Below are 1,153,433 nucleotides of genomic sequence, written 5' to 3'. Positions count from 1 at the left end.
ATTAAAAAAAAATAGGCTGAGAATTTTCCAAATTTTTAATTTCTAATTCCTTTTTGGTTGATAATTCCATCTTCAAATTATTTCTCTCTTCTCACATTTTCCTGTAAGCAGTCAGAAGGAGCAAAGCCACATCTTCAGCACTGTGCCTAGAAATTTCTTCAACTAAATTTTATTGCTCATAAGTTGTACCTTCCTCAAAACACTAGAACCTGAGCACAATTCAGCCAAGTTCTTTGCTACTTTGTAACAAGGATCACCTTTCCTCCATTGTCCAATATCATGTTCCTCATTTCTGTCTGACCTCAGAATGGCCTTTACTGTCCATATTTCTATGAACATTCTGTTCATGGTGATTTAGGTATTCCCTAAGAAGATTGAGGCTTTCTCTACAGTTCTCCTCTTTTCTTTCTGAGTCTGCACAATAATCACCAGTAATGATCCATTCATGACGATGTAGGTTTTTTGTAGTATATACCTCAAAACTCGTCCAGCCTCTGCCCATCACACAGTTCCAAAGTCACCTTCACATTTTTAGGTATTTGCTACAGTGGCACTCCCACTTTTTGGTACCAATTTCTGTGACAGTTATGGCCCTCTGTAACCACACAGCTTAACCATCAGGACCAAGATTTGAGAATTTCTGTCTTATCTATTTGTTCTAGGAAATTCTTAAGTAGGAAGATATGGCTTGTAAACTAGTAAGTAACTTCACTGTTTGGTTCAGGAAATTTCTAACTTCTTTAGGAAAATTGTTGTCTCACCTGGGCAAAGGGCTTGCTTATGCAACAAGAGCTTACTTAGGAAGACTTGCTTCAGAACTCCTGTCTCTGTGTCTATCAATCATAGACTCTTACAAATTAAATTGCCCAATCCTAATCAATTTCTCACCTTGAAAGACTTGCCTGTTTGAACCTAGACCTCAAAATCATGCATGTCTATCTATCTATCTATCTATCTATCTATCTATCTATCTATCTATCTATCTATCTATCTATCTATCTATCTTCTCTTCTGCCCTTCCCTTTCTAAGAGCTACTAAGACTCTTAAAGTTATTTTGTCCCTTGTTACAGTAGGTTTATTCAACTTAACTTTGCTTGATCTGCAAGTTATTCTAATGGTCTTAGGCTCCTTGTAGTATGAGAATTTCTGAGGCAAGTGTATTGATTAGACTCCACTGTATTTTTTTTATAAATGTATTTTATTTATTTATTATTTTTGGCTGTGTTCGGTCTTTGTTGCTGCACACGGGCTTTTCTCTGGTTGCGGCGAGCGGGGGCTACTATCCGTTGCGATGCTCGGGCTTCTCATTGTGGTGGCTTCTGATTGCAGAGCACAGGCTCTAGGCACACGGGCTTCAGTAGTTGTGGCACGTGGGCTCAAGTAGTTGTGGCTTGTGAACTTAGTTGCTCCACGGCATGTGGAATCTTCCCGGACCAGGGCTCAAACCCGTGTCCTCTGCATTGGCAGGCAGATTCTTAACCACTGTGCCACCAGGGAAGCCCTAGACTCCACTGTAATCCTTAAAACTGGATTCTCCTGAAAAATCAGAATAGACAGGCAAAATTGGGAGGAGGGTTCATTGCCTGCTTCTGTCTGGCCATTTCCTTATTTCACCAATTCCCATCATAACAAACCATTAATTCTGACACATTCCTATGATTTAAGAATATCTTTATCTCAGCGCCACAGGTGAGGATCTTGGGACTGAGGCTAATTGACTTGCTCAAGGTCACTATGTGAACCAATAGCCTGGATGAGATACAGCCCAAGTCTCTTGACTCTCAGGCCCAGGCTCTGTGCACCAGATGTGCTCTGCCATCATTCTGCTCTGCCATCAATAAGGTACTGACCTCATTTCTTTCTTAGTTGGCAAAAGTCTACCCTATGTGCTAATGTTGTTTCTGTAGTTCATACCTGAATTACTTTTCTGCTTGGCCAACTTTGCAGTATTACAGTATTTTCAAAGTATGACGAACACACTGTAAAATAATATTTTTTAAAATTGCATAAGATATGGAGGTAGGAGAATTCTTAAAATATACTGTGTTTTACAATGTATAGCTTTGCAGTAATTGAAAAAAATTCAAATAGGTTTCAAAATTGAGATTTTCCTATAGGTAAGGTCTACATAGCTATCCATACACTGAAATCTTCAAAAGGAAAATTGGCAAACTAATGTAGCTTTGTAGCACCTACAATAGCTAATAAGTCACAAGTTATACTGTAAATGTAGTGTCTATTTTGTAAACTCGCTTGATATAGGCAAAACATCCTTCAATTATAACTTTCTGCCATCTCCATCTTGGCAATGTGTCTCTAAAAATGTCATGAACTGAAATGGCTTGTCTTTCAATGGATTCCACTTTTTTTGTTTTATATCTCCTTTCTTCATTCATTAGAATCATATTTACCAAGAAGCTGCCTTCATGACTCGTTTCTTTTTAAGCCAAGTCTAATCAAATAGACTGTTATTAAGGTTTACTGAGGGCTTGATCATTCCCACTCACCTCAGAAAGCATAAAGAGGTAATGAATCTCATTTTAAAGAAGTTTCAGAAGCTTTGTGAGGGGTTAGAAAGAGCTTTCAGAGAGCTGGAAGTGAGTTTATGCATCTAAAAAGAGAAGTTTCTAAGAATCCTGAGTAAACTGCTCCCAGCTAAAACAAGCACATGGTGGCCTCTTTACTTAGAACTTAATTAGGACATGATCCTTTAACTTTTTGCAGAATTCCTGGAGTCTCAAAAGCTTGACCCCTAGTATTTTAAAGGGGAGCAACAATTTTTCCCCAGTATCTTTGTTCAGCATTGTATGAAAAACTTTTGAAGTTTTTACTACTTATTTAGGGAAGATGGATAAAATTCTTGGACTGTATATATATGAGTCAGAGATAATCTCTGGATGAAAGGGTTTGGATGGCAGCCATAGGAATAGGGAATAGGAAAGAATTGGTCTTAAAAATAAATCCACAAGAAGGATAGCAATATTAGGCACCAAGTAAGAAAAAGTAAACAAAGCCAGGCACCTGTGTGCCTTGTAGGGATATAAAGATGATGAAGAAACAGTTCCTGCCTGGATCTAGCTCAATGGGGAATACATTCATATAAATAGGGCATCATAATAACACCCAAGTGTGGAAACAGGATTCAGTAAGCTAAGGGAGACTTCTTAGAGGAAATAGTGTCTGAGCATGTATTTTAATAACTTACCTTTGATATTTAAAATGTGTGTTAGTTTGTGAGGGCTGTCATAACAAAATACCACAGACTGGGTGGCTTAAATAATAGAAATTGATTTTTGCACAGCTCTGGAGACTAGAAGTCCAAGATCAAGAGTGTCAGCAGTGTTGGTTTTCCTCTGAAGCCTCTTTCCTTGACTTGCAGATGGCTGCCTACTTGCTGTGTCCTCACATGGTCTTTAGATTTCCTCTTCTTACAAAGACACTACTGAGATTGAATTAGGGTCCACCCATAGAACCTCATTTAATCTCTTAATTACCTCTTTAAAGTCCCTATCTCAAAATACGGTTACATTCTGAGGTACTGAGGTTAGAGTGTCAACATGTGAATTTGGAGGGAACACAACTCAATCTATAATAAAATGTTACATATTTCCAAAAGGCAGCATAGGATTTTCCTTTTCATATTATTTATTTTTATTTTCTCCTTCTTAATTGAGAAGCAGTTAAAAACATGAGCTCTGTAGCCAGCCCACTTGAATTCAGTCTTTGTTGTGCCACTTACTAGGTGTGTAACCGAAGGCAAGTTGATTGATTTCTCTGTATCTCGGCTTTCTTGCATGTGAAATGGAGATGTTAATAATTACCTCATTGTGTTGCTACGATGTTTAAATGGATGAATACATGTAACGTACTTAGTAGTGTCTGGCACATAATAAACACTCAATAAGTGTAAAGTATAAAGGATAGTAATTTCTGGGTGTAAAATTGTACAATATGATACTTATATATACTAGTGCTCATAAATAATGATTTGTATTCTTTGGAGCTGTATCTCATTTTTCATCAAATGTCATAATCAGAAAGAAAGACGTGTAAGTTTAAGGTGACTTATTCCAGCTACAATTTCTGTCACTTCCTGTTCACAGACAGCATACATCTGTCTGATCATCTGTGTTTCTAAAATAACTCCAGTCAGAATTCAGACACTTAATATTTTTAATAATAAAAACTCCATGTGTCTTTTTCACTTGTGAAGGTGATAATTTCATACTTTAGTTTGCTGTGCTAAATTCACCCTAATCTAGTCTTTGGTATATTTCTGGTGCATGTGTTAGCCCCTTTATTTTTTCTTTATAATGACATTACCATCATTTTCTCCCTTGTGTACACAAACTCTAAATAATGAGCAAGTAGGAAAATATTTTTTGTAATAATGGTTACTACGTATTGTGTTTTCCTAAACAGCACCTTTCACCAATAACTGACTTTCTAATGGTCAAATCCAATTAACTATTTTCAGGCATTAAGCAACTTATGCAAGTTGATGTCTCTGCAGCACTTTGTTCTTTTTATTAACACTTATATAGCATTTGCTCTTTGCCTGGCCCTGCTCTAAGCACTTTTCATACATTAAATAATTTAGTCCTCACATCAGCTTTATAAAGCGGATGCTATTATCCCCTTTATGGATGAGGAAACTGAGGTACAAAGAGATTGTTAGTCACCCTTCACATAGTGAGTAAGTAGTGGAGCCGTCATCAGGGCTAGGTAGTCATGGTTGGATTTTCATTCTGGGCATTCTTTCCTCTTCTGGCTTAAAGCATACTACTCATTTCCCATCTTTCTGGCCACTTCTTAATATCCCTTATTAGATCTTCCTCTTTAGATGGGATGGTTCTTGAATACTGGAGTTTCCTTATCTATAATCGAAATAGAAATGGATATCACATCTGTATCTCCAAAGCCACCTTTTCCCCAAGTTGAATACACATTTCCAACCACGTACTAGGCACCTCCAACTTGGATGCTGAGCATACACAACACTGAACTTTCCATTGCCTCACTCTCCCCAAATTACTCTTCACTTCTGGTATCTAAACCTAGTAGTGGACTCTGCAATCTCCATCATTTCACATGTACAATCTGGCATCAAGTTCTCCTGATTCTAGCCTCACATGGCTCTCTACTCTTGCCCCTGATGTCTAATCTTACTATCATTGCTCTAGTTTAGCATTTGTAGGTAAGTGTTAATTTTCTATTGTCTTATCACTCACTAATGATTTTCAGTTGCTAAAAGTTATTGTTTGAATATTGTGCAGTTAGCTCCTACTAGCTTTCTTTGCAGTTTGAGATGTTTTAATCATTTCATTACTGTTATTTCCCTAATATCCCCAGCCTGAGCCAGGATTTTATTTCTTGAGCTAGCTTCCTGCCTTCTATTTGCTAAGAAGGTGTCCAGTTCCTAATTCATCTTAGTAATGTTCTCCTACAGGAACAAGTTATTTTAGAATCAAGCCTTTTTCAGAGTTTTAAAAAATAGATGATTTTTTTTGTTTCCCACCTTGCAGTTACCAGTGCACAAATAATATGCAAAGAGATAAACATGTTTTAAGAAACACCTGGCATATTTTTCTTCTGGCTCCTTCCCTGATCTACAAAACTCTTTAGGGATGATATTAATTACATTGTATATTATCTCTCACCTGGACTTTTGCAACAATCTTCAAATTTGTCTATCTCTCTGTTCACTCTAGTTTATCCTCTATATAATAATATTCTTAAAAATAGAAAAAAAGATATATTGGCCACTGGATAAAGTGAAAATTCTTTCAGAATGACTTGTAGGGTCTTTGACAAGTTAGTTGGATTTGAACCTCTCCAGCATCATCTCCCTTTCCAACCATATCCTCTAAATTCAAGTCACAGCAACTTCTGGCCTCTATGACTTTTCACAAGCTTTTCTCCATTTCTCTAATGCCATTTGCTCTTTTCATATCTAAAAATCCATACATTCCATCAAGAGCTGACCCTGACATGACTTCTGAATACTCTTACCCAGTTTCTCTAACCACCTACTGGTCGTGTTACCCACAACACCCCTGCTAGGGGTTAGGGTAGGACTCTTGTGTCTAATTTTCATCTGGCTCCTGGCCACCAACTCTTTTTATAGTTATCTAATATCCAATCTTTTGTTTATAAAATTTGATTTAGATTCTATGACTTGATTCTTTTCATTAATGTTTAGGTAGGATTTTAATTCTGACTTTTTTCCCACACGAGGCAACCACCCCACAAGATGAAGCCTTGACCCCAGGCTCAGTCAGCTTTCAGGAAACTCCTATAAATCTGATGGCCTCTCAAAGGAGGCATCATGCAGTCTGTTAAAAATCGTTCCATTTTTCTAAGACAGAATTGGTCACTTGGGACTTCCATTGTCATCTTCTATTTATATCTCTATTGTAATATTTCTGTATTGCAGTTATAGATACTGTAATACTTCAGACCATATTATGAGGTGTGAAGAGTATAACTTGGCATTTCTGTAATCCACTTCTACTGGACCTTCTATTGGACACTGTCAGTGTTGCTCCCAGAGATCCTCATATCCCTTTTACCACTTCTGTTTGTTCTTACCCTGATGTCAGTATACCTTCAGTTCCCTCAGCCTGCACCTGCGATTCTTCTGCAGAGGACTGCCTTCAGACTGCTGGGACTGCTTCTCCCAGAAGCCCAGAGAGCTGGAGGCACCTGGGAATTACATTCCTTTAGGGCAGCTTTTAGCCAATGACTAGATGGTGAGGGAGTCCCACCCAAGGGACAGGAGCACTCTCTACCCTGAGGTGTAGGCTGTAGCCATTTCTCTGGGACTTTGTCCAAACGCTTACTTGACTTCTTTCTCCTTTATGTTCTACTTCCCATTCTCCCTCATTGGTTTCTCTTAGGCATATTTCCCCACTAATTCACTTGTACAGGACATCTTGCCTCAGAATCTACTCCTGGGAATCTTGACCTAAGACACCTGTTAAACTCCCTTTTAAGTCCATTTTGTTGGATTACAGAAAAATGTATCTAAATGAATTCTGAATAAACTTCATCACTTCAGATTTACTCTCAACCAACTCAGAATTTTTGTTATCAAATCTCTTTTCTCTTCTCCACAAGTTCTGGTTGAGTAGTCATGGTGGGGATGATGTTTTTATAGGGTCATAAGGGATTGTGTCCACCTGGACTCAGTTGTCAGACTATCAGAGTGACATGTTATCTTGCTACTCAGTTATCTGTTTCCATGTTTGTTCTCATTACTATAGTTCAAGCTTTGCAGTACCTAGGTCCCTGTCTTTTTTTCTATTCCCACACTTAGAACAGAGACACTAACTGTTGAGTGAAAATAACAATATAACACCATTGTAAGCTGGGCATTATCATTCCTACTTTTACAGGCGATATAAGTGAGGTCATATATATTAAATAATTGAGGCAAACTAAGATAGTTGATTAATAGTAGAATGAGAGTGCAGGTCTTCTGACTCAATATAAATTCTTCCACATTACCCATCCCTGCCTTCCTCCTCACTAAGATCTCATGGCTGTTGCTATATGCTTGGGGCTCAAGGGAAGGTCCTGCTTATGGTGATCTCAGCCACCAGAAAAGCATATCTTCCTGTAGACCTGTTAGAGGAGATAAGAGTCATTCTAAAGCCTTTGTCACGACTGGAAATAAAAACCAGAATGTTCCTTCTTGGGCTTTCTTCTTAAATATGAATATTCATTAACACCTTTCTTTCCTCCTTAGAGAAACTCTCCAGTTTGAGACTTTCACTGGAAACCTGCCTGTAATAAGATCAGGCGTCAGTTTTGATATCATTTTTATCTGTTTGGTAAGCCTTCTGTGGGAGAGGGGGAGAGGTCCTGCCTTGCTGGAGGGGAAGTATTGGGTCTTTAGGGAAGGTATGTATTTGTAGCTTGATCAGAAAGAAGACCAAATAATAATGGAAATAACCCATGATGGCAATGGAAGACATGTACTCCAGGTGTATTTGATGTAAGGACAATACTCTTGAATGATTGATATTACAGTGAGCAAGAAGTCTTAGCACTGTACTCCTTTTTAATCCCATCAGTTCTCACTCTTAGTCGTTCAAGGCCTTAGATCAGGTTGTATCTTGTAGGATTTAAAAGGCATCTCTGATATCTTCAGAGGATCAGAGGTGGCATGACCTCTTGTTGCTATGCATGTGTGCAGGCCTCTGGGCCCTCCTGTTGTAGCATCATACCTGTGCTGAGCTGTGAGAATACAGGAGCTGCAGGGAGCAGTGCTGCTCACATATTTTGCCTAGCAGGAGGGAGGAACAGTGCAGTTTGAAAGATGCGATTTAGTTAATATGCTACACTTTGCCTCTCAGGCACTTGGGGGCACATCTTTTGTTATTCTGCTTATTTCTCCTGACAAGGGCATGATTTGGTAGTTTGTTAAGGGAACAAAATTACCATTTAGTGGAAGAGCACTTTCCCTTTTAAAACTTTTAACTTGAATTAATGTCATGTAGAGTATATTTGTTTTAACCTATTGACTCTCAGCATTTAAACACCTTAGGCAAGATCTATCTGTATGTACAGAACCTGAAATCATTTGCAATTTGGTAATGTGTCTCATTGTAGCATTTTTGAATGCCATTACGAATTAAATACAGTAGTATCATCTTGTATTCCATTTTGAGATCTTAAAGTTGACATTTACTTTTCGCAGATAAATTCCATGCAAAAATTGGCATAGTACTGTCTCCAGCTTATACATTTATGGTATTTTAATCTTTTCACTTAAAACCCTGAATAGTAATTTGGGGACTTTCTTTTTATTCCTAGAGATATATTGGGAATGAAGAGATGTCTATATTAGGAAGTATATTAAAAAGCTAAATAATAATTGCTACGTTCAGGACTGCCTTCCAGGAATATTTCAAGCTTAATGAAATTTGACCTCAGCTAAAGCTTCCTACTGTGTGTGTCCCCTCCTTCTAGCGTCCACTGTCCTCAGAATGACTTTTTACCTTCCCTCTCTTGTATATATCTTCTTCTGTGCCTCCAGGAGCATGGGTCTCTTCTGCATCACCAAAAGCCATGGTGACCCCTTCTGAGGACTCCTTCCTGCTAGAGTCCAGGAGGGGCTGATAGCAAGGATATCCCTGGTTCCTCCCTAACAATGACAGCTCCTGAATGGTCCTCCACCCCATGCTCCTGCTTCAGGACTTCAGTTACCTCTGACTATGATGGCTTCCTCCAAATAACCACTTGAACTCTCTCCCTTCTTTCAAGTCTGCTTAGATGCCACCTCCTCAGGAAGATCTTCACTTATTACCCTATGTAAAATAGACCCTCCATCATTTCTCTTTATGCACCTACCATACCTGCTTTATTTTTCTTCATAAAACTTTTACTACTTGACATCATATTAACTATCTTTTAAAAAAATCTCTCCCTCCACATAACATGTAAACATCACAAGAACTGTTCGTGTCTGATATAGTAAGTGCACAATATTTATTGAATTAGTGAATGAATACATGCTATGGAAATGAGAAATGCAAGGTATTAAGGAGAATTGATGCCTGTGGCAAGCAACCTAAAATTCTTTGTTTCATCATCCTCCACGCTGATTAATTTTTTTTTTTTTTAATCTGTGTGTATTTTTTTTTAAATTAATTTATTTATTTTTGGCTGTGTTGGGTCTTCGTTTCTGTGGGAGGGCTTTCTCTAGTTGCGGCAAGCGGGGGCCACTCTTCATCACGGTGCGCGGGCCTTTCACTATCGCGGCCCCTCCCGTTGCAGGGCACAGGCTCCAGACACGCAGGCTCAGTAGTAGTTGTGGCTCACGGGCCTAGTTGCTCCGCGGCATGTGGGATCTTCCCAGACCAGGGCTCGAACCCGTGTCCCCTGCATTGGCAGGCAGATTCTCAACCACTGCGCCACCAGGGAAGCCCCACGCTGATTAATTTTGTTTGGAACTCTTATATGGACTAAAAGCTGCTTTTAATGAAAGGTTTTACACATACACACACACACACACACACACACACACACACACACACACAGATGTTTAACCACTGGCAAGCAAATTAATATATTAAAAATTTACCCAGTTTAGAGGAAGGAATTACATTGCAAAACCTTAGCTTAACTTTCTTTTTGAAGTTATTTCTATATGTAAGCATTGTACTTCTTATCTTATTAATTTTTTTTTTTTTAACCAATGCAATGTTCATTTATCTTGAAATTCTATGAACTAAGCTATATGCTCTAAGCCTTAGTTCTGGTCAAAATGTTTGATTATATATGCACAGTGTCAATCTGCAACAAAATTTAGCCAACACTGGCAGATAAAAGTCCTCATTTTTAAAGTATAGCAAAGATTTTCTGTGGGATAAGGAAGGTTTTGCCCTGTAAACTTTCAGAAAAAGCTGACAACATTTTTGAGGTAGAATGGTGACTTTACACTTACGACTATGATGTGAAGATAGTAGAGGAAGCTGTGTAAAAGCAGGATGTGGTGAATGTAGAGTGTGGTGCCTTTTTTCTATGCCTGCTTTTCCACCTGTCAGTGGTGAAGTCAGACCTTGCTCCCAGCCTAGGTTAGAATCTGTTTAACCTCTGAATTAAACTTTTTTTCCTGCCATTGCCATGAACAGAGAATTCTTTTGGAGTCAAATACAATAAGTTCCTTTGGAAGGGAGGAGTATGAAGTTGGAAATGTGAACATGGACTTGTCTGGAGCCAAGACACCACATCAATCAGGAACACTATGCTTGGATCAGGGGGCCAGAAGCCACTGACAGGGGAAAGCAGGAGGGCAGTTAACTAGTGTATACTGCTTGCCTTGTATTTGCCAAGGACTTCACATGAATTATCCTAGTTAACCTTCACAATTATGCTACTAGGCAGATGTTATTAACCCTATTTTACAGAAAAGAAAATCCAAGCCCTGAGAGATGAAATAATTTACTATTTCACAGTTAATACATCATGAAAGCAGGATTTGAACCCTGTTCTAAAAGGCTCAAAATCCATTCTTTTTTGTACTACATCATATCACCTAGAAGAGAAAAAAAGGTGACACAAACTTTGACACCATTACAATTTTGTATCATTAATACTTGCCCAACAATACACTTTTATCAGGCTGAGTATATGGAATAATAATGGAATATAATGTAAAATGAAATGTATTTTTTATTTGACAAGGACAGCCCCACCTTCAGAACTCTGGAGGTTATTGGAGTAAGAGTGTACAAATTTCATGAGAGCCTAAAGTGCTCTTTAGGAGAAAAAACATTTCAAATCTCCAAACCAGCCTTCAACACTCAAGTGGATGTACAAGTGTATTTACTATGCAGGTAAAACAAAAGGGACCAAACGTGAAACACATGAGTAAACCCTGGAGGGGTAATCCAGGGAGCACTTCAGGACGTCCTTGTGGTGGAGAGTTGGAGGTTCAGAGTTATGTTTATCTGAATATTAAAAGAAACATGAACTAAAATGTACCCACAGGGTGGTAAGTAGGACATAGTTACAAATGTGTCATCACCTGGAATGGGCTGTGGATTACCCTTTCCCCTCTAACATGTTATAGTTTCCCTTAAGAATACTGTTTCCTCTCTAGTCTACTCTCGAGGGACATTTTAAAGTCCTTTACTCCTGAATTCAGGATGTAGTAGCCTGTGCTACCCAAGTCCCTCAGGGACACCCTCATCCTTTAGGTGCTTCCCTTGAAACTTTTCTCTCTCACATGATTGGGATTGGCCAGGGCTGGCAGTGCCATCAGGGTGGCACGGTGAGATGATTGTTCCTACTGGCTAGCATGGTCCTTCTTTTGCAGGTTCACATGAAATTTTGGATGATTCCCACTTACATAGGACACAGGATGAATTCAGGTTTCTGGCTACAGATAGTTGAACTCCAACCCTTGACATTGTGCTGTGTATATATGCTCGTTTGTTAGCTCTTGCCTAACTGTGTCTCCACTAAAAAGAACCTGAATGTATCCATCAAGTTATGAAGCAAGTGCTTTTGGAGAAAATTAATATGTGTCTCTAACTGGCAAGCTGAGGAAGTAGTCTGAAAAAGGGGAAAATCCCCAAAGCATTAATCAGGGGGAAAATAAATAGACAACTTTTTGTGCCAGTAAGAAAAGTGTAGCATCAACATGAGCATTAGATACCTCCGAGTGCTAAGCTTTAATAACAGGGAGGGACACAGTATAATAACAGGCCCAGATCTTGATTACTTTTCCTAATGAGAGTGAAGCACAACATGGAAAAGTGACAACTTGAGATAATTCAAAATGTCACATTAGCTTTGGGTTTCAATCTCTTCTATAACCAGTCTTCATAAAAACTGCTAATGAGTAGTAAATTGGACTGATTTGAGTTTTACTTCAGTTTGCTTCTTGTGCAAATCTTTAGAGAAAGGGTGTAAGGCAGTGGGATGTCATAGATGGCATATTAGAGCAGAAGTCAAGCAACCTGAGTTAGAGGCTGCACCCTGCAATTAACAATCTGTGTGGCTCTGGGCAAGGAAGGCAAGGAAATTAGCTGTTCATGAACATCTGTCAGGTGCCATGCATTGTGCTAGGTCCAAAGGAGACAGGTAAATAAGGCAGGTGCCGTGTCCTCGAGCCACTCACAGTCTAGTGGTGGAGACTGACGTGTAAAAAGATAATGAGAGTATCTTATGACAAGTCTTTCATAGAGTTATGAGCAATGGACTGTGGGAGTTCAGACTATAGGAATGTGATTAACAATGAGAAAATCAATAGGGATACATGCTAGTCAATGCTGGCCAATAGTAGATAATGCAAGTAATAGTTAAAATAACTGCAGCTTTCTAGGAAGTACATTGAAAAGAGTAAAAAGAAACAAGTGATATTAACTCTAATAGTATATTTTATTTAATCCACTATATCTAGAATATTATTTCAACATATAATAAAGTTATTAATGAGATAGTTTACATTCATTTTGTTTTTACTAAGTCTTTGAAATTCAGTGTGCATGTCACATAACACATATCAATTTGGACTAGCCACATTTCAAGTGCTTAGTGGCCACACATGGCTAGTGGCTACCATCTTGAACAATGTAAGATTAGTCTACATTTATGTTCAAAAAGACTTAAAGCATATGTGCACCAGTCATTGAGGGATTCCTAGCGTAATATAAGGACATGCAAAAAAGACCCAGGGGCTTTAATTCTCAATACAAATTGTTCTAATATATGGGTTCATAAACAGATACTGGACTGGGTGCATTAGAATCCTCTAGGAAGCTTGCAAAAGACAGATTCCTAGATCTTTGAGGTTTTGAATCATCATTGGGTGGAGCTTAGGAATCTGTATCTTATAAAAGAACTCTGATTATTCCTAGGCGTATCCCAGGCTGGGAACTACTGGCAATCGGCTCAATAGGAGGCACGTGTGGCGATCAAAAAGGTCATTTGATTTTAGGTAGCATCAGCAGAAGACTAGTTCTCTTTGTGAATGAGCCATAAGTTAAGTATTTCTTTTTTTAAAAAAAATTTTTTATTGGGGTGTAGTTGCTTTACAATGTTGTGTTAATTTCTGCTGTACAGCAAAGTGAATCAGCTATATATATACATATATCCCCTCTTTTTTGGATTTCCTACCCATTTAGGTCACCACAGAGCACTGAGTTGAGTTCCCTGTGCTATACAGTAGGTTCTCATTAGTTATCTATTTTGTACATAGTAGTGTATATATGTCAATCCCAGTCTCCCTATTCATCCCACTCCCTTTCCCATATGTTTGTTCTCTACATCTGTGTCTCTACTGAGAAACTACATCATTTCTCTTGGACTGGTGGGGTGTCCAGAGCAGTCCTACCTTCGCATCAGCTCTGTCCACTTGCTCAGCCAAGAGTTGATGGTGTCTCTGCACTAGGCTTCAGGAAGGTGTGCAGATTTCATTTTCCTCTTTGAGTCACAATTTTTTGTCTGATGTCTTTCAAATGAGCTGTCCCAAACCTGGCTATGAAACCATTCTAGGTAACACTAAAAAAATCTTTCATGAACTCCCCTCCAGGTTTACCACATCAGAAACTTAGGGAGTGGGGCCTCAAACTATTATTTTTACAAACTCCCCAGGAAGCACTTGGTGTGTGGAAAGGCAATTGAGATGCAGTGACCTAGAGAATCACTGGGAATCTACTGCTAGGGTTACTACTTTCGTTGTCAGATTTTAGATCTGTTTTGCCACCATATATAGTGTGGTATAATGGCTTTGGACAGTCCTTGTTTGATATTTGGCTCTGTAGCTTACTAACTGTGTGATCTTGTTGGGTTATTTACCATGTCTGAGCCTCTGTTTCCTTATCAATAAAATGGGAATAATAATCAATAAGGCTGTTGTTAGTGCTCGAGGGCTCACTTCTTGGTTCTCTTCTTTATTTTCGATCACTCTGTGATCCCATCTGGTCTCATGGCTTTAAATAGCCTCTAAGCTGATAACTCTCCAATTAATATCTCTAACTTGTCCTCTTTCTCAAACCCAGACCAACTGTGACTAACTGCTTTAAGCATATTTTTACTTGAATATCTGATTAGCTGCTCAAATCTAACATGCCTAAAACATCACTCCCTAATCAGTTTCCAAAATAATTTTCAACTATAATCTAATTCATCTCAGTAAATGGCAGTGCTAAAGTTCCAGTTGTATAGGTCAAAAACATTGGACTCATCCTTGATTCTTTTCTTTCTCTCACATTTCACATTAGCAAATCTTGTCACCTCTGCTTTTAAAATATATACAGAATTTGATAACTTCTCACCAACTCTACCATTACCACTCTGGTTATTTCTTGCCTAGATTATTTCGATAACTTATAAACTATTTTCCTTGTTTCTGTTTCTTCCCTTCTTCCATTGTCTGTTCTCAAAAGAGTAGCCAGAGTGACCCATTAGAAACCTAAGTCAAAAATCACATTACTGCTCTACTCTAAATGAGATGGTTTCCCTTTTGAGAGTAAAACCCAACGTTCTTAAAATTGCCTACAAAGCAACTTTTCGATCTAGAACTCTGCTTCCTCTCCAGCCTCAAACTCTTCCTCATTTCCTCCTTGCTTCTGCTCCGTGCACTCCTTGCAATTCTTCTAGCACAGCAAAAACAGCCTTGTTTCTGGGTTTTTGCTCATGTTATCTCTACTGCTTGGAATATTCTGCCCCCGGTGTTTTACTTTCTCACTTCCTTGAGGTCTCTGCTCAAATGTTACCTTGTATGTAAGGCCCTCCCTGACTTTAATTAACTTACCCACCTTCCTTGCTTGATATATATATTTTTAAATAAATTTATTTATTTATTTCTGGCTCCGTTGGGTCTTCGTTGCTGCGTGTGGGGCCCCCTCCAGCTGCGGTGAATGGGGGCCACTCCCTGCCTTGGTGTGCGGGTTCTCACTGTGGTGGCCTCTCCTGTTGTGGAGCACAGGCTCCAGGTGCACAGGCTTCAGCAGCTGTGGCACGTGGGCTCAGTAGTTGTGGCTTGTGGGCTCTAGAGCGCGGACTCAGTAGTTGTGGTGCACAGGCCCAGCTGCTCCATGGCATGCGCGATCCTCCCGGACCAGGGCTCGAACCCGTGTCCCCTGTATTGGCAGGCATATTCCCAACCACTGTGCCATCAGGGAAGCTCTTCTTGATATTTTTAAATGTATTTTACTTTTTGCTTATTGTCTATCTCTCTTTACTAGAATACAACCTGCACAATGGCTAAGATGTCAGTCTGTTTTGTTGACTCATCCTCAGTGACTAAGACAGTAAATGGCACATACCAGGTACACAACAAATACTTGTTGGATGACAAATACATGTTAATACCAGGTACATAGTAAGCACTCATGCAAATCAGGGTAAAGAGCCATCTGTCTTTTAACTGAGAGGAAGACTTTATGCAGAAATTTAGCACTTAATTTTTTTTTTTAACCAAGGACACCAGAGATTTTTAAAAAATAGTTAGGAACCTGATTAATTTTGTGAGACTTTCATGAGAAACAGGATACTGGTCCAGCAAACATTTTGAGAGTCTCTTTGGCTGAGACATTGGGTCCGTATTCCCATAAAACTTCCTAACTTGTAGATTTGTACTTGGATTCTTCTTTCTTCTGTCTAGTGGATATCTATGGAATTTACTACCTGTTTTTCCATTTCTAGGGATTTCCCCAACCACTGTCTACAAGGATATAGTAGGAATTACTGTGTTGGTAAAGTGTGGCCATATTCCCTTAAAATGTGGTTGAGCAAGCTGTAGCATCTATACCATAATCAGTGAGTTTCTTCCAATAGAATTTGGACTTGGAACTGAGACATGAGCCAATATCTCCATGAGTACATGTAGTGGGTTGAATTGTGTCCCCCTCAAATATATGTTCAAGTCCTAACCCCTTTCTAACCCCTGATAACCCTGGGAATGTGACCTTATTTGGAAATAGGGTCTTTGCAGATGTAACCAAGTTAAGACAAGGTCTGAGGAGCAAAGGAAGGTACACAAGAAAGAATGATACTGTTATGCTGAGAGAAGCCAGAGAGTAAATCCTAATGGCATTTGAGTTTCTGGTTCCAGTTTCCCTTGAGCCCAAACTGAGCTCCAACAAAATTTCCAAGTTGGCTTACAATAAATTTCCAAATCAGTTTTAGTTGGTTTCTGTTACTTGCAACCACAATAATCCTAATCAATATATTTCTCCACCACAGGGACTTCTTTTGTGGTCAGCTTTTCCTTCAGGACTTCACATATTTAGAAATATAACCGTTCCCTTACTGTTTCAATTAGCCATAGTTTAAACCAAGCATCACTGCTTATCTCTTGGGACTCAAGGCAAACAATTTGTATTTAACTTGAATGCCTTTGGATTTGGAAATGACTCCCACAGAAAGATAAACTATAAAAATGAAAAACATTATATCATTAGAGAAATTTTCCTTGTTCCATGACTTCTTTAGAGACCATTACATTGGAGGGATTTCTGAACTCCATTTCTGAGAACCTGCTGCATGTAAAGTACTGTTCTGGGTGCTGGAGGAATGCAGAGATGAATGAGACATTGTCACTTTCCTCAAAGAGCTTAGAGATCAGCAAAGGATGAGACCTGGAAGCAATACATTAAAAGCTAGGATGGAATGAAGCAAGTGCTATGATAGAAGCGTAACCAATGGGTTCAGAAGAGAGTGTGATTATTTCCAGCTGGGGTTATCAGTGAAGGCTTGAAGGATGAGAAGAATTTTGATACATGGAGATAGATGATCCCCCACTCTTTAAAAAAACTGGGTTACATGTCCCTGTTTAATACTATTACAGCTTCCTGTACATTTCCCTATTCAGTGTGTGTTTTCACCACTACACTGCAAACTCTGTAAGAGCAGTGATCACATTTGTCATGGTCAGTATCAAATCTTCAGAGCTTACCGTTACGCCTAGTACATAGCAGTTGTCAAAATATGCTTTTTGCATGAATGAATGAACTAGGTACTAAGGTCACGCCACATAGAGAATGGAGCAGGAGGGAATTCTCTATTTGAGTGGTTTTAAGGACCTCAATAGGAACAGCTCATGTAGTTTTACTCTAGTGTTTTTACATTAATGTGACTAGTTACACCTTATGTTTTTTCCTTTGTTTCAACTAGCAAATTCTATTGCTCTGTTCAGGTTACTGAAAAAAGAATTTGCCTGATTTGTCCATCTTTTCCAGTTAGGCCATAAATGTCACTGGCCAGTTGTATACTGGCTACCCTTGGGTCATTTTTTCTACCAATAAGTCAGTCATCCATAGCTGGAAGGAGGTTCTGTAGTTCAAAACATGAGTGTCTAAGCAGTATGATCTAGTTGTGGAATAGTTTTACTTAGAGGGAGGTTTGGATTTGACAGGCAATGACTGATCTATCTAGAATATTCCTCCTCTACAACAACCTAATATTTACAGTGAAAAAATTGTCCTCCCCACATTTATCACAGCCATATTAGAGCTTGGTAGAGAATATTAAATAAGTTAGCAGATGGGCTGGTTAGAATAGATGGAAACACTGATTCAAAGGCCATTGTGACCAACATAGAAATACGGCTTTAGATCCAGGTCTCCCAATGTTCATACATATAGGATATAACTTCTTCTTTTCCCCATCCTCTATTTTCTCTGTCCCTTTCTAACTCTCTCCAGAAAGAGGGAAAGAAGCCTACAGGATTTGCCTTTATTATTCACTAAAGGCATTATCTTGATTTTGAATAATATTTTCAACTAAGTGCAGAATTTATACATTATTATACATTTATGTTTTCTTTTCCTAACTGAGTTGTGGCTTCTCACCCATTCTCTTCTCCCTCTGAAGGTGGATTGGGTAAAAGGAAGTAAATGAAATTCACATCCATATGGTTAATGCAATTGTGGAGGTGAAGAAATTCAGACCAGGTGATTCTAGATTTTTCTCCCTAAGTTTAAGTGAGAGAGGCAGGGAACACAACAAAAACTACTAACAAAAAGGAATCCTTTCATGTTATCCAGTTTGACTGGGTGTCTATCATATGGCTGTTGGAGATGTCAGCAGCTAAGATGAGATGAAGGAGGCAGGAAGTTGGAATTATTGACTGGCATGAGTATTTCAGATGTACTTGGCATCCATTTAGCTATGTTGTTTCTGCCTCCTAGTTCTTAACCTGATTCAGTAATTTTTATAAATCACTTTGTAGGCCTAATGTCAATAAGGAAATCCCATTGCCTTAACTTTGCCTTGAGGCAGCACAGACACATTTGGCAGTGTTGTATTTGGCTGAAATTTCATCACTCTGTTTGACTATATGCATAGATGGTTTCTTGCTATTTATTACTGTGTGTATGGACTCAGGTTGCGAGAAGTGACCAACCATCTCCATCATATCTACCTTCATAGACCAGGGCTATAAAGACAAAACTGACCAGTAGGTAAACTTGAGTTAGGCCTCCTCCAACCTTTTCTAAGCAATAGGTAATGATGGCAGTAACAGGCTAACATTAAGAAGATTTTTTTTCAGGATAATTTATACCCTATTGCTATGGCCTACAGCTAGAAGTACCTCACAAGAACAACATTACTAATAATTCCAATGATCAAAAGGGCTAAATTTGAATTGTGGCTTTCCTCCTTGCCCTCAGCATTATAGAACCCTGTAGCTAAGACTATTGGTTGCTACCCAGTCATCATATTTCCTTCTTATTCCTTGTTGGAAGATATCTTGGACTTCACCATACCTGGATGCAGTGCCTGGAACCATGTCAGCTTTCTTATAACCATGAAAAGAACTGGCTTGAAGACAAAGCAGACACACTGAGAATTATACACTAAAAGTTATAAAGGACTTTGGTGGGTCCTCAAAGAAGTCATTAAGCTGCTGAATTAACACATGAGCACTCTGGGATTTATTACATAATTTATTATTATTTTGAGTTGCTTTAATCTATTTGTGATTGAAAGCTTTCCAAACAACACTTTCTTCTTTTCTACTACCCTGTTTTCTTACTCATGTCCTTCTCCCATGTAGTAGATTTAAGGTGACAAGTATGCTGAAAGTTTCTTGAATGTAGGAACTGTATTTTAGTCATATCTGTTCATAGCTTTCGGTTTTTACCAGTACTCACTGTGTTGAATGAATGACTGTCAATTTATTTGGATTAAGATGTTAATTAATGTCCCAGATTACTGATAATAGCTTTAAGAATTACCATTCCTAGGGATATTTACCTTTTAAAAATAGTGGGAGGGTTCTGTGGTACACTTTCTAGATCTTTGGCAATTTGTATAATTTAATTTCATTTTATCCTCACAAGAAATTTTGAGTGTAGACAGTAATATACCTATTTTTGCATTGAGAAAATTTTTTAAAAAGGGAATGCAGCTTGCTTAAAGTCACCCTTCTAGGAATAGCAGAATTATTATAAACTTTTACTGAGATACAATATATACAAAAAAGTGCACATATCATAAGTACACAGCTTGATGAATTTTCACAAACTAAATACACCATGTAATCAGATCCACCTCAAACACAAAACATGAATTTTCAGTCCTCAGAAACCCCCTTGTCTCCTTTCTGTTGATTATCCCTCTCTCCACCAAGGATGGCACCAACTTCTTCTAGTACAAAAGCCTTGCCTGCTTTTTTCTTTCTGTAAATTGAATCATAGATTATATGCTATTTGGTGTCTAGCTTCTTCAACATTTTGTTTATGAGGTTCTTCCATACTATTTCATGTGGTTTTAAATTGTTATTTGTATTGTTCTATAGTGTTCCATTGAATGAATATACCATCCTTCTTTTATCCATTCCACCTCATGCTCTTTTTAAAAAAATAGTTTAAAAATTTATATATTAAATTTTTTTAAATTTATATAATTTAATAAAAATGTATTTAAGGTGTACAATGTGATGATTTGATATGCATAGTAAAATGATGATTATAGTCAAGCTAATTAACTTATCTTTCACATAACTACCTTTTTTTTTTTTTTTGGTGTGATGAATGCTTCTGAAAGCTATTTTGTAAGCATATTTCCAGTGTTAATACAGTATTATTAAGTATGGTCACCATACCTGTTTGTTACTTAGAGCTCTAATTTTATTCATCCTATGCAACTGAAACTTTGTACCCTTTGAACAACATCTCTGTATTCCCCCACTGCCTCTCCAGCTCCTGGGAACCTGTTCTGCTCTGCTTCTATGAGTTTGACTTTATTTTAGATTCCACATATAAGTGAGATCACACAGTATTTGTTTCTCTCTCTCTGGCTTATTTCACTTAGCATAATGTCCTCAAGGTGCATCCATGTTGTTGCAAATGGCAGGATTTCCTTCTTTCTGGTGGCTGAGTAATATTCCATTGTGTATATACATATATATACACCATGACATACACTTACTTTATTCCCATCTTTTGGCTGTTGTGAGTAATGCAATGAACACAGAAGTGCAGATATCTCTTCGAGTTGGTGATTTCATTTCATTTAGATATATATCCAGAAGTGAGATTGCTGGATCATCTCTATTTTTAATTTTTTGAGGAACCTCCCTACTGTTTTCCATAATGTCCATACCAATTTGCATTCCCACCCATGGTGTACAAGGATTCTCTTTTCTCTACATTCTCGCCAACACTTGTTATCTCTTGTCTTTTTAAAAAAATTTTATCTTTTATACAGTTTTTAAAGGTTGCACTCCATTTACAGTTATTACAAAATATTGATATATTCCCCATGTTCTATAATACATCCTTGTAGCCTATCTTACACCCAATAGTTTGGACTTCCCACTTCTCACCCCCATATTGCCCCTCCCCGCTCTCCCCACTGGTAACCATTATTTTATTCTCTATATCTGTGAGTCTGCTTCATTTTTGTTATATTTACTAGTTTGTTGTATTTGTTAGATTCCACATATAAGTGATAGCATGCAGTATTTGTCTTTCTCTGCTCACTTATTTCACTTAGCATAATGCCCTCCAAGTCCATCCATGTTGCTGCAAATGGCAAAATTTTTTTCTTTTTTATGGCTGAGTAGTATTTCACCATATATATATATCTCTCTCACATCTTCTTTATCCACTCATCTGTTGAAGGACATTTAGGTTGCTTCTGTATCTTGGCAATTGTAAATAATGCTGCTATGAACATTGGGGTGCATGTATCTTTTTGAATTAGTAGGGTTTTTTTTCAGATATATACCCAGGAGTAGAATTGCTGGGTCATATGGTAGGTCTATTTTTAGCTTTTTGAGAAACCTCCATACCGTGTTTCAGAGTGGCTGCACCAATTTACGTTCCCACCAACACTGTACAAGGATTCCCCTTTAATCACATCCTCACCAACACTTGTTCTCTCTTGTTTTTTTGATAAAAGCCATTCTAATAGATATGAGGTGATATCTCATTGTGGTTTTGATTTTTATTTCCCTGATGGTTAGTGATGTTGAGCACCTTTTCATATATTTGTTGGCCATTTGTATGTCTTCTTTTGAGAAATGTCTATTCAAGTCTTTTGCAATATTTAAATTGGTTTATTTGTTTTCTTGCTATTGAGATGTTTGAGTTTCTTATATATTTTGGATATTAACCCCTTATCAGATATATGGTTTACAAATATTTTCTCCCATTCCATAGGCTGTCTCTTCACTTTGTTGATGCTTTCCTTTGCTGTGTAGAAGCTTTTTAGTTTGACACAATCCCATTTGTCTATTTTTGCTTTTGTTGCCCATGCTTTTTGGGTTATACATATTAAAAAACACATTGCTCAGACAAATGTTAAGGAGCTTTTCTTCTATGTTTTCTTTTAATAGTTTTATTGTTTCAGGTCTTACTAGTAAGCTTTTAATTCATTTGAGTTGATGATTGTGTATGGAGTGAGATAAGGGTTCAATTTCATTCTTCTGCATGTGGAAAACTACTTTTCCTAACACCATTTATTGAAAAGACTGTCCTTCCCCATTGTGTGTCCTTGGCACCTTTGTTGAAGATCAGTTGACCATAAATGCATGAATTTATTTCTTGGCACTCTATTCTGTTCCATTGGTCTGTATGTCTGTTCTTATGCCAGTACCACAATGTTTTGATTACTATAGCTTTGTAGTGTACTTTGAAATCAGATAGTGTGATGCCTCCAACTTTGTTCTTTTTGCACAAGATTGCTTTGTTAATGTATAGAAATGCAACTGATTTTTGTATGTTGATTTTATATTCTGCAACTTTGCTGAATTTATTAGTTCTAACAGTTTATTAGTTTCCACAGGTGTCTCTCTCTGCACTGGGCTGCCCAGTCTTGGGAGAGGTGTGACAGAGGTAATGTAAAGCTGTCTTTCCTTCCTTCTTCAGTGTGCCTTTTCTTATTTCTGTGTTCCACTCAGCTGCTGTAATCCCTCACCTGGAATCCTTAGCTCTTTTGAAGGTATTTTTCATTCACAGATAGTTGTTCAAGTTGATGTTTCTCTGAGGGAAAGACCATTGGAAATTCCCATACTGCTATCTTGCTGACAGCACTCTCTCCTCATGCTCTTTTAACAATGCTACTTAAACTTCTGAACAAACTTTTCAGTCTTGAAAGAATAAAAATCTAATGGCAGAATAATAGTTGGATATGAATGATATTCTGGGAAAATTTTTTCTACTTTATGCTATTTTATGTCTTGCCCCATAGATGCCTATTTAAAAGCTGGTGTAGTAAAGATATTGTCTCTTTGTGGCTGAAATGTTTCTCAGATCTCTTGAAAGGGGTTGGAGTGAATGCTAATATTTAGTGCATGATGTGCATTCACACGAGGCAGTACTTTCATGGCTTGACAATACTCAGCATCTGAGAGTCCCTATTGCTAAATAACAGGTTAATGTTACACTGACCTGATGCATCCTTTGTGACATGTGGAAGTTCCCCCTTCTTCTCTTGGCTCAGCATTGACTGTGTTGCCCCCAGGTGATGGACATGTTCTGGCCATTAGGATGAGGAGCAAATGAGAAACGGCTGACAGTCATGAAGGGGGTCTGTCCTTTCTTCTTTGGCTCATCCCTGTAGATGTTTTCACAGTAACGTAAGCTCCTCCCTTCCCTACCTAATGTCATTCACTTGTCTGTCCTTCACTCTTAGATCATCCCTACTGAATTTTCAATCCAATTCTGACTGAGGATTCAAACATTAATGATCTTAGTTAAGCTGGCAGTTTTGATTTGAGAAGGTATAGGAGTTTGAAATCTAGAGCCTCTAGCAACTTCAAATTAGAGTATTGGGAAAGAGAAGTCTGAATATGGGTGTGGTCAATTTAAGCTCTCCACAAAGAAGGAATCTTATTAAGGGATCTATTTCCTGAAGAATTACTAGATTCATTCCTTAGCTCTTTTTTTTCTGAATAGGGGTAAAAGTTAGGTGAGACCTTTAAGAAATTAAGTCAATCCTTATGTCCCGTTTAAGTTTAAATTACACCATTCTTTCTAGTACTATGTAGACAGAAGTTGTATTTAATAACGAAAATCTAAGTAACCATCTCAATCGCCCCTGAGAGAAAAGGTTTTTCTCAGGTAATAGGCATATCATTTGAAAACACTTCCCTATGTATTCTTCCTCCTCAGTCCAATGATTCTTTGACTATAGACTTTTAGTTTATGACCCTTTGGAAAGAAAGTAGAAATGAATACTATGATATAGAAGAAGTCTTTGCCAAACAGTAATGGGAAGAAAAAAAGATAGGCCTTTCAGTTCTCAGAAAGGAGAGGGGTAAATGGAAGATGAGACAAAATAGATCAGATATTAATCATTTCCATCCATGTGCCCCCCTCCCCCCGCCCTACCCAGGTCATCCTTGAAAGGTGGGAGCAAAATATATAAACACAAAATGCAGAATTTGTGGTGGAAGTTAAAATAAGAAGAACTTGTGTCCCATTTTTTCTTTGGGCTTCTGGGAAGATATTACCTAATAGTATTGCCAACATCACCTTTGGTATGTGTATGGGGTGCTGAGCTGAGGGGAATGATGGAGTGATACATTTATGTAGAAAGAAGTCTGGATACCAGACATCTTCTTTGGCTCCTGTGTACTATAGAAAGGATGCAGAGTGTCCTTGTATAATTAAAGGAGATGACGCACAGCTAGCTAAGAGTAGAAAGCCAGAAGGCCTGCTTTGGGCAGGGGCCATATGGAGAATGTAGCTGAGATTTTAAATAATTTGTAGTATGAATGATGCCAGGATGAGCCAAGTCATCAGAGTGGGAATGGAGATTACCAGTCATGGTAAGAAAATAACCAAGTTTCACCAGCCGTGAATTTCAGTAGCATATACCAGAGGGAAGTGAATAATCATAAAGGACAAAGAACATTTTTAAGGAAGCCAACAAGATTCTGGAGGAAAGAACAAGGGACAACTCTTTGATTTAGGGATGCTTCTTCCCTCTGTCATTAACACACTTAAGATAATATTTATATCCAGAGGCTATGTTGGCTTAGAGAAGGGAACATGGGAGAAACCTTGAAAGGCTGTGCAAGTACCACCAGAGATTATGTTAATATGATTATTTAAAGTAAACATGACTGAGTTACTTGACTTGCTAAGCTTAAATTTTCCACTGCCCAGTAAAATAGGAACTTTGAGAGCATGATAATGTCAGACATAGAAAATAAAGAGCCAATATTTTTCATGCAACTGAGTTTGTAATATGTTAAATTATTAGCCCCTACAATGCAGTTAAATAGAAAGCATGTAATACATGACACGTAACAGAGTGCCTCTTCTTGAAGATCCCTCCTCCATAGAATTCCACAGTGTATCCCTGAGTCTTGATATGTGCGTTTTGATTATGTGATATGGGGAAATAGCCCTGATTCTGTGGTTCTCAGCTTTATTTGTAAAGCTCAGTTTTACAGTTTTTGTCTGTTGTTAAGTTTACAAATGTTACCAGCTTGAACATTTATTAGGTCTGAAATGGGAGGAGGTCTGTGGTTAGTGGCAGGAACGACCTCGAATAGGAACTCATGCAGGGCAAAGATCATAGAACCGTAAATGTGCTATGTGAGCTAGGGAGCAGTTCTGTATCTGGGTCAGTTTCTCTGTTCCAGAACAGTAGAATCTTCTTTCTCTGCACCAGCTTTTCTGCCATGCAATTGGCCAGGTGAATGATACATCAGAATACCATGAGTTCAAGCCCTCCTGAGGTATGATAAACATAGTGCATTTTCACGGTATTGGCTCTGAAAATTGGCAGTAGTAAGCCGGTCATCTTCTTACCCCTTTTATTACTGTACCCTGTTTGTGATATTTTTAACTGAGAATATAGCCGTATGTTTTATCATTGTGTAGTCTCTATAGAATGCAAGGTGAATTCCTGATACTACCCACTGCAGAAATAGAGCTCAGATGGACATTTATTGAACACCTATTTGTGTCTGGTACCATATCAGGTGCAATGGATGCAAACACAAATAAGCCACGGCCCCTGCCTTTGAGGACTTCACATAGTAGTGGAATCTGAGTTTTGGGTATTCTGTAGGGTTAGTTGAAAATAATGATGGTGATGATAATGATAATGATAACAATAACCACTATTTAGTTAGCACCTCCTTTTTAGGCAATACTATGTGTTTTGCATATATTGTCATTAATTCTTTTGATAATAGTGCAATAAAATGCAATTTATTTGCATTTTAATTTAAAAATTTCCCTAATTCACTCAGATGCATATGTAAGAGGCTGAGCCAGAAATTGAACCCGTGGCTGTCTGACTTTCCATTGTAACAATTTATCTAGCAATTGAATATACCTTGGCAAAAGAAAGATATAATTCTTAATGGGCTCATAGAAGCCCCCAAAAATCTGCCAAAGAAACCACGTTGGTGTGGAAAAGAACAGTTAGAGAGGGACTCAGATAATTTCCCAAGACCAAAAGAGAATGGGATTGGAGCTGCCTTTCCTATTTACACACAGGGAAAACACCATGTACTAAAGAGGTTGGATTAGTAGCTGAAGGATATTATCAGTGGCTGAAGTGCATTATTCCTGAGCTTATCCCCATTGAGAACATCATAGTTTCTTTCTCCTGACTCTTAGGTTTCTGAGTCTAATAGTGTCTAACCTCCCAACATTATGCATTTTGAAATATAGTGATATTCTTTGTTTAGAGATGATCATGGATTTATAGAGAACCAGCATATATACTTATTAAGTAAAGCAAAGTAAGTTTTGCTTTATGTTTCTTATACTTTTACTTTACACTTTAGACTATGGGGATTCTTTTGATAGTCAAATGCTTCCATTTGTGTATCCAGTAGATGTCAGCATTGGGCCGTTTCTGACCATTTAGTCTGTCTCCATATTAATTTGAAAGGACCATAAATATTCAGTATGAAATATACTGAGATGTAAAAGAGCAGGTGCAGCAAATCTGTGGTGAGGATACATTTAATGGGTGAAGGATTCAATATTCCATCTACCAAGCAAACAACTGTATATAAAAACCCCATCTGTAGCTTTTTTATCCATGTCCATTTTAAAAACTCAATTTATTTCAAAGTACCAGTATACTATTTTGTAGAAGATAGCTTTATACAATTAAGTGACAAAATGGATTAAAGTCATTGACATAAATGTAAATATTTGAGTAATTTTAGGTTACATCTGCTTAAAACCAGAAAGGGACACTGAAGGGGTCTTTAAAAATCTCCTTAGGCTATAATTTCAACCATAAAGTTTTTGGCAAAGTGGTTTTTGAGTTACTCTCTTTTCTCCTCAATATTAAGATTCCAGCTCTTTTGGAGCACATTCAAACCATTTCTGGTAATATGTACCCCAAAAAGTCAAATGGGTGGTTGATCAACATTAAGTGGAAGATAATATGTATAATTCATATCTCCACAAGATTCTAAAGTTGACATGAGTATTTTCGATTCTTGGCATATAGAACACAAGTTTCCTCAGAAATTGCTCAGTTCTGTGGCTGGGTTAAATAATCAGGATTTGTGTCAAACATAAATTGATTAGGAAGAAATGAAGACATCCTTCTTTTCTTAAGAGTGGAGTCTTATTCATCTAGCCTTTGTCAATTCATGATATGTGAATATATAGTAGCTGAGAGATGAAAGCTGGAAAAAGCTGAAGAAATCATTTAGTATAGCACCTTCATGAGGAAATTGAAGACCAGAGAGGTCTTGCTTGAGATGTAAGAGATAGTGTGTGAGCATGAGTCTTCTTTCAGTAGTCTAGTTCATTTCAGAACCAAAAAATATATTGAGGACGTGTGCAAAATTCTATAGTAGACCCCAAGAGGAATTAAAAATTGTCCTTACTCTCAAGGACTTTGGAAGATAAGGTAATTGAAAAATCAGAAACGTGAATAGAACATCAAAATACATTTTAGCAACTTTAATGACAGATATGCTCTCAAGGTGCAGATGAGGGCTACTTAGCTTAGTTAGGGAGGGTCTTCATGATTTCTAGATAATGAGGTACTTCTTGCTTGAAAACTCTTCCAAGGTCTATGTTACTAAACTGGGAACAGAGAGCATCATTATTTGGTGAGGTAGTACATGGTGTCTGAAAATGGTTGGACTGACCAACTGCCTTTTGGTGTTTGGGTTTTTTCCCCCCCCTCAATTAAGTATCAGTCTAGCCTAATATTTCCTAAGTGCTCATGAATGCCTGCATTAGAATCATCCCAGAGATTAGGATTCAGAATATTGGGTGACTTAAAGAACAGAAAAACAAAAATAAAAATAACAATTTTGAGGCACAGCTAAATGAAGGTACCACTGATCTAGTTTACACTGAGCTACCCACACTGGTTCAGCTTGAGACCAACAGGATGAACTTTGTCACTATAAGGAATATAGTTTTTGGTCATATAACAGAACCAAGTTAGATGGTTCATATAGAAATCAAAACCGTAACTGTGGCCTCATTTATACTCTGTTCTCACCCACAAAACTCTTAGGTTGCTATGTTTGATAACTATATCCAAAGTGAACGAGGGGTTTAGTTTAAGGCTTTGGTAATGTGTGTATCTGATCATATCAATATGTTAAAATGACATTCAAAGTATGATCTACTTCAAAATAATTTAGGTGAGTTTTATTGGTCACACAGTAGACTGCTATCTGGAAATGACGGTTTAGCAAATCTTTTCCTTGCTTTTTCTAAATGATGGGCAAGAACACCTCTTTTACGAGCGCTATATAATATTTCCAACCATCTTTTCTCATCTCTTTGGGATACTACAGGGAAACATATTAGGTCATAACTCAGTCCTGGAGAAAAATTCTGATGATGAACTTAGCTTGTTCAGAGCATCTTTGACATTAATCTGCCATATGCAGTTGCTGTGTGTGAGATTGAAAATCATACTTCAGTTCTGTGCACCAGAATACAAAATTCTATCACACACTTAATCCAAATCACTGGGCTGATACTCCTCTCTATGTAACAAGTGTAGCTCTAGGAATATGGACATATTCCAGGGAATATAGCTACCAAATTTCTCAGTTCATAGACTACTTGGTGTCATGATCAATGACAAAAATTATTGTGCATTCCCCTGGATTTTTGTGAGCTAAACTTACACCAGTGGGGGGAAAATGTGCCTTAATACTCAAGTAGATTTTCATTTGGATTAAGAAAAAACATTATAAATAATACTTTTGGTATATATTCAATAGTCCCTATTTCTCTATGCAGAGGAGAACAGGGAATGGAGGGGTAAGAAATGGGGAGATGGTTATGAGGGTGCAGTTCTTCAGAGGTTGGGCATAGTAGTTGTTACTCCTTGTTTGTATCATGGTTTTTAGAGATAAAAGTCCAGTTTGCAAGTTTGCATCTTAAGTAGATTTAATTTTTTTCGGATTGAACTCATAGCTTTTAAACCTTTAAAGCATAGGTTTTCTTTATCAAGACCTTCAATTTTCCCTTTCCAAGATGATTTATTTTAGTATGTTCATAAATCTTGTTTCATTACTATTGATACTTTAGCTTGTTTTATCACTTAGTTGCCATTTGCCCACATGCCTTTCTGCCACGTAACACAGAAAGGGTCTGTCTTTTCTTTAGGGTTGGAGACCAAAGAAATGGGGTGGGATATTGGAGGAGTATTTGTTTCTTTCCCATGAGTATCCTGGACATCTAATCTTTCTTACTTGAGGCCAAGTATTTTGGTTTCAATGGCTAGCCTTTTTTTTTTTTTTTTATATTAAAATTTTTTTAACATCTTTATTGGAGTATAATTGCTTTACAATGGTGTGTTAGTTTCTGCTGTATAACAAAGTGAATCAGCTGTACGTATAAATATATCCCCATATCTCCTCCCTCTTGCGTCTCCCTCCCACCCTCCCTATCCCACCCCTCTAGGTGGACACAAAGCACCGAGCTGATCTCACTGTGCTATGTGCCTGCTTCCCACTAGCTATTTTACATTTGGTAGTGTATATATGTCCATGTCACTCTCTCACTTTGTCCCAGCTTACCCTTCCCCCTCCCCATGTCCTTAAGTCCATTCTCTATGTCTGCATCTTTATTCCTGTCCTGCCCCTAGGTTCTTCAGAACCATTTTTTTTTTTTTTTTTTTTTAGATTCCATATATATGTGTTAGCATACGGTATTTGTTTTTCTCAGTTCTAAGAGGGAAGTTTATAGCAATACAATCCTACCACAAGAAACAAGAAACATCTCAAATAAACAACTTAACCTTACACCTAAAGAAATTAGAGAAAGAAGAACAAAAAACCCCCAAAGTTAGCAGAAGGAAAGAAATCATAAAGATCAGATCAGAAATAAATGAAAAAGAAATGAAGGAAATGATAGCAAACATCAGTAAAACTAAAACCTGGTTCTTTGAGAAGATAAACAAAATTGATAAACCATTAGCCAGACTCATCAAGAAAAAAAGGGAGAAGACTCAAATCAACAGAATTATAAATGGAGAGAGACCTTCAAGATGGCGGAGGAGTAAGACGTGGAGATCACCTTCCTCCCCACAAATACATCAGAAATACATCTACATGTGGAACAGCTCCTACAGAACATCTACTGAGCGCTGGCTGAAGACTTCAGACTTCCCAAAAGATATATATATATTTTTTCCTTTTTCTCTTTCTGTGAGTGTATATGTGTATGCTTCCTTGTGTGATTTTGTCTGTATAGCTTTGCTTTTACCATTTATCCTAGGGTTCTGTCTGTCCTTTTTTTTTTTTTTTTAGTATAGTTTTTAGTGCTTCTTATCATTGGTGGATTTGTTTTTTGGTTTGGTTGCTCTCTTCTTTCTTTTTTTCTTACTTTTTAATTTTTTTTATTTTTAACAATTTTTTTATTTTAATAACTTTATATTATTTTATTCTTTCTTTCTTTTTTTCTCCCTTTTATTCTGAGCTGTGTGGATGACAGGGTCTTGGTGCTCTGGCCACGTGTCAGGACAGTGCCTCTGAAGTGAGAGAGCCGAGTTCAGGACATTGGTCCACCAGAGACCTCCTGGCTCCACATAATATCAAATGGCAAAAGCTCTCCCAGAGATCTCCATCTCAATGCTAAGACCCAGCTCCACTCAACGACCAGCAAGCTACAGTGATGGACACCCTATGCCAAACAACTAGCAAGACAGGAACACAACCCCACCCATCAGCAGAGAGGTTGCCTAAGATCATAATAAGATCAAAGACACCCCAAAACACAGCACCGGACACGGTCCTGCCCACCAGAAAGATAAGATCCAGCCTCATCCACCAGAACACAAGCACCAGTCCCCTCCACCAGGAAGCCTGCACAACCCAATGAACCAACCTTACCCACTGGGGGCAGACACCAAAAACAACGGGAACTACGAACCTGCATCCTGCGAAAAGGAAACCCCAAACACAGTAAGTTAAGCAAAATGAGAAGACAGAGAAACACACAGCTCATGAAGGAGCAAGGTAAAAACCCACCAGATGAAACAAATGACGAGGAAATAGTCAGTCTACCTGAAAAAGAATTCAGAGTAATGATAGTAAAGATATCCAAAATCTTGGAAATAGAATGGAGAAAATACAAGAAACGTTTAACAAGGACCTAGAAGAACTAAAGAGCAAATAAACAATGATGAACAACACAATAAATAAACTTAAAAATTCTCTAGAAGGAATTAATAGCAGAATAACTGAGACAGAAGAAGAGATAAGTGACCTGAAAGATAAAATAGTGGAAATAACTACTGCAGACCAGAATAAAGAAAAAAGAATGAAAAGAATTGAGGACAGTCTCAGAGACCTCTGGGACAACATTAAATGCACCAACATTCGAATTATAGGGGTCCCAGAAGAAGAAGAGAAAAAGAAAGGGATTGAGGAAATATATGAAGAGATTATATTTAAAACTTCGCTAACATGAGAAAGGAAATAGTCCATCAAGTCCCAGAAGCACAGAGAGTCCCATACAGGATAAATCCAAGGAGAAACATGCCAAGACACATATTAATCAAACTATCAAAAATTAAATACAAAAAAAAGATATTAAAAGCAGCAAGGGAAAAACAACAAATAACATACAAGGGAATCCCCATAAGGTTAACAGCTGATCTTTCAGCACAAACTCTGGAAGCCAGAAGGGAGTGGCAGGACATATTTAAAGTGATGAAAGGGAAAAACCTACAACCAAGATTACTCTACCCAGCAAGGATCTCATTCAGATTTGAAGGAGAAAATAAAACCTTTACAGACAAGCAAAAGCTAAGAGAATTCAGCACCACCAAACCAGCTTTACAGCAAATGCTAAAGGAACTTCTCTAGGGAGGAAACACAAGAGAAGGAAAAGACCTACAATAACAAACCCAAAACAATTAAGAAAATGGTAATAGGAACATACATATCGATAACTACCTTAAATATAGATGGATTAAATGCTCCAACCGAAAGACATAGACTGGCTGAATGGATACAAAAACAAGACCCATATATATACTGTCTACAAGAGACCCATTTCAGACCTAGGGACACATACAGACTAAAAGTGAGGGGATGGAAAAAGATATTCCATGCAAATGGAAATCAAAGGAAAACTGGAGTAACAACACTCATCAGATAAAATAGACTTTCAAATAAAGAATGTTACAAGAGACAACAAAGGACACTACATAGTGATCAAGGGATCAATCCAAGAAGATATAACAATTGTAAATATTTATTCACCCAACATAGGAGCACCTCAATACATAAGGCAAATGCTAACAGTCATAAAAGGGGAAATCAACAGTAACACAATCATAGTAGGGGACTTTAACACCCCACTTTCACCAATGGACAGATCATCCAAAATGAAAATAAATAAGGAAACACAAGCTTTAAATGATACATTAAACAAGGTGGACTTAATTGATGTTTATAGGACAGCCATCCAAAAACAACAGAATACACTTTCTTCTCAAGTGTTCATGGAACATTCTCCAAGAGAGATCATATCTTGGGTCAAAAATCAAGCATTGGGAAATTTAAGAAAATTGAAATCATATCAATTATCTTCTCTGACCACAATGCTGCGAGACTAGATATCAATTACAGGAAAAAAATCTGTAAAAAATACAAACACATGGAGGCTAAACAATACACTACTAAATAACCAAGAGATCACTGAAGAAATCAAAGAGGAAATCAAAATATACCTAGAAACAAATGACAATGAAAACATGACAACCCAAAACCTATGGGACGTAGCAAAAGCAGTTCTAAGAGGGAAGTTTATAGCAATACAATCCTACCTCAAGAAACAAGAAACATCTCAAATAAACAACCTAACCTTACACCTAAAGCAATTAGAGAAAGAAGAACAGAAAAAACCCAAAGTTAGCAGAAGGAAAGAAATCATAAAGATCAGTAAAAAATAAATGAAAAAGAAATGAAGGAAACATTAGCAAAGATCAATAAAACTAAAAGCTGGGTCTTTGAGAAGATAAACAAAATTGATAAACCATTAACCAGACTCATCAAGCAAAAAAGGGAGAAGACTCAAATCGATAGAATTAGAATTGAAAAAGGAGAAGTAACAACTGACACTGCAGAAATACAAAGGATCATGAGAGATTACTACAAGCAACTATATGCCAATAAAATGGACAACCTGGAAGAAATGGACAAATTCTTAGAAAAACACAACCTTCCGAGACTGAACCAGCAAGAATTAGAAAATATAAACAGACCAATCAAAAGCACTGAAATTGAAACTGTGATTAAAAATCTTCCAACAAACAAAAGCCCAGGACCAGATGGCTTCATAGGCAAATTCTATCATACATTTAGAGAAGAGCTAACACCTATCCTTCTCAAACTCTTCCAAAATATAGCAGAGGGAGGAACAATCCCAAACTCATTCTATGAGGCCACCATCACCCTGATACCAAAATCAGACAAAGATGTCATAAAGAAAGAAAACTACAGGCCAATATCTCTGATGAACATAGGTGCAAAAATATGAGCAAACAGAATCCAACAGCACATTAAAAGGATCATACACCATGATCAAGTGGGGTTTATCCCAGGAATGCAAGGATTCTTCAATATATGCAAATCAGTCAATGCGATAAACCATATTAACAGATTGAAGGAGAAAAACCATATGATCATCTCAGTAGATGCAGAAAAAGCTTTCGACAAAATTCAACACCTATTTATGACAAAAACCCTCAACACCTATTTATGACAAAAAACCTCAGCATAATAAAGGTCATATATGACAAATCCACAGCCAAAATAGTTCTCAGTGGTGAAAAACTGAAACTATTTCCTCTAAGATCAGGAACAAGACAAGGTTGTCCACTCTCACCAGTATTATTCAACATAGTTTTGGAAATTTTAGCCACAGCAATCAGAGAAGAAAAAGAAATAAAAGGAATCCAAATCGGAAAAGAAGTAAAGCTGTCACTGTTTGCAGATGACCTGATACTATACATAGGGAATCCTAAACACTCTACAAGAAAACTACTAGAGCTAATCAATGACTTTGGTAAAGTAGCAGGATACAAAATTAATGCACAGAAATCTCTTGCATTCCTATACACTAATGATGAAAAATCTGAAAGAGAAATTAAGGAAACACCCCCATTTACCGTTGCAACAAAAAGAATAAAATACCTGGGAATAAACCTACCTAAGGAGTCAAAAGACCTGTATGCAGAAAACTATAAGACACTGATGAAAGAAATTAAAGATGATACAAATAGATGGAGAGATATACCATGTTCTTGGATTGGAAGAATCAACATTGCGAAAATGACTATACTACCCAAAGCAATCTACAGATTCAATGCAATCCCTATCAAATTACCAATGGCATTTTTCACAGAACTAGAACAAAAAATTTCACAATTTGTATGGAAACACGACCCCGAATAGCCAAAGCAATCTTGAGAAAGAAAAACAGAGCTGGAGGAATCAGGCTCTCTGACTTCAGACTCTACTACAAAGCTACAGTAATCAAGACAGTATGGTACTGGCACAAAAACAGAAATATAGATCAATGGTACAGGATAGAAAGCCCAGAGATAAACCCACACACATATGGTCACCTTATTTTTGATAAAGGAGGCAAGAATATACAGTGGAGAAAAGACAGCCTCTTCAATAAGTGGTGCTGGGAAAACTGGACAGCTACATGTAAAAGAATGAAATTAGAACACTCCCTAACACCATACACAAAAATAAACTCAAAATGGATTAATAACCTAAATGTAAGGCCAGACACTATAAAACTCTTAGAGGAAAACATAGGCAGAACACTCTATGACATAAATCACAGCAAGATCCTTTTTGACCCACCTCCTAGAGAAATGGAAATAAAAACAAAAATAAACAAATGGGACCTAATGAAACTTAAAAGCCTTTGCACAGCAAAGGAAACCATAAACAAGACCAAAAGACAACCCTCAGAATGGGAGAAAATATTTGCAAATGAAGCAACTGACAAAGGATTAATCTCCAAAATTTACAAGCAGCTCATGCAGCTCAATATCAAAAAAACAAACAACCCAATCCAAATATGGGCAGAAGACCTAAATAGACATTTCTCCAAAGAAGATATACAGATTGCCATCAAACACATGAAAGAATGCTCAACATCATTAATCATTAGAGAAATGCAAATCAAAACTACAGTGAGATATCATCTCACACCGGTTAGAATGGCCATCATCAAAAAATCTACAAACAATAAATGCTGGAGAGGATGTGGAGAAGAGAGAATCCTCTTGCACTGTTGGTGGGAATGTATATTGATACAGCCACTATGGAGAACAGTATGGAGGTTCCTTAAAAAACTAAAAATAGAACTACCACACGACCCAGCAATCCCACTACTGGGCATATACCCTGAGAAAACCATAATTCAAAAAGAGTCATGTACCACAATGTTCATTGCAGCTCTATTTACAATAGCCAGGACATGGAAGCAACCTAAGTGTCCATCAACAAATGAATGGATAAGGAATATGTGGCACATATATACAATGGAATATTACTCAGCCATAAAAAGAAATGAAGTTGACTTATTTATAGTGAGGTGGATGGACCTAGAGTCTGTCATACAGAATGAAGTAAGTCAGAAAGAGAAAAACAAATACTGTATGCTAACACATATATATGGAATTAAAAAAAAAATGGCTCTGAAGGACTTAGGGGCAGGACAGGAATAAAGACGCAGACGTATGGAATGGACTTGAGGACACAGGGAGTGGGAAGGGTAAGCTGCAACGAAGTGAGAGAGGGACATGGACATATATACACTACCAAAGGTAAAATAGATAGCTAGTGGGAAGCAGCCGCATAACACAGGGAGATCAGCTCTGTGCTTTGTGACCACCTAGAAGGGTGGGATAGGGAGGGTGGGAGGGAGATGCAAGAGGGAGGAGATATGGGGATATATGTATATGTATAGCTGATTCACTTTGTTATAAAGAAGAAACTAACACACCACTGTAAAGCAATTATACTCCAAGAAAGATGTTAAAGAAAAGAAAATTAAAAAAATAAAATGGCAATATTTTTCAAAAAAAAATAGAATTAGAAATGAAAAAGGAGAAGTAACAACTGACACTGCAGAAATACAAAGGATCATGAGAGATTACTACAAACAACTATATGCCAATAAAATGGACAACCTGGAAGAAATGGACAAATTCTTAGAAAAGCACAACCTTCCAAGACTGAACTAGGAAGAAATAGAAAACATAAACAGACCAATCACAAGCACTGAAATTGAAACTGTGATTAAAAATCTCCCAACAAACAAAAGCCCAGGACCAGATGGCTTCACAGGCGAATTCTATCAAACATTTAGAGAAGCGCTAACACCTATCCTTCTCAAGCTCTTCCAAAATATAGCAGAGGGAGGAACACTCCCAAACTCATTCTACGAGGCCACTATCACCCTGATACCAAAACCAGACAAAGATGTCACAAAGAAAGAAAACTACAGGCCAATATCTCTGATGAACATAGATGCAAAAACCCTCAACAAAATACTAGCAAACAGAATCCAATAGCACATTAAAAGGATCATACACCATGATCAAGTGGGGTTTATCCCAGGAATGCAAGGATTCTTCAATATACGCAAAACAATCAATGTGATAAATCTCATTAACAAATTGAAGGAGAAAAACCATGTGATCATCTCAATGGCTAGACTTTGATCACTGTACAAAATACCATCTCACTGATGGATATTGATTATGAAGTTGATTAAAATAATTGGTTTTAATGAACCATAATTCATGAGGCGAACGCAGATTTAGGTTTCAGTTGACAATTTGCCATTCAGAGAAACAAATATCCTGGTGCCATCCTGCTGTTGTGTAATCTCTAGGGCCAGTCTATTTTTGTCAGTGTACCAAACTAGTCTCAGAGAATTTTAGTGTACTTTTGCTAATATTAACTAAGAAACGTGTGTGTGTAGTTTTATTTGAATTTTACTCCTCATAAACATGAGAGTAATCTTCATACCTTTTAATTCAGGGTTAGCTTTTTTACTTGATTTTCCCTGCAGACTGCCCGTCAGGGCTTCAAAAACATCAACAACTGATAGATTTCTATACAGCTGCCTATGCTGTGGTAATGAAATGTTAATGCACCTTCACAATATCTGAAGACTTCTGCTTGGGATTATAAGCAGGAAGATCAGTGTTTTAAGATGTTAGCATGTTCTTCAAATGTTGTTCTGCAAATGATGAAACTTAAAATAACTTATCATTCTAGGACTGCTTTAGCTTTATTGGTTCTAACAACAAGATATCCTCCCATTAAAATCCTTTGTGTCTCTCTTTCTCTCTCTCTTTAGGGCTCATTATAACAGAAGTCAGGCGATTTGGCTCTCAAAGACAGCACAGTAACAAGCACCAAAGGGCTGTTCTCAAAGAAATGAGATATAATCCTGCATGGGTGAAACATTAGTAAAAAGAAAAAGGCCTTTTTAGTGTCTTCTATGCATATAGTCTTATGATTTACAGTGATTTAGAAATTATTTTCTCTAATTTGAATGAGACAGATCCAGTCTCCACTGAGTATGAATATTGCTGACTATTTTTTGCATTATATTAATCTGAACATGAAATAATTATTCCCTGAAAAAAGGTTTTAGAGTCTACATAAAATCAGTAGGATCAGATTCTGTGTTTTTATTATTCTGCTGAAATACCCAGATTTTGTTTTATTTCTTAAATAGAAAATTAACAATTGCTGGTCATCCAAAGAGAATCAGTGATAAATAACATTTAGAGGCAGAAACTCAACAGGCTGACTCTGCCTCAAGCCTAAGGCAGCCCTGTGTGTGGATTGCTCTCAGACCCTAGCCAGGGAACAAGCTAGAGGCCCAAATGTCACTGCTGGAAAAATACAATATATTCCAGATCAGTCATTTGGGTTCCTGAGGCTTCCAAGAACACTCCACGTCAGTTGGCATACAGAATGGTTCGGCACAGAGGAGAGGTAAGGAAAGAACACTCACACCCACCAGGAACAAAAGGAGATGGATCTGATTAAAATATAACGTACAGATCTTAGAGACTATGGCTGGGGTGTCCAGTTAATGAGATATTTGTTAAGAACCATAATGAGAAGCAACTAATCCTACTTCACATCAAATCACTATAATAACCCTTTGAGGTAAAAATCTGCACATCTTAAAATCTTAAACTTCCACAGAAAAATTTGCCTCAAAATACAGTTTAAGAGGAAACATGGCACTATTGAGAAATACATTTGAATCATTTTCCTTTACAATAAAAATCCACAGTCTCTTAGACACATTTAACAACATTATAGTAGAGTATTATATTTTTGTTTGCCCTAAAAATATAATGCATTTCCTATGTATTTCTGCTTCAAACTTTTAGCCTCATGCTTTATTCCAGGAAGAAACTCTGAACATACCTATCTTTTTGAGAGTGAAGTTTTATGGGATCCTGGATTTCTCTTATCTAGAAATAACAGAATTTTTTTTCTCATTTAATATGGAGTTTTACTAATTTATCTAACTTGGTTTATGTGAGTATATGCACCACATTTAAAGGTTCCTAACCGCAAGGAAAGTACTAAGTATAAAACTTAAAAAGAATTTAGTTCACGTAGTGAATTCTATCAACAGTTATTCAACTCAGTCCCCAGGGATTGACGCACTTGAAATGTGAACTTTTAAACTTTTGGATACAGGGGACTGGATAGATAGCAATGCTCTTGCTGAAAAGTCCAAATATCTCCCTAACCACAGAAAACATAGCCAAATAAGCTCCAGACTTTTTTCTTTTCATGGGTAAATGGCATCAGGTATCAAATTAGAATTGGTTTCATTTGCTTCACGTCAAATTTTTTACCACTACCACGTTTAGAATTTTTCTAGGAGAGGGGTTGGGAAATGTTACAAAGATTATATAAAATCAGGGTCTTATTCACAAAGAGTTGATGGTTGGGGATGTTTAGGGGTAAGATCCACACACAGGAGCCACATAAGTCTGCATTCAGTGGAACAGAGCCCAGCTCAAGCTGCATGCATGAGATGGCATGAGGTGTGTCTTCAGGGGTTGGACACACTTCACCCAGTGTTCATTTTGATGATTTTTCAGAGTCTGATGCTGCGGGTAAGAATTCTCAATGTCATGGTTTGGGTTCCTCCAGAAGTAGACCCTGAGACAAGGACTCAAGGGCAATTAGTTTCTAAACAGGGATTCTAGGAAATACTTGTAGGAGAGTAGGGAAGAGGGACAGGGAAGGAAAGAAAGCCAGATAAATGGCTCCTTTAAGAAGTTGCCACTCTGAGCAACTCTACTTTAATCCACTTGGGGGTCTCTGGGGGACACTGTGAAATATGCGCACAGAGTTAGCTCTTCCTTGCCATCTCTTGTCAGTCATTGGTTATGGGCTGCTTCTGGGGTTCATTAATTTCCTTGCACTCCTGGCCTGCTCCATGCATGTACAGAGCCAGACCTTGGTGTCCAGAGAAAGCCCTCAGGTAGTTGCAGATGCTGGCAGTGGCCGTTTGAAAGTGTGTACAGAAATGGCGAATGCAGAGAGCGTGTGGGAAGACACTGACAGCATCTGCTACACTAGGTCAGACATACCAAGCTCAGAGATCTTAGGTCAATCTCACCTTAGCAGTAGAATAAAGTATTATTTTAGACTGAGGTTAAGACATATTATAAGACAGATGTTATAAAAAGCAAAATTATCTTTGGAAATACATTAGGGAGACATCATTTTGGACACTGGCCTGTAGTTTCTCAGTAGATACAACTTTTAGGTTTATGGTAAGCATTGGAACGGAGCATTGTTTCTGCAGTTGAGCAGATGAAGCGGTTGACTTGCATTTGGAGGCAATGTTGTTAAAATAAATGCTATCTTTAAACATCAAAATCAAATGCATTCTTTGAGAGGCACATGAGACCTGATACTGAGGAAAACAACTTGTTCACAATTAATTCAGAGCATGTGTTCCTTGAGTGGAATGGTGAGTGGAATTACCTGCACTGTTTAACTTCTCTCTCTCTCTGTCCTTGGGACTTCAGTTAATTAAGTGCAACTTAAATATGCGTATGATGTGACTCCATTTATATATAAAGACCAGACTTAATGGAATCATAAATGGGTCCACTCTTTGGGTATAATTGGGGAGTGTGGTATGCGTGGAAAATGGAATGGATCACACCTACCTTTCCTAAGAGTCAATTAAAGCTTTTAAAATGAGTGACATGATAAGTTCAGGAACTAAACAGATATAAAGAATTAGCTGCCAAAAGGGAAACTGCAGACTGTTCTTCAAGATAAAGCAGTAGGAGAGAACAATGTTGCTTTACAGTAAAATGTAGAAGAAATTGCAGGTCTTAATCCAAATCCTGCTTTTTTGAACAGAGATCAGGGAAAAACAAATCATGAGTTGGAAGGTTGGAACAGAGAAAATGAGGAGAGAAAAATGCAAATATACTGACCCACATGATAACACCTCACTGGCACTGTTCTTTAGAAATATGTTCTAAATGATGCTTCTCCAGGAGGTAGACTTTTCTCCCCTAACCTCCTAGTAACCCCACTGTTCTTCACTCTGGATTTCTATCATACCACTTTTATCTGAGCTCCTAGTTGGGTTAGAAGAATATAGCTGAGGCACAGAGATGTTGGAATGTATACTCCACAGAAGCTGAGAAGTTGGTTATGCTTCCTGCTGCACCCTCGATCCCTGAACAATGCCTGGCACACGGCATGTGATTAATAAACAGATATTGAAAGAATGAATGGTGGATGTGTTAAGGTGATTTCCTTCCTGGTATCTAGCCAAATTCCCTGAGTTCCAAGTTCTAGGAGCCCCATGGGAAAGACTGAAATCTGTGCATAGGAAATGGGGTTCAGAGAAGAGGGTGGGATTACGGGAAGAGGGAGAGCCTAGTGGAAGCTAGATTCAGGGTGGTGGAAAGAAGAGTTTCCATGAGTGAAAAGGAAGGTGGCATGATGGGCCAGATTCAGTTAACAGTGCTGAGTGAGGGGAAGAGCAGCAGTTCTGTAAGAGCCTGAGACAATACTCAAAGGCATTCCTGATTCCCCAGCGTACTTCAAGACACCTTTTCTCTATGCTGCCACCTTTTGTATATTTCCATTTTTAACATGTACCACATTGTATTGTCATTATTTTTTGTAGGCCTATGTTTAGGCTTTAAGATAACTGCTCCAGATCCTAGGCTTCAGGGAGAGAGGTGACAGGAGCCTTCCATTGCTTTCTAGATTGTATATAAACACTGCCTGTGAACATGCTACGACAATCCTTTCTCAAAGGAATTCTGTTTTCTCATGTGCTTTGCTTTTGGACCTGCTATCTTTACTTGAGATGCCGTAGATCTGCTAGTCTGCTTGGCCAACTTCTACTCACCTTTAAGTCTCAGCATCTCAGCAGACATGCTGTGTCCTCTGTGAAGACTCTGACTAGGGGACTCTTCTTCCTATGTTCACACTGCCTAGCACTTACTGCTTTGTGTTATAACACTATGCTTTGTGCCTGTTTGCCCTCTAGGCTGTTGTTGGGAGCTTTTTCAACCCTACCTCAGTGGTCTCCATCATTCCTGCAGATTCTGCTATGTCTCCAAGGCTTATTTGAACAGAACTTCCTAGAAAGTACTTGAGCAATCAGTTAGCTACGTATTACAATAGTTTGCAGGAAGGAGAGCGTGCTCACAAAACCGTAGAGCCTTGGCCCTGGGTTTAGTGAATAGAGTGTATATGTGGTCTCAGAACTTGCCTTTCTTCCTTGCTCAGAAACCCCTGTTCCTGCCACTTTCAACCCACCCCATTCTCTCTGGACATAACTTTCATAATTCTTGTTTTTTCTCTTCTTCTGTCTCATCGGCGGGACTAGGCAGTAGATAGATGATGGCACGTGGGCACCTGGAATCCAGTGGAGCCGGAATAATTAGTTTGTTCTCAGAGATACATGGGGCTCTCACAGTCTCTAACTCCACAGCTGTAAGTCCCTGAGGATAGTCAGTGGGCATTTCGTCTTTGTATTCCTGGCTCCTAGGGGTTTGTTAGCTGAATACCTGGATGAGACTATGTAGTTGCTTGGAGATTTCCTTACTACCTTGAACCTCAGGAATTTGAATGTGAACCACTTCATGCTGAAGAATGATAAACCTTACTATCAGTGTTCAGTTCCTGACCCAGCTGCCATCTAGAAGATAGGAAACATTAATTCCATCCCTTCTCAGCCAACTTGGATTTATGGCCAGAAGAGAAGTACTTTAGTTCCTTGAAGCATTTATCACATCTATAAAATAAGAACTATGGCTTCCTGTCACTGAAAATTGGAGGGATTTACTGACCTTAACCAAATGGTTATCTAGAAGTAACCATCTACTATACTTTGCATTTCTAGGATGTTTTATTCTTTTTGAAACATGATCAGCCACCATATGTTATTTGATCCTTTTAGCAACACAATGAAGAAAGTGAGGCAGGTATTATAAACTCAAGTGGTAGGTAAAAGAAAAAAAAGAAACAGGGAAACCCTGTAACTTATCATAATCTTATAGCTAGTCAGTGACAGAGCCAGGGCCATTCCATGAGGCCATCTCATTTTGAACATACAGACAGACATTCAGAACATTTCTTCAGCTCTTAATGTGTGCCAGGCTCTGGTCTATATGTGATACGTGTGTTGATTATTACCTCATAACAACAGGCCTCAGAGATAGGGTGGTAAGCTAATTTTGGCCTGATTCTTAATTCCTTCCTGTCTGGTTCTTCAATACATCCTTGCCATGGCCTCATTGTGGGAGGAGCATATTTCTCCACCCCTTGACTTGGTCAGCTGATCTACGTTGCCCACTTACATGTGGGCCAGCATGCCAGCCCCAAGCATAGGCCTTAAGGGGCCTTGTGTATTTTCACTCTTCCTCCTGCACCTCTGCTATTGCCATAAGAGAAAACTGCCTGGCAAGGAGGAAGGATGCTCCATGCAGAGTTGCCTCAGTTGACCCACAGACCTGCAGTAAGAAGTAAAGCTGCCCCAGCTGCTGCCACCAGAGACTGAGAACCACTCCCACCTGAAGCCAAGCCCAGTATAGGTCAGCTGGCCCCCAGCCTTTTTGCAGATCTGCAATAATAATTATTCTTTAAGCTGATAAGTTTAAGAGTGGTTTGTTAGACAGCATTATTATGGCAGTAGGCTACTGATATTCATACGTAAGATTGTCTATTATTCCTATTTTATGGATAAAGAAACTGAGGCACAGAGAAGCTAGGTAATTTGCTTACAGTTGTTCAGTAAGCAGAGGATCTAGGATTCTGATTCAGGAGTCTGTCTCCACGGCCAAAGTTCTTTAATTCCATACCCTATCTCACTAATATTCTAATGGAATTAATTATCAAAGTAAATTTAATTATTTAGGAATTATGTTTTGAAAAGTGAAGCAGAAAGGCAGTGTGGTATAGAAAAATCTGCAAGGATTTTGAAGTCAGATGTTCCCAGGTTCAGTTCTCAACTCTACTACTTATTAACTATGTGGCTTTGTGTAAATTATCTGATGACTCTGAATTTTAGTTTCCTTAGAAGAATGGTAATAGCTATTGGCTGTAATATGAGTATTCATTATTTAATGAATCCCATTCAGTGAGCCCTCATGTGCTAGATCCTGTTCTAGGCACTCACAATAGTGCAATGAGTAAGACTCACTCAAATAGCTACAGTCTAGAAGCAAAAACAGTACACAGCAAGATAAAGGAGATGTAATTGTGTGGCACAGGGCAGATGAGGAGCACAGATAATGGGGTACTAACCATGCATATTAGGTTTCTCCAGAGAAACAGAACCAATAGGATATGTATTGTACTATTTATTATAAGATGTACTACAAGGAACTGGCTCACATGATTATGGAGGCTGAGAAGTCCAAGATCTCAGACTTCCCTGGCAGTCCAGTGGTTAAGACTCCGTGCTTCTGCTGCAAGGGGCATGGATTTGATCCCTGGTCGGGGAACTAAGATCCCACATGCTGCGTGGCCATAAAACAAACAAACAAAACAAGCAAACAAACAAAAAAACTCCAAAAAAAAGAAGTTCAAGATCTGCAGTTAATAAGCTGTGGGCCCAGGAGAACTGATGATTTAGTTCCAGTGTGAGTCCGAAGTTCCGAGAAGCAGGATAGCAAATAGTGTAAGCCTTAGTCTGAGCTTGAGTCAGAAGACAGGAGAAGACTGATGTTCCAGCTCAAAGATAGGCAGAGTGACTGAATTCTCCCTTCCTCAGCCTTTTTGTTCTATTCGTGCCTTCAGCAGATTGGATGAGGTCCACTCACACTGCGGGGTGGGCAATCTGCTTGGGGGGGTGGGCAATCTGCTTTAGTCAGTCTACTGATTCAAAATTAATCTCATTTGGAAACACCTTCACAGACACACCTAGAATAATGCTTAACCAAATAGCTGGGTACCCTTAGTCTAGTCAAGTTGACCCATAGAAATTAACTATCATACCCTGATTTGGGAGGTCGTTAAGGAAAGCTTTCCAAAGGTGATGGTACTTATGAGTCTTGTATATGAGAATACGTGTAAAGCATTAGCATAACATGTATTAGATGCTCATTAAATGTTAGTTTTCTTTCTATCTTCTTCAAAGGTCATAAGAACAAATTTTTTTTGGCCCAGCAAAAACATTTCAAGCCAAAAAGCATAGGTGTTCTTTTTTTCCTTACGTGCTGGACTAAAGAAATGTTGACTCTCTTACTGATGATGAGGGTCAATGGCATGGTTCATTTGTAATTGCACAACATAATTCCACCCCCAAATAGAATGCTTTTTGATGGCGTTTTAAAATCTCCAATTGCTTTTTACTTATGAGGTGAATTTACAGTGAGTTATGTTTCAAGGTAATTTAACCTGACAGGATACACCATACTAAACATTTACAGACACAGTTTTGTTTCTCCCTGGAGAAGAAGCTGTTAGAGTAGAGTGGTAATCGCTGTAACATGATCAGCATGGGGGAGATTGATCACACCTAGGAAAGTGACCTCTCGGAGGTTCTTTGCAAAAGGCACACCTTTCCTGTTGATTGATTACACATCAGGGTGACTGTCCCTGGGTGGGAAAACCCAGTGTGGTCCTTACCTTCTGCTAGCACATGCACTTTTTTTGTTAGGGTTCATGCAAGATTGGTGTGCAGCCGCTGTAGTGTAGGGTCCCTGATATTCATGCCATGAAAATCCAGCTAGTTTTGGAAAGAGAGAGAGAAGGATTTATTATCCACGAATATAAATACAGTAAGTCTAATTCAAAATGGTGATTAAATTTGAATAAGCCCATGAGAGCAGTCTTCTTCAGAATTGCTGAGAAGAGGATTAAGATGTCTTCATAGAAGACCACTACCCTCTACATCCTGTCCCCAGCATGCCTCAGAGTTAGTGGTATATTGGTAGTTTAATGCTGAACATCCTAAGTTTTAATTCCAGATTTCACTTCCATACAAAATCTCTTCCGTACATTAAGGCTCACTCCATCCTCCACCCCAAAGTTGTCAATGTTATCACCTGACTAACTGGTTACTTCCCCCCATTCCTTGAAGAATTTGGCACTGGCTTTATAATATTTTTCTTCACCCTATTTCTCTCCTGAGTAACTTCAATATATACAAGATAGTACATCAATTCCCGTCTCTTTGTGATTTCACCTCCTTAACTTCAGGGATCTTATCCTTTGTTAACTCACTCCCTAGAGCATGTCATCATCTGCTTGTCATCCTCTGCCACTGCCTCAATTCCAAACATATTAATTTAAAACACTCTAATCTTAGACCACATCTTCCTATCTTTTCTTTCCCTATTTTAGCATCTTCCTCTGATATTGTCACTAGATTTGTCCTTCACATTCTTAGAGCCTCTAATCCCTTGATCCTTTACTATTCCTCTGTCAGCTCCCTCTCATTGTCTCTTCCTTACCCAGCCTAAACCCTATTGTCTATCACTTCAAACCATTTTTCTCTGCTCTTATTTTCAGATCTCTTGTCCTGTTTTCTGAAGTCTCAATAACATAGAAAATCCCCAACTTTAGATCAGTCTATTTTTTTCTTTTGTTGCTTCTTCTCTTTATCCAGTATGCTGAACATTACTAAAAAAAATCACACAACTTTGAAAATTAATGCCATTTGATTGCTATTAATGCCAGTTAACTTCATGATCTCTAACCTCAAATGGATCAACCCATCTAAAATTCCTTCAATGGATCCTACATCACTTTTTCTCCACTCTCTTTAAACATCCATACTTCCTGTCTCTCTTCCTCTCAGCAGATGACTTTGCCTCTGACTTCATTAAGAAAAGAGAACTCAGATTAAAACTACTTCAAAGTTCTGCCACCTCACCTACAAACTTATTGCATTAAACAATTTCCTCCTTGTTTTCATATCTCAGTGAAATTGTAACTATAAATCTTGTTTTAAAGATAGTCCTCCAGAAAGGACGTGTGGACACAGGGAGAAAGGGGGGGATGGGATGAATTGGGAGAATAGGTTTGACATAAATACACTACCATGTGTAAAATAGATAGCTAGTGGGAACCTGCGGTATAGCACAGGGAGCTCAGGTCGGTGCTCTGTGATGACCTAGATGGGTGGGATGGGGGGAGGGGTGTCCAAGACAGAGGGGATATATGTATACATATGGCTGATTCACTTCACTGTACAGCAGAAACTAACACAGCATTGTAAAGCAATTATACTCCAATTTAAAAAAATTAAAAAAAAAAAACTCATAGTGCTCCAAAAAAGTTATTACTGGAGGTAAATTTTACCTAGGTGGCTGCATCTATAAGGCAGGGCACACAACAACAAAAAAAATTAAATAAACAATAAAAATAGTCCTCCATGATTCCACACCCTTTCCTTCTCATCCTTGTTTGCTTATCCAACATATCCAATTTCTTATGCCAAAAACTTGATTCTATTCTTTGACTGTTCTTTGGTCCTCATCTTCCACATTGGATAATCACTAAGACCTGTCAAAACTACCTCCTAAATATTTTTCAAATTCATCTCTTTTTCTTCATCCTATTGCAACTGGGTGCTGCAATAGCCTTTTTATAACCAGCCATTTGGCCTCCCATTGTACCTCAAACCAATCTGTTCTTCGTATCTCAGCCAGAGTGATTTTCCGAATGCCAGCATGATCCTGTGACGTCCCAGGTTAAAATCTTTCTGTGCTCCACATGCCTTTAAAATAAAGTTCAAAGTCTGTAAGGCAGCTGGTAAGTCTTCCATTACCTTGTAAACGTACCTCTCGTGTTATGTCTCACCAATGCCTCCCACCTCACCTTGAAAACCGAGCTGTGAATCAATGGAATTTCTAAAAATTTGACACTCCTGGTCTTACTTCATGGGCATTGCGCTTGCCATAGTTTTACCTTTCTTTAGTCCTCTTCTTTACTCCACTTCAGGTTTCAACTTAGTACTTCCTTTATGGATTTTTAACTTGACCCTCCTTCAAGACTGAGTTAGATATCCCTCTTATGTTTTTCTGTTGCATGTTATATTTTCACCATTTTTAATCCTTATCATAGTATATTGCAATTGTTTCTTTTTCTGTGCTCTTCCACACTAGACAATGAGTTCCTGAAGGGCAGGGTTTGTCTTTTTCACTAGGTTAATCCCCCATGGTCTTGGCACAAAGTAGAGACTCAATCAACATTTGTTGACAGGAATTCCAGTAGCATAATGGCATGTGCTATGGTATTTCTCTTTACTGGTTGTAGAGTGGCATGGATGATTGGAACCACCAGTAACCAGGTAGTTGAATTGCAGAAATAAAGAGGAAGTGTGGGCAGTTCATTCATTGTAGCATGGAAGAGAACCAAAAAACGTAATCATGGCAAATTTTGAATTCATCTTCATTGGAATATCATCTTTATTTTGGGGAGTTTCAATGGCTTCTGATATTCTATGACATTCATCTTCATACATCTATCTTTGTTATGAACAGGATGATCCTTTACAGGGGTTTTTGGGAACGTTGTGGGGGATGGATAGGGAAAGATAATCTCATTTTTGGAACCATTTCATACCTGAAAAATCTTCAAACCTCATGCTAAGATATAGTATTTTGTTTTTGTGCCAGGCGGTGAGGCTTCATTCAACAGTGGCATTTTACTAGAAATGTACTATCACAGATAATTTCCAGGAGGGCATTTGAAATGGATTATTATATGGAAAAGGAATTTTCAAAACCCAGCTCTGTACTTAAAACTCTTGGATAAAATAGCAGAGAGTATCTGGTATAATGGGACCACTTAAAATTCTATGTTGCAAATAGTGTTGCTAAAGAGAACTTTTAGGTCTCTCATAATTCTAGGCTGCACCCGCTTACTGCAAGTTTTAGTCATATTTCAGGCAGGGTATTTGACAATTGAGTAGTAATGAGGTTTAGGGTACATTTTATTTAACCTTCCATCAGGTAGGCCAATTAAAATGTTACATCTGAAAAAGCACATATTTCAATTTCTGCCTAGGGATGTAATACATTAACTTACGTTTGGACATGCTTTTGCTTTATACCCTTCAATTAATGACATCTCCCAATTTATTCTCTCGGGCTGGTTAATTCTACTCCTCAAGGCCCAGTGACAATAAACCCCAAACCATGAATTTGATCCCATAAAAGACAGTTGGTATTCACTGAATGGAACATGAAAGAGGAGACTTACCCGTGTCCACACTTTGACTTGCCCTTTTTCAATGGTGGTCAAAAAAAGCAAAAGTGATTTTGGATGGATTTTTTTCAAGGACGTTTTTTCCTTCTAAAAAGAAAAATCAAAGTAACCGGGCCAAGAGGGAACTATTACTGTTACTGGAAACCTTTCTTTGTAACTTTGGTTTCCTTTTCTAAGGGTTTACCTTTCCTGGGGTAAAGTAAAAAAAATGGACCAGTCTGGTTGATAGAATCCTAGAGAACTTTATTGTCTTCCTGATGACACAAGGATGATAAAAAGCAGCAACGTAACAAATTAAGCTCAATTCTAAGTAAAAAAAAAATTTTATAGCATATTTCAATGATTTATTTAAACAGAAAACAGTGCAAAATTAATGATAACTAAGCATAAAAGTTCAGACTGAACAATCATGGGAGTATTTAGGGACACAGAGAGAGAAAGGAAGCTGAACAATGACATGTCTTCTATACAGCACAGGCTCTTATTATTGGAATTCAATTATGCCATGCATGAAAGCATGTCAGTCTAAGAACTATAAATTACCTAGTCTAATTATTTGGCAGGTTTTGGATCTGACCTTCCATTTTGGCCGTGTATCAGCCATAAGAATACCACAGACTACATAGCTTAAACCACAGAAATTTATTTTCTCATAGTTCTGAAAGGTGGAAAGTCCAAGATCAAGTTTCTGGAAGGGTTTGGTTTATGGTGAAGGCTCTTTTCCTGGCTTGCAGATGGCTGCTTTTGTCTTTACATGGACTTCCTTTGAATTCGAAGAGAAAGAGAGAGAGAGAGAGAGATTTCTCTCTTTTCCTCTTCTTGTAAGGCCACCAGTCCTACTGGATTAGAGTCTCATCCTTATGACCTCATTTAACCTTAATTACCTCCTAAAGACACTGTCTCCAAATATAGTCACTACAGTCACACTGAGGGTTAGGGCTTTAACATATGAGTTTTAGGGGGGAAAAAATTCAGTCTATAGCAGACCCTAAGAAAGACTAAGAGATTATTAGAATTTAAGAACAAATGTACAGCCCATATGCAGTAACGGGGCCATGAATGAAGAGGGTGGAGCTTATATTAACCCGCTGATTTTGTTAAAATCCCAAATTCAACTAAACCAAATTTTCTTTATTTTTTTAATTTTTTTAATATTTGAATTGTATTTTATTTTATTTTTTTACACAGCAGGTTCTTATTAGTTACCAATTTCATACATATTGGTGTATATATGTCAATCCCAGTCTCCCAATTCATCCCATCACCACCACCAGTCTCCCCCGCTTTCCTCCCTTGGTATCCATACGTTTTAAACCAAATTTTCAAAAAGCAATATATAACTCCTGAAACAAAAGAAGACACATTGTGTGATGAACGTGGAGATTCACCATCTGTTCCTCCTTCAAGGAAGGAAGTTGTTGTGGAGCTGCTGGGAGTACTGTCTGCAGACCTACATCAGTGCACAACCCCTGCAGGTACTGCTTCAGCTGTAGAGAACCCCTTGCTCAGGGTGACACCTTTCCCAGGGCAGCGAGCATCTGAAGGCTGATCCAGGTAGGAGTATTTAGATATTATTTCAACACAGCAAGCGACAGATCTCATGGGCCATTTTAGCTCCAGAGTTCCCTGTGGGGTTGGCTGAAGCTTTCGTTGGTCCCACAGCCTTGCTTCCTTCTCTGTTCTATGGGTGTTAATCCCATGGCATGCCCTAATAAACATCCTGCACACTGTACCCCATCTCAGAATCTGCTTCTTGAATAACCTAACCTGCAACAGATTGTGATCCAGTTTCATATGACTCATCTGTTTAGAATCATCATAAAGTATGATCAAAAGCAAAAGAATGAGATATCTTTATGTATACTGACAACTAAGTTTACAACCTGATTCATTTGACCCATCACTGTTTCCAAGAATTTCTATCGTTTGTTCTTTTTAGTATACAAATGTATGTGTATATAATTTTTTATAAAATTTGATCATGATATATGTATATGTATGTATATACATATATATACACACACCCATTTGTTTATATATATTCATTTGTTTTTATGTTTTTTTGACTAAATCATGGTTTTTCTTTCATGTCAGTACATAGACAGTTTCACAATACATAGACAATTTTAATTCCCCCCCAAACTTTTTAATTTGAAAAATTTCAACCCTTCAGAAGAGTTGTGAGAATATACTTTATCCAGATTAATTAATTATAAATAGTGTGCCACATTTTCTCTCCTTCTTTCTCTTTTGTTGTATATATATGTTATATATAGTTATATAATTATACAAAATTTTTAAACTCAGTTATTTGAAAGCAGGTTGCAGACCTCAAGATAGTTCTCAAGTAAGTACTTCAGGATGTATTTCCTAAGTACAAGAATTTTCACTTAATAACAACAAAGCACAATATAATACCACACTCCGAATATGTAACATTGTTGTAATATTTCTAATATATAATCCATCTTCAAATTTCCCTAATTGTCTCAAAATGTCCTTTTTTTTGATCCAGGATCCAACCAGAAATTATGCAATGAATTTAGTTGCATGTCTCTTTAGTTTTCTTTAAATTATTTCCTCTGCCATTTTTTTTTTTTTGATATTTTACAACATTACTGTTTTTGAAGAGTTCAGGCCAGTTGTTCTGTACAGTGACTTTCAATTTAAATTTGCCTGAATGTTTCTTCGTAATTAGTTAATATTACATAGACGGTATAATATAATATCCTTCAAGGTATATTATATAAGGAGCTATATTATGTTAATTTGTCCCATTGGTGATGTTAGTGTCCACCAGATTTCTTCATTGTAAAGGTCCTTTTTGAAGAAGCAAATATTAATAAAGAATTATATAGACTAAAACTCCTTTCTCATCTAGATAATTTTTTTTAACATCTTTATTAGAGTACAATTGTTTTACAATGGTGTGTTAGTTTCTGCTTTATAACAAAGTGAATCAGTTATACATATACATATGTCCCCATACCTCTTCCCTCTTGCGTCTCCTCTCCCTCCCTCCCACCCTCCCTATCCCACCCCTCTAGGTGGTCACAAAACACTAAGCTGATCTCCCGCTGCTATGTGGCTGCTTCCCACTAGCTATCTATTTTACGTTTGGTAGTGTATATATGTCCATGCTACTCTCTCACTTTGTCCCAGCTTACCCTTCCCCCTCCCGTATCCTCAAGTCCATTCTCTAGTAGGTCTGCATCTTTATTCCCATCTTGCCTCTAGGTTCTTCTGACCACTTTTTTTCTTTTTCCTTTTTTTAGATTCCATATATATGTGTTAGCATACGGTATTTGTTTTTCTCTTTCTGACTTACTTCACTCTGTATGACAGTCTCTAGGTCCATCCACCTCACTACAAATAACTCACTTTCGTTCCTTTTTATGGCTGAGTAATATTCCATTGTATATATGTGCCACATCTTCTTTATCCATTCATCTGTCGATGGACATTTAGGTTGCTTCCATGTCCTGGCTATTGTAAATAGAGCTGCAATGAAAATTTTGGTACATGACTCTTTTTGAATTATGGTTTTCTCAGGGTATATGCCCAGTAGTGGGATTGCTGGGTCGTATGGTAGTTCTATTTTTAGTTTTTTAAGGAACCACCATACTGTTCTCCATAGTGGCTCTATCAATTTACATTCCCACCAAGAGCGCAAGAGTGTTCCCTTTTCTCCACACCCTCTCCAGCATTTATTGTTTGTAGATTTTTGGATGATGGCCATTCTGACTAGTGTGAGATGATATCTCATTATAGTTTTGATTTGCATTTCTCTAATGATTAATGATGTTGAGCATTCTTTCATGTATTTGTTGTCAATCTGTATATCTTCTCTGGAGAAATGTCTATTTAGGTGTTCTGCCCATTTTTGGATTGGGTTGTTTGTTTTTTTGACATTGAGCTGTATGGGTGCTTGTATGTTTTGGAGATAAAACTTTTGTCAGTTGCTTCATTTGCAAATATTTTCTCCCATTCTGAGGGTTGCTTTTCTGTCTTGTTTATGGTTTCCTTTGCTGTGCAAAAGCTTTTAAGTTTCATTAGGTCCCATTTGTTTATTTTTGTTTTTATTTCCATTTCTCTAGGAGGTGGGTCAAAAAGGATCTTGCTGTGATTTATGTCATAGAGTGTTCTGCCTATGTTTTCCTCTAAGAGTTTGATGGTGTCTGGCCTTACATTTAGGTCTTTAATCCATTTTGAGTTTATTTTTGTTTATGGTGTTAGGGAGTGTTCTAATTTCATTCTTTTACTTGTAGCTGTCCAGTTTTCCCAGCACCACTTATTGAAGAGGCTCTTTTCTCCACTGTATATTCTTGCCTCCTTTATCAAAGATAAGGGGACCATATGTGTGTGGGTTTATCTCTGGGCTTTCTTCCTGTTCCATTGATCTATATTTCTGTATTTGTGCCAGTACCATACTGGCTTGATTACTGTAGCTTTGTAGTATAGTCTGAAGTCTGGGAGCCTGATTCCTCCAGCTCCATTTTTCTTTCTCAAGATTGCTTTGGCTATTCGGGGTCTTTTGTGTTGCCATACAAAATTTGAACTTTTTTGTTCTAGTTCTGTGAAAACTGCCAGTGGTAGTTTGATAGGGATTGCATTGAATCTGTAGATTGCTTTGGGTAGTAGAGTCATTTTCACTATGTTGATTATTCCAGTCCAAGAACATGGTGTATCTCTCCATCTATTTCTATCATCTTTAATTTCTTTCATCAGTGTCTTATAGTTTTCTGCATACAGGTCTTTTGTCTCCTTATAGGTTTATTCCTAGATATTTTATTCTTTTTGTTGCAATGGTAAATGGTAGTGTTTTCTTAATTTCACTTTCAGATTTTTCATCATTAGTGTATAGGAATGCAAGATATTTCCGTGCATTAATTTTGTATCCTGCTACTTTACCAAAGTCATTGATTAGCTCTACTAGTTTTCTGGTAGCATCTTTAGGTTTCTCTATGTATAGTATCATGTCATCTGCAAACAGTGACAGCGTTACTTCTTCTTTTCTGATTTGGATTCCTTTTATTTCTTTTTCTTCTCTAATTGCTGTGGCTAAAACTTCCAAAACTATGTTGAATAATAGTGGTGAGAGTGGGCAACCTTGTCTTGTTCCTGATCTTAGTGGAAATGGTTTCAGTTTTCCACCATTGAGGATGATGTTGGCTGTGAGTTTGTCATATATAGCCTTTTATTATATTGAGGAAAGTTCCCTCTATGCCTACTTTCTGGAGGGTTTTTATCATAAATGGGTGTTGAATTTTGTTGAAAGCTTTTTCTGCATCTATTGAGATGATCATATGGTTTTTCTCCTTCAATTTGTTAATATGGTGTGTCACGTTGATTGATTTGCATATATTGAAGAATCCTTGCATTCCTGGGATAAACCCCACTTGATCATAGTGTATGATCGTTTTAATGTGCTGTTGGATTCTGTTTGCTAGTATTTTGTTGAGGATTTTTGCATCTATTTTCATCAGTGATATTGGCCTGTAGTTCTCGTTCTTTGTGACATCTTTTTCTGGTTTTGGTATCAGAGTGATGGTGGCCTCGTAGAATGAGTTTGGGATTGTTCCTCCCTCTGCTATATTTTGGAAGAGCTTGAGAAGGATAGGTGTTAGCTCGTCTCTAAATGTTTGATAGAATTCGCCTGTGAAGCCATCTGGCCCTGGGCTTTTGTTTGTTGGAAGACTCTTAATCACAGTTTCAATTTCAGTGCTTGTGATTAGTCTGTTCATATTTTCTATTTCTTCCTGGTTCAGTCTCGGAAGGTTGTGCCTTTCTAAGAATTTGTCCATTTCTTCCAGGTTGTCCATTTTATTGGCATATTGTTGCTTGTAGTAATCTCTCATGATCCTTTGTATTTCTGCAGTGTCAGTGGTTACTTCTCCTTTTTCATTTCTAATTCTATTGATTTGAGTCTACTCCCTTTTTTTCTTGATAATTCTGGCTAATAGTTTATCAATTTTGTTTATCTTCTCAAAGAACCAGCTTTTAGATTTATTGATCTTTGCTACTGTTTCCTTCATTTCTTTTTCATTTATTTTTGATCTGATCTTTATGATTTCTTTCCTTCTGCTAACTTTGGGGGTTTTTTGTTCTTCTTTCTCTAATTGCTTTAGGTGTAAGATTAGGTTGTTTATTTGAGATGTTTCTTGTTTCTTAAGGTAGGATTGTATTGCTATTAACTTTCCTCTTAGAACTGCTTTTGCTGCATCCCATAGGTTTTGGATCATTGTGTTTTCATTGTCATTTGTTTCTAGGTATTTTTTGATTTCCTCTTTGATTTCTTCAGTGATCTCTTGGTTATTAAGTAGTGTGTTGTTTAGCCTCCATGTGTTTGTATTTCTTACAGATTTTTTTCCTGTAATTGATATCTAGTCTCATAGCATTGTGGTCGGAAAAGACACTTGGTACAATTTCAATTTTCTTAAATTTACCAAGGCTTGACTTGTGACCCAAGATATGATCTATCCTGGAGAATGTTCCATGAGCACTTGAGAAGAATGTGTATTCTGTTGTTTTTGGATGGAATGTCCTATTAATATCAATTAAGTCCATGTTGTTTAATGTATCATGTAAATCTTGTGTTTCCTTATTTATTTTCATCTTGGATGATCTGTCCATTGGTGAAAGTGGGGTGTTAAAGTCCCCTACTATGATTGTGTTACTGTCGATTTCCCCTTTTATGGCTGTTAGTATTTGCCTTATGTATTGAGGTGCTCCTATGTTGGGTGCATAAATATTTACAATTGTTATATCCTCTTCTTGGATTGATCCCTTGATCATTATGTAGTATCCTTCTTTGTCTCTTGCAATAGTCTTTATTTTAAAGTCTATTTTGTCTGATATGAGAATTGCTACTCCAGCTTTATTTTGATTTCCATTTGCATGGAATATCTTTTTCCATCCCCTCACTTTTAGTCTGTATGTGTCCCTAGGTCTGAAGTGGGTCTCCTGTAGACAGCATATATACGGGTCTTGTTTTTGTATCCATTCAGCCAGTCTATGTCTTTTGGATGAAGCATTGAATCCATTTACATTTAAGGTAATTATTGGTATGTATGTTCCTATTACCATTTTCTTAATTGTTTTGGGTTTATTATTGTAGGTCTTTTCCTTTTCTTGTGTTTCCTGCCTAGGGAAGTTCCTTTAGCATTTGTTGAAAGCTGGTTTGGTGGTGCTGAATTCTCTTAGCTTTTGCTTGTCTGTAAAGCTTTTAATTTCTCCATCAAATCTGAATGAGATCCTTGCTGGGTAGAGTAATCTTGGTTGTATGTTTTTCTCCTTCATCACTTTAAATATGTCCTGCCACTCCCTTCTGGCTTGCAGAGTTTCTGCTGAAAGATCAGCTGTTAACCTTATGGGGATTCCCTTATGTTTTATTTGTTGTTTTTCCCTTGCTGCTTTTAATATTTTTTCTTTGTAGTTAATTTTTGATAGTTTGATTAATATGTGTCTTGGCATGTTTCTCCTTGGATTTATCCTGTTTGGGACTCTCTGTGCTTCCTGGACTTGATTAACTATTTCCTTTCCCATATTAGGGAAGTTTTCAACTATAATCTCTTCAAATATTTTCAGTCCCTTTCTTTTTCTCTTCTTTTTCTGGGACCCCTATAATTCGAATGTTGGTGCATTTAATGTTGTCCCAGAGGTCTCTGAGACTGTCCTCAATTCTTTTCATTCTCTTTTCTTTATTCTGCTCTGCAGTAGTTATTTTCACTATTTTATCTTCCAGGTCACTTATCCGTTATTCTGCCTCAGTTATTCTGCTATTGATCCCTTCTAGAGAATTTTAATTTCATTTATTGTGTTGTTCATCACTGTTTGTTTTCCCTTTAGTTCTTCTAGGTCCTTGTTAAACGTTTCTTGTATTTTCTCCATTCTATTTCCAATATTTTGTATCATCTTTACTATCATTATTCTGAATTCTTTTTCAGGTAAACTGCCTATTTCTTCCTCATTTGTTAGGTCTGGTGGGCTTTTGCCTTGCTCCTTCATCTTCTGTGTGTTCCTCTGCCTTCTCATTTTGCTTAACTTAATGTGTTTGGGGTCTCCTTTTCGCAGGCTGCAGGTTCATAGTTTCCGTTGTTTTTGGTGTCTGTCCCCAGTGGCTAAGGTTGGTTCAGTGGGTTGTGTAGGCTTCCTGGTGGAGTGGACTAGTGCCTGTGTTCTGGTGGATGAGGCTGGAACTTGTCTTTCTGGTGGGCAGGTCCAAGTCTGTTGGTGTGTTTTGGGGTGTCTGTTGCCTTATTATGATTTTATGCAGCCTCTGTGCTAATGGATGGGGCTGTGTTCCTGTCTTGCTAGTCGTTTGGCATAGGGTGTCCAGCACTGTAGCTTGCTGGTCATTGAGTGGAGCTGGGTCCTGGCATTGAGATGGAGATCTCTGGAAGATTTTCACCATTTGATATTACGTGGAGCTGGGAGGTCTTGTGGACCAGTGTCCTGACCTTGGCTCTCCCACCTCAGAGGCAAAGCCCTGACGCCTAGCTGGAGCACCAAGAACCTGTCCTCCACACGGCTCTGAATAAAATGGAGAAACAAAAGAAAGAAAGAAAGAAGAAGATAAAATAAAATAAAGTAAAATAAAATAGTTATTAAAATAAAAAATAATTATTAAGAAAAAAAAATTTTTTAAATTGATCTTTATGGTTCAGCAGGCACCCCCATCTTTTTTTTAAGCAATAAAAAAAAAAAGAAAAACGGACAGACAGAACCGTAGGACAAATGGTAAAAGCAAAGCTATACAGACAAAATCACACACAGAAGCGTACACATACACACTCACAAAAAGAGAAAAAGGGAAAAAAATATATATATCGTTGCTCCCAAAGTCAACCTCCTCAATTTGAGATGATTTGTTGTCTATTCAGGTATTCCACAGATGCAGGGTACATCAAGTTGATTGTGGAGATTTAATCCGCTGCTTCTGAGGCTGCTGGGAGAGATTTCCCTTTCTCTTCTTTGTTTGCTCAGTTCCTGGGGTTCAGCTTTGGATTTGGACCCACCTCTGTGTGTAGGTCGCCTGAGGGCGTCAGTTCTTCGCTCAGAAAGGATGGGGTTAAAGGAGCAGATTCGGGGTCTCTGGCTCACTCAGGCGGGGGGGGGGAGGGAGGGGTACGGATGCGGGGCGAGCCTGCGGCGGCAGAGGCCGGCGTGACATTGCACCAGCCTGAGGCGCGCCGTGCGTTCTCCCGGGGAAGTTGTCCCTGGATCATGTGACCCTGGCCGTGGCGGGCTGCACTGGCTCCCGGGAGGGGCGGTGTGGATTGTGACCTGTGCTCGCACACAGGCTTCTTGGTGGCTGCAGCAGCAGCCTTAGCGTCTCATGCCCGTCTCTGGGGTCCGCGCTGATAGCCACGGCTCAGGCCCGTCTCTGGAGCTCCTTTAAGCAGCGCTCTTAATCCCCTCTCCTCGGGCACCAGGAAACAAAGAGGCAAGAGAAAGTCTCTTGCCTCTTCGGCAGCTCCAGACCTTTTTCTGGACTCCCTCCTGGCTAGCTGTGGCGCACTAGCCCCGTTCAGGCTGTGTTCACAGTGCCAACCCCAGTCCTCTCCCTGCGATCCGACCTCCAAAGCCCGAGCCTCAGCTCCCAGCCCCCGCCCGCCCCGGCGGGTGAGCAGACAAGCCTCTCGGGCTGGTGAGTGCTGGTCGGCACCGATCCTCTGTGCGGGAATCTCTCCACTTTGCCCTCCGCACCCCTGTTTCTGCGCTCTCCTCCGTGGCTCCGAAGCTCCCCCCCTCCGCCACCCGCAGTCTCCGCCCGCGAAGGGGCTTCTAGTGTGTGGAAACCTTTCCTCCTTCACAGCTCCCTCCCACTGGTGCCGGTCACGTCCCTATTCTTTTGTCTCTCTTTTTTCTTTTGCCCTACCCAGGTACGTGGGGAGTGTCTTGCCTTTTGGGAAGTCTGAGGTCTTCTGCCAGCATTCAGTAGGTGTTCTGTAGGAGTTGTTCCACATGTAGATGTATTTCTGATGTATTTGTGGGAGGAAGGTGATCTCCGTGTCTCACTCTTCCGCCATCTTGAAGCTCCTCCATCTAGATAATTTGTTTAACTTTTATACTTCAGCTTATTTCTCCAAACCATATTAACCCACATCCCATGACACACAATAGGGACGTTATCAAAAGATCTGGGAAAAATCAACTTGTAAATTTGACATTCGTTCTCAATTCAGAAATTTGTCCTTAGAAGTACCATCCAGTAATCTTATCTTCTTATTGTGGCCTTTTGTCATTTTATGACACGCATTTTTCTTACCCTCTTGTCACCTAAGATATTGCTTCCATCTGTATGTTGTCTTCCCAATGTCCAGTAAAACTAAAGTAGAACATCACCATTACATGAACAACATCAACATTGAACATCAACATTACCTAAATCCTATATATCAAATGGAAGGAGAGTAAAGGTAAACCTTAAAAGATGACAAAAAGTATTGCAGATTATCACCAGATGGCCCTTTCCAAAGTTAGAAAAATAAAGGATATTGGAAATCATAGTGATAAAGGAAAAATAAATAAATAAAAAGGGGGAATGCAGTGCAAGCAAATTGGCTGCAAATTGTGAACAGGTCATCCCAATTCCAGTGGAACATTTTTCTTTCAACATTTGAGTCAGCCAATTTGGGTTTAAAATTCTGGCTCCTCCCTTTTATCACTGCTTGATCCTGGGCACGTTACTTAATTAAACTCCCTAAGCCTCATTTTCCTCATCTATTAAATGGGGATAATAATACTCATGTTGCATAAAGTTTATAAGTTTAGAAATATTGGATGCTCAATTCCTAATTTCTAGTAGATATTAAACAAAAGGTATCTACTGTTATAACTATTACTAAACTATTACTAATGAACCTTTTTATGGTCCTTTGTAGTATATAGACAACATTCACATCAGACATTCTCTCATTAAATTCTTGCAAGAAAAAAAATTACAGATAAGCAGTGGAGGGTCAGCAAGATTAGCAAAATTAGCAACTTGCCAAGTCACATGTTAATAAAACATTAAAGCTGGAATCCAAACCCACATCTTATACTTTTTAACTAGTATTGCTTTTACTCTATGATGTTAAGCTAAGAGTGAAGGAATAGTGCTATCTCCCTACACAAAGAAAACATTTAAAAAAATTTTTTTTTATTTTATATTGAAGCATAGTTGATTTACAATGTTGTGTTAGTTTCAGGTGTACAGCAAAGTGATTCAGCTATACATATACATGTATCTATTCTTTTTCAAATTCTTTTCCCATTTAGGTTATTACAGAATATTGAGCAGCATTCTCTGTGCTATATGGTAGTAGGTCCTTGTTGATTATTTTAAATACAGCAGTGTTTTTGTTTGTTTGTTTGTTTGTTTTGTTTGTATTTTTTTTGGCCGCGCCATGCAGCTTGCAGGATCTTAGTTCCCCAACTAAGGATCAAACCCGGGCAACCTGGGCCCCCCCGCCGTGGAAGAACAGAGTCCTAACCACTGGACTGCCAGGGAATTCCCTAGCAGTGTTTTTAATGTCTCTAAAACAGATGAATAAATAGCATCACATAGTTTATGTAATGCTAATTTTAATGAAAGGAAAAATGTCAACTCCAAATCAAAGAAAATAAACCGTTAAACAGAATTGCAAGAAACAATGTTTCTTAGAAACAAAACAATTATCTCAGTATTTCCTCATAGAAGATATTTGTCCCCAAATATGTGTTTGAAGATCAAACCACTGTTCCTTTATCTTTTTTAAGAGCTACAAGATGGGTTTTAGGAGCATGATTATTGGATGTTCTAGCACTGTTTGGCAGAAATTCATGCTTATTATGGAACAAGTTATTCTTTCTAGTTGGCTTTGTGGACACTTGTTTATATCCAGATGGGTTAATTAATTATGCAAATGATCAATTATATAACTCTTTTAATATATAAATATGTGCTGGTCTATGCCTATATAAAATGGCTTATGTCTACATGATCTTTTAATCTATTGGAAGACAGGTAAATAAATACATATGTAAATAAATCAAATAAATATTTACTGAGCTCCTACTATATGTCTTGTACTGTGCTAGGCCCTAGAGATTAACAGCAATAACAAGACACAGTTATATTGCCCTCAAAGTGATTTCAGTTTGTTGAAGGAAAAAAAATGTATACCCAATGAAAATACGTCATGTAATGCATAAAGGAAGTTCAACAAAAGCTAGTTTGTGATATAGGTCACAAAAATAACAAAAACACATTATTTCAGGATACTAGAGAATGAATTAGGACCCTACTTGTTTTTTTTCAAAGATCTGAGGGGAGTCAGTGAGATTTACGCACCTTCAGAACAGCTTTTTGGCTCTCTGGATCAACCACTGGGCTGAGCCATGGCCCTTTGGATATTTCTCTGCCTGTAGTCATGTCTCTATGAAGTTGGAGTTGGTTTTCTGTAGAGTCAGCAGAAATGACTTCTACTGTAATCCAAGGCCCTTGCTCTTAGTCCAGGGACTTGTCCCCATGGCATGGACACAGTAGAGTGGGTTGATTGATTGGCACCGAGTTTTTGGCCTCCATTGGGTTGCTTTTCTCATAGGATAGAGTACAGGTAAAGGTACACATAGAAAGTTAGGCTGATGGTCAGAGGTCATCAACATGTGTTCTGATACGGGTAAAGGTACACATAGAAAGGATAGAGTACGGGTAAAGGTACACATAGAAAGTTAGGCTGATGGTCAGAGGCCATCAAGATGTGTTCTGATACCTGGACAATGATATCCCGTCAGCATGCTTTTTTCCTCTGACCATGTGCTTTGTTAAACAGTCAGAATCACAGAATCATAGGATTCCTATATCACAGCCCTTTACAGTTTATAAAGCATTTTAATGTATTACCTCATCATAACAACAACCCTATGATGTAGGATGGGCCGTTTTTATCCTTCTCTGACAGATGGGGAAGCTGAGAGACAGCAGGTTTATTTAGTTTGTCCAACATCACATATTAGAATAAAAGCCGAGCTGAGAGTAAGCCCAGTTATTCAGGCTCCAAAATCTTTGCTCTTTGCAACCCAGCACACCTGCTTCATGCTGTGCCACCCCAAATATTATGGTGCCCTGTTCTCTGCTTTCCTTTACTTTTTCTACTCTCTTCACCTTCTCTTTATCCTTTCTTTTCCTGCCCCTTCTTTTCTTTACTTACTCCAGTCTTCATTTCTCTTTTTTTCCCCTTTCTTTTTCATTCCTCTCCTTCCCACTCCTGCCCTCCCTTTTATTCTTCTGCTTGAAATTTATAACTAGACTGACTGGCTAGCTGAGGTAAGACTTCCCTGATCAAACTGCCCCACTTTGGTGATTTGCATCAGCAGGGCTATGGATTTCATATAAGTATATAGGAAGGATTGTCATTATTGTAAAATCATAACCCAGGATATGTAGTATACCTGGGTTGGAATGGAACTTCAGTCATTTCTAATTCTTCCACTGAGCAGTTGATCTCCCTTAGGCCTGATATGCTAGCCTGTGAGGGTCAGGGGGCTGGCATCAAAGGCAGCCAGGACACCTTCCATGGGAAAAGAGCAAGAAAGAAGTAATATGGGTTTTTGTAAACTGACAGCTCTTGCAGAACAGTTCCCAATGTTGTTTTCTGTCTGCTCCTCCCCATTTCTGGGAGAGTCAGATCAAAACAAGGCCAACTAGGAACATCTGTATATGAAGCATAACAAAAATAATGTCACATGTGTGACACAGATGAAGAAGAATATTGCTTGTGTGCTGTAATCACAGTCTTAGAAGGATTTCCTAAGAAGTGGGATATTGAACAGAAAAGTCATCCTATGCACAACATTTCCATTCTTCATTTCTAAACATGAGGTAATGAACTTTCCATTTCCCCTGCCTATTTTGTTTCTGTCTCTTTAAAATAAAGTACTTGTTGAGATTTGTATTTGAAACTATTTTTGGAAATAACTGGAACATGCGATCACTTGAGTAACATGTAGAACAGTAAGTCTCCATTTCTCTAGAGCTCCAGATTTGTCCCTTTTGGAGTCTTAAATTCAACCACCCATCTGTGCATTTGGTCCTCAGAGACCAATCAAAGCCAAAAAAGATGAAAGTCTTTGGGAGTCTTTGGGCTTTTGAACATTAAAACCACTGGATCTGCAGTCAGGAAAATTCTGGATTCTGGGTCCAAGATCTGTCTTTAGTGCTCTGTTACTTTGGGGAAAAAAACACTTGATTTCTCTGCAGTTTCCTTATCTGCAAAATGAGGAGACTGAACTAAGATAAAATGCTATGATTTTAAGATATTTTAGGAATAGTCTGTGTTTCCAAAGCCCTGAGATGCCAAAGGAAAAGCTGTAGGCCACTGGGTAGATGGAAATCACTTTCTGGTTTATCTTTCATTGACTTTTACAATAACATTATAATAGAACAGATGTTTTTGATGTTTAGTGAATGATCGATATAAATTGCCGTAATAACATTGCTTTACTGTTTTCATCCTGCTTCATTAACTGTCATTAAAGATATCATGTGACATATTTTGCATGTGCTGTGATGTAATCATCCAGAAGCTGTATTCCTTCCCCTATCAAAGGATCCCCAAGCCGACCATTTGAATCAATGGAGGTGTGAAATTCATTTCCAGATCATCTCTTTAGGAGATCATAAGGTCATTGGCTCTCATCAAGAACATGGATAAGGAAAACAAGATACTGGAATAGAGCAAGAAAGAAGCCAATTCCCACCGCTCCCTGAAGTTTAAATAGTTCCCCTGTGGTTTCAAGTTCAGTTCTGTTCTGCTTTTAATTTAAAACCATTCTCTACGAGGCAACTGATTTTTGCTACTCTCTTGGGTGATTTTCTAAGACAGATTTCACTGTATTCTACCCTTGTGTGTGCACTTAGCTCCCATTAGCAGTAATGGAGGTTATGCATGTATAGCTCCCATTAACAATAATGGAAATTATACTTGTGCATCCAGAGGAACGTATGCTCCCCAATGTTGGAATTTTTTCAGGAGGAAAAGAACACCTTATGTAGCATTTGGCTTTTGTTTTAGGCTCTCTATTGTGGTGAAGATTTGTGCTGCCGAGAATGAACACTGTGTGAAAGACTGCCAGCCTCCCCTTGTGCAATCTGTACAGTATTTTTAAAACTATTGGCTTATAATTTTTTGCGTGACTAAAACAACATTCAGGCAAAACTTGTTAAAGAAGTAAAACAGATTCAGATCATTTAATAAAGGGCCAGGGAGGGGAGGCTAAGTAAGTCCCTTAAAGCCAGGGATTCTGGTAAGGTAATGTTACCTGTTTCAGGGTAATAAATATAGAGTAGATTTGAACAGATGGAGAAAATAATTCTTCAGAAATAACTGAGTGCTATTTATGCAGACTATAATAACATTCCTCCAGATGAACATGCTTTAACTCAGAGACAATTTTTATTGTAATACAGTTATGAAAAATGGTAGGTCAAAGGTAATATTACAAGGGGTTGTGAATCATCAGCTTATTAATTTTAGAAAAAATCATGCAAAAAAGGATATTTAATTTTCATATGAAGTCAAGAATATGATTCATCTTCATTTTTATGATTGGCAGAATGCACTTAACACTTAAAAATGTTTTTGGATTGTCAGAGTGATGGTGTAAGTATTTACCTCTTCTGAAAGTGCCTTTTGTGGAATTCCAATATTATTGTTAACCTGTAATAGACACTGATCTGTGTCTGGCTTTGGAGAACCCCCTGGCACTGCTTGGAGATGTATAAAGTCAGATCCTGGGTAAGGCTTGGGCTTTGGTAGTAAGAGTGAGTCACATAAAAGCCTTGGAGTGTTTAAGAGCACAAACCCTGGGGAGAGATATACCCAAGTCCAGATGATGACTCTGTCAGTTGGGAATTTATTTTACTTCTCTGAGCCCAAGTTTCCTCATTTGTAAAATGAGGATCATAATTCTCATCATGTAGTTGTTGTGAAGGTTAAATGAGATCTAAAATTGCCTTAGCTGAACTATTGTCAACCTATTTAAGGAGATAAAACTTGACAATGCTAGAAATCAGAACATTTCTCTAGCCAGATCAACTTAACTAGCTTTCAGTTATCTCTAACCTGTTGTATATTCTACACACAAACTTTATTTTTTCACTATTTAACCAAAAACCTGCCTATCATATCCTGTGCTTCTAATTTTAGAGGAAGGATAAACTTAACAACACTCTCAGGAAAAGAATCCCAAATACACAAGCTGCTATTTCCTTTATTCTTCATACTAATCAAAGTAAAAAAAAAAAAAAAAAAAAAAAAAAAATATATATATATATATATATATATAAACTCTAAATTTTTAAAGAATATACAGCTATGCAGGAACCTAAATTTATTTGTTGAGGATGGTGAAGACTCATATTTTCTTTCCCTTGTTGACTCATCACTGTGATATTGAATGTGCGAGGAATTTGTAAACAATGAAATTCTTTGTAGTGCTTATACATACATTCTACTACTGTCTTCAAGATATTGAAATATTATGTAAAAATATAGATCTTATAGCTAATCATTTAGCATGTTACATTGCAAGGAGAAAGAGACTATGCATGTGACCACAAGCATGATACTTAATCTCCATAAACATCAACTTCATCTGCAAAATGAACATAGCATGTATATACTTCATCAGGTTGTTTTAAGGAATAAATAATATATAACATGTATAGAGCACCTACTGTGGTGCTTAGTAAATTTTTTTTTCTCTCAGCAAGGTCTCGAGGATGGAGAGAGCAGCCTTAAGATGGTACCACAGTTGTAGGCTGTGGGCAGTCAGCACCGCACAAGGTACTTTGGCTCCTGAGGAAATATTGGTGCGGGAAGAATAAGTACTCATGTGAATGAGGAAGGCTCTAGAAGATGAAAAAGGATATGTATTTTGTTGATTACTCAGGTTTGCCCAGGGCCAGCATAGCCAGCTGCAATAAGAGCATGCCTAAGTTCTTTTCAGAGTAGTCTGCCTGACTCTGAAAGGGTGAAGTTCATCTGCAAGAGATACCAGGGCAGGAATCCCTTCCACTTTGTCCTAGGACAGATGGCGAATTACAACCTTATTGTAGCCAAGGACTACTTTGTAGAATCTCTAATTTTTGGAAGGACTCCAAGCAAATTGCATTTATTACGTAATGATTGTGGTCCCCTTTTTAAGACATGGATATCTGTCAATCAGGATTTATGATTGTGTAGATAGTCTGTGCTTTTACAGAGTTGACATAATCTGTCTTAAAATTTAAAAGAAAAATAACCTGTAGAGTTTTCTCTTAGGAAGTATTCAACTTATGCTTTCATTCTTTGTTTGCCCATTTGTTTATTTATTGGAAACACTGACTATAGCTTGTAGACCCCTAAGGATCAATGAACTTGGGTTTGTTATTTTTGTTTACAGGTTGTATATAAGATCTGTGCATACTGATTTGCTCAGGTTGGGACAGAGCCATTGTGAGTAGGAATTGCTATCCCTAACACTCTCTATACTCTTACCTTACTATATTTTTTTTATAGCACTCATTTCCACTTGTACTTATATGTTATGTTTTTGTTTACTGTCTGTCTCCATGAGAGCAGTGACTTTGTCTATTGTTTTTACTGCTATATCGCCATGACCTAGATCATAGCCTGGTATGCGGTACCTATTTGCTGACTGAAGTGGTTGATGAACAATTGTTTCCTTTTAATAGCTGCATTCTCCTGTATAGGTGCCTGGGGAAGTGGAGAGGAGGTTTCTATTGAGTTCTATCTGCAAGACCAGTGGCATGGTACTGGGAACTGACTCAGGAAGCTGGGAAGAAGAGGCAGATGTAAGCCCTACCATTTCCATGAGCTCTTTGGACATGTCAGTTGATCTTTCTGAGCCTTGGGTTTTGGATCTGAGTCTTTACTGCAACCCTCAGAGGGTTGCAGTAAAAATCAAGTATAATAATATATGCCCTATCGTTTTGTGGACTGCAAATGTATGTTATTAGCATGGCATCACCAGAAAAAGCAAGACATTTGAGACATTGTCCAAATAGTTGTACTCTGCCTCTAAAAGCTATATGGATTTGGGTTGAATATCCTTCCTTTTCTAGGTCTCAATTTCTTCACCTGGAAAAGGAATTGTTATTAATGATCCTGAACATCCCATCCAGCTATGAAAGTCCATGTCACTAAGGACTGTATTTTTCTTTTCATGTTCCTTCCTGAGGTTAGGGATTATGTAGGTGTTTCTTCAATTTCTATGAAAATACCATAAAAAAGATTTAATGTCAGGTGTTGCTTCATTTTCTTTATCGCCATTAGGCATTGTCCTACTTAGAGTGACAAATTCACGGTCTAACAGTGCTCAAGTTTTCAGTATCTTTCACTACGACGGCCCACAGTGGCTACAAGGAGCACCTTTTCCCACATAATTACTACTGTTGATGTGAGACTCAGCACATTTGACAGAGGCAGCTTGCTGTGATGACAGAAAGGGTGCTGAGTTATACAGGAGTCCAGCTTTCACATTCACATTATTCTGTCTTTGGAAAACGTGTCTTCCACTCCCCACTAAATGTGAGAAAGAAAACTGCTTTGCCTGTACAGAGCATTCGATTTTCAGAGACTCTCTGAGGAGATCATGACAGCCATGGGCTGGATTTATGAGTGAGCTGTGCTTACCAGCTTACATCTTACATCCTAAGCTGATGAATCTCATGGTTCATGTTAACACGTCTGGACTCTCTACACAGTGAAACTCATGCTTTCCTCCAGGAGGCAGGCACTGAGGGCCAGGGAAGCTGCTGCAGTGCACTGGGGGGCTTAATACCATGCAGAGGATGCTGTTATTAGGAAAAAATCTCCTTTAGGGCATCGACTTCTTATTTCCACATAAGGGATATGGTACTGTCCCTGTACCTGTCTCAAATCCTAGTTGGGGTTATTAAACAGCGATTGGACATGAAGCTATTGAACTAGGAGTGAATGTAGATAGAAAGCCATTCAGTCAGTGTCTGGGTAGGCAGTTACTCACTTGGGTTTCGGTGAAATAGGTGGAGTGATGGAGAAACTGCAAAGACCAATTAGAGTTCAAGTACTTTATATTTTAGTTAATTTAAAGTGTTTTAAGGCTTGCCATAATCTCATTCCAATTTATAGGCCTAACTCTTTCTCATTTCTCCCCAGAACCTGTCCTTAATTCCAACTAGTCAAATCTTACAGCCTTTAATTTGAATTTCGTCTGTGTTGTTTTCCTCACTTGATGTCTTTGGTCTAGAGATCTCTCTCCTTTGCCCCCATTCATCTAATTCCTGTACTTTTCTTAAGGTACAGATGCAGTCCTTTCTGCCTCATTTTACCCTACAAGCCATATAAATTTCCTTTTTCTGAACTATTACTATATTTTATCCTCATATGTTAGATCAAACTCCATCATAGATTATATGGTCCTCTGATTTCAGAGCATACTTTTTTTTAAAAAAACTTCTCTTGATTTCTAATGAAGTATTAGAAATATAGTAAGTTCACACAAATTTCTTATTTGTTGGTTGCCAGGGTCTAAATGATTTCTTTTTTTTTTTTAGCATATTTATTGGAGTATAATTGCTTTACAATGGTGTGTTAGTTTCTGCTGTATAACAAAGTGAATCAGCTGTACGTATAAATATATCCCCATATCTCCTCCCTCTTGCGTCTCCCTCCCACCCTCCCTATCCCACCCCTCTAGGTGGTCACAAAGCACCGAGCTGATCTCCCTGTGCTATGCGGCTGCTTCCCACTAGCTATCTATTTTACGTTTGGTAGTGTATATAAGTCCATGCCACTCTCTCACTTCATCCCAGCTTACCCTTCCCCCAGCTTACCCTTCCCCCTCCCCGTGTCCTCAAGTCCATTCTCTATGTCTGCGTCTTTATTCCTGTCCTGCCCCTAGGTTCTTCAGAACCATTTTTTTTTTTTTTTTGAGATTCCATATATATGTGTTAGCATACAGTATTTGTTTTTCTCTTTCTGACTTACTTCACTCTGTGACAGTCTCTAGGTCCATCCACCTCACTACAAATAACTCAATTTCGTTTCCTTTTATGGCTGAGTAATATTCCATTGTATATATGTGCCACATCTTCTTTATCCATTCATCTGTCGATGGACACTTAGGTTGCTTCCATGTCCTGGCTATCATAAATAGGGCTGCAGTGAACATTGTGGTACATGACTCTTTTTGAATTATGGTTTTCTCAGGGTACATGCCCAGTAGTGGGATTGCTGGGTCGTATGGTAGTTCTATTTTCAGTTTTTTAAGGAACCTCCGTACTGTTCTCCATAGTGGCTGTATCAATTTACGTTCCCACCAACAGGTAGGAGGGTTCCCTTTTCTCCACACCCTCTCCAGCATTTATTGTTTGTAGATTTTTTGATGATGGCCATTCTGACTGGTGTGAGGTGCTACCTCATTGTAGTTTTGATTTGCATTTCTCTAATGGTTAGTGATGTTGAGCATCCTTTCATGTGTTTGTTGGCAATCTGTATATCTTCTTTGGAGAAATGTCTATTTAGGTCTTCTGCCCGTTTTTGGATTGGTATGTTTGTTTTTTTGATATTGAGCTGCATGAGCTGCTTGTATATTTTGGAGATTAATTCTTTGTCAGTTGCTTCATTTGCAAATATTTTCTCCCATTCTGAGGGTTGTCTCTTCGTCTTATTTATGGTTTCCTTTGCTGTGCAAAAGCTTGTAAGTTTCATTAGGTCAGGGTCTAAATGATTTTTAACAATTTTTTTAAAATCTCTAATTCAAATGAAAGAATCTTTGATCTCCCAAAACTGTGTCTTTCATTTTTTTTGAAAGCTCTTTGTTAAAAATCTGTAAAGAGCTGGAGTTCCTTGGTGGCCTAGTGGTTAGGATTCTGAGTTTTCACTGCCATGGTCCGGGTTCAATCCCTAGTCAGGGAACTGAGATCCCACAAGCCACACGGTGTGGCCAAAAAAAAAAAAAATTGTGTAAAGAGCCATGTAAAGAGCCTAGTACAGACCCTGGCGTATATTAAATGCTCAATAAATTTTAGCTTTATCATTGTCACCTTCACTTGCTTTGTTTCTCGTGACTCAGTTTGTGTCAACATAGAATATGTTTCATGCTTAGTCCCCCCTAAACACACAATGCCGCCACATCCTTCTCTGTCTCAGGGAGGAAGGGCAGCCCTAATTCATTGTCTTCAGGGTCCCCATCTTCTTTCTCTCCCCCTCACCCCCCACCATAATACTTCCTTCTGCTGGTCAGTATTATTTTTAGCATCTTCTAGATTTATTTTCCCCTTTAACCAATACACTGACCCCTCTCTCCATGGAATCTTCCACAATTCATGGGCTGTTTATGCTTAATAGTGTTACAAATTTAATAATAAACCTGTTACAAATGATAATTTCAGCAATTTTTTAATATATTTCTTTTTAAAATAGTGGCAAGATCTTTCAGTGATTCTGTTTCATGTACTTTATAGAATGCATTCAAAGTCATTTGCTTGGATTTTTTTCCTGACTGCTTCCTAATCATTCTTAATTAATTTTAGATGTAGATAGAGTGAGAAAGCTTTTCTGTTTAAAGAAATGTTATTTACCACAAAAGTAGAGCGTGCAACAGCTTGTTGAAAAGAACCCAAAATGAAGAATTATAACATTATAAAGAGAAAGATTAATTTTCTTTCTTATCAACTTTTTTTGGTTCTTGAAACTAGCTTTCATTTTCTCTAGAAGTTGATTGGAGGGTGGGAGCAGAAGGACATTAGCTATATTAAGGGTGTCTGTATACTGGAGTCAGTTAGATCCATTTGGAATTTTGGCTCTGCCATTCCCTAATTGGGTGATCTTGGACAATTTATTTAACATCCCTGGGCCTCAGTTTTCTCATATATAGAATGGGTATAATATGGGTGCAACCTACCTTGTAAGGGTTTCATGTTTTTTTTAATTGAATAATATTTGTAAAAGACAACACAATGCCCTAGAATATAGTAAGCACTTCCTGCAACCGTGGAGTGATTGCGTCAGCTAGAAGAAAACTTTGCTTATTTCATAGTCCACAGTTCAATAATTTCCTAGGCAGCTATTTTAACGTGCCATTCTCTGTAGCTTTGAATTCACTGGAGCCACCCTAGCTATAGTTCTTTGGGAGTTGCAGGGCTGGGACTTCATTAATTCAACCATTTTCCCAATGCCTGGAGGGAAGTTCCCTATGAAAACCGGAGAGAAATGTGAGGAGGTGTAGCCATAAACAAGATTATGAAGGAGAGAATTCATGCTGTTTAGTGTCTTCGCATTTACTTTTTCTATGTCAATGGTTGAAAACTTCCACGTGCCTGGGTATGTGTAACAGCAGCTGCAGTTAATTCTAGATTTGTCATTAATTCAGTTCATAGACACAGCTTCAAGCAGAAGAGGGTAACTGGAAGCCATGGTGATAAATGACAGGGGCAGTTCAGGCAAAGAATCAGGGAGCTCTAACATGGAGTAATATTTTATTCATGTATTTGTTCATTCATGTATTTATTTATTCATCCAATAATTATTGAGGAATTTCTATGTTCTAGGCACTGGTCTAGGTGCTTAGGATATATGTCAACAAAACAAAGACAGCATGTCCTGCTTAAGGTCTAGAAGAATGGATACACAATAAAATGATAAGAGAAATATGGGAAGATAGAAGAGTATAGAGAGGGACCTACCGTAGTCTATGGGTCATGGAAGGCCTCCTTAAGGGAGTGTTATTTAAGCTGAGTAGGCAATAGCATGAGGGAATTAAATGTGTTTTGAGAGAAAATAGCCTATGAAAAAGCACAGGGGCTTGCAAAAGCGTGCTGGGAATCAGGGCTTGTTAGGTAGGCTAACATTTTGTCTCCCCTTAAAATGGATATTTAAAAACTATTCATTCAATATTTACTTCTTGGGGCCAAGGAGGAATTGATTTTTCTATTACAAAAAATTATATGCAAAACACATTCTCTTAGTAATTCACTTCAGCAGGGTCAAAGCAGGGTCAATATTGTGGAATTATTCAATGAAATGTTCCCCATTTTCTTCTTTTTCTTCAGTTTGTGTGTGTTTTGAATCAGAGAACTTCTTGGGAGGTATGTTAAAAATGCAAAATTTAGATGATAAAGTAAACTACTCGTCCCTGATAAACAGCACTATGCCACATATTATTTGGTTTTGGAAATTCAACTTACTGCCAACTTTCAGCAGTTACTGTAAATATGTTTTACAGAAATCCTTATTAAGTTAGTATGTCTGGGGGACAAGGAGAATATTTTTATTTACATTTGTGGGAGCTGACTCCTTTTCAGGAACAACACCAGCATAAACAATGAGTTAAAGACCTAAGTTAGCAAGCCCAGTATTTCTAACGTGCTCCAGTGACGTGAGCGCCCCTGCGGGTTCAGCCTCTACTTAAACTCTTAAATAAGTTAAGGGTGACGAGCACAACGTGCAAAGGAGAGTGTGTGAGACAAGGCTGAAAAGGTAATGGGGTCCAGTGATGAAGGGCCATGTATGACATGTGAGGAGTTTACAATTTGTCTACAAGAAATGTGAAACATTGAAGCAGGGAAATGACACAGCAAAATTTTTGGTTTAGGGAGTTCTTTCTTGTGGCAGTGTGAGCCAAAGCATTGGAGGTAGGCAAGGCTTAATAAAGGAAAAAGCATCAGTAGAATGTTTGGATAATTGAGGTGAGAAATGTTAGTATATTTAGCTAGGAGGGTGTCAGTCAGTAGAGTGTAGGGAGTGTCTTGATACATGAAGCAGAGTAACTGCAAGTATTAGAGGAGGCATTATCAGCTGAACCTGCTGGCAGATAACAAAGCACCATCCCCTAGACTGGAGTTCAGAGACAGGACTCCAGTTCATGGTCCATGAGTGGTAAGAGTGAGGTGAGGCTTAATAGGCAAGGGTTTATAAACCTCCCTGATTAAGGCATGGATCCTGGCAATGGAACTGTCATACCAAGAAGAGACTTTATTATAAGAAAAAGGGCATGAGAAAAAGAAGAGGAAAGATGTACAGAGAAAGGTGCATTTCAGTGAGGATGTGGATCTGTGAGGAATCTCAGTCTGAGGGCCTTAATTATCACACTTGTGTATCAACAGCTACTTGGAAAGAATTTGAGAGACCAGGATGCTAATAGCTGATAATGGCATAATGTTTTACGTATTCAGTCTTTGCGTCCTTCCAATTAATTTTCTGCACAGCAACCAGAGTTCTTAAAGAGAAACCTCATCATTCATTGCTCTCCTTAAAAAACTTCAGTGTCTTTTTTGATAAATACCAAAATCTTTGTTATGGTTTACACAGCCCTGCTACTGCTAACCCCTGCTCAACTTCTGGCCTCGCTTTGAGGCATTCTCTCCCACCCTTAGGGTTCAACCACCAGGGGCTTCTTTCAGTTTTTGTTGGTTTTTTTAAAATTCTAAACAACATTATGCCTGTTTCCAGACTTGCTATGTGCAATGCTTCAGAACCCTCCTCTCCTCCTCACTTACTTTTTAAATTCTGGCCTAAATGCTGCTTTATCAGGAAAGCCCCTATTCCATATTCTCACAGCTACCTCCATTTTCCTTTCATAGCTTTTATAATTGTAATCAGATAATCATTTTAGAAATGTTTTATCATGTCTCTCTTCACAAGTAGATTGTAAACTCATTGAGAGGGGAACCATGCTTGCTTATTTATTGTAGTATATCTTGTGCCCAGCACAGTGTCTGACATATATAAGTCATCAATAAATATTTATTGAATAAATAGTTGAATCATGGATTATTTTTAAGTACCCTGTAGCTATGCCTTAATTCAAAGCATTGGTTTTTTTTTAGTGGTAGTGCTGAAGTCATCAGTAGCAGAGAAACAAGCATCTTTGAATAGGGATGGACCTTCCTAGCATCCCTTAAATTATACTGTTTACGCATTTTCCTACTTTATAGCAGAATGTTGTCTTTTTGGGCAAAGAACAAGTAGATAGAAAGGACAGAAATGCACCTAAGCTAGCATTTTGAAGGAGGAGAATGGAGGGTAGGAAAGCTAGGTCACCTATGTTGAAGCAATGAAATCCCTAAATATAGATATTCCTAAGCAGAAGATGTTTGGTAGATATTTTGCTAACATGGATTCTTTTTTTGAGATATTAACTGAAAGTTGAGATGTTCATTTTTTCTCCTTGAATTTTCCCCCTTTACTGTCCTCCATTCAAGCAGACAACAGATTTCATATTTCCTTGCCACATGAAAGGTCTTTGGCAGGGTTTCCTGGCTTCTGTTTGCCCACTGAGGATAATAAAATTTGGAGAGAGAGGAAATTGGTATCTCTATGTGAAACCAAGAGAGACAGAAGGTTCGCCAAAGAAAAAAGAGCTTTCTCCAGGTCTGGGGGAGGAAACAGGTCTGCTGGTTCTTGAACAGAGGGGATGTTCACGTCCACCCTGGAAGCACCCAAGGGTGTAGCAGAGTTTCAGGAGAAGTCTCCAGGTGATAAACCAGGTGGGTTAGATGCCAAGCTTAGAGTCCCTACCCTATGCATGGCATGGAAATGGCACACCGGTGGACTTGATGGGCTCATGTGGCTGCAGCAAAATCCAACTGTTACCAATGTGAGCAGATACCTAGTGATCAGTGTTCTACTGCCTGGACGTAGAGTAAGACCTTGGAGCCTCAACACAAACCTGAGGGTGGGAGAAAGCCTGGAAATAACTGAGATTGAATTTCTCACCAACTCAGTGGGAATGGGTACTCAGAATAGAAATTAGATGGTTTACGGACAGTAATGAAATGTGATTTTGCTTATTTATCTGATTAAGATTCATACCTCCTACATTAAGCAAATGAACAGTAACAAAAAAGCTATGCTAGTCTTCTCTTTCTAGTTTGAGGGGATAGTTCATTTTTATTTAACAATTTTTAAACTTCTGAGTTAAATGTACATAGTATTTCAAAGAGTTCATCATTGAACTATCTACTGCACTAACTGATCTCATCAGCAGCAGACAGCTGTTAACGGTACCTTGACGATAAGACTAAGAAATAAAACCCAACTCTAATCCATTCGGATAGTCACATCATGCTGCACATGTCTGTGGGGGCTGCTTTCTTTATCTGGAAGAAAAAAAGTAACACATGAGCACCAACGACAAAGAGTTGGTCTATTATCAGCAAAGAGTGATTATCTCAGTGAAGCACAAAAGTATTACCTTAAACAGAGTAAGGCAGATACAGTATGTGTTCCCCATTTTAGGAGGAAAATGCAAAGGCAATAGGTGTACTGTAAGAACATGTTGATGTTGGGCTGGCAGTACCAACTTGACAATGGTGGAGAATTGATGGCAAACAAAGTGAAATTTGGAAATCAGAATGTTGACTACTTATTTTTGTGGCTTGATATTGAGACAAGGTTTCTCTGTGTAATCATTTTTACTTGTGAATTATCATTCATTCCATTTTTTTCAACAATATTTATTGAAGGCTCATTGTGGGATAAGCTATGGGAGACACAGAAATTAACTTGGGAAAGTGACAATGCATATGCAAAAATGATTATAACACAAGGCAAGTAATAAGTTTGTAAAAGACAGAGGAGAATGATACTCCTCCCTTCCTTTTCTCTCTTCCTCTCTCTTTTTCCTTTCTCTTTTTTCTTCTCTTCCTTTTACTTTCATTTCCTTTTTATCAGTGCTTGCATATATAATGTGTAAAAGTTTTATAAACAAGTAGGAAATAACAGGTTGACAACTTAAGCCTCTCCTACCAACACTGGGTATGCACACAAACAATAGAATTCAGGGAGTGGCAAAGAGAGTGGGATGTGTGAATTTATAGGGAGTAATGTTTCCCAAGACAACCAACCAGACATGACTTTTTTTGCAGGTAAAAAGCCACTGAAAAAGGCTGAGATAAGGCAAATTAAAGAAAGCAGTGCCAGTGGTGTGTTGGTGCTTTCTCACATTTATGAAATATGCTTGTCAATTATTTAGGAATTTTGTGAGGCAGATGTTAAACTCTTGGTAGCTTGAAATCAGCCATGGTGGAAATATTTACATCATAGGAAGAGGTAAATGCTACAAATCACGACTCAAAACATACAAACAAACAAAAAAACAAAAAACAGTGAGCTGCTCCACCAGCCCACCAATAGAAATGACAATTCCAAGAGTTTTTCACCTTCCTAGTGGGAAAAATTATGGATATTCTGTGTGTGAGGTTTAAGAGCATCTAAGGAGGGCAATACCATAGTTGAGGATATACCAGAGACTGCAAAACTATCTAGGGGTACCAGAGGAGCAGGAAATTCATGGAGCTGAAAAGAATAGAGAAGGAGGGCATGCTGATGATGCCCAGATAGCCCAACCTCCACTTCTTTGATCATCAGGAATAAGCCAAAGGACAATTAGGTGAGTGGATCATAGTCATTTAGGGAAGGAGAATTTTCACTCCATATGTCAGCCACTGATAGTATTTTCCATGGTGTTTTCTGTTAAATAAATTTCATACTGCAGTTCTGTAAGAAGGCATGGTACATAAAAGTAGCAGTGCTTTCACCCTACTGTTATATAATGTGGACTTGATTATAATATATATAATATATTAAGTAATACCTACAATCTATTTTATTTACTTATTTATACCTATACACATACATATGCAGACACAGTAATAAACATCTAAATGGTAGAGGAAGGTACCAAAACGAAAATAAAAGTCCTTGTTTTCTAACGTCAACGAGATGTTTCAGTCTCACTCTGGGTTCTACTACTTTTAATATGCCACAGTCACCATAGGACTCTAGTTCTTTTTGTTAAGAAATAGCAATAAATGTCAAATCAGGGGCTCAACATAGAAATTTTAGTATTTTATATGAGAATTGGGGATGCAGCATGCCAATGAAGCCACCTGAGTTACAGAGCAGAAAATATAATTTTTTTCTTTTTAAAGAAAAGATAACAATTTTATGATATTTTTAACTTAACAAAGTTTCTATTTTAGCCCTAATACGAGACTTTTTAATCTAATTTCTTCTTTCCCCAGCAGTTTTGATGTAATTTATTGTCATGCCAAGCAACATTTTGTCCTTATATTTACAAGTCCTTTCTTTTCTTATTCTATTTTTATCCCCTTCCTCAAGTACCTTAGAATTTGCTACCTAAACAACTCCCCTTATCAGCATTTTAGAGGACAAACTGTCCAAGAAGTAAAAAAATTCTACCCTCATTCCTAAGAAATTATAAAGAAGGTACAGGCAGAAGACATCTAATATTTTAAGTGGAATTGTAAACAATTGCCTAAAAATAACTTTTAACTTTTTATTTCTATGGGCACTTCAGTCAATATATATCTTTTATGTCAGATAGTTTTGGTATTGAATTACAATGGATGTATACAAATATTTATTAGTGCAATGTTATTGTATCAGTCTAACTTTTCAGTTAGAGAATGTCAGATAGTACATCTAAATAAATGCCAAGAATCATCAGAATGTTTTCAAACCCCAAAGGTTCAGGTGGAAAAATTTATGCAGGTAACATTGCCTGGTTCCACAAGATTCAACTGCAATAGACAACAGCGCATTGCATTATAACATATTGATATTTCATGTTTAATATTATGTTTAAAATTATATTTAAATATTCTGTAAATCCTTTACTAATAATTGCAGAAATTTTTAGTCCATTTCTAATACTTTTCATTTTCACATAAGATAAAAACCAGGAATTCATCAAGTTTTAGCAACAGGAAATTTCAATTCAAATATCTTTTCCTTTAAATACAGAATATGAATATATGAAAGGAATATATTAATATTTATGTGTATATACATCACATATCAAAATAGTATGCCTGCACTCCCACATTGGTAATTTGTATTAATTGAATGATCCTCTGAAGATAAAGCTACAATTACCTTTTTCTTGTAATTTAGTAAATTTAGCTCAAAAAGATCCGCATATGTAGAATATGGTTTTGCCAAAATCTTGACAGGCTGACCAGGCATTGCGCTTCCTGTTTTTGGCTATGATCAGAAATTTGTTCTTAAGATTTTGTGGTGTATTTTAAATGCTTCACCACCAAAGAGATTCCCAGGAAATTAAATGCTTTCAGGTTGACCTTGTAAAACTATAATCTCTCATTTTACACATCCAATTAGCATCAGAGCTTGTTCAGGGGAGATGCTGCCATTTAAGGGCCTTGTGAGGTCCTACCTTCATATGTCCAGTTCATTCGTGTCACGTCCACAAAAGACTGCTGGCCTTACTTTCAGTCTTCTGGGGCAACTTGCTATGTTCTGTTGTATCAGTTTTCAGCATGTAGCTTTCCCCTTGCTCCTTACTCTCCTACATTCCTGATGCTAGAATTCCTGATGTTTTGTTAACTTTAATTCACTTTTAACTCCCTTGTATAATATATTTTACCTCTGCTAAATATTATCCATTTGATAACCCCTCCTATTCAGTCTTAGTAGGAAAATGTTTAGATAGACGTGTCTGAGAAATTGACATCTCGAAGTTCATTTCCAGGATGATACATGGTTCTGAACAATACTGAATTGTAATGTTGTCAAAATAATTCATCTAAAGAGGATAAATAATTTATTCTCATGGACATAATTTTGTTTAGAAGAGATGACTCTCTTGGGCTGGGCCAACTGAGATAAGGAGGAGACTGGCAATGTGCTTGTCAAAGCACAAATCTTGGGGAAATAATTTTCCTTTATCTTTTCATACATTTTCTTAATAGGTGATTTAGAATCTCAGTGTGAGGTTGCCATTTCTTAATAGAAAAGGGGTGGGTATTTATCCCTACAATAGAAAGTGAAATAATGTTTTAAAACAGGGGTTGGCAAATTGCAGACAGTAGGCCAAATTTTCCCTGTGGCCTGTTTTTGTATGGCCTGTAAGTTAAATATGGTTTTTACATTTTTAAAGTTGTAAACACACATACAGAAACACACACACACACAAGAATATGCAACAGGGATCATATTTGGCTTGCAAAACCTAAAATATTTACTCTCTGTCCTGTTACAGAGAAATCTATAGACCTTAAAGTAGCTCTAATAAAATGATAATGTAAAATATTTTTTATGTGACAGGTACATGAAATTTTGTGTGTATTAGCTCATTGAAATCTCAGAGGAAGTTAAATGTATTGAGAGTTGAAGTATCATCCCCATTTTGGAGATAAGAAAACTGAGATGTGAAAGGTTAATGTTACATACCTTATCAGTGTCAGAGATAAGATTTACACTAAGGCAGTTGGGGACTAGAGGTAGTACTTATAACCATTGTATTATACTGCCTCAGAATCTGATCTGACTTTTTTTGTTTGTTTTAGGTTCTGTGTGTGTGTGAACCCTTCTCTTGACACCAATGTGCAATTAGTCAAAATAGCATGGTTATGTGATTGGCAGAACATTGTTTAAACACAAGACAGAGTATACAAGTTTCTTTAAGCATGTAGAGGGCAAAGCTACTGCACACAAATTGGCTATACACAGCAATGCTGTCAGTTGGATGAGTAAGACCCTCTTGCTCTCAAATGCCCATGATCTTGCCTGCCTACTAATAATACTACTTAATCTGGGTGATGACTCTTCAAACACTAGCCTTGACAACCTCATAGTGGTTTTATACATAGTTGGTCCCTTATGACTGCTCTCTCTAGAGATTTGTGCTATGTGCTTGGCTGCCCAACATTTGAAAATACTGTCATTGGTAACACTCCCAAACCACCCCTCAGTGCTATTGTAAGACTGGAGAGATTAAAGTTTAATTCTAGGCTTGCCACCCCATTGGCAGGTTTTAGGCTTCAGGACCGCCTTAAGCATATTCCTGCAATAGCCAGTTTGCTATTTTTTCTGGTAGCTTTTCTTCTCTTACTCTTGGTTTCTCTACCTATAAATTCAGGGAAAGCTTTTGATTTGTTATGCAGAGTTCCTATCTCTATTGCAATTTTCTCCTATGCATACCCTGAGTTCTGGCCTCCTCAATTATTATTTCTTTGTTGATTTAGTTTTACTGCCTTTGGTTTTGCAGGTATCTGTTAAAATCTTTACTTGCCATTATACATTCAGTGCCTTTATAAATTTATTCCTTTTACAGATTTATAGCATTATTTCAAGAGGACTTTTGGGAGGAGAAGAGAAGTAAACATATGTACTGGCTCCGTCCTTTTGAACTAGAACCTATCAAAATTTAGGTGGCAAGAAAATACATTTGGGGATATACTGATAGGTTTCCTTCCACTTATGTTTTATTGCATTTCTTCTCCTATATTTTGGAGGCTTTCCCATCAGTCCTGGAATAATGAAAATAAGAGAATCAAAGAAGCAATTCTTCATTTTAAGTTCAAAAATCCATGGCGGAAAACAGAAAACATTTGTACAGATATATGATTTTCTTGTCCCTAGAATGGGTAGGACTCCACGCAGTGATAAAGGGAAGAAAAGAGGGGCTATGCGGACTGGCGTGATGTCATCCTAAGAGATCACCAAGCTCCGTCCAAGCCAGAGCTCTCTGTGACTATTTCCTGGGAGATGCCAGGGACCGGGGCTATTTCTGCACATCATCTAGTCTCCATTCCAATGAATGGCATGCATCGCTTGGATTGAACAGCTGCTAGGATTTCTTTTTGTTCCCATTGATGAGGATCACCCATTGATAGCTGTCATCAGGGTGTTTGCTTATCTTCCAGAAGGGCTGAAGCCTTGATTTTGTTTAGACTTTAAATGACCCAGGCAGTGTGAATAGCCTCACCTTCATGGCCTACCATATTTTTAAGTCAAAAAAGTGAAGAGTGTGGTTCTATACGCCTGGTGAGGAAATGGTGGAGATGTGTCTATCAGTTAGGAGCCTGGCAGGAAATAGTTGAGACACTTAACTGGGTAATTTGAGAAGAGTTTAATTACATTTATGAAGGTTTAGACAGGTTTAAGAGCACCAGTAAAGGTAGGACAATGCCTCATGGCAGGTTACAGCAGGGCTTTACCTTCCTAGGGCCTGAAGGGTCAAGGGAACAGAGTGGCTCCCAGAACCTAGAGATGAGGGATTGTTAAAAAAAAAAAAAAAAAAAAAAAAAATTTTTTTTTTTTTTTTTAAATCCAGCCTTTCTCAAGCTTATTTGACTAATCCTTTTTCTCATGTAATATCTACTACCATCTTGTGCAACTTTGGGAAATACTGGTGTAGATGTATTCCTGCCTAATGAGGTAAATTAAATGAGTTTTCCTGACAGTATTCATAATTTTATGGGTCTATGAAATTTTCAGAATTGGATCTGTCATCCAATAAGGCCAATTTAAAAACCAGCCTTAGCTAAACTTTAAGTTTCAGAGTTGTTATTCTATACTTTGTAGCTGCTCTTTATTGGAGAGTAAGGAATTGTGTCACAGACTCATTCTTAATGAAGCAATTTTCTAGTTTTATATTATCTTTTGCTTTTCGTATTTACCTATGGTTTGCTGGAAATATTATTTAGAGGAAAATTTAGAACATATTACTAAATACTTGGCTGTTGCAGTGCTTCATATATATCACATTCTGAAAATATATAACATAAATATCTTTGAATAACAGTACTGTGCAGCATTAATAGAGAAGGATAATTCATTTTGATTTCACTGGGCCTATGTCAGCATATGACTTAACTGTGCAAAATAAACTGTGTTAAGTTCAAGTGGGAATTGAGGATAAAGATTTTGGCTCTTCTGACTTTTGTGACTAGATTCGAAATAAGGTACATAATCAGTGGAGGTGTGTGTGTGTGAGGGGATCAGAGACTCCTTTGGCACAAATTCTGCCAGTTACTTCTTACTTAATATCTGAATTTTCTGCACACAGAGAGTTGATTTAAACCCTCAGTATGTTTCTTTTGCTGTCTGTAGTCTAAACAAGAAGTCCTAGCTTTTGTATTTTTCCTTTCATTTTCTAAATATTAAATTTCTCCCTTGGTCAAAAAGGTCTTTTAAGAGGGACAACAATCTATCACTTCATTGATACTTGTTATGTAAGTAATACATTTAATATATTGGGCATCTGTCAGTCTGAAGAGAATGGATTTTGTTCTTTTCCGTTACTATAAAAAATAGAATGTTTATAGTAGTTAACTATATCCTAGTCCACAATATGTGAAATACCTAAGAATATGTGAAATCTTTAGACCAATGGAGTGCAGGATTACATGGCAGTGACAAGATCAATTCTCTGACACATGGGTTGTGGTGAAACATTTTCACAGAGAGAAATAATCACTGTTCAAGGGTTGGATAGTGTAATGGTTAAGAGAAATAGTGTAACGAAAAATATTTACCAACCAGCCCTGATAGGGGAGGGGAGTGCTGCTAATTTCTATGATGTAAATACTTCCATCCTGGCCACTTTCAAGTTACGAACTTGAATTCACTGAACATGGAGCTCGGAAAAGATGCGCAGTAGCCCACCATTATATAGGGGTTCCACCCTGCAGATAATAATAAAAAAAAATACATAAACTCAAGAACAGTGATAATAGTATAGTTAATTAATGAGGAAGTAATGTGTTTTAGCTACATATTACCTTTGTTTCTAAATAATTTATTTAATTAATTTGTATAATTTGATTTTTACTAATAGCTTGTTTAACAACCAACTCAAAAAAGTCCTAAAAATTTAACAATTGGCTTTTGTCAGCTAGTACAAGGTGTCTCCCATACAACACTGGATAAGAGTATGAGGTTTCTAGTTAGATAGTTCTGAATTTGATTCCTTGCTCTGCCACTTACAAACTGTCCAAGTGAAGTTTATATTTCTTCTTTAAGTCTTAGTTTTCTCAAGTGAAAGAGTAAAAATTATATCTACTTCGATTAGCTGTTGTGAGGATTAAATAAAATTAGACTTCCCCCTCCTCTGGAGAGTAAGGGCCCCATGGCTATAGATTTCATAAGGCCCTTATTAGAACTGTGATCACAAAACATTTTTTTAACTAAGAGAGAAAGCCATTGAGAGGGATACGCTCAGCTCCACAAAATGATGTAATTTGCATAATTCAAGGGAAGATAGGCAGGCTTCTTTAAGAATTTAGACTTTACTGTCAAGGCGAATGAATATTTTTCCTTGGGTTGTGAGTAGTTTGGTTACAAAAGGCATTCCTCCTGCCTTTAGTGGTAAGATTGCAAAGAAGATCCTACTTCTTGGAGAGTTGGCACACGCCCTGGAGTGTTTTGTGAGATGTGTAGGCCAAAGCCTCCTTCTTGGTTCCTCCCTTACAGTCTGTGGGAAAATGGTAAAAATGGGTGGAGACTTACACAGGTTACCTTAGAAAAGGAAGTGGGTGATTTAGGAGACAGGCATAAATCCGAGGGTTGGGAACAAGACTAAGAACTGAGTTTTATGATCGCAAAAGTCAGCAGCAGCTTTATACTGAGGAAGTCACTGAGTTCAGTAAGTATTGTGATCTTTAAACACTGTAGTCTTCTTTATTAAGACATAATTTCACTCAACATTGTTTAATAAAAAAATTGTTTTCTTGAAATTGTTTCCAATAACTTTACAGAGAATCAAACAGAACGTAAAATAGGAAAAAAAGCAACTCAAGGAAATATTTTGAAAATAATATGATTAAACTACTGTAGATCCTGGCTTGTCTACGCCGAGACTAAAAGCTTGTATCTATTGTTTTGTTTAAGCTGTTTTTAACATGATAGTCATTACTTACAACAGATGAGTTTCCAGACCAGATGTGTATAATGAGAACCCTTGAAAGTCACGAAGACTCCACAGAGTGCAAGAGATCTATATTTACTTGGATTACGAAAAGTAAATCAATTACAAATGCCTCTACACTAATGTCTTGAATAAAAGATAACAAAGAACATTCAGTATTATTTTGAAGAGCTTAACAAAAGTAATTAGGATTATTAAATTTTTAAGTGAGAGACATTTGCCCTTCAGCATTCACAATAAAGACTGGCTTTCTTCAAATTGCTAAACCTGACCATTTTTACATGAGCAGTTGGGAAATGTCAAAATGAAAAAAGTAAATGTGACATCTGAAACAGTTTAAAGAGAATTAACTGTAATAATGGGAAAACGTGTACAAAATGAGAATGTAAACAAAATTGGAAAAGACACCAAATATTAATTCTTTTTTAATCTTCTAAACTGGATACAGAACACTGATTAATTAGTAATTAACAACAACAAAAAAACCCCCTATGAGTAATTTTTAATTTTTTGTCCACTGGAAACCATCTAGATACTATGACTTTAAATTTTTAAAAATAAAACAAGTTCTGGAATATGGTAACCAACTGCTGAAAAATATTAGCAATAAATTGTCTGACAATGCAGCTGTTATGACAGGGGAGGACAAAGGGCTGCAAACACTCTTTAAAAACTCTAATAAGCAAGCAGAATATGTGCCATGCCAGCTCATTTCCTTAATCTTGTCAGAGAAAAAGCTACTCTGACAGTAAATGAAAGTTTTGACTACTTTAGTATTTTGCAACAGTTACGTTTTCTTTCCAGATTCATCTCATAGAGTATTTTAAACAATGGGGTGTTTTAAACACACATGCAACTTGTATTTTTTTCTGAGAGTTGTAATATGTAAAACGTTTATTGAAATAGTTGATGAAGCTTGAGTGTGCCATTTTAACTGCTCTTCTGAAGACATTTTGGAATGCTTCAGTAAAACAAGTGGGAAATTACAGCCTTCTTATTTGGAAGTATATAAGAACCATATTTTATCATCTTTGAGTTTTCTTTACGAATTGGGAGAAAATTCAGACAAAAGTTAATAGAATGTGACTCAAAAATGATAGTTTAGTGATGAGTGATGACATTAATAGAAATTACTCTGATGGTGAGAAGCAAATAGTAACAAAAAATTTTTCAGGTGATACCAAAATTCATTAAGAGGAAGAGATAAAGTTCAACTAAAAGTACTGAATAGGTTCTTTGATAATCCAGTTAATGAAGAAGAGTGAATTATGTGAACATAGTATGAAAGATGTTTAGGATGAAATATTGTCCTACATGAAGATAACATAGCACTCATAAAACTCTATTACATGGATATCAAACTGGGAAATAATACTGTTGATTCAAAGAAAAGTGGAAATGCTTTGAAATCCTATAGCCCATATAGAAAAGAAACTGGATAGAATATTCCCAACTTTTATGGTAACCCTAAAAGCGTATGTAACATGAATGATTTTATTGATAATTTAGAAAAGTTTTCTTATATTAAAGCTGAAATAAAATTTTCTAATATTAAAAACACTGCAATCATTCATGCTAAAGGAAATACCTAATTATCTCCCTATTATTTCTAGAGGCTACAGTATTTAAAAATTGTCATTATATGAAGAAGTGATCAAAAAAGTGGAAGCCAAACTATGTAATAAGTGAAGTCCATTATTATAGTGGTATGCCAGGCAGATAATCAATCATGTATGCTAATTTTTATGGGCTTTATGGCATTTGCCAGTCTTTTAAAATTTTTAATTTGTTGTGATTTCTTATTTAGAATAAAATTACATATTAACTTCCATACCTAATAATGTATCTGTAATTTTGTATTATTTTTCTTAAACAGAGCTCCCCAAATTGTATAAGGTCCAAGCCTAGACCCCCAAAAAACCTGTCTCTGACCTTGCTTGTATGGTGATCCTGAGGACACCAAAGAAACAGGGATGGGGGGGTGGTCTGCTCCACAGGCACTTCTTTGCTGGTGCTGAAAGAGAGGGGAGGCATCCTACCTAAGCCACTGATGCAGGTATTCCTTGTAATGCTTTGCAGCAACACTGTGCTAAGAGCTTGGGTTCTGGAGTCAGATCACCTGGGTTTGTGGCTCTACCACTTAATGGCTCTGCAAATTTGAGCGAGTTAGCTTTCTCATTTTCTTCTGCAAATGAGGATGGTACTATATCTACTTCATGCAGTTGTTGTGAGGGTCAGATACTCTGAGGAGGTCAATATATACTTATTTAATAAATAAAAGGCAAATAAATACAAATACCAGGATGCAGGACATAGTGGACATTCAGGAAGGTAGAACTAAAGGAGGAACATGAACCAAAGAGAAAGTCTTATCAGAGGGCAGTGAGAAAAGATTGGAGGAAGAATTGTTCTTAAACTGAATTCCATACTCATGGATTTCGTCATTTCAAAGTTATTGACCACTCTTAGTGTGACAAAGCTTCTAAGACTGGGGTGGGCTGAGTATTATAGCCTATAAATCTCTAAGTCTGTTGATTCTTGAGTTCTTCACAACATAGCTCTCTTCTTTATATGAATGCTGTCTTTTGGTGCCAGAATGACTACACAGTGATAAACCTCCTTCATTCTCAGAGGAAAGGCAGCCCTTCCTCTGCATTCCCTCAGGGGTGGGAGAAAGCCAGCTGTCCAAAGCCTACCCAGGGACCTTTTGGAAGTAGGATATAGTTGCTCTAAAACACACTGCACTGGGAGCATATTGAGGTGGGCACATGACTTACCCTGCTATGGACTGAATGTTTGTATTCCCCCCAGATTCATATATTGAAACCCAAATGGTTTTTTGGAGATGGGGCCTTTGGAAGATAATTAAGTCATGAGGGTGGAGCCCTCATGATGGGATTTGTTCCCTTATAAATAGAGACAGGAGAGAGATTGCTTCCTTTGTCTGCTCTTTGCTATGTGAGGATACAATGAGAAGGCAGCCATTTGCAAACCAGGAAGCAGCTTTCACCAGATACCTGATCCGGTGACCCTCTGGTCTTGGACTTCTGAACCTCCAGAACTGTGGGATATAAATTTATGTTGTTTAAGCCACTCTCTCTAAAGTATCATATTATAGCAGCTTGAACTAAGACCAGCCCCTTTCATGGCCAGGGTCTATATTAAGCTTTTTGTAGCCCTTTTGCTTGGAGAGCAGCCCCTTGCAAGAAATGACCTGTCTTCAAGACACCTCCACCAATAATAAAAATAAAAATGACAAGCAATATGATTGAGACATGATTATGTGCCAGTCCCAAGGTTAACTGTATTTGATGAGTCATGTCATTCCACACATACTATGTCCTACTTTTCTTAAGGCAGCCTCCTCTGGCATGGAGTGAGAAAGCAGATTTTGATGCCTTCCTGAGTTGTTCACTTGGAATATTCTCCCCAGCAGTGTGTGCTCCTCTTCAAAACTCCCACTTCTGCAGCACCATTTTTTGAACCTTTATTATTTGCCAGGTGTTGTTCTAGGTGTTCAAAACACATCAATGAATAAAACAAAACATTGCAAATGGAATTTCGATTTGGGTACATTTGGTAGATGCTTTCTAAGGTTTGGTTTTTGGGGATTTATTGTTGTTTTTAAATCTTTGCCAAATTTGTAACTCTCCACATTCACATTTGTACTACCTTCCTATTAAACCATACATTCATGTTAATTCTAATATTGCCTTCTAAACAAAACTTTTCTAATCTGAATAAATGTAGTCATAATCATCAGTAATTTCTCTGTATAAGAGATCAGTTTTTAGGTATGGATGTACTTTAAGTTATTCTTAGATTTCATAACCACGTTACACAGACATGTCATGCTCCAGAACCACTAGAGACTTGTTCTACTTAATCATCAGTTAATGCTACTTGGAAGCATGCAGTGATTCTGGATGTTATATTTTGTCTAATGCTCTGTTCCTTATCAGTGACCATCACTTTCACGTTAGTGGACTCTTGGCCTTCAGGCAAAACTTTAAAAAAAACCCTGTTGGTTTGTACATTGATCCAGGCTTATACCAGAGACGTCTGGAAAATTGCAATTTTCTTAATTAGGTTGAAAAAATATGTATAAGTAGAAATAACATGGTTATGGTTAATTGTAAAACTTATATTGCTGTTAAGGAACAGTTTCCTTCAGATTTTGAGAAACCATATATCCGAGAGAAGGAAAAAATAGGGACTACCATGAAGTTAACAAAATGGACATAATGTTGCAATTGAGATAATCTTGCTAAATTCCTTGTATTGTGGCTGTACACAGGTATAAAAAGTAATTAGGATTTCATATGTGAAATCTCCTGCAGACTCTTGGCATCCGCATGGGAGACTGGCTGCAGAGCTATAGATCAGGGTAAATATGTACACATATCTTGTCTTAAATTCAGCAAAAGATTTGATAAAGTGCCTTCATATTGTTTTCACTAACCTGGAAAAATGTGAGTGGGATGAGGTGTAGTTGAATGAATCTGCCCAACCATATTCAGTAATGTTTGTGGAGCTAAATTGAAATGAATTGATCTGTGTTCATCTGTACAGAGTGCCAAAGTAATGTACACTGCATCATTTTAAACCCTGTCCTTTTCAGTATGCTGATCAAAGATGTGTGAAGATTACCAGGACCAACTTTGTCGACCCATGTGCTTCCTAACAGTTAAATCTAACAAATCTTTTTCAACCCTGTTGTACCTGCTGCCTCGGTGGCATGTGACATTGACTTCTACCTATTTTTTAAAAATCTATCTTTAACATCCACAGTATCATTTCTTCTAGTTTCCCACTCAACTCTGTGACTATTCCTCTTCCTTCTCTGATTTCACTCCTGTTCATCCCTTAAATATTCATCTCATTCTTCTTCACAATTTTACTACTCTCTGGGTGTTTTCATTCATGCTCTTGGCTAAATACTATTTATAATGTGATGACTTCCAAATCTGTATCTTCAGTCTAGACCGCTTTCCTGGGCATCCGAACTGTATGTTCCATCCCACTCTGGGCATATTGCCTCTTCTTACTTTAATTAGTACCTTGAAACTATTTGGCATGAAATATCTTAACCTCCCTTTTCCCAATCTGAAAGTTCCTGATAGCTGAAAAAGCACTGGCATTGGACACAGAACTGTGTTTGATTTTTTTACATTCATCACTTACTAGTTATACAAATCAGGGCAAATAACTTAACCTATCTGTGTTAGTTTTCTATTGCTGCATAACAAATTACCTCAAACTTAGTGGCTTCAAACATCACATTTATTATCACTTAGCTTGTGTGGGTCAGGAGTCTGGGCATGCCATAGTTGGATCCTCTGGTTAGGGTGTCTCATAAGGCTGTAATCAAGGTTTCAGCAAGGGCTAAGTTCTTATCAGATGCTCAACTGGAGAAGTACCCATTCCCAAGCTGTCTTAGGTTGTAATAAAACTGTATACAACTTACTTGTATTTACATGTAAAATGGGGTTAGGTATAAAACTCAGATAATTATAAGCAAGTGCTTTACCTACATGAACAATTCTATGTTATGTAAGATTGTCCTATGCATTTTTGGCCTCCACATGTTAAATACCATTAATATCTCCTATTCATTATGATTACCAGAAACACCTCCACAATTTTCAAAATACCTCTCATGGGTGATACTACCCTATTGCAAGTCACTGGGTGAAGCGTTTAAAATATCATTCCTAACAAACAAATGTAAGTTTTGTGGCAGAAATACATCAAAACACTGTACTGTTCATTCACATACTCATTCAACAAATTCTTACTGAGTACCTTCATGTGGAAGGCACTGTTCTAGGTGCTGTCTTATCATGCAGTGAACCAGACAGTATCTCAACTTCCCTCATGGAACTAATATAAACAGCAGAAGGGATATTAAAAATGGATATTGATCACTTAATATTCTTCCTTGGTTTGTACCAAGACAAACCTTTTAAAAATGTATCAATAGAACTTATCAGTTACCTGAACTCTCTATTCTTTAACTCCTTGTTCAAAGTTCAATTGAAGTATATCTGGAAATCTTCTATGGAGAACAGGCATGTCTACTATGTGAATAGCTCTTAAACTCTTCCACTTCTGTGCCTCCCTTTACTGTGTTATCATTGTCTAGAATGCTGCACTGTCCCCACATTTTCATGTGTAAAAATTGTCTTCCTCTTTCAAGACCCTTCCATGAAGGCTTTTTGATTCACAAAAACATATGTGATGGTGTGATGCATCCCACTTTTAAGGTACTATGTTACTACTTTTGACAATATTCTGTTCTCTTGGTTTTGGGTTTGGCATAGGGACAGAGACATATCAGGAGGCTAATAAGTTCTTCCTAAAAAAAAGAAAAAAAATTCTGCCTTGCAGAATGGTTGTCTGTACATTTGACTAATCTGTAACCCCTACTTTTCCCCCATTTTAAACATTTTAGCAGTAGGGTCTCTATCTTACTCATTTTTCAATTCCCTCTCAGTCAAGTACAATGTTATATGCTTATTGTTCTATTCGTTTCTTGTTAAATGTTAAATGTCTACTATCTGCTAGAAACTATAGGTGCTGAGGTCAAGCACCTTGGCTCTGGAATTAGAGAGCGTGGATTCAAATGCTATCCCTTCTATTCACTGGCTGTGACATTGGGCAAGTTCCTCAGAATATAAAGGTCTTGAGTTCCTCATCTGTAAGATAGTGGTGACAATGGTGATGATGATGGCTAATGTACTGTATACTGGGCACTCTAGCAGGAATGTGGGTAAGAACTAATGTCTTTGGCGTCAGACTTACCAGGGTTCAAATCCCAGCTCCATTGCTTATTAGTTGGGTGACCCTAAAGAAGTTAATCAGCATCACGAAGCCTTAGTTCCTTCAACTGTAATTGATTAAATGGAGATAAACATGCCAGTGCTTCCTGTTGCTCATAGAATAAAATTCAAATTACTTACAACGGCCTAAAACTAAGACCTACAAGATCTGACTCCTCCCTACCCATCCAGACTCATTCTGACCTCCCATTTGCTTACTTTGAGGGGATTATTTTCTGCCTTTCAAGCAAGACAAACACCTTTCCAGTTTAGTCCTTCACACTACCACAGGATGGTCTCATTTCCATGTTTACCTCAACATCACTTCGTCACAGAAGACTTTACTGACCAGTCCCCCAGCCTCCCCTTCTAACCTGTTTTGTCTAAAGTAGCCCTCTGCTCCCCATCTCCCTCCTCATCCAGCCACCCTCTCTGACCTTATTTATCATAACAGATACATTCTTTGCTATTATCTTTTTCACATTTTTTTGGTCTGATTGTTTCTTAATGAGAGCCTATTTCCCCTACTAGAAAGTAAACGTTATCAAGACTGGGCCAGCTTGTGTGTTGTTTGCTAATCTAATTCCAGTGTCTGGCACAGTACTCAACCCAATTAGGTGCTCCAAAAGTAGAATTGTATGCATAAGTAAAAGAATAAATACTTTACAGGTTGTTGAAAATGTTAAATGCGGAGGGCCTGGCAGAAAATAAGTGATGAGTTAATGTTAGCTATTATTACCATTACTAATGATACCAAAAATGGTCTCTGATTTTGTAAAATTTGCAATCCAGAGAGGAAGATACAGGTGTGTAACAAGCCAATCGTAATAATCGTGCTGCATGAATTGGGCTTTTGTGATGTGGGAACATGTAGATATGCTTAGGAAATATTTGCTGAACTGTTGTTTTTATTTAAATGGTCTTTAAAAGCATGGCCTAAGAATGAGCACAGCATGAGAATGGAGGCTGGATGTAACATTTTGTTACCTTTAGTGGTAACAATCTGCTCTCCGAGACAGAGTATTCCAGTGTAGGCAAGGGCTATGTTGTGCATTTGTTAACTTTATCGTCTGCTCTATCATAGCTACTAAATATATAACATACCGTGGTGTAGATCATGTTTATGCTTTCATGACCTTTTTCTCTCCTCCCTAGTGCATAAATCAAAAAGGGATTTGTGAGGTGTAGCCCTTTCCCAAGGCCTCTCCAATACTGCCCCAAATTAAATCCATCCTAAGTGAAGGCGCCTCTCTGTAGCTTCAGGACCAGTCCTCCAGCCTCCTCTTCTAACCTGTTTGCTGCTCCTAATTCTCTCCTATGTAGACATTTTGAGGCTGCCACCTCCCTCTTTACTCCTTCCTTCACCGATGCCCTGTAATTGCTCTCCCCAGTTCTACAGATTACACATATATCTTCACAAAGTGTTCTATAACTGTCTCCCCTCTCCCCTCACCAACTTTCAGTAATTACAGTTTTATTCTTAGGAAATACATCTCCTTCTACTAGAAAATCTTCAGAGCACAGTTGTGGAGATAAGACAGACCTCTCAAATTTTATGATTAGAACCATAATGTTTCCTTGTTGATAAATTATAGATACAGCAAGGCAGTTTCTTTTCCTACCAGGATTTCTGTCTGGGTGTATTAAAACTGCCAAACGGTAAGAGAGAGACAACATGATCATTTTTTCCTGTTGGTTGATTTCCCACATCAGGATATGCACTAGCAGGGGTTGAAATAAGACCATTAATTTTATTTTAAAATAAGGAAATACATAAAGCAAGATCTTAGTGTTATGCAGAAAATATATTACTGTTAGGGGTGGCTCTGCTGAGTCATCTCTAAGTACTTTCAGTTTGTTGATTTTGTATACACACAAGTTCAAATATCAAATAATGCCCATTGAGTTTGATGAGACACTAATGACAGTTACCCTTCTGGCAATACTATCACTGAACTTGTTAAAAGTAGCAAAGAATATGCCATGAGTCTCTCTGAGGGCATAACAGGTCCCTGATGGGAAAACAGGGAAAGGGGGCACTGTGCCTGGGTGAATGGATAATGATTGCAGTTGACTCACTTTTAGAAGGAAAAAGATCAGCAACAACACTTTGCCTCTTCAGATTATCAGGCAATAGATTTCCTGTGAGGAACATTTTCAGAGAATCTCTCTGCCCTAGAATTTTAAAAAAGAAGCTTAAAAGAAAATCCCAGAAAAATGAATGCATGCTGCTAGAAGAAGAGATTTCAGGGTGGTAGTGGTCACTGTTGAAATAAACAATAATACATGGGACAGACAACACACACATAATGGCAGTATAAAAACAGACAATATCAGAGAAAGTAAAGAGCTAATGATGGTAGCTAAGAATTAGTTAGCACCTAATGAATGTTTTTATGCTTATTATTTTATTTATTCACACAAAAAACTAAGAAGATAATAAGCAAATAACAGATTTGAAGTTTGCAACAAAAGCAGTCTGGCTCCAGGACTCATGCTCTTAACTACTATACTATATCATACTATACTATAATACACTGTATTATACTGTATAATATAATATATTGCTTCTTTTGCACATTGTATTGTAGTTTTCTGTGGACCTGTACTTATGTGTGTGTATCCTTCACCAGTTTGCAAGCTCCATAAGAAGAGGGACTGGGTCTGTCTAGTTTACTACCAAGTTCCTAGAAGCCCAGTGCTAGGCACATAGATGTCCAAAACATATTTATCAATTGACCAGTGTCAACAAGCAAAACTGAGACAAATTAGGTATTTTTGGCCTAAATGCTGAAGGAGGAAAGGAGTGAGTATAATACCATTGTGCACCTTTCCTTTGAAAAACTCAAATCTCCTTCATTATCCACTACTGTGTGCCATAACTTACGAAAGCAAGATCAACAAGGACATTGCCAATGGCAGGCAGAAGGTGGTAGACTCAGATGAGAAAAAGGAGAGAAAAATTTTCTCAAAATCTTTACTATAATGCCCATGCGTTTCTTAAGAGACTTGGGATATAACTATGCATGGCAGAGGTTAAATTTGAGGAAAGGCTCCCTGAATCCTGAAAATGTCTTCTGTTTTAATTACTATTTTATTCATAAGAGTATAACCAACTAGACTAAGACATGAAGTATAAATTCCTTTTGAATCTTAGTCCTCCATACTCTTCTCCTGAAGAAAAAGTTGTACAATACAGATTGGAACAATAAACCTATGTTATTTACAGGCTTTGTGTCTAAGACACCACTGTGGGAGATCCAGAAGAAGCACATTATCCCCCAAACATTCCAGAATCTCACTAATCTATGGGTGTGAATGAGGTCAATTATTGCAGTACCCGAGCTTTCCACTTCTAAGCTCATGCAAGAGTTCCAATACCTTTCAAAGTCCCACCAGTCTACAAATATCTTTGGAAATCCTGAAGAGTTTCTTATATAAGTTCATGAATTAATATAAGCTTCTATCGTGTCATTTCATTTGCACTTCTGCTGCATTCACTAAGGCCCCTGCTGATTCACCCCAGTTCTGATGCTCCTAATCTTCATGTTGCTGTAAAATTTGGCAGTCTCCTGTGAGGGCAAAAAATACATATGTAATGCTCAGTTGGATAGTTTTGGGGGTTGTTTGGGTCCTGAAATGTTAATCTATTTAGGGAGAGCTACTTTCTGTTCTCACTCATGATCCTGATACTTTGTCTATGTGGAGTGTATATTGCCACTGGGGTAGCCAGATTGGGATGAGATTTCTTTATCAGCTGCCTCACTATATCTTTGCTGTCATCTAATCCTCAAACCCTGTTGTGAAATTGCCATTCCAGATTCTTTCTTCCCTTGGTATGAATTCTTTCTCAAGGTCTTTGCCAACTTTCTGTGCCATCTGGCAACCTTACTTTCTCCCTTTTCCAATCCAGTCCAAGAAAAATGTCTATGTCTATAAATCTGAATTTCTCTCATCATATTGTGAATCAATGCCCATGTAAATCCGTGAATACAAATAATGTGTAGGATGCCATCTAACTCCATATGATAGTCTGACTCTGAGTCTTAGCCCAGCTGTGACCTCATCATGTAAGATACTATAATAGTTTTGTTCCTAGGTCCCAAGATATGTCTATCAATAGCCAGGGTTTCCCTGGAGGTTGTACTCACTTATTCATTGGAATCATCCTTTTCTTTGGAAGTGGGGAGAAGTATTGGGAACTGTATTAGTCAGTGTTCTCCAGAGAAACAGAACCAATAGGAAATATATATATATATATATATATATATATATATATATATATATATATATATAGTTCCAAATATATAAATTTATTATAAGGAATTGGTTCATGCAATATAGAGCCTAAAAAGTCCCAAGATCTGCAGTTAGCAAGCTGGAGACGCAGGGGAAACCAATGGTATAGTTCCAAATGTCAGCAGACTCAAGACCCAGGAAGAGCAAATGTTTCAGTTTGAGTCTGAATGCAGGAAAAAAACTGATATCCCAGCTTGAAGGCAGTCAGTTAGGAAAAGTTCCCTCCCACTCAAAGGAGGGTCAGCCTTTTCATTTTATTCAGGCCTTCAACTTATTGGATGAAGCTCACCCACATTAGTGAGGGCAGTCTCAGTCTACAGATTCAAATGTTTATCCCTTTCAAAAGTGCCCTCACAGACATACCCGAAATAATGTTTGACCAAATATCTGGGCACCCCATGGCCCAGTTAAGTTGATACATAAAGTGAACCATCCAAGTGATCATATGCCCTGATTCCCATTCTCAAAAAATGTGTTTACCTACTAAATAGCTCTAGGGACAGATAGAAGGTAAACAAGTCCCCAAAAAGCTACAAAAATGGAATCTTGGGCTTTGGGAAAATGTAGAATGGAGCTATATCACAGCATCTCTAATATTACAAACCGAAAATAGAAGAAAAAAAATAGACACGAACAAAAACTCAGCCAAAAAATATAGTCATCAACTACCATCAAGAAAATGGGAACAGCACAGTAATAAACACTTCAGAAAGTGCTGCTATGGAAATGAACAGAAGATTCTAGAGTGGAGCAGTACCGTCCCCAGGACTGAGAATCCATTTGAGAATGTTAACAAAGTCCTGAGAATTCTCATTAATTCTTCCACATCTAGAGAAAATAAAATTTAGTAGCATATATTTATGTTTTCCTTTCTCAAACTGGTTGTTGACTGTCTGAAACCATAGAAATGAACAAGTGCTGATTTTCTCTGAAAGAAGTTGTATTACTAAGGTCAAAATTAGGGTATAAATGACAGAAAATGGAAAGTAGTAGCTAATCAAGATATACATGTATTACTTTTGCACTTGAATGTCCCAGTAGATGGCCCTGGGCTAGGTTATGATGTTGTGTGTTATGGGTGACCCGAGGCTTCTTTTCTCTTGGTGCACCACTGTTGTCTTGACCTCATGTAAAAGAAGATGACATTCCCATTCCAAGCAGTGGGATAGAGGAAAGAACAAGCAAGCTGTCTCTTAAGGAAGGTTCGTGAAAGCTTTCATATAATTTCCTTGCATCCCACCAGCCAGAAATCAGTAATTATACTCATCTGCAAGGTAGGCACAGAAATGTAGTTTTTCTTCTGATCAGCTTAGAGCACACCTTAATATCAGGAGTTTTATTACTATGAAAAAGAGAATGGATACTGGAGAGAAGCAATTCTAGTACTGATTTTAAGGACCAACCTGAAGTCTGAGACTATTCTCTAGGGGAATGGCATGTTTTCCACAATTAGAGGAATTTAGCTGCAGTATAGGACATTTAACAAATTCTAGAAGAGGAGAACCAAGGGATTATAGAAGAGACTGCAGCTTAGTTCATGCCAACCTTGATCTCTTCACCTCATCCTTCTGCCATGTCCACAGGTTACAGAAAATGCATATGGAACCTAAAACACTATAACACCTCAAACTATAGGTAGTTTGGAAGAGAAGACAAACTGGTTTCTGATATTAAAGGAAGGAATCAGAAATTCGCTTACACTATAGAAGAGGAAAGATAAAATTAGAGGACTGGGATAAAACCGCTCAAGGATGAACAGATGAAAGAAATGACTTGGCACAGCTATCTAAGCAACTTACATTTTTTTCTTTTTTAATTTACAATGCATAAGACAAAACCCAACTTTGGTGAGACAAAAAGCCAGGGAACAGAAAGAGATTCTCCGCAAGAGATTCATGCTTGAGACAACTTAATATAGTATAATTAAATTAAAACAAGAAAGAGAAGATGACAGAAGAACAGAATGAGAGTAGAATGGAGGCTGCATGCTAAAGGAGGCAAAGTAAGGATCAAAATAGTATCATTTGGAACTACCAAAGATGCTGGACTAAAACTTAGAAAGTATCAGTTATTAATTAAGAATAGCCTGCCACAACGCTGGTCTGAGATTTGGACCACAAACAAAAGCTCAGCACAGTGAGGTTAATGCCCTATACAGACTAGACAGTTGGCAACTTACCCAGTCTTCCCTGTAGCATTTGTTCCACCTACTCCCTTCCCTGTTGGTTTCCTAGAGATTGCTACAGAAGTCAGGGAACACACACATGTATAGCTTTGGGAAATGGTTGGTTTAAAATTTTCTCCTTGCATAAACTATATTTATTTAAACTAAAACTTGGCTTGAAAAGGTATTTGTATTATGGCTAGGTCTGTTTGTCTATATTTCTTTAATTTATGCAGTATACGTTAATTCCTTTTTTAATGTGAAAATATTTTGACACTGCTTCTTCTTATTTCTTTTACTTCTTGAATAATTTTATCATGAGGCTGGCTCTGAATCACATCTGCTTTCTGGGTTTCTAGACTTTTATTTAGTGTATAAATCCTTCAGTATTGGTGCTCAAGTCTCTTATTTCTGGACTCAAAACATTTTAAGTAAATTGGAATATTATTATGGAGGTAACTTTAGTTTATATTATTTTTGATGGTTAATTCTAATCACCCCATCCAGTCATTCAAAAAATAAAGATACACATTTAGACTAATCGAATTTAGACTTATTCCTGTTCCAAGAACAAAACAAGATACTTAGTTTTGAGCTGAGGCAGGTCATTCAACAAAATTGGATTTACCTGACCCTCTCAGGCACTGTATAATGTGTTTTATCTGTTGCCAAAGATGCAGTATTTTTTGTATGAAGGGAAGTATCACGTGAATTCACTTTTAACCTGCTCTTAAATCTTCTTAAAATCTACCTAAGAAATGTACATGAGGAAGAGGACATGTATTTGTGAACTCAGAAAATGGATTTTGGAAGATTTCATCTCTTCAATCAAACACATTTACAAGCTTTCTAAAATCAAACGCCGCGACCTAGATAGTACCCACCCCTGGAGACGAGTCCCTTTCCTTGTCATTGCCCAGTATACACATCACGCTCCTTATTACCATCCTTTTCTAACAACGCATCACTCTAATGGGCCATTTAAGTGATTGAAGAGAAGATGAACATGTAGTTCAGAAAGCCTCTCGTTGACTAATCACTTTTCCACACAGTTGATAAATCTTTATGGTTTCCTGAGCAGGTATTCCTGAAACATCGTATTAACAGTTACTATTAGGAAATGTTCACAGGTACATTGGCAATATTATGCTTCTTGTTGTTATTAGTTTGATATCTGGCCTATATAAAATTTAGAAAAAAAAGTGGAACTGCTGTGCAGATTTTTCTCAGGGTATATCGAAGTAGCCTTTGCTATAGCTGTGAGATTTTATAAAGTATTTTCCAAGACATCTATCTCACACAGACAAGACCATTTTAAATTGGACTCATTAAATCATTTGTTGTCACAGCCAACAGCCGTGTGGAAGCTAGTTAACAAATGAAAAATGAGCCTTTTAACTTGTTTACTTTATATGGATGGTTCTTTTATTTCAGTTTTTTTTCCCTTCAGGTAGCACATTGACTTAGGGGATCTTGTTACAGTACTGCCTGACAAAAATTAAAAATGTGAAGGCTGAAAATACTATAGACATAATGTCCAAGTTCACATAAAATACTGGTGAAGAAGTTCCCACGGATAGTGATATCTGGGCCTATCTTCTAGTTCAAGGAAAGGAACCAATTAAAACTTCATTTACTTTGTTGAAAAAGTAACACAGAATCACTTGAGAAACATAAGATTCTTGGCACAGGAAGAAAAAATAGTGATTGTAAATTCATCTCTGAGTTTTTCCTTCTAGCCCTTATTCTGCCAGTTCAAGAATATTCTCAACAATATAGGCTAACGTATCTTCATTCATTCATTCATCCGTGCACTCATTCATTCATTCAATCATTATCAATCTGCTTCTAAATGCCACAGTGGATGAATGCTATCCTTTAAATGTTTGTTGGCAGGTAGTGTTTTTCTTTGCTATTTGTTATAAATTGATCTTCACTTAATTTCAGTTTATATTTTCTTCTTGTTGTAGGTCAATATTTTTGGATTTTTTCATACTATTGCCTTCTTAGCTATGACCTAGAAAAACATTTTTACTTCTTTTTTGTTTTGTTTTATTTTTCATTCAAGAATCGTTTTTAAAATTTCCTTACTTTTGTTTATTTCCTAATAGCGTTCACTGAATGTGTTGCCAAGTCTTAAGTGAAGTGGAATGGTATTTTCTTATTATCCCTGTGCAATGCTGTATATCTCAGAGATTACAACAGGAAAATGTTAATGATGAAAAAGAACTTTGGGAATAGGTAGATCAAGTGTTGAATCTCACTTCCACCAATTTTCTTATATGTGAAATGGAGATGATAAACCCTTTAGGGGTTAGACTTAAGATAAAATAAACATACATAAAGTTCCTTGCATATAGTAGACACTCAATAAATGCCCCATCTTTTCAGAAAATTTAAAAGTTATATATTCTTTTGAATTGTCAAGTGATATCTAATTTTCTGCCCAGTATCTACCACTGGTCCCTTGAGTGCCTCAGCTTTCTCCTGTTTGTTTGATGAGTGATTAAATTCAGCTGAATTTTATGCTAATATTTTATTTTAAAAAGAATTCAAATCAATTCTCAAGTTTTAGTCAACTTAGGTTTTTGAGGTAATTGGTATTACTTGATAATGGGGTCCTTACTGATATTTGAAGCAAAACTCAATTTAGAGTTATCTACAGTTCCATTAATCTGAGGCATATTTTCTTTTCCAGCTCATTAATAATAATGTTAAATAAGCACAAACCTAACAACAACACTATAGATGGTACTTAGACCATTCCTACAGTTTCATTTATTCCTACTCATCATTGCTCTACTCTGTGGTCTAGTGGTCAGTTTGCTTTGTAGAATGATATTGTGGGAAACACATTTGAACTAATTCCTCAAGTTACTGTACTTTCTTCAAATTTCCCATTAGCTCATATATTCTATAGTCTATTCATTTTGTAGTTCCATTTATCTAAAAATTTATCTTCCCTTTCTTCCCTATTTCCCAAATTTCCAAGTTTGAGCTAGATGTATCTCATCTGTAGTCTTGTATTCACTCAGTAAATTTGTAGTGAATGCCTACCATGTGTCATGCATTCTTGACACTGACTGAGGAGAAAGCAAAGAATAAAACATAGTCCTGGACTTCTTGGAAGTTACATATTAATGGAGGGTGGAGAAAGGTCAATGATCATTGTGTAAGAAATTAAATAAAGAATCTGGTTTGAAATAGTGATAAGCACTGTGGAGAAAATAAAATGTGGCAGTTAGATAGGGACTTGGTGGTGTGGTGGTGCAAGGGTAATTATTTCAGCTAAGATGGTCAGGAAACGCCAGAAGAGATGAGACCAAATTAATGAGAAAGGAAGAATATTACAGGTAGAAGAACAGCAAGTTAAAAGGCCCTGAGATGAAAATGGATTTAGCATTTCTGAGGCACAAAGTGAAGGTTAGTGTGGCTGGGTTGAGGTGGATAAGGGGGAACAAGGTAGGAGCTGATGTTGAAAAGGTAGGTAAAGGTCAGGTCATGCAGGGCCTGGTCGGCTGTGGTATTTAGATTTTTTTTCTATAGGCAGTGAAAAGACATTCAAGTGTTTTAAGCAGCAGAGTGGATTGATCTGATGTATGCTTTTGAGAAGATCATTTGGGCTGTTGTATGGAGAATAGACTGGGAATTGTGAGGTTACAAGAGTTGAGACAAGGAGACTAGTTGGGAGATTATTGCAGTAGTAGAGTTAGGAAATAATGATGACTTAGATTAGGGCTTTAAAGAATGGAGCTGTGAGGAATGGTCAGATCTGGGAGAGATTTGGGGGACTGTACTAAAAGGACTTGCTGATAGGTTGGATGTGAGAAGTGATGGAACAAGTGGCACCTTATTAGGCTTAGCACTTGAGAGATTTAAACCTACATAACAATTGTCACACAGTATTTAGTCATCCCTTTATATCACGTTATACTCTCCTAAAGAGCCTGGAAGCTCCTTGAAAATAACAACACTTCTTATTTATCTTTGGATCACCAGTACCTTTACATGGTTATTGTTCAGTAAGTATTTGTGGAATGAATGGAAGTCACGGAGGTAAATCTAAAATTATTCAACTTGACAGAATAATAACTGCTGTGTTCACAACCATTTACAAGGGCATGTAGTGTTGCATAAGAATAAAGGATACAGCATTTTGGCAACACACTTTATAGAATGATATGATTTGCCAGATTCACACAAGCAAATTTATAGTCTAGAAAGAAACTGGTATGTTTACAGGTGAAAAGCAAGTATAAAAACACTTATGAATAGTTCATAGATATCTTCCTATCTGAATGCTTAAAGTTCATACATAGATAAGATGCAGGTCCTCTTTAATTGCTTAAAAGAAAATATAACTACCTTGAAACTTAAGCTATTGTTTGTGATATTAAAGATACATCTCTATCAATTAGAACACCTTTGGATACAGTTGAGCTAAGCCCAAATCCAAATAGTTTAGAATCAAGAAATGGCTTAAACAGGGTTTAAATGATGTTACCAGAGGTTCCTTTCCCTTATTTTATAGCTTGGTTCTTTACTCTAGCTTTCGCTTTATTCTCAAATGGTTAAAAGATGGCAGCATTGACTCAAGATCTCACATCGTCTGATTTTTAGCAGTGGAACAAATGTCTTAAGCCTGGCTCTCACTGGCTCAATCTGGATCATGTGTCCAGCTCTAAACCAATCTGTGTGGCATAAGAGTTGTTCTTCAAGGGAACTTGGAGTACTGTTGGGAAGAAGGAATAGAAGATGGCAGGCGGAAATATAACAAATGTCGAGTACATTCAGGAATGTTTTCTGTCAATTTTAAAGCAAGCGTATGGATTCAATATTCTTTAAAAAATAGATTATATTTTAAGGTACGTTAGACTTTCAGCTTCATAAATGCAAGGATCATCCATTATTTTTGTGTCCCTGTGGCTTAACAATGTACCTGACATAAAGTAGATATTCAATAATACTTGTTGAATGAACAAGTAAACATGAGCCATCTCCCTTAATCTTATAGAAATCATTGCTGGACTTCTCTATGGACTTGTATGATAAAGCAAAATAACAATTTCTATGCATGTGCATAAAATATTTTGGAAATATTATTCATAGACTATCAAAATAATGAGAAGAAGAAATTGTTAGATTCAATTACAGCATCCTGAAAAGGTTTTTACATGTTGAGATTTTGGCCTGTATTTTAAAATTTGGATTCTTTTTGATCTCTTTCACCTTTTGGGTATAAAATAAACACCATATTTCCTATGGCATTTCAGAGAACTGAACTTGATAATTCTGGCAGTGCTATTTTGCTCTTTCAAGACATTCAACAGCAAGCACATATGTGTCTGACTAAATGTCACTGTGCTTAAGGTTTCTATAATTTGGATTTGGAGACTGGCAAAAAGAGAAGGAAGACAGAACTTCTTAGTTTCTTATTACCTTATCCCATGATGTTTCTTTGTTCATTTGATTCTAATGATTCCAACAGGAGTTGAAACAAAAGCTGGAGGATTGGCCTACCATGGGTTAATTACTTAGTGGAAGGGCTATTTCTTGAGTCTGATGGTGGGGAGTGGGTCAGAAAAGACTAATTAGACAAGCTTCAAGTTCTAGGGAAATGCTAGTGGAACAGGTGAAAATAAACTGGTGATAATTGAGGGGCTAATTATCCTCCACCTAGCAATTGGCCACCAGGTGTTCTGTAGCACATAAAAGAAGAGACTGGCAGAGCAACAGAGGCTGTTTTGTGCGGAGAAATAAGGACGGGGGGAGGCAGGGAGTAGGGGGTGGAACACACACAAAAAAAACCCCAGAGGATTTTAAAATCCATAAAATGATGTTCCTTATATTTTTCATGTAATCTTTCTTGCTGCATTGGGTAGAAAACTGGACCAAGGATATGTGCTGGTATTTTGTTTTATTTATTTGTTTTGAAAGAACTAGTGTCCCTTCTAGTCTGTATACTCACTATACAGTATATGTATATGTTGGGTATACATATACATTTATCCTTGTAATTGAGTTTATGGTAACAATCTACATGGAGCATTTATTAGATAGAAAGTTTATTGGCATTTGGAAAGTCCAGGATTAATAACAGAATGGAAACCAACCAGTCTGAATTGTTATGAGGAACCGTTTGTTTCACAATGACCAAACTTCCTTTTATTCATGCTACACTGGAATATAATGAGGTCTCAGAATATCTCTAGTGGTGTGAGAGATATTACTAAGGTATCCCTTAAAGGATTTTTCAGCTCTCTTTTACTGTCCTAATGTGTCATTTTGTGAAAAATCAGCACTTAGACTTCAGTAACTAAACAGGACTGTCTTTGATGTAATATTTTATAGGCAATATAAATTTTATAGGCAATATATTTCATAGGGAATACAAGGGGTTAATCATTACCATTAAAACAATACAATATCCAATTCATAAATACATCTATAAGCCTGAGACAGCATGACAAAGATAGAAACTATTTTTAAATGGCAAAGGTGAAAATTAGGTTGTCAGAAGGGTTAAACTGAGACATATACCTTGTCTAGTACCAGCTCTTGATTCTGCTGTCCTTGCAAGGAACAGGCTCATTCTTTGGTCCAGGGTGGAGAAGGCATTGCTTCTCTGGAGCTGGGCACTTTGCTCTGAAGCAAGGACACCTCTCCTCCCACACTCTCAGCGTTCGGTATGGGTGGAGTTCCCTATAATTAACTGCTCTGGCCTAGGACTACTATGCTGCAGTTAAAGGCCTGGGTTTTCAGGCCTGGGTTTTTTTTTTTTTCTGCTGTTGCCATTTCCCTTGGCAGGAAGAGCAATTTAAGGGCGACTTTGGAACTGGATTTGAATCATGGCTCGACCACTTACTAGTGTTGTGACCTTGAGCAAAGATCTTAAATTCACTGACTTTTGCTTTTTCTCATCTGTAAAATAGAAGTAATGATTACTACCTTGCAGGGAACGTGTAAGGATTAAATAAGATTTAAAATGCCTTTGGTATCATTAAGTTCTGACTGGAAAAGCACAACTACCATCTAGTGTATAAACACCACAAATGTATTATACAGGGAACTGAAATACAGAGAATATGTTACAAATGTAATGGAATAGCTGAAAAGCCAAACAAGGAATGGTTAGGCAACTTGGTGATTAGTAGCAGCAAGAAGCAAATTCCACTCCTATGCTGAGGACTAGTACCTATGGCATGTTGCCTGATACATTGGTACTTCACTGAGATGTCAGTGGATCCATGTCTTTTCTTTCCCTTGGGTCCCGGAGTCTTGCAGTTCTCTTTCTACTCCCTCATTTCCCTATCCTGACCTTTTAAAGGTCCCCTAAAGCCTGGTAGAGGTCAGAAAAGAAACTTCAGCCTCAGCATGGGGACTATATTCTCTCTAATGCTTCTCCCTTCCTACACTAGACCTTCTTGGAATCCATCTCTTTTCCCTCCATTTTTCTGAGAGAAAATAATTTATCTTTTAGATGAATGCAGGGAGTGAGAATTTTCTTAAGACCTCTCACCTTGTTCTCCTCAGGGGAACCTTCCAGATTCCCAATTCATCATCCTAAATCCAGGGAAATTGATTTACTTTAAAAGCATACATTCAAATTATTTCATCATATTAGGTGCTAGAAAACCCTACCATAACTCTGATGAATGTAACTCTTCACAACAATGCCTATGACTGTTTAAAAGAAGACCAATTCTTAAATAGCTGTTGAAAAATCAAGAAACTTTATTCTTGACCCCTGGCTTGTATATCTGATTTCCCTACCCTCAGTAGGTCATCAAAACTGAGAGCATTGTAGGGGATGAAGGAAATGGGAACAATACAAAAATACACATATTCTTACAGGTAAGCCTGGATTTGGTGGAGAAACATCAAGGAAGATGGAGAGCCAAAATGAACCAAACTGTATTCCCTCGATGGTCTAGATGCTGTGAATCATTATCTTGAATAAAGGAATATTAAATTGTTTCTAGCATCTTCTGGTTAAGGAGGCCATATACCTCCTAAAAGATTTTGAACCAAAAAAATGGTTAAAGATTTGACTTATTAAGAAGTAAGCCTCAGTTGTGTGAATAATTATCTATACCAGGCCACTTTTATGCCATTAAATTAGGTACTACTGTATAACAAAGCCTGCTTTTTCTTTTCTTTTTTTAAAAAGTAAGAAGTTTCCCTGGATAGACTCATCAAAGGTTTGTCACTTTTTAAAAGCTGAATGAAGGACCAGATAACATTTGCATTATAGAATAGATTACTTTTTCATTTTTCAGTGTTTAATATGTATGTAGAAATTAGACGCTAAAGATCAGAGAAAGACTACAATCACCTTTTTCTTTTATTGTGCAAGTACTAAAAGTACCTTCTTAGTACTTTATCTAAGAAGTCCCCAGACTTAGAACTAGACATTAGGAGAGGCATCTGTGGAGTAGGGAGTCATGGGGATGAAAGGTTAAAGACAAGAGAACTCTGAGTGTGGATTTTAATCCACTGGGGAAGCTGTCACAGCATAATTAGAAGAATAAGCTGTGTAGGGACCATGCAGAATGCAGCTGCTAAACCACAGCCTATGACAATTTAGAAAATCCATCTTTTTTAGCCTCAAAATAAAAGCTTTTCCCACATCAAGGACTGTCTGGAGAATATGTCTTCTGTAAACACTGCATGAAGACTGATTTAAGATTACTGAAAGAAGTATACAGCATATTTCATTGGGGATATATTTCTAAGTTAGAATAGCTTTTCTTTTATAGTGTTCCATCTTGTTAACTCTTCAGTGGTTTAAAGTTCTTGATTTTGTAAGGCTCATGTATTCCTATTTTTTGAAAAGATGCTTAGCCAAAGTCTAAAATATTTGGGAAGAAGAGTCAGCAATAGTTTGACTTAGTCAGCTCCAATAGCTACCAATTTCCAAGAGAAAAAATAGGCAAATAAATTAGCTGAGTACTATACTAAAACATCTAGACAGGCCAAACAATCTATTACCCAGAAAACCAGCACATGTCAGAGTAGAGGGAATGGCAAGAAAGAGAGGATTTTGGATTCTAAGCCAAAGTAGTAAACTATATAAATACTATAAGCTTTCAGGAGACTGCTTGATGTTACCATTAGGTAAATGTTATTATTGTTGCTTGAAAGAAAAAAAAAAATTACTCAAGCTAGTGAGACAAAATAATTTATTGAGATATTAATTTTTGGTTATTCTTCCTTAACTTCTTTCTTTATTTCAAATAGATAACCAGGCCTTTTTAAAATGCAGTTCTTTCCCCCTCTCTTTTATTTTGCCTAGTTTTATTGAGATATAATTGCTATACATCGCTGTATCAAGTGTACAACATAAAGGTTTGACTTATATATGTTGTGAAATATTTACCACAATAAGTTTAGTTAACACCCATCATCTCATATAGATATAATAAAAAGAAATGGAAAAAAATATTTTTCTCCTTGTAATGAGAACTCAGGATTAACTCTCTTAACAACTTTCATATATATCATACATCTGTGTTAACTGTAGTCATTATGTTATACATTACATTTATAGTACTTATTTATCTTATAACTGGAAGTTTGTACCTTTTGACCACCTTCCTCCAATTTCATCTCCCCTCACCCCCACGCCCACCTTTGGTAGCTACAAATCTGCTCTCTTTTTCTATGAGTTTTTTTTTTCCCCACATATAAGTGAGATCATAGTGTTTGTCTCTCTCTGCTGACTTATTTCACTTAGCATAATGCCTTCAAGGTCCATTTATGTTCTCACAAATGGCAGAATTTCCTTATTTTTTTATGGTTGAACAGTATTCCCTCGTACTTTTTATCCATTCATCCATCGATGAACACTTAGGTTGTTTCCATGTCTTTGGCTATTGTAAATATTGCTGGATAGCCAAACTCTATATTTCATATCTTCAGGGTTATTTGTAGGACCTAAATTAGAAGCTGCTTGAAGGCAACATCTCTCTCTATCTTTTGTGAAAGCCTAAACTCTTTGAAGAGATTATGTAAGGGAGGAGAGGAAAGGGAATGTCTTTAAGAGAGTTTAGGAAGGGCAAGGGTGAGGGCAAGAGCAAGAGGAAGAGCTTTTTTCCTCTCAATGCAGTGAGAGGATAGCCTTTGTGGGCTCTATTTGTGGTAGGGCCTTATTCAGTGCTCATGACAGTGCCATCAAAAGGGGCAAAACCTCAGAGGGGATGTAATTGTGGTCACCGCTGGAACACAAAATCCTCCTGCTTCACTTAAGTTTCACACACACTAAGCTCAGCTCAGTCTCCAAATCCCAAGAGACCCTGAGGACTGAGTTAGTGTGTGTCTCAGCAGTGACCCCTGCTGCCAAATGACCACTTATTGAAGGAAACTTCCTGAGCTATTGGTGTTGCCCAAGACCTTAGAACCTTTACGTAATACTTTGAGTGGGTGTGAGAGTGGGAGCAATAACAAGTGAGATAAAATCCCAGCCAGTATGGTAAGATAAGGGCTGGGAGATGGATTTAAGTGGACTTAAATAAAATCTGATGCTTCTCATAGTTTACTGATGAAGATTCAGACCCACTAAGGCAGAAATGAAAAATTTATCATAAGGATAAAATGATATTGTAGCCTTTCTTATATCTCCAAACCCACTTCATTCTATCACCCTCCTTCCTTACTATACTCTAGCCATGCTGATTACTTCCCAACCTGCCGTGCTCCTTTATACCTGAGGATCCTTGCCCTTAAACTTCCTTTTGCCTAAAAAATGTGCCTCTAAATATTTGTGTGACTGGCTTCTCCTCACCTTTCAGATCTTACCTTAAATGTCATTTCCCAGGAGAAGTTATCCCTTTTAACCCTAATAAAAAGAGCCGTCTCTTACACTCCTATGGCAAAGCAGTTATTCTTGATTACCCTCCTCTATATTCCTTCTTAGGATCATAATAAAGCAGATAGACAGATGGATGGGCAGATAGACAGATAACATATTAGTGTTCTAGGGCTGCCATACCACAGACTGAGTGGCTTAACAGAAATTAATTTTCTCACAGTTCTGGAGGCTAGAAATCCAAGATCAAGGTGTTGGCAGGTTTAGTTTCTTCTTGGCCTGTAGATGGCCGCCTTCTTGCTATGGCCACGTGGTTTTTTGTTTGTTTGTTTGTTTGTTTCTGTGTGTCTTTGTCCTAATTTTCTTTCTTTTTTTCCTTTAAAACTTTATAGGTGTGAACTTCTGTTTTTCATATTTATTTATTTATTTGGGTGGGCAGGGTCTTAGTTGCGGCACACGGGATCTTCGTTGCGGCATGCAGGATCTTTTAGTTGTTGCATGCGGGCTCTTTGTTGCAGCATGCAGGATCTAGTTCCCCAACCAGGGATTGAACCCGGGCCCCTTGCATTGGGAGTGTGGAGTCTTAACCACTGGACCACCAGGGAAGTACCCAATTTCCTTTCTTATAAGGATACTAGTCATATTGGATTAGTCAGATTGATCCACCCATACAGCCTCATTTTGCCTTAATTATCTTTTTAAAGGCCTCCAAATACAGTCACACTCTGAGGTACCAAGGGTCAGGACTTCAACATATGAATTTTGAGGGGATACAATTCAATTCATGACAGATAGATAGATAGATAGATAGATAGATAGATAGATAGATAGATATAGATAGATAAAGATAGATAAGATAGATAAATAAGATAAGTAGAATATCACTAGTTTATTCTGCTGGGGAGAGACACTGGTCTGGCTGTGGGACTAAGGGAGAGGTTTGGGGTACTCCTACTTACCCTATTCCTTACTCTCCCACCTTAAGAGATACCTATCATCTCTAATTTCTAAGCCTTATGGTGCTAATGGCATGAATCAGCTTTCTTCTTTTGATTTTCTGTACCCCACTTCTACTTTTTTCCTCTACCAGTCACTTACCAAATCATAGAAAACTCAAATCATATTCAGTAACTAGCCATCTAGCTGCTTCTTGTCTTCTGAAACATTGTTGACGTGTCTTACTTGCCATTGTTTTTTGATTTACTTTATCATTTTGATTTTATACATTTTTTTCTGCCTTTGCAATAATTTTTTGTAGGGTTTCATGAAGATAAATGGAGATAAATCTGCATAGTCAATGTTTCATGTTTAATTTAAATTCTGTTATGTTACTTTTAGCTTTGTTTAATACGACTTTAAGGTTCTTAACTCTTGTTTCCTGAATCCTGGAGAGTCCCTTATTATTAATTGTATAGAAGTTCTATTCTTAATGATCAATCCACTTATTTTTATAAAATTAATTACATAAGAAGTGGTATTATCCAGAAAATTATAAATATCACATCTAACCTTTAGTTACTGTGGATCCAGTGAAATTTTTATGTATAAACCTGGGTCAACATATAACAAAATAGTATCACATCACATAATAACATTTAGATCATTAAAAAAGATATTTGGCCCAATATAGCTTTCAGTTTCAGTTCTTGTTACTTGCATATACAAAACCTACGTGTAATCCAACCAAATTATCAGCTTTTGTCCTCCAAACATGCCTGCACATTTCAGCCTTTGTACTTTTGTTTAGTGTATTTCCTCATCTTAGAATGATTCATCCTCACTTGTTAAAATCCTTTCCTTTTCAAAGCCCTCCTCAAAAGCCACCTTTCCTAAGGCTTTTGTCTAGATGTTCTGTCTCTCCTTTGAACTTAGTATTTATACTTCTCTTCTGGTCCTTACCTGACTCTAGTCAAGTAGTGTAGAAACTTGGTTTATCTTTCTTACTAGACTACAAGCATATAGAAAGCAGAAAAGGTTCTAGTCAATTCTTTGTGAGTGCCTACTACTTTGCATCTAGTAAGAGCGCAATAAAATCTTTTGATGTAAATGGAACTCCCAAGTCACAGTAACTTTTAGTTGATAAGTGTTGGGACATATAAACTTATTTATAGGCCTACCTTGGTGATATCACAGGTTCAGTTCCAGATCACCTCAATAAAGTGAGTATTGCAATAAAGCGAGTCACACAAATGTTTTGGTTTCCCAGTGCATATAAAAGTTATGTTTGTACTATACTGTAGTCTATTAATTGTGCAATAGCATTATGCCTAAAAATCAATGTACATACCTTAATTTTAAAATACTTTATTGCTAAAAAATGCTAACCATCATCTGACAATGCAGCGTTGCCACAAGTCTTCAATTTGTAAAAAATGCAATATCTGCAAAGCGCAATAAAGCAAAGCACAATAAAATGAGGTATGCCTGTGAATACTAATCTCTACAAAATAATTAGAAAGCTAAATCTGTTGAAATATTCTTATGCATCCTCCTGCCAAATTAAAACCCAAACCAAAACATTGTAAATGCAAAATCATACTTCATTTTCATATTACATAGGTAATTTGGGGATTTGTTTTTTTTTGTTTTTTACATTTCTTAAAATTAGGGAAGTGTCTTGAAAACTGATTACATAGACTCATAGCAAAGGTTTTAGAACAAATTTAATATAGGCTTAAAGACTCGTCAGTCTGTTAAGTTCAAAAGACCTAAGGATTGTCTTTGATTATTATTAGAATAACAGAAAATGAAGAAGACATCTGTTTAAGAGATATTCCTGCTGAAGCAGAATTGGGAGCAGAGATCAGTAGTTTAAGAAGGGAAGAGAGCAGAACTAAGCAGATGATACATCTAGCAGTTTTTCCCCAAGAGGTTTTGAGTATAAAGAAGTGGCACTACCAATGTACTAAAAGCCCTTCAGGGAATCATGAAGCTTCAGTGCATTGATCTGTGCCACAGAATAGGATATTCAGAGGAGTGAAGATGAGACAGCCTCAATAATTTCAGAAGAGTTTGACTTCCTTAAAACCAACACGCATTTCAATATAACAAATAGTATGATTTATCAGCGTTGCACAGCATTATCAAGTGATAACCAATGATTTCTTCATGTTGTTTGTTCCATGGCTATGTCATCAGGGACAAAATAAAGCAAATTTTTACTTTCTGCACGCTGTATGCCTGACCAAGTAGTGATATGTGACGAGGAAAATGAAAATATAGGAAGATACAGGAATTAGCATTTTTAAAAATTAAGCAAAAGGAGTAACAGGCCAGTACTTTGTCACATTATATGTTGCAATAAATATCTGCTCAATAAATAAGTAATAGGTTAATGCCTCAAATCTGGTCAATGATGATTAGTATTAATCGATAGTTATAAGGTGATATGAAAGAAATAACACGAACTAATCAAAATATCTTTTTCTGTATTGTGGAAGTTAGCAAATCATGCTCCCTACATAGACAGCATGTTAGAACAGGTTATAACATCAAATAACTCATACTTCCTCATTATGCGTAAGGGAGCCGAGTACATGGATTGTTGCAGTCTTTTGTCCAGTGCCAAAAGCTAATTAGCCCAAAGCTAAAAGTCAGGACTAGAATTACAGCCTCCTCCTTTTTTGGTTCACTTATCATGCTTTTCCTACCCACCACACTGCCAAAAACAAGCCAGGGTTATTGAGAAATAGATGTAACAACTGTTCTGATAATTTACCAAAAAATCACTTTCAAGCTTTAATTTATTTTATCAGGACAATTTATACAATTCTTCAATTATCTTTATGTGTAGTGTTATACATTTATCTCCAGCTAGAAGGAATGAGTCATAACCATATGCCTTCATTCACTCACTGGACCAACATTTATTACTACGTTCCTACTGTGTGTTAGTTTCAGCAAAATCTATTGTTTAAGTTCATTGATGATATCCTTAATAATGATTTTTTAAAATTTATTTATTTAATTTATTTATTTTTGACTGTGTTGGGTCTTCGTTGCTTCGTGCGGGCTTTCTCTAGTTGCGGCGAGCGAGGGCTACTCTTTGTTGTGGTGCGCTGGCTTCTCACTGTTGTGGCTTCTCTTGTTGTGGCTCACGGGCTTTAGGCACGCGGGCTTAGTAGTTGTGCCTCGCGGTTTAGTTGCTCCGCAGCATGTGGGATCTTCCCGGACCAGGGCTCAAACCCGTGTCCCCTGCATTAGCAGGCAGATTCTTAACTACTGCACCACCAGGGAAGCCCAGTGATGGGTTTTTGATACAAACAAGTGCATTCATACAGTTTAAGGGGAAACAAATGGGCTTTATAAAGAATTTGGCCCTGTTTTACTGAAGATCTTTTCATTTGGCACCCAATCTATTTTCTTCTATATGGCTATAAAAAATTCCTTTACCTCAGCCAGTCATTTGTAAACTAATGTCCTTAATTCTAGAACTATTGGGAGTATGGATTAATCATTTCACATTCATTCAGTCTCTTACATGGTAAGTACATAGCAGAGTCATATTATTATGGACAGGGCTACAGGGAAACAGGACTGGTCTATTATTACAGATGAAATCCTTTGGTTTTTAAGAAAGATTGTACTAAACATAATGTTATATAAAAGCGAAGTAATCTTAATAGCTATTTAACTTCTCTTGTGGGAACTTGCTCGTTGGGTGGTAGTATGGAGCTTTTGAAGGGCATTTGTGGTGGATTTCTTTTTATAGCTTTCATGATTATTAGGCAAAAGCATGTCATGAGAATAGCAAAGCCATGCCTTTTGCTTTCTGAGCAGGTCTCTGTAAGCAATTTAATGTGGTTCACCGAGAGAGGGTAGGGTAGCTAGCCTATGTTAAGCCTAAACAAACTGCAGTAGAAATTGAAATGGTTGTTCCTGACTGAATTCATGCCCCTGGATTAAACTGAAATATTACCCATGTCATGTAGGGATATTGAAGAGAGTTGTAATTCTGTTGGTTTCAACTAGGTACTGCCAGCAGTAACTGCCATATGAAAAACAGTGAAAATACATCTCCCAAAGAATTATTAGTAAAAGGTGAAACTCCAACAAGGAGTGCAATTCAAAATAGCAATAAAGTAAAGAATAAGGAAAATTATTTGCTATCTAAAAGAGTAAAATTATGGAAAGCTGTTATCAGTGAAATTACCCTCCTCATAGAATTACAGAATTGCTTAGATTTCTTTTACTGCTTCTGTTGAGTAGGCTGAGTTTACATTGTTTCCAGAGATACACACATTATATTATTTCCCAAACTGATAAAATTCCAGCACCATAAATAACTTTTCCCACCGCCTGTATAGTTTTATTTAGTTTGTACATATTAATGCCTTCAATTACATTTCTATAGCATATTCAATGATCATACTAATAAAATCACAGTCGCTTCAATGACCTTGAGACTGAACCTCAGTTGTTCACCTACAGAATTTTTAAAATACAGACATAGAGGAGGCACAGGGAAGATGCATAAGTAATTGTGGATTCAAAGCATATGTTCATCTCTGGGAGTATTTGCTCCTCAAATGTTGTTAATATTTAAATATACATTTTCTGAAAGCAGCCATTCTCTGATAATGAGAACTCTTGCAACCAACTTAAAATTTTGCTGGCTGCCAATCTTCCAGGTAGACCCCTTTACTGTGCCAGCTTCTATAATAATAATTATCAATTTGACAATCCATTTAATCACCAAAGCACTTTGCAAATATTAACCAAGAAATCTCACATGACTCCTCTGAGATATAGTTATCTCCCTTCTTGGAGAAGGGACAACCGACTTGTCCTATAACTGCAAAAGAGAGTGAGGGACAAGACTGGGATTGAAATTCTGGGACCAGCAATTACTGAAATCAACACTCTAGTATTAGCAAAGCCATTTTTGGATTTTAGTTTCCTGTTGAGAAGTGAAGTATAGAGACATGAAGATATTAAAGACTATTTAGTTAAGCATATTCATACTTTGTCTTTGCCATGTAAGTTTATGTTTTTCTAATTCTTAAGAGTCAGATTATAATAAAAAGTAATGTGATTAACAAAACTCTAAAGTTATAATAAGCTTTTTTTATATCATTACAACCTAGAGTGAACCCAAAACTCACTACTACTCAACCCATCAGAAAATACTTGAAAAGAATCTCTTCTATTGAGGACATTCCAAGGAAGAACAATATAGATTTTGTGGGTATCAAATAAACTAAGTATTATCCCTGTTATCCCTCACCCTTTTTTAGCTCTAACATTACCATAGTATTTTTAAAGTGAGCAGATTAAAAAAAAGTACTTTTTGGATGGTTCTGCTGTTTTAAGAAAAGAATCAAATGAGGAAAGTATATTTTTTCAAATTATTTACCTTCTACAGAACATATTTACATTCTACATTAAACATTTTATTAAAAATTAAATCAATATATTTTTATTATGAAAGTAGTATACACTTATAAAACAGTTAAAACTAATATCATTGAACACTATAAAAACCTAAAAATTAAGGTTTGGTTACAGTTTACTTAAAGTAGAGGAGAAGATAGAAATATTTTTTAAAAAACCAGAAATTATCTACCAGGATAAGAATGGAGGAAGAGGACTGAAGAAAAAGAGAAAGATATGACTAACATTCTGGGCAATTATTAGTGTGCTCTACTTCCTAGAAAATTCTAAACCATAAGCTCACTGAATATTTTAGACCTAGAAGGAATGTGAGGGAGATTATCTTTTAATATGATATCTTCATTTAATACTGCATATCCTTGATTCTAAGACCCACATTTCCCCCCCCAACCCCCCATTTTAACATCATTGAAATTGGATGCATCTTACAATCAAAAGTATCTTATTTTTGCTGTTGGCCAATGTTTCCAAATTTCCAATAGATACTCATCTTTGGGATTCATGAGTGAAAAATCAGAATTTGGGGGACTTTTCAGGAATTCCCTTAACTATGTTATTCTTCCGTTTCCATAACACACTATTTATATGTTTCAAATAATAATCAGTGACCATAATAATAAACAGTGAATCATTTTTTGTATGGTAGGATTGTACTGAGATTTTCTTATTTAAAAACAACAGGAAAATGCATGGTTTATTGACACCATCAATGAATATATTTTAATAACCCACAAATCTCTATTTGATATAGACATTTCAAAATAGGACACATTTATAAAAGTAAATAAAAATTGTTTAAAATATGAAAAATTAAACTAAATATTTAATATTTAAAAGTTATTATTCTTAAAATGAAAGTTTAAAACACAAAGCATTACTTGCCCACCTGATAATCCTGATCTGTGTCTTGTAACAAATATTCTAGATGTAAAAATATCTTTCCATTTTGCATTGATGTTCATCTGATTGAATTTGAGTATGTCCAAAGAAACCTCAACTTTGTCAAGTTTGTTGTTAAGGCATAGGCTGCTTCATATGAGCTTTTTTTAAAAAAAAGTAAAGCTATGTTTTCAGCTTTTCTTGATTTTGATATTGAGATCAATATTGCCTTTGCTATTTCATATTTTAGATCTGTTTCCAATTTCATGTTGTAGTGTTCTACAGCAATATTTGCAATTGTTGCCTCCTTTTTGTTAAGGTAGTTACAAATACGTATACCTATAGCAAATATCCAAGCATTACAAAATGCCAGTGAATATTATGGGGTAGTATTAGAGTAGCATAACATTTGGATTTCCCAGCAAGATCAACACTCTTAAACAGATTCACATGGTGAAACTGATGATTTAAGGAGTAGAAATTTGTTGATTCTTAAAATACCACTCATAAAATTCGTATGAGTACACTATGCTTATAAACTTAATAATTATTTTATTTACAAGAATGGCTCATTGCAGAAAGTTACCTGCAAAAAGGGCCACAAACTCACATATAATATGGCAACAACTACAAGCAAGAATGATTGCTTAGTAATGTCTCTCTATTGATTGTTAAGCTTTAACTTTTATAGGAGAATTATAATACTTTTCTTGTTTTCTCTATCAATTTTTCACAAGATTTTGGCTTCAGAGACATATATAAATTTATTAAGAAATTTCCACGTGGAAATGCTACTCTCAGTCAGACAGCAGTGATCACACAGTTATTGCCTCTGATTTGTAAACATCAAACAAAACCATCATCAAAATTTACAGATGAGTGTCAGAAGCTTAGAAGAAAATTCCAGAGATAATTGTAGAAAACTCTTTTAATGCTTACTCTAAACTAAATTATTGTGAGAAAACGGTAGAGGAGGGGATATATCAGAAATGTTTAGTAAGATTCCTGAACTGAGTTTCAAAAGTAAGATAGTTTGACAGAATTGCAAATCCTGCTTAAAAACTAGCACTAAAGACTTTCGTTCTCTTAGCATTTTTTCTCTGCTGCAACAACAATAATTTTGATGGCACATGAGATGTTATAGTATAGGGAAAAGTAGATATCAAATGACTCTGAGTCAAAAAGTGATTCAGAAGAGATGGAGTTGAAAGTAAAGATCTTTTAGAAGGACTTTAACCAATTTAGTTTGCTTAAAGTTTCCTTTTTATATAGGTATATGAAAAATGAAAAATTTATATATAATTAAGTCTTAGAACTCTTTCCATAAGTATTAAATAGAATTTCAAATTGATAAAAAGTATAGCATTTTCTTATAGTTTAACTGGTTTTTTTTTTTTTTTTTTTTTAGTGTTTTTTTCCCTCTCTTATTGGTACCTAAAATAATACATCTTATAATCAATGTTATCTCAGATTTGATAAAATACCGTAGATGTGGAAACTGAGACTGAGAGATTAGATGACTTCCCAAACATATTTGATGTTTTGATAAGTATGCATACATGATCTAAGACTATATATGTATATGTTAAAATTGATTCTAACATTTTGAGGTCTACCTATATTTATACACATAGATCAAGTACATTAATTTTAACTCTTGAATAGTATTACATCCCTTGAACATCCCACACTTTACTGAATCCCCTACTGATGAACTTTTCTAATGTTTACTAATTATGGTGCAGTAAGCATCTATATTAGTTAAAGCAACATTAGCCACTCTGATTACAAATTCTCAAATATATCATAGCTCAAACATGATAGAACTTTATTCCTATCTCACCTAAAGACCAGAATGGATGTTTTCGATTGGTGGAGACTTTCCTCCAAGTAGGAGGGCCCAGGTACTTTCATCTTAAGACTCCACTATTTTCATCACATGTTTCTCAAAGTCTCTGTTTGCTTCAAGCCGTGGAAGAGAAAAGACCACGGGGATTATGTGTGGCTGTTTTTCTATGAGGCAGGCTTAGACATGTCGCTCATTTATTCCACTCACCTGTTATTTGCTAGAATTCAGTTGCAGGGCCACATCTAATGGGAAGGAGGTGGGGGAATTTAGTCTAACTTTATACCCAGGAAAAGGTGGAAATAGGTTTGGCGAAATGCTAGTCAATCTCTGCCACAATATTTTATACATGTCTCCTCTCACCCACTTATGAGGGTCTACCTAGGGCATATACCTACAAGTAGAACTGTTGGGTCTTAGTGAATAGATCTGCAACTTAAACGTCAGTCACTGTATAAGTGTTTTGCAAGTCTCACATCCTTGCCAATTCTTGAGATTATCAACTTTAAAAATTTTTGCCAATTTGATAACTGTGAAAGAGTATCTATGGCTTTAATTTGCATTCTCTTGATTAATAATAATGTCGAGGATCTTTTCATGCTTATTGGTCACTCAAGTGGCTTCTTCTGTAAACTCCCCATTTCTATCTCTTGCTCACTTTTCTATTGAGTTTTCTTTTACTTTTGAGTGGCATATGCTCTTTATATGTTCTAGATAATAATCCTTTGATGGTAATTTGCATTGCAAACATATTCTTCCAGTTGTGGCTGGTATTTTCTTTGTTTATACAGAAGTTAATTTGTTTTCTCTTGATATACAGAAGTTAATTTTAATGTATTTAAGTTTATTTTTCTTTATCCTTTATGCTTTTTTGTGTCTTGTTTAAAAAATTCTTTCCTCCCCTGATATCATGAACATATTTGTCTACATGTTCTTCTAAATGTTTTAAAGATTTGCTTGTTTATATTTAGCTTTCAAATCAGTATAAAATTTATTTTTAAATAAGTATAAGATAGAGATCTAACTTCCATACGTATAGCCAATTGTCTCAGTACCACTTATTTATCTTTTCTTTCCCAACTTATTTATAATTATATTTATATAACGAAGGATTTCCCATACATACTAGTCTGTTTCTAAGTTCTGTTTTATTGAACCTACCATATAGCCTTCAATATTTTTCATAGAATCATATACTGATGCACAGGTGTTTTTTAATATCTCAGTTTTTAATAACAATGAGATAATGATATGGATACTTTTTTTGCCTGGCTCTTCTCACTCCTCAATCCCTTTGTGGACATTTCTCCAAGTTTGTTGGTTTAGAGCTAATTCATTCTCTTTGATGACTTACATAATAGTTCCTTGTGTTAATATAGTATATTAAACTATTGTTGATAGGAATTCACTTTATTTAAAAATTTTTAACCTCTGAAAATAATTCTGACTCAAACATACTTATATATATGTACTAAGATCCACTACCCCCACCACCCAGTTGAAGTAGCATTTCTGGATCATATGGGAGCTGAATTGTTCTCCAGAAAAACTGTTACAGCTCCTATTTCTACCAACTACGCAAACAGTGCCTTTCCCTCCACTTCTCATCATGCCCAGCAATAGAATAGGTATCATTGCTTTTTTGAATATTTGGCAGTCAGATGCATGTAAAGAGTTCTTATACTTTCCATTTCCCTAAATAATAATGAATTTGAGTGTCTTGGCCATTATATGCTTCTATGTAAAATTTTAAATCAGGTTATCCAATTCCAAGGTTTGTTGGACTTTCACTTTAAATTGACTTCTGTTTATACATAAATTTTGTTAGATTGATATTTTTGATATTAAATTTTCCCAGTCAATACACTGTATATTTTCCCATTTGTTCAAATCTTAATTTCTCTCTTTCAATAAGATTTTATGGTTTTCTCTTGGTAAAATTTATTCCTAAGTGTTTTAGAGTATCTTTCTATTATTGTAAATGGGATAATTTTCCTAATTCCATTTCTCAGTGTTTATTGTTAGAAGAGAGAAAAGCTAATAATTTTTATATAATTATTGTATATCAATATACATATTGTATACAGTATATATTTATATATACATATAAGTATATTTATACCTATATATTTTACATTAATTCACTATCAAATTCTCTTATTAATTTCTTTAAATTAAACTCTCAGGTTTTCTAAGTAGATGATTATGTTATAGAAAAAAAAGAATAGTTACATCTTTTGTTTTCTATCTTGTTAAACAGTTCAGGTTCTCCTCCTCCCCCTCCTCCCCCTCCTCCTCCTCCTCCTCCTTCTTTTCCTCCTCCTCCTTCTGTCCTATTCCTTTTCTTATTTTTTGGTCTTATTATATTTCCTAGAATTCATGGGGAAACCCAATTGCAAAATTTTCCTAAATAATAAAAGATGAACAACCTTGATCTTTTATTATTTAGGAAAAGATTGCTATTGATTTTTTTTCTGTTTATATTTCACCAAGCATTTTTTATTAGATATTATTTCTGGATTTTATCAAATATGTTTATATCATCTATTGATGTATTTGTGGTGAATTAACTGATCCCCAATTTTTCATTTCTCCCTGGATCCATACACATGCCACTGTCTCATCATGGATGGAGTATTTTTTCATTACCTATTGACTTTGGTCTTTGTCATGTGACTTGTTTTGTTCAGGGATAAGTCAGTGGGAGTAACAGTATGACATTTGTAGGCCTTAAGAAGCCTTGTGAGTTTCCATTTGCCCTTTTGAACTCTATTATCACCATGAGAAGAGCCTATTTAGCTTGGTCCAGAATGAGCATACATGGAACAGAGCTACCACAGACACCATAGTTAGGAAGAGTTGCCCAGCTCAGCCCAGTCGAGATAGCAGAATCACTCCAGCTGGCCTGCTGACCCACGAAAACTAATCACTGTTATTTTAGGCACGGAGTTATCTTTTAATGTAGTTTTAATGTGTCAATAGTTAACTGATACTACTTGTGTAAAATAGTGGTAAAGTATTGGGTAAATATATCACCTCCTGTAACTTAAAAATAAAGTACCTGATGAACTTGTAAGCTTGGCAAGATGGTTTCCAAGCAGAATGTTCAGAGTGTAAGCTGGTTGCTTGTAATTGCATTTGATAATTTCCCTAAATGAAAGAGATAAGCTCAGAGAAGTATTAGATAACTTGCAAGGAGAATTTAGAGGGAATGTAGCTTGCAGAGTTGGAGAATTAAAACTGTTTTCTTATCATAGTTTCTGGAGTCAGTAAAAGATCCTCAAATCAAGATTGAGTTCAAAGACAAAGATTAGATCAAATGTGTGAGCATTATGTATATCCTGGTGACGTATAACCAGGCCAAACCAAGGAAGTAGAGTCAAAACCTTTGTTAAGACCTCTGAAATGGTTTCTAGAAAACTTGTAGTCCCATGGGAGCCTGAGGGGCCCAAAGTACCTGATTAAATAGAGAGAGAGAGGCGTGTCTAAAAAGGAATTTTAAGTGTGGCTTTTGACAAATGGCGTTGACTTGCATCAAATATATAGACAATCCATAAAGTTTTGAAGAAGGAACCAGTCGGAGCTAAAAGAAACTGAGCCTGTTGGATATTTAAAAAGGACTTTGGGCCCTCAAATATCTACAAGCAGGAAGCAGCTGAGAAAACCGCTCAGCGATCAAAAAAGAGCATGTTTTCCAAAGCCTTCATCACAAGTGGAAAATGAGAATGATGGACAGGGAAATAGCTCACAGAGGATGGAACCAAAGTCTGTGGATAGCAGCGGACTGGGAATACACTCCCAAGGACCAGAACCAGGACCTAATACACAAATATTTCCCATCCCGAGGTAGGGCGACTTGGAGCATTTGATCTGTTGGATTTTCTAAATGAGCAATGGCTGCAGTACGCTTAGCCTGTCCCTGTTCCACATTTGTCTATTGGGTGCCTTGGGTGGGAAATGGGGGAGGAGGAGGAGGGATAAGTTGTTTTTTTAAATTCATAGGTCTCTGGATTAAGAGAAACTGCATTTGGACCTGATGTAGATCATAAGATCCTCAACTTTGAGCCTGATGCCGTGATTGGATTAGACTTTTTGGAGTCCTTGGATAAGGGTGCTTGTGGTAGTTTGAATTACTGGCCTTGATTCCTCATTTCCTGTAGCATCCACAACCTTGTCATGCCTCATCAGAGTGTTTCCTTATTCAGACTTTGTGCTTGGCCACGTGACATTCCCATCTGACCCCTTGTATCTCCGCTCTCACCATGAGAAGAACTTCCCCCAGGTGGCTTCTTCCCCTTCCACCTGGACCCTAGAATGAACGCAAGAGCAGCAGAGCCATTCCAGACAACCAACAGGCCTTCATGAAGGAAGCAGAGCTGCCCAGCTGAGCTCATCCTAGATCAAGAGAGCTGTCTTAGTCTGCAGCTGCTTAAGAATGAGCAGTTGTTTTACGGCCGTGGTTGTCCAGCTTTTTCTCTAAAGCGCCAATCAGTAAATATTGTAGGTTTTGTGCATCAAGTGATCTGCAACCATAGACAATTCATAACAAATGAGTGGGGCTGTGTTCCAGTAAAACCATTTATGGACACCAAAATTTGAAATTCATATAATTTTCATATGCACAAGATATTAGTCTTATTATGATTTTTTTCAATTACTGAAACATATAAAAACCATTTTAAACTCACTGGCTGTAAAAAAAAAAAAAAGTGGGGGCCTCCCTGGTGGCGCAGTGGTTGAGAATCTGCCTGCCAATGCAGGGGACACGGGTTCGAGCCCTGGTCTGAGAAGATCCCACATGCCGCGGAGCAACTGGGCCCATGAGCCACAACTACTGAGCCTGCGCGTCTGGAGCCTGTGCTCCGCAACAAGAGAGGCCGCGACAGTGAGAGGCCCGCGCACCGCGATGAAGAGTGGCCCCCGCTTGCCGCAACTAGAGAAAGCCCTCGCACAGAAACAGGGACCCAACACAGCCAAAAATAAATAAATAAATAAATAAATTTATTAAAAAAAAAAAAAAAAAGTGGCAGGTTGATTTGGCATCAGGGCCAAAAACAGATTACAGCAAATATTCCTAAAAATCCTTTATAAGACACTTCCCTCTTGCCAAAGGTCCATTTCTTATGGTAAGTGTTCAAACTTCATCTTCCCTTTCTATTTTTTCTCTCTGTCAGATCCTATACCATTTTATTCCCATCAGTGTACCTCCAAGTTATTTGTTATGTAAAACTATTTATTCATTTATTTTTTCTTCCATCTTCATTGTATCCTTCATCTCTAATAAGCAAAAATCAGATGCTTTCCTTGAGACCTCCTCTCTCAGAAGGCCAAGTATATTAAAAACAATATTGTGTGATAAAACTAAACCTTTTTAAAAAGTAGCATTTCATACAGATAAGAATAAACAGAAGGCTGGACTGAGTCCCTCCTATCATGGAGGCAAAAAGAAAGGACTAACTGATGTGTCATCATTAAATGCAGCGACAAACCAAGAATTTTTTAAGGTGATTCAGCACTACTAGTATTTCCAGCTCCATTTCGGTAGATACTGACATTTAAACTGGAGTTTTCTGTGACAACTACAGGAAGCACTATTAGGTTACTCCATCTGCACTTGTTCAGACAAATGTACTCATCAAACTCCCTAATTTTCTTTAGAGGGATAAGGAAGCCCATTAACCGGATCTCATCACTGACCAGGATGGAACTGGTTAACACTTGTCAAGGACGGTTTTTAACATATTCCTTGGTACCTAGAGCTGTTTGACGTGCTAGTGGTATTTCAGACTGTGGAATATATTTTCTAGTCTAAAATCCAAATAAAATGAAGAAAGACAAAGTCAAGTGTTCCTTTCATTATTTTCTTTTCCTCCTGACTTCATAATATTTTAATCTGAAGTTATTTTTGCAGAATATTTTCTAGGACAAAGATATGGATCAGAACATCAACCTCACAATGGATAAGTTTGATTAATTTTGACAAGACTTCAGAGGGAGAAAGAAGAAAGGAAAGGAGAAATGAGAAAAAGAGGGGAGAGAGGAGATAAAGCCAGAGAGAGGGAGGGCAGAGGAAAAGGAGAAGGCAAACAGGGAGGAAGGAGTGGTAGGGAGCAAGGAAAAAGAGAATAGAACTTACATTAGAGAATAAGGGTTAATTTTCCCTGAAATCTCCTGGATACAGAGGAAAGAAGGAGCTGTGTCAGTTCCTGCCTGGTAGAAAAGACTTAATTAAAAAATTTTAAATTGCTGCTTCAACATTAACAGCACTTCTGAATTTTAAGCACAACCATTTTGTCCCTACTTCAGAAACTCTGGAAAAGAGATACAATTTTGAGAGTTCAAACAGGAAAATACCTCAGAGATTGGGGTCTAAAACTTGGAGGGCAGGAGTGGCATAATGATTCATCTTACCTGCCAACTCTCACCCATTGGTATGCAGAGAAAAAGTCCAATGCCATTTCTAGGTGTGGTGGACTTGAGATGCACCATCCAGGTCACTCTTCAGGCAGGATTTGTTGCCCCAGGTGCTGGGTGAGCAGTCAGCTGACAGCTCCCAGCATTCAGCTGCTTCAGGGTTTGCCTCAGTGGCAGAGAATCATTTCAGCCAAGGCCATGTCCTACCCAAGGCAGCCTACCTCCAGTGATCAATCATGGTGAGGATATGAAGGTCCAGCATTTTGGCCCATAGCAGAACAACTCTGATGGGTGTTGTCTGAGGCTTGTCAGGCCTGCATCAGGGTCCCATTTCTTCCTCTACCTTCCATGGTGTTGATCCCTAATAAATACCGTGGACCCACACTCTGTCTCTCTTGGTGTCTGCTTCCAGAGAGCTCAGCTCACAACCCTTGGTTCAGGGAAATTAATTTGTGATTGATTTGTGCTGTCTGCCATGGCAAGGGTAAGCACACTTTTCGCCAGGCCTTTACCATTGCTGTTAAGGAAGAAAGCTGTTCTTTAAGACTCAAACCACTAGGGCAGAAGAATCAGTAACCTTCTGGGCCTGAGAGTAACATCAAAGGGAATATTGGAATCTTGTGGGGAAAAAAAAACCCCAGAAAGAGTCAATCATTTATTCATAAAGCATTTATTGATATTAGCTGCATACCAGGTAGAATCCAATAGTGCATATAAACAGTTAAAATGTATTTTAATAGATACTGCCTGGAGCCCCTTAAAGGGGCTATGGAAACCTAGAAAACAAAGAGATAACTTTGCTAAGAGAGGTTGGAAAAAAGAAATGACACCTATTTTCCTACCATAGAAAGAGCATGAGAGGATAGGGCTCCTCAGGTGGAATATACACAGTCAGTGAGTCAGAAAACATTGTGTGTGCTTGGAGAATGGCAGGTAGTTTAGCATAATGAAGTGTAGGTGAGCGAAGCTTGGAAAGGAGATCAGGTTGGGAGGCAGAATATAAGACTAGAGCATCTGGTTATTACCATTGGGGAGGGTCTTTTTTGCCTTGCTTGGGAATTTGGACTTTATCCAGCAGCCAGTGGACACTTTTGGAAAGGAAACTGTGATTCTGTTATGTGTTTGTTAATGTTTTGGACAGATGTTAAGCTTTTCTTGTGCTATTCTGGATTCTGATATTGCTGTCCTTTGGATTAGTTTACACCTCTGGGGGCCCTTTATCCCCCAAAGAGGGTATTTCAGCTGTACCTCATTTAGGAAAGGCATTCCTCAGAACAATTGGAGAAGGAATTCCTGTTTCTCTCTGGGCTTCTCTTAGTCTTGGACCTGAATTCTAATATGCTCGAAGCTACTGCAGCATCCTGGGGTATTAGGCAGGGCAGGAAGAGGGCCTCTGACATGAAGAAGCAGGCCAGGAAATAGGAGAGGGGATCACAAACTAAAGATGAGTATGACTCATCAAAATATGACTCATGAATCAGATTTCTGAATTAACATCCTTTTTGTTATCTGGGAGCTTTAGGGAAATTGTGTGTAACAGTGTGGATCTGGGCTGGACCGGAGGTCTCTCCCTGGTGTGCCAGCAAGTGGAATTAGGAAACACCCTGCTGAAAGTCCTCCAGCTGCTCTGGGCAGGCTGTCTCCCCTACTGTGATAGGATGCTCTGGGACACAAACAGATGTCCAGCCACATTCCCCGATTTGTCTGGGTCTCAGGAGCCCCATAAGAAATCCATAAACTCATCCACAATTAGAGTTCATCACAGATACAGCTGATAGCCCCAGGGAGTGGGTGGGAGTTCAGGACAGTGGGAGGGAGAGGGGATGGTTCATGGAGCGGACTCTCAGGAAGTATGAATGCAGGAGAATCACCAGGATCCTTGGCAGAAACAACTCCTAAGTGTAAGGTGAAGGGTAGGCTCAGCAGCGGGGCTAAATGTGCAAAGGAGCAGTCATTCTGGTACAGCAGGAAGTTGTACTTGACATCTTCTCACAGCACTGATTCCTAGAGGAACATATGCTCCTGGAAGGAAAGGGCTAAGTGGTAAGATTGATAGGATTACTGCACAGGTAATTCTGCCATGAAACTTCATCAAAAAGAACTGGACTAGAGAAGGAGCAGCTATCATCCCCAGCTAGATAGACAAATGTAGTCCAGAGACTGGGAGGCAGGGAGTGAAGGAACTCACTAGTGTCCTCAGAGAGAAGATAAGGTTTTAATCCATGATAGAGACTTGACAGTGAAGAGTGAGCGATAACATTAATAGGACACTGTGGCATCAAATGTGAAGAATGAATGAGGCAGAGATCTAACAATGCCTCTGGAACTATTTAGGTAGAAAATGATATGACAGTTTGGTGAGGGATGCAGGTAAAACAACCAGAGGAAGAAAAGTGAGAAAAAGATGAATTTGATTTAAGGAAAGTTTTCATATGTTGGAGCATGTTGCTTAATTGTCTGATATAGTATTTGGGTTGGAAAAACACCAGGCAGTTAGGTAACTTGGATTAAGAACTATTAAGAGAGGTGGCAGATAAAGAATTAATATTGGAGATGGTTAAGAGTAGAAGACTGGGGCTTCCCTGGTGGTGCAGTGGTTAAGAATCCGCCTGCCAATGCAGGGGACACGGGTTCAAGCCCTGACCCGAGAAGATCCCACATGCCGTGGAGCAACTAAGCCCGTGTGCCACAACTACTGAGCCTAAGCCCTAGAACCTGCAAGCCACAACTACTGAAGCCTGCGTGCCTAGAGCCCGTGCTCCGCAACAAGAGAAGCCACGACAATGAGAAGCCCGCGCACCGCAACGAAGAATAGCCACCGCTCACTGCAACTAGAGAAAACCTGTGCACAGCAACGAAGACCCAACACAGCCAAAAATAAAATAAATAAATAAACAAATAAATTTATGGAAAAAAAAAGAATAGAAGACTGAGTAATACCATATTTAAGGAACAATCAGAGGCATGTAGAGAACGCATGGCAAAAAATATACAGGCAAAAAAGGGGAGATTCAGGAATAATTATTTTGTGGAAGTTTTGGAGATTACAGTTAGCCAGGAGATATGACATATTGGAAAGAACAAATGATAAGGGTGAGATCAGGTGGTCATGCAGTAAAACAAAAGGAAGGCATGGCCTGTGACACTGTTGACCTGTGATCACAGAGCTGGGGAAGTTCCCCCAGGGCACCAGGAATATCACGTGAGACACTGGGCAGGTATGGGTAGTTTGACAAAACATTTTACAGATTTTATCACGCATCCTCATGGTCGAGAAACTCCTGCTACTCAGGATCTGCAATCCAACCGTTTCTAAAGTACCAGGTTTAAGAAATTTTGTAACAGTTGGGGAACCCAAGTGGCCACCTAGTGAGGATTGTAGTGCCTCAGCAAGAACTGCTTTAACATGGTCATCAATTCTCCAACTACTCAGCACTATTTAGAAGGGGCTGTATGTTGGAACATGCTGCTTTTCCAGGATTATCCTTTGATTTAGATATATTTCTAGTTGAAGAGAAGAATCGGCTACCTCTCCTTTGTCACCCTTTCCAAACCCTGTCTTGGATATGCCAAGCTCTAGGGGAATACTTAGAAGTTTCACCTCATGCTAGTGCTCTCTCCACACCCTATACCCCACCCCAATACTCCTTTTCTGTGTGTGCTCAAGGAACTTTAGTTGCTTCACAAAAAAATGCCAAAATTGGGTATTGCACTGAAGAATCACATTCTGCCTCTCTCCAAAGAAGGGTAGATTTTTAATTTTTTGCTCAGAATTAAGGAAATAAACCAATGCCACATTGTTCTTGTTTTATCATGCACAGATAAGGAGGAAAACAAGGTTTACTGAAAGAGAACAGGTAAATATTTGTTATTTACAATGTGGAAAACTAAGTTAAACCAGCAGAAGCAATTTTGGCTCTTGTAGCCTCTGAATAATATTCACTTTTCTTGCAAATGATGTTTAGCTGAGATCTGGTTTTCAAACTGCACAAAAGCAGAATTAATTAAGCTATTTCCCTTTTTTATTATGTCTTTGTTTTGAAACACGAATGAGACATTTGCATCTATTAATAACTAAAAATGTAAATGTTATTATTAGCATAGACTAAGCAAAACTGAAACTCTTATAAAAGATGCTACTTAAGGATGCAAGAGAGCTGCCTGATGAAAATCAATCTAAATAAGTCCAGAAGTGTTTTTTCTACTTGGGCAAAGAATAATGTAATTGGTAATTACAAAGCCAGACTAGAAGAGAAGAGCTACTCTTTAAATAGTTGATTAAGGTTCAATGTGTTTCTCTATAATGTTTTGAAAAAAGTGACTATTTAGTAGGTAAAGGAGAAGACCTCCTGAGAAAAACAAATGGAATTAGGTAAAGACGTTTTCTCATTTATATCCAAGGTAGGGGAAATCTCATCATCCTAGTGACTCATGTTACAAACTAGTTTCATTTAAAAAATGAATTAAACTTACCATTTGCAAAGATTTCATGTTTCAGGTAAGTGTTTTCTTTCCCGAAGATAACTCATTTTTTGTTTTCAGCTCATTAATTGAAGGCACAATGAAATGAATTCTTAGAAATTCTCTGATATAATTTCTTATGGTATTTTAAGGCACAACACTTAGGATTTCCTGACATTTCTTTTCATTCATTCATTTGTTCTACAGATATTTACTGAGCACCCACAATGTTCTAGGCACTATGTTCAGAACTCTAGATAACTCCCCCCACCATTATAATTTTGCTTTATGCAAAGAGTTGAGAGGGAAAACATTTTTCCTCTCATAATCATGCAAGAATATAACTTCTTTTTATCTCTTTTCATGCTGAAATTTTTTTGGCATAAACATATTTTCACTTTTGACAACAGAAAATAAGTTTAATTCTCACCACTGACAAATCTAAAAGCAGCTTTTAAAGTTCTTTTCTTAAGTTTGATTATCATTTGCTTTGCCTTGCAGGGTGCTCAGCACTACAAGGGAATATACTTATCTTCCTTTCTTCTCACTGCCCTTTACACTATTCCTATTGCTCTCCTTCCTAGAACCCTTAGCTAAGAACTCTTATCTGGCTAAATACTAGCAAATGACCTTACTGGCAAACGTAGACCCAGGGTCTAGTTAAATATGTGTTGACCTGAAATGAATAGACAGATATTTCTCCAGCAAAGATGGGTTTATTTGGGATCAGCAGAGAACTGCAATTCAGAGTCTGCAACAAGGGTGAGCCACTTGCAAGCCCCTGCAGGGCAAAGGAAGGGGAACTCTTAAAGAGGGGGAAATAAATTGGGAGGGCTGTAGTAAACAATGAGTTCATGGCTTTTCATTGTCTGAGTCCTTGCCAGGAAAGAAGAGGAGTCTTTCTTCTTCCTTTTGGCTCTGCTATTGTCCCAGGGTATAGGAGCTCCCCATTCTGGTCTCCCAACACTATTTAGTTGAGGTTTCTGTATATTAATTTTACATATGTTAATTTCTCTAGTCTGTTTAATAGAAATTGACAATAGCCATGACAGAGATCACCTTAACCGTGGCCTTTATGGGCCACTGGAGACCACCAAATGATTATTTAAGTTTTGTTTAACTGAGGGAAAAACTAGATTTAATCACATTTAGACGGCAAATCAACCTACCAAACCAATAAACTAACCAACCAATTTTAGGGAGCCTGGAAACCCAACAGAATATGGCATCACAGATGATGAATGGGAGGGACCTGAGAAGGAGTGGGTTGGAGAAGATAGCAAGTCTCTTCTTATAATTAGATTTTGCAGAACAGTAGTAAGAAAGTGTTGATAATTCCTTGATACATTTGCAGCTGAGTGAGGCTGAAATTTCATATGAATGGAGGTGTGTGAGTGTGTGCACTTCCAGTGGACTTTGTAGTGAATTCCTGATCTCAGTTTCCTTATAACCGTTTTCCTCCCACCCTCCCTCCGTTTCCTTCTTCCTTCTTCTCATTTACTAATAAAGCCATATTATTCCCACTTTATGAAGATGAAAATCTCTCTGTCAGGCTCTCTCCGGGTCTTAGACAGATATTAATAATCTTATCCTCAAAGATGTCAGAGAGGTGAGTTTAGTAGTTAAAAGCATGAGTATGGAAATCAGATGGACCTAGGTTCAAGTCTTTATCACTTGCTATCTGTGTGGCCTGTAGCAATTTACTTATCCTCTCTAAATCTCGGTGCCCTCCTCTGTAAAATACAAATAATAATAGTAGTTACTTTAGAGGTTAGTTCTGAGAATTAAAATAATAAAAAGTAGCACTGAACATGTTATAAGACTTAGACAAATGTTGTAAACATCTTTGAATGAAGAGCTATGATACATGGCACATGAGTGCTGTAAAAAGTGCCTTGGAAATGGAGGCCTGGCATAGGTAGAAGGGGCTCTTCTGCCATTTACTGTTAGCAGGGTGCATGACTTATTTATCATTGTATTCCCAATATCAAGTACTAGTTCTAAAACAATAGTGGGCATTCAGTGTTGGTTTAGTAAATGAGTAAATGAATGAATGAATAATCTAGACAGCCAAAATAAATTTCATCTTCTGTGCCAAATCTGATTAATTCATAGGATTCAGAAAGAATTATTAGGGTAATTAGCTTGGCTGCACCAGTCAGTCTGCCATGCCTGTCTAGCCAGAGCATAGGTGCAGGGAGTAGCAGCATGAGTGCTTACTGATGCATTGACCCAGGCCTTGGCCCTTAATCTAGTAAAGAGGAGAAATCAGAAGTTGGAATTAAGGAGATGGTAGTTCCTTCCGTGTTCACTTGCTCTTAATTAGAAGAGACAAGTAATCTTACCACATTCATCTTGGAAGAATTGGCATCAGAGAAAGTCTGTGTTGGTGACAATCTAAAGCCCAATTATGTAAACCATGAGCACCACTTCTCTCATTATTTCTTTTATACTCAGAAGAACAGATGATCCTTCCACTTTAACTCTTCCCATTATTTTTTAGCTTCTATTTCATTTAGATACTGGAGCATCTTGTATCCAATTTGCTATTTGACAGGTTTGCTCCATTAAGCTAGATCAGATTTATCGGTAAAGATTTTTAAAAATAACAACAGACTCCATCATAGAGACTCAGAGTCACAGGTCTCAGCACGGCACCAGGTATTTGTATTTTTGGAAAGTTCAAAGGTGATTTTGAAGCATAGCTTAGTTGAGAACTATTAGGGTATGAAATGATTTTATTAACTTACATTTGAATTATGGTTTCATATATTCTTACTTATAGAGCCTCAGTTTCCTCATCTTTAAAATGAGAATAACATTCAAGAGTTACTATGATAATCAGAGATAATACCAAATATTAATCATTAATATTTGTATCCCTAAAGAGATGTTGTAAGGAAGATATTCTAAATCTGAAGGGATTTGAGGAATTTGGAAAAATATAATATTATTATCAATATTAACAGTATTTTAAATTTATAAAATGCTACTATTTTACCCAGAATGATTATGGAATTAGGTACTCTAATTAACTTATTTCCCTGGACTAACCAGAAAATAAATTTTGATTTAATTCTCATTGCTGAAAACCTTCCTATAATCTAATAGTCTATTCTGCTCAAGAAAATCTAGTATAGTGCACATAACTGGATCAATTTTGACAATTCCAATTCCACAGTGTTATCATTCAGAACAAAGAAAATTTTTATTGGATAGCAATGTAAGCATTGCTTATTGAAGAAGACTAGGATGCAGTATTCAGACACTCAGGATCTATCTGGGAGGTTGTTTTGCTACTTTTTGTTGGGTTCTTTGTTTTTAAAATAAACCATTGTTAAATTCATTCCTAGTTTCTTCAGTCATCTTGAGGATATAGTGTTAAGAAATAAATAGTCCTGTGCAATAGTATTTGATATTAGCCTAGAGAACCCCCTCCTTAATTAGGAATTTTAAAATTCTCTCTCCAGTCAAAAAAATGAAAACAAAGAGGACTGGTCCTTTGATATGTTAGCGCTTTGGGTTGTATTCTAGGGAGGATGGGAGTAGAGAGACTGAATTTCCTGCTATTACAAGCCCTGTGCTTTCAACACTACTTGGGGGCTATTATTTATATTCCAAACAGTAAAACAATCACCCTCTTACAATAATACTTGCCTTACCAAGTTCTCATGGAGATAAAGTGTGTTAACATTTGTGAAAGCAAAGAAGGGCTTGGTCCTTGTCTGTCTTGTTAACCAATCTATCCCCAGTGCCTAGAAGAGAACTTGAAATATATGTTGAGTGAATGAATAAATGTTATTCTTCCTTTCCTCATCGTCTGAACCACGCTTGAACTTTTACTGTACCTTTCTAATGGCATTTATCATTTTCAAAGTTGTAGTCTTGTTTGTCATATAATCTCTTGTATTATACAATAAGCTCCTAACAGGGCTCGTGTCTCGCACTACTTTGTTCCTCCACAGAATATAGCATAGTATTTGACGTAGGAACTCAATGAATATATGTTGAATGAATGTTTGTTGTAAGCAAACCCAACTACATAAATAGTATATATAATGAATGATCATCATGTTGTTTTCGTAAACAGCGTTGACTAATAATAGAAATACTCTATCCCAAACCTTCCAAGTGAATTTAGCAGGAAATGAATTACTGACAATATCTTATATTTTTCTTCAGCATTGTTGGATAACACTGCTCGGTTTTAAAACTCTAAACACATATGATGACTGTTTTAGAGATATTTAAAGTCACACAAATATGTAAGACCTATTATAATAGACTTTTTTGAGCACTGAAAGATATTCTAAGTAGTGCAGTTCTTTCTTTTTGTAGAATGCTGCCAGCATTAGGCTCAATGGGAAAGAAGGGGAAATTGAGTTGATTCTTTATTTTTAGTCTCCCTTAGATGATTGTAATTCATTATTTGCTAGGTTACCTGGGGGTATACTTCAACTGTGATGCATTTAGCATGCAGCTGCTTTGTGTCTCCTGAGATCCAGGTTTTCTCAGCCTACCACTCCTCCTGAAATCTCCCCACTGCCTCCCAAAGAAGTAGTGTGTCAATATTTTGCTTTTATTGATAGCTACACAATTCACATTCCACTTCTTTCCCTAAACTTTTTTCATTATGTGATTGTATCTGCTGGCTTAGCCCTTTCATGCTAGCCATTTATTTTGCCCCCAAGCATCTGGCCTTTAAAAAAATAATGCATCTTGCTGGCTTATTGAATAAGAGATATATGGCTGTGCTTATAGTCAGGAGTGACTGTGCTTACATACCAAGTCTTACCAAAGTACTTCAGCTTCCTCAATACTGTGTTAATTCTCATAATGGCCTGCCAAATTTCCTAGTCATTATGTGATTATTTTTCTTACATTGCATTAAAAAATAAGTTAGGCTTGATATTGGTTCTAAGACTAAAGACTTTGATACACCCCCCCCCCAAATACTGTAATACACTACTGAGGCCATCAATTTTCAGATGCAAAGTTATTTTGTACAGTGATGAAGGGATAATCCTTGTAAACAAAGCAAAAATGATACATGTAAAATATCTCATTTTCAGGAAGATTTGAGCCTGTCTCATATCATATTTTCATCCATAAACTGAAAGTTAATGGCTTAGAAAGCATTCTACTAAAATGTGAGTTCATTATTTGTAAGACAATTATAAAGAGAAAAAGGCAATTATATTTAGCTAACCTAGAGGACTAGCTTTAAATTCAGGCAATGAGTAGAAAATGTGTAATGTTTGATACTTATCAGTGTATATTTTTAAATGTTATTTTAGCTGGGTATTAGAGATATATTTTCAGATTATTAAAAATCTAGATAAAAGTTCTATAGAATTCATAACTTTGATATTATAAAAACTTTGACTATAAATTGTTCATCTAAAATGGTAGCATATCTAGGGATCAGTACCAGTCTAAATAGCTATAACATAGGGAGAAATAGATAGGCACACATTTAAGAAATTTTTTAAAAGAGCTGGACATCAGAGTGAGAGCACTAAACGTTAATTAGCTATTAGTAGGATGTGATACTCCAATTAGTACTTTTAGTGTCCTAATAACAGCATATTATAGCATTTATCACAATATATGGTAAAGATTTATGTGCCCATCTTCCCGATTCAAGTGTGAGCTCATCCTGTGGATTGGACTGTAATATCCATTGTTGTATCTGCAGCACCTAACCAAGTGCCTGGCACAGGGCAGGTTTACATTAATTTTTAAAATTAATTATATATTAATAACCTAATTAATTTAATAAATAGAATAGTAACTAAAATATAATAATAAAATTAATTTTTAGTAGTATTAAGAGGGAAGTAAAATTAAGAACTGAAAAATAACCTATGTACTATAGTTAACATTTGACAGAGTCTTTTAAATTATGGCTTCAGTTTTAGAATACAATTTATAAGAAAAATATTGAGAACCTTGATAGGTTAGAAAGAAAACAACATAACTATTTGGAGAGATGTGAAGCTTGTATTCACATCTGATCAACTCCTCTAAAAAATTCAGCAAATTCCCACTGAATTTTGCTATAGGGATTTGTAAGAGGGCAAGGCTCTTAATCCCAAGGTTTCAAATCCCAAGGTCTATTTAGTTGTTCTTAGTGTTAATTTTTAAGTAGATATTAAAATAATGATACTACTTTCTACATCAGTTAGGATCAGTTTAGGCTGCCAGTAACCAAGACCTGATCTCCTACCACCCACCCTGGTGACAAAAGTGGCTTAAATAAGATAGACATATATTTTTCTCTCATGTAAACTTATCTACAGTTAGTCCAAAGCTTAGCTCCATTTTCAAGAGATCTAAGTTCTTTCTCTCTTGCTGTTTTACCATTTTTAACTTATTGACTATGATTTAAAGTGGCTGATCAAATCAGTGATTACATTTACACTCCAGCAAATAGGAAGAAAAAAACCAAGAAGGGCCCATTCTTTCCTTCAAGGAGACTTATTGGAATTTGCACACAGATTTCTGTGTATCTCATTGGCTGGGTTCTCTATCTGTTAATGAGGGAGAAGCTCAGCTACATATGGAAAGGCAAGTAGCAGTTCCTGTGACATGGTTAAAAAAACACAAAATACATGCCCATGGTAAAAAAAATACAAATAAACAGCGTAGAAGGGTACAGGTGCAAAGTTGAAATTTCCCTCTCACTTTAATGGAATCTGTCGTTGTAGTCTGCTTAAATTTTTTGAATACCCTCTCTTCATAAATGTTCCTCATTATTATCCTCATTTTTTTAAAGAAGAAAAGAACAAACCTATATTTTATAGTTTTGCTTTCAGCCAGAGTACAGATATGTGAATTAGGCTACACCAATTGAAAGCATCTGTGTGACGCTTTGATTTGGAACTGAGTTATGTGGGGAAAGAGGTAGGGTTTGGGACACTCCTTAGCTAGAGCAGATTGTGACAAGACGCTTCTTGGTTCTGGAATCAATAGCTGTGGTGGCAATTTCCTGATTCAGCGCTCCCTGACTTTGGCACTGCAAATACATGTCAGTGTTTTTTACGTGTGTTTCTGGCAGCGTGGTTCTGAAGCTGGTAGCCCAGGGGCAGCTTTTTGATTCAGTAGCCCCTTGATTGTGGCAGAGGTAGCAGCTCCATTAGTTGGCTAATACTGTGGTGTGTGTCTCAGAGTCTTTTATGGATCCTCAGCCTAAGACCTCTGTCTTCAGCTTCTGCAGAAATACTTTCAGCTTAAGAAACTAAACATTCCTATAGAATCGAAGCTCGCTAGGCAGACCTTCCTGACCAGAATCTCTTCTATCTTATATACAACCCACTTCTTCCCATACCAAGATAATCACTATCCTGAATTTGGTGTTTATTATTCCCATGCATTTACATTTTAACCTATGTGTTTCTCCTTAAATATATAGTACATATATAATATTGTTTTTTGTGAATTTACTTATATATGAATGACATTATTCTTCAAGTATTCCTCTGTAGCTTTAACCACCTCACATTATACTTATGAGATTCATCTATGTTGATTCATGCAACTTTGGTTCATTCATTTTCACTATTGCATAGTATTATATTTATCTATATTCTGTTAATGTAAAAATTAGTTTTTGCTGTTATAAATAATCCTGTTAAGAACTCACCTTTTTAAAAAAAATCTATGTCCCCTTGTGTGCATAAGCACAAGTTTATTTAGGGTGTAAACCTACGGATAGACTTACTGGGTTACGGTGTTTACATCTTCAACTTTATTAGTTTTACTGTCACATTTTTCTTCAAGATGGTTGTATGGATTTACATTTCTACCAACAGTGTATAAGTGTTGGCTTTTATCCACACCTGTGTCAACACTTAACATTGTCAGGGTTCTTAATTTTTGCCAATATGATAGGTGTGAAAAGTATTTTATTTTACTTATAATTGGCATTTTCGTATCACTGAGATAAATCATCTTTTAATAGGCTTATTGGCCATTTGAGATAAACCCTTATCTCAATTACCCATTTTTATCCTTTTCCCATTTTTTATTGGGTTGATGTGTAGGAGTTTTCTTTTTATTATTATTCTGGATAATAATCCTTTCTTAGTTAAATGTGTTGCAAATATCTTTTTCCAAGTCTGAGATTTGCCTTTTCATTTTAAAATGATAATGTTATTGAATTTGCCAATATCTTTTTTATGGTTTTATGTCTTATTTTAAAAATGTTTCTCTGTTGAAGTCACAGAAATATCCCCCATATTACCCTGTGAAAGTTTTATAATTTTACCTCTCACATTAAAGTGGTATATCAGTTGGTATAATCAGGGAAACAGAACCACTACAAATGATGTAGAATAAGGAATTTCTTTAGGGACTTTACTTTCTGTCACTGTGGAATTTGGTAAAACAGTCTTGTTTCTGCTGTTTCTTCTGAATCTGGTGCTGAGTGTAAAGTCACAGGGCAGACAGTACAGAAGGAATGATAGATGTGAAATGCTGAGAGAAGGCAAAACTGGAACTGTGTGAAACAAGCTGGAACCCACCTTTGTTTCTCACTTGGCAGCATCGGCCTCTCCCATTTTCCAAGCCACCAACCTTGTAACTGAGGATGACCTGCAGGATGTGCCGGCTGCCACCCTTGTCATGGAGCTACAATGGCACCTGACCCAGGATGTGGGAAATGTAAAGGAAGATATCACATTGGAACTCAAGGAACTATGAAACTCAACTACTCTTCTATGCCAACAGATTGCAAAAATGTGCATGAGCTGCAAGAGACCCTGACCTACATTAACCTTCAGAGAGTAAACATGGCTTCTGTTATCTTCCTCTTTTCAAATCTCAAGCAAATTTCTCTGGTGGGTAAACCTAACCACCAAAGACCTATAGAGAAAGGAATTCTAGGAAACATAGTTCAATTTAGCCAAGTTGACTCTTTACAAAATCATACACAGAATTTATTTTGTGTATTCTATGGAGTAGTAATTAAAATCTATTTTGTTCCATATGGATAATTCTAGCCCCAGTTATCAAATACTCCATTCTATCCTCTGATTTGCAGTGCCACTTTTGTATCACATTACATTTCATTATATATTTTGTTTTGGAATATTTATTTTGTTCCATTGCTATTTGTTGATTTCTGTGCTACTGCCTTACAGTTTTAATTAGTATGACTTTATTCTAAGCCTTGATATCAATGGTAAAATACGTCCCACAATCTTATTTCATTTTCATTAGGAATATTTTGCCTCATCTGACTCTTTGCTCTTATATGAAATTTTAGAATCACTTGGCATTTTCACTGCAATTGCTTTAAGTTTATATTTTAATTTGACATCTTCATGATATTGAGCCATTTGATATATAAACATAATGTAGCTCTAAAAATATTGTCTTTCTTTAATGCTTTCAGTAAAGTTTTATAATTTCTTAAGATCATGCATATATTTATTATTAAATATGTTTTAATGCTGTCATTATTGAAATAGTATCTTTAAAATTATATTTTTAAAATATTTATTCATGATCTGTAGAAATACAATTGATTTTTGTATATTAATCTCACATCTAGAAACTTTTCTGAACTTTTTATTAATTCTATCGATTTTCTTGGGTTTTCTATATATACAACTAATATGTCTGCAAAAAAGTCTGTCTTTGTTCTTCTCTAAAGTATTATTCTTATAATAAAAATAAATTAGAATAAATATATTTATATTATATATGTTACATATAATATACAAATATAAATAAATAATATTCTTATAGTTTTACATACTCCAGACCTCAGGCATAATTTTAAATAAAAGTTTTTTGATGTTTACATCAAAGTTTGACAAGAACTGGCTTGTATTTATACCAGACTCACCTATTGTCACCATTGAAAAATCCTATTTATAGTCTATCTGCATAGTTACTTAATTTTTTTAAAAGACTGATATCTTAATGCAATATAACTACAATATTTTGCTTGTGAAAGACAATTTTAAAAATCACAAATATTTATACTTTGAATAGTTGTCATTTTTTGCAGCTATAAAGCTTTACATTTACAAAATATATTTTCTCTCATAATAAATATAATTTTTGATAGATTTTTATCACATATGTCTCTGAGATAAGAAACATTATACAAGTAATTTACAATAGAGTTTATTTCTGCTACACCTACTGAAAGTATTACATAGATATGGAAATCAGTAATGTTTTGCTAGTTTGCAAATGTTACATTATTTGCTACTAGAAATACTACATATTTTATAAAAACTTATATGTTGCTTGAAATTTGGACTTGTTAAATTGTTCATGGTTCACACAGTTATTCCTTTTAAGTTTTAAGCATAGCTTTGAAAATGTGGCATGCTGACCCTCTTTGTATCTAGAGATGCAATTAAAAATAATGGCCTAAATATTCAAGTAGTAGTGAGTGTTGGCAATATGACATTGAGGCTGTTCATTTGACCTTCTTTTGTGGCTTGCAGGCTTGCAGTTTGTTTTTAAATGGATGGCATGTTAAATAAAGATCTGCAGTCATGTCATATTTTTCTCTGACAATTAGTAAGATACAGAAGGAGAAAACTTTTCTGAAGAGAGATTCCAACTAGGCTACTACCCACAGATCAATAACATTGAGTGTTCCAATAATGTAAATATGCTCTAAAACCATCTCTAGGGATTGGAGAGAGATCAGCTTTGTATAAACACGTTTTTGATTAGATGAGTAGACAATAGATGAAGAAAAAAATGTGCTATGATTCTTCATGGAGTGTTTCTGGGGTTTGGAAATGATTTACAAATATAATCAATTAAAAGACAAGGCACTTTAGTTAAGTATGCCATAATTTGTAACCCGGGAAAAGATTCTGATTTTAAACATCCTCTAATCTCAATTTAAGAGTGAAAGAAATTTCCTCTGACCATCCATATTAAGTGCCCTATTTTGTATTCTCATAATATCTTTTCTTTTGTAGAGTTTGATATGTTTTTATTGATAATTGAAAAGAAATATGATTTTTTATTTAATTTCTAATGATCTGGATAATTGTTAGCTTTATGAGAGCAGAAATATATCTATCATTTTTCACTAATGTAATCCCAGAAACTAGCTTAGTGGTTACTTAATAAATATAATGAATTAATGAATAAATTATGAAAAATAAACATTGTTGTTTCTTGAGAAATAAAATATTATCTAACTGCCTTCAATTGCAACAACACAGAATTTGGGGCTAACATAGGTACAAAAGGAATTTCTTGGGTGGATATCGGGCAACTCATAGAATCAAAAGAGGCAACAACCAGAGCCACTTTAGGAGTCTAGACTGTGAAAACTAATGGACTGTCTCCCAAAGACACTGCTGTCAAAATAAGTTAAGTGTTTTTAGTTTTCATGTCACTTTGAGCAAGATTAAAATTCTAGGGAGAGAATAAAAAAAATTTGCTTTCTTTGAGAAATACAGGGGATCAAGGAGAAATTCAGTCTCTGCCTTTGTCTCTCTGCCTCCCTCCTTCTCTCCTTTCTGTCTTTTACATTTACTCACATACTTAAGATCTTCCCTGCTTTTATTATTTCTTTTTGATTTGAGTTACTGCTGAAATTTCCTTTCAACCTGAAATACTTCCTTTAGTTTTTCTTTTAGATGAGGTTTGCCAGTAACAAATTCTCTCAGCTTTGTTTTTGTGGGAATGATCATTATTTTAGTTTCATTTTGTAACTATAGTTATGCTAGATCTAGAATTCTTGATTGACTGGTTTTTCCCCAAGTAATTTAAAGATACCATTCCACTTCTTTCTAGTTTCCACTCTTTCTGAGGAAGAATATAGCCTTTAATCATGTTCTTGTTCCCCTGTATATGAGTTATTTTTCTCTTTCTGCTTTCAAGATGTTTTCTTTGTCCTTGTTTTTGAGCAGTTTGACTATAGTGTGTCTAGTGTGTCTAGATCCTTCTGTGTTTATTATGTTTGGAATTCACTTGGGGTTCACAGTATTCCTGGAACTAATAAGTGATTAAAGCAAGATGGAAGCATACAAAGTTGACCTACAAAAGTTAATCATTTTCCTATATACCAGCAATGAACAAGTGGAATTTGCAATTAAAACCACAATACCAGTTACATACATTAGCACCCCCCAAAAATGAAACAGGTATAAATCTAACAAAAATGTATAAGAGCTATATGCAGAAAACAATAAAACTCTGATAAAAGAAATCAAAGAAAAGAACTAAATAAACGGAGAGATATTTCATGTTCATGGATAGGAAGGCTCAATATTGTTAAGATATCATTTCTTCCTGACTTGATCTAGAGATTCAATGCAACCTAATCAAAATCCTTGCAGGATATTTTATGGATATCTATAAACTGATTTTAAAATTCATATGGAGAGGCAAAATACCCAGAAGAGCCAACATAATGTTGAAGAAGAACAAAATTGAAGAACTGACACTACCCAACTCTAAGACTGTAAGGGAAAAACTCTGTTTCTCCTTATTCATTACTCATCAACACTTCTGATAACACATGTGTGGAAATTCATGAATTCTCCAAGAAATTCTCCAATTCTGTGTAGACACCAACTGAGTGTCCTGCAATTCAATTCAATTCTGATACTACCTGGAATAAGTATCATATTACACAGTTTAAGAGCTCAGTCCCGAAAACTGTGTCTCCCCACCAATCTCAGATGCCAGTTCACAAGTCCAGGTGTTTCTGACTGACCAGCTCTAAATCAGAGGTTCCCATGACCCCCTCCCAAGGTTTGAAAATTTGCTAGAATGGCTCATAGAACTCAGGAAGACAGTTTATTTACTAGATTAGTGGTTTCTTGTGAAAGGATACAGTTCAGGAACAGACATATGGAAGAGATGTATAGAGCAAGTTATGTGGGAAGGGGCATGAAGCTTTCATACCCTCTTCAGGCATGCCACCCTTCCAGCACTTTGACTTGTTCACCAACTTGGAAGCTCTCTGAATCCTGTACGTTATGAATTTTTATGAAGGCTTCATTACATAGGCATGGTTGATTAAATCATTAATTCAATCTCCAGCCTCGCCCCCATCCCTGGACATCGATTACTTTAGGGCTAAGAGTTCCAATCCTGTAATCACATGATAGTTCCCCTAGAAACCAGCCTCCTTAGGGGCTTTCCAAAAGTTATCTCATTGACATAAACTCAGGTATGGTTAAAAGGGACTTCTTATGAATAACAAAACACACTCCTTTCCCCTTTATTGCTCTTATCAGTTAGGAAATTTCAAGAATTTTAGGAGTTCTAGGCCAGATATGAGGATGAAGACCAAATATACATTTTTTAAATTGTAAATCACAATGTCATAAAGATTAACTATAAAACTACAGTAATTAATACAGTGTGGTATTGGTGAAAGAATAGACAAGTCAGTGGAACCAACAAGAGAACCAAGAAGAAGACCAACATAAATATAACCAACTGAGTTTTGGCAAAGGGACAAAACAAAGACAATTGATTGGAGAAAAGATATTCTCTTCAACAAATGGTACTGGAAAAACTGGACATCACATGCAAAAAATGAACCTAGACACCTTTCACAAAAATTAACTCAAAATTGATCATAGACCTAAATGTAAAGCACAAAACTATAAAACTCCCAGAAGATGATATAGGAGAAAATCTAGATGACCTTGGGAGTGGTGACGACATTTTAGAGAAAACAGCAAAGGCATAATCTATAGAAATAATATTTGATAATCTGAACTTCATTAAAATTAAAAGCATGTGCTTTGCAAAAGACACCGTCAGGAGAATGAGAAGACGAGCCACAGACTGGGAGAAAATAGTTGCAAAAACTTATCTGATAAAGAACACTTTTATGAAACATATAAGGAACTCAAAAATAAGAAAATGAAAAACCTAATTAAAAATTGGCAATATACCCGAACAGACACTTCACCAAAGAAGATATACAAATGGCAAATAAGTGTATGAAAAGATACTCAACACCATATGTCATTAGGGTAATGAAATAAAATTCATATTTTATGGCAAGAGAAGAAAAATTTAAACGTGAAATTTTTCTCTGTCCATTTTGGCTTCCTCCCTCCCCTTTAGTGTCTACTGTGCATCTGCATTAACCCGACATCCTTAGGAGGTAACAATTCCTTCTTAATCTTGTAAGGGATCACTTTGTATGTGCCGATCTTGATTGTGTAAACTGTCAGTACGTCGTTAATTGATGTATAACATTTTGTCTTGTAAACATTTATAACTGTGCTTTGATCTCTGATGGGTGGAACAGTCCTCAGAGTTTTCTGAAAAACTGTCTCCCATGTTATAATCCTCAAGTTGACTTCAATAAAATTTTCCATTTCTTGCTTAGATTGACTATTGATTAATTTTTTTCATCAACATGAGAAATGCAAATCAAGACAACGAGATACCACTACATGCCAATCAGAATGGCCAAAATCCGAATGCTGACAACACCAAATGCTGGCGAGGTTGTAGCATTTATCCAAAGGAGTTGAAAACATGTCCACACAAACTTACACATGGATGTTTATAGCAGTTTTATCCATCATTGCCAAAATAGTAATACCCTCTGTTCATTCTTTAAATTATTCTTTCCTAAGAGTGCCCAGGATTTGATCTTTGTTCAGAAGCTATTTTCTTTATTTTAGTATTGTTTGCCATCTGAAGGCACCATAAAATTTCAAAACTACTAAGTCCTGGATCATTTTTGTTTAATAATCCTTATCTCTTTCCAATCACATTTTACTGCAAAAAACTTGAAGAAACCAGGTAGCACCTTCAACATTCTACCTTGAAATCTTTTTAGCTAGATCACCTGGTAAATTAGATACATTTTGTACTTTCTACATTAGCATAAGCAACAGCATTGCTAAACTTTCTACTATTAATGCAGGGGATTCCTATCCTCTGATTTCCAATAAAAGTTTTCTTACTATCATCTAAGTTCTCACTATAACCTCCTGAAAGCCATTATACATCTGATACAAATGATTTCTTCAAGGCACTTTATATTTTTACTAATACTCTCCTCAAAGTTCCCCAGTTCTCTGCCCAAGTACCAAAATCAGTACTTGTTATCTAGTTCTGCATAACAAGTTGCTCCATAATTTAGCAGCTTAAAAACAACATCAAATATATAGACATTGTTGCATTTTTCAGCCAACATGTACATAGAGATCCAAACTGAATCCCTGAGACAGTGTCATCCTAGAGCTGAAAGATAATATTTAAATAGCCTCTGAGGGGGCTGGATTAAATTTAGTCAGAGAAATATGTGTACAGTGGATTATTTCTAGATCTATTATTTCTAGGTATATTTTGTCCAACTGTATTCATACGAAGCAGGTCAGAGAAATGTGGAAAGTATAATGTGTGTGTGTTTTAAGCACAGAAGCTATAAAGAAAAGAGGGATTATTCATAACTGCATTTCATAACTGCAAATGAACTTTTTTCGAACTGGTGAGTTGTCTATTCCGTTTACAGGGGTATTAAGTGATTTGTTGATTGAGTCATATATATTTATATTACTATTTATATTCCTTTCAACTGGATAGATAAAAGGAAAGTAAGACTATAAGAAATATTCTGTTATTCACTAAAAGGAAAAACAGGAGTTCAACATAGCTTTTGTAATTTTGAATTTGGGCATGATGGGTGAGGATAAACATGGGACAGGAGGAAAAGGAAATCTCTTAGAAATTGCTTGAGATATTTAGTAATAAAAATGATATGCAACAAATCTAATTTAATTAAACTTAGAATCATAACAGACCCCTTTGAAGAGCTAGTGAAATGCCTTTCTTTTGGATAGCTCCTTACTGCCAAAATGCAGTACATTAAAATAAGAACAATAGATAGTTTCAAGTAATCTCATCTGAAACTCCATCTGATCGCATGAGAAGATTTTAATTAAAACTGGACTTCATTCAAAAAGAACTATTGTAACAAACCATAATTAAGTTGATTTTTTCCATAGTGCATAGGTCATGCGTTCACTTTTAAAATTGTATTTGGTTCTCCTATTGTTATATTTTTACCCTTAATATTTCTGTTTGTATTATTCATAATGAATTATGAATTTTCTATTTTTCTATAACAGGCATTATTCACTTATGTCAGTGATGATCCGTCTAGAGATATTCCATCTTTAGAAACTTTTGGAGACCTTTCCTTCCTTCATCATTCTCATTTTTAGTCATACCAATAAATAAGAAACCATTTCTTGCAAAACTCCTCTGCTATACAATTTCATATATAGATGTAAAACAAATATCATTATATTTCTGCTTTCTTCTATCAAAATTAAAAATAATTAACTAAAAATATAACTCAATAGCCTGATTTACTTGAGAATGAACAGTACACACACACACACATGACATAATATATGTTGCATATTGAACTGTATGAAGATGTGAATATAAATACAGAGGAAAATAGCTGATATATATGCATTCACTGCATGTGTTTATACCTAAGATGTTCCATCAAATTCTTATAGAATGACAATGCAGTTGGTTCAAACAATGACTGCTAATTAAAACAGTTTTGTCCAAAGACATATATGTGAAATAATAATAGCTTCTGGTGATTGGCTAGGTAGGGGGTCAGTATTCCACGATCTCACAAAGGAAATTGCTGGTTGTTTATCCTTTTCTTCAATTTTCATGCTCTTTTTAAAAGCCTCAAGTAAAAAAAAAAAAAACTTTTTATGATAACTTTTAATTTCAAGAACTCTGAGTTTTTAATTATTTAAATTAAATTTTGAGTCTATAAAGTAATATTTATAAAATATATGTGTATCATACAGCATGTATATGTATCCATCACATGGTTTTAAGAAAAGAATATTGCCTTTTACTTGGCAATCTCTTGTACGTCCTCTCAAATCCTAATCTTTTTCTTTCAACAACGTTCTGAATTTTGTATTTGTTATTCCCTTCCTTTCCTTTAGTCTTGCTATATATTTGTATATCTATACAATGAATTTACAATAATGTTTACTTTTGCATGTCCTTCATATTATAACATAAACGTACTTTGTAAATTTGTTTACAACGGGCTTTTTTCCCTGCTCAACCTCATGTTTCTAAGATTTATTCATGTTTTAGCATGTAGCAATAATTTATTCATTTTCACCACTGTATAGTCTTCTAACATATGAATATATCAAAATTTATTAACTTATTTTACCCCCAATGGATATTTTGTTTATTTACAATTTTCTGCTTCTACAACTAATGTTGCTATGTACATTCTTGAACAGTTCCCCTGGCACATGTGCATAAGTTTGTTTAGGATATACATGTATGTGAAATGGCTGCATTACAGAGAATAAGAATATCAACTTTATAAAATAATACTATATTATTTTTCAAAGTGGTTGTACTTTTTAAGTTTTGCCAATCTGTTGGGTATGAAATGTCGATTCATTAGAGATTTAAGGTTGAGGATGTTTTATGTTTATTGACTAGTAAGGTTTCTTCTTCTGTATCATGCCTCTTCAAGTCCCTTCTCTTTATGCTTGTCTTTTTCTTTTCCTCGATGATTTAAAAATAGTATATTCTATATACAGGTTTTTGTTTTTAATTATCATCTATTTGTCATTTGAATTTTTATTCTCTTTACTGTAATTTTCTTAAACAGAAGCTTTTGATTTAGTTAACTTATTCTTTGCCTACTAATGTCTTGTTTAAGAAATCCATCTTTACCCAGAAATCAAAGGGATTTTCTTCATATTGTTTTCCCAAATTTTACTTTTACTTTTCATATTTGACTTCAATTTTGTGAAAGTGATTTTTGTTTATGATGTGGGACAGGAGAGCAAGCTAGTTTTTTTCATGTACACAGATTTGCCATAACATTATTGAATGAATAATCCATTCTTTCCTACTGATTTGCAGAGATAACTCTATCATACTCAGGTTTATATAATTATTAGTTGATTTCTTGGTTCTTTATTTTGTTCAATCAGGAATTTTCTATTCCTGAGCAGTACTACAGTGTTTTAATTACTACAAATTCATAGTAAGTCTTAACATACAGGAAGAAAAATATCCCCCTATCTTTACTTTCAGAGTGTCTGGACCACTCTTAGCTATTTATTCTTCATATACAATATAAAATAACTAGTTAAATTCCATAAAGGAAGCATATTATGATTCTTATTTAAATAGTATTGATTCCTTGAGTTAATGTGGAGAAAATTAACATCTGTGTGACATTGAGTCTCCCATTTATGAACATGGCAGTTTACCATTTAGAGACCTTATTTTATATTTTTCAGTATAGGCATAAGAGTCCTAAATGTTTATTCAAATAATAGAACTTCAAAATATATGAAGCAAAAAATTGATAGAACTGAATGGGGAAATAGGCAAGTCCGCAGTTATAGTTGAAGATATCAATACCCCTCTCTCAATAATTGATACAGAAAGTTTACAGAAAATCATTAAGGATAGAGAAGATTTGAATAAAACTGTCAACTAATGTGACATAATTTTCATCTTTAGAAAATTACATCCAACACGAGATTCTTTTCAACTGCACAGAAAACATTTATCAAGTTAGATCATATTCTGGGCCATAAAACAAATGTCAATAAGTTTTCAAAATATTCAAAGCATTCGAAGTATGTTTTCTGACTACAATGAAATTAAATTTAAAATAAATAATAGAAATATCTGGAAAATTCCCCAATATTTGAAAATTGAACAACACACATACATTGGGTCAAAATAGAAATTAGAAATTATTTTGAAGTGAATAAAAATGAAAACAATATATCTGAACTGGTTGAGATTTCACTGAACAGTATTAAAGGGCAAATTTATAACATTAAACCTAAAGCTATAAAACTTCTAGAAGAAAACATAACAGAAAACACTTGTATGGTTGGCTTAGGCAAAGATTTCTTAGCCATGACACCAAAAGTTTGATACATAATCTATAAAAGAACAAATCAATAGATTGGGCTTTATTCAAATTAAAATCTGATCTTTGAAAGATGCTGCTTAGGATGAAAAGAAAATCCATAGACTGGGAGAAAATATTTGCAAATCATATAGTTCATAAAGGTCTGTATCTAGAATGTATGAGAATCTCTCAAAACTCCAAACAGTATGGAGATTCCTCAAAAAACTAAAAATAGAACTGCCATGCAAACCAGCAATTCTCAACCTGGGCATATATCTGAAGAAAATGAAAACACTAATTCAAAAAGATACATGCACCCCAATGTTTATAGCAGCATATAGTAGCCAAGATATGGAAGCAACCTAAGTGTCCATCAACAGATGAATGGATAAAGAAGATGTGGCATATATATATATATATACATACACACATTGGAATATCATTCAGCCATAAAAAAGAATGAAATTTTGCCATCTACAACAACATGGATGGACCTGGAGGGTATTATGCTTAGTAAAATAAGTCAGATAGAGTAAAACAAATACTGTATTATCACTTATATGTAGAATCAAAAAAAATAAAAACGAATATAACAAAATAGAGACAGACTCACAGATATAGAGAACAAACTAGTGGTTACCAATGGGGAGAGGAAAGGGGGAGAGGAAAGATAGGGGATTAAGGGGTACAAACTGCTATGTATAAAGTAAATAAGCTATAAAGATATATTGTACAACAAAAGGAATATAGCCAATATTTTGTAATAACTTTAAATGGAGTATAATCAATAAAGTATTAAATCACTGTGTTGTACACCTGAAACTAATATAATATTGTAAATCAACTATACTTCAATAAAAAACAAAAACAAACAAAAAACAACCCCAAAAATATGGGCAAAAGATTTGAACAGACACTTTACCAAAGAACATATACAGATGAGAAATAGAAGAGAACATCACAATCAGATGTCATATTCCTACACATGTTTTAAAATAGCTAATGTGAAGACTGACCATGCTGATTCTTGGCAAGATACTAGAGCATCTGGGACATTCATAACTTTGCTGCTTGAACTAACAATTCCTTTAAAAATATGTTAATATCCACCATTCTATTCAGAAATTAATTTTTTCTGTTTTTTGTTTCATGTAATATGTTATTGGGTACATACACATTTAAATTTGTTATATAATGTTATATTTTTCTTTACTAATGATTTTTGTCTTACTGATATTAATTGCTACATCAGCTTTTTTTTTTTTAACATCTTTATTGGAGTATAATTGCTTTACAATGGTGTGTTACTTTCTGCTTTATGACAAAGTGAATCAGTTATACATATACATATGTCCCCATATCTCTTCCCTCTTGCATCTCCCTCCCTCACACCCTCCCTATCCGACTCCTCTAGGTGGTCACAAAGCACCGAGCTGATCTCCCTGTGCTATGTGGCTGCTTCCCACTAGCTATCTATTTTACATTTGGTAGTGTATATATGTCCATGCCACTCTCTCACTTTGTCCCAGCTTACCATTCCCCCTCCCCATATCCTAAACTCCATTCTCTAGTAGGTCTGCATCTTTATTCCCGTCTTGCCCCCAGGTTCTTCTGACCATTTCTTTTCTTTTTTTTTTTTTTTAGATTCCATATATAGGTATTCACATACGGTATTTGTTTTTCTCTTTCTGACTTACTTCACTCTGTATGACAGTCTCTAGGTCCATCCACCTCACTACAAATAACTCCATTTCATTTCTTTTTATGGCTGAGTAATATTCCATTGTATATATATGTGCCACATCTTCTTTATCCATTCATCTGTTAATGGACACTTAGGTTGCTTCCATGTCCTGGCTATTGTAAATAGAGCTGCAATGAACATTGTGGTACATGACTTTTTTGAATTTTGGTTTTCTCAGGGTATATGCCCAGTAGTGGGATTGCTGGGTCGTATGGTAGTTCTATTTTTAGTTTTTTAAGGAACCTCCATACTGTTCTGCATAGTGGCTGTATCAATTTACATTCCCACCAACAGTGCAAGAGGGTTCCCTTTTCTCCACACCCTCTCCAACATTTATTGTTTCTAGATTTTTTGTTGATGGCCATTCTGACCGGTGTGAGATGATATCTCATTAAAGTTTTGATTTGCATTTCTCTAATGATTAATGATGTTGAGCATTCTTTCATGTGTTTGTTGGCAGTCTGTATATCTTCTTTGGAGAAATGTCTATTTAGGTCTTCTACCCATTTTTGGATTGGGTTGTTTGTTTTTTTCATATTGAGCTGCATGAGTTGCTTGTATGTTTTGGAGATTAATCCTTTGTCAGTTGCTTCATTTGCAAATATTTTCTCCCATTCTGAGGGTTGTCTTTCCATCTTGTTTATGGTTTCCTTTGCTGTGCAAAAGCTTTGAAGTTTCATTAGGTCCCATTAGTTTATTTTTGTTTTTATTTCCATTTCTCTAGGAGGTGGGTCAAAAAAGGATCTTGCTGTGATTTATGTCATAGAGTGTTCTGCCTATGTTTTCCTCTAAGAGTTTGATGGTGTCTGGCCTTACATTTAGGTCTTTAATCCATTTTGAGTTCATTTTTGTGTATGGTGTTAGGGAGTGTTCTAATTTCATTCTTCTACTTGTAGCTGTCCAGTTTTCCCAGCACCACTTACTAAAGAGGCTGTCTTTTCTCCACTGTATATGCTTGCCTCCTTTATCAAAGATAAGGTGACCATATGTGCGTGGGTTTATCTCTGGGCTTTCTATCCTGTTCCGTTGATCTATATTTCTGTTTTTGTGCCAGTACCATACTGTCTTGATTACTGTAGCTTTGTAGTATAGATTGAAGTCTGGGAGCCTGATTCCTCCAGCTCCGCTTTTCTTTTTCAAGATTGCTCTGGCTATTCGGGGTCTTTTGTGTTTCCATACAAATTGTGAAATTTTTTGTTCTAGTTCTGTGAAAAATGCCAGTGGTAGTTTGATAGGGATTGCATTGAATCTGTAGATCGTTTTGGGTAGTAGAGTCATTTTCACATAGTTGATTTTTCCAATCCAAGAACATGGTATATCTCTCCATCTATTTCTATCATCTTTAATTTCTTTCATCAGTGTCTTATAATTTTCTGCATACAGGTCTTTTGTCTCTATACGTAGGTTTATTCCTAGATATTTTATTCTTTTTGTTGCAATGGTAAATGGGAGTGTTTTCTCAATTTCACTTTCAGATTTTTCATCATTAGTGTATAGGAATGCAAGAGATTTCTGTGCATTAATTTTGTATCCTGCTACTTTACCAAATTCATTGATTAGCTCTAGTAGTTTTCTGGTAGCATCTTTAGGATTCTCTATGTATAGTATCATGTCATCTGCAAACAGTGACAGCTTTACTTCTTTTCCGATTTGGATTCCTTTTATTTCTTTTTCTTCTCTGATTACTGTGGCTAAAACTTCCAAAACTATGTTGAATAATAGTGGTGAGAGTGGGCAACCTTGTCTTGTTCCCGATCTTAGTGGAAATGGCTTCAGTTTTTCACCATTGAGGGCGATGTTGGCTGTGGGTTTGTCACATATGGCCTTTATTATATTGAGGAAAGTTCCCTCTCTGCCTACTTTCTGGGGGGTTTCTATCATAAATGGGTGTTGAATTTTGTCGAAAGCTTTCTCTGCATCTATTGAGATGATCATATGGTTTTTCTCCTTCAATTTGTTAATATGGTGTATCCCATTGATTGATTTGCGTATATTGAAGAATCCTTGCATTAGTGGGATAAACCCCACTTGATCATAGTGTATGATCCTTTTAATGTGCTGTTGGATTCTGTTTGCTAGTATTTTGTTGAGGATTTTTGCACCTATGTTCATCAGTGATATTGGCCTGTAGTTTTCTTTCTTTGTGACATCTTTGTCTGGTTTCGGTATCAGAGTGATGGTGGCCCGTAGAATGAGTTTGGGAGTTTTCCTCCCTCTGCTATATTTTGGAAGAGTTTGAGAAGGATAGGTGTTAGCTCTTCTCTAAATGTTTGATAGAATTCGCCTGTGAAGCCATCTGGTCCTGGGCTTTTGTTTGTTGGAAGATTTTTAATCACACTTTCAATTTTCAGTGCTTGTGACTGGTCTGTTCACATTTTCTATTTCTTCCTGGTTCAGTCTCGGAAGGTTGTGCATTTCTAACAATTTGTCCATTTCTTCCAGGTTGTCCATTTTATTGGCATATAGCTGCTTGTAGTAATCTCTCATGATCCTTTGTATTTCTGCAGTGTCAGTTGTTATTTCTCCTTTTTCATTTCTAATTCTATTGATTTGAGTCTTCTCCCTTTTTTTTTCTTGATAAGTCTGGCTAATGGTTTATCAATTTTTTTTATCTTCTCAAAGAACCAGCTTTTAGTTTTATTGATCTTTGCTATCGTTTCCTTCATTTCTTTTTCATTTATTTCTGATCCGATCTTTATGATTTCTTTCCTTCTGCTAACTTTGGGGTTTTTTTGTTCTTCTTTCTCTAATTGATTTAGGTGTAAGGTTAGGTTGTTTATTTGAGATGTTTCTTGTTTCTTAAGGTAGGATTGTATTGCTATAAACTTCCCTCTTAGAACTGCTTTTGCTGCATCCCATAGGTTTTGGGTCTTCGTGTTTTCAAGGTCATTTGTTTCTAGGTATTTTTTGATTTCTTCAGTGATCTCTTGGTTATTAAGTAGTGTGTTGTTTAGCTTCCATGTGTTTGTATTTCTTACAGATTTTTTCCTGTAATTGATATCTAGTCTCATAGCATTGTGGTCAGGAAAGATACTTGATATGATTTCAATTTTCTTAAATTTACCAAGGCTTGATTTGTGACCCAAGATATGATCTATCCTGGAGAATGTTCCATGAGCACTTGAGAAGAATGTGTATTCTGTTGTTTTTGGATGGAATGTCCTATAAATATCAATTAATCCATGTTGTTTAATGTATCATGTAAATCTTGTGTTTCCTTATTTATTTTCATTTTGGATGATCTGTCCATTGGTGAAAGTGGGGTGTTAGAGTCGCCTACTATGATAGTGTTACTGTTGATTTCCCCTTTTATGGCTGTTGTTAGTACTTGCCTTATGTATTGAGGTGCTCCTATGTTGGGTGCATAAATATTTACAATTGTTATAACTTCTTCTTGAATTGATCCCTTGATTGTTATGTAGTGTCCTTCTTTGTCTCTTGTAATAGTCTTTGTTTTAAAGTCTATTTTGTCTGATATGAGAATTGCTATTCCAGCTTTCTTTTGCATGGAATATAGTAATATCTTTCCAGCTTTCTTTTGCATGGAATATAATAATATCTTTCCAGCTTCCATTTGCATGGAATATCTTTTTCCATCCCCTCACTTTCAGTCTGTATGTGTCCCTAGGTCTGAAGTGGGTCTCTTGTAGACAGCATATATACGGGTCTTGTTTTTGTATCCATTCAGCCAGTCTATGTCTTTCGGTTGGAGCATTTAATCCATTTACATTTAAGGTAATTATCGATATATATGTTCCTATTACCATTTTCTTAATTGTTTTGGGTTTATTATTGTAGGTCTTTCCTTCTCTTGTGTTTCCTGCCTAGAGAAGTTCCTTTAGCATTTGTTGTAAAGCTGGTTTGGTGGTGCTGAATTCTCTTAGCTTTTGCTTGTCTGTAAAGGTTTTAATTACTCCGTCAAATCTCAATGAGATCCTTGCTGGGTGGAGTAATCTTGGCTGTATGTTTTTCTCCTTCATCACTTTAAATATGTCCTGGCACTCCCTTCTGGCTTACAGAGTTTCTGCTGAAAGATCAGCTGTTAACCTTATGGGGATTACGTTGTGTGTTATTTGTTGTTTTTCCCTTGCTGTTTTTAATATTTGTTCTTTCTATTTAATTTTTGATAGTTTGATTCATATGTGTCTTGGTGTGTTTCTCCTTGGATTTATCCTGTATAGGACTCTCTGTGCTTCCTGGACTTGATTCACTATTTCCTTTCCCAAATTAGGGAAGTTTTCCACTATAATCTCTTCAAATATTTTCTCAGTCCCTTTCTTTTTCTCTTCTTCTTCTGGGACCCCTATATTCGAATGTTGGTGCGTTTAATGTTGTCCCAGAGGTCTCTGAGACTGTCCTCAATTCTTTTCATTCTTTTTTCTTTATTCTGCTCTGTAGTAGTTATTTTCACTATTTTGTCTTCCAGGTCACTTATTTGTTCTTCTGCCTCAGTTATTCTGCTATTGATCCCTTCTAGAGAATTTTTAATTTCATTTATTGTGTTGTTCCTCACAGTTTGTTTGCCCTTCCGTTCTTCTAGGTTCTTGTTAAATGTTTCTTGTATTTTCTCCATTCTATTTCCAAGATTTTGGATCATCTTTACTATCATTACTCTGAATTCTTTTTCAGGTAGACTACCTATTTCCTCTTCATTTATTAGGTCTGGTGGGTTTTTACCTTGCTCCTTCATCTGCTGTGTGTTTCTCTGTCTTCTCATTTTGCTTAACTTACTGTGTTTGGGGTTTCCTTTTCACAGGCTGCAGGTTCTTAGTTTCCGTTGTTTTTGGTGTGTCCCAGTGGCTAAGGTTGGTTCAGTGGGTTGTGTAGGCTTCCTGGTGGAGGGGACTAGTGCCTGTGTTCTGGTGAATGAGGCTGGAACTTGTCTTTCTGGTGGGCAGGTCCACATCTGGGGGTGTGTTTTGGGGTGTCTATGGCCTTATTATGATTTTAAGCAGCCTCTGTTCTAATGGATGGGGTTGTGTTCCTGTCTTGCTAGTTGTTTGGCATAGGGTGTCCAGCACTGTAGCTTGCTGGTCGTTGAGTGGAGCTGGGTCTTGGCATTGAGATGGAGATCTCTGGGAGATTTTCACCATTTGATATTACGTGGAGCTGGGAGGTCTCTTGTGGACCAGTGTCCTGAACTTGGCTCTCCTGCGTCAGTGACACAGCCCTGATGCCTGGCTGGAGCACCAAGAGCCTGTCCTCCACACGGCTCAGAATAAAAGGGAGAAAAAAAAGAAAGAAAGAAAGAAGAAGATAAAGTAAAATAAAGTTATTAAAATAAAAAATAAATAATAATTAAGAAAAAAAATTTTTTAAGTAATTAAAAAAAAAATGGACAGACAGAACCCTAGGACAAATGGTAAAAGCAAAGCTATACAGCCAAAATCACACACAGAAGCATACGCATACACACTCACAAAAAGAGAAAAAGGGAAAAAATATATATATATTGTTGCTCCCAAAGTCCACCTCCTCAATTTGGGATGATTCGTTGTCTATTCCAGTATTCCACAGATGCAGGGTACATCAAGTTGATTGTGGAGATTTAATCCGCTGCTCCTGAGGCTGCTGGGAGAGATTTCCCTTTCTCTTCTTTGTTCGTACAGCTCCTGGGGTTCAGTTTGAATTTGGACCTGCCTCTGCGTGTAGGTCGCCTGAGGGCATCTGTTCTTCGCTCTGACAGGACGGGGTTGAAGGAGCAGCTGATTCAGTGGCTCTGGCTCACTCAGGCCAGGGGGAGGGAGGGGTACGGATGCGGGGCGAGGCTGCGGCGGCAGAGGCCGGCGTGACGTTGCAGCAGCCTGAGGCGCGCCGTGTGTTCTCCCCGGGAAGTTGTCCCTGGCTTGCGGGACCCTGGCAGTGCTGGGCTGCACAGGCTCCTGGGAGGGGCGGTGTGGATAGTGACCTGTGCTCGCACACAGGCTTCTTGGTGGCAGCAGCAGCAGCCTTAGCGTCTCATGCCCGTCTCTGGGGTCCGCGCTGATAGCCGCGGCTCGCGCCCGTCTCTGGAGCTCCTTTAAGCGATGCTCTTAATCCCCTCTCCTCGCGCACCAGGAAACAAAGAGGCAAGAAAAAGTCTCTTGTCTCTTCAGCAATTCCAGACTTTTTCCCGGACTGCCACCTGGCCAGCTGTGGCGCACTAGCCCCCTTCAGGCTGTGTTCACGCCGCCAACCCCAGTCCTCTCCCTGTGATCCGACCGAAGCCCGAGCCTCAGCTCCCAGCCCCCGCCCGCCCCGGCGGGTGAGCAGACAAGCCTCTCGGGCTGGTGAGTGCTGGTCGGCGCCGAGCCTCTGTGCGGGAATCTCTCCGCTTTGCCCTCCGCACCCCTGTGGCTGCGCTCTCCTCCGTGGCTCCGAAGCTTCCCCCCTCTGCTACCCGCAGTCTCCGCCTGCAAAGGGGCCCCTAGTGTGTGGAAACCTTTCCTCCTTCACAGCTCCCTCCCACTGGTGCAGGTCCCGTCCTTATTCTTTTATCTCTGTTTTTTCTTTTCTTTTTTTTTGCCCTACCCAGGTACGTGGGGAATTTCTTGCCTTTTGGGAGGTCTGAGGTCTTCTGCCAGTGTTCAGTAGGTGTTCTATAGGAGTTGTTCCACATGTAGATGTAGTTTGGTGTATTTGTGGGGAGGAAGGTGATCTCCGCGTCTTACTCTTCCGCCATCTTGAAGCTCCACTACATCAGCTTTTTTAAATTGGTGTTTGCTTTGTATTTTTTTATCCTTTTTCTTTGAGCATGTATGTAGTCTTATATTTGGGATGTACTTCTTGGAGATAGCATAGAGCAGAATGTTAAAATATGGCTTGAAAATTCTTATCTTTTTATGTTAACATTTAATCAATTTGCATTTTTGCTGATTAATCATGATTTTAATTTCTAATATCTTATGTTATACTTTTCATTGTTCTATTTCTATATGTTTTCTCCTCCATTCTTGCCTTATAGTGAATGGATTTTTTTTCTTTTATCAGTTTCTTTTGTATACTAGATTTTAAGTTATACATGCATGCTTTCCATGGTTAGTTTAGAAATTTTTAGCATATAGAATTAACATATTGAAATTGGAATATACTAAATATTTTCATTCTTGTTTCAAATAGTACAAGTTCCACAGAACACTTATTTTTATAAATTTAACTTACTTTTTAATTAATTTTTATTTGATTAAAAAAGTAGGTGACGATGTAGTCACCTACAGAGATGGGACAGAGGCTCCCACCCCAAATTTGTTCTGAATATTAAGACTAATGACACTGCACACACACGAAGAGGGTATGAAAAAGTTTGTGAATATTTAATGAAGTTTTGTGGGGAGATACGGCAGGTTCCCAAGCTGGTTTCAAAATGTTTTGAGGGTGCAGAGAAGGGAGACTGGATAGACTTTTATTTCAGGTTTGAGACAGGGGCAAAGGTTCCTGTGTGCTGGCCTGGATTTGTGTGATTTGAATTTCTTGCCAGTGCCAAAGGAGGGAACAAATGGGCTTTCTTATCAGCTTGCCCAGATATGGGTCAGATGGGGAAAGGAGATTGGTGGGGCTTGAAAGTTGTTAGAGGTCAAGCATCAAAAATGGAGTCAGACTCCTTGTTACATTTATTCCTGATATTTGACTGATGACTAAAATGTGCCATGTTTCATTTAATTGAATTTGACCTCCATTAAGTAAGACATTATGATGCTTTATGAGGACTGTAGCCTGAAACTGGTAACAGTGTTGAAAGTTCTACCGAATACTTTGTTCAAGAGCCCAGCATTGTATATTCTGAGAAGTGAAACTAGTGCCCTGGTCACTATCAATTATGTTTGGAACTCTGGAGGGGATAAGTGATAACTTAGTGTGAGGCCTTGTCCTATGGTCTTAGCACATGCAGGGACATGTATGACCTTAGTCTACATTTTGGATATCTGTGAAACAAGAGATACCTAAAGTTGTTTCTTCCAAAGGCAAAATCATGGATAAAGAATTGTTGCTGTCATCGACTGGATGAGACCCAGAAATTGGTAAAAATGTACAGATGAGGCTGACTGTTGGCCAGGGTATCCTATGTTAAGATGGCTAACTGACGTTCAGCCAATTTTGCTGACTCCTGGGTTCCATTCTTGATCTAGAACATGCGGTTAAAGGATGAAAAGCAGCATCTCTCCCATGAGCTCTGTCTCATGTAATGGTGGCTCTTCCATCCTTCTTATATAAACTCCCTTTGATGCACACTCAGTTGACATCAAGGGGCTCCTCGGGAGGCTAAAGGGGGCAGAAGAGGGGTGACCTCCTTTATCATCGTCAAGGGAATGAGGACAGGACACTACCCTTCTCCTCCCACCCTCTTCCCCACTCTTACAGGTGGGATAAGCTAGAGGGCCCAGGTTTGGCTCCATCTTATAGCAGGGAGACTTCTGTGGCTATGCTGAGCTCCTGAGGTGCTGCTTCCATGACCCAGGGCATAATGGGCAGCTAGGTGTGAAGGTCATAGACTCAGGTCCTGAAAAGCCTCTGTTTTCAGGATAGCTCAGTGTACAGACAACTGCTACTTTAATGGATATGATGTGGTGCCAGTGAGGGCAATTTCTTGTAACAAAAGCCTGTGGGCAACTTATGAGCATCATGGGTGGACCAGGGACTCTAAGGGGAATGAAAGGAGGTTGCTAAAGCCCCTAGAATGAAGGAGTCTTTGGGGGGTATAGTAATGGAAGTGCCTGTTACATTACAATTTGGACAGATTCTAGAGCCTTTTGTTGTATGATATTCTATTTATAGTGAACTGATTTGTGTGTAACAGTAAGTAAGATTTGTAAATGAGGAATATGTTGTCTCCAGAACACAAAGCCTAAAAGATCTAGGCTTTGTTTTCACATCTTGGGTGCTGAGAGGGTCCACAGCTATTTCTTGACAATGTTAGGGATGGAACAGCTCACAGTTTATCAAATAATTTTCAGGAATTTAACCGAAGTGGTGGGGACTTGTACTATGTGTGGGACAATGGCCCATGTTATTTTTGGGAACCCCTTGGTATTTGTATGTTCTGAATTAATGTATTAAATGAATTTCCTTGGAGAAGGATGTCATCAGTGTGCTGGCATACCTGTGCTCCTGGAGAAAGTTGGATGCAGTTAAGATTGTACCTGCAAAGATTATGTATGATCACAGGGAGGTTGAGGTAGTCCATGAGTAACCAGATAGGATGCACTATCGAGTCCCTTAGAAGATGAAAGCAAACTGCATCCAAGAGGCTATTGAAGTAGACACTGAACATATTAGCCAAATCTATGACTACCAAGTATTTGCCACTTGCTGGTTGGATGGAGTCAGTAATTTTGATAATATTGGGTATGGGGGCCTTAATTGGTGTGACTACAGCATTAACATTACAGTAATCCACTATGAGGTGCCTTCCATTTTTTCCAGGTTTAAAAGCAGGACTGTTAATTAGAGAAGCAGTGGAAATAATCACCCCTTCCCTAAATAGGTCTTACATAATGGGTTTCAATCCTTGAAGGCCCTATTTAAATTTACATTGGGCACTATGAACTGTTTTATCTTGGGGAAATGTCCATAGGGTCTCATTTTATCAAGCCAATTGTAAGTGCCAAAGACAATTTAATTTTAATTTATTGCTCATTGAGTCAGAACAGCCATGACCACTATGGGATATTTTAGAAAATTGGGCACTATGACTACAGGGAATTTAGGCAAGGCAATAGTTCCACGGCTAAGGTAAGTCATACCTGTTATCCTCTATTTTATGTTCAGTAACTCCCACAACATTATAGCAGTACCTTGTTTAAATGTCGTGTGATCTCCAGGAATAGGTGTAATTTCTGTCCCCATAATGATTAAGGCCACAAAGATTTGCCAATTCGTTAACTTCAGTAAATGTTAAATTTAATTTAGAACCTGTTATAGAGGCAAAATGCAAATCAGCACCCATTTATCTTTCTCCTGCATAAATCCTTTTAGTGAATTTTCGGTTTTCAGTTGGGTCAAATTTTGGACCTCTGTTTTCTTTTTTTTTTTTTCCCTCTTTTTTTTTTTGTTTAAGTTTATTTATTTATTTATTTATGGCTGTGTTGGGTCTTCGTTTCTGTGCGAGGGCTTTCTCTAGTTGTGGCAAGCGGGGGTCACTCTTCATCGCGGTGAGCAGGCCTCTCACTATTGTGGCCTCTCTTGTTGCAGAGCACAGGCTCCAGATGCGCAGGCTCAGTAATTGCGGCTCATGGGCCCAGCTGCTCCGCGGCATGTGGGATCCTCCCAGACCAGGGCTCGAACCCGCGTCCCTTGCATTGGCAGGCAGATTCTCAACCACTGCACCACCAGGGAAGCCCGGTAATTTATTTTTTTATTTTATTTTTTTCTTAACATTTTTATTGGAGTATAACTGTTTTACAATGGTGTGTTAGTTTCTGCTTTATAACAAAGTGAATCAGTTATACATATACATATATCCCCATATATCTCCCCTCTTGCGTCTCCCTCCCTCCCACCCTCCTTATCCTACCCTTCTAGCTGGTTACAAGCACCGAGCTGATCTCCCTGTGCTATGCGACTGCTTCCCACTAGCTATCTATTTTACATTTGGTAGTGTATATATGTCCATATATACACTACCACTCTCTCACTTTGTCCCAGCTTACCCTTCCCCCTCCCCATGTCCTCAGTCCATTCTCTAGTAGGTCTGCGTCTTTATTCCCGTCTTGCTCTTAGGTTCTTCATGACCTTTTTTTTTAGATTCCATATATATGTGTTAGCATACGGTATTTGTTTTTCTCTTTCTGACTTACTTCACTCTGTATGACAGACTCTAGGTCCATCCACCTCACTACAAATAACTCAATTTCGTTTCTTTTTATGGCTGAGTTATATTCCATTGTATATATGTGCCACATCTTCTTTATCCATTCATCTATCATTGGACACTTAGGTTGCTTCCATGTCCTGACTATTGTAAATAGAGTTGCAGTGAACATTGTGGTACATGACTCTTTTTGAATTTTGGTTTTCTCAGGGTATATGCCCAGTAGTGGGATTGCTGGGTCATATGGTAGTTCTATTTTTAGTTTTTAAAGGAACCTCCATACTGTTCTCCATAGTGGCTGTATCAATTTACATTCCCATCAACAGTGTATGAGGGTTCCCTTTTCTCCACACCCTCTCCAGCATTTATTGTTTCTAGATTTTTTGATGATGGCCATTCTGAATGGTGTGAGATGATATCGCATTGTAGTTTTGATTTGCATTTCTCTAATGATTAATGATGTTGAGCATTCCTTCATGTGTTTGTTGGCAGTCTGTATATCTTCTTTGGAGAAATGTCTGTTTAGGTCTTCTGCCCATTTTTGGATTGGGTTGTTTGTTTTTTTGATATTGAGCTGCATGAGATGCTTATAAATTTTGGAGATTAATCCTTTGTCAGTTACTTCATTTGCAAATATTTTCTCCCATTCTGAGGGTTGTCGTTTCGTCTTGTTTATGGTTTCCTTTGCTGTGCAAAAGCTTTTAAGTTTCATTAGGTCCCATTTGTTTATTTTTGTTTTTATTTCCATTTCTCTAGGAGGTGGGTCAAAAAGGATCTTGCTGTGATTTATGTCATAGAGTGTTCTGCCTATGTTTTCCTCTAAGAGTTTTATAGTGTCTGGCCTTACATTTAGGTCTTTAATCCATTTTGAGTTCATTTTTGTATATGGTGTTAGGGAGTGTTCTAATTTCATTCTTTTACATGTAGCTGTCCAGTTTTCCCAGCACCACTTATTGAAGAGGCTGTCTTTTCTCCACTGTATATTCTTGCCTCCTTTATCAAATATAAGGTGACCATATGTGCGTGGGTTTATCTCTGGGCTTTCTATCCTGTTCCGTTGATCTGTATTTCTGTTTTGGTGCCAGTACCAAACTGTCTTGATTACTGGAGCTTTGTAGTATAGTCTGAAGTCTGGGAGCCTGATTATTCCAGCTCCGTTTTTCTTTCTCAAGATTGCTTTGGCTATTCTGGGTCTTTTGTGTTTCCATACAACTTGTGAAATTTTTTGTTCTAGTTCTGTGAAAAATGCCAGTGGTAGTTTGATAGGGATTGCATTAAATCTGTAGATTGCTTTGGGTAGCAGAGTCATTTTCACAATGTTGATTCTTCCAATCCAAGAACATGGTATATCTCTCCATCTATTTCTATCATCTTTAATTTCTTTCATCAATGTCTTATAAATTTCTGCATACAGGTCTTTTGTCTCCTTAGGTAGGTTTATTCCTATTATTTTATTCTTTTTGTTGCAATGGTAAATGGGAGTGTTTTCTCAATTTCACTTTCAGATTTTTCATCATTAGTGTATAGGAATGCAAGAGATTTCTGTGCATTAATTTTGTATCCTGCTATTTTACCAAATTCATTGATTAGCTCTAGTAGTTTTCTGGTAGCATCTTTAGGATTCTCTCTATATAGTGTCATGTCATCTGCAAACAGTGACAGCTTTACTTCTTCTTTTCTGATTTGGATTCCTTTTATTTCTTTTTCTTCTCTGACTGCTGTGGCTAAAACTTCCAAAACTATGTTGAATAATAGTGGTGAGAGTGGGCAACCTTGTCTTGTTCCTGATCTTAGTGGAAATGATTTCAGTTTTTCACCATTGAGGATGATATTGGCTGTGCGTTTGTCATATATGGCCTTTATTATGTTGAGGTAAGTTCCCTCTATCCTACTTTCTGGAGGGTTTTTATCATAAAACGGTGTTGAATTTTGTCAAAAGCTTTTTCTGCATCTATTGTGATGATCATATGGTTTTTCTCCTTCAATTTGTTTATATGGTGTATCACACTGATTGATTTGCATATGTTGAAGCATCCTTGCATTCCTGGGATAAACCCCACTTGATCATGGTGTATGATCCTTTTAATGTGCTGTTGGATTCTGTTTGCTAGTATTTTGTTGAGGATATTTGCATCTATGTTCATCAGTGATATTGGTCTGTAGTTTCCTTTTTTTATGACATCTTTTCTGGTTTTGGTATCAGGGTGATGGTGGCCTCGTAGAATGAGTTTGGGAGTGTTCCTCCCTCTGCTATATTTTGGAAGAGTTTGAGAAGGATAGGTGTTAGCTCTTCTCTAAATGTTTGATAGAATTCACCTGTGAAGCCATCTGGTCCTGGGCTTTTGTTTGTTGGAAGATTTTTAATCACAGTTTCAATTTCAGTGCTTGTGATTGGTCTGTTCATATTTTCTATTTCTTCCTGGTTCAGTCTCAGAAGGTTGTGCATTTCTAAAAATTTGTCCATTTCCTCCAGGTTGTCCATTTTATTGGCATGTAGTTGCTTGTAGTAATCTCTCATGATCCTTTGTATTTCTGCAGTGTCAGTTGTTACTTCTCCATTTTCATTTATATTTCTATTGATTTGAGTCATCTCCCTTTTTTTCTTGATGAATCTGGCTAATGGTTTATCAATATTGTTTATCTTGTCAAAGAACCAGTTGTTAGTTTTATTGATCTTTGCTATAGTTTCCTTCATTTCTTTTTCATTTATTTCTGATCTGCTCTTTATGATTTCTTTCCTTCTGCTAACTTTGGGTTTTTTTTGTTCTTCTTTCTCTAATTTCTTTAGGTGTAAGGTTAGGTTGTTTATTTGAGATATTTCTTTTTCTTATGGTAGGATTGTATTGCTATAAACTTTCCTCTTAGAACTGCTTTTGCTGCATCCCATAGGTTTTGGGTTGTCGTGTTTTCATTGTCATTTGTTTCTAGGTATTTTTTGATTTCCTCTTTGATTTCTTCAGTGACCTCTTGGTTATTAAGTAGTGTATTGTTTGGCCTCCATGTGTTTGTATTTTTTACAAATATTTTTCCTGTAATTGATATCTAGTTTCATAGCGTTGTGGTCAGAAAAGATACTTGATGCAATTTCAATTTTCTTAAATTTACCAAGACTTGATTTGTGACCCAAGATATGATCTATCCTGGAGAATGTTCCATGAACACTTGAGAAGAATGTGTATTCTGTTGTTTTTGGATGGAATGTCCTATAAATATCAATTAATCCATGTTGTTTAATGTATCATGTAAAGCTTGTGTTTCCTTATTTATTTTCATTTTGGATGATCTGTCCATTGGTGAAAGTGGAGTGTTAAAGTCCCCTACTATGATTGTGTTACTGTTGATTTCCCCTTTTATGGCTGTTAGTATTTGCCTTATGTATTGAGGTGCTCCTATGTTGGGTGCATAAATATTTACAATTGTTATAACTTCTTCTTGGATTGATCCCTTGATTGTTATGTAGTGTCCTTCTTTGTCTCTTGTAATAGTCTTTGTTTTAAAGTCTATTTTGTCTGATATGAGAATTGCTATTCCAGCTTTCTTTTGACTTCCATTTGCATGGAATATCATTTTCCATCCCCTCACTTTCAGTCTGTACGTGTCTCTCGGTCTGAAGTGGGTCTCTTGTAGACAGCATATATATGGGTCTTGTTTTTGTATCCATTCAGCCAGTCTATGTCTTTTGGTGGGAGCATTTAATCCATTTACATTTAAAGTAATTTTCGATATGTATGTTCCTATTACCATTTTCTTAATTGTTTTGGGTTTGTTATTGTAGGTCTTTTCCTTCTCTTGTGTTTCCTGCCTAGAGAAGTTCCTTTAGCATTTGTTGTAAAGCTGGTTTGGTTGTGCTGAATTCTCTTAGCTTTTCTTGTCTGTAAAGCTTTTAATTTCTCCATCAAATCTGAATGAGATCCATGCTGGGTAGAGTAATCTTGGTTGTAGGTTTTTCCCTTTCATCACTTTAAATATGTCCTGCCACTCCCTTTTGGCTTGCAGAATTTCTGCTGAAAGATCAGCTGTTAACCTTATGGGGATTCCCTGTATGTTATTTGTTGTTTTCCCTTGCTGCTTTTAATATTTTTTCTTTGTTTTTAATTTTTGATAGTTTGGTTAATATGTGTCTTGGTGTGTTTCCCCTTGGCTTTATCCTGTATGGGATACTCTGTGCTTCCTGGACTTGATTAACTATTTCCTTTCCCATATTAAGGAAGTTTTCAACTATAATCTCTTCTAATATTTTCTCAGTCCCTTTCTTTTTCTCTTCGTCTTCTGGGACACCTATAATTCGAATGTTAGTGCATTAAATTTTGCCCCAGAGGTCTCTGAAACTGTCCTCAATTCTTTTCATTCTTTTTTCTTTATTCTGCTCTTCAGTAGTTATTTCCACTATTTTATCTTTCAGGTTACTTATCCGTTCTTCTACCTCAGTTATTCGGCTATTGATCCCTTGTAGAGAATTTTTAATTTCATTTATTGTGTTGTTCATAATTGTTTGTTTGCTCTTTAGTTCTTCTAAGTCCTTGTTAAACGTTTCTTGTATTTTCTTCATTGTATTTCTAAGATTTTGGATCATCTTTACTATCATTATTCTGAATTCTTTTTCAGGTAGACTGCCTATTTCCTCTTCATTTATTAGGTCTGGTGGGTTTTTACCTTGCTCCTTCATCTGCTGTGTGTTTCTCTGTCTTCTCATTTTGCTTAACTTACTGTGTTTGGGTTCTCCTTTTTGCAGGCTGCAGGTTTGTAGTTCCTGTTGTTTTTGGTGTCTGCCGCCAGTGGCTATGGTTGGTTCAGTGGGTTGTGTAGGCTTCCTGGTGGAGGGGACTAGTGCCTGTGTTCTGGCGGATGAGGCTGGATGTTTTCTTTCTGGTGGGCAGTTCCACACCTGGTGGTGTGTTTTGGGGTGTCTGTGACCTTATTATGATTTTAGGCAGCCTCTCTGCTAATGGGTGGGTTTGTGTTCCTGTCTTGCTAGTTGTTTGGCATAGGGTGTCCAGCACTGTAGGTTGCTGGTCGTTGAGTGGAGCTGGGTCTTGACGTTGAGATGGAGATCTGTGGGAGTTTTTCGCCATTTGATATTATGTGGAGCTGGGAAGTCTCTGGTGGAGCAATGTCCTGAACTTGGCTCTCCCATTGAAGAGGCACAGCCATGACGCCTGGCTGGAGCACCAAGAGCCTGTCCTCACACAGCTCAGAATAAAAGGGAGAAAAAAACAAAGAAAGAAAGAAGAAGATAAAGTAAAATAAAATAAAATTAAATTAAATTAAATTAAAATGTTATTAAAATAAGAACAGAAAATAATTATTAAAAATTTTTTTTAAATAATTAAAAAGAAAGAAAGAAAGAACAGCCAAAGCAAAAAACAAATCTACCAATGATAACAAGCGCTGAAAACTATACTGAAAAACAAACAAACAAAACAAAACAAAACAAAAAAACGGACAGACAGAACCCTAGGACAAATGGTAAAAGCAAAGCTATACAGGCAAAATTACACACAGAAGCGTACGCATACACACTCACAAAAAGAGAAAAAGGGAAAAAATATATACATATGTATATATCGTTTCTCCCAAAGTCCACCTCCTCAATTTGGGATGATTCATTGTCTATTCAGGTATTCCACAGATGCAGGGTACATGAAGTTGATTGTGGAGATTTAATCCGCTGCTCCTGAGGCTGCTGGGAGAGATTTCCTTTTCTCTTCTTTGTTCGCACAGCTCCTGGGATTCAGCTTTGTATATGGCCCCACCTCTGCATGTAGGTCCCCTGAGGGCGTCTGTTCTTCGCTCAGACAGGACGGGGTTAAAGGAGCAGCTGCTTCGGGGGCTCTGGCTCAGTCAGGCCATGGGGAGGGAGGGGTACGGAATGCGGGGCGAGCCTGCAGTGGCAGAAGCTGGTGAGATGTTGCAACAGCCTGAGGGGCGCCATGTGTTCTCCCGGGGAAGTTGTCCCTGGATCGCGGGACCCTGACATTGGCGGGCTGCACAGGCTCCTGGGAGGGGAGGTGTGGATAGTGACCTGTGCTTGCACACAGGCTTCTTGGTGGCTGCAGCAGCAGCCTTAGCGTCTCATGCCCGTCTCTGGGGTCCGCGTTGATAGCCGCGGCTCGCAAGAGAAAGTCTCTTGTCTCTTCGGCAGCTCCAGACATTTTCCTGGACTCCCTCCTGGCTAGCTGTGACGCACTAACCCCTTCAGGCTGTGTTCATGCCACCAACCCCAGTCCTCTCCCTGCGATCCAACCGAAGCCCGAGCCTCAGCTCCCAGCCCCTGCCCGCCCCGGCGGGTGAGCAGACAAGCCTCTCTGGCTGGTGAGTGCTGGTCAGCACCGATCCTCTGTGCGGGAATCTCTCCGCTTTGCCCTCCGCGCCCCTGTTGCTGCGCTCTCCTCCGTGGCTCCGAAGCTCCCCCCCTCTGCCACCCGCAGTCTCCACCCACAAAGGGGCTTCCTAGTGTGTGGAAACCTTTCCTCCTTCACAGCTTCCTCCCACTGGTGCAGGTCCCACCCCTATTCTTTTGTCTCTGTTTTTCTTTTTTCTTTTGCCCTACCCAGGTATGTGGGGAGTTTCTTGCCTTTTGGGAGGAATGAGGTCTTCTGCCAGCGTTCAGTAGGTGTTTTGTAGGAGTTGTTCCACATCTAGATGTATTTCTGATGTATTTGTGGGGAGGAAGGCGATCTCCACGTCTTACTTTTCCGCTATCTTGAAGCTCCTCCTCTGTTTTCATTTTTTTGTTTGTTTCCTCACCCTATATTCAGGTTTTTTATTTTGTCTTTTTTGATGGTTACTATATATATATTATATATGTATATATACATATACATATATAATATATATATACCTCTACTCTGCTCATATTTGTCTTTCTCCCTCCAGAGAGCCTCAAATCAGTATCATTAGGGTAAGGAAACTTTGCCAGTGTTATGTTAGTGGCTATTCCACAGGGATGCCATGGCTGTGTTCCCTATAACCCTGAGGATCAGGATCTTTGTTGTGACTGAAGCATAGCTAGCAGCAGCAACAATGGCATTTTGTAGGGTCCTAGTGAGCCATTTACTTTTAGTAGTATAACCTCAGCATGCTACATTGTAATTTCTCTTCCTCCATGTGAGCTATCAGCCAATGGGCTCATATATTGCACAGGGTATCAGTCTTTTTCCCCTGGACACTCTGTAGAATGGGACTAATGCCTGGTTGAGACACACACTCAATCGTCACAGGAAGTGTTGCTCCCCTGACCCTGATGTCAGTCGTGGCTTATACTGGAATAAGACACATACTTCAATCTGAAACACAGGTCCAGGCTGAGATACACTACCCATGCCATTTTAAGGAGGGCCCCAATCCTATGTTCCTTTCTCTAAACATTATCAAAAACTTCCAACTTAAGTTGGTATTGTGAACTTAAAGTTTGTGTCTTCCCAAAATTCATGTGTTAAAGCCCCAAGTCTTATCTGTGACTGTATTTGGAAATAGGGCATTTATAGGAGCTAATTAAGATTAAATGAGGTAATAAAGATGGAGGCCTGATCCAATAGGATTAGTGTCCTTATAAAAAGAGATACTAGAGAGTTCACTTTCTCCCTCTCTCTTCACCAGGTGAGGACACAGTGAGAAGATAGCCATCTGCAGTCCGAGAAGAGGGCTCTCACCAGGAACCAAGTTGGTTGGCGCCTTGATCTTGGACTTTGCAGCCTCCAGAACCGTGAGAAATAAATTTCTGTTGCTTAAGTCTATGGTATTTTGTTATGGCAGCTTGATCTGAGACAGTTGGTTAAATCTAAACAGAAGCTTGGTAGGATTTTATAAGTGCAGCACAAACCAGCACAGCCTAAAGCACAAGCTTGCCAGCATCCTCTACAAGCAATATGAACCCTCACCCAAAATTTAGTTCAGATGTTGAGACTGATGATGCCACACATGCCCTGAGAAGATGTGAATAAGTTTATTACTCACATAATGAGGCTTTCTGAAGAGAGAAGGGCAGGCTCCCAAGGTGATCTAAAAATGTCTTGAAAGAGCAGAGAAAAAAGACTGACTAGGCTTTTATCGTGAATAAAGGATGGAACTGCATAGTTTGAACTTCTTGCTGATGCCAAAGGAGAGAACACTTGGGCTTTCTTATCAGCTTGTACAGATGTGGGACTTGAAAGCCATCAACAAACATCAAAAAGGGAGTCAGATTCTTTATTACAGATGTTTTAACCATCTAATTCTTACTTCTTTAGCTTTTTTTCTCTCCAGGTTTGAGCCTGTTATTTCTCTTGCTTGGGATTCATAGAGCTTCTCAGATCTGTATGTTTGATATTTCAGCAGTTCAGGAACATCTCAGCCATTATCTCTTCCAATCTTGCTGCTGCCTCATTCTCTCCTCTTATTCCGAAACTCAGAATTGTCACGCATTAGACTCTTCATGTCTTCTAACCTGTCTTTCACATTTTTAATCATGTTTTCCATGCATCGCCCATACTATCTTTTGATCACTATTCAAACTCAGTTATATCTACTTTTCTATAAATACATTGATTGCTTCTTTAATTTAACAAATATAGTTACCATTTGTAGAAATTTTAATTATTACTTTTAATTTAATTAGTCACATTTTAAAGTTTCATTGTCAATCATTGCCTTTCAATTCCTTTCATTTATTCAGACTTTGATAATTATAGTACCAGAACTCTTTCTGGGTATTTTGCTGTGTGACTTTGCCATCTCTGTCTCACTCATAGTACTTTGTTTTCCTTTCATGTTTGACTGTGAGGTTATATTTCTTGGAAGTTTATCTGTGAAAATCCTTTGAGTTCTAAGAGGAAGATGGGTTCCTCTAGAGTATACTGGAATTTGCTTCTTCCAGGAGCCTAAGGCATTAATCTAGGGTTACTAGGGTTACATTAAATTCTTCACATAAAGTTTTTTGGATCACTCATGTAGTGTGCATTTTCATGCCAAATCCACTTTGAGGAAATATTTTGGGGTTAGGGATTCTTGAGGAAGATATTTTCCCCTCTCTATTTAGTATCAAAATTCAAGACAAGAAACTTTCCTTATAGGATCTTGAGTAGGGTTTGATTTATTTTGAATTCACTCCTATAATGAGGTTGCAGACCCACAGGCTTTGTTTACTGTTCTCAAGTCCCCCTGTGGCCTTAAAGATCAAAGTTTAAGTTCACCTCATTCATCAAGTGACCTCAAGACAAAAGTCAAATAAAGTGCTCAGAAATTTATCTTGGTTCAGTTGACTAAAAAAAAAAAAAAAAGGCACAATGTGAGAGTTGTGAGTTAAGTCTTATTTGGGGCAAAATGAGGACTATAGCCCAGGAAACAGCATCTCAGATACCTCTGAGGTACTGACTCCAAAGAGGTAGGGGAGAGATCAGTGTTACATATGATATTAGTGAAGGGGGCATACGTGCAGTCAAGCACACATGTTGCCAGAGGCTTGCTGCTAGTCACAAGGAGCAGATGACACCGTCAATGATTTTAGTGCTTTTCTAGATATGAGGAGATGCAAGAATTTGGGCTCATAAAATCTTCTCCTGAAAATATCTAACTATCTGAAGCTCTGTTCTGCCAGTTTTTCCCAGAGCACAGAGTGCCTCATTCCCAATATCCACCCTGAACTCCTTTCAGGGGGTGTTGAAAGTCCACTAACCACTGCAGTGGTTAGTGACTTAATCCTTGTAGAGGCAGATGGCAAGTGCCAATTTTTAGTTGGCAGTTCCTTCCTTCACTTAATTTTTAGTCTGATTGCACTTAATGTTTTATTTAACCTTATCAATGCATTTAGGCTAATTTAAGATATTTGGTTGTTTTCAGTGGAATCATCAGTCACTGTTTAGTTTACTTTTCATTTTCATATGCATTATTATTATTTGCTGTTCTCATAAACAACAAGAAGACGTTCTGAGTGAATTAGGTTTTTAAAACCCTGGCTTTGTTAATTTGGGCTTTCTTTTTGTTTAGAAACTATTTCTTAGGAGGGAAAATATATGGTTCTAAGTGTTTGGGAAAATGATTCTTACAAAATGCACATATGGTAATTGGTTTTGTTATTTTTTATTTATCTTTAAAAAATATTTATTTATTTAGGCTGCGTCAGGTCTTAGTTGCGGCACGCGGGATCTTGTAGTTGTGGCATGCGGACTTCTTAGTTGCGACATGAGAACTCTTAGTCGCAGCATGCGAACTCTTAGTTGTGGCATACATGCAAGATCTAGTTCCCCGACCAGGGATTGAACCCAGGCCCCCTGCATTGGGAACACAGAGTCCTATCCACTGGGCCACCAGGGAAGTCCCTGATTTTGTTATTTTTAAAAATCCACTTTAACAGTTGATTTTAGACATACTCTCCTGGATTTTATTAAAAAGTGACAATTGTTTTTTAAAAGTGAAGTTCTCTTCACCTGCAGTATTTCTTATTTACAGAATTGTTTTTGTTTGATATGTAAGTGGATAACAGGATTTTTTCTTCTTATCACAGAGTGATGCAGTAAAATGGAAATTTAATCTCATAGACTCTATGTGCATGTAAAAAGATATCTCATGTGTGGAGGCTATTATGTTGAGAAAAAGCAATAAATATGTCTCCTCCCCCTCACATTTATGTCTTTTGTAATGCCCTCACACAATGATTCTGGGCTTGGTCATATCAAAGTTTTGGTCAATGAGACATTTGCAAAAGTGATGCAAGCAGAGATTTGACGGGTACATGTACTTCCACATTGAGGCTTACCCTCTCAGAATTCTCCCTCTTGGAACTCAGGAGCCATTTTATGTTAGTCCTAGCTCTCCTGCTGGAGAGAGGTCTTGTGGAGAGGCCCTGGAGGATGCAGCATCACATGAAGAGCTGACAACAACAAGAATAACTGAGTTGACTGAAGCAGTCAACTCCAAGGACAAAATAAGTAATAAGAGAAGCATTCTTGGACCTTCCAGCCCAGCCGGTGTAGTTGAACACAACCTCAGAGTGACCCCAGTGGACCCATATGGAGCAGAAAAAGAGCCCAGTCAACTTTAGAAATATGAAAATAATACATCCTTGTTGTTTTAAGCCATTAAGTTTTTAAATGGTTTATTATTCCAGCAACAATAGATAAGAAACAACATATAAGATGTTAATTCAGACCTGGACACTGGGAAATTTTTCTTTCTCATGTAAAAGTATTACACTAAAAGTCAAAATCAATATGCATTTCCTTCATTCTATAGTATGGTCTTCATTTCCAAAGTACTTCAAAATCTTTACTAAAGTACAAATATGAGACATTTTTCATGCCATCACTCTTTCACCAAAATATCTTATTTGGAATGAAATCATTTGGCAGAACTCAAATAATTCTATTATTATTTTGATCTATCTTAAGTGAAATGTTATGCAAGTGTTTGCTTTAACTGCTAAGAGCTGCTGTTACAGGATTTATAGTCTATATTGATTAATAATTCCAGGCTGTGTTTCATGCCCCTTAATGAAATTTTGACCTTATTTGCTCTTAAAAATCTCTCTGCTCTCAAAAGCTGTAATTCTGTTGAATGGTTTCTCAAATGCTTGAGGAGTCATACTGGGTAATATTGGCTATACTTCACAGTGTGCAACATTATATTGTATGTGTGTTTTACTATTGAGTGATTTTATTTTGTAGTCTTGCTAGTACCATCATATAATTAAATTGTAATCTCATGTGGTGTAAAGGTCAGACATATTAAATGTACAAAAGCAAATCCTGTGTGTATTTAAGGTTCTACTCTTTGCACACTGAAATCAGTATAAGGAATGAAAAAATCATGTATGTTGCATTTGAAATTTCTAGTCTTTGAAGTAAGGTTTTGCAGCATCCTGTTGTAAACTATCTTACAGAAATTCTTCTAAACTATGCCTCCATTTTCTTGGAATACTCAACACACATTTGACAGCACACATTCCTGTTAGATATTTTCAACCTAGTTATGAATAAGACTGATCACTATAGTTCTTGGCTGCTTTTTTTCTTCGTAACAATTTCTCCTGTAAATACATCTTGACTTTTGCTTTGTGTTTACTTTCACAGTAGAAATATACTACAACTTTCTTTCTGATGACCAGAAATTTGGAAGATTATAGCTGACCTATTCTTTGTATTTTAGTTTTTTATTAAGTGGACACGATAATTTTAAAATTATTTCTTAAAGTGTTTCTTTAACCTTCAAGGGAACACATTTGCATATACTAGCTATATTTATTCCATTTTACCCTTTGCCATGGAGATTCAAGAGAAATCAAGGTTTATTTCATCTTGGGCAGTACTATTGATATTATTTGATAGACCACCAGGATATTAATATAAATAATTCTTAGTAAAAAAATGTTTGTTATTCTTTGAGAACATTCTGAATTGTATTTAAATAGGGCAGGTGCTAATATGATAAGATAATTAAATCATTCATGCATTACCTTTCAACCATATAGAAGAGCATTTAGAGGTTATTTACCCATTTATTTAGAATGTGAGAATTACCTTAGAGTAGATATGTATCTTAAAGCTTCATTTCTTCACCTGATAATTGATACCTTCTACCATAGGTCTTTCTAACTAATGAGTCCATGAAGAGGCTTCCTGATGTTAAATTACATGTATATATCCATATGTGTATTCATTTGTGAAGAATGTCCAAAGCTTTTATCTGATTCTCAGAGCTTTATAATTGCAAAAATGTTATGAACTTGATTATCCCTCTCAGGCTTTCCAACCTAGATGTGGGTACTTTCTCTGATGAAGAAATGTGATTCTTTAAATTCTCAGAGTAAGCTTAAGTATATTTCTGTATTGTTTTATTTCACCATTCCTAGTTTTAGCCCTTAGTGTCAATGAGAAAAAATCAAATTATAACATTCTAGTCCTTCAAATAATTGAAAATAACTATTTTGATTATTCTCATTTTAGAGAATTTTATTTTTTGTAATTTGTAAATGATAAAAACAGAGTTGCACAAAGTTGTTCATATTTCTTTATGTATTTCAAACTAAACTACAAAGCTCTGGTAATCAAAGTGGTATGATACTGGCACAAAAACAGACACATAGATCAATGGAACAGAATAGAGAGCTCAGAAATGAACCCATACTTATATGGTCTATGACATCTATGACAAAGGAAGCAAGAATATACAATGGGAAAAAGATAGCCCCTTCAATAAATGGTGTTGGGAAAACTGGGCAGCTATGTGCAAAAGAAACAAACCAGTCTACTTTCTCACACCATATGCAAAAATAAACTCAGAGTGGATTAAAAACTTAAATGTAAGACCTGAAACCATAAGAATCCTAGAAGAAAACATAGGCTGTACACCCTTTGACATCGGTCTTAGCAATATTTATCAGGATATGTCTCCTCAGGCAAAGAAAGCAAAAGCAAAAATAAACAAATGGGGCTACATCAAACTAAGAAGGTTTTGCACAGCAAAGGAAGCTATCAAAAAATGAAAAGGCCACCTACTGAATGTGAGAAGATGTTTGCAAACAATATATCTGATAAGGGGTTAATATTCAAAATGTACAAAGAACTCAGACAGCTCAATATGAAAAAAAACCAAACAACCTGATTAAAAAATGGGTAGAGGACCTGAATAGGCATTTTTTCAAAGAAGACATACACTGGCCAACAGACACATGAAAAGATGCTCAATATTACTAATTATCAAGGAAATGCAAATGAAAACCACAATGACATATCACCTCACACCTGTCAGGATGGCTATTATCAAAAAGACAACAAATAACAAGTGTTGGCTAGGATGTGGAGAAAAGGGAATCCTGGTGCACTGTTGGTGGGAATGTAAATTAGTGCAGCCACCATGGAAAACAGTATGGAGATTCCTCAAAAATTAAAAATAGAACTACCATATGGTCCAGCAATTCTTCTGGGTATTTTTCCAAAGAAAACAAAAACACTAATTTGAAAAGATACATGCACCCCTATCTTCATAGAAGTGTTATTTATAACAGCCAAGATATGAAAGCAATCTAGGTGTCCATTGGTAGATGACTAGATAAAGAAGACGTGTTATTTATATATGTATACACATGTATGTATATATACACACATACATATACATACAGTGAAATATTACTCAGCCATAAAATATGAAATCTTGCCATTTGCGACAACATGGATGGACCTAAAGGGTATTATGCTAAATGAAATAAGTCAGACAGAGAAGAGCCAGTACTGATGACTTCATTTATATGTGGAATCTAAAAAACAAAACAAATGAACAGACAACAAAAGAAAAGCAGATTCATAGATACAAACAACAAACAGGTGGTTGCCAGAAGGAAGGGGGTAAAGGGATGAGTGAAATAGGTGAGGGAGATAACCCAATTAAAAAATAAACAGGTCGCAAGATGAAATGTACAGCACGGGGAATATAGTAAATAATACTGTAATAACTTTGTACGGTGACAGATGATAACTGGACTTATCATGGTGATCATTTTGTAAAGTGTAGAAATATCGAATCATGTTGTGTACCTGGGACTAAATAGTGTTGTGGGTCAATTATACTTCAAGTTTTTAAAATTTCTTTATGTTTTTTATGTTCGTAAGATTTGTAGTGATGGTCTTTTTTTGTTTTAGTTGGTTACTTATACCTTTTATTTCTCTTAATTATTTTCATTAAGGTTTTATCAATTTTATTAGACTTTTCAACAAATCAACATTTGCCTTTATTGATCTTTTCTATTTTCTATTAATATTCTGTTCTATTAATTTCTGATATCTTTAATATTTTATTTTTCTATTATCTTTGTGCTTAATTTGCTCTTATTTTTAAACTTTTTGAGCTAGACTTAGATCATTGATTGATATTTTCATCTTTTAAAAATGCATTTTAAGACTACAAATTTTCCTGTAAGAATAGTTTAAGCTACATACTACATCACAAGGGCAGGAGGGAGGTGGCCAGCACTGAGGCAATGGGGGTCACAAGTTTGATTGAACAACCCTGAGCATGGTCTTCAGGGGAAAGGAAAAATATGATCAGCAGCTTGGAGCAGAGGACCCCGTGCAGAAGCAACACTTTTATTATTTGCTCTTAAGACTTTGTTGTGATCTATCCAAATGTATTTTTATCTTTTATGGAAAATTTTATGATGTAATATGTAATACATACCAAAAGGAATTTAAATATGCATGTACTCACCTTCCAGTTTAAAAACATAAAACATTACCAACCAGTGTTTCTCTCCCTCCTGCCCTCTCACCCTAGGTAACCACTATAACCTGAGCTTCAGAGTTATCACTGCCCTTAATTTTCATACATTTTTTACGTATGTTTGCACCCCTAAATAAAATACGTATAGTTTTCACATGCTTTCAACCTTCACATAAATAGCAGCATAATGTATGTATTCTACAATTTGCCTTTTTTCACCCCACATTTTGATTGTGAAATTGATCCATAATGAGTGATGCTTTATATTAGTCAATTTCAGCCTGTGTAATATTCCATTATTTGGATACACCAAAATTTCCATTTCTAGTCTCCTGTTGATGGACAGTTAGCTGGTTTACAATTTTTGCTACTACCAAAAATTGCTGCTGTGAACATCCTTAGACATATCTCTTAGTATACATTTCAGTGCATTTCTCTAGGGTTTATGCTGGAGTGGAATTACAAGCTCAAACAGTGTGTACAACTTCAACTGTAATTCTACAAAGTGATTGTACTAATTTATATTCCCACCAGCATCAATAAATATATTTTTTACAGTTAAAAAAAAAAAGAACACATAGATTCAACCCAATGTTGTATTTTATACAAACACACACACACACACACACACACACGCACACACACAAGATGACTGAAACGATGCCATTATCTTGAGTTATAGGGTAATGAGTAATATATATTTTTCTGCTTTTCCAAATTTTGTATAATAAATATATACAACTTGCATAATCAGTAAAAAGGGATTAAAATAAGTGATATTCTGTTTGTTTTCTATTTCTTTCACTGCTATATAGAGTAATTTGCTGAAGTTATTTAAGAATTTGGTGTAGTTTGCAAATTTTGAACATATTTCATCATCTTAGTGAGTCCACAAGTACCATTTACTTGATGAAAATGAGTAACATTCAGGTAAAGAGGTTGGAACATGTGATTAGAAAATTATGTGAACATGTATGTAATATGAGATGTTATTTTTTGTTAACCCACTCTTTTTCAGGTAGTTTATGAATCCACTTGATAACCTAGAATATATCAATATCTATACCAATAGAGGGATAATTATTATTCCAAACAAATATGCATTCCTTTTTATGTAATCCTTTCTGTATTTCTCACTATATACAGTTATTTCATTAAAAAATTATTTTGGAATTAAATATTTTATTAAATTCTAATGCTCATTTCTCAAGTAAGATCTAAAATTAACAATGTTAGCCTCCCCAACTGGTAGAGATGAGTATTTAATTGAATTCAAGAACACATATTAGAATTTTGATTTCACAGTAGCAGAACTCTTCTCTGTCTTGTTCTTAGTTGCACTCCAGTGCCTGAAATAGCATCAATCACATAGTAAGTATTCAGTCAATATTTGTGGAATTAACATATTAGGGAAAATCATTGTCTACAATGAACCAGGCACTGAACATACAAAGAGGAACAAGTCAGGGCCCAAGCCTTCAGGAACTTAGACTCTGGGGGAGAATAAAACCAGAATAAATAATTAAACAAATTAAAATATGGTCCAAACTTCCATGAAAACAAAGTGTTAAAAAAAAGATTTAAAATTGTGTATATAAGACAATAATTATAAATATATGCATTACATTTTTAATCATTTATAAAGATAAGATTGAAAAATTTTAGTGTACTGAAATGTTATTTAACTAAACTTGAAAATTCCTTTTACTATTGCTTTATTATCAGTACATTTTATTGAATTATAACATTATTACTATTGTAATTAAGTGTGTTAAATTATTGATCTGGATTAAACAGAATTTTTGGATAAATTGGGATAAGTTCATATACACATAAAAGCATGAAAGAAAATGTTACCCAGGGGCTAAAGCTCTGAGAGTTAAAAAAAAAGAATACTTTAGGACATCCAAAGATATATTTATAAGTCTTGAAATTTCAATGGCATAAAATGATTTTTTTGTTCTTCCACGTTTCTTTGTGGAAAATGACTTTTACCTTTTAAGTGAAGAAGCCACTAATGGTAAAAGAAATTGTCTCAAGTATTGTGCAGATGATGGACATGTGTGTACATGTAGGAAAACTTCTATTTGGCTTTCTGTGTTGAACCACACAGGGCAAAGAGGTTATTTTTCTTTTAATTCCATTCTCTCTTTTTCTATAAGAAAGCTGTTTCTGTCATTGCATAATCACTCTGAACATCTTACAAAAATAGATGAAGAGTGAAGTCAGCTAAGACAGAGTTTCCCCCACCAAAGTTCTCTATAGCTTGACAGGAAGAAGCAGATAGAGGCCTCATTCTCTTGTCTACAAACCATATAGACACAGTTGGCACAAAATAATAATGTCGGTATCTCTGAAAAACACGTATATTATTTTAAGAGAACTTAATTTTAAGAGAACTCTTGAATACACACTTTTGTGTTGATTTATATATAGAATATCAGAATTAGCATACCTGTCAGCACCACAGATTCACAATTAAGCATGTTTAAGAATTTGCTGACTAACAATATTAAATGCCTAGAAAACATCTTAATGTTAAATATTTGAAAAAAATTACCTTCTATCAACCCTTGAGTAACTGTAAGCTTTTCATCTCAATAAAACTTTAAGGAATTTCTTTAATTTACTCATATCAGCCAATAGAAAATTAGCAGCATATCAGGTTTCTGACCTTCTCTTTCATTTGCTGCTCTTTACTGATTGGAGGAATTTGACGGATGCCAGAGAGGAAAATTATGTTCTTTGGCTAAGAGCTCTATTCCAACAAGTGTAATGCACTCCTGATATTTACAAAGATACTATAAAAGTCTCTATACACAGCTCCTTACACAGCCCTGTTAGTCATGCAAATGAAATAGAAGCCAAATAAATTAAACTTTGAAATAATAAAATAAAAGCATTGAAAGTAAAAACATAAGCTACATACTACAAGCTTTGATATTCCATATTTTTATTATTATCAGTTATCATACTGTGTGCTTCAGTATAAATGAAGTTCAAAAACAGGCATGAGTAATTGGTGTTATAGAAGTCAGAATGATTGCTTACCTTTGGGAAGGATGGCATGGTAGAGGTGGAGAGTGATCTGTGTGGCACTCCTGGGGTTCTGGTACCTTCTATTTCTTGATCTGACTCATGGTTCTATGGGCATATACACTTTGTAACAATTTCTTGAGCTGCGTGCTTATGATTTGCTTATTTTTAAAAATCTCTGTATTCATAAAAATGTTTTTTAATATTAAAAATAAAATAATTACCATAAATAAAAATTTCACGTTGATAAGAATTTAAAATGCAGTTTGAAAATATCATTAACTTTCATTGCAGAAGGAGCTGCTGTGTAAATACACAATTTTAAAAGAGTTAAATTCAACACAAATAAAAAGTTAAAGTTCTCCAATTTCAATAAGTATCTAATTAAAAAGATCAAAACAAATTCAACTTTTACTTTCCGTTAATGCTTATACATGTAGTTTAGTTATTTTTCCACTCAGAGGATATATCAATTTTTCCATTTAGAATGGTTTCATGTGATTAATTTCCAGATTAAGAAACACTAGAAAGTTAAGTAATTAAGCTTTAAGTAAAGCAAATTGATAATTAAATATCCTTGAAATTGTCGTGATTGTCATTATTCTGGCATTATTCAGAATATTAGTAAAAAAGAGATTGTTAGTTACAGAAATATATCAATACCACATTATCATTGGTCCACTGCATTTTTCCTCTTAGTTAGAGTTAGGGCTTAGAAATACATGGTTGTACTTGATCTTTCAAGTTGTCATGTTTCATTGAAGATATGATTTAATGGACCATTTTATGCACAAAGTCTAATAAAAGAGGTTTTGTTTGTTTTGTAAATGACAGAAGATCATTTTAGCATGTTTCCTGACATATTTTCTCCACTATTAATTATAATCTCCAGCTTTTATTTATGCTCTCCGCTTCTTCCCCCAACAATGTTCTACTTATCCTCTAGCCTTTTCCCTGAAGTCTCACTTCTTCAGGGAACCCCCACCTCTATGCTACAGATTACATTAATCTGCCGTGTGTACGCTTCCCTAGCAACCTTCACCCTCACTTTATAATATGCATCTCACCTGTCTTTATTCATTCAGTGTGAACTCTCTTCCTAGACTTTAAACTTCCCAAGGACCAAGACCATGGCTGTGTCGTGCACCAATGCATATTTCAGTGTCTAGTAGAGTGTGTGGCTCATAGTAAGTTTCAATAAAATTTTTGTCGAATGGACAGATTAAATGTGGATGTCCTAAATAAAATAAGATTATCATGGATACTTTGTTCTCTGATTCTTGAAAGTCTGTCAAATTTTGGTTCTCCTGGAGAATCTGAGAGAATTCAGAATAGACGTTAATGTTTTTTTGTTTTGTTTTGTTTTTCCATATTGAAGAGGCTTGATGCAGCTGCCTCAAAGTTCAACCACTTTTGGACACATGAGAATACACAAGTGTTCTTACCACCTTTCTAATTCCTCTATGATATTCATAGTTGGGGGAAAAAAACCTACCTTCTACAACCTTGACCCATAGAGGGCTAGGAGTAGGAAAGGAAAAAGGAAAATAAAACTGACAGCAAAGATATTTGCTCATGTTGAGAGGAAAATCTTCAGGGAGAGAGTCTCAAGCCCTTGCATGGAGCCCAACATCTCCCTCCTATAAGATTAAGGTCATTATTTGATTGGAGATATTTGGAACCTTACTTAACACACTCATTCCCTCTACACAATTTTCTTTTGAGCTGCAAATGTAAATTCAATAGCTGGTTTAATACACAAGCAAGGGGAATGCAGACAGATGCTAAACATTATTCAGAAAATTCAAACCTATATTATTTTAAAACTGTATGAAACCAATATTAGGATAGTATATACACTCATTATTCTTGTCATTCTAAGAAATGTGAAACTAGAATTATTCTTGTTTTGATGTATCTTCTTGGACATCAATGTCCCCCAATTAGGATTACTAATGGAAATATATTTATGAACTGTGAAGCAGATGGCTTGGAACCAAGGCTTTTTCTTTTTCAGTGTAGCATGCTTTATGTCAAAATCCAACACCAGTTTTAACATTTAATGACTAAGAATATTCTACAAAATACTTTATTTTTCTAAATAGTCATTTACTAAATGATTATTTTAAATGATATTTATAGGATTATTTGTGGGTGATAGGTAATACAAGGAGGTATTTTAGAGTTAACCCACAAATAATTTATATTAACAAGACCTTGATTTTATGCAATAATGAAGGAAAATTTTGGCAGAGATGTTACAAAAGAGAAGTTATAAAATTATAATATGTTTGATCTTAGAATAGACATAGTACTTACTTTTGAATATTGATTTCCATCATAATCTTTCAAAAAAAATAATGGCTATAGACTGTATCTCAGGAAATATCTGAATAATCACCAGTATATGAACAAAATTTACAGATAATTAAATTTTAAAAATATTTACCTAGAAATGTTGGAAGCGAAGAGACATAATCTGCAAAAACTTGATTTATATGTTTTGACCTTGTAAGTCTTTCTCATTAAATACCTTTGCTTTTGTTATTGATTTTTGTTTTGTTTTTATAGATAGATATTTTAAATGTCTCTTGTATCTGAGCTGGGTGTACAGAGAGCACAAGAATGTCTTTTCCACTCTGGGTCAGCATTCTAAGTATATGTCAGGAACGGGAAGGAAAAGATGAAAATATCAACTGAAGATTGTATAGGATGTGCGCCAAGAGTTGACAGAAAATCTTGTCATATAAGGGCTATATTTCCTATAAAATTGAAATCGAGACCTGTACATAGATATAAGTCTTTCAAAATTCTTTATACAATGCTTTACAATTTAGAACCTGATTGGAAAAGAGTTATATCCAGTTCCTGCATTATTGAAATAATAAGTATTTATGAAACACAAATTCTTACATTTTGTATTATATTTTTTATGGAATTTTGTGGAACAGATATGTTCATTCTGTATCTGGCTAAGTACCAAGAGCTTTGTTATATTATGAACACTAATTTTTATAGAAAGACAAAATTACTTTTATAATTTGCCATGGTAATGCAGTATAATAGGACATGCCAAATTTGACTTCAGAAAGGGTATATTTAGAGAAGTATAAAAATAGTGAGTATAATGAAATCCATCTTCTGATAATAGTCTTTATTTCAACCATCTAACATCAACAGACTGCTACCCTAGAACTAGAATATTTCCTATATGAGAAGACAGCACCATTCACAGTTACCAAAACGTGGCTTTCTCATTTTCAAAATGCATGCTCTTAAACTTAAAGACTTTCAACATCTTTTATTCTTCTTGTGAATCTGGAAGACAGCCAGAAGTTGCCTGGAGGTTACCTTTAAACAAATTTCTGAATAATGCCAGAAAATGTTACTTTATGTACTTGCTATTACTTGACTCTAAATTTTTATTTACATACCAAAAATTGTATCCAAAACTGCTTTAGAAGCTGTAGTTTAAAATGAAATAAAGAACCCCAACATGGTGAAATATTATTTTAATGAGCCATTCAGAAAATTAGCTTTTAAATAGAATAAGCCTCCACATACTCATCACGCAGCTCTAATAATTTTGCCAATTTTTTTTTATTCCCTCACTTTCTTTTTAAACTGAAATATTTTAAAGAAAATCTCAAAAGACATTATTTTATCTGTAAATAGTTCAATATGCATCTTAAATTGATAAGGAATTTTATTTTTAACATAGCTGTCTTTCAATTTTCATGCTTTACACAATTAAAGAATAATTATTTTCCCAATGTTTAGAAGCTGAAAAAATATCAACTCTTCTGATAAAAAATTGTAAGAATAGTGCAGTGAACACCTGCATGTCCTCTTTTCACTAAGATTTAGCAGTTGTTAAAATGTGGCCATATTTGTTCTTTCTCTTTTTCTCTCTTGCTCAGGAGTGCTTGCACACTCTCTCTCACTTGCTTACCTTATCTTTTGAAAGCATTTGAGAATGAGTTGCAGACATCACAGTAGTTCATCTCTGAATAATTCAGCATGTATCTCCTAAGAACCAGGTATTCTCCCACATAACCACAATACAATGGCCACAAGCAGAAAAGTTAACATTAATATAATACAGTTGGCTAATATAAAATTTATATTCAGTATCTCTCAATTGTATAAAAACTCTCCTTTATAGCTGTTTATTTTATTGTCAATCTAAGAGCCAATCAAGGCTCATACTTTGCACTTAGCCTCCTTTAATCTAGAACATTTCCCAAGTCTGCTCCCCATCCATACCCCCACCCCCTTTTTTGTCTTTCTTGATCCAGAAGTTTTAAAATAGTTCAGACCAACTGTTTTGCAAAGTGGCCCTCAATTTGCATTTGTCTGAGTGTTGCCTCATGGTTAGATTTCAGTTAATATCTTATTTTTTCAGCAGGAATATTACGTGGATGCAACACATCGAGATACATGATGTAAATTTGTTCCGCTATTGATGATGTTAGATTTGCTCATTTGGTTAAGGTTGTGTCCAGCAGATTTCTCTACTGCAATTAATAAGCAATATGTGGAGTGAAACTTCAAGAATTTGTGAATATCCTGCTCCTCAACAAATTTTCACTCAATAGTAGCTATCATTTATTATATTTTTTATACCCAATCTTTATTCAAAACTTCTCATTTGCCTCATAAATAGTTGAGTTGTTTTGTTTGAATCGTGATGCAGACAAGGTTTACACATTTTATTTCATTTTTATGTCTCTTAAATTTCTTTTATTCTCTAACAATCCCACTTCCCACTTTCCTCACACTCACTCTCTTTTCACGTCCTTCACTGCTTTGCTAGATAAATTGGGTCAGTTGCACTGTAAAGTGATCATTTCCTTGTGTTATATTCAAGTTGATCTTCTGTTTCCCATATAAACTGATAAACTGTAAACTGGTATTGAGGTCTAGAGACTTGATTAAATTCCATTTCATATTTTTAAAGGCATGTATTTCATAAGTGATGTTAACAACTTTCTATGTATGTCTTAAAGAAAGAATCTTAATTGGTTTTATTTTGCAGTGATCTGACCAAAAACAACACAGTTCTATCCAGTGACTATGGGTTCACTGCTTGTGTAGAAAATGTCATCGCTTTTAGGCTTAATTCACTGTGTAAGGAATGGGACAAGTTTTGTTTGTTTTTTTTTTATAGATTTCCTAAGCACTAGTGTTTTAATTAATTTATTTTATTTTATTATTTATTTATGGCTGTGTTCGGTCTTCGTTTCTGTGCGAGGGCTCTCTCCAGTTGTGGCAAGCGGGGGCCACTCTTCATCGCGGTGCGCGGGCCTCTCACTATCGCGGCCTCTCTTGTTGCGGAGCACAGGCTCCAGATGCGCAGGCTCAGTAGTTGTGGCTCACGGGCCCAGTTGCTCCGCGGCATGTGGGATCCTCCCAGACCAGGGCTCGAACCCGTGTCCCCTGCATTAGCAGGCAGACTCTCAACCACTGCGCCACCAGGGAAGCCTGGGACAAGTTTTTAAATCAACATTTTCTTACTCATAAGCATCTTACCAGAGCCTATGACCATAAAAATAAAGAGGAACTGACAGGAAATGTAACTATGTATGCAAGTTCAAGATCAAAAGTGGGAAATTCTGAGCAACAACTACTTTTGTCCTATAAAAATCATATTTCTTCTGTCCTCATGGCACCCAAAAGAGGGAGAGGACCTTAAGAGCAGGACAAGAGGAATTTTTCAGCTGAACAGCTGTTTAACAGCTAAAGTACCACTTTTATGTACATCGATATAATGCAATGGTTTTTTAATAGAATCATAAATTTTCAGGACTAAGGACACAAATGCTATTGGCCCCCCAGCTTTTGCCTGAATATCTCCAATGAAAGTGTGCACATTTCTTTCTGAAAAAGACATCTCTATTGTCCAATAGTTCTAGTTCAAATCATACAATTTGTTCTTATGTTTTCTTCAAACCTGTCTCCCTCTAAACGCCACACTGAGGTTCTACTTATACGTTCTGTGAAAACTTAGAGTAAGTTCATTTTCTCATTTATGTGACAATCCGTAAATGATTGAAAAGCATTGAAAAGCCGTAGCTCCTCCTATCTTTTTGATCACATATAACCAGAGACTCACCCAGGGACATGTCATGATACAAACTCACACCACTATAGTGGCCAGGCTAGTGGCATGGATGTGTGCAGTTGGCTAGGCTAAGAAGAATTCATCCCTTATCTAAAGAGTGTAGGCAGCAGGTCTCCTGCTTTAGTCAGTTGTCACCAAAGGGAAAATATGAGCCTTGTGCTGCCAGATCTTTTAATTTTCAAGAAAAAAATAGAAATCTGGTTTGTATGAGAAATCTCTTGCTTTGTAAATATTAGCATGTATTCTAAACTTCAAAGCACTGTGTAATTCAGCACTGTGCAAGCCAAATAAAACACATTTGAATGGTTTGATTCTGCTTGTCAACTACCAGTTGTGAATTCTGTTTTAATCTTTCTAAAGCTGACAGATATCCAGACTCCTGGGCATCTTCCTTTGGAGGAGGTACTGTAATTCAGCTTCATGGAGTTGAAACCAGTCATGTTATGGTGCAAAGATCATAAGACTGCCCCTTCTACTAATTCAGCCTAGACATTACTCTCTCTTTTTTAAATCATTGTCTCATTTCAGTGTGGTCTACTAGATATCCAGATCTTTTTCACATAACTTGCTGTTGAGCCATGTAGTGTGTCTGCAATTGATTTTCTTCACATTAGTCTAACACTGTATCTGTTTTTAAAATTTACCTGTTCTTCGTTATTCTTAAACTTTTGCATGGCAGTTCCATGTCTTTTTCTGTAGGTAAATATGTTTACCTTTGAAGAAATAAAAGTTCGTAATGTAATAGTTAAAATCTAAACTATTTAATTTTTCTGTATGTAACTTAAGGAAAAAAGGTTGGGTGGATCACAGCAATATGACAAAGATAATTGTTACATAGACATATCATTGGGAAGAAGCAGTGCTTTTCTTTTTTTTTTTTTTTAAAGGGCAATGATTATTATTATTATTATTATTATTATTATTATTATTATTATTATCTTATTATTTTTGGCTGCGTTGGGTCTTCGTTGCTGCGCGCGGGCTTTCTCTAGTTGTGGCGAGCGGGAGCTACTCTTTGTTGCGGCGCATGGGCTTCTCATTGTGGTGGCGTCTCTTGTTGTGGAGCACGGGCTCCGTAGTTGCAGAGCACGGGCTCCTTAGTTGCGGTGCATGAGCTTAATTGCTCCGCAGCATGTGGGATCTTCCCAGACCAGGGATCGAACCCATGGCCCCTGCATTGGCAGGCAGATTCTTAACTACTGTGCCACCAGGGAAGCCTGCTTTTCTTTCTAAGCTCTGTAAGGAAGTGAAATAAATATTTATGTAAGATAGAAAGATGTTGTTTAATTTTATATTTGTCAGGATAGGCTGAATCTCAGTCTGATTATCTGATATAAGCTATTGTAATATCTGCTAAAAAATCACTCTGTTAATGACAACAAATGTGCAAATGTTACTTTTTTTACAAATTATGGAATACTACTGTAATAGTTGTTATTATCGCATTAGCTAAGATGTCAAGCAGTTTTTGTTTTGCATTTAAAAAATCTGTTTCTAATTTAGATCACTATCCCCTGGACGCTAGTGGAAACTCTGAAAAGTGAGTCCTTTTATTTTCTACATGGTAACACTTTGTTTAAGATCTTAAATACAAATTTTATTTTAAGATGGAATTAAAGAAAAATAATATACATTTAAATATCAAAGCATGATTGACATCAACACTAATTTCTAATAGATTTTTCAGTAGTCATTACTCTTATGTAACAAGTATATTGAAAAGAAGAAAGAAAAAAGAAGGTAGAGTCTTAACGTTTCTATATCATGTTGCAAAGTTCAGTTTTATTTCAGATTTTTATTGCTACATATTTGGTCACATATATTATTGCAAGTTAAAAAGAAATAAAATTATAATATTATTTCATATTCTTCCTCTTCTCCCATCTACTCTTAAAGTTTATTAATGTTTGATATCGGAACTTTGGAGGTTGAAAATCTGATTATCTGGAATAATGAAATGCATGATAATGAAACTGAAAGATTGAACTTCTATTTAAGCTCTGAAATTTAAATTTTACTTCCATTTGTTGATATATTCCCTACATATCTAGAAACAAGAACAAAAGAAAAAGTACATTTCTCGGAAAGCAACATAATCACCAGCTCTAACAACATTCACTCAAAAAGAAAAAGTCACATGAAAGTTGACTTCTATTTTACTTTTATCCTTCTAAGCATTCTACATTCTTCATGAAAATAATACTATGATTATGAAGGTATTTTTATGCAGATCTAAATTTTAGGTCAAGTTTATAAAAGAAGACCGTGGGTCTTAAAATTATGTATATAATGTTATAATTGATGTGGTATTTATTCGTACGTTAGTTTTTTTTTTGAGTGCTAACGGAAAGGTGCTCTCCAAAGTGCACTTTGCTAGCATACGACCAGAATGGGGTCTGCGTGTGTGCAGACGTGAAGCATATATTACCTTCCCACACAACATTTACTGTCAGTATTTTCACCCAAATATGTTCATGTACCTTATTGATAGTTAAAAGTGAAACTGTTAAAGGCATAATGAGGCCAAATGACAACTCCAAAGTACCAAGAATATAAGACATTTTATTTCTTTTTTTAAAATTGAAATATAGTTGATTTACAATATTGTGTTAGTTTCAGGTGTACAGCAAAGTGATTAAGTTATATTTATATTTTTTTTATTTATATTTTTTATAGGCTATTACAAGATATTGAATATAGTTCCCTGTGTTGTACAGTAAATCATTGTTGCTTATCTATTTCATGTACAGTAGTTTGTATCTGTTAATCCCATACTCCTAATTTATCAGTCACTCCCTCCTTTTCTCCTTTGGTAACCATAAGATTGTTTTCTGTGTCTGTGAGTCTGTTTCTGTTTTCTATAGAGATTCTTTTGTATTATTTTTTAGATTCCATATATAAGTGATATCATATAATATTTGTCTTTCTCTGTCTGACTTACTTCACTTAGTATGGTATTCTCTAGATCCATCCATGTTTGCTGCGAATGGCAATATTTCATTCTTTTTATGGCTGAGTAATATTCCATTGTATATATATATACCACATTTTCTTAAACCAGTTGTCTGTTGATGGGCACTTGTGTTGTTTCCATGTCTTGGCTATTGTAATGTTGTAATTGTAATTTCTAAAGATCAATTTTAAGACAAATATTATTCAACGGTTTCATTTATAATTAAAAACATAGTGAGTAGATTGTCTACTGCTCAAATCAATCAAAGAAAATTTTCCTGAAGAATAGTTTAATGGTTTCCTGGCGGGGGAGGGGTGATGCGAAAAGCAGAGTATGTTGGCCATGCCAACACATTGGGCTGTGTTATTATGAAATAACTAAAAAGTTCAAAATGTTTCCATTTGCTTTTAATTAGCAGTGTTTGTGCAAATTGATATATTCTCGTATGTTTCCAAGCATAATGACCCAGAACTTAGGAAGCTCTGAAATTTTGGGCACTGGCTGAGGTTGCCTCCAGATAGAGGAGAAACAAATAAACGATAGGGCTTCCACCAAGTTCTCCAGTTCAGTGTTACTACTGTGTGGTCTAGGGACCAGTCTACAATAAGATAGGACAGAAGTTAAGTGTGGGCGTTTAGAAGGTTTTACAGCACTTTGACATTTCTGCTATTTCTAAGCACGTAATCAGTGGGTTCACTTGTTAAATCTAATCATAAGTTGAACTTTTCTGTGTACCTTACTTCCTACTTTCACTTAATTTTTGTAATTTATTTTTATTGCATTTCACAAAGTAGTGGTGTACAATGGATTGAAAATTAAAACAAGCAAAACAAAAGATTCTTCACCACAGACAATTTGAGAAGCACTGATCTAACCACCTGGGGCCTTAAGTAGTCTGTTACCCTCTATTTAGAATCCACCCTGGAAGTGTCAGGGGTGTCCTTCACTGAACTACTGGATGCCTGGCTTCACAAATGCCAGCATTATGTAAAAATGCTAGTTATTAACTTTAAATTCATGGTTCCTTCCCAATTTAATTAAGGTGGATTAATTTAGGGATGATGATGGAAATTGCCAAGTGGAATTTGGAACAAAATTGATACAAGTTCAATCTGGTCACCATCACTTGTTACTTAGGCTCAGTTTTCTTATCTCTGTAATGTCAATATTATCCCTTGCAGGGTTGATGTGAGGATCAAGGGAAGAAAGTCATGCAGAGTACCTGACACAGAGTAGGTGTTCAACAAGAGGATATAGGTTGACCTTTTACCTTCCTTTCTCCTCTGAACACAACATATAAAGCTTAAGTTTTTTTTTTAAATGAATGACTGAAACTGCCTCAAATAATCCTGATCAACAATTTTTACAAATGCATGTTGATCTCTTTATAACATCTTTTGGGGGAAGTCCTATAGTTTCTTGCTTTTATAAAACTTTTTATGAGTGCAGACTGCTCTGAATATACAACCAAAGGAAAGATATAAATCTGTTAGTTTCTTTTTCTCTACCTGCTGAGCCCTATAGGAGAGCTGTGACAATGGACAAGGGGATAATATCATAAGCCATTATTATTATCTCTATCAATGAAATGATTTATAATGATCACGGGGCAAGCTGTGTGCTAATAATGAGGTCATTCTGTACAATTTGTAAAAGCCACATATGGTGATATACCACTTCCTACTGTTTTATGTCTATTTATAACTCAATCATCTGGTGTTACTGTTAAGGGGGTTGTTTTGAGATTGAACAGTAACTGAGCTGTAAAAATCTGTAAAAATGCTTTTAGCTTATTCTGTTACATCTCTCTCTCTTCAACCCAGTGCCCTGACTCTCTGATTTGGACAAGTAGTTTGTGTTTGGTTTATAGATTAAGTATAGTATTTCCTTTAATTTTCTACTTGTATGTAGAAAAGTTTTTTATATCTGGTGCCATTAGTGACATGATTGCATTGTTAGATCCAGTTAAGGAATAAATTAGGCTCATTTGAGAAGAATATTTTTTATATGCTGCTAAGATACGATTTCTGAAATTATCTTTACGGTGGATAATGACCACAAAAGTGTTAATACCCTCAGCAACGTACCTCACTTACTTCCTCAAGGACTCACTGGGAATCTAGGTAGCCATATTTGCAGCTTCTTTTCCTTGCATTCCTTTTAGTTTGAGCACTATAATAAACACTAGTTTTCCTTTAATCTACTGAGTGTGTGTGTGTGTGTGCGCGCGTGCGCATGTGTGCATGTGTGTTATGCAATTAAGTTGCATACTTCTTAACAGCGTTTAATGATAGTTATTTTGAGAGAGAATTGATTTTACTTTTTTAATTTGCCTTTGTTTATAGGTGTTTGATATCCTATCATATTATCTGGCTCTGAAGCAAAATAATTAACAGTACAGTGTTTGAATGGCTTGGGAATGCACTGGATAAATATTTCTTCGAAGAACACTGGCAGACTGAAAATGAATCAAACCAATCATTGGTATCCTACATTTATAGGACTGTTAGGAAATTACTCGTATTGTAATACACTGTGTTGCTTTGGCTTTCATACTAGTTGATTTGAGGGAATGCAACCAACTTTGTTATAAAGGGACACATCATTGAAGATACTACTCTATAATCAGACAAGTGCCTTAGTGGGACATTATGGTATTAATAATACCAGCTAAATAATGACAAAATTACTATTCTTTTTTTTTTTTAAACATCTTTATTGAAGTATAATTGCTTTACAATGGTGTGTTACTTTCTGCTTTATAACAAAGTGAATCAGTTATACATATACATATGTTCCCATATCTCTTCCCTCTTGCATCTCCCTCCCTCCCACCCTCCCTATCCCACCCCTCTAGGTGGTCACAAAGCACCGACCTGATCTCCCTGTGCTATACGGCTGCTTCCCACTAGCTATCTATTTTACATTTGGTAGTGTATATATGTCCATGACACTCTCTCACCCTGTCACATCTCACCCCTCCCCCTCCCCATATCCTCAAGTCCATTCTCTAGTAGGTCTGTGTCTTTATTCCCATCTTGGCACTAGGTTCTTCCTGACCTTTTTTTTTTTTTTCCCCTTAGATTCCATATATATGTGTTAGCATACTGTATTTCTTTTTCTCTTTCTGACTTACTTCACTCTGTATGACAGACTCTAACTCCATCCACCTCATTACAAATACCTCCATTTCATTTCTTTTTATGGCTGAGTAATATTCCATTGTATATATGTGCCACATCTTCTTTATCCATTCATCCGATGATGGACACCTAGGTTGCTTCCATGTCCTGGCTATTGTAAACAGAGCTGCAATGAATATTTTGGTACATGACTCTTTCTGAATTATGGTTTTCTCAGGGTATATGCCCAGTAGTGGGATTGCTGGGTCATACGGTAGTTCTATTTTTAGTTTTTTAAGGAACATCCATACTGTTCTCCATAGTGGCTGTATCAATTTACATTCCCACCAGCAGTGCAAGAGTGTTCCCTTTTCTCCACACCCTCTCCAGCATTTATTGTTTCTAGATTTTTTGATGATGGCCATTCTGACTGGTGTGAGATGATACCTCATTGTAGTTTTGATTTGCATTTCTCTAATGATTAATGATGTTGAGCATTCTTTGATGTGTCTGTTGGCAATCTGTATATCTTCTTTGGAGAAATGTCTATTTAGGTCTTCTGCCCATTTTTGGATTGGGTTGTTTGTTTTTTTGTTATTGAGCTGCATGAGCTGCTTGTAAATCTTGGAGATTAATCCTTTGTCAGTTGCTTCATTTGCAAATATTTTCTCCCATTCTGAGGGTTGTCTTTTGGTCTTGTTTATGGTTTCCTTTGCTGTGCAAAAGCTTTTAAGTTTCATTAGGTCCCATTTGTTTATTTGTGTTTTTATCTCCATTTCTCTAGGAGCTGGGTCAAAAAGGATCTCGCTGTGATTTATGTCATAGAGTGTTCTGCCTATGTTTTCCTCTAATAGTTTGATAGTGTCTGGCCTTACACTTAGGTCTTTAATCCATTTTGAGTTTTTTTGTGTATGGTGTCAGGGAGTGTTCTAATTTCATACTTTTACATGTACCTGTCCAATTTTCCCAGCACCACTTGTTGAAGAGGCTGTCTTTTCTCCACTGTATATGCTTGCCTCCTTTATCAAAGATAAGGTGACCATATGTGCGTAGGCTTATCTCTGGGCTTTCTATCCTGTTCCATTGATCTATATTTCTGTTTTTGTGCCAGTACCAAACTGTCTTGATTACTGTAGCTTTGTAATATAGTCTGAAGTCAGGGAGCCTGATTCCTCCAGCTCCATTTTTCGTTCTCAAGATTGCTTTGGCTATTCGGGGTCTTTTGTGTTTCCATACAAATTGTGAAATTTTTTGTTCTAGTTCTGTGAAAAATGCCAGTGGTAGTTTGATAGGGATTGCATTGAATCTGTAGATTGCTTTGGGTAGCAGAGTCATTTTTACAATGTTGATTCTTCCAATCCAAGAACATGGTATATCTCTCCATCTATTTCTATCATCTTTAATTTCTTTCATCAGTGTCCTATAATTTTCTGCATACAGGTCTTTTGTCTCCTTAGGTAGGTTTATTCCTAGATATTTTATTCTTTTTGTTGCAATGGTAAACGGGAGTGTTTTCTTAATTTCACTTTCAGATTTTTCATCATTAGTATATAGGAATGCAAGAGATTTCTGTGCATTAATTTTGTATCCTGCTACTTTACCAAATTCATTGATTAGCTCTAGTAGTTTTCTAGTAGCATCTTTAGGATTCTCTATGTATAGTATCATGTCATCTGCAAACAGTGACAGCTTTACTTCTTCTTTTCCAATTTGGATTCCTTTTATTTCTTTTTCTTCTCTGATTGCTGTGGCTAACACTTCCAAAACTATGTTGAATAATAGTGGTGAGAGTGGGCAACCTTGTCTTGTTCCTGATCTTAGTGGAAATGGTTTCAGTTTTTCACCATTGAGGACAATGTTGGCTGTGGGTTTGTCATATATGGCCTTTATTATGTTGAGGAAAGTTCCCTCTATGCCTACTTTCTGCAGGGCTTTTATCATAAATGGGTGTTGAATTTTGTCAAAAGCTTTCTCTGCATCTATTGAGATGATCATATGGTTTTTCTCCTTCAATTTGTTAATATGATGTATCACGTTGATTGATTTGCGTATATTGAAGAATCCTTGCATTCGTGGAATAAACCCCACTTGATCATGGTGTATAATCTTTTTAATGTGCTGTTGGATTCTGTTTGCTAGTATTTTGTTGAGGATTTTTGCGTCTATGTTCATCAGTGATATTGGCCTGTAGTTTTCTTTCTTTGTGACATCTTTGTCTGGTTTTGGTATCAGGGTGATGGTGGCCTCATAGAATGAGTTGGGGAGTGTTCCTCCCTCTGCAATATTTTGGAAGAGTTTGAGAAGGATAGGTGTTAGCTCTTCTCTAAATGTTTGATAGAATTCGCCTGTGAAGCCATCTGGTCCTTGGCTTTTGTGTGTTGGAAGATTTTTAATCACAGTTTCAATTTCAGTGCTTGTGATTGGTCTGTTCATATTTTCTATTTCTTCCTGGTTCAGTCTCGGCAGGTTGTGCATGTCTAAGAATCTGTCCATTTCTTCCAGGTTGTCCATTTTATTGGCATAGAGTTGCTTGTAGTAATCTCTCATGATCGTTTGTATTTCTGCGGTGTCAGTGGTTACTTCTCCTATTTCATTTCTAATTCTATTGATTTGAGTCTTCTCCCTTTTTCTCTTGATGAGTCTGGCTAATGGTTTATCAATTTTGTTTATCTTCTCAAAGAACCAGCTTTTAGTTTCATTGATTTTTGCTATTGTTTCCTTCATTTCTTTTTCATTTATTTCTGATCTGATCTTTATGATTTCTTTCCTTCTGCTAGCTTTGGGGTTTTTTTGTTCTTCTTTCTCTAATTGCTTTAGGTGCAAGGTTAGGTTGTTTATTCGAGATGTTTCCTGTTTCTTGATGTAGGCTTGTATTGCTATAAACTTCCCTCTTAGAACTGCTTTTGCTGCATCCCATAGATTTTGGGTCGTCGTGTCTCCATTGTCATTTGTTTCTAGGTATTTTTTGATTTCCCCTTTGATTTCTTCAGTGATCACTTCGTTATTAAGTAGTGTATTGTGTAGCCTCCATGTATTTGTATTTTTTACAGATCTTTTCCTGTAATTGATATCTAGTCTCATAGCGTTGTGGTCGGAAAAGATACTTGATACGATTTCAATTTTTTAAAATTTACCAAGGCTTGATTTGTGACCCAAGATATGATCTATCCTGGAGAATGTTCCATGAGCACTTGAGAAAAATGTGTATTCTGTTGTTTTTGGGTGGAATGTCCTATAAATATCAATTAAGTCCATCTTGTTTAATGTATCATTTAAAGCTTGTGTTTCCTTATTTATTTTCATTTTGGATGATCTGTCCATTGGTGAAAGTGGGGTGTTAAAGTCCCCTACTATGACTGTGTTACTGTCGATTTCCCCTTTTATGGCTGTTAATATTTGCCTTATGTATTGAGGTGCTCCTATGTTGGGTGCATAAATATTTACAATTGTTATACCTTCCTCTTGGATCGATCCCTTGATCATTATATAGTGTCCTTCTTTGTCTCTTGTAATAGTCTTTATTTTAAAGTCTATTTTGTCTGATACGAGAATTGCTACTCCAGCTTTCTTTTGATTTCCATTTGCATGGAATATCATTTTCCATCCCCTCACTTTCAGTCTGTATGTGTCTCTAGGTCTGAAGTGGGTCTCTTGTAGACAGCATATATATGGGTCTTGTTTTTGTATCCATTCAGCCAGTCTGTGTCTTTTGGTGGGAGCATTTAATCCATTTACATTTAAGGTAATTATCGATATGTATGTTCCTATTCCCATTTTCTTAAATGTTTTGGGTTTGTTATTGTAGGTGTTTTCCTTCTCTTGTGTTTCTTGCCTAGAGAAGTTCCTTTAGCATTTGTTGTAAAGCTGGTTTGGTGGTGCTGAACTCTCTCAGCTTTTGCTTGTCTGTAAAGGTTTTAATTTCTCCATCGAATCTGAATGAGATCCTTGCTGGGTAGAGTAATCTTGGTTGTAGGTTTTTCTCCTTCATCACTTTAAGTATATCCTGCCACTCCCTTCTGGCTTGCAGCGTTTCTGCTGAAAGATCAGCTGTTAACCTTATGGGGATGCCCTTGTGTGTTATTTGTTGTTTTTCCCTTGCTGCTTTTAATATGTTTTCTTTATATTTAATTTTTGATAGTTTGATTAATACGTGTCTTGGCGTATTTCTCCTTGGATTTATCCTGTATGGGACTCTCTGTGCTTCCAGGACTTGATTAACTATTTCCTTTCCCATATTAGGGAAGTTTTCAACTATAATCTCTTCAAATATTTTCTCAGTCCCTTTCTTTTTCTCTTCTTCTTCTGGGACCCCTATAATTCGAATGTTGGTGCGTTTAATGTTGTCCCAGAGGTCTCTGAGACTGTCCTCAGTTCTTTTCATTCTTTTTTCTTTATTCTGCTCTGCAGTAGTTATTTCCACCATTTTATCTTCCAGGTCACTTATCCGTTCTTCTGCCTCAGTTATTCTGCTATTGATCCCATCTAGAGTATTTTTAATTTCATTTATTGTGCTTTTCATCATTGCTTGGTTCCTCTTTAGTTCTTCTACGTCCTTGTTAAATGTTTCTTGCATTTTGTCTATTCTATTTCCAAGATTTTGGATCATCCTTACTATCATTATTCTGAATTATTTTTCAGGTAGACTACCTATTTCCTCTTCATTTGTTAGGTCTGGTGTGTTTTGACCCTGCTCCTTCATCTGCTGTGTGTTTTTCTGTCTTCTCATTTTGCTTATCTTACTGTGTTTGGGGTCTCCTTTTCACAGGCTGCAGGTTCGTAGTTCCCGTTGTTTTTGGTATCTGTCCCCAGTGGCTAAGGTTGGTTCAGTGGGTTGTGTAGGTTTCCTGGTGGAGGGAACTAGTGCCTGTGTTCTGGTGGATGAGGCTGGATCTTGTCTTTCTGATGGTGGTGTGTTTTGGGGTGTCTGTGGCCTTATTATGATTTTAGGCAGCCTCTCTGTTAATGGATGGGGCTGTGTTCCTCTCTTGCTAGTTGTTTGGCATAGGGTGTCCAGCACTGTAGCTTGCTGGTCGTTGAGTGAAGCTGGGTCTTGATGTTGAGATGGAGATCCCTGAGAGATTTTCGCCATTTGGTATTACGTGGAGCTGGGAGGTCTCTTGTGGACCAGTGTCCTGAAGTTGGCTCTCCCACCTCAGAGGCACAGCCCTGATGCCTGGCTGGAGCACCAAGAGCCTTTCATCCACACGGCTCAGAATAAAAGGGAGAAAAAAATAGAAAGAAAGAAAGAAAGAGGATAAAATAAAATAAAATAAAGCTATTATAATAAAAACTAAGAAAAAAAATTAAGAATAAATTTATTAAGAAAAAATTTTTTTTTAATTTTTAAAAATAGATTTATTAATTTTTTATAATAAAAAGTAAGAAAAAATTATTAAGAAAAAAATTTATTAAGAAAAAATTTTTTTTAATTTTTTAAAAATAGAAAATAAGGAAAAAATTATTAAGAAAACATTTATTAGGGAAAAAAATTTTTTAAGTAAAAAACAAAACAAAACAAAACAAGAAAAACGGACGGACCTAACCCTAGGACTAACGGTGAAAGCAAAGCTATACAGACAAAATCTCACCCAGACGCATACACATATACACTCACAAAAAAGGAAAAGGGGAAAAATTAATATATCCTGCTCCCAAAGTCCACCTCCTAAATTTGGGATGATTCGTTGTCTATTCAGGTATTCAACAGATGCAGGCACATCAAGTTGTTTGTGGAGCTTTAATCCGCTGTTTCTGAGGCTGTTGGGAGAGATTTCCCTTTCTCTTCTTTGTTCGTACAGCTCCCAGGGTTCAGCTTTGGATTTGGACCTGCCTCTGCATGTAGGTCGCCTGAGGGCGTCTGTTCCCCGCCCAGACAGAACGGGGTTAAAGGAGCAGCTGATTCGGGGGCTCTGGCTCACTCAGGCCGGGGGGAGGGAGCGGTACGGAGGAGGCGAGGCGAGCCTGCGGCGGCAGAGGCCTGCGTGACGTTGCAGCAGCCTGAGGCGCGCCGTGCGCTCTCCCGGGGAAGTTGTCCCCGGATCACGGGAGCCTGGCCGTGGCGGGCTGCACTGGCTCCCGGGAGGGGCGGTGTGGAGAGTGACCTGTGCTTGCACACAGGCTTTTTGGTGGCAGCAGCAACAGCCTTAGCGTCTCATGCCCGTCTCTGGGGTCCGCGCTGATAACCGCGGCTCGCGCCCGTCTCTGGGGTCCGCGCTGATAGCCGTGGCTCGCGCCTGCCTCTGGGGTCCGCGCTGATAACCACGGCTCACGCCCGTCTCTGGAGTTTGTTTAAGCAGCGCTCTGAATCCCCTCTCCTTGCGCGCCGCGAAACAAAGAGGCAAGAAAAAGTCTCTTGCCTCTTCGGCAGCTGCAGACTTTTTCCTGGACTCCCTCCCGGCTAGCACCGAAGCCCGAGCCTCCGCTCCCAGCCCCCGCCCGCCCCGGCGGCTGAGCAGACAAGCCTCTCGGGCTGGTGAGTGCTGCTCGGCGCCAATCCTCTGTGTGGGAATCTCTCCGCTTTGCCCTCCGCACCCCTGTGGCTGCGCTCTCCTCCGTGGCTCCGAAGCTTCCCCCCTCTGCCACCCGCAGTCTCTGCCCGCGAAGGGGCTTCCTAGTGTGTGGAGACCTTTCCTCCTTCACAGCTCCCTCCCACTGGTGCAGGTCCCGTCCCTATTCTTTTGTCTCTGTTATTTCTTTTTTCTTTTGCCCTACCCAAGTACGTGGGGATTTTCTTGCCTTTTGGGAGGTCTGACGTCTTCTGCCAGCGTTCAGTGGGTGTTCTGTAGGAGCAGTTCCATGTGTAGATGTATTTCTACTGTATCTGTGGGAAGGAAGGTGATCTCCGCGTCTTACTCTTCCGCCATCTTGCCCCTCCAAAATTACTGTTCTTTAAAATAGAATACATCTAATACTTATGCACTGTGGGAGTGTTTAATATATTAAGTAAATGATCTATAACACTCTCAAAGTTTATGTAGGATCCCCCAAGAAATAAGGGTGTTTAACAAGGGACAATGTCAATGACCTGCATCCATTATTAAAATGACTAAATATACAAATTAGTTAAATTTGGTAAGGTATTTTAAAAATATAAGTTATTTATTTAAGCCATGTCCTGCCACAAGCAAAGGAATGGTCATAATTGGATAAAAATAAAGGACACTTAAGGTCCTGTACACTTTTCTGGTTCAATGTGCAGAGTAATGGTCCAAACCAGTGCTATATATAGCCTGCGGTGCCTTGGTAGTAGTACAGTTTCCTTTAGTCATCTTCATAGCCAGTTGGAAGCTAATTCTCATGAGGGTTATGGAATAGAAAGAATACCATCTCCCCAGGGAAAGGGCTCGGGCTTGATGTGGAGATGGGAGTAGGCAGTGAGCTTGGATCTCTCCTGCTCTGCTTGGTGCTGCTTCGTTTAGCATTCTCACTCCCACCAGGGGAAGCTTGACCAAGTAGGGGAGAACCTCCCACCTACAAGTTGAACCCACCTCATCCTGGACCAATCAACATAGGCTGGTCCAGTGGTGGCTGGGACCAAGCTAGCCCAGAAACTCAGGCCTGCTGCTGCCATTTTTGACCTGGACGGTCATATCACTGCGTAAAGGCATTTTTTAAATTAATAAATGTTATTTTTCAGAGTAGTTTTAGATTCAGAGCAAAACTGAGCAGAAAGTACAGAGAGTTCCTATAAACCCCATCTTCCTCTGACTCCCTACAACTGCTCTTATTATTGACATTTTGCACCACAGTGGTACATTCATTACAATAAATGAACCAACATTGACACATCATTATCACCCAGTGTCCATAGTTTACATTCAGGTTCACTTTTTGTGTTGTACCTTCTATGGATTTGGACAAATATATAATGACATGTATCCACCATGTAATATCATATAGGATGGTTTCACTGCCTTAAAGATTCTCTGTGCTCCAACAAGTCATCTGTCCCTCTCCCTTAACCCTTGGCAACCACTGATCCTCTTGCTGTCTTTATAGCGTTGCCTTTTCCAGAATGTCATTTAGTTGGAATCATAGTATGTAGCCTTTTCAGCTTGGCTTCTTTCACTTAGTAATATGCATTTAAGTTTCCTCCATATCTTTTCATGGCTTGATAGCTTATTGCTTTTCAATGATGAATAATATTCCACCGTTTGGATGTACCACAGTTTATTTATCCATTCACCTACTGAGGAACATCTTGGTTGCTTCCAAGTTTTGACAATGATGAATATAAAGTTGCTATAACATCTATGTGCAGGGTTTTGTGTGAACATAAGTTTTCAATTCCTTTGAGTAAACACCAAGGAGCACAGTGCTGGATGGTATGTTAAAAATATGTTTAATTTTGTATGAAACTACCAAATAGTCTTCCAAAGTGGCTGTACCAATGCATTCCCATCAGCAATGAATGAGAGTTTCTGTTTTTCCACATTCTTGCCAGTATTTGGTGTTGTCAGTGTTTTGGATTTTGGCCATTCTAAAAGTCACGTAGAGGTATCTCATTGTTTTAATGCTTAAGGCAGTTTTAAAGGCTAATAATCTTTGCAAAATTTAAGACTCCTGTAAGAGAATGAGCATCCGCCAAAAGATTCCCATATCTAGAAAAGAAAGTTTTTTTATTACTGTAAGATTTAATTATTTTAAAGGAAATTGCTCTAACTATAGAGTGGTTGGAAAAATTACTAGAAGAAAAGGAGACTGAAAATTCTAAAGACATTATTATCAACCTAACTCCTTTGCAAATGTTCCATTCTAGAAAAAAAAGGCACTTTTGGCTTTCATTTATCTGGTTGTAACCATTTGTTACCTAAATGTATTTGCCAGAAAATGCAACATAGACGACAACTATTCAGAGAGTAAACCCATAGAAGATTAAGACTAAACTTTATGGCAGTACTTCTAGTCTATATGAGGTGTTTGTTATTTTTTTTTAAGATGATTGAAACCTTATTGAAATGATAACTTAGCAATGGAAATTCACAAGTGCATTTTTCATAGAACTAGAATAAAAAAATTTTAAATTTGTAGGGAAACACAAAAGACCCCAAATGGCCAAAGCAATCTTGAGAAAGAAAAATGGAGCTGGAGAAATCAGGATTCCTGACTTCAGAATATACTACAAAGCTACAGTAATCAAAACACTATGGTACTGGCACAAAAACAAAATTATAGCTCAATGGAACAGGCTAGGCAGTCCAGAAACAGACCCATGCACTATGGTCAATTAATCTGACATAGGAGGCAAGAATATACTATGGTGAAAAGACAGTCTCCTCAGTAAATGGTGCTGGGAAAACTAGACAGCTACATGTTAAAATAATGAAATTAGAACATTCTCTAACACCATACACAAAAATAAACTCAAAATGGATTAAAGACCTAAATTTAAGACCGTATGCTATAAAACTCCTAGGGGAAAACATTGGCAGAACACTCTTTGACATAAATTGCAATAATATCTTTTTAGATCCATCTCCTAGAGTAATGGAAATAAAAGCAAAAATAAACAAATGGAACCTAATTAAACTTAAATGCTTTTGCACAGCAAAGGAAACCATAAACAAAATGAAAAGACAACCTACAGAATGGGAGAAAATATTGGCAAACAATGCAACCGACAAGGGATTAGTCTCCAAAATACACAAACAGCTTACACAGCTCAATATCAAAAAAATCAAACAACCCAATCAAAAAATGGGCAGAAGATCACAAATGTAATGAGCTAACTGGACTACTTATGAATATGGCATGCATGAAAGTTACTATATAACTTCTATAGATCTTATTTCAAAAGCACTACACCTGAAGACCCAACTATGCAAATTGTACTAACATTGTCATTTTATACCTCATATTCTTATTAAACAAACAAACTTACCATGTGGAATCAAAATATCATTACTGTTTTAAGGTACCTGATATAAATTGAAATTCAGTTCAGGAATAAAACAATAAGAAAGCTTATTAATTAGGCAACACATGATTATTAATTGGCTAGTCCTTTGGCTAGAAGCAAAATAAGGAAACTAGCATTTTGGACTTATTTTTTCATTTGAGGAAAAGGTTCATATTGGGTAAACAAAATGCAATTACATTTTATAGCTACAGAATTATTTTAACAGGACCATTAATTGTCGTCATGATATAACAGGTAAAGTTTACTGCTAACAACAGTTTATTTTATAATCATCACATGGGAGCATTTTTCTTAAACTCTAATTTCAATAGATAGTGGTTTAATTTATCAGAATTCCCCATTATTGTATTTTTAGGTAAAGCATTAAGTTATTACTCAAACACAATGGTATCTGAGTTCCTATGTATTACAAACTGAGTGAGCAGACAGAAACAAAATTATATCTCATTCTAGTGAAAATGACAGGAACATTTTTTCTCTAATAGCATCCTGCAGGAGGACCAAACTGATCTGCACTCTGCTCTCTATTTGTATAGTTAATTAATCCAAAAGAAGCCTTTATTAACTTGAACTTCTAAAGCCTGTTTAATTTTAATTTTTTCAAGCCCCCTCTTAAGATTGCATATTATTTAGCAGACAAAAGCAAAAGAAGTTGAGGTAGGAACCTAAAATATAATTAATAAGGACATGTATTAACATATTCCCTACTATGAAAACCCATAGTTCCACAGTTTCTCTCTCTCTCTCCTCTTCTCTTTCTCTTCTTTCTCTTTATATGTAGGTATATAAGCGGGAAGACGGCAGAAAGGGAAGGAGACTGGATGTTGTATTAAGTTTCCTATTGTGGATGTAATCAAATTACCACAGTTATAATCGCATAAAACAATGCAAATTTGTTTTCTTACAGTTCTGGGTGTCAAAAGTCCAAAATAGGTCTCACTGGACTAAAATCAAGGTATTGGCAGAGCTGCCTTCCTTTCTGGTGGCTCTAGGGGAAAAACCATTTTCTTGACTTTTTAAATAGCACTGAACTGAGACTACAAAAAGGAATGAACCATTTGAATGATATTTTAATGCAACATCTTGCCTTAAAATTATACTTTTACCAAAGGTCATGATTAGACAAGAGTTTATGAGATTCAGAGGTTGGACATTTGTACCATAGTTTCAAATTTAGAATCTTTTTAGATTTGATCCCTCAGTAAAAGCTTAAAATACAAGTTCTCCCATCTCAAGTTATTAATACTAGAATAGAAACTCAATGACCCTACTAAATCATATTCTTCCTGCAACCTGAAATCTTGTAAGTGAAAGTTCCTTGTTGCTTGTATTCTCTGTAGATGTTGACCTGAAAAGTCACACATAATGAGAGCATTGCTGAAGTAGTAACACTATCATTTTTATAAAGTTTCAGCCAATAGTTTCCTGATATCAGCAATAGATTCAACAGATAGAACAAGTGACTCTCCTGAAATCCTATGACCTCAATAGAGTGTGAAAGTAATGAATGCATTCCTCAAGAGAAATGGTGTGGTAGAAGCAGCAGATATTTACAATTTGTCTGATAACTCTCAATAATAGGAAGTCCACAGATTCAATACCTAAATGAAATTACTTGTTGTCTGTCAAATATAGTATTAATAAATATAAGGAATTATGTGTAAGTGGCAATTCATACATAGATTTGACACAGATGGTTCATGTTCTGGTATTTTAGTGAAGCATATCAGTCACTCTAATGTCCTAGAATTTTTAAGATTTGTAAACATGTCATTTTAAAAATAAAATGCAGAATGGTAGTATAGAGTGATGGTTACAAGAACTGACTCTGGAATCAGATCACCTTGTTTTAAACATAGTTCAACCCATCACTCATGGATAAGTTATTTCACCTGTTTGTGCCTCAGATTCTCCATCTGCAAAATGGGCAAAATAATAGTCCTTAATATGCCACAGGGTTACTGTGAGGAATATATGAGAATTAAGTGTGCAATATGTAGCAAATAATCTGCACTTGATAAATGTCCAAAAATATTAACTACTATTACTCTATATAAGTTGAACTTATTGTAGATGTTTTCATCTAGAGTTATGTGATAATCAAATTCATGCTTGAAAAAAATCATAAATTTTTATTGCAGTTAAAGAACTCCAAAATACAATAGTAGATTTGTATGTCCTTGTTAAGCCAACATCGACTTTTAGACGTCAAGCTTCAAGAAAAAAATAGTCATGATTTTGTTAATTGGAAATCTTATGTAAAAATACTCAAAGAAGTCAGCAAACAGACATAAGATGTTCTAAAATTTTATTAACAAAATATGTGCATAATAAACTTTGAAATTTTCATTTTATTAAACCTTGACTTTAATGTAGAATTTAACTGTCTTTTTTTATGGAAAAATACGTAAAAAGATATTTGCTTATATAAATTGACTTTAAGTAGTACTGTCAGTATATTCCTCCTGATGCCAGGTATAAATTTTTTTAACACCTAACACTGAATTCAAGTAGGAAGTAAGGTTCACTGAGACTAGCTTCTAGTGTGAAAACTTTTTCAAGTGCATGTCCTCTGCCACTTCATCACACTAGGAAGTCAATGAAAGGGCAACATTTGTCGGTAGGGATTAGAAACCAATATCTGGGCACTTCAGCAGAATGTACTGAAAGATTTGATGTGGGGGAAATGGTCATTTTAGTGTGAATTATTCTCAGCTATTATCCAGGTGACTCAGGAATAGATTACCTGGATACTATTTTTGTGCCCTACACATCCTTTCCATGTCTTTTTGATTAGGCTATAAATCTCACTCTCTCATTTACTGTGAATATTGATTTTCTTTTATTGTTTTGTCAGTTTATGTTTTTATCAGTTTTTACTTCATAATATGATAATTCTATGAAGGCAAATGTGATTAATTCCATTGTTGTTAATAATGATCTTCTTAAAACATAGAGTAAATTAGCAGTCAGAAGAGGATAAAGTCATAGAACTAATGGAATATAGTTTGTACAGGAGCTCTGGTTTTTAGTCCTTTTGGTATATGATGACCTTGAATTATACTGGGTTCCTCAGACATGATATGTAGCAATGTTGTTTCAATGAAGCCTGTTGTTTCAATGAAGGAAAAAAATAAAAGAATGTGGAAGTGAAGCTATGACAGAATTTTTTTTTTTTTAACAGTAAACCACTTTACAGAGAGCTGTACTGGTCTGAACACCAGAGAGGAAGGGTAAATTATGGAGTTATCATGATACTTCATGGGGTTGCCCATGAGTTTTTACTATAGGTTCCAAGACCACAGAGCATGCTTTTCCTTAAAGCATGGCTATTATTTCTTGTCTTCATGGGGTACAAAGTGTTGCTTTTATCTGCTACGGTACATTTTAACCTTTGAGCTGGAAGGAGAAAATATGTTCTTTGAATTGTGCATCCTCCTGATGAAATTGTGGCTGTCAACCTAAAGTTTACATTGCCACTTTTGGTCATTTTGAGTGACAAATGAAAACCTTTCTATGGAAAATTCAGTAGTGCTTTGAGTCTAACCAGCAAATGTGATTGCAGAATACTGAGACTGGAAGAAATGTCTTGTACATTATGTTGATTACTGTAAAAATCTGAGTTGGATTAATTATGCAGTCTTGAGATGAAAATACTCTTGATGTGTGAGACTTCCAAAAAGGCTTGCTTTCTGTTATTTATCTGTTATGTATTTAGTACTCCAGTTTTTAACTCATGAAAAAAATTTTAGTCAAAATTTTGGTTTCCTTTTAACTTACCACGTCAGAATTTACCTTATCTATAATGATGTTTTCAGATATTAAACAGGACTGCTTGACCTGTGTCAGAACATGGTATTTCATAAATAATATTCTATCAACATAAAAATAAAGGCTGGCTCAGTTTATGTTTCATTTCTCCTTGTTCTTCTGAATATCCCTTCAGCTCATCTCAGACAAACCTAATTATTATCTGTGGTATGCAGTATTCTCAAACTGTGGGTCCTTTCTTTAGCTGCTGAATACTTTCATTTATTTACTCAGTTATGCTTTCAAGTGTACACTATATAAGTCAGATAACAAAGCACTTATTTTCAATAATGCTAATTTACTGATATTTATAGATAAAAATTTTTTAAATGTATTTCTGCTGTAAAGCTGGGTATCTTGCATGCTTTGTTGGTTTTTTGTTTGGATACATTTTCACCATAGCTAGCGTGACCATATAATTTATTGTCCATAACAGAACACTTTGAGATTGAAAAGGAAACCAATTAATAATTAGGTCAGGCCAATAGATGCAAAGTGAGCCTGTCCTGGGAAAACTATGTCCCATGGACCAAATCTTGTTCCATGGACCAAATCCAGGCCACCACCTGTTTTTGAACAGCCCACAGATTAAGAATGATTTTTATGTTTTTTAATGGTTAGAAAAAATCAAGAGAAGAATATCTTATGAAGTGAAATTATACAGAGTAATTTGTGTACATAAATAAAGTTTTATTGAAACAGGGTCACATCAAATAATTTATCCATGGTCTATGGCTGCTTTCATGCTACAATGGCAGAGTTGAATAGTTGTAACACACTGTATTGCCTAGAATATTTACTGTTTGGTTCTTCAGAGAAAAAGTGTACTGACCCTTGATGTAGAGTAATACTAACCATAGCCCAATTTAGACCATTTGTTTCAATAGGACAGGATCCTTATTTTCTTATAGTGCCCATGATATGGTGTATCTACAAATAATACTTACATTTATTATTATCTGTATTATAATACTGATGTTGATGATGGTGTTTCTGGTGATATTTTTATCTATTCTGTAGTTTCCTATTGACTAGAGACTCTTCTAGGTCATATTTTTGGCTCCATCATAAAGTCTTCCAGGAGATCTTTTAGTCCTTCAACAATATACTTTTGCATGTAGTTATTCAAGTCGTTACTTTTGATAGGAAGTAAATATAGTTTTTTCTTCAAGAACCAGATTGCTGCCATTTTCCATGACATAATATTACTGGGTGACCTTGAAAACAGTTTTGGGTTTTTGTCTGAATGCTTTTCAAAGTGTGGGGGTAGAGCAGTGTTTTAAGGTAACCTCATTCTGTCTCTTTAGTATTGAATCAAATGAGTTACAGGAATTCTACCTCACTGTCCAGTGGGCCAGATAAATTTTTCCCTTAAAATGAGTCATTTATTTGTTGGCTAAGTAACAAGCCATATGCTCTAATAGAAGTTGGCACAATTGGCCCATTTGCAACATTATTGTCTATTAAGTTTACCTGAACTGTGTGGCTATTGACTCTTCACCATCTTTCAGATTAGATTGGATCTGCCAGTAGGTACATGTAGAATATTTTAAAGAACAATTTAAAAATCATGTAGATCTAGAAATTAAATTAATTAGAAGTTAAATTACCAGCACAATAACAACAGATATATTGTCCTTGTACCTTTTATTTGTGGATTAAATATCCAAATGTTGACTTTTATGAGATATGGAACAATTAGCAAATGGTGGCCAGTGTGAGCTTGAAGCCTGTTAGGAATGAGGTCTGAATTAATATTCTCCTGGCACCAAAAATGTGCCATTCATACCTTTTCATTTGTAACACTAATTGCATATAATAATTCTAGGTTTTAGTTTTAAAAAAGAACCCCTCATGTATAGGGTACTGTAGAACTATTCAGTTCATATGTCAACCCTAATTAAAACTTATCTCAGAATTCATTAAAATCTGGCTCAACTGTTTAACATCTCTTACAGCAGTGTACCTTTAGATGAAAAACACTGCACCTTCAATTTTTTCCCTTTTCAGTTTTTGTTGTCTAATTAATACAAACCATTAATTTGAAGGGATGAATTAAAAATGGAATGAATAGTATAGGCTTTGTGTAATTCTCTAAAGGTTTTGTATGCCATAATCAAGGTGAAAAAAATGCTTATTGCAGATGTCCTGAGCTGACAGACTGTATATTTAGAATCAATAAGTCTGTGGTAACTAGTGAAAATAAAATGTATAATGAGGATAAAATTAAATGGATGATAGAATTAAAGCTTTAATGAGTCAAAGAAAAAAAAATCCTGTCTCCAGTTCATAAGTCCATGCTAGTCAAAGGAAATAAAGCTCTTCACTTTTTTTTACATTTGGCAAGAAAAATTACTGAATTAAGATGCTTTAAAATTTTATCCAATTTGTAATGTGGTGATGGAAATTTGTTGAAGAAGTGTTTCTAGTAGACATTATAAATATATATGTTAAAGAATACTGAGTCTTTTGCTATTCAGAGAAAAGTAAAGAGAAAACATGATTTGCTGAGTAACTGAGAAAGAAAATATATGCTTTCCATGAGGGCAGAAGCATGAGAAGTACTGTTTCTTCACATCAATACCAAAATGGTGTTCCTTGCATTCCAGAAGAAAACTTTGAGAAGACATCCACAGACAAAAGCCTCACTCATATGGATGTCTATAGTAATATATTGGGTGTCTTATACAAAAATCATTTATTTCTCACAGTTCCGGAGACTGAAAAGTTTAATATCAAGGTGCTGACATATTTGGTATCTGGTGAGAGCTGCTTCCTGGTTCATAGACAGTAGTTTTCTTGCTATTTCCTCACTTGTCAGAAGGAGCAAGAGAGTTCTCTGATCTCTTTTGTAGGGCACTTATCTCATTTATGAGGGTTCCACTCCCGTGATCTAATCACCTCTCAAACGCCTCACATAATACTATCATATTGAGGATTAGGATTTCAACATATGAATTTTGGGGGGACACACACTTTCAGTCCATAACAGGGCATTAATAACCTTGAAGGTGAATCACAATGAGGCTAATACCTTAGCTTTGCACAGGTTCTCTATCAGAGATTAAAACTAATAATGAAGGAGTTAAAATGATAGAGGTGAAAACTAGAGGTAATTGTTTGTTATTCTTTTAAAGAGACATAGACAAATTTTACCATTTGTTGATTTGTTCTGGAAATCTCCAACAAGGAATTTTAGAGATATTTAGGCTGGTCGTACTTTACTTCCTGCTCCTGGTTCTACCTTTAGCCATAAGGAATGAACTACTTGTATGTGGAATCCCCCAGTAAGCTCACATTTTTATCCCTGTCATGAATCATCCCTTCAGCTAAACTACTACTAGAAGCTGGAATCTGTAGTGCTTTAATGGAAAACCTATCTTGGAAATTAATGCAGTGGATAACAACACCCTGAAGACTCTGTCCTCACTCTAAGATTGCTTCTGGGATTTCTGCATGAAAAAAAATTCCACACACTAGTCATTCATACATAAATTAAAAAGATAATTTGACTCAATGCTTTGGTACTTTCACCAAAGAATAATTCATATAGTCATAGGAAACATGTTTCTTCTAATGCTTAAACATTTCATTAAGGACACATAGTTGATCACAGTGATATTAGGATTTATTAGTTGATTTCTTAAAAATTCATAAGAATGCATTCATATCCTCTTCCACTCCCCTGAGTCTTGAACATTTCCCAAGATTGGTATGGGTATATAACAATGAAAACTGCCTTTCACGAGCTAAGAGTGTAGTGGAGAAGACAGACAAGAAGTGTGTTCAAAGCACATGATTCTAAAACCAAGCCAAAGAAAGATAAGGCAGAATGAGTCTTTTATTTCTTCAAAACTATGCTATTTGTGTCCCTTTTTTCGGTTTTTGAAATCAAGCTATTATTATTAGAGCAAGAGTTCCCAGAAAATGAAATCCTCATGAACATTATATATTTCACACAATACTAAGACTTTCTTGTCATCATTGTCTTTTATATCATGAAATCTTAAGACAAAACAAAACAAAAATCTGCCCTCCAAATTGTAACAATCCTTTAAACTTAATAGTTATCACAGAAATTGGCTGGCTGCTTACCAGACTGATTTTCCTTTCTGTTAAGTACTCAACTGGACTTCATTTCTAAGCCTTTCCTAAAGTTGGGTAGGGCCTCATGACTGACGTCTGGCTCACTGGCCCACGGATTGTGAATGGAAATGATATATCCTACTTCCAGGCCTGGATCAAGAAATCAAAGAAAATGAAGAAAGTATAGAAATTTGGGAGTAGAAAGGGATGGAAAAATGGCTGCCATTACACTTCTAAAAATAGGAAATAAAATTGAAATAGCTTTGGAGTGTCCAGTGGCCTATGTCAAGCATCAGATTAAGGATGTGGCCTTCTAACTAAAGCAGGAATCAGGCTTCCAAATTCTCTACAGCCCCAAAGGAGGGCCTGATCTCTCATGCCAACTTCAGGTGTGGTGATGAGGATCAAGGAAGAAGTTTTCAAAGGATGCAGGAAGGGACCAGGGAGAAAAATGGATAAAGGAGATGTTCCCAGAAATTAAACTCAGAGCCTAATCAAGAAATTTGCGCCTCCTCGTGTGTAGGGGCCCTTTAAACGGTCAGCTCTGCAGGGCTTCATAAATCCTTGCCACGGCCCCTTTTTCCCTTTCTGAATGGAAGCTTTTATTGTGGTTATTTTATTTTTTTAACTACCTTCGTAAAGTGCGTATGTGTATAGTTCGGGAGTAGAGGATGAAAATGTTGTTTTATGTTCATAAGAGCCACATTTGAACTTAATGGAGAGTTTTTGTATCACTAGAAGATACTAAACTTAACGCTGAACGCAATGACTGGATAGGACTTTAGGAAAATGGAAGAATTAGTGCTGTATGTGGGAGCAAAATGGATATTTAGTGACTAAAAGAGAAGACTGCGGCAGAGACTGGCTAAACTTAAAAAAAAAATCTATTTCCTCTTTGTCTTTGGTACACATTTTCCAGACCTTCTTGTCATAGGTTGGAGCTGGAAGTCTGAGTGCTGGCTGATAGAATGTAGATATGATTTATGCCATGTCTAAGCCTAGCCCATAAAAACTTCCTGCATGCTCCTCTACTCTTTCTCTTCCTTTGCCTGGCAGTTGGATAGTGAATGCTTGAGTTGACTGTGGAAGCCATGTTTTGAAGATGGCAGAGGCTTCATCAGCCTGGTCCTTGAATACCTCCATGAAGGAAAGTACCCCTCACCTCAACCGTTCAGCTCTATATTTGGCTTTGGCATAAATGAAAAATAAACTTAAATTGAGATAAGCCACTGAGATCTCAACTTTTATCTGTTATATAAGTTAGGGCATCTAAAAAAAAATACCACTCAAAATAGATAGCTTTTAAAAATCCCACTGAAAATAGTAATTTTGAAGATTAAGAAATCTAGCATAGCTTATCGCTGATTTTAATTGAGATTGTTTAAAATTGTAAAATTTTGGATGATCATCTCAACAACTAAACAACTATTTCGTTTTCAATAACGTTGCTGTAATTGGCATGGTAAGTCAATAGAGTTAATTTTTTATATTCCAATGGAAATATTTTGTATGAATTTCTGGAAGGAAATAGAACATGAGGTGGCAAAAATCACAATATTACACACAAGGTTGACCATATGTATTTAGCAAATCCTTCAGTGGAGTGAATAATCCCAGTTAGAAACATCAAAACAAATAAAATGAGTCTTTGGCCAGGGTTAAAACTGGGTAAGCTTTTAGGGAAAGTAGAAGAAAAACTGGGAAACACATTCTTTCATGGAAAGAATGACAACATTTGTTAAAGTTCAGCTTCAGAACTGTCAGTACCTCAACTTCAGCTGGAATTCTGGTCTGGGAAGAAATCAGTGTAGACTTTGGGACAGGGATTCATGCCTTGATGTATTGCTCCCTTCCTTCTCCCAGTTGAAAGGGCCTCTGATTTGGCAAGAAATATAAATATTCACACTTCTTTTTTAGTAACTGCCTCAGAGCACAGAGGAATAAATACTCAGTACTGATACTGATTTCTATAATCCTGAATCCCTACATTGTATAGCACATATTTATTTAATAAACATTTATTGGGCATCTATTATGTGTCAGGCACTGCTTCTAAATATTAGAGATATAGTAGTGAACAGAACATACAAAAGTCTCTGCCGTAATAAAGCATACTCTGATGGGACAGAGAATAAAAAAGATAAATGGGTAAATTACATAGTGTTAGTTAAAGTGCTAAAGAGAAAAATAAAAAAGAAGAGGGATACAAATAATTGGGATGGAAATTACAATCTGAGAAAGAGTAAGATTTCACTGAAAAGGTGAAGTTGAGGAAAGACCTAAAGGAAGGTATGGATCTATCCGTGTTGATCTGCAAGGAAGTTCATTCCAGGTGGAAGGAAGAGCAAGTGTGAATACCTGAAGTGGGAGCATGCTTGGCATGTGTGAGAAACAGTATGGAGGCAAGTGAGACTGGAGTCAAATGAATATGGGGAAGAGTTGTAGGGAATTATGACATAGAGAAAATGAGATATTGGATCACATAGGACTTTGTGATTCATAGCAAAAATTTTGGTTCCACTCAGTGACATGGAGAAATATGAGAGGGTTTTTAGCAGATCTGACAGGATTGCTATGACTCCAATGTTGAAATAGAGTGAAGAAGCCTAGACTAGAATCGGTGACCAGTTAGAAGGTTATTATGAAAATCCAGGCAAGAGATGATGTGGCTCAGACCAGGGCAGTGAAGGTAATGAGAAGTCATCATGTTCTAGATGTATTTTGAAACTAGAGTTGACAGGACTTAATGATGGACCCAATGTGGAGTCTGAGAGAAAGATGAGTCAAAGATGACTCGAAATTTGAGGCCTTGAACAACTGAAAGGATGGAATTCCATTTCCTGAGATGCGGATGACAGCAGGAGGAGCTAGTTTAGAGGGAAATATGTGGAGATCAGATTTAACATCTTTCAGTGTGGGATGTTTTCTTGACATTACAAGTGGAGTTACTGAGAGTGTGGGTGGGTACATCAGCCTTGAGTTTGGTGCTGACTTTTCAGCTAGAGATACAGATATGGAGCAGCATATAGAGGCCACTTAAAGCTGAGAGATTGAATAATATCTCTTAGGGATTGAGTATAGCAGGAAAGGAGAAGCAAGGGAATGCACTCTCACATTTAGGCATTTGGAAGAAAAGGAGGAATCATCAAAAGAATCTGAAAAGGAAAAGCCAGAAAGGAGAAAAATAGGCAAATGTGGTTTTATGGAAGCCAAGTATTGAAAATACTTTTTAAAGTATTTTTAAGATGGAGAAAGCTATCCATTAACCAAGTCAAGTAAGACAAGGACTGAGAAATTACATTTGGATTTAGCAACGTGGAGATCATTTATGACACAGAGTTTTACCGAAGTGTGGGAACAGAAACCTGACTACAGGTTCAACAAGGATGGGAAGGAAGAGATAGTTGGAGGCAGTTAGTATCAACTTTGCATTTGATGTATGTAAGTGATAATGTTTTGGCCATAAATTAAAAAGAATTTTACCGTTTTGACATGAGGACTCCATCTCATATTTATCAAAATTTTACTGCAGTTTACAGTCAGCACAAAACTGTCATATTGCAAGATCAAACTTCAGTGTCTCCTTTTCTGTTAAGTCTTTTCTGCCTCCCTCATACAGTTAATTGCTGTGTCTTCTGTGCTCCTCAAACACTTCATAAATACATTTGCAGTGTTTGTGTTTAATACTGTGTTGCAAAATTTGTGTTCTAATCATTTATGTATCCGTCTCTCCCATTACATTTACATTGTGATGCCTCATCCTTGTATAACAACTCAGTGTTTTGGTAAAAGTATGCACTCAATAAATGTGTGGTGAATAAATGAATATCACATTTTAAGTCAGTCTAAATGATGTAGGGCAATGCAAAAAGGAAATTTATTGATTATTAAGGGTTACAGGTGGATACAGGGTCCTTATTCACTTTTCCAAAGATTTAAAGCCCATTACTTCAGGAAAATAATGGCACCTATTTCTCTGAATGTAGCCGCTCATTGTCCCTTTTATTATGAAATAAAGGACCTATAAAATAATTAGCCATGAATGTGCCATTCAACGAATTATTATGCTTTTATTTTTTTTGTTGTTTTTTTTCAGATTAATAATTTTTTGACTCTTTTTCTCATTATAACATCATTCAAATTATTAATTTAGGAACTTCATAGATAACAGAATCTAGGTAAAGTTTTTTCTCTGGGACAGAAATCTGGAATTCAGTTCACAGAGTTTTTGAAAATCTCCATATCATCAGAGCTTATCAGTGCTTAAACTAACATTACTATAATTTCAATTTAAAAGAGAGACAGTTGATCTGATTTGGAATACTGGGCTGTTCTGTGAAGCTACTTTCCCAAGGGTGATTAGTTTCAATATTAATTTTTAATATGACCCTTTTACAGCCTGCTTACACAAATGATCCTGTTTGATGCATTGAATTAAGAATACAAGAAAAATGCCTATTAAACTAAAATATTAAGGGTGGGGAGGATGGACAGATTGGGAGTTTGGGATTGACATGTACACACTGCTATATTTAAAATAGGTAACCAACAAGGACCTACTGTACAGCACAGGGAACTCTTGTTCAATACTCTGTAATAACCTAAATGGGAAAAGAATTTGAAAAAGAATAGGTATATGTACATGTTTAACTGAATCACTTTGCTGTATATCTGAAACTAACACAACATTGTTAATCAACTCTACTCCAATATAGAATAAAAAATTTTAAAAAACTAAAATATTAAATGTGATATAAAATATTTTATACTTCTCTACATTTAAAACAAATAATTGACATGGAAGCCAGACTACTCCTAAGAAAACCCTTACTTGAACTATGCACTGAAAGAAGTATATAGATTCAGGATAATATGCTAATTCTACTCTAAATATTAGACAGATATTTTGAGTGAGGGAGACTTTTTGTCTGGTTTGATTGTTGTTTTTAAAAAGGAAACTTTAAGCAAAGAAATGGCTTTCAAATTTTTCCCCTACTAGGAAACGTTCATGTTGAGAGAAGTTATATCTATCTATGTATCTATCTATGCAGCTATCTATCTATCTAAATATATCTCCCCAAATTGAATTTTTAGTACTTATGAAATATTAACTTTAGAATTTGTATCAACTCCACTATACTTTTCAAGACTACATCAAATAAAATATAAAATTCTGATAAATTGTTCAATATATTCATTTCAATGAGCAGCCAAAGAATTTTGTGTAGAAAACCCTAACTATGCAGGCATAATTAAACCATTTTCCCAGATAATAGTTAAAATGGAGAATATTCACTAAATTAGGTTGACAGCAAATGTATAATGGCTTTCCATGTACAACTTTTTACAAACTCACCTGCTTAGAGGCACGTGTAATGGGCAATTTTCATATTTTGACTAGATAGAATCTGAACACCCTATCACTTTGGAAATAGCTCCTATGAATGGATCTTAGTGAAAGAAAGAGCCCCACCTTCTGCTTCTAAAACTCAAGTGAGGTAGATTTTTCCTGCATCTGACAGCTTAGTTCTTGAGTGTAGAAACGTAGGTTTGGTCAACTGCTCAGGACTTTGGATCTTAGGGAAGTGAAGCAGATATGGGAACAGTTAGATATTACTCAGGGTAGCAGTAGTAGAGCTGAGATTCCAATGGAGATGACAGATGTCCATGAAGGTGGTATCCTTACCTGTAGCATGACCTTAGCTCTGTGCTTGGCTGCCTATTGGCTGCATTTTTGGTTGCATTTCCTGTCTTGATGTCATCCTGTTCTCCAGATTTTCCATCATTCTGAGAGCTAGCCAAGATTCTTCCAATGAATTCCTTTTCTGCTCAAATTAGCCAGTTTGTTTCTGTTGTTTGCAACCAAGACTGATAGACTATAACATGTGAATATACTGGTATCACAGATTTATAAAACATTGAGACCCCTTAAAGTAAAGTTTTACTTTATTTACTTTTGAAAAATATTTTTCAGTTTTTCTGAAAGCCTGAAATTAAGAGTGAAATTCTCAGGACTTTAGGGATTTTTTTCAAACATCACCAAAACTTATTCCTGACAATTACAGAAGATCTGACTCTTTATTTTACTGTGCCTATTTATAAAGTGGTAAACTATTCAAATTCAGCTTTTATTTTCTTACTAAGCAATTTCTTAGGAGAATTCACTACTATCCAAGTCACAGAGCAATGGATGTTTTATCACTTTCATTATAATATGTGCTGAAATACTGTCATATTTTCTTGAGAAAACAGTATGATATACTAACCCAAATATAATTTTAGATGAAGAGTAATTAAACTTTCAAAGAAACAAGAGGAATGACAACTTGGAAAATATAGAATAGCAACCTTTATTCACCTCACTGTATTTACTGATTATAAATGTGGAAACTGAAGTCATATTGCGAAGAAAAGACATTGTTGTTCATTATATAATAGATCTGGGCAGCAGTAAGTACACACACCAACACACACACACACAGGAAGTCTTTCTTTGGCAACATTTTCCTATTATTTTTCTGAACAGAAAATACATTGTTAATTTCTCTCTCTCTCTCTGTCTCTCTGTCTCTCTGTCTCTCTGTTTCTCTCCCCCTTCCTCCTCCTTTTCTCCTCCCTCCCTCCCTCCCTCTCCTCCTCCCCTTTTCCCTCTTTTTTCCCTTCTCCTTCTTTCTCTTTTCAGATTTAAGGTGAGGTTGGCTTCCTAGAGAAAGGATTAGAGAAACAGAACTTTTGCTCCAGTTTGGTGACTGTCTTCTAAACATCCAGATTAACTCTATCAGATAATTCCTTTTAAAATTATCTTCGAAGGTTACCAATCACACTTTCCTGTAGGATAAGTGCATGAAAGGATGGATGTCATGTGAACATTTTGAGTTATCTGACAAAAGTTAAGGTAAATGTCTTTTTATTCTAAACTAAGTTTATTTTTAACATATCCAAAATCAACAGATGACAGATTCTTCTTGAAATGATACTAGCCTGAGGAGGTACCTAAACATAAAAATGAAGCTCATTGTATAATTTCTTGTGTTACTTTGTAAAAGATATTCATTCCTCATATATCAAACTATGAAAGTTTTGTTAATATATTGTTACAACTGAATTATGAGAGAATAGAAATTTCTGGACACACATGCTAGTTGTCTATCTATAAATTGGAAATATACATTTCCAGCAAAAAAAAATATTCAAATAAATAAAAAACAATCTTTCTCCTTGTCAACATTTAAAATTATTAGACAGTAAGACTTTCAAAAGCATAAACTAGTTACATATCTATCAACAGGAAAAATGTATTTCCAGAAATAAATTTTATTCCAAAAAAATCTGTTTTTCTCCATGTCAGCATTTAAAGCAGGTGTCATCTTCTGAATAATTAAATCACAAGATGTTACTTATGTGAAAATCTTAGCAAATGAAACAAACAGAAACTGCTGGCTGCACTGTTGTCATTTCTTCTTTTTTTTGAATTATCCAGAACATCACATGGCTGGCTTGGAAGTTTATTTTCCAGATCACTGATAGCAATGTGATTTTGTGTTTGTATGTGTATGTGCTTTGTTTTGAAAGACATCAGCTTGAAGCAGTTTCAAATCTCTGGCAACAATTTCTTAAGGAGTATGTCATAAATGAGCTGTTGACCACATTTTTGCCAGGTCACTTGTCAAATGTGCTGTAGGGAGATATCAAGTTTCAGGGCAACCACAACCCACATTTATGAAACTACTTAGAAAACTATGTAAGAGTTCTGTGGATTCTATTAGGTGCTTTAGAACAACCAAGAAAACTTTATTCTTTTTTATTAGCATATTATAGTCTCCAAAGAATATTGTATAAGTTCTTTGTCTAAAATAAGGTCCCCAAATTTTCTCAGGAAATTCCATGTGCTTGGAGTATTTGTTTAAGCACAATTCAAACCTGCAGGAGGTAGAAGTTTGCTGCGTTTAGTGTAAAGTTAACTTTTTTGAATGCAAAAAGGTCAAAATTAATGAAGAAACTAGCAAATTCAAAGTTCCACTGAGGAACATCCCAATGCTTTTAGCAATTCACTTGAAATGAAGGAGGAAAACCACCCCCTTTAACATTTTGAAGCTTTGAAAGCCTAATGGACCATGCTACCTCCTGTAGTTTCTACCAAACCAAAATTTGCAAGGACTGGGCTCATTAGCATTAAGTGGAAGCAGACCATTCAGCTCAGAAATAGTCTTACAATGTTTTCACCATTACCGTTGATTTTGGTTGAAGAGATATTGCCATCTCAACTGCTACTTTATTTTCCTTATTGCTGTTCATATAAAATTCCTGTTATCCCCTGAATTAAATGCCCCTCCCTCCAAATGACAAAAAACTTTTTCTTTTAACAAGTGTCCAAAATATATTCATATTTCAACAAGGTAGATTCTTGAAGCAAGGCCATCCTTGTTATGTTTTGTTTATTTCTCCTTCTGTATGTTCCAAACTATTGGGTAATGGTTTGTGGATTAAGGAAGAAAATGAGTAATTAGAATATAGAGAATGTAGAATATTAGATATATAGATAACTTGGGTTTTTTTTTCTGAGTCATTGCAAGAGATATTATCAAACCTTAAAATATTGGCAATTCATTAAATTCAACTGCTTTTAAGATTTTTGCATCTCATCATTTTAGGGGAAAATTTGGATTGCAATGAAAAACCCATGCATTATTTAGCACACACCCATCCAGGTTACCTGGTTCTGATTCTATGGGGACTCCACCTTTCATTGCATTTGAACTATTTTACAAGTTGTAGATAAATGATAGCAAGGCAAAGTATTTCTTGTCAGTCAACACATAAATAAATTCTGTTGGTTAAAGTTTCAATTGAATTCTTTATTCTGGAAGAAGCCAGTTTTACCTCTATTAGCATATTAATTTCAATATTCTTGATCTATAAATGTGCCTGTTCTTTGGATTATCCTTTTATCTGGTTGTAACATCTTAGTCCTTCATTAATGAATTAATGTGTTCATTTTACATGTGTGTGAAAGTTATGCTTTTCATTTTTTTCAAACTAGAGTGATATTCACAGGATTTGCGTTATATTTATATTTTGACAACAAAATACAAATGTATTCCTTAGGTTGTATATAGTTTAATTTCTAAAATTAGAATCTTTCTCTTGTTCTACTGCCCCAGCACAAACAGATGTGCATATAATTAGTATTTTGATATAAATTGGCTCAAACAACATTGCTCAAGATTAAAATCAGTATTCTATTGTGAATTTTAAAAAAATGTGTATATATTCTGCTCTCCATTTCCCTAAGAATTCTGTTGATTGCAGATGCCTAGGAAATAGTCTTAGTGGATTATTCAAAACTTGGCAGGTTTTTGCAAAATGCTATATTAAAAAATACATATGATTATGACAAGATCCTCCATTTGGTGTGATGGGCCTAATATTATCAAGGGCTGTGTGTCCAAAGGCAGTTGCACCCCAAAAGTTTTAGATGAGATGTATAATGTGATTTGTCTTTAAACCACATACCCTTTGGAGGCATTGGAAAATAAAAGGATGGCATTAAAGGAAAAAAATTTATCTACATATAAACAGTTACTTATATATAAATATAAATGTACATATAGTTGTTTGTGAAGCTAGTAATGTGATCACATCCTTTTTCTATTTCTAAGAAGGCTCATGGAAACTGAAACAAATTGGGAGTATTTTTGCATTGCACATTTGGCTCAGATCTGCCACTTAGTGGAAGTATAATCTTTAGCAAGTGACTTAAAATTTCTGAATATCATGTTCATCATCAATGAGACAATAATAACATTTTAAAGTACATTTAAAGTCATAGTAGTAATGTCTGCTGAAGTACTTTGCCATCGTAAAATTCAAGGTAGAGGTAGCTGTGACCCTTCAGGAGTAATTCTAACTGCCACATCTGTCTCTGAGGTGGAGCACGTTTCTTAGATTGAAGACCTTGGGGGAGTCATGGTAGTCTTAAGAGGGCTGTGGGAGGAGCTTTTAGGGAGACGACTGAAAACTATTCCTTCTTTCTTCCTCTCCAGGAAGATTGGACAGTATTTATTTGATTCATTTGCCAATTTTTTTCTTTTTCTACTAAACATGTCAATTCCTAAATATTTTCAGTAAGTTTGGGATTATTAGACAAAAGCTTATATGAATGTGAAGGTATATGCTTCTTCGAAAGTTCGGGGGAGTACATTGACACTCTGGTGTTTGGATCAAATTACATTGTCTTGAATGAATTATTCTTGGAAAATTTTCTCTTAAAATTCTTAAATTTCTGCCTGCCAGGCAAAAGCAAGTAATTATTTTCCAAATACCTAGATGTCATTTTGAAGTATCTCTGTTTTGACCTATTATGTTCAGAGAGAAAATAGCTCTGCTTCATATGCTAGCTTTCAGGGTCTGAGACTTGATGCTTCTGTTTCCATGTGATTATTTGCAGAATAGAATTTACAAAGGGAGAAATAATGAGACAGTGGGAAAATCAGATGTTTATTAGTGTGTGTTTTCATTTTTTGAGGGGGAAGGGATTCGGTAGATATGGTTTTCCCAGAATAGCAATGACACCCATATTTCAAAATAGCCTGTTACACCAAGTACAGATAGTCTGTTGTTTAGTTTATCTGCCATATTGTTCCCTTTTATTTGGCTGATGAGCATAAATGGACAGATTTGGAAAAGATGGCTTAAATCATTCATTTGGGGTGGCTCTCATTTGCATATTATAACCGTCACAAACTATGGGCTTTCAGCCAAATCACATTTTGTTTGGAAAGCAAGGTGTTTTTTTACTGAAATTGTATCTGAATGCCTTGAAGTGGAGTATATACTCCCTTATACCCAGCTGTCTTATGAAATTGTACTATCTGCCTGGATGTTTAGCCTGAAAAACCAACAGGATTTCATCATCAGTCTCTGTTACTAACTTTGATGCATTTCAGCAGGTAAAAGTTCTAAATAATTGATAATAAAATCTTTCCAGAAAATTTCTTCTTTAGGCTAGATGTAGTTCAGCTTGTTAGACGCTTTGGGAATCAGCAATAGAGAGAAAGGCTACAAAATGGATCCTTTTAAAACTGTAGCATCTAACGTTTTCACCTTGTATTGCATTGGAGTATCTGAAAGACGTGAATGTGGTACAGTGGATGCAGCAGAAAATGAAGAAGGGAATAGCAGAAATATGTTTACTATTTCTTCCTTTTTCCCTTAAACTAATAGAGTTTTCAAATGAGTCAAATACATATTTTAATTGATAAACTGGCTTTATATTCACCTATTGGAAACAGTACAACATATTTTTACATCAGATTATGAAATACGGATGTTTTACTAAAAGACAGGAAGAGCTTGTTCCAGTCTTTAAAGTAAATACATATTCAAAGGATCTTAAGGCATACCATTTATTCATATTCATATCTATTGAAATACTGTACATCCACATACTTCAATAAATAGTTAAAAACCTGACCTCTTTTTAAATCATTTCTGAGTTTCAAAAAACAATTTTTATTGAAAAGATTAAATAGGTAACTTTTGGCTGTGTCACAAAGCTAAGCACAATGGATAAATTAACAATTATTCAGTAAATTTGATCAATATAGATAATTGGCTTTGATAAATTTCTCAGAGTTTTCTGAGTTCACACACTGGGGTATTTATATATATATATATTGTCCTGAATTATCTGGTAATTTTCTCAGTTCTCCAGTCTACTTTCTAGATATAGCTTAAATGTTACGATGAAGCATTAATTTTTCAGTTAAGTCTAAACTCCCCAAAAGTGGCTTTAAGTTTGACATTCTCTCTCAAATCTTTTAGTGTCACCCCATAATACAATACTGTAATTTGGGCAGTACTTTTTGTTATGTAATTGCTGCATAATAGGAACTTAGTGGTGTAACAGGACTTTTATGTTTCAAATGGGATCGTTGTAAAACATAATTACACCAGTTGCAGTTAAAAGAATGCAAATGTATTAAGTCAGCTACCCTAATATTCTGGTTCCTCCCTCCCTCCCTTCCTTTCTTCCTTCTTTCTTTTTTTTTGCTTCTCCCTTTACCTCTTTCCATTTTCAGTCTTTTTCTTTTCTTTCTACTCTCCTTTCTCAACTGCTCTTTATTTTTCTTTCTTTGAAAAAAATTCAGGGGCAACAAAAAGAGTCCCACAAATGAAACCCGTGGAAATATAATGCTGAAATGAATAGCTAGAAAAATTGTTATAGATCAAAAGATAAATCAGTTTCATAAAACTGCTATTTTGAAATTGCAACAATCTTGTACAATCAGGACTGATAAAATGGAGTAATCAGACGTTTCATATGTCCATAAATGTAAAATCATCTACTTGAACATTATATGCAATACATTCACACAAAAAAGCAAATACTGTAGCCTTATTTGAACAATATTGAACTCATAAATACTCATGATTTCACTCTGTCCAGGGGCCTAACAACTAGGAATGCTGCTTGATATAGAAAAACATAGTGAATACCTCCTCTATTTAAAAAGTCACTTAAGAAATTCTCTTCTAACATAAAGGCAAATACATATAGCTACTGAGCTATGACTGTACTTCTGTCACATCCTATGGGAAAAACACCAGACTCCACAAATTTGGAATCATGACAACACTTTGAACTAATTATTTGGTTCATCCATAGTTTATACCTCAATTTACCTCACATTTACCCTACAAACCTTACAAAGAGGAGGTATTTTTAACTCTAGGAAAGCGATCACTGTATAATATGCATTCTTGATCTGTTTCTTTCTCCCAAACAATGGTACTGATGGTTAACACTTTTGTGGTAGCACCACTATTTCTAGTAAGTAGATTATTATGGAGTGTGCCACTTTAAAGCTGCAATACACACACAAAATATTTTGTAGTTTACTCAACAATTCCACAAAGAATATTTTTAAAAAGCAAATCAATAATAATCAAAGTTAAAATGCAATGTGTTTAAGAAAAACCCTTATATCAGTCAAAATAATGTAATAAATTATTACAGTGAGTAAATTTAATAGCATTATGCCATATTATTGCCATTTTGTGGAAATATTGTACATTTATGCCTCCTCATTTAGGATTCACATTTCTAATTAAAACAGATTTATGGTGTACTTTGGGACTAAATTTTACTTACGTTTTACTTACATACATTTCTTTCAGGGCAAAATATTAGATATCTTAAATGTATACAACCTCTGTGAAATATCTTGTTTCTAACTATATTAGTAGGTGTTTTGTAGTTATTATGACTTGCAAAAGGGAGCTATTTGAAGAAATCTCTCTAGGTATAGTGAAATTGGTAACTTTATTAAACCTGTAAAATGGCTTTCAAGGCTATGGTCTTTCTTTAGTAAAGAGTAACACCAACAAACTATTCTTGTAATATAATACTTCTTAGAGTAACCGCATTTTCTTTCAAAAATGTAGTTTTCATTCTTTATGATAGGAATAATTTAATATCCATGATAAGTTAATAATTAGTAGATTTTAAGATATTCTTCATCACCGGTGGCTGGTCTTCATTTGAACACATCTTACATATATCATATAAGAAGAAATAAAGCATGGTAATTTTTTTTTTCTTTTTGGCCTTGTTTGTTTGAGCTGACATGGCTATAGAGAAATATTTAACTGCAGAATTTGTTATTTCAGGGATTGATCTGCTGCATACCAGCATGGAATATTTGTTATAATATATTTTGGAGCTTTTTTGGTATACAATATGCATACCAAACTATCAACTGAGTGACGTTTTCAGATGGAAAATAGGCAAAATACTCCTATCCACAGGAACACTATATCTAGCATACCAACTTACCTGCCACAGAACCAAAAACTTTGAGTGCTTACCAACTCATGTAATATTAGGTAATTGGACTTTGTGTCCTTTCTGACAAACCATCTTAAAAATTTTGGCCTGGAACAGTGAAAGGAAAAGATGCTGTATTGCTAGGCAATCCTTTGGATGGACTGTGCTATCATTTTAAAGGGAATTATTTCCCAGAGTGGATCTAACATTTAGCTACAACTAAAGAAATCATATGGTAGATTTACCTGTACTATGTTAGTTAAATTGTTTTTCATCACAAAACTGAGTCATCGTGGGGCAAAATTCTCAAAATGCTACTGGTAATGAGGGAAGAGATTTTTACAGCTTGATAACTCCTTTGTTCTTTAGAGACAGGATATAGTTTAACTTTATCATTGTGGTTTACTTTTGCTTTCAAATTGTAGAATTTGGCAAAAACACTTTTATTAGTTGGAGATGAAGAGAAAATTATTATTTCATGAAGGCACACCCATGCTGAACTTACAGGAAAGAGAAGCAGAGCTGCACAGCCAGTTATATTACAAGGCTCATTCCTGAAACCTGAATATCATGCGAGCAGAAAAATCTAGATATGTTATATTTTGAAGAAATGATCTGAAGGCAGTATTATTTGCTTTTTTATCAAAAAAGAAAAAAATGCATCTTTGTAAATGTGGATTGACTCTCATTGAAACAGGGAAATGAATGCTTGTATTGCAGCCTTAAAGAATCACGTATTCACTGCAATATTCGTTTTTTGTAAACTACAGCCTGCAACCTAGCAGACCATGACTGAATGCTTTTGAAAAGTTGTAGATTACAAACATGAAATCACAATTAATATCCTCTAAAAGTAATTTCAGAGCTTTCACGTCTTAAAAAAAGGACAATGTGTACTGCTTCACAAGGTAATGTAGCTAATCAAAAAAAGAGTAGAATTAAAGTATTTACATAATGAGCAATTCTACAGAAGGCGATCATCCCCATGTAAGCACTGCTGATTATATCCCACGCTGCTTTTAACAAACTGTACCAGATTGGATCCAGCCATCAGCACTTTCAGAGAATCCTTAAAAGCCTTTTATGGGTCTTTAAATTTATTGTAGAATGGCATTCTTCAGGTAGAATATGCTGGTGAAAGAGGACAGTGTCAACACAAGGTACCAGCAGGAGAAAAGAACGTCAGCGCTCCCGGTAATTCCATACTGGGCTGTACTTGGAGCTGGAAAGAAATGGAAAAGAATAAATCAAAATCTAATTTGTGTCTTTCAAGATCTTAACAATAATCAAAAGGCAGCCGGGTGTACTGGGGAGAACACTGGCATTGGAGTCACACAGACTTAGGTTCACATCTGGTTCTGCTGTATGACAATGTGTGGCCTATTCGACTAACCTCTCTGAGCTTCACTTTTCTCAAGGGCAAAATAGAAATAATATAATCCACCTGGCAGGGCTGCAGTGAGAACTGGAGATGAAGCACATGTAGCACATTGCACTGGGCTGGACGCACACCAAGTATTCAACAAATATCAGCTAACATTATTATTCCTCTTACATTCATTGTAAATATTTGCATTAGTGGACAATATTCATTTAGTATATATTTTAAATTTTTATTGAGGTATAATTGACTTATAACATTGTTTTAGTCTAAGGTGTACAACAGTGTTGATTTGATACATTTATATATTGCAATGTGATTACTACATAACGGTAGCTAATACCTGTATCATGTCACATAATTATCATTTCTTTTCTGTGGTGGGAACAATTAAGATCTAGTCTCTTAGCAACTTTGAAGGTTATAATATAGTATTGTTGTCTATAATCACTAGGCTGTGCATTAGCTTTCCAGAACTTATTTATCTACTGATTGTTAGCTTGTACACTTAAACAACAATCTCCCCAGTTTCCCCAGCTCCCAGCCTCTGGTAACCACTATTCTACTCTCTGTTTTTACAAGTTCTACTTTTTTTAGACTCCACATCTAAGTGATATCATACATATATACATGCATATCTTTTTGGATCTTTTTTATTGGCCAAATACTATACAAAATGCTGGAAAAACAAAGAGATTTTCTCTTCTAATATCTTTTCCAATCCTAGGAACATTAGAATTGCATGTGCAAACTGCAGTGACACAGAAAACTGTGTATTTAAATCTGCCTGGGCAAGGGAAGGATGATTTAACAGAGAGTTTTACCAAAGGGGACCATCATTTGGGTAGGGAAAACAATATATTCAAAGGCATGAGGAAAGGAGAGAGCACGGCATGTATTCTAGGATCTAAAAGTAGGTTAGTCTTGCTGGACTGTGAAGTTTGAGGCCTGGAGTGGAGAGAATTGAAATGGAACTGTAGGCAGATAGAATGATCTTGACTGTAATGAAAAAAAGTTTAGCTTTTTAGACTGAAGGAGATTTTGAAGAATTTGGAGCTGTTGAATTATATGATTACATTCATACATTGGAAAGATCACAGTTTTATACAAAGAGAAGCTCCTGTGGGTACTTGGCTAACAGTCACGTTGAATTTTCACTGAGAGGTTTCACCTAGAGATTCACCAAGCTTGGGATACTGTGGGAGTCCACTGAATGGATTCCACTTCATTTCACAGAGGACAGTTGCCTCTTTGAATGTGAATTATATTGTGTTACAGAAACTGTCACAGGCATGCTCAGCTTTGCTTGAGACTGATTCTCATTTACCATAAGAATAAGAATAGCAATAATAAAAAACTCCACCAACATACTTTTAACTACCTCTTCTTAATGAAACCTGGGTTTCAAGCACTGTTTCCTACTAGGAAATGAATAATGCAATTAAAAAAATACTGTTTCACCCCCAAATTCATAAATCCAGAAGCTGTTTTAGTCACACTGAGTTTGAATTACCAACAGCTAGTTTTTAATGGAACTTTCACCAATGACTACATTTTCATGTTACAAGAAGAATAAATTGTATTGTTTATAACTCTAAGAAATTAAAGGAGATGAAAGATGCATTGGCCCCTGCCAGTGGGGAGTTTTCTTGACAGTACAATTGTTGATTCAATGTGAGTGAGATTCAAGGGCTGAGACTACTACTCTTTAGTAAACATGGAGCAAAATCAACTCTTTGATGTTTTTATTTGCATCACAAATGAGTTTTAAACAAGGAGAAGATGATGAAGAAAATGTCTATTGTTGAACAGATAACTTTTCAAGTTTTGATAGGTAAGAAGTCTAATTTAAAACCACAAAACTCCTTAAATTATTTTCTCTTGTTCAAGACTTAGAACGATGTTTTATTTTTTAATATAAACAAATATTTAATTGGTCTGTTACCTTCTCAGTGACAGCTATTTCAGAGTTATTTTTGCTGTATTTTTAAGAATCTTGAGTGCAATAAAACTGGTATAATAATACAGGACTAATAATAAGCAAAGCACATAAAATGATTTCATAAATAAGAAATAGATCTTAAAAGCCAAGCACACAAAGCAAAGATAACATTTTTATATCATGACAAATTAAATAGTACATTAAGTGGGTAGAGTATAAAAGACTCTCAAAACTCCTTACTCATCCTTTAAAATGCATTTCTGGGGCAATCTTTCCTGAATCCCCTCTCTTTCTCCAACAAGCTGAGCAGATTACCCTATTGTGTCATTAGGTCACAATATATATTCCTTTTTATACAACTATCATACTGCATTGCAAATATTTGTGTACATATCTATTTCTCTCACCAGACTGTAAACTCTCCTAGGTCATGTTTTATTTATCTTAGTGTTTCCAGACACAACGTCTGGCAAGTTCTGGTACATAGTGGATATTCAAGAAATATCTGTTGAATGAACAATTCAATTAAGTAAATAAATAGGCCAGAGTTAAAAGGAGTATGTCTCTCCTACAAAACAGAATCTCTTCTGAAGCAAGCCACTTGTCTATAAGCTAGAGAATCTACCATATGCTTTCTTTCATTCATTCAGCAAATATTTATTAAGCTAGGTACCAGAGACTGTACTAAGTACTGGAAATACAATATATAATAAGGTGGGTATGATCCTTTTGTTACTCAATTTCATATATCTCCATATATATTCCTTTTTATCATATACCTTAAATGCCATCTTTTTCTCCAGTGTGCCTTTATCTTCTACTCAGCCTCCTATTGTTTTAGACATGACAAATATATATCATATTTAAAAATTAAATATTACTTTGTAATTAACAGTATATATATTTTTCCATGGATGTCTCAAATGGATGTATTTTTTAGTTGTTTGTGAATGCAATACTTCCATTAGTCCTAAAATAAAGTAGGAGCCTGTTGCAGCATTGTTACTTGCAATTATTGAATATTATAGAAAATGTACTGTAAAGTAGCTTTTGACAATTAGTAGGCCCCAAAATAAAGAGCAAAGTTAGTTAAGGGAATGTGAGGTCAGATATCTAATGCCAAGTCATATATCATGTATCATCTTTAAGTATACATCGGGCATTGTTTTTTGGTCCTGGGAATTGAACACAAGCAAAGATAAATAAAACTCAATCTCCTCTCAGGGAAGTTTCATTCTAGTTGGAGATATAAATAAAAAGGCAAATATTGAACATTAGGATTTATATAATTACTATAAGGATAATGAATGAACACGGGAGGGCTCCCCAAGGACTCATGGCAGGTAAGTAGTCCAGGCAGCAGACACAGTAACAATTATTTTTTACAAAATGCAGTGATATACACGTTAGTACATATATATATCTCCCTTTAAAAAACTACAGCATAGCAGCCCATTGACTTAGGTATCTTATTATTATGTAATGTTTATCTCATTGACTGATATTTATTATGTGTTTTGGGGGGACTTGTAAACTGAGTGATTTAGAGTACAAGGCTAATGGTACTAAAGTTAGGGGTCTTAGTACTATTTGGGCCACTTAGATTTGCTTGGCATGTTAAATCCCAATCAGCTATTTAAGAAATTAAAGAAAATGTTAAGAAATTAAAGAAGATAACTGTTAGCTTTAGAAATTAGCTTTAAGACTCAATTCAAATATCATCTTTAAAAAGTGAAATGTCTTTATAAAACCATATGACAAATTAATTTGGCATTATATTTAATATCATATTTACATATCTATCTTTCCCCATTAGACCAAGAATGTCTTCAAGCCAAGATTTATTATATGTATATTTTATCATTGGTACAGAACACAGAGTCTAGTACTTAGTAAGTGTTCAATTAAGTATTTGTTGAATGATGATAAAGTTCACATCCATTTCCAATATTATCACCATAAACACATAAGGGGACACAATATCTTGACTTCTTTTTTCAGAAGAATACTTTCATGACCCATATTTTATTCTTTCTTCTCTCTCTAATTTTAGACTCATTCTTACCTTCTAAGACCTGTACAGAGTCAGAATACCTTCCTTCAGCATTTCAGCAGGACCAGGAAGAAAGATCATGAGGCAGATTATAGGGGAAGAGCATGCATCAAACTTTGTAGCATCATCCTCTTGCAGCAAAAGACAGGGAGTGTAGAGGAACCTGGGCCCCCACATATGGTCCTGAATTTGGAGACATCCAGCTATGTCTCTGGGATGGTCAGATCTGTTGTATGTTTCCTGCTATGTTTTTAGTTGCCTATGAATATCATACTGCTACTCATTCTAAGTAGTATTAGAAGGGAAAGGGCATGTGATCACAGGTGTAGTTGGGCTATAGTGAGGGTTTGGTTTCCTTCTGAGTGATATGAGAAGCCACAAGACAGTTTCATGCAGAGGAGGCTAGCTGACATTTTAAAATATACTCTTGACTACTCTGTGGACAGTAGATTGTACTAGTGTAGGCAACAGTAGAAGCCTACGTTAGCCCCAGCCTTCAGGGGTTTCCATTGCCTGTGGAGGGAAGCCAAAGTTGTGTAGCTCAGCATTCAGGGACATCTATTATCTGGTTCTAGTCAACTTATCCAGACTCATACACACTGTTAGCTCCAGTCACATGAGCCATTTTCTAAACACACAGAGTGTTTTCATTATTCCCTGTCATTTGCACATGCTATATCCTTAAGCCTAAAAGGCGTTACTTCCTATTCTCCTTCTCCACCTATCAAAGTCCTATTCCTCCTTAAAGATCTAAAATACCACCTCCTCCATGAGGCCCCCCCAATTTCTCTAATAAGAATTGTTAGTCTCCTGCTTATACCCGATTTCATAAATATATCCTTTTTTACTTATAATAAATTATATATATGTATAATATATACATAGAAAGATATTTATATCTTTCTCTTCCACTGGACTATAAGCATGTTGAAATTATGGAACATTCCTCCTTGTCATATGTGCATTTGTATCTTATATCAAATGTGTTTAACAGATGTATTTTGAATTGAATGTGGGAAAATATTCCTAAATATGATTTGTGTAATCCATGACCACTTTGATAAAATACCCTATTTCAATAGTTGTTCCTATGATTTCTTACTCTTAAGGCAAAGTGTGGAAGGAGGAAACTTCTGTTTCTTTCTTAATACCTATTTAATTGTCTTTGGTTTCGAGGAGAAGAATGAAGAAAGGAGAAGACATTTAAATTGAGAAAGAAAGGAGAAAGAAAAGGGAAGGGAAAGGAGGAAGAAAACAAAAGGGCGAAGATTTAAAACTAAGAGAGAGCGAATGAGAATACCCAGCCCTTGAGCAATGTGTTAGATGCTTTCAAGTTTGCCATTTTATTTAAGAGAAAGAAGGAATGAAATGGGGTATGTCAGGGAGGCTACTTTGGTGTGGTTTACATATCAGAATTTAAAACAAAGAACAGAAAAGGCTGGTTGTTATTCTTCCCACTTTCCTAGTAAAGCTAAAGGCACTCTAGTTTTAAAATATGATGTGCATAATACATGGACTGTAGATCCAGATTTGGTTCAAAGTCCAGCTCCACCTCTTTCTAAATAGACTAACCTAGGCACGTTTCTTAGCTGTGCTTAGTTCAGCATCCTCATCTGCAAATGAGGATTGGTAGTATCTCAGATGTGATCATGAAGATTAAATGTGCTGATACATTTAAAGTACCCAGTACAATATTTAACACAAGATAAACACTCCCTCAAGTGTTATCTAAATGCTATTCATTTGCTCATTCATTTAGCAAATTTAGTGTGTGCTATGTGTGAGGCATTCTCTGAGTCACTGAGCCAAATAGAAATGGCTCCTGTCCCCATAGAGCTTTCTCTTTAGCTTGAGATGTTTTCCATGGAACAAGCCTATTTTACTTCATTCTTGATCTATACTTGGATAAATCAATGTTTCTTTGGTCTTACAAAGCTGTCCTCCATTTTATCTTACAAAAATATTTATTCTCTTCATTACCTTGGCTTCTTTCAGAGGACTTTAATTTAATGCCAATTACTGCTAGATAACTGGCCAGTTTCTTCTGGTTTGCAGGCTCCTTGAAAGCAGGGAGTATGACCTCTTCCATTTCTTCTTTTCCTCCGTCTCTTCCCAAGAGGAATAGTATGGTGCATGGCCTTGGGAGTGGTTTCAGGGCTGATCTAATGCCAAGTTTGGTTTCAGAGGGTGTCTCAGGCATGAAGGAGAAGTGTGTGGGCTATGTGTGGGGTCCAGACCTTTGGGATTTCTCCCCGTTGCCAACAGGAAGATCCAATCTGGGCTTTAATACATATCTTACATCTTGTCTAATTATGATTATCACTTCCAATTACTTACAGCTGCTGCATATTATTTTCAGTCTTGGCAGTTTTCCCTTGTATTGCTCCAGTTTTTATTTTTAGGCAAAAGCAAATGTAACTGTGAAATATTTAGTTTGGTATAATACCAATTACTTGCCTAGGCAATTTCCTTAAATTACTGAAGCTTTAACTAAACTAGCTTTGAGTCATATTTTTAAGATTCTTGTTGCAATCTTAGGTAGAGTTATTTAGCTACATTAACTTTGCTTCCATAAGAAAAACCTGTCCTCAACTTACATTTTACTAAGGAAGCTTATACCTTAATGGGAAGTGAACTATTTACACCTAAATTAGATTTCAAATAAAAAAAAGTGATTAACATGGATTCAAAATACAGTGTATATTAGTCTACTGAGAAATTATGCACCATGGATTCAATCCAAAACACAGTGCAACTCTGTTTCATTACATACTGTGGGAGGAGTTTGCTTGAAAGATAGTTTAATCCTCTCTTTAGCAATGTCCACCCCTTAACACCATCAGCTGGTGTCAGGGATAACACATCAGAGGCTCAGATCACACCCAGATTTTTTGCATCATTTAATTCTGCCTAAATACTGGGTGGAGATTAGGGGAGGAGAGGAGCACCAGGATGGGATATGCTTTACAACTGCATGTACAACTTTTGATTATGGTGTCTGGATGAATCATGCAAGCCTTAGCACAGGCGACATCATCTTATTATTCCTTTCTGCGCTATTTCTTGTGCAATAAAATGGTCCATGCCCTAAGATGGGATGTACTGCATTAAAGACACAGCACAAACCATGTCTTCTCAGGAACCATCCCACACCTATGGAACAGTGATTTCCGGGAGGGAGGGTTTTGTTTGTGTCATTACTGCATGTTCCTATACTATTGACCCTCCAAGATCTTCTTCCTCCCCTAGGCTTGGAATTGAGGAATGCCTGAGTAGCATAGCTGTCATGTGGTAGGGCTACCAATGTATAGATTTTCAGTTGTTTTTACTCAATACACCTTTATTGTGCCATACGTTGTTTCCTGAAATACAGAGGAATAAACATAGTATAGTCCACTTTTCAAGCAGCTCTCAGTCCTTCAGAGTAAGGCTTAATTTGTGAGCCTCTACCACGGCTAGCTCCACTCGTATTTAGGGAAAGACTTGGATAGCTGGCTTCGAATTCCTGCCAGTCAGTCTTCTTTTTTAGAAGGAATCAGGCTAACAAGTGCACATTTGTGCACTTTTCGCAAATTAGAAGCCTAATTTTATGGAAAATCTGTATTTAGATACTTATCCTAACATTTTAGATTTTTACTTTTTCATTTGGTCAAAAACTGAATGCCAATCTTCAGAAAGTTCTGACATTTTTTTACAAACTGATCCTTCACAAGCATAAAAATGTACAATAATTTTCACGAAAAGTATCTCCATTTTGTGTTATAAACAATGAGCAGAATGGCTAGAGAAATCACACCATTCCTTTCTCTTTCTGACTCATGGAATTTCCCTGCCAGCTTGTTCTTAGTAACTACTAAGGTATTTCTCTGGCAAACCACCATCCTTGAATCCTTTTCTACTTGCTAAATAGCCATTTTGCCAAAGTTCACGGTATACAATCCTATTTACTCAGCATAAACTACATTAGGAATTTTAAACATATGTTTGTCTCTGTTATTACCTATATTCAGAAATCTGCCTATTTGTAGATAAATACTTTTTTTCTGCAAATAACCAGATGAAACTCTCCAAGACTATTACCTCTAATTTAAGTGAAAGAGAATAAGTAAGCAATCACCCAAATGGAAAGAAATTCTGCTGCCTTTTTTTCTGTCCTTCATAATCATTGAAAAAAATTTCAGTCTGTATTATTCATCAGTATCTTCTAAATGTGTTAGATATTTTTATTTTTTGCAAGTCAGAAGTGATGTACGTGAATCTATAGTAGCTCTGTTTTGAAGTGTGTTGGCAACAGAGGTAATTTTGTATAACCCGAAATGGTTCTTTGAACTCGGGCAAAGTCCAGTTTTTCATTCCAGGTTGGTTTGCAAATGGGTTCTTTATAAGTGTCATTACATATTTTGTGTGTATGTGTGTGGGAGTGTGTATATGTGTTTTAAAAGCTGCCTTTGTTGTGTGAAATATATACACAAACATACAATACAAATTGCCTTGACTATATAGATTTTAGTTTGGCCCTTTAAGGCATCATCTAGCTGAAGAAAGAAGGTTTTACAGAAATAAAAATAGAAACCCAGCTGTGTTCTTAAGGTCACTAATAGTCACTGCCATTAGCTGTATCATCACTGTGACATTGCTAGTGTGGTAAAAATGGGTGAAATTGCAAACTGGTAAACATTTTTGCAAGTTGAAGGAGTTTGTAAGATTATATATGTGTGGCTATGTGGGTGTGAAATTATTTAAGTTTTTATATAAGTGTTTAAACTTGAAGCTTTAATGATCAAATTATCTTGTTTACTAAATTTTATTCTTTTTATCTTTTGCGTTAGGAAGGTTACCCCAAACGAGCTTCTTTTCTGTTATTCTGTAAAATGGTTCTTTCAGCATTAAGGATAAAGAATTTCATAGGGTTAGATTATTTTTTTCCATTTTTTGGAATATTCCATTTACCTTCCAATTTTTTTCTTAGCTTTTCAAATTCAATAAAGACCAGTGATTACCTGGCTCTGTAGTTCTGATTTACTTAAATTGTTCCACTTGTTATGCTCCAGATTCATTCTCAGTTATTCTCAATGATTCTCTAATCATTGCCATTATATTCTGGCTATTTAAAACACCTTAATAAAATCCAGATGCCTTTGTATGGAATTCAAAACCCTCTTTAAACTTTCCCAAAGTTACCTTTCCAGTCCTATTGCTGGCTGCTCTCTGACACAGCAGGCACACTAGGCAGGAAGGCTCTCTATTCTCAGGGCACGCCCATGCCTTTGCTGTATTTGCAGATTTGCTCACACTCTGCCTTCATCTGGGATGGGCTTCTGCATCGCTACATGTTGGAATAGTACCCATCTTTTAATGTTCATCTCAAATGCAACCTGCTCACAAAGTTAGAACCTGACAGAACTCTAAGGGATACTGGGGATCATTTAGTGCAAACCTTCACTTTGTAGATGAGGAGATGAGGCTGGTAGAGATTGAATGATGTGCTTCAGTCAGAGGCAAAAATAAGACTAGAACTCAAGTATGCTGAATCTCTATGCTTCTACTCCTATGTGGTATTATTGAATTACTGAATTACCACCTAACTCTAGTTGGAATTCATCTGCCAGTTCCTCTTTTGTCCCATAGCCATTTACTTTTACTTATACTTTATCACTCTGGTGTTCATCTCCTTCAATAGAGTCTAAGTTTCTTGAAAACAATGGTGATATTTAATTTACTTTTGTATCACTCACAGGATTTAATCAAGTGATTGGCACTGTCAAAATATTTATTATAGAGAACTATAGATGAATTATTTTAACTTCTGCAGTTTAATGAGGTTTTACTATAAAGCTCAAGAAAAAGAAAGGAGCACTATAGGGAAGGTAATATCATCAATCAATAATGCAGGATTTGGAAACTTTGACTACCATTGCAAAGGAAGGTCGGTTCTAGTTTAGAGAAAAGAAGAAACTTGTATTCTTTGATGTCTCTGAAGACATCATACCATAAACATACAGAGTTAAATACACACACACACACACACACACACACACACACACACACATCCTCCAAGAGAACTGTTAAAGAATCCCTCTTGTCTGTGACTTCTACTTGAATTTGTTAGTTATGGATGGAGACTATATTTATAACAATCAAGCACACCATGTACTAGCTTAGCCCCTCTGTGCCTTAGTTTTCTCCAGCTGAACAAAGGGGATAAAAGTATCTTCCTCATAGTGTTGTTGTGATAGGTAAATGAGCCAACTAGGTAAAGTGCTGAATACAGTGCTAATTTCAGTGTTCATTAAATGGTAGCTTTTAAGATACATTAGTATTTATACAAGACATACCAATGGAAGCCCCTACCTTGGTCCAAGAAGAAATATCCAAGTTGTTGGAATAAAGTCTGGTGTGCCTCAAAGTCCTATACATTTGAAACAGTAACAACCACACCAACAATATGCTCCATTTAAAGCACAGCTCTAAAGGTACAGATCAGAAAATTCACTCATTAAACAAATAATACTTGATTACCTATTAATACTTATTGAGCACTTCTATGCCCATTGTACTGTTCTGTGTGCTGGGGTACAGTCTTCGTGTATTGGTATAATTTCTCACGGTCCTCTAAGTAGATCACAATACTCTGAACAAACTCTACCCTTTACCCCCCTAGGCTGCAATCCTTGTTTCTTCTACTTGGCATCACTCTCTTCCACTTCCTCCCAATTTTCCAGCCTCTGTATGAAATAATTTTCCTTCTCCTTAAGAACCTAGTTCCAGGGTTACCTCTGTGATAACTTCTTTGACCCTTTAACCATTACTTATTCCTCCCTTGAGACCCCTTTGCATTTCAAACTCCTCTCTCCTGACCTTGCTCACAGACTTGCCACCTCACCTAGACTGAGTTGCTAAAGGGCAGGGATCATGTTTTGTTCATCTTTCTTTGCTTCTCTTTTTCTCTTCCCCAGAGGCTAACACAGTGACTGCTCCTAATGAGGGCTTCATAAATAACTTCTTTTTATCTTCATGAGATAAATTCGCAAAGTATGTTTCACTCACCTTTTGTGTCTTGCTTTACATCGTCTCATTACCTTTTTGTTTTAGCTGGTGCTATGACCACCAGCTGTGTGCAGGGCAAACAATTCTGAGATATGTTCCACCTGGCTTCTCAGAGGATCCCCAGTAGGATGGAGCCCAGTGACCCACAGCAGGGACCAGCTCAGTAACACATTCTTGGACTGGCTTTCCCTCCTTCTCTCTTTAACTTGTTCCAGTCTCCCACCACTCTTTCTTGAAATTCCTTTCCACAGTAATCACTTATAAGTGAGCTGCTCATTTTGGCAGGACCCAGACAAAGATAACACTCTTCTATGAAGAAGAGAAGAGTAGCAGGTTATTAATACTGTTCAATTTCACATTCCCCCACAGAGCATGGTGCTTTGCACATAATAGGTGTGCAATAAATTAATTTTGGATAAATAAGTCAATTGAAAGTCAACAATTATCCTATCTCTTTGCTTCCAGTTTTCTTGGCTCATGGTAATTCAGTTGCATCACTTTTTTGAGGTTGGCATTAATTATCCTATTAGGCACATACCCTTAATAATGAAAAAGGGGCCTTAAAATCTTAATTAAATCTGATATTTTTTTCCTCATAGATTTTATCCCAGGAATATTATCCACTGTTTTATGCTATCATCATTTTGGTTTCTGCTACAACAGCAACATTGCCTAATGAAAGTTCTGTCTCCTATTGTATTTCTTAAATATTTTAAAGCACTCATGGTCCTTATATTTTTATTATGATTTCAGCTATAAAATACTCCTCTCCCTACAACATCAAAATGCTCTTTTCTCGAGCCTCCAGCTTGCCTTACATTTTCTACCTAAAGTGATCCAACTTCTAAAATGGGAAAATGGTATATACAACTGCTATGAAAGGAACCTGGGGACATGCACACAAAAATCACATGCTAGGGAATTCTAGTCCAAAGGACAGTCCAGCAAAGGATGAAAAGAAAAAAGATGACTGCATTTGCATAGTGACTCTAACAATGAACATATTCTGCAATCTGGATTCATGTTTATTTTAAAGTATGATTAGTAATTTTCTTTCTGGAAAATAAAGACAATATGCTGCTCATAACTTTTCTGGACACTAATCAAGATATTTAAAAAAGAAGGGTGGGAATTTTTTCAACTATTACATCAGAACACCTCACCTCTGCCTCACTTTTATAGATATTGCAAATTTGGCCACTTACATTACTGTTTGAAAGAGTTTTTAACTGAAACTTAAATCAGGCTTCCTGGGACTACATTGGTAAGTTATTCAGTCTATCAGCTGTTAAGTTTATATCCATAGTTCCTTTGATCACAAAACACTAGGAGAAGCCTTGTCATTTCTTAAGACAAAGACTTTACTTTATTGAGATTTCTCTACTTTAGCACTATTTTCAATTATCCTTAACCTAAATATATGCACTTGAACCTCAAACTGGAAAATTAATCTTAGATAAGTCAGAAAATGAATAACTTAGGAATAACTGACTTTTATAACAGTAATCACATTACTTATTCAACAAATGCCTACAGAGCACCTTCTTTGTGACAGTCATTGTGCTCAGGGTTGAATACACAAGGATGAACAGGACCTAATCTGGGCTTTGAGGAACTTACAGTCACGTAGAAACAAAACATTCTACTCTAGAAGAAAAGGGATGATTTTCACCAAATCAAATATTATTAGAATTCTAGAGTTAAAGGAACTTTGAGACTCTATTAGCCTTTGTCAAACTATAATCAAATCAGAAATCTAGTTAGAGAAAGACATTTTAGGGTTATGCCATTTTAAAGCCAGAAGAATCTGAGGCCTAGAGAGGAAAGAGCTACATAGAGAATTAATGCAAGTCTCTAGACTTTGAGTTTGGTGTCCTTTCCAGAACACTGCACTGCCCACATTAATTTATTTAGTATCTTGTTTCAGGTTTTTATAGCTCTCACTTGCTTATTAATATTGAATGTATCAAATACAACCTTAAAATGTTTCTAAATAGAAAGTGATAAAAATAATTTTATAGTCTAGTAAACTATACAACAGTGACACACCACTTTAGTCATGTCAATCAATAAGATACAGAATGAGTTTTTCCTACATACACGCTAACCGTGATACAATTATTTTGAAATATCAAATGTTTGAAATAATTTCTAAGATCTGTAGTCAATGTATGTTTTATTTGCATCTCTCATTATGTGCTCAACTTGGACTTTTTTCATCCATCCAGCATATGAACCTCATAATATTTCTTTTCTTTTTTCTTTTGCCTTGAATTAACACATTTTGTTGGCAAAAACGAATCACTTGACCACACCTAACTTCAAAGTGGGTGGAGAAGTGCAATCCTCCCAAGCTCTCAGAAGGATAATCAAAATATTTGTTTGATAGCCCTAATGATTACAACAATGAACCCTTATGGTCAACAAATATTTGCTTCACTCTTCTTGTCACATGCAATACATTCTTGCTCTTCCTGTGAGCAGTTATTAGTCAAAAGAGATAGTTGCTCCATGCATCTTCTTCCCCCCCCACCAGTTTTATTGAGAAATAATTGATGTACATCACTGTATATGTTTAAGGTGTACAGCATGATGGTTTGATTTACATATATTGTAAAATGATTATCACAATAGATTCAGCTAACATCCATCTTCTCATATAGATACAATTAAAAGAAAAACAGGAAGAAAAGAATAAAAACCCTTCTCCTTGTAAGGAGAATTCTTAGGATTGCCTCTCTCAGCAACTTTCACATATATCATACAGCAGTGTTAGCTATAGTCATCATGTTGTACATTACATCCCTAGTACTTATTTATCTTATAACTAACCACCTTTCTCCAGTTCCTCTTCTACCCACCCTCTGCCTCTGATAACCATAAGAGTCTGATCTCTTTTTCTATGAGTTTAGTTTTTTTCTTTCTTTTTTTTTCTTTTCTTTTCTTCTTCTTTTTTTTTTTTGGTAGATTCCATATATAAGTGAGATCATACAGTATTTGTCTTCCTCTGACTTATTTCACTTAGCATAACACCTTCCAGGTCCATCTATGTTGTCACAAATGACAAGATTTACTCAGTTTTAAAGTTTGAATAAATTCCATTGTATGTATATATACCACAACTTCTTTATTTGTTCATCCATTGATGGACGCTTAGGTTGTCTCCGTGTCTTGGCTATTGTAAACAATGCTGCTGTGAACATGGGGATGTAGATATCTTTCTGAGTTAGTGTTCTCATTATCTTTGAATATATTCCCAGAAGTGGAATTGGTGGGTCATAAGGTCATTTTTTTTTAATATTTTGAGGATCCTCCAAAGTATTTTCCATAGTGACTGTACCAATTTACAATCCCACTAACAGTGTACAAGGGTTCCCTTTTCACCACATCCATGCCAGCATTTGTTATCTCTTATCTTTTTGATGATGGTCTAACAGGTGTAAGGTGATTATCATTGTGGTTTAAAATTGCATTTCCCTAATGACTGGTGATGTTGAGCATCTTTTCATGTATCTTTTGGCCTTTCAAATATCTTCTTTGGAGAAGTGTCTATTCAGGTCCTTCGCCCATTTTTAAAGTGGGTTACTTATTTATTTATAACTTTTAAACTAGAGTTGTGAGGTATGTACCACTCTTACCATATTGCAGAATCTAACTATGACTATATATTTACCATTACCAGTGAGATTTATGCCACCTTTTTGTGTTTTTCTGGTGTTAATTAACATTCTTTTACTTCCACTCAGAGAACTCCCTTTAGCATTTCTTGTAAAGCAGGTCCAGTGGTAATAAACTCCCTCAGCTTTTATTTGTTTGGAAAAGTCTCTATCCCTCCTTCATTTCTGAAGGACAGCTTCACCAGGTATAGAATTCTTGGTTGACAGTTATTTTCTATCAATATTTTGAATATGTCATCCCATTCTCTCCTGGTCTGAAAGGTTTCTGTTGAGATATCTGCCAATAATCTTATGGAGATTCCCTTGTATATAATTTCTCTCTTTTCTCTTACTGCTCTTAAAAGTCTTTCATTGTCTTTGACTTATGAAAATTTAATTATAATATATCTCAGTGTAGCTCTATTTGGCTTCAATCTATTTGGGATCTTTTGGGCCTCACTGATCTGGAGAGCCTGATGGATCTGGGTCCATTTCTCTTTCCAGCTTTCGGAAGTTTTCAGCCATTATCGCTTTATACTTTCTGTCCCTTTCTCGATTTCCCATAATGTGAATATTGTTTCTTTTCATTGTGTCTCATAATTCCTGTAGGCTTCCTTCACTATTTATTTTTTTCATTCTTTTTTCTTTCTGCTCCTTTGGTTAATTTCTAATGTCCTGTCCTCCGTTGCTGATTCTTTCCTGTGCATGGTTGTGTCTACTTTTGAAACTCTCTATTGAATTCTTCAGTTCAGCTATTGTATTTTTCAACTCTAAGATACCTGTTTTTGTTTGTTTGTTTTGATGGCTGCTATTTCCTTGTCAAACTTCTCATTTTGTTCCTGTATTTTTTTCCTAATTTTGTTTTGTTGTCTGTCTGTGTTTTCTTATAGTTCACTAAACTTCCTTAAGAGGATTATTCTGAATTCTTTGACAGTTCATAGATCTCCATTTATCTAGGGTAAGTTATTGGAGCTTTATTAGCTTCCTTTGGTGTTGTCATATTTACTGGATTTTCCATGATCCTTGATTCCTTACGTGAGTATGTGTGCATTTGAGTAATGGGGTTACTCTTCATACTTTACAGGTTTGCTTTGGCAGAGACAGTTTTTCACCAGTCAGCTCAGTTCGGGTTTATGGGTGTGTTTGCTGGTAAATGTCTTTGAGCAGGTGGGTTCTGCTATTCGGGTCTACTTTGGGTGAGACACCTTTTGAGCTTTGAGGATTGGGATTGGGGAGCATGCCACTGGCTGAGAACAGATGGATAGGACTGCTGGTTTGATCTCCTACCCAAGAGAGGCTATAGGATGGGCTCTGAAGTTGCCTGAATTCTCTGGTCAAGCTTACTAGATGGTCAGGACTGGGTACTCTATTTAGTAATAGATGGGACTATGAATTAGCTTTCCTGTCCTGGCCTATACAACTTGTTGTTTGGGGGCCTGAATCAGGCCTGAGTATGCACTGAATTCCCTGGGCAGATAAGAACACCTGTTTTGCTCTACACATAGGGGAAGCCTATGGGCTGTGCTCTCTGTTCAAGTGCCAATGTGCATAGGACTATTGGATGGGCTCTGCAGCTTCCTGTATGCTCTGGTTAGGTTCCCTGGTCAGGCAGGTTAAAAGCTGTCTTCAGTGATGAGCACGGTTATACATTAGATTTCCTGCCCAGGCTCAGCCGGAAAAGCAGTTCTAAAAACCTGTAAGTTCTTTGTTGTCTTAGCTCAAGCTGACCCACACCCCAAGTCCCCCGGCTGGACAGGGCCACTGGCTTTGCTCTGCAAACTATTGGCTCTGCCTGCCATTCTCTTGGCTTGAACACTGCTGGTCCACACAGCTTTCAGGTGTTTTCATCAACCCTTCTGGTCAGACACGGCCGAAGACACAGTGAGTGGGGCTATGGCTAGATTATGTCTTGATTCATCAGATTCTCAAAGGTACACATAAAATCAGAAAATTATTTAGAACATCTCTGCATAAAATGCAGGGTTTTGGTTTTTTTCTTCAAGCGAAGGACAAGCTTCAGTTTCTTATTCATGCTTGGGGTCAGGACATGAAAACTTGAAAAATGGAAAACGGGTTAAAGGAACCATAGATTATTAGAGAGCAAAGATTAATTTAAAGACAATTAATGTGTTAATTTGGTTTTACTGCAATAACATTTCTCCACCTTCCTAGTATACCGATAGCTAAGAGTAATTGCTAAAGAAATCAGAAAGCCGCTTTAAAACTACATGTTCTAATATACATTTTCCATTTCACACTAAATTTAATTATGATCACAATTAATAAGAAAATTTAACATCATCCTAGTGGTCAAAATGATTTCTAAATTTCCATGTAAGTTTATGTGTAGGATTTAAGGAAAGCAACCATAATGTCATTTCCTTTCCTGTGTATACTTAGAAACATGTCTTATTATAATAAGGTTTGGGCTACATAATTGCACTTGGGTGTACTTTTATTAATCTTAAAATTAGAAAAGACAGATGATTATTTTCTCCTTTCACCAAAAAGGGAAAAGATATTAAATGTTAATATCTCATTGTTACACATTTTTTTTCCCTGAAGATAAAGGGAAATAAAAAGAATGCAATAAGTACTGTGCATGTTCCTACTAATCTTACCAGAATCTCCTCCTATATTAAACTATTCTTGTCTATCCTATTTAAACTATTCTTCTGATATTCTTCACATATGACCAAGATGATGCTTTGCTAAGTTTAAGCATTATGGCAGCTACCAGCTTATGAAGAGTAATAGAGCAGCTTTTTCCATATGTGTGAATCAGAAGCAAGAAACTCACCAATAATACAAATAGAGTTTTTCATTAAGCAGCATGCCTGTTTATTACAGAGCAACAATAATAAATTTTTTGGATTTCAATTTAACATTGAAAACAAATCCCAATTCCCCCATCTCTTTGATGCAGCGGGCTGCACTATGCATAATGTCTGGTATACAATGGCAGTGTCTATTGTTACAGAACTGGCTTATTTGTGTATTGAAAGCTTCATTCAAATTTGTATGGTTCAGAATGTTCAATGAAATACACAAATTGACTAGTTCAATATTTCTCAATTTGTCATAGTGGTTTTTATGTGAGTGCTTTCCTTATTTATGACAACCATAATGCCGTTTTTATTTCATAGGGAACAAGGTGACAAGTCCTGTGAAATCTCACGGTCTAGTGCGAAAGGCAGGGCCCTAGGTCAACCTCAAAGTCACTTTTAGGACCATGAAAACCACCTCAGACTAGATCTGGGCTTAGCAGCTACAGAAAAATAACCCATGGAAAGCCTTATTTTATTGTTTGCTGACAATGAAATGAAATATAATAAGGACATATTATAAAAAGGAATTTGTAAGTGAAAGGGAGTGATTGAGAAGATGCAAGGTGAGTGTTGGAAAAGATACTGAAACTTAAACAATGCTGGGGGGAAGGAGTCATTCATCCAGGGAGACCCCACGATTGAAAACATCGGCGGAAGCACAAACGTACTCAATTTGGAGCCCTGCAAATACATGTCTTCACATTGGACACTTTGAGTCGTTTTCTATTCCTAGGTATGTTTACTAAATTATATGAATCTAGTAATTCCAATTATCCTTTGAATATCCATCCTAAAATGCATTTTACACCATTGAATTGCATTTGGTTTTGTTTTTAAGTTACAGAAAAGAAATCTTGAGTCAGTAAATATGGTTTGATCTCCAGGTCACTGAATCATGAAAGAAATAGATTCAAAAAGCTATTTTAAAATAAGGGAAAATGATAAAACCCTGAAAGAAAAAGTTGAATGTCACTATTTCTTAGGTGCTAATTAGAGACATGCTTAATTGCATGTTGTTCGTTTGAAGATATTACCTCTTCATCACTTCACTGGTAGGTAGAGATCATTGGTCCTTTTCCAGCTGGTTACACATGATGCTGAGAAAACTAGACTCTTCTACTTGACATAGATAACTTACTATTTTAATTCCTGAGGTGACATATTTCCAGTGTTAAATACAGACCAGAATAACAATTGCATTATAATTATCAAACATTTGAGCAAGGCAAGTAAAGGACTGCCCAGAGTACTCTTTCTTTTTTTAAACATTTTTTCACTTCATTTTGTTCTCTGATTACATAACTATTACCCCTCCTTTTCTTTTGCAAAGTAAATTGCTTTTAGAAAATTTTTAGTATAAATAATTAAGACCTTCAACAAAATACTGTGAAGTACTGTGAACCTCAATTTTCTGTCTGTAGGATGGGGTTATTAATACCCATGGGTCATTATGAGTGTTAGAAGAGATAACTACTTGTCATGTATAAATCAGTTTATAAAGGCAATTTTGTTCCAGGGCATAATTCTCAGATGCTGATAATTGGATCTTTAAAGAAAAAAAAAAACAAAAAAACCCTCTTAAATTGGTTGTCATTTGTTAAACAAAGAATGGTATGTCTTCAGGTGACCAATCACCTCAATCATGGCTGTAAGGTGAATTGTAATGGCCCCAAACTAATTTATTCAGGTAAAATAAAATTCTACTCACTTGGAGGCTCAGTTTTATCTATTAGTAATTGGCTTGGTAAGATATCTGACTTCTAAAAGTATTTTTATCATTCATTCATGCAGGCATTTATGGATTCATATAAGAAATATTTATTTAGTATCCACAGGGCACAGAATTGGCTGGGTGTCACAGGTACTCCCCTTCCCCATCTCCCAAGATTTCTATCCCCTGGTTGATCAAGCAACACTAATCTTGGTACTACTGTGAAAGGATTTTGCAGATGTAATTAAAGTCCCAAGTTAGTTGGCCTTAAAATATGGAGATGGTCTGGGTGGGCCTAACCTAGTCTCATGAGTCCCATTAAAAATAGGAACTTTCTGCACTGGTGGCAGAAGAGCAAGTCAGAGAATAAAACCTTGAGGGGGATTTGACTTGATGTTGCTGACTTGAGGATGGAGGGGCCCATGCGTTTAGAAATACAAGTGATCTTTAGAAGCAGAGAGTAGCCTTTGTCCAATCGTCAACAAGGAAATGAGACCTCAGTCCTATAATCACAAGGAACTGGATCCTGACAACAACCTGAATAAACCTGAAAGTGAATTCTTCCCTGGAGCCTTATAGACACCTTGATTTCAGCCTGGTGAGATCATACATAGAGAACCCAGTTGAGCCGTGTTGCACTTCAGGAGTACAGAACAGAACTGTGAGCTAATAAATTTGTGTTGCTTTTTTAAAACCACTGCGTTCATGGAAATTGTTTCATAGCAACAGAAAAAGAAAGCAATCATTGATCTCCTTTCATACTGTGACACATCACATAAACTACTGAAAACAATGCAAGGGTTAAAGAGGCAAAAGTTAGAAATGGAAAACCAAAAGACATGTCAAGGTGAAATGACGGAGCGTTAAATAAGCAGCACATATAGTAAGTGCTCTTAGTTCCAAGAAGGGTGTTTCACAGTGGGCTGGACTGTTTTGAGTTCTTCCTGGAGTAGGGGGCCACAAAAAGCATGGGAAGGTTTGGCAGGGCAGAATTTCTCTTATAGTTTCAAATAAATCTCTCTTTGATCCTATTTGCTATCTTTAATTCAAGTTTTTGTTTAGATGACATTCTATAATCCTGTGCTATGTCTGTTCTCCATGTTTCTTACAAAGCTTTCCTCACCTTTGCAAACAATAAAAACAAAGCCTCCAATCAGAGACTCCAGGGGTCAGTACTATTGTTCCATTGAGTTGAAAGGAAATCATCATAAGCCACTTATAAATCCAAGATTACTCCAATTCCATGCAGAGCCGTGAATGAGATAATATGTTCATATATGTAATCTCTATCCAGAGTACAAGAAAGCTTGACCAGAAGCCCTGAGTGCACTCTCCCACACTTTTTAAATATGAAATGCCTTAATCTGAACACTTATCAGTGAATAACTAATCCTAGTAAGCACATCACCATGCTCATTTTCTAACTCCTTTGTGGTCAAATAATGAATACAGATGATACAGAAAATAGGCACCATGGCAAATTTGGACAAATAGAATTTAGAGACAGTGACAGAAAGCTTAGTCAAGCATAATGGGCACAAAACAAAAAATAAAAATCAGGACAAAAACCATCAAACATTCCCCAGAGGCTCAGAGGCTCATGATTTCATAAGAGAGTCTGCCTCTAGAGTCCTTTGGCTTAGTGCGACCTCCTCCTTTTCTAGCAATCACACTCCGACAGCTAAAAGATGATTGGACTATAACACTCACTATTTACAGTAGCTATTGATGCTGCTAGAATACATACATACATACATAAATCAATAAATCAGTAAATAAATATGTAGAAGATAAAGAGTAAAGCCCTGGGTTCATCTTACTTCCCCAAGGTTGCAATCTAATTGTGTTTCCAGTGGGGAAAAAGGCACACACACATTCTCATAAAAAACATTTTTTTTACATACAAAAAGTAAAGCCAACGTACTTTTTTTCTTGTACCATCTCTCCATTAAACTGCTATTTGCTACTTATCATTCATGAATAGAAGAATGGATGGAATGAACAAAGCATGGATTTTTGCTGTTCCTGTCATGTAAAGTTACAGCAAATAAATCGCACAGAGGAAAGAATAAATGTAGAAATAACCTAAACCTTTTTATGTAGATGAAGTGAAAAAGCGGCCTCCTTTAGAATTGCTTCTTTAGATTATAATAGCAATTTATGTTAAAAGTCACTATGACAAATCAGCCCATAATTTATTTTAAAAAGTTAAACTAGCAAGATCAAGCGTACTGGAGGTGGTATTTCATCTTATCATATTAAAACAGTCTTCCCAAATGTAAAAGATAATCTCAACTGCTGTGTTCTGTAAGCAAGCAGAAAATTATGTAAATCTGATTTCCTTACTATGCATTTGCTATCTCTTCAAAGCTTACTAAATCATATCCAGATTTGTAAACACAAAAGCACTGGATCCAAGATACATTTGCTTTTCAAACACTCAGAATGAAAAAAGGTATTTTGCAAGGTGTAATTGAAAAATTCCTATCTGTTTTCAAAAGCTAACAAATCAACGGTTGTGTGAGATTAAAAAAAAAAAAAAAAACATCACCTCTTAACTTATTATGGGCTTAATTGCTTCCTCATAATGGACTGTGACAATGGGATTGCAATAAGAATAGCACCTGCCTTGAAAATCACATATCAAAGAGATGCCAGTGAGGAGCAGGAAACCCACACAGCAGCCATGTTGAAGTTCTTCATCTACTCCTTAGTTTGCTCCACCGCTTACCCATCTCCTTTAAGCCTATTTAGACTCATTGCCTGAATAACTGGTGTTTATTCTGTTAGCTCACTTAAAAATGTCTGCACCTGTATGAGACAGGACTTCTAAGTCTGAGACTTCTAAGACATAGAGGCACATGCAAGTAGTTGGGTATTTATCTGAGCCCAAACTCAGAGACTGTCTTCCTTACAGACACAGGAGCCCCCTGCATGTTCAATATTTATCTGAGCCCAAACTCAGAGATTGTCTTTCTTACAGACACAGAAGCCCCCTGCATGTTCAATATTTATCTGAGCCCAAACTCAGAGACTGTCTTCCTTACAGACACAGAAGCCCCCTGCATGTTCAATATTTATCTGAGCCCAAACTCAGAGATTGTCTTTCTTACAGACACAGAAGCCCCCTGCATGTTCAATATTTATCTGAGCCCAAACTCAGAGATTGTCTTCCTTACAGACACAGAAGCCCCCTGCATGGTCAATCTGCTCTCCTGTGTGAGAGAAGACAAAGCCGGTGAGCCAGATTGCACAAGCATCTCGAGTCAATAACCATGCCAAAAGGGTGGACTATCCTCATTCTTCCTTTGATACGAAGAAGAAAATTCTTTGATATTAAGGTTAATTGGTTAAGTTCATTTCTATTATGGATTTGCATTTGTTTGCATTAACGTAGCTTAATCTTTTTATATATATACATCTAATGCTATGTATTCTTTCACCAATAATTTATTTTGTATTTAGAGCAAGAGAGGAAATCCTTTACTTTTTCTATGAAGAGTTGACCAAGGACAATAAATCAATAGGTTAAAAGATATTTAACTTACTACTGGTTATGTTTCAGTTAATAGAAACGTATAGTATTTCATGCACCTTTTAAAAATGAGAATAGGGGCTTCCCTGGTGGCGCAGCGGTTGAGAATCTGCCTGCCAATGCAAGGGGACACGGGTTCGAGCCCTGGTCTGGGAAGATCCCACATGCCGCGGAGCAACTAAGCCCGTGTGCCACAACTACTGAGCCTGCGCGTCTGGAGCCTGTGCTCCGCAAGAAGAGAGGCCGCGATAGTGAGAGGCCCGCGCACCGCGATGAAGAGTGGCCCCCGCTTGCCGCGACTAGAGAAAGCCCTCGCACAGAAACGAAGACCCAACACAGCCAAAAATAAACAAATAAATAGATAAAAAAGTGAAATTCTTAAAAAAAAAAAAAAAAAAAATGAGAATAATAAAAACAGACTCTGTTTCCAGTTCCTGGCATTCAGGAGGTAGTTAAATGTTTGTTAAGCAAATGAGTAAGCAATAAATTCAGTAAGCAAACAAACATAAATTTTGGTTCTATGTTAATGAATCGTGTCAACTGTAATAAGTTAATACTCCATTCTAACTCTAATACCCTAGAATTTTAAGTGATAGATTGATTCAATGACATAAAGAGAGTAAAGAAAGAGTGTTCTGCACTTAGATATGGTATGAGCCATACAAAGAGAATGGCCAACAAAGACAGTAGGAGAAATAATAATGAAAGATGTGCTTAAAGGAAATTATGCAGCCATACATAACACATAGAGAAACTGACAACACCTCCCCCCGCCCCAAACCCCTCATAGGTACCAATGATTCAGAGACACACATAGACACTTATTGAAAGGGCAAAGGGAGACTGAGAAATATTACTATGGGCGGAGAGGGAGACAGCCCCAGCATGTGTGTTTATAGGATAATGCTCCAAAAAAATTGCAAGTTCCCTCTCGTAACTTCACAGCTGAAGATATGAATGGCAACATCAACATTTGGTGCTTGCCCTTCTGGCTAGATGACATTAAGCTAGGTGCATGTTTAGCCTGGGGGCTGAAGGTTTTCACACCTGCTGTAAAGGTAGTCTGTGTTCAGTCCCATCGTAAATAGCACACATGCAGTAACAGTGTTCAAACCAAAGCTTCACAAAAATAAGACTTGCCTTTATCCATAAAACTGCTGCAGTGGTAAGGCACTGAGTATAAGCTCTAATAATTTCAAATGCTGAGGACATTTCGTCAGTGCACTGTCAGTGAAAGACACAGCTAAAGAGAAGGAATAATTTGCATATTTGGGTATCTCTGGGACAGAACAAAATAATAAGTAGGCCTACTGTGTTTAAATATTGTTCTAAAAACTTTACATATATCAAAGTATTTAATCCTCCCAACAGTCTATATTATTTTCCCCATTTTATATATCAGGAAGACTGATACACATAAGCATTGGAAATCTGTTTTAACCCAGTCTGTGTGACTTTAAGATCTTTGCTCTTCCCCATTTTACTATGCTGCCCCTCAGAGATATAAGCACAAAATATAAAGGTTAAAAAAATTTAGAATAAGATCTGCCATTAAAAACAAACAAACAAAACAACCTTTGGAGTTTCTCTAAGAAAGAAAAGGATACTTTGAAAATCGTTATCACCTACAGGTAATAAAGCCTTTTTAAGACTTCTCTTTTACAAACAAACCAGTATGAAGTAAGGAGAAACCTTGGCATGATCAACGTATAACTTTTTGGTTCTATTATTCAGAGGTAACATCTGGGTAATTTTAGAATTTTTTTCATAAACCACGTTGACTAGAACTGCTGATACTGGCAAACATAGCCATGTTATTGTCAATGAACTTAGATTCAGTGAACAATCTATTTCTAAAGAAGGAACAAACTACCACCCAATATATAAATAAATTATTTTACAAGTCAGGAATATACATCACTATGTACCATAGCAGTTTTTATTATTTTTAAGGTAAAATTAAGACCAAAAAAAGCGCTAAAAGACATGTAAAGTCTAACTTGCATTTCATTTTTAATTCAAATGCTCGGTGGATTGCACAATGAAATCCTTATCAGTGAAAGATGGGCTGAGTAAAACTTCTTTTTGTTAGTAGCTTGAACCAAATCACCTGGAGCCCATGGCCTCTGAGGCAATCTGTCTAGAAAGCCGTCCATCGGAGACTTTCTCCATCTCTTAGGTCCACTGTACAGTGCATGCCATTTTGCTCTTGCCCTGGGAGCTCTCTAGCCATTCCTGGACCCATCCATACCTCATTATCCTGCAGTCAGACAAATGACAGCAACTATAACATCTTGGTAGGGATGACATACTATGGTATGGTTGAGAAGGCCCTTCCATTTTAAAAAAACACTGTTTTGTAGTGCTTAAAACTTTCCAAAAATATTCTTCTCGTGGAAACTTTGTGTTTTCTTTCAGCTCAAAGTGAATCTGTAAGAGAAATATTTAAGAGACCTGTTTTGTTTTAAAGTGAAAAGATCCTTGTGGGTTACCCTTACTTATTTATGAAGGATTCACTGGGAGGGTAATTTACACTTATTATTCAACAAAGTGTGTTGTGGTCTGTAAGGCTCAAGGCCCTTTGCCAGCCTCAGTCTTGGCCTCTCTTCTCGGAATACTAATTTCCTGGAAGGACAGGTAAAGCAAAGGCACAAGTAAATGTTACAGAAGTGCCAAGTCCCACCTCTCCTAAGACTGCAGGGCCACCGTTCATGACCAATACTGCAGTATCAAAAGGAGACGATGCCCTTCTATTCCACTTGGGCAACTCATTTCTGAACAATGAAATTGTTCTATCAGTCTTTGGCCACTGTGGCTTCTGATTCCTGGTTTGAAGACACTTTTCCTCTCTGCTTGGACTCTTTGGTCTCATTTGGATCTCAGCTCCTTTCCTGACTTGGCTCCTTCTCTTGGGTTTTGCCCTAATGTATCCTTTCTCTGCAGCTCTCTGCTCTTTTATTTTGGGGCTCAACTGGGTGACTGGGAGATGTATTGTGCCTTTTTTCTTGTTTTTATTTAAAATGAAATTTCATGTTTTAGATTCTTTCCAATGGAATTGAAACTTCTTGTACTTAAAGTAGCCATACCATATTTTCACTCTAAAACTTTTAGATTATCCAGATGTGCCAAAGTTTACAGCACAGAGTTGCTTATAAAACATCCAAATTTTAGCTTGGTAATACAGAAAGTGTATAATTCACACATTTTAACTATATTTTCATAAGTGGTGTGTCATAGCTTTTTACAGCTGTGAGTCTTCATATAAGAATAAAAATAGGATCAATTATTTTTTTGTAATCAGGCAATAGGTACGTATTCCCTGGCATTGTTTAGATATACTCAAAACCCCCCAAAACTGATTTTAAAGCAAATAAAAATGTCTCTGAAAATATGATGCAGCTATAAATCATGAATCCAGTTTATATAATGTTAAAATACACAAAAATACAGTTTGAATAAAGTAAAAAATGGTTGTAAGCTTCCAATTTTTCTAGTGAAACATGCACTAATGGAAGAAGAGGAGATGAAAAATGACTATCCAAGATCCTACTACAGAACGTTGGTGATCAAGCCTCCTCATTGCTTCCAATATTTCATCCACTGACTATAAAATGCCAGCTCTAAAATCAGGCTTGTAGTTAGCTTGTCTGATTAGAAAACTCTCTTTTAAATCTTTCAAAGTTTTCTTCAAGTTGAAATCAAATCAAGCATTCTTTTTACCTAAATGGACTCATATTATACCATATCAGAAATAATTTTAGAGCTAAAGGCTAATTTGTAGCCCTAAAAACAGAGTTAATCATTTTGAATTGTACTCAAAAATAATAATAATAATAAAACAGCTTATAGAAATTCCATACTTCTATTTTGGAGGTATTTTATCTGAAGGGAAGAGGATCAATATTTCTTCTCTTTCATTCATTCACCCATTTGTCCAATTAATCACCCATTCATTCATTCATTCATCCATCCATTCATTCAACATTTATTAAATACCTACTATTACTCCAGTACTACTTAAGCACTAGGGATACAGCAGTAAACAAACAAGTTTCTTGCTAGCAGGGAACTTACATGTGGGCAGGGAAAGGGAGAACCATCAGTCAAATGTCAGGTGGTGGTGATGAGTGTTAAGAATAGGATAAGGGAATAGAAAGTGAATGGGAGGGAAGGGTGCTATTTTTTGTATGATCAGGAATTTGGAGATTTTTGACTAGAAATTTGAATAAAGTAACAACATGAGCCATAAAAAGTTTTGAGGGAAAACTGTATTAAACAGAGGGACCAATTAGCACTAATGCCCCAAGGCAGGAGCATGCTTGATGTGTTTAAAACACAGCAATAAATCAGAATGGCTGGAGTACAATAGGAGAGGCCGGTGAGAGAGTGTTTGTAAGGGATAAGGGTATAGAACTGGGGACAATATTACACAGGCCACAGTGGGAACTTTGAATTTTATTTTTAGTGAGACAGGAAGCTATTGGATGGTTTTGAGCAGAGGAGGACAAGTTTTAAATACATCACTCAGGCTCTTTGTGGTAGAGAATAGATGAAGATGAGGAAATGTGGGAAGTAGGCAGATGAATTAGGAGTCCATAGCAATAGTCCAAGTGAGACATGTTTTAGCAGTTGCTTTTAAAAAATCTTCGAAGTGGACACCAATCACTGCTTCACATTGCCTTAAAACTTCCCTGTGTAATAAGGAAGGATGACTCCTGAAGCCCAGTGTGCATCTGAGACAGAGAGGTTGTCTTTCTCTGCAAGCTTAAAGGTTTGTTATTACTGGTAATAAGCATGGCAGGTGTCTATATTCCAAAACAACTTCATAAGCAGATGGAAATAATTGAAAATATATTTTAGTAAAAAAATATTTTTTAGTGAAATACATTTTTAAAAAATTGAAGTCATATTGAGGTTGTTGAATCAGTAATGAGACAATAAATTAGAAATAAGTGCTGTTTCAATGGCTGGTCAAAGTGTATTTATAAATATTCTTAACTATATGTTCATTCATAAAGCTTTAAACACAAACTGTAATAGCAGTCCTACAAACATTGTAGGTATATGATGTTGTAAATATATGGCTCGGAGAAACAAAATAATTTTTTAAGAATATGAAATATATTTACTTGTATAAAGTTAATCAGTAAAAATAATGATAAAATCCTAACATTTCATTTCCATGAAATGCTTAGAGTAGGCAAATATATAGAGACAGAAAGATGAGTGATTGCATAGGGCTGAGAGGGGTGGGAGGTATGTGTGGGGATGATAGCTAGAGGCTACAGGATTTCTTTCGTGAGTGCTAAAAGTGTTCTAAAATTGATTGTGGTGATGGGTGCACAACTCTGTGAATACATATACAGTTGATCCTTGCCCGACACGGGTTTGAACTGCACGAGTCCACTATACACAGATTTTTTTCAGTCAGTACTATAGCACTACATGATATGCGGTTGGTTGAATCTGTGGATGCGGAACCAGGGGTTCAAAGGGCCAACTATAAAGTTATATATGAATTCTCAGCTGGGCAGGGGGTTGGCCACCCTAATCCCTGCATTGTTCAAGGGCCAACTGTATTAAAAACAATAAAACGGTACACTTTCAATAGGTTAATTGTATGGTGTGAATTATATCTTAATAAAGCTGTTACCCAAAAGATAGTGATAAAACTGATGGATGAAGTCTCATCTATATAAAGCAATGGTCACATAATTCACGTTTTGTTTTACATAATTCATGTTAATTGTGAAAAGCTAACATATCAGTGAGCCAAGAAATTAACGTGATTCTGTGCTAAATTTCTTGAGAATGTTTACAAACTTTCTGTGCACTTTACATTTGTGAATGGGTATGTTCATCTATGTATTTTATATTATCTCTTTGGGAAAACTGGGGAGAAGGATTGAACATGAACAGATTGAACATGAATTCTTTGGAAAGAAAAAAGTATCACTAATCATCAGTTGACTATCATCTATCGTTAATTAACTGCCCCAAGAAAATTAAGTGTCTGAGTTTGTGTTTGTCTTAGATATGTCTAGAAGATTTATTTGAAGTATCCTTAGGGCTCATGGTAAATTTCTGGCAAGGAGTGCTCTCCAAGACAGGCATTGAGAAAGAATGAATTTCTTTAAGTTAAGAAAGGCGATCTATAATGAACACATACTTTCTGAAGCAACACTGCCTTTCAGAGGCTTCTTAAGAATTCTCCTTATTAGTAATAAACTTTTATCTGGAGATACTTTCTCACAGGGGCTGCATGCTCTGATGGACATGGTTCTTATACCTACTTCTATTACCTATAGTTGTCAATCCATGGTTCAAACCAGCTACCTACCGAATTACAGTATTTGTTGAGAGTTTTAATAGTAATAAGATCCATCCATGTAGGCTGTCTGGATAGATTTGAGGATGCACAAATATTATTTATGAGCCCTTAGTCAAAGACTGCTGAGCTTGGTGGTGTACAAATGACAAAATAACAGGTGTTCTGATATCTGGGGTTATGCTTACATTTTGCACCAAGAATTAATGGATCTTATGCAGAGGTACTTAGAACTGCTTCTTGTGAAAAGTACATCTGTACTTACATCCAAACTCCTAGAATATTTCCCTATCATGAAGCATTTCTATCAGATTATAATGATACTTCAAATGTGATGAATCCTAGCACCTTTTTCTTTGTGGTGCTGAAAAATTACCCTGCGTAATAAACTCTCTAAACAAACATAATTGCTTTCTCATCCCACTGAAAAGAAGGATAAGAACTACTTTCAGGGAAATAAATTAAAGGGTTTGTTGTTGTTGTTTTGTTTTGTTTTAGGTTGAAAGAGTACCTAGGCACAATAGTATTTTGTACTGGTTTGGAGTACCAGACAAAAAAAACGGCCCTGGATTAGGGTGCTGTGATGAACTGGTCTCAATCCAAGCTCATAATTCAATGAGGTTGTCAGTGAAGCCTAGACATCTCGTACAGACTGTCACAAGTGAAATGGGGCCAGGCACTCTTGAGAGAGCACCTAGTCCCACTGGATGCTATTATGGCTGGAACCTGAATATGCTGATGTGGAAGATGGGCAAGTGTCCCTGACCAGTGATGATGCAGTGGAAACCTGGCCTGTTCTTGGTACGTGCACAAGAGCAGGCTGTAGAGGCAGGAACACATGTGGACAGGTGCTTACTTACGTGTCTGGCTAAAGTATGTTTCTTTTTGTCCTGCCCTGACCAGCAAATAGCTAACTGTTCACTATCCTTAGCCTCAAATTCACACTAAAATTAAAGTTCCCCTACAGACTTTTCTGAGTGAACAAATCCCCAAATTCCATTTTCTGGAATCTTTACTCCTGATTTCATTTTCTGTCACTGTTTTTATTCTTCTCCAAACTACTTCAATTTTTTAAAAACTTTTTATTTATTCTTATTTTTATTTTTTAACATCTTTATTGGAGTATAATTGCTTTACAATGGTGTGTTAGTTTGTGCTTTATAACAAAGTGAATCAGCTATACATGTACACAAACTACTTCAATTAATGATGTCTTTCAAGCACTATATAGGGCTGTAGTCGATTCTGAGAAGGGCTCTGTGTTTTAGAAGATGAACTCATTTTACGGAAGCAAAAATTGAGAAAGGTGAGTGGGAAAAGTAATTCTGGAGGAAGGAGCAAAAGTGTAAAGTATGACTACAATTTATTGGTTGGGTTTCTGGGCCTTGAATGGAATTTCACCATGTTACCTTTTCTCCAAATAAATTTTAAAATATACTGAAATACTTCCACCTAACATTGATGCCATATGTTTCCCTTACCATGCTTTATTAAAGGTCCTAAACAGGATGCTGGCTGAGAGATTCTTATTTTTTCTTGTATAGGCTTCTTTAGCACGTCTCTTCATTTCTTAGGAAAATTAGTGCTTCCTGCATTGTTTTATTATTAGTACCCATTTCTGTTCCCTGGTTTGTAAGCTTATTGAGAATAGGTGTCATGTGTCATCTACCACTGTTTCACTTACAGTACCTATCACCATGTCATGTCCCAGTAGGTACTAAATATTTTTGAGTGACTAAAATAAGTGCCAAAATATATTGCACCTTATTCTACAAGTAAATTAATACATTTTGTTAGTTAATAAACACAACAACTGATGATTTATTATGAAGTGAGAAATACTGAATTATCAGTAAATTCTCAGGAGCATTACTTGTCCAGGTGTAATTCTGCATTAATTGCTAACAACCAGAACGTGTGATAAAGCAGTAGTTGCTATTTGATGAATATGATTTTATTTTGGTTAGAGATCTATCCCCAAAATATAATTTCTATTTATTTTCATCACACAAAAGTATAGCTGGTCTCTGATATATGAAAAAAAATCTACAATAATTTACATGTTGAGGTCACTTCTCATTACTTTTTTAAAATGCAGTTGTTAGAAGACTCATGGATAAAGATTTTATTCAGAAAAGGATACTAATAAATCCTTTAGATTCTTGCCATTTCAGTGTGGTTTGGGCACCAATAGCAATCAACATGACCTGGAATTTGCTAAAAAGGTAGATCAGGCCTCACCCCAGACTACTGGATCGGAATGTGCATTTTAACAAAATTCCTGGGTGATTCAAAAGCACATTAAAGGTTGAGAGGCACTACCTTAGGTCTTTATTTTTGTCATTGGAATTAGAAATGTCATATTTATAGAACTGAAAGAATCAAATCTTGTTGTGTCTGAATTTGATTGGCCCTATAACCTCAATCAGCTTAGCTGATGCAGGTGAGCGGCTTAGTAAGGTTTTGAATATTAATGCTTCCATATGATCAGAATCATGGAAACATATTGGTCACCTATATTTTGAAATGGGATAAAGCAGTCAGTTAAAAGGTAGCATTTATAGGGTGCTCGCTGTGTGCAGAAATTTAGGTGAGGGTCTCCAGGTCATCACAAATGAATATGTTTCTTGGAAGACATGCTTCCAAGTACCTACAGTTGAATATAGGACACGTAGGTCCAAAATCATTATCATACAAGTGAGGCCAGAATATACTTTTCCCAGGCAAAATGCATGGTCCTGTCTGGGACTGTGGTCAACCACATGACCAATGTGCCGTGTGATTAACAATTACTCAGAAGTAAAGTGAGGATATCAACTATTTTGAAATTAGTGTGGCAGAGTACAGAAAAGAGTCAGGAATCAGAAGAACACAAAATCATATAAATTTGCACATAACCTGGTGTGGTAGATTGTATTATTGGCCCCAGTGCTTTAGTCCTCTCTGTATCTGTGCCCTTTGCCATGTAATTTTCAGGGCCTCCCACTGTGGGTAGCATGTACTTCTCTGCCTCATGACTTTGGTTCAGCTATGAGACTTGCTTTAGTCAATGACATGAGATAGAAATGACAGTGTGTCAGTTCTGACCCTCGGCATCAAAAGAACTTAGTGAACTATTATGAGCACAAGTGCATGAACTGAGGCTGGGGAGATGAGCAGAGGTCAGAGCAACAGTAATAGAATTGGATTTTACTTTTAGTGATCATGGGTTTTTAAGGATTCCCATTCTGCTAGTAGCATAGCTGTCTGAATGCATGTTATCATCTATGTTAGATTTTTAGCTCCTTGAAGATGGGAATCTATATTATCTATCATTGAATACTTCCATGGAAGCCCATGGTGGGTATTTGGTAAATATGCCAAAAGGTAACTGAAATGGTTACATGTGTTAATATGCTACCAAGAACACAAATATGGACAAGCATTTACAAAAAAAGAAAATCCAATCAGAGGGGGAAAACCCTGCAAAATTACAAAAGATTGTTTTATCCTGCCCACATCTTTTGTACTTTCTGATCTTCGAAGATGGGAATCTAAATTATCCAACAATGAATATTCTCCATACTTAGCGCAAGGTTGATATTTGGTAAACATGTCAGATGGTAACCAAAATGGGTACATGTAATTTATAAGTCAGTGTTTTTTAAAATTGCTGATTATTACATCCTATAAAAGAAACTGAATCATTAAAAGTATAGGTGTTCATTTACCATGTTAGAAAACACATTTCCATGACTTACCTTGAAAAAAACCCACTTCTACATAGATGCATTAGCAAATAGTAATTCCACTTGTTACATGAACATTCCAATATGAAGCATTTGAAAATACTTTAAATGTTTAAAATAACTTTTTAAAAAAACTGGATATTATATGCTTCTTTTTTTATCTTCTATAAGCAACACAGGAAATATTTGCTGTTATTAAGTAATTAGACATTATAACCTCACATGGCACCATCCTAGCAACCTTTTAAAATTGCAGTGGCAGTAAGCCAGGGTAATGGAAATTAGTCATGGTTAGAAAAGCTTAAGCCAAAAAGGTGAGACAGTTCGGAGACAACACCAGGAATCCCTCTACTGGTCATTGTTTTGGTAGAAGGTTATGGCTGACTCCCACCTTCTGTCAGAAGCAGTTGAGGGTTACTTTGAACAGTCATCTTCCTACATGTTAAAGAGTCTGAGGTTTCAGGAAAAATCCTACGTTCCTTTTCTCCCTCTGTTCAGGACCCTACTGCGTTCAGGTTAATCCGTGATCTCTACAATCTGAGGCTCAGCCCTCAGTGGGAGATGGGTGGAAAGAGGGCAGAACTGATGACTCCCACCACTGAGTGGATATTTGTTTCCCTTGAACTTCCTGGTGGATCTAGGGGCAGGTGGATCTAGGCTGGCAATTTTACCTACTTGTGTCCTTTCTTTTCAGCTATATAAATTCTTAGTTACTTATTTATGCATCCAATATTTACTGGATGTTTATTTACACTTGAAATTCCTTTGTAAGCCTCTTCTCTACCAGGAAGCCTTCAATGACCACTCTAGATCTCAGTGATCCATTCCTCCCCACAACTGTTCCAGCCTTTATTTCCTATATTACTTATTTGACACTTAAAAAGGCATTGCCTTCAAATGCCTTCTGTTTTAAGTTAATATTAAAACCTTTCATTAGATCTACTTTTATTAATTATATATTATCTCCCCAATTAAAATGTTGCTGAGGGGCAGAGACAGTTTCTCATCTATCTTTGTGTGCCCACAGCACTTAGTGCAAAATAGCCATCAAAGCATTTTTGTTGATCAACTGCATGAATGAATGAATGAGTGGCTTTGTGAGGATCATTCATTAATTCTTTCATTAAATTATATAGTGCTTGTTCTTGTGAAGCTCATATTATAATTGGAAAAAGCACACATCCTTGTATTTCTATCACTTGGAAATATTTCATCTAATTCTAACAGTTTTTTTAATAATTTCTGAGAAACATACATTAGCTTACTTTTTTTCTAATGGAGTTAGTAATATTCATTTGATGTTTACAGTTTATAGAAGATGGTAATCTACAGCCAACACTTGATTAACTGATGTATAGTTTCTAGATTTTTCATTTGCACCTTCAACTGTGTTGGAGGATAAAAATGAGTAGTTAATTTCAATTTCTGTTGTAAAGAATTGTTGTTGTAAAGTTGATAGATGAGAAGCCTAGCCCTATTGATTTATGGGACTCTTGAACATCACCTGTGAACTTCATTTATGCATTTGATTCTTGAATCAATAATTATCAGTAACTTGAGAATTGTGTACTATATTTACAGATTCTCACCAGCAGGTGTGGAATACCATCTTACTCTTTCTCTTGTATCATTACTAAGTTTAATTATAGGAACCCCGGCTCCCAAAATCTAAAGTTTTGAACTTTTTACATGTTTTCAGGATACGGAGATTGCTGTAATCAGAGAATGTGAAGACAAATTCCCTATCGTTTCCAGCCTTATTTTTCAAAGGTTCTGCTATACAATTTATTTAATAGTTGCAACTACTCAACTTTGCCACTAGAACACAAATGCATTCATAGACAATATGAAAATCAATGGGCATACCTATGTTCCAGTAAAACGTTATTTCCTAGCACTGAAACTTTAAGTTTATGTAATTTTCAAGTGTCATGGGACTTTTGATTTTTAAAAACCATTTAAAAATCTAAAAACCATTTTTGGCTCAAGGGCCATACAAAAACAGGGCATGGGTAGCCTGGCTGCCTGTTTATTCCTTTACATGTTGTCTGTGGCTACTTTTGTGCTGCTACTGCAGCAGAATTGAGTACTTGTAAGAGACACCATAAGAACCACAAGCCAAAACTATTCACTATCTGGCCCTCCAAAGAAAGTTTGCCAATTCCTCATTTAGACAGTCATATATTTCCATCAAAAAGCAGTGAGCATTCAAATGATAAGCTGTACGTATACAACAAATAAAGTACAATATAAAACACAGTTTTAGCCCAAAAGGCAGCAAACATCCTAACACAATAATATTTATGCACTCAAATAATATGTTTTGAGCAGCTACTACGTGCTGAACACTATTCTAAGCATCAGAGATACTACAACCCAGGTAGGTAAATGGGCGGAATCTCTGCCTTCATGGAGTTTACATTTTTGGATGAGAACCACATAACACATGAACATGTACACATACAATGCATACATGTAATGTACAGTCAAAAATGATTTCCACAAACACTTCTGGCTTCTGAGAAAAATTGGAAATGACAGAAGGGGTACCAGCAATCCCCTTTTAGGGTTATCCAGGCTCGATGCTACCAGCCTGCCCATTTAAACTCTAATTGGGGTTAATGACTTATCATGAGGACAAACTTAAACCTTGTCTTCTCAGAAACTACAATAAATCAAGGAGAAAATACAAACTTAAGTTTAAGACACAACCTTAAGGCAATTTTTTTTAACTGGCTTAAGCTATCAAAACTGTCTTAAAGCCAAGATTGTAGATTATGGGATGATATAATTAGAGAAATTTGGAATTCTCTGTGGAACCCTAGAAATAAAAATCTCTAAATATTGTTGCACCTGAAGTTAGTTGAGGATTTATGTCCTTAGAGGAGGAGGCTGATGTACCATAAAACACTGAATTAGAAATGATGACTGGACATAAGGTAAGTGATCTGCTTGGAGTCTGACACACTGACTCCTGAGTGTTCTGACTCTAGAAAAGTTCTCAAAGCAGGAAACTTCAGTCTAAACTGAGGAAATCTGAGAGGAATTCAATTTATGATCCTGGGAAAAGAAGACCTAGGAAATTTATATGGCTTTAAATAAAAATAGAAAACCCCAATATGCTTATTCTTATGTTTCAGCAAGTAGTTGACTTCTTGATGGGAACCCGTGTGAGAGAAGTCCAATGGGCAAGTTCAATGTTGCAATCATGGTTATGTGACCTACTGGACATTCCCAAGGACATTTAGCAAAAGCTCTATCCGATGTGATTCTGTGGTGCAAAATCTGACACTGAATTTCCTAGCTTTCTGTTATAAGAATTGAAAAGGAATAAAAAAAAGGAAAAGAGACTATATCGTATCTTTATTTTCAAATTGTCCATCATATTTTTACATTACTTATTAGATCACCCTTTGTAAGGAATTATCAAAATAGCACTAAAATAAACACTACTACTGTTTTAAAATAGTTAAGACAACTCAGAATGTAAAGTTTGAATCATGTTACTATAAAGAGTTATAAGTATAGAAGACTTCATGTGGCCTTTAGCGCATCTATGACCACATTAGAAGATACTTTTCTCTTTACTAGAAGCCATGCTGAATCATTTGAGATGAACTCATTGGAAATCATTTTACAGAAAACTGTGAGGAACAGGAAATAGGAGGCATTTCAAATCAGTTGTGTATCAAATAGATTTCTATTTAGTTTGTTCTGAGACAGCCGTCTCAGGAAAACGGAGCTGAGGAGGTTTTGTGTTGTTTTAGAAGGAAAAAGCTATATTTTCTTAAATGTCATCAAATAGTGAACTGTTTCACAAAATCAGGAGGCAAGCCTCTACAATGTGCTCATTATTTTGCGAAAGTAAAATGAATTATTTTTGACAAAATTGACTTTTAAGAATTGCACACAATATTATTGAGAAGGGGAAGTAATTCAAAACTGACATGTTTTACATGGATTATGTCGCTATGACCAAATTAAGTGACTACAAATTTAGTTGGCATACTTAGATTTTAATTAAAGATGACAATATTAGGCTGTTGTATGTTCATAATAGAATCCAGTTACTCGTATTCCTTTATGCTCTTAATGTAAACTTATAATTGAAATAGATCAGAAATGTGCATAAATTGTAACTGTATAGCATGATAAGTTTTCACAAAGGAAATATAGCCATACAACAGCATCCAGATCAAGAAGCACTCCCGAAGCCACCCTTTCCCCCTTCTAGTAACTAAACAAATTCCTAAGAGTAATCACTATGTTGACTTCTAATTATGGCAATGTTTTAACTTTAAATAAATGGAATCAAACAATATATACTCTTTTGTGTCTGACATTTTCATTCAATATTATGTTTGTAACATTCAGTCATGATGTTGTGTGTAGCTGTAGTTCATTCATTCTCATTGCTGTATAAGATTCCATCGTATAAATATATCACAACTTGTTTATCTATTCTGCTGATGGACATTTGTGTTGTTTCTAGATTTGGGCTATTATGAATAAGACAACTCTGCACATTCTTGTATATAACTTTTGGTGAACATATGTCTTCATTTCTGTACGTATCCTTAGAAGTGGAATTGCTAAGTCATAGGGTAGGAATATGTTCAGCTTGGTTGATATTGTCTAACAGTTTTCCCAAATGGCTGTGCCAATTTACATTCTCATCCAAGTGTCTGAAAATGCAGTTTGATCCTAGCCAACCATTGTACTTTTTTGTCTTTTTCATATTTGCCATTTTGTTGGGTCTGGAGAGGTTTCAAATTGTGATTTTAATCTGCATTTGCCTGATGACTAATGCCATGGAGTGTCTTTTCATACATTTATTGACTATTTGGATATGCTCTTTTGTGCCTATTCACATTTTTTTACCCATTTTCCTATCGCATGGTCTGCCTTAATCTTATTGTTTATAGGAATTTTTGATATATTCAAGATACAGGTCCTTTCTTGGATATGTGTATTACAAATACATTCTACAAAACTGTAGTTTGCCTTTTTACTTTTTCTGATTGTCTTGTGTCATATCATTGAATAGAGATGTTGTCACTTTTTAACATTATCTTCAGTTATTATTTTTCTTTTACTCCCTCATTACAGTAAAACACACTGTGTGTCTGAGTTTTATGAAGCCCCAAATAGGAAGATCTGTTTAATCAACATCCTCAAACTTGGTCCATATTCCAAAATTCCATTTAGGAATTTTGTCCCAAATGTATGGTTTAGAAAATCAGGCTATCTAATATGTGTTTACCTTTTTAATCATCAAATTCATTTCATCCTAGTGTTTTACTTTGAAATTAATTCATACTAAAGTTCATATTTAAAATAGGATCTTTTTCTATTTTAAATATAAAGAAAGGCTCAAAAGACTTGAAGATCATTGAAAATAAAAATGACATTTTATTGGCTTTCTGACTACGGATGTCTCATACTCAGTATTTCTATGCCAAAACTTCTTCATCTACTATATGTGATGTGACTCCTTGGAGCTTGTTATATTTTGCATTTTCCTCCTGACTAATATCCCTGTACTGCCTGCTCTACCTCTATGTATTCTACCCTCTTCCCTGTTACCAGAAATACCTTTATAAATGTACATTGACATAAAACACTTCTCGGGTCAAAACATTGGGATAAAATTCAAGCCCCTTGGTCCAGCACATGAGACTGTAAATAATATGGTTGCCTCTCCTCCAGGCACCTGACTTTATTTGCAGTTCCTTGAAGAGCCAGGAAGTAGCAGCCTTCTGCACTTAGAATGACTTTACCCCCATTTTTTCTACCTGCCAGACTCTGACTCCTTTAAATCTCAATTCCTATATGTCTGAAATCCTTCCCTGACCTTCCTAAGCACAGTGAATTCCACTATCTGTGCTCCTCAAATGTTCTCACATAACCCATATTTATCTCCCTGTTTATACATTTTTCTCTCTAAGAAACTATGACGCTTCAGGCAGAGACAAATGTCTTATTCATTTTTGTGTTCACAATGCCTAGAATGGGTTTAACAAAGTGTCCTGTATACGTTTATTGAGCAAGTAAATGAATTTACCATTCTTTCCTGTAAGTTTTTTTTTTCCTTTCCAAAATACTTCAAGAATATCAATAAAATTTTATCACAGAAATTATATCTCCTACAATAAGGAATAATTCAAAGATAAAGAATAAAGGTATATATTTGCTATGGAGACTGGAAGAAGAAACTCCTGAATAAACTTGCATTTTTTGATACTTTCACAAGGCTGAACGATAACCCTATGGTAAAGAACAAAATGACCCAAGAGGAGAACAGTATAAACAACTTTTTCCTTTTGTCCACTTAGCCAAGAGAAGCCTTGTTTATGGGTTGTCGAAAGGTTATTTAGAAATTTTAGTATTTGGTGCCTTTGGTCAGTGTTGAAAGACAATTGCTGGAAGGATAAAAGTGAGGCTTAACAGAGCTTAGAAGAAAGAGATGGCTTGCAGTGCCTGCTGAGAAAAAAAAAAAAAAAAAAAAAAAAAGCCATTATTCCTTGTGCCCTGTCAGATAAGGGAAGTTCTTGGTAAGAAGTGGCTGAGAGAAATTAGAGAAGATGATGTAACATTCCAGAAGCAGAAAACTCTGAAAGCAGGTGGTAGGGCAAAGTCTCCCAATGGATGCAGGGCAGGCTTACAACAAATACAGTCTGACAAAAACACAAAGAAGGCTATGGTGCTCCCCAACTTAGATGTTATTTATACACTTGGCCCCAACTGTACCGTAGTAAACATTCTGTTACATCATGAAGAGCTTTCGGGAATCTTTTTTTTTTTGAGTATTTATTTATTTATTTTTTGAATTTAATTTAATTTTTTTATACAGCAGGTTCTTATTAGTTATCTATTTTATACATATTAGTGTATACATGTCAATCCCAACCTCCCAGTTCATCCCACCACCACCGCCCCCGCTTACCCCCCTTGGAATCTTTGATTACAGTGACAACTGCACAACACAAGGGCGTAGGATAAAAATCTCATTACTTCTCATTTTTTTCTCCGTTCAAGAGGCTTATAATATGGTTTGACGGTATGTCTTTGTCAAATTTATTTGAGTTGTGAAAGACTAATGTGAGATTGTCACAGAGATAGTCTGAAAGTATAATGCTCTCCTACTTAGTCTGTGTACGATTCACACGCAGGTGTCATGTTATAATCCATACACCCAGGCGATAGAGCTGTTAGATACTTCATACAGTCAGCGGCTCTTCTCAACTCTACAAACTCTAACCTGACACAGCGGAATTCATATTCACTATTGCAGTATCAAGGCTGGGAGAGGTATGAGAAAGAGTTAATGCAAAAATTCAATTGTCCATGTGGACATTGTATTGTTTCACAATATAAGCTAACCTGATTAGGAATTGCTAACGTCTATTAGTTTGACACTATTTACATTGACTAAAACTATATTCAGTGGTACTACATTTAAAGTTCTAAACAATCATTATTATGGAAAAATAACACAAAATGCATTCAAAGCTGTTATTTGGATAGAAAGGTCACCTTACTGATGTTCAAATCTGAGCGTCGAAACCACATCTGAATCTCTTTAACTTGGAAAAATACATGTTTTTTTTTTGTTTTTAATAACATCTTTATTGGAGTATAATTGCTTTACAATGTTGTGTTAGTTTCTGCTGTATAACAAAGTGAATCAGCTATATGTTTACATATATCCCCATATCCCCTCCCTCTTGCATCTCCCTCCCACCCTCCCTATCCCACCCCTCTAGGTGGACACAAAGCACCGAGCTGGTCTCCCTGTGCTATGCGGCTGCTTCCCACTAGCTATCTATTTTACATTTGGTAGTGTATATATGTTCATGCCACTCTCTCACTTTGTCACAGCTTACCCTTCCCCCTCCCTGTGTCCTCAAGTCCATTCTCTACGTCTGTGTCTTTATTCCTGTCCTGCCCCTAGGTTCTTCAGAACCATTTTTGTGTTTTTTTTAGATTCCATATATATGTGTTAGCATATGGTATTTGTTTTTCTCTGACTTACTTCACTCTGTATGACAGACTCTAGGTCCATCCACCTCACTACAAATAACTCAGTTTCGTTTCCTTTTATGGCTGAGTAATATTCCATTGTATATATGTGCCACATCTTCTTTATCCATTCATCTGTCGATGGACACTTAGGTTGCTTCCATGTTCTGGCTATTGTAAATAGTGCTGCAATGAACATTGTGGTACATGACTCTTTTTGAATTATGGTTTTCTCAGGGTATATGCCCAGTAGTGGGATTGCTGGGTCGCATGGTAGTTCTAAAAAATACATGTTTTAAAAGAAAGCGTGTGGCTTCTTCACAGTCTTTGATGTGTTTTAAATCTTTAACCTGGTCTAACCTCCAGTGTATTGGACTTCAGAGAAAAGTTCAATTCTTATCTTCTTTTCACCAGACCAGGAATTACCTTTCATTTCTTAGTCAATTACACCAGTTGGGCACTTAGAAGATGCCCCTTCAACCCCAAGTACTTCAGAGCTCCCTCAGGTAGGTTAGATCTGCTTCTTCAAGATAGGACCTTTCATAGCAGAAGTTCTTAAATTGTTCTAGGACTGTTTTAACAAAAGTCTGAGTTTCTTTTCTTTAGCCAAGTCCACAGGAGAAAAAATGATCCCTGGAGAGAACCAGCGGAACCAAGAGGTGCCCAGTATGTACCACAGATTTCACAGTAGGTGGTACCACTACTCATTCTATAGCCTGACTATTTACTGATCTTGAGGCCAATACTATGCATATAGAATAGCTAGAGTTCTGTTGTTGTCCTTGAGGAGACTGTGTGAAAACTATGCTAATGGGTTTATAAAAGCAAGTATTTAAAGTTCCTTTGAAAAGGGATATTTTAAATCTGATTATGCCCATTAAAAATATTCAGAGGGAGGGGCAAGATGGCGGAAGAGTAAGACGCGGAGATCACCTTCCTCCCCACAGATACATGAGAAATACATCTACACGTGGAACTGTTCCTACAGAACACCCACTGAACGCTGGCAGAAGACGTCAGACCTCCCAAAAGGCAAGAAAATCCCCACGTACTTGGGTAGGGCAAAAGAAAAAAGAAATAACAGAGACAAAAGAATAGGGACGGGACCTGCACCAGTGGGAGGGAGCTGTGAAGGAGGAAAGGTTTCCACACACTAGGAAGCCCCTTCGTGGGCAGAGACTGCGGGTAGCAGAGGGGGGAAGCTTCGGAGCCACGGAGGAGAGCGCAGCCACATTGGTGCGGAGGGCAAAGCGGAGATTCCCGCACAGAGGAGCGGTGCCGACCAGCACTCACCAGCCTGAGAGGCTTGTCTGCTCAGCCGCCGGGGCGGGCGGGGCCTGGGAGCTGGGGCTCGGGCTTCGGTGCTAGCCGGGAGGGAGTCCGGGAAAAAGACTGCAGCTGCCAAAGAGGCAAGAGAATTTTTGCCTCTTTGTTTCGCGGCGCGCAAGGAGAGGTGATTCAGAGCGCCGCCTAAACGAGCTCCAGAGGCGGGCGCGAGCCGCGGCTATCAGCGCGGATCCCACAGCAACAGGGACGCAGAGGGAAAAACGGAGAGATTCCCGCACAGAGGCTCGGCGCCGAGCAGCACTCAGCAGCCCGAGAGGCTTGTCTGCTCACCCGCCGGGGCGGGCGGGGGCTGGGAGCTGAGGCGCGGGCTTCGGTCGGATCCCAGGGAGAGGACTGGGGTTGGCTGCGTGAACACAGCCTGAAGGGTCTAGCGCACCACAACTAGCCGGGAGGGTGCACGAGAAAAAGTCTGCAGCTGCCGAAGAGGCAGGAGACTTTTTCTTGCCTCTTTGTTTCGCGGCGTGCAAGGAGAGGGGATTCAGAGCGCCACTTAAACGAACTCCAGAGACGGGCGTGAGCCGCGGCTATCAGCGCGGACCCCAGAGACGGGCATGAGACGCTAAGGCTGCTGCTGCCGCCACCAAACAGCCTGTGGGCGAGCACAGGTCATTCTCCACACCGCCCCTCCCGGGAGCCTGTGCAGCCCGCCACGGCCAGGCTCCCGTAATCCGGGGACAACTTCCCCGGGAGAGCGCACGGCGCGCCTCAGGCTGCTGCAACGTCACGCCGGCTTCTGCCGCCGCAGGCTCGCCCCGCCTCCTCCGTACCGCTCCCTTCCCCCGGCCTGACTGAGCCAGAGCCCCCGAATCAGCTGCTCCTTTAACCCCGTTCTGTCTGGGCGGGGAACAGACGCCCTCAGGGGACCTACATGCAGAGGCGGGTCCTAATCCAAAGCTGAACCCCGGGAGCTGTACGAACAAAGAAGAGAAAGGGCAATCTCTCCCAGCAGCCTCAGAAGCAGCGGATTAAAGCTCCACAAACAACTTGATGTGCCTGCATCTGTTGAATACCTGAATAGACAACGAATCATCCCAAATTTAGGAGATGGACTTTGGGAGCAGGATATATTAACTTTTCCCCTTTTCCTTTTTTTTGTGAGTGTAGATGTGTATGCTTCTGGGTGAGATTTTGTCTGTATAGCTTTGCTCTCACCGTTAGTCCTAGGGTTAGGTCCGTCCGATTTTTATTTTTTTTTTTTTGGCTTAAAATTTTTTTTTTCCCTAATAAATGTTTCCTTAATAATTTTTTCCTTATTTTCTATTTTTAAAAAAAAAATTTTTAATAAGTTTTTTCATATTTATTATTTTAAAAAATTAAAAAATTTTTTTTCTTAATAAATTTTTTCTAAATAATTTTTTTCTTATTTTTAGTATAAAAAATTAATAAATCTATTTTTAAAAATTAAAAAAAATTTTTTTCTTAATAAATTTACTCTTAATAATTTTTTTCTTATTTTTTATTATAATTGCTTTATTTTATTTTATTTTATCCTCTTTTTTTCTTTCTTTCCATTTTTTCTCCCTTTTATTCTGAGCCGTGTGGATGAAAGGCTCTTGGTGCTCCAGCCAGGCATCAGGGCTGTGCCTCTGAGGTGGGAGAGCCAACTTTAGGACACTGGTCCACAAGAGACCTCCCAGCTCCACGTAATACCAAACGGCGAAAATCTCTCACAGATCTCCATCTCAACATCAAGACCCAGCTTCACTCAACGACCAGCAAGCTACAGTGCTGGACACCCTATGCCAAACAACTAGCAAGAGAGGAACACAGCCCCATCCATTAACAGAGAGGCTGCCTAAAATCATAATAAGGCCACAGACACCCCAAAACACACCACCAGACGTGGACGAACCCACCAGAAAGACAACATCCAGCCTCATCCACCAGAACACAGGCACTAGTTCCCTCCACCAGGAAACCTACACAACCCACTGAACCAACCTTAGCCACTGGGGACAGATACCAAAAACAACGGGAACTACGAACCTGCAGCCTGTGAAAAGGAGACCCCAAACACAGTAAGATAAGCAAAATGAGAAGACAGAAAAACACACAGCAGATGAAGGAGCAGGGTCAAAACACACCAGACCTAACAAATGAAGAGGAAATAGGTAGTCTACCTGAAAAAGAATTCAGAATAATGATAGTAAGGATGATCCAAAGTCTTGGAAATAGAATAGACAAAATGCAAGAAACATTTAACAAGGACGTCGAAGAACTAAAGAGGAACCAAGAAACGATGACAAGCACAATAAATGAAATTAAAAATACTCTAGATGGGATCAATAGCAGAATAACTGAGGCAGAAGAACGGATAAGTGACCTGGAAGATAAAATGGTGGAAATAACTACTGCAGAGCAGAATAAAGAAAAAAGAATGAAAAGAACTGAGGACAGTCTCAGAGACCTCTGGGACAACATTAAACGCACCAACATACGAATTATAGGGGTCCCAGAAGAAGAAGAGAAAAAGAAAGGGACTGAGAAAATATTTGAAGAGATTATAGTTGAAAACTTCCCTAATATGGGAAAGGAAATAGTTAATCAAGTCCTGGAAGCACAGAGAGTCCCATACAGATAAATCCAAGGAGAAACACACCAAGACACATATTAATCAAACTATCAAAAATTAAATATAAAGAAAACATATTAAAAGCAGCAAGGGAAAAACAACAGATAACACACAAGGGCATCCCCATAAGGTTAACAGCTGATCTTTCAGCAGAAACGCTGCAAGCCAGAAGGGAGTGGCAGGATATACTTAAAGTGATGAAGGAGAAAAACCTACAACCAAGATTACTCTACCCAGCAAGGATCTCATTCAGATTTGATGGAGAAATTAAAACCTTTACAGACAAGCAAAAGCTGAGAGAGTTCAGCACCACCAAACCAGCTTTACAACAAATGCTAAAGGAACTTCTCTAGGCAAGAAACACAAGAGAAGGAAAACACCTACAATAACAAACCCAAAACATTTAAGAAAATGGGAATAGGAACATACATATCGATAATCACCTTAAATGTAAATGGATTAAATGCTCCCACCAAAAGACACAGACTGGCTGAATGGATACAAAAACAAGACCCATATATATGCTGTCTACAAGAGACCCACTTCAGACCTAGAGACACATACAGACTGAAAGTGAGGGGATGGAAAAAGATATTCCATGCAAATGGAAATCAAAAGAAAGCTGGAGTAGCAATTCTCATATCAGACAATATAGACTTTAAAATAAAGACAATTACAAGAGACAAAGACGGACACTATATAATGATCAAGGGATCGATCCAAGAGGAAGGTATAACAATTGTAAATATTTATGCACCCAACATAGGAGCACCTCAATACATAAGGCAAATACTAACAGCCATAAAAGGGGAAATCGACAGTAACACAATCATAGTAGGGGACTTTAACACCCCACTTTCACCAATGGACAGATCATCCAAAATGAAAATAAATAAGGAAACACAAGCTTTAAATGATACATTAAACAAGATGGACTTAATTGATATTTATAGGACATTCCACCCAAAAACAACAGAATACACATTTTTCTCAAGTGCTCATGGAACATTCTCCAGGATAGATCATATCTTGGGTCACAAATCAAGCCTTGGTAAATTTAAAAAAATTGAAATCGTATCAAGTATCTTTTCTGACCACAACGCTATGAGACTAGATATCAATTACAGGAAAAGATCTGTAAAAAATACAAACACATGGAGGCTACACAATACACTACTTAATAACGAAGTGATCACTGAAGAAATCAAAGGGGAAATCAAAAAATACCTAGAAACAAATGACAATGGAGACACGACGATCCAAAACCTATGGGATGCAGCAAAAGCAGTTCTACGAGGGAAGTTTATAGCAATACAAGCCTACATCAAGAAACAGGAAACATCTCGAATAAACAACCTAACCTTGCACCTAAAGCAATTAGAGAAAGAAGAACAAAAAAACCCCAAAGCTAGCAGAAGGAAAGAAATCATAAAGATCAGATCAGAAATAAATGAAAAAGAAATGAAGGAAACAATAGCAAAAATCAATGAAACTAAAAGCTGGTTCTTTGAGAAGATAAACAAAATTGATAAACCATTAGCCAGACTCATCAAGAGAAAAAAGGAGAAGACTCAAATTAATAGAATTAGAAATGAAAAAGGAGAAGTAACCACTGACACTGCAGAAATACAAACGATCATAAGAGATTACTACAAGCAACTCTATGCTAATAAAATGGACAACCTGGAAGAAATGGACAGATTCTTAGAAATGCACAACCTGCCGAGACTGAACCAGGAAGAAATAGAAAATATGAACAGACCAATCACAAGCACTGAAATTGAAACTGTGATTAAAAATCTTCCAACACACAAAAGCCCAGGACCAGATGGCTTCACAGGCGAATTCTATCAAACATTTAGAGAAGAGCTAACACCTATCCTTCTCAAACTCTTCCAAAATATTGCAGAGGGAGGAACACTCCCCAACTCATTCTACGAGGCCACCATCACCCTGATACCAAAACCAGGCAAAGATGTCACAAAGAAAGAAAACTACAGGCCAATATCACTGATGAACATAGATGCAAAAATCCTCAACAAAATACTAGCAAACAGAATCCAACAGCACATTAAAAGGATCATACACCATGATCAAGTGGGGTTTATTCCAGGAATGCAAGGATTCTTCAATATACGCAAATCAATCAACGTGATACATCATATTAACAAATTGAAGGAGAAAAACCATATGATCATCTCAATAGATGCAGAGAAAGCTTTCGACAAAATTCAACACCCATTTATGATAAAAGTCCTGCAGAAAGTAGGCATAGAGGGAACTTTCCTCAACATAATAAAGGCCGTATATGACAAACCCACAGCCAACATTGTCCTCAATGGTGAAAAACTGAAACCATTTCCACTAAGATCAGGAACAAGACAAGGTTGCCCACTCTCACCACTATTATTCAACATAGTTTTGGAAGTGTTAGCCACAGCAATCAGAGACGAAAAAGAAATAAAAGGAATCCAAATCGGAAAAGAAGAAGTAAAGCTGTCACTGTTTGCAGATGACATGATACTATACATAGAGAATCCAAAAGATGCTACCAGAAAACTACTAGAGCTAATCAATGAATTTGGTAAAGTAGCAGGATACAAAATTAATGCACAGAAATCTCTTGCATTCCTGTATACTAATGATGAAAAATCTGAAAGTGAAATTAAGAAAACACTCCCGTTTACCATTGCAACAAAAAGAATAAAATACCTAGGAATAAACCTACCTAAGGAGACAAAAGACCTGTATGCAGAAAATTATAGGACACTGATGAAAGAAATTAAAGATGATACAAATAGATGGAGAGATATACCATGTTCTTGGATTGGAAGAATAAACATTGTGAAAATGACTCTGCTACCCAAAGCAATCTACAGATTCAATGCAATCCCTATCAAACTACCACTGGCATTTTTCACAGAACTAGAACAAAAAATTTCACAATTTGTATGGAAACACAAAAGACCCCGAATAGCCAAAGCAATCTTGAGAACAAAAAATGGAGCTGGAGGAATCAGGCTCCCTGACTTCAGACTATATTACAAAGCTACAGTAATCCAGACAGTTTGGTACTGGCACAAAAACAGAAATATAGATCAATGGAACAGGATAGAAAGCCCAGAGATAAGCCCACGCACATATGGTCACCTTATCTTTGATAAAGGAGGCAAGCATATACAGTGGAGAAAAGACAGCCTCTTCAATAAGTGGTGCTGGGAAAATTGGACAGGTACATGTAAAAGTATGAAATTAGAACACTCCCTAACACCATACACAAAAATAAACTCAAAATGGATTAAAGACCTAAGTGTAAGGCCAGACACTATCAAACTCTTAGAGGAAAACATAGGCAGAACACTGTATGACATAAGTCACAGCAAGATCCTTTTTGACCCAGGTCCTAGAGAAATGGAAATAAAAACACAAATAAACAAATGGGACCTAATGAAACTTAAAAGCTTTTGCACAGCAAAGGAAACCATAAACAAGACCAAAAGACAACCCTCAGAATGGGAGAAAATATTTGCAAATGAAGCAACGGACAAAGGATTAATCTCCAAGATTTACAAGCAGCTCATGCAGCTCAATAACAAAAAAACAAACAACCCAATCCAAAAATGGGCAGAAGACCTAAATAGACATTTCTCCAAAGAAGAGATACACATTGCCAACAGACACATGAAAGAATGCTCAACATCATTAATCATTAGAGAAATGCAAATCAAAACTACAATGAGGTATCATCTCACACCGGTCAGAATGGCCATCATCAAAAAATCTAGAAACAATAAATGCTGGAGAGGGTGTGGAGAAAAGGGAACACTCTTGCACTGTTGGTGGGAATGTAAATTGATACAGCCACTATGGAGAACAGTATGGAGGTTCCTTAAAAAACTAAAAATAGAACTACCATATGACCCAGCAATCCCACTACTGGGCATATACCCTGAGAAAACCATAATTCAGAAAGAGTCATGTACCAAAATATTCATTGCAGCTCTGTTTACAATAGCCAGGACATGGAAGCAACCTAGGTGTCCATCATCGGATGAATGGATAAAGAAGATGTGGCACATATATACAATGGAATATTACTCAGCCATAAAAAGAAATGAAATGGAGGTGTTTGTAATGAGGTGGATGGAGTTAGAGTCTGTCATACAGAGTGAAGTAAGTCAGAAAGAGAAAAACAAATACAGTATGCTAACACATATATATGGAATCTAAGGGAAAAAAAAAAAAAAAAAAAAAGAGGTCATGAAGAACCTAGTGGCAAGATGGGAATAAAGACACAGACCTACTAGAGAATGGACTTGAGGATATGGGGAGGGGGAGGGGTGAGATGTGACAGGGTGAGAGAGTGTCATGGACATATATACACTACCAAATGTAAAATAGATAACTAGTGGGAAGCAGCCGCATAGCACAGGGAGATCAGCTCGGTGCTTTGTGACCACCTAGAGGGGTGGGATAGGGAGGGGCGGAGGGAGGGAGATGCAAGAGGGAAGAGATATGGCAACATATGTATATGTGTAACTGATTCACTTTGTTGTAAAGCAGAAGCTAGCACACCATTGTAAAGCAATTATACTTCAATAAAGTTGTTAAAAAAAAAAAATATTCAACAATCTTATTCTATATTCTAGCACATAATCTTGAAAAAAATGAGTCCCAAGTGTGATTTTATTTTTGAACGTGTAATCTTCACTAGACTGTGAAGATTACAGATTCTTTCAGGGCAGGGTCCATATCTTACATGCCTTTACACCCACATCTTATCCCCCAGCATCAGTAGGGGCTCAAAATTATCAGCTGAATTGGATGAATAAATTGCATTCAAACATCATAAGGGAGTTTTCCATGATACACTGAAAATAGTTGTAATTTTACTATGGGAAAAAAATACTAGTTCTGATGCCTGACAAATTGTGCCAATTTATAGACCAACCCAATACACACACACACATTCACACACATAGACTCACGATAAGCATGAACCTTTTTTTTTTAATTTTGTCCTTTTAAGTATCTGTTTGGATGGCTAATACTCACACTGTTAGATTTTCCTAGTGCAGAGATGCAAAGATAATCCTTAATGATGTCACTACACATGAAACTCTACAAAATGTCTTCTTGTTTTTTTTTTACTTTAACAAGCTTTTTGGTTAAAGTAGCCATCTACGTTGCTACAAGGTTTGAAAATAATTTGTCTTTTATAACTAAACTGTTGAAGTTTCTCATTTAATGGTCCAGATACAGCAGCGGTTTCCACAGGGGCAAGATCAAAAAATTGTCCCTAGACATACTCAGAGTAGGAGAAAATACTTCATGAAGACATGATTCATTGGGGAAAACATGGACTTGAGTAGGCATTAAATCCATGCCCCTGTCTCAAAGTTAAATAAGGTTCATACTGTCCTTTCAGTAGTGATTCTGAAGCCCATTTTGACTGACACGCCCCCATGCCTTTTTCCTGGCCATCAGATCACATTAACACTGCCTGCCATTTATCAAATTATGAAGTTTCAGAGAAATGAAGGTAGTTATCAATGAGAAAAATTGGCATCCATTCATTTAAAACAACTAAGAAAAGTGCATAAAAGGTAATTGCAGGGAATATACAACAGATAATAGTGCTAGTTCCAACAGTGTCACTTGTACTAACAACCTTTATAAAAATACTTATAGTAGGTTTATTTCACTAGCATAAACACTGAAGAGTCCTTTGACTTCCAAGAAGATGAAATAATGCGTAGGTCATGAATACATAAGTTTTATTTCTATAACCGAAAGTATTTCACCACTTCAAGAAGTATTTATGAGACAAATTACTGGAATAGTACAGAATTAAATTTGGTTTTATATGGCATCTTTCATATCCCAAGTATCTCAATAGCTTTTTGAAAGTACAGAAATGCAGTGACGATTGGAAACTGAAGAAGCTGTTATACATTTAAGGGCAGATGATACAGGCTTGGATTCAGAGAGGTGCTTTATGGATTCAGGGAACAGGATATTCTCATATTGTCCTACTCATCGTTTACAAGTTCTGTGTCATCTTTATGTTTTACCTGAGCTGCAATCAAGGACATGCAGTGGGGCTTTAGTGCAATAGCTCCCTTAATCGTACAGTAAACTGCCCCTGGGTTGTGGGGACAGGATTGCATGCAATATTAGATAGCTTTGGTTATAAGATTTGAATTCCTCAAATCTCTGGCCCTGTAACGAGTAAGTCATGATAGCTGGCATAGAATAGTCAGTGTAAAATGCCATTCAATATCCAGGATATAAATAAACTTACATTTAATTTCATGGGAAGACAGTAGTGACTAGACCAAGTTTTTATGCCAAGATGGTCAAGAAACGGAAAAATCGGAGACAAATTGGCTTTTCATGTGGTGGCATTACAACTTATACCAGGCTGGAGAAAGATCTGAAATAACACCAGCAGCTTTTTCAATAATATGTGGGGAAAAGTAATATAAACAAGTGCTATTGCCCTTCATGATATTTTATGCGGCAGAACTGTTTGTAACTGGAAAGTATTGTTCACGTCAGAGAGAAATTCCCAGGGAAATGAAGAGCTAATAAGTATCAGCATGGAATCTGGAATGGTTCTGAGCAGATTGTTCGCTGATGGGGAGCATTACTAAATGGAAAAAGCCCTACACTCAGCAGTGGAAAGGTTAGAAATCAGAATTGTACACAAAAGAAATAACCTCTGCCCTTTCCCTTTACTCTAAAATAAGCCCCAATTATGCTGCAAATGTTAGTTTCACATTTACCCACAAAAACTGGTGGCTGACTGCCCCACTATTTTACTTTTTTTCTTCTCTTCAGCCTTAATTCATGAGCTTGCTTTCTTATTTTTGAACTTAAATCTTATTCCATAGACTTGATTTCTCCATTTCTCAAGGACATTTATAGTCTTAATTTATTCTTGACCACTCTTAAGCAACTCTTTCTCCATCAGTATCAAATGACAGTTTAAATTACACATAATTTTCGCTAACTTGAAGCATTCCTGTGCATTTTTGTGTTTAAGAAATTCTTACTAAAGAGGATTTCCTGCTTTCCTTTTCTTTAGAGCTTATGATGCTAGGCTATTGTCATTAATTCTGGATCCAACTTTTTTTTTTTTTTTCTATTTGATTCAACTTCTTGTCCCATTATTTGATGGGAAGTCTTTGACATCTATAATATCTTCCACATAGATAATTTCAAGGCATTATTTCTACTCTCTCTGACATTTTCTTGTCTTCTGATATTCAATCACATCCCTTCTTTGAAACACTTTTTAATTTTTTTTTTTTTTTTGATATGGGTCCTTTACCGTTTACCCAAATATCCAGCTTTCCCTGTAAAGTTTCTTTTATTTACCTTCCACTCCTACAATGTGGATCCCAAAACTCTGAGTTGGGTAGAAATTTCTCAAGAGGAGCATGGGAAGAAAAGAGCATTAACATTTGTGACCAGAAGACCTAGCTTCAGGTTTTGGCTCTGCCACTTACAGTATAAGCTTGGATAAATCACTCCTCTCTATTGTCTTGTCTAGAAAATGAAGGTATTCATACCATCTGCCCTACCTATACCACAGAGTGAAGTGGGGGATCAAATGTGGTAACAAATGCGAAGAGGCTTTGTAAATTACTGCAGTGGACACTGGATGTGTCATCTTGCTCAGTATCCTTTCTTAGGACACCATCCCTTCCCTTTTGAAACTTGTGGTTTGGGTGGGGATGGCTCTAGCCTCCTTCAGCCCTACCCTGGGGGGAGGCGTGCTTCCAGGTTTGGCCAATCAGATCCATGTCAATTGCTTTAGGGATAGGCACAGCTGCAAGTGAGACAGTAAGACTGTCTGCCAGAAACTTAAATATCAAATAATAGTTGGGAATGATTTATTGAGTGAGCCCAATGACGGCATTCTGAAGAAGCTATCCATTATTTTCTATGATGTAGATTCCAAGAACTGATTTCCATCCTATTGCAAAGACAAGTTTTTCAATATTTCCTACAAGTCTAAGAGGAACCCAGTATTCAACCCAAAGAATCAACAGTGCTGAGGTTGAGAAACCTTGCCCTAGAGACTAGTATATAGTGCTTGATATATAATACATTCATTCTTTCACTCCTGACTCTCTCAGTATTAATTGAACAACTGAATGACTGGATCAATGAATGTAGGTGATCAGATAGAAATATAATGTCATTGACAGCTTTTTCAAGTTCATCCAGTTAGCTTTTAGCAAAGATGGTACGTGAGTTAAGATCTTCTATCAGGCTAGTGCTTTTATTTACACTTTCTTTGTTACCTTTCACATCTCTAAATTACAGTTCTTAACTTATAATTCACCACTGTCAAATCATAAATTTATTTTCTTATCCTCTTTCCATTTTCTGTGACTCATAAGCCCAAAGACATGAAACTCCAGGTTACAGTATATGTATGCTTCTCTGATAGATAATGAAGTATTTTGTGTTGCTCCACGGAAATTCCAGTTGGTTCAGAATTTCAAAATACAGATCTTCCTCAGCTTACAATGGGATTATGTCCTGGTAAACCCATCGTAATCTGAAAACATTGTAAATTGAAAATGCATCCAATACACCTAACCTACAGAGAACATCATAGCTTAGCCTAACCTATTTTAAACATGCTCAGAACACTTACATTAGTCTACAGTTGGGCAGAATCATCTAACACAAAGCCTATTTTGTAAAGAAATGTTGAATATCTCATGTAGTTTGTTGAATACAGTACCAAAAGTGAAAAACAGAATGGTTGTATGGCTACAGAATGGTTGTAAGTGTATTGGTGGTTTACCTTTGTGATTGTGTGGCTGACTGGGAGCTGTGGCTTTTGGTGCTGCTGCCCAACATCATGAGAGTGTGTGTACCCAGGAAAAAATCATAATTCAAAATCTGAAGTATGGTTTCTACTGAGTGTGTATCCCTTTTGCACCATTGTAAAGTCAAAAAAAATAATTAAATCCAACCATTGTATAAATCGAGAATTGAATGTATGGAAAAAGTTCCCTTAGTTATAACAACCACTTTTTCAACAAAGACATGTACCTTTGTAATTCTCAGAAGATGGGATTAAAAAATAATCATGTAAAGCAATGTCACGAAAATTCAAAACTGGAGTCAAATTAGAAGACTTCTAAGATCTCTTTAAGGTTTAAAAATGTAGTTAAATACTTGCTCAAGTACACATAGAAAGATATATCTTGAGTGATTCTAAGAAAAGTACACATAGAAAGATATATCTTGAGCGATTCTAAGAAAAGCACTGAAAAATCTGAGCCCAAAAGGGAATCATGGCTAGGTTTCAGTAAGGGTAATTTTAGTAGCGTGGAGGCTCTGACTGCCGGGTCCCTCTTTGTTCAGAGTGCAAGTAGAGAGCGTGTTGTCCAGCGTAATGAGGCACACTCAGATCTGCTCAGATGATGAGGGCCTTGACTATTTTGGAAGGTGGTAAATGTGTCTTAATCATTTATTCTTCCCCACAATGGCTGGCTCATGGCAAGTCTTCCTCACATATTTGTAGGATAGTTCCTAGGCCACTATTGCACAAAACTGTGGAAAGTTGAAAGGAATGAGACTTATCTATACAGAGGTAAAAATGGTGGTGACATGATCACTGGTGCTGCTTATAGTTGTGTGTCATGTAAGAAATCTGTGGGATTTTGAGAATTTCCTTTGCCTCTGAAATTCTTCTGTTCTGGGAAGCTCCTCTTATCTGGGTAAACCAGGATCGTTGGTCACTCTATCTTGCTTCGCTGATTGGTTTCTATTGGAAGCACTAATACCTTCCTCTGGTTTCTAAGAGTTCTTGCACCTTTTACTTCTTTCCCTCTCTCTTCATTTAGTCACTAGGTTCTGGGATTCTTCATTCACAAGGCCTCACATCTACCTTTTCCCCTCCTTCCACTCTCTTGATCTAATTCCTCCTCACTTCTCCCCACTACCTGGATGCCAGAACAATATTTGTAATGTACCACCCCATCACATCACTCCTTTGCTTAAGGGCTTTCAGTGATGCTTCACTGCCTAAAAGATAAAGCTAAGAACCAAAGAACAGGATCAGCCTCAGACTTCAATTTCCAATATTTGATCTCAGTTTTTTCTGACGTGAACTTTGCCACAGAAATAGGTCCACTCATGACACCCAAATCCACTTTTAATTTTTTCAGTTATTCATCACATGTTTATAGTCGTATAAGCTCCAGGAACTAGGAAAAAGAGGAAACAAGAGAGACCGGAACTCTGTCCTTACATAGATTGTTGTCTAGCAGGTTTTTCTTATTGCAGACTTAGTGAGGGAATTCGCATTTTATACATGCATACTTGGACCTGACTTTATAAATATTGTTTCCTTTAGTTCTCATAACAACTATGTGAAATAGGACCTCTTATTATTTTTCCTATTTAACAAGAAAGGTAACTAAGGCTTAAAGAAGCTACATCACTACTGAAAATCACGCATCACACACATACATATGTGTTTTATCTTAGATCTCTTTGCCTGCACGCTCATGTCTTTTTCCTTGTACCAAATCGCTACTCTGAGGAGCTCATTTATTCAATCCTAAATGACGTGAGACTCTTGGCAAATCCAATTGGTCCATTAAGGTGCAGCTTAAGATCTGGCTGCTCTATAATGTCTTCCCTTAGAGTCATATGGTCTCTAAACTCCCATAAACTCTTATTATCTGTACCAGTCCTTTGTCATTAGATTAAGCATTGTCTTGCTTTAACCTCTTGTGTATTTGTGTCTCCCAAACCCAGACAGATTATGGGCTCTTGAAGACTGGGATTGAGTTGTTTATTTTACAGTGGCCTCTATAACGTCCACCATAGTAGTGCTCATATGTCATAGCAGGTTCTTATTAAATATATATTTTTGATTGTCAAATTGCATTGCTCTGTTCCACATAATTTCACTGAGATTGTCACTTTGCTGCCCAATTTTGATATGGCTTTAACCATACCAGTAAGCCATAAGTATCTTGAAAGTTGGGACTATATTATCTTTAGTGAGCCCAGTTCCTATCACGGGGTCTGGCACACTTGACACACAATACGCATTCCTTAAATGGATGAATGACTGAATTAGGGGCTCTGACTTCCTCATGGTAACACGGGATACATTTTCTAGGTCCTTCTCCAAATGTTAATCAAATGACTTTGACGTGGACTTATATTGGATCCAGGACTTCGTCATTTTTTACCTAAATGACTTTAACTTTTTCTTTAAAGGCTCTCATGCCTCAGTATCTCCCAGTTTCCATCAGTCTCATATGTCTCTGACAAAATTATCTCCCCTCTGCCTCTTTGATCATGTCATCCCATTTCTCAAAGCTCTCCCCTGACACACAAAACCAAACTAAGTTACATACTGCAAGCTTCAAGTTCTTTATCAGTCCTGGCTATTTTTTTCTTGTCTTGTTTATCTCTTTTCATTGCTTTAAGCATCTTCTTTCTTTAAGTAAAAATTAAATTCGCCCCCTTCCATCTTTTAGTTGATATTTTGATACTATTCCAACTTGGAGATACCTTTTCTTTGAATTACAGCCATTCTTAGCTTTAAAAGATCAGCTCTGAGATTTTCTCTTCCATAAAGTCTTCTCTGACCCTCCTCTAAGAAAAAAGAAAAAAAAGTCCCTCTTTAGATAACAAGTTAATTTCTCAAATGGTTCGCTGAGATTAGAGTGATCACATGCCTCAGTTTTCTATTTTACTCTAATATAAAGCTGCACGATGAAATTTTATAGCTCTAATTATGTCACTTTCCCACTCCATATCCTTCAAAACCTTTCTGCTGCTCATCAGATTGGGCTGGCATTTAAAGCCCCTGATGGGCTAGTCCTAATTTACTCTATATCGTACCCGCCATGCCACTATCCTGGCAAAGCTTTCTTACCTCTGTTTCTTTGCTCTTAATAAATCCTTCTCCCAGGAATTCTCCCCTTGCCCCATGTCTTCATGTCTGAATCCTGCCAATCCGACAACATACAGGCTAAATGCCAACCCTTCAATGGGGCTTGCCCTAACTACCTCCAGCTAGAACCCCTACCTGAGCACTCAGACTGATTCCTTTGCACAATTTATCACATTCTGCATTATATATGAATTACTTATGCATGTGTCTTTCCCTACATGCTCCCATGCCTAGTATTTCCATACTGTTCTCTTCATGTAGTAAGTTCCTCATCCTTTGGATATTTTAATCATCACTTGCTCAGAATCCTAAGAATAATCTGAACAGGACAAATATCAGTATTATTGTCATTCATAGCACTGTGTACTTGTTCATGGCACTTGTCACAGTTACAATTTACTTTCATTTGTATGATTATTTCATTAACATCTGTTTCTCCCTCTAGACCATAAAAGCAAGTCACCATGTCTCTTTTGCCCCGTCAATGTATATATTTCGAACTAGGCACAGTACTTTGATTGTAGCAGTTATTTAATTAACATTAGTTGAATAAATGAATGAGTGATACATCTTTTATTTCAGGCTGAGGATGATGTTTCCTAGAAAGAATAATATATTAAAGTGATTTGTCAATTGAGCAATACCAACAATATTTCTGAGTTGGGCAGTGTCATTGAATGGACCAAGCACAAGCTCTGGAGCTAGACTGCTTCAGTTCTTTTAAATACTATTTGTGTGACCATGGGCTGCAAGGCCCAGGCTAAGGTAAGCCCAGGGTTAGGGCACAGAATTATGTAGGTTCTTACTCACAGCTCAGAGAGTAAATACCACCCTAAATTTTGCTTCCTAGGCGCCCTATTTCCTTTAGCCCAGTCTCCTAGCCCTGAGGGGCAATTTCCTTAGCCTCTGTCGGCCCTGATTTTCTCAATTATAAAATGAAGATTAAAAAAATGCATCTGTCCTATAAGGTTGTTTTGAATATTATATGAGATGGTAAGATAGTGTACCTGGTGTATAGGGCTTCTCAATAGATACTAGCTTTATTACCCATTGACGCCAAGCCTATAGTAGACTTGAGGCAAAGGGCTTAGGGTAGGTTTGGATGGCATGACAAAGTAGGGAAAATGTTGAAGTTATCTGGAGGAAGAAGTCAGAAAGCACTTTAGATAGTTGGAAGAAATATATAGACACCAGACATAAGAGAAAGAGGGGTAGAAAAATGCCAGAAACAGATTCATTTGTTTGCTGCGCGATTTGCCTAGGCCTGAACAATTTATACTAACAGTAAAAACAAGTGTTGGTGTTTTGGTTTTTGGCTTAATTCCAGTTGTATAATTTTTCAAAACTTATCCCACATCATTGCCATATAATTTTTTTTTTTTTTTTTTTGAGGCTGACTGGTATCTGAACCTGGAGTAAACTTATTTTGCCTTTCTCATGGATGATGAACTTTCCACTCAGGCCTTATTTGTCTTTATGATAGAAAAACTGCTGCTTTATTTTCAATCAATTGGTGTTCACCCAATGTTATCTATTTACAATATAAAGGATAAAACATCTTAATATAAAAATTGTTCATTGCTGTTCTCAAAAAAGCTGTTCCAAGTCTTTGGCTAAATTAACAAAAATATCATACAATTTTTTTGCCAATCTATCATGTCACAAAGTTTTCTTTTTTCCCCAAAATCATACGTTAGCCTAATGCATACTTTTTAAAAGTAAGAGAGATCACTTCTAAATGACTGTCCTTAAGATTTGCATAATTAGCTAAACTAAATTAACATCCTAAACTTGGTCATGATTGCCAAATTTGAAGGTCTTCTTCCATTTTTGTTGAAGAAGTTTGAATTAATTATTCCCTTATAAAACTTGAATGCATAATCAGTTTCTAATTTGAATAAGCAAACTGGCCCACAAAATTTTGCAAATTACTCTAATAAGTTCTCTTGTCCTTTCCCACAGAAGGCTGAACAAATGTTGACAGAGGGACACACTGTTTGCTTATGTCTAATCTTCCCATCTGACTTATATAAATGTCACAAATGAATCTCAGACACATAGCCAATGTCAAATATCCATAAGATGGCTCAGGAAAGAGGCAATCTGCATTCAGGACTGATTAGATAAGATGGATCTTTAGCTTGAAAGAAACAGATTATTGGGGTGCAGAGGGTGGGAGAGCATAAAAGTGTGAAGGGAGCTTTGAAGGAGGGTATGGATTCAGAAATACATAAAGATATTGTTGAGAAAGTAGAGCCCATGCCATTTTCTCTCTAATGCCCTGTGATAGGCATTGTTATAAAGGCTATATGTAACTTTTCTCATTTAATCTTCATAGGCCCCTTAGCCTGTGAGAAATGGGATCTCAAAGAGGTCAAATAACATCCTCAGTTGCCACAGTGGCAGAACAAATGGCAGAATGGGATTTGAACCCTTATTTGTCTCATTCCTGACTTTATGATTTTAAGCACCAAATCATACAGAAACTATTAACCTGCATCTTTTTTAACCTTGGTGTTGTAAAACAGTTAGCCTTATTAGAGTAGTAGGTAACTGCATATAAAACCTTTAAATAAAATCCACTTATAAGTAAAATCAATGATGTAATCTAATGTACTGGGGTAGGGGGGATACTTAGCAGTATTAGACTGAAACCCATAACTGTTTCTTAGGTAGGAATGGCCTAAACTTGTTGTTAGGAATTCCTTTTATCCTTCTTTCAGGATAGGACAACTCTTTTAAGATCAAGTAAAGATTTAATAGCTGGTATTTGGGAAATTCAACAGACCCTTCAGAAGAAGAGGCTTTCATGAAGTGTGCCAGTTAGAGAGCAACGGAGATGCAAAGAGGAAAATCAAGCACTAATAGGTGCTCTTAAGATAGTTCCCTTTTGTAGTGCAAAGCAGGCCTTAGAAAGCAGGGCCTTGCCCGGCAGGATGACTCCCTACCTGTCTGGTGACTGGGAACATCAGGCCAATCATAGAAGAAACTTCAGATGATTTTCTGTGGGAGTGTAGTGAGAGAGGCTTTTGTATTAAAAGCCAGAGATTACACTCAAATTACAGTTAGAGGAGACATTCAACCATGATGAAAACAATAACCCAACAATTCTTTCATCAGAGAATATGAGGAGCACTCTTCATCTTTTGTGCGCAGCTTATTTAAAAACAATCAATTAATTGATCAACAAAAGTTTTGGTACCCAATTTCATTTATCATTGTGAGTCTCAAAAGGAATAGTTCATTCATGATGGCAAAATTGAGAAGATTTACAAAGATATGTGTACACGTATCTGTTGTGTGTATGCACACATATGTGTGTGTGTTTACAGTAACATTAGATAAAATGTAAGTAGTATATGAGGAAATCAGAGGGGAAAGCCATGGTAAGAAAATAAGGTGAAGCTGGGTGTATGCATGCTGTGAGTATTTGTGTAGTTCATTCATCCTTTTACTTAATACATAGTTATTGAGTGCCTCTTATGTACCTGACACTCTTCTAGTCACTGGGAAATTTGCAGTGAACAAAGAAGATAAAAATTTCTGCCCTCACGTAAATTACAGTGCAGGTTGGATGAGAGTTGGAAGTACGGATAAACATGATACCTCTGTAAATTATACACACACATCGTACATAAAAAGGTGACAAAAGCCATGGAACAAAATTAAGCAGTGAAAAGGAGACTGGGAAATGCTGGGAGAGGGGCGTACCATTTTAAACAGAGTGCTATTTTAGTGCTTAGGGAGATATACTATATTCTTGTTCATCTCCTTCCAGGAACATGATAGGACTGCACTTCCCCACCCTGTTGAATTTTGACTGATCACGTCACCCACTTTGTCCAATAAAATGTGAATAGAAATTGTGCATCATATTTGAACAGAAATCTTTTTAAAAAGTTCATGATTCTCCAAGTTTTCTTCCTCCTACTCTGTCAATCACTGACTAGTTGGTACAGGTTCCTGAGTCCAGGGGTAAGAAGACAGGAAGCAGTGCCCTCTGTTAACGCTGATGGTCATGCAATGTGAGCAAGAAACAGACAGACAGACTTGATGGTTATTTGTTATGGCACTATTACTACCCATGTGAGAAGCATAGGTGGTCAGAGTCAATTTTAATTTTTTTAAATTAATTAATTAATTAATTAATTTTATTTATGACTGTGTTGGGTCTTCGTTTCTGTGCGAGGGCTTTCTCTAGTTGTGGCACGCGGGGGCCACTCTTCATCGCGGTGCGCGGGCCTCTCACTATCGCGGCCTCTCTTGTTGCGGAGCACAGGCTCCAGATGCGCAAGCTCAGTAATTGTGGCTCACGCGCCCAGCTGCTCCGCGGCATGTGGGATCTTCCCAGACGAAGGCTCGAACCCGTGTGCCCTGCATTGGCAGGCAGATTCTCAACCACTGCGCCACCAGGGAAGCCCCCAGACTCAATTTTAAATAGTTGCTAGAACCAGGCTGCCAAGTTGTTTCTCAGGCTACCAGCAGGCAATGTTAAGGGAGGGTGGGAGGGAGACGCAAGAGGGAGGGGATATGGGGATATATGTATACATATAGCTGATTCACTTTGTTATACAGCAGAAACTAACACACCATTGTAAAGCAATTATACTCCAATAAAGACGTTAAAAACAAAAAAAGATGGGGTTTAGCAGGGGTCCATAAACTACAGACCAAATCTGATCTGCCACCTGTTTTGTAGAACCTTGGAGTTAAGAGTAATTTTGACATTTTAAGTAGTTTAAAAAAAATCAAAAGATACATCCTATTGTGTGAACCATACAAATTATATAGAATTTGAATTTTAGTGCAGATAAATAAAATTTTATTGGAATATAGCCACACCCTTTTAATGTATTGTTTATGGCTGCTTTCCTGCTACAACAGCAGAGTTGAGTAGTTGTGATAGGGTTGAGTAGTTGAGTTGAGATTGAAAATCCTAAAACATTACTGGGCCCTTTACAGAAAGTCTTTGCCGAACCCTGTTTTAGAGCAGTCACATGGCTCATATTATTGCTCAGAAAATGTAGACTAATTGTTCCTGGGCATGAGACCTCTAATGTATGAAACTTTTTCTAAAGATTCTCTAATGGAAGAATTTGTGAAACACAGTTAACAAATTCACTGGGAGAGTTTCTTATCTGCATCTCTTATTGTGGCAAAGTAAACTCATAGTTCATTAAAAGCAATTCTACATTGGGATGAAATGATGCAACTACATATTTTGTACAAGGTTCTGTGCTAGACTCTTGCCTTAACCCTGAAGGAATTTATAATCTAATTAGAGAGAAAAGACCCGAAAGAATACTGAAGATAAATAGATGGAGGTACACTAGATGAATTGTAAAGCCAGGAATCCAAGGGAGAATTGATCACTCAGAAGTGGGGCATGTCTTTATGGAGAAGGTCAGAGTTAGACTCATCTCTTTCCTAGGCTGCTGTTGTTTTTAAACCCTGGTTGGATTTCGAGACATCTGCAAAGGCTCTATGTAGTTAATAAAAGTAGATTAGAGTCAAGTTTTCATCCCCTGTAAACAGCTTGCTTATCTAGTCTCTGCATTAAAGAAATAAAACAAAACAAAACAAAATAAAACAGAATCTCAGGTCAAATTTGACCCAGTATTGTATCATCCACTCAGGTTGCAAAACTACCATATATTACTATTACTAGGCTATATATGACTAGTATGACATATTATTCTGATTGTGTTTAAGTATGCCTCACAATGATTCAGGAGTATGGCAAATCTGTTGGATTAGGAAAGATTGCAATGGCTTTTTGTTGTCACTGGCAACATGGTAAGTTTAGAAGGGGAAGCAAAATGAACTTAAAAATAAAGATAACTAAAGAGCATGCACCAAAGGAAAGGATTAAGAAAAAGATAAGAAGCAATGAATGATACCTAATCAAATTATAGCTTTATCCTCATTAGTGCCATCCCCATTTTGATTTAACTTTGCCAAGTTAACTAAACCAAAATATTTTTAAAAATCTGCCAGAAATGGAAAATGAAAACTAGAGGTTTTATTAGAGTACAATAGCCTCCTAAGGATGCAGTTGTGTTGCAGCCTCAAGTCCATACGTAGATGTATATAAATAAAACAACTTAATCGGGCTTCCCTGGTGGGACAGTGGTTAAGAATCCACCTGCCAATGCAGGGGGCACGGGTTGATCCCTGGTCCGGAAAGATCCCACATGCCGCGGAGCAACAAAGCCCATGTGCCTCAGCTACTGAGCCTGCGCTCTAGAGCCTGCACGCTGCAACAAGAGAAGCCACCGCAATGAGAAGCCCACGCACCACAACGAAGAGTAGCCCCTGCTTGCCACAACTAGAGAAAGCCTGCGTGCAGCAACAAAGACCCAACACAGCCAAAAATAAATTTAAAAAAAAAAAAAAAAGAGCTTTCTACACAGTAGAGTGCAGAAAATGAAGAGCACCTGTGAACCGATTCATCTGGGAAAATATGCTTACCATAATTAAATAAAAACATGCTGCCTCAATCTCGTGTATACTGTTAACTAGACAGAGCAATTCACACTGCCAACTGCAGGGTCTTGGTGTTGAGGAAAGTCTACACGATGGAGTCTAATATAATAACAAACTGAAACCTGGTCTCTAATGGTTGAAACACCAACAAAGGCAGAGGTATACAGTTCTGCAGGGGAGAACGGAGCTTGGCCATTTATTCACTCTTAAGAAAATCCATGTCAGTTATCATCAGATGACAATGAGGGATTCAAGACAAAGCACTTCAGATCCTTCTTTCATTTGGAAAGGACCATTCTGAGAATGTCTGGATGCCATTTCAGACTTTAGAATTTTTACCATTTATTTCATTAAAGATCTTAAATTCCTGCATCTCTTGCAATGTTACTGTAAATGTTGTACATATAATGGGGAAAAAAGAGCTAAAAATTAAAGTTTTGATGAGAAGAGTAGCAATAAAAACAATAAAGTATTTATTGAATTTTACTCTGTGCTAGTCACTGCAATAGATACTGAAGAAATAGCAATGAATAGGATAGTCTCTGACTTCATGGGACTTCCTGGTTGGCTACTGACACCATCTGAAATTTATCTACTTAATTATTTCTGGAGCAGAATGGAGCGGAAAACTGGTCCCCTGTCTTTCTGCTCAACATTGAAGCCGTTATGATCTGGGTACCGTATCTACCCCCAGTCTTCTACAACTCATTCTAACAACAAGTACACATGCTGATTTACAGAAAAGGAGAGATAATCTTTTTGACAACAATGATGGTACTAGGGTTACAACCTTTTTAAAATTTGATATTCATAAACCCATTAAGTTATATACAGGACTCAACTCTGTAGACTGCTCATATGCATTTCATTGCTAGTTTCTTCAAGTCCAGCTTTCTTACTCTGTGGGAATTGGGGAGGGAAAGCTGCATCAGTGGATAAGTAAACTGGGGTCATACAATAAAGAGAATATGTGCTTAATGGAGACACATTGGAGGCCTCTGATCAGATTAATGGTATGATTACAGCTGTACTTTAGGCCAATTAAACAAGCACAGGGAACAGAATGGATTGGAGTAGAAAGAGAGGAATATAAGGAAATTATTCTTAGTTCAAGTGACAAATAATAGGTCCTTGAGTAAAAGTGTATATATAAAGGATATTAAGAAAATAACTATTATCATGACCCACTTTTACCAAATGGATATTAGAGATGAGCATTTTATGTGTTGTCTAATGGTTAATAGTAAAATCTCTGGAGATGGACAGACCCATGTTCTACTCCCACCTCCTCCATTTCCTAGCTGTGTGACCACTTACATTCTTTGAATCCCAACCTCTTCATGTGTAAAATGGTGATAATAATATGTAAGTAACAGGGGCATTGAACAGAAACATGATGACTTGCGTGAAACAGTTAATGGTGCCTCGCTTACCGTATAAAGGCCTTAGTGAAAGAAATAGTAGTTGTAGGAATAGTACTACTAAAATGCTTATCCCTGCATGTAATCAATGTTCAGGACTTAAAGCATATGTTTACTGTTTTCAGTTCATTCATTCAACAGATATTTCTGGACCACTGACTTTCTGCCAGGCCCTCCCCGCTCTGGGCCCTGGGGATGCATTTAGTTAACAAAACACCTCCAAATTCCTATCCTCTCGGAGCTTACGTTCCAGTGGGAACAGATAGATTATAAAACGTAAGTATTACACGTAATTAAATTATACATAGAATATGATATGTGTACTTTGAAAAATATAGAGCATGATAAGTGACATGGCGAGTTCTGGAAAGTGTAGCCAGTCTACATGCCTGGTCAGAGGTGACTTCAGTGAGAGGGTGATAACTGAAGAAAGATTTGAAAGGAAAGCGGGAGAGTCATGTGATGTCTGGGGGAAGAATGTTGCAAGCAGAGGGAATATAAGCCTGTCTGGTGTGTAACAAGGACGGCAAGGAAGCCAATGTACATGGAGAAGAGCGAGCAAAGGGAACGGGGTGAGAGAGCAGCTGTGGAGACAACCACGTGGTGGGAACACACAGCAGCCCAGGGACCACGTTTCCACCAGTGCTTACTGAGGCTGGAGGAGACGAGAGTCTAAGTCCAGTCTGTGGAGTAAAGATTCAGACAACCTTTCACCCAAGATTGTCCAGCCTGCAGAGTAAACTGTGGGTTGCCCTTGAGCCAGCTCTTGCACAAACCCGGAAACCTCTTTCTTATAACTTTAACAGATTTTTATTTTATAGGTCATAGCCAGATTTAGTCCTTGCCCATTGTCAACATTTATGTGGTAATGCCACAAAACATGTATTCATAAAATATTCCTTATAAAATTAATAAATAAAAGGAAAATAAGATAAAATTGACCTATGTCTTCTCAGGTCATACATTTTGGCACAAAGCTTGAGACTGGGTTGTTTCATTAGGTTAGTCAGTCAGTTAAATTTAGAACTAAAATTATATGAATGGATCCTGAGGCTGTGTTGGCATTTAAGAGAAGTATACCTGAGGTCTGTTAGTTTGCTAAAGTAGGCATCACGGTGTAAAAATGGAAAACAAGGTAATAAATGAATGCCCAGAGCATAATCTGCATTGCACTTGTTATTTGTCATTTGTGCTTATATTTTAGAGTCAAATTTCAATAATGCTTCGGTAATAGTATGCTAAAGGACTGCTTCATTTTTCACTGTCATATTTTAGAAAGTAAGAGGTTTTTAATATGAAAGGAAATTTTAACTAGTGAACTAATTATTTTAATTTGATAGAATTTTTCTCATTTGCATTTTTGACAATTATTTATGACTACTATAGATAATTAGGGGTTGTGTATTTTTCAGAATACTGTAAACAGCATTATAGACATCAGCTGAACCATTAATTTCAACAGAGTATGAAACACTTTCTACTTTTGACCTTTTATAAAATATTCTGCTTGAAAAAAATTGCCTGTCAAAATTATAGTTATCTGTCCAATTGAGATCTGCCATTGTAAACAAGCTCTCGACTTACATATAGCATATTTAAATCTAAGTATTTGGTAACCATTGATAATTGTCCTCATAAATCAAACTTCACTGGCTTTGTATATTTGAAATGGAGTCATATAACACATTGTAAAAAATAAATTGTCATTACCTTTTAGTGAAAATCCTGTGCTTTTCAGCATATTTAATTATCACTCCTCTTAACATATCTAAGGGTGAAAAACTCGTTTCTTGTTCCACAGACGAGAAAACAAAATAGATTCCATATATACATATATAATATTAATAACTTAAGATTATCCAGCAGTATCATTTGCCTTTTTCTTTATAATCAAATTAAATGATTTGGGGGAAGAAAATGGTATGTGTATATATATATATATATATATATATATATATATATTTTAGATGATTATTTTGATGTTTCATTGATTATTTCTATTTATTATGTTAGCTTAGACTATGGACTATGTCTAACCCTTACTATGAATGCATTTCCTTATCCATAGATGAGTCTTACACATCTGATGAATCCATTAATGTTAAAAGTCTTACTACCAAAATTAAGCAAACACATTCCCTAAGACCTTATCAACCTTGGCATGGAACAGATGAGCAAAAAGCTGAATTGAATTGATAAAAGGTATCCCAAGTCATTAACTACTAATGATGGAGCTTGTAAAGTACAGCATCTCTGGAGAAAGGAACTGACTTGACTTATATGTATCATATTTTTATCTGCATTTTAATACTGCTTAAATATGTACTTTATTACAGGGCACAACTGAAATAGAAGGGCACCTGCTAAGTCAGAGCCATAAAACAGATCTACAGCCTGCTGGCATGTGAAATTTCTCTAATTTATACTTTTTTATGAAACTACCCTTACACTATGTGGTTGGCAGCAAAAATAATAAAGCATGTTACTTAAGCAATTTTACATTTACTGTATTAGTAAGTAAATGCAATAGCCACCCTTATTCTCAAACAATAAAAACTACCCAGACTTTTCATGGAAGATGATTGCAATTTCCCTTGGCCTGTATATGAAATAAAAAACCATAACTCATCAAAATTTTAGCTATTTTCTCTTAAGATAGAAGAGCATTTTGCTTGAACATTGAACGTGATATTAAATAGTCATGAAATGAATAGAGTTTAAATACTAAGTAAAGCTCAAATTCTTTTCAACTAGATTGAAATTCTTTTTGAGCCAGGTAAAAACTGCCACTAACCTGAAGAACTGTTCAAAAACACCATAAAGAGATTGTATAATATGTGCGGAGTGTTATGGTTATTTGGGATTGATTTTTCTGAAAAGCCTGTTCCTCCTCTGAAATTGATTCATGATAACAGCCTCCATTTGGGTCAAACGGTATTTAACCACTTGTAAATTTTAATTAAATGATTTGTCACTTTGAACACATAGTTTGTCATGTTGCAACTAAACGATGTGTCTTTATCAGAAAATGACTCAGGGGGAAGACATTCATCTAATTTGTCACTTGGACACCCATTAAGATAATTTGGTTGTTGCATAGGGATAAAGTTGAAGATTTGTAAAATAGAGTGCATCATTTTTAGTAAGCAGGATCACATTGTAAGCTATTAAAAAAACATAATTTCCTCTGTAATTAAATTCTAATAAGTACTTTATTTCTGGTCATTTTTCATTAGCCGATGTTTAACTTTCTGAGAAGAGAAAATCCTCCAGTTGAATCTAGTATCTACAGGAAAATATGGGCTGCACATGAAAAGCAATAAGCTGAATTAGAATTATCTGGGGGAAAAAGCGCTTTCATCAGAAGCATTTACATCACTGTAGACCCAGCTGAGACCTTGTCTAAAGCTTGGATAATACGATCAGAGACGGCCTGGGACAGAGTGAAAGGGACAACTGAGGAATTATTGAGGAAATAGCAGAGGTCATGAAACCTTTTGCTAAAGAGGGCTATATCTGGTAGAAAGGAAGGTATTAAAATATATTAATTTAGTGTCCAAAAGTTATTAAAAAGTTAGTGTGTGTATATTTGAGTGCTCAAGTTGAGCAGGCTAGAGTCACTAATCACTGCATATCACAGTGCCCTTGGTCCTTTTCTGCACTGATACAGTGATGACTATATGTTGTTAATATCACCCAATGAGGAACAGATATGTCAGTCAAAATTACAAAGTATGTTCATACATAAATTTATTTTGAAACTGAAAAGTCCAGTCTTTTTAGACCTTTTTAGATTCTCAGAAAGTCCTGAAGGGCATGACAATATCACAAGCTTGTATGAAATAAAGGGAAATGGACCTTACCTGGAATATCTTTTTCCAACTAAAGTCTAAGTTGCTTGAAGTCAAAGAGCAAGCAAGCATGAGATGTCAATATTCCCTGTCAGGATCTATATGCTCACAGTGCATCAAAATCATCTGGGAGCTTTTAAACAATTCTGATGCCTAGATCCTATGAGTGCATTTTCCATAAATGCAGTTTCATTTGTTCTGGAGTACGGGCCAAAGCATTGGTATTTTTATATTCTAATTTGTAGCCAGGGTTAAGAAGCACTGGGCTGATATAGGCAGTGCTGAAGTAATATGTAATGAATGGGACTATCCTCATAAAAGATGTGAGAAAGGTCTGTTTCTGTTAGTAGAATTAGTGATCTCATAGTCATGCAGATTTAAAATTTAACACTATCTTGAATTTCTCTCTCTTCCTAACATCCTTTAACCTTCCCTCATCCGACTACTACCAACCTACCCAACTGTTTATTCTTCTTCTTTGATATCCTTTTTTCTCCTTCCTCATTTTGTTTCAAATATTCAGGCACATTTACTAATGGCTATTGCAAAAGAATTTCTCAGCTAATGCTATTCCCTGACACCAAAATCCTCCCTCAGTTTAGTTTTCACTAGAACTTTTGTGGGAAACTTATAATACAGTTAAACAATTAGGATTAGATGATCTCTATGTTTGCTTTGACTTCTTTTACTTTAAGATCTATCCTTGAGTCTGTACCAGCAGTGACATAAGGAGTGAAAGATAGAAGGGGCATTGGCTATAAGAATGGAATGACTTTGGTTAATGATAATAAGTATGTCTATGACAAAAATCACCTAACAAGTTACTATCTTTTTCCTAATTTAAAGATATTTACAAACTTGAGCTTTCACTTTACCTTCTCCCACTGTTTGCTGGCAAGTCTGCCTAAACATAGCCTTAGTGAAATATCAATATACAACCTTTTTGATTCTTCATCCTCAAGGATCCTGATTGTGGTGTGAAAGATGTAATCCAACTGGCCAAGTGAGATGTGTGCCTCATAAAGATGTATTGATTCTTTCTTAGTATGTCAGGATTTTTTCAGAACTTGAAAATTGAAAGCAACTGGATTTATCTGCAGCTCCATTACCTCCCTAGGCTGTAGAACCTAGCTGACAGATCTGTAGACGTCAGATCTTGGTCTCTATTTATTTAGAAAGTGTAGGGCATCACAAACCTTTCCTTATACTGTATGGAAGTTGGTGGTAGAAAATGGCTATTTTTGTTTCACTCTGATTCTTGAAAAAAGAGTACATTTATATTTTCTAAGTGAGAATTCAGACCCAGGGGTCACTTAAACATCCATTCAAAAAAAGAAGAAATTATAAAACAAAAAAAAGGTAGAAATGAAATAAAAGTATAAATATTGAAAATATATTAATGTTCTGAAAGTGAAGAATTAAAACAAAAACTAAAGATGTGGTGAGCTTTACTTTGGGACAGTGGGAACAGAGAAAACGTGAGCCAGAAGAGAAATTCATAGCCAGAGTGATAAACTGATTTGAAAATGTCTGTGTTCGTGAATATTTGTGTAGTTAAGAAAAACAGAAGGTAGATTGAAGGGCTCCAACAATTGTCTGAAATGAATTTCTGCAGAAGAAAACAGGGAACAATAGGAAAGCAATACTTGATAAAAAAACAGATGAGATTTTTCCAGAATTAAATAAACATATGAGTACTAAGGCTGAAAGTACTCATTGAGCACCAGTTAAGATAAATGAAATTAAATACATGCTCAGACACAGTATAACATTATAATGAACCTGCAAAGGACAATAATAAGGAGACTATCTTAAAAGCTAACAGAAATAGAAGATAGATTACCTACAAAGGAGCAACAATTAGACTGACAGCAAATTTCTTATTAGCAACTAGTAGACGTCAGGAGATTATGAATGACAGCTTCAAAGAACTGAGGGTAAAAACAAAATTAAACACAAAAAAGCCTGTCAACCCAGAATTAGACATCCCATAAAACAACTGGGAGGAAAAGGGTTAACACCAGTCTGCAACTCACTCATGCTCTACTGGAAACCTGGTTGAGAGTGGAAGGTTGGGAGTGAATGACCTTCAACTTCCTTCCTTCCTTATGAACATGCTAATGACCTTGAATAGACCTCTTTGCAGGATGATAATGATGTTTACTACAGATAGGGAGTCTTTATTTAGAAAATGTTTTTTGTAGGATGTACTTGGTATAACTAGCTTGCTTATTGTAAATGAACCTGGGCTTTATGGATTTATGGGGCATAGCTTGCTGGAGAATGGGAGTAGTCATCTAAGCATTCTCTCTATCTCTGTAATTATCAGAGTATAAAACAAAGAGCTCCAAATCCCTAACGGCTTCTTTTGAGAACAATTTAGCGTATATTGCTCATCACTATTCTATTTATCTGAAATGAAAACACATCCTAAAGTAGGGAAAGGGACATTTTTGGGAGCCGAATAAGTTGGTTTTGAGTTCCTGCAGGAAATGAATGTTTTCCCTGAGCCTACTGCTTGCCCATATCCTTTGAATCATTAATAAAGTATGGTGCTGGGTACGATCTACAATGTGCACGAATGTTCTTTGACAATTCAACCCTTTGGGTTAACACAGCTATCATTCAAAAATCCTGAACAAATTTTCAAGCATACCTAAGGTAAGAAAGCTTGCCACCCACAGACTCACACCGGAAGAACAAAAAAATGTACTTTAGTGAAAAGACAAGTTAACTGAGAGGGACAGATGATGTGAAAGAAACAATGGTGAACACAGAAAGTGGTATATTTTAGCAAAGTTAATTAACTGTTGAAAAAGAAAACGTAATAAAACTAGTATGTGTCCAGCATGTGTGTGTGTGTGCGTATGTTTGTGTGATTAAATAGCAAAATAAAAATTGAAAACAGCACTAAGAAGACTGTGTATGTATGTTGGGATGAGAAAGGAGGCTGTTCAGTGAGAAAGTAAACCATACTGTTTCTTGTCTTGCTTGGGAAAAGATTATTGAAAAAATTTGAGCAAATTAGAAAAATCTGTAGTTAACTCAGCATATTAAAATGTAAGAGAAACCACTAAAAGAATGGAAATGGAAATACAATGTATAACTTTCAACTCAACAGAGAAAAAATGTAAAAAAAGAAACAGAGTTGGGTAAGGAGAAAGATAGAACATGTAAAATTTAGAAACACAATTTCCCGAAATATATTTTTTTATGGGTGCATAAAAATACGGTTGGTAAAAATACATCCCAAACTCAGGATCGGGGGAGTACAGGAGAATAGGACAAAGGGAACTTCAACTCTACCACAAAAAGAGATCTGAAGCAAATAATAGTAAACGTTAGCTTTTGTTAAGCCTGATTGGTGTGCACATGGATTTTATATTAATCCCTACTTTTCTGGATAATTGAATGATTTATGATTTATGATTTTAAAGAATGAAAGTATTACTTTCCAACAATGGCTATTAAGTATTTCATAAATGTGATTTGAAACCCATGGAGTAGATAGGCTCTTCTTCAAAGAAGTTACAAGGAAGTTTGAAAAATATTCTGAGTTTATGTTACCAAACAAAGCTTTTCCAAATAGAAAGGAAATACAGAGAATTGGTTATATCAATCTGAGATTTTTGTGACAAGAATAGAATATACTTGATATATTTGTATGCTAACAATGTGTAATTTTGTGTAATTTTTTGGGGGTATGTAATAAATGTTCTGAATGATATTTCCCCATGTACACTATTGCTCAAAATTATAGAAGTTAAAACAATTGACAACAAAAGCTAGCATTATTCTAGCATGTCTGAGTATAATTTTAAAATTTAGAAGTAGCATAAGAGATTTCATATTTATTTGCTTAAGCAGGAGTAAAACATTCCTAACAACATCTTATTTTTAAAATATTATTATTCTTAATTGGTTTTGAAAAATAAATCCTGGCCTAAATTTTAAAACACAAGATGTTATCACCAAGCTCAATTAACCATTTACATTCTCCCTTCCTTTCTGATAAAAATTTGATATTATCTAATTTATTCAATTTATATTCTAATAATTTAGTGTTACATTTTATTCCTATACTGTTTTTCTCTAGAGACTATAATATCTTCAATTATTCTTTATTTCATTCATGTTCACTTGTTCAAGTATTTAGGCTTTAATTTATGAGACTTCATTTAAAGTCTCATAATAATATGCATCTGGTGTTTATAAAACCTGATTTCTCCTTTGAGAGTTTTGCCTGGAGGTTGTAGTAAGAAAGATGGATTTTCTATTTTTTCCAGGCCTCTTTAAAATATATTTTTCTTTAAAGAATATTTAAACATCTTTGATATGTGTCATGTTTTATATAATCTCTTATAAAATTTTTCTTATATCAACCTGGTCTACCTAGAGAAAATATAAATTACTTGATTTGTTTAAAATTGAATGGCAGGAAAAAAAAAAAGGAAAGACCATACTGGTCTTTAATAGCTTTAATAGATTGTGGAGTCCACCCTTGATTCATATCTCTCTTTTCTAGCATTGAACTGTCACTTACGACAAGACAAATCAAAATTTAAAAATTATATATAATCACTCATATTTTATTAGGTGTGTGGTTAAGGAATTTAACCCAATGACAGATCTGACCTTTGCTCCTGGCTTCTGAGAAGAACCTCTAAGCCCTTGGAATGCCATGATTGATAGGAAGGACTTTGTCTGGGGGTCTTGTGTCAGCCAGATAGTAACAAAGTGGCGTGAAGGCTTTGAACCACATCAACAATGTGACTTAGGGCAGAAGCTTTGGTTCACAAGGTATCAGCTCCATCTTCTGAAGGGCTGGAAACCGAGATCCATCATGTGGGCAGTCACTTGTGTCTACATGATGGAGTCCTATAAAAGGCTTTGGACACCAAGGTCTGGGTGAGTTTCCCTGGTTGGCAATAAACAGTGCCTGTTGTCACATATCAATACCAGGAAAGTAACCTGGTCTTGACTCTATGAGGGGAGGACAATAGAAGCTCCATGTTCGGAACTTTTCTTGGAATCTGCCCCATGTTCTTCCCTTGGCTGATTTTAATGTGTATCTTTTAGCTGTAATGAACAGTAATCATGAGTACAACAGCTTTCAGTGAGTTTTGTGAGTCCTTCTGGTGAATTATTAAAACTAAGGGTTGAATCCACTGAACTAGTAATCGGTAAAATATTAATGCATGTTCTTGCATGCAATTATAAGTTTATTTCTTTCACCATGGTGTGTCAATAATGAGCAAGTATTGTTGAGTATCAGCTTGATATGTACACTGAGAAGACTGTCCTCTATGAATCAATTTTAACACTAACAAAGGCTATTGGTGAGCAATCCTTATATTAATAAATGGCTTAATCTGTGCAGTTTTAAAGCATTTTTGTTTTTTTTTTTAAAGCCTGCCTTGCTTAGTATTGATAATATGAGGTAACTGGCAGATATTTCAAAGACTGCTGTTGTGTGTGTTTTAGCAGCAAATTTTGTTGACTTTCACTGGAAACCCATCTTTAGGGCAGAAAATTTGGCAGATGCTTTTGTTCAGCAGGTTTCTTGACAACCGTATATGGAAAGCTATTTTTTGCCTTTCACAGGGATTGGTCAAAGGCTGAGGTTTGCTTTTGGTGACATTATGTTAATTGTCTCCCTTGAGGCTGCCAGAATGCTGAAGGCAAGTTAGCATTTCCTGACTCTTGCCTCCTCTGAGTCCACGCTTCTTGCCTTCTAACAGTATTGTTTATGCCTGCAGCATGGCTGTCTGCCACCCTCCCTGCTTTGCTGGGATTTCCTCTTTCACCTTTTACTTATGCCTCTCTACTGAATTTATGGGAGAAAGTGTGCAGTTCCTTTAGTCTAGTTAGCTGCAGTCAATGCTCTACAGGCAGGGGAGTGATTTTAGGGAGAAGCAGGGTTAGTAGAAGGCGAAGCCCTTGCTTGAAACTCCATGACCCTACTGCTTGAAGCATTTTGTTTCCTTTAGGAGATTATGGTAATTTGTTATACTTATTTTCAGTATACATTTTGGGTTTTGATCTCATTTGTCTCACAGAGAGACTGAAGAGATATCCCCCAAGTCAGACAACAGTATTTTATGCTGGGAAGTGGTTTCAATTTTTACGTACAAGGTTACAGATCAAAACCTTGAAGCCATGAGAAATTTTTTTAAAAACCCACAATGATGTTGTACTTTTCTTGTATCATTTTATCAGTGTTTTCAAATAAGCCGAGGACCGTCTCTGTTGAATTGGGGTGTTTGGGGTGTTTTTTCATAGGTTCCTCACAAGACAAACATATGCCTTTATTCTTTGTCCCACTCTACTTTATTCTCTAGGAATTGACCTCTCTCATACTATTGATTTCTTTTGCTATTAAAAAACACTCACTGTAGCAAACTCAAGATGTGTGTGTGTGTGTGTGTGTGTGTGTGTATGTGTGTGTGTTTGTGGGCATGCACACAAGTGTATGTGGTATAAAAATACTCTGACCCTTCTAATGAAGGTAAAGGCTGAGCATGTTATTTTCCTGATTTAAGTCCTTCAAAATCCCCATTAGCAAGGGAAAAAATCTCAAATTCCTTGGCATGGCATTTAAAGTATTTCATGAACTGGCCTCATGAAAAATAGTTCACAGTTACAAAGATTATTTGTGAATACACTGACACTGCTCACTGTCATATAAAACATTTTTAGTGGTAAATAGGTGGAGCCCTTTAAAAGGATTTCTTAATTGCCTTCCCAGTGTCTGTCTCTTTCTCCTTTGTGCACAGTAAGTAGATGTTTATCTGCAAATGGTACTCTTCTTCATCTCATTTTGGGTAGGAGTAATTTCTCTTGACTTAATACATCAGCATATTCTATTTTTCTGGACATAGTAAATGGTTAATGAACCACTTTGGGCCACAGAGTGAAAGCAGGTCCCAGAATATATGATGTAGGAACAACCAGAAGAAATCACTTTTTTGCACCCCTGGATGGTATTATGTGAGAATGAGAAGTTTGTAACTTGTATATCATTTTGCTACTACAGAGAGAGAATTAAGTTTTTGGATGTTAGTGGAGATGCCTGAGGATGAAGCTGATATCATGCATGATAGAGAGACAAAGGGGAAAAATAATTTCTCAGTGACACTTAATGAGCAGCTAGATCAAATCTTACCTGAAGCCTATACTCTTATATTTTTTCTAGCTTTATTGTGATACAATTGACATATAACGTTGTGTGAGTTTAAGGTGTACAGCACATTGATTTGATACACTTATATGTTGTAAAATGATTACCACCATAGATCAAACCTTATCTGAAGCCAGTCTCATTTATCATTTCAGTTACATGAATCAATATATTCCTTTTATTAAGCCATTTTAGGTTTTTGTCTGACATTTTAAAATACAGCAATACAGTCCTACAAACCAATGCTTAAAACATATAAAATGTGTAATCTAATTATAAAAATTTCTTTATTAATAAAATATTTTTCCATATAAACGAGGTAGAAATGATCATTTCACTTAATCATTATAAAATAATATAGATCAAGGAACCTGACTGAGCTTCTTGAGTTTCCAAATCTTAACACTACTTATCCTAGGGGCTGATTAGCTGTGCTGGTGGTTGCATCTGCTCTAATGATTTTCATTGTGCTTCATTAGTTGTCCTGGATTAGCTTCCTACTATCTTATTTTTGTCTGCTTTTCTTTTCACCTGCTGCATCTCTCTTACCTATGCACTGCAGTAATACCCTGACATGGGATAGAAAAACCAATCAGAAAACCAGCATCCCATTTTAGCTGGTTGGATGTAATCCAGATAAATTCACTATACAGTAGAATCAATCAGTAGAAAAAAGTCGTTATAAAAGGATGTCTCACTTGTTTTTTCTTCCAGACAAGCTAAATATTTAATAGAAATCCAGGTGTTATTTATTCACTGTTATTAGGTCCTTCTGACACCGAATCGTACCTTGCGATGGGCAATTAAGGTAAATATATGCTTGAGGGAGAAAACTTTGCTTCTGGGAAACTATTTTCACACCAATCCCAGTCCAAATGATATATGGCTTAAATATCCATTGTTTAAAATCTTTAGTTATAGGTAGTAGATATATTTTAAACTATTTGAATGCTCTCGTCATGAGATAATCAGAAACTCTGACTGGTAGGGGATCTTTCTTCCCTGCCAATATGCAATTAATATTGTCTTTGATTTTGTTATCTACAGTGGTGTTGTTGCTTATTAAAGTTTCCTAGTAGCTCTGTGATTGCTTCCATGTAAATAAACTACAACTACACAATTGTTTAGGATGCTTTGAATATCTGTGCTTCCTTTACATGGTTTATCTAAATTATACTTGGCTATGAAATTTTCAAGGACAGCTCACTTTACATTTTCAGGCTTTTGAAACAGTGAAAATTAGATAATTAGAATAGCTTGAAAACAGTGAAGTTGGTAGACTACATTTTAGTCAACTGATATAATTACAGTGGCCATATTTCCCTAACTCCTATTAATAATAATAATAGTAGTAGTAGTAATATTAATAACCAATACCTACTAAGTTTACTGTGAGTTTACTATGTGCTAGGCATTGTTCCAAGTTCTATACAGGGAATAATTCATTTAAGCATCAAAGCAATTTTATTATTGGCAATACTATTTTGGCAATATTACTTTCCCATTTTACAGATGAAGAAACTGAGGCCACAGAGGTTAAGTAACTTGCATAAGGTTTTAGGATAATAAGTAACTATTAAGTAAAATTGCAAATCCTCATCCCTTTTACTTTGTACTGTTCACTACTCTTCCTCCCTTCCTCTCTCTTTTTTTTCCCTCTCTCTCTCTTTTCCTTTTTCCTTCTCTCTCTCTATCTCTCTTTCTTAAATAGCATTTATCACCTTCTAATATACTATATAATTTACTTATTTATTATGTTTATTTTTTGTCTTCCTCCACTAGAAGGGGAGCTCCATAAGGGCATGGAATCTTTGTTTGTTTACTGCTGTACCCCAGGCTATACCAGGAACTACGCTTAACATCTTACAACTCTAATCTCTAATTCTCTCAAAGAACCCTTAAAGGTAAGAATACTTATTCTTAGTTTAGAATTAATGAAACAGGGTCTCAGAGCAGTCAAATAACTTACCTAAAAGTAATATGACTAATAAATATTGGAGCCTGAGTCTAATTTGCTTTTTTTCAGTTCTAAATCTTAGGCTCCTTCTATTAAACTCTAATTCCTTTATTTTATATAATAACAATAACTAATGCTTATTAAGAGATAAGCATTATTATAACTGTTTTGCATGCTTATTTCATGTAATAAATTTCATTTCATAACTCCATGAGGTAGACTTTATTATTAAACCTTCACCAGGTAAGGAAATAGATGTAGCACTTGCATGAGGTCACAAGCTGGTGAGTTAGAAAAGCATTTCAGAAAGCCCAAACCCAGGCCACCCTATCTTTCCACTAGAAGTTGCCCCCAGAACCTGGCACAGTGGGTACACAGTCAGTGCTCAACCACTTGAAAAACATGGGACAAAATATGTGATGAATTTAGCATCTATAGACAACTACTTTTAAAAACTGTAATCTTTTCTCTTTACTATAACCATCCTTCATGCAATGTCTTTTTGAGACCTAAATCCTTTGGATAATTGTAATTCTTTTTCTTGGTTTTGTCCACGTATATTCAGTATATGTAGATGTCACTTTGCTTCCTTGGGTTTCCCTTTCCAAAATGGCAAAAAAATGTAAAAATGAACTGTATCTATCAAGTATCAAAATAAAACAAACCTTTTGAGTTGATTGGTGTTCCTTGGAGCATGGTCTCATATGAATAGTCTTTAGATATTTAGATATTTCTACCAGTGAACATTTTAGTAACTACCACCTTTCCCCTTTGGTAACTATAAGTTTGTTTTCTATGTCTGTGAGTCTGTGTCTAACTTCAGACTGTACTACAAAGCTACAGTAATCAAAACAGTATGGTAATGGCAAAAAAACAAAACCAAACCAAAAACAGAAACATAGATCAATGGAAAAGAATAGAAAACCCAGAAATAAACCCACGCACCCATGGTCAATTAATCCACGACAAAGGAGGCAAGACTATACAATGGAGGAAAGACAGTCTCTTCAATAAGTGGTGCTGGGAAAATGGGACAGCTAAATTAGAACATTCTCTAACAGTGAACAAAAAAATAAACTCAAAATAGACTAAAGACCTAAATGTAAGACTGGATACTGTAAAACTCTTAGAAGAAAACATAGGCAGGACACTCTTTGACATGTATCAAAGCAAGTTCTTTTTGGATTTGTCTCTTAGAGTAATGGAAATAAAAACAAAAATAAACAAATGGGACTTAATTAAACTTAGAAGCTTTTGCACAGCAAAGGAAACCATAAACAAAATGAAAAGACAACCTACAGAATGGGAGAAAATATCTGGAAACGATGAAACCGACTAGGGATTAATCTCCAAAATACACAAACAGCTCATACAGCTCAATATAAACAAACAAACAAAAACAAACAAACAAAAAAACCAACCCAATCAACAAATGGGCAGAAGATCTAAATAAATATTTCTCCAAAGAAGACATACAGATAGCCAAAAGGTACATGAAAAGATACTCAACATCACTAATTATTAGAGAAATGAAAATCAAAGCTACAGTGAGGTATCACCTCACACCAGTCAGAATGGCCATCATCAAAAAAGTCTACAAATAATGAATGCTGGAGAGGGTGTGGAGAAAAGGGAACCCTCCTACACTGTTGGTGGGAATGTAAATTGGTACAACCACTATGGAGAACAGTATGGAGGTTCCTTAAAAAACTAAAGACAGAGCTACCGTATGATCCTGCAATCCCACTCCTAGGCGTATATCTGGAGAAAACCATAATTTGAAAAGATACATGCACCTCAATGTTCATAGCAGCACTATTTACAATAGCCAAGATATGGAAGTAACCTAAATGTCCAGTGACAGATGAATAGATAAAGAAGGTGTGGTAAATATATACAAAGGAATATTACTCAGCCATAAAAAAGAATGAAATAATGCCATTTGCAGCAACATGCATGGACCTAGAGATTGGACTAAGTGAAGTAAGTCAGACAGAGAAAGACAAATACCATATGATATCACTTATATGTGGAATCTAAAAATATGATACAAATGAACATATTCATTGTATGTTCTTTTAAAATAAAACCACTTTGTAAACTTTACTGGTAAGAGATGATATAGAATCTTAGACACTGATTCGCTTGATCCTCCCCTCCCCATTTTTTTCCTTTTAAGTATTTATTTGAGAGACTGCTTTTATAAATATAACTTTTTATTTAAACTGTTTGCCTCTTTTATTTCATTTGCTTGCCTGGTGATGAATTGTTTTTAGTCATTTAGTAGGTAAAAGTTATATTCATGCCATTGGTTTAAAATTTATTGATTTGCCTTTTGCTCCTCTCCTTTTTATTTCTGGGCTTTATTTTTCTCACTCTTCCTGTACCCTTATTTTCTAGATACTTGCCTAATCCTGAAGACCAGAAGTCTAATTTCTGTAGCAAACTATAAACCACTGAGCATCAGAACTAATGTACCATCTCATTTCCAGCACTAGGTCTTTTGATATTGATGAAACACTGGATCAAGAGCAATGAAGATTAAACCCCTGCTTATTTTCTAAAGCGCCATTAACTCTTCATACTGATACCTCTATACACTAAATAGCCAAAAGACAGAAACAAAACCCACACCACAAATAGTTGTCAGCTTTGTTGTTACCAAAGTGGAAACACATAAATATTAAACAACTAGTTTAGGAAACAGTAGGAAAAAGGTATTTTGGGCTGAGTCGCTGAGAAACATCTTACATACATAGAATTTTTTTTAACATGAGAGAACTCATTTTTTCTAAACAAAATGAAACAAACTGTTAGGTGGTGGGAAACAGTGAAGAAAGATATTTACCTAATTCACAAAGTCTCTTATGATTAAAAAATCTTTATACTTGTCAAGAAAGTAATTACTATTTTAAACAAACTGCACTATCAAATGTTATGACAGAAATGTCTATGTTCTGCCTTTCCATTTAAAATTTTCATTTCTTTAGTTTTTCATAGGAATTTGTGCTGTTAGAGGATTTTGAGATACTCATCATGAAATAAAAATGTTTTTATAGATATTATTTTTAAGCCACAAATTACAAGTCTCCAAACTGGACACAAGTAGAAGCTGTGTTTATCAAGATTTTCTCACTACCTATTTCACATCTGTATTTCCCTGAGTCATTGTGGGCATAACATTAATTCATTGAGTCATGTAGTCATTAATGCAACAGATAATTGATAGCTAACTATATATCATCTGCACTAGGTGCTGGGGATAAACTTGTGAAAAAAGCACTGCCGTGTTATAATTTACGTTCTAGTTGAGGAAGGAGAAAGCAATTACATAACGCAAAAATTATTTAGTGTAAGTGAGATAAAGAAATAAATTAATCAGGGAAGGGAAATTAAGAGTGGTAGGATGGGATACAATTAGAAAGAGGTGGTCAGTGTAGGGCACACCAAGCGGGTGAGCAAAGACTTGAAGTCAATGAGAGGCCATGTGGATATCTGGAAGAAGTGTATTCCAGGTAGAGGAAGAGCCAGTGTAAAGCTCATGAGATAGAGTCTGTCTGGCATGGCATGTTCTAGCACCAGCACAGAGGCCAGTCTGGTTGAAACACATGGACCAAAGGCGGAAGAGTTAGGAAATGAAGTCAGAGTAATGGCAGAGTGCCAGATCATGTAGGGTTATAAGGTTTTGAGCTTTTACTCCAAGTGAAAGGGACACTTATGGAGAATTTTGAGGAACGGAATGAGATGATATGACTTATGTTTTAAAAGTTGCAAATAGACTGGGCGGGGGGGGGGGGCGGACAGCAGTAGCATGGGACCCATTTAGGAGGTTTTGAAGTAATCCATGATAACTGATGATATCAGCATTATATCTTATTCTCTAGAGATTATTGGACTCTAATGAGCCATTTGTTTGTATATATACATACGTATATCTATGCATATGAATGTATCAAACCTTTAAGGCAGGTATGGCTCATAGGCTTTATCTTCAGCGCCAACTCTCATCTACTGGTAGTGGCTGCCAGGTGTGCTGTGATGAGAAAGAGTCTAAGGCCATATTCAGGCTAAAAGGGAAAGGGTCCCATTGTGAGAGGAGGCAGGGCAGCATGATGTCAGGTATGTTCCACCTCTGTTGAAAGGCAGCTGTTGTTAGTGGATTTTAAATAGCCAAGACTTTCTTTCTTTTGGCTTAAAACACGTAAAATAAATGAAAGTGCTCAGCATTTAACAGTACTTTCCACAATAGCAGTATCCAAAAGGGTTTCTAAAATGGCACTTTCACTAAGAATTTCCTTCACCTAGATTTCTATTCCTTAGGACTAAAGAGCAAAAATGTATAGGTCATTTTCTATGCTCTGGAAAATAACTGGTATGCTCTTGGGGAGTGTAAACTTTAAAACCATATGGGGTTTTTAGATAAACTGATCAACTATTTTCATATTCTTCTTAATAGGACTTGAATTTTGAGCCTTGACTGAGAACTAGCTTTGCTGACATCAGCCCTCCATTCTGTCTCAGCTTTTTAAGTAGGCTTTATGTTCACCGATTATCATGGCATTTTGAGTAATCTTAAAGTACTCCATTTGGGGACACGGATAAAATACCAGCTAGATGTTGCCCTCTAGTATTAGGATACTTTTCCCTTTCACATAATGTTATATTTTTCATCCTCAGGGTCAGCTAACTTTATTTATTGCTACTGCCTATAACCCTTGAATATATAAGAATCTCCATATACATCTGTATAAAATAAAGCTTCGAAATTATTTCTTCAAAATAGCAATCATTTGCATTTAGCAGGCAGTGCAAATTTATCTTTCTGTATAATGCTGCTACATCTTAAAAAGGCAATATCATAAATGAGATTATCCCTTCAGAAAGCAATCCCAGACTAAAATAAATCAAGATATGGAAACCTTAGAAAGGCCTTTAATATATTGGATATTACCAGAAAGTGTGTGCAACTCAAATGTTCTAAGACAACAATTTATTGCTGAATTCTCAATGTAGGTTTTTCTTTTAAAAATATATTATCAGCCTCTATCCAATAGTATTAATAATCTCTCATTTTTTCATAGCCTGGAAAATGGGGACAACATTATACAAATTGAAGTCTCCATCCTCTTTATAAGGATGGGGAAACTGAGGCCCAGAGAAGATGACTGATACTCCAAAATGACACAGTTAGTGAACAACGACAGGAAACTACTCCTAACTCACGAAGAACTCTTTTCATGATACTACACTGATCTGATCCAAACTTTTCTTATATAAAACTCTCTCCAGCTTTCATGAGAAAGCAAACATAACACAATAAACTTTTAATATTTGGAAGTGATAACTGAACTATACTACTTTTTCGACTAATGGAAAGATTCTACAGTGTTTTCTAACAGCAGACATGAAAAGTACTAATTAAATAACTCTCCAAGATTAAGGTTATTCCAGTGAGATGAGGGACAGGATTCTGACCTTGGTAATTTTAGTCTTTGTTTAGTTAGTAGATAATGGTGGGAATAGATGGAGGGGAGAGAGGAGAAAAGGCAGAGCCGGAGGTGTGTGTGGGAGGAGATGGAGAAAGGAGGAAAGGCAAGTTCACTGCATCTCTTATCCTCCTCCCTTCTGGTCATGTCTGTTACCCTGTGATTTTCATGGTGAAAGAGAAGAAGGCAAAATTCAACCTATCTCTTTAGACCTAAGATGAATATGAAAGTATTGGGAGGGACCTTTCCTAATGACCCAGCTGATGCTTCAATTATCTTTAGCATATCCCCAAACAAGGTGACATTCAGACTCAAACATAGCCTACTAGGCACAAAACAGGCCTTGCCCTTTTAGTCTCTGGAACCATTCTATTGCTAATTCAGCTTCTACTGTTAGAAGGTTGGTTTTTAATGGAATATCTTTCTGAGGGTATGTTATGTGAGTCCCACACAGACATTTCAGGGTTCGGGGTCTTTTATTTTTCCTAAATGCAAACCAAGTAAGAGCTAAAGATAAAAACATGTATGCTGATATTTGTAAAGTGTTTAGCACAGTTCCTGGTAACAGTAACAAGTCAATAAATGCCATTAATAATAATAATATTAACAATGCTTTAAATTATAATTAACAATGCTATTATTCCTCTTTTTATTAGGTAAAATCATACCATCTCTAACATCTATACAACAGTCGAGATATTGGTCAGACAAAAGACTGATTTGACTTGATTGTCCAAAATAGCAAGGTGATTTAGCAGTTAGAAAGGTGTTGACCACTTCGACTCCATATAGAAGCAGAAAAATGAAGAAGAAACAGAATACAGAGAAATTTTTTGCACCTCTTAAGTGGTTGAAAAATGAAAGAAGATCTATCTTAAAAACATCCAGTCTTTCCTTTATAAGACCACATCACATTTTCAGGGAGTAATCCCTAGTAATCATTTTGAGAGCCCAGCAGAGCAATATCAGGAATGTTCTCGATGAAATAGTCCTACATAGTATTGCTTTGTCTAATGCCACAATAAAATCTGAAAATTCACACTCCTCTTCACCTACTAAGGGACTACTTTCTTTTCTCTTTTCCTCACTGCTGTCTCCCAGGCAGATGATTTTAGTATAATTTCTGTAACTACTCAAGAGCTCTCTCCTCGTGTGTATTTTATTCTCTGAACCCTTTTAGGTTGTAGCCCTTCTGATTATTTTTGGTCCCAGAGTTTCATGCCTTTTACACATTGTTATTCTAAATTCCACAAGTCACTTATTTGCTCATAATCCAGGTCTTTCAAACCCTTTTGAGTTTGCACACTCTTTTCCACACTATTTGCCCCCATTTTTGTAACATTAGCCAAATTGAATATAAAAGCTGCCGAGGATGGTTCAAAATGAAAATAATGAGCTAGGTGAGGAGTAAATAATACTGATTTACAAATGACAAAGTTTTGCTCAAAAAACTTTGCTTATGGTGTAAATAGTTTGTTCTGATGCCTACATACTCTAGCATCCAGTAAAACAAACAAATAAAAATACAATATTTTGGTAAAAATGGGCAAAAGTTTCCTTTTGTAAGCAAATGCACTTTTCCTTGAAATTTAAGAAGTCATATTTGCATATTAATTTTCTTTACAATGTAATTAACTTGCAGCAACCAAATTCTATTTGAAATCCACATTTTCTAAAACATGCTAATGATGTGGTAAATAGAACAGATTAGCTTACTTGGCATTTTTTTCCAACAACTGTCTGATGTGTTTTCTTGTACTGCAGAAGCTGGAAAGCTAAAAGGGACATTCTCTGACTCCTTTGGAATTAGGTTTCAAGACATGATTTATATTCCAAAAATCAAATGTATATGCTCAAGACTGAAATTCAGAACTTAATTTAACAGATAGGGAGGAAGTGGGATGTGAATCCCTTTTGCTCCTAAGAAACCCAGTAGGAATGACATGGTTCTGGAGTTCACAGTGTCGGCTACTCCCAGCTGATCTCAAGATTCCAATTAAGGCAAGATTTTTTCCAGAAGCAATAGTTCTGTGATAGACTTCCTGAATTCTGCAGCTTCCTGACCTTTGCTAGTACAGCAGTTTCCTTGGTGGAAAGGTATACTATGTTCTGGCAGCCAATCCTGGAGGCCAGCCTAGATCCTGTTACTGTAGCCCTTTCAAACAATCTTTCAGCCTAATTCCCTGTAAAAAGTCACTTTCTGCTTATGAGTCTAGAGCAGTTTTTTCAATAGAACTCTCACTGATTCAAGTCTGAGGCCTTGAAATTGGGATTTGAAGTACTGAATGTTCTTGAATCATCTCCAAATTTACCATTTCATTCCTCCAGAGTCCACTCTTTTCCCAAACATTGCCATAACTTTTTACCTACGTTGTCATTCAGTAACTCACAGAAACAGATTCTTCATCAATTATTGGCTAAATTAACCAAATATTTTTATTTTTCTGCCACCATGTACCATGAACTACTTGCATCCCTTCTTCTATTATGAACAGATTTCCTCTGATTTTAAACATAAACCATTCAGATAATGTATCCCAGATTCCTATCTTTGAGTGTTGCCTGCAACCAGAAAGATTATATCATTCATGATTCAATAAAATTAGAGAGTTTTTTTCCCCCACAAAGATCATATGGTATAATAAAAAAGACTGTAAAATTTGGAAACAAGTGGATCTAGACGTGAAAACTGGCTCTACCATTTTACTTATTATTGTTGCGACTTTGGAATAATTATTTAACCTTTTATTTTATAAATAAATTAAAATAAATAAATTTTAAAAATTATTTTAAAAAATCCCTTGCCACTTCTACTTACCATTTTTATTTGCAGAGTGCATTACAAAAAGAAAAGGTTCATAAAAGCAAAGTAGGTGGTCAATTATTGAGAATGTTAGTGTGACTTTAGACCAGTACCAGCCAGTGGAACTCTTTGTGATGGAAGTGTTGTGCTGTCCCATACAGGAACCACTAACTGTGTGACTGAAGAAGTCCACTTTTAACAGTATTTGATTTTAATTAATTTAAATTTAAGTAGCCACATGTGGCTTGTAGCTACCATACTGGACAGCTCAGAAGACTATTAAGATTAAAAGAACCATGGAATTTGCTCAATTGCACTTCCAGATAATTTCATGAATTAACTCATCCTGAATCATCAAGAAACAATTTAGTGGTTAAGAGCACAGGCACTGAGGCCAGATACCTGGGTTCACATCTGACATCTGTATAGTTGGTCTAGAGCAAGTTATGTTACCAATCTCTCTGTAATTTAGTTTCCTCCTTTATATGATGGAGTTAAAGAATAGTGCCTACCCCTTAGGGTGTTTATGACAATTAAATGATTTAGTGTATTCAGTGTGCTTTGAATATTGCCTTCTGCCATTAGTAGTACTAATAATAATGCTTAGGCATTCTGTACTGAAAGAAGATAACCTATTCTGGAAGGAAAATTGTAAAAGTTAGAGTTTCCTTCAGGGTAGCTATAAAAATGTTATCCATCACAGCCAGTGTGGCATCACTTGTATCTCTAGAGATCTTTTTTTGTTGTTGAATTTTCGAATTTTATTTTATTTATTTTTTTATACAGCAGGTTCTTATTAGTTATCCATTTTATACATATTAGTGTATACATGTCAATCCCAATCTCCCAGTTCATCCCACCCCCCCACCCCCACCACTTTCCCCCCTTGGTGTCCATACGTTTGTTCTCTACATCCGTGTCTCAATTTCTGCCTTATAAACCGGTTCATCTGTACCATTTTTCTAGGTTCCACATATATGCGTTAATATACGATATTTGTTTTTCTCTTTCTGACTTACTTCACTCTGTATGACAGTCTCTAAATCCATCTATGTCTCTACAAATGACCCAATTTTGTTCCTTTTTATGGCTGAGTAATATTCCATTGTGTATATGTACCACATCTTCTTTATCCATTTGTCTGTCGATGGGCATTTATGTTGCTTCCATGTCCTGGCAATTGTAAATAGTGCTGCAATGAACATTGGGGTGCATGTGTCTTTTTGAATTATGGTTTTCTCTGGGTATATGCCCAGTAGTGGGATTGCTGGGTCATATGGTAATTCTATTTTTCATTTTTTTAAATTAATTAATTAATTTATTTTTGGCTCCGTTGGGTCTTCCTTGCTGCATGTGTGCTTTCTCTAGTTGCGGCAAGTGGGGGCTACTCTTCATTGTGGTGCGTGGGCTTCTCATTGCGGTGGCTTCTCTTGTTGCGGAGCACAGGCTCTAGGCATGCGGACTTCCGTAGTTGTGGCACGCGGGCTCTAGAGCGCAGGCTCAGTAGTTGTGGCACACGGGCTTTGTTGCTCTGCGGCATGTGGGAACTTCCCGGACCAGGGCTTGAACCCTTGTCCCCTGCATTGGCAGGCGGATTCTTAACCACTGTGCCACCAGGGAAGCCTTATTTTTCATTTTTTAAGGAACCTCCATACTGTTCTCCATAGTGGCTGCATCAATTTACACTCCCACCAACAGTGCAAGAGCATTCCCTTTTCTCCTAACCGTCTTCAGCATTTGTTGTTTGTAGATTATCTGATGATGACCATTCTAACTGGTGTGAGGTGATACCTCATTGTAGTTTTGATTTGCATTTCTCTACTAATTAGTGATGTTGAGCAGCTTTTCATGTGCTTCTTGGCCATCTGTATGTCTTCTTTGGAGAAATGTCTATTTAAGTCTTCTGCCCATTTTTGGATTGGGTTGTTTGTTTTTTTAATATTGAGCTACATGAGCTGTTTATATATTTTGGAGATTAATCCTTTGTCAGTTGATTCGTTTAGAAATACTTTCTCCTGTTCTGAGGGTTGTCTTTTCGTCTTGTTTGTAGTTTCCTTTGCTGTGCAAAAGCTTTTAAGTTTCCTTAGGTCCAATTTGTTTATTTTTGTTTTTATTTCCATTACTCTAGGAGGTGGATCAAAAAAGATCTTGCTGTGATTTATGTCAAACAGTGTTCTTCCTATGTTTTCCTTGAAGAGTTTTATAGTGTCTGGTCTTACATTTAGGTCTCTAACCCATTTTGAGTTTATTTTTGTGTATGGTGTTAGGGAGTGTTCTAATATCATTCTTTTACATGTAGCTTTCCAGTTTTCCCAGCACCACTTATTGAAGAGACTGTCTTTTCTCCATTGTATATCCTTGCCTCCTTTGTCATAGATTAGTTGACCATAGGTGCGTGGGTTTATCTCTGGGCTTTCTATCCTGTTCCATTGATCTATATTTCTATTTTTGTGCCAGAACCATATTGTCTTGATTACTGTAGCTTTGTAGTATAGTCTGAAGTCAGGGAGTCAGATTCCCCCCACTCCATTTTTTTCCCTCAAGACTGCTTTGGCTATTCGGGGTCTTTTGTGTCTCCATACAAATTTTAAGATTTTTTTGTTCTAGTTCCATAAAACATGCCATTGGTAATTTGATAGGGATTGCTTTGAATCTGTAGATTGCTTTGGGTAGTATAGTCATTTTCACAATATTGATTCTTCCAATCCAAGAACATGGTACATCTCTCCATCTGTTGGTATCATCTTTAATTTCTTTCATCAGTGTCTTACACTTTCCTGCATATAGGTCTTGTGTCTCCCTAGGTAGGTTTATTCCTAGGTATTTTATCCTTTTTGTTGCAATGGTAAATGGGAGTGTTTCCTTAATTTCTCTTCCAGCTTTTTCATCATTAGTGTATAGGAATGCAAGAGATTTCTGTGCATTAATTTTGTATCATGCAACTTTACCAAATTCATTGATTAGCTCTAGTAGTTTTCTGGTGGCATCTTTAGGATTCTCTGTGTATAGTATCATGTCATCTGCAAACAGTGACAGCTTTACTTCTTCTTTTCCGATTTGGATTCCTTTTATTTCTTTTTCTTCTCTGATTGCCATGGCTAGGACTTCCAAATCTATGTTGAATAATAGTGGTGAGAGTGGACATCCTTGTCTTTTCCTGATCTTAGAGGAAATGCTTTCAGTTTTTCACCATTGACTATGATGTTTGCTGTGGATTTGTCATATATGGCCTTTATTATGTTGAGGTAGGTTCCCTCTATGCCAACTTTCTGGAGAGTTTTTATCATAAATGGGTGTTGAATTTTGTCAAAAGCTTTTTCTGCATCTATTGAGATGATCATATGGTTTTTCTCCTTCAATTTGTCAATATGGTGTATCACATTGATTGATTTGCGTATACTGAAGAATCCTTGCATCCCTGAGATAAATCCCTCTTGATCATGGTGTAAGATCCTTTTAATGTGTTGTTGGATTCTGTTTGCTAGTATTTTCTTGAGGATATTTTCATCTATATTCATCAGTGGAATTGGTCTGTAATTTTGTTTTTTTGTAGTATCTTTGTCTGGTTTTGGTATCAGAGTGATGGTGGCCTCATAGATTGAGTTTGGGAGTATCCCTTCCCCTGCAATTTTTTGGAAGAGTTTGAGAAGGATGGGTGTTAGCTCTTCTCTAAATGTTTTATAGAATTCACCTGTGAAGCCATCTGGTCCTGGATTTTTGTTTGTTGGAAGATGTTTAATCACAGTTTCAATTTCATTACTCGTGATTGGTCTGTTCATATTTTCTGTTTCTTCCTGGTTCAGTCTTGGAAGGTTATATCTTTTTAAGAATTTGTCCATTTCTTCCAGGTTGTCCATTTTATTGGCATAGAGTTGCTTGTAGTAGTCTCTTAGGATGTTTTGTATTTCTGCAGTGTCTGTTGTAACTTCTTCTTTATCATTTCTAATTTTATTGATTAAAGTCCTCTCCCTCTTTTTCTTGATGAGTCTGGCTAATGGTTTATCAATTTTGTTTATCTTCTCAAAGAACCAGCTTTTAGTTTTATTGATCTTTGCTATTGTTTTCTTTGTTTCTATTTCATTTATTTCTGCTCTGATCTTTATGATTTCTTTCCTTCTACTAACTTTGGGTTTTGTTTGTTCTTCTTTCTCTAGTTCCTTTAGGTGTAAGGTTAGATTGTTTTTGAGATGTTTGTTGTTTCTTGAGGTAGGATTGTATTGCTATAAACTTCCCTCTTAGAATTGCTTTTGCTGCATCCCATAGGTTTTGGGTCATTGTGTTTTCATTGTCATTTGTCTCTAGGTATTTTTTGATTTCCTCTTTGATTTCTTCAGTGATCTCTTGCTTATTTAGTAACGTAGTGTTTAGCCTCCATGTGTTTGTGTTTTTTACATTTTTTTCACTGTAATTCATTTCTAATTTCATAGTGTTGTGGTCAGAAAAGATGATTGATATGATTTCAATTTTCTTAAATTTATTGAGGCTTGATTTGTGACCCAAGATGTGATCTATCCTGGAGAATGTTCCATGCACACTTGAGAATAAAGCGTAATCTGCTGTTTTTGGGTGGAATGTTGTATCAATATCAATTAAATCTATGTGGTCTATTGTGTCATTTAAAGCTTGTGTTTCCTTATTAATTTTCTGTTTGGATGATCTGTCCATTGGTGTAAGTGAGGTGTTAAAGTCCCCCACTATTATTGTGTTACTGTCGATTTCCTCTTTTATAGCTGTTAGCAGTTTCCTTATGTATTGAGGTGCTCCTATGTTGGGTGCATCTATATTTATAATTGTTGTATCTTCTTCTTGGGTTGATCCCTTGATCATTACGTAGTGTCCTTCCTTGTCTCTTGTAACATTCTTTATTTTAAAGTCTATTTTATCTGATATGAGTATTGCTACTCCTGCGTTCTGTTGATTTCCATTTGCATGGAATATCTTTTTCTATCCCCTTACTTTCAGTCTGTATGTGTCCCTAGGTCTGAAGTGGGTTTCTTGTAGATAGCTTATATATGGGTCTTGTTTTTGTAACCATTCAGCAAGCCTGTGTCTTTTGGTTGGAGCATTTAATCCATTCACGTTTTAGGTAATTATCGATATGTATGTTCCTATGACCATTTTCTTCATTGTTTTGGGTTTGTTTTTGTAGGTCCTTTTCTTCTCTTGTGTTTCCCATCTAGATAAGTTCCTTTAGCATTTGTTGTAGAGCTGGTTTGGTGGTGCTGAATTCTTTTACCTTTTGCTTGTCTGTAAAGCTTTTGATTTCTCCATAAAATCTGAATAAGATCCTTGCTGGGTAGAGTAATCTTGGTTGTAGGTTCTTCCTTTCATCATGTGAAATATGTCATGCCACTCCTTTCTGGCTTGTAGAATTTCTGCTGAGAAATCAGCTGTTAACCTTATGGGAGTTCCCTTGTATGTTATTTGTCGTTTTTCCTTTGCTGCTTTCAATAATTTTTCTTTGTCTTTAATTTTTGCCAATTTGATTACTATGTGTCTCGGCGTGTATCTCCTTGGGTTTATCCTGTATGGGACTCTCTGCGCTTCCTGGACTTAGGTGGCTATTTCCTTTCCTATGTTAGGGAAGTTTTTGACTAGAATCTCTTCAAATATTTTCTCTGGTCCTTTCTCTCTCTCTTCTCCTTCTGGGACACCTTTAATGCGAATGTTGTTGCATTTATTGTTGTCCCAGAGGTCTCTTAAGCTGTCTTCATTTCTTTTCATTCTTTTTTCTTTATTCTGTTCCACAGCAGTGAATTCCACCATTCTGTCTTCCAGGTCACTTATCCGTTCTTTTGCCTCAGTTATTCTGCTATTGATTCCTTCTAGTGTATTTTTCATTTCAGTTATTGTATTGTTCATCTCTGTTTGTTCTTTAATTCTTCTAGGTCTTTGTTAAACATTTCTTGCATCTTCTCGATCTTTGCCTCCATTCTTTTTCCGAGGTCCTGGATCATCTTCACTATCATTATTCTGAATTCTTTTTCCGGAAGGTTGCCTATCTCCACTTCATTTAGTTGTTTTTCTGGTGTTTTATCTTGTTCCTTCATTTGGTACATAGCTCTCTGCCTTTTCATCTTGTCTATCTTTCTGTAAATGTGGTGTTTTTTCCACAGGCTGCAGGATTGTAGTTCTTCTTGCTTCTGTTGTCTGCCCTCTGGTGGATGAGGCTATCTAAGAGGCTTGTGCAAGTTTCCTGATGGGAGGGACTGGTGGTGGGTAGAGCTGGCTGTTGCTCTGGTGGGCAGAACTCAGTAAAACTTTAATTTGCTTGTCTGCTGATAGGTGGGGCTGGGTTCCCTCCCTGTTGCTTGTTTGGCCCGAGGCAACCCAACACTGGAGCCTACCCGGGCTCTTTGGTGGGGCTAATGGCAGACTCCGGGAGGGCTCACGCCAAGGAGTACTTCCCAGAACTTCTGCTGCCAGTGTCCTCACGGTGAGACACAGCCACCCCCCACCCCTGCAGGAGACCCTCCAACACTAGCAGGTAGGTTTGGTTCAGTCTCTGTGGGGTCACTGCTCATTCCCCAGGGTGCCTATGTGCACACTACTTTGTGTGTGCCCTCCAAGAGTGGAGTCTCCGTTTCCCCCAGACCTGTCGAAGTCCTGCAATCAAATCCCTCTAGCCTTCAATGTCTGATTCTCTAGGAATTCCTCCTCCCATTGCCAGACCCCCACGTCGGGAAGCCTGACGTTGGCTCAGAACCTTCACTCCAGTGGGTGGACTTCTGTGGTATTAGTGTTCTCCAGTTTGTGAGTCACCCACCCAGCAGTTATGGGATTTTATTTTATTGTGATTGCACCCCTCCTACCCTCTCATTGTGGCTTCTCCTTTGTCTTTGGATTATCTTTTTCGGTGAGTCCCAGTGTCTTCCTTTCAAAGATTGTTCAGCAGTTAGTTGTGATTCCAGTGCTCTCGCAAGAGAGAGTGAGAGCACGTCCTTCTACTCCTCCATCTTGAACCAATCTCCTATTTAACATTTTTGAGTCTATTTTCTGAAATTCAAATGCTTCACAGAGTCCTTGTGATGATTAAATGAGAAATACATGCACATGAACATAGCACATGTTTTTCCTATTGGAGAATGACTACTTCTCCTTTGTATGTAGCTTTGTTTACAGAAGTATTAAAGGTAAACATGTTCTACAATATAAGCCAAAGGAGGTAAGTATTTCCTTTGTCTGTCTCAGGCTACATAAGGAACATGTCCAGTGACCTAAGTTCAGTGAATCATCAGAATCCTTCATGAGATTTGAAACCCCCCAGGGATATTGGAGGTTATTCATTAAAGAGACCAAGGTAGTATAAGTGCAGTCCTGCCCAGACAGTTTCATGCTGAGTTTCCAGTTTCCTAATTCTTGGCTCTCAAGCATTTCCTGCTCCTGGTCTATTCTCAGGCCTGGTTCCCCAGTCTCTTACTGATGTCATTAGCTCCTAAAATACCTTTTCAATAAATTACTTCTTATTTAAATTCTTTATAGTTTGCTTCTGTTGTTTCCTATAAAGAATACTGATTGATAGAGTACTACTTTTCTATTCCATAAAAGATGAAACTAAGCCAGAGAAAGATTGTGTTACTAATCCAAAGTCACAAAGCTAGTAAGTAGTGAAGCCATGATTAAAATTGGGTCTTTCAGAATGCAAAATCCTAGTAAAAGCTGTTTTTTCTGCTTAAACAGAGCTGTCTCACTAAGCCCAAATTTGTCTAACTGGCTTTATTTCCCTGGAGTATACCCAGGATGCTCCCATTAAAGCCAATTTGAGTTACTTTAAAATAGGAAGGGCAGAAAACACAAGCCCATACAGTTGTAAAGGAGAAGGATTTCCTGTATTGCTTTCAATTCATCATATCTTGGCACCAAAATGGGATAAAGCTGAAATGATTGCACTTTCTGGAGAGAAAAAACAGCCCTTCACCTTCAAATAAAGCAATAACCTTATGTTAATCCATGATTTAAACTGAATCACATTATTACTTAAGTACTAATCTATATAACCCACTTAAAATTTAAAGGTATGACTCAAAGTTTGAACAGATGAATGCTATGTATTCTTCTTTATATTATAAAGTAATCTTGGAAATGTCAATGTGATGTCTATTGCAGATACTGATAAATTTCTTGTTCTTAAATAATGATATATTATTTTCTAAATGATTCTTTTGTAAGACTGTGTTCTTTTTGTTTATACCAAGATTGTATGATATCCAGCCAAAGGTGACAATGACCATTATATATTTGTTTCGATTTTTAAATACAAATTTAGAACATTTGTTACCAACCTAACTGAAACTGAAATTGCATTATTCTTATTCAAATAATGTTCATGACAATAGGATGCAATGTGCATGGCCAATGACATTCTTCAACAAAAAACGTGAGATGCACAGTGTGACCTAAATGAGCATTGTTTCTCCAACTTTTCATTGATCTGTTTTATCTTCTAGAACAACATTTATAGATATATAATGTAACCCCCATTAGCCTCAACCAGTCTAGGTAATGTAGTTCCACTTGTGTGTGATAGGTTTAAGGAGGGACTTGTGACAGTTTTGGCAATGAATGAGTCACATCTTAGCAATGACTGAGTCACATCTTAGCAATGACATGTGAAGGGAAGGCAGCAATGGGATTTGGGGAAATGTTTCCTCACAGATGAAAAGAAACACAGAGAAGAAATGGCTCCTTTTCTTCCTTTGGACATGGATGTGTCTACATGGAAAGCCTGGATCTGCAGCAGTCAACCTGTGATGATAAGGGCCGTTAGCCCAACACAGAGCAGAATTAATGGAGAGAGCATAATCTTTGAGTCACTGAATTAACTAACTCTGGAGCTGCTTTCTTGTTATGTGAAATAATAATGTTTCCTTATTGTTTAAGGAACTTTGACTTGGTGTTTTCTTTTACATGCAGCCCAAAACACCCTAACTTATACATGGAGCAAGTATTTCACAGAAGATCTCAGTACATTGACTGGCTCAAAGCAAGTGTTTAAGTAGTATTTATTAAATAAACAATGAATGCAAGGAAGTTAACATTATCTGGGACTTACAGATTGAGGAAACATTAAGAAATCCATATTTATTTGGGCTAAGGATGATAATAATAGAGAGTGACTACAAGGAAATAATGGATATAGAGTAAGTGGTATGATTGGGGGAAAAGACAGGAAAAGGTACATTTTAAAACCTCTAGTGACCACCTCAGGGCTTGACCCTTTTTTCTTGAAGTGAAAACATGAATTCACAGCAGAGTGTTTTTCTCACCCTCCATCCTAGTGTGGATAGCATTCAATCCTTTCATAGCAAAGGTCATCCCCTCCACATTTCTAGCACCATACTAGCAAACTTTCTCTCATTCCCAAAGGGCTATAGTTTCAAAATAGAAAAATAGGACAGCCACCAAATGCATAAAATATAAACAAAACAAAAACAAAAAGAAAACAGAAGAATGTGCTTATTGGCTTTTCCTTCTATCAGCATTCTAGGAGAGAGACACTTGTCTCTTGAAGGCTCATTTAGTCGGGCATGGAGAAAATACAAACTGAAATGCAAGGAAGAGTTTCAGATGAGGGAGGAAGGTACAGACAGCACTGAAGAGAGAACCTATCTGCCTCTGTAAGTGTCCCTGAGGCACATGGTACATTTTCCTTCTAATGAAAAGTTCTAAACCATTTACAATAGTGTCAGTATCTCTTGAAAATTATCCATTAAGCCTTTACTGAAAAAACACAAAAGCCTTTTCTTCATCCTCATTATCAAGACCTCATAATCAGCCAGGCCTTTGATCTTGAAACTCTCACTTTCAAGTATCCATAACAATGCACGACCCTGATCTTTCTCCTGTTTCTCCAACTCCTAGACTCCTAATTCAGAAAATTTCCCCTCTCTTCTCCAAGCAGTCAGCCCTCTCTTGCTATTTTTTTCTCCATATGCACTTACAGTTTTTATATTTAAGTAATTTAATACCAGAATATTTACTGGAAATGTGCTACACACAAAACTGGTTTGGTAAAATAAAAGAATATATGAAACTTTGACCCCATTCTTAAGAATCTCAAAATCAAGTTTAGGAGACAGATACTTAAGTAGTTCTAATATAAGACATATTGTGATAAATGCCATAACAAAAGTCTTTAAGCAATGAAAATAGAAGTCATGGGCCTCCCACTGGAGTCTAAATGTTAAATGTCTCACCATGTTTAAGAAGAATTCACCATCTTTCCTCCAAAAATTGTTCTCCATTGTGATGACCGTTTCCACTAGCAGTTCCACAGTTAGCCTCGTCACTCATGCTTGAAAGATGAGTATTCTTTGCATTTTTCTCAGATTCATGCTCCCCATCTAGCCATTCACCACCTCTGTTCATTTCTCTTTTGAAATGTCTCCTTTATCCTTCTGTTGTATGGTCATTGCCACCTCCCTAGTCCAAAATTGGATCACTTTATACCTATATTCCTCCAATTTCCTAGCAGATGTCTATGGACCCAGGCCTTCCCTCTCCTAGGTTATCCTATTTCAAAGAACCACAGAATTCTAAAATAGGAAGAGACATTGCCCTCCAATGCAAAAATCTTTACAAATTAATTTGGAAATGTAGGTAAGTAGCCATCCACTACCTGAATACTTATTGATGGAAAAATAATTTCTCAAAACATTTATCATTTAATTTATACATTATTTTAATTGACAGAAAAATGTTCTTTATATTGCCAGGTCTATACCTTGTTTGCTTTATTTTTTCTCCCTTCAATCCTAATTTTGCTTATCTGAAATATGAAATTCCATCAGGCCTTTGAAGAAAGCTATTTTGTCTCTTTAAGTTCTGTTTTTGAAAAATTTATAACTATACACTGTTCCCATAATTGGGCCTGATATAAATTTTAGGCCTCACCATTTTGATTGCTCTCCTGTTCGTACTTTATAATTGCCAGCATTATTTAAAATGCGGGGTCTAGAAATAAAGAGAATACTCTGAAATTTCTTTAGGTAGAGTTTTTGTCATTCTACTTATCCCACAAATTCAAGAATTTTAAATATTTCCAATTTTTATTGTTTCAAAGCACAACTCCTCAGCTCTACTTGACTTTTAAGGCCATTCAGAATCTGTGTCCTTTGTTCTAGCCCAAATCATTCATCTTCATTTTTCTATAAAGCATCTCCTTCTTTAGCTAAACTGGGATTCTCATGTTGGCATTCCCTTTCATTATTTCACTTACACTTCCAAACCTCTCCTTACCGTTATCCTTTTGCTTGGAATGACTTACCTCCTCTCTACCTATCTTAATCTTCTCTTTCCTTTAAAACTCAGTTCCAGACTGTGTAGTATAGAATCTGGACTCACCCAAAGAGAGGTTTGGACTCTGCCCTTGGCTCCTGGGTGGAGATCTCTAGGCCCCCAGAATGTCCTGCCTGGTAGAAGTGTCTTTGTTTGCCTGGGGTCTTTGGCCACCACCAGACAGTCTAATAATGTGATGTAGGACGGGGGCTTTGAGACCACACTGTATCAGTTCTGACCTCTGGAAGAACTGATGACTAAAGGTAGCCTGACCTTTGTGAGGGGCTGGAGACTGAAAGGTAGTCACATGGGTAGGATGTAATTAAGCCTTAATAAAAACTCTGGACACCAAGTGCTCAAATGAGTTCCTCTGGTTGGCAATACTCTGTGTGTATCCTCACACATTGTGGCCAGAGGAGGTAACGCCATCCGTGATTCCACAGGGGGAGGATGGCCAGAAGCTGTGCATTTGGACCCTCCCAGATTCTGCCCTATGCATTTCTTCCTTTGGCTGATTTTCTATATCTTGTATTAGCCATGAGCATAATAGCTTTCAATGAGTGCTTGAGTCCCTCCAGTGGATTATCAAACCCAAGGATGATCATGGGGATACTTGAATTCATAGCCAGCTGATTTGAAGTGATGGTGGTCTTGGGGACCCACAAACTTGTGGCTTATGTCTGAAGTAAGGGCAGTCTTATAGGGACTGTTTCCTCAAACTGTACAGTTGGTTAAACACATTGCACAGACCCACTTCCTTCTCGAAGCATGCTTCAGGTACTATCTCCCTCACTGATATCCTCTTCCTCCAACTAACTATAGTATTTATATTAGTATCACAAAATCTGTCACTAACATATATCATTGCGGGTAGGTAATAGACATTCTAAGCAGAAGTTTGGATTTTGGTAACCAAAGAAATTTAGTAATCTGGTAACTTCTGAAATGAGGGGGAAGTAAAAGAATGGAAGAAATGACTATCTGTATAATGCTATATAAAAGTGTCAGAAAAAGAAGAGGGCAGTGATACCGGCCAGATGATATTAGCATCTTCCTAAGGAACCACTGCATTAAAGAGATAGTTCAACAGTCCTACCAACATTTATTGAGCACACGGTAGACATCGAAAATGTGCCACCAACTCTCCAGGGATGAATACCTAATGAAGGTAACTGATAATTGTTCCAACATTTTGTTTTTTGACAGAAAATTATTCCTGTCTCGACTGGTAGCTTACTTCTTTTTTTTTTTTTTTTTTTTTAATAAATTTATTTATTTATTTATTTATTTGTGGCTGCGTTGAGTCCTCGTTGCTGCACACGGGCCCTCTCCAGCTGCAGAGAGCGGGGGCTCTTCATTGCGGTGCGCAGGCTTCTCATTACGGTGGCCTCTCTTGTTGCGGAGCATGGGCTCTAGGCTCATGGGCTTCAGTAGTTGTGGCACACGGGCTTAGTTGCTCCACAGCATGTGGGATCTTCCCAGACCAGGACTCGAACCCGTGTTCCCTGCATTGGCAGGCGGATTCTCAACCACTGCGCCACCAGGGAAGCCCTAGCTTACTTCTTTATTAGAATTTTTCTTATTTCCTTTTCCCATGTAAGATGTCAATGGTCAATGTGGGGCTCTTGCCCAGTTTAACAGAAAGGGATAATTCTATGTGATGTATTATATTCCAAAATATACAGAAAGAGTAGTCATGAGCAACACATGAGTAGAGCAAAATGGAAATAGGGCACAAGAAACCAGAAGGAATAGAGGAATTAAATGGCCAGAAGTGGGCTCCATTGGCATCTGCAACTAATTTGGGGAATACAGTCGTGGAAACTTAGAAAAGTCCTGAGATCAGAAATGGTGATGAACTGATTCCTGGTTTGAGCACAGCAGCAGGTGGTGAAAGAGGGGATGGAAAGAATGAGGTCCTTATTGGCTAGAAGTTTGATATCCTTTCCTTGTATAATACATCTTGCTTTCCTGGTTTTATTTTTACTTCTCTGAGAACTGTAAGGGGATCAGGAGTCACATTTCCTTGGGCTGGGATTATGACAAACTACATTCTTTTTTTTTATCCCAAGATAATGCATTTCAGAAAGAAAAACATCTCAAATAGGCATCCTGGAGGGTCCTGAAGGACCCTAAATCGGGACAATTCTGTAAAAACAGAATGTTTGATTATCTGCTTGTTCTCTCAAATAACACTCCGGATCCTGGCTGAGCAAGGGAGATGTGCAGTAGATCAGTAACAAGGCAAGAATTCATTATTTACCTGCTAGAGTCCTATGATAACCTATCAACGGAATAAATGTGTAAATCCCTACTTTATAAGCAGTCATCACATTCCACTAGACCCCTTCATAGATTAGTTAAACCACCTGCAACTTTGCTCACATCCACCCTCAATACTGGAAAATTGATCAATCAAAATAAAGCATTTGACTTTGATGTGCTTAATCTGGTTTCTGTTTGAAGCATTAGCTTTTATGAATTAGATAAACAAAACATAGTGTGTCCAGTTTCATAACGTTATCTGACTCCAACATACTAGAAAGAATTGGGAGAAAAGCTTATTAATGTTGAAATTTCATATAAGAAATGCATGTTTAGTTGAAGTCATAGCTAGTACTTTACATACTGGGCTGATAAGTACCGATCAACTGGCAGATGGTGCTGTTCTTGGGTAAAGAGAAACTATTCTTTCTGGTTAAAAGAGATGCATTTATTCAGCAAACAAAACATATCTTTATGAGATTCTATATTCAAATAGTTTTCTGAAATAATACCATATGTTAAATATATGTGGAAATATCAGGACTAACCCTGCAAATTGTTTGAAATACATATTTCTATTTTCAGCAGAAAAATTTGTTTATTTCATAGTTTAAAAATTTTTTCCAAATGTGCTTTTCTTAAGCCAATTTGAGAACCTTTTTGAAGCTGAGGGTTTTTAATCTCTTTTATGAGATCAGATGAATACATTACTTTCAAGTAATCAAGGTAGCTGATTCCCCAGAGTAGAATTTATGTGTTGTTTCTCTAAATTTTGGTGGTTTAAGAATTCATATTTTGTTTTGTTTTAAATATATAATCACTACTTATTTAAGAAGCTAAATAGAAAAGATGAAGAAAAAATACATAATTATAAAATATACAGATGTAAATACATTCATCATAGGGAAAGATGAACATAGATAGATCAAACAAAATATCTCAGGTAAAATAAAAGAGTAATGTTTTCTATGAATAAAATCTCCTTTTCCATTTGATAATATCTGTTTCATTCAGAATAGAATGTTAAATTATATAATTTTTATGTTTCATTCAGAATAGGATGCTAAATGAGATGAGAATTCGTATCTTTTTACATTACAGAAACAAATGTATGCTGAATTAAAACTTATGAGCTAATAACCCCCATGGTCCCTAACACAGTACTAAAAACTCACATGAGTTTATTAATAATTATTGAAACGAATATTGTTTCTGTAAGTCTGAGCTTAAGCCTGTCTAATAAAATGTACAAACGAAAAACAGGGACTGCTCTCACAGCTGAGAGGTAGTGGTCATTTAATATCCCATTTTCTTGGAATGGTTTGGCAATTCTCAGCATGTGTTACGATGAAGTTTGTTGCATTCAAAATCACAGCACTGAAAACATGCCTCTATCTCTCTCAAACCCTTCCTTCTGGGTTAGGAAGTATCCTGCAGTAAGAGAGCGTGATGGACTAGTTGACTTCTCAAGGTCTATTAATCTATGAAGTGAAAATTAATATCCTTTCATCAGACGAGGCTGGTATCCAATTATCAGTAGAGCAGATGTTGTGCTTTTCTGCTGGGTATAAAGAAAAGGGATGTGCATATCATGGACATTCACACTCTGCCTTGCTACTAACCTGAAGGTAAATTGCTCGAGTGTGCAGCAACCTCCTGCAGTCCCTCCAAATATCAGAAATGAAAAGCACAGCTATGAAAGGTCCAGGTTTGGCTCTCTTCATCAGTAAATTATGGGAATGTAACTCATACAGCTGCTATGGGTACCTGCTGTCTGCCAGATCCCCTTGCTTCCATTTCTTCCGCTCACTGGGTATAGCCAGTCATTTCCAAAAGGTAATTTGCAGTTGATTACGTAATCTGCCAAGCCCAATCATTGTGCATACTCATGACCACTCATAAGATTATTTGCCTTAATCACAGGAGACCTCCAGGTGATTACACCACCACAGGGAGTATATTCAGTGGAGATAGTTGTGGGGGGGTGCCCACTACCCAGCTGCCTGCTGGGTCTTTTGGCTTCCATTATTTTCATCTTTTGGATGCAGCCCGTTCTATCCAAAGCTGCTTCAAAGGCAAATCCATTCGCTGTCACTGAGAAGCCCTCTGCTGACTACTGACTTCTGAGGCAGCAGGATAAATACAAAGACCTTGAGGACACTTCAGGATTCAAGCCTCTTTTGTTTTACCTCTTTTTAAAAAAAAAAAAAAAAATTAATATTAGCTTTCAGCAAGAGTTTATTCTCTTCTGTGTAGCAAAATAAACTTTCCTTAGGTGTCTAAAAGAAAGGTCTTCTAAAAATCAGACCTTTTGTTGGAATTTATTGGGTTTGTGATACCTCTCCATATGTATAAATCACTGTTTGATTTTTTTCGTATTCATAAAATTCTTTTTAAAAAATGAACTGGATCATCATATTTCAACATATACACAGGGATTGTGACTTATAGACCTTGGAAGTAGACAACCACTTAGTGCAGAGAAGGCAAAGATATACCATGTGTGTTGCTATTCTCTTCTCTCTTCACACATCATATATATATATATATATGGCACTATGATAGGCACTAAGGATGCAACAGAAAACAAACAAGACAATGTTCCTGCCCTCATGGTACTTACATTCTAGTGGGGATAGAAACACTGGTACCCTTATCACAGCATCATTTCTTCTTGAGCCCTGACAGAGCCTTCCCAACCTTTGCCCCAGACAGTCACTACCAATCAAAGAGAGTGTGCATGCAGAATGAGATCTATCAGTCATCTCTGATCTAGAGCAGTCTATCAGTGATAGAGAAGAAGCTCGGCCACAAAACAAAGTTCGTACTGCATTATACTGAAACACCCGAGTCAAAATATTTAAGCCATTATAAATGCCAGATCAATGTATGGACCATTGACTGTTTAACCAAAACCTCTTCTCAACACTTAGTATTATTGAACCACCAAATAATGTGATTCTGTTTATTGACTTAAACTTCAATTTTACAAATGTACCTGAAAATGTTTGTTAACAAATAACAGAGAAATGTTCATGAACCAAAAAAATCAAACATAATACCAAAAAAATCAGTTGTATATTTTCTTTTTTTTTTTTTTTTTAAACATCTTTATTGAAGTATAATTGCTTTACAATGGTGTGCTAGCTTCTGCTTTACAACAAAGTGAATCAGTTACACATATACATATGTTGCCATATCTCTTCCCTCTTGCATCTCCCTCCCTCCCACCCTCCCTATCCCACCCCTCTAGGTGGTCACAAAGCACCGAGCTGATCTCCCTGTGCTATGCGGCTGCTTCCCACTAGTTATCTATTTTACATTTGGTAGTGTATATATGTCCATGACACTCTCTCACCCTGTCACATCTCACCCCTCCCCCTCCCCATATCCTCAAGTCTATTCTCTAGTAGGTCTGTGTCTTTATTCCCATCTTGCCACTAGGTTCTTCATGACCTCTTTTTTTTTTTTTTCCCTTAGATTCCATATATATGTGTTAGCATACTGTATTTGTTTTTCTCTTTCTGACTTACTTCACTCTGTATGACAGACTCTAACTCCATCCACCTCATTACAAACACCTCCATTTCATTTCTTTTTATGGCTGAGTAATATTCCATTGTATATATGTGCCACATCTTCTTTATCCATTCATCCGATGATGGACACCTAGGTTGCTTCCATGTCCTGGCTATTGTAAACAGAGCTGCAATGAATATTTTGGTACATGACTCTTTCTGAATTATGGTTTTCTCAGGGTATATGCCCAGTAGTGGGATTGCTGGGTCATATGGTAGTTCTATTTTTAGTTTTTTAAGGAACCTCCATACTGTTCTCCATAGTGGCTGTATCAATTTACATTCCCACCAACAGTGCAAGAGTGTTCCCTTTTCTCCACACCCTCTCCAGCATTTATTGTTTCTAGATTTTTTGATGATGGCCATTCTGACCGGTGTGAGATGATACCTCATTGTAGTTTTGATTTGCATTTCTCTAATGATTAATGATGTTGAGCATTCTTTCATGTGTCTGTTGGCAATGTGTATCTCTTCTTTGGAGAAATGTCTATTTAGGTCTTCTGCCCATTTTTGGATTGGGTTGTTTGTTTTTTTGTTATTGAGCTGCATGAGCTGCTTGTAAATCTTGGAGATTAATCCTTTGTCCGTTGCTTCATTTGCAAATATTTTCTCCCATTCTGAGGGTTGTCTTTTGGTCTTGTTTATGGTTTCCTTTGCTGTGCAAAAGCTTTTAAGTTTCATTAGGTCCCATTTGTTTATTTGTGTTTTTATTTCCATTTCTCTAGGACCTGGGTCAAAAAGGATCTTGCTGTGACTTATGTCATACAGTGTTCTGCCTATGTTTTCCTCTAAGAGTTTGATAGTGTCTGGCCTTACACTTAGGTCTTTAATCCATTTTGAGTTTATTTTTGTGTATGGTGTTAGGGAGTGTTCTAATTTCATACTTTTACATGTACCTGTCCAATTTTCCCAGCACCATTTATTGAAGAGGCTATCTTTTCTCCACTGTATATGCTTGCCTCCTTTATCAAAGATAAGGTGACCATATGTGCGTGGGCTTATCTCTGGGCTTTCTATCCTGTTCCATTGATCTATATTTCTGTTTTTGTGCCAGTACCAAACTGTCTTGATTACTGTAGCTTTGTAATATAGTCTGAAGTCAGGGAGCCTGATTCCTCCAGCTCCATTTTTTGTTCTCAAGATTGCTTTGGCTATTCGGGGTCTTTTGTGTTTCCATACAAATTGTGAAATTTTTTGTTCTAGTTCTGTGAAAAATGCCAGTGGTAGTTTGATAGGGATTGCATTGAATCTGTAGATTGCTTTGGGTAGCAGAGTCATTTTCACAATGTTTATTCTTCCAATCCAAGAACATGGTATATCTCTCCATCTATTTGTATCATCTTTAATTTCTTTCATCAGTGTCCTATAATTTTCTGCATACAGGTCTTTTGTCTCCTTAGGTAGGTTTATTCCTAGGTATTTTATTCTTTTTGTTGCAATGGTAAACGGGAGTGTTTTCTTAATTTCACTTTCAGATTTTTCATCATTAGTATACAGGAATGCAAGAGATTTCTGTGCATTAATTTTGTATCCTGCTACTTTACCAAATTCATTGATTAGCTCTAGTAGTTTTCTGGTAGCATCTTTTGGATTCTCTATGTATAGTATCATGTCATCTGCAAACAGTGACAGCTTTACTTCTTCTTTTCCGATTTGGATTCCTTTTATTTCTTTTTCGTCTCTGATTGCTGTGGCTAACACTTCCAAAACTATGTTGAATAATAGTGGTGAGAGTGGGCAACCTTGTCTTGTTCCTGATCTTAGTGGAAATGGTTTCAGTTTTTCACCATTGAGGACAATGTTGGCTGTGGGTTTGTCATATACGGCCTTTATTATGTTGAGGAAAGTTCCCTCTATGCCTACTTTCTGCAGGACTTTTATCATAAATGGGTGTTGAATTTTGTCGAAAGCTTTCTCTGCATCTATTGAGATGATCATATGGTTTTTCTCCTTCAATTTGTTAATATGATGTATCACGTTGATTGATTTGCGTATATTGAAGAATCCTTGCATTCCTGGAATAAACCCCACTTGATCATGGTGTATGATCCTTTTAATGTGCTGTTGGATTCTGTTTGCTAGTATTTTGTTGAGGATTTTTGCATCTATGTTCATCAGTGATATTGGCCTGTAGTTTTCTTTCTTTGTGACATCTTTGCCTGGTTTTGGTATCAGGGTGATGGTGGCCTCGTAGAATGAGTTGGGGAGTGTTCCTCCCTCTGCAATATTTTGGAAGAGTTTGAGAAGGATAGGTGTTAGCTCTTCTCTAAATGTTTGATAGAATTCGCCTGTGAAGCCATCTGGTCCTGGGCTTTTGTGTGTTGGAAGATTTTTAATCACAGTTTCAATTTCAGTGCTTGTGATTGGTCTGTTCATATTTTCTATTTCTTCCTGGTTCAGTCTTGGCAGGTTGTGCATTTCTAAGAATCTGTCCATTTCTTCCAGGTTGTCCATTTTATTAGCATAGAGTTGCTTGTAGTAATCTCTTATGATCGTTTGTATTTCTGCAGTGTCAGTGGTTACTTCTCCTTTTTCATTTCTAATTCTATTAATTTGAGTCTTCTCCTTTTTTCTCTTGATGAGTCTGGCTAATGGTTTATCAATTTTGTTTATCTTCTCAAAGAACCAGCTTTTAGTTTCATTGATTTTTGCTATTGTTTCCTTCATTTCTTTTTCATTTATTTCTGATCTGATCTTTATGATTTCTTTCCTTCTGCTAGCTTTGGGGTTTTTTTGTTCTTCTTTCTCTAATTGCTTTAGGTGCAAGGTTAGGTTGTTTATTCGAGATGTTTCCTGTTTCTTGATGTAGGCTTGTATTGCTATAAACTTCCCTCTTAGAACTGCTTTTGCTGCATCCCATAGGTTTTGGATCGTCGTGTCTCCATTGTCATTTGTTTCTAGGTATTTTTTGATTTCCCCTTTGATTTCTTCAGTGATCACTTCGTTATTAAGTAGTGTATTGTGTAGCCTCCATGTGTTTGTATTTTTTACAGATCTTTTCCTGTAATTGATATCTAGTCTCATAGCGTTGTGGTCGGAAAAGATACTTGATACGATTTCAATTTTTTTAAATTTACCAAGGCTTGATTTGTGACCCAAGATATGATCTATCCTGGAGAATGTTCCATGAGCACTTGAGAAAAATGTGTATTCTGTTGTTTTTGGGTGGAATGTCCTATAAATATCAATTAAGTCCATCTTGTTTAATGTATCATTTAAAGCTTGTGTTTCCTTATTTATTTTCATTTTGGATGATCTGTCCATTGGTGAAAGTGGGGTGTTAAAGTCCCCTACTATGATTGTGTTACTGTCGATTTCCCCTTTTATGGCTGTTAGTATTTGCCTTATGTATTGAGGTGCTCCTATGTTGGGTGCATAAATATTTACAATTGTTATACCTTCCTCTTGGATCGATCCCTTGATCATTATATAGTGTCCGTCTTTGTCTCTTGTAATTGTCTTTATTTTAAAGTCTATTTTGTCTGATATGAGAATTGCTACTCCAGCTTTCTTTTGATTTCCATTTGCATGGAATATCTTTTTCCATCCCCTCACTTTCAGTCTGTATGTGTCTCTAGGTCTGAAGTGGGTCTCTTGTAGACAGCATATATATGGGTCTTGTTTTTGTATCCATTCAGCCAGTCTGTGTCTTTTGATGGGAGCATTTAATCCATTTACATTTAAGGTAATTATCGATATGTATGTTCCTATTCCCATTTTCTTAAATGTTTTGGGTTTGTTATTGTAGGTGTTTTCCTTCTCTTGTGTTTCTTGCCTAGAGAAGTTCCTTTAGCATTTGTTGTAAAGCTGGTTTGGTAGTGCTGAACTCTCTCAGCTTTTGCTTGTCTGTAAAGGTTTTAATTTCTCCATCAAATCTGAATGAGATCCTTGCTGGGTAGAGTAATCTTGGTTGTAGGTTTTTCTCCTTCATCACTTTAAGTATATCCTGCCACTCCCTTCTGGCTTGCAGCGTTTCTGCTGAAAGATCAGCTGTTAACCTTATGGGGATGCCCTTGTGTGTTATCTGTTGTTTTTCCCTTGCTGCTTTTAATATGTTTTCTTTATATTTAATTTTTGATAGTTTGATTAATATGTGTCTTGGTGTGTTTCTCCTTGGATTTATCCTGTATGGGACTCTCTGTGCTTCCAGGACTTGATTAACTATTTCCCTTCCCATATTAGGGAAGTTTTCAACTATAATCTCTTCAAATATTTTCTCAGTCCCTTTCTTTTTCTCTTCTTCTTCTGGGACCCCTATAATTCGAATGTTGGTGCGTTTAATGTTGTCCCAGAGGTCTCTGAGACTGTCCTCAGTTCTTTTCATTCTTTTTTCTTTATTCTGGTCTGCAGTAGTTATTTCCACCATTTTATCTTCCAGGTCACTTATCCATTCTTCTGCCTCAGTTATTCTGCTATTGATCCCATCTAGAGTATTTTTAATTTCATTTATTGTGCTTGTCATCGTTTCTTGGTTCCTCTTTAGTTCTTCGACGTCCTTGTTAAATGTTTCTTGCATTTTGTCTATTCTATTTCCAAGACTTTGGATCATCCTTACTATCATTATTCTGAATTCTTTTTCAGGTAGACTACCTATTTCCTCTTCATTTGTTAGGTCTGGTGTGTTTTGACCCTGCTCCTTCATCTGCTGTGTGTTTTTCTGTCTTCTCATTTTGCTTATCTTACTGTGTTTGGGGTCTCCTTTTCACAGGCTGCAGGTTCGTAGTTCCCGTTGTTTTTGGTATCTGTCCCCAGTGGCTAAGGTTGGTTCAGTGGGTTGTGTAGGTTTCCTGGTGGAGGGAACTAGTGCCTGTGTTCTGGTGGATGAGGCTGGATGTTGTCTTTCTGGTGGGTTCGTCCACGTCTGGTGGTGTGTTTTGGGGTGTCTGTGGCCTTATTATGATTTTAGGCAGCCTCTCTGTTAATGGATTGGGCTGTGTTCCTCTCTTGCTAGTTGTTTGGCATAGGGTGTCCAGCACTGTAGCTTGCTGGTCGTTGAGTGAAGCTGGGTCTTGATGTTGAGATGGAGATCTGTGAGAGATTTTCGCCGTTTGGTATTACGTGGAGCTGGGAGGTCTCTTGTGGACCAGTGTCCTGAAGTTGGCTCTCCCACCTCAGAGGCACAGCCCTGATGCCTGGCTGGAGCACCAAGAGCCTTTCATCCACACGGCCAAGTACGTGGGGATTTTCTTGCCTTTTGGGAGGTCTGACGTCTTCTGCCAGCGTTCAGTGGGTGTTCTGTAGGAGCAGTTCCACGTGTAGATGTATTTCTCATGTATCTGTGGGGAGGAAGGTGATCTCCGCGTCTTACTCTTCCGCCATCTTGCCCCTCCCTAGTTGTATATTTTCTTCTGAACATACAAATATATTTCAGGAAAATGATCTGTGATTAAATTTTAACTCAACATGTCATAGATTAATATGGCTACAGTTGTATTACATACATTACATCTTAGTTTTTTTTTTTATTTAATTTTTATTTAATATTGGGGTATAGTTGGTTTACAATGTTGTGTTAGTTTCAGGTGTACAGCAAAGTGGTTCAGTTACACATATACATATATTCATTCTTTTTCAGATTCTTTTCCCATATAAGTTATTACAGAATATTGAGTAGGGTTCCCTGTGCTATATAGTAGGTACTTAGCGATTATCTATTTTATATATAGTAGTATGCATACGTTAATCCCAAACTCCTAATGTATCCCTGATAACTCAATGAATAAAATAAACTTTAACTTACTATGAAGTAAATATTTTCAACAAGATAATGTAATTTGAGGTCTAAATGACCCCACTGTCTGGAATATTGTTGAAGGTCTCAACCATCAGTTTTCTGGACTGTCAAATAGATTTGCCCTGAATAGAGAAATATTAAACCAAGATTTTATCACCTGACTTCTAATATCTGTACGACTCCAGACAAGTTATTCAGTCTTGAAAAAACTTAGTTTATCTATCTATAAAATGGAAACTAGGTGGTCTCTCTGGGCCCTTTACAAATAAAAAAACAATGCTTCTGTGTTAATACAAATATGTCTACTCCTTGGTAATATGTCAAAGAATGCCAAAATATATAACATGAGAGTGAAAAAACAACATTCATAGAAATATAAATAGAAACAAATTTCATGAAGCATAAGTACAGATGAGAAGGAGGAAAAAATACAGGGACCATTCACATATCTGCTCTCAATAGAATTAATAACGGCTACTGTAAGTCACACAAAAACCCTTTGTTAGAATAAAACATATTAATTACTTATGTATATGTTAAAGTTAAATATTGATCAGCATCCTGCCACGTGTACAAAGTTCTCTCTACTTCTTTGTCCCATAAGGCAAAATACATTGAAATAATCAACAATGAAGTAAAAGTGATTCTATTTAAACTTCAGGTTTTTTGTAAATTTGAATATATAATTAGATATGACCTATGGTTATTTGGTCAGAAGCCAAATCTTTTGGAAAAGAAAGATACGCCCCGAACTGAAGGTTGTAACATCGAGTGTACACATAATTCTCTCAGGCCTTGACATGTCTCCTAAGGCATAATTCAGTCAGTAAAACTCTTGCGGTCTGAAACAATGTTAAAATGTCCCCCAAGTCTAGGGCTGACTTCTGGGATTGGCTTGATGACTTTGCAGATCCAGGCTACAAAGAACTTTTGGAGCGTGACTTGGGAAGAGGGACTAATATGAAGACAAAGCATTTTGACTGCTTTTTAGGCACCTTAACTGCAGTCCACAGCACGTTCAGCCTAATGTGCTATGCGAAGCTAGGTGTTGGTTAATACAAAAGGAAGAGTAGCATTCCATGCTTAAGTGAGGTTAGGAAATGCTGAATTAAACAATGTACCAGGTTAGTTTATTGCGGGGTTTTTTTCAGACTCTCTAGTGTGTTTAATGTATAACTTGAATCTTCGAGACAATGATCTAGTACTCAGAGTCTCCAAATCTATTTGGCCAATAGAAACATTGTCTTAAAAGATGCTGCAAGACTAGTATTTGTGGTCAAGTATATAAATTTCCCTCTATCTTCAAAAGCCTTCGTTTCACTATTACACATCACATGTATTACATTTAATTGTTCATCAGAGGCACAACTAAACAAAGTGGAAAGCGATTAGTTTTCAAGAGCCCTGAGACTTCCAAAGAAGTTCCACAGAGTTGAAACATTATTTTTACTTATTGAATCTATGTAGATCCCTGCCAAGATGTTGTAAAATAAATCATCTGATAAAGAATGCTTCCCTGGTTGTGTTGAGATAAGCTGAATCAAAGAGAGATATGTCCTTTTGTTAATATTTTCATGGTCACAAAATATCAGCCTCTGTATTTACACCGAGATGATTAGTCAAAGACACCCAGAGCCAATATTAACTATAACTGATGTGAATAGCCTTGTCATGTAAATAAACACATAATAAGGCACATCTTTCTTCCTTTTCATGCAAACTTAAATTGGACAAATTCCATGTCAGGATTTTAGAAAAAAGAAACCTCAAAGAATGCATCCTTTTTAGGGTTTCATATTTTAATATCTACAGTATAATTACATTCTGCAGACACAGGTGGACTCATGGGAATGCGTTAAAGTGGAAATTACTGGAATTTTGCATGTAAGTAAATTATAAAATGTGATGCGTGAGAAACTCCATAATAGTTTTCTTAAAGTACCATAATTGTTCTTTATTCTCAAACCAAAACCAATATTTTCTCTCAAAATAGAAATATTTCTTCCTTTTGTAGAATCAAATATTATATCTTAAAAATAATTGTCAATTATATGAAAATAAATCTTCCTGACATGAAATTTTTCTGTTGGGAATATTAAATGTAAAATAGTTTTTACCATCCCCTCATAATATATTTATAAAGAAAACCAATAGAAAAGTATTTAACATAATGCTGTATTAAACAAAAGTAAAAACATATTATTTGTGATAACTGGACTATATTTAAGGAAAAATAATCTCTACTTTTTAATGTCTATTTTTCCACTGTTTTAAATGGTGTGGTGTTTAGTTTGAGTACAGTATATGCAAGGACTGAACATCAGTGACACAAAATTTGTATATTATCTGTTCAGAGAAAAACTATATACAACATTTTTAAGCTAAGTAATACTTGGAAACAAATACTAACAAAAATTTTTAAATTGTGTAAGTAAAATACGTTATAGGAATAAAACACAAAAGGAACTAAGGTTATTAAAAAACTAACAGTTTTGTTGTATATATAACATGGACAAGAAATACCACATATACATAGTAAACTAATAAATATGACAGATTAATTTCTCCTGATAGAAGAATTGTAGATACAACTATACATATGATTTTGAAAGGCTTAATTCAGAAGAATCTTGTAGTAGTCAGTTGTAATACCTTATAAGTAGATTTTATATAATAACTCAAAAAGTTAAAGTCTGGGATACTTTTTTGTGTAAGCTGGGCATATTTAGTTCACTAGTTTGTTAAATATATTTTCCTATTTTCTGCCTGACTGATATAGAAATCTGTCCCCATCTCTACTTCCCAAAAAAGTGAGCTTATAAAAAGCACCCTGAGTGGTTTTTATCTTGGCAAATCAGCCATTACTTAGGGTCTGGGTCTTAGTTTTTTGAGACCAGAAACCTATTTTTTTCTATATTCTTTAATTGTCAAAATTGGGTGAGGGAACTTTGCTACATAAATTTAGAAGACACTAAAGAAGATATGCCATTTTCTAAATGTATATTAAAAACTGTGGTTGATCAGCATCTTTCTCCTGAAAGCAAATGAACATTAACAGTGATATTTACCTTTATTAAGTACATTAGAGTTTATATATATTTTATTAAAATATCTCAAAGCCCTAATAGATATACATTTTTACCTTAATTTTATAGAAGAAACTGAGGCTCCGGGAAGGTAAGTAGCCTGTTTAAGATCACATAGCTAGTAAACCACAAAGTCAAATTCCAACTGAGGGGCTTCCGTGGTGGCGCAGTGGTTGAGAATCTGCCTGCCAATGCAGGGGACACGGGTTCGAGCCCTGGTCTGGGAAGATCCCACATGCCGCGGAGCAACTGGGCCCGTGAGCCACAATTACTGAGCCTACGCGTCTGGAGCCTGTGCTCCGCAACAAGAGAGGCCGCGATAGTGAGAGGCCCGCGCACCGCGATGAAGAGTGGCCCCCGCTCGCTGCAACTAGGGAAAGCCCTCGCACAGAAACGAAGACCCAACACAGCCAAAAATAAATAAATAAGTTAAAAAAAAAAATTCGAACTGCGGTCTTAGCTTATTTTTTTTTTTTAATAAATTTATTTATTTTATTTTTAGCTGTGTTGGGTCTTCGTTTCTGTGCGAGGGCTTTCCCTAGTTGCAGCGAGCGGGGGCCACTCTTCATCGCGGTGCGCGGGCCTCTCACTATCGCGGCCTCTCTTGTTGCGGAGCACAGGCTCCAGACGCGTAGGCTCAGTAATTGTGGCTCACGGGCCCAGTTGCTCCGCGGCATGTGGGATCTTCCCAGACCAGGGCTCGAACCCGTGTCCCCTGCATTGGCAGGCAGATTCTCAACCACTGCGCCACCACGGAAGCCCCTTAGCTTATTTTGATACAGTGTTTCCTGAGATATGTATGAATTCTTTGTAAAGCAATAATATGATCCTGTAGACTTGAGACTACACGCATGGACCTGGAATTTTTTAAACTTGCTCATTATTGACTGTAAAGAGAATGTATTTTTTTTTCTTTTGTATCTGGTAAAATTATACTTTAACGATTATCATAAAAAAAGGAAAAGACAAATTTCAAACTTCTCATAGAATTTGTGAGTCCTTAACAGTATGGGTGAGAATCTCAGCTGAGAAACTGGTTTATTTTTAAGATCACAGGATTTTGAGTCAGATAAAGCCTGACCGCAATGGCTTGCTCACTCATTAGCTCTTGCAGCTTCAGTTTCTTCTGTAAATTGGGAGGAAAATATCCACTGTTAGGGTTGTCATGAAGGTTAACTGAGATAATATATTTAAAATTATTTAATACAGTGTCTGCCACAGTGTAATTGCTTAATACATGGTAATGACTGTGATCTGGGTTTTCACCTCAGTGCTGTCCACTAAGGCATGCCGGTTATCATAATGCTGCTGGTTAAGCCTGGAATCAGATTCAGCCCCAAGAGTCCAGTGTTCTCTGCGATACAATCCCAGGAACATTTGTCTGCCGAAAACACTCTCCTGGACAGGACTTAGAGGGGCAATAAATGGTTTTGTCTCAATGATTCCCTTGGCAGGCTACCAATTCACACCCTGCATTCTTTAATTGGATACTTTAAAATCTACACGCTGTTTACAAGACAGTCAAAGGCCTACAACCCTTGTTTGTTTGGTCAAGGTAGTATTTAAGCCTTAGCTCTTTACTCTTGGAAAGCAGACATATTTCCAAGTTCTTGAAGTAGCACTTAATTTTGTCTCATGTGCACTACTTACTATGAAAAATATCTGGGTGAAAAATATGTAAAATCAGCTAATGCATAGCTCCTCTCTGGTGTTACAGGCATGACTGAGACAGGGAAAGGCCGAGGGGAGAGCACATGGAGAAAATGAGAAAGTGATGCCAAGTCCACCTTACGAAGGTAAAATGTACCCTGCTTTTATTTGCCCTGAGGAGCTTTCTGTCACTCCATCCCAATCTAGCAGACTTTGAAAGGGTCATTGATCTGTGGTTAGATGAGCCCACTGGAAATTTTTACATTTGCATACGACCCATGGTCTTTGCAATTTGCCAGAGTGATGGACAAGTTAGATGGACTTGCCAGTCTTGGGAATTTTAATTAGTAGCCTAATGATATGAGAATTTATAGAATTGTTTTCTCTCACCTGAGCTTAGTTTCAGGGCCTCTGACCTGGGCCAGAGATTTATGTCTGAGTTGAATCTTCCTCATTCTAAATTCCTGGATTCAGTGCAGATATTTCAGAATAAACTATATTCAGAAAAGTGCTATGTACCCATCTGACTGGGAAATAGTCAATTTAACTAAGCTCATAAGGAACGCTAAGGCAATTTCACAGCTGATTTAGACCTATAAACCTTTTATACCCTTTTTACTGGAAAGTCATAGAATTTAAGAGTTGGAAGCAAACTTTAAGATCATCTGGCCCAATCACTCCATTTTATAGTCTATATTCCCAGGAGAATGGGAGTTCCTTGAGGACAGAAACCACAACTTATTCATCAATATTTTGAATGAGTTGAGACATGCCTGAAACTCTAAACTAGTAAAGAACTTGATTTCAGGTGTTTTTGGATAACTAACAATGTCCTAATCACTGTACCACATTGCCTAAGTAGATCATCCTATTTCACTCAGTGCCAAACAAATGAAATATTAAATGCAAATAGATGGTGCGGCATAGTGTGCTTCAGTGCTTCAGTAACCAGGCAATATGACTGTATTTTTCATTTTTCAATTGGCAGTGGGTATGGACAACAATTTCAATATGTTGCTATTGTCTATAGAAGCAACCTTTGTTCAAGGGGTTAGTGCATATCACATTCTGATGAATAGTACTGTAGGAGGGAAGAAAATAACATAAAATGTCAACACAAATCATTAGTACATGGAAAGGACACCCGTGAGTCTTCAGCAGAGACTATAGCACAGAGGTGCCACCTAGTGACTGCATTCTTCTGGCTCTAAAAAGCACACATTTGTTAGTATGGAGAATGAGATTTGTATATATTTCAGGTCATCTTTAAATACATTATAGCACAAAATATCTATTCATAATTTGCTGTGCTCTGTTAAATTCAGAAGATAAAGAGAGTAATGCTCTGCAAGCCTTTAAATGCCACAAAAGCAAAAAAAAAAAAAAATACAGTGTAAGATGTTTATGGGTGCACATATCCTCACTTCTAAATAAATCCCATACACAGAATTTCTAACATATAATATAATGAAAAGGATAGAAGACATTCCTGTCTCCACTATTATATTTTAGTATTATCACCTAAGATTATTATTATTTTTTAAATTTATCACAGTGTGTAGCACATGACAGATACTTGATAAAGGACTTTGAACGAGTGAATGCATTAATGAATGGATAACTGCATGAGTCTTGAACTTAAGGAATTTCAATAGAGATGACATTACCTTGAAAAGTGTACAGGCAAGATTTGTCCTCACTATCTACATGACCAGTAGTAAGACAGCCATCTAGGTATCTGGGTATAATCTCATTTTGAAATCTGAGAGAAATCTGGAAATCAAAGAACTTTGGTGATTCAAGTTGAGGAGAGTGGCAGAAGAAGAGGTAAAACCAGAAACAGGCCATAAAAAGGGCTATAAATGAAATATGAGGATTGGTGAGATGTACCACCATTTCTTTCTACTTGGCAGCAGAAATAACATCTAATAAAATATGCTTATTCATGGTGTGACCTAGTCAAGTTACCACTGTAAAACAGGTATACAAGATGCCCCTGTCTCTCTTTTTCTCTCTCTCTCTGTCTCTTCTCTCTCTCTTCTCTCCCTCTCTTATACACACACACACACACACAAACTTTTTTAAAGTCAAGCCATTAGTAAAGGCACAGGCTCTTATGCTCACATGTGTGGTTGCCTAACAACTGTAATGCCCTGCTGAATTGATTGGTGCTACTCTGATACAATTAAAAAGCAATAAGTAAATGTGATGGGCAGTTCATGAATTGGAAAGATTTTGATTGCCTAGCTGCATGATCAGAGGCAGACAGTCCTATATACGCCCATGAACCAATTAATGGTTTTTTGAAAACCACTAACATCTTCTCTCTTCCAAACCTGTAAGACACAAGATGTGATATTAAAGAATGGCATTTATTTTGTTTGTCTGTTTGTTTCTTTAGATGAGCAAAAGATAGTTGGCACACTTCAGGAAGAAAACTAGTTGGTGTATTATTAGAAAAAAATGCCCAAACGGGCTTCTCAATCTATAACAGCTCAGATTTGTGATCATTATCAAGGAGCCAATCAACCGATGAATCTGGGTTGCTAGATTGTTGTGACAATGGGATGAGAAGGTAGGTAAAACCCTAAACATTACGCAGGAAAACTCCTTACAAAAAAATATTTGCTGAGTTTGTAGGTCGTTGGGTAAATTATTTAACCTTCCTAAATTTCAAACTCCTTACCTTTAAAATGTTGATACAAACAATTCATATACCACAAGATTATTTTGAGAAGTAGATGTTTGTTGAAAATACGTTTTAAAGCTGTAATTCACTTTGAAATATGAGTAATGTTTATCACCATCTTCAAACAAGCACAAAAGAGCCTTGTCTATTTGCAAAGTCTTTATTTAGACTACTTAAGGTAAATAATGGGAAACATGCAAAATCAGATACTACAGCTGATCAGGTGATCAGGCAGAGGCCTGGGATCTGGATCCTTAGATTATTGATGTATGTGCCAATAGAAAGGCTCTTCTGCCTAATAATATTCCTTCAGTGTGCACAGTTAACTTTGACATTTGCACCATTAGAAATAAATTATTTAGGGTTAAATAGGCAGCTCCTCTTAAAACACAGATACCCCTAGGAAGGTGCATATTGAGGTTCTCATTAAGACTGACACACCAGCATGCACTGGTTTAATAACACATATACTAATAATAACTGGCTGAAATTTGTTCACTACAGGCTACAGGCATTGTCCTGGATTCTTAGTACAGTGAGACACTCTGGGCTGGAAGGCCCGACTGAGGATATGGGCGTTCTACGGGAGGCAAGGGGCAATAGAGGGAACACTGTTTCTCCAAAGGTGGTCGAGAAAAGCAGAAATTAGAGAGCTTACCTTCTAAGCAATTTTACCCTATTCTCATAAATGCAAAATCTCTGTTAAAACTTTTTTTTCCTTTCAGTTTGTTTTTAGTATTTTAGAATTAAAGTCAACTTAAAATATATGCATTCCTACTTAGAAGAACTACAGACAAACATTTGCTTGTTGGCTTTTACAGAATTTTGCATCCAAGAACAAAGGAACTGTTTCCTACATGTATTATTGAGAGACAAATCACTTATTGCACCAAAAGTCATTAAATCCAATTGTTTTAAGATTTACTAGTATTTCTGATTCTTTCCTATATAGATTCTTTCTCTAATTGACCAGACAGCCAGTTGGGATTTATCTCTCACATTAAGATATTTCAGTCTTCTTTTTATGTGGTGCGTGCGTGTGTGCAATATCAACTCATTTGTTTTATAAAATATTGTAATGATGTTGACAATAATGTAGCCTGACAAATATAATCTTAACAGATATTTTTACCTCCTCTACAAAGAAATAGGTTATTACAAACATTTAATATAAAATCAATGTTCAAATAATTGTTAAAAAAATTCAGTATTCCAAAAAATTCGTGAAAACTCATTACCTGAATATTGGAAAAATCCAAGGAGGCTTGGTAGTTTCTAAGGGAAAATGTTAGATGCAGAGAAAAGGAGTTATTCGATCACCTGATGTGATTAGGCAGAATAATGACCTCCCAATGATGACTACATCTTAATTCCTGGAACCTACAAAGTTCTTACATTACATGGCAAAGGGGAATTAAGATGGCAGATGGAATTACGGTTGCTAATCAACTGACCTTAAAATAGGGAGATTATTCTGGATTATCTGGGTGGATTCGATGTAATCACAGGGGTCCTTAACTGTCAAAGAGTGAGGCAGAAGAGTCAGTGTCACAGTCATGTAATATGAGAAATACTTGAATGGCCATTGCTGGCTTTGAAGATAGAAGAACGTAAATAATGGAACTTGGTCTCTAGAAGCTGGAAAAAGGCAAGAAAACAATTCTCCCATAAAGCATCCAGAAAAGACTACAGTCCTGCTGATACCTTGATTTTAGCCAGTGAGCTTCATTTCAAATTTCTGACCTCCAGAACTATAATATATTTGTGTTGTTTTAAGCCATTATGTTTGTGATAATTTGTTAAAGCAGCAATAGGAAACTAATATGCCTTGGAAATCATTCATTCATCCATCCATTTGTCCATTCAACAATCCTAATTGTAATTGTAATCCTAATTGTCTAATTGTAAGACGCTGACACATTCAGGTAACTAGGGTTCAGCCAGTAGTGCTGCCTTTTGTTGACTTCTGTTTTCTTTCTTTCCACTGGTAAACCAGGAAGGATTAAATAAGGAATAGATCTTCCCTTTTTCATAGGGATTTTGGGAGGAAATTCTACTTTCCATCAGTGTTTTGTTCTCTCCGTTTTTGAGTATATATTATGGGAACTCTCTCCTAATATAAATCTGGGCTCTACATTGGACTTGGTAAAATGCATGCTTATTCCTTTTGCAACATGAAATATAAAGATATGACTTTCAGTTCTTCTAACTTTACATCCTGCTAAAATCTTCCTTACATTAACTCACTGATTCATGTATGCATTCATTCAATAAGTTTTAATGTTCCAGCCACTCAGACACTGTGATATAAAGATTAAAAGACAAACAAACTGGTCTCCTTCTGTAAAGGATCTTGCAAGCCAGAGATGTGACAGACACATATCTACAAATATAATGCAAGTCATTAAGTGCTTTTATGATTGTGATATAACCCTATAATTTCTTATACAGTACAATGTACTAATATGTACTTGGTAAATACTTATTAGGAACTCATATTCATAAGTCTATGTTATGTTATTTTATGTGTATAAAGTAAGATAAGTGGTCATTATTAGTAATCTTAATACTTCTGCTATATATCCATTTTTTGATTTAAAAGCTTGTTATTAGTACGTGAGGTGTTTGACTCTGAGGCATTGATTGGTACGTTTGGTGGTGCTTTAATCTGAGCCCAGAGTAAGTCAAAGGACCAATAGCCTAAAATGATATTTGGAGACAGAGCTGAAGATATATCAAGGAAGAAAGGGTTGAATAAATAGTGAGAGCAGAGAGTGGAGAACACCCCACTTTTTTCACCTTCTTTAAAAAGAAGAGCATCATATTCTAAATTGCATCATAGATTTTCTGCTACAGTTTTATCTGGAAATTAATCAGCTAATTATGGATAATTATAATTAATATCTGAATTCATTATATTCAGGCATATTAATTAGAATTTGAAATTTATTCTGAGCTTAAATTCCTTACACTCTAACAATCAGAGAATAATGGAAGCTTGATTGTTTCAAATTAGAGAAAAAAACCCCACAAACCTTAAAATAAATTTTCAAATAATAGCACAAGTTTGAGAGTTAGTTTGTAGGAACTCGTCACCAGCTTGTAGAGAGATGTTTGTACTTGGCCATTTTCCTAAGAGATGGCACCAAACTTGTAACTAGGGACTGTGCTTTCACAGACTTTGCTTGATGCCTCCTCACCTCCATTCTTACTTTCCTACTTCCACAGAATTATATTTGCAAAACATCCAGTAATAGTATTTCCCCGTTTAAAACATTGAATCCTTTTCCAAACAACAAGATAAAGTCCAAACCATTTGGTATGATATTTGGGTTATTTTTACTACCTTGACTGGTGTCCCCACCATCTACAGAGACAGGTAGAAGTCATCCTTGCTTGACCAACTCTTTGCCCTCCAAATCTAAGCAATAACCAAACCTTGATAAATTTTCCTTCTAAGAAACTTTTGACTAGATTGCATTTCTCTCCCTGCTATAACAACTGTCCTATATCAGGCTCCCATCATCTCTCCCCTGATATTATACAATAACCTTTCCTGATGCCAGTCTTGCTCATATCAATAAATCCTTCACCCTGACCCTCAGAGTTACATAGGAAGTCTAATAATCAGCCCCACGTCTCAGGTCAAATAGACCAAGCTTCCAAGCGATGTGTATAATGCCCTTCAGGTCTTGCCCTGTCCACCTCCCTAGTCCCATTATACTCTCTGCTCCTCATTTTGCACTCCAGAAATTACCTGGAATTTCTCTCAAACACACTGTGCTGTTTTATGCCTCTGTTCCTTTGCCCATGCTGAGCTCGCTGTCTAGAATGGCTTTTGACTTTACCTCTATGTTTAAACTACCAGAAAGTCTTTTCTTTTCTTTTTTTTTTTTTTTGGAGCTGTTTTTTTGTTTTCGTTTTTGTTTTTTAATTTATTTATTTTTATTTTTGGCTGTGTTGGGTCTTCGTTTCTGTGCGAGGGCTTTCTCTAGTTGTGGCAAGCGGGGGCCACTCCTCATCGCGGTGCGCGGGCCTCTCACCATCGCGGCCTCTCTTGTTGCGGAGCACAGGCTCCAGACGCGCAGGCTCAGTAGTTGTGGCTCACGGGCCCAGCCGCTCCGCGGCATGTGGGATCTTCCCAGACCAGGGATCGAACCCGTGTCCCCTGCATTAGCAGGCAGACTCTCAACCACTGCGCCACCAGGGAAGCCCCAGAAAGCCTTTTCTGACATTCCTCAGGCGGGACCAGAGTTCCCAGAGTCCTTTACACATACCTCTATTACAGTACATATTGCATTATGTTAATTTCTTCTGCTTCCATGTCTCTCTCATTATTTGGAAGGTGAGATTCTTGACAGACAAGCAGTGGGACAATTCCTTTTGCATCTCTAATACATAGTAAAGTATCTGACACATTCAGGTGCTCTATAAGCATCTTGCAGTTCTTGGAAATTGACAGAAGCTTTGCAAGCCGACTTACTTTTTCAGCTTCTGCCAGTATCCTCACTTTTCTTATGCTCTAGCCCTATGGACCACATGTAAGTTTGTTATCCATCCATCTATCCATGGGTAGTCAGGTATATGCCTTTGATCTAGGCACTGAGATTTTTGAATTTTCTATTTACTAAACAAATGGATAAATTACCCAGCCTTTCCTTGCTCTCATACAATTACTTGATTTTTGATTATTTTCACCCCTCTCTATTCCTGAATGAATTTTACTGAAGCACATTACTATTACTTCTGATATTCTGTAACCATGTGGGCTACATACAGATTTCTAACATTCATTCCTTCATTCATTTCTTGAGGAAGGATAAGCTGTTGACAAGTGGACATTTTTATTTTCTAGCATAGAACTTGATGATACAATTAAAAAACTGGTTTAATATCCTTTCTCAATTACCATAGGAAGTGCTACCATAAAAAGTATTTTTTTTAGGAACCTTTAATATCTATAGAGTGACGCAAGAGAGTGAGTTTGGGTAGTAAATATAAACTGACATTAAATTTTTTGTTTTTATTTTATTATCTACTTTTTAGATGAGTTAAAAAATGGTAAAAGTTACTTATGACCTAATGTAAACCAAAAGTTGTTATGTAGTTAGTTGTCAGAAAATCTCCTAACTTTTGTATTTAATTTTTGGTTCAAATGTTTTGTTAAGTGGGTTGGTTCAGTATTTTCGTTGAAACCGTCTGGCATGCACGGAAAACCTGCTAAGTACCAGGCACAGTAGTAGATAATAAAGATACAGAAATCAAATGAGATTTTACCCTCAGTTTTCTACACTTTCTACTTCTTTGACTTTTCTGGTGTTTCCTTTGCTGGTGATGGTACCCCCATTCTTTGCCAAATATGCCTGATCTATGAAGACCTTGTTCATATATATGATGACTTCCTCCAGGCAAAATTGTCTGCTTGCTTCTCTAGACAGAAATTATGGAATATGTTATTTTAGATAATGATTAGTTACACATATGCCTGTCTCCTTAATAGAGTACAAGCCCCTTTAAGATAATAACCTTATGCTCCCAGCACTCAGTGTATGATACAGTTGTTACTCAATATATATTTGCTAAATGATGAACAGTATCCTTCAGAGGAAGACAGGAAATGGGCTTCCTTGGGTAAGTTGAATAAAAAGCATTTTTCTTTTTAAAAAAAACCAGGAATCCAACAAAGTGAAAAATTGTTTGCAAAGTAGAGGAATCAGGAATTATTCAATTTAAAGTGGAATTTCTTTACATAATGTGGTATCTTCTGGTGAATTTAACTGATTCTGTTTACAAACTCTACATTCTGTTTTTTAAAAAATTATTTCTGTTGTTTAAAGTGAGATACACATACCTGATAATCAAGTATTGGGCATTTTAATTTTGGTTTTGGCATGTACTTGCTGAGTGACCTTGGGTAAAACAATCATTTTGTCTCTAAAATGGAACTAGGCTTGTTGCATGGACTTAAAAATGATCTTAAAACACTGATAAACACAATGGGCTTCCCAACAGCCATTATTAAATAGTGAAGTTTTCCAAGTGCAACTGAAGGGTCTGCCTTGACTTTTTTGCTTGTTTCTAGATATGGAAAAATCATATTTTTAAAGCACTTCCATTTGTCTAAAGATCTATAAATAAAGCGATTTTTGCTATGAATATCAATGGAATAAACTTAAAAATTAATTTAACAAATAATTTTAATCGATGGCTTCTAAAGATTATGTCTAGGACAAAGTAAGGGTAAATGTTAGGTGGGACATCTTGTAATACATTAACAAACCCCAGATAGACTAAAAAAATTTGGCAGAATTAACTTTGTGTGTGTGTGTGTCTACATGAAGCCAAGTGAATGCTGGTTTGGTTGGACTTTTCACTTTTTGAGTAATCACTTTGATGCTCTGTAGATAGGTAAAACCTAAGAATATAAAACCAGAAGTAGAGCATAACTCTGAATTTGATTCTAGACCAGGAATTTCAGCCTTGATTTGTTGGACTCAAGGTTACAGTAGAGCATACTTGTGTAATGCTCTCAGGCTGCACTAGCAAACCAATAGAAAGTTTTAAGTATATTATTTTATCTTATTCAAGGTAGACAGACTTCAACCTTAATCTCCTTTCCATCCTTTAAGAAATAAAAGTCAAATATCAGTATTAAAATATACTTCAAAAGTGATCACAAAATGTAATTTAAAAAAATTGCATGGAAATGGTTAAGTTGCTTTAATAGGACTCAGTTGTTATTGGCCTAATGGTAGGCATTTTTAAACTTGAAGACCATTACCTAGAATAGCATAGGGTCTAGCATGGCAATTACAATAAAAGTAGTCTAAGTTTTCAAATTCACTGCATATCTCATTCATCACGAAAAATGTCCCTTACCTTTCAAACTTTGAGACATGAGACTGATCAAAGAAGGGTTTTCTTTTGTTCTTATTACTTACTATATTTCATGACCTTTTCTTGAATAATGATGTTAATAATTAAATTTTCATTCCCTTCAACTGAAACAGATTCTGACTTGTCAAGAATATATAAAAATATATATAAAAATATAAGTTATGACTTCAAGACCTTCATTTCTTTAGAACTTACGTATATAAATGATATAAATCCACTTTCAATATATTTTCAATGTGTCTAATATTTTCATAACTGTATCCACTTTATCTTTGCTTTAACTCTCTGTCAGTAATATTACAAAATATGAAATCTGTCTGGAGTTATTTTATATTCTGTTTTTCCACTTATGTAGAAGCAATAAATGGACTACTTAGAAAATCTGATATTTCTTATCCCCTGAATACTTTTGTGAGAATTTTCACTTACTATTTTTATTTGGATAATGTGTTTTTAAAGCTTTGTTTTAAATGACTGGGACTTTTAACAGTTTGGCACTCTTCATAGGGTAAATTATTTTCCCACCTACCTTTAATGATCTTTTGCTTAGCGTTATATATTGCCAAATTTTTCTTTTTTTGTATCTTGAACGGCAGACTGCACATACTTTTAAAAGCTTTTGTTTATCATTTATACCACTCTTTAAATCCTGCTATAACCACACGTTCAAATCCCTGACTAACCAAACTGTCCTCTGAGGCCTTTAACAAATTCACAATTAATGATGAGTTTCATTGAAAGCTGTGTTTGTTCTTCTACCCTTCAATTCAATTCAACATATATTTATTAATCTTTCCACAATAATCTTTTTTAAAAAAGCTTACATTATCTCCTTCAAAGGTCGCAGTGCTAAGGAATTCAATTTTAAACTATTTTTCATGTGTTCGTAGTTTTGAAACATTGGATCCTAGCAATGAATCGACCAATTTGGGGTCAATGGCTGTTTGATCATTTGAATGGCTGTTGCTTTAGGCATTCTATAGGCAGTGGCAATAAGTATAAGGTCTCAGAGTATTTGAGAGACTATATAGTCTAATATATCAATATGTATATATGTTATACATATGTATATTTTATATACATATATGCTATATATATATGAACATTTTCCTCAAAATTACTCAATTTTCATAATAGCTCTATGTAGTGGGTACTATTATTACCCTACCCCCACCTCATTTTACAAATGAAGAATCTGAGGCAGAGAGAGGTTAAGTAACTTGATTCTCATTTACGCAGCTAAAAGGTGGCAGAGCTAGGATTCAAACCTACGCAGTTTGTTCCAAAGTCTTGTTCTTAACCCTTATACTGCACATTGGTTGAAGAAATATGAATCTTTGTAGAAGTAAGAATAACTTCTTTGTTTGCTTTATGACATGTGAATTTTTTGTAAGAGTTCCTACCACTGAAAGGAACTTGCAGTGAACTTTTGATACAGATGCCTACTGAAAAAGAGTATTTTTATACTTCAATAAAACTTTCTCCAAAACCACAAAGTTTGCCACCAGACACCACTTCTTAAACTATTTTGCATTCCACTCTTGTTTATTTGAATAGATAAGATAGGTAATCTATCCTTTTAATTTATGAGGACTTTATTCAATAATTCGGGCAATACCTAGGAAGGAAAGTAAGTACTTATCTAATCTTCACTTCAGTCATCTAGGTGACATAGCGATATGGAAATAATTTAATATCCTCTTTAAAACTGATGGAGAAAAAGAGATCAAAAAGTTTATGAACAAGATTAATAACTCTAAGTTCTCATATAATCCTGAGAATATATAACTCTGTGGAGACCATAAGTATTCATTGCAATCAGACTTAATGAGTTTTTTTATCAGTTAAGAGAAAAATCATATTCTAATGACTGAGAGTTCTAATTATATTATCATGACCCTCAAACTTGGGAGGCTATTAACCCTATCTGTAAAATGGAAAACTCCTATTAATCCTATTACTTAAACCTTGTATGTATCAACTATAAAATAATTTAAAGTAGACTACTCAAATATGCTTCAGTTTGAGAGGTTATAAAAACATATTTTATAATTTGACCATAAAGTGTTATATTATGAGATTCTTTAAATATATAATCATCGACTTGCTCAAAATTGTTTCATTTGGGGGTGGGGGTAATTCATAATCATCTAAAGTAATTTTAAGCATTTTTTGATTGATTACAATTTGAGATAGAATTTTTTTTTAATTTCTAAAACACTCAGTTTCTCAGATCAGCAAATCCTGTTTTAGACTAAAATTTAGAGCCATTTCTGGAATGAGAGGAGAAACAACTATTTAACCAACTTATACCTCCTTATGGATCGACAGCATCAACAAATCCTTTAACTCAGCAGTTGTAAGAAATCCTTATGAACTTTTCAAAGCCAAATAACTTTAGCAACTCCACTTTCTTCTTTAAATAGCCAGCAGCCCACATTCAAAGTGAACTGCTGGATTCCTATATAACAAGATTAGATTTGTTTCTAATACCAATAGCTTTTATCTCAATTTCATGTCATCCAGAAATGTTCACAGTTGAAAACAACGCTTAAAAACACACTTATGGGGGCTTCCCTGGTGGCGCAGTGGTTGAGAATCTGCCTGCTAATGCGGAGGACACGGGCTCGAGCCCTGGTCTGGGAAGATCCCACATGCCGCGGAGCAACTAGGCCTGTGAGCCACAACTACTGAGCCTGCGCATCTGGAGGCTGTGCTCCGCAACAAGAGAGGCCGCGATAGTGAAGAGGCCCGCGCACCACGATGAAGAGTGGCCCCTGCTTGCCGCAACTAGAGAAAGCCCTCGCACAGAAACGAAGACCCAACACAGCCAAAAATAAATATAAAAATAAATAAATAAATAAAAGATTACTATAAAAAAAGGGGGGTTGCTGAATCCAAAATAAATGTTTATTTAAAAAAAACAAAAAAAACAAAAAACAAAAAAAAAACACACTTATAGCAATGGCTTATCTTTTCAGACTGAGTATTTATGGTTGAATTAGGAACTATCTGAAAATAAAAGACAATAACTGAAATAAGTCCGTGGACTTGACGGTTTCAAGAGACCAAATCTTCCACTATAATATTCCAAGAGTGAAAGTATAGGTTTTCCCCCAGCTATTGTTCCCTTCAGAAGCACTAAACACTGTTGTTTCATAATGATTTTATAATAATGAAATACCAAACCATTAGATACTCAGAAAACCTTGTAAACTCTCTACAGGTCTGTTTGCAAAGATATCACAGAAGCTAATCACTTTGCAACTATTCCACAATGTGACACAGATTTACTGCACAAGCCTTAAAGAATAAAGTAAAAGATGTTAGCCTCAAATCAGGGTCAGATCACAAAATCCAAAGGGAGGGCAAATCACAAATAGACGAGGACAAGTAACAGACATTAGAGCAGTGCCGCAAGCATGCGGCCCACATTCAACTCGGTTTATTTCTGTGACAATGCGGAGGTCTTGTTTAATGGAGAAAGTACCCAGACATACTTTGTGAATGTATGCGGATACTGACCTGGACTTGTGACAGGACTAGAGGTAGTAGGCTCAATAATTTCTACAAAAAGGGAAAAGGAAAGAAAAGAAAAACATTTTGTGTATTATTTACAAAGAAGACAAACACTCATGACACAATCAACAGTCATGCAACATATACACAGGTGGTCTTTTATTTGAAGGCTTCCCTGACCATGGAAACCACTGAACAAAATCCAGTGTCTGAGGGGTACACAGCACATCATCACTGTCTTTGACATTAAGTCATCTTTCATTCCAAGCCAACATTTAGGAGTCATTTTCACATTCTAGTCTATAGCATCAAGTTATGCTGTGCTAAGGTTAAGGGCCTGCCCTCAGAGTTCTCAAGCAACAGTTTTCAAGCCTTCCTTCTAGAAAAATACAAGGAGAATGCCTTCTTCTGAGAGAGCTGATGCCAGCTCCTATAAATCATTCAGTCATGTGTTGCTTCTTAATATGTACTAAAAATTAAATCATGGGTAAAATTCAGATGTTCTCAAAATGTCTTTTTGAAGTAAATCTCATATTTTACGAGCATATCTATAGAATTTGGCCACTTGGAGGACCAGTTATGTCTGCCTTTATGTCTCTGTGTAAAAAAGGAAACACATACACACATACCACATACATATACACAAACATGTACATGTTTTGAATGACCTAAAATATATTTGCATGTCTAGAAGACATTGCTGGCTATAATTTAGGCATAATTAAAGGGAAACTTTGTCACTGGTGTGTAAATATAATTTTCCAGCAGGTATCTAACAAATAATAAACACCATGGCATATATATTTATGGCATATATTTAAATCATGTATTTTTTTTTTTTTTTTTTTTTTTTTGGCCATGCCACGCTGCTTGTGGAATCTTAGTTCCCTGACCAGGGATTGAACCCAGGCCCTCAGCAATGAGAGTGCTGAGTCCTAACCACTGGACCACCAGGGAATTCCCTAAATCAGATATGTATTTTTATTTAAGATTTCCATTTTAACTTATCTTTTAATAGGATTCTTTTTCAAGTGTTAAATGATAGTGATCATTAAAAATACAGTAGTATAAAAATTACACATCATAACTGGCAATCCTAAAGGACATGAACAATTTTTAATGAGGGAGAATGAAAATATTAGGAAAACATGGCATTTTTGAGGAACTCTAATAATGTAGCAGCCTGAGATAATTATTTCAATATTAATTTCACATAAGTAACGTACACTCCTCTTTCACCTAGTTAATTAGCAAGCTCTGTGATAGTGAAACACTAACCTGGATTCTTAGAAACAAGCACAGTGAGTATGGCTATAAGAGGTATAGGCAGACACCCTCATGCAAAATCTTGTCTCTGATTATAAGAGATGCTGCAGAGCCAAAAAAAAAACTGTTTTGTTTTTTTATTTGTCAACGTCTTTGGGGCTTGCTTTTGCTGTCTTTCATTGCTTCGTCCACTGATAATGCTATGGCAATTACCAATTCCATTGGTAATGGGAGAGTGTGAACTCACACTCTTATCTATTAGTCTAGTTCAGCTACTGGTTTGAATAATAAAACTCTAGCAAGCATTATGAAATGGAGCTTCCAAAAAACATTTTTGGGTGTCAATAATTTGGGGGACTAAAGTCTGTGTCCTAGTCTACAGGGTTGATTCTCTGAAAGAGACATTCTCAAGTAGCTAAATAATTAGTCAGATAACAAGCTGCAATTAAAAATTCAAAAGTCTAGCCATCCATCTGGCTGTGTGATTTGGCATTGCTGAGAAGTGGAAACTTACCAAGGCAGCTCTGCATTAGCTTACTTAAAAATGTAAAAGTTTTTCTATTTTCCTTTTTCAAGGAAAGCGATTAATATTTCAATTCCTTCTATGTGTTAAGCAATATTCTAGGTGCTGGGATTACAGTGGCTAATTAAACAGTTAAAACTGCCAGGTCTCATAGAGCCTATGGGTTGTATAATGCAGGGCTTTGAAATATTAAAGTATTCAATCTTTATGTCAAAATTCCATTAATTATAGAAAATTAAAATTTGAAATACGAAATCATAGAGAAATGTTGCTCTCTTTTAGAAACTATTCTTTTGTTAGGCTGGCATAAACCCTCAAATATTTTTATGCTATTGTACTTTTAAATTTTAAAAAAAGCTCTTTCAAAAATAATGAAAATTTATGATAAACTTAGTTTAATGCTGTATAGTAGATCTCATTAATATACACTAAGGCTGTGTATGTAAGTGAAAGGATTTTATAATCAAAAGAGAAATGAAAGCACAAAATGGCTTGAAAGGTAAAAGCTTAATCAGAATGTTTATTCACGGGAAAACTAAATTCAGTAGGACAGTGAACAGAGTTTTCTACGTTCAGTAATTTGGACATTTGAACTTCAATTTCTTCAACCGTTTGGCTTCCATTGTTTTGAATTTCTAATGCTGATTTGAGAGTTCATTGAAAAAGATGGCGTAGCATAAAACTACAACTTCCTCTCAATACAAGGATGGTAGAAACAAATAGCTATCCCGTTGAACCAAGCCCTTCATTGTGCTTGCTTATGTAGAGCAAAATTGCTTATGTAAAGCCACATGGTCTCACAGAAGGGGATTTTAAAAGAATACAGGAATTTAGTGCATGAAAAATTACGTTGCACGCAGGATCCACTTCATAATTTTAGTTTCACAGTCAAAGCAAGCTATTTTTTCCCTACACAGGCCAGGATATAGTAGAATCCCTAGTGAGGTAATTTTATGTAAAACAAGACTTGGGACTAGAGAAGTTGGTTGAGTTGGAGATTCAGATTATAAAAAGCTAGAGGTCACACATAGGGCATGAAGCAGAGAAACCAGAGTGAGTGAGGTCAAAGCACCCAGACTGGGAAAAGCTGTTGCTGAGGGTTGTGGACAATGAATGAGAGTCAACTAGAATCCTTGACCTTGATACACTTTGGTTAGTTAAAAAGGACGAGGTAAAACTGGGATCAGATCTCAAAACTGCTATTCTTCAGCTGCATGATGGTGAGCAAGTTAATGAACCTCTCCAATCCCCAAGTGTCCTCATTTATTGAACTTAGCTCCTACTTTGTAGGGATACTGGTAGGATTAAAGACACTTTATATAAACAACCAAGTGAGAGTGAGTAGCAGTAGTCTTTATTACTTATAGAAGTGAATGGAAAAATTAGTATCTAAATCAACGAGGAGAAAATTAAGTACAGTGTTGGGATTTGGGAAGAGTTTAACTTTACCAAGAAGAAGCAAAGATGGGAGAGCATCATGAATAACTGAAACTATATAAATAACAAAGTTCCACCAAGAATGTGGGCACTAATTTTTCCAATTAAAAGGTTAATATACTATGCTTTGGGGTAATTATTTAGGAGTCACATTGACTCTTGGAAGATAACTATAGAATCCGAAGCATTTTTAACAGTTCTGATTTAGGTAAGAGTAGAAATTTACAGATCAAGATCTTATAATTTTTGTGAAAGACAAATGTGCTTTAATTTTTAAATGGGACTTTTGTGCCAAATTGTAGACATATATTATTAACATAAACAGACATACATAAATTTTAAAATTTCCCCCTTGTAACTCCAAACAAATTAGAATGATAATATTTTATTACTTAGAAAATATAGTCTGGGAAATAGTTGAAGCTGACTAGATCGAAATCTGCTATAGATTTTCTTATACTCTTTAAATATCAATTCAATTTTTTATAAACTACTTTTTTTAACAGCTCTTATAACAATATAATTATTATTAAATTAGTTACAATTGATGACGTATATTGAACTCATTATATGCCAGGCACAGTCACCTATATGAACTCATTTCCTTCTCCCAACAACTCTGTGAGGTACATATTATTATTAATTCCCTTTTTTGCAGATGAGATAATGGAGCACAGAGAGGTTAACTATCTTGCTCATAGTCACAGCCAATAAGGAGTAGTGATGGGGGAGAGTCAGTGCTAGGATATCTTAGCATTTCACTTTCTCACCTTCCAGAATAAATACCGTCCTCAGTCTTGTTATATCTATAATTACTTAAATGGGATATTCTATGCAAGGGATCTTACAAGTTTTCACTAATACTAGCTTTCTCAACAATATAGTCTTTCTATTTTAGGTACCTAATAAATGAGTGGCTTCTGTCACCAAAATAGAAGAGAGGCAAATTTAATGTCAATTTCTGGAGGCTTCTATAATAGAGGACTCTGCATAGAGAAAAGGGTTTATAACACATGATTTTCCAATCTTGTCCTCATATTCCAAGCCCACACCAAATATAGTTGTTTGCTTCTGTATAAGCCTTGATGCCATAGAAGGACAATTCTCCAAATAGCTCAGAGGACGTTATCATAACTGGATTACACAATCAAATAAGAATCTTGAACTTGTAAACTCCTACTCCGTCAGCACAGTAGTTTGACCAGAGATTGCTTAGCTTTCGGGAACTTTGGTTGTTTTTACAAGGATCAGATTTGAGGTGTTGTTCCATCGTCTTAATAATCAATGTAAGCAGTGAAATATTCTTCAGGAGGCACCAAGTGGGCTCTCCTGATGAACAACAGTAAAGGTTCTCAGTGCGACTTTCTTATGTGTCTCATTATGTGGAGAATCAGAGTGAGTGCTCCAGGGTTAATGGCAGAATATATCATCGTGGGCAATTGCATTTACTGTAGGGAATGGTCTCAGCAAAGAGATGATTTTAATTGTACATAAAACAGAGGTGAAGAGAAGTTCACCAAGACAGGCATTTTCAACACTTATGTGGAAAAATGAGGTGTCATGTAAAACAAGATTTTACTTCGTTAGTAAATGTGATTTTGGCCGTGACAAGAGGAAATGCTATTATATTAAAACAAGGTATTGAGGACATAGAGTGGTGTTATACGAAGGAGCCATTTGTAATGACCCTTTCTATAGACCTCATTAATTATTGTTTTATAACTCTGCATGCACAACATATTAGAATTGTCCAGTATCAAACCCCTTCATTTCTATGTATTTTGGAAGGTCATATTTGGTTTTTGGGTTGTTATTTTATCTGGTTGCTATTACACAGCCCTGACGTGTGTGAGTTATCTTTCAGACTGTTGAGAGATGATAACATGCTTGTGTGTTAAGGCAAGGCAGAAATTAATCCTTTTGGTTGCCATGGTTTCATCTGAAAGCTCTGACTCCCAATCATTGTGGAGTGGAGGTAATATCATTTTCACAGTAGAATGAAGAGGATGTTGCCCTGGACCACAGTTAGTGCTGATGGAAGCCACAAAAGACAGACTGTGAGCTAGTTGGACACCGAAGGCAGAAAAGGCGACCCTTCCTTTTTACCTTTACGGAGAGGCCCATAAAGGGTATGTCAGTCCTCTGAGGGCACTGGAATACCAGAGACTTTGTGCAGAGAGGTCAATTTAGGCATTACACTTTTGCTTCCAGGAAAGAAACGCATGATCTGTGAGCATATACGAGTTGTAGTTGACATCAGAGACCACATGGTATTACTGTCTAATATAGACAGCACTGTCCTGGTTGTCAGAAGACTTAGGTTCCATTCCATCTGCCAACCTTAGATGTGTGATTCTAACCCAAGGTCTGGTTTTTACTTTTCTGATATATAATTAAGAAGTTATATTAGTTGGTCCATATACTTCCCTGGGTTATTTTGGTTCCCATCACATGGTTGTTGTTTAAAAGGTGGTTTAGCACAGTGGTTGATAATAGAGGTTCTGGAGGAAACCTACTTAGGACCAAATCTTGGGTCCAGTACTTAGAGGCTACGCCCCCTCTGTAAGTTTGCACATTTAATAAAATGGAGATAACAATAATGTCTACCACTCAGTATTGTAGTGAGGGTAAATGAGATAATGCATACAAATCACTTCACACAGTGACTGCCTGGAAAACAACTAATCATGGATCTATAAAAGTTAACTTATTTTTTAAATGAAATTAAGGTAAATGACCTTTAAAGCCATTAGTGCACTATCAACACTTTGTTATTATAAGTGACTATCATATAATTTAACCTTAAAAGTAAATATTTTTTCCCTCAAGAAAATCATTTCTATTAATGAAAAAAACTATAAAAATATTTCCAAATGTTTACAAGGGAAAGCCTACATGTTAACATTATCTGCGTTCAACCACCAAAAATTCACTGTAACTTTACAAATGCACAAGATTATTCAGCTTTTTTTTTTGAGAAGAAGTTTTGTGCCTAGTGAAAAGAATATGCTACATGCAGCTATTGTTTGCCAATGCTGGAGTGTGTGTGTGTATGTGACATGGTAAGAGGGGATTCACAGAGGTGTAAGAATTAAAGGGTTGCATTAAGTATCTCTGTATGTGTGTATACCTCCAGGATCCATTTGAAAACAAAGCCCTATGTGAAAACTAAAAAAAGCATGTCTGTTAATCATCCTGGTAAATATCCTGAGGCAGTAGAAATGTTGCTATACTTAATCTTGGTCAAAACTACTTCTCTGAATATAAAAATATCCTCTCAGTCAACCTAAAGCCAGTTCTGAGTGAAGAAAATGTTTTCTGTGGTAACAAAGGGGCATTAATAACAAATGGTACATTCATATGCTTAAAAATATTAATACAATAACTTTCTAGACATGTTCACAGTTGCTCCAACATATTTCTCTACTGGATGAGATTCTGAGAGGACAATTTTAGAAAAATTTTGGCCCATGCTTTTAATTCCTATGTTGAAATGTTTGTTCCAGACTTCTTTTAATAAACTACCAGCTTTTGGTAATTGTAACATTGACTCAAAAGGCCATTGAAGAACTTTGGGTTTTAGTGAATATTTCATATGGCACTCTGATGCCAAAGACTGTGTAATTTTCATCATTATACAGATAATCGTTAAAAAGAATCTGATGAGAGTGTGGTGTCATTTCTGAAACATGCCTCTCAATATCACAGAAGAATAAAACTCTCAACTTTCAGCAAACACACTTGGTTTTCTCTCTAACACAAATCAGAATGAAAATTAAAGTAAAGGGAATGTAGTTAAGGATACAACAAGGATGCAAAAGAGGAGTAGTAACCACTGATATATTGATAAAAGTCCATTGTATTGATATCGTGCAAGGAAATGCAGGGCCTAGACACCTGGTAATTAAAACTTGGACTGTTTGTTGTCTTAAACCTACAAAATCCTGATTATCAATACTTTCAAGGGCTGAATTGCAACCTGTGTGCTCTTTCCAGTTCTTCCCCATGTATGACTGGGCAGAGGAATGGCTTTTAGTGGCCACCTTTGGATTTTTGTTGGCATAGGGCTCCCCAAGGAGTTGGCAAATGACCAGATGCTTTGTGATACCCATTTCACTGTATTAGCACACTACTCCTCAGTTTGACATCTTGGCTCTAAAAGGTGGTTTGATGAATTGAAATCAACACTATTACCAAGACTTAGCCAAGTGAAGTATGCCTTTCATATGGTTGGAGTCATAGAGAAATGGATTCAAATCACTGCCACATACTCGCTATGAGATCTTTTACAAGTTAGCAATCATAGGTAAGATCAGTTTTTCATGATGCATCACCAAGATAAGACACCTAACATAGTGACTGACATATAGTAGGATGATACCGAGTTTCGTATCCTTCCTCTCTGATCGACATAAAAAATTTCTGATATCATAGAAGTAAGATCTCAATCTCTAGCTATTCTTAGACCCTATTTGGGCAATATATTTGTGAACAAATGAGTAATAAAGAAAAAAACTGAAAAGTAGTAATAAAAAGGCAGCTTGATGATGGTGACAAATGTCCTTCAAGTATTGGCTCCACTGAAAATATGTTAAATGAGTCCACCTGTTGGCCAGTGTGAAATGGCCTACAATGACAAACTGACAACGAAGGATACTATGGGATCGCTCTTTCAGGCAGTAAAGTGGGTTGCACTCACATCCAGCTTCTGTGAGCCAGGTGAGTTGAAGGACAGGTTAACATGGAACAGCAGGAAGAGAATAGGCTGGCAGAATACAAGTTACTATGGTCCTCCCGACACTCTGTTTGAAGCCATGAGGCAATGGTACAGCTTTCTCGGATACTAATGCTAGCAGAAAACCAGGCCTGCCAAGGAGCAGCTATGCTATTGGCTCAGCTAAGGAAAAAACACAAAAGGCAGAGCTTTGAGAAGTAACCACAGAGGCTTTCCTAGAGAAGAGCTGCCTGATATTGCCACACTGACAGATCAGGTTATTATGAAGTTATTAATTCCTTTTTCAACACAAATTTTGAGAATATGCTATTGAATATTTTCCTGACATTATGCTAGGTGTGTTGATACAGTGGTGAATAAGACAAATTCCCTTCTCTGGAAAATATACTATAAGCAAGACTGGCAATAAATAAAAACAACAAAATAGTTACATAATTTACACTGTGGTAAAACTATGGAAAATAAATATGGGGTACTTTAGGAGCATGTAGCAGGGGAATCTATCATGTAACTATGATACCTGCTTAGGGAAAACCTCTCTGAAGTCTGACACTAAACTTTAGTGTCCATATTTGAATTATGTACTTCGTTCAGGCTGGTGACAGACAACAGAGGGGGATGTCACATGGGTTCATTGCTGGTGCGAGCCTGCTAACAACAATTTTAGCTACAGCATCGTCTGCACTGGGCAATGCTCTTGAGAATATGAGATGTTGAGAGGGCATGACATGCTGTGCTCTCTGAGTAGCAAGGTACTGAGTAAATGATCCCAGTTAGAAGCAAAGGATGCTACGGCCTGAAGACATTTTAGAGGCTATTCTGATCCCACCCGTTCATCTAATAGATGAGGAAAATGAGCCCCAGACAGATACAGTGATGTGCCCAAATCATACAGCCAGTATACCACAGAGATGGAATTAGAGGCCCAGTCTTTTTACTCCCAATCCAGTGATAATGAGGAAGAGAGAAACCTTGCAGTGCTCTACTCAGCAACATTAGCCTAAAAATGAAGAATCAAAAGGAGCCAAGTCTCTTTAGCAACGTGCCAGGGTAGGTGTATCATAATTTCATTCATGTCATAAAATTTGGTCCTGATAATTCCATAAGGCAAGGAGAGTAAGCAACTAAAGATCAAGGGCCCCGCAGCAATTTTACTTGGTGTCAAAGTCTGACCTAACCAAGTCTGGAGCACATTGAACTTTGGAAAACTTTTCCTTTTTGTCTTAAACTGACTTGAAAAAGTGCAGTTGTGTACAGACAGATCTTCTCCGACTCGTGATGGGGTTTTGTCCCTATAAATCCTTCGTAAGTTTAACATTTCATAAATAAAAAATGCATTTTTTAAATTACACTTAACCTACTGAAAAACATCAAAGCTTAGCCTTGCCTACCTTAAATGTGCTCAGAACACTTACATTAGCTTATAGTTGGACAAAATCATCTAACACAAAGCCTATTTTATCATAAAATATATATATGTAATTTATCAAATACTGTACTGAAAGTGAAAAGCGGAATGGTTGTATGGGTACAGAACTGGTGTAAGGGTATCAGTTGTTTACCCATGTGATCATATGACTCACTGGGAGCTTCGGCTAGTTGCCGCTGCCCAACATCAGAAGACACTATATACCACGTGTCGCTATACAGTGGAAAAGATCAAAATTTAAAAATCAAAGTACAGTTTCTACCGAATATGTTTCCCTTTTGCACCTTGGTAAAATCAAAAAATTAGACCAAACCATTGTAAGTTGGGGACTGTCTGTATGTGTATATATAATAGAGTATATGGTGATATATGTGTGTGTATATATGTATGTATATACAGTACGCATATATGTTTGTACACACTTACACATAAATACATATATGATGTTTACACACACATGCACATATATGCATGTACACCCACAGGCATATGTGTGCGTGGATATGTGCATGTGTGCATATATGCACATGCACACAAGCACATGTATATACACACGTGTGTATACACATATGCATGCATTATATAAGTACACATAAATGTATGCATGTTGTATGATATGAACATATATGACCTGATAAACATTTAAAAATATTTATTTCTTGCCTTTCTCACTGGAAAATAAGAATCACAAAGGCAGGAACTTTACCTGTCTTGTTATTGTATTCTCAATGCCTAGAACACTGCCTGGCGCATAGTAGATACACACTAGAATATTTACTAAGTGATTGAAAGAACATGTGTATAATTGCATATACGTATGGGGTGCATCTCCTTATGTGTGAATGTTCTGATGTGGACATTTGTACACACATACATGTCATGCACCTGTGATAATCCTACAAAATCCGCTGGAACAGGAGGATTCGTGGACAGTAGTGACTCAGACGCTAACTGAACATCTTAAGGTTACAATTTAAATGGGTTCCCAAGATGAGAGGGCTTCTATTACTGAGTCCAAATGGAAGTTTCAGCTTTGTTTGCACATAAAAGCTTTTTCAAAAAATGGATTTTCTTTTTAATTAGGCAGAATTGAAGCAGTTACTATTATGCAACTTGAAATAGTAAAGTCTGACCAAGGTACTTGCTGCCCTGACCATATGATAATTTTTCTATATTTTATTCTCCTGTCATTTAATTACAAGATGTTTCAGTATCACAAAGAAAGAAAAGATAGATAATGCAGGAGGGCATAATTAGTTGGACATAAATGTGTCCTAATTGCACAATGTACTGTACATACATAAAAAAGACATACAATTTCAGTTAAGTTTGGTTTTAGAGATCAAACTGGCTTCAGGTTCAGAGCATGTAGGTTTTTCCTGGTCTGTATCTTCTCGTAGATGTTATTAACACCGAGACCTTTAATAAACTCAGAAACAATTTAAGTTTAAAAATTTGAGCAGAATATTAGTTATGACTGATTTTTACCCCGAATTACATATTTCAATGAAGCAAGTTATTCTCAGGCACACAAAATTAAACCCTTGGGAAATGAATCCAGGGTAAAGCACCAGTTGGTTAAGTTGGATAGAACATTTAGCTATTAAAGTTTTATTAGGTTTTCAGCCTTATATAACGTCAAAGCAGTTGTTTGAGCATTTTTTGTTTGTTTGACTTCCTTTGCTCACCACAGCTGTACTTGAGGAAGATGCAGTCATAGAAGCAACTTTCAGAAAACAACCTTGTCTATACGTTGCCTGGCCAAATTCAGTAACCTCTCAACCTTCCTCGAACTTGTAGGCTCTTCTTTCCCTTCCTGCTCACTAAATGTTCCTACTATTTGCTGAAATAGTACATGTATAGTAAGATGTATATTTTTTAAGTGACCGTTTGTCTCATGTTCATTTATCTAAATTATTTGAATAGTAGTATATTTTTGCCAAATAAACACTGGTTTTGCATCAAAAGTGCCCAGAGGAATGGATAACAAGAAAAGATAATCTATGCTGGCAGTCAGGAAACTTGAGTTAAGGTAGTGTCCTATACTAGTTCAGTAATTTTGGAAAAGTCAAATTCTTTGAGCTTCATTTTGTCCCCTAGAAAATTGGGGTAAGTATCTCATAGTGGTAACACTGAATAAATTAATTAACTTCTTTAGGTCTCAGTTTACTCAGCTATAGAATGGGGAAAATAATCACTTGCCTTATAAGATGATTGTGAAAATTAAGTAATTTCTGTAAAGATTTTAGCATAGTGCCTGGTACATAATAGACACTGAAAAAAGTTAGTAATTATTATTAACATAATGTAAATAAGTTTCATAATTATTATTATAGTCTATCTAATGACAGACCAGGATGGAAGATTGTTGGGGAGGTGGGTAGGAAGCAGTCTGAATAGCTGTGGCTGGTATCAGTAAGTAAGTTTATAATTCCATTGAGATTCAAGTTACTTTATAGGAACACAGCAAAGTACAGTGGAAAGAAGGTAGACTTGGGAATCTATCCTGGCTCTGTGATGAACTCTTCAGCCCTGGGCAACTTATCTAACTTCTCTAGGACTGTTTCCTCAATCAAAAATTGGAGCAGACAGACGAGAGAGAGAGGGGGCGGGGGGGGGGAGAAAATGTCAATTGTCACAACGCTGGTTAGGATCAGAATGAGATCAGAATTCAGATTTTCTGCCTGCCAGGTCAGCTCTCCTGCTTTAGCAGCTGATTGGCTGCTGGCTCCACTTGTTAGTTCATGTTCAAAGATTATTCATTATTATATGCCAAGTGCAATGTTAGATGCCAGAAATATAACTGTGTGCAGCAAGAGACAGTATGTCGCCCTGGTAAAGCCCAGGCCAGTAGGTTTGGGGGGCGGGGTCCCATGCTGGATTTAGAGAACTTGGGCTGAGCTCAAAACCACAGATCAGGGTCTGCTTGTCTGCCTTTGACCTGTCCACAGAAGGAACAAGGTGTACTTTGTACTTAGCAGGAAGGAGCATACTACATGTGTTCCCTCACCTTTCAGGAGTTTCGCTTTGAGCTTTGCTGACCTTCCAGGGCAACTGCCAAAAATGTTTGGTGGAAAAGCAAGTCTCTCCTGAACTATCCCAGCTTGGAGGTGATTAGACTGCTTTGAAAGCCAATGCCCTTTGCTGATTTCAGGGTTTCATATAGCCCTTCTATTTCCCAAGTTGGTGGATAGTCCACCGCCTCCTGTATCTTCTTTCCCTCTTTCTGTTTCTCTGTCTCTGTCTGTCTCTCTCTCCATACTCTTGCCTTAACTTTTTTGCTTTTGTCTTTTAACTGTGTGTGGGCTGTGGCACTTTCGTAGACATGATTCATCTTGTGACAAATCTCCCAAAATTTCCATTTCCTATAGATTTGATGAGCAACATGAAGCAGGCAGCCCTGGCAGCTGCCTCTATAGGAAGAATCAGACTTGTTGGGAGAAACTCAGGCTATGTGTAGAGAAGTGAGGCATAACTTGCGGGTTGACAAGGATGGAATCTCTCTCTCCAACTTCTCTCATGTACATGTTTCTATATTTCGGATCCTAATTAACTATGTGATTTTGGCATCATTTGCTTCATTCCTCCCTGTAAAATTAGCAATCTGAATATATGGTATCCATGATAGAATCCAATTCAAAGATATTATGATTTTATGGATCAAACTGTTGTATCTGTGAAGAGGAATCTTGGTCTTATAAGCATATGAGATACACTACCAAAAGCAAAAGTAATCCTTTATTTCTTCGGTCATTAGTGTCTCTACCAAGTTATTTAACCGGGGTTTGGTTGTAGTTAGTGTAAAGATGAATTGACCAGACTTTTCTTTAATCCAAATAAATAAGGAAAGCCCATGGCACACACAGTTTTCAAAAATGCTCATTCATTACATAGAGGGTAAAATAATTTGACAATGAAGAATAAAATCACTTGATTTATTTAATTAATTAATTCATCTATTTATTCAAAAGTCGACTAAGTACCTACTATGCACCAAGTATTATACTATGCATTGAGGGTACAAAGATAAATAAGACAGCACTCACTTTCAATTGGGGCAAAATATAAAAATTGATATAACATAAGCATAAAATATAAATTGTTACCAAATAAAGAGGGCAAATATGTTTTTAAAAGTGTTGATTTTAGTAGCCTACATGTATTGATTACCTGCCAGGCAACGTTCTAAATGCTTTAAACACATTTACACTTCTACTCATCACATCAATCCAGGGAAGTGGTTACCATTATAATCCCCATTACTAAAGAGAAGAAAGAACTATGCATAAATAAACTGAGTCGCCCGTCCAAGGTGACACAGAAAGTAAGTGGCCTAGCCAGAATTCAAATCCAGAGTGTCTGGACTCACGAGAGCCTGTGCACTTAGCAATTAAGCCTTAGTAGGTATTACAGTTCATAGATGCTATTGGTTAAGAAGGGGTATTCCTCTGGACTTAAGGAACACGTGTAATATGACTGAAGATCTGCATCACCAACTATCAGTTTTCTATATAAAGAAGTGCCCTATTGGTTGGTGCCTCTTATGTAAATCATTTCCAGCTACTAGCTAATAAGGCCACACATTTAGATGGATCAGAATGAAGTGAAAAACTAGAGGGAGGCTGGCAAATTGGTTCGACACACAAATTGCTGTTAAAGTTGTTTGTATTTTATTTTTAAAACAAATTTTCTATTGTGGCAAATAACTGTGTCTTCCGACTTTCTTTTCTTCCAGAATGTTTTGATGTTTTGGATTTTTTTGTATAGCTAAAGTAAGAGGTGGAAAATCCTTTATGAATAGCTCTCCTATTCTTCTAAGTTTCTTTGTTTGAATCTTCATTTCACTGCCAATTCAAAGCAATAGTCCATTTCCTTGTTGTCTGATACTGTCCATCTAATTTGTTCATTTGTCAAGAGACAGAGACAATAGACTGGGAAGTATTTGTTTGCGGATAATTAATTGGAAATGAGAGCACATGTATTTTGCAATTTAGCAAAATCACTGGAGTGGAAAGGGGATAGACTGTTTTTGCCACTCATAGTCTATTCTTGTGTCTTTCCTGTTTGGGAAGAGGCATTCTAAAAACTGGACTCCTAGCTCTGCAGCTTTAATACGTCTTGCAGAAGAATCAAAACAAGAATGGTCCACCACAGAAAGAGAAGATAAAGTGAAAGATACTTAGAGATGTACAAAAATTTTAAAAGTAAAAATGAGAGGTTAATAAATAGGATATTCTTCCATATCAGTGTGATCCAAACAGAAGTGTGGACTGTATGCACATCTTAGACAACTGGCCCAGCAGAAGGAAAAAAGAGCAGCGAAGAGCACTGCTTTGCCAGTTCTGCCACAGCCATGGCCCCGAAGGTGGCCAGCCTTCAAGCTGGCTTCTAACGATCCTGACCATGGTATTCACATCATTGTACCAGAGCTGCTGTGTTTGGACCAATAGGCTGTGGCAGAAGTGATAGTATGTCACTTTGCTCTAGATTAAAAAAGCCAACACAGCTTCTGTCTTGAGGGCTTCACCCACTGCCCACCCCTCTGATCAGTAGCTTGGGAAAAGGCATGCTATGAGCAGCTCTATAAAAAAAAACCCACGTGGAAGTGACCGAGGTCTCCTGCCAACAACACTCTGAGTGCCCTTGTAAGCAAATCCTCTAGACTCATCAAACCTCAGATGACTACAGCCTCAGCTGTCACCTTGATTGCTGCCTCATGAGAGACCCTAAGCTAGAACCACCTATTTAAACCACTCCTGGAATCCTGACCCAGAGACATGAGATATTAAATGTTTGCTGTTTTAAGCCAATAAGCTTGGGGTAGTTTATTATGCAGCAAAATGTCACCAGAGCAGTCCCACCACCTCTCGTCTTGACATGGGGCTGGTTCTGCCATCATGATGAGACTTTCCATAGTGGGTGCTTTTCTGAGCAGCAACATTCCTGCTGCTTAGGGCATAACACTTCTCTGAGATAGCTTTACACTAAATGAGGTCACTCCATGCTGCCGTCCAATGCAAGGAATTGTAAAGATGGATTTCATAGGGGTTCAGCCCCCAAGGTCAAAACTGTGCCCTACACATTTCTCAGCTTTCAGAAAAAAGGACACAAAATTCTTTCAGGCATTGGGCTCCAATCCGGATTTGACTTCAGCTTCTTGTAGCTGTTGCAAAGACATCTTACATTCTTGGATATTCTTGACGTTTGAATCATGTGTCAAGATGTTGTTGATTCTAGTGATGGCAGAGTTTCATCTCATATGCACAGCAGATTGTTAAAACATGCCGAGGCTGTGGTGCTCCTCTCCATTCTGCTGTTCCCAATTTTATTGTCACTTCAGAAATAAACTACAACATATAAAGGAGCACTGAGAAGGCGGCTTTAAGAGCCCTGGGGTAGAGCTAAAAGCAGCTCCCTTGATTTTATGTTTGAGCCATCTGGTGCTTACATCAGCTACCACTTGTTTTCAAATATATATTATTTGCGACTTTGTGGAGCTGAATAACATGAGCCCCTTTGGTACAGCAAATATTGTCAACGTACAGTGATTTAAATAAAAGAAGGAGCTAGTCATTTCATATGAGTCTGTGTGGAGAGCAGTTGATAGCTTCCTTGTACCGAGAATAAGAGAGTTCTTATACTAAGAGAAACGTCTAAACCTTCAACCTCCTGGACACCAGGAAAATAGACTAAGCATTTTCAGAGAAACCATCTGTGTATAGAGTGAAGGCTAGCGTTTATTGAGTGTTTGCTATATCCCAGACATTGTGCTAAATACTTTAAATGCTTTATTGAATCCAGAATAAGTTAGGCGATGCTGCAGTAATAAGCGATCTTAAAATCTCAAGGAATTAGAATAACAAATATTTATTGCCTTGCTACATGCATATTTATATATCCCTCAGAGATCAGGTTAATTGTCATGTTATTGTACCATTTGGAAAGAACAAATGTTCTCCTTGGTCAACTTGAGAGGGAAAGAGAATGTTATGCATTGGTTCTTCTACACTTTGATATGGAAGCCCCACATATGATTGCTCAAAATCTCATTGTTTGAAACAAGTCACATGATCTTGCCTAAAATGTTGCCATATTCCTGGAAGGAAAAGAGATCTAGTTTCTTCTGCTAGAAGTCTGTAAAACACGTTCTTTTAACAGACATTTTATATGTGCAGAAACAAGGACACAGAGAGGTAAAGTGATTTTTCAAGGCCATTTACCTAATAAGTAGTGGAACTGGGTAAATATAAACCTGGGTCTGTTAAAACCCAAAACTCATGCTCTTGAGCATTACATATGGAGGAGAGAATTCCTGGCCTATAGCAACACTATTGAAGGGAGGTGGACAGTCATAAGGTATCTATCCTGCCTGCATAATATTCTTTCATGGATTTTTTTCAAATATTTATTCTGTATCCCCTGAATGAATGAGGGCAGGGACCGTGTCAGCATTTGACCACCATTGAAAGCTCAAGTTCCTAGTGTAGTGCTAGGCACATAGCAAGTGCTCAGTAAATTCTGGTTGAAATCTATCAAATGGATTCTAAATTTGTGACATGAATTACATAGTGTTATATATACCAGAGTCCGGAAAGTACACTTGATGCTGCTTTAGGAATAATAAGGAAGTTCCCAATGATCTATACTTCTGTCCTCATTTATGTAGTAATATAGTAAAATTAAAGTATATTATGAATTGCCCACTCCTCCAAATATGTAGCAGTATTGTAGGACAATCACGTCTACTGTCAAAGGCCAAATGGTTGAATGGTCATTTAATCTTTGAGTTTTTTTGGTTTCTCCATCCTTCACCACTAACCATGTGTTGTGTGGAGCTCCCAAATTCAACACATATTAACTTCTCCATTTATGATCATTTTCATTCTCCTTCTCATTGCCATATTACCTTTTAAGCCCTTTGCAGATTTTTTTTTCCTCACTCACGCTAATCTATAAGTGGCATAACATTTTAAAGTTGAAACTGTCTGGACCTTGCTGTGCTACGTCCTTAAGAGCTTCTTCCTCTACTAGGTTCTGGAGTTGCCATTTCCTAGAAACACCATTGCTTCAAGAGACCTTTCCAGGTTCTAACTCACACCTGCTCCACAGGATCCTAAAGCTGATTTTTGGCCTCTCACCCAATTTGTCTCTATCTACTGCTGTGGACATGACTTTTCTTGAATCCCTTCATGCAGGAACAATGTGACCACAGATATGAAACATTCACGTTCTCATCCAAACCTGAGATGCATGGTTCTCAAAGTCTTTCTTCCTTCTGTAAAATGCTCTGTATCCATAGTCAGCCGCTGCTCTAGCTCCTAAGACCATACCCTAGACTAGTGTGTGACGGATACCCCCTGCCATCCACTTTCAGCTCCTTATCCAAATCAATGGGTAGGAGAGATTGGTCCATGCTTTTCCATGGTACAGGAAAATCTACTTGAATTATTTAGAGCAACAATCAGCTTGTGGGATAGGATTTAAGGAATTCTGTTCCCTTTCTGGGGTCCTGAAATATACCACCTAGGCAAAATATGAAGTCAGCCCTACCTACATAATCACCACTTTAAATGTAAAATACATCTCTCTGAATATAACTTAGAACACCTACATCATGGGCATTATGCTGTTGCGGAGAACAGCATTATAAAAGAAATTTACTATAACATAGTGTGGAACTCTACATTTTATGCCCTTAAGAAGAATTTTTATAGATATTATTTATAAGTACTTAATTAAATAATATTGCAAACTCCATTAGGATTGCCAATGGAATTTCTCCTACCTTAACACAGAAGTGTAAGCATTACTCTTTAACAATATGCAAGCATTACACTTTCACAATGATCTTTACTTCTTCAACAAGTGTAAACATTGAGAGTATCCAAAAATAAATCAGATTCCGTTACAGACAATCATGAAGAAAAAATCAATTGTAATTTTATTTAATTGAGGGAATTTTAATTGTCTGTTCTCCTATTTTCAAATAAATGAGAAAGAGAAATTGACAGATGCATTGCCTGATAGGCCACTTGTATAGCTGAGTGTTTCAAAGGCATATTCAGACAACTATACACACATGTACACACATAGACGTTTATAGCATATGAATACGTATACAAAGAATAAATTCAGATATATTATTCAGTGTAATATTAAAAAAAGGACTAGAAATCAAGAGTCCTGAGGTCTTGTCTTTTCCTGCACTTACTCATGTTTAAGATCCTGGGCAAATTACTTTGTTTAGTGAGCTATAGAATGAAAAATTTAAATCAGGGCAAAGAACACGTATGTTAGTTTCCTCTCTCCCACACATGGTAGTCACTGCTTAGTGATCAGGGCATTCATTTCCGCTGGCCAGGATGGCAGTCTCAAAACCCTTTCCAGTACTAGGCTTCAGGCAACTCCTCCAGCTGCCTTGATTTTACACCTGATACAAAGTTCATTGGTCAGCCGGGGCAGATGACCCAAAGCTTCCTTTTGTAGCTAATTTTTAGAAGTATATTTTCTTTCCTACTGAAAGGATTTGGAGCCTGAAAATAGCTCATTTACACTCATGTGCATAATATTAGCAAAACAAGTGCTATTAGCAAAAAAAGTGTGAAAACTTCCATACCTTTAATCACAGATATACTTTCTTCTCTTCCATCTCTTCCTCCTCATCCTTTTTCTTCTTTCTTCCTCTTCCTCTCCATTCCCTTCCTTTTCTCCTCCTCCCCCTCTTCCTCCTCCTTCTTCTTAGAATACATTGTTTATATAAATAGGCAAAATAGGTTTTATATTACACCATATTCTCCAGAGAATTTTACAATTGAAACTCCCCAATTCCTCCACAACATAGAAAACTGGCATTGTCAGGAAAAGATGTTTCTTTGCATTTGACTGAAACATAGTGACATACACTATATTTCTATTCTTAACTTTTTATAGCACAGATTTTATTTATTTACAGTCCATATCCTTCCACAAAAGAATAAAGTAACCTTGTAAAAATTACATGTACTGATGATGTAATTTCCTGCTTTTTTCTTTTTCCCCATTATTAAAAATTCTACTGAGTATATACTTTCTAGAAATGAGATTATATTTTGAACTACATTCCTTCCCATAGGATACCTTTCTTAACAGCATATACCATTGTATCTTATATTTTATACTTATCCTCTTTTTAAGTGACCAGTCTCATCTGTAAATTTTCCTATGTCTATAAATAATGAGGCTATTTCCAGCATTTCAAAATGAGTAATTAATTGCCTAGCCTGGAATTGTCTGATATCAAAGAATTAATGCCTGAATTAATTTTCAACTTATAACTGTTTTCATTTACACCTACTTCCTTGGTAGTTATTTAAGGCAATTTCATCTTCCCCATCTGTGGCTTATATGTTAATGTACTTCATTTTAATGAACCCACTTTAAGCTGTTGAAATAGGCCAGACACTATCAGAGTATGTCATAAGAGAAATCTCACTCATAGATAAGCCTTTCAGATGAAAAGGTTTAAAAGGAATGGTACAATGGAGATATTTTTAAGTCATAGCTGAGTCATAAGTCATCTGAAATATATTTCTATAATGTGTTCTATCCTTTTCTAGGAATACAGACAAGGATTCACATCTGTTTGTGAATAGTTTTTCAAGTTTTTACTTGAGACTGTGGTTGTACACACAAGCCAATATGCAAAAAAAAAAAAAAAGTTTAATAGCTGATGGTTTTCAAAAAATCTTGTTACGTGATTGAACTCAAATTTGAATGTGTAAATACAGCCCAGTGTCTTTATATTATTAGCATACTCCTAATAATTACATTTAATTAGGTACAAAATTCCTGTCCTTATTTAACATATTTCCTTTTGTTAGTATCAAATATCTTCATCATAGAAAATTTTAAAAGTAGGATTTAATAGTAAATTTTGCTTGCATGAAAGGACTTTTATTGCAATAACCAAATCTGCATCCTAAATGAAGATTCATTGCTTTAATTAATACTTTTGAGAATTAATAAAACTAATTTTGTTGTTTGGCTTTCATCTTTATGCCTTTCAGACATATTAGATGCTAGAGTAGGCAAATAAAAATGGTTTATCATTACATAAATAACTTAACTTTTTAGCCCTAAAAACATTTCTTTTTTAGAATATTGGTTTTTCTATTACTGAAAAACTGGGCATTAATGAAGTATAAATGAGACAGGTGTCAGTCAAGTGCTAACTGCATGTATTATTTTGCTGATTAGACAATATTAAGTTGCTAATTAGAGACCATATTTTTAAAGGATGGAATACTAATATAAAAATCAAACAATCTTATTATTCTCTTACTACTTCAGCTAGCAGAGGCTACTTAATTATCAGAGGGTGTTCTTTAGTTTCCAAGATAGAGAATTTCTGTATTTAGGAAGAATGAGTCACTTAATTGTTCAAAAGGTTAAGAGTTCGCAGCCAGAAAATCATTCATTATATTGAGGTTTCTCACCCTCTGCATCCTATTATTGCCCTCAAGTTCCAAGAAGTACAACATAGGGTATTAAATCTCCATTCTAGGATAGGACTTCTTCACAGCCTTGCTCTCTTCCTTTTCCTGGTAAAAAGATTTGGGCAACCTAGAAGAAAAACTTGAGGCCTAATTTATTATTTCTCTTAATTAGAGAATCATTTGGAGCATCAAGCTACTGGATTTTTTCTCCTCTGGATTTCATCAATTAGGTTACCAGAACCAAAGATGCCCTGCATGTAGAGCCTGCTAGAAGGTTGAAATGAGAGCAGTTCAAGCATTTAAAGTGGAAGCTTCAGAGATTCTAAAGTCCCAGGAAATCGAGAGCCTTAAACTCAAGATCTTTTCAGTGTTTCCAGTGAAAAACACCAAGAAGTACCCCAAAAATACTCAACAGTTTTGCTTTCTCCATCCCTCCTGAAAGTGCAACTCTTTCAAAGGAATCCATTTTTCCTCCAATAGATGGGGAGCAGTCACTTGGAATTCAGTTTGAGAAAGCATTACTAGCCTTGTAAGTAATGAATTGAGAAGCCCTAGTTGGATATTGCTGCTCTGTACTCCCCTCAGTCCCATTACAGATCACATATATTTTATATCATATCCCAGTTTAAGCAGCTAATCATTTTCAAATATCTCTAAGCAAATAGATATTTCTTACATGCCAACTATGACTGATTGGTAGTGGATATCTGGAGGCTGCAATTTGCTAAGTAGCAAAAAGGACCAAGGCTGATTAGCAATGTCTTCCAGGGGAGAGAAGAGGAAAGATGTCTGTGTGTCATGTTACCCTTCCCACCTTAGAGAGAGAGAAAATTTCCTTTCTGAATCTTGGTTCATAATATTACCTCCTATATAAGGATAGACATTTTTAGAATATTTACTACTTGCAAAATATATATAGGTAAAGATGACATGTATGTGTCCTCTGCCCAGATGGAAGGAGAAAATGAACCTTCTACTCTAAATAGTTACCAGGAGTGAAAATTTCATGAGTCCAGCTAAGTATACACAGAACATAGGAATAGCCAGTCAATGTTCAAAGTTTAATATTTTGCCAAATTCTATTCCTTTCACAAGTAATTTAAGAAAATGAAGTCAGCAAAGATCCATTAAAAGAAAATAAAGATTCTTTGGTAAGACTGTACTCTATCTTTGAATGGATGAGAATCACTTCTGGTGCTCCTTTGTTGCTCTCTGTAGCCCTAGGGATTGAGAGTATCTTCAAGTGTCCTTCACCATCACTGGGGTATTAGTAATACGTAAGTTTGAGGAAAAGATCCTTGAGAAATTCTTTCAGGTTTTTGTTAGGTTTCTATCTGATAATGTTCTTAAATATCAGCCTGTACATTTAGTAAAGGGTATTTTCTATGATGTTATGTAATCTAAGAAAATATGAATATAGGTCATCTCATACTTGACATAACTAGATCATAAAAGATGGTACAAAGTACTGAACTTGACATAGCTATTTGGAGAATATTATTTAATGTACTGTAAGATATCATTTACTAAACCTCTTCTCTTTAGATAAAAATAACGTAGTTTTTAGATGAATTCTAAGAGCCCAGATTCATCAAATTTTAATGCACAATAGCAGTCTCTACATTGCACTGAAACCGGGAGTTTTCCTGATGGATTTTAGCATTTGAAGCACAGAACTCACATTTCCATGTAATATATCTGAAAATCTTTTGCCTTATATGTCTGAGACAATCTGCTCATTATCTAGTCAAGAGATGGGCCAGACAGAAAGTGGGAAGTATTTGCTGAATAGAGAGGTGCACATAGCTCTATTAGTGAATGGAAAAGAATTTCCTTACTGTCTGAAGAATTAATACAATGTGGCCATTATGTCAAATTAAATGTCTTGGTTTACTTAGCAATTCCAGAAACATTTACTAAGATAATGTATGAATCCTGGTGCACACATTATCTTGGATATACATAAAATTCTACGAAAAATCATCAATGTGCAACAATTCACTGTTCTGTCCTCTCATTGACAACGTTTTGAAATGAATTTTGATCTATTTCCTAATTACACACACAAGTCAATGGGCACACATACTCACACTCACACAACCACACTCAGGGAAAATGAAACATAAAAGAAGAGAGAGGGAGAGTTATATTCCCAAAGTGCAAACATGGAGGGGAGGAATATATATTCTGTTCTGAAGGTACACATAAATGTTCAATTAACCTATTTCTCATGTCTTTTTTAATGACTACATATGGTGACAAATCTTCCTAATAAGAAGGGTCACAGAACAACAGATGAGTAAAATAGTAAACTGAAAACACCTCAACAGATGTATAATTTTTATTTTGCATGAAATGAATAGGAATGTGGAAAGCACATTTGGCAAAGCATGAAAAGCCCTTAAATTAAGAAGGCTATGAGTTGGAATGGTTTTAGAAATATTCTATGAATTGATTTGAAGAATTCAGGAAAGACCTTCCCCACTGCAGACACCCACATACTGTAAAGCCTGATAGCTTGTAGTTAAAGAATTAGTTCCTTAAGGTACGTATAGTTCCTCTCCCACATTTCTTTTTGGAAAATGCAAATGCCTTTCCAAAGGGCACATCTGAGAAACAACCTCCTTGAGAATTGCACAGAATAACTGGGAGAGATCCTGGAGAGATAGGAAAGTAGCAGAGTCTTAAATCCTGAGTTGGTATGTGAGAGCTTGGAATTGCTGATATTTGAGTATGGTAAAGTCTGGGGAAGTTGGCTCTGTTCCAGATAAGTGCTGGCTGGAGGTTGCATTTAGTTCTCATGTCTCTTCAGTCTCCTCCAGTCTGTGATAGGTATTTGGTGTCTTTCATCACCTTGACATTGAAACTTACTGATTGGTATTTTGCAGAATATTCTTCAATTTGGATTTATACATTTGCGGGAAGAATACCACAGAGCTGATGTGCCCTTCTCTTATCATATCAGGGGTACATTATATCAATATGTCTTATTACTGGTGATATTAACTATAATTGTTTAGTGTGATAGTTTCTGTGATGTTTTTCCACTGTAAAGTTACTATTTTTCCTCTTTATACTCCGTTCATTAGCTGTGGGTCACTAAGTCCAGTCCATAGCAAAGGGGAGAGGAATTAAACTCTACCTCTGGAGGATGGAGTATCAAAGAACTTGTGGACAAATTTTAGAATCAGTACAGTAATGTATACATATTTGGGGGAGATATTTTAAGGATATGAAAATAAATTGTTTCTATTTTAAAATTTTCCACTTATTTTAATATATATCAGTAGACCATACCTGCAGCAATTACTATTGATACTATGTTGTTCTGACAGTGGTTTTAAATTTCTCATTCTTAAATTTGTTAATTGGTATTCTTCTGTAAGGAAGGATTGCTCCTCCCCCTTTTGTCTATGTATTAAATCATTTATTATATCAGTATGGACTCGTGGATATTAATTTTATTCTTTGAGTTATAATCCAGTACTATCAATATTTATTTTGTAGGTCAAATTGTTCCAGTTTTTGTCATTTGAAGCTCTTTTGGGAAGTTCCTGTGTTTTTTTGACATGTCCCTCATCCTTTTTTTTAAAATCACTTCCTTACATCTTGGTACCTCAAAATATTCTAGGCTCACCTTGCATTTTACCTGCCCAGTCCTAGAATCAGCCTTTAACCCAAGGATGCCTGGTTTTGTTTATTGGAGAGTGGTATTAGGAACCAAGATCTTTGGAGACAACAGCACCTCGCAGATTTGCTCCTGTACCTGTTTCAAAGGATGATAAAATATCAAAGAGGGAAAATCCTACGGATAAAAAAGAAAATATGGAAATGTCACGTCATACAGAAAATGTAGGACTCTTGGAACAGATTTTGAATAACTATGATTCTTTGACAAGAATAAGTGAATCTTCAGACAAAAACTTACTAACTAGATCAAAAATAGGATGGAATCCTGAGAGGTGAAACACGTGAAAACAAGAGATTGGAATAAAAGCTACATTGAAAAGAAAAAAAAAAAAAAAAAAAGGTGCTATATGTGCTCATCGCTAATGGGGTATCATGCTTGTAGGTTTCTCAGCAGGCAGTGTCAGGGAATGTATGGATTTGTATTAACGCATGTATACACACATCTATATTTATTTCTGTATCTATTTGCGTATATATTAAAATCAACATAAAATTTCATATTGATATCTCAAACTCCAATAAAGTGCCACGTGATTAATTCTGGAATTTTGTCTTTGCTTATTTGTAATTCCTTTCTCAGACAATGGGAAAGCTGACTCTCATTATCTAATACATTTACTTATTTGTTCAACCCTAGTATATATGTAATATTAGTTTCAGAATTGCTAACCATAATCTCACGAGAAATAAATTTACCAGTTTGAGTACAGTTCATTTTTATCTTTAGCCTTACAGTATCAAATCAAAAGACAATTTTACAAAGTTCCTCAGATCAGCTCCTTTCCTCCTCACCTGTTCCATTGTGGGTATGTGATTCATTTGTTACACAGTTAGATCCATGTGTCACAGTCTGCATTCTATCTTGGGTTTTCTCAACATCCTATTTAATTTTTCAGATTTGCATAAAATAGGTTCACTTTTTTATGGTGTATATTTTTATGGGCTTTGACAAAGACATAAGATATCCACTACCCCAGTACCATGCAGAATAGTTCCATCATCACAAAAGTTCCCAGCAAAGTATTTTGAAACCAACCAACAAACAAAACAATAATACTTCAAGCTTTTTATCAAATTCCTAAGACATGTATTTGAAGTGCCTGCCAGGGTTAACTGTTATTGGCTCTGGGTGGATCCTACTATTTGCAGGAAATCTACTACTCAGAAAAACACTGTCAAATGTATATTCTTTTACATGTTAATATCTCTTAGGCCAATATAGTTCAGATTACCATTCTGGCAAAAAATCATCAGGGATTTCAAATGCTAGGCATATTTTTTGGTCTTCAAAATACTCCCAAGTTCTGTTTGGACCTGCTTTTTCAACCTTAGATTCTACCATTCCCCCTTTGCCTATTATATTCTATTCAGTGGTTCTCAAAGTGTTGTCTGAAGACAAACCGCATCGCTTTCACTTGAAGTCCATTGTCTATGGTTAACAACTACATGGATAATGTCCTAGTCACAAAGAAACTGTGGTGATGATGGAGATGATAATGATAGTAACTATATTTGGAATCATTATTTATAAAGAACTTTTATACGCATATTTGCAAAGAACTTTTACATGCACTTTTATAAAGAACTTTCATATGCAACTTACAGTGATCCTGAGAAATATTAAGAGCACCTATTGTTACAATATCCACTTAAAGGTGAGGAAATTGAGTCTCAGAGATTATCTCTGGGCTAAAAAGCTGATAAACAGCAGAGCTGGGACTTAAACGCAGATCTTCTTTTTCAAATTTCTTTCCCTTCCCATTATCTATGTTGAAACCCTTCAGTGCTATCAGGGAGGAGAAGTAATAAAATCAACATTCCCTACATATGATTTTAATATGTTCCAGGCATTGTATAATTTTCCATCATATATCTAATCCAATTTACTGTCATTCTTTCAATTCTGTAAGGCAAATACTACCAGATGAGGACACTAGGACTTTGAGAGGCAGAAGAAATTTCCCAAAATCACCCACCAGATTTCAATCCCAAGTTGTCTGAGCACAAATTCCATCTTTCTTCCACTAGATCACACTGGATTTTTGTTGAGGTGATTAGAATTACTTTTAGCTCTCAAACCCAACATTTTGTGTCTCATGAAGGACCAGCCAAGATTCTAATAGCTGCTATCTGAGGACAGATTTGATACTATATAAAAGGGTGAGCTAGATATCCATTCTCTTCTCTGAAGTAGGAAAAAAGTCTCCTGACTTTTGCCTCCTAGCCTGATGAAGTCTGGACCTAAGGGAAAAATTCTTAATAGCTTTAAAAAAGAGTGTAGCTTTTGCTAGCTAGATAGAACTGAGCTTGAATCAGTCTCCACTTTGCACTAGCTATATGGAGTAGGACAAGTTATTTACTATCTCTGAAACTCAATTTTATGTTTTGTAAAATAGAGAAACTATGCCATAATGCTGTAGTAAGGAATAAATAAAACGCCATCCATAAAGTCCTTAGCACATCAACCTGTCCGTCATCAATGCCATCAGGTCTCAGGGCAGGCAACTCTTAATCTCACTAAGCCTTTTTGACAGCCCCACTTTCCTCTTAGCCAGTAAAGTGACTGAGTGAGTTTAAGAAGTTTCCCATGAACATAATTAAAGCAAGACTCTAACACAGATCGATGGTCCTATTAATTTTGAGTCAGCATTTATATTCCAGTTGTTCCCATAGCCAGTGTGACTATTTGTCCTTGTTTGCCTGGGACAATCATTATATAATTTTTAATAGAGCCTTCTTTTACTCTCAAAAGTTTCCCAATTTGGATGAGAAACTATATGGACACACTACTTAAAAGGTTTTTTGTTTGTTTGTTTGTTTTTGTTTCTAATTCTCTACTCACTAGTTCCAATGTCCTTTACTCCATAAGGATAAACAGAAGGGACTTTCTTTACTGGATAATATCATGTGCTGGCTTGAATTGATAAAATACCAACCTTAAGCCAAATTTGAGTGATAACTCTAAACATTTTGTATACTGAAAATAAAGCATCTATTAAAAACAAACAGTCATTTGATAAAGAAATGTTTAGGGTCCCAAATTTTGATATCGTTATTTCTCCATACACTTTGGTGTCCAAATAGCTAAAGGCAACCATGAATCCTGAAAGCACAGACCATCAAAATCCTGTGTGGCCAATCACGTTGAGTTCTAGAGTTTTCAGAAGAACATATGGCTTAGGTGTCATTTTAGTATCTGTTCTGCCTACATCAAAAAAAGAAAAAAGTGACAAAGTATTCTTTTTATGTTATGTCTTTCTTTCATGAATATGCATAAATATAGAATTCATGAATCATTAAGACGTAGGAGACTGTTAAATTGCCTTTTTGCTAGAGTTTAAAAAAACATATGATTAACCATACTTTTCACTCTGAGTAATTACAGTTCCTTATTTAGAGGTCATTTTCTGAATCCGTTCCACTACTGGCTTGTGGGCTAAAGTGAAACGAAGGCATAAAGATACACTAATGATGAATTATTAAAGCTCTTTTTAATTCCTTTGCGGCTAAAAAGCTTTCTAGTTACAATGTGGGTGCCAAAGGTTTGATTCAGATTATCATGAATAAATCACATAGATTATCTGGCAAAATAATATTAATAAAATATAATAATTTTAAAATAATTATAATAAGTAATAATCATAACAAACTTTCTTATCAGATCTTACTCTGCTTTGTTACCTTTTCTGTTGTTATCTTGACATCCATCAGAAAGCATAAATTTTCCCTAGAATCCAGAGAAGTTGTATTTCCTTTTAAAATGCTGCATATAAATCTTCAGGTTTACCTTGTTATTTTTCCTGGTTCTAGAACAAGGATAGCAAATGTATTGCAGTGCTTACAATCACTCCCATCACATACATGAGAATATTAATCTATTTTTTTTCCCATACGCACCTCACCGTCATTTTCCTCCCAAGCATTCAAGACAGGTACTTCCAAGTAAGCAGCACTAGAACCCAGATGAAATCTGTATACCTTCTCTAGAACAGATTTCCTAAGGCACAAGGCAGAATGTGACCTTTGAGTTCTCACTAACCTTTAAAAATTGCTGCAGACAATTATGTGACTACTTAGCTCATTTTTTATTCTATAGTTGAGGGGTTTCATTCTCCTTTCCTTTAAATCACTTGTATAGGTGTAATGGCACTGATCCGGCTATCTTTTTCTAGATTATGCTGTGGTCTTAAAACCTCAGTGACTCTGACAACAAAATTTATTTCTCGCCCACACGACCTGTTGACTGTAAGTCAGTGGCAACTCTGCTCCTTCTCCATGTGTCTTCTTCGTTTTAGGGCCAGGTTCAAGGAATATCTCTTACCTGGCTCATGACCTTCTCATGACAGAGGGGGCCTGAGGCAGAACAATTAATAGCATTGGGGCTTCTGTTCATATGTGGGGTACACGGATTCTGCTATTTCATTGGCCAAAGCAAGTCACATAATCACTGATATCAATGGAAGGGAGGCCTTGCACATCATTTAGAAATTGGTAGTGATGTATAATCCTCTTGCAGGGAGGGAAGAGAATATTTGTGAAAAATCATAGAATCTCCCACAGGCATGTATTTCTTTGTTTGCTGTTTGTTTTTTAGAGAGCTATTGCTCCATCAACATATTGGGATAGGAAGAGATAGGACGACCTGCTATTTAAGTGCAGTAAGAGAAGATTCCAAGTTTCCTGCCGACTCTGGGAGACACTATCTCCTGGAAAGACATATCTATGGCTTTTGCCTAGGAGCTGATACATAAATTGGCTAGTGCATGAACCCAAGATATGGTTGATTTTTCCCTCAGTGTTTTTATGCTGCTTTGCATCTGGACTCTATGATCAGAGAAAGCCCACAGAGCATTTTTGCAGAATAATGTCCTAAATGCCCACGTAATTTTAATTACAGACCCAGCTTAAATGGATAATTTAAAATATGCTCCAATCATACAGAGGGAGAGTAAATTATCTTCTATTATTTACTGTAAGAACTAGAAAGACAAGTAAATTGTTGCTAGGCCTTTTGCTATCACTTGGGGAAATAGAAAAGTATAAAAATGGTAAAATCATGAGCCTGGAAGAATGTGAGTTTTTTTGTTGTTGTTACATTTTCTTAACGAAGGAAGTTTGAAAAGCAAAGATAAGCAAAGACAAAGAATTTTACTGAGAACACTTGTCTTTCTAGTGTAAAGGAGAGTGAGGACTTTAATCAATAATTTTTAGCATTTGAGAGCTGGCAACAGTGGCTGAAAGAAAGAATCACAGAGCTGAGTGAAAGTTTGGGGAACTTGTCCCAGCAGGTTGACATGCGACGACTTGAAAATGATACACTGTTGGTGTCCTTTGCCTGACTACAGGTGATAGATGACTTTGATACAAAGCAGGCATACTGATCAGAAAAAAAACAAAACCCCCAAAAACTAAAACCAACCTTCCAATCTATCATTTCAAAGTAAATAAGTACTTATTTTTGAAGAGGAAAAGATGAAGGACAAAGGCACTCTGTGTTTATTAAAAATCTGTACCCCTGCTACTCAAAGCTTTGGTATTATCTGGGAGCTTTTCGGAATGCAGATTCTTAGGCCCCAGCTTAAACCTACTGAATCAGAATCTACATTTTATCAAGATTCCCAGGTGATCTGCATGAACTTGAAAGTTTAAGAAGCACTGCTCTAGGATGACGGCTCCTTGCTAGGGAACATCTGTACATCACCTAACACAATCATCACCACACAGTCATAACATTTGTTTCCAAAATTTAAGAATTAGTGAACTTGATATCAGCTCTCATAAATTCTACAAAATCATATACATGATAACTAATGAATCCCCTAGTTTTTATTTCCCCCACTCTGTCATCTTCTTTGCTTTTATTTTTTTTTTGCTCTGAAAACAGAGAAAAATAAAAGCTCTGCTTCTTTAGCACCTCAGTTTTCTACATTCAAAACCCACTGCCCCCTCTACTCGTATTTTATCTGTCTTCCTCTCCTCCCTTAGTGCTCACAGGTACACAGATGTACTCTAGACAGGGAAAAAAAAAAAAAACAACCCTCAAAATTTGATCAAATTTCTCTTTTGTGGTTTAAAGAAATAAGGAAAATTTTATGAGTAACTATGTTTTATCAATACCAATAATTTTCATAAAACTGCCAAGGCAACAAATAATGTATGCATATGATAGACTATTTAAAACTATGTCCCACAAGGGTAAAACTGGAACTTGCAGATCATATAGTCATTGACTCAGAGCTAGAACGGGATTTAGAGATAATCTTATCCCACACCTTGAGACTTTAAGGTGACCTTCCAAGCTCTCCTAATGCAGAGCTGTGGTTAGAATCCAGGTCTTCTGATTCTCACTGTGGGGTTCCTCCATTTCTACTATATTTCACACTACCTCTAAGGATAAGCTAAGAGCACCTGTCAATTAGAAATCACTAGGGAATCATATAAATTTTGCATGGCATTTTCAGGTGAAGAACCAGTACTGAGATCCTCTCCTCATACCAGTCAATAGCCCATTTATTGAGAGGTAATCAGGTAGAATAAAATGGTATTAAAGAAAACACTCCCTGATGGTTCCTGGGAGGAAGCCATACTTCCACTGCTTTCAGCCTTTGTATGAATTCTATCCAGAAATAGGGCTGGATCAGATTCCCACTGAGATGCTACATGACTTAATCCTCGGCTTGGGGTTGCTAGAGAAGGCACATTCAAAAGAAAAGAAAAAAAAATTAAACAGCTGGAGTTTGTGTGCTTATGCATGCTTCTGTGTATACATACACAATAGGTTAAGCCTGACTAAGACTTTTATGATTCATGTCATTTCCTGTAAACAGACTTCATCTCAGCTCTTAGCGGTTTTTGGTAATAATCTATTTGCTTAGCAGGGAAAATAAGTGTTTCTCCCTATGATTGCCAACATTGTATCGGTCTCTGTGCAGAGCATATTTCCTCGTCAAGGACTCAGGCCCTCTAAATAGGACAGAGCAACAAGTATTGGCATGCAGACAGGAACATGCCGAGAGCGCCAGCTAACTGTTCAGTTTCTTCACCAGGTACATAGAGAGACAAAAAAAAGAAACAGCACGTAAGCTTGAGGAAAGCTTATGATGGAAAATGAATATGATGGGAGAAGTGGAAGTTGAAGATATTGAAAAAGAGAGATACTATTGGGTTTAGCGAGGGAGCAGATTAGCTGGAGAAGATGGGTTTTTGGAAACACTTTGGGTGTTGTCAAAGAATGGTTATGGGGGTGGAGAGAAAGTGGTTTAGGAAATGTCAGGAGAGTGGACCCTCAAGAGACAACAGTAAGGACAAGATTAGAGGGACCAGGAGCTAATCTGGAGCTGTCTTCTTGCCAGTGGAGAGCCCTGCCTTCAAAATACCTGCAACCCAGGCATAAGCCGGGTGATCTCCAGTTCTGCCTGCAGGAGGGAACTCCACATTCTTTCCTAACACTCATCAGTTGACTGCGCAACACGACTGATCCCGGATGGAGCAAGAGACGTCTATGTTCCTTCTTGACTCTTTTTACCCCATGTAGGTACCACATCACCATATTGACAGGTCTTCTGGTAAGATCATAGGAGGCCATGGACTCAGCCTCCTATATTTGATGTTATGGGGGTAGAATGTTATGGGGGTAGAATTCCTCATGATATCCCTGAGCTGAGGCAATGTTTAGTGATGCCCCCTTGTTAATGTCTTAAAGCTGTGGCTTAGCCTTCATCTCTCTCTTTTAAATCAGATTTACAATTTTAAATGTAAAATAATCAATCTGCTATCATGTAAAACTTTTTAATGGACACTGATGCAGAAGTAGAGAATACAGTAAAGTATGCAATCAATGGCTTAAGCACTAGGGGTCTAGAAAAATTTTCTAATTCCTTGAGGACAATTTGAGACTAAAATAAAGAAAGGAAAATGTCTCACTTTTGTTTAGAGAAATGCAGGCCAACCAACATTATTTTCTTTGTTTTTTGTCGTGTTTTTTCCCCCCTTTTGTCCCTATTTCCATTATATTTCCAAACTAACCCCTTAAGATAAAATGTATTAGGTATTGCAGAGTTCGGTGCAGTTTCAAAAGTATATTTCTTGTTTAGATTCTACTATGAATGTAGTAGCTGAGTATTAGAAAAATGACTTGAGGGAAGATTGTTCTAAAAATAATATTTCCCAGAAAAGACAGAAATGATACAGGAATTGATAAGCATTTGCTATTACCTATACTTTAATCTAATCATCTGTAATTTTTTTTGAACAGTTATGTTTTCTAGTAATGATTGTTTATATACAGCTACTTTTCTGCTTTCTTGATACTCAGAGTAAAATTTAGGTAAACTGTGCAATTGCTCCACTATCATTTGATTTTCACATAATGGAGACATATAGGAATTCACAGTTTTCTGTGCTATCCATTCTAGATTTCATATTGTAATTGATTTTTGTCATTGTTCACTCACAATAAAGTATATCAGCATATGCAATGTATGTAAGTTCAAAGATTCATAAAGTGATAACATTTCCATCCCACCCATTCAATCACACTGTGTATCAAGAAAAAAAGGCACTTTTTGCTTATTGTCAGAGTACTGTTTCCTTGATTGCTTTAGGGAAGTCATTTTATTAACCTGTTTATGAAATGAGCAGATTAGAGGCCTCTTCAAGCTTCCTTGACAGCGAATAGGCATTCTACAGCTGAGACCTCCCAGCATGATGAGCTCTAGTGAAGAATCATTTCTGCTAAACGTTTAGCCTTTGCACCACTGATTCTATTCTTTTACCCGTGAGGGGTTGTCTAGAGACCCAAGGAGAAAACCTGGGAGAACAGGAACAAGGCTAGGTTTTCAGGAGTCCCCGAGGAGCTTAGAGGTCATTCATACATTCCAGATGAGCAAACTCAGAAAATAAGTAGTTTGTTTATTGTTAGTCAGTCAAATACTTATTGAAGTTACTGTGTGATGAGTCCTGTGCTGGGAATTAGTTTTCCAATGGTAAATTAAAAACATATAAGTGGGGATGTGAATGAACACCCCAAAATAAAAGTATAAAAATCTGTTTTTTTACATATATATAGTATGTATATATACTGTATGTGTTACATGTCTATATATGTGCATGCATGTATATTTGTGTACACGTAGTATATTTAAGAATGATATATAATTCATTTGTGTATGTGTGTATGTATATGTGTTTGTGCACATATATGTGCATTTTATATATATATACACACACACACATACTGTTTCTCAGGGGCAAGGTTCCTTTGTTATCTCTTGTTAAAGGTATTGTATAAATTTTAGAATTTTAGATAAATAAATGAATCACTTCATGTACGAAAGGAACTAAGAAAGAAAAATTAATAATCTGGTGATGAATGGAGGGGGTGACAAAAAGGGAAGGAGGGAGAAAGAATGTGAGCCAGCACAGCTTGGAAGAGAGACAGAAGAAAACAATATTTGAGCAGTTAACATGAGGTTTAGTGCGTTTCAGAGAGAAATAAAAAGGTTTATTATTATTGCTGTTGGAATGAATAATTTGGTGACTTTCCCACATTCTTAAGAAGATTTTCAGTAATGATCTAGATGACCGTTTCAAGTTTTCTAAAGTCACATTTGCTTATTTACTTAATCTTAAAACAACATAACACAGTTTTATTGGGGTTACACGTGGTTCTTGCCTTCACTGAGTGTAGAGTTGAGATAATAAATATCTGGTGCTTGGACTTTACTTGCGTTACTTCGAGAGAGAGCTGCAGTGTGTCTCCTTGGCAAAAGGAGACAGAACGCATCATTCCATGTGAAGTCACTGAGGGATTTTCTTCCCAGTTGAGCTATAAACTGGTGACTTCAACCATATTTCAGGTGACCCTCAAAACAGTTCAGACACACGTGTTGATCGCCAATGGGGTCATTCCATCTTCCCCGTTCCTGCTTAAGCACTGTCTATTTCTTTTCCAGTGGTGGTGGTTATACTGTAACAGGTACTAATTTTTACAAAACAAAGTTCTGGCTTCATAAATGCCACTAATTATTTCTGTGACTTTGGACTACTTACTTAATCCCTTCATGCCTCAGTTTTCTGAAAAACTGGATAAAAGAAGTTCCTATGCAAGATAATTTTGAGAACCAGATAAAGCGTTTTTAGAATGTTTTTAGGCACTTACTATAATTTGGACAATGCTGTCTCCTGTTGTTTTTCATAATCTGTTGACACACATAAGAGTTTTCTAATGGCAGCCATGTTTTAAAGAGATTCTAGGAGAGAACAGCTTAGTAGTTTTATGTCTTTTAAAATAAGAAGATGTTTCTAATTTGTTATTATTATAGGCTTGGATTTTTTTATGCATGGTCTTTTCTTTGACAAGTGGCACATAGCTACATTTGTACCTCAATGCCACTGACACTCTCACAGAACTTTATATTTGTCCTCCCTGCCTAAGAATATACATGGCTCATTGGGGGTCTGAGTATATGTTTTTTCCACTAGTTCTGACACATTAGCCTGAGTAATATACTGGGTGTGCATGGCTTTACAAGTAATAAAATTACCTACATTTATAAATTGGAAAGTGACATATAACTGCTGCCCTGTAGTTACATGTACCTTTCAGGTAAAACATACCATATGAAATCTTTGTATTGTAAATACTTTTCTTACTTGTACATGCATACTTCCAGTGGTCAAATTATTTTATGCTGCACAGTAAAACTTTTCCTTAATAGGACTTATAAACTTTGTTTATACTGGGTACTTATTATTACTTTTTAAAGAAAAATGTTCTGAAATATGACTGGATTTCATACACCTCTTTCTGTTTAATGCATAAAGGCATAACGATTAAATTTTATAGAACCAATCATCGTAGTCCCCAGAGGAAAACTAGCTAACATGTTCATAAGCCTTAACCACATTGAAAGACTAGAGTTAATGCAGCATTTCCTTTGTAGCAGATGGCTTGGTCCAAAGCTTTTGTAATTTTTGTGGTGGTGATTGTTGTGCTTGTGTGGTTTTTGTTTATCTGTTTCACATTCATGGAAAAAGACAGTTTCCTGATGTCTGTCTTTGATTCTAGGGATGTTATCTAATTGCCAAGTTAAACTGATGATGTGTCAAGAAGTAAAAGAAGTTTTCATTTTGAACCTTGAATTAAACAAACTAATACATTACTGGATGAAGAGCTTATATATCATGTGAAAGTCATGTTAGAAAGTGTGACACATTTTAGCCAAAAATAGCATATTACTATTCTTAGTCATGAATACATTTTGGGACAGACTTATCTAAAGTTTTCTGAAAGTCAAGATGGAGGAGCTGCCATGTGTTTAGTTACCTCGCAAAGCATATTTAGGAAAGTTGCCATCACATTATTTAATCAATACAGGACTATTCTCATAATTTTCCCTGAAGCGCAAATACATCTATTGTTAATCATAGTCTGAGTCAGCATCATGAATTTACCATTCTTAAAAATAAATAGTTGGTCTCCATATGATTGACCAAATTGATTTTGTCATGATCCAGGTCAAACACAATAATTGGCAGAAACATGCAAGACTCACAGCAACAAAAACAATAAAAACATGTTAAAATCTGAAATGTGAGATGCTTATACACAAAGCTGATGTCTTCAAAGTACACTTTTCAGAACATACATTTTTCAAAAGTCAAGGGTATGAAACTGTTACAGACTAATATGCCTTGCCTACATCGTAGCTAATTTTCATTTGATCACCAGTATAAGTCTGGAGTGGGGCAGGGATGACAGACAATTCTTTGTACTGTAAATTCGTACCATGTTCAGGCCATATTTTGGAGCTTTAATTTTTCAGATTAACTCTGGGCATCAGCTTTTGTCTCTATATTAGAACACTGATGATTTCTGGGTTTATATAGGCTTTGTTTAGCTCTTGCAAGTTGTTCTTTAGAGTTTACAACTCTAACAAGCCGTCTAAGCATTTGTGACCTCTCCGATCTCCATTTCATACTCTTAATCACAACTACTGAAAGTGCCCATCAGGTTTGTGACATACAGCAAGTCTAAACAAAGGCAGAAAGCAGGCTGTTGAGGTTCTGGGAAACTCTAATTGCTCCTAGGGAAGAGGACAAGTAAACAACGGCAATGCAAGGCTCTGTTCAGACCAAGACCACTTCATCATCATTTCTACTTCAAAGGGCTTCTTTGTCTGAGGTGAGCACAAGCTCATAACACATACTTCTTTTCAGGATTCCGAACAGGAGATAATATGCTCAGTACCAGTACCCTGTACATTAACTCCTTTCTCACTATCGAGAAAAGCAAAGCATCTGGTGCTGCTAATTGCAGGGCATTTTATACCACAGCAAACTCTTGCTTAAGCAGTGATTTCCAATATAGGCGCCAGACATGTACACTTGTTAGTGGGTAGAGCTTCTGGGAAAGTTCCTCAAAAGATAGCAGATTCAGTGATCCTATTCCCTTCCCTTCTTACTTGGAACATGGTTGTGATTTTGGAGTGCCATCTGCCTTCTTGTGCAAATGAGACAACAAGAATATGCTAGGTAGGTAGAAGGGATGATTGGTCCCTGTTTACACTGTACTGCTAACATCATGGACTAGTTTACTTATCTCTAGACTTTCAGTCACACAAGGAAAACAAACACAAAGAAAACAAAACCAAGACACTATTTATCAGGCATCTTTTACTTGCTATGGAACTTAATCCCTAATTGATATATATAAAGATATATAAACATACATGTGCTCACAGAAGAACATGCTAATTAAAGTCTCTGAGTCTAATGCATAATACTACAAATGCATGTTATCTTAAATTAGAACTCTGAATACTATTGTACAAATTATGCCTAACAGAGTAGGTATATTCCATTGTATAATTACTTCTATCCTTGAAGCAATGTTTATAGGGAGAATCAGGTGATGTGGCTTCTGGTCTGGGCTCTACCACTAACTCTCAGGGAAATGTTGGACTAGTTACTGGGTGTCAATTTCCCCAACCAAAATATTAGGAGCTAGTTAAGATGACCTTTTTAGGACTCTTATGGCCTTTACACCTAGGATTCAACAACTAAATCTTTTCCCTTTGCCTTGTCTTAATCAATCTGTGATTCCACTTTAAGTAAGTCTAAACAAAGACTTAAATTATGGGTTAAATAGACTTTCATGAACCTGCCTGGGAAATAGCCTTTCTTACCTCGGAAATTTATACATACTGTTTCACCTGAAGTCTTCTAGCCTCTCCTTTTTGCCTCATTCTTCAGACTACATTTCAATTTCTTCAGAAAGTCATGCTGACCCTTAAGTATCATACTTGTCTGATAACATGTTTATATCGACCACAGATGATACATTTCTTGAAGATTGGGGCTGTGTCTGCCTTATTGCCATTGTATTACAGCAATTAATGCACATCTGGCACAGAGTTCATATTCAGTAATGAAAAGATGAATAAATACATGAGGGAACATTGTTTCTGTAGAGAAAGGATATTCTAATTTTAAAATAGTGGGCTAATAAAATAATTTTCAATGAAACATGGTTTATTTGTGTGTAGAGATAGTCTGGCTGTAGTTTTTATGATGTACATATGTATAAGATTGAAGCCTTTCATAGTATTAGGTTTTAGATAAAGTTGCTAAGTACATACAGGTTCTGGATGGATTAGTCATAGAAATTTTATAGGAATATTGAATAATATTTGATATGGTTGAACTGAGGTAGGATAACTCATGTGTGTGGCCTTCAATGGCAGCTTTCCAAAAAGCTCATTTACAATTTTTTATTTGCGAGTATTTGTTTATTCTTACAGGGTCCTCAAATAATCTGTTGAGGAAATAGGCAAAAAAACAATTGGCTGGACTTTTTGACTGAACTGCCTTTTGGATGGGCTATGCCTCCACCTCACCTGCAGAATTGAAAATGAGGGAAATCACCTGGCCCTCTGAGAGTTAAATTATGAAAGTAACAGATCAAAATAGGTATATGCAAAATTACCTTTTAAAGACAAAAAAGATTCTGCAGTAAACAGAACTTGACAGAAACCTGATTGAATATATTAACACATCTAAACAAAGAATGTATTACTCTAAAGGGAAGGAAGTAGAGACCTAGGATTTGGTCAGCTGCATGCATAGACAAAGGAAAGTCACAGAGGTAAATTGAGATTGGGGGTTGGGGGAAGGATTTGGAGATGGATGGGATGTATGTACCACTCAGAGAAAAGGGAGCCAGAATTATTGAACTTAATACATATTTTGTCCCACTGGTAAAATTGCCATTTTTTTGTGAGATGAATGAAGCAATGCTGATTTTAGATTAATGCCATTTACTGTTTGATTTATTTATCTCCCCTTGTTCTGATTCTATGTTCACCAAACAATCTGCTGATGCTGATCTGGTGTCCTATGCAGGTCTGGCTACAGGGAGAGAATGGCTGATCTTACAGACTTTAAGTATTTTGTGTCCTCAGCCAGTGATTTCTCATGAAAAATTAATAAAATAACTTCTGATTATGATGTGGCTTCTAATGTAACTTAATTTAGGAACAAAATGAGCTGCTCATGCCAATGTGAACATTATAATCCAAGTCAATCTCTTTTTGTAAATTGATAAATCAGTATCCAGGGGTCTACTCAGAATATATGTTGTGGTCTCCTATATTTTTTAGCGAGTCCCTCACAGTCTGCTAAGTCCTAGGCAGTGGACTAGAAAGACTTTCTATGGCTTCAAAATAGAAGTGCAGAATCTAGATTATGGTTGCCTAAATAAGCCATTCTCAGATCCAACCAGACGTCCCCTGGAGTTTGCTATTTAATGAAGTGTGGTTCCCAGACTCGCAGCATTAGCATCCCTGGGAACTTGAAGAAACTCAGAACCTCAGTCTCTTCTCCAGAATCACTGAATCAGTCTGCATTTTACCAAGGTCCTCAGTATATCTGTGTGCATAATACAATTTAAAAAGTGCTGCTTTGAGGATAAGTCTCTATCTCGACAGGTTATTGGGAGACATTCCTTCAGGGGTATTTCCCACTGCCACTTGTTTTGCTGAGAATGGCAAGACTGTGAAGTCACAGTAAAGAATAAAGAGTAAATGCTCTTTATTCAGGCCACTTCTTGTGGGATGAGGTAATGCCTCCTTCTTAGCAAGCTTGCTTACTGGCTGCCATAAAACACTGGGTTCCTGAGCTCAGTATTCTTGTTTTTTAACAGGAGCTATGGCATGTGCTAGCATCCTTGTAGGTCATCCCTGTTGCTCCTGTGGGAATCTGGGGCTCAGGGAACAAATGCAAACATGCTGACGCTCTGGCTCTTGTTTTTGCTGCAAGGAATGCTGTCTTACACCTCTGACCCAGGAGTCTTGTGTTTTCTGCCAGCATCCATGGTACTGGGGCAAGCTAACATTAGCCTGCAAGCAGAGTAAAATCTCAGACACTTCACAGTTGTTTACACAGACTTCTTCGGCCTTTTTTAGCACAGCTGCAAAAAGCAAAGTGCTAAGAGAACTGAGTTCTTATCAAAGTTCTACCATTAACTAGTTACGGTTACTAGTTATGCCAAAGAATAGCTATTACCTCTCCTCTCTGGAATGATTTCTTCATGAATAAAATAAGGGGAAGGGGGAGAGGGATAAAGCAGTTAATGAGAGTTTATAGATCATTAGTTCCTCAGGACAGGGTCCACATCATAAGAATTCTTCGTGATCAATCTCCCCAGTAAGAATCAGCACATTTCTTTGAATGTGGTGATATCAATAAATATATACTCTGTTTTGGACACAAAGACTTGAGAAAGGGTTTTTTCTTAGAAAACCCTATTAAGTTATTTTCCTTACTCACTCTAATTCTACATTAAGGTATGTGCCTATGTTCTATGCATGCAGGGTGCCTTATTTGGTGAAGATAATTATTTTTCGTTGAACTCAAAATACATGAATTGTTTTGATCATCTCTCGTTCAGCTGAATGTTGATAATTTTCTGGTCCCTATTCGTTTGGGGGTATTCTGGAATGCAGACCTCTTTTGAAAAACAGCTATTTGTTCAACATATAATAAGAAATTCTTCTGAGACTAAACCCACAGATATGGTGATCTTCAAGGAATAGACAACAATAGGAGACTTTAGAAGGCTAATGTGTGTTGCCTGCATTATGCCACTTTCAGAATCCTGTATTCAGCATAGTGCTAGCTGGTCTACAGAGATGGAGGGGAATGCACCCCTGCTAAAGGGGGAAGCTAGCTGTACCCTACAATCTAAATTGATGGAGAGTCTGGTAACTTATATCTTGCAACACTGCAAAAGCCAATTGCTTCTATCTCCAATTAAAACTGTAAAGAAGTAGCCGCAAAGCATCAGCCTTAACATGAAAGAAGACTAGTGCTCTGTCATGGGAAGTCTGTGAGCTTTGAGAGGACAGACAGGACAAAGGGTATTGCCTTTCCAACCAAACCCACCATTTCAGATCTCCTTAATGTAGCTGCTGTTTGACTGAGAGAGAACAAAGATCATAGTAAGTAAAAGATTGAAGCCATCAGCATTCAAAACTCTTTCTACGAGAAACATTCTTCTAAGGTTGCTAACCAATAAAATTAACTAGGCTGGAAGCCTACTCATTTTTTGAGCTTATTGTTTTGTCAAAGAAACCACAAACCTGGTCTACTATTGTAGTTGTTAACCATTAAAGAGACTTCTCTATTCCCAATCTACATCAGCACAAAGTAGGCCACACAGGCTATTCAGCCCCCAATGCTTTCTTCAGGTGTAGTCATGGAGCCTAGTGTCCAAGAAAGAATTTCCACAAGGAAAGAGACAAGGGCCACAGAGAACAAGGGACTTGGGAGTTCTTCCCAGAACAAGAATGAGTAGCTGCCCAGTGATCTATCTGAGGAACATACAATACTGCCAGAAAAAGGAGTCTGGATTCTTCAAACTGGCAGGATCTGATCATTGCCATCGATAAGTGGCTACTGTGGGTTTCCCTTTCTCCCCGTCTCAGAATGGGAGTGCTATTACAGAGTTCTGGTTTATGTGCCACCATAGTATATTGGGCTTGTGTGTAGCAGAAAACATTTGTTTTAATCTCAAGGTTAGCTGACCAGGACACACCACATTCAGGCTGACAGAGGAGACTGTGCATCACCCAAATATCCTGGACCTCAGCTAGAGTCAACATATGATGGAAGACTATGGTCTTCTACCTTTGACAGGAGTGGATATGTTCTATATGTAGGAAGAAGGGCTTGCCTGGATATTTGGTTCACAAAGAGATCAATTGTGGTAAAGACTCCTAGCTGTCCCTCAATATCCATGGTATCCTTTTCCTATAAGAAAAGAACCACAGTTTTTGGCAGAGCATTCAGCTGTCACTAACAAGAATAGTATGCTAAGTGAAATAAGCAGGTAGAAAGAAAAAAAAATGGTATGCTCCCACCTATATGTGGAATTTTAAAAAGTCAAATACACAGAAGCAGAGATCAGAATGGTGGTTACCAGGAGCGGGGAGGTGGGGGAAATAGGGAGATGCTGGTCAAAGGGTACAAAGTTGCAGTTATGTAAGGTGAATGTCGAGAGATCTACTGTACAGCATGATTACTGTAGTTAATAATCTCATGTTGAATACTGGAAATTTGCTATGACAGTAGATTTCAGGTTCTCTCCTCCCACACCCAAAAAATGGTAACTATGTGAGAAAAAGATATAATAATTAGATTGACTGTAGGAATCATTTCACTATATATACAAAATCATCATGTTGTATACCTTAAATATATATTTTTTATTAAAAGTGTAAAAATATAAACACTTTTACATGCAAAAAAAGTGTAAGTAGTGTGTACAGATTTGTGGAAGTATTTGTAAAAGAAAAGAGGGAGCCCTTCTCCTTTCCTTTATTTTTCCTACAGCCTGAAGTACAGACATGATACTGTGAACTGGAGGGGACACCTCCGACCACAGAGTAACTTGGGCATGGATGCTATGAAGTGGAACAAAGTCAAGCAAGGAGGCTATGTCCTGGATATTATGATGCCATTCTAGTCCTGGATTGTCTATTGCAGGCTTCCATGTGAAAGAGAAAGAAAACCATTTTTTTAAAGTCATTATTTTGGATTTTGTCACTTACAACTGTTCTTAATCTTAACTAGCACAGATGCTTTAGAAAAATTATCTAGCAAGTTATTGACAGATTTAAAATTTTTGTGTTTGCTCTTTACAAGTCTCACAGGATTTTAATAGTAATGAACAAAAAATGAGAAGTTAGTTTTTGAAATACTGCCCTTCTGATGGAAGGTCTCTAAGCACTCTGGTTCAACAGAATTTTAGGGTAAAGTAGACTGTAGATGAAATAATTTGCTTTTGTTTCTAGACCTTTGTTTTAGACATTTCATTTTCAAAGGTCATTTTAAATAACAAGTGTCAGAATTGTATTGCTTTAAAGGATCACCTATGAAGAAGCCTATGGCATGGCTGCAACCATCGCTAAGCTATCAAAAATGCTGGAGGAACAACCAAGCTCCTTTGAAGTGACAAACATAAACAAGTACTTAAATGACTGTGTGGCTGCTGGTCTTCTAGAATGGGTAGGTTATAAACAATACACATACTGCTGGTCATGAAGAAATGAAATCAATAATAGGTGATTTTTAGTATAGCTTTCTACACACACACGAACACACATGCATTGTTAAAAGAATCATTTCCATACATTTTAATAAGTTCCAAATATTTTTTGCTTTCCATCTAGGCGGTAATTAGCCCAATTTCCAGCCTGAAATTGTTCTCTGTCTAAGCTTGTCACTTTGCTGCACTTTCGTCTATCAATAACAACAGTAACAACAACAATATAATGTAACATTTTTCAAAATTGTTAAAAGTTAGGCCCATCTCACATTGAATTCAGCTATTGTAAATCTCAGAAGATAATAAAGTTGTCCTTTGTATTTGAAGATAATGATTCTGAATCACCGTCAGCAGAGTACTTGCTTGGAGCTATTATTTTTTTCCAGTGCTTTGATACTCACCCTCTCAAAGCCATGATTATCTTATCTAGATATAGCTCTGCATTACACTTTGCCTTTCCTCATTCTCTAAGGGAGCCTAGATACTAAGTCTGATCTCACACCAGCCACACTGAACAGAAGAATGCTATACTTCTGTCCTAACGCTTCTTTTTCTCCATACCTTTACCCTCCAGCCATTAAGAGAGTGTGGTATACATAGGCATTTATATTTACTTGCTGATTAATAGTGAGGCTGGATTTATGCTAAACTATCTCAGCTCTCACCTGGTTCCTACCATAACCAATTGCAAGATGGTAAACTGGGACTAGAGATATAGGTTATTAAAAACTAAAGCAAAACAAACAAAACACATAAAAAAACAAAGGCAGATTCTCCTAGAGAGCATAACTCTTCTTTGGTGTGGGACTGATATTTCATTGGATAGAACAGACTGTCACTTAATTGGTAAAACTATCTTTATGGGCTGTTTTTCAGGACATGGAAATCACTTTTAGTGTTTACCTATCAGCTGTTACCATGATATTACTAGTCAAGTGATTCTATAATCAGAAGATAAGGTGTTATAAACATATATAGGGGGGCTTCCCTGGTGGCGCAGTGGTTAGGAATCCGCCTGCCAATGCAGGGGACACGGGTTCGTGCCCCGGTCCGGGAGGATCCCACATGCCGCGGAGCGGCTAGGCCCGTGAGCCACAACCACTGAGCCTGCGCGTCTGGAGCCTGTGCTCCGCAACAAGAGAGGCCGCGATAGTGAGAGGCCCGTGCACCGCGATGAAGAGTGGCCCCAGCTCGCCACAACTGGGGAAACCCCTTGCACAGAAACGAAGACCCAACACAGCCAAAAATAAATAAATTAATTAATTAATTTAAAAAAATACCCATATATAGGCAAGTTCTTTATGGGTTACTTCAGGGCTGAGAGCATTTAACTTTAATGCATTATTCAGTGATAAAGATTTTGCTCCAAAGTATCTTTGGAGAGCTTTTTTGCAACATCCTGTATAATTGGAAGGAAAAAGAGATTAGACCGAACAATTATAGTATGCATTATTGAACAGATTAACAATGTGCTAGAAAAAAAAAGTTAGGGAAGGATATATTAGAAAAAGGTTAAACACCTCATTAAATGGTTAAGTACTAAGTATTTTATTATTTGATCAGCATAATAGATCAACGGAGTGAAGTGATTGCTCTTCCTTTAAGTAAAATTGGCACAAATATATATGATTTTCTAGAAACATATGAGGAGGTGGTAAATAAGTAGTGTATGTATCTGAAGAGTGCCAATAGTGGCAGAGGGATTAATGCTCAGACCAAAAGTTGTCTTTATCTTAGCAACTGAGGTTGTTTCACATACATTGTGAGACATCTTAAGAACCAAAGTATCACTATAATCCGGGAATAAGTATTTGTCTTTTTTGTCACTCACATTTTAAAAGCTATCAGTAGTATATGAAAAGAAAGTTTTTGGCCAATGACATTTCTATAACATGCTAAAGAAGGTAGCATTTGCTTACAAGGCCATTCACAAGCTAGCATCTGCCTTTCTTTCCATCCTCATGTCTGTCTACTTTTCCTTTAATTGTCCTCTGTGCTCCAGCCATATGGGATTTCTTTTATTCATTCACTTTTGTCATTCTCTCACTTACCTCTAGAAATTGACCACATTCTGTGGTAGTTGCCTGTGTCCCCAGCTTCCCCTTCAAAAATAGCCATCTTCAAAAGGTTAGGAATCAATAGGAGTCTTATTAGCTCACCTCTGTATTCCCAACACAGCATGGGACTAGGCATTTAGATGGTCAATGGATTGATAAGTGAATAAATACTAAAGTTTTAAAATTACAGCATTACTGGTTAATCTTATGTCCCAAAGTATGCAGCCTACAAACTACAGTCTTCTTGCTTTAAACAGGTAACAATGAGAAAACAAAACAATTTTAAGACTTTTTTGGGGTGGGGTGTGCTGATATGGAAGGCAACTGCTTCCACCCACTTCAAAGCAATTTAAAATATGTATTCCTCCTCCCCTGACTCTGGCCAGGTTGGAGGAGAGATAAGGAGAGATAACTTTGGATCTGGAACCTACTGTGATGTTAATACAAGACACTGAAAACTTTTTATGACTAGGTAATATATTTTTCTCTCTGGCTTCAGAGAATTAAAACATTACAAGATAAGCATTTCCTGAGAACTCACAACTTTAGATTAAAATGTTGCTTAAAAACTAGTGTGGGGTGAGAATGAGGCATAGTGACAGAGTCAGTTTTAAGAGGAAATGCATTATGTTGCAGCAAATGTAAACGAGAAATGCTGCATGTGTGGATACAGATACACATGAGCTTATCATAGAAACAGAATAAAATCCCATTGTATCAGGGTCATTATATGGATTTGGAGATACTGAATCAAATCATCCCTATGAGACAGTAAAGTTAAGGAAATTATAGATATAATGAGGGTGATTGAAGTTATATAAGACGGAAAGGAAAGACAACTAATATATGAATCCCTACCATAGACCAAGTGCTTTACATATATCTTGTTTAACATAAGATACAGTTGTCCCTTGGTATATGTGGGGGATTGGATCCAGGACTCCCCATGATACCGAAATCCACAGATGCTCCAGTCCCTTATATAAAATAGTGCAGTACTTGCATATAACCTACACACATCCTCCTGTATACTTTAAATCATCTCTAGATTACTTATAATACCAAATACAATGTAAATGCTATGTAAATTATTACTGGTCGCATGACAAATTCAAGGTTTGCTTTTTCGGAATTTTCTGGAATTTAAGAAATAACATGAATTTTTGATTCATGGTTGGTTGAATCCGTGGATATAGAACCCATAGATACGGATGGCTGATAGTACTTCCACCTTCATGTGAGCAAGGTATTACTGACTTCATTTTACAAGGATAAACTGAAGATAAGAGAGCTTATGTAATTTGCCTAGACTCATGCCATTTGCACATGGAGAAGCCAAATTTTCCTTTGTATTTACTCAGGTATAGTGGCATGCTGAAACTGGCTTGTACCAGGTCATGAGAGCCAATTGTTAAATTTGAAGGAATTTTGCAAGCAGTTTTTTAAACATGGCCATTGTTAAAATTAAATTAAATTAAAAACGGATGTAATAACTACTCAAAACTCATTATTTCAAAAGTATGTTACTACATTTTTATTATTATCTATGATCTTCAGTTTTTTTCCATTATGTCTCTATTGTAAAAATATTATATAACGGTGTCATACTGTACATATTTTCCCAACTCTCTGTTCAGTAACATCACTTGGTAGCTTAAAATCTGCCATAATGAGAATATTGACACCATGGAAATTGGCAAGTGCTCCAAATTAGGGGTTGATTTATTTTTTGTTGTTGTTGTTGATTGTCTAGACTTAAGAAAATGATGGAGAAATGTTAACGGAGATTAAACATAAAAATATATTGTGTCTAGCCATTACATTGTGGATAGTGCAAAAAATTAAGAGAATTTTCTTTCAGGAGTCCAAAACTATTATCTGTTTCAGCAAAAAAGTTAGTTTCATCTTACTCTTTATCATGAATATAAATACCAACCCATCTTCATGTCAGAATAATACTTAGAGTGGGGATACAACTCCATTTGTCAAATCATGGTTAAATTGCAACCATAGGTCGGCTACAGATACAAGATTTTGGCAAAAATCAATGACAGCATTCTATGAGAAGAAATTGGTTATATGGAATTTATGATAAAGTGTATTCTATATTTTATTATTATTTGTAAATTTTGTGATACATATTCTTTTCAGTTACCAACACACCAGTAAATATATAAATAGTGAAGCCACCAAAGTATTATTTAATAAGCCTAAATAGAAATATGGGGAAGTTTTTGCAAGGTGAAAAATTGAATCTATTGTATAATTATAAATATGTAAAATAAATACATAAAGACAGTAAGGTTTATGTGAAACTAAAAGTTTTGTGAGTAGGGGAGATGATATACGATTAGTATACAGTACAACGAGGTAAACATGAGAAATAAAAATGCATAACAAAAGTCCATTATGCCCTAGAAGGGTATCTGTAATGTTTCTTAATTCCAATCTTATAAAATATTTCAGAAAGGAAAGGTGGGAGGTGTTGTCACAGCATACAGTCTTATGAAGAAGGTTCATTTGCTTCCATCACAGTAAACATGTTTGTTTTTTAATTTTTACTTCTAAAATTATAAAACATAATAGCAGAATATTATATTGCCTTACTTTTCCTCATTAATTTTCATTTCCCTTAAATTTTAGTACACATACTGATGAGTTTAGTACACAAACTCATCTTTTTAAAGTCAGTAGAGATTCTCTGGGAGAAGCAAAGTTTTCTCAAATCAAAACCATCATAAAAACAAATAAAATATCCTTTGGGCAGCCCATTCTGTGACTAAGAATATATTTTTTAAAGTATGCCTGCCTTTTCCCAGGAACATATGAGAAAATCTTCCTGCAAATTTCAAGCACAACCAAGTTGCCTCCCAAATTGGCCATTTGCATTCCAGGGCTAGAGCTGAAAGTGTAGAGAATTGCCTAATTCAACTGCAGGCAGAATCGATGCAAGTGTGAGTGCTGCCCTGGTCAAAGGTTGGCCCTTAGGCTGCAACTTAAATCAATTGGGGGTAAGCTAAGTTTGATTACATTTTCAGTGATGAAGCTTTCAAAAGCAATTTTGAGCTTGTCTATTCAGAGGCTGTTTGGTTCTATCTTGAACCTATATTCCTGGTTGGAGAAGCATCCATCTACCTATCTGTTTTGGCGATGATTAAGTCCTGGAGTTGAGGAACAATGAGAGAAAGGAAGAGAAAAAAAAAAAAAAAAAAGAGGGAATGATCCAGAAAGCAAAAAATAAACAGCAGATGAGAGCCTATCACTAATAATATGTCATTATTTTATTTTATCTTTTTAAAAATTTATATAAGACTAAGAGGGAGAAAGAATCAGGGAGCATGCTAACAAGAAAAAAATAATATATGGAAGATTATTATGATAATGATAGGTGGCAGTCTAAGAATACTTTGGCTTATGAGACTCATTCTTTCAGGTGCTGCTGGCAGGAGGGATGTGGGGGAAGTACAGGTGGTTTGAAGTACGAAGCAAAATGGGTGTAAGAAAGGATGGCAAATATGGACTCCAATAGGCAATGTGCTAGCGTGAGAGAAATGAACCCTTTCAATTTATCTTTTTCCAGTAGAGTCACGCCTGCAGAGTTGTTGTGCATCCATAGCTTATGCAAATCTTCCTAAAAATGTGTTTCCTCAGTTAAATAGTTTGATTATAGATCTTATCTACATTTGGGTAAGCATGTTATTATACCATAAACTACAGTGCTCCCAAGAAGTTATGATTTTTTTTTTTTTAAGAAAGTATAAATTTCCCCGCAGGTATGCAGGTATGACCACTCATTCTTAAAACATAGGCTATTATCCTGCCAGTTTTAGGAAAATATGTTGCTACATCGTGCTTACGAAGTATTTTAGAAAACTTGTGATTCCTTCTAAGTGGGCTGAGTGGTGACTTTAATAGTTCTTTGACAAGAATTATGATCTGCCTCACTAATTAGGCTGCTCCACATATGCACTAACTAGATTGATTTAAAAAATCAAAGAAAGGAAACTGAAGAGCATGCAATTATCTAATACCACACTTTAGAGCTGGGTAACTCAAGGTACATCTTTGCCTTAAAACTATCGAAAGAGAAAGCTTTTTTTTTTTTTTTTAAAAAAAAAAAGGATAAAGTTGGAAAAATCCTACCTATTGAAAATGTCTGCCCATGCCATAGATGATATAACATTTACATACCAGAAAGTCTTGCTTGCTTTATTCAAATCTTACTTAAATATATACTGGGCAGACACCTAATTTTTGTCTCTGGAGAGAAATCCCAATTGAATTATATTTATAAGGAAGGAAATCTAGCCCATGCTGGATAGACACATTCAATGAGGACATGTGATTTTCAGTCCCTTTCAAAGCAGTTTTATGGCTATTAAAACAGAATTTACAGTGCTTTAGAGAAAGGGTGGTCCACTGAAATATCATTGCTTTCACAATTAATTCTTCCCCTTTTTTCTGTTATCTGGAACACCAAAACAGAAAAAAAAAAAAAAAAAAGCTAATTTCACTTTTCTTTTTGGTGATGTACTCTATTAATTATGCTTCACATTGCCTGAGGAGAAATGGTAAGTTTAATAATAATAGCACTAGGCATTTCATAATTATCATTTTCTTCACACATAACCCTGTGTCTTATATTAGGGGTCGCATTTAAATTTTTCAGAAAAAGGAATCACAGTGCAGAAGTGGAGGTGGGAGAGCAGCTCAGGCAGCTACCATGTAATGTGCTCAAACCATTAGATCAGGCTTTAAATCTAGGCACAGCTTCAGGGAAAACAGTGCATGCTGGGTAAATATTCTCTAAGATACTTCTTAGAAGTAATAGGAGGGGAATCTCTCACAGGACCTCCAGTACGCTCTGCCAGAGAAAAGACTAGGGGAGTAGCTGCTGAAGGTAGAGGCTGCTAATATGTTTTCTTTAGGCTGGAAATGTTGGAATGTTCTCATTTTTACAAAGTCTTAATAGCAACAACTCCCATATATATAGCATCACATTTTGGCCTAAGTTGTTATAGTGTTAGAGTTTTGTGAAATAAAATAGCAAGCAAGGAGGTCTATTCTAGTGCCTTTTCACAGGTTATTGGCCAGCAGAATTGAAGCTGTGAACATAAAGGAAATTTCCCTGGAGAGTAAAATTATTTGTAGAGATGACAAAATGATTAGGCCAGCAGTGGAAACTCACCAAAGAAAAAAACACATTAAAATACAATTTTTTCTGTCAATAAAAAAATAATTACGAGTTCAATGACAAAAAATGTACAGAAGGGAAAAATATTGTCAGTATTTCTACTTTGTTAAGAAGTAAGTGTAACTGTTTTTAATAACAATCCATACATAAATACTACTTTTTAAAAACATATATAGATTTCTTAGACTCTTAAAGCATTACAGATGAAAGAAAACTTGGAGATCAGATATTCTATTCTCCTCATTTTATAAATGAGGAAACTGAGTCCAGTGAGTTAAGTGCTTTGCTTAAGAACCCCTCCAAGTAAGGGCCAGAAACTAAATTGTCTGACTCTTAGGCTAGAGCTCCTAATAAAATTTTGTGGTTAAATTTGAAACATCTTTTGATCTTTTTGGTACCAAATTTCCACAAGCCTGCTACATTTCAAGTCTGATCACTGACAACAGCAAATACCAAATCTCCCTTCCCCCTCTGGCATTTACTGACCCTTGTCAGCTATATGAATGTATATGCCATCTCAGTAGCTTGAGGATGCAGCTGTCAAATTGCCTCTTAACCTGAGAGAAACACATCAGTCGAGTAATTAATTTTGTACAACCCTCTCTATCAACCTGACCACTTTTTTTTTTCATCATTACAAGTGAATGCTTATGTGCATGGCTGATTTAATTAATAATTCTAATAAAAAAAGACAATATCACAGCAATATACATAAGTGCATTAATAAAGGAATCAAGAACTAGTCTGTTCTCTGATATCTAGTGAGATCAAGTTACAGAGTTATTGAAGTTATATAGCTCCAAGCCTCTATTGGTTTACTCTTCAACAATTGGATTATATGTAACAGAGAGGACAGAAAAGCAAACTAACATTTAATGAGCACTTTCTCTGGATTAGGTGCTTTATACAACATTTTACATATCCTATCCCAATTAATCATCACAACAACCCTATAAGAATAAGTTATTTTCCCTATTTTATATGTGAGACAACTGAGGTTTAAAGATTGGATTTGAGACAACTGTCTAACATCTTGCATGCAGGATTGTGGTTTCAACTCAGATCTGTCTGATTCCAAAGCTTTTGGTGGCTGGCCCAGAGAGTGGAAAGAACACTGGAATAAGAGCAGGAAAGCTAAGTCCTAGCTCTAGATCTGCTGTGGCAACGTACAACTTTGGGTTCTCAATCACCTTCTTTGGGCCTCAGTTCCCCTCACCTACAAAGTAAAAGGATTGATCTAGACCGGAAGTTTTCAAACCTAATTTTCTGGACAGGCCTCCGGGTCACTATGCATTGTGATATAAAGGAAAAAGATGGAATTTTCCAGGTTTACCTCCAAATCAACCAAATGAACTCCGATTTTATCTTTGTTGTATATTAAGGGTTTGCATAAGGTTTTATTTGTGGAAAGAAAAGAACCCGTTGCTTTAAAAAGTTTGAAAATATTTGACTAGGTAACATCTGAGACCTACTCTAGCTCCAGAGTTCTGCCATTTGACACGGATAACAAAAGCTCTGTTTTTGGTCAGCATCTGTTTTTGGTTCTCACTAGTGGCAATTTGATGAACTGGAGCAGCACAGGTTTTAAAGGTTATTCTAAACTGCTTCAACTGTTTAGCAGATTTTGGTCTTGTCCAAAATGTCCATGAGACATTGGTACATGCCAAAAGGTCTTTGATATTTAGTCCTGTCCAATACCATTTGGAAAGGACCAAATACACTTATGGACGTTTTGAACAGGACCAAATTTTAAGGGCCTTTTAGTGTAGACCAATTTTTTTGTGGATGTTTTGTACAGGACCAAATATCCTATAAGGCTTCAAACTGTTGGATATCATCTCTCAAGTATGGCAATGAATGACCATTTTGTGTCTAGCTTCTTGAGAATACACCTAGGATCTAGGTATGAGGTCAGGGAGCAAAAAATCTCTGGCTGTACTCATAACTCCATTTCAGCAAATGTGTATACATCCATTATTTGTGTGATGATTATGACTGTGCATGTATATTTCAGTTTAGTAGAGTGCCATCTGATAGGCCGATTTAGCTATATCAAAATCTACCTGTATCTGCAAACCTAATTTTTGTCAAATATTTATTGCTAGAGCATCCAGGAGAGGGTTTCCATTAACATCATAAAGCTGTGAGGATAAAGCAAGTTGGTTCACATAGCACGCTGTCTTTAATAATCATCAAGTCTAAATTTATTGCTGCCTCTTTCAACCAAAATGAAAACCCTATCTCTTTTAAGTTGCAGGAGGGGAGATCAATTTCAATCTAAAATATGAATCATTCAAATTCATGGTATCACCTTTCACATGAAATCAGGGTTCATTATAATAGGCAAAAGTAACAGAGAGCCCATACAGTTGCTTAGTGGCATGTGGGGACATTTGAAGCAAGCAGAGAGCTGAAATATTACTTGCAAGGGCACAGCTGGTTCCATATTCAACAAATCAGTCAAAAAATAAAGTTTGCCTGCATCAGTCAGATCTAAACAGGGAAAAACTGTTATGCTACACACATTCTTTCTCCGACAGTCCTTCTCATTTTCCCTTTGGATAAGAGCTACTGACTTTTTTTTTAATCTCAAAGAGGAGGTGTCCATCAAGTTAAATAGACTGGGAAGAAATATTCTCTAAAATGAGAGGAGATTTTCCAGAAAGTTAAATAACCCTTGATTGTATAAAGCATTTAAAATTGGAACTTCATTATTGTCTCCACAGCGTTACTAAGAGAGGGAAAAGACAAAGTTTTGGTGAGTCCTTTGAATATTTTACGTGTAATATTTCTGAGGCAAATAAATACTTTGTTATTTGAATAAATGCAGGTGCATGCATATGTGTGCACACACACACCCCATGCTCACAAAAAGGAGAGAAGTCCCTGTAGCATCATTAGGACCTATGTTCTAGCAAAATATTTGACACCACCTTTAGGAAACTTATTAAAGAGTGGTTTGGCAACCATGCGTTGTAGCAATATTATTGTTACCTATTTGAGACTGTAAGAAAAGATTTTGTTAATATTAAAGCTTGAGTTGTTCCAAATATTTTCACATATTAGGTTTCGTGAGAAGATTGTATTAAACCAAAGCTATATAAATGTTAAGTATATTGTTTATATAGAGTTCTAAGATTTCTTCCTTCTTAAGTAATTATCTTTCCTTATTTCCCTTTAGATTGAGTCTTATAATATGTGTCCTATAATGAGAAAGTAGGAAACAAAGCATATACATGTTTTACTTATGAAAATGACTTTTACTGGTTACTAAATTACTGATCAAATGATGATGTACATTTGATGAACTGGACCCATAGATGGCAGAATGGGACTATTCAGTTCACATTCTTTAAGGAGAAGACTTAGAGGAATCATCTCTTTCAGTTGCTCATGTTCAGGAAGCAAAAAACACGACTGAAAAATAATAATAAAATCCCCAATAATTCTGAATCGCAAATTTTTTACTTAATAAGGAATTTTGCTATGAATAGTTGACACGCTGTCATCCATTATTAAGTTTGTTAAAGCATTGTTCCCTGAGGCTGATCTACAGTGATCTGCAGAATATTTTCTCTTTCTCTCTCCCTCTCTCTCTCTGTCTCTGTCTCTTTCTCTACCTCTCTCTCACAAAGAGACTTTTTATAATGCAGACATACTTCAGAAATTTCTGGACACGTAATCTAGAGGATGAGGGATTCATTGTATACTAGCTCTCCTATAGTTTTTTCCATAAATTTTGCTTTCCCCTTACTTGAAAAAGTATATACTCTCTACCTGAAGTAATTCTATTGATGAAATTACTGACATCTCTGCTTAGAATTACAGCTCCTCTTACAATTACAGTCTAAAGCCTATAGGCCACGGAAGGCAAAAGAATTTAAGGTGACTTCATATTAAATCAAAGCCATTTCTTGCTTCTCTGGGACCCAAGAAAGATGTGGGAAAAGAGGCTAAGAAACTAGAATGAGGGAGGCTTGCAAAAAAGCAAAAGCATGAGAAGTATCGTTCACCAAAGACTAGGGTGCTGCATCTTTGCAGGTCAGGGAGTTGTTGATATACACCTGACCATTAGGCCTATTCATCAGAAAAGAAGCCCACATCAGGCCAGCTGATGAGGCATCACGGCAGATCATCAGCCTGTGTTCTTCCTTTCAGAGCCTAGCCTATAGAAAGTATTTAGTACACATGTCTCTATTTCTTCATCAACCTGTTAAATTGAATCTACTTATTTAAATTTAATCTGGCTTCTACTCCCAGTTTTCTATAGAAACTGCTTTGGCAAAGATCACCAGTAGCTGCCAATTGTCAGAGACAGTGGCTGATTTTCACACTTTCTCTGGCCCGATGTAGCATTGGACACTGCTGACCCTCTCTCTTGCGGACAGGTCTATTCCCATGGCTTCCGTGGCACTGGTCCTCCTCTGGCATCTCCATCCACCCCGAATCCACATGCTTCTACATGATGCTTCTCTTTCTCTCCTCACTCCTCAATGCTGATTTTACTTGGATTTCAGTCTTTGCTGATCTTTTCACTCCACGTGGCCTTCATGAGAAATCTTATTTACTCTCAGAGTGGAAACTACCACGTCCATGCTGAGAGCTTCCAGATCATATCTCCATTCTGGACTTTATAAAGTACAGCTACCTATTGGACATTGCCTCCAACTGAGCATGTCTAAAGTTAAAAACATTTCTCTTTTTCAATCTCCACCTTCTCCCCAAATATAAAATGGCTAATCCTCCTGTTATGTTCTAGCCTGGTTAATGTCTCCCAAACTAAACTTTGGGAGTTATCTAAATTCCCACAATTTCCTTCCCATTCTCTTCAGATTTGGTCATTAACTGCTCTGTCCTAATTATCTCTCTCATCTCTGTTACTCTTTTTGTGCAGTTATCTTCTTATAAGTCTAATACCTGGGTTTAGCCCTCCACATTGCCTAAGAAAGTGTTTCAGAAACTAAATCTGTTTATGTCCTTCCTTTATTAAAATGCTTCAGTGGCTCTCCAAAACCAGAAGGATAAAGTCCAAACTCATCTGCAGTCCTTTCTGTCCTAAGTCCACCAACTTGTCCAGCCTCATCTTCTCCCACCTTTTACTCTAACCATATTAAAATACTACCATGTCTTCAAATGTATCAGATTGCTTCATACTGCCATGTCTTTACATAAGCTGTTCCATACAGGAGTATTTTTCTCTCTCCCATTCCCACACCCAGGCTCAACCCAATCACATCCTTATTTCAAGGGTCTCCACTATAGCTTGCCCTGAGCCATTAAGACTGAGTATATCATTCTTTCATCTGTGCCAATACATTGTGATCATGATTGTTGTTGAATGTACTCTGCAAATTTCTGCCTTTGAAAATAAGACAAGATGGATAAAATAATATTTTGAGTTGTAGCTTAGTTATAATTCATATGGTGATATACCTACTCTAGATGACAGTCATTTCATGGCCCTCAAACTGGATTAAGAGGCTCTTCTCTGCCCTTGTATGCTACTGTTGACTATACTGCATTACAGTTATCTGTTTCTTGTACCTCTCCGCTCATTCACTTGAGAACTCTTTGAGGAAGTTCCCTTTCTATGAATACTTTTCTTTCCAACATCTAGCACAGTGCTTTGTACATTGTAGGCAGTCAATATATATATTTGATGAATGAATATTGCTATTGAATAAATGATCAGAGCCTCATAAGAGAACAATTGTTTTACTTCTGCCTTTACTCTTTAAATCTCCTAGATGTCTGAACCTCTATGCTGTGAACATCATATTTAACCTGGAATTAGTGCCATAAAGTCTGGTTCATGCACTGAGCACGGGATGAGGTTAAGTTATGAGCTAGAGTTGGGACATTATATCAAATTTGCATGCCTTCTCCCTGGCTTGCCAATGACAACTTACTTTCTAAACCCTCAGTAAAGTACTGGACAGTCAGTCCTCAAATAAGTTCAGCCATCTATATATAGTTTTTGAAAACAATTGGACTGAGTGTTCTTTGGGAATGTGATATAATAACAATGACTAACATTTATTCAATGCTTACTTTGATCCAGGCTAAGTGTTAAGTGCTTTACATGCATCATCCCATTTAATTTTTATCTCGTAGGTGGGAGCTATTATTGCCCTCATTTGATAAGTGAAGTAACTGAATCTTTGGCATTTAGGTAGCTTACTCAAAATCTCAAAACTATATGTGGTAGAACTGTGGTTCACATTATGACCTGCTTGTCTCCCTTTATGTGAAACACACACACACACACATTTATACACCGAAAAGTGCTACATTCTTTTTGGGATGGTCTTAGTCATGGCAGGACTCTAAACTGCAACTTCTTGCCTTCTACTTTCTTGGTGATCTGGAAAATGTAGGTTATTACAAATCAGGAGTAGATTGTAACAGAGTCAGGATTTATCCTAAATAGTTATGGATGGGGACCTGATTCTCAGTGGATAACACTCAATAGAGTGTTTACTATGTATAAGCACTATACTAGGAAACTCACATTTATGATTACCTTCTCTTTGAGCATATTAACTATTCATGGATACAAATCATGAAAATATGATTTTTTTTTTTTACTCATGGCATGTTCCACGTATCATCATGGACACATGTGGCAGACTCTTTGGAGCCTAACTCTTTTCTCCTGGATTAGAAGATGGGCGAGTTAGTTTTACACACTCCCTTGACTATAGGAAGGGCTGATAGTCAATAACAGATTTTTTAAAATTCTTTAGCAGGTCATAGGCTAATATTAGATCAGCTTAGGACTGGCCACTAGATTTGGATCAGTTTAGAGGCTGAAGACCTTCCCATCCACAGACCTTGTGAATATACGACAGGAATTCTTATTAAGGGACACATTGCTCTTTCCAACTAGCTTCATAAGAACTTTAAGAAAGCTGAAGATTTCAATGCAGACTTACAATGCCTGTGTTGGATAACTGTACCATTCCAAGGAGTTTTAAAATCCCATAAAAATGTGTGTTTAAATGTCTCTGAGTCTCATTTTTAATAATTTTTCAGTCAAACATTAACCCCATTGATCTTTCATATTACTTAAATTTTATATCTGGTGTATGTTGTTTATTTCTAAACATTTATTAAAAAAGAGTTTTTATCTATTGAAGAATAGCACCCTAAATTATTTAAGTTCATAAAAACCCTAAGAAGGGCAAACATGTTACATGTAGAGGTATATCTTTCCAAAATATGTTGCAAATGATAAAATTTATCTCCATCGATGGTTTTACGTTTATCATAGTGAGAGACAGTGAAACATAGAAGTTAAAAGCTGAGGCTCTGAACCCAGACTGTCAGGATTCAGATTTTTGCTTTGACACTTATTAACCATTTGACTTTGGTCAAGCTTTTAACTCTCTTCATCTTATTTTCCTCATCTGTAAGAAGGGAATTACAGAATTTACCTTTTTGGATTGTGTGAGTATTAAAGGAACAAATCCATACGAAGAGATTAGAATAGGATCTATTCTATAGTAAGCTCACAATATGTGTTGTCATCACTGTGATACTGCCTTGTATAGCTAGAGATTATAATACACATTCTACAGCTAAAACTCAGTTCATTCATTCATTTATTTATGATACATTCCATCACTTATTCAATGTTTAACTAATTCACTTATTCACTAAAGATTTGCTAATTGTCTATTAAATAGTAGACACTGTGCATAGCGATATGGGAGATAAAATGATTAATCAGATATTGATACTGTCTTCTCAACAAATATAATTTGGTGGAGAGATAAAAACTATACAAAAATAATTATTGTAAAAAATAGAAATGCTTAGTGCAATAAGAGTTTCAGGTGAGGTCATACAAGAGTTTTGAATATACAGATATTTCTTCAAACTTCAGGGCTGTGTTCAAAATTACAGACAAGATTTGCATGTCTTTCTTAATGAATTAATCAAATTGCACTAGTAATTCTTAGCACTTCTACCTACAGAAAGCCAGTGGCAAAGGAAGACGATTAGAGTCCATTCTGAAGATACCACATTTAGGAGCCTTTTCAGCAGTGCATTATATCCAGAGGACTGCACTAAGGTTGCCAGGGTAAAGCAAACAGATCAGTGATAATTGTTCCTAATTCGTCACAGTCATTAATGCTTCGGTTTTGAAAATCAGAGTGTGATTTAGAAATTTAAATAGCAAAAGTTAATGTGTTATTAAGCCTTAAATTTTTCTTTATTTTGTTTAATTCATTTACTCCTTCAGGTTCTTGAATATTTAACCATTTAAAATATTAATAACATACCAAAAGAAGTATCAATATTTACATTAAATTGGAATTCATACTGCTCTATCATATTTTCAATGATATTATTCATAACTACACAAAATAAATAATCCTCATGGAAGAAACTTAAGCAAGTATATTATACTTTGGCTATTGCACAGCAAGCAATGCTTTTCTTTCAGAGTGCGGTATACTAAGAAATACTTTGTAATATTAAGCTGGAATAATAAATGATATGATGTTTTAAAAGTACATACAGCACAAATCATTTTCAAATGATTATTTTCTATTAACAACCAACTGATATATTTTATTTAACAACAGAGTTTCTTAAATCATGGTAATTCAAAGTTCATAAATCATGAAACTTCTTATTATAGTATGTTTTTAAACAGTAGGGATATTACATATCCCATTCCCCATTTCTGCAAAATAGAAATGATCATGTGTGTGATGAACTCACAGTATTTGCATTTTTCAGAGACAGCTTACTAACACAGGATGATAACATAAATATACATATGTCAGGTTACTATAAAAATATAAATTATCAAAGATCAGTATGGTTCAGATAACTTTGTGGAACTGAAAAGACACTGTATTCTCTATAGTTTTCTGTGAACATTTTGAGAAACACTCCACTTCAAAATCAGGAATATTTTATGGTTATAACAATTTGTTGGTTACTCAGCTTCTGAAAAGCACTAAAACTAATTGTAGGAGAAAACATTAACATATATTTCTTTCCCTTCCACTACTCCTTGTGTTTGCTCTTCTTTTTTCATTTCTAGTCCTTCGGAACTAAGACGCATTAGAAATAAAGTACTTATTTTAGTAAAACCTTAAGTTGTATTTCAAAATACACTTTTGAGTAAAAACATTATCTATATGGATAAGATATTTTGTCCATGATCATTTACTTACTATTTTATTTTGTTTGAAATTCTCACTATCTCAAGATAAATATCTAGTGGAAGCCAACGAAGAGTAAATTCAACCTAAATTAATCTATGCTGAAATATAACACATTTTTAAAAACAAAACAAAAACTAAATTCCACCAAACCAACTGTCTTCAGTCAGAAGACATTTTTAGTGGATCCTATTATTTATGTAATTTTTCCCTTTTCTCAGATCTAAGATATTTTTCTAAGCACATATGGAACTCTATAGGGATTATAAAATTCTCCAACACCCAGATTATTTGGGGGCCAAATTTCCTGTGTAAGGAAATTGTGTAAGGAACATGTCATATCAGGCTGAGCTCTATAGATAGGAGCCAAAAGGCCCTGGGAGCATTTTGGCAACCCTGTGTTACTTACGGTTGAGAGGCAGGCTCGCATTGGTTGTGCCTAGCTTGTTGACAGCCACACAAGTATAGTTGCCGAAGTGCTCCTGTGTCACGTTGGTAACAGTGAGAATGGATCTTGTGCTAAAATTCTGAATAATAATTCCTTGTTGGCCACTGAAGAGCCTAAAGGACAAAAATAAACTCTAGGTAAATACATGTTGTGAATACCATTTTTATCTTAGATGGGGTTGTCATGGCAACACATAGACAGTTTTGACCATGCTGCTGTTAGCATATAACATGATAATAGTGCAATTATATTTCCTTACAGTAGTAGATATTGAGGAAGAGAGGTTGTATGACAGCGGTAGACTGTTCCCATGGGAGTATTTGTGCTATATAACAAACCAAGCTTAGATAGCCACATGTCCTATTCATACATTGACTTGTATTTTAGAAAATTAAACACACTACAGCAATGGTATCTCAACTGTTAAGGTCAAGAAAAAGTAAAGGGAAATAAATATAACGATTCCATTAAAAACACAAACTCATGATATCTAAAAAGTTGGCTAGAATATGTCTAGGCCATTTCAGATGATATTATTAGGTAACTTTCATGAAAGTTAATCCTACAACTGTGGTGGGATGGTTCTGAGTCCAGGGTCAACAACACTTACTGCTACTTTGTAGATATAACCCAGACACAGGACTTGCTGTTAAACCTAGAAAAAGCCCACAGTATAATACTGAGGATCGTATTTAAAGTTGAGTCTTAACTTTGCCACACTTTACTAATGTGCTTTGGAAAGTGCTTTAACCTTTCTGGGCCTCCATATAGGATTCAGTTTTACCTGATTCCACCCTGACTACTCAACATTCTCTCTCCAGACTTACCAGGAGAGGCCCTTACTCTCAGATAGGCTGGCATAGCTCTACCGTTTTCAATGCTTGACATTCTCGCTTCTGCTTCACTCTTTTCCTGAATCTTCCCCCAATGGTCACCATTCCCTTTTATCTCTGAGAACCAGATCCTTCCCTCCTCATTTAAGTCTGACCTATGTCCTATCTCTCCTACTCTACTGCTCCTTAAATGACTCTCCTCTCTCTCTGTCTCTGCCTCTTGCTCTACATGTTGCTCTCCAAATTGTTGTAGAATTTATAAAACCAAAACCATATTCTTGCGTTGTTCTCTCTAGCAGCTTCCATACATACGAGTCTACCCAAATAAACTGGTTTTAAATTTCTCAAAAGGCAAGGCCATATGGACATACTTCATTTTATATTTGAGTTCTACATAGCACTTTAATAGTGGTATCTTGGGTATATAATACATAGTTCATAGGTCAATGGAGTTCGGGTGACATCCCCACAACACAGGGATTGTTAAGTCCCCTTCAGTGGCCCCGTCAAAAAATTCTCTCTCTAAATATGAATTCTGCTATAATGAGATGCCAACTAAATAATAACTTCTCCCTAACTAACCCCAAAGTTTATTGTGAAAGAAATGTGCTGATCACAATATGGGATATGTAAGCTCATAGCTCAAATGGCAGTTAGCTTTTCTTCTTTAATGTGTTCAAGTCTTAGTACTAAGTATTTCTTTAATCATGAAGATGCTAATAAATGGCGTTCCCCTGAGAGTTTAGGTTGAACTCCTTTGCATTATGTTATGTGACTTGCATCTGAATTTAGATAAAATATACTGTAGTTAAATGCAGATTAAAATAAGCAACCATGCTTGATTACTCTGGGAATTATTTATATTTCATGTAATAGCTGAATTTGGCTTATCCAAAACTCAAACTTTAATCAGATTAATAAAACGTTGAGTTGAATAAATATTAAAAAACTTTAACTTGAGCAATAAACCTAATGACCTCCAACTCTGACACAAGAAAACAGGTTATCAAATATCAAGGATATGACCGTTTTTAGTCATCTGTCTCATATTGCAAATCTATCAATATTTATGCTAAAATCCCACAATGGTTATTGCCTATTTTTCTGCATCACATCAATACATTTATTTTTAACCAATTAGTATATGTTATGTATAAAAATTCACAGTTTCATTGTCCTGCAAGCTTCAGCATTATGGCTTAAATCAATTTGCCCATGTCTCTGCTATGGCTACATTCTCCAGAGGACTCAGCAACTCCCTAGACTATTAAATCCCTTTTGTGCCCCATCTCCCAAAACCAAGATTCATTTTGCTACTAAAGAATTGAGAAAAGATTAGTTAGGGTCTTCATTTGGCTAGACTCTGGGGAGGAAATATCAAGGGAGTATAATCAGTTACTTCACGGCACTGTTTGCTTATGTTCCTTATGGCTGTCGTTTTGAGTTGGGTTCCAATTCTCTGCCCTTTAACGTATCTGAAGGCAAGCCCCAGATGGTGCTAAATCATGCAGCGTATCCACGCTCTGTGCGTGCAGGCCCATTTCTGGCCCGTGTCCAGCGGTGTTATGTGCATTCTTACCAGGGTGGCACATCAGTCACACTTTAGCGGCAGCAACTCCTGCTGCCCCGATCAGCCTGGCAGGTGATTAGGGTCAATAAAAAAAGGAAAGCATCTTCTCTGGGGGAATGTTCTTCCTCTAGAGGACGTTATCTCTCTGAGATGACTGGAAGAGTCCAAAGCTTCCTCTCTTCCACAGTTGGGAGTTTTAGAAGTACTGACTCTTCAAGCACCATTTAAGAACCTGTCTTCACCTGGTAGATGACTGGGGCAGCCTTTCCAAAGCTGACATTGAGGGAGAGAGACTTCTGAGATGATGTATATCTCCAGAGGGTGTATTTCTGTGATTTTCCTACAGGGATCCTGGGAGTAGTGGTAGATGGAAGGTTTCTCAGCTATTTAAACTAATTCTGAAAATAGTCATTACTTACTACAAAGATGAGTTCTATACTAGGTGATTAGGGGCTAAGCTGGACAACACATAATCTTTGAAGATCTTTCAAGAAGAATCAGATACATAAACAGGTGTTTACAACAGCGGGTGGTTTAGTCACTGTGGGGACCCTTTTAAGATGAATACGTCTACCCTTAGGTACTAGATCCAAAAAAATTAAACCATGCCTAGAAGTCCCATCATGTATGACCCTAATGTAATTTCACTCCTTGACTAAAAACAAATAAGAAAAGAGCTCTTTAACTGATGACGCTTTTTTTATGAAACAGACTTATCCTAATACGTTTGGATATAATTATATTTTCTGAAAAGAAAATCATTCTTTTTTTATCAAACATGTATTTGACACATTGAATTGTTATTCTGTGTTAAAGAAAATCCTTGATAGGCTTCAAGCATGTGCACATGAGCCTATTCACAGGATGACCCTCGTCTCACTGGATTTTTCATATTTATCCCACACTTGCTTGAAACCAGACTTCCCTGCATCAGTGATGTGAAATCTGAAAGTGACAACTCAAGCAATAGTTCACAACACACCTTGCAATGAAACCAGGGAACTAAATCCAGAATATTGCCTTTTTAGGAGTTCATTCTCTCTTTTCCTAAATACTTAACTCTTTCAAGTTATAAAAGAATGGTTCTTATACTGACTTAGATTATAGAATGAGAGATGTTTTCTTACAGTCCCTACCCTCAAAAAGAGAGAAACAAATTCTAATAAGCTAGGAATGAAATATGGCATTCTTTTCCTCAGCAGGAGATCAGCAGCCTATGGTGGTTGCTTAGAAATGCCTGGTCATTTTTATTTTTTGCATTTTTACCATTCAGTGGACCCCATGTATATAAGATTCTTCTATTACTGTGGACTCTGCTGTCCTCTACCCTCTGCCACCAAAAGGAGTTTGTTCCAAACCACTATGATCTGACTGTGTCCTCCCAAAATTCATACATTAAAATCCTAAGTCCCAAAGACAATGGGGGTGAGTAGGTGGGGTCTTTGTGAGGTGCTTAAAAGTCATGAAGGTGGAACCTTCATGGTTGAGATTAGTACTTTATAAAAGAGGCTCCAGAGAGAGCCCTAGCTTCTTCTGCCATATGAGGATACAATGAAAAGTCTGGGACCCAAAAGAGGACCCTCACTGGACCATGCTGGCACCCTGATCTTGGACTTTCAGCCTCCAGAACTGTGAGGTAAATTTCTTTTGTTTATAAGCTACTCAGTCTGTGGTATTTTGTTATAGTAGCTCAAATGGACTAGGACACATACTGAATACCATTGCCCTCCCTCTTCTTTCTTCTGTCTTTTGCTAATGTCTCATAAATCTGTGCACTGCAAGCTATTTGCTTTGCCAGCAGATGCAGCCATCTCATAACTGACATAGCCTGACCAACGAACTAGTTCGGAATTAGAATAGTTCTTTATATTTTTTAGTGTCACTCAGAAGCACCACATGGAAAACATACTAATAATGACGGTACTTCTATTTCTGACACATGAAATGTTAACAAGCTTCACAATCATAACCTCTCTTAGGCAGTAGCTATCTAGGATGGCCACAACATAACAACAGCAAAACTGACCACATAGCCATTGGCACTGATTGCTGAGGGTGCAAAAATAAATGGAGCAGCTAAACCTGACCTCATTCATTTTCTACATAAATCCAGCCTCACTACACATTTTGGGACTATTGTTTATTATCTGCTTTCCCAGATCAGGAGTAACAATAGATATTTCTAGATAAACAAACTTTCAGGTGCAAATAGTCACAGAAAAACTTCATTGTTGGTATAGGAAACATGTGTGTGTCAGACAACAACACTTAAAATATTAAAATAACTTGAAATTGGAGTGGAAGAGGTGTTCTTGAATGATAATAGATCTTTTATCAGATTAGAATTGCAAAAGAATATGATAATAATATATCATGTTGTACAACTGGATAAGATGAATACAGTCTTATTAATTGATCTTTGGGTGGTAGCATAGGAAAGATGGAAGACAGTAGGGGAAGGTAAGAAGTTCTGGAGTCATAAGAGTTATATTTACAAAGAAAAGGAATGTTACTTCCAGCAATAGATTTCAGGCTTATGGGAGTTCCAAGAAGTAGTATGAACTAAAGACATAAGTCAAAAAAAGAGCTTTAGAAAAAGTCATGGGTGATGGTAAGAACTTTGGTATGGTCTTAATGGAAATGAAGTTTAATTTAGTCATCAAATGATGATTAAATGCCTCTTATACTTGATTTAGGAACCAAAGGAAAAAAAGACAAATATGACACAGTTACTACCTAAAGGGCCTTAGGTATACCTGAAAATCTGAAGATGACACTGAGGTGGCATATAGGTCCTTGCACAACACACTTTATAATGCCTCTCTCAGTGATAAACTTCCAGCTTAGGTATATATTTGGCTTTGAATTCATGACTGTATTTCTAGTCTTTTCAGTGTGAGCAGGAATGCTTTATATATATGTGGAAAATGTTAGCTATTCTCAACACATTTATGACTGAAGTAATCGAACATAAAAATTGCAACATTGTACAAAAAAAGTTTAGTGTTAAGAGTGTGGGAAACTGACATGTAAGCATTTTCAAATGTATATCAACTAATCTTCATACCAATCCTAGGAGGTAAGCATTATTAGTCCCATTTTACAGATGAGAAAAAAAAAGAAATTTAGAAAAATTAAGTAAATTTATTTTCTACCATCTGATAAGTGCTAGAACCAAAATTCAAATCCAGGTCTTCTGACTACTGGTATCCTCCCAAAGTAGCAATTGATATATTCAGATCACCAAGTAGAAACCAGGATATTGTATTTGAGTTTGGAGAGACAAGTCGGAAATCATGGGTGGTTGAAGGAAATCAAGTTAAACCAGGGAATAAAACCAGTGGAGCTAAATAACCAAGTGCTATGTGGCATTCATGCCAGGAAAGCCAGGTTCAATCCATGAGGTGAAACTAATGGGGTAGAAAGTCAAACAAAAATGTAGGGTCCAGTTCAGCCAGCTGTCTGGAGATTTCCCTGGACTCGAGGCCTTTCAACTATCTATTATGGGCTTAACTCTGCCCATCAGTGCAGCATCTTACAGCAGGTGTCCTTAGCCTCCGATGGAGTAAGCCTTTCAGGCTACTCACAGTCCCAAGATGAGAAGCATGAAGTGGGCTTTCACCTCCCTCCTCAGGCTACCTTCCTTGACACACACACACACACACACACACACACACACACACACACACCCCTTCAGCATCAATTCTCGTTTGTTTTTCTTCCCCTAGGTTCTAACTATTTGGGTGGTAGTAAATCTCTCCCCACAGTGTATACGCATGCTATATCAAGAATGACAGAAAAAAATAAAACCTAGAAGAGTGTCAAGAATGCAATATTTTTAAGTCCAGAATTGTCTCTAAAGTCCAAATTCTAGTGATGCTATGGAGTTACTGTGTTCTCTCTGACTTGGTCAGATCATCATTATAACATCAAATACGTCTCTTTGTAACACCATTTCAGTTGTAAGTTTTCATATATTTGTGTGACTTTTGATTATGTTCTATATTCCCCATTAGAGTGTAACTCCGTTCAGTCAAGGATCCTGGTTGGTTTTGCTATTCATTGTATTCTAAATATGTAGCAGAGCGCTGGGCACTTAATAGTTACACAGTAAGTAATTATTGCATGTTCTACTGAATGATGTTTTTACATTTTTTTAATGCTTAGCTTTTTCATCTGTGAAATGGGAAAAATGAAGCCAATCTCAAAGTGTTGATGTAAGAATGTTTTTTAAACGTATAAAATGTAATATCTATGCATATATATATATATACACACATATATATCAAATGCAGTAGGCACTAGATATATGATAGGTGTTATTATTGTTCAATGATAGGGTCTGTTTCTTAGAACGGATACATTTCCTCTCAGAGGGCAGGAAAATATTAAAATATTGAGCATACAGGAAATTACTTTTAAAGAAAAGATCTAGAAGAGTGACTGAAAGGATCATGGCATCATGATTTCAAGATGTGCCAAACTCAGTATCAGTTACATGCACATTATCAACCTCATCTAGGCTTTTCACAGATGTGCAAGGTAAATTAAAAAAAAAAAAAGTAAAAAGAGGGAGGAGTAGGAACTGCTAGAAACCAGCGAGAAATGAAAATTTATGTGAACATGCTGCTATAGCAACCTATTGGTTTACTGTATTGCTTGGCACTTAAGGCTCAAAAACAATGTATCATTTATTCCCAGGAACAGACTGAAGAATATCATGCATCACTGTCTTAGCCCCAAGGGGTATCTATCTTTAGTTGTACATTTGAATAAATTAATGTTATTATAATATGTTAGGACATTTTAATGATTTTAGACTTTATTAGCCTATTTAAAATGTATGTCTTATTTATTTTATGAATTTTAATGAAATTAATAATTTTAGATTAGAGACCTTTGGGCTGCCTTACTTGTGACAGATTGATTTGCACAGGGAGGATATTGCCTTTTAACCCTACATCAAATAAACAAAGGCTACAGTGCAGGTGTCAATCTCCCTGACTGCAGTGAGTCCTGTATCCCTGACAACCTGGCCTTTGACTAGATTTCTCCTCTCTGCTTGAACTGCTTTTCTAATATCAATGTGCCCATGATTTTAATGTCAAATTTCATCCCACAATATACCAACACAACCACTTTGCAGAGACCACGTTCACAAAGAAATCCTGGGAAGTCAGAATTGAGCAACGGATACCAGCTTCTCTTCTGTAATCACACATTGGGTTTACAGTGTTCCTCAGTCTAAGGGGATGATGCAATTCTACTAATATTCTCTTATCAATTTGAAAGTGTATCAAAATAAGAATGGCTCTACTTTATCAATATGAAAAGGCCACAATGCTTTCTTGCAAGAGAGTGTGTTCCAAACACCATGTTAGATGCTGTGAACATGAGGGTTAACACGGCATCTTTGTGCTTTGACAGAGGTGAGCAAATAGGAGTACATCTGGAGAGCTTCCTCTTCTAGGAGAAAATGCTCAGGGTATTTTCTGAGAGAAGGTGACATCTGAATTGAGACTAAAGGCCTAGTGGAAGGCAGCCAGTCAAAGGTAGCCAGGGTCGGGGTATGTGTGGAAGGGGCTTATAAGCAAAGCGGCCAACATATGAAGAGGCTTGAAAGACAGAGATCATGTCACAGTTTGGGAATTAAATATTTCAGGATGGCTAAACCCCTATTGTGAGACAGCAGAATGGCAAGTTTCATAGCCAGAGAGGTCAACAGGTGCTAGAACACAAAGGCCTCCTATGCCATGCTGTGCTGTTAGGACTTGATTCTAGGGACAATCAGAAACCACTGAAGGATTCAAGGACCAAGTGATAAGATCAAATATTTATTTTGGAAATATCGCTATGAACTTTAAGAACACAACCAAAATCCTGTTTGCTGGTGGACTGTGTATCCAGTATTAACACCTGATTTCAGAATGTCCCAAACCAAACTCAGCACTCAGATCTCTTCCAAATCTCTTTTCCTGTGTTCCCAGCCTCAGCTAATAACTTCACTATTCAACCTTTTTATTGAGATAGAAAACTTGGAATTACCTTCAAATTGTCCTTTCCTTGTATTTATTTAATCAGACACTGAAACATAGAAATACTACCTTTTCTCTCTCTTGCTTTTAAACTGCACAACCAATACCCTAGTTTAAGCCATACTTTATATCTTTCCCATCCATTCCTCCCAACTGCTTCCAGAAACATTTTGTGAAGATGGGGAGTAGATCATTTTACTATTCTTGCAAAGCCCTCCGATGGTTTCCCAATGCCTATGGAATCCAGCCCAAATGTCTTATCATGACATTTAAGATCCCTCAAGTCTTGCCCTAAGAGACCTTTCTAAACCTACCTTCTATTACACCATATTTCACATCCTGTACCCCAGAGTATAAAAAACTCTCCACACAATGCTCAGATGAATTGACCGCGTTCTATCCTTGCTAATGATTATTCTTTACCCCTTGCGATATTTGGAAATACTATTCATTTTTTGGTGTCCAGCACAAGAGCTACCTTTTCCCTGAAGCACTTGTTAATGCTCTGATTTGATTTGAATGGACCCTGGCTGTGTACTTTCAAGGACTTAGGATTCCCTTAGGGTTTTCTTAGTACTTATTTCATTTTGGTGATTTTTGTAAGTTGTAAATTCTAAGTCAGGAGATGCAAACTGGAGTTGGTCCACTTTCAACTTTGTCTGACTGGCCCAAGGTTTTCAATACAATAATATGTATTTATGTCTTACACGTACATGTGCTCTCCAGTTCCCAGTAATTGAGATGCTCCCATTTGTTTCAGATATTTACCCTTTATCATCTTGGCCTCGGTTGACCAAGTCATCACAGGGGTGATGGAGTTGTATTGATAAGACTTTGGTTGTAAAAAGGAGTGAAATATCATCAGGATGAAATTAATAAACTAATAAACAAACAAGCAAATACATAATAATGAGATAACATTAGAAATGCAAGTTCTTTCAACACAGGAACTTATTTCCTTTTCAAATTTTGCAAATTATCTCACAGATAAGTGCCCAATGAGAAGAAGTAAAATCTCAGGTCATCAGGGAAGATCATTTTTAACATGGGATGGCAATGAGGTTATTTCTAGTACCATTCTAAATCAAAATATGTAACTGCTACTCTTATAATAACGGCCTTGCAAATGAGAGGATGAAAGGGGTGATGGGCAGGGGGTGTGTGTGTGTGCGTGTGCATGTGTGTGTGTGTGTGTAGAGAATTATAATTCTAGTCTCTTCCTAATAATCAAAATTGTGGTATAAAATATAGAAGAGGGATATCTTGACACAAGAGTCAGAAAATTAGAGGTTTTTAAAATTTTTTTTATTTTTATTTTTATTTATTTATTTTTTTTTTGAATTTTTGAATTTTATTTTATTTATTTTTTATACAGTTATCCATTTTATACATGTTAGGGTTTTTTTTGTTTTTTAAATCACTTTATTGAGGTATAATTGATGTATATGAAGTCGTACATATTTTATATATACAACTCAATGAGTTTGGGAATTAGTATACACCTGTGAAACCATCAGTATCAAGACCATAAACATATCCATCACCTCCCAAATTTTCCTTGAAATTAGATTTTACTTCCCATTCTGTACTTCCCTTCAACAAGTTATTTTAACTTTATGAGATAGCATTTTTCTCAGGCATAATCTAGTTAGAATTTTGCAAGGAATGGGTAAGTTAGTACATTAAGTTACATAATATGTGTTGTAAGACTGCAAAGTCAGCATATAGGGTAAAAGTTGCATGTCATTAAAACTGCCCTTGACAATTCCCTAAACTTCCTTACTTTAAACTAACGTACTTTACAAGAGTCTCCAAAATGGAGGGCAAGTACTTCAAGATGGGTACAAAGTGATCTGTTGGAGTATGAGAAAAAAATAATAAAATGTCCATTTATGTTGCATTTGTATCTCATCTTTTAAATTTTATCTGTTGTCGGTCATTTAATGTAAGCAATATACCAGTTCAGAAATGCATATACCTAATTTACAAATAAGTATGCATATATTGCTAGTTTTGCTAAGTTTCAAATTTTACTCATAGGGATGGATATATGTTCCAAAAATGTTGTGGACCACTGCTTTACATCATTCTCCATGGTTGGGCACTGGATGAAATAGTTGCTTTTTGTTTTAGAACCATGTTATATTAGATACCCATTTTCCACCTGAGAATCTCACTTAGAATGGAGAGATACACTATCAGAGGCAAATGGGAATGAAGCATGATTGAAGTTGTAGCAAGGAATATGTCTCCTATTGTACATCTTTAGAGTAGCAAGTCCATGTCATTTAAATTGTTACTATTATATATTTATCTCTTTCTCTTTTTCTCTCATGTAGCACCCAAAGCTTGAAGAGTTGACTCTACTGTAAGTGAAATGTAAAAACATGCACATTTTGCTAAACTACTATATATAAAAATGCTTTGAAAATCATAACGGGTTATACAAATATGATGTATTCATAACTTTGACACACATAAATTAAATGAAAAAACAGCAAAGAAAAAGGATCTTTGAAGATACAGAGAAATATTTTAACTCATTTTTCTGGTCCCCTTGAAAATAAAAGAAGGAAAGAAGACCCTCCCTCTTACATTCATTCATCAAAGTGAATAACTCAGATGAAATTTATGGCCCATCTAGATGATGCAGTAGTAAATAATCTAGAATAGGAAAAAGGAGAGGAAAGGTCACTCCACTTCATTATGATTTCTCAAGTTCACCTTACCTCTGTAAAGCCAACAGTAAAAAATCATCATTCCCTAAAGTGAAAACCTAACCTGATTGAAAAAGGTCATCATACTTCTGTGTAATGTGAATGTGGCATACTCTACCTGGTTGATTTTAGGCATTTTTCTGTCCATTCAGTGGTACCTGTATGCATTTTGTGACATGTGCATGCTTGTTTTATGCACATAGATAATAAATCCTTTACAACAGGCAATAAGGTAATGCTCATCATATTTCCTCTGAAGCAGTGGTGTAGACTGAACCATTAACAGGATTCTGAAGTGAGAGGTGTGCTGACATGTTATTTGCTGTAAAGAATGACAAAAATTCATAGACTAAATTTGAAATTCATTGCTTAAAAAGTCAAAATATTGTAAGTGCTCATCATAAAATATAAAATATTCAATTTTTAGATACATGTTTGTTTTTTAACTGATATATTGATCATTTTAATGTTTTACAACATATTTGTTTTTCACTTATGGACGAAATTTGTATTTACCTATTTGTAACATTTGTATCCCTATCTTAAATTAGAACAGAGAATTAAGAAAGAAACCCTGTTGTGATTAAAGAATTCTAAAAAGACATTGCTACAATCGTCCATTTGCCTAAAAATAGGCAAAGTGAATCAAGTATGTAGTATTTTATAAGACTGGAGCAGTTAAACTCATCATAAAAAATAAGAAGGCATGTCTTTCTAGGTTGCAGGCTTGGATTTGAGGAAAGCTAAAAAAATAGGAGGGAATTCAACTAAGTAAGCAAATAATAAAATTCTGATCTAAGACAAGATGGTAATACCATCTCCACAAAGTGATACAAAACGTATGTTTTTGCAATACCAATTTAAACGTTAGTCCATTAAAATTTAGTTTATGTTTTTGGTCTTAATCCTAAGTGAATGTACTGTTCTCAAGCTATAGATGAACTTAATTTCATGTTATCAAAGACATTATTTACTGAGCCTATTCTGAAGTGTCCTTTCACTGCATATAAGGAGTGTATTTCTTTTTATCAATCTTCTCTGTTATTAAGAAAAAAAGTTTAAATTTTTGGCTCTCTGTGCAATTGAACTCTGAACTTTTGTTTTCCCAATACTTAAAAAGTTTTTATATAGAGAGTAAAATTTAGCCTATTAGAATTGTCCCTGCCAGGTATGCGGAAAGAGACTATAGTGTTAAAAAATGACCATTTTATACAAAGGGATATCTTAATAACGAGTATATAACTTTAGTCTTTCTCATGATGCTTACCCAAACAGTGCAACAGACTAAAGGTCAAATGGCTAATATTTCTAATATATAAACAATTACATCATCCATGAGGGAGACAATGTGACAGCCATCTTTGAAGATGGCATCTGATGATTCTCACCTCTTGATATTTATGTTCCTCTATTACCTCTCCCTTTTTGAATAGGGTCACCTTTGATAACCAATAATATATTGCAGAAAAGATAGAGATTTCTGAGACTAGATCATGAACAGCTTCTATGGTATTCTCTTGAATCACTAGTTCTGGGGAAAGTCAACTGTCTTGTCATGAAGACGTCTAGCAGCCCTATTTATAGGTCTGTATGGTGATTAACAGAGGCCTTCAGTCAATGACAGGCACCAACTTGTGGGACATGTGAGCGAGCTACCTCAGAAGCTGATCCTCCAGCCCTAGTCAAGCCTTCAGAGGATCAGCGCCAGGTGACATTTGACAGGAACTAAGTGAAAGACCCTGAGCCATATCCCGCTAACTTCTCCTGGATTCCTGACCCACAGACACTGAGATAACAAAAGCTTACTGTTTTAAGCTGCTAAATTTTGGGTTGATTTGTACTTCGCGATAGATAACTAACAATGGCAATGTATACGAGGGAAAGGACATGGGCTGAGAGGTTGACAAATCTAAAATGTGTCCCAACAGCATCTTTTAAGTGAGTGCTCTTAGACAGATTAAGTCTCTTATGTTTCAGTTTTGTCATCAGTAAATTGAGGATAATAAATCATACCTCACAGAGGTCTGAAGAATAAATGAGATAGAATTTAAAGGTCCTGGAAAGTGATTTATCCTCAGTAACGTTTCTTTCTTTTCTTTAAGTTGTGCTTCATTTTGCAGGTTTTTTTTTTTTTTTTAAAGGCTTTCAAGCATATTATTCCCAGCACACAGAAACGGATTGTACAGGATGTGGAAGAACTATAGGCAGAGATAAGATTAGAGATGATCAGGTACTTCCTCTTGTTTATTTGTTTGTGTTTATTTGTTTATATTTATTTGAATGAAGATCTGGCTTTGAAGATCTTGATTTAAGCGAGATGAGTTTTTATAAACATCCCCTTAAGTATAAGTGAAGAGAGTAAGTTATTTCTGAGTATTTTTTGTAAACCTCAAGTATAAAAGATCTCTAGGAAATAAAACTCAAGATCTTCTAAAAACTATGCTCTGCTCCGACAGTCTCTGTCAGTCTCATGCTCCTGGTAATGACCTTGAGGTCAAGAAAACAACTTGAAAACATGCTGTATCTGTTTCTTTTCTGTCTGGTTACCTTGACTCCATTATTTCTGTGTCTTTGATGAAACCAATTGGGAAAGTATAAGTGAGTGTTCGTATGTGCCGTCTTTTATTTTGCTAACTTATAAATTACCTGCAATGCCTTTACCCTGGCATTTAACATTGATATTTCAAATTATTTTTGTTAGACTCTGAGGTCCCATGGACAGTACTGGGTGCCATAGTATAAGGGTTAAATCCACAGACTCTGCATGAATATTTGCAAGACTTCCTGGGCTCAAATCCCAGCTCTGTCACTAACTATAGACTTGTGCAAATTACTTAAAAACACTGTGCTTTGGTTTCTCTTCAGCAAAAGGTGAGTAGTATCTATCTTATAGGTTTGTTGTGAAAATAAAATGGGTTAATGTTAAATAGCAGGTGCTCATTACATAGTTTTTCATTTTGATGAAATAAATATTTTAAATGGCCTGGGCCCTGAAGATAGCATGGTAGATGCTCTTAGTGAGTGTAACAACAGTCATTTAGCAAGCAGAATTTCTCTCTCTCTTACTCCCTGCATATACTCAAATTTGCTTTTCTATAATATTAAGAGGAATTTATATATTCTAGTGGTATTTGAGAATTTGAACATTTCCTCAAACATAACTCTAACAAATGATAAATGTATACTTCATTCTGAAGTGAAAGTATGTTTGCCTTTGATAAGTGCATCTGATTTTCATAGCGGCTAGATTTTTTCGTGTGTGAGTGTATTGGGGAGGGGCACTGATTGGGGGGAATCTATCTACCCTTTTTAGCAGTGGTTCTAAACTCCTTTGAAAATCTAATAAAAGCTATAGTCCATCTCCCCACTTGGAAAAAGAAAATCACTGAAGCTATGACTGTAGACACCAATTGGCTCTTTGCTATCTTTGCTCCAGGCCAAGAAAGTGGGCTGAGGATTGTTGTAGCCTGTTTTGACAATGGTCACTGAATTTAGGAAAGGGGAAGAGAGAGATATAGCAAAAAAAATTATTAGAAACAAAATGGACTTTAGCAAAGGAGTTCTCACTTGTGCTGCTAACAATAGTTCTGCTTCTTAGCCTTTAAGAAAGGTATGACACAGTTTCAAAAGTGACTTTGAAAGATATGTAAAATAATTTAAGTCATTTTTTAAAACTACTTTGCGGAGAACCAGGGATGGGGAGGAGGGGCTGCAAGGACGTCCTAATGGAAGGGAGGGCTCTGAGAAGATGGAACTGAGGCTCCATTCACCCTTACTTTCACAGATATTACTTATTGGGCTTCCAGAAAAGATTGCATTTGAACAAAGGGTTTCATAATTTTCAGAGGACTGAGAACCACTCTCCCAGATGTTTATCTCTAAAGATCATCACAAACTGAAGACTTCCCAGCCTGGATTATCAGAATCTGAGGCAGGTTATATTGCCAGATATGTAATCCTGTAGCATGGGACAAGGGTGACCACAGACCAGTTTATCTAATTCTAGGTATATAAAAATATAGGGGCTTCCAGGAAGACGCAAAGAATTAGAATTAGTCAAAGCATTAATTAATTAGTAAAAAGAAGTAGTAATTGAGCAGCCCAAATTGTAGAAGAGGTTGCATATAAAACAACTGTGAAAATTTTTAGGTAAAACCACTGTCAGTTATCCAAAACAAATGAGATAGTTATGGGGATGTCTTTTATTGTTAAGGCTGATGTTGAAAGAGAATATCTTCCATAAATCCTCTTTTGATTACAGTTTAAGAAACAAAATGCCTGCTTATGTCACATCCATTCTCATCCATTGTGGCAACATCTAAGTTCTCATGTGATTTCACCTGTTTTCTGTTCAGACGTTTAGCCATAATTAGTTATGAGCCATGACACTAATAAATAAACCCCATACGTATATGTTGAATAGTATGGGATTGCCAACATTTAGCCTTTTTGACTGAAATATGGAAAGTTCATATGGTCCAACCTAACATTTTCTTGAATACATCCCTTCCCTAGTTTTGAAGCAAAACAATATATATTATAGGTAATACCCTCCCCTCTGCATTACATCTGCCATTTTACCCAGGGGGGCCTATTCTTCTTTGATGGCTTGATAAGAGCAGGTAAAGAGATCTGAATGAGCTCACTGGTTGAAAGTAAAGAGAAAGTCATCAAGTCCTGTCTTCTCTTGTTCAACAGCTCTTGCTAAGGCTTTCTGAAGCTCCTCAAGCTGCTCTGAAGTTAGAGTAGTCCTAAAATCCCCTTGGTTAGTCCTTCAACCATGTATTTTACCCCTCTACAGTCCCTTTAGTGATAGAATACTTAAGATGCCACATTCTATAAAACAAAATGTTAAAATGACTTGTGGGAGAGGGAAGCAGGTGAAAGGGTTGAGGATTATCAAGGAAGCCAGGCAGAGTCAGCAGCTCCGATTGCTTTTGGAGTGCTCTCATGGAAGCTGTGCCCAAGTCCTTTAAGAGCTGGTTTATTTCCCAAGTAAACATGGTTGCCAGCAAGAGCAATGGTGTGCTGGCTCAGAAGGGAGGGAAAGAAATGAAATGCATCAGTGATGGGGGATTTGAAGGCATTTCTGAGATCATATAAACCAAAGTGGACATTTCTTCTGGATGCTATCAGCTACTCATCCCCCCCCCCCACGTGGGCCTCTTCAGTTTGCCTGCCCGAGAGAAGGCTGCTGAGAATCATTCAAGCCAGTTAAAGAAACTGCTTAAAGTAAATATCTGAAACACAAACACATTAGCTCAAAGTGCTTGAAACAGAGTAATAATCACAAGGTCCTTACTTCTTCTCTCCTTTGTACCATTCAAAGGTCGGAGGCGGCACACCTGCACCTTCGCATCTTATCAGTCCGCTGCGTCCTGGGGCCACAGTGCCAGATTTAATTTCCTGAATCGTAGGAGCAACTGAAAAAGAAACAAAGAAAGAAAGAAACTGCGGGTAAGTTCAAATAATCTTCAACCGAAATATAGAGCACACATATTTTTATTCCTTCTATATTCAAAGTAATCTTATGCCTGATAGGCCAATGCATCACATTTTCAGTGTTTTATGCTTCTCTTACGAAACTAGTCATTTTCAGCTTCATTTTTCAAGTTGGACAATAGATGAATGTTCCCAGGGAGTGCAGAGTAAATGCAATACATTTTGGCCTTGCTTCCTATTGGAAAATGGCATTGTTGAGGGGAACATTTCATCTGTACTCCAGTCAAACTACACTCCAATAATAGCTCTTATTCACTGAGTGATGGCTGGGGGCAAGTCACGGGGTTTGGTGCTTTATGTTCATGATTTCCTTACAGAATACTCTAGGCGAGATGGCACTATCCCAATTTTACAAATGTGAGAACTGAAACTCAGAGAGGTTAAGTAATTTTCTAAGGTCACACAGCTACTTAGCTTCAGAGTTTGGATTTGACGTCAGACATGTTGACTAAAAGTCTGAGTTCTTTCCATATTCTGTGTTTTTCCCTACTCCCTATGCTATAGCACATTAGTGATTTTTCAAATGTGGTTCCTTCTACCTAGAATGCTATTCTTCACCATTTCCACAGATTTAAGACCCAAATTTAGGGGTCACCATCTCTATACTCTTCCCTGTTGCTCTGGCTGGAAATACCTTTCCCTTTTGAGTAGTTTATCTAAATCTCTCATACGACACACTTTCTATCTTGTATTGTAATTATTTATGGGTATGCCAGGTGTCTTTGTCGCTGCCTAAAGGCAGGGTAAATATCTGATTCATCTCTGCATATTCAGAGGTCAAAGCACAGTGCCTGGCACAAAATGATGCTTAAAAAGCTTCATTATAGCATAGCCATTTCTTTTATTCATCAAATAGTTATTGAGCCATTGATACATACCAGGCCTTTCTCAAGGCACAAGCAGTTAAACTCCCTGACATGATAAAGCTTACATTCTAGACGGGGGTGGGGGGAATGGGGAGACAGAGTATCAGCAGTAAATAAAACAAATAAGTAATTTAAATAAAATGTTAGAAGAAATATATTAGAGCAAGGTAAGAGGAATTAGAGCAAGGAATGGGTTGCAATTTTATAAAAGCTGATCTGAGTAGGACTCATTGACAAGGAAAGGTTTAAGCAAAGATGATGTAGATGAGCGAGTTTGCAATGTGAGTATCTGGAGAAAGAGCCTTACTGGTAGAGGGAACAGCTTGCAGTAAGGCCCCTGAGGCTGAAGCAAGCCTGGTTCAGTTGAGAAATAGCAAGGAGATCAGTGTGACTGAAGCAAAGAGAAAGAAGGGAGAGTAGAAAGAGACGGAGTGTGATGGTTCATTTTGCGTCAACTTGATTGGGTCACAGAGCATCCAGATATTTGCTAAACATTATTTCTGGGTGTGACTATGAGGGTATTTCTAATGTGATTAGAATTCGAATCAGTGAATTCAGCGGCATACTGCCCTTCCCATGTTGGGTGCACATCATACAGTCAATTGAAGGCCTGAAAAGAGAAGGCAGAGGAAAGGAGACTGTCCCTTCTCTACCTGACTGCTTGAGCTAAGGTATCAGTCTTCTGCCCTCAAACTGAGATTTACACAACTGGCTCCCCTGGTTCTCAGGCCTTTGGACTTGGACCGAACTACACTACTGACTTTCCTGGGTCTCTAGCTTGCAGACAGTAGTTTGTGGGACTTCTCAGCCAGCTAAGAAGTGAACCATTTCCTCATAACATAATCTCTCTCTCTCTGCCTCTGTCTCTCTCTGTCTTTGTCTCTCTCTCTATATATATACATCATATATATATCACATATGTATGTATGTATATGTGTGTATAGGTATGTGTGTGTATATAGATACACACATATATTACGGGTTTTGTTTGTCTGCAGAACCCTGAATAATATATGGAACCAAAGGAGGAAAGATCAGATAGGACCTTGAGGGCCATTTTAAGGACTTGGCTTCTACTCTGAGTGAAATGGTGAACCACTACAGAGGAGGGATATAATCTGACTTTTGTTTTAAAAGTATCACATCACTCAGGCTGCCGTGTTGAGAAGTGACCACTGCGAGGCCAGGATGAAAGCTGTTGCAGTAAGAAGACAAGTGATGTTGGGAGCTCATACCGGGGTGGTGGCACCTGAGGCGGTGGAAAGTGACCAGCTTTGGGGTCTATTGTGAAGCTGGAGCCAACATGATTTCTGGACAGACTTTTTTTAAAAAAAAGAGGGTGATTTCACTTGACTTAAATAGAAAGTTAGAAATACCAATTGCCTGAGATGGGTTAGACTGTAAGTAGATGAGTTTTGTAGGGAAACATTAGGAGTTGTATGCATGTGTCATTTTTTTTAATAGGCTATTTTTAGAGCAGTTTTAAGTTCACACAAAATTGAGTGGAAGATGCAAAGATTTCCCATATACTCCTTGCCCTAACACATGGATAGCCTCTCCATTGTCAATATCTCCTACCAGAGTGGTACATTTGTTACAAGTGGTGAACCTGCACTGACACATTATTATGACTTAAAGTCATAGTTTACATTAGGGTTCACTCTTGCTGCTGTACATTCTATGGGTTTGGACAAAAGCATAATGACACATATCCATCATCACAATACCATATGAAGTATTTTCACTGCCCTTAAAGTCCTCCTATTCCTAAATTTTCCTATATCTGCCTATTCATTTTTTACTACCACACCACCCTCAGCAACCACTGATTTTTTAATTTTCTCCATAGTTTTGCTTCTTCCAGAATGTTAAATAGTTGGGGTCATATAGCACGTAGCCTTTTCAGCTTGGTTTCTTCACTTAGTAATATGCATTTAAGGTTCCTCTACGTCTTTCCGTGGCTTGATAGCTCGTTTCTTTTTAGCACTGAGTAATATTCCATTGTCTGTATGTACCACAGTTTATCCATCCACCTGCTGAAGAACTTCTTGGTTGCTTCCAAGCATTGGCAATCATATGTAAAGCCACTGTAAACATCTATTTTTTGTGTGGAACTAAGTTTTCTACTCTTTTGGGTAAATACCAAGAAGTGCAATTGCTGGATTGTATGGTAAGAGTATGTTTAGTTTTGTAAGAAACTGGCAAACTATCTTCCGGCCAGCAACGTCTGGGAGTTCCTGTTGCTCCATGTCCTCACTAGCATTTGGAGTTGTCAGTGTTCCAGATTTTGGTCATTCTAATAGGTATGTAGTGGCATCTCATTGTTTTAATTTGCATTTCACTGATGATATGATGTGAAGTGTCTTTTCATATGCTTATTTACCATCTGTATATCTTTGGTGAGGTCTTTGGTCCATTTTTAATTGGGTTGTTTGTATTATTTTTATTGTGTTTTAAGGGTTCTTTGTATATTTTAGATAACAGTCCTTTATCAGATGTGTATTTTGCAAATATTTTCTCTCAGTGTGTGGCTTGTCTTTTTATTTTCTTGATATTGTGTTTCACAGAGTCAGAACTTCTCATTTTAACGAGGTCCAACTTATCAACTATTTCTTCCATGAATTGTGCCTTTGGTATTGTATCTAAAAAGTCATCACCAATCCCAAGGTCATCTAGATTTTCTCCTATGCTATCTTCTAGTTTTATATGCATGTCATTTTCCATAAATGTTTTCTTTCCTACCAGTTTACATTTAACATAGTACATATTTCAAAAAACACTATGGGAAACAGTTCAATGCAACAGGAACCTAGAAGGTGCAAATACTAATTCATTCAGACAAAAGATCTGAGTAAGTGTGCACTTTGGATTTATTTTAAGTTTCTTTAGAAAGCAATAAAAAAGTACAGAGTTTAATAATTTTTCAATATGCAGTGAATGTGAAAACTGTAAACACTCTTACAACAGAATATTGCCTTTCATTTTAAAATACCTGAGCAGAGTAATCATTTTCTGTTAAGGGTGATACTTCACTTTGAAATTATACCACCTCTATTTCTCTGTGAGATTTTTATTCTTAATAGTAAAGGTTCAATTCGAAAAAAACTTGCAAAGAAATATTTTTTAAAAAGTGCTTGCTAATAACTTGGTGAAAAATAATAAAAAATGATTACCAGAGAAGTTTGAATAAGAAAATGTTATGAGATAATACACATACACACATTTATAAATACACAAATACAAACACATGCATATTCTCTAACACAATATAAGGAACCATTTGATAAATTTTAACTTTCTTTGTTAAGCAAAGATTCACATCCCCCCCTTATAAGGTAATAAAATTACAGAAGATATTTATAAATGAAAACCCACTTATTGTCAATTATTATGATACTATTTTGCTTGTGAAAAGTATAAGTAAGATTGTATTTTTACTCTTGTTCTCACAGGCTTTCATCTCTTTCTCTCTGTCACACTAAGAGGCCATAATCTTTTATGATATCCAACTATTATTGAAGATGAAATAACATATGCAACAGGAGATCCATCACAAGCTTCTATTGATAACCTGGTTAGTTTAATTACTCCTTGTTTGTCAAGGGGGCCATGACTCATTACAAACAAAACCATGAAATCCGGAACATTGCCTGAAAACCCAGGCATAATGAACCGAAATAAAAATCTAATTTGTCATGAAAAGGCTATTATGCAGTACAGTGTGCATATGGCTCAGCACTAGGTAACCATACAAGTTAAAGGGGCATGATCGTGTTGTCTAGGGGGTTCACAGGCTGCTGTGAAGGACACTGAAAATGGAGAGATACTAAAATGACATATGGAAGCCTAGATAAAGAACGAAACAGGAATTAACACTTGTGAATAAGAAAAAGGCCTAAGAGCATTTTATGTGTTAGAGAATTAAAGGGCTATGGGGTGTAAGTAATAAATATGGAGAGGGGAGTCTTAAGTAGATTTCATTTTGAGGCTAAAATTATAAACTTGAACTTGAAAGCTGTACTGATTTTTCTTGGGGACATGAATGAACCCTTATGCTATTATTCTGCCTCTTTTGAAAATGACTGTTCAAGAGGAAGAGGATTCATCCACTTATTTATTCTTCATTCCTTCATCAATTCAACAAGTATTTTTTACTGGGGACTACATTAATGAAAAAGTAACATTCCTGGCCTCACAGGGCTAATATTCTTGACTTTGTATGTGTGTGTGCATGTACATGAATATGCAAACAGTAAATACATAAATACACAGTAGAAGAGCCATATGAACTAAGATGGAAACTGAGCAGGGTAAAAGAAAAAGGAATGCAAAGTGGGTTATTTTATATGGTGCAGTTCCAGAGCTCCTTATTGATAAGGCAATATTTGAGCAGAGAATTAAATTATATGAGGAAAGGAATCATGTGGTTATTTGTAGGAAACTATTAAAAAAAGAGGAAACAGAAAAGTCAAAGACCCTGAGTTGAGACCATTGAGGTAGAAACATGCTCAACAAGTTTAAGGAGCAGCAAAATGGTCAACATGACTTGAGCAGGTGAGAGGAAGAATCCAGAAGAGAAGGTTGGGTGGGTAGCTGGAACTCAGATTCGGAGGGTCTGGTAGCCCATGGTAAAGCCTTTGAATTTTATTTTAAGAGGATGAGGTTTTGGAGATTTTGAGCAGAGGTGGGACATGGTTTGATTAACATTTTACGCAGATTTTTTGACCAATGTGTGGAACATGTTCTGCATAGAGGCAGAAGAGGAAACAGGCAGAACAGCTAGGAAGCTGTTGTAGTAATCTTTAGGATGATGAGAAAATCATTGGCCAATCCACAGAAAAGGCACAAATTGAGAGAAAATTTAATTAAATAGATCACTGGTCACATTGGACCTGAGTCAACTCATTTTAGTTAACTGGCAGTGAGAGGACATTTTTAGTGAAATTCCAAGTTTACACCATTCTGAACCATATTACTTTGTATAAATAAAAGAGTTCTATGGCCACTGAAATGTCTAATTAAACCCAATAGGTTTCTTTTCTAGAGCACATCCTAGAGACTGTGATGTCCATATATGCCTTATGAATCTCTTATAGTATGGAGCTTTTCCAAATTTATGAGACCACAGAATTACAGAAAATTTTATATTGGAGTTCCTGTGGGCCTAATAATTCTTGAGACATATTCTGGATATGTTGGACAGTTAGAAAAGTAGATGTCTAATGTCTATTCCACATCCTATGTTATGTGATACATGACTGTTCAAGTCAACAGTCATCACTGGTTCAACAGACTTCTGTGTGCTTATGAGCTATAATAGACTAATGAGTTTTACGTGATGAAATTATTTGCATCAGAAGGATAGGGTCACTTGTTTGCTAGAAATATATACCTCATAACAGTTATGACTAATTAAATCTCCAACTGGAGCTGTAACAGTGAATTTTATGTATGCTTGGTTAAGTTGTACCAAACACTCATTTTCCACTGGAATATTCCATGTTTTAGGAAATCATATTGGGCCCTTCCTAGAAAAGACAATCAAATGGTAAAACCTGAGTGGTTGCTCGCAGGGCTTATTTCTTTCACCTTCACCATCACCCTCCATTTCTCTGTGAATTTTGGTCCTGGCCCAGAAGTGAGAGTAGGAGTGTAAATATATGCATGTATAGGCATTTTTATTTCTGGAACTGTTTTTCCTTCCATGGAGATAGTTTTTTTGTTCTACTCAGATGTAACTGCTTTTAATTACACCAAAGCAGCAAAGAAGGTGATTACTTGGGCCCCTCAAATTCATAAGTACAAAGGCATCCTTTGGAATAGACTGATTTATGTGCAATGCTGAAATTTAGGCATCCCGCCCTTTTATCAAATTGTATATGGTTGTGAGCTGAAACAATTGCACAGTGAAAAAAAATCAATTTCAGACGAATGTTATTGGACAGATGTGGGGAATGGCAAAGAACAGATGTTGGGGAAGGTCAACAGTGAAAGGGTCAAGAAGGGATATTTAACACCTGTGTGATTAGATGCTCATAAAAAAACGAGTCTTCCCTTTTCATTTATTCAGTGGGATTATTTCCTTTTATTGTTTAGCCAGTCATTTCAGGATGAAGATAATTAAACGTGCTTCATTCAAAGCTCCAGGCTCTGCAGGTGCAAGCAACAGAACCTCTGCACTTGGCACCCAACAAGTCTAATCCAGATTCAAGTTTTCTTAGTTACATGACAATAGCCACAAAGACCTTCTTCCTCTCTTGCCATCCTCAATGGGAGCTTTGGTTTTGTACAAAGTCTTATTATCAAAAAAGTGAGTGAATCGGAGAATTGCTTTAATAGCTTTAGTGAAGTGAAGTAGCTTCAGTGAAACTTTAGAACTACAAAGGCAAAAGAATTTGATCACCACCCTGCCACCTCAAAATAATGGACAATGATAAAGGTGCCATGTTAAATAATTACAACAATAAAGAAGAGTGAGGAATAATAATGAGAAGTGAATCATGAAGAAATCCATCCTAGAGAAGCTACACAGGAGAACACTGTGGTAAGTAAGCATGTTGACCTTGGTCTAGATTCTGAAACTTGTGAGCTACATTAAGGCAGCCTTGGTCAAATGCAGTTTTTGAAAAAAAAAAAATTAAGGTTTCCAGTACCTACCAGAGAACACATCATGTAAGACATGCCTGCTCAACACTACTGTGACAGGTGAGGATGATGATAGTTGAAAAATTTCTTCCTTGAAGATAGGTTGCAACTCAGGGTGAGAAATATATGAAAATCTTTCCAAGGTTGTCACAGATCTCACAGAAATGGATCACACGGTCAATAAAACCTTTCTATGAAGCACATATGTCCTTATCTTATGGACTAATTTGATTTTAAAGAAAACTAAGAACTCCATGCTCTTGCTAAGAGAAAATTTTTAAAAAATTATCTAGTTAGTTTTTTTTTTTTTTTTTAATCAAACTACTGTAGTATAGTTAAATCATAGTCTTCATGACATAAAAGACTTTCACATTGATTACACCTCTGGTCAGCTTTCACAGGGAGTGAAAATAATCCAGCTTGTAAGGTACTTCCTGCTTCCCCACGACCTGAAACATTTACACAGTGGCAAAACAGTGTAGTAAAAAGGCCCCGCTTTGCAGTCAAGCAAAAGTGGTTCTAACATTTATCATCTGAGTTACTTAAGGCTTGTAAACTCCAGTTTTTGTGTCTGTAAAGTAAATAGTGCCTACTTCATAGGATTGCTATACAGACAACGTAAAACACTTCTTGGAAAGTGCTTACCCTAGTGTTTTGTACTGAGCAGTCAATAAAATCTTTGGCTATTATTAAACAGAATTATTACAAGTGAATAGGGTATCACAGCTATGTTCCCTTTAAGAGCATAGAATCATGATAAGATACAGATAGAAAAGGAAACTAAGTTTTTTTTTTTTGTTTTTTGGTGTTTTTTTTTGAATCATTGTCTTCGTGCTGCAAGCATGTGATTAATTTAATTCAAAGCTAGACTAGTATATCACTTTTTACTCTCCCAGAATTCCATCATTATCCTGCTTTTTTTACTGTAGTTAACCAAGAAAAACTTACTTTGTAATGCATTTGTGGCAGAACTTGTCTTATGTCTCATTGACCAAGAAGTAAGAGGCTTGGGTTCAACAATGTGATAGAACATCAAAAGTGTATGGAACACATAGGTGTGGTGTCCCTTCTAGAAAGATGTGTAACTGTGGAGGTATGTCATGTGTTAGGGCATATACAAAATCAATGTACTAATTCAGTTAAGCATATGATGAGGTCATTTTCTCTTTCAAAAGAATGACAATGATAAGAATTTTGCATGTAAACTAAACTTCAATATTCAATATTCATTATGACAGTGTACTAAGCTGTGATCTCTAATTCCCTTATGTTTACACAGGTGTGTAAAAGTAAAATATTTTGTAAAAAAAATTCAGAGCTAAGATCTATAACTGCGTATTAAGTCCGATTTTAGGGGCATTGGTGAAGGTCCTAAAACTGGTCCCCTAAACGCTCAAAGAAAAATCTGTGCATTGTTTAAAATTACAACATAAGGGATTCTTTTCCTAAACTCATGGTTTAACGCTATTATAATATTTAATCCTTTCAAGGGAGTTGAATATACCTAAGCTTTTATTAGTCAAAAATATTGTGGTGTGAATGATCTTATATTGTGTTATGAGTGTACATCTGTGAGAAGCCGTTTAAGGATGGATAGTTATGTTATTTGTGACTCATGAAGAAGTAGATGAAAGAACAGGAGAGAAAGGGTTATATAATGAGAAGTTTGTTTGTGATTAGGCAGAATTCATTCATATCATGCTTTTGGCAAGGGTCGGCACTACTGAAATTACAGCCTGAAGTAGCTGTCCCCTTGTAGTCAGCAATGCTCACTCCAGTGATGCATCCACTGTAAAATATGTCTGAGATTTATTGGGCCACCAGCTGTATCAATAGGAATTAAATGGTTCACTGTTTTCCTAGCTGTTCACCAGACTTTCTTTCTTTAGACTTCATTCATGATTTGCTCTCTTCTCTGTTGTCAGTCATGCTGAATTATAGCTGTATGTGATTGATTTGGATACACTGAACAATTTTGCAAGAACTGTGAAGTTGGGATTCTCCAAAGGCATCTTTTTTCCCAGCACATATGATCCTGTAACAAAAGTTGTCCATCGTACAAACCTTCAAATTCTTAAATATTTGAATGCATTCTTCTCATATTGAAGCTGTTATAAATTTCCTGATATAAAAATTATTTTTTAGTGAATCCTCACCCCCCCCCCAAAACACAGATTAGAAGAATTCAGATGCTTTCTATAGATTACCTGTAAAATATGAAAATACCCTTGGGACTATTTTTCTCATGGGGAAAATTTTCTAGTTGTATTAATCAGTTAAGATATGCTGTTTAAGCCTCTATTATGTTTATTGTCATGCTTTAAGTCATGGTACATTTTTAAAGCTTAATATTGATCTCTCAGAATGTGAATAAACTAGACTTATATATAAATTTAAGATTTTTGCAGTTAATCAGTGTAAAATAAATGATAGCCATAAAGATTTAATCTGTAATAGATGGGGATAGCATTGGTAGAATCTTTCCTTAGGCTAATTTTTAATCTGTTCATGTTTCCCTCTGGTCTCAGAGCCAGCTTCCTCCAAAGACCTACTGGTAAATCTGAAGGCACCAAGGACTCTTGGGATGGTATAACTTCTGACCTCTGCAGAATAATCACTGGATCAGATTTCTTAGTTGACTGAATGGTTTATTATTTCTTCATGTTTCTGTGGCCTTCAGTAATCTTAAAATGGCACATTTTAAAAGTTGATTAAAATTCAGTTATTAAAATTGTTTAATTCTGAGAAATGAATAATTCATATTGCTAATATATTCTAAAGAATTACTTTCCAAACACACTGTCTTGGAGGGAAAGAAAAGAAAGCCTTTGAGTAGCTAGGAAAAAAAAGGGTGGAAATTAAAGAAAAAATAAGATTTATATTACAGAAATCTAATTGTAAACTATCCATTTCTCCCTGCCCACTGCCCTCAAATGTATGAAGGAGAATGTTGGAAGTCTAGCAAGACTATAGGAAATATGTTAAGTGAATGACATTTTCCAAAACTATAGGCACAGATTCTCTAGTAAGAAGATGAACATTAAACTGAACCACTTTTACCTCTCCATTTATTTCGAGTTGTCAATCAGCTGTGTGCTCAGACCTGCAACCTGGAGGTTTTCCTGTTATACTACTTCTACATGGTTCAAAGAGTAAAGCCACAGAGGTCATGACTGTGACACAGATGTGCTTTATCCATAGACTTGCCATGGACTTATGAACAAGGAGAAAAACAACCTAGCAGGAAGTGATACTAGTTGTAGAATTGAGAGGTAGTTTTTCTTCCTATTTGAAAAACACAGTCTTGGACACTTTTATTTATGGAGAATGAAAGCTAAATCAGAGCACACACAGTAAGTAGTAACTAAGACCAAAAGAATAAGAAGACATAAAGTGGGAGAGACATTTTGCCTATAAATAGTGTATCTTAAAGAAATTTAAAGATGTGGGAAGGAGGGGTGGTAGAAAAAATGTAATTTTCAGAAACAGTAGTATGGGTTTATTTGGGACTAAGAATGTTTTACAAGGGAAAAAAAATGTCATCCTTCTTGAAATGATTAAATAAAACGTGGTTTGAGAAAACTCTGCCTAACAGCAAAAGCAATTTGACAACTGATGGGTTTGTCAAGAAAGGAGAAGTCTGACTAACAAATAAGAAATTCCATGTCAGCAACAGCAGCACATGAATAAATTATTAGCAAAAATGTTTAGGCTCTTTCCTCTTCTGCTCAGAAATAAAAAAATATATATATGCAGCTGATACCCTCCTTATAATCTCAATCTTATTTAGTGCCCTTTAAATCGAAATCACTAGATTCCTCTCTATTTACTGCTCTCATCCTGCAAAGCTTATCTGTGCATTTGATGAACAGTTGGTATTATCAGTTTATCAGTGTCATTACAAAATATTTCAAAGTCTTGAGGGACTCAATAATATTGTAGGTTCTACCTTTAAAATGCATCTTATCACTCCTCAACACCCCATAACTCTCACGCTGGTGCAAGCTAACACTACTTCCTGCTTAGAATATTGCAAGTCTCCTAACTGGCCCCCTTGCTCTCTCCACAGGCCATTCTCAATATAGCTTATGTTTTTTCATCCCTTTATACTTAGTTAGATGAATATATATGTATATATAATGCATAATATATATTAATAATAAATAATAAATACATGTTGAATATACTTATATATAAATATATTATATTTATTTATATATGTAATTAAATTTAATATATTCCTTATTTAGATATGGTTTGGAACAAAGCATCTGAAATTAAATAATTAACTTTAGCATTTCATTTGTATGTATAATATAATATCACATGTAGTACTATATAACTCAGCATTAAAATACTATGTACCTGGGAAGCAGAGTTCTAGAAAAAATGCAAGCAGTATTTGTCTATGGCTTCCACCAATATATGGTGCCTCAGAAAGCAATCACAGATAACCTTTAGGCTTACGCCATGTTTCAGTCAGCTATTGCCACAATAATACTGTGTAACAAATCACCACCTCATTTTGGTGACATATAACAATCAACATCTATTTCTCACTTATGTGTCTACTCTGTCATAACACCCATTAGTCAAAGCAGTCACATGGTCAAGCCTGTCATCAATGGGGCTGGAAAACAGTATTCTATCTACATTTAGAGGGGGTTGGGAGTCAACATTGCCAAGGAACAATCTAGACTCTTACTCATAAGTAGAATTTTCTTTTCTTTTTTTTTTGGCCACACCACACGGCTTGTGGCATCTTAGTTCCCCAACCAGGGATCAAACCTGGGCCCTCAGCAGTGAAAGCATGGAGTCTTAACCACTGGACTGCCAGGGAATTCCCAAGAATTTTCCAAAGCCATTTGGGCTCAAAGTCTCGTCCATACTTAAGCCAAAGAGAGTTATATATGTCTGCCTTGAAAAGGAAAGTTTTTTATCTTCTGCTAAGGAAATGAATTATGGATTTCATAGTAAGCTAATGTGAGGAATATCTGACTGAAGATATACCACAGAGAACAGAGCTGCCATGGAAACCAAAAGAATAGCAAGTGCTATGCAAACCAAGTACTGTGGAAAGCTAGCATGTCAGGAAGATGTTGTTAGAGCACCCCGGAAAGGCTGATGAGGACTCACCTTAGGAAGACTCCCCACTTCTTCAGCCACTACAAATGATATGCATTTGAAAATTGGGAGGTTTTTCCATGTTCCTGTATCATCTACTAACAATATTTATTCTTGAGTTATTGTCTGTTCTCTTAATCCTTTATTTACTCAGTGCTATCGGTCAAGAATAGATTAAAACAACTCTTGCCTTAGAGAAGCTCAGAGCTCTAGTGGAATTAAAAACTGGCCAACGATATGTCATTATCGTCTGTGTTTCTTTAACGCCTAGCCCAGTATGAGGGACATAGTGAACACTTAAATGTTCATTGAATAAATGAATGTGATGAATGATAATTTCTATAAAATATAATACTATGACTTGCTATAATTAATCCTCCAGGTTTTTCAGCTCAATACAGTTAATTCCAATGAGTTAGATTCAATGTTGTGTTTATTATGTTCATGTAATATATAATTGATACTTAAGTACATCTGTATTGTATTGGTAAATATTGACATCATTGCCATTTGTAAATAATGTATATTTCTTAAAGAATTTTTTAATAAAGAAATTTTATTGAGCAGCATATGGAAATAACAAAATTTTGGGCATAATTCACCTAAAATGTAATCTAAAGCTAAAAATTTCTTTGAAAAAGTTATACGTTTTAGAAATAAAGGGCTGTATGTTGGCCAAATAAATGGATATGCTTGTTAAGGAAATGAGTATTTATTTTGACTAGAAATCTTTGTTGTTAGTTGATCTGAAATATATTTATGAGTCCAAACAATTTATTTACTTTGTGTATAAATTGCAGGATATGATTATAAACTAGAAAGATGATCTGTATATACTGGGCATATTAGAAGCAGTTTATCTGTTTGTGTATAAAAGAAGCAGGATGAATGGTTCCAGAACAATGTTAGAAAAAATGTGTCCTGCTTCTGTTATCATTTTGGTTAAATGCTCAGTTTAGGATTTCTGCCTGAATCTGATTTCACCATTTTTTTTTAAAAAGTGGAAATTCATAGTAGGAGGTGAGTATGACTATAATGTAAAAAGTGTAAAGACTGGTCAAGACATTGCTCCCTGTTGGGTCAATTATCTTCAGGCTCTTTCCAGTGTGTTCCACTGTGTGCCCCATGAAATAATGGTTCATTATGGTTTTATGTTCTTCTTACTGAAGTAATCCTATGAGGTGGTCTAATAGCATCAAATAACTATTTCAATGTGGTTTTGTGCATGTGTGTGCATGTGTGTATTAGCTCTGTTTCTTCCAAATGGAAATAAGCCTGTATTTGGTAACAAAACCAAATGTTTCCAGGGCATTTTAAATGCATAATTCATAAAAACCAAAAATGGTAAAACAACGTACAGACTCTACTGGCATTCATTTAGCTATAGAAAATATGCAAAACACTAGGTAGAAGAGGTTTTGTTTTTTACATTTTAGTGAGCTTTGGGATTTTCATGCATATTAGTTATGTTGCCCTAATTACTCATTATAATTCTAATGTGCATTTTATATTTAATTACAATGCTTATAAAGATTTGGTATGGACAGTAAATTATTATAACTAGCATGTGCATAACGATTATGAACTGAATTTATTAACTTTTATACCAGGATTCTGTGTTAGTAACTTTCAGTTTCACCTTGGTGATTAACCACATTGTCTGATTAAACAAATATTTGTGTGGAATTAATTGTAAATGTCAAAACCAGTGTCAACTTTTTTGCTTTTTGTCAATTTTCATCAAATTTTATTTTTAGTTTCCTTAGCTTATTTAATTACTAGACCAGCTCATTTCAAAATATTAAAGTGTTATTAATTTTCTTAATTATTTAAAAGACTGTAAACTTGTTAACACATTTCAACAGGGAGCCCAATGTCAGATGATTAGAAGTTTTCTGCTAGGGTAGGTAAAGCTAAATGGTTTTCCGAGATATCAGCTAATTTATATCCTAAACACAAAGGTATGCGATTTTTAAAAATTCTCATATCTTATTAACATTAAGAATAGTTGGTTTCTATCAACAAGAATTTCTCTTCCCATTTGGCACAGTGCATTTCCACAAGTCTTAAATGTTAAGTTTTTGCCAAATAATTGATAATTAGAATGATAAAAATTTTTTCTTGTAAAATTCACATTCACTTATGGAGGAAAAAAAGTAACCAGAACCTGAATGTGAATTAGACAATAACTTTGTCAGATGAGGTCTATATTTTTTCACTCCAGATAGGGTTATTTCTGACCCAGGTAATATTTATCTTCAGTGAAAAAAAGGAGGGTATAAAAGACAAAGATTATATAAGATTTAGCAAGGAGGTTTTTATCTGAGAATTTCCTAAATATAAACATCTATATAGTATAGCATTAAGGATTCAATTCAGATCTTAGCTTATGGATAGTTACTAGTTATGGGATGGTAGGCAAATATGGTAACATTTAAAATTTTAATTCCTGCCTATGTAATACAGGGATGATACAATCTACCTCAACAAGTCTTTTCTGTGGCAATTCAATGAGATGTTGCATATAAAGAATGAGTATGTCTTCTTTGGAGAAATGTCTATTTAGGTCTTCAGCCCATTTTTGGATTGGGTTATTTGTTTCTTTGATATTGAGCTGTATGAGCTGCTTGTACATTTTGGAGATTAATCCTTTGTCAGCTGCTTCATTTGCAAATGTTTTCTCCCATTCTGAGGGTTGTCTTTTCGTCTTGTTTATGGTTTCCTTTGCTGTGCAAAAGCTTTTAAGTTTCATTAGGTCCCATTTGTTTATTTTTGTTTTTATTTCCATTATTCTGGGAGGTGGGTCAAAAAGGATCTTGCTGTGATTTATGTCATAGAGTGTTCTGCCTATGTTTTCCTCTAAAAGTTTTATAGTGCCTGGCCTTACACTTAGGTCTTTAATCCATTTTGAGTTTATTTTTGTGTATGGTGTTAGGAAGTGTCCTAATTTCATTCTTTTACATGTAGCTGTCCAGTTTTACGAGCACCACTTATTGAAGAGGCTCTCTTTTCTCCATTGTAGGCTCTTGTCTCCTTTGTCATAAATTAGGTGACCATAGGTGCATGGGTTCATCTCTGGGCTTTCTATCCTGTACTATTGATCTATATTTCTGTTTTTGTGCTAGTGCCATACTGTCTTGATGACTGTAGCTTTGTAGTATAGTCTGAAGTCAGGGAGCCTGATTCCTCCAACTCCGTTTTTCTTTCTCAAGATTGCTTTGGCTATTCAGGGTCTTTTGTCTTTCCATACAAATTGTAAAATTTTTTGTTCTAATTCTGTGACGAATGCCATTGGTAATTTGATAGGGATTGCATTGAATCTGTAGATTGCTTTGGGTAGTATGGTCATTTTCACAATATTGCCAACAAACACATGAAAAGATGCTCAGCATCAGTAATCATTAGAGAAATGCAAATCAAAACCACCATTAGGTATCACCTTACACCAGTCAGAATGGCCATCATCAAAAAATCTACAAACAATAAATGCTGGAGAGGGTGTGGAGAAAAGGGAATCCTCCTACACTGTTGGTGGGAATGTAAATTGATACAGCCACTATGGAGAACAGTGTGGAGGTTCCTTAAAAAACTAAAAATAGAACTACCATATGATCCAGCAATCCCACTACTGGGCATATACCCTGAGAAAACCATAATTCAAAAAGAGTCATGTACCACAATGTTCATTGCAGCATTATTTACAATAGCCAGGACATGGAAGCAACCTAAATGTCCATCGACAGATGAATGGATAAAGAAGATGTGGCACATATATACAATGGCATATTATTCAGCCATAAAAAGGAATAAAATTGAGTTATTTGTAGTGAGGTGGATGGACCTAGAGTCTGTCATACAGAGTGAAGTAAGTCAGAAAGAGAAAAACAAATACCATATGCTAACACACATATATGGAATCTAGAAAAAATGGTACTGATGAATCTAGTGGCAGGGCAGGAATAGAGATGCAGATGTAGAGAATGGATTTGAGGACACGGGGCGAAGGCGAGGCTGGGGCAAAGTGAGAGAGTAGCATTGACATATATACACTATCAAATGTAAAATAGATAGGTAGTGGGAAGCTGCTACACAGCACAGGGAGATCAGCTCGGTGCTTTGTGACGACCTAGAGGCGTGGGATAGGGAGGGTTGGAGGGAGGCTCAAGAAGGAGGGGATATGGGGTTATATGTATACATATAGCTGATTCACTCTGTTGCACAGTGGAAACTAACACAACATTGTAAAGCAATTATACTCCAATAAAGATGTAAAAAAAAAAAAGAACGAGTATAAGGAAGGCCTGGCATATAATGAACATTTGAAAATGTGAGGTGCTTTCACACAAACACTATTGCCACCATGATTCAAAATGATTATTTTTCAGAGCAGTGTAGGCAGCTAACATTCATCTTCCTCAAATCCTCCAGTATGATCTAGCCATTGATGAATGTGGTATGTGTATATGTACCCATATAATTACATATGCATATATGCATTACATATTCATTTGTAGGTTATAGGTACATAAATATATGTATATATTTGCATAAATGTTTTATTAAAAACCACTAACTTGCCATTACTTGACCACTTAGGATACAGATATAAAATCTCATATACCGTTCCATTGTTTACCATGTACTTGAATTCCTAGTTCAACTTTTGCATTACTCTTATGAAAACCATCATCTATAGACTTGTATGATACATATTTATGTATGCTATTAAATGATATTGTTGAATTTCTATATCAGTATCATAACTTTAATAGTAAAGCCATTATATATAACTATGTGCAAATTATATTATACAATTATGTATAGAAAATACATATAGTTGTATAGTAATATAGCATATTATTTTTATAGCATCACTATCCATAGTAATGCTATTATCTAATAATGCTATATTATGTATCATAACTGCATAAGTCTTTTAAAATATTTCTAACAAGATCAAATTCTAAAAATTTACTTTGAAATTACCATTGTGCCAAATTGTATATTGTTTGTGGTAATCTATGCACAGCAATACAAGAGTAAATTAAAATGTTTTTTGTTTGTTGACCCATTTCTTTGTCATCCGTGCATTTGATCCAACACGCGCAATCTTACTACTCTCATAACTGAACAGTCTGTACTTTTTCCATACTTGGAGCTCCCTGCTACCAGCAGATGCCCGGGAATTCTTTGTCATCTCTTCAGTAATTAGCTATTACCGTCTCTTGGCAGTCACAGATCTAATGTTTACACTTCTTAACTTTCACTGAGTTATTTCGAAGGCCCGTGACTTGTACTGTTGGTCATCTTTCTGTGGTGCGAAATTGAATCTTGTGTGATTATATTGTGGGTAGGGTGGACTGGAGAGGTTTGAATCTAAAAATGTGAAATTGGCTCAGTTCACTTCAGCAGTCAAGGGCTGAACTACGGAAGTTTCAACAAGAATGGACGGTCCTGGGGGAAGAAATTAACTGAAGGTGCGAGCTGGGCAGAAGTGTTCATCTTCATGGAGAGTCAAGGATATAGGAGGGATTTTAATTTAATATATTTTGCTTCTCTCTATCCCCTTGTTCACCCCCAGCCAAAGAAGGAATGACTGATGTTTGCAAGCGTAGGCGAGGAATGGCTGTGTGTAGATTGACCACCTCTCTCTCTTTGGTCTGTGGTCACCAGCTCTCAGCAGGACATAAACATTCTGCTCGGTGACTCCATGGAGGAGTTTTACAAAAGCAGGCAGCCCACGTTGGGTGGCTTGTGGTTTGCTATTTTGTCTGTAATTGGAAGATAAGTTCACTTCTCATGAGTATATCACCTGGTGCACTGGACCAGAATCCTCAAGGAATAGGCAAGGAGAGGGTTTTAAGGAGCAAAATAAGCATTCAGAGGCAGAGGTTTTTAGAGGGCCCAGGTTGTTTTGGACTTGGAGTTACAAGCACTCTGTGGGTAATTTTCATAGTCCTGTGGCTTTCTTTGAACTGCTCTGACCAGAATGCAGCTTTAAGTCTTAGGTGTGAGCTATATGGGATTTTCACACTAGCTTGTGGGTCTTTGTCCTGGATCTTTGTCCTGGGAGAATGACTTTTATGATATAGGTGAGCAGAAAAACTGTATAGAAACAGAGCCATTTTTAACTGGAGTGGCCTGAAGCAAGCAGGAAGGCCACGCCTGACCTTAAGCAAAGAACAGGTGGGCCCAGTGGGTGGCCCTAGCAAAACACTAGAACAATAAGCCAGGCCAACTATGGCAAAGACAAGCAGCACGAGAAGGCCTTGACAGGCACCAGCCAAGCTGGCTTTAATGTGTAGGCTGCTGCAGCTTAACGTGGAACTCTCCTGGCACATGTAGCCTGGTAATGTAGATGCGGTGGGAATCTTCCACATTTCTATTGTGCTTTTTAGCCAAGTCTGTAGGATGAAAGCCCAGAACCTTTTAATAGCAATGATCCTGAGTTCCCAAATAGGTAGAAACTGCTAGTTCAGCTGCAGTTTGGTTTCTCCTTTATGATTTGAATTTGTATCAGGACTCAAAGAGAAGATTCTGAAGGGACTAACCTTGGAAACATGAGGCTTGTCCACAGCTCTGAAGAGTCATTTCCCACTACTGTGAGGCCAAGTTGAGTCTGGACTTATTAATGACACAGACTCAGGAAACAGCTTTTGATTGCTGAGATACAAATTGTGGCTTTATTCACAGAAGAGCCTTAGATTTTTTTAATAAATACAAAGGATTAAGGACCTTTATTATAAGGAGAATATTCCATCTTCTTGGATGGAGGTAGAGAAACAATTCAATACTATTGCTGCAGATTCGAGCAATAAAAGAGGTAGTTTTTAAACTGCCTGGGCAGAAATAAGTAATCAGGTTTGTTCAGAAAGTTAAGGAAGAAATGGAAAGATACAAAACATTTGTTTCAGTCATAACTGAGGAGCAGTGGATAAATCAAAACCGAAAAAAGGAATCCAGACTTATTAAATGGCAGAAGAGGGAGAAGGTATCAGCAAACAGTTGAAATCTTAGTAGCCAGTCCAGATAGATATGAAGGAGAACATGGCATATTAAAAACCTGAAGATGGTGATATATAGGAAAAAGGAATACTCAGTTTCAATTGCTCTCAATCAGGGTATCAGGAAAGGGACATATGCTAGTTATTTACTAGCTCAAAACAAAACAAGCAACCCCATTCCCCATCAAAAAAACAAAAAAACAAAAAAACAAAATGAGAATAAAACAAGCTATCACTGGCTGCAGGGTGAATCTAATATTGGAGGAGAGACAGAGGGGATGAGAGAGAAGAGTCAGGAACACATTGTAGCATTTAATAAGGTTGAGGTACAGAAGTTGAGTTACAGTGGTAAAGACAGAAGATAAGGAAGGATTTGGGAGAATTATGTAAGAGGCAAAATGGATAGGACTGGTTATAGATTGGATATGAGGAGAGAGGAAGATGGGAATGTTAAAAATTACTCCCGGTTTTTGGCTAGCACAACGGGATGGATTATCATGACAGTGGAAAATAATGTAAGTAGTTGATGACAGAAGGTGCCCACGAATCCTAAATTCAATCTGGGAATATACTGAGTTTGAGATACTCTTTGAAATAGGAGTAGGGTGAATAAGGAAAAATGTATAAAATGTATAGTGTGAAGAGTACCAACAGATTTGTTCTATGTCTCCCTTTTCAATCAGAGATGAAAAAATCAGGTTTAACAATGTTTCCCACAGTCATGAGGTTCTAGTAATATAGCGTATGATTCTCTACACGTCCTGTTGATGTGAACGGCTTTGATAAGCCTCCCTTCATATGCATATGTCTAAACAAACCAAATATGCCAGGGTGTTATTATATATTGTCAAGCTCTGAGTTTTTTTTAGAAACAAATATTCATTAAGTAACTTACATGTCCTAGAACTTCAGGGCATTTAGAGATGAATAAAATAAATTCCTCTCATTTCAAAGATTTACACGTTCCCCATATTATTGTTTGATTATTTACTCAATTATATATGGTCACACAAAAGTAAAATATCCTAATATAAAATTAAAGGAGTGCTTAGTTTAACTGAGAGGGGCTTTACAGTGATTATTATCTTTAGGTATATAACTTGGTATTAAGAAATCCGATTTCTATAGATAGCAAGGTAGTGACAGTAGAAGTCTAAATGTTCACTGCTTATAGAAATTATGTAAAAATCTATATAAAACTTTTTAGATGCTATGTAATTATAATCACAGTGAAGGTAGAATAGGGAAGCAGTCCCATTGATGTTACTATAGTTAATCAAAATTTACTAAGTATATCTTTCTCTAGGAGGACTAGGAGAATAAAAGGAGAAGAAAGGGAAGAAGGCAAAAAGGATGATGGGAAAGAGGAAGAAAAAGAAAAATCATCTGAGTAATAGGGTTGGTAGAGATTTACAGTGGTCACTTAACCCATGTTACTGTCTCGAGGCATCATAAACCCAATCTCTCCTCATTCACAGCGTCCCTAGCCAAATAGTAATCATGATAATTAATGTAAACTAAGCGCATAGTATATGTCAGAAACAGCAAAATTCCTTAAAGGCACTCTCTTATTTAAGAACCACATGTGTCTGGTGCTATTTTATTTTTATCTTAAAGATGAAAAGGCTGAAGTTAGAGAGGAAGTTACCTTCCCAAGTTCACTTAGCTGACAAATTAGATTCAAGTCCAGATCTGTCTCACTTAGAAATTTTCATTATAGAGATAAACATAGATTATTCCACAAGCAGTTTGGTCTGTTCAATTAATTTCATCACGAGAGAATATTCTTTTCATTCTCAATTAACATACCACCTCTTCTTTGAAGCCCAACTAAATCCTTCCAGAAAGACATCCTCCCTCCCTCCGGTGTGTTCTCCTCTAATGGATCACTTGGGACCTGTTAGCATGGCAGCACAGTACAGCTCTGAAATGGATTTAAATTCTGTATGAGTCTTTGAGCATGTTCTCTAACTTCCATAATACTGTTCACTCATTAGTTAAATGGGAATGACACCTTCCTTGTAGAATGTTGTAAAAATCGGATCATGAAGATAAAGCATTTAGCAAGTGTCTGGTTCAAAAGGGGAACTCAAAAACAAGAATTTCCTTTTGATGCTTGATTCTCCAAGTAGGACATGAGCTACACAGTGATAAGAACACAGTCATTCTTTATATCCTCAAAATTAACCAGAGAACCCAGTACATATAAGTATAGAAAATTAAAATTTGGGCAATTATATCCCATCCCAATGAAGACAAGGTACGTGACAAAAACTATCATGGACGGAACATTTATTCTATGCCAGGAAGTATTCTAAGCACTTTTCATGTGCCAACTTATTTAACTTTCACAAAGATTCTGCAAGTATTGTTATGATTTACATTTCACAACTGAGGCAAAGAGTGTATAAGGTATCTGGGATCAAACACTTAAGCACTATTGTCTTATGGATCGTAAACCTTTGCGTTTAATAACCCTTCATATTCTCAGAGAGAGCCATTATTAGTATACTGTGGCATTTCCCATGTTTCACATGTGGACATAATATTAGCCATTAATATTTTCTGGATCCTTTAAGAATCCCTTTGTTCCCCACATTCAGAATTTTTCACTGAATGGTACCAAAGTGTCTAAATATTGAGGGAAAACTGACTTAGCTTTTAACAGCTATACTCATATTCATTTCACCTGGTACAAGGGGAAGGAATGAAATAAAGACACAATGAGTGAGAATAAACCTATACCCCAAATTCACACCCTCACACAAGTGCTGAAGCCTCTTGTGTGCAGGCACCCCTGTGTCAAAGAAAATGCACATTCATTTTCTCTGCCACATGTGCCAGTGCCCAGAGTACTATGGGAGTAAACAGACAAATAGACTATCTTTGCAGGGAATGCTTCTGTGTATTTGAGGATGAATATATGTGCGAGGGAAAAGAGGGTACAAAGCACATTCCCTATGCCCAATCACAGGCTTTGTCAACTAGGTGAGTTTATGCTTTATGATTTTCATCAGCAAAAAAAAGTTGCAATTACTGAGCATTTTCATAATTCTTCAAGGTGCAGCTACAAAAAACTGGCTCAACAAGGCTCCTTTTCATAGTAAAGGTTCATGCTATTTCTTTTGTTGCTGCTCTTGCTGAAGACATTTTGTCAATATTTGCTCAGTTTCTATGTTTCTGGTGGTATGTGGGTTACTGTGTATGATGGTCTGGTAGTGTGGTAGAAGAATGTGTGTGTGTGTGTGTGTGTGTGTGTGTGTGTGTGTGTGTGTGTAGGAAGTTGGATGGTGGGACATAGTCCTTGGACATTACTGTATTAAAAGCTTTTCTCAGGGGCTTCCCTGGTGGCGCAGTGGTTGAGAGTCTGCCTGCCGGTGCGGGGGACACGGGTTCGAGCCCTGGTCTGGGAGGATTCCACATGCCGCGGAGCAACTGGGCCCGTGAGCCACAATTGCTGAGCCTGTGCGTCTGGAGCCTGTGCTCCGCAACGAGAGAGGCCGCGATAATGAGAGGCCCGCGCACCGCGATGAAGGGTGGCCCCCACTTGCCGCAACTAGAGAGAGCCCTCGCACAGAAGCAAAGACCCAACACAGCCATAAATAAATAAATAAATAAATAAACCCAAAAAATTAATAAAAAAAAAAATAGATGTAACACTCAAGATTTCAGCTTTAAAAAAAAAAAAGCTTTTCTCAGAGCAAACACTGCACTGCTGGTGAAGGGGGAAATCAGAGTCACCAACCATTACTCACTTGCTGCAGGCATTTGTGACCTGCCAAGTAATGTCAGGTCATTAACCTGTTGTGGGCCCAACAAGTATGCGTCATTAACACACCTGAGTATCAGAGGCAGCATGGATGCAGATATACATTTCATCTACAGTGTCTTCATGATGTATTAGTAGACCAGTGGAGGAATGGGATGGAAAAACACAAAACCAATCAGGACTTTCCAGGGAGAAAAATCAGGTCACTCATCTTAATACACATTTCCTCATCTCAGACCTAAATTCGCTATCCTTTTTGCAAGCAAACATCCATGGATCAAGGCAGAACTGCCCTGCTTCTTTTCTGGAATAGTCAATTCCAGACTTATATATTACCTTCCCTCACAAGTCATACTTTCAGTTACCACAATTATGGGCCTACTGTGTGGTCTCTAATATTATTCCCTAAGAGCAAGTAATGTTTGTAACAGGAATGAAATTCTGTTCAGTCAAAAGTTTCCAGTGCAGGAACAGATCATGTGTTAAATGCAGTTCAGTGTGAGATTCTCTCTTGGCTGACTTGTGGCCACACTGCTGTCACAATGAGAGTGAAAACTGTGGCTATAGAGAGAGTTGTGTGGTATGCAAAATTTGGCTCTGTAGTGACTAATCTTCCTGGAACATGGAGCTCCCTTGAAACTGAAATAATGCTCTTGGTTTCAAAAGACACATTGCAGAGGAGAAGATGTCTCTAGATTGTCAAAGTGAATTACTCCCCTTTACACCCTTCCCCAGTCTCCTCTAGTGATTCGAGCCAGGGAAACAACAGAAATGGAGTATCCTGGCTCCTGTTATTGGCAGGAAGTTCTTTTCTTAACAAAAGTGATGGAGCATGATAAGTAGTTACGAAATTTTCAGGCTTTGGAATTGAATATTCCCACCAATCTAAATTTCTCCCAAGGAGACAGTCACTTGAAAAATAAACTTCTTGATTAAGAATTCAGTATCGACTAGAGGAAATTATTTCAAGAACTGACTATATAAGAGCTTAAATATTCAACCTCAGATTGGAAAATTAAGAAGTCATTTATTATTTACAAAAAATTGAGAGACCTTCTGACTACAGCACAATGTCTAGACACTCTAGCTTGGAGTGACCAGATGTCTGCTTTATTAATAGATTGGAACAAATGGGTGAAAACAGACACTATTCTTATTTCTTTTCATATTCCCAATACTTAAGAGTGCTGGACACATAGTTAAAAACTGAATGGATACTTATGGGATGGATGGTGGGTGACTCCTCACCAATGGACAATTAATCAAAACTTCTGAAACAAAGTAACTCCTCCAAAATCTTTGTAGAAAACCAGCTGCTAATTCTGCTGGTGTTGATTTTGCAGAACCCATACAACAAAGTATGTAAATCCACTAACTCACATTGTGTTTCTAAGGACACTGCTCATTACGACTGTATAATAAATGGGAGTGCACAAGTCACCATTAGCACAGAACAGATTGTTTGGGTAGCAAAGACAGCAGCTGTCACAGCTTGACAGCTTTCTTGTTAGTGAATCAGCTTTACTGACATCCTGTTTGATTGAAAACCACTGTTCACTGACAGTGTGTTATAGCTGATATACATATGTATCTCATGAAAAACGAGACAGTTGCTGAATACCCATGAAAGGTTGAGAAGCTACAGCTCTATGAACTACATTAAAAAGTAATGAATTTCTTACAAAGCAGGTCTATTAGTGTATAAAAACATTTTGCTTACAGAAAAGCACACACCAACAAAAGTGCATGTGAAAGCATGACAGGTGACCCAGCAGAAGGTTTTCTGTGCATTGTTTAAATTAGTCTTCCTGTCATAGAAATTTTATTTGCAACCAAATGAGGCCAATGTGAAAACAGAACCTTTGGGAGACATACACTCATTCCACTTCTTAAGTCCCCTGAGTGTCATAGAACGAATGTCGGGGTTGGGGGAGGTCCCTTCTCAGGTTTGAACCTGGGGTAGAACCGTGAGCAGAGTGCAGATGACATCAGTAAGCAGAAGCAGGCATGTATAATGCAGGCGAGCGTGGTGTATGCTACCTAGCACAGACTTGACAATGTACTTCAGTGCTGAGAAGTTTCTGCTTCAGCAGCGCGGAGCCTCTGCATGAGTGGAGATGTGGGGATAAGAATAGTTCAGATATTCTGGGGTTACCTGAAAAGTGACAAGAATGACATCTTCCTGCAACAGGAAGCACCAGATTCACTCATTTGGACTTTTCTGCAAGGTTCACTAATTTACGTTCCCCAAGGTCTTCCTGAGAATGATCCATATGCTTGGGGCCTTAGGAAGTATGGTGAGTTAATGCATTTACCTTAGAGCTTTGTCCAAGCTCCCATTTGTCATCATCACATAATTTGGCAGTTTCTGGCCTCTATACAAATGAGAGACAGGATCAGGATAACCAACATGCCTGCAGGTCAGGGAGGCAGAGTAGCTACACTCAGACATTGATTGGGGCAGGCTGGCAGGGCTGTGCCTCTCACTACTGGCAAACCCAACAATTCTTGGTGCAGGTGTTGCTAATAATGAGTGCAAACATGGCTGAAAAACAAGTGCTTGAACCAATGGTGAAACGTTTAAACTGTGGAATAAAGATAAATTATAAAACTGATTGTGTTAAAAAAAGTATAGTGTGGTGTAATTTGGTGAATGTGAGAAAGAAAGAGAGAGAGGGAGAAAGAGAAAGCAGGAGAAAAAACAGAGAGAGAAAGACAAAATAAGAACAAAAGAGATCATCTGTGTATAAATAAAATACTTTTAAAATGGTAATGAGTCAGAAATCAATTAGGGAATCAGGTTTTTTTGTTGTTTTGTTTAATTTGTTCATTCATTTGTTCATTCCCCAGATTCATTAGAGCTAATAAAGTACACTGTTCTTGCTTCAGTATTTAGTATGTGGTAGGAAATCTATAAATGTTTATTATAGCCTAAAGTAGGCAATTTATAAATATCTGTTCTATAAAAGATGACTGTTTCTCCCTCATCTCTTGATATTTCTTTTTCCGAGAGCCTGTGGCAGCAAGAGTCCTAGGCAGATAGATAGTCACTGTTTTATCTAGGATGGGCTTGTGAGTATCACTGGGATTTTAAGGCAGGGCTAAATATATTCAGAAGTGAATAAGGAAAGTTAAAAATAAAGAGGGAAAGTAAAAGAGACCAGATAAAGGAGTAAAACTATGAACTTGGTATTGCAAATCCCTTCAAATGGAAATAGTTGCTATTCTGATTTGGGCAACCAGTTCAGCCTAATAAAGAACGGAGCCTCTTCTTTAGTGTAAAATAAGGTGATATGAAACCACAACTACTTCCAACTATTTGTCCTTGCCCTTCCCCCAACCTGAACTGAAGTTTCCCTATTTCTCTCCATGTTAGAATTTTCAACAAGTCTATAGAATACAATCACCAAAGTACATTAATGAAACTTTGGGGGCAGAAGAGAGCTTATGTTTCAGGTAACATGTCTTTTGAGTGAGGGTGGTGGTGTTGGTGATATAGTGATTGGAGGAGTATCTTAGGCCAGAAAAACATGGACCATTGGAAAACTGGTGGTTAAATTTGGGAATTTATTGCAACGACAAGCAGCAAAGGTTACGCCGGATACATATTTCATTGACTTTTCAATTGTACGGGGCTAAACCTTCCTGAAAAAATACCTCATCCTGTTATGTTGTCTCTAAGTTCTTAAGACCCTGCTCTTAGGAGGGAGGAGAGGTAGAGAAGAAAATCAGCATTTCAAAAAGAGAAGAGTGAACACTTTTATTCTGAAGCTTGTCACTATTCCAATCATGATCCAAGCACAAATGTACATGCATGTGGGTGGTTGCTACAATGTGTAAACTCCAAGCTTCTTCAAATTCTGGCTCAGAAATATTGTAATTTTCCTAAATCCAATCCAGACTCATTTAGTGGTAAATAGAATGCCTTCAGGACTGGTATTTGATATGATTTAGAATCATAAACAGTCAATAGAAATCATTAATTAGCATTCTTCACGGATTTTGCAAAAACTGAATCAAATTTAAATGAACAATAAACAATTGATGGCAGTTTTTATTACTTACAGAAAATATGATACGTTTCCTGTGGAAAAGCTATTCATCTGCCTCAGGGAAGCGAACACAAAGTAATGAAGCATTCTTCTATTGCCCGGTTTAGGCTGACAATGGCAGAGATCCTAGCAGCCCGAGGGAGCTCCATTTTACCACTGGGAGCAAAAGCCAAAACCACTACAATGGCCCTCACCATCACGTACATTCACCCTTGTGACTCGGACTGCATCTTCTATTCTTTGACTGATTTCATTCCTCTCCAGCTGCAATGGCCTCACCTCCAGGCCTCTAGATTTTCCCTGGGGCTGGAATGCTCTTCTCTCCATAGCCACCTGGCCCACTTCCTTCAAGTCCCTGCTCAAATGTCACCTTCTCAAGGAGACCTATGTGGAAAGCTCCATCAAAAACATAATTCCCAACCTCCAATCTCTACCTTTTCTACTTTAAAATTATTTTCCATAGTGCTATTATTTTCTAATATATAATTTACTTTTGTTGTTCTGTTTTTAATGTCAATTGCTTGTTGTCTGTCTTTTGCTAAAGTGGAAGTTTCATGAAGCCAGGTTCTATTTTATCTATTCTTGTATCCCAAGACTCTAAGACAGTGTCTGACATGTAATAAGTACTCGAAAAATAGTTGTTGAATGAATATAATAGGTGTGAGTTCTTGAGAAAGGTACTTTAAATATATGCCTCAATTTCTACATCTTTTAAATGGAAATACTGTCTATTGTAGTGAGGATTACATGCAAGAGGTATCAAAGTGCTAATCATCAAGCTTGGTAGAACATGTGTAAAATGTAACATCCTTATTATTAACATTAAAAGTAGCTTCAACATCCTCTTGTGTTATTTCCAGTACTGAGTGATCTTATTCCAGGGGCTTATTCTGACAACTTTCCCATTCTGGTGTCTGTTCAGATATTGTAAAAGAAGGATTCTGCAGTCTGCTAGAAAGAACTAATTTTTCCCCTGTATGCAACTTCCTTCTTTAGTCATTTTCTTACTGGCTTTTCCTACCAGCTGCTCTCATACCATTTATACATTTGTACAACTCTGTATCTTATGCAATTTTGCTACCTTGACAAGTTATATTAAGACATTTTCTTATGCACCCCACCCCTGGAACCCAAATTAGGGTTCCAACCAACCCATGTAGTAAGTCAGGTTTGCATCATGCCCTTTCAGCTTTGCATCATGCCCTTTCAGCTTTGCTTTTTTCAATTCTAGCAGAAATCTTAGATTATGTTCCAGTTTGGATTATTTTTAGAGAAACCACACATTTTCTGACTTTTGAAAAATGCAAGCACTTTTAGAGTGCTTTGCACACAGTATGCATGGAATACACATTTGTTGAACATTAAAAATCAAACTCTGTTGTATATTTTGAGCATGACAGCTCAATATACTAAATATCCAAGACAGTGGTATTTTCTCAAAAACTTTAATCCTTGAATGCAGAAAGAAATATAAGCACTTAATAATAGTGTTACTTATCACATACTGAGTTTTATTTATATAACTTAGTTTTAGGAATATAACATATTCCTGAATTAGGTGTTTTTGCTCATTCCCAAAGCAGCAAATAATAGTAGTCCCTTAATAATTATTTTTATAGTTAAATGACAAATGAGTGAAATAAATCTTTACCTTAGGACTTTTTACGCTTTTTAAATATTCAGTACAACCATTTTTGAAGCCCATGTTAAGATTTAATTTCTTTTAGAGGAAATGACTAAGCCTGAAGTGTCTGGACGTTTGAAGAATAGACCGGAAGTAAGAGGCTAACATTCATCTCCACATTGTCTGTAGTTCTTTGTCAGATTAGATAGAATAGGAAAAATGGGTATTAAATATCAATCAGGGTTAATCAGCAGACACCTTGGGCTGGTGAGAAGTTGAGTAATGATTGGGAAGTTCCATATTTAATGATTGGCTGGCTGCTTTGCCCTGCATAAGTCATGCACTCCTGGCAGGTATTTTTGGATTATAACGTTCTTTGGGAAAAAAATTGCTTCTCAGAAGGTTATCCTATTCCTCTATTACTGCTCCCCTTACCTTAGAGAAGTGTAAATAGTATTGGCACTTTGCCCCAAAATGTAAAATTTACGAATATAGTATTTTGGTCTTTGAATACTATATATATAGTGTTCAAAAGTATACATATGTATATGTATATGTGTGTATACACACACACACGAATGATATAAACTAATTTTTAAGTGGCATTTCATTTTCATTTCTGTGGTCTCCTAAGGGTTTAGTGGATCCAAATTGGTAGATCACCCTGAACTAGCATAATATCTCTTCTGGAAAAGGAGCATATCCTAGGAATTTAACTCTAATATAACTTACCTGAACTCTCATTACTTAGGAAAATCCGCCAGAAGTACCTAGAAATTAACTGATTTTTTTACCTGAGAACTATAGAACATGACAATTACGAGAAGATTAATCTTATGTCAGACCTAAAACACTGGGTTCATCCTGGCTTTCCCAAGTTAGAATGTGTACCAGAGAGCAAAGCAATCTGTTTGTATATGAGAGTATAGTTAATGAGCACTACACATTTGAAAAATAGCTTCTCTCTGCATGTTTAGAAATACATACATTGTTTCAAAGTAAGGCATAACTGAGTCTGTTTCTCTTTGACCAGAGGTAACATCTAAGTCTCAAGAGAGAAAACCAATCTGTGTCTTGCAGCATTTCTGAGAGGGATCTTCTGGGACTTTCCAACAGAAATATTGAAAGGGTGTGAATGAAACCAAAAGAGAACAACTTGTATACTACTGAATTAATGTTTCTAACTTAAAATACTGTCCCTCCATATATTAATTTTTCTACTAATTATTATTACAGATACAAACCGTGAGTGAATATGTTAAGAAACTGTTAGCTATGGATATAGTATTTCACTTTAAGGAAAAATAGTCTTCATGTTTAGAATGTGTTGACTCTAGTTATGTCATATTACTTTATTTAAAAAGATATGCCAAAGGAATAAGCTTCTTTCTCCAGTAGAAGCAAAACCAATAATTCTCTATATTGTACCAAATGTGTTCAGAACTCTTTTGATTCAAGCTCAGTCATTCTGCATATGCTATATCCAGTCCCAAGTCTAAGTCACAGAAAAGTTTCTTTTCCCACCATTTTCTGTCTTTGGGAACCAACTGGGTCCCCTGATTCATTTGGTGGGGTTTCTAAATGCTTGCCTGCAGTAATCATTCTTTTCTATCCCAGGGTTCCATTAACCTAGCCTTACAAGAAACTTTCAGAAATTTGATCAGCAAAAATTTCACTGCATCTACAAATTTTCCATTGACCTCATCCCTGGTATGGAAGGAGAGCCATACATTTTCCCAATATTCTTAACTATATCACTATTGGTGAAGAGATAGTCATTTGCTCACAATAAACATTTGAGACCACATATAAGTACTTTGGTTCTGTGCTAGTAGATGAACTACCTTTAAGCCATGTTTCTTTTTACTTCCCCCTCCCTCCTAACAAGCTCCAATGACCATTCAGTGATTCATGCGTGAGCTTTTGTTCATTTGTTAGTTTCCCTTCAGTAGTGATAGATTTATACTACATCCTCTACACCTTCTTTATTCACATTTACAACTAATTTACTACATGCAGCTATGGGAGAAGGAGAACCAAAGAATAGGAATTGAATGTATGATCTTAGCCTTGTTAGCACCATACGCTGATCTATGGCTGTCACTTCCAACCAACAAAGGCCAAACAGGTGGCTTCTGACAGTGTCTGCAATTAACACACTATGCACATGAGCATGTCACTGATATATTTCCATGAAAATCAAATTATGCCATGGCTACTTCAAATACCATCCATAAAAGCATAAGAAGCAAGGAAAATAGGTAAAAATATATATGGGGGAAAGCAAAGCAGGACACCTTCAATTATAATGAAAAATAATATTTAATATATCCTACTAGTTTTTCATGAGCCAGAAAAATATGTAGTCAACTAGCACTGTCCCCATTCACAGTTGTTTATAACTTTCTTAAAATAATGCTTTGGGGGCTAAAATATCTCATAAATCATCTTGGCCAAGAAACAATTTTGTTCAGAAAATTCAATTTAAATCCAAAAACCAGAGCAGTTTCTCAATTACCTGACCACAGGGAAGAAGAAAGCAGTTCAACTATCTAAAAGTGTATATGCAGGGAAACACATTTTTTTTTTTTTTTTAAGATTAGCATGGCCCAGAAAACAAAGAACTTGAGTGTCAGATATAAGCAGGTAAAATCCAATAATTTTGATAAAAGCTAAGAACGTTCATGTTCATTTGGTCCTGTCTTCTCATTTTAAAGATGAGGAAACTGAGTTTCAGAGAAGTTAAATAATTCATTCAAGGGACAAACATAACATGGCAACGCTCTTTGCTTGAAGATGTTTTAGTCCTGTAAAATTGCTCAGAGAGCATTCAGCTAGGAATGAGGAGGCCTGAATTCTATTTCTGGCTCTTCAAACAAGATGACACCCTAGGCAAAGCACTTAACTGCTCAGTTCCCTCATGTGGAAACTGCACAGTTGAACTACAACATCTCCAGAAGTCCCTTCCAACTCTGAAGATCCATGATTCAATCACAGAAATTGCTAGATTGTTTCTCTTTCTTTTAGTTTGTTTTTCCATGCGCCTTTAAGGGTATCCTGACCACAACTCTTCCTGTCAATTACTCACAGGACTGGGCGCAGAAACTTTTACTTGACTTTTCTAAACACTATATGTGTTTTCTGATCATCTCAGCTGAAATTGATTATTCTTTTCCTTGTCCACAGTTTCTTAATTTTACCACTTTCTATTTAGTTATTTAGATATATGTAGAAATGTCCAAGAAGCATGTGAAAAGTCTTCAATTTTACTTTTAATCAATGAAAATTAAAATTGGATGCTACATTTTACCTATCAAACATGAAATTATTAGGAAACGATAATATTCAATGTTAGCTGTATGTGCAGAAAAACAAAATTTTCATATTCTGAGAGTATAATTGTAAACTGGTACGGCCTTTTCAGAAGGATATTTGGCAACACATATCAGAAGGCTAAAATGAGTATCTCATGACCCAAGAAATCCAATTAAAAGAATTTATCTTAAAGACATAAACAAAAATGTACAAAAGAGCAGTGTACATCATAGTATTATTAAATAAGAAAATTAGAAACAACCTATCAAACAATAAAACACTGTTTTAAGTTGTGGTACACCTATATAAGATACCATTCCACCATTAAAAAGCATGTTCATAAAGACAGATTAGGAAAAGGATAAAATGGGAAGGACACAAAACTGTATGTACAAAATGTATGAAAACATAAAATCCAAAATTTTAACAGTGATTGTTTTTGGATGAATATTCTTCTTCTCTTTATTCTCTGATTTGTAAAATCTTTGATGAACCTGTATTACATAATAATGAGAAGCCAGATATGCTATGTTTTCTCTGGCAGGGTTTCCGAGCCTAGTCAGTTTGAACACAGAGGTGAACACTAGTTGGGAACTCAGAGGTCTATGGCTTCTCTCTTATGTCTCCTATGAGTGGGCTGAAGGCAGGTCAGACAACCTTCCTGACCTTCAGTCTCCACATTTCTGAAATGATGTGATTGGGAAAGGGCAATCTTTTTTATATTCCCAATATCTATTTATTCTATAAGTCCATTAAATACTCAATTTATGAAAGAGAAAAGGAGTGTTATACTCTTTTAAACAAAACATGAAACAAAAATGAGTACACATGAAAAGATACAATGAGGGGTTGGTGATAATAGAGAATATTTTATTCTTAAATCTGACACTTCAGATTTTTAAATATTCCAAATAAAAATAAGTGAATGGATGGATGGAAGAAAAAAAACCTTATTTCTTCCTTATTCAGTTATTGGTGGAAAAGTTCTAAACAATTAAGTCAGCCCATATGGGAAGGCTGTGATGTTAAACAGAACTTCCAGTGACCCTTGCAGAACAGGATCCCTGATTGCCAGTTCCTTTCTGGTTTGAACTGGAAGTTACAGCTCATACTATTTATGGTGTAATGATGCCATACAGATGGGGAAATCAGATCAAGTGGAATTAGAACTTTGGGTTCTAATTAGATCCAGCTGTTCTATGGAAACTGAATCTTTATCTCTAGGCCTTAAAACCAGTAAGCACAACTTTCACATTTTAAAGAGCATTTTGAACCTGTGAAGATATAAATGCAGAAATAACAAATTTTGAAATCTTGACTATGTCTGTCTTTTAAACAGGTTCTGTGTTTTTACTGCTGTTACTGAGAAAAGGTCATTAGCTTTCTGCCTACTGTTTGCTTATGAGAGTATGTGCTACTTTTCTTTTCAGCCTTGAATATTTCAAGAAAACTTTCTACCAATCAAGCTTTATTCTTTTAGATGTATTTTTCTAAGTTTTGATTAAAATAAATATAATGTAATTACCACATTCACTAAAACAGAGCTGTGATTTTTAGTGTAAAAAGAAAAAAACAAATTTAAAAGTAAATATCAGCTAATACCAACCATATGGAGATCTCATCTTGTTTTCTAATAACTTTGAGACATCAGTTTTTTAATATCTTTATTTTGGAGAATAGATTGATAATTAGATAACAAATGACTTTGTACTTTTCTCTGAGGGAAACAGTAACATTGTTTTAATAATACATTCTTACCTCAATCTTAAAAAAATTTTTTAAAGAGTAAAAAACAAACAAACCAACCAAAGCTCATAACTGTGTGGCAAAAATATTTATTTGTTTTCTTTACTGATGTATGCCACCCCCTAGAATAGTCATTGCACATGGTAGGAATTCAAAAATATTCTGTGCATGAATAAGGAAATTAAATTCAAATATATAATTATTTTTGATTAATGAATGAAATGTGAGATATAAAAATATTTACCGCATCAAAGAGTGAAAGCTGACCTACATGTGGTTATTAAGCTTCTACTAAGCTCCACCTGCCTTCAGAGAGTTTGTATAATGGAGCGGTAATAACACTGACTTTGGAAAATGATCTGAGTTCAATTCCAGGATGAGCACTTTACTTGTATGACCTTGGGAAAGTCATCAAATCTTTTGAATCCAGATTGTTTTTCTACAAAGTATGTATAATAATATCCAGCACACAGGTTACTTTCAGGTCTGAATAAGAAATGAGTAGATTCAATAAACAGTATCATATTAGTTACTACTCACTGTACATACCTATCAAATCCCTGCTTCCTTTCTTTGCTCTTATCCTTTGTTTTATCTTTAACACATTTCAGCTACTCTAATTGAAATACAATTCATTCTACCTAGACAGCTCAAATGTCATTTCTCTATGAATCCTTTTCTGATTCCCCCAATCAGATGTGACTTCTGTATCTTTGTCATATTATTTGTCACATTCTCTCCTGCACATTTTAAACTCACGGATGAATGTATATTACTTGTGCATTACTCTGTTTAGTAATAATAACAACAACAATAACAGCAGCAGCTAATATCAATTGAACGTTTACTAGGTGCCAAGCACTGTGCTGAGTGTTTAAGTGTTTTTTTAATACATTATTCTTATTTAATCTTCACAATCTTACATAAAGTACTATTATTACCTTTTTTTCAACTTTCTATGTTGAAGTTTAACTTACCCAACAAGTAAAGAATTACCTGTAAATTCCCTGAGTGCACCTACTGCATTCCAGGAATTATATCAAGTGCTTTACACAAGATCTTTTGCTTAAAGAATATAGCTATTTTATGATGTAGGATTTATCCATATTTTACAAATAGGGAAATTAAGGCTCAAAAAAGTTAAGTAACATTCCCAAGATCATATGACCCGTAAACTAAGTTAAGATTAAAAATTATGTCCAATTTCAATTCTAAAACCGCCATTTTTCTTTTGCCTAACATATAGCAGTGTCTTCTTTCTACCAAATGCTCAATAAATACTTCTTTTAAAAAACTGTATTTCTTCTCACACATGTGATCCTTCATTATTTGTACTACATTGTATTATGAAACTGTATCTTTCTTTATCCAACGTGGAAATATTTGGCTAAAAACAGTTTGATTATTTATTTTAGTTTGTAATCTGAATAAAATATTTTCAGTTTAATTCCACATTTTTCTCATTTTCTAACCCAGAAGTCAGCAAACTGTGGTCAAATCCAGCCATCTGATTATATTCATAAATAAAGTTTTATTGAAACATAGCATACCCATCTGTTTACATATTATCTGTGGCTACTTGCGCATTATAATATCAGAGTTGAGTAGCTGCAATAGAGACCATAGGACCCACGAAGCCTAAAATATTTACTGTTTGGCCCTTTGTAGAAAAAGTTTGCCAGTCCCTGTCTTAAATAATCATGGGTTCTATCTTGTGGTCTTATCTTTAGTAAATTAACTCCTTCTCTTTGAACTCAGTATTTTAAACCATCTTGGCAGAAGTAAAAATTCATTGACTCATAACCCACTCCCCACCACTTCAAAATAGATGCCAGGTCTTGAGGAGAGGTCTTGGAATTCAAAGGTACTTCAAATACAGTGTATAACCAATAACAATGCTAAAAATAACTTTATTTCTTCAATTTTTCTGTTTTTAAAATATCAAAAATTTTTAGGCTCATAATTTATTATAATCTTAATAAAAGGCTGAAGAATAAAGAGTGACAAAGGTGGCTGCCCATAAACATAGACAGTCTATGAATCTGCAACTCTTGATTCTCCTTTTAATCTATAGTCTTTGATTCAACTATAGCATTTCTTTGGAGTATTTATGAAGACACATTATATACATATACTTAGTAAATATGAAGTAACTTTAAAATATTTCAGAATAGACTAATATTCATATACAATAAATTTTCTTTCCTGAAACTAAACAACTACATTGAAACTTTAAAAGCTTTCCATTTCAGAAATTCCTATCCAATTAGATGTATTAAATAGGAACTCTTTTCCCACCTCATACCCTTTATTTTGTATGCCTATTATTTTGTATTAGACTGAAGCCTTTTATTTTTCATTTATTATATATATATTTTTTCATTTGACCGTATAGCCTTATCTGATTGCTATTCATTATTGTACTAATCTGTGTTTATAAGTGATGATCACAGCTGCTGCGTCTGTTGCTGCTGGCATGACCAAGTGCTATGCTATGACTTTACATGTTATTTATTATCATGACAATTTCAAGGTAGATATTAATATTTTAATTTGAAAGATGGCAAGCTGCAGCTCTGAGATCTTTGTAAACTGTCCAAGCTCACAGCTAAAACACGGCAAAGCTACTTTTAAAACCCATGGCTAAAGGCTCCAAAGTCTTACTTTTTCCCCTACATGACACCTCAAATAACCCCATTTGTTCCTGGAAAACAGCCATTATATAAATATGGCTATGTATTACTTAGCACTTAAATGAGATGAGCTATCAAGACTTGAAAAGACATGGAGCAAACTTAAACACATATTGCTAAGTGAAAGAAGCCAGTCTGCAAAGACTATATATGGTATGATTTTGACTACAAGACATTCTGGAAAAAGCAAAATTATGGAGACAGCAAAAAGATCAGTTGTTTCCAAGGGTTCAAGGGAAGGGGAAAAAGGATGAATAAATAGAGCATAGGGCATTTTTAAGGCAATGAAACTACTCTGTGTTATACTGTAACAGTAGATACTGACATTATATATTTGTCAAAACCACAGTATGTACAATATCAAACCATAGACCCTAATGTAAACTATAGACTTAGTTAATATTAACATATCAATATTGGTTCATCAATTGTAACAAACGTACCACACTAATGCAAGATGTTAATAATAGAGCAAACTGGTGGTGGGAGAGGTAGAGGTGATATATGGAACTCTCTATACTTTCTGCACAATTTTTCTCAAATCTAACACAGGCTCTAAAAAATAAATTCTAGGACTCCCAGTTTCCAGTTCTGCATATAAGGAGCTTGGAAGTCTCTAGTCAGTCCTAAAAATGAGTAAGAAGCTGAACAAAGTGAAGAACCAAAAACTATTCTTGTATCTTAAGAAAGGGGAGGACACAGTGCAAACCACTGCACCCAAGATTGGAGAGACAGGTGAATACAGGGAATCATGGCTTACATGAGCAGAAACTGACCAGAGATACAGTGTTGTAACTGGTGAATTTCTGGAAACTTAGTGGGGAAAGCTCTGAGGGTTAAAAATTCTGGGAGGACTTAAAGGGGCCTCCATAGTATTATAAGATTTACCTCTAGGAGGTTAACGAGATTCCCACAGTATATATCTGAGAAAAATCCCCTCAGGCTTCCAGCAGCGGAAGGGGAAAAGGAACCATTTTGAACTAGATAATATACCAATAGAATCTTTGAAATCTGAAAAGCAAAGAGAAAAAAGACTGAACAAAACAGAACAGAGCATTCAAGGACTGTGGGACAACAATAAAGGGGTAACATATGCATAAAGGGAATATCAGAAGGAGAAGAAAGAAAGAAAGGAACAGAGGAAATATTTGAAATAATAATGACTAAATTTTCTCAGATTAATGTCAGGCATCAAACCACAGATCCAGGGAGCTCAGAGAACACCAAGTATGATAAATACAAAGACAAAACAAAACAAAACAAAAACCCATATAAGCATATCATTTTCAAATTACAGAAAATCAAGCATAAGTAAAAAATCCTGAAAGAATCCAGAGGGAAAAAAACACCTTACCTACAGAGGAACAAAAACAAGAATTACATCTGACTTCTCCTAAGAAACCACATAAGCAAGAAGAGAGCAGAGTGAAATATTTAAAGTGTTAAGAGGGAAAAAAAAAAAAAACTAAACTAAAATTCTGTACTCTGTGAAATTATCCTTCAAAAGTTAAGGAGAAATAAAGACTTTCTCAGACAAACAAAAATTGAGGGAATTTCTTGCCAGTAGACCTGCCTTGCAAGAACTGTTCAAAGAAATTCTTCAGAGAAAAGGAAATTAACACAGGTCAGAAACTCAGATCTACATAAAGAAAGGAAGAGCACCAAAGAAAGAAAAAGTGAAAGTAAAATAAAAACTTTTATTTTTCTTATTCATAAGTGAGCTACCAGATAACAGTTTGTTCAAAATAATAGCAACAATGTACTTAACTATTTAAGCTTATGTATTATATATATATATGCATATGTATGTGTGTATGTGTGTGTGTGCTTTATATATAAGCAAAGTGAATGACAGCGATGATACAATGGATGGGAAAAAGGAATTAGAATTATTTTGTTATTATAAGGCACTCATACTACCTGTGAGGTGATATGATGTTCTTTGAAAATGGACTTGAATTAGCTGAAAATGTACATAGTAAACTATACGACAACCATTTTAAAAAAAAGTAAAAGAAAATTATAACTGAAATGTTAAGAAAGAAAAGAAAAATGGAATCACATGAAATGCTCAATTAAAACGATAAAAAGCAGAAGAAGAGTAGAAGACAAAAATAGGAACAACAGTCTGGGAACCAAGATGGCAGAGTAGAAGGATGTGCTCTCACTCCCTCCTGCGAGAACACCAGAATCACTACTAGCTGCTGGACAATCATCGACAGGAAGACACTGGAACTCACCAAAAAAGATACCCCACATCCAAAGACAAAGGAGAAGCCATAATGAGATGGTAGGAGGGGCACAATCACAGTAAAATCAAATCCCATAACTGCTGGGTGGGTGACTCACAGACTGGAGAACACTTATACCACAGAAGTCCACCCACTGGAGTGAAGGTTCTGAGCCCCATGTCAGGCTTCCCAACCTGGGGGTCCGGCAACGGGAGGAGGAATTCCTAGAGAATCAGACTTTGAAGTCTAGTGGGATTTGATTGCAGGACTTTTGACAGGACTGGGGAAAACAGAAACTCCACTCTTGGAGGGCACACACAAAGTAGTGTGTGCATCAGGACCCAGAGGAAGGAGCAGTGACCCCAGGGGAGACTGAACCAGACCTACCTGCCAGTGTTGGAGGGTATCCTGCAGAGGTGGGGGGTGGCTGTGTCTCACCATGAGGACAAGGACACTGGCAGCAGTTCTGGGAAGTAATCCTTGGCGTGAGCCCTCCCAGAGTCCACCACTAGCCCCACCAAAGAGCCCAGACAGGCTCCAGTGTTGGGTTGCCTCCAGCCAAACAACCAACAGGGAGGGAACCCAGCCCCACCCATGAGCACTCAAGCGGATAAAAGTTTTACTGAGCTCTGCCTACCAGAGCAACAGTCAGCTCTACCCACCACCAGTCCCTCCCATCAGGAAACTTGCACAAGCCTCTTAGATAGCCACATCCACCAGAGGGCAGACAGCAGAAGCAAGAAGAACTACAATCCTGCAGCCTATGGAACAAAAACCACTTTCACAGAAATATAGAAAAGATGAAAAGGCAGAGGGCTATGTACCAGATGAAGGAACAAGATAAAACCCCAGAAAAACAACTAAATGAAGTGGAGATAGGCAACCTTCCAGAAAAAGAATTCAGAATAATGATAGTGAAGATGATCCAGGACCTCAGAAAAAGAATGGAGGCAAAGATCGAGAAGTTGCAAGAAATGTTTAACAAAGACCTAGAAGAATTAAAGAACAAACAAACAGAGATGAACAACACAATAACTGAAATGAAAAATACACTAGAAGGAATCAATAGCAGAATAACTGAGGCAAAAGAACGGATAAGTGACCTGGAAGACAGAATGGTGGAATTCACTGCTGTGCAACAGAATAAAGAAAAAAGAATGAAAAGAAATGAAGACAGCCTAAGAGACCTCTGGGACAACATTAAACGCCACAACATTCGCGTTATACGGGTCCCAGAAGGAGAAGAGAGAGAGAAAGAACCAGAGAAAATATTTGAAGCAATTATAGTCGAAAAATTCCCTAACATGGGAAAGGAAATAGCCACCCAAGTCCAGGAAGCACAGTGAGTCCCATATAGGATAAACCCAAGGAGAAACACGCTGAGACACATAGTAATCAAATTGGCAAAAATTAAAGACAAAGAAGAATTATTGAAGGCAGCAAGGGAAAAACGACAAATAACATACAAGGGAACTCCCATAAGGTTAACAACTGATTTCTCAGCAGAAACTCTACAAGCCAGAAGGGAGTGGCATGATATACTTCAAGTGATGAAAGGGAAGAACCTACAACCAAGATTACTCTACCCGGCAAGGATCTCATTCAGATTCGATGGAGAAATCAAAACCTTTACAGACAAGCAAAAGCTAAGAGAATTCAGCACCACCAAACCAGCTCTACAACAAATGCTAAAGGAACTTCTCTAAATGGGAAACACAAGAGAAGAAAAGGACCTACAAAAACGAACACAAAACAATTAAGAAAATGGTCATAGGAACATACATATCAATAATTACCTTAAACGTGAATGGATTAAATGCTCCAACCAAAAGACATAGGCTTGCTGAATGGATACAAAAACAAGACCCATATATATGCTGTCTACAAGAGACCCACTTCAGACCTAGGGACACATACAAACTGAAAGTGAGGGGATGGAAAAAGATATTCCATGCAAATGGAAATCAAAAGAAAGCTGGAGTAGCTATACTCATATCAGATAAAATAGACTTTAAAATAAAGAATGTTACAAGAGACAAGGAAGGACACTACATAATGATCAAGGGATCAATCCAAGGAGAAGATACAACAATTATAAATATATATGCACCCAACATAGGAGCACCTCAATACATAAGGCAACTGCTAACAGCTGTAAAAGAGAAATCGACAGTAACACAATAATAGTGGGGGACTTTAACACCTCACTTACACCAATGGACAGATGATCCAAAATGAAAATAAATAAGGGAACAGAAGCTCTAAATGACACAATAGACCAGATAGATTTAATTGATATTTATAGGACATTCCATCCAAAAACGACAGAATACACTTTCTTCTCAAGTGTGCATGGAACATTCTCCAGGATAGATCACATCTTGGGTCACAAATCAGGCCTCAGTAAATTTAAGAAAATTGAAATCGTATCAAGCATCTTTTCTGACCACAACACTATGAGATTTGAAATGAATTACAGGGAAAAAAACGTAAAAAACACAAACACATGGAGGCTAAACAATACATTACTAAATAACCAAGAGATCACTGAAGAAATGAAAGAGGAAATAAAAAAATACCTAGAGACAAATGACAATGAAAATACAATGATCCAAAACCTATGGGATGCAGAAAAGCAGTTCTAAGAGGGAAGTTTATAGCAATACAATCCTACCTCAAGAAACAACAAACATCTTAAATAAACAATCTAACCTTACACCTAAAGGAACTAGAGAAAGAAGAACAAACAAAACCCAAAGTTAGTAGAAGGAAAGAAATCATAAAGATCAGAGCAGAAATAAATGAAATAGAAACAAAGAAAACAATAGCAAAGATCAATAAAACTAAAAGCTGGTTCTTTGAGAAGATAAATAAAATTGATAAACCATTAGCCAGACTCATCAAGAAAAAGAGGGAGAGTACTTAAATCAATAAAATTAGAAATGAAAAAGGAGAAGTTACAACAGACACTGCAGAAATACAAAGCATCCTAAGAGACTACTGCAAGCAACTCTATGCCAATAAATGGACAACCTGGAAGAAATGGACAAATTCTTAGAAAGGTATAACCTTCCAAGACTGAACCAGGAAGAAACAGAAAATATGAACAGACCATTCACGAGTAATGAAATTGAAACTGTGATTAAACATCTTCCAACACACAAAAGTTCAGGACCAGATGGCTTCACAGGTGAATTCTATCAAACATTTAGAGAAGAGCTAACACCCATCCTTCTTCAACTCCTCCAAAAAATTGCAGAGGAAGGAACACTCCCAAACTCATTCTATGAGGCCACCACCACCCTGATACCAAAACCAGACAAAGATACTACAAAAATAAAAGAAAATTACAGACCAATATCACTGATGAATATAGATGCAAAAATCCTCAACAAAATACTAGCAAACAGAATCCAACAACACATTAAAAGGATCATACACCACGATCAAGTGGGATTTATCCCAGGGATGCAAGGATTCTTCAATATACGCAAGTCAATCAATGTGATACACCATATTAACAAATTGAAGAATAAAAACCATATGATCATCTCAATAGATGCAGAAAAAGCTTTTGACAAAATTCAACACCCATTTATGATAAAAACTCTCCAGAAAGTGGGCATAGAGGGAACCTACCTCAACATAATAAAGGCCATATATGACAAACCCACAGCAAACATCATTCTCAATGGTGAAAAACTGAAAGCATTTCCTTTAAGATCAGGAACAAGATAAGGATGTCCACTCTCACCACTATTATTCAACATAGTTTTGGAAGTCCTAGCCACGGCAATCAGAGAAGAAAAAGAAATAAAAGGAATACAAATTGGAAAAGAAGAAGTAAAACTGTCACTGTTTGCAGATGACATGATACTATACACAGAGAATCCTAAAGATGCCACCAGAAAAATACTAGAGCTAATCAATGAATTTGGTAAAGTAGCAGGATACAAAATTAATGCACAGAAATCTCTTGCATTCCTATAAACTAATGATGAAAAATCTGAAAGAGAAATTAGGGAAACACTCCCATTTACCACTGCAACAAAAAGAATAAAATACTTAGGAATAAACCTACCTAGGGAGACAAAAGACCTGTATGCAGAGAACTATAAGACACTGATGAAAGAAATTAAAGATGATACCAACAGATGGAGAGATATACCATGTTCTTGGATTGGAAGAATCAATATTGTGAAAATGACTATACTACCCAAAGCAATCTACAGATTCAATGCAATCCCTATCAAATTACCAATGGCATGTTTTATGGAACTAGAACAAAAAATCTTAAAATTTGTATGGAGACACAAAAGACCCCGAATAGCCAAAGCAGTCTTGAGAGAAAAAAACGGAGCTGGAGGAATCAGACTCCCTGACTTCAGACTATACTACAAAGCTGCAGCAATCAAGACAATATGGTACTGGCACAAAAACAGAAACATAGATCAATGGAACAGGATAGAAAGCCCAGAGATAAACCCATGCACCTATGGTCAACTAATCTATGACAAAGGAGGCAAGGATATACAATGGAGAAAAGACAGTCTCTTCAATAAGTGGTGCTGGGAAAACTGGACAGCTACATGTAAAAGAATGAAATTAGAATACTCCCTAACACCATTCACAAAAATAAACTCAAAATGGAATAGAAACCTAAATGTAAGGCCAGACACTATAAAAGTGTTAGAGGAAAAACATAGGAAGAACACTCTGACATAAATCACAGCAAGATCTTTTTTGATCCACCTCCTAGAGTAATGGAAATAAAAACAAAAATAAACAAATGGGACATAGGAAACTTAAAAGCTTTTGCACAGCAAAGGAAACCATAAACAAGATGAAAAGACAACCCTCAGAATGGGAGAAAATATTTGCAAACGAATCAACGGACAAAGGATTAATCTCCAAAATATATAAACAGCTCATGCAGCTCAATATTAAAATAAAGAAACAACCCAATCCAAAAATGGGCAGAAGACCTAAATAGACATTTCTCCAAAGAAGACATACAGATGGCCAAGAAGCACATGAAAAGATGCTCAACATCACTAATTATTAGAGAAATGCAAATCAAAACTACGATGAGGTACCACCTCACACCAGTTAGAGTGGGCGTCATCAGAAAATCTACAAACAACAAATGCTGGAGAGGGTGTGGAGAAAAGGGAACCCTCTTGCACTGTTGGTGGGAATGTAAATTGATACAGCCACTATGGAGAACAGTATGGAAGTTCCTTAAAAAACTAAAAATACCATTACCATATGATCCAGCCATCCCACTACTGGGCATATACCCAGAGAAAACCATAATTCAGAAAGACACATGCACCCCAATGTTCATTGCAGCAACTATTTACAATAGCCAGGTCATGGAAGCAACCTAAATGCCCATCTACAGACGAATGGATAAAGAATATGTGGTACATATATACAATGGAATATTAGCCATAAAAAGGAACAAAACTGGGTCATTTGTTGAGACGTGGATGGATCTAGAGACTGTCATACGGAGTGAAGTAAGTCAGAAAGAGAAAAACAAATATCGTATATTAATGCATATATGTGGAACCTAGAAAAATGGTACAGAACTTGTTTGCAGGGCAGAAATTGAGACACAGATTTAGAGAACAAAGGTATGGACACCAAGGGGGAAAAGCAGCGGGGGGGTGGTGGGGGTTGTGGTGTGATGAATTTGGCGTTTGGGATTGACATGTATACACTGATGTGTATAAAATTGATGACTAATAAGAACCTGCTGTATAAAAAAATAAATAAAATTAAATTTAAAAATTTTTTAAAAAGAAATAAAAACATATGTCCATACAAAAAAAAAAAAAAAGTTTCTGTAACCAAGACAGCGTAGTATTGACAGAAGAAGAGACAAATAGATCAACAGAACAGAACAGAGAGCCCAGAAATACACCCACATAAATATAGTCAACTGATCTTTGACAAAGGAGCAAAGAAAAACAATGGAGCAAAGACAATCTTTTCAACAATGGTACTGGGACAACTGATGTCCACATGCAAAAAAATGAATCTAGACTCAGACATTACATCCTTCACAAAAATTCACTCAAAATGGATCACAGGCTTAAACATAAAATGCAAAGCTATAAAACGCCTAGAAGATAACATAGGAGAATACCTACATGACCTTGGGTATGGCAATGACCATTTGTTTTTGTTTTTTGAGGTTGGGTCAGCCAATCTAGAGTGTTTGATCTATTGATTATTTTCTATATACCAGACAGATCATCCAAGGATCCTACAATGTAGGAAAGTGAGACTTAGAGTAAGTGAACGTCCAAAGCCTCAGTGCTGTGAAGAGGGGAGATAGGATTGAAGCCCAAGAGCTTCAATCTGGTCTCAGAGCTCATGTCTTCCCACCGTGCCAGGGGGACTCTAGGTTACCACTTTACTATGTAAGGACATAACTCAGGAACAGCCAGGTGGAAGAGATGCATAGGGCAAGCTATATGGGAAGTGATGAAGAGCTTCTATACCCTCTCCAGGTGCACCAATGTCCTAGAATCTCTATGTGTTCACCAACCTGGAAGCTTGGTGATGACTTTTTTAGATACAACACCAAAGGCACACAATCCATGAAATAAATAACTGATAAACGGAACTTTCATTAAAATAAAAATCTTCTGCACTGTGAAAGACAATGTCAAGAGAGTGAGAAAACAAGCCACGGACTGGGAGAAAAGATTTGCAAAAGACACAGCTAATAAAAGACTGTCATCCAAATTATATGAAGAACTCTCAAAACTGAATAAGAAAACAAACAACCTGTTTAAAAAAGTGGGCCAGACCTTAACACACACCTCACCAAAGAGGATACGGAGATGGCAAATAAGCATATGAAAAGATGCTCCGTACCCTCCACATCATATATTACCAGGGAAATGTAAATTAAAACCATGAGACACCACTACCTGATATGAATGGCCAAAATCCCAAACACTGACAACCCCAAATGCTGATGAGTACGTGCAGCAAAAGGAACTTTCATTCACTTCGGGTGGGAATACAAAATGGTACAGCCACTTTGGAAGACAGTTTGGCAGTTCCTTACAAAGCTAAACATGCTCTTATCACATATGATTTAGCTATCGTACTCTTTGGTATTCACCCAAATAAGTTGAACTCTTATGTACACACAAAACCCTGCACACGGATATTTATAGCAGGTTTATTCATAATTGTCAAAACTTGGAAGCAACCAAGATGTCCTTCAATAGGTTAATGGATCAATAAAATGTGGTACATCTTTATTCAGCACAAAAGGAAGTGGGTTATCAAGTCATGAAAAGACATGGAGGAACTTTAAATGCATGTTACTAAGTGAAAGAGGTCAATCTGAAAAGGCTACATACTGTATGATTCCAACTATATGACATTTTTGTAAAGGCAAAACTGTGGAAACAATAAAAAGATCAGTAGTTGGCAGGGGTTGGGGGGCAGGGATGAACAGGCAGAGAACAGAGGATTTTTAGAGCAGTGAAAATACTCTGTATGATACCATAATGATGAATATATATCATTACACATTTGTCCAAACCCATGGAATGTATAACACCAAGAGTGAACCATAATGTGAGCTATGGACTTTGGGTGATTATGATGTGTCAATGTAGGTTCATCAGTTGTAACAAATGTATCCTCTGGTGGGAAATGTTGATAATGGGGGAGGATATGCATGTGTATGGGCAGAGGGTATATGCAAATCTCTGTGTCTTCCCCTCAATTTTGCTGTGAACCTTAAACTGCTCTAAAAAATAAAGTCTTAATTAAAAAATGAAAATAAAAATAGGAACAACAAACAAGGGCAATAAATAGAAAATAGTAATGCAAATGATAGATGTTAATCCAACTATATCAATAATCACTTTGAATGTCAGTGGTCTAAATGCACCAATTAAAAGACAGATATCATCAAAGTGGATCACAAAACATGACTCTCTTTCTACTATGAGAAACCCACATTAAATATAAAGGCACATATAAATTAAAAGTAAATGAAGGTAGACAAATATATCATGGCAACACTAATCAAAAGAAAGCAGAGGGCTTCCCTGATGGCGCAGTGGTTGAGAGTCTGCCTGCCAATGCAGGGGACACGGGTTCAAGCCCTGGTCTGGGAAGATCCCACATGCCGCGGAGCAACTGGGCCCGTGAGCCACAATTACTGAGCCTGCGCGTCTGCAGCCTGTGCTCCACAACAGGGGAGGCCGCGATAGTGAGAGGCCCACGCACCGTGATGAAGAGTGGCCCCCGCTTGCCACAACTGGAGAAAGCCCTCGCACAGAAACAAAGACCCAACACAGCCATAAATAAATTAATTAAAAAAAAAAAAAGAAAGCAGAAATAGGTATATTAATTTAGGGCCAACTTTGAAGTAAGGAAAGTTATCAGGGATAAAGAAGGACATTACATAATAATAAAGGAGTCAATTACCCAAGAAGACATAACAACCTTTATGTGTATGTGTCTAAAAACAGAGCATTACATGAGGCAAAGACAGAACTGTAAGGAGATATAGATGAATCCACTAGTGTGTTGAAGACTTCAATACTTCTCTCTCAGAACTGGACAGATCCAGTAGACAAAAACCATCAATGCCATGGTTGAACTCAACAATACCATCAATCAACTTCATATAACTGACATCTATAGAATACTTCATCCAACAACAGCAGAATTCACATTTTCCTCAAGGTCACATGGAGCATTCACCAGGATATAATGCATTCTGGGCCATAAAATACACCCTAACAAATTCAAGATAATAGAAATTATATAATGTCTACTCTTAGAAATCAATAACAGAAAGATAACTGAAAAATTCCCAAATACATGGAGATTAAACAACACACTTCTAAATAACATGTGTCAAAAAAATTTCAAGAGAAATTTTAAAATAATTTGAAGTAAGTGAAAAAAAACACAACTTATCAAAATCTGTGGGATGCAGCAAAATCAGTGCTTAAAGGGAAATTTACAGCATTGAATGCATCTATTAGAAATGAAGATCTATAACCAATAGCCTGGTGTCCACACTAGGAAACTAGAAAAAGAAGAGATTGAATCTATAGTTGTCAGAATAAAGAAAGAAAAAGAATTTTAGCAGAAATCAATGAAATTACAGGTAGGATATCAGTAGAGAAAAATTAATGAAACCAAAAGCTGGGTCTTTGAAGAGATCAATAAAACTGATAAGCCTCTAGCCAGTCTAAGAAAAAAGAGAGAACACATAAATTACTAATATCAGAAATGAAAGAGGGGATATCACTCTTTCCCCATAGAAATTAAAAGAATAATAAAGGAATATGATAAACAACTCTATGCCTATAAATTTGATAACCTAGAAGAAATAGACCAATTCCTTGACAGGCAAAATCTGAGAAAACTCAGACAGAAGGAAGTAGACAATCTGAATAGGCCTATATTTATTAAATCAATTGAATCTATAATTAATTACATTCCAAAACAGAAAGCAACAGGCCCAAATGGGTTTACTGGTGAATTCTATCAAACATTTAAGGAATAAATTATACCAATTCTCTACAATCTCTTTCAAAGGTTAGAAGCAAAAAGAATACTTCCTAATTTATTTTATGTGGCCCTAATACCCAAACCAGATGAAAACATTTCAAGAAAAACTTTACAGACTAATAACTCTCATGAATGTTGGTGTAAAAATCCTCAAAAAAATTAGCAATTTGAGTTCAAAAATGTACACAAAGAATTATACACCACAATCAAGTTGGTTTTATCCTAGGTAGGCAAGGCTGGTTCAACATTCAAAAATCAATTAATGTAGTCCATGACATCAACAGACTAAAAAAGAAAAAATCATACGATGGTATCAATGATAAAAAAAAAAATCATTTGACAAAATGTGAAACTCATTCATGATAAAAACTCTCAGTAAACTAGGAATAGAAGGGAACTTCCTCAACTTGATAAATACTATCAATAAAAATCCTACAGTCAACATCATACTTAATGGTGAGGAACTTGCAGCTTTTACACTAAGATCAGGTACAAGGCAAGAATGTTCTCACACAACCCTCCTTTCAACATCATACTAGAAGTCCTTCCCAATGCAATAATGCAAGTAAAGGAAATAAAATGTACACAGATTGGGAAGAAAGATATAAACTTGTCTTTATTCACTGATGATGATTATCTATGTATAAAATCCAAAAGAATCAATTAAAAAAAAACTCCTGAAACTAATAATTGATTACAGCAAGGTTGCTGGATACAAGGTAAATATAGAAACGTCAATTATTTGCCTATATACCAACAATGAACAAATAGAATTTGAAATTACAAACACAATATCATTTACATTGGCACCTCCCAAAATGAAATACTTAGGTATAAATCTAATAAAATATGTACAGATCTATATGAGGAAAACTACAAAAATCTGATGAATAAACTCAAAGAACTAACTAAATGGAGAGATATTATATATTCATGGGTAGGAGGACTCAATAGTATAAAGATGTCAGGTTTTCCCAACTTTATCTATGGGTTCAATGCAATACAATCAAAAGCCTAACATGTTATTTTATGGATATCAACAAGAGATTTCTAAAATTTATATGGATAGGCAAAAGACTCAGAAAAGCCAGTGCAATATTGAAGGACAAGAACAAAGTTGGAGGACTGATACTACTGACTTCAAGACATAAGATGACAGTAGTCAAGATAGTATGGTATTAGCAAAAGAATAAACAAATAGAACAATGGAACAGATAGAGAGCCAATAATTAGACCCCATAAATATAGTCAACTGATCTTTGACAAAGGAGCAAAGGCAAAACAATGAAACAAAGATTGTCTTTTCAACAAAATAGTGCTAGAACAACTGGACAGCAACATGTAGAAAAATGACATAGACCTTACACCCATCAAAAATTAACTCAAAATGAATCTATGACCTAAATGTAAAACACAAAACTATAAAACTCTAGAAAATAATATAGTAGAAAATCTTGAAGAACTTGGATATGGTGATGTCTTTTTAGATATAACAACAAAGACACAATCAATGCAAGAAAAAATTGATAAGCTGAACTTGACTAAAGTTTTTTTAAAAATGGCTCTGTGAAAGACAACGTCAACAGAAAAAAGACCAGCCATAGACTGGGAGAAAATATTTTGCAAAAGTCATGTCTGGAAAGGACTGTTATCCAAATGCCAAAAAAACCCAAAAAACAAAAAACAAAAACCTTTAAGATTCAACACTAAGAAAACAAACAACCTCCTTAAAAAATGGGCCAAAGATCTTAACAGACACCACACCAAAGAAGATACACAGATGGCAAACAAGCATAAGAAAAGATGTTCCACATTATATGACATCATGGGAATATAAATTAAAACAACGATGAGATATCATTATACTCCTATTAGAATGGCTAAAATCCAGAACACTGACAACACTAAATGCTGGTGAAGATGTGGAGCAACAGGAACTCTTATACATTGCTAGTGTGAATGCATAATTGTATAGCCACTTTGGAAGGTTTCTTACAAAACTAAACTTACTTTTACCATAAGATCCAGCAATCATGCACCTTGGTACTTCCCAAAGGAACTGAAAACTTATGTCCACACAAAAACCTGCAGGCAGATGTTTATAACATCTTTATTCATAATTGCCAAAACCTGAAGGCAATGAAGATGTCCTTCAGTAGGTGAATGAATAAATAAGCTGTGGTACATTCAGACAATGGAATATAATTTAGTGCTAAAAAGAAATGAGCTATCAAGCCATGAAAAGGTATGGAGGAACTTGAAATGCATATTGCTAAGTTAAAGAAGCCAGCCCGAAAAGGCTTCATACTGTATGAGTCCAACGATATGTCATTCTAGAAAAGGAAAAACTGTGGAGACAATAAAAAAGATCAGTCATTTCCAGGGGTGTAAACAGAAATGAAGATGCATAACAGAGAGGATTTTTAGGATAGTGAAAATACTCTGTATGATATTATAATGATGGATATGTCATTAAACTTTTGTCCAAACCCATAGAATGTGCAACACCAAGAGTGAACCCTAAGGTAAATTATGGAGTATGGGTGATTATGATGTGTCAATGTTAAGGTTCATCCTTGGTAAAAAATGTACTCTTCTGGTGAGTGATGTCGATAATGGGAAAGATATGCATGTGTTTGGGGCAGGAGTATATGAGAAATCTCTGTACCTTCTTCTCAATTTTGTTGTAAACCTAAAACTTCTCTAAAAGATAAAGTCCTTGGAAAAATAGTCTACTAAGAATAAAATAAATAAATCATAAATATGGTTATGACTTCACTCACAATTAACTCCATTCCTCTGCTCATTATCTGATTTTGAAAGTGCATATTCTGTACCCTGAACATATTCAGTGGGGTGTGGAAAGTCAGTGCCAGCTATGAGATAGGATGCAAGATTTACTGTAGGTTAATATCAAATAAGTCAAGTGATAATTTCTGAACTCATTCTGACAGAAATGACTAGTGATACTTTTAACGCAAGTAGATACATTCTAAGCATAAATAAAGTTTTGACATCATGGGGTGCTGGTTTTCAATGAATACATAAATTTGGGAGGGGACTTTCTAACCCATGAGTTCGATGATGGAATACTAAGTATTTTTCCCACTGACAAAAAAAAAATTCAGTAGATAAATGGTGATGGAGAAATACAGCACATTTTATACTGTAAGATTCAGTGTTGAAGTTGCAGGAAAACTGCCCATCACAGCCGGTCTGTATACATTTGAATTTGCATGTTTGTCAAATTGAATTTTTAGTTCTGTTTTTGGCTACATTCAATTGAAACTCCTCCTATGGAGTCAAAACTACATACTTTTAATTCCATTCAGAGGAGGATTTATTGTGCTTGTATTCATTTATACAAGAAGCATTTATTAAGTATCTTCATTTCAGCAGAGTCCAGAACTAATTGCTGAAGTGGGAGGTTAAAAAGAAATTATAGTGATGTTCTAAACCATTAAGAGGCTTACAAAAAGTTGAAGAGCCATATCAAGCAAAGGAAATGATAGTGTTATGGCCCTGTGTACTGACATATCTGATGTAGAGAAGTGATCAGACCAAATGTACTAAACAGGCAGGGATTCCTATGAAAAATAACACCATCTATAGCCTAAAGCCTTAAGACAGACTTAAAAGAATAGATTACTTGAATGAAAATTGTATAGAAACATTTACACAAATATGTTTGCATCCAAATTTAGATAATTCAGGATTCCCTTTTTCCTACAGTGAATGATTCTTTAGTATTGATAACCTCCTAGCATTTATGTATACAAACATAAAACATAAATTTTGCACAGGTAACAAGCAGAATAGCTGTATCACAAAGCAGCCTTGCCACCCTAAAGGATAGGAGTATCCGGTAAAGTGTGGATTTTTGCTTTTCCGGGTGCTTGGGAAGGTCCCACACTAAACTGATTCAAATTTCTCTCTTCTATTTGCCTTGGGAGGACATAGCTTTGCAGTTATGACCCATGGCACAGACTTCTGAAGACCCACTTCTCTCCATCATCCTCCTCCACTGCACTCTTCCTCTACTATTTCAGAGTTTGAAAAACAGGATAGTTTAGAAGTTTGGGATTAGCAGATGCAAACTATTATACATAGGATGGATAAACAAGGTCCTACAGGATAGCACAGGGAAATTATATTCAATATCCTGTAATAAACCATAAGGGAAAAGAATATGAAAAAGAATATATATGTAATGTATAACTGAATCACTTTGCTGTACACCAGAAACTAACACAACATTATAAATCAAGTATACTTCAATAAGAAATAAATTAAAAATTAAAAAAATAAACAGAATAGTAATATGTATTGTCTGTTTTCCATGCACTGTGCTAGTTACTTGAGGAGCAGAATGGCAAGCAAGACAGACCTATCCTTGTCCTTCTACAGGTATAGAAGGAACTGAGAAAATTATGACATAAATGACTGTTTAATTAAATTTCTGAAATATACCACAAAGAAATAGTAAAAACTGCCATAATGGTCTATTACAAAGCACTATGACTTAATTTTTACCCCAAGGTCTCCTGGGCAGTGACCCTAACAACTTCAGCTTAGTAACATTAAGCACAATTATTATTACACACATTCACAATATTACTCTTTTTAGGTATTACACACCCTACCAAATTTTAAGCTAAAAGCACTGTATATAATATATCACTTAACCTTGCCCACAACCCCATGGAATTTCCTATTTAGAAGTGCAGAAAGTGAATAAAGCTTGCCCAAATTCAGAGTATTTAAGAACCAGAACTGAGTTCTCACTTAGGCCTGATTGGTCCCAAAGTCAATTCCGGTACTTCACACCCCCAATCTGGTGCATTGACTGTTTTAAACATCTACTGCATTGGCATAAAAATGGATTCAAATGGATTCATTATTATTACACCCTAATGGTGTAGTGAAAAGGCAGAATTTCCCAGTAGAAGGCAGAGCAGTTTTGCTGGCCCCTCTGTCCCATCTTCTGTAGGAAAGAATCTCTTAACCTTTCTGAGCCTTGGTTTAGCTACAAAATAAGAGATTAGGCCAGATATTTCTTAGGCTTTTTCTATCATTGAAATTATGAAAGCTTGTATTAATTAGCTTCTACAGACCTGACATAGGGGAATGCTCCTCATAAAGGAGAGAATTTGGTGATTTATCTCTATTGATAATTTAAGTAAAACCTTCTGAACCTCAATTATCTGGATGTATCTGGTTATGTTCTTGGGGAAGGTTTTGACCCGGATTTTCCAAATAATTGCAACATGTCTCTCTAACTCATTTATTAACACATGAAATGGGTGTCCCCAGACTGGCCCCAAGGTCATGATATTGCAACATGGACATCTAATAATATTGTTCACTTCAAAAATAATAGCTAGGATTTGTCACACGGAATACAGAAAGATGCAAGAGTATTGAGCAAGGAACCCCATGGGTCACTGCAGTTTGATAAAGGAGATCTGAAACAGCAGTCCACAAAGAATATCTTGAAATAGCTTTACACTCAGACAGTGAAGCACAATAGTATAAAGAACTAGTGAATTCTTTAAAAGGCAAACAAAACCTCATGTTTCTTCACAGGAACCATCTCTGGGAATGGGCTCTAACAATGGTTCAAAGGGATACTATCTCGACCTTTACAAAAACTGTAATAAGTGTTGGAAAAAAGTCTAACGATCAAGAATAAAATACAATTATCTGCCAAACATCTGTCCTTTGGCGAATCAAGTACGCACATTAGCTCAAAACATTACACTAATAAGTAACGTTAATATGTACACTGATTTATTTATTGTTTGAAATTACTATAAAGCCAAAACACGAGTCACAAAAGATGCCTGAAGTTTTGTTACTATATTTAGAAAGAAATACTCAGTTTTGTTCTCATGAGAAATGCCCAACATGAAGAAACAAATTTAGAAACAAAAAGATCTTTCAGGAAAGAGGATTTTAATAATGGTAAAGATAAAGAGGGAAGGTAGCATTAGGGTCTGGCAAGAGAAGGGAGCAGACGCCAACAAGTATGAACACAAGCTTACAAAGAGCAGGCTGGGGACACTGGGTGTGAACTTTATACATGCCAGCTTTGATGGTGTGATGTCCCCTGTGGCTTGCCTCCTTTGGCAATAGATAATAAGGAGGAAGTTTGTTACAACAAACTATTTGGAATGCTTAACAAGTGCTTTCACAATAGAGAAAAGAATTATTGTTTTCAAAATCCGTAGCTAGATTTAGAACTGAATTAATAACTACAACAGTACAGCTGAAAACCTTATACTCGCTTGTGTAGTAACATTAATCCAGAAACAGGTTCAGTCACTTGTCCAGCATCCCAGAGCTAGGCATTATTTCTCTATTAAATGTCTAATCTTTTCAGTCATAATTCAAATGTCATTTCCTTCCATGGCCCCTGCACGGCCCAGTCCAAAGCATAATTGCTTCTTGCTTTCTGCATCCATAACATCAGATGCACAGTCCTTTTGTACTGCAAGTTCTCTTTCCATGTTTTAGTTTATATTAGAGGGCCAGCTCCTTGGGGGCAGGAAGTGTTCATTTATCATCAGATCCACAATATTCAGCATAGTGCTTGATGCATAGAGATTACCCTACATTAAGGGTTTCCTTTTTTTAAGGGAAACATGAGTATGTGATTAAATTCTTAATTAAATGAGCTACTTTTTGATGCTTACTTGCTTTATGATTTATTCATTAATTATCTTACGTGGGCAGGAATAAGCTACATTTTTTTTCTTTTTCTGCACCAAAGAATTCAGAAACCTGCATTTTCAAGTCTCTGCCAAACGCCTTTGTAAATGTGCCAGACTTCTCAGTCACTTAATGCAGGCCAGGTGAAAGACCTGCTGAATTGTTTATTATGGCAAATGGTGGCTACTGCACCTCTATCTCATACATGTAATTGCTTTTTCTTCTAGGAAGAACAGTTTTAAGGTGAGGACTCTAATTAAATGTAGGTCTCTTTAATAATTAAGTAAAATACTAATAATAAACAATTAGAAAATAGAAAATTAACAAGAGTTTCTACAAGAATATACATTTATTTTACCCATTTTAAAAGAACTCTGGAAAGCTAAAATCTTTAGAGAAATACAGCCTTCTAGATATATTCTACTTTGGTAAGTGTTATACTTGTCAGTTATTGTGAAAGTATTGTAGGCCACAAAATTGTTATTCAAACGAATTGCTCAGCAAAACCAAAATGTTAAGTAAGAAGTCTCCATCTAAAAGGTTAGATGATTATTTTTTGTATCATAACTGCGCAGGCTATAAATCTTCCATTTTCTGTAGCAGGCTTGACCCAATCTGATGAATAGAAGATAGTGACTTCATGGAAAGATCATTGGACTTGGCGTTGGAGGGCCTTTACTGATGTTCAACTTTCTTACTTATGTTAGCATAAGTTCATGTGCCCGACACACAGTGAGCCCAAACCAAGCATGACGTCAGAGTTTGGCACAGAGAAAGGTTTATTGCAGGGCAATGCAAGGAGACGGGTGGCTCATGCTCTAAAAAACCCCCGAAACCCAAAGGGTTTCAGCAAAGCATTTTTAAAAGCCAGGTAAGGGAGGGGGGTCGTGGGGTATGATTAGCTCATGCACAAATCTCTGATTGGCTGGTGATGAGGTAACAGGGTGGTGTCACAGGGGTTAACATTATCAGTCCTTAGGTCCCAGGAGGCCAGGCGCTATGTGCTCATGGTCATCAAGTAGTTAATGTCTTCCATTTGGTGGGGGGTTTTCACATCTGTAAAACAACTCAGGAAATGTGCATCAGATACTGTTATCTAGGTACTTCAGAGAGGAGCTAAAGCAGAGAATATGGGGGAAGGGCCTGTCTCAGGAAGGCCCCAGAGGGTCCTGCTCGGTTACAATTATTAGCCATTTGACCCTATTCAAGTTCTTGACTTCTTTGAGTGCAGTTTAAAACAGCCAAAGAAAAGTTTTAATCCTCAGTGTTACTTGAGTGGGGCAACCATAAACAGGTGGTGCAAAGGCACCCATACAAGTGAACAAATGGGCTCAAGATCCAGTCTGTTTTTCAACAACCAAATGATGAGTCCTGGAGTGGGCTTCATCTGTCAGGAGAAGAGAGGGTATTTTTCTTTCCAAAGTTTCCTTCTGCATACCCAACCTTATACCCTCAGGGCTTCATCTGCCCAGAGAAGGTGCTTTTTTATAGTTCACTCAAAGTTGCCATATAGGCTAGCTGAAGCCCAGGTTATAAAAAACCAAAAACCATAGCTATTGAATTCTACACATATAGAAAATATTATTAATTTTAAACATTTCTTGGCTTTTTATGTGGTCTTTTATAATGCATGTTATGGCAACCAGATCACAAAATCATAGACCAAGTAATTATGCTTTAAATTTATATCATATAATGTAAATAAAGTTTAGTATTTTATGGCTAGCGCAAACTTTTTTTCATTCTGTAAATCACTGAATGATTTCTAGTAGAGATATTTATCCAAAGGATGGATAAGTGAAAATATAATAGAAATTGTTACCATTTATTGACCATCTACCACATCACATATATTATGTATATAGTCTCTAATCCTCATGACAGTTCTGCTATATAATTATTACTATGCCCATTTCAGAAGAGAACTGAAATCAGAGGAAAGAAAGAAATGTTCAAAGTCAGACAGCCAGTATGTGACAAACTGAGAATTAGAACACATCTATCTGATGTTAAATTCTATGTCCTTTCTTTCCATCCTAACATCTTACCTATATTAATAGAGTTAAAATAGTTTTCTATTCTGTTTATTACTAGCTGTATGGCTTTAGGCTAATGGCTTAGAAGAAACGTAGCATGGAGATTAAGATTTTAGGCTCAGGAATCAAAGACCTGGATTTAAAATCCAACTGGCCACTAAATGGCACAGAACTGTGTGACACTGGCAAAATTTTTAACCTTTCTTTGTAGAACAAGGATAATGGTAGTACCTACCTCTTAGAGTTGTTGTAAAAATTAAATGAAATAATATATGTAGAGTTGTTGGCACCATTCTTGGCACATAATGAGTGGTCAATAAATTTTTTATGGGAAGCAGTGTAGTTTAGTGCTTAAGTGATCAAATTTTGGAGTCTGAAAGAATTTGTAGTTTAAATATAAATCCTGCCATTGATTAGGTGCCAGAACCTGAACAAGTTATTTAAGGTTTAAAACTCTAAGCCTCAGTTTTTCTCATCAGTAAATGGGACTAATATCAGTACCTATCTCATTGTGATTGAGAAAGAATCAAATAATCAAATGTAATTAACACAGTGCCAAATGCTAAAGTCTACTGGAATTCCATTTAATTATTTTTGCATATTCTTTGCTTCTGCCAGTTCACTCAGTTGTCACTTTTTAATTTATCTCATGTCATCTTCTTTCTTACAGCCTTTTAAAATTTTACTGGAGCACCTTATTGAGAAATTGAGCTAAACTCTGTGTCTTTGCCTATTTGAAAATGTCTCTATTTTGCCTTTACACACGATTGATAATTTGGCTTGTATGGAATTCTAGGACCCAAAGTATTGCTTCTCTGTTGTATATACACATTATTAAAGGGCTACGTTTACATGCCTGGTTAGCAGTCATGGGTTTTCTCTGAAGGTTTGTAAGTTGTCTATTTCTCTATTAGACCTCTCTGTTGAAAAATTAGCCACCTCTTTTGAGAGATAATTATGGGGTCTATAAAAGTGGATATACTGACTATATACTGACTGGCCACTTCTGTTTTATAATGCCCGAAACTAAAGCTGTCACACATGCTGAGACCTTTTATTGTCAAAATAAGGCTCCATTTTAAGTCAGCAATGGAGAACTCCAGTGCATTTCCCTCTTAAGTACAGTTGACCACTTTTTTATTTTTTTAACTTGTGTTCTCCATGTCTCCTGTTAACATTTAGCAGCCTTCTCTTTCTTAGATCCCCCATCCACGTCATAAGTTTATTCTATGCAGAAAATTCTCTTCCTAGAATACAGTACTTGGGTTTTATCTGTATGTTGAGTGAAAGCAAGTGGGATGAAAAAATGGAGTCCTGCTATCCTAGCTGTTCTAGAAGTAGTTCTTTCATTAATTATCTCCCTAACTGCCAGAAAACTCACTTCTGAAATTGGCATATAATGTTTCTGAACTTGGAAAAGACACCTCCTATCCTTGTATTTTCTATTTCATTGTTTTCTATTTCAATCTTACTTTGTTTAATATTTTATCTTCTAAGTTTACCTCATAATTTCCAGTTTGCTACTGCTTCCCTTTTCTCACCAAGACTACTATGATTTTCTCAAGTTCTTCATATATATTATATATATATTATATATATGGGGATTTTAGAGGGGAGATAGATAAATGTCAAGTTTATTATTTTTTGCTAAAATAAATAATATTAAATCAATTAAATTTGCTATTTATTGAACATAATTTACAATGAAATCATATGAGAATTCATCAACTTTCTTTTTCTCACTATCAGTCCAAACCTTGCCTTGTGTTATTTGGCCTCTTAGGGGGAAAAAAAAAGATCATATCTCCCTGGCAAGGTTAGGGTATATTGTACAAAGTATCTCTTTGTGTTTCTGACACTCTTTTTACCTTGACATGTTTAAGTTGATCCTATTATTGCAGCAGAATAGCAACAGAGCAGTAGCCTGCCATTTGGACTTACTTTATCTAGAAAAATGTAAGTTTCTAGGATAGATAACCTTTAATAAGAAGGTATAAACACACATATTCTATCAAATCTTTCTTTGGAATAACTATCCAAATGTGGAAATGACTTAAATCCAATAAGATCAGGCCAAAGTAAAATAACTGTCAAAAGGTTAGGTCAGCAAAAGAAAATTTAATAACAGCATATCAAATATTTACCAAAGCTATTTGCAAAGTTAAATCATTCATGAAAATATATTAAACACTTTAAAATAGGCTAGCTTTCATGTGACAAATGAGGGATACTTAAGAAGAAAGAGTACCATCTTCTGTAATAATAAAACTAATTTTTCTAAAACTATAGTTTCCTTTACCTACAATTTTCATTCATCTTGGCTGTCTGGGGACAAAAATACATATGACTTTAGTTCAATTCTTAAGTTCAACGTACTTCTTACTGACTTTAAGTTATAGGGAACTAGTGGGGCTTCTGCAAACAAAACAGATGTATAGGTTAAACAGGGAGAAGTGAGCAAGACTACAATATGCCTGAAAGATTTCTACTGAGTCTGTGCTATATTCATTCCATAAACATGTGTTGACTATTTCAACACATGCTTATAGATACAAGGGACACAACAAGATTTTTGGCTTTCAGGGACTCATACCAAACTTTGCTTAAACACTTGCAGTGATGTAGCATCCACTCACAGTACTCAGTTTGTTCCAGTGCTGCACAGCTCTAAATTAAAAAAAAAAAATGTTTTCCTTTAAATTGAGCTCCATTGTTTTTCATTAAATTCTTATCCACTGGTTCTGATTCTTTTTCTTGGAACTACACAGATGTTTATTCCTCTTTTCACTGTGTAGAACTTCATACATTTGGAGACTAATTATAGCTTCCTAAATCTTTGTTTTTCTGAACAGAATATTCCCAGTTATTTCAATTGTAGCTTATAGATCATGTGTTCCAGACTTCATAACACCCTAGTTATCTTCCTCTAAGGTATGCATTTTATTTTCTTTTGAAGCTCTATGGGCTATCTGATGCCTACAAGATAGAGTCCATATTCTAATACAGGGCTCATTCACGCCTTAAAATATTAAATGTTATTTGTCAGATTCTGTGCTGTACATTTGGAATACAGTGGTAAACTACAGATAGCCCCTGCCTTCAGGAAGTTATCAGTTCAGTCATCAGTTTCATTTCATCTACTCTTCGTTCACATTAAACACTAACACTGCTCCTCAATGTCAATGCACAAATAAATCTAAATGCTTCAGAGCATGGGTCTCAAACCCATGGCTTCCTTATGGTAGCCACACACTAAGAAAGCCCTCGAAGGGGGTTTTGTTTGTCTACTTTTGATTGAAAAGTGTGGAAAAGAAAACCCACCATGGAAATAGAAGAGTTAGTTCTTTTAGAAGCCAAAGCATAGGCAGGCAATCAGCGTTAAAAAAATGAAACTTACGAACATCCACTCTGGATCTGTTACTGCAGACCTTTTATTTTGATTGGGGCACAGAATAGGCAGTGTTTATCTTTGGAAATGCCATTCAAGCCTTTCACAGGCATAAGCACTGCTCCCATTGTGAAATATTTCAAGCCCAAACTGCAAATATGTTGGGATTTACTACAAATCCCCCATCTAGCAATATACCTACTCAGCAGTAAAAGCTCACTCTCCTTTTGTTCTGTAAATTTATGCCAAAGTATAGTTCTTGTTATTACTTCAGAGGTTAAACATACCAGAAGAAGCTCTGCAGACAGGGCTGAATAACTCTGCATTCCATCATCCTTTAAAGTGTAATTTTGAATCATTTTTTTAAGTTGCATTGTAAACCACATTCCAATCGAAGATTTATTTTGCTACTGAAGCCATTCTATTATTTCCCAACTATAAGAGCCTACAGAAAAATGTCTCATGACCTCATTTTTAACAAACCAATTTCTAGTATTCCGAAGGTATCTGTCGATAGGCTTTGACAAATATTTGGTAAGGTATCAACATTTCGAATATTATTATAGCATACCTTTCTATAGGGAAATATTAATTATTATGTCTGGTCATAAATTGAAGTCTATAAGTCAAAAGAAACCAGAGCATGCTGTACAGAGAAGGCAGTGTGCTTCATCAATATTAAGTGTTCCCTAACAGAAAAGATGAAAACCATATATTGAGTAAACAGAATCTTACCAAATGCCAAAATTAAATAATTTATTCCTTGGTAGGTTTAAGGCTAGAATTACAAAGGTTTAGTTTTCAATGTGACTGTTGTTAAGTCAGTTGAAAAGTAAATTCAGAATGTTTTGAGTGATCCAATGCAAACTGCCACAGTGACAGTAAAAGCTGGTTTCCAAAACGTGATAATGAATTAAGCTCTTATGTGTAACTATGCAATAAAACCGAAGTCTGTGAAATACACATAAGTGAGAATGTGAATAATAATTGCAGAAATACGGTGCCAGATAGAGAAATCAGTGTCGCAATCTGGTGACATGGTGGACAGAGGCCTGATGGGGTCAGGAGATCTGGATTCTAGCTCCAATTCTATGCCTTGGTGTTTGGTGGAGAGAGCTGTCAAAATGGGAGAAACGTAGTACAGAAGAATTACTGGAACGATCCTAAAGAAAATCTGTTATTTCATAATTTTGAGAGGAAGCCAGAATAAGGTGTCTCAACAGTATATTGCTAGATGGAAGTTTTACTAAAACTCGTCCTTTACTTTTGAATCTGTTATAGCAAAATGATTAAAGGGACAGCCTCCCAAACCAGACTGGGTTCAAATAGCCTCTTTATAGTCACTAACTTTGTGACTCTGGGCAAGCTACTTAATCTCTCCTATAATTAATTTTCACACCTATAAGATAAGCATCATAGTAGATTGCAAAGAATTAATAATTGTTCAGTGCTTAGAACAATGTTTGACCTGGTTTAGGCACTATATAAGTTTTAGCTATTATTTTATTATCATGACAGATATCATTAATCTATAGGAAAGTATCAATGGATTTTATCTAATCCATCAGTTTACTCCTTGTTTTCCTTTTTTTGCTGAAGTACCCAACATTTTTCCTTTTATTTATTTATTTTTAATACATGCTAGGAATTAACAGTTAAAAATCATTATTTTAGTTGGTTTTAGCCAAATATTTCTTCCTGATAAGAAAACCTTTTTTTTTTTTTAAATTGAAGTATAGTCGATGTATAATATTATATGTTACAAGTGTACAAAGTACTGATTTATAATTTTTGAAGGTTATACTCTATTTATAGTTATAATAAAACATTGGCTATATTCACTGTGTTATACAATATATCCTTGTAACTTATCTTATACATAATAGTTTGGACCTCTTAAACCCCTACACCTGTATTGCCCCTCCCCCCCTCCCCTCAAGAAAATCTTTTTTTTGTGTTTCATCTGGACATGTTTGAACAGCTATCAGAGTATCAGAGAATTTCATTCAGCTGGTGAATTGCCCATTACTCTTGCTCCTCTTTCTCATGGGAGAAGAATGCATCCTCATTTGATCAGAAAAAACTGAAACTCTTTTACTCTCCTTTTATTAGAGAAAGACCTGGGTAATTAAAGCCTGTGCCATTCCCAGAGTAGCAGTGGAAGCAGCCATTGAGAACTAGTGTGTCATTTTTTGTGACTCTCAGCTAACAGAGAAGGAAAGAGCCCAGTGCTTTTTAGCACAATGAAGAGGGTATAGGATTACTAAAAGCTAGAGTTAGGGCTCATTCTTGGATAACTATTCTTTCTTCAATTGATAGAATGTTTGTCTTTGAGAGTTAAATGTCATTAAAGAGTTCACTAGCACTGGAAATAGCAGTTCCACATTCTCACTAATGAAGAATAGAACTTGACTGAGAGGTCTTACATTCATTTTTTTCTTGGGGCCTAGGATCCACCTTTTACCTAGATCCTGGAAAAATCAGAGTCATCTGGAAGACACCTGGAATTTCCTGCAGACTTAGGAAAAGACCAAAAATGAGAATGCCTTGTTTAAAAGAGCTAGTGTTTTCTCAAGGAAGGGGCGGGGGTGGGGGTGGGGGTGGGGGTGGGGGAGTTCCAGAGAGGGATTCCTGTGATTATAGGTGTGAATATGCAGATGAAGAGCCAAGCCAGGAATGAAGGGAATGTTTCTGAGAGCAGCCTGCTTTGTGTGAGACATTTTGGGTCACATATGTTGTCTGTGTTGTTCTCACCTAATACAGGGTTACTGATTTTGGGTTTGCTTGTTCTACCAGTTATTTATTGAGAGAAGTTTAAGTCCCCCATATAATTGTGGATTTGCCTATATCTCTTTTGAATTGCATTGATTTTTTTCTTTATATATTTCGATGCTGTGTTATTGAGTACATGCAGTTATAAAATTTGGTGTAGTTCTAGTAGTAAACCTCTTTACCATCATGAAATGTTCTTTTTCCTTAATAAAGCTTCTTATTTTAAAATCTAATTTGTTTTACAGCAGTAAAGTTACACAAACTCTTGTTTTAGTTCATGTTTCTTGGTTTACCTTTCTATCTTTTTGTATTCAGTGCTAAAATCCTTATATTTAAGGTAAGTCTAAACAACCTTAGTCTTTTAATCACAGCATACATTCCATTTACATTTAATATATTTAAGGAAATATTTGAGTATATATCTACCATCTTATTATTTGTTTTCTTTAACCTACTTATTTTAAGTTCCATCTAATCTTCTTTCTTACTTCCCTTAGAATACTTAAGTATTCTTAATGTTTTATTTTTCTTCTATCACTTTTTTAGTTTAGGATATTTTACTATCCTTTGATAGTTTTTCTAGATATTAAAGCATGCAGCCTTGATTGACTGCAGTCTAATTTAAATTACTTTTACCATTTTACCTATAAAACTAGGACCTTAAACACTTTAGTTTTATTAATCTCCTCTCACCTTTAGTGTTGTTGCCATCATATGTTTTAATTTTAGGTATGATTTTAATATTCTAAGACATTATTAATGTTTTGTACCATCAATATTCATCTCTATGTACTGCATATTTACTTTCTATTGCTTTTCATCTCTTCCTATATTTTTGTATTACCCTCTGTAATCACTTTTCTTCTTCCTGAAGAACTTTTTTTTTTTTAGATTTTTTTTTTTTAACCTCATTTGCCAGTGATGAATTCTCTTAGCTTTGGTTTATCTGAAAGCATTTTTATTTACCTTTATTTCTGAATAGTATTTTTTTGGTATACATTTCTAGTTTGGTGTTATTTTTGTTCAGCGTTTACAGTTATTTGCCCATGATCTTTTAGTTCTCATTGTTTTTTTAATTCAAAAATTATGTTAGTCTTATTGATGCCCTTTTGAAATTATTAACTATTTTTTTCTAGCTGCTTTTAAGATTTTCCTCACTGTTTTCAGTTTTCAGAAGTTTGCCTATGATGTACTTAGCATAGACCTCTTTGTATTTTCTTCCATGTGGTTTATACCTTTTTTGAATTGTGATTTCATGTTTTTCATCAGTTTTGGAAAAACTGTAGCCACTATTTTTTCAAATATTTCTTCTGGTCCGTTATTTCTCTCTTCTCTTGAAATTCCAATTATCCATATATAATTAGTGCTGTGTCTACTATTACTCATATTCTTTTCTATACTTTCTGTCTTATTTTTCTCTCTGGGTTTACTTTGGATATTTGCTATTGACTTATCTTCCAATTCATTAATATTCTCTTCTGCTATGTTTGGCATGTTATTTAACCCATCTGTTGATTTCTTAATTTCAGTTGTCTTATTTTTAGTTTTTAGAATTTCCACCTGATTCTTTTCCACTGATGTCAATAAGCTGATAAGATTCTCCACCATTTCATCTGTTGACTTAAAAAATATATCCACAACGAGAGAGTTGCGAGTTAGGTTTTGTTTGGGGCAAGATGAGGACTGCAGCCCAGGAGACACCGTTTCAGATAGCTCTGAGAAACTGCTCTGAGGAGGCGAGGGGAGAAGCCAGGATATATAGGAGTTTTGCAACAAAGACCAGGTAGTCAGGAACGTCAAAGATTATTGTTAATTAAAGAAAACCAGATATCTCAAGTTAAGGAATTTAGCGCTTTTCTATGTATGGGGTCATTGGAATCATTCCTTTGATATGCACCTCAGCTATCTGAGGCCAGTATCCTGACACATCCTAGGTTTCCTCAGGGCTCACCACAGGGAGTGGCTGCAGTCTGATGGCTGCTAGATGCCAGGTATTCTTTGCAGCCCTGAGTTTCCCGGCTCACTGGCTCACGTTGGAAGGCTGCAATCGTTGATGACTGTGACATCTTCTATTTATTGATATGGCAGGAAATATTCCATTTCTCACATCTATTGCTTTGAAACTATCCATCATAATTATCTTATAGTCATTGTCTGTTACTTCAGCTTCTGGGTTATGTGTGGGTCTATATCTATTATCTGTTTTTTAATCTCTTGGGTTTTGCCATTTGTACCTGTCTTTGGTATGCTATTTTTTACTTGAATATTTGCATATTAAAAATTATAGAGACTTTAGATCATGTTATCTTCCTCCAAAAAAAAAAATCACCTTTCTTCTAGAAAAAATAGGGTGGGGAACTGGTTGTTTTGATCAAATGTTCTGATCTCAATTAGGTCTAGGTTGAGGTTTTTTTACAGCCTCCATATATCTCTGGCTGGCCCCCATTCATGGGCATAGCCTTCTGTGAGTACAAAATAAAAGCTGGGGTGCTTGCCAGGGTCCTTCTTCTTGGTAGTTCTGGAATAACAAATCTTTTCTCCTTAGTATAGAAAGAATTGTGAAAATTCCACTGTTTTTGTTATTTATTTATTTATTTATTATTTTATTTATTTATTTATTTATTTTGAGTCTTCCTGTTTAGTTTATTAAATTTCTGTCCTGTTCATCTTAAGAACTGGCATGTAGTTTGAGGGTAACTGGCTGTGTGTCAGGCTTAATTCTTTAATACTGGTTTCTAAAGTTAGTAACCTTGCTGCTGGGAAAATTTGGGTTAATAAACCATAGTCATAATATTATCATTTGTTTAAATTAAGAATGCTTCAGGTGAAGACAAAATAAAATTAACAAAAATTATTATATTCATTAAAAAATTAACCAAGTCACATCTTTGTAACTTTTAAATAAAGATAAAAGATACCTTGGAGTAACATTTTTAAAAAATGTATTTCAAAGGATATTTTTTCCTTGCTGTATTGTAAATTCTATTAAGGCAGAGAGCATGTCAATCTTGTTCACCACTATGTATCCAGATCTTTTCATAGTGGTATAGTGTAGGTGCTTAAAAATATTTGTTACATCCATAAATAAATGCAAGAGAAATACTGATGTCAATAATGCCAATCAGTGTTCTATTCTTCACAATCTTTCAGAGCCTTTCATTGGGAAGTTCTCTGTGATTACCCAATACAGGGATAGAATATTCAATGTTTCCCAAACGTAGCTTTCAAAATAGCACGCTGTGGTAAGTACTTTGACAGAGGCTTATTATTATCATTTTTATTTTTAACACAGGCTTATTCCTCGAGACAAAGCTCAATTGACACCAGAAAAAAATAGTTGGTATCAATCAATAAATATGAAACAATAAAACTATAGATCATTAATGAGCTAGAATAGGGGATGTTAAATTGGAATTTTTATTGCTCATCACACCACAATTAACTGTATGGCAGGACACTGTGGGGGTTGAACCCAACAAATGCCACTTAGTAACTGTATCCATATGCTATGTCTAGGACATCAACTTATTAGCATACTAATGAGTACCTTTGTAAAAAGTCAACCAGGCATTGAGATGTAGACAAGACAGCCCAAATATATAACCCTTTGTTCACCTTTGAACATTCAATATGCTTAGTGCCTTCATCGTGTCAGGTACTGAGGACACAAATACAACTCGGTTCCTGCCTTTATGGAGCTTATGATCTATTATGGAAGACAGCTATAAAAACAAATACTCTAATAAAGCATTATAGGGTCTAGGATGGTTTCTTCATGCATATCAGTCCTCTAAAAATTAGAAACATTATTTTCCTAAAGAGAGAACATTATTTCTTGTAAACATTGAAGGTGAGGTATATGAAAAAAGTGGAAAGCCTCAGTGCATTTTAGACCCAAATAGTCTGTTTTATAAAGTATAAAACAGGTTTCACTTGACTTCTGACAATATGTGAAACAGCCAAATCAGTGCCGATCATAATCCTACAAAGCTGATATCCACATACATATATTTCCATAACAATATTCTTTTTTTCCCATTCAATAAATATTTGTCAAGAAACTACTATTCTCTAGATACAGTTCTATGAAGTTTAGTCTTTATGGAGAACACAGGCATGCAAACAATTAACAGAGAAATTTAGGGAGGCTACTAAGTGTTAGGGACACACTTTTTGTACATTACTTTTTAAAATTCATACAATTAAATATTAGTATTAATGTTATATTAGTCCAAGAATGCCTTTGTTGGTACTTAATGTGGAAAAATGATCTCTCAATATTTTCTTTCTTAACACCAAAAAAAGAAGCTTTGGAAAATGTATTTATTTCTCAAAAAACATTTGCCTATAAGGAATAGCATCATTTGTTTCTTCTATTTTAAGGGCAAATAGAGATCTAGACATACTCAACCTTCCCATGTTATTAACAAAGAATGTTTCCAGGAATTATCTAGAAGTCTAACTTCTTTTCACCTTTTGGAAGCATCAATATAAAATCTACACTACTATTTTAAATAGGTCAAAATAATGAAGTTACCACATTCTCTAATTTTTCACTTTCAGAAAGATCTTGAAAACTACAACATGATCATTAGATCACTAAATCAAATGAATGGTATAATCCCAAACTAGGATATGTCAGCACTTCCTATGCATTTATTATTGAATTCAGCTGAAGGTATTTTTCCAGCTACTCCACTCAACCCTTCTTTATTTATAAAAGATGGTTAAGTACTTTTCTGCCTATACTGTGTATATTTTACATTGCGTTGCATGTCTAAAGCTTCTATGCAGTGAATCTTTCCATAATCCCATTGGCCCAGTTGATCCACAGATTCTGGAAGCTTTTATAGGGAAGGCGCGTGCACACACACACACGCACACTCAATGCTGTAATTTAAAATGTGTAATGTCAGGCTAGCCTTATCAATGAGTTCAAGAGTAGGAATTATAATGATAACCATGCACTGAAAACTAACACTGTATATATAAGATTGCCTTAAATGAACCGGATATACACATGGTTCTCTCCATTACATGCCTCGATGAAATTCAAATGTAAACTTACCAGAAGGCCTTCTCTGATCATGCTACTTAGAATTTCTCTGTCACTTTCTAATTTTTACCTTTTGTTCCTTCATAGCACTAATCATGATCTGCCATATTATATATTTGTTCATTGCATGTTTTCATCTAACAGAATGTAAGGACCTTAAAACTTATCTGTTTTGTATCCTTAGTGACACCAGCAGTACTTGTAACATTCTAACACTAAGTACCAATTGAAAAACTGAATATGTGCCAGATATTTTATATATATTACACAGAATTCTGAGAAGCAATATTCAAAGTATGCCCAGTTAACAAATAGGAAAGTTGAACTCAGTTAAGTAACTCTTTAGGTACAGAGTTAGGTATCTTTTAACTCAGGTCTGGAGTGACACCAGACCTAACACCTACTCTGCATATGAGTCTTCTGGATTCTGCAGGTACCCAGGAGTCCTTGCACAGAAAAATCCATGACATCCTGAGCTATTCTGTGGGAACAGTAAAGAGAAAAGAATTTCCCATTCACCACTAGGCCAGCAAGGAGAGAGAGGAAGGTATTTTATTTTAGGGGGTGCAGAAAGAACTGTTCTCGGCATCTGGGGTTTGAACTTAGGTTGGAGTTTCAAAACAAATACTGAGAAATTAATATTTAATACTAGGAATAGAGTTTAGATGCAATTAATTAGGTTCTGTGGTCCAGCTGGGAACCAAACATATATATGGTGTATAGTAGAAGGAGCTAACTAGTTCTTGTACAAAAATACATTTCAGTCTCAATACTGATACTAAACAGTGGTTTGACTTTCAGCATGTTACTGAATTTTTATAGAAATCAGTTATTCAATCTGCAAAATAGGAAACAACATAGAATGGTTGTGAGAGTTAAAATGAGATAATGTATATGAAAGTGTTTTGTAAAGTCTAAATTTTAAAAAAATCTTATTTTCTTGTTTGAGAAAAGTGTTCCAAGGCACTAAAGACATTTCTGGGTGAGCATACTGTAAATTGGGGCTATCATTATTCTAAAAGGTACTGTTGAGAATGATTTTCTTCTGCTGTGACTCCAAGGTTTTGTGGTTTAATAATGAAAATAAGGGAGTCTGTTTTCTAAATTTTATCTCTCAACTAAATATTATTAGCAGCTGGTAAGAAAAAAATATCATGAGACCCCCTTATGATATTTTCTCTAAGCCCCAAGCTCCAATGAGCTACAATCAATGCAAATACAGTGGCTGCACAATGAAATGATTGCTGTAAGACAAGAGAAAACAAAAACAAGGAAAGGAGAGTGACCCCCATGAAGTAGGATATTTCTTTTCTATCAGCACTTTCTTCAATCCTCATTGGGTGTCTTGCTTGGTACAAATCTCCCAGCCAGTGGTCTCCTCTGCCCTGCTAACCACAATTTTGTTTTAATGTAACCCAAAGGGTACATCGCAGGACCTTTATTATTGTTTTTTTCTTGTAAGGTACAGCTATCTGATGAAATAGATGAAAAAGTAAAATAATTCTACTCACTAAGTCTCCCTTGTAAATCATGAAAGGAAGAAAGGGAGAAGAGAGACTTAAAAGAATTCTGAGGGAAAGAGAATATTCCTAAAAAACAGCTGTTAGAATGTAAATTATAAATGTCATGGCTGGCAAGTACCAAGCACATTAATACTGCATAGCTAACTTTGCAGATTTTCACTGGAGAGAGTGTAAATAGCAATACGAAGCTTGGGCTTTCCAATCAGAAAGATCACACTCCCCATTATGACCATGTGTGGGTCTTAAACTCTCAGAACATCATTTCCTTCATCTGTAAAATGGAGATAATAATAGACTCCCTTGGATTGTTGTAAAGATTAAGTGAGATAATGTAAGTAAGTGTTTAGCTCGGGGCTGGTACACTGTTAGTCCTCTATAATGGCAGTCATTATTCTGCCCCACATGTTCGCAGGGCAACCCTCTGTTTCAATTTCCATCCTCCATGATGCACTGATGGTGACAGGAGCCATTTGTTCCCACAATCTGGTCCCTGGATAGGATAAAATCGTAACTTACCACCATCCAGGCAGCATTGTCTTTACTGCACACTTTTTAATGATTAACAATCAATTACAATATCATCCTTTAAATCCAGTCTATAGCACTGTCAAATGATTATGCACTATAATTAAATTAATGATATTGAACTTTAATTTTAGTTGCATGGCTGCTTCTATTTGATGTCTGCTGTACTCTCATTGAGTGAACATTGGGTTCTGGTGTGAAGTTATCATATTTATTTTACAGCCACAAAAGAGCAAATCCTTTAATTTAAAACAATAACCACAAATAGAAATATTTCCACATAAGCCCATTTGGAGGTATACATTTGCTATTCATTAATTTAGGATTTGACAATTTAACATAAGTTAAAATAAAAGCCTGTCTCACGGAGCATGTGCCTCATTCTTCACTATCTCAGCATGACCACACTGATTCTCATGTTTAGTAATGTCCTTAAACATAATTTACAAATGAGGAAGTTAGTGGGGCTGGAGTAATGCATATATAACTTGCAGCATAGCTTCCTATGACATTAAAATCTTGTTAACCTGAGACTCAAGTTATGAAGGAAGAATCAAAATTATCCAGCATAAACCAGCATTTGCCATATAAAATGTAATCAAAAAATGCTAATAAGATTTATAGGTAACAAGAAATTGGATTATAACATCTATTTTAAGTCAATTTGAAAGTTGGCCTCAAAACTTGTGTCCTGATATAGACTGAGCCTCAGATTCCATTACATTTTTTTTTCACAAAGCACGTGCAGATACACAGTGATAGATTTATAAAATACAGTAATAAAAGGAAAAGAATGCACACACCTCTCAAACAATTTATGCAAACAAGTAATACAAAATGTATACATTATTAAATTTATACTATGAGGAAAGATAAGGAACTGGTCGTTTATGTCTATTTAGAGGTAATCAAAAGGGGATAAAGATAATTTAAACCACATAACTTTCTTATGTGTATTTGGAACAGAGAGCAGCTATGATATATGGTAAAATGAATACTCATATTAAAAGCTTTTCTCTTTACTATGTTACATTGAAGCTTAGCATCTATTTCATCAGTCAGGTACATGGTGTGGTAAGAATATGATTTAATTCATAACAAAATTGGTATAATGCAGGAACTAATGAAGTGTTTATTCAAAATTTATCTAAAATGCTTAACTCTGAACACATTCTGAGTGACTGCTCATTGACAAATTTAGTAATATTTCCTTACAAACTGTTTGTCAGGTCCGCCCAGAGCAAGTTTAGTATAATGGCCACAACAAAGAATTCAATTTCATATGCATATAAGACCCATGTGTGGAAATTTCCTTCCATTGTGAACAGGCATTTTAGTAGGAGGATAGAAAAGGAAGTCTTCGGGATGGTATGTTCAAACACTCAGAGTCAGGAAACCATTGTGAATTCAGGAAACTTTAAGTACCTCTGAACGGGTGGGACATCATACAAAGAAGAATAAGGAACAGGGAGTCTGAAAGGACACTGAGTAAACAGGCAGAGACCAGATCAAGAAGAGAATAGCATGGAACATCAAGGGATTGACACAGAAAGGGAAGCCACAGAAGATTTTAAACAGGACAGTGACAGTATCTGATTTGTATTTTGTAAAGATTACTCTGGAAGTTACATGGAGGAGCTTGAAAATCAAATAGACATGGATTTGAATTTCAACTGTAATGTTTGCCTATTACTTTGTTTCTGGTCTCCTATTCTATTTAGTGCTCTATTTATCTTTCCTTCCATCCATACCACAGTGTCTAAATTATAATGATGTTATACCCCCAATTTTTTTCTTCTTTAGGCCTGTCTTAAGTCTTCTTGTTTTCTTGCTCCTCCATGTCAATTCTAGAATCAGTTTTTCAAGTTTGACAAAAGTATCTATTGGGATCATGATTGGAATTGTATTTAATTTGTAGGTCAGTCTGGAAACAATTAACATGTTCACTGCATTTACAATATTGAGTTTTCAGATCCAAAAATACAACATACTTCTCTATTCATTTCAAGTCTCTTAAATTCATTTTAATAAAGTGTGTAATTTTTTCCATAAAGGGCTTACATATTTTCTCTAATATATATTTATATATATTTACAATTGTAAATGAATTTTTAAAAAATAACTACAGTTTCTGATTGTTGATGGATTATACAGCATCACTGCTAAAATCTCATTAATTTTAATAATTTTAATATAGATTATTTTGACTTACAATATAAAACATGCTATCATCCACAAATAAAAATAATTTGATAAGGGTTTTTTTTTCCTTTTAAGCTTTTACATCTTTTATTTCTTTGTCTTTTTGTACTGCAAGTGTACGAACCTGTACTAAAATGTTGAATATAGGTGCTAATTGTCAAGTCTTTTTCCTGATCTGAAATGGAAAGCATACAATTTTTCAATATTAAGTAAGGTGCTTGATGTAGAAATTTTGTACTTGCCTCTCATCAGGCTAAGTTCCCTTCTCTTCATAGTTTACTAAGAGTTTGTATAGTAAATATATGTTGAATTTTATAATTTTTTTCTTGAATATACTAAAATTACCTTATGATTTTTCCATATATTTCAATAATACTGAAAATATTCTGAGGCATTTTTTTCTGTATTGACTTTTGCCCACTTCCCCAATTCTGTGTAACATGTCCTTATGGAATTATATTTTATGGCTTTTAGACTTTTATATAATATTCTTTATATCACTTTCTTAAATTCTATCTTTTGGTATCTCTGAATAGTATTCCAAATAATTTCTCCAGATCATTTTTCGAATTCACTAATTCTCTCTTTAGCTATAGCTAACCCATTTTTCTGGTTGTGATGTTCTTCATTTCATTTATTCTAATTTTCATATCTGTAAGTTCTGTAAGATTTTCATTCATAATTGCTTATTCTTTACTGATATTCAAACTTCATTCTTATGTAAATTTATATTTCTGAAATTCAGAATCTGAAGTTTTTAAGTTTACTTTTCTTGTCTGTTGCCCTTGCTGATTTTCATCCATGTCTCATTATTTCATTGTAAGTTATGTGATTTTTGGCTCTGAGATTTTCATTTTACTTGGCACTTTGCCTAGAGAAAATTTTAAGGAGTAGAATGAAGTCACACTCTCCTGAGAAGATTTTTGTTTTTGTGTTTAGTTTTAGTTTTACTTTTCCATTTTTTGTTTTTTGAGAGCTTCCTGTGGAGTTCACCTATTTTGGACAAGAGTAAATTCAATTAACACCTTTACATTTTTAAAATAAAACTGACTATGTGGCTGCAAATAAGTTGAGGTTATAGATTCTCAGAGGATAATTTTCTTCCATGAAATTAGGATAAGGTTTGTGATATGAAAAATTCCTTGAATCTCCTTTTGAGACATGGAGTATATTTCTCATTCATCCTTATAATATTACAGATCTAGCCTTTTAGGGGTCTTAACTTTATGCAGGAGGGGTCTCCTATAGTTTTAATGAGTATTGAACTTAATCTCCTAATCCTAATAAAAAGCTATTAAAATTATAAAGTTACTCCTGAATATAGTTTTCCTTGAATTTGGTCTTTTTTGCTATATGGTATACTTGCTCCTGCTGTTTCTTAAATGGGCACCAAAAAAAGATATTTAAGAGTTTAGTTTGGGGTCTTGTCATTGTAGTTTGGGGATTTAAACATTTATTATTAAAGTTGGATCAGAAAATATGACTCATCCAATTTCTGCTTCGTGAGATCTATTGAGATTTTTTATTTTGTGTCCTGGTAGATAAACACTATTTATAAAAATTCTGTGGCTGCCATTAAACATAGTTTATTCTTTGAGGGTGCAAAATCCAATGTGCATATTAATTTAACATCACTAATATTATTATTAAAATTCTTTATCTTATTTATTTCTACTTGATCCAGCAAAAGATGAGGACTTTTAAGTACAACTTTCTCCAATCACTTGTGAATTTGTAAATATTTCCTATCTTTCTTTCTAAAAAGACTTGATATATATATCTGTATACATATATACACACACATATATATACACATATGCACACATGCACACATATATATTTATATACATACATCCACACATATATTAATACATGTATTTTATATTACTTGACTAATAAGGTTTTTTATTGGTATGGATTATTAGGGAAGGCACTTCCATTTTCCTGACCTCATAATTCTATGTGGAGGGTTTTTCCCCAGAGTAATACTTCTGGCCTGTCTCACCATTCCCATGGGAGGAAGTTAACTGAATGTTGAACTGGAAGAAGGAATTATTCATGTTCTGTTTGGCACCTTCCATGTTTAGAACCATCCTTCCTAAAGAACTCATGCTTTGATTCTTGTCCATGCTCTAGTGACAGAGGCAGGCTTTCCATTTTGTCAAGCTCCTGAATCTCTCTCTCAATTGGTTCCAAACTCATGAGGGAAACATTAATTAGACTATTAATGTGCTCCCTTGAAATGAATATTTTAAAATTATTTTTACTCCTCTTTTAATTTTCCTTGAATTGCTTTAACAAATCTTTATCCATTCTTTAAGTTAATTTTTTTATGTTACTTTGCTTTAGATTTGTCTTATATAGCAATATACCATTGATTATTATTGGATTGGCCAAAAAGTGCCTTTGGTTTTTAAGTAAAAATAAAAGACACATTTTACATTTTCACCAAGAACTTTATTGAACAAGGTATTCACCCTTTGGTTCCACTACCTTCTGCCATTTTTCAGGCAACTTCATAATCCCATTTTCCCAAAACTTTTTATCTTTTTGAGCAAAGAACTGTTCCAGGTGCCTTTTACAGTCTTCCAGGGAATTGAAAATTTTTCCATTAAGAGAATTTTGTAAAGATGGAAATAAATGGAAATCCGAAGGTGCAACGTCTGGTGAATATATAGGATGAATCAGAACTTCCCAGCCAAGCTGTAACAGTTTTTGCCTGGTCATCAAAGAAATATGCGGTCTTGTGTTATCCTGATGGAAGATTATGCGTTTTCTGTTGACTAATTCTGGGTGCTGTTCGTCGAGTGCTGCTTTCAGTTGGTCTAACTGGGAGCAGTACTTGTCGGAATTAATCGTTTGGTTTTTCCGGAAGGAGTTCATAATAGAAGACTCCCTTCCAATCCCACCAAATACACATCACCTTCTTTGGATGAAGACTGGCCTTTGGTGTGGTTGATGGTGTTTCATTTTGCTTGCCCCATGATCTCTTCCATTCCATATTATTGTACAGTGTTCACTTTTCATTGCCCATCACAATTTATTTTAAAAATGTTACGTTTAAGTAGAGAATCGCGTGCAGAAATGCGGTCAAGAAGTTTTTTTTTCGCTTAACTTACGTGGAACCCAAACATAAAAGTGATTAACATAACCAAGCTGGTGCAAATGATTTTCAACACTTGATTTGGATATTTTGAGTATGTCAGCTATCTCCTGTGTGGTATAACATTGATTGTTCTCAATTAATGTCTCAATTTGATCGCTATCAACTTCAACTGGTCTACCCGACCATGGAGAATTGTCCAGAGAGAAATCTCCATCACGAAAGTTCACAAACCACTTTTGACACGTTTGATCAGTCACAGCACCTTCTCCATACACTGCATAAATCTTTTTTTGCATTTCGGTTGTGTCTTTACCTTTCTTGAAATAATAAAGCATAATATGCCAAGAATGTTGCTTTTTTTCTTCCATCTTCAATATTAAAATGGCTACATAAAAATTCACCAATTTTGATGTCTTTTTTTATATGCATGCTGATATGATGGCTGTCACATACAATCTAACAAAGTTGTTTCAAATGAAGTTAAAGACAACTAAGTGCTACTGAAGCCAGCTTACGGAAAAAAATGAACGAACCTTTTGGCCAACCCAATATATTAGCACATAATAAACAGTAGTGTTTTAAAATACAAACCGACTATTATTTTCCTTTTAAGAGCACCATTAGTCATATTAGTTATTTTAACTGATGTTCTCAATTGGTTTTCTCTTTTTTGTGTGTGAGTTCAAGTGTTCGTGCTTCATGGCTTTCCCTTCTCATTTTACTATATGTGGAAGAGATTTGCATTCATACTTCCTGCATATATTTTTATTGGGGTTTACTTTTCGCCTTTAACAATATTACTTATGTTTCTTGGATTATCAAAATTCAATAATTAAATTATTTTATTTTCTTTGATATATGAAAGATAACATTTAGCATGCTCTCTCTGTGTGTCCTCCTGCCGCCCCAATCGTTCTGCTCTCCATTCTTCCATTCACCTCAATGTCTCTGTCAATGCTTGTCATTTAAAGAGTATAATCTGAGCTTTCATACCCCGACCTTTTGCATTCAATTTATTTACATTATATAGATTTAAATGCAAAACGTTTTTGAAGGAATTTATGAAATCTTATTTATACCAGTTGTTTGGAATTACATCTGAATTTAGCTAGTTTCAAAGACTATTGTCAGTACTTTGATTCTATTGTTTTTCTATTATTTAAACTATTAATGTTAATCTGGCAATTGTAAGCTAGACAGGCCTGTGGAGGGCATATTTGCTGAGATCTTGCATAGCAATAATCCCTTCCTGTTGTTATCAGACATTAATGATTGGTTCTTACATCACAACATACATCCCCCCAAATTCTATAAGCATTGTTCTATTACCAGTTGTTATTTAGTACTGTAGAGGAGAAATTTGAGGAGAGTTTAAAAAATTTTTTAACTTCTCTGTAGGAATGAATTTTTTAAGACCAAATTATTTTATATTTCATATGATTGAAAAAGACTTTTAACTGGATATATCTAGGTTTGTGGGCTATATAGATATGCATTCTCAGTGCTTCTTTCAATTCTTAAAACTTTTCTTCAATTATTTCTTTGACTATTGCTTCTTTAGATGTTCTTGTTTCTTCTTAGAAACACATATAATTGTTAACTTAAATAGAAATTCAGAGTCCTCCAAATCATTCATCTTCCCTTTCATATTTTTCATTTCTTTGTCATTTTCATCTGTATTCCAGAAAACATTCTTTTTTAGTTTACTACTGATGCAGCCATTCCTAAACAATATATTGTTTAGATTATTTTTGAACTTTATATCAACAATCTCATGTTACATGTATTTTCTGCTTATTTTTTAACTTAATATTAAATTTTTGAGATACATTTAGACTGATTCCTGTAGATACAATATATTTATTTTTACTTCTGTATAGATGTTTATTATATACCCTATTTAGTGTTGATGAACATTTGGGTTGTTTTTAGTTTTGTTGCTACTATAAAGAATCCTCTACAAACATTCTTGTACATATTTTCTGGTTCATATGTACACATATGCAGGGAACATACCTCAGAGAGAAACTGCCAGGCTGCAGGGTATGCACATGCTCAACATTACCAGGTGATATAAAATTGCTTCCCAAAGTTATTATTTCAATTTACATTTTCCTCAAGAATACCTGAGATTTCTTTTAGCACTACACTGTCACAAAACATGATATTTTAAGATTTACATTGTTGCTAATATGTTTATGTGAAATGATAAATTGATTATGATTTTAATTTGTGTTATTTCCATTTTTTAAAAAATGAGCTTGGACATCTTTTTATATCTTTATGATCCACTAGACTTTCTTCTGCTGTGAAATGCCTATCATGTGTCTTTTCATATTATGAGATTTCTTGGTTCTTTTTTAATAGATGTTCTTTATATTTTCTGTATATTTAATCTTTGTTGGCTTTATGTATTTCAAAACCTTCCTCAGTTTGTGACTTTTCTTCTTGCTGTCTTTCATAAAAAAAGTGTTAATTTTAATGTGATATAATATATGTCATTGTCTTTATAGTTTTCCTTTTCCTATTTAGTTTAAGGACACTGTCCCTACCAAGGGTCAGAAGACTAGTCTCTTATGTTGTCTTTTAGAGGTTTTTCATGATTTACCTTTCACAATTACATCCTCAATTTATCTGGAATTGATTTTATGTTGTGAGGTAGAGTTTCATTTCCTTTTGTTTTTTACTTATGAAAACTAATTGTTCCCAAACCATTTATTAATGGTTTATTTTTTCCCTACTGATCTACAATATCTTCTCTTTGATATATCAGAATCCTATATATTCATGGATCTGTTTGGGGGCTCCCTGTTCTGCCATAGTTATATATTTGTCTATTGTGGCATTAATATCTCACTTTAAACTTATCATATAGTTATAATACATTTTAACACCTGGTAGGGTATACTGCCCACCTGATTTTTTTTTCCTTAGATGTTTCTTATACTATCAATATAAATTTTAGAAATAGCTTGTCAAATTTCATGAAAACAACAAGTTTAATTTTTTATTTGAATTCTAATGAGTCTGTATTTTGTTTTGAGAGTAACAACACCTCTAAATATCCCTGGGTATGCTATACCTCTCCATTTAATTAGGTCTTCTTTAATGTATTTAAATAATACATTGTATATATATATATATCCATATATGTGTTTGTGCATATATATTTATATCCTCAATACATTTATATTTTGTTGATATTCTAAACATTATTTTTCTTAATTGGACTTGCTTTTCTTTGCTGATTTATAGTAATACAATTTAATTTGGTATATTGATTTTTATATCTATTAATCATGACAAACTCTTATTTATTCTATTTATCTGTAAATTCTTCTGGGTTTTGTACATAGACAATCACATCATCTTGGAATAATGGCAGTTTTAGTTCTTTTTTTCAAATAATTTTACCTCTAATTTTTTCTTGATCTTGTTGTCCTGGCTTGGCTAGGAAAAGTAATGAAAGGAGTCATCCTTGTCTTAGCTGATTTTAAAGGAAATGTATTTACCTTTCTTCCATGTGTATGATACTTGCTGTAGCTTTTTTTTTTTTAAATAATTTATTTATTTTATTTTTGGGTGTGTTGGGTCTTCGTTTCTGTGCGAGGGCTTTCTCTAGTTGCGGCAAGCGGGGGCCACTCTTCATCGCGGTGCTCGGGCCTCTCACTGTCGCGGCCTCTTGTAGCGGAGCACAGGCTCCAGACGCGCAGGCTCAGTAGCTGTGGCTCACGGGCCCATTTGCTCCGTGGCATGTGGGATCTTCACAGACCAGGGCTCGAACCCGTGTCCCCTAAATTGGCAGGCAGACTCTCAACCACTGCGCCACCAGGGAAGCCCTGCTGTAGCTTTTTATTGATGTCTTTTGTTAGCTAAATATATTTCTAGTTTGCTAAGAGATTATTTTTTTTAATTGTTCAATTTGGGTAGCATCACATTCTTTTATCATACTTTAATTCTCTTTTTATTTCTTTGAAACATATTAATATTTTGTTCATATTCTATTTGGGGTATTTCTAATATTTGTATTACTTATGTCTTATAGTTTGTTTTTCTGCTGGTGGCTTGCTTTCTCATTTGTGCACTGTATTTTTGATTGAGAACTCATTTTACTTAAACACTCCTTATGGAAAATTTTTGAGGTCTGTGTTTAAAATGTGTTCTACAGAGGGCATTAGTTTCTCTTCTGTCAAACACCTAAGGGGTCAGTCACCCTAGAACCACTTTAAACTAAAATTTCTACTTAGCATGTCTTAGACTTTACAGGGAGTGTGAATCCAGTCCCAAATCTATCAATAGATGAGTGAACCTTTGATTGGGAATTCTCGGAGAATAATTTTCTTTCCTATAACTCCTGTCCCTTGCCCCATACCCTGTATCAAGATGGGCACAGGCATAGCACAGTGAGCTTTTCTGTTTGTTTGTGTTCTGTTTCACCCCTGAGTGTGTTACCCTTTCATTGCCTCACATTTATGGAAGGGCGGGGGGCATCTTTATGAGTTTCTGTGCCAAAAAAGACCCAGCTTTTGTGTCAAGTCTCTTAAGATTGGCAAGTTAAAACCAGATTCCACACCTCCAGGGAGCAGCTGGTCAGGGCTCCTTGCCTGATGGAATAGCATTTTGTGATACTTTCAGGCTTCCAATTTGTGTTTCTTATATTGACACAAGCTTTGCCATGCTGAAAAAGACATATTTTCATGTTCTATATAGTTTCTAGCAATTTCAGATGTTCAATACTGGGAGGGGTTTTTCTCCACATCTAGTATAGTTGATGGTAGGAAATAACAGGTCACCAGCTTTCTCTGCATCACAATTGGTCATTTTTATAATGCACCTTATTGGTTTTTTCCTTCTCCTTACATCTCAGCCTATTTCCTATGCTTTGTGATATCATTTTTGTGGAGGAAATGCCTTCTTGTTTCATGTAAAGTATGTTTAATAAGTTTTTGAACATTTTCTCCCTTTTGCTATAGCCAATCATTTAAATAACAGACTCATCTTCAAGTTTTTTAAAGTGTACACTTTTTTTTCTTATTCCAGTGCATATTTGTGTATTTACTTAAGTTCCCCGCCACACCGCATTCCTTACTGTGTGGAGTTCTGATTTGAACTGATGCTTCCCAGCACACAGGTATGTAGTTTGTAAATACCCTATTCACTGTCTCCCTGGTTGGATGCATTTTTTAAGCGAAAGTGTAGAGCATGACCATGGTCACAGCTATTCTCCCCTGTCCTGTGTCTAGCAGGATGAATCAAATACAATTTACAGGATCAACTTGAGTTCCTCTCCTACCTCTTGTTCCTGATATTATAATACTTGGAACCAATGGAAAGCTACAATCCCCAACATGGTCTGGTTTTAGTACTCTTCTCTTCTTTCTCTTCCTACATACAAAGTTTTAAATTCTGAAAACATACCCCATAAAATGCAATGGGTCAGTGGATAAAGGAAGGTAGGGTGAGAGCAAGGGAATAATATTCTGACTGCCTTCATAACTGCAACCATATACAGAGAGGAGGCTGTCCAGTTTTGTCTTTGGTACAAGTCTGGAAGTTTCTAAGCCAGGAAGCAGAAGCTCAGGGAGAAAAATTAAGTTCTCTGTTTTCTTTCAGGAAGGCTGGGCTGTTTCTTCCATGAGGCTAAGCGAGGAATAGCATTGGTTTTTTGTTTGTTTTTTGTGTTCTAACTCCATGAGTTTTTTACTTTGTAGAAATGCCTTCTGAATACTGGCTTTGGGTTAGTATTAAGTTTTGGAGGTTTTCCAACTGTTGTTCCATTTTCTGTGTCTCCAAGTCACATTTTGTCAGGAAAGTTCATATCAGAGGTTGATGGCCAGATGCTATTTTGAATCCAGTTGTATTTTTTTAGCAAAATCATATGAAGCCTCAAAGGCATGATATTCATAAATTGTTTTTTTTTTTTTTTTTTTACCATGACTAACAAAATTTGCAAATATAAATTCAGTAGGCTATGCTTCATCTTGGAGGAAGAAGAGATCCATTATCTCCTTACTCTTCTCAGGAATCTTTTAATCATGGCTTCCGGCTAGATTTTTAAAGAAAGATATGAGGCAAGGAAGTCTAATCTATACAGAAGATTTGAGCCCATATCTTTGATTATACTAGTCAGAAGAGGCTCAGCTATGGTAACAAATAGACCCAAACATGCAATGAGTCGATGAAAAGGAAGGTTATTTCTCATTCACCTAATAGTTCATAATGTTTCAGATCAATGAAAGGTTAGGAGTGAAGTGAGGTAATGAGGTAGGGGTATTCTTCGGCATAAAATCACTCAGTGGCTCAAGATAATGATAGCTTTGTTTTCTTCAACCTGTAGCTTTCCAGATCACCGTGGGGGGTTACTATTCCAACTAGCCAGGAAAAGTAACAAGCATGGAACTGAGCATGGGAAACTTTATAGGCCAAGCCTGGAAGTGGCCCATGTCATTTCTGCTCACATTTCATTCACTGGAACTCAGTCATAGGGCCAAAAGTAACCCTTAAACAGGTTAGTCACTGTAGTCCAAGTGGGGAGAGGTGGGGGCTGGGAGTGGGGTAGGTGTTCTAGAAGGAGATAAAAATAGGTTTTGATAAACAACTTGAAATTTCTACCACATTGGATCACGTAGAAAATTCTATCAGGACACTAGATTCTTAGAGTTATGCAACTTGACTCCTAAAAATCCATAGATTATCAGATTCATCTCTTTCCTGTTGGGTTGTGCAGAACAGCTCATGCGACACTTTAGCAAAGACTGCATCTTCATGTGAATTGCACTGAGCTTCAAAGTCCTTTCAACACTCACAGAGAAAAATAGAACGGTTTGCAAAACCAATATGCTCACAAATGTGAAACAGCGTTAACAAATGTAGCATTTGCGAACTTCCGCTAATTGCTGATACACCTCCTCCATCCTGACATGTCAATGTACACTAGTTGGTTGAAACAAATGTGGAAACACTCTCAGCATCTGTTCTAGGCTACAGAATGCTGATATGTTTGGACTAGGTCAAACTATGATTTATGGAAGAAAAAAATTAGTATGAATTAAGCTAATATGTCGCACTATATTATTTAAAAACCTAGAAATATTATCCGAATCCCTAACTTTAACTCTGAAACAGCTGGGGAGTGGGCATAAGATATAAATTACCACCAAACTACTTTTAAGTTTTTGATAAACTGAATGAAGTATGACCTCATGGCAATAAGAGCAGTGAATCTTAAGCCTGGAATATACAGAGAGTGTTCTAAATAGAACTTTATCATCTTTCATTTTACCTATGAAAACTGTAACTGTTTAATGCCCCCAGCACAGTGGGCATTTTTTGGGGGGGAGTTGTTTTTATTTTTGGGGGGGTGTTTACATTGCTGTTACCTTTACTGTGTAGAGCAAGCAGGTAGGTTGCTGAGACTTCATTACATTCACTATTAAACAAAATCTCTTATTTCAGACAATGTATGAACAAACCTATTTTGAGTGCAGCATCATTCCCAAGGATTATTTATTGTGATTGTTTTATCTATTCACTGGAATCCTAATTCTCTCGGTTCTTCACTTTATTTCAGTGATAGCCATTCTGACAGGCAGCACCTGTGTATATTCTCGTTATTCAAACCTTTTCCTCATTACCCACAGTGATCCTGTCTCCTTACCCTTCAGAGTAGGCTATCTTTCTCAAAGACTCTGAAGTTTACAGAGTTTACTGAAAATAATTAAATCTTATTTTGATTTACATGGAGGCAGGCTGGTATAATGAAATAGCCTCAGACCTAGAATCAGGATTTCAGGATTCCATTTTGAGTGTTTCTGTGAACTCTGTGATCTGATTTCAAAAGCTATCTAAGCATACATCCATAACACGAAGGAACTTGGGTGATCTTACAATACTATCAATTTTCAAATTCCATGTGTGCTTATATTATATTTATTTATTTATTCAACCTACAGGCATGTATCACCAGGCAATATGTTAGGTACTGAAATTAAAATAATATGTACTGGGCTTCCCTGGTGGCGTAGTGGTTAAGAAACTGCCTGCCAATGCAGGGGACACGGGTTCGAGCCCTGGTCCGGGAAGATCCCACATGCCACGGAGCAGCTAAGCCTGTGTGCCACAACTACTGAACCTGCTCTCTAGAGCCCGTGAGCTACAACTACTGAGCCTGTGTGCCACAACTACTGAAGCCCGCACGCCTAGAGCCTGTGCTCTAAAACAGCCACCGCAATGAGAAGCCTGCACACCGCAACGAAGAGTAGCCCCTGCTTGCCGCAACCAGAGAAAAGCCTGCACACAGCAACAAAGACCCAACACAGCCAAAAAAAGAAAAAAAATAACACTAATATGTACTAAACCTTTTTATGCCTTAACTTACAGTTAAATGCTCAGTCCCCACTTAATAGTTGAAGAAACTGACACACACAAAGCTTAATAATTTGAGCAAGCTTGCATAGTAGTAAGCGGCAGAGCTAGAATTCAAAGCCAAGGTGACCAGCTGCAGAGCCTGTCCTCATAACTATGTGCATACTGCCTCAAGCACAAAAGTGAATAAGAGTTGTCCCCTTCTTCAGAGAGCTCACAGGCCACAAAGGAAGGTTGACATGTAAACAAAAAGGGCAATGTGATGCGTGCTATATATCAATACTATTACTTAACAATGTAGGTTGTTTGCTTTGTGCTAGTCGCACTGTTGTTTTACATATATTATGACACAATTCTCAGAAGAAATCTTCAAGGTAGGTATAATTATCTCCAGTTTTTTTTGTTGTTTTTTTTTTAATGTAAGAAAACTGAGTCTGTGAGAGTTTAACTAATTTTCCCAGTACTCCATAGTTAACAAGTGACTGAGCTGGGATTAGAAATCATGTTTGTCTGATTTCAAATCCTGTTTTTGTTACCCTCTGTCACATTCCACTGCATAAACAGCAACCTTACTTTGAAATTCTCTGAAATTTATTTCTCCATTGTTGTACCTACTCTTTCCATGAAATTACAATTTTAAAGTTAAAAAAAATAGTTTGCCCAAATTTGCCAACAGTGCATGAGAGAACAAAATTATCATCCTTAGTAACTTCTCAAAGAATTCACAAACCAAAAGAATAAGATTATTTAGAATCATTTGACACTAAAGCCAAACAGTTGCTTTAAACCTTTGCTTCCTGTCTGCCTGCAGTTGAATCCACACTGTCCCTAAAAACCTTAGATAGTTGTATCAGAGAAACACATCAGAATCTCAGAATGAGGGAATACCATAGACATGATTACCTCATTTTACAAATGAGGCAATTAATACTAAGAAGTTTAACTTCTTTGTCCAATGTTGTATAATAGGTTCAGTAACTGAATTAAAAATAGAATTCAGATCTTCAGCCTTTCTGTCTTACACTCATTATGCTGTAATCTCTAAACATACATGTTTACTATAATCACCTAGTAAATTTTCAAATATTTATTCATTTACTTATAAGTAAATATAATAAAGACTGAATAATTCAGTATATTTGGGGAGTGGTTATTCAGGAATCTGTATATTTTAAATATTTCCAAGATGGCAAGAAAATTCATTGCTAATTCCCATTATATAAATTTTTTAAAAATTTTGGTTTAGTATTTTTATACATTTGGGTAGAAATAAGAGGAAAGGAAAGGGAAGAAACAAACAGAGAAAAAGATAATGAGAAAAATGTAGCAATGGGCTACTGATGGTGAGAAAGAAAGAGGAAATGCATACAAAAATGAAGGAAGGAAAGAGGGGAGATGGGGGAAGCAAGCTCTAAAGTACAAAGGAAGTTTCCCAACAGTTTGGCCCCTTTTTCCAAATTTACCTACCCTAACTCTTCTACATATTGCCTTTGTTTATACTATTTCTACCATATATTTCCCCTAATCTTCACTCCCTTCAAACACACACATACACTTACACAAAACACACACATATGTGCAAGAGCAGACATGAGAATACTTGACAATTCTTGTGAAGTTCAATCATGATGATATGGAAAAGACCCAAGAAGATTAATTCTGTGTCGCTCTCAAGTGTTCCATTAAAAAGAATTCAATTCCATAAATTATCTTGCTTGATATACATGCTCACTGAGGAAATTTGCTAATAAAGTTGGACTTAAATAAATACGGGTTTATAAGCTGTATGTTTGTTTCAACTTCCAGGATCAGTTTGAAGAATATATTCAGAAGGAGGCACCTTGAAGTATTCAGAGTTTGACCCTTGGGCAGCTTACTAGAGCATGGATCTAGATGAGAACACCATCACAGAAGCAAAAGCACACACAAAAGTGTGTGACAAATATATTTGTTATTTCTTTCCTGACTTTACCACTTTTCTTCAGTTTGGCGTGGAATTATTTTCAACCTAAAGCATTTTCACTCTGTTAGAAATGGCTTTCTTACTGCTAATTGATGGTCAATCTCTATTATATCTACTACTTGACATATATCTTTTTTTTTTTTGAAGCAATAAATGCCAACCTAGGAAGAACAAGACAAACAAAACAAACACAGACTGTCATCTAGCAAAAAGTCTTGCTCATGTACTAAAGCAAGAAAATTGTTTCATCTTTTAGAAAAAAATAGGAATAATAAAAATATGCACATTTGGTTACTACAGATACATTTTGACTTTCTATGAACAAAAGGGTCAAAGATCACTCATAGACCCTTAACACTAAAACTCCTCTCAAAACCTCGATAAAAGTATGAGAGAATACATTTAAGTTAAATTGGGTAACAGACTCATTAAGTAAAAATAGCCTTGGCACCCTAGTCATTAACTGAAGTGTAAGTCTTAGATTTAAAACAAAGGACCAATTGTGTTTCCCTCAATAGAAGAAATCATGTATTCCTTAACTGCATGTTTAATAACATAGTTTTGCTTCAACTAAGGAATTATATAAACCATAGAATTAAATCTGAACTTTTTATACCATGAAAGTCCTAAGGTGAAAAGAAAAGGTTTAATTTGTAGATATTTATGCTGTTCTATTGAGTAGAAATGTTTTAGTTAAAAATGTTTTCTGGGTGATTATCCATTCGTTTCTAATATTCAGTGCTCAATATCCATAAGGATTTTCCTTCAAATTTCTTAGTTCCTCATGTCTCTTTTAGTTGTAGTTGTTTTCAATAGTGTCATTTTAATTTTTTCCTCTGCCCTTGCAATGACAAAACAGAAACCTTCCAAGTACAATCCATGGATGTAGGAAAGAAAAATATTTAAATACATTTCTTTAATATTCAGATGTGTCTCTGAATAGTTTTATCATCTCAAAGTTTTTCTTCTTTGATTGTGAAGCACTGGATCTATGTCTGCCTATGAAAATTCATGAACTCCCATTGAATCTGGCCCTGCCTTCCTCTACACTACCCAACCTTCTTTCTGTTTCCCTTTTTGGTCTCCTCCAGCTCACCGCAGCCTGACAGATCCAGCAGTGCCTTGTCCCCTAATTCCTATTGGGTTAAGCAAATGCTGCTGCTATTGCCACGGAGGCCTCACTCCTTTATTTCCTTTTTTTTTTTTTTTTTAGTATCTATCAAATTCAATTTTATCCTTCAGACACCACCAGGGCCAAGGCCTCTTGGAAGCTTTCACTGATACCCCAAGGTGTCTTTATGATAGCCTTGCATAGCACCTTATGATTGGTTTATCAAAGTACTTGCCACACTTTACTACAAGTTCGTGGTTCTTTTTTTTTTTTTTTTGAATTTTTGAATTTTATTTATTTTTTTATGCAGCAGGTTCTTATTAGTCATCAATTTTATACACATCAGTGTATACATGTCAATCCCAATCACCCAATTCATCACACCACCATCCCCATCCCCCCACAGCTTTCCCCCCTTGGTGTCCATATGTTTGTTCTCTACATCTGTGTCTCAACTTCTGCCCTGTAAACCGGTTCATCTGTACCATTTTTCTAGGTTCCACATACATGTGTTAATATACGATATTTGTTTTTCTCTTTCTGACTTACTTCACTCTGTATGACAGTCTCTAGATCCATCCATGTCTCAACAAATGACTCAATTTTGTTCCTTTTAATGGCTGAGTAATATGCCATTATATATATGTACCACAACTTCTTTATCCATTCATCTGTCGATGGGCATTTAGGTTGCTTCCATGACCTGGCTATTGTAAGTAGCGCTGTAATGAACATTGGGGTGCATGTGTCTTTTTGAATTATGGTTTTCTCTGAGCATATGCCCAGTAGTGGGATTGCTGGATCATATGGTAATTCTATTTTTAGTTTTTTAAGGAACTTCCATACTGTTCTCCATAGTGGCTGTACCAATTTACATTCCCACCAACAGTGCAAGAGGGTTCTCCACACCCTCTCCAGCATTTGTTTGTAGATTTTCTGATGATGTCCTTTCTAACTGGTGTGAGGTGATACCTCATTGTAATTTTGATTTGCATTTCTCTAATAATTAGTGATGTTGAGCAGCTTTTCATGTGCTTCTTGGCCATCTGTATGTCTTCTTTGGAGAAATGTCTATTTAGATCTTCTGCCCATTTTTGGATTGGGTTGTTTGTTTCTTTAATATTGAGCTGCATGAGCTGTTTATATATTTTGGAGATTAATCCTTTGTCCGTTGATTCGTTTGCAAATATTTTCTCCCATTCTGAGGGTTTTTAGTCTTGTTTATGGTTTCCTTAGCTGTGCAAAAGCTTTTAAGTTTCATTAAGTCCCATTTGTTTATTTTTGTTTTTATTTCCATTACTCTAGGAGGTGGGTCTAAAAGGATCTTGCTGTGATTTATGTCATAGAGTGTTCTGCTTATGTTTTCCTCTTTTGTCTTTCTCTTCTCTTAGATGTTGAACTCCTTGAACACTGGTATCCCTGGCCCTAAGACCTCGATAGTATCATAGTAAGCAATAAGTAAATAGGTAAATAAATACATATATAAATGTAGATTTACTGAAGTAAATCTTCATTATTACATATGAACTAGTACTTCATTTAGAAGAAAAACAATATGTGGTTTTTAATGTCCTGAGTTGTTCCAGGTAAGTGTTAATTAGCTTATCAAGAAATTTAAAAACAGGAGAGTAGCTTATATTATAAGCAGTATAAAAAGATGAGGAAAATGGAAAGTAAAGGTAGGGGCACAAAATGGAACCAGAAGTGAAAGCTTAGGTGATAATTGTGAGTTCAAATAACTCTCATTTTTCTTCTGGTCCTATGGTAGTATCTCTGTCCAATTCCAACTCTGAATGCTGAGCTTTTCTCTTTATTTAAGGTGATATCTACTTGTCATCTGCAATTTCTTCTAGTCTTAAGTCTGATGTGTCTGCCTAACTTGCCCAATGTTTTGGAGAAAACTTTATGAATAGCCTAAGAAAACTGGTCCCTTCCCTAGAATCTTCTTCCTCCTCTTACCTCTCCCTGGTGGCCCCTCATTTCAGGCTTTGATACAATTGTAATAAGTTATACTAATTGGTACATTCTATTCCACATGTTTGGAGCTAGTTATATTGGAAGATAAAGTGCACATTTGCATAAATGAATATGTATCAGATGCAAAATAATGTACAAATATGTGCCTGTGATTTACTGGATAAAATCTTAGTTCACAGTGCACTCAAAAATATCTTTACTGTTTGACCATAGGAAGAAGTACTCAATTCTATTTTACTGGAAATTGTGTGTGCAAAATAATTTCTGATACCAAATACAATGAATGATCTTACTGACATGAGCAAAAACTGAAATAATATCTAGACCTCTTTTTACCTTAATCTAGTTGACTCTATATTTTTTCTGGTTAATTAATACTTTCCTTTATTCATGTCTTTTCGCCCTTGAAAATCAGGGACGTTATGAAATATTTTAATCTCATTGAACTTCAATTTTCTTATCTGTAAAAAAAATGGAATTAATGCTTCCTCCTTCTGGGTGAAAGCACTATATAAATGGCAGGTTATCTTTATTGAATCCACCTGAAAATTTTGGTTAAAAAAATGGTATCAGAAATAAGTTAGTCAACATACCATTTACTTATTGTTCTGGGAGAAAAAAATATATTATTGTGGAACAAACCTAATTACCTCTTTCCTGTTTTGCCTAGTAGAGTAATGCACTTGGTGAATGCTAATCTTTTAAATAATTCATCTGACAACTATTTTTTGAGTGCCTCCTATAAACCTGGTGCTGCTCTATGTGACGGGAACACATCATTGTACAAAGGAAAGGAAAACCCCTTAAGACATAGAGCTTACATTCTAGAGTAAATATGTGCAGAGAGAGATGTATAATTTTTCAATTGCCAACAGTGGGCCAGTCACTGTGATAGGTGCTATATGTATATCATCTCATTTAATCCTTACCCAAACCCTGAAAATTATCTATTATTGCCCCAAATTTACAGAATTGGAAATTGAGACTCAGAGAGGTAAAGTGGTTTCCCAAGGTCTCAAAGTCCAGTAAATTATAGAACAAGAGTTCAATTAAGTTACGCCTGACTATAAGGCCCGCATTTCTAAAAGAGTTACTCTTAACTGGAAAAGTACACATAAATAGGGTGGAGAAAAAAAAACCTGTCACAAGATCAGAGAATCCTGCCCCTTTTACCAGCAACATTTATTTTGAAACGTGAGGTCTTGCAGGCTTTCCTGATTTCTAAATCTGGGATTCTGCTTCCCTATAGAGATCTTTGTTATTTGATTAGTCTATGATACCATCTACATTTTCCAGATTCTAGATATGGCTTCCATGAATCAACTTTACTGATTTTTTAGACCCTGGTCTCTCTTTTCCTGTTTTTCCCAGTTTAATTGAACCCATGGGCTTTCTGGACATTCATTTTTCCACTTTTTAATTAACAATAAAAATTATGGGACTAATATCCTCTAGGTTGCTTCCAGGGATGGAATACAAATGCAAATAACACAGAGAATCTATCCAACTCTAATCCACTAGCTCCCTCTGGCTTAGCTAACCAACTGGTTCAAATTTTTTTCTCTCGTGTTATGTGTGTGTATGTGTATTAATTTCTCAAGTTCTGTTTATGATAACTGTCATGATTCCTTTTCATTTTTTAGTTTGTTTTTCAATTTGTTAAGAAATATATATACATACATATGTAATATATATGTAAGTATATATATACATACATATGTAAAAATGTGTAATATATATTAAGTATGTAATATATTTCTTGTCCGTGTTTGTTATAGAGCTCTGTGCTCAATTTTGGGCTTTGACAAACTAAAGTTTGTTCAGTACGTTTTGGTTAATTTCCTTTGGGAAATCAGTTCAGTAAAATCCATGGATAGGGGCTTCCTTGGTGGCGCAGTGGTTGAGAATCTGCCTGTTAATGCAGGGGACACGGGTTCGAGCCCTGGTCTGGGAAGATCCCACATGCCGCAGAGCAGCTAGGCCCGTGAGCCACAACTACTGAGCCTGCGCGTCTGGAGCCTGTGCTCCGTAACAAAAGAGGCCACGATAGTGAGAGGCCCGCGCACCGCGATGAAGAGTGGCCCCCGCTTGCCGCAACTAGAGAAAGCCCTCGCACAGAAACGAAGACCCAACACGCCAAAAATAAATGAATAAATAAATAAATAAATAAATAATTTAAAAAATCCATGGATAGTGCTTCTAAAGGGGTAAATTCACAAAATTAATACTTTCCAAATTTCCTCATAACCAGGAACTTACACTCACACACCTACGCTACTTAGCTATCACTGGTATACGTGTGATAAAATTATTCCAAACTAAGGCAAATTTTAGGTCTTGACCAGAAGTCTGAACAAACTTACATAAAATATTGATTCAAAAGATGTAAATTTAATTGATCAATCAGTATTCAATACAATTCTTCATGGCACATTTAAGAAAATGTGAGCTATCAAAGGTATAATTTGAGAAGCAGCAGAAAACAACATTGAATGTTTAAAACCATTTAAAAAATCCTGTTGAGTCCATTTTCTTAATATTTTTAATACTGTGTTGGCACCAATATTTCCACTTATGACTGTACTTTAACTGAAATTAGTTCTTAAAAAACATAGTCTGCATCATGGCTATATAAACACATCCTTAACCTTTTTTTTTTTTTTACTTTCCCCTTTTTCCTTCCGGTTTTCCTTCTTAAGTTAAAGTTGGTTAACGACATTTTCTTTTCTACCGATTTTTAGGTGTCTAAAACCCTGCAAAAGCCACTGAAGCACCCTTTTCAACTGATGGAATGTTTCTAGGCTCTGCTTCAAACTTTCCTGCTTCCATTTTGTGTTGGAAGGCAATTCTCCATGGGTCTCTTGTGTTTCTGCACATCTTGTGAGCAGAGGCACTGACAGCTTTTGTTCCTGACAATCTTTTCAAGGAAGTTTGTATAGAGAACAGTCTTGGAAGATAGAAGAGGTAGTTCTCTCCGTGGAGCAAAGGGCAGGTTTGTTTACAGTCCAGTATAATGAAGATAATTTCTCCCTCTGTGGCAAAGGGCAGGTTTGCTTGCTGCCATTATACAAAAAAAATTCGAGTTTCTAAGCTCAGGGAGCCTCAGCTATGACACACACCCACTGTGTGTATAGGCGTCACCTAGCCCTCATCACATCACCCTGTAGTAATTAGGGCTTGGGGAACGGATGTAAGACAATACTCTGGCTACTGCTATCGCTATGAGTAATAAACTGCCCCTTGTCTCTGTCTTCTGCCAGCAACCATGAAATTGTGGCAGATCCTTCATACTTCTTGACATCTGTTTCCTTAATTTCTGTCCTTCTGCTTTATATATGGATTCTTTTCTCCACACAAATCCTTTAGATGACTCATTGGTTGGTGTGTCTTTCTTTCAATTCAATTTCTCTCCAAATTTCTGCATCCTTACTTGAACTTTATCAGTCTAAAGTACTCACTTGTCCAGGAAAAATAGAGAATCAGATTACATAATAAGTGACAATGAACTAAAGTCAGAGAGATAAAAAGATAGAAAAGAAAGTGTGAATGCAAAAAAAAGTGTGGATTATACATGGAGCATAGGCCCATGAAAATCCATATGGCAGCTTGTGTTCAATTGTATCCCCATTGGAGACATGAGTTTAGAGATATGTTGTTTCTGGGGGTTTGAAAGTAGGCTGCATTGCCAGGCTGGGTGCCTTGCTTGTTTGACAGATTGACTCTACCTTTTCTTTTCTTAGTGCTCACTGCTAAAAATATCACTTCCCTTGTACTCTTATTTCTCACCTCTTTTCCCAACCCTCCAACAATAAAATCTGTAGACTCATATTCAGATAAGCATGGTTAGTTATAAAATAATCAGGGATTTTTATTTGCTTATTAACTCTAATTTCAGAGAGTTCCAGAGGGATAAGCAGTAACCCTCTGCAAAAGGAGTCCTGAGATTCAATGGGAACTTATCATAAATGTATAATTCCAGGCCATATACCTCAAGGATTTTGATTCAGAAGGGCTGGTGGGGCACAGAAAATTTCCATTTCTAGTAAGCTTCTTGGGTGCTCTGCGGAAGTTTGTCTCAGAATATTATATGAGAAACTCTGCTCCAGAAACTGCCTCCTTCTGGCATTATGCACATTTGCTCAGAGTCAACCCCAAATGTATAGCTTAGTCACTGACAAATGTTAGTTGGTGGCAATGATTTGCCCTGGCAGATACTCAACTGCCTAGAGTGTTTTGATAGTCATTTTTTGACCCATGAAACTGAGATTCATATTAATATGAAAAAACTGCTTAGTTTTAGCATTTGGGGATATATTTGGAAAATTTTCCTTCTGATCTATGGTACAATACAATGTACTCATTATTAGCAATGGCCATATATAGAAAGATGTATAAATGGGAGGAAAACACATTGGAAGCTATAGTTTGAAAACACTTTGGTAAAATACTATTATCCCCAAAATATTCTATTTGAATAAGTTAAACAATGTGAAAATTTTTGAGAGAAAGACTAAAAGGGATTGTTTTTGAAAAGTAAAGACTATCACAGTCATTGCTGTTGAGATCATAAGATATAAGATATTAATGAAAAAATGACTTTCATCACTGTTTTGAAATATATTTAGAGAAAAGGTATAACATAATGACACTGATGGTTCTGCAGGTATCTCTTAATATTCTAATTTCCTACTAATGACGTTCATGGGAAAATTACTTCTTCGTTTTCTCAATATTGTCCAAACTAAATAGAATTAAATACCCACATAATAGGAGTATCACAGTAACAGCTTTTCTCTTTAAGTACAGAATAGCACACTTCATGTCCATCAAATTTGATTGGGAATTCCACACTTAAATTTAGTCAGAATACACTCCAGGTGGAACCCATGAGAATGAAGATAACACCATGAGTATAGGATGCTTTAGAGATAAGGATACCACAGTTTAGAATGCCAGGGACTAGGATGATACCGGAAACACTGCCATCTAAACATTAAACTGAATTATTGTGGAATTACTTGGGGCAATTGATGTTACATAAAACAGTTTGATCAATATTCTAACATGTAAACATTTTCACTGCCAACAGGCAGTGTTTATCAATAGACCACCTCTTAAAAAATAGCAACATATGTTTCAGACAGTATTTTTCAGGTGTTTTATCTTTTCTATGAAATTATATTGATAAAAGGTTTTGGGACTTACAGTTTACGACAATTTTCACTTTTTTCACATCTGGAAATGACACATCATTTTCTGCACTGCATTCATATTCTCCAGCCTGGTCCCTTGTAATTCCATAAATGTCCAAATATTGTCCATTTTCAAATGGTTTCGCTACGTGAAAAAAAAAGTACAGCGTGTTTAATTGTAGCTGCTTGAGGCTTCATTCAAGAAAACAACGATGGTGTGTCTTCCTATTAGATATTGCTGACAAAATAATTCCAAATGTAACTGGGGAATTATTAAACCTTTTGTTCTCTTATATTCAGAGGTAAAGTCAGAGAAAAAAGCAGAAACTGAACAAGGGATACTATAACAACTGTTTCCCCAGAACAGGATATACATGTGTACTTTTTAATTGATTGTGGTCTCCTAACCTCCTCACACATCAAATCAAGCTCTGCACATTTCTGTAATTGAGTTCAACAACCTCCTAGCAGTGTAGATGAAATTCACTAATATGACTTGGTACATATTGACTTTTATACAGTGTAAGCTAGCAACTTGACACTTAACCTAACTAAATGCTACTTTTCTTTTGGGGAAATCTCACACTCATTCTCAAAGTTTCAAGCTAGATGGCTTGATAAAAGTATGGAGATATATTAAACCATTGCTATATTTCAGTTTCCATACTCATTAAGGTTTCTAAGGGAGGTATACTATATACACTATATATAACCCACCTAATAAACCTCAGGAAAAAACTTTATGATTCTCAAACTAAGAGTTAAGTGGCTGTAAAAACAAACTAAATTACTTTTATTTTTTAATATTCCAGGGAAAACATTATATTTGACTAAAAGTGACAGATTAAAAATACAGAGACATAATCATGGATAAAAGAATATTCCCAAGTGAATGGGATTTGAAAAGAAGACTCCTTTCTGAAATAACAGAATTTTTATTTATTTGAAAGTAGAGAATCATCGGGCAGGAGGTTCCTGATTATTAGAGATACTGCAGAGGAAGAATGGGCCTATGTGAATTTCAGGAGGAGGGATTTCATATATAATATCTATGTTAAAATTTTTTTTCCTTTGGGTTCCCTTGTCTGGGTATATCAGTTGCTGCATTGTTGCCCTCCAGGTAACTATGACTTTGCTAACTGAAATCTGCAGTGTTTAGAATATAGATGATTAAGTCATTTCTCTGGCTAATCACAATTTGTAGAGAGAGGAGAGTTATACTTCTGAGATAATAGTTGGCTGATATGCTATTGTAGGTATACAGAGGTAAGCTCACAAAAGCAGCAGCTGTCTTCAAATTCATGTTCTTAAAATCTGATTTTATAATCATTTTCTTTGCTCAACTTGGTGTCTTTATCTGACTCCAAACACTAATATAATGTTAAATTTTAATGTTCCCTTCTATTTCTCTTATTTTTCATTCTTACAATGAAGATAATCTAGGCCTAAATGTGTCTGTAAAAAACTACTGCAATATAGGGAGGACAAAATCTTTATTCATATCTAAGAATTTTTAAAATATAACTTGAATTATAAAGGGGGATATTAAACAGAAATTAAAGTATGGGGAAAATTGATCTACCATATCAGAATTAAATAATCTCATTGGGCAGTATAAAATGAAGCCAATCACAAGTGAAAAGGTATAATATTGTGAAAATTTGTAAAAACAAAATTTATAAGGGTCTAACTTATTTTCAATATTAAAATGTTACATGTAGATTCCCATTTTTGTGAAATGACATAATTTTAAGAAGTGTTACCCCCCAAATGCATGTTTTTGATAAATAAATCATTAAATATGGTGTGTATTAGTGTATGTTGTTGTTTAAAGAAAGAAACACATTAGATTTGAAATAACAGATTTCAGAAATATAAAAAGAAGCATTTTTTTCTCTCTTAAATGGTTAAATGGCAGACTTTGTAAGACTGACAACAACTACAAGAAGCTGTGTGATAAAACATCACCAATATCAAAACCACTACCTCATTCAACTCGAGAGCACCACTTACATCTATTGAATGTTTGTTCCTAGAGTTCACCGCACAATCTATGCACCCAGATTCAGGGATGGTTCTCCAACCCCACCAGAGAACAATGTCTTTATTTACAAACCAGAATTATCAATAGATGTCTATGCATTGCACAAATCAATACCTATAGAGCCAGTGAATGAATGGGTGATATTGCCAACACTAGCTACTGATAATAAGACACTAATATAAAGAAGCATAAATGCATGGTCAACATCTTAATTTTCCCCACTGGATTCCTGATACTTTAAGCCATTCCCTTAATTCCATTCACCATGCATCAGCTCTTCCCAAAGGTGTGCTCTAAGTATTCTCTTATTTTTACACAACTGTAGTTCTGTTTCCATCCTGAACGCATCTTGCTCTTTTCTCAGTCTAATCCTACCACGCTTGAATTTCAGATTTGAAACTTGGAGTTGCTTTGCCTAGAATTTATACCCTGGAGTGTCCTGGCTGTCTGTGATTTGCTTGGTTGCCTCTTTGGCTTTTGTTATCCTCAGTTTTCCTGAGTAGTAATTCTTTACCTTAGTTTTAGACCCAAGGAAACCAATCTTGTCCTTAGACACTTGTCAGGGTCTCTCTCTATTTCCATCACTCCCCTAGTAAGGGAAGAGGATTTGCGCATAGTACACTGAAATGCAAAGAGTAACATTTCAATTCATGCAATCTAACTCAACTTATCCCCCAAAAACAGAGGGGAAAGACCAAGGCTAAAGGGATATAGGGAGCTAGTGACTTGGCATCATCACCACTGCCAAGACTTTACAGTGTTTATGAGGGTTATGTACTATCCTAGGGTACTGCTTATAAATCTAGAAGATGTATAAAAATTGTGTAATATTTCATAGGGTACCAATTATAAATGTTGGTGAAACATAAGCCATTGTGACTTGGCAGCCTTCTTCTGGTCACAGGTTTTGCCATTCTCCATGCGCGCAACAACAATTTCTGTTTTGTTTATCTGCATCCCTAGCTCTAGCATAGTACTTGAAACAGTATATACTTGGTAAATATTATTGAATAAATAAAAAATACATTGATTAAGGAATTAATAAAGTCCCGTTAGGATAGTGCACGAAGAATCTAAACACTTATATTTGAAGAAGTTTCCAATTCTCTTTCAGAGTCGAGAGGAAGGGAAAGAACTTTAAAGAATTGTCATCCTTGGGGGGAGGGGCAAGTTGGTGGAAGAGTAAGACGCGGAGATCGCCTTCCTTCCCACAAATACAGTAGAAATACATCTACACGTGGAACTGCTCCTACAGAACACCCACTGAACGCTGGCAGAAGACGTCAGACCTCCCAAAAGGCAAGAAAATCCCCACGTACTTGGGTAGGGCAAAAGAAAAAAGAAATAACAGAGACAAAAGAATAGGGACGGGACCTGCACCAGTGGGAGGGAGCTGTGAAGGAGGAAAGGTTTCCACACACTAGGAAGCCCCTTCGTGGGCAGAGACTGCGGGTGGCAGAGGGGGGAAGCTTCAGAGCCACGGAGGAGAGCGCAGCCACAGGGGTGCGGAGGGCAAAGTGAAGAGATTCCCGCACAGAGGATTGGCGCCGAGCAGCACTCACCAGCCCGAGAGGCTTGTCTGCTCAGCCGCTGGGGCGGGCGGGGGCTGGGAGCTGGGGATCGGGCTTCGGTGCTAGCCGGGAGGGAGTCCGGGAAACAGACTGCAGCTGCCGAAGAGGCAAGAGACTTTTTCTTGCCTCTTTGTTTCGCGGCGCGCAAGGAGAGGGGATTCAGAGCGCCGCCTAAACGAGCTCCAGAGACCGGCGCGAGCCGCGGCTATCAGCGCGGATCCCACAGCAACAGGGGCGCAGGGGAAAAACGGAGAGATTCCCACACAGAGGCTCGGCGCCGAGCAGCACTCACCAGCCCAAGAGGCTTGTCTGCTCACCCGCCAGGGCGGGCGGGGGCTGGGAGCTGAGGCTCGGGCTTCGGTCGGATCGCAGGGAGAGGACTGGGGTTGGCTGCGTGAACACAGCCTGAAGGGGCTAGCGCACCACAGCTAGCCGGGAGGGAGCCCGAGAAAAAGTCTGCAGCTGCCGAAGAGGCAAGAGACTTTTTCTTGCCTCTTTGTTTCGCAGCGCGCAAGGAGAGGGGAGTCAGAGCGCCGCTTAAACGAACTCCAGAGACGGGCGCGAGCCGCGGTTATCAGCGCGGACCCCAGAGACGGGCATGAGACGCTAAGGCTGCTGCTGCCGCCACCAAAAATCCTGTGTGTGAGCACAGGTCACTCTCCACACCGCCCCTCCCGGGAGCCAGTGCAGCCCGCCAAGGCCAGGCTCCCGTGATCCTGGGACAACTTCCCCAGGAGAACGCACGGCGCGCCTCAGGCTGCTGCAATGTCACGCCGGCTTCTGCCGCCGCAGGCTCGCCCCGCCTCCTCCGTACCGCTCCCTCCCCCCCGCCTGTCTGGGCGGGGAACAGATACCCTCAGGGGACCTACATGCAGAGGCGGGTCCAAATCCAAAGCTGAACCCCGGGAGCTGTACGAACAAAGAAGAGAAAGGGAAATCTCTCCCAGCAGCCTCAGAAGCAGCGGATTAAAGCTCCACAAACAACTTGATGTGCCTGCATCTGTTAAATACCTGAATAGACAACGAATCATCCCAAATTTAGGAGGTGGACTTTGGGAGCAGGATATATTAATTTTTCCCCTTTTCCTTTTTTTGTGAGTGTATATGTATGCTTCTGGGTGAGATTTTGTCTGTATAGCTTTCCTCTCACCGTTAGTCCTAGGGTTAGGGCCGTCCGTTTTTTTTGTTTGTTTTTTTTTTACTTAAAAAAATTTTTTTTTCCCTAATAAATGTTTTCTTAATAATTTTTTCCTTATTTTCTATTTTTAAAAAATTAAAAAAAATTTTTATTAAGTTTTTTCACATTTTTTATTTTAAAAAATTAAAAAAATTTTTTTCTTAATAAATTTTTTCTTAATAAATTTTTTCTTATTTTTATTATGAAAAATTAATAAATCTATTTTTTAAAAATTAAAAAAAAATTTTTTTCTTAATAAATTTATTCTTAATAATTTTTTTCTTATTTTTTATTACAATAGGTTTATTTTATTTTATTTTATCCTCTTTCTTTCTTTCTTTCTATTTTTTCTCCCTTTTATTCTGAACCGTGTGGATGAACGGCTCTTGGTGCTCCAGCCAGGCATCAGGGCTGTGCCTCTGAGGTGGGAGAGCCAACTTCAGGACACTGGTCCACAAGAGACCTCCCAGCTCCACGTAATACCAAACGGCGAAAATCTCTCAGATATCTCCATCTCAACATCAAGACCCAGCTTCACTCAACGACCAGCAAGCTACAGTGCTGGACACCCTATGCCAAACAACTAGCAAGATAGGAACACAGCCCCATCCATTAACAGAGAGGTTGCCTAAAATCATAATAAGGCCACAGACACCCCAAAACACACAACCATAAGTGGACGTGCCCACCAGAAAGACAAGATCCAGCCTCATCCACCAGAAAACAGGCACTAGTTTCCTCCACCAGGAAACCTACACAACCCACTGAACCAACCTTAGCCACTGGGGACAGATACCAAAAACAACGGGAACTACGAACCTGCAGCCTGTGAAAAGGAGACCCCAAACACAGTAAGATAAGCAAAATGAGAAGACAGAAAAACACACAGCAGATGAAGGAGCAGGGTCAAAACACACCAGACCTAACAAATGAAGAGGAAATAGGTAGTCTACCTGAAAAAGAATTCAGAATAATGATAGTAAGGATGATCCAAAATCTTGGAAATAGAATAGACAAAATGCAAGAAACATTTAACAAGGACGTAGAAGAACCAAAGAGGAACCAAGCAATGATGAAAAGCACAATAAATGAAATTAAAAATACTCTAGATGGGATCAATAGCAGAATAACTGAGGCAGAAGAACAGATAAGTGACCTGGAAGATAAAATGGTGGAAATAACTACTGCAGAGCAGAATAAAGAAAAAAGAATGAAAAGAACTGAGGACAGTCTCAGAGACCTCTGGGACAACATTAAACGCACCAACATTCGAATCATAGGGGTCCCAGAAGAAGAAGAGAAAAAGAAAGGGACTGAGAAAATATTTGAAGAGATTATAGTTGAAAACTTCCCTAATATGGGAAAGGAAATAGTTAATCAAGTCCTGGAAGCACAGAGAGTCCCATACAGGATAAATCCAAGGAGAAACACACCAAGACACATATTAATCAAACTATCAAAAATTAAATATAAAGAAAACATATTAAAAGCAGCAAGGGAAAAACAACAAATAACACACAAGGGCATCCCCATAAGGTTAACAGCTGATCTTTCAGCAGAAACTCTACAAGCAAGAAGGGAGTGGCAGGATATACTTAAAGTGATGAAGGAGAAAAACCTACAACCAAGATTACTCTACCCAGCAAGGATCTCATTCAGATTTGATGGAGAAATTAAAACCTTTACAGACAAGCAAAAGCTGAGAGAGTTCAGCACCACCAAACCAGCTTTACAACAAATGCTAAAGGAACTTCTCTAGGCAAGAAACACAAGAGAAGGAAAACACCTACAATAACAAACCTGAAACATTTAAGAAAATGGGAATAGGAACATACATATCGATAATTACCTTAAATGTAAATGGATTAAATGCTCCCACCAAAAGACACAGACTGACTGAATGGATACAAAAACAAGACCCACATATATGCTGTCTACAAGAGACCCACTTCAGACCTAGAGACACACACAGACTGCAAGTGAGGGGATGGAAAAAGATATTCCATGCAAATGGAAATCAAAAGAAAGCTGGAGTAGCAATTCTCATATCAGACAAAATAGACTTTAAAATAAAGACTATTACAAGAGACAAAGAAGGACACTATATAACGATCAAGGGATCGATCCAAGAGGAAGGTATAACAATTGTAAATATTTATGCACCCAACATAGGAGCACCTCAATACATAAGGCAAATACTAACAGCCATAAAAGGGGAAATCGACAGCAACACAATCATAGTAGGGGACTTTAACACCCCACTTTCACCAATGGACAGATCATCCAAAATGAAAATAAATAAGGAAACACAAGCTTTAAATGATACATTAAACAAGATGGACTTAATTGATATTTATAGGACGTTCCACCCAAAAACAACAGAATACACATTTTTCTCAAGTGCTCATGGAACATTCTCCAGGATAGATCATATCTTGGGTCACAAATCCAGCCTTGGTAAATTTAAAAAATTGAAATCGTATCAAGTATCTTTTCCGACCACAACGCTATGAGACTAGATATCAATTACAGGAAAAGGTCTGTAAAAAATACAAACACATGGAGGCTACACAATACACTACTTAATAACGAAGTGATCACTGAAGAAATCAAAGGGGAAATCAAAAAATACCTAGAAACAAATGACAATGGAGACACGACGATCCAAAACCTATGGGATGCAGCAAAAGCAGTTCTAAGAGGGAAGTTTATAGCAATACAAGCCTACATCAAGAAACAGGAAACATCTCGAATAAACAACCTAACCTTGCACCTAAAGCAATTAGAGAAAGAAGAACAGAAAAACCCCAAAGCTAGCAGAAGGAAAGAAATCATAAAGATCAGATCAGAAATAAATGAAAAAGAAATGAAGGAAACAATAGGAAAAATCAATGAAACTAAAAGCTGGTTCTTTGAGAAGATAAACAAAATTCATAAACCATTAGCCAGACTCATCAAGAGAAAAAGGGAGAAGACTCAAATCAATAGAATTAGAAATGAAAAAGGAGAAGTAACCACTGACACTGCAGAAATACAAACGATCATGAGTGATTACTACAAGCAACTCTATGCCAATAAAATGGACAACCTGGAAGAAATGGACAGATTCTTGGAAATGCACAACCTGCCGAGACTGAACCAGGAAGAAATAGAAAATATGAACAGACCAATCACAAGCACTGAAATTGAAACTGTGATTAAAAATCTTCCAACAAACAAAAGCCCAGGACCAGATGGCTTCACAGGCGAATTCTATCAAACATTTAGAGAAGAGCTAACACCTATCCTTCTCAAACTCTTCCAAAATATTGCAGAGGGAGGAACACTCCCCAACTCATTCTACGAGGCCACCATCACCCTGATACCAAAACCAGACAAAGATGTCACAAAGAAAGAAAACTACAGGCCAATATCACTGATGAACATAGATGCAAAAATCCTCAACAAAATACTAGCAAACAGAATCCAACAGCACATTAAAAGGATTATACACCATGATCAAGTGGGGTTTATTCCAGGAATGCAAGGATTCTTCAATATATGCAAATCAATCAACGTGATACATCATATTAACAAATTGAAGGAGAAAAACCATATGATCATCTCAATAGATGCAGAGAAAGGTTTTGACAAAATTCAACACCCATTTATGATAAAAGCCCTGCAGAAAGTAGGCATAGAGGGAACTTTCCTCAACATAATAAAGGCCATATATGACAAACCCACAGCCAACATTGTCCTCAATGGTGAAAAACTGAAACCATTTCCACTAAGATCAGGAACAAGACAAGGTTGCCCACTCTCACCACTATTATTCAACATAGTTTTGGAAGTGTTAGCCACAGCAATCAGAGAAGAAAAAGAAATAAAAGGAATCCAAATCGGAAAAGAAGAAGTAAAGCTGTCACTGTTTGCAGATGACATGATACTATACATAGAGAATCCTAAAGATGCTACCAGAAAACTACTAGAGCTAATCAATGAATTTGGTAAAGTAGCAGGATACAAAATTAATGCACAGAAATCTCTTGCATTCCTATATACTAATGATGAAAAATCTGAAAGTGAAATTAAGAAAACACTCCCGTTTACCATTGCAACAAAAAGAATAAAATATCTAGGAATAAACCTACCTAAGGAGACAAAAGACCTGTATGCAGAAAATTATAGGACACTGATGAAAGAAATTAAAGATGATACAAATAGATGGAGAGATATACCATGTTCTTGGATTGGAAGAATCAACATTGTGAAAATGACTCTGCTACCCAAAGCAATCTACAGATTCAATGCAATCCCTATCAAACTACCACTGGCATTTTTCACAGAACTAGAACAAAAAATTTCACAATTTGTATGGAAACACAAAAGACCCCGAATAGCCAAAGCAATCTTGAGAACGAAAAATGGAGCTGGAGGAATCAGGCTCCCTGACTTCAGACTATATTACAAAGCTACAGTAATCAAGACAGTTTGGTACTGGCACCAAAACAGAAATATAGATCAATGGAACAGGATAGAAAGCCCAGAGATAAGCCCACGCACGTATGGTCACCTTATCTTTGATAAAGGAGGCAAGCATATACAGTGGAGAAAAGACAGCCTCTTAAATAAGTGGTGCTGCGAAAATTGGACAGGTACATGTAAAAGTATGAAATTAGAACACTCCCTGACACCATACACAAAAATAAACTCAAAATGGATTAAAGACCTAAGTGTAACGCCAGACACTATCAAACTCTTAGAGGAAAACATAGGCAGAACACTCTATGACATAAATCACAGCAAGATCCTTTTTGACCCAGCTCCTAGAGAAATGGAAATAAAAACACAAATAAACAAATGGGACCTAATGAAACTTAAAAGCTTTTGCACAGCAAAGGAAACCATAAACAAGACCAAAAGACAACCCTCAGAATGGGAGAAAATATTTGCAAATGAAGCAACTGACAAAGGATTAATCTCCAAATTATACAAGCAGCTCATGCAGCTCAATAACAAAAAAACAAACAACCCAATCCAAAAATGGGCAGAAGACCTAAATAGACATTTCTCCAAAGAAGATATACAGATTGCCAACAGACACATGAAAGAATGCTCAACATCATTAATCATCAGAGAAATGCAAATCAAAACTACAGTGAGATATCATCTCACACCGGTCAGAATGGCCATCATCAAAAAATCTAGAAACAATAAATGCTGGAGAGGGTGTGGAGAAAAGGGAACACTCTTGCACCGTTGGTGGGAATGTAAATTGATACAGCCACTATGGAGAACAGTATGGAGGTTCCTTAAAAAACTACAAATAGAACTACCATACGACCCAGCAATCCCACTACTGGGCATATACCCTGAGAAAACCATAATTCAGAAAGAGTCATGTACCAAAATATTCATTGCAGCTCTGTTTACAATAGCCAGGACATGGAAGCAACCTAGGTGTCCATCATCGGATGAATGGATAAAGAAGATGTGGCACATATATACAATGGAATATTACTCAGCCATAAAAAGAAATGAAATGGAGGTATTTGTAATGAGGTGGATGGAGTTAGAGTCTGTCATACAGAGTGAAGTAAGTCAGAAAGAGAAAAACAAATACAGTATGCTAACACATATATATGGAATCTAAGGGAAAAAAAAAAAAGGTCATGAATAACCTAGTGGCAAGATGGGAATAAAGACAGAGACCTACTAGAGAATGGACTTGAGGATATGGGGAGGGGGAGGGGTGAGATGTGACAGGGTGAGAGAGTGTCATGGACATATATACACTACCAAATGTAAAATAGATAGCTAGTGGGAAGCAGCCGCATAGCACAGGGAGATCAGCTCGGTGCTTTGTGACCACCTAGAGGGGTGGGATAGGGAGGGTGGGAGGGAGGGAAATGCAAGAGGGAAGAGATATGGGAACATATGTATATGTATAACTGATTCACTTTGTTATAAAGCAGAAAGTAACACACCATTGTAAAGCAATTATACTTCAATAAAGATGTTTAAAAAAAAAAAAGAATTGTCATCGTTGCTGACGTCTTGTAATGATAAGTGATGGCAGTGGTGAGAACAGACTCTGGTACAGCTATCACAGATCCTTTTTATGATTATAAAGACTAACAAAAACTTCAAATACAATTTTGAAGAAAAAGAGATAAGTACTTCCTGTAATGTAAACAATAGTTTTCTTTTGTGCTTAGTCTCTTCCAGACATGGATAGACTCGTCTCAAAAAAAATGGAGAACTGGAGAAATTCCACAGGCTTTCAATGATGCCACTATTATCAACATCTTCAAAAGAAAGGCTGAAAACCAGGATGCAGCTATGCTTTATAATATCTCTCTTACACTGATTTCTGGTAAGAATCTGGCAGGAAAGAGTTCTGTATTGGCCACTAAATAATATCTAGATTTGGCTTTATGGTTTGGTAAATCATGTGAAAATTGTTAGTAACAACATTATATTTCTACAAAGTGCTAATATGTTTGAGAAAAACTTTTGACAAAATAAATCTCTCTTCCCTTAATTTCTAGTACATTATCCTTCACTAATTTTCCTCTCACCTCTCTGGCTATTTCTTTTCACTTTTTCAAAACCCTTCACATCTTCACATCTCCCAAATATTGCTTCTGTCCTATGACCTCTTTTTTCCTCATTCAGTACACTTTTCATGATTCAAGGGATTTGTTCATTCATTTTCATTTCACTATTATCTATATACTGATAAGCATCTGATTGATCTGTTTATCCTGTATCTACATCCTGAATCTTGGACGCATTTATTTAGCTGGACATCTCCACTTGGATGTCTCATAGGCATCTCAGAATCAAAACACCAAAACCAAACTTACTTTTCCTGCTATACCTGAAACTCCTGCCGAGTTCCAATCTCAGTGAGTACTCTGATTATCACCTAGTTGCTCAAGCCACAAATCTTAGCTTAACTTTGACAGCACACTTTGTCTTAGTCCATAAACCATCAGTCACTGTGTCTTGTCAATTTTACCTCCTAAGTAATTCTCAAACCCCTTCTAGGAGCCTCTGTGTCTCAGTTACTGATCTCTGAATGCACATACTCGGATGATGTGCCAATGACTACATACTGCTTTGCAGAGTCATTTCAATCATTTCCCAAAACCCTTGCTCAGAAACAGTCATCCCATTTTTCAAGGTTGCCCTGCAAGAATATATTTTATTAGGTTCTCATAGCCATTTATTACTAAATAGTACTCTGCAAATGAATTTTAAAATACCCTTTGAATGATTCACTTACATTTATGACTGTAATTATTTCCTGTCAGCTTGCTATCCACCAGCATATTTAGTATCATGCAAGTATCTCCTCTATGCATTTTCCCATATTGAGTGGTGAGGGATGTGGGTTCTAGAACTAGCCTACATGGCTTCAAATGGCAGCTCTGCCATTTACAAGCTCTGTGACCTGATACAAGGTATTTGACCAATAGTTTACTCATCTGTGATGTGTGAGGATAATAACAGAACGTGCCTCATACGTATGGTTGTTGTGAGGATTAAGTGGGTTAATGCAAGCAAAGTGCTTAGAACACTGTGTGACACATCATAGGAAATATATATATGCTGTTATTACAATGCACAGGATTAGGCATGCCAGAAAGGTTTAGATAAATATTGTTTCTGTGGTGAGAGGTTACTGTATTCAAGGATTGAGGCTTCTGTCTTAACATGATATTCAATGGAACTAGAAGTGGAAATAAATAAGTCGCTGAGAGGTGTTAATAGCAATGACCAGTTAAGTTCTCATATCACTGTAGGAGATCAGTAAATATATCTCTCTTGTAGATCTGTAGATGGAATTGAAGGTTGATCTCATGTTGGAGTCACTTTCTCTCTGCCTGAATTTCCAAGGACAATTTAACCTTAATTCACTTCTTTCCTTTCTTAACAAAACAAAACAAGAAAGCCTGCGCTAATGTTATATGGCATACACATGCTTGTTATTAATCATTTTTCCCTTTTATTGTTTATTGAAGTATATTTGACATATAATATTATATTAGTTTCACATATATAACATAGTGATTCAGTATTTATATACATTATACATTGGTCACCAGAATAAGTCTAGTATCCATCCATCACCATACAAAATTATTTCAATATTATTGACTATATTCCTTAAACTGTATATTACATCCCCATGACTTATTTATTTTATAACTAGAAGTTTGTACCTCTTAATCCACTTCACCTATTTTATTCAATCTCCCACCCTCCTCTCCTCTGTTGACCACCAGTTTTTTCTCTGTATCTATGAGCCTGTTTCTGTTTTGTTTTGTTTGTTCATTTTTGATTTTTAGATTCCACAAATAAGTAAAATAATATACTTGTTTTTCTCTGCCTGACTTATTTCACTTAGCATAATACCCTCTAGATTTATCCATGTTGTCACGAATGGAAAGATTTCACTCTTTTTTATAGATAGTAATATTTCATTGTATATATACCACATCTTCTTTATCCATTCATCTGTCAAACATTCCTCTATTAATGGACACTTAGGTTGCTTCCAAACCTTTATTATTGGTAAATAATGCTGCAATGGACATTAGAATGCAAGTATCTTTTTGAATTAACGTTTTTGTTTTCCTCATATTAATATCCCGAAGTGGAACTGCTGGATGATATGGTAGTTCTAGTTTTAATTTTTTGAGGAATCTCTATGCTGTTTTTCATAGTGGCTGTACCAATTTACATTCCCACCACAGTGCACGAGGGTTCCCTTTTCTCCTCATCTTCACCAACACTTGTTGTTTCTTGTCTTTTTGATGATAGCCTTTCTGGCAGGTGTGAGGTACTATCTCACACAGAAATCTTACATGTGTTTCCTTGTCTTTACCGAGGACTAGGCTGTACATACATAGCAAGAAATCTCAAAAAGTTGCAGAAAGAACAACTCGGGAGTTTGTAAGCTGAACAATTCCTAGAGCTCAAACAATGTGAGGAGTCATTTGATCTCTGACCGTCAAGAATGAAAAGGCCTCTGTAATTATCAGAGAATTCAGTGCAGACTTAAGAGGCTTATGTCTTAGTAGAAAGGTTAAAGAAAAGCTGGAATAGAGATTCTTCTACATCTGTTCCTTTAAAGCTTAAAAGTAGGATTCCATGGACCAAAATTATCTATAAGTAATATAGCTTCCTGTAAGAAAAAAGCTCAACACTTTTTAAGGGAACAAAATGAAATCTAGACATTCAACAATGTAACAAACAAAATGTCTAGTTTCCCATGAAAAAAATCACTATATATTCAAAGAAGCAGGAAGCTGTGAACAGTAACTAAGATAAAAATGAGTCAACAGAAATAGATCTACAAATGAGAGAGATGATAGAGCCATCAGGCAAATATTTTAAAATAACCAGCTATTATAACTATATTTAAGTATTTAAGGAAAAAAAGTGAATATAATTATGAGAGGAATGGAAAATAGAAAAAATTACCAAAATTCTTGACATAGGAACACAAAATATCTCAAATGAAATATTAATTGGCTGAAATTAATTGGGAGACTAGATACTGAAGACAAACTTTATTAAACTTGAAAGCATTTATTCAAGCATTTTAGTATTTATCTAAACTGAAGCAGAAGGAGAAAAGAATACAAATAACCAAACAAATAATTAAACAAACAGAGCCTCAGTGATATATGGAAATTATAAATTTCTCTCATATATGGATATTGGAGTTCCCTAAAGGGGATAGAAAAAATATTTGAAGAAATAAAGGAGGAATTTTTTCCAAATTTGATGCATACAATAAAATGTCAAATATAATAAGTTAATAATCTCCAATCAGGATAAACACAAATAAAAATCACTCAAAAGCACATTATAATCAAGTTGCTGAAAACCAGAAAGAAAGAGAAAATTTAAATAGCATCCAAAGACAAAACAAACATTACATGCCAAGAAACAGAAACAAATGTTTTCCAGACTTCTTGTCTGAAACTACATAAGCCAGAAGACAGTAGAATACCACCAAAAAAAAATAAAGGTCTAAAATCAATCCTGTGAGCTTCAACCTTAAGAAGCTAGGAAATGAAGAACAAATGAAACCTAAAGAAAACAGAATTATGAAAGTAATAAAAAGCAGAAATCAGTAAAATTAAAAATGGACAACTTCAACCTTAAGAAGCTAGGAAATGAAGAACAAATGAAACCTAAAGAAAACAGAATTATGAAAGTAATAAAAAGCAGAAATCAGTAAAATTAAAAATGGACAATCAATAGAGAAAATCAATGAAACCAAAGCTAGTCTTTTAAAAGACCACTGAAATGGATAAAGCTTAGCCAGGCTGATAAAAAATAGAAATATAACACAAATTACCAATATCAGAGGTGAAAGAGAGGATATAATAACTATAGTCATAAGAAAAATTGAATAGCTACTAAACAAAAACTCTCTAACATTTAACTCAAGAATTTAGATTAAATGGGCAAATTCATTGAAAGACACAAATCTCAAAACCAATCTAGAAGAAATAGAAAATCTGAATATTCAATATATTTTCAATTATAAGAAATTAAATTTATAACTTAAAATTTCCCACATGGAAAACTCCAGGATCATGTTTATTAAGATTTTAAGGAAGAAATAATGCCAGACTTATACAAAGTCTTTCTGAAAATGGAGGAGAAGGAAAATTCCCCAAAGCATTTTATGAGGCTAACATTACCTCAATATCAAAACTAATGACAACAAAAGAAAAAAATCATGAACATAGACACAAAAATCTTTTAACAAAATTTTAGTAAACAAATCCAGTAATATATAAAAATAATAATACACCATGGCCAAGTGTGGTTTATCCCAGAATTGAAAGACTGGTGATACAACTGAAAAATCAAACAATATAATTCACTATATTAAGAACAACAACAATAATCTACAAGTATCTCTAGATGCAGGTAAATCATTGAAAACATTCAATATTCATTCAAGATAATATGTTTCAGAAAACTAAGAATTGAAGGGAACTTTCTCAACTTGACAAAAACTTCTGCAAAAACCCTACACCTAACCTCATACTTAATGATGTAAGAGTAAATCCTTTCCCCCTAAGATGAGGGTCAAGGCAAGGTTGTCTACTCTGACCCATATCTCACATCTTATACATAAATTAACTCAATTATCATCATTGACCTAAATGTGAATCATAAAACTATAAATATTCTAGAAGAAAACAAGGGAAAAAATCTTTTTTTTCCGCTAAGAGTTCTTAGATATGACACTAAAAGCATAAGACATACAAGAAGATATGGATAAACTGGATTTCATCAAAATTAAACAAAACTTTGCCTTACAAAAGACACTATTAATAAAATAGAAAGGCAAGCCATATAATGGGAGAAAACTTTCTAAATCATACTGGACAAAGGTCTTGTATCGAGGAGAGTCTACGCCTAGGACAGCTCTCAGTCCCTTCCAGGGCAACGCAGGACCCTCTCTCATGACTCTGACCAGAAGGCCCCTGATAGAAGAGAGGCAGAGCCATCTCCGTTGGCTCTGGACTAACTATCCCTAGATTTCTAGCCAGACCATTTGGAATGGCCATCAGTCCAGGAAGTGATGCAGCTTTCTCCAGTCAGAAATCAACGCTTTCAGAGAGTCCTCGATCAAAGAAATTTCCACTAACTGAAGAGGAGATATTTTATATGAATTGTAGAGCTGCCTACTTAACTGTTTTCAAAAGCAGCTTAGATAACATTATTTCTAAAGATCAACTTTGCTTAGGTAATTTTTTTTAACTTAAGTAGCTTGCCTTATTTGTTCAAAGTTAATAGATCAGAAAAACTGCAATTAGAATTACATTGTTAGAGATTGACCAAGATGGCGGAGTAGAAGGACGTGCTCTCACTCCCTCTTGCGAGAGCACCAGAATCACAACTGGCTGCTGGACAATCATCAACAGGAAGACACTGGACTTCACCAAGGAGGATACCCCACGTCCAAGGACAGAGGAGAAGCCACAGTGAGACGGTAGGAGGGGTGCAATCAGAGTAAAATCAAATCCCATAACTGCTGGGTGGGTGACTCACAGACTGGCGAACACTTATACCACAAAAGTCCACCCACTGGAGTGAAGGTTCTGAGCCCCACGTCAGGCTTCCCAACCTGGGGGTCCGGCAACGGGAGGAGGAATTCATAGAGAATCAGACTTTGAAGGCTAGTGGGATTTGATTGCAGGACTTCGACAGGAAAGGGGGAAACAGAGACCCCACTCTTGCAGGGAGCACACGGAATAGTGTGCGCCTCGGGACACGGGGGAAGGAGCAGTGACCCTGGGGGAGACTGAACCAGACCTACCTGCTAGTGTTGGAGGGTCTCCTGCAGAGGCGGGGGCTGGCTCTGTTTCACCGTGGGGACAAGGACACTGGCAGTGGAGGTTCTGGGAATTACTCCTTGGCATGAGCCCTCCCAGAGTCTGCCATTAGCCCCGTCAAAGAGCCCAGGTAGGCTCCAGTGCTGGGTTGCCTCAGGCAAAACAACCAACAGGGAGGGAACCCAGCCCCACCCATCAATAGTCAAGTGGATTAAAGTTTTATGGAGCTCTGACTGCCACAGCAACAGTCAGCTCTACCCACCACCAGAGCCTCCCATCAAGCCTCTTAGACAGCCTCAACCACCAGAGGGCAGACAGCAGAAGCAAGAAAAACTACAATCCTGCAGCCTGTGGAACAAAAACCACATTTACAGAAAGATAGACAAGATGAAAAGGCAGAGGGCTATATACCAGATGAAGGAACAAGAAAAAACCCCAGAAAAACAACTAAATGAAGTGGAGATAGACAACCTTCCAGAAAAAGAATTCAGAATATATATAATGATAGTGAAGATGATCCAGGACCTTGGAAAAAGAATGGAGGCAAAGATTGAGAAGATGCAAGAAATGATTAACAAAGACCTAGAAGAATTAAAGAACAAACAAACAGGAATGAACAACACAATAACTGAAATGAAAAATACACTAGAAGGAATCAATAGCAGAATAACTGAGGCAGAAGAACGGATAAGTGACTTGGAAGACAGAATGGTGGAATTCACTGCTGCAGAACAGACTAAAGAAAAAAGAATGAAAAGAAATGAAGACAGCCTAAGAGACCTCTGGGACAACATTAAACGCAACAACATTCGTATTATAGGGGCCCCAGAAGGAGAAGAGAGAGAGAAAGGACCAGAGAAAATATTTGAAGAGATTATAGTAGAAAACTTCCCTAACATGGGAAAGGAAATAGCCACCCAAGTCCAGGAAGCGCAGAGAGTCCCATACAGGATAAACCCAAGGAGAAACACGCGGAGACACATAGTAATCAAAGTGGCAAAAATTAAAGACAAAGAAAAATTATTGAAAGCAACAAGGGAAAAACCACAAATAACATACAAGGGAACGCCCATAAGGTTAACAGCTGATTTCTCAGCAGAAACTCTACAAGCCAGAAGGGAGTGGCATGATATACTTAAAGTGATGAAAGGGAAGAACCTACAACCAAGATTCCTCTACCCGGCAAGGATCTCATTTAGATTTGATGGAGAAATCAAAAGCTTTACAGACAAGCAAAACCTAAGAGAATTCAGCACCACCAAACCAACTCTACAACAAATGCTAAAGGAACTTCTCTAAGTGGGAAACACAAGAGAAGAAAAGGACCTACAAAAACAAACCCAAAACAATTAAGAAAATGGTCATAGGAACATATATATCGATAATTACCTTAAACGTGAATGGATTAAATGCTCCAGCCAAAAGACACAGGCTTGCTGAATGGATACAAAAACAAGACCCATATATATGCTGTCTACAAGAGACCCACTTTAGACCTAGGGACACATACAGACTGAAAGTGAGGGGATGGAAAAAGATATTCCATGCAAATGGAAATCAAAAGAAAGCTGGAGTAGCTATACTCATATCAGATAAAATAGACTTTAAAATAAAGAATGTTACAAGAGACAAGGAAGGACACTACATAATGATCAAGGGATCAATCCAAGAAGAAGATATAACAATTATAAATATATATGCACCCAACATAGGAGCACCTCAATACATAAGGCAACTGCTAACAGCTGTAAAAGAGGAAATCAAAAGTAAAACAATAATAATGGGGGACTTTAACACCTCACTTACACCAATGGACAGATCATCCAAAATGAAAATAAATAAGGAAACAGAAGCTTTAAATGACACAATAGACCAGATAGATTTAATTGATATTTATAGGACATTCCATCCAAAAACAGTAGATTACACGTTCTTCTCAAGTGCGCACGGAACATTCTCCAGGATAGATCACATCTTGGGTCACAAATCAAGCCTCAGTAAATTTAAGAAAATTGAAATCATATCAAGCATCTTTTCTGACCACAACGCTATGAGATTAGAAATGAATTACAGGGGAAAAAACGTAAAAAACACAAACACATGGAGGCTAAACACTATGTTACTAAATAAGCGAGAGATCACTGAAGAAATCAAAGAGGAAATCAAAAAATACCTAGAGACAAATGACAATGAAAACACGATGACCCAAAACCTATGGGATGCAGCAAAAGCAGTTCTCAGAGGGAAGTTTATAGCTATATAAGCCTACCTCAAGAAACAAGAAAAATCTCAAGTAAACAATCTAACCTTACACTTGAAGAAACTAGAGAAAGAAGAACAAACAAAACCCAAAGTTAGCAGAAGTAAAGAAATCATAAAGATCAGAGCGGAAATAAATGAAATAGAAACAAACAAAAAAAAAATAGCAAAGATCAATAAAACTAAAAGCTGGTTCTTTGAGAAGATAAACAAAATTGATAAACCATTAGCCAGACTCATCAAGAAAAAGAGGGAGAGGACTCAAATCGATAAAATCAGAAATGAAAAAGGAGAAGTTACAACAGACACTGCAGAAATACAAAGCATCCTAAGAGACTACTACAAGCAACTTTATGCCAATAAAATGGACAACCTGGAAGAAATGGACAAATTCTTAGAAAGGTATAAGCTTCCAAGACTGAACCAGGAAGAAACAGAAAATATGAACAGACCAATCACAAGTAATGAAATTGAAACTGTGATTAAAAATCTTCCAACAAACAAAAGTCCAGGACCAGATGGCTTCACAGGTGAATTCTATCAAACACTTAGAGAAGAGCTAACACCTATCCTTCTCAAACTCTTCCAAAATATTGCAGAGTAAGGAAAACTCCCAAACTCATTCTACGAGGCCACCATCACCCTGATACCAAAACCAGACAAAGACACTACAAAAAAAGAAAATTACAGACCAATATCACTGATGAATATAGATGCAATAATCCTCAACAAAATACTAGCAAACAGAATCCAGCAACACATTAAAAGGATCATACACCATGATCAAGTGGGATTTATCCCAGGGATGCAAGGATTCTTCAATATACGCAAATCAATCAATGTGATACACCATATTAACAAATTGAAGAATAAAAACCATATGATCATCTCAATAGATGCAGAAAAAGCTTTTGACAAAATTCAACACCCATTTATGATAAAAACTCTCCAGAAAGTGGGCATAGAGGGAACCTACTTCAACATAATAAAGGCCATATATGACAAACCCACAGCAAACATCATTCTCACTGGTGAAAAACTGAAAGCATTTCCTCTAAGATCAGGAACGAGACAACGATGTCCACTCTCAGCACTATTATTCAACATAGTTCTGGAAGTCCTAGCCATGGCAATCAGAGAAGAAAAAGAAATAAAAGGAATACAAATCGGAAAAGAAGAAGTAAAACTGTCATTGTTTGCAGATGACATGATACTATACATAGAGAATCCTAAAACTGCCACCAGAAAACTGCTAGAGCTAATTAATGAATATGGTAAAGTTGCAGGATACAAAATTAATGCACAGAAATCTCTTGCATTCCTATACGCTAATGATGAAAAATCTGAAAGAGAAATTATAGAAACACTCCCATTTACCAGTGCAACAAAAAGAATAAAATACCTAGGAATAAACCTACCTAGGGAGACAAAAGACCTGTATGCAGAAAACTAGAAGACACTGATGAAAGAAATTAAAGATGATACCAACAGATGGAGAGATATACAATGTTCTTGGATTGGAAGAATCAACATTGTGAAAATGACTGTACTACCCAAAGCAATCTACAGATTCAATGCAATCCCTATCAAATTACCAATGGCATTTTTTACGGAGCTGGAACAAATCATCTTAAAATTTGTATGGAGACACAAAAGACCCCGAATAGCCAAAGCAGTCTTGAGGGAAAAAAACGGAGCTGGAGGAATCAGACTCCCTGACTTCAGACTATACTACAAAGCTACAGTAATCAAGACAATATGGTACTGGCACAAAAACAGAAACATAGATCAATGGAACAAGATAGAAAGCCCAGAGATAAACCCACACACCTGTGGTCAACTAATCTATGACAAAGGAGGCAAAGATATACAATGGAGAAAAGACAGTCTCTTCAATAAGTGGTGCTGGGAAAACTGGACAGCTACATGTAAAAGAATGAAATTAGAATACTCCCTAACACCATACACAAAAATAAACTCAAAATGGATTCGAGACCTAAATGTAAAACTGGACACTATAAAACTCTTAGAGGAAAACATAGGAAGAACACTCTTTGACATAAATCACAGCAAGATCTTTTTTGAACCACCTCCTAGAGTAATGGAAATAAAAACAAAAATAAACAAATGGGACCTAATGAAACGTAAAAGCTTTTGCAAAGCAAACTACAAACAAGACAAAAAGACAACCCTCAGAATGGGAGAAAATATTTGCAAACGAATCAACGGACAAAGGATTAATCTCCAAAATATATAAACAGCTCATTCAGCTCAATATTAAAGAAACAAACACCCCAATCCAAAAATGGGCAGAAGACCTAAATAGACATTTCTCCAAAGAAGACATACAGACGGCCACGAAGCACATGAAAAGATGCTCAACGTCACTAATTATTAGAGAAATGCAAATCAAAACTACAATGAGGTATCACCTCACACCAGTTAGAATGGGCATCATCAGAAAATCTACAAACAACAAATGCTGGAGAGGGTGTGGAGAAAAGGGAACCCTCTTGCACTGTTGGTGGGAATGTAAATTGATTCAGCCACTATGGAGAACAATATAGAGGTTCCTTAAAAAACTAAAAATAGAATTACCATATGACCCAGCAATCCCACTACTGGGCATATACCCAGAGAAAACCGTAATCCAAAAAGACACATGCACCCGAATGTTCATTGCAGCACTATTTACAATAGCCAGGTCATGGAAGCAACCTAAATGCCCATCAACAGACGAATGGATAAAGAAGTTGTGGTACATATATACAATGGAATATTGCTTAGCCATAAAAAGGAACGGAATTGAGTCATTTGTTGAGACGTGGATGGATCTAGAGACTGTTATACAGAGTGAAGTAAGTCAGAAAGAGAAAAATAAATATCGTATATTAATGCATGTATGTGGAACCTAGAAAAATGGTACAGATGAGCCGGTTTGCAGGGCAGAAGTTGAGACACAGATGTAGAGAACAGACATATGGACACCAAGGGGGGAAAACTGTGGTGGGGTGGGGATGGTGGTGTGCTGAATTGGGCGATTGCGATTGACATGTATACACTGATGTGTATAAAATTGATGACTAATAAGAACCTGCAGTATAAAAAAACAAACAAACAAAACAACTAATACTAAACTTTCATTGGGTTATTTGTATGGAAATATGTTAATATAAATGTTTCAGACATTACATGAAATTTCTAAAAATCTTATATGTTCTGGTATAATGTTATAAGTCATAATCCTAGTTATTACTTTAAAATGTATATCTCAGAAATAACTAATTTTCTTGTCAACTGCATTATTATGAACTATCATCAAATCTTTAACTGTGGTCATTTTTAAGTCTTTTGTCATTTACAGACAGTTCTGGGTGTACTCTGATGCTTTTGCAAATATGTTCCTATAAAAGGGTTTCATCTTCAAGAAATTCATGGAAAAGACTCTGACAAGTACAGGTTTATGGTAACTGACTGTACTGCTGAACTGAATGAATAAACATTTTCAGAACTCTAATGAAAAACTGATGAACTCATAAAAGTGCTAACAAAAGATCAAGATGAAAAAAAAACTAATTACATGGGACTGAGTGAACTGATGAGAATGAGTATAATTTTTGTGACTTTCTGTTTGAATTAAAAAAAAAAATCCCACAAGGACTCAGAGGCAAAGAATATACAAATCAATGTTCACTGCAAAGTAAAGGAGCTGTTACAGTGGAGGATTACTGGACTGAATGTCAATATTATGACATAGTATGAGTGTGTTTCATGTTTGGTAATTGCAATCATTGTTGCTTTTGTTGTGGTCATCCATGTACAATGCTTGGTGTCAGTCGATTTATCTCTTGTAAAAATAAAATACAGTGTGTGTGTGTGAAAAAAAAAAAAAGGTCTTGTATCAAGCATATATAAGGAACTCTCAAAACTCAATAAAAACATACAATCTAATAAAGAAATGAACAAAAGATTTAAATAGATGCTTTTTGAAAGAAAATACTCAAGTAGTAAACAGATATGTCAAAAGGTGATAGACATAATTAGTCATTAAGAAAGTTAGGAAAAGCAAAACCAAAATGAGATTCCACTGTACATGTATTAGAATGGCAAACAAACAAACAAAAACTCAAACACAAAACACACACATGAAAACACCACTGATTATTTCTGGTAGAAAGCAGAACACCTGGAGTTCTCCTATATTGCTGGTGGAATGTGAAATGGCACTGTCCCTCTGAAAAACAGTTTGTCAGTTTCACATAAATTTAAACATGCATTTACCATGTTACCAAACAATTTTACTCCCAGAGAAATAGAAATCTGCATTTGCATGAAAACCTGTATACAACGTTTATGTTGGCTTTATTCGCAATTACTTAAAATGAAACAACCCAAATGTCCTTTAAATACTGAATGAATAAACAAATTGTGGTACATCCATACAATGCAATACCATTTGCCAATAAAATTATTCATATTACATAACATGGATGAATCTCAAATACATTTTACTAAATGAAAGAAACTAGACCCAAAAGGCTACATGTATGAGTTAATTTATATAACATTCTAGAGATAGCAAAACTATAGATGTGAAGAATAGATCAGTTTTTGCCAGGGTTGGGGAAGGGAAGGCTGGTTGACTACAGAAGGGCATCATGAAGGAATTTCTTCAAATGCTTAAACTGTTTTGTATCTTGATTGTGGTGGTGAATACATGTGGATGTATTTGTTAAAACCCATAGAATTTTATGCTACAAAGAGTGGTTATTTACTTTATGTAAATTTAAAGACAAAGCATATTGATATGTAGCATACCACTACATACTCAATAAAATGACCAAAATTAAAAAGACAATACCAAATGTTGATGAGGAAGTGGAGCATATAACACAGCTCTCTCCTAAGAACTAACATGAAAATCCTTCTTTCCCAACCCTTTCAGTCCTACAGGAAAGGAGATAGTTTTAGGAGTATTCTAGTTGGCTGATGGTGAATCATATTTTAGAAGTTACACAGAGGTAATGTGAATTACAACTCACTCTGCTATCTGTTGCCTTAGGATTTCAGCTGAAGGTTCCATTTTAGCATCCTATTATATTAGCTTTGTTGACCCAAGGCCCTCTGTGAATAATACACTCTGTACTCCAGGGTCTGGCCAGAGAATAGAACTTCGATTTCTATTATCACAAGTTCACATAGAGAAATAGCATTCATAAGGGATTACATGAAGGAAATTCATTCGTTTCTTCAGCTATTTAAGTTTTTTTCTTTTCAGAATAAGCCAGTATATTAGAAGACTGTCCCCTTTCATTACTTTATTATGGTTCCTATTAAAATTTCCTTTACCAAACTTTGCTTTAGTGTTATCATACCAGTCTTCATTGCGGGACATTATAAGAACGGCCATATGAAATTTCCCATTACATTTTTATTGGAAAAGTTACTGAGGCCCTACTGCTATAATCAATGTGTCCACTTACTGCAGACCCATGGGAGAAATTCATTGTGCATCTTAGTACCAGGAAAAGCTCTACTTCTGACATCCTAATTTGCTTTGATATTATGATACATGATCTTATAAACTGTTTGTTACCCCCTTTGTTCTTTTTTCTAGGCCAAGATACAGGAAAATATATTTTTGATATCTCTATATCTAGTATGTTTTGAGTATCATTAAGTAATATGTGGACATCATAGGAAAGAATATAAAGCAAAAGATATTTGGAAAATGGTTATATTACATATAATGGAGCAGAACTGTGTTAAAATAAGTAGATTAGGTAATTTTCTATTGGCTATTACCATAGAGCCTTTGAATCTACTCTGTTTTTTTTAAATATTTATTTATTTTTAATTTATTTATTTGGTTGCATGGGGTCTTAGTTGTGGCAGGCGGGCTCCTTAGTTGCAGCACGTGAGCTCCTTAGTTGTGGCAGGTGGGCTCCTTAGTTGCAGCACTCCTTAGTTGCACCTCCAGGGCTTCTTAGTTGCGGCCCACCAGCTCCTTAGTGTGGCACGTGGGTTCCTTAGTTGTGGTTCACAGGCTCCTTAGTTGCAGCACGTGGGCTCCTTAGATGTGGCATATGAACTCTTAATTGTGGCATGCACGTGGGGTCTAGTTCCGTGACCAGGGATCGAACCCAGGCCCCCTGCATTGGGAGTGCAGAGTCTTATCCACTGCACCACCAAGGAAGTCCCCTGGATCTACTTTGTTTACAAGCAGAAATATTTGCTGAGCAGACAGAAAGCAAAGCAGCATGGTGCCTAATAGGAATGTTACAATAATTATGACACCACCTTGAGATCATCAAATAACATTCAACTAGTCATGTTGAGGCTTCTAAAAGTCATTTAGCATCTTGAGGAAATAGACACATACCAACAGTTAACTCTAAATGTGTTCACATCAATACTACAAAGCTACAGTAATCAAAACTATGTGGTATTGGCACAAAAACAGACATATGAATCAATGGAACAGAACAGAGAGTCAGAAATAAACCCACATATCTATGGTCAATTAATCTTTGACAAAGGAGGCATGAATATACAATGGAGAAAAGACAGTCTCTTCAGCAAGTGGTGTTAGGAAAGCTGGACAGCTGCATGTAAATCAATCAAGTTAGAACACACCCTCACACGATATACAAATATAAATTAACTCCAAATGGCTTAAAGACTTAAATATAAGACATGACACCATAAAACTCCTAGAAGTGAACACAGGCAAAACATTCTGACATAAATTGTACCAATGTTTTCTTCAGTCAGTCTCCCAAGGCAATAGAAATTAAAGCAAAAATAAACAAAAGGGACCTAATCAAACTTATAAGCTTTTGTACAGCAAAGGAAACCATAAACAAAATAAAAAGACAACTTACAGAATGGGAGAAAATATTTGCAAATGAAGCAAGCAACAAGGGCTTGATTTCCAAAACATACAAACAACTCATACAACTCAACAACAACAAAAAACAAACAACCTGATCGAAAAATGGGCAGAAGACCTAAATAGACATTTCTCCAAAGAAGAAACACTGATGGCCAATAGGCACATGAAAAGATGGTCAACATTGCTAATTATTAGAGAAATGCTAATCAAAACTACAATGAGGTACTACCTTGCACAGGTCCAGAATGGCCATCATTAAAATGTCTACAAGTAACAAATGCTGGAGAGGATGTGAGGAAAAGGGAACCCTCCTACTCTGTTGGTGGGAATGTAAGTTGGTGCAGCCACTATGGAAAACAGTATGGAGGTTCCTCAAAAAACTAAAAATAGAGTTGCCATATGATCCAGCAATCCCACTCCTGGGCATATATCCAGAGAAAACTCTAATTTGAAAAGACATATGCACCCCAATGTTCATAGCAGCACTACTTACAATAGCCAAGACATGGAAGCAATCTAAATGTCCATTGATGAATGGATAAAGAAGGTGTGGTACATATGCATAATGGAATACTACTCAGCCATAAAAAAGAATGAAATAATGCCATGTGCAGCAAGATAGATGGAGCTAGAGATGATCATACTAAGTGAAGTAAGTCAGACAAAGACAAATATCATATGATATCACTTTTATGTGGAATCTAAAATATGACACAAATTAACTTATTTATGAAAGAGAAACAGACTCACAGACATAGAAAACAAACTTATGGTTACCAAAATGGAAAGGGGGTGTGGAAGGGACAAAATAGGAGTTTGGGATTAGCAGATACACACTACTATATATAAAATAGATAAACAACAAGGTCCCAATGTACAGCACAAGGAACTATATTCAATATCCTGTAACAAACCACAATGGGAAAGAATATGTAAAATATATGTATAACTGAATCATTTTGCTGTACGCCAGAAACTTACACAACACTGTAAATCAACTATACTTAGATAATAGTAATAGGAAAAAATAAATAAATATGTTCATATGGATGCCTTTGTCAGGAAAAAAGATTTTGTAACAATAATAGATAAAAAAGTAATTGAGAATGTGGACTTCAGAGTAGATGCACTGGATTTCGTGTGATCTGGGGTAATATTTTTAACCTCTCTTGGGGTCACTTTCCTCATATGAACAAAGAAAACAATACCTACCTCATAGAACCATTATAAGCATTAGATGTGAGAATATGTATAAAGTCCTGTGCAAAATTCCAATAAAATTAAAATGAAAATTTTTATTGATAAAAGTATTAATAAAAATGAAATTGAAATTATGACGTGTTGTTTAGTGCCTATAGTGTTTGTATTTAAGAGGTAGCAATTGTGTTGTGTGATCTCATTACTTAATTTAATTTTGATTTTACCCAAAGCCTACAGAGCCAAAAAAGTAGTTTAAAGTGGAAGAAACAACACCTATGCCTATTCCTGTCATGTAGGGATCAAATTCACTCAATAGAGCCTTAGCAGAGCCATAGCCTTTCTAACTGCCACCTCACATTTGGATTTTGTGACTATTTTTCTGGCCTCTCTACATTTGGTGGCCTGAGACTCATTTTCCCCAGAAAGTAAGAGATTCGATTGAAATGGCAAGTTTAGTCATTGTTTTTCCTTTCAAATTTTAAATTGCAAAAAGAGAAGTGAAATAACATATTGTACATCATTCTGGGGAAGAATTGCCCCTCCTCCTCCCCTGCCCTCCCTGCCTCTAACACACATACCTTCTTCAAGAGGGATTAAATTATGGAAAGAAAGTACCTGCAAAGGAACAGGCTGTTACTGTTTATGTGGTGGTTTGCAGCTAGGTTCTGTTCTGACCAGGTTGAATCTATTACTAGCAATGTATTATTTACTGTCTTTCTGAATGGAGCCATATGTTATTGGTCTGCACCATGTGAAGTCTCTATTATGTTCCATTTGAAAGTATTATAGCTTACCTGCATGCACTAGTCTACATATGCTGTAGCCTAATAAAACTATCTTCTCCAAGTAACAATAGTCGTAGTTACAGAAGGTTCACCTGGGTATCGGAAAATACTGTTTACACTTCCACTATGCCTATAACTCACTCAGTGGCTTTATGTGTCTCTTAGCATATTTGTTCCTTATTTCTTCATCTGCAAGATAGGAATTGCTTTGTTCCTAGTATTACTTTTGCTGAGTAAACCCCAGTCTTATCTTCTCTGTCATGTAAAACAGCCCAGTGCCTATGTAGATCTGCAGAGCTAATCCTAATTTTGTGCCATATCTCTCCTCTGTGTCTGTATATATTTTCATAATTTTCACCAAGGTCAAAGACTTAATCTACCAGTAATTTTTTAAGCTGCACTTAATATCTAAAGTGTTTTGGTTCCAGAAAGAAATCTAATACTTCAATAGATGCTTTTTGACTAACATTGCTGAATGCTATGGGCTGAACTGTGTAACCCCCAAAATTTGTATATTGAAGGACTAACCCCTTCCCCCGCCCTGTGCTTCAGAATGTGACCATATTTGTAGACTGGGTTTTAAAAGAAAGTGTTCAATTAAGTTAAAATGAGGTCATTAGGGTGGACCTTAAACCAATATGACTGGTGTCTTTATAAAAAGAGGAGAGGACATTTGGACACAGACATGTGCAGAGGGATAATTAGAAGACATATAGAAAAGATGACTATCTGTAAGCCAAGGAGAGAGGCTTGAAACAGACCTTCCTCATGGCCCTCAGAAGGAACCAACCTCGCCGACACCTTGATCTTGAATTTTTACCTTCCAGAACTGTGAGAATATAAATTTCTGTTAAGCCACCCAGTCTGGTATTTTGTTATGGCAGCTTCAGTAAACTAATAAAGATGCCATATATGAAGTAGTAAACGTCGTTATCTTGTCTCTTAGAATACATTATTCATATTTAAAATGCTAAAATTTGACATATTGCCTTTTATTCTATTTTATTTTTTTAACAAATTCCAAATATTCTTTCTAGTATTTATCCCCAAACAGCATGTAAGGTATCACAAGATGTACATAAAAGCCAGTCATTTTTTGTAATGCATTCAGTTTTTCTGTTTACAAAACACTTGCAACATGTAAAAGAAATCAAAGCAGTGATCTTTTCATTATTACCTTTCTGTCTCCTTTATATTTTCCTCTGTCTCTATTCTTATACTCAATTTTCTTCCCAGTAAACAAGGTATCCCTTTCTGTATGCTTAAGAGTCTGCCTATGTGTACCAATCCCTTGATCCCTCTTACAGAACTTCAGCCAAATTGAAAGAAAAAAATCCACAAGGTTTTCTGTAGAAAGTACTGCTTCCCTCATAGTTGAAGCTAGTGCTGTGAAAAGGGCTAAACTAAGAGTTTAAGTTATAAGGTGTTATAGAAAAGAGTTTGAGGAAATAAAATTGTGCCACTCTCTGGGGAAATAATTTTTTAAAAAATCCTTCATGTTTTTGCCCCTAACACATTAAGCCTTTGGTTTCTGCAAAAGCCTTTGGGTTAGCCCTTTTTGAACATGAACCAACATGATGATATATGAGGCTTAATGAAAAAGTTCTATCCTTAACTCCCTACTCTCTCTATAGCCAGTAACTTAGAAACTTCGGGAACTCAAAAGTTCTGGCTTATGAATACATATAAAATGTTCATTACATTTGTTACATTAAAGAATGAAAGGTAATTGATTGAAAGAGAAATAGAATGAAGCAGGAATAAATGTACGAAGTAATGAACTGCCTGGCCTTTCCAGAGTTTGACCACCAATGCAATTTCCCCCCTACCATACATCCAATATATTGTACCCTCTTCTTGGTGGATCTGAAATTAATATCTAAAAATGAAGGCAAAACAATTGTTACCATCATCTTCTGGTGACCTCATACTAGCAGTGATGGAGAAACCTTCCATCACCATTGCATTCCCATATCTTTCAAATGTTTCTGGACAGATTAGATAAGCCCCCACTATTGCTGAAAAGTTAAGACCAAAGTGATAAAGGAAGATAACTGAGCGTACTTAGAATTTTTAAAAATTCTAGTTCTATAAAATATAATTTCATAAATCCATAAAGGAGCATGTGCTCAACATGATGGCTAAATCTCACACAGCGTCCATTCACTAAGAAAAAAGAAAGCTCAACTGAAAAGGCGTTGCAATGTAGGTATATAGTGGAATATAATCATTTTCATTTTGATTATTTGATATTACTATATGATTAGAAAAGGAAATAAGAAGAAAATGACAACTATATTGAATAAGAAAATAGAATGCAGAAATGATAGATATTCAATAACAAAGTTTTTAAACAAATAATTCAACTGTTTCCACTGTACAATACTGTGACAGTGTATGGAGAAATATATTGTGATATAAAATAGGTGATGAAATATACTGGTTCAATAAAAGTGATACAATCTATTGATACTATGAATGCCACCTCTATGCAACAGGAAGAAAAAGAAACTCCTTTGAAGCCTTAAGTGCCTGTATCTAGCTAAGCTAAATCAGAGAGCAGTGTACAAATAATTCATATATATGCATGGGTGATATGATATAACGGGCATCAAAAGCTTTGCCAACTGTCAAATATAGCCACTGCTGGTTTTCCTTGTGCCCCAAACTCCTGCCATTATTAATTATTCTTTTAATTGAAGGCATTTTTTCCCTAGAAACACTTGTTTAAAATGTAAATGCATTAACTAAGAAGTAACATATATAAACCTATTGGTGCCTGTTTCTTTAACAGACCTAAAGTCAAGTCTTGGCTCCACCACTCTGTGAGCCTAAGCAAATTACTTGACCTCATTTCAACAGCCATGATTTTTGTCTCTGATAAATATGTTATACCAAAGTAACTATTCAGGAGAGAAGAAAATAATGGGCAAAATAAAGTAGAACCAGGTTTTTTCATGGGTGCCTGTCGACAGATGCTTTGTTAACTTCCAAATTTCCACTTTCGTCATAATCTGCCTAATGTGAGCACCATTATTCACAATCCTTGTTTCCTCTGGATTTTTTTCCCTGCAGAAAATCAACCGCTAAAGCTATTACTTTTACTTGAAATAATAAGGTCAATAGTCATTTCTCCGGGGAAAACATCAGCTAGCATTACAATATCCTTTCATACATAACAGGTGGAAACAAGTCAGATTAGATAAAATGTTAATTATTTATAGCATGACAGAGGGAAAAATCAGAGATGCAACAAGTTTGTACATTTAAGCACAAATCATTGACCCTGCCAGAGATTTGGGAAAGCAGATTTACTTCACAAGCTATGAAAAACATTTTACTCAAAAATCATGTGTGCTTGGCAACTTTCCTTCCCTGAAGATTTCTAGTATTCACGCCATTTTTCTTTTTTAAAACTTATAAAAAGTTGATTCCCCTCTCCTTTAGTCTAAAATAGTGCTCTGGGGAAAACATGTCTTCAGCTGATGATGGAGGTCACTTGCGGAAATACTCGACTAGTCCTATATAATGTTTTTAAAGGAAAATGTGGGTGGCATTCAGTTATTCAGTTAACACTTATCAACAAAACATTCTGTGCCAGTCATTAAGAGCTGGGAATATAAGAGGAAACAACAGAGCTAACGTTCCTGTTCCCATTGGATTTTTAGTCCACCAAGGTAGGAAAAATAAAAGAAAAAAGTAAATGCAGAAGAAAATATCAGATAATTATACATGACGGGCAGGGAATTAAAATAGAGCAAGTTTTCTGAAATTTGATGCTACTGATATTTTGGCCTATGTAATTCTTTGTGTGGGAGGCTGCTGTCCTTTACACTGTGGGATGTTTAGAATATCCTTGGCCTCTACTTACTAGATTCCAGTACAGTTACATACCTATCTTAAAAAATTCCCCACCCATTTCCTAATGTCCCTTGAGGAGATATACTTTTTCCCCAGTTGAGAATCAGTGAAGTAAAGTAATATGATGGAGAGTGATTGCTTCGTCACTGAATGAGTAGCATCTGATGGTCGCAAAAGGCCATTTAAGGGCTGTCATGGAGGAGTCATCCATGTAAAGATGTGAGGGAGAATGACTGAGGCAAAGGGAACAATTAGTGCAATGGCTCCCAGGCAGGAACAAGAATGGCAGGTTTGAGGGACAGAAAGAAGGCCAGTAAAAGGAACAGAAGCTTGAGATGAGAGCAGAGAATAGAAGTCAGTTCACATATGGTTTTTTGCCAGATAAGGAGTTTTTCATTTTAGTCTAAGTATAATGAGATGCCACTGGAGGAATTTTTCACCGAAGAAGTGATATTACCTGGCTTATGTTTTAAAACAATCACTCTAGCTTCTGTCTAGAGAATGAATTGAGGAGGCATGAGTAGAAGATGGAAGAGTAATTAGGAGGCAATAACTGTAGAAAGAGTGAGATGATGATGGTCTCAATTATCTGCAAATATAAATTCTCCCTCAGCAAGCATGATCGGCATTTACACATTTGATGTATTTGTTTTCTTCCCATCTCCTTTTCTTGTGCATAGGACACTCTTCTCTTTCCTATCCTCAGAAATATAATAATTTTTCCTATTGTCATAAATATAATAAACCATTCATTTGTTTCCTCTATTCATTTATTTATACAACCTTTTAAAGTTAATTCACTTATTTATTGAATAAAATTGAGCTGCATTAAGGGATTTAAGAAATACAGTATTATCCCTGTCATTAGTTAATTTTTCACAGAGTATAATGTTTCACATGACAATACATTATGTCCATAATTTTTGTTTCCTACAATCAGAAAGATCTTTTAGAAGCTGTTCATATTGTCTGCATGACAGGAAGGAATAATGGAATAAATGGTCATTAAAGTAGATAGATGTGGGGTTTTTTTAGCTAGCCATGGGCAAGTCTTTTTAACATTGCTTGATTTGTTAAATTATCTATAAAATACTGGAAATTTATATTTTGCCTCATGTTGTATGAATTAGAAGAAAAAAATGGCCATGTAATGCATATTTTGTTTTTATTTTTAATAGCTTTATTCAGATATATCAGTCATACAATAAACTGCACTCACTGAGATATAATCTTAAGAGTTTTAAGATATGAATACATCCATTAAACCATCACCACAATCAAGATAATGAGTATATCCATCACCTTTGAAAGTTGCCTCATATACCTTTGTAATACCTCCCTCCTGCTCCCCCATGTACGCCCACTTCCCAGCAACACTGCTTCTCCTGTACACTAGCTTATACTTCCTAGTATTTTATATAAATAGAATCATACTCTTTTCTGCATAGTTCTTACAAAAAAATATGCTGTCTTTCTTACCTTTGTTTCTTTATTTTACTGTCCATTTCCCTGAATGCTATTAAGATTTTTCTGTCTTTCACTGTTTTTAGCAATTTTTTTATTATGTACATTGTTGTAGGGCTTTTTTTTTCCACGTTCCTTGGGTTTGAATTTCATTGAACACGTTTGGTCTCTGAGTGTGGTATAATAGAAAGATATCTGGTCTTCATCCCCAGTTCCTGGAACAGAGCTCCCCAAAACCTTGGAATTTCCTGAGTGATAGAGGTGATAAGAATGTCTTGGTTCTAATGAAGTGACTCTTGGTAGACCCCTTAGGTTTCTTCAGGATGGGACCTCACCACCAGAAAGACCAAACAATAGTTAGAAGATTGGAACTTTCAGCCTCATCCATCAACCCCCAGAAAGGGAATAGGGGCTGGAGATTGAACTAATCACCAATTGCCGATGATTTAATCAGTCACACCTACTTAAGGAAATTTCCATGAAATACCCTAAATGATGGGGTTCAGACACCTTCCATGTTGGTGAACACATCCATGTGCCAGGAGGATGGTGTACCTCAACTCCATGGGGTCAAATGCTCCTGTGCTCAGCACCCTTCTGGGTACCTTTTCATTTGGCTGTTCATTTGTATCTTCTATAATAAACTGTAAACATAAGTAAAGTTCCCTTCTGAGTTTTGTAAGCTGTTCTAGCAAATTATTGGATCTGAGGAGGGGGAGTTATAGGAAGCCCCAATTTATAGCCAGTCATTCAGAAGCACTGGTTACCTGGGACTTGTGATTGGTGTCTGAAGTGGAGGGAAGTCTTGTGGGACTGAGCCCTTAACTTGTGGAATCTGATGCTAACTTTAGGTAGGCAGCCTCAGGATTGATTGCTAACAGTTACTGTCAGAGAATACGTGGTGTTGGAAAAGACCACACTTATTTGGTGTCAGGAGGAAAAAAGAAAAAAAACTTTCCCCTGGGTTTATAGTTTTCACCAAGTTTGGAAAATTTTCCATCATAAAGTCTTCAGTTTCTTAACACTTATCCCTCTTTCTTAACACTCATTCCTCTCTCCTTTCCTTTGGGGACTCCAGTTACATAAAGATTAGGTGGTTTGCAGTAGTTCCACAGCTTATCGATCCTATGTACATTTATAAAATCCTTTTTTTGAGGGGACCTTCAAGATGGCGGAGGAGTTAAGACGTGAGATCACCTTCCTCCCCACAAATACATCAGAAATACAACTATATGCGGAACAACTCCTACAGAACACCTACCGAATGCTGGCAAAAGACCTCAGACTTCCCAAAAGGCAAGAAACTCCCCACATACCTGGGTAGGGCAAAAGAAAAAAGAAAAAAAAGAGACAAAAGGATAGGGATGGGACCTGCCCCTCGGGGAGGGAGCTGTGAAGGAGGAAAAGTTTCCACACACTAGGAAGCCCCTTCACTGGCGGAGACGGTGGGGGCAGCTTCGGAGCCATGGAGGAGAGCGCAGCCACAGGGGTGCGGAGGGCAAAGCGGAGAGATTCCCGCACAGAGGATCGGCGCCGAGCAGCACTCACCAGCCCGAGAGGCTTGTCTGCTCAGCCGCCGGGGCGGGCGGGGGCTGGGAGCTGAGGCTCGAGCTTTGGAGGTCAGAACCCAGGGAAAGGACTGGGGTTGGCTGTGTAAACACAGCCTGTAGGGGGCCAGTGTGGCACAGCTAGCGGGGAGGGAGTCTGGGAAAAAGTCTGGACCTGACTAAGAGGCAAGAGTCGATTGTTTCGGGGTGAGTGAGGAGAGGGGATTCAGAGTACCATCTAAAAGAGGTCCAGAGATGGGCGCAAGCAGTGGTTATCAGGGAGAGCCCAAAGACGGGCATGAGATGCTAAGGCTGCTGCTGCAGCCACCAAGAAGCCTGTGTGTGAGCACAGGTCACTATCCATACCTCCCCTCTGGGGAGGCTGTGCAGCCCGCCACTGCCAGGGTCCCGTGATCCAGGGAAAACTTCCCCAGGAGAACACATGGCGCGCCTCAGGCTGTTGCAATGTCACGCCAGCCTCTGCTGCCACAGGCTTGCTCCGCCTTCCGTACCCCTCCCTGCCCCCGGCCTGAGTGAGCCACAGCCCCCAAATCAGCTGCTCCTTTAACCCTGTGCTGTCTGTAACATACCCCAAACAATTAAGAAAATGGTAAAAGGACCATATGTATCCATAATTACCTTAAACGTGAATGGATTAAATGCTCCAACCAAAAGACAAACACTGGATGAATGGATATAAAAACAAGACCCATATATATGCTGTCTATAAGAGACCCACTTCAGACCTAGGGACACATACACTCTCACCATGATTGTTCACTGAAAGTGAGGGGATGGAAAAAGATATTCCATGCAAATGGAAATCAAAAGAAAGCTAGAGTAGCAATTCTCGTATCAGACAAAATAGACTTTAAAATAAAGACTATTACAAGAGACAAAGGAGGACACTACATAATGATCAAGGAATCAATCCAAGAAGAAGATATAACAATTGTAAATATTTATGCACCCAACATAGGAGCACCTCAATGCATAAGGCAAATGTTAACAACCATAAAAGGGGAAATTGACAGTAACACAATCATAGTGGGTGACTTTAACACCCCACTTTCACCAGTGGACAGATCATCCAAAATGAAAATAAATAAGGAAACATAAGCTTTAAATGATACATTAAACAAGATGGACTTAACTGATATTTATAGGACATTCCATCCAAAAACAACAGAATACACTTTCTTCTCAAGTGTTCATGGAACATTCTCCAGTATAGATCATATCTTGGGTCACAAATCAAGCCTTGGGGAATTTAAGAAAATTGAAATCATATCAAGTATCTTTTCTGACCACAACTCTGTGAGACTAGATATCAATTACAGGAAAAAATCTGTAAAAAATACAAGCACATGGAGGCTAAACAATACACTATTGAATAACCAAGAGATCACTGAAGAAATCAAAGAGGAAATCAAAAAATACCTAGAAACAAATGACAATGAAAACATGACGACCCAAAACCTATGGGATGCAGCAAAAACAGTTCTAAGAGGGAAGTTTATATCAATACAATGCTACCTCAAGAAACAAGGAACATCTCAAATAAACAACCGAACCTTACACCTAAAGCAATTAGAGAAAGAAGAACAAAAAACCCCAAAGTTATCAGAAGGAAGGAAATCATAAAGATCAGAAATAACGAAAAAGATATGACAGAAACAACAGCAAAGATCAGTAAAACTAAAAGCTGGTTTTTGAGAAGACAAACAAAATTGATAAAATATAGCCAGACTCATCAAGAAAAAGAGGGAGAAGATGCAAATCAATAGAATTAGAAATGAAAAAGAAGTAACAACTGACACTGCAGAAATACAAAGGATCATGAGAGATTACTACAAGCAACTATATGCCAATAAAATGGACAATGTGGAAGAAATAGACAAATTCTTAGAAAAACAAAACCTTCCAAGACTGAACAAGGAAGAAATAGAAAATATAAACAGACCAATCACAAGCACTGAAATTGAGATTGTGATTAAAAATCTTCCAACAAACAAAAGCCTAGGACCAGATGGCTTCACAGGCGAATTCTATCAAACGTTTAGAGAAGAGCTAACACCCATCCTTCTCAAACTCTTCCAAAATAGAGCAGAGGGTGGAACACTCTCAATCTCATTCTTCGAGACCACCATCACCCTGATACCAAAACCAGACAAAGATGTCACAAAGAAAGAAAACTACAGGCCAATATCACTGATGAACACAGATGCAAAAATCCTTAACAAAATACTAGCAAACAGAATCCAACAGCACATTAAAAGGATCATACACCATGATCAAGTGGGGTTTATCCCAGGAATGCAAGGATTCTTCAATATATGGAAATCAATCAATGTGATACACCATATTAACAAATTGAAGGAGAAAAACCATATGATCATCTCAATAGATGCAGAAAAAGCTTCCGACAAAATTCAACACCGATTTATGATAAAAACCCTCCAGAAAGTAGGCATAAAGGGAACTTACCTCAACATAATAAAGAATATGACAAACCCACAGCCAACACCATTCTCAATGGTGAAAAACTGAAACCATTTCCACTAAGATCAGGAACAAAGCAAGGTTGCCCACTCTCACCACTACTGTTCAACATAGTTTTAGAAGTTTTAGCCACAGCAATCAGAGAAGAAAAAGAAATAAAAGGAATCCAAATTGGAAAAGAAGAAGTAAAGCTGTCACTGTTTGCAGATGACATGATACTATACATAGAGAATCCTAAAGTCGCTACCAGAAAACTACTAGAGCTAATCAATGAATTTGGTAAAGTAGCAGGATACAAAATTAATGCACAGAAATCTCTTGCATTCCTATACACTGATGATGAAAAATCTGAAAATGAAATTAAGGAAACACTCCCACTTACCATTGCAACAAAAAGAATAAAATACCTAGGAATAAACCTACCTAAGGAGACAAAAGACCTGTATGCAAAAAACTATAAGACACTGATGACAGAAATTAAAGAGGATACAAACAGATGGAGAGATATACCATGTCATTGGACTGGAAGAATCAATGTTGTGAAAATGACTATACAACCCAAAGCAATCTACAGATTCAATGCAATCCCTATCAAACTACCAATGGCATTTTTCACAGAACTAGAACAAAAAATTTCACAATTTGTATGGAAACACAAAAGACCCCGAATAGCCAAAGCAATTTTCAGAAAGAAAAACGGAGCTGGAGGAATCAGGCTCCCTGACTTCAGACTACACTACAAAGCTACAGTAATCAAGAGAGTATGGTACTGGCACAAAAACAGAAATATAGATCAATGGAACAGGATAGAAAGCCTAGAGATAAACCCACACACATATGGTCACCTTATCTTTGATAAAGGAGGCCAGAATATACAATGGAGAAAACACAGCCTCTTCAATAAGTGGTGCTGGGAAAACTGGATAGCTACATGTAAAAGAATGAAATTAGAACATTCCCTGACACCATACACAAAAATAAACTCAAAATGGATTAAAGACCTAAATATAAGGCCAGACACTATCAAACTCTTAGAGGAAAACATAGGCAGAACACTCTATGACATAAATCACAGCAAGATCCTTTTTGACCCACCTCTTAGAGAAATGGAAATAAAAACAAAAATAAACAAATGGGACCTAATGAAACTTAAAAGCTTTTGCACAGCAAAGGAAACCATAAACAAGATGAAAAGACAACCCTCAGAATGGGAGAAAATATTTGCAAATGAAGCAACAGACAAAGGACTAATCTCCAAAATTTACAAGCAGCTCATGCAGCTCAATATGAAAAAAACAAACAACCCAATCCAAAAATGGGCAGAAGACCTAAATAGACATTTCTCCAAAGAAGGTATATAGATTGCCAACAAACACGTGAAAGGATGCTCAACATCACTAACCATTAGAGAAATGCTAATCAAAACTACAACGAGGTGTCACTTCACACCAGTCAAAATGGCCATCATCAAAAAGTCTACAAACAATAAATGCTGGAGAGAGTGTGGAGAAAAGGGAACCCTCTTGCACTGGTGGTGGGAATGTAAATTGATACAGCCAATATGGAGAACAGTATGGAGGTTCCTTAAAAAACTAAAAATAGAACTACCATTAACCCAGCAATCCCACTCCTGGGCATATACTCTGAGAAAACCATAATTCAAAAAGAGTCATGTACCACAATGTTCATTGCAGCTCTATTTACAATAGCCAGGACATGGAAGCAACTTAAGTGCCCATCGACAGATGAATGGATAAAGAAGATGTGGCACATATATACAATGGAATATTACTCAGCCATAAAAAGAAACAAAATTGAGTTATTTGTAGTGAGATGGATGGACCTAGAGTCTGTCATACAGAGTGAAGTAAGTCAGAAAGAGAAAAACAAATACCATATGCTAACACATATATATGGAATCTAAGAAAAAAAAAATGGTTCTGAAGAACCTAGGGGCAGGACAGGAATAAAGACGCAGACGGAGAGAATGGACTTGAGGACTCAGGGCGGGGGAAGTAAGCTGGGACGAAGTGAGAGAGTGGCATGGACTTATATACACTACCAAATATAAAATAGATAGGTAGTGGGAGGCAGCCACATAGCACAGGGAGATCAGCTGGGTGCTTTGTGAGCACCTAGAGGGGTGGGTTAGGGAGGGTGGCAGGGAGACACCAGAGGGAGGAGATATGGGGATATATGTATATGTATAGCTGATTCACTTTGTTATAAAGCAGAAACTAACACACCATTGTAAAGCAATTACACTCCAATAAAGATGTTTTTAAAAAAAATCCTTTGTTTCATTTCAGATAGTATGTATGGCTATATATTAAAGTCTATTAATATAGACTTGTGGAATCTAATTTTCCACAGGTGGAATTTTCTTGTGGAATCTAATCTATGTTTAATTGCATCCAGTACATTTTTCACACCATACATTGTAGTTTTCACCTTTAAAAGTTCATTAAGGGTCTTTAAAAAATATAGATAGATAGATAGATACATACATACATACATACATAGGGATAGCGATATATTCCATGTCTCTACTTATCTTTTCATACATACGGAATACAGGTGTAAAAACTGTTGAATGCTTTATCTTGTACATCTATGTCAATTCTGGATCAATTTTAATTAATTGATTTATCTCCTTATTTTTCTGATTGTTTGCATTCCTGGCAATTTTATTATTGGATAGCATTCATTGTTAATTTTACTTGACTGATGGGTGGATACTTTTGCATTCCTATAAATACTCTTGAGCCTTGAACTTGGATGTATTTAAGCTACTTGAAAACATTTTGATTTTTTTTTGAGTCTTGCTTTTATGATCTTGTAGATCGGGCCAGCACAGTGCTCGGTCTGGGGCTAATTATTCCCCACTACACCAAGGTATAGTTGCCTTTCATCCTTTTTGGTGATTCTTTCCAGTCTCAGGTAGTTTTCCTCCTATATATGTGCTAAATGTGCTAATACTTAAGAAAGATCCTCTGAAGGTCTCCAACATGTTCTTCCTTTCTTTCCCTCTCTTTCTTGCTCCCCCTCCCTTTCCAGCTCTCTGTGGTGATCTGTCCTGTGGAGTCAACCACCTTGCTCTCCCTGGACCCTCAGCTTCAATTTTGCCCCTCAGTGAGTCATCCAGGCTCTGCTTGGGTTTCACCTCCCTGCACTGATCTTGGAGAGTCAGCAGCAGTGAGTGGTGGTTTGAAGCGAGATCTTAGTTCCCTGCCCAGGAATTGGACCTGGGTAGCCTGGATGAAAGCCAGGAATCCTACCCGCTAGTCTAGCAGGGGCTAGAAGCTAGAAGCAAAATTCCCCTGGCCCTTGCCCCATTGAAAAATGCATTTCTCAAGGAGATAAAAACTGTAAAAACGAGTCCAAAGTTTATTATCAGAGACATAGCGCAACAAGTGGGAGAGCACACAGAGAAACGTTTGTTCAGTTAAGATAGAAGCAAGGCAGAGATACACACCCAGAGAGAATGGGTGTGGGCATCCTCCCTAATGAGGAGGAGTGCAGTAAAGAGGCGGTTTAGTCATTTATATAGGGTAGTTCTTCCAGGTCTTTGTTTACCTTTGGCCAATTATCTGGTTTCTTTTTCCACACCTGACCTGCCCTAGGACCCTCCCCAACATGCGTGCGCAACTTTTTTCTAAGATGGATTCCAGCCCAGAGGCCTATGGGGGGCCTTGGCATCATATATTATGGGGTGGTGCCCCCTCCTTTTTGACCCCCAAAGAGCGTTTCTGTGCATGTGCAGTGTCCCCCTTGCCCCAAGGATAGGAACTATGTGACCTCTTGATCTTTCACTAAAACAGGGTTTAGCCCCTCTCTGTCCCTGCCGTAACTGTTATCTTAAAGTGTCCACAGAGGCACAGTCCAGCTATTTATCCTGTTCTTGTTATTTCCATCTCCAAGTGCAAACAGGAGGCTGGTTGTAAATAACTAGCCTAGAGCCCACCTGCCTCCTTCCTCAGGAAATGTGAACAGGAGGCCAGTTGTAAATGCCTATCCTGGAGCCCATCTATCTCCTGCTTCAGCACCACAGCCTAGTTCCTCTCTCAAAGCAGTAACTAGCTGGGCAGCTCTAGGGCTTTCCTTCTGTATTTTCTCTCTGAGAAGTCATCGTTCTTCATTGCCTAATGTCCAATGTCTTCCAAACCTTTGTTTCATATATTTTGTCAATTTTTTGGTGTGTCATCAGGAAAGGAAATCTGGTCTCTATTACGCTTGGCTAGAAAGGGAAGTCACAATGTTTTCAAAACATCCTCAAATGGCCCACAGAAGATACTAACAAATAATAATAGCTAAATTTTAATATGTGTCAGACTTTTATACTTGGTCTTCTAGGTATACAAGTACCTATACTCGGTCATTTATGCACGTGGTATTTTCTTGGGATGACCCTCTCCCCCCTACTCATTCCATTCATTTCTATTTTATGGGAGGTTTTATGGTTACAGACTCCTCACCTTGATATCTCTTTGAGTATAGCTTGGGGATTTAAATTCCATCCAAAATGATGAAGGTTAAAGGAATAGGTTAACTGCAACATTAATCATTAGTTAATTCTAAGGCCCTTTTAGTTTTCTACTTAATCTTTGTTTACGAGCATGTAGTTGCATCACGAGTGAAGGAAATACACTGAATTTTAATATTAATCATTTTCTCTTTTAAGTAACTATACCTTCAAATGAAAAACAAACAAACAGACTGTTCAAAACACAATGTTAGTTTTCTCAGGATCTCTGGAGAATTCATTATCAGAGTCCACTATTAGGAAATCTCTGTAGGCTGGGCTTTTGTTGTTATCATTATTACTATTTTTGAGAATACTCTGAGGGATCTAAACTTGCCATCCTTTTCTTCCTTGATATACTTCTTAATCCATCTTGATTATGGCACAGTTTCTAGTATTTATTTTGAAGCTTGAATAAGATAATATGCTATGCCAAATGAGGTCAGTATCATTGCTGCTCTTCAGTGACAAATGAATTGACTTTATCTGCTCAGCATCTCTCTGTCTCCCTGTCTCTCTGTCTCTCTGTCTCGGTCTCTTCTCTCTGTCTCTGTCTTCCTCCTCTCTCTCTCTCTCCCCATATATATATATACACACACACACGTAATTTGTTCTTGTGTCTGTCAGCAGTCTGGTTGAAAAAGAAATTAACAAAAATGCTATCTTCAGCAAGTGGACATGTGCAGAAGAATTGATCAAACATAGTTTCTCAGTACTGATGTTTGGAAAGGACGTTGAATGACAAATTACAGCTGTTGAGTTACTGAAGTTAGTATTTAGAAAACTTTGAGAGTACTTACATGATTCTTATTGAAGTATAGCTGTTACTGTCAAGTATTAGCTATAATCTTTTTTGTCTGTGAAATCCAGACTCTGAGTGTTTTTTTTTTATACCTTTTGCAAGTAATCATAAAGTATGGATTTTTTTCCCTATACGTTTCTGGCGTGAGTGGAAGAAAGGAATTAGAGATTTTTCTGATCTTGCTCTGCTCACCCCACTAATACAATGAATTTTTGTTCTGTAGGGTACCATGTATAAAATTGTATTATGGGCTTCCCTGGTGGTGCAGTGGTTGAGAATCTGCCTGCCAATGCAGGGGACACGGGTTCGAGCCCTGGTCTGGGAAGATTCCACATGCCACGGAGCAACTGGGCCCGTGAGCCACAATTACTGAGCCTGCGCGTCTGGAGCCTGTGCTCCACAATAACAGAGGCCGCGAGAGTGAGAGGCCCGCGCACTGCAATGAAGAGTGGCCCCTGCTTGCCACAACTAGAGAAAGCCCTCACACAGAAACGAAGACCCAACACAGCCATTAAAAAAAAAAAAAAAAAAAATTGTATTAGCCATGATTTTTTCTTTCAAAGAGACAGATATTCAGTTTAAACTAGTTAAACAAAAACAAAAACAAAAAAAAAAGGAAATTTCACTGTTTTAGGTAATTGAAAAGTCCGAAGTTAAAGGCTAGTAGCAAGAACTCAGACATTTGACATCAGAAGTCACAAGGTCTACATTTCTTGGTAATGCTTTCTTTTATGTTGCTTTTACTTTCAGGCAGGTTTCTCTATGTAGTAGTAAAGATAGTCCCCATATCCCCAAGTTTATATTGTCTTTAATGCCCTGAATCTCAGAAGTTTGAGACCCTTTCTTTCCAGTATCCAATCAATTTGTCCCCAAAAGCTTTGATAAGCTCTGATGGCATCATATATCCATCTCTAGAGCAATCAGTGAAGCAAAGGGAACGAGGTAATAGGATCATTGAAGCTTCCATCCCATGTTCATTCTGGACAAGACACAGTGAAGTCAGCATATTATGGCCACCTAAGAGAGTTCCTCCCAAGAGTTGACTTCTATTACCAAAAGAGAAAGCAGAAATGCTGGGCATAAAAATGTAGCAAATATCTACATAAGATATGACACTATAAAACTCCTAGAAGAGAGCATAGGCAAAACATTCTCTGACATAAATCATACCAATGTTTTCTTAGGTCAGTCTCCCAAGGCAATAGAAATAAAAACAAAAATAAACAAATGGGACCTAATCAAACTTACAAGCTTTTGCACAGCAAAGGAAACCATAAGAAAAAGAAAAGACAACCTATGTAATGGGAGAAAATATTTGCAAATAATGCGACAGACCAGGGCTTAATCTCCAAAATATACAAACAGCTCATACAACTCAACAACAACAAAAACAAACAACCCAATCAAAAAAATGGACAGAAGACCTTAATAGACGTTTCTCAAAAAAAAAGACATACAGATGGCCAAGAGGCACATGAAAAGATGCTCAACATCAAATATTATTAGAGAAATGCAAATTGAAACTGCGATGAGGTACCACCACACACTGGTCAGAATGGCCATCATTACAAAGTCTACAAATAACAAATGCTGGAGCGGGTGTGGAGAAAAGGGAACCTTTCTACACTGCTGGTGGGAATGTAAATTGGTGCAGCCACTATGGAAAACAGTGTAGAGGTTCCTCAGAAAACTAAAAATAGGGTTACCATATGATCCAGCAATCCCACTCCTGGGAATATACCCAGACAAAACCATCATTCAAAAAGATACATGCACCCCTATGTAGCCCTATTCACAATAGCCCTATTCATAGTAGCCCTATTCACAATAGCCAAAACATGGAAACAACCTAAATGTCCATCGACAGATGAATGGATAAAGAAGATGTGGTACATATATACAATGGAATACTACTCAGCCATAAAAAAATGAAATAATGCCATTTGCAGCAACATGGATGCAGCTAGAGATTATCATACTAAGTGAAGTAAGTCAGACAGAGAAAGACAAATACTATATGATATCACTTATATGTGGAATCTAAAATATGGCACAAATAAACCTATCTACAAAACAGAAACAGACTCACAGACATAGAGAACAGACTTGTGGTTGCCAAGGGGGAGGGCGTCAGGGGAGGGAAAGAGTGGGAGTCTGGGATTAGCAGATGCAAACTATTATATATAGGATGGATAAACAACAAGGTCCTACTGTATAGCACATAAATATCCTGAGATAAACCATAATGGAAAATAATATATAAAAAAGAACGTCTATATGTGCATACCTGAGTCACTTTGCTGCACAGCAGACATTGGCACAACATTGTAAATCAAGTATACTTCAATAAAAAAATTAAATTAAATTTTAAAAATCTGCTATTAACACCTCAAGTATGCTCCTGTGACATGTCTTACTCTATGTCACCTGAGCTTCTAGTGTACAGCCTGAGTCCTCTTAGGTTCAGAAAAAATAACACCTTTACTATGGTTAGCACATGACTGAGGGTTAGGACATTAGCAAAATGCTGGTCTTTCTGCTATCTTATTTACTTCTGTTCCTTGTTCATCATCAATGGCTTCAACTAGGCACTATTTGTGAGCTGAAGCTAGATTTTGTTTTCTGTATCACCATGTTGAAACTTTGTCACTTGTCCCCCTGTAATCCTACCTACTTCCTTTCATTTTCTTATCTAGATGTTTTTCTATTTCTTATAACTTATTTTGGTTTTGCTGTTAAATTTTTAAGGTAATTTCTAAGTGTATATAAGTTTAACATACCATATAGAAAGGTAAACAAATAATAACTATTTTGAATAAACATCAATCAATCAAATAAATTTAGGATATGCCAAAAGATCCATAAAAGTGATGGCTAATGCTTTGATAAAGGATTTTGTTACTGGTCACACTTCAGACATTTATTAAGAACTTCCTAAGGTCCTAATACCATTGTTAGGCAATGAAGAAAAAAATTCAAGAGAAGTAGATATCACTCATCTAGCTCTCAAGGAGGCTGCAATCTGATTCAGAAGGTACACAAGCATCAAACAAGCACAACTATAAGAGTCGTCATTTTTTTTATGCTGTGATCAAATATCATACGTAATAGACATTCATAGAATGAAGCACTCAGTGAAGGCATAGAGGAAAAAAACAGCAAGACTTGTGCAGTCTGAAACAAAGGAGTTGCATTCATGGAGGGCATTTTCTGTTAATGACAAAGGAAACAGGTTCAGAGGCAAGAATGATTTTATTCCAAATGTGGTAAGAGCCAGTCCTAAGTCTGCGTGAGAATATTGGGTTTATGTTAAAGAACAGTGGGAAATGCTCTGAGAGCTGCTGGTGGGGTATGAAGCTTTATCAGTATGAAAAGTTAGGAAGAAACTGTACAAGCCAGGATTAAAGTTAGAAAGAGGCACACTGGGGCTTCCCTGGTGGCGCAGTCATTGAGAGTCTGCCTGCTAATGCAGGGGACACGGGTTCGAGCCCTGGTCTGGGAAGATCCCACATGCCGCGGAGCGGCTAGGCCCGTGAGCCACAATTGCTGAGCCTGCGCGTCTGGAGCCTGTGCTCTGCAACAAGAGAGGCCTTGATAGTGAGAGGCCCGCGCACCGCGATGAAGAGTGGCCCCGCCTGCTCGCCGCAACTAGAGAAAGCCCTCGCACAGAAACGAAGACCCAACACAGCCATAAATAAATAAATAAATAAATTAATTAAAAAAAAAAAAAAAAGAAAGAGGCACACTGCTGTGTTTAAAACAGGTAACCAATAAGGACCTACTGCATAGCACAGGGAACTCTGCTCAATACTCTGTAATAACCTAAATGGGGAAAGAATTTAAAAAAGAATAGATATATGTATATGTATAACTGAATCACTTTGCTGTACACCTGAGTGTAACACAACGTTGTTAATCGACTATACTCCAATATGAAATAAAAATTTTAAAAAAGGAGCACCAAAGTTGGGCACAGTACAGCTAAGCAGAAAGCCATGACCCTGAACAATTCAGTATGATGTGCTGTGTTCGAAAACCATGCATCAAGTCAGCACTTAGGCTCATGTTTGAATCTCAAAGAGCATAGGAAATGTTCTTGTCTTAGCAGGAAGACCATGACTTGAAGTTTCTAGTGAGAAAGGAGGGCACTGACTGAAGTGGGTTGCTTATGTAGGCAAAAATCCAAAGAGCGAGTGGAGGGTGGAATGTTGGTTCATTTCAATTCAATTCAGCAAATATACAACCAGATTCTGGAAGTAAGAGACTTGTGCAAAGATCGGGAGACATAGAGGGATAAAACAACAGGTTGGGGTCCTGGCAGAATGAGTCAGAAGGTGAGGAAACAAAAAGCAGGACTGGCTTTGTTGTTGAGAAAACTACTGCTGAGCTTATGTTTCTTATTTATTCCCCTCTTAAGACTAGAACTGAATCTTGGATGTGAATAAGATGGAGACCACAGACCTAACACATTAGACAGTTTTATAGTCTGATTTTCTATCTTTTCTTACATACTCTTAACATATCTTTTATTAATACTCTTGTAAAAAAAAAATCTTTCACCAGAATTAACACTGCTTCTTTATCCTCTTGATTTTAAAGTAGGCTTTACTGGTTGTGTGATTTTAGGCAACTTAACCTCTTCAGAGAGGTTGAGAGTACTTCATTCTACTCTTCTGTTAAAATGAAAACAATAATGTTTGCTTTTTAGTGTTTTGAAGATTAAATGATATAAAATATATCCTAGTAAACAACACAAAGTTACACCAAGCACTTGCTCCTTAATGCAAGTTTTCTTCAGTTCTTCACTACTTCCTTTCTTTTTCTTTTTTCTTTTTTTCACTCCATGAACTGAAAGATGTAGTTGCTAAGGAAAGCAATGAGCTGAAACATCAAGTTATTTTTTTCATAGTGATATCCTATCCTGAGAAAAATCTGCAAGGAGAAGAAGAATCATGGAGCTGGGAGCCAGGGATTTTCTGTGACACTGATGTCATAGTCAGTGGAGAACCACTGCCCAACTCTGCCAGGAGAACAGGGTAAAAGAAGAAATGAAAAATCTTCACAATGGCCTAAAAGTTTCTAGGGATCTGGCCTGCTCTGTGTTCTCTCAGATTTGATTTTCTCACCTCCCTCCTTTGTTCCCTCTCCTCCAGTCACAGCGGCCTCCTCACCTCTCCCTAAACATGAGACTCTTCTGCACCAGGGACGTTGCACTGGCTGCTGCCCCTGCTGGGCATGCTCTTCTACTTATGGCTTTGAGGATAAGGTCCTGTCCATCTTTACATCTTTGTTCAAATGTCACCTTCTCAGTGAGGCTACCCTGACACCCATATTTAATTTGCAAAATCATCCTTCCTGCTTCAGCATTCCCAATCCACTCTACTGGGCTTTATTTTTTTCCCATCTAATCTAATCATCTTCTAACATACTATGTGATTCATTATTTATTATTTATGGTCCATCTTCCTTACTGAAATGAAAGCTCTACAAAGACAGAAGCTTTTGTCTGTTTTGTTCAATACTCTATTCCAAGTTCTGGCACATGTTAAGCTCTCTTGTTGAATTAATAAAGGTATTTTTTAAGATAAATATGAGAAATTTACATTAGTAACTTAATAGAACTTATTAAGAGATCTGGCTGAATAGTTTTAATGAGAAAATAATTACAGTTTTTTTTTTAACATCTTTATTGGAGTATAACTGCTTTACAGTGTTGTGTTAGTTTCTGCTGTATAACAAAGTGAATCAGCTATATGCATACGTATATCCCCATATCCCCTCCCTCTTGCGTCTCCCTCCCACCCTTCCTATCCCACCCCTCTAGGTGGTCACAAAGCACCGAGCTGATCTCCCTGTGCCATGCAGCTGCTTCCCACTAGCTATCTATTTTACTTTTGGTAGTGTATATATGTCAATGCTACTCTCTCACTTCATCCCAGCTTACCCTTCCCCCTCCCCTTGTCCTCAAGTTTTTTGATTGGAAGACAATACTTATGAGAGAGTCCAAAACTAACTTTGAAATGAAATCAGATAAAAGTCAATTAAAGTAATTTCAAATGAGAAAATCTCTGCTAAATCTTTTAATTAAAATGGGGAACAGGAAGATGAATTTGGTGACAGATACAAACTCTTAATGCAAAGGGGTACTGGAGGCCTCTAAAAAATGGTTTTTACAATAAGGAGACACAAACAATCCAAAGTAATTGATTATAAAAATAACTAGCAGGTGTACAGGATACCAGAAATAAATATTATTTCATCCAGTAAGGGGATGGTGACAATCAGAACATCAGAGGGAGGGGCTGAAGTGCTTATTTTTTGACTCTGATCAAAGAAAGAGTTGATAACAATAGTGCAGAATCAGGATACAATTTGGAAAAAAGAGATAAAATTCAGAAAATCTACAAATAGGTCTACATGTCTAACCTGCAGTTCATGCTGAGGTGAGAGTAGTGATGACGGTGATAAAACACACACCCGCCCCCCCCCCCAACACACACACAAAACGGTTATGGTAAAACTTATAGGCCTTCTTGTTTGAACTAAGTTTTGTGAAAGACAAGTTTTCAAGTCATGTGTATAAATTATATATATACAATTTCCTTGTATATATATAAATCTTATCTGGAAAGTTAATCTGACTTTCCAAACTCTGCAAACACACTTTTGAAAGGCATTTTAAACTCACTGACACATTTTCCAAAACATTATCAAATAGACCATTAACAGCTATAATTATTATGAAAAGCCACAAAATGTAAATAAGAATTCTTTCCAATATTCACAAACATCTGTTTTGATTTAGCTTTAGTAGCCAAGTTGTTTGGTGTTTGAATATGAGTCTTAATCCATTCCTCCCAATATAGGGATGTGTGTGTGTGTGTGTGTGTGTGTGTGTGTGCGTATTTGCTTTTATAAAGAAATGAGCATGGAAAATAAAGTGAAAGATCGAGAGCAAGTAAGAAGTGGTTTAATTTTGTCATTATTACGCTTTTTACTTTTTTTTCTTCTAATAAGTATTGAGGCTCAGAAAACAAGAAAAGAAAGTTGTGGGATTTTGTTCTCACATGGATTAGTGACTTCAGCAATTTAATGAAGATAAGCCCCAGGCAAACATTCTTATTAACAAGACAATATAAGTCAGGAAGGTCAATTTTACATGATGAATTTTCTGTGGTATGTATCCTACAGCCTCTCTCCTCATTTTTTAAAGCAACATTATGACATATTTTGTAGAATAAAATACACAGAACTCAACTCTGAGCGCTGCCCTTCAAGGAGCTCCCTCTACTCAGAGTGGTACTTTCGCCAAATGGTTATCGCTGCATGATTATGTGATGGTGGAATCTGGCTCTCCTGATTAGCACTCAGGGTGAGGAGCACTCACTCTGATATCTCAAGTCACACTTTCCCAACCCATGTGGGATCACTTTTTCTAAAAAAGTAGAGAGAATGTACTGAGACGTATTTTAAAAGAAAGTTAACAGAAGTATCGCTAACTAGAGGTAATTCTTTTGGTAAAAGCAATGTAAGTGGAAAGGGACAATTTCTTCAGTACGGCCTATAGAAACAAGAGTTCCCTTTTTCTTCGTACAAATTTCATTTAAAAAGCATATTGTTTCCCTCTTGGCTCCCCACCAGTGGAGCAGGCAAAATTAGACTTGCCTAAAATAATGGGTACCGTTATACTCTGCTGCAGGAAAAGATACAAGACTGACATATTATTTTCATATATGGCATCTCCTGAAGACCAGTGATTTACTAGCACATAACCATTACACAAAACTGGTGTAAAACTGTTGGGATTTAACTTTAAGGTGGTTTAAAGTTTTGGAGCAGCACTTCTGTGAAAACTTGGTATCTGTTCCCATTCACAGATGAACAAAGGGAAAAGGGGTGAATCAATAAGCTTGATCACTCATTAGAATTTTATTTACACTTTTATTGGGAAGATATTAATTGACTTAAATTGAAGCCTCCAGTTTTCATGCGACTTTATCACCAATGATAAAGTATTCACATTTCACAAGCATGTATGAATTAAAGATATCTGGATTTTATATCAGGGACCTAGGCTCCACCAATGTGTTTAATTTTATACTCATCAAATACTGCCTTTAATTCATTAGTGCCACATTATTGAGTGCCTTTTTTTTTTTTTGCCATCTTCCATGTTATACACTGGAAATATAAAGCATAATAAAACTGCTTACCTAATTAATATGCTGTTGTTTTTCTATAAATGCATATATTGTTTTGTTTTTAGCCTAATACTTGGTAATTTTGGAGAGGCATGAGAAGGGGACATTTAATGCAACATTCTTCCATCAGAAAGTAAAAATGTAAGTATCAATTGCATAAGACTGCATTTCATAGTTCATATTAAAGGTATTGGCATTGGCACTGGTAAAACGCAGTGTCTCCTGCTAGTTTGCTTCAAAGCTCTATGAGGACACAGTACCTTTAGAAGAAATCGTTTACTTTTCTGACGCTTTGGAAAGATTTGTCAATTTTCTATTACTAAAATATGAATTTATGTGATGAATACATAAACATTCAAGAATGATGAATTTTCTCTTTATCCCTATTGTACCAGAAAGCACAGGGCAAATCAGAGACTGCAGCATTGCACAAAATGTGTTTTGGGGGGTGGGTAGGATATCATAAAACAACTGCCATCAATGAAAATTCATTTTATAAGAAGTTTTCTTAATAGGACTATGTAAAAAATATTTTTTCATTTTTTGATAAGCTTGGGAAATACTGGATTAAACAGAAGGAACATATTTCTATATTCCTGGATTTCCTAGAGCCTTTTATATGCTAACATGCATTGTGAAGACAGGTGGGCTCAGCTTTTCTCAAGTCAATTTGGTCACAGGACAGCGCTTTTTTTTTTTTTTCCCCTACAGATCATCTACTGGAATTATTCTTCCAAAGAAAACACTTTGGGAAAGCTGCACCGTGTGCTGATTAGCTTCAGCGATTAGACTGAGATTTAAAAGGCAAGTGTATCTTCATTTTAACACTCAAACATCTGATATATCGGCTGCTCTTTGGAAGGAAAAACAGTCTTTGTAGAAAATGATAAGAATCAGTGAGGGTTCTGAGGGCGGTGTTGCTCAGATTGTATTTGCGGGAACAGTTTGCAGATGTGCATTTTAGCATCTGAGAGGCAATGTTCTCCAGTGAACTTGAATTATATATATTAACCAAATGAAAAGGAACACTTCCTTAGGAATTTTGGTCTATTTTCTAACTGCAGTGTACCCAGTTCCAAATATTCTCTCATTCACCACAATGCCTCCGGTTTGTTAAAATTGTAAATGTCACTTGCCCAGATTGAGTGGAAGTTAGTAAAGTAGATGTGATGTATTATTTATATTCCAGCTTCACGTCACCCTTTTGGCTGAAGAGCTCAAGGCTCTAAGAACTTTTCAATAAAGCAAAAATAAAAGAAGTTAGCATAAGAGTGGAGAATCTAGGATAAAGAGAGTACAAATAAGGGACCTAGGAAAAGTTAAATACTGACAAATTATTCAGAGCTCATTTATTAAAATGGTAGAGTATGAAAACAATAGTAATGTCATAACATACCAAAATAAAGTGGCATAGAATTAGATGTCTTTTCTCATTGTATGTATAGTATCTATTTCAAAAGAAGAGGACATGTCAATGCAGCCTCTTACGAACAAGAAACTTGAGGTGTCATCTGCTCCCTACCCTCAACAACCCCCATCATGGACAACTTATTTATTCATTTCCAACCACTATGTTGAAACTCCCCAAATTGGAAAATATTAAATCTCTCAACATTACTAATATCCAGACAATCTGGTCAATTTTAATGCTTTTCATATTTTTATGAGATTCTCATAAATGATCCTAGGCTTTCTCACATTATTGAGACAATCAATTCACTACTGCAGTCTGGGAAGAGGAGAGTGATGAATTCCAAACATTATTTAGGACACTAAGGATGGGACAGAGTACAGGATAAACAGGGGGAAGCATTTGATTTTCCTCTCAAGTTCAAAATTTTGTTAAAAACAAAACAAAACAGAACACAACTGGCAATTAGTAGCTAAAAAAGTAAGAGACACAAAATGGTTTATTTATAGAATTGGAGCTCTGATTCCAGATGACCTCCATTCCAGTTATTTCTCTATCTTTTCCTAGCAGGGTGACTTTGGGCAAGTTATATTTAACCACTTAACCAAACTTCAATGTCCTTATCTGCAAAATGGATATAAATAATAGCATCTACCTCACAGAATTAGAATATTCTAACTTATTTTACATAAAATGTTGGAAATACTGCCTAGCATACAGCAAAAGCTCAATAAATACCATTATTTTGCTTTTATAAGCAACTTTTCTCCTGCTGTCTTGCCATTATTATCTTTGATAAGTTTAAATGCCTCCTCTTCATGGAAACCTCTTTGGTCACCTAAAGTGGTTCTTCCCTCCACTTGGGAATTACAGTCATTTTCCCAAGCTTCTACCCTCAGCATCTTTAAGTTCAATCTACATTCTTTCTACCTGAGAATCTTTTTTACTCCTTTAGTTATATCTTGCTAACTCCCAAATTTTCTTCACTAGATGTGGCCTATTTCTTGATTTTCAGTTACCAGTTACCTTGACAGTTTCAGGTGGATGCCACATCGGCAGCTCTAACTGAGCATGAATTTTCCCATTTCTTGATTCTCTGATTCATCCATTACAATGCTGCCAGATTTAGTATTCATCTTCCAATACAGACTTCAAATAGAACCTCATTTACAAAGCCTTCTAAGTGCTCCAGTTAAATTTTATCAGTACTCCACTCTTCATTTGTATCTCATTCTTATTTGTGGTTATTTTTACCTTTATATCAATTTTTAACCCACTACTAACTGTAAGCTGTTGAGGGCTCAAAAATATCACTATAATTTTCAAAGTACTTAAAAAATGACAAGGTGAACAAAAAGTCTGATATTTAATGAACGGTTGCTAAATTGGATGGTTAATGTAAAAGGAATCATTACCTCTTAAAATGGGAAATGAGATGGAGTGATTACATGATTGGTACAAAAACATATAGGAACATTGTACAATTACAGACATTGGAGTAAATAAAACAAGATTCTAATGACTATGATAACAGAAAAAATGAATATTTATATATACATTTTAATATATAATGTATATACATATAATTAAATATATAAAATGTTAACCTACAAGATTAGTTATGTAAATACATAATTTAAAATGTATAATATATAAAATATATTTTTGCCTGGTATTTCAGATATGCCATTACCTGTGCTATTTTTGTGATGATAGTATTAGAGGGCAACAATTGAAGATGATTCACCCTAGAATAATATTATGCGCTCAAGGGCATTTGAGAAAAATTAGCTTTAAATTGTTGCATATGAATCAAAGGGCTAGGAAGGACTGAGAAAGTCATCTACTTTATACCCCTGCCTCAGGGTTTAAAGTTTTTACATTCTATTGAAATGATCAATTAATATTCAGAGAAAGAGTATATCCATAGAATTCCTGACCACGTACTTCATGATCTCCCTACATTATTATTGTTTCAATATTTTCATCATTCTCAATGTAAAAGATCAGAATTATCAGGTACATTGACCAAAGCCAATTAGATTAAATATCTCATTAAAAAAAAAGAGAAAATACTACCTTCTGTTTGAAATTATATTAAAAAATTCTTATTAGCTCTTTTCTATTATTACATATAATATTACGTATAATAGTATTCGATTTTTTCTGCTTTTTATATATTTGTTGAAAACATTTTGATGAATTTTAAGTCCAAAACAGGATCTGGGTTTTGAGATTTCAAGACCTTGTCAAATTATGTATATATATTATATATATATTTAGAAAAATCATTTTTCTTCTTTTGTATACTTTAATTCAGAGATTATAAAGATGTAAGTAATACATTTGGCTTTAAATATCGATTCACCATTAAATTACCATTCAAAATGCACTTTTTCTTTCTAAGATTCAGCAGCAACATTGGAGAAAATCTTAATGTCTTCAATAATCAGTAATTGGCAAATGGCTTTGTAATTGGAACAGAGTACAGTTTCTAGAAAAGGTACATTTCCTGCCTGAGCCTCTCAGAATTGTTCAAGTTGTGAACTTATCTACGGTTGCCTCTAGGACATAGTTTGAATGGAATCAGGAAAGTCCTCCTAGACTATAGTTTCCACAGGAGATTAATTTACAAGAAGCAATCTCCATTGTAATCAGTCCTTTGGGTTAATGCCTTCTAGTATCTGGAATAAGAGGAGAACTAAATAAATGCTGAAGAATCTAATGCATTTTTAGACATGCAGAAGGAGAAAAAATGTGGATATCTACATGCCTCTTTCACAATTAAGAAATGCACAATTCTGCAATTCTATCCCAACCAAACTAAAACTGCCAAGCAGTATTTAACATTATGAATGCACATTTTGGATGGGCTCTGTAAGAGAAGTCAGAGAGGAAAACTTGAGGATACAATGCAGCAAAGTTGGATGCTTCCTAAAATTGTTCTCTAATATCTGGATGAGAAGAAATCAGAAACTATTCATGCATGTTTCAAGCAAAAAAAAAAAAAAAGTGAAAAACCCAGTCTTTCGGCTATAATAAACTCCAGGCAAAAGTAGAGATGTAACCTGAATTTAAAATAAATCCTTTTGATTTTTCAACTTATGAAAAAGGAAATGAAACAGGCTCAACCATATTATACCCCAAAATGTCTGTTAAAATGTGACCTTTTACTCAACTAGTTTTTCAATACTTCTAGAATTACAAATTCTGGTCTTGATTTTTCTATATATTTCATATTCAAACACTTCTGGGATGGAGATAAGAAAATAACCTTTGTTTTTGGAGAGGAATGCTAATGCTGGCTAAAGGCCTAGACCGCAGTTTGTTCCATCCCTTAAGAGGTTGATAAAGGTGTAGAAATATTATTGTTACAGCAACAAATAAAGAAAGGAAGAAAGTAATGAAGTAGGAGAACCCTCACACTATGCAAGTTGGTCATTTATCTTGCCATTGGTTTTAAGAATTTTTCAGTATAAACATGACACACAAAATGGAGAGTAAAACATATTTTATACTTTTTCACTCTTTCTTCCTTCAGGCAAAGAAAGGCAAAAAAGGGAGCTAATTTTTTAAGTGCTATTTATTAAGAAGGTAAAAGTTAGATTCAATAGCTGACTCTTCCTCCATAGGCAATACCCCCTCCTTCTTTCTTTATGGGATCTCTCTGACTCAGGTTTACAGGCTACATGGCTGGCAAGGTTTATAGTCCCTTGAGGCAACCATCCCCTGCCCAGAGTCAGCGCTTGCTACTTACATCAGGTGACTTCCCATCCATCTGTATAGCTATGGAGAGAGCAGGCCATGCTGGAATAATAAAGTTTTATCATCCACCTTCCCGTTCCTTTCTGGGTTACTATTATCTCATCTCTTTGCCCCTGATGTGGACCTCTAAAACACCTGCTGACTTCACTTGCCCTCTATGTAAAGTCTTTTATGAATCTCAGGGTTTTGGGGTTTTTTTTCAGTTACTGAGATTACACAGAATTACATGACATGAGCTCCCTGCTTTCCTTATTTAATTTAAATTATTACTTCTCTATTTATTATTAGGGACTAAAGAGAGACCGGGGACAACTTAACAAAATAATAGTACAAAAGCAAAAATAAAAACAAAAACAAAACCCTCTTAAATCATTCTCACTCTTTTCAAAAAGCTGGCTATTTCCCTCATATTCTACCTTTGTGCAATTGCACTTTTGTTCCAATGAATTGTAGGAGTATCTCAAATAAAAGTTTTCTTTTCTTTCATAACCTTCACAAAATCAGGAAATTGATTCATTCATTCAATAAAAAATTTACTGGGCACATATTAAGACCTAGGTGACAGAAGTATAATAGTGAACCAAAAGGATAAAGACCATTGCCTTCATACAGTCAATAGATTTTTGCTTTTCTGCTTCCATATCCCTATAGACTAAATCATCATAAAGCACGATTCAACTTATGTTGTTTCATTGTTCAAAAATATTTAATGGCTTTCAATTTTTACCAAATAAAAAATGAAGTCTAAGATCCCTACCATTTGCCGCAAGTATTCTCGTGCTGTTCTCCAAACAATCCTTTTGTATTACCACTTCATGACATTCCACTCCAGACATTTCCTCCTCTCCCATGATCTCTACTATGGGGAGACTATTACCAACTTCAGATACTTCATGATGCCAGATTAAATTTGTCCCTTCTAGATATGGTTTATTTCATCTATGATTTCCCTTGAATTTGATTCATTATTTCTCTTAGGGAATTTACATCATTCATTTCTATAATATAGCTATTTATATCCTTATCTTCCTAATACATAAACTTTCAAAGACAGTCAATATGGTTTGCTCAGTTTTTTCAACCATTCTTTGCATTTGGGCCTTCTAATAGAGAATGAAATATAGATAGTTCTTAATAAATTGTGAATGACTTACTCCATCTTTGCTATGTAATATGTGTATTATTCTTTAGATTTGCTTCTCTATGCTATATATAGATTTTAGATATAGAGATTAATGTAAGTATTATTTAAGAGAGTAATATATAAAAATAATGGAATTACAAAGCTAGTCCACATAAAAAATGTGAAGCCTAATTTCCTTCGTGAATAACCCACATCCCAGGAACAAGGTTGGGACCTAAGGAAACAAAATGAGCTTATTCATGCAACAAAGATGTTTCCTGGGACCATAATGGAAGAGCTTGTCTGCTGTACAGAGGAAAATAAAATAAATGCTTGAGAGACTGACACTTAAGATATAGTAAAGATTTAATTTATAAGATATATCATTCAACATTATCCCCAGCAAATCTCAGGGGACCACATCTTTGGTTTCTTTTGGAACCAGGAGACAGGTACATTTTATTATTATCCTTCATTACCTTCGTAAAAAGTGACGGGTATATTTTAAATAATAAGTCTGCAGTCAAGTTAATCCATCGGACATTTCAGAGCTGACAAGTGAAATTTTATTTTCAGGAATTATTTTGTAAGACCACTGTTTTACTTCAGCATGACTCAGTGTACTGATTTACTATGTCCCAGTTAGGCATTGAACCACATGATTTCATTTTTTACTAAATTTCAGTATATTCACTACTTCTCTAAGGAGAAGACACCAGAAATCTTGGGTTGATCCGTTAGTTCTCCATGTGGGTCCCTTTTGGGCTGGAGGTTCAGCAGTTATAGTTGCAGAGCATGGTACAAAATTACACTGACATGAGGGCTCAAAAAAAAATTTAAAACCTTTCTAACAATATGGTGCTCTGTGCATCTATAAGCATTGCAAAAATAATAGCAATGACAGTGAATAACGTCACATTTGTGTTCCTCATCTTTTGCTACTACTCATCAGTCTGTTTTTAAGTCATGTGACAGTTACTTCCTCATATCACCCCAACTCTCCCATTTCTTCCTATTTCAAAAGTAAATAATCTGGGCTTTAGTTCTTCCAGGTTTATCTTCCTGGGAAAACTCCTTCATCTCTCCAAATATTGATTCATTCTTCCTATAAGTATTTGCCGAATACCTACCATATACATTGCTTCTTAAGTTAGGAACTATGGACGATCAAAAATATGTAATGCAGAATTATATTTCTTCAGGAGAATAAGATGTAGTTGAATGTACTTACAACATAACTTTTACAGAGATTCAGATAATACATGTAAACTGGGCAATTGCAGTTACCTGGTTTAATCACTAAGATTTTGATTTGGATAGTTTATAATTCAGCTTTCATTGATTTCTTAGGCTTGAGAACAATTTCAACTAAAATTTTCATAACCAGATCAGCCCTTTTGTTAACAAAGAATCTCAATTTTACCTAATGCTTAATATGTTGAATATGAAAATGTCTTTCAGTATAGTATTATTAAAAATAATGTCACCTATTTTCAAAATGGAACCTTATTTATAGACTCCCTTTAAACGGTACTCTACTGTTCTCTCGGGCACTCTACTCAGGCCCTAACGACCTGCAACATCATCTTCAATGGGCCAGATCTTCCCCAGGTGTTGGTGTCCTTGCAGATCAGCCTGCAGCTGCAGAGCTCTGTTGCCTTTCTGAGCATCTTTCTTCCCTAATGCTGGGTATCATGCTTGAGTTTCTCATTTGGCTAATTGGCACTTAGGTCTTATGAATTGAATTGTCCTCCCTCAGTCAGATAATTGAAGCAGTAGACTCTACTCAGCTCTTCTTCACTCAAGCATCATCTCTACACTGAAAATTGCTTATAAATAACTCTATCTTTTCTGTCAAGAATTGGAAATATGATCTGCCTTGCAATTATTTAGCCCTCCCCTCTGGTTAATTCTGCTATCCTTTTCCACTGGTTGCTTAGATGACTTTAGAGTTAATTATCAAAAAAGTGATGCTGATGTAGTTCTATATCTGGGGAGCCAAAGTTGTCAACCAAACCTGGGCAGATGACATTTGGATGTTATTATTATTAGTTTAAGCCTCAGATATTAACATAAAGAATAAGAGCATGGATTGTAAAGTTATAAACCTTAGGTTCCAAGTCCTAACTCTGTTCTTCAGACTTGATTTACCCTTTATAAATTAGGGATGATAATAGAATGTTTATGATAGTTAAATGAGATGAGGATATAAAGTGTTTGGCAAGTGTACTATATAGTAAGTGCTCCATAAATATTACCAATAATGGGCCATGTAGGTTTAAAACATATAGGTCAACATCAACACCACATATTCCTATCCATGACATACAGTTTTAGTTAGTGCAATATCTGCTCATCTTTCACCTCCATTTTTTAAAACAGGAATCAGAAAGCTTTTTCTATAAAGAACCATAGAGTAATTATTTTAGATTTCACGGGACATACTGTCTCTGTTGCAGTCACTCAGTTGTGTTGTTATAGTCAATCAATTGTGTTGTTATAGTCATAAACAATATGTTCCAATGAAACTTTATTTACAAAAAGAGTCAGTATGTTGGATTTAGCCAGCAAGCTAAGCTGTATGTAATTTGTGGATCACTATGACTGAATGTTTGTGTCCCCCACAAATTCAAATGTTAAAGCTTAATCCCCAATGTGATGGTATTTGCAAGTACGGCCTTTGGGTGATGAAAGTGGAGCTCCCATAAATGGGATTACTGCCTTCACAAAAGAGATACCATACAAAACCAAAAACACAACCCATGATACAAATAATTGATAAGCTAGACTTCATTAAAATTAAAAATGTCGGGCTTCCCTGGTGGCCCAGTGGTTGAGAATCTGCCTGCCAATGCAGGGGACACGGGTTCGAGCCCTGGTCTGGGAAGATCCCACATGCCGCGGAGCAACTAGGCCCGTGAGCCACAACTACTGAGCCTGCGCGTCTGGAGTTTGTGCTCCGCAACAAGAGAGGCCGCGACAGTGAGATGCCCGCGCACCGTGATGAAGAGTGGCCCCGTCTCGCCGCAACTAGAGAAAGCCCTCGCACAGAAACGAAGACCCAACACAGCCAAAAATAAATAAATAAATAAATAAATTAATTAATTAAAAATAAATGAATTTAAAATGTCTGCTTTGCAAAAGACAATGTCACGAGAATCAGAACACAAGTCACAAGTTGGGAGAAAATATTTGCAAAAGAAAAACCTAATAAAGGACTGTTATTGAAAATATATAAAGAACTCTTAAAATTCAATAATAAAAAGAAAACAAACAACCCAACTAAAAAATAGGCCAAACACCTGCACAGACATTTCACCAAAGAAGATATACAGATGGCAAATAAGCATAGGAAAAGATGTCCCACATATACTATAAAGAAAATACAAGTTAAAACAGCAATGAAATACCACTATACACCTATTAGAATGTCCAATATCTGGAATATTGACACCACCAAATGCTGGATGTAGAGCAACAGGAACTCTCATACATTGTTGATGGGAACGCAAAACGATACAACCACTTTGGAAAACAGTTTGGCACTTTCTTAAAAAACTAAAACTACTCTTACCATATGATCCAGCAATTGTGCCCCTTGGTATTTACCCAAAGGGGATGAAAACTTATGTCTACAGAAAAACCTCATATGGATGTTTATCGCAGCTTTATTCATAATTGCCAAAACTTAGAAGCAACCAAGATGTTCCTTGCTAGGAGAATAAATAAATAAACTGTGATATACCAAACAATGAAATATTATTCAGTGCTAAAAAGAAATGAGCTATCAAGTCATGAAAAGACATGGAGGAATCTTAAATACATATTACTATGTGAAGAAGCCAATCTGGAAAGGCTACATAGTATGATTTCAACTACAAGAAATGCTGGAAAAGGCAAAACTATGGAGACAGTGATTGCCAGGGACGGAGGGAGGGTGGATGAATGTATTCAGAGAACACAGAGAATTTTCAGAGCAGTGAAATACACTGGTATTACATTGATAACTATATATCATTATGCATTTGTCTAATTCCATAGAATGTACAACACCAAGACTGAACCCTAAGGTAAACTATGGAGTTTGCGTGGTTATGATGTCAATGTAGGTTTACCCTTGGCAACAAATGTACCACTCTGGCGGGTGATGAGGTATATGGGTAAATCTCTGTATCTTCCTCTCAGTTTTGCTGTGAAACTAATACTGCTCTAAAAAAAAAAAATTCTTAAAAAAAGAGACCCCAGAGAGCTCTTTCACTCTCTTTCCTGCCATGTAGGGACATAGCAAAAAGACAACAGTCATGAACCACTGGCTCTCGCCTAGATACAGAATCTGCCTGTGCCTTGATCTGGGACTCCCTACTCTCCCAAACTGTAAGAAATAAATGTTTATTGTTTAAGGAACCCAGTCTATGGTATTTTTATTATAGCAACCTGGGTGGACTAAGACACTGACCCTCTTCTAAATCATTGGAAGATTTTCACAAAAGTCTCCGATCCACATATCTCCAAAATAATGTTCTTAGATCCAGCTAGTAAAATGAAAAATGCCTGTCGACGATAAAGTTTTATTAGAGAAATGAGAACATATAATATATTTTTTCAAAAGATAAGATTAAGTTAAAGAGATTTAATTTATTCTGACTGTCCTTTCTTTTTTGCGTTAAAACATTTAACTGAGGAATTGATGGTAATAGATGATGTAAGTTATTTTTAAATAAATTTGTTTAATCACATAAAAAGATGACTCTATCTACCAACACCACCACTGTTGGCCAAACAACAGAAGTTGCATGGACAACAAAAGTAGTGCACAATTATTTTAATTTCTAAAGGAAAAAACACTTCATTATTAGATTGCAGAATTACATTTCTAAATTTTCTAGGAATTTTAAGGATTTTCAGTACAACCCTTAACCTATGTATGGATTGCCACTCTAGCATACCTCATATATTCCAAATAAGTGAGATGTCCTCTTTGAACACTTCTAATCTCACTACCTCAATGAAGGCTTGGTTTATTTTTCCAGCTATTAATAGAGAACACTCTCTTTTACATAAAAATAACTTCTAGAATATAGACAGCCTTTTGTCCACCCTCCAGGATCACATATAAACAAATGAAAGTCCTATCCATATAATATCCTTTTGATATTTGAAAACTGCTCTTATCCACAAAATAAAATAGAAAAAAAAAAAAAAACCCTGCCTTCCACTTACTAAGATAAATTTTTCCCCAGTTCCTTTTTTTCTTTCAATCTCCAACACCTATTTCTTATCCTCACTCTTAGCTGATGATTTTTCTTTGTAATTTTATTGATAAAATACAAGGAATCATAAAAGAAATATCACAGGCTCTGATCATAACATATACATACTTATCAGCATTTGTATCTCTATTATCATTACACTGAAAATTTTAACATTTCATTAAAGATGATAAATTAAGATTGCTATTAAAGAAGAAATATATAATGTTCATGGATAGATGAGTTAATCTTGAAAACATGCCAATTCTCCCTATTTAATCCACAAATTCCTGTGGTTTTGTTGTTGTTTTTGTTTGAAGAACTTTTCAAAACTTTCACATATACTTACATGAACAAATAAAAGTCAAAAAGGAACTAAGTCATCTTGAAAAAAATACAGGGGGTAATTGTCATACTATAGTCAGGAGTGCTATAAAGCCATTTTGATAAAAAGTATGGCTAAAGTACAGGGATAGACAATTATACTTTTATGAAAGAGCATCATCTGCTCAGAATAAAGTATCACCCCAGAGATCAACAGAGAAAGAATAAATTGTTACATGATGCCAGGGAAGCTGTCTCACCATTTAGAGAAAATTATTGTTGGGTACCTCACCTTATGCTATGTACAAAGGTCATGATGGATTAAATGCCTTAATATGACATATAAAAATGTGATGCTTAAAAGGTATAGATAAGTATATTTACTACCTAAGAACAACAGCAACAACAAAAATTATAAGGTAAGAAATTAATAGTTTAGCCATATCAAAATTTAGGACTTCTGTTCAACAAAAGAAAATTTAAGCAAAATTAAGATACACATGACAGACTGGGAGGATTATTTAAAATGTCTATGATAAAGAAGGAATTTTGAACAAAAGAAAGTTTAAGCAAAATTAATGGAGACTGGGAAAAATTATTTAAAATGTCTAAGACAAAAAAAGGAATCAATATCAATAATATACAAAGAATATCATTAAATCATCAATTAAAAGCACTAAAATTTAAAAGAGAGAAATATTCAAATGTATCGAAAGAAAATCCTCAAAATAGGAAATCTGAATAATTAATGTTATGTATAAATAGATGCTAAAATTCACCTGTAACCAGATAAATTCAGATAAAATAAATGAGATACCATCTTATATCTGTGAAATTGGCAAAAATCACAAAGCTGTTTAACGTGAAGTTTTGGCAAGGATGTTTGGGAATGGATATTTTTAAGCATTGACATTTATATAAATTTAAAACCCCAAATAATTCTATATGCTTTATAAGGATATATTCACATTCATGAATCTATAGTAAACACATTAGAATGAGTAGGATAAGGCAGGAGAAGGAAAGGGGATTGAGAATAAAGGGTACAAAGTAAAAGTAAAATAAAGGAGGCTTCGTGTGGACCAATGACAGTATGCTGTGAACTGAAGAACAACATTATCTCAGTGTTGTGTACTGGGGTTTTAAAAATTAAATAATTAAATAGCAGAATGGAATTGAAGTATATTTAAATTAAACTTTAAATATTCCAAGAATATTCAATTATAAAATGTGAAATTAAGTTTTTAAAAAGAAAGCACGTGCCAACAATTTGCAGAACAGTAAGTCTGAACTACTTCTTAACCAGTAAGAAACAGATTTATTTTGAATTCTAGAAAAACATTTAATAGGACAAATGTATTCCATTAAAACCTAATATCAAGAGTAGCTTGAGAGAAAAAGAACACTACTTTAAATATATTTTAGTTTCTGAATTGACTCAGTCACCTGTGAGCCCAACCCTAGTCATTTGAAAGTAAATATTGCTAATAGAGTACCTGCAAGAGATATTGTGGTACACCCAAACTCAGATGAATCCTTAATTTCAAGCAGTGAATGATTTTAGAGACCAGGGAGGGGATGGAACAGAGAATTAATGAAGAAGCTGGGCATGGGGAGATATGAAAATATTTGAGTTGACTAAAAGGGGCAATAAAATGAACAAGAAGGCTGGCTTCTAGGATTCAAGATTTATAATAATTAAGAAAAAATGATGTCTATGAGGAAAGAAAACAGTGCACTAAAAATAGTTTTACCTTGGCTTACAGAGTTGAAGTTCAAACCGAGGAAAACAGGAACACAACAAGGAAACTGCTGTACCATGATTGCTGTTGGTCATGTATTTGCCTGAAATTTAGCATAGTACCTTTGTGGCAGGCTTTAAAAAAATGTTTAGTTAATGAATACAGAAAGTAATTAAATTCATTGTTTAGGACTACAGGAGTAAAGAGTTAAAGCTTACCTGGAGGAAGTAGTGGGATTTCTAACAGAAGATAGCAAACCTGAGCAGACTGCTTCAGTAAATCTGAAATACTCTTTTGTCCAAGATTATCTGATTATACCTTGAAAGCTATTAAGATATATTAAATATCTTATAGTTTATATTTTTTATGCAAAGAAGTGCCAATTATCTTTAACTGCTCGTTATCTAAATCCTGAAATGACGACCATATGAGAAAAAAATTTTCCTGTTAATTCTCCTGGGAAGTTAACTTCCAAATTCACAGATAAATCAATTTTCTCTGTTCTACCAATTCTGTCACAACATGCACACAATATCACTTTACCTGAAATGTAAATATCTATCTCTCTATATATTTACATATACTTATGTATTTGTGTATTTCCTAAATTTCCAAAATGAAATACATGGATATTTTCTGCAGTTCCATTCCCCTTTTAATTGTACGGCAGATTCCCTTTCTAAAATGCCTTTGAATCTGCCTGGGTATTAGCCATTAAAAATGGAATATTGGTTGTCTCGATTATGTAAAAAGCTTATCTGATTCTAAGGGTCACTAAAGTTTCCAACCCTCTTCCGAAATAAAGGATATAGCTAGTGTAAATGATTTGGCTGCATCACTGGCTTTCAAATGACAATTAAATTGAGTGTAGGAGGGAGGCTATCTTCCTTAAGACTATTTCCTCTAGTGAGTAGTAAAATACATCAGCTTTTTACCATATAAAGGGGCAACTGACTTAGTGACAAATAGACACACTTGAAGAGAGCTATTCTGATGTCAGGCGTATAAACCTCATTAAAAAAAAAAAAAAGTGAAGAATTTTCTCTATAGATATTTACCAGAAGGATTCAGACATCTTAGACAGGCAGATCAGCCAGTCAATCTTCTTCCATTAAATCCAGCTCAGTATAGTGCATAGAATCAATATTAAAACACATATAAATATGTGTTGAAATCACTTAATGTCATTACTGAGTGAAATCAGAGGCCTGGGGAAAATTTCTTTCATCGTCTTTATGTAATAATAGAAACCATTTAATACAAGAGGTGGGATGAATTAATTTCTCACTTTTACAATGTTATTTTTAATTCTTTTCCATTCACATCCCACCCTTCACCCTGAATTTTTACATTAAAATGTTATTAAGAAAATCTAGGTTACAAAGTTTTAGGGAAAAAATAGAGAGGGTTGGGGAAATTAAATCTACTTCCTAGCATTCAAGTCCTTTCAAATACAATTTTATGGGAAGCAATAAGTCTGCCGATATCTTACTTACATCCATTTAAGACTTCTGATTTTAGAAATGCTTTCATGTTGATTATTTCATCTTGTCATTGAAACAATCCAGTTGGGCAAATTTAACTTTCCTATTCTGATATAAGAAGATTAAACTCTAAAGAGGTTAAGCAGCTTACTCAATGAACAAGGCACAATAGCAGAACTTGGAGAGAAAACAATTCTTTTGACTCCCAGACCAGTGCTCTTTCTATTTTTCTTACCTCGCCTTACAGAATTTCTGACAGTATATAATTAACTTTTTAAGGAGAGTGCTTCTCTCCAATGTTAGTGTTAAAGTTTCTTGATAATTGTTTATGTTGGTTTGCAATATAGTTCCCTATGGGCAAATGTGAAGCTCATTCTTGATGAAAAATGCAAGTAGGTCAGCACTAAATCATTGAGGAAATATATGTATCATTACTCTTACTCTTTTCATTAAAAGTTAGACTGCTATCTTTTGGTATATTTTTTAAAAACTGTCAGTCTCCATATAAAGGGAGAAATGTGATATATTGAGACCTTATCAATGATGTATGATATCTATATCCTGGAAAAAAGAGATGGAAAGTTCAAAGGCTATGCCCTTCGATTTTGTGTGTTTATTTATTTGAGTGGGTTTATTAGTTTTTAGTTGACTAATCCCAATGAAATGACTTTCCTGCTTTTATAAAATTTTATTATCATTTTCAGAAAATAATACCCAGGGACTATTTGGTTCTTACATGATGGTATAATTTAAAACAAATGAAATGAAACAAATACAATTTCACTTTGCTATGAAAAATGGACAGTGTCTCTGAAGCTCTAACACATGGAGGGACTGAGTTCTATAAAGGACTATAATATGCTTCTTATGATTCACAAAAGAGGAGGAAAAAAAATGTAGAATGATCAAAGAAAATTATTTGAAGAAAAATAGAACCAAAATATTGCACAAGGAGAACAGAGCCAAACTAGAAAGAAGGCTCACCAGAAATATTATAACAAGCTCATACTACTATTGTTTTTCTGAAAACCAATAACATTTTAACTTAAAAGGATGCTTTTACTATGTGCTATCAAAATACACTTATATGACCAATAAGTAACCAAAAACCTTGTTTATAATAACAACATCTGGAATGAAGTACTCTGATGCAATTTGGATGGGCATATTTAATTAAGAAAATAGTTCTCTTGCTAATCACTGTTATGGCGATATCACAATTATTCACTGAATCCCATTTGGCTAATTTCACCTTGAACAAAATATTGAATACGATATTATCTCAAGGAAAAAACACCCATAATTTATACGGCAAATTATATAGCAATGATGTCTCAACTTAGTATTTCATTTAATTTTTCTAAACCTCAGTTTGTCTATGAGTAAAACAGACATGATAACACATCGTTTTTTGCGCTGTTACAAGAACATATAATATAGCATGCCTAAAGCATTTAGCAAAGTATCTGGCATGATGTATATACAAGGAATAAATAGATGAAAGAAGGAAAGAATAGCTATTTATACTTTCAAGCTCTTGTCTCTGACACCTTATCTTTGCTACCTGGGGCCTTAAACTTTCTTTCATATTTCCTGTTCCTAGATGAGGCTGGCATCTACATCTTGATGCGGTTACTCTTGTTTTTTCTTGGGAAGAAACTTTCTGCCTCAGATCTAGCTCCATTTCATAGAATCTGATCAGATAATTCCAACTTCACTTTTAAAGTTTCTGAAGAGCAAATCCTGTTCAAAATTTAGAAAAGACAACTGGTTGTGTTGGCAAATTTTCTCCTCCAGCATTTAAATGCCGTGTCTCTTTATTAAGTTAGACCACTGTAAAGTAACACACTATATGACTCTCCTTCCCAAATGGTTGCTCACCTTTAACATTCACCAAAGATTAATATAGAAACAGTCATTAGAGCCCTGTTGATTGTTTAGTGTCCTATATTGACAGACACTACTGACACATGTAAAAATTACTCTCAAACCTCACAAAAAAATCAATCTCACCTGACAAAATGTTTTGCTCCCATCTTTTGGACAACAAGCTTTGTATGAACCATTGTGTTACTCTCTTTGCCCTGGGTGCTAATAAGCTCAGATTTTAGTTTTTTACCAAGCTGATATTTGTCTTCCCAGAAAGCATACCTATTACTTGATTTCTGTCTTTCATATTTTGTTAAGATGCTTCGGTTTGACTGTACCTCAAAGTTTTCTTTAGTCAGATCATGATTCTGTGTACTTGTATGCACATGTATGTGAATTTCACGTATCTGTATTTTAGGACAATGTAATGAGACAGAATTTGTATGCCCTATCTATGGAACTTAGCTTGTAACTAGATTCACAGAATTAAAGGAGTTTGGAGCAGGAAATACCTTAGAGAGTCTCTTATACCTCCATTTTAGGGATGAGAAAGTTGTGCTCTTAAGAAGTTAAGGGGCTTGCCCAAGATCCCACAGTAAGGTGACAGGGCTTAAATTTATGACTTTTTCTTTTTTCATTAACCATACTATCTTGCTCTAAAAAAGATATCTTATCAAATCAGAATATAGTACAATGTTTAGTGTAAATCTGCCATTCTCTGTTGTTTTCATTTTCTCATTCAGCCACATCCCCCAACACAGAGTAATATCCAATGTGATTGAGAAATTCAGTGAGTTCAGGTTTTATCTCCACTTCAGTAAGAGATGAACTCTTAGCAAAGGTCAGTAATGAGCATCCCAAGATCTGTTATTTTAATCTGCCATTTCAAATTTATTTACACAGTTTATTTATTTCACCTCTAAAGGATAGAAATAGTACTTATTATAGCTTAGATTGCAGTATACTTTGAACACATCAAGAAATGTATTTGACTCCTGGAACAGTGAGTGATCAACATTTAACACAATGAATCCCCATTTAGGGCAGAAGAGCCTCTGCTGAGGATGTCTCTGAAGATCAATACTATTAAATCACATATTTTCCCATTGTTTGGCTTCCCAAATCCCAGACAGAGGCCTTACTGATTTTACTTGACAACTTTTTCCCCCTACAGTTTATTTCTTGTGCTTTCTCTACCCATTGGATGTTGATCAAACAGCAACTTTTATCTTCCTATGCGGGAGCTATTCAGCCTAGAGATGCTTCTATGGCTGTTATTCAGTGAAGTCCCACAGGCCTCCTGGGCAAATGTGGCAGCTCCCAACTCTCTTTCCAAGAAAAAAGTCTAGACTCACTCAAAAGTGGCCACATACATTGGCTCAGAACTGCATTCTTCCTGGATAAAAGTCCAGAGATGCATTTTTTTTCCTATTAATAAAACAATGCAGTCAGAGATGTAGTCCTTTCAAATTCTGTAATAAAAATCATCTTGGCATAGATGTGGAGGAAATTGTCTGAAAGTAACATATAAGAACATGATAATGTGAAATTATAAACTCAAAGAATTTGAAGGGAATTTAGTGGTCAACTGGTTCACTGGTTGACTGAAACTTGGCAAAATAAAAGAAAAAATGCATACATTTGAAGAATTAGTTGAAGAAGAAATGGAGAAATAGACCTCTATTAGAATTATATAATACCTAGGAAGCACTAACCATGAAATCAAATATCGGCCTTCTAAAGATGCAGCAGCAGCCGTCTATATTCAGTGTAATATTGAGATGAAAACCTATACTAAAAATAGGAGATGGAATCCTTTTATAATCTACAGCAGGGGTCAGTAAACTTTTCCTGTAAATGGCCAGATAGTAAATATTTTCAGATGCAGACCTAAGGGTCTCTGTTGCAACAACTCAACTCTGCTGTTGCAGCATGAAAGAAGCCATAGATGATATGGCTATGTTTCAATAAAACTTCATTTGCAGAAACAGGCAGCAGAAGAAATTTGCCCCACAGGCTGTAGTGTGTTGACTCTTAATCTACAGAAAATATATTTTAGGTTTGCTGACAAGATAGATAGACAGACAAACAGATAAAGAAGAGTATCTAATGTAAGATTATCAACTATCCATTTTTACACAAGGAAGTCTTTTATACTAAAAGTTTGTCCTGTCTTCTTTATCAACATTAACATCTCATTTTTTAATGAAATAATGGTGACATCAAATGTGTGTATATATCATATATGTATACATTATATATACCAAATATATATCATATATAAACATTAAATAAAATTTTATCACTTAGAATCACCATTACTTCATTAAAAATGTGTGTTTATATATATATTAAATAAAATTTTATTTTAATGTATATAAAATATATAATTTATATATGTGTATATATATATATACACACATATTAAACAAAATTATGCCATTTGGTCTCACTTTTATTACATAAAAATAAGCAGGACATACATTTAGAATAAAAGAAAAAGCACTATGTAAAAGTAGATAGTTAAAAAAATGTGTGTGTATGTATATATGTGAATATATATATATTCTATTAGTTCTGTTTCTCTGGAGAACCCTGACTAATACACTGCTCTTTAAATAAAATACTATGAGAACAACTGTTAGTGAATCCTTTCACTTTCATAAATGCCAGAGTTCACTTAGGCAGCATTCCTGATAAGAAATTATGCAGTCTTTATTACTATTCCAGTAATAGGGAGCTTACTACCTAATAGTGTTTCAATTCAATTTTACGATAGCTCTCGTTGGTGGAAATTGTTCCAGAAAACCTTGGCCATTTTGAGATGAACATTTTTCTAAAATAATAAGCCCAATAGCCAGAAATTCTAATTCTACTATTAGCACCTCCATGTAGCCAGTACTTCACATCCTATACCCTCCTTTTAGTGATGGTTAATAGCTTGGGCTTTAAAGTCTATAAAAATTTAGTGTGAATTCTAATTCTGAAACATACTAGCTGTGTTCTTGGGAAAATTACTGAATGCTGAGTTCCAGTTTCTCTAGCACAAAAAATACAAATCACACCACCTACAATATAGGGACTCTTTTTGAGGTTTAATTACGTAAATGAATATAAACTGTCTGGTAGATAATAAGTGCCCACAAAGGACATTTCTGATATCATTATTTTTGCCAGTGGTAAAAGAAGAAGAAATCAAATCATTACCTGAAGTCATCAGAAGTATGTTTCAGGTTTGATCATTCATTCAAAAATATTTTTAGGCACCTACCGTATGTCAAGCACAATGAAGAATCAGATAGAAGTGGATTCAGCTCTTGTGGATTTTATTATACCCTAGCAGAGATAAAAGATGGTGTTGTTTGTATCAACATGAATCTTCAAAAGTGAGCCAAGTCAGTGGGTTTGCTCATCTCAGGAGGAATATGTCTGAATGAGCATGTCTTTTGCCCACGTCTGAATCCTTCCAAAATGATAATACACATCCCTATCAGCAATCACAGAGCTACATATAGTCCCTTCAACTTTCACAATTGGGAATCACTGATTCCAATACTGTCTTCTGCCTGTGGATTGTTCACAAGATTTCTCCTCTGATTCTCTAGTGATTGTATGGATACACTTATTTGTATTCTGAGGATGGGCTGCTCCTACATCTTTAGTAGGTCAATATCACCTTTCCTGAGCAGATTTCAAATTTGTGAGTGTTTGAGAGATATAAGTGAATGAATAATTTTAAAATAATGAAATTGAAAGGCAGTGTATAAGAACACTGATGCTGAAAGACAATCTGAATCACATATCTTAATCTAGGCATGTTTGATGTTTAGTCTAGACATCATGATTAAAGATGATTATGTCAGGGCCTTAACGAGCTTAACATGTGTCCTTCTTCTCTTTAGTGGGGTTTGGAGAAATCACATTCTATTCAACCCCCTTACATTTGATTACCCCATCATCTCACCATCTTTAGGCAGAAATCCTAGAGAGGATACATTTGCATATTGAAGGCAAGTAGAGGTTGACATCCAATTCCATTACCAAACTACCTGAGTTGGAATTTTAATTCCACCTCAACCCTTTTAGATTACAGTCTTAGAATATGCATGGACTCTATGTACCACAGAAGCAGCATTTGAGAGATTCAACACAAATTTAACAATTTAACAATTGCACCAAACGTATCATATAAAAGTTTCATTTTTGTATTACAGGCTCACATTATTTGAGTATTTGTCTTAGAGTGAGCTAGTATACCTATTACTATACAAATCAGATTCAACAAGTATGTAGACAAAAGCACTTTTTTTCTATCTGGAAACTATACCAAATCACTTTCTTCCTTCTTCTTGATTGAACTCTGTGGATCCAACATATGCTCTGCAACATTTCAGAATTTTGATAGGAGCAGTTGGCAATATGTGATGGCTGCAGAGCAAGAGAACACCTGGGAAGAGAAACGCTGACTTTTTCGAAGACTGCACCTCCTGTTACAGACCACGAGGGAAAAAAAAGGATGGTGATTCCTTTGAGCAATAAACTTCCAGGTGATATTTCCAGGCTGATGCCAATCAGGGCAGCAGACGCCTGGGGGGATGAATTGAGCATAAAGCACACACAATTTCAGGGCAAAGCAACGGAACAGAACTAAGAGACATAGCATGCTATAAAAAGAGGAGAATAGAAGCTTTCCTGAAAGAGCTGGAACTGAGGAGCTTTGTGTTCCTTGTAAGTGACAGGAATGTTCCAGTGAGAGAGCTGAGGAGAGAGAGCTTGGGAGCAAGCATACAGTGCACACCTGAGAGTTTTCACCTCCTCATGCACTCTGCACTGGTCCATCGGAAGCCTCTATACCATGGGTTTAAGAACAAAACATAAAAGAGAAGAGGATATCACTTTTATAGCTGGTACTATTTGTTTTATGATTCATTGGGGCTTAAATGTTCTGCAATTACTACTGCTTATGGTACTTTTAAAATTAACATTTTTGTAAAAAAAAAAAAATCCTCCTGTAAGTTGGAGGAGACAGCACGAATGAACAAAATCAGCCATGCATTGATAATTGCTGAAGCCATATGATATATAGGATAGGTTCTTTGGGTTTGTTATATTATCCTCTTTTAAAAAAAAAAGCATCCCTCCCCTGAACCTTACACAACAGTCCAGCAAACATCCCATTTCTCTTCTCCCCATCACCACAAAATTTCTTGAAAGAGACAAGCTTTCGCTACTTGTTCACCAACACCCACCTGAATTCCCTGTTTAACCCACTCAGTCTGGCTCCTGTTCCCACAATGTCACTGAAATGGCTTTTATCTCAGTCAAACATGATCTCCATATTACCAACACAATAGCTACTTTTCTACCTCTTGCTACATTTCAATTCATTAAATCTCTTTCTAATTACTAAAACAATTTCCTCTCTGAGCTTTATTCTCCTAGGTCTTCATCTCTCACACTAGCAACTCTTTCAAGTTTCTTTCGCTCTCTTGTTGTCCAAATCCTCAGACATTGGTCATGGACCTTCTTCTGTCTGTCTACTTTGCCTCCTTAGGATAAACTTATACTCATGACTTCAAGTCTCATTCTTGTCCTGGCCTCGTCCTTGAGATCAGGCCACATATATCCAATAATTCACTGACATTTCCATTTGAATGTCTTATAATTTAACATGGCCAAAATAGAAATCTTGATTTTTCTCCAAATATTGATATATTTGTCTCCTGGTTTTGAGACAGGAGGGAAAGGAGCATGAAGCAACTGCTAGATAAACGAAGAAGCGGTGCAGCTGTTAGGATGTGATAAAAACTGGCTAGAACCGGCTGAAACCAAGGTGGTTTCTTGAATGGTCCGGTCACTGACCTTTAGCTCATTATACCTTCATTACAGTACTAAAAATCACTGCCCCTTACGCCATGTCAGTTCCAAAGAGGATCATAAAAGGCCAAAAAGAGGGCAGTGGCCTATTCCCTGGAAATCCCCAAACTTCCCCAAAATAGCAAAAATATTCCTCCCACTCGTTAGCATATGAAACTACTCAGCCCATAAAAACCAACAACCCCATGCCCTGGGACCTCTCTCACTTTCTGAGAAGGTCCACATTCTGCCTATGGAGTCTGCATCTCTCTGAATAAACTCACTTTCTCTTTTCTTTGGCTTGCTCTTGAATTCTTTCCTGCATGAAGCCAAAGACCCTCACTTGGTGGCCCTCCCAGGGACTTATGCAGGTCCCAGGATGTGACTTTTCCTTCTCCTGTAACAGTTTGTCTCATTTCAGTCAACAACAAGCCCATTCTTGAAGCTGATGAAGCCAGAACACTAAAGGCATTCCCCATCTCCCATCTCTCAGTCTTTAGGTTTTACCTATATAATCTGGGATTCACCTACTTCTCTTCATGTCCATGGCCATCACCCTTGTTAAAGTCAGCATGGTCTCTCATCTCATATACAACGGTGGTTTCCTAAATTGTCTCCCTGCTATGCTATGCTTCAGGCTCCCAGCAACTCATTCTCTAAACAGCACCAAAAGCATCTTCTAAACATTAAAATCAAATCGTGTCACTCTTGTGCTCAAAAACTTCCCATGGGTTTCTTTTTCATTCAGGGAAAAAAAAAAGTCTAATCTCACAATGGCCTACAATCCCTAGTTGATCTGATCGCCTGACTCAGCTAATCTTCTCCAACCTCACATTAAGCCCTCTTTCTCTTCCCCTTTTCTCAGCTTGTTCCAGGCCCACAAATTTCAGTTTTACAACACACCCAATTCTTCCCTGCCTTCAAGCCTTGACAAATGCTGTTGTCTCCACTTAGAATGCACAACACTGCTTCACACAGCAGCCTCCCTTCCTTTAACTTCAAGGCTTGGTTTAAAAGACAACTTCTCAAAGATGCCTTATTATTGTATTCATAGTTTTTTAGTTAATGTGTAATTGTTTCCCTCTTCACCTATATCTATTCCAAGAATGTAAACTCCTTGAAGGTAGTAGCTGTATTTTTTCTCTTTCGTCTTTATACTCAATGTTCAGCAAACTGTCTGACACATAAGTGCTCAATAGGTGATTTTGGAAGAAAATAGATGTAAAATAATTATTCATAACATAACCTTTAAATAAGGAGTTAGGGATTTTTTACTTAAGTCTAGTTTTGCAAAACATGTAAGACAGACCAAATGCTTCTGACTGTCAATGTATTTGTACTATGATGAAATTAAGAGTCTCTCTGTTTTTTAACACATGAGAGATATCCAAGAAAAATTTATCCTATTAATAAGACTTATTGATCACTACAGACAGCCCAATCTAGGGGAAATAGTCAGGAGCTGGCTAAGAAGAGCTGGTAGTTTTCTCATTTGTTACCTGTTAATCACTTTTCAGTCAGCTACTGTCTGTGTTTATATATGTTTGAAAAATTTTAAAGTGTCAACTAAGACTTCATTTGAAAGGTAAACATTCCATTATACTTATCACATTTTAAGAAATCAATCTGTAGATTTACTGTATACTTTAGGTTTATACATTAAATGAATAGCAATACTTATATGACTTTCCACAAAATCAATTAAATGTTTCCAAAAAACCATCCAGCTTCTACTGGATCAAACACAGGGTTGAGAAGCCATTTTCTCTTTACAGATGTGTGTTCAAAATCCGTACTTATTCCTTGTCATGTCACAAAAGGAAAAATAGAATATACTTCCATGAAATACTTGGTTATAATCAACTCTACTGAGAGTCTTGCTTTGAGAGTTCTCTCCTTCTTTTTAGCTGCTTCTTTTGTCCTGTAATTGAATTGAATTTTCTCCTCACCCCATTCCTTCTAGACAGCTTCTCATTTGAGAGCTTTGAAGATGTATTACACTAATATATCGTCAGAATGACAATGCTATGGTGATGCATGGGTATAATACATCTTCAGAGCTTCAGCACTGTCCAGAAACAATACAGCTGGAGTAAATTCAAACCTAATGTAAAAGGAAACATAAAAAAAAAAAAAAAACTGGCTAACAAGGAAGGTGGAAAAAGAAAAACCCTAACTAAAAAGTTATTTTAATGAATTCCATACTCCTGTATATTTTGATGGAAAGTTTTCAAGATTTTAGTATAGCCTATTATTAATTTGTAAATTTATGCAAGAGTATGCTCTATAAATGTCTTAGTATGATAATGAAACATAGCCTCAGACAAAAAATACACAATAAATCTAGTTTTTGAAGTCTCAGACTCTCAGGCAAAGTTTACAAAGTTTATATGCAGTAAGTGTTGCATTTTGCCTTTTTTGTAAGTCTGGAAAATTAGTTCCTCAACATTTCATGAGACATTTACATTATGTATTACACTAGGAGACATTTCATGAATGCTGAACCTCTTCCCTTAGGACAAAATTCCCTTTGTAACATTCTCATATAGGGTGAACGTGCTGCTTCTGATAGAAAATATTCCATAAAGTTTTGGAAACATTAATAGGCTGAAATTGGGTTGCAGAGTAAACTAGGGTTAGAGAATTTATAGATGATGATGATAATAATAATAATAATAAAAACAGAAATACAGGGCACCATTATTCATGGTCTCCTGGTCACAGTACCCTTTACCTCCTTTACCTTGGCTTTGGTAGGTCAGTAATCACACAGAAGTCTCAGAGAGACTTGCTCTTTTACTGTGAAGGCAAGCCCTTAGGAATCTACAGCCATGTGAATGACTCTACTTTTGTTCTTTATTTTTATAGATTTTTTTTCTACAGCACAGAATGCAACTCAAGAAAACAAATATACCCCTCTTCCAATACACTGCATTTCTTGTCTTCCTCTCTTGTCACACACTATTTATTAGAATCTGAATAATTCAAACTTTTGTTTCTCAAAGTCATTCTGGTAGTTTCTCAGTAAACAATCCCTCTTCTACTTTCTACGTAGAAAAAACTAAATACAAAATAATGTCTCACTAGTTTAGGTATGCAATCATTACAATGCATTTATCTGATTTTTATCACAGTATTTATCATTTCCATCTTTTATTATCTGTCCTCAAGCAACTCTTATGTAAAGACGAATGGTAAAATAAATTTTAATAGTAATAGCTAAGAATTTGGAGCTCTTAATTTTGCCTGAGTATTCTTTTAAAGTCTTTATCTGTAATATCTCTTTTATATAACAGTCCCATGGTATTATTATCAACATCATCATCATCATCATCACCACCATCATCTCTGTTTTGCAGATGAAGAAACTGAGGCACAAAGAGCTTAAAAAATTTGCCCAGGTTAACACACACAGTGAGTGGCAGAGTAAGTAGGGACTTGAAACCAAGTAGTCCAAGTACTAACCATGTCCTTTTAAGCACTCTGCTATATTGCCTTGTTTAATAGGAGTTTGATAATTATAAAAAAGCTATTAGCTTCTTCTATAACCTCTTTGAGGAATGATCTATTCACAAAGGTCATAAATGAAAATAATTATTAGTCATATTAATTTTAAAACATTAATCAGTTAATATAAGTTTATTAATCATTAAAAGACTTTATAGTATTCTAAAATATTATGTCATTTAACAGATATTTATTGAGCGCCTCCTATGTAGCCATATTTGCCTGAATCACGGATCTTAAAGAGAGAGCGCACAAAAAGTGAAAGGAATAAAAAGTGTTTACCATAGTTTTATTGATCTATTATCCAAGATTACTAAGATGATTCTAATTTTCCACTAATGATGATTATTCCCAATTATGGTCAAACTAATAAAATAACATAATTTTAAAACAAGCTGGAGTTTAATTAAAATTCAATAGTGATATATTAATTTTGAGTTAAGAAAACATGGATATAATGCTTTTTTACACTAGAGGTCATTACTCCTTTATAACAATTTATTTCAAGCCAACAATATGCTCATCTATAATTGTCAAGGACACATTAGGCCTTGATTTAAAAAAAAATCATTATTAACATATTTTTCCTTATATATATTTTAATAATAATCCAGGAACAGCACTAAATTTCTAGTAGGCCTTGTTTGTATAACAATGTAGTCTTGAGGGCTTCCCTGGTGGCGCAGTGGTTGAGAATCTGCCTGCCAATGCAGGGGACACGGGTTCAAGCCCTGGTCTGGGAAGATCCCACATGCCGCAGAGCAGCTAGGCCCGTGAGCCACAATTACTGAGCCTGCGCGTCTGGAGCCTGTGCTCCGCAACAAGAGAGGCCGCGACAGTGAGAGGCCCGCACACCGCGATGAAGAGTGGCCCCCGCTTGCCGCAACTAGAGAAAGCCCTCGCACAGAAACGAAGACCCAACACAGCCATAAATAAATTAATTAATTAATTTTAAAAAAAACAAAAAAAAACTGACCTAATTATTAAAAAAAAAAAAATGTAGTCTTGAGAATATGATCTTACATTTATGAGGAAGTAAAACCAAGTTGTATCTTCACTGACTGCCAAGATTCAAATGATCATTAAAACCTGGGTTCAAATGAAAACTATGTTCCTTTCCTCATGAATGTGGAACATGAAGTTATAATACTATTTCACATTAAACCAGTTAACATATGTTAACCTATGTTAGAACAGTGCCTGGGACATACTAAGTGCTCAATAAATATTAGTTAGGCTCATTTTATAATTTCACAGTACCTACTATGCTCTTTATGAATCTTTATAGGACCTACTTCAGTATTATTAATGCAATTTTTTGCCCATGGAGTCCCACTTCTGAATAAAATAGCATGAAACTCACACCCAAAGTAAAAGCTGCATTTTCTGAGATGATAACCTTCAAAGGAGCCCTAACTTGTTTAGACATAACCATTCTTGTAATACCTTCCTGTAACACATGTAATGTGACATTGAAATCACTTGGGGAAAAGACTAGAAAATCTAATTCCCAAAATATAAACAGTCTAATGCCAACAATTATCCCTAAATTCAGTCCACTACGGGGAGACATAATCTAGTGTGGTATTATTATTTTTTTTCCTAATGCTCCTGCTCTCTCAGAAAATCAAGTTTCATTTAAAAAGAAAAAAGAACTTTTTATGAAATGCTTCAAAATGCTTGGTAGGTTCCTGTTTTCTGTTTTATATGGGTAAGCACTTTCCTCTGAGGATAATGGAGTATTTTTTATATTGATTCATCATATCATCAGGCTCATTGTTTAGCCTTATATTTGTCTTAAAATACTGAAATTTTTCTTGCTTTCTATTTTCAAAGAGCAGGCATTAACATTTCTGAATACAAACAATTCCGAATAGCCCACTAATAACTGGATAGAAGTAGAGGGGCTTTGGATACAGACAAATGAAAGTTAAAATTATAAAGAAAACTCTCAGAACAAAGAGGCAATTTTAACTGTATATATAAATTATTGGTGTACAATCTTATGGTAAAAGTTTAACTTGCCATCATTATATAGATTCATTCATTATATAATTATCCATTATGCAAAGCCATTATGGAAATTCACAAAAGCTCCACAAAGAGTGCAACTCAACTATACAAGGGAGGTAGAACCATAGTTTGTAATCTGAAGGTCTGGTATTGTTGAAATGTCATCAGCATAAATTGCTGGTTTTACTGAATTTTTTTCTTCCTAACATTAAAGAGCAAAGTGCAGTGTCAGGATTGCAAACCTGAGAAAAGACTCTTAAAGAACAATAGTGTTTTGGGGGAGAGGTTGCCAGCTTTCAAGGAGCACACACACAGCCTCTTCATCATATCACCCTTGGTATTGGCCCAGCACTCAAGCATTTCAAAGAAGACTTTCTTTCATGAAAGGGGAATGACAATGGAATCAAGAGCACTAACAGAAAGTAATGTTTTCTAGTTAGTACCTGTGATGACTTAAACTATTTTCAGAATTATTTTAAACAATAGATTTCAGTAGTGTTCATGGCTTTTAGATAATAATTTTCTTTTTTATTCAGTCTGTTTTTTCTGATAATTGGTAATTAGCATTTTCTATCTTACAGTTATATTTAATTATCTTTAAAGATTATGAGAGGTTTAATGTGCTAAACCTGTATGTTATGCAGCTGGGAACCTGTTTTAAAACATCTAATGCAAGGGTCAGCAATTTTTTTCTTAAAGGACCAGAGAGTAAATGGTTTAGGTTTCGTGGGCCATGTGATTTCTGTTGCAACTACTCAGCTCTACCATAGCAGTAAGAAAGTAGCCATAGAGAATATGTAAGGTTGTGAGTGTGGCTGTGTTCCAACAACGACAACAAACCCTTCATTTACAAAAACAGACAGTAGGCCAGTTTGGTTCACAGGTCTTAGGTTGCTGAAAAATGGTCTAATGAATCCTTGCCTATTTACTCTGTTTATCCTGAAACTGCTCTCATTTAAAAATCTTAAAGTCCTTAAAATCTCTTAGTTTGGAAAACTGTGTTTTATTCTTGATTAACAGTTTATATTATTTAACTTATAGCTGAGGTAAACTCATAGCAATATTTATGGAAAGCATGGAAAATACTATTTACTTTTTATTTAAAAGTTTCTATACTTTGATACACGTGATTTCCAAATATTGCCTTATGGCCATTTTAAGGCTACTCGAATGTTAAATAATGACTGACCTGTTTTATTAAACACAATATTCTATTCCAAGCAAAAATATCCTTCCAGAATGAAGACAAAATCAAGGCATTCTCAGATGAAGAATACTAAGAGAATTTGTCTCCAGTGGACCTACCACAAAAAAAAAAAAAAAAGTTTAAAGGCAGTTTTCTAGATAGAAATGAAGGAAACAGAACATCAGGAAGGAAGGAAAGACAATGGTAAAAGTAAAAAGATAGGTAAATAGAAAATACTTTTCTTCTCTTGAGTTTTCTAATACATATTTGACAAGTGAAACAAAAACTGTACCATTGTTGGATACAGTTCTCATGATGTAGAGAAAATATTTAAGATAAGTACATTAGAAAAGTGGGAGAGTAAATGGAGGTAAGGTTTCCATACTTCACTGGAAGTAGTAAGATATGAATACCCTCAGACGATGATAAGTTATGTATATATGATATAATTCATAGAGAAAGTACTAAAAAATCTATACCAAGAGGCATGCTCTAAAACACTTTGGATAAAACAATGTGGAATTCTAAAAAGTGCACAAGTAACACACAGAAAGGCATGATAAAGAGAACAGAAACAAAAAAAAGGGGGGAGAACAAACAGAAAACAAAAGAAAAAGATGTCAGACATAAGCCTTAATGAATCCATAATTAAGTTAATTTTAAATGGTCTAAATACACCAATCAAAATATGGAGATTGTCAGAGTGGATAAAAAACATAACTCATCAATATGCTATCTACAAAAGACTTATTTAAAATATAACAACATATGTGGGTTGGAAAAAAAAAATCAAGATTTTGCAAAGCAGCTTTATTTGTTATAGCCAAAAATTGGAAACAGCCAAAATATTCTGTAACACATTTATGGCTAAACAAATTGTGGTACATTCATATCACAAAATATTACTCAGCAATAAAAAGGAACAAACTATTGAGGTGCATGATACAACTTAGATAATAAATCTCAAGAGTGAAAGGGCCAATTTCACAAGGTCACACACTGAATTATTTCATTTACATAACATTCTATAAATGATAAAATTAAAGAGATGGAAAACAGATTAGTGTTTGTTGGGGCTAGAGATGATGGATGGTGAAGGAGTAGATGTGATGCTAAAAGGATAGCATAAAGTAAATCTTTGTGCTGAGGGAATAGCTCTGTATCTTGATTGTGATGATGGCTCCACAAATCAACTCATATGATAAAATGATGTAGAACTACATGCACACATTGCACTAATATCCATTCCAAGTTTTGGTGTCATACTACAGTTACATCTAATGTAACATGGGAGAAACTGGGTGAAGGGTATGTGGAAGCTCTCTGCACTAACTTCACAACTTCCTGTGAGCCTATAATTATTTCAAAGTAAAAAGTGGAAAAAAAGAACCTCATATTCATTTGGGGCAATTTATTTAAACAATCTGAGTGCCGTGTTCATCTGCACAATGAGGATGACAATACCCTCTGATAGTTCAGTTTTGAGGCTTATATGAGACAAGTACACACAAGTACCTCCCATTTTTCCTAGACTACATAAAGTAATGAATACATGTTAGTTGAACCATACTAACTAAAATTTCTTTGGTGCAAGCTGCTCTTTACATTAATGGAGTTAAAGTGCTGAACCTAATTCCAACATGTTGATGGGGGGTTTCCCACACCACCAAGCAATTATCCAATACCAGCTGGGTGTTCTACAATTCAACTCAATTCTGACACTACCCAGAGAGAGCATGAGATTCCACGGAATAAGGGCTCAGTACTACAAGACTGCCCTGCTCCCCCACCCCCAACAAACGTCAGTAGCAATTCCAGGTTATCACCTATGCTTGAAGCTGAAAGGACCCTGTGGGGCCCTCACTGGTACAAAAGCCCCTCTGTGTACCGCATTTCTTATTTGTAGAAAAAGGCTTTGGTCTCCTAGGCCTTCTCTGAGTTCCAGAGAGCAGATTCATACAGTTACTAATTAGGTTAGTGAGGGAATGCAGAAACCAAGGAAAAGCAGTCAAGAAACAATAGTCGGGTGATAAAACAAAATCCTAGTTCCTCCTCAACGAATATACATAACAATCTAAGTATATCTTTGAGTTGTTATGCAGAAACTAAGACCCACCATGCCCAGGAGGAGGATGATGACTACATGGTGACCATAAGCACACAGACCCCAGACTGGTTGGAACCAGAAGATTGATGATTAATTTTCCTGAAACACCACCTTGTTACCTCACCATCAACCAATCAGAAGAAAGTCATGAACCGTGCAGCCTTCACCCAATGTTGTCTTTAAAAACCCTTCCCTGGAAGCCACTGGGGAGTCTAGGGTCTTCTGAGCATGAGCCGCCCATTCTCCTTGCTTGGCACCTTCAATAAACACTATACTTTCCTTCACCACAACCTGGTGTCAGTAAATTGGCTTTGCTACATGGCAGGTGAGTGGACTCAAAGTTCAGTTCAGTAACATGCTTCCGACCAATGAGCTATAGATTAGAGGTTTCAAAGACCCTGTGTTTGGGTTTGACTAATTTGCTAGAGCAGCTCACAGATCTCAGAGAAACATTTGATTTACTAGATCTCTGGTTTATTATAAAAGGATATAACTCGGAAACCCCCAGATGAAAGGGATACATAGGGCAAAGTATGGGGAAAGGATGAGGGGAGAAGCTTCCAGGCTCTCTGGGCATACCACTCTTCCTGAATTTCCACATGTATACTGATCTAGGAGTTCTCTAAACTCTGTCCTTTAGCATTTTTTATGGAAGCTTTATTACATTGGCATAATTGATTAAATCATCAGCCATTGAGAACTGATTCAACTTCCAACCCCTCTCCCCTCCCCAGAAGTGAGTGGAGTGGGACTGAAAATTCCAATCCTCTAATCACATAGTTGGTTCTCCTGGCAACCAACCTTAGGTGTGGTCCCAAAGTCACCTCATTAACATAATAAAAACACCTTTATAGCTCACTCCCCTGATGTGAAATTCCAGGGTTTTTAGGAGCTCGGTGCCAGAAATGGCATGAAGGTCAAATATATATATATTTCTTATAAATCACAGTACCACAGAGGTGCAACCATATTGAAGGCATAAGGGAAATTAAGGGGTGATTCATATTTAGGGGTATGTTTGTGTATTTATATTAGGGGGATAAAGGTAGTGGGGAGATATCAGACAGGAAATACTTGCTTGTGACACTATCATGTTATCTCTTCAAATTTTAATTTCTAGTTCTAAGAAGTCATGTGGGAAGCAAGGACAGAGAGCAGCATCCATTAAGTCTGCAGTACTTATGGAGCCCCTACTTTGTGCCAGGTCTTGTGCTAAGCCATGGGGTACAAAGGTCAACAAACACTGTTTCTGGACAGAAGGAGTCCCCTGTCCCAAAAGACCATGGACAAACAAAACCAAAGACTACAATTCAGAGAATTAGTCCCACACAAATGGTGGCACAAGGTACTATGTAACTACAGAGAAAGAAGCACCTGATTTTTCTTGGGATGCTTAGGAATAGCTTCATTAAAAGTTGAAAAAGGAGTAAGTTTGACAACTGTAGAGGGGGACAAAAGATATTCCTCATACAAAAAATAAAATATGTAAAAGTAGAAAAACACAATTTTCACCTTGACTAACTGGATTCATAGTTTGCCTCCACATCTAAGTTCTTCACTTCTTATTTGCTCTTTATTCCTCCACAACTGAGTTTCTGGTCCATTATGTCACTGAATTGCTGCAATGATCACCAAACTATCTAACCCAAAGGTAACTGGTCTGATCTTATTTAACCTGATTGACATTTTTAACCACTCACTGCTCCAGGAATTTTTTCCTCTTTTGGCTTCTCGTAATCATGGCTTTCTGATTCTATTCCTACATCTCTGACCACTTGTTTGTGGTTTCCTTTATAAGTGCTCAATAATTGTTGACTAAACAAAAGTGATCAGTGTCAAGAGATTGATTTCAGAAAAGAGCGACTTGAGCCTGTTTAAATGTGGACAGGATAAAGTTAATAGAGGAGAAGAGCTTAAAGATGTAGGGAGAAAGAGGATGTTTAATGGAATAAGTACCTGACAAACAGGAAAGAATGGATGGAACATAACAGGACAAACGGAACTTAATGGAACATTCTTTATCTTGAGTTAGGCAATAATCTTAACTCCTGTGGATAATTAGAATGAGACTATCCTTTCAAAAGGCACTAAGTATATAGAGATTAGAGGAAAAAGAGTTTGAGATACACAGCCCAGTGTTCATGCTCAAATTTTGGCTTTGGAGCCAAAAGAATATCTTTGCTAGCTTATAAACACCAGCAGGGTAAAGTAAGAACATCTCTGGAGATTCCAGATGTCAAAGAATAGGAATGAACTAGGAAACAGAGATTAAGATAAACAGCAATGAATAATAAGCAGAAATTTGACAGAGGCTTTCAAAATGCTTCCATATTTGTCATATACAATCTATGATTTTAAAATTTATCTTTTTAAGTTTTCCTATTTTTTCTGACTGGATCTAGATTTATTAATAAATGATGTGTGATTAAGAATTTTATTTTGTCTTTGTATTCAAAATCAAATGCCTGGTGTAAACTTGTGAATGTTCTCCAGAACTTTTAGGTGAGTTTTAGCTTCATGATATCACAGCATTTGAGAGCAGCTATGTGAATTGCATTCAAGAGATGTAAATAGGTCCCTCAATTTCAGAAACAGGGTTGGATATCCTGTGCCTCTGGATATCATTCCCTGAGAAGTTACAGCTTCACTTATTTAATCCCAAATGGGCATAACTAGACTCTAATCATGAGGAAACATGAGTCAAACTCAGAATGAGAAATATTCTATTTTTTTAAAAAGTAGAAAAATGTCAGGGAAGACTAAGAAAGACTAAGGAATAGTCCCCAGACTAAAGAGGACTAAAGTGATATGACAACTAAGTACAATACTAAAGGGAAAAGAATTCTCTAAAGGATACTATTCAATCAGTTGACAAAATTGGAATATGGATAGTAATGGGATAAAAGTATAATGCCAATGTTAAATGTACAAAAGTAAAAAACTGCACTGTGGTTACAGAAGAGAATATCCTTCTTCAGAAATTCACACTGAAAATAACTAGGGAGAAAAGAGCTTGCTGTATGCAAGCTGTTCTCAAATAATTCAATGAAAAAAAATATTTCTGCATACTCTACACACAGCAAATGTTGAAGCAAATGGGAAAAATGATGGATGAAACTGAGTAAAGGACAGAGGGTGTACTTTGCATTATTTTTGTAACACTTTTTTTTTTCTTACTGGAAGTATTTTTATTTTTTTTTAATTTTATTGATGTATAGTTGATTTACAATGTTGTGTTTAATTTCTGCTGTACAGCAGTGTCAGTTATACACACACACACATATATATATATATATATTCTTTTTCATATTCTTTTCCATTATGGTTTATCACAGGATATTGAATATAGTTCTCTGTGCTATACAGTAGGACCTTGTTGTTCATCCATCCTATATATAATAGTTTACATCTGTTAATTCCAAACTTTTTAAATATAAATTTGAAATTAATTTCTACATATAGAATAGAAAATATAGAAAGGAAGAAATCATCACTATAAGTAACTCTAAGGAAGCTCATATATTCAGAAACTTCTCAGGAAAGATATTTTGGGGAAAGTATGCTAAGTTGTTTGAACAAACAAGTGGAATGGCAACTTCAGTTGGTTCAGGCAATGTCTGTGATGTGGTTGAACTCACAACCTAACTTTTCCGTAGATAAGGGAAAAGCTCTGTGGAGCTACCTTCCTGTGACCAGCCATTTATAAAAATATCAGCTATGTCTAGCTATTCGTTAGATAATAGTTAATATTTATGCTAATTTTACTCATTTGCTCTGTATGGTAGGATCAGAAAAACAAATCTATGCACAGTTTAACTTAAAACCCAATCCTTCGTCTTTCAGCTTCATGATGCTATCCATTATCGTCATTCTAATAACTTCACTAACCAACATTCATGGTATTTAATTAAACTAAAATGTAGCCAAGTACTTACAAAAAGAATATGCATAATAACAAGCACCGCAAAGAAGGAGAGTTAAATCCAAACTATTAATCTTAAATTGTATGAAGATGGAGATTATGTGCTTCATTCTTACAAAAATTATATTTTCATATCAGATTTAAATCCCCGGAAAGATGATTAAGAATCAACCTTACATTTGCATATCACCTTATACTTTTTAATGCACATTTATGCTTATTATCTTTTTTGAGTCTCACAATAGCCAGGGACTTTTATCATTCGATTTTTGGAAAGTAGGAAACTAGCTGAGGGTAACTGAGGCTAAGAGATTTGCACTAGGATTTGCTGAACTGATGAATAAAGAAGTTGAGACTGGAGCACATGTATTCTAACTGCTAGTCCTGGGTTTGCCTCACTTACACCCCATGGAGAGTCTTGCCACTAATTCAGTGCTCACATACCAGTTTTATGATTCTGTAGCCACTCTAGAGAGTGAAATGTTGGCAGTCAAAAGCACACTCATGGTTCAGAAATATTACAGGGACCATAATGCATATTATGTAAGGGTATATTGCTGTTCTATTGATTTTTTTCTCACACTAATAGTAATACTAAGAGTATGATGTGAGTAAGTCTCATTAGACCTACTGCATAAATGAGGAAACCAAAAGGCACTTAAGGATAAGTGATATTAAAGAAAGCATTAGCAGATAAAATAGATGTTCTAATTGTAATCTTTCTACGTCTATATAAAATATGCCTTTTTGATTCCTTTAAAAGAGATTTCCTCAATCTAGCCTTGTTCAAGTTATTTCTACCCAAAATATAAATCAAATATTGTTTATCTGAAATGTGGTGGGATCTTATTCATTAAAAGTACCACTCTTACTTCATGGTACATTTAAAGCTACGTAGTTCAAATATTTAGATTTTACACAAATTGATGACTCGGTTAGAGTTGTGGCTGTGAAAATAGACCTGTCTTGATGATGATTATCCCCAGCTTCCTAAAGTTGACAATCTCTTTGGAGGATGTGCCCTGTATCAGAAGCACCAGACACCGATAAACGTGTTATACCCTTTAATTTCACCTAGCTATGTTATCTTGTACAAGTTACTTAAACTCTTGGGTTTTTAGATCCTTCATCAGTTAAAATTTAATTCTAACTGCCAAATCCTTGATTCTGAACTGCAGTTTGAAATTAGACCCAGCAAACTCATAATTTGTATAATTTTATTCTCCCTTGATTATGTCAGCAGTTCATGCTGGCCTATTAACATGTGAATGCCGATTGAATAAAAGCCTTACACATTTAAATGAAGATATTTCTCTTGTGATATTTCCATTTGAGCCTTTTGTCTATCGATTTGTGATTATCCAGTACACTACAGGGAAAATAACCTTGCCTAGGAATCAAGAGACCTAAGTTCTACTCTGGGCTCTGACAGAAAATGCTCATTTAACTTTTGTGAACTACATGCATTTAGGTATAAAGAATAAGTATAAAAATATGCATCCTGACTACCTCATGAAAAGGATATAAAAAATTAGTTGACTCTTACATTCTGAACAAGTGAGGTTACAGGAGGATATTGAACAGCACAAGCAACACTGATACTTTTCCGCTTTACCTGATGGGGAGATGTGCCTCCAGGAAATGGAAGGCTCTGGTTTCCCAGTGGCCAAACAAGTCAGGGTGACATTGGTTCCTTCATTGATGGTCATATCACTTGAGATGTCATATATCTTCGGAGGAACTGAAATGGCAAAACATGCAGTGGTCAGAAAAAAATGTATAAAAGTCTGTTGAACTATATATGATTAACTCCATGATATCATGCAATCAAACTATGGTGGTGAAATGTACTTATGGCCCATGGTCATCACCTAAAAGATAGATTCTCTAGATCCTCAGGATTACCCTAGAGTTTTTTTGTTTTTTGATTGGTTTTAATTTTCTCTAATATTTGGCTATGAAATATTTTAGGACAAATTAAATATTTAATAACAGAAAGCTTAAATAGTGCTTAAATGATCAATAAATATTGTTGTGAATACTTTGTATTACATAAACTAGAATATAGCCATCTGTCTGTTCCATCCATGTATCTTCACTATAATGACGGTTTTCCTGTTGAAATGATTAAAGAAAAATGGAAATCTGGAAGAAACTTAAACTAGCAGAACAGTTATGCCTACATGGTGATTTAAGAGCTAAGTGAGGTAAAACATGTACAGAATTGGGATGTAAGATTTCAGGGTCGCAAAGGCAATTTAGGTCTCAATTTTCTAATCTGCCAAATAGTAGGGCTGGAATTTCTGAGCATTTTTGTTCTAAGGAACACAAATTCTAAGGGCTGTGAAAGATGTGTTCAACATGAGTTTTCTTGTCAGTAATGGATGGAAATTTGTTGAAACAGGTCTCTATTTTGAGATTTCTTAGAACCTTTGTTATGACCTTTGCTCTGCAAATCTACAAGAGTGAAAGGGGAAATATTGTGATGTGTCTTTTTTTTTTTTTTCCTGATGTATTAGGCTATGGAAACTTTTATAACAGAGCATTTGATGAAAGTAGTGGGCCTGGAATAAACTTTGGGAATGTTGAATAGGAAAATACCTAAATTAACTTCCAGGATAAAAATGTCTGTATTCTCTCAAATACCAAATGATCTCATTTAATCCTTATGCAGCATGGATATAAGTCCTGTGTCCTCTACAGGCTAGCTGTGTTACCTCAGCCTCAGGTCTTCATCTGCAAGCTTGAGATAATAATAGTACAAACCCCATATAGCTACTGTGCAGATTAATAAGTCAACATATGTTAAAGGGTTTAGAAAAGTTCCTGGCATCATTGTTAGCTATCAATATTATTATTAGATGCCTTAAAACACATATTTAGTGTTTGACTTTAATTTCACTACTGCTCTTTTCCCATGCCTTTAAAATTGCTCTCAGAAGTTCACCACTTTGATAGTATACACGACGGGCCTGTGCCATAAGTTTTGGTTTCCTATATAAAAATTATAGTATGTTGAAGTTTCAGGTCAAAGCTAAATAAATGGCAATTAGATACATTGATAACTATTATAAAAACATTCTTTTTAAGTGGAATTTTTCTCATTGTTCCATTCTTAGGGTTTCTTTTGGCAAGAGATATGTTTTCACAGTTATTCTAAAAACCAGTAACTAAAATCTGTCATAAGGATAAATTAAATTATTCATACTTTGAATATCATCTTTGATTTTTTAATGGAACCAAAAGTCTGTTACACGAAAATCTGGGATGATTTGATTACAAATAAAAAGTATTCGATTATAAATAACTGGTGATATGATTGAGGAAAGGGCTTATTCCTAAGTGATATACTATTGTATATGTTTCTAAATGACATACTTTAATTGACATTTAAGACATATTATCATTAAACTCTTCATTGAGCTCTTCTCAGGCAAATAATAAAAAATTAAAACCATTCCAATAGAAGACTCTTTTTAGCTTAACTGAAACAGAACAGATATAAAAACTTTAAAATACCCTAGGAAGAAAGTAGAGGAAAATGTGCAAGACTTACTGGTGAATTGAAGATTTAATAAAAATAAACTTATAATATTAAAAAAATATATATCCTTTGGATATATGAATGTAGGTATTGGTTTGATATAGTAAACTATGAAATACATGTGTATATACAAACACATGTGTATATTTATGAGTGTGTGTGTATATATATATAAATATACAGATACATATATACCAATGTCTACTATTAAAAAAAGAAAAAGTTATATGATACTTTCCTTCTTTATGTAGAAGATAGTACACAGAGATCAGTCTAGTCTGGCTAGTTTTATTTTAAACATATAACTGATTCAACTTTGGGCAGAGGTGTATATATTTAAGAGAAATGATGGAGTGCCATAAGACCGTGCATTCTGGCCTCTAAATTAAATTATTTTGTCAATTTTATCTGACTTTAAAATAGTTTAGTTTCATCTTTACACATCTACTTATATTTAAAGTGGTAAACTAATATTAAGCACAATATTTGATTTCACAGAGAAATAGCCAAGTCCCTTAGCAATAAACTTAGATTTAACATTTAACTATGGGAAATTCTGTGGTGGGGGAAGACTGTTGAATTCCAGGTGTGACATGTCAGTTCAGTGATTGCAACCACCTCCCGGGGCCTCATAATTCAGGATCTGCTACAGGAAAGAAACATCTGGAAAGAGGATGTTAGCAAGGGAAATCCCTCTGGCAAGGCACTTCTCCCCAGAATGCATCACCTGTTGGCAACAGATGTTGTGTGTAGAGAGGGCCAATGAAGTCCTTCACATGCAATGTATGTAGCTTGTGGAGGCAAAAACAGGTGTTGCTTTGCTGATTGCATATCCAGTTCAAGACTTCAAAGTTTTACTGATTATTATGGAGGGAATAATTCTGGACTCACAGGAAATGCAAAAATTTCAAAGCATAATCATTGACCTCAAGGAACTTAAAATTAAAAGAAGGAGGCAGATTGGTAAGTAACTAAGAGAAGACAAATATTTTCCACATTTTCCTTTCTCATTTTACATGAGTAACACATGTCTACTAGGTATGCCTTCTGGGTTCAAATCATCAGAGATTAATTTTGTGTTTGTTTCTTTTAGAGCAAACCATGAAGGATAGTTTATCCACAAAGTTATTCATTGCGGTGCTATTTATAATAGAGAAGAACTATCAGTTCTTCGATGTAAGACAACAGAAATGGAGATATTGTTAGCTCTGCCTCCAGAATAAGGTGTGGTTCCGAGGAAGGGTTTGGGGTGAATCTGGGGAACATTAGGCTAAGATATAAAGGAAAAGAAAAGTGATGCTTCTACCGTGGGTGGCAGGATCTTGGAGAATGGTAATGTCTCGAGTGTCTTAAGACCCTCCCGTTCTGGATTACAGTTTGTGTATAAATGGTGCATGCACACAGGTGGGAAGAACGTCACTGAACTTTCTAAATGACAAAGCATTTCTTATGGTATGTCCAATATTCTACACGCTTGCATAGAAAAAAGAAAAAGGAGGAGAGTTAAAATAACTTACTATTCTAGACATCTGTTTCTTTTCTATATACCTTATATCAAACTCCTTCAACCTTTTTATTTATAAATTTAACTTAAAAATCAATTATTCAAAAGGAAGTATGTTCAATCAATTCAATAATTTTTAAGTCATTAAATAACTCTATATTTTAACAAGTATTTTAGGTTGCTGTGCATATTATTTAAGTATTTATGACCTAGAGCAGAGTAATAAAGGAATAAGTTATTCATCTAAATATACACTTGTTCAATTTGCAGGAAATAATTATTATAACATTAAAATTGTTGTCATCATCATGACACCATAAATAAAAACACTGGAAGGTAGAAGTTCTAGATTTCTCACTAAATTGCAGAATATCTTTTTCTTAATAGGACCCTAATTGGGGATACACACAACTTTACATCTGTGTTAATAATGAACTGTTGCTTATCACCAGTTAGAGACACTGAAGAACACTGGAAACTTTCTAAGCAATAGGGTTGGGAGTGGATTTAAAGTTTGTGTTGGAGGGAAATTTTTTTTTTAATTCCCACATACATTTAAAGGAATCACTCTTGTACCTTCAAATTCATAACCTACTTTGCCTTTAATCAATTATTCACAGGACTCAATTTCAACTACTGTTTACCACCCTGTTCTCAACTCCTATTCAGTTGATGCCATGGTGGGGGGTGGCGGGAAATGATGCATATTTAGATGCATTTATAGATTTAGATTCATTTAAGGTAATTCAAATCTCTTGCTGGTTTCACTTTCATCAAAAATTATGCAATCTGACTTGCCCCAACTGCCTTCTCCCTTTGGAACCATCTATCACGGTGTCTTCAGGCAGGGATGGAGCATTCTTAGTAAGGAAAATCTTAGAATACATATCCAAACCAAATACTAACGATTTCCACACAACCAGCCATTTGGGATTATTCTCTACCATTTGCACTATGATGGGCAATTGAGTTTGTGAGTATCCTCATGGTTACTTTTTTTTTACTTGTACATAATTTCTGAACTGTGTAAATAAAATAAGATTTTGTTTGTTTAATGAGCACCCTTCACAGATTTAACTTAAATTTCTTCCAACAACTCATCTTATAGTGTGGAACATGACCATTAAAAATTTGAGAAGTCAACATAAGGGTGACAAATATGTACAACACAGGAATCATATGAGCACACTCTTTTATTTTATATGAAAAGTCTGTTCAGGGACTGCGGCCAGGATGCTGGTGTGAGGAAGTCAGAGACAAGGAGCCTGGTGTCCTTGGGCTCCAGCCCTGATTCGCAGTGGTGGCAGCTGGTGGAAAATATTTTTTTAAAATGTCTGTGTAGATGATAATAAATAAAATAGAGTTCACACCTATATGAAGTTGCATGAGATGTGAGGTGGTGCCACACGTAACAGTGAAAATCTTTAGAGGATGTATTTGATGGCTATCTTAACTGTAAATAAATGCAAGACATGGACTATTTGGATCTGGGCAGTTTCATTGGCTTACTAGAATCAATTAAATGCCCCATCAAGTTCTTAAGTTGTAAGAGTCCGTGAAAGACCACAGTACATACAAATCCATTTGGAGGGCTTCTTTAGGCTGCAAGAGCTAAAAGGTGGATAGATTATGTATTTAAGCTGGTCCACAAATACTCACAGATTGTTAAAAAACATCAGTTGAGTACTTATTATAACCACAATATTCTGGGCACAAAAATCATCTGCTTCCATAGCCAGGGTATAAAAATCACAGCAGTGATTTATAAGCAGGTGTACTACGTGTCTTCCCATTCAGTCTCTGAAGCCATAGGCTCATTACTAAAAACCTTTAAAGGTTTTAATATATCTAATTGAATTATGCATACACTGGGTCAAACAAAAAATAAAAATAAAAGCAATTCCATCTCTTTGTGTCCTGCTTGACTCGCCTCTCCCATAGTGACTTTCTCCACCTCAAAAGCTTACCACAAAGAAGGAACATTGAAATGTGAATTTCTGAGGGAATGTTAAAGGGTTAAATTTCATCTGAAAGCATTGTGTCACTGATGACTTTGAACATCTTCAAGCAAGATAGATTTTTCTGGGTGTGTGTCTTGTTGAAATAACCATTTACACCCCACAACATGCTGTTCCTTCTCACTCCCCCTCCTCTGGTATCGATAGTTTCTTCTTTATAGTATTCTTTGCAATCTGTCATTGGTATTTATTTCTTTACTTGTTTATTGCCTGTCTTCTCTTCATGCAACATAAGTAAAGGTCTTGGGTCGGAACCCTGTTTACCTTATTCAACAGCCTATTATGAGTACCTAGAAAAGAGCCTGACACATATGGGATATTCAACAATATTTGTTTTATTGTTTTTTTATGTGCTGAGCTAATATTTCTTTGGCTTCATAATGACGATTTCCCATAGAATTTCATACCACTGTAAGGATGATATAAATTCTGAGAATATGGTGAAAATGTAATTATAGTGCCAAGTGTCCTATGTGACGTTTTTCAAGGATTCTCCAAGATTGGGGATTCACTATTTCTCTTAACTTATTTAAAAGCATGACATTTCTGTATTGCATTGCCTACTATAGTTTTTGCCATGCAAACCCAGAGAAATAATTGAACAATAATCATAAATTTATTTTCAACAGAATGAGCTGTCACATCTTAGGCAGGACTATGTATTTTGGTTATTTTTCTTTTTTTTACTTGAGAAGCTATGTAAATTAAGGGTCAAAAGTATTTGACTCAAATAGTGTGTACATATTATTTCTGCTTTTTTTTTCCCTCTCCATAGACTTGTGGAGTCTGGGTTAGTTCGAATAGCCTATATCTCTGAAGACTTTCCAAACTGCTTGAGTCAACAAGCTAAACATAACTATAAATCTTTGGAGAACTGGCTTTTTTTGAACTCCCGTATCTGGTAATGGCTGGCAATATCAAAAGAACAGTCTTTCTTTCCTTAGGCTGGCACTTCCCTTTTCAGTCTTGGCCAGCCCCCAGAAAGTGAAAGCAAATCTTCGTTACATAACAAATCTTCTGGAAAAGGTGCTGTCCTCAAACTGAGAGAAGAAATTGTTTCATGATTTTTTTTTTCCTAAACTGGCTTGCTGGTGGGTGCTTGATGGCTTCCTGGCCTGCATCTAACTAGCAACATTGTTTTCTCCAGCTCAGAGACTATAAACTGACTTTTTATAGTTTATGACATTTCAGAGATTTCTATGGTTTCTCCCCTCATCCCATCACTGATAGGAGGAAAAAATAGCTAAGTGTGACTTGTAAATGCAAACTTGCCAGATTTGGGAATTACCTACTGATGGAATATGTCAGAACTGCTTTGGGGGGCAAAGAACGTGTTTGAAAAAAAAAAATGTATCTTTCAGACTTCAGTTCAAACTTTGAATCATGTTGCTTAACTTACTGTTTTTCCTTTTTTATAAGACCTATGTATAAATTGTTCTCAGTCTACTACGTCCTTCAGGGGGTCAGCTATATACACTGGCAGAACAAGCAGTGACCTATTTTAATCCATCCATCCATCCATTCATTCATTCATTCATTCAACAAATATTTACTGAGAAACCGACTTGATTTAGGGAGACCAATCTTAAGGAGTCCATGTCTAAAGAGTTAGAAAAACCTAACACTATTGATTATGATATGGAGTCATAAATCCTACAAAGTAGATTCTGTACAGCAAGGTGTTTTGGGAACACAGAGTAGTAAATCTAACTCTGCCTATGGAGTCAGAATTGGAGGGGATACTGATCTTAGATAAGGCTTCATGAAACAGATGACATTTGAGTGGAATTTGATGGTTAAAAACAGTAGTTTCCTATACCCAGATAATCATCAGGATGATCTGGTAGGTTTTTTTAGAATCCTGGGGTAGAGAGGGCACAACTTAGGGGATCCTAGACCAATAGGTTTGGAGTGAGCTCCAAAATCTACAGATTTTGGGAACATTTACAGGACACCAGAAAGTCTTCTCCATAAACTTCCCTCTCCTATTTATTTAAAAACTCCACTCTAGTTAGAGAGCCCTCCTTCACAGCCTCAGAGCAGTTATTTGCCTGCAAGGGCCTAATATTAAAGTGTAACTATCCCTAGAAGAGATGATACCTTAATAGCTTGCATTCAGTAGAAAGGTGCTATGAGCAACTTTTCCTCACTGTGTTATTTTCCCTTGGGAAAATCTAGAATGGTTCATGTAGCAGGGATCAAGACAATCAGTGATGGAGAGAAGAAAGTGAGCATCTGAGAGTGATAAACCCCACAGGATATAGAGTTATGGAAAAAATCAAAGTTGGAAATGACTTCCTTCTCTCTTTCCTTTCTCTCCATCTTTGCTTGACTACCTAATACATGGATTATACATCAAATAGAATGAAAGAAAGCAAGTAATCCCTAAATTTTAAGACAGATTTTCTTACTGAGGAAAGGCCTAGGTGTTTGCTAGGTAGATTTTCAGTGTCAAATATATATAAATATATACACACACACACATATGTAAATATACATGTATGTACATATGTTATATTAAGAAGGCTTACTATACATGATAATTAAATGTGACAAAAGAATAAAGAAAGTTCACTGGTTTAGAAAGGATAAGTTTTGGAGGCTTAATATTTATTTAATGTTTTAAAAAGTTTTGGTTGAAGGCAAGTTCCTCACCTGCTGAATAAACATTTTTAAAGCAGAAATACAGCATTGTTATACAAGAGTTTCAATATTTTAGACTGTAAAGATTTTTATTTTTGCTTCATTTTTGCTGGAGGATCAAGAGCTCGCCTCTACACATGAATGTTTACACACCAGAGTTCAAAACCCTGCTGTACCTCAGGCTAGCTTCAGCTTCACTTACTTGGATGGTTCAAAGATATAAAATACTGCTTAAAATCAGGACCATAATAACAGCTACCCCCTCAGGCAGCAGCAGCAGCAGGAAGGCTAGAACACAGCTACAGCAGTGTTGTATATCACAGGGAATCTACAATGCCTTTGTAACTCATCCTTCTCCCTAGTAGAAAATAGTTGCAAAATACATAGGAAGAACACCACAACTGAAATGCCTTAGAGCACACAAATCTAGGTATCCATACCTAGTGAGGCAGATTTCTTAAGAAACCAACTCTATTATCTTTAAAACCTTCAGTGATGATAACATTTTATTAGGAAATAATAATGAGCTTTTTCCTGGAAACAATTCAGCAGTATACTTTAAGAACTTTAAAAAAACCCAACCCAGTGAGCCAATGATTTCCCTTCCGGGAATTTATCTTAAGGAAAGCAGGTACCTCCTTCCAGTATAGTCACTATTCCCACAAACCTGGTGGCCAGCTCCACTGTTCTGTTTGAAAATGTGCCAGCAAATGCCCTCTGGAATGGCCCAGGTGAACTTTTCTTGCCTCATGTTTGGCAGTGAACTATTCTCTACATAAACCAGAGGAAACAGCCCAGCTGTGTCATGCTAGAACCCAGCTGCCTTCTTTGCAAATATTTCCCAGAGCTAAAAGCTTGCTTTAGCATTTTTTGAAACACAAGAGAGTCCAATGTCTACCTTTGGACTCATAGAGTGATACTGAAACGCCTGGCTCCAGATTTCTTTTTTTTTTTTTTTTTCCACGGGCTCTAGGCGCACAGGCTTCAGTACTTGTGGCTCACGGGCTCTACAGCGCAGGCTCAGTAGTCGTGGTGCCCGGGCCCAGTTGCTCCGCAGCACGTGGGATCCTCCCGGACCAGGGCTCGAACCTGTGTCCCCTGCATTGGCAGGCGGATTCTCAACCACTGCACCACCAGGGAAGCCCCAGATTTCTTGAGGTAAGCCTCTTCTGGTTCAATAGGAGTTCTCTTTGTGAGGCTCAGGTTTCCATAAATGTGTTTTACTACATTTTTATATCTAAAGCCTGCTATGCTGCTTTCTGCATTTGCAGAGATGTGTCATGTCAGTGCAATCAGAAAAAATAATGGTTTCTCTGAAGTACTCTGGTTTCTTTGTTATTTGTACATAATATGTATTTTCCGAATTATAAAGGTAGTACACACTTATTGAAAAGAATATGGAAAATATATAAAGAATGAGGAACACAAACCCCAAATCACCTATTAGGTTGAAACACCTAAAATCGCCTTTTGGTAGGTCAAAAACAAATGTGCATGTGTACACTGGAGAGCACCAGTCTAAAGACTGACAATTTCCATTTAGAAATGAAAGTCCAGGTTTGCCAGATTTTTAGATATGAACTATTCTATTATTTTGTACCATACAAATTCATCCAAATATCTGTGGATTTACCTTAGCACCAACTCAAATGGCACCATTCTGGGATTTAGAAAAATTTGCAGCTTACTGAAGACGCTTGATCATCACAGCTGGAAAACTGTCATAATGTAGACGTGTACATGGTCTATGAAAATAAACAGTGCCTGCAGGTTTATGTGTGTGCAGAATCCTCACCATCCACTGCAAGCCCTTTGTAGTCTGAATGCAGTCATTGAGTCACAACTTGCTATCTATGCCCTGCACTCTGGCAAGCCCTCAGCCTGTTCATTTGCCTTGAAAGACCCATTTTTACATTACATTGCTTCGTTTCTCATAAAAGCTGTGCATTATCACACTAATGTGTGGTTGCTCACCTGTCATGGAATAACCATGATGACATCTCCAGAGTGATCAGAGTTCTGCCTTAGGAAATATTCTGAGAACAGGTCTTATTCAGAAATTTAAATAATAAAATTATGATTCACATTAATATTTTGCTCCCCCACAAATTCTACACTTTTAAATCGTTGTGTTTCTTTATCTGCTTTTCTCAAAGAGCATGCTTTATTTATGCTTAAAATGTAACAACCAAATGTTATTGTGCAATTATATGCCCAGATATCTCAGGGCAGTCCTATGGTTACATGCACAGATTCTCTCTAAAATTGGGTTAAAAGGTAATTTGCCATTTGCTGGCCCCTAGATCATTAGTCACAGTGGCCAAAGTGCATTCTCTTATAATTCAATATCAAAGAAATTGCTTTTATGGCATTAACTATATTATATTCAAAATTGTATAAATTATTGAAATACTATGCCTACTGCCAAGATATAAGACAGTTCACATGGAAAAAGTTCCATTTTAAATCATTCATTGGAAAAATGTCCGTTTCTTGCCAGAAATTGTTTTATACTGGGGCTAGCTTTGGGGATTTAAATTTAATATGAATCACAAGAACTCTGGAAATTTCAGATACTCATAATTCTCTTGGCTTTGAATAATTTGTTCATTTAACTTGTTCATTTCCATCAAGTGGATTAAATATTATAAATTGTCTTGTATCTAGGTGCTATTCTAATGAGCATTTTCATTAGTAGGCAAAGTCTTCATAGGTAATTCCTTGTAAGTCATGATAAAATAATATCAAAAATCCATATAAAAGTACTGAAATTTGGTGACTTACATTCAGTATTTTTGAATAGAATATAGAAACTGTATAACCAGTGAGTTATATATGTTATATATACATATGCACATATATAAATTATATGTATGTGTACATACGTGAGTATATACATGTATGTATATTTGTCATATAGTTGATATATATTATATTGGATTGTGTGTATTTTGTAACATAATTATGTGTCATCGCTAATAATAGAATATGGTAGTAGCGGGGCAAATCTAATTATAAGACACATAATTATGTTACAAAATACACACACACAAACATATGCACACATATCCAATCTATGTATATTTTTCCTACACATTTCTGGAGAACTCATATGAATCAAGGAACTCTTCTATATAGATCTCTGAGTATTTTACAAGATTATACTTAGTACATAGTAAGTGCTCAGAAGGTGTTGAATAAGGATGTTTTTTATCAGTTCTAAATGTTCCTTATTTGAAGAGTTAGTTTTTAACACCCTCATTAAAAAGTCATTCTCTCTCATATTAATTACAACATTCTGAGGAACAGAAATATTTAACTACTTTTCCCTTTTGAATTAAAAAACATTGTGGGTAAACTACTCCCTGGAGTATTAAGTAAGAAACGTTGATTTATTTTAGTTTCTCTAAGGTATTAGGTGTGTAACATATCTGCACATCGCAGCTGAAAGTATTGTGTATTTTGATTTTGATTTTCTAGATAATATCATATTATATTGTTAAGAACTTGAAAATGTGGTTAAGACTGAAGAGTGTATTCTCTTGGGCATGTGTGTTCTGTAACTACCTCTCCTACCTGCTAGTCTTTCTTGTTTTGAACACTCCAGTCTCATCACTTGGCAAAAAATAAGCCAAATCCTCTCGTTTTTCTGCCAGTTGGAAAACTCAATCTACCCACTAAGCATTAGCTCTATTATTCTATATTTTTGCCTATACCTTTCATAACTATTTATTCTTTTTTCACAGCTACTACTATAATGGAAGGGCAGAAAGCATATCTAAATTTTTGGTTTGAGGATTGAGATAAATGAAGGGCAAGGTTTAGCCATATCAAAATGACCAAATTAACCTTTTTGGTATGTTAACTAGCTTAATTGATAAAGGGAATTCTATGAACATATTGAGTGTACATAGATCTCAAGAGTCATTTGACAGTTGTTAATGATAGTTTAAGCAATAGAATGGAGAAATGTGGACAAGGAGCCCACTCAGCCAGGAAGAGTACTGTTTGCCCCTACAACCAGTGTTGGTGGTAGATTCATGTAAGTATGAAGGGAGAATGTTAGAGGAAGGCCATGAGGAGCTGGGTCTGGCTCTGTCCTTTCCTCAATTTTAGACATCTTGGATGAAGCTCTTGGAGAAATGCTTATGGATAAAACTATATCAGGTGTCATGTTTTCAGTTATAGTCACTCACTACAATTTAAGAGTGTCACACTGGTATCTTATTTTACAATGAGAGGTCAGTCAGAATAGTAAAGTGTCCAGACACAATAACATGTAAAGACACAGCTGAAGGAGCTAGGAATGTTTACATAAAGGTAAGGAATGGAAAGAAGGAAGATTTTTTTAATAGACTTGTGGATTTATTCTAGTTTGTTCTTGTGGACAGAATAATGGTAGATTTCAGGTCATTATAGTGAAATATCCTAAACAAGAATGTCCTCACAATGAAACAGATTATTTATGAGAATATAAACTCCCTGTCATCAAAAGATTCTCAGGGAAATATGGAAGACCAGTAGGATTAGACAAGGGATTACTATCAATATATTTGGGTGAGTGCTTGGGTCAAATACACTCATAGGGATTTTCAACTGTTATGTTCTTTGACACTTTGTCACAAATCCAAGTAAAATACCATGAACATGCTAAAGGGCCTGGGCAAATGGTTATTGATGTTTCCTCTGAGTGCTTAAAACATAATAAGACAAAATAAGTTCTTGCTGAATTCTAGGAATGCAAAGAATAGTTGAATAATATCTTTGTAGGAAAAAAAAAGAGACTATTCTCTGCTATCTGAAAACTCTGTTGACCAATTTTATATTTGCCTTTCCACCATAATATGAATAGAACATCACGTGGTTTTTACCTAAGCAAATTTTTTGTGAGTTTGTGTGCATTATAGCAGTCACAGTGTATGCATCCAGATCAATGTGTTAGTATAAACAGATGGAAATATGCTTCTCAGTTGATGAGTAACATAAGAGCCCTTCTCATCCTGTTTCACCAAACACCTAAACCCACACACTTTCTGCCCTGGTTTCTCTTTTTTTTCCATATTTATCTCTGAATTGTTTTTAATTTCCAGAAATGGGATGACCACCTGCCTTTCAAACATACTGCAAAAACAGCAGTGATTATGGTTGATTTTTGCTAGTCAGTTATTTTATAGAAGAAAACATGTACCAAATGACAGCAGAGTCACCAGCTGATGAGAAGATTTATTATGTATATAACATTGTGCTTTTGGTAGGGAGTCAGCAGAACTGTGTTATGACTGTAATACCAAACTGTTTCTATCAGGCTGAGAGCTGTAACATTCAAATGGTACCTTAAGGAACCGAGCTGTGTGCTTACTACTAAACAGTACTTTTTTAAAAAGGAGGATTAAACAAAATTTATAAGAGAAAAAGCAAACTTTTGTAGTTAAGATATATAATCTGTTCCTTTCTGGGGGTAGCAAGGCTGCTACTTGATCAACAAACATGTCCTCTTCTTGGCACACGACTACATTCTGTTTCCCAGAATCCTTTGTAGTTGCTTATAACTGAATTTTAAGCAGTGGAATGTGAGCAGACATGATGTGTGCTATTTCTAGGCTTGGCCCCCCCCAAAATTCCCATGGGTGATCCTCCATGTAATTTCCCCCTAAACAGCTTGATGCACGTAGCCTTGGAAATTGGAAATCACATACTGAAGATGACAGAAACACAGTATAGAGGAGAACGAGTTTTTAGAGAATGTAGTCTGCCTATAAGGAACAACTTATTTAGTGGTCATATTAGTAACAGATAAAAAATATGCCCAGACAGTTTTATAGAAGAGATTGACCAATATCTAAGGAACACTAATCTCTATGTTTTATAACACACTCAAAAGAAGATTAAAGAAACAAAATGTATGGAAATAATTGTTTTCTTATAAGCCTATTCCTGAAAATAAAAGGAAGAAAACACCAATTTATTTTATGAAACTGATATAATGTGATATTAAATATGGACACGAACTATACAAGAAATGTAATTTCACTTATGAACCCAGAACATTTTAAATTATAATATTGAATCCACCAAGCGAATTCAGAAATGTATATATAAAAAAAGCATGACTTATTCTAAGACTGAGGATACTGTTCAACAATTTATTAATTTAATACTCCACAGAAACAGACTGAAAGAGAAATATATATGATCATGTCAATTGGGATAGAGAACAAATTATATAAGAAAAAAACTATAATTTATAACAAAAAAGTTACAAACTAGGAATAGAAACTTTCTTGTACAATGTGACTAAAAGGATCTACCAAAAATTCACAATGATCATTATCTTTAATTGTGAAGTGTTATAGACATGTTTCATTAAAAGTGAAATATGGTAAAGAAGCCCACTTTTACTGCTTCTATTTTACATTATACTGGAGTTCCTACCCAGTTCAGTAAGATTAGGAAATAAGTTAGAGGTGTAGGTATTGGAAACAAAGGTCCAAAAGAGTCATTGGCCATACATAATGTAATTGTCTTTGTAGAATATTCAAAAGAAGTTACATACTATTTAAATTGATGAAATTGATAAGAATTCAGCTAGACTACAAAAAAGGATGTTAATTCTTCCTACAATAAGTCTACAAATTTGATACAATTATATTAAAACTTCTACTTTTATTCACAGAATTCAATAAGATTAACCTAGTACTAATATTGAAGGGTAAAGGACAAAAAGTAGCCAAGACAACCTTGATTAAGAAAAATAGAAAGAAACTTATTCTATCATACTCTCAAGACAAAGTATAAAACTCTGGCAGAAAGATACCGACCAGAATGAAACTAATACAAACAAAACATACAACATGCACAGAACACACACAGAAGTTTTGAATATGATGATGGAATATTACAAATCAGGGAAAAATAACATACCATACAATCAATGGTGCTAGGACAAAGGCTACATTCGAAAAAAGATAAAGTAGATTTTGACCTCACATTATGCACAGAAGTAAGATGGACATATATTAAAAGCCTAAATATTAAAATCTAAATATTTAAATGTTAAAAAATATAGATATTGAAGTTAGAAATGAGTAAGACATAAAAACATATATATTTATGCATATGTGAGACACCATAAAAATTTTAAAAGAAGCCACAGATCTGTAGGAGGTATTTATAATGAATGTAAACAAGTAAAAAATATTGGTATCCTGAATATATAAAAATTTTCAACAGTTCAATAAGTAAAAAATAAACAAAAACAAAGAACAGGTTAATAAAAATGGATACAGGATATAAATAGGAAATTCATAAAAGAGGAAACTTTAATGTTCAATTATTTGACAAGAAGTAGAAATTCATTAATAGTTAGGAAAATTTAAATTAAAACAACACATATTCAAATCCATAATATTGGTAAGGCTTTAAAAGTTAGAAAATACCAAGGTGATGAGGATGCCAGAAAATTAAATATCATACAATGATGAAATCACTATAAATCTGCAAATAATTTGAAAACAGCTAATAAAGCTAAAGATGCACATTTATCTCTATAATTTCATTTCTATGTATTTATATACCTAGAGCCTAGTTTCTGTAAAGTGTGGTCCTCCATCACCTGGGAGCTTGTTACAAATGCAAAATCTCAGGTGCATCCACATCAACTAATCAAAAGCTGCAATTTAATGAGCTCTCCAGGTAATTTATATGTATATTAAAATTTGAGAAGCACTGCCCCAGACAAGAGTACTGGTTCTCAAAATTGGATGCATATTAGGATCACCTGGGATGTTCTTAAAATATTCCAATGCATGGACCCTACTGCAGAAAACTAAATATATTCAAAAGCTTCCCAGATGATTTCATTGTGTATCCATGGTTGAGAACCATGTGTGTTAAAGAAAATCTCACATATGCCCAGGGAAGTTTATCAAAGATTATATAGTTTGAAAAAGCAAAAACCTGGGTAATTCCATGGATTTATCAACTGTTAGGTTATACAACAGTATCCTCAACTGTAGACAAAATGTTTCAATGGGATCTTATATGTATCAATATTGACTACTCTAAAAAATAATATGTTGAGGGCAAAAAGACAATTGGTGGAGAAAGAACAGGCAAATAGATTAACTGAACAGAATAAAGAGCCCAGAAATAGACCCACATAAATATAGTCAACTGATCTTTGACAAACAAGCAAAGGCTTCTTTGTGTTAATGGAGCAAAGACAGTCTTTTCAAAAAATCATGCTGGAATAACTGGACAACAACATGCAGAAAAATGAATCTAAAAAAGACCTTATGCCTTTCACAAAAATTAACTCAAAGTGTTTGTAAACCTAAATGCAAAACTATAAAACTCCTAGAAGATAACATATGAGAAAACCTAGATGACCTTGGGTATGGTCATGACTCTTTAGATACAACACCAAAGGCACAATCCAAGAAAGAAACAATTGGTAAGCTGGATTTCATTAAAATTACAAGCTTCTGCTCTGCAAAAGACAATGTCAAGAGAATCAGAACACATGCCACAGAATGGAAGGAAATATTTGCAAAAGACACACCTGATAAAAGACTGTTATCCAAGATGTACAAAGAATTCTTAAAACAATAAACAACCCGATTTAAAAAAATGGGCTAAAGACTTTAACAGACACCTCACCAAAGAATATTTATCAATGGCAAATAAGCATATGAAAAGATGCTCCACATTATATGTCATCAGGGAAATGCAAATTAAAAAAACAATAAAATACTAAATATTACACACCTATTAGAATGGTCAGAATCGGGAACACTGACAACATCAACTACCGGAGGGGATACGGAGCAATAGGAACTCTCATACACTCCTGGTGGGAATGTAAAATGGTACAGCCACTTTGGAAGGCAGTTGGTAGTTTTTTACAAAACTAAACATACTCTTACCATATGATTCGGCAATCATGCTTCTTGATTTACCCAAAGGAGTGGAAGAATGTGTCCACAAGAAAACCTGCACCTGAATGTTTATAGTAGCTTTATTCATAATCACCAAAACCTGGAAGTGATCAAAATGCTCTTTTGTAGGTGAATGGATGAATAAACTATGGTACTTCCAGATAATGGAATATTATTTAGTGCTCAAAAGAAATGAGCTATCAAGCCATGAAAAGACTTGGAGGAAACTTAAATGCATATTACTAAGTGAAAGGAGCAAATCTGAAAAGGCTACATACTGTGTGAGTTCACCAAAATGATACTCTAGAAAAGGCAGAAATAAGGGGACAGTAAAGAGATAAAAGGTTGCCAGGGGTTAAGAGGGTGAGAGGAGGGCTGACCAGACAGAGAATATAGGATTTGGGGGCAGTGAAAATACTTTGTATAATATTATAATGATGGGTATAGGTCATTATACATTTTTCCAAACTCACAGACCAAACAGCACTAAGAGTGAACCATAATGTACATGGACTTTGAGTGATTATGATGTGTGAATGTAGGTTCGTCAATGGTAACAAATGTACCGCTCTGCTGGGGGATGTTGATAATGTGGGAGGCTGCACATATGTAGAGGACATATGGGAAATCTCTCTACCTTCCTTTCAATTTCGGTGTGACTCTAAAACTGCTCTAAGAAACAAAGCCTTAATATAAAAATTATATGTATTGATCTCACACATATTCTGTAACTTATTATGGTTAAGTATATACAATAAAAATGTGAAAAACACGTGTAGGAAGGATACACACTAACAGTAGATACAAATAGGAATCCTGGAAGGGAAATAGGAGTAAATATTTAGTTTTATATATTATTTCCATTTTATAAGAGAAGTGAATCAATATTATCAAACGGTTAAATTAGTATATTGGTATATTGATGCTGATATATTTTAAACAATCTGTATTTTTCAAATCACAAAAAAATAAAAAATAAACATTTAAAGCAAATATAGATTAAAAGGGTTCTTGTTTCGTGAGGTTGTTGTGAACCTGTAAATGAGATCTGATGCTTGAATGAAGTAATCGTTTTGGAAAGTGAATGCTACAGAGGTATTAGCTGTCATTACTAATAAATGTTCTAATGGCAAATGAAACAAAAATCACAATTATTAACTGCTGTTACTAATAAAAATGAAGTCCACATAAAATGAACCAAAAGCATTAATCATTTTCCAGCCTCAAACACAGTCTTCTCTCAAATGGTTCCTTTTTTCTTTATGCTTTTCCATCTTTCTGTATGTGTTCAACCTAATCTTCCTTCCTTTACCCTTCCTTTCTTCTTTTTGTTTTCTTTCTTTCATAATTTCTTGCTTATTACTTTTCCATATGATTTATTCATTTCCTATTTCTCTTTCCTTTTACATTTTTCCTTTTTTCTCAACCAATTACGACTGTGACATGCAGTAATTACACAAGTAAATTATCATATATTTTTTTTTTATAAATTTATTTTATTTATTTATTTATTTATGGCTGCATTGAGTCTTCATTGCTACATGCGGTCTTTCTCTAGTGGCGGCGAGCGGGGGCTACTCTTCGTTGCGGTGCGCGGGCTTCTCATTGCAGTGGCTTCTCTTGTTGCGTAGCACGGGCTCTAGGTGCATGGGCTTCAGTAGTTGTAGCATGCAGGCTCAGTAGTTGTGGCTCGCGGGCTCCAGAGCACAGGCTCAGCAGCTGTGGCACACAGGCCCAGCTGCTCCGCGGCATGTGGGATCTTCCCAGACCAGGGCTCGAACCCGCATCCCCTGCATTGGCAGGTGGATTCTCAACCACTGTGCCACCAGGGAAGCCCTATCATATAGTTTTAATAAGTAATTTCTAGATATCAAACATTAAATGTATTTGACCCAATGGAATCACTAATGTTATGATAAAATTGAAAATTTTAAAACCAAACAATTAATATAAACAAATATGTATATTATACACATAATATATATTTATATATAAATACAAATAACATCAATGAAAAACATTAATTAATTTTTTGTTGGCTGCATTTCCAGTAAATTCTATGGTGTGTGTGACCAAACATCAGGCCAATGGATTGAGGCAAAGGGAGAATTAAAAAGATATAATTTCCCCAAACTATTGGGAAACTGGAAGTCCACATACTTCAGGAAGGAAGCAGTGTTCCATTTAATGGTGTACTGTGAAAGAACAGCTATAATTTAGACCAGACCACCTTCGGGAATCATTTCAAAAGTCTCAGTCCCAGAGAACTGGTGCATTTCTACAGGTACACATAGGCCTTGGATAAGCCAACTTTTGATCATGAAAATCTAGCCTTTGCAGCAATGCTGATGCTAACCTTGCTCTCCTGACTGCATATTAATACAGTTCTAAGTTCTAGCTGCATTCAGCCAGCCTGAATTCCCATCCATTCTCCTGAGCCCCCACCACCACACACACTCATACAATTTTCTAGTCACGTAAATAGATGTCTTCTGTTAGCTACCCACCCCTGTCTCAGGAGGCATTCATTACGGAGCCTGGGCTGTGTTTCAGCTGGTGCTGAATGAGTCCTATTATTTACACCTCTCCTTGGGAGGTGTGGAGGGTACTTTGGAGAAGATGCTTTGCCAATGTACAGCATTCTCATCAACCATCTTTATTTTACTCCTTAACTTTGGAGGTAATGATAAAGGTACTGCTCTTTTTCAACCCATCCAAAAACAATTTTGATTTTGTATTTTTCATCATGTTTAAGTAATCTAGAAAGTGGAGTGAGATTAAAAGCCAGAAGAGAGGTTTGAGCGACCCGGATGCAGCGTAACCTGGGGTAATCAAGTTGCTTGTTTTAACACAGTGAAGATCAGTTGGAAGAATTTTTCAAAATGAATTCCAGGGTAAAAAATACTTGGTTGATTTTATCCATTGGAAAGCTGGTAAATATCTGTCACGTACAAGGTACTGTGCTCTTTTAAATAAGGCAGATGTCACAATCCCCTATCATCTCCCAGTGAGCCAGGGGCCATGCAAGTACAAAGAGACATCACAAAGGGAGGAAGTAAATTGCTCCATACTAAATGATAAGATACCAATTAAGGTCTGGAAGAGTTGAGGAACACTTTGCTTAGATTGCTAGGGAAGACTTTTTAAAGGTCACAGGTTTTATATAGGGGCCTGATATAGATTATTAGGGGCCAAAGAGTAGGGACCATGGGCTAGTAATTTTTACAATAGGCAATTATATCATTGGAATTCATTAAATATTTGTCAGATCGTAGAAGAAAGGCTTTGTATCACTAATGAGGAGAAGGGACTTCAGACAAGCCAGCATTGTTTGCAGAAAGACTGATGGGAATACTAAAGGAGAGAAGGAAATATTTCTTGAATATTTAATATGAGTGAAACATTGTGCTATGTACTTCTTATCCAGTACCTCATTTATTTCTTACAGTCATGTTATGGATTAGGAATTATTAACCTAATTATTAATTTTTAAAATCTGAGAATAATTATTAATTATAAATCTCAGAACACACATATAATAAGCGACAAGACTGCGTCTCCTTCACTGTTTGATATACCAAAACATGCTGCCTGCTACATAAGGATTGAAGCCACTGAGTCATGCTAATAAGATTCAAATTTAAAATGTCCCATATGCAGTTTAAGGTCATGGACTCTAGAGTTAGGCTGCCTTGAAACTCTGTTGCTCACTATCTGTTTCACATTGCACCAACAATATAAATTCTATGACCCTTGGTTTCTTCTTGTAAAATCAGAATAATTATAGAAACTACATAATAGTGTGGTTTTTTTTTTTTTGCAAGAATACATGAGATAATATATGTACAGAATCAGAACATTCCCTGGCATAAATTGTATATTTGATAAATGTTAGCTCTGTAGAACTTAAATTCTTGCATTGGATAGCTTCGGGAGTCATGTTCTGGTTAATTTTTTTAAATTTCAAAATGATTCTGAATAATGTTTACATTTCTCTCAATGTATTTGTTTTTATTTCCTTCTAATAACACTCTCTGGCCACTGACTCCTCACCTATGATTAGATAGCCTGCACCATAAACTTTGTCATACATTTTCTATTTGTGTTGATCATCTTTATGGAGTATCTTTAGAAAAAATAACAAGGCTTATTTTGTTTGACCTAAATTTCTGTAGTATCTTGTTATAGAATGTGTTCATATAAAAAATCTCTATTCTTTCCTTTTGACAAAATTCAACACCCATTTATGATAAAAACTCTCCAGAAAGTGGGCATAAAGGGAACCTACCTCAACATAATAAAGGCCATATATGACAAACCCATGGCAAACATCATTCTCAATGGTGAAAAACTGGAAGCATTTCCTCTAAGATCAGGAACGAGACAAGGGTGTCCACTCTCACCACTATTATTCAACACAGTTTTGGAAGTCCTAGCCACGGCAATCAGAGAAGAAAAAGAAATAAAAGGAATACAAATTGGAAAAGAAGAAGTAAAACTGTCACTGTTTGCAGATGACATGATATTATAGATAGGGAATCCTAAAGATGCCACCAGAAAACTACTAGAGCTAATCAATGACTTTGGTAAAGTTGCAGGATACAAAATTAATGAACAGAAATCTCTTGCATTCCTATACACTAATGATGAAAAATCTGAAAGAGAAATTATGGAAACACTCCCATTTACCATTGCAACAAAAAGAATAAAATACCTAGGAATAAACCTACCTAGGGAGACAAAAGACCTGTATGCAGAAAACTATAAGACACTGATGAAAGAAATTAAAGATGATACCAACAGGTGGAGAGATATACCATGTTCTTGGATTGAAAGAATCAATATTGTGAAAATGACTATACTACCCAAAGCAATCTACAGATTCAATGCAATCCCTATCAAATTACCAATGGCATTTTTTAAGGAACTAGAACAAATCATCTTAAAATTTGTGTGGAGACACAAAAGACCCCGAATAGCCAAAGCAGTCTTGAGGGAAAAAAACGGAGCTGGAGGAATCAGACTCCCTGACTTCAGACTATACTACAAAGCTACAGTAATCAAGACAATATGGTACTGGCACAAAAACAGAAACATAGATCAATGGAACAAGATAGACAGCCCAGAGATAAACCCACACACCTATGGTCAACTAATCTATGACAAAGGAGGCAAAGATATACAATGGAGAAAAGACAGTCTCTTCAATAAGTGGTGCTGGGAAAACTGGACAGCTACATGTAAAAGAATGAAATTAGAACACTCCCTAACACCATACACAAAAATAAACTCAAAATGGATTCGAGACCTAAATGTAAGACCGGACACTATAAAACTCTTAGAGGAAAACATAGGAAGAACACTCTTTGACATCAATCACAGCAAGATCTTTTTTGATCCACCTCCTAGAGTAATGGAAATAAAAACAAAAGTAAACAAATGGGACCTAATGAAACTTCAAAGCTTTTGCACAGCAAAGGAAACCATAAACAAGACGAAAAGACAACCCTCAGAATGGGAGAAAATATTTGCAAATGAATCAACGGACAAAGGATTAATCTCCAAAATATATAAACAGCTCATTCCAACCCAATCCAAAAATGGGCAGAAGACCTAAATAGACATTTCTCCAAAGAAGACATACAGATGGCCAAGAAGCACATGAAAAGATGCTCAACATCATTAATTATTAAAGAAATGCAAATCAAAACTACAATGAGATATCATCTCACACCGGTCAGAATGGCCATCATCAGAAAATCTACAAACAACAAATGCTGGAGAGGGTGTGGAGAAAAGGGAACCCTCTTGCACTGTTGGTGGGAATGTAAATTGATACAGCCACTATGGAGAACAGTATGGAGGTTCCTTAAAAAACTAAAAATAGATTTACCATATGATCCAGCAATCCCACTACTGGGCATATACCCAGAGAAAACCATAGTTCAAAAAGACACATGCACCCCAATGTTCATTGCAGCACTATTTACAATAGCCAGGACATGGAAGCAACCTAAATGCCCATCGACAGACGAATGGATAAAGAAGTTGTGGTACATATATACAATGGAATATTACTCAGCCATAAAAAGGAACAAAATTGAGTCATTTGTTGAGACGTGGATGGATCTAGAGACTGTCATACAGAGTGAAGTAAGTCAAAAAGAGAAAAACAAATATCGTATATTAACGCATGTATGTGGAACCTAGAAAAATGGTACAGATGAGCCGGTTTGCAGGGCAGAAGTTGAGACACAGATGTAGAGAACAGACATATGGACACCAAGGGGGGAAAACTGTGGTGGGGTGGGGATGGTGGTGTGCTGAATTGGGCGATTGGGATTGACATGTATACACTGATGTGTATAAAATTGATGACTAATAAGAACCTGCAGTATAAAAAAACAAAGAAACAAAACAACTAATACTAAACTTTCATTGGGTTATTTGTATGGAAATATGTTAATATAAATGTTTCAGACATTACGTGAAATTTCTAAAAATCTTATATGTTCTGGTATAATGTTATAAGTCATAATTCTAGTTATTACTTTAAAATGTATATCTCAGAAATAACTAAATTTCCTTGTCAATTGCACTATTATGAACTTTCATCAAATCTTTAACTGTGGTCATTTTTAAGTCTTTTGTCATTTACATACAGACAGTTCTGGGTGTACTCTGATGCTTTTGCAAATATGTTCCTATAAAAGGGGTTCATCTTCAAGGAATTCATAGAAAAGACTCTGACAAGTACAGGTTTCTGGTAACTGTACTGCTGAACTGAATGAATAAGCATTTTCAGAACTCTAATGAAAAACTGATGAACTCATAAAAGTGCTAACAAAAGATCAAGATGAAAAAAAATTTAATTACATGGGACTGAGTGAACTGATGAGGATGATTATAATTTTTGTGACTTTCTGTTTGAATTAAAAAAAAAAAAAATCCCCCCCCCAAAAAAAAGAAAAAAAAAATCTCTATGCTTTCTTTCATTACATATCATTGTCATAAAAAGGAAATGTGTCTTTAATATTGGTCAATTGATGGCCAATGTTAAAGGACACAAAGAGCCAAACATTCTCACCTTCCAGACCCAGGAGCTCTCTCTCCATATAAAGCACAGCTGGGTGGGAGTGAGAGCTGTAGAGAAGCCAGCTCCCTGAAGCTATGACAGGCTTTTTGATATTGCCACTGACTGCAGCCCATTTAGAGGGTAGAATCAGACTTGGAGAAGCAGAGAGTGCCCACAGCCCAAAGATAAACAGAAATTGAAAAAATAAAAAATAAAAAGATAGTTATTGTTAAAGAGAAAATTCATGGTGAGTAATCATCTTAAATAAGAAATAAAAGATGCAAAAGAATTAAATTTTTTTAAAAATAAACTCTTACTAAAGAGTAAGAAAAAAAAGATTATAAAAAAGAAAGATCATAAAGAAAGCTAAGACACTGGGTGGAAAATACAAAATAAAATAACATGTAATAAAAGAACAGGATATATGATAACTAATATTGATTGCATATTCACTATGTGCCAGACACTCTTCTAAACATTTCTACATATTAAGGAATTCCACTCTTGCAATATTTATGAGACATTATTATTTTCATTTTGCTGATGGGGAGACGAGGCAAGTTCATTAACTTGCTCAGATCACTTAGCAGTTAACTGGGAATCTAGGATTCAAACTGAGCTGATCTGACTCAAACCTAATTGTTGTCTCCAAGGCTATACAGGCAGAAAAAGGAAACAAAAGAGATTTATAAAACAAACCCTGAAGAGAAGAGAAGCATATTGCATAGGGAAACCTCAGCAGTTCACAGAGCAATGGAAAAGTCTAGGTACCCTGCCCTTATAATCCTTTCCAACCTATTTCATGAGTGTAGCCATGAACGCATTCATGACAGGGATATAGGCACAGCTGCAGCTACTATATGCAGACATTTACATTTACCACTACGCATTATTAAATCTATAGCCCCCCGTATAGACTGTGTGCCTTTTGAGGGTAGAGAGAAAGGTCTTGCACTGATCTGTGTTCTTAATCATAGGCAGAATGTGTGATATTTTGTAGGTGTTCAAAAATCCTAGTTTGCTCCTCTCCCCACCCCGTTTCTTTATCCCCATAACACACCATTCATATCCTCATATTACACTTTTAGTCAAAATTATTTGCTTTCTTCCCACATGTAATTCTCTGTGCCCTTACGCTCTGCCTTCTTCCTTGTTATCAGAGGCGTCCCTCTGTTCCTGTGCAGGCCCAGCCCTCCACTGAGCACTAAGCCCATTCTTGTCACCTACTCAAGGGATTCATTACATTAATCCTCCTGTCCTCTCCTACATCGCCCTGTATTTCACCTTTATTGGATCATTTCCATAACATGTGTTGAGATTTATGCAATCTTAAAAAAAAAACAAACTAGAAAAACAACAAAAAACCTATTGAGCCCTCTTTTCCCTCCAAATAGCCATCATTTCTATAGTAAACCTCCTCAAAATTGTGTCTATATTCATGGTCCCAGTTGTCCTAATATCCTTCTCTCTTGATTTCACTCTAATTAGACTTCCAGCACCACCACTCCTCTGCATTACCTTCTCTCTCATTACTCCACAACTACCCATATGTTGCTTAATCCTGTGGTCAGTTCTCAGTCTTCATTTTACTTGATCTATTACCCAACCTTTGACATAGTTGCTCATTTTCCTCCTCTTGAAACACGTTCTTCACTTTGCTTCCAGCATATCATATTCTCTTGGTTTTCTCCCTCACTGGCCTCTCTCCCATTCAGCTCTGCTGGTCCTTCCTACCTCACTGGCCTCCTGATGTTAGAGCATCTCAGGGATGGATCCTTGAATCTCTTCTTTACCTGCATTACTTCTTTAGTGTTCCCATGAAATTTCATGGTTTTAGTTACCCCGTCAAAAGCAGACACCCTTCCCTAAATTATGGACACAGATCTCTCCCAGAGCTGAGTTGTAGACACAGACATAACTGCCTGTTCATCATCTCCACGGGGTGGGTAATGTACACTCATCCTTAACGTGTCTAATGAGAACTCTTGTTATCCTCACTCACGCATTCCATGCTGTCAGCCTTCCTTATCTCAATTAATGATAACTGGTGCTTCCAATTTGCTCAAACCAAAATCCTTGAAGTCACCTTAGGTTCTCTTTCTCTCACACTCCACATCCAGTATCAGTAAATCTCTGATTTTGCCTTAGGAGCTTTCTGACTGCTCTTCCTGTTGCCATTCTTGTCTCCTGCAATCAATTCTCAATGTAGATGCCACAGTAATCCTAATAAAATAAATCAGATTGCATTGCTTTCTGCTCAAAACATTCCAGGGGTTTTCTATCTGTTGTGGACTGAATTGTGTTAGTGGTTGAAGTATGGATGCTAAAGGTGATTCTGATGAGAGCTCAAAAAGAAAAGAGGTGAGCTATACAGAAAGCGTCTACCAACTCAGAGAATACACTGGTCATCATGAACAGGATGCTAGTAGAAATGTGAACATTAAGGATGCTTCTGGTAAGGTTTCAGATGGAAATGAAGAACATGTTATTGGAAACTGGAGGAGAGGCTATCCTTGTCATACAGTGGCAAAGAACATGGCTGAATTGTCATCTGTTGCTTTGCTTTGTGGAAGGCAGGACATGTAAGCTATGAAATTGGATATTTAGCAGAGGAGGTTTCTAAGCAAAGTGTTGAGGGTGCAGTTAGGTTCTCCGTACTACTTATAGTAAAATGAGAGAAGTGAGAAAGGAACTAAAAAGGAACTCCTCAACAAAAAGAAACCAGAAATTAAAGATCTGGAAAACTTTCAGCCTATCTATCTTGCAAAAACTGAGAATATCTGTTCTGGAAGGAACACCAAGGATGTGGCCCAGAGCATACAGGCCCAGAGGGCAAGGCTCTTTGTTTTTTTTCAGAGCATGAGGCCACACCTTCACAGGGTCAGCCAGGTCACTGAGTCATCTCAAAGAGCCAAGGGGATAAGGCAGAAGCCTAGGGCTTGGGGGTGACACTGCCACCCCAGTGGGACCAGAGGGCAGAGGATACAGATTATTCTCAAGCCTTAAAATATAATAGAATTTGCCCTAGCTAAATTTTAGATATGCTTGGGACCTGTCACTCCTTTCTTCCTTTTGGAAGGGGAATGCCTATGCCTGTCTCACCACGGTACTTTGAACACACACTACTTATCTGATTTCACAAGTTCACAGATGGAGAGGAATTTTGGTTCAGGATGAACCATATCTAGAGTCTCATCTATACCTGATTTAGATAATATTTAGATGAGACTTTGGACTTAGAATTGATGCTAAAATGGGTTAAGACATTTGGGCAGTTGGGATAGGATGAATGTATTTCACATGTAAGATGGATATGAATTTGGGGGAGGAATGGAGGGCAGGATGTTATGCACTGAATTCTGTTCCCATAAAATTCATATATTGAAGCCCTAACCCCCAAAGTAACTATATTTGGAGATAAGAAGGTAAGGTTACATGAGGTCATAAGGATGGGGCTATAATCTGACAGAACTGGTGTCCTTATAAGAAGAGGAAAAGGCACTGGAGCTCCCTCTAGAAAGAGGTACAGAAGTACATGTGCACAGAGGAAAGGCCATGTGAGGACGCAGCAAGAAGGCAGGTGTCTGCAAGTCAGGAAGAGGGCTCTCACCAGAAACTGACCCTAATGACACCTTGATCTTGGACTTCCACCCTCCAGAAGTGTGAGAAAACCAATGTCTGTTTTTTTAAATCATTCAATCTGTGGTATCTCACTATGGTAGCCCTAGCAAACCATCAGAGAAAAAGTTAAAGTCCTTTCAATGGCCAACAATGGCCTTCCCTCCTCATCCTATTACTTTTCTAATATCATATATTACTCTTTTACCAGCCTGCTCCAGCCCCACTAGCTCCTTGCTTTAAGGCATTCCCTGCCTCAGGGACTATAATTTGCCATTCCATATATCTGGAGTCTTCTTTCAGATATATGCGTAATTTTCTCTTGTGCCTCTTAAATCTTTGGTCAAATGTCACTGTGTAATATTTTTTTTTCCCCTGATCATTCTATTTACAAGTTTAAGCTTTTTACCTTTCCTGATAAAAGTTCCTCCATAGAACTTATACCTTCTAACATACTATATGAATTACTTATGCATTTTGTTTGTGGTCTTCTGCCACTAAAACAAAAGTTCCATGTTAACAGAGATTTTTATCAGTCTTTGTCTCTGTTCAATCCTCAGATTCTGTCACATAGTAGATGCTCAATAAACATTTCTTAAATTAATTGAAATGTATTTAGATTTCCTTCTCTGATAGAGAATAATTGCCTTCATCTTTATTCCTAATGCCTACAGGGTGAATATAAAATTTTATATTTTATTAAATATAAAATAAAATTAAAATAAAGTAATAAACCAAGCATCAGTCTTAAATAAAAGAGTAAATGTTTGATGAGTTTAGGCAGAGGAAACAGGAATCTAAAATCATATTCCTGCCATTTCCATCAATTCTGATATTTATATAAACATTTCTATATAATATTTGAAAATGATTACTAAGACTATGACACTTACTTTAGACTGTTTATTTATTCATGTGTTATAAACATGATACTAAACAGCAATTACATGCCTTGTTGCCAATCTTCCCAACCACTGTGAACGTTGCAAGGTGAATTAATTAATAAGAACATGTGTAATGTATTTCTAAGAGACCTGCTGGTATGGTCCAGTGCTATGGACTCATAGCACAGTGTGAAAAAATACATATTCATCTGTAGACACCAACAAATTTAGGTTCATATGCGGAATCATAGAGATGGCTTTATCACTTTCAATTATAATCACTTTCAATGATAATAACATACTAGCACAGTTTTAGAGATAATTGGAATGTTGTGCTTGCTAGAGATTTCATTGCAAGCTCATCATAGTTTGCAAACAATATTTACAATTACTCATGTTTCCTTTTGTAAAACGCTTAACTACTTGTCTGCTGTAATGTATAATAGGAAGAGAATTGAAATCGATGTGCACCTGGTTTATTTAAATGACACATTTTTATTCATGTTCTCAGTAATAGGCATCAAAAGGCAAACAGAAATTAAGTGGTTAATGAAAATATAATGACTATAGAAAATTTGATTTTGCAAACCTCTCATTATTAACCAAAAAATGATTGAAAATAATCTCAAAACAATATAAGGGTTTCAATCTATTACCTTTTTTGTTTTGCAGTAACGTTGTATGTAAAATATCTACCACCCATTTACTCAGAAATTCCCATTATTATTTCTAAAATTAAGGAATATCCAATTTAATAACCTAAATTTGGGGATGGACAATAAATAATTAAGGATATGTCATGAAAATTCACATCACAATTAAACAAGGTCTTTGCTATCCCCGTTCAGAGAGTGTTAGTTCCTGGCCTAAGCTTTTTAATCAGTTGCACTTTCAATCTGGCCAAGAAGACACAGCAAAGATGATATTGAGATTTTTAAGAAAATACATTATAAAATATTCACAAATCTAACTCTGAAGCCAAGTACCATTTGAATTAAAAAAATCTTAAAATTCTGTTCCATACTAAATTGGAATCCCCATGATTCAGAGCTTAAAATGTTCAAAGAGTAGAGCTCTATGGAAATAAAGATTTTTAATACTGTAATATAAGAAGTATCAAATGAATGTGCTGATCCATGCAATGTAAGAAATAATTACAACTCAAAATCCTTTTGGGAATACCCTTCCCCCAATTCCCCCCCCCAACACACACACAAAATCCAGCAGATATTTTTCTCACAGCAGCCACAGCTTCCTCGTGTCAGAACCAGAAACTGGCTGTAATATAAACTGCTGTAATCTAAACAATAATTCATATTGATGAAGAATTTATTTTTTTTCCCAGAACTGTGGTAATGGATTTGTATACATTATCTCATTCAGTCTTCACCATGGTCCCATAAGTTGATATTCTTATTATCCCTACTTAATAGATTTAAAAACAAATGAGTAGTTGAGTAATCTGCCAAAGTTATAAGACAAGTAAATGTCAGAGTTGGTCTCAGATTCAGATGTCTTTTGGCACGAAAATCCTTGTTCATAATCACCATTTTTTAATGTCAGTGTACCACACAAATTTAAGTACCACACAGATATATCTATCTCTTTTTGAAATCAATACTCTATGAAATGTTTTGAAGAATTACTAGAAAGCATATAACATTACATTTTGTGTAATTTTGCACCAAAATATGGCTAATAAAGGCCTTTGATGTAAAATGAAAACTTTGAACATTTATGGACAGAGAGACTAAACATTTTCTGTATTAGGTAAGAAAATATAACTCAGTTGAACACATGACAATAACAATAAAATGTCTAAAAAAAGACTGCCTAGTAGTGGACATAAGTAGAAGTAACAATGCACGAATATAGAAATAATAAGATGATATTACATTATATAGCTAATGATTTAATTAATTCCTTATGAAGAGGAACCAAAGTTAATAGAAATCTTTCATGTTTAACTGCATACAATACTTTATGTGATTCTTAATCTATGGTACAGATTTAGTCCAAGTTTGTTTTTTTTCCTTACATTTACAAAGTCTGAGATAACAAACTATTTCAAAATTTTTAAAATCAACATTTCAACTGAGGACACCCAACTGAGCACTGTATATACAATTTGAAATTAGACGGGGTAATCAGGTAAGCAGTTTCTCTTAATAAGGCCTATTCCTACTTCCCACCAGAGCAACTTTCACACTATAGAACCTCATCTGCAACTAAGAGAAAAACAGTGGGTACTATCAGGGACCCCTGAGATTTCTGAGGAGGTCTTTCTTTTTGGAGATGAGATTGCTCATATATAATAATTTGTTATGCTCTATTCCAAAATATCTTATACTCAGTTTCACACATATATATTATTCTTTAAAATATTTTAAAAACATTATTTACCTGTACTAAACAGAAAATATCTGAGGTAGATGACTATAAGAAAAGATTTTGGTCTTCAATGTACAAAACTGCAAATGATATCATATAACTTTTTACCAGGAAGAGTAAAACACACCAACCCCTCCCTCATAAACACCATCACCAAACACCAAAAAGTTAAAACTCAGAAAACGGAAAAAACACTCTGAAATAATCTAAAATGAGGACTTAAAGTCAATCAAAGGAGAAGAAATACATGTGCCAAGATTTTTCAAACTATAAACTTTGTTACTTTAAATTCTTTGTTATCTACTGTAGATTTTTCAGATTTCATTTTGAAGCCTGTTCTAGCCCTCCTATCATCAGTTAGGTATGATGGAGATGAAAACAAATATTTTTTATAAGAGCACCAATTAGGTGATTTAAATATATCATTTTACTTCCCATAATCATTGTGCCAGGTAAATATTTTCCCTATTTTATAGGGGAAGAAACTAAGTCCGAGAAGAACAGTTAGGAAGCCTGACGGTCACAACTGGCTCAGGCCTGAAGGTATATTCTACACACATGCATCAAGACTCTTTATCACGCTTTCTATTATAGCTGCATGATTTTCATAAGAACAAGAGAATGTGCTTCATCTGCTCTGAATCCAAGGTAATACCAGTTCTTCACTTCTAAAAGCATTAAAGTGAAAATGAATAGGATCTTTTGCATAATTACTTCCCCCAACTCCTTGTTACATATTGTTGTTTCAGAAAAAGAGAACAATAGGGGAAAATGAGAGATTTTTCACAGAGCAGTAGACACCTAAAAAGGATGTGTGATTTTTTTTTTTCCCCAAGAGTAAATTACTTAAAGCTTTTAAATCAATGCATATTAAATTGGCTCAAAGCAAATAACAATGACAACAACAATACCTGTCTCTCTGTAGCTTGTTTTCTATATATGGCAATTCGTCACTGGCTAACAAAACCTAACAAGAGAGCGTAGATATGTTTTTTTGCCATTTACATGATTAGATCCTTAACGGCATTGTGATTGAAGAGCATCCCTTTAAAGATCTCCACCTATTGTTTATTAAACATACATCTCCATGTGTGTGAAAGCAGCAGCAGCAGGGGGACTGACAAGATAAGTAATGGCTGCACAGTAAAGAAAAATGGCTATGCCTCCATTCGTTGTTTGTTTCCAATTTATTGGTGTTGCAGAAGCCTGTGGGCCCTCGTGGAAAGTCATGCTCTTCAGAGGTTTTGATTAACCTGTATCATCATACTTCTCCCAACATCATTACACAAGGCAGTTAAGTAAACAGATATAATAGGCCTTGCTCTCATCGTTAGAAATTTACTGCCATGGAAATTCAACTAGCTATCTCATTTATCTTACTTTTTCAAAGAGTGATTTAAGTGCCACCCACATGGTGCAACAACAGTAAACTAAGTTGCCATAATCATTCATTCGTTCATTCACAAATATTTTTTGTACATCAACTATTTCTCAGGCTCTGTCCTAGGCATTAATGCTATGAAGATAAATGAATTATGCCCCCCAAGTCCTTGTAATGTAATGAATCTAGATGATTAAAAAATACTAATTAAATGTCTAAAATCTAAAAATTATTCTCTTTATCCAAGGTATGAATACAGATAAATAAAAATTTCTCTATTAACTATTCCCTGAGTTTCTAGTGACATCATTGTTATATATGACATATAACTTTCTGCTAAAAGGAAGCTGGCATGTCCATTTAGGTACTGAGAAGTGTGTATGTGTGTGTGCATGTGTGTGTGTGTGTGTAGATGCTCAACACTGTAAAGGACTTCAGTGTGGCTTGGGTTACAGTTACAAAAGCATAACATATGCCTTCTCAAAGTTGTTTACTCTCTTGTGATCCTAAAACAAGAGAGTAAACAGTAGTTTGTAGCTTGGGAAAAATTGCTTTAAGCAAGTCAAGGGAAAATATAAAATAAAGAAGAAAAGTATTGCTTTGTATGGAGGAAAACTGAAACTATCTCAGACAAATTGTAATTGTCTATAAAAAGAATTTCCAAAGGGTTTTATTGCCAGTGAACTGTGATGGTTTATCCAAATGAAGTTGATTATGAGACACGAGCTGCTTTATGTTAGAGGAAATAATACATTTTCATTTATTCAACCTAACAATCTGCACTATTGACAGTTATTAAAACTCTGACTTAATTGGTAATGGCAGACAGAGGAGCAGCTTTTGGGGGAAAAAGAGGGCTCCTGCCCTGAAGTGGAGCTCCTTTGTGTTTTAGGACCTAATGGCAGCTTTTCTACTCATTTTAAATAAAAAAAAATCATATCCAGTGATACTGTAATGATATTTTTAAATCATAGTTTTTCCTCTACACAGAGAATGGAATTAACAGCATGGTATGCCTCCCCTCCATGACCTCTAGTCTACATTTAAGCCACTCACCTCACAGTTAATTTTGCAATTTTCCAGTCAGGTAATCTAATCACCACCATGGATAGAATTGAAACAGTATTAAAACCATATAAAAAATACAGTATTGAAATGCATTGAAAGCTTTTTAATGAGGTTATTGAAATTATCCTACAAGAAATATTATACAAGACATCAAATTTGTTAACCCTTGTTTTTTAAGGTATGTATTTGTCAAATTTGCTTTTCTATAAAAGAGACATTCCTAGGCCTAGATATCAACAAAAACTTCCATTGGTATTCTGGTTGTTTTTAACAACAGGTACATTAGCAAAAATGTCTTATATAGGCTCTTTGAAACACCTTACTAGGAACTCTGGGAATGAACTGAAGGAGTCAGTACAAAGGGTAGATCATATTTATCCCTTAAATCTTTCAGAGAACTGTATCATCTCTGTGAAGAAATACTAAAGGCAACTACCATTTTAATGATTACTTACTATCTCCTAGGCACAGTGCTATATGTTGAAAGCAACCTCTAAGGGATTATTATCACCATTAATTAATGAAGGAATTAAAGCTCAGAAAATTCAGTTCCTTATCTCCAGTGACAAAGCTAGCTGCTTTCCCCTCTGACTGAAATATTTCTTTTGTATAGGTGGTTCCTTCTTGTCATTTAGATCCAAGCACTAATATCACCTCCTTGGAGAGGCCTTCCTTGACCACTTTATGAAAGAGTAGATGCACAGTCTCAGCCCAAGTCAGGGGCTCTCTCATTACTTCATTTTGTTTTTTTATAGAACTTATAATTTGAAATTACATCATTTATTCTTTACCTTTCTTTTTTCTTCCCTTCCTTCCTTCCTTCCTCCCTCCCTTCCTTCCTTCCTTCCCTCATTGTATGATCTTTCTCTCTTCTCCACCCTGTCACTAGAATGTAATCCTGTGAAAAGAGAACTCGATGTTATTTATTGTTGTTTTGCAGCCTTTTAAAAAGTGTCTAGTACTTAGTAGTCACTAATATCTGTTGAATAAATGTGTGCATGTATGAATGAATGAATGAAAATAATAGAGTCAGGATGCAAATCCAGGTCTTTTGATTCAATATCCAACATTCCTGTCACTATATCACACTGCCTACAGATACTTAATTTGAAGATTCCAATCAGTGTCTCTGTTCCTTGTATGTACACTGGAAACAATTCTCCAGCCTAATGTGGTATTGGTAAAATCAGTCATCAATACTCTCCCCTCCCTTCTTTTTCTACCTATCAATTTCTCTTTGCATTTAAGTCAGCCAGTGATCGCTGATAAACTGGATCATGCTTAGAGGTTGAAAAAGGTTTACCATATTCTTTCCTGAATTTTGCTACTTTTCCACTATCAATCAACATCCCCCTTATGTCTTTAATTTGCTTTTTACTCAAATTGGATTTCAAAGTGCATCAGTGAGATCAATTCCTTTCAAACATTCTTCATGCCCTCACCCCGATTATCTTTTATCACATTCATCTAGGAAACTCGTAACACCCAGTAAGATCCAAATATTTGCCAGCTATTTGCCGTCTGGTCTGAATTCAGATTTATGACCACAAAACTCAAATGAGAATTTAAAAATATGTGTCATTCTACTTCACTTCCTTAACATGCTGGCTTTCCTATGCTCAACAATTTCTCACCTTCTTCACCACAAAATTCCTGTATTATTCTCTTTCCTTTCCACCTCTCCTCCGACCACCCAACTTTAACCGCTTTAGTGGAAAACTTGTTTCATACACTTAAGTAGGAAATCCCTCCTTTTCTCACTCCCAACTCTATCAATTAATCTGCATCTACACTCACACAATATGCCTTCTTGACTATTACCATGGACAAAATATTCCTGATTCTGTCAAAGCCCAGCCCTGCAAATTGTGCCTCTATTATATCCTTTATGGCTTCACAGAACTTTCTTCTTCAAATTATCTTATTTTGTATTAATAGTATCATTTCCTAATTTCTAGAGGATCATCATTTGGTTTCTCTTATTTTTTTTAAAAAGATAAAATCCATCTTGACCCCCTCCATCTCTCCCCCATTCCCTTGTTTGACCTCAGAGTAAACCATCTTGCCAAGTTTTTTATAGTTGCATTCACTCCTTAACCCACTCCAATTAGGTTTTTGCTTCCACCGAGCTAGCAGAGACTCTACATCCGAAGATGACCAATGGCCTCTGTTTAGCGTGCTGCCCCCATTCCTCTTCAAGAAAGGATTCGCTGTGCAGCTGCTGGGGGGGGATGGTAAGCAGATGGCATCCAGCTGTCAGCTTCTTCATAGCTGGCATCAGCTGCAGAGACATGCCTGTTCCAAGCAGCTGAGATTCAATGCCTGAGCAAGGCAGGAATATAAAGTCCCAGCCATTTCCCTGACATGGGATAATTCTGGTGGCTATTTTAGCTCTCGAATTTCCCCACCAGGTTAGCCAAAGCTTTTAGCAGTTGTCGCAGTTTGACATATTCCTCTGTCAAGTCCTGCTTCCTTGATCTTTCCTTTCACAGGTGTTTTTCCCTAATAAACATCTTACATTCCAAAGCCAGCATCTGCTTCCAGAGAATTGAACTTGCGACAGTCACAACCAGGAGCAAAATTGGAGATGGCAGGCTGGAAGGGGGGGTCTGGTGTTTGGAACTGGATGACATGCCACCTGGCATCACTAGTACAAGGGACACACAGATGGCACCTGGGACGAAGTGGCCATCCAATTGAAACTTTCACCTCTGGTAATTTGGTGGAGCATGAGGATATATGGATAGAAGGGCATACACTAGCAAGCTGATGTTGCTACTGTTGTTGAAATGTATGGGAAAAATAATAGCTGCAAAAATAACAGGGTTTGATGGCTATTGCAAAGTGCCACAGTTGCTCTATAGCCATGCTGCCCAATACAATAAGCCACCAGCATGTATAGTTATTGTGAACTTGAAATTCGGCTGGGCCAAACTGAGATGTGCTATATATATGTAAAACAACCACACCAGATTATAAAAACTCACTACAAAGAAAATGTAAAATATCTCATTAATTTCTGATGCTGATTACAAGTTGAAATGATAATATTTTGGATTTATTGTAAATTAATTTCATCTTTTTGTTTTACTTTTTCAAATGTGACTACTAAAAATATTTGAAATTTTTTATGTGGCTCACATTATATTTCTATTGTACAATACTGCTCTATAGAAAACAAAGACAGTTTAGATTGAGTTGAAAGCTAGATGTGAAGTCAGTGGGCCTCTTTGGTTTTATACAAAGAAGCTAGTATCTGCTCTAGTGAAAGGCTGGAGAAAGCTGAGGGCCCAGTTCTGGATTTAATAGTTAGACTGTACGAACATGAAAGAAGTTTAAACACCAACTAACGCCAAGGCCGGGATGGAGACATCTGGGTACATGCCCTTAAAATTTGTGACTCCCTAGGCTCTCTGAGTTTTTGGAGCCTGTGATATGGCCTACCCACCCTATTGAGAGCTTGTACCTGTTTCCAGCCCTGCTGGAAGACAGTGCTAAGTCTTCTTCCACCCAAGACAATATGTACCCACCTCAGGACCCACCCTCCTCTCCCCTCCTGGTACTGGGCCTGAATCTGTGATAAAGCCATAGCATAACTCAACTGAAATGAGGTTGTCTGTGCCCCAAAGGAGTTGCCAGATGCAGCTAAACCTGTATTAACTGGGTTGGGGTGAGTGCATGTAGGACTGGATTTCGAGGGTGGTTATTCAAGGGGGCTAGTTTATAAAATTCAATAGAAAAAGATTTATTGACTTGGGCATGTCCTCTAAAGATATAGGATTTAACTAGCAAGGATCCTCCTCAGAAAATCTTGTGAGCTCCCTATAAGGATGACTCCTAGAAACATGGAAAAAGTGGTGGCACATACTGAGCTAAGTTGAAATGCCAGAATTGTCACAGCAAGCTCTGAAGGAAGTGGGGAGAAGGCTTAGGGAAATGCTGGAATGGATGTTCAGTGTACAACTGGAAGACCCAGTAGAAGATCATGCTCCACATGAAGGCTGGGGGCACATACCATTTACACATGAGGAATGTGCTAAAGGCATGGCACCAGTACCAGGAAAGGTTCAGTGGTGGCTCTCTGGACAGGACTGGAAGGAGGAGGGGCTATTACAGATCTTTGCCCACTGATAGCAGTATGGATGATAGGACCCCAAAACAATAGAGACTAAGTGGCAGTGCTTAACCACCAGAATCCAAGGGGGGTTACATTTTTGGGGTAATATATGCAATAGCAGAGTGGAAGCCAAGGAAGCCTGACCCACAGAGGTTACAGAGCTGTTGTTAATAGAATACAGCATCTTTAGGGGCGTGATAGACAGGCTGCCAACAAGAGAAATACTCAGCTTGTGCCAGCAAGAAAACTCAAGGTTAGATGGCTAGGAGGGTTAGGGTAGCCATACCAATAAAAATTCATGATCCCTTGCCCAATTTGCAGACCTGAGATAGTTTTCAGACAGAGGACCCATTCACTAAGGATGTGGTAAGGTCTCCAAGTGGAAGGACTTCAAAATTGTATGGTAAGTGTACATGGTAATGATGCCTCCAGTTCCTTCCCAAAGGGACGACGGCCATTTACTTGGGGAAAGCAAATACCGGGATATTTTGATGGTTGTTGGACACAGGGCTTAAGTTAACATTGATATCCAGAGACCATCATCATGGTCTCTCTGTTAGAGTGAGGACAAATAAGGGTCAGATGATAAATGAATAAGTGGAGTCTTGGTCAATGTCTACCCTATGGTATATCCACTAATGGTCATTTCTCTTATCCTTGAATATATAATCAGTAATGACACTTAGAAATTGGTGAAACACTTCTATTGGATCTTTGGTCACTGGGTAATAGCTATAATATTGGGTAAGGCCAAATGAAAGACCCTGGCCCTGTTCTCTCCACCCCCAATCAATAGGAAGTCAAAAACATGATTAAATCCTGAGAGGGGGATAAGGGGTGGGAGATTTGTGCCACCTTTATGGATTTAAAGGATACAGGGGTATTTGTTCTCATAACATCACTATTTAATTCACCTGTCTGAACCCTAGAGAATCAAGATGAATCCTGGAAGATAACTGCAAGCTTAACCCAGTGATAGGCCCCTTGCAGCTGCCATACCGTATGTGGTATATTTGCTAGAGCAGATTAATATGGCCTCAGGAACTTTGTATGAAGCCATTATTCTGGAACATACTTTCTTTTCTATATCAATCAGAAAGACCATCAGAAAGAGTTCACATTCACATGAATTGACCAACAGTATTAATTTACAGTTTTGCCCCAGACCTATATTCACTCTTCCACTTTCTGTCATAATATAGTCTGAAGAGATCTTGACCATCTAGATAACCCATAGTACTTCATATTAATCCATTTCATTGGTGATATTATATTGATATGCCAGATGAGCAAGAGGTAATTGGCATTCTGGAGGCCTTGGTAGGACACATGCATTCCAGAGAGCGGAAGATAGAACCTGTGAAGATAAAGGGGTCTGCCATGTCCAAAACGATCTGAAGGATCCTAAGTAAAGGATACATTATTGCATCTTGCACCTTATAACACAAAGAAGGAAGTTCAATGTCCTAGTGGGTCTTTTAAAGTTCTAAAATGGAACATATTCATAAAATATTCATTCCATACCTACAAATATATTGGTTGACACAAAAAGGTTGACACAAATCTGAGTGAAGCCCAGAACAGAAAAGGGCTCAGCGGCAGGTCCAGACTAAGGTACAACAGCTCTACCATTTGGGCTATAGAATCTGGTAGACCCTATGATGTTGGAGCTATCAGTGGCGGGACAGGATAGCACATGGAATTTGGTATCCTTTGATACCACAAAGGCCCCACGCCCTAGGGGTCTGTGTTTTGATTTTGCCCAGTGGGAGAATCACAATATAGGCTCCTAGGGTGCTGAAGGAACGCCATGCCATTTGTAGTGGCAAAATTATATACCTTTTGAAAACATCTTCTGGTGTCCTACTGGGTCCTAAGAGAGACAGAGTACCTGACCATGGGATGCCATGTGGTCACTATCAGAAATGACATGATCATGAGCTTGGTTCTTTCAGATCCACCAAGTCCTAAGGATTGTTGCTGGACCTCTCCCTTCAACCATCACAAGATGGAAGTGGTACACTTGGGATGGAGCTTGAGCAGGACAAGAAGACACGAACAAGATGCAGGAGCGGATAGTTCGGAACCCCATGGTACCCAGCACTGTTATAACAGCACCCCTTCCTCAGACCACATCTAGGCCACATGGAGATGGGGTATGACCACTTGACAGAGGGGGAAATAGTACCAGTTTGGAATATAGAAAGGTTGTCTTTGTATATGAGTCAAAAACAAAGTGACTACTCTATAGACTTAGGATACTCAGGGTACCCTTAAAAGACAGTCTGAGGGAAAATTCTCTCAATTAGTGGAGGTTTCACGCAGTGCTATGGGTCATCTACTTTGTGTGGAAAAAGAAGTGGCCCAAAAAGAGGTTAAGAGGTGACCTATGCAAATGGCCTGGAAATAAAAGACTGGGATATTATAGACAAGGAGGGATGAGGCAGAGGCACATAGATGGACCTATGGGAATGGGCACAAAGTGAGATCTTTGTATCACATGTTAATATCCACTAGAGAACATTTACAATGGAAGAGACACTAAACAACCAACTACATAAAATGATCTGCCTAAGCAGATTAAATGAGCCATGTGTCATTGGCCACACATGTGCTGGCACAATGGGCACATAAAGTGACCCTGATGGCAAATATGAATATTACACCTGGGTCCAAGAGCATCGGCTCTCATTTATCAAAGCTGATCTAGCTACTATTGCTGATGTGTCCAACTGCCCACAACGGAGACCAATGCTAAGTCCCGGACTGGCACCATTTCTTCAGGGGACTTGCCACTTAATGGCAAGTTGACTGTGTTGTTTCCCTTGCATCCTGGAAAGACTAGTGGTTTGTTACCATGGCAATAGGCATCCATTCTCCATATAGGTTTGCCTTTTCTGCTCTTAGGGCCTTAGCCAGCCCCACTATTCAAAGGCTCATAGTATGTTTGAGCCACTGACATGGAATCCCACTGAGCAGGGGTACCCTTTTACAGTAGAGGAGGTACGTGACTAGACTGATGCACTGTATCCGCTGGTTGAATCCCATAATTGACCCAGACTGCTGACCTTATGATGTGTTAGCATAGCCTTCTGAAGGCACAGCTAAAGGGCCAAGTTGCAGGCACTATTCTGAGAGGAGGGGGTACCATCCTCTAGGAGCCAGAACATGCATTGAATCAAAGCCCTTTATAATTGTGCTCTGTCACTGAATGAAAGAATACACAGGTCCAGAAATCAAGGAGTGGAATCACTTGATCCTACTCTAACTCTGTGTAGGCATGACAGCTCCCCTTGAGCACTGAAACACATGCCTCAGATTCAGGCTCAAATATCCCAGATTTAACAAGTAATGGAGATGCTTGCCACCAGAGTCTGGATTTCTGAGTCATTGCTTTCTCCAGGATTAAACACTTCTTTACAGGATGATGGATAGTGAGTACACCCATTCTCTTCTGAAGTAAACCAAATCCCCACTAAATAGGGTACAGTTGTGCCCCAAATCTAAACAAGATAATTACAAAACTGTTCCTTAATTGAGGATGGTTTTTTCCTCCATATCCATAGTAGCCTTGCTATATTCTTTCTCTCATTCTTGTTAGAAGCAATTATGATAGGAAACAGAAGTTGAGAGATAGAGAAACTTTAAATGTTTGGGGAATGTTTACTTTTCTATGTAAAGAAGAAAACAAACTTTGCATTTTCAGGGTGATCCTTGCTGCCAAAACTTACAGGAAATGAACTCGAGGCCTTTTATATATTTTATCCATCATTTTCTGTACACTTTTTTTTTTTTTTTTTTACTTCCCAGTATCTCAGGCCTGAACTTATAAGCTATAGTAAGGACAGGTTTCCTAAATCTCAAGAAACTTACAGCCTTGAGTCAGAATTTCTAGTCAGTGTTTGGTTTCTTCTTCCATATTTCCAGAATTTTTATTTTCTTAGGAAAAACCTGTACACATAAAGTGTTGAGAAAACAGTAGCAATGACAGCAGATTTACCACTTGCCTATTTACTGCCTGCAGATTTATGGCCAATGGAGCCTATTTTGCCATCTGGGTCAAAGTCATATTTTCATTGGAAATATTTTGGTAATTTATTGCTGGCAGTTTTTACATGCAGGTGGTGATCACACGGGTTTTATGGCACTTTCATAACTGCACATCTGACTGAAGTGCACAGAAGCTGATCTTTTGTGAATGTCTACAGAAGCAGTTCGATGAAATGGAATGCATTTTATTCATTACATTTACCAGCGCGGGAGGGATTCCTTTAACATAAAATGTAATCTGAGAAAGGTGCCAAGTGATCTTCCCTGGTTGTTTCCAGAGGTATGGATTTTGGTATTTAGAAAAAAAACAATTGGCTACTCTTGGACATTGAGGCTAGTGTCACCTGTACAAAGAGAATTTCAGAGTTGCTGGTAGGTATCTGTTAATTTTGATGCTTTAGCCTTTGCACTTTTCTCTTTTAACACTTCTATCATTGGAAAACATGTTGCAATCTGGTATTTTGCTTTTTGTGGGTTTTTTGTTTGTTTGTTTTTTGTTAATTTCATAGACACACTGTAAAGGAGAGACATGATTATATAAGAGCTATTGGAGAATGAAAAAAAACGACTCAAAATAAGGAGACCATTAGAACTTACTTCTAATGTAAGTTCTATAACCTGAGAGTATTATAGTCTCACCTAACCGCCCTGAGCCTCAGTTTTCTGTATGTAAAAAAGTACATATTTTTTAAAAATTTAAATATAATTTACATGCACAGATCTTAAGTACTAAACACAGTGAATTTTGGCATGTGTACAATTCTATGTAACCATCATCCAAAACAAGATATAGAACATTTCCATCACCCCAGAAAATTTAATCATGCCCCTTTCCAGTATACCCCTGGCCCTGTCCACACACATAAGAAGCAATCACTTTCTGATTTCTGTTATCATAGATCAGTTTTGCATATTCTTTTACTTCGTATAAATAGAATCATTTAGTTTCTTTTGCTCAGTATAGTGTCTGTAAAATCTGTCCATGCTGCATGCATCATTCATTTGTTCTTTACTATTGCTGAGTAGTATTCCAATCATATATATACAACAACTTGTTTATCCATTCTCCTGTTTATGGATATTTGGGTTATATTCAATTTTTGACTTTTACGAGTTAGCTTGTTATGAACATTCATGTGTAAGTCTTTTGTGAACATACATTTTCATTTCTCCTGAGTACATGTCTAGGTGTGGAATTTCTGCAAAATGAGATTTACGTGTGTTTAACTTGATAAGAAACTACCAAAACAGTTCTCCAAAATGGTGCTACCATTTTATACTCTCAGCAGCAGTTCTACTGACTCTACATCTACACCTACACTTGGTATTATGAGTCTTTTTTTAGTCATTCTAGGGGGTATGAAATTGTATCTCATGATTGCTTTGATTTGCATTTTCTAGATGACTGATGGGGCTGAGCTTCTTTTCACTGTAAACCACATAGAACTTAGACCTGGCTTAAATCTCCTTCAGAAGACAGTCTAATTTATAGTCTCTTCCTTGTTTTCCCATGGTATTTTATAACTCGCCTATGTAACTTTTAAAAACTGCACATGCTTTAGTCCTACTTGCAAACATTTTAATTCAGAAGATCTGGCATAAGGCCTAGGAATATGATTCTGATTCACAAATGAAACACTGGATTATGCTCTAGGTGTATGATGGTTTTTTTTTAATACTACTAATCTATTTATTAGATCATAAAAAAGGCAATATAGAATGATAGTTAAGAGCAAAGATGTTAGAATAAAGAAGACTAAACATTGGATCCTAGTTCCCACTTACTGTCTATGGATTTTGGTCAAGTTACATAATCTCTCTAAATCTCAGGTTCTTCATCTATAAATTGAGGGTAATTACAATGCTTAACCCATAGGGTTGTGAAGAGGATCAAATGTGATAACGAATGTAAAATGGTTACCATTGTGCCAAACTCATGATAAACACTCAATCCTCATTAGAAGGAAGGAGAAAAATGTGAGAACATTGTGAAGAAGAAGTTAAAGAAATCCGAACACCTAATGTTAGTATCTGGATATTATCCCCTTTACTACTACTCTTTAACCTAATCATTTACTTCAGATAATCTTCCAAAAAGTTTTCTTACTTTGTTTCACCTTCCTTTCACCTATGGAATTTTTTTGGATTGAAACGTTGCACCAGGTGTTGGCATTCTCCATTTTCATGAACCTGGTGTGTGATGGTGTAGTAGGTGTGTTTCTGCCAAGCTGTTCACCTTACCCCAGTGCAAGTTCATGACCACTGGTTTCCTCCTCAGTTCCCTGTTCCTGTCTAACGCTCCAGTCTAAAATTGGCTGGTCCTTGTTTCTGGATTCTCATCTCTGTTTTCCCTTCCCTTCATACATTAAATGAAAATATACAATCAAGCGTGCTCTCTCCTCCTTCTTTCTTTCTCTATTTTTTCCATCTAGGTATCTGTATATCTTCACTCCATTAGCACTCCCATGATAATATTTTTAATTATCAGCATAAAGTTTACCTTTCTTACCACAACAACCATGGTTCTACATACTAATCACTGCATTCACTAAATCTATTCTCTCCTTTTTAATGAAAACATCTGTTTTACACAATTCAGATTCTGCTTCTGGTTTTTTGTTTGTTTTGCTTTGTTTTCTTTGGTTTTGTAAATCCGTGGTAGTTTCCTACTTAAATGGGCCTTTCTTCCTTTATCTGAGCAATTAGTAATCAACATGACATACACTCTCTAAAATGAAGTATAAGAAGATTTTCATTTCCTTAAGATTATATGTGAGCCAATGTAAAAGTAAAGAAGAAAGATTTTCCCCTTTTCCCTGTGAAGAGGAGTGTGTTAACAATGTCTTGGTTTCAACCTCACAATAGAGTTGTCTGTTATTTATTCGTATTGGCGCAGTGGTTGAGAATCTGCCTGCCAATGCAGGGGACACGGGTTTGAGCTCTGGTCTGGGAAGATCCCACATGCCGCGGAGCAACTAGGCCCGTGAGCCACAACTACTGAGCCTGCGCGTCTGGAGGCTGTGCTCCGCAACAAGAGAGGCTGCGATAGTGAGAGGCCCGTGCACCGCGATGAAGAGTGGCCCCCGCTTGCCGGAACTAGAGAAAGCCCTCGCACAGAAACGAAGACCCAACACAGCCAAAAAATAAAAAAATATAAAAATAAATTAAAAAAAAAAAAAGTACACAGCCCCACAAAAAAATATTTTTGAATTGTTAAAACTTTTTGCTTATGAGGAGGGCAGGATTATCTACTTACCTACATAACTGTAGTTCTAAAATATCAAGATAGAATGGCTCTCTTAATGGAATGCTTTTGAATGCAGACCTAAGAATACTGACAAAGGTAAAAAGAAGTCTACATTAAAGTAAATGTAGATTTGTCTATTAATAACATTTTATTAATAATATCAGTCAACATCCATTTAGTGAGGAAAGGTGAAAATAACTACCTTTTATTAATAGGGCCTTTAGTAAGCTACTGCTTTTAAGCTTATACTTTTGCTCAGATCAGTTTCCACTATTATTAGTTTTTCTCCTTTTCTCCTTTCCTCCTTTGACATACAGGACACTCGTGGTGAAATCCAAATGGGTATTACTGCTCAGTAAATATCTAATAATTATTAGAAGAGTAAGGAAGCTTTTATTTTTGTTTTCTATTTTATGTATTCAAGAAATGGAGCAGAGAAGAACTATCATAAAGATATGAACTAAACATTTTGGGATAATTGGAATGGAATAAATAATTGGTCATTATTACTCTGTATTATAATTATTTACCTCTCTTACTCTCCAACTCTGTAAATTTCAGAGCAAGACTGTGTGTGTGTATGTGTGTGTGTCAATGTGTTTAATTCACTTTTCCGCTTATTGTTAGTACTCAATAAATGTTTAAAAAAATTTTTAGTACTAAATTAGTTCTATTTTTCACTCCTTTATATGGAAGGAAAGGGTAGGAATAGAAGACGAAGAAAAAGGACATAATAAAGAGAAAAGAACAGTTGTATTTTGGGGCTCCAAGAGAACAATGGAGAAACACACCCTGTTGTTGTTACATAGGCTCTTGACCTTTTCTTTTTCTCTTACTACAAAAGATAGTTTTTCTTTCCTCTCCTCTCCTTTATTTCTTTTTTTTTTTCAAATGTTCACCTATACATTCCACACAGCTCCCCACAATTCCACTCTGTCTTTTCACTCTTCTAATGAGTATGTTGGTCATGTCTGTGGGATACAAGTCCACATTGCTTCATATTTCCCAGTAACCTGTGTCTATTACCATCAGAGACCAAATTCTTGAGATTCTAACTTTCTAGCAAAGTACACCTGCTGTCCTGCACTCCACAGGAGCTGCTGTTTGTTCTGATTCTGTGTCATTATTTATTGCCTTCAGAGTGAGCTGTGCTCCTTCAAGGAAAAAAGGTTTGGCTTATGTTTTCCTCCCAATCAATGCACAATGAATACTACCGATGGCTGAGTGATGAGATGTGGCTGAGGTCCGAAAGGCAAGGGCCTGTGTCTGTGTTTCAGGGCAGGTTCCACTCACAGAGAGGGAGGAGGGAAACATGATCACATTTGGAAATTGTATAACATAGTATAGTTTAGCCCTCCTTTCTCATCTCACAGTCTATTGCTATTTTCTGTAGTCTGAATCCAAATTAACTTGGCAACAAGCCTTCAACGTACTTTGTGATTGAAAAAAAATGATTCCTGAGTTTGGAGGATACAGAAGTTTGTCTAGATCTGGCTGTTATGTAAAATTAAACTGAAATCAATTAGAATTAAATCCCCAAAGGTGTTTTGTCATACCATAAGTTCCTTTTAGTTTCTTTTCAATGAAAAATTAAACTGAAATCTTCATTTCTTCTGAGGTTGAACAAATATTGGATCCAGCAATATCTCTGGCATCACCAAGCAGTAAGTAAGACTCTGTTACATTTCCAGCAATACTCCAAATCTCAATGCAATAAGCTCCTATCAATTTGATGAGGCAGACAGCTATTCTTTTTCAGAGATACCACACTCCAATTATTTCTGGCAAGGGGTTCTGATATATAATCAGAGTGGCTGCCTACAGCTCTGCAATACCTCAGCTCTAGATTCTGAATTTCAAAACAACCTTTTGGTCTCTTGACCTCTGGTTTGCCCCATAATTGGGTGTGCATTTCCATCAAAATACTAACAACCAAAGTGTTATGGCTCAAATGTTTGTGTTCCCCCAAAATTCATATATTGGAATCCTAACCTCCAGTGTGATGGTATTAGGAGGTGGTGCCTCTGGGAGATAATTAGGTCATAAAAATGGATCACTCATGAGTGGAATTAGTGCCCTTACAGCAAGAGACAGGAGAGAGTTTGCTTCTTCTCTCTCTCTCTGCTTTGTTTATGGCAGGATACAGCAAGAAAGATGGCCATCTACAAACCAAGAAGAGAGCTCTCACTAGAATCTGACTGTGTTGGCACCCTGATCTCGGACTTCCAGCCTCCAGAACTATTAGAAATAAATTTCTGTGGTTTATAAACCACCTGGTCTATGGTATTTTATTATAGCAGCCTAAGCTAAGAAACATAGCCAGCAGGGAAAAATCTCTGCTTCCTTTAACATGCTCTTTCCAAGAAGGGGTATTTCACAGTCTAGTTTTGGGGTCTACAGTGAAATGCATAGTTCCATTCTTGATATTGCAGCAAAATCCTTCCCAAGGCAGTGGGGTCAAAGAAATGTCAGGCACAGCCTTTTATTACCCAGATCTCTACTCTCCCTAATAGTTCCACTTATAGCCTGCCCAGCATTAGGGGACTTTTCTTTCAGGAAACTTAATTATATTTTCCTCTAGTCTAATCTTCTTTAAAGACATCAGCCCAACAAAAAAATGTTTATACAAATCAACCTCAACTGTGGGCTAAATTCAAATTCCCTTCTACAGTAACATGGACCCCCTATAGATCAAAGAATATGACTGGATATCTATGCCAGGGTCTCCGAACATTTCAAGACACACAAAGGACCTTTGAAGGCATGTTGGAGTATTATCTAACTAAGTTTTATCTCTGACTCATTTATATATTATTTCATTCATTCATACAACAGACATTTACTGCATATCTATTGGGTGTCAGGTACTGCTCTAGACTAAGAGTTGAAAAATTTTTTTTCTGTAAAGGGCCTGATAGTAAATATATTTGGCTTTGTGGGCCATAAAGTCTGTTGCAACTATTCCATTTTGCTTATTGTAGCACAAGAACAGCCATAGATAATACATAAACTAATGGGAGTGGCTATGTTCAAAAGAAAATAAAGGGGTTCGGGGAATGTTTATATGGGAAGGATTGAAATGTCATTCCATTAGGATACTTCTCTACTTTATTCCACACTGATATTGCCCTCTACACCACTACTAAGTTAGCCCTTAGTTGTTATAATTTGGTCCTTGACTCTGCACTATGTGTAGAATTACCACGTGTTACGGAAAGACAATTGTATAAGTCCAATTTCTGGCTTTAAAAAGATCACACCATAGTTGCAGGGAAAAACTGTGTACCATTAGCATCATTTGAATCTAAGTGGTCTGGAGATATTTTAACCTGTTAAATTAGGAAACATTTCTAAAGACTGACTCCACACTTTTCAAAGCAGCCTTAATCATGAGCCAATTACATGGACCAATGAAAATAAAACATACAGTAGTCTTCTTTGATTTGCTAGGCCCATATATAAAGAAATAAAGAGAGAAACAGTATTCTATCTTTTAGGACAGTGTTTTAGCTCAGCCAATAGTTGCTGTGATAAGACACTGGAATCATGTGCTCTAGAAGCCTAAACATTCAAATCCCCAGATTCTCAGTTACCAGCCCTGTCACGGGATCAAAGACACTATCAAAGGGTCAAAGGGCTAGTAAGGTATGATTTCTGCCTCTAAGGAGCTTTGATGGGTGGGTAGCGGGGAACAGTTACAAATAAAACATTGTTCATGAATATTCTTTTATGCTGGGGCCTTGCATGCTAGTCATTGCATTCTGCATCTTCAGATACCTAGCATATTGCTAAACTTCTCTTCTGGTTTAGAGTTAAGCATTTAGAGAAGGGAGAGATTTATTAAATACGTTAACAAGTTTTCACTGAGAACTTACTAAAAGTCAAATTCTTTTGGGCACGTGGGGCTACAAGGTTGCACAAGAAAGATTGTTTTCTGTCATCAGAAGGCTCATAATTGAGTGTGAGACACAATCATGTGAGTAGACAATTATAGCACACTGTGATAGGTGCTGTGACAGAGTACTAATGGGTGCTACAGAAGCACAGAGGATGTGAGTGGGGGCTAAAGCCACTTCTCTAACCACTTCGGTTAGAGAAGACTGGAGAAATGGAACTTGTGTTGGTCCCTACCTTAGTAGGAGTTTCTACAAGAGAGGGATTACCAAGGAAATTTGGAGTTGGAAGAAAAACATAAAAAAAGGCAATTAGACAGGAATGAACATGCTATTTGTAAGTGTGGTGTCCATGGAGTGCTCTGGGATGAGTGGGAGCCCTGGTTTGAAGGGAGTAAGACATGCCAGTTAGAAGGTGTTTTATAAGATGGTCAAGAGGGAACAACTCTATGTTATTGAACAAGAAATAACAGAAGGAACGTAGGGCTTTAGGAAACTGGACTGGAATAAATATGTAAGATGGATTAGAGATGGTAGAGACTAGAGTGAGAAAAATCAGCTGAGCACCCCTGCAATTATCACTAGCCTGGATTGGTGTGGCAGTAATGGAAAAGGAGAAGAAGGCAGAATCTGAAAGACGATTCAAAGGAAGAAATGACAGGATGCAATGACAGATTGAACACTAGGTTCGAATGAGAGGGAAGAGTAAAAGATAGTCTGGAAAAATGGTGATACCAGTGACAGAATCAACATAGCACTGCGAACTGAAAACCAGACGATCAAAGTGACAATACCACTTGTGCCATATGTCTGAAAGCTCTTCATCAGAGACACAAAGCTGAAAGGAAAGTTGTCTCTAGATTTTTCTTGCTCAGGAGTCTATGGGTAAATGACGAACTTCACAAAAAGAAGTCCCCTAAGGCACTAGCTGATGTGACCTCGTGTGTCAAACCAAATTAAAGACCCACAGAGTGAGGGTCAGCTCTGATGTCTATACAATTTAGAACTGCAAATAGACATCACATTCTCCTTGTGAAGTTTCATACAGGTCACCTATAAACCATAATAAAACATCAAATAACAATGCTTGGTAGGCCTTCAATAAAGATTTGTTGAACTGGACTGAGGAAAAGGGGGTTAACAACAAGTCAGTGGGGATGAGGTCTAACTCTTTAACACTGCACACCGCGAGAGCAGAGTGGAGAAAGAACAGCTTTAATGAATCACAAGCCCAATGCCCACTTAGGCAAAATGGGATGGCATCTTCTGAAACTCAGGTGTTAAGTGCATTGCAATGACTCCATGGAGAATTTCAATTAGGAAAGCCCATCACATCTGGAATTTGTTTCCTGTTTTTACTCTATTTACATGGTTGGGTTTGAGTAAGTGGTCTTGACTACAAACAACACGTTAAGAACATGTAGTGTTATTATATAACTGGGCATCTATGTATTTGTGAACTCAAAGTGGAAAGAACAAATTATTCCTTGGGCTCTGAGGTCACGCTGATACATGGGGATAAAAGCATCATGTAAAACAGATCTGGAGACATGATACAGAGGGACTGCATTTTCTCTTCAACCAGTAAAGAGAAATTTTTTGTTTTCCTTGACATAGGCTACTATTTTTGAGATCATCAGAAAATAGAATTCTTATTGTTCACTCGGTATTTATTCACAGTAATATAAGTCAAATACTGCAGAAACATTTTTTTTTAACCTGAGAAAAGTACTCCTTGTGCCTGGCAGTGACAAGGTGTTGGGACTTTTCTTTGTAATAGGAACATAAATTAGATCTTGTAAAATTCTGAGTCAGACCCTTTCGTTTTCTGAAGACAAATACCATTAACTCCTATCAATGGTTCCTTCTCAGGAGTTAGAAAGAGAAAATTACACACTGTGAGAGAAAAGAAAATTTATTTCTCCATGTTTGGTCAAGCCTAGAATTCTCTACAGAGCGAAACTTTCTGGAAGAAGCTAGTGTTTTCTGGAGCAAGAAAGCAGAGCTGCATACCAAACAAACGGCAAATGCCGTTTTCAGCTGGTGGCTCTGGCCTGCTGGTACTTGGTGTGATTCCCGGAACTGCCTATGGTGATATATAAAGCTGGGTCGATCTTTCAGTATTTGACTTGGGCTTACCGCTGTACTCTACCTGGTGTTATAAAACAGTTGCAACAAATTTCTACTGCCTTCTCTACAGAGTGGGTTGAAAAACTTTGGTTCCAAGTACCACTCTTAGTATGCTTAATTATTTTGACAAATTGTTTTAGAACTTTATGTGCACTTCCCTTCAGATCCATTGCATTCTCACTGCAGTGTAAGTATAGCATTTAAACTAGGACGTTTGTAATTAGTCTGCATCCTTATGAATAACTTGCCTTATTCTGCCTAAATTGTTCAGCTCAGAGTTGTTTCTGAAATCTTAGATTCTTTTTAAATTAATTGTATAACAGTGCCGAGCACAGGGCCTAGCATGTGGCAGGCACTTAATAAATGTTTGTTGAATAAATAAATTAGTTTTGCTTCAGTTTTGGATTTTGGCCTATCTTTTTATAATGTTAACCAAATAAACTGGCTTGTGTTGGAATGTGAAGCCACCTCCATGGCTGTTGAATCAAGGCAAGTTCATAAAACTTGCCCTGATTCATGATTTAAAGATTTGAATTGAAAGTAAGGAGAAATTTTTATCTAGATCTTCACTAACTGACAATTGCTTAACTTGTTCCCTTCTTAGAGGAGCAAGACCTGGGCATAAAGTCAAAACTGCAGAGTAAATACTGGCTCTCACCATCACTGTGTTGCTAAAAAAGAGCTTTGTTATCTCTGAAATGTTAATAATACCTACCAAACAGCGTTAAGATTTTAAGAGATAACACATAGGGAACACTTATCTATTGCTGCATAAAATACACTCAAAACTTAGCGGCTTATTTATTTTTGCTCACAAGTTTATGAAACATCTGGGCAGTTCTGCTGATTAAGGCCAGGCTTGGCTGGTTTCAACAAGGCTTTCTCAGGGTCTTTGCTTGGCAGTTGGCTAGCTGTCAGGGAGGGTAACGAGGATAATGGGGCTATGCATTTCCATCAACCTTTTCTCATGGTGCGGTAGGTAGAGGTTTCGAGACAGAGAACAAATAAATGCCCTGGGTCCTCCTGAAATCAAAACTCAGAAATGGCATAATGTTGCTTCTGCCACATTCTATTGGCCAAAGCAAGTAACAAGGGCAGCGAAGATGCAAGGATTGGGAAAATAGATTCTATCTCTTCACGCGAAAAACTACAAAATCACATTGCAAAGGGGCAAGGACAGTAGAGACCTGTGGCTATTTTTGCAATCTACCACAACATAAATAATTGTTACCATAGGACTTGTATATGTGCGTTTAATAAATGGCATTTATTGTTATTATTAACCTACAACCTATGCTTCCTTGTTAGCCTTTTTCTTTCACTCTCACCTCATCCTTTTATGCATTCAATTCCATGATTGTAACAAAAGAGGTCAGTTGATTAAGAAAACCACTCTGGAGACTTCCCTGATGGCGCAGTGCGTTAAGAATCTGCCTGCCAATGCAGGGGACACAGGTTTGAGCCCTGGTCCGGGAAGATCCCACATGCCACAGAGCAGCTAAGCCCGTGCGCCACAACTACTGAGCCTGCGCTCTAGAGCTGGTGAGCCACCATTACTGATCCCACGTGCCACAACTACTGAAGCCTGCGTGCCTAGAGTCCGTGCTCCACAACAAGAGAAGCCACCGCAATGAGAAGCCCACGCACCGCAGTGAAGAATAGCCCCCGCTCACCTCAACTAAAGAAAGCCCGCGCGCAGCAACAAAGACCCAACGCAGACAAAAATTAAAAAAAAAGAAAACCACTCTAGTTATGCCCTCTGTTGTACCCTCAACCTCACCACTTCAAAAAGCTATTACAGGACAACCTATACCCACAAGGGATGACTCTTGTAACTTTCTTTAATCCTTCAGTTTCTGAATCTTCCAATTCACTGTTGAAGCCAAGGGAGGCATAATGGTATAATGGTTAAACAATAGCCTCTAGATTTAGACGACTTTGGTTTGAATCATGACTGCCAATTTACAAGATGTGACCTTGAGCTAGTTAGTTTATCTCTTTGTATTTAAGTTTTCTTAACTCTGAAATGGAGTTACTGAGAAGTTTAAATGAGATTTTATACATATATCTGTGCTTGAGATATAGTGAGTCTGGTGTGTGTGTGTTACATTTAATTATTTATTTCAGTGAGGAATAAAATTATGAGTTAGGCCTCTCAGATAATTAGCAGACAACAAGGCAAAGTTTGTGTTGGGTGGCTGACTAGACTCACTTATTTTCTTTTTTTTTTTTCCTTTTACATTTATTTATTTATTTATGGCTGTGTTTGGTCTTCATTGCTGTGTGCAGGCTTTCTCTAGTTGCGGCGAGAGGGGGCTACTCTTCGTTGTGGTGCATGGGCTTCTCATTGTGGTGGCTTCTCTTGTTACGCAGCATGGGCTCTAGGCGTGCGGGCTTCAGTAGTTATGGCATGTGGGCTCAGAAGTTGTGGCCCGCGGGCTCTAGAGTGCAGGCTCAGTAGTTGTGGCGCACGGGCTTAGCTGCTCCGCAGCATGTGGGATCTTCCCGGACCAGGGCATGAACCCATGTCCCCTACATTGGCAGGTCAATTCTTAACCACTGCACCACCAGAGAAGCCCTAGGCTCACTTATTTTCTCACACTGTCCCCATCTCCTGGTCTCTGACTATATACCACACTATTGAATTTTGAGTTAAACTCAATTAGACAAAATCTGTGAATGTTAAATCTACATATGCTATCTTGAGGGACTTCTAAGCAGGTAATGAGAGTTTATTTTTCTTCATCTTTTACTATGCTATTTTATTAGGTTTTATCATTCACAAAGTCCTATTTTCTATTTTCATTGTCTTATAAAACCCTTTCCTCTGGTGAGGCCATAGAAAAGGATTAACTGTACAATTAGATAGCTGTTTTATACATATATGTGTGTGTATGTGTGTATATATATCTATATATATCTATATCTATATATATCTATATATCTGCCCTGATAACACAAGGAACTTTGAGAAATTATTCTTCCTCAAGAGTAGTGAAATACAACATTAACCAAAATTATTTTAAGTCAATACTCAGCATAGGCACAGTTTGGGAAAACAGTGCAAGCTGATGAAACATTATTTCTGCTAGTGTATATCAAGACTACCTAAGAAAAAATTAGGACTACAGAGATCCAATTTTTAAAAAAGAAAGAAAAGAAAATTCCTACATGAAAAAGCTTATTACTCTAATCTAAACAATATTACACTTATATTTTTGCCAACAGTTTAATACACATTAATATACAACATTTTAATATATAGTACTCCTTGCTGTTGTCAAACCAAGAGCAAGAAACAAAATCTAACCAATGCCTGACTCCCTCTGTGTCATGCATTATTACCCTCCACTGAGAGGGCAATCTGAGAAAAAGATTATCACAAAATCAGACATGATGATTAAATCCCCTGCAGAGGAACACAGCTGTATTTAGCAACATTTCTAAGAAGGAAAGAAGAAAGGGAGGAAAAGAAGGAGGGAGAAAAACAGAAATAAATGTTGTACCTCACTGTATTCAGGAAAATTTGAATTCTACCAAACTCATCCATGTGTGAGTATACTGAATAAAGAGCTGCCTGATCTAGTGTCTTCTGTGGTTAAGCAGCCCCATCTTCTAGATTTCCATCCTCCACCAATACTAACCTATCCACAGGCAACTCTATGATTAGCAATTCCAAGGGGCCTCTATAAGCCTGCTTTGGAATTGCTATGATGAGTATCTGATAAAAAATAGTAGAAATAATATTAACTTCATTTATAAAAGGACTTCTATATATGTCTGACACCACTACTCTAGGTATGTTACTTATCCTTGTTCTTAACAATAGTCTAGTAGATATTATTCCAATATTACATACAGGAAAGAGTCACAGTTGGCCAGCTGATAAGAGTAGGACCTAGATTCAAATACAGGTTTCTCTCAGTCCAGACCTTATGCTCTTATTATAAAAATTCTGGAAAACTGACATTATATTTCTCTTCAGCCTCCTTTTCGCTTGAAATACATTCATTTTTATCTTTTTCAGAACATTCACTCTTGTTTGTTGTCCTCTTGTTAACACTCTCCACAGTTTCTGTATCTCTGTTTAATAATAGGCCCCTGATTAAACACAACACTCTACTAATCCTATATTAAGTAAAGAGTAGATAGCCTTATGTTTCCTTCATGAAATGTTCTTTTAAGATTCCTGAATATACAACTGCAATGCCCTCTCCGCTCCCGCCACTGGCACAACCCCAATTAACATCCATTTAAACCAGTAAAGCAAGGTCCACGGAATAGATATTGAGTTATTGTTAATCACTCACAACTGGATGCTCATCTAATTAGAAAAATACTGAAATATATAATCTAGTTCTCTCATTTCTTTTCTGGATAAATCAATAGGAAGAACATTTTAAAAGTAAGATGAGTTTGGATTCTCCTTGATGTTCTAAACATATTAATATCAGAAAAGGCCATTAAATAAGACTGACAGGATTTATTTTTCTAAAAGTTTTATAATCCCTGGAGAGTATCCCCTTCATTCACATTATTTGACATGCATTTATGAGAAAATATGATCTTATTTTCCCAGTTTCTATGGTCTACTCTTTCTTTTTTCATCCAAAGTAGTATATATTTAATATATGTATTTTGAAAAAGTTACCTTTACAAAAATCATATGTATATGCTTTTGAGAAAAATACTTGCTTTAAAAGAAAATGAATTTGGGTAATATAAATAACCCAGAGGTTAGACACTAAGGGGAAAATAGTAATGTTCTACCATGTAGGTAAAATGCAACATAAATTATTTTTTAAATATAACCTTATAAGAAAGCACATGATTTTATTATTTTGGGAGTTATGTACACTTTTGAGAATAAGTTGTAACACTATGAATGAACCCTTTCTATAAAAAATTCATTTATGCATATATACAAAACCATTAGGGGAAAATCATTATTCATGCCAAATAAAGAACTCCTAGTTTTGATGAAGGTAAAATCATTGGTATGTTAGGATCCTGAGAATCCCATTGGGAAGTATTTAGGTCATCATAGAAGGTTATATCTAGCTTACGGATGAGCTAAACGTCAAATATAAAGGCATATTGTGAGTCTTTGGCAGTGAGTGTGAAGTGTTTTGTTTCATTCAGAGTAGTCTTGAACTCTACTCTGTTAAACATCTTCATAAATGATCTGCAGTTGGTTGTTAATGACATTAATTAAATTCTCAGATGAGAGAGGATATCAAGCAATGAGACATCATACAATAGTACAAAAAGCCTAGAAAAAATGGCCTGAAATTAATCAAATGAGATTTAATCTTGAATTGCAAAGGCCAGTATTTGATTAAAAAATAGATCCAATAAAAGTTGAAGTAAAATTAAAAATCAGTTTCAATAAAGAGATATTTCCAATAGTTAATATAAAGTTGATTTGATATTCTGTAATGGGCTTTGAGAAAATGCAAGCTGTTTTAAAAATAGAAATGAATATGAAATTTTCATAGCAATCATCACCTAAAAAATTCCAGTGGCTGTCTGATCACATTGAGAAAACCGAAATGTTGTGGACAATTTGTGCTGTAACAGAACCTTTATGACCACCTGACACCTATCCAACAGAAGGAATAAGGGGTCCCACGAAGAATCCATGGTGAAAAAGATTGAGAGAGAAGTATATAGATGGATGAAAAGACATTAGATTTGTTGTGACAGTTTTCTACAAACTCTACAAAAGAACCAAACTTTTCTAAACAAGTGATAAAAATTCAAATCATGGAAAACAAAATCAAAATAGACAAAAAGATATGGCTTTTGGTGAGGTAACAGTCTTGATTCTGACAAATAATAGGCTGCTTCTTCATTAGCAGAACTGGTCATATCATTTGCAAATATTCCAGAGGATTTGATTTTAACCAGGGCATTTACACTCTTCTCTGTGATAGAACTTTCACCCTTGTTTCTGCAAAGATTCAAGTATGTTTTTGGAGAAAACATATTCACAAAGGATTCTTCAAAGTGCTTCTTTTGCAATAGTCTCAGAGCCTTCATACTGTTATTCTTTGAAAAAGATACTGAAATTCGAGTTACAAAATTACAGCTTAACAAAATAAGTCCTCTATTTTGAGGTTCTTAGTGGCGATTTTTTTCTTACTAGTATTAGAATAATGGTGACAGAACATAGCTGCAGGTGATGATGTAAAATAGATACCAAACAAGAATATAATAAGGCTTTTCCATTTTTAGCAAATATGATTATATGCATTATCTTCAGAGCAGATTTCTCTTTTTCTGTAAATATAATTCTTGGAAGAGCTTGCTTTATGGAAGGACCATAGAAGTGGGCTCAGTATGAGTTTCTCTTTCATACCTGATTTAAGTGCATCAGGAAACATCGTACATCAACATCTGTAAGATTATGCACAGTGAGTAAAATATAGTTCGACTGCTGCAAACATGTTTAGAGTTTTGTTACCATACATACTCTAAAATGTTCAGAATCACCATGTCATTAGATTATGTTAAAAACCAGTATTTTGCATATATTCCAAAATAATTCTTTATCTGATCTCCAGAATTCTAAAAAAAAAAAAAAATAGTAAAAAGATTTCTAATAACTAGATTCACTCTGCTATTGGGATCCATTCAAGAGACTGAGTCCCTTTTTAATGACATTAATATATGTCTGTGGCATTTCAGATATGAAAACAGAAGCTTTATTTTCTTTCTCCATTTTTGTATTGAAAAATAAATGATCTTGCATGCCTAGTTTAATTTTTACTTTAAAAATGTAGACATCACTCTATTAAATAAAGGTTATGATAGTCACAGTAAACATAACCTATAAAATTCCAGCGGCTGAATGACCATATTGGGACATTTGGAATACTATTGATAGGTTTGTGCCACAACAAAATTTAGCACTTAAATTGGTAGACTTTGACTAAAACAGATTGCTCTCCATAATGTGGGTGGGCCTCATTCAATCAGTTGAAGGCCTGAATAGAACAAAAGACTGACCTCCCTCAGCAAGAGGGAATTCTACAAGCAGATGGCTTATAGATTTGAACTTCAACAGAAACTTTTCCTTGGATCTCCAGTTTGCTGGCTTACCCTGCACATTTGGGGTTTGCCAAGCTCCATAATCATATGAGCTAGTTCCTTAAAAGAAATCTCCTTGTATATATACATCCTATTAGTTCTGTTTCTCTGGAGAACCCTGAGTAAGACAACATGTATGACCATCAGGTACCCACTCAGTAGAAGGAACAAAGGGATCCAAGAGAACTCTTTGGCAAAGGGGATTGCATAAAATATAAATGTCTCCTCCATTTCTGTATAAAAATACAAACTTCAAATATAAATTTATTTTATAAATTTATTTTCAAAAGAAATGGGATTTCCTATGGGAAAAGGGGTTGACTACTTTCTATAATTTCAGTGTCCAAGAACTGACTCGTTAAAGAGTATAACCAAAAATTAGATTGAGTTTACTAGTTCATTGCACACCATGGTGTCAAATCCCAGATTTGAAAGACTGAGACAGAGAAGCACTTATCTGTGTCTAGCAACAATGATTCCCTCAGTTACTTTTATAGACACGTTTGTATATATCTTTGCCCTTGGTGACAATAAATTATCATGCCACTCAGTATAATGTGGTGGTTAGGAGTACCCATTCTGTTGTAAGGTCACAATGTTGGAAGGTTAGGTAAACTCTCAAACCTTCAGGTTCCTTATCTGTAGAATAGGAATAACAGTACCTACTCCACAGGGTCAGTATGAGGATAATGTAAATAATACTCTTAACATAGAACATTTTTTGCTTTTAGCCTCCTTACAGGGCAAGAATGGTGACTTATATACATTCCTAACCACGGCACAGATCACCCGATTCAGTGCTTTTCATCTGGTCAATTAGTCAACAACTAAAGATAACTGCTACCAATTATTGTGTGCTTATGATATATAAGAATGATTTTTTTAGAAGTCTCACAAAATTCCTTCAAAGCAGGTGCTATTGTCCCCATTTTTGGATGGGGAAGTTGAGACTCCGAGAGCAGTAGCTTTGAAGATCATACACAGCTACTTAACAGTAGAGTCGGCATTTAATTCAGGTCTAACTCAAAGCTGTGCTCACTTTGTATTGCAACTTACTGCCATTACCTATTAGATGATTGGTAACAGGCATTTGTTAGTTTAAAAATCACATGGGAAGTTGCCATTGATCATAATATTCTTTCCTTTTACTTCCTTTTTATGCTGCTTGATGATCTGGCTCTGTTACACTTTGGAAGCTGGCAGTCTGGCTGTTATGGCTTGTTAGACAGTACAACAGAGTAAAAGGGAAGGTTATAAAAGTGTGTTCCCTGGTGATTCTTTTGAAGGGAAAATACACTATCTACTGAGCTTAATTTTTAGATTTATCATGCTTGGACAAGATACAAACTCATCATAGACAGCATCTATCTTTCCAGGAGGCTGAAGATAAACAGTGTATGTTCTAAGGATTCTTCCAGACCCCCAGGTCTGTGATCTTAACAAAAATAAGAAACTATTAAGAAATTTCTCTAAAATTTTTGAAAATGCTTTCCATTATAGCTAATAAATATTATATTGTTATATTCTGGAGAGATGTTCCCATCTATACTGTTAAACGTTTCTTTCAACTTTTCATGGAAAACTTTCCTGCATGCATTTTAAGTTACAGTAGTATTGAAGATTTTATGTAAAAAGAAACCTTGAAAATATTAATCCGGTTCTAAATATTAGTTGTAGTGTAGAGCGATTTCCTCCATTATCAAAAATATTTCAAATTCAAGAGAGTAAAGCAGTTGATTGTTAAGATGTGCCCAGCAATGTTATCATTACATAAGTATCATCCTGTATCTTAACTCAGGAGACTCTGTTACAGTCTATAGGCTAGTTTTTTTGTAACCAATAGATCTGTTATTTTCAAATACAGGATTTTATTACCAAGTTAAATATAAAATCACACTATTATAATTTGTGAGATAGAAGATTACAGCACCTTCCCAAAACCATGATAATACTGCTATTTTTTAAACTGACTTCTTTAGGCAATATTTCTGCCTTTTTGATTTTGTAAAATTATTCTACATTTTTAAGGGAAAGTAATCATGGCCTTGCCTGAAGTGTCACGTCAGGTACATCCAAATGGCAAATGAATGTCATTATAGTGCCTATTAGGGAACTCACTTTGATTAAAGAGGACATCCATGCCCAAGGACAGCTGCTGAAGCAACATTCTGTTTGTGGCAAGGGGCAGGGAAGGGCTTGTACTATTGCCAAGAAACATGGGTTCTCTAATCTTTGGAGGGAAATAGACTTAGATATGGAAATAGAGCATTAAATGTAAAAACAACAAAAGAACTTGCAATTTGTTTGGGGAAATTTAAAATAAGTCCATTTCCCATTAGGCCATGAGAGGACAGAAATTGGGAGTACTGACTCCTGTGCACGGAAATGGAAGCAAACACGGTGATTTTAGTAGTTACATACTGACTCAGACAAGCCTACTAGGCAAGGGTTTGTCAAAGGCCAGTTTTATATCCTTTTTCTGTTCCTAGTGTTAGAAGGGCTTTATCTCAGAACAAATAGATTCTGAAACTAAAGTCACATCCTGTTATGGTAACAGACAGTCGATAACCATCAGGGCTAGAAAAACAATTGTAATAATCCTAAAGACCAAAAGAGAAGAAAGTAGTCTCGTTAGTAAGACCCAAAGCCAACTCTGAAACAAAGACTTCTGAACATAAGTTTTAGTTCAGCCTTTGAAAAATTTGAAATTGGCCTATTTTTACACCTCATTGTTTTTCTAATTGAAAAGACAAGCAAGGCACATGAGATGCATTATCTATTCAGAACAGAATCACTCCATTAATTCAATATTCTAGTGAAACCTTAACACTTCTAATTGACAGGAAATGTAAAGTTTAAAATTTGTGGGCACGATAGCCTGCATTTACTGTGTTGGGATATTTAACAGCTCTCTCCCTACCTTCGCTTCAGTTTCCCCAGAAAGCCCGGCTATCATTCTTTTAACTGAACTAGACAGGGAGGGAAAGAACGGATGTCAGCCCACTCCCACTGATTTGTGTCACATCCAATTGCCACCCTTACCAAAAGGAATGAAACTAGGTTAAGGGGACAGGTTCTGTATTTTAAAAAATTACCTGCCATGTATTTTTTCCCCAAATGTCAGGTGGTGGCCTCTATTAGAGGTAGACCATTAATCAAACTAATGAGAACAATGGATGTAACCATCCCTTAACAAAGACATAATGCCTCAACGGGAAAGGAGTAGAATGGCAGACTTTTATGAAGTAGGCCTTTCCTCATGAACACTTGGGTTTGAGTCACACCACATGTGCAAATCAGGGCCTCCTGATCCTTATAACAGCTAAAGAAGAATACTGTATTACTGAATCAAAATCAGTTTTATTTATGGTGAAGAAAAAAAGAATCACACTTGCTTTGCAACAATAAGGTATTACATAAAACCAGTCTTAATGATCTAAACCTTACTAGTGATCATTCAAGTTTTGAAGAAGCTGCTAAGGACAGAGGAAGTATTTTTAGGGAAATACGATCTTGTAATTAGTGTTAACATTGGGGCTGTTCTTGATCTTTTTGCACATCTCTAAACCACTCTGCATAATTCTTCCCTAATGCTAAGTCTAGACCAGAAGAAATGGAATGCAAATCAGGATGTTATGCTTTCAGTACTCAAAAGAAATAAGAAATTCCTCATCAGACCTTTCCAACAGTTTATGGCGAGCCTAATGGAAGAAAACAGCAGAGTTGGGAGACAACAGAAAGGATGAGAGTCAGAACATTAACAGACAGTAATTGGCCTTGGCCAAGCCATGGACAGAGACTCCTTTGACCAACTGGATGTCCTGATGAACATCCTTGAACATGCAGAGGAGAAGACCCATGATATACCTAAGAAACGGCATTTCTGAAGAAGTTCACATTTGCAGACAGAAATGATTTTTCAGTTTTTGAGGTTTTGGAAATGCCTATTAAAAAAGTTTATTTAAACTTAAACCTTTACTTAAACTAAAGTTATCTCATGTCAATCTGAGGACAAGCTAAATAGAGGTTTCTATTAAAGTTAGGAATAATATACGATGGTTCTTTTTTTCAAACTAATCAGTGAAATCACTCAATTTTTGTAGAAATTAATCTTTATAAATAACGATTTACATCATTTTAATTGCAGAGTATGCAGTTATAACACATTTCCTGTGTTAATTTCTACATAACTATATGGTCAGAGAAAGTAGCTTAATATGTGTCAATTTTTTGATGATTAATTATAGATTTTTGTGTCTGGAAAAATCAGATTTCATGGTATAGAAAATCACACTGTACAAATAGGCAGAAATAATAATCAGTTTAGTAAATAGTTAAAATGAAAACTTCTCATTATACTTAGAAAAGCAGAATGTAGGGTAGGGGAAAGTGAGAGAAAAGATAAAGTCCCACTTAATGGACTCCATGAAGACTGTTCTCTAACCTAGGAAAAACAAGGACCTCACTTTCTTCACAGGTACACTAAAGCTAAGTAATAATACTAAACTAAGTATTAATGAAAAATACTATCTATTGAGCACCTACTCTGTGTCATACCCCATTCTAAAAACTTATTCAATGCAATTTTCACAACAATCCTATAAATAGATAATATTATTATCCCCATTTTTAAACAAAGGAGAAAACTGAGGCAGAAAGAGATTAAGTTAACCCAATTCACACAGTAAAAAAAAAAAAAAACAGTAGAGCCAGATTCAAACCACGTAGACTGACCCTGAGCCCGTGATCTTATTCTCTCTGCCATGGATCTGGGAGCTAGAAATGTTGTTTCCCTCTTCTCTGCTCTAGGGATGTCCTTAGAAGTTGGGTGAATGAAAGGCAAGTGTCCACTCTCAGCTAATCAAAATTCTTCTCATAGTGAAGTGTTTAAATCAGATTGCTTTTCTAACAAGTACCATGGAGTACTGTTAGTCACATCTACCTAAAAGAATAAGAGCTCTTAACTACCTGTACATGATTAGCTCTGTTGGTCCTCAGAGCTTCAAACACACACACACACACACACACACAGTTATGGAAGTTACAAGATTGCTGACATGTTTTTCTGGAGTATGTTTTCTGGACAAGAAAAGTAAGCAAAGATTAAAGTTAGTCTTTGTCCACTTTATACTTTCTTTTATGTCTCTCTTATCTTTGGGTGTCATTGCACCCCATAACACTACAGAACAATTCTAAACATATTGCTTTCTAGCAGTCCACTCTTTTCTTTACCACCACCTACATTCAAAGTTCTTATCCAGTGTTTTCTTTTTAGACTGTACCTTCCTTTCAAAAATGAACTCCTCTTCCTTCTTTGCATATTACTATTCCTCTTCACCAGTTTTGCCAAGCAAAACCCTCATCCCTCAGTATGGACTTCCAAATAAGTAACACCAAGGTTACGAACATTTTACTACAGTGGGAAATAAGGCCTCATTATGTCTCCTTTGGTGTTGAGATTGACTGTTTGGACTGTTTCTGAGAATTTGCTAATTGTAGTGCAAAATAAAGTCCTACACATCCCTATTAGGAACATCCTCTGCCATACCAATCAGAATTCCTGCTAAGTGAATCTGTATATATTAGCGTCTATATGTCATTTATTTATCTTATTTATTTTGGGGTGGAACAATGGGGAATTATTTCTAATGCTTATGCTTTTGACTTTATATTGCTTTTTTTCATGTTAACATAGCAAAGAGAGCACAAAGAGAAAAGAGAAAAAATGGGCATCATGTCATTCATTCGAATGCTCTAATTAAACTGTAGGGCGTATACGGAATGTAATCTAGTTTACTATCTTGGAGTTCTATAGTTGTCTATAAAGATCCCAACCTTATTCTTATCAAATTTCCTCAGTAGAGTACACTAAAAAATAACCCCAATCCTAGAGCATTCAAGCCTGAGATTTCTCTGAGTGCTAAGGATATAAAGTCACTTCTGATTCAGAGTTTAGGAGAGGGTAGTCTCTTGGACTGTATGACATCAGGCTACCTATACTTCACCTGACCATCCCTGATGGTTTCAAGATGAATGTCTGTTTCTTGCGGGCATTTGAAAGTGCTGAGTTGGGCTGTTTGAGCAGAGAGGGGATTTTTCCTAACAGATAGCTTTGGCTATCTACATGAGAGAAAAGGAACATTTTGGCAGGAAGCTACATAAGACAGCAGGATACCCTGGTTTGAACAAAATGTTTTTATGCAATGTGTTACAGGGGAATTGGTTTGCATGTTGACACTACTGCCCACATATAAGCCCCGACTTATTTCTTGACCAAATGAGTTTTTTCCTCTTAATGTCTTACAAATACATAGTATATCTATTTTCTAAACAATCTAATAAACAGTTTTGATGGCTTATTCTGAACCAAGGTTTTTAAGCATTGCCAGCAAGAGGTATGCTGAGAAATACAGATCTTTTTAAAAGAGCACTTTATTTTTAATTATTATTTTATTACATTTAGACAGACATGCTTCTTGTATCAGAAAATAGATAAAACCCCTTAATTTGTATATTTCTAAGTTAATTCAGCACAATTTTGTCAGGCTCCAACTATAAGCAAGGGGCTGTGCATCATCACAGCATGTTGATCTTGTTTAGTAAAAGAGGATAAATGTAGGCACATTTAAACACAAGGTAGATGAGAGAAATATAAGTAAAGTAATATGGTAGCTCAGTGGAAAAAGAGATTACTTCCAGTGAAGAGGAACAAGGAAACCATTATAGGAAAAGTGGCATTTGAGCTGGCTTTAAAAAGAAGCTTTCTTTACTTATTTGTTTATTCATTTTTCTATTTATTTAGTATGGTATAAAGTTTAACAAGAAAGGAGACTCTAGATTTAAGCTGTGTGGATTCATTTTCTGGCCCTACCGCTTAACAGTTTTGTGACTTTAGTCAAGTCATATAATAGACTTCCCTTACTTGTAAAATGAGGATACAATTAGTTCCTTTCCAACAGGTTTCTGGAAGAATACATATTATTAGTAGGCATGTATCTGGAAAACAGCAAAGTGTAAGGTGCATAGCCTTTGGAATTAGACAATGCTGTATTTGAATCAACTACCAACCACTATTACTAAACTTTTCAACCTCTCTGTAACATAAAGTTTTCATCTTTTAAATGGATATAATAATCCTACTTCATTAATTGTTGTAGAGAGCAAGTACCAGGTATAGTTTCCATAAAACATAGGCACAGTATCAATGTTAGATAGTAATAACAACAAGAGATGACATTGAAAAGAGACAGTGGGGCTAGATTTTGCAGGGCCTCAGAATCCAGGCAACATTACCTGGTCTAACGCTATAGACCAGAGTTCACAACCATCAGTCTGCCTTCCATATCCAGCAAGAGGTATGTATTACAGCTACAGGCACAGATATATATGTATTTTGTTTCGTACACACAGTGTCTTAAAAATTAGAAAGTTTTATCAAAAAAACAAACAACCCAGTCGAAAAATGGGCGGAAGACCTAAATAGACATTTCTCCAAAGAAGACATATAGATGGCCAAGAAGCACATGAAAAGCTGCTCAACATCACTAATTATTAGAGAAATGCAAATCAAAACCCCAATGAGGTATCACCTCACACCAGTTAGAATGGGCATCATCAGAAAATCTACAAACAATAACTGCTGGAGAGGGTGTGGAGAAAAGAGGACCCTCTTGCACTGTTGGTGGGAACGTAAGTTGATACAGCCACTATGGAGAACAGTATGGACGTTCCTCAAAAAACTAAAAATAGAATTAACATATGACCCAGGAATCCCACTACTGGGCATATGCTCAGAGAAAACCATAATTCAAAAAGATACATGCACCCCAATGTTAATTGCAGAACTATTTACAATAGCCAGGCCATGGAAGTGACCTAAATGCCCATCGACAGATGAATGGATAAAGAAGATGTGGTAAATAAATACAATGGAATATTAGCCATAAAAAAGAACAAAACTGGGTCATTTGTAGAGACATGGATGGACCCAGAGACTGTCGTACAGAGTGAAGTAAGTCAGAAGGAGAAAAACAAATATCGTATATTAACGCATATATGTGGAATCTAGAAAAATGGTACAGATGAACCGGTTTGCAAGGCAGAAATAGAGACACAGATGTAGAGACCAAACATATGGACACCAAGGGGGGAAAAGGGGGTGGTGGGATGAATTGGGAGACTGGGATTGACATATATATACTAATATGTATAAAATAGATAACTACTGAGAACCTGCGGTATAGCACAGGGAACTCCACTTCGCTGTACAGTAGAAGCTAACACAACATTGTAAAACAACTATACCTCAATTTTAAAAAAATTAGAAAATTTTATATATTCTTTTTCTGGAAAATTTTTCAAAAATAACCCTGAATTCCAACAGAAAAACAATCAGCTGGAACTAAGTTCTGTCTGTGTCTTATCTGGGGCCTAGGCATGCCAGGGTCTCTACCACTCCCTATTGTCTTAATTCTCCCCACTTCACTCATTTTGTTACCTACCTGCTTGCCCTTTCAGTTTGTGACTTTTCTGGACAATGGGCCACTACTGATTGTATTTTAACTGAGGGTGGTTTGTACAGATATTTTCAGGATTATTATATCTCTGCAATTTGCACATTTGATTTGGGGAAAGAGAAGACTGGAGGTAAGTAAACAGAAGGGTTTCAGTGGTATAGATGAGAAGCAAATAGGTGTCAAGTCAATGCAGAAATGGCCAGAAATGAGCTGCTGTGAAAGTTTTTCCAAAAATATAATCAAGAGGACTTTGATAACTGATTATCAAAGGACTACAAAAGACTAGTGTTACTATATGATAGCTGGTGTATTTAATAGAAATGGAATGAGCCAGACTATGACTAGAGATGACAGAGATTTCATTTTCAGGCATACTGCTGAATTTAGATATTTAAATTTAAGGAAAATTTTAATTATCATGAGTCATAGTAAAAATCTATGCTGACCCTCAGAAATATTTGCAGATCTTTAATCAATGACAATAAACCATGAACCTTAAGGCCAAGGGTGGAACTGTACCTATTCACGAAATCCCAGAGCTTGGCAAAGAGTATGCCCTCAGTAAATGTTTATTGAATTAAATTATAGGGAATATGAATAAGTTTTTATCAATCTTTAGAACGGTGGCATATTTTCACAGATCCTGCTCACAATTTTTCTACAGTTAAAAGATAATTTGCCATTTTCAAATCTATAGCATAGTGACTTTTCAGATATACATGTATACTTGTTAATTATTTCATGTGAAGTGATGACAAATAGGAATTTAATGTGACTTTGCTGAGTGATAATTATAAGAATTGGAATTCTTATGTATTTTAATGGACTTCTATGTTTAGAAGTCCATTAAAAGATGCACGTTGGTGTTAAAATTTTCACAGAGACAATTTTGTTGTTTAAAATGGAGAATTCCAGCAAACTGTGTCTTTGTCTTGAGAATTTCATGAGCTATGTAGTACACTAGGGATTTAATTCATTCAGAGTAGCTGAAAAGAGGCAGAAATGAGGAACTCTCACTAGAGAAAATTGAGGGATAACTGGACATATCTTGATTCTCTTTGGTTCATTCCTCTGTGCCTCTGAATTTACAGGATTTCTGTTCACAACAGCCAGATCCAGAAAAGGGTCAAGAAACAGGAAGAAAGGAGACAAAGGAAGAAAGGAGATTCCTGTTATCACAAACCAAAATTTCTCTATAATAGGTATGAAAAATTGTCTGTTCTGTCATTGGGAGAGGATTACATTTATGACATTGTACCCACTTTGGTTGTTAGTGTTGCTGGGTGTCTGTTTCAATATGAATGTGTTTAGTTCACAGCAAAATGGAATAATCATGAGATGTGCAAAAATGAATTACTAGACTTGGGATAAGACTGGTGGTTTTTAGCCCTCAGCGCAAAGGGCAGAATGATCTCCAGCTGATGCTGTTGATTCTGTATTTGGGTCTGTTAGGAATTTGATTTTTACTGAGAATGCTTTCTCTGAAAACTTAATCTAATATTATATCTCTTCACCTTTCTATATTCTGTTCATTCTGCTTTGCTCTATATTTTGTCAACCTGGAAAAACTCCTATTCACTCATTAAAACCCATCTCAGACCCTACATGCTCTTTGAAACTTTCCTTAATTCCTTCCTTCAAAATTAATTTGGTACCTTTCATATACTTCTATTTCCACATTTAGCATTCTGACCAGATACTACTTCCCCTGTGAGCTCTAGAATTACTTCCTCTAACCATGAGCTCTCATAGTTCAGGCCCAAACTATATTAATCTCTGTATTCCCAGAATCTAGTACAGTGTCTAGAATACAGTAGGTTCTCAATAAATGTATGCTAAATAAATGAGTGAATGAATAAAAGTGTATTTTCTATACCCCCAACATCTAATATAGTGCCTGATAGAAGAGATTTAATAAAAATAGATTCACCCATAAAAGCATAAATCAATTGGTCATTCAGGAAACAATGAGAACTATAATCTAAAGTATCAACACAAGTTGTAACAGCCAAGGTATCTTGGAACCAAGACCCAAGCACTTGTGGGATATAAGCACAAGGTCAGCTATAAGTCTTTGTGTTTACCCTTTCCTTGACCTATGAGTTTTTTTTTTTTTTTTTTTTAAATTACACTATACTAGGTGTGCTTTATTTATTTATTAATGGCTGTGTTGGATCTTCGTTTCTGTGCAAGGGCTTTCTCTAGTTGTGGCAAGCGGGGGCCACTCTTCATCACGGTGCGCGGGCCTCTCACTATCGTGGCCTCTTTTGTTGCGGAGCACAGGCTCCAGACGCGCAGGCTCAGTAATTGTGGCTCACAGGCCCATTTGCTCCGTGGCATGTGGGATCTTCCCAGACCAGGGCTCGAACCCGTGTCTCCTGCATTGGCTGGCAGATTCTCAACCACTGCGCCACCAGGGAAGCCCTGACCTATGAGTTTTAATGCTAACTTTTAAGCTCTTCCACACTTCTTATTGTTAAATACTCCCCAGTGAGTATCAAGTTTAGGCATGTGGAGGTTCTATAAATCACTTTCATTGCCCAAAGTCCCTTTTGAAAAATGTAACTCAGTCGCGTATTTCCCCATATGCAGTCTGTCAGGTCAAACTGCAACCAGTTTCATTTTCTTTTGATAAACTCAAATCCCTGACCTGCCAACTTCCTTGTAAGGAAACATGGCAATTAGAAGGCAAAACAACTTTTATTCAATCTATATGTATTTGCTGACAAATCACGTTTGTATAATCTCTGGGCTTTCCTGATGGACCTTGAAGAAACTTTTTTATTCCACTGGTGGGGTTATCTGGAAGACCCTTAATAATATTTTTTTTCTTTCAAAATGGAATAAATGAATCTGAGGCACCCTCAGTCCTAGGAGAAAAGCAGTTGATTTATGAAGTGGAAATAGCCAACCCAAGTCTGGAGGAAGTTGCCATGGCCATTTTAACCCCTAGAAGAAAAATTTTTTAAGTTCTTTATAAGATATGGGCATTGATATTTGGATGATGTTGAAAAATTAATTGAAAAAATGTTTAATATTGAGACCTAGAATGTATTAAGAATAAGCTTATTGTTTTGATTATGTTTAATCATCTTATGGCACAGAAACCATAGCTTTGAATTATGTATTTTTAAGTCTTAAAATTAATAATGTTCTCTTAAATTTGCATTACATTTTTCTTTAAGGTACTCAAAGCATTTTAGAGGACAAACGTAATATGTAAGCTATCATGAAAAAAATCAGTTTTAGTAGACGATTAGATATGGTTACAAAGTGAAACTAATTCCATTAGAAAATAGTTGAATTTATAGAAATACATTCCAAGTATGTACAGAAATGAATGTAAATGAATTTACAGAAATACATTCAACTCATGTTGGAAATTTTATGCTTAAAGATATAATTATGGACCATGATTCCAATAAGCAGATATCATTGTGTTCTAGTCTCCAGTCATACCACATGACCCCTCCACCTAACCCCAAAGATGCCTTTTTACAATTCTGTGTCTTGGCAAGCTGCATTTGCTATACATGTTTACTTCTTACTCCCACCTTTATAAGTCCTTCTAGCTAACAGTAGGGACAGGGTAGAAAAAGACAGATATTTACACAGTGTCTATGTTCAAAATACTGAAGTCAAAATAACCAGTAAAAAATAGTGCTATTTTCAAGGAGTGCTTGGTCTAGTGAAAAGTTATCTACCCAATTGAGTGCTCTACCAGGAAGTATATATATCTAAAGAGACACAAGTTCATAAAGAGTCATCCATACAGTATTGAGGGATCACAAGGGAAAAACTCTGCTTGGGGAGGTGACACCAGGGAAAACTTCGTGAAAGAGGAGTTCTCCTATGAGGAAGCACGTGATCCCAGATAGAACTGTTGTACCATTTATTTCTTTATCCTTTTATTTCATCCATTTCATCTATTTATTCATTCATTTAACAAACATGTATCCTCTAAAATGTGCCAGATATGGTGATTAGTAAGATTTTGATCCTTGTCCAAAGGAACTCACAGTCTAATATGCCTCACATTATGGAAGCAGAGAGGATGTGCTGTTAACAGTTCTGGGCTTAGGCAGGGGAATATAAAGAAAGGTTTCAAAGAGGAAGTGAAGCAGTAATGAGATAAACAGAATTCCAGACTTGTTACAAATATCATCCATCTATCCCTCCATTTATTCTTTTGTCCATTTAATTGTTTTTTAAAAATACTCTACACATCCCTAAGTCCTAGCTCAAATGTTAGCTCCTCTATGAGAAATTCAGAATCTAGGGGAAACCCTTAGTGCAATGTAAATTACTTTATTTTTATCAGCATTGGTGTCACTGGAATCTGCTGGCACATGGTTCACATCATCATGAGTTTTTTAAGGTAGAATAATTAGTGCACAGTTTTTTATGGTGTAATGGAAGGAGCAGGAGTTTTGGAGTCAGAAGAGCTGGATTTCCACATGCCCTCCTGTACTGAGCTTAGGCAACTATCTCAGACTTAGTTTCCTCATCTGGAAAATGGAAAGAACAAAGGAGATAGCACAGTGATGACTTGTAAGCAGGGAAGTATAGTAAAAATGGAGGTGGTTAGTGATTCTTTCCCTCTAACTTTTGAGTGTAAAAGTCCAGTATTGCATTTGAATACAATATAGAATCCAGTGATGTAAAAAAGAACACAGATATTGAAAAATGTCCTATGTTCGAGTTCAAAAGAATTGGGTTGTAATCCTGGTTCCAAAACTTCACTTAATTTTCCTGAACCAGTTTTCTTACCTGAAAACTATTCTGACCCTTGGTTTGACCCTTGGTCAAAACCTCCTTGGTTTTGTGAGACAGCATATATAAAAATACTTTATAAATTCTGTAGAAATATATGGTACTGTTATCTATCTCTTGGCTATGATAAATTAATTCTATCCAGCTTGGTTTCAACAAAATTTACATTTTTCCTCTATATCAAATATTCTATAAATTCTATGCTGCCCTATAATTTCTAGAGAATCTGATTGATGAGATGATTTTTTACAAAGGCTTGCTGTAGAAAGTCTTTCTTATTTCCTTCCTTGAAAAGCTAAAGTATCTTGCAGGACTTCTTTTCCCTCAGAATATTCTCTAGGGCGTTGGATTTGGCAGCCTTCGTTTTTCCCTTCAACTCTTTAACACAATGTGTTATAATTTGGCTTTCACTTTCTTCTATCCTAATTTCCATTTTTCTAAACATATTTTCCCTAGTGTTCGGCTGAAGTGGCGGTCATCAACGGTCACCCTCTGCAGCAGCACAAACACATATTTGACTAGTTGATCCTTCAGATCAACAGCCTAGAGAAGTACTATTGAGATGTCCTTCTCACACACTTATCCAATGCTCACAATGGAATATGCTCTTCTTATTTTTATTCTTCCTTTTTAATATTCCTTTCTAAAGCTCAGAACTCTATTCCTCAGACTGCAGTTTCCAGCTATTGTTGCAGGTAAGTTTTAAAAGGCATGATGGCTTTTACATTAGATTAAACAGACTGCCTGCAGAGCAATGCATTTGTGTAGCCATCTCTGAACTCATCATGTAAACCCTGCACTTCGTGGATTTTAATGGGAAATGATTACAGTGGAACCTTGCTAATTTATGCTAGTGATGGAGATTCCTATTTTAAATTGCTGAACTTCTCAGTGATAATTGAAGAAAAGGAAAGGAAAGAGAATGTAAAGGAATTTAGTCATTATTTCCCCCCTTTTTCAGACTGCCTGCATGTTCACAATGGGACATTCAAATCACAGCCACCTTATGGGAAACAAATGAACTAACAAAAACACTTTTAAATCCTAATTAGTAAATACCTTATGACTAGCCTGGCAAATATTTATGAAGCAAAAGTTACATAACACAAATATACTTGCATAAACGTAAGAAATAATATTTCATTCCATTTTTAAGTGACAATTTTATTGCCCTGAATTAAATGAAAGTGGTATTTAATTGGAAATCAGGTCTCTATTGTTATCATTGTTATTTCTTTACCACCTGCACTCATCTTTCTAGCCACCTCTTCTCATGCTTGGTTCCTGATAACATTTACTAGGAGCTCTCCCACCTCTGGCCTTGTTCCCCACCAGTGTGCTCTCAACTAAGCAGCCAGAGAAAATCCTTTTAAAATGTAAGTCACTTGGTCAAAACCCTCCAAAAGCTTCCCAACTCACTCAGAACACAAGCCAAAGGAGTTACGATGGCCTAAAAGGCCCTACATGATTACTTGATACCTTCTGCCCATTGGTTGATCTCCTACCTCTCTCTCCCTTACTCATTCTGCTCTAGCACATTGGCCTCTCTGCTGCTGTTAGAACATTCCAAGCATCCTCCTATCTCAAAGCCTATGAACGTGCTGTCCTCTCTGCCTGGTACGCTCTTTCCTTAAAAGCTGCATGACTTGCTCTCTCATCTCCTTAGTGCTTTACACAAATATTACCTTCTTAGTGACTTTTCCTCTGATCACTCTATCTAAAAAATACCCTGTTCTACTTTCCCTTCCTGGATTTAATTTTCCTTCCTTCCTTCCTTCCTCCCTCCCTCCCTCCCTCTTCCTTCCTTCCTTTCCTTTCTTTCTTTCTTTTCTTTTTTATGAATAGAAAGACTTTACTGAAACCCTCCCTAGTTATGCATTTACATAGATGCATCTGTTTTTGTCCTGCTATCACAGAATGTGGATCTCTGATTTCTATACATGTGGCTTATCTGGGTGGTTCTGGGACATGAAATTGTTGCATCAGCATGACTGTGCATTTCTTTTTTTTTTAACATCTTTATTGGAATATAACTGCTTTACAATGGTGTGTTAGTTTCTGCTGTATAACAAAGTGAATCAGCTATATGTATACATATATCCCCATGGATTTATTTTTATTCATACTACTTCCTAGCATCTAATCCAGAGGTCAACAGACATTTCTGTAAAAGTACAGATGCAGGCCATAGAGTCTTTGCTGCAAACACTCTGCACTGGCATTGTGACACAAAAGCAGCCGTAGACAATAGGGGAATGGAAGAGCATGACCGTGTTCTGATCAAACTTTACTTACAAAAACAGAAGGTAGAGCACTTTTGGCTCACAGGCCCCAATTTGCTGACCCTCAATCTAACATAATTTGTATTTTACTTGTTTTATCTATCATCTGTTTCTTGCCACATTTTGGATGTAAACTCCTTGAGGGCAAAGGTTTGCCTCACTGCTCTATCACCATAGCCTACAATAGTACGTAGAAACTAGGTGACAGTAAGTTAATTGTTCAATAAAAACTTTTTAATTATCCATCTAAATATCAAGGTAATGGCTCACTTTCTTGAATGAGGACAGTAGAAGAGGAAGACCTCTCTCCACACCCCTGTTCCCATTTCTCTCAGAAAATAACCCGAGGACCATCTGCCATACTCACAGTGATTAATAAGGGAGACAGAGATGCCAACAGTCTGTTTCCAGATTCCTACTCCTCTGCAAATTCTTGAAATATGCCTGAGCATTCCCTTCCCAATTCTGCCCATCCAGGGCATACATGACCCTGTTATCCTTCTGGGTGCACCAAGAAGCTCATAGCCCTATGGTACACGTACTCTTGTGTGGCTGGGGGAGAGTGATAGAAATACTCATGAACTATCCAGGAAGGGGGAGTTTGTGAAGGGCAACATACTCTTGCTTTCTTTCCCTCTCGCACTTACTTCTGAGAATGTGACTTCACAAATCTCTTACGAGTTAGGAGGGATCACTGACAACACAACCATTCTTTACATTACTGTCTCTTTATTGTGTTTTCTTCAGGGGCCTATTCACAATCTTTGCCCAGTAGATCTTGTGGACCAGCTGATACTGTCCAAGCATGGTGGCAGGTCATTTTTAGAGCACCTTATGTTTCAGGAATGTATGATTCAAGTTTACTGTGTGGCTATATTACAGTAACTCTTTAACCCCAGGGTCTAATTAAAATACTTTTTAAAATCACTATATTACAATTTAGATTATTACAGAATACAATGAGAGACAGTAAGACTTGGAATTTACTATGTGCAAAGCAAAGAACTAGATTTCTGGGATGAGTAAGTACAAAAAGCAAAGCTATATGAAGTTTCAACCCCACTCATGAAACTACAGAGGGGTAACATATTAGGGTTGAAAGTCTTTAGAGATTTAAATTATACCTTTGTTGTTTATATACAGATTAAGAAACTATGTCCCCCAAAGGATAAACAATCTCCCAAGTCACAGAACATCTCTTTTGGGAGTGGGGAACATACGGGCATGAAAAAAATTGGAGATTATTTTTATAGAATAGCAAATCTATATAATCAAATTAAAATAGTATAATTGGGCATCCAATGAAACCAAAAGTGGAAAGAGGCCATAGAGAGGACCACTACTAGTTTGTTAACTAGTAAAAGCTAAGAAGTTACATTCTTTCGACTATGGTTTATTTTCATCTTACACCAGGAAAATGGATGATTACATGTGAATTGTAAAATGTTTTGCGGAATCTGCATATTGAGAAACAACATAGCTTAATGTTGTAGATCACAGATTCTAGAGCCAGCAGCCTTGACTTTGAATCACAGCTTCAACACCGAATAGCTGTATGATCTAGAGCAAGTTCCCTAGTCTTTTTTGTGACTCAGTTTCTCCACCTATAAAATGAGGATAATAGTAGCACCTACTTCCTAGAGTCATTGTGAGAATTAAATGTAAAATGCTTAGACGAGTGCCTGGCATACAATAAGCTCTATACACTATTATTACAATCTAAGGGGGTGGCCTGCACAGCTCATTGGCAGGGTTTGGATTGCTTACAAACTTTTTCCACAGTGGGGGGACTTTTTGGCCCCCTCCATTGGAGATGCTGGAAGACACTGAAGTGCCTACGTGCATTGCAAACGACTGAGACTGGAATCAGATTTCCAGGCCCCAAATCCAGTTGTCCAAAGACTTACTCTCTTCCCATGCTCTCCTTCAACACCAATGAGAGCAGAATAAATAGATCTGTCTTCATCTTTAAACATTAGCACAATCCAGTAAGTAATGAGAAAGGAATAACTTTGCTAAGAAAGATGGCTAACCTTTATAAATAAACATTATTTGCAAGCATAAAATGTAATTAATTTTGGATTATTACAGGGGAGACATGAGTAAACTGCAATTAGGGCAAAATGCACTCACATTAATTCAAGTTAGTGAGTAACTATCACTGCTTCCATTTTTCTTTTTAACCATTTAAGAGGTCTGACTCAATAGAGTTGAACTGAATGAACCAGAGTTCATGCCATGAAAGGAGAAACCATGTATTTAGATAAAGTAGACTCTGCCAGGAGATCATTTATAAAAATCATACCAGCAATTCTAGGACATTATGTCAGTTTTACACACATGGAGGTGACAATCTGAAGAAATAATTTAGTTATTTAAGACAAAAGACAGAATATATCTTAATATTTTAATTTGTGTGTGTGTGTGTGTTTTCCCGAATTATGTGTAATAAATAATATTGGCTTAATTTTTTCAATATGAATAACCATCAGATTTTTTGAATGTTTATTATATGCAGGTGCTCCTGTAATTATTTCAAAAATCACTTTCTTAAATCCTTACGTTGTCCCCTCCAAAGTTACTAGGTAAGGAAACTTGAACAAAAAGAGACTAAGGATACATCTACGAAAGGGCAAAAGAGGGACTCAAACCTAGATGTGTTGACTTTATACCTCACACTCCTAATTCTTTATATCACAAAGCTATGCTTAAGTTCCCCTTCCATTCTTGTTTCTAATATGCCATTATTCATCCACTTTAAAAAAATTAACATGAGCTAACCTCTCACTTTCCCTCACTCTCTTTTCCTAGATGTCTCTTATCCAAAACTGTTCTGGCCTAGTGATGTTACAAACACATCTCAGCCTGCTTCCTGTGTTAGATCTCTTTTTTTTTTTTTTAAATTTTTTTTTTTTTTTAATGCTATTCTTGTCTGCTTACATTCTTTTTATGTATGTATGTATGTATGGCTGTGTTGGGTCTTCGTTTCTGTGCGAGGGCTTTCTCTAGTTGTGGGAAGCGGGGGCCACTCTTCATCGCGGTGCGCGGGCCTCTCACTGTCGCGGCCTCTCTTGTTGCGGAGCACAGGCCCCAGACGCGCAGGCTCAGTAGTTGTGGCTCACGGGCCGAGTTGCTCCGCGGCATGTGGGATCTTCCCAGACCAGGGCTCGAACCCGCGTCCCCTGAATTGGCAGGCAGATTCTCAACCACTGCGCCACCAGGGAAGCCCCCTGTGTTAGATCTTGATACTGCTTGTAATTCCTCTACTCTGGACTTCTATTAAAGGGTTGGTGGCTTTCCACTCTATTCCTCTATTCCGTGTAATTTGCCTTACATTATAGATTATATTGCACTGAAATCAATCAGTTGAAATATCTGTGTGCTTCTCAAAGGAGGGGCACACCTTTATTCATCTTCAGAGAATCAACAGCTAGCACGATGCTGAACACATAATATACCCTCAAAAAATGTACTTGAATACATAGGTGAGTGAAAGAGTATACCTCTTTCTTTTCAATTAGAGTTCCTACACATGGTTATTAAGTTCCCAGAGCAGGTGGCTCCTCCTCAATCAGGAATACTCCCTCAGGGAGGATAACTTTGACTAGTCTGGCAGCCACCCAAAGTGATGATTATATGTAATGAACAGGAATATTGTCCATTATTAATAGGGCATTAAAATACCATTTCTTAACATTTATTATGTGCTAATTACTTTACATATGTTACCTTATTCAATCCTCCCCACAACATTTTAAGGTTTTTTTTTTCATGTTTCTATAGATGAGAAAACTGAGTCAGTCATGTAAATAAATTGCCCAAAGTCACACAGCAGAGCTCAGATACTACCTCACATCTCTCTGACAAGAAACTGTGTTCATATGACACTAAATTATATTCCGTCCCTGGTTTCTCCCTCAGTTATGGTGGGCAGCACATACTGACAGAATGACCACATGGTTGCCAGAAAGCTATAGTAGCAAAAGGCTACCTTGGTCCACAGTTCCATGGTATCTCCTATTGATATTACTCAGGCCAAGTGATTTGCAATTATTAAGACCGTGCAGCTTATCCTCCTTGTAGGCCACAGGCATGCAGTTCTTGGTCACAGATGTACCCTGAAAGGGAGGTTTTGTTCTGTTTCCCACTTTATCCCCAGGGCCTAAAGCCTCTAGCATTGGCTAGAGTTTAAACTTAAGAATAATGTGTATAATTTACTGGCTTTCACTACAATTTGATTACATCTAAAAATTAGAAGGTCATCAGGGGAAAACAAGAAAATAAATTTCTCTGTGAGGGAACTGTGACTAAAGTAATTTTTCCTGATACATTGATGAATGTTGTATAGTAGGTAAAAAAGTGGCAGATGCCTTTTTTTTTATATCCTTAATTTATTGACACAAGTGCCCTCCAGCCTCCAAAGCACCTTCATCTGACAGAAATTAAACAAAATTTCAAAGAAAAGGGCAACACAAGACAGGAGCTATTTCCAGTGCTGAAATAGAACAGGAACCACAACAATAAACAGAAAAATCCTTCCAACAAAGCACACAATAAATAAAACATCAAAAGCACAAACAGAAGAACTCAATTAAAGTAGAAAAGTTTTCAGTCTTCCCCTGAAGGACATAAATACTATTATTTATTATTTATATAGTGCTCTAGGTGCACATGGTTTATATACCAGGTTGAATATCATACAAGCAACAAAAAACAGTGTCCTGTAGGGCTTCTGATTTAGGGACACATTGAGAACAGGAGGACTGTATAGACTATTTCATACGAAGAAAAGCAATGTACTGAAAACAGTTCAGTGAGCCACTTTTTAGAGAGGACAGTTTCTAATAGGTTTTTCAATGAAGAGAAATTCAAAGTCAGAACTGATTTGGATGTTTGCATTACTTTAACAACTAATAACAAGGTGAATAAAAGATGAAAAACAGCAGGAGGGATAAAATAATCAGAACTTTCCAGTGGTGGTTTCTTGATTCTCCATCTTCCTTATTTTCAGCATCAGTTCCCCAGTAGATCAGTTCTGAAATGTTTTTCTAGCTATGCCTGTAGGCTTAATATAGAGCTTCTCCAACAAGTCTGTAAGCACCTAATCCCCTGTATCCCTTTGGGTTTAAAATATCTTTAGTGGTTTCTGTTTCTGGTACTGAACAAAGACATATATATCTTAAAACATGTCTTATGAATAATACTATTATACTCTATTGTTCTTCTTCTGTGTTGAAAGTGTTATTTTTAAAATGTCAACATTTAAAATATACCACAATTTTTCTAACCCAGGTTTGACATAACTTCGTTTTCTCTCATATGAGCATTCACAAAAAAGGCTGCAAAAAGAAGCCTTTCCCCTTAAAGGAAAGGATGGGGAGGAGGCAAAAGAGGCAAGTTAAATGCCAATAGTAGTCTCTTTTGGGTCAAAAAAATATATATTTGAATAATTTAAAAATCTCTAATTGAATACTTTAAAAAAATATGAGAATAATAGTAAAATATCTCCTAACTCCATTAGCAATTATTAGAAAAAAGAATTTTGGCTTCAGAGGCAGTGTTGGAATTGTTTTTGACATGATCTTCCACAGCATATCATATACATCCATTATAATGTCAGGAAGAATAGGCTAATCAAATAATAATGAAGAGCAGACACTTTCCCAACCATTTAATTCTTTTAATATTTCAGTAGTCAAAAAGTGATAAAAGGCCATATCTATTGTGAATAATGTAAGCTGTACTTTAAATAATGACACAAATAACTGACCCTACCAAGTTTCATACATTTTAATTAAAATGATGGAGATATTAAATTGTTTCTTCAAAAATTTCCTCCAATATTTCCTCCAATATTCCTCCTTTAAATATTCTATACTATGTAGTAACTCACCAATGTTGCTGACAGTTTATAGATTCATCCTGAGAGGACAAGATTACTTTTATGTTTAGCTTGTGGTTGATTTTATGGTCAGTAAATAATACTTATGAGAGAAAATCTAGTATATTTTAATAACTGTTAAATATTTTATAAATAAATGTGTTGAAGAGAGATAGGATAATGGGATGCTCTCTGGATTCAGTGTCAGAAGATAAGTCAACGTTCTATACCTACAATTATGAATTTGGTAAATCATTTAACCTTTCTGAACTGTAGTTTCCATCTCTGAAAAATGGGAATATACTTCCTTTTTATTGTTATGGTTAAATGAGACAGAGTAAATGAAAGTTATTTGTGAGGCATAAAGGTCATACAAATGACAAATGTCAGTATTATTGTGCTTTAGAAAGGGGAAATACTGAAAGAGAGGCACATTATCCTTACCCTAAAGGAGATTTAAATCTACTGGAACGGATAAAATTAACCAAAAATTGTAAACTATTATGTCATGTAAAAAATGGGGAAGGAATTGGGGTTGTTTAAATTAGAGAAACAATATAGAGGAACTTTATGCTATTTTAAAATATTTGAAAGTTGGTCAAATAGGAATAGGGGTAGCCTTCTCCTTTGGTGTTGAGAGGACTGATGTGCTAAAGGACTCTCATGATCAGAATGGCCATACTGTAAAATAGAATAACTTTCTATCCATGAAAACAGTCTAGCAGTGAATTGAAAACTGCCATGCATGCTAAAATCAGAAAGGACTGTCTTATTGGATATGGACATATAAGTCCCCTTCCAACTTTAAAAGTGTATGATCTCTTCAAATACGGACAACCAATATCAAAATATCAACATTTGTTCATTTTTTCACAATAGGTCTCTACATTTTAATGTCAATTAGTCATTTTACATTCAAACAAATAAAGGAAAGCACATAGATTGATTTGAAGAAAGATTATTTAGGGAGGCTCCATTTTTCTTCAAACATTAAAACAAACAAACAAATAAACCAAACCCTCTACCCCTTTCTTAGAAGACATGGTTTTAAAAATCCAAATCATTAGTAAATGATTAGTAAAATTCAGAATCAATTAAGGATGGTCTATTGGATAACGAAATGAAGTGATGATAAGATTTCTTATAGAAAGATGATTTCTATTTGATACTCAGAGTCAAGGACAAAGATACAACTATAAAAATACTGAGAAATATTAATAAAAAATAATTTAGAAGTATGGGGAAGGGATGAGAAGAGAATGTAAAAATAAAGTGCTTAACTTCCTTTGAAAAGAAATGATGATGAAGTTCAATCTGGAATAGAATTTTAAGGAAAGAGAAAGTAAGTTTAAGAAGCAGTGGTGAGTAAAGCAAATTTTTGAAATATAGAAAGAATTTTTCTCGATTTGGAGAATCCAAATTTGTGTTCATGAGTTTATCATTGTCAATAAATAATTTATCAAAGTACATGCAGGCCACCATAATCCTATAATGAGAAACTGTAGAGGTAAGTGCTCAAATTAGTAACACTAAGGACTAATACCATAGACATTCAGTAAGGAGAGAACAATGAGGCTGAGACACCAAGGGAAGAATTAATGGGTTTGGTGAATTAACCTGGTCTTTAAATAATAAGAGCTACTAACTTCTGAGCACAACTGTGTGCCAGGCAGGGGAAGATTCAATCTTTTGAGGGGCTTTATGCAATTTTGGGGCCCTTATGTAAGAAAAAGAACGTAAAAATAGAAGAACAAAATTCAGAAACAAACAAATTAAACTTTTATAAAACTTGAACAAAATCAGAAACATCCCAAATCCAGAAGAAGTATAATATTTTTATGAGTTAACTGATTCACCTCCATAATACTTTTCTTCTACACAGTTAACTAGATATATTTTGCCTCTTACATGACAATTACTTTGTAATATCATTTTCTAGAGAGAGAAGAGAAGATTATTCCCAATTTTCCCTAAGCAACATTCTTCAGATTTGATTTTATTATTATTGGTTTAGGATAATATATGTCAGCAAACAAACTCAGTATTGGGTTTTTTTACTGAAAATAGTTTAGGATTATTATCAAATTTGGAAAAAGCTATATCAATTTTCTATCAGATACAGTCTGCTTGATATCAACTCTTTACTCCTTGAATTGAGGACATCATTAAACAATTTGTGATCTATGTCTTCTTTCTAGTTGTACATGTGAGTTTTACATTATCTTTGTCAATGTCATTATTTCATGTCTAATCAGCAAGAAATTTAAGTCTATTTCCAATGAACTTTTAAAGTCCAGTCCTCCTCATTACTTAGTAGGAGTACTTTTGGAAGATGTTTTCATGGAAATAACTAAAAATAACTACTAAACACAGAAGAAATTGTGAACCACATAAAAATATCCCAAAATACTTCAATCAAGTGAATCCCCAGCTCAGTTTCCATTTAGGTGGCCACTCCAATGTCTTCTGACACAAAGGAAAGTGTAGAAAGACACAGTGGTCTTAATCAATTGAGGTAAAATACCTTATCTTCATAAGTTAAGTTGTAGACATATAACTACATTGCTATAGTCCCTCCCAGGGCCGTGGAAGCCACTGGTACAAAAGAGGGCCTCTAAACCTTAACTTTCATTAGCTTCACGGAAAACCCACTTTTGTTGCCAAGCAATGTTTTAGGTACTTTATATTATGATCTTAGCAGTATCAAACTGCTCCTAGTTCACTGAGAGCAACATCCTATTTCTGAAATGCACTTTTATTCCTTCTTCCCATCCCTGCCTTTACTTTGCACTCCTCCTACCCTCTTCCCTACCCTAACATACACATACATAGTGTCTCTCTGTTTCTCTCATTCACACACACACAGGATGGCAGCCTTTTTATCTAGTTCACTCCTCCTTAGCCTTAATGTTTTAGCATAGACATCAATTTCTCTTAGGAATATCCCTCATCTCCAAAATCCTAGTTAGGAGCCTCCTGAGTGCTCTGCATCCTTCACCAGTTTCTATGAAGGCAGGATCCTTCCATGCCCTGTTCATAGATTAATACTATTCAGTATCAAGTAGAGTTCCTGGATTAAAATACTTGTTATGTAAATACCTGCTGAATGAGTAAATATATAAGAGGAAGGATTCTAGAAGAAATTAGGTAAACTAGTTATTTAAGTCAATTGATACAGGTCCTCAAAACCTTAATTATATATAGAGAGAAACTGATCAATATAGGTATGTATAGTGAGCCCATAAATTAAATCTATACTAATATGGGTAAAATAAATGAATAAGTAAAATAGAGGGAAAAAGTCTTAGAATATAGCCTCATGGATTAAAATAAATCTTAGTGGAAAATATAACAGACCAAAGTGATTACCTTACTAAAATTCTGGAAGACAGACAGATAGTCCATAAGGGAAAGGCAGTTAGTCTCACATTTATTTAATGTGATGGATACTGATTGCTAGATATCACTGACAGTGCTATATAAAGCTTTTAACATATCATGGAAAAACTCCAACGAACTTTTTGGCCAATCCAATATTTTTCAGGTAACAGTTGGAAATTTGCCCAGATGATATATTTGTGTAGATAAAGATTAAAATATGATAGAAAAACATATGGAATATATATTCAGGTTATAAGAAAATAATTGCTATAAAGAATAATTATTTTGATTTCTTTTTCCCTCTTTTCACTTAATAATGAAGGAAATATTATCATTTTTCTGACAATCTGTAGTATCAGTAGTCTTAATATACTAATAGATTTCCCAAACTTGTTTGGATAGTTTTTGTGAAGTATTTGTTAGAAATTGAACATTCTGAATGTATTGGCACTGCAAAACATACCACCTGCTTTAAACATTTTCAGACACAGGAATGCAATATTGATAAAGACCTGGTAAAAAAGTTTAAAATTTTCTTGCATTTTTTAACTCTAAAAAAGTGTTCTTTATTATTTTTACATAACAATGTTGGACACATCAGACTTAAAACAATTTTCTAACACCTACTTGTCCACCTGTCTTAATCCAGGTCTCCAGAAATGGCCCCTAAAAACAATATACACATAAAAGTAATTGATTAAGAAAGTAGCCAGGAAAGAGAATTTCTCAATCAGATAAAGAACACCCATGGATAAAATTATACTTAATTGTTAAATATTATAATTTATCTCAAAGATTGGGAACAAAAGAAAGATGTCTACTCTAACCACTTCTTTTTTTTAATTTAAAATTTTTATTGAAGTATAGTTGATTTACAATATTTCAGGTATACAGACAAGTGATATATATATATATATATATATATATATATATATATATATATATATGTATAAACTTCCCTCTTTAGAACTGCTCTTGTTGCATTCCATAGGTTTTGGATTGTAGTTTTTCATTTTCATTTGTCTCCAAGTATTTTTTTTTTTATTTCCTCTTTGACTTCTTCAGTGATCCATTGGTTGTTTAGTAGCATATTGTTTAGCCTCCACATGTTTGTGTTTGTTGCAGTTTTTTCTCGTAGTTGATTTCTAGTCTCATAGCGTTGTGGTTGGAAAAGATGCTTGATTTGATTTCAATTTTCTTAAATTTACTGAAGCTTGTTTTGTGGCCTAGCATGTGATCTATCCTGGAGAATGTTCAGTGCGCACTTGAAAAGAATGTGTATTCTGCTTCTTTTGAGTGGAATGCTCCATAAATATCAATTAAGTCCATTTGGTCTAATGTGTTATTTAAGGCCTGTGTTTCCTTATTGATTTCTGTCTGGATAATCTGCCCATTGATGTAAGTGGGGTGTTGAAGTTCCCTACTATTATGTTTCTGTCAATTTCTCCTTTTATGTCTATTAATATTTGCCTTATATATTGAAGTGCTCCTTTCCTGGGTGCATATATATTTACGATTGTTATATCTTCTTGGCTTGATCCCTTGATCATTATGTAGTGGCCCACTTTGTCTCTTATAATGGTCCTTTTTTTAAAGTCTATTTTATCTGATGTAAATATTGCTACTTTGGCTTTCTTTTGATTTCCATTTGTGTGGAATACCTTTTTCCAGCCCCTTACTTTCAGTCTATATATGTCTCTAGATCTGAAGTGAGTCTCTTTTAGAGATGGGTCTTGTTTTTGTATCCATCCAGCCAGTCTGTGTCTTTTGGTTGGAGTGTTTAGTCCATTTACATTTAAGGTAACTATCAATATGCATGTTCTTACTGCCATTTTGTTAATTGTTTTGGATTTGTTTTTGTAGGTCTTTTTTCCTCCTTTCTTCTTTTGTTCTCTTCTCTTGTGATTTGATGACTATCTTTAATGTTATGCTTGGATTCCTTTTTCTTTTTTTGTACGTGTATCTATTATAAATTTTTGGTTTGCAGTTACCTTGAGTTTTTTGTATAGAAGTCTAAATATACATATATACATGATTGTTTTAGGTTGCTGATCTCTTAATTTCAAACATATTTTAAATACCCTGCATTTGTACTCTCCTTACCTAATGATTACTGTTACTGATATATTTTACATGTAATTGTTTTGTGTATCCCTTAACTGCTTTTGTCTTTTAACTTCCCTACTAGCTTTGTGTGTGGATGATTTCCTACCTTGACTGTATGTTTGCCTTTACCGGTTAGATTTTTCATTCCATAATTTTCTTGTTTCTAGTTGTGGCCTTTTCTTTTTCACCTAGAGAATTTCCTTTAACATTTGTTGTAAAGCTGGTTTGGTGGTGTTGACATCTTTTAGTTTTTGATTGTCTGTAAAGCCTTTGATTTCTCCAACAAATCTGAATGAGAGCCTTGCTGGGTAGAGTATTCTTGGTCGAAGGTTTTTTCCATTCATCACTTTAAATATACCGTGTCACTCCCTTCTGGCCTGCAGAATTTCTGCTTAGAAATCAGCTGGTAAGCTTATGGGAGTTCCCTTGTATGTTATTTGTTGTTTTTCCCTTGCTGCTTTTAGTATTCTCTACCTTTAATTTTTGTCATTTTGATTATAATGTGTCTGGGTGTATTCCTCTTTGGGTTAATCTTGTATGGGACTCTCTGTGCTTCTTGGACTTGGGTGACTATTTCCTTTCCCAAGTTAAGGAGGTTTTCAAATAACAGCTATTATCAAATATTTTCTTGTGCCCTTTCTCAATCTCTTCTTCTGGGATCCCTATAGTGCAATTAGTGTGGTGGATGTTGTCCCAGAGGTCTCTTAAACTGTCCTCATTTCTTTTCTTTTCTTTTTTTTTTTAATTCTGTTCAGTGGCAGTGATTTTCATTACCCTGTCTTCCAGCTCACTGATCCGTTCTTAATTATTTAGTCTCCTATTGATTTCTTCTAGTGTATTTTTCATTTTGGTTATTATATTCTTCATCTCTATTTGGTTGTTCTTTATATTTTCTATCTCTTTGTTAAAAACTTCTAACTTCTCACTCTGTGCATCCATTCTCCTCCTGAGTACTTTGATCATCTTTATGATCATTACTCTGAACTCTTTCTTGGGTAGATTGCTTATCACCACTTCATTTAATTCTTTTCCTGGGGTTTTATCTTGTTCCTTTGCCTGGAACATATTCCTCTGCTGCCTCATTTTGTCTAAGTTGCTATTTGTATTTTTATGTATGTGGTAGGTTAGTTAAGTTTTTCGACTTTGGATAAGTGGCCCTCTGTAGGAGGTGTCCTATGCATCCCAGCAGTACACTCCCCTCTTGTCACCCAAGCAATATGCTCTAGGGGTTCACCCTAAGAGGGCTGAGTTGGTCCTTCTGTGTGGCAGGCTAATTTTGTGGGTGGTCTCCCAGGCCTTGTGTGGATGCTGCTAGCTGTTGTTTAGTGGGGCCTGGTCAAGGGATGCCTGGTTGTAGAATCCTAGGGGGTCCCAGGGATAGTGCTGGCTCACTGGTGGGCAGAGTCAGGGTCCCAAAGTCTCTGGGACTGTTGCCCATCCAGTGCCAGGTGAAGCCAGATCCTGGAGTTAGTGCAGGTTTACTGGCAGGCAGAGGTGGTTCCTGAAGTCTGTCTTCAAGGCCTAGGGATCCCAGAGCTCATGTCAGATCATTGGCGTGGAAGGACAGTTGGTTTCTGACACAGTTGGATATGGGGTTTAGGGTGTCCTGAAGGTTGTGTTTGCCTGCTAGTGGGCCAGGCCAGGGCCCAGCTGATCCCATGGTAGGATCTGACCTGTGTTTTGGGATTGTAGTTTTCTTGCTTCTGGTGTCTGCCCCCTGGTGGATGTGGCTGGTCTAGAGGCTTGGTCAGGCTTCCTGGTGGGAGTGGCCTGTGCCTCGCCACTGGTGCATGGAGCTTGGTCTCAGCCCCCTGGTGGGCTGGGCCATGTCTAGGGGCAAGTCCAGATGTGGCTGTGTGCTCTTTAGTCACCCTGTCTGCTGATGGGTGGGGCTGTGTCCCTACCCATTTAGTTGTTTGGCCAGAGGTGTCCCAGCCTGCAGGCTGTTGTGTGGGGCAGGTCTTGGTGCCAGTGAACCAGGATGTCAGCCACCAATATCAGTGGTGTTCATGTGGGTGAATGTTCCCTAGTGTGTCTGCCATCAGTGTCTATCTCCCCAGGGTGAGCTGCAGTCAACCCCTGGCATCTCCAGGAGATTCTCCAAGACTAGCAGGTAGGTCTGGCCCAGGCTCCTATCAAATTACTTCTTTTACCCTGTGTACCAGTGTGCATGAGATTTTGTGTGTGCTCTTTAAGAGTGAAGTCCCTATTTCCCCCAGTAGGGCTCCTGCAATTAAGCCCCGCTGGCCTTCAAAGCCAAATACTCTGGGGGCTCATCTTCCCAGTGCCAGACCTCTGAGCTGGGGAGTCTGTTGTGGGGTTCAAAACTCTCACTCCTGTGAAAGAACCTCTGTAATGTAGTTATTCTTCCAGGGGGTATGGGATTTGATTATATTGAGAGTCTGCCCTCCTACCTGCCTCGTAGTGGTTCTTTCTTTATATCTTTAGCTGTAGAAGATGTTTTCTGGTAGGTTCCAGTCTTTTTCATGGACGATTGTTCTGCAGTTAGTTGCGATTTTGGTATGCTCAACTCAGGAACAGCCAGATGGAAGAGATGCAGAGGGCAAGGTATGTGAAAAGGGCTCAGAGCTTCCATGCACTTTTCAGGCATGCCATTCTCCCCATATCTCCATGTGTTCACCCCAAAAGTTTACAAATTTAAAAGATTAAACGCAAGTCATTAAATAGTTCATGCATAATTATATTAGGGGATTATGTAATTAATAGTTAAAAGACATTCAATAGGTTTAAAAAAAAGTAGCTAATTCAACAGAATGTACTGTATCAAAACCATCTCAGAAAATCTACCACTTAAGTGCACCTAGAGCGAAACATCATTGTCCTGCTGCATATCACACCTCTTCAAAGCAAGTTTTAGGCAATATTTCATAATATAATTAGCATAAGATTAATTCAGAAATTCTTTAACAGTTGAATATACTATAGTTTGTCACTAGTTTTATGACATCTCCTATGATTGCCACCGTATATTTTTATTTCCACTAAATCATTTGGTTGGCCAGAGTGCTGAAATTTATAGACCACATAGACTAAAAGTCCAAGGTTTGTGCTGTGGAAAGTGTTTGATCCTATGCAAGCGATGTTAAGAGAGTTTGCTGTGACTAATACTTCACACAATTCTTCTCAGAAAGAATAAACTGATATTTCTTCTATTCTCAAATAGAAATAGATCATTTGAGCTCAACTTAATGGAAAACAATTCATGAATGAAACCTAATAGAAACAAGAACCCTTCGTAGGTAGCAGAGAAAATAAGTTTATTATAAAACAAATAAAAGAAACATACATCTGAATATGAATAAAAACTATTTTGTTGGCAGTAAATAAGGTAATGAGATTTAAAGCCTTCATTACTACTTTCAAGGTTTCAAAGTCTGTTAGGTTCTTATTTATCTAGAGTTTAACTCGTCATGCCTTGGCATGCCAATATAAAGCATGCTGTTTCATGACTGGTAACAAATGTACACTGACAGGGTTGCTTAATATGTATTTTGGGCTTGGAATGAACATTAAGCAACCACAATAACCAACACACCACATGAAAAAATGTGTGGTCCTAAGTCAATCCACTCACATTTTGACTTTTCTTATGGCACTTAAAATGGTTCCATCATAAGTGCCCTGACAAGGCAAAATTATCCCAAAGCATTGTAGTCCACACACAAACTCTACCTGAAATACCGTTTTATCAAGTTACAGTGTACAAAACTACTGGAATTTTAGAGATCTAAGATTTAGATAAGCCCTTCCAAAATGACTACGTCACACTTCTGAGACCATTCCTAGGGCTACATCTTTTCATGTCTCAGCTTAGCAGGTCACCTACATTTGTAAAACTACTTAAGTGGCACTTTATAAGATATACTCTGCACTCCCAGTCACTGAAACATCGAAGATAAATAGTATAGTACTTGTTATTCTTTTCTTATTTTTTTATAATTTTTTTTGTTTTTCTTTTAATTTAATTTTATTTGTTTTTTTATACAGCAGGTTCTTATTAGTTATCCATTATATACATATTAGTGTATATATGTCAATCCCAATCTCCCATTTCATCACACCACCACCCCCACCCCCGTCACTTTCCCCCCTTGGTGTCCATACATTTGTTCTGTACATCTGTGCCTCAATTTCTGCCCTGCAAACTGGTTCATCTGTACCATTTTTCTAGGTTCCACATATATGCGTTAATACACGATATTTGTTTTTCTCTTGCTGACTTACCTCACTCTGTATGACAGTCTCTAGATCCATCCATGTCTCTACAAATGACTCAATTTCGTTCCTTTTAATGGCTGAGTAATATTCCATTGTATATATGTACCACAACTTCTTTATCCATTCGTCTGTCGATGGGCATTTAGCTTGCTTTCATGTCCTGACTATTGTAAATAGTGCTGCAATGAACATTGGGGTGCATGTGTCTTTTTGAATTATGGTTTTCTCTGGGTATATGCCCAGTAGCAGGATTGCTGGGTCATATGGTAATTCTATTTTTAGTTTTTTAAGGAACTTCCATACTGTTCTCCATAGTGGCTGTATCAATTTACATTTGCAGCAACAGTGCAAGAGGGTTCCCTTTTCTCCACACCCTCTCCAGCATTTGCTGTTTGTAGATTTTCTGATGATGCCCGTTCTAACTGGTGTGAGGTGATACCTCATTGTAGTTTTGATTTGCATTTATCTAATAATTAGTGATGTTGAGCAGCTTTTCATGTGTCTCTCAGCCATCCGTATGTCTTCTTTGGAGAAATGTCTACTTAGGTCTTCTGCCCATTTATTGATTGGGTTGTTTGTTTGTTTTAATATTGACCTGCATGAGCTGTTTATGGATTTTGGAGATTAATCCTTTGTCCGTTGATTCGTTTGCAAATATTTTCTCCCATTCTGAGGGTTGTCTTTTTGTCTTGTTTGTAGTTTGCTTTGTAAAAGCTTTTAAGTTTCATTAGGTCCCATTTGTTTATTTTTGGTTTTATTTCCATTACTCTAGGAGGTGGATCAAAAAAGATCTTGCTGTGATTTATGTCAAAGAGTGTTCTTCCTATGTTTTCCTCTAAGAGTTTTATAGTGTCTGGTCTTACATTTAGGTCTCTAATCCATTTTGAGTTCATTTTTGTGTCTGGTGTTAGGGAGTATTCTAATTTCATTCTTTTACATGTAGTTGTCCAGTTTTCCCAGCACCACTTATTGAAGAGACTTTTTCTCCATTGTATATCCTTGCCTCCTTTGTCATAGATTAGTTGACCATAGGTGCATGGGTTTATCTCTGAGCTTTCTATCCTGTTCCATTGGTCTATATTTCTGTTTTTGTGCTGGTACCATATTGTCTTGATTACTGTAGCTTTGTAGTATAGTCTGAAGTCAGGGAGTCTGATTCCTCCAGCTCCGTTTTTTTCCCTCAAGACTGCTTTGGCTATTCGGGGTCTTTTGTGTCTCCATACAAATTTTAAGATATTTTGTTCTAGTTCTGTAAAAAATGCCATTGGTAATTTGATAGGGATTGCATTGAATCTGTAGATTGCTTTGGGTAGTATAGTCATTTTCACAATATTGATTTTTCCAATCCAAGAACATGGTATATCTCTCCATCTGTTGGTATCATCTTTAATTTCTTTCAGCAGTATCTTATAGTTTTCTGCATACAGGTCTTTTGTCTCCCTAGGTAGGCTTATTCCTAGGTATTTTATTCTTTTTGTTGCAATGGTAAATGGGAGTGTTTTCTTAATTTCTCTTTCAGATTTTTCATCATTAGTGGATAGGAATGCAAGAGATTTCTGTTCATTAATTTTGTATCCTGCAACTTTACCAAATTCATTGATTAGCTCTAGAAGTTTTCTGGTGGCATCTTTAGGATTCTCTGTGTATAGTATCATGTCATCTGCAAACAGTGACAGTTTTACTTCTTCTTTTCCAATTTGTATTCCTTTTATTTCTTTTTCTTCTCTGATTGCCGTGGCTAGGACTTCCAAAACTATGTTGAACAATAGCGGAGAGTGAACATCCTTGTCTTGTTCCTGATCTTAGAGGAAATGCTTTCAGTTTTTCACCATTGAGAATGATGTTTGCTGTGGGTTTGTCGTATATGGCCTTTATTATGTTGAGGTAGGTTCCCTCTATTCCCACTTTCTGGAGAGTTTTTATCATAAATTGGTGTTGAATTTTGTCAAAAGCTTTTTCTGCATCTATTGAGATGATCATATGGTTTTTCTTCTTCAATTTGTCAATATGGTGTATCACATTGATTGATTTGCATATATTGAAGAATCCTTGCATCCCTGGGATAAATCCCACTTGATTATGGTGTATGATCCTTTTAATGTGTTGTTGGATTCTGTTTGCTAGTATTTGGTGAGGATTTTTGCATCTATATTCATCAGTGATATTGGTCTGTAATTCTCTTTATTTGTAGTATTTTTGCTTGGTTTTGGTATCAGGTTGATGGTGGCCTCATAGAATGAGTTTGGGAGTATTCCTTCCCCTGCAATTTTTTGGAAGAGTTTGAGAAGAATGGATGTTAGCTCTTGTCTAAATGTTTTATAGAATTCACCTGTGAAGCCATCTGGTCCTGGACTTTTGTTTGTTGGAAGATATTTAATCACAGTTTCAATTTCATTACTTGTGATTGGTCTGTTCATATTTTCTATTTCTTCCTGGTTCAGTCTTGGAAGGTTATACCTTCTAAGAACTTGTCCATTTCTTCCAAGTTGTCCATTTTATTGGCATAGTGTTGCTTGTAATAGTCTCTTATGATGCTTTGTATTTCTGCGGTGCCTGTTGCAACTTCTCCTTTTTCATTTCTAATTTATTGATTTAAGTCCTCTCCCTCTTTTTCTTGATGAGTCTGGCTAATGGTATATCAATTTTGTTTATCTTCTCAAAGAACCAGCTTTTAGTTTTATTGATCTTTGCTATTGTCTTCTTTGTTTCTATTTCATTTATTTCTGCTCTGATCTTTATGATTTCTTTCCTTCTGCTAACTTTGGGTTTTGTTTGTTCTTCTTTCTCTAGTTCCTTTGGTGTAAGGTTAGATTGTTTACTTGAGATTTTTCTTGTTTCTTGAGGTAGGCCTGTATAGCTATAAACTTCCCTCTTAGAACTGCTTTTGCTGCATCCCATAGGTTTTGGATTGTCGTGTTTTCATTGTCATTTGTCTCTAGGTATTTTTTGATTTCCTCTTTGATTTCTTCAGTGATCTCTTGGTTATTTAGTAATGTATTGTTTAACCTCCATGTGTTTGTGTTTTTTATGTTTTTTTCCCTGTAATTCATTTCTAATCTCATAGCGTTGTGGTCAGAAAAGATGCTTGATATGATTTCAATTTTCTTAAATTTACTGAGGCTTGATTTGTGACCCAAGATGTGATCTATCCTGGAGAATGTTCCGTGCGCACTTGAGAAGAACGTGTAATCTGCTGTTTTTGGATGGAATGTCCTATAAATATCAATTAAATCTATCTGGTCTGTTGTGTCCTTTAAAGCTTGTATTTCCTTATTAATTTTCTGTTTGGATGATCTGTCCATTGCTGTAAGTGAGGTGTTAAAGTCCCCCACTATTATTGTGTTACTGTCGATTTCCTCTTTTATAGCTGTTAGCAGTTGCCTTACGTATTGAGGTGCTCCTATGTTGGGTGCATATATATTTATAATTGTTATATCTTCTTCTTGGATTGATCCGTTGATCATTATGTAGTGTAATTCCTTGTCTCTTGTTACATTCTGTATTTTAAAGTCTATTTTATCTGTTATGAGTATTGCTACTCCAGTTTTCTTTTGATTTACATTTCCATGGAATGCCTTTTTCCATCCCCGCACTTTCAGTCTGTATGTGTCCCTAGGTCTGAAATGGGTCTCTTGTAGACAGCATATATATGGGTCTTGTTTTTGTATCCATTCAGCCAGTCTGTGTATTTTGGTTGGAGCATTTAATCCATTCACGTTTAAGGTAATTATTGATATGTATGTTCCTATGACCATTTTCTTAATTGTTTTGGGTTTGTTTTTGTAGGTCCTTTTCTTCTCTTGTGTTTCCCACTTAGAGAAGTTCCTTTAGCATTTGTTGTAGAGCTGCTTTGGTGGTGCTGATTTCTCTTAGCTTTTGCTTGTCTGTAAAGGTTTTGATTTCTCTGTCAAACTGAATGAGATCCTTGCGGGTAGCGTAATCTTGGTTGTAGGTTCTTCCCTTTCATTGCTTTAAATATGTCATGCCACTCCCTTCTGGCTTGTAGAGTTTCTGCTGAGAAATCAGCTGTTAACCTTATGGGAGTTCCCTTGTATGTTATTTGTCGTTTTTCCCTTGCTGCTTTCAATAATTTTTCTTTGTCTTTAATTTTTGCCAGTTTGATTACTATGTGTCTTGGCGTGTTTCTCCTTGGGATTATCCTGTATGGGACTCTCTGTGCTTCCTGGACTTGGATGGCTATTTCCTTTCCCATGTTAGGGAAGTTTTCGACTAGAATCTCTTCAAATATTTTCTCGGGTCCTTTCTCTCTCTCTTCTCCTTCTGGGACCCATATAATGTGAATGTTGCTGCGTTTAATGTTGTCCCTGAGGTCTCTTAGGCTGTCTTTATTTGTTTTCATTCTTTTTTCTTTATTCTGTTCTCCAGCAGTGAATTCCACCATTCTGTCTTCCAGGTCACTTATCCGTTCTTCTGCCTCAGTTATTCTGCTATTGCTTCCTTCTAGTGTATTTTTCATTTCAGTTATTGTATTGTTCATCTCTGTTTGTTTGTTGTTTAACTCTTTTAGGTCTTTGTTAAACATTTCTTGCATCTTCTCCATCTTTGCCTCCATTCTTTTTCGGAGGTCCTGGATCATCTTCACTATCATTATTCTGAATTCTTTTTCTGGAAGGTTGACTATCTCCACTTCATTTAGTTGTTTTTCTGAGGTTTTATCTTGTTCCTTCATCTGGTACATAGCCCCCTGCCTTTTCATCTTGTCTATCTTTCTGTGAATGTGGTTTTTGTTCCACAGGCTGCAGGATTGTAGTTCTTCTTGCTTCTGCTGTCTGCCCTCTGGTGGATGAGGCTATCTAAGAGGCTTGTTTGGGTTTCCTGATGGGAGGGACTGGTGGTGGCTAGAGCTGGGTGTTGCTCTGGTGGGCAGAGCTCAGTAAAACTTTAATCTGATTGTCTGCTGATGGGTGGGGCTGGGTTCCCTCCCTGTTGGTTGTTTGGCCTGAGGCGACCCAACACTGGAGCCTACCGTGGCTCTTTGGTGGGGTTAATGCTGGACTTTGGGAGGGCTCACACCAAGGAGTACTTCCCAGAACTTCTGCTGCCAGTGTCCTTGTCCTCACGGTGAGACACAGCCACCCCCCGCCTCTGCAGGAGACCCTCCAACACTAGCAGATAGGTCTGGTTCAGTCTCCTACAGGGTCACTTCTCCTTCCCCTGGGTCCCAGTGCGCACACTACTTTGTGTGCACCCTCCAAGAGTGGAGTCTCTGTTTCCCTCAGTCCTGTCAAATGCCTACAATCAAACCCCTCTAGCCTTCAAAGTCTGATTCTTTATTAATTCCTCCTCCCTTTGCCAGACCCCCACGTTGGGAAGCCTGACGTGGCCTTAGAACCTGCACTCCAGTGGGTGGACTTCTGTGGTATTAGTGTTCTCCAGTTTGTGAGTCACCCACCCAGCAGTTATGGGATTTGATTTTATTGTGATTGCGCCCCTCCTACCATCTCATTGTGGCTTCTCCTTTCTCTTTGGATGTGGGGTATCTTTTTTGGTGAGTTCCAGTGTCTTCCTGTCGATGATTGTTCAGCAGTTAGTTGTGATTCTGGTGCTCTCGCAAGAGACAGTAAGAGCACGTCCTTCTACTCTGCCTTTTTCTCTCATTCAGTACTTGTTATTCTTGACACAGTTTGGAGAAGAAGCTCTAAGACAGAGGAGAACTTTTGTACAGCTCTTCTACTTAATGCAATCTTGCAGTAGAGTTTAACTTCTGTTAGACTTGCTTCTCACAGCTCTCTTATCCCCAGGTGTTTTTATGAAAGCTGAGATTCTTACAAACAAAATATTCTAGACTTCAGGGTGAATTTTCAAAACCCTGCTTAGGTGAGGCACATACAAAATCTGTTAGTATATTGCATTTTGGGTGCAAGTTGCTTCTGCATTGTTTTGAACATTCACCCCTTCAGGTTAGCACAATCATTAAAAAATATCTCATGAGTGTGATATGAACTCAAATTTGAGCACACAGATTTGCATGAATAAAAAGGCACTTACAGACCCAGATAATCATCACATTCATAGGTTTGTGACTTTTCAACCTAGCTCTAGGCCAGCATAATTTCACACAGTGGAACAGAATGAATAGTAAAATTATTACCTCATCCTTAAGATGGTACAGTATCAAATTCTGGAATTAAAAATATGAGACAGCTATACTTAATTATTCCCTCCCCTGATAAAGCTTTAATCATAGTGTAAATAGAGTATGAATTTAATTTAGGCCATTTTTTTTTAATCTTCAACCTGTTTCTGAATTTTAAGATGTTTTTCTCTGATCATTAGCAATTTTTTTTTCAGACTAATAAATATCTGCTCCTTCACCACAGTTCAAAGAAGAACCTATTGAATGTCCTTTAACTATTAATTACATAGTCCCCTAATATAATTATGCATGAATTATTTTAATTACTTATGTTTAATCTTTTAAAATTGTAAACTTCCGGGGTGAACACATAGAGTTCAGTTTGGTTGGTTTTAGTGCAAGAGTCAATTTACCTACTTTTAAAGAATAACATTTATGTTTGTAAAGTAATTTGAGTCTCAGATTTGAGAAAAAATAGAAATAAATATATTAAATATATAAAGCCCATGGCAAAATATTACCTTTAAGGTATGTTTTGCAGTGTGGAGCTAAAATATCTGTTGAGAAGAAAAAAATAACTGCAGAATTTTTAAAAGGAGAAATTTTATTGTATCAAGGTTAGTAGAAAGGTTTTGGTATAAAAACATTAGGTTAAGTCCCTGATGTACACCTGTCTCACTATATGACCCTGCACCAGTTAATTAGTATATATGGTTTATTATTTTCTTCTATTTTCCTTCAGAAAAATGACATCTATCTCTACTAATTCAGAGTAGTTATATACAATTAAGATAATGTACATAAAGACACTGTGTATATTCCAAATAATCTACCTATACATGTGAAAATATTACCATACTTTATTGTTGTTTTGTTAATAACTTTTTATAGTTTCCCCCTCAATCTTCTCATACCCCTGACCCCAACCAATGGAAAAATACAAGTAGAATAGGATGGGTAATGCCACTAGTGAGTCAAACTACAGTGGGTGTTACTGTAATAGTTCATATTCATCATTGCTATGGTTGAAAATGTGCATTTAGTTGTGGTTGAATAGTTCACATCAAAACAAAATCTCATCTGTATGACAGAAAGTCTGTTGTGTTGGGCTTTGAACATAATCCAAGACACTCAAGACAGTAGCAAAATTAGGCGATTGGAAAAATCAGAGTAAGAAAGGCATTTTTCATGCTTATTTGCTTCAAAGGATGCTCTGATTTTGTTAATTGCCTTAAAGAGTGCTTCGATTTGCTATTTTCTGCAAACAGTATTCTAATCTAGTTTATCCTCTGAGTTGCAGCTGTGTTCAAGTATCCTAATAGATTTGGTGCATGCTGAACTATTCTTCTGCAGTTAATTCACTTGGTTCTTCACGTGAATGATTTACACCTATTTAGAACTAAATTGGAAACCATTCCAATATTGCTTAGGAAGTCATTAAGACAGCTTTTAGATGACGTTAATTTGCACTTAGTACCGTTCATCTAAGGATCTCAAAGCACTCTATGAAAGTACATTATTTAATGGAGGAAAATGGAAAAATTCAATACTGTATTCAGGAATGATATGCAAAGTAGAATATAAAATTTTAAAAAAATCCTTATGTTTGAGTGTAAAATAGTTATGGAGCTCATTAACTTTATGCTCTACAACCACCAATTTCTCATTTTCTCTCCCTGTCTCGCTAGGTTTGCGGGTCTCCATCTCTTTAACGGCATTCCTGGTGGCCAGCCTCATACTTACAAGCCAACATTGTCTGATTCTTCTACCTTATGGTAGGTCTTCTCCATTCTTAATTCCTGCCTTTTAATATCCCAACCTAATATTATAATTAGCCTGTTCTGAAAAGTATGGAAAGGATGCAAATTTGCTTTCAATAAATTGGGTTGAAGCTGCCAGGTCTGCTTCTTATGTGTGTTAGCTTCCTAGAGGTCCAAGTGTCTTCAATTAAAAAATGGCCAACACTAGAAAATGTGGGTTTTCATTCAGCAGCAGAGCAGTATCATAGCAATACGCCAAGGAAATGTCCTGAAGATACTGATTGCCAGGGAAACATTTGGTGTCCACAGCAAATTTTTCTTTTCCATATAGAATATGTTTTTACTAAATCATAAAAACAAATATGAATAAACTGATATGCTTTTACAAGGACAATCTAGTAGACACCATTTTATAGTGAGTTTTGAGAAAAATAAATCCTAGCCCCAATTGTCATCCTCTCTATTGTGTTTATTTGCTTTAATTGTACTAAAGCAGGTCTATGATTAATAAAAAAAAAATTTCTTAAACTAAAACTCATAACTTAGTTGCAGAATAATCCTGTTTCTCTCTTGAAAAGCAGATTCTTGGTTATTCTGTGTCTTTGGAATTTAACCAGTTCATGCTGTCAATAGCAGCAGTAGCAGTTGATTACGTCAATTGATTTCAACAGGGCTGCTGCAAATCAGTAAGGAGTTCCATATAAAACTGAAAAGGTGCAGCCCAATGCTAGGGATTATGGTTTGCTGAGACGTGGGCTGAATGAAGGCCCTACCTAGCTCTTTCGGCCAGGCATCTATAAGCAGTTGCATATTGAACAGTTGAACAATCTGAACAGTTCCATGTTGCAGTCCTGGTTTAGATCCTAGAGACTTGGAAACATCTGTATATCCGAGCACACAGTTTAACTACTAGACACACTAAGTACCAAGATGTAATGAAGGACCTACCCAAATACCTGCACTAACTAGGACCCTTCTCCAGAAAATAACTTTCTCTATATATTGTCCCTAGATCTCTTCTTATTCCAAGCCACAACACAAAGATGGAAAGATTCAGTGAAATTAGACCATTCTGTATCAACCGCATGAACTTGTCTTGATCCAGAAGTAGTGCCTACCAAGTAAAGAAAGTTATACTGTCAGATAGGCTATTTCCTTATTTAGTCTTAATCTTTCCTCTACTTGGCTTCTATACTCTGCTTCTCCCTTGAAGTTGGTACTATCTATGTTCTCAATTTTTTAAGCTAATGAAGATTACAAGAAATTCTGGCTTCTTTGGTGGGGGGGCATCCATAAGCATTTTTAAAAACATACTGGCCCTAAAATATATGCAGTTTTGAATATAATAGAGTTTTTCTTTCTAGTCTAATACAGTTCTATACTATGATAATTCTGTGACTCTAAGCTAACAATACGAGAAACAAATCAGTTCATTATACACTGTTATATGAATGATAAAGTTAACATTATTTCAGAAGATGGAGCATGTGCAACAATTGTTAAGGAAGATCTTAGGAGAAAGTGGAGTTTGAATTAGACCTCGAAGGGGATTTCTGTGTAGTTTTATTTTCTATTCTCTGTAGAGATAACAATTCATTCACTCATAGCTAGCAACCTGAGGATCCTAGATGTGTCTGATAATTACTTGGTAAGACAATAGGAATCAGAAGTGTATTCCAGTAGGAAGGGAAAGCTCTTTGGATTGCCTGAGCATAAGTAGTATGTGGGGGAATGAAAGAAAGTGAAGTTGTTTTCTACAGGTCATGGTTCCAATATTAGGGCATTTGGGGTTCATCGTGTAATCAATGGGGAATAAAGCATGGGTTTTAAACTGAATACACTCTAAAATAGGAGGATGAGTGATTTAATGAGATAAATCAGACCTCTGCTTTAGAACACTCACGCTACCCACATATCTGGGGCCAGGCTGGAGTAAGAAGAGAGCTAGAGAAAGTGTACCCTATAGAAAGATTCTTACAATAGTTCAGAGAGGAGATGATGAACTATGGCAGTAACAATGAGGATGAAGGGAGTTCCCTGGTGGCCTAGTGGTTAGGATTCTGGGCTTTCACTGTCATGGCCTGGGTTCAATCCCCAGTCAGGGAACTATGAATCTGCAAGCCGTGTGGTGCAGTCCCCGCTCCTTTCCCCCCCAATAAAACCCCCAAAAACAAAACAAAAAACAAAAATGAAACAACAAACAAAAAACAAACAAACAAAAACACCAACCCAGTGAGGATGAAAGATGAAAGTAACACATGAAACTCCAGTAACAATGACTATGTGGTTAAGGGATACAGTGTGAGGGTGGTGAATGATAAAAGAATCAAAACACTTTCAAAGCCATGGCAGCATAACAGAAAGAGCCAAAGGAAAAAAAAAAAAGTTCATGAGAGTAAGCAATAGCAATAGCAGCAGCTCCATCTGGAGAAAACTCCAGCAGGGAACCAGACGTAGCCATTTATGGCCTTAGAAGAAGAAGGAGTAACTACAATAATCACTAGTGACTGTATTAGTTTGATAGCGTTGTCATAACCAAGAACCACAAACTGGGTGGCTAAAACAACAGAAAGTAACTTTCTCACAGTTCTGGAGGGTAGAATTCAGAGATCAAGTTGTCAGCAGGTTTGGTTTTTTCTGAGGGCTCCCTCCTTGGCTTGTAGATGCCTGTCTTGTATCTCTGTCTTCACATGCTCTTTCCCCTGGACTTGTGCCTGTCCTAATCATCTTATCTTATAAAGATATCAGTCATATGGGATTAGATTCTGCCCTCATAATTTCACTTCAGCTTAATCACCTCTTTAAAGACCTATCTCCAAACACAGTCACATTCTGAAGTACTGTGATTGGGACTTCAACATATAAATTATTTGGGGGCAGGGAATTCACTGTCAATGACCAAGAAAGTAGAAAAGACAATAGAGTAGAATTATCTGTGGTTTTAGTTTAATATTTATACTTTTTACAATAATACACATTACTTTTACAAAACAAGAACAATAAAAAATTATTTGGGGATGATTTTGCCACAGCAGACAGTCCATATCCAATGTAAACATTCTGCTGAGCCTTGACAGAGGTGGCTTTATAAGTCTTATATTTATAGGAAAATATACCATGGTCTGTCATGGCCTGAATTTCATTTAAACTTTATGTAGTGATCTCAGGGCAATAATTTACTGCTTTTGGTCTTCTTAACTCAAATTAGAAATGACTTCAAAATCATCCTCTCCAGATAATTTCAAACATTAGAAAAAGTCTGGCCTCACTATTATATTTTCATTTGGTGGGTGGAAGGTAAAGAAATCGTTGAGTAATTTTTAAATCAATAAATGATTTCAAATCACTTCTAACAATATCAGTAGTTAATGTATTCTTTAACTTAAAAAAATCTATTAGGACATATAAGTTTAAATATGCTTCCCTCATAAAGTTGTTTAGCAAAGATTATCCATCTCTGGATAAACTGCTTTCAATTATCCTTCCCAGCAGTGGTTCTTACACTTTGGCATAAATTAGAAATCACATGGAGAGCTTGTTATATCACAGACTGCTGGACCGCACCCTGAGTTTCTTATTCATAGTCTGGGGTCAAGCCTGAAAAATTTCATTTTTAACAGGTTCTCAGTGATATTGATACTGCTGGTCCAGGGACTACTCTGTGAAAACCTTTGCTCTATAGTAATGTTTGTAACAGTAAAATCAAATTATCTCATTTTACTTTAAAAAAGTATTTTCCATTATGAAAACATGTCATTTTAATTAAATAAACTCATTGAAGTTATCATTGTGAATGATGAGAAATTGCTGGAAATAATCATGAAATGCATGACATCTTAGAAGATATAAAATTAATTGAAGTTAGCACCAAGACCCAATTCAAGGGATTAATAACTCTAAGAAGTCAGTGTATATTTAAAATATTTATTGCTTGACCATATGTCACCTTGGTCTTAGCCACAATAGTGTGAGGACAATAAAAAGGAGTATAGGATCAATATCATATCTATCAGCGAGTTTCTCTAAAAAGAGATATGCCTGAGTCAATGAAATAAATGGCTCTATCACCAGATAGCAATGTATGAGATTTACAACACAATCCTGAAAGTTTGAAAACAGCAACAAGTATAACATATGCACATCCTATTAGCCATCAAATAAATTATAAAAATGTGTAAAGAATGATGAGTGGTGAGAGTTATCTCTTTTTTCTAGTTGCCCTGGGATAAAGACTAAGGACCAAAGTGAGGATAAAAGATGTCCCTCCCCACCCCCATTCATTAATATAAAAAGAGGACTTAAAGGAAACAGGTTGACAGCCTTTAAGGAGTTTGGTATCTAAGAAAAGAGAATTGTTTGTAACGACTTAGGGTGCCTTCAATAAGACAAGACCTACCGGCAGGTCAGCTCAAGCCCAGCTATTTTTAGTGAGGCCAAGCAACCAGAGGAGACATTTACAGAAATGGGGACTTTCCTGATGACCCTTACGCTGACACTATAGGTGGAGAGATAATTAAATGCACCATGATAATTATACAACAAACCCCCTTGCTCAAGAGTTTAAGATCCCTAAACATGAAAAAAGTTCTAGTTTATCAAAAGTTATAAAGAATTTCTTTTTTCTCTATGACAAATATTGGGTTGGCCAAAAAGTTCGCTTGGGTTTTTCGGTAACATCGTATGGAAAAACACGAACAAATTTTTTGGCCAACCCAGTATCTTAACATAATTTTCTTGTTCTTTTCCAAAGCATTCCACAAAAATCTTAGACATGTCAACTTTTTAACATGGCATTCACAACATTTCTTTGGGCTATATATATATTTTTTCCTCTATCTTCAGATGGAACACTGAATTAAACTTCAGATTTTTTTCCACTGAAAATCTTCTTTTTAAAGACAAAGTGTAAGAAGACTAAAATTCTCTTTTATTTTCAGATGACCCAATTTAGAAACATTAAATAGACTAATGTAAATCTCAATATGAAGTTATTTCTAAAACTTGCTTCAGAAATTGAAGCTTTCATATGAGTTCTATACGAAGATAAACCTTTTCATAACAGACAAATATGTTAATTTTAGTATGTTTTGTCTTGAAATATTTCAAGATTACCAAGGTAGCTAATAATATAAAATCAATTTCCTTTCCAGTTATTACAGTTTAGAAGTATGTAATACCTTTAAACTTTAGGATTTCACAATAGAGGCATATTTAAGGTCATATTTCAAAACGCCTCCCAGATATCAAGGTGGAAAGCTTTGAGGATATGTTTTCGTAATAAAAAATAAAAACTTTTATATACAGAGATCTTATAATCTTTCATCTTTTAATTGATAGCTTTCTTAATAAAATGTACTTTTGTTCATATTTCAAAAAAGAATGGCTTCATTTTGAAGTACATTTTATACCATCCTCATAGGGTTAACAAAATTATCACTTTAATCCATTTAAAAGTATATGTCTAGAGATAAAAACTATAATGTTCCCAATTACCCAAATGAATCCTTTAACAATATACACAAGCTAGTATTGGCAGAACAAATATTCTTGGCTGATTTTTTTCTTTTGTTGTTCTCTGTTCAAATTTGACAACCTTTGGTTCTAGGGGAATTTTTTTGCAAATATTTATTTGTTTGTTTGTTTATTTATTTTTAAACTCCTTTGAAATGAGCTTCAAGCACTTTGATACAGATAGAAAACCTCATAGTTTCAATGAAGATTTTCAAAGTACTCTTTACCCTCTAGTAAAATATTATTTTGCAGCTTTCTACCAAGATAACCTACTGCCTTCAATTCTGGCTGTATGCATAAATATTTTTCTTTTTCCTACTCATAAATGCATCACCTCAAAAAAGGGTAAGAGTTTTGGACAAAGGCTCTATGCTTATGGCTGCTAGCATTTTCCTTAAGACCTCACATCTCCTTGCCACAATAAAGAATAAATAGTGGGTGGGGGGCAATTATTAGATTAGATTTCCAGCCTGAAATTAAACTTCTGGAGTTTCATGAGAATGATAGGCAACATCCAGTAAATGTAATAACAACAGAAAATACTCATAATGGCAAAAGATGGGTGGTAATCTTATAAGAAATTTATTTTATGGACTCATCTTGCCTTTGTATCACACTCACACTTTTTACCTATAAAGGATTCTCAAAAGAGTTCTCTTCAATTAGAATCCTTCTTACAGTGTAACATGTTTCAAGCTTTAAGAAAATGTTTCTTCTAAAAAGTATATAGATAACATGATCCCCAAATTTGCAGGTATTTTATGAGAGGCTTTTGTTTGTGACGATAAGGGTTGGATGCAGAAAGGAATCAGAAAAAAAAAAGGAGAATGATTAGAAAGATGGATAAGAAGGAGGGTAATTAGAAGGGGAAACTATCTGCTTCACAGCAAATTTAGCTTTTAATAAGAATACTAGAATAATAAGAACTATAGACAGTTTCTTCTATAATTATATGCTGATGATATCACCAAAAATTCAGACTTTTGCATGCAAGTTCCCTACAGAATCTTAAATCTCATGCTAAAATAAATTGTAATTGCTAATTGTTTGGTAAGGTTCACCTTAATTAGGCCTTTGCACAGATTTCTACTTTTACATTTCCCTAATTTGTTATTATGCCTGTGTATTTGAAAACAAACGGAATATTTATGTATAAACCATTTTAAACAAAGATTTTGCAAGGTGCATTTGCTTGCTCAATTTATTTTCATTTGATTATTGACTTAAATTTGAAAGGGTACATTTTTGCTATAAAAATGTATGTGGGAAAGAAAATTACTGTAAACATTTCTTGAATATAATGCGTATCATGTGACTTTCCTCTATCGAAATAATGTGGCAGATCTCAAGTAAGTTCCCTACTGAATTATTTTAGTACTAATATATTCTTTCTGAAAGTCTTCCCCCTTCACCCAACTGCTTTTTGCTTGTGGTTTTGAGGGTTTGCACTTAATCTTGCTATTTCAGCTATATCTGCGTACTGTAGAAAGCAGCCTCTTAGAATGGCTGATAAACTAGTTGACCTCTGTAATCTACATTTACATTTCAGCTGCAGATGTTTCCAAAGGGAGAAAATCGGTGAAGAAAATTAATTTGTAACCTACAGATGTTTTCATATTAGCACAGCTTGGGAATATTCTCTTCCAAACATTTTGCCTTCCTGTGGAATTCAAGAGCGCTGTTATCTCACTTTCCTAAGCTCTTGGATCCTAAAGCATGGCACCAAGATGGACTGTCATCTAAATAAACAGATGTAAACCTTGCTTTGTAGTTAGAGGGTGCAATTTAAATCTGTTGACTTTCACATTTGCTCTTTTCCATTTAATTCAGTTATTTGAGTAACTGCTGATAAATTTTCCTAAGTCCTGTGGAAGGCACAGTGAGTTGCTTATATCGAAACTCAGAGTCAGTACAAATCTTGGCAGAAGATTTCATCCTATTTGGGCATTTTATAGCATTTTAGGGAATTATTTTTCCCCTAAGGGCTTTATTATTAATGGGAACTGCCCACATGCTTTGAGGGAAGAATGGACTTCCTCAATTAGAAGACCTTTCAAGAGAGTTAACAGAGAATTTATTTTTTCATTTAGGGAAGAGAATGTTTCCCATAAGAACACTGAATCTTTCATGGCTGACTTTTCTTGCAAATTCAATGTGTAAAATTTTTAGTTCCTTAAAAATTAAACAGACACTGTGAAATTTCATAAGGCTTAGAAGGGACTATTTTTAGTACCCCTGTTTTCTCACCACCCTCCCCAAGATAACAGGTTATCTACTCCACATACCAAAAATAACTTCTTCAGAAAAAAAAACAAAACAAAACATGTTGAGCTCTTCCCAAGGAATCAGTTTCAGTGGTTCTCAATCTAGATCTAAAGGAAGACACAGGAATAATTTTTGCTAACATTTACTATGTGATTATGGATATTTCCTTTGCCTTCAGAAGCTCTGCTATTTCATCTGAAAGCCATATTACCTACTTCGCCAGGTTATAAAGATTGGAGAAAATTTATGTAAAATACCTAGCACATGGTAGGTACTTACATAGATGCTTTGTAACCATTTGTTAAATGCCACAATATTTACTCCTGTTTAACTCAATTCAATATATGTGAACTTAAAAATTATAATTTCAGCTTTGTTGCTGTTTGGCCCTGGAACGTCAATCTTTCTGGGCCTCAGTTTCTTCTATGTATAAAGCATTACTTCAACAAATGCAAATCACACACATTAATTCATATCATCAATACCACTACGGTAGGATTTATTCATTACAAAAATGTTTTTCCTCAATTACATTCCATTCAGAACATAAAACTGCCACCTTGATTTTATGTTACACATTAGATGCAATAATAAAATGATTTCCATAACTTTGTCTAGATTGAAATACCTGATTTACTATTTAATTCTTACAAACATTAAACTTCTACTGTTGTTTGATAAGCTGTCACACTGGCTGATTTTGGAATTTTTGTTAAATAAATAGAAAAATAAAAGGGCTGATCTTTTTGTTCAACTGGCAGTTGTATCACAGATAGATAATTCAAAACAGAAATCACCATTTGATAAACTCCCCAGAAGATATAGTTTAGCATAGTGATAATTATAGGTTATTTCATTAAAATATAATTTTCAGTGAAACAAAGGAGATATTTCCCCTGAAGTAAAAATTGACTCAACTTGATAACCACACAGAACACAAACTGTTTGCTATTATTGTTAGAAACAACAACAAATATTTAAATAAGATAAAGTTTTGAAATGAATAAACAGAAGGGTTAACAACAGCTTAATTAAAGTGATTTTCTTTACTCTCCTGGATATTGTTACTCTTTTGTGTCCTTAACCATAAAACCATTCTGTCTTTATGCTTTAGTCAAATCAGTGAAATCAAATGGCTCAATTTCTCCATGGGGCCCCTTAAAGGCTACTGAAAGTAATTCCATTCATTACCTCCTTACTGTATATCTATCCTAACACTGTCTTTTTTTTTTTTTTTTTTTTAAACATCTTTATTGAAGTATAATTGCTTTACAATGGTGTGCTAGCTTCTGCTTTACAACAAAGTGAATCAGTTACACATATACATATGTTGCCATATCTCTTCCCTCTTGCATCTCCCTCCCTCCCACCCTCCCTATCCCACCCCTCTAGGTGGTCACAAAGCACCGAGCTGATCTCCCTGTGCTATGCGGCTGCTTCCCACTAGTTATCTATTTTACATTTGGTAGTAACACTGTCTTTAATTGGCTATTGTTTCCTCCACCTTGGCTTATGAGCAGCTAATACCTTCCTTTTCACTCTGTTGGTTCTTTTGTTTCAAGAGTTATATTTTGCTTCATTTCTTGGGCGACAGGAGTATGAAAATTGTTCAAAGGATTCCTATTGCTCTGCAAGTTATCTTTTACTCATCATAATTGGACTACCCCTACACCCACACATATGGACTCACCCACAGTCTAAATCCATACCCTAACTGATCACTGCACATGTGAAGAGATCAAATATTAGTGCATTTGATCAATTAGTTTATAAAACACTTATTTTCTATTTGAAAACTGGATTATTGATAAGTGAATCAACAAAACCAAATCAAATGATTAAAATCACAGAATTGAAAACTGAAAGATGTATAAAAATTCATCTAGCTCAAACTCAAATTTCATGCCTCCTTCCCCAATAAGAGGACTGAATTTCTTATTCTATATCTATGGTATGCAAAAACCAGTACTTGGCAAGTGAGGAATTGAGAACTAGATGACACACTTACCACTTTCAAGAAACAAGTACACCAAGGAAAAGTTACATTTAGAAAAGTATTTAAAAAAAGATATCCAAACTTGAAAAAAAAGTATTTAATTATTGTTCATAATGAGACTGGAAGACCTGTCAATAAGCAATCACATCCAATGAATTGAAGCAGTTTTCTGGTTATTGATTTAAATTCACGTGGGGAAGGGCTGGGCTTGTCCTTGATCTTGTTTCTTCTTACAAACATTTTTCTATGTATTTGAGCTAGCAATGCGAAAGAATCTGAAATAATTTACTGAAGGTCCCGTTTTTAAGCTAAGACCAGTGTCAAGTGCTTCCTTAATGTTGTTCATAAAAGTCAGAATGGCTTTTGAATCCCTCTGCCTAGGCCAAAATGTAGTTAAACTGTGGGAGGGTGAGTTTGTCTTAGCACAGATACTGGCAATTTTAGTCTTAGCACAGACACTGGCAATTTTAGTCTCACATCTCCCCACCTGGGTGATTCTAAGATGTCACAGAATAATGAGCACAGTAAACAATTAGCAGCATCCAAGAAACGGCCCTCAAATAGTCTGTGGCATCTGTTTGTCCCTAGCTCTAAAGCTAATAAAAGCCAGGACTCTCCAAGGTACCTTCCTTTTCAGTTTCAAGTCTAATTACACTTCCTGCATTTCAAACCAGTGAGGTAGTTATGGCTAGGGAGAATACTCACATTATTTTTATTAGAAGAAATTAAGAAACCCTGCATAAGTGGGCAGAATGCCAGCTTTCAATCCTCCCAGAACACCTGACTCACACAGCAATGTTTTTGCAGATTTTTACTTGCTTCGATTTTTTAAAGATTTTTTTATTACAAGGAAAAATTTTCACATTAGCACTTTAAACTTCTGTAGTAAAACACAAAATTAGCAATGCAACTATAAGTAAGAGGATCTGGATGAATAAAAAGACACATGAAGTTTATACATAAAAGCTGAAATATGCAATTAAATCTCCAAACTTTCTAGAAAATTGTTCACAAGCCATTAACTAATCACACTGAACATGATTTTTTAATATGCACAGAAACACTAGAGAATAGGGAAGTACTCAATATTGTAGGGAATTATTTTTCCTTGATTATACACATTAGCATTATTATGATTTATCCAAATATCTGGTAAAATATTATATGCTTATCTTTAAACTTTGATCTAGGTTTATTTTACCTGGATATTTTTCATAACAAAATATACGGGTATTTATATTCAGCATGAAAACATGTAAAATATGTTTTTCACAGAAATATCTTTATACTATAAAATGAGATATAGGAATGCTTTTAATAAGCACGTAGAAGACTTATTTGAAAAGACTTATACTTAAAATGCTAATTAAATCTTGCGATGAAGCTTCTATATCAAAAGACGACAGCTTTTTCACTTCTGCACTTCTGGGAAATGACTATCACCCATTAATGACAAGCCTGAACTCTAATGTTTGCAAGCTTTCAAAGGCATTGCTAATTATACACAAAGGAACAAAAGGGGTTGAAAACTTTAACAAAAAGGCTTAGACTAGTCCAGGGAAGTTCTCTGAAGCTAAAACCAGGCAAACACGTTCTCCTTTGAGAATTATGATTATTATTTATACCTAATAAGAAGTAAATGAAAATGTTACTGTTTACTTTAGCAGTAATAATCTAAGAACACAAGACTTAGAGTTTATATTGCATTTTTCTTCCATGGTATTAACTGGGGTATTCTGTGAGAATGTTACTATGTATATATTGCCTGTCTTTGTGGCCTTAGATTATACTGCAATGGCCTGTGTAGAGTATGTACTTAGTCAAGGCTTATGGAAAAAATGACAGAAGGAAGGGAGGGATGGAAACAGGAATTGAGTGTAGGACAGATAAATTAGTTCTTAGTTCTTCACATCTAATCAGGTGAGTAATTTATAGACTCACCCTCACTCTTTAACATCAGTCAGCTTCTGAAATGGCACCAGAGGTGGTACGAGGCACGCTACACCTTCAACACCACACACCCACTCCCAAACTTGCCTTAACAGGGAGAAATAGCTTCAGTGATGATAAATCAAATAAACTATTTGAGAGGTATTTATTACATTTATATTTGTACACTCATTATACTTAATAGGATTCTGAAATAGGGAAGAGAGAGATGCAAACAAATGAGGTTGGGAGCAGAGAGTAGAGGCTGTGTCTACTCCTCTTGTCACTTGGTTATTTTGTATGGACTAGTGCTAAGAGCAAGATTCCATTTGAGGTCCAAAATATTGACTTAGTTATCTAAAAACTTAATATCTTTTTAAAAATCCAAGTCTTTTTTTCTTTCCTTCCTTACTCTTCATCCCACCCATGAGATGGAAGCATATATCTAGTCCTATCTCTTGTACTAGGATTTTTTTAAATGACTTTTTTTTAAACTGCTTTGGTTCTTGCTTCCCAATACTGTGTTCTACATCTTCTCTTTGTTACCTAAGAATAAGAAATATATGTTTTCTTGGAAAGTCAGGTGGAAGTAAACCTTCTAATATGGAATTTCTACAGTCTAACTGCTCCCACCCCACTGGGTGTCCCGTTCACATGTCCAATTGTCCATTGCACCAAGATTGCACATGTTGCTGCAATCTTGGTGCAATGGACAGTACCAAAGCAAGCCAGGGGAGCTCAAACTTTTGAAAGGCCACATGTTTACATGTCTTCAGAATGACAAGCACACGTCTGAATAGCCAGGTAGTTCCATAATCTAGTCTTCATTTTGCCACTCTCCCAGAGTAGAAGTTAGCCAACTTACTCTATCATTTTTAATTCTGAATTATCTCTGAATAGAAAAGGAACTAAATTGGAATACAGAAAGTCCAGAACACAAGATCTTTCGGTATTAAGAAGTTCTACAATTAGTTCCAAAACAAAACATCCTTAATAGTTCAAGAGTAAGAGAACATACATCCAAAGAGAAATAGGGCCCCTTTGAAAAACACTTCTTCTAGAATTAATAACAATTAATAATGACAATATTTCCATTTATTGAGCAGTTACCATGCAACAAGCACTACACTAATGCTTTGAATGCATGATATCACTCACATCAACAGTGAGTCGTATGAATTATTATCCTCAGTTTACAGATACAGAACATAAGACCAAAGAAGTTAAGTAAATATTGGGACACTGTTTGACACTGCCAGGGGTCAAGGATCCTGATTACCAAAGTTAGCTAACTTTTTAAGGACAAATATCTTTCCTTGATAAAACATGAAGTCCTTTAATGAATTTTAATGAAAGAAAGAAAGAGAGAAAGGAAAGAAAGAAAGAAGAAAAGAAAGAAAGAAAGAAAGAACGAACGAACGAACGAAAGAAAGAAAGAAAGAAAGAAAGAAAGAAAGAAAGAAAAGAAAAAAAAAAGGAATTAAGGAAGGAAGGAAGGAAGGGCCTACACCAGGAAAGAGACCATACACGGTTTACTGAAACATATAAGGAATATCTATAAACAGTCTCCAGGCATACAGATGGCCTGATTCTGGTATTAACTATCATTGGGTCCTCAATAGGACATTTTGGAAGCCCTTGGATAGGAGTGACTAAGGTAATAGGTATATTTAAGTTTTAGTTTAGATCCTAATGTGTTTCCTATCTATGTGCCTCAGTTGGTCCAAGTTTTTGTCATTATTGTCATCAACATTAATGAGTGCTTACTACTTAGTAGGTACAGTGCTTCATACTTCCCTTTTCATATAACATCTCATTTTATTCTCACAACAACACTTTTAAGTAGATTATTTTTCATTTTTAATGAGATATAATTTAAATACCATAAAAGTCAACCTTCTGTGTGTACAATTGAATGGTTTTTTAGAGTATTCACAGAATTTTGCAACCATCACCATAGTTTCATGATTACAAAAAGAAACACATTACTCCTTAGCATTAACTCCCTATTTCCCCTCACTCTGGCAACTACTAATCTATTTTCCAACTCTAGGGATTTGCATATTCTAAACAGTTTATATAAATGAAACCCTAAATTATGTGGTTTTGGTGTCTGGCTTCTTTCACTTAGTATAATGTTTCAAGATTCAACGATATTGTAGCTTATCAGTCTATTTTTCCTTGCTTTGGCCAAATAATGTTCCATTCTGCACATGTATCACATTTGTTTATCTCTTTATCAATTAATGGACCTTTGGGTTGTTTTCACATTTTGGCTATTATCAATGATGCTGCTAAGAACATTCATGTACACATTTTTATGTAAACCTATGTTTTTAGTTCTATTGGATATAAGAACTAGGAGTAGAATTTCTAGGTCATGTGGTAACTCTGTTTAAGTATTTGAGGAATGGTCACCACCCTATATTTCACAACAGATACACCATTTTACATTCCCACTAGCAATGTATGAGAGTTCCAGTTTCTCTACATCCTTCCTTGCCAATATTTGTTATTGTTCATCATTTCTGTTACAGCCATCTTAGTTTGTGTTATGTGGCATCTTGTGGTTTTGATTTGCATTTACTTATTGATTAATGATACTAAAAAATTTGTATGTGCTTATTGGCCATTTGTATATTTTGTCTGGAGAACTATCTAGTCAAATTCTTTGACCATTTTCTAATCAGGTTTACATTTCATTGTTGAGTTGTAAGATTTCTTTATATATTTTGGATACTTATCTGATACATGATTTGCAAATATTTTCTCCCTTTCTGTGGTTGTTTCACTTTATTGATGGGATCCTTTGAAGCGTAAACATTTTTTTTTATTTTGATTAAATCTAATTAATTTATTTTTTTCCTTTGATGCTTGTACCCTTGGTGCCACACCTTAGAAACCATTACCTAACCTACCGTCCTGAAGATTTACTACTATGTTTTCTTGTTGGAGTTTTATAGTTGTAGCTCTTACCTTCATGTTTTTAATCCATTTTGAGTAAATTTTTTGATATATAATCTGTGGTAGGCATCCCACTTCATTCTTTTACATGTGGATATCTAGTTGTTCCAGTACCATTTGTTGGAAAGGCTACTGTTTCCCTATTGAATTGTATTGTCATCCTTATCAAAAATCAATTGACCATAAGTATAAGGGTTTATTTCTGTACTCTCAACTTAGATTATTATCTCCATTTTAGAAATGAAAAAATTGGGGCATATAAAGACTGAGTAACTAGTCAAAGTTAAGAATTTAGTAAGCTGGGATTCAAAGTTAGTTGACTTTGAATGCTATGACTCCAAAAGCTGTGTCCTTAAGTGCTGATTCTGATGCCATTTTACCGGTATCATCTGCACTGATCCCCTATGGGACTGATTCTCTTTTTTAACCTCATAGTTGATAAAATAATTACTGAGTAAATCTCTGTTAAGATTTCAAGTATAGAAATCTCTTTCTATGTTTTATAACTCAAAGTATTACTGCCCTTGTTTTCCACTTTGAAAACATTTGTAAATGGAAGAACATCAGATTTCCCCCCAGCCCCCTGGCTCCCTAACATGAATACCTAGTAAGGATTAAACTCAATATAACACAAAGGTCAAATAAGCCACGACAAGAAGGCAATGTTCTACACTGGATTTAAAATCACAAGAATAGCTCTCAGATCCCAGCTGTGCAGCTAGTTAGTTACCCATCCCCTGATAAATCCCTCAACTGCTTTGTCGTAACCTTTTTCACCTGCAAAAGGCGAAGTCTAAAATACTAGTCTAAAATATCTCAGCTCTTCTATATTTATAACCCTAGTTTGAGAGGTGTTTTTTAGAGCTGGTAACAAATGATGCCTGTAACTTTATATCTGATATTTATACAAAAGGAAGAGAAACACATATGAATCCTACAGTCTTAAAGGTATTAACTCATACTTTAAAACAGGGGTCCCCAACCCCGGGGCCACGGACCGCGACCGGTCCACGGCCTGTTAGGAACTGGGTCGCACAGCAGGAGGTGGCGGCGGTGAAGCGAGGGAAGCTTCATCTGCCGCTTTCCATCGCTCCGCATTGCTCGCATTACCGCCTGAACCTTACCCCCGCCCCCGGCCGCATGCGTGGAGAAACTGTCTTCCACGAAACCGGTCCCTGGTGCTAAAAAGGCTGGGGACCGCTGCCCTTAAAATACAGAGTGAAAAAATATATATAGAGTAGATTTATTGCCTAGTGTGAAAGCTTGCTAGTGGTATAAAAAACAAAGTAATTCTACAATACAAATATAAAAAGTCTATAAAAACTTTAGGGTTTAAAATGCTTTTTACCCCAAATTTGATCAAACTCTTTGGTACTAGATCCCTAAAAAAATTTGGAGAATTCTAATCTAGACTAATAGGTTTAACTATTTGTTCATCTAGTAGTTTTGATTAAAACTGAATTTTAAAGAAAGATGAGACATAGCATATTCAAGAACTCAGAGGAAGAAAAATATTTCTAATTTAGAAATTTTAAGATAATCATTTTTACTCCTTTAGAAAGTCAATGGAGGGTTTTGGCGTAGGCATAGTATTTTTTTTAAGGAACTGATACATTTTAAGTTCTCATATGTCACAGTTACTAGTGTGTCATGGCTAGTAATGAAGACTCATTAACTAGTAATGAATATGAGTCTGTAAATAGTACCTAATTTATTTTTCTTCTCAAATTTGGCTAAAGGCACTCAATGACATTTTGAAGTCAGTCTGATTGTTGTTTATAATATCAGTCATTAGGGAGGCTAATATGGCCTTTCTCAGTGGTATAGCTATGACTTTTTATTTTCTCTCCTTAATATATTTCTATGCCCTCTATCTGCAAAGGATTTATCCTATAAAATGTTTACAGACATCAAAATAATAGGTTTTTTTGAAAATGAGAAAACTCCCATGCAGTTTATGTGTATTTTTTTCCATTTAAAATTTAAATAAACTTTTGGAAGTTTAAAACGTATCTTGCAATAATTTGCAAGATAATAATTTGAGATCTAAAATTTAGATTCTGCTCAGGTGAAAAACAGAGCAAGCTTTTACATATATGTCTAGGACTACCATGGAAAAGATGCCTGCAAAGGTAAAATTCCACAGGGAAGAAGCCCATTTTGCTATCAATTTCAGAAAACTGAGAAATCAAATCTTTGTCTCCTACACTGATGCCTGCTACACAGTTGAACAAAGGTATTTGTCATTGGTTTCTGAATTACCTACATAGATATACAAAAATTCAGAATGTAGACCTTAGATTGAAAACTTGGAAACGGGTGGGTTCAGAGTTGGGACATTGCTGATCTTTGAATTTCAGAGTAAGGAGGATGATCCAAGGAAGAGTGAAAAGGAATACAGGGCAAGCAAGGCAGACTATATGGGCTGGCCTAAAGGTGGGATCAACAAGTAGCAGACCAATGTTCTTGGATACTAGACCAGGGCAAGGAGGTGGGGAAAAGAAGATAGGGATTTGAACCTGAGAGATTACTTGAGCTGGGGTACTGTCACAATGTAAAGGAAGAAATACTGAGGAAGAAACTATTGAGAGAACAAATACACTGAAAGTTCCAACATCTTGAGATGGTTAAAAATTATACATCTGTATTTCAGTTTTTATAGTATCTGCATATAGCCCCATTTACTGAAATTAAAACTAATATTTCTAAGGGGGGAAAGCGGCGGGGGGTGGTGGTGGTGGTTTGATGAATTGGGAGATTGGGATTGACATGTATACACTGATGTGTATAAAATGGATGACTAATAAGAACCTGCTGTATAAAAAAATAAATAAAATTAAATTTTAAAAAATCCTAATATTTATTATTCTAATTAAATATAATTTCATTGGTAGAAATATTTTTGATTAGTGTTGGAATGTCTTTAATGCAAGGCCATGTTATTCATAGTAGGAACTACTTTATTCTGATCAGCCACCATTTTATTTCTTCTAATAGCGAGTTTCTAGGAAATTTTCCATATTTGCCTTTTTGTCTCATCCAGACCTCATCAAACATGAACTATCATTTTCTTCATCAAGTGTTCAGAAGGTCAGTGTCATTGTTCAATGGCCCACTGTCACTGGTGCTAATTCTTCTCTGGCCCTGCAGCTCTCCCTATGTCCTCCCAATAGGATAGCCATTGGAGTACTTGAGGTCTTTCCAAAGGGCTATAGAGAAAACATGGCTAGTGAAGAAAAACATTTGAGCTATATACAACCAATAAAAAGCCTCGCTGATGCACTGACTGCTTAATTAGTTTTCCATTTCTCTACTTCCAAACGAACTATACAGTATGCCACTGAGTGAAATCCTGTGGAAATCCTATGCTTTCTTTGATGTGATATATGGGAATTTCCTCACACAGTAAATAGGAGGGGATTAAGAACTCTTATACGGGATGCTACAGTAGAGTTTAATCATAGTAAAATGTCATAACTTATGAACTAGAAGTTTAGAAGTATAATAATCTATGTTTTCCCCTGTTAGTCTCTGTTTAGTATTTGTACAAGGCATCCTTTATCCCAATCATGCAAATAAGCACATTATTTATTGTTATGAAGTAAAATTACTTATTGCATTCACTTTATTATATTGAATTGTCCAATTATTTTTGAGGCAATTTATCAATGTAAAAATCCCTAAGCGTATTTATTTAGTTTTTTGAAACAGAAATCGTTCATTTTCATTTAATAATATTCAAATCATCTTAATTGCCTTCACTGATACATGTAATGTTTTGAATCTTAATAGCTAGAGTTATTTAACTTGCAGGGTAGCCAACTATGTATTGGAAAATGAGGACAGGGCTCCAATTAATGTGGGAAAAGAATGTTTGCACGTTTTAATAACTTTTAAGAGGAAACATAAGATTTAAGCTGTAACCACAATTATAGAAGCTACAGATGGAAAGCACATTTATTTGCTTAACTCATCTCTCAATATATACAGAATTATTACACACAAAATGTAGGTGTTTTATTTAATTAATATTAATTTGTTCTGGAAAAGATACATTGAAGGGAAAAGATTCAAACTGAGAAACAAGATCTATTAGTAGGCTGTAGTTGTATATTAAGGCATAAAACAGAGAATAGTGAAAGAAAATATATAATCACCATCACCATCACCATCACCATTATTATAGCTAAGTAGTGTTAAAGTGTTTTAAAATGTTTCCTATTTAATCTTCATATAATATATAAGTAAATGATTTTAACACAGCTCCATCTGACCTTAAAGCTCATTTTTTCTACAGTAAAATCATCTGATGATGACATCTGTGTATTTGTTGAGGTATCAATGAAGCAGCCATATGGAATTATCCAAAGCATATTATCAATGCACAATTAAAGTTTGAAAATGAAATTTGGATTTCATACACAATAAGTAGAAACAAAATGATCCAAAAATAAGGAATAGCCTTGAGATTTATTTCCCTAAGAGCCTATCACCATTCTTCCTCCTCCTCCTTCTCCTCCTCCTGCTGATAATAGCAGGTACTATTTATTAATTACTTAAGACAGATTGATACTATTCTTCTTATTATTATTTTTATTTATTATGCATCTCATTTCACTAGAATGTAAGCTCCATGAGAGCAGCCTCCTGAGGCTATCTTTATAATGCTGAATCCCTAGCTCCTACACTATATATGGTACAAACTAAGTGCTGAAAACACTATTATTGAATGAACAATGAATTTCATTGATTTCTAGTATAGGCAATTGGTTATAGAAGATGAAACGACCATCATGATGGGGTCCTGGGGTTAAAGTTGCCTGCTAGCCACAATAGACATTGTAGTACTTGATGAGTGTCTTTTCAAAGACCTTTTTCCTGAAAATGAGATATAAACTTCTTATATTTCATTTTTAACTATAACATAACAAAAATGGGAAAATAGAATAATTATAGTGTTTATTTTTCTTTAAAAATTATAAATATTTATATTGTTAATTGCATGCCCAGGGAAATTAAGGACGAAAAGGTCTTCTTACTCCTATTTCACAGACTTAGATTTGAAAGAGGCAAGCATAGAGGCACACACAAGTTTAAGGATCCAATGGTAATGGCAAGGCTGGACATCATCATTCCAGAGCCCACTATCCCAGTACTTATTTCTAGATGATAAAATATGAGCGCAGTATGTGATCAGTGTGATTTTAAATTTAACAAATTCTGAGAATCCAAGACATGCATTTATTCATCTTTTCCCATAATAATTACTTCTTAAATATAGTTGAAGTACATTTTAATTCACAAAATATTCAGAATCATTCATTCTTACAAGAAACCAAAATCTATTATAGCTACTGTAATTTTAGCATCTGTACTCTATGTGATGAATTGCTTGGTCAGATACTGTCAATTTTTTCTACTTGGAAATGCAGTGTCATTTAGGATCCACCCAATTTTTGAATTCACATTTGAACTAAACACCTTATAAACTGTTATTTTACCTCAAAGAGAAATCCATCACTTCAGAACTTAACACATTTCTCCTTTTCATGCTTTAACCCAGTATTTGTAAGGTCATTACCACAATTGTAATAATTTTTAAAATATTCATTGCTAACTATTCTACTAGAAAACATACAATTTATAAATTATTTTAACAAACTTCTTTGGTACATAAGTACAATATGGGCACAAGTTGTTATTGATAATTCTAAAATACACTCTCAAATATATATTAAATTGTAAAAAAGTTATTACTTTTTCTAGGTGAGCATTATTCGTAGATTATATTTTTATGTGCGCTTGTGATAATAACTTATTAGCAATGTATTGGAACAGGAAAAACTATTCGAGGCTAAGATATACCAATGAATTACTGAAATGCTATGATTAATCCTCTTTTATTAATTTTTCATTTTTAGACTTATCTATCTATGAAATTTAGTTCCATTAAGCATAGGGATTTTTTTTTAATCAAATAAAAATGAAGAAACTGGATCCAAAATATGTAAGCCTCCAGTAACCCAGTTAAAAGATCAGAAAACTAAGTTAAGTCTTCACATTACTACTATTCAAGCCCACATTTGCCTTTGAACAACAGCACAAGCATCTTTGACTTTCGATGCCACTGTGACAGTATATGACCATTTTCTAAATATATGCTTATATCTTTAGTATGCTTACTAAAATAAGAAATACATTTTATTTAGCTTAAAGTTGTTCTGTTCTCCAGAAAAATGAAAGCAGAAATTTTATTTTCAAAACTATTTTCTATGCACTTCACTCCATAAAATATTAACCAAACTTGACAAAAGATTTTTATATGATGGTAGCATTTCAGCTAAGATATTTAATATGCCAGATATTATTAGTTTTAAATCAGTCAAGAGCACCACTGTGACCTCAATCTTTCATTTAAAGATGTCCCGGAAGTTCCATGACTAAGGTGATGTATTTAACCATGTGACAAGAATAATCATCTATGGATTCTGGTATATATCTAAATACATTTACATTATACGCTTTTTCTCTTTCTTTAAAGGATACTATATATATGTTTATAATAAATATTTTTATATATAAACATATATATGTTTATAATAATTATAATTATTTTCTTTTTCATTAACTAGGCAGATATATGCATGCTAATATTTATTTACTTTAATGTTAGTGTGCAGAAATGGATTTCTGGACTTATAATTTGTATCAGTCTTATTCTTTCATTTAATAACAATTGATTTATTACTTTTGTTTCCCTGTTTATATGGTACAAGAACTTATAGTGATGACTCCATGTCATCACTGTTATGTATTATATTAAAATCCTTTAGTCTATCTTTTATCTAGCCAAAATGAAATCCAGTATGAAGCAGTGCCTCAGGGAACAAAAGCAATTGTGATGCCATTGCTAAGGAGACACCACTAAATAAAATTAATTTATATTACTGACAAAGAAATGTATTGTACATTATCAAATAGCATGATTAGTAACTTTTACGTTCTAATTCTACATAACTGGACAGAATTGTTTGATATTTGTGGTATGATCTCCAAAAAAATAATCAAATTTGCTTTATGGCACTACACAACACTATCATTCTTAAATGAAAGATAATACAATTGCCATGGTAGAGACACAAAGTCTGATAAAGTAATATAAACTTAATGTAGTAGCAATGTTCCTTAAACTTTTGAACACTGTCATTCAGGACTTATCTCTATGTCTCTTCCAATATAGGACTTGGCAAGACTAGCAGTCTCTTAAGAAAATAAGTAATGTCTGTCTCCATAAAGGTGGCTGGAAACAAATTTAGAGTTTTTATAAGCCAATCCTTATACAAGTGCCTGCTTCTTCAAGCAAACTCACTAAGGAATGGTCACCATTATTAGAGTTTCTACTCACTCAGTATCTACCCACTCAATCTGGTGTCCCGAAAGAATTCAAAATCCAGATGACAGTGGCATCTGGCAATTTTACTATTGATAAAAACATTTATACAGAAGAACAAGGCTGTGTGATCCCACAGTCAGCAGTGTGGATTCTATTATATATCATACCCAAATTGGCAGCTTGCATGGGAATCCTTTCTACCTACAAAGTTCCTGATACAAATATCATAATTCAATCTATCTCTAATACAGCCTTTGAGTGAATGCTAAAGCAGCCATCTTAATTCTTTGCATAATTAGAATGTCCTTAAAGGATTGTGAAGAGTTTTTCTTCTTTAATCAGGGCATTTTTGTATAATCGAATTGTTTTTTTCTCATTTTGTAACTCTGTCTTAAGAAGAAAGATATTTGATCAAATATTTTGGTTGAGATATTTGGAAAAGAGTCAAAATATCAATTATATTATTCTTTGATTCTGTTTTTCAATTCAGTTTTTAATGCTTACTTGTATGAAAACACAAAAAAGTTAACACTTTCTTTCTTTAAAAGTTATGTTTAGGGACTTCCCTGGTGGCACAGTGGTTAAGAATCTGCCTGCCAATTCAGGGTAAACAGGTTCGATCCCTGGTCCGGGAAGATCCCACGTGCCACGGAGCAATTAAGCCCGTGTGCCACAACTACTGAGCCTGTGCTGTAGAGCCCGCAAGCTACAACTACTGAAGCCCGCGCATCTAGAGCCTGTGCTCCACAACAAGAGAAGCCCCCGCAATGAGAAGCACGCATACCGCAACGAAGAGTAGCCCCTGCTCGCTGCAACTAGAGAAGGCCCACACGTAGCAACGAAGACCCAATGCAGCCAAAAAATAAATTTATAAAAAAAAAGTTATGTTTAGATATAGTTCATTTATTTTAAAATCATAATATTTTGATTAACAACTTCTGAATGAATTAAATATAAATTCTCTTCTTACATTTTAAGATAAATGCTTTTATTTACATTTATATATTATCCACACCAAGGAACTTCACTCTGTATTTGGAATTTTCCTCTTATCCATAATCTAATCCTTGGATCAATGTAAATGTAATCAATAAAACTCAAAATCATGAAGATTATTTATTAAAAGTTAATAAGTAGTTAAACAGTATGAAACCCATTGGTCACTAATTAGTCCTTCAGTCTTGGGATGGGGAATAAAGTAAAATTTAGCTTCTGAATTTAATAATAGTTTGGGATAGTCACTCTGACCAAGAAAGGGTAAGAAAGCTAACAAAAAGAGAATATGTTTAAAACAGGATCCACTGATAATTGCTTTCCACAGAAATGAAGCCACATATGATAAGAGGTTTAACACATGATCTTCAAAGGACAGGAACATTAAAATACACTTTTAAAAATTAAAGTATAATTGATTTACAATTTTGTGTTTCAGGTGTACAGCAAAATACACTTACAATTTATTGTGATTGATATTACATATGATTGATGATTGATATTTACAACAGAATTTAATAAAATAACATTTTGGAGGCTCACTAGAAATATATGGCTTATTAACTCTTTCACTCTGCCAAAAGAAAAAGAAAAAACAAACTAAACAACAAAATACAGTATAAGGTGAAGCATATACTTTGGATCCTGTTAACCTGGATTTCAGGTGTTTCTAGTGCTAAACCTAGCCCCTATCTCTTAGCTATACCTAACTCTTATCTAGCCTTGAGAAGAAATTAGTAAAGAGTCTTTAGGAAGTCAGTTGGAAATCGGGAAGACTCTCACTTTATTTTCACCTCTAAGAATTTCTTGCTTTAATTGCTACTGCCATCAGCCCACTAGTCAACTCCATTTGGCTCTAGGAAAAAACATTACAGATCAATTATTTTGTCTTTGCTCTGTCACAGTCAGTCCTTTAACTATCTGTACTTAACTTTATTCAAAAAAAGTTTAAACTGAAAGGAATGATTGATATTTACAACAGAATTTACTATTTCTAATATAGTGCAGATTAAGCAAATGGCCAAAAGAGAGCACTTTCATAAAGATTTAAAAGTAATTTCTAGGTGTGGTCTCTGTTTGCATTATTACATCTTCATAGTAGTTGTCTAGAAACTACATGGCACTTATTGACACCAATTTAATGTGTTAATATAATTGTCCGAAACATTGAATTAACCATTGTTAGAAACATCAAATAATTGATTTGTAACAGATGGAAAATTATCAGAGAGAGAAACTGAAAAACACACCAGTTTAAGTTCCTATGAAACAGTCACTGGGTCTCTTCTATACAACATGACTTTGAATCTCTCCCAGCATAGCTTTCATCCTAATTTAATGCAAACATTTCCAAAAGTTTAACCACAATTATAAGCCTGAATTATGACAATATTTAATTGAAACACTGAACCAATTCTAGCAAATGTGTTATAGTTGAAAGAACTCCAGACAAAAAGTAAAGCAGAAGGGGAAAGGAATTAATGAGATGAACACTTCACCTCTGACAGGAACCCAGCCTGATGCTTAAATGTCTTAAGGGCTGAACATCAGAAGGTACACAACTCACCTCAAAAGGCTGAAGAAAGGAGGCTCTGAGAAGTCCTCCAACTAGGAAAGAAACAGATTTTAAACACATGTCTACATGACTCCCTCCGTTACTATCTCTATGAGCTTCCGAAACCATTCAACTCCAGTGGGTCTCAGTGCCCTTATCTGTAAATTGAGACAGTTGATTTCTAAAACCTCTTCCATGTACAAAATCTATTCTTTTAAATCTGTGTAATCAATTGTCACAGTTATTAATCCCTCAGAGCAGCGTCTAAATCATTACTTCTCTTGATTCCAAACTAATGCATGTGTTATGCATTGTTACCAAAGTAGACCCTAAAGAATTTTGGGATAATTTCTATTTCTCTTCTTTTCTTAACTCTAAGGAAATAAGCTGACTTATCTTCCCTTATTTCTTAAATACACATATGTTCTTAAAATAGTGTAAAGTTTAACAATGTTGACAAAGGGCAAATCATTTGAAAGCACTCAGGTTTTTAAACATGGAACTCCCAATAGTATTAACTGAAGTTTAAGGACTCTTGCTGCTGAGGTACTTGGAGAATTCCCTTTGGATTGCTTGTGAAGCTTTCAAAACAATTAAGTCTTTGCAACAGTGCTCTGTGGGCACAATCCTAAAGAAGAAAGATGCACTGATCAATTTACAGAGAGTACACTTTAGAGAAGGCATTGCTTCATGCTGCCATATAGCAGGGCATATCTGCAGGAGTCTATTTGAAATGGCTGGTGGTTTTTCTTTCGTAAAGTATTGCACCAATCAGACAAAATAGGACCGGAAATAAAAGAGTGTGGAGAAAATGGGCATGATTCTGAAAATTCAATTATACATTTCTTCAAAGATATACCCTGGAATAAAACATAGCTTTTTAATGTTCCTTGTGTTTGTTGACTCTTATTGCTTTGTTATTGTTTGGTTAATCTCACCAAACCACTTCTATATTCAAAAGAAATTTCTTCCATCTTGCTTTCTTTGTTCTGAGCTAGGACAAGATGATAACAGTGGCTGGCACTAGTGAGTTAATTTTATAACTGAAACTGACATCCCACTCAAGTATCCACAATTTAAGAGTAATGAATTGTCAGTTTTAAGTGAAAAGGGGTTTTTATGTGATTTTAGAAGTCTTTTGAATATTTATTTTGTTCCACCTTACACAAATCTGTATAAGATTTATCTTGTTAGTTCCAAATGTTGTCTCTCTAGGCCAGATTGGGAAAATAAATTAGGCTTCACAAACACTATGAATACTGAATCGATATATTAATATTGAGAAGGTGTTTGAAGGATTTATTTACCACAAAAAGACAGTAAATATTACATCAGAAATATTAAGCATGTTTAATCAAAGTCATCATTGTGGTTATGCATAGACTCTATAAAAATATAGATATTTACTTAAATGTTAGATTCAATTCATGATTAGTTGCTTACAGAAAAAGAAGGAAAAAATTAAAACAAAAATCAACAGATGGAATAGGACAGTGCATCTTGTATCTTTTAAAAAAGTTTCTCTCCTCATCATTGATTTTTAAAAGTAACTACACAAAAGCAGACATTATAAGTCAGCCAAGTAATATTCAGTGAAGATTCTCATGTATTCAACAAATATTTAACAAGCGCCTATTGGAGGCCAGACCACATGCTAGATGCTGATGATAAACTTTAAATAAGACATCATCTCAACTTTTCAGACACTTAGAATCCAGTGGATAAATAGGCAAACAGCTAAAATTGAAGTATGAACATTTAAATACTAGAAAACTTTGGAAAGGCTCTTAGTCCAAACCAGTTTTAGAGGTATATGGGTAATGAGATGAAATGCTTAGATACCTATAAGGTGCTGAGAATCAAAGAACACTGATTATACTCATTTTACAGATGATTAAACTGACCCTGATTGATTATATAACTTGAAATTGTCTACTAAAGGTAACAATGCTAATCACGGTAGAGTAGAAATTGAAGTCCAGGTAATTTGATTTGGAAATCAGTTCTATTTCTGTTTTACAGCTCTGCCTACTATTCTAGTCAATTAATAAATACAATTACATTCAAAGCTATGTTCAATTTATCTGGCAAAATCATAAGCTTCTAGAGGAGGTTAAGTGACCATATCTAAGGCTATTCTAGAGCCTTGACTTTTAGCCAGAATTTCCTGTAGTGCTTTAAAAAAAAAAAAAAAAAATCCAAGTTTAGCATCACCCTAGTAAAAGAAATATCATTCTATTGGTAATCTTTTATTGAACTCCTTCTCCAGATGTAAGCACATCAAACATGTTACAAAAGAAAACTAAGAAAGTACGTTAGTCAATTACATTTATTTAATGTTTTTGATTAAAGTATACACTGATGACTGGCAATATATTACTTTTATCAGTGCTTAGATTGGTATAGAAAATAAAGCATTTTGTAAGAATTTTGTATTGCAATGTTTTTATATGTGTGAAACAGAAATAATGATACCTATTTATTGATCCTCAGGGAATTGTTGTAAGTAATGCAGTAAGATGATGGATGCAAAACACTTTTAACTGTAGGCATGAATAAAGCTAAATAATGGATTCAAAACCCCAGGACAGCAGGCACTGTTCTGGGGACATCAATACCTGAAGGAATTGAGGCCAAGAAATCCAAGATTACTTAGCCAAGGTTATATGGGTATTTAGTAGCAAAGCTGGAATTAGGATCTTTTAGTCTTAAGTGTACTCTCTTTCTACTGTACTAGGGTTTCCCAAAATAAACAGCTACACTGGGAGAGAAATGAAAAGGTTTAGGGTCAAACAAGTTTGGTAAAAACTGAATTGAATAATAATAAATTTAAAGCATAAATTTTGTAGTCAGTCTTTGAGCCTCAGCTCTTATAATTCCTATTTGTGTTATTTTGCATAGTTTGCCCAACCTACATTAGTTCCTCCCCAATTTCCTTGTTCATAAAATAGGGATAATTGTAACATTTTATTGCTTTTTGGATTGATTAAATATAATATAATGGATATTAAGCATTTAGCATGGTGTCTGGCATATAGTAATCACTCAAACAGCCATAGCTAGTATTTTAGTGGCCTATGGCTACTGAAACAAGTTACCAGAAGCTTTATGGCTTGAAACAACACAAATTTATTATCTTACATTTCTGTAGGTCAGAAGTCTAACACTGGGCTTAGGGGCTAAAATCAAAGTGTAGGCATGGTTGCCTTCTAGCTCTAGCAGTGAATGCATTTTCTTGTTTTTGGCAACTTCTAGAATCTCCTCCTATTCGTTGGCTCATGGCTTCTTTCTTTAAATTCAAAGCCAGGTCAGTCTTTCTCACATGAAGTTTTTCTGACCTCATTTTCTATCTTTCTCTTCCAGTTTCATGGGTCCTTGTGATTACACTGAACTTACCCAAATAATCCCTAGAGTAATCTTTTTATTTTAAATTCAGGTGATAATAACTTTAATTCTGTCCTCAACCTTAACTCTCCTTTCCCATGAAAGGTAACATATTCACAGGTTCCAGGGATTAAGACATAGACAACTTTGAAGGCCATTATTTTAACTACCACAGATGCTACAATAAAAAAACTGCTCTTAGAGAATTCTATGTACTTTTACTATGAGTATGTTTTAGAGGGGAGTATAGTATTCACAGTATTTAAACTTACTCAAATTCCTTTTACTACGGAAAAAGGTTTAGAACCATTGCTCCAAAGAATACATTTTAGGAAATGATCTGGTCTACCATATTCCCTCCAATATATTCTTTATACATACATATATGCAGGTATATTTATAGAAATGTAGTTACTATTAGATTGAATATTTTCACATACATTGTAATAATTTCCACTTTTATTCTTTAAAATAATTTTCTCTTTCTCTGATGTATCTTGAGCACTAATTATAATTGTTTGATACATGTGATTCAGTACAAGTCTCTGGAGGGAATCCTCATATAAGTTTGAATAATATTAAAGGTATACTCTATACTCTAAATTCAAATATTTCTAGCCTCTCTTATATTTAGTAAAATATAAAGGCAATCCTTTTCTGCATTACATTTTTTACTCTTCATTTACAATGGACAAGAAGAGAGGTCTGCATGATGTCACTTCTAAGCCCATATTTTTTTGCATGATATGCCCGTTTTGTTCTTATTTTTGGATTTCTCAATCTTAGAGGTTAGATTTTGAAGGAATGAGACAATATGTTAAAACTGAAAGAAGTTCCAATGCCAAATGACATGCCTTCATCAACTGATGAGAATTTTTTCTATTCATTTTATCCTGATTTCATTTCCAATTATTTTCTTTCTAGTTGTTCAGCACTTTCTAATCTTTTATAACAAAGGAATGGATGGCACATACACACAAAAGAAAAAAGATAGAGCTGCCATTCCTGAATTTCATTATTTTACAGTCATTAACACATGGTTGCAAACCCTAGTAACACAAAGTGTTTCTTCTGAAGAAAAGGAGAAAAAAAAAAAAAACACACTGAGAAATAAGTATACCCCTTGGTGTATGCAAGACAAAGGATATTTTTCCCAGCATGTCTCTAATCCCTCAGTGGTATAAATTTCTCTTTGAAGAGTTGATCACATTACCAACATCCTCTCCATTAACATAACAAATGCTAAATTTAAAACAAAGACATTCTAATTTCAACAATATGAGAAGATTGTGAGATATTTCTGGCTTTTGAGACCAGAGTTTATGGTCAACCTAGGATATGATTCTGAGATACCAAACCTGAGTGAGAATTAACTCTTTCAGATCCAACTCACATTACTATCTGTATCCTATCGGAACATACTGGCAGAGCACCCATGAAGACAGGACCCTGAAACTAACACAACATTGTAAATCAACTACACTACAAAAAAAAAAAAAGACAGGACCCTGGGGCCAGTCTCACCATAGATATACTTCACCCATCCTTTACTTAAACAATCAAAATTTAGGTGATTGTTACATTAATGCACGATCAACTTAATCCTTTTTGTTTTTCTTTCCCCCATTTTTTCTTCCACCTATATTTCACAGAAGAGGTAAGTGAGGCACAACCTTGTTGCTGTGAATGGATAAATTAACTGTAAATACCACTTGCTCCTGAATTTCCAACGTATGCCAACAAAGTCATAACATCTCTGTAGGCTGCCTCTCAGGAGACACGAGTATATAAAAATAATATTCATAAGGAAATTTGACGACTTAACAAAAGAAGAAACTAAACCAAGCAAATAGAAACAGGTACATAGTTTCTCCCCATTAATCAGAACTTTTGGAAATTCATGAACAAAATGAATCTATAGAGGTTCAGGATCTTTATATATTAAGTAAACATGTGCTTGTAATACACTATACTACGTTTTTTATCCCCTTTTCACCTATAACTTCTCAAGACTGTGGGACATCTGCTGATGAGATGGTGTAGGTATAGGCAATGAAAACCAGATGCTCTAAATTACTGCCATTCATCTGATCATCCCACTTTTCATATGATTTTAAGTTTGGTGCTGCCACTTGGTGCTTTTACTCTCATTTACCATTAACGTAAGCCTCTCTGTCTTTCCTATGGAAACTTATGGGTGTTAATTTATTCTTCCCAGGATTTTATACAAGCATCCAAGCACTACAGCACTACAGTATTTGGTCCTATGGAAAGATACAGTGCTTCCTTCGCATGGCCTCCTGATGGAGGGTAGGAGTTGGGAACTACCACAGTCAATGTAATCTCTATCTCTTTCCCTTTCACTATCACTGTCTCTCTTTCTCCTTGTTTCTTACTTATGTTATGAGTAAGAAATAACTGTGAAATAATTGTGCCTCCCTTTTGAGTAGTTCCACATAGAAACCCATGCTGACATAATTTTACTAGGAAATCAGTGCCTATTACCACCTATTTTAATTGATGGATTTATTTGCTCTTGTGTTCTTATTTTGGCTATTGGTAATGTTTACCATTTTGTATATAAAAGACTTTTTGGCTGCTGTCAAGTCTTTTTTTGTTTCCTTTAGTTGACAACAAAAGTTTTTCCAACAACATGGTCTACAATTAGTCTGTTGTTATGAAAGTTAGAGGCCAAACAATGAAATATATTTTTCTAATTGTTTTGTTTGTCAGGCCGGGAGATGACTGGTCTAAAATAAAAAGGTTGGCAAGTATCTCATTAGTTCTAATAAGCAACATGGCTGGGTGTCATTTTAACACATTTAGGTCTGACAAGAAGCCTTTTTGTCATTACAAATTTGAAAAATGGCTGGCTTGGTGTATGCAATTTTCTGTGTTGTGCTGTCATCCCCCTCCAAAACAAAAGAAATAGAAAAACAGTAAATTAGAGGAACAGGAAGCTAATAATTATTATAATGAAATTCAATACATCTATTAAATAAGAAGTTAGAGGGACAAAAACGAGGAGAAACTGAGGAGTTGAAATGAATCACTGACCTTTTCAACTGACTATAAATGCACATATAAATCTTTTAAAAGAATTTCATTACAAATAGTAATAACAGTGATTTATAACAGTTTATTGAGTACTGCCTCTGTGTCCAGTACACAACACATTTCATCTTTTAATTCTTAAAGTAAATCTAGGGATTAAGTATCTCAGTCCTGAGTTCACACAGACACTAAGAGGCAGAGCCAAGACCCAGGTTCAGGTCCACCTGTCTAACATTTTACCCCTTTCCACTGTGTATGCGCATGGAATGGCACCAAAATGCTGGAGAAGCCATTTTCTCTACAAAGCATGGTTCTATTAGCTGATTCATATCAGCTATTGTTAAGGCAGGCATGTAGCTAGGTAAGAGCAGAGCAATGGGGGCAGGGGCCCGGTGGCAGGAAACCACGCATCCTGTAAACAGCAGCGTCCATGGGCAAAGAAAAGCAGGAACCTCCAGACTGACAGGAAACCACACATTTTGGGTGATAAGTGAGAGGCAGACAAAGAAAGGTGGGGAGGAAAGGTGAGAATCTCCTGCATCAGAACGTAACCTATTGCTCATTATGCTCTCATTATAATAAAATCAGCCTTGCAGATAAGAAGTACCCATTATGCACCAACACCATGACACTTGTGACCTAAGCTCAATAAGAACAAAAATCCCTCCTCCCCTCTGGAGGATGGAGCTGGGAAAATCAGGGAATACGATCCCCAAACTCCTCCTTCCCCAGTGAATATTCTGCCCCTTCATTTGTGTGCCCCTCATAACAGGCTTGCCAAAGAAACCCAGGGCAGCAGCTGTCTGCCCGCTCTCCCTCTGAGAGCATATTCTTGCTTAAATAAATTCTCACCTTACTTTCTTAACCTCCCTGTCTTGTCTCCGAATTCTTTCTGCAAAGATGCAAGAACCTTAAATTCACCAGGAATATCTTGACAGCATAAATTAATTCATTATGAACATATTCATTGAGAACTATCAATAAAACACATTGCCTATCCTCATGTGGTTTACATTTTAGCCAGAAACACAGATATATTAACCAATAATGGGCTATGACAGAAGGGTGGAAAGGGTCAAAGAGGACTCAGAGAAGGGGTGATTAATTCTGCTTAGAGGGCTCAAGAGAGAACAAAAATGCAGAGGTGTGAAACACCAAGGTTCTTTAAGGGCACAGCAAGATAGTCAGTACTCCCATAGGGTAAGGGTGGACAAAGAAGAGAAGGGGACAGAAGGGACGGTTGCACTGGGGGAAGCAGGCAGTGAGGGGTTTGCTTGCCATTCTGGCCATACTGCTTCCTAGAGAGAGAGCTTCAAACTCTAATCATTTATTTAAAAGCTTGTTTTATACTATTGGATGTTCTCGTAATTCCTTGTTAATTTTGTAATTTGTAAAATCAAATAAAGTATAAGGTGAAAAGCATAATGAGTCTTATTAGAAACAAAGTGTCTTATGTTCTTCTTACTAACCATCAGGATAATAAGCAACAACCAATTTGGTGGCAAAGTTCAAGGTAGTACGGACATCCTTAAAAAGTACTCATTCATCATGAAACACTGAAAATGTGAAGAATACGTGTAGAATCATCAGGTCAAAATACCAAACCCGGAAATGCTTCAATCCCAAATACACAGTTCTTTTCATTAGACAGACTATTCTAAATGATAGGCCTAGGGTTTTATTCAGTCACATGCAATGTTTTCACTGGGCTCAGGCAAAGGGGATGTATGTGATGGGCAATTTTTGATTATTTGATTGACAACAGCAGTCCAGGAAACAGAGAAAGTTGGAGGTCGGTGTAACATTTTCTTCTCAGTGTTTCATGTATATGCATATGCCCGCTATAGCTCTTGCTGTGTCAATGTTCTTGGTTTTATGTAGTAGTCAGAGAGGACCGTGGCCACTCTTGGCAAAGTGCACAGCACCTGGGCCCTATGGCTACTCGTAAATATCACTTTATGGTGATGATATGGAATATTAAGTACTGCAGTCAGACAAGGACAGAACTGAAAAATTATGAAGCACATTAAATCAAACTGGTATAGTTAGTTTTCTTTGAACGGTAATATAACATTTTAATAATAAGTATAACAAATAACTCTTGTTCTTTCAGAAGGTGATGGACCAGAAGTCTAACCCCTTCACTTATCTTGAAGGGACAAAATAAGAGATCATTTTGCTTCTGAAATATATAGGTCTTCCCATTTGATTAACTCCATATTTTAAGCCTTAAGTACGTTCCAAAAACTTTTTGTGAATTCAAAATGTCCAGGGATTCATACATTCCCTCCTTTTAATCTTGATAAGGCCACACCAATTTTTCAACTACATGCAAATGCGAAAAGTCAGTCATATCATATTTTGGCAGCAGCCAACGTGGATAACAAACCACACTTCAGAAAGCACAGATTCAGTTAGGTTGCCTTTAAGAGAGACCTCACTGCTGTGTACTGCGGAGTTAAAAGAGGAACATATCATACTGTCAAAGACAAGTGGGCTGTGTGAACTGCAAGCTCAAAAGCCTTGCAGTAATCCCAACCACATGCCAAGTCTCAGAAAGTGGGGCAGTGTCTCCTTTGGAGATGGGAAAAACACTCCAAGGTATGCAAAGCTGACAACTCTCCACGAGAGATGGATGAGCCGTGGAATGTTTTCTGCCTTCAAATAATTGTTCAAATGCTCTGCAAGGTGTCTTCATCAGCTAAATAAATACCTTTGAGAGCAATTTTTATTCGTCCAGAGCAGACTTAGAGTAACTATTTCCAGGACTCTTTAGGAGGTCAGGCACTTCAAGGGTAGATTTATGTTACTTTGAAAACTACACATAGCTGTTCTGTTAAAATGCTCTTTTTACAAAAGAGAGTATGTTATGCCGAACCTAAAAAATTGCATTTTCTCCTTTGTGTTGTTATTCTGACATTTCATTCTTGGTCACTCAAACCCCAATTCACTAATATACTCAAAGCCTGACTCACTTCACTTCATTTCATTGTTTGCTCAGAACAGATTGTATAACAGGCAAAGATTGAAGGTCAAGTTTATCGATTAAAACTACAGCAATGAAGTATCTATTAAAGCCAGGGTAACTGACTACCATGTGGCTCAATCTACGTGGAATTTTTCTAAATGGAATGATTTTCTAAGTGGAGTGATTTTCAACAACACTATAAGATTGTAACAAAACAAAAATATTATTAGATATATTAAAATTTAGAAATCAAAGTGGTCACACTTACAAGGTAAACATCTCCACCTCCATACCCTTCTTCCATTTCCATGGTATCCACACTAGTTCTCAGAGGCTCATTCAGGTGTGGACCATCATAATAGTTTTCCAACTGGATTTTCTTTCTCAGGTCCTTACACCAGAATTTTGTTCCATCCAAATAAAAAATTTTAAATCTGTTATTCTGCTTCTATTTCGCCCATTTTACTGAGCCTTTTTGGCTCAGCCTATATACTAAGCCAAAAAGATGAAATTCAATCACTAATGCACCTAATGTGGTATATTATCCCACACATTTCAAGAGGGAATCCTCATAGTAATGCTAGACACTGTTCAACATGATGATTGCATAAATTCATCAGCTAAACAATAGTGCCTTTTGTGGTTAAGTTGTTGACAGATGTTACCAAGTTCTCCATTGGCTGACCTTCTCTGTCTTCTTAACGCAAAAAAAAATCTTAACCTATTTTAATGTCAGGAACTTTGAGACCAGGATAAAAATGATAGTCACTCTTCCCAGGGTAAAAATATCAAAAAATACCAAATTTCACACACACTATTAGGGGTCCTAAGGTTAAAGAATCCCTCAATTTACAATTGTATCACCTTGTTTTGGCCAGTATAATAGCTACTCTCTAGGGTAAAAATGTTCCTCAATAAACAAACAAACGACAACAAAAAGTCATACCATGTCAGCCAAGGAAGCCTGTAGCAGAGTTTGAAGAAACTTGTTATTTAAAAATCTCAAACCTATTTTGTCAATCTTGTCAATCTTTCATCCTTTCTTTATATATGTAAGACTGTGTTTCCACCATCGCCAACTGCCGAGATGGTGGAGCTGGATGGATAACTCTAAAGTTCCCTATGATGACACTCACAACTGCTGCTTCCTGTGGCAGCTTCTTAATCTGAGGAAGTTCCCAGCCTCCCAGCCGTGGCTCCCCAGGGCTCCCTGCTGAAACTCATGACAGCTGCTCCTCTCGGCAATGAATAGCTCCAGTCAGCAGTTAAGCCCAGCAATTACCGCCTCCTACAGCTGCTCCCCAAGAGTCGCATTGCTGCTCACATGCTCAAACAACCTCCAGCAGCATCTTGATCTCTCAGGAGCTGCACATTTGAGCATTTCTTTGTCAGCAGCACTTCTACAGGATGTCTTATGGCAATGCTCTAATGGAGCCATTCTCCTAATCTGAAGAGCTGGTCTTGTTTTCAAACTGCGCATTCCCCCAACCCTCACTTCATTTCATGGAACAAGGCAACGTGGTATCCTACTTCTAACTGCTTCTTCAGCACTTGTTGGGTCTTGAAGTAGCATCTCATTTAGCTCCGAATGATTTATTATGCATACTAAGAGTAACTTTCAAGTAGTTTCCTATAGCTAACCATTATTTCCTGCCTTGTAATCAAACCTCAAGCCCCTCTCCCCACCAACCGTTTCACTACAAAAGTTAGCTATGCCCCTCCACAAAAAGAGGACTACTTCTTTCATATGTACCCTGCATATACATCTGTCCCAGCTCCAGTCACACTTTAGGGCACTCATTTACCTCATGTCAGTATCGCCCCACTGGTTTGTAAGTTCCTTGAGGGGAAAAGCTAATTCTTATTTGTAGAACTTTGTTTTGTTTTCCTAACTCCTAGAACAATGCTCGGCCAAAGGCAAAAACTTAAAGAATATGCCTTGGTTGCATTAGATTTAGTGTCCAAAGTCAGGTAACTGGTTTACTGGGAAAGAGTCCCAAATTGCTTTTCATTAGTTTTCCCACAAGGCACAGATGCAGCTGTAAAGATCAAGGCCCGGAATATTGCTGGACAGCTCATAGCTCCCAGGGTAAATATACAACCACAGCTCTACAGCCTCTCTTTAAGTTATTTTTCTTAAAGTTGCAGTCTGTGTGGATAATAAAAGACTGCCGTTACCACTCATGCCACTGTGTATTTGTAGTTCTAATATTCATTAAAGATGCAACTGAAATGTTAATGATAATTGCACCCAGAAAGCTAATAAAGAGAAGCCCAAGGCTCACATAAATGCCAGCATTTAATAATTATGCATACTTTTAGCTTTTCTCTCTAATTCATCTTACTTTTTGATAATTAGTTTAGTAAATCTGAGATCCCAATATATGTGTAATTAATTTTACAATTTGTTTTTAAATTTGCTTTTTATACTCAGGAATTATATATAGATATATATTTTTCCAGAATGTAAAGAGGTAATTATCATTATATAAAACAGTTACCTATATAGATTGTAGAGCTTAAAACATACTTCTTAAGAGTACTTACAAGTAGGAAACACTTGACATTACAGGAAAAAATCTGTATCAGTCAGGATCCAGTCAGGAAAACAGGAACCAATCTAAGTATTTCAAATAAAGGGGGTTTAATACAGGGAACTGTTTACACAGGTAATGAAGGGCTAAGATGACAAAATATATGAAGATGAGGCAATTCAGAGATTTGTAACAAGAAGCCACTAATACTCCTACAGGCAGGTATCATTACCAGATACCAGAGGTGGGGACTGTTCATCAGTAGCTAGATCTACAGCAGGGGACTGCCTGGTGTGAGCTGTGCCAGTGGGAGGATGGGCTGTCCAAGGGAAGCTGGAGCCAAGGAGGAGAAAGGCCTGGGGCAATGAGACAGCAAAATAGCCTGACTGCTCCCTTCGGTCCCAACTCTTGCCGGTGTCTCTCACTGGGTGAATGCTGCTAGAAAACACAGAAGCCTGAACCGTGGGGTTCAGCCAACCCCATGATACAAAACATAGCAAAAGAGTTGCAAAGAATGGCTCTGAGATCAAATAGGCAAAATGACTGCCATCATATCTTTTCTTTCATATTAGGTAGTAGTTTTTTTTTCCTTAATGTACAATATTTTTCCAATTACTGTAGCTCAAAACCCTGACATTGGTATAAATTTATTATATCTTTTCACATGGATTTTCTCCACAGGAAGGAAGAGTAATTAATTTTACCAGTATTTTACAGATCAACTTCATTGTCTAATTCTTAAATAAAAATCACTTGAAATCAATGAGAACAATCTCAATTACATCCCAATTCAAAGGAAAAAAGAGGAAAGAATCTATCTGTACATTATTAGCTCACTGAAAAAAGAAGGTAAAATCTTTTGAATACCTACTCTGAATCAGACACTTTGAGAAATTTCTTATATATCTATTTTTTTTTTTTTTTTAATTTTCACAGTCATCCAGAATGTTGGGTATTATTTTTCACTTCTCAGCAAATGAAATTGAGTCTTAAAGAGATGGTGTCACTTAGAACCAACTTCATATATATTATAAATATAAGAGCTGGATATCACCTGAGGTCAATCCAACGCCTATGCCACACTAGACTACTTAGGAGAATATTGGTTTTAACTAGTTTCGAAGGGAGATATAACCCAAATAATTACTGAATAAGAAAAAAATTCAGAAGAACTTTGTCTGGTTATTGGCTGGCTTGTATTCTTAAAGGGCTTCACTCATTCATTCTATCATTTATTAAATATTTATTTTAGCCCCAATTACATGACCGCCCCTATTGTATTCACTAAGGGTAGGGCTTTCAGAGATAAGATCTGTACTTTCATGGAACTTGTTACAACCTGCCACACAGTGGAGAATTAAAGCTTGTGTCTATCTTTTCTACTAGTCCAGTGGTTCTCAACCTGGGGTGATTTTTACCCCAGCAGATGTTTGTTAATATCTAGAGATACTTTGGAGTGTCACAACCAGAGAATGCTACTAGTGTCTTAGGTGCTGAGGCCAGTGTAGTAAGTCTATTCGGGCTGCCATCGGAAAATATAAACTGGGTGGCTTACAAACAGCAAATATTCATTTCTCACAGTTCTGTAGGCTGGGAAATCCAAAATCATGACACGGGCAGATCTGGTGTCTGGTGAGAGCTCACTTCTTAGATGGCTGTCTCTTCACTGTAATCTCACATGGTAGAAAGGGGGAGGGATCTCTTTGGGATCTCTCTTATATGAACACTAAATGCATTCTTGCGGGCTCCATCCTTGTGACCTAAGCACCTCCCCGAGGCCCCATGTCCTAATATCATAAATTTGGGCATTAGGTTTCAATCTATGAATTTGGGGGGGGGGTCACAATATTCAATATATAGCAGCCGGAGATGCTCTTAAATATTTCACAATATACAGAAAATTTCTTTCCCTCCACCTCATACACACACACACACACACGCACACACACACACACACACTCATATGATCCAAAATGTCAATAGTGCCAAGGTTGGGAAACCCTGTTCTAGATAGGTATGAAAGTATTTTATATTTTTGAGAGAGAGTGTGTGTGTGTGTGTGTGTGTATTAGTTTCCTATTTGCTGCCATAACAAATTACCACAAAGAGTGGCTTAAACCAACACAAATTTATCTTATAATTCTATAGGTTAGATGTCCGAAATAAGTGTCTCTTAGTGAAAATTGAGGTGTTGGCAGAGCTGTGTTTTCTTCTGGAGTCTCTAGGGGATGATCCACTTCCTTACCTTTTCCAGCTTCTCTAGGGTCCCCATATTCCCTTGTTCATGATCCCCTTCCTCTATCTTTAAAGCCAGCAGTGGTGGCTTGAGTACTTCTCACATTCCATCACTGTGATCCACTTCCACAGTCATGTCTTCCTTTGATTCTCTTCTTCTGCCTCACTCTTGCACTTTTAAGCACTTTCGTGATTTCTTTGGACCCATCTGGATAATCCAAAATAATGTCCTTATTTTAAGGTCAGCTGATTTGCAATCTTAATTCCCCTTGAGACATGGTCATCTTTGGGGACCATTATTTTGCTTACCACAAGGAAGAATACATGTGCAATTTTTAGCAAAGTTATTTGTACATAGTAGGTATTGAATTAAAGTGGGGTATTGAATTAAAGTGGGACTGTCCAAGCATTTTTTAAAAATTAAACTGAGTTAATCCTAGATGTCTTTTTAAAACAGACTACCTTTTACAAGGTAGGGTCCTAAGCACATGAAAACCATATACATGTGTTAACTTTGCACTGACAAATAGCTCTGAAATCTCTCCTTCCTCAAGTCTTCAACATACCGTTTTAAAACACATCCTCACACCCACTTGCTCAAATCAATATCTGAAAGAATAAGTGAAATACCTGAGAGGAAATTCTAATTGTGTTATTCTTGGCCCTTTTAACGTGTTAGCCCCTTACCTGGGTTTGGCATTAGGAACCCTTGCCTATAATCTTTGTAGTAACTCTGTTCCATATAAAGTATATTTTTATTCTCAAAATAACATTGCTAGGAGAAAATGTATTTTTTTTGTAAAATGCTGGTATCCCATTTATTATTTTTTCACTACAACATGCAATCACTATTCTGCATTTGTGAAAACATGGGGATTAGCAGAGGATAAGGGTGCTATGACCTGGAATAAAAATAAGCAAACTAAGTCATGAATGCCTAACTAATCCTTTTAATTTAAAATTTTTCCTGTTATGTCAGCATTCTTGGTGTTATGCCCTAAAGATAGCATCAATATATTAAGTCACAGCTTAAGCAAAGTGATTGGCATGAAGCCAGGGAGAAAGAAGTACATACACATGTACAACCAATAAGTCTCTACTGAGTCCCTAATATTTGTCAGGCACTGTCTTGGATGTTTGGGAGTCAAAAGGGATTAAGACCCAGTCCTCACCCTCAAGGAGTAAACTGAGGTTCTAATTAGAGTCCATGGATAAATTTAGGGGGTCCATGAGCATTCTGCTCACATAAAGAAGTTTGTAAAATGTAGAGGGTATGTATACTTTCTGTAGACCAGGTCTGCAGGTTTCATCAGATTTTCAAATAGGTTAATGAACACAAAATGTTTAAGAACCATTGGTCTAGATTCAAGCCTACTAATGTGGGTTAGCAAGCTCTGACAGCTTAGTGCAGGTGCACGATCCACCTTTCCTGTGTCTCTCTACTGCTCTTACTAGATCACTAAAGGAATGCTGAAGGAATGGGAGGGAAGTGGTATGGGGCAGAGAGGTGTCTGGACATAGAGTGACGCTGATTCTGCAAACTGAACTTTGTCACCAGTCTTAATTGTGCCCATTTTCCTCTTGGCACTAAACATAATTAATTCTTATTGTTCTGCTACAAATCATAAGATAAACAATATCATTAGCAGATTCAAATTTTCTCCTCTGCTAAATTTTATCTTTATCCTACATAAAGGTTACAAGGGGTATGTCATTCAGAATTTAGTTAATGAAAATGGTAAAATCCTAATTGTCTTGGTAGCAATTGTACACATAATTTGGAGAAGAAAACAGTAAAATTATTTCATAGATCAAATCCTATTGTAATGACTTCCTAGGAGAAGACAAATTATTTCACCAGACTTTGATTTTCTTTGCAGGGTTTCTCAAAATAAGTGGACCAGCTAAAGCTTGGTTATCTTTTATTTATAGAGAGCTTTTCATACTGATGGTGTACATTGCACAGGGATTTGACAGGTATTACATACACAGTTGTTTTCTTTGTTTTTTTTAGGAAAAAATAAAGATATTCTAAGATAGGCAACAAATATAACTGTTCTGAAATACAACACACAAATCCAAAACAGAATTACCAAGAAAATAAAAATATGATCAGTCTGAGCCTTGAGATACTTATCAAACTATGTGTTTCAAGAACCAGAATGAATACACATCAATCATTGAAGGGACTTTTAAAGGGCAGCAAATCTTGCTTAAAGGGTTAACTATTTTAAAATACTTTCAAATTGCATTTTTAACTCTGTTACCCAAACCAGAAATACTGATTTACTCAGTCTCAAAATGAGCAATAAATATTGTTCCTCTTCTTATACATCCCATTCTCAGGTATCCTTTTACTTAATACTTGCCAACATGATTCAAAACTTAAACCTTTATGAGAAGGACAAAGGAAAGCAGAATTGCTCCTCTGCAACACTGACCACAAACTATACAACTTTTTGAGATTTCCTTGTCCCTCTTCTGCCACTCCTCAAAAACTGATCCAAGTCATGTGTAGAACAGATGTACTGAAGTAGAACCTTCCTTGCTGGCACAATTCACTAGTAAAAAAGATTCTTATTTAATTTTAACACTGTTCCTCTTGTTGTTACCGATTCACAAAGTTCAGCAGTAGTTTTCACGAAATTCCTTCTATAAGAAAAACGGGTGGTTCAGATGGAATTCAACAGTACGCAATATCTATAAATATTATTTTTTCTTGCACTTTCCCATCTCTCTCTCATTCACAAAGGACAGCATATTGAAAGTTTATAAGAAAATATCACCTACTTATTAATCCCCTCTGTGTACAGTAGGCAGTATTTTGGATTTTGCACAGTTTTGATCTACAATACTGTTCTAATACATCTCTTGTATTAAACAATATATATATAACTTCAAGTTTTGGTTAGGAATATATGATCACTACACTTAACAGAGAAAATCTTTTTCAAAGAAAAATACTACTTAATGAAATCTACCTTCTCTTTCTGCTAATGCTTTTATCTCAATTGCAGAAAAGTAATGGCCAATAATCTTTTCTAAAGACTATAAAAGAAAAAAAAGAATATTTAGAAGAGAAGAAAATGTTCATTCTGTAAGAAGTACCAATATTCAAAAGAGAAGTTCACTAAAAATTAGTTCAATTAACTTTATCTCTTATGAACCCTAATAGCTACACCAATAACCTAATCAATGTCAATACACGCACAAATAAAAGTGAGGTAACGCTTTCTTAGAAGCTGGCCTGATATGCAGTGCCATGTAACTATAGCATTTCTAGTCAGACTGGAATGTCTGAAATGAAAAATGAAATAGTCCACCTGAAAAATACATTAATTTTAAAAGTTAAGGCATTATTTTACTGCCTAAAAAGGCCTAGTTCATATTAAGTTCAGATGAGTGGACCTGAGTTTTTCTGTGAAGGTATGTTTGAGTGAATAATTTTGCTGAAGTCTAGATCACAAATGACACCTGAAGGATTTATTTTTTCCAAATTTCACAAATTAGGCATAATTTTTCTAAACTGTTTAGATACCAAACCATTATCTTTCTGGACATCAATACTATTACCTCATGTATATTAACAGATTAAATGTTTCCATTGGATAAACTATCTGGGGAATACAATGACAGTCCTAGTAACTAATGAGGGATATGCTCCAAAAAGCTTATAAATTATTTTCTTCCTAAATTACAAATGTACAAGTCTGTATATTTCAGACCAACATAAATAGAAAAATGGGGGGGGAGCGGTTAGGTAAGGTTCCACTGTTACTAGTACATCACTGTGGGAAGAATCTGCAAGAACTAATACAACCTTATTTATATCATTTCTCCTACTTAATTGGTCTTTGAACCAGTGATTGGTATATTCAGGTACTGATTAGTCTGCACAGACTCAGTGAATGTTGCCACCCACAGGATCTTTTCCATAATGTGAATTGGGGTAAGGAAAAAATGATTTATGGTAGAATAGGTAGGAATTCCCTGAAGAGGGAACGACAAAGAGTATGTACACCCCTATCCTATCCATGTAACTTTGATCTCAATTATTTGATATCACTTGTTACCTAATTTTAGAGAGTAAAGTATTAATATTTTCCTATAAGCAGATAATATATTTAATCATCACATATAAGGTGATCTTAGAAATTTATCTCTGTTATCAAGTTAATGAAATAGAGATACGGATCCTGTACAAAAACTAAGTTCATTTTTGGTGATTTTCTTCCCCTAAAAACAACAACAACAAAAGTGAGCTCATAAATTCAGAGAACAGATTGGTGGCTGGGGGAGAAGAAAGGTAAAATAGGTGAAGGGGATTAAAAAGTATAAAATTCCAGCTTAAAGTAAATAAGTCATGGGGATATAATGTACCGCACGGTGACTGCTGGAGGAGGTCATGGAAAGGACATGACAACAGGTTGACCCTTGGGCTGGACTCAGGCAATCTGAGGCTCCTCTCCCCCTCCCCCCGTCCTGTATGTTCTGCCTACCCTTTCCATTCTAGGAGACGTTTCAAGGATGCAGCCTTGAGAGAGCAATGTGTTGTTAGGACCATCTGAACTGAATACATGACTGAACCCTGTTAAGGCCTCTATATAAACTTTTAAGATTCTGGCGGGTCGGTTTGGAGGTCTACTCATCTTGTGATCACTCAAGACAAGCCTCATATATAAGCTTCCTTGTTTCTTAAAGCTGCCACCTACCAATCTGAAATGGTCTGCCTCTTTCTTAGGTCTTTCCTCGCCCTCTGTGTACGGTGACACAGTTTGGGATTTCACCAGAGGAACTCCCAAGGTTGCAAATCAACAGTGATTACAGTTAATAATACTGGATTGTATATTTGAAAGTTGCTAAGAGAGTAGATCTTAAAGTTCTTCTCACAAGGAAAAAGAAAATTTGTAACTATGTATGGCGACCGATGCTAACTAGGTTTATAGCGGTGATCATTTACAATATATACAAATATGGAATCATTATGTTGCATTCCTGAAACTAATATAATGTTATATGTCAATTATATGTCAATTAAAATAATAATTTTTAATGTAATATGTTTTACAACTATTGATAATATACTATAAAGTTACATCCCTTAAAGCTAAAGGTTCTTTGGCTGGGATAATGAAACATAATTATGTTAAGGAACCATTTTTATTTTGGGTGGTTTATTATTTGTTTCCCAACTAAAAATATTAAGAATATATGCTTTGGGTCTTTATCACGTCTTTGTGTTTTAAAGTGGGTCCAAAATTGGGGTTCCTATATATAATCTTAATCTCCCCCACAGGTATAAATAGAGATTGAATAAAACAGAGTGGGAGCCAGTCTGAGGGCTTTGTCCTAAACCGCTATTGCATTCAGACATTGCCTATTTTGACATCTATGGGCTCTGTTACACTTTTCTTAGTGCTAATATTTTTCTTTGGTTTCCGTTTGTAGCTTTTTGAAAAGTTTGAAGTATTTACTGTTGCAGAACAATGACTTGAGTTTTCTAATGGATGTGGTATTTTAACATACTTTTTTGACCATTATAGCTTTTCTCCCCTTTGGGTCTTTTGAGGAAGGCGGGCCCATGTCCTGTGATGCTGCGTTATTGCCAGCCCGCTCAACTTGCAGCAGAAGTGTCGTGTCTTTCTCTGCCAGTGTGTTCCTTGTGTGGGCTTTAATATTCATAAAAAGGATGTTAGAATTTGATTTAAGATATGCTGGTCTTTGAAGAATATGGCTCTAAACTTGTGGCCACATAGAATAATTGCTCTCCAGATACTCATTGGTAAGTATAATTTTGAACTATCTTTACCTGAATTCCTATTCAAAGACCCACTGAGAGAAATAATATTTGTGAAGGTTTGACTCAGGAAGGATAGGCTCTAAAATTTACTCATAGATTAAGCAATAATCAAAAAGCAATCACACTGTTATTGAATTAGCATCTTGTTAAATTTATTTTTAGATTAAAACAATTTTTTTCTACTTCCCTGCACTTCAGGTTATGTTGAGAGGTGTTATAAAGAACAATCCTATGAATGAGTTCTGTGCATGCCATACAGTTACTGTTGAAACATTCCTTACAGCTCACAGTGATATTCTGAGATGACTCACGGTCAAATTATTTCCCTGAGTAACAGGACCAGAGCACTAAGAAATAGAAGTTTTAACCTTCAGGGCCATGGAATGAATAACTGATCTTGTTTTTCTTTCTGTGTTGGGTGCTAGAAATCTTAGAACTAAAAATTTTACCAAGCTCTAAAAATATATAGAAATCATGGTAAAAATTTTTATAATCTATTACATCTGACTGCATCCTATTCTTCTTACCTTATCTTTTGCTTCTGATTTCTCCTAATTGCCTTGGTGTACTAAATACTTTGGTATAAGCCACTTTAAATTCCCAACCAATGTAAAACAGAATGTTAATAATGAATGGTATTTGAATGTGTTGTCTTTCCACTTTACAAAGATTTTCTCTAAACAGTGACTAAGCCAGAGGCAAGGATCTAACATGGTCATAGTTAGGGATCTTTGACTTGAAAGGAGATGGAATTTAAAATTAGGATATTTATTAGAGAATAGTCTTGTGATAAATCGCTGGAGAAGGAAAAAGAAGAAGGTAGGATTGAACAGAGCAAGAAGTTGAGCTGTAGTGGATGCTGTTCAATAGCTTCAGCTGCTCTCAAGCCAAAATAGCCCATCAGAGTTATCCTACTCGGGCTGGAAGGGAGAGGCTTTTATACTCCCGGCTTTAATCAGTCATCAGACGTTGTTGCTCTAGGCAGAACTAGGCTTTGCCTCTCTACAGCTGAGGCTAACTTTGAAAGGGCTGACCACTATATGCTGTCTGCTGATGGCACTCCCAGCAGCTAGGAAAACAAGCCCATCCTTGAAAAGGGAAGCATAGCACCTGTCTATCACAAATATTTTAGGTAAGTAAAATACCCTGAGGAAATTAGAACACACTCAGCAAGTTAAACACCCTTGAGAAATTATTTTGCTCATAGGCTTATGTGCTAGTCATACCTCCTTCTATCCTGTCTAGAGAAAACCTAGAGTATGTCTCCCTGGAAGGGCACGAGTTGAATGATAAACGTTCCATATATTGTGTGCGTGTGAATGTGTTTGTGTATGTGTGTGTGTGTGTCTGTGTGTGTGTGTGTATGTGTGTGTGTGTGTGTGTGTGTGTGTGTGTGTGTGTGTATCTTAAAACAATGTACATTTGTTATTTCAGTTTCTGTCCTGGCACATCTTAACTGCTCATAGTCTCACAAGGCTGCAGTCGAGGTGTTGGCTGGGGCTGTTGTATGTATATTCAGTTATTATACAATATTTTGGGGTGTCTATTTTGTGCTGTATACAACTTAGACTCTAGACATGGACTTAAAGTAGAAACCATTGTGTTATATATTTGAATGGAAAGCATTTACATTTTATGTTTCGTTTCAAAACAGTATTGTAATAGGGATCTCCCTTCATAACAAGTATTCGAGCTGCATACATTTTTATACTCATGAACAAGAAAGATACTCTTAGTAAATGCTACACCACATGATTTGAAACACTGGACAATTAGGTAACTTGGTTTCACAGCGTTATATACAGGTAATGAAAAATTTATTTTCTTACTAAATCTATCAGCCAGTTTCCACCCCCTTGAAGCAAAACTCCAATTCATCACATTCTTCAAATTTGTGAGTACATACATTGTTCAGCTCAGTTGGTGAAAGAAAAATATGGAGATAAATAAAGCGTACTTGCAGAATAAATACTAGAAGGTGCTACTGTGTAAAAATTAGTTTGCATGGTTCTCAATACAAGTGTTATACAAGTGTTATGAAATATTTTTTTTTCATTTTTTAACTTAAAAAACTTTTTCCCTTTCAAATCAAAAGCAAACAGTCACAGTGGATTTTTTTTTTCCTGGTCATTTGTATTTTTGCTTTTGACTAGAACAGACCTTAAGATTTTCTGATCTGAGTCCTCTTCCTTCAAATGAGAAAACTGAAGTTTAGAGAGGCTTGAGAATTACCCATTTCGTGAGGGAAAATTCAGGATTGGAATCCAGGTTTTCCAACTCCTACTCCAATGTCTTTTCTCCCCCATTATTCCATTTATTGATATTAATAGCTCTGAGAAATCAGTAACATAAACAAATTTCCCATGCGCAAAGTCTGTGTGGGCAAGATATCCTTTTGATCACCCCCTTTCTAAAATGACTTTTTAAAAATAGCTCCCTTGAGTACATAGTTTCAACAATTAAAGATGAGCTTTGTTTTTACCAGCCAATGTGTGTTTGACATTAGTGATTAATAAATAGCTTTCTCTCACTTGCTAAATTTCTTTATCTTGTTGAATCAAGGCTTGACAAATTATTAGGCAATGAACATATACTTCAAAACGATCCAACTATTCCTGAGTATCAGACAACCTAACAAATTTAGAGACTGAAGAAATGTGCACATCAGTTTATTTTTGTTCATTGAGAGGAAATGTAGCTTAAGTAGGGCTTGACTTTTTAAGACATTTATTTAGTTCTTGAATTGACTAACAAGCCTATTAATTTGTTCCCTGAATTTTATTAATGTAATTGGAAAACTGCCCACATGTCAATCAACTTCTAATAAGTAATTATGTTCATAAGTACTGTAAAATTATTAGCTTTTAATTTGACCCAACCACACACATCAAAACAGTAACACAAATTATATTTTTCTAGAGGAACAAAATATTATACTGATAAAAAATTCAATAAGTGCATTTGTAAAATGTACTTCGTAAAATGGTGCCCAAAAGTTTATACTGGCCAGCAAAAAAGAGTGCCAAAGTAAGGCATGTAACAGTTTTAAAACTGTGTACAGTATTAAACAAACTATGTAATATAAAGTTATGAAGAAATTCTACGGAAATTAACATTTTCATTAGCAGGGCATATATATATATGCATATATATATGTATTTGGGGTCTGGTTAAAAAATATGGGCCTAACAGGGAATAAGAGAGAATGGAAAAAAGGAAAGAGGGATATTTTTAGTGTTCAGAAGTATATTGTTTAAACATATAAGAAGCAAAATGTCTTTATCTCAAGTGACTCAAATATATTACCATCAAAGTGCACTTTTCCTCATGTAATAAAATTTTTTTGTAGTGTTTGAACTAGAAACTCAAGTCAAAAGGCACTGAACTAAACAGGAGAACAGGATTAGGCTTGGATAACTGAAGAAATGTGTTTGTGTCTTGTAATCTAATGTCATTTTTTGAAGCTGGATAAACTGCCCTCTGGAATCTCTGGATAATCTCTGAATGACGATGGACTTTGATGAAAACTTTATTATTTTCTTATACGCTTTTAAATAAGGAACATCACCAAAGTCTTCAATGATTTGTAATAAGGAAAACCACTGAGGAAATTCACTGCCTTACTCTTCAATTTATACTTTCCTTCCTAAAGTTAATTGTTTAATAAGTTTAATCATTATCACAAAGTTAAAATATTTACTAATAATTGAAGCTTTGTTTGAATACAGTTTTACCTTTATGTGAGGAAATAAAGCTCAATTAATAAAGTTGTAGAATAACAATCTTTTCTGAATGTAAACCATGTACCTAAATTAATATTTACTGTTGATTTTTGAAGGGTAAACTCCGAAATAATACAACTAACTTGCAAATTCAGCTTTCCTGATAGGAATAAAACATGCATTTGCTGGCACTACATTATCATATAATTTGTTATTAATTTTACTTAGAAATGCTGCAATGTCATTTTGAGTTCCACAGTATACTATTTCTAGGCAACCAACACATGGTTTATCTATAAAGCATGAGGATATAATGCAAAAGGGCAAAAATACACATTTTCTATTCTACTAGCATTATAATTATATTTTCCTTGAAAAGTATTTGTGTTGAGGATAAATATGCTCTTACATTTTAGTATGCAAGAAAAGTAAAATAATTGGATGATTCTGTTTATATTTGGAGATTGTAAGTTAGCTAGCATGATTTATGATCTACTGAAAGTAAATCAAAGTATAAAGCATTGTGAACCATATTTTTTCAATTATTCTATATTTAAATAAAGTAATTCTAGAAGGCTGCTTCTTTTCATTGTGACTTGAATCAAAGTAAATAGAAGTTGAACTGAGACAGAGTGTTGGAAAGCTTGAGGATTACTTTTAAAGAGTTATTATTCATATTTCAAAAAGTTCTAATATTTTAATGTAGCCATCATAGGCTATCAAAAATTTATTTTAATGTACCAATCATGGGTTCTCAAAGATTTATTGAAGGGGTGACTCATAGGAAGATACAAAATGAATCATATACAAAATAATCATAATGTGATGTTAATGGATAATTTTTGATCTCAGTTAAGTGGGGATTTGTATGCCTATAAAAGCCATTATACTTAATGGAATCTAGGAACATAAATCCCTGAAGACAATGACAACATATCTTTCAACATTGTCAGCTACCTCTCGGTCATTTTGATATCTAAATATTGAACATTTCTAAGCGTAGCAGACATGGAAATGCATACCTTGCACAGTTAGATGCACCTGCATTGTTCTCGGTGTATGTTGAGTCTGAACAGAACATGTGTATGGGCCATCGTCTGTCACATCTACATTCTGTATCTGGAGGCTGTAGTCCCTTTTATTCAATGTTGAAATTGAAACTCGAGGATCCACTGACCACTTATCACCTCCCGCAAAAATAATACTTGACCGGTTCAGCCAGGCACCCTTTGAAGCGCCATCTTCCAAATAACACCTACAAATTACCAGAGACAGAACATTATTAATCAAAATGAAAATGAGAGACAATATTATCTTTGTTCTGAGTGTATTTCCATATGCTGAATTACAGCACTGCATCAAATGCAAACATCAGCCATAAACACAGGAGACATGAACACACTGGTACATTTTTCATTCCCAAAGCAAATATGAAACAATACCTTCCTACAGTTTGGTTTAGTTTTGTTTTTTAAGTGTGTGTGTGTGTGTGTATGTGTATTTTAATTCAAAGCCAGTCAAAATCCTTTTTCTTTCTGTCTGGATGACAAGTAAATTTAAATAAGGTTAAATTAGTTCAAATAACAATTTCAACATTAAAACACATTTCTTTCTTTGAAATTATAAGAAGTAGAATAGGTTCATGAGCTAGCCTGGTTTAACCCAATCCAATTCTGAATATAATGTACCAGATACATAAAGCACAGAATGGTACCATATACATGTTTATTTTTAAAATTACCTGCATTTGCAGAGCGGTAGACCTGTACACTGAAACTATGAACTGCATTTCACTGATAATATTGCTGTTGTAATTAAATGTAGCAAGGCTAATATAATACTTTTAGTAGCAAATTCTTGCTGTCTTTTCAATGAACTGACCAATAGTTTTTCCAGAAAGCATTCATTTATCCAACAAAAACATGTATGGAGCACCTACTATTCATGGATTCAAAGGGTATTGCCTTTGCTCTCCAAAACTTTTAGTCTACTAAGGAGGACAATCTCATTAAGTCAACCAATTAATACTATACAGAAAGAAGAATATTTTTATGAAATCAGGCACAAGGTACATGAGAGACAAACGAGGGTTACTTGACTTAGAAAGGTTGTCGTGAGTACAGAAAAAGGCTTTCTAGAATAGAAAAATGCCTGAGATAAAGAGATGAGGAGTGGAAGATGTGGTGTTCTAGACAGAGGTGCTATATGTGGATAACTCCCAGGAAAGGTGAGAGAGACAGCCAGGCATTTTAAGGAAGTACAGAGAAGCATGGGATATAAGGTAGGAGGGATGAGAGACAAAATTGGAAAGGTAAACTAGAGCTGGATGATAATAGCAAGCATGATGACTACTAGTAGATTTTAAGGCCAAATTTGAAGCCATTTATTCAGAGTTGTATTCTATAACAAAATTTAAAAATATAGCTTTGTATCTAATAGGAGTCAGTCATGTCAAGATTTAGAACAGAAGGCTGTGGTCATATATCAGTGATTTTGCTGAGGACTGGCATTCTAAGTTTCAACTTGAAAACGTGCTGATACAAATTAAAGACTGGTTCTCTTAAATGAGTACAAAGCACAGCTACAGAATGAAAATACACATACATCGAAATAGTTTGACAGCATTTCTACAGAACACCTTGGGGGATTGAACAGTGTTTTGAGATTGCTACAAAATTGCAAGCTGAAAGCAACAGGGTAGGCTGCTGCCAACTGTATCAAACTAATCAGTGGGTGAAAAAATAAGGAACAAGGTACATTGCAGAATCTAATTTGCAGTCAGCTTCAGCATCTACAGAATACAAACTAGTAGAAGTCATAAAGGTCATCGTTAATTGAAAAGCTTTTCCTGATGTATTTAATGAAGAAAATAAAACCCACTTTAATGACATAATTAAACAATTATAGTATATTGTCATTCTTAATAACATGCAGAAAGAAGATACAGGGGTCATAGTTCCCATTTCACAAGATCACACGTGTACTGGTATAGCATAGAACACTGAAATACCACTACTAGGATTATGATAATTCCGCTGTCTGTATTTAATATGTGGGTTCATCAAATGTTTATTGTGTGACCTCTGCATTTGTGGCCTTCACACTTTATCCTATCTGGTGCTCATAACAACCCTGTGAGGTATAGATTGCTATGCTCAATTCATCACTGGAATATAAATGGAATTTTGTTGTTAAATGACTTGCCCAAGCCACACTGTTAGTGGGTGGCAAAGCTGAATTCATAATCAAGCCTTCTATTTCCACATTCAATGTCCTTTTCACCATAATGCAGATCAAAGACTTTTAAAATAGTTTTCAGAAATGGGAAGATGATTAGAATGTTGCAGACATTACTGCAAGTAATTTCTTATTTACTGAATGTGACCAACTGCTTAACCTGTCCTATTCTAAAGGAAGCAGAAAATTAATCATTAATGGATATTTTACCATGAAAGTCTGATTTAGAACACTCTGCCTGGCATTTCCCTTTCCCTAGAGACAGCAGCAGCTTTACCTTTATTTGGGGGGGTATCAGGAAGACCACAGAGAGTAACTAGTATTTAGATACTAGAGCTTTCATAGACCCGATCTGGGTTCTAACTCGTAATCTTAGCATAAGCACTATTCCTCTGTTCTGGCATGTCAGGGACCTTCACAGGAGAAGAGACTCTAACTTCTTCACTGAAAAAAATGAAAAAAAAAAGGGGGGGCCCTTTGTGTCTCCTCGGCTTGGATAACTATCTTCCATAATTGTTATTGGTCCCAACCCAAAGCTTTTCAAGACATACATTAGGAAGACCCTTGAATGAGACTCAGGGAAAAAAAAGAAAATTGGGGTATTATTTCCTTGGACTTCTGTAGAGCAATTCTCAGATTACACTACTGAAGTAGAACCTAAATAACTCAAATTACCATATATGGAATTTTACAAATTGAGAATAGCAAGGCCTAGGAATGACTTTCTATTTTTATAAAAACATAAGATACTTATACATACTGTATGTAGTTTTAAGCTCAGCTATAAGATGATTATGTAAAATATATGAAATAGGCATATACACATACGATTCCTTGAGAATAAGGACTATGTCTCCTATCTATCTACCTCCTCTTTGTTCTCCACTTCCCCCCGAGTTTGTTTTTGGTTTTGTTTTTGTTTTTTTCATGTACACAAAGAGATACTGCTAGATATGTGTATGCTGTATTAAGAAGAAATTCTGGAAAGAAGGAAAGTATTTAGGGTATGATAGAGGGGAGCGGGAGGGTGGAAAAAGGACAGAAGTGGTGAGAATTTCATTTTGTACTCTTCGAGCATCAAAAACTTTTTTTAGTTGAAGAACACTAATGTGTAAAGATATAATCTGTTGGAATCCTTGCCCACACAGAATTTATAATTTAGCAAGGATGATAAATTATATTCATGACTAGCCATCATAAAGAATAGGAAGTGAAAATATAGTAATTAAATTGTTGTTATAATGGATTATTATAATTGTCTGAGGGTCTCTTGCTTCTGCCCTTGACTCCATTCTCCCCACAATAAACAGAATGAACTTTAGAGTTTAAATCAGATCATCGACAACTCTAAGCCTTCCTATTTCACTCATAAGAAAAACTCTTAATCCCTATAGTGACCAATCATCCTATGTGATCTGGCCCCTTGATGCTTCTCTGACCTTGTCAGTTCCCACTCTTTCCCATTTACTCTGCTCTAGACTCTGGGCCTCCAGCTGTGCTTCCAACAAATCACACTTGCTCTTGCCCCAGGAAGTTGGCATTTCTTACTGCTTCTTCTGCCTGGAACTCTCCTCCCACAGAGGTCTGCATAATGTATTACACAGTAGCAAAGTTACACAGCAGCAAAGGTGAGGGGTTCTCCTGTTTAGGATGGAGAAATTAATGTGTGAGAGAGAGGGTGGTGAAGCAAAGATGATCAGATCACTGATGAGGGTAGGATGAAGCAATAGTTCTTGGGTCAAAAACTTGGATCATTTTTCATCTCTGGACTTCCAAATATAACGTTTTAACAGCTAGTGATCTTAGGATCCCTTTGAAGTCTAGATAATGAAATAATCTGAATAAAATGTTTAATAATGAATATATCCTTTAATTGAGTATGCCACAGCTTTTTTTGAAAGGAGTTTCCCCCCCCAACTTAAAAAAATCTTCTAGACTACCTACTTTATAGGGAGATGACTGAAGCAGTTCCAAAAATACACTCCTCAACATAAGCTGTGCTAACACCAAGACAAATATCATGACAAACACTTAAATTTTCAATCATCTGGATGTTGTGTAACATAGTTCCAAACATCTGGTTGCTGGAAAAGGTATAGAAAATAGCTTTAATAGTTCATTTTGTTCAAGACTGTTATTTATTTAAACCCAGGCTTAAGATAGTTAATGCTTTTCTAATAAGACTGGCACTGCTGCTTCTGAAATCTTTTAAGGAGCTCCTTTATAAATGAGATTTGTACATATCAGGCAGGTCCTTATTTTGAGGGTATAAAGTCCCGCTTGGTGAGGTGCTAGTTGAACAAAATGATGTTGGAGTAATTCTAACAGACCTCTCTGTGACACTATCTCCTGTGGTGATTAAATCTGAAAGGTGGACATCAGAGAGCTTAGTGGAAATTAGCATATTTGGTTATTTATTATTTTTTAAACTCGATTAAGAAATTAAGCCTGTGGCTGCTGAAGAATGATTTTTTCCTTTCATATCTCTAAATTCCCTGTAACACATTCCAAAAACATAAGCCTTAGCGCCATTACCATTACCCCACACAGCAGGATTTATTCCGCTCGATGGAAAAAGACCAGCTTTTCTCAAGACCCGTTGATTAATGAAAGCCCCTATTAAAGGTACTAATTAATAAGAGAAGAAAAGTACAATTTCCCTTGGATCCAAAGCTAAACCATGTGAAAATGATCTACCTATGAAGGGACTGGCCAGCTACCTTCACAGCTGTCTTTTCATTGTATCACAAAGTTCTAAATTTGACAGAAGAACTTTCAAAAGCACACAGAAAAAATAAAAAAATTCAGAATATCATACAACCTCTATGCTAATTCTGCATACAAAGAGAGCTTTGATACCCTGGTTTCAAGGCCAATATGAGGTAAGAAAAGTAAAGTAGAGATTAAATAGAACAGAACAAATTCTATCTCCTCACACACTTGCCTTTGTTTTTAAGGTGTTCTCTTCTTAATGTCTTTCATGCCAGTTATTCCTTGGATAATACAATAGATATTGATATGGGTATAGATATGAATATGGATATGGATACAGATAATTATACACATATATGTATAGATGTATATATAAGTGATATTACATAACATGTAATATTTACTAGACAATAATATCTTTATATATAATATTATGGGTGAAATGCTTCCTATTATCTTTCTATTTTGGCAAGTGTAGGGCGTGCATGACTTTGTCAAGGGAAATCCACAATTTGGATTTCAAATTGTGGATTTTCAAAGAATCATCAATTTGTCTAATGAACTTATTTAATGAAGCACTCACCCTTATAGATGGTGAAAATTATATTTTAAGATATATTTAAAGAGATTTCTAAGTGAGAAATGCACTTCTGCAGGTAACAGTTCAATACTGTTGTGTAGATAATAATATATATACTAACATTACTATCTGCCAGATACTGTTCTAAACACATGATATCTATTTCTCATTCAATCTTCACAACAACCCTTTGTGATAGATACCGTCAAGTTATCATTTTGCCCATTTTACAGCAAAGGAAGTGAGGTACAGAGAGGTTATGTAACTTATGACTTGTTTATTGAAATTTGTAATGCATCATAATAACTTTATTATGACATAATTTCATTAAACCTCCAGGCATAAGTATGTATTATTAATGACACATGTACATTTATTTTTAGAATGGGAAATATGCCATGTTGGGTACATTTTACTTTTTACATGGTAGCACAAAAAAAAAAAAATACCAAATAACATTGATTTCTTATTTTGTAAGAGAAAGAAATTGATTTCCTATACATTTTACTCTAGTACATCTTTGTAATAATAAAGCTATATTAAAAATGTCTTGGATAAGAGATTGAAAGTTATGAGCTACTATGTAATTATAACAGCAAATTCTCAAACATACGTATTTTTGATATTGTAAATCAGAGAAAAGAACACTGAAAATAATAAAGCTTTTTAAAAAAAATTTTATTGCTTTTTCATACATTCTATACCTAATTAATAAAAGAAGTGAACTTTAATGTGATCAGGCAATGGTATTAATTCATACCTTTAATTAAGTCTTATTTTAATGCAAAGTTTATAGTAAGTCTGTATTTTTAAAAACATATATATACAATATGTATATATATACATATATACATGTATGTGTATATATATGTATATAAAACCCAACATTTTAAATGCCTAAGAAATAATCAAAATTTGGTTTGGGATTAATCTCTAAATTCCAGACATTGAAATCACTCATTTTAACTGATAATTAAACCATGTTTTTCTATAATACTACAAATTGCTTTATCTTTTTCTTTTCATTGTCTCATTTAAGTCAAGCTTCCATTTTAGCCTGTCTGACCATGTTTAGAAAAGGCTATGCCAAGGAATTTTTACTTTTAGGGTGTTTCAATACGTTATTTGTAAATCACTCAACATATGAATTAACATTTATTAAGTAAAATAGGCATGGATAGAGTGAAAGAAAGCCTATATATTGACTAAAGAGAGTAGGAAAGTCTTTGTGCAACGTACTGACATTTTTGGCCTATTACTAAAGTCTAATTATGATCGTCTTGTCTTGATAATAATAATAAATTCCATTTGCTGAATGCTGACTATGGGTTAAGTGGTATGGAAAATACTTTCATATATGATCTCATTTAACCCTCACAAAAGCATTTTGAGAGGTAGGTAGGTCTTATTATCTCTACATTAAAAATGGTGCATGCATGAATGCAGGATGGATAAATGAGGCAGAGAATGTAAAAAGGAAGAGGAGTTACATATTTAAAAAGTTAGTTTAAGACTAGCTCTGTTCAAATGGCTTTACTCAGGAATCAAATTGGAAATTTGTCATTTCTACTTTTTAAATTCAACTAAACCACTTGCTTTCTCCCACATGGACGTAAATGTGAGATATTTGGATCTGGAAGGGCTTCAAGATTTTTGTTAACTGGCAGGGTCTCTTAACCGCTGTGGGGAGAATTCTGTCTGCAGTGCTATCTCCCTGGCAGCTGCTTCCTAGAGAAGTTGGACTTTCACCTCAGGAGCTATAAAGGGAATGAACACAACATTCAGAATGCATGCAGGAGGTGTTTAAAATAGCAATATCAGAGAAGGGGAATGCAGCCAGGTCCAGAGAAGTGAAGAGATAATGCTCTAGGCTCCAGGCAAGCCTCTCTATCCCATCTTCTTAGGGATGGAGCTAGATACAGACACCTCACTCTTAAAACAAGGGAAAAAACCACATGGAATTCTGTACCAAAAACAATATCAGCAATTCTACTCCTTTCCATCAAACACCTACTTCCTTCCAGTAAACATCTTTGTGTTTAAGTCATTTGTAAAGTATTCTATTTGCATATAAATACAGATGATAAAATAAGAAACAGCAAATGGATATACAGAAATGTTCTAAACTCAACTGTTTTGTCAAATTAAGTATATGCTACTTTACAGCATCAGTAAATACAGATATTTAAAAAACAAAAATAATTATTTCCTCTTTCTCGCTCTGCTTAATGTTGACCTTTAAACTTTCTACTGGTCACCGATGGATTTTTCTTCTTGCCTTTTTTCTAATAAAAGGTATTCTGAGCACAAATTTTACTTTATGAATAAAGAATGGCTACATAGCACAATTAATTAAAACCAGCCTTGTGATCATTAACTAAAGTAGCCATTAATCCATATTTACCTGTCCTCTCTTGAGAAAACTAAGCCATATTTCAATATGAGATATGCCTTAAAATACAAATTAGGGAACATATCCCAGAGGGGAAAAAAAAATGTAGTTTTTTTTTTGTTTTTCATCTGCTTCCTGCAAACAAATTTAAACTGATTATATTTTCTCAAAATATGCTAAAAGTTAAAAATAGTATCATATTTAAGTTTTTGTTAGATCACAGGGACAAATTATTTGTCCTTGAGAAGCAGCATAGTGTAGTGATCAATTATAGTTAATATTGGAGTTCAAATGTTACCTTTCTTGTGTACTAGCAGTGGAACCTAGGGCAAATTAATTTACCTTAGTTTTCTCACCTGTAAAATGGGATTAGAAATATTATTTATTATTTGATAAGATTGTAATGAGGATTTGTTTGTTAAATGTGCTCAGGATGGAGCCAGATACACGGTAAGTACGTAATTAAGGATAATTATTTTCAATCCACCTTCCTATGGTTAACTTGATGTTTAAAACAAAACAAACTATCACCATCATCAATGACCAAAATCCCTTTGTGCTATAAAATATAATTTGAAGGAGGAAAAAAAAAAGGCATTCGTAGAGTCTGGCTTGATAGAGCAAATACATTGCCATAGCCCAGGGCTGGTTCAAAAGAAATAATTTTGCACATAAATGAATGTCATATCTTAAAGTACTTCTCCTATTTTACCTTCCTTGAACTTCCAGAAAAGCTTTTTTTTTTATTGTACTTCCTCCCCTTATAGGCAGAGCATGTTAAGAAAAAGAGAGTTTCAGTGTTACTGCCTTTTTTTTAAGTTATATTGACACTCAAAACTTATGTTTACATACCAAGTCCCTGGTTTACTAGCAATTGTTTTGGGCAAGTAACTCGACTCAATTAAAGTAACTCTGTTAAAGCCTTACTCGCGTATTTGCAAAATGGAGATAGCACCACTTGTACTAATTCCTATTTTGGTATAAGATTAAATGAGACTCTGCATGGCAGATAGATTTATAAAGTTATAAGGAAAAATATACAGGAAAATACTTTGTAATTATTATAAGGTTTTATGAGTTAATTTTCCTCATAACTCGAGGACATGGTTATGAACCTCTATTTGCAGATGCATGAGCACAGTGATCTTCCCAAACTCAGCGAGATGAAGTAAAGGTGAGCAATTGTTTTCTTTTTGCTTTTATGGTCCATAAAATGATTTTCTATAGAAACTATATAGAAACTAACAGGTTCTACGTAAACTATTGCATGTTTTTAAATTGTCACCTCAAATTTTTATTGTAAGCTAAGGTCTTTGCAAAAATTATAATTTCTGATTACTATAAACATGGATATTTTAAAATAAAACTCTTAATCCTCACTTTTAAATGTGTTAATTCTCACTTTTAAATGCATCCAAGAAAATCTAAATAACAGTGATTTGATATTCACTATCATTTTTTTTAAAAGATGAACAAGCTGTTTTTTAAAAAAGGCTACATTGTTGCTCTTTCTCCTCAAACTCATATTTTCGTTCCACTTGTGCTATATAATTTGATTCTAACTTAAATTTTAAAAAATTAAAATCTTTTATTGATACCTTATCTTCTCTGCAGTAAAATTAAATGTAAATTGAGTATAAAAATTCTTATGACTGGAAGGATCTAAGTATAAAAAATATTATGGAGGAATTTATTTTTACAATCATTAATAGTATACAATTGATTAAATCATATATATCATACATTTTGATAAATATTGAACTTTTTTATTGCTTTACATAGATAATAATGGATGTCTTAATGAGGTGGCTTTATCTAGACACATGCAAAAACCTTGTGCAAATAAGGATGCTATTTGCTCACGTGAAATAGAGTTTAGAATCAATTCTCCAGAACCTTGTTTTCTTAAATAAAACTATGATAGAAAGAATCCTGTTATAGCAACCACTCAACTTTTTAGCTCCATCAGAATGATATGATTACAGTAATCTATCATCAAAAACATTCCCAATATCTTTTATAACTCTATTATATCTTCATGTAGATGTTCATGTAGATGTGTTGAAAGAAAATTTGAAACTGCTTAAATTGCAATAGAATTTAGCAGACTCTAGAATTATTCGTTATATCAAAATCAACAGCAATATTTTATTTTTTTTTTAAGTTAATTTTTATTTTATATTGGAGTATAGTTGATTTACAATGTTGTGTTAGTTTCAGGTGTACAGCAAAGTGATTCAGCTACACATATATCCATTCTTTTTTAAGATTCTCTTCCCATATATGTTATTACAGAATATTGAGTAGAGTTCCCTGTGCTATACAGTAGGTCTTTGTTGACCATATATCCCATATATAGTAATGTGCATATGTCAATCCCAAACTCCTAATTCATTCCCCCCACACACACCTTCCCACTTTGGTAACTGTAAGTTTGTTTTCAAAGTCTGAGTCTGTTTCTGCTTTGTAAACACGTTCATCAGTATCATCTTTTTAGATTCCACATATAAGTGATATCATACGATATTTGTCTTTCTCTGTCTGACTTAATTCACTTAGTATGACAATCTCTAGGTCCATCCATATTGCTGTAAATGGCATTATTTCATTCTTTTTTATGGCCGAAGAGTAATATTCCATTGTATATATGTACCACATCTTCTTTATCCATTCCACTGTGGATGGACATTTAGCTTGCTTCCATATCTTAGTTATTGTAAATACTGCTGCAATGAACATTGGGGTGCATGTATCTTTTAGAATTATGGTTTTCTCCAGATATATGCTCAGGAGTGGAATTGCTGGATCATATGGTAACTCTATTTTTATTTTTTTAAGGAACCTCCATACTGTTCTTCATAGTTGCTGTACCAATTTACATTCCCACCAACAGTGTAAGAAGCTACCCTTTTCTCCACACCCTCTCCAGCATTTATTGTTTGTAGATTTTTTGATGATGGCCTTTCTGACCTCTGGTGTGAGGTGATACCTCATTGTAGTTTTGATTTGCATTTCTCTAATAATTAGTGATGTTGAGCATCTTTTCATGTGTTTGTTGGCCATCTGTATGTCTTCTTTGGAGAAATGTCTACTTAGGTCTTCTGCCCATTTTTTGATTGGGTTGTTTGTTTTTTTGATATTGAGCTGCATGAGCCATTTGTATATTTCAGATATTAATCCACTGTCAGCTGCATCACTTGCAAATATATTCTCCCAATCTGTAGGTTGTCTTTTCATTTTGTTTATAGTTTCCTTTGCTGTGCAGAAGCTTTTAAGTTTCATTAGGTCCCATTTGTTTATTTTTGTTTTTATTTTCATTACTCTAGGAGGTGGATCCAAAAACATATTGCTAAGATTTATGTCAAAGAGTGTTCTGCCTATGTTTTCCTCTAAGAGTTTTATAGTATCCAGTCTTACATTCTGGTCTTTAATACATTTCAAGTTTATTTTTTGTGTATGGTGTTAGAGAAACTTCTAATTTCATTCTTTCACACATAGCTGTCCAGTTTTCCCAGCACCACTTATTGAAGAGACTGTCTTTTCTCTATTGTATATTCTTGCCTCCTTTGTTGTAGATTAATTGACCATAAGTGTGTGGGTTTATCTCTGTACTTTCTATCCTACTCCATTAATCTATAAGTCTGTCTTTGTGCCAGTACCATACTGTTTTGATTACTGTAGCTTTGTAGTAGTGTCTGAAGTCAGGGAGTCTGATTCTTCTAGCTCTATTCTTCTCTCTCAAGATAAAAAAAAAAATGCAGGGATCAGATCATGTAAGGCTTTATGGCCCATTATATAAGAATTTGCATTTTGTTCCAAGGACAATGAGATATCTTATGGCCAAGGAGAGAGTGAATGGTTCCTAGAGCTAGGATAGTTCTGGGTTAGGAGTGGTCTTACAATAAATATCCATGTGGAACCCTCCTACACTGTTGGTGGGAATGTAAGTTGGTGCAGCCACTATGGAGAACAGTATGGAGGTTCCTCGGAAAACTAAAAACAGAGTTACCTAATCATCCAGCAATCCCTCTCCTGGGCATATATCCAGAGAAAACTCTAATTCGAAAAGATACATGCAACCCAATGTTCACTTCAGCACTACTTACAATAACCAAGACATGGAAGCAACCTACATGTCCATTGACAGTGGAATGGGTAGAGAAGTGGTACATGCATATATACAATGGAATATTACTCAGCCATAAAAAGAATGAAATAATGCCATTTGCAGCAACATGGATGGACCTAGAGAACACCAACATTTTATATAGTCTCTTTGTTTCATTTCCTGTGGGTTTTACACTTTGGACTATGCTCCATGATACGATTCTGTATGTTTGAGAGATTTAGTGAAAGATGAGTGCAAAAGTAAGAGGTAGGAACTGGAAGCAATTCAACCACAGACCTACACTCTCAGGCAGGTCAATTTCAGGAAAGGAAACATATGAAAATTTAAGTCAAGAAATTTTAAAAAATTATCTGTTCCTGCCCAGGCCTTTGAAAGTCATCATATATCTTTAGGGCATTTATACCACATTTGGAAAATTTTTGATACCTGAAATGCAGTAGTTTGTATCTTTTTCTACTGTTAAGCTATTTAACTCATTTAAAGCTATCAGCATTATTTGCCTCTATTTTTTCTCCTTTTCAACCTTCAGCTTCTATCTACCTAGGGGTAGGGAATATAGACAACTGAATCTATGTGAGAATTATTAAAATATTAGTTTTCAGATTGCCTGTACTGCCCCAAAGACATTCTTCATGAACAACATGGGCTTGTTGAATAATTGCTTAAAAAGTCTGAATTCCTTCTATTTCAAGTGTATGTTTAAAGTTGCTGGAAATCTGAGCCAGGCTACATGATAATCATCTATTCATCAGTAAATTAAAAATATTTAGCTAGTCTTTTAAAACTGCTGATAATAATATCTTAATTTTGCTAAATGTCCAGAGCTTAATTATTCTTTTTTTGTTTACTCAATATTAAAATACACTTGAAAATTTTTAGCTAATACCTGTGTATTTTAAATATATGTGTTGGTAGTCTTTTGGGTTTCTTTTCTTTTTCAGAAATCTAAAATATACTTTTCTCTGTGATCAATTCTTTCATTATTGTTAAACCTTTGTTGTTTCAAGAGGTATGTGTGTGCTTCAAGAGCTGTGTGTGTGCTTGTGTGTGTGTGTTGTGAGAGAAGGGAGGAGAGACACATTCAGTGTAAAAATGCACAAGAAGTAAAAATGAATACTTATAATTACAAGAATAGTAAACGATGGCAAAATCTGAATATGTAACCAACATATAATTTATATTAATGTCATCTGAGCTCTTTCTTACAGAAAGTACCAGAATCTCTCTAAATATTAATGCTTCTCTTGCTAGAGGATCCATCCAGTAGTAGCATCTAGTGGACAGCTGGACCTGTCATCTCTCAGTGCCTGGCTGGCTCAGGAAAGCAAGTGCCTCCAAGGGATGTAAAATTCCACTGTGATTTAGGAAAAGCTGAAATTTCAGCCATGACTTTCTGACTGGATCTCTCCTTACTAGACTGCTGCATATTTTCCTATCTCCGTGACTGAATCATCTCCCAAGGTCAGAATTCTGTGATATTAGTCACTACTTCCTTGAGTCACTATAAAAAGCAAACTTGAAGAGCAAAAAAGAAAACCATAACTATGATGTTCTCTAAAAACAGATGAATTGAAATCTGGGAAAAATACTGATACGGTTTCTCCAAGATAGTTTTACCTCGAATTCAGAACAACATGGAGTTGGATCACAATTCTTATTGACACTAACTAGCCCTAGCAATTTGGGCACTACTTAATTTTTCTAAGCCTTCACATTTGATTCTTTAAAATGAGGATAGTAATATGTACTTGAAGAAGCTATTTTGTGAAGATTAACTGAAATGTTCCAGGTGACAAGACCTAAATACCTCACCTTAGATGTCATTTCTTTGGAAAGCCCTCTGTGACATCTCTGCTCCAAGCCCCTAGACAGCTTTAATGGACCTTTCCTAAAGCTTGCATTTCCCCCAGCATGTTAACTACCTTGCTTTATTACCCTGCACTGCAAAATCCCTTGCTTAATTGTATCACCCCTGCTAAACTGTAAAGGACCCTGGTTGACTTATTCACTATGATGACCAGTAATGAGCACAATGTCTGTTGCACAGTTGGTGCTTAAAAAAAATGTGTGTATTTTGAATAATATGAGGACTTGAAATAAGATATTGTGCAAATGTTTTATAAAAGAGAAGAAATCAAATTCTTCTGGACACAGAAAAGGGTGGGACTAGGTCAGAGCAGGTTTAATAGAAGAGGTAGCACTGGCATTCACCCTACTCCCACTGTATTTTAGAGCTTTTGTTCCTGATTATTCTAAATTAAAACACACCCATGAATGTCTGGATTTCCTCTACGGTTCCAAAACGGAATATATCATTTGGAACAAACAGGAATGCCCACTGTCTACAGAGTTAGTTTTTACCTGCTGTTCATTTAACTATAAAAATTACATAGGCCAAATTCTAGGTTTGATGCACTGAAAGTAGAACAAACTCCTATTTGTCTCAGAAAAAACAAATGGAAGCCACTCACATCATGGTATTTTCTTTCCTAAATTTCTGGAACATGTGAAAAAAGCTCAAGGGCTGGGTTAAGTAGATAAATAGTGAGTAAGGAGGAGGCATAAAGAAAACTCAATAAATGAACAAATATTTTGTTAAACATGAGAAACCTTACTCATTTGGTTTTAATTTGATTGGAGCAATGTAATATTTTTAATTGTTATCCTTACACATACAAAGATAGGTTTTTAAATTTTTGTTTGATGATCTACAAACATGTTCTTGGCTACATATTATCATTGTTTATGTCATTTACCTTGGACTTCCAACTTTAGGTTCCTCCTACGGTAATTCTTTCATTTCTCAGCAAAAGATAAATTTTTCACCCACTGTCCTTAAAGGTATCTGCATTTTCTTGCTGAACACACTAGCAATTGCTTTTAGTATAGCTTGTAGTTAGCATATTACATATTTGTGGAATGTAATTAAACATGATAAACATATGGTCATAATGAATTAGAGACGGAAAAGAAGAATGGATATTGAGTGCTTTTTAAATTAGAAATTTAAAGTGCAGTGCCCCCAATAATTTTAAGGATTGCTACATTTTAAAAATTATTTATTTATTTATTTGGCTGTGTCGGGTCTTAGTTGTGGTATGCGGGATATTTCGTTGTGGCATGCGGGATCTTTCGTTGTGGCAGGCGGGCTCAGTAGTTGCAGTGCCCGGGCTCTCTAGTTGTGGCGCATGGGCTCTAGAGTGCGTAGGGTTAGTTGCCCTGACATGTGGGATCTTAGTTCTCCGACCAGGGATCAAACCCACGTCCCCTGCATTGGAAGGTGGATTCTTAACCACTGGACCACCAGGGAAGTCCCAGGGTTGCTACATTTGAAATTCTTCTTTTACTTGAAATATTTTCACCCTCGAAGACCCTGTTTTATTCTTGAAATGGTTTCCTATGTAAGAAACTCCTTAGCATTTACTCTACAATTCTCTACCTTAGCCATTAATCTCCCACGTAAAGCTGTCAAAATCTTTTATGAAAATCGAAGTGTACAATATCCACTTTTCTTATCTTTCACAATGCATTATTTTCAAGCATCCCAGCAAGTTAGTTAAGCGCAAACTGCCTTGTAAAAATCATGTTAGAAATATAGCCACACTTTCTTCAGCTTTTCTTCTGTTACCAACATTTCACAGTTGTCTTTGCAATCAATACTGAACACACAGGACTGTTGTTTCCTGGCTTGCTTGTCTCCTGAGCTCCTTAATTCATGACTCAGTTCTTATTCAAAAGGATTTCATGGATGTCATACTATATACACACATGTATCTTTCTCTCTCTCTCTAATCGGACTCTCTAATTATGAGCCTTTGAAAGAAGCTATCATATCTTTCTTTTTGTTTTCTCTAAAGTACTAGTTTATCATATGTATGTTTCCAGGATTTCAAATCAACACTGCACAATTCTTTAATGGCTCACTTTATTTTTTATGTACTTAGTACAAAAGAAAAAAAGATGGGTTATAAAATAAATATAGGACTTTATGGAGAGCTAATAGATTTTAAAGTGACATTTTACCGAGTTACAAACAAGTGAATGGATTAAATTTCCTTTGAAACACACACCAGTGCAATAATTAAAGGAAACCATTTTTGGCAAAGTATACGTTTTATTTTTGCCAAACTCCAAATTGTCTTATAAATAATGAGGAACATTTGTCTTTCATCTTTAGCAATGGCTGAATGTCATCATTATCTAACAGATGCTCAGTGACCCTTGTGAAATAAGTTGGTCATTCAAATCAGCTATTAATGGGCAGGCAGCTATAGCAGGCAAATCACTAATATTACAACTAATTAAACTCCACTTTGTATTTAAACAGAAAACAAGGTGAAACTGAGACATACCTGTCTAATCTGACTGAGAAATAACCAAACTTCAAAATGAATTCAAGATTTTTATTTTGAGTCTGAGTCAATTCCCATTTCAATTCCCTCAGTAAATTAAAAGAAAAACTACTTCCTTGTTTTAAATAAGCTTACAATCAACAATGGAGGATATGCAAAATATTTACACCATGACAGATGTGATAGAAGTGCTATAAGATACTTAATGGTTTATAGAACTTCAAGAAAGTAGCGATCATAACTCACCACAGTAGAAGAATTAGGAAAACTACCTAGAGAAACAGGGATGTGAGATGGCTCTTTATAGACAGGAATCATTCAGAGAGTTAGATAGGGGGATGAATAAGAGCTGTCAACAGAACAGTTCACAGCAGGAGAGAAGAAGAGAAGCACAGGTAAAGAGGTACAGAATAGGGAATGAGGCTGTAGTGTAGCATGCAATCTGATATGATTAAATAGGAGTGTAGGAGAGAAGTGGGGAATATGGTTCCAGAATTCATCTAGAGGTGAATGACAGATGATTTCAGATGCTGACCTGTGAATTTTGGAACAATTTCAGTAAGCAATAAAGATGTTTTAGAGTAGATAAGGGATATTTTTGAAGGAGTTAGGGAGGAGGGTTTTTTTTTTTTTTTTTTTTTAGCATATCCTGTGAACTGGATAGTAAGCTAAGTGATTTCATATATACTGTGTGATACAATTTTCATAATAACCCTCTGAAATATATGTTATTATCCCTTTTATATACTGAAGAAAGAGGCTCCAGAGGTATTAATAATTTCCCCAAGGTAGGAGAATCAGAAAACAGCAGTACTTTAAATGTTCGCTTCATTCATCCAGGCATTATTTTCCACAAGAAGCTATTAAGCTCCCTACTTGTTTTCAGCACTGCCCTATTGGCTAAGGATACTGAGTTGGAAATATATGGTCCCAGAAATTCCAGAAATTCTCAGAATAGTAAGGAGACACAGGGGTAAATAGAACAAAATGATATACTGTGATAGGTAGTATAATGCACATAGGTAAAAATTCCAAAGAGAGGATAAGAGAAGGAAAGCATAAATCCTCCTTGTGTAGTCTGAATTGAAATGAGGATTCTTAAAACAGGCAGAATATTTAGTTAGAAGCTATGATCTTAGCCTGAAGTTATTGCAGACTTGATTGGCTTGTCAACAAAGAAAACTTAAAGGAAAAAATACTTGGGAGAGTCATAGTCAAGGTGGAATTTTTAGTCTTAAAAGAGATGAGGGATCTAGTAAAAAAGCAAGACCAAACAGATGACATTGTTTCTAATTGTTTGCACTTAGATGTCTCAGAAAATACAAGTACTATTTAAGTCTAGGGAAATTAGAAAAAGGACTTGGCTTAAGGGCAGAGATAATAATTACTTTCTTTTAACATATTGCATTTGAGGCACTGGTGGCATCGCCAAGAGGAGATGGTCAATAAATGATTATAAATGCAGTCATTAGGAAAGAGACATATTTGGAAATTTTTTATAATTTATGTGGGTTTGAGCATGCTATGGGACCTATATCAATAAAGAGGAGTTTAAAGGACAGAAACTTAAGAGATCTTGCATATTTTGGTATTGAGAATAGTAGGAAAAAACATATTTGAACATGAATGTTCTTTATTGTCTAACACTATGAAGTCAAAGAGGAATTGATAAATACATCATTACCTTGAAGATCATTTCTCAGTGACATTACTGAGAGCAGTTTCAGTAGAGTAGTGATGATGTTAAGGATGTAATAAGCCTTTTAAGAGGTTTTATTGGAGAGGAGGATAAACAGAAAACTATAGTTTCATCAGTGCTCAATCATATTCTTTTTATAAGAACTAGATTTATGTAAAATGGGAACTTTTAATAGCTTTCCCAGTCTTCCTCCTTTTCAATCTCATTGCATTTTAATGTCTCTAAATATTCATCCTTTAGTTTACTACTTATATACAGTAGGCTTTAATTAGAGATAAAACTGACCAAATAGATGATCTTGTGCATCCTCAAGGCTTTGAAACTATAAAACACAAACTCCCTATTTGGTCATTGTAGAGCTAGCAACCATCATTTAATTGCCAACAATTTTATTTTAAAAATTTTATTCAAAGTCTGCCTTCAGTCAACTAACATTTTTATACTGAAGTTTCTTTAGCATCTAATCAATATTTCTCTCCTTAAAGTAATATAATTACTGGATCCTTTACTTCCATATTATTTAACTTATTTGGATAATTTTAAATGTATGGATGTAGGACCAAATTACGACACTGTTTCTTACTCATTTAGCACCTTAAAAAAGAATAATACTTAGATTGTTTATTTCCTCCTCATAATCACATTTTCAATTAGTATGTGTGGAGGGGTATTTTTAACCCTTAAACTTTTATATTCCTCCCTGCTTCTTGTTGAAATCAAAAATGGTTATTTTATAGCCAGCTGTACTGGGTATATTTGGAGAACAAAGACAAACCAAGGAAGGGAGAAATTACTTTCTTTAAGAAAAAGGGCTTTCACATAAATTGATTTACTGTATACTGATTATCATGAATCCAAATTCTCTATCTTCCTGAGACACCATGCACTACAGTTCATAAATTCAGGCTTTGAAAAATTGAATGAGGTTATTTTAAAGTTGGTTGGATATAAGCCTAAATAAAATGGAAGACTTAAAAAATCTCGCTGACCTAAGCAATTACTGGGATAATTCACGTAGATAATAACCTCAGAATTAATGAACACTAAATTGAAGATGAGGGAAGTGCTGGAATAATCATCATTTTCAACGACCTATGCTTTTCTTACTTCCAAAAAGGAAATCGGAGGAACAAAGATATTAAAAACAAAAATCCATGTAAGAACATTGCTGAAAATACACAGTGCAATAATACGATTCTAATAAAAAGTATTGCAATCTTGTAGTTGTCAATCATAGATAGTAAATGATCAAATAAAGATTACAATCTTTTCATCATTTGTGATATTCTAAACACTAATCAAACATTCAAAAGTACTTTATAAAGTTGCTGCTGTTGCTATATTTTACAGAAGAATAAGATGAGTCTTAAGGACATTAATAGTCCTAAGTTACAAACTAGAAATAGTAAGAGCAGGGATTTGAATTGAAGGTCCAACTGAATCCAAATTCCTTGCCCTTTCTACCATACTCTCCAGACTATTAGAAAACTCTAATTTTCTAAAGTATCTTTCAATTTACCCATATGTCACTGAGCAGCCCTTCTTGTCCTAGTATGTTACAAAAAATTGTCTAAATGAGACCAGGAAATTAAAAAAAAAAAAAAAAGAAAAGAAATTTTTTGTTAGGCTATTGTCAGACCTTGCCTGGGTCCAAGAGCACAGTAACAGCACAGGAGGAAAAAAAATATTGTACTGAAAGTAATTCCCTTATACAGTAGTGGATAAATTCTTGAATATTAATATTGTTCCTTTCCTAGCCTACAGATATAAATGGCAGTGAACTCAGGGCTCTGGAATCATCTGACACAACAGAATGCAAATTCTCTGAAGGCAGCCTTGACCACCAAAGGTTAAGCAGGCCTCCCTACAGAACAAAAGAAGAAACGGCGGAAAGGCTCTATTCACTTATACACCTGAATCTTACATAACCTTCCAAATTGTTTGTTTGCTCACTTGTTATTACTCCAGGGACCATGAATAGAGACCAAGTCTTTACTCTCCCAAAAGAAGCAGTATCGGCCATTTGTGAGTTGCTCCAGATCAGTCTTCTGCTTTAGCATTAAATGAAGAAAGTTTATTAGTTTCCTGATTTATACTTCTGCATTTACTTTTCCCAAAACAGTTTAGCACTGGAAGTTATGAGAGTAATTTTGTTAAAATATCCAAACCTGAGCCGTAGGTCAGCAATGGCACAGATCATGATACACATCTTTCATGTGAGTCCCTTTTGTTTTTTTGTGGTTGACAGCATGAAACTTCTGCAGAAATTTCAGCTTCAGTTCAGTTAACTATGCTGTTGCCAAGGAAAGAAAGGGCTTATAAACAAATCATACTTCTGTGTGGAGACTTATGTTCACATCTGTCTGTACAGGACACTTGCTCTGTTTTAAAAATGAAGATGTGCTGAAGACAGCATTAAAGTGGATAAACTCAATTTCTTTTCATTTGAGTTTACCAGTAAACCAAGTATATCTTAAGAATATAGGTAAATATTTTAAGAAGGCAGAGCTAATATGGAGTAGTTTGGGTTACCAAATGATATGTCAACAAGTTGGTTGTTTTTTTCCGATTTATTTCAATACTAAATACAGCTTCAACATGTAAACTTGATTGCCAACTCCTTGAGGACAAGGGTTTTCTTGCTGTCAATATATTAATAGAGCCTAGCACAGTGTCTGACATCTACCAAGTGCTCAACAATTATTGGACAGATTACTAATTGAATAAGTCTTCTTTCAGTATGATTATAAATGATATATATTACCTATATATCACATCAAAGTTTATTAAAGTGTATTAAAAACACATCATCAACCTAAAGAAATAATGGTGAAGTAGCATCCTCTTACAAAATTAAATTCTCACCTTTCAATTTGCTCCTTTAAGTATATTTATTGCTAAGGCTGCAGGTACTCTGGGGTAGGTGAAGAACTCTTTCTATATATCATAACAATAATAAGAAATAAGTAACTTGATTAGTCAAAATTTATTACTAAAGTCAATGTGAGAAACAAATAACAATGTTTTTAATGCTGATACTTTAAAAGCTATAAAATGTTTGTGCAATTCTCTGTCAATATACGTCAGTCACATCAGCAGGAAATATTCCTATTTTACTTTCTGTTCATCTTAATGGTCATGTAAGTTCACTTGGTCTAAATTCTAACTGCAGAGATTCGTAGTAAGACAGCCTAGTAAAAAGGGCTTGAAAATAAAATCTGAAAAACTGGACTGTAATTTTTATTTTGCTACCAACTAACTGTTAATCAGGACTTAGTCTCTGAAGATCTAGTTTGCCTTATCTATGAAGTAAAAATCAGCATTTTCCAAAATGGGTTGCATGGAGCTATTTCCTTGGGATGTTAAAAAAAAAAATCTCTTCAAAGTGTAGTTCTGTGTGCATAAAAATTAATTAAAATAATCAGGTTTCCTTACTGCTGAAACTCTCAAAGCATTTAGTATATTAATGTCCATGAGAACTCTGCCATAGAGGTAATATATAGGTATTCCCAAAATGATTCATCTCTAAATATGGTATTCAAAATTAATCTTGCAGAATTAATGCTCCACAGAGGGCACAAAGGATGCCAAACTGAAAGCCATGCCTATATCCTAGTGCATACTTCAGTGAGTTTCGCTTTGTCCACTCTGGATCATTTAGAGGCTTAGTCTATAGTGCAGAAAACTAAATGCCAGTAGCCATAGCACTAGTATTAAATTCAAGGGTAAGCATGATACCATCAGGTATTTGCTCTACTTGGGTACTCCAAGTCTCTAAAATCCAGTTTTATAAGCACAAAAGTTACATCAAACCAATTCTGAGTGGAGAATTTCACACTATATAAAAATGAACTGAAACAAATAGATATAAAATTGGTATTTTTGTTGATAAATACCAATCAATACAGTGATTCACGATCAGTGAAAATAAAACTGTTGAAGATGTATAGCAGGAGAATGCTTATGTATTTTTCAGTTGGAGGAATAAAGCATATCCTAATTAAGCTCTTTGTAAAACAGTGTCTTTTATGTGACCAAAATATTTCTCAACAATCACTCAAACAATAATTACATTTAAGTGTCAATTGGGTTTTGGAACCAATTCAACACATCTACCCATCTCACTGGTACTGTAAAATTGTTTAACATAGACCAAATGTCCATATGAATAAAAACTTATTGCTGGCAAATCAATAAGGCCCCTTGCCATCAGAGAACTTACAGAGTAACCTTACCACCTTACCACCATTCTAGGAACTTTTATTTGATGAATTATTCTCGAATTCTACTTTGATTATGTAATTTTCTGCTTAATATCATCAAATAACTCTTCATTGTCCTTAGAATCAAGTCCAAAGGCATTATTACGGAATTAAAGATATTTTATAATGTGACCTCCATCTACTTTCCAGACATTTCATCTATAACCTTCCAATATGAATGCTCTGTAATAGGCAACTTGTTTTTTTTTCCCTTTCACAAATGATTTTATTAAACTGAGCCATTAATGATAAATTTGTCTAAAATATCCTCATTTTATTACATGTTAGAATTTCATCCATCCTTTAATGTCCATTATAAATTCCCTCTTTCAAGTTCTCCTTTCTTATCATCCCAAATGAATAGGGTTTTCACTAAAGTGCATGCAATTAGTATAGGTCATGAAGGACCTTTTTAACATTTTCTATTTGCCCACATCTTCTGAGTATAACTGTAGCATTTTCACGACAAAAAAGTGAGATGAAATTTAATGCCTCTAGCCTTCCCTTTCTACTACATTTTCCTACTTAGGGACATCCCTTCCCTTAGCACCTACATTCTAATTTTCTAACCTCTTTCCCCAAAGTGGGAGAGAACGGATTTCAAAATGTATATTTATTCACATCTGTATATTAACTTAATCAGACATTTTCACATATAAGCCTAACTTTTAACTGGAAAATGAAGAAACTTTTGTCTCTCCATAAACAAATCCAGAAAAAAGCTATATACTTATAGTATACTTATAGTATAGTATATACTTATAGTATATAAAGCTATATACTATAAAATACTGGAGATAAAGGAACAACTAAAAGGAGACTTTCTCATAGACCAGGGAATTACATTGCTCCCAAGACTGACTCTGAATATAATACTGATTCATCATTTTCAAAATTTTGATGAGTAGAGTACTTAGTCTCAGAAATTTCAGGGGCATCAACGCACATAATATTTATCTCCCTTTAGTCTTATGTTAGCACTACAAGATGTAATTAATCTTTTAGGACCAAGCCTTTTGGTTATAATGTTGTCATCTATATGAAATTTTCCTTAACTCCTCCCAGACAGATTAAATTAATCGTTTATTGATACTATCTCAGTATCTTTTTTGTTTATACAATTAAAGTCTCATTCATTATGTTAATGCAAAGGACAAAGGACCACTGATTTTCCTCCTCTGAGTGATCTAATGCACTTGCATTCTTCTGTTATCAGTTTTATAACATGATGATTCCCAAATCTATACATGTAGCCAACATCTCTCCCTTGAATTCCAGACCTTTGGAGCCAAGCATCCACATCTCCAACAGAATTTTTAAAAACACTGAACTAATCATTCTTCCAAATCCTATATCTCTTCCTATTTTCACTACTTTGCAAACTGGTACCTCTATCCACCAGGTTGAACAATACTTTCTTTTTTTATCCTGGTCCACACCAAAATAAATTTCAAACTTCAATCAATCTAAACTTTTAAAATATCTCCCCTTCCCAACATATCTTTTTCCACAATGTTCCTTAATGGTTAAAGATATGTGTTAGGTAAGTTATTTTATAAACATGTATGGCAAAGTATTTTAAATACAATATTACATATGGGCATGCTAGATACAGTTTTCTATGTCTCTGGAGACTAATCTATTTTTGGTCTAAACAAACTTAATTGAATATTTAATTTTGTCATTCTCTTCCTAACATACAGACTTCCTAATGGTTTAATTGCCAATGATTTATTTTTCAGGTTGGCACAAAGTTTCTAAAGTTCATACCTATTTCTTCATATCTAATGTTTTCTTTCTAATTCTTATTTTAATTATTTTCACGGCAAAAGCTCATTAAGTTATCTAAGACATTATTTTTGACAGATACTTTGTGAAATGAAAACCTTTACACATAGGAAAACGTTTTTTTTTCCAATAGGTTCCACTGACAATTTGGGTAAATAAATAAGAACCCCCAAACAAGGTATTATCAAGAGATGAAAATTCAGTTCAGATTACACTACATATTTTGTTTACCAGCTATGCCAAAAATCACACATCATAGAAATGACATCAAGGTAAATTCACATAAACATTCCTTGATGCCCCAAATCTCAAATTAAGAGCTTTCATAGGTAGGCTCTAAGGTAAATATGTACTCATTCTGAAAGGCACCAAGAGATGGCCTTAGCATTAGTGTATGGTACCCTTTGAGGTTAACAAGATTGACTTAAAATATTAAAAAATAGTCTATAGAGTATTTTCCATGTTTATATAAATGTTGAAACCTCACACATCTCTTTCAATCAAATCAACTGAGTGACATTTATTGTCTACCTCCTTTGTAAAAGACATTGGGGCTTGCCTATGAAACTTCTTTTGTAGTTGGTTCTTGAATAAAAATGTTCTTCTAATTTTCCTACTAGTTTCTTTGTGCTTTGTTTTATATTCTATGGTCAAAGTTACAAGAAGACATTTGTTAATAAAGTTGATCCTTAAATGTTTATTGCCACACAAATTTGTATCAGATAAAAAGCAGCTACATATAATTTTACAAGGGTTTTACACTGTCTAGAAAATTATCATAGCATAAAATGGAAATGTAAGTTTCCTTTATTTCTTATTAAAGTTGAATTTTTAATGGCCAGAACAGATTCTCAAATTAATTATTTTACTGTTATTAGGTTTTTATTTCTTGTCTCCAACCTAAATTCTGTCCAGCATTCCCATGAACATTACTGGCTCATTAGGAGGCTCAGAGTTAATTTGCTGGGCTAAACATTTGTTCTATCATTAAGGCCTACTTTTTCCAGACTTAGAAATAAGCAGGAATGTAACTTTGGTTAATTTTATTGCCGAGGTCATAGTAGTAAATTCAACTCAGTCTGGAAACAGTTCTTATAAAATTACCTTTTATTAAAAGGTACTATACATTTTGTAGAAATGCAAAAAAAAAATAACCCCATTGAGACAAGATTCCTTGAATGCCAGAATACAAAATAAAATCATGCTCATTTTCCTCAGGTATCATTTAGCATAATATTAACTCCATGGCTTGTATAATTTGATGACTCAACTTTTCCATAAACAAATTACGATAATGCTCATATATCATACTTTTATCAAACACGCACAGAGGAGGATTTTATCATATTCTCACAGTGCCTAAGCAATTTCTTGGCAATATTTTAGGCTCACTGAGAAGCACCATTCACTTACTGCTATACACTGAAAGTTTGTTTTCCCCAAATTCATATGTTGAAATCTAATCCCGATGTGAAGGTATTAGAAGGTAGGGGCTTTGGGAGGTGGGATTAGAGTCCTGATAAAAGAGGCCCCAGAGAGCTGACTCACCCCTTCTGCCTTGGGAAGACACAACAAAAAGACGGCTGTCTATGAACCAGCAAGCAGAACCTCATCTGACACCAAATCTGGCAGCACCTTGATCTTAGATTTCCCAATCACCACCACTTGAGTAACACATTTTTGATTTTTGTAAGCAACCCAATCTATGGTATTTTTGTTATAGCAGTCCAAACAGACTAAGATCCTCATGAAGTCCATCAATTTGAACTGAACTTTAGTTATAAGTGAGCAGAAGATTATGTTCAAATCCAGTAAGTGCTCATTATTTAGCACTTTCATCCCCAAAGTTTGTGTCTGATTCTAAATCAAGAATTTCCTCTTCCTATCTCTTGAGGTAGAAGGCTTGAATCAACTCTGATACACGTTTTATTAAACACTATTTGTGCCTGGCTTGAAAGCACAGCTCCAAAGTGAAATTCTACATTTATAGACAACATTAATTTTGTCCACTGTGTAAAATGTCAAGAGGATTTAAATAAGAGGCATTCTTGTGAGAAGTTATTTTGGAGTCAGTAGATATGAGATCCAGCCCCTGGCACTGCCACTTATTATTTCTAGTCACTTAACCTATTGGACATGTTGTATGACTGAATGAGATGTTTATAAAAATGTTTGGTAAACTGTAAAGAACTTTGCAAAGATAATATCCTTATAAGTAAAAGGTGTATAAGAGCAGAGATCTGGAGTCAAACAGACCTAGGCTGGAATCCCATTTTGCCACTTACTAGTTCTGTAAGTTGGGAAAAAAATCACGTAATGTCTCTGAGCTCCAATTGTTTTCACTTGTAAAACTGGGATAATAAATCTGACAGCAGTTTTTATAAGAATTAATAAAATAATCTTAAATTTGGGGGCAATATCTAAACATGCTATTTTTTTATTAATATTCTTACTCATCTTAAGAATTTCTTGGGAATGGGGGAAAATGGCAGACAAACTCAACTGTTGGCAAGTATAAAGTAAGGCTTTCATGAAAAAAAATCCAATATAATCTTAAAACGCGATGAATGCCAAAATGTCAGAGAAGACAGAAGGAAAAGGATCTATTATTACAACCTATTTCCTGAAGACAAGTCCAGTGTGCACTTGTCAACACTAAAGGTCAATACAATTGTGGGCATCATTTAAGAGGTTATAGGAAACAAATCAGAAAACATGATTTCTTTTTGGTTTTACACAGATATGTCAGGGGATGATGGTAAAGGGAAGTGTATAATTATTGTGACAAAAATCCACAGCATTGGCTTTTACACATTCTCCCTTTAAAAATGATTTCTTCCCTTATTAAACCACCATTTTGCTTGCTGTCATGTAAGATGAGCAGGAATGAACATTTACAAAGGAAATTAAACTCTCTTGATCTAGCGTGGTCAGTGGTCAGACTGCATAAGTGGGGAATTAGCCTGCAATCATTGGTATAATGATATCACTTTGTAATGAAAATCTGCCCTAGTTGGCTCTATTCAATATACTTAAAAATCCTTTAGAAATTAAGATGCACCTATCTCTTAGTTAATGATATGTTAAAGCATATCTCATTATTGCATTTACAAATGCTAATTTAGAAGAATAAAAAATGTCTACCATTGATTTTCCTCAAAGAATACACTGTTAAAAAATCTTGGACTTTTACTCTGCTCCTTCTAAATTTTTCAAGTATTTTTCTTTAAGTACATTTTTCATTTTTCTTACTCTCACCTAAAAAAATGAATTACATTAATGACGGTTGTTCTCAAGCCTGGATGGGCATCAAGAATCACTTTTGTAGCATTTTAAACACCACCAACAAAAAATATACTAGTAATTTAAAAAAATAAAAAATAAAAAATATTTTTTAAATGAATGCCCATGATTAAAAAAAAAAAAAACTCATACAGAAATAGTCACTCCTGTTCTAAAAGCTCCAGTTTCACTCCTCCAATAAATTGTTAACTATTTCTTGCATGTCTTTTCAGAAAGTATATAAACAAGAATACTTTATACTTATATTTATTTAAGATTTTTTGTTAAATAAGATCATCCTATACATAATATACTATAAATAGCTTGCTTACCTTTACAATATACCTAAGATATCTTTCCATAATGCATGCATGTAGATATATCCTCCTTCTTTTAAGTGCTTGAAGAGTCATCCAGGAACTATTTACAGGAAAAGCCCTAGATTATTCATCAATCAGGATGAGGGGTGTGTTAAAGAGAAAGCAGCCTACTTGCTCTGAGAAGTCGTTGTAGGCACTCATTCTGTTTTACAGAGAGAATGCAGAGCACTGTTAACCTTCATGTCTTTTAGGTGGAGGTTGGTTACTTATCTCCCAGTAAATAGATGTTTTGCTAATCCAATGCTGCAATGAATAACCTTTGTGTTAAGAATGTAAATATAGCTAAAGCATAAATTCATAGAAGTGGAATTGCTGGGTCAAAGGTTATGTGCACCTTCATTTTGCCACATCGCCTTCTCAAATGTTGTGTTAGTTAATACTCCCACAATCCCTATGTTGGTGGGAATATTTTATATATATTTTATGACTTTATATTGAATATATATTCATTTTTTAAAAGCTACCAAAGATAATCCTATTGATTAAACATATTTAGAATCACTTCTTCTTTTGAACCATACTAGATTTGTTACAAACATTACTTGTGGAAATTTATAACCAGAATTTGTGACGCAGTAAATATGAATTGAGATCCAAAAACAATATATTGTGAATCTCTCTGGTGATTTATACAGCCATGTTGTTCAGGAATTATGGTTCTACATTACATCTGATTCTATTCTACATGAAGAATATTGAAAATCAACATTATGAGGGGTAGTACTCCCTTCTCTCCTCAAAATATATCTTGAGTTGAAAGTTCAAGTTATACAAAGATCATACCTGAAAATTTTTAAGATAATTCATAGTGCCATTACCAGTTCCATCTCAATTCTCATCACCTTCATCTTATACTTGTGGCTGATGGTATTTTCTAAAGATGGCAGAAACAATATCTTGTACCCCCTATGCTCTTCTGCATTAAGACCTTGCCATTCTCTGATCAAACTGTGCAGTTAGAAGTTCCCTTCTCTTAAATCTTGGTTAGCCTTAGTGATTAGCTTCTTTCCAATAGAATGTGGTAGAAATGATGAAACAAGAAACCTAAGCCTAGGTCAGAGAAAGCCACATGGACTCAACTTTTTCTTTTGTAATGCTCACTCTCCAGATTATTCTTCTTAGAATTTTTTTTTTTTTCCTCGGAATTCAGTTACCGGGAAAAGGCCACATATAGATGACCTGGTCAACAGTCCTAGCTGAGCCCAGCCTTTGATCCCTACCGACAGAGGTGCCAGACATATGAATGAAGAGGCCTCCAGATAATTCCAGTCTCCAGTCATTCAAGTCACCCCCAGATATTCAATTCTTCCCAGCTGAGGTCTCTGCCATTTCTGAGAAGACACAAGCCAACCCCACTGTGCCCTGCATGAATTCATGATCCACAGAAACTATGGGCAAAATAAAATGGTTACTATGTTATGTCACTATGTTTGGGGTGGTTTGTTATGCAGTAATGGATAGCTACATCACTGAAAGACTTTTATATATGAAGAAAGTAAAAAAAAAAGAATATTTACTTATTTCTTTTACATATAATCACATGAAAACAAAAGAAAATATTCTCCAAAGTGTGCTTGGTGATTGAGAGTTTGTAAAAGAGGGTCCCATGTTCACCCTGAGGAAATACTGGATGCAGTGGACACTATTAGTTGTCTATCTATTAGCCCTAGATGATGATCAATAATTGGTCTTAATCAAACATGGTGATTCTATTCCTTTTGCTAGTTGTTGGTTTAGCAGTGGGCTTGTATCCTTTAACTTGAATCCAAGTTCTGGCCAATAAAACCAGATTCAGATGCAGTGGAGAAATTATTCTGGGAAATGATTTCCTTCCCTGAGAAAATTATCAAAGGTCTCATACAGAATTATTTCCCAATGTTCTGGCCATCACTGCCTTTGTGCTTTTATATTTTGCCATAGGAAGACTTGAGATTTAATGCTGGAAGCAGGGGTAGCCATCTTGTGACTATAAAGCTAGAGCCAAGGGAATTATAGAAATTCTGAACCAAATCAAATGTATGACAGTATTGACCCACTAAACAAAACCTAAAATCATGTACAGTCAGTCCTCCCTATCTCTGGATCCTACAGACACAGGACCAACTTTACTATGCCATTTTAAAGGAACTTGACTGCCGGCAGGCTTTGTTATCCCAGGGAAGTCTGGGAACGAATCCCCTGCAGATACCAAGGGACTACTGTATCACCTATCTTAAGCAAGATAATGTATGCCTGCATGATTCAATTAGATTTAGTGAGGTTTTGTTGCCTGCAGCTGAATGTATTATAAATGCAATACTGGGTTTAGACAAAGTTACCCTCCACAGATGGCTACTTAGGCAATTCTTCATAATCTGTGACGTGAACGATATACTGAATCTGTGTGAAGTAGTGTCTTTGTCAACATGCGTTCTAAATCTTCCATGTGGGTGTCAAAAACTAATTTAATTGTAGAACTGCCCCAACCCCCAACATTTTTCTTTTGGAGAGACATTTTTCTCTGAAAGATATCTTTTGAGAAAGTGCTTTGGAGTCTCTTTCTTAACTTCTAAAGGGTGTCTGATTTTCCTTAAGCTTTTCCTGACTGATTATACATCCTGGACCTAGGATCTCTGCTTTCAATGGAAGTTTCTGAGGATCAGGGTGACGTGCTTTATTTATTCACTGAAAAGGGCTAAGGAAAACCTAGGTTGTCTGTCTAGCCATTCTTTCTTATAATTTGGCATTTTACATACCATTTCCTATGTTAGAATGTAATGGTTCATTTTTTATTAAGAAAATGTTAACCTTCCCAATAGAACCCAATATAATAAATAAGCATTTAGAAAGTTACATTTGGGAACTGAATATTGAACTCAGATCTCAATCACCTGGAAAATGTTTGAGAGGTTACTCTTTCTCCCCTCCTTAAACAACAGCTTCATTTGATCCTGGTAATAATAATAATAATAATCATAATAATAATAATAAAAGCAAATATTCATCTAGCACATTTAGAGAGTAGGAGGTTATAAATGCATCGATGTTTTTCTGGGCTTGTGTAGTATGCAATGTGATAAAAATGGCCAATCTAGGAATAATTACATCTCTTGATTCATTCATTAATTCAGTAACCATATGCAAAACATTGATGTAGAATGCTAATATTTATGCCATCAAACATTCAATAATTCCCCTCATTTATTCAACTAATATTTGCTATTTGTAGAATCCTGAAATAATTTATAGGCTTAAAATTTAAAAATATATCTCTGGGGTTATTTTTTCTTAAGTTTAAAAATAACTACACTTCATGATTCTTAGCACTTCATCAAATTTAGATACCTCTTATTTCATTATAGCACAGCTACCTCTTCAAATGACAGCTAGTTAATCTGACAAACTTTATTCAGTTTAAGGTTTTAACTATTAACTAATTAACACATGTCCTTTGTCCAAATCAGCAATTTTCTTTTAATATGTGCAAGGATCAAAACAATGTATTAAGTGTTGAAATTTCACATACTATGACAAAAATAGAATATGACCTAGTGTTCCTTCAACTGAACTGAGTAAACAGCTGTTTATGCCTCCCATATATATTTGAGCTATATTCTCCCTTTCATATATCTACTGATAGTTGCTGTCTGCTAAATTCCTCAAAAGCAGGTTTTAAAATATGTCTTATACTTGGGTTTCCAAGTGTTTTCGCAAGTGATAAACTTCTAATTTATTACTAACTCATAAAAAAGAATCAAATGGCCTTTTAAAGAGTTAAAGTGCACACAAGATCTCACATACTGAGTTTTCAGAGAAACAAAAGCATCATTTGTAGTATGCTGAAAATCAACCATGCCTCAATCACATCAGCAGGCAAGTCAAAAATTCCTGCAGGTGATGACAGCCAATGCAGATGGTAACTTCTCCCCTCTGATTTTCTGCTCTGTGGCATAGGAACAGATATTAAAGGAGTTAAAAAGCAACATACGGTTTGAGACCATAGAAAAGTGGTTGATCACGCCTAAAGGACAAGAAAATAAGCAGCTTTTAAAATTCTTCATAATATTTAACATGCTCACAACTTGGAAGAAGGGTGCAAGTCTATTTTATTATAATTTTATATTCAGTAGGCTAAATCTGGGCTCCACCAGCTGGGTTGTTAATACAGGTCAAGGAATAATTAGCTTTATTTGTTTCAGTTTTAGAAAACCTAAATGAGCTCTGAGTATGTTCAAGACCTAGAAAGAAACAAAGATTTCCTCACTGATGTAATAGGTCCTGACAAAAACATGAGAACAGAGAACAGAGGATTATTACACTAAGATGCACTTATGAAAAAATAATGAATGGAGAACTGATATTATACTTGGAAAATTCAAATAAATGCCACAACTCTGAAATAAATGGATTATGATGGTGGGAAAAGTCCATGCTGGGTGTTCCTATCAGAGTAAGCAGGCAGGGAAAGAAAATAGAGCAATTCAACCCAACCATTATCCAAAGGCACCAATAGTTTTCTTCTATGGTGCTCCTAGACAATGGTGCGTATAAATTTTATGTCACCACAGGCGTTTGTGGGGAAGGAGAAACTGTAAGCTTGAATTTTTAAAGAAATACGATCCTATCTTACTTGGAAATCTTTTAACAATATATGGACAAGTTGAATAACTGGAAATCACACATTATTATAATTTTTAAATTTATAAATCAATTATAAATTATAAAACAATCAAAGAAAATTCATCTGCTATTATAATTATACATATAATAAATAAAAAGCATTTCCATATTATCAACAACTCTGGCTTGGTAAATTCCAAAAGAGAGAAAATAAAATGAAATAAATAAAATAAAATAAAATAATGTATCTAGGGGATAGTACTAGCCATTATTTCTCCTTCATTTACATGTTTTACTTCAAATGCAAATAATCTATCAGTACTACATTTCTTCATAAAGTGGATGAAGCAAATACCTGGTGGTACATTGTATCATTTTCTTAAAAACCGTATGACTGGAGGAGAAGTGGTTGCAAAGGCTTATGGCAAATGCTTATAGTCAATGTTCTCTAAATTACATCGTAACTTTGTTTTCATGTTCTGAAATGGGAAACCATTTTGTAGTAATGTATGGTGATTAGTCACATAGAACACTCGGAAAATAGCCAGACCACACGTCGCTGTAACTATGGAGAATGGCATTGAGGAAGCCAAGCAATTTTCTCAGATTGTCATGTTTTAAACAAATATGCCTTAAAGGATATCACTTTCCCTCTTCAGCCTGCTATCATATCACTTCAACTATCTGCTCTAACAACTCTGAAACTTTAACAACTTTCCCTTTAGAAATTATATTTGTATAATTATAAGACAATGTACAAGTTGCACTGGGAAGAGAAAACAGGAACGTGTCACTTAGATTTCCATTCCAATCCTTCATTGTAGCAAAAACTTCTGAAGGGACTCACTTCCTCCATCGATGTGAGACACAATACCCCAATGATATACCTAATGATGGGTTTAAATGGTAAACAATAGATTTTGAAGGTGATATGAAAAATGAAGAATTTAAAAAACTTCCTTGCTGTGGTCAGTGCATGAGTTAAAGCCAAAGCACATTTCTTTTATATATGTGTATTTTTAAAATATTTACTGAGTATCTACTATGACTGGTTTTAGACATGGGGTGGTACATCAGTGAATAGAACACCTACAAATCTTCTGGAACAATCAATTCACAAATTCCCAATTTTCATTAGAGGGGGAATAATCCTTAATGAGTTTAACAATGCTATTAGGAAGAGAGATTTACCAAACTTTGCATAGAAAAACTTTTACAAAGTATACTGCTAAATAAAGACTGAATGTTCTAAAGGTAGTTTTTTTTTTCCAGCAAGGTAGGTTACCCCTCTATAAATGTGATCTGTTATTTTCTAATTGGAAACAATTAGGTTGCATTATGTACCTTAGACCTAGAGACACTCTACACAATGACAAACTTTTTTTTGGCAGGGGGGCAAGAAATAAATTGATCAGAGGCCCTGTTTGTAGGTGGTAATGTTTTTCTCAGGGAAAACTGCTTTCTGAACTACATATATCATGTTGTTTCAAAATGCTGTACTCTACCAGAGGGGAAGGTGGCTTCCTGGTAAAAATGTTTTGCATGAATTCTAAATGAGTGTGCTACCATGCTGGGTGAGTGGAGGTCACAGGTCACACATAGAATACTGCAGGTAGTATATGTACGTCATCATGTTCTAACAATTGAGATTCCTCAGTTGAAACTGTCAAATAGTACTTCCCTGCCTCTTCATCATATAGTGCTTCCCTTCCTCTTCATTATGTGATTTGGTGAGCTCTGAAGGAAGCATACGGTTGAGTTTGGGTTTTGTGAAACCCCAGAATGCAGGCAGCGCCATGACCAAGCAACACACTCAATCACCTTCTCAGTCATGACTGTCCTATCGTGCAAATTATTCCTTGTTGCCATACTTTTCTCATTGTATTTCAACACTTACTATTGAAGTGGGGACAAATGGAGTAAGAAATGTGACTATTCCATGTGAATTCTTAGAGGATGATTAGGAAGTTCTAGACACATGAAGAAAGAGCAGGAGTAAATGACACTAAGGATACATTGATAGTCACCTGCCTCCTGGAAGCCCAGATGCGTTTCCTTCTTGAGGAGCAAGGCACCAAAAAGTCAGAATAAGCTGCTTTGAAACAAGATGAAGATACTGTGTTGTGAATTGGTAGGCAGTTTTCTACCTCTACTTTATCCCATGCATAAAGATATCATGCCTTCCATTTTTAATTCTCTGCATTCATTTATTCTTTCCACATACGTTTGAATGTCAGTCACTCTACTTAGGTACTGAAAACGCAGCAGAGAATATACAGTTGTGGTGCTTGCTCTCACAAACTGACAGACCATTAAACGAGCAATCATAGCAAGGCACAATGGGTTAAGGTAGGTGCAGCTTAGATTGCTATGGGAGCCCACAGCAGATTCATGGAGCCTACTTTAGGTTGTCAGAAGAGACAACGCAGCAGAAGTGGCAAAGTGAGATGGGCAGAGTAGGCAGAAGAAAAATGTTGGCAGGAAGTGCTGTAGGCAGAGGGAATAATATGAGAGAAAACTTAGAGGCCACGGTGGGTAGGACATAGAGAGTACTGGGAGGGGAGAGGAAGACATGAGTTGAAGAAGAAGGCAGAGACCAGATGCTGGTGGGCCCTAAAAATTACCTCAAGGAATTTGATTTTTATTCTAAAGAGAGTAGGAATGTATAAAAAAAACTTTTAAGCAGGATAATGGCATACTTTATGTTTTAGAAAAATTGCTCCAGATTGAAATGATGCTGATCTGTGACACATGACCCTGGGCACGCTAACATGTAAAAGAGAGAAAACATCTACCCAGAGGATTAGAATGGATATTAAATGAAAAATGTTCTGAGCACAGTCTGTGGCACAAACATACATATTTAAGGGAACAGACTCTAGAGTATGTTTGCATTTGAATAGAGCCTCCAGCTCCATCATTGTAGTTGGGTGAAGAGCATTCCCCCAAAATTCAATTTCATTCAGAACCTCAGAATGTGACCTTATTTGGAAATAGAGTCTTTGCAGATGTAATTAGTTAAGGATCTTGAGATGAATCCTCCAGGACTTGGTGGAGGAGTGGTGGGCACCTAAATCCAATAACTGGTGTTCTTATAAGGAGAGGAGAGAACACAGAAAGACACACAGGGAAGGACCTATGAAGGAAGGGGCAGAGATTGGAGCTGTGCTGCCACAAGCCAAGGAATGCCTGGGGCCACCAGAACCTGGAAGAGGCAAGAAAGGATTCTTTCCTAGAGCCTTCAGAGGTAGATTGGCACTGTCAGCACTTAGATTTTGGACTTCTAGCCTCCAGAACTCTGACAGAATAATAAATTTCTGCTTTTTTCAAGAAACTCAGTTTGTGGTATTTTGTTACAGCAGCCCTAGGAAATGAATACAACCATGCAATCTTGGTGTGCTCTTGGGTAAGCTATGCAACTTTTCTGTGTCTCATTTCCTTCTTTGTACAATTGAGATATTAATACCTAACTCACAGGGTTGCTATGTGAATTATATAAAATTATGCCTGTGAAATATTTAGGGCAGAACTTTGTTAGACACAGAGTAAATAATTAATGTTAGTTCTTCTAACTACTGTGAAAATATTACTAGGTAGACATTGATAAAAAGATTCAAAACATTTTGATTTGTGAAAGACACATCCAAATTGCTAATTACTTTTTAAATTTCTTCTCAGTATCCATATCATACTCCATGATCTCTAATATTAAAATAATTATTTTATTGTCAAATTATTGAATAAATTTGTCAGTCTTTAATCAAAATGTGCTCATGCTAAAGAAATATTCAAACTGTCCTTAAAGTTGCTCTTTCATTTTTATCAGAATATTTTCAAATACATTTGTTAATACTACGTCTGCTTCCTTTTCTGAATGCAGTTTTCCCCTCTTCATGTAGAAACAACATTGACCCAATAATCTTACTTTGAGAAGGTGCTCCCATTTCAATATAAATCTCTTGAGATTGTTTTAGGGAAAATAATAGAGTAAATGACAGAAATGAACTATCCACTGCAGTACAATTTATCATGGAGTGTTGCATACCACTATCTGGAAAACATTCAGTGTAGTAATCACTTGGAATAGTGATAACACATAATTGTATGCTAGTCATAAATTATAGGTGAATGGCAGTTTCAGCTAATGAGTGCCAAATAGCAGTGCAGGCACTGTAGTGATTAGAGAAGATGTGGTTATGAATGCATTTATTACGAGTATATTACAAAGCTTTTCAGATTATAAATGGCAGGTATATAAATAGACACCTAGACACCATGTTGGAATTCTATATCTATAAAGTAAGATAGAGACATAAAAGGAAAGAAAGAGATGAGTGAAAAGCAGAAGAAACTAAGAAAAAAAAAATCCTCTACTTATACACCCTTTCTATCACATTAAAGTCATTTTCTATTACTTTAGGAAGAACTTGGTCATACCTAACTTCAGCTATATTTTTCTCTCCTTTTACAATTTATATTTTATTTGTGTTGCTTTTCTGATGTGTGTAAAAGGTCACTCATTAGTATTTGTCTCTCTAGAGAAGATTTCAAAATCTTAAAAAACAGCTACAATTTTATTCCCTGCCCCAAAGATAGCATATATTCAACCAGTCCCTATTTATATTATACATGGGATGCTATGAAATTTCTATTCATTTTGACATAGCAGAAATCAAAGTTAATTTATGAGGTAGGACTGAATACAGATGATTTCAGTAGTAATATTCCTCCCAAGTTGATTCTTCACTTTAAGATACACTGTACACTTTAGTTTATTGTTGCCTTTTGGTTGGAAAATGGAAATACAATAAACACATTTTTAAATTGTAAGACTAAATAGTAATGTTTCCCTCTAAGTTTCATCTTAAGAGTTATGATAAGATTCATTTGCAGAAGTGAGTGAAGAGATAAATACATATTGAACAGTATAGGAAAGGGTAAGGTTTTAAAATATAAATTATGTAATTTTCCCTCAAATTATAATAACATGAGAACATGCACAAAGTTAAGATTTTAATTATTCTTACAATTATTCTTGCCTGATTTTGTGCTATAGTCCTTACATTGTTTCTCATAAACTGCTTTACTATTAGATTTCTCTGAGTAGGTTTGGTTATTATTTGGACAAAAATGTGGCAAAGTGAAAATTTGGCTTTTGCTGGGAAAGCTTTTATTTCTGAAACTTAACTTTAAAACTTCTTTTCAAGAAATCAATTGTTCACACAAAAGCTATCATATTTTAAAGATTTTTTCCCAAATGTATGTTTGCAATCCTTACTTTTAATCAAAATAAAATTCAAGTGTATTCTCTTCTGGTGTCAATATTTCCCTGCTCAAAAAATATAAAAAACATTATAGTAGAACTTCATGTCTCCAGTCCTACACGTAAGGAGCTTGGAAGTCACCACTCCATCAAAACAATGAGTAACAAGCTGAAAAGACTGAAAAATCAACAATTCTTCCTGGATTGGAATAAAGGTTAAGGATACAGAGCAAACTGCTACCCCCAAGATTAGAGAGACGGATGAGCAAATATTGGGAGTCACAGCTTACCAGAGCTGATACTCAAAAGTGGAAACTACTGCCATGATTTGAAAACCTGAACTATAATTGATGATTTGCTATAGGCTTAGTGCAGAAAAGACTGAGGTTAAAAATTTCATGAGTACCCAGTCATAGAAAGGCCCCCATGCTTTTGTGAGCTTTATCTCCAGGAGCCTGGCCAGATTCTCATAATATTGGAGAAAAGAAACAAAACTGTTTCAACAAAACAAAACAAAACACCAAATTCTACCAGCCCTAAGCTTCCTCAAAAGAGAAGGGAAATACCCAATTCCAGCCCACTCTAGCCTTCTATGTTGGAGAGGGTAAATATTCAACTCCATGCTACTCTAGATATTCTGTCCTACATAACTGGAGAGGTGGAGGTGGGGAAGGGGGACACTGAGAAGCACTGGTGAAGTTCAAAGTCCAGAGTCATAGGCTCTCTAAAAGACTGTGATTAATTGTTGGACTAAAGAACACTCCCCTGCCACACACACAAATGCACACACGTACACACATACCTCACCACTACATTACTAAAAGTCAATTTAGAGCATTTCCTTTACATCATGTCTGGCTACCAAGAAAAAATGATAAGAAATGATAAATGGCAAAAAAAAACCCAAAAAACAAAAAACCCACACATACACAATTTGAAGAGACAAAGCAAGTTTCAGACTCATATATTGGCAGGGATGCTGAAATTATCAGACAGGGAATTTAAAACAATAATGATTAATATGCTCAGGGCTTTAATGGATAAAGTAGACAACATGCAATAACAGACATGCAACATTAGTGAAGAGATGGAAATGCTAAGAAAGAACCAAAAAGAAATGCCAGAAAAACAACCCAAAAACAACAACCAAAAAAACCCCAACTGTGACAGAAATAAAGAATGCCTTGATGGGCTCATTAGTAGATTAGTAGACTGGAATGGTGAAGGAAAGAATGTCTGGGCTTCAAGATATATCAATAGAAACCCCCAAAACTGAAAAGCAAAAAGAATAAAAACTGATAAAATCAGAACAGATTAAGTTGCTGTGGGACAACTACAAAGGTTTAACATATTTATAATGAGAATACCAAAAGGAGAAAAAGAGAGAAAGAAACTATCTGAAACAATAATGACTGAGAATTTCTCCAAATTAATGCAAGACACTAAACCACAGATCTAGGAAGTTCAGAGAATACCAGGCAGGATAATGCCCAAAACGACACCTTGGCATATCGTTTTAAAACTATAGAAAATCAAAGATTAAGGAAAAATCCTGAAAGAAGCCTGTGGGGGTGGGGAAAGCAAACTTTAAAGTGAAGAAAATTATCAGGGCTAAAGAGGGGCATCACATAATGATAAAGGGGTCAACTGTCCAAGAAGACGTAATTCTTAATGTGTATGGGCCTAATAACAGAGTGACAAACTACACAAAGCAAAAACTGATAGAACTTCAAGGAGAAACAGATGGATCCACTATTGTAGCTGGAGACTTCAACACCCTCTCTCAGAAATGGAAAGATCTAGAAGGCAGAAAATCATTAAGGACATAGTTGAAATCAGCAGTACCATAAATCAACTGGATATAATTTACATCTATAGACTACTTCTCCAACAAAAGCGGAATGCACATTCTTCGCAAGCTCACGTGGAACATTTACCAAGATACACCACATTCTGGACCATAAAATACACCTTAACACATTTAAAAGAATAGAAATCATACAGAGCACAATGGCATTAAACTAGACCTTAATAACAGAAAGATAACTGGAAAATCCCCAAATATGTGGAGATTAAAAAAACACTTTTAAATAACACATGAGTCAAAGAAGAAATCTCAATTCTAAAAATATTTTGAACTAAATGAAAATGAAAACACAACTTATCAAAATCTGTGGGATGCAGTAAAAGCAGTATGCTTAGAGGGAAATCTATATAATTGAGTGCATGTATTAGAAAAAACGAAAGATCTAAAATCAGTAATTACATTTGCACCTTAGGAAACTAGAAAAAGAAGAGCAAATTAAACCCAAAGCAAGCAGAAGAAATGAAATAATACAAATTAGAGCAAAAATAAATGAAAGTCAAAAATAGGAAATTGATAGGGAAAATCAATAAAACCAAAAGCTGGTTCTTTGAAAAGACCAATAAATTTCATAAGCCTTTATCTAAGTTAACTAATAAAAAAAGAGAGAAACCAAATTACTAATATGAGAAATAAAAGAGGTCTATCCCTAAAGGTCCCATCAACATAATAGGATAATAAAGGAATTGTATTGCATAGAATTGAACAATTCTATGCTCACAAATTTGATAACGTAGATAAAATGGACCAATTGCTCAAAAGACACAATCTACAGAAATGTCCAAAGGAAGAAACAGACAAGTCCTGTATGTATCTGTACTTGAATAGACTTGTATCTATTAAAGAAGATGAATCAATAATTAAAATCTTCCAAAACCGAAAGCATCCGGCCCAGATGGAATCACTGATAAATTCTATGAAACCTTTAACGAATAAGTTATAGCAATTTTCTACAATCTCTTTCAGAAGATAGGAGTAGAGACAATACTTCCTAATTCATCCTATGAGTTACCCTAGTACCAGCATTACACTGATACCAAAACCAGACAAAGACACTGAAAGAAAAGAGAGTCACCCAACAGTATCTCTCATGAACATAGATGCAAAAATCCTCAAAAAAATGTTAGCAAATTGAATCCAACAATTTATAAAAAGAACTATTAAACCATGACCAAGTGGGATTTATCCCCAGTATGACAGGCTAGTTAACAGTCAATGATCAATTAATATAATCCACCACATCAATAGGCTAACAAAGAAAAGTCATATGATCATATCAATAGATGTAGAAAAGACATTGGACAAAATCCCACACACACGCATGATAAAAAATCTTAGTAAAACAGGAATAGAGGAGAATGTCCTCAACTAAAGCATAACTACATAAAAACCCTCCGGACAACATCACGTTAAATGTGAGAAACTCAAACATTTCCCACTACAAAATCAGGAACAAGACAAGGCTGTTCCCTCTCACCACTGCTTTTTCAACATTGTACTGGAAGTCCTAACTAATGCAATAAGACAAGAAAATGAAATATAAGATATATAGATTGGGAAAGAATAAATAAAGTTGCCTTTGTTCGCAGATGACATGATCATCTAAGTAGAAAATCTAAAGAACTGATAAAGGAACTCCTGGAACTAATAAATGATTATAGCAAGTTTGCAGGATACAAGGTTAATATAAAGAGTCGGGGCTTCCCTGGTGGCGCAGTGGTTGAGAATCTGCCTGCTAATTCAGGGGACACGGGTTCAAGCCCTGGTCTGGGAAGATCCCACGTGCTGTGGAGCAACTAGGCCCATGAGCCACAACTACTGAGCCTGCACGTCTGGAGACTGTGCTCCGCAACAAGAGAGGCCACGATAGTGAGAGGCCCGTGCACCGTGATGAAGAGTGGCCCCCGCTTGCTGCAACTAGAGAAAGCCCTCGCACAGAAACGAAGACCCAACATAGCCAAAAGTAAATAAATAAATAAATAAATAAATTTTAAAACAACAACCAAAAAAAGTCATTTATTTTCCTATATACCAGCAATGAACAAGTGGAATTTGAAATTAGAAACATAATACCAATTATATTAATGCCTCAAAAAACGAAATACCTAGATGTAAGTCTAATAAAGTATGTATAAGTTCTATGAGGAAAACTATAAAACTCTTATGAAAGAAATCAAACAAGAATCAAACCAATGGAAAGATGTTTCATTTTCATGGATAGGGAAACTTAACATGGTCAAGATGTCAGTTCTTCCAAACTTGATCTATAGGTTCAACGTAATCTCAATCAAAATCTCAGCAAATTAGTGTATATCAGAAAAAAATTAATTCCAAAGTTTATATAGAGAGGCAAAAGACCCAGAATAGTCAACACAATATTGAAGAAGCCCAAAATTGAAGGGCTGATATTACCTGACTTCAGGACTTACTGTAAAGCTACGGTAATCAAGACAATGTGGTACTGGTGAAAGAATAGAAAAATAATAGATCAATGAAATATTGCACAGAAATAGACACATAAATACAGTTAATTGATCTTTGACAAAGGAGCAAAGTCAATACAATGGAGGAAAGACAGTCTTTTGAAAAATGATATTTTACTGACCAATTTTAGTGTCTAGACATAGATCCAAGAGCTTTATATTATCTTATTTAATTTTCACCATAATTACGAGATAGGAACTGGAACCAGGCCAACCACAGGCCTATTCTCAGGTAGATGATTTCTAGGAAAGAATACATATGAAAATTTAAGACCAAGAAATTGCTAAGTGCCTACATAGTCCTTAGAACATTACGATGGACCCTAATAGTATTTGTACCATATTTGAAGCCTTTGGATTATTGTCATGGTGCCTGGAATACTATATTTTATACCTTTTTCTATTATTGAAATTATTTACCTAATGCCACATAGCAATTGAGTGATGGATTCTGTAATTCAAACCCAGGCCCATGTGACTCTGAAACTGATCTTTTTAGCACTTTTGTTCTACTGCTTGCTACAGTTATAGTGAATACTTCTCATTGGACTGCATATAGAAGGAAAGATTTTTAAATGACCAAAACAAAATCTGGCCCCCAAAAGATGTGTGTGTATCCTAATTCCTGGAATCTGGTAACGTTACCTTATTTGGGGAAAAAAAAAAAGTTCTTTGCAGATATAGTTAGGTTAGAGACTTTGAGGTGTAGAGATCATTCTGGGTTATCCAGGTCATTCTGGGATATCCTAAATCCAATGATGAGTGTTAGGATGAGAGACACACAGGAGGTATTTGACATACAGAAGAGGAGGAGGCAAGATGACAGTGGAGGTAGAGATTAGAGCGATGCTTCCATAAACCAGGGAATTCCCGGAACACCCAAGAGCTGGAAGAGGCAAGGGACAGAATCTCTCTTTGAGCCTTGGGAGGAAGCACAGCCCTACTTATATTGATTTTGGACTTTTGGCTTCCAGGCTGCAAGAGAATAAATTTGTGTTGTTTTAAGACACCAAGTTTGAAAACTAATACAGATTTTAATTCAGAAAACACTGGGATTTTTAATCTACCATGCAAAACAGAAAGGACAAAGATTTATTTTAAAACATTTTTAAGCAATGTCTGAAAATTACTTGTGAAAATAAAGTGAGTGATCATTATATTTCCCCCATTACTTAGCAAAATTAATATCACAGGAGACGATAAAAACAAATGCCAAATTTGTGCCAAAATATGAACGAAAAAACAATTTAAATTTTTATTTGGAAGAATATGCACAGAACATAAGAATAGGGCATTAGAAACTAAAAGGATGCCACGAAGAGACTGCATGGACTCTGTGCCTGCACTGTTAACAGGATGATTTTCTTTTCTCTCCTTTCTTCCTTTCCTTTTCTTTCCTCCCTCCCTCTCTCTCTTCCTTCTTTCCTTCTTTATTTCTTGCTTAACTTTCTTTGAGCAGCCTGGGAGCCCATTCTCATTTTCATGTTGTATTTCCAATTGATTCATTCATCACGCAAAAGAAATTTTACCACAGGAATTTAGTCTTTTACAGAATTCAGTCAAGGAAGTAGAATACTTAGCAAAGCCATCATCTCTACTCACCTAGAGGTCTTTATCTTCTCACTGCAGGTACTCACACCACTGCCTCAGTAATCCAGTCTAAAGAATACGGCCCATGAACATTAACCACATTACCTCAGGATATTCACAACTACTGATTCTGACATACCGATTTTTCTCTATAAAACAGCTCACTATCTGTTTTGACATAAAGGAAGTCTGAGGTTTTCCTATTTTAATAATAGTTCAGCCAAATTAGGCCCTGATTAATAACATTTTTTCTTATCTGAGTAAATAAAATGAATAAAATAATAATCATACTTCTATACTTTGAGGATATTAAATGAATTTCTGTACATTTTTTAAGCTGTATTGTTAAACTTAGGTTTTCTTCCTTTGAGCTTTTCATAGACATTAAATTAAACTATTTTAATAGACTTGCCCAAGATAAGATTATTCCACAAATTGATCATGTATAAAATTTTAATTAAACACATCACTTATTAGTTTTGCATAGAGCACTAATGAAATAACCATTAAAATTTAATGAAAGTAATAGTCATATGTCCAATCTGCTAACAATATTTAAAAATTATTTAAAGGCAAGATATTTCTGAACTTTATATAATTAACAATTATTTTCATTTTAAACTTAGAGTGTTTTATATCCAATGATGTATTAATTATTTTTGCAAATGCCTACATATAAATTCATTTAATCAACATCAGAGATTAGCATCTCTTGCTTTTTCCATAAATATGACAGAATAATACAGGTGATCTATTAAAAGATGTATATCTTCATCATGATGTCTCACCTTTTTTTATTCAAATTCCCACTGAAATTAATGGAAGCTTTAAGTAGCTCAAGAATAACACAAGACTGAGAATGAATGTTTTCCTCTTTATGCCAGTGTTTCCTTCACTAATATACTTAAATATTCAGTTTGGCGCTCACAGAAAAGACTTCATGCTAATAGGAGTGTAGTGGAAAAACTTAACCTTGGGAGAAGACATATCAACTATCTTCTTCAGTCACTATTCTCACTTCCAGAAAGAGTTATCTCTACCATATACATGCCAAATCACTGACTGAACAAGCATTACAAATGTAAAAGAGGAATTCAGACTTTTCCTAAGAAGGATTCCAAACGTATTCCTATGGCAAGGCAGAATACAGTCAACATCATTTCAGAAGCAGAAAAGCAATGTAAACATTTTTCTGGAGGTATGGGGGACTTGATAGTGTCTATGTTCTTTCTGGCCTTTTCTTCTCATTTCTTTTGTCTTCTTATATTTATTTTTGCATTATTCACAGTCCTCTGAAAGTGTGTAATATCCGGAGGCTATCTTAAGACCTTAAAAATACTGCAACTTAAAAGAGGTACAGATAATTAGAATGAGAAGGATGCGATACTGTGGAATAGAAGCAGTATTATGGAATCAACCTGAATCTGTCACTTCTATCAACTGCTCTTTTGTCCCATTTCTCATGCAAAATTTGGAAATCAGCCACATTTTTAAAGTGAGGTCTGACACCATTTGCAGGAGCTCCTAGATCTTCACAATGGAATCAACACAGGCACAACCTAATGTTAGATAAGTGTCCATAATCTTCCTTAAAACTCATCCTGTGCAGAAGAAAATAGGCCTGACCTCTGAACTTGTTATATTTTTCACTGTACTGGACTGAGTCCTAATCACAGGTCCCTATTAGCCATGTGACTGAAGGCAAGTCCCTTCAGTTCTCTGGCTTAGTTTCTTTTCTATAAAACAAAGGCATTAGTTAGAATAGATCACCTCCAAGACTCCCTCCAGTTCAAAACTTTTAATTATTAGATTTATTTTACCATGCAAATTCACCTATCATTTTGGGAAGAGAGTATCAATAAATTTAATCACTCGATATCTGGAAAGAGAAAACTACAGATTTCCAGTGTCTCCCAAGGGCAGAGCCTTTGACTCTCTTGTGTGGTCATCATCCAGCACAATGCTTGGCATGCAACAGGTCCTCAGTAAATATGTTCTTAACAAATTCAGTCCCCATTAGTGTTCCAGTATTGGGCTCTATAATCACATTTCTTCACTTTGAAAATGGAACCGCTTAGATATATGACTCATGCATAAGCATACAAACTAGAATGAATTAATCTAAAACTCCCAAAAGGAAAGTTTATGTTTTCATGGGGTTTTTTGTTTTTGTTTTTTCTTCAAGAACTCACATCACTACATCATAACCTTGAAACACAGTTGTGAGATTCCACCCAAATGTAGGTCATCAATGCAATGCAGATCCCATCAGCTTATGTAATATGTACATGAACCAAGAGATAGAAGAGTAATGAGGTGGGTGTCTTTGACAGTACTCTGAAATTTCAGTGCTATTGTTTTATTTTATGATTTACTGAAAGAGTTCCTGTGAATATGTATACTTGGAATACATCGGATCCAGCCAGAGAGATTCCATTCCATTTATTTTTAACACCTGATAAGTGAATCTGGTTGAGGGAGACTGGGTGGTGGCTACAACAGCTGGAAGAATTTTTTTGAGTGATCTCAGCTATAGACAATTATCTCTCTTTTAAGGATCTGGAATTTGGTATAGTTTTTTTGTTTGTTTTTATAAAATCTTTATTGGAGTATAATTGCTTTACAATGTATGTTAGTTTCTGCTTTATAACAAAGTGAATCAGTTATACATATACATATGTCCCCATATCTCTTCCCTCTTGCGTCTCCCTCCCTCCCACCCTCCCTATCTCACCCCTCTAGGTGGTCACAAAGCACCGAGCTGATCTCCCTGTGCTATGCGGCTGCTTCCCACTAGCTATCTATTTTACACTTGGTAGTGTATATATGTCCATGACACTCTCTCACTTCGTCCCAGCTTACCCTTCTCCCTCCCCGTATCCTCAAGTCCATTCTCTAGTAGGTCTGTGTCTTTATTCCCATCTTGCCTCTAGGTTCTTCATGACCTTTTTTTTTTTTTTTTAGATTCCATATATATGTGTTAGCATGTGGTATTTGTTTCTCTCTTTCTGACTTAACTTCACTCTGTATGACAAGACTCTAGGTCCATCCACCTCACTACAAATAACTCAATTTCGTTTCTTTTTATGGCTGAGTAATATTCCATTGTATATATGTGCCACATCTTCTTTATCCATTCATCTGTTTTTTGTTTTTTTTTTGGCTGTGTTGGGTCTTTGTTTCTGTGTGAGGGCTTTCTCTAGTTGTGGCAAGCGGGGGCCACTCTTCATCGCGGTGTGCGGGCCTCTCACTATCGTGGCCTCTCTTGTTGCGGACCACAGGCTCCAGACGCGCAGGCTCAGTAATTGTGGCTCACGGGTCCAGTTGCTCCGTGGCATGTGGGATCTTCCCAGACCAGGGCTCGAACCTGTGTCCCCTGCATTGGCAGGCAGATTCTCAACCACTGCGCCACCAGGGAAGCCCCATTCATCTGTTGATGGACACTTAGGTTGCTTCCATGTCCTGGCTATTGTAAATAGAGCTGCAATGAACATTTTGGTACATGACTCTTTTTGAATTATGGTTTTCTCAGGGTATATGCCCAGTAGTGGGATTGCTGGGTCATATGGTAGTTCTCTTTTTAGTTTTTTAAGGAACCTCCATACTGTTCTCCATAGTGGCTGTATCAATTTACATTCCCACCAACAGTGCAAGAGGGTTCCCTTTTCTCCACACCCTCTCCAGCATTTACTGTTTGTAGATTTTTTGATGATGGCCGTTCTGACCGGTGTGAAATGATATCTCATTGTAGTTTTGATTTGCATTTCTCTAATGATTAATTTTGTTGAGCATTCTTTCATGTGTTTGTTGGCCATCTGTACATCTTCTTTGGAGAAATGTCTATTTAGGTCTTCTGCCCATGTTTGGATTGAGTTGTTTGTTTTTTTGATATTGAGCTGCATGAGCTGCTTGTAAATTTTGGAGATTAATCCTTTGTCAGTTGCTTCATTTGCAAATATTTTCTCCCATTCTGAGGGTTCTCTTTTCGTCTTGTTTATGGTTTCCTTTGCTGTGCAAAAGCTTTTAAGTTTCACTAGGTCGCATTTGTTTATTTTGTTTTTAATTTCCATTTCTCTAGGAGGTGGGTAGACCTCTCTTGGTATTCCATAGGTCTTTGGTGATTATATATTTCATATATATTAGCCTATGTCTGTCAACCCCCATGTCCTTATTTATCCATTCCTCACACCTTTCCATTTGGTTAAACATAACTTTGTTTTCTTAATCCATGAGTGTCCTTCTCTTGTAAATAAGTTCATGGGTATCAATTTTTAGGTAACACCTATATGTGATATCATAGGATATCTGTTTTTCGGTTTCTTTCTTACTTCAAGTTGTGTGATTATCGCTATGTCCTTCTATGGTGGTGCAAACGGCACTGTTTCATTCTTTTCCTTGACTAATATTCCACTGTGTACATGAACCACTTCTTTGTGCATTCATCTGTTGATGGACATTTTGGTTGCTTCCAAGTCTTGGCTATGGTAAATATTGCTGCAGTGCAGGATTGCCAGCCTGGGTCTTTTTGATTCTGGTCTTCTCAGGTGATAGGCCCAGCAGTGGGCCTACCAGATCATATGGTAGCTAGCTCAATTTTTACCATTAAACACACCTCCATTCTGTTCTCACTAGTGGCTGTTTCCAGTTTACATCCCACCAGCAACTAGAGGGTACACAGTTCTCTAAAACCCCTCCAGCATTTACTGCTTGTAGATTTTTTGCTGATGATCATTCTCACTGTTGTCAGGTGAACGTTTTTGTAGATTGCATTTGCATGTCTTTATTAATTCCTGATGTTAAGCATTTTTCCATGCCCTCTCCATTCTCTGATCAAAATATAAAGTTTTCCTTTGCTTCTGAACCAAACTCAGTCTCATTCTGTTGGCTCCAATGACACTGGGCAGGGCGACACTTGTTGGGGCCCACTCTATTCTGCTTAATGAAGTCATATCTCTCACGGCACCCCATCATCACCAACACAACCAGAAAGTTCAAACAAAAATGACAGGTATTATCAAGTTTGACAAGAATCTGTATAATCCTTAAATCTCATTCACTGCTGCTGAGGATGTAAATTCATACAAATGTTTTGAAAATATTTAGAAGTATGTGGCTGTAGGTAGGAGGCCTCAGTTCCTTGCCACATGGATCTCTCCTTAGGGCTACTTGAGTGTCCTCATGACATGGCAGCTGGCTTACCCCAGGATGAGTGATCCGGCCCGCGGTCCCCAGGACTGTCGCGGCTTCGGCTGCTGGGGCCCCTCCAGAGCCGGCAGCCTCAGTGAGGCCGCCCTCCCCTCGGGCTCCGGGGCAGTTCAGTGACAGCGGAGGGAAGAGACCCCAAGCCAGGAGTTCCAGCTCTGTGGAAATGCGGGCTCCATTCTGGGCGCAAGGGGTGGGACCACCTGGTATAGTTTTTTAAAAAGTCACATTTAAAACAAAATGCTTTCGGAGTTTGTAAGTAAAACAAACAGACATTTTACTGTGCAAATTTACTTTTACAACTTGTTTTTGTCTTTGCAGTAGGACTTTTTGAGTAGAAATCTTTCTTTCCAAATACTTTATCTTGCTGCCTTTAAAAGCAACAAATATGTTTTGAATTAAATGTCAGCAGGAAAAAAAAATATATTTTCAGTATATTCTTCAATGGATTTAATTGCAGACCTTGCTCACATAAACCATTTAAAAACAGAGACAACTTTTAATTTAGAAAGTTTTGTGCCTCATTGTCTATTTATTTCACCCACTGGAGATATTTTTTAAAGGCAAATTAAATCTGGGAAATTTATATAATGGTTATAGAATGCTATGCAGTATAAAGTATAAAACTAGAAAATCCTTGTTTGTTCCTGGATTTCAAAGATTGTAAAACATAAAAGATGTTGAGATGCATTCACTGCCTGAAGGAAATCTAGGAACCTTCAAAATGGTCTAAGAGTATACCTCAAAAGTGATTTTTCTAGCTGACCATTTTAAAGACTCCATAAGACCTGAATCTAGACAACCTTCATTTTTAAAGCTACCTCTATTTAATGTAACATATATAATGCAGGGCACATATTAAATTTCATGCTTTTATTGTATTGTCACTACTGAAAATTTCACAAGAATATTTTCCTTTCTAAAAATCATAATGGACAAAATACTAGGGAAAATAGTGACCAGACAGAACTCAAAAGAGGAATCTCAAGGAACAGAACAAAGAGAAAAACAAAACAAAAAACAGAAGAAGACAGTAGCATCTTTAAAAGGTAAAATTCAATATCTAATTTCACTATCTACCAGAATAAATTTCTTTGCAAGTAGTGTCTCCTCGGTTGCTGCTGCTGTTGTTTTTAGGTAAGATGGGACAGGTATGAAGGATGAGTTACCAATAGCACAGTGCAGGCAAGCTGCCTATGCTAATCTTATTGGTGGTGAGCATCTCTGAAATTGCTAACCGTACATTTTCAAAGGTGTGTTTAACACAGGATGAGATCTTCTTAGAGCCTTTTATATGAGCTCTACCATTTAAGAAAATAGGAGCCTTTGTTTCATAATCAAAGGTTTCTTCATAATGGTGAGAGAGGTGCAGGTCATACTAAACCCTGTCACCCAAGTGCTGCCTGAAAAACATGTGAGATTCAGCAACAACCATCACTTAGTTTAAATATGGAGAGTGTTCTGTCCTCTTTGAGTAAGCAAGAGTTATATGTAAAAATTCAGTAATGTGGACTGTTCTCTTGATATGTAAAAGACCATTTATTTGTGTCACTATGCTAAAGTTTGTTTCTCCATTTCCTATATTTATTTCTGATGTTCTAATAATGTGCCCATGTTTTCTGTTGATTTCCTATACGGAACACTAAAGATAAAACCAGACTATGGACCTAAAATTGCCACATAACAACCACCAAACCCAACTCAAGAAGCTGTTTCCACAAATTATAAAACAGAGATAATACCTACTCCAACTGTAAAGCATTCCAGATGTCAAATCAGATGATCAAACTAAAAGCATCTTGAAATTTTCAAATGAAGGGTTAAGATTCTAGATTGAAGGCGTTTATATCTACAGTTACTCCCACAATCACACTAAAACGTCAATAAAGAATAACCCACGAGGACAATGAGAATAAGAATAGATATGACAAGAGATGAGAAGAAACTTTTTAGATGATGGAAAGCTCATGGATGACTGGTCATGAACTTAGTAGAGAATGTTGAAACCTAAGTTCCTTCTGAGGTTATGACCAAAAAGAAGCAAGCCAATCTGAGTCACAGAATCTTAGAAGGGCTAGAAAATCAGAGGCACCAGCTCATTTACAAAGTGTGAGTGAGAGGTGGAGCTGAATACTTGGTTTAAATTTGACATAACTTAGACACTTTTCCACCTTATGCTGTCAGGGAAATTATACCAGAGACTCTAAATTCAGTGACACCAAGTCCAACAATGGATAAGACTTCATAGTGAACACAGAGATAAAATCTGGAGGTTTGCTTTTTAAACAATGAAATGCACAGCTCCTTTCACCGTGCATCTACCAGAAAGCTGACAGACAGGCTCTCAACCTGCGCCCCCCCAACCCAGGGAGAAGATAGGACACTTTTTCTTTGAAGAAAACTTTGGGTCATAGCCCAAAGACATGACCAGGAGATACTGATATTTGGGGGTTCCCAGAGAAACAACTGGATTACATACACTTAATCCTTCAACAGTGAAGCCAACTAGTCCTACACACTGCTCTACCAGTCAGTTACCTAGAGTCTTTTTCTTAATATAATTAAACAGAAAGGATCCTCAAGCCTTTGAGAAAGCAAATGAACCTAACAAAATAAAGAAACACCCAGAAAAGAAGTAGATGCAAAGAAGCAGAAGAACATTTAGGAAACAGAAAAAAGGAAAAAAAAAAAAAAAAAAAACACGTATCACTAATGGCTTCAGAGAAGTGAAAGAAGATACTGCAGCCATGGAAAACAAAAGATAAGAAAGAGCTACTGGATAAAAAACAATACAAGTACACAAGAAAAATAAGCAGAACATCTAAAATGTTGTTAGAAAACCTTCAGACAACTTAAATATAGTTATAAAATATTATGCATGTAAAAAATAAGGACATTTATTAAACATAGTGTTTTTAAAAAGCCGTAAATGAAAGAAAATGTAATCATGGTATAGTATGTAGTTCAGGTGTAAATAATCAGTATAGTAATGATATTCTGGTTAATGACTATTCATTTAATTTCAAAATGTGAAACAGTTATAAGAGGGAGATAGGGAAAGGAGTGGGAAAACACATACAAGTGGGGAGGGGGCAAATCAGCTAAGTTTTCACCTTCCAAATTTATAACACATTAGAAATGCCTCAAATTGAAAAATCCTCAAATAATAGAATATACGTATTATTCAGAAAAATGGAAATACATGCTGGAAGAAACAGCTGCAAGAGTTATAAGAGGTTGCTTCTGAGGAGCCAGATGTAGTAGTGGGAAGCCCTGTATTAGTCTTTGACTTTTTAACTATGAATATATAGTACTTTGATAAAAATAAAAATTTAATTAAAAAACACAAGAAAAATTCAAACATAAACCTTTACTAGATGATGACACAGTATCAACAAAGGACTCTTTCTCTCATGCACAGCATTGTTGTTCATTCAACAAAGATTACTGTAAATTTTTCATGTGCTAGGATTTATTCCAGCCAATAGGGGAAAATAACAATATCTAAGTACTATTCCATAGGATGTTATACCTACATTATCTCATTTAACTCTTTCAACAATAAGCCAAATAATAATCCGTACATTTTAAAGATGAAGAAACCCCCCACACACACACATACACATACATACTAGCACTCAGCATGTGCCAAAGCTGCCATATAGACAGCACATGTCTGCTTTCAAAGCCCCTATATCATAACCAATCTACACCTTAAACCTTTCAGTGGCTTCTTTTCACTTACAAAATGTTCAAGTCCAAGCTCTTTAGCATATATATATCAATATCCAAAGCTCAATTCCAATATCACAAACACATAGTATTGTGATCATAAATCAACTCAAGGCTCAAACTCTCTAACTTGTTTGCCACTTCCTTCCCTATGTACTCAGCTCTGTTAATCAGTCTTTACTAGAACATCATGACTCAAGGCTGCTGTGTTCTCTCATTATCCCTCTGCCTAAAATGTTCTCCACCCTACTTCATTTGGCTTCTCCTTTTTCATTCTTTATAATCCAGTCTATCTATGTGTGATCCCCTCCTAGAAGTTTTCCCAAACTTTAAGGCTGAGTTACCTGTCCCTCTCCCATACTTCTATAACAACATTATCCTCATCTATCTCACCTCTTACACATCAGACGCCTAATAGCTTGTGAGAGACTTTGTCATATTCATCATTGTACCTTGAGAGCTACTGGGAAAAAATGACAATGCTCTCTACCATAAACAACTTAGAATCTAACAGTAGAGATAGAAAAATTACATGGAAAGCTATAATTCTGGACAGACTTTGAGAGTTACTATGAGAAATGGGTAACATTTTTGCGGGTTTGGAGAAAGAAGATATCTCAGAAGGTTTGTTCCATGAGGAAAGCTTGGTTAGGCTGATAACATAATCAAAACAGAGGACGAAGTGTCCAGTGAAGGATACAAGAAGGTCTTAAGCAATGCCAGCAGAAAACATCAGTCTCCTTCCAAGGAAGAACAGTTTACTTTTATACATGTGCAGGGTGGAAGGTTTAGTTCCAGAGTTTAGAGGAACAGGACTTGGTATTTGAAGAAGTGTTTGACATGTGTGTAGTTGATGGAAATGGAGTTAGTGGTGGAAACTGTTGAAAAAAGTATTTGTGGAAGTATCATGACATACAAGGGAAGAGGAACAAAGAAGGACTATGGAATACCTATTAGGTGATAGGCTCTACAACGTTTAGTGGGAACGATAATGTGAGTAAGATGGAGATGTCACTATGGATCCAAGATTTTGAATCTCAGTTTCTGGAGAATACAGGACTGTAAAGAGAATAGGGCTTATGTCTGGTTTCCCCAACATTTCCAGTCAGTAGAAAGTGAGGTCATCCACTGAGATGTGGGGAGGCTTAGAGAGGTTAGAGGCTTCATGGGTCACAGGAAAAAAAAAAAAAAGAAACTTGCTCTGCAGTTTATATTTATGATGTGAACTATTTAAGGATTTTAGCTACACACCTAGATTAGAACCACTCCGCTCTCATTGGGAATAATGAATCATATACATCAGCACTGTATACATTGTGGAGGTACCAATAATATTTAATGACCTCTGGTTTTATGCATTTAATGAGCAATGTCCCGTAAACAAGTAATTTGTAACACTGCAACTATCTGGTTCTTTCGATTTATAGAAGAAATAAGAGTTTCAAGATATATGATTTAAAAAATACGACGGTAAATTAAAATCTGTTAAAAATTAAATCTTTCTTTAGGCCTTACAAAATTCAAACTAAGTCCCAGGTATAAATATGGGCTTGTTTGAACCTGTAAACATCCGAGTTCAATTTTAACCCCCTGTGCATTTACATGATTCTTTGTCTTCAAAGCAACTTTCAGCATATCACAAAGAATCTCTCGTTAATCCCCACCAATTCCTGGCTCAGAAGGGTCAGATTCCTTTCCCCTAACTGTTATTTGCCACAGCACAGAAAACACAGCACCTCGATGGCTCAGTACTGCCAGCCTAGAATCCTAGCTTCTTTAATTTTAGTTCATTCCTCTCTTCACAAAATGACAAATTTATTGATTTTGAAATTTCTGTTTCCTGTTTTCTAGTTGCTTTCCCAGTTGCATAAAGTCAGCAACTGTATCGATTATTTCCTTCAAACAATTCCACAATGCTTATTGCATTCCACTGCACACAGCAGGGGTTCAATAAATGTTAACTGATTAACTTGGAGCAGGCTGCACAGTGTTCAGATACATTTAAAACTCCAAGTGGATTCAGACACTCAGACAGAGGGACAAACAAAGCAAAATTATTTAACTGAATTGGGTTCAATTAGAGAGTGCCTGCTGCCGAGATTAATTAAGTAGGATATGAACAAGTACAAATGAAGTATAATTCACAAAAGTCTATTCCTAAGGGGAGAAATCCTTGAAGGGCTAAACATCCAAGATTAAGAAAATGCAGAGCTTCCTTGTAACAGCACAGATGGAAAGATAAGTGCATTTGACTTCACATATGCACAATTCACTGGGAATATTTCTCCTCCAGTAACTCTCTTTGGTGTTTATGTGACTTTGCATCATTGTAGTTCTTATTAACCCTATACATAACATAAAACCCCTAAACATGCTAGATGGATTTGATAATTTTTAAAATAATAACTATACTTTTAAAATTATGTTTAATAGTTTTAGCCATAGAGAAAACAACATGAATCATAATCATTTATTAATCTTTAAGATCACTTTGTAATTGAAATTATTTCACCTATTGTAGGCAATATGTGTAACACCTTAGAAAAAATACTGATTCAAAGTTAAACTTCAAATAATTAAAACTATTAATCATTATAAAACTTAATAAGTTAAACATAGCAATTTCACTTACATACACTGATAAAGATATAAATACTTGTACACAGTGATATTTGGAAAATGAAATAATGGAAAACACATTTATTTCCCCAAGAGAAAAATCAGATTAAGAAGTTATTTTTTTAATCTAGTGGCAAAGACAAATAAAACGGGATTTTTAACTGACACACTTTACTCCTTTGGACCATGTATTGGAGGTTTTGCATTTGTAGAGCAGAGCGTAATTCACCACCTTCCAAAAATTTCTGCACCCTGCACAGGAGCTGGACTTGAGTTAGTTTTACTTTCAGCAAATAGAATCAAATTGGATACACTTTCCTCTCTCCAACTGCTCTTGCCAAGCCTTCAAAAGTTCAGACAGCTTCGAGGTCAAGTAAAGCCTCAGAAAGAAAAGATGCACAACACAACTGACTGTGAATCTCACAAATGGAGGCTGGACAAAGGGATACGTATGCGTGCAAGTGGTGCACATGTGTTCACAAACATGGAATCAACTGAGCCAAATAGTAAGTATGACTACAGACAAGGCACACTGGAGTAAACTCCACTTTCATTGTAACTGATCAGTTTAATTTTTCTCTCCATAACTTAAAAATATACTCAACACATTTTTTATCAGCTCTCCTTTTTCAAATGATTGTGATTTAAAACATTTGTGAAATTCTTCTATGAGTCATAGAATCACAACATCAAAGGAATGGCAATGCTTTCATTAATCCAAGGATGATAAAATGTGTCTTTGAAACATTTTGTGCATTGCATTCTATGATATTGATATAAATCTAGCCCTGCATAAAAGCTCTGAGAAGTTAGTTTGCCATTTCAGTTATCTCCTTGTGCCTTTTGGTTCTCTCCCTCCTCTCCCCTTTCTTCCTCTTTAATGCCTCCTGCCCACCCACAGCCACCTGATCCTAACTTCTGCTGGTTCTGCAACTTAGTCATCACAAACAATTCTCTCAGGTTCTACTGCTTGACAAAATAGTTATTCTGTTGAAATAACTTTTAATGTCAATTTTTCCACTTTTAAAACTAACATACGTCCATTATGAGAAATTTGGAAACTACAGAAAAAATTATAATATTTAAATTTGCATAATGTTATGCAGGCTCTAGGCTACTTCTGTAGGAATTCTGGTGGCCTTGGTCAAATAATTTAACCTCTCAGTCTCAGTTGGATCATCTATAAAATTGGCATAAGGCTTATCTCATAACAGTTGTGGTAAGGAATAATTGAAAGAATCCATGTAAAGTGCATATAAGAATTCCTGGCATATAGTAAGAGCCCAGTAAATGTCCTATTAATATTTTTCAGAGAAACTCTGATATTCTAATAGCAACTTAAATATTTTTAATCACAAGGCCAGAATTCTAGGTCTGTTTACTGCTTTCCAACTGTGTAAACTTAAGCATGCTTTTAATAGCATTAATGATACAAAAATAACAGTTAACACAGAGAGTATTTACTACGAGCCAAGCATTTTTGTAAGCCCTTTACATATATTATAACTAAATTAATTCTTATAACAACCATAGGTGATAAGTACTATTATTATCCCCATTTTACAGATGAGGAACCTGAGGCACAGAGAAGTTAATCACCCAATATCAGCTAGCTTGTAAGTGGCAATGAAATGCCAGAATTTGAACCAGGCAGTCTGTCTCCAGGATCTGGGTTCTGAACGTCAGCATCATATTGCATTAATGTCTGTGAGCTTCAGGTTCTTCTTTATATGATAAGAATAATAATCTCTCCCTCACAGGTGAAATGATAATCATAAATAAAAAGCAGCATAAATCATGATAATTTGTGAAGTATCACACACATTAAAGTGTTTGGAATACTGAAAACATATGAAGATCGGCTGCATTTCCCTTGAACCTTCTCCCTTTATCATACCTTTCAAGTTGTGAAAATATTACCCTGCAATTCTATATAATAAAAATATTCAAAGCACTGTGGTAAACACTTTGTGTGTTAAAGTTCATTTAATCTGCATAGGGTTGTTGTATATGAGGAAACTGGAGTGTAGACAGAGGTTAAATTATTTGCCCAAGGTTCAACCATAGGTAAATCTCAGAACTGAGATTTGGAGGTGGGCAGGCAAACACTGGAGTCCACATAGCTGTACGTTGTGTTTTACACAGTTTCTACAGGAAATGGGGAGAGTATATTCATGTCCTAGGTTTTTCATGTAATAGCTTTGAAAATATATGGATAAATATATCAAATTACACAAATATACAGTTTTATGGTTTCTAGAAATGGTAACCATACAGTAATGCATAGAAAAGAAGCAGAAGTACTTTATCTCTTTGAATCCATGAAGAATTCCATTTATTTTACATCAGTGGCTCCCCAGACTATCTAGGATATTAGGGTATTTGATAGACTTGTTTATTCACTCTCTAATTGGTAGACAACTCACATTGCTCCACCATACTTGGAAGTGCATTATACTTGATGAAATAATTTTCTCCAACCACCAGGGTTTCTCATGTTTGAAATGAGGATAACTTTGCTCGTGAGAAGGATATCGGAAAGAGAACATTCGAAATACGTTAGCAGAGAAAGTAATACGGAAATACTATAAAAGGGAAAAGCAAAATCTTTAGTACACATGAAACTGAAAAATATATTTATATTTATTTGTTCTCCAATCTCATCTGGAAAGACATAGCTAATTAAATTTGGTTTCAGTGTGTGAGAATTCTATGTGTGGTAGAGTAATTGTTTTTATCATTTCATAAAATATATCTTAGCTACTAAAAACGTTTAAATCCAAGATATTTATCACTAGCTTAAAACTGGGCTCCAGGCCTTCACCACAGCTGGTCATTAATCTACCAGGTACGTTCCATGCAATAGTGCATTATGAGACTTTAAAAGAAACGTTTGTCTTGGCTGAGCAAATGTTTAACAGTTTTCTTCTCCAGTATTTTGGACCCTACAACTCGGTAGCTCTAAGATGTCCTGCCACATCTGGCCTGGCCCTATGGACCAGCCTTCTTCCCTATACCCTTTTGCACTTTCCTGCTGACCTACTTGGTCCTGCTCATACCCCTCCACACACCTTCGATGTTCTCCTCCAAGAATACATGCCATGAAGGGACTGCAAAGTCCAGATACATGCAGAGAGGCTCATGAGTTGGTCCATGGTATAAAGGTAGTATAGGTGGAAGACTGATGTTTCAAACTAATTTCTAAGTGCCTGGTCTCCCTGTGACATCTGTAATATGACAGACCCTCCCTTGACATCCTGACGTACCATACATTGCTTCATTGGACTGTATCAGACCTGTCGATTTTCAGAGTCCACTCGCACAGTGTCTCTGAAGTGCTGCTTTCTAGTGATTCCCCTGCCAGAGATTTCTCAGAGTCCTTCTGTCCTTTGACTCTGCCTTAGTGCAAAGTTGCTGAGAGCAAAAAGGGAATGATAAATTTGCAGCAGGGAACTGCAGAAACTAGAGATAATTATAATGACCTATAAAAGTAAAAATTTGCAATGTCTACCTTGATACTGATATTCTGAGGCAGAAACATTTAATTCAAGGCTTCAGTGCTTTAAAGGCAGAATTTTGAGTGTTTTGTGAGCAAGAGATTTCCAGGAAGCAGCATTTCCTTGCTGTCTCTAGAATCAAGCTGCTTGAAAAGTAACTACCTTGCTTTTTCAACAAGATGGGCTCGTCAGCCACACTGGAATTCCTAAAGAGTTAATGTCCAGTTCTCTCCCAGACCTACTTAATCCTGTATGTTCTATGACCTTCACTTACTGAATCTAGATAAAAGAAACAAGATGTAGGAATAGCAAGTGGTGAAAGAACTACTCAGGGTTTCAATCAAGGGCTGGTGTCAGCTTCATGTCTGGCAAACAAAAAAGAGATAAAGAGACAGGCAGGAGAGAGAGTGGAAAGCAACAGCTACCAGGGAGAAATACAAACCACTCACATGGTAGTGATCTACAGAAAGGGTAGGCAAAGGGGGAGACAGTACAGAAATAATACTAAATAATGTCAACCAAATAGTACACTGCTGGGCAAGGAAAGAAAGGGGCAGAAACAGAATGCAGGGCAGTGACCCTCTCACTCACTACTACTGGAACATGAATGCACCTAGTGGTGTTCAATGGTCCAATTTATTTGACTGCACAGGGATAGAGCACGTTGGAGAAGATACCATGAAAGCACATCCGCCACAGCATTTCAGCTACCATTAGCAGTAGGAAAATAAAAACCCCATTTGTGATACAAAAGGGAAAATTACATCTGTTCATGGCCAGGGGGAAAATCTCTGGAAGAGTATGATGAATTGAAGAAATCAGGGGATTTTTATAAAATCTGCTCTTTCAAGCCGAAAGAGCCGTTTATTTTCTGCGTTTCTTCTTAGTTCCTTTTCTATACAATTAACTCATTGAAAGGATACGGATGTGTGTAAAATAATCAGTTTTGCCACACGGAAACTGAAAGAGTAGCCCTTCGTAAAGGATGCTTTGGGGGCTGTTTGAAACATCATTTGGAGATTCTTCTCCAGCTCCGAAAATGTCTTATAAGAAAGATACTGTGTCTTGTGTCCAAGACCACTCCAAGGCTACAGATGAACATGCAGGAAAGAGGCCTATGACTCTTGTGGCCACTGCCCTATTCACACCAAGAGGAGTTCTCCATGCTGCTGACACACCGTGGCACGTGTCAGTTGTCATGCACGTGCCAGTTGTCTTTTTGGCTACTTTGAATTCTTTTTGAACTCCCTAAGGGAGATGAGTCCTCCCCTTCAAATACACAAACACACACAAAATGGATAGAGGCCAGAGACATAGAATAAAGGAGGAAGAAAAAAATAAAGTGTCCTGGGGATGATCTGAACAGGAAGAAGGGAGAAAATAAGAGGGGAAATAGAATTATAAATATTTCAGTTGAGGAAAATATAAAATGGAAGGAAGTATAAAAAGTGAGGAGGCTAAAATGAAAGGGGGAGCAAAGTACTGAGCTGAATATGTGTATGGATTTTACAACTGTCCACATAAAAAGAAAGTCTATTATAAAGAATCACATGGCCAGAGAAATCACAGATAATAAAATGGCTCTGATAATGTAGCTTAACATACATGATTTGGAATGCAAGAAAATCCACATATCCATGTCTTAATCCCTTATTATCAATGATCTCTGAAATCACATCAGTCATTTCTTTGTGTTAAGCCCTGCCTGCCCTCTTCGGAGGTCTTGGTTTGACTGTCTCAGAGTCTTGTAGCACATATCAAGGAACTAAGCCTGGTGTAATTTGGGAGATTGAAACAGAATATTGGGGCTGGGAAGGGAAATGGGATAGAGTTGACTGGCATAGCAGAGGGAAACACTGTGTAAGGGAGGTGAAGTCCTTAAAATGCACAGAACTGTCATCCTGTGCCCTGTGACTCTGATGGAGGAGGGACTGAACACATGGAATGCAAATTCATGATGTCAAGGCATTGGGCTTTATCATGCTGGGTGGGAAAAGGCTTTTTTGTGCACTGACAAGATTGGGGAGAAATACAAGAGTAAGTAGGGAAAAGAGTATTATTACAAAGTTTTTTCATCTCAAGCATTCAAATTACTTTGTTTCTCTGGGAATACCAAGTGGCAGGAACAGAGAAAACTAAATGCTTGGGGGTAGGTGTTGAAAGAGAAGGGAGAAGTGGAATGAAAACATGTAAAATGCTGAAGAGCTGTTTTGCCATCTAAACAAATCTGCCTCAGCCGATCCTGCAGGAATGTACACAGAGGTGCTACGAGTCCCAAAGTACATGTAAACGTAAACACATGTTTACTAGCTTTCCTCTCCCACAGGTGTTCAATGAGAACAAAATTAATTAGATCAACATTTAAGAAATGCATCCAGTAGCTATTTGCCCAGGGAAAGAAGACAAGTGGCTATTTCAAAAGCTGACGTACCAGGTCAGAATACTCAATATATGATAAAAATTAATGAGCCAGTAAGTGATCCAGCTGCAGATCTGATCAATCCAGCAACTGCATTTTGTGTTGCCTAAGTAGAACAAATGAGTAATGACATTTTATGGCATGTGCTTACATAACTGCAAATGTTGTTAATGATTTTAATCCATCTTTAAAAATGACCAAGTCTATTAAAAAAAAAACAAAACAACCCTGCCACCATGCTTGTTCTGTACATTTTGGGAAGCTAAAGCCCATAGCTGACCATAAATTGTACCACTAAGCACATTATTGAAATCACTACTAATTATTTCTATCAAATCACGTTGGTCAGTATATTTCTAACAAAGTTAACAACCAAAAGGCTCTACTTTTCTTTTATAATATATAACTTTTATAGGAATAAAGGAGACTTTGGATTCATTTCCTATCATAGCTTTCACATTTGTGACTCGCTCAACCAAAACTCCTTGTCTAAGATTTTCTCATTTATATACCTTTGCAAATGTTGTTTTCCAGTAGCTCATCATATGTAAATCCTAATGTAGTTCTATCTTGGCTGTTTTCTCTGAACCTTTTTAATCTCTGATATATATCTTAAAATGAAATAATCTAACTTGGACCATGTACAATAAGGATGCATCATTCGATATGGAGTCATTATGTCATTTTACTACTAAAGATTTTCCTTTTCTTTGTGCACAAAGCACTTTTGTTATTCACTATTGAAGTGCAGCAGGAAATCGTCTTCAGGATTTACAGTGCTGCTTTCCTCACAGAATCCAAATGGTTGAAATAGAAAAGTTTCAATAGTTTTACCTATAAAGAACAGGCCGGATTTATAAAAGTTGTTGATCTTACATAGAGAAGTTGAATTCCATCTATCACAGCTACCTGATTCCCCAGAATGCTTCAACTGTGTTGAATCATCTCAGTAGTTTGGGATTCTTCAATAACATCATTATTTAATATTGGTAAACAAAAACACTGCTCTCTATGGTATATACACTGTTTTTATTCAGATTTTTGTAAATGATAGTTAGAATTGAGGGTTATATATTTTGATACCCTTTCTATGATTCCAACCTGTCTTCTCATTCAGCTTTAAGGGACATCTTAATACCTGATGTTAATATCAGTTATGATTTGCTGGGGAAATTGTGGGTCATAGCCATAAAATACATGCCCATAAATATATTTTTATATTTGATTTACATAATTTTGAATAATAGTATTGGCTCCCATCATTTATCACTGGTATAATGATGATAATTTAGTGAAATTACAAAACATCTGTCTTTTAGAACAGTCCTGGGCTACCAAAGCCATAGATTATATTAGTAATTTTGAAAAATGCATAATATGAATTCTCTCTGGATACATCTCTAATATCTCCTAATTTTCATCAAAAGACTTAACTAGTCCCTGGGCCTCTGTTCTTGTCACTCTGCATTTTGTTTCTGAGACAGCTCAACCCACAAACACATTAATGGAACTATTTTTTAAATAATGACTCTCCCAGTCTGTATCTCTAGGCCCATATATATAATTAATGACTAGATGGTCACAGAAACCTCAAATTCAATGTGTTCAAAATGAATAATTTTCCCTGTACCAATTCTGCTTGTTTCCTTGTATTCTCTATCTTTAAAAATGATATCCTGTAATCCAAGACAGAAATCTAAGTGCTATCCTAGATGTCTATATTTTATTTATTCCCTGCCCTGTCTCTCATGGAATGCAAATTCATTAGCTGAGGTGGTCCTAGACTCTTGCCTAGACTACTGCAATAACCTCCTAACTGACTCCTTCTTCTCCCCTTGAAATGTACCTTCAAGTCCTCCATCACAGTTAGCTCACAAGGAGCAAATTTCCCTTTCTTAATACTCCTTATATTATATAATAGATCTTCTATTTTTAGAACCACATATTTTAGCATCATCTGTCCCAATCTCAGCTCTGGCCACTATTTCCTTCCCTTTCAGCCCCTATTCCCTCTCACCAATAACAAATTCTCCCTTTGTGTAAGCCATAGAGAATACAATTATTTCCTAAATAGGTCACATTTCATGCCTCAGTGCCTTGGCTAATGCTGTACCTGGACTCTTACCTTTTCTTACCTGATGAACTTTAATTGGTCCACAGAGCTTCTACAACTTAGCTTCAATTCATCTGGGAATTCATCTTTGCACTCTCATAACAACTTATGTTTACTTCTATCAAAATGCATTTCTTTACAGTCTCATTAATATTTACCCGTCTATTTCATCCACTGTATTGTGAGGTATTTGAGAAGAACCAAGTATTACCTAACTTTATATCCCAAATGTAACATATTATAAGCCTTCTTAGAATGTCAGTGAATGAACAAATGAGTATATGGCACTATTAAATATATAACATTATGATCTATCTATTACCTATATAGATGGCATAAGTGTCATTTTTTGAAGAATGATAATATCATGATCAATATTATTTATAGTTTATATATATTATTTTTGCTATAGAAATTGAATTACTGGAAATATTTTAGGAATATATAAAAATAAATATAAAAAGAATTTCTTAGACTTGAAATACAAATTACTATAAGACTCCAAATCTTACACCAATAAAAATTTCTTAAATATTTGAAAGAATCACTAATGCACGCTATTCCTTAAGGTATCCATAATTACATGTCTAAAAGAGCACTGCCCAAAAGAAATAAATGTGAGCCACATATGTAATCTAAAATTATCTAGTAGCCACTTTTAAAAAAGTTAAAAAAGGTGAAATTAATTTTAATATGTTTTATTTAGTTCAATATATCAAAAATATTATCATTTCAGCATGTAATCAATGTAAAATCATGAGTGAGATATTATACAAACATTTTTTATACTAACTCTTCAGATTCTGGTGTGACTTTTACAGTCACAGCACACTTAAATTCAGGAGCCACACTTTAATGTTTAGTGACCACATGTAGCTAGTGGCTACTATATTGGGATATTCACCAAGACTGTTAGGTTAAAATCCACTCCATGACAAATCAGTTAAACTACAGCTCTTAGTGAAATCTGAATTACAGCTAGGGAATTTCATTTTTGTTTGTTTTTGAGTAATAACTATGACCAAAGTAAAGTTAAAATTATTTTAAAAGAATTAACCTGGAGGGATATCTTCCATAGAAAATAAGGATGCCTCACAACGTGGTAGATGGGGTTTCCCTGTCACATTATCATAAGTTACACCGAAGAAACAAAACATACTGATTGCAGATTTGAAGGCAAATTAAGACGGACCAGCTCTCTCTGCTAGAGATTTCCTGAGGCAGTTTTTAATATAGTACGTGGTTTATTCTATGAAGAAAACTGCTCAGCAGGTTACTTCAAGGCCCAACTTGGTGTGGCTTACTCCGGTAGTTCATACTCTTCTCAATCAGGAACTCGGTGTCCACGTGCTCCTTAGTCATGGACCTAAGTAACTTCTAAATTATTAGTATATTACGTATTTCCTTAACAACTTTCTTAGAATGTCTAAAAGGACTTTGCAGTTAGCGAAGTAATTCTTCTAAGCCAGTGTGCATGATATAACGGGCACAGAACAGAGAGGGGAGTTAAGAGGGCCAATTTCTGGCTGGAGTGGACCATTGAATAGCAATGTAGGTCAGCAATTTACCTTCTCTGCACCTCACTCTAAACATGACTAAACTTGGGAAGAGAATGCTTCATTTATTTACTTGACAAAAATTTACTTGTAAAAATAATATAATCTGCAAGACTCAAATCTCTGAAAAGCCAAATGTTATATAAAATTAGATTTTATAGATAAAAAATAAAATGATTATTTTACCAAGTATGGATATTAGCTCTGCTTATAAGAAAATGGAAGTTGGATAACATTTAAGAAATAATAACAATAATAGTGATAATGATAACAGCCACGTGTCGTGTTTTCTTTCACAAAATGTGTTAAATGCATTATCTGACTTAATCTTCAGAGCTACACTATAAAGCAGGAATTATTATTATTTCCATTATACAGAGGAATAAACTAAGAGAGCATTTCCTCCATGTCAAGTGGCAGATCCAGTATTTAACTAATTCCAATGCCATGATCTTAATCATAGATACTATCTGAGAAAGCCACCCATAGAGACTTAGAGCATTTTCCAAATCTACATTTCTCAGTGGTTCTTCTTTTCTATCTGGGCATGTCCAATTTAGCCACTAAGACTACCTATTATAATTTCTCCATTCTAAAATTTCTACCACCTAAAATGCGAAGAAGTCTGTAAGTAGTAGGGAGCTTGCCTTTATATCCTCAATAGCTAACAGAACGTTCAGCATGATTCTGTAATTAAAGGAATGTATGAACAAATGAATGAACGAGGCCCCCATTGAGAGTATCATCAATTACCTCCAAAAATGGCAACCTTCAGTTTGCTATTGTAGAAATATCAAATAAATGAGAAAGTACCCATTTCTTTTAGAGTCATGAGCCTAAATGCCATAAGACATTAAATATGATGTATAAAACTCATTAAAAAACTCAAATGTCTACATGTCTTATTTGTTAAAATCTACCATTTTTTCACTTGTTCAGAGCCAAGAAGTTGAGCAGCAAAAGATTATTAGTATTATTATAAAACTTTGGAGGTCACTGTTTATTGGCTTCCACCTAGAACACTTGGAGGGAAGAAAGAAGACTTAATAAATTCCCCACATCACACAAACTTAGACTGAGTGCTTATTTCAATGTTTAGTACCAAGAATCATGGTATTGCTCTGTGAATTTCCTGGTATGACAGTGTCAAGGTCCCTCAGAAGCAGAAGGTATCATGATTCATTTCTTTCACCCTTACCTTGAATTCTATAACAGCATCAGCAGCTAACACTTAACCCTTCCTGACAGGCATCACTATGCCAGGAGTTACAGCAGAAGAATATAGGATTTAGGGAGTTCCTAAATCCCCCAAATTGTAAGAAGAAACAGCTTTCCTACTTAAGGAATCCTCCAAAAATAGCTATCATTTTCTAAAAGAAGACTACCTAAAGTCAAATCTAATTCATGAGCTCAATGTATAAGAAACAGATCCCAGGAATGCCTTTACCTGCAGAGAAAACCTTCAAAGGTAGTAACTGAGTCACATCAGATTTAAAAGCTGGCATTCGTCTGTGGTTGGAAAGGGTAAGCGTAGATGTCAGAAGCTTCAACTCGTGGTGCAGTTCAACTCTATTTAGTGGAGATTAGTGGAGAAACTGATGTCTTAAATCCTCTGTACAGTGCCCTTAAGGAAGAGCCTATGAAGGATACCTGGAAACACAATCCCATGCCTTTTGATTAAACAATGAATAACACTGCAATTTTACACATGCCTAGGGAGGCACGGTCAGAGAAGAACCTTGTGGAAAAAATCAGGATATAGGCAAATATATTAGAGAAATAGTAACAGGCTAAATAAACATGGATCTGAAGAATAGTGGAAATTCTTACATGTTTAATCTTTTCCCATTACATTTTCACTGTACTTAAGGACCAACTGGAATTAGTTTATTTAGAGTGTATCACTATAGACCTTAAATGCATTTTGATTCCTTTCCTTTGTCCTACTTTATCATTCAGGCCTGAAACATTTTCAAGGAAATGCTGAAAAGATACTACCTATGCTTTCTATGTATGCATAATTATGGTAAAAAACCTAAACTCATTTTTTAATGCTACAGGCAATCAACATTTTCTTTCTTTGATCACTTCATCAGTCACTGATTATAACTCAGACATGATATTCTAGAACAATTTTCCATATAAAATTGAAAGTTTTTAATAGCATTCATGAAATTCTAAAAAAATCTCCTTCGCTTTTTCTAGTAGCTTGCTTTGTTAAAGAGGTTAAATGATTTGACATTATTTTAGAGAATAAATTTCCTTCAGAATTGGGGATATCTATGCATGTACATCTGTTAACTCTGCAATTGCAAGAAGAGTTAGGGATAGCAATTAACTTGATGGAAAAAATAATAATACATTGGAAATTTCCTGGAGAAAGCTATTTTCTATATAGTCCCTTGTAGATATTTTCTACCTTTGGGTGTATAATAAAAATGGAGTGACAATGACAACATTATAAAACTATGGGTGTATTTAAAAATTAAGCCAACATGCTCACATTTTATAAAACAAAATACAATTTATTTATGTTATATATATACATATACAGCCCACTTGCTGCCAAATATAACTGTAAGAAGTCACAAAATTATCTTCATTGAAACACGTTAGGATCATGCTATCCTACTACAATAGACTGTCACTATTTTTCCTGCTTATTCATCTGTGTCTATCTATTATTTCCTCAGTCATTTTCAACTCTTTTCTAAACCCCCAAATCTAATCAATTCCATCATTTTCAATAGATGACTTCTCTTTCTATACCATGGAAAAAAAATCAAAGTCACTGAGGTGGACACTTTTACAATTCGTCTTCCTAACCACCTCAAAAATATTTCTGATTTTTTTGCTCAATTTTTCTTTCAGGGGAACTATCCTTAAAGGCTACTTTCTCAACATATGATCTTGATTTCATTCCTTCTCCCCTTCTTTCATCAATCCTCACCTCTGAGAAATCTTTAATCTTTCATTCTTACCAAGTTCCAGGAACTATGAAAGGATCAAAGGACATAACAATAAATAAGATGATCTTTGCTTTCAAAGAGCTCGCTTGCATTGTCATAAGCACCTCTTACTTTTGACCCTTATACTCTGAGTAAAGTGTTTTCTAAACATACTAAAGATCTCTGAAATGACTTCTTCCCAGGTTTTGTTTGTTTGTCCTTGATCTTCTTTTAAGCATGTTCCTTCTTTTATTTCTATAAAACTGTATTTTCAAAAATTCCTTTTCTTTCCAACCTCCATCTGCTTACTACAGTACACCAAAGGGAAGTGTGCTCCATTTCTTTTTTTTTTCCAATCTGTTTCTAGACAACACAACTGCATCGTATTAATGTCACTTCTATTTGATATCTCTTAACACTAAATATCCAGCCCTCATCTCTAGCCTCAGCTTCAGTTTTATAACACAAACTACCTGTTGAATAACCTGCCATTATCTATAATTTGACATGGCTAAAATTGATGTTCTCATTTTACCCCTAAAATTATTTGTTTCTAAAAATAAAATAAAATAATTTGTTTCTGAAGGGGAGCAGAATTTGTCAACCCAAAATACACATGAAGATTATTTTAGGCTGATTATTTTTAAGAAACATCAGACAAAGGAGAAGCTCCACAAACCTAGTAGAGGTTACCCTTTTGTAAGCAACATTTACAATCAGTGCTTTCCATGTGTTTTTAGTTTTTTGTCTGTTTTGTTTTGTTTTTACACCATTTTGCTGTCTATTTCAAGTTTACAGAGAAGCTTGAACATCTGTGGAAAAACACCAAAGGTTTATTCCCCTTTTACAAATCTCCATTTGTAAGGGTGCCTCCCCCTCTGTAACAGAAAGAATGACTAAATTTCTAGAACCTTATCAATGGAGAAGGTTCCTACCTAAATCTGCATAACAACCTTACACTTGTTCACTGTGTTTTTCCCCATAGTCGCCCCAAACTGGCTCCCTTTCCTCAATATCTTTTGCCTTTACTAAAGATGGTATTTAAGGTGGTGTCTGGGGCCATTCTGGAGAATTACTGAGTATTCCTGGGTACTTCCCGTGTATACAGGAGACACACATGCTGTTAAATTCCTGTTTGTCTTTCTCCCATTAACCTATCTCTTAACCTAACTACAGGGAGGTCTCAGCCAAGAACCTGGAAGGGTAGAAGGGAAATTATTTTTCCTCCTCTACAGTTCTATGTCTCTAAATGTAAAAGAAAAAAAAAAAAATTATCCTACTCACCCAGCCTCCAAACTTTGAAGTCATCCTGATTCCTTCCCACAAACCAGTTAGATAACAAATTTCATTGTTTTATTCTCCCATTTATCTCTTGTACTTCAGGATCTCATCACTTCATGCCTAGCTTAATGTAAAATTCTTCCAACTGATCTGTTTTTTTTTTACCTCTAATATCTTCTCTCATATTATGAATCCTCTACCTACTGACAGATTAATAGTCATAAGCCATCTACCAGGTGACTCCAAGTTCAAAGACCTTCTACAGATCCATGGAGGCAAAATATTTAATGGAATAAAATCCAAACTCCTTAGGAGGTTATTTCAGGCTCTCCGTGATCAAACTTCAATTTGCCTTTCCAAGTCTAAATCCCACAATACCTCCTCATTATTCTTCCTAAACTGTAGACCATAGTCGACCACTTTCTGCTTTCCAAATTGTAAACATTTTGATCAAAGTCATGCCTCCAATCACAGTGCAATGCCCTTCCCCCAACTGTCCAAGAACAAATCTTATCCATCATTTAAACTCATGTCCTTTCCCCATGAAGTATAATATATCTACTATAATACTGCTTTAAATTTTCAGTAGTGCTTATAATTTTATACCCTATAGTATAGATCTTTGGAATAGGTCCAATGTTCTCTCCTGTGAACTTCCTGAGGACAGAAACCACATGATTTTTGTTTCTCCCTGAGAATCCATTATAGTTAGTACCTTGCATACATTAAGATCCAACAAATGTTCATTTAATGTATTTCTTAAAAATAGCATGGCACCAGAATTCACATATTAATAATCTATATTTATGTCTCTTACATTTTCTTTTTACATGCATAAGTTATCTATTTGGTAGCATTCAATAATTGCTTCCTATCTATTAAATTAGGTATTTTGTCTCAATCTCTAACATTTTGCCAGTAATAAGTTTCAAAATTTACATAAGGTTTGACACTGTACCACCCCCTACCTGTAGTCATACCAGGTAGAATTAACTTTTTTAAGATTTTGCATTAGCATTTCTTAACATTAATAGATTTATCTTTTGTTCGTAAAAATTCATAATTTTGAAATGAGTTCTTAATTTTCCCTAACCAAGAAGAAACTTTCCAGGAGTTGTAATTGTGAATGGTTAGGCTAAGAGGCTTGACATAAGGGATAAATACTAGGACTTTTAAATCAAAAACCTGTGCTTGCAATTTACTTAAATTCCCTAAATTTCTCTGTACTCATCTGTTAGATGGGGCTAATATTACTACTATCTCAAAGGTTTTTTTGAAGGTTAAACAAAATAATGCGTATAAAGTGTTTCCATGATTCTTGACATGCAATTCAATAACTGATGTGTATTTTTATTCATTAATTTTATCTTACTCCCCATCTTCTAGACAGGAGGCTGTTTCAATGAAAATAATTTTATCATATACCTGTATAATAGGCCAGGTCATAAAAATTAAAATTCAAAGAATACCCTGAAATTTTTTCTTAGCAATTTCTTCTGGCTTTGTCATTTAAGTAAAGCCCCCATTTATATACTGCAACATTATATTAATAGTATATAAGGAGTAAAATAAGCTAAAGCTATCAGAGTAACTGCGAGGTCTCCTGTAACTTTGTGAATTCTTGTGATTAACAAAGGTCAGTTTTTAAAAGGGAAGAGATCTCTATGAAAATTTATGAGATCTTCAGTGACTGAGTTCTCAGTTTCCGATTCCTATTGCCACTCCCCTAGTACAGGCTCCTAACATCTCCAACCTGGACTGTTGAGAAAACTTTCTAAATACTTTACTCCTACCTCTTCCCATTATTGTCATATTTATCTTTCTAACACAAATTCTTGATCATGACTCTTTACTGCTTAGGAAATTCACATAGCCACCTACTGCTCACAAAATAAAATCCAAAATCACTGGAATAGAATTCAATACCTTCCATAATAGAATTTTAATCTACCATTCCAGCCTTATAATGCTATTGTTTATCTCACACACAGCACACTAAAGCCAAATAAAATTTTTTTTTTCTTCTGCACTTTTAAGATAAGACTCATGTTTTTTCTTTTCCCTATAATGCCCTCCCTGGCTCCTACTCCTTTCCCTATATAGATTCTTGCTCATACATATTATATATTATGTCTTTATAATATGTTTTAAATATACATATACAATAATGTATATATTTACAAATAAGTTTATATATATTATAATCTCAAGTGTGTATATATATATTATATATAAATAAATTTTTATATAGCACACACACTAGCATTATAATAATTCAGGTACATAACTTTCTACTCCATTAGGTCGTAAGCTATGTGAGATACATATCTTAGCACAGCACCTGGCACATATTAAATGATCAATACAGTTTTTTTAAATTTGTGAACATGTGATTGAATTAGTTACCTTCTATTTTGTCATCTACGACACACACAAATGCCAGGCTTTAGTGATTCTCAGTATTGTCTCACTGATATATATCAATTTTTAAGATGTACTTTCTGAGTCTCAATTATTTCGACATCACAAAATTATAGGACTGAAAAGAAAAACAACAATGCCCACCCCAGGTTTCAGTGAGGCCATCATTACTTAGGAAAACATCTTCTATTTTAAAAGAGCTCAACTTTGAATAGGATTTTATAACTTGCCCCTTTCACTCAATGCTTTCATGTTTAATAATGTCAACTATTAGTTCCTGCAGACAGTCTTGAGATTATTTTTCAAGGTAATGGGAGAATTATTGGGTTTTTTTTCCGCCTTTTTTCCCCCTGTCTGGGAAGATGACATAACACCAGAAGATTTTAAGAAAGTTAAATGTATCAGAATATGCAAGGACTATGACAGATGGGTCTTGGCTTCAGAATTGAAGCTCCTCATCTATTTACAAGCATCTGTTTTCATTCAGGTTTACTGATTTTTTTCTTTTGAAAAATTCAAAGATACACTCTTTCTCATTCTCAAGATTCCAGTGTATTTGCATTTTGGCCAACGCAACTTTCTTTTTCCCTTCAATCTCTCGGCCTTGGCTTTCCCTCACTCACTTTTAATCACTGAATATACGTAAAACTTTCACTTCATTTACAGAATATTAATGAAGCTTATTGAGCTTTGAAGGCATCACTCTTAAGACTTACCCCTAGATAGGTGTAGTATTTTGATTATTTTGTCACCAGTTAATCTGCTTTAATTTTCCCTGTGTTCAAGTTGTCCTTTTTTTCTCTCAAGAGACTTGGGATACAAAGGTAGTATCCATAATCAAGCTTCTAAATTGTTTTGGTCACCGTATTGTGAGCTAAACATCCATCATCTTGTTTAGTCCTTACAATAATACTAAGATTGATGCTAAAACCAAGGCTCATGAAAGCTAAGCAACATAATCAAGGTTCTAGGTGTACACTCAAATCTGACTTCAAAGCCTACATTTTAAAATCCCTACCTTATTCTGAAAACTGGAATATCATGGTGATGACTGTTCTAGAAAAGTCATCATTTATGACCATATTTCATAAGTTTTATTTCTTTTTAATTTTGAACATTGGGGAAAGGTAATAACTATGCTTATAATTAAAATGAATACCATTTATTGAATACTCACTATGTGCTAAGCATATCACTCATATAATCACATTTTATACTCACAATAATACTGTCTCCATTTTACAGATGAGAAAATAGAGTTGGAGGGAAATGTCCAAAAAAACCTGGTGCAATCTAAGCTTTAATAACTTTGGGATTATAAATGCTACACCCTTTACAAAAAACATAATTTGAAAGTTTATTTAAATTTCTTTTAAATACTTAGTTTTATAAATTTAATAATAATAATTGTTATTTGTTTTACTCAATATTTATCATCTTATATTCTTTTCATCATGTCATGTTGTTTTTTTTTTTAACTTTTTATTTTATATAGAAGTATAGCCAATTAACAAAGTTGTGATAGTTTCAGGTGCAATGTGTCAGGTTCTTAAAAGCAGCTTATTAATTTTTTTCTACAGTCTTATGTCACAGATCCTCTTTCTTTGAAATAGTATCTAACAATGAGCCAATGAGCAATTTCCCAAGCTACCCCAAGGTGAGGGTGCTTTGCAGCACCTGTTGTTTATTTTATTGTATCATTTCTACCATTTATTCTCTATTTTTAGAGCCTAACTACTCAAAATGTGCATCACCTGGGATCTTATTGAAATGCAGAACCTCAGGCTTTACACTAGACTCATCAAATCAGAACCTGCATTTTAGCAAGTTCAGCAGGTGATTAGTATACATATTAATATTGAGAAGCACTCATTTAGGCTTCAAATTTGATCTATTAATTACAAGATCATGGCAAGTTAATGTACTGGACTTGCCACAGAGAAAAAAAGTGCTGAATATTAAAATATAAACGTTAACATCAGACACTATCCAAAAATGGCAGAAGGTAACAAAACGAATGATAGGTAGGCAACTAGGGATTAGTCAAGTCCTTTGAAATTAAGAGGGCACTATAAATATTGCTGGCAATCCTATGCATAGTAGTTGCAACAAACTAGCCCAGTGGTGGGTTAGAACTTCAGAGGGTTGAAGAGAATGGAAGAATAACTGGCAAAAAACCATACCAGGGAAAGTGGGCATAGAGGGAACCTACCTCAATATAATAAAGGCCATATATGACAAACCACAGCAAACATCATTCTCAACGGTGAAAAACTGAAAGCATTTCCTCCAAGATCAGGAACAAGACAAGGGTATCCACTGTTACTACTATTATTCAACATAGTTCTGGAAGTCCTAGCCACAACAATCAGAGAGGAAAAAGAAATAAAAGGAATACAAATTGGAAAAGAAGAAGTAAAACTGTCACTGCTTGCAGATGACATGATACTATACATAGAAAATCCTAAAAATAGCACCAGGAAACTACTAGACTAATCAATGAATTTAGTAAAATTGCAGGATACAAAATTAATACACAGAAATCTCTTGCATTCCAATACACTAACAACAAATGATCAGAAAGAGAAATTAAGGAAACAATCCCATTTGCTACTGCAACAAAAAGAGTAAAATACCTAGGAGTAAACCTACCTAAGGAAGCAAGAGACTTGTAAGCAGGAAACTATAAGACACTGATGAAAGAAATCAAAGATGACACAGATGGAGAAATATACCATGTTCTTGGATTGATTGGAAGAATCAACACTGTGAAAATGACTATACTACCCAAAGCAATCTATAGATTCAATGAAATCGCTATCAAATTACCAATAGCATTATTCACAGAATTACAACAAAAAATTTTTACAATTTGTATGGAAACACAAAAGATCCCAAATAGCCAAAGCAATCTTGAGGAAGAAAAATGAAGCTGGAGGAATCAGGCTCCCTGACTTCAGACTATACTACAAAACTACAGTCATCAAGACAGTATGGTACTGGCAATAAAACAGAACTATAGATCAGTGGAGCAGGATAGAAAGCCTAGAGATAAACCCACGCACATATGGTCACCTTATCTTTGATAAAGGAGGCAAGAATATATAATGGAGAAAAGACAGCCTCTTCAATAAGTGGTGCTGGAAAAACTGTACAGCTACATGTAAAAGAATGGAATTAGAACACTCCCTAACACCATACAAAAAAATAAACTCAAAATGGATTAAAGACCTAAATGTAAGGCCTGACACTATAAAACTCTTAGAGGAAAACATAGGCAAAACGCTCTTTGACATAAATCACAGCAAGATCTTTTTTGACCCACCGCCTAGAGTAATAAAAATAAAAACAAAAATAAACAATGGGACCTAATGAAACTTAAAAGCTTTTGCACAGCAAAGGAAATCATAAACAAGACAAAAAGACAACCCTCAGAATGGGAAAAAATATTTGCAAACAAAGCAACTGACAAAGGATTAATCTCCAAAATATACAAACAGCTCATGCAGCTCAATATCAAAAAAACAAACAACCCAATCAAAACATTGGTGGAAGATCTAAATAGACACTTCTCCAAAGAAGACATACAGATGGCCAGCAAATACATGAAAAGAGGCTCAACATCACTAATTATTAGAGAAGTGCAAGTCAAAACTACAATGAGGTATCACCACACACCAGTCAGAATGGCCATCATCAAAAAATCTACAAAGAGTAAATGCTGAAGAGGGTGTGGAGAAAAGGGAACCCTCTTACACTGTGGTGGGAATGTAAGTTGATACAGCCACTATGGAGAACAGTACAGAGGTTCCTTAAAAAACTAAAAATAGAACTACCATATGACCCAGCCATCCCACTACTGGGCATATACCCAGAGAAAACCATAATTCAAAAAGATACATACACCCCAATGTTCACTGCAGCACTATTTACAATAGCCAGGACATTGAAGCAATCTAAGTGTCCATTGACAGATGAATGGATAAAGAAGATGTGGCACATATATACAATGGACTATTACTCAGCCATAAAAAGGAATGAAATTATGTCATTTGCAGAGACATGGATGGGCCTAGAGACTGTCATACAGAGTGAAGTAAATCAGAAAGAGAAAAACAAGTATCGTATATTAACGCATATATGTGGAATCTAGAAAAATGGTATAGATGTTCTTATTTGCAAAGCAGAAGTAGAGACACAGACGTAGAGAACAAATATATGGATGCCAAGGGGGAAGGGAGGGGTGGGATGAATTAGGAGATTGGGATTGACATATATACACTACTATGTATAAAATAGGTAACTAATGAGAACCTACTGTATAGCACAGGGAACTCTACTCAGTGCCCTGTGGTGACCTAAATGGGAAGGAAATCCAAGAAAGAGGGGATATATGTATACGTATGGCTGATTCACTTTGCTATACAGCAGAAACTGACATAGCAGTGTAAAGCAACTACACTCCAATAAAAAAAACAGGACTGTATCTCCATAGAAGCTACCTTAAAATGAATATACTCTTGATTCACTTATAAGTCATATTCCAAGGAAACTATCCCTTTGTGCTAAATAGAATATGGAATTAGAATTACTTGGTAATTCATTTTAGATTTTCCCAGGGGGTGGCATAAATTTTCAGTTTTTAAAATCAAATATATATATATATATATTTGTTACTATATATATTTATATATATTTTTTAAATTGGGGTATGAATCAAATTCTAGTTTACTGCTGTTTTTTTTTTTTTTTTTTGACACTGCTTCTCAAAGTTTAATGTAAGTACTTCTTTGATCATATGTGAAAATTCTTAACTGCTTTGTAAGAAAATTAGCTTCGGCCTGGACTTACACTCATTTATTTCCTTCCTTTAAATTGTGCTATGATGCAGTAGAAGGGGAAAACAAGTTGGGAGTCTAGTAATGTAGTCACTTTATTTTTTATTATTATTCTTGTTTTAATAATGTTTCATATAAAGGTGTAGGAAATTTGTTATAAAATCAGAAAAATATAAAATAGAAAATTTAAAAGTACAGCAAGATGATAACTATTGCCCTTTTTCCAATTACATACTTTTTAGTTTCCCCCATTGAATTCCTAATAGTTCCCTGACTATAGAGAATGAGTAAAAGCACAACTCGACAGTGCTACCTAGGAAAATAAAAAGATGATTCTAATGTCAAGTTATTAATAAGAGCTGCTCAACACCTGGGCCAGGATAGCAATGTGATAGAATCTCAAGGAGCCCATGGTCCAGTGAAGTGATAGATATGATCATTAGAGAGCAAGAAAGGAAAGCATACAGTTGTTTGATAGAATTTTATTATATGGCCTATAGACTAAATGTTCAATAAAAGTTTAAAGAATTTGGTGGAAGAGTGTTAGAATAATGAAACCATATTACATGAGGAAATGATATTTCAAAATCTAGTATTCATATTGCTAATAAATAATGTCATGTGGATTGTCCACTCTTAAATGTAAATCAGTACTAACTTTCAAAAATGCAATTCAGCGATTCATTAATTATTCTTTACAAATTGCACCAAAGAGTTGACCACAGAACTTTCACAGTTTCCTTACATCAATGCAAAGGACACATCAAATGTAAAATGCTCCATGCTCCTAAGCTTACTAAAAATAATTGCTGTTAATGGGCTACAATTTAAATAGCATATGAATAAAAACATTTTGAGAGGTTACACCTGTTATTAACCTGTAAAGTTACTTGAAAGTAGCACTTAAAACTAAGCAACATTCAGATGGACACTTTCAAGGTTAGCAAATCACAACAGAAAAACAGAGATTTACAGAAAAGCTCGAAAGGAATTCAATTCTGTGTTTAGATAGCTGCTTTTTTAGAAACTTCCTGATTCAGGAATAACCTAAAATACTTATTCAAATGATTAAGGTATCCTTTTAGCCTCGATGTCTTTAAACCTACCTGAAATGTTGAACCTGCAAGTTAGTCTTTACAACCCTGTTGCTATTTTGCCCTGCCTGGTACAATACTGACTTGTATAGGATGCTCTGTGAATATCAACATTTTGTACCTAAACTCAAACTAAAGCAGCACAGCAAAATGCAGCCTGCCAGCAAACATTCAAGGCCACTCTAAAGAGATCTTGGCAAAATTTAATGAGAAAATTAAATAAGCAAAGAGGAAATACTGGTGGGAGGATAACACAAGAAAGAGGAGAAGGATGGCAGTGCAAAAGTAAAGACATTAAAAAAAAATAAAAAGTTAATATTTGGGTACCTTTAAGCAGGTAGAAAAATTGGGAACTTGCAAACAAAAAAAGCCAAGAAGGAAGGCATGAAGTTATTGGACTGTAGGATTAAATTTTGTTTTTAGATCATATTAACTGAACTTGGTTACACTAGTAGACGTTCCTTACTGTGTTGGGTTTATGTAAACAAGCATGATACAAAAAATGATATAAAATCTTACATAGGAACATCAAATTGAAGGAATATACACTGCATTATTTTTTCCAGAACTAATTCAATATAGGCAAAACCTTAAAGATTGGAATGAACATAACTAAAGTGTTTTATTCCACTTCATAATACTATAAAGCTTACAATTTACCTTTGCTATAGTACTGTTTACTCAACTTAGTAAACAGACATAGTTCATTTACAGGAGCCATTTTTCATGTAGTAAGGGAGAAATTAATAGATAAACGATTGAGAAATTAATGAGTAGAAAACTAAAGGTACACTTTCCTCCCAAGTCTTTTATTTTGTATGATCAGCATCTCTCGTTAGTTGAGGAGGAAAAAAGTTTAGAGAAAATAGATGACTTAGTGCTCTTGCTAAAACAAATGCCATAGATGGGATGGCTTAAACAATAGAAATTTATTTCTCATAATTTTGGAGGTTAGAAAGCCTGAGATCAGGATGCCAGCATAGTTGGGTTCTGATGAGAGCTCTCTTCCTGGTTCGCAGACAGCAGTTTTGCTGTGTTCTCACATGGTGGAGAGAAAAAGGAAGCACGCTCTCTCCTGCTCTTCTTATAAAGACACTAATCCCATCATAATGGCTCCACTTTCACAACTTAATTATCTCCGAAAGGTCCCATTTCCACATACCATCATACTAGGGATTAGTGTTTTAGTGTTTCAACATATGAATTTTGGGGAGACCCAAACATTCAGTCCATAGCAACAGAGGTAAATGAACTTCCCTTAACCAACAACCAGTTTAAGCCACAATTTGATTAGTCCCTTTTCTTTTCCCTTCGCCCAATTTACTATGCATGTATATAACAAAATCAAAAATTCAATTACTAAGATATATACATGCCTCTTAGCCAAATACAAATCCTAATTGATGAGATACTTATTTGATATTAAAGCAACTTTCACCTATATAATCTTTCTTATAATTATAATTATTAAAGGATACAGTAAAGCATCAAAAGTGTTAATGATTTTTTTTAAAGTAAGCATTCATGTTTCATAATTAAACATATCTAGATTTGTATGTATTTGAAATTTATAAAAAATTATTCTTAAAACTTGGATCCAAATTGCTTTAAAGAGTTTTAGTTGAATTATAATAAATACATGGTATAATAATGTTTGTTTTTTATAAAAACTGCTTCCATATTTATTTTATTTAAGTAGCAAGTTTATCATCTGTAAAATGTTTCCAGTAACTTCAATATTTGAAAACATTCAGCAGCAGACTATCATGCAGAGATTCAGGAAAAAATATTTATTTAGAAAAAGGAACTCCTTAGGAAAACCAACTATATAATTTTATCTATATTTTGGTTCAATTTATCTTTTAATTCTCCAAAAGTATTAGTAATACACATAGTAATTCTCAAATATACCTTTCAGTGGCCAACCTTTTCCAATAACATTTCACCTATTACAGGACAGATACCTTTTTTACCAAAAAAGTAACAAGGATTTAAATTCCTATGAAAAGAAAAATTTATGGTAGGCTACGAGGTATGCCATTGCTATGTCTGTCATTTAATTGTGGTGTTTATTTAATTTCAAAGCTTCTTCAGTGTAACTCACATATATTTGAAATAAAATATGTAAATAAATTCAGTCTCTGGAGAAGGGTAAATTCAACCGTGAAGCAGAATAGATTTCCATTTTCCTAATGCACTTTGGCACTTGTGTGTGTCCACTTACATTAGCCTATGAAAGTATTCCGGCTCTGTCAGCCCCCAAGAATGTGTTAAAATGACATGGTAAATTTAGGGTTCTGAGAGTAAATAAGCCTTGTGTAAAAAAAAGGCCTTTCAGACCACGTAGGTAAAGAGGAAACAGTCCATGCATTTTAAATGCCTATAATCGTAATTCTCCAACACAAAATGTAATATATGTTCTATCAGAATAATTATTTCCCCCTATAAATATCCGTGGCACTAAACCTACCGTCTTGTTCACATTCTCTCCTGGTCAGTACACAGCCTAATGCTGGCAAAAGCGCTCCATTCAGGTATATTATGTGTTTGGACATTAAGCACCCAGTGATTAGCCAAGCACCTAACTGTACAATGTGCTGAGGGAGAATTAATACAGAAGAAAAGTGTTTCCAAAAAGACCCACTAAAAATAATAACATTAGCAACTGAAATAACGTGGAGGTAAACCTCCATTTCTAAAGTATTGTCATGACTTACCATGGTAAAAACTATGCAAAAATAAAGTGGTTTGTAAAGGCAAGTTTAGACGGCCTTTAACAGGTTTCTTTGACCCAGTGTCAAATTATCTCTGCAGCATCCTTACCTTCCTTACAGAGCACAGTGGGGATAGGTACATTGTTAACTGTTTTTTGATGAAAGTGTAAAATGAGAAACCAAGGTCAAAGTTAATGGTGCAAATTTTGTTTGGTTTGTTTGTGTATGTTTTAATAAGCCCATATTTCTCCACATATGTCTTTATGTTAGTGAGCTCTATTTTTTTTTCCTTTTAAAGGCCCAAAATCTCCATCTAAAATAATTCCTTCCTTTTCACGAGAAAGGAGAGTAAACAGTAACACTGGGGCAATTAAAAAAAAAGCAGAGAGGGTATCATTTAAATACCTGGGTTTATCCTAGAAGGAAATTCACTTGCGATCATAAATGTCTTTGGGCTCATTTTTAAGATTCACTATTTCTTTCATAACTTCTCATACAATTCTCACAGTTTGGAGTTTTGTTTTGCTTTGTTTTGTTTTAATTAGTATCCCAGTGTGAATTCAGGCATTAAATCCTTCTAAAACTTTTTCTCTAAGTCAAAAGGGTAAAAAAGAAAAAAAAAAGAAGAAGAAGAAGAAATTTTCTTCTTTCTTATCTAACCTAACCAATTTTCTGGGTCAGGCTCACTGGGAACTGAGTTGACTGGCAGAAGGGGGAAGCCAGGGTGCTCCTGAAGAAGGTCATTTCTCTCCACCAGCTCTGACTTTTCTCTGCCACTGTTATGCTTTTATCCATTGTCCTATGGCCAAGATTTGAATAAATGGATATAAGAAGTCAAGTACTACAGACAAGTAGAGAACCAAAACCATAGCTTCCTATATAAAACTGAACTAGTTAAAAACAACATTTATTATCATTTTCTTCTGTTCAAAAGCTACATGTTTTAAGTTTGGGAACTTAAAGAAAACCTAATTTCACTGTACAAAATACACTGTGAGGATAAAGGTGATCTTCTATCATTTACTAATTTTAGCTATTTCATTAAGTATATTAATATTTTGCTGAAGACCTGACTCTTACATTTTCTTTGCTTCTCAAAGAAAACATGTCAAGTGAGCCATCTTAATCTTATATTTGGGTAATAATGAGTCACAGGAGGACAGAGGGACTGGTTTTGGACTTTGAAGAAGAATCAGAAGAGATAAAATGAATTTTTTTAATTTTTAAAAGATAAGTCTATGTGTCTCAGTATTACTTGTTGCTTGAATAAATACTGAGGGATTTTTTTTCCTCTGCAATATTACTTAAAAAACACAAACATCACTTTTGAAAAGATGAAGAAATATTGATGGTGTGGATATAGAAGTTCATTGGTGGTTTTTATAGTATCAGTGTCAATGATTATTATCCACATTTTCATAGAATAGAAAATTGAGTTCAGTAGTAATGATGTACCCAAGGTCACATAGTTAATAAATTAATCAAAGCAGGGTTAAAAATTTCCTTCCAGGAGTAGATCTAGACATCTACTCCTATAGGGCCTGTTTTAGTTGTTACAGAGAGACATTTTTTAACTCTAATAAAATGTATGCACTTTGTGATCTACTAGTATGCATCATTACATTTTCCTAGTCTACATATAAAGTTTCCCATATATAAGTCTAGAATACAGGGCAAATTGCTTCACTGTACCAAGCTCATACTTCTCATCTGCAAATGGGAATAGAAATAGTACCTACTTCACTGGGATGTTTTAAGAATTAAGAGATAGTCTATATAAAGCACTACTTACTATAGGGTCTGACACACAGTAAATGCTCATATATTTTAAATATTATTACTCTGAATTTCCATAACCATCTCTGATAGTAAACTCACAGAAAGTCAAGCCTTGGCCTATATAATTCTCTTTGTACAACACTTTGTACAGTCTCATGATTAAGGCAGTGCTTTAATATACCTTGTACAGAATGATAGGTGATGATACTACAAAGATAAATCAAAACACGTAAGTGCAGTGTTTCACCTTGATATCATCTTCATTAGACTTACCTATAGTGTCTGTTAAAGGCACAATCCTGGGTTATACCATTGATGTTTTAGAAAACCTCTTTGGATATTACTCTAGTGAAACGATTGAAGTCAAACATATCTGCATTAAAATCCAGTCCTAGCATATACCAGCACTAAGAACCATTAAGCCTATTTGAACCATCTCTCATCTGAAACAAACAAACAAAACTCCAAACCCAAAGAGGGTAGTATAAATAATAACCTCACAGAACTGTAATATGGATTAAATGATTAATATGGATCACATATTTTGTTTGATGATATCATTAAGTAACAGATGACAAGCAAGTCTAACCTTTCCTAAAGCCTTCTCTTTATCTTCTGTAACAGAAGTAATCAAAACTCAAATATAAGGAGATTCCTTTATTGTCAACTACAGAATCCAGCCTGGAAATCCCCAAAACTATCCAATTACCCTCTACATTTCAGGGACAGTTCCTCTTCTAAGTTCTCCCAATTCTTGTGAAGGTTAGCATATGGATCCTTATATAATAATGTTCTAATTTTAATTTCATTTAAATCCAAAATTAGCATAGTTTTCCCCAACATATTTTTTCTTTCTTCTTTTTTTAATCATGCTCTTTTTTAAATACAGGGTTTTTTGTTTGTTGATAAAAAGCACAACCTCATGATAAAAATATTCCTTTGGACAAAGTAGCCCTCAAAGACCCTACTACAATCTACAAATATACAAGTAACATCCCAATGCTTAGGGCAGGGACTATTTCATGATAGTTTCCACGTAACCTAAGGGATTATCCATTCAGGACTTCCAGGTTTGTCTCCATACATCGCTACACACTACATATTCACCTGTGTTGTATCTAACTGGCCATTACAGGCTGAGCTATTCAGTAACAGGAACCATGTGTTATTCATACCTTTGGTCCCAACACCCGCTAGCACTGACATATTATAGACACTTATGTTGTCAAAAAATGAATAAAATCCAGGGTAGATATTTGTAACTTTGGGGATATAGCTCAATATGGGGGTCAGACAGTTATTTTAGGCTAGTTGAATCTGGGAAGTGAAAAAAAATCTTAGCTATTAAAAGCACAGATTGGCATGTACAATAAAAACAATTCCAGCTGTCAAAATCACACATGGAGGAAATGACAGGTAGAGAATACATTGGCAAAAAAGACACAAAAATAATTTGATTGAAAGGTAAGTCCCCTCTGCCGCTGTCCAGCCAGCTTGTCAGTTTAATTTGCAATTGGAGAAAACGAAGGGAGATGAGTCAAAACAGGTGTTTGTTTTTTCCTCTTTTTAATGGGAGAAAATCAAGTGAAAGCACGCTCTGCCAGCTGTGAAAAGCTGAAGACACCTGTGGTTGCCACATCCCATGCTTGTGACATAGGTCAGAAGCAGTTAAAGACACCTGATAAAATGAGGTGAGGATACAGGTAGGTGAAGCAAGTCAGAAGAAAAATGGTGCTGGATAAAAACAGAGGAAAAAGAAAGAACAAATGGCGCCCATAAAATGTCCAATTTCAAAATGTCCATTTTCATCTTTGTATTCTAATTAGTACAAAGTCATACTTTTTCTATTTCCTCCTTCTGTTCACTAAAGAAGATGTGTGAAAATGGATAAAATAAAATTCTTGGCTTATGTGCAGTAAACAACTCTATATACCTGCCAGGTTCAACTAAAGCACTGCAATATTCTATCCTGGCTATTTATATTTCTTTTTTTTTTCCCTTCATTTTCCCACCCTCCCACCCACACCAACACAGTAAAAATAAAGGATTTATTCTCTGTAAGCAGAAATGTGTGGAACTCAAAGGAATCTTGACTTTGGCTACAGCTCTGAGGGGTCATGTCGGCACAAGCATAGGAGGACGTGAGCATTTACCAGCTGCTGGAAGTCTGGGAGAGAACTGGGTGGATGGGAGTGGTTTTGGGGGGCATAGAAGCTCATCATTGGTCATGATGATGTTAGATTTTAAAGGTAATTTCAAATAGTTACACATGGCAACTCATGACAATATGTGCTCTGGCCTTCATCAGTATCTTCATCCTGTGATATCTTGTTCTAAAAGAGGCCTTGGAAATAGCATTTCAGTGCAACTGACAATGGAAAATGGAAAAGTGATACCATGAGAATGACTGATTTAAGCTAAAGAATAAAGGAAGATGAGAAAAATTAAGTACGTATTTAAAACTAATATTCCTTTCAAATTCTTGTTTTTTAATTATCTAATATAGTACCCTCTGCATGATTTTGGTCATGTCGATGAAGACCAATTTGGGCACCATGGGGGTGGATGAGCACTCTGAGACTCTACCCAGAAAGAGGGCTGAGGGAGAACATAAGAATTCAAAGGATATTACTGGGCCCACCACATCTAAGTTCATTACCAGCAAGTGCCTGAATAAGATGCAGTTGGTATTAGAATAATTCAGAGAATCAGTGGGTGAGCTAATATCTTTGGGAAAGGGAAGTTTAGGGTTTGAAAGGACAATTTTTCAATGTTATATACAATAGCATTCACATAGGAATAATGACTTAGTAGATCAAACACTGCCAGATACTAGATGGAAAACTTGAAGGGTTCACACGTTTTTAAAGTTAACCCGCCTTACGGAAATATTTCCTAATACACAGTGAGGTAGATCACAACTAACAACCGTAGATTGAGCAAGATACCAATGAGATGCTAGGAATTAATAGGCCACAATATTTGCCCTCAAAACACTGATATTCTTAGGAACAAAAAGGCACTTAAACAATTTATTAAAATACAGCATGGTCACTGCAAATAATAGAAATAGTAGTGTGAAATGGGAACATAATTGAATGGTGTTAAATCCAGTTTTTGATTCAGGGGTTAGAGAAGGCTTCCAGAACTGGTGGTATCTTAGTGGAATTTTAAACAGTGAGTTACCTGCCAATAAGAACAATATGCACAAAGGCACAGAGGCAAACAAACAAAAAAATACATAAAGTATGCAGGGACCTATAAAAATCTAAGTGGTGAGAGAGCATAAAGTGCTGAAGTACATAGCAGGACTTGTGGTGATGGGGATGGAGAGGGGGCACATGCAAGGCTGTGAAGAATCTTGCGGTGTGTCAAAGAGCTAGGAGTTACCTTGAAAGCAAAAAAATAGGCAGCTCTTTGTTAAAGTGCATCCTTCTGGTGCAATGTGCACAATGTATTTTCCAAACTGTAGACAGGCAGACCAATTACAATAAATATAATACAAGGTGAATACAGTATTTGAGATTCTAAAACTTAAATTTCAAGTTTATATACAACTAATCAACCTTTTGAACAGCCTGGTTTTATAAACAACTATATAAATAATCCATGAATTTTTTGGAGGGCAAGGTAATACTCATCTGACCACTTCTTAGTTTTTATAATTATTTTTCTACAAAAATGTAAACTGTTGGAATCTAAATATAATTGTACACAGTAAATAATCTCAAGCACTATAATGTAATACTTTTGCTAACATAAAGTAACTATAAATAAATATTTTATAGATAAATAATTATTAATAATAGAAGGCATTGATGGACTATTATGCTCTGGTGATTATGGGCACTTCTAGAATAGAAAGACTAATTTTGGTACCATTGAAAACTTCATTTCTAAAAATCTGGTTATCAGACTGTCATGTTCATGAAAAAGTTTTTAAACATTCACGATTCTGACATATGACATTTAGTATTTAATTTTTTAAAAAATTCAAGCAGTTGAAAACCTAAGCAGCATTAATTTTACATGCATTATGATTAATAGGTAGGTTTTTACCTAAGAAGTCATTTAAGAAAGTGTGTGGGAAGAATACTAGTCCCAAGAGAAGCTCTGTTAAAAAAAGAAAAAGAAAAAGCAGCTCCAAAGTTAATTAAACTTGGGAACTGTAGAATTTTGAGGGATTCACAATGTATATTAGCATCTTAAAAGCTCTGGGGAACACCAAAGGGAAAAAAAAGCTGTTCGTCTTTTTTGCATGCAGTGTTTCCAAAATTTCTTTAGCCATATACTTTCTTTTATTTTAAAGTGATACTTATTAACATTATCATCATAGTACTATTACTTATTGACTGCTCCCTTTTTGCTAAGAATTTTGCAGTACGAACATTATCTTGGTTAATAATCTTCTTATTTATGGGTTATTATACCTCTGCTCAAATGAGGACCCCAAGGCTCATACAAGGAACTGTCTTGAGGTCCCACAAGTGGTAGCTGGCAGGCCAGGGATTAAACCTAGGACTGTTGAGCTCCATGAACTCTATACTTAGGCATGTGATACTACTTTACTTACAAAGAATTTCTGTTCTTTAACTCACTTGAAAAATGCTTTCTGAGAGAGCTTATGTAACATTTCCCAGTTACATGATTATTATTTTACTACTAACCTCACTTTAAAATTCAGATTATTTAATGCTTTTCTAAGTTATATTAGTCAACATATATTCCTGTACATAGCATAATATATAAAGGTTATTTAAATATTTATGAAAACTTTAAAAGAGTGAACTTTCATTAGATATATTAAAAATATTTATATGCCAAGGTTTAGTTTAACAATCTGTTCAAATAATTATTTTCAGCTTATAAATGCAATATCAACATATTACATTCTCATTAAACCAGTGTGGATATTGGGCTTTTAAAGGTAGTTCTTCACTTAATTATGATGCATCCATCAAGCCATAAATACTTACTTATATATTCTTTGCAACAGACTTCATAACAATTATTCACAGCTCTTGGAGTGAGCAGATATGCAACAGTTAAGAGGTCTCTGAAATATGCCAAATGAAGATATTCTTTCATAAAGTAATGCAGCAAAAGTTCAGGCACTTGGTTGTCATTAAAAGTGTATTACAGGGTATTTTCCACACTGTTGTTTTCTAAGGATCTATTTTAAGAAACTCAAGTAAATAAGACTATATTCCATATAATACCACAGTTAACACCTTATTTGTTCCAATTATTGTCAACATGCAGGAAACATATTTTAGAAAGACACACTAATATGTTAAACTGTAAAATAGAATTTAAAAAAGAAAATTCAATACTTTAGAATAAAAACTCCTTGAATTTGTCATATAAACATATTTAGAAGAAACATACTGAATGAAAGGACTTATCACTGTTGTGATGCTTTTAAAAGCATAAATGAAATTCGTTACTTGGTCTTGCCTTGTATATATTTTTTTAATCTAAAGTATTTACTGTGACTTTTTTCTTCTCTAAAACAAATACATTGATATAATAAAATTCTACAGTCACAAAAAATGCACATTTTATTGTCTCATGGTCTTGTGTATACATCTACACTATTCTACTAAAGTTGTTATGTAGATAAATCTTGTAAGTCATTTACAACCTTCTCCTTTAGATTTTTTACCATGGAAAAAATGACCATTAATATTTTTTTTAGCTAATTTGCTCGTAACTCCAGTGTCCATGACCAGAACAATCTCAAAGAATATCAGAGTGAAAACAGGCCTCCAAAGTTATCTAGTTAGTTCTAAACATGAATAAGGTACTAGGCTGACATTTTGTTTGGTCCAAAGAGAAATGAGAACAAGAAAAGTGCAGTGACTTTTATATAAAGCTAAATTTTCTCAATTTAAGATATTGTCCTTCATTCTAAGTTCATGTCATATTTTTGTGTTTCAATGCCCTTTATTTATTAAATAAAGTTCTTTTTGTGTCACTGATAAGTATGAATCCAATCTTTGAGGAACAATAACCCAGACTAACCCAAATGAGAACAGGAGATTAAACTCAAAGTAATTGATGTAATATGCAAAAAAAAAAAAAAAAAGGTGCAAGAAGAAATTAACATTTGTTATCTACCATCCTTTACAAAAAATGAATAATGCAATCATTTGGAAAAACCTGTGATATAAAGATTGTGTTCCTATTTTACAAACAGAGAAACTGAGATTTAGAGAAGTTCATTCTTCCAAGGTGGAAAAATCATGAATGACAGAACCAGACTGGAAATTCAGGCCTGTGTGCCTCTGGAGCCCATGCTCCGTCTTCTGCTCTGCTTCCCCAAATGAAAAGGACAAGAAAACCATCCAAGATTTGATAGGACAGGCAGTAACTTGGAAAACTTACAGAGTTCCTGGAACTTCCCCTAAATACTTCCATGATGAAGGTAGAAGGACTGAGCCCAAAATACTTTCCTCTTCAATGTTGAGATTTTGCTTTCATGCACAGCGAAAATACTAACCGGTAAGCCTGGAAGAAGGTATACAGCAATTTATAAAAGCCCAATTTCCAAGAGCTCTGTTGCTTAAATTCACTCTGTCCTTATCTTAGAGGTGAGGCACATGGTTTACCAAACTGTGTTTAATATAATGCTGCAAAGATTTTAATCTTTTCAGAGATTCTGGCTTTGTATCCAGTTAATTACAACCTCAGGTTCTTTTTGTCTTATACCTGAGCACAGTTATTTATTTGCATTTATTTAGTTTCTTTCTTTGGAAGCCTTTCAGGATGATATGCATTTGGATTTACTGGACTTTATTCTAGATTTATATAATTATAACTCATAGCCATTTAAATTTATTCTATATAATTTGATAAAATATGTGTATTGAGTGAATATGGAATACAATGAAATATAAATATGTTTATATATAAGTATAATATAAATGTAATACACATATGCATAAGCTAGAAGGAGTTAAAGGACAGTAATATGAGTAGATAAACAACTATAATAAAAGTAGACTATGTCAGTTGACACAAAACAAGCTGAATGTTATAAAACATCAAAAGAGGGAGAGATTTTGTGAGCTTGTTAAGGGCAAGGGCTAAGTTCAGTTCTATACGCTTCTTTGCAATGTGCAATATTTATTTTATCTTTGACATGATATTTGCTATTATTTCTTTACAAAATTAATATGATAAAATGAGCTTTTTAAGAGCAGAGAACACATATTATAATATAACCTTCTGACCTGGCAAAAAGCCTAGAAATGTTTACCACCTGGGGATGTTTGTTGAATAAATGGATGAAAAAAATAAATGAATGATCAGTTTGTGCAAAACTCAAATGAACTTTTAAATGATTCCAACACTTTTGCCATTGGGATATCCCAGAGCTATCATTCCAGCTGGCTTTATTCTGCAGACTATGAGCTTTTCTTAACACAGATGTAGTGCATCTTATAAATCTGTTATGATCCAATTATTTTCTTTTTCAGAAAATTGGTTTTCTTTTAATTAGTCATAGTTTAAGAAAGAAAGAATCTTCTGAAATTACTTTGGAAAGTTTTTTTTTTTTTTTTTTAAACAGCAGCATGAAAATAACAGTTCCAATTACATCGAATTAAAGGAGAAGGATTATTTAAAATAGTTTTAGGACTAGTCCCAAAGAGGTTAAATGGCTTTTCAATGTAGCACACTGAATAATGAAAAATTATTTAAAAGAACTTAAGTTTTCTTATTTCTAAAACTACAGTTATCTACAAAATGTACCACCAAGATGAGAATGTAAGCTCTGCAAGGGCAGAGATATCTATTTATTTCACTCTTGATTTCTGAGAGCCTACAATATTATCTGATTCCTTAAATGCACTAAATAAATATTTCTTAAATGAGTGAAAAAACTGACTGAAGAAATGAGAGGTGTAGAGCTTGTTTAATTATATGGAGCCAATGATGCATATTTGTTTATATATTCTCGATGAAAAGAACTAATTTTTGTCTTAATTATGAACAAATATTTATGAAAAGTTTGCTATGTGCCCGGTACTATTCTGAGAGCTAGGAATAGAGCAGTGAACAAAATAGATAATGCTTAGCCTTTATTGAACTTATAGTCTATTGAGAGGAGGAAATAAAACAAAAATATACATTGGTTCTCAACTCTGGCTACAGAGTTTTAAAATTACCAATGCCTAAGCTGTCTCCCTTCCCCTACCCCACGAAAAGATTCATATATATAAAATGTCTCAGGTAATTCTGGTATGTGTGATAACTCTTGATTTTTGATAACTTCTCAGGTAATTTTGATGGGCAGCTAGGGTAAAGAACATCTACAATAAACAAACAGAAAATATAATGTCAGGTAATAAGTGCTGTGAAGCAAAATAACCCAGGCTAAGCGAAAAGAAACTGGCCAGGGCAGCTAGAGAGCCCTGTGCTTATCAGAGGAGAAAATTTCAGGAACACAAGAAGGCGAGTAAGGCTGGAATGAAGCAGAAAGAAGCATGGTGCATTTTTTTTTTTTCAAAGGAATAGTCGGGACCACTACAAGGATTTTGTACTTTCATTTAGGTGTAATGGGAGGACACTGGAGGAACCTTAGTGAAAAATAACATTATCTGACATAGATTTCAAAGACATCTGTCAGACTGCTCTGCAGAGAATATGCTATAGAAGAGCAAGAGTAGAAACAGCAAGACAAGGCAGGAAATGCAAGAGATGACGGTGGCTTTGGGGAGGATGGTGGCACTAGAAATAATGAAATATGATTAAATATGTATTTTGATGTTAGAAATGAGAGTATATCTCCATGGATGTGACGTAAGGGAAAAGGAGAGTAGTCAAATACGATTCCAGGTTTTTTAGCTCAAGCAATGAAGTGGCTGGCAGTATTGTGTTCATAACTCTTAGAGTTCACTCATATATTTCCATCTAACTGAAGAAATAAAGATGGGTCTTAGTGTCTTAAAACAGGATGGTAAAACAATCTATTCAAGATTCTCTTTCACATGTATATATAGTCCTAATCATATGGACACAGCATACAAGAATACCTGCATTAAGTACATGCACAGCTATAAAAACACTCTAAGTCTAAAGAGCTTTTTCTTGTTCCACACTAGAAAACAGTGACAGAAAAAAAAAAAAAAAGTAGAAGACAGTATTGTGTTATAATGCAGCTCTACCATATCCTGGTTCCATCAGTATGAACCTGAAAATTCTTTCAGAGTAATAAAAGCTAGGAAGAACAAATAAAATGAAAGTATCAAAGACTGACATGAATTCTTGATCAGATCAATGAATAAATTTCAACCCAGTAGAAGCTTTGAGACAGTAAAGGCATGTTTAAATTGGCTGTGTATTAATTTTGAAGTCGCCACTTCTTTTTTGATAAAAGCTGAATAATGGTTGAGCTCCATTACTGTGCCTAATTTGCCATACAATATCACATTTCCTTATTTTGTTCCATGTATCGCTGTAAATTTGAAGCTATACATTTTAACCTAAAATCATTCACAGTGTCATTAGCAGTTTAAGTTTCATTACATCTAGTTCCCCTTTAAAGGCATTCCTCACTTAAATATTCTTTTTAACATAATAGTCTTCATGACTATTAATAATATTAATTACCATTTATTTAGCATGTGGCTATTGATGAGCCAAGGGTTTCACATATTCTAATTATAATAAAAAGAACTAAATGTTGCAAAACAGGTATGAAAATTCCTATTATTTAGATGAAGAAACTAACGGCCTAAATAAATTAAAAAATTGACTAGGACACTTCTAAAGTTTCCTTTGGAGTCTAAGATTTTGAGTCCATATATATATATATATTTTTTTTTAAAGTAACCCTTTTGTTTCTGGCAATAAAGCATAACAGATTTTGAGAAAACTTGTCCTGATATAGATCACCTAAAAATATTATATGTGTGGTTGAGATGTTAGAAAATTCAGGGAAAGAAAATCTTCAGGGGCCAAAATTATAAGAACGCCTGAAGAAAAAGAAGTAAATCCTAAAAATTTTCTTTTAAGTAGCATAGTTTGGATATCTCAAGCCACTCTTGAAGGCAACAGACAAAACCTGGAACCCAGAAAAGGTAGCAGGTTGAGAGAATTAGTTCCCATAATACCAGACTTCTGAAAAGCAATACTCTTGGTAAGTAAGACAGGAAAAACACTCCCAGAAAAAAGTATAGTACACATACTTGCTAAATTGGGCCTTATAAGTAGACCAAACAAAAACTGTTAGACTAGATAAATGTAAACACAGCCCAGCTTTATGCCATTTACAAGAAAATGCTTAAAACATAAATAAGTACACTGGATGTTAAAAGTTGAAGGACAGAGATATGTCAGGCAAATTCTAAACAAACAAAAAAAATCTGATATAGTTATATTAATATCAAAGTAAATCATGAGACAAAATAGTAAAACAAATAACAAGAAAAAAAAAACTAGAGATAATAAGAGTCACTACAAATTGATTTAAGGTTCAATTCAGCACAAAGATAAAGACTGCTTAATTTTAGATAGACTGGTTAATACAGCTACAAAATATTTAAACAAAAAATTGACACAGCTACTAGAATAAAATGACAAATATATCATTATAGTGGAAGGTGTTTAACAACTCTTCTGGTAATTGTTAGATCATGCAGCCTTAAAGAAAAAAATAGGAAAGTACACAGAAGATGTGAACAAATTAAGTAATGAGACTGACATGACAGTCATAAATGAACTGTGCCCCCAGGAACACAGTTTTCCAAGAACCCTTGAAATGTTTACAAATATTAAATGCATACTAAAAAGCTCCATCAAATTTCATAATGACTATACTCTGATTACAATAAAATTTTGAAATGAAAAATAGAAAATTTCATTTTTAAAAACCTCATTTGTTGGAAATTTAATAATATACTTCTAAGTAACTTATGCATCAAAGAAAATTAATAATGAATGTTTAAAAAAAAAAGAACAATACCAACAACTAAATATACTATGTTATCAAAACTTGAGGAAGATATAATACATACACAGCACATAGAGAAAAAACTATAGACTCAAATTATTATATTTTGACAGAAGACTGAAAATTAACACACTAAGCATTTAAATTTATGTCAGTAAAAGAACAAGGGAACAAATTCAAAGAAAGTAAAAAACAATAAATTAATTTTAAAAAGAGCAGAGATAACATAATAGAAAATCAAATACAACAGAGAGGATCATAATATTCCAAAGAATTAAATGCTAATTCAAGAAAATTGATAAAAATAACAAATATTTAACAAAGTTAATACAGAAAAAAAGAGAACTCATAAAAACCATGTTACAAATGAAAAAAGGAACATAATTATAAGTGTGATAGAAACTGACTGACAATAAAATAATATTTTGAAAAAGTTATGCCAATACATTTAAGAACATAGCCAAAATGCTAACAGTCCTGGAAAAATTTACTCAAAAACTCAAAAATTAAAAGATCTTTTATAATATTCATCTAGTTATTAAAGGAATGAACCATGCCCTAAAGACCATCAAGCTCAGTTTTTACTGAAAAATTCTTTCAGTTATTTGAAGAACTGATAAACCAATATTTGACTCTTTCAAAGAATAGAAATGAGGGAAAGACTGTATACTCATTTGTTGAGATAATTATACATTGGATACCAAAACCAGATGAAATTATGAGACTGGGAAATTATAACCAAATTTCATTCATAAATACAAATGTAAATATTCTAAAGCAAACTGAATCTAGCAGTTTATAAAAAGAATAACGCCACTTGACCACATTGTGTTTTCTTATTTAAGGATTTGGTTACTTTAATAATGATTTTTTTTAAAAAGTATATGATTATCCCAATGGATGCTAACCATACATTCAATAAAATTTATATCTATTTTTGTAAAAAACCTTAGCAAACTGAAAAAAGTATAAAGCTTAAATGCATTAAAGGACATATACCGAAGATTAATAGTACTGTCAGTAATGCAAAAGTAAATTATTTCCTTTAGAACTTGACACAGTATTTGCTACCATCACTTCTTTTTTAAAATCTAACAAAAATTTTAGCCAGTACAATGTGACAAAGAAATAAGAGCTATAGCTTGTTAAAAAGTATCCAAGTGGTCATTATTCAGATAATATGATTATCTACATGGAGGCACCAAAAGAATTTTAAAATTCATAATTAAATTCAATAATTATTTGGCAAGGCTGCTGTTTGTAAAATCAACATAATAGAAAAAAACTGCCTTTTTACACACTAGTAGTAATCTTTGAATTAATTTTAAAAAGATACACAACAACAAAATTGCAGGGTATCTAAGAATAAATTAGGCAAGACAACATTTAAAAGTTAATGTGTTAACAAGAGAAGGAAAAGACCTACAATAACAAACCCCAAACAATTAAGAAAATGGTAATAGGAACATACATATCGATAATTACCTTAAATGTAAATGGATTAAATGCTCACAACAAAAGACAGACTGGCTGAATGGATACAAAAACAAGACCTGTATATATGCTGTCTACAAGAGACCCACTTCAGACCTAGGGACACATACAGACTGAAAGTGAGGGGATGGAAAAAGATATTCCATGCAAATGGAAATCAAACAAAACTGGAGTAGCAATTCTCATAACAGACAAAATAGACTTTAAAATAGAGACTATTACAAGAGACAAAGAAGGACACTACATAATGATCAAGGGATCAATCCAAGAAGAAGATATAACAATTGTAAATATTTATGCACCCAACATAGGAGCACCTCAATACATAAGGCAAATGCTAACAGCCATAAAAGGGGAAATCAACAGCAACACAATCATAGTAGGGAACGTTAACACCCCACTTTTACCAACGAACAGATCATCCAAGAAGAAAATAAATAAGAAAACACAAGCTTTAAATGATACATTAAACAAGATGGACTTAATCGACATTTATAGGACACTCCATCCAAAAACAATAGAATACACTTTTTTCTAAAGAGCTCATGGAGTATTCTCCAGGACAGATCATATCTTGGGTCACAAATCAAGCCTTGGTAAATTTAAGAAAATTGAAATCGTATCAAGTATCTTTTCTGACCACAATGCTATGAGACTAGACATCAACAACAGGAAAAAATCTGTAAAAAATACAAACACATGGAGGCTAAACAATATACTACTTAATAACCAAGAGATCACTGAAAAAATCAAAGAGGAAATCAAAAAACACCTAGAAACAAATGACAATGAAAGCACGATGACCCAAAACCTATGGGATGCAGCAAAAGCTGTTCTAAGAGGGAATTTTATAGCAACACAATCCTACCTCAAGAAACAAGAAACATCTCAAATAAACAACCTAACCTTACACCTAAACCAATTAGAGAAAGAAGAACAAAAAAACCCCAAAGTTAGCAGAAAGAAAGAAATCATAAAGATCAGATCAGAAATAAATGAAAAAGAAATGAAGGAAACAATAGCAAAGATCAATAAAACTAAAAGCTGGTTCTTTGAGAAGATAAACAAAATGGATAAACAATTAGCCACACCCATCAAGAAAAAAAGGGAGAAGACTCAAATCAATAGAATTAGAAATGAAAAGGAGAAGTAACAACTGACAGTGCAGAAATACAAAGGATCATGAGAGATTACTACAAGCAACTCTATGCCAATAAAAATGGACAACCTGGAGGAAATGGACAAATCCTTAGAAAAGCACAACCTTCCAAGACTGAACCACGAAGAAATAGAAAATATAAACAGACCAATCACAAGCACTGAAATTTAAACTGTGATTAAAAATCTTCCAACAAACAAAAGCCCAGGACCAGATGGCTTCACAGGTGAATTCTATCAAACATTTAGAGAAGAGCTAACACCTATCCTTCTCAAACCCTTCCAAAATAGAGCAGAGGGAGGAACACTCCCAAACTCATTCTATGAGGCCACCATCACCCTGATACCAAAACCAGACAAGGATGTCACAAAGAAAGAAAACTACAGGCCAATAACTTTGAAGAACATAGATGCAAAAACCCTCAATAAAATACTAGCAAACAGAATCCGACAGCACATTAAAAGGATCATACACCATGATCAAGTGGGGTTTATCCCAGGAATGCAAGGATTCTTCAATATACGCAAATCAATCAATGTGATACACCATACTAACAAACTGAAGGAGAAAAACCATATGATTTTCTCAATAGATGCAGAGAAAGCTTCTGACAAACTTCAACACCCATTTATGATAAAAACCCTCCAGAAAGTAGGCATAGAGGGAATGTACCTCAACATAATCAAGGCCGTATATGACAAACCTACAGCCAACATCATTCTCAATGGTGAAAAACTGAAACCATTTCCTCTAAGATCAGGAACAAGACACAGTTGTCCACTCTCACAACTATTATTCAACATAGTTTTAGAAGTTTAAGCCACAGCCATCAGAGAAGAAAAAGAAATAAAAGGAATCCAAATCGGAAAAGAAGTAAAGCTGTCACTGTTTGCAGATGACATGATACTATACATAGAGAATCCTAAAGATGCTACCAGAAAACTACTAGAGCTAATCAATGAATTGGTAAAGTAGCAGGATACAAAATTAATGCACAGAAATCTCTTGCATTCCTATACACTAATGATGAAAAATCTGAAAGAGAAATTAAGGAAACACCCCCATTTACCACTGCAAAAAAAGAATAAGATACCTAGGAATAAACCTACCTAAGGAGACAAAAGACTTGTATGCAGAAAACTATAAGACACTGATGAAAGAAATTAAAGATGATACAAACAGACGGAGAGATATACCATGTTCTTGGATTGGAAGAATCCACATTGTGAAAATGACTATACTACCCAAAGCAATCTACAGATTCAATGCAATCCCTATCAAACTACCACTGGCATTTTTCACAGAACTAGAACAAAAAATTTCACAATTTGCATGGAAACACAAATGACCTCGAATAGCCAAAGCAATCTTGATAAAGAAAAACGGAGCTGGAGGAATCAGGCTCCCTGACTTTGGACTATACTACAAAGCTACAGTAATGAAGACAGTATGGTACTGGCACAAAAACAGAAATATAGATCAATGGAACAGGATAGAAAGCCCAGAGATAAACTCACGCACATAGGGTCACCTTATTTTTGATAAAGGAGGCAAGAATATACAATGGAGAAAAGACAGCCTCTTCAATAAGTGGTGCTGGGAAAACTGGACAGCTACATGTAAAAGAATGAAATTAGACACTCCCTAACACCATACACAAAAATAAACTCAAAATGGATTAAAGACCTAAATGTAAGGCCAGACACTGTCAAACTCTTAGAGGAAAACATAAGCAGAACACTCTATGACATAAATCACAGCAAGATCCTTTTTGACCCACCTCCTAGAGAAATGGAAATAAAAACAAAACTAATGGGACCTAATGAAACTTAAAAGCTTTTTCACAGCAAAGGAAACCATAAACAAGACGAAAAGACAACCCTCAGAATGGGAGAAAATATTTGCAAATGAAGCAACTGACAAAGGATTAATCTCCACAATTTACAAGCAGCTCATGCAGCTCAGTATGAAAAAAACAAACAACCCATTCCAAAAATGGGCAGAAGAGCTAAATAGACATTTCTCCAAAGAAGATACACAGATTGCCAACAAACACATGAAAGGATGCTCAACATCACTAATCATTAGAGAAATGCAAATCAAAACTACAATGAGGTATCATCTCACACCAGTCAAAATGGCCATCATCAAAAAATCTACAAACAATAAATGCTGGAGAGGGTGTGGAGAAAAGGGAACCTTCTTGCACTGTTCGTCGGAATGTAAATTGATACAGCCACTATGGAGAACAGTATGGAGGTTCCTTAAAAAAAGTAAAAATAGAACTACCATACAACCCAGCAATCCCACTACTGGGTATGTACCCTGAGAAAACCATAATTCAAAAAGAGTCATGTACCACAATGTTCATTGCAGCTCTACGTACAGTAGCCAGGACATTGAAGTAACCTAAGTGTCCACTGACAGATGAATGGATAAAGAAGATATTGCACATATATATATACATTGGAATATTCCTCAGCCATAAAAAGGAACAAAACTGAGTTATTTGTAGTGAGGTGGATGGACCTAGAGACTGTCATACAGAGTGAAGTAAGTCAGAAAGAGAAAAATAAATACTGTATGCTAACACATATATATGGAATCTAAAAAAAAAAAAAAAAGGTTTTGAAAAACCTAGGGCAGGATAGGAATAAAGACTCAGACGTAGAGAATGGACTGGAGGACATTGGGAGGGGGAAGGGTAAGCTGGCAGGAAGTGAGAGAATGGCATGGACTTATATATACTAGCAAATATAAAATAGATAGCTAGTGGGAAGCAGCTGCATAGCACAGGGAGATCAGCTAGGTGCTTTGTGAACACCTAGAGGAGTGGGATAGGGAGGGTGGGAGGAAGATGCAAGAGGGAGGAGATATGAGGATATTTGTATATGTATAGCTGATTCACTTTGTTATAAAGCAGAAACTAACACAACAATGTAAAGCAATTATACTCCAATAAAGGTATTAAAAAAAAGTTAATGTGTCAAATATTTTGAATAAAGCAAAGATAAGAAGTTCATTGAATTTGAGATTTTCTTAAGAAGAAATGACAATTTTAAGGTCTTTTAATTTTATTGTATTTTTTTAAAGGACTTGTGATATAAAACAATGGAAACACAAAGCATTAAGAATAAAATCTTTACATATCCTACTCCTTTCTTAAATGTTATTTTATTTCCATAAGTCATTGCATTTCATTTCAATGAAATGCCCTGAAGTAATACAAATATCTGAAGAAGTAAGAATAAAATATGTACATATCCAACTCCTTTTAACTGAAGAGTGTTTCATTCCCTCAATTCATTGCATTTCAGTGTCATATTCATTGTCATTTTTGTGACAGAAATTTTTGGAAAGAAACTGACATAACTCCTAACTCCTCTCTGCATTTGCCCATGAGGAGGTTATTGGGTTTTTATTGTATTGTGGTGGCAGTGGTGGCATTGGAAACTGAGCAGAGCCCTTGACACTTTTCTGATTCAAATTAAACCCAAACCCTTTACACAAATAAAATTACCTCATTTTAATTGCTTATGTATCTGTAACCACTTAGCTAAGTGTTTACACTTTCTCCCCACACCTATTTGCTGGATGAATCCTGAAAGCTAATTTATCAAGGGGATATTAAAAAGGCTTAGTGCTTTAAAACGCAGATGCAAATTCCCCCACATAGAGAGGCCAATAGGCCTGTTTCTGTGTAAATGAGAGTTATGCTGCTAAATCCCCCAAAACGAGATTAAAAAATATCTTGTAAATTAAAGCAAGGGATTTTTAAAATTAATATAATGCTTCCCTGCTAGATTACATTCCATGTTTAAAACATTTTAATGAAAAAAAATCTTAACAAAAAACACAAGAACAATAATTACTAAAATAATAAATTAAAGAGTTGAGCTACATAAAGGCTTTCATATTCGCTGGGGATCAATAAAAATTAAAGTGAAAGAGAAAACCCTTTAATGAACTAACAAAATAACATAGTGGGGGTATTAGGGACTAGCAAATGTCATTATATCTTATTACATTCTATCAAATTATGTCACACTGCTGTCTTGATACACTGTACTGTTTAAACAAAAGGGTAAGCATAGACAATGGCAGTGAACTCAACCCGTTGCTTGCAACTAGGGTACATATCACTTACTTCATCATATAAAAAAAAACAAACCTTTAAAAGCACCATATAAACTGTCATATTTCCAAAGAAAATCACCTTTTATAACCCAGCTCTTATATAAAAGTTATTAATTCTCTCTTAAGTCATGGAATCACCCCTGCTAAAATTTAGAATAAAATGTTTGACTAGCACAGGCAATTTCTCATATACAGCCATCTGGCTACATGACTTATTACTGAAGAACATACTAGAAATTATTTGAGAAAAATTCCACGTACTAAAGATTTTAACCATCACATCATTCACTTTTTTCTCCATTTAAAACAAAAAGTGAAAAGTCTGTAGTGTATAGTATATATTTTCTCATGCTTCTGTGCCAGTTGAAGGAAGAGATGCAGCTTTTACTTTTGTTTACTCAATTTTAAAGGAAATTCTTCCTGTTAAAACTTATGATGAGCTATAAAGTAAACTAAATAAAAATCCTTGGTAAATGGTGTCACAAAAGCACTGCAACATTTTTGAGCATAAATTACATGCCCCAGGAGAAATTATGTATCCACTGGTCCATTTTATTAGGCAATGCAAACAAAATGTTTTTCTGCAAGGCTCTTAATGAGCAAATTTCCAAATAATTTTCCTCAGGTTGTTATGAACTTTACATAAAGATGCAAAACGCCTTTCCCAGAATGTTTCCACAGCCATGTTATACTTAATCAAGGTTATCGCTATATTCACTCTGTATTTACTGTCAAAGGAAAGATTCAATCATTATCATGAAAGACAAGTATGCTTCAAGCTCCCTAAACTTGACAATTGCTAATCTTTAAAACCTTTCTTTACACAAAACTTGACATCTATAAGCTCACCTCTGGAAAAAGACAATATACATTGATGTATTCGAATGGTAAATTCAGATTTCTGAGCAAAATATACACATTAGCATAATATAATTGCTTTTGCCTTTAGGGTAGCCAATCAGATTGTGCAAATGCACCTATTCATAGAGCTCTTGAAATGATTTGGCACTTGGGAGTTATAGTGAAACAATCCAATTTAACTTTTCTACAAATGATTTATGATGGAAAAATCAAGAAAGTCTATTAAACTCTTAAGGAACACTTTTTAGTCTAGACACCAAAACATAACTCATAAAACATATTGCTAAGTTTTTATGTCTCATATAGTATAACCTTCACATAGACCTCACCAAAAAAAAGCCAGACACTGCTTAAATTCCATGTATTTACAACATTTTAAAAATAGGGAGGTCTATATAGTTACTGAACTTCTCACTGAACCCAAATTTTCTCAGAATATTCTTACCATATTGGAGACCAGGTATTTCCAAAATGCCCAATTGGCCTCACAAAACTTATTCACAAAATGGTTTTTAACTAGCTTAATACTACTGTATCATCGTTTTTAAAGCCCTTATTGAGGAATACATTAATTTATTGGTTGAGTCAGTAAATGTCTAGAGAACATCTTCCAAGTTTCCAGACATTATGCTAATCCCTGGAAATCAAAAGTTAACAAGATATTATCCAAACTCTGAGTTCACAATCAATCTCAAACCAGTCAGTAGCACCAAGATAGAAAAAATAACCGAGGAAGGAACAAACCCAGAGTTAAATTCAGAAAATAAAGCAAAGTTTTAGTGTCTGTGATCCACCTGGAATCATGTACTGAATTCTGATTTTCATTTAGCAGCATTTAATAATATTACTGATGCAAAGCAGGGTAATTTTTTTCTTTCTTTGTACTTTCTGCCCAAATCTAAATTCTGGAGAAGGTAGCCTCACTTTCCAGAAGTGATATAATTAATGCAGATGGTTCACTGGATCAAATAAAGTATTATCCCTGTTCCACCAGTGAAGTCATTCTCATTTCAACTGATTTACTATCAAGAATTAAAAGATGGGAAAGAAATAGGAATACAGCATTTGGTCTGGTTGCTTTTAGCAGTTATTTTCCAGTTCTAGTAAATGGATTATTAACGGCAGACTGAAGCTAAAACCTTTGTTTCTACTTCAAATCTATTGAAATCCTAAGGTATTGACTGGAGTCTCCCACATCAAAAAGGAGTAAAAACTAGTTGTCTGCCATACTGAAATTAAAATGCAACTTTAAAAATGAGATTTTATGAACTATTCCTCTCTCTTTTATACTGTTCACAGTGAAATTCCTTAAACAAACCATCAAAGCACTGTTTTCCCTTCATTCCTTCTAATTTCTCACCTCCCAATTCAATCTTCAAGTCACAGATACCTGGTTTCTTCTGACCTTCTTCCTCTGCTGAAATTGCCTGGAAATAGCCACCAACTGCATAACTGCAAAAATTCGAAGGACAATGAATATTGTCTGCCACCATTCTTACTGCCATTGACTGTGAGTTACAATATTGTTGACCACTTCCTCCCAGAAGCCCTCTTTTCTTTTGCTTGCAATAACCTGATGAATTCCTGCCTTTATTTATTCTCCATTTGCTTAGCTGGCTTTTCCTTCTCTACTCACCTTTCAAACAGGTTTGCTCCACAGGGAGCAGCCTTATTTTTCTTCTCATTGTTTATACCCTTCCTTGATTAAAGTACTATAGGTCTGAATGTTCGAGTTCCCTCACTTGCCAATTTGTTTTTATCATATTTTTAAAATTATTTTATTGAAGTATAGTTGATTTACAATGTTATGTTAATTTCTGCTGTACAGCTGTATATATGTATATACATATATATTATTTTTCCTATTCTTTTCCATTATGGTTTATTACAGGATATTGAATATAGTTCCCTGTGCTATACAGTAGGACCTTGTTGTTTTTATCATATTTTAAGAAAAGTTTCACCGATTGGTATAAGAATGAGATCTTTCTCATTGAAGAAGGGGTTGGCCTTTACTGGTGCCATATTATCAATCCATTAGCTCATCAGAGTTCATGTAAAATATATATATGTTTCTTCCTACATAAACTGCAAATATGAGCTTCTCTGGTTGATAGGCTAAATTGAACAAAAGGCAGAATTGAATAAAAAAATACACTTTAAACAAAATCTTAAGTCTGTCAAGAATAGCATAATTTGGTTATCCATTTTATTTTATTTTATTTTTTGGTTATCCATTTTAAATACAGCAATGTGTCCATGTCAATCCCAAACTCCCTATTTAAAATGGATAACCAACAAGGACCTATTGTACAGCACAGGGAACTCTGCTCAGTGTTATGTGGCAGCCTGGATGGGAGGGGAGTTTGGGGTAGAATGGATACACGTATACATATGGCTGAGTCGCTCTGTTGTGCACCTGAAACTATCACAACATTGTTAATTGGCTATACTGCAATATAAAATAAAAAGTTTAAAAAAAAATTTAAAAAGAGTGAAGTAAGTCAGAAAGAGAAAAACAAATACCATATGCTAACACACATATATGAAGTCTAAAAAAATGGTACTGGTGAACCTAGTGGCAGGGCAGGAATAAAGACGCAGACGTAGAGAACGGACTTGAGGACACGGTGGGGAAGGGGAAGCTGGGACGAAGTGAGAGAGTTGCATTGACATATATACACTACCAAATGTAAAATGGATGGCTAGTGGGAAGCTGCTGCATAGCACAGGGAGATCAGCTTGATGTTCTGTGACGACCTAGAGGGGTGGGATAGGGAGGGTGGGAGGGAGTGTCAAGAGGGAGGGGATATGGGGATATATGTATATGTATAGCTGATTCACTTTGTTGTACAGCAGATTCTAACACAACATTGTAAAGCAATTATACTCCAATAAAGATATTTTAAAAATGCTGTTAAGTGAAAAATGCAAGATATGGAACCGTGTGAAAAGTATGCTTTTTGAGTAATAAAGAGAGGAAATTGAGAATATTAAAAAATAATAAAATAAAATAAAATAACGCTAATCACAACTGTAAAAAAAAGAATAGCATAATTGGCAATTTTTATTAATCTCTCAAATTTTGGCTTTATATTAAAGATTTTTTAAACTGTTAGTCTGCATCAATAATCACTAGCCTGGTTTCAGCTGCACCAATATGCTGAGAACCTGTGAATTTACGCGTCCAGCTCATATCTCTTTGTTGAGTATTAAATCCAACTATCTCTTAGATCCTTGCTATGCAAAGTGTGGTCCATGGACAGACAGCATGGTCATCTCCCAGGGACTTGTCAGACTGTAGAATCTCAGGCCCCAACCCAGACTTACTGACGCAGAAACTGCATGTGAAGAGGACTCCCTGCTCATCTGTATGTACATTAAGCTTTGAGAAGCTTTATACTAGATTTTACCACCTGGATTTTCCATCAACACTTCACATTCATAAAACACTCCCTCCAATATATTTCACATCCCCTCCCTGCCCTATCTCCAACTAACTCTTTCTCCTGAAATTTCTATCCTAATAATTGGCTCCACCAATCCCCTCAGCTATCCAAACCAGTTATCTCAGTGACTTCCTCACCCTACACATCCAATCATTTAATCCTATTTAATCAACAGCTTAAATAGTCCTCAAAATCTTTCTTCCTCTCTTTACCACAGAATAGCAGTAATCCAGCCTCCAGCCTTCATCATCTCTTAACTTGGCTATCTCAACAGCTTTCAAATTGATTCCGTCATCCTTGTTCTAATATCTTTCACATTATATTGAAATTGTTTTTCAAAAGCATAAATCTTATTTACACTCCCTTAATTAAAGGCTTTCACACAAAAAATATCTATTTTCACATAGGAATAAATAAAATCCCTGTGAAAATATGTTATTGACCAGGAGATCTGATAAATGAATTTAAATCAATTTATGCACTTATTCCTCTCCGCCCATCAGATAAAAATCAAACAACCCTCTGTCTCCTGGTACCTACCTATCTCTCCAACCACTTCACCCACAAATCACAGTTTCCTGGGTTTGAAGCATTAAGTCATTGTAAACACTGATACCTTTACCTAGAATGCCTTCTCCCACCCTTTTAAATTGGAAATATGCTATTCAATCTTCAAGAGTCTGCTCTAATATTTCTGCCATTGCCCATTATTTGACCTTCTCCAGATAAACTTTATCACTTTCTGCTTTTTATACTGTATGTTACTCTTCTCTTTATTATAGCATTTTGAAAACCGCAAGAGTTTCAATGTTTATTTCCCTTATTAAACCATGAACTCTTTGAAGTCAAGAACCATGTCTTATATCCCTAACTTACAGCCTGATGCTCAACAAAATGTTTAATAAATGAATTAAATAACATGAAAGGTGCAAAAGAATTGAGCAATCATAAAAATAAAAAGTTAAGAGTATTAAATAGCATAAACACCTCTAAAATGTTCAGGGGCAAAGAAAATTGAATCAAATGACTGGTTAAAGAAGGTATCAGGTCAATCAATTATTTAGATATGCATATCAATTATTTTGATATGCAAAGATTGAATCTTAAAGTCCACAAACACAATCTGAAAATATAGAATAGACTAGTGTAAAGGAGAAAGGGAACAAAATGAGAAAGACATCTATTTGGAGATGGAAAGAAGAAAAGGGAAAGGAACAGAAGCAACTTCAGTACTGCTTTGTATGCTGATCAAGATATAAGAAAAAGCAAGCAAGGGGCATGGCTAGTTAGCAACTGAATGGCTGTGTGAGCAGGAAGCTCTGGATCATTATATCTGTGGCACTCACAGAATGGATCATTAACACTCTATCAAGTAATGTGTGCCTGTAGCAGAGTCATTCTGATGTATTTTTTGACAAGTAATTCTATCTCTTATAGACCATAAGCATATTTCACTGGAAAATATGCGTTTTTAAATAGAAAACAATGTGCCAAGTTAAAAAGAAAATCATATTTTATACTCTGTGCTTCAAAAGTTATACACCAAAAAACGGAAGAGAAAGAAGTATTTGAATAGTATCGAATAATTCTAAGGCTCAAAGCATATTCCAAGAAATCCTCAATAATGTGCAGAAACTTATGCTTATGCATGATCTAATTAAGGGAATAATATCTTAAAGAGAAATAAGTCAGAAAGTCAAAATATAGTAACCCTATTCAGTCTTTAGCCCTGTGTAATTTGGAAATTGAAGTAGGTTTATGGATAAAAAGTATGTGAATAAAATATAATTGTATTCATATTACAAAATGTAAACCTGCTATAAAAATTGTTACTGATTTCCTTCTCCCTTCTAAAATTTCTAAATGTTAAGAAATGTTAAAAAGGAGATGAAATGCAGAGAAATGCTTATGATTTTGCAAACAGGTGGTAAAAAATATGAAGCCAGTCCTCATATAGCTGCAAAATATGTCAAATCAGCATTCTCTATTGTTCACTTGGCACAAGTGAAAATCTGGATTGTAAAATTCTCACATGTAAGGTCACTACTAGGGATACTACTGAACTACTATCATCTGTTTAAGGTTTAAGAAACATAGACAAGTCTATGGGGAGGCATTTTTAAGATAGAATACCATACACTAATACTTGGTATATGAGTCTCATTAGAAGAAACATAATTTTATAATTTAAAAATTATAATAGTATATGATGTGTGGTTATATTTACTCATAGAGTAACAGAGTAATCCTATCAATTATATAAGTAAGGTAAAACAACCAGGGCTCTTCCTAAATGTAATCATTATACTGTATTGACAAAAACTAAAGATAATTTTTGTTCAAAGAAGAAAACTGAAACCACATGAGAACACTAACTAAAGTAAATGTAGTTAGAGTCATTGAAATTGTCAAGTCATTGGGGTTAACACCCCATACCCCAGGAATGGATGACAAATATTTTAATGTTCAAAAGAATCATACAAAAATGATGGAAAATTCTACACACTTTCCTGGGAAAGAAGACATTGACCTTAGACACAGGAAGAAAACCAACAGAAGGAAAGAGGCTCTTCACATAGTACTCTTAAAACAACCATATTTTGTGCACTGTCTCTTAAAATTGCCTTAAATTTTTCTATCGCATGCTTGTTTTCTGTTGCTTACATGGAGCTTTTACCACCCTAAAAGGTTTTCCTATTAATTACTAGGATAATCAGTTCTTTGAGAAGTAGGAGAAAGAAAAATAGTAGCCTGAGGCTGCTCTGAAGCCCCTGAGCAGAACAGGTAGCTTACTTTAGTTTACCATAGTTATTGAAAGACCCACCATGAGAACCATCCCTCAACTTGAAGTGGTTTTTAAATTATGTTTCATAAAATTCAAACTCTCAGTGGAGTTACTTTAAGAGCCACTGGTTATAGGGAAGATGTGGCAGTAGGATAAATCTGAGGCCAAGAAAGCAAGGAGGCCAAGCAGAGAGGTGTCCTCTGTATTTAACCCTACTTTATTCAGGAGCTATTCCACTCGTAATTGTATTGGATATTGAAATTCAGCTTAAGATTTTGCTTAAAAATGAAACGTATTTCTGCCTTAAACATTGTCATCAGAATTACCTCCTTAAAATTGACCCCCCCAAAATGACAAGTTAGGGGGCAGGAAAATATATTCACATTGTCACTAGCTTCACAGTTACTGAGCAGCAAACTGGGAAAGACTTAAATATGAGAGTGTCACAAAGTATTGCCAAATTTTACAGATAGAAAGAGGCTGAAAGATGTCTCCTATGAAATCCTTTCATTCAGGTGAGAAACACTGAGGTCCAGAGAGGTTCTGGGATTTATACCAAGTTACATGAGTCAGAGATCCTGCAGGATACGGAAATAACCAGGAAAGGGCAGACAAGATCTGAATGTAGAAGGGCTGAGCCTAATACAAGAACATTCAATGGAATGAACTGCCTCATAATGTCATATGTTTTCCAGCACTGGAATGTTCAATAAGAGAGAGGGAAACATTGTTCATGAAGTATCTACCATGAGGTAAGCACTTTACATGCACTTAAAAAAGAAAAAAAATCAACCCCCTTGCTCAATGAGGTAGATACTATTTTCTCCACTTTTACATATAAGAAAACAGACGAATTGATAAAGTAACTTACCCAAACTCACAGAGCTAAAACCGTAGCAAAGCTGGAAAATAAACTCAGGTTTGTCTGACTACAAAATGCTTGCGTGTCTACATTAACAAGAAGCATCTGCGAGCAAAACAAGAAGCATCCTGCGACTATTATTTCTTAAACATGGTTTTATAACTGATTCAATTATTTTAAGATAGCTGGGTTTGAGAACTCTAAAACCGCTAACATCTAGATTCTGTGGGTATGGGCTAATCTGGGGCAGGCCGGCATAAGAATTCTAAATAACTGAGATGCAAATGAAGAAGACTAGAAGCTTGGGAACAGAGAGAGCAGGAACCACAGAGAACTTAGTGCACAGACTAGAGTGGGAAAATGAAAGGAACATTTGCCAACTTTGAAATTATACTTGATCTGTCCTTGCTTATAGTTTCTCTGACCTTGCAATGGCAGAGAGAAAGCTCGCAATAAAGCACTTCAGGTAATTCTTCAGCTTTTCTGTACTCCCCTTAGCATTAATGAGTCATTTCTAGACTATAAGGTACATGTTGTAAAACAGGACACCAGGACTCAAGTTCATAGTTGACTTTCATCAGTTTTCTTCAGTTTCATTCACATGTAGAATGGAGAGGCCACTTCACACACATAAAATGTTTTCACAAAATGTTATTATTCACATAGTAATATTTTCTTTTTAAAAAGCATCTTGGGGCTTCCCTGGTGGCACAGTGGTTGAGAATCTGCCTGCCAATGCAGGGGACACGGGTTCGAGCCCTGGTCTGGGAAAATCCCACATGCCACGGAGCAACTAGGCCCGTGAGCCACAACTACTGAGCCTGCGCGTCTGGAGCCTGTGCTCCGCAACAAGAGAGGCCACGATAGTGAGAGGCCTGCGCACCGCAATGAAGAGTGGCCCCCGCTTGCCGCAACTAGAGAAAGCCCTCGCACAGAAACGAAGACCCAACACAGCCAAAAATAAATAAATAATTAATTAATTAAAATAAAGGAATTCCTTTAAAAAAAAAATCTTGATTATTTCATATTCATCTTCACTATATAAATTTTAGCAAAAGCAGAAACTATGAAATCTGGCCACATGGACTAGAGTCTTGGCTTAAACATTTCCCAACTGTGTGGCCTTGAATAGTTCACCTAAACACTCTCAGACTCAATTTTATCATTTATAAAATGGGACTAGTAATAGAACCTTCCTTATAGGTTTGTTACAAGTATTAAAAGCTTTAATAACTTAAAGTATTTAGAACAGAGCCTGATATAGAAATTGCTATATAAATGTTAGCTATTATTATTATTATTTTAAAAGATATTCTTAAGACATATTTGAGTTTCCAGAACTAAAAGTATAATATAAAGTTTCAACAGTTAAATTTTTACCCACAGAATCAAAATTTTTTTGCAATGCACTAGATAAGTTCAAATAATAATGGGAAGAACATTTCTAAAAGCCCAAAATTAAACTTCAGGCTTTGCCACTATTATCAATTAATATATTTACTTAACTTAAGCGACTATGAAATCTGTTAATATATGTATGGAATATGCCTGGCATGATAAAAGGGACTGCACTATTTCGGTAATCACATATTTTATTGAAGAGCCTTTGGGCTATTTTAATATTCAAATCAGTTGAATACTTAGCAGTAATAATGTAAGATTAATATTTGTACAGGCACTTGCTCCTTTACCAGCAGACATTACAGTCAAGCTATTACCCTGCAATAATGGAAAGATTTTTTAAAGCACTGTCAAAAGGGAGACTTTTACAGGTTAAAATTTTATTCTGATACTATGTATTACCATAAATGATGCCATTTCTTAAAATATGAAACGTTAATCATCAACTTTCACACTATTTCACTTTCAAGTAAATTCATACACCTTGAATTTTAAACACATTAACAGAGGCAATCATCTTATGCTCATTTGTCTAGTTTTAATCATTTAATTGATTTTAGGAAATGCATCAAATTTTTGAGACATCAATAGTATAAGACATCCAACTGGTTTTATGAACAAGACTGTTTTTGCCTTCCTTTTTATACTCTATTCATCTTTTGCCATGTGTATATCGCCTAGTAAAAGCACAGATTTACACTATTTCCTTTTTAAATAAATTGTATTTCATAATATTAATATAATACTCCAGGCAGTGCTTTTCAGAGGGATTATTACATGTCCCTGAAGAGGATAAAACCACTTGGACTCAGACTTTAAAACACCTCCTAAGATGTGCTATAATCACATAGTAACACTGGTCTGCCATGATCTATTGCTTAATTTTCATAGTTTTACTTTAAACAAGATAAGCAACAAAACAATCTCCTTTTGTTGAAGAATGCAAATCCCAATTACTGCATGTGTTTCAGGAAGGTGGGAAAAAAACTGAAAAATATTATTTTCTTTCTTCCTTTCATATAATGAAAATAGCACAGCAGCCATGTAGCAGAGGCAGCCTTGAATACAGACAGAGTGAAATAACAGGGTTTTTTTTCTTTTTTTTGGTTTTTATATACAATTAGCTTCAGAATGCTCTTATCTGAAAACATTTGGCCAGTTACACTATACAGCAGTCCTAGCCAAAAGCACTCAGGTGCGTTACTTCCTTGTATTATTGTTTTATTTTTTTGGCCCTTGGAAAACACCAGAAGGGGTTCTACTGTGCATGTAGGTTTGATCACCTACTGTGGAGTATAAATTGTATCTCCTTTTAGATGAGCAGGAAAGGCAAGGGAAGAGTGCTTTTGAGTATTATTTCCTGGCTTGTCACTAATTAACTCAGTGGTCCATTTTGGGAAATTCAAAACCTCTACATATCTCTGTTTCTCTCTTCTGGTAAACATATTCCATTTCCTTCTCATCCACAAAACCTTACTCTGTGATACGTTATTGAACAGAATCAAATAAAGGAGGTAAGAAGTATTTCTTGTCCATAAGGAACTGGAATATTAATGGACAATTGCTGCTACCTCCCTGAGTCCAAGGCCTATTAATAGGCTTTTTCTGGACCTTACTGGGAATGACAGTAAGAAATCATAGAGAATTGATGATAGTCTGTAAATGATTTTCACATTACCAGGACTGAGAATTACATCTTCCCCATGATCTCACTGGATTAAGCAGCATTTCCCCTTGTTCATAGATAGAGACAAGGCTCAAGAAGCTTGACTGTGTATCTAATACATCATGGAGTTCAGACACAAAAGCCTATTTTTCAGAACTTATGTCTAGAGTTATTTCTGAACACCATGACTTAGAAGTGAGCATGGCTGGGGGTGGGGTAAAGAAGCCAGTGGCACCATTGGGAATGGGTACTCAGAAAGCAAATATTTAAAGGGTTGACATATTCTATAAAAATGAAAATCGCTGCCATGAATTGAGAAGGTCTATGAACCAGACCCTGTGCTTGACACATTATTATTTCATTAATCTTCACAAAAAGTCCATATAAGCTTAGGTCCTTTTACAACCTCTTCTTTACTTACGAGGAAACAGAGACCAGAAAGTTAAAATAATTCGTGAAAGCTCATGTGGCCCTTGCTTGGTAGAATTAGGATACTTTTCCCTTTCTCCTATCTCTCAGGAGAGTTCTTCCCACGGCCCCATTCACTGTTTTACAATAGTTTCACAAATCACAGGTAGACAGATTTAGGAGTAACTTTAAATATAAGGAACTGCATCATAGTTGAAAATTTTTAAGGTAAATGATTCAAAAGTTGTTCTCCCAGATACTATAAATGTTTGATTCTTCCAAATACCATGAAAACAATTCACAATTTCTGAAACGGTCCCCCCCATTCTAAAATGTACTTGTACTGACTTAGTGAGCCCTGATGGAATACTGTTAAAAGAAAAATGTTTACAGCAACTTGTCTTCCTAGTCTGACTACTTAGATATTCCATATAAATTATTTATTTATATAGAAATGAATTTAGTCTTAAAATGTAAAACCTCTACAGAAAAGTATGAAGCATCCCAATAAGCATTTAACATTTCTGAATGTCACAAATATTTATATGGCTCTGTGTCCTCCAAGACTATGGTAGCAAAAAATATGCACATCTACAGAGTCACAATTAAAAGCTATACTAAATTTCACAGATGGAAAATTAAATATTTACATTTATTTAAAAATTGTGTCCTTTTATATTAGGATGTTCAAAACAAAATATATATATATATATTTCTAAACTGTTTCTCTCAGCTTTAAAGCTAGTTATAAGAAGATAAAAATTAAGGCTATTGTAAATAAGGCCAAATAATTGCAAATAACCAACACAGTAATTCTTTTTTGCTTATTAAAAAGGCAGAGTATCATAAAGTACATATTAATTTAAAGCTTACAGCACCAAAGTAGAGGAAAACACAGTAGAACCAGAGCTTTTTAAAATGGACGACGTAAACCTTGTGTTTTTTTACTTACCAGGAAAATCACTACTTTTTCAGACACACATCAGATCCACTTAATGGAACAAAGCTGATGGTGACCCTTGGACTTCGTGTTCTTGCCTATGACAATGTCTTGACACTCCAACATGAATTTGTATCTGGATATTTATTTTTAATCTATAGATTTTTTTAAAATTTATTTATTTATTTTATTTATTTAGTTTTGGCTGCGTTGGGGCTTCCTTGCTGCGTGCGTGCTTTGTGTAGTTGCGGCGAGCGGGGGCTTCCCTTCGTTGCGGTGCGTGGGCTTCTCCTTGCGTTGGCTTCTCCGGAGCACGGGCTCTAGGCACGCGGGCTTCCGTAGTTGTTGCTCGCGGGCTCTAGAGCGCAGGCGCAGTAGTTGTGGCGCACGGGCTTTGTTGCTCCGCGGCATGTGGGAACCTCCCGGACCAGGGCTTGAGCCCTTGTCCCCTGCACTGGCAGGCGGATTCTTAACCACTGCGCCACCAGGGAAGCCCCAAATCTATAGATTTTTTTATCACCTCTGATAAGCATAAAATCCAGGAAACAATGAGACTGACTCGAGTACAAAAGATTTGAACGAAATATAGGGATATTTAATAGAAATTCAAAATATAGTTTAAGACCGCCTGAACGTATTTTCATTATGTGTGGCACACATATTACTTAATTTTTATATAATACTATGCAATATGTAACAATGTAACATAAAGTGTAATTCCAGTTTGTAATATTTACCAGGTCATTTATTTTCGTTTGCTCCCTGAACCATCTATAATTAACAAAGCGATGGTTTTGGTGTTTGATTACCACTCAAAGCTGTTGCCACCTGCTGGTGGTATTCCCTTATTATAAAAGAGCTAAAGTTTCTTTTGCTAAGCATATTTTCTAGCATAGTAATTCTTTGCCATTTTCTAAATACTAGGTTTTCCCACATCAGACCTTAGCAAAGGTGCCACATAACTGGTAAGTAGTATATCAAGGTTTAAAAGGTTTAAAGTATGACTCTAACTGAAGCTGTAAATCACTATGCTACAGTGGCTTCCCTCTTAGAAAAACCTTTAAATAAGTCTGTTACATCCATACCATCAAACGTTCTCCAGTGGCAAATAAGGATAAGCTAGTTCTACACACACAAGGCTCAATAACCATGATGCAGCATTAAGATTTAAAAAAAGCAGTTTGTAAAACACTATATACATAAATAACATGATTATATTTATTTAAATAACAAATTATATATTAATATGCTTAAGCTGAGATTGGAGCTGGGTCTATTCCCATGGGAAGTTCATATTCCTTCCACTAAACCATGATGCTTCAATAAAAAGTAGTTTTCAAGGTCAAGGGTACTATTCAGTATGTTAGGAGACTCAGCTGTGGCATTGTGTTCTGCCTTCTGCCAGTGAATGTACAAGCTCAGTCAATTTTTTAAAAATCTCTCTTATATAATATCTCCATCTGAAAATGATTTCTGCTCAAAACACATTGGGGTACAAAGATTAAAGAGATCATCTCTGTCTTCAAAAGCTTGTAATCTTTTAAAAATAATCACTTCATTAGTGAGCACTGATGATAATTGAAGTAAAGCTTGCAAATATCTTTGTGTTCCAAGAAACAACATTAGAAAAATACAGGAAAGATGTTATTATAGATATTCCATGAGTCAACATATTTTAATAAAATAAAGAGATTCCAATGTAATACCAAATAGAAGGCACTGAATACCAGACACTGCTAGATTCTTGAGGGATGCAACACTCAGGTCCTTGAGTGGAGGATAAGGAGAACACCCACATCTAACTACCATGTGAGTCAGAATATGACACATTCTTTAATATGACTATAAACAAAATAAATCGGGAGTACATGAAAGGGAAATTTTCCCTAAGAATGAAGGCAGTAGAATCTGACCTAGACTTTGAAAAATTATTAGGATCTTATCAGGTAACAATGTAGGGAATGGCCATCCCAGGCAAACAGAACATAATGAGTCAAGGCATGAAGGTGAAATAGATTGTGAAAAGTTCAGAAAACATCAAGTTATGCAATGTGATTATAGTTTAGTATGTGTTAAGATACTAAACTAAGATACATCTAGTATATGTAGATGATAACAGTGATTGATGTTGAAGGAATGTGAATATTATGCTAAGGAGGATAATTTCTTTCCTATAAATATGGAGAAGTCATTCAGGCTTCTGATCAGGGAAGGGACATGGACCTTCTTCATTTCAGAGAGAACAACATGTAAGCAAGATAAAGGACGGATTAATGAATGTGGAATGGCTATTGTAGATATCCAGACACAACTTGATGCTAGCAATAATAGGAAAATAAGCAAGAGAGAAACTAGGAGATTTATAAAACTATAAAATGAAGAATTATGTTTCTTCAGGCGTCTAATTTTCCAACATTAATCTATTTTTCATTTAACAGAAAGAACCCCGTGAATGTTGAGGGAAAAAAAAAAAAAGCAGAATCCTTTGTCTCCCTGGATACCAGCTCAATATTGTGATCAAGAGGACAAAGAGGATTTTGGATTTTCTACTATGCAGAATCCCTGAAGGATATAAGGCATCATAGAGAAACTCTCAGCAACTTGATAAAAGGAATGAATATGATATCAAGGAATAGATACTCAAGGCCTATCTTTTTGTATTAAGTACAAAATACCAAGAGCATGTCAAGAATGTGGAGAGGAGATCTTCAGATTCACAGAAATATGGAATTCTTTTACGATCAGAGGAATCTAAAGACTTATTCCGTTTTTACTTATACTAATAATTGTTGGTAATTCTGGCAAAATATTTAAGAAGAGAATCTGATGAAATAAAATGCTGGTTGTAAGCATTTAACTCAGAAACATATTTCCTATATATCCTGAGGTAAAGAAAAAAAGTGTTCAATACACAGAGCTGTGAAACTAATTGCTAGACACATAAGCAGCTAAGGAATAAGATATTAAGACGTATACAAAATCTTCAATAATTTCATTTCCTGAAAAATTAACTACTTATACCACATATTTTTACACTTAACAATTTATCTGTAGATTCTCTATTACATGTTATAACTGTCAATCCCAAAATATATTTGGAACTCCTTGGTGGCAAAGGCTTTGTCAAAGTCTTCCCCTGAATCCCACATAGTGGCTCATAAAGTGCTAGAGGATAATAATGCAAGCCAGACAAACACTTTTTGCATTAGAGAGAAGAAAATTCTCAGGTGAATCTGCAATATACAAGAGCATTACAGTAGCCTAGAATCACATAGAATGAACCATTCTACAGAATCATTCCCTAGGAGGACTGCATTCACAGAGCACAGAGCCAGCACTTAAGCATCACTTACATAAAAACACCTTCTTGAATGAATTGGCAACAATAGACCTTGAGTATAAAATGGAACTGGAATAGATGCTGATTATGATGAATCTGTTAGCCTGCTAACCCTCCGCAGTTAAACTGGTAAGTGCAGTAAGAGCACTGACAAAAAAATCAGAGAACAAGTCCGTCAACTCTGAACCTTCTTAAAAGGGAAGAAATTGTGTGTGTGTGTGTGTGTGTGAGAGTGTGTGCATGCATATGCATGCAAGAAAGAAGACTAATGACTATTACAAGATTCTTGTAATGAAGTATGTGACTAAGTACATGAAGATTATGATGAATATAAAAGAAAACCAATTGAAGTTATGAAAAACAGCGCTTTAAATTTGGTTAAATACTGAATCCAACTCAAATAACATCTTGTAACTATTTCCAGGACATCATTTTCAGAATCTTCAACATCCCTTAAGGTAAACCCAATCAAAGCAGTCTTATCCCCTTTCTGGTTACCAGTTTAATAATCTGGTTTCTGTTTAGGTTCTTCCACATGTCAATGTGTTTCAAGCAGTCAATGGCACTTCAGAGTTCTAATTGAAATTTGTTTCAAAAGGGGCATTTGCCTGAGAATACCAATTTCCTTACAAAGTAGCCACTTTTTTAATCAAAAAGTTAAATTACTCATAAAATAATTGAAAATAAACTATATGTATATCAGTTTAGTTTTGGCCATCAATTCTTTTTTCTACTTGTTTGTAATAGACTGGCAAGCAAGAAATTCTACCACTTGCTTGTAATAGGTTGAATTCCAATCCTATAATCACAATCATTTGTCCTTTATTTACTTTTTATATCCCTTTAGATACTCTTCCAGCATGTTTTGCAGGGATTTAGATTGCTTCTTCATGTGTTTAATGCTCAGTTAACATGTACCTGTTGCATTTTGTTGTCAATTACAAATATTGAGGATTTTATGCTTTCTTCCTTTTACGTGATTTCTAACCCATGTCTTCTATTTCTTCTGCAGTTCTCTTTTTGTCTTACAAAGTTGTACATTCTATTAAAACAGGATGTTTTTCTTCTTTAATTATTTGCATTTTCAAAGACTGAGGATTAAAACATGGATAGCAAGGCACCCTGATGTTCCAAATTGAGATGCTAAATCACCTATGTGCTATTGCTTCCAAGAGAATAATCAAATAATGGTTGATGTTAAAGAGACTGGCAGAGGGGATTTTTTTTTTTTTTTTTTTGAGAAATGCTCGCAGGTCTATGGGGTACATCTTTTCACCTCATGTCAGGTAAAAGGACCTTCAACACTCATAGTGCATGGGGTCTTTGAGGAAAGATATTACATCTACCATGTTCCTCAAACAGCAGGAGGTGGTGAGGTACCCAGGTAAGGAATTTCTAACACTTCCTGAGGTTGTCAGAGCAAAGGGGCATGAGTATTTCACTTAGACCATTACTAGATCATGATGGAGAGAAAGCCAGCCTGGGATGACTTAGAGGCATTCTACCTTAAGAAACTGTTTCTTGGGTCGTTGTGAACCAACAGCAACTATAGAATGAGGGGTAAAGTCAAAAGAATTCAGCCAGAGAATGCATATCCTGCATAAAAGGGAGTGTACCTGGATATTCTCAGTGCAGATATGTCCAAGGAAAATATTCAGGAAAGTATTAGTTTTGAACATCTGCCAAGCACAGAAAACACTGATATCAGAACACAATAGCACAAATCAAAAAGCAATTTCTTTGCTTCATATCTCTTCTCAGCCCATCATTGCCCACATCAACTCTGGAAAGTTCAGAAATCACATAAGCACAAGATTAGGAAATAGAGAGATCAAAGTCACCTGACAATCTTCACACTGTCCTTCCTAAACAGACTATAAGTTTAAGACATGCCAAAGCCGAGGGAATAAGATTTGGAATTTTGTCTATTACACTTGCCTAGAAGTAGTAGACATATGAACTCGTAACATACATATGATTTCTGATTAAATGTGACCAGGACACTTTTTTCTTTAAATCATCTTGGGAATTCAAAGGATCTAGCCTAAGTACCACACAACATGCCTGCTCCGTATAGTAGATTCAAACATGAGAAACACAGATGGAGATAAAACTGTTTTTAAAAGCTGCACTCTGCAGAGTTTCAATTTTCAAAGCATACCCAGTCATGTACACATGAATCTGCACTCATTTCTCTTTTGGGAAATCTACCAGACCATATATCCCTTAGGACAAGTATCAACTGTCTAGTCCACTCCGTTACCTAATGTTGTTTAGGCCACAAAGGCTCCTAGTCTGCAGTCTGCAAGTGAGCACAGCTGCCCCGAATTCACTCCTGAACTCTCTTTACAACTTTTTTTTTCTGTAATTAGTAATCTCTGGATTATCTCATGTTCCCCTCTTTCCTCTTCTGGCCTTTCCAATACATTTGTATATCATTTCTTTTATCAAATCTTCTCTGTTTGAAATAACTAGCATTGCTTTAAGCTTCCCTGACTGGGCCCTGACTGATATACTCACCAACTCTGGCTTACATATCATATTTGAAAATATTAATATAAATATAATGTTGGAGGATAAAGTTGAAATAAAAGTACAAAGTGTTCTCATATGGTATTCATAAATAATTTTAAATGACCAGAATTAATGTCAAAGATCAATTTAACTCATGTAAAAAAAGGTAAAAGTCAAGTTGAACACAGAATTCCCCCAAATAAATTTGTATTCTATAGCAAAAAGGTAGCATAATTGTGTTGACACTGCTAAGAACCATGCTGTTAGGTATTTGCAATTACCGGATACTTGAGGATTTTTACCTTTTCAATGTTATTCTGACCGCATTCATCATAAGATAACTTGCATTAGACTTCTGCAACTTTAAAATCTCCTACTCTTTTCATAATTGATGCAAGAAAATTCTTCCAAGTCTCAAGGGGTCAAAAGTAAGATATATTAAGGACCACTTGAATGTATGTCCTAGTAGCAGAAAGATGAAAATATTATATGAGAAAATCTTTAATATTACATCAAATAATCTATTTAAAACTAGAAAACAAACAAGTTTGATAAGTCAGTGTCTATCTTCATATTTACTTGGAGGGCATCCAAATACACCACATTTCATAAGTTTCTCTCTTACCAACGACAGGTCAAATTCAATATCCAGTATGGGAGATCTTGAAGATAATAGTGTAGGAGAGATTAGAAGGAAATATATGTAATTTTTATAGACCTATCTACATAACTATATGACATAGTATCTTATAATGACAACATGAGTCCAGATGTATTTTGAAGGAGTAAGAGGAAATATGATTTTATCGGATATTGTGAATTCCTTTGGTAAATGAATGAAACTTGTTCAAATCTAAAAGAAGATGCGTGAGAAGAAAGAAAAGCATCAATGGAAAATATAATCTAATAGGGCAAAGAGATTCAAAGCGTCTTAAAAGAGGAAGATTAATGAAAAAAAACCTGTATTTCTGATTGTCAAACAAGTCATTCACCAGAAAGTTCATTCCCACGTATATAATTACTAGACCTAGACCTAAGGAATATAAATGTCCTGTAATGAATAAAGGGTAAAGTTTGAGAGTGAGTAAATATTGAAACTGTAGGAAAATTAGATACTTAAAGAATAAAATAATGAAAATTAAATATTTTGAAGATGCATCAAGAGGAATAAAGCCAAGAGAACAAAGAAAGAACTGAGAAAAGTAAGTGTATAGGTTTATAATTTTAAGATAGTTTTCTTAAGGAAAAATATATAAGGAACAAGAAACTGACTTTAGAAAGAGATAATTCTTCAATTCAGAGACATTGAATTTAGGTCACTGCAATCCTTCAAAATAATAAATAAATTATACGTTCTAGATTATAGCCATATAAATGACCTGAAGCAACAGGAATCTACTTTAGAATAGATTAAATCAGGTAAATGATTCAATTTAGTTATCAGTAAATGAAATAATCTTTAGTTGTTTAAAACTTGAGCATTAAAGAAAAAAGAAATCAAAGGAGAATAGGATATCATCCTTTTTCCAATGGTAAAGTACTTTTATACAACTTTTATGGAGTTCTATGTATATTATGCTTTATTTCACCAGCATAAACATAGTTAAATATAACAGACATTAGAAAAGGGACATAATTCAAAATAAGGAAATTTCCCAGAAAGAAACTTGAGGTATAAAAAATGAATCCTAATAAAATGCTCAGAAGGTGTACAATGAGAAACAAAGAAAAATATTGCAGGCAAAAATATTGGAATGCTATGTTACAGACTAGCTGGGATGTGGTCTATAACCTATAAACATCTAGCCCCTTCTGATACCTATCATTTTTAAATAGGCAGAATGGTACACAGATTGTATAAAAAGATTACATGCTTTCCCACACTTACCAACAAAAAAGCTCAGATTACTTTAATCTGACCATTCTTGTATTCCTGGCCTCTGCCCAAGTTCATTTAAAAAAATAGTTTGGTTGTTTTCTATGTTTTTTTCCATACCAGTATTATCTTCTTTGCCTTTCAAATACCTACCAATCATTTTAGCAAGCATTTCAAACATACAGAGGAAGAATAAGATTTAATATTAATGAGATACCCAAAGTTAAATCCCTAGAAAACAATTTCAATATTTATCTCTAAGTATCTCTTGTAACTGAATCAAAAAGAGGAGCAGAAATAGAGTCAAAATCTAAGGAAAGGTCATTCAATTCTAATTAGTAATTATGCTAGGTGATCCTATTTGCTAAAATTGTACCTAGTCCATGATTTTTAAATAACATATAGATAAATAAAGAAATATACACATTTTAATATAAAACAATGATAGCTTGATATCCTGCACAATTCAGATACCAGTAAATATAAATTTCATAAATGATCAGTAATACACTAAAGCTCAAAAAAAAAAAGCTTTTAGGCTTTTCCCCAACTGCAGTGGTAATCCTATGACATCTTCAAAGTAAAAGTATATTCAGAAGGCTAGTTCTTTTGCCTTTACCATATTCTTGAACCATTCTAAAAAATTAAATCAAACAACTAAACAACCTTAAATATACAAAAAAGAACATCAGAATAGCCATTCTCCTAGTATAATCCTTATACCACCTGCCCAAAATCATATAGGCAGCTTTTTCACTCTAATAATGTAGCCAGAAAAGTATTTAGAAATAAGCAAGAAAATGGTAGGTTGTGCAATTTTATTGATGAAATATATAGGATAATGATATAGAAGATAATTTAGGGGCCCACTTTAGATAGAGTGGTTGTTAACATTTATGTGACATTTAAACTGAGAATGGGATATGAAAGTGAACCAGCCTCAGGATGAATGTGAAGACGTTTATTCAAAGCTGAGGAAATATGGCTTGGCCAAAAAGTTTGTTCGGGCGTTTCTGTAAGGTGTTACGGAAAGATCTGAACAAACTTTTTGGCCAAACCATAGTGAATGCAAAAATATTTTTACATGACCACAGGTGGTAGCATAGATTACTGATCAGAAACTGAATTTTTCCATGGTTTAAAATGAAATGAACCAACCATGTAAAGTTGTAGAACAGAAAGTTGTCTGCATACAGTTTTGATCTGGATGTGGGCACCACAGCACAGAGCAGGTAGCCTCAAGCTCATTCCTCTCTGTTCCCACCATCATTGTGCACATGGCTAACATGTATCACCTTAACCAGGGAGCAGGCTAAATAGGGACTTATCAGTTCCCTACTAAAAGATGAACTTTTGGGGGTAAGAACCATCTCTTAGTCATCTCTGTATTCCAATTCTTAGCATATTGCAGGGCATTAATAAAAACTGAAATGTTGTTGCATTACACCTTATTGCACTCCATAAATTAAGCTAAAGTCCAGAATGGTTGAACCTATCATAAGAGCAAGTCTGAATGGCTAAAGCAATATATATATATCAGCCTTTGGCTAATGTGGAGGAAAGTGCTTACATTTTTTGCTTCTATATTTGATAGAAAGGCTTTTTGTTGATTTATAGATAGTTGAGCATTTTTGCATTGCTGTAGAAAAAAATGGCTGCCAATCTATGATAAAAATAAATTTCATTTACATTATAATATTTGATTCTGTTTTTAGGACACTTCTTTTTAGGACAAAGTAGTATTTTTCTATTCTAAAAAGGGAAAGGTCAAAAAATCTAAGAAAATCATAAATGTTTCCCAAATTAATTAACATATTATGTAAAGTTAAATCTAGTTATAATAATGTTAAAATTATATTGGGAAAATAAATTTAAATCTTTAATAAACTAAATGCTTTATAAGTGAATTAGTTGATACGCATAATGCACTCATTGATATTGAAAGGTATTTCTAAAATAAAAATCAATAATAAGCTTAAATTAAATTGCTTTTAAATCTCAAGTTGGGAACAACAATTGTCACAAAATTGTGTGGCCCGTAACATTTCAAATAAAGGTGTGAATATTATTTTTGGTCTGACTGAAAATTTCACTGAAAGTAAGTTGCTGGGTCTATTAGCTGACTTACTCCAATCCCTTAAAGAACTAGATTACTCTCTAAAATGTTTTGTCCACTTCAGTTCTAAGTGACTTGGGAAAAAAAATGATTTTTTATTCTTATCCATGGGTAACTATTCCAGATATTCCACTTGTGCGATGACAGCAATTGTGTATTATCAGACGAGGTATTCTGCCTCTAAAAGAACTCTCAGTAATCTGCATCTTGGTATTCATGTCCTTGTAGAGCTCCTACCCTCACTGGATAAAGCTGTGCTACCAACTGTCTATTAGAGAAAGAACTACATGTGACTTCGGAGGCTGGGTCACAAAAGACATTTTGGCTTCTATCTTGTGTTCTCCAGAATTCGTTACTCTGGGGGAAGCTAATGTCATGAGGACACTCCAGGAGCAGTATGAAGAGGCTCATATAGTGAAGAACAGAAATCTCTACCAGTTCACCAGCCATCTAAGTAAGCCATCTTGGAATCAGATCCTTCGGTCAAATCAAGCCTTCAGATCTCACTTTAAATAATTATAACCTATGATATTTAAAATTTGTTCAAATTGAAACAACAGAGTGTCTTCATTTGACATGAAACTATTTTTCCTAGTTAAAAAAGGAAATAGAAAAAATCTACTTTTCTTTTTTGATGGTTGGCTCATAGACCTGAGGAGCTTGCTCACTGATTCTCATCTCATGTTTTGGAGTTGGTCTCTCCCTAATCCCTGAATAGGCTAAGCTTCTACCCTATTAAACTATCCACGATCCTTAAAATCTCACAGGCACTTACCACTTTTTGCCTTTGCGTGTGACATTCCCTATGCATTTTAAGTCCAACCCTTATCTGAATGGCTAATGGTGACTCATTCATCATTAAATTTTATAGAACACATAATTAGTGTTTAATGTATACCAAGAATAGTGAAAAGAAGTCTGATGTCACAAATTTTGATGAAGCATCTTACATTTGTCCATCATGAAAATACACAGTACAATCAAAATTCCTGTCATGAGAGGACAACTTGATATGAAAGGGATACATTTGTACTTAATCTGGATTTTTCCAATATAAAAACCTTTGTTTTAAGCATTACATTTCAAGCAAAGTAAGAAATACTTCTTTTGGACTGAACATGATGATGCTATGAACCCTGGAAACAATCTAGCTCATTTGTGGTTTGGAGCAAAATAAAATATTGTCAGTGACTAATATCCACAAAATTATTGACATTTCTATCATGATGTATTATTTTTTATAGCACTGAAGAACATTGCCTATTTTCTAGGTCCTCTTTGAAAATAACAAGGGCCAGTGACATGCTTGAAATGTGAAAAGTTTCTTTCCAAGGAAAACTTAGCTTGGAAGAAAAGTCTTGGTAACTCAGAGCACAGAAGGAGCACCTGTGAGGCTTGGCAATATCCATGGTTTTGCTGCCTTGGTGAAGAAAGGAGCCCCACACCACGGTGGGACTCACTGCTTTCTAAGTTGGCATACACTGACAGTAAAAACACTGCCAGGAAGCCTGAGAGGATTTTTGTCTACTGTCCTAAAAGTTGTCAACTTTATCAGAGCCAGGGTCTTGAATCACTGCCTTTTTAAGAAATCTGCCAAGAAGATGAAAAGAGAATACAAAGTTCATTTCCACTACATAGAAATTTGCCAACTTTTCAGAGCACATGTTCCAAAGCCCTTGTTTGAACTTTGAGTAAAAAGTTCAAGAGAAAGCAAGCTCGCCCTCAGAACAATTTTATAGAGCTTCTTGGTGGCTTGACTTACTTGGCAGGTATTTCTGGTTGTAAGAATGAATAAACTTTTTCCTGTATGGGTCTGTGATGCCATTCTTGGTAGTAAAGATAAACTACAAATTATTTTGTTCAACTTCCTAATTTGGAGAGAAATTTGGAGGTTGACAGCTACATGAACCAAATGCTATAAAAAGCACTTCTTCAGGGTTGATAGTGACAAAACCTTGCCAAATTCTTCCAGGAAAATATCTTTAGACCCCTGGAATCACAACAGAACTCTTATCGGTTCTGCTGAAATGGCTTTAAAATTAAGCACAGACTGAATTAATTCTGATATTGACTTAAAAAACATTAAAGAAGCAGTCCTGGTCAAATCTGACCCCAAAAACTTGTGCACATGAATTCAAATGAAGGATTTTGGAAAACTCCGGTGTTATAGAAAATAGCTAACCTCTCATGAACAGAGCTGAATATGGGGACCCTGTTTCTTTTTGGTATCATTGGTGAGATTTGCAACATTTCCAATCAAAAGGAGGACAACCTCAATTAATGTCAAAGATAATATGTACATAACTATGTTTCATACACACACACAAAATATACAAATTCTCATTCAAGCGGCTGTCTTATCAAGAAAACTATTTTTGAACAGAGTTAAAGTTTATTTAATTTGCGTGAGTTCTATTTCTTGTTCTTTCTTATTTATAGAACTGGCCCATTAACTTTTGCATAAAAATAATAACACATTTTGTGAATAGCTTAACTTGGTATATGAATAAGATACATGCTAATGCACTACACAAATTTTATGAACAATTTTGCATTTATGTTATATCTGCATTTTTCCAGTATGGGGCCTCCATAGATTTCATCAGATTCTCAATGGATTTGGTAACCGCACTAATTAAGAACCATGCATTTCACCTCTTAGGCAGAGCTTGTTCTGACTTTCCTAGACCGAGTCAACATTGCCACCCTCTGTATTCCCACTACACTCTGTTCCTACTTCGTGCTGATCAAGTTTTATTGCAGTTTTTGTTTTATTTCATGTCACTAGATTGTGATATTATTCAGGACAGGAAGTATATATTCAGTACACACATTAATTAGTATGACCTTACAAATGATAGGTGCTGACAAAATGTTTAATGAGTGAATAAATGCAAATAAACACACTCTTTTATTTATTTAATTTTTTTTTTTTCCTGGGAGATGTGTTTATAGGATAAATGGTTATATGTGGGAAAATAGGTCCTTCTTCTTCATTGTTAGTAAAGGGAATTGACCTGTAACTGGTGAAGGCCAATCATACATGAACAAATTAGATGTGATAGTTTAGGATTTTTTTCCCTAATACCAAGTAAGCTGTCAACTGTAAATTATAAAAAAATATACTTTACAGTATATTAAAATAAGAATCAATAGCTTATACATAGGGAAACATAGTAAGCTCATTTCAATTAAATTAAAAACCTATATAGCATGAAGATTTTAAAAAATCACCTTTCAATTTTTCGCATCACATAAATTGTGCTTGGTTCTAGATATAATTCACCTGATCCATTCTTTAAGAGTAATTGTCAGGAACCATAGTAAGGTAATTAACATTAAACGCAAAGGCCACATATCACCAGCCAAATTCTCTCTCTAATTAGCTAAATTATACAACTTAAAGAAAAATGAGAAATGTTGAATTATTTAGATTACTGCACTTGTTTCTAATCTCTTTTTGCCCTTTAGAGACTTATCTTACATATCTAATAACATACTAGTTTCATTATTATATTTACAATAGAACTTCAGTATCAGAAGATTTCAATTATCTCTAAAATTTAACATGAACATTTTTCTATTTTAGTTTTATTTAAGGTTTCTTATATGGTATGCATATTAGAACCTCAAACTAAATGTTTGTTGATTTAATTTAATACTCCAAATATTCAGAATGAAACCATCTCTTCTGACAGAAAGCATTGTTCAAGCAATTAGAAGAGTATAAAGCCATAAGGTAAGATGATAAGATCTAAACCTGCTGAAGTTAATTAGCTCTGGAGAATAATTTTTTAAATAATAGGAACATTAGCTAAAGAACATTACAGCAAAATATCTCCTGCATAAAAAATGGGACATGTGGCAAAAATAAAATTGTAAAGAAAATGTCTTTTCTAACCTAGTGCAAAGTAAGTCATCAGAGTTTTTTCATATTACACCAGAAAACCTTCAGTGTGCCGGGAAGCTATTTAGGAAGTTCTCTGTGGCTGAGCAAATGAATGATGCTTTTGACTCTCTGAATATTCACATCTATAGCTATTTCATGGCATTTTCCATCTGTTTGTGTTTTCTTTCTTTCTTTTATCTTGTCTTTTTTGAACCTTTTCTGAAGTTTCAGTCTTAGGCCACAGATTCTTTGGAACAGTTTATTATTCAACTTGCCTGGCTCAGTTCTACAAGCTAAGGTGAATGATTTCAATCAACTAATTTTTTTTTTAACATCTTTATTGGAGTATAATTGCTTTACAGTGTTGTGTTAGTTTCTGCTGTAAAGCAACTAATTTTTGAAAATGAATTTTACTTTTGAAAATTGCTCCCAAACACATCTAATTTATATCTACAAATATCATGGTACCCTATTTAGCAGTAAATACCTATTTAACTGTTTTGATGATAGATTTATTTTGTAAAGTTAGTCTTCTAGTATTTGCCATGTCAAGCTAGTATTCACCATAAACACACAATATTTCATTGTTAATTTGCTGTGGGATTTTACTCAATGTTTGACTTTCCATCTATGCCACCTATACAATTAAAATACCACCTTTGAATACATCATCTTTCCTTATTTGTACATCAAATACAAACTTTCTTCTTAATATCCATATTTAAAAAAAGAGTTCTTTCTCTGCATTAGTAGGTTGGAATTCTAATGTAAGCTTTGAGACGTTATGATTTTCAATGTTCGAAGAGGGCAGAAACCACTAATTACCCCTAGATATCAAAGAAATGGTACTTCATTTTCAAATACATTCAATTTATGAAGGCTGTAGTACTCAAGTAATAATATTAACACATATGGTGCTTCTCATCTTCAAAGTCTTTTTCTGAACATTAAGTAATTAGCAAGATTACACATTGAATAGGTGACATGTGAACCACAGACTTTTTTTTTTTTTAAATATGATTTGTTTGTGGTAAACTGTGTACTAATTCATTGCAGATACATAATACCACGACTTTGTATCTCTACTAGTCATTGTAAATATCTGCTCAAGTTCACTAATACAAGAATAGTTAATGAAGGTTAAAGATGAAGTGTACGTTATCTTTGTCCTTAACGATGTACAGGCCTTTTGAACAAGGCATTTACAGTTAGTTTCAATTAACACAGCTAAATCTTTACCCTGTACTGGCATCTCTGTCTTCTCCACTGTGATTCTCAGTTGACCCTGTTTAAATTCTCTGCTGTTTAAATGTCTTTCCCTTGATTCTTTAGAGATAAAAATGTAATTTTTTAAAACTTTTACTAACAAAATGGTGGAAAATGAAATATGCCTGAATATTCAGATACACAGATTATGCCTTGATTTCAACATTTAGAAATATCAAACGCTATTTGATGACAATTTTATGTGAAAAAAGGGTGCTATTCTATTCCCAAATATAGTAAATGCTTATAGCAAATAATGTTAACAGTTTTAAAAAATCAATAAGGATGTTTTGGGAAAATATAAAATATCATTTGGTCAAAATTTTTTTGTACAATAAAATACACATTATACATGCTATATGTACAACCCAATTATTTAGCCCTTTGGAAAGCATAAGAAACAAAAAGAAAAAGTTCCATAACTAGAAATATGGCTTCTAATACCAGTTCTGAAAATAACTAGCTGCGTTATCATGATTAAATTAATTTTCCTGGTTTCCAGTTTCATCATTACTAAAATTCTGGAGTTAATCCCATGATTTTATGATTTGAATGTGTATTTTTTTCTTCTCAATTTATTTCCTATTTATTATTCTTACCACATTGGTAAGTCAGTAAGCTCTTTTAGCGATATGAGTATGTATTATGTGGGGTTTGAGTTCCAAAAGGAGAAATTATGTATAATGGGTCAATAATACTTCTTGATGTTCTGATTTTAGCTAATGATCTACTCTTCTTAAGGAGTTAATCAAACCTTTCTTTTTTTTCTTTGTGAGGGTCTTGCTTGGTTCAGGGTAGAAGCTGAGTGAAGAGAGAGAGACCTTAATTTTGCACATGCCCGAGACAGAATGAGAAATTTATTTACTATTCATTTATTTATTTATTGAATTTTTTTTCTGGCAGTTCAAGGAGGATTACTTTGTTAATGACCACAAAGAAGATCAAAGGGAGATTCTTGGCTGGGCCTGGATAAGAATATGAGAACAGTTTTTTTTCTTCAAAACCTCTTGGTGTTAGCATTGTCAGTGTTTTTCCAGATTCTGTGGTGGAAACTGAAATTAGAATAATCTGTCTAGTAAGTGAAGTCCTGGCTGGAATTAGAGTCCTTGCTGGAATTATAACTTTAGAAGTTTATCAAAGCGATAAGAATATCACTAGCTTCTCACTGTTATTATTTTAAGAAACAAATAATATTATTTTCACTGATCTATGTCCTTTGATTACATTTAAAATGTAGAACAGTATCTACTAATTCATTTTTATTGAATTAGTTCCTTTTCATTACACATAACGGTGCTTTAAATAAGAATTAATAGGATGTAAAAGTTAACTTTTGAAGTCTCTTTGAACCCTATTTTCTCTACTTGCTCACTAATATGTTGAATTAGTCACCAATTTCTATTTACTCTGCTTCTGAACTGTTGTTCTGATTCCACACAGGTAAATTACACGAGTCCTCCCATGTCCATGAACTACTGGTCATTCAGTTACATACTTTGTCAAGACTCCCTGTTCTTGAGACAGAGCCAGTCCTCTCTGCTTCCTGCTCACATAGCTCTTGATACACTGTTTCTACCTCAGCAGTATTCACCCTCTTTAAAGCCACCACCCTCCCACACACACCTCCACTACTGAAAGTTCCTGAAAGGGGCGGCACTGCCTTATTAGTATTCTAAGTATCTGGTATTATTGCTGGTACATAAAATTATTTTGGAGATGAAGGATGAATAGATGGATAATATAATGAATTGCAAAAGTTGCTTACCATAGTCTAAATTTTAGCAAAAAGGAATTCCTTGTTAAATTCATGGCTATAAAATTCAGATTGTGCCTTATTGGGATACAATTAAATTCAACTTTAATTTTTTTAAGCATTTTAAATAAACATTTTCTACACCTTAGACTGGCATGGATAACACTCTGTACTAGTCCAGGTAACTGGATTCTACAGAAACATTCAAATGCTCATATCTATCATAGTTTCAGTTTCCTTAGCCATAGTTTCAAGTAACAGCTTCACAATTCACTTAGCTTAGGATCTGGCTGAAGATAAAAGAAAGATTTTTCCATTCTTCACTCCCTAGCCACTAGGTATGATTGAAAGCCTGCTGGACCTAAGAAACATGAGGTATCTTCCTCAGCTCTGCACAGCTCAAGAGAAGACACCCTCCGAACACTGCCCTAACATTCACTGTATCAATCGGCTTGGTGTGCCGTAACAATACCAAAAAATAGACTGGGTGGCTTAAACAACAGAAATTTATCTTCTCACAGTTCTGGAGACTGGAAGTCCAAGATCAAGGTGCCAGTTGGGTCAGCATCTAGTGAGGGTTCTCTCCTTGGGTCACAGACAGCTGCCTTGTTACAGTGTCCTCACATGGCAGAGACAAAGAGAGCGCTTTAGTATCTCTTCCTCTTCTTATAAGGGCACCAGCCCTATCGAATTAGGGCCTCTCTCTTACGACCTCATTTAACCTCAATTATCTCCTAAAGGTCCTATCATCCAAATGCAGTCACATTGGGGATCTTTGGGTTGGGGGTTGGGGTTTGGGGCTTCAACATAAAATTTGGGGGACACGGTTCAGTCTATAACACACACACACACACACACACAAACACATACACACACACACTCTTTGATTTTCTCCTACATTTCTTTTCCTGATATTTCTTGACTTAATTGGACACGTCTAAACACAATGTACCTAACAAGACACACATGTAAGTTTCACAGGATACATTCACCTTTGGGGTTCCGGATCCGGGCATTCCCTTCACACGCCATTTCACCATCCCTAATATAAGATGAATCTTTGCATATAATATGACTCAGTCTGGTAATTTGGAAAGAAATGACAGAACCATCACAAATGGAGCTCACAAACTTTTGCATTTGAAAGTGCCCAAAGAAGAAGAACTTGGCAAAGAGTACCACGGGAAAGACTTCCTTTATAATCTCTAACATTAGAACAAAAAGCATGCTTCGATTAGATTCTATGATGTCTGGCATGCTGTCTGGTTATCGGCAAGCTGAAGTGTTCCGGGCTGCTGATTCTGTCAAAGGTTTCTGGGAATTCAAGTGGTCTCTAAATAAGCATAGCAGTAAAGTAAAGTTTGTAATATAGTAGGGAGTTAGAAGGAAAATTTAAATAGTAGTTTTGTGGATGTCTAGTTTGTTCCATGTGTTGCTTTTAAATAACAAATACTATGCTTCATGTTATTATTACAATATTATCTTGGTGAGCTAGGCATCTGCTACAGCTGTCCTTTTAAGTTTTGTGTTGTTAGGTAGGCAAATATTTCATTTATGCAAGGTAAGCTTTACACTGTAGTGCCCCTGCCTATCTATTGCTCTGGAAAAAATCTATATGTATTTTAAATTACACATATTTGTGTTTTGGTGCCTAATTCCTCTTCTTGAAATGCATGAAAAGAATTAAAATGTTCAAATTGTTTCCTTTAATTCCTTTAATGCACTTTTGTGGGGGAAATTAACCTCCACGCTCTAAAATGATTGTATGCGGAATATTAAAAATGGAACATCTCATTTCCTTTTTATTTCTGCTGTGGGGATTGTAAACACCAGAGGTATCTAATGAAGACCTTACTTTTACAACATCACAAAATGAAAAAGGCACATTGGAAATACAACTAGAAGCTTGTCTTTCAGATTGGTCCCCAGACCTACTGAACACATTGATTTTTTTTCCCCATTTTCCTTGTTGCTTTTCTCTTACTTCAAACTTCTAGTGAATTTAATGTGACAAGGTGTCAACAAAGCAGCTGCAGAGAGGCTAGCATCTAGATACAACTTGAGGCTGCTTTATTAGAGTCCTTGATTTTCTAGTTTTAAGCCTGGGGGTAAGGATTCTGTGCATCTAAAGTCACTAAATTCTATCTATAACGTAAGTCCACAAAAAATGTTCTAATCACCACTAACACTGAAGACCCTCCATCTTTTTTTAGACCCCTTCTCCTGTAGACTCACAGGCCATTCATTCTTTGGGAGGTAAGGGGGTAAAAGTGTTTTTGGCCTCAACTGGCCCAGTTGTTGCTTATCAGATCCAGATACTCTTTCAAATGAAATCTGATTTACTCATTCCACTTTAGAAATAATAACTGTTTTAAGTGTAAAATTATTCCTTTGTTAGTATTGTTGACTTTATCCAATATATAATTATAAGCACATGGACAATCTTGCCAACAATTTTTCTGATAGTCATACACAATTTTTAATATATAGTTTGAGTAATAATATATACAAGCAACAAAGTGGAGCAGAGTAATTTCCTCCCTTTTAAATTTCCAGCTTTAGTCTATTGCAGATTGAACTATCCATGAATATTCATTCAACAAACGTGTTTTAATAATTATGAAATCAAGTACTTCCAATAAATTTGTATGCATGCATGTTAAATCTTAATCATATTTTTACTAATGGATATTTTACAAACATAAAACAAATAGCAAAAATCACATCTGGAAAACAAAGAAAACATTCCTGCTTGACTTGCAATCTTTGTTTCACACATAACACCAGTGTCCCTTCCATGACAGGGCCTGAAGCATTTCAGGCTTCAACATGATTTAGACAGAAACTCAAGCTTTAAAGAATCCATCTTGCAGTCCTCTGACAAAGTAATTGGTTGGAAAAATTATAATAAAATTTTCATAAAGTTCATATTCATGAAGTGACAAAAATTGCTTTTAGGAAATTACAATATTAATAATTTACACTCATGTCAATAGCATTTCCAAAATAACTCAAGCTCTCTACCTTGAAAATTATGAATCTACTTTGATTTTTCTCCCACACACAGACAAATACGCTGAGACACATTGAGATCTAGATACAGATTATTCATTTAAGAAGATAGCTCCTTGTTTAATTAGAGATTTATCATTTTAACTAGCTGTACTATTGCTCTGAAATAGTTTTCTAGGGTTTGCAGAATTAAAGATGGTAAAAATTGATGAACCTTAGCTGTATTTCGCCCCGAAGGGTACAAACTTTTATTACATTTCAGATGCAAAACACAATTAGCCTCTAACCTAACCATGTTAATCTCCTTGAGTTAAGCTTATGTGTTTCTGCTTGTCTACAAACTTTTAATGAAAGATCTATGTCTTTTACAGCCGATTTTAATAACCTCTTTATTTGCATCTCTGCCCTTGTTTAGAGGAGGAGTTAATACAATAAGCTCCCAGATTGCAGAACACTCTTTTAAAATTGAGGATAAATAAAATTCTGCAATGTTCAGTTGGAGGCGCACTCAGCAGGAGATGGACATCAACAATAAACATAATACAAGTTCCAAAAGTTTCCATGTAATTAACTAAGATGGATACATTAGTGTCATCCATTAGGTTCCATTCTGTAAACTCCAGACTCCTGGCCATTAAGCAGGGCCATTTTGACAAGACTGAATTTGAAAAATTGATTTACTTTATGGATAAATAGTCCTTTAAAGGTGATTTTTTTTCTTTTCAGCAACAAAACTGTTGCAACTTACCCTAACATTTTCTGTAGCACATTCTCAAATGCTCACCTACTCCCAAACTATATTTTCTGCTGAGCAAAGGTTTTGGTTGGGTAAATTTACCCTGTCTCAAAATGGGAAAAAATTGGTCACTTGTGGATTTCCTCACTCTGGGCTAGAATCTATGACAGAGCTACTCCATACCTCCAATGAAATGTCTGATAACTATTGTGGGCACTCTAGTTTTATCTTGTCTGAAGGATTTATGTCAGATAAAAAAGAATAAAGAAAGAAAAGAAAAAGAAAATCAAAATCCTCCATTTCCACACTGAACTAAAGAGGTGAAAGTTGTTTTCTGTGGTCCAGAATTATCTAAAATATACGAATACAGTAACCTGATTAACCTCTCACTGTATTGTTGGTCTAGCACAATGTCATCTGTTTCGTTACCAGCAGTGTGCAATTACTTCCTCAAAATGTAATGGAGAAATTGTGCCCTGAAATTACATTTAAAATGGATTTATTTTGGATATTTAATGGAAATTTTTCCAGAAATACCACACATAGAATTTTGAAACGTAGAATCATTATAATATCTTCTGACAAATGGCATCATTTTTTTTTTCAGTTACTCCACAGGGAGATGCCCATAGACAGAGGTTGTGCCTAATTCAGTATCCTACACTTAGCATGGTATCTAACACATGAAAATGAAGACAATCCATAAAGATTTATTGAATGAAGACTGAATACATGATTGAATGAGCAGACTTTTACTCACTCACCAATATATGCCTAGAACAAGATGGAAGAATAACTCTTACAAACATAATTTTCATAAAAAGTTCACAGAGGAATTTCAGCCTCATCCAAGTAACTTATCTAAAATTATTTCTATTATTGGTCTAAATTTTCTTACCTCATGGAGATTCTTAATGTTCTACAGTCAATAAAATCACATTCTATAAGGAAGAGCTACATGACTCTGCCACTGAATTGTGACAATGCCTATCCTATTGTGTTCCTTTCTCAGATTATTTCACTATTCTTACAATGGACTCCTTGCCTGCAGTCTACTCTTAGCTCAATCCCTAACCTCAGGCTATTTCCCACATTGCTACTGGAGATAATCTTCTGCAACAAGATTTCATCCTTGCCTTTCCCTAATGACAGTTTTCAAACAGCTAGCATACCATTGCTTCAGAAATAAAGTCCAAGCTATACAGCATGTCATTCAAGGTCTTTCCTGAGTGGGTCCCAACTTTAACTTCTTGAACCACAACTCTAAACCAAATATACTTACTGTTTGCATATAAGCATATTCTTAAGAATTACAAATTTACCTTTCTCTCAGCCTTAAGTTATTTTGTTTCCTCTGCCTACAAAATGTTTCTCAGTTTCCAATCCTCTGTATTCAATTGTCAAGCCAAGCTCCAATATTACCCATTCTTTGAAGACTTCCAGAATCCTTCAGGCAGAATTAATCACTCCTTATTCTGTGATACCATACTATTTAATATGTATTTCTGTGACGGCACTGACCACGTTCAATATTAGTATTTATTAGGTGCTTTAACTTGTCCTACATGCATTTATGTTTCTCCCTCTTCTGAGAGGAAAAAAACTCTCCTTATTCATCTTTAAATGCCTATCTTCTAGAATAGTGTGAAGATGAAGAATGAGTTCAATAAATATAAACAGAGCATGAAATAAAGTGGTTACAAAGGACTTTGGGGACACACACATTTTGCCTAGTGACTAGACTGATGAACTCCCTGCAGACATGTGCAGCGTCTTATAGTCTTCCGTTGTCATTGTCAGAGAAGGAGAGCTCTGCACGTGTCTCAGTGCTGGCAAATAGCTTTCTTTTTGTTTTGTTTTGTTCTGTTTTTTCAAAAAACCGTTTTATTACCATAATTGTTATTTTACTTATTTTATCTGAAAGAACAAGCAGGCAACATAGACAAGAAAATTCACAAAGGGTAATAACAAAATAGTATTCTTGACAGATTTTCAATATATTTGTAGACAAAACAAAGTGACAGTGATGTTGCCTTAAAAACAGAAAGACAGAGAAAGCTCCTGAAAGGACTCTAGTCCAGCAGCAGGTGAGTTCCACGGTGCTGGGTCTATGTGGTCCTGTACCCTCAGCCTTGCACAGTGCCTGGTGTCTACACCAAGCCTCTGGGTTTGAGGGAGGCTTGTGGTGTCTCTGCCGTAATGCCTTGTTGGCTGTGCTCTTGGGGGTGTGCCCTGGCTCCCTGACTGGAGCCAATCCCTACGGTAGAGTTGATTCCCTAAACTCACACCTGGTGTCCTAGATTTTATTTTGTATTTTTTGTATTTAAGTTGTATTTAAGTTCAGAAGCCTGAGCTATCATTTAATTTTTTTCATGGTGGCAAATAGCTTTCTGATGTAAAGTAAATGAGGACTAAGTACTCCTCTAAATACCTGGGGCAGGAGCCAATTTGTCAACTGAGCTGACGTTGGTGGTCTCTGCCTGTCAAACCTCAAGTGGGTATGTTTTCCCAAGATAGCTGGCATTGAAGAGGAAACCAGGGTCTGCCCAGCAGTCTTATTAACCAATTTTAAAAGGGTGGCCATTTTCAGAGAGAATTTATCTCCAACTCTATTCTTTCTTTATTCAGAAGGACACACATTAGTACATAAGCTGAGTGAAACAATATTAATCAATGGCACTAAAAAGTGAGAAGAAAGGCATAGAAGGAAGCTCCTCCTATATGTTGCAGTTTTAAAGATACATTTATTTTGGAAATCTTTAGTAGATCAGGATGCAGTATTTATTCTGAAACAAATAAGCTCTATTGAGTTCCAAATTATTCATGAATCTGGATCATACGTTAAATTTATAAGTTTTGACACTGAATATTCTGCCTGAGTAATCTATTATTTCCTTGGCTCATAGGCACTGTGTTATATATATATATATATATATATATGTATATATATATATATATATTCTCTAATCCTCTAAATATTCTCTAAAATTCCCTAGAAGATAAGATAAGAACTCTGGGACTCCCATAATTTAATTGACTTGTCCTAGGTCATATTTGGTAAATGACAGAGGCTGAATCCGAACCTGAGTCTCACATATTCTAAAACTACTTTTATTTCTAGCAGACTATGAATCTAGGGTGTGGTTTCTATTATAAATGTAACTATGTAGACTTAAAAATGTAGATGAAATATTTCAGCAGCTCATAAAACCATATGACATGCCATCCTAAAATTAGCATCCAGGGGGTAGTCCACCATGTACATATGTGCACATCTGAAATGTGACTGTTAGCCCTCAATGCAGTAACCAGCTCCAATGCCAAGATTTCAGTGTTGATTACACTTGGCCACATGCTTCTTCTAAGACTTATAACCACAGAATCTCCCTCCAAGATTCATTCTGCCATGTGTTAGGTTTAATGTAGTTTTTGACAGCTACCATCCTATAAAATAATGCCCAGTGATGAGATGGCTTTACAGCCTGAATTTCAGCTTAAAGAACAATTCAAGAGGTGCATTTATACATTTTCCTATATTGGAACAAAAAGAAATATCTAAAAGTAAAAAGAAAAAGAAAAAAATTCCTTCTTTCTTGCATTTGTTTTACTCAAAATTGTGCTATCCAGGAGGACAAGGCTTTTAAGTCAGATGCAGAGAAATGATGGGTAATTAAGTCTGTGTCATTTATTTTGAAGAAAGAAGAGACCTTTATCACAACTTGTATTGCCTTTCCAGTCTCTCAGAAAGAACATTTCCACTTTGCCTTTTTCTCTTCAGTTATTAAAAATAAGCCCTCCAAATACAGAAACCAGATACAGTTACCTAAAGAAAAGAAACCCTCTAATCCTCTCTCCAGGCATGTAGAGGAGCTGAGGCTCCTTTACCTCTGCAGCTTTGTTAGTGCCCCAATAACTGAAGTAAGATAAACTCTGACTGAACGAGCAATATGTTGATAGTGTCTGTGCAAAAGCTCCTGTGGCTCGCCAGCTGGGTTCAAACCAGAGCACAGTGGCCCTGAGCACCACGGTTTCCATTATGCTGGCCCCATTCTTTCATTAGCAGTGCCCAAATACAGTCATTCCTGTCAATTTATGATGCATTTAGTTTAAATTTCTGCCTAGAATGGGCTTTTAATGGGAACTGTGTTTCTAAAGAATACGCTTTACAAAAAAAGCAAAATGTACACTGTATTCCTTAATCATCTGGGATGAGAATCATCATTATTGTTTTTATTATTGTCACTAACCCTAATTGTTCTTTTGACCCGGCAAAGTATTTTTATATTTTTCATCCTGTATTATTCCTACAATAATCTTACAAGATAGAGAAGGTCTGTTTTCTTGTTTCCTTTCAATAAGTGAGCAAACTAAGAAACAGAAAGTGCACATCACTCAGTCTAGGGTCATGACATTTACTTGCAGCATCTGAATTATACATTATTATTAACTTCAGGTCCTATTTATCATTATTATGGTTATTATTATTAGACTGTGTATATAACTGTAGATCAAATATCAAACATCCTGAGGAAAAGAAAGTCTAAGCATCCTAAGATAATAGGTGTACATATATACATATGTATTATATATTTTTTCACATCACACACAGTGAAAACAAGCATACAAATAAGTATAATCATACAAGGCTGCAAACTATTTTTTTACTTTTTTTATGGGACTTCATACTTACATTTTGTGCACTTGTCCTATTATTTTCTAAGGATAAATGATAAGATGTGTAACTTCTGGGTCAAAGAGAGGGCAAAGTTGTAAGGACTCTACCTAGCCGGTCGACTCAGTTAAATCACCCAGTTCCTCCTTAAAATTTTATATTTTCTTGGAGATCATTCCTCTACCGCACCCATAATTTAGTGAGTGGCCATAAATGGGGTGACTTGGGTTTGTTTCATCGGCATAAGGTGGCTTACCTAACCATTTCTTTCCCACAGATTTTGACATGACACACTGGCACTGCTCATCATGCACCCAAACTTCAGACAAACAAAATCAATCTGCAGAGACTGCTTTGAGAGTCTCCTTCTCCATTTTCCTGCTCAGAACTGTCCCCAAAAGTAGAAGGAAAACCTTGAATTGCAGTTAGGAAGAATCTGATTACGGTTCAGGATTGGCTGAATTAAAAAATAAAACAGAGCATGAAGCACACTTTTAGTAAACAGTTAAATCAAGGGATGTTCATCTTTATATTAATATTTATATAAGTGAAAAATCATGAGAAATAATTCTCATTTTGTGCCTGGCAATGCTCTGTTTTATCTAAATTACTGCATGTAATATTCACAGCACCCCCATGAAGTGCTATTTCTAACTGTCATTTTGTCCATAAGCAAAATTAGGCTTAGAGAGGTGAAGCGACTTCCCAAATGACACCAAGCTGAAAAGTGGTAGAACCAGGATACAAACCAAGGCAGCCTGACACCAGAGTCCATACATTTCACTAACCTGCAATTGAAAACATATTTTTAAAAATTCTCCTTCACTTAAAATAAAAGTATTCCTTTAAGTGTTAGAATATGTAGAAAAATATCCTTAATAATAAACATAGCTAATGCTTATAAGGCATTTACTATTTGCCACAAGTTTTTATAATACTTTGTGAATCGCTTTCAAAGCATTACTTATACCAACTTCACAAATAAGAAGACTTAGGTACAGGGAGTAACTTTTCTCAAGGTCTCTCAGACAATGAGTGGTAGGGATGGGATCCAAATCCAGGCAGCCTGGCCTAGATCCAAGGGATTAACTACTAAACTCAATACCTAAACTGCTTCTCATTAACATTCATTTCAATTTAAACATTTTCCACCAGCAAAATAATTGTGTAAAATGAGGTCTAAATATATGGAATTAGTCCAATACCCATAGAGGCTTGCAAATGAGGTCAAATCTTAACTTTTAGTGTAACAAGAGAAAGAACAAATAATGACTGAATGTATGGATCAGATTTTCTCACTTCAAAATTCGTATGTTGAAGTCCTAATCCCCAATGTGACCATATTTGGAGACAGGGCCTTTAAGTAGGTAATTAAGGTTAAATGAGGTTATATAGGTGGGGACCCTAATCCAATAGGACTGGTGGCCTTATAAGAAGAGAGAGAGAGAGAGACATCAGGGATGCGCATACACAAAAGAAAGGCATGTGAGGACACAGTGGGATGCTGTCTGTCTGTAAGCTGAGAAGAGGCCTCAGGAGAAACGATTCCTGCTGGCACCTTGATCTTGGACTTCCAGTCCCCGGAACTGGGAGAAAATATGTTTCCGTCATTTAAATACCCAGCCTTTGTTATGGGAGCCCTAGCTGACTAAGACATTCACCAAACTCTAGTAAAAATTTGGTAACTAAAGAACAGGTGTGGGAGAGAAGGTCTGAAAAAGAATTTTAAAACAAGATAGAATGCTAGTGAAACATTTCCAGAGCAGGAGAGAATACATTTTAGGTCCTCGACACCCATTGAACATTTTTCCATAAATTCCCTATATGATCACACACGCATTCATTTACCCTACAATTATTTCATGCTAGATGTACTGCACCTGGTTAAAGCAGTGAAGAACTATCTTTCTAGTTGTAGCAACATTTGGTGACAAATTAGCAAGTTCTGCAAACATGGGAAAGATCAACTTGATCTGTAAACCAAATTATATACCTTTTAATTTTAAGATCCCAACTTAACTCATGAATATTTCATGCTTGGTAATATCCTGTACATTAGACGTTTAAATTTTGTTGTGCTGTAACAGTGTCTGTATATGTTCAATTTCCATTACTCTTAATGACTGTTCTGTGCAAACTGGTTTGTAAAAAGTTCACTGTGTGAAATGCACTTTGATTTTATGTAAAGATGAGATTCATCATCATACCTCAAGCTCCAAACAGAAGATAAAATGCATATTTTAACACCATAACCATTTCTTACTACAGGAAAAAACTGACTAGATGTCTACTCTAATTTTAAGAAGTACAACTTATTCAATTTATATAATTTTGAAGATAAGTTACTATAATTTACAGACAATTTACTTGCTCCAAATCCTGCTTGAACTGTAGTTTTACACTGAGTGATTTTCCTAATCTATGCTCTAGTTTGTCAATTTCGTTGCCCACTCCAACAAGAAACACAGTCAGTGATGCATAATAATATCAGGTTTGTGGATTTGAATAGACATGACATTCTGGGAAAGAAAAAACCCAACTGATCTTAGAATATAGTATGTGAATTAAAGTGTCTAACAGATTTATCCTACTTAAGGCATGGGAATAAGTGGCTGATATCTATTTTTAAATTTGGTTGAACTGGGTATAATGCCCATTATATTGAAGATTGTATTCATTATAAAATATTTGATGGATACTTTCCAGCTGTAAGGTAACAAAGTATTGTTCCTTTATATCTTATGGTAGGCTTTAGCATTAAGCTGTGAAATGTTTACGGACAAGTTTTTCTTTAGCACCATACTGCACCGTAAAACTACTATGAGAGAGGATCATCTCTTTTTAATAATCTCACAAAATACAATTAGTCCTTCATTGCCTATTGTTCAGTACACTGTATCATGTCGATGGATACATGGATGGGTAAGAGAATGAAGAAATGGATAGTTCATGAATTTTAGCATGTGCACTTCTACTTTAATGCTTTAAAAAGGTTGCATAAGACACCACAACTTCCTGAAGTAAATACCACTTTATATAATCAGAAGCTATTTTAATAGAAGAGTACCTGTGTAAGTAGACTGAAAATATTTTATCTGAGTTAATAACTATTGATAATTAACATTAGCAATTACACAATAATTTTATTAAATGATTCCTGTCTCCAAACACCAGCTTGGTATTATCTTTGAGGAATGTGTTAGATACAAGCATATATTGGTATCAAAATACTTAATTAAATTTAACATAACATGTTTATTGTCAATATTATATAAACTTAATAGGAAGAAAATCTAAAGATATATTAAATTAGTAATATATTAATTAGTCAACTAAAACCTAGAAAAATTATTCTTTTCCTTAGATAAACCATCATGTTTTATGATTAATATCTTGGCTAATAAAGGAATCTTTGGATTTTAATTAACAACTAAATAAATATGCTAAAATAATTTCCTTTTATTATATATCTTTTGAATCAATGTAAGTGTCTAAACTATTCATGTTTGTTATAAGAAAGTATCTTAAGATAATTTATAACATATTGTGTATCCATGTCATAAGTGTACTTCTATTACCTGCCAAATGAATACCCTCCCCTCTCCACCTCTACCCCGCCACACACACTATCTTTCTGTCTTCTTTTCCTTTCTCTCTTTAGTCAATACTCCTTCCAAGTACTTCCTACTGAGATAACACTCTTTAGTGCAAAAAGAATGGTACCCTTTTTAATGAATTTGTTTTGTATCTATAATTGAGTTCTACTGTGTGAACACTGAAACTGCTCTAGAAAGGACATTTGAATACTCCACTGATCCTACTTACTAGAATACCTGTGGCACGCTAATGATATAGTCCTTTCAGAACTGCATGATATATTACTTGGCAGTCTCTCAATGTAATTCTCTTTCTTTATGGCATATCAAAACGCAGAAGATAATATCAAATATGTCTTTTTTTGTTCTATTAAAATAGGTTGTATTAATTTTTCACATGGCTACATATGACTTTTGTTAGTAATGTGATGATTTATTTATATCATAATCTATAGCCCAGGATAATTTTAAGATTATTTTAATTCCATGGAATATTAAAATTTTTTAGCTTTTCAAATATGTGTTGCAAAATTCCATAAACTTTGAAAAGTTGATTCTCAGATTACTAATTTTTTTATAGTGTACAAAGAAAAGTAGATAGGTTGCATTAATTAAATTTGCTTCAAGCTTTCCAGAGGTCTCCAATAACTTTTTAAATTACAGCTTAATGCTTCTTTCTTGCACTTGCAAAATTGAAATTTCTCTCCTAATGGCTGTTTCTTTTACTTGTTCTCTCTTTTCCCAAAAGAGACATAGGATTCTCATTTGAAGTTATGTTAATATTAGATATCAGTGGTAACCTGTTCAAGAAAGTTTTCATGTTTAATATTGTAATTTCCTATGTTTCAATTCTATTGCTTTGTTTATTGGAAGTTTTGGACATAAAAAAAGAGAGTTGTATTTATGAAGTATAAAAACATCTAAATATTTAGAGAAAAACAATAAAATATGAGTATTTTATATTAAGTTCTATGGCAGTACAACATAAAAGCTCAGACTAATGCTATGTATGTGAACACTGGTATTAGTAACCCCTGACCTCACTATAAAATCAAGGACCCATCCAACTAAACTTTTAATTGCTTAACTTTATTATTTGCTATGTACTAAGGATATTAAGCAATCTTAAAAATTAAGATCTCTCAGAAAGCAAGTTATATTTCCTTACAATGAAGATCTACAGTGTAAAAGTTTATGACACCTCCAACTTGTGAAATGCTTCCTTTCATTTTATATAAACTTGTACACCCAGGCAACTTCTAAGAACCAGAACCTCAAAACCCAACTAATTACTGTTTTACATTTCATTTATGTAGCCTCACAACAGTAAGTAGAACATTGTTTTTGTTAACAACTAGAGAGAGACCCAGAACTTTAAAGTTCTTTGAATAAGAGAGAAAGAGTACTCCCTTACGATGCTACAACTTTTCTTCTAAAGTTTCTATCAAAAATAGATACACCTGTCCTTGTATATATATTCCAATCCAACAACATAGTAGTTTTAATGTCAATACCACTGGAAACAACTAGTCCAAATTAACTCAGTACATAATATACTTTCCTTTCAGCAACCATATTTTAGCTGTCAATAATCTAAGACTATAAATGAATGTAGTCCAGGCAAAAAAAAAAACTGCATTAGCTGTTGTTTTGGCCTACTTCTCCGCATCTCCATTAGAGAAAGTTGTACACACATGCTTCCTGATTCCTGATAAAGTAGTCTTCTTCTTCCTCAACTCAAGACAAAACCTTACTGCCCTCTTGATTCTCCTCTCTCTCTCATCCCACTTTTGTACTATGTCTGATTAGTCTCCTATTCCTTTTGAATCTACCACTGAACTATCTTTCCAAAAGGTTTTTTCCTATTTTCACAATCACTTCTCTAGTTAGAAACTCTAATCTTCTCTCTACAACCAGTGTTTTAAAGGTTCTCCTTGAGATCAATGTCTTCACTCCTTAATTTACTCTCCCAATCCTCGTCTGTGCTACAAGCTTTCTGAAATAAATTTAAACATCATGCTTTCTTGTTTACAAAACTTTTGATGGCTCCTGTGTATTTTAGAATAAAGTCCAAACTCCTCAGCCTGTCTTATATTCTTGTCAGTTCCTTCCAAGAACATTTAGAGAAAATCCCTTTATATGAATATACTCTGCTTTCATTAACCTCAGTTACTTAGCATTGAAATAGACTTCCTTCTTTCCTTATACAGCAAATTTCTATTTCTTTCCTAGAATCCAGCTCTAATACAATCCCCTTATATTGTAAGACACCCCAACATGCCAGTCTGAGTTTATTATATCTTTTGTAATCACACTATTTTTTTTTGTATATCCCTCAAATATACCTTTAACATATTGCATTGTAAGTAGAATAAATTGTCTCCACACCAGGATATTTGGGAACCACAGCAGTCTTAATCATATTTAATTTCCAATACCTAAAATAGTGACCAAAACATGGAAGATTAAATAAGAAACAGTTCCTCATGCTAGCATACAGCTCTTAAAATATTTATGCTAATAAAATAGTGTTTAAAAATGATACAATATGCAATTTACAAATAAAGTTTATTTGCACACAGATCAGCATCAATCACTTGGGAAAACAATTTCACAAACAAAATGCTAGAGAAATAAAACCAAATTTATTTTGCATACAATCCTTCCCTCAGAATAAAAACTAAGAAAAAATAATGGGTTTAATCTAGTCTCTAAAGGCCCCGGATTTGGGCCCTCTGGGTCTGAGAGTCTTCATTTGGTGTTTTCCACTTCAGACTCCTTTATCCATCTCGTTCTCAAATGCATGGATCTGTCCCCTAGTTTATGGAAAAGATAATTCCCTTTCATTATTGCTAATTAATAGCAATATTGTTATTGATAACAGCATGACTCGCCAGTGCACTCTCATTCAAATATCGTTAAATAATTGGTGGAGGAATATGCCTAAATTCTTCCTCCACATACAGACAATAATCAAAATATGTCCACCTTGTATTTTGTAGCCCTTGGTGAAGAGAAAACATTTATGTACTTCATTTGTAAATTTTGGTCAGCTTGCTGTCCAGGCTAGGTTTCCCAAGGAGCAGACTTCTAGATGGAGACTTGAAAGCAGGACATTTATTAGGGGATGATCCTGGAATTAAACACCTAGGGGTAGGAGGCAGGACTGAGCAGAGGGAGCATCTGAGCAGTGATAACAGTCCAAAGAAAGATTTCAGCCAACTCTATGGGGTACTCTGAAGATATGACAGGCCTTCATAGTTATTCCCATTTGGGTCAAGGGCACCAGGCCTTTATATGCCCTGTGACGATCAGTCATTGGATGCAGACTTCCTTAGAAAGATATATGACCTTGAGCAAGGCAGGGTTTTTTGTTGTTGTTGTTTTTGTTTTGTTTTGTTTTTCTTTTCACAGCATTTCCAGGAGTTAGAGGAGTAATTTTCATTCCTGAAAATGATCTGGGTGGTACACCAACCCACCAACCAAAATAAATTTTTATTTGTTTTCATTCTGTACCTGTTTTTCCATTATCTATGTATCTATCTTAAAGTATTAAGGTGAGATAAGAAAAAGTCTAAAGCTAAAAAATTAGCAATATTACAAAGACTTTGTAATTACAATTATATCAAGAGAGATACAATGTGATACATTAATTTAAAATAATATTTAAATCTTTAACCAAACAGCACACTCACATCATGTCCAATGCCACATACATACCTTCATTCTTAAGCTATTACAAAATAAATTGGTTCATAGCCAAAGTTTTTCAAAATATGGGTGAAAAAAACTGAAGCTTTTCTATGTAATAACTCAGAAAGAGATGTCCTTAATTTTCATTAAAGGGTCACTGCAATAAAATATTTTCTTTTTCATTTTACAAAATAAGAAGTGACATGAAAAAGCAAAATGGAACACTATAGGCTATCTGTAGATTTTATATGATACTGAACCACAAAAGAGACAAACTAATATCACAACAAAATGACAAATTTGATAATGGAATATAGAACTTTAAACTGATGAGGCTGAAATGTGGAAGATTAGACACAAGAGGAAGCATATTAAGAAAATGTCACATTTCTTCAATTCTAAGATGTGCTTTTTCACATTTTATTACCCCTGAAATCAGGATTGAGTTTAGAATTAATACAGGGTCATTTAATTGGATTTTTTTTCTTTCATAGGGATACATAAAATAATATATCTTATAATAGAGCACATCTTAGATTTGATGAAATATGGTATGAGTTCCAAAATTGATAAAGGTGAAAATAATAGACTGAATAGGTCTGATAAATTTATGAATGACTATGCTTTACACCCCTAAAGTTTATTTGTTGGTTAGTTGATTGTAACTCAAGATATAGTTTACCATCTAAGAATTGCTATGAAATAATTGTTAGGTTTTCAGGATGCCTTAGATAAATTTATATAGTTTAACTATACTTCTATTAATATTATTCTTTACCATCATTTTTATGTGCAAATGTATCACGTATATCGTCAGGAAGGGAAAAAAGTATATCTCCGTCCACTACTGTTCCAATTCTAGAAGGCGTTCTCTGTCATTCTTCCCACTGGGTCTTGACAGTGAAAAGGAATGTCTACTACTCTCTTACCCCCATGGTACTGAAAGAGCACCAGCTTTTATTTTTTGAGAATGGTATGGTGAACTCCCATAATACCTATTCAAAATTGTGAATAAGAATAGATGTTATATATTTTTATTTCACTCTATATTTTCAAACAAGTCTTTGTTATTGCATGGTATTTACAAAAGATACATTATCATTCTTATATTGTACAACTCAAAAAATAATGCATTCTCCATTTCTGTCCTTACTATATTTTATTACGAATTGATTTTATGACTTCAAACAAGTCTCTTTTCATCTGCTTTTCTTTCCTAAACTCTCACTCCCACACCCCTATATTACCCTTCCCCACCCACACTGGTAACCACTAGTTTGTTCTCTATATCTGTGAGTCTGCTTCTTTTTTTGTTATATTCACTAGTTTGTTGTATTTTTTAGATTCCACATAAAAGTGATATCTTACAGTATTTGTCTTTCTCTGACTTATTTCACTTAGCATAATGCCCTCCAAGTCCATCTATGTTTCTGCAAATGCAAAATTTTGTCCTTGTTTTATGACTAATTAGTATTCCATTGCATATATATACATTCCACAGCTTCTTTATCCATTAATCTATTGATGGACACTTAGGTTGCTTCCATATCCTGACAATTGTAAATGATGCTGCTATGAACACTGGGGTGCAGGTATCTTTTCCAATTAGTGTTTTTGTTGTTTTTGGATATATATACCCAGGAGTGGAATTGCTGGGTCATATGGTAGTTCTACTTTTAGTTTTTTGAGAAACCTCCATACTGTTTTCCACAATGGCTGCACCAATTTACATTCTCACCAACAGTGCAAGAGGGTTCACTTTTCTCCACATCCTCGCCAACATTTGTTATTTGTGTTCTTCTTGATGATAGCCATTCTGACAGGTGTGAGGTGATATCTCATTGTGGTTTTGATTTGCATTTTCCTGATGATTAGCAATGTTGAGCATCTTTTCACATGCCTGTTGACCATCTGCATTTCCTCTTTGGAAAAATGTTTATGCAGTTCTTCTGCCCATTTTTAAATCAGGTTGTTTGTCTTTTTGATGTTGAGTTGTAAGAGCTGTTTAAATATGTTGGATATTAATCCCTTATCAGTCATATCGTTTGCAAATACTTTCTCCCATTCAGTGAGTTGTCTTTTCATTTTGTCGATGGTTTCCTTTGCTGTGCAAAAGCTTTTAAGTTTAATCAGGTCTCATTTGTTTATTTTTGCTTTTATTTCCTTTACTTTAGGAGACAGATCCAAAAAAATATTGCTGCAGTTTATGTTGAAGAGTGTTCTGCCTATGTTTTCCTCTAGGAGTTTTATAGTACCTGATCTTACATTTAGGTCTTTAATCCATCTTTAGTTTATTTTTGTATATGGTCTTAGAGAATGTTCTAATTTCATTCTTTTACATTCTTTTTTTTTTCTTCTTAATGTTTCTAATTTAAATAGGTGGGGATTCTTTTCAGAGTCAGACATATATAGTACATATTTTACCTGACATGTTTTTTTAATAAATTTATTTTATTTATTTATTTTTGGCTGTGTTGGGTCTTCATTGCTGTGCGTGGGTTTTCTCTAGTTGCGGTGAGTGGGGGCTACTCTTCGTTGCGGTGTGTGGGCTTCTCATTGCGGTGGCGTCTCTTGTTGCGGAGCACTGGCTCTAGGCACGTGGGCTTCAGTAGTTGCAGCATGTGGGCTCAGTAGTTGTGGCTTTTAGGCTCCGTAGCTCTGGCACACGGGCTTAGTTGCTCCACAGCATGTGGGATCTTCCCAGACCAGGGCACGAACCCATGTCCCCTGCATTGGCAGGCGGATTCTTAACCACTGTGCCTCCAGGGAAGCCTTTACCTGACATTTCTAAATTCAAATTTAAGAATATAAATATGGACAACGATTGAACTTAAAATATTGCAGCTTTAATTAATTTTATTCCCAACAGATGTGACATTTGAACCATGGAATAAAATGAGTTAACATTTTTCTCTGTAAATTACTTTTAAACAATTTTAGATTTTTTTGAAATATTATAATATTTCAAGCTACCAAATATATATAGAGAGAAGCTTAGCTAATATTTTATTCATACAAATTAGAATCCCATCATATTATAATTAAAATTGAAAAATTATCTAGATAGCAAAGTAGTGGTATAGCTTTGATGAATTTTTCAAGGAAGTTTGCTTTCTCTGTGTTATATCGAAAAGCATGCTTACCTATAGTGTTACAGAAAATAGGCAGGCCAGTTTGATGAGGGAACCTACTTTTACTCTATATTCCAATTTACAAAAAAAGCTTAAGACAATTGTCCTCTAAACATTACACAATGTGATGATTAGGATTACAGAAGATTATATACTGGAATTAAAACAATTAATATGTAAACAATGGCTTCTCTCTCTGTTTCAAAATAAGAAAGACTCTGAGCTTTTAGGCACTGTAAAAAAAAAAATCATTTCAGGAGTGTCAAGCTGTGAAGTATCTACAGCTCATCGGCATATCCTAATTGTCACCCAAATTTTTATGGTGCTGACCATCTGGATGAACGAATACTACAGATGACTGCCCAGGTCCTTTCAACAGAAGTTAAAGTTATGCCTACTGCTATGGAAAAATATATTTTGGTTGATCCTTAGGAAGTCTATTTGTCAACATACTGGAAAATGGAAATGTGCCTGGGTATGTTCTGTACAGGATTTCTCTTCTACGTATTAACTTATGTGTCTATAAACTTTATAAACAAGACTGTCAGTTCCTGATTACTGGTAACGAGGTTAAAAAACTAAGATTGGAGTCAGAGTATAGTACTTGGGTTTGAGTCAGGATTTAACACTTTTCCTGTTTTTTGTTTGTTGTGTGTGTGTGTGTGTGTGTATGTGTGTGTAAACTCCACCTCTTTGATCTCCAGGGTGTTCATCTTTAATAGAGATACTAACACATAGTTACCAAATTGTTATAAAAACTGAATCAAAGAACATAAGGAAAACAAAGCAAAAGCTGTTTGTTTATAAAGACTAGTAACAATGAAAAATATTTGTAAGACTGATCAAGAAAACAGAGAAGGCCAACCTGAAACCATAAAGTCCTAGAAGAAAACATAGGGGAAGAGGTCCTTGACATTGATTTTGGCAAAGTTTGTTTTTTGATATGACACAAAAGCAAAAGCAACAACAGCAAAAATCAACAAGTGAAATTACATCACAGGAAAAACTACAATAGAAAGAAAGGATCAGCAAAATAAAGTGGCAACCTACAGAACAGGAGAAAATACTTGCAAACTGTAAATCAGATAAGGGGTTAATATCCAAAATATATAAAGAACTCATACAACTCAACAGCAAACAAAACAAAACAAATCAGAACAGGCAGAGGACCTGAATAGACATGATTCCAAAGAAGACATAGAGATGGCCAACAGGTACATGAAAAGATGCTCAACATCACTAACCTTCAGGAAAATGTAAATCCAAACCAAACTGAGGTATCACCTCACACCTGTTAGAATGGCTAATGTCATAAAGACAAGAGATAACAAGTGTTGGAGAGAATGTGGAGAAAAGGGAGTCCTTGTGCACTGTTGGTACAGCCACTATAGAAAACAATATGGAGGTTCCTTGAGAAGTTAAAAATAGAAATACCACATGATCCAGCAATCTTACTTCTGGGTATATATCTAAAGGAAATTAAATTACTCTCTCAAAGAGATATCTTTACCCCCATGTTCACTGCAACATTCCTTACAATAGCCAAGACATGGAAATAACTTAAGTATCCACTGATGGATGAATAAATTAATAAAATGTAGCATACATACACACAGACACACACACACAAGGGAGTATTATTCAGCCATAAAAAGAAGGAAATCCTAACGTTTGCAACAACATGGATGGGCCCTGAGGGCATTATGCTAAGTGAAATAAGTTAAAGAAAGACTATCTGTATGATCTCACTCACACAAGGAACGGGAAAAAAAGCCAAACTCATAGAAACAGAGTAGAATTGCAGTTGCCAGGGTCTTGGAGTGGAGGAAATTCAGAGATATTGTTCAAGGGTACAAACTTCCAGTTAGAAGATTAATATGTTCTGAGGATCTAATACTCAGCGTGGCAACTACAGTTAACAATACTTTACAGTTGACCCTTGAACAACTCAGGGGTTAGGGACACCGACTCCCCACGCAGTAGAATATCTGATTAGCACTTTATAGTAGGTCCTCCACATCTGAGGTTCTGCATCTGTGATTCAACTAACTGAGGACTGTGTAGTAGTGTGTAGTACATATTTATTGAAAAATAATCCATATATGCGTGGACTTGCACAGTTCAAACCTGTGTTGTTCAAGGGTCAACTGTATTATATACCTGAAAGTTACTAAGAGATTAGAGCTTAAATATTCTCACCAAAAAAAAAAAAAAAAAAGTAATTATGTGAAGTGATGGATGTGCTAATGAACCTTATTGTGGTAATCATTTTACAATATATATGTGTGTGTGTGTGTGTATGTATCAAATCATCACTTTGTACACTTTAAACTTACATAAAATCATGTTACTTGTATCTCAATAAAGCTGGGGGAAAAGAGAAAATAGAGAAGGCCAAATAAATGTCCAGTGAAAGGAAGAACATAAATACATAAAATAAACCGTACTTAAAATAATAAACTGTTGGAACTAACTTATGCAAATAAATATAAAAATTTAGATTAATTAGACAACATTCTAGACAAAATAAGTTATCAAAATTGACTTATGAAAAAGAAAACTTGACTAGCCCTATAACTGTCAAATGATATAAATATGATGAAGAAACCCAAAAAGACTTCTGAAAAACTACAGAATTTTACTGGTAATCAGGAAAATACAAATTAAAAAGTTATTACTCCACAGATATTAATATCTTATAATTTCAAATAATAATAAGGACTTGAGGTGATGGAAACACTGATAATGGTAAGAGTGTAAGTTTGTGCAACCAATTTGGAGAGGAAATTCCATTAATACTTAGTAACATGAAACATGTACATATTATCCAAGGCAGCAATTTTACTTGTAGATAACTTCCCTAGAGGAAATTCTTGCACATGAGTACAAGGGGACATGAGACAGAATGTCTTGTTGCGGTATTGTAAATAAGAGTAAAATGCTACAACCCTAATATTCTTTCAGTCAGAGAATAGACAGTTAACCTGTTGTTTATTCATTCAATGTAACACTGTACAGCAAAATACATTTTCATATTAACATGGGCAAATCTCAAAAATAGCAAGTTGACTATAAAAGTAAGTTGAGAAAATATGCATACCTCATCATGCTATTTCTCTACATTTTAAATATCAAACACATCCACACATACTGTTTTATATATGATTCACATCAACTTCTAGATACTTTTGTGTATATCTTTATCCATAGGATATAAAGCAAATAAGACAAATACTAACATTTGTTAAATCTTGGACTACGTATCTGGCATATTACGACAACTATTTTGTTTGTTCAAATGGTTATGTAATTTAAAAGAAAAGCAATCTGTATAAGAAAAATATAAGAATAGCCATAAGAATCATTCATTCATGAATACTTAATATGAACTAGGAGAAAGTTAAGTCATAAGATGAAGCCTACCCCTAGTATACAGTTGTAGTCTCTAAATTTAATTTCCTTCTAGAAAGAACTAAGATTCCTTTGATGAATGGCTTATTCCGAGGTCTAGGTCAAAAAATGTACAAGATAATCCTACCATGTCACTTTGTATGAGAAAGCAGGGTAACTATAACAGAGTATAGGGGCCATGTGATATAAAGGCAGGACCCTTCTAGTTATATTATATGCAAGAGTTAGATGGTGAACAACAGCCACTGGTACACATTTTTTTGATTATGTGTATCTTATTTATTAAAGCTTCTGAGAATAGCTGGCTTCATTTCTTACTCTTCCTCCATCCAAATCCCTGAATAATGTTCCAAACATGTAAGGAATTAACAAACTTAATTTGACTCACACTAAATTATGTCTTTCAATCTAGATCATGTTAGTAATTTTGAACTCCATTTACCTGTTTTTTTTTGTTTCAGTTTTCAACTGGTTAAAAACATATTTATTGGGCCCAGGCATATACTCAGTATGTTTTTGCTAAGACTCCATGAATAAAAAAATATCATTCTCAAGAAAGGCAGCTGACTCTTCACCTGTAACCCATCACATCAGCAATAAAGACAAAGCAGAAGTATCTTTCAGCTCAGAAGAGAAGCTTCACATCATGGCCTAAATTCTTTCCAAACTATTATAATTGCCACCATGGTAGCCTCTTTATTACACCAGTGAAAGCTTAAATTTGAAAAATGATTTATACATTTTAAAAGCTTTACCAGGTTTGGAAGTAACCAAAAAAAAAAAAAAAAAAAAAAATATATATATATATATATATATATATATATATATATATAAATGGAGAAAGCAATATGTCACTGGATCATTTAGTTTCAAAATAAGCTCATTCAAGCACACTTGGCCTAAATCCCCACCTGTCTTCATAGTCAGAAACTATCTTTAAATTTTACTGAAGGTTAAAGTCTAAACTGAATGTCCAGACTCAAAAGAGAGAAAACAGTTTCCACTTATTTCTGAGTTCTGCCTTTGAAAATCTAGTTTGTCTAAGGTTCAGCCTCTCATCTTCATGAGTAAAAATTCATCCCCCTTCAGGGTACAATCCATACCAGTGTACCCCATAAGCACTGACTGAAACAGTGGCTTCAGTAGGATGGGTTTAACTAACATATTCACAGTTACTGTACATTGTCATTGTGACTATCCAACCTATTCTAAGTCAATAAACTTAGAATTTAGAGCTACCTTTATTCTCATTCCAGTGACAATGTGGATTTTACCCAAGCCTATAATCCTGGTAAACAGGGAAGGATAGAGAAATCCCCCCACCCTTTTGTGTTTTGGAAAAGGGCTTACGTAAAGAAACATCCTTCCCTACATGGCTTAGATAAGGCTCATGGCTGCTCCCTTGTTACCTATGGCAAGGCCAGACAGACCTCAAACTCTCATTCTTTGTCTCATAAATGATGAGCTGAACTGTTTTGTCTCCACTGATCAATCAGAATAAAATGCTTGAAAACCAAACTTTCCCCCAGACTGTTGGACTTTGGCCTGCCCTCAACACTAGTCAGCATAAAACTCCAGAGAACAGGCTGACCCCAGGGTAAAACATTCACTGATCTGCTGTCCAGTCACACCATCCTCCTTCATCCCACTTCCCTACACCTGCTTCTTTCTAGCTTTGTTGATTCCTCCCTAATAAAGAAAAGCCCTTTTGTGATTAACTTTTGAGATGCCTGCAGAGCTCACGGTTGGAGCGTATAAAAAAAGCCCCCGTCCCCCTATTGCAATAGTGCCTTTCACTCTTCTTGCAATAGTCCTGAGTAAAGTCTCTCCTTGCCTAAGTCTCAATTTGATTTTTATTTGACCCGGTGGAAGAAACTGCTGGTTCCCCCGCAGTGTTCAGTCTCCTCCTTTTCTATAAAGAACTTTGAATTCTTAACTTTGAAATATAATCTACGTTTCCTAGGATCACTTGCAACCTCTTAATGTAGTCATAACAAAGCATGGCCAATGGTAGGTAAGCAGAACTGGTATTCAACTTTCAGAAACTTCCAAAAATTATGAATAAAGGGAAGTGTGTGCTTTTTTCATACCCTTTTCACCTTTCTGTTACTGAAACATGAATATGATGCCTGCAATTGGAGCAGCCACGTCGACAGTGAGATACCAGTAGTGTGTTGAGGAAGATGGACCAACATAGAATGAGCCACTGTTTGGGCGGGGGGGGGGGGGTGGCAGGGGCAGGGGAGCAAGTTTTATAACTTGCAGCCAAATCTAATGTTACTTGAAGCACAACACTTAAACTCTCCTTTTCTCCACATAAAACCTCTACTAAAAATGTTAGAAAAAAATATTCAAACCCTTGCCACCTCAGGGTCAATCTCCCTTACTGAATAACTATTTTTAGAACTGTTCTTTTTCAAATCAAGCACAAAGAAGTGGAAGTAAAATTACTAGAAACGAACAATGGAGAGTCCCTAGAAATTAGAATAAATCATCTATTGATTTAAGTCTCTTTCTGCCAACTTTCTGTATTACAGTGTAGTAAATAATTAGAAATAATCAGAACACAGTGGATATGTGGAACAACTAATGACTACTCTGCTGAAAAGATGTATATTCCTTCTTTATTAGCTTGGAACTAACAATGTCTTGGTTCAAAAGAGTATAATTCTGACATCCCTGTCCATTAGACAGCCTGTCTTTTCATCCATGATCAACTATGAGTACTAATTTATTACTCCTTAATTTAACCCAAAGAGTTATCCAAGTCACAGCAAAAGTCAGATGCAGCAGAGATATTGAAGGTAGTTTATTGGTTTGCAAACATCAAAACCAGAAAAGGCATCTGTAGCATTGCAACATCTCAGTGAGTTCACTTTGCCACAAGGCCACAAAATGACTGAAAGTAACCTGAACATCACGGATTTCTTTCAACCTTTTACCTTTGAGCTAAAAGTCCCATTAAAATTTATACATGGTTCTTTAGAAAGCACATGCACACAAAAATACACACGCACACACATATAAAAACATAACCTTGAAAACTAGATATTCTACTGATCTATTTTGCCTTTGGATATGTGTTCAGAAGTTCCACTGATATCAGTTGAAAGAATATGTACTTATTTTAAGTGTGAAAATTCACCAACTGTCACTATAAATTGAAATAAAAAGTATATAGTTATCTATATAATTTATTATCACATGTACTCAAGCACTTATATAATAATACTAATTTTATTTTATTTCCCTTTCAAGACAGAACTCTTGTTTTTGAATAAACCATTAGTTCAAATCATAAATAAGGCTATGGTAATGCATAAAAAATTAGATCACAAACATATGAGCATATTTAATAGATATATGTCAAAGGTTACCTTTAACCATATATATATATATATATATATTTATCTCCCCAAATTAAATTAGTGTCATATGTAATATTCACATGTCTATGACTAAAATAATATAAATTCAAGTTAAAAATGACAAGTAATTTCAGCATTCCTAATACTCATTAAACTAATTTAAGAATGTATCTCCTGAGTGATTTTTGAGTGATATGTAGTTGCTTGATAATCAGATTTTACTCTTTTTACTTTCATAAGCAACTCTACAATATAACATCAATTCTAATTTACAGTATATCTCACCTAATTAGTACACCAGTGGGAAAAGAAATATACCAATTAAGTCATTGTCCCAGTTATCAAAAGTCCATAGGAAAATATTACCCTAGTTGGTAATCATTTTTTTCTTGCATTTTTAAAATAAAAAGCAATATCAGATTTAGGGATAAATCAGTCCTACTTATAAATCTTAGTACAAGAGCAAAGAAAGTATTAACTACAGAGAAGTCTATATTTTTTCTTAAGAATTGTATAACTAAAATAATGCCAGTCATTCTAATACATATGTGTTTTCACATATTTCATATTCAGTATTCAGTCAACACAAATATAGGTAAGATGGGCCATGTGTGAATTATTTCAAAATAATCAAAATTTGGGCCAATTAATTTACTTTTGAATTTAGAGCAATTAAGGAACAAAATAAAGATCTAAATAAACCTCTACAATCTTCCATCTATATAAAAGAGAATCACAAACTCTGTTTTGAATATCCATGTATTAAAAAGTGATCTACGATAAGTTTCAAAATGAAGTTGTTTTATTCATTTTAATTATATCCCTCTCTATATCTATTCATATATCTGTATCCATCTACCCATCTAAAATTTTGAGCTAATAAAAAATTGGAGATTATTCAATGAGAAACTTAGGTTTTTGAATTCCATTTCACCACTTAGATGTCTTAATACTATACAAGATTGTATTTGCCTATTTGAAGAAATATCTCCCAACAATACTATGGCTTCTTTCTCCAAATAGAGAAGTTAGTTTGCTTGAGTCAATAACCCTCCAACTATTTATTTAGCAGTCTATTATTAAGAGTACTTCTTTTTTGATAATGTATACAATCTATTACATTCATATGTTGGTGCTGTTGTTACTGGTCTTGTGTAACTGAGATTCGATGTTATAAACACATCCCTTTGATACCCTTCTAGAGTTTACATTAGGTGTTGTGTTTTTTTTAATTTAAATAAAATATTTAATATCATGATACACTGAAAGTAACCTATTTCTGTAACATTTTAGTATTTTGAATGTATTAACCATTTATGTACAAACATCTAGATAGTTTCTTATTGAGATACTCACTCTATAAGTATGTCTTCAAAAGTTATTGCATTGATTAAACATTTTTTCAGACTCTTAAGATACCACACAGGATTCATTAATTTATGCATTTATAAAACATACTTTTCTAGGTACTGTGGATAATAAAAAAAAACTTAGTATGTGGCCTGCTGACAACAATTTCATTTTTAAATATGGAGGCTACATATTTAAATGCTTTTAAAGTACAATGAATTAAGCGCTAAGCACTACTCTGAGATAATAAATCAAGTGTTATGAAAATGAAGAAGGACCATGTGATGGTTAAGAGTTGAGATTCAAGAGTTGTACCCCTAAGAGTTGTATTCTGATCTGGCCACGTACCAGCCATGGGTTGCAATTTCCTCATTTGTGAAATGAGAATAACAATAAGAGAAACCATCTCACAGTGTTGTTGCATGTTTTAGATTATTGCAAGGTTTCAATGAAATGAAAGAATGAAGAATGCTTAGCCCAGCTCACACAAAGAAAGCACTCAATACATGATATTTATAATCTTATAATCAAATTTCCCTAGAAGAATCAAGGAAGGTTTCCTGGAAGTTTTAGTACCTAATCTGGATTCTAGAAGTGAGCACTATGCCTGAAATGAATGAATGAATGAATGAATGAATGAATGAATGGATCTCTGAGAGAGGTAGTATTTCAGTATTTTAACTAAGGGACTAGTTAAGTCAAAAAGGACAGAAATATAAAAGAGCAGGTTCAAAGAAACAATTAGTAGTTTCATGAGGCAATGATATCATATAAATGAAAAGATGCAATGCACTGTGAATAGGTTCTAGGTATTCAAATACTTCCAGTAGTACTGTTCAGAAAAACAAGCCTTGGGCTCAGTTTAGAAGTGACCTGGAGGTCTCTCCTAGAAGTCACAAAAAGAGGGCAGAGTCTTAAATTCAGGACATGCTGGAAAAACCAAATAAAACAATACTGTAACATGCCTTCCTCAAGCCTTGCCCTTCCTGAAAGCAGAAAATAAGGTTGTCTTTATAATAGGATAAGAGGAGTTTGATGAGGTTTCCCCACCTCTACACACCATTCAAGTATCTCGTCCATTGAATCCAAGATCCTATAATTACTCTACAAAATTTTAAATCTGAAAGGCGCCTCAGAAGCTATATAGTCCCAAACCGCACAAAACTTTGTTACAGCTCTCTGTAACTTCTCTTCATTGCACTCACCCCATTTTAAAGTTATGTATCTGTATAATTACCTGATTAATCTGTCTCTCCCTACTAGAATATAAGCATCATGAGAGTAAGTATTGCATTCTTTTTTTCTCACCATTGTTTCCCAAGAAACAAATACAGTGCAAGGCACATGGGAGGTGGATACTAATTCAGTGATTGAATAAATGAATGAGTGTATTTCAAGTCAGGAAACTGAGCCCAAGGGAGTTTCGGTACTTTGCCCTAGTTAACACAGACAGAATTTGGATCTAGAAGCAGCTCTCCTATTCTCCTGCTTTCTCCTACTCTCAGTACATTGCCACCAGTTAATCATATCCTCTCCCTGACACGTCTTTAGCAATGACAAGTACTTCCTCAAGAGACCGTATTACATGCCTCTGAAACCTTAAAGTGAATGAGTGTATCAACCTATTTTGTCTGTCTTAAAACAGACTCAGAGAAGTTTAGAATTTGGAGATTTTAGCAAAGGGTATAGTAGTGTACATTGTGAAAAACAGTATTAAACACCAGCTTGGTCCATCTTACAATTTTGCTTAGAACTACATTCAGGCTATCACCTTGTTATGATGGAAATAAAATATGTGAGCCCATTTTCCAACTAAATGTTAAAGAATGAGATTCCACATGCATTCTCCATTCTTCCAGGGCAAGAGTTTTCAAGCAACAAGGACTAGAATAGAAATGAAGAGGGGGAAAATGGAAGGGAAAAAGATCCTTCCCCTTGGAAACTGACAGCTATTACCATGCACAGTGTTCAGTAACTATTTGATGATTCTTAAGAAGATGACAATAAAGAATGATATTAAAATGAGAAGGGATAATAATGTTATTGTAACTCAAAGATCATTTTTATGAATATGTTAACTTATGTACAAGAAGTTACTTATGATTTCTGTGCCCATAGAAGAACCCACATTCCATCTAAAGATATTTGTTATTCTCTTCAGACATAATTCCGTCTTGGACACAGAAACCACTGCATTATCTGAGGACACACAAAAAGAAAAAATGTCAAAAAAGAAAACCTTCAGTTTGTTATCCTAGTGTTTCTACTACAACACAGAAGCAGGTATTTTGTTTTCTCAACAATACTTCTTCCTGGGTTATTCACTGAAAGGAAAGAACACTAATAATGTACATAACAAGATTTTATGCTTACAAAACAACAACAAAAACAAAATGAAAAACTAATGGATCATATCAAAGAGTATTTTAATCTTTTTAGATCCTTCTTGCTACATTGTCATATAAAATATCTCTTAATTAAATATTTTCTTAACCAATTTTTGCATCCATTTCAAGCATAATTTCCTTCATTCAAAGCCAATAGAAATGGTATCCAAAAATCAAGCTATAATCTAAAGATTTAACTGTACACCTCAATATTAGAATATGGAATTATGGACTGTATGTGTAACTATTGGTGTATAAATGATCAGTTGCTTCATTACAGCAATTGATTTTTCCAAAACACAAAGAAATGCTCTGAATTTCTTTTTAACAAGTGAATTAAAATCAATTAAATTATCAATAGGCCATGACTTTAAAATCTTAAATCAATATTTCTGTATTATAGAGACAAGTTGAATATGCTAATTCTCCTAATGATATCTACTTATAATTAAAATATTTAGTATGAATTTATAATAAAGGAAGAAAAGTTTATAAAGTGATAGAGTCTATGCTTGTCTTTAAAAACTAAATTAAAAAAATTAGATATCCGGGACTTCCCTGGTGGTCCAGTGGTTAAGACTCCGCGCTTCCAATGCAAGGGGCACGGATTCGATCCCTGGTAGGGGAACTAAGATCCCACGTGCCGCTCTTTGCAGCCAAAAAAAAAAAAAAATTAGATATCCAAAAGGATCTATCAGAATCAGATTAGATAAAGAAAAATATTCTCTGATTTTATTTTAGTAATAGTGGGCATTTGTTATTTGTCTGCCAGCAAATGTTCCCTCCCTTCTCATTAGCATTATTTTTAAGGGGGGGAGTGGATCTTTCAATGATTTACATATTTTTTAAGTAGACTTTATTTTCTAGAGCAGTTTTAGGTTCACAGAAAAATTGAGTGGAAAATATGGAGTTCCCTAACAGTCTGTCCTTACACATGCACAGCCCAAAATCCATAATTTACATTGAGGTTCACTCTTGGTGTTATACATTCTAAGGGTTTTGACCATGTATAATGACATGTATCTACCATTTTAGTATCATGCAGAATAGTTTCCCTAAAAATGCTCTGTGTTCTGTCTATTCATCCCTCCCTCCTCCCAGTCCCTGGAAACCACTGATCTTTTTACCATCTCCATAGTTTTGCCTTTTCCAGAATGTGATATAGCTGGAATCATAAACTATGTAGACTTTTGAGCATTATTTTAACTGTCCATTCAGAAATTCACCCATCCTAGTTTTCAGCTTGGGGTGTAGAAAGAAATGACTTCTACCTTCAGCCCAAAAGATGGTTCCTGAGGTTTTAAGCCAATTGAGTCCATCACATGCCCCAGCCACAGATTCACAGGTATTCACATTTCTACTTATCAACATGGCTCCCTCCTCAGGGCTTCACTTAAATCTTATCTTATTATTGAGACTTTCTCTGGACATTCCATCTAAAATTGTAAAAACCACTCTTCATAACCCTTAGGCTCTTTTCTAAATCATTTTCCATTGTAATTATCATGAATTAAGATAATATATGTCTTACATGTATATTAAGTTTTTCTCTGTTTTCCTATACTAGAAAGTGAGTACTATGAGGGCTAAGATTTTTGTCTAGTTTAGTCATACCTATATCCAATATTATTGCCTGCAATGTTTTGCTTAATAATGATGTATTCATTAAAGGAATAAAATATTTACAAAAAAAAGTTTAAAGCAAATCTAATACTTTTGAAGGCATCACCATTTAAAAACACGTTCTAAATTAATGACCAATTAATTATGCATATCTTGAAAGAAATTCATAATGAATTGTTTGAACAGGAAAAGAAAAAAAACTGATCATGTGTTAGCTAAAATACCTGTCAAAACTTCACATATTGCTAGGATCATAAAGTGAACATACAGCCACGTTAAGAATGATGGGATGGGAGAGAGGAGAAGATGGCGGAAGAGTAAGACGCGCAGATCACTTTCCTCCCCACAGATACATCAGAAATACACCTACACGTGGAACTGCTCCTATAGAACACCCACAGAACACTGGCAGAAGAGGTCAGACCTCCCAAAAGGCAAGAAACTCCCCACGTACCTGGGTAGGGCAAAAGAAAAAAGAAATAACAGAGACAAAAGAATAGGGACGGTACCTGCACCAGTGGGAGGGAGCTGTGAAGGAGGAAAGGTTTCCACACACTAGGAAGCCCCTTCGCGGGCGGAGACTGCGGGTGGCGGAGCGGGGAAGCTTCGGAGCCATGGAGGAGAGCGCAGCCACAGGGGTGCGGAGGGCAAAGTGGACAGATTCCCGCACAGAGGAGCGGTGCCGACAGGCACTCACCAGCCCGAGAGGCCTGTCTGCTCACCCGCCGGCGCGGGCGGGGGCTGGGAGCTGAGGCTCGGGCTTCGGTCGGATCCCAGGGAGAGGACTTGGGTTGGCGGTGTGAACACAGCCTGAAGGGGCTAGTGCGCCACAGCTGGCCGGGAGGGAGTCCGGGAAAAGGTCTAGAGCTGCTGAACAGGCAAGAGACTTTTTCTTGCCTCTTTGTATCCTGGTGCGCGAGGAGAGGGGATTCAGAGCACTGCTTAAAGGAGCTACAGAGACGGGCGCGAGCCACGGCTATCAGCGCGGACCCCAGAGACGGGCATGGGACGCTAAGCCTGCTGCTGCCGCCACCAAGAAGCCTGTGTGCGAGCACAGGTCACTATCCACACCTCCCCTCCCGGGAGCCTGTGCAGCCCACCACTGCCAGGGTCCCGTGATCCAGGGACAACTTCCCCGGGAGAACGCACAGCGCGCCTCAGGCTGGTGCAATGTCACGCCGGCCTCTGCCGCCGCAGGCTCGCCCCACATCCGTACCCCTCCCTCCCCCCGGCCTGAGTGAGCCAGAGCCCACGAAGCAGCTGCTCCTTTAACCCTGTCCTGTCTGAGCGAAGAACAGACGCCCTCAGGCGACCTACACGCAGAGGCGGGTCCAAATCCAAAGCTGAACCCCGGGAGCTGTGCCAACAAAGAAGAGAAAGGGAAATTTCTCCCAGCAGCCTCAGGAGCAGCGGATTAAATCTCTACAATCAACTTGATGTACCTGCATCTCCGGAATACCTGAATAGACAACGAATCATCCCAAATTGAGGAGGTGGACTTTGGGAGCAAGATATATTATTTTTTCCCCTTTTCCTCTTTTTGTGAGTGTGTATGTGTATGCTTCTGTGTGAGATTTTGTCTGTATAGCTTTGCTTTCACCATTTGTCCTAGGGTTCTGTCCATCCGTTTTTTTTTTGGTTTTCTTTTTACTTAAAAAATATTTTTTCTTAATAATTATTTTTTATTTTAATAACTTTATTTTATTTTATCTTTATTTTATTTTATCCTCTTTCTTTCTTTCTATTTTTGCTCCCTTTTATTCTGAGCCGTGTGGAGGACAGGCTCTTGGTGCTCCAGCTAGGCATCAGGGCTGTGCCTCTGAGGTGGGAGAGCCAAGTTCAGGACAGTGGTCCACAAGAGACCTCCCAGCTCCACGTAATACCAGACGGCAAAAATCTCCCAGAGATCTCCATCTAAACACCAAGACCCAGCTTCACTCAACGACCAGCAAGCTACAGTGCTGGACACCCTATGCCAAACAACTAGCAAGACAGGAACACAGCCCCATCCATTAGCAGAGAGGCTGTCTAAAATCATGATAAGGCCACAGACACCCCAAAACACACCACCAGACGTGGACATACCCACCAGAAAGACAAGATCCAACCTCATCCACCAGAACACAGGCACTAGTCCCCTCCACCAGGAAGCCTACACAACCCACTGAACCAACCTTAGCCACTGGGGACAGATACCAAAAACAACAGGAACTACGAACCTGCAGCCTGCGAAAAGGAGACCTCAAACACAGTAAGATAAGCAAAATGAGAAGACAGAAAAACACACAGTAGATGAAGGAGCAAGGTAAAAACACACCAGACCTAACAACTGAAGAGGAAATAGGCAGTCTATCTGAAAAAGAATTCAGAATAATGATAGTAAAGATGATCCAAAATCTTGGAAATAGAATAGACAAAATGCAAAAAACATTTAACAAGGACGTAGAAGAACTAAAGAGGAACCAAGCAACGATGCACAACACAATACATGAAATTAAAAATACTCTAGACGGGATCAATAGCAGAATAACTGAGGCAGAAGAACGGATAAGTGACCTGGAAGATAAAATAGTGAAAATAACTACTGCAGAGCAGAATAAAGAAAAAAGAATGAAAAGAACTGAGGACAGTCTCAGAGACCTCTGGGACAACATCAAATGCACCAACATTCGAATTATAGGGGTCCAAGAAGAAGAAGAGAAAAAGAAAGGGACTGAGAAAATATTTGAAGAGATTATAGTTGAAAACTTCCCTAATATGGGAAAGGAAATACTTAATCAAGTCCTGGAAGCACAGAGAGTCCCATACAGGATAAATCCAAGGAGAAACACGCCAAGACACACATTAATCAAACTATCAAAAATTAAATATAAAGAAAACATATTAAAAGCAGCAAGGGAAAAACAACAAATAACACACAAGGGAATCCCCATAAGGTTAACAGTGGATCTTTCAGCAGAAACTCTGCAAGCCAGAAAGGAGTGGAAGGACATACTTAAAGTGATGAAGGAGAAAAACCTACAACCAAGATTAATCTACCCAGCAAGGATCTCATTCAGATTTGATGGAGAAATTAAAACCTTTACAGACAAGCAAAAGCTGAGAGAGTTCAGCACCACCAAACCAGCTTTACAACAAATGCTAAAGGAACTTCTCTAGGCAAGAAACACAAGAGAAGGAAAACACCTACAATAACAAACCTGAAACCTTTAAGAAAATGGGAATAGGAACATACATATCAATAATTACCTTAAATGTAAATGGATTAAATGCTCCCACCAAAAGACACAGACTGGCTGAATGGATACAAAAACAAGACCCGTATATATGCTGTCTACAAGAGACCCACTTCAGACCTAGGGACACATACAGACTGAAAGTGAGGGGATGGAAAAAGATATTCCATGCAAATGGAAATCAAAAGAAAGCTGGAGTAGCAATTCTCATATCAGACAAAATAGACTTTAAAATAAAGACTATTACAAGAGACAAAGAAGGACACTATATAATGATCAAGGGATTGATCCAAGAAGAAGATATAACAATTGTAAATATTTATGCACCCAACATAGGAGCACCTCAATACATAAGGCAAATACTAACAGCCATAAAAGGGGAAATCTACAGTAACACAATCATAGTAGGGGACTTTAACACCCCACTTTCACCAATGGACAGATCATCCAAAATGAAAATAAATAAGGAAACACAAGCTTTAAATGATACATTAAACAAGATGGACTTAATTGATATTTATAGGACATTCCACCCAAAAACAACAGAATACACATTTTTCTCAAGTGCTCATGGAACATTCTCCAGGATAGATCATATCTTGGGTCACAAATCAAGCCTTGGTAAATTTAAGAAAATTGAAATCGTATCAAGTATCTTTTCCGACCACAACGCTATGAGATTAGATATCAATTACAGGAAAAGATCTGTAAAAAATACAAACACATGGAGGCTAAACAATACATACTTAATAACGAAGTGATCACTGAAGAAATCAAAGGCGAAATCAAAAAATACCTAGAAACAAATGACAATGGAGACACAATGACTCAAAACCTATGGAATGCAGCAAAAGCAGTTCTAAGAGGGAAGTTTATAGCAATACAAGCCTACCTCAAGAAACAGGAAACATCTCAAATAAACAACCTAACCTTGCACCTAAAGCAATTAGAGAAAGAAGAACAAAAAAGCCCCAAAGTTAGCAGAAGAAATGAAATCATAAAGATCAGATCAGAAATAAATGAAAAAGAAATGAAGGAAACAATAGCAAAGATCAATAAAACTAAAAGCTGGTTCTTTGAGAAGATAAACAAAATTTATAAACCATTAGCCAGACTCATCAAGAAAAAAAGGGAGAAGACTCAAATCAATAGAATTAGAAATGAAAAAGGAGAAGTAACAACTGACACTGCAGAAATACAAACGATCATGAGAGATTACTACAAGCAACTCTATGCCAATAAAACAGACAACCTGGAAGAAATGGATAAATTCTTAGAAATACACAATCTGCCGAGACTGAACCAGGAAGAAATAGAAAATATGAACAGACCAATCACAAGCACTGAAATTGAAACTGTGATTAAAAATCTTCCAACAAACAAAAGCCCAGGACCAGATGGCTTCACAGGCGAATTCTATCAAACATTTAGAGAAGAGCTAACACCTATCCTTCTCAAACTCTTCTAAAATATTGCAAAGGGAGGAACACTCCCCAACTCATTCTACAAGGCCACCATCACCCTGATATCAAAACCAGACAAAGATGTCACAAAGAAAGAAACTACAGGCCAATATCACTGATGAAGATAGATGCAAAAATCCTCAACAAAATACTAGCAAACAGAATCCAACAGCACATTAAAAGGATCATGCACCATGATCAAGTGGGGTTTATTCCAGGAATGCAAGCATTCTTCAATATACGCAAATCAAGCAACGTGATACACCATATTAACAAACTGAAGGAGAAAAACCATATGATCATCTCAACAGATGCAGAGAAAGCTTTCGACAAAATTCAACACCCATTTATGATAAAAGCCCTGCAGAATGTAGGCATAGAGGGAACTTTCCTAAACATAATAAAGGCCACATATGACAAACCCACAGCCAACATCATCCTCCATGGTGAAAAACTGAAACCATTTCCACTAAGATCAGGAACAAGACAAGGTTGCCCACTCTCACCACTATTATTCAACACAGTTTTGGAGGTTTTAGCCACAGCAATCAGAGAAGAAAAAGAAATAAAAGGAATCCAAATCGGAAAAGAAGAAGTAAAGCTGTCACTGTTTGCAGATGACATGATACTATACATAGAGAATCCTAAAGATGCTACCAGAAAACTACTAGAGCTAATCAATGAATTTGGTAAAGTAGCAGGATACAAAATTAATGCACAGAAATCTCTTGCATTCCTATACACTAATGATGAAATATCTGAAAGAGAAATTAAGGAAACACTCCTATTTACCACTGCAACAAAAAGAATAAAATATCTAGGAATAAACTTACCTAAGGAGACAAAAGACCTGTATGCAGAAAATTATAAGACACTGATGAAAGAAATTAAAGATGATACAAATAGATGGAGAGATATACCATGTTCTTGGATTGGAAGAATCAACATTGTGAAAATGACTCTACTACCCAAAGCAATCTACAGATTCAATGCAATCCCTATCAAACTACCACTGGCATTTTTCACAGAACTAGAACAAAAAATTTCCCAATTTGTATGGAAACACAAAAGACCCCGAATAGCCAAAGCAATCTTGAGAACGAAAAATGGAGCTGGAGGAATCAGGCTCCCTGTCTTCAGACTATACTACAAAGCTACAGTAATCAAGACAGTATGGTACTGGCACAAAAACAGAAATATAGATGAATGGAACAGGATAGAAAGCCCAGAGATAAACCCACGCACATATGGTCACCTTATCTTTGATAAAGGAGAAAGCATATACAGTGGAGAAAAGACAGCCTCTTCAATAAGTGGTGCTGGGAAAACTGGACAGCTACATGTAAAAGTATGAAATTAGAACACTCCCTAACACCATACACAAAAATAAACTCAAAATGGATTGAAGACCTAAATGTAAGGCCAGACACTATCAAACTCTTAGAGGAACACATAGGCAGAACACTCTATGACATAAATCACAGCAAGATCCTTTTTGACTCAGCTCCTAGAGAAATGGAAATAAAAACACAAATAAACAAATGGGACCTAATGAAACTTAAAAGTTTTTGCACAGCAAAGGAAACCATAAACAAGACCAAAAGACAACCCTCAGAATGGGAGAAAATATTTGCAAATGAAGCAACTGACAAAGGATTAATCTCCAAAATTTACAAGCAGCTCATGCAGCTCAATAACAAAAAAACAAACAACCCAATTCAAAAATGGGCAGAAGATCTAAATAGACACTTCTCCAAAGAAGATATACAGATTGCCAACAAACACATGAAAGGATGCTCAACATCATTAATCATTAGAGAAATGCAAATCAAAACTACAATGAGATGTCATCTCACACTGGTCAGAATGGCCATCATCAAAAAATCTAGAAACAATAAATGCTGGAGAGGGTGTGGAGAAAAGGGAACCCTCTTGCACTGTTGGTGGGAATGTAAATTGATACAGCCAGTATGGAGAACAGTATGGAGGTTCCTTAAAAAACTAAAAATAGAACTACCATACGACCCAGCAATCCCACTACTGGGCATATACCCCTGAGAAAACCATAATTCAAAAAGAGTCATGTACCAAAATGTTCATTGCAGCTCTATTTACAATAGCCAGGACGTGGAAGCAACCTAAGTGTCCCATCATCGGATGAATGGATAAAGAAGATGTGGCACATATATACAATGGAATATTACTCAGCCATAAAAAGAAATGAAATTGAGTTATTTGTAGTGAGGTGGATGGAGTTAGAGTCTGTCATACAGAGTGAAGTAAGTCAGAAAGAGAAAAACAAATACAGTATGCTAACACATATATACGGAATCTAAGGAAAAAAAAAAAAAAAAAGGTCATGAAGAACCTAGTGGCAAGACGGGAATAAAGACACAGACCTACTAGAGAATGGACTTGAGGATATGGGGAGGGGGAAGGGTAAGCTGTGACAAAGTGAGAGAGTGGTATGGACATATATACACTACCAAACGTAAAACCGATAGCTAGTGTGAAGCAGCCGCATAGCACAGGGAGATCAGCTTGGTGCTTTGTGACCACCTAGAGGCGTGGGATAGGGAGGGTGGGAGGGAGGGAGACGCAAGAGGAAAGGGATATGGGGATATATGTATATGTATAGGTGAATCACTTTGTTATAAAGCAGAAACTAACACACCATTGTAAAGCAGTTATACTCCAATAAAGATGTTAAAAAATAAATAAATAAAAAATAAAATGTTATACTGGGACGAAGTGAGAGAGTATCATTGACATATATATACTACCAAATGTGAAATAGATAGCTAGTGGGAAACTGCTGCATAGCACAGGGAGATCAGCTCGGTGCTTTGTGACGACCTAGAGGGGTGGGATAGGGAGGGTGGTAGGGAGGCTCAAGAGGGAAGGGATATGAGGATATATGTATACATATAACTGAATCACTTTGTTGTACAGCCAAAACTAATACAACATTGTAAAGCAATTATACTCCAACAAAGATGTATTAAAAGAAAAAGAATGATGGGAAACAATTATATAAGTAAGCATTAAATTTAGTGAAAGCAACACAAACGGTTTAGGGTCAAGACCTTTGGTGGAGTTGTCAGACAGAGTTACAGGCAAAATGAAAAAGTAAATACTACCCAAAGCATTCTACAGATTCAATGCAATCCTTATCAAATTACCAATGGCATTTTTCACAGAACTAGAACAAAAAATTTTGCAATTTGTATGGAAACACAAAAGACCCCGAATAGCCAAAGCAATCTTGAGAAAGAAAAATGGAGCTGGAGGCAACAGGCTCCCTGACTTCAGACTATACTACAAAGCTACAGTAATCAAGATAGTATGGTACTGGCACAAAAACAGAAATATAGATCAACAGAACAGGATAGAAAGCCTAGAGATAAACCCACGAACCTATGGTCACATAATCTATGACAAAGGAGGCAAAATATACAATGGAGAAAAGACAGCCTCTTAAAGAAGTGGTGCTGGGATAACTGGAGTGCTACATGTAAAAGAATGGAATCAGAACACTCCTTAACACCATACAAAATAATAAACTCAAAATGGATTAAAGACCTTAATGTAAGACTGGACACTATAAAACTCAGAGGAAAACAAAGGCAGAACACTCTCTGACATAAATCATAGCAACATCTTTTTTGACCTACCTCCTATAGTAATGAAAATTAGAAGAAAAATAAACAAATGGGACCTAATTAAACTTAAAAGCTTTTGCACAGCAAAGGAAACCATAAACAACATGAAAAGACAACCCACAGAATGGGAGAAAATATCTGCAAACGAAGCAACTGACAAAGGATTAATCTCCAAAATATACAAGTGGCTCATATAGCTCAATATCAAACAAACAAACAACCCAATCCAAAAATGGGCAGAAGACCTAAACAGACATTGCTCCAAAGAAGACATTCAGATGGCCAACAAACACATGAAAAGATACTCAACATCACTAATTATTAGAGAAATGCAAATCACAACTACAATGAGGTATCACCTCATACTGATCAGAATGGCCATTATCAAAAAATCTAGAAACAATAAATGCTGGAGTGGGTGTGGAAAAAAGGGAACCCTCATGCACTATTGGTGAGATGTAAATTGATACAGCCACTATGGAAAACAGTATGGAGGTTCCTTAAAAAACTAGAACTAGAACTATCATATGACCTAGCAATCCCACTACTGGGCATATACCCAGAGAAAACCATAATTCAAAAAAACACATGCACCCCAATGTTCATAGCAGCACTATTTACAATAACCAGGACATGCAAGCAACCTAAATGTCCACCACACAAGAATGGATAAAGAAAATGTGGTACATATATACAACGGAATATTACTCAGCCATAAAAAGGAATGAAATTGGGTCATTTGTAGAAACGTGGATGGACCTAGAGAGTGTCATACAGAGTGAAGTCAGAAAGAGGAAAAGAAATATTGTATACTAACGCATTTATGTGGAATCTAGAAAAATGGTATAGATTATCTTATTTGCAAAGCAGAAATAGAGACACAGATGTAGAGAACAAATGTATGGATACCAAGGAGGAAAGGGGTGGGGTGGGAGGAGTTGGGAGACTGGGATTGACATATATACATTATTGATACTATGTATAAAATAGACAACTGATGGGAACACACTGTATAGCATAGGGAACTCTACCTAATGCACTGCGGTAACCTAAATTGGAGGGAAGTCCAAAAGGGAGGGGATATCTGTATGTGTATGGCTGATTCATTTTGTTGTGCAGTGGAGGCTAACACAACATTGTAAAGCAACCATACTCCAGTAAAAATTAGTACAAAATAAATAAATAAATAAATAAATAAACAAACAAACAGTGACATTAAAATTAATACCAATCCCCCCCCCCCCCCCAAAAAAGAAGTAAGACACCTGTGGGTTGAGCAGATTTTCAGAGTTCAGGTTTTCATAGATAAAGCTGGATTTAGGAAGATGGTTGTCCCAAGAGGTAAAAAGAAGATGAGATTATGTTAGCTTATTTTATATTAGCAAGACTGCTTTAATAAAGATGATACCTTTCATTACATAAAATGAATTTGATGCATAATTATAAATATCTGCATATATGTTTATATATAGACAGTAGACAATTAAAATGATTAGCATTTGTTATAATATTTTCAGGGAAGGTTTAATCTTATAGAAAAAGTCTGCATTATTTGTAGTTTCAGCCTTGAGAGTCTTTTAAGCAATTTTTATGAGTATTAACTTTGGCCTATGTATGTGCTAGAATATTTCTTATCATAACCAGTTATTAAAAGACTGCTTACTTTGTAGTTTCAGTTTTGAAAAAGTTTTAAATAATTTTCTTTTATTACCCTCAGTTGCTGTTGTCAGACCAGGTATTATGCTGCACATTTCTTTGTTCTCTTAACCAATTACTTTCTGAGCTATACCACCTTTTGCTTTCTTTCATATTTCCTATTATCTAACACTACTGAATGCTTTACAAATAATACAATCAGGAACTAAAAGAAACTACAAATACTAATATTTCTCCTTCAAATTTTATATTTCCCAACAAATTAGATTCCTACAAATAAGAATTCAGACCAGGGCCCTGTACCTCCAACACTGAATGCTTACAAGAGTAACAGCAGTCATTTCTCATAAACCACCTACTAAAATAGTGTGCAGTTCTCATCTATATGACATTTATGGTCATTTTAATATTAAAATAGAAATATTTGAGTGACCAGTTACGAGTTATGTCACTGAATCATACACAATTATTGCCAACACTACCTATTAACATGCTCTCTCCAAGAGGTAGATGATATGGTTTCTTTGGATGAACACAAGACAGCCTATACTAGACTAGCCTCTCCTGGATTTATAAGGGCATAAATGGCATTCCATTTGCTTTCTACAATATTTGTTGTTTAGGTATCGCTTTGTTTTCTGAAGATTTCTATGAAGTATCCTTAAGGTACTTTACAAGACTAAAAATGAGAGAGAAAAAGAGAGCTCAATTCTTTCCTAGATTATACTTGTTGTGTAGAACACTGAATGTCCAACTTTATTCATAGCTTGAACAAACATTTTGTTTACCACATGAACTCAGATAACCTGTCAGACTTGTAGCTATCACTCATTGTGCTGCAAAAATATTTTATTGAGCAGGTAGTACTGTAACTTCAGACTACTTGGTTTCCTTTATAATTAGTGTTGTTCAGGCCAATTTGATAATTTCTTGAATCTTGAATTTGTTGACAGGCCTATTTCAAGTTATGTGAGCCATTTTTGGTATGATATTATATTTATTTATTTATTTATTTTTTAGGTATATGATCCATTTTGAGTTATTTTTTTTTTAACATCTTCATTAGAGTATAATTGTTTTACAATGGTGTGTTAGTTTCTGCTTTATAACAAAGTGAATCAGCTATACATATACATATATCCCCATATCTCTTCCCTCCTGCATCTCCCTCCCTCCCACCCTCCCTATCCCACTCCTCTAGGTGGTCACAAAGCACCGAGCTGATCTCCCTGTGCTATGCGGCTGCTTCCCACTAGCTATCGGTTTTACATTTGGTAGTGTATATATGTCCATACCACTCTCTCACTTTGTCACAGCTTACCCTTCCCCCTCCCCATATCCTCAAGTCCATTCTCTAGTAGGTCTGTGTCTTTATTCCCGTCTTGCCACTAGGTTCTTCATGACCTTTTTTTTTTTTTTTTTCCTTAGATTCCGTATATATGTGTTAGCATACTGTATTTGTTTTTCTCTTTCTGACTTACTTCACTCTGTATGACAGACTCTAACTCCATCCACCTCACTACAAATAACTCAATTTCATTTCTTTTTATGGCTGAGTAATATTCCATTGTATATATGTGCCACATCTTCTTTATCCATTCATGTGTCGATGGACACTTAGGTTGCTTGATATTATATTTATTATGAACACATTTTTATTTTTTTTAATTTCTTTTTTTCTAATCTTTATCAGTCATCCTGTTGTTTGGCTGGCTTGCCAAAATTGTTACAGAACGCAAGTTCATGCACTAAGGAGAATGGGTGGCTTGTGCACAAAAATCCCAAGATCTCCAATGATTTTGGGGGGAAGTTTTTACAGGCAAAATTTGGGGTGAGGGCTGCAGTGTGTGTGACTTTCTTCTGACTGGTTGGTGATGAGGTAAGTGTGTTCCAGGAATCTTGTGCTCAGCCTGAAGTTACCATCTTCCACCTGGGTGGGGGCCTTAGTTCCTGTAGAAAAACTCAAAGACACATTGTTATGTATATTCCTTTAGCAGGAACCGGGACCCTGCAACATTGCTGCACTATTGTTTCTTGACTGCTCTTTCTTTGTTTCTGCATTCCCTTACTTCCCTAATTAGAAAGTGTTTGAATCTGCCCTTTGGAACTCAGGGAAGGTCTAGAAGGCTTGAAGCCTTTTTCCTACAAACAAGAAACTGGGGACATAAAAAGGCTTTTGTACGCAGGAGGGCCCCACAGGGTCCTACTCTGTTTCAATCCAACCTAAAATAACATTGTAACTTTTATTTTAATGCATGTTTAACACCTTTTAAAGATAGTTTAAAAAATTTTGTGACAACACAAACAAGATGTCTTTTAGTACAGTAAATTACAGTGTGATAAAAAACACATGGTTAGGATTTAGGAAATATGGGTTGTAATTATTTCATTATATTTCAATTATATGACTAGCTCTGTGGTTGTTTATAAGACTCACTAGATTGCATTCATCTGTGAAATGAATGGCCAGGATAAATCCTAAGGGTCTCAAAATACTATGACTCTACAGATAAAATATTTTGTCTTCACCTTAGTATATCAAAAGTCATATGCACATTGCAGGTGTTACATTCAAAAATTTTAATAAGAATTAGAATGTTGTTAAGAAATAACACTAGAATGTTGTTAATCCATCAGAACCACATTTGCAGAAACAACCATTACAAACCTACAAGAGCATTTTTGCTTAATATGGAAGTGATGCCTGCTATGGAAGAATAAACAAAATGACTGACTGGAGAGAAATAGTGAATAACTATGTTCAAAATATTAGGTGTTCCTCAAGTTCCTAAGAAGTTTGTGTCAAGTGGGTTATAAGTCCACCCAGTTTGGAAAAATCATTTCACTGACTTTGTAGACTCAGCTTTCTCGTGTAGAATGAGATTAATGTAGCCTGAAACCTTCCTTAATGGCTAATTAAATTAATTTGGGAAATACTGTTGGTAATCAACATAGATGAAATCAGGGAGCAGGAAAGTGACTTGTTAGTGTGGTCCGTAGACCAGCAGCAAGAACATCACCTGTGAACTTGTTAGAAACACAAATTCTCAGATCTCACCCCAGACCTACTGAAATCAGAAACTCTGGGGGAGTGAAGTGACAATCACCAAGACCTACAGTGATCCTAATACATGCTAAACTTTAAGAATTACTGATTTAGGCTATCAGTGAGCTAACATTATGAATGATGAAGAAGGCAGCTACTTAGATGGTATACTTCAGGTATATTGGACCTGATTAATCTCAATTTTATAGATTGGAAAACAAATTTAGGTAATTTATGGTCAATTAGCAGGCAAGAAGTGAACCATGTGAATCCAGATCTGCCTTAAACAGGAGTTCAATTGTGTTACTGCCATTCCACCCATTAAAAAATAAGAACAAGAATATTAGAATAATACATTGTTGGTTCAACACCCTAAATCTTAGCTTGGAGTTTAACTCCAGTTTTAAATATGCTGACCTCAAGGAAATTTAAAGTTCCTTTTTAAAAAAAACTGAAACATACAATTATCATTTAAGAATATAAAACAATATATAATGTAGCTCTAAAAGTGTTTTATGAAGAGGCAGTATTTACAGTGATGCTTGTCAAACTTTAATGAATCACCTGAAAACCTTTTAAAATGTAAATGTTGATTCATTAGGCCTGGGGTGAGGCCTAGATTCTGCATTTCTAACAAGCTCCTAGAGGATGCCCGTGCTTGTGTAGAAAGTGTATGGAAATGCAGATGGCTTACTCTGGAGTCAGATTGGAACTACCAGCTACCATTTATAACAGTGTGGTTTAAGCAAGTTAGAAAAAATTTCTGGGCCCCATCTGTAAAATGCAGATAGGAATATCCCCTATCTTTTATGTAAAACAATGTTTTTCTTTTAATATATACAAAATACTTAGTCTGACACACAATAAGCTAATAATAATTTTTAGCTTTTAATATTTAGATCAAGACGTTACCTGTCACTACAAAATGTATGTCATTTTCAAGCATGACTTCATGTGATTAATTCATATAAGTAACATATAAATATTGCATTTGAAGCAGCAAATCCAACAGAAAAAAGAATGACTAATTATTAAATTTGTAGAATAATTAAGTTTTATTCCTTATGAAATAGTTTGAGTCCTTAGCTCAAATTACATATTTTTAGTTCTTGTATCCGTCTCCATCAATGATATCTCAATAACTTCTACATAAGCCTTTTTTTTTCCCCTGATAGTCTTTTCTTTCTTTTCTTTAATTCCATCACATTAGTTATAGGCTATGTCCACTTGGGGCACTTTAAATAATTTCTTGCCCTGAAGACAGAAGATTAAATTATGGACTATTAAATATATGTATCTAATTAGTCCAGTGATTAATTTCAAATTTAGTTGAGGTAAGAAATCCTAAATCATACCCAACTTCAGGGATTTGTGGTTGAAGAGTCTCCTAATTTCTTAAATAGAAAATGATTACTAATATATTTTATAAGCCTTTTAACCATGTAAGTGGTCAAACTGGAAATTAAAGTCAGAAGTTAGGGATTTGCCAGATGACCAACAGTTTACCATTAGATTTTAAACCTCTATCAAAAATTGGATAAAACTCTAAAATCATTCCTGACTATTCCAAATAACTAAGTCACATTTTCATATTAAGAGAATAGAAGTGTTTTTCTTTCTTTAAATATATGTACAATCAGGAATCCCTAGAGATTTACTCACTCCCCCAGGATGTTGCCATTTAGGGTCCCTTAGGTATATAATCATCATTATATAAATGGAATAACCTAAGGCAAAAAGTTTATCAAAGAGTAATTATATACCTGGGTGTCTGGAGGCAGAGAGGATCAAAAGAGGAAGAGATCTAAAATATTCCAACTTCAGAGAAGTATTCTTTTTTTTTTTTTCCTTTTAAAAAATAAGAGCTTCTACCATAGATATAAAGGATAACATAGTAAGGGTTTATTTTGTAATTAATATGCATGGGAATTTACACAGTTAATTTACATTCACATTTACAGGAATTACCTCTAACCTACATATTGACAGAAGAAACTCTAATTTTATGAGTCCAAAAAACCTAAGTGCCTAATTTTTTTCTCCATTGCCTTTAATTAAAATACCTCCAGAATCATCTACCTGATAATGTGGATAATTTTTTTTTAACAGGAAGCAAGTGTGCTCACTGAACAATTTGCTAAGCTTGCCTAATGACAACTTTAGATTCATGAAAATTAAATGAGCACATTCTCAGTGGGCAATAGGCCCACTTACTTGCTTGCCTTCTCTCTGGGTAAACCAGAGAGCTGTGGGACTTTGGGTAAGTCATCTAAGCCCCCAGCCCTAGTTTTCTCATCTAAAAAATAAGGGACTGAGCTAATCTCTAAGGTGCATCAAGATCATATTCCATGAAATGCCATAGTATCCCTGAAAACATTTTAGGGATTCTCTTGCAGATAATTTTAATAGCTTTCAGTGTTCAAAAAGATACAATTCCCAACTGTGAAGCTCTCTGGAAAAACATATGTCATCACCTGCCTGTGATACATGAAAATATTTAATATTTATTGGGCAATCCTTCTTCCCCGAAAATTGTAAAAGATGGTTTCAAACAATTTTTTCCATCCTTCTAGAAATCTAGAGAAGTTTCACTTAGGGACAGGCACAAAGCTACATACAGCCTGCCCCAGTAAGAGAATATGCCACACTTATATGTTTAAAATTATATTCTCTCAGATATACTAAGGCATCTATTGTCATGCATATTACACATCCATGATGATGGTGAGGATAATTATGATACCATAGATTTCCTACTTACCAGGTTCTGGCTTCCTTTTTCCTTCCTCATCTGTCCTTTCCTCCCTCCCTGTCTTTTCTCCCTCTTTCCTCCTTCCTTCCTTCCTTCCTTCCTTCCTTCCTTCCTTCCTTCCTTCCTCCCTTCCTTCCTTTGTGCAAGACTCTGAACTTCATATCTTCAAGGACATACAACCCCACAGGAAAAATAGAAATTAATAAATAATTATAGTAATGGACAATACATTTGGATATTACAGTTGTATGCAAGTCTCATGGGAGTACAAAGTAGGGAGAAATGGATTTTGCTTGGGTAGAAAGTAGGGAGGACTCCAGATGCTTTATCACAGTTTAACTATCTTAGTTCTAAAGAAAAAGCAGACTGATTATATTAGTTGGCTGTGGCTGCCATAACAAAATACCATAGACTGGATAGCCTAAACAGCAGTAATTTAACTTCTCACAGTTCTAGAGGATGGGACATCCAAGATCACTGTGCTGTCAAGGTAGGTTTTATTCTGAGGCCTCTTCTCTTGGCTTCTAAGTGGCTGCTCTTGTCCTGTGCTCCTGTGACCTTTTGTGTGCCAGGGGAGAGAGAGAGAGAGGGAGGCAGAGGTGGGGGGGTTCTCTCCTGTCTCTTATTATAAGGATACTAATCCAATTGGATCAGGGCCCCACCTTTATGACCTCATTTAACCTTAATTACCTCCTTATAGGCCCCATATACAAATATAATCACATTGGAGATTATGGCCTCAACATATGAATTTTGGGAGGCCATACACATTCAATCCATAACACCAAGGAAGAAGGTGAACTTTGTATCATTCCAAGTGACTGATGGAGGTTGAGGGTTCTATGTCCCAGGCAATACAAACAGTTCACTACAACTAGGGTACAGGTCTGGAAGTGTCAGAAAAAAGACAGGAAGGGTAGAGACTAGCCTGAAATACCCTCCTCAGCAGGTTAGAGGGCATCCTGCACATAAATGAAGCATGAAACAGCTTTTATGATCCTTGGATGGCTACAAGCAAATTTCAGCTAGTCAACATTCTCTCTCTACCAATCAGCAAAAAGATTTCTGACTCGTGCTCCACTTCTTGTTAACAACACCCTGTGAGGTGCAGATTCAAATGGGGAAGATTTTTAGCTGAACCAGAAATATATCTATTTATTGTATATTGAGGTTTTTTTCTGAAAGAAACATGCCTAAATCTATGTTGTCATATAATTTTAATTTACCTAGAAGAGTTTTACTTAATACAAAGGACACAATCAACAAGTGAAATGCAGTTATGCTTTTTCTCATTCCCAATCCATAATGAACACATTAGAGATGAGCTCTTCCTCTGTGTTGTACTATACAATATACAGTTTCCACAAATTCTTATCATTACTGGTGAACCTTTAGTTTTTCTTTGCATATTTTGAAAACCTTGTACCTACTACAAAAGTTCCTTAAAAATGAGAGGCTCAAATGTTAAAGCAAAAAGTAAAACATTTTAGGCATATGAGTGTAAAAATTTCATATTATATATTTTCTTCCCTTAGCAAACTTTTGCAACGGGCTTCTGACGCTTTAGAGATTTGGGGTAGAAAATATGTGCAAGTCATATTAACACTCACCAGTTGCTTACAAATATGTAAAGACAAGATTATTCTGTGGCCATTATGTATTTGTGATGTCAGGGATTTATTATTCCAAATGCAAACTATTTACATATCAAAACCTAATGAGATATGAGAACATTCCAACACTGCACTATTCAGTAATGTGCTTTTCTACCTAAAAAGATGTTTGTAAAATAGTGAGGCTCATTAAGGCCATTACTTATAAATCAGCATTTTACTAAAACCACAGCTTGGTTAGATCAAATTTATAAATCTTGTCAGTAAATATTCTCAGTTTGGTGTTCTGATTTCCTAATGAGCTCTTTGCAATAGAAAAGGTTAGACAATTAGCATGCTGGTGTTCAACCAGCAAACATTTTAACTTTTCTGTGAAGATGAACATCTAGCTTCAAAACAGAAAGGAAATCAGAGAAGTGATTAATTCATCTCATAAAGAAATGAACAATTTAACAAATTTTGTAGAATTTTGTTGCTTACAAGTCACTAACAATAAAGCATCCAGGTATAAAAGTTTTTACTTATTTCTTCCCTTTTTCTTACAATTTAATGATTAATTGTGTCACTTATCACTCAAATAGGAGAGCATAGTCTCATATAATTTAAAATAGTATATCTGATATGCTGCTACTTAAACAAAGGAAAAACTGACTTAAAAAAATCTCAAAAATGAATCCATTACAAATTATGGAAAGGGTTATGAAGGAAAGTATCAGAGAACTATAAGAGAAAATAATGACGGAAAACTAATTTATGTTTGGTAGGAGATTGTGCAGAAAAAGTCTAAGATTCCAGGGACTAACAGGCATTAACCAGAGAAAGAGTGAAGAAGAGTATGCCAGGCAGAGGGAATAGCTTGTGCAAAGGCCCCGAGCTAAGTCAGAAATGAGGTTCCTTCTCTTTCTACCTCAGTGAAATATTCAATGAGCACAGATGCTTTATATAGCTTTCATAATGTGAATTGGCAGTGACTGGACTGATTAATTATGGAGCTCAATTTTCATTATGAAAATACGTTGTGACCCTCACCTACAACAACTGAAAGCTCCAGACAAAATTTATTAGGCTGGCATCACAATTATTTTGTCTGAGTGGTTGATTTGTTGGTTGTTTATCGGTAATATGAATTTAAAAAAAAGAGGGGCTGATATGATGCTGCTTCGGTGGTGAGAAGGAAAGAAAGGCCATGATACTTGACCAAAAGCCAAATATTATCAAAGGCTGGACTCTCTCTGTGATAATTAAATTGTCTAGCTATACATTTTAGCTATGGAATACCTTTATTTCAGAGATTCCTCCAGAAAAAATAGTTTGCCATTCAAACTCTGCAAGTCATTAGCTGTTTTCTAATTCCATTTCCCCCATTAAAACATTGCTGAGGAGAATAATTTTTAATAATCCAAGTTTTTCTTTTTTTTAAACACAAATATATTTATTTAGTTTTGGCACTCAATCTTGGAGCTACTCTGTCTGACACAGGTAACTCAGCAGTCTAGTATAGAAAACAAGACTCCTCCCAAAACAACCTCAATGCTTCCTCCTAGCTGTATCCTCACCTTTCTTGTAAAATATCTATCTATGCTATGAGCATTTGATTGTCTGGTTTTAGTTAAGTGCCTAGCACGCACTCCAGACACAATCATTTGTTAATTTTAGCATCTTTTCTTGGATGGCTATCTGCACCTCTCTTTCCCTCTTTTTCTTCTTGTCTTAACAAAACCAAAAAAGGTTTTCCCTCACCTTCACACAAATATAACACACATATCTACTAGTTGAGTTTAAGCTATTGCACTAATTAACTCCGGGAACTATTCTTCCTAATACTCACAGAATTTTCCCCCACTTTCACCACAAATCTCTTTCCATGAATGGCTCAACAGTCATTCAAATTCACTTTATTCAGGTTAATGTTCTCAGTAATTTTACATTTTTACAAACTACAATGGGCTACTAAAAAGAATTTGGAATTTCTCTTTTCTGAGTATGCCTCAACACTTAAAAATTAATGGAACCAAACAAATCATAAAGCCCAATTATTCAATAATAATGTCTTCATAAAAATCCCTATCTCATCAAAAGTAACTTTGAAAGGTACCAATGTTTTAAGAAAGCTAATGTTAGGAAAGATATCAATGTTAGCAGAAAATATAAATGTTTATAATCACATAGAGTGGACTAAAAAAAAATAAGTGAATTGATAAAACTAGCAAAATATTGGATTTATATGTCTTAAAATATCATAATGCACAAACGTAAATAGCTAGTGCATCATAACTCCCCAAATGTTATGTATGAATGTCATATAGCTTCATCTGGTGAGTTCCCTTTTTAATATAGCAAGTTGCAATATTCCCCAAACCACCAGAATATACAAAAAAAAAGATTATTCTACCTGTGGTGACGTCTGAAAACTAAAATGTACAAATTAAAAATAATAAAGTTGTGTTATCCAAACATGAATATGAAATAACACATCTAATTTTTCTAGCCTGCCTTTTTATATTATCTATATAAATCTCCATTAAAATTCACATTTTAGGGTACATACACAGATTAATGGGGACTTGGATTAAAATACTACATTTCAAATACTTCAATAATAATTAACATGCTTATTTTGCACTCAAACACGAATATTACTTCGAAAATCTAAAGAAAATCTTTTATCCACTCCTAAGAGAATAAAGTCATATTATTCTTACTTTATCACTGATTTCCTGCTTGGTATTTTTTTGAGCAAAATTATACAACTTGCGAGAGTGTATATCTTTTACTGTAGGAATCAAGTGAAGGTTTAGGAACACTTCTGCTAATTGATTAGTGTTTATATTAACTAATGAATCTCTTGTCCCTTACTTACCCCTTATAATAAAAATCTCTGTTTAGATCAAGTTCTGTTCTTTTGTGAATGCCAGTTTAGCATACTGATTACATTTCTCAAAGTCAGGGCGTCTCTCCTTCCCAGTGTGTCTTACATTATGTTTTTGTTTTTTATTAGAACTTACAAAGAAACAGATATTTTATGCAATTGATATTTCAATTTTTCTTAAACAAGTATTTAATAGTTTGTAAAACTTTGGAATCCACAAACTCCAGAACTGCTGCCATTTTGATAGCAAGCCTTAACCCCAGCCAATTTCAGGCTATGAATGCCTATTAAGGTTTATTTGTAAGGAAAACAGACTGCTCTTGTTTCTTTCCAAGCTAGGCATGAAAGTATGTCTTTTCAATTCTCCCTTCTACCTCTTATCTCTGCCTCTTCCACTCCCACATTTAATTTTAATAACCAAAATAATATATTAGAAATGTCTTTTTCTTTAAGCTTTGATCCAAAGTATATGATTCTTAAAGTATGACTAAGCATCTAAGACTTTCACAAGGCTTCAAACCCAGTTTGTAGGACTTTTCTTTTCTCTGTGAATCACATTTCTTTACACATCAAATACAAGTTTTAAATGATCAATTTTCCAATTAAGGTTGAAAAAACACCAAATAATTAGAAATGATGTTTGATGTTTCAAGGTGAACCTGAACTTCATTTTATTTTAAATGTTCCTAAAAAGGCAAATGCTTCATTTAGTGCATTTTTTTTTGGTTTATGAAGACCCCAGACCTTGAGAAAACAAACATGTGAGCAGATAAGATAATAAAGCAAAGAATTATTTTCACTGTATAAAAAACCTCAACATAGAATTTAGCTATATGAATAGCTGGTTGACTAACTGGACAATTTAGTGAAATTTGGTTAGACTCATTTAAAAGTTAGCTGTCAAGCTTTGTCCAAATGTGTTTTATTTTCGTATTAAATGAAGTCAAAATGAATGTAGCCTGATATAAAATTCCGTATTAAAACACAGTTTTTTGTATAGATCAGAAACTCATAAACACAGTCACTGAAAAGCCTATTAATTACTTTTTCTGACATTTTCACAGTTTAATTCACTTAGAAAAATAATACATTCATGTGTAAAAAGAAAATTCAGATTTTCTTTTAAGTATATCTCCAAGAAGTCCATAACACTGAGTAAATATTTTAAGGACTTTTTATTTTAAATTTTCAGGAAAAATAAAATTTTATAAAGTCTTGCAAAGATTGTTTGGTTTTAATTTTTATTTCCTTTTAAAGTCCTACTGACTTTTGACAGGTGGTTATTTTATTCTATTTTATTCTAACTTTATTGAGGTATAATTAACATATAAAATTGTAATAAGTTTAAAGTATACAATGTGATGGTGAGAAATATGTATACATTGTGAAAGGAATCCTACAAGGGAGTTAATTAAAGCATCCATTACCTGAGAAGTGGTGTTTTATAATGGTTAAAAGTGGACTCCAAAGGCTGGCTTTGAAACCATCACCACCACTGCCACCCACTAGCTAAGAGATATTTGGAAGTAATTTAACCTCACTCTGTCTCAGTAAGGTGGGTATTACAACAGTTCCTATCATTTAGGGTTATTGTGAAGATTAACTGAGTAATATATAAGAAACAGCTTATATGTCTGACGCCCACACAAAGTATAAGTGTTAATTATCATTATCAGACTGTCCAGATTACTTGATAATGTAGATTGTTAAAGGAAAAATCACCAGGCTTTTTCTACACTGATTCTTTATCTTCTTTGATGGCACAGGTCTCTGGGGCTTCCAGAGTCCAGTTTCACCCATCAGTTTCCCCTTTTAGACAAAGAGATCTTAAATGGTTTAACAGAAAAAGGAAGTCAACTGGGCCTTGATTTGAGTTCAAAATTTTTACCACTGAAGGGAAATTTTGAAGTTTTCTTTGGACCCCGAGCCTTCCCATGTCATGCTTTACAAAAGACCTAGAAAGTGGGAAGAATCTTACATGCTCCAGTTCAGAGAATAGCAGGAGAATCAGACAATTTCACAAAGACCCAAGAATGCCTTGCCTGAAAGGTTTATGAAATTGAACAAGCTACTTTGCATATATTGGCTTAATGAGCTGACTTATTCTTAGGGGATGAATATCATACTCCCATGCTTGCAGAGAGATCTCTGAGATCATTAAGATGATCTTGAAAATGATCAAAGGAATTAAGAATGTAAGTAATTTGCTTAATACCCCCATATCTCTTTCTGTGTGCTCTTTGTGTTAGAAATGGGATCTGTTCTCTTGGTTTCCTCTGGAGTAAAATTTGGCTCCTGGATTAAAAACTCTAATTATAGTCCTTCTCTTGGTTTTTGTCTGTATTGCAGGGTCAAATGTGACCTCCCAAGTTTTAAATGCTGCTGCACACCCACCGTCCTGCAAAATGGTAGAATAATTGATCTTTTAGCAAGAACAAGAATGGAGAACATCTACCCTCAGAAAACCTATGACCATGACAAATCAAACAACTGTGTAGACCTGGACTGATCATGTCTCCAGACCATAATGGTTTATCTTCCAGTTTAGGCTGAAGAATGACCAAAATGAGGGACAGAGAACTGAAAACAACACAACTCCCTGTGCCTGTAGGAAACACTACTAGAACCAGCCATCCTCTCCTGGCCTGATGTTAAACAATACAGGAACCAGGCCCACTTTTCTGTCCCTCTGCTAAATACTGTGACCAGTTTTTAAAAAATATAAAAGTGCTGGCTCTAGAAATACCTATTCCTTGGATATGAAACAGTTTGTTCACCAAGGATTACTTCAAGACCCTTACAATTCTGTGCCCACCAATCCAAAGCTACTAATGATGCAGTTCTACCCAATTCCAATCAATCATTCACTTTGCAAGACCTGTATTAAAATCACCAAGCCTAAAACCTTTAAATACCCTTTCTGATTTTCCTATTTGGGGTATCTACTAAGAATCTACTTACTAAACTAAACCTAATGACCTTAACTTTGCTTGATCAGCAAGTTTTTCTAGTAGCTTTTGGGAAATCTACAATAAATAATATCTAATAATACCAGGTAAATTGCAAGTAAACAGAGTTACATCATAAGTTCTATTCAGATTGTGGCTCATTATGACAAAAAATATTTCAAGTCACAGGATAATTTTGTTATTTTTTCTCTGCCAATCTAACATGTAACCTTCTTTTAGGGCTACAAATTTTTTACCAAACTCTACATTTGTGTTAAAATTCAGCTTCTGTGGGTGAAATGGCCTTTTCCCTTAAAAGTATGCAACAAAACAAATTTTTTAAAAAATAAATAAATAAAACTAAGTAAAATAAGAACTTTTAACTTTGATTAAACTTACTAATATTTCATTTTGAAATTAGCAGTAATGTAAGATTTGGAATTTTAAATTTATTTATTTATTTATTTTTGCCTGTGTTGGGTCTTCATTGCTGTGCGCGGTCTTTCTTAGTTGTGGAGAGCAGGGGCTACTCTTCGTTGTGGTGCGCGGGCTTCTCATTGCTATGGCTTCTCTTGCTGTGGAGCACAGGCTTTAGGCGCGTGGGCTTCAGTAGTTGCACGCAGGCTCAGTACTTGTGGCTCACAGGCTCTAGAGCACAGGCTCAGTAGTTGTGGCGCATGGGCTTAGTTGCTCCATGGCATGTGGGATCTTCCCAGACCAGGGCTCGAACAAGGGTCCCCTGCACTGGCAGGCGGATTCTCAACCACTGCGCCACCAGGGAAGCCCAGATTTGGAATTTTAAATCTTATAATTATTCTCAGTTCTTTCAAATTCTTGTAAGTCATTTCAGTAAAGTTTATAGGATAATTTTTAGGAATTTGGGGCTATTTTGAATAATGTAATACTATTTTTCTGTTCCTTATCATTTCTCACTCTGACAGATATTAAAATTCCTTGGTAAGTGAAGATGATTTTGTGTCAAAAAAAAATATTTTTCCTAACCTTATACGAATTAGTTGTATACTTTAGTGTATTTCATTACTTAAATATGGGTGAGATGTTGAAAAGAATATGTCCTGTTCACTAATTAAGAATTGTAAAATTTTTTGTGACTGTGATTTTTTTCTTCTTAAACAGAAAATGTAAAAAGGGAAATTGTTTCAAGGAAATAAATAAACATATTTGTAAACAGATAGTATACTTAGGCCTGCTGATTTCCTAGCTGGATGATATAAAAACATCATAAAATAAATAAAACTTTTACACTCATGAATTTTCTTTTTTTAGCAATACACAGTAAATGACTTACTCATTCACACTGGGCCTTGTAAGTAAACTTCATGAAAACGTTTCTCCTCACTGGTCTAATATTTTACTTATTTTGCACAGTGATTTGACCCTTCATATACATTGCAACTTTGATTTTCTCACCAGTTTAATTCTTGCTAATGTAGCTATTAGCATCTAAACTATTTTATATCTGATAAAATAAAACTTAGATGTTACTTTTAAATATTATACATACAAATTTATTTTTGTCTTGTACAAAAAGAATATAAAGTATTTTCAACTGATAAACTTTAAGTGAAAATTCAAATATCTTTCTCTAGGTATAACACTTTATAGAATTAGCTCTTAAGTGGCAAATGTTCTTATATTTAATACTAAATGACCACTGAAATATGAATAAAGCAGCAATAGTGTTCTTGGCATTGCCAACACAGAAGAAAATCAAATTATTTTGTTTTTGGCATTATAGTATTTAAATTTCAGTCTTCTAAGGACTAAAATAACTCTTTAAAATGCACTTATATGTTCTCTCTGATTGATTCTCTATTTCTGAGGAATAAAGAGAAAAACTTGGAACTGTGGTTGTCACCAAGAGCCCGAGAGTGTAACTAGAATCCAAATCAATACTTAATTTTAAAACATTCACAAGGAAAGTTTTAGAAATATAACGTAAATATTCCATACTAGTCCCTGCAGAGAAAACCACATACATGGATGTCCTTGTTTTTTTATTGCATATTATCATAATCATCCCAAACCATTAACTCATTATATATCTGCTCATAAAAAAGAGCAGCACAAGATACAGTTAGCCATGTATTCATTCAGTATACTGCAGAGTTCAAAGTTTTGGCACCTTTTTTGTATATATTTAAACTTGACTGTAACCACATTCATTTTAAGTGCAATTTATTGATATGTTCCAGTCGTGGGAGTATGCCCTGGTTTCCATCATATTTCTAAATAATAAATAATTTAGAACTCTAATAATTTAGAGTTCTAAATTATTTATTATTTAGAAATTATTTTGTGAGTCTTTCATGATATGAAACTTCATCTACTGAGGACAAAATGAGCTAAGACTTAAAGGACAAATATCTGCAGTTATATTCATATTGTATGCTTTTATTAGTCAGCTCAGGCTGCCATAACAGCATACTACAGAGTAGGTGGCTCCAACAACAGAATTTTATTTTCTCACAGTTCTAGTGTCCATGATCAAGGTGCCAGCAAATTCAGTTTCTGATGAGAACTCTCTTCTTGGCCACCTTCTTGCGGTACCCTCATATGTCCTTTCCTTTATGTACCTGCAGAGAGAGCTCTGGCATCTCTCACTTTTTAATGAGGACAACAACATCGTCAGACCAGGGCTCCACTCTCAGAAGATCTCACAAGATCTCATAATCTCATCCAATCGTAACTGCCTCTCAAAGTTCTCATCTCAACATACGGATTTGGGTTGGACACAGTTCATTCCATCACAATGCTCAAGCACAACTTATGCAGTTGACTCTGCCTTTCTCTCTTCTCTCTTACAAAACATCCTAAAGAATAACAATCAGTAGAAGGCATCTGTGTAGTTGAGTTTCAACAAAAACAATAAACAAAATAAAAACCTAAGATTCACAAAAATGAAAATTTATTGCATAATAAAATATATACTGAAGAATTCTTCATCAGGAAAAAATTTATCCAGCTGTAAAAGTTCTCTCAACTTTTACCGTAAAAACTTAACAAGAAGAAAACAAACACTTTTTAACTAATTGCTGAGTGATAAATTTTGAATGTAATAACTGTATCAAATTAAGTTTAGCTCTTTAAAAATCTAAATTACTAAGTCTCTACTCCTACATTAGGGTGAATATTTGAACTAAATAAAATAAACTTAGGGAGATTGAATTCGCCAAGATTTCAGGACAGTTTTGAGAATTTTTCATTTTCAGGAACTAATAAGAAAAGGAAAATATAGAATTTTTCTTTTAAAGTTCAAAGAGAAAGTGAGATGCTTAATCCAGAATGATGAACCACATTGAGAGCTTTTTGTTTCAGATTCTTCCAGAAACAGCAAAAATATTCCCTCAAACACATCAAAGAACTGGCACTGCTGACTATGGCACTTTTAAGTAAGGAGTTTGAAGGCATTCCTAATATAGACACATTAAAATAAATGCCTAAAGTCAAATTAGAAATGGCTACAATTTTTGTAGTTGGTTTTCATTCTGTTTTTGCATTAATTGACGTATTGAGGTTTAACATAATGTTGATATTTTAAATATGTTACATCTTCACATATGTTTCAATATCCATCTATCCATCCATTCCTTAATCTCTTATCTAACCCTAAATTGCTGTGCTGACTTTGTGTCTCTAATAGGCAGAATTTGATCACTAGAGGACAGCAGTCAGGAGAAATGTGTTACTCTAGAGAAAACTAAAGACACACTTAGGTTTCTTAACAACTCTCAATGAAGTGCTCCTTACAAAGAACCAAATAGCCGATTTAGGAAAGAAGCATACTTATAAAAAGTTTTATTAGTATGATGAAAAAAAATGTGTGTTAAGTAATATGATGAGTTAAATGACATAGCTGGTATTTCAATCTCCCTCCTATCCAGACAATTCAATTATGCTCTAAAAAATTCAGAAGCCTTATGGTAAGAGGTCTCCATGGTCTTTATGAGTGTGACCTTCAAAATTAAAATGCTAAATTGAAAAAAGTGTCAATTTGCATAAATATTGCAGCCTTGCTATTTTACAAGCAACTCAGCTATAGGCAATATCCTATGTTATAACTGTGACTTTGCACCCATAAAATGGGAGAAAAGAGCATTTAAGTTCAATGAACTACTCCACATTTGGAAGATACTAAAAACAGCCTAGGTCTGTAAACATGGTAGCTATATAACTCTGCTAATGAGGCTATAACTGAAAAGCTTTTAAAGTGAGGCTGTTGCTAGCTTAATCCTTACTGAAGCAAACTGAAGTGTCACATCTCATTATAGAACAAAGAAATAAAATAGTATGTACTAACATACATACATATATATCTGTACACATATATTTTACATCTAAATTTTTAATAGTATGAATATATTTATGTTTCCTTACATAGTAATTTTACCTAATTATTGCTCATTTTATTGCTGAAGCAATAACACAGAAAGTCGAGTGAATTCACATCTCAATAAATACCAGATATATTTAAGAGGCAAGCCACTTCAGCAGCAGACTTACTATATGAAATCATTTTTAAAAGAATTTTTTTCTATGTTTGTTAAATGGCAATTGCTTTCAATCAAAACAAAGTGAATAGATAAGGGGGAAAAAAGTGCATAACATAAGCAACAACCCTTTAACTCTTTCTTGTTCTTATTGTGCAATGTTCACCACTACCTGCAACTCTGTTTTTATTTTAATATATACTATTTTGTCTTCCTATTAAAAGTGCTTTTCTTTAAATGTACAACATCACACCGTGTCTTTTTTATTTGCTACAAAGTGAAATGAAGCTGTCTAAAATAGCACTGTTGATCATGGACACTTGGCCATTAAAGTGTTAAAACTCCATGAGCATGTTTCTCATTTTGCGCTATGCCCCATTGAATCTATCTGAGTAAAGACAATGAATGAAGAAAATTAGAAATATATAGCCTTCATTTCTCCTCGGGCCCAGTCCTCCTTTCCTATTGCAGTATGCTGACAGAGCATATTTAATTACTTAAAAAAATCATTAGTTAATTAATATACAGTTTTATATTGTTTCCCTCTGTTTTCTTTATGGTGAAATCTTGCCCTGCTCATGGATGAGATATCTGGCATGCTTCATGACTTTCCTGCTCATTCATAGATAAAAGGCAGTCATTGGGTCACCATTTCAATTTGCTAAGAATGTCAAGTCCAAAATATTAATCAAGACTCTCAACTTGATTTAGTGTTAAGTCACCGCCTCCCTTGACTCAGATTTGCTTCGAGCTGGAATTTCTGCAGTGAGACAGGAGAGAGTGGTTAGTTTCTCCCTATTTTTCAGGTTTATAGTCTTCCTCTTTCCTCTGCTCTCCCTGCCACCCCTTGAGAACCTTTGTCTGACCCAGCCCTGGTAGGGAGGCAGGGTGTGGAAAGGAGTGATAATGAAACAGGAAAACTCGAAGGAGAATATTTTTAGTTCATTTACCCTCTCTAGATCTAGCAGATGATTACAAGTCAACAGGGAATGGTGCTATAAAGATGAAATTGTGAGTTAACTTTGTTAAAAGTTAGATCAGGAATCTTTAAAAAGTGATACATTTGGTTTTTTTTCCTTTTTTTAATATTTGAATTTTATTTTATTTTATTTTTTTATACAGCAGGTTTTTATTAGTTAGATACATTTGATTTTAGGTTACAAACATATGTGTGTTTTCGTAGAGGACTAAGGACTTTGAGACTCCCAACTATGTTCCAAGAATTGGCATTTGGGTCCCTCCCTTCTCCCTTGCTTCCTTTCTTCTTTCCTTCCTTTCTATAAACCACATCCATATGCCTCTCTTTTGGGTTTTCTGGATTTGGTTCCTTCCAGGGAGAACATACACTTTTGAATACAGAGTCATTATAAATTTTGTTTTTATTCCCATGGTAGGCTGAATAATGGCTCCCTCAAAGACGTCTGTGTCCTAAACTCCAGAACCCGAGAATATGTTACCTCACATGGCAAAGGTGACTTTGCAGGCTTGATTAAGTTAAGAATCTTGGGATTGGGAGATTATCTTGTATTATACGATTGGTCCCAATGCAATTAAAAGGGTCCTTATAAAAAGGAGGCAGGAAGGTCAGAGTCAAAGAAGGAGATGTAACCATGGAAGCAGAGGCCAGAGTGATACCATTACTGGCTTTGAAGATGGAAGAGGACCACAACCCAAGGTATAAGGGTAACCAGTAGAAGGTGGAAAAGGCAAATGCTAGTAGATCCTACCCTTGAGCCTCCTGAAGGAACATAGCCTTGCAGACAACTTCATTTTAGCTCCCTGAGACTTATTATGGACTTCTGACTTCTAAAACTGTAAAATAATAAATTTGTGTTGTTTCAAGCTACTACTTTTGTGGTAATATGGTACAGCAACAGAAGGATATTAATAATCTCTTTCTTCCAATCTCTTGTGCAATTTTCGCATATGCAACTCACTTGATATAATCTTTTAGGAGCCTTGAATTTCTGTTTCTTAAATCATTCCATTTAATTTTATAAAAACGATAATATTTTTTCTTTTTTGCCCTTGTATCTAAATTGCTTAACAGAGTATTAAATTAAGTTTTCTAATTACAAGAACAAATTGTCATTGGTAAACAAACACAACTCATTGTAAGCATATAACTCCATAAGTGGAAAGAAAAAATTCTAGACTTATTACAGAAAGTTGCCTATTAGCCTGGGGTTTTGTTCAGCCTTGAACTCAGTATGTTTTTAAAAAGAAATGAAGACAGACTCCCATTTGTACAAAGAATAGTTTAAATGGAGTTTTGTTATAAGACTTTTTAGTATAAATGAATAATAATAAGGGACAAAATTGTATCTCTCTCCCTCTCTGTCTCTCTCTTTCTATATATATACATATATATATATATGGCAGCGTTCAGCCCCTGTGTTCTCTGTGTACCTTCAGTGCTCATTCTATTATGCCACAGGTGCCCCTTGCACAAGGGAAGGAGATCTTGGAGGAGCAGACACTTGAGCTGAGTCTTGTGGGTTGAATCAGAACTGTTACCAAGCGTAAGACTTATACTCATCCTATAACTGTCATTAACTTCACAGTATCCCTGAACTTCCCCCCCATGTTCAAGGGGACAGTGAATTCTTGAGGTTGGAAATTACATTTTGTTCATATTTTTCCTCAGGCCTATCCAAGTGTCTACCACTCAATATTCTTCAAGAAATACATGAATGTGAATATGTTAGAGGGGTTTAACCTAAATATTTGACAAATTTCATTAAAATATGTTAACCTGTAAGTAATAAATATACATGGTAGGCAGGTTTATTGATGAAAATCAACATTACAACTGCTTATATTTTAAAATTATACAGCTTCTCTATAGTAGTATATTTGATTTTAATCATCTTACCTCTTGTTTCCAGACAAGGAAAATTTTTTAAAAAAATAAATTTATTTATTTATTTATTTTTGGCTGCATTGGGTCTTCGTTGCTGCACGCAGGCTTTCTCTCGTTGTGGCAAGTGGGGCTACTCTTTGTTGCAGTGTGCCGGCTTCTCATTGCAGTGGCTTCTCTTGTTGCGGAGCACGGGCTCTAGGCACGTGGGCTTCAGTAGTTGTGACACACGGGCTCAGTAGTTGTGGCTTGCGGGCTCTAGAGCGCAGGCTCAGTAGGTGTGGTGCACGGGCTTAGTTCCTCCATGGCATATGGGATCTTCCCGGACCAGCGCTCAAACCCATGTTCCCTGCATTGGCAGGCGGATTCTTAACCACTGAGCCACCAGGGAAGTCCAGGAAAATGTATTTTTTAAACTTACAACATTAATTTATCCCTGAATCAGTATCTAATTATTTTATTACCCATAAAAATGCATGTTTATTATATATCTGTAGTTACACAGAACTTAATACAGACTATTGAACAAGTTTTAAAAATTAGGTGTGGTAGTTTATTTGCCTAAAATATATTTACTTTTCAAAATGTGTTGTGCACTCAAGGGAGACAAATACCATAGCCAAGACATTCCCAATCTCATAAGGAAAACTGATGGAGAACTCTTTCTGTCCAGAGGTGATTTACTTCACCTTATGGCATAATTAGCCAAACTCAAAGCACTTAGGACATAATGTACTGAATTGTTAAAAAGTAAAGACTAAAACAAAAAACACCTATCCTGATATCTGAGAGCTCTTATGTGTACATTCTCTGTTCCTGAGATAAACATATTGACTATGTGAACTAGTAAATAGTTCTTCCACAATGCAAATTTAACTTTGGAACCCTGAAATATTTTTTATCAATTTGAATTCCCATTATAGTCTTACGAGTTACTATTGTCAGCTATGCCTTTCTTAGTGTTGGTTTTGTTTTACTTTTTGTTTGCTGGTTTCTTTGATTTATGGTTGATGTATATAACCAAGGAACTCTACTAAGGATTGAATGGATTGATACAACAAAAAAGTTTTATGTTCCCTCATAGTCAATCAAGCAATTAACTTAAAAATACATACCCTAGGTATAGAGGATGAGCAGAATATTCACTCATGTCACTTTATAATATAAAAATGCCAAAACTTAACTTTTTACAGATAGCTTAAAATTGGGCTTTCCCATTCAAAACCAGGCAACTCAGAACTCTATACGTAATTCAGAACAATTGCAATGGCAATATTTTGTAGGACAAAAAGGTGTCAGGAGAGATTTTTAAGTAATGATTGCAGATTTGGGGTTATTTCAGTAGTTCAGCAGAGTAGTAATAAGGTCTTGAATTATGTTGGGGGCAGTAGAAATGCAAAAAAAAAAAAGAAAGAAAAAAAGAGTAAATTAGACATTTATTGCAGAAAAATATTTAAAAAAAAACAAGAAAAAAGTGAAATTCAAGTATCACTTTGTATTTAAATAGTGGTGTCTAGGATAATAGTGGTTCCATTAATCACAATTTACTGACGATGAGGACAGTTATAAACAACCAGCTGGTAAATGATAAAGTTGAAAACAATATTGGAGAGAGAGGTAAAGTTGGATATAAAGATATGAATAAGAGTCTGTGGGATAACCTTGGAGAAGGCCTACATTTAAGGAGTAGTTAAAGGAAGAGTAACCACACTGCAAAATACTGAGCACGACTGGTGTGGCAGAGACAGGGGAACTCTCCTAATATTCCATCTGTCTCCCCAGACTTCTCAGTCTCCTGTAGATAGACAGGGTCACATGACTAGCTCTGGTCAATGGGCTGTGGAAGAAGTGACATGTAATTTTCCTGGTTTGTAGCATTAAGAATCTAGTAGTCTCTTCCCCTGAAGTGTCTCTTCAGTGTCTAGTGAAGTGTCTCTTCCCCTGAACCAAAAACTGAGACTGTCTTGTGCTCCCGGTGGTATAGCTATATAATTATGAAGTTTCCATCAGCCTGGATAGCTTAGTGACTGTGGATAGCAGAGTCTTGCCAATCTGAGTATAGAGTGAATAAAAATATAAACCTTTGTTTTGTCAAACTAATGGGATTTTGTGGTATCTGTTACTGTATCTAGCTTGTCCTAAAGTGTGTGGTATTAAAAGAGTCACAGAAGTAAATGATGAAGACAGTTTTTAACAGGAGAAAGTGATAGTCAGTGCTGAATGTTTTGGAGATGATGGCTGGGAAGAAGACAGAACATATGTGGTGATTTTGAAGTCACCATTGATACTTAAGAGAACAATTTTAAAAAGACAGGAATCTGACTACAAGGAATGAGTGATGAGAAAACGTTGGCAGAATATATAGATTATTTTATCAAGAATGTTTTGAAGTGAAGGAAAAATCAACAGAAAACTAAAAAATTAATAATTAAAACTTAGGGGTCAGCAAGGTTTGCTGAAGTCTTCCCTAGGATGGGGAAAACTTGAAGTATATTTAAGCACAGAGAAATAGATATATAATTGTACAGATAATGATAGCAGAAGAGGATTAGGGGATGGATAAAGGGTATGGATAGGAAAAAGAAGGAGGGAAGATGGAGGTGCATGTTTCACAGCCAAGAAAGGGAAAAAGTTGAGCAAGTTCGTATTAAAGATCTTCAACTACCTTAGTAGAAAAAGTTACTTTCATAAATGAGAAGAAAGGGCAGTGTTAAGTTTACTAAGAGCAGAAGATTTTTGGAAGCGTTTAACAGAAAACAAAATGGAAGATTTATGAGATACCAGATGACAGTGAAAACCTAGATAAAACCAAGATAAATATGAATTTACCCTCAAAAAAGTAGAATCTAAATTTAATCTTTTGAGCAGGAAAAAAATACTAGATCATAACTTTTCGAAAGTTACTCCATTCAGTTGAAGAAAATGTAAAGAACTGTAAAGATAAATACTAGCTGATACATTGACTTTAAGCTATAAGAAAACAACAGTGGGAAAGTTAAAGAACATTTAAGAAAGGTAACAATAGCATAGAGTCAATGTTATTGTTACTGTTTGTAAACAATATCAAAGTTACTAGACAAAAGGAACAAGAGTTTGATCTCAGCAGTAGATTTGAAATTTAACAGTTAACTTTTCCTGCTATTCTATTCTGTAGCATGGAAATCTGAGATGCCTTGAACACTCAAATTCAATTTGAGGAAGCAGTGACCCAGGAACATGAAATGTGAAAATTTCACTGTCCACTTCCCCAAAGTTCTTTGTTCACAGGCATGCCTCATTACGTTGGAAAAGTTCAGTTGATATTGCTAACTATGTTAGTTTAAGTTACTTATATTAAATTTCAGATATCTGCTCTCAATCCTGACAATGAAATGGGGAGGCTAGGAGAGGAAAAAAAATGGACTTGAATAATAAGGTTTTGATTTCTAGGATGACTGGATTTAGCCTCTAAAATGAGAGGTTATAAATTTATTCCCATTGCCTTGCACGGAAAACTAAAATAAAAATATGACTAAGGAAGACAGCAATGCATTTAGAATAAGAAACTCATCAAACTTTTTGACAAAGAAGAATTGAATGACCCAGAGCAATGGTAGTTTAGAGATTAATTTACTACTTTAAGATTCTAAATTCTGGATAAATCTTTAGACACAATTGTGAATGAAGTATCATTAGGATTCAGTATTTTCAGTGTTCCCTCTCTATCAAAATCAAAAGTGTCATTAAAATATAGATAAATACAGATTTAGATATATGAAATTTTCCTCTTTCCTGTCATAGCATCAGTAAGAGATATTCAGCTGCTTTGTAACAATCTAAGAAAATTCAAATTACAAAAGGTTAAAGGTTGATTTATACAGCTTCTTCAAGAAACCATTTATTCAGATAAGAAAATTTCTCTTCTTATTAAGTCTATATACAATGATTTGAATGAAATATCATTAAGGTGGGAAATAATCACACTTCTTAAAAGTAGGTTACAATGAATCACCTGATTACAGAACTGCTTTGCAATAATAACATAGGAAGAAAATTAACTTATATTAAGAATATTATTAATTTTTTATGTGAAATTACCACACTAAAGATTTGTAAAACCATACTTATAAATATAATAATCTATTCCAGAAACTTCAAAAGTCCTACATATATTTCAGCATATCTAACTGTTAAAGAACAAGGCTGTACTTTGGGGAAAAAAAAATTGTATTGAACAATGTGAAAAAAGATAGTCTGGGAAAAGTATGATAGATGCATAAACGTAATTTTTCAGAAACTTTTTACATTAAATTTTAAAATATGCTAAACACTTTTACCTACTTAAACCCAAGTTTCATGCTTCCTTTGGCTGGGTTTCTAGTCTCATTTCAAAGAAAAGCTAAATTTAGCAGTTTTTAGGCAAAAAGATGTCATATTCATTGTGCTTTGGACTTAAAAAATGTCTTCTTATTCCTAGCATCGCTAAAATTAGTCTTTATTCTCTAAAGCTATTTTGCTTTATTTATTTAAACACATAATTGTATCAATAGAATCTTCAATCACTCACACAAAGACACACACACACATATATATATATTTTTCATTTTGGTACATCTAATAAGTCTATTTCATTCTACATGTGCCATTTTTCTTTAAATCTAGACTACATTGGGCTGAGCCCTTTTCCTATTTCATCTCTTTTATGACATCTATGGTTCAGTCTGCTAAACATGTCTAATATTAAAGTCTAAAAATTTTTTAGTGTGCAGCAGAGATTTCTAGAAAAAAGAACAATTTCCAGTAAAGGTCAAGATTTTGAGGAACAATATAAAATTTACAGCCAAACAATTTTTAAGACTTCTTAATGAGTAAGCAAAATAACTGAACATTCTTTAAAGTGATCTTGCATTTCCTGCTCATGCACTCATGCAACCATAAAATCAGATACTTGTGACAAAGACATTCAGAAAGATTTTTCTCAGTTTTACAATTAATCATTGTGTTCATTCTTTAAGTGAATATTTCAATACCTTGAACTGTTAACATTCTCTCCTAAGTTCATCAGAGGCAGCCTCAGTGAGACCTTCTTCCCTTTTGTTATTTTTCACATTTTATCATAGAGTCATTTGAGTACATTCAGAAGTATACCATTACACTGACAAATACAACATATAGGCAATATGATTAATCATTCTGGGACTAGATAAATAATACACTATTTGTATTTTAGAACATAAGGTTAGAGTCTGAGGATATATCAAAACAACTCAATATGATTCATTTCTATGTATAAAATTTTTGCACAAGGAATATTTCATACCATTTCAATGATGAGGCTAGTTTATAAAAAGAAACACATGATAATTTAGAGAAAATGTTTTATGTGATTCAAGAATATATGAAGAGTTATTTGCCAAGGAAAGCATAATTATGACGAATTAGAGCTAGAATAGACTTTAGAATATTTCAACCTCCTTAGGAATTCAGAGAGATGTCCAAAGCCCTAAAGGTAGTACTGAAACTGAGACGATGAACTCAGTCTCCTAATTCTTAGTGAATTGCTCTTTCCTAAACCACCTTCAGGCCTGCTATGTTAAGTGTTTACTTCAATCTGATGCATGCAATAGTTAAGCAGCCATTTCTACCATTTTTTAGGCCTTGTTTTTCCCCTCCCACTCAAAAACACAACTCTACTTAACAGATTCTAAAAGCAAAGGCTTCTTCTCCTGGTTGCAGAGAACCAATAACTTCTCAGGTAAGCAACTGACATTATTAGACAAGGTTATCATGTCTAGAAAACAGGTGGCATTCTATTACTTTAATCTCATTTTCACATAAGCACATATTCAACAAAGTACAAAATAATTTAATAACCTGATTGGAAAAATTTCTTAATATCACAGCAGCAAGCTTAGAATAACAAGCTTATAGAAAAGTAGTAATGATATTAAATATTTGAAATTGTTTTAAATATTAAAACACAATTCCAAGAAGATAAAGAAAATAATTCACAGTCTATGCTATTATGTCACTGTGTTTTATCTGAATCTTTCCTTTTATTCCAGTGAAGATTGAGGTTAATGGTCCAGAGGAAAAGAAGGAAGAATCATAAACAAAAATATTTCATCTAATTTTCAACATGTGATAAGTACAATGGACTCATACCCTATTCTTTTTTTTCTCTTTTAACACCTACAGAGATGAGTATTATTAATGAAAAATATTGTTGAAAAGTGGCTACAGAAACTTATTAACCTTCAATTGATTCCATGGAGTCTTTTTGAGAAAAAAAAATTTGTAATCACTATTTCTCTTGCATATTCGTTTTATCTTCCAAAACTATAAATGTGTATTATTATTTCTTTAGCTCTCTATTTGTTTTAGAAATTTGACTGTTCTTAGTATAAAGGAAGCAACTTGAGAATTGTCTTCAATTCCTCCCTAAGATCAGGAACCACTATGAGAAAATTAAAACTCACTGACTTCAGTGGTCAGCTCCTAACTGACTTAAACAACAAACCCAAAGTTTGTATTGAGAAAGAACACATTTATTTTCATGTTTTTTAATCAAGAAAATGTGACAATTAGGACAATGGGGAAAATTTGAAGTGGTTTATACCTGTATGCAAAAGCTTGCTTATGTTATTAGAAATTCTTAAAATGTAATCAGAAAACCTTTTTTTTTCCTGTCAAGCTCATAGATAGTAGAATGAAAATACTGATGTTACTGCTTAGAAATTCACAATGTGGAGTTTCTATTGTTTATACTGATAAGAATGCAAAGGTTTAAAAATAAATACTTCTAAAACTTGTCCATCCCCTGGCTGGAGAAACATGTGAGATAATGTAACTATAAAACACTAAAAGATTAATTTTCAGTTTCATGTGAAGATAAAAGGAGGTATTTTACATATATAATTTCCACCAGTACTTTTAAGATTCATGTGTATAAAAATTATATACAATGCGTAAGAACCTTATTTCCTATGGTAAGAAAGATTCTACATGCCTGCCTTGTGACACTTGGGAATGATTCTTTTAATTACAGATGTAGAGTCACAAAAATGAATGCACTTGATAAACTGACAGGTCTAAAGTACAAACAAAATAATAAAGGGATGAAAAAGTAAGAAAAAATCTTTCTCAAAATTGTTTACTTTTTATTTATTATAGTACCCATGGTAATTAACTGGTCTCTATGGGAGGAAGTGATTTTCCAGCATTAGCCACTTTTTCATGCTGAACTATTTTTAAAATTCAATTTATGCACAATTTAAAAATACTGTAAGCCAAAAACAACTTTTTTCTCCAATCAAAAGCTATATAATCAACATTTAATTACTTCAAAGAAAATTTCTATTAATTTCGAAACTTAAGGGTACTGTTAAACCTATAAATAAACATTCTTAGAAATAGGACGTGCTTACAAAATGTAAAGATCCCTGAATACCTGGTTTTCACAACTTCCCACCCTGTTTTCACTTTATATTGCAAATATTATTTCCATGATTTTTCAATACATATGTTAATTCCAATAATTTATTATTTATGGATAAAAAGCTATTTTTATAATCAATATACAGTTAGTAATAACAGGTATTATCTTTGGAAAATAAATAGAAACAGAATATATGAATTAACTATTCTATCCTATTGCATACATAATTGGTTTCTCTGGATTTCGTTTTTACTTACTGAATAGGAGACAATGGTAGTGACACAAATCTGGTAATTTTATAGAGCAACATGCAGATTTCTCAGGCTCCAATGTATACTGAACGTGAGTTGCATGATCCTGGGCTCTTATTTTACTTTTCTAAGCTTTAATTTTCTCATCTGTGCAATGAGGGTAACAATAGTGTCTATATCACTGAGTTGTGAGGATTAAGTCAGGTAACCCTTGAAAAACAGATAGCACAGTGTCTAGCATGTAGCTGGAACTAAAGAATATTAGCTGTTATAATTATAATCATTAGGTTAATTCTGGCTTCTCATACAAGGTTTTATAAAAACTATTTGGTTTCATTTCTTTTCTGTTTTCTTAAAACACAGAATATAAATTTAGTATCATAAGAAAAATGATTCATTTATATAATTAAACCAACATGCATAAAGTATCATTATTGTCAATTTGTCAAATTTAGTAAGTATTAGGCACAGCGTCAGACATAGTATGGTACGAAAAGATGAATAAGATATATATAACATGGATGTACAAAGACACTGGAGTTTAACGGTAACTGACAGATGAAGAACAAACAGGTAAAGGACATAACAAATGAATAATGATAAATATAAAAAAACCTCGTTTTCTTCTGTAATCCAAATTGTGGAAGCTTTTATAACTTGAAGTCATGAAAACTTTTTGTTTCATAAAAACCCCTTATTGATATGAGTAAGAGAATTAATGATTTTGCAAGGGAACTTCTGAGAGTCATGCAAAGAAGAATTGCAGAGAATGATAAGGATTATTGTCCAATATCCTGAAACGTTTGTGTCAGGAATATGCACATACATACATCCTTGTGTTTCCTAAAAGAGATAAGTAATAAGAAGGTAATCTATTTTTCCTGAGCACCTACCATGTGCTAGGTTGTTTTCACTTTGGTGATGATCAAGTCATAGTAATTCTGCAAAGAGAAATTATTTTACAGACAATGAAATGGGATTCAGAGTTGTTAATATGAAGAAGGCCACAGAATGGCTAAGGAGCAGAGTGAGATTTTTAATTCATTTCTGATTTATTGTAAATTCCATGGTATATCCATAACACATGGCAGTCTATTTCATTTCTCCATTTTCATTTTCCAACTTGAGCATTTGTGAAATAGAACTAATTTTTCACAAGTTTTATTTATGTTTGGACTATTGATGGATCTGAGTCATATTATCTTTTTCTTATCTACCTCTTTAGCTTATTTTTCTCATATAATTATCTGAAAATTCAAAGTGCTAATCAGAGTCCTATCTTCAGTATATCTTCATTATAGCTTTTATCTTCAATATATTTTCCATAATTCACCAATATTTTTCCATAATATGCTCACTGCTTTCATGTTTTATTTTCTAATACCCTATTTTTTTCTTCCAAATTCCTACCAAGTTTTCTAATCATCAACTGATTCTGAGTTGACATATTATTTGCATGGCTTGGCTAATGTGACACATTAATAACTATTTGGTTTCTTTCCCCCTGTATTGAGGCAAATAGATAAGTCTATGCCCATTGAGTCAAAGGAACATGGGTCTTGGTCATAAACATTAAGAGAGATAATTTTTCCTTACTGGAAAATAATTTACCCCAAATTTCCAGCTGTAAGATTAATAAATTCTGGGGCTCTAATGTACAGCATGGTGACTATAATCAACAGTATCGTATTATATATTTGAAAGTTGTCAAGAGAGATCTTAAATGTTATCACCACCAAAAAAAAAAAGTAATTATGTGAGGGGATGGAAATTTTACTAACCTTATTGTGGTAATCATTTAGCAATATATACACATATCAAATCATTGCATTATACAACTTAAACTTACATACGTTATATGTAAATAATATCTCAATAAACCTGAAGAAAAAGACACTGTTTTAATCCATTAAAAAAAAGACACTATTACATTAAGTAACTTAAAACATGAACTAGGGTGATGGCAAAGGAGATGGAAAAACAATGGTGTAGATATAAAAGACAGTAACAACAACATATCTGTACGTGAATATCGAATAACAAGGGCTCTATCACCTTGGTTATACTGGTGGGGATCAAATATTGTCCTTCTTATAAGCAATGTCTAATCTTGTCATTTAAATGAGCAAAGGGTGTTGAAGAGAGAATAGCATCCAGAAAACACTGGTTTTGTAAAGTCTAATCTATATATAGACAGAGGTGATTTTTGAGGACTGCTTAGTTAGTAATTCAGTAAGAATGACCCCCATACATGAAGTGACATACATAAAGTGACATGTTGAGTGATGAAAAACACAGGAAAAAAAAACCAAAAAGAATTTCCCTAGACTGGAGGTGGGTGGAGAGAAGATAAAGAGAGAGTAGTCTGCAGATTACTAAGAAAATGGATCTACTTCCTCCTCCCAGGAGCAAAAAATGGCAGTGTGCAATGTCCCAAACGTGAAAGAATATATCTCATTCTCAATTTGCTGCTGATTACACGGCCTTCCTTTCATCCTCCACTCCCCTGTTTACTCTGTTCTCTACCTGAAAAAGCCCTTCAGCTAGGGGTGGTTATTGGAAATGATGCAAAGGTTTTGGATCTCAGCTCTTGGGAGTACTTCTAGTGGATATAGGTAATATATTTATACTCTTGGTTTCTCTTTTTAAGCCTTTAATGTGGTCCCCACTGAAAATCCTTTTATCACCCCACCACCACCACTCACCACCATCTTTGGCAAAGGTATAGTTTGTCATCTTCTTGGCTCACCTCTTAAACAGGTTTTTGATGAGGAATTTGGAGTTTCTCCAAAATTTCTCTCTCCCTACTTTTTCTAGTGTTGCCTTTTTAGTCTTCCTTCTCTTCAAGTTCCTTCTTTTAGTATCAACTCCGTGGCCACCTACCAAAATTTTATTTAATCCTTCCTTCATTTTGGCACGAAGCTATCTGAGGCAATATCTGACTCAGAATTAGTCTCTGAACTACTTCATTAGTGTTTTGGAACCTGGGAAGTCAGTATTGCATACTCAGCCTTGCCACATGATGCATCTAGGAAAACTGTACCCCAGGGAGGCAGAATCAAGAATGCCAACCTGGCACAGAGAGGTACAGAGAGCAGCTAGACCCAAGAGTTTCATAATGACCAGGATAAGGATTTATTATTACTAGCAAACAGTGTGGACTAATGGCCTAAGTCACGGTGCTACATGAGACTGAAACTGGGACTCAGCTTTGGAATTGAGGAAAGACAGAAGAAAAACTGGGTTTATAGCAAACCCAATTGAGTGGTATCTCAAAGTCAGAAATTCAAATAAAGTGGAGAAAGTAAACAAAGTTTATTTGTTGCACATCTGAGTTGGTAGAGTAAGATTTATAGCTGCTATCCCTGGTGAGTGGAGTTATGAATGGCAAAGGCTTTTATAGGAAAAATGTGTGTGTGTGTGTGTGTGTGTGTGTGTGTGTGTGTGTTTAGAAAAGGAAGAGTATGAGAAGCAATGTCAGAGAAAAAGAAAATAGGAAGTAAGTAGACAAGTAGGTAGAGTTTGTCCTCTCAAAGTTAGGTGGCTTTCATTTTCTTCAAATATTGTCAGGCTGTCAGTTTCTGAGCCAAGACAACCTCACACAATACTTAAAACTGAAGTTAACTTTTATGTATGATAGCACCACACAGACTGACTTATCAATCAGGGCACTACTGCTATTGTATTGTGCTTATACATTTACCATATAGCCCTGTGAGCTATATCCTCTATTTTTTTAATGTGCAAACATTTATGTAATATCATATTATCATCTACTAATCATAAAACAATGTTAAGTTGTACTTTTGTGCAGAAAATTTCAGAATTAACTTATTGAAGGTGATGGTTAATTTTATGTATCAATTTGGCTGGGCCACAGGGTCCACATATTCGGTCAAATAATATTCCAGAATTTTCTGTGAAGAATTTTTTTTAGATAAGATTAACATTTAAATCAATAGACATTGAGTAAAGCAGATTACCCTCCCTAGTGTGGGTGGGCTTCATCCAACCAGCTGAAGGCCTTCATAGGACAAAGAACAAGAAGAATGCTGCCAGCAAACTGCCTCTGAATTCAAACTGCAACCCTTCCCTGGGTATATCCTGTGGATCTGGGACTTGTCAGGCCTTTTTATTTGCAACATGGCACAGTTCCCATTACTTCAAACAGTATAGGAGTAGAAAAGAGTCATGTAGTCCATAGCAGAGCTCTATGCCTCCTAATACATCAAGCCATTCTCCCTCAGAGACCCATGCCCAGAGCCAAACTAAACACCTAAACAGGCAAACCCAGGATGAAGTCAACCCTAGACTTCAGCATGCTTCCCCTTCCCCCCACAGTCCTTCAAGCTTAACTGCAATGTTCTACCCTCTGTACCTCCAATCAGACCAGAGGATATATTTATATATCCATATCCATATTTATATCTATCTATATATCTATATCTATATCTATATACCTATAGCTATGCCTCCTATTAGTTTTATTTCCCTTGATAACCCTGATTAATACACTGAACATTGCAAAGACTCTGAAGAATATGTATATATATGTATTATATATACATACAAAACTGAATCACTTTTCTGTACACTTAGAATTAATGCAACATTGTAAATTAACTATATTTCAATTTAAAAAAGAAATGATTACATAAACAAAAATAGATTTTTCTTTGGAAGGAAGTTTTTCACTTCCTTGTAACATTTGAGATTGCGAGAAAACATTCTAGAAAACACTGTTCTTTTGATTTTAAAGATAGAAAACAAGAAACTCTTGAAAACATCCTTTATTCTATTTATTCTATTTCCCACCATCCTCAGGTACAGAAGCACATATTCTTTTGGAGCACACTGATCACACAGAAGAGTCACACTTTCAGTTCACCGAACGTGCATTTTATTTGTAAAAAGAAGTTAACGTACTCATGAAAAGTTTCAGTTCTTGACCAAGTTGAGCCTTGTAAGAAGATGTAGTATCATATATGTCACTATCATTTTTGATGCCAAAATTGGATCAGTAGAATCTTGAAAAAGCTGGTTTTCCAGACCTGGTAGCTCTTTTTGTTTTGTGAAAGATAGAGACCTGAACATACCTTTGTTTCAGATTTTTGCTTTGTTAAACTTTCTGGAGTGAATCTTTTAGTTATATCAGTGAAAAGCAAAAGGACATCCTCAGGAATGTAAGTCCTTGAGAAGCTGTGATCAACGCATTGATTTTGGTCTTTTATATATATATATATATATATATATATATATATATATATATATATTTTTTTTTAAAGTGATCTTTCTCTGTTTCTTCCCAAGATTTACCACTTTTTTTTAAAAATTAATAGCTACTTTATTTATTTATTTATTTATTTATTTATTTATTTTAGCTGTGTTGGGTCTTCGTTTCATGCGAGGGCTTTCTCTAGTTGCGGCAAGCGGGGGCCACTCTTCATCGTGGTGCGCGGGCCTCTCACTATCTCAGCCCCTCCCGTTGCGGGGCACAGGCTCCAGACGCGCAGGCTCAGCAGTTGTGGCTCACGGACCCAGTTGCTCCGTGGAATGTGGGATCTTCCCAGACCACGGCTCGAACCCGTGTCCCCTGCATTAGCAGGCAGATTCTCAACCACTGCGCCACCAGGGAAGCCCCAGGTCTTTTATATTTTTATGTGATTTCTCCATTAAGCATATAGAATAATGTCACACAGCCCTGGGGTGAGATGAATATCTCCCTGAAAAGAATAAGAATTCCCACCATAATTCACAGATCAAAAGTTAGACATGGAGATATCCTGAATGGACCCAAGAAAATGTGGCTGGTATTAGGTTTCATAGTGATATCTAACAGCAAGTTTTAAATGTATTCATATTATAGCTCTCTTCTATTCCTCCAATTTTATGGAAAGTTTTGTTCAAAGTTTCAGCCTGGCCTCAACAATGTGGGTCTCTAATCTTGTTAAGGACAGTGGGACAGTAGCACCTGGGACACGGGGGATATTATTTGTGTCACAAAATCTAGTACTAGCAATGGCTTCTGGACAGAGCAGACATGATCAGATTGCAGTCTGACAAAGGAAGTTTAGTACCTGGATCTCAAATGGGAGCAATACCTGAAAAGTGTACATGTGGGGAGTAGGGAAGGGTGGTAGTTTTGACTAACTTAGCTGAGAAGGCTGGAGGCATTTAATCGCTGTGTTAGGGATGGTATCATTCTTGCCATATACAGGAAGTACTCCAGGTGACAATACACTGACTAACCCAAAATCAAGTATGGGGTACCCACCAAAGGGAAGGAAACTTCAAGCATGGATTATGAGTGTTGAGAGTGCAGGTCTTACCTCTTGCCTCTTCTGCCATGCCATCCTAATGGTGAGATGGGTGGTAAGGAAGTTCTGATAACACAAATGTAGAGCCATGAAATCAAGAGAGCAAGTAGGGTTCAACTAGTAATAGAACTTCACTTAAGAAAATCTGGATTACATTTAAACTTTAGATATTTTTTTATGCTAAAAATATTTTATTTTAATATATAGCCTAAATTTAAAATTAAGCAAAATTTGATCAGCCTCTTAAATACAGAAGGAGCCTATTAAGTCAGCAAGGAAGCAATCCTGGTTAGTATTATAATATGGTTCTCAGTTTGAAGATTCAGTAGAGGGATAATAGATATTTCTAATCTCAAAACAGATACAGTAATGAAAGGCCCATTCTGAGGAGTGCAATGGAGGGGGATGCTGGTGTAAGAATTTTATTTTTTATATAACATTCTGCACTTTAAAATTTTTTTTCACTTTGTGCACATTAAACATTATTTAGAAGGAAAGTAAAGCCATCAACTTTGAGTTAAAATGTAACTATCCATCAAATCTCTTTGAAAAGTAACTATGATCTGTAAAGCAGCAGATGAATTAGTCATGGCATTTTAAAAGAATTGCTTTGCAAAGCATAGATCCCTTTGAATTGTGAATGATAACATCCAATTTACAATTTCAGATTTAGCAATTTGGAATTTCTTCAAGTTATATGCAGCCTAAATGATTTAGCTAGATAATCATTAGCACATTGTTGTACATATAGAAGATAATCAATAGATATTTGCTGAATAAAAATAGCCAGAAGTAGTTTTAATTACAGTTAATTTAATCCCTACCTCATGAAAATAAATATCCCAACATGATTCTACCCTTGCACCACACATGCACAGACACACACAGACACACACACAAATACACTTATTTAGTAATGAAGTGCATTAACCATAAGAAGTTATTTTAATTAGTTTGCTTTAAGTAGAGTATTTATACTGACTTTCAAATAACACCTTAACACTTAAAAACACATTTAAATTATATAAATGGATAGAGATTAACATTTAAATCTTGAAATGATTAGTTTGTGAAAATATTTATTTTAGTTATTTATTTCCACTTATTTCTTTAGGAACAATCAGCTAACACTAAAATATCTTACAATATCCACAACCATAGGAAATTTTAATAAAGCTTTTCCACTGATCTTGATAATAAAAATATTAATTGAAATGTTTTAATAAGTGGCATAGTAAAATAGTTCACTCAGAGCCATATATTTATATATATACAGATGTACACACGTTAGTGCCATATACCTCTGAGAATGCATTTTACCTGAGATTATTACCACTGTCTTGAAAACTCAAGTGAATGCTTACGTAGTTTTCTGTATATTTTGACTCAAAACACAAGTGATGGTATTTTAAACCATGCTGAATTTAATTTATTTCTTCCCTCTATCTTCTTTATCTCTACTTGATGAGTTTTACTAACAGATATTAAAAATACAGTGGAACAATGAATTCCCATTCTTTTTATTTTCCTGGAACATTTTATTTATGGTTTTTAAAGTTATGTCTAATTAGATCAGTTATTTTTATTAGATCTAGAGATATTTATGCCTGGCTACTTTTTTGTCCTCAATGATCTCCAAAAGAAAAAGGCTTAGGGTTTATTTTTGTCACTCTATTATTCATATTAGCACTGTGAGAAACACAGTTTTAACATAAACAAGAATTTAGCAAGACTGACACTGATTTCTGTGCTTTGATCTGCCAGCATTCTAGGCACAAAGAAAACATTTACACAGACCTGTCTAACCATGTCCTCTGTAAGCAAAAAAAAAAAAAAGAAAATACCCCGGTGCCTGGACAGATCCCATCTCTGCAGTATGACAGTGGAATGTGGGACAGCTTGCCCACTTGCACATGCTATGTTCCTAACAGTGCTAATATTTCAGGAACATTTCTCTGTTCCTCAATCCCTCAAAACCTGAAATATATTCCCCAGTGGAAAATAAATATCTCTTTTTGGTTTGTGGGCAGATTGCTTCGGGGGGTGGACACCTGCTAGCTTAACATTCTTTATATAGGCCAGACTGTAAGCAGAGGGATGTTCACTTGCCTCAAGGTATTTTTGATTTTCAAGTGCCACCTGCTCTAGACACTGCAGCCAAGTGTTATCTAAGAGAAGTGGCATAAAGTATGGCAAAGATACCCTGTGACGATACAGGACTATCTAAACACTGAAGCTATTCACTCCAGACATTCACCTGCATCACTTTGCTGGAGATGGAAGGAAAGGAAGCCATGGAGCACGGCTGAGACTTCTCTTCAGGCAACTAACCACTTTCCCCCTTCTAATTCTCAAACTAGATACAATTTTTGAGGGCATAGACTTATTGGTCTCTGTGTCCCAAGACTTGTGTCCCTACAGCACTCAGCTCAGTGGCTTGTGCTGAAGAGCGTATGGACTTCATTAAGGAGAATATAGCAGAGTCTTGTAAACCCACTTTGTAAGTTGAGCTATAGAACTCTGGCCTTGGAATCACTCTATTTGTGGACAAATCCTGACTCTACCACTTATAAACTGCAATGAATACAGTTGGTTTCTTCAGTCTTTCTTCTAATCTCCTTTTTGTACCATTTTGTATGGCAAAGAAGGTAGAGTTCAAAACATTTCCCATACTTCCTTGCAGCTGAGACTTCAACAGGGACTTAGGTTCTGTCACTCAGAATTAGGAAGTGGAAAGGGAGGTGGTGGGTCATACTGTGTTCATTTTGATAGTAAGGATCCAGCAGGTATTTTGTGGCTCAAGTGACAACAATTCTGGTAGTAGCCAGAGTAGTGTGTTTCTGGAGTTCCCTACTTCCTAATTGTGGTAAAACAGCTGTCCTGCAATGTTGCTCTAGCAGTCATCACTGGAAGCATAGCCTAGAGCCTGATTCTCCAGGCTTTCTGGAAATTTTAAGCTCCCCGTTTCCTAAATTAAATCTCTTTTTGTTTAAAAATGACTACAGTGGTTTCTGTTACCTTAGCTAAACCCTGACAGAAATATATATATCTTTATTAACATATACTCAAATCATAATTTGCATAAATTACATATAATATATTACATGTTGTACATATTGTATATATATACACACATAAACATTTATATATCTATATTTCTATTTTGGGAGCTATTTCTAAGCAAATTTTAAATAAACATAGTTGTGATGATTAAACATTTTATTTCTTAAGAAACTTTCATAAAATTCAAGCCTATGTAATATATATAAAAATCTTGAATTTTTCTGGATCTTGGTGAAAATGTTTAGTTCAGAGATTATATCCTAGGATCTTTTAAATTATTATATTTAATCTATTTAGATTTTCAACCAATCTTAAAGTAAAAAAAAAAAATTAAAGTTTATTTTATTTTCATCTAATGGTCCTTTCCATCAGGTTTCATACTTCAAATATGACATTGACTTTTCTTACATGACTGCTTTGTTGAGTATTAAGCTAGATATTTGTAGTTTGACAATATTTAATCCTCAGTTGGGAAAGTAAATATTAATTTATATTAACAGAAATATAATTAATAGGTTGATTAGGATTTACTTCATTCTAGAATATATGTTACAGTAAGCTAATAGTAAGCAATACATTACAATGTGATGTAGTAAATTCAATTATAAATGTTTGAACAAATTGTTCTAGGAGCATAGGTGAGGAGGATTTTTTTTCCCATTGAATGGGTTGTGGAAGGCTTCATCAGAATGAGTTAAAATTGGGTCTTGAAGGATGAATAGGAGTTTAACACATGAAGAAAGAAGCCATGAGTATAAATGTCAATTTAAAGAGAATAACATTGTAACTATAACTTTGCTGTGCAATGAAGGCAAAATAAATGGAAACAGATAAATATCAAATAAATTTAATGCTCTCAGTTAAGTCTTAGGTACCCTGAAATAAAAGTATAATAATCATTATTTTTTTGTTTTGGTAAGGATAAAACTGGTCTCAATTTGTTAAATAGGTGAAAAATGACAAAGGCTTATTAGTAAAAGTATTTAGATTAAAATTTATGAGTATCTTTTAAGATTGTCTTTTAAGAAATGACGAAGTCACACCTTTACCCCCAAAACGTAATATATATGGAAAGATCAATAAGACTTGAATACCTTGGTTTAAAAAAAAGCAGGGTGGAGTGATTATGGTTATGAGGATAAAAAAGCAATCTAAGGTAGAAGAAAACCATGTTACTTGTGTGATACAAAAACTGCTCGGGTTTTCATATTGGGATAAATAGGTCTAAAGTAGTATTTGAGTAGTATTTGTATTGTGTATTTGTATGGTGAATATCAAATTATCTCAGTGATTTTCAATGAGAGATTATTTTATCCTCCCTACCACCCCCAACCCCTCATAAAGGACATTTGGCAATGTCTGGAGAGATTCTGGATTGTCACAACGGGGAATTGGTCTTGGTATGTAATGGGTACAAGACTTGGATACTGCTAAATATCCTACAATGCCCAGGACAGTCCCCCACAACAAAACTCGCATTTTTGGTATCCAGCCCAAAACGTCAATAGGGCCAAATTTGAGAAACATTGGGATATTTTCAAACAGGGTTTTTCATAGTGAATTTGCAGACCATAGTCTCACTTGGTCATCATCTAAAATGGCTGGATACACTGGAGGGGAATAGCTTAACTTATTTGGGTCTCATGGTGAATTTAAAATAATCATGTATAAATGATTAAATAAGAAGAATGACTTAAATGAATATGAAATCTTGAGCCATAACCTGAAAAAATTAGAAACTTTTGGGATATATGTAGTTTTAATCAAATAGACCTTTAGGTTATCTCATAGCTAACCTACTTCCAGAGTAGTGTTAATGACAAACACATAGAGTCTAAGTTGGCAACTTTTTTGAAAATATGAAACTTTGAAAATATTGAGAATGTCTTATATATTTGAAAGTTCCTAATAAAGAAAATCTTAAAAGTTATAAATGCTGGAAAAAAATCATTGTAACTGAGCTGATGGATGTTAACTAAATTTATTGTGGCAATCATTTTGTAATACATATATATAAATCAAATTATTATGTTGTATACCTTAAACTAATACACTGCCATATATCAGCTATATCTCAATAAAGCTATTGACAAAAACAAAAACCAAAAAGCTACAGCTGAGGTATTTAATAGTGAAATATTGAATACTCTCCCTCTGAGGTACCAATGCAAAGCTGTGGAAGAAACTATGGTTTATTTTCAACAAATGAGGCTAGAACTTTTGTATATCTATATGGGGGGAAAAAACCCACAAACTTGACTCCTACCTTACACCATATATAAAAATTAATGAAAGATGACTCATGAGTGTCAAATTAAGATAATCAAGCTTCTAGAATACAACATAGGAGAATATCTTCATGACCTTGAAGTAAGCAAAGGTTTCCTAAACAGGGTACAAAAGACAAAAACCATAACAAAATAAAAACATAATTGGACTTCATTGAGATTAAGAACTTTTGTTTATTAAAAATATCAGTAGGAGAGTGAAGAGGCAATAGGATAATATTTTCATTATCTATCTATCTATCTATCTAAGGGGTTATATCTAGGATGTATAAAGAACTCAAACAAATCAAATAAGACCAAAAATAAATAAATAAAGTATAGTCAAAAGGCTTGAACAAGTAGCACATCAAAGAGAATGACCAGATGGCCAATAAGCATCGAAAAGATGGTCAATATAATTATTCATCAGGGAAATGCAACTTAAAATCACAATATACTATTACACATTTACCAGAATGTCTAAAATTTAAAAGACTGAAAATACCAAGCATTGGGAAGGATGTGGAATAAATGAAACTCTCCTATGATTACTGGTGGAAGTGTGACTTTGGAAAACTATTAAAACTGTAGCTGTTAAAGCTAAACATATACCTACGCTATGATTCAGCAATTGTACTGCAGGTATATGGCCAAGAGAGATGAGTATATATGCCAAACGAAGCACATAAACAAGAATATTCATACCAAATTTATTCCTTATAGTAGAAAACCAGAAGCAACTCAAATGGCCATCATCAGGAGAACGGGGTACTAATCTATTGTGTATTCTTATAATGGAAAACAAAACAACAATTTAAAAACAATGAACTACTGATAAACACAACAACAGGATGAATCCCACAGATATTATGTTCCAAGCAAAATGAACTGGTGTTGATAGACGTCAGAAGATTGATTACCCCTGGTGGGTGGCTGAAGTAGCAAGAAGGAACTCTCTGAGGTAATGGAAATGTTTTGTATCTTGATCAAGATCATGGTTACTCAAAGGTATTCATATGTGAAAAATCATTGAGGTGTACACTTCAGATTTGTACACTTTCCTATCTCATTATACCTATTTTGGACATAATTTAAAAGATGCTAAACCTTAAAAAAAGAAAATACTGTGCACAAATATATTGTTGTAAAAAGAATATTTGAAAGGAGGGTTAAACATGTTTTCTTTACATCCAAAAAGTATTTTGACTGCACTGCAAAAAGGAAAAGGTCAATCTGCAAAATATATTTTATGAACAGAAAGACTGATTTGCTGATGAAGTTGAATCTTTTAGGAAAGATGTGTAAGTAACTCAAGAGTATAACTGAAAAGATAGGAAGCTGGAATGATACCATGTATCCTGTAAATAAACTCAGCAATTAAGGATGAAATTGGTTACCCAGTACAAATATCCTATTAATGTTTTATATATATGTGCATAATTTAACACTTCTTAAGATGCTCATTTAACAAAAGCTATTTTTTAAAGATGAAATTAAAGTCTATTAGAAATTCATTCCATTTTTTCCTTACCCTTTGCAATTTGCAGTGAACCATGTATCATTCTGAAGCTGTATGATTTAAAATATTTTTGTAGTTCACTTTAATGCACAATGTTGTCATATAAAATCTTGTTTTAAAAAATGATCAGTGATGAATGTAACTACACTTGATGAAACATAAATCCCTGGGAAGAATAGAACAAATTTTTGCATATCCGTATATACCATGATTATATATAAACTTTAAATTTGGGGGTATTCAAACAAGTAATTTTTCTTTCATATTTCACTTAGCCATTTTCTTACATTTCTGTTATGTACTTTTAACATAAACAACTTTCATTATAAGCTGCTACAATTTATGATGTCAACTCTTTGTCCCACTTAAAACTGCACAAACTTAGGCTTGTTGATACATCCAAAATTCTACTATTATATCGTGATACATCTTTTACATTGACATTTGTAAACACACATACACACACCCACAACACACCCACACCTACACCCACACACATCAAAAAGCAAAGGTCGAGATACATGAGAAATACATCTACACGTGGAACTGCTCCTACAGAACACCCACTGAACGCTGGCAGAAGACGTCAGACCTCCCAAAAGGCAAGAAAATCCCCACGTACTTGGGTAGGGCAAAAGAAAAAAGAAATAACAGAGACAAAAGAATAGGGACGGGACCTGCACCAGTGGGAGGGAGCTGTGAAGGAGGAAAGGTTTCCACACACTAGGAAGCCCCTTCGTGGGCAGAGACTGCGGGTAGCAGAGGGGGGAAGCTTCGGAGCCACGGAGGAGAGCGCAGCCACATTGGTGCGGAGGGCAAAGCGGAGATTCCCGCACAGAGGAGCGGTGCCGACCAGCACTCACCAGCCCGAGAGGCTTGTCTGCTCAGCCGCCGGGGCGGGCGGCGCCTGGGAGCTGGGGCTCGGGCTTCGGTGCTAGCCGGGAGGGAGTCCGGGAAAAAGACTGCAGCTGCCAAAGAGGCAAGAGAATTTTTCTTGCCTCTTTGTTTCGCGGCGCGCAAGGAGAGGGGATTCAGAGCGCCGCCTAAACGAGCTCCAGAGACGGGCGCGAGCCGCGGCTATCAGCGCGGATCCCACAGCAACAGGGACGCAGAGGGAAAAACGGAGAGATTCCCGCACAGAGGCTCGGCGCCGAGCAGCACTCACCAGCCCGAGAGGCTTGTCTGCTCACCCGCCGGGGCGGGCGGGGGCTGGGAGCTGAAGCGCGGGCTTCGGTCGGATCCCAGGGAGAGGACTGGGGTTGGCTGCGTGAACACAGCCTGAAGGGTCTAGCGCACCACAACTAGCCGGGAGGGTGCACGAGAAAAAGTCTGCAGCTGCCGAAGAGGCAGGAGACTTTTTCTTGCCTCTTTGTTTCGCGGCGTGCAAGGAGAGGGGATTCAGAGCGCCACTTAAACGAACTCCAGAGACGGGCGCGAGCCGCGGCTATCAGCGCGGACCCCAGAGACGGGCATGAGACGCTAAGGCTGCTGCTGCCGCCACCAAACAGCCTGTGGGCGAGCACAGGTCATTCTCCACACCGCCCCTCCCGGGAGCCTGTGCAGCCCGCCACGGCCAGGCTCCCGTAATCCGGGGACAACTTCCCCAGGAGAGCGCACGGCACGCCTCAGGCTGCTGCAACGTCACGCCGGCTTCTGCCGCCGCAGACTCGCCCCGCCTCCTCCGTACCGCTCCCTCCCCCCGGCCTGACTGAGCCAGAGCCCCCGAATCAGCTGCTCCTTTAACCCCGTTCTGTCTGGGCGGGGAACAGACGCCCTCAGGGGACCTACATGCAGAGGCGGGTCCAAATCCAAAGCTGAACCCCGGGAGCTGTACGAACAAAGAAGAGAAAGGGAAATCTCTCCCAGCAGCCTCAGAAGCAGCGGATTAAAGCTCCACAAACAACTTGATGTGCCTGCATCTGTTGAATACCTGAATAGACAACGAATCATCCCAAATTTAGGAGATGGACTTTGGGAGCAGGATATATTAACTTTTCCCCTTTTCCTTTTTTTTGTGAGTGTAGATGTGTATGCTTCTGGGTGAGATTTTGTCTGTATAGCTTTGCTCTCACCATTAGTCCTAGGGTTAGGTCCGTCCGTTTTTTTTTTTTTTTTTTTTTTTGGCTTAAAAATTTTTTTTTTCCCTAATAAATGTTTTCTTAATAATTTTTTCCTTATTTTCTATTTTTAAAAAAAAATTTTAATAAGTTTTTTCATATTTTTTATTTAAAAAAATTTTTTTTCTTAATAAATTTTTTCTAAATAACTTTTTTCTTATTTTTAGTATAAAAAATTAATAAATCTATTTTTAAAAATTAAAAAAAATTTTTTTTCTTAATAAATTTACTCTTAATAATTTTTTTTCTTATTTTTTATTATAATTGCTTTATTTTATTTTATTTTATCCTCTTTTTTTCTTTCTTTCCATTTTTTCTCCCTTTTATTCTGAGCCGTGTGGATGAAAGGCTCTTGGTGCTCCAGCCAGGCATCAGGGCTGTGCCTCTGAGGTGGGAGAGCCAACTTCAGGACACTGGTCCACAAGAGACCTCCCAGCTCCACGTAATACCAAACGGCGAAAATCTCTCACAGATCTCCATCTCAACATCAAGACCCAGCTTCACTCAACGACCAGCAAGCTACAGTGCTGGACACCCTATGCCAAACAACTAGCAAGAGAGGAACACAGCCCCATCCATTAACAGAGAGGCTGCCTAAAATCATAATAAGGCCACAGACACCCCAAAACACACCACCAGACGTGGACGAACCCACCAGAAAGACAACATCCAGCCTCATCCACCAGAACACAGGCACTAGTTCCTTCCACCAGGAAACCTACACAACCCACTGAACCAACCTTAGCCACTGGGGACAGATACCAAAAACAACGGGAACTACGAACCTGCAGCCTGTGAAAAGGAGACCCCAAACACAGTAAGATAAGCAAAATGAGAAGACAGAAAAACACACAGCAGATGAAGGAGCAGGGTCAAAACACACCAGACCTAACAAATGAAGAGGAAATAGGTAGTCTACCTGAAAAAGAATTCAGAATAATGATAGTAAGGATGATCCAAAGTCTTGGAAATAGAATAGACAAAATGCAAGAAACATTTAACAAGGACGTAGAAGAACTAAAGAGGAACCAAGAAACGATGACAAGCACAATAAATGAAATTAAAAATACTCTAGATGGGATCAATAGCAGAATAACTGAGGCAGAAGAACGGATAAGTGACCTGGAAGATAAAATGGTGGAAATAACTACTGCAGACCAGAATAAAGAAAAAAGAATGAAAAGAACTGAGGACAGTCTCAGAGACCTCTGGGACAACATTAAACGCACCAACATTCGAATTATAGGGGTCCCAGAAGAAGAAGAGAAAAAGAAAGGGACTGAGAAAATATTTGAAGAGATTATAGTTGAAAACTTCCCTAATATGGGAAAGGAAATAGTTAATCAAGTCCTGGAAGCACAGAGAGTCCCATACAGGATAAATCCAAGGAGAAACACACCAAGACACATATTAATCAAACTATCAAAAATTAAATATAAAGAAAACATATTAAAAGCAGCAAGGGAAAAACAACAGATAACACACAAGGGCATCCCCATAAGGTTAACAGCTGATCTTTCAGCAGAAACGCTGCAAGCCAGAAGGGAGTGGCAGGATATACTTAAAGTGATGAAGGAGAAAAACCTACAACCAAGATTACTCTACCCAGCAAGGATCTCATTCAGATTTGATGGAGAAATTAAAACCTTTACAGACAAGCAAAAGCTGAGAGAGTTCAGCACCACCAAACCAGCTTTACAACAAATGCTAAAGGAACTTCTCTAGGCAAGAAACAAAAGAGAAGGAAAACACCTACAATAACAAACCCAAAACATTTAAGAAAATGGGAATAGGAACATACATATCGATAATTACCTTAAATGTAAATGGATTAAATGCTCCCACCAAAAGACACAGACTGGCTGAATGGATAGAAAAACAAGACCCATATATATGCTGTCTACAAGAGACCCACTTCAGACCTAGAGACACATACAGACTGAAAGTGAGGGGATGGAAAAAGATATTCCATGCAAATGGAAATCAAAAGAAAGCTGGAGTAGCAATTCTCATATCAGACAATATAGACTTTAAAATAAAGACAATTACAAGAGACAAAGACAGACACTATATAATGATCAAGGGATCGATCCAAGAGGAAGGTATAACAATTGTAAATATTTATGCACCCAACATAGGAGCACCTCAATACATAAGGCAAATACTAACAGCCATAAAAGGGGAAATCGACAGTAACACAATCATAGTAGGGGACTTTAACACCCCACTTTCACCAATGGACAGATCATCCAAAATGAAAATAAATAAGGAAACACAAGCTTTAAATGATACATTAAACAAGATGGACTTAATTGATATTTATAGGACATTCCACCCAAAAACAACAGAATACACATTTTTCTCAAGTGCTCATGGAACATTCTCCAGGATAGATCATATCTTGGGTCACAAATCAAGCCTTGGTAAATTTAAAAAAATTGAAATCGTATCAAGTATCTTTTCCGACCACAACGCTATGAGACTAGATATCAATTACAGGAAAAGATCTGTAAAAAATACAAACACATGGAGGCTACACAATACACTACTTAATAACGAAGTGATCACTGAAGAAATCAAAGGGGAAATCAAAAAATACCTAGAAACAAATGACAATGGAGACACGACGATCCAAAACCTATGGGATGCAGCAAAAGCAGTTCTAAGAGGGAAGTTTATAGCAATACAAGCCTACATCAAGAAACAGGAAACATCTCGAATAAACAACCTAACCTTGCACCTAAAGCAATTAGAGAAAGAAGAACAAAAAAACCCCAAAGCTAGCAGAAGGAAAGAAATCATAAAGATCAGATCAGAAATAAATGAAAAAGAAATGAAGGAAACAATAGCAAAAATCAATGAAACTAAAAGCTGGTTCTTTGAGAAGATAAACAAAATTGATAAACCATTAGCCAGACTCATCAAGAGAAAAAAGGAGAAGACTCAAATTAATAGAATTAGAAATGAAAAAGGAGAAGTAACCACTGACACTGCAGAAATACAAACGATCCTAAGAGATTACTACAAGCAACTCTATGCTAATAAAATGGACAACCTGGAAGAAATGGACAGATTCTTAGAAATGCACAACCTGCTGAGACTGAACCAGGAAGAAATAGAAAATATGAACAGACCAATCACAAGCACTGAAAGTGAAACTGTGATTAAAAATCTTCCAACACACAAAAGCCCAGGACCAGATGGCTTCACAGGCGAATTCTATCAAACATTTAGAGAAGAGCTAACACCTATCCTTCTCAAACTCTTCCAAAATATTGCAGAGGGAGGAACACTCCCCAACTCATTCTACGAGGCCACCATCACCCTGATACCAAAACCAGACAAAGATGTCACAAAGAAAGAAAACTACAGGCCAATATCACTGATGAACATAGATGCAAAAATCCTCGACAAAATACTAGCAAACAGAATCCAACAGCACATTAAAAGGATCATACACCATGATCAAGTGGGGTTTATTCCAGGAATGCAAGGATTCTTCAATATACGCAAATCAATCAACGTGATACATCATATTAACAAATTGAAGGAGAAAAACCATATGATCATCTCAATAGATGCAGAGAAAGCTTTCGACAAAATTCAACACCCATTTATGATAAAAGTCCTGCAGAAAGTAGGCATAGAGGGAACTTTCCTCAACATAATAAAGGCCGTATATGACAAACCCACAGCCAACATTGTCCTCAATGGTGAGAAACTGAAACCATTTCCACTAAGATCAGGAACAAGACAAGGTTGCCCACTCTCACCACTATTATTCAACATAGTTTTGGAAGTGTTAGCCACAGCAATCAGAGACGAAAAAGAAATAAAAGGAATCCAAATCGGAAAAGAAGAAGTAAAGCTGTCACTGTTTGCAGATGACATGATACTATACATAGAGAATCCAAAAGATGCTACCAGAAAACTACTAGAGCTAATCAATGAATTTGGTAAAGTAGCAGGATACAAAATTAATGCACAGAAATCTCTTGCATTCCTGTATACTAATGATGAAAAATCTGAAAGTGAAATTAAGAAAACACTCCCGTTTACCATTGCAACAAAAAGAATAAAATACCTAGGAATAAACCTACCTAAGGAGACAAAAGACCTGTAGGCAGAAAATTATAGGACACTGATGAAAGAAATTAAAGATGATACAAATAGATGGAGAGATATACCATGTTCTTGGATTGGAAGAATAAACATTGTGAAAATGACTCTGCTACCCAAAGCAATCTACAGATTCAATGCAATCCCTATCAAACTACCACTGGCATTTTTCACAGAACTAGAACAAAAAATTTCACAATTTGTATGGAAACACAAAAGACCCCGAATAGCCAAAGCAATCTTGAGAACGAAAAATGGAGCTGGAGGAATCAGGCTCCCTGACTTCAGACTATATTACAAAGCTACAGTAATCAAGACAGTTTGGTACTGGCACAAAAACAGAAATATAGATCAATGGAACAGGATAGAAAGCCCAGAGATAAGCCCACGCACATATGGTCACCTTATCTTTGATAAAGGAGGCAAGCATATACAGTGGAGAAAAGACAGCCTCTTCAATAAGTGGTGCTGGGAAAATTGGACAGGTACATGTAAAAGTATGAAATTAGAACACTCCCTAACACCATACACAAAAATAAACTCAAAATGGATTAAAGACCTAAGTGTAAGGCCAGACACTATCAAACTCTTAGAGGAAAACATAGGCAGAACACTGTATGACATAAGTCACAGCAAGATCCTTTTTGACCCAGGTCCTAGAGAAATGGAAATAAAAACACAAATAAACAAATGGGACCTAATGAAACTTAAAAGCTTTTGCACAGCAAAGGAAACCATAAACAAGACCAAAAGACAACCCTCAGAATGGGAGAAAATATTTGCAAATGAAGCAACGGACAAAGGATTAATCTCCAAGATTTACAAGCAGCTCATGCAGCTCAATAACAAAAAAACAAACAACCCAATCCAAAAATGGGCAGAAGACCTAAATAGACATTTCTCCAAAGAAGAGATACAGATTGCCAACAGACACATGAAAGAATGCTCAACATCATTAATCATTAGAGAAATGCAAATCAAAACTACAATGAGGTATCATCTCACACCGGTCAGAATGGACATCATCAAAAAATCTAGAAACAATAAATGCTGGAGAGGGTGTGGAGAAAAGGGAACACTCTTGCACTGTTGGTGGGAATGTAAATTGATACAGCCACTATGGAGAACAGTATGGAGGTTCCTTAAAAAACTAAAAATAGAACTACCATATGACCCAGCAATCCCACTATTGGGCATATACCCTGAGAAAACCATAATTCAGAAAGAGTCATGTACCAAAATATTCATTGCAGCTCTGTTTACAATAGCCAGGACACGGAAGCAACCTAGGTGTCCATCATCGGATGAATGGATAAAGAAGATGTGGCACATATATACAATGGAATATTACTCAGCCATAAAAAGAAATGAAATGGAGGTGTTTGTAATGAGGTGGATGGAGTTAGAGTCTGTCATACAGAGTGAAGTAAGTCAGAAAGAGAAAAACAAATACAGTATGCTAACACATATATATGGAATCTAAGGGAAAAAAAAAAAAAAAAAAAAAGAGGTCATGAAGAACCTAGTGGCAAGATGGGAATAAAGACACAGACCTACTAGAGAATGGACTTGAGGATATGGGGAGGGGGAGGGGTGAGATGTGACAGGGTGAGAGAGTGTCATGGACATATATACACTACCAAATGTAAAATAGATAACTAGTGGGAAGCAGCCGCATAGCACAGGGAGATCAGCTCGGTGCTTTGTGACCACCTAGAGGGGTGGGATAGGGAGGGTGGGAGGGAGGGAGATGCAAGAGGGAAGAGATATGGCAACATATGTATATGTGTAACTGATTCACTTTGTTGTAAAGCAGAAGCTAGCACACCATTGTAAAGCAATTATACTTCAATAAAGATGTTTAAAAAAAAAAAAAAAAGCAAAGGTCAACTTTATCAAATAACAAAAATTCCTCTACTATTTTTAAAAATTGCTGAAATTTTTCAAAAATTAATTGCGTAGAATTCTTAAGAAGTGCAAGTATACATTAGGATTATGAAATAGGCAAAAATGTAAGGGTACAGAAAGCAAAATATGTTGGCAGGTGAAGTAAAGTAGACTTTATTTTATCCTCCCTCTTGTTTTTCCAGAAAAATAATTATTATCCAGATATCTGTTCCAAGTCCACTAAAATAAATAAGTAGGAATAAGGAGAGTTTACCAATTGATCTATGATCATTAAAAAAATCATTACTATACTATACTAATAATCAAAAATTTATTACTACTTTAACCTCTTTTTGTGAGGCAATGCAGAGGATTTTTAAGGTTTATATGAAAAATAACTTTCTAGTATTGTTCTGTAAATATTGTTTACCTAGACAAAAAACTGAATACCAATTGTTTTCCTAAAAGGAGGTTTACTTTAAAACATGCATAATTATTTTCTTTAGGAAGAATCTGTAATTATCAATGATACCACCACAAACATATTTCTTATGCTTGTTTAAAAAAACCCCAAAAGCCAAAAAACCTCCCTCAATAAGCTCCTAACTGGATTTGCTACAAATACATGAGAACATGTTCTCTTCATCTATTTCCAGAAAACATTAAAACACAGCCCTCAACAAGCTGTTCTCATTTATAATACAATGCATTTGCAGTGTTGGCAAATGGGAAATCCCAGAGTGGGTGAATAAACAGGAAGCTGCATCTAGAGTTAACAATCCCCCAGGACCCTGTTTGTAAAGAAATGGCCTTTGTAAGAACATGCGCAAACGTGCAGTGTCATACTTGGCAGAAAACTTGTGAATTTTATTCCCAATCTATTTAGTAACTTTATGCTTTTTCACATCCACAAACATACACAAACTTGTGACTTTGGGCATGTTTATGAAGACCATATATATATACATATATATGTATGGTGACATATATATGTACATATATATCAGATTATGTATATACATGATTGTGTATATATGACTATATATATTATTATATATCATTATGTATGCATGCATACATGAATACTGTATTCTATGTACATATGTATCATATATATGATTTAACAGCAGTTCTTAGGGCTTGTGCAATGAGCTCTTTAATTACACAAAATATTAGCATGACATGAAATGGAATGAAACTATACTGGATGGGGTGGTCCACTAGCACTGAAGCAATTTTTAGGTGACATTATATTTTAAAATCCTTATGAACATCAGAAAGTATTTACAGTAGCAAATGTCACTAGCCCTTAACATGTTGGAGTGCAGTCCTTCTCTGCAATTCTATAACCACTTTAAGATAAAGCAGTGAGGTCCAGTAGCAGTTAAACTGTGATTAGACTAAAACACATTATTTCCAAAATACAAAAGAAAACAATTCTATATTTCATAATGACAACTAGTAGTTTGTAGACATATTCTGAATATGGCTAAATAATGTGAGACAAACTTTGAGAACATGTAATACCTCCTGGAATACTCTTCTAAAGATTTGGTAATTGTTGTACATGATATGAAATGTTTCACAGCAGAAGGTTATTTGGGAGCACTATTCAACCTCCTTGCAAAGTTTCTTAAACTGATATGCATCTCTTTAATTGTAATCATGGACCCAAAGTTCTTTTTAATTGCTTCTATCTTTTACTATTAATTTCCATGCATCTTCAGCTATAGTAAAAGAATGTTTTATTTTAAAAGTCAATTTTGGTCATATAAGCAAAAAATTTGGTCATATAAGGAAACAACTCATGAGTAAAATCATTCTGATAGCATTTTAAGTTTATATTATATAATCCTGAGATGATGTTAGTATAACTCATGTAGGTATATATAACAAGTAGAAAGATAAAACTCCCCTAGAAGCATGTGAGCAGGTTCAGAAATATCTTTTGCTTAATATCACATAATGTAAAGTGCTTTAAAAATGCTCTAGGATCACAGCAATCATAAATTCTAACTATAGGTGGTCATTCATGTGGAGATAAAGGCAAATGCTCTGGGCATGGATGAAGAATTCAGCAGTAGACAATACGTTAAATTTCTAAAAGTTTATGAAGAAAGGTAAAATTTAGAAAATGCAAAGAGCTTCTCACAGCTTTCAAGCAATAGAAATCCTTCAGAAGGACATGATGTAGGCAACTGTATCCCTTCTGTATTCTCAGCCTAATAAATTAGTCTTAAATGTGAAAAAATCATTACCTAAAAGGAGGAGGTAACATATTCTTTCATGTAATTGATTTAAAAGATAGAATTTTTAAAATTCCTTATTATAATGACTAGATTTAGGGTTGTGAGCAGTTGAACATCAATAAGAGCAGAAGGGGAAGATGGATTTATTTGGTATTATCCACACATGTAAAATTACAGAGGTTAAAGACAACCATTGGCCCAGGGGGATGATTTAGCATCGGTTAGTACTAGTACTGTTTCAGCCACTGTAAGAAACAGATGTTCTTTTAAAGTTACGTATAAATCATCTTTTTTGAAACTAGAAATTTATCATTTATATAGTTTATATAATCTGAGATGCAATGTTTGAGGAATTGGAAAAGGAATAAAAACATATTTCTCCCTCCAACTGCAGAAGCTGCTGGCTTGCAAATCTCTTGCCTTGAGGTTTGTTGATGATTAACAGTAAAAAAGTAAGAAAATAGAGAATTTCTGAGCCATAATCAAGGAGGTTTTTTTGCTCTCCCATAATCTCTGTGACCCTCTTCAGTCCTAAATAAATGTATATTAAGTAAAAACAGTGTGCCTTCCATGCTAACTGCAAGTTCAAGTTCTCTAGTTGTCTCTTTTTGTTATGGCCATTCTAATTTCCCTGCTTGCTCCCCAGAGAATTCTGGGGAGTCTAGTTAAAGAGAACTAAAAAAAAAATGTAGTTCAGAGCAGAATCAAAGCCTTTAGGATTGGGGTATAAAAAACAGACAAACAAAACAAAATAGCAAAACAACAACAAAACTTTGAGCAATATGGCAGATAAATTAACCGGAAACCCAGTAATACATTTAAGCAGAAAGTAAAGAGCAAATGGCTCACAGATTTGGGATTAATTTAACTAAAATGAATTTGCTTGTCTGTAGGGACATACAAGCTTACAAGAAACCTAATTCTATTGTCTCTACTATGTTATATTAATAACTGCCTCTATGTAAGCTCGTGATAGTAATGATAGGTGTTAGCTCATTCTTCACACTGAATACTTTTCACTTGTAGAATTAGACTGGACTTTACAACAGAATCACTGATAAATATATGAGGTATGACGTGGAATTAATTTCGAGCTAACATTTTCACTGATCAAAATATTGGTACAAATAATTTGATTTGAAAATACAAAAGCACCTGAATGATTAAGGAATTATAATTTCCTTATTATAACATGTAAGTCACATTTTAGAATAAGTACTAATTTTTCACTTAACAAAAATATTTACCAATGATGAAAAAATGTTTAAGATTTATAATAAAGTCAGAAGTTATGAAAAAAAGGGAAGAGGACCTTCAAGATGGCGGAGGAGTAAGACATGGAGATCACCTTCCTCCCCACAAATACATCAAAAATACATCCACATGTGGAACAACTCCTACAGAACACCTACTGAACACTGGCAGAAGACCTCAGACTTCCCAAAAGGCAAGAAACTCCCCAAATACCTGTACCTGGGTAGGGCAAAAGTAAAAAAGGAAAAACAGAGACAAATACGGATGGGACCTGCACCTCTGGAAGGGAGCTGTGAAGGAGGAAAAGTTTCCACACACAAGGAAGTCCCTTAACTGGTAGAGACAGGGGGTGGGCGGGGGAGAAGTTTCAGAGCCACAGATGAGAGCACAGCAACAGGGGTGCAGAGGGCAAAGCGGAGAGATTCCTGCACAGAGGATCGGTGCCGACCAGCACTCACCAGCCCGAGAGGCTTGTCTGCTCACCCGCCAGGGCGGGTGGGGGCTGGGAGCAGAGGCTCGGGCTTCAGAGGTCAGATCGCAGGGAGAGAACTGGGGTTGGCTGCATGAACACAGCCTGAAGGGTGCTAGTGCACCACAGCTAGCCGGGAGGGAGTCTGGGAAAAAGTCTGGACCTGCATAAGAGGCAAGAGACTATTGTTTCGGGGTGCACAAGGAGAAGGGATTCAGAGCACCGCCTAAATGAGCTCCAGAGACAGGCGCGAGCTGCGGCTATCAGCGCGGGCACCAGAGACAGGCATGAAACACTAACGTTGCTGCCACTGCCACCAAGAATCCTGGGTACGAGCACAGGTCACTATCCACACCTCCCCTCCCGGGAAACGGTGCAGCCCACCACTGCCATGGCCCTGTGATCCAGGGACAACTTCCCTGGGAGAACACACGGCGCACGTCAGGTCATTGCAATGTCACGCCAGTCTCTGCCGCCACAGGCTCATCCTGCATTCCGTACCCCTCCCTCCCCCCAGCCTGAATGAGCCAGAGCTCCCTAATCAGCCGCTCCTTTACCCACTCCTGTCTGGGCGGGATGTCAGAGGGTGACCTACATGCAGAGGTGGGGCCAAATCTAAAGCTGAACCCCAGGAGCTGTGTGAACAAAGAAGAGAAAGGGAAATCTCTCTGTGCAGCCTCAGAAGCAGCGGATTAAATCTCCACAAACACCTTGATGTACCCTGCATCTGTGGAATACCTGAATAGACAACGAATCATCCCAAAATTGAGGCGGTGGACTTTGGGAGCAAATGTAGACTTGAGGTTTGCTTTCTGCATCTAATTTGTTTCTAGTTTTATGTTTACCTTAGCTTAGTATTTAAAGCTTATTATCATTGGGAGATTTGTTTATTGATTTGGTGGATCTCTTCCTTTTTATTTTTTTAATAGATGTATATTATTTTTCTTTTCCTTTTTCTCTTTTTGTCAGTGTGTATGTGTATGCTTCTTTGTGTGATTTTGTCTGTATAGGTTTGCTTTCACCATTTGTCCTAGGGTTCTATCTGTCCATTTTTTTTTAGTTTAGTTTTTAGTGCTTGTTAACATTGGAGGATTTCTTTATTGTTTTGGTTGCTCTCTTCTTTTTTTTTTAATTTTTATTTTAATAATATTTCTTTTATTTTTTATTTTAATAACTTTATTTTATTCATTTATTTATTTTTTCTTTCTTTTATTTCTCCCTTTTCTTCTGAGCTGTGTGGCTTACAAGGTCTTGGTGCTCCGGCCATTGTCGGGCCTGAGTCTCTGAGGTGGGAGAGCCAAGTTCAGGACACTGGTCGGCCAAGGACCTCCTAGCGCCCCATGTAATATCAACTGGCGAGAGCTCTCCCAGAGATCTCCGGCACAATGCTAAGACCCCGCTCCACTCAACGACCAGCAAGCTCCAATGCTGGACACCACGTGCCAAACAACTAGCAAGATAGGAACACAACCTCACCCACTAGCAGACAGGCTGCCTAAGATTATAATAGGTTCACAAACACCCCAAAACACACGACCAGACATGGTCCTGCCCACCAGAAAGAAAAGATCCAGCCTCATTCACCAGAACACAGGCACCGGTCCCCTCCAAAAGGAAGCCTACACAAGCCACTGAACCAACCTTACCCACTGGGGTCAGACACCAAAAACAACCGGAACTACGAACATGCAGCCTGCGAAAAGGAGACCCCAAAGACAGCAAGTTAAACAAAATGAGAAAACGGAGAAATACACAGCAGATGCAGGAGGAAGTTAAAAACCCACCAGACCAAACAAATGAAGAAGAAATAGGCAGTCTACCTGAAAAAGAATTCAGAGTAATGATAGGAAAGATGATCCAAAATCTTGGAAATAGAATGGAGAAAATACAAGACACGTTTAACAAGGGCACAAAAGAACTAAGGAGCAAACAAACGATAATGAACAACACAATAAATGAAATCAAAAATTCTCTAGAAGGAATCAATAGCAGAATAACTGAGGCAGAAGAACAGATAGATGACCTGGAAGATAAAATAGTGGAAATAACTACCGCAGAGCAGAATAAAGAAAAAAGAATGAAAAGAATTGAAGACAGTCTCAGAGACCTCTGGGACAACATTAAACACACCAACATTCAAATTACAGGGGTCCCAGAAGAAGAAGAGAAAAAGAAAGGGACTGAGAAAATATTTGAAGAGATTATAGTTGAAAACTTTCCTAGTATGGGAAAGGAAATAGTCAATCAAGTCCAGGAAGCGCAGAGAGTCCCATACAGGATAAATCCAAAGAGAAACATGCCAAGACACATATGAATCAAACTATCAAAAATTAAATACAAAGAAAAATATTAAAAGCAGCAAGGGAAAAGCAACAAATAACATACAAAGGAATCCCCATAAGGTTAACAGCTGATCTTTCAGCAGGAACTCTGCAAGCCAGATGGGTGTGGTAGGACATATTTAAGTGATGAAAGGGAAAAACCTACAACCAAGATTACTCTACCCAGCAAGGATCTCATTCAGATTCGACAGAGAAATTAAAACCTTTACAGACAAGCACAAGCTAAGAGAATTCAGCACCACCAAACCAGCTTTACAACAAAGGCTAAAGGAAATTCTCTAGGCAGGAAACACAAGAGAAGGAAAAGACCTACAATAACAAACCCAAAACACATAAGAAAATGGTCATAGGAACATACATATCAATAACAACCTTAAATGTAAATGGATTAAATGCTCCAACCAGAAGACACAGATTGGCTGAATGGTTATAATAACAAGACCCATATATATGCTGTCTACAAGAGACCCACTTCAGACCTAGGGACACATACAGACTGAAAGTGAGGGGATGGAAAAAGATATTCCATGCAAATGGAAATCAAAAGAAAGCTGGAGTAGTAATTCTTGTATCAGGAAAAATAGAGCTTAAAATAAAGACTATTACAAGAGACAAAGAAGGACATGACATAATGATCAAGGGATCAATCCAAGAAGAAGATATAACAATTGTAAATATTTATGCACCCAACATTGGAACACCTCAATATATAATGCGAATGCTAACAGCCATAACAGGGGAAATCAACAATAACACAATAATAGTAGGGGATTTTAACACCCCACTTTCACCAATGGACAGATCATCCAAAATGAAAATAAATAAGGAAACACAAGCTTTAAAATACACATTAAAAAGGATGAATTTAATTGATATTTATAGGATATTCCATCCAAAAACAACAGAATACACTTTCTTGTCAAGTGCTCATGGAGCATTCTCCAGGATAGATCATATTTTAGGTCACAAATCAAGCCTCAGTAAATTTAAGAAAATTGACATTGTATCATGTATCTTTTCTGAACAGAACGCTATAAGACTAGATACCAATTACAGGAAAAACAACTGTAAAAAACACAAACACATGGAGGCTAAACAATACACTAATAAATAACCAAATGATCACTGAAGAAATCAAAGAGGAAATCAAAAAATACCTAGAAACAAATGACAATGAAAACAGGACGACCCAAAACCAAAGGGATGCAGCAAAAGCAGTTCTAAGAGGGAAGTTTATAGCAATACAATCCTAACTCAAGAAATAAGAAACATCTCAGATAAACAGCCTAAACTTACACCTAAAGCAATCAGAGAAAGAAGAACAAAAAAACCCCAAAGTTAGCAGAAAGAAAGAAATCATAAAGATCAGATCAGAAATAAATGAAAAAGAAATGAAGGAAACAATAGCAAAGATCAATAAAACTAAAAGCTGGTTCTTTGAGAAGATAAACAAATTGATAACCATTATCCAGACTCATCAAGAAAAAAATGGAGAAGACTCAAATCAATAGAATTAGAAATGAAAAAGGAGAAGTAACAACTGACAGTGCAGAAATACAAAGTATCATGAGCGATTACTACAAGCAGCTAAATGCCAATAAAATGGACAACGTCGAAGAAACGGACAAATTCTTAGAAAAGCACAATCTTCCGAGAATGAACCAGGAAGAAATAGAAAATATAAACAGACCAATCAAAAGCACTGAAATTTAAACTGTGATTAAAAATCTTCCAACAAACAAAAGCCCAGGACCCGATGGCTTCACAGGTGAATTCTATCAAACATTTAGAAAAGAGCTAACACGTATCCTTCTCAAACTATTCCAAAATAGAGCAGAGGGAGGAACACTCCCAAACTCATCTGAGGCCACCATCACCCTGAAACCAAAACCAGACAAAGCTGTCACAAAAAAAGAAAACTACAGGCCAATATCACTGATTAACATCGATGCAAAATATCCTCAACAAAATACTAGGAAACAGAATCCAACAGCACATTAAAAGGATCATTATCACCATGACCAAGTGGGGTTTATCCCAGGAATACAAGGAATCTTTAATATACGCAAATCAGAGTGATACACCATATTAACAAATTGAAGGAGAAAAACCATATGATCATCTCAATAGATGCAGAAAAAGTTTTTGACAATATTCAAACCCACTTATGATAAAAACCCTCCAGAAAGTAGGCATAGAGGGAACTTACCTCAACATAATAAAGGTCATATATGACAAACCCACAGCCAACATTGTTCTCAATGGTGAAAAACTGAAACCATTTCCACTAAGATCAGGAAGAAGACAAGGATGCCCACTCTCACCACTATTATTCAACATAGTTTTGAAAGTTTTAGCCACAGCAATCAGAGAAGAAAAAGAAATAAAATGAGTCCAAATCAGAAAAGAAGTAAAGCTGTCACTGTTTGCAGATGACATGATACTATACATAGAGAATCCTTAAGATACCACCAGAAATCTACTAGAGCTAATCAAAGAATTTGGTAAAGTAGCAGGATACAAAATTAATGCACAGAAATCTCTTGCATTCCTATACACTAATGATGAAAAATCTGAAAGAGAAATTAAGGAAACACTCCCATTTACCATCATAACAAAAAGAATAAAATACCTAGGAATAAACCTACCTAAGGAGACACAAGACCTGTATGCAGAAAACTATAAGACGCTGATGAAAGAAATTACAGATGATATAAACAGATGGAGAGATATACCATGTTCTTGGATTGGAAGAATCAACATTGTGAAAGTGACTATACTACCCAAAGCAACCTACAGATTCAATGCAATCCCTATCAAACTACCAATGGCATTTTTCACAGAAGTAGAATAAAAATTTTCACAATTTGTATGGAATCACAAAAGACCCCGAATAGCCAAAGCAATCTTGAGAAAGTAAAATGGAGCTGGAGGTATCAGGCTCCTGGACTTCAGACTATACTACAAAGCTACAGTAAGCAAGACCGTATGGTACTGCCACAAAAACAGAAATATAGATCAGTGGAACAGGATAGAAAGCACAGAGATAAACCCATGCACATATGGTCACCTTATGTTTGATAAAGGAGGCAAGAATATACAATGGAGAAAAGACAGCCTCTTCAATAAATGGTGCTGGGAAAACTGGACAGCTACATGTAAAGGAATGAAATTAGAATACTCCCTAACACCATACACAAAAATAAACTCAAAATGGATTAAAGACCTAAATGTAAGGCCAGACACTATCAAACTCTTAGAGGAAAACATAGGCAGAACACTCTATGACATAAATCACAGCAAGATCCTTTTTGACCCACCTTCTAGAGAAATGGAGATAAAAACCAGAAAAAAAAACAAATGGGACCTAATGAAACTTAAAAGCTTTTGCACAGCAAAGGAAACCATAAACAAGATGAAAAGACAACCCTCAGAATGGGAGAAAATATTTGCAAATGAAGCAACTGATAAAGGATTAATGTCCAATATTTACAAGCAGCTCATGCAGCTCAATATCAAAAAAACAAAAAACCCTATCCAAAAATGGGCAGAAGACCTAAATAGACATTTCTCCAAAGAAGATATACAGATTGCCAACAAACACATGAAAGGATGCTCAACATCACTAATCATTAGAGAAATGCAAATCAAAACTACAATGAGGTATCACCTCACACCAGTCAGAATGGCCATCACCAAAAAATCTAGAAACAGTAAATGCTAGAGAGGGTGTGGAGAAAAGGGAACCCTCCTGCACTGTTGGTGGGAATGTAAATTGATACAGCAACTATGGAGAACAGTATGGAGGTTCCTTAAAAAACTAAAAATAGAACTACCATATGACCCAGCAATCCCACTACTGTGTATGTACCCTGAGAAAACCATAATTCAAAAAGAGTCATGTACCATGATGTTCACTGCAGCTCTATTTACAACAGCCAGGACATGGAAGCAATCTAAGTGTCCATCAACAGATGAATGGATAAAAATGTGGCACATATATACAATGGAATATTACTCAGTCATAAAAAGAAACTAAATTGAGTTATTTGTAGTGAGGTCGATGGACCTGGAGTCTGTCATACAGAGTGAAGTAAGTCAGAAAGAGAAAAACAAATACCGTATGCTAACACATATATATGGAATCTAAAAAAAAAAACTTTCTGAAGAACCTTAGGGGCAGGACCCAAATGAAGATGCAGACGTAGAGAATGGACTTGAGGACACAGGGAGGGGGAAGGGTAAGCTGGGACGAAGTGAGAGAGTGCTGTGGACATATATACACTACCAAATGTAAAATAGATAGCCAGTGGGAAGCAGCCACATAGCACAGGGAGATCAGCTAGGTGCTTTGTGACCACCTATAGGGGTGCGATAGGGAGGGTGGGAGGGAGATGCTAGAGGGAGGGGATATTGGGATATATGTATACATACAGCTGATTCACTTTGTTATACAGCAGAAACTAACACACCATTGTAAAGCAATTATACTCCAATAAAGATGTTAAAAAAAATAAAAAAGAAAAAAAAGAAAATAGCTCTATGTAATTGAGACTTGCCAAAAGGAACTTGAAAACCTATTGTATCTTCTACATTGAGCTCACATATACTACATATTTCAAGTGTTTCTTAAACATCTTTATTGGAATAATTTTCAGTAAAATTAAAATAAATCATTGCTCTATCATAGTATACTTGACAAAAATGGAGATGGTAAATGTAAGCAACTAATTTTTAAATAATCCTGGTTCCTAATCTGTTTTTAATATCACAAGTCCACTTTTTCTTCTATTCATGCAACAAAGAAAATAAATAGGAAGTGGGAAAAAGAAGAGTCAGAAGTTACTCTAACTTACTTATTAGTTCTTATATTTCACTCAATAGCATGTTACTCAGTAACAACCTTAGTAAACAAACTGTTAGGATGAAAGAAGTGACATCTGTATAAAATTACTATTGCTAAATATACTCCTGTGATAGTATCTCATTCAAATTTCCTATTATATTGACCTAACAAAAACACAGAGTAATATTATTGTGCAAGCTATGTAAAAAGCCTTCATTCTTATAATGAAGAACTGAATGCCCCAAATAAAAGTCTACATGAGCACATAAGCAGGGGCATGTGTATTTTAATTACCTTCACTTTTTTAAGGTTAATTTTTATTTTATTTTAAAGTTTGTTCATGGCCTCTAAAATAGCAATAATAGTAAGAATAACACAATTTTCATAGCACTGTCATTACTATAGGTTGCCAAGAGATACACTAAGCTATAGAGGACAATATAAAATGTCCTTTATTTTATATGTAATAAAAAAATTTAAATTCAGTCCACAAACTACATATTATAGGTATATGAATTACATATACCTACTATCTATAAGTTATTTGTAAATCAGATTATTATGAAATTTCAGTTTTAAAATAAATTCATTAATTTTATGAAAATAGCAAAGAAATATTATTGCTATTATGGATATAAGTAGAGCACAGATAGTGTATTAAATAGACCAAATATAGCAGCTAATGCTTACTGTATTCAAAGTATGTATGAAGTAATGTAATGCAATAATGAGACCTATGTTACTTTTGAAAGTTTTATATTTCTCACCCAAAATCAACAAACTTCAACTGCTAGAACTGGATGGGTCCTTTAAAATTACTGAAAGTAATCAATATGTTTTTTTCCCCCAGCACAAAAATGTAAGAAGCAACAAAGTTAAGTGATATGACAATGGTTATACAGCTAGTGACACAGGTGAGAGTAGAGTATGGTGTCCACTCTCGATTCAGAATTTTTATTACATTTTGGTGTTTCTCACAGACAGCTTTCTCAACACTGAAATAATTTTGGCTTATGATAGTAAGAATACTAAATCCTAAACAAAAACTAGTAGAACTACTAGTGATAGTCTACTAGGTGATGTGGTTTCCTCCTGAAAGTCATCAGAAAATGCATTTGTGTGTCTATTTATTAGAGAAAGAGAGAGAGAGAGAGAAGCATTTGGGGAGAAAAAAGGTACTGGTGGAAATGAGAGTTTTGTGTTACACTCTTCATATTATTTATTTCTTGATCTTTATAAATTCTAGGAACATAATTTTTAAAAGCAAACTACAATTTTAAAACTAAAGGTACAAAAATCCGAAACAATAATTACAATATTTTTAAAATGCTCCTTCTATGTTAGCTCTATTGAAGATATAACTGAATCTTAATGAATACATATTGTTTTATTAATGACTGATTAAGTCTTCACTACTAAAATTAACTGCCAGAAAGAGTCCTGACTGTGTTTAGTTTCAGTCACTTTCCATGATATCTAAATTTAACATTGTGGGCTAAAAGTCCACCCCCCTAGAAGCAACAACATGTAATGGCATAAGCCTAGAACTAGAGATCAGGTTCTACGTCTGTCGTCTGTCATTAATGACTTCCAGGGACTTGGGCTCGTTTTTTACCTTGCCTGAGCCTGTTATTTCTTCTACAAAATGATGGTAATGTCAAGAACTGTCAAAGGTCAGAGATTTTATCCTACTTGAAAGTTAATATGTCAGCCTTCCACACTTAAGACTGATAGCAGACATGAGACTCTTGGATCAGAGCCAAAGAACTTTATTACTCATTTCATAAGCTTCAGATTCTCATCAATTCCTTTCCACCCCAATTCCTTCCCCAAGGAAGGGATGCTGAATGTCCAAGGTGGATGCTACAAAGTAGGCTTATGTCACAGTGGAGGATTTCTGAATTAAAAAAAAAAACCAATTCTATAAGAGGGCTTCAACAAGTCTATTCAACATTTATCCCAGAGGGAGATCTTACCTTGATTATAGTGGACTCAAACAAATCTGCCTTTTGCCCTGGAGGGAGATACTATCTCTTTCTTCCTAGTCTGCTTCAGAAATATCCTTGAAAAGATAGTCAAGGACAAAGTTGTCACAAGATGTGTAGAAACACCATGGAGAATTGGCTCCCAACAGGTAATAACACCATCTTCGAGAGCCAATATATGTGAATAATGGCCCTTAAAAATGTAAAAATTGAAATTTGTTATATGATATTAGTTATCACCACCAGAAATTTTCTAAAAAAAATTAGCTTTTGTATAATGAAATGCTGAAAATTAAAAGCTTCTTAAGTTGGCATAATAGTCTAATTTGTTAAGTAATTCTCAATAAAGCCTGACACTTTACACATATGCATTTTATATGTAAAAAAAATAGGTTAACAAAGTAGCAGTCAACTGTCTTTAGTGTCCCTAAGTCACTGATAAAACAGCCTCTGGAAGACACATAGTTCATCACAATCAAGGAATAACTGACTCACAGTGTTTCTATTTCTAAAGGGAAATAACTTGAAATACAGACAAATATATACAATACTATACTATCCTTTCCAAAGTCTAAATGAGAAAATGGAAGTAAACAATATTGTCTCTAACTGGTTAAAGGAAAACAAAACAAAAAACAAAATCACTGATAAACACTAATTAGAAAAGTATTTTAAGAAGAAAGTAAATGGTATGAGAACATATATTTCTATCAGTCAAATGAATATCAATAACTTCCTTTAAAAATAGTGACCTTGGGGCTTCCCTGGTGGTGCAGTGGTTGAGAATCTGCTTGCCAATGCAGGGGACATGGGTTCGAGCCCTGGTCTGGGAAGATCCCACATGCCGCGGAGCGACTAGGCCCATGAGCCACAATTGCTGAGCCTGCGTGTCTGGAGCCTGTGCTCCGCAACAAGAGAGGCCGCGATAGTGAGAGGCCCGCGCACCGCGATGAAGAGTGGCCCCCCACTTGCCGCAACTAGAGAAAGCCCTCGCACAGAAACGAAGACCCAACACAGCCATAAACAAATAAATAAATAAATAAATAAAATTAAATTAAAAAAAAAAGAAAAAAAGGGTATGGTGAAAATGTACCTTAAAAAGAAAAAAAATAGTGACCTTACACAGGCTTAGAGAATCTTAAAGAACTATTAAATCTAAACTTTAAATTATCTGGATAAAAATCTTATGTTCCTTTGATGACCACACTAAGTAAAGCATGAAATATTTCTTATTAGCTACAGGATATAGGTTGTTAAAAGCTCAAAGAGTGTAAAAACATAAGCTAAGATTGCATTAAACAATATAATCACATTGGATCATGATAAAGCATTAGATTAACGGTTTGCAATGGTGTTAAATCTCTTTAAGAGTAACACATATTCACAAGAACAGGTGTGGAACATTTGGGCAATCAAGACAGAAAATATTAAAGTGCACCAATAAATCATGAAATTTGTGTATCTAAAAAATGAATTGCTGCCCTGAGTGTGAAGTATAAAAACAGAGGTGCCACAAAATACACATAACTAACAGTAATAATTTGAAGTTGAAACAATTATAAAAAATATTCATAAATTGTGTGAAACAAGATTTTCAGAGATATGAATACATATGGCAGTCACTTAAAAGTGACCATTCACGCTAAATCTTAAATAGTTTTGGAAATTCTATATATTTTCAAATAAAATTATTTTACAAAATGTGATAAATATTTTCTATTAATTTGCTCTGATTTCAGTATGCTCAATCCTTTTAAACGATATTGTTAAATTTCTTGAATAAGGCTAAGAATTTCTGAAGGCATATTTATATTGTTTGATCAATATATAATTTAGTCACTTGACCAAAATGTATTTGCTTTTCTATATTTAATCATGCTAACGGCAATATATCCTAGAGCAAAAAAGAATAAATCACATTCAGTTAATATCTAAGTTATAATATCCTTACTTATTAATAGGTACATAGCTTTGTTAATTACTTTTTGTATACCAAAATCAGTGAAAGTGAATCACAAATAGTGACTGAGAAAGAAATGCAGAGCAAAGACTTTTGGCCAAGTAAAAATAATAACAAGTGATCTGGAAGTTAATGGAGAAAAGAGTTTCCTAAGAGATCAAAGTAATAAAATGCTGCAGGGTAGGCAAGCAGGAAGACATCTGGAGTTCCAATTTATTTTCAATGTTTGGAGTAGAATCAAATTGCAAAGTTTAAGAGAATGAATGAAATGAATGGAAGTAAATAGTGTTGACTACTCTCTCAGTTAATGACGTCTATTCCACTTATAATTGTTCAAAAGAAATAGCTTAGAGTCACCTTTCATTGCTCCTTTTGCTCTCATACTTCATATCCCATTTATCAGAAAATACTGCTAACTCTGCCTTCAAAATATATTAGAATATAACCCCTTTCACCATCTGAGCTGTTAGTTCCCTGGACCAATTCACCATTACCTCTTGCCTGGATTACAACACTAGTCTGAAATTTGGTACCTTGCTTTGATAGTTTCACCCCTAGAGTCTCTTCTTAATCCTGTTTCCAGAATGGTCTTGTTAACAATGTAGCTCCGCTACTGGAAGTTCTCTGCTCAAACTCTCCAATGCTTCCCATCTCATTCTGAGTCAAAGCCACATCCTTACAATGGGGGGACATATAACCTGTGCTCCCCCATCCCCATTGCCTCTGAGGTCTCATCTCCTATTAACTTCTTGCTTAATTCAGCCATTCTGACCTCCTCAGTGGTGGCTAAATAACTCCTAAACCCTTCTTCACACCCCAACAGAATAGAAGCTCCATTAGGGCAGGAATACTTATCTAAGCTCCATCTCTAGCACATATAATACTTCCTAACAAGTACATTCTTAATAAATATTTGTTGGCTGGCAGGCTAGATGAATGGATGGATGGATGAATGGGGAATAAAAGAAAGGAAGGAAAGACAGAGAAATAGGTAGGGAAATTGCTCCATAGAGAAACATCTGTCTGTAAGGATCTATTTTTTATAAAACTAATTTTCTGCTGCACCACGTGTTAGGTCATGTTTATATCCATCTAACTGGCAAACATTTTTACATTGTAAAGTCTGTCTCCTGAGTCTCTTAATTAACTTTTTAAAATATCTCCCCTAATTTGATCAAGATCCTTGATAAGATTAACTTTGTATACTTTAACATCTAGAAATCACCTGCTGTGTACACTTATCTTTTAGCATATCTGATAATACACATTCAACAAATATGCATTATATATTTATTATGTTGTGTCAGGCACTCTGATGTTAATAGAAATAAATCAAGAAGAAATAAAAAATACTATCCTTGGGATCTTCTGATATAATTGAGGAGCAAGACATACACACATGCATGAAGGCAGAATACAAGATAAAGCATAAAAATTAAGATACAGAAGAAATAAATTCCAACTGGGTGGGACTAAGGTTTCTAAGCAAAGATGGCCCAGGGTTTAATATTAGCATAAATATTTTATTCTCAAAAAAAGTACTTATATATTTGGGGGTAAGATGAAAGCTAAGAATAATTATAGAAATAGCACAACTTCATTTTTATAAAGTCAGAAAGAGGTATCATGGGAATTTTTAGTAGCCCATTTTCCCCAGATACAACTGTTTAAATCAAAGGGAAAAACACATCTAATAGATTGATATTTAAGACAATCTTTAATATTACAGTATTATATCATATCCCATATATATATATATCTCCAATCCATTATATTACTAATGCATTTAAGTGATAAACTTAGGAATATATGATACATGCTTTATACTGCTTACGTCTACATTAGTGAACCCACTGTATAATAGCCTAAGTGACTTTTAGAGCCCTTTGACTCCCAGTGTCAATGAACACAAATTAGACACAAATGGAATGGTGAACTAATGAGATCTCCTCTCTACTTATGTAATTATGGAGGTAGAAATTCATATTTATTTACTCTCTTTATAGAGCAGGGAATTTGATTTCATAGATTACTTTGCCTGGAGTGTCATGAAGTGGCCCAGTAAAGAAGAGAGCAAACCTGAGGACTTAAAAATAGAGAGGAGACAAAGATATTCTATAACATGACAGGAGCCTGAGCCTTGGGGGGAAAAGCTCAGTAAGCTAAGTAGGTTAAGAATAGGATATTTATGGAGTTCTTCCAACTAAGCCTACAAACCGCTTGGAGAATAACAATGCTTTGGACAGAGAATTGGGAGGTGAAGATATGTAGTCCATTTTCGAAATGACACTTCTTTAATTAATATGATTCCACTATTCATGCACTTCACTATTAACATAGGGCAACTTTTAACTCCAGTAAGTGAACAGACGAGAAATCACCTACTCTCAACTGATTTTATAATAAAGAACAAAAATAACATACATATTATGTTTCAAAAGACAGTTGCCACCTTCTATATAAGTAATTTATACTGTAAAATTAAAAGATGATTATTTTGAGATTTAAAATAGAATTTAAAGTATATAGTGCAAGGGCCAGAGGATTACAAAGATCTACTAGTGAAATAAAAACTAGCAAAGAGTGGAGCACAGCTAATCATTTTTCTTTTCTTACCAAACAGTCATGAAGGATTCTTCAAGTTGTTTTTGAGATTTTATTTATTAGAAGAAAAGATATCTGTTCAGCTATTTCTCAGATTTCTTTTCTTGAAAAATTACAAGACTTTTTAATGGCTGTAACAATACGTACATACCATTCCTTTAAAATTCAAAGATTAGTTTGTCATGACTATATTCATTTATGAATAAAGACTCATAACCAGAGTTACTAATCAATCCATACCTTTAAATTATCTGGTTTGCCACTTAGGTAGATATGTAGGAAAAATATCCACCATAAATTTGTTTAGCTTTAAATATATGCTCCTACAGCCTAAATTACTGCTTCAAAGCAAAATCTTTTGATATGAACTGATAAATACAAAATCCCTTTCATATCTGAAAAAATGTACTTTTTGATGTTAAATTGTACGTTTAACAGTGAGAATAATAATGCAATGGGAAATGTTTGTTTTGTATAAAAATTCTTCTGTCACAGAGGTAAGCTAATGATAGAAAACAATGTAAAATTTTTTTGTACTGCATAGTAAAATACTATTTTTTCCAGCTTTATTGAGATATAATTGTCACATAACACTGTGTAAGTTTAAGGGGTACCCTGTGTTGATTTGATACAGTTATATAAATCAAAATGATCACCACCATAGAGTTAGCTAACACCTCTATCTCTACCACATCTTATATCTACCATTTCTGTTTTTGTGGTGAGAACATTTAAGATGTCAAAAGGCAAAAAAATGAGTAAAAGGGGAATAAGGAACAAATAACACAAATGAAAAACAAAGCAAGATCACAGACCTAAATGTAACTATATCAATAATCACAGTAAATAGAAAGTGTTCTCAACATCCCAGTTAAAAGGCAGAGATTGTCAAACTGGATAAAAATCAAGGACCTATTCTATATTGCCAGGAAGAAATACACCATAAATACAAAGACATAAATAGGTTAAAAGTCAAAGGATGGGCAAACATACTCTATACAACACTAATCAAAAGAAAGTTGGAATGATTATATTAATAACAGAAAAAAATTTACTTCAGAGCAAAGAATGTTCCACAGATAAAGAAGGTGATTTTATAATTATGAGGTAAATAAATCAAGAGAACATAACCCTAAACTATTTTCACCTAATAACACAGGTTCAAAATACATGGAGCCACACTGCTAAAACTGAAAGAATGAATGACAAATCCACAATTATAGTTAGAGATTTAAATACCTATTTCTCAATAATAATAGAATAAGTAGAAAAAATATCATCGAGGATATGAAACACTTTAACCCTATCAACGAACTTGACGTAATTTTACATTTATAGAATACTCTACCAGACAGCAGCACAATACACATTCTTTTCAAGTGCACATGAAACATTTATGAAGATAGGCCATATTCTGGGTCATAAAAAATGTCTCAATAGATTTTTTAAAATTCAAGTCATAGAAAGTATTTTCTCTTTCCACAGTGAAATTAAACTATAATTCAGAAAAAGAAAGTTATCTGGAAATTTCCCCAAATTGGAAACTAGATAACATACTTCTAAATAACTCATGAGTAAAAACAAAAACAAAAACAAAAAAAAAGGAAAATAAATTTCTGGCTTGTTTTTGAGCAGTATTTAGGGGAATTTTATAGCACTACAGGCCTACATTAGAAGTAAAACAGGTCTCAATCCAGTGACTTCAGCCTTCCCCTTAAGAAACTTAAAAAGAAGAGAAAATAAGACATAACCTTTTATTGTAAATATTACGCAAGGCAATTCAGATTATTCTTACTATGTAATAAAACACAACATTAAAGAAAATAGAAGTATGTTCCCCTGTCTTTATTTTTCAAATTCTTATTTCATTGTAATTGAGTATTTGGGGAATTTTTTTAACAGCTTATTTCTGGTCATAAAGTTTTGATATTGATAATTTATTTAACAAGTGACCTAAATTTAAAATTTGTTTAAATATGTATTGGCAAAAAAGAACACTCAAAACTTATCATCCTAAACATACACACCACACACACACAAACACACAAACATCCATGCACACATAAAGTGTGACATAAACAATTCTTAAGGCTTCAGATGGCACATGCACCATGTCCCTTGCCATAGTAACAAGAATTTTAGTCAGTGATATGAACGTAATTCTAAGACTTAAGTATGTGGTGAAGCACATCTGACAGCAAAGCAGCCTTAGCTGATGTGGAGTCCTTTCATATTACAAAAATATAAAATACTAAATTATATATTTTATAAAGCAACTTAGAAATGTTCATGTTTTTGAAGTTCCAAAAATTAGACACAAATGAGAAAATTATCTGATGCCAGAAACAGAATTTAGAGCCATATTTTTTAAACTGAAGTCCAGCTGACATTAATTTCAGGCATACATCATATGATTCAATATTTTTATAGATTATACTTCATTTAAAGTTATTACAAAATAATATCTATACTACCCTGTGCTGTATAATATATCCTGTTGCTTATCTATTTTATACATAGTAGTTTGTATCTCTCACTCCCACACCCCTATCTTGTGAGATTGGGCATGCTTGCCTTGTTCCTGATTTTAGAGGAAAGGGTTTTAGCTTGTCACCACTGAGTACCATGTTAGCTGTGGGTTTGCCATAAATGGCATTTATTATGTTGAGATATGTTCCCTCTACACCCACTTTGATGAGTTTTTTTAATCACAAATTGGATGTTGAATTTTGTCAACTGCTTTTTCTGCATCTATTGAGATAATCATGTGATTGCTTGATTGATTTTTTATTGAAGTATAGTTGATTTACAATATTGTGTTAGTTTCAGGTGTACATCAAAGTGATTCAGTTATACATACATGTATATCTATTTTTTTCAGATTTTTTTCCCTTATCAGTTATTACAAAATATTGAGTATAGTTCCCTGTGCTATATAGTAGGTCCTTGTTGGTTATCTATGTTATGTATAGTAGTATGTATATGTTAATACCAAACTCCTAATTTATCCTTCCCCCACTTTCCTGTTTGGTACCCATAAGTTTGTTTTCTATGTCTGTGGGTCCATTTCTGTTTTGTATATAAATTCATTTGTATCTTTTTTTTAAAAATTCCACATACAAGCGATATCATATATTTGTCTTTGGCTTACTTCACTTAGTATGATAATCTCTAGGTCCATCCGTGTTGCTGCAAATGACATTATTTCATTCTTTTTTTATGGCTGAGTAATATTCCATTGTATAAATATACCACATCTTCTTTATCCATTCATCTGTCAATGGATATTTTCTGATCATATGATTTTTATCCCTCATTTTGTGAATGTGGTGTATCAAACTGACTGATTTGTGAATATTGAACCATCTTTGATCATGGTGTGTGATCCTTTTTCTATATTGTTGGATTCGGTTTGCTAATATTTTGTGTAGGATTTTTGCATCTATATTCATCAAAGATGGCCTGTAATTTTCTTTTTTTGTGGTGTTTTTGTCTGGTTTTGGTAACAGGGTAATGGTGGCCTCATAAAATGAATTTGGGAGTGTTCTGTGCTCTTCAATTTTTTTGGAATAGTTTGAGAATGGTAGGTGTTAGCTCTTTTTTCTTTATGTTTGGTAGAATTCCCCTGTGAATCTCTTTGGTTCTAGATTTTCCTTTGCTGGGAGTTTTCTTTTCTTTTCTTTTTTTTCAATTACAAATTCAATTTCACTACTAGTGATCAGTCTGTTCAGATTGTCTGTTACTTCCTGATTCAGTCTTGGCAGGTTGTATATTTCTAGAAATTTGTCCATTTCTTCTAGGTTGTCCAATTTGTTGGCATGTAACTGCAGTAATATTTTTTTGTATTTCTGTTCTATTAGTTGTTATTTCTCCCTGTTCATTTCTTATTTTGTTTATTTGGGTCCTCTCTTTTCTTCATGGTGAGCCTGGGTAATTTTGTTTATCTTTTCAAAAAAACAGCTCTTGGTTTTATCGATATTTTCTATTGTTTATTTGGTCTCTATTTTTAAAATTTCCTCTCTGATGTTTATTATTTCTGTTCTTCTGCTGATTTGGACTTTGTTTGTTCTGTCTCTAATTCCTCTGGACAAGGGGTCCCCAACCCCCAGTCTGCAGCCTGTTAGGAATCAGGCCACACAGCAGGAGGTGAACAGCAGGCAAGTGAGCGAAGCTTCATCTGCCGCCCCCCATTGCTTGCATTACCACCTGAACCATCCCCCCCACCCCCAGTCCATGGAAAAATTGTCTTCCATGAAACCGGTCCCTGTTGTCAAAAAGGTTGGGGACCACTGCTCTAGACAGGTTAGATTTTTTTGAGATTTTTCTTTCTTGAGGAAGGCCCGTATCACTATAAACTTCCCTCATAGAACTGCTTTTCCTGCATCCCATAGATTTTGTTAAGTTGTGTTTTCCATTTTCATTTGTCTTGAGGTATTTTCTGATTCCACTTTGATTTCTTCATTGTCCCACTGGCTTTTTATTAGCATTTTTTTTTTAGTTTCCACGTGTTTCTGCCTTTTCCATTTTTATTTTTGAAATTGATTTCTAGTTTCATACCGCTGTGGTTGGAAAAATGCTTGATATAAATTCTGTCACCTTAAATTTGTTGAGACTTGTTTGGGGGCCAAGCATGTAATCTGTCCTGGAGACTGTTCCATGTGCACCTGCAAAGAATATGTACTCTGCTGTTTTTGTATGGAATGTCCTGTAGATATCTATTAAATCCAACTGGTCTATTGTGTCATTTAAGACCACTGTTGCCTTACTGATTTTCTGTCTGGATGATCTGTCCATTTATGTAAGTGGGGTGTTAGAATCCCCTACTATTATTATATTATTGTCAATTTCTCTCTTTATGTCTTTATATATTTGCTTTATAAATTTGCTATATATTTGTTTTATATATTTAGGTGCTCCTTTAGTGGGTGCATATATGTAATGAGAGTAATATCCTCTTCTTGTATCGATCCCTTTATCATTATGTGATGCTCTTTTTTTGTCTTTTGTTATAGACTTTGTTTTAAAGTCTATTTTGTCAGATATGGGTATTGCTACCCTCATCTTGTCGTTTCCATTTGCATGAAATATCTTTTTCCAACCCCTCACTTTCAGTCTATGTGTCTTTAGTTTTGAAGTAAGTCCCTTGTAAGCAGCATATAGATGGGTCTGGTTTTTTGTTTTTGTTTGTTTGTTTGTTTGTTTTATCCAATCCGTCACCCTCTGTCTTTTGACTGGAGCATTTAGTACATTGACCTTATTGATGGGTATGTACTTATTGCCATTTTAGTACTTGTTTTCCAGTTATTTTTGTAGTTCTTCTCTGATCATTCCTTCTTCTTTTTGCTTCTTCCCTTCTTCTGGTTTGATGGTTTTCTTTAGTGGTATGCTTCTGTTCCTTTCTTTCTTATTTTTTTGTACCTATTGTAGGTTTTTGATTTGTGGATACCATAGAGTTCATATGTGTTGACCTATAACTATATCTACTTGTTTAAAATTGGTAGTCTTTTAAGTTCAAACACATTCTAAAAGATCTACATTTTTTATTCCCTTCCCCCATATTTTGTATTTTTGATGTCATATTTTACATCTTCATGTTATCCTATCACTGTTTATTGTAGTTATAGTTTCTCTTTCAACTGTAACTACAATAGTTGTCTTTTAATCTTTGTACTAGACTATTTAAGTGGTTGATCCTCATCCCTTACTATATATAATATTTGCCTTTCCTAATGGGATTTTTCCTTTCCTACAGATTCTTACTACTTGTTGTAGCCTTTTCTTTTTCACTTAGGGAAGACTCTTTTAACATTTCTTTTATAGTAGGTTTAGTAATGTTAAACTCTTTTAGTTATTGCTTGTCTTAGAAGTGCTTTATCTCTCCTTCAATTCTGAATGATAAACTTGCTGGGCACAGTATCCAAGCCTTCAGGTTTTTGCCTTTCAGCACTTTGAATATATCCATGTCACTCTCTTCTAGCCTGCAGTTTCTGCAGAAAAATCAGCTGATAGCCTTATGGGGATTCCCTTGTATATGATTCTTTGTTTTTCTCTTGCTACCTTTAGAATTCTCTATTTGTCTTTAAGTTTTGACATTTTAATTATGATATGTCTTGGTGTGGGTCTGTTTGGATTCATCTTGTTTGGGACCCACTGTGCTTCCTGTACATGTATATCTGTTTCCTTCTTCTGGTTTGGCAACTTTTCAGCCATAATTTAATTAAATACATGTTTTGACTCTTTTCTCTCTCTCTTCTCTTTCTGGGACACCTTATAATGCAGATGTTGGTACGCTTGATGTTATCCCAGAGATCTCCTAAACTGTGCCCATTTAAAATTTTTTTTTTTTCTTTTTGCTGTTCTGATTGGGTGATTTCCATTATTCTATCTTCCAAATCACTTATGGATTCTTCCATATCACTTAGTCTGCTATTAATTCCTTCTAGTGTGTTTTTAATTTCAATTATTGTATTCTTCAGTTCTGACTTATTCTTTTTTGTATTTTCTAGTTTCTTGATAAAATTCTCACTGCATTCATTTATTCTCCTCCCAAATTCAGTTATCATTCTTATTACTAATGCTTTGAATTATTTATCTGGTAAATTGTTTATCTCTGTTTCTTTTTTTTTTTTTCAGGGATTCTCTCTTGCTCTTTCAACTGAGACCAGTTTCTCCATCTTCTCATTTTGCTTAACTTTCTCTGTCTCTATGAATTTAGGTGAAACAGTTACCTATTGCAGTCTTGAAGTGATATCCTTATGTGGGAGTGTCCCTATGCAGTCTGCATGTGCCCAGTGCTTTTGGTGGGAGAGTTGGATTTGATGTGAACACAAGTCAGGTCTTTCTTCATGGTGTGCTGGCAGCTATCACTATGGTGGGAGGTGGGGCTGGAGATGGAGGGGCTAGGGCAGGAGCCAGGTGTGAGGTGGGGCTTCCCCTCTGTTCAGTGTCCTTTACCACCCTATTAGGGGAGGGAAGGGGTGGATCCCAGGATGCTGGAGCAGAAGCCCTGAAGGTTAGTTCTGAGCTAGTTTTGTTCCCTTTCCTCTCTCCCATCACCAGCACCTCTGCCCCACAGGGAAGTAGTGCCACAGCAAGAGGAGCCTGTGCAGGCTCTTGGTTTGTGACCGGGCACAGGCTATAGTGGGTCTGCCAAAGACAGAGGTCTGGGCTGCCTCCAATGTGTCTCCTATGCAACCAGCAATAGCTGCCTTCACCCTGTCTAGACACAGCTTTAGGTCTGAGTCCCCTTTGTCCCTCAGAGCTGATCACCGCCAACCCCCAGTCTCTGCTGCCCCCACCCTGTTGTGGAGGAGCACAGAAGGGCAAGTGGGGCCCATTTGGGCTCTTGGCTTGTATTGGGTGTGGGCTGTGGCAGTCAGGCCTCTGTCAGAGATTGGGACCACCCGTGATGTGCTGCCTTGGTAAGCACCAGCAGTAGCTGCTCCCACCCGGCTCAGATGCTACCCTGGCGCCAAGTCACCTCTCTATCCCACAGCCAAGTTCTCTTTCCAGTCACAGCACCCTGCATTCCTGTGCAGAGCTGTGATGTGAAATAAGCAGGGATGAAGTGTTCACTTGGCTCAGGCTGGGATGTGTGCTGTGGTGGTCAGAGGAAACTGGGTATCCACTCGAGTAGTCCTTAATCTGCTCTCTCTGCCCTGCAACAGGAGGAAGCCAGTGCACATGGACTTCTCACAAGCAGAGTCCAGGCTTACCACTGCCCTCCTGTTAGTCCCAGCAGCCCTCCAGCCAGCTAAAGGGGGTTCATCTTCCCTGCATCAGACCCCAGGACTGGGGCACTCACTATATGGCTTGAACTGCTCACACCTCAGGGTAAATCTCTGCTTGTGTAATCTCCTTTTTTCTCCAGGTGCCCTCCCAGGGCACATGTCCCAACCTGATCTCTTCTCGACCCTTCCTACCAGATTCTGTGTGGGTCTTTCTTACAGCATTTGTACAGCCTTTCTGCCAGTTTCCATTTAGTTTTCAGTGAGAACTGTTCCACACATACATGTATTTTTGATATGTTCATGGTGGGAGCTGAGTTTCACGTTCCCCTACTCTCCATCTTGATGTATCTCCCTAGAGTCAAATTTTTAAAATAGTGCTTAACTTCAGAGGTTGAGGGAGTATTGGACCCCTATATAGACTCTAAGGATGGACCACTGGAGTTGTAACTACTATATCGGGATGGAAGACAGGACTTCAGTTGGCAGAGGATGTGGGGCTCGAATGGAGACACCCTAAAACACTATTCCTTTATTGAAGAAGAGCAACAAGGGAAGCTCTTTCCACCTATCCATAGAAGGGTCTATGAGTTTCTTACTACTTAGGCTCTGTGTGAAGAAGATTTCACTGTAAACTTCTCTGAAATATACATCAAAAGTCCATGATGTATGGTCCTCACAAAGAAACAAATAAGCTAATGGAAACAAAACAAAACACTGGTGGATATTCACTTACAATGTAAAATTACAAATCAGATGCGGCAATGAATTAGCACAAGGAAGAGACAACAGATACAGCAAATATAATAATTTGCACCTTGAGTCTAAAACAAAGAACAATCTGATAGGAATCATGTTTAAAATAATTAAGTAGATAACGAAGACATCAACCTAGTAATAAACCAAAACCACAAAATCTGTCAAAATAACAGAAAGCATTGAAAAAAAAACATAGAAAGGAAAAATGTATTCATTACATTAAAACTGAATGGAATAGAACAGAATTACCATATGACCCAGCAATCCCACTACTGGGCATATACCCAGAGAAAACCATAATTCAAAAAGACACATGCACCCCAATGTTCACTGCAGCACTATTTACAATAGCCAGGTCATAGTAGCAACCTAAATGCCCATCAACAGATGGATAAAGAAGATGTGGTACATATATACAATGGAATATTACTCAGCCATAAAAAGGAATGGAATTGGGTCATTTGTAGAGACGTGGATGGACCTAGAGACTGTCATACAGAGTGAAGTTAAGCCAGAAAGAGAAAAACAAATATCGTATATTAACGCATATATGGTACAGAAAAATGGTACAGATGAACCGGTTTGCAGAGCAGAAATAGAGACACAGATGTAGAGAACAAACGTATGGACACCAAGGGGGGAATGTGGTGGGGATAGGGGTGGGGTGGGATGAATTGGGAGATTGGGATTGATATATATACACTAATATGTATAAAAGAGATAACTAATAAGAACCTGCTATATAAAAAATAAATAAAATAAAACTCAAAAATTCAAAAAAAAAACTGAATGAAAAGAATGAACAGTAGATCAATGTTAGTAATCTGGAAGATTAGTAAATGGAAATTATCTGAGATCACCCATGTTACATAAAGCAAATAGATACAAAGAAACAGCGAAAAATGAAGGGAAAGTTAAGAAACATAAAGGATAGGAGGAGATGTCTCAATTCATGTATATTACATATTCCAGAATGTGAGGATAGAATAAGGGAAGGCAATATTGAAATGCTAATGGATGTGAATCATCTAAAATTAATAATTAAACCTTCAGATTGAAGAAGTATAGCCGATCAAAATCTATATTTAAAAAAATCCATGCCAGTATTTTGTTGAGGATTTTTGCCTCTATGTTCTCCAGTAATATTGGCCTGTAAATTTTTTTGTGTGTGATATCTTTGTCTGGTTTTGGTATCAGACTGATTGTGGCTTCATAGAATGAGTTTGCAAGTGTTCCACCCTCTGCAATTTTTTGGAAGAGTTTGAGAAGGATGGGTGTTAGCCCTTCTCTAAATGTTTGATAGAATTCACCTGTGAAGCCATCTGGTCTTGGACTTCGTTAGAAGACTTTTAATCACAGTTTCAACTTCATTACTTATGATTGGTCAGTTGATGTTTTCTATTTCCTCCTGGTTCAGTCTTGGAAGGTTGTACTATTCTAAGAATTTGTCCATTTCTTCCAGGTTGTCCATTCTATTGGCATATAGTTGCTTGTAGTAGTCTCTTATGATTCTTTGTATTTCTGTGGTGTCAGTTGTAAATTCTCCTTTTTCATTTCTAATTTTATTGATTTCAGTCCTCTCCCTTTTTTTCTTGATGAGTCTGGCTAAAGGTTTATCAATTTTGTTTATCTTCTCAAAGAACAAGCTTTCAGTTTTCTTTGTTTCTGTTTCTTTCATTTCTGCTCTGATATTTCTTTCCTTCTACTAACTTTGGGTTTTGTTTGTTCTTCTTTCTCTAGTTGCTATAGGTGTAAGGTTAGGTTGTTTATTTGAGATTTTTCTTGTTTCTTGAGATAGGATTGTATTGCTATAAACTTCCCTCTTAGAACTGCTTTTGCTGAATCCCATAGGTTTTGGGTTGTCGTGTTCCCTCAACAAAATACTAGCAAACCGAATCCAACAACATATTAAAAGGATCATACACTATGATCAAGTGGGATTTATCCCAGGGATGCAAGGATTCTTCAGTATATGCAAATCAATCACTGTGATACACCATATTAACAAATTGAAGGAGAAAAACCAAACCATATGATCTCCTCAATAGATGTAGAAAATGCTTTTGAAAAAATTCAACACCTACTTGTGATTTATAACTCTCCAGAAAATGGGCATAGAAGGAACCTACCTCAACATAATAAAGGACATATATGACAAACCCACAGCAAAGATTATTCTCAATGGTGAAAAACTGAAAGCAGTTCCTCTAAGATCAGGAACAAAACAAGGGTGTCCACTCTCGCTACTATTATTCAACGTGGTTTTGGAAGTCCTTGCCATGGCAATCAGAGAAGAAAAAGTAGTGAAAGGAATCCAAATTGGAAAAGAAGAAGTAAAACTGTCACTGCTTGCAGATGACATGATATTATACTTGGGAAATCCTAAAGATGCTACCAGAAAACTACTAGAGTTAATCAATGAATTTAGTAAAGTTGCAGGATACAAAAGTAATATGCAGAAATCTCTTGCACTCCGATATACTAACAATCAGAGATCAGAAAGAGAAATTAAGGAAACAATCTCATTTACCATTGCAACAAAAAGAATAAAATACCTAGGAATAAATCTACCTAAGGAAGCAAAAGATCTGTATGCAGAAAACTATAAGATACTGATGAAAGAAGTCAAAGATGACACAAACAGATGGAGAGATATACCATGTTCTTGGATTGGAAGAATCAATATTGTGAAAATGATTACACTACCCAAAGCAATCCACAGATTCAATGCAATCCCTATCAAATTACCAAGGGCATTTTTCACGGAACTAGAACAAAAAATTTTACAATTTGTATGGAAACACAGAAGACCCCAAATAGCCAAAGCAATCTTGAGTATGAAAAACGGAGCTCAAGGAATCAGGTTCCCTGATTTCAGACTATACTACAAAGCTACAGTAATCAAGACCGTATGGTACTGGCACAAAAATAGAAATATAGGTCAATGGAACAGGATAGAAAGCCCAGAGATAAACCCACACACCTATGGTCACCTAATCTATGATGAAGGAGGCAAGAATATACAATGGAGAAAAGACAGCCTTCTCAAGAAGTGGTGCTGGGAAAACTGTACCGCTACATGTAAAAGAATGGAATTAGAACACTCCCTAACACCATACACAAAAATAAACTCAAAATGGATTAAAGACCTAAACGTAAGGCCAGACAGTATAAAACTCTTAGATGAAAACACAGGCAGAACACTCTTTGACATAAATCACAGCAAGATCTTTTTTGACCCAACTCCTAGAATAATGAAAATAAAAACAAAAATAGACAAATGGGACCTAATTAAATTCAAAAGTTTTTGCACAGCAAAGGAAACCATAAACAAGATGAAAAGACAACCCCCAGAATGGGAGAAAATATTTGCAAATGAAGCAACTGATAAAGGATTAATCTCCAAAATATACAAGCAGCTCATGCAGCTCAATATCAAAAAAACAAACAACCCTATCCAAAAATGGGTGGAAGACCTAAATAGACATTTCTCCAAAGAAGATATACAGATTGCCAACAAACACATGAAGGGATGCTCACCATTACTAATAATTAGAGAAATGCAAATCAAAACTACAATGAGGTATCACCTCACACCAGTCAGAATGGCCATCTTCAAAAAATCTGCAAACTATAAATGCTGGAGATGGTGTGGAGAAAAGGGAACCCTCTTGCACTGTTGGTGGGAATGTAAATTGATACAGCCACTATGGAGAACAGTATGGAGTTTCTTTAAAAAACTAAAAATAGAACTACCATATGACCCAGCAATCCCACTACTGGGTATGTACCCTGAGAAAACCATAATTCAAAAAAAGTCATGTACCATGATGTTCATTGCAGCTCTATTTACAATAGCGAGGACATGGAAGCAACCTAAATGTCCATCAACAGATGAATGGATAAAGAAGATGTGGTACAGATATACAATGGAATATTACTCAGCCATTAAAAGGAATGAAACTGGGTCATTTGTAGAGATGTGTGGACCTAGAAATGTCATACAGAGCGAAGTAAGTCAGAAAGAGAAAAACAAATATCCTACACTAACACATATACGTAGAATCTAGAAAAATGGTAAAGATGATCTTATTTGTAAAGCAGAAATAGAGACACAGAAATACAGAACAAATGTACGGATACCAAGGAGGAAAGGAGGAGTGGGAGGAATTGGGAGATTGGGATTGACACATATACACTGTTGATGCTATGTATAAAATAGACAACTAATGAGAACATACTGTATAGCACAGGGACCTCTACTTAATGTACTGTGGTGGCCTAAATGGGAAGGAAATCCAAAAAAAGGGGATATATGTATATGTATAAGTGATTCATTTTGCTGTACAGTAGAAATACAACATTGTAAAGCAACTATACTCCAATAAAAACTAGTTTTAAAAAATCCACGCCTATACAGTATCTACTCCAAAAATAGCAGAACACCAAAGACACAGACAGAGAAAAATCAGAGTACATACAGAGGAACAACAATTAGATTAGCAGGTGACTTTTAACCGACAACATTAATAAACAATATAATATGATACAATTTGCAAGTTGCTTAAGGAAAATATCTATGACCCTTGAATTCTAGACCCATCTGAACTATCCCTGAAGAGTCAGGGCAAAATGAAGACGTTTTCTGATAAAATAGAATGTTCTTCGTATAGTCTTGCTGAATGTACAAAGGATGGAAAAGGAAGGAATAAACATAATTTAGGAGAAGGGAGTAGTGTGAAAAAATCAACAGTAAGCATAGAAATTAATATGTTCTTGGTAAATCTCAATATGCACAGCAACAATTTCCATAGTGGATTAAAACTATATAGAATTAAGACAAAGTAGAATAACATCAAAGGTTTCATGTGAGGCAAATCAGTATTCAAGCATTCTGAATCCTGTTATGTTTAGGTGGAGGGTAAAGCTACTAAAAACTTTTGTATATTGTCAAGTTGAAAATATTTGTTAAAATAAGACCAGAAATATGCACAATTTAAAAGTGGTATCATGGGAAAAGGAATCATTAGACCAAAGGCATAACAACAACAACAATTCTAAAAAAAGGAAGGAAGAAATGAAGGGAGGGAGAAAGGAAGGAATAATGAAAAATATCCTGGAAAATATATTCATACAATACTATAAAGCAGATAACATTAAAGATCTAGAGCATTATTTTAAACATGAATAAGTCACCAAAACAGCACATTAGTGGAAAAAAAGCAAATGGCCAAAATACAGCTAATGTATGGTACAATTTATGTATTTTTTAAAAGTACATTAAACAGTTATTATTATATATAATATAAAAACATAGGAGGCACAGATGCATGCCAACTTCAGGTTGCTTATGAAATAACTCAAGGTTAGGAGAAAAGGAAATTAGATGGAGGGAAAGATTCCTAGTTTTATTTATAATATTTTATTCTTTATAATTTTCTTGCTGTAATAATATGTTATTCCTATAAAAACAAAGGATACAAAATAAGTATTGCAAAGTGTCAGCAGTTGTTAAATCTATTTGGTGGGTACAGTGTTACATTATTCTTTATACTTTTCTTTATTCTTCATTTATTTTTAATCATAAAAATATTTTAATCTGAGGCAATAGAGCTTAAATGTTACAAAAGTTTCAAAAGTAATCATAGAAGAAGTTATAAAACAGGAGTATTTATTTCCTTAGACCATATCTCTGTTATATATTGCAAGTAATCTCAATTAAATTATTTCTTCTCTTTTTCCCATACCTCTTTTGACAATAACTAGGTTTGGACTAAAATTTTCACTAACCTGTTTTGGATGTTTAGTGCTGGTAACTAAGCTGATCTTACATTTTCCTTTGTTCTTGGAGTCCAGCCAATAGCTAAGTTTACCACCTCATTGTTGCTTGCTTGTCTCTAGAAGCATCACATTATTAAACTGTATCCAATAATCAAAGATTAAATGGTCAAATAATTTTGAGAGAGACCTCTAGTTGTGAAAAACTGAACCACATAGAGAAACTGGTTGTGAAGGAAGGATTTGATTTCTGAATCCATGTCATCCTATCAATTTCCCAGCCTCGGTTTCTTCTTTTGGCTGTACTCTGAGCTTCAAATGACTTAAGACAACTGTATATTTATTGAAAAAAAAAAGAGAGAATCATTGAGAAACACATTTACTGTCTTTATTGAGATACTAAAAATTTTTCATTTACTGAAAAATTTCCCATATTTTATTTATTTTTATTTATTTATTTTTTAAAAAAATATTTATTTATTTGGCTGCGCCGGGCCTTAGTTGCAGCATGTGGGATCTTTCGTTGCCACGTGTGAATTCTTAGTTGTGGCATGTGAGATCTAGTTTCCTGACCAGGGATCGAACCCGGGCTCCCTGCACTGGGCGCACAGAGTCTTAGCCACTGGACCACCAGGGAAGTCCCCATATATTTTATTTTAAAAGTATATTTTTACTAAAAAATAATACATTTCCTCTTGTTTAAGTGATAGACAGTTGGAATTGTTAATTTTGTTTTCATGAAATTCACATCTAATCTGTAGTAAAAGGAATGAGTTCAATGGTAAGATAATACTAGAAATGAGTTAAAATTGGGCAGACTTATGTTTTGGGGCAAAGTTCTACCTTGTTTCCAAAAAGACATTTATATTTTTAGTAATTTATTTTTAGAGACAGTCTATAATACATGTATATTTACTACAGGGAATTTAGTTTTATACCAAGTAATATGAGCAATATAAAAACTGCTTTTCCTTAGACAGTTGTTTTCCATATAAATTATAAATTTTCTTTATGTAAACTAAAATTAATTCTGTTAAATTTTTGTAAAGAAATAATGCAGTCAGTTCTCTGTATGCAATGCAATAGATACAATATTATAACCAATTAATTCCGGGGCATCATCAATTAGACATGACATATTATTAATAACTATAGTTAGAATAGGAAGAAAATTTTCACCTTGTCATTCTTTCAGTATAATTTTATAAGAGAGATATATTTATATTTGAATGGGAGTTACAGTTGTTAATTTTTTTCAATAAAGTTATCTTGAACACCTAACATGTGCCAGATAATTTTCTGTTTTATATGGGTATAAAGATTAAAGATGTAGACCCAACAATTACATACACCAAAATTATATGAATGCCATGTAACGTAATAAGTCCTAACACAGAAGTATGCACAAAGTGCTTGGGAGCATATTAAGTTAAGAATAGTATGTTAGAAAGGGTAAGGAGAGAGACACTCCAAGGAAAGAGATTCATGTGTGTAATTCATATGTGATGCATATGGTGGATTCAGGAAACTAGTTCAGTAGTATAGAAACACATGACATGAGTACCAAAGACGGAACTGGGAACACATGGACCAATCCAAGGAAATGGCTTATTTATGAAATAAACAAGTTTCTGTAAATGTCATTTCCAAGGAATTATAAAAATATAAATGATACATTTTATCCAGATTTTCTAGTATTGACATGACATGAATTTACACCAGGGCATTAGATTAAGAGATATAAAAAATATCATACATTCAATAAATAGAATTATCCATTCATCCTTACTGTATGTATTATCTTGAACTTATTTGGAAGTTGGTTACTAAAATTTGAATTATTTATTCTTATTAAAATACTCTTCAATCAATGAAATTGCTACTACATTTATTGGGAGCCTTTATTAAACTTTATTTTAACAAATCAATGACAATATTGGGCAAAGGGTGACAGCTTAATTAAAACAATATATTTTTCTAGGATTTGATTAGTGGAACTCTTTGTTTAAATGATGGTAACTACACATCGTTGACAAAATCTACAGGCTCTCAATAAACAATTTTTTAAAAATAAACCTGGAAACATACACATTCCCTTGGGCTGAATTGCCACAAAAGAAGGGCTTTTCTTAAATTCACTGTGTCCCTTGGTTTATGGCTGTCTAGCATAGTATGGGTTTAGCAAAAGTAAATCTCCATAACAGCTAGTCAAATAATGACACTTAATAGAAGTTTTACTCAGTGCTATCAAGGTAATAATTAACAATTTATAGCAAAAAGAAAAAGCATGATAATAAAAAAGTCAGAAGCTAATAAAGAAAAGGAATGAAGTAACTGCATGAACACTGTACCCATGCAATCATCATAATTAAATTGATAGTGTAACCATCCCTTTAACAAAGCAACTCTGTATCAGAGAATCAAACAGCAGAAACCGCAAAGGACCCATAGTTCATCACTCATTCTACTTCACCAAACTCTAACTCCATGCCCTCCTGACCACGGTGGTAATTGATACTTAGATTTTATAATTTAATGCTTTGTTAGGGAGGTTCCCCTCTGTCAAAGTGTGATTTTTAAAAACAATTTCCTACTAAGCAAAAGGTAATTCTGAATCATTATCAGAGACACGTGGAAATGGAGATTCATGGATATGAAATACGTAAGACTGATCTTCAACATAAGTAACCCAATTTTCATCTATTGAATATAATTTTAGGACACAATGAAGTTCACGCTACCAAACATTTGGCCCACAGTATGCTATGATGTGGATGATTCAACATAAAAGACAGAGTTTCCCACTACCAGAGCCACTTTAGTCGGGCAATAAGATAGGCCAATTACTAATCACAATAATCTAATTAATTGATTGATAGAGACAGATAGATTGGGGAGCTAGAGTGTGAGAGAGAGAGAAATGGAGAGAGTACATATCACTTTATGGTTTTAAAATACTTTCATACGCTTTGTCTCATTTAAAAAATAATCAATTTGTTGAATATCTATTATTTTCCAGGGAACCTTAAATACACAGTCTCATTTAATTCTAACTGTGTCAGTGATTCAAATACTAAATCTGGATTAAATGTGTTTTTTTTTTAGTTCCTGGTCCAATCATCTTTATGTGAAACCATATCGCTTTAGCTAAAATGCATGATACCTAGAAAGAAGGAGAAAATCCATGATCTTCTTTTAGGACATTTCTCACTAGCACATTTCAATTAATTGCATTATCTGATGAGTGATTTATAATCTTTGAATGTGCGTGCATGTGTGTGTGAGTGTGTGTGTGGCAACTGTGTGTTGCAAGCAAGCAGAAATAGTAACTGAGGGATGTCAGAGAGCACTGGCAATTGGAGAATGAATGGGTGACAAGTGATGGAGATGGCTGGTGCAGTTAGACTCAGTGGAGACAGGGATTATGTTTGTCATTTGTTGTGTTGTTTTATTTACGCATCTGGTACAGTGACTGGAGAGTGAGTGCTTCATAAATATGTATTTCATGATTGATAGAGAATCATAATGAAGGTCACCACATTAAACAAATTTCACAAATTTTGCTCTTCCTGCACCATATGGAATGAGACTTCACATATGACATTGTGTATTGTTTTGATTTTGTTTAGCCTTTAATAATAAATAACTAATTCTCTTTATGTACCTTAGCTCTTCCTCACTCTTCAGGTACTCAAACTCAGGAAACTAACATGTAGGAGGTAGTTAGTGAATGAGATAGTAAAAAGTACATCAATAAACACAATCTGAATAACATGAGTGATGAAATATTAAAATACCTCTCATTATTTGGAAATAAATACTTCCTCATCATCTATTAGGTAATGGCAGAGGGAACCACAAATTGACTGAGAAGTAAAATGATGGAAATCATCATTCACCCATGATCATGACCATTTATTTATAAAAGTCTTTTCAGAGAGGCAGTATTCCAACTGGTTAAGATCACAGACTCCAGAGCCACATTGTGTGGATTCATAACCCACCTCCAAAACTTGTGTAATGTGTGAAAATTTATTAATTTCTATGTGCCTACCTTTCTCTAGTGTACAATGGGGATGATAATAGTGTTGATCTTATAGGATATAGTGAGGATTAAATTATTATTATGCAGGATTTATGTTCAGCCAAATAAATAGATGCTTAGTCACACCACATAAAAGATAAGGTAACATATATCCAAAAAGTTCAAAGTATACGGAGTTCCACTTGTGGAGCTATTAATCTTCAAGTGGCAAGCAATAAGCTTTAAACAATTGAAATTAATTAACAAAAAATATAAAGCTCATTATGGATCAACATTGCTGTGAATCTTACTATATTCTTCTGATTTTTGGAAATTTTTAGTGACATGTAGATTTTAGCCTAAACAGTCCCCACACTCAAATTCAGCTCATTCCTTTCCCAAGAGAATGTTTGGACTGAACTTTCCCTCCAGTCCCCTTCCAGCTCTCTTCTTTTTTTGGGTTTTCTCTGATCTGAACCAGCAGGAGCTGTTAGCCAGAGGTCCTCACCATTCCTCATGTTCGCTTGCTGTTTTCCTTATTTCATGGGTACGGTGTTTTCCCCAAGGTGCTCCCCTCCTAAGTCCAGGGGAAACCATGGCCAAGTTTCCTGGAGGCCACATGCACTTCCCAATAGACACCCTGGATATTTCCCATGCTCAAATTCAGTAAAACACAAACATCAAGATAGAAGATAACATAGTATTTAATAATTTTGAAACAAAAGTGAAAATGAAAAAAAAAAAAAAAACCAGCTACAGCAGCTTCTATTGTCTTTACTCTTAGGTTTTTCAAGCTATTAATGAAATGAATTATCTTCATCTCATATGTAAATGTCCATAAAACTTCATAGTTTTAAAAATGTGTTTAAGTTTACTCATTCATTAATTCAGTAGATATGTATAGAAAGCTTATTATATGCCTGTAATACAGAAGACATTCTGTGAGGATTTGTTGAATATTCTTTGCAAGACTTTCTATCAGTCCTGCTAGACAATAATATAATGAGAATATATGTTGTCATGCCATTATTCTTTATGATAAAGGGGTAGTGGCTTGGTGATGTGTAAAATCAAGAAGTAAATAAAGGTAAACTACATTTAACTATGTTAATCTAGTGATGAGCATTCAGACAGCTAGATGGAATATATATACATATATTTTTCCCTTGAAACCAAAGAAGGAACTTTTATAAAGGTTTGATGGAAATGTGAAAAGCTGTACAAATCCCATCTAAGTCAATCTGTTAAATATTGGGGGCAAAAATGTTCTGATTAAAATACTGAAATAAAAGCTTCCTTCTCTCTGTTTTTTTTTGTTTTTTTTTTTGTTTTTTTAATATTAACACCTACCTCCCAACAAGGAAGCCCAAAATCGGATGGTATAACTGGTGAACTATATCAAACACATAAAGAATTAACACTAATACTCAAAATGTCCCCCCAAAATGGAAAAGTAGGGAACACTTCACAACTCATTTTACGAAGGCAGAATTACCCTGACACCAAACCCAGACAAAGACAACAAAGACACCACAAAAGAAGAAAACTACAGGCCCAAATCTCTGATGAACATAAATGTAAAAATCCTCAACAATATACTAGCAAAATATACAAACAGCTCATACAACTCAATACCATAAAAACAAACAACCTAATCAAGAAATGGGCAGATCTAAATAGACATTTTTCCAAGAAGCCATACAGATGGCCAACAGGCACAAGAAAAGATGCTCTGCATCGCTAATTGTTAGAGAAATGCAAATTGAAATAAAAATGAGGTATCACCTCACACCAGTTAGAATGGCCATCAGCAGTGGATTCAACTAACGGCTAATGTATAGCATGGTGGTATTACTATGGAAAAAAATCCACATGTAGGTGAATCTGCACAGTTCAAACCTGTGTAGTTTAAGGGGCAACTCTAGCTTATTGTTTTTCTGATTAACTTTTTGTAGGATTTCCATCTCATGATTAAATAGCTACTTTTTCTGATTTACAAAAGAATATCCTTTAAGGCAGTCATTTTTCTACCCAATAGTGAAAATATTTAAAATAATTATGAAAAGCAATAGAAAAATCTTGTTCTAGGTATACATTTTATTTAATATTAATAGTGTTTTAGTATTCAATTATATTGTGAATTGAAGTCATTCTGGTTTTATTTCAAGAAAATGTACTGACAACAAAGGAAATGGTTTTAAATGTACATATTCATTAATTTAGTACTTTTCATTGGGGAAGGACCTGTCAGAATGACTTGGGACTTTCTCGATGCCCTTTCCTCTTTTGATGGAGAAGTGTTGTATCCCTCAGGTTTTGGCATAGAATTTTTTTTTAAAGGAAAATCACTGCTTAAATTGAATAGGATTCAGAAAAATAAGCACATAATCAATCCTGAGTTGAATTTTCCAAACATACATGAACTTTCTACTCACTCTAAATTATGCAAACCTTATGTGACTTGCATGCAATCCAAATTCTATCTCATTCATTCATTCATTCATTTTTCTTAAAAATATATGATTGAATAGCTAGTAATGTGCTAGGCTATGGGACTCCATATGGGGATACAATGGTGAATGAAAGGACATAATAAGTTAATATTATCTCATATTTTTAATATTATTTGCATTTGACATATTTAGTACTAATGTAGGGAGAATATAATCACAAAACTATAAGAAATCTTGTTAAAAATAGGTGAGTAATGAATCATATATATGCATATAAACTATAATTACTATGGTATAGGAATTGGAAATTCAGCACATAGAATTTATATGTACATGGAGCACAAACTTTTATAATCAGATATCCACATATTTCACATGTGAAAGAAGCAAAGCAAAAACATTTTAGAGTCTAAACAAAGTTGGTACTACTTAATAGTCCACTATTTATAAACGAACTGCATAAACTTGAACACCTTTCCACAGACAGTTCTCAACTCTGATAATACACATATTTCAGAGATGAGAAGATCATTGAAGAGGGGTTTGTTGATCTCTTCACTTTAGAAGGGACGCATCTGTCTTTTTTTGAAATATCTTCTGTTTCTCTGACTTCTCTATACCCCTCAGAACCAATACCATCTGATTTCTTTATAATTTTTATTACCTTAGAAAATTACAAGGCAAGACTTGATCCTGGTCCTTCATTCAAATCTAGATATGCAGCTCAACACCCAGGCTTTGACTGTCTTACTATAATTTGTATATATTATTTATATGCTTTTAAAATGAACTCTTGATAAAAGCATGTCAGAGTCATACAGTTGTCAGTTTTACCAAAAAACTATATGGAAGACATTGTAATTCACAATAGTGAATCTGGAGTTTTATAGAGAGTGAGTAAAAAATGTCTGTTTATGTGGGATAAGATAATACTAATATTTCTCAAGAGTTCTGAAGAGTAAGTAGAAAGACATACTCAAAAAAAGGCATCCTCAGAGTCAACTTCTTAAAATTTATACTGTGTGTGTTCCTCTGACTTCATTAAGGTATGCCTATGTAGTTTTATTTTTATTCCAGGTACAGTAATCATTGAGAGTTCATTTCAAGTGAATTGAGTTGTTGAACAGCATTTTTGTTAGCTGTGAACGCGAAACATAATAGTAGAAAATAGAATTTTCAAGGTGGTGTGAAACAGAGAAAAAAACCAGTTTTTTTCGGGTCACTGAAGCAGCTATGTGCAAACCTGAAGTTGACAGGTGAGCATACATACATCACGCTTTTCTAAAATACATGTTGTTTTGGTGTGCTCTATGAAGTAGGGTATTTTAGTATTAAGTTTTGCTGGGCTAGGCTGATAAAAATTGCTTTTTTCCCTCTCTATAGATAAGTGGGCATTTGGTGGTACAAGGCCCATCTCACAAGACATCAATATCCTAGAATAATTTTGTTTTAACTTTGTGTTTTTCTGTGTGATCCCCTTCCAATATTTATTCTCCCCTTCATTATTTTCCTTTTTTCCCCTTATTCAGTATTATCGTAAAACAACACTCCTAAATATCACTGTTTCTTCTTTTAAAGTATTTTTTCCTTGGTAATTGTCACTCCAATTGGGCCTTCTGTTTACTAATTCCACCCATTTTTCATACCTAATTTTATTTTCTACTCACATATGAAGAGTTTTATCTGCTATGGCTTGTATTATCATTCTGGAATGGAATTACTTTCATCTTTCTTTGAAAATTGAAGGACATTATTCAGAATTCTCCAATTTTCTATTTTTTCTAGATGCTGTGTGATTTTATCATTTCTTTCTTCTGTTTACTGTGGTGGTAGGAAGTGGGGTGAGATGTCTTCACAAAACTACATTTTAATTCATGGCAGAGCAGATTTTTTTTTTAAATTAATTAATTTATTTATTTTTGGCTGTGTTGGGTCTTCGTTTCTGTGCAAGGACTTTCTCTAGTTGTGGCAAGCGGGGGCCACTCTTCATCGCGGTGCGCGGGCCTCCCACTATTGCGGCCTTTCTTGTTGCGGAGCACAGGCTCCAGATGCGCAGGCTCAGTAATTGTGGCTCACGGGCCCAGGTGCTCCGCGGCATGTGGGATCTTCCCAGACCAGGGCTCGAACCCGTGTCCCCTGCATTGGCAGGCGGACTCTTAACCACTGTGCCACCAGGGAAGGCCCATGGCAGAGCAAATTTTTGCACTGTGTCAATAGCAATGCTATACTGTAAAGCTGTTTTAATCTGCCATTTTAACACTAGTGGGTAGGTGGCATACGTGAACATAGCAGATGTCATTTGTGTGCATTCACAGAATTCAGAGACTGCATTTATAAGTAGAATGTATTGCGGATTCGGGGAAAAGAGGGATTTCCTACTATATGATGATGTGTAATTTCTTTCAAATCCCCAGGGACTCATTATACTCTCTTCATTGACCTATACTTCTAATTAATTCACTTTGGTTATGGCTGGCTTAGCTAATCTCACTTACTATTAGAAACAGCACAATGTGTGCGTGTGTATTTTATGTATATGTTTGTATTTGTATGCATAATGCATAATTTTATTTTATTTTAAAATTGCATAGTTACAAATATAAAAGTTCATAAAAAAGAATCATTGATATAATATTTCCTAAATTATTTATGAAATTTTCTAAAACAAATACAGAAAGTTCCTAAAATCTTCAGGAGTTCTATACCATATGCTACTTATATACTAAATTTAAAATAAACATTGAGAAATAATATACCTTAACATATAACCATGTTCAGAAAAAGTGAAACACGTACCAATTAACCCTACCTAAAAAGTTAGTATTTTAAATCTACCAATTACTAATATCCTTATATAATACCTATAAGACCAGCTTATAACTTGAATATCAGACTTACATCCAAAAAGCCTGTCACACGTATCTTTGTATTGTTCTCTTCATGTATCACTACTCTGGATCCTCTCATAATTTGCCTAGTAGCAATTCATTTTTATGGACATTAAAGTCCCAAAGCTGAGTGTCTTAGAGAAGATTCTGCAGAATTCTTCTACCTCTCATTTATTATTCTTTATTATTAATTTGAATCATCACCAGTCTTGACACCTGTCATGAAGCACAAGTCTTTCAAGCTACAAAGGTACTATGAATTTGTAACTGACACGCAGTGACTTGAGAAAAAAAGCCACTCATTGCTTCTTTTAAAAAAAATGTGTAATAAAGGAGGCAAACTGGCTGAATTTCCTCTTAAGAGTGTGAAGTTTAGGAGACTGTGATAGGAATTTTTGCTTCTACAATGAGTAAATGTAACTATTACAAAAATGAACTGAAATACATTTGAAAAGGTTAATATTTCTAATAACTATTTGATGATTGCCAAACAAAACTAAATGAGTTTACCTAGCACCTTAGCAAATGTCAAAGACAATATATCAAATTTTATTATGCCTATTTCAAATCTTAAATTTTGGAACTGAGGTATTTTTGGTGGTATTTGACTAGCAGTCACTTGGCAAAATGAATGGTTTTGTAACATGGTTGATTAGAGTTTGTGGAAAAGCCTGGACTTCTGCAGCCCTAACTGGCCAGAAACTGTAATAAGTTAAGATTTTTTGATGATTTTTAGGTTTTTAAAATATGCACATTCACATTAACGCTTACACTATAAAATGAGACTCTAAAAGTTGTGCAAACCCAAAATGGTAATTTTAATTATTTTCACATAACTTTCACAATGCCACTCTGCAACTTGAACAACAAAAACATAATAATAACACAAAGCTTACATAATCACCATCTTCCTGACTCACTTGCTTTTTTGTTGCTTGGTTTATATCTTGGTCCATCAATAACACTTATGACTCTTTGGCAAGGATTATTTTAAAAAGAGAAAAATAAGACAAAAACAACAACAACAAAAACCAGCCAACTAAACAAACTCCTCTTTCAGAAAATACTATTTTAACAAATTCAGAGAAATAATTTGTTGAAATGAAAACAAAAACAACCCCCAAAATAATGATCAAAGGTTTGTACAATGATTCTCCCATTATCTATTATTTAGCGCATAAACACTTGCTTCTGATGGTATATATTTCTTCATTTACTCATTTATTTAATGAATACTCAATTAATATGTATCATATATTAGGTATTATGCTAGCCAGTGAATATATAATGGTTAAAAAAAAAGGATATTCCCATGAAGGAATTTACAGCTCAAAAGGTTGTTGGACAGATAAATAGGAAATGACAATACAATAGTATATAAAATTATATGTACTCATACATATACATACATACTCGCATATGCATAATCCTTGATGGTAAAATATTAAAAACATTCCATAGAGTTAAACACCTTAAAAGAGTAAGGACACTTACTATCATTATTACTATGCAAAGTGTACTTGAAGTCGCAGTCAATACCATAAGACAAGAGAAACAAAGGGAAGACATAATAATTATTTAAAAAATTAACAGTATTGCCAACATCTCAGACAATATAGAAAATATTTCTATGACCTCAGAAAAAGTTGATTTCTTTCTTTAATAAGACAAAAATCAGGCAAATCATAATTTTATGAATATTACTACTGCACAAGAGTGCCATTATATAATGATAAAAAGGTCAATCCATTCAGAAGATATAATAATCCCCACAATGCATATACCTAATAAAAAAAGCAAAAATTTTATACACAAGAATTGATAGTACCAGAAGAAAATTTATATAGTAATTACCAAAGCAGGAGATATCAATGTGTTTCTCTCAATATTGATAGGTCGTGTTGGAAAAAAATATAGTATAGATATAAAATATTTAAAGAACACAATTAATAACATATATTTAACAGACATATATGGAGTATATAAAGAATACTCATCCTTCTCAAGCTTATATAAGGCAATTACAAAAATGTCCACATACTAGTACTTAAGTATAGAACTGATCTAAAGAAGTGGCAAAGAATTATGTTCTGTGACCACAATCCAATGAACTTGTTAAAAATAAATAACAAAAAATTTTAAAATTATACATTAATTAAAATACACATAAACAATGTATTATCAAGGCATAAATCATAATGGGATTTTTCAAAGACTTAGAATCAAATGATAACAAAAATACCACATCTCATTGTTGAGGAATGCAGTGAAAAATGTACTTAAAGGGACATTCACAGGTTTAAATAAATATATTAGAAAAGAAGAAAGGCAGACATAAAGAAGCTAGTATCCAACTTAATAAGTGAGAAAACAGAATTGTCTACATAAGGAAAATAGAAGGATGGGCAAAGTGAGGCTGTGAAGAAAAAAATAATGAAATTGGGAACAAATACACAATAGAGCAGATCAATGATGCCACAGGATGGTCTGGAAAAGTGTAAATAGCTTCCCAGATGTGTGGAAAGAGGTAATGTAGTACCTGGGATAGATTTGGGATGAGGGAAGATTGGTGTGTGAATTTGGTTGTTTTCAAATTTTGGCAAGAGGTGAGCATGTATATTTACCAACAAGTATGAAGCAATAAAAAGGGAAAGGTTTAAGACACAGGAGTGAACATTTTAAGGGATGAGGTGTAGTCCCTGGGAATCCAGGAATTTGTTTCAACTAAATTCACTGACACTCAAATCAGGACCCAAATAATTTTTCCTGACCTCGAGTCCACGATTGGCTCATTGTTGTTAAAGTCAGTCCTTCGAGACCTCTTACAGAATTCATTTCTGTCATCAAGGTAACTCAGGAAGCTCTGTTTCCTTAAGGTCACAATGGGATTATTTAAATTTCAAAAGCAGAAGCATAACAAATACCCTCCTACTGGGAAAGATCCCAGGAAGGTGCAAATGAAGTAAACACTCACAACATCTGAAAATTTTTTGAGTTGCTTCAAACATCAACAAAATGTTAGAGATTGTGAACGTCATGAAAAAGTTTACTTGGCTCAGAATATGAGTGTGCCATAATGACATCTTAGAGCCACATCCTAAGATGGTACATAACTTTAGGTTAATATTTTTTACATATGGCTCACAGGGCAAATCTGAGCCCTACTGTTTTGGCAGTTATTATATGTCTACAGGTCACTGAGTACATTAATACATTAATAAATTATCCTTCAGAATGAATGTCAGCATGCCATATTTTAACAGGATAGATGAAAGATGAGACTATTATTAGAGGAATGGCTATGAATAACTATTGTTTGGATATAATAATAAACAAAACATAATATATACAATGGTAAATATTAGAGAATAATTCTGCAAATGTGTCCCCTAGGGGAAAAAAAAATACATGATAGAAAAAACAACAATACTTAAATGAAGTTTGTGATTTAAAATTAATTTGTTCTTTTATTATTTTAATTCTACTTTTTCTCCAATCATTTAAAACTGTTTCATAATGTACCAGAAATTCATACATCTCAATTACGCCATGAGTACTTTCTAATTGTTCTAACCTTTTCATCACTGCTAAAACCACTATGACTCTTGTCCCAGTAGTGGTTCCCAGAGCATCTCTCTTTAGTAACAAAAATGTTCACTTCAAATGTTAGCAGTTAAGGGACACTGAAAAATTAACTATCAACTTCCGTGAAAGAAGCCCATCCTTCATAATATTTCCAAATCACAATTTAAGGGAAGAAATGTCATGAACGGACAAATCACGTAACCTAGTGACCTAGTCAATTATCCTGAGAACAATTAGATTTCCATTTTGAAATATTTAACATTTTATCTAGGATAGTATCTCTTTATAGCTTGTCATTTTATCATAATTCAAACTTTTCAAAAATCATATATTAACCCCATTGTGATTCATAAAATATTTGGATATTTTCACCTACTAAGATTATAAATTGAAAATAAAATATTTGTCTTCATTGTTCTTTTATATAAAATACTTTCGAATATATTTGCTAAGCCAGGAATAATCTATTTTACTATTTGCAGAGCCAGTTTAGGCTTTCAAGCTCTTTACAGGCATCATGATGTGTTGAAGTAAGAGCACAGAACTTGGACAGACTCTTTATTTAATCTGAGCCTCAGTTTTCTCATCTGCAAAATGGGAATATTAACAAGTACTTCATAGACACTATATGAGATCACGAAAGTAATGTAACATTGGTGCCTGATACACAGAAAATGTTCAATAGTGAATAAGCTATTAACAGGAAACATCAAACATTAAATTGACAGACAAGATGTAGAAAAAGTGAGGAAGCAGGTATGAATAAAGTGTCACATTTGATTTATCTAAGAAATAGGGAGGCCTGCAGCAAAATTAGGAAATACGTTTTTGATACTTCTCTATTTCACATTTCAGGTCTTCTAGCTATGCCTGGTCATTCTGACATACCTTGGGCACTTAACTAAAAAGTGTTCATAGGGACAAAAAAAAAAAAAAACAACTGAATGGGGATACAGGAACAAACACTCATTTACAAATATATTGCAAATACCTGCTTCGTGCCAAGCCTGCAGTGCTAATTGTCATTGACACATACACAGTCCTTGCCTCTATGGATCTTATAACTTTTGTTATATTTTATTCCTGAGAGGTCATTTTCGCATCCTCCCAAAAATAAACCAAGATAACCAAATCAAGCCAAGCCAAACTAAGCAAATCAAAGTAAAGCAAAAGAAACAAACAAAAGGCCTTTGCAGGATGCTCTCTAGGTCTAGGCATAAGGGTGGTCCTGTTTATAAAGGAGTTTCACATATAAGAAAATTATCTGAACTATAACACCTGAAAATAACTGCTACCCCTTTAAGAAGTTAACATGAATCTCCTGGGAGGAGGCTATTCTATAATAAACGGATGTATTAATATAGGAGTAAAGATTTTAGAAACTTTCACAGATGTATTCCAAGTCCACTTGTTTCAATCATCTTTTATTATGCTTTATACATTATATTTTGATAATATAATATCAGAATAATATAATAATACAATATTATATAATATAATAATATCAGATCCTCTTGCAAATCTTCAATTTATATAAAAATCACTCTTCAGCACTTAGCACTATTTTGGGGTTTAAGAGTCAAGAAGGGTATCTAGTACCTTTTTTTTAAGGTTTTAAAGGAATTACTGAACACAGGTCTTGAACAAGAAGTAAAAGCGTATTTTTGCAAGCAGTAGAAAAAATCACCATCTATTGTAAATAAATTGTTTTATCTTTTAAATGTACTTTGCTAATAAGCAAAATATTCTTCCTTTTCTAAAGTGAGAAATTGACTTTTCTTGATAGCATTGTAGCGTGTCTGTGGCAGATTCCACACACAGGGACTATTTCTTTAATCAATGAAAAAGTTAAATTTTTATTGCTGTTTTTTTGTCATTGCTGTTATTACCGTAGTCTTTTATTTATTTATTTATTTTAACCAAGGCACTACAGTGTTTCTGGGATGGTCCTCCTTCCATTTCATAAATTCTGTCCAATATAAACCAGTTAGCAGCGTTACTAGACTAGAACAAATGGAAGAGAATAAAGTTTCACACAAATGAATAAACACAAATAAACAATGACAAATATTTTCTTCTTCTTATTCTGAACGTAAAAATTTTGTTTTATATTGTCTGCTTTTTTCAATTTTTTGATAACAAAGAAATTACCTGTACTATATTTGATGTAAAATTTCCTACTCTTTCAGATTACATGTTCTACTCCAAATAATACAGAGCTCACATGGTTTCTTTCTTTTTTTTAATGTTATATTGGAGATCAGTAGAAATGCTTCACACTTCCAAAATATAAAGACATTTTCATTGATACATCAGTGATAAACATTATGATAAAGATATTTAATATAAATTCAATCCCTAATTTCAGCATTTTGAACACTTACTTTTATAACAGTGAGGTACAGATTCTGCATGCTGTGACCCTGAGTATATTTCTTATACACAGATACATATGTAAGTTTAACTGGGGAGCTCTTTACACTTACAGCTGGGTGCACAATTGTAAAAGCAGTGTGCTTATTATGAAGATGGTATTTGTTAAATTTGAGGAAGGCTAGGATAAACATTCTATATAATGTGAACATGTCAGCTGAGCTACCATAATGAAGACACTGACAAAAGGAACTTAGTGGGGCCCTATCACAGCCACTGCTTGCTATGAATCCAAGGCCGCACCACCCCATCATGTGGGACTAAGTACGAAGACGGCCATTCATCAATACTGATGTACATGCTATTTGATGCCCTTTGAAGACTTTTCCATTCCCCGTACAGGCCAAGAACAGAAGCCAACCTGATAGGCAAAGTGATCAGTGCCACATACCTACTTAAGAACAAAGCTACACACAATACCCTGTCCAAGAGTACAGAAAACAGCTGTTGTCAGAACGAACATCTGGCATTATTTGCTTGAGCAAATCTCCTGCATTTTCACTACATGATCCATGGAAGTCCTGGAAGATAGAGTAAAAGCTCCCCAAACCAGAGTATAGGCCTACACAGAAAAAAGCATGTGGAGATTAGCCATGGAAGGGATTAGAAATTCAGAATGGTCCTTCGGTAGCACATATGAAAAGCTCTACGCTAAAGCCACACATTCTTTGCCACCTGAGAGAGAGTGTATGCTGTCATCTGTGAAATATGGGCACTTAAAGTCTTTGAAGTGTTGGCTCAAGGTCAAAAGACATCCTGAGGAAATATTCTATGAATATAATATTCTGTAATATTGGCAGGATGTAAAGTGTCTTAGATGATGTAGTACAGGAAACAGGATATTCTGCGGAAATTGTACCCTTTAGTGGAGCTCTCAAGTGCTGGTGTAGTACTTGCCCAGCTCCTCTATGGGCAGGCCAGGCAGCAGGCCGACTTTCCTATTGGTGTAGGAAGGGCTAGTGCCTGATGATACTTTACCACCTTTTATATGGCACGGTGACTCCACTCCCTCACCAGCTTCTGTATAGCACACTCAACGATCCTTGCTTCTTCTCTTCCCCCTTTCTCTCTTTGCCCCTGCATGATGCATTCACTTCTAAAATTTTGGATTCAATTTTAAATCAGATAGCACTGAAATAGAGCTGTCTCTATGGAAATAAAAATGAAGACTTTTTTCTAGGTCACCACATTCCAGATTGGAAGGCCATTTGTGCAGTAAACTGAGCTATCTTATGAAAATGAATAATAAAAACTGTGATCTACAGTATATATTAGTTGATCAAGTTTCCCATAATCATTACTTTGGTTGAGTTTAAAAATATAATGACCAGAATTGAAATGAAGATATTGCTCTGTGTGTGTGTGTGTGTGTGTTTGTGTGTGTGTTTTATCATAAATACGCTGTGGCATGAACTGTCTAAGGATTCAGTTGATAATGAGGATACCTAAGAGGATCTAATTCAACATGTTAAACCGAACCGGAAATGAAATTAAACACAGGTGTAAGGTCCTTATGTGGCTGAATAATACACCTGCTGAGGCTGCAGGTGGTGAGTACTTTGGCTAGATAATGTGAAATTAGTATAGTAGATCCTAAAGGTCTACTAAAGCTTAGACATGAGCATTTTCCTCTGTGCTTGTAGATGTGTATTGCCATTTCAATTTTTATACTTTGGTTTCAAAATCCACTTAGGTTATATTCTCAGCTGTAAACTTTTATTTCCAGCAGAGAATCAGAGTATTTAGGATTAGGAGGAGTCTTTCCAATAATCTCCTTACTTTTCTGTAACCTCTATCCTTCATAAGTGAGAGAAGAAACCCTTATCTCTAAGAAAACGATAGGCCAAAACATATAGGTCTTGGTTGATTAAACACAACACCTTGAATATCACTCAGAGGTAAAACAAGCACTGCAGAGCACAGGTGCGATATTGGGTTCACATTCGTAAAGTAAATGGGTCACTGAATTCTGCACAACACAAAACCTCCCCATGGTCTTCAAGGACAGCTCCAAGTTTAAAGTATTGCAGGACTTCAGTAAGGAGGACAATTGCTGGCTAACTTCAAACATTAAATACTGCAAGCAGTGTCACATACCTATCCTCCACAAATTAAATTCTTCAGTCTCAATGAATTTAAAGAACACAAAGGAATGCGGAGTTTTGCTTAGGCATTATGTATTTCAATATTCCTTGTGTCTGATGCCACACATTTTATTTGAATATAATAATATGTTATTAGATGCTATGACTATTTTCTAAGCACTTCTGAATATTTTGAGGGGACATTATGATTCATATTTAAATGAGATACTGTTAGAAAGACTGTCAGAAAGACACAAATGGGCACATGCACAAATCTTATGGATAGAAGAACATTTTAGGCTTTACATTTTATATATTTAAATTAATTTAGCTTTTGAATAAAAACATAAATTCACAAACTATGCATATTATAAATGAACCTAAAATTAAGGCATATTGTAACTTCCAAAAGCATTTCCTGCCTCTTTGACACTATGATAATGTGTAATCTTGGTTAAATTAAATAGATTTTATACAATTTGTTCATTACATATATATTTTTGAAAGTGTATCTTCATATGTTTATAACTATTCATTTTTGAACGAATAACCAAAGTTTCTGCAAGCAATGTCTCACTTTCTTCCAAAAGATAAGTTGGATTTTCAGAAGCTGGCTGAGCTCATTATACAGCAGTACTGAGTGTGAAAGTATCAAGGTTTCATTCCTTTTTCCAACTCAAACAGCTGCTACCATCTTGGAAGAAGCAGGTGTTGATGCGTGAACAATATTAGCACTAAAAAGAACAGATCGTTTGGTGATGACTTTTCTCACTGGAATATTATATCAAAATACTTTTAAATTCCCCCAAGTGCCCAGGTGAAAAGGCAAATTAAACTTTAAAAAGTCTAAAAATATCTCAATAGTTTCATTAGTTCTCCTTACCAATCCAATATGCAATTATACGAATTATAACTTTAAAAAAGGATATTATATTTCAGGGATTTTATAGTTTATATGACTCTATATGAAGATATTTTTAAATAAAAATGTCTATTTCAAGAGTAGAGATACCAGAGAATCAGCTGTAATAAGTTAAAGAGTCCAAACATTAAAATCCAAATTTGGAACTTTAAAATAAACTCAGTTTCCAATAATATATACATAGATTCTATCATGACAATGTCATGTCACTGAAAATACTAACAAAAGAGATTTCCCTTGTGTTGTTTTTCCAGAAAGGTCATTAGAAAGCCTTTTATATAAATGGAGCATTCTCGGAATGTTAAAAAGTGCCATTTTATTAACAAAACATTCTTTTTGAGGCTAGAATTCAAGACTATAAGAATTTAAGACTATAGAATTTAAGACTATAAGAATTTAAGAACAATGCTATATAAAAATGTGAAGTAAGGCTAAGAGTTGGATTTTTATATTTGTTGTCAGTCCTTTTGTACTTAAGGAAATACAGATAAAACCACCACACTGAAACTATTATTTAAGTATCTCCACAGCAAGAATCTATCCATGTTTCATGGCAGATTGAATTCTGTGAAAGAAGCAGAGAATTGCTGTGCTTAGCACTGTTCAGTTATGTGGATACTTTTTATTATGTACTTACTGAGTCATAAGCTGCTACTTTGTGCAGTTGTTTCAGGAACTCCAGAGTTTGGATGAAAAGAATTTACTGCTAAAGGGACGTGAAGCCCTGAGAGATTTTTCGCCATAATCTGGGACAGATTTTGAAAAGAGATGGACTTGTGGGGCACAAGGATCCATGCTTTGGGAAGAGGCCATTTCTGGGGCAGCAAAGAAGATACCAGGTGGTGGCCCTTAGACTGGTTTGAGAAAGAACCTCTAACAACCATTGTGGAAGTTTGGGTGTGAATTCTTAGGTATGTGATGGCTTGAAGTATTTCTAGGGATAGAAGTAAGCTTGTCCTTATCCCCAAATTAATAATGGATCTCAATCAAGAGTTTTGCTCCCCAGAGGCATTTAGCAATGTCTGGGGACATTTGTGATTGCTATGGCTGTGAAGGATGCTACTGGCATCTAGGTGATGGAAGCTACCAAATGTCCTACAAGGCATAGGGCAGCTACCTATTAAAAGAATATCTGGTCAAAAATGTGCATATTACAGCTGTTGTGAAACACAGCCCTACATGCAGGCCAAGAATGATGCTTCTCTGTGTTTTGTACTTTTCCTGTATGTCCTTAATTATTCATTCAACTAGTGTTAAAGTTACAGTTTAGGCTTAGTTGTGCTGTCAGGAATTATGGAAAAGGTAATAACCACAGCCAGATTTAGATTATTTAATTCAGTTAAATTAAACTATATATTCATTGAGTGCACAAGGAAAAGACAGAAAAACAAAGGAAAGACATTGCCCCACTGCCCCAAGTCAAGAGTGACCACCGTCAATGAAAACTACTGTGCCCAGCAACGACATCTTATGTAACATGGGCAGCAAACACAGCAGTATATTCAAGACAACGGGAGGCCAGAGTAGAACATAAGATTTGTTCTTAGAAGCACATCTCCAGGACATGCCAGAAATCACCAGGAGACAGGTTGAAACAGGAACCTAAATACTAATAATTTGGGCATTAAGAGTCATCATGATCTCATTATGTGACCTCATATAGGCAGCAAAAGCTAGAACCATTTAAGTGATACTTCATTCAAAAACAAATTCTTAAAAATCTACATCTATAATATAATAAACACTGCCTGAGCCCTAGGAATACAGTGTAAAAAAGAAAAACGACTGCTCTCTTAATGGCAACATTAAAAAGCAATTGCAATAATATACACCTAAGTATATCATAATTAATTAAAATATCATTAGTGATAATTTCACATTTTTGAGAAAGATATAGTTTTCTGATAAGATAGGAATGCTACATCTTAGACAATTTTTCCAGTAATGTTACAGATTGCTGGTGTTTAGAAAATACAGATTTATATTATCTCTCATTTATTTTGCATTCCTGAAATAAAACCATACAATAGAATTTTATAAAAGCCAGTTTTTCTTGGGAAAAAGATTAGAAAAATATTGTGAGTCACCAAAAATGTTGTAATGCACTAATTCATCAGTATTCTAAAATGGTGCCATCCTAAATTTAAGCATGTTACTAGTTTTCTGGATTATATTTATTTTACAGTAAGTATATGAAGATGATTACACATATTGAGCAATCATTTAATTGTCAGTTAATCCTTGTAACAGATACGAACATTGTTCCTGCTTTCTATATAAGTAAACAGCATATATGACCTCCCTACGGTCATCTTTTTGTTAAGCCATGAGGCCCAGATCGTAACCTTGCCTCCAGAGCCTATACTGCTAACCTGTGACAGGAAGTTAAGCATTTGCAGTAAAGTCTTTGGTTAATAACCATATGTTTTAAAAGCATTCTTGCTATTATTTTATGCTTATTTTTCTTTTATTTGCTTTCTTTCTGCCATGCCCTAGACCATAAACACACAAATGTGATTAGAAAGCATTAGCTACTGAAAATAGTCAAGCTGGAAATTTGAACAACATATAAACCAAATGGAATTTTATGAGAATGTTGTATTAGAACAATTTAGTTGCTAAGCTAGGCTTGGAGTAGAGTTGACCCACTTATCTGATTTATTAAGCTATCTGAAGGTGTCACTTTACAAAAGCCAATTCAAAACTTTGAAACATGAATTTTGTCCTTCTCTGAAACAATGTCAAGGCAAATGATACACTATTCTCCTTGGACCATATATGCTCATATACTTTTTTTCCTTTTTGTTTTTCAATTCTTAATATAAGAAAGTAGAAATAAAGTGTGTTATTTGATTATTGCATCATGGGTCATGTTTTCAACTAGGAAACGGAAAATGAACAATTGCAAAATCAGAATAAGAACAGCATCATAGACAGTGAGCATTTTCTTGTAAGTACAGGTTCATGTATGGCATTCAGAGATACCACAGGAGTAAATACCCCCAGGATGCAAGGACTATAAAACAATTATAACTTACATAAATCTTCAGACAAGCATATATATATATATATATATTTAATTTTAAGATAATACCATTTAAAATTTTTAAATAGCATAGGGTGAATGTGAAGCTAGGCTTCCATCAGGTTCAGCAAGTGTGCAGGCCACTGAATTGTGCCCTTGAGCCTCGCATGGAGCCTATTATTTCCTTTAAGCTACAGCTTATCTTGTGTTGAACTGTTGCCCTGACAGCCTAAATGACCCTTTAGAGGACCTAATGCATTTCTAAAAGAATGTAGCTTACATTCCGAATGTAACTCGTTGACTTGAAAACTGTTTTCTTTTTGCGTGTGTGACAAAAGCAGGAATATCCTTGAGTGGCCTAAGCCCAGGTATGGCTGCCGTTTATCATCCCTACTCATTGCCTCTACCTGCTGTCTTCACTCTAAACCCCACCTTTCTCACAAGCATCTGAAACCAGCTCTGATATTTCCCCAATATTCCACTTTGTACTTTGTAAGCCCACTTCAAATGACATCCAATCCTTTTTCAGCTTCCAAAGGTTTATCATTTTACTCATACAAATACTTTAAGATCCAACTGAAAATCTCATGAGATATCTGTGCTATTTAAATATTTTCCTTGCTTTTAGAATTGACACTTTTTCTGTAGAGTACCTAATGCTTATAATTGTCTAGATCATCAGGGTCTCGAATATTTACATTTACAGCTCTCTATTCTTGTTTTGCTATCTCCCCGATTTTTTCTCACTTATTTTACCATAACAGAAAGATAATCAAGGTAGGAGGAACCAAATTAAGTGCACCTATTTGGGATTTTTAAACTAATGCAATGGTTAGACTAATAGGTATAACACTGAAAATCTGATAGACAAGAGGAAGCTTTTTAAATTAAAATATCATTTGTTATAGTACAGATTACTGTAAATAACTCCCCAGTCAAAGGTAAATAAAATGTTTTTTTCTCTATTTTTACAAACACCCTTTAAAATCTGACACTCTAACTTTTTTTCACGTTAATTAATATAACCATTTGCTCTTTTGTGGAATTGTTGGAGCAGACGGCATGAGTTTTGATATAGTTCATGATATTAGATTTATCATTATTGGTATTATATTAAACAATTATGATTTATCAGAACAATACCTGCTGGGAAATTACCATTAACAACTAAAAGTACTGAAAAGAGGAAGAGCAAAACATCAACAACAGTTGTCTCCAAATGTTACACGGAATGTAGCATTAGAAATTTTAATTAGCAAGGTCCCTCGTGTTCAGAAAAGAGTTTTGTGGTGAAGCATATTTTGGTATACAGAAGATATATTGTTTACGTAGAGGAAAACAGTGGGTCAAACAAAATATTAAATATATTAATTAATAAAATATGAATTCATGAAAACAAGTGAGAAAGTGAGGATATCTGTATATACAGATTTCCATCAGCAGTTTTAGAACCAATGATTCTACTGTAGCTACAACACCAGGTTTCCTAGGTTATCAATCCAACAGCACACCCAGGGAATTCTGGAGAGGATGGAGCATTGCAAATTTCCTTTAGGTGCCATCTTTCGTGTACCTGCGACAGGACAAGAAGAGCTTCCTACTCTGTCTTCTTTCATTGACATACTCTTCTCTAGGCAACTCTCCTTCTACCTCTTTCATATTTTTTAAGCAATTGCCTCCTCTTTACCAAGTCTGACTTCTTGAAAGCTTGAAATAGATTTTGTAGCAAGGCATGATGTCCATCTTCAGCATCTAAATATTTATAAAATTGGGAATAGTACTATGTTTGTTGAATAAAATATATCCCTTGATTTGGGAAGTATCCTCCCCACTATTTTCAGTCTTTAGGTGCTGCTACCTTGGGAGACAGGTAGCAAGAGGGAAAGGAAGACTATGGATAATTTCTAAATGTGTGTCTCACTGATATCAACTAGCACATCAGCTTTTGATTAGATATGAATGAATACGTGATATTTTTGCTTGGCTAACTGTCTTATTAAGAACATTTTCAACTTCCAGTATCAGGAATACAAATTGAACTACTTTAGAAAGAAAGAGTTTTTATAATTAGGAAAGGAAATGGTACAGAGTTGACTAAATTAGAGACCAGGCGCTTTCTCTCTACCTTCTCTCCTTTTCATTGTATGCCTTGTTCTCTTCAACAAGAAAGCTCAAAATAGTGATTTTTCTTCAAATTTGGAGCCAGTGAAGCTTCGGGCTCTCATCTTTCATTTTATCACTAAAAAGTAAAGGGACTTTTACTGCCAAGAATCAGGTTGAAAAGATAAAATCCCAGATTAAAAAAAAAGTTTGGTTCAAATGACTGTCTCCTGAATTAATTTTTATAGTCAAAAATGATCAAGTGCTATGATTGACCAACCTTAGCTTAGACACTAATGCCTTAGAAACCCCCTGGGGGTACAGGGATGAGATTTATGAACTCATGGCTGCTACCACTCAGACAATATTGCTAGCTTGAGGTGGGAAGCAATTCCTCGAAACAAGGAGATGCTATCCCAACAATGAGAAAGGAGTTCTGTCTGGCTAAACTACAATGTCCTACCACGTTAGCTGTATCACAAACAAAGCCTCCTTCTAGTCTTTTCTTTGACTACGTTTCCCTTAGGCTTCACTCTTTAAAGTATAAAGTGATATGAAAATATCATAAAATAAAGAGAAATTTTAAAAAAATCACTCTGTATTATTTTATAATACAGAGAAGTTAAATAAAAAAAATTCAGGAAATATGATTTTAAAATTATTGAATTGTGGGTAAATAAGTACTTGAGAATTGAATAATTTCACACAATATTACAGTATTTTCAAAGTAAATAAAAATTTTTAGTAAACCAAATAAAATAAATAATTGTTAAATGCAACATAGAGTGGTATACAATGTATGAGAATTTGTACAAATTAAAATGATCAAATCAATATATCTAAAGCAAAAGGGGAAAATGTAAACGATATTTCTCTTTCTAGTGCTTCTTATTGGCACTGTAAAACTACCCTCTAATTTCAGGTTTCTTGCATCTTTTCAACAAAAACTTTTGTTTGCTCAAGACACAGTTTATTTTAATTGAGCTCTGTCTATAAAGTGAAATTTAAATTAACCTTGAAAGAGTTTCACTTAATATCCTTCTATGAAATTTTAAGAATTACATAGTATTCTCACTTTAGAATCAACTGCTTTCCTTCAAACGAATGCATCACTCTGTATTGACTGGTTTATATAAATTCATCTCATTAATTGTTCCAAATTTACAACTGAGGCTTTTCACAAATTTTGCAGTAACTCGTATTCCAGAAAGAGAAAAGCATGGCCATTATTTAGAAGGTATTTACATTAAACCTTGGAGAGAAATTGATGAAGTGAAAGAAAAATCAGTCTCTTCTTTTCTTTCTTGCCCGCTTTCTCTTCCTTTTCTCTCTGTCTAAATACACACACAAGTATACATACATGAACAAGTATACATATATGAACTATTTTGAAGAGAAGAAAATGAAAATATTTTCTTTTGACCCTGAATAGCATGGCTGAGAAAAAGAAGGTAACACGGATTTAGGTAGAATTAGTGGGATTGTCTTTTCAGGAAACCACCCTGCTCTACTAGGGAGTAGCCATGGGGGTGACCTCAGTCTTCAGAAACTGTGAGGTAGGGAAAGTGACTACATATTTGGTGGGTTTGGAAACTTTATCAAATGCACAGTAGCTGAGATAATTAGGGTGAAACTGAGAATAATGGAAGATGCAAAAGAGAAAGAAGAGGATATAACATTGGCTTTTGAATTTTTAAAAAATCTGGGGTAAGAAAAATACATTAAACTTATTTTACACAATAATATATCAAAGTAATTAGTAGGAAGTTGAAAGGAGTCAGATATTTATACATATTCAGCAGTTATTACGAAGAAAATTTATTAAGTGTTGTTGAACAAAATTCTTATAATGCCTATATTAGGAAAGTGTTAAATGTAAATTAGACCTTTAAAAATAATACTCATATTTTTGAATCAGCTTTAAACAACTTTTTCCCTGAACATCAGCAAGGTGCAACTTTCAGGACATTCTATTAAATATTGTCCTACTGGACTTTAAAACGACTTCAACTGTCCTTGATAAACAATTTATTATTTTATATATTAATTTCATAATAGATATATTGCTGTATAGCAGTTTAATTCCTATTTTTAACTAAATAATATGTTCTAAGATATTTTGCCTCAGGCCTGGACTGAGTGTGTAATCTTATAACTTAGGAATTAAGTATATTATCTCTACTGAGTTCTTCTTTATGGTTTTTAATATTATTTCTGCTTCTGACCTTTTACAAGATTCAACACGTTAATGAAGTATAAACTCTCCAATGGTTATCTTTATGCAAATAGTTTTTTTTTATGCAAGGTTTTTTTATGTGATGCAAAATTTATGCCAAGCTCTCCATTAAATGGATCTACACTGATGAGGTTTTACTTCTGACCCTCTGTTTTTAACACAGAATTATTTCTGACACTTCTTAATCCTTGAGAATATTTTCCAAATTTAGTGAACTTTAACAAATGTCAGTTAAAGGTTCACTGACAAATTAGAGGTGAATAGAAAGACAAATGAAATATTTAACACAAAAATGTTCAATAGAAGAGGAATAAGAGGTATCTCTTGAGACCACCATATTGGAAAATAAAAAAAGTGTAGGATCATTAATACTGGTTTCAGGAGTTTATAATTAATCAGAGAATTCCAATCTACATTTCCTTATATTTTCTATAATGTAAACTGTTTTATTTAGACACATACAAAATTCCCTCATTTGTACCTCTTTTAAAACCTCTTTTGTGAAATTCTATGTCCTGATAGGATATAAGCCCTCCAGGGATTAGAAATCTTTCCCCTGCCTTAGGTAGTTCTGTGCTACTCCAAAGCATTCAGAGTCTCACAATTCCTAGCACTCAAATATTTTTTTGAATTAAGGAATGAATGTTTCATCTACGTCTTTGCTACTTTTTAATTGACATGAATCTATATTCCAGACCTGTCCTTAAATATAACCTTTTCAAGATTTTTCTTGACCATGCTATTTGAAATTTCAAACTCATTTTTACCCTGAGTTATTTCATAGAACTTATTACCATCTAAAACACTGTATGTTTTAACTCATTTATTTCTCTACTGTGTGTCTCCCCACAGCTAGAATATAAGCTCCATGAGGACAAGGTATTGGGCTGTTGTGATCTCTACAGTAACACGAGTGCCTAGCCCATGGTAGGTGTTCAAAATGAAATGTGGAATGAAAAGATAAATGCAACTTTTATCACTCTTCAAACTCAAAAACTTTTAGGGGTTGCAGAGCCAGGAAAATACTTAATTTTTTAAATATGCATCTTTACAAGCCCTATGTTTATTTTCAATGAGCAATGGAAAAAATGCATTTGTTTACAATTTTACATCTAAGTACCCAAGTTTGCTAATTTGCCATATTTACTGCTTGCCATAGTTGTAGGTATCAGAAGCTAACATTTCCTCTGTGTCCTTGTTTATGTATCCCCTGTGGTCTTTGAGTTTCCACCGAGACTTCTTATTGAATAAAATCTGAGGTACACAGTTCTTTCAGTTCTATTCACCTGTTATTTATTATACAGGAACCCTATTGATGTGGTGGTGAGTTGTGGTGGGAAAGGAAGCATTTTGTATTCCTGTGATTAAGTCTCAGACTTTTAATGAGCCTGTGCCCCTCGGCTGTGACCTAAACAAGTACTTCTAATTCCCCTGTTCCCCCAACCCACCCTTACATGAAATAGGAAGACTACAGGGGACCGGAGTTGGGTATTTCTATTTCTCCAAGTTAGGTAGGCTCTGGTAAAATACTTTCCATTGAGGGAAGGCCTTGTTAAAGAGAACAGAGTCTCAAAAATGGCTACATTCCCCCTCCTCCGGTGAGAAGCAGGAGGGGATATTTCTCCAAACTAATTTAATGTAGAAAAATAAATTAAAAGAAAAAGTGCCCATTCAAGAAATAGAATCTAATAGTTTCTACGCATATTACTTTGTTTACAAGAATTTCAGTATAAAGATATTAGAATGCTATATTTCTCTAAATCTGGGTGTATATACTGAGAATCAAAAATCCTCATGTGGTTCATGGGTACAAGAACACACAAAAGTATCCCTTTGTCCTTACTGGTATCTATTGGAGATTCTATCAAAGAAACACTGAGTAAGGTCAAGTTCAGAAGCTGCTGACAAGTAAAATTAGCATTGTTAGTTAAATGTTTGCCTACGAGAAACAGACTGTGATTCTTAAACTTAGGTTTCTGAAGTTTAATGAAGTCAATTTTTGCTGCCAATTCTTTATCTGCTGTTATTTTAAATAATTTCTGATTCCTCTCCAAGGACTGTTTTTTCTTTTTTGGTTTTTTTGCCATAGATATTGTTGTAAGTTACTCTTGACAAATACTACTGATATCTTACTTACACAAGGATAAAAGTAAGTTATTTATGAAAACATCGATACTTGAATGTTGGCAAACTGTTGTGCTTTTTTTAAATTTATTTTTTTTAATTTATTTTATTTTTGGCTGCATTGGGTCTTTGCTGCTGCACACGGGCTTTCTCTAGTTGTGGCGAGAAGGGCTACTCTTTGTTGCAGTGCACAGGCTTCTCATTGCAGCGGCTTCTCTTGTTGCGGAACATGGGTTGTAGGCGTGTGGGCTTCAGTAGTTGTGGTGCGTGGGCTCAGTACTTGTGGCTCGCGGGCTCTAGAGCACAGGCTCAGTAGTTGTGGCGCACGGGCCTAGTGGCTCCGCGGCATGTGGGATCTTCCCGAACCAGGGCTCGAACCACTGTCCCCTGCATTGGCAGGAGGATTCTTAACCACTGTGCCACCAGGGAAGCCCTGTTGGCAAACTTTTATTTAGAATCGACTTTAGAATTCCAAATTAAAAAAGAGAAAAATCAATAAATTTCCAAGAACTGTTATAGGAATATTAATATGTTTTCTGAAGTTTTATAGGAAAATATCAAAAATTATGTGAAATGCATATTAAAATATCAAACTTTTCTTTCAACAACAAATATCAGTCATTCAGAGTTGATCTGCTTGTAAACCCAGCATGTTTTATAGTTAAACTTTTGTAATGTCAAAATGTCCTTCTAGAAAGATGACTGGAGACCAATTTGTCAAGCCATTAATTTTAAAGTAAAGTTGTCTTAACAGGAAACAGAAGGGAAAAACTGGTGGACTGAAACAAAGTATTTTGATATTGTGAAATGATCATTGGTACTGGATGGCAGAATGGAGAAGTCACCAGGATTATAGAATGTCAATGATTTAGGTGGTATCTTTGATGAAACTGATGAGCCTATATTGACCCATCATTATCACCCAAAGTATATAATTTACATTAGGGTTCAATCTTGATGTTGTACATTCTATGAGTTTTGACAAATGTATAATGGCATATACCCACCGTTATAGTATTATACAGAGTACTTTCACTGCTCTAAAAACCCTCTGTGCTCTGCCTATTCATCCCTCCATCTCTGCTTACCCCTGACACCCACTGATCTTTTTACTGTCTCCAAAGTTTTGCTACACTAGGCTTTTTTTTAAATCCTACATTACAGGTGAGTTAACTGAGACCTGAGAGGTTCACTGCTATTCCTCAAGCCACCTAGCTAGTCAAGTGTCTGGATCTCAATTAATACAAAGATATTCTGATCCTACTAACTTAAGTGCCTTTATTTTAAACCACATTACGCTTTCCAAATGATGTAATAGGTTTGCATCCAAATATTTATGGATCAAAAGGCCAGGATGTTATTTTATGTAAAACTTAAAAAGATGAAAAAGAAAATCTTTACACAACTTTAACCCTCTATTTTATTGCACTACCATGATGCAAGGAAGGCAGTGTGGGGTACTGAAAAAAAAAAAAAAAGCACAGAATTAGAAGGCAAGAGTTCACTAAGCTTTTGCAGATTCTTCCAACTTTCTGAGACTTGATCTGCGATGTGTGGAAAATATTTTCTATCACTAAGTACTGTGTAGGTTAGGTCTAGACGTGGTGCATCTGAAATCACTTTGTAAATTATAAAGTTCTTTTAAGTATAATGGATCACTGTAATTATTAGATGTGCTTATGCAACTACCCATCAATAAGCAATGAATACAGTCTGAGTTGATTCAGGCAATGCTCATAAATTGAATGATCACAAAAAAATGATCAGAAGCTAGTCAGTATCCAAAATTAACCAATAGAAAAGAGAAATAGTATCTAGAAGATACCACTGGTCTCCTGATTCCAATCAATGTTCTGTCCCATCCTGACCTTTCCTCTATTTATGACAATGATAAGTTTAATAGTCTAATTGAGCTTTCAGATGTGGTTTCCAAAAGCCACCTAAAAGGCAAAATGTTCACTTTCTCTCTTTGTAACTGTCTAAAATTGCTACTAATGTGATAGCATCATGATTGATTGGAGTTCTCTAGGAAATAGTCCATTACTCAAAAGTGCTGAGATAAAATATATTGGAGATTAAAACTATGAGTTAGTTTCAAATAAGTGTTTAAACTGGGGTAAACTTAAGAGTCATATGTGAATACAAGTGCTGATATTCTCTATCTATAAGAAAATTATTGATTACAATTTTTAGAAATATTACAGAATCAAATATTATAGAAATATTACAGAATCAAATTTGGGATTATAGCTATTTTTCTCCAAAATGGATTTTTTATGCTTTTTAAATTGAGATTCCATACACTTCACATCTTACACTAACCTTGCATTGAGGCAATGCACTGTGAATACAACTATTGTATGTCATTGCTTTGAATGTATCTATGTAGCCCTTATGTACATAACAGCAGAGAAGAGAAGATTTATGAACACTGTAAGATATTTTGTAGGCCTTTAGAAGACAGTTAAAAATCAGGAGATAACTAAATCTTTTTGAAGATTTTCTAAGAAAGGTACATACATTGCACTAGTACTGAAATATATTAAATAATTTGTCTTAGAAATTAATTGGAAAATTAATATAAAGCTATTCATAAATCAACAATTTTTCACCTCTGATTTTCTACAGAGTTCTAACAGTGGAATGTAGAATGCTATATAGAATTTTGTTCCTTGCTTTCTTTCACCTCATAAGACTTCACAAACATTTCCTACGACTATATAACTTTTCATAACTATCTTTGCGATATTCATAACAATTATATCCAATCAACATTCATTTGTTCAAAGCATTTCTAGAACAGCTACTATGCTTTAAGTACTGTGCCAGGCACAAGGGATACATAATCCTGAGAATTTAATATCACTGTACTCAAACTCTACTGGGAAGAAGGACACCAGATAATTAAAATACAAGGTAGTAGATGTGATGATAGTGTTACACAGAATCATAAGAATCCAGAGAAGGGACACCTAACTAAGCCAAGCTCCAGGAGGATGTCAAACTCATAGAGCTAACTGTTGGTGGGTGAGTAGAAGTTAATCAGTCAATGTTAAGTGTGGATGAGTATTCTCAGGCAAAGGAGACATAGATAAATGCATTTGGCTTAAGAAAAACAGCCTGGCATTCCATGAAAGAAAGGATAAACACTTTAGGATGGCTAGAGCATGAAATAGAATACAGAGTGGTGAGAAATGGCTTGAGGTTGTAAGCAAGCAGGGACAATCGTGGGAAGCCTACGTGCCCTGACATATAAGTCAGGGAGGATTGCCGAGAAGTTTAAAGCAGGAAAATAAAATGGCCAAACCTAGATAGTTCATATACTGGCTACAAAATGGGAGCTAGATTTAAGTGGACAAAAAGTCAAAGTCTGGAAACAGTTAAAAGTCAGTTTCAAGATGAATTCAATGAACTTTCTGCATATAAAATGGAATGACTATAGAAATGATTACACCATCATCTTCATAACAGTGAAAAGTAATATTTCATTGAGGATCTATCATCTGTCAGACACTGACTGAAGTGCTGTAGCTATAAGATCTTGTTTAACCTAATGAGTTGGGTACTACTGTTATTCTTATTTCACAAATGAAGAAACTGAGTCATGGAGAAGGTATGGATCTTTACTTATGGTGCATAGTTAGCAATTGGCAGAGTCAAGATTCAAAACCAGGCACATATGATGTGATGAGATGAGTAAGAAAACAGGTCAAGGATAATGCCTAGTTTCTAGTTAAATTTATTAGAATGCAGTGCCTCCAACTGAGGTTAAGAAATAATGAGAGAAGCTCATTTTAGTGTATATCACAATTTAACCATTTTCCTATTATTGGACATTTATTTATTTCCAATATTTTATTATAAGTAATATTGCATTGGATATCAGTATACATATATAATTCCATGTTTTGAATTATTTTCTTTTTATAGAAATCAATGCATGTATTTTTAATCTTTATACCAACAGTTTATGAAAGTAATAATTTCTTCAAAAAGCTTACTCATATTGGCTATTTTTGTCTTCCTAAAGCATTAATAGTCTGACCTTCTGGATAAAAAACAACCCCTCTTCCCAACACAACAACAACACTATTTAAACAGACTTTTTTTCTTTTCTTTCCCCAAGCCTCCTAAAAATGTCAGTACATTCACAGATTGTTTTTACAATCACTAGAGGACACCTACAACATATACAGTGCAAGGAGGGCCAATAAGGTCTCTTGTTGAGAAGTGCATGATGACAATGAGACGAAGCTTAGCTTGCTGCTTTTTAGATTCTAACTATGGCCTTTGAAAAAGGCACACTTTTCTAGAAGCTCAGGATCTTAAAAATTAAAAAGAGCAGTATTAACCAATTTCTCAGAAGTCTTTAAAAGGAGAGTTTTTTCAAAGACATACACAGAATTTATTTAATACAGTGAAACTGGAAGTCAAGGATATTGCACAAATATTTTCTTTTTTCTATTTTGCTTTTGTTCATTTTTTAGTGGGAGGGGTTTAGATTCAAGGAAACAATTTGCCAAGTTTAATCAAAATAATGACCACTCTTTTCTCTACTCTTTTATCCTCTGTCATTAATTTTATTAAAAAATCACAGATGTTGAATGTGTGATCAATAGCCAATTGTATTTCATGGATTTTATGGTCAGTCCCTAAAGACAGTGTATTCCATTAGCTGATCCACTCCTCTGAACCTCACATATCCATTGGCTTGGAGAATCTCAGTTAGTTCTCTTCTCAGTGGCACCTTGTCACAGCACTTCCCTTGCCCTCTACTGATTCTGCTTGACAGCTGGCATGAACAAGTAGGCTAAATCAGGACACCAATGACTCACAGAGGCTTGAGGCCCCATACAGCTCTTCTTCCTTACACTGTGTCTAGCAATGTTGTAACACTTCTTTTTCTCCCATTTGTTAGAATCCCTAGCTCTAACAATTATCTGCTCATTAGATGTGTTAGTTACATTTTTTTATCATCCTGCCAGGTACATGACATATTGAGATTCTGCATAGAATTTACTCAGCCACCTGATGAAATAGACCAAAGAATGTTGTCAAAATGCATTAGATATAGATTGGAATGCTCTAGCATTGTAGTATTATTATTCTTCTTATTATCATTACCAACTGCTTGCTGACCCTATTCTCCATGCTGGTAACCACTGAGCTACCTTTATTCATTTCTAAACTTTTCAATGATCTATTTTATTTCCATTTCTATCCTCTCCAGCTACTCATTCTTTTCTTTCAAGTCAAACATCTAGAATTTATTGGAAACAGCACCCTTTTAGGTCAAAAATACCCTTAAAAAAATCAAACCCAATAATTTTTTGTAGATGTGCTTGTAGTATTAGAGGCAATTACACATTTTAATATTTTATCTGCTCTTAGTGTCTGCTCCCTATACCATCCTGCTTCTGGTGTTCTGATAATGACATTTCCACTCCTTTTAGGATCACCCCTTTCATCTTTCCCATTCTCCAAATGCAGGATTTGTTTCATTCCTGATCCTCAGCTCTTTCCTACTTATCAATCCTCCAATATTTATATCATAGCTTTAACTCAAACCCCACAGTAAATGATGCTTAAACCTTCCATCCTTCTCCCTTTATGAACTCTAGCTCCTAATTTCTAATTCTCTGATATAACTCTATTATTATCTAAAACTCAACATATCCAAACCAAAATCAGCATCTTTCTCCCAGGAACCCAGACCCCTTTCCTAGTATTCCTGTTTCAACACATAGTTTCCTTATGCGCAAGCTCAAACCCTTGTGGTTAAATTCATTTATTCCCAGGCATTTTCTCCAGCATGGGATATGTCAACAAGTCTATTTATTTTTCATTCCCAATGTGTCCCTACAACAGTTCTTTTGTTTCTTTTTTAAATTTTTTTATTTTTTAAATCTTATTTTAATTAATTAATTTTTAAATATTTTTTATTTTTGGCTGTGTTGGGTCTTTGTTTCTGTGCGAGGGCTTTCTCTAGTTGCGGCAAGCAGGGGCCACTCTTCATTGCGGTGTGCGGGCCTCTCACTATCGCGGCCTCTCTTGTTGTGGAGCACAGGCTCCAGACGCGCAGGCTCAGTAGTTGTGGCTCACAGGCCTAGTTGCTCCGTGGCATGTGGGATCTTCCCAGACCAGGGCTCGAACCCATGTCCCCTGCATTAGCAGGCAGATTCTCAACCACTGCGCCACCAGGGAAGCCCCACCTTTCGTTTCTTATACCATCTAAGTTTGGGCTTTTTAATATTATATCAATGCAAAACAATAATCATCAAGTTGGTTTCTCAACATTACGTACAGCCCACAACAATCAATTCTCTCCAAGTGGTCAGACTCATCACTAATCCCGGTTTCTACAACCAGATACCCTGTGTCTTTTTTTGAACATTACATTGGTTCTGGTCTACCAATTGTCCCCCAAACATACGGCCGTATCTGATTGTATTCCATTATTTTCTTATGTAAAATGCCATTTTTCCTTCTATCTGATTATTTAAATTCTAGCCATGTTTCACAGTCTACTTCAAGTTCCTCATCCTACAATATTGACTATTTTTCTATGCTGCCATAGCAATTATTGAAAATTCTATTATTTTCCTAAATCATATACTACTTGCATGCTCTGTTTATGTTAAAGTTATACCTTTGTCATATTTTCAACAAGACGTAAAGCCTCCTGAAAGTTGGGGAAGGTTTTTAACTTTTTTTGGGTAGCTTATGTTCCTCATCTATAAAATGACAATGAGAAAAAATTACTTCCCTTTTAGTGTATGTGTTATATTGCATTATTGGCCTCAATAACTCATCTCTCCCTACAGTCCTACACTTTGCCATGGAACTTTGCAGGACATTTCTACTGTGGACATGCCTTACTTCTTTGTGTCTTGACTACTTGGGCTTGTGTTAACCAATAAAATGAGGTTGACAGTGGGCTAGTTCTAGACTTTAAAATGCCTTCAGTGTTTTTATTTACTCATTAGCACTTTTGACATAACCAAAAAAAAAAAAAAAGATCACGTCTGGGCTACTCTCCTGGTCCCAGCAGTAAGGTGAGAGGAACGTGAATCAGAGGCATCACACAGAAAACCACAATTCTGTGAAAGAGCCAAACAAACTAGAACAAAGGTTCTGAATAGATCAACGAACTCCTCAGTCACAAATTAAAAACTGTTCTGTAGATTTGTAGCCTCAATATATACTTATTCTTGAATACGACTCAGTTCCTGTATTTATTTTCTGCACTGTATTTTTTATGACAATAACTAACCAATACAGGATAGTTAGAAGTGAAATGCTCAGAACAGTGCTATTATGTGCTCAATAAATATTAAAGCATTATTTAGCTATTTGCATTGGTTTTTCCAGAATACCAAGAACAGTGTTTACAAGGAAACTGCAATAAATTTTATAAAAGTAAATTGATTAAAAATTCTAAAAATTAGTTTAGCATAAAGGGCTAGATAAAATAGAATAGATATTCTATTTTCCAGTCAAAGGTAAGGATGTAATTTCTATTTCCATTTTGAGTGTTCTAATGAAGAATGCACCCCTAATGAAGCAACTTGCCAAGGAAGAATATATACCCAACTGTGCAAATGCACAAACATTCCTTAAAACTAAAATCTGGTTCCGTGAGGTCTGAACTGGAATGATTTTGAAAATACAAATTGTACAATTATTATAAAAATATACATAAATAGTTAATTAACCATATATAGTTAAAAAAGGGAAAGGGCCAACAGGAAGGCTTGTTTTGCGGCCTGGAAGAATAGTCCTGCTTGTGGCACTTTATATTTCCCTTAAAATGGAAACAAAGTATTTTATATAATATTATATAGAAGAAAACTCAAGCACACAAGGGATAGTGACATGCAGAATTCATACAACTACGTATTAAAAGCAAGACCAAAATCTAGGTCTCCTCCTCCTAATTTGGTATTACTGGCATAATGATTTTAAAGGTAACTGCTCCCTCCGCCAATACATTAACTTAGCGAGAATGCAAAGAGAAATATTCTATTAAAGCACTGCATGGTGGTGGAGAGATGGGCACCTCAAAACTTCCTTTAAGATATTCTGCTTCAGAGAGTATGCTTGATTGACAATTCCCAGCTGTGCACCTTCACATCCACCATGGTATTTATGCCAAGGCCAAGCTTTCTGAGCTTCTTCCAGTTAATGACAAAGCACAGGGATACTAGAACTAAGTCATTTCTCACTGTTGGGGGTCTCCTCTGACCTTTGCTCAGGGACTTGACACCAGTAAGGCCAAGAAGTCTCAGAACTGCACTGCATTCTAAGACTCTACTTCCTCAATCCTTCTTCCATCCATCTCCCCTTCCACAGGTGTCAGGCCCGTGTCAGTGTCAGAAGGCTCTCTCTATCTACTTCTACCTCATCCCCTTTACCCTTCTCAAGTGTTCCCTCTTATAGGTATTGCACATCCAATCCTGGGTTGATGACTGCTTCTCAGAGGACCTAAAGTGATACACTATAAATAAATAATTCAAACACCTGCTGATCACCAACTCTGTCTAATACCAGATGCTGAATATCAGGTCAATAAGTAAGAAAAACTGTCTTAACTTATGGGGCTTAAAGTTTAGTATCAGTGGCAGTTATTTGTATCACCTTCAGTACAATTTGCTAAATCCTGTAACCCAAAGGTCTACAAAATGCATAAAAACTTGAGGAGATGTTATTTCTTCTACCAGAGGAGAAGATATAAAAGATTTCACAAATGAGCTGACATTTGAGACTGGCCTTCAAGTATGAATAATATTTCTTAAATGGAAAATAGTGATGGGGAAAGAGGTTGGAAGAGGGCATTCCAAGTAGCAGGATGAGCATGAATATAGATAAAGCCATGTGAAAGTACATGACATGTTTAAAGGGATACCCAACAACTTTAACTTTTAGTTGAGCTATAATGAAAAACCATGTATAAGGTATTTCCAAGGGCAAATTTTTATTGATTTACTTTCTTTTAACTTTTTTTCTTAGTTGCCTTAGCAGATAAATGTTTCTTCTCTCTATCGAACTGGTTAAGAAAAGAACTTCAGGAAAGAACTTCAGGCTTTATGCAGAGGGCAGTTTTTGTGCCAATATTGGAAGGAGCTTTGAGGGAAAGTCAGAGTTTCACATGCTGTGAGCAAGAATGAAAGAATCTATAAGAGAGTGCATTCAGCATGAAGATTTATCTCTGTGCTTAGTTGGGTCAGTAGCAGCAACAGCAACACCACTGGCAACAGAGAGGCTGTTTAGGCTGCAGGACACAGAAGATATCTGCAAGAAGTCAGCAAAAAGACATTTAGCAAAGGACACACCAAGTAAGAGAGCTGGAGAGAAAGCTGGCAAAGAGCTGTCAAAGAGACAACGTTCAAGAGAACTGAGGGAAGAGTACAGGAAAAAAGATTTAAAGAAAGGATAAATTTTATGAACTGAAAGAGAGAGCATGACAAATCAAAGCTTTGGAAAGGAAATCACACATGAGAGAAAGAACAATGGTTGGGTCCTGAATAATTGAGGAGTAAGTGATCCTCAGGTAATGCACTAAAAATGACAGAAGGAGAAGATGGAAAGAACATTAGAGATACTAGATAACGGGCTTGGACCAGGAGCACTGGATTTCCTGGCTAAGAGTTCTGATTTTCTCTTCCTGTGATTTAAGCTAAATCCTCATGTTAGCTGTACAAAATTCACTCATATTAATTATATCATAATTTTATAAACTTGTATCAAACAAACTCCAGCAAGGCTCCTCAATGTCTGATTGATCTCTATGAACCACGTGGTCCTTGTACTAGTTACTATGCTCTGAATCCCTGCTAAGCAATTCTACTTAGTTTGTCAATTCAGTCAATTATTTAACTTCTCTGTAGTTTCTTCACCTGTACAAGCGGATAAAAACAATGCTTACTTCACAGGGTTATTCTGAGAATTAAATGAGATAACACATGAAAAAGGGCTTAGCTCAGTCATAATACATAGGATATTCTCAACAAAAGCTATTATTACTAGTTTAATTGTCTTTGGCAAGCCACTTAACCTTTCTGAACCTCAAATACCTTATTTTTAAAGTGAGGATAACAACACCAGTTTTGAATGTTGTAAGGATTAAAGACAATGAGTACAAAGCAATTCCCATGGTTCCTGGCACATGGCAGGCTTTTAATTCATACTTCTCCTGCCTCCTTTTTCTTCTCTTTTAGTCTTCATTCTCTCCCTTAATTATCACTAATACTGTTATTCTTATTTTGCCACTGATTAGATAAACCTGGATACCTATCCAATTATTAAAGGAAAAGATAATTTGAATGTTCAGAATAAAAACAGCTGCATTATGCAGTTTTGCAGTTGTATTTCCCTTTGCCTTAAAGAACTATGAGCACAAGGAAGACTGAATAATAGTTCAACAAAATACAGTATAAGCCAAGAGCTGAACTTTCCAAAGTAATCAATCAAATATGAATATACATTTTGTGACTAATAAACTTAGCAATTTCTTGTGCAGGGTCTGAGAATTTAGAAACAATAAGAGCTGCCTTTTCCCAGGAGAGCTGTAGAATGGCTGAGAGATAAGTAGGAGAAAGACTACGCAAATGGAAATGAAATTCACTGAGATGTTTCCATGCGTTAAATAGGGCTTTCCAACATTACCATGGTGCTTCCTACATGAGGTCACCAACAGGAGGGGAGACTAGATGAAAAAAAAAAAATTAAAATCTAACCTAATATTTTATTAGGTCAAAACCTGAAATGAAAAGCAGTATCTGGTGGGAATTATTCTTAAATTACTATTTGGATGTTTCTTAATATATTGCACTCAGCTGTATAATAAATGCAGACATGCTAAAGACCCATATTTATAATAAATCCTCCTGCACCCAAAGCAACGGAGATGATTCATAAAACCCTTCTATCACTGGTTAGCTTAAAGGCTACACACACATGAACTATATTCACCCAAATAGGGGAAAAATAAATGCTCTATGTTGGCACTGTTATGTTTTCATTCTTTAGATCTGATGTAATGTGAAATACAAAAGATCATATAGAATGAGGCTTTAGATTTAAAAGTTTACTAAATTTACTAAACACTAGTTGCAACCTTCAGGATCATCAGAAGTGATTAACTATTACCCATGCTGTAACTTGTCAACCCAGAAATTTGTCTTAGGAGACAGAACAGATCTACCTCCACCCAGGGAAAAAACATCTCTCTGGTAGAAGCTGCTCTTTCCACTTCTAACTTGGAGCACCTCATCTAACAAAGTTTAGATCATTCTGCTACCTTTGAGTTGCCCCAAGCTAGCTAAAGTTCAACGTGCCATTTTGCCAACTTCCTACATGATTTTCAAAAAGTTAACTAAAATCAAGTTCTATCACAAGTTTTTCCCTATTCATAGAAATGTATGTGTTAGGTGCTTCTCACAAAAATATGTAATTCCTGAATATCCATCATCTGTTTTCCACTCATTCTGTTCTCTTCCTTACTCAAGCTAAGTAGCTTTTATTGGGCAGTTTGTATCGTTAAGAATGGTTCATCTTATGATCTCATTTGCAAAGCAGAAATAGAGATGCGGACACAGAGAACAAACATGGATACCAAGGGGAAAGGGAGTTGTGGGATGAACTGGGAGATTGGGATTGACATATATACACTACTGATACTATGTATAAAATAGATAACTAATGAGAACCTACCGTATAGCACAGGGAACTCTATTTAGTGCTCTGTGGTGACCTAAATGGGAAGGAAATCCAAAAAAGAGGGTATATATGTATACGCATAGCTGATTCACTTTGCTATACAGCAGAAACTAACACAACATTTTAGAGCAACTATACTCCAATAAATAAATAAATAAATAAATAAATAAATAAATAAATATAAATTAATAAAACACACACACACACACACAAGAATGGTTCATCTTGGATATCACATTAATTCCTGACTAAGGTAACGTATATCCTAAACCATTCCAGAGAGACAGCAACAGGAAAAAAAGGGACTGGGCCAGATGATACTCTTCCAATGCTAAAGTCTCAGTTTAGCTACTTATTAGACAGAACTGACACAAGCTGAGATAATGTTATCATTATAATGGGCTTTAAGGTACTACTGAGGCTATTCCACTTCATTTATATAAGGTCAAGAAACTCAAAAAGCTAATTAATGTGAAAAAATGGTCTTAATTTGAGGCTTCCAAGCTCCCCATGTATTACTCTTAGAATTGCACTCTATTCTGTCTTAAGAATCTGCTTCCTCATCTTTAGAGATAAAACCTCATAGGATCCTTTCAGAACTCAATGAGATAAAACATTTAGAAACCCTTTGAAAATGTTTATAAAATAAATGCTCTGCAAAAGACTGTCATCAGTCTTCTGATAGCCTACTCCTTGGTGTCCTTTATGGGATCTTCACTCGCCACTAGAGGGAAGTGATACCCATATCAGTTATTGTTGTTGTTGTTTCTTTCTTTCTCTCTCTCAAGTAAAATGCTTGCCAATTTTCCTCATAAACAGGAAAAAAAATCTGGGTCAATTTTCTCTTCTTTTGCTGCTTCAAAGGCAACCACTGTTGTGGTCTAATGCTCTGGACCTAGGATGCTGTCATTTTAGGTGGCCGATTTCAATGCACTGAAAATACATTTTCTGCTTTTACTAGAGAGATGGTATTCTGGTTCCCAGTGTCATTCTTTTTAGCTAGGTAGGGATTTCTTTATTTCAGGTTTATCCTCACCCATCGCAATTTACCAGTTGAGAGTTCTATAGAACTCAGCCTTTAATAATAACATTTCTTAATCTTCAAAAGTTTATCAGCAAGCTCTACCATTTTTGGTCACCTGAGGGACACATATATGTTTAATTTGTATTAGACATTTTTTCTAGAAAATACTTATTGAAATAACATAGATGAGATCCTAAAACAGTATTCAATCCTGTCAAGTATTCAATGATCATTTGCTGAATCTTAATTCTCGACTTATTTGATCAGTTAAATCAAAGAGTTGGCCTTAGGAATTTCTTAAATGCTGCACACAACAGCTTACAACTGATAATACAACCTAGTGTGGGTTTTGCTATGTTTTCCTGGGTTCAGGCTGTAACATTTTGAGCTTCTTTTACTTTTTATTCTTATTAAATGCCCAGGAGAAAAAATTACAAATTTATAAACATGCTATGTAAGACCCAATCAAAGTTAGTATATTTTAAAGGAGTATAATAATAGCAACAAATATTTACTGAACCACAGGCCAGGTAGAGTGGTAAGAGCTTTCCACATGCATGATCTTATTTAATCTTCACCAAAACCCTGTTGGGTTAGGTACTATTTTTTCAACTCCTATTTTGAAGAATAGGTAACTGAGACAAAGAAATTGAGTGGTGGTAGAGCCACTATTCAAATTCAGGCATGTATGGCTGTAGTAAAAAAAGTCTTAATTACTATGATACACTTCCTTACTTACATAAATGCTTCATGCAATGTTCCTTCTGACCACTCCACTCTGGTCAATTTAATCAATGCATAAGGGAGAGTTTAATACTATCAAGAATATTTAAATCATTCTAAGCCTTAGGACAGTTTTGGTTCCTTGAGCCAAAGAAACGTTAAATTGATGTTAAATACTGATCTCTTTACTCTCATGAGATGAATATGAAGGGACTCACACTAGCTACCCCATGCCATTCTCTAGCTGTGTCTTTGCTTGAAAATGGCATAATTAAGTTTCAAGCCAAGCGATTTCAGAAAGATGAACCTTTCAAAAGGTTCAGTTTTATCAGTAAATTATGAACTTATAGAGATCAAGAAGGCTGGGATTTTTCTCAATAACTATGGGCATAAATTTCTCTTTCAGTGTGACCACCAATGTCACATCTCCTTTTAAATCTTCACATGCTCTATATTTAATACTTTAGCTGCCTGCAGGTTACACCCCCTATGGAATTGACGTCGTTTAATTCTTGGCAACAGTTTGTTAATTGGAGGAAAATGAATCATATTCTTCCTTTTAGTGCCTATACTTCTAAAAAATGAGTTTCTTTAGTGACTTTTATTTAAAGTCAATGGTATCTATTTCTCCTGAATATCTGAGATATTGTCCGTAGCCTTCTGTGTCCTATATGTTATTACTACTTATCATGGGAAATGTTTGCAAAATTTACATTATTTGCATGATTCACAAAAATCTCAAAGAATAATTGTTTTCATATGAAACTTAGCTATCACCCTTCTGCTTCATAGTGATATTAAATTTGGATATTTTCTGAGCTCTACATTTCTATTATTCTAATAAGAATTAAATGATTATTTTGATTTTACTTAAACAATAGTCAGGCCATCAAGTCGGAATTGGCATTTAATTTTTGAATGGTTTAGTGCCAGCTCTGGACAGCAGTTAAAAGCAAAACAATAAACGAATTAATTCTTAACATATATTCTGTCTTCAATATCTGTTCCCAGATCCATAAATATATGTTCATTAGCCATTAAATCTTTTCCTCAAAGTCTAACACGAAAATATGATATTTTATAAATATAACACAATTTCAAGTTCACTTTCAACAGTTTGCCAACAGCCAGCTTGATGCCCACTCTCTCATTTTTTTTTTAGCTCCAGGAAAACAGTGTCTTTATTCAAATGATAAATTGTACTTTTTGTCACATTATAAAAATCTATTACTGTATCTTCCCTTTAAACATATAATTATGTTTTTGAGCTATGTACTAATTCTCAGAAAGTTCTCCCCCCAAAGCAGTAGAATGTAGCAATTCCCCTTACCTTTCTCTTACACTTCATTTTCTATAAAATACAACTGATGTGCTTGAAATTTCAGACTATTTCTCACCTCCTTAGGTTTACTCATACTAATCTCATACTCCTTCCCCCAGCATCCAGAAAATTCCAATTTATCTTTTAAAACTCAGCTCAAGGATATGATTGTTTAAAGTCTTCTTAAGTTCTTCATGCTATGGTATGTACCTCTGTTCTGGGCTCTCAGAATTATGTCGTTTTATATTTCCCCTCACTGTATATACGTCTTTCACACTTGCAATGAGCTCTTAAGTGCTTGGATGCATTTTATTCAACTTTATATCCTGAGCAACTAGTATTACGGAGGTCCAAAGCTCTGATGAAATGGTGTTTGTTCAATGATTGGATTAGTGAAGCCATAAATTATAACCTGCCTAAGAAGGTAAAGGTTACACAGCTTGAAAGATATTTATTTCCATGTTTTACACATTTTCTTTTTACAAAGAAGATAAATATAGTAATGAGTCATATAATAAGAACAACTGACATTATGTTGCTCATGATACAAGTTTGTATTCCTCACGTCATTTGCTGAAGAACATAAGTTTTAAGAGGTAGAGAAAGGGTTTAAAGGCAGGACTATCTGATCTAACCACCTTATCTTGGTCTTTCGTGTTAGATGGTGAAATGTAAAATGCATGTCTGTTCATTTCTTCTCTCCTTTTCCTCTCTTCTTTTCCCAATCCTCATTTATTTATTCCTTTAATATATAGCATTAAGAAGTCACTGCCTTAGAATTTTTGTCTCAGTATAATAAAATGTTTAAATATATTATTAATAAAAGAAATATTAGTACACCTGACAATATAAATTACACATGAATGGAAAATTTGAATCCCATTTGTCAATTACAGCTATATTAAATATTATTAATGAGAAGTAGAGTTGGAATAAATGGATACATGTTGTAACTACACCAAATATCATGTATATTTTCTTGGGAATATTAACTTAAACCCTCTAATCCTCAGCTATGTATGTGTGTGTGTGTTTATTTCTAAAGAAAATGTTAATGTAACAACTTTATACAGGTTTTGTGAAAGTACAGGATATAATTTACATGAAATGACTTGATAAACGCTAAAGATACAAAAAATGCTTGCTGATAATTACTAATAAATTCCACTAATGCAGAGACATAAATAGAAATATCGCTTTGAATATTTATTCAAATATTATTTTTTTCCATTGAAATTGGAAAAATAGATTTTAATCTATAATGCAGAGAGATAATCACACATTTTGACTTCTTACCAACAAAAAATGGTGTTCCTAAACATTAATTTCAGATTGTGTTCTAATGTCAATATAACAAAAGTCAAGTGTTGGGGCTTCCCTGGTGGCGCAGTGGTTGAGAATCTGCCTGCCAATGCAGGGAACACGGGTTCGAGCCCTGATCTGGGAAGATCCCACATGCCGCGGAGCAACTAGGCCCGTGAGCCACAACTACTGAGCCTGCACGTCTGGAGCCTGTGCCCCGCAACGAGAGAGGCCGCGACAGTGAGAGGCCCGCGCACAGAAACGAAGACCCAACACAGCCAAAAAAATAAATTAATTAATTAATTAATTTAAAAAAAAATCAAGTGTTACGTCTATAAAATTAACATTTTGGTTAAACTTTTCATCAAAGCAAGAAAGTACATATCTGCTAATATAACTGAATAACTAATAATGATGCATGATAAAAACAGAGTCACTAAATGGTTCTTTGGAAATTACCTGCACTCCCATTGGATGGAATATAACTACTTAATCATTTTTAAAATTTTATAAGAATTCATTTAAAATATTGATATATGACAATACATATGATAGACAATGATTAAAGCATTTCAACCCATTAAATTATTCTGCATTTACCATTTAGTTTTTGTTATGTAGATTCTGCTACTTATTTTGTTGTCTTTTTGCTGACTTTTGATACTGTCAACTATGTATAAATAGTGGCTCAATTAATTTTATATTTTTTCCATGTTAGTAAAAGGTTTATTTAGAGTAAAATTTTACATGATGACTTGGTAACTATCAATCCCTATACCAACAGGTCATTTGATCTGTTTTAGTGAATTGATCATTTATCAATTCCCTAAAACTTCCAACATACACGCAGGGTCCTATATCCATAATATTCTACTAACATTCTCCTAATAATAATAATCTGTCCCTCCAACTGATTTACAGAGCATTGGTAAATGTGTACACATATGATGATGAGAGTGTGAACTGATCCTCTCTCTTTAAAATGTTAGGTTCATTTTGATCCTGTCATTGTTTCTATGTGTTCAAAAGTTCCATGAATAATTTCTAAAGTGAAGTTAATTTTTACAATTAGGAGGCATCATCTGATTGATTATGTTAACATAAAACCAGAAGCACACACACACACATACACACACAGAAGAGAAACTTGTAGCATCAAAGCTTATTTCAATTGGTTTGTTTGAATAAGCACATAAAAATCTAACATGCATGCTTAGACTTCAGGACGTACATTTCTTATAGCAAAAACCATCCATTTGGCATATGTGTACATCACAATAAGTTTTTACACATTCTTGAATCCCTTTTTCTCTTATTTACCCTTACCGAACTCATACACATATTATCATTTTATGAATACATTTTATCAAAGTACATATCAAAGACCACCTTTAAACTATGATTGAAAATGGGGCAGCATGTAGCCTAAATAGAGCACTGCAGGAAAGGATAACTTTTTGCTAGGCCATTCATCTCAACTATATCTCCATTGTTTTGGCCATGGGGCATAGGGAAGCAGAGTGGGCCGGTCCAGCACTTACAATGACTTGCAGCACCAGCTGGCAGCGCCACTTTCCTCTTCCACAAATCAATATTCAGAAACAAATGCCTAGTCCCTTAAGTAACTCAGGTAATCCTCCCTGGAGATCTTTCTGTTTATCACTGAATATAGTTATTGTTTTACCTCATTTGAAATTATAGTGTTTGCTTATTTTATTTTAAGAAGATTCATTTATTAAATAGTTTTGGAACATTACAAATATTTTATTTAAATGGGTGACTCAAGCATGTTGGTTTAAATTAAACCACATGCTTGGGATATTCACGGAGCTATGTAAGGACTATATTTTATGAAAATGCAGGGTGCTGAGCAGCAAAATTTAATCTGGAGGGCACTTGTCCTCAGTCATGCGAGACAAGATGTATTAGCCATGAATGGATTGCAGCAGTGCTACTTGAGTTTCTTTAATTTTCTAAACCAAGATTGTAAAAAGAATCAGTGGTATTGAATCCCACCGGCTATGGTAAAAAGGCACTGCTCAGAGATAAAGAACAATTTTTCTTCTGCTGTAAAAGAGAACAGTTTTGGCAGATAGTAAAATGCATCACAGTATAATATACTCTAGGAAGAACATTAGAAAATATGGATTTTTTCTTAAAATTTTAACAGTACTGATTCAGTATACTTTCCTAAATAAAAGGCAAATGATAGTGCTAATCGCAAATTATAAATGTTAAAAATGTAAATTACAGTCTAGGAGGGCATATGCATATGTCTTTATGAGACATATTCTTAGCAATGATTCAGTAAGAATAATATTTCACTTATGCAACTAAAATACTAATTAAGTTTCAAATATTCTACGTATTACCACTATTAAATCAAATTAGGTAATGCCAAATTAGAATGGTGGGGTTTTTTTTTTAGCTATTACTTTGACTCACCAGGTTATAGTTTATGAATTATAGGGTTTATCACATCCATATTTTTTATAAATGCCTGGGGATTCTAGCATTGGATGGTAGGATAGTTTCCCCTTGGTTTAAATTCCTGATTTTTAGTTTTTTTCTATGTATAAGGTTATTGATGACTTGATTATGTCTGTCTTATTTATTGTTTCTTTTCAGTACATCAGTAATACTTAACACATTTTTTAAGTAAAAGAACATTAATTTTTAGTCTATGGTTTTTAAACTCTATGAAGAAGGAGACAAATACTTTTTCTAAAGTAATAGAATTAGTATGTGATGGAACCACTCACTAAGTATACACTTAACTTTTCTGTGCCTAAAATAAAAGGAGCAAATACCTCCATCAGACAACAGAACTTTCATTTTTGTCTGATTTTTCAGTAATTTAGTATGTATAGTTTTTTTTTGTCTGTGTCACCAAAGTAACACTAGTATTAGGATGCTTTATAATTAAAAAACAGAAGGCATTTTGTCTACCTTTGTAATAATTTCATACAGAATAATCAAGAAAGTTCCAGTACATAAAAAAAATCTGATAATCCAAACATAATGTAATAGAAAATATCAGTCAAACAGGCACACACTCCTTAATATCACTTTAGTGTTGGTATCTTTGTGACTCAAAATGGAATATCTAGGAACTACATTACCTGTCACTCCTTCTAAATACTCATATTGCTGAGATTATTGGCACCAAAGAATTGCACACACAGAATCCTTAAAAAGTAAAAATATATTTTAAGGCCAGAGATGTCATTTAATTATCTTTCTAACTTAGTATCAGGGACATGATTTTTTCATGTAATATATTCCTTTATTACTAGATTATATGGTATTCTTTATTATAGGAACTTATATGCATATTTTGTTAAAACAGTTCATTTTTAATCACCTATAGATGTATCTCATGTCAAATTATAACCCTGAAAACATATCTACAATATACCATTTTAACTCTTTGGGACTAAGCTCTATACATCAACTCCAAGGGTTTACCATCATAATATAAAGTCCTTCTTAGGGAATACAAAATCTAGGGATGATATAAAATGTACTGATGATATTGGTCGAAGGTATTATTTCATTACTTTAATTCAGTGAGCAGCAACATAAAAAAAAATACATAAAGTAAATATTTTAATATTACTATGAAAATTTGAAAAGAATGTAAGACTGGAAAATCCATTAAAATCACCAGGAAATTCAATCCATCACTTGAACTTACAGAAGAAAGTATTTGAACACAATAAATGGCATTGATATTTGTCCAAATGTTTATTTCTCTCACAACTTTCCTGTATGTATGAAAACAGGGGCCTATTTCTTTACTAGAAGAAGATAAATGTCACAGGGCCACAATGTCTTGCTCTCCTTTATATATACATAAGTCAGAATGATAAAGGGAAGAGAGCTAATATTTTCATACGTTTATTTTGTATAAAGTACTAAACCACAGGATGAAACAAATGAGAAGTTTTTATTCTTTGTGGTAGCATGCTGTTATAAATAAATATCTTATGTGACATCTAAGTTTGAGACTCAAAAGTAAGGAAATTTTTATCAGGAAGTAATTCCTGTTAGAGTCAAAGTACAGAGCAAACATGTTCTGGGAAGTTGCCAAGATTCCCAAGCTGGTTCTCTCGAAAACATGAAAATCAATTATATGACTTTGAACTAGTCTGCAAGCAGGCTTATACATTTGGCTTTCCAAGGGGATAGTAAACAGGGAAATTAACCATGAATCTCCACAACCTCACAGCAAAGACTGTTTTCTTCCGCACACAGGAGGGTTCTGGTATCAGGAAAGCTTCCAACAAACATGAAGATCTGGTCAGGATTTGGGGAAGCTCACTGTGTCTTTCACACAGGGAATTTTTGAATTTCTCTTGTTTCTCCCTGTTTTTCTGAAGATCCTGGTATTGTGACTACACGTAATATGAATGTCAAAAAAGAGGTTCTCAAAGTTTCTAATTTGATCTTCATGTTTTACAGATGTTGTCATCGGCCCCAGCTCCTTCCCATGTCTTGGAAGGCCAGGCAGATGGGTCCCAAATAAGGAAAATGCTTGTTACATGATCTGCTATATGGCGTGATTTCCATAGGCACACTATGCACGCACAGTACATTGTATCTTGAAAATTAAAAGGACTCCTCTCTCATACACATATCTGTTGGCATCTTTCCATCAATCATATCACAGTCCCATCATGACAATGAGACACAGAGATATATCAAGGATAGTCACATAGCACTTTATTCAATACCCACACTTACCCACTGCAATAGGCGAATGGCCTAATTGAAGGAGGCTCATGATCATGACATAATTAAAGAAACACCACCAAAGAACTTTAGAAAAGTGAGTACATTGCTTTGAGGGTGAAGACTTACTGCTCCTGGTGTTTACTCAATATTTCCTAATAATTGAAAATTTTACCACTGTAACTCTAGTGACCCATTCCTAATTTCCAGTACACAGTTCAGATAAATTATTTTCCTAGGGGGTGGTAGATCTAAACTGCTTCTACATTTATAGTTGCCAAGCATAAATTCTTTTAAACACCTATGTTAATTTTAATTAAAATTATTCTTCTAAGTTGTAATAACTTAGATTTTTTTTGTTATGCAATGAAATATGTTAATTTTAAAACTAGCAACCTGACCAAAAAAAAAAAAAAAAGGAAGATTTAAATCTTGGAGATAAAAATGAGGTATTTTTATAAAAACATGAAAGGAAATCCAAATATTTGATTGTGTATTTCTGAAAAGCCCTACAAGATATAGTCAGTGTACTTTTTTTTGTTTTTTTGGTGGGGCAAGGCTTTTTCACACTGTATCATGATATTCAGGGATCATATCCAATGTGAAATTCCTAGAAATACAAAGAGAATTAGGAATGACTGAAGCCTTTCATCTACAGATTGAGAAACAATGCATATCTTATGTGGGCAATAATTATAAGGTGGTATGCACTGTGTCCTAAAAATCAAAACCAAGGGCAATTTTTCTTATTGTTGTTGTGATGGTGGCAATTCAAGTTGGAGGAAAACCGAGAGCAGTTACGCAGACATAACCCAAAGGTATTTCCAGTATCAGCTTTCAGGAAATTAGTGTCTTCTTCCTCCCTCAGGTTCACCCACTACTTGCCTTCTCCTCCCTCCAAATGAGTTAAGCTGGGTATTACTAGGAGCAATATACAATCTAAAAAATTTGTGTCATGCCAGTGAAGGAAGCATTTGGGGAAGGGGTTAAGAGTACCACAGGAAATTCTTAATAATGCTCTATTTGTTTCAAGTTTGAACTTTATTTTCACATTTATTTATTTTTGCCTTAATACATGCTGAAATACTAACTACAATATGCACCTATGTGAAAATTACAGGGAAAATACAATTTTGTATTTGCAAAATAATCACTGAAGGAGAGAAAATGACATACATTTAACTATAATAAAAGGATTTCTAGCAAATTGAGATAATAAGACATAGTCTCACAAGAAGTCATTTTAATAATTGAGATTAAAATTAAAAATTTAATAACTTTTTCTCCTTTTCCTGTGTTCCATGTAACAGTGGCAAGTAGATCTGAGACAACTTAATGTGTAATTTGGGATAATTAATTAGAGAATATAGCATCAAACTTCCATCTCAGTAGAATATTACAAGATATTTCTTAGACTATGTAGTTAAAATTATCTGAATATTTTAATGATATTACCTGGGTCACAGAAATTGAGCAAAGTGCAAAAAGCTATATAATACAGGTCTTTTATGTTCTACCAACAGTCAATGTTTTATTGCTCCTTCTCTCAAAATATGGTGGCAAGATAAAAGGAAATAAGTGCTCAAACTAATTTTAGTCATTATAGTACTAAAAATACTGGCCAAAGATTAGAAAATCTTATTTTTTAGTATTAAAAAAACAAAAGCAGAAGATTGCATAAAACACCTTAATTTATTCAGTTTTATTTTGCAAAGTGGCATGGTTGAAAATAAAACCTTAATCAACAGAAGTTCTACTTTCACCATTTTACTTTTAGGCTTCAAAACAGTATATTTTACATATTGAACTTTACAATAATAACTATTTTAATCAATCACTTAACTCAGCCATCTCTTTGACAAAAGAAGTAGATTCTTGTAGACTGAAGATTATATATTTTAAAATGAGCTTTTTAAAAGCAATTATTCATATACTGGTTAACAATATATAGTTATAAATCTGCCACTTAATTCACTAGCACAGTGTCAGCCCACAGCCCAACACTTGGCAACGTAAGCTTCTAAATGCTGAAACTTTTTCTACTTTCATCTATAAGAAAAATCATCTTCTACATGATATTCCAACAAGGAAAAGCATTTAAATTCCCAACTTATAGATCTAAGAATACAAGACCACAGCAAAGGAGTAAATTAAAATGTTTTGCTTCACAGTGGAAAAAGACACTTCTACATTTGGTAAGAGTTTATGATCTAAAAGCAAAATAAGACTTTTCCATTGTTACAGATTAAGGGTCAATTTAGATGATTCACATCAAAAGCAGATTTTGATGAAACTAGTTAAAATTCAGTTCAGTATTTAGATTTGCAATTTTCGTTTTAAAGTGTCAGGGCCACTGTATTGCACAGCTCCGTGAGGACCATTCATGTGATATTCAATTTGAATGGTAATCCTGGAACTGTTCAAAAAAGTGGTAACTTAAGTACCAAGCACAGAATTAATAATGAATAAATATTTATTAAATGAAATAGCATTAAGACATTTAAGGAATAACGTAAGCCCTGATGGCAAATTAATATTATATTTATCTCAAACATTTTAAGCAAAATAAGACAAAAATTCTGCTCTTGATGGAAACCATAATGTTTCATTGCTCTCTTGGTTGCCAAAAGATTTCCTATGATTGGCGGGAAGATGAGCCAGAGGCTTTCCCAACCAGTTCTCTCCTTCTTGAGCTGAAAAAGCACCTCTACTTTTTAGTTGGCTGCCCATAATGAAGATCACATTTCTCAGCCTTCTGCACAGGCAGGGGAACACATATGACTAAGTTCTGGCCTAAGCATTGGAGGTGGAGGAAAGGGAAAGCACAATTTGTCTGGCAAAATGGGAGAATGTATGGCTTTCTCCTTTCCTGTCCTCTTTCCCAGTGGTTGGAATGATACTGTGATACTGGCACTGGAGAGACCGTAAGCCATGAGGTCACTTTGGGGATAAAGAAGATGTAAACCCTAACAACAACGTGGAAGGAGCCTTGTTCTGTGACAATCAGGAATACCACACTAGCCCTGAACCACCTACCTCTGAAAATTAGTACGTGACAGAAATCAGTTTCTATCTTGTTTTAACACCTGTCATTTAATGTTTTCTATCACTTGTAGCCAAATCTACTCCTGATATAGAAGTGAATACTCAATATGGTTTTTCTTAAAAATATTGTTTTCTGGTGTATCATTTTCTTTTATCTTTTTCTACTTTATGCTGTCTTTGACTAGAAGAACAATTAGAAAAGTTTAAATAGATCATACCAGCTTAGAAAACAATTTGATAAATTTGGAGAAATTGCTGGCCAGCAAATGTAGAAGAGGTGATGAATGACATTGTTACCTTATACTTAAATAGGAATGCAATATATACAAAATTAAAAAGCACCCCGAATATTTGGAATTTAAGGCAACTGAGGATTTTGACAATAATGTAAGATAGATTATTATTTTGAGTTATAATCTTTCAACTTAATTTTTCAATAAAGAATTAGTTTAGATAGACTGTATTTTATTTTAGCATTTACATATTCCAGTAATTCTTAGTTTCCTGTAACTGTAACATGGACCCTGCCTTTATGCACTACCAGTGATGAAAATTCTCCCTATGTGCTATTATAAAATGACTTAACAATAGTTATACTTGATATACGAATGGTTAATATCAGCTCTATAAACTGTGAATTTTTTTCATTTAGTCCAAAGGATCTGCCAACGTCTACTGCCTTCATTAATTTGTGTGGAAATGTCATACAGTTATATTACAAATATTTCAGTAACAAGGACACATCTTCAATTAATTGTATCTTCCTTTGTTAGATCTTATAAAGTACTTGCTTATAGCTTTGAAAGTATATTAATTCCTCCAATATTGAATATTTGTTCCACTAATATCAAATTTATACCTTTTTGTTCTTTTTTCATATCTTCTGGGAACAGAATACTCATAAATTTACTTTAACATCATTAGTGCAATATTTGAAAACATTTAAAATGGTAACTAAACTTCACCCTTGTACTCTTAACAATGCACATAACTCGAATGAAGTGACAAAAATAAGGATGCTTGGATGAAGTTTGTACACGCACATGCAAGGACTACTGCTTGACTGACCACAAGTGTAAGCTTCATGGATCTTAAGACATATCATTATTTTAAAGATGTTAAAATGTGGGAAGGGTGGGGGGAGTGTCTAAAAATCAGTTAAATGCAGTGTATGTATTTTCTAAGCAGTTATTTTATGCTTAAAAGTTGAGTAAATTCACCTTAATGAAACACCTAATTTTAATAGAAAAGTATGAGAAATTAAAATTGGAATGGTCATGATCACCAAATCCCCCAACCTTAATGTGACTGGCTTAATTTTACCAAGGAGCCACACAGTAAAATGTCAGGATAAGAATAAAAATGCTAGAAGGCTAAAACTGCATATAACAAAGTTATACGGTGATGACTTTATGACAACTTGAATTATGTAAATGACTGCAAAATGTTTTTCTCGACTATAATCACAAAGATCATTCAGTAGGTTCCTTGTAAAGGTCTTTAGATTTTCTAAACTCCCCATTTAATGAGAAAAAATTTCATCATTTCCTCCTTCCTCCCCATTTTCTTTTTTTCATCTTCAGCATGCAAGCTCCAAATATCAAAATTGATTTTAAGAATAAAAGAATCTTTAGAGAGATAAACCCTAAGCCAGTAAATGCTAACCAATACAGCCATTTCAGTCAATAGTCATCATATCAGTAGAACCTTTGCGTTTTTCTGTTCCCTAAGCAGTGATGTGTGAAAAGTCAAGAATGTTGAGATTTTAAGGGGAAAAAACTGTTGATTCTTGCTATCTTTTGCAGCACTGTGGCTCGCTCACAGTTCACAGCATGTGAAACGGTACAATCTGTTTTTCATATATCCAGACTAATTACATGCTGACTTCTTTCCAGTATCTTTCCAGTTTGTGTTAAAAAGACAAAAAAAATCTGTGTAAAAATAATCAAAGTAGTGTAAATGAGCTATATGATGTACATATACATACACACTGATTCTCACTTCTACTCCAAAGCTATTATACATAACAATTAAGAGTCTTACATATACTTTCAAAATGAGAATAAAATGTTATGGAATTAAAGATGTTACTAGGTTATAGCCATCAATTCTGATTTATGAGAAACACTAAAAATATTTTCAGTCTCCCTTTTACAACTTGTCATGGCAGATTTAAATCAAGTTGTCAGAACTGCAGGGACATATAACAATGTTTAAAAATAAAATTACATGCCCTTGTAGAATACAATATAAAACAACAAGCAAATATGAAACTGTATTGATGACAGTCAAAGCTAAGTGCTTGAAGTATGAATTACTTTATTATATTGCAAATGCAGAATTTTTCTGACACAGGGTCAGAACTGGAAAGACAACAAACATAAATAATTTTCTTTAGGAAAAAAAGTCACAAAATTTCACTGCTAATATGTAATTTGAAAGTGATTTTGAGTTAAAATACTGAGGCTCAATTTGCAGTGACCAGGTACTTCTAATTTTCCATGTCTTCTTCATTCTCACCCAACCCACATATTGATATTGGAAGGTCTCCTCGCTCTAAGTCACTACCTACTTGAATTTCCAGGTATCAGAAAACCTGATTGGGTTGACACAGCAAGACTCTAAGAGCCAGAAGCGTGAGGGACTGACTCTCTGACCTTCATCTACTTAAAGGTTGCCTTGAAGATAACACTGGACAAATATTAGAAGTGCAGGTTCAAGCCTAGTTATATTTCTATTAAACTGATATCAGAACTTGAATTTTGTTAATCTTCTAATCTTCTTTACACTTACAATCCTTTGTTATTTTTTTTAAACAAAGTTTCACCCTCAGGCGTGATATGCAACAAGTGACTTTTGTTAATTAAAAAAAAAATAGTTCCATTCATTTACTGGATTGCTTTTCAAAAAAAATGCAGATATTATCCTACTGAATGTCTACTATGTGCTAGACATGATGCCAGAGCTGGTGGAGATACAGAGACAAATGAGATATCTCTGTTCTCATGGGCACATGGTTTAATGGGAAAAACAAAGAGACATACAGCTAACTCTAATGCAATGTGATGTGAGAAATGTTAGACCAGAAGTATGATTAAATACAATGTGAGCACAGATGGCATGATTAATTCTGTGGAGGAGGAAGGTCAGGCAATTTTGTGAGTGTGTATGGGAAATGCTATTTTTAAAAACATCAAATACACATTGTTACCAGATGATTATACTTGAGTTTTGGCACAGACCTATTTCTGAAAAATGTGGCATAATGTAAGAAGAAAACAAATAATTTCAACATTTATGAAATGCTGGTTTCTATTTGAACCAATAGGAACACTGACTATTCAAGAAATAGCAGTGTCCTAAACTTCATTGCACACAAGTACCCCGTGATACTAATTTTGTATGGGGTGTTAAAGTGCCTCATAATTTGCTGCTGCTATTTATATGACTTGCTATCTTTCTACATTTACAATCTTGACCTTATTTAATGACCATGTCTTCCAATGAACTAACCTTAACATTTTATTTTGTTCTCACTCTACAAGTTGATTTGTTTTTTAGTACACAGGTATGAGCAATGAGTTAGAGACCAAAGAGGCTGGATCCTCACAGTTGAGACCATCATTAAAAAAGAAGAGGAGAATCATTCATGTTACATTTTATGACATTATATCTCATTTTCATTTTCATTCACGAGGGCATAATACTATAGCTGGTGTTTTAAAGTGACTTATCTTTATTTTGTTGTCAGTGCAAAGAACCTAAAAAAAATGGTTCTGAGTTTGTCTGCCTTTTAATTGCTTCAAGATCTCAAAAAGATGTATCTTATTAGCCCTTTTTCCTGATTATGTATGATGCCCTCAGCCATTTCAAAGTACTTAAGGAGATACGAATTGGATAGGTGTAAAAATGGACGTATACTGTGCCTATGAACTATTTGGAATAAGATCATTCAAAAAAAGTGGGGGCTAGGACAGAGATAGAACATATAGTAAAGAGGCTGAGGGTATTGTATGTGCTCTCACAGGGAGGTCTTTGATCTTCTAATTAAAACAAAAATTGAAGTCATTTTTTGAGACAGAAAAAATTGAAAACAGATAAGCTGGTGATTTAAGATTTAGAAGAGCTTTTGTGGATAAAACAATCAGAAACAGTAAACACATTTTCATAAAACCAAATTATTGGTAAACTATGCTTACTAAGAATCCATTTATATTAAACTGATATACTATGTATAGCACTTTAACAATATTTTCCAAATATTTGGAGTCCAAGTTCAACAAAATATTAATTTTATACTTTGGGAAAGTTGATTGTTGAGAAAATGTTGATATATAATGGATTTGATATGCTGTCCTGCTCAGTGTCTGTCTATGGGCATCTCTTAAAAAATATTTATTGAATGACTGTCAATTAAATCTCTTGGATTAAAAAAACACTTAATTTATTGGAAAACATAGCTAATAACTTTTTAACCAATAATTTACATATGCATATATTTCAGAAAAATATTTATCCTAATGATTTAATATACTTAAGGGAGCAAATTGAACAATCCCCCTTATAAAAACACTTTTCAATAATTTTATTGATACTGTTGAATACATGGAGATTCAATACAGTCAAAAAAGAGAACTATAAGGAACTGGACATAATTCCATTTGACTGTAAGACTAATTTTGCATGATCTGGGAAAAAGTTTATATCTCTACTGTTTTTCATCTGTAAATTAGAGATCCTGTCACCTGGGAATATATTCTACACTAAAGAATGTAGTACGTTTAGCAGTAATAGAATGGAATGGAGATAATTATATACACAGAGAACTTGGCAAACTATGAAATACTGATATAAATGTCAAATATTAGTTCATGTAATTTTAGATGTAAAAATACAGATAAACCAGAACAAGTATACCTTTAGGGTTTTTTGTTTTGTTTTGTTTATTTTTGGCTGCCTTGCGTCTCCGTTGCTGCGCGCAGGCTTTCTTTAGTTGCGGGGGCTACTCTCCCACCGCTTCTCACTGCGGTGGCTTCTCTTGTTGCAGAGCACGGGCTCTAGGCGCGCGGGCTCAGTAGTTGTGGCTCGCGGGCTCTACAGCACAGGCTCAGTAGTTGTGGCGCACGAGCTTAGCTGCTCTGAGGCATGTGGGATCTTCCCAGACCAGGGCTCAAACCATTGTCGCCTGCATTGGCAGGCGGATTCTTAACCACTGCGCCACCAGGGAAGACCCTACCTTTAGTTTTATGTCAACATATTTCTGTTACATTGTGATAAGATTTTGTTATTAACTCTCTGAATAGAAATGGAATTTTGTTTTATTTTACATTAAATTTATTCACTCAAATAATGAACTAGAGTTACATATTTTCAGCTCTCCACAGAAATCTGCAGATATTTTTTTCTTCCTATGTAAGTTTTATGTAGAAGGACTTGAATATCTAGAACAGAATTCCTAATAAGGCTCTTCTAGAAAGATAAGAATTGGTATCTTTTCAATGATAGGGATATTACAATAAAGTAGATTATAATTAGTTAAAGAGAATCACCTATAAAAGCATGGCTTAATTAAGTAATGAGAAAACATTTTTTCATTACAGTCTATACCAGTCTCCTGAGGCAACCTAGTTTCAAAGAGAAATGTATCATTATTTTCTTTTGTCAATTATGGAATGATTTAAAGTATTTCTTTAGTTAGGCTATTTTAAATGTTTATATGTTCTAACAAAGTGCTAGCTATTTTATATTCAATGTCACTAGAAAATAATTTGATATGTATGATTACAAGACACAAAATTAAGCAGTCAAGTTCTGCCTTACTTCGATAAAGTATATTGCCAGAATTTTAAAAACAATGGGTGATTCACCAGTTAAAAATATCCATTAGCAAAAACAAACTAAAAAAAAAAAAAAAACCAGTTAAGTGCTTGTCACCTCTTCCTCTACAACACAGTTATTGATACAGTCATTTCTAAAGTTTTTGAAAACTTTACCTTTCCATTTATTTTGTGAAGATGTAAAATCAAATGGGAAAAAAAAAAAGATGCACTTTTTCCAGAGTAACTGAGCATTTTTATTTTCTGGCTAGTTTGAAGAGATATACCTCTTCAATACCAACAGAGATTTAGGAATCTTTTTCTTCTTATTTGACTCCTTTTTTTCCTATCACTTTTCTAAGTAAATATTGAAAGTATAGATTGAAGTTAAAGGCAAAGTCTTAATCTTTTGTCTCAGTTTCCTTATCTATAAAAGAAGGACAATGGTAGTACTGACTTGATAGATTATTGTAAGGAATCAATGTACTTTATAGTACCAAGATCTATGTGTCAGACACATACTGTGTACTCAGTAAATGGTAGCTATGAATATAATAATAACAATTATTATGTTAGCACATGTCCTTGTACTAATCAAACCACGGAAGTATAATACTCACTGAATTGCATTTGATCTTTTAGGCCCATAATTCACTTTTATATAATAAAGTTTAGGTGATGAAGGAATGAACTAGACTCTGGAAGACATTCCAACAGTAACAGAAAAGTTTAATTTTTATTCTTTAGTGCAGCAGTTCTCAAACTGTGGTCTACAGACCCCTGGGAGTCCCAAAGTCTCACTTATTCCATCAGTAAAAAGTAGTTTCATAATAATAATGAGACATTGTTTGCCTTTTTCACTATGTTGACATTTGCAAATATCTTGCAAAAGCAATAGTGGGTAAAACCCCTGAAATTTTAGCAATAATCAACTCAGAGGCATGGTATGTGCCACTGGGTTGAAAAGAATACTAAAACCTTAAGTAAACATTTTTAATATTCTAGAAGATGAAATGGGAGGTATGCATAAAGTATTATACTTTTGTTGAATTTCAAATTACAATGATTGTCTCAAAAAAATGTACTTGGGTGATTGTTTGAGAATCAGGCTGAATTAGTCACATTTTTCACGAAGCATCATTTTCACTTAAAGGAATAAGTGATGGACAAATCATGGTTATACAGAGTTAGGTTTTTGGCAGACATTCGGTTGGAGATAAAGCACTGTCTTTTATAACAGTTTTTGTTATAAAGATGAAAACCAGCAAAAATTAAAATTTCTGAGATCTTGATTCTGCCACCATAATCTTGAGAGCTTTCTAGTTCATATAGTATTGTTCAGATGATATTAGTGGCAATAGTCACAAATATAATTCTTTTTCTGATATTTTCTAATGTAATTGTGGAATAAGTGCATAACTCAGTGAACCAATATTTTCTAATTGACCAATACATGACCTTACAAATTCAAGCATGGGTAAAGATGTATTCAAAGTGCAGGATAAGCCAATGAATTTTTATGGAATAGAGCAGAAAAAGTTCATTGATATGGTTTGAGATTTCACATTGTAATTAATCATTTCAAAAATACCACTTGTTGAGTTTTGATGGAATATAAAAGAATATCAAAATTTTCTGAAAACACTATTAATGTACTCATTCTTTTTCAACTTTATATTTGATAAGGCAAGATTTTCTTTCTATACTCAACCAAATATAATATTGTTACAGACTAAATGCAGAATCAAAATGAGAATCCAGCTGTCTTCTACTAAGGCAGACATTAAAGAGTTATTAAAAGCATTAAAAGTGTAAAAGAGAGCCACTCATCTCATTAAAACAATATATATGTATATATATAACATTATAATAATATGCTTTTATACAGTATTAATATGTAGTGGGTTTGGCTTTTATTTATAAGTGAATTCATGATAATATTTTTAAATGTATCAATTTTAATTTTTAATATGATAAACATAAACAGACATAGCCCAAATAAACATAATCTCTTTGGTGTCCTAAGTACTTTTTTATGAAAGTGATTTCATCTTATCTTAGATTTAATAAAAGTCAGGTTATAATGAAAACTCCAAACTAGCTTTTAGAATAAACAGCTAATTTTCTGAAAAAAACTGTATACAACAAACAATAACTTCATGTTTGACTTTTGCAGCAGGGTCACAGAGTATTTTCTTTCAAAAAATATTTTTAACTTTATTAAATTAACATTTTTTTGCCCAAATAATCCCTAAGCCATATTCGCCTTTTGTCATGTTGTGCTTTGAAATAATCTTCTTCTCAGTACTTATACCCAGGGTGGCAGATGGCTCATAGGTTAGGTGCCTAAAACGGACAAGACCAAATTAACACATTTGGCTGGAACTTATCTCAGGAAGCCAAGCTTGGTGGTGGGCAGCTGGACACCAAATTTATCAAAAATCCAACAACAATTGAAGCCAAGATTAAGCTCTAAAGATACAAATGTTAAATTTCTGAAGAGATTCTTATAATCCAGATCACTACTTAACATTCACCTTTCATTATCACTTAAATTATGAGCATTTAATTGTTCATAAACTTTTCTATCTAAGCAAATAGAAAAAAAAAGAAGGTGATCACATGAAAACTGTATGGAATGTGATAAATATAAAATTAGGAAAGATAAAATAAGAATTTTAAAATCTTTCCATTCACACAACAAATCAATGAATATAAGATAGAGAAAGATGACTGGCCATGAGTTAGATAAAAAGAAACATAAAATATCCCCACTTCCTGAAACTTAAAACATTTTAATGTGAGTAAGACTTATGAAGTCACCATAAAAAAAAAAGTACAAAGGAAAGAGTCTTTAAAAGAGAGGCCATGCTATATGTCAGGTGTATGATGGAGACTAAGTACTATCATGGAACAGACAGAGAAGACTACATAAGACAAGCCAATTGAGGTAGTCAATCAGGAAGGCAGTGGAGTGGTGGGTAGAAGGAAGGGTGGGAGGGAATTCAAGGTGAATAGGCATAGCCTAAGGCATGGAAATAAGAATAATTCTGATGGAGAGGAATAAACTTTGCATCTTTCTGATCACACTGTGGAAAAAGTCAATGACGTATAAAAATTCTAAAGTTATTAATTGCAGTCAAATATTCAGATTCTTTTATGGTAATTTAATTGGGGAGCAGAAGACAGGGTGGACATATTGTAGCATCAAGGTGTAATTCACAAGAATGAATGAAGACAAATTCAGTATTTATGGAGCCAGATATATTTCTGTCCTGTTGATTTTTATAAAATGTTTGCAAAACGGACTCAGTCTTTCCATATGATTAGATCATTTTGTTGTTGTTTTTGTTCTTCCAACAAAAAAATACACATGGATCTGATATGGTGATATATTAGGCAGTGTATAAAAATCCTTAACAAAAAGTTTCATGTTAGGAATTATGAAGACGCTCATGGACTTAATTCACAAAAAATACTTCTACTCATAATCACATCTCTAGTTAGTATGAACTATTAAATCACCTTCCTATGAGAAAGAATCCAGGTGTATTATATTACAGGGAGCAAGGGTAGATTGAAAATGAAATATTCCAAACACCAATAAATATGGTTAATTCAGAAATTAAGTATATTGCTCATATAATGGCATACTTTGGTGACATTTTTTAAAATATGTTTTAATCTTATATTAAAAATCTTTTCAATAGATAATTATTTCCTGATAATACATAATTGCAAATAACTTGTAGTTCACAAATCTACCACATAAAGAAACTATGCCTGTCATTACAGAGAAGGAATCGAGTCATAATGACCACCTGAATTCACAAATGCACATAAACACAAATGTCAGGACTGGAGATGGCACTCTCTCTTCAGCAAAGTCTTGTCTACTCCACACATGAGGTCCTCCTTCCTCATACTCACATAGCACTACTGCTTACCTCTATTACAGCCCTCATCACACTGGATTGAAGTTGCCAAACTATGTGTTTTCTCATACTATGAGGGTGGCATTCAGATCTGCATTTGGCAGTAGGTTTTCAACAACTTTTTATTGAATGGATGAGTAACCACTGTTGCCAGGGCCATAAAATAATTACAAAACATCATCTCCAAGCAAACAGAATTTGTCCAGCTTGGACTTCTTGACATAGATAATAAACATTTATGGGCATGTTTTTAATATTTTCTATGTTCTTAATAAAATTGATATTAATTATAATTGCCACATTATACAATGTTTTATATCTAATTTCTCATTTATAACAATAGTGTTATATACTGAATTTACTTATAGTACCAAGACAATCTTGGCATTTTGTAAATACTTTTTTTATAAATTGAAATTAATTTAAGCAATCCTATTCTGAGTTATATATGGATTTTATGGGAAGAAAATTCTAGTTGATACTTTATATTCAGGTAAATTAAACTATTTAGAAACTTATGAGCAGAAGCAAGAAGAACTACAATCCTGCAGCCTGTGGAACAAAAACCACATTCACAGAAAGACAGACGAGATGAAAAGGCAGAGGGCTATGTACCAGATGAAGGAACAAGATAAAACCCCAGAAAAACAACTAAATGAAGTGGAGATAGGCAACCTTCCAGAAAAAGAATTCAGAATAATGATAGTGAAGATGATCCAGGACCTCGGTAAAAGAATGGAGGCAAAGATCGAGAAGATGCAAGAAATGTTTAACAAAGACCTAGAAGAATTAAAGAACAAACAAACAGAGATGAACAATACAATAACTGAAATGAAAACTACACTAGAAGGAATCAATAGCAGAATAACTGAGGCAGAAAAACGGATAAGTGACCTGCAAGACAGAATGGTGGAATTCACTGCTGGAGAACAGAATAAAGAAAAAAGAATGAAAAGAAAAGAAGACAGCCTAAGAGACCTCTGGGACAACATTAAACACAACAACGTTCACATTATAGGGGTCCCAGAAGGAGAAGAGAGAGAAAAAGGACCAGAGAAAATATTTGAAGAGATTATAGTCAAAAACTTCCCTAACACAGGAAAGGAAATAGCCACCCAAGTCCAGGAAGTGCAGAGAGTCCCATACAGGATAAACCCAAGGAGAAACATGCCGAGACAAATGGAAATCAAATTGGCAAAAATTAAAGACAAAGAAAAATTATTGAAAGCAGCAAGGGAAAAACGACAAATAACATACAAGGGAACTCCCATAAGGTTAACAGCTGATTTCTCAGCAGAAACGCTACAAGCCAGAAGGGAGTGGCATGATATACTTAAAGTGATGAAAGGGAAGAACCTACAATCAAGGCTACTCTACCCAGCAAGGATCTCATTCAGATTCGATGGAGAAATCAAAAGCTTTACAGACAAGCAAAAGCTAGGAGAATTCAGCACCACCAAAACAGCTCTACAACAAATGCTAAAGGAACTTCTCTAAGTGGGAAACACGAGAGAAGAAAAGGACCTACAGAAACAAACCCAAAACAATTAAGAAAATGGTCATAGGAACATACATATCGATAATGACCTTAAACGTGAATGGATTAAATGCTCCAACCAAAACACACAGGCTTGCTGAATGGATACAAAAACAAGACCCATATATATGCTGTCTACAAGAAACCCACTTCAGACCTAGGGACACATACAGACTGAAAGTGAGGGGATGGAAAAAGATATTCCATGCAAATGGAAATCAAAAGAAAGCTGGAGTAGCTATACTCATATCAGATAAAACAGACTTTAAAATAAAGAATGTTACAAGAGACAAGGAAGGACACGACATAATGATCAAGGGATCAATCCAAGAAGATATAACAATTATAAATATATATGCACCCAACATAGGAGCACCTCAATACATAAGGCAACTGCTAACAGCTATAAAATAGGAAATCGACAATAACCCAATAATAGTGGGGGACTTTAACACCTCACTTACACCAATGGATAGATCATCCAAGATGAAAATAAATAAGGAAACAGAAGCTTTAAATGACACAATAGACCAGATAGATTTAATTGATATTTATAGGACATTCCATCCAAAAACAGCAGATTACACTTTCTTCTCAAGTGTGCACGGAACATTCTCCAGGATAGATAACATCTTGGGTCACAAATCAAGCCTCAGTAAATATAAGAAAATTGAAATCATATCAAGCATCTTTTCTGACCACAACACTATGAGATTAGAAATGAATTACAGGGAAAAAAACATAAAAAACACAAACACATGGAGGTTAAACAATACATTACTAAATAACCAAGAGATCACTGAAGAAATCAAAGAGGAAATCAAAAAATACCTAGAGACAAATGACAATGAAAACACGACAATCCAAAACCTATGGGATGCAGCAAAAGCAGTTCTAAGAGGGAAGTTTATAGCTATACAAGCCTACCTCAAGAAACAAGAAAAATCTCAAGTAAACAATCTAACCTTACACCTAAAGGAACTAGAGAAAGAAGAACAAACAAAACCCAAAGTTAGCAGAAGGAAAGAAATCATAAAGATCAGAGCAGAAATAAATGAAATAGAAACAAAGAAAACAATAGCAAAGATCAATAAAACTAAAAGCTGGTTCTTTGAGAAGATAAACAAAATTGATAAACCATTAGCCAGACTCATCAAGAAAAAGAGGGAGAGGACTCAAATCAATAAAATTAGAAATGAAAAAGGAGAAGTTACAACAGACACCGCAGAAATACAAAGCATCCTAAGAGACTACTACAAGCAACTCTATGCCAATAAAATGGACAACCTGGAAGAAATGGACAAATTCTTAGAAAGGTATAACTTTCCAAGACTGAACCAGGAAGAAACAGAAAATATGAACAGACCAATCACAAGTAATGAAATTGAAACTGTGATTAAAAATCTTCCAACAAACAAAAGTCCAGGACCAGATGGTTTCACAGGTGAATTCTATCAACCATTTAGAGAAGAGCTAACACCCATCCTTCTCAAACTCTTCCAAAAAATTGCAGAGGAAGGAACACTCCCAAACTCATTCTATGAGGCCACCATCACCCTGATACCAAAACCAGACTAAGATACTACAAAAAAAGAAAATTACAGACCAATATGACTGATGAATATAGATGCAAAAATCCTCAACAAAATACTAGCAAACAGAATCCAGCAACACATTAAAAGGATCATACACCATGATCAAGTGGGATTTATCCCAGGGATGCAAGGATTCTTCAATATAGGCAAATCAATCAATGTGATACACCATATTGACAATTTGAAGAATAAAACCATATGATCATCTCAATAGATGCAGAAAAAGCTTTTGACAAAATTCAACACCCACTTATGATAATAACTCTCCAGAAAGTGGGCATAGAGGGAACCTACCTCAACATAATAAAGGCCATATATGACAAACCCACAGCAAACATCATTCTCAATGGTGAAAAACTGAAAGCATTTCCTCTAAGATCAGGAACGAGACAAGGATGTCCACTCTCACCACTATTATTCAACATAGTTTTGGAAGTCTCAGCCACGGAAATCAGAGACGAAAAAGAAATAAAAGGAATACAAATTGGAAAAGAAGAAGTAAAACTGTCACTGTTTGCAGATGACATGATACTATACACAGAGAATCCTAAAGATGCCACCAGAAAACTGCTAGAGCTAATCAATGAATTTGGTAAAGTTGCAGGATACAAAATTAATGCACAGATATCCCTTGCATTCCTATACACTAATGATGAAAAATCTGAAAGAGAAATTAAGAAAACACTCCCATTTACCATTGCAACAAAAAGAATAAAATACCTAGGAATAAGCCTATCTAGGGAGACAAAAGACCTGTATGCAGAAAACTATAAGACACTGATGAAAGAAATTAAAGATGATACCAACAGATGGAGAGATATACAATGTTCTTGGATTGGAAGAATCAATATTGTGAAAATGACTATACTACCCAAAGCAATCTACAGATTCAATGCAATCCCTATCAAATTACCAATGGCATTTTTTACAGAACTAGAATAAATCATCTTAAAATTTGTATGGAGACACAAAAGACCGCGAATAGCCAAAGCAGTCTTGAAGGAAAAAAACGGAGCCGGAGGAATCAGACTCCCTGACTTCAGACTATACTACAAAGCTACAGTAATCAAGACAATATGGTACTGGCACAAAAACAGAAACATAGATCAATGGAACAAGATAGAAAGCTCAGAGATAACCCCATGCACCTATGGTCAACTAATCTATGACGAAGGATACAAAGATATACAATGGAGAAAAGACAGTCTCTTCAATAAGTGGTGCTGGGAAAACTGGACAACTAACATGTAAAAGAATTAAATTAAAACACTCCCTAACACCATACACAAAAATAAACTCAAAATGGATTCAAGACCTCAGTGTAAGACTGGACACTCTAAAACTCTTAGAGGAAAACATAGGCAGAACACTCTTTGACATAAATCACAGCAAGATCTTTTTTGAACCACCTCCTAGAGTAATGGAAATAAAAACAAAAATAAACAAATGGGACCTAATGAAACTTAAAAGCTTTTGCACAGCAAAGGAAACCATAAAGAAGACGAAAAGACAACCCTCAGAATGGAGAAAATATTTGCAAACGAATCAACAGACAAAGGATTAATCTCCAAAATATATAAACAGCTCATGCAGCTCAATATTAAAGAAACAAACAACCCAATCCAAAAATGGGCAGAAGACCTAAACAGACATTTTTCCAAAGAAGACATACAGATGGCCAAGAAGCACATGAAAAGCTGCTCAACATCACTAATTATTAGAGAAATGCAAATCAAAACTACAATGAGGCATCACCTCACACCAGTTAGAATTGGCATCATCAGAAAATCTACAAACAACAAATGCTGGAGAGGGTGTGGAGAAAAGGGGACCCTCTTGCACTGTTGGTGGGAATGTAAATTGATACAGCCACTATGGAGAACAGTATGGACGTTCCTTAAAAAAATAAAAATAGAATTACCATATGATCCAGCAATCCCACTGTTGGGCATATACCCAGAGAAAACCATAATTCAAAAAGACACATGCACCCCAATGTTCATTGCAGCACTATTTACAATAGCCAGGTCATGGAAGCAACCTAAATGCCCATCTACAGACGAATGGATAAAGAAGTTGTGGTACACATATACAATGGAATATTACTCGGCCATAAAAAGGAACGAAATTGAGTCATTTGTTGAGACGTGGATGGATCTAAAGACTGTCATACAGAGTGAAGTAAGTCAGAAAGAGAAAAACAAATATCGTATATTAACGCATGTATGTGGAACCTAGAAAAATGGTACAGATGAACCAGTTTGCAGGGCAGAAGTTGAGACACAGATGTAGAGAACAAACGTATGCACAGCAAGGGGGGAAAACCGCGGTGGGGTGGGGATGGTGGTGTGCTGAATTGGGCGATTGCGATTGACATGTATACACTGATGTGTATAAAATTGATGACTAATAAGAACCTGCAGTATAAAAGAACAAAAAACAAACAAACAAAAAAACCAACTAATACTAAACTTTCTTTGGGTTATTTGTATGGAAATATGTTAATATAAATGTTTCAGACATTACATGAAATTTCTAAAAATCTTATATGTTCTGGTATAATGTTTAAGTCATAATTCTAGTTATTACTTTAAAATGTATATCTCAGAAATAACTAAATTTCCTTGTCAATTGCATTACTATGAACTTTCATCAAATCTTTAACCATGGTCATTTTTAAGTCTTTTGTCGTTTACAGACAGTTCTGGGTGTACTTTGATGCTTTTGTAAAAATGTTCCTACAAAAGGGTTTCATCTTCAAGGAATTCATGGAAAAGACTCTGACAAGTACAGGTTTCTGGTAACTGACTATACTGCTGAACTGAATGAATAAGCATTTTCAGAACTCTAATGGAAAACTGATGAATTCATAAAAGTGCTAACAAAAGATCAAGATGAAAAAAAATTAATTACATGGGACTGAGTGAACTGATGAGGATGATTATAATTTTTGTGACTTTCTGTTTGAATAATAATAAAAAAAAATCCCACAGGGACTCAGAGGCAAAAAATATACAAATCAATTTTCACTGCAAAGTAAAGGAGCTGTTACAGTGGAGGATTACTGGACTGAATGTCAATATTATGACACAGTATGAGTGTGTTTTGTGTTTGGTAATTGCAATCATTCTTGCTTTTGTTGTGGTCATCCATTTACAATGCTTGGTGTCAGTTTATCTCTTGTAAAAATAAAATAGTGTGTGTGTGTGAAAAAAAAAAAGAAAGTTATCTGCTTATATCTAATACATGACTTATTACATGTCACTCTTACCTCTGAACACCATAGGTATATGAGAATAGACATGTTTATATGAAAAGGATCTTGCATATGGCTATGTTACTATCAACCCCAAACTTGACTTTGTTATAATTATAGTAATGCTGACAAATAGTGCATGAACCTAACAAATGATCTTCAATTTTAAAGTTTAAAAACTAGCGGAACAATCATTTTTGGGATAGTGAAGAGTTCATCATGAGTCTATCGTGTCTTTAATTTGTAACAAATTATTTCTTTTGGTTGTACAAATAGAAATGACATTGATGATAGTTACCTACATTCCCTTGCTCTAAAGACAAACTGCTTTTATGATTTCTTCATGTGATATCCACTTACCTATTGCTTTAAGCCTAAAATTCCTTTGACTATATTCTTACTGAAGCCATTCTGTCTACATAGCTTTATATTTAGTACAATTCCCATGTTAATATGTCATTTTAACTGTCTACAGTGTGATTTTACTAATAAACTCACACTTTTAAAACACGTAACAGCGCTCAATAGTTACTTGTAATTCCCTATTAGATCTCAGAAAAAAATGAATAAAATAATTTTACTTTTGGTAAAAATAATTTTCTTAAGAGAAGAAATTCACTACTCTATCCAGTCTAATAAAATAGGATTCAAATAACAAAAGTTTATGTACAAGATAGGCTTTTTCAGGAAATAAGGGCAATATAATAAAATCACAGGATTTAGAAAATTGAAGAAAACTCAGTCCAGCATTTTCCAGATTTTCCTTTGTAGAACTTTGTTACTAGATGTGAATAAATACTGATTTACTAAAATACGCCTGGGCTTCCCTGGTGGCGCAGTGGTTTAGAATCTGCCTGCCAATGCAGGGGACACAGGTTTGAGACCTGGTCCAGAAAGATCCCACATCCCCGTGGAGCAACTAAGACCGTGCGCCACAACTACTGAGCCCGCACCCTAGAGCCCACGAGCCACAACTACTGAAGCCCGCGCGCCTAGGGCCCGTGCTCCGCAATGAGAGGCCATCGCAAAGAGAAGCCTGTACAACGCAATGAAGAGTAGCCCCTGCTCGCCACAACTCACACCTAGAGAAAGCTCACGTGAAGCAATGAAGACCCAACGCAGCCAAAAATAAAATAAATACATTTATATTAAAAAATAAAATATGCCTTGATAAAATGCAGTTGGTAACCACAGCATACAATGCCATTTTAGAAATTAACCTTGAACACTAGCATACTAAATACCATAAAAATCCTAAGTGTTGAATTTTGTTTAAATGAAGTCTTCTTTATTTGATCACTGAGATCTTTCCCATCATGTCTATAAATATCTAGTTTTCCAAAGCACCATTTGTGATACAAAGATTTAGTCTGTGGTGGTTCTAAACCATGACCTCAGAGTACCTGACACACCTCCCATTTAGAAGACTCCCCATACCTTGAGTCTAGTGGCTTGTTACTGGTGGGCTTATTATTTATCCAGTAAAGTAAGGCATGATGATCTATGTGACTTATGATGTTAAGTCCCAAAAGGCCATGCAGCTTCAGTCTGGTACAAATGCATGCACTTGAGACGCTCCCTCTCAGAACTCAGCTTCCATGCTCTAAGAACCCTAAATAGAAATTTTGCATCTATACACTTTAGTCAATAATCTCAGCTGTTCCCAACCTTTGAGTCATCCCAGGCTACATGTTAGACATATGAGTGAAGATGCTTCTACATTAGTTCTGTCCAAGAGAACATTCTGTGATGATGGAAATGTTTTATGTGTATGCACTGGCCAACAGGGTCGTCACTAGCCACATGCGGCTATTGAACATTTGAAATATGGCTAGTGTGACTGAAGCACTAAATTATTAATTATATTTAGTTAATGTAAATTTAAATACAAATAGTGGCTACTCTATTGGACAGTGGGCAGATAATTCTAGCCCCCAGCCATTTGCAATCACCCTCTGCTGACTCCCCAGAGATCATGGAGCGAAGACAAGTCATCCTGCTTTATCTTTTCCAAATTCATGACCTACATGTCCTATAAGCATTTCTATCCTCTCCACAAAGTTTGGAGTAATTTGTCACGAGCAGTAGATAACTGAAACCTCTTAAGTATTATAGATAAACAAACTGAGGTCCAAAAATTGTGCTTTGCACAAAGTTCTGTGACTGGTTTCCTGAAAAACTTAGAATATAATTCAGGAAAGAGAGTTCTGAAAATTCTATCAGCAATGGACTCTTTCAATAATAAGTTATCAAACTTGGAAGGATTACAATAAGTGATAGTTCTCTTCTACATAATTTATTCCTGAAACATGGTGTATGAGTGTCCATATGAATGACTATAATTCTGTTAGTCAAATACAGGTCCTGCCTATTTTATAATATTATCTTCCCTTAAAATGCAAAAATTTGAAATAAAACTACTTCCATAGAAATTATAACACTAAATAGCAAGTGATGCTTATTTGTTAAACATTAACAAAAAAAATTACAATAATTCTGATACTCCTCTCCCACTCCTCAAAAAAATGTTGTGATTAGTTTACCAATTAAGGCTTCAATACAGTTTATTAAGTGAAATATCTTTTTTCATTTCTTATATATTCAGCATATTAGTTAAAAGTATCAGAGAGTAAATTAGCAACACAAATCAGCAAACATCCCCATCTATCAGCAGCTTGACAGCCTTGTTATGGTTTACATTCCCCAAGGAAAGTCTCAGCACCAAGATATTGATTTGCACTTCTGCACTTTTCTGACTAATTATTATCAGTGCAGACTCTCTAGTTAATCAGTTCATTCTCACAGTAAGAGTGGCCTTCAGTTTAAATTCATTATGCTGATAAATGACAACATTATGGCATGACAATTGCTTTAATTAAAAATATTTTTTACAAAGATTAGAGGACTATTGCATGCTTAAGTATACCAAATTGACTACTGAAGTTTCTGTTCCCAGGAACTGAGGGTTTCACTGATGTATGCATTCAACATTTCTGTCTAAGTTTTGAAAAGTAGGTTCCTCTTTAATAACATTTATCTTGAGAACTATGTCAGTAGGAATGACCCTGTAAAGAAAATTGGTTAGGAAAGATGTCAGATTCATTGACCTCTTTTCCTAATGTATGGCCAGGTTATTTGAGAGGTAATGAAGGTAGGCTGGAAAGTGGAGGATGCTATTTAAAACGGGGTTAAGAAAATTCTCTCTGATAAAGTGCCTTGTGTATCTGCAAGAAGAGTTCCATGCAGGGGATACAGAAAAACAAATACACTGAATTATGTACTCTTTAGATGTAATATTTTATATAATTCTCATAACTTCCCCATGAGGTAGGTCCTATTAAGATTATTCTTATTCCTGTATGAATAAATTCAAGCTTACACAACTAAGTAACTTGCAACCTCACTGAGGTTATATAGTGTATTACAATCTTAAGTAAAAGATGTTTCTTTTTACAGAGCTCATTCTATCAACTGCACAATGATGCTTCCTCTAATACTTGAAAGAGAGGCAGAGAAAGAGACAGAGACAGAGATACAGAGAAATACAGAGAGAGATAAAAACTAGAGTACATCTGAAATATACTTGTTAATTAATTTTCATCTAAAGACAGTTTATTTCTAGGTTTAACATAATATATCCAAGATGAGTTAAGTAAACAACACTATGCAAAGGCATGAATGATTATTATAACTATTAATTATAATTAACACCATGATTTATATTACAGACTATAATTTTCCCAATGGCTTTAAAAACTATGCATTTCAATTTATTGTGGAATGTTTTCCAGTAGTTTTCCTAATAGTTTTCAATAAGGGAGTGAATGAAGACATCTGAACATCAAGGAAAGACCTGATTACAAAGCTGAATCTTATCACCCTTTGTTTCTCCAATAGACAGCAGAAATCTAACAGATGTGCATTGAGTAAGTGAATGTCCATGCTTTTAAACACATGCTGGGGGTATTAGCTGAGGCTCTCAGACTAGAATCTGTATCATATAGTCAAAAAAAAAAAAAAAAAAGCACTGCTTATAATTTAAACAAAAAGGGCATTATTCATTCTTTTTAAGAATTCTCTATTCTGTTACTGCATATGAGCACAAAAAATAAGAATCAATAATATTCTTGGTAATGACTCTGTCAAGAAAAATTTTTAATATTTTAACATATTTTGCTTACCAAGTAAACAAGTTGGTAATACATGTTAGAAAGTATTCATAAAAATGATTTAAAAAGAAAATATCTGGGCTTTGATTAAGACAATCTTAAAATATCTTTAAAAATTATGTTAAAATTACAGATTCAGTATTATTATAATTGCCATGTGCCATGTATATACTTCCTCATATAATTCCCACAATTGCCTTGTGGAAATATCTATTATTATTTACAGATAAATGAACTGAGGAACAGAGAAGTAACTTAGTAAAGATCTCCTCAGGAGTAGATGACAGAACCTTATGTGAATTCAGGACTGCCTGATGCAAGTGACTGTAAATTATAATTCACATCACACTGTCCATTTCTCATCAGAGCTGGATTAAATAATTTCATAGTGTATTTTTCATAATAAAGTTAGCTTACGATGTCACATCTAAAATGTAAATCAAACTATTTTATTTAAATATGAGTTTTGCACTAGTACTATATTTGGAGTATCTTGTTAGTATTTATATTTTTAAAAATAAAAATCAATTTTAATATATTTAAAATTACTTCTCATCCTATGAAATATTGACTTTATAAAAGAAATCATTCACCAAAATTCCCCTAGCATCATATCCTGTGCTTTGCAGATTATTTCTCTGAACAGAAACAGAAGGCTAAAAAATAAGGAAAATATATAGTTAAGAAACTAAGACTATTCCTAAATATTTGCCATTTATAAATGTACATATTAGGTATATGTTCAATATCATTAATAGGCATCTAGTATTTTTTTTTTTACTAAGGGGCTCTATCTAAATTTTAATAGTCTATCTTGATTAGTAATTTTTATTTCTTTAGAACTGGTCATTTCATGTAGTTATTTATTGTAAGACAGAAGAAAATCAGATCTTGGGCAGGACAGTTACTCTTCCCAATAGTTAGTATCAAATTTAATCCAGATAACTCCCAGTTTTGACTTAAAATGATTGGTGTTTGATAATTTTGAAAGAGAGTATGTTTTTCAGGATTTATAGAATTACATTAAGATGAACTCAATTAGAAAGGGACTGACTTAGCAAGGAAAATATATTGTAGAATAAAAGACCTAGGAAGACAAAGTCTAGGAAAAAAAATAATTTATGGATTAAAGGTATTGTAAACTAAATAGCCATAAATATTGTTAGAGTGGAAGTACAAGAATAACAAATGTTCAGAATATCTACTGGCTTAAACAGGAGCTAAACTTTTATGGAAATGGGTATCTCTGTTATGTATCACTAAAATATAACTACAAATTATGGATTTTTTAATTATTCAAAAGGGAACTTTATTGTTATACACAAAATTATAGACATATTACAAATGTTATTTTACTATCATGGATCTTTTTTAAAAAATAAGAACATCAGGAATAAATGCCTATAAAAATGAGAGATCAAGCAAAACCTAAGTATCGAAAAGTTACATTTTACAAATGACACATGTGCCCTCTTTGTGTTCAAAATCAATACTTCACAGTGGACATATACCTGGTTTCTGAATCATCAGTATCACAGGCACAGACTTTATTGAATATCTAGAGAATAATGATTTTCTCAATGGCAAATGTTATAACCTTCAATTCCTAATTATCTAGGGAGAGTTTACATTTGACTCCAACCATAAATTCATATATTCAGAAATTCTCCAGTTATATTAGATTGATTTGACCTTTGGTCACAACCAACTATATTTATCACTTACATATAGCTAGTAAAAATAAATATTTATGTTCACAATATATTGTTCCAATGTTTATTTCTTGGTAAAATGATGGTATTCCCATTCATAATGCCTTTTGAAATTCAGAAAAGGAAGTGATTCCGAAACTAAATTATCTTTTTCATGTATATTTACTTTTATATTTCTGAGCTCTATATTTCTAACAAAACAAAACAAAACATCCTTTCTGTCACACTTCTATAACTTTAAAAATGGTACTAAAAACTATAAGGGCTCAATTATAATTATAATTTAGCAGGCAAATTGGCCATCCATTCCATTTTCAAAGAACAGCTACCAAGTTGATCTCCTTCAGAGGAAAAGAGGACCTGTATGTATGCAAAGCATTTGATTACAAAATACTATGGTTGAATAACAAATTTAAAAATAATCATGACCTAAATGAGAAGACACCATTGGAAAGAGCCTGAACTTTGGAATCAGAGGTGGGACATGCACTGTGGCACTTGATTTCTTTGAAACCTTGGAAAAGTGAATTAATCTTCTTGGAACTTAATTTCCATCTCTAAAATGAGAATGATATAAGCCTACCTCGTGGGAAAAATAGGAGAGTGAGAAGCAATGTTATAAAACACAGTGCCTCATAAATAATGAGCACCTAATAAGTGGTAGAGAAAGTTGTTTAAACTGAATCACCCTGATTGCTATTCCCAGAGTTCTCTAAGGGTGTGAAGTGCTTGCTGGGAAAATACCGCCAAGTTAGATAGATTGAGGTAAAAGATGCCATCTGATGGTGAGGCAACAACAGAGGCCATGAAGGAAACAGCTTGGGAAGAGAGTGCTTTGCATGAGACAAGAAGGATCATTTTGCTCCCAAGAGGGAAGGATCAAGAAAACCAGGGTTGATATTACAAAGCTGGAGACTGTAGAGGGAAACAGGCACTGGACATTGTCTTGGAGTGAAGGAGCTGAAAAAAAAAAATTCTGAGAATGTGAATGTTTATGTTACATTTGTAGTGTTTGGCTTTGCTAAGCTAAGTTTAGACCCTTCCTTTACCATAACAAATCTTTTGTTATAAACAGGGTCTTTTCCCTTATGGAAATCAAGTAAGAGACACTGGTTGATGTGGTATGGATAAGCAACTGCATATTTGCAAATGAGCAGAAGTGAGCATTAAAAATAATTACTGTGAATTCACAAAGTATTGGAGAAAGCTTTGATTTCATAGGATGTGTACCCATAATTTTAGCCAGAGAGCACAGTGAGTAAGATTCCAGACAACGGAGTCATACTTTCCAATATGTAAAGTAAAGTCATACTTTAGAATACTGGCTTCTCCTACTACTGTATGTCCTTGGGCAAGTTACTTAATCTCTCTGTGCCTCATTTTCTTCACTGTAATTCTAACAGTACCTGATTGATAATAATGTAGGTGTTACAAGAGTTAATACATGTAATGTTTTTAAAACAATGCCTGACACATACAAAGAACTTTAAATATAGACTTACTGCTATTATTGGGAAAAATCCAGCTGACCTTCTTTCAGTAGGTATTATTGTGATGTAAAATATAGTGAGTGGCATAAAAATCTTAAAGGTCTCAAAAAGGAAGTCTTGAGACACCTATGCACCGAAGGTGATCAGAGACATTTGAATAGTAAAGTTCCCATGTCTTCATTTAGCTGTATTTCTTTGAGGAAAATGAAACTCAAATAGTCTAATCCTGTGGCATTTCAATAAAGTTTTGCTTCTCACTATTTAGCTTCTTAAGATGGAGGTTATAATTAGGGGGACAGAAAACAGAAAAAGGGAATTATCACCAAAATTCACATTGCTGACTATACTGCTGTCACCATATTGTTTAAATGTCTATTCCAAAAAAAAAAAAAAAAATTCATAGAAGGATCTGAGTAGTATTCAGCTTTAATGTATCCTGTTCCACCTCTCTCTTCTCAAAGAATAAATGTTGAGGTTTACATTTCCATATATGCAGGTCATTAAATCATCAATTTTATATTTTTTAAAACCATTACCAAAATTGTTTTCTCAACTCCACTAGTAGAAAAGCCCATAGAGTCTTGACATGAACAGTATCACCCATGCTACAGTAATGCTTAAGCAAGGTGATCCTGGAATCTATAGTATTAGCTCTCATTAATATTTTTAGTTTATAGTCAGATAATTACACAGAGAGATATGAACATATATGAATCAATATCTTGATTGTAAATGACAGTTTAGTTATCAAGAGTCAACTCTATCACCTAATATTTTTAAATAGGCCAGAATTATATAATAAATTTCATGTTTTTCCAAAATAAATGATCTAAATTTCCACAAAGGTAACATTTATCTATTGAGAGTTTGTAATCTTTATTACAAAAGCCGTGCTCAAGTCTGAGACAAGTAAAATTACGATCTGGAAGATATACTTAAACTAATTGTTAAGTCCTTTAGTGTTACATTCATGTTAATCAATATATCATTTTATTCCCTTTTTTTTCAGTTGATTTTTAAAGAGACGTAATGATCACAGTTTTTAATGTATTCTAAAATGCCTGTAAATGAAAATTTGTTTAGAGAATTAGATTCAGCCTCTGATTTCAAAGATGTTTTCCCAAATAAGAAAATCTGTTCCAAAATGTAATGCAAATTACATTTCTAAATTCCACAATCTTCTAAGACATTCTGCTTTTATCAAAAAGCAGATTTTATACAATGAATTGTACACTATGTAATTTTTCTACTCATTCCCTTTAAGAAGTAAGTAAAATGAACAATCAATCCACATGATCTTTACATACTTGCTCAGTACATTAGAATATATCATACAGATAATCACTAGTTCAGTGGGAGTTCTTTGATTGCAGAGGACTTAACTATTTAAATAACCACATTGGGTAGGATACATTGCAGATTTCACTGCTGGAAATATCACATGAATCATTTGATAGCACATGAAGCAAACTAATTCTAGCAAAGCAAGCAGTCCAAAGTTCAAATTAAAAGTTAAAATCTGCTCTTTAAGAATGGAATTACCTATATCCCTCACAAATTCTCTTTAGCATAATGATATAATTGATTTCAAAAATTATTTATACCTAATACCTAACTTTTAAAAAAAATGTAGTGCTGAGTGCTACAAATGGCACTTATGAAGTTATCTGTATAACTTTATTTCTAGAAACTGATTTGCTGATATAAGGTAATCCCAGATACATTTCAAATGCATTTCACAAGTCAGCAAATAGATAATCAAATTATGGTGTTCTTCATTACAAACAAAAATATAAACCTGTTGAATTAATATAAACAAAGCAAAAATGGCATTTAGCTAGTCCTTGAATCTCAGATTTCTTTCTAAAATATTTCTCTTAGCTAGTCACTCTCCATATTTTTGTTTATCTTATAAATCCAAACTACTGAATTGGTCCTATTCATTATTTCTTTAACTTGTCAAAGTTCATTTGAATTCTAATCTCATGGTATCCAAGATTCCATCCAACTTCCTGTCATCCAAAACGTAATAAGCAGACTCTTGTTTTAGCCTCCCAAATAGTGAATTTTATGAAATAATACTGATCCTGGAACTACATCCTGCCATCTAAGATTCAATATAGTCTTTTGTGTCAACATTAAGTTGTTCACAAATATACATTATTAAACTATCCTAATAAGATGTTCACTTTGCTAATAATCATTAGCATTTCTAAAAGTTTTTGTTGTAATCTCTAACAGTCATGGTAGAATTCCAAAGGTGTCCAGGAGGGTCTACATCACTAATTCATACCCTGTTCAGAATAACAAAGTGAGTTCCAGCTTCCCTGGTGGCGCAGTGGTTAAGAATCCGCCTGCCAATGCAGGGAACATGGGTTCAAGCCCTGGTCCGAGAAGATCCCACATGCCGCGGAGCAACTAAGCCCGTGCGCCACAGCTACTGAGCCTGTGCTCTAGAGCCCACGAGCCACAACTACTGAGCCCACGCGCCACCATCACTGAAGCCCCCGCGCTCTAGAGCCCGTGCTCCGCAGCAAGAGAAGCCACCAGAATGAGAAGCCTGTGCACCGTAATGAAGACCCAACACAGCCAAAATAATAAATTAATTAAAATAAATAAATTTAAAAAACAAACAAACAAAAAAACAAAGTGAGCTCATGACGAACAAATGCATGAAACTTGTTGGCTAGAGAACCAAGCAAGGAGAGCAGGGACAAAAGAGATAGACTGTCACTGTACTTATATTCATTACATATCCATTCCTTCAGACAAACTCTTAAAGACTGCCCTGCCAACAATTTCCATAGCTTCTTTTCACATTTCCCTTTCTCTCTTTTCTTTTTGTGAAATGATTTTTCCTTCCCTTTACTATCTGCTAAAGTAGTGCCTCCTTTGTAAATACTTTTTGATTAAGAGAACAAGTTCTGAATCAAGATTGCTTGGATATGGGTCCTTGCTCCCCCATTCAAGACTGAGATCTGCAACAAGTAAATGACCTCATTTTGCATCTCATTCCTCACATTTAACATGGGGATAATGGTAGTACCTATCTCAGGATTGTTCTGAAGATTAAATGAGTTATTATATAAAAAGGACTTACAACTATAGTACTACTTGAGTGTTTGCTATTATTATTCTTTTTATAATATTGATGTTATGTGAGAGCTTGTTCACCTTGACAGAATTTATTACTTTATCATGTTTCTTCCAAATGACTTTGTACCTATCTATTCCAGAACATATGACTTTGTAATAATTTTGATTTTTTAATTTGTGTGGTTCCTGTATACTGTGAACAACTAAACAGCAGGAGCCATGTTACATTAATCACATGATCTTCTGAACACAGATGGTCCTTATTTAATTAACTTTACTTTTAGGAAGAATGGGAAATAAAAGGAATGAAGGAATAAATAAAGTAGAGCTTTGTGAAGGAAGTAAGGTTTTGGTCTTGCTTTGTAGCATAAATTTGGCAAGGTCCTCAGATGATTCACTAATACACAATCTCCCTCATACAGATGCAGAAGGAATCTAGTACTTAACGTTGGTTCATAAATTGCCTGCATCTGGATCATATGGCAGATGGGTATTTTAAAAACTACAAACAAGACATGCTCACAGGATCTCTTAGAGTGGCCTTAGAGTCTATATTTAACAAGCTTTCAAGGTAATTCTAATGCACAGTCAAGCACATAAACCATATCTATGCTACATTTTAATCCATTCAGGTAAGGACATTCAGCTTCCTTTGAGAGAAGGTGAGACAGAAAAATCTCCTTAGATAACTGAATGAGCTGTGTTACCAACCATTACCATGGTCATAACTGTGTTATAGCCTGGCCTTGAAAAACAATGTCTATAAAACCGTGTGCTGGGATATATTTTTAAGTAATACTTGTCCCTTAATGTAATAGAAAATAGTTTCAATTGTGTATAGGGCCCTGTTTTTCTGCTTTTTTTTTTTTTTCTTTTCTCTTTTTTGGTGGTGGTGTTTTAACTTTTATCAAATTTTTTTTGTATATCTCTAAGGATAAATAATATACACTCCATTCTGTGGAGCTGGACAGGACAGAAGCAAGGGGAAAATAGATGACTAAAACACTATAGAGCATTACCCATGCTTATATTTCCGCTAATTTCATCCTGTTACCACACAAGTATGAAGTTGCCTAACCTGTTCAGTGCCTCTTTTTTCTGCCCTCTAAAGGAAACAACAGGCAGACATGAGACATCTGAAAGGCAGGAAAATGAAAGTGAATTAAAAGGCATGCACAATCTGTATATCTTCTTTGGAGAAATGTCTATTTAGGTCTTCTGCCCATTTTTGGATTGGGGTGTTTGTTTTTTTGTTATTGAGCTGCATGAGCTGCTTGTAAATTTTGGAGATTAAGCCTTTGTCAGTTGCTTCATTTGCAAATATTTTCTCCCATTCTGAGGGTTGTCTTTTCATCTTGTTTATGGTTTCCTTTGCTGTGCAAAAGCTTTTAAGTTTCATTAGGTCCCATTTGTTTATTTTTGTTTTTATTTCCATTTCTCTAGGAGCTGGGTCAAAAAGGATCTTGCTGTGATTTATGTCATAGAGTGTTCTGCCTATGTTTTCCTCTAAGAGTTTGATAGTGTCTGGCCTTACACTTAGGTCTTTAATCCATTTTGAGTTTATTTTTGTGTATGGTGTTAGGTAGCGTTCTAATTTCATACTTTTACATGTACCTGCCCAGTTTTCCCAGCACCACTTATTGAAGAGGCTGTCTTTTCTCCACTGTATATGCTTGCCTCCTTTATCAAAGATAAGGTGACCATATGTGCGTGGGTTTATCTCTGGGCTTTCTATCTTGTTCCATTGATCTATGTTTGTTTTTGTGCTAGAAGATATACAGATTGCCAACAAACACATGAAAGAATGCTCAACATCATTAATCATTAGAGAAATGCAAATCAAAACTACAATGAGATATCATCTCACACCGGTCAGAATGGCCATCATCAAAAAATCTAGAAACAATAAATGATGGAGAGGGTGTGGAGAAAAGTGAACACTCTTGCACTGTTGGTGGGAATGTAAATTGATACAGCCACTATGGAGAACAGTATGGAGGTTCCTTAAAAAACTAAAAATAGAACTACCATCCGACCCAGCAATCCCACTACTGGGCATATACCCTGAGAAAACCATAATTCAAACAGAGTCATGTACCAAAATGTTCATTGCAGCTCTGTTTACAATAGCCAGGACATGGAAGCAACCTAAGTGTCCATCATCGGATGAATGGATAAAAAAGATGTGGCACATATATACAATGGAATATTACTCAGCCATAAAAAGAAACGAAATGGAGTTATTTGTAGTGAGGTGGATGGAGTTAGAGTCTGTCATACAGAGTGAAGTAAGTCAGAAAGAGAAAAACAAATACAGTATGCTAACACATATATATGGAATCTAAGGGGAAAAAAAAAAAGGTCATGAAGAACCTAGTGGCAAGACAGGAATAAAGACACAGACCTACTAGAGAATGGACTTGAGGATATGGGGAGAGGGAAGGGTAAGATGTGACAAAGTGAGAGAGTGGCATGGACATATATACACTACCAAACGTAAAATAGATAGCTAGTGGGAAGCAACCGCATAGCACAGGGAGATCAGCTCTGTGCTTTGTGACCACCTAGAGGGGTGGGATAGGGAGGGTGGGAGGGAGGGAGATGCAAGAGGGAAGAGATATGGGAACATATGAATATGTATAACTGATTCACTTTGTTATAAAGCAAAAACTAACACACCATTGTAAAGCAATTATACTCCAATAAAGATGCTAAAAAAAAAAAAAAAAGGCATGCACAGTAACGTCTTGAAAAATAGCCAGCTGGCTGTGCAACCAGGTTCTCACTTCTCAATCCAGATAGTTACAGGGTAAAGATATCTCTGTCACATGTTTGTTTTCACCAAATTTTAACAAGCATTTTTAATCTGACTACCAACAGAATAATGTAGATATACTGAACTGTAGAGAAATATAATATAGCTTCCATCCTCAAGGAATTAGAAATCTACAAAGAGATGTTGACGCATACAAGTCCCTGTTAAAAGCAAAGCGTAAAAGCTAAGGTAGTCTTGAGGAGGGAGTAGCAATCTGTCATGGCTGCCCTTACCAGAAAAACTTTTACACAGGAAGTTGTGTTTCTTTCTGGCCTAGAAAATGCACTGAATATGAAGAGAATAGAGAGAGGATAAAAGGAGAAAGATATCATTGTACATTTCAGCAGAAAACTGTGAGCTAAGGCACAGAAATGGGAAAGCATAACTGTCCTTGGAGTATATCAACATATAGTGTGGTAGAATACTGAGTGTCTGTGAAGGCTGGTCTATCTTGAAAGAAAGAATGGGTGGGTAGCAAGAAGATACAAAAATACAATCACATTTGTAAAAGCATTTTTTAAAATTATGAAATAGAAAGCATGAGCAAAATAGAATTATTATTTTTCAGGAAGAAGGAACAGAAAATGAGTAAGGCCTGGAGGCAGGAAGTATGGTACTTTGGATAGTAAAGAGAATTACTTATTGAGCATAGAAAATAAACAATAATGAGAGAGGTGAATAAGGTGAGTTCTGAGGAGTCCCCTACTAATTTCATTGGTAAGAGGAAGCCACTCTAGGTCCTGTGCACAAAGTTACATCATTAATTATGTGTTGAGACAACTAAGAACCGGGAATAATCTTAAGCAAAACATATTTATGAAGGTGAACCTTTTAAAGTGAGATCATAGAGACTGAAAAACCAAATGTGAAGGCTTTGAACAAACACAATTTTAATATACCTATGCTAATATCTAGTCCCAAACTGGAAATAATAATTGGTTCTCTTTTGTGTATTGGGTCATACATATAAATTATGATTTTATCATTTCAATATTAACTTTGATTATGGGCTATTTCTCTATGAAAAGGTGCTCTCTATGCTATAACAGAGGAATGAGAGGAAAAAAGGGTATTAACAAGTTTATCTTTGGGTTCTCTTTCCACTGAGATCCTTGAAAGTCTGAACAAGTCACTTTCTGTTTGCCTAGGCCTTTTCTAATGTGATAAGATTCAATTTTCTAATATTTCAGAGTACAATTTTTGTTTAGATGTACAAAATAATCTACAGAGATTTCTGTTATGAAGAAAGAGCTATTAAGATTCAAGTGATAGTGTGTGCTATGCAGCTGAGGATTCTAACCCAAGGTTAAATTCTATTATTCTAATTCTAGTTTCTGTTTGCTCAGGACAGTAAAAAAATGTTTTCTATACTATGCCAATTTTCCTAATAAAACATACATTTCTGGCTTTAATTAGAAAATGTAAAATTCCAACCTTTACTCTTCACATTTTATTTCTTATTTAATGTATCATCTTACATGAATTTTTCTAAGTGTTTTCACAAATTATGAACGTTAAAATTGGGAATGGTCACATCAACATATAGATCTTTCTGAGTCCTACGCCACACTAGTAGCGTTAAGTATTTTTGAATGTGAGACATACGTGAATGTTTTTAAAAAGTTATAACATACATCTTAATTTTTCATAGATTAAGACTTGCATATGAAAAACCAAAGTAAATTCCAGAATTACAAATCGTTAAAAGCAAGTGTGATTCTATAGTTTACTATGGGATTCAAGCTTCCTCTAAATAGGGAGCTACTCTATTACATGTGAAGGTTTGTTTACAGGTTAGCAGTGACCTGATGAGGATTCTTAAACCAGAGAATTTAAAATCAATACCAATTAGATATAAATCAGACTAAAATTTTTGATTTGCACATATTCAGAACATTATAAAATGAGAGGCATTGTTACTCAGTTTCCAATTATTAAAAGTGTGAAAGAGAAATGTCTGCAACTTTCTTATACTAAACCCCTTCTTTCCAGAGTACTTTATTAGGGAAACTCGTGGTGTAGAGAAATTTGGAAGGCCTAGAGATTGTGTGTTCCCTTTTTGGTTTTGATGTATACTAGTCACATGGCCTTAGGCAAGTTACATACAAATAATACATATGTGCGGAGGAGTTAATAACTTCCTTATGTGGGGTTGCTGTAAGCATTAAATGAGATAATTTAGTAAAGTTCCAGTACACAGTAGGTGCTCAATAATTGTTTTCCTTACTTCCTTCTCTCTCCCACCTTTAAGACCATATTTCATTTTTTGTTTCCTACCTAAAATTAGTTATTATTTGTGATTTAAATGTCTAAAACTCTACAGCTGGTTAATTTCCATCAATTGCTCTCACAGATGTCAAATCATTACTTTTATGCAACCCATTCAGTAAGGGCCCTATAAGGGATCCCTCATAACTTCCTCTTTCCTCCTTCATCATACAACAGCCATTTCCTTGGCACTGTGGTAAATGTTAACAACACTAAGAAGGATAGCATATGGTCCCTGCCCTTAAGAACCTCAGCCTGTAGTAAAAAAGACAGACATGCAAACAAACAATTAAAATATAATTGAATAAATGATAATTTAAATACATGCAAAGTTTAAACCATCCCTCAGTTTTACAGTGTACTCTATAAACCATGTAAAATATCCATATCAAATTGATAAATCAAATATTTACTTATTACCTTGCTATGTGCTAGGCTGATGAAATTTAAAAAAGAAAAGAAAAAAACCAGTCTCTACAAGGACATGAAGTTTCAGGAACCATAATGAAAGTCAAGAAGTACATGACTCAGGAATGTCAGTACAGTGATCCTGAGACACTGATGTCACCTTCCATCTGTCACTGGAGATGTAGCAGTGTGATTTAGGATAGAGACTTTTGTATCCTACAGTCCTCACTTCTTTGATGATGCAATCCTACTGCATTTCATCTGTAATAATCATTCATGGGCTTCAGGGTTCCCTCCTTCCACTCTTCATAAAGAGCCTCATGCTGGTACAAACCAGCAAGGTACCTGTCTTCCCCAAACTTACACAAAATGTAAAGAGTGAATAAGAGGAATATAAAGTACTGAAATTGGACAGAATAAAACCTGTGGAACAGAAGAACTTTTCAGTGTACTTCATATCACAGAGCCTAGTAAGCACTTCACATTGAGTTATAGAAAAAAAAGACACTTCTCAGTAAGATACTTTTCCTAAAAGCTTTGCACTGCATTCTCCTTCCAAATATTGTTCATGAGCCTCACTTCCACATTATAAAGTCTTCCAAACCACTGGGAGAAATCTTATTTTCTCAACTAAGAAAAAAGACAAAGAACAAATTGAAAGATGGCAACGTCAGCCAAGCATTCTTGGTATGGAAACTTAATTCTGACATGAGGAGAATATACTCCTAATCTTTGTTCCTTTTCCAGGATCAAAAAAGTTTTATCCCAAAATATATCAAACTGCAAATGAAAGCAGTCAACTCTCTGCATTCAGGAAAATAAGACAGAATATTCTTATATGCTTATTTTGTTTGTACTTTTGTTTTTTTGTTTGAATTTAGAAAAAGCTTTAGAGATAAACCTTTTAAGTATTTCAACACAGTGATTTATTTTCTTTTTATGCTACTTAATTTTGTTGTTCACATAGATTTCTATTGTTTTGAGCAGCCAAATACTATTCTGAAGTTAAAATCTGAAAAGGCAATCTGAACTGAAGCTATAAAATTTCATCCAACAAAACTGCAAAGTTCCTCAAATATAATAACAAAAATATATTAAAGGAGGAAATATTAAAAGTAGGAATAGAATTTACCTAAAAATACTCCTACAGTCTTCCATCATTTTGTGCTAGAAGGGATTATCAAAACAATAATAATAAAAAAAAAGGTTAGAACTGACTTTAAGCTGACTGACTTTTTTTTACCATATTCAGTAAAAAAAAAATCTAATGAGAAAAGTCTGACTCCTTCTCTCCATAATCTACATAAATGCCACATGCAAAGAATGGAAATGGAAACAGAACCACGGTAATTTTATAAAAAACATTTGCTTTTTTAATATAAGAAAAATTCTAAAACATGGTATTTTGATTTGGAAATTAAATAGTATTTGTTGCTATACTTATAGAATCATCATGAACTATATCATCATATCATGATGAACATATCATCATATAACTCTAGAAATGAGGACTTCCCTTGTTTGTTTTAACAGAAGAAAAAACTGAGTCCTAGAGATTAAGTGAATCACTTAAATTCAAGTCACAAATAGGGCCAGAACCCAGGTCTCCAGATAACCTATTTTCCCTCTCCACCACAGTTATAAGTAGGCTAATTCAGTGTTAATTAATTAATTCTATGTGAGAATTTAGAATGAACATATTTTTTTTCTTTCGAACTCTGAGAATGTGGAACAACTTCTCGTCTTCTACAAAGTTTATGAAACAGAGCCCACAAATACTTTTCTTCTTACACACTAACTCTGACCAGTGTTTAGAGGCTGCCAAGATGTGTTAAGAGTCTGAAGTTGTGCCTTGGTTATAATCAGTAGGCAATATCTGCACAATCATATGCATTAGAGTGATATTATGTGTTCTAGATAGTTTAAATCCTTGAACTATTTTTTCTTGAGCTGTTACTTTACCCAGAAACCATTCAAATTAAAAATCGCCTTCATCATAAAATGAAATTTATAAAATGACAGCACAGATCTAATTTGACTTTAGATTTTACTTTAATACATGTATAGAGCTATTGAACAACTAATGACTAATAAGAATAAACCTTAAACTTGCAAGATAAATCCATCTAATGTATATTATTAAACAATCTTTAAAATGGGTCTTTACCATATTTTACAGTTGGAAATATGTCGTCATTACGTGTTACTCTTCTACATATTTTTAGGCCTTTAAATAAAATAATGAAAAAGATAAAGGAGAGTTAAATCCAAGCTCAGTGAATCCTAATGTCCTCTATATTCAGATTATCCAAAATAAAACAACTCCATTATAGAGACAGTGTGGCATAGAGGTGGTAACTATACAAATTCTGGAGCTAGATTTGAATTCTACCTCTATCACCAGATTGTGAATGAGGACACATTACTTAGCCTCATTTTATTTCCATTTCTTTATCCGTTAATGTGTGTAATTATAATACCTACTTAAGAGAGTTATTGTGAGGATTTAAGATGATATGATATCTGGAAAACCCTCAAAACAACACTCAGAAAATACTAAGCATTAGTGTTGATACATTAATTATTACTTAAAGAAGAAAACATTTTTGTCTGCAGTGAGCTCTTATAGTTATGGCTTCTTTTTATTTTTTATTATTTTTATTATTTACTTCCTTCCAAAAGTTAAAGGTGGATGGGAGGGATAATGATGTGGTTTATAATGTATACAATGTATAATGTTTATAATGTATACAATGTATGTTTATAATGTATATGAGAAATAAAATAATGGTGAACTTATGTTGTCATCATTGTGGAATATACTTGATGCTATATAAGTTATTATTCTTGATATGTCACACATTTATTATTCAAAGTAAATTACAAATCGAATAATTATCCTCTTGATATCATTTATTTAAAAATAAGCAATTTCTAGTCGCAATAAAATGAACTGAGGTGCTAAAAATATAATTTGTGATGGAAAAAAATTAAGCTGCAAAGCACTGGTAAATAGTCATATGCCAAAAATGTAATATATTATATAAAAATATATACACATACGTATATATTTCATTTTATTTTCACTATTAGATTTTAAATACCATAATGTCAAAGATCAGATCTGTCTTGTTCTTTATGCTATCTCCAGGGCTCAGGGGCACACAGTTATTCAATATATATCTCTCGACTTATTTTAGGTCCGTATGATTAGTAAGAGCTTTCATTCATTCATTCAGTAGCTCTTTATTGGATCTCTGATGGGTTCACTAATCTCTGATACCTTGAGCTAGTAATTTACTCATGATATTTTATATAAAATATGCTTATGGTAATAATAATTGCTAACACTTACCAGGAACATATATGCCAGACTGTTTTACTAGATCAAACATATTCTTTAATTTAATCCCTACCACAAAGCTATGAAATACTGTATTTCCATTTGTCTGATGAGAAAAATCAAAGCACAGATAGGTTAATTGTATTTCCCAAAGTTACTATACAACTAAGATTCAAACTCCCATTCCAAACTCTTACACAACTGCAAAGACTTAGAGCTACAGAGAAAGAGGGCACTAGCAATGCCTGGAGGCAAATTAAACACTTTAACTGTAAATATTCCTATAGCATATTGTTATTAAGTCCCCAGGGTATAATGTTATGCTTCTATAAAGTAAGATAATATATTTATAGAAAGACAAAAGGTTGGTTTATATTAATATGGTATTTGAAAACCATTATGTGATATGCTTAGTGAAAGTAATGTTAATTATACTCATGTTCATCATGCTATTGTAACAGATAAATGTATTGAGCTATAAATTAAGATTTAAAATGAAGAATAAATAAAATGTGACCTTATTTTTTCATTACTTATGTATCTTAAAATAATTTTCAATAACATATTCTATATCTCTTTAAGTATGACTCAGTATTTAGAATGACATAGTTATTTAGTTGCTTTAATGAAGATACGTCATATAAATCGTATCAAATTATTTGCACACCATAAAGGTATAATTCTTGCCTCAATTAAATTTGCTGAACATGTCCTTACAAACACTAAACTTACAAGGGTTACTTCGATTCTTTAAAGGAATAAGTCTTAGATAAGTGGATGAATAGCTTTAATTTACTGGGGGAAAAATAGTATTTATCTCATATGGTTATTTTGAGGGTTAAATACGAAATAATCTGGAATTTTAAGAATGGTTTATGTGTCTGTTTTCACTAGCAGACTTTGGGACAGAGTCTGTCATAGTCACATTTCTGTCTTACTATCCAAGCACTTTTGATGCTACTACTAATTTATTTTTCCAATAAATAATACAAAAACAAAAGCATAACTTAACAATTATAACAGTGTAGAAAAATGGAATCTGTTATGTGTATAAATTTACTGGATTATACCTAATATAATTTTTTTTAACATCTTTATTGGAGTATAATCGCTTTACAATGTTGTTACTTTATGCTGTATAACAAAGTGAATCAGCTATACATATACATATATCCCCATATCCCCTCTCTATTGCGTCTCCCTCCCAACCTCCCTATCACACCCCTCTAGGTGGTCACAAAGCACCTAGCTGATCTCCCTGTGCTATGTGGCTGCTTCCCAGTTGCTATCTATTTTACATTTGGTAGTGTATATATGTCAATGCCAATCTCTCACTTCGTCCCAGCTTACCCTTCCCCCTCCCCATGTCCTCAAGTCCATTCTCTATGTCTGCATCGTTATTCCTGTCCTGCCCCTAGATTCTTCAGAACCATTTTTTTTTTTAGATTCCATATATATGTGTTAGCATACGGTATTTGTTTTTCTCTTTCTGACTTACTTCACTCTGTATGACAGACTCTAGGTTCATCCACCTCACTACAAATAACTCAATTTCGTTTCTTTTTATGGCTAATATTTCAGTGCATATATGCGCCACATCTTCTTTATCCATTCATCTGACAATGGACACTTAGGTTGCTTCCATGTCCTGGCTGTTGTAAATAGTGCTGCTATAAACATTGTGGTATATGACTCTTTTTGAATTATGGTTTTCTCAGGGTATATGCCCAGTAGTGGGATTGCTGGGACATAGGGTAATTCTATTTTTAGTTTTTTAAGGAACCTCCATACTGTTCTCCATAGTGACTGTATCAATTTACATTACCACCAACAGTGCAAGAGGGTTCCCTTTTCTCCACACCCTCTTCAGCATTTATTGTTTGTAGATTTTTTGACGATGGCCATTCTGACTGGTGTGAGGTGATATCGCACAGTAGTTTTGATTTGCATTTCTCTAATGATTAGTGATGTTCAGCATCCTTTCATGTGTTTGTTGGCAACCTGTATATCTTCTTTGGAGAAATGTCTATTCAGGCCTTCTGCCCATTTTTGGATTGGGTTGTTTGTTTTTTTGATATTGAGCTGCATGAGCTGCTTGTATATTTTGGAGATTAATACTTTGTCAGTTGCATCGTTTGCAAATATTTTCTCTAACTCTGAGGGTTGTCTTTTCATCTTGTTTATGGTTTCCTTTGCTGTGCAAAAGCTTTTAAGTTTCATTAGGTCCCATTTATTTGTTTGTTTGTTTGTTTTTATCTCCATTTCTCTAGGAGGTGGGTCAAAAAGGATCTTGCTGTGATTTATGTCATAGAGTGTTCTGCCTATGTTTTCCTCTAAGAGTTTGATAGTGTCTGGCCTTACATTTAGGTCTTTAATCCATTTTGAGTTTATTTTTGTGTATGGTGTTAGAGAGTGTTCTAATTTCATTCCTTTACATGTAGCTGTCCAGTTTTCCCAGCACCATTTATTGAAGAGGCTGTCTTTTCTCCATTGTATATTCTTGCCTCCTTTATCAAAGATAAGGTGACAATATGTGTATGGATTTCTCTCTGGGGTTTCTATCCCATTCCATTGATCTATATTTCTGTTTTTGTGCCAGTACCATACTGTCTTGATTACTGTAGCTTTGCTACAGTCTGAAGTCAGAGAGCCTGATTTCTCCAGCTCCGTTTTTCTTTCTCAAGATTGCTTTGGCTGTTCGGGGTCTTTGTGTTTCCATACAAATTGTGAAAATTTTTGTTCTAGTTCTGTGGAAAATGCCAGTGGTAGTTTGAGAGGGATTTCACTGAATCTGTAGATTGCTTTCGGTGGTATAGTCCTTTTCACAATGTTGATTCTTCCAATCCAAGAACATAGTATATCTCTCCGTCTGTTTGTATCATGTTTAATTTCTTTCATCAGTGTCTTATAATTTTCTGCATACAGGTCTTTTGTCTCCTTAGGTAGGTTTACTACTAGGTATTTTATTCTTTTTGCTGCAATGGTAAATGTGAGTGTTTCCTTAATTTCTCTTTCAGATTTTTCATCATTAGTATATAGGAATTCAAGAGATTTCTGTGCATTAATTTTGTATCCTGCTACTTTACCAAATTCATTGATTAGCTCTAGTAGTTTTCTGGTAGCATCTTTAGGATTCTCTGTGTATAGTATCATGTCATCTGCAAACAGTGAGAGTTTTACTTGCTCTTTTCCGATTTGGATTCCTTTTATTTCTGTTTTTGTCTCTGACTGCTGTGGCTAAAACTTCCAAAACCATGTTGAATAATAGTGGTGAGAGTCAGCAACCCTGTCTTGTTCCTGGTCTTAGTGGAAATGGTTTCAGTTTTTCACCATTGAGAACGATGTTGGTTGTGGGTTTGTCATAAATGGCCTTTATTATGTTGAGATAAGTTCCCTCTATGCCTACTTTCTGGAGAGTTTTTATCATAAATGGGTGTTGAATTTTGTTGAAAGCTTTTTCTGCATCTATTGAGATAATCATATGGTTTTTATCCTTCAATTTGTTAATATGGTGTATCACATTGATTGGCGTATATTGAAGAATCCTTGCATTCTTGGGATAAACCCCACTTGACCATGGTGTATGATCTTTTTAATGTGCTGTTGGATTCTGTTTGCTAGTATTTTGTTGAGGATTTTTGCATCTATGTTCATCAGTGATATTGGCCTGTAGTTTTCTTTCTTTGTGACATCTTTGCCTGGTTTTGGTATCAGGGTGATGGTGGCCTCGTAGAATGAGTTTGGGAGTGTTCCTCCCTCTGCTATATTTTGGAAGAGTTTGAGAAGGATAGGTGTTAGCTCTTCTCTAAATGTTTGATAGAATTCGCCTGTGAAGCCATCTGGTCCTGGGCTTTTGTTTGTTGGAAGATTTTAAATCACAGTTTCAATTTCAGTGCTTGTGATTGGTCTATTTATATTTTCTACTTCTTCCTGGTTCAGTCTCGGAAGGTTGTGCATTTCTAAGAATTTGTCCATTTCTTCCAGGTTGTCCATTTTATTGGCATAGAGTTGCTTGTAGTAACTTCTCATGATCCTTTGTATTTCTGCTGTGTTAGTTGTTACTTCTCCTTTTTCATTTTTAATTCTGTTTATTTGAGTCTTTTCCCTTTTTTTCTTGATGAGTCTGGCTAATGGTTTATCAATTTTGTTTATCTTCTCAAAGAACCAGCTTTTAGTTTTATTGATCTTTGTTATTGTTTCTTTCATTTCTTTTTCATTTATTTCTGATCTGATCTTTATGATTTCTTTCCTTCTGCTAACTTTGGGTTTTTTTCCCTTCTTATTCTAATTGCTTTAGGTGTAAGGTTAGGTTGTTTATTTGAGAAGTTTCTTGTTTCTTGAGGTAGGATTTTATTGCTATAAACTTCCCTCTTAGAACTGCTTTTGCTGCATTCCATAGGTTTTGGGTCATCGTGTTTTCATTGTCATTTGTTTCTAGGTATTTTTTGATTTCCCCTTTGATTTCTTCAGTGTTCCCTTGGTTTTTTAGTAGCCTATTGTTTAGCCTCAATGTGTTTGTATTTTTTACAGTGTTTTTCCTGTAACTGATATCTAGTCTCATAGTGTTGTGGTTGGAAAAGATATCTGATATGATATCAATTTTCTTAAATTAACCAAGGCTTGAATTGTGACCCAAGATATGATCTATACTGGACGATATTCCATATGAGCACTTGAGAAGAAAGTGTATTCTGTTGTTTTTGTTCTATAAATATCAATTAAGTCCATCTCATTGAATATGTCATTTAAAGCTTGGGTTTCCTTATTTATTTTCATTTTGGATGATCTGTCTATTGGTGAAAGTGGGGTGTTAAAGTCGCCTACTATTATTGTGTTACTGTAGATTTCCCCTTTTATGGCTGTTAGCATTTTCCTTATGTATTGAGGTACTCCTATGTTGGGTGCATAAATATTTACAATTGTTATGTCTTCTTCTTGGATTGAGTCCTTGATCATTATGTAGTGTCCTTCTTTGTCTCTTGTAATAGTCTTTATTTTAAAGTCTATTTTGTCTGATATGAGAATTGCTACTCCAGCTTTCTTTTGATTTCCATTTGCATGCAATACCTTTTTCCATCCCCTCACTTTCAGTCTGTATGTGTTCCTAGGTCTGAAGTGGGTTTCTTGAAGACAGCATATATATGGGTCTTGTTTTTGTATCCATTCAGCCAGTCTATGCCTTTTGGTTGGAGCATTTAATCCATTTACAGTTAAGGTAATTATCAATATTCATGTTCCTATTACCATTTTCTTAACTGTTTTTGGTTTGTTATTGTAGGTCTTTTCCTTCTCTTGTGTTTCCTGCCTAGAGAAGTTCCTTTAGCATTTGTTGTAAAGCTGGTTTGGTGGTGCTGAATTCTCTTACCTTTTGCTTATCTGTAAAGGTTTTAACTTCTCTGTTGAATCTGAATGAGATCCTTGCTGGGTAGAGTAATCTTAGTTGTAGGTTTTTCTCTTTCATCACTTTAAATATGTCCTGCCACTCCCTTCTGGCTTGTAGAGGTTCTGCTGAAAGATCAGCTGTTAACCTTATGGGGATTCCCTTGTATGTTATTTGTTCTTTTCCCTTGCTGCTTTCAATATTTTTTCTTTGTATTTAATTTTTGATAGTTTTATTAATATGTGTCTTGGCATGTCTCTTCTTGGATTTATCCTATATGGGACTCTCTGCACTTCCTGGACTTGATTAACTATTTCCTCTCCCATATTAGGGAAGTTTTCAACTATAATCTCTTCAAATATTTTCCCAGTCCCTTTCTTTTTCTCTTCTTCTTCTGGGACCCCTATAATTCCAATGTTGGTGTGTTTAATGTTGTCCCAGAGGTCTCTGAGACTGTCCTCAATTCTTTTCATTCTTTTTTCTTTATTCTGCTCTGTGGTAGTTATTTCCACTATTTTATCTTCCAGGTCACTTATCCATTCTTCTGCCTCAGTTATTCTGCTATTGATTCCCTCTAGAGAATTTTAATTTCATTTATTGTGTTGTTCATCATTGTTTGTTTGCTCTTTAGTTCTTCTAGGTCCTTGTTAAACGTGTTTTGTATTTTCTCCAATCTATTTCCAAGATTTTGGATCATCTTTACTGTCATTACTCTGAATTCTTTTTCTGGTAGACTGCCTATTTCCTCTTCATTTGTTTGGTTTGGTGGGTTTTTACTTTTCTCCTTCATCTGCTGTGTATTTCTCTGTCTTCTCATTTTGCTTAACTTACTGTGTTTGGGGTCTCCTTTTCACAGGCTGCAGGTTCATAGTTCCGGTTGTTTTTGGTGTCTGCTCCCAGTGCGTAAGGTTGTTTCAGTGGGTTGTGTAGGCTTCCTGGTGGAAGGGACTGGTGCCTGTGTTCTGGTGGATGAGGCTGGATCTTGTTTTTCTGGTGGGCAGGACCATGTCCAGTGGTGTGTTTTGGGGTTTCTGTGAACTTATTATGATTTTAGGCAGCCTATCTGCTAATGGGTGGGGTTATGTTCCTGTCTTGCCAGTTGTTTGGCATGGGGTGTCTAGCACTGGAGCTTGCTGGTCATTGAGTGGAGCTGGGTCTTAGCGTTGAGATGGAGGTCTCTGGGAGAGCTCTTGTCGATTGATATTGCATGGGGCCGGAAGGTCTCTGCTGGTCCAATGTCCTGAACTCGGCTCTCCCACCTCAGAGGCTCAGGCCTGACACCTGGCCGGAGCACCAAGACCCTTTTGGGAAGTCTGAGGTCTTCTGCCAGCGTTCAATAGGTGTTCTGTAGGAGTTGTTCCACATGTAGTTGTATTTTTGATGTATTTTTGGGGAGGAAGGTGATCTCCACATCTTATTCCTCCACCATCTTGAAGGTCCTCTCTATACCTACTATAATTATTAACTCTCATTATCTAATTATATGCATTAAAAATCTCAAATATTACATCACTTATAGTACTGCTTTATGCCACTTCACATTATTTCTAAAAAGAAGTATGTTAATTTCTGTATTATGTGACGTCTGGATAAATACATTTTTGTTATTAGTATATACTTGATCAAGGTTTTTAATTTAAATTTGAATTGGACATTAAATTATCTTTGTTTTAGGCTAATAGGAGATTTATGGGGAAAGCTAGATTTATCCTTTCAGATTTACCTAAGTATAGCATCTTAATCTGATTTTGCAGTACACCACATTTAGCCCCTGATCCCAAGTTAATTCTATGTGTCTCATTAATAATTTATTTTATTCAGTATTCTTGTTTTGTTTTGTTTTGGTAACAAACATGTGGTAGAAAAAACTTCTTCCATGTACATGTGAGTTCCTTGTTGTTCATATTCAAAATATATATTCCAGGATGCAAGGGGGGATTACTGCATCTAGGCTGCTACAAATGCCTTAGCTTTTCAGTTATTAATTTTGAGATGTAAACCTTTTTATAACTTTCAATCTCTGACATTACCTATCTTATTTTAAGATGAGAGTAAGAAATTTTAGATCTGTTGTTAGGTTTTGTAAACCTGTTTTTTCTACTTTACATAGGATGATATATGATATATGATTCAGGAATTTTCTACCCCACAGTATGAATTCATACACATTTTCAACTTTGCTTAATATATTATGTATGAAAGCAAAACATCTCTTATGTGTCTTCTACCTAACATAGCCAAAGTTACTAGCTGGAAATTGTAAATACAGTTAATTCTCATTATTCATGGCAGTTTATGTTTTATTAAGTTGCTGCAACCAATGAGTTAGCAAATAGTGAACCATTGCTTGAGGGGAAAATACAAAGTTAGGTTCCTGGGGGCCTCTGGTCTCAATATTTTCATCACCTGATCAACATATAATGTTTGTGTGTCAGTTTTTATCTAAAGAACCGTTAACATTTTAAGGCATTAAAACTCACAGCCTTAACATGAGTTGAGGCCTCATTAACTCATTGATCTCATGGTGAACAGCACTATAATTCATGCCTGAATGAAACTTACTTAAGACATGTATTTTCTGCATAAGATACATCACAGCCTTTTGCACTGAGGAACACTTTACAGCACTTCAGCACTATGCTTGGGGGCATTTTAAACAGTGAAATCATGAACAAAAACGATGAAAAAAATGAGACTGTAAACAGACTGCAAAAAGGACACTTGTTTACAGTATGAGAGCTGAAATAAGACAGAGACTCACCTTGTTTGACCTCACCTGGGAACGTTCACATTGATTGACTCAAATTTTCGCTGCTCTGCATTTGTCTACAGATGACTGTTAAGTGCTCTGAGTATTGATTTGGGGGATACAAATAAAGAGAATTTTCAAATATGGGATAGTATTTGCAGATAAAATAATAAGGATCAACTGTATATTGTCTGAATTTCCATGCTGGTCATCCAGCCCAGTAGAGCTTTCTAATTGGTTGAGAAGTGAGTAGAATAGATTTTAAATAATGTATTTAGTAAATGACCTAAAATTTGTTAAAGAAATGTATAGGAGTAAAAGGCTTATGATGCTATTTCTACTGGAACAGGATGAGCTACAGCAGAAAAGATTCTTCCACATCACAAGTTCTACTAAGCTTCTGAGTTAATGGTATGGTCATGCCACCACTAATAATCCCTAAAAGATGGCAGCACATTTTAATGTAATGTGGCATCAATTTATGTTTTAATAAATTAGATTGTGCAAATACAGTATTCAAATATGCATCAACTACTAAATCGTATTATTTCATAATAATGTAGAAGAATTCTATTGGCTATAAGAAAATAAAATTGCTATTCATTTAGAAGATCCAAACATTAATTTTAAATATAGGAGAAATACATTTAGATGAGAGAAATATTTTATCTTGGCCTAAAATTCTCTTCATATCCAGTGATGAAATATGATAGTAACATTTCATTTTAACAAAATTGCTAAGTAAATATTCCACGAATCAAAAGAAACTCTAAATTCTAGACTTCTAATATGTTTCTAGACTAAGTTTTATAACCCAACACTCTCTAAACTAAGTTTCAACAAGTTATTGACAAAAAACTATACGTTATAAAAAACAAAATCACAAATAAAAGTAAATTAATAGGCTATGCAAATGAAATATAAGTTTTAAAGTAAGAAATCAAAATATTGATTATTTTCTACCCTACTAAAATTCTTCTCAGTATTTGTCATAAAGTGCTTGTGTCCTTAACATATTTAAATTCCATTTTTACAATGAGATGAATTAGTTATCTTATCATAGAAAGCATTTTATCCCATTCAACAAAATAAAATTGATTTTGTCTGCCCATTGATTGTTTGCAATAACTTAAACTAACAATCCAACTTCCAGTCTTTTGCTCTTTCTTTCCATCAGTTACTCTTCTAAAATATAATCCTAACCAGATCATTCTGATGCTTGGAACAATTCACAGACAACAAATTAAAACCCAAATAATTACCAGTCTTAAAGATCCCTTTATGATAGTGTCCTTGTCTAGTTTTCAAGCCTCACTTCTTGCCATGCCTCCTCCACACATTACACCCTAATAATAATATAATAACTTTGACCCAAAATCATGCTATTGTTTTATATCTCCATTCCTTACATCCTTATCTTAGAATCTCTTTCCCTTTAGCCTGCGTAAAGAACTCTTACTTATTTAAAAATCAGCTCCATCATTGCCTTCTCTATGAAGCTTTGCCTGTTTGCTTTGAGAAACAGGTTGATCATTTTTACTTTAGAACTTTTCATATCCATTTGTTGTTGCCTTTACCAAATAGGAGTAAGCTTCCAAAAGACTTAGAGTGTCATTATTTATTAATATTCTTTATTTTGTGTTATTTATTTTGTAACCCAAATATTAGCACAGTGCTCATCACAATGTAGGTGATCAATAAATGTGTACTGAATGACAAAATGAAATTAAAAAGACCCTTTGTCCACTCCATATTCACTGTCAATTTGTTTTAATACAAAATACAACAGTAGTGTGATAATTCTCCACTCAATAAAGATTCATCAGTAATAACAGAATATGGGGAAATATTTTCATTATACATATTAGCAAAAGCCACATTAAAAGGATTAAAAATATTAAGCACTTGATGGGAAGTTCATAAATATCACTAAATGACCTTAGCTTTATTTTTGTCTCAGATTTAAATACCATCTACTTTCAAAAGCTTTGAAGTATTGTGTAAGAGTAGAAATTAAATGCAATAAAATATAGGGCACATAACAGCTAACAAAGAATGCTTTTATCAGCTGGGCAGTCTTCTAAGTACTTTAGTTATATTGATTCATTTAATCTTCATGACATGAAATTATATAGGTGCTAGTTTCTCTATCCTCACTACAGACAAATTAAAGTGAAGACAGAGAAGTTAAAAATAAATAAAACAAAACACTTGCCCCAAGTTACTCAGCCAGTGAGTGCAAGAGCCAGAATCAAATTCAGTACTTCCACTCCAGAGCTCATGCTCTTAATCACTACTCGATACTCTCTCTGGTTCAGGTGAAAGAAAGATGCAGTAGATGTCACTAGACCCCTGCTATGAAAGAACAGTTAGACTTGACCATTAAATTACAGTCTACAATTTCTTTGAATCATTGCAAATACAAATAATTTTTGATTATTGAGATCTTATTCTGAACCAAATACTTTACATATTATTCTATAAAACAATTCTGTAAAACAGTATTTTAGTACACGGACACGTAGTATTATTTTAATCAATACCATTTGTTGACTAAATGAATAAAAGAGAGGATTTTAACATAGTTTTAGTATCATTTTATTTTTGAGAAAAGAGAGCAAATTTAGGTAATTTGCTCATTGTCAAACAGTAAACGATTTTGCCAGGGTGGAAATTTAGATGCTTCCAAGACATGATGACTTATTGAGTATAAAATTTACACATTAAACTGAGTTTCAGTAAGTATTTTTATTTCTGTAGGTAATTAAGCTAAAATTACCCAAATTCTTTAGTTCTGATGTTATAACTTACTGTGAGGAATAAGTTTGACGTATCTAGAGGTATGACTAGAGAGCACACCTATTAAACCTTCTCTCAAATATCCATTCATTCATTCAACAAATGTTTACTGCACACTTCGTATCAGATGCTTTTTTAACTGCCAGGGATACAGCAGCAAACAAATCAAACAAAATCCCTCCCTTTATGAGCTTATATACTACATCCAAAAGTAAACAAATAAATATATACAAATATAATACGTCAAGTGGTGATAAGCACTGGTCAGAAAAGTGTAATTTGATAAAGTGACCCTTGATTAGAAACCAGAAGGAAGAAAGCAAGCCATGGAGGTGATTAGGGAAACAATGTTTCAAGAGTAACATGTGCAAAGGTCTTGAGGCAAGAGCATGGTTAGCTAGGATGGCAAAAATCAGAGGCAGAGCAGTAGGAGATGAAATCAAATAAATGCCGGCAGATTATACAGGGCCTTCTTAGGCATTTTAAGGTCTTTGGATCTTACATCTGATGAGAGGGAAAGTAATTAGACGAGTCTGAGCAGAGGATTGACATTTTCTGACTTAGGCATTAAGAAAGGATTGTTCAACATTTTGCTACTGTGTTGAGAAATGATTGTTGGAGTGTCCTGGTAGAAAAGCTTAGCAGGGAGAGCAGTTAGGTAGCAGATATTGCAGGTTTTAGGCAAATGTAGACAACTGCTGAAAGCTTTTGTCACATACATTCTGCACAAAAATAGCAATAAATGCTTTTCTCTTGTTCTTCTATTTAATTAACAAGCATAAGTCTTTTGCTGCTCTTCCAAATAAGGCATATCTTCAGAATACTTTGCCCTATGATAAATGATAAAACTTTTCATCCCATGTATTTATTTATTAATAAAATATTTGGCTATGGACTGACAAAAAGAGAATCAGCAAGACATGGTGCAAAAAATTATAAACTGCAGCCAAACATGCAGAAAACCAATCTCTTCCACTTCCTAGTTCTATGATGTCAATAAATTAATGTACTCCTCTTGTCTTTGCTCTCTAAAACTATAAAACATGTATAATCCATTCTTAAATTTAATTAAAATAAATTTAATTGAAAGCTTATTATGTGCTAGGCCCTGTGATAGGTGTTGAGTGGATATGGGTAAACTCTGGCCCTTGCTCTGTAGAAGTCTAATGAGTGAGACTGGCATTAGATAAATATTCACACAAATAACTGTATAATTTAAAATTTAATAAATATAATTGAAAACACACAGAATGTCTTGTGAGAAGAAAACAAGGAAATACAATTAATGATAATATTAGTAACACACACTGAATACTTTATAGAGTACTGGTCTATAACTTTAGTGTTTCATGGATGGAATGAAGTATTTTAAATAATGATCAAAGAGGATCAAAGAGCTTGGTATAACTGGAGAGGTTCTATCATTCTGAATCTGTTCTAACACACACACAAAAAAACTGAATAAATAAAAGTTCCTGATAAGTATCTCAGAAATGTTCATCTCCCCAAGGGAATTGTTTATATAGCAATATGAAAATTTAGTGACTTTAAACAATTTTTAAGGTATCTATGCATTCATAAAACATTTAATGAGCTTTTCTAAAAATATTCCTGATAATTTCTGTTAAAAAAATAAAATATCTTAACAAATATTATTTTGTCTTAACAAATAAATAATGTTAGGACAAAAAGAACCACAATGTAATTTCTATTTAGTATATATTTAATGCTTTTTTGTGTTAACATATTACTTTTATAGATTACTAAATAGCTACCTTTGAACATTGTTGAGAGATGAATGTGAGCATGGAATAGTAAATAATACTTAATATTTATACTGAAGTTTAAATTGGATTGAGTTTAAATAGGGAATAAGAGAGAGGAGAAATGTAGGTCAGGCAAAGAAGCATAGGTTAAAAAAAAAGAAGATAAAAAAGAAAAAGAAAGAAATAATACACCATGTTTCCTAGAAAGAAGTCAGATTCATTTTGATATCTGATTCCTTTTCTTACAAATGCCCCAAATATTCCATTCAATACTTGGGAGATGTGCATTGATATCAGAGATGACAAAACTTGCTTTTTACTACTTGAGTCTGTTAATCTTATGTGTCAACTTGGCTGGGCTATGGCACCCAGTTGTTTGGTCAAAGACAGTCTAGATTTTGCTGTAAAAATACTTTTCAAGTGTAATTAACATTTAAAACAGTACACTGAGTAAAGCAGATTACCCTCTATAAAGTGGGTGGGCCTCATCCAATCAGTTGAAAGCATTCAGAACAAAGACTGAGGTTTTCCAAAGAAAGAATTCTCCTCAAGACTGCAACATTGGTGGGTAGATAGATCAATAGATAAATAGATACATTCACACAGGATATACACACATATACAGGATATATACATATATCCCATTGATTCCATTTCTCCAGAGAACTCAGACTAATACACTATCCTTGAATTGTAACTAATTACTTTTCTCTCTAATTAGTAAGAAGAAAATGATTTTAAGCCTTAACATATACATGCATATTTTGACAGTCAGAAAAAGAGAAATCATGGTTGTTAAAATAAATGTTTGGTAATTTAACTGTTATTTTGTTTAATTTGGGACAATGAAATACAAATCCGTACTTTCAGGTAATAAATAATCATGTCTAAAAAAAATATGCAAAACAAGCCAATGAAGACTATCTACTTTCTTATTTGCCATTGTGCCTAAAGACACAGCATATACAGCATAAAATATTATTTAATAATCTTGGAATCCTGTAATACCTTCATACATTAGAGAGCTTTAATAAGAGAATGATACATTTAACTGTGAAATTCCTTTCTTTTGTCCATTTTTATTAGAACTTTAGAATTAGTGATTATATGTACTCTTTTGACATAATTAAAGTCTCAGCCACTGAAATACATTTAAAGTAATATGGAAACCAAGAAGAATGTGATTTTTCTCTGCCAGCAGCAATCCCAAATAGGGCCGTATCTATACAGACTAAACTGGTCACTCCCACTGGGAAATAGCAACCTCCACATTATGGAGATGGCATTATTTTTCAAGATGATCTGTTCCATGTACTGCTACCCAGCATGCTATCCACAACTCTCCAGATAAATTTAAGGGACTGAAAGATTGATGAATTATTTTCTTGTAGGGAACCCCAGCAGAATTCACCAGAGAATTTCTTATGCCTATGTGAAGATCCTTTAGCAAAACAGAAAAAGTGTGGAAAGAGTAATGAGACATTAAAGTCGACTCCTATTTACTAGAAATTCTCTTGTGAATGTATACAAGAAAGAGTAGCCTAGGACTATATTATACCTTGCAAGGTCATACTGTATCTTAAAAGGGGCATATTATGTATTGCTGACCACTGTATCTTCTGTTTATCAGTTTCACATTGATTTTTTAAGCAAGGGATTATTTTAAACAAAAGAGACTTTATGCATTATTCAGATCTTATTCTTCCTATGAATTACATATGTCATAAAAATTAGATTAGCAACCTATTAATAGAAAATAATTGTAAAATATTTACTTTACAAAAATATATTTTCAAAAACAACACAAAATTAAAGACAAACAAAAACACACACTATTTTGTTTGAATGATTTAATTATAGTCTTACAATGAAACATTTTTCTCATAATATTTCTTCAAAACAATTTTCCTTTGTGCTAAAGGACACAGTCCAGGCAAACTTAGTAAATTTCTTCCTCAAAAAGATGATTGATCAGAAAAGAGAGTTTTATTTAGAAAAATTTCCACATTATTTTGTATTTTTGCAGATATCATGATATTTTGGCTACAAATACTTGACTATATAAAAGCACATTTTCACATTAGCCATATTTTATTTGAATCTTCCCATAGCGTTCATTTCTGAATTTTTACATAAAAATGCATACAATCTAACCTCTTAGGGGTTTGCCAGTGAATTTATTAAAAAATTCTGTTACCACTGTGGTCTTATGTCAAGGTCGTCTCAGGGCTCAAACACCACTTCAAACATTAGTGTACCAAGCCCTACCACCATGACTTGGATTTGATAAACTCCTCTCTCACTTAGAAATTCTAGAATGCTTATGTCTGTAACACATTTGTTGATTTCTTTTCTTCCATAACTAAGTTCTGTTACTTTACAATTCCTATGTAGAGTGGTAGAGTGTAGAGTGGACTCTATAGTTTATATATTAATTTATCTTTAAAAATTTTTTCAGAGAGGAGGCATGTTTGTGTGTGTGTGTCCGTGTGTGTGTGTGTGTGTGTGTGTGAGTGAGACAGAGAGAGAGACAGAGGACAGTTTTAATACAGTGTTTCTTTAGGTGCTCCAAATTAATCAGGATGAGTGCTCATTTGAAGGTCTACAGATACAGCTCCCCAAAAGTAGTATATGATCTATACTATACAGTATACAGATTTATAGATCTAACAGTATATGCTATAACCTCACACCATCCAGTTCAGACCTCTGATTATAAATGGTCATATTTAAGGCAAGGTGGCATTTTCTAAGATTAGAATGTAATTAAACTGCTAAGGGACAATGAATTGGTGATGCCTACTGAAGAGGGATACACATTTGCAGGTTGTTTTATTGTCGTTGTTGTGTTTGTTTGTTGTTTTAATTAAAGAACTCTTTTTACCTCAAGCAATAGTTTGACAAGTATAAATATTTACTATAGAGCTTTTATGTAGTTGGGTGCATTGGCTCATATAGGTCCAAAGATGTGGAGATTTTTCAAATTATCTGATGATGTAGCTGCCTGAATTCATTGGATAGTGTTTTTTGTTTAAGATATGGGGCTATAATTCATCCATCATCTCTTATTGTTGACAAAGCATTTCTAATAGTAACGTGTCATTCTCTCTCTTTTGAAAATTCTTGAAGAATTGAAAAGTTCATGTTAGGATGCTTTGGGTACTCTCTAGGAAATGCTTCCATCTCATTAGGCTAGGTGCCCAGAAGTTTAAGCATGAAGTAATACAATGAATTTCAGATCAAGTCACAGAATAAGAATACTTTTATGGACTGACAATAAGCCTGAAGACGGATTAAATAATAAATCAACATTCATCTTCACTTCCATACATAATTCTTTCTGCCATATCTTGGGACACGGCCAAGTATGAATCTTTTCCAATCAACTACTTTTCTCTTCAACTAACAAGAGAGCATGGAGACATAGAAAAATAAGCCAGGAATAGGTGTATATAGGAAGTGCTCATACAGGAATAAGTAAGTGTTCATAAAGGAAGAGATAAATACTAGAACACTGTGTTGCCAGTAATGAAAATGAGGAATCGTAACAGATTTCAAAGTCATTCCTAATTAAATAGAGATAAGAAAAAGGTACAGGAAAAGCTTAAGCCAATACATATGTCTTTAATTGAAATCTATAGAAATATTATTTGGGTATCAGGATATTGTCAACAGAGTCAATAATAATCCCCAAAAAAACATAATGAATGTGTACCAAGTCCATGATATTGAAATGGAAATTTCATGAAATTGGGACTTGTCTTGGATATGTTGTTGGAAGAAACAGTAATCAGCAAAGAGAAACTTAGCTGAAGCTGAAATGCAAGATTAATTCAACATGAAAACCTTGAAACATAGAATTTTTAAAATTCCATCATTTTACAGATGAAAAAGTGAAACCTGAAGTAGTTATAAATGCTTTTCCCAAGGCCAAAGGAATGAATTTCCCAAGGCAAAGTTAGATAACATTATCTAACAGAACCAAGACTAATCTATATTTTGTCCTTACCCAAATTCTACACATACCCCAGCGTCCACCTCAAATCTTACTTTGCTTCTAAGTTTCTATATCACATGTACTCCCTCTTCTCTCAATTTAAGTATCTGTATTGTCTTTATTACACATTTGATATGTACTGCACTGATAACTCTTCCATGGGTGTGTTTCTTACTGTTACAAATCAAATACTATACTACAGGACAACATCTTTACAACTTTCCCTCAATACCTAGTAGAACTGTATGTATTTAGGAGGTACTCAAAGAATGCTTGCAGCCTGGATGAAATGAACGAAGGAGGAACACTGCTGCCTTTCAAGCCATCAAGTTAAAGTCCTGACAGCTTCTGTGTTTTCAAAAATGATACTTCGGCCTCCACTCAGGTATACACCAAGAAACAGCATTTTATGCAACATACGGTTAAACGTGTTACAATAGCCAGTAAAATGATACATTTTATATAAAGTACTTCATCTTTTTCTTTATATTAAACTATATTTTCTCTTTCTTTAAAAACGTATCTCTCTCATTTTACTTCTAGTGAATTTTCCCAGAAACTTCATAGCCATTCCTATTTTTTTCAGATAATCCCTTACAAGACTTATATATCTAAGTCTGTAAGTGTAGTTAAAATGCATATATTTCTTCCTATTTACATTTTAATATATTTTTATGTTTTTCGTGTTTTTTCCCCTCATTATCTACTTTAGGTTTTCGGTTTTCTCAAATGCTCAGGCAATCTTTCATTATGGCAGTCTGTCAATTCTACATACAGTTCATCACAGTTAGTATGCCCTCAAATGAAGCTGAAGCCTTATGAAAAATAAACCTATGATCAGGTCCATTTTTTTTAACTAGATAAGTTAAATACTCCCCTTGTGTACAAGTTTAACATGCACACCATTATTAATATAATTTCATTTACTGTTGGAGTAACTGATTTCACTTACATGATTTGAATAAAATAATAGCATGAGTGTAATTCAGATCGAATTTATGAAAACCAATTATTTTATTTATTTGCAGCAAAATGAAATGATAGTTAAACAGCTGGCATATATTAGGTGTTGAAGAAATATTTATTTATTGAATGAATGAATAAATGAACAGATGTCCAGAATACAATTAAAAAATCAGGACACTAACTTAACTTACTCTGGGTATTAGTGTACTCTATTTCACATACGGTGCTTAAAATTTGCTCACTTAAGAATGTCTACTCTAATTTATCAAAAATACACATTAATTTTAAAACATTAAACTTTCATGGAAATCTAGTGAATATTATTTTTTCTGAAAATTAAATAATAGCTTAAAATTATATGAAGAGCAATCTGGAAGTCTGTATGTTGAATTTTATATGGTAATCGCACAATAACATGAACTGCAAGAAACAGAGTTAAACTATTTGACCCACTCTTAAACAAATAATAGAAATTGGAATGCTATCACTGGGAAACATAAATTTTATAAAACAATGTACAGCATCTGTCTTGTTTACACCTAAACTATCACCAAAACATTAAGGCTTAGTAGCTTGTAGTTTAGGTTAACAATTGAGCATGCATTGCACATACTGAATAGATTTTCACCTTTCCCACTAAAGAGTGTTCACCAGATGATAATTAGTATCTGCTAAGGGCTCTTCAGACCAACATGATATTATCAAGAAATATCAGAGAAGTGTTGACACAATGCTCATCCAGCTGAAGATTCCAAACACGTCTGTTTTTACTGCCATTTACTGTAAAGTTTAACTCTGCACCAGCTGGCCAGATCCTTTTCCTTTACCCCACCCTCAACAGTGGAGAACAAGAATGTGCCTTTTGTTTGTTTATGTAATGTATCTAGTTTAAATGGATGAGGAGACAGAAAGTGCACATTTAAAGCTAAAACTGAATTATGAATTATAATTACTCTAATGATGTAACTTCAATACTTTATACATATCAAACATAATTTGTTTCCTAACATCTATTTCATTATTGCAGTTCACAGAAAGAAAAGAAATTCAGTGAGCTAAAATGCATGTAAAAACTAGAATATATATTCTGTGTGTAAACAAAAGTTTTAGTTTTATTTACTGTTTTAATCAGATTTTATTTATTTGCTTAGAGAAATAATACAGCTTAACTATGAAATTTGAATCTATATTAAAGGATAAATAAAACAAAACTGGAACATGCATATAAAATCTATGTGATGAAGCAGTTAACTAAATATATTCTAGAGTTATTTTGCCCACCAGGGACATTTGACAGTATGTGGGGACCTTTTTGATTGTTATAACTCAGGGGGTTGGGTGCTACTGGTATCGAGTGGATAGAGGTCTAGGATACTGCTAAACAACTTCAACATGCAGTACAGCTCCCACTACAAAGAATTAACCAGCCCAAAACATCAACAGTGCTAAGACTGCGCAATTCAAGTGGTCTTTCAGAGGTATATGATGGCCATGTGGGTATGTTTGAACCTTTGCTGACCCCCACCCCCAGGACCTTTGTTTTCATGAAGATTATCAGGAAGAAGTATAGCCCCAAAAGAAAAAAGAGATTAATTATACATAAATAAGCTGTAGGCATTTATGAAATAAAATTAGTTATTACCCTGAAGCCCACAGGGTATTATGACAAAATTATTATATGTACTATAAGTTTGTAATGAATGTGATACAAATATATAGAATGTAAGTACTTAGTTATTTTGGAACTCTACCTTAAGAAAAAAAAGAGAATAATGAGTACTGAGAAAATAGCCTATAATTGGAAAATAATCTAACATATTAAATTCTAAAAGTACTAACATATTTTTGTGCGTTAAAATAAACCCTTCACTTTTTTAGTTTCATAAAAACAATAGATTAGGAGACAGGATATCTCCATTTTAGGTTGTTTACTTTATAGCTACATGACCTTGGTTATTTTATTTCTTTTACAATTCTCCCCACATTGAGCCTTTCTGAAGATCACAAGAAAGAATAAATCATGCAAGTTCTTTAAAAAGTATGTCTCAATATAAAATATGAAAATGTTTTTCTGTTGATTTCCAAGCTCTTTATTGTTACACTTTTTTGAATTGTTTGTGTTTTCCTGTTTTAAGTCATGTGATCCAAACCATGAGAAGACCACATATGTAAATGGTTTATGACTAGGCCTAAGCAAACCAAAGTTTGCAGTGTAGGATATGTCAACATTTACCAAGTACATGAGATCAGCATTGGAAAATTATATTAAAGAGAAAAAGCAATGAATAGTAATCAGTTCAATTCAATTTAATTCAATGCAGTAAACTTAATTAAGGCATTGTGCTAGGTGCTGAGAATACAATAGGGAAACAGCCAGCTTCCTGAAGAGATCGTTAACAGATGAGAATAAAGTAGGTATGAGTTTAGATAGCACCTAAGAGTTCTCTCCATACTACTATTTTCTCTCCTCTTTTCCTTTTACACATTGACATATATTTATTATTCGTTCCTCAAATCCATTTTTTCCTTTACACAGTCAAATTGTGACTGCTTGTGTAACTGAAGATATGATTTATGGCTCTTCAAGGAATCAACTAAATCATGGTAGAGGATTCTAGTACTTAAAGGCTATTTCTCAAAGCGAGAGGGAGAGTTTTATCTCATCTGTAATGAGAGGAGAAATTTTTACTATTTTATAATATTCCACAGCAACACAGAACAGTTTTCCAACATACAAACTTAGTATAGAAAGGAAGGTTATACATAGAAAGAATACATCTCATTACATCCTCCTAAAGGGTAAGTATTGTGTCTATTTAATGAACCCTTACAAGAGCATGAACATAGGTAAGCCTAATAAATGTTCATTGACAATAATAAGATACAAATAAAATTATTCTTGAATGTAGTTCCACCTTAGGCAAAATTGCAAAGCAGGTAACGTTTATGTTTTCTTAGAGCTCATCTCTTTCACTGTTCTTACTCTTCAGTTCTTCGTAATAATTCTCTGGATTTTTACCTTGTGTCTTTTGTGTTTTTAGATTTCTTTCGTTTTTCATTTAAGACTATTTTCTGAAATAATTAGCTAACTGTAAAGTTAAAACAATAATAATAATAGTAATAATAACAAAAACTTATCAATGGCTTACTATCCTTCACTGCCATGAAGTACTTTATGTAAATTTCCTCTTTTATCCTCATAGAAATTCTGTGAAGTATAGATTAATCCCCACTTTATCGATAACATGGCTTTGAAATGTTAAGTGAACTGCCTGAATACACCACAACTAGGACGTAAATAAATGGCTATGGAAACACATAACTTTTTTACTACCATTTTACAGATTTGTTGTCATTTAAGTTCATAACCAGTGTGGAGACTAGTTTTGTGATTTTGCCACCTAACATGATGTGTTAAAGATATTCTAAGTTTGATCACTTTTTATAATAAAATTTAATAGGCAAACCTTCTAATGTATGTGTAAGTTACACAGAACACTGATTTGAAGGTACTTCTTAGAAAAAAAAGAATCCAAGATAAAATGGTTTTGATAAAGCTACATATTCGGTAAAATGAATATTTAACATCATCATGTTAAATATTGAGAAGTCCTGCAATTTTAAAAATCTCCTAAAAATTAATTTTTCTGTCAACAAAACAGCAAATACCACTTCTGATTAAAGTTCCACACTGTCTTTCTTGTACCCCATAGTGCTCAAATTAAGACGATCAGACTTTCAGTTTCTTGTTCTTCAAAGTGGAATGAAAATTTAAAGACATTTGTGAAGCATTCTAAATATAGAATGCATCTAGATTTTAATTATTTTACTACAAATATGTTAGTTACTCTACCTACATCTATTCAAACATAATTATTTTTAACAATAGTCTTTATCAAGTATTTTCAAAAAATATTTCATATTTTAACTGACTCTGCTAACCTCAGAATTCAACTCACAGGAAGAAACTTCCACATACATATTAAAGAGAAGTTTACTGCCTGCTGAGGGCACCAGTTAGAATTTTTTAGAAGAAATAGAGTGTTGATTAAATACAGGTCACCTGAAAGAGCTTATTTTGTACTAATATTGTATAGATTAGCTTTCCCCATAACACCATTGGAGGAAGTGCTGATAAAGAGTGATCAAAGTCCTTTATTTTATTATTGGAAATTACCTATACAAATTGGATGTTTTATTTCTCCAAAAGGAATGTTTCATTTTTTTTATGTTTAAGTAGTTTGTTTTTGATTTTTTAACTAATAAGGGAAGGAAAATCTGTTGTTAAAGTTAAATATATGCTTAATAAAAACCACCTTAAATAATATATATTTTTTAAACTTGTGATGAATGTAAAATACCTAGTCAAAACAAAACAAAATAAAAAGACGAAAAACAGATCCTGTAGAATTTAAAGTTCTCTTTACTTGAATAGTCTGTTCTATCTCTCTCAAACTACTGCTACGTAAGCACTACTTTCTGTAAAGAATTATCTCCCTCCAACTTCCTAACCCCAAATTAAGTGAGGTGGTTAAGATTATTTCTCCATTGTGCAACTGGCTAAAGAACCAGCATTTAGAGTTATTCATCATCTCCAGGTACTTTCTTCTTTTGGGGTGCAGAGTGAAGGGAAGAAGTCATCAAAGCAAAAAAGAAGAAAAATGACAATGACAAAAGAGAATGGCAATAGTGTAATAGTAGGAAAAGATTGTCATGTTCACTTCATTATTTTTTCCCTAATTTTCTTTTCTTCATGTGATTTCATTTCTTCTTAGAAGTTTCCATTATTTACTCAACACGTATTTTTTCAGTGGGAATGGGTAAAATGTGATGGAGAATAGATCAAAATAGGAAAAAGTGGTCCCTGGAAGTTACAGGTATCACTTAGTTATGACAGGTATATTCAATATGGAGGCCAAAATGAAATGTTCTAGAGTCCCTTTAAATTAAACTCTATACCACTGAATAGTTTATGTCTATGTAATCAGTAATATGAAGAAAGTATATTAAACAAGAATTCAGACTGAGTTCCTGTCCAAGCTTTAATATTATCAAGACATAATTATTATTCATAACCAATAAGAAGTCTTTAAGCATCTAAGCCTGTGTTTATTCATTTGTAAAATTGAAATTTTAAAACTTGTCCTGCTTCCCTCATAAGTATGTTGTGATATTTAAATAAGAAAACATATAAGTAATATTTTAATACACAATTATTATTTTGCAAGTATGAAATAAATGTTTAAATTTTAATTCAAAATTTATAATATATATTTATAATCATATTTGACTTCTACTTTAATGGAATTATTTAGTTTATTTTTAAATAACTAGAGACTCTAAATTGAAGGCTTTTGAATGTAGAAAAACTAATACTAACAATAATTAAATATATTTTAACAATAATGACATTTTTGTTTTTAGAAATCCATTATCCTAGAATGTCTTTTACTGTTTATTATTCAAAGTAAAATAATATACGGATACTAAATAATTTTATAGTAATATTTAAAATTCCTCAAACTTTAAGTTTTTTATAATGTTATATTTTATATTTAAATTGAGAAATTACTTTTATTAACAGAAAATATAGCCCCTACTGACACCCATAAAATGTTTAATAATATAGACTTTTTTGTTACTGGCAAAATTCATCATTTAAAATGCCAGTATTTTATTTCTTCTTAGAAAACTCTCTTCTTGAACATTAAAAAAAAATTGAAAAACTGTACCAAGGTCTAGTTTTTCTATATATGTAAAACCATTAGCAAGAATTTATTTTATATATTTGTTTTAAGAGTATTTACATTTATAGTTCATTATATAAACTACTATGCCAAGTAAATTTTAAGTATTCAATTTTCATTTCTTCATAAAATAGTTCAATAACTCTACATAATATACTATTTTATTTTTAATCAAAGTTGTATAACAATACCATTAGTACTAATTTATGTATACATTATATGTCAGATATTTTTCTCTATGCTATATTAACTCTAAACTCCTGGACAATATTTTGCTTTAATTATGCATGACTAATGACAACTGTCTGCCTTTCTGACTACCAACCTATCTGCTAACACTAAATGAAAATAATTTAAAATAGATAATAAATTGACTCTTTTATTGAGAAGATAGTTTTTGTTAGTCTTTAATTTTATTAACTTTGTGGTTCTAAAGTCAATCAATTTCAATATTTCCATTTAATCTTAGAGTATATCAAACCTCCTCTTTTGAATTTTCTCTAAGAAAAATAACTGAGATGCAAACGCCACAATTTAATTTAACTATTAAGAATTAATTTTTAAATTAAAGTATTCCTAATTTACTAGGAATAACAAGTCAGTGTTTAAAAGAGTAGTTCAAAGAAATGTAAAACAATCAATTGATAAACTATTTATTGAATGTTTTACTAAGTGTTTGGTAACATTTAATTACTAAATTAGAAAGGCATCAAAAACCAAAAGTTCTTTACCTTTAAAACCAAACTAAGGGATGGGGGATGGAGTCAAGATGGCAGTGTGGGACGACGGCAAGTTAGTGTCTCCCCACAACTAGGGCACCTGCTGGCCGCTGGTGGGGAACCCTGACGCCCAAAGAGACAGGAGGAACCCCCAAGTGAACCTGTAGGACGTGGGGGGACTGAGGGTGGGAGTAGAAGTGGAGGCCAGACAGGATCAGCACCCCAGAGGCCAGTAAGATCAGGAGAGACAGGTGGGAGGGGCCCTCCAGAACCAGAGGAGCAGGAGAGGAGAGGAGGGTGTTTGCCCTGCCCATTTGAGCCCAGGAAGCCTGCTGGGCTCCCAGGTGAGGTCCCCCGCCCTCTGAGACCAGGGGTGGGGGGCATACCAGGGCCCCTTCTGTTCCATTGAGCCTAAGCCCCACCCCACACAGCCCCCAGGGCCTTTTCCAACTGTCTGGGTCCTAAGCATAGGCCTCGCCCACCACTCAAACCTCGCGCTTGCTTAGGCCCTGCCCTCCACAGCCAAGGCCTTCCCCCCCTTTTTTTCTTTTCTTTTTTTTTTTTCTTTTCCTTCCTCCTGTTTTTTACTATAATGGTACTGTTGTACCTTCCAGTGGTTGTTGATTCATCTATATTTTTATTTTTATATTCTTTCTAACATATCTATTAGTTTCCTAGTCTAATTTTATTTTTTACTTTGTTATTGTTCTCCCCTTTTCTTTTTTGCCACTCCACGTGGCTTGCGGGATCTTGGTTCACGAGCCCGGGGTCGGGCCAAAGCTCCTGTGGTGGGAGTTCCGAGTCCAAACCACTGGACTAACAAAGAACCTCAGACCCCAGGGAATATTCATCCGAGTGAGGTCTCAGAGAAGTCCTCATCTCAGCACCAAGACCCAGCTCTACCCAACAGCCTACAAACTCCAGTGTTGGAAGCTTCAGGCCAAACAACCAGTAAGACAGGAACACAATCCCACTCATTTAAAAAAAAAAAAAAAAAAGAGAGAGGGCAAAAATATATGTCACAGATGAAGGAGCAAGGTAAAAACTTACAAGACCAAATAAATGAAGAGGAAATAGGCAAACTACCTGAAAAAGAATTCAGAGTAATGATATTAAAGATGATCCAGAATCTCGGAAAAAGAATAGAGGCATGGATTGAGAAGATACAAGAAATGTTTAACAAAGATCTAGGAGAACTAAAGAACAAACAAACAGAGATGAACAACACAATAACTGAAATGAAAAATACACTAGAAGGAATCAATAACAGAATAACTGAGGCAGAAGAACGGATAAGTGAGCTGGAAGACAAAATGGTGGAAATAACTGCTGAGGAGCAGAATAAAGAAAAAAGAATGAAAAGAATTGAAGACAATTTCAGTGACCTCTGGGACAACATTAAATGTACCAACATTCGAATTATAGGGGTCCCAGAAGAAGAAGAGAAAAAGAAAGGGTCTGAGAAAATATTTGAAGAAATTATAGTCAAAAACTTCCCTAACATGGGAAAGGAAATAGTCATCCAAGTCCTGGAAGCACAGAGAGTCCCATACTGGATAAACCCTAGGAAAAATACACCAAGACAAACATTAATCAAACTAACAAAAATTAAATCCAAAGAAAAAAATATTAAAAGCAGAAAGAGAGAAAAAAAAAAAACATACAAAGGAATCACCATAAGGTTATCAGCTGATTTTTCAGCAGAAACTCTTCAGGCCAGAAGGGAGTGGCAGGACATACCTAAAGTGATGAAAGGGAAAAACCTACAACCAAGATTACTCTACCCAGCAAGGATCTCATTCAGATTTAACAGAAATTAAAACCTTTACAGACAAGCAAAAGCTAAGAGAATTCAGCACCACCAAATCAGCTTTACAACAAATGCTAAAGAAACTTCTCAAGGTGGGAAACACAAGAGAAGAAAAAGACACACAAAACAAACCCAAAACAATTAAGAAAATGGTAATAGGAACATACATATAGATAATAACCTTGAATGTAAATGGATTAAATGCTCCAACCAAAAGGCATAGACTGGCTGAATGGATACAAAAACAATACCCATATATATGTTGTCTAGAAGAGACCTACTTCAGACCTAGGGACACATACAGACTGAAGTGAAGGGATGGAAAAAAATATTCCATGCAAATGGAAATTAAAAGAAAGCTGGAGTAGCAATACTCGTATCAGATAAAATACACTTTAAAATAAAGACTGGTATAAGAGATAAGGAAGCACACTACATAATGATCAAGGGATCAAGCCAAGAAAAAGATATAACAATTATAATTGTTCATGCACCCAACATAGGAGCACCTCAATACATAAGGCAAATGCTAACAACCATGAAAGAAGAAATTGACAGTAACACAATAAAAGTAGGGGACTTTAACACCCCACTTACACCAAAGGACAGATCAACCAAACAGAAAATAAATAAGGAAACACAAGCTTTAAACAACACAATAAACCAGATAGATTTAATTGATATTTATAGAACATTCCACCCAGAAGTGGCAGAATACACTTTCTTCTCAAGTGTACATGGAACATTCTCCAGAAGAGATCACATCTTGGGTCACAAATCAAGCCTTGGAAAATTTAAGAAAATTGAAATCGTATCAAGCTTCTTTTCTGACCACAACGCTATGAGATTGGAAAGCAATTATGGGAAAAAAACTGTAAAAAACACAAATACATGGAGGCTAAACAGTGCACTACTGGGGCTTCCCTGGTGGCGCAGTGGTTGAGAATCTGCCTGCTAATGCAGGGGACACGGGTTCGAGCCCTGGTCTGGGAAGATCCCACATGCCGCGGAGCAACTAGGCCCGTGAGCCAGAACTACTGAGCCTGGCGTCTGGAGCCTGTGCTCCGCGACAAGAGAGGCCACGATAGTGAGAGGCCCGTGCATCGCGATGAAGAGTGGCCCCCGTTTGCCGCAACTAGAGAAAGCCCTTGCACACAAACAAAGACCCAACACAACAGTGCACTACTAAATAACCAAGAGATCACTGAAGAAATCAAAGAAATCAAAAAATACATAGAAACAAATGACAACAAAAACAGGACGACCCAAAACCTATGGGACGCAGCAAAAGCAGTTCTAAGAGGGAAGTTTATAGCAAATCAATCTCACCTCAAGAAACAAGAAAAATCTCAAATAAATAATCTAACCCTACACTTAAAACAACTAGAGAAAGAAGAACAAAGAATACCCAAAGTCAGTAGAAGGAAAGAAATCATAAAGATCAGAGCAGAAATAAATGAAATAGAAATGAAGAAAACAATAGCAAAGATCAATAAAACTAAATGCTGGTTCTTTGAGAAGATAAACAAAATTGATAAACGCTTAGCCAGACTCATCAAAAAAAAAAAGGGAGAGGACACAAATCAATAAAATCAGAAATGAAGAAGGAGAAACCACAACGGACACCACAGAAATACAAAGGATTATAAGAGACTACTACAAACAACTATATGCCAATAAAATGGACAACCACATAGAAATGGACAAATTCTTAGCCACGGCAATCAGAGAAGAAAAAGACATAAAAGGAATACAAATTGGAAAAGAAGAAGTAAAGCTGTCACTGTTTGCAGATAACATGATACTATACATAGAAAATCCTAAAGATGCCATCCGAAAACCACTAGAAGTAATCAATGAATTTGGTGAGGTTGCAGGATACAAAATTAATGCATAGAAATCTCTGACAATCCTATACACCAACAATGAAAAATCAGAAAGAGAAATTAAGGAAACAATCCCATTTACCATCGCAACTAAAAGAATAAAATACCTAGGAATAAACCTGCCTAAGGAAGCAAAAGACTTGTACTCAGAAAACTATAAAACACAGATGAAAGAAATCAAAGATGACATAAACAGATGGAGAAATATACCATGTTCTTGGATTGGAAGATACAATATTGTGAAAATGACTATACTACCCAAAGCAATCTACAGATTCAATGCAATTCCTTTCAAACTATGGCATTCTTCACAGAATTAGTACAAAAAATTTTACAGTTCGTATGGAAACACAAAAGACCCCGAATAGCCAAAGCAATCTTGAGAAAGAAAAATGGAGTTGGAGGAATCAGGCTCCCCAACTTTAAACTATCCCACAAACCTACAGTAATCAAGGTAGTATGGTACTGGCACAAAAACAGAAATATAGATCAATGGTACGGGATAGAATGCCCAGAGATAAACCCAAGCACCTATGGTCCCCTAATTTACAACAAAGGAGGCAAGAACATACAATGGATAAAAGACAGCCTCTTCAATAAGTGGTGCTGGGAAAACTGGACAGCTACATGTAAAAGAATAAAATTAGAACACTCCCTAACACCATACACAAAAATAAACTCAAAATGGATTAAAGACCTAAGTGTAAGGCCAGGCACTATAAAACTCTTAGAGGAAAAATTAGGCATAACACTTTTTGACATAAATCGCACAAAGATCTTTGTTGACCCATTTCTTAGGGTAATGAAAATAAAAACAAAAATAAACAAATGGGACCTAATTAAACTTAAAACCTTTAGCACAGCAAAGGAAACCATAAACAAGAGAAAATGACAACCCTCAGAATGGGAGAAAATATTTGCAAATGAAACAACAGACAAAAGATTAATCTCCAAAATATACAAACAGCTAATGGAACTCAATAGCAAAAAAACAAACAATCCAGTTAAAAAATGGGTGGAAGACCTAAATAGACATTTCACCAAGGAAGATATACAGATGGCCAAGAGGCACATGAAAAGATGCTCAACATCACTAATTATTAGGGAAATGCAAATCAAAACTACAATGAGGTATCACCTCACGCAGGTCAGAATGGCCATCATCAAAAAATCTAGAAACAATAAATGCTGGAGAGGGTGTGGTGAAAAGGGAACCCTCCTGCACTGTTGGTGGGAATGTAAACTGATACAACCACTATGGAAAACAGTATGGAGGCTCCTTAAAAAACTAAAAATAGAACTACCATACGACCCAGCAATCCCACTACTGGGCATATACCCTGAGAAAACCATAATTCAAAAAGAGACATGTACCACAATGTTCATTGCAGCACTATTTAAAATTGCCAGGACATGGAACCAACCTAAATGTCCATCAACAGATGAATGGATAAAGAAGATGTGGCACATATATACAATGGAATATTACTTAGACATAAAAGGAAACGAAATTGAGTTATTTGTATTGAGGTGGATGGACCTAGAGTCTGTCATACAGAGTGAAGTAAGTCAGAAAGAGAAAGACAAATACCGTGTGCGAACACATATACGTGGAATAAAAAAAAAAAAAAATGGTACTGATGAACCTAGTTGCAGGGCAGTAATAAAGATGTAGACATAGAGAATGGACCTGAGGACACGGGGTGGGAGGGAGAAGCTGGGGCACTGTAAGAGTAGCATCGACATACATACTCCACCGAATGTAAAATATTTAGCTAGTGGGAAGCAGCAGCATAGCACAGGGAGATCTGCTTGGTGCTTTGCGATGACCTAGAGGGGTGGGAGAGGGAGGATGGGAGGGAGGCTCGAGAGGGAGGGGATATGGGGACATATGTATGCATATGACTGATTCACTTTGGTGTACAACAGAAACTAACATGGTATTGTGAAGCAATTATACTCCAATAAAGATTTAAAAAAATAAAATAAAATAAGGGCTCTATTTCTTAAATCCCTAAGGCATGAAATATGAAGTATACCTATTAGGAACTTATTAGACATTTGAAAAGCCTCCAATGAGCTGCCTGCCTAATTTTATGAATTTAAAAATTATTTTCTTATTAGGCTACAGAAATCATAGGTATTATCTTCATTATCATAACACAATATTCATCACAATGCTACCACTCTGAAATGTATTTGAGTAGCCCCTTTAAGTTGTAACTTAATTCTTCCTCCCAACTTGTGATATCCTATTTATGATCCTCTACTCAAAAAAATTAGGGGGAAAAACACTACAGCACCATTCACTCTAGAATTCAAGTGATTTTGTTTAACCAAATACCAAAAATTCTTATTTTTAGGTAGTGTTACTTACAAAAATAATAACAACACACTGATTAATTCCTGAAATGATCTCTGGTGCGACTATTTCCCATCCATGTTATTGTATCATTATAATGTTATTGATATTAATATTTTCGGGAGTACGGCAGTAATATTTACAAGGCAAACATGTCCCCCTGTCTCATAAAATTTCTGGCAAGTGATCTGTATAACACTAAAATGAACACTAAGGAATGGAGATGTGGATACATATTCACCTCAACCTCTACTCCAAGAGGGACTTGTGTATAAAATGTTAATTAACAGCAAACTATAATAAATTCACAAATTAAACATACATCTGTACCTCATAAACAGATACTTCACAAACCAAACATGCAAAAGACTCTACTGTGAGAAACTAGTTTTTTGTAGATTCATTTATTTATTTCCACAAATATTTTTCTACTCACCAAGATGTTCAAGGTCCCAGGGGATACAAGGGCAATTAAGGTAACAATTCTTCCTTCTCAAGGCCTAGAGTCGGGTAGAGGTATCTTATAAAACATGTATATAAATAACTAAAATACAAGGAAGTAGCTGCTTCTGTTCACCAAACATATTTTATTCAGTCCAGCAATAATGCAAGGTAATTATTTGGGCTTACAGAAGTGTGAAGTAAATAAATTTTTAAATATGTACATGTATGTATATATTTGTGTATATAAATTTGGGGATATATATACCCCCATGTGTTTAAATTTTTCTTTCACCTCTTAAATTCTGAGCAATTAATAAAGATTCCATGGAAAAAATTAGCATTGAGCTACATTTAGAAAATGAACAGAACTTGGAAATTACTGAAAAGCCATTTTGGAAAATCACCTGTTGAGGAGAAGAAAGTCCCACAAAAGATGGGGCAATAGTAAGAAGACCTATCTGAAATAAAGAATAATTAATGAAATAAGTCCCTAAAGTATCCTGCAGTGTATAGAAGTAAACATATTACCAGAGGATCTTGATTTTGGCTGCTGTCAGCTAATCCCCTAAACTATTAATGAAGGTCTATTGTTAATGATATTTATACAAATCATTATAGCTAAAATTTATTGTTTATTTTGTACCATATGCAAACTTTATCTCATTTAATTCTCATAACCTATAGGTTGGATACTATCATTAACCCACTTTATAGAGAGGTAACTAATCTTAATCAAGATTCCTGATCCAAGTTTTTTTAATGATTCAAAGAAATATGATGCTTTTTTAAAAAGACCCCAACCTAAAAGCCTATGTATGTATAGGTAGCTGGAAGTAGAGAAATGATGAAGATATTGAAAGGTTTAGAAGGAATTTGAAAAAGCACAGTATTCTTGTATAGGAGAAGAGAGGTGAACAGAGATTTTAATGTAAATGAAGAAAATTAACAATAATTTACATTTTAGTGATTTCCCCATATAAAATCATGCAAATTGTATGCTACTTGAAGCTAGGTGATATAGAAAAGTTTAAATATTGTCTGCCAGAAATCAAGGATTATACATGTCAAATATGATGAGATTTTTTTAGAATGCCCAGGAAGTCAGAAAGTCAGCTCATCAATTATTGAAATTAGAGAGAAGTGTTATACTTTCTATTGGGAGTAGAAGGTCAAATTAATTCATACAATGAAGTGGCTAAAGCATGGAAGTACTATTTCAATGAAGAATTATTGGCAGAATAATTTCAAATATTGTTTGCTCTGTTGATCAAACAGAGGAACAGGTGATATTACAAAGTGTTCCTTATAAATTACCCTTCCAACCAAGAAAAATGATAATGTAAGTACATTGAGAAAAGTGTAGGATTTTAGAAGAAACATATAATGATGACAAGAAGGTTTAGATGCAAACAGAAGCAACTGTCAGGAAGAAAATACATTCTTCATGGAAATTCAGAATATGTCAAAAACTAACAATAAATTTAGGGGAAAATCCATGTACAAAAGTAGTAAAGAGAGGACAGTACAAAGGCAAAGCACCTCAGATGAAGAAAAAATGATTCCAAGAAATAGAAATAAGATGAATGATGTCATCATATGTTCAGATTAACTCTACTTTTTCAGGTACCACAGAGCTGCCTTGAACTAAAAGTAGGTGAGCCTCAGAAGATATTAGGTAACAAACAGAAACACAGGAAGCACAATATAACATGTAACAATTCCTTTAACTAGATAGTCCTGGCTGTAAATAACATCTGTAATATTAAAGGAAGGGTGGGAAAGAGAGAAAGAAAAGACACTGACATTGAGCACCAACTATGTGCTGAATACTGAACACTGTGAATACATTCACATGCATTATTAGTAGGATTTAGAAAAGTATAGGAGTAGCTATAAGTATTTCTATTTTACAGAGAAGAAAACTGAGTCTCATAAAACCCACATAACTTGCCTGTGACCACAGAGCTAATAGCTGGTGAAGTAAAAAGTCAAATATAAGTTTTCTACACAACACTGTTTAAAGACACAGGTTGAACTAGAACATAAATTCAATAGACGAGACCTTATCTCTTATATCACTGTATCTCAAACTCATAGAAAGTGTCTAGCATATGACAAGCACTCAATAAACATATATTGGGCTTCCCTGGTGGCTCAGTGGTTAAGAATCCGCCTGCCAACGCAGGGGACACAGGTTCGAGTCCTGGTCCAGGAAGATCCCACATGCTGCAGAGCAACTAAGCCTGTGCACCACAACTACTGAGCCCGCGCTCTAGAGTCTGCGAGCCACAGCTACTGAGCCCGCGTGCCACAACTACTGAACCCCGTGCGCCTAGAGCCCATGCTCTGCAACAAAAGCCACAGCAATAAGCCCACGCACAACAAAGAGTAGCCCCCACTCTAGAGAAAAGCCACAGCTAGAGAAAAGCCCGCGTGCAGCAACGAAGACCCAATGCAGCCAAAAATAAATAAAATAAAATAAATAAATAAATTTTAAAATAAATAAATATATGTTGAAAAATTGGTGAATGAATTCCTGAAAGAACATGTTTTTACAGAAAAAAAAACTACACAATGAATGGGAAAAATACAAAACAAATTCCTGAAAGACAAAAGGAAAATAAAAAATCAATTCAAGTATCTCAGAATTTAGTAAACATATTCTATACAAATAGCAAAATACAAAGTTCTTGAAGAATTTGCAATAGAAGTGAGTGACTATTATATAAGACAATGGCTGTTACAGTCTTTTGCAAAGTCAAAATAGATAACAATATACTGTAATGTGACATTGATAACATAAACAAAATAAAATGGAAAGGTGTAGGAATTCAGAGAGGGAAGAGTTAGAATTGGGTTATTGAGGGTTGAAAATGTTCTTGAATGATATGAGACAAAAGCAGGACTTTATATTGGAAAAGCTTTGGGTAACCAAAGAACAAGTCGTCATGAAGTATACTCTCCTCTTGGGTGCACACATAAAATCTACAGAAAGTGAATATGTAAACACATTTAAGAAAATTCTTAAATTACACAGGATCAGATAAAAACAAGTTTTCGTTCAATTATGCTATAAAATCTACATACTCCTACCAGCTATCAGAAAAAGGAAAACTGTCTAATTCTAATGTTTCACTTTATTGATTAACTGAAATTAAACATAAGACTCTTAACATATTACTGACATGTTTAATGAAATTGGAATAAAAGCATCTTTTATAGGTCCCTGAATTTTTTTTTTTTTTTTGATCTTCCTATCTATTTTGGGAAATAACAGTACTCAACACTCTAGGCTGCCTAACCCTTTTCAAAGGGGGGTTCTAATTCAACTTGATTCAGCTGTTCAGTTACACCAGAACTAGCATTCAAAAGATTAATTTGGGGACTCGGAATACAATAGCAAGTAATGGCTTCTTTTCCTTTCTGTTAAGGACTACAGTATACAAAAAGCTCCAAGAAATATTATGGCTTTAAAAAAAAAAAAATGAGCAAGGGCTTTGGAGACACATAGGCCTAGAATCAACCCCTGGTTATGCCATTAACAAGCTGTATTAAGGCTCAGAAAGATATTCATCTTCATCTTCTATGAGTTTGTTTCTCCGCTTACAAAGGAGAAAAACTGCAGGTTGTTTCAAGGTTTTGAGGAAGTAACCAATGTATAATGCCTAACTATAAAGGACATTCAAAAGCTGTTCATTTTCTTTTCTTGTATTATCAGTAGCTTGTAATCATTAGGGATAAAATCATTTTGGGATTAGAGGGTTTCTTTTTTTTTCAGAATATTTATAGTTTTAAGAATTCACTATTTTCCAACTAGTAAATACTTATGACTATGTAATGTATTCTAAGTACTTACTCTCATTTAAAATAATTTCACATTTTTCATCAAATCCATGACATGTTTTCTTGATTGTTTTAATCATTATCAACTTAGTAACTAAAATGCAGCTTGTGCTTAATAATGTTTAATAGTGTAGTAAGCAATAAATTTATCAATTATTTTGATCTTTTCTTAGGGAGAGATGCAAGATAATAAAGTTACGGAGCTTGGAATAAAAGTACCTAGATTTGAATTCTAGCTCAGCCACTACCTATTCCACATGGGGCAAGTTACATTACTTTTTCAAGCCTGAATTGACTTGGCTATAAAACTGGAAAAGCAATACCTCATTGCATATTGTTGTGAAAGTATGTCATATATAGTAGGTACTTAATATGTGTTAGTTGAATCTGAATCATGATGTTGATGGCTCCGTCATGATTATAAACTTAAATCATTCTGCTGTGCATTTGGCAAATGTTCAGTATTAGAGCAAGCATTCATATTTTCTGAGCTTCTACTGAATATACTGTCTATAGATAAAAATAGCAATATAGACAGAAAGTTCTTGCCCATACAGACGACTTCTGAACTGCACTGCCTTCAGCATAACATATAGATGCCTTAAGAAACCATAAGGGCATCTCTAACCCTGAATAATTATTTGCTACCTTATCCAGAATATGTAGCCATTTTTTAAAATTTTAACCCTCTTATCGACAAGTCCAATGTTGTCACCAGTTATCACCTCTGCCATTCTAAACTCTGTCACAAATGTTAATCTAACTCCTCCACTGCCATCTCATTGTACTTTTTAATCCCTCTTATTTCTTCTCTTCTGTCTCTTTTCATTTTTTTCTTCTGTCCTTGATGTTTCATGTGAACATCCAATTACAATGATCTCTTACTTCTGGTAAGTGAATCAAATCACCATCAGTTTGTTGAGAATAAAATTTGAGGTTTCACTGCTACTGAGTTCTCTGGGTCTGCACCCTATTAGATAAAACCTCTTTTGGTGTGTTTCTACTTCCAGATTTGGAGTCCTCTCACTTGCTTGTTGGGCTCAACAACAACAACAAATACAAGTATGCCCACTAAATAGAATCTTTAAAATATAAAATATAAAATGTCAAAATTTAGCTAAACTACTCTATGCTATTGCTGCCTGGGCATCCACTTTGTGTGACCAAGTGGGTGCCAAGTGGGCCAAAGGGACCTTGAACTGACACTAGCCCCTCCGGCCAGTGCATGTCCTAGATAAGGTGAGAAGACTAACAAGCAAATGTAAGTCCCCAACATCACTTCCCCAGCAGTCCCTGTGAGCAACATTCTACTCTGTCTACCACGTGCGCCTTCCCCTTGTGCATCCCTTAGATCCCTCCTCTTTTTGGACCAGTCTGGCCTTAGCCAGGGAACCCAAAAGCACCCCATCCAGGAACCCTAATAAAGTCATGTGCCCCAGGTCCTGCCGCTCTCTCTGCAGGCATGCTGCCTTGACCTCTCCGTGCAGCCCCTGGAGGTATGCCGTGTACTTCCTCCAAGCCCTGTGAGAAACAAACTTCTCTATTTCAATTCTCCCTGCAGTCTTCTGTTGAACCAAGGCTCAGCTCACCATTTGATATCACAAGGCTTTACTTAAGTGTTATTTTAACAACATCACAACAAAAATATATATTCAATGACTATTATACAGTGGGTACACAAATGATTGGTAAAATGATTTACATGGGGAGAAATATACCCATATCAGTAAGTAATGAATTTCAGACTGAGACTAGCAGAAGAAAAGCAGATGAAATTATTAGCTAATATAAATGTAGTGCTTACTAAATGGCAGATAATATGTTAGCATTTTACATGCATTATCTCAGATAATCCATGTCGTTCTGCCAGGGGAGGTACGAAGTGAAGAAGGTAAGGCATTCGTTCAAGGTCACATAGCCAGTAAGTAGAGCAGTAGGTATTCACACTCTCATCACTCCCATCCTAGACACCTCAAAGCATGACAGGTTTCAGTGCAACTAAACAATTACAATAGAAGATAAACTCTGTGCATAAGCAAAAGTAACTCTTTATACCTGTTATTTCATATAAGTGATGTGTGAGCAAGAAAAATGATCAATGACATATGCTCAAGAAGACAGGGGCACAGTTATGCAAAGACTTATATATAATTTCTTTTTATGAACATATTCCCCCAAATTCGCCCCTGATCCAACTGCAGGCCAAGGTAAAATGCTACTATCTATCTTTTAAAATAAACACAAATGGACTAGTAACATGGAAGGAAGACATATGCTTGAGTGTAAAATACTTTTTCAGAACTTCAGTGTGTACGATGTATATCACTTCCTCATGGGAAGGATGTAGGCTTAAGATTATTCCAATTATTTAATGAATTATATGAAATAAGATTTATTCCTTTTTATTATAATTATTCCATGTAGTACAATATGGGCTGAATTTTATGTATCCCAGTGATCCAAAGTTTTAGATTTTGGTTAGAAGTCACTCATATATCGTAACACACTTTCTTCCCGCCCTTTCTTCCTCTCTCCTTTCCTCCCTCTCTCCTTCAATTCCTTCATTCAACATTCAGATTTTTTTTTTTAACAGCTTTATTGGAGTATAATTGCTTTACAATGGTGTGTTAGTTTCTGCTTTGTAACAAAGTGAATCAGCTATACATATACATATATCCCCTAGGGGCAGGACAGGAATAAAAACATTCAGATTTTGAGCACTAACAATGTGCCAGCAATATGTTAAGTAGCAGAGATACCATTTTCTATTTAGCTGATCAAGTACCAAGACATTAATTTGAAAATAGGTTATTTACAAATCAGATATATCTAAGTATGATCTTCTATAAGAAATTTTATATCTATAACATTAGGGAAACTTTATGATCCCTTTGATTTATTCATTTAATATTCTGATACAAGAGTATGTGATGTTAGTGGAGAGACTATACAAACAATACTCTCTGCCTTCTGATTATAGCTCTTATGTTCACAATATCTCTTAAATCCTTTTAATATCTCTAAATTTACTTTAGCTGCATGAGAGTAAAGGGGTTTCCAAAGACAACAGAACACATTTTTTCCCATTGCCCTTTAAATCGTCAAAAATCTTTCAATACTTTATGGCAGTAGTTATAGTTTTAAATAAGTCCTATCTTATAGCTTCAGCATGGGCACTGGACCTGTGTCCAAACAACTTAGTGAAATTCAGTGAAGAACAATTTACTTCTGGACCAAAAAGGGTTACAAACATCTTCCTTAAATTGAACAAGTTACCAGCTATCTGGAAAGTATAATGTATTGGCTTCTGTTCAAAAGAGCAACACCTAATGCTGGCAACACTGCCAAATTCCTCCTTTGCTATATTCCCCTTTTCCTAAAGAAAGTGATTAAAAGACCAAATTCCATGCCAGCTGGATGCTTAAGAGCATCAAAGGTCCTCGTCAGGATTCAGAACTTGATATGGCTTAGAAACTACAATGCTAATAGATAACCTCCTCAACATTGTAAATCAAAGCCACATGACCACATTAAAATTCCATCAGCTCATATCAATACCCTGTGGTTTATAAAGTAATGTTGACCTACCTCTGAGAGATAGAATGATACAAAAGTTATGCTCTGGCTTGGGGAGTGTAACTACTTTTCACAATTGAGAGTTATTCATTCAAAGCAAATAGCCAATTCTCTCTACCTCTGTATCTTTATTGATTTTATTTAATTGAAACCTTAGAAGAAAGGAAGAGGAGGCTCCATGAGTTGAGGTAGAAACAGAAAAAATGTCAGAAGGTTACAAAAGACATTTTGCAATTTTGAACTGTTCCTGTTATCTGCTGATTATAATTGCAAAGAGCAAAAGCCTACCTATATAATTTAAAATCTTAGATCTTCTTAAAACTATAAGTACATCTCAATAATCTTACAACTGTATCATTGCATTCCAAACATTTTCTGCTGAAACCTACAGTAAAAAAAAAAAAAAAAAAAAATCTAAAATCTTGACAGTACACAAACACACAAAATAAAAGTTTAATTAAATGATACTTACCTTTATTATGTAAAATGCTTTCTACCCTATTTTAGTACATTTTAGTTTTAAAAAAAAATAGCTTTAGTATCCAGTACATTTTCTTCAAGACCCACTAGTAGATTGTGTCCTGAAATTTAAAGACACTGAATGATTCCAATGTGTGTGTCTCCACCCACTAGCACTTCTGCAGGAATTACTTATGGCAGAGACCACTGATAAATGGATTTGATAGAAAGTACTTAATCACTATAAACACACAGATCTATCATAGTATTAAAGATATTATAATATTATTAAATTTGAAACAATTAATAAACCAAGGAACAAATACATTAAATCCTTCGCTTATCCTTCCAAAAAATTCATTAATTTAAAATATAGTGGATGTTGGCCTGATATATGCAAGGTGCAATGTTAAAGCCCTAGAAATAGATGAACAACAGTCACAGAGCTTACAAACCCTTGTGTTTTGACAACCAAAATTAATACAGTAAAAACAGAAAGTACTTTAATAAAACGTCAAAAAACTTCTTACTACTATTAAATTTCTCCAACATCTTGTAAATCGTCGTATTTTTAGATACAGTGAACTAATTAAAATCCAATTTGATAATAATTATGCCCATGTAGAAAAATCCTGGATTTTACTCTCTAGTAGTTTGGGAAGTTTGTTTCCATTGGTGAACTTGAAACACATAAAATACCTGACAAAATAGCCTGTGGTCCAATTTAAAGTTTCCTCTACAAAAGCCAAAAGGCAGGTAATATGATGTTCCAAGGAAAAACGGAGCAATACATTTTATTTTCTCTTATACACAGAAAATGTCCATGACAATCTATAATGGATCAGCAAAACTTTGAGGAGAATGAGTTAAGTATGACTTCCTTCCCAACTCAGGAATCCTCTCTTGAGCATTCTTTAGAGATGGTCATTGCATTAATTATGGTTTTAAATTACCATCTTTCCCACAAAAATGTGGAGAAAGTCACCAAAAGTAGGAGTTTATGGTGACTGCTTGTTTATATTGGAGCCAGACACCTACAAAATATCTTTTAGAAAGTATTTTGAAGAATGTAAGGGGAAGGTCACCACATCATCTAATACTCAGTTAAGCAGGAGAGTAAAAACAAACAATACTGACTAATAAAGCTTCCCTTAGCTCTTCCATGTTAGTGATGTGATGTCTATAATGTCTTAGTGTATGACATTTTAAATAGGATATGGTAGGAAAGTGATCTGATTTCTAATAAAAAGTTTCAAATGGCTTGAGAGACTAATTTCTACAGTGGTTATGTGTACTGTTATGATCATATACTTCATAAGAAACTGGAAACTTTGATTTGCTCTTCAGGTATTAAGCTACATAAAAGAAAGGCCTTTAATTCCTATTGATTTCAATAGTCAACACTGTAGGAATTAGTTCAGCATTTTGACCACATATCCACAAACAGAGTTTAGCCCTGGTTCTCTTTTGCTCAGTGGGGGAAAAAAATAATAATAATAAGGTATCATTGATTCTTGCCAATTTATATTCTTCAACTACTTTATTTTCCCATGCATAGCATCTTTACATTTTTTCTTCTGAAATTAATTATTCAATCATATATTTAACTAGATATTTATACAATTGGTTTATCATGCTCACCATAATCTGGGTGTGGACAATACCCCAAATATCCATTTTTCTTCTTTGTAATATGCCCCAGTGTTGTTATGGTTCTATGCCTACCTCCTTAAACAACTATTATATCCAGTGCTAGGAAGCAACATTTATGTTACCATGAGCAAAACAGTAATTCAACCCAATTTATTTAAAATCACTGAAATTATTACTTTTCACCATGTATCAATCAGGGTTCTACCAGCAAAATGTAAACCATTCTGAATATTTAAAACAGAGGGAATTTAATGCAGGGAATTGATTGCAAAGAGGATGGAAAAGTTGAGAAGAAGAACACATGATGATAAGACAGCCCAACAGTTAGAACAGCAGGAAGCCACTGCTACTCTTAGGATGGAAGATCAAATGGGTGAGGCAGTATACAGAAGCCCAAGAGCCGTTTATCCAGTGGGAGATGGAGACACTGCTGAACACTGCCTAAAGCAATGAAGGAGGGGAGAAACACCTTGGCCTCTCACTCATCATATCCTCCCTTCTCCTAAAACTACCTTCCATTGGACAACCACAGCCTGAAGACAGCTGACGTGGACAACTGGGAAATGCAGCCTGGGGACTAGCTTCATCATCTATCTCCAATAGCACAGCATAGGAGAAGGTTGAAGGTTGGATCTGGTTAATCAGGCCCAGAACTGTCACATACAGGATGTGAACATTTCTCCAAACATTCCAAAAGTCGGTATTTCAGAATTAACTTATCTAATGGAGCTATTTAATTGTAAATCCAACCTATTTAAAATAAGTAGTTCATTAACATGCTTGTGCTCAAAGACATACAACCACATGGGCTTATAGGATCTTCTAAACTAAAAAAATTGGACAAAAATAAATATATCTAGAAAATTTAAAAATACTACGTTGTTCTTTAATATAATGAATGATTGTGTATTAATGTATCAAGTAATGTGTCATGCTAATAGAACAGCTCTGCAAATCACTACAGGTAACACTGTAGCATTTTATTCCATATTTTGGAGCGCATTTTTCCAAAATGACTCAGCATGACCATCTATTACCACTTCTCCTTTAAAGAAGGAAAAAAAACTCAGAATTTTAAAAATATTTGTTCAATGACACTATTTAGTAAGCATGTAGGTTTTTAAATAGTGCCTTAATGTTCTAAACTGAAAATGCCTATATAGTTGAACAGTACATTTGGAATATGTGATGCATCAATGTGTAGGGATGACTTAACAGATGAGTTTGAAGGGACTCACTGAAGAGACTCTTCAATGATATTCCAAAAGTACAGTATAATCGACTCTATTGCTATTGGTAATTCTGCATTCTCATACATAAATCATTTACTTTCTTGTATCCAATAGCATGCATTTTAAACCAAAACTAATTAACGTAATCAAAAGGCAAATGTATTGGACAAATAGGCTGAGAAGTAATAAATGCTTGTCATATCCATTTATAAATCTACTTGTAAAAGTTTTGTGACTTCCAATGGAAATATCTTCTGCATAAATGTGCTCTATGCTCTATGCTTGAAGCAAAAGTCTTCTGCCCTATTACAATATCATTATTAGGATCTCATATAACTTCCATTCAAATCTATTGCATTAAAATGACAAAGTTGTGTTTAACTTTGCTAAAGAAGATATCACATTTAAGAAAAGAACCTTCCTTCCTTCCTTTGATTAAAGCATGACAAGCAGAGAATAGGATATTTTGAATTCATATCAGGATGGCAGCTTAAAATGTACAAAATTCATAGATGAGTTGAAGTAGAAACAGATGAAAGAACTAGCTTAAAAATGACATGTCTTTTTAAAAACTGGGATGATATAAATGAGGCTATTCCTTGTATTATCTCCAAAGAATATTAAACGTTTTTGGACATGTTAACATAACTGTATTTGTTAATAAGGTAAGAATAAAGTGACTTCACATTCACATTCACATTAAAGTAGCTGCAAAACTACAAAAAAAAAAAAAGTCATCTGAAATTAAAGTATTGAGCCAGAGCAAATTATGCTCCCCTTGATTTTCTAGGTCTAGAAACACTGGGTCCTGAAGCATGACCAATGTGGTTCTAGCATCTCCTGTTCTTTGCTATGTCATCTCATGAAGCATTAACTCAGATCTTCCATGTACTTTAAAATGCAATTTGAAGACTAGAGAAAAAGTTAATTTCTCCATACACAAATTAACAAGTTCTGTAAAGCATAAAATAGCAATAAGTATTATATGTGGTAGCAATCTAATATCTAGTATCTCATAAGTTAATGAAAATATTAATTTGTATTGGTAGCAAATTACAATGTACTCTAGACATCCATGCATTCATTTAAAGTTTAGGTAAGGGAAGTACCAAAGTTACTGTATTGAATAGATGCATCATTAAATACTTTATCAAGAATGTCCAAATACCTCAAGTGAATCCTTCAGAGATTTATCAGTGAATATCATTATTAGAAATAATGGACATTTTGACATTTAATATATTGCTTCACTAACCTTAAGAGGCAAAGTTAAAATGATAAGAATGTTGAAATAATTAAATGGAACTTCATTATAAGTCCTCTATTTAAGCCAAATAGAGAAGGTGATTTACAAAATGACAGATACAGTTAGTGGATCACAGAATAAATTCCCTTTTGTATGATAACACCACTTAAGGGAAGTTTTGCTTTTCTTGATTCTTTTCTCTAAAACAGACATTCTGGCATTTAGGAGATAAAAATGTATGATTTGACCTTTAAACTTCTGTTTCATTAACGTAACCACAAGCAACAGAGTCACTGACTGACACGTTTGCACTTTCAGGCCTTAGCACTTAGTTATTTGATAACTTTTATGCCACTATTTGCTTTTTATTAGAGATACTTTGAGGAATGTGTTACATTAAAAATAGAGTATATTGTGTAAAGCTTAATAAATGATCTCATGCAATTCAGTAAAGTGTTCTCTTGAGTACTAGATTTCTGTGCTTTGACGTGAGGGTGTGTATGTATGAGAGAAGATTTTGATTTGTTTGTTTTGTTTTCTAATGAATTAGATAATTAGATCAAATACAATTCCAAGTATCCAAAGTGAAAATATAAACTATAACTCTGTGTCATTACTTTTGATGAAAAGTATGTCACCTGACTTACACTCAATTAGTCCTTAAGCTCTTCTGTACTGGTCTATGAACAGAGCAAATACCAGTTGCAGATGACTCAAGAAAAATAACTGACACAATTTAACATTTTTTTTAAGAGAGAGGATTTCTTATAAATATACATGTTAGAAGTGTTTAAAACCTGTGGGCAACGTAAAAAGATAAAAAGTAGGATATTCCCTGGAGAATTCTAGAATTACTGTAAGCAAATTACTCTGAGTAAAAAGTAATGCAGATTGGATTTGTTTCATATGACAAAAAAAAGATTCTGTTTATTTTTAAAAACATTGTGATTGGTTAGAAACATTATTCAGAAGAGACAGAGGTTGTATTCTCTTTTAAAAGTTTAAAAGTCAAAAGTTCCCTAAACTAAGATATGACAAAACTCAGGATATGGCATATAAATGGATGAGGTACAGTGCACACAAGTAAACAAGGACTGCACCAAACCAACAAACCAGGAAGGATATTGGTGTCACTAGTTAGAGAAGCTTCACTATTGGAAGCAATGAGTGAACTAAACGTAGGTCTCCTAGAGGCAGAACATGGGTTCAGTTATTTTAATTAGCCACAGTGTTTATTAGATTGTTCATTAGAAACAAAACACCTAAGATACACCATTAAAAGACAAGCAGTCTATCAAATCCTTTAGATTGAAAGTGTTAATGCTCATTACAAATAGGCAATATGCTGCTACAAACATATAGATTGCAATTCCAATAAGTGTTTGCAACCTCTAAAGATAGCGCTTCAACCTTACTGTTGTTTAAACTTCCAAAACAAACTTAATATAAAGAACATAAACAAGGGTTTAATTTATATCCTGTGTGTGACCAAAAGTTCATCTCTTTTACCAACAATGAAAGGTATTTTACTAAGTTATAACAAATCATTTGTTACTTTTGTATACATCCAGTGGCATTTTGCGTTTATAGTAGAGATAGCATATATTATAAAAGCACGTTATTAATGTATATTAGAAACTACAATAGTATTCCAGATGAATTTCGACTCATAAGCATGTTTTAGAAGGTGTAAGTCATTTACCACACCCAGATCCCAGATAATTAAATTTAAAATATATTGCATGACTCAAATAAAACATATCCCACTCTGTTTCACCTTAGACATGCCACGTATACTGATTTTGTGCAATCTGCACTTACAAGCCAACTACCACCCAGTGGAGAGAAAGAAGATCCTTCAGGGAGATTTGAGATATATGTCAGGTGGAGGTGTCATGGGGTGAAGGGAGGGCGATGGGAAATGAAGGAATAAGGGCATTTAGCCTTGTTTAGATCTAAGCACTGCTGATTATCAATTTATATTTTCACAGGAGAAAAAATGTTTCTAGAAGCTTATCTGCAGTGTTGTTTAGAGATAAAATTAGTCTACGGATGTTCATTAATGACAAAACATTTCGATGCTCAAGCTTGGGGAAAAGAAGGGAAGAAGGGAGAGTGAGCAAAAGCAAAACTTAAAATGGGAAAAGGGAGGAAAACGGAAAGATGAGGGGATAGAGAGAGGAAAGAGAGAGACTGTGTGTACACATGTGTGAGTGACAATGTGTGGAACAGTGAAGGAGCGTGTGCCTTTTAGACAGCAGAAGAGAATCTGAATGTGAAAGTGGTTGTTAGGGAGAGTATGGAAGTGCCAGCATGTGTGATAATGTGAAACAGAGTATGTGAGGGAGTGTGGTTAAGAAAGAGAGATTTGTGAGGGTGAGAAAATGGTACTGGAAGGGGTTAGAGGGAACATACGTGTGTCTGACAGGGATGGGAACCGATATGGGGAAAGAGATGGGAAATGTGAGTCAAAAAGAGAGAGAGAGAGAGAGATCACAGAACAGGGATATTAATGAAGAAGAAAAATGGGGAACGGAGAAAGGTAAAGAGTGGAGGAAAGTGGGTTAAATAAGAGGTGAGAAATTAGAGTGGTGGAGATAAAAAAGAAAATATAAGGAGAAAAAAGGGAGGAAAAATAGAAAGTAGAAAAGGAATGAAAAGAGGCAAAGGAAGAAGGGGGGAAATGGAAAAAAGAAAAGAAAACTAAGGGAGAAAGCGGTAAGAGGAAAGAAAGAAAACCGAAAAGGGAGAAATTGAGCCTAAGTGTCCAAGTGAGAGGGAAAATACATAGGAGCAGGGAGCCAGCCATCAGTTTGAAAAAGTCGCTTAGGCTGCAGTAAAATAGAAACAAACCTGATAAACTTGTCAGACTCTCCAAGAGTACCCCATGACAATAAAACAGAGACCTTGCGAATTTAGTTTCCCAGTGGCACCTGCCCCTCCTAAACCTCACACTTCACTCATCCCCGGGCTACCTGGCGTTCTGGCAAAGTGCTTTAGCATCACCAGTCCGGCTTGCTACCTGCCCCGGGGTAAAGGGGCCATGGCTCCAGACAGAATCAGCAACTGAATTTCCTGAAACGTAGTCTTTTGATAGTGATCACCACCAGCATCATTACTTGGTTTAAAAAGAAGGCAAGAAAGGTGGAAAGAGAGACAGAAAGACAGACTGAGACAAGTACGAAAAAGCACGACGTTCTTCCTACCTAAGCACCGCCGTGTCCCCTTTTCTGACCATCATGTTGTCCACAGCAGCCCAGGGGAAGTCCACACTCTGTCCAGCCGGGAGGCAGGAGGGTAGCAGGCAGCACAGGCTGAGGAGCACCGCCGCCAGCCACTGGTTCGAGCAACAAGCACCCTGCACCAACAGCATCATGTCCATCCCTGCTAGGGCTGCTCACTCTCCAGCAGCTTTCAGCTCGCACTCCCCCACCCCCTGGTGCTGGCTAGTCTTCCCGGGAACCAGGCAGCGCGCCACAGGATTTTTTTTTTTTCTATTTTTTTTTTTTTTTTAATTTGGTGGATGGGTGGGTTTCTTTTCTTTCTTCCCCCCCACCCCCCTCTAGTTGTTGGGTGTTGTTTCTCTCTTTTTTGCCTCCCCTCCTCCTCTTTGCTTTCCCTCCCTCCCTCCCCTCCCACCCCCTAGCACCTCACTACACCTCCTCTCGGTTGCTTTTGGCCGAGTCCGGAGTGTGGCTAATTCTCGGACGGCTCGCGCACTATCTAGCGAGAAGGCGAGCGCGCTGGCGAGTGAGGGAGGAGGAGCGGCGGCGGCGGAGGCTGGGCGAGCGGCCGCGGCAGCGGCGGCGGCTGTAATCGCGGCAGCACCCTCAGCAGAAGCAGCGCGGGGCGCAGCGGCGGCCGGCGGCCCCGGGCTCGCGCGCGTTGCCAAGCGGCCGTTTCCTTAGCAACCCCGCCCGGGGACTGGGGATGCAGCAGGGAGGGGGGAAACGAAGCGGGGCGGGAAGAAAAGAAAGAAAACGAAAAAAAAAAAAAAAAATCAGGAAGAGGTATATCACAATTATGCAAACTGAGAGGAAAAAGAGAGATGCATCGGAGACAACGCTTCCCTTCCTGTCATACGCACTAGAGAGATGCTTTGCTAGAAAAGTCTCCTTGTCGGGGCTGAGGTGAACAGAGCAGAGGGGCGCTTTGCTTTCCCTCTTCGGTGCGTTTTACCTCTTGAGGCACCGTAACTTTTAAGTCCTCCAAGTTGTGGTCGGCGCCATCATGACGCCAGGGACTGTGAGGTGTTGTTTATTTTCTTTTCTTTTCTTTCCCATCTCGCCCGGGCGGCCGCGCTACAGTTGACAAGCGGCCAACTAGTTCACTCTTTACCTCTTTTCGGATATAGGTAGGGACGGTGACGGGGGTGGGGAGGGGCTGCTCTCTGAGGGGACAAGAAGGGGGTGCTTGCAAGGCCTGGCGGTAAGCAGCTGGCGCGTCTAATGGGTCAGTCGCTAAGGGTTGGACGGCGGTCCCCCTCCACCCCGCACCTCGTGCATGTTGACACTGAATTGTGTGTGTGTGAGAGGTATAGTCAAAGTGGAGAGCGCGCGGACGTGTGTCTGAGTGTGTAGTAAGCGCGCGCCCGTGCCTGCGCGCGAGTCGAGCTCGCAGGGCCTGTACGCGCGCGGCACGCAGGCGCGCTGGGAGGGGCAGGGCGGGTCGTGAAGGGATGGAGTCGGGAAGAGACTGCAATCAAGCGTTTTAATTGTGTGCAGCCGGGCAGTCCTGTTATGTAAGAGGCAGTTTAACCCGTTTGAGCCTATCACGCGGAATGATCAGCGCGTTCGAATCTAGGCAGGGCAAAGTTACCGGGTTTAACGAGTCACAGGTTTATATTTTTTAACAGCCTCCAAACCCGTTTGGATAGGCTTCCTACTCCGCGGCGCAGAGCGGCTACCCTCTCTTCTTACGCCGCCGCATCCACGTAGCAGCTCGCCCCGCCGATGCGAGCCGCTGTCCTGGCCCAAGGCAAAGTGAGGTGCTGGGCATGGGGCCGCCGCCTACCCTTTTCTACTTCTTCCCTTCGTGAACTCCTTTCCAGATTCAGGATTCTTTAGCTATTCCGGTCCATTCGCAGATCAATGCGAGAACCGAGGCTAGAGTCGATAGCAGTTACGCCGATCAATCTTGTTCAGTGAGGAGTTTGGGAAGCAGAGCGGGGAGGTGAAGGAGAGAAACAAGTAATTAAAAAATATGCTCACCCCTCCCCTTCCTCCAACCCTATCCCCCTTAAGCAGTCTTGGAAGATTTTCTTCGGCTGACCCCAGTCCTTCATCCCTTGGAGGAAATAAATACAGCAAAACCTCGCACATCCCTAACTCGTTTTCCATGATGCTAGCAGGGTCCTTTGGCAAAGCGCACAGAAGCAATAATCTCTGCAGGGGTCAGCATCCGGCTGCCTCCCCAGACTGAGCTCTTTACGAGGCAGGCAGGGAGTCGTTTTGCTTGGCGGTAGCGGTGCTCAGAGTGATTTTTATCGCAGTGCATGAGGATATATGGGGAAAGGGAAAGGTTCCCATCACCTGTGACCACCCAGACTGACTGATCGAGGAGCCCCTAACCAGCATCACCTCCCTGCTGAAGTGACAAATGACACTCCAAGGCCCGAGCCGTTTGCAGCAGGAGTTACTGATGTTACTAGTATTCAAGCTTAACTCTCAAATCCGGCTCGGAAATTGAGAGTGCAACAGTATTCAACCGCGTTTTGAAACATCAATAAAATGTTAGTCATTTGCGGATGAATGAAAACATTTTCTTTACCGTCTGGTATGCTAGAGAAATAATTGTCAAATGACAGACTCTTGCTAATACGGAAGCCAGATACCTAGGTAACACTGTTGTCTTGTTAACTGCGTTTTTCTCTCCTGCGTGGTACACTAATGGATAAAGCTTAAAATTATCTAGGGCAAACGGGGGATTAGAAGAATCGACATGTCGTATACATAGGCAAAACTTCGCAGTATTATTTAGTATTTTCACTAGAAATTATCTAGATTCCATTGAAGAGAAGCAGAAGGCACAGCTTCCAGCATTGTGACTCAGTTTAGTGCTATTTTATGCAGGGATGGGGTGCCAGCGTTTTCTAGTACAAGCTGTGAAAAGCATCCTTTTGTAACCGCTGTTTCTCAGAGATCTGACATCTTCAGTGAGGAGGGGGGGAAGGAGGGGGGAATCTGTGACCAGGGATGGAACTATGCAGCAGTTTTAATATGTACAACAACACTTCAGGCTTGTGAAAGGAAACTGGGACCACTTCTCTTTAAAGGCAAAGAGTTTATTTACTTTATTTCTAGTTTTTATCTCAACTTCCATTCACTGATCACAAAACACTTAAATCTCACAAAACCCATCCAGAGGAAGCAATAATTGAACCTAGTTTATAGATGCATGGACAATTGGAAAGCTTATTTACATGTGCATCACTATTATTTAAAGTGAGTGCAAGAATGCTGAGTGGGGTAGCCTTATTACTGCATGTACTTTCACTGTCCTTCTAACTGAGAAGGGAAATGGTTTTCAAAGCTTTTATTACTTTCTTTTCTCCTCAACCTTTCTATGGGCATATATCTGAGAGGATTTTACAGGGTTTCTAGTATTTGCTTTTGAGGTCCTAGATTTCTTTCAAGCAGAGACTTAAATCCTATAAGTCTTGGCTCCTGAGAGAAAACCAGAACAAAAACAAACAACAATGAAATGAAAGAAAGAACACCTCCCAGCTCAGATAGCACATTGTTCCTTAGTAGAATTTTTGTTTGTTTGTTTGTTTGTTTTTTAATAAGTATCGAGAATAGGTAACAGCATTGTTGGAACATTTTAGGTAATGAGGGTTGGAGTGGGTGTAGTACGATACTCCCTTGGTCAGAGGTTTTTTTAAAAAAATATTTATGTATTTATTTTTGGCTGCACTGGGTCTTCGTTGCTGGGCACAGGCTTTCTCTAGTTGTGGGAATAGGGGGCTACTCTTCACTGTGGTGCGTGGGCTTCTAATTGCGGTGGCTTCTGTTGTTGCGGAGCACGGGCTCTAGGCGCGCGGGCTTGAGTAGTTGTGGCACTCAGGCTCGGTATTCGTGGCTGACAGGCTCTAAAGCGCAGGCTCAGAAGTTGTGGCGCGCAGGCTTAGCTGCTCCGCGGCATGTGGGATCTTCCCGGTCCAGGGCTCGAACCCGTGTCCCCTGCATTGGCAGGCGGATTCTCAACCACTGCGCCACCAGGGAAGCCCCGAGTCAGAGTTTTTAGGAATTGACATTGGAATGAATTACTACTACTACTACTTCCTCTTGAATCATGCGCTCTTACTTTGTTTTCAAAGCTCAATTTGAAATATTTGAAGAAATGTGATGACAAATATTGAAGGAGAAAGGTGGAGCCTGACTTTAATAATTGATTATGCCTTTAACTAGACTGGTTTACACCCCTGTTTTTCATGTCCTCTGACCTCAGGGGGGTTGGAAGGGTAATGTTGTAAGGAAGATTCTTATGCTTCTTTTGTTTAATAAACTTGATTTTTAATTGACAGTGTAAATGAGATTGTTATTTTGAAAAAAATTTGAATATAAATTCATGTTTATTTTCTGATAGCGAGTAAACCCAGATACATCTTTCATTCTATTACTGTGTAGGCATGAGAAATTTTAGGCAAGACGGGTCCCAGGACCTAATCAGAGCTAATGAGAGTACTTTGTAATCCCTGAAAGAGTCCGTCAGGAAACCCTTTTAAACAGGACATATGAATAATAGCTCTCTAACTTGGGCCATAATTGAGTCTCTATTTGAATTAAGCTAGTTTAAGCTTGGAGAACCTTGCCAACTTAAACTGGCCTATAGTGGTGACTTGCAGGTCGGTATGAGAACTACAAAGCTTGGGATATTTGTTGGGGGGGAAGATATTTCTTTATAGAAAGGTTTCTCAACCTAGGCACTTTTTTATGGAATTATAGTTGATTTACATTATTGTATTAAATATCAGGTGTGCAACAAAGTGATTCAGATATATTATATATATATATATATTCAACCACCTAGAACACATTCCACAGGCAGAGTGTGGGCCATCTCAGAAGTCAGGAGGCCCCAGGGTACGGGGTGGTTAGTTTTTATGGGCTGGGTAATTTCTTTTTTTTTTTTTTTTACTTCCTAAATTTTATTTATTTATTTAGTTATTTATTTATTTATTTATTTATTTATTTATTTATTATACAGCAGGTTCTTATTAGTCATCCATTTTATACATATTAGTGTATACATGTCAATCCCAATCTCCCCGTTCATCCCACCACCACCCTGCTTTCCACCCTTGGTGTCCATATGTTTGTTCTCTACATCTGTGTCTCTATTTCTGCCTTACAAACCAGTTCACATGTACCATTTTTCTAGATTCCACATATATGCATTAATATATGATATTTGTTTTTCTCTTTCTGACTTACTTCACTCTGTATGACAGTCCCTAGGTCCATCCACATCTCTACAAATGACCCAATTTCGTTCATTTTTATGGCTGAGTAATATCCCATTGTATATATGTACCACATCTTCTTTACCCATTTATCTGTCGATGGGCATTTAGGTTGCTTCCATGTCCTGGCTATTGTCAATAGTGCTGCAGTGAACATTAGTGTGCATGTGTCTTTTTGAATTATGGTTTTCTCAGGGTATATGCCCAGTAGTGGGATTGCTGGGTCATATGGTAGTTCTATTTTTAGTTTTTTAAGGAACCTCCATACTGTTCTCCATAGTGGCTGTATCAATTTACATTCCCACCAACAGTGCAAGAGAGTTCCCTTTTCTCCATACCGTCTCCAGCATTTGTTGTTTGTAGATTTTCTGATGATGCCCATTCTAACCAGAGTGAGGTGATACCTCATTGTAGTTTTGATTTGCATTTTGTCTAATAATTAGTGATGTTGAGCATCTTTTCATGTGCCTCTTGGCCATCTGTATGTCTTCTTTAACCTAGGCATTTTTAATAATTTGGGCCAGGTAATTCTTTGTTGTGGAGACTGCCCTGTGCATAGGAACATGTTTAGCAGCATCCCATGTCTCTAGTTACTAGATGCCAGTAGCACCAGTAGATGCCAGTAGCTGTGATAACCAAAATTTCTTCAGACATTGGTAAATGCTGTGTGGACCAGTGTAGAGAGGTGGCAAAAATTACCCTAGGTTGAGAAACTCTCCATTATAGGTTAAATTTTTAAAATATATACCATCTTGTGCTTTTCAAACAAAATAAAGCAGATTGTGGTCAAAACAAAAGTATTTTATTTGAATTCTATAGCTACAAAGTAGCTCCTCCTCATCATCTATTCAGTATCTGCATTTACCTGCTATGTGATTGAGTAGCCCAGGTCAGTGGGGGTGTAATTAATTTAATGGCTGAACATAAATATCTTTTCATGATGTTCCCATTGGAGCTCTTTTATTGAAGTCAAAGCTGAATGGATAGTTCTCATTTTTAAAAGGAATTGTCATTTTGGGGTGGTTTAAATAAGAGTATGAGTCAATGGTGAGCTTCTTTTGGGCAAGAACTAACTTAAATCTTTGTATTCTTTACATAGTGACAGCTACAGGGTATGTACTCAGGAAATGACTATTGAATAAAGGAGAGGAAAAACAAAGTAATTTCCCTTTTGAATAACTCTGTGCAAAAATCATATATTCACTCATTTACCATTTTTATTATCTTATCTATTAAAATACCAGCCTTGATGATAAGTAAAGAGGTAAGAACTGTGTGGGCTGGAGGGATGTTGCAAGGATACTTTCAAAGCTCTTCAAACTATTCCCATAGTCTGGCCGTGAAAATTTCACCAAAGTGCTTAAACCAGAATGAGAAGTCTTAGGATAAGTGTGGATGGAAATTATTTTTAAAGTACTGAATTTTTTTATTCTTTTCACTTGTAAGGTAGCGAGTACATATCAACTACATACCCTTATATATTTGCATGGGTTCTGGAGAAACTAATAAATACCTCTATCCTTATTCATTTAAGATTTATTTAAGAGTTTTACTTCCAAAAGGACTTTAGGAACCTCAAGTGCATATATGTAAAAGTAAATGTCAAATTTAATATTTTCTATTTGACTATCAAACTAGTATTCATTTTTTATTTTTTATGTTATTTCATTTTATTTCCTAAAAGTTTCTGATTCTGATTGCAGAGATTTTTATCTTGTATACATTTGGCCCTTCAACAACACGGGTTTGAACTGTGTGGGTCCACTTGTATGCAGATTTTTTTCAATAACTGCCATAGTACCACACTATAGTGTAGTGGCTGAGTTCCTGGATGTGGAACCTCAGAAATGGAGGTCTGACTATAAAGCTGTAAACGGATTTTCCACAACGCAGGGGTCGGTGCCCTTTACCCACCACATTATTCAAGGGCAAACTGTATATATTTTTAAAGACTTTACCTTTTTTAGAGCAGTTGTAGGATTACAACAAAATTTAGAGGAAGGTATAAAGATTTCCCGTATATACGCTGCCCTCAAACATGTATAGCCTCCTGCAGTAACTACATCACTCACCAGAATGGCACATTTTCTTTTCAACAAGGATGAACCTACATTGGCACATCGTAATCACCCCAAGTCCATAGTTTTCCTTACGGCTCACTCTTGGTGTTTTACATTTTACGAGTTTAGACAAATATATAATGACATGTAGCTATCATTTTAATATCATATGGTAAAAATCCTCTGTGCTCTGACTATTCAGTTCTCCCCTGGCAACCTCTAATTTTTTTTTTTTTTTTTTTTTTTTTTGGTCTCTGTAGTTTTGCCTTTCCCAGAATGTCATAAGCTTGGAATAATACAGAATGTAGCCTTTTTTCAGATTGGCTTCTTTTACCTAGTAACATGCATTTAAGATTCCTTCATGTCTTGTCATGACTTGATTGCTCATTTGTTTTCAGTGCTGAATAATATTCCATTGTCTGGATATACAGTGTCTATTTATTCTCCCACTAGGGGACATCTTGGTTGTTTCCAAGTTTTGGCATTATAAATAAAGCTGCTATAAACATTCATATGCAGGTTTTTGTGTGGACATATGTTTTCAGCTCTTTAGGTGAATACCAAGGAGCATGATTGCTGCATCATATGGTAAGAGTATGTTTGGTTTGTAAGAAAACCCCCAAATTTCCTCCAAAGTGACTGTACCATTGTGTATACATTCCCACCAGTAAATGAACAAGAGGTCTTGTTGCCACATAACCTCACAAGCATTTGGTATTGTCAGAGTTCCAGATTTTGGCCACTCTTGTAGGTGTGTGGTGGTGTCTCATTGCTGCTTTAATTTGCATTTCCCTGGTGATATATGATGTGCTGTATCTTTTCATATGCTTATTTGCCATCTGTATATCTTCTTTGATGAAGTGTCTGTTAAGGTCTTTGGCTCATTTTTAATAAGTTTTTTTTTTATTGTTGAGTTTTGAGAGTTCTTTGTATGTTTTGGGTAATGGTGCTTTATCAGGTGTGTCTTTTGCAAATATTTTCTCCCAGTCTGTGGCTTGTCTTCTCATTGTCTTGACATTGGCTTTCGCAGAGTGGAAGTTTTTAACTTTAATGAAGTACAGCTTATCAATTATTTCTTTCATGGATTTTGTCTTTTGTGTTGTGTCTAAAAAGACATCACAATACCCCAAGTTCATCTAGGTTTTCTCCTATGTTATCTTTGAGTTTTATAGTGTTACACTTGGGTCTATGACCTTTTTTTGAGTTAATGGTTGTAAATTGTATAGTTATCTGATGTGTTTTCAAACCCTATAAGACTTGTGAATTTTACCCTTTTATCATATTTTCCTATAATTGATAAATAATGTGTAAATATTATCTATCATATAATATAAAAATAGCAGGGGAGGTACCTCATTGTATTAATTTATGAAGCCACCTTTACTGGAATTCGTAATTTTTTATTTTGATGAATCTGTACTACTAATATACTTTTCATAACAAAAATAATATATATATATATATATATATATATATATATATATATAAAACTGAATCACTTTGCTGTACAGCAGAAATTAACACAACATTGTAAATCAACTATACTTCAATTAAAAAAAAATCTGGTCCTAAGCAGAAAGAAATTAGCTATTGTCGTTTCATTCCATGACCACTTCTAGCAACTACTGGGATTTTTATTGCTCTTGTAGAAACTTATGATATTCATAGTGAAGTAAATCATTGTTTTTTCCTAATATTAGAGAAAACCAGACAGGTTTAAAGTGGAATAACTTTAAAGGACTATACGAAATACCTTTCCAAATTTATAAAAGCCACACGTATTCATGATATATATATTTTTTTGTTCTGAGAAACAGCATACTTTTCACAATAAACCTTCAGAAAGTGCATAAAATACGAAAGTGCAGCTTAGACAAGTATTAAAGTTAACATCTACTTGATTCCACCCAGATTAAGAAACAGAAAATTGCCAGTATCCCAGAAGCCTCCTGGAAGCCCTTCCTCGATGACAACCCCAATTTTCTCCCCTAAAAGTAACCACTATGAGGTCCTCCTTTCCTCATTTTCTTTATATTTTTACTACTTAGTTTTGCATTCTTCTGAAACAACGTCTTGCTTTTCTACATACTCATACAAAGTCATATCAATCATACAATATGTAATTATACAGTATATCCTTTTTTGTATCTGAACTCTTTTGCTGAATATCATATTTTAAGATTCCTCTGTGCTGTTGTGCAACTGTTTGCCCTTCATTTTTGTATCTATGTAGCTTTGTATAGTATAAATATACAATTATATATTCATTCATTATATTGTTGACAGACATTATGTTTTACATTACTTGTCTATTATAGACAATGATGGCATGAACATTTTTGGACATCAGTGCTGAAAACTTCCCCCAGATTGTATAAAACTGGCCTGCAAGGTTGTTGGGAACCAGAGAGAGAGACAGAGACAGAGACAGAGACAGAGACACTTATTTTAAGGAACTGACTTATTGTGAAACTGGCAAGTTCAAAATCTGCAGGCTAGGCAGGCAGGCTGGAGACCCAGGGAAAGTTTGATGTTGCAGCTTGCATCTGTAGACAGTCTAAAGACAGAATTCCCTCTTCTTCAAGGAACCTCAGCCTGTTTGGTTTAAGGCCTTCAGTTGAATGAGTCCAACCCACATTATGGAGGGTTATCTGCTTTACTCAAAGTCCACTGATTTAAATGTTAGTCTCATCTAAAGAATAACTTCACAATGACATCCAGAGTGGTATTTTAACAAATATCTGGGTACTATAGCCTTTTCAATTTGACCCATAAAATCAACCATCACACTGGTTTACTTCCAGTTAACTGCTATGTTGGTGGGTTAACTGCTTCCTCATCTCAGCGTAAAGAGGTTTTATTAAGATACCAACCCTTAGCTGTCCCATACTCTTTTTTCTCACCCCAATCTTTTGAAACTGACAAATTTTCAAGTGAGTCTTAACTATAAATTCTCTTGGTGCTTAGAATCAAATATATGAGATTAAGAAAACTTCCTTTTCCTTAAGTCGTATTAAATGAAGGATATCAGAAAAAACCTTATTTTGTTGTTGTTGATAATGTTATCTGTATTTGTTTTAATCACAGACCTTTAAAAACTTTGCTGTTTGACACTGTATCAAAATTGTAATAGCAGGCAAACCAACTTAGAAAGGAACAAATCAGAATGCTGAAGCATCACTACTTTGAACTAATAGACCCACTTCTGTTAGGGCCAATCAAATCCTATGAATTGAGTGTATTACTCATGCATTGTTCTGAAAGACTGTATTTCCAAATAGAGCATTCTCTTGCCCAGCAAGTTTACTGAGATCAGCTTTATCTTTCAGTCAGCCTTATTATCTTATCAACACCAGTCTCTCAGTCACCTCTAGAATTTGAACCACCACTAACTAGTTTATTCTCCATTGCTATTATTTTGTCAATTTGAGAATGTTATATAAATGGAATCATATAGGATGGTCCTTTTGAAGATGACTTTTATTTACGCAGCTTAAGGCCCTTGAGATGGATCCAAATTATTTCTTGTATCAATAGTTTCTTCCATTTAGTGTTGAGTAGTCATGGAATGTATGTACCACAATTTGTTTAACCATTCACCTATTTTAGGACATTTCAGTTATTGCCAACTTGGGACTATTACAAATAAAGCCACTATGGATAATTATGTCCAGGCTTTTGTGGGGACTTATTTCCATTTCTATGGAATAAATAATCAGAAATGTGATTGTGAGGTCATGTGGTAAATGTCTGTTTATTTTTTTTTTGTTTGTTTGTTTAAAAAACTTCCAAACTGTATTGCAGAGTGGCTCTACTGTTTTACATTCCAACAGCAGTGTGTGAGAGATCCACTTTCTCCACATCCTCACAGCATTTTGTATTGTCACTATTTTACCTCTTCTAATAGGCTTATAGTGATATTTAATTCACTGTGATTTTCATTTCATATTTCATTTCTTGTGATTTTCATTTCACATTTCATTCATCGTGGCTTTGCTTTGCATTTTCCTAATGACTAATAATGTTGGATATCTTTTCATGTACTTATTTACCATCCTTGTAATCTCTTCAGTGAATTGTATCTTCATGTCTTTTGCCCATTTTCTAATTGAATTGTTTGTTTTTCTTACTGTTAGGTTTGAATTTTTAAAAATATATTCTGGATATGAGTCCTTTATCAGATATGTGGTTTGCAAATATTTTCTCCCAGAATCTACTTTTCTTTCTTTTTGTTCCTGTTTTTTAAAAAATTGGTTTATAACATTATATATTTTATGTATATAATCTTATGACTTCTGTGTACCCTACAGTGTGCCCACCATCAAAGGTTTAGTTTCCATCCATCACCATACAGTTGACCCCAGTGATGCATTTTGCTCTCCCGCCACATCCCTTCCCTTCTGGTAACCACTACTGTGTTCTCTGTATCAGTGTGTTTGTTTTTATTTGGTTGGGTTTGTTTATTTTAGTTTTTGTTTATATTCTACATATGACTGAAACCATGTGGTGTTTGTCTTTCTCTGTCTGACCTATTTCACTTAGCATAGTACCCTCTAGGTCCATCCATGTTGTTGCAAATGGCAACATTTCATCTATGTTATGACTGTATGACTGAGTAGAATTTCATTTTATATATATATATATCTGACATCATTTTTATCCATTCATTTGTAGATGGGCACTTAATGTTTCCATATCTTGGCTATTGTAAATCATACTGCAGTGGATATAGAGGTGCATGTATCTTTTTGAGTTAGCTTTTTTGTTGTTGTTTTGTTTTCTTTGGATAAATACCAAGAAGTGAAATAACTGGGTAATAAGTTTTTGAGGAATCGCCATGCTGTTTTCCATAGTGACTACACTAATTCACATTCCCACCAACGGTATATGAGGGTTCCCTTTTCTCCACAGCTTCTCCAACATTTGTTGTGTGAAGTGATATCTCGTGGTTTTGATTTGCATTTCTCTAATAATTAGTGGTGTTGAACATCTTTGCATGTGCCTGTTTGCCATCTGTATGTCTTCTTTGTAGAAATTTGTATTCAGCTCCTCTGCCCATTTTTTAATCAGGTTGTTTTTTGTTGTTTAGTTGTGTGAGTTCTTTACATATTTTGGATATTAACCTCTATCAAATATATGATTTGCAAATATCTTCTCCCATTCAGTAGGTTGTCTTTTTGTTTTGTTGATTGTTTCCTTTGTTTTATAGAAGCTTTTTAGTTTGATGTAGTCCCACTTGTTTATTTTTGCTTTTCTTTCCCTTGATTGAGGAGAAACATCCAGAAAGATACTTTTAAGACTGATGTAAGAGCATATACTGCCTATGTTTTCTTCTATGAGTTTTCTGGTTTCAGGTTTTATAATCTAGTTTTTAACCAATTTTGAGTTGATATTTGTGTATGGTGTGAGATAGTGGTCTAGTTTCATTTTTTTTGCATGTGGTTATCCAGTTTTCCCAACACCATTTATTGAAGGACTATTCTCTCTCCCTTGTATTTTCTTTGCTCCTTTATCATAAATTAATTGTCCATATATGTGTGGGTTTATTTCTGGGCTCTCAGTCCTATTTCATTGATCTCTGTGTCTGTTTTTCTGCCAATAAAATGTTGTTTTAATTACTGTAGATTTGTCATATATTTTGAAATCAGTGAGTGTGATACCTCCAGCTTTGTGCTTTATTCTCAGGAATGCTTTGGCTATTCAGCGTTTTTTGTGGTTCCATGTAAATTACAGGATTTTTTTTGGTTCTATTTCTAGGAAAATTGTTATTGGGATTTTGATAGCGATTGTATTGAATCTGTATTTTACTTTAGGTAATATGGACATTTTAACAATGTTAATTCTTCCAATCCATAAGCACAGAATATCTTTCCATTTCTTTGTGTCTTCTTCAGTTTCTTTCAACAATGTTTTATAGTTTTCAGTGTATACATCTTTCACCTCCTTGATGAAATTTATTCCCAGATATTTTATTCTTTTTGTTATGATTGTAAATGAGATTGTTTTCTTAATTTCTTTTTCTGCTTGTTCATTGTTAGTGTATAGAAACACAGTGGATTTTTATGTGTTCATTTTGTACCCTGCAACTTTATTTGTTTACTATATTTCTAATAGTTTTTTGGTGGAGAGTTTAGAGTTTTCTATATATAAAGTCATGTCATCCACTAACAGTGAAAGTTTTACTTCCATCTTTCCAATCTGAGTACATTGTATTTCTTTTTCTTGCGTAATTCTTCTGGCTAGGACTTCCGATACTATGTTGAATAAGGTTGGTAAGAGTGGGCATCCTTGTCTTATTGCCGATATTAAAGGGATATCTTTCACTTTTTCACCATTGAGTATGGTGTTAACTGTGGTTTTATCGTATCTGGCCTTTATTATATTGAGTTATGTTCCTTCCATACCCGTTTTATTCAGAGATTTTATTTTAAATGGGTGTTGAATCTTATCAAATGCATTTTCTGCATCTATTGAGATAATTATATGACTTTTAT

At 35.6% G+C, this 1,153,433-nt stretch overlaps 1 protein-coding gene across 1 annotated transcript; it reads right to left on the bottom strand.

Moving 5' to 3' along the window:
• Positions 1–222,561: 222,561 nt before the first annotated feature.
• NEGR1 (neuronal growth regulator 1) lies at positions 222,562–1,139,797 on the bottom strand. Its single transcript, XM_061186448.1, has 7 exons — positions 1,139,622–1,139,797; positions 755,400–755,632; positions 609,064–609,189; positions 520,715–520,846; positions 425,940–426,060; positions 409,444–409,595; positions 222,562–222,686 (listed from the first exon to the last, which is right to left on the bottom strand). The coding sequence occupies exons 1-7, from the start codon at positions 1,139,795–1,139,797 to the stop codon at positions 222,562–222,564; spliced, it is 1,065 nt and encodes a 354-aa protein (XP_061042431.1).
• Between the last annotated feature and the right edge of the window lie 13,636 nt (positions 1,139,798–1,153,433).

Source organism: Eubalaena glacialis, chromosome 3 (assembly GCF_028564815.1).
Source record: "Eubalaena glacialis isolate mEubGla1 chromosome 3, mEubGla1.1.hap2.+ XY, whole genome shotgun sequence".
In the NCBI taxonomy this organism is placed as follows: domain Eukaryota; kingdom Metazoa; phylum Chordata; class Mammalia; order Artiodactyla; family Balaenidae; genus Eubalaena; species Eubalaena glacialis.
Note: the sequence above shows the minus strand (reverse complement) of the source record. Positions and strands in the feature narration are given on the sequence as shown.

Bases quoted from the DNA above. Each gene is read 5' to 3' on its own strand.
- NEGR1 (XM_061186448.1), bottom strand. From the start codon at position 1,139,797: ATGGACATGATGCTGTTGGTGCAGGGTGCTTGTTGCTCGAACCAGTGG. The intron at 755,633-1,139,621 runs GTAGGAAGAACG...GGTAATTTGTAG, and splicing joins GGGGACACGGCGGTGCTTAG to GTGTTATTTGGAAGATGGCG. The intron at 520,847-609,063 runs GTAAAGCGGAAA...TTTTTCACGTAG, and splicing joins GAGGCACATCTCCCCATCAG to CGAAACCATTTGAAAATGGA.